This window comes from Moschus berezovskii, chromosome 22 (assembly GCF_049115385.1).
Source record: "Moschus berezovskii isolate FMDL1 chromosome 22, NW_MosBer_1.0, whole genome shotgun sequence".
In the NCBI taxonomy this organism is placed as follows: domain Eukaryota; kingdom Metazoa; phylum Chordata; class Mammalia; order Artiodactyla; family Moschidae; genus Moschus; species Moschus berezovskii.
This window is the reverse complement of record NC_142481.1, coordinates 47,507,119-48,627,352: the sequence shown is the minus strand read 5'-3', so window position 1 is coordinate 48,627,352 and position 1,120,234 is coordinate 47,507,119. Positions and strand designations below refer to the sequence as shown.

The 1,120,234-nt window shown below is 39.9% G+C and overlaps 5 protein-coding genes, 1 long non-coding RNA gene, 1 other non-coding gene and 3 pseudogenes across 13 annotated transcripts; 5 read left to right on the top strand and 5 right to left on the bottom strand.

Annotated features, from left to right (window-relative positions):
- The first annotated feature begins 14,133 nt into the window (after positions 1–14,133).
- LOC129547353 (branched-chain-amino-acid aminotransferase, mitochondrial pseudogene) lies at positions 14,134–15,933 on the top strand (annotated as a pseudogene).
- Positions 15,934–97,708: 81,775 nt separating this feature from the next.
- GPT2 (glutamic--pyruvic transaminase 2) lies at positions 97,709–133,762 on the top strand. The gene is made up of 12 exons (XM_055412849.2): positions 97,709–97,860; positions 98,094–98,357; positions 105,435–105,524; positions 107,880–107,988; positions 112,085–112,218; positions 114,341–114,584; positions 121,172–121,251; positions 122,782–122,918; positions 127,258–127,432; positions 128,899–129,054; positions 130,054–130,166; positions 131,313–133,762. Exons 2-12 carry the CDS (start codon positions 98,115–98,117, stop codon positions 131,401–131,403), a joined length of 1,572 nt encoding a protein of 523 aa, XP_055268824.1. The 5' UTR covers positions 97,709–97,860; positions 98,094–98,114; the 3' UTR covers positions 131,404–133,762.
- A 22,813-nt stretch (positions 133,763–156,575) lies between these two features.
- On the bottom strand, positions 156,576–171,300 carry DNAJA2 (DnaJ heat shock protein family (Hsp40) member A2). Its single transcript, XM_055412848.2, has 9 exons — positions 171,111–171,300; positions 169,620–169,679; positions 169,103–169,326; positions 165,688–165,768; positions 165,310–165,443; positions 163,313–163,509; positions 158,628–158,772; positions 158,368–158,495; positions 156,576–157,837 (listed from the first exon to the last, which is right to left on the bottom strand). Exons 1-9 carry the CDS (start codon positions 171,186–171,188, stop codon positions 157,646–157,648), a joined length of 1,239 nt encoding a protein of 412 aa, XP_055268823.1. The 5' UTR covers positions 171,189–171,300; the 3' UTR covers positions 156,576–157,645.
- Positions 171,301–239,129: 67,829 nt separating this feature from the next.
- On the bottom strand, positions 239,130–269,564 carry LOC148774421 (uncharacterized). Its single transcript, XR_016035927.1, has 4 exons — positions 269,222–269,564; positions 247,363–247,537; positions 241,994–242,138; positions 239,130–240,518 (listed from the first exon to the last, which is right to left on the bottom strand). It is a non-coding gene; the product is annotated as an uncharacterized LOC148774421 (long non-coding RNA).
- Positions 269,565–275,839: 6,275 nt separating this feature from the next.
- On the bottom strand, positions 275,840–344,816 carry NETO2 (neuropilin and tolloid like 2). The gene is made up of 9 exons (XM_055411126.2): positions 344,701–344,816; positions 333,969–334,025; positions 330,929–331,069; positions 330,011–330,259; positions 325,101–325,145; positions 324,884–325,011; positions 304,414–304,642; positions 279,070–279,183; positions 275,840–277,800 (listed from the first exon to the last, which is right to left on the bottom strand). The coding sequence occupies exons 1-9, from the start codon at positions 344,732–344,734 to the stop codon at positions 277,220–277,222; spliced, it is 1,578 nt and encodes a 525-aa protein (XP_055267101.1). The 5' UTR covers positions 344,735–344,816; the 3' UTR covers positions 275,840–277,219.
- On the top strand, positions 287,814–288,701 carry LOC148774420 (PDZ and LIM domain protein 1 pseudogene; annotated as a pseudogene).
- A 14,401-nt stretch (positions 344,817–359,217) lies between the features above and the next one.
- Positions 359,218–667,795, bottom strand: ITFG1 (integrin alpha FG-GAP repeat containing 1). 2 transcript variants are annotated; one of them, XM_055412847.2, is made up of 18 exons: positions 667,386–667,795; positions 665,632–665,704; positions 660,836–660,981; positions 658,818–658,875; positions 657,553–657,627; positions 637,010–637,104; positions 589,890–589,951; positions 578,783–578,864; positions 506,859–506,953; positions 502,599–502,771; positions 446,668–446,818; positions 444,080–444,188; positions 425,255–425,298; positions 418,022–418,100; positions 369,556–369,680; positions 368,913–368,995; positions 363,975–364,092; positions 359,218–360,588 (listed from the first exon to the last, which is right to left on the bottom strand). In XM_055412847.2, exons 1-18 carry the CDS (start codon positions 667,591–667,593, stop codon positions 360,529–360,531), a joined length of 1,836 nt encoding a protein of 611 aa, XP_055268822.1. In that variant the 5' UTR covers positions 667,594–667,795; the 3' UTR covers positions 359,218–360,528. The 2 variants fall into 2 exon arrangements, with proteins under 2 accessions (XP_055268822.1, XP_088686652.1); XM_088830526.1 differs by lacking the exons at positions 359,218–360,588; positions 363,975–364,092; positions 368,913–368,995; positions 369,556–369,680 and adding an exon at positions 413,217–415,558 and having other exon boundaries at positions 667,386–667,790.
- A 15-nt stretch (positions 667,796–667,810) lies between these two features.
- Positions 667,811–901,241, top strand: PHKB (phosphorylase kinase regulatory subunit beta). Of its 6 annotated transcripts, none has more exons than XM_055412844.2 (32): positions 667,813–667,965; positions 670,145–670,257; positions 704,611–704,697; positions 709,535–709,673; positions 715,373–715,472; positions 720,731–720,838; positions 724,060–724,140; positions 745,395–745,510; positions 766,216–766,279; positions 784,854–784,949; positions 786,089–786,286; positions 788,119–788,176; positions 788,967–789,044; positions 790,948–791,106; positions 813,098–813,192; positions 845,174–845,229; positions 845,742–845,835; positions 851,213–851,296; positions 851,766–851,870; positions 853,043–853,125; positions 853,382–853,472; positions 858,149–858,210; positions 858,296–858,458; positions 859,574–859,655; positions 861,731–861,788; positions 862,925–863,015; positions 866,867–867,069; positions 887,448–887,582; positions 893,308–893,437; positions 897,530–897,637; positions 899,597–899,737; positions 900,364–901,241. In XM_055412844.2, the coding sequence occupies exons 2-32, from the start codon at positions 670,203–670,205 to the stop codon at positions 900,499–900,501; spliced, it is 3,258 nt and encodes a 1,085-aa protein (XP_055268819.2). In that variant the 5' UTR covers positions 667,813–667,965; positions 670,145–670,202; the 3' UTR covers positions 900,502–901,241. The 6 variants fall into 6 exon arrangements, with proteins under 6 accessions (XP_055268818.2, XP_055268817.2, XP_055268819.2 ...); XM_055412841.2 differs by lacking the exon at positions 862,925–863,015 and adding an exon at positions 863,942–864,032 and having other exon boundaries at positions 667,884–667,965; positions 670,243–670,257; XM_055412846.2 differs by having other exon boundaries at positions 667,884–667,965; positions 670,243–670,257.
- LOC148774419 (heterogeneous nuclear ribonucleoprotein A1-like) lies at positions 749,681–750,563 on the bottom strand (annotated as a pseudogene).
- Positions 901,242–1,075,198: 173,957 nt separating the features above from the next.
- On the top strand, positions 1,075,199–1,075,270 carry TRNAY-GUA (transfer RNA tyrosine (anticodon GUA)). Its single transcript has one exon. It is a non-coding gene; the product is annotated as a tRNA-Tyr (tRNA).
- The last annotated feature ends 44,964 nt before the right edge of the window (positions 1,075,271–1,120,234 follow it).

Genomic DNA, 1,120,234 nt, shown 5'->3' with positions numbered 1-1,120,234 from the left:
TTAAATGAATTTTAGGTTCATGTGAACTGGGAAATAGTCAATATTAAATTTAATACCTGATATTAATGTTTATTGATCTAATCAATATAGATATGTCTTAAGGTTCATCCACATTAAGTGTAATAATTTCATTATGCCTAGGTTTAAATAAACTAAACTCTTAAATATATCTATTGCAGATCTGTCAACAAGAGAAATAACTTGCTATAAAGAAACTTCTAAGAAAAGAAAATGAAATAACAGCTTTGGGTAATTTATGCTTGCCAATCTACAGAATGGCAATATAAAGTACAGTTCATGGTTGCTTAAGGAAAATAGGATGCATGTTTTCAGTAAGAAAGTTAAAAGCAATGAAATTACATTTTGTCAAGGGAAAAGGAAGTAAGTCTAAACTTACAGGTGGCTGTTCTTTGAATGGGCAAATAAAGTGATGAACACAGAAAGTGAAATAAGAAAAGGCGTGTGGAAAATGGACCCAGAGAAAAGAGTTTTGTGCATGGTACAAGTTTCTAAGACATTAAACTGCCTTTGAAATCTTTTATTGTTACTTTGGCTAAGTGAATAACTGTTGTTTCACAGTGAATATAAGTGGGTACCAAACTGGAATTTGGTTTTTTCTCCCTGTTAAAAGAACAAAGTTTTCTTGGAAGGCAGCTTTTGATAACAGACTATGTACCTTTCTTCACCTTGAAGTGATTTATATTTGTTTTTAAAACTTACTGTTATAACTTTTGCTGTGATAAATAAGTATTTCACAATGATCTGTGAGGACTATGGCACACATAGGCAAAGCTCATTCTGCTTACACAAAAATTAACCCTTCATCTACTCATAAATCAGGGAATTTAAAATGGATAAACAATGCTGTAAATCAAACAGTCAGGGTTATAGGAAATCCAAGATGCCTGCTTGGATTTTGGCTCCCTGACAAACTTCATTTTATTTGATGGGATAAAGCCTTTCCTGGCTGCAGGGTTGATGCTCTCACAATGGAGGAAAAAATGGTTAAAAGTGTGTCTTCCACTTGGGTATACGTTCTACAATCTCCAGTGATCAAGGTACCCACTTCATTGGACAAATCATATAAGTCTTAACAAAAACTTTACAAACTTCTTAAAACTATCACTGTCACTATCATCCTCAATCATCAGGCAAGGACAACAGAACAAAAATTAATTACATGGGATTAAATAAACTGCTAAATAAGATTACAATGTTCATGACCTTTTGTCTGACATATTACTGGCTTCTAATCTTAAGAAGAGCTTCTTCCTCCTCAAGCTACTTATGGTTCAAAACAATTTGGTAATTTATACATGTGGGTAAAATAAACATTTATTTTTCCTCTCTGCCTTGTCCCTCCAGAAACTGGAGACACTTGGGTTCTGAACAGCCTTATCAGGTAAATAAAAAGACTGTCTCCTGATATAAACAGGAATCTCAAAGTATACTGGGGACCTCTAGAAGAAAAAAATCCACTTAGATAAAATCTGGTGACAGGTTTATGACATCTATAGTCAGTGGACCAAACTTATTTAAAAAACAAACTAGTCTTGGCCATGTTTAATAAAAATGGGAATAATTTTAGAAAAAAAAAGTTTCACTAAACATTAAATTCTGTGTGCTGTACTAAGTCATTTCAGCTGTGTCTGACTCTTTGCAACCCTGTGGACTGTAGCCCGCCAGACTCCTCTGTCCATGAGACTCTCCAGACAAGAATACTGGCATGGGTTGCCATGCCCTCCTCCTGGGGATCTTCCCGACCCCAGGGATCGAACCCGCATCTCTTACATCTCCTGCACTGGCAGGTAGGTTCCTTACCACTAGTGACACCTGGAAAGCCCAAATATTAAATTCTAGTTTTGTTAATAAGATCTGTGTTTACCAAAACTCACTTCCCATCTAGTCCTTTGCTGTTATACTGTTATAAGATTTAACTGAGTTAATAAAGGGCACTCTAAGTTTGTTTCTGAAACCTAACTTCATAATCAATCTTCAGGTAAAGATCAGATGCACCATGATCAACAACCAGATTAACACTGGCTACAGTCATTTAACACATTAAGTCTGATAACCTAGGTTATGATAACTGGGTTACACCTAATACAAGTTCTTAAATTCTCACTTGTGAAGTTACTATTACTGCGAGCTATATGGCTTTCTATAGTGCCTATTTTACAAAATTGTTGTCTCTTTTATTACCAAATGTGTGACTGAGTCTCTAATAAAATGATGATACATAGTTCTATATGAGATCAGTTCAGTTCAGTTCAGTTCAGTTCAGTCGCTCAGTCGTGTCCGACTCTCCGCGACCCCATGAATCACAGCACGCCAGGCCTCCCTGTCCATCACCAACTCCCGGATCATAATTATGTAACTCTAAATATGAGAAGAAGCAACAAGATGGAATATTTTCCTGGACTATAAGAGACTACTAGTAAGGAAGCTATGGTCCAGAACTTTTACTACTTTCATGACAAAGTCCAGTAACAGCATTTAAGTGATCTATCAGAAAAATCTTCACTAGATCTGGAAATAAGCATTCCTAGCATCATGGGATAAAATGATCATAAAATGCCCACAAACCAATGGTCAAATTTACTGCCATGAAGGAGCCCTGCCAACTGGGAACTGGCACTTGCTGTCTGCCTCTACAAAGATTAAATCAGGAGCCACTGCAGCTATTGACCTTCAACATCCTCTGAAAGTAGTTCAGGGTAGAAATCAGAAATGAGGCACTCTGTGCTCTGGGAAAAACTGACAGAACAAGTCTTCAGATTGTTAGATATTTTCAAAAAAGATTTTCATAAGCCCCAATTCTTTCATCTTCTTTTACCTAGAGAAACACTAACATCACAAACCAATGTCTGTCTGGTCCTGGTTCTCCAGGCTAGCCCCTCTTCCAGGCCCCTTGGTAGCTTTTCTGCATCTACTGATCTTTGGGCCATGTATATCTAACCTTCTTGTAAAGTTTGTTTCTTCAAAAATACAATAACTAAATCTCCAGATGATGCTACAACAAGGTTGCAGCCAGTTAGCACACAGACTACACTGGAACAAGCCGTGTGATCATTTCATGGACTCTCATCTTCCTCCACAAATGCACCCTGACAGAGAGCAGGCTTTAGAACCCAGGACCCCATGATGCTGCTGTCCAGCAGGAAGAAGCTAGAGCAGTCTCCACCCCTTTCCCCAGTGACCTGGGTCCCCATGATCTGAGATGAGGATAGGCAGGTAGTTAGACATGAGCAGGTATTAAGGGGCCAAAGATTCAGCCCATTAATAAGAAGAGGGGGGAATGTTGAGTCAGGGGCAAGACCTTGTACCAAGGCCACAGAAGTGGAGCCCAGAATCAAGGTCACTCCAAAAAAAAAGCCCCTTTGTAACCATTGCCAAAAGCCTCTATGATCATCACCAACAGGCTTCCTGATTCCAAACTAGGCAAAGATGCCCACTGCAGTAATCACCCTATAGCACCCTAACCAATCCTCTAGGCCCAACCTTCCAGCAGGAATTTTGTCTTGAGGTTATAAAAATTGGCCACTAACGCACAAAAACTGTCGACTCTCCCTGGTCTGTCAGGTCAGCCCACTGCGCTCACAGTGCCTTCATTATCTCTGCTCCTTGTTCTTAATAAACTCACTCCCTTCTGAAATTCTCTGCATCTGGAAATTCTTTTTCAACCTGCACTCAGACTTCCTCAACAGCTTGATTAGCTCTTGCATTTAGGCTTATGATCGAATTTGAGTTGGTTTTTGTCTATGCTGTGACATAGAGGCCCAACTGCATTCTTTCAGATGTAGACATCCAGCAGGGTGTACTAATACTATTTGTTGAAAAAATTTTCTTTCCCATTTAGTTTCCTTGGGACCCCTACTGAAAATCAATTGACAATTTTCCTGGTTATTTTTTGCATATTTGTTTTTCCATATGAACTTTAAAAAATCAGTCTAACTCAGTAAAATAACTTCTTAGAATTTTTATTAAGGTTGCATTGATTTTATAAATTAGAAAGGATTAACATCTTTATGTTTTGCTATTTGTTTAAATTTGCTTTAATGTCTTTCAGGGGTGTTTTAAATTTCCTTATGTAGGTTTTGCACCTTATTAAATTTATTCATAAGTATTTAATCTTCTAGTTAGCTATTGTAAATGGGCTTTTCTCTAACATTATGTTCTGTTTACTACAGGCAAACCTCAGAAATATTTCAGGTTTGGTTCCAGACCATGGCAATAATCAATACTGCAATAAAGCAACTGACACAAATTTTTTGGTTTCTGAGTGCATGTTTATATTATACTACAGTTTATTAAGTGTGTAATAGCCTTACTTATATACCTTAATTTAAAACTATTGCTAAAAATACCTAACCATCATCTGAGCCTTCAGTCATTCTCTTTTTGCTGTGGAGTCTTGCCTTGATGTTGATGGCTGCTAACTGATCAAGGCAGTGGTTGCAGAAAGGCTGGGGTGGCTGTGGCAATTTCTTAAACTAAGACAAAAAAGGAAGTCTGTCACATCAATTAACTCATTCTTTTGTTGCAGGAAGGGGGATCCCTTCCAGGGCCCAAGAGTGGACTCTTGTCTAACACTTGGAAATGAACTGTCTGAGGAGACACACATGTTGAGAAAGCAAGAGACTTTATTGGGAAGGAGAGCCAGAGCAGAGACCAGCAGGGTAAGGGAACCCAGGAGAACTGCTCTGCCATGTGGCTTGCAGTCTCAGGTTTTATGGTGACGGGGTTAGTTTCCAGGTTGTTTCTGGCCAATCATTCTGACACTCAGGGTCCTTCCTGGTGGCATGCGCGTATCGTTCAACCAAAGTGAATTCCAGCGAGAAGAATTCTGGGAGGCCGGTAGAACATATGGACCGGTATCTCCTGCCTCCTTTTGACCTTTCCCAAATTCTTCTTGTTGATGGTAGCTTGTGAGCTCCATATTCCTTACCAAAACCTTCTACTGTACTATAACTCGCGCAAGTGGCTACTATCTTGCCTAGCCGGGGTGGGTGATTTCAGTCAGTGGTTCCCCTAACACTTTCCTAAATTATTTCTCTGTAGCATGCAATGCTGTATGACAGCATTTTGCTTACAGTAGAACTTCTTTCAAAATTGGATTTAATCCTTTCACACCCTCCCTCTGCTTTAATAACTAAGTTTATATAATATTCTAAATTATTTGTTGTCATTTCAATGATCTTCACAGCATTTTTACCAGGAATAAAGTCTATCTCAAGAAATTACTTTCTCTGAAACTCCTTGAGTGTTATAAAGTTTTTATCAAGAGATTGCAGCAATTCAGTCACATCTTCAAACTCCACTTCTAATTTTGCAAAAATTACCAAAATGTGATACAGAGACACAAAGTAAGAAAATGCTATTGGAAAAAAGACACGTAAAGACTTGTCTGATGCAGTGTTGCCACAAACCTTCAATTCGTAAAAAATGCAGTTATCTGTGAAACTCTATAAAGTGAAGCAAAATGTGGTATGCCTGCCTTATGAAAGCCAATTTTTGTTAATTTTAAATCTTGCTCCTTCACTGAATTCTTTGAGTTAGTTTTATTACTGATTCTCTGGGTGTCCAGGTATACTATGATCTACAAATAGTTACTGTTTTACTTCTCTGTTCCTCATTCTTATCCCTCTTACTGATTTCTCTCATTTAACTGTCTTGGCTAACTTGCCTCTAATGTAATACTAGTGGAGATAGTGGGGATGCTTGCCTTGCTCCCAATATTAATGGATATACCTATAGTGCTTCCTTAGGTTCCCTGGTGGCTCAGAAGGTAAAGCGTCTGCCTGCAATGTGGGAAACCTGGGTTCGATCCCTGGGTCAGGAAGATCCCCTGGAGAAGGAACTGGCAACCCACTTCAGTACTCTTGCCTGGAAAATTCCATGGATGGAGGAGCCAGGTAGGCTACAGTCCACGGGGTCACAAAGAGGTGGACATGACTGAGTGACTTCACTTTCACTCTCACTTTCATAATGTTTCCCCATTTAAGTAAGACACTAACACTAAAATACATACTTTATCAAGGGCTTCCCTTGTTGCTCCGCTGGTAAAGAATCCACCTGCAATGCAGGAGACCCCAGTTTGATTCCTGGGTCAGGAAGATCCTCTGGAGAAAGGATAGGCTGCCCACTCCAGTATTCTTGGGCTTCCCTGGTGGCTCAGACAGTAAAGAATCCACCTGCAATATGGGAGACCTGGGTTCAATCCCTGGGTTGGGAAGATCCCCTGGAGAAGGGAACAGTTACCTAGTTACCCAGAATACTCCAGTATTCTGGCCTGGAAAATTTCAGGACAGTCCGTGGGGTTGCAAAGAGTTGGACATGACTGAGTGACTTTCATACACACAACATATACTTTGTAAAATTATCCTTCAAGTCCTATTTTCTGGAGTGTTTCTATCATGAATGCGTACTGAATATTGCCAAAGACTTTATCAGTGTTGATATAATATTAATAGATTTACGTATATTACACTGATAGGGCCAAGTTTGCCACTCAGACTTGTGGATTATTTTGAGCTGAAAACAAAGCACGAATGACTCAGGAAGAACCTTTGAACTTCACTCTTAATTGCCTAAAGGAATTTAAGATAGGAGCCCTGTCCTAGGAAGAAGCTATCACCATAGATAACTATAGAAAAGTATAAGGTGTGGTAGAGGAAAGCCCATTTAATCAAAGTCCTCTTTGTGTCCCATTAGCTTTAGATGGCCCAACAAACATTTGTCAACCAAACATTATCTCTTTTTATCTTCCTGTGAATTACTTTATTTTCCCTTGAAGCTTCAGACCCCTACCGCCTTCTCCTTAGTTCAGAATATATATTTACAGACCTCTCTTTGCTTGCTTTCTGTGAAATTCTCCATACTTATATGGATTACCATGCACAAGTAATAAACTTGATTTTCTCCTGTTAATTTGCCTTATGTCATTTTAATTTCTAAGCAAAAAGAACAAAGAGGAAAAGGAGGGGAAATTTCCTTTCCCCCAAAGTACCAACTTTGTACTCCTGGAATAAATCCAGCCTTAGAACGCTTACCTTTGTTTTTCCCCCTGCCTAAAATTTGACTTCACTGGTTTTCATGTTTAGCCCCTTCATCTATTCAGATATTAGCTAAAATATTACTTCCTCAAGATATGCATTCCCTGACCACTCAAGCAAAAGTCACCTTCCAGTCATCCTCTAAAACAGTACCCTAATTTCCTACCTAGACTTATTACTAACTGCTGCTGCTGCTAAGTCACTTCAGTCGTGTCTGACTCTGTGTGACCCCATAGACAAAAGCCCACCAGGCTCCCCCGTCCCTGGGATTCTCCAGGCAAGAACACTGGAGTGGGTTGCCATTTCCTTCTCCAAAGTGTGAAAGTGAAAAGTGAAAGTGAAGTCGCTATATATCCCATATGTACATTCCTATATACATACATATTTCCATTGTGATAGCACTGAATCTGTCTTGGGAATAGATTTTTTTTGCCAAGAGACAGAGTACCTGGCACATGTTAGCCTCAGTAAGTGTTTGTAATAAATCTACTCCCATTTAGGGTTCACTGTCAGAAATCTGATCTTATCACAGAGAGAAAAGAAAAACAAAAACCCACCTTCTCTGAATGCACTTCTTGAATAAATCTAGGTTTGTCAACTTTAAAGAGAAAGCTATAAACTCAAAATCAGCAATTTTTCAGATAGTCTAAATCAGCAAATTGGACAAAATAGTACTTAAAAAATTACATTAATAATAAAACCAAAGTTCTCTTTTTTCCAGTTAACACTCTCAAATTAAAATTCTTATTAAAATTTGTTACAAAGTTTATCAGTATTGTGAAGCAGTTAACATTTAAATTGGATAAAAAACAAATCATCATAAATTGATTTACTGTTTCAGTAAAAGCTAAAAATGTACTTCAATAGACTTTAATAACTTCATGAGAAAAAAAATTTTTTAACTCACAAAAACTAGTTTTAAATTTATATAATAGACAGATAAAAGATGGAACTTTTAATAGACAGATAAAAGATGGTAGTTTTATCACAACTACCTGTACAAGGTGATAATTTCTCTGAGTGTTTTATTTTTAGAGGTTTCCTATTAATAAATACATTACCACAGGGACAAGATTTATATGCAATAGGAACATGGGGGGGATAAAAAAAATCACTATTTTACTATTTATTATTTTCCAACTGTTTATGTGGTATCTTCAACTAAACAATAGTAACTTAAAGGTAAAAATCACATTTATATTTAAATGCCTCCTCATAAGAGTTAAGAATCATGTCCTTCCCATTCTCCAGGTCCTTTACAATTGCACATATTTAGTAAATGTTTAATATGTGAACGGCCAGGGGAGGAATGTGAAATACAAAAAATTCATTCCCTAAAATGTCAATTTCAGAATAGTTACAACATGGATTAGATGAGAAGAAAGGAATTAGTTAGAAAATTATTACATTAATCCCAGAATGAGAAGTTGTTGGCCTGTTCTGCAATGCTGATAGAATGTATTAAAAAGAAAAGATAACATTTGACAGACTTCAAAAGGGAGTTAGGAGTAAGACTTAGACAAATAAATTACTGATAATAAAACAGAACTGAAAATGAATGTAAGAATTCAAACATGAGAGGAGAAGAGGGTTAGTGCCAATTATAGAAAAAAGGATCATTCAAACAGCCAATGCTGGGAGAAATATCAATAACCTCAGATATGCAGATGACACTACCCTTATGGCAGAAAGTGAAGAAGAACTAAAAAGCCTCTTGATGAAAGTGAAAGAGGAGAGTGAAAAGGTTGGCTTGAAGCTCAACATTCAGAAAACGAAGATCATGGTATCCGGTCCCATCACTTCATGGGAAATAGATGGGGAAACAGTGGAAACAGTGTCTGACTTTATTTTTTTGGGCTCCAAAATCACTGTGGATGCTGATTGCAGCCATGAAATTAAAAGACGCTTACTCCTTGGAAGGAAAGTTATGACCAATCTAGATAGCATATTAAAAATCAGAGACATTACTTTGCCAACCAAGGTCTATCTAGTCAAGACTATGGTTTTTCCCGTGGTCATGTATGGATGTGAGAATTGGACTGTGAAGAAAGCTGATCGCCGAACAATTGATGCTTTTGAACTGTGGTGCTGGAGAAGACTCTTGAGAGTCCCTTGGACTGCAAGGAGATCCAACCAGTCCATTCTAAAGGAGATCAATCCTGGGTGTTCATTGGAAGGACTGATGCTAAAGCTGAAACTGCAATACTTTGCCACCTCATGCGACGAGTTGACTCACTGGAAAAGACTCTGATGCTGGGAAAGGTTGGGGGTGGGAGGAGAAGGGGACAACAGAGAATGAGATGGCTGGATGGCATCACTGACTCTGTGGACATGAGTTTGAGTGAACTCCGGGAGTTGGTGATAGACAGGGAGGCCTGGCATGCTGTGATTCATGGGGTCGCGGAGAGTCGGACACGACTGAGTGACTGAACTGAACTGAACTGAACATGAAATAGAGGGAAACAACAGAATGGGAAAGACTAGAGATCTCTTCAAGAAAATTAGAGATAACAAGGGAACATTTCATGCAAAGATGGGCTCGATAAAGGACAGAAATGGTATGGACCTAACAGAAGCAGAAGATATTAAGAAGAGGTGGCAAGAATACACAAAAGAACTGTACAAAAAAGATTTTCATGACCAAGATAATCACGATGGTGTGCTCACTCACCTAGAGCCAGACATCTTGGAATGTGAAGGCCTTGGGAAGCATCATGACGAACAAAGCTAGTGGAGGTGAGGGAATTCCAGTTGAGCTATTTCAAATCCTGAAAGATGACGCCGTGAAAGTGCTGCACTCAGTATGCCAGCAAATTTGGAAAACTCAGCAGTGGCCACAGGACTGGAAAAGGTCAGTTTTCATTCCAATCCCAAAGATAGGCAATGCCAAAGAATGCTCAAACTACCGCACAATTGCACTCATCTCACACGCTAGTCGGAGAAGGCAATGGCAAGCCACTCCAGTACTTTGCCTAGAAAATCCCAGGGATGGAGGAGCCTGGTAGGCTGCAGTCGGTGGAGTCGCTAAGGGTCGGACACGACTGAGCGACTTCACTTTCACTTTTCACTTTCACACATTGGAGAAGGAAATGGCAACCCACTCCAGTGTTCTTGCCTGGAGAATCCCAGGGAAGGGGGAGCCTGGTGGGCTTCCGTCTATGGGGTCACACAGAGTCGGACACGACTGACATGACTTAGCAGCAGTAGCAGCAACACACGCTAGTAAAGTAATGCTCAAAATTCTCCAAGCCAGGCTTCAGCAATACGTGAACCATGAACTTCCAGATATTCACGCTGGTTTTAGAAAAGGCAGAGGGGAACCAGTGATCAAATTGCCAACATCCGCTGGATCATCGAAAAAGCAAGAGAATTCCAGAAAAACATCTATTTCTGCTTTATTGACTATGCCAAAGCCTTTGACTCTGTGGATCACAATAAACTAGAAAATTCTGAAAGAGATGGGAATACCAGACCACCTGACCTGCCTCTTGAGAAACCTGTATGCAGGTCAGGAAGCAACAGTTAGAACTGGACATGGAACAACAGACTGGTTCCAAATAGCAAAAGGAGTACCTCAAGGCTGTATACTGTCACCCTGCTTATTTAACTTATGTGCAGAGTACATCATGAGAAACGTTGGGCTGGAAGAAGCACAAGCTGGAATCAAGATTGCCAGGAGAAATATCAATAACCTCAGATATGCAGATGACACCACCCTTATGGTAGAAAGTGAAGAGGAACTCAAAAGCCTCTTGATGAAAGTAAAAGAGGAGAGTGAAAAGGTTGGCTTGAAGCTCAACATTCAGAAAACGAAGTTCATGGCATCTGGTCCCATCACTTCATGGGAAATAGATGGGGAAACAGTGAAAACAGTGTCAGACTTTATTTTTTTGGGCTCCAAAATCACTGCAGATGGTGACTGCAGCCATGAAATTAAAAGACGCTTACTGCTTGGAAGGAAAGTTATGACCAACCTAGATAGCATATTAAAAAGCAGAGACATTACTTTGCCAACCAAGGTCTATCTAGTCAAGGCTATGGTTTTTCCAGTGGTCATGTATGGATGTGAGAGTTGGACTGTGAAGAAAGCTGAGCGCTGAAGAATTGATGCTTTTCAACTGTGGTGTTGGAGAATACTCTTGAGAGTCCCTTAGACTGCAAGGAGATCCAACCAGTCCATCCTAAAGGAGATCAATCCTGGGTGTTCATTGGAAGAACTGATGCTAAAGCTGAAATTCCAATACTCTGGCCACCTCATGAGAAGAGTTGACTCACTGGAAAAGACCCTGATGCTGGGAGGGATTGGGGGCAGGAGGAGAAGGGGACAACAGAGGACGAGATGGCTGGATGGCATCATCGACTCGATGGAGGTGAGTTTGAGTGAACTCCGGGAGTTGGTGATGGACAGACAGGCCTGGTGTACTGTGATTCATGCGGTTGCAAAGAGTCGGACTCGACTGAGTAACTGAACTGAACTGAACCTTGTCAACCCAATAAAGATGGAATGGCAGCAGTGTTACTAAGCAATACTGCTTAAAGTAAAACTGACCCTTCGTTGGCATCTGGACTGGAAGTCTCCTGGTGAGAAGCCACAGTTTTGGGCTTCCCTAGCAAGCCACTCCAGTACTCTTGCCTAGAAAACCCCAGGGATGGAGGAGCCTGGTGGGCTGCAGTCCGTGGGGTCGCTAAGGGTCGGAGACGACTGAGCGACTTCACTTTCACTTTTCACTTTCACACATTGGAGAAGGAAATGGCAACCCACTCCAGTGTTCTTGCCTGGAGAATCCCAGGGACGGGGGAGCCTGGTGGGCTTCCGTCTATGGGGTCACACAGAGTCGGACACGACTGAAGTGACTTAGCAGCAGCAGCAGCAGCAAATGCAGTATAATCATTCCATTCTCTGGAAAACCTTGGAAGTTAAGGCCTTGCTCATGGGCTAAGAAACGTGAAATTACCAAGCTATGATAACTTGCAACCACTGGCATGAGCTTTTTTTTCTTCTTTACTCCTGGGCTGTCATTTAGGGAAGCAGAGAAAGCCTCAGGAATGCTCTGAGGATCCTTACTGACCACAATTCGTTCTCACCACAGGCAGTGTTTACTGTCATAGCTGAGAGCTTTTAAGTTTAAATGTCCATCTGAAACCCCAGATCAACAGCAGTCATAAAGCCACTGCATGACCTAATGAATTTAGTTTAGAAAGCCGATATTGAAAGTTCAAGAAACCACATAAGGCAAATTCACCTCTTAAAAAGTTAGAAGAATATGTAATATTATAAGAGGAGAGAAATCAGAAAAATAGGACTTTAATGGGGACTTAGTATTTTAAAGCGTACTACTAAAAACTAGACCAAATTAATGACTATTGATATTATGCAAATTATTTAAAAGCATATAGATCACCAATTACTTAAGAGGAAAGCACCATTACACTGCAGGCCTTATTGTCACATTTAAGCATCCGCCCAGGTGGCGGGGGGACAGTTCGGGGGTCCAGTGTACACATCTGAAATGGGAACAAAGCAACCCTGAGTGGCAGGAGGAGGATTTGGGAGCCAGGAGTCCTGACTTGGGAGTTCGCACATCAGGCACTCTCGTTGGGGCACGAGGGGGCTGAGGGACCGTTCTCGTCCACTTGGGTCGCTGCCCCACACTCCTGCCGCTGTCACCGGAGCCGGCCAGGCGACTCGAGGAGGCTCCGGACAGGTCGCCCCGGCTGCTCAGGATAAACCCACGCCCCCTCTCACGCAGCCCAGCCACAGGGCACGACACTCGCCCGGCTGACCGCCGCCAGGTGGGCACCGGCCGGGTCGCGGCTCCGGGCGCTTCCCCGGCAACCCCTCGGCTCGGCTCGGCCCGGCCGGTTCGGGGCTCCCGCGGTCACAGGCAACGGCCGCCTGCCGCGCGCACCCGCTCCGCTGGCCCGCGTGTTCGGTGCCCGGCCCCCGGCGCCCACCTGTTGGTCGCACTCGGGGCATGATTTGGTGGCCATCTTCACTTTCTTGGCTCGAGTTGCAGACAAGCTTCTCTCTGAAGAGGCTCGGGCTCCGCCCCTCGTACCTCAGCCGCCAGGCCCAGGCTAGCCGGACCCAGGCTCTGGCGGGTGAGAGCGGGCGCGTCCGCAAGCTCGCTCAGGGCCTGCGGACCGAGGGGGCGAGGCGCGGCGTGCGCCGGCTCTGCGGGTCTGCGGAACAGCCCCCATGCACGCGGATCTGCTTCTCACGAGATTACTCGGCCTGGATCTTCTGGCTGACAATGGGTACGCCCAGTCCAGGCCGGCGTGGGGGCGCGCCTTGGCCGCGACTCCGCAGTGAAAGGCGTCGGGCTCGATCAATCAAAGGGTCGTGGTATGGAGCACAGGTAGGATGAGGGTGCTGAGCCCGCCCGGTCTCTGAGAGGAAAAAGAGAGAGTGAAAAGCAAGTGGAGAGTGAGGTGCTTGGCACAGATCCTGGTGTTTGATAAACTTCAGTTTCGCAAGTCTAATCATTAAGGAATTGGAGTAGAGATGTCATTAATGCCCTGGACCCAGGGTTGGGGATTAAAAATTCATTCGTTTAACGAATAAATGCTTAAGGCCCACTATTGGGCAAATTTGAATAATACGCAATTTGTCTGCCCTCAAAAACCGTATAGCTGTTTAGATCTGTTACTACTTAAGAGCCCACAATGAAAGACCAGTTTGTTTTAAATTCATCATGTATTTTTAAGAGAAAAAAATTACTCGTAAAATGAAGTGAAAAAATATATACAAAATACAAGTTCATTTTTTAAATGTGGAATTTGACAGCCATAAAATTACACTTAAAAATTACATTTCAACAATCAGAGCAAACATAACAAAGAAAATAATTTAAGAAAGTAAACTTCATTCTGACAAAATTTGCCAATGAGCATTTATTACAATGGGTATTGCACTGATATCTGTTCTACAATTTTAAGGAAAGCAAAGGCATTAGTGAAAATTCTATTTTACATGTTAATGCCTGTAAGCACACTTTGAAGACAATGATATAAATATTTAAAGTTTTCAATGTGACAAATAAGGTTGTTTCTTGTTCAGTCATTTACCTAAATGAGTTTGGATTGATAAAAGTACCACTTGTAGAGAAAAATTTACGTTGAATCCATCTCTGGGTTCTCCTGGCAGGAAAACTATCTTAAGCCATTAGACTATGTTAATGGTGAATGGAAGAATAGATTTTAAAGCAATTTTAGTAAATTCATGATTCATTCGTACCCTTTATCCAAAATGAACTGATGATGTAGTTTCATAATTCATATTCGGAGGAGGAGGGGCCGCCTCAGAAAGGAGCACCAGGCTTTAAAGGGGATGAAGGAAGAGAGATTTGGACCCCAAATTTTCTCCCTGTTCTTTGGCTTCTGTGTGGTCCCAGACGAAATGCCTCATCCAGCTTCAAGGCTGCTGACAGGCAGCTGGAAATGACACAGGAGCCTAAAAAGAAGTCTGACCTCAACCAGCCCCTGCTGTTCAGGAAGGTGTTCACTGATCACATGCTGATGGTGGGACGGAACAGAGAGAAGGGCTGGGGTCAGCCTCAAATCCAGCCCTTCCAAAACCTCACTCTGCTCTCGGCCCGCTGGGCTCTCCACTACTCCCTGCAGCTCTTCGAAGGCCTGAAGGCACCAGCGTGTGTGCCCCTTCTGACCTTGGCTCAACGTGGAACTCATGCTGTGTTCAGCTCTGCGCCTCTGCCTGCAGTTTCGACAAAGCTGAGTTGTCGGGGTGCATCCGCCGGCTGGTGAAAGAAGTCAAGGACTGGGTTCCTGAGGGCGTGGCTCCAGCCTCTGTGTGCGCGGGTGGTAATCCGGAAGGAGCCCTCACTGGGTGTCTGCGATCTTCCCTGGATAGGCCTTGAGCCCTGTCTCCCTCCTGGCGGAACCCTCCTTCATCCGAGCCTGGGTAGGTGGGGTCCGCGACTGCAAGATAAGGGAAAATTAAGCGCCCACCGTGTTCGTTCAGCGGGAGGCACAAAAGAAGGGCTGCGCACAGGTCCTCAGGCTATACCGGCCTGACCTCCAATTCACTGAGGTGGGCACCATGAACATCTTCGTCTTCTGGACCCACGATGATGGGGCACTGAAACTGGTGATCCCACCATTGGACCGTGTCATCCTGCCTTGACTAGTCTGACAGAGTCTGCTGGACCTGGCCCAGACCTGGGGTGAATTCCAGGTGGTGGAGTGTAAGATCACCATGAATGTGTTCCTGCGGGCGCTGGAGGACTGTCAGGTTCGAGGAGTCTATGATTCAGGAACTGCTTGTCAGGTCTGCCATGTGTATTGAATCCTGTACCAAGGCAAGCATTTCCACATTCCCACTAAGGAAAATGAGGCTGAGCTTATCCTCCGCTTCCACAAGGAGGTGAAGGCGATCCAGCACAGATCAAAAGCCCACAAAAGGATGCTCCTGGTGCAATGCGGCAGGCTATGCCGGACCACTCACTCCAGGGACCACTGACCTGTAGCATCCACCCTGGTTGGACCTTCACCTCCATACCAATGACTCACCTGAAGTGATATGAAATAAAAGACGGAGGAACCAGGGTCTCTGGTGCACCCACATTACACTCCCAAAGTCATAGGGCCTGACCCAGGCATCTTGGCCTCTAGCCCTGCCACTCAGGCCATGGGGACCTGTACTGCCCTCTGCTCCCTATTGTGTGGTCAAGGATTGTGGGGTCAAGATGTTTAGGAAACACCTTGACCCCAGATCGCCATCTCTGTTTTCAGGCCGGATCTCTTCAGGGCTGCCATTGATTTTTTTCCCTTAGCTGTAATTTTGAAGAAAAAAAACATGCCAAGGAACAAGAAATTCATATTCAATCCTAATGAGCAGGTAGATCTGAAAACGTATCCAAAAGAGTAATGGTTAGAATTTTAAATGTCTTTCAATGAAATAAATTGATTCCAGATCCATGATTTTCCTGTATGGGGATCTTCTTTTGAGGGGAAGTGCAATTCAAACTGTTCTGTAACATTTGTGTAATATTTAATTATAATTTTTCACATATATGCAATGTCAAGTTCATAGTCTCTTTCACTGATAATTATTGTTAGAATATGAAATAACAATACATGAAACTGTTCTTCCAACTTTCTGACTTAAATTTTTGTTCTTCAGTCTTACCTGCCGTACTTGCATTCCTTCCTTCCACTGGTACATTAAAATCCAAAAAGCTTCCCTGGTGGCTCAGATAGTAAAGAATCTGAGACCTGGGTTTCATCCCTGGGTTAGGTAGATCCCCTGGAGAAGGGAATGACTACCCACTCCAGTACTCTTGCCTGGAGGATTCCATGGACAGAGGAGCCTGGTGGGCTACAGTCCATGGGGTCACAAAGAGTTCGACACAACTAAGCTGCTAATGCTTGCACTTTACTACTTTCATCCTTCACAAAATACTAGCAAACCAAATTTAACAACATATTGAAAGGTTTATATGTCATGACCCAAATGAGATTTATTCTCAGAATTCAGGGATGTTCAGAATACAAAAAACAGCAACAAAATGGTGAAATAGGAGTTTTCTACCATCCTCCCATCAAAGAACACTAGTTTTGACAACACGCACAAGTGAGGGGATCTTTGTGGAAGTCCAGGAGTCCAGTGAAGAAGTTCTAGCACATCCTTGGAGCAAAAAGCAAATCCAAGGCTGGACACACTAACGAGGACCAAAAAAGCAGTTTTACATTATTTGTGCTATTCCTCCCTCAGTGTAGCATGCCTCAGAGGCAAAAGAGACCTCCTAGGGCTGGAATTTCTTTCACAGCAGCAAGTGAGAGCACGTGAGTGAGTGCCCAGTTTCTCCCCCAGCTGTGCGGGACACTCCCAAAGAGGCCCACTTCTTTCTTTCTGACCCTATCCAGTATATGAGCTAAGTTACACAGCCAAGAGTGAGGAGAGGCTGGGAATACAGTAGGCAGTGCCTGGAATGCATCAAAGAGATGTGAATTCTTCTGTTTTGTAGACTCCGTTAGAGGATCACCCACAAACCTCTAAAGAGGCCTTACCAGCAGATCCCCCCAGCTGGCCCAAAGGCATTCCCAACACTCTCCACACCTCACCACACAGTCTTCTGCCTTGCAGCCAGCATCCTGTGTGTGCCCCTGAGGTGGCAAGTACAAGCATTGGCAGGAAGCTTGAGAGCACATGCAGAAAGCTGGCCCAACTCTGCAAGACTGAGAAAGTAAACAAACTTCAACATTCCCTGATAGCTCAGTTGGTAAAGAATCTACCTGCAATGCAGGAGACCCTGGTTCAATTCCTGGGTTGGGAAGATCCCCTGGAGAAAGGAAAGGCTACACACTCCAGTATTCTGGCCTAGAGAATTCCATGGACTGTATAGTCCACGGGGCCGCAAACAGTCGTGAGCAACGGAGCGACTTTCACTTTCTTAGGAAAAGTAAAACTGATTCTGTCAGTACAAGGTCTAGACTGAATCATGAAGAAATTAAAAATCTGAACAAACCAGTAACAAGCACGAAGATTGAATTAGTAATTTTAAAATCTTCCCAAATAGAAAAGCTTAGGATGAGATGGTTTCATTAGTGAATTCTACCAAACATTTAAAGAATTAATTCCAGTCATTCTCAAATTCTTGCAAAAAATTGAAGGCAAAGGAATACTTCTAAACTTATTTGAGAAGGCCAACATTACCCTGACATCAAAACAAGAAAGGAAAACTAGAAAATAACAGTACAATATCCCTGAAAAACATAGATGTAAAAATCCTCAGCAAAATATTAGGAATATGAATTCAACAGCATAATAAAAGGATTATATGGTGATGATCAAGTGGAATTTAACTTTGAGATTCAACATATACAAATCAATAATGCTGATACACCACTTTAACAGATTCAAGGAGGAAAATCATATGATCATCTCAGATGCAGAAAAGGCATTTGCCAAAATTCATCATCCTTTCATGATAAACTCTCAACAAATTAGGTATAATAATAATAAAGGGCACATATGATAAGCCCATAGCTACGTCAAGGTTGTATATTGTCACCCTGCTTATTTAACTTATATGCAGAGTACATCATGAGGAACGCTGGGCTGGAAGAAGCACAAGCTGGAATCAAGATTGCCGGGAGAAATATCAATAAACTCAGATATGCAGATGACACCACCCTTATGGCAGAAAGTGAAGAGGAACTCAAAAGCCTCTTGATGAAAGTGAAAGAGGAGAGTGAAAAAGTTGGCTTGAAGCTCAACATTCAGAAAACGAAGATCATGGCATCTGGTCCCATCACTTCATGGGAAATAGATGGGGAAACAGTGGAAACAGTGTCAGACTTTATTTTTTTGGGCTCCAAAATCACTGCAGATGCTGATTGCAGCCATGAAATTAAAAGACGCTTACTCCTTAGAAGGAAAGTTATGACCCACCTAGATAGCATATTAAAAAGCAGAGACATTACTTTGCCAACAAAGGTCCGTCTAGTCAAGGCTATGGTTTTTCCCGTGGTCATGTATGGATGTGAGAGTTGGACTGTGAAGAAAGCTGAGCGCCGAAGAATTGATGCTTTTGAACTGTGGTGCTGGAGAAGACTCTTGAGAGTCCCTTGGACTGCAAGCAGATCCAACCAGTCCATTCTAAAGGAGATCAATCCTGGGTGTTCATTTGAAGGACTGATGCTAAAGCTGAAACTCCAAACCTTTGGCCACCTCATGCGACGAGTTGACTCACTGGAAAAGACTGAGATGCTGGGAGGGATTGGGGGCAGGAGGAGAGGGGGACGACAGAGAATGAGATGGCTGGATGGCATCACCGACTCGATGGACATGAGTTTGAGTGAACTCCGGGAGTTGGTGATGGACAGGGAGGCCTGGCGTGCTGTGATTCATGGGGTCGCAAAGAGTCGGACATGACTGAGCAACTGAACTGAATAACTTTGTTGCTGCTATTGTTCAACCACTCAGTTGTGTCCGACTCTTTGTGACCCACTGCAGCACGCCAGGCTTCCCTGTCCTTCACTAGCTGCTGGAGTTTACTCATGTTCATTGAGTCAACGATGCCATCCAAACATTGCACCCTCTGTCGTCCCCTTCTCCTGCCTTTGATCTTTCCAATGAGCCAGCTTTTCGCATCAGATGGCCAAAGTATTGGAGTTTCAGCTACAGCATCAGTCCTTCCAATGAATATTCAGGGTTGATTTACTTTAAGGATTGACTGGTTTGATCTTGTTGTCCAAGGGACTCTCAAGAATCTTCTCTAGCACCACAGTTTGAAAGCATCTATTTTTCTGTGCTCAGCTGTTTTTATGGTCCAACTCTCACAATCATACATGACTACACTACTGGAAAAACTGTAGCTTAACTATATGGACTTTTGTCGTTCCTCTTTCCCCTGGGTCCTGGTGCACACAAGATTTTGTTTGTGCCCTCCAAAAGTCTCTGTTTTCCCCAATCCTGTGGAAATTCTGTAACCAAATCCCACTGACCTTCAAAACGGGATTCCCAGTCCCTTTACCCTAGTTTGGGAAGTCTAGTGTGGGAGCTGTAACCTTCACAACCATGCGAGATCTTCTTTGGTATAATTGTTCTCCAGTTTGTGGGTCACCCACCCAGTGGCTCGATGGTAGAGCTAATGGTGACCTCTCCCAAGAGGACTTAATGCCACCACTCCATGCATCCCAAGACTGCTGCTGCCAGTGCCCATCCCTGCAGCAGGCCACTGCTGACCCACCCTCTGTGGGAAACCCTCAAACACTCACAGGCAGGTCTGGCTCAGTCTCTTGTGGGGTCACTGATCCTTTTCCCTGGGTACTGGTGAGCACAAGTTTTTATCTGTCCTCTCCGAGAGTCTCTGGCAGGTATGGGGTTTGATTTTAATGTAATTGCAGCCCTCCTACCATCTTGTTGTGGCTTCTCCTTTGTCCTTAGACATGGGGTATCTTCTTTTGGTGGGTTCCAACATAATCCTGTCCACAGTTGTTCACCAGCTAGTAGCAATTTTGTTGTTTTCACAGGAGAAGATGAGAGCACATTCTTCTAATCTGCCATCTGCAACAAAACTAGCTAATATCATACTTAACAGTGAAAAGCTAAAAGCTTTTCCCCTAAGATCCGGCCAAGACAAGGGTGCCCACTCTCACCACTTCTATTCGACATGGTACTGAAAGTCCTAACCAGAGCAATTAGATGAGAAAAAGATATATAGCCTACATAAATAGAAATTATTTTTGGAAAATTCTTAAAGAGATGGGAATACCAGACCACCTAACCTGCCTCCTGAGAAACTTCTAGGCAGGTCAAGAAACAACAGCTGGAACTGGACAAAGAACAACAGACTGGTTCAAAATTGAGAAAGAAGTACGTCAAGGCTCTATATTGCCACCCTGCTTATTTAACTTATATGAAGAGTTATATAAGTTAACATATATAACATAAACTTAAATAAGTTATGTAACATCATGTGAAATGCCAGGCTGAATGAAGCACAAACTGAAATCATGATTGCCAGGATAAATGTCAACCTCAGATATGCAGATGACACCACCCTAATGGCAGAAAGCAAAGAGGAACGAAAGAGCCTCTTGATGAAGGTGAAAGAGGAGAGTGAAAAGGCTGGCTGAAAATGCAACATTCAAAAAATGAAGATCATGGCATCTGGTCCCATCACTTCATGGCAAATAGATGGGGAAACAATGGAAACAGTGAAAGACTTTATTTTCTTGGGCTCTAAAATCACTTCAAACAGTGACTCCAGCCATGAAATTAAAAGACACTTGCTTCTTGAAAGAAAAGCTATGACAAACCTAGACAGCTCATTAAAAAGCAGGGGCATTACTTTGCCAACAAAGGTCCATATAGTCAAAGCTGTGGTTTTTCCAGTAGTCATATAAGGATGTGAGAGTTGGACCACAAAGAAAGCTGAGCACCAAGAATTGATTCTTTTGAACTGGGTGTTGGAGAAGACTCTTGACAGTCCCTTGGACTGCAAGGAGATCAGTCAGTCCTAAAGGAAATCAACCTTGAATATTCATTGGGAAGACTGATGCTGAAGTTGAAACTCCAACACGTTGGCCACCTGATGCGAAGAACTGACCCATTGGAAAAGACCCTGATGCTGGGAAAGACTGAAGGCAGGAGGAGAAGGGGGTGACAGAGGATAAGATGGTTGGATGGCATCACTGATTCAATGGACATGAGTTTGAGCTAACTCCAGGAGACAGTGAAGGACAGGGAGCCTGACGTGCTACAGTTCATGGGGTCACAAAGAGTTGGACATGACTGAGCGACTGAACAACAAAAATAAATAGTAAAGGAAGAAGAAAATTTGTCTCGGTTTGCAGATGACATGATCTTATATAGCTAAAACTACAACTACAAAAGCCATTCCGTTCCGTTCCGTCGCTCAGTCGTGTCCGACTCTATGTGACCCTGTGGACTGTAGCCTACCAGGCTTCTCTGTCCATGGGATTCTCCAGGCAAGAATACTGGAGTGGGTTACTGTTTCCTTCTCCAGGGGATCTTCCCGACCCAGGGATTGAATCCGGGTCTCCCGCATTGGTGGCAGACGCTTTAACCTCTGAGCCACCAGGGAAGCCCATTAGAACTAATAAATTAATTCAATAAAGTTGCAGGACAAAAAAATTCAATATGTAAAAAATCAATTGCAGGGGACTTCCATGATCATCCAGTGGCTCTGTGCTCCCAATGCAGGGGCCCCAGGTTCTATCTCTAGCAGGGAAACTAGATCCCACATGCTACCACAAATATCGAAGATCCCAGCTGCTGCAACTAAGACCCTGCATAACCAAATAAATTAATTAAATAAATATTTTAAAAAATCAGTTGTATTTTTAAACACAAACAATGAACTGCAAGAAAGATAAGAAAGCAGCCCCATTGATAATAGCATCAAAAGTAATAAAATATTTAGGAATAATTTTACCCAGAGAGGTGAAATATCTCTACATTAAAAATTATAAGTGAAAGTGTTAGTTGCTTAGTTGTGTCCAACTCTTTGTGACACCATAGACTGTAGCCCACCAGACTCCTCTGTCCATGGAATTCTCCAGGTAAGAATACTAAGATGGGTAGCCATTCCCTTCTCCAGGGGATCTTCCCAACCCAAGGATCGAACCCAGGTCTCCTGTATTGCAAGCAGGTATTTTACCACTTGATATAAAAATTATAGGACTTTCCTGGTGGTACAGTGGATAAGAATCTGCTTGCCAGAAATTCACATGCAATCACAAAAGATGGCGAATGGCCAGATGAACCCTGAAAAAGAACAAAGTTGGTGACACTGGGGAAAGGGGAGAGGCAGATGCAGATGAGAGACAGAGGGCATTGGTGGGTGACTCCATTGACCCCTTTCCCAGGGAGGGAATGCAGGGCCAGGAGACTGTGGTGGTATGTGCATGCCACCAAACTAATCCATGCCTGGGTCCTCCACCATCACTGGTGCAAGTATGGGCCAGAGGGCCTGGTCAGTCATTGGTCCTTGCTCCCTTCCTTTCCACAGTACAGGTCAACAAGCAGTTCTGGCAGGCTTGGGCTGAATGTCCCAGCAGACTGGCTAAATGGTTATAAAACAAGACACATATATATGCTATCTATAAGAGACCCACATCAGATCTAGAGACACATACAGTCTGAAAGCAAGGTAATGGAAAAGAAGTATTCCATGCATATGGAAATCAAAAGAAAGCTAGAGTAGCAGTACTCATTTAAGACAAAATAGACTTTTAAAAATAAAGACTATTACAAGAGACAAAGAAGGACATTACACAATAATCAAGGGATCAATCCAGGAATATATAGCGATTGTAAATACATATGTATTCAACATAGGAGAACCTCAAAATATAAGTCAAATACTATGAGCTTAAAGGGAGCAGTGGAGAGTGACACAATAATAGTGGAGAACTTTAGCACCCTACTTCATGAATGAACAGATCATCCAGACATAAAAGCAATAAGTAAACAAAGACAAGAAATGACAAATTAGATCAGGTGGACTTAATGGATATTTACAGAGCATTCTATCCAAAAGCAGCAGAATACATATTATTCTCAAGTACACATGAAATATTCTCCAGAATTGACCATATCCTGGGATAAAAAGTGAGCCTCGGTGAACTTGAGAAAACTGAAATCAAATCAAGTATCTTTTCCAACCACAACTCTTATGAGATTAGAAATCAACTATAAGGACTTCCCTGATGATGCATTGGATAAGAGTCTGCCTGCCAACCTGTTTGCAGGGGACATGGGTTTGATCCCTGGTTTGGGAAGATTTCACCTGCTGCAGAGCAGCTAAGCCTGTGTATCACAACTATTGAGCCTGAACTCCAGTCTGTGAGTCGCAACTACTGAGTCTTCCTAAGGTCCACTTGACTTTGCATTCTAAAATGTCTGGCTCTAGGCTGGTGATCACACCCTCGTAATTATCTGGGTCATGAAGATCTTTTTTGTATCGTTCTTCTGTGTATTCTTGCCACATCTTCTTAATATCTTCTGCTTCTATTAGGTCCATACAATTTCTGTCCTTTATTGTGCCCATATTTGCATTAAATGTTCCCTTGGTATCTCTAATTTTCTTGAAGAGATCTCTAGACTTTCCCATTCTATTGTTTTCCTCTATACACAGAAGAACTATAGAAACTATACAAAAAAGACCTTCATGACCCAGATAATCATGAGGGTGTGATCACCAACCTAGAGCCAGACATTTTAGAATGCAAAGTCAAGTGGGCCTTAGGAAACATCACTACGAACAAAGCTAGTGGAGGTGATGGAATTTCAATTGAGCTATTTCAAATCCTAAAAGATGATGCTGTGAAAGTGCTGCACTCAATATGTCAGCAAAATTGGAAAACTCAGCAGTGGCCACAGGACTGGAAATGGTCAGTTTTCATTCCAATCCCAGAGAAAGGCAATGCCAAAGAATGCTCAAACTACTGCACGATAGCACTATCTCAAACACTAGTAAAGTAACGCTCACAATTCTCCAAGCCAGGCTTCAACTGTATGTGAACCATGAACTTCCAGATGTTCAAGCTGGATTTAGAAAAGGCAAAGGAACCAGAGATCAAGTTGCCAACATCCACTGGATCATTGAATAAGCAAAGAGAGTCCCAGAAAAACATCTACTTCTGCTTTATTGACTATGCCAAAGCCTTTGACTGTGGACCACAACAAACTCTGGAAAATTCTTAAAGAGATGGAAATACCAGACCACCTGATCTGTTTCCTGAGAAATCTGTTGCAGGTCAGGAAGCAACAGTTAGAACTGAGCATGGAACAACAGACTGTTTCCAAATAGGGAAAGTAGTATGTCAAGGCTCTATATTGTCACCCTGCTTATTTAACTTGTATGCAGAGTACATGATGAGAAACACTGGGCTGGATGAAGCACAAGCTGGAACCAAGATTGCCAGGAGAAATATCAATAACCTCAGATATGCAGATGATACCACGCCTATGGCAGAAAGCAAAGAAGAACTAAAGAGCCTCTTGATGGAAGTGAAAGAGGAGAGTGAAAAAGTTTGCTTAAAATTCAACATTCAGAAAACTAAGATCATGGCATCTGGTCCCATCACTTCATGGCAAATACATGGGGAAACAGTGACAGACTTTATTTTATTGGGCTCCAAGATCACTGCAGATGATGACTGCAGCCATGAAATTAAAAGATGCTTGCTCCTTGGAAGAAGAGCTATGACCAACCTAGACAGCATATTAAAAAGTAGAGACATTACTTTGCCAACAAAGGTCTGTCTAGTCAAAGCTGTGGTTTTTCCAGTAGTCATGTATGGATGTGAGAGTTGGACTGTAAAGAAAGCTGAGCGCTGAAGAATTGATGCTTTTGAACTGTGGTGTTGGAGAAGACTCTTGAGAGTCCCTTGGACTGCAAGGAGATCCAACCAGTCCACCCTAAAGGAAATCAGTCCTAAATATTCATTGGAAAGACTGATGCTGAAGCTGAAACTCCAATACTTTGGTCACCTGATGCAGAGAACTGACTCATTGGAGAAGACCCTGATGTTGGGAAAGATAGAATGCAGGAGAAGGGGATGACAGAAGATGAAATGGTTGGATGGCATCACTGACTCAATGGACATGGGGTCGCAAAGAGTCAGACACGACTGAGCAACTGAACTGAACTGAACACCATGATCAAGTGGGACTTATCCCAGGGATACAAGGACTTTTCAGTATCTACAAGTCAATCAATGTGATACATCACATCAACAAATTGAAGAATAAAAACCATATGATCATCTTAATATAGAAAAGGCTTTTGATAAAATTCAATACCCATTTATAATAAAAACTCTCCAGAAAGTGGGTATAAAGGGAGCCTATCTCAACATAATAAAGGCTGTATATGAAAAACCAGCAAACATTGTTCTCAATGGTGAAAAACTGAAAACATTTCCTCTAAGACCAGGAAAAAGGCAAGGATGTCCACTCTCACCAGTATTATTCAATATAGTTTTGGAAGTCCTAGCCAAAGCAATCAGAGAAGAGAAAGAAAGAAATGAAATCCAAATTGGAGAAAAAGAAGTAAAACTATAACTGCTTGCAGATGGCATGATACTATACACAGAAAATCACTAGAGCCCATCAATGAATTTTGTAAAGTAGCAGGATACAAAATTAATACACAGAAGTCTGTTGCATGTCTATGCACTAACAATGAAAGGTCAGAAAGAGAAATGAAACAGTCCCCTTTACAGCTTCATCAAAAGCAATAAAATACCTAGGGATATACCTACCTAAGGAAGCAAAAGACCTATACTTGGAAAACTTTGAGATACTGATGAAAGAAATCAAAGATGACATGGACAGATGGAGAGATATTCCATGTTCTTGAGCTGGAAGAATCAATATTGTGAAAATGGCTAAACTACCAAAGGTTATCTATAGATTCAGTAAAATTAGAGTTAAATTACCAATGCCATTTTTCACAGAACTAGAACAAGAAAATATTTTTAAATTTGTATGGAGACATGAAAGACCCCAAATAGCCAAAGCAATCTTGAGAAAGAAAACCAGAGCTGGAGAAATCAGGCTCCTTGACTTCAGACTACACTACAAAGTTACAGTCATCAAAGCAGTATGGTACTACTACAAAAACAGATATTTAGATCAAGGTAACAGAACAAAAAAGCCAGAAATAAACCCATGCACCTGTGGCTGATTAATCTCTGACAATGGAGGCAAGACTATGAAATGGAGGAAAGGAAATCTCTTCAATAAATGGATCTGGGGAAACTGGACAGCTACATGTAAAAAAATAATGAAATTAGAACATTCTTTTACACAATACACAAAAACAAACTCAAAATGGATTAAACACCTAAATGTAAGACCGGATTCTATAAAACTCTTAAAGGGAAAAAAGACAAAACATTCTTTGACATAAATGTTGACACTATATTTTTGATCTGTCTCACAGAGTAATGGAAATAAAGACAAAAATAAGTAAGTGGGACCTAATTAAATTCAAAAGCTTTTGCACAGCAAAGGAAACCACAAACAAAATGAAAAGACAACCCACGGGAGAAAACATTTGCAATCAATGTGACCAATAAAGGTTGAGTCTCCAAAATTTACAAACAGCTCATGTAGCTCAATATTTAAAAATAAATTTAAAAAAAAGTCCAAAATGGGCAAAAACCTTAAAGAGACATTTCTCCAAAGAAGGCATATAGATGGACAAGACACACATAAAATGATGCTCAACTTTCAGAGAGCATTGCTAGTTTTTAGAGAAATGCAAATCAAAACTACAATGAGATATCACCTCATACCAAACAGAATGGCCATCATCAAAAAAGCTGCAAATAGTAAATGCTAGAAAGGATGTTGCAAATAGGGAACCCTCCTACACTGTTGATTGGAATGTAAATTGGTACAGCTCCTATGGAGAATAGTATGGAGATTCCTTAAAAGACTAAAAATAGACTCTTGAGCATATATCTAGAGAAAAACATGGCTTAAAAGGATACATTTACCCCAATGCTTATTGCAGCACTGGTTACAATAGCCAAGACATGGAGGCAACCTAAATGTCTATCAGCAGCTGATTGGATAAAGATGTGATGCATATATATGATGGAATATTACTCAGCCATTAAAAAGAATGAAATAATGCCATTTGCAGCAACATGAATGGACCCAGGGAGGGTCACACTGAGTGAAGTAAGTCAGACAGAGAAGGAGAAATATCATATGACACCTCTTATATATGAAATCTAAAAAGAAATGATACAGATGAACTTATTCACAGAACAGAAAGAGACTCACAGACTTAGAAAGCAAGCTTATGGTTGCCAGGGGGAAGGGATAGTTAGGGAGCAGGGGATGGACATGTACACACTGGTATATTCAAAATGGGGAACCAACAAGGACCTATTGTATAGTACATGGAACTCTACACAATGTTATGTGACATTCTGGATGGAGTGAGGTTGGAGGAGAATGGATACATGTCTATGTTATGACTGAGTCCCTTCACTATTCACCTAAAGCTACCACAGTTGTTAATTGGATATACCCCAATAAAAAAAAATTAAAGTTTAAAAAAAAGAATGAAATAATGCCATTTGCAGAAACATGAGTAGACTTGGATTATTATCTTACTAAGGGAAGTAAGTCAGACAAAGAAGTATCATGTGATATCACTTATGTGTGGAATCTTTTTTAAAATGATACAAATGGACTTAATTACAGAACAGAAAGAGACTCACAGACTTAGAGAATGAACTTATAGTTACCAAGGGGAAGGGTGGACAGACTGAAATTTGAGATTGACGTGTGCAATCTGTGATATTTAAAATAAAATGCCTTTCCCATGGAAAAATTCTTAATAAACTGTATTATAAGAATATAGTAATAAAAACAGCATGGTTCAGGAGTTCCCTGGTCACCTAGTGGTTTTCCAAGCTTTCACTACCATGGCCCAGGTTCAGTTCCTGGTTGGGGAACTGAGATCCTGCAAGCCATACAGCATGGCCAAAAATCAAACAAACAAACAAAAACAGTCTGGTATAGCCATAAAAGTAGGCACATAAATCAATGGAACAAAATAGACTGCCCAGGACTTTCCTGGTGGTACAGTGGATAAAAATCTGCCTACCAATGCAGGGGACATGGGTTCAATCCTTGGTCCAAGAAGATTCCACATGTCCATGTCACAGAGCAACTAAGCCCCAACTTAGACGACAACCACAACTACTGAAACCTGAACACTCTAGGGCCAACGAGCCACAACTACCGAGCTGTGTGCTGCAACTGAGACCTCTGCACCTAGAGCCTGATCTCCACAAGGGAAGCCACTGCAGTGAGAAGCCCATGCACCACAATCTGAGAGTAGCCCCTCTCTCTACAACTAGAGAAAGGCTGCACACAGCAATGAAGACCCAGTGCAGCCAAAAGTAAAATAAATAAATTATTTTTTAAAAAATAGAGTGCCCCAAAATAAAGCAACATATATACAGTCATCTGATACTTGACAAGGGCACCAAAGAACATACAATTGAGAAAGGATAATCTCATCAGTAAATGGTGTTGGGAAACTGGATATTCACATGCCAAAGAATGAAATTAGACCCCCAAACTATGCCAAACATCTTGATTTTAAACTATACTACAAAATTATCTTGAGATGGATTAAACACTTAAATGTAAGACCTGAGACTGTAAAACTCCTAGAAGAAAACATAGAGGCAGTTCTCCTTGACATTGGTGCAAAGCAACAAAATAAAAAATAAACAAAAATACATCAAATTTTAAAACATCTGCTGCACAACAAAGGAAACAGTCAACAAAACAAAAAGGCAGCTGCAAAATGGGAAAAAGAATTTGCAAGCTATATATCTGTTCAGTTCAGTTCAGTCGCTCAGTCATGTCCAGCTCTTTGCGACCCCATGGACTGCAGCACACCAGGCCTCCCTGTCCATCGCCAACTTCCGGAGCTTGCTCAAACTCATGTCCATTGAGTCCATGATGCCATCCAAACATCTCATCCTCTCGTCCCCTTCTCCTCCCGCCTTCAATCTTTCCCAGCATCAGGGTCTTTTCCAATGAGTCAGTTCTTCACATCAGATGATCAAAGTATTGAAGCTTCAGCTTCAGCATCAGTCCTTCCAATGAATATTCAGGATTGATTTCCTTTAGGATGGACTGGTTGGATCTCCTTACTGTCCAAGGGACTCTCAAGAGTCTTCTCCAACACCACAGTTCAAAAACATCAATTCTTCGGCACTCAGCTTTCTTTATAGTCCAACTCTCACATACATACATGACTACTAGAAAAACCACAGCTTTGACTAGACAGACTTTTGTTGGTATATCTGTTAAAGGTTTAATATCCAAAATATTTAAAGAATTTACACAACTCAAGAACAATAAAAAATAATAATCCAGTTTAAAAATGAGCAAAGACACAGATGTGGAAAATAAACTTATAGTTACCAGAGTGAAAGGGGGAAGGATAAATTGGTATATTGGGAGTGATATAGACACACTGCTGCTACTGCTGCTAAGTCGCTTCAGTCGTGTCCGACTCTGTGCGACCCCAGAGACGGCAGCCCACCAGGCTCCGCCATCCCTGGGATTCTCCAGGCAAGAACACTGGAGTGGGTTGCCATTTCCTTCTCCAACGTGTGAAAGTGAAAAGTGAAAGTGAAGTCACTCAGTCTTGTCCGGCTAGTAGCAACCCCATGGACTGTAGCCCACCAGGCTCCTCTGTCCATGGGATTTTCTAGACAAGAGTACTGGAGTGGCTTGCCATTGCCGACTGTATGTAAAATAGGTAACTAAGGACCTACTATATAGCACAAGGAACTCGTCTCAGTACTCTATAGTGCCCTATATGGGAACAGAATCTAAAAAAAGAGTGGATGTTTGTATGCTGCTGCTGCTGCTAAGTCACTTCAGTCGTGTCCGACTCTGTGCAACCCCATGGACGGCAGCCCACTAGGCTCCGCCATCCCTGGGATTCTTCAGGCAAGAACACTTGAGTGGGTTGCCATTTCCTTCTCTGACATGTGAAAGTGAAAAGTGAAAGTGAAGTTGCTCAGTCTTGTCCGACTAGTAGCGACCCCATGGACTGTAGCCCACCAGGCTCCTCTGTCCATGGGATTTTCTAGGCAAGAGTACTGGAGTGGCTTGCCATTGCCTTCTCCGGATGTTTGTATATGCATACCTAATTCACTTTGTTGTGCAGCAGAAACTAACACATTTTAAATCAACTACACTCCAGTAAAAAAAAATTAGAGAAAATATACATATTCCTAGGCTTCTGTATAGAAAATTGTGTTCTGAAAATAATGACAGTTTTTAAACATCTTCCCTTTTGAACAAATAAAATTTTAAAAATAAAATTAAATTAGTGAGGATCCAAATAGACATTTTTTCCAAAGAAGATTTACAAATATCCAACAAGTGTAAGAAAATGTGCTCTATATTACTAACTAGTAGGGAAATGCAAATCAAAACCACAGTGAGCTGTAACCTCACAGCTGTTAGGATGGATTTTATCAAAATATAAGCATTAAGAAGTATTGATGAGGATATGGAGCAAAGGGAACCCTTGTCACTGGTTGTGTGAATAAAATAATATGCATAATGTACAATCACTCTGGAAATAGTATGGATGTTCCTGAAATAATGAAAATTATTATATCTACCATGCATGCATGCATGTATAGGTGCTAAGTCACTTCAGGTGTTTCTGACTCTTTGCAACCCCATGTACTGTAGCCCACCAGGCTTCTCTGTCCATGGGATTCTCCAGGCAAGCATACTGGAGTGGGTTGCCATGCCCTCCTTCAGGGGATCTTCCCAACCCAGAGATCAAACCCAAGTCTTCTGTGTCTCCTGCATTGCAGGCAGATTCTTTACCACTGAGCCACCAGGAAAGCCCTGTAACTAACATACCATCCAGCAATTCCATTTCAGAGCATATATAGGAAGGAAATAAACTCACTCTCTCAGAGATTATCTACTCCCATGTTTGTTGAGGGCTTCCCAGGTAGCATAGTGATAACGAATCCACCTGCCAACGCTAAAGACACAGGTTCAAACCCTGGGATTGAAAATCCCCAGAAGAAGGAAATGGCAATCCATTCCAGTAGTCTTGCCTGGGAAATCCCATGGAGAGAGGAGTCTGGAAGGCTACAGTCCATGGGGTTGCAAAAGAGTCAGACACAACTTAGTGACTAAACAACAGCAACAATGTTTGTTGCACTATTATTCACAGTAGCTAACATATGGACACAACCTAAGCATCTGCCAAAGGATGAATAGATAAAGAAGATGAATATATATATATACATAAGTGTACATATATATACATATATATGACACATATGCAATACATACATATTATTGTTATTGTTCAGTTGCTAAGTCATGTCAGATTCTTTGCCACCCATGAACTGCAACATGCCAGGCTTCTCTGTCCATCACTATCTCCCTGAGTTTGCTCAAACTCATGTCCATTGAGTCAGTTCTTCTGTCACCCCCTTCTCTTGCCCTCAGTTTTTCCCAGCATCAGGGTCTTTTCCAATAAGAAATCTCTTCACATCAAATGGCCAAAGTATCGGAGATTCAGCTTCAGCATCAGTCCTTCCAATGAATATTCAGGGTTGATTTCCTTTAGGATTGACAGATTTGATCTCCTTGTTGTACAAAAGACTCTTAAGAGTCTTCTCCAGAACCACAGTTCAAAAGCATCAATTCTTCAGCACTCAGCCTTTTTTATGGTCCAACTCTCACATCCATACATGACTACTGGAAAAACCATAGCTTTGACTAGACAGATCTTTGTCATCAAAGTGATACCTCTGCTTTATAATACACTGTCTTGGTTTGTCATAGCATTTCTTCCAAGGAGCAAGCGTCTTTTAATTTTGTGGCTGCAGTCACCATCCTCATTGATTTTGGGGCCCAAGGAAATGAAATCTGACACTGTTTCCACATTTTCCCATCTATTTGCTATGAAGTGATAGGAATGGATGCCAAAGTCTTAGTATTTTGAAGGTCGAATTTTAAGCCAGCTCTTTCACTCTCCTCTTTCACTTTCATCAAGAGGCTCTTTAGTTAATTACTCCTCACTTTCTGCCATTAAAGTGGTATCATATGCGTATCTGAGATTGTTGATATTTCTCCCAGCAATCTTGATTCCAGTTTGTGATTCATCCAGTCTGGCATTTCACATAATGTACTCTGCATATATATATATATATATATATATATATATACACACACATATATAACCAAGATAGTCACGATAACGTGATCACTGACCTAGAGCCAGACATCTTGGAATGTGAAGTCAAGTGGGCCTTAGAAAGCATCACTACGAACAAAGCTAGTGGAGGTGATGGAATTCCAGTTGAGCTATTTCAAGTCTTGAAAGATGATGCTGTGAAAGTGCTGCACTCAATATGCCAGCAAATTTGGAAAACTCAGCAGTGACCACAGGACTGGAAAAGGTCAGTCTTCATTCCAATCCCAAAGAAAGGCAATGCCAACGAATGCTCAAACTACCGGACAATTGCACTCATCTCACACGCTAGTAAAGTCATGCTCAAAATTCTCCAAGCCAGGCTTCAGCAATATGTGAACCGTGAACTCCCAGATGTTCAAGCAGGTTTTAGAAAAGGCAGAGGCACCAGAGATCAAATTGCCAACATCCGCTGGATCATGGAGAAAGCAAGAGAGTTCCAGAAGAGCATCTATTTCTGCTTCATTGACTATGCCAAAGCCTTTGACTGTGTGGATCACAGTAAACTGTGGAGAATTCTGAAAGAGTTGGGCATACCAGACCACCTGACCTGCCTCTTGAGAAACCTGTATGCAGGTCAGGAAGCAACAGTCAGAACTGTACATGGAACAACAGACTGGTTCCAAATAGGAAAAGGAGTGCGTCAAGGCTGTATATTGTCACCTTGCTTATTTAACTTATATGCAGAGTACATCCTGAGGAACACTGGGCTGGAAGAAGCACAAGCTGGAATCAAGATTGCTGGGAGAAATATCAATAATCTCAGATATGCTGATGACACTACCCTTATGGCAGAAAGTGAAGAGGAACTCAAAAGCCTCTTGATCAAAGTGAAAGAGGAGAGTGAAAAGGTTGGCTTGAAGCTCAACATTCAGAAAACAAAGATCATGGCATCTGGTCCCATCACTTCATGGGAAATAGATGGAAAAACAGTGGAAACAGTGTCAGACTTTATTTTTTGGGGCTCCAAAATCACTGCAGATGCTGATTGCAGCCATGAAATTAAAAGACTCCTTGGAAGGAAAGTTATGACCAACCTTGATAGTATATTAAACAGCAGAGACATTACTTTGCCAACCAAGGTCCGTCTAGTCAAGGCAGTGGTTTTTCCCGTGGTCATGTATGGATGTGAGAGTTGGACTGTGAAGAAAGCTGATCGCCAAAGAATTGATGCTTTTGAACTGTGGTGTTGGAGAAGACTCTTGAGAGTTCCTTGTACCGCAAGGAGATCCAACCAGTCCATTCTAAGGGAGATCGATCCTGGGTGTTCATTGGAAGGACTGATGCTAAAGCTGAGACTGCAATACTTTGGCCATCTCATGCGACGAGTTGACTCACTGGAAAAGACTCTGATGCTGGGAAAGGTTGGGGGCGGGAGGAGAAGGGGACGACCGAGGATGAGATGGCTGGATGGCATCACCGACTCTGTGGACTTGAGTCTGATTGAGCTCTGGGAGTTGGTGATGGACAGGGAGGCCTGGCGTGCTGTGAGTCATGGGGTCGCGGAGAGTCGAACACGACTGAGCGACTGAACTGAACTGAACTCTGCATATAAGTTAAACGAGCAGGGTGACAATATAGAGCCCTGATGTACTCCTTTCCCAATTTGAAACCAGTCCATTGTTCCATGTCCAATTCTGTTGCTTATTGTCCTGCATATAGGCTTCTCAGGAAGCAGGTAAGGTGGTCTGGTATTCATATCTCTTTAAGAATATTCCACAGTTTGTTGTGATCCACACAGTCAAAGGCTTTACCATAGTCAATGAAGCAGAAGTAGATGTTTTTTGAAATTCCCTTGCTTTTACTATGATTCAGAGTATTTTGGCAATTTGATCTCTGTTCCCTCTGCCTTTTCTAAATCCAACTTGTATGTCTGGAAGTTCTTGGTTCACGTACCTAGCTTGGAGGATTTTGAGCATAATCTTGCTGGCATGCAAAATGAGTGTGATTGTACAGTAATTTGAACATTCTTTGGCACTGTCTTTCTTTGGGATTGGAATGAAAAGTCCTGTGGCCACTGCTGAGTTTTCCAAATTTGCTGGCATAATGAGTGCAGCTCTTTAACAGCATCATCTTTTAGGATTTGAAATAGGTCAGCTGGATATCCATCACCTCCACTAGCTTTGTTCGTAGTAATGCTTCCTAAGGCCTACTTGGCTTCACAGACTTCATATATACATGTAGACACACTAGAATATTATTCAATCATGAGGAAGAAGGATATCCTGTCATTTGTTAAAACATGAATGAATCTAAAACACATAATTCTAAGTAAAATAAGTCAGACAGGGAAAGGTAAATATTTATCATCTTACCTAAAGATAAATATTTGTGTGTAACTTAAAAAACAAACAAACAAACAAACAGAAAACCCCAAAAGGTATGATTCATAGAAACAGAGAGTAGAATGGTGGTTATAGGGAAAGTAGAGAGATGCTGTTCAAAGGCTATAAGCCTTCAATTATAAGATGGGTAAGTTCTGTGGATCTAATATATGTACAGCATAGTGACTTTAGTTAATGATACTTTATTGTATACTTGAAATTTGCCAAGAGAGTAAATCATAAGCATTCTTGCCACAAAAAAGACAACTATGTAACATGATGGATATGTTAATTAATCTGTTTGTGATAATCATTTCTTACAGTATACATATAGGAAATAATCGTGTTTACCCTTTAAATATATATAATTTTATTTGTCAATTATACCTCAATAAAGTTGGAAGAAAAGAGTAATGCATCAGATTAATAGAATGAAGGGGAAAAAAATCACATGACTATTTTGGCTGAGGTGGAAATGGCATTTAACAAAAATCAACACCATTTAAAAATTTTTTTTTCTATTATAGTTTATTATAAGATATTGAATGTAGTTCCCTGTGCTATACAGTAGGACTTTGTTAATTATCTATTTTAAACATAGTAACTTCCATTTGCCAATTCCAAATCCTAGTTTATTCTTCTCCCCCCACATACACTTTCCCTTTTGGTAACCAGAGTTTGTTTCCTATGTCTGCGAGTCTGTTTCTGTTTTGTAAACAAGTTCATTTGTGTCATATTTTAGATGCCACATATAAGTGATACCATGTGATATTTGTCTTTCTGTTTCAGACTTACTTCATTTAGTATGGTAATCTCTATGTCTATCCATGTTGCGGCAAATGGCATTACTTCATTATTTTTTGTGGCTGAGTAATAAGCTGAGTGCTGAAAAATTGATGCTTTTGAACTGTGGTGTTGGAGAAGACTCTTGAGAGTCCCTTGGACTGCAAGGAGATCCAACCAGTCCATTCTAAAGGAGTTCAGTCCTGGGTGTTCATTGGAAGGACTGATGCTAAAGCTGAAACTCCAATACTTTGGCCACCTCATGGGAATAGTTGACTCACTGGAAAAAAACTCTGATGCTGGGAGGGATTGGGGGTAGGAGGAGAAGGGGACAACAGAGAATGAGATGGCTGGATGGCATCACCGACTTGGTGGACATGAGTTTGAGTGAACTCCGGGAGTTGGTAATGGACAGGGAGGCCTGGCGTGCTGTGATTCATGGGGTCGCAAAGAGTCGGACACGACTGAGCGACTGAACTGAACTGAATATTCCATTATATTAAGTTCCCTACACACAAATGAGTCCCGTTATAAGAGCATGTTCATATCCAATGTGTCTGTAAATCCAAGAAAGTGAGCCTAGGTACCCAAAGAACACAACTGGCTATGTAATATTGAACTGTAATAGATTGATAGTACTTTTCACACAAATAGTATATAAAAACAAACAAAAAATAGACATTGTTAATCTTACAGTACAATACCTTGAAAACTACAATAGTACAGTACATCAGCTGGCACATAGGGGCTGGCATCAAGTAGACAGACAAGAGTTATTGACTGGAAGAGGGAGAGGATGTGGGAGATAGTAGAGCTGAAGGATCATCAGCAACAGGAGATGGAGAGCAAGCTGAAATTTCACTCATGCTTGACGTTGAGGCACAGGTTCTAGTTCCTTGTTGGATCAAATTCTGTCTAGAAACCAATTTAGTGATGACTGTGCATGAGCTCTTTGTTTCTCATCATAGGTGACACAGTAGCACTGGATTGCATCCTGAATGGCTGCTGTAACCTTCATGCACTGTTCTACATTCGGATCCTGTGTCTCAAAAACTAACAGTGCCTCCTCAGATAAAGAATATCCCCGTGCCGTTTCCTGTGTCGTGAATCTCTGGTTCTTCAGTTACTTCTTCCCCTTGTCTCTCTTCATCCTTTCTCTGGACCTCCAATTCCATCAGGTCTTCATTGGTAAGAGCCTCGTGTTGCACATGGGGTCGCAAAGAGGCGGACACGACTGAAGCAACTAACACTTTCACTTTCTTGCTGCACAGCAAGCAGTTCAGTGTTATAAGGATGAGCAGTGTCTACCATCTTTTCACCTCTCTTCGGTCTCTCAATTGTTTCCAGTTTCTTCCTCATTTTTTAAAATGTATTTTTAATTGGAGGATAATTGCTTTACAATATTGTGTTGGTTTTTGCCATTTCAACATTATCCCTTGGCACTTCTTAACAGTACCAGCTACATCACCTCTGCTTTTACTCTTGCTTCTGGATACCATGGCCTTGAAATAAAGATACAGTACTGCTGTACTCTCGGAGAAGGCAATGGCACCCCACTCCAGTGTTGTTGCCTGGAGAATCCCAGGGACGGGGGAGCCTGGTGGGCTGCTGTCTATGGGGTCGCACAGAATCAGACACGACTGAAGCGACTTAGCAGCAGCAGCAACTTCTGTACTGTATACAGTACTCTACAGTAAAGTACACAAAAGTACAATCACTTGTATTATAGGATGCACGCATGTGACAATGTACACTGGACCTATGCATTAACTTGCATGATTGGACATGCAAACGCTTGTTCACACCTTTGAAAGTTCGCAACCTGAAGGAGACTTAACTGTATAGCACAACGTCTTTACCATTCATCTATCAGTGGACATTTAGGTTGCTTCCATGTATTCACTGTTGTAATAGTACTGCTATGAACATTGAGGTACATGTATCTTTTTGAATTAGCTTTATGAATTATGGTAACTTTATTTTTGGCAACCCACTCCAGTGGGTTTTTCATTTACAGTTTAAGGTTCTTGCCTGGAGAATCCCAGGGACAGGGGAGCCCGGTGGACTTCCATCTATGGGGTCACACAGAGTTGGACACGACTGAAGTGACTTAGCAGCAGCAGCAGCAGCAGCAACTTTATTTTTTAGATTTTTTAAGGAATCTTCATACTGTTCTCCATAGTGGATGCACCAATTTACATTCCCATCAACAGTGTAGGAGGGTTCCATGTTCTCCACACTCTCTCCAGCATTTATTATTTGTAGACTTTTTGATGTATGGGGTAATACTTCATTGTAGTTTTGATTTGCATTTCTCTAATAATAAACAAAGATAAGAATCTTTTTATGTGCGTGTTGGTCATCTGTATGACTTCTTTGGAGAAATGTCTATTTAGGTCTTCTGCCCATTTTTTATTTGGGTTGTTTGGGTTTTTTTGGTTATTGAGTTATGTGAGCTGTTTGCATATTTTGGAAATTAAGCCCTTGTCAGTTGCATTCTTTGCAAATGCTTTCTCCCAGTTGTAGGTTGTCTTTCCATTTTTGTTTATGGTTTCCTTTGCTGCTCAAAAGCTTATAAATCTGATTAGGTCCCACTTATTTATTTTTGCTTTTATTTCTATTGCCTTGGGAGAGTGACTTCAGAAAATACTGCTGTGATTTACGTCAAAGAATGTTTTGTTTCACCTATGGTCTGTTCTAGGAGTTTTATAGTGTTGTGTCTTATATTTAAGTCTTCAAACCATTTTGAGTTTATTTTTGTGTATGGTCAAGACCCTCTCATGGTAAGAACACTCAATAACAGAAAACAGCAAGTATTGGTGTGTTATGGACATGGGATGTATCAGAACCCCTGGGGGAATGTGGTGGAAATGTAAAATGGGACAGCTGCTGTGGAAAGCAGCATTGAGATTCCTAAAAACATTTAGTAAAGAACTACCATTTGATCCAGCAATTCCACATCTGGATACATACAAAATAATCTGAAGAAGGGATTCAAACAGATATTTGTATAGCAATTTTCATAGCACCATGCATCACCAATAGCTGAAAGGTGGAAACAACCCAAATGCCCCTCCACAGATGAACGGATAAACAAAATGTGGTGTGTACACACTATGGAATACTATTCAGACATTAAAAGGAATGTACTTTTGATATCTGCTACAACATGGATAGAACGTGAAAACATTGTGCTTAAGCAGACACAAAAAGGCAAATATTACATAGTTCCACTGGTATGAAATACTTAATGTAGTCAAATTCATAGACACAGAAAGCAGAGCAGTGGTTACCAGGTGCTTCAGGGAGGGAAGGGGGAGAATTTTTTAATAGATTTATCTTTTCAAGTTTTATAGAAATATAATCAACATACAACATTGTAAAAATTCAAAGTGTACAACATACTGATTTGATATATGTATATATTGCAAAATGATTACATGTTTAATTAATCTCATCACCCCACATATTTACAGTTTTTTTCTTTTTTTGGGCCATGCCATGCATCACGAGGGATCTTAGTTCCCTGACCAGGGGTCCAACCCGTACTCCCTGCTTTGGGACCTTGGAGTCATAACCACCGGACTGGGAAGAAAGTCCCTACATTTTTTTCTTGTGATGAGACCTTTTAAGATCTACTCTTTTAGCACCTTTCAAATATACAATTCAGTACTGCTAAGTATAGTCACCATAATATACATTATATCCCCTGAACTCATTTATCTTATAAGTAGAAGTTTTACTTTTGACCACCTCCATCCGTTTCTCTCATCTCCTATCCCTACCACTGGTAACTACCAATCTGTTCTGTTTCAATGGGTTCAGCTTTTTTTAGACGCCCTATGTAAGTGAGATCATACCTCCTCCATCCCTGTTGTATTTGTGCAACGGTGCCACCATTTCACGTCAATCGCCACTGCCATCGCACCCCCCCACACACACACTACAATACACACTATTACCCTACTCACCCCTCTGGGACCTGATACCTTGGGCTAGTTGCTATCACCCTTCCCTATGGATGCCCTCCTCCAGTTCAGTTCAGTCGCTCAGTCATGTCCGACTCTGCACGACCCCATGAATCACAGCACGCCAGGCCTCCCTGTCCATCACCAACTCCCGGAGTTCACTCAAACTCATGTCCACAGAGTCGGCGATGCCATCCAGCCATCTCATTCTCTGTCATCCCCTTCTCCTCCCGCCCCCAACCTTTCCCAGCATCAGAGTCTTTTCCAGTGAGTCAACTCGTCGCATGAGGTGGCCAAAGTATTGGAGTTTCAGCTTCAGCATCAGTCCTTCCAATGAACACCCAGGATTGATCTCCTTTAGAATGGACTGGTTGGATCTCCTTGCAATCCAAGGGACTCTCAAGAGTCTTCTCCATACTCACCTGGAATTCCAACTCTCCATATTTGCCTTCTTTATTCCACTTGAGCCCAACACCCCACCATCCCTCCTTTTATTGCCCCCTCTCCAACAGGTGGATACATTCTTCATTCTTGTTAGGCTTCAGCAGCTTGCTTTGGGCCATTACCTCCTTTCCCTCTCCCTGCCACACAGGCTCAGACACTATAGGAAAATGATCCTCTAATTTGTGAAACCTCAGCTGAGCTGCTTCACGCCCACACAGACTTACCTTTCTTGGAACCACCTGATGGCTTTTGGAATCAACCCTGCAGGAAGGAAGGGAGGGAGAGAGGAAGGAAAGAAAGAGGGAAGGATGGAAAGAAGGGAGGAAGTGTTACCTTCTGTTCGTGGCTGACACTGATTTTTCATTTACAGCACATAGAGAATACAGTTTTTGTTAGTATATTATTTTTAGAGCAGTTTAAGGTTCACAAAAAATTAAACAGAAGGCACACAGATTTCTCATATATACATAGTCTCCACAAATGTACAACCTCCCCAACTATCAAAAGACGGCAACAGAATAGTTAGTCATAACCAATGAACCTACATGGACATATCATTATTTCCCAAAGCCCATAGTTTAGATTAGGGTTCATTCTTGGTGTATATTCTGTGAAAGTGAAAGTGTTAGTCGCTCACTTTGTGCCCGACTCTTTGAGATCGCATGAACTGTACCTCACCAGACTCCTCTGTCCATGGGATTCTCCAGGCAAGAATACTGGAGTGGGTTGCCATTTCCTTCACCAGAGAATCTTCCCAACCTGGGGATTGAACCTGGTTCTCCTGCATTGCAGACAGATTCCTTACCATCTGAGCCACAAGGGAAGCCACACAGGAAGTATATTCTATGAGTTTTTACAAATGTATAATGATATGGATCCACCATTATGAGGCTTCCCTGGGGGCTCAGTGGTAAAGAATCCACCTGCAATGTAGGAGCTGCTGCTGTGCTGCTGTTGCTGAGTCACTTCAGTCATGTCTGACTCTGTGCGACCCCACAGACGGCAGCCCACCAGGTTCCCCGGTCTCTGGGATTATCCAGGCAAGAATACTCGAGTGGGTTGCCATTTCCTCCTCCAACGCATGAAAGTGAAAAGTGACAGTGAAGTCGCTCAGTCGTGTCCGACTCTTAGTGACCCCATGGACTGCAGTCCACCAGGCTCCTCCGTCCATGGGATTTCCCAGGCAAGAGTACTGGAGTGGGGTGCCTTGCCTTCTCCGGCAATGTAGGAGACGTGGGTTCAATCCATGGTCGGGAAGATCCCCTGGAGGAGGGCATGGCAACCAACTTGTTTTCTTGCCTGGAGAATCCCACAGACAGAGGAGCCTGGCAGGATGCTGTCCATAGGGTCACAAGGAGTTGAATGCAACCGAAGTGACTGAGCACACACACACTCACATCCACCGTTATAGTCTCATACAAAATAGTTTCACTGCCCTAAGAATCTTCTGTCCATTCCTCCCTCTCCCTTAATGCCTCATAACCACTATCTCCATTGTTTAGTCTTTCAGAATTTCTTATAGTTTGAATCATACAGTATGTAGTCTTTTTAGCTTGGCTTCTTTCATTTAGTAACATACAGTTAAGCTTCCTCCATGTCTTTTTAGGGCTTGATAGTTTATTTCTTTTTAGCACTGAGTGATATTCTTTTGTGTGGATGTACCACAGTTTATTTATCCATTTCACCTATTAAAGGACTTCTTGGTTACTTCCATATTTGGGCAATTGTGAATTCAGTTCAGTTCATTTCAGTCACTCAGTCGTGTCCAACTCTTTGCGACCCCATGGACTGCAGCACGCCAGGCCTCCCTGTCCATTGCCAACTCCCGGAGTTTACTCAAACTCATGACCATTGAGTCGGTGATGCCATCCAACCATCTCATCCTCTATCCTCCCCTTCTCCTCCTGCATTCAATCTTTACCAGCATCAGCATCTTTTCCAATGAGTCAGTTCTTCACATCAGATGACCGAAGTATTGGAGTTTCAGCTTCAGCATCGGTCCTTCCAATGAATATTCAGGACTGATTTCCTTTAGGATGGACTGGTTGGATATTCTTGCAGTCCAAGGGACTCTCAAGAATCTTCTCCAACACCACAGTCCAAAAGTATCAATTCTTCTGCACTCAGCTTTCTTTATAGTCCAACTCCCATATCTATACATGACTACTGGAAAAACCATAGTTTTGACTAGACGGACCTTTGTTGGCAAAGTAATTTCTCTGCTTTTTAATATGCTGTCTAGGTTGGTCATAACTTTTCTTCCAAGGAGCAAGTATCTTAATTTTGTGGCTGCAATCACCATCTGCAGTGATTTTGGAGTCCAAAAAAAATAAAATCTGACACTGTGTCCATTGCTCACCCTTCTATTTGCCATGAAGTGATGGGACCAGATGCCATGATCTTAGTTTTTTGAATGTTGAGTTTTAAGCCAACTTTTTCACTCTCCTCTTTCATCCTCATCAAGAGGCTCTTTAGTTCCTCTTCACTTTCTGCCATAAGGGTGGTATCATCTGTATATCTGAGGTTTTTTATATTTCTCCCAGGAATCTTGATTCCAGCTTGGGCTTCATTCAGCCTGGCATTTCACGTGATGTACTCTGCATATAAGTTTAATAAGCAGGGTGGCAATATACAGCCTTGTTGTACTCCTTTCCCAATTTTTAACCAGTCTGTTCTTCCATGCCCAGTTCTAGCTGTTGCTTCTTGACTTGCATACACATTTCTCAGGAGGCAGGTCAGGTGGTCTGGTATTCCCATCTCTTTAAGAATTTTCCAATCGTGGAGTACTAAAGTCCCCTATTATTATTTAAGGGAATTCCCCTCAATTATTATTATATTGCCACATATTTCTTCTTTTATTTCTATTGGTATTTGATTTACATATTTAGGTTCTCTAATATTGGGTATATAAAAAATTAAAATTTTGATATCTTATCAATGGATTGATTCCTTTGTCATTATTGAAAAATTCAGTCTTAAATTGAAAAAAAATAGGGAAAACTACCAGGCCATTTAGGTATGACCTAAATCAAGTCCTTTAATATTATACAGTGGAGGTGATGAATAGATTCAAGGGATTAGATCTAGTAGCTAGAGTGCCTAAAGAACTATGGACAGAGGTTAATAATAGTAGGTAGTGACCAGAGCCATCTCCAAGAAAAAGAAATGCAAGAAGGAAAAGTGGTTGTCTGAGGAAGCTTTACAAATAGCTGAGGAAAGAAGAGAAGTTAAAGCAAGGGAGAAAGGGAAAGATATACTCAACTGAATGCAGAGTTTCAGAGAAGAGCAAGGAGAGACAAGAAGGCCTTCTTCAATGAACAATGCAAAGAAGTAGAGGAAAACAATAGAATAGGAAAGACTAGAGACCTCTTCAAGAAAATTGGAGAAAACAAGGGAACATTTCATGCAAGGATGGGTGCAGTAAAAGACCTAACAGAGGCAGGAGAGATTAAGAAGAGATGGCAAAAATACACAGAGGAACTATACAAAAAAGGTCTTAATGACCAGAATACCCATGAAGGTGTGTATGGTCACTCACCTAGAGCCAGACATCCTGAAGTGTGAAGTTAAGTGGGCCTTAGGAAGCATTGCTACAAGCAAAACCAGTGGAGGTGATGGAATTCCATCTGAGCTATTTAAAATCCTGAAAGATGATGCTATTAAAGTTCTTCACTCAACATGTTAGCAAATTTGGAAAACTCAGCAGTGGCCACAGGACTGGAAATGGTCAGTTTTCATTCTAATTTAAAAGAAGGGCAGTGTCAAAGAATGTTCAAACTACTGTACTGCTGCTGCTGCTGCTGCTGCTAAGTCACTTCAGTCGTGTCTGACTCTGTGTGACCCCATAGACGGCCTCCTACCAGGCTCCCCCATCCCTGGGATTCTCCAGGCAAGAACACTGGAGTGGGTTGCCATTTCCTTCTCCAATGCATGAAAGTGAAAAGTGAAAGTAAAGTCGCTCAGTCGTGTCCGACTCTTAGCGACCTCACGGACTGCAGCCTACCAGGCTCCTCCGTCCATGGGATTTTCCAGGCAAGAGTACTGGAGTGGGGTGCCATTGCCTTCTCCAAACTACTGTACAATTGCACTCATTTCATATGCTAGTAAGGTTATGCTCAAAAATCCTTCAAGTTAGGCTTCAGCAGTATGAACTTCAGCATGTACAAGCTGAGTTTAGAAACAGCAGAGTAACCAGGGATCAAATTGCCAACATTATTTGGATTGTAGAGAAAGCAAAGGAATTTCAGAAAAATATCTACTTACGCTTCATTGACTATGTGAAATCGTTTGTGTGGATCACAACAAATTGTCAAAAATTCTTAAAGAGATGGGAATACCAGACCACATTATCTGCCTCCTGAGAAATCTATATTCAGGTCAGGAAGCAGCAGTTAGAACTTTACATGGCCAACTGACTGGTTCACAATTGGGAAAGGAGTACGACAGGCTGTATATTGTCACCCCGCTTATCTAACTTACAAGCAGAGTACATCATGTGAAACGCTGGGCTGGATGAATCACAAGCTGGAATCAAGATTCCTGGGAGAAATATCAACAACTTCAGATATGCAGATAATACCATGCTAATGGCAGAAAATGAAGAACTAAAGAGCCTCTTGATGAGGATGAAAGAGGAGAGTGAAAAAGCTGGCTTAAAACTCAGCATTCAAAAAACTAAGATTATAGCATCTAGTTCCTCCACTTCATGGCAAGTAGAAGGGTGAAAAGTAGAAGCAGTGAAAGATTTTATTTTCTTGCATTCCAAAATCACTGTGGATGGTGACTGAAATTAGAAGATACTTTCTCCTTGGAAGGAAAGGTATGGCAAACATAGAGAGTGTACTAAAAAGTAGAGACATCTCTTTGCCGACAAAGGTCTGTATAGTCAAAGCCATGGTTTTTCCAGTAGTCATGTATGGATATCAGAGTGGGACCATGAAGAATTCTAAGCACCAAAGAATCGATGCTTTCAAAGTGTAGTGCTGGAGAAGACTGCTGAGATTCCCTAGGACAGCAAGGAGAACAAACCAATCAATCCTAAAGGAAATCAACCCTGAATATTCATTGCAAGGACTGATGGTGAAACTGAAATTCCAATACTTTGGCCATCTGATGTGATGAGCTGACTCCTTGGAAAACACCTGGATGTTGGGAAAGACTGGAGGCAAAAGAAGAGAGCAGCAAAGGATGAAATGGTTAGATAGCATCATTGACTCAATGGACATGAATTTGAGCAAACTCTGGGAGCTAGTGAAAGACAGGGAAGCCTGGCATGCTGCAGTTCTTGGGATCACAAGCAATTGGACATGACATAGCAACCAAAAATGACCTTTTGTATCTTTAGATCATTTTTAGCTTAAAGTCTGTTTTGTCTCATCAAAACAGCTACCAAATAGAAGGCTAATGGGAACCTGCAGTATAGCACAGGGAACTCAGCTTGGTGTTCTGTGGTGCCCTATATGTGTGAGTTGGAAGGGGATGAGAGGGAGGTCCAAGAGGAGAGAATATATCTATACATATAGCTGATTCACTTCATTGTATACCAGAAACTAACATAACATTGTAAAGCAACTATACTCCGATTAAAAGATAAAAATAAAAAAGAAACCTCTCCTTTGGGTTAGGCCCATCCTCACACCTCGAGGGTATACTATCCTTTGTTTGCCAAATGAAACTCTGAGCTGTAACTGAGCTGTAACATAGGTAGTAAAGTCACTCAGTCGTGTCCGATTCTTTGTGACCCCATGGACTGTAGCCTACCAGGCTCCTCAGTCCATGGGATTCTCCAGTGGGTTACCACTTCCTTCTCCAGGGGATCTTCCCAACCCAGGGATTGAACCCAGGTCTCCTGCATTGCAGGCAGATGCTTTAACCTCTGAGCCACCAGGGAGCTGTAACATAGTCTGCTGTAAAAAAATAAGAAAATAAACAAAAATAAAAAAGAATAGTTACCCCTGCTTTCTTTTGGTTACTGTTTGCTTGAAATATCTTTTTCTATCTCTTCATTCTCAGTCTATCTACATGTATCTTTAAAAACTAAACTAGATGTCTTGTAGACAATATTTCATTGGATCATCTTTTGATTGGATAATTTAATCCATTTATGTTTCAAGCAATGATTGGTAGGTAAGGACTTCAGTTCAGTTCAGTTGCTCAGTTCTGTTTGACTCTTTGTGACCCCATGGACTGCAGCATGCCAGGCTTCCCTGTCCATCTCCAACTCCTGGAGCTTGCTCAAACTCATGTCCATCAAGTCGGTGATGCCATCCAACCATCTTATCCTCTGTCATCCCCTTCTCCTCCTGCTTTCAATCTTGCCCAGCATCAGGGTCTTTTCCAGTGAGTCCGTTCTTCACATCAGGTGGCCAAAGTATTGTAGTTTCAGCATCAGTCCTTCCAATGAATATTCAGGACTGATTTCCTTTAGGAGGACTGTCTAAGGGACTCTCAAGAATCTTCTCCAACACCACAGTTCAAAAGCATCAATTCTTTGGCACTCAGCTTCCCTTATAGTCCAACTCGCACATCCATACATGACTACTGGAAAAACCATAGCTTTGACTAGACAGACCTTTGTCAGCAAAGTAATGTCTCTGTTTTTTAATATGCTGTCTAGGTTTGTCAAAGATTTTCTTCCAAGGAGCAGGCATCTTTTAATTTCATGGCTGCAGTCACCATCTGCAGTGATTTTGGAGCCCCCAAAAATAAAGTCTGCCACTGTTTTCATTGTTTCCCCATCTATTTGCCAGGTAGTGATGGCACCAGATACCACAATCTTTGTTTTCTGAATGTTAAGTTTTAAGCCAACTTTTTCACTCTCCTCTTTCACTTTCATCAAGAGGCTCTTTAGTTCTTCGCTTTCTGCCATAAGGGTGGTATCATCTGCATATCTGAGGTTATTGATATTTCTCCTGGCAATCTTGATTCCAGGTTGGGCTTCATCCAGCCTGATATTTCACATGATGTAGTCTGCATATAAGTTAAATAAGCAGGGTGACAATATACAACCTTGACACTCCTTTCATAATTTTGAACCATTCTGTTGTCCCATGTCTTGTTCTAAATATTGCTTCTTGACCTGCATACAGATTTCTCAGGAGGCAGATAAGGTGGCCTGGTATTCCCATAATATTGCCATTTTGTTAACTGCTTTTTGTTTTGTGGATCCATTACTCCTTGATTCTTATCTTGCTGTCTTTTATGATTTGATATCTTCATGTAGCAGTATGCCTTGACTCTGTTACCATAATCTTCTTCTAATTATGACAGAGTTTCCTTTGTGGTCACCATGAGGTTTACATAAAATATCTTACATTTATAACATTCTATTTTAGACTGAAGACAGCCTAACTTTGATAGCATTCCCAGGCTTGACATTTTTACTTTACACATGGGCTTCCCTGGTAGCTCAGCTGGTAAAGAATCTGCCTGCAATGCAGGAGACTCTGGTTCAATTCCTGGGTCAGGAAGATCCCCAAGAGAAGGGCTAGGCAACCCACTCCAGTATTCTTGGGTTTCCCTGGTTGTTCAGCTGGTAAAGAATCTGAGACCCCTGGGTTTGATCCCTGGGATGGGAACATCCCCTGGTGAAGGGATCAGTTACCCACTTCAGTATTCTGGCCTGGAGATTTCCATGGACTGTATGGTTCATGGGGTCGCAAAGAGTCGGACATGACTGAGCGACTTTCACTTTCATTTAAAATTTTAGGTTTTTGATTTTACAGTTTACATTTTTATAGTGTGTATTCAAAAGCAAATTATTTTAGTTATGGCTATTTTTAATATGTTTGTTTTTAACTTTTTTTATCAGGCCATGCTGTGCAGCATGTGGGATCTTAGTTCCTTGACCAGGGCTCGAAACTTTGCCTCCTGCATTGGGAGTGTGGAGTCTTAATCACCAGGGAAGTTGCTGTTTTTTAACTTTTAAACTCAAGTTGTAAGTGAATTACACACCACCGTTACAATGTTAGAGAATCTGACTTTGACCTCATATTTACTGTTCACAATGAGTTTTACACAACTACCTTCATATATTTTTATGATGTTAGTTAGTGGCCTTTTATTTCCACTTGAAAATCTTTCTTTAGCATTTCTTGTAAGGAAGGAGTAGTGGTGAGGAACTTCCTCAGCTCTTGCTTATTTTAGAAAGTCTTTTATCACTCCTTCATTTCTCATAGGCAGCTTTTTTCCAGGTATAGTATTCTTGGCTGATGTTGGTTTTGTTTTTTCTTTCAATATTTTGAATATACCATCCCATTCTTTCTTGGCCTAAAATGCTTCTGTAGAGAAATCTTCCAACGGTTCTATGGGATTCCCTTATATGTTTGTGACTTGTCACTTTTCCCTTGTTGCTTTCAAAATTTTCTCTTTTTTTTTTTAGGTAAGAAGTAGATTTATTTAGAGAGAACACACTCCACAGACAAGAGTGCAGGCCATTGCTGAGGGTGGGTACAGCCCAAAATCCTCTGTCTTTGACTTCAAATAATTTAAATCTAGTGAGTCTCTGTGTGGTCCTTTTCCATTCAGTTTTGGGGTATTCTTTGGGCCTCTTTTGGATGTCAATTTCTCTTCCCATATTAAAGAAGTTCTCAGCCATTACTGCTTTAAATATATTTTCCGTCTATTTCGCCTCTCCTAAGATTCCCATAATGTGAATGTGGTTTCTCTTGATAGTGTCCCATAAGTCCCATAGGCTTTCTTCATTTTTTTTTTTTTCATGTTTACCTGATTCTTCAAGGTCCTTGATTCCTTTTAGTTGGTATAAGCCCGTTTGTGTAAACTGTCTCCTTTTTCAGACTTCACAGATTCATTTTGGCAGAGTCAGTTCTTCACCAGTCAGCTTAGCTTGGGGTTCCAGATGGGTCACTTGGTATTGTCCGTGAGAAGATTGGGCATGCAAAGCTTTTATGGGCTCAGAAAGTAATGGGGAAATTACTTCCACAGTATTCTGTTGGTAACACAGGACTGGGCCTTATTCACTATGAAAGGAAACTACACAAGGACATATCATTAGTTGTCATTATTTGTAGTATTTAAATTCTCTAAGTTTTGTAAATTTACTATAATTAACTAAAAATAAATTTAAATAAATAGATGAATTCAACAAAGTCACCATGAACACTGAATTACTGAATACTGAACCATTGCTTCTAGAGGAAATATAAGGTTGGGTTCCTGAAAGCCTCTGGTCACAACATTTTTGTCAACTGATTAGTCCATAACCTATTTTTATGTTTGTTTCCTTTTAAAGACACCTTATTTACTGTATGTTGTTGATCCTTCTGCATTAATCTAACAGCCAATGGCACTCTGACTCATGCCAGAACAAAGCTTTTCTAATACACTTATTTCCTCCATAAGACAATCACAGACTTCTTGAGCTTCAACACTCAAACACCAGACAGCACTTCAACACTCTTCTTGAGAACTACCAGACTAATAAAGGCCATCACTAATCTACTTTTAGTCTCTATGAACTTAGACCTTTTCTGGTTACTTTGTATAAATGAAATCATATAGCCTGTAGTGTTTTCTAACACCACTTCTGGCACCAAGTATGAGGGGAGTTTTTTCCCCCACATTAACCAATTCTCTAGCTCACTAGACACTAACTGGGTGTCCTACAATTATACATTTATTCTTTTTGGCCACTCTGCACAGCTTGCGGGGTCTTAGTTCCCCAACCAGGGATTGAACCCAGGCCCTTGGCAGTTAAAGTGCAGATTCCTAACCACTGGACTACCAGGGAAGTGGATAGGACAATACATTTCTGACACTAACATTTCTGATGCTAACTGGAGTTAACACAGAACCCACATTTTAAGAACTTAGTCCCATAGACTACTCCAGCTTTAGATACCAGTTGCAAGTTCCTGTACTTCTGACCAATCCGCTATAAATCTGGAGTCCCCATGATCCCCTCCAGAGTTTTATTTTCTAGAAAAGCTCACAGGACTCAGAAAATCATACCACTTACTATTACCAATTTGTTAGAAGAGGATACAACTCAGTAACAGTTAAATGTAAGAGATGCATAGGACAAGGTATGGGGCTATGGGCACAGGGCTTCCATTCCCTCCCTGGGCACACCACCCTCCTGGCAGCTCAATGGGAAAGCTTTCCAAACCTTATCATTTAAGGGTTTTTATAGTGGTTCCATTACATAAGCAGATTGATTAATTCATTGGCCATTGGTGATTAAACTCAGTGTTCAACCCTCTTCCTTCCCGAGAGGTCCAGAGATGAACTGAAAGTTCCAGCCCTCTGATTCATATGCTTGGTTGCATTAGCAACCAGCCTCCATTCTGAAGCTATCTAGAGCCTCTGAAGCTATCTAGGCCATTGCTGAGATATTTTATTAGCATAAAGCTTGGTATAGTCAAAAGGGGCTTATGAATAACAAAAAGCTGCTCCTGTTGCCCTTATCACTCAGGAAATTCCAAGGGTTTTTGAAACTCTGTGACAGGAATTGGGGAGAAGACCAAATATAATTCTTATTGTATCACATAGAGTGTGTTGTCTTTTATGACTAGCTTCTTTTACGTAACAGAATGTTTTCAAAGTTTTTCTTTGTTGTAGCAAGTACCAGTGTTTTGTTTCTTTTTACAGCTGTATTACATTCCATTGTATTGGTATTCTACATTTAGTTTATCCTTTCACAGTTGATGGACATCCTTTGTGATGAAAGGGTTGTTTCCACTTTTTAGTTATTATAAACAATGTTGCTATAAACATTCAAAAGCTCTTATGTAGACATGTTTTCTTTTCTCATAAGTATATACCTAGGTTTGGAATTACAAGATAATATGGTAACTTTATCTGGAGGAGGGCATGGCAACCCACTCCAGTAATTTTGCCTGGCGAATCCCCATGGACAGAGGAGCCTGGCAGGCACAGTCCATGGGCTCATAAAGACTCAGACAAGACTGAGGGACTAAGCACACATGATAGCTTTACATTTAACTTTTTTAAGGAACTGCCAAACTGTTTTTCAAAGCAGTTAAGCTATTTTTCTGTTGCCTCTTTAATTCAGTAATCTTTCTTTTGAAAGGTTATTTTGACAAGAAAGGAAGATTTTATAACTATGTATGGCATTAGATGTTAACTAGACTTAATGTGATGATCATTTAATGATCTGATATTTAATAATATTTACAAAGTATCAAATCATTGTGTTGTATACCTGAAACAGCTGTTAATTGTACTTCAATTTAGAAAAGATTATATTTAATTTATTTATTTGTGTTTTGTTTGTATATGCTATTTAAGTTTTGACATTTTCATTGTTCCATTGGTCAGTTCAGTTCAGTTCAGTTCAGTCGCTCAGTCCACCTCCACAAATAATACACCGCAGTCTTAGCTCTTAACTGTTAAGTTTGGCATATATATTGACAAAAATAACCCAGAAATAATAAAGTTTGTTTTGACACATTAGGAGTGAAAATAAATAAATTTTTCTTCTCTAATTTAGCTAACAGTATCAATATTAAACTAGATATATAATTTTAAGGCTTAATTAAAAATTTAAATGACTATAAATTTGGGAGCAGCTTAAGCACATGGTTCTGGCACAGAATCTCTCAGAAGGAGGTGGCAATCAAGCTGTCAACAGGGCTACAGCCATCTGACTTGACTAGAGCTAGAGGATATGCTTCCAAGGTGACTCACATGTGGCTGTTGGCAGGAGGCCCCAGTTCCTCACCTCGTGGTCTTATCCACAAGGATATTTGAGTATCCTCATGACATGTCAGCAGATTCCCTCCAGATCAAGTGATCTGAAAGAGAGAGCTGGGGTAAAGTTGCCATTTCACTCATGACCAAGTCTCAGAAGTCACAAACCATCCTGTCTTCTATATTCTATTTGTTAGAACTGAGTTGGGACTTCCTTGGCGGTCCAGTGGTTAAGACTCTGTGTTTCCACTGCTGGGAGCAGAGTTTCAATCCCTAGTCGAGAAACTAAGATCCCTCATGCCTCAAGGCATGGCCAAAAAAAAGAGTTGTAATTCTTACCTTCATTAAACTACTGTGGTGAATAAAAATTCCATTCCCATTAGTTCAGGATACCAAAAAAAAAAAAGCTCAAAATGAGCAAAGACAGTACAACAATGTAAATAATTATTTTAAAAAGAAGTGAGTTAACAAAGTCAGAAATCGCATCAAAAGCCAGTGGAAAGTGGACTTCTCTGCCATCTGTCCCGATTCTTTCTTACTTTCTGTCTTTAAGTCAGGGATAAACCAGATAACCTTTACTGATCCTTCTCATTTTTCTCAGTATCTGTGAGACCCAAAAAGGCCCACCACTGTATTATCTCTTTATGAAGCCATACTCAAGAAGGGAATTAAGCTCTACCTCTTAAGAGAGATGTATCAGAGAAATGGTGGACATCTTTTAAAACCACCACAATGGCTAATAGCAAGAAGTCTCAGTTCTTGAAAAGCCATGTGGACTTCTCCATTGGGTGCTTGAGTGTCCTTATGACATGGCAGCTGGTCTTTCAGTATGAAAATACGTGGAAGAACAATAAGGAATCCACAATATCTTTTATGGTCTAACTTCAGAAGCTACACTCTATAATTTCTGCAGTTTCCTATTGGTTATACAGGTCAGCTTTATCCAAGGTGGCAAGACACTAAATGAGGGCACGTATCCCAGGAACATGACTAAAAGCCATCCTGGGTGCTGGCAACCACTGGTATCCAGGAAGTAATAACTAATTCTGTCAGGGCAGTCTGGGGTGGGCTTCATAAAGAGATAATACAGAGGTGGGCCTTTTTGGGTCTCACAGATACTGAGAAAAATGAGAAGGATCAGTAAAGGTTATCTGGTTTATCCCTGACTTAAAGACAGAAAGTAAGAAAGAACCGGGACAGATGGCAGAGAAGTCCACTTTCCACTGGCTTTTGATGCGATTTCTGACTTTGTTCAAGATCTTTCATGTATACTGCTAAAATACCTGTAGTTGCTCTAGTCTCACAATATGCAATTAGACCAGTCAGAAGCTTCTTTAATAATAGGTATTAAGTACTTGATGAACCAAAATGGCTATTCAAAGCCACTTTTTGTTCACTCCTGTAATTAGGACATAAGCTTCCTCAGGGAGATTGGGAGAATTTAGATGTAACAGCACCTTCTCTCTCCAACTCCTGTCATTGTTTCAACATTCAGAACACAAAATCTCTACTGGGGAGTCAAAGTTTTTGTAATTTTGGCGGGAGAGGAGAAGAAGAACAGTGGAAAGCTCAGCAGATCGTTAAAATATAAAGTTTCTTATTCCGCTTGGAAAACCAAAAATAACTCCTGAGTTACAAATTATAGGTCTTTGTTCTTTCTTGATTTTTCCCCGTAAAGCTTTGGCATCATCACAACACTGCAAAGGTAGCCATTTTGTGTTTATTCTTTTTATTTTGCTATAAACTTCACATATTTCCACAAAGGAATAGTCTGCAAACAATAATAGTAACAAAAATAAATACAGAGAACTGTCCATATAAAGAAAAAGAGAGTGAGAAGACTCTCTCATCTTGTCCTGAAAGAGAGCTTTTCTTTTCTTCCTTTAAGGCCAGTAACACATTGGATCAGGGAGCATTCACTGCAGGAAATTCACAGGCTCAAAGCAACTTAAGAGGCCAGCCCTGTTTTATAGCTGAGTACTTCTGGAAAGTTCAAGACAGGTACCAGCATTTGCTGAGCACCGAACTCAGCCCACTGGCCCGCCCTGGACACAGAGGGCCCTCCAGAGGTGTCCCTTGCCTTGCTTTGCCTCCTTTTCCTTTTTCTCTGATAGTATTAAATACTATTTGGGGACATCGACTCTGCACCTGTGCTTTATATTAGTTGTCCCTCTTCCTTCTCAAATCCCGAGTCACATTTTATAGTTAAGGAAAGTAAAGCTCAGAGAGCATATTAATCAGGAAGATTTCTTTTGCTGAAAAAGAAAACCCAAACTCGAATTGGCTTACGCAGAAAGACTGTTCACTGGTTCACATAACCAAACAAGCCAAGCATGTGACTGGGCTTCAGCTGTAGCTGCATCTACGTACTCAAGTGAGCCACCAAGACAACATTTCTCTCTGGGCCTGTTGTTTCTTTTGTTTTCTTCTAGTATTTATTTATTTCATCTATGTGGCTACACTGGGTCTTAGTTCCAGGGCATGGGATCTTTTTTGTGATGTTTGGGCTTTGGTTGCAGCATGTAGACTCAGTCTTAATTCCCTAACCAGGGGTCGAACCCATATTCTTAACCAGTGGACCACCAGGGAGGTCCCTCAGCCTTTTGTTTCTCTACTCCGTGCAGGCAAGCTCTTCTTTCCTGGTGTTGGGGAGGTGGCTGAGACAACAGAAACACTGCATTTGATTAAGTGTGGCAGTTGAGGGAGTGCTCCGTTTGGACCTCCCTTGTAAAGGAACTTGCCATCCAGCCACAAGGAGCACCTTTAGCCAAGGGCCTCCAGCGGTACCATCGTCAGGATCTGTGCCCTTCCTGGTCTGCTACCAATCAATTCCCGGGCATGCAAGGGGTATGAGGGCCTGGTCACTTCTGCCCACTGCGTAACTCCTCTAACGGACAATCTTTGTTTTAGAGTTTCCGTGGGATTGGCTGAGAATGTCAGCTCAGATTGTGTTGAGGTCCCCCTGTATCAGACATTACCCTCTCCCCTGAATAAACCTGTTGTACTCCAAGTCCATCTCAGTGTCTTCCTTCTTCAGGAGTTAACTGAACCATTATGTCTCACTGGCTTAATCTCCGATAGAAACAGATGCTCTTGCTTCACACAGATCCCTTTGGATGCCTTTGTAGTGATTTTCAGCGTGTTCTTCTAACACCCAGAACCTTCAGGTAGTGCTCTCAGAGCCCCGGAGTTAGCGCTTCACCCTAACTGAATATTTAAAAGGTCCAGGTCCTGCGTAATGCCCTGCTTCCTCTCATCCCCATCCACCTGACCAGTGACTGGCAAGAGTCCCAATGCCAAGCCTCTTTGCCTCCAGGTAGACCTTCTGAGAAATAACCTACTCTCAAAGTTCCTCTGAGGGGTCAGGCTAACACTGCCTTCCACAGAACTCTGCCTGAGATAACGTCTTGCTGATCTTCTCTACTTCTCTGCCCTGCTTCTGCGCCCCAACCCCTTCCCATCTGTCCAAGGATTCCTTATCACACTGCTTTCATGTGAATCCTCCTCTAAGGGTGTGCTTCCCAACCAAGAACCACAGCTGAGGCCACAGCAACTGTCAAACGGCTCCCTCCTGTGGAACAGTCCTTCTGGGTCCTCTTCTGCTTTTTGCTCCATCTGGCCTATGAGTGCTCGCTGCTTCTGACTGTCACTAACTCTAGAGCGCTTTCCTGGTCTTGACTGTTTCCCTGAGTCCCTTCCCATCCTTTTTGAGTAGCCCTTTCATTAAATTCTCCCCAGCCACCCCTTTGAAGCTTGCTACCTGTTTCCTACAAGACTCCTGAATCATAAATGTGACCATTCCAGGATTTCTTTATGAAAAAGATTATCTATCATCTATGACATTCATAGTAACCTAGAGGTTTGAAATGAGACGCAAATTTTATATTGTGGAATGATTGCCCTTTTATTCCATACAATCAGTTTGATTCTGGACTGTATCAATAATAAGATAAATTAGACATAATATCAAAAGCCTGATTTTAAGGTTCTTCCTGATGATAGAGGTAATGACCTCCTACCTCCATTTGGCTCCCAAAATGCCCTTCAGCTGAAAACAGCAAGTAAACAACTTGCAGAAGGTGACATCTGGCACTAGATGGCAGTCATACCCACCGGTGCTGCTGCTCACAGAAGCCTGCAGGTTCGAGTCACACAGTCCAGCAAAAGCCAGGTTCACCTGCCAGCTCTCCACTCTTAAATCAGGGTTATTCCACATTCCTCCAACATAGAAGCAGCTTGTGGTTTTTCAGAACCTTGGGCCAGGGCCTGGGAAGGTTCCTGTTTGTGTCTCCTGCTATTGGCCCTCCTTCAATACATCTATTGCTAGACAGTTGTCTTGCTGTATCTCACTGTTCACTGAACCCATGGTAGTCAGCGTGGTGATGGAAAAGCTGGAAGAAAACTCAAGGAGCCGTAGGAACTGCAAACACGTTTATTTTCTCCTGACTAGAACAGGAGCTGTGGCAGCAGACATGCCGTATTCTCTCATAGTTGACCCAGCAGATGCAGCCATAACGCAGCCACAAGGGCTTTACAGGTGGAGCTTATATAGGCAAACAGAACAAAAGCAGCCTGTGGCCAAGTGAGTACATTGTGACGTGCATACGCAGTGCTATAAGTGATCGCAACTGTTAAATAACCATTTATTTACAAAACATGTATAGTCCATGTCGATGTCCACTCTTGCCATCTCTGCTTTGACCGCTTCCAATTTGCCTTGATTCATGGACCTAATATTTCAGGTTCCTATGCAATATTGCTCTTTACAGCATGGACCAGTCACATCCACAACTGGGTGTTGTTTTTGCTTTGGCTCCATCCCTTCATTCTTTCTGGAGTTATTTCTCCACTGATCTCCGGTAGCATATTGGGCACCTACCGACCTGGGAGTTTATCTTTCAGTGTCCTATCTTTTTGCCTTTTCATACTGTTCATGGGGTTCTCAAGGTAAGAATACTGAAGTGGTTTGCCATTCCCTTTTCCAGTGGACCACATTCTGTCAGACCTCTCCACCATGACCTGTCCATCTTGGGTGGCCCCACACGGCATGGCTTAGTTTCATTGAGTTAGACAGGGCTGTGGTCCGTGTGATCAGACTGGCCTGTTGTCTGTGATTGTGGTTTCACTCTGTCTGTCCTCTGATGCCCTCTCTCAGTACCAACTGTCTTACTTGGGTTTCTCTTACCTTGGATGTGTGGTATCTCTTCACGGCTGCTCCAGCAAAAAGCAGCTGCTGCTCCTTACCTTGAACATGGGGTATCTGGCAAGATGGCAAGAGTGAATGTCGACATTCTAGGAATCAGCGAACTAAGATGGACTGGAATGGGGGAATTTAACTCAGATGACCATTATATCTACTACTGTGGGCAGGAATCCCTTAGAAGAAATGGAGTAGCATCATAGTCAACAAAAGAGTCCGAAATACAGTACTTGGATGCAATCTCAAAAACAACAGAATGATCTCTGCTCATTTCCAAGGCAAACCATTCAATATCATGGTAATTCAAGCCTATGCCCTGACAAATAATGCTGAAGAAGCTGAAGTTGAACAGTTCTATGAAGACCTACAAGACCTTTTAGAACTAACACCCAAAAAAGATATACTTTTCATTATAGGGGACTGGAATGCAAAAGTAGGAAGTCAAGAAACACCTGGAGGAACAGGCAAATTTGCCCTTGGAGTACAGAATGAAGCAGGGCAAAGGCTAATACAGTTTTGCCAAGAGAACGCACTGGTCATAGCAAACACCCTCTTCCAACAACACAAGAGAAGACTCTACACATGGACATCACCAGATGGTCAACACCAAAATCAGATTGATTATATTCTTTGCAGTCAAAGATGGAGAAGCTCTATACAGTTAGCAAAAATAAGACCAGGAGCTGACTGTGGCTCAGATCATGAACTCCTTATTGCCAAATTCAGACTTAAATTGAAGAAAGTGGGGAAAACCACTAGACCATTCAGATATGACCTAAATCAAATCCCTTATGATTATACAGTGGAAGTGAGAAATAGATTTAAGGGACTAGATCTGATAGTCAGAGTGCCTGATGAACTATGGATGGAGGTTCGTGACATTGTACAGAGAGAGGGATCAAGATCATCCCCAAGAAAAAGAAATGCAAAATAGCAAAATGGCTGTCTGAGGAGGCCTTACAAATAGCTGTGAAAAAAAGGGAAGCGAAAAGAAAAGGAGAAAAGGAAAGATATAAGCCTCTGTATGCAGAGTTCCAAAAAATAGCAAGGAGAGATAAGAAAGCCTTCCTCAGTTATCAATGCAACGAAATAGAGGAAAACAATAGAATGGGAAAGGCTGAGTTTGAGTGAACTCCGGGAGCTGCTGATGGACAGGGAGGCCTGGCATGCTGTGATTCATGGGGTCGCAAAGAGTCAGACACAACTGAGCGACTGAACTGAACTGAACTGAGAGATCTTCAAGAAAATTAGAGATACCAAGCGAACATTTCATGCAAAGATGGGTTCAGTAAAGGACAGAAATGGTATGAACCTAATAGAAGCAGAAGATATTAAGAAGAGGTGGCAAGAATACACAGAACAACTGTACAAAAAAGATCTTCATGACCCAGATAATCACGATGGTGTGATCACTTACCTAGAGCCAGACATCTTGGAATGTGAAGTCAAGTGGGCCTTAGAAAGCATCACTATGGAAAAAAACTAGTGAAGGAAATGGAATTCCAGTTGAGCTATTTCAAACCCTAAAAGATGATGCTGTGAAAGTGCTGCACTCAATATGTCAGCACATTTGGAAAACTCAACAGTGGCCACAGGACTGGAAAAGGTCAGTTTTCATTCCAATCCCAAAGAAAGGCAATACCAAAGAATGCTCAAACTACCTCACAATTGTACTCATCTCACACGCTAGTAAAGTCATGCTCAAAATTCTCCAAGCCAGGCTTCAGCAATACGTGACCCATGAACTTCCAGATGTTCAAGCTGGTTTTAGAAAAGGCAGAGGAACCAGAGATCAAATTGCCAACATCTGCTGGGTCATGGAAAAAGCAAGAGAGTTCCAGAAAAACATCTGTTTCTGCTTTATTGACTATGCCAAAGCCTTTGACTTAAACTTCAAAAGCTTATTCTGGGATCACAATAAACTGGAAAATTCTGAAAAAGATGGGAATACCAGACCACCTGACCTGCCTCTTGAGAAATCTGTATGCAAGTCAGGAAGCAACAGTTAGAACTGGACTTGGAAAAACAGACTGGTTCCAAATAGGAAAAGGAGTACCTCAAGGCTGTATATTGTCATCCTGCTTGCTTCTGCTAAGTTGCTTTAGTCATGTCCGACTCTGTGCAACCCCATGGATTGCAGCCTACCAGGCTCCTCCATCCATGGGATTTTCCAGGCAAGAGTACTGGAGTGGGGTGCCATTGCCTTCTCCGGTCACCCTGCTTATTTAACTTATATGCAGAGTACATCATGAGAAACACTAGGCTGAAAGAAACACAAGCTGGAATCAAGATTGCCGGGAGAAATATCAATAACCTCAGATATGCAGATGACACCACCCTTATGGCAGAAAGTGAAGAAGAACTAAAGAGCCACTTGATGAAAGTGAAAGAGGAGAGTGAAAAAGTTGGCTTAAAGCTCAACATTCAGAAAACTAAGATCATGGCATCCAGTCCCGTCACTTCATGGCAAATAGATGGGGAAACAGTGGAAACAGTGGCTGACTTTATTTTTCTGGGTTCCAAGATTGCTGCAGATGGTGATTGCAGCCATGAAATTAAAAGACGCTTACTCCTTGGAAGGAAACTTATGACCAACCTAGATAGCATATTAAAAAGCAGAGACATTACTTTGCCAACCAAGGTCCATCTAGTCAAGGCTATGGTTTTTCTAGTGGTCATGTATGGATGTGAGAAGGCAATGGCAAGCCACTCCAGTACCCTTGCCTAGAAAATTGCATGGACAGAGGAGCCTGGTAGGCTGCAGTCCATGGGGTCGCTACTAGTCAGACACGACTGAGCGACTTCACTTTCACGTTTCACACATTGGAGAAGGAAACGGCAACCCACTCCAGTGTTCTTGCCTGGAGAATCCCAGGAACGGCGGAGCCTGGTCGGCTGCCATCTATGGGGTTGCACAGAGTCGGACACGACTGAAGCGACTTAGCAGCAGCAGCATGGATGTGAGTTGGACTGTGAAGAAAGCTGATCGCCGAAGAATTGATGCTTTTGAACTATGGTGCTGGAGAAGACTCTTGAGAGTTCCTTGGACTGCAAGGGGATCCAACCAGTCCATTCTAAAGGAGATCAATCCTGGGTGTTCATGGAAGGAACATGCTAAAGCTGAAACTCCAATACTTTGGCCACCTCATGCGAAGAGTTGACTAACTAGAAAAGACCCTGATACTGGGAAAGATTGAGAGCAGGAGGAGAAGGGGACGACAGAGAATGAGATGGCTGGATGGCATTACCAACTCGATGGACATGAGTTTGAGTGAACTCCGGGAGTTGGTGATGGATAGGGAGGCCTGGCGTGCTGTGATTCACGGGGTCACAAAGAGTCAGACATGACTGAGCAACTCAACTGAACTGAACTGAATGTATGCATGTGAGAGTTGGACTATAAAGAAAGCTGAGCACTGAAGAATTGATGCTTTTGAGCTGTGGTGTTGGAGAAGACTCTTGAGAGTCCCTGGACTGCAAGGAGATCCAACCAGTCCATCCTAAAGGAGATCAATCCTGGGTGTTCATGGAAGGACTGATGTTGAAGCTGAAACTCCAGTACTTTGGCCATCTCATGCGAAGAACTGACTCATTTGAAAAGACCCTGATGCTGGGAAAGATTGAAAGCAGGAAGAGAAGGGGACGACAGAGGATGAGATGGCTGGATGGCATCACCGACTCAATGGACATGAGTCTGGGTAAACTCCAGGATTTGGTGATGGACAGGGAGGCCTGGCGTGCTGCAGTTCATGGGGTCGCAAAGAGTCGGATGCGACTGATCGACTTTCACATCTGTAGCACTCAAACACTGATGCAGACCCAAGGGTCTGGGTTCATGGGAAAGAGATTGTAGAACATAGAACCTGAGGAGGAATCCCTCCTGGAGGAAATATTGGAGTGTTAGGGTTATGCTCTTCCTGGCTCAATGATCCCCTCAATTGCTTCAGCAGGCCTCCCCTACTACCTTTGGATATAGCAAACAAGTGACATTAGTTAAAATCATTGTATTAAAAGAGACACTTTAGGGAATTCCCTGACAGTCCAGTAGTTAGGACTCTGCACTTTCACTGCTGAGGGGCTGGGGTTCAATACCTGGTCAGGGAACTAAGATCTCCACAAGCCACGTGGTATAACCAAAAAAAAAGAGAGAGAGAGACACTTTAATTTGCAAGTAACTGAAGCCCTATGAAAATGAGCTTAAGCCAAATAAAGAGAATTGTTTAGTCAATAGACGTAAGAGCCATACTATGTGAATTTAGTCACAGCTGTGTCTACATGAGTTTCGGGCATGTCTGGATTCAGATGCTAAAGAAAAGAATTATCAGTAATCTGTTTGTCTTAATCCATCTTTTCTCTTCTCTCTTGAGCACGAACTACCAAGTGCTCAAAGAAAGAAATGTATTTCTCCATAGTTCTGCCAAGATCCCTAGACTAATCATGTGGGAGAGGGCCTGAGATGACATAGCCAATTTGTTTAGGTCAAGCATCCATTGCTAGAAAGAGGCATAGGTCAGGATGAAAATGAAAGAGGGTTGGATTTTCAAGAAAAAAATTGAAGTACTCTCACCTAAACAAGGTACACAGGACAAGCCAAGTCAGCAGATGCTCTTGATGACGAGGGCAGCTACGAAGTTCCCTTTCCCCTTCACTCCCTCACTTATCTATTGACTCATCCAGGACACCTGCTAACTTTCCCTCTCCATTCCTGAGTATTCAAGGACTCCTACCACACAGTCTTCTAACATCCTGTTCTTTTCCTTCAAAGCACTGATCAGTTCAAGATTATGTAGTGACATGTATGATTATTAATCTAGTATGTATCTTTCCTTTAGATTTTGGTATCTGTAGATCCTTGCACAGTGACTGACACATACTAGGTACTCAGTAAACATGTGATCATTCACTGATTTTATATTTTCTATTCGGGGACAGCAACCAGACATGGCCCCCACCTGGCTTCTATCCTAATGACGGAGATAGACTGTTATAGCCATGCATTCTGGGAAACAAACTCACTCAGAAGGACAATGCTGATAGTGGAGTGCAGTTTATTACACCAGCGGGCCCAAGGGAGAGTCTCCTCTTAGCCAAGGACCCCCACCAGTTTTTGTGAAAACCTTGTATACCCTAAATGTACATGCTCAAACCCATCTCCCTAAATTCCTTGAAACTTGTCTGGACAAGGTAGAAGAGAGATACGATCAAAGTTAACCCATGATTCATGTGTCACAGGACTAGATAAACAGCAGATATTTATCAATAGGCCTGTGGTCATATCCTGATAAACGTAATGGAATTTACCCCTTTGTTCTGTTACAGAGATAATTAGCATATTCTTTAAGGCAACGGAGAGTCCAAGTACAAGCCCTGAGGTTCTTTTATCTGGGGGGTCTGGTTTCCCATTGGTATGCCACTTCTATAGACAGCGGGCACAAAGTTCAGAGTCCATTGGGAGGGTGACCAAGCGTGTAGCCTAATGTTCGCAGCCCGGCCTAAGAAGGAGTCCATGAAGTTTTTTCCTTCAAGACAAGTAAAGCAGTATCCACAGTCCAACTACAATGATTTCTGCAAGAGTGGTGGACTCAGGGGAGCCTGGGAGAGGCATGTCTAAATCAGAGTAGTCCAGGAAATTTCCCTGAAGAGTCATCGTGTTGAGTTAACTTTGGAAAAATAAGAAGGCATATGCAGCAAGATGAAGATGCCCTCAGAAGCACATTGGAAAGACGAGAAAACGTGACATAGTCCGATGTTGTCTCAGCCTCAGAGCACTGACCCTTCAGGACAGGGGGTAATTGTATCAGAATTACCTCTTTTAGCTAAACCAACTCCTTTTAAAAAAGAAAGAAAATAAAAAGCGATGGCATCAAAAGCAGAATTTTTTGGACAGAAGACTAGCTTAAAAGAATATGGAGGAGCCCTCTGATTATAATAGCACCTGGCAGGGCAACTGCCAATAGTAGGCCCTCGATAAATATGTGACGACCTGGATAAAAGTCATTGGAATTGGCATATTTCACTTGAAACAGAAAACAAAACCAGCCTGGGATATGGCCCGTTAAGAATCCAAGCAAACTGCTGAATGAAGTAAATGAAATAAAAGGCAAAAAAAAATACTGTAAAACAAGATTTATATAACCCTATCTGTGGAATAAAAATGTACCCAGTTTCACATGCTGTTCGTTTGCTGCCAGGATCGGAGATTGTTGCTGAGAAAGGGGTGGGAGGAGGCTGTTGGGGGAAATCACATGCCAGGCCAAGAAACAGGGACAGAGAATTCAACGTTTAGGGGTTTGAAAAGAAGGCTTGGAACACAAGCCTCTTTTGTTCCTCAGGCTTCTCTTAGTTGCCATGTTTGAGATCTGGGATTTATGATGGAAGCACTATTCAAAATGACACTTTCCACTTCATTATAAAGAAAGTTCAGTCATAGTCCGCAGTCTCCCCTTAAGTTGTGTTACCCTAAAACCAGTGGGTGTCCAGCCAAAAGACGCAACAAAGCCAAAGACTGCGAGAAAGAAGGATTTATTATTGCTAGCCGCGAGTAAGGAGAGCTCCAGGGCTCTTTCCCAAAGCAGCGTCTCCTTAACAGCAAAATTGGGGAAGTTTTAAGCTAAGCGTATATGCATATTCATGAAGGGGCTTGGGAAACAAGCAGAGTCCATTTCAGTTGAATGAAGTCACAAGTGCTAGAAAAAGTTAACATCATCATCCCTCAGGTTCCAGTTTGTCTGGTGACTGAGCACTTCAGGCTAATCTTTACTATTGAAACAGAATTGGGATTCTTTGCAAGTGATATCTTTGCTGTTGCCAAGATTCTCTTGCCAGATAACAGTTGTTTGTTTCTGCATTCTTTTGTTCCCTTCAGTTCAGTTCAGTCGCTCAGTCGTGTCCGACTCTTTGCGACTCATGAATCACAGCACACCAGGCCTCCCTGTCTATCACCAACTCCCGGAGTTCACTCAAACTCATGTCCATCGAGTTAGTGATGCCATCCAGCCATCTCATTCTCTGTCGTCCCCTTCTCCTCCTGCCCCCAATTCCTCCCCGGTTCAGGGTCTTTTCCAGTGAGTCAACTCGTCGCATGAGGTGGCCAAAGTATTGGAGTTTCAGCTTTAGCATCAGTCCTTCAAATGAACACCCAGGACTATCTCCTTTAGAATGGACTGATTGGATCTCCTTGCAGTACAAGGGACTCGCAAGAGTCTTCTCCAGCACCACAGTTCAAAAGCGTCAATTCTTCAGCGATCAGCTTTCTTCACAGTCCAACGCTCACATCCATACATGACCATGGGAAAAACCAAAGCCTTGACTAGACGGACCTTTGTTGGCAAAGTAATGTCTCTGCTTTTTAATATGCTATCTAGGTGGGTTATAACTTTCCTTCCAAGGAGTAAGCGTCTTTTAATTTCATGGCTGCAATCAGCATCTGCAGTGATTTTGGAGACCCCAAAAATAAAGTCTGACACTGTTTCCACTGTTTCCCCATCTATTTGCCATGAAGTGATGGGACCGGATGCTATGATCTTTGTTTTCTGAATGTTGAGCTTCAAGCCAACTTTTTCACTCTCCTCTTTCACTTTCATCAAGAGGCTTTTTAGTTCCTCTTCACTTTCTGCCATAAGGGTGGTGTCATCTGTATATCTGAGGTTATTGATATTTCTCCCAGCAATCTTGAATCCAGCTCGTGCTTCTTCCAGTCCAGCGTTTTTCATGATGTACTCTGCATATAAGTTAAATAAGCAGGGTGACAATATACAGCCTTGACGTACTCCTTTTCCTATTTGGAACTAGTCTGCTGCTCCATGTCCAGTTCTAACTGTTGCTTCCTGACCTGCATACAGGTTTCTCAAGAGGAAGGTCAGGTGGTCTGGTAATCCCATCTCTTTCAGAATGTTCCACAGTTTATTGTGATCCACACAGTCAAAGGCTTTGGCATAGTCAATAAAGCAGAAACAGATGTTTTTCTGGAACTCTCTTGCTTTTTCCATGACCCAGCGGATGTTGGCAATTTGATCTCTGGTTCCTCTGCCTTTTCTAAAACCAGCTTGAACATCTGGAAGTTCACGGTTCACATATTGCTGAAGCCTGGCTTGGAGAATTTTGAGCATGACTTTACTAGCGTGTGAGATGAGTGCAATTGTGCGGTAGTTTGAGCATTCTTTGGCATTCCCTTTCTTTGGGGTTGGAATGAAAACTGACCTTTTCCAGTCCTGTGGCCACTGCTGGGTTTTCCAAATTTGCTGGCATATTGAGTGCAGCACTTTCACAGCATCATCTTTCAGGATTTGAAATAGCGCAACTGGAATTCCATCACCTCCACTAGCTTTGTTCATAGTGATGCTTTCTAAGACCCACTTGACTTCACATTCCAAGATGTCTGGCTCCAAGTGAGTGATCACACCATCATGATTATCTTGGTCTGAAGATCTTTTTTGTACAGTTGTTCTGTGTATTCTTGCCACCTCTTCTTAATATCTTCTGCTTCTATTAGGTCTATACCATTTCTGTCCTTTATTGAGCACATCTTTGCATGAAATGTTCCCTTCATCTCTAATTTTCTTGAAGAGATCTCTTGTTTTTCCTATTCTGTTGTTTTCCTCTATTTCTTTGCATTGATCGCTGAGGAAGGCTTTCTTATCTCTCCTTGCTATTCTTTGGAACTTTGCATTCAGATGCTTATATCTTTCCTTTTCTCCTTTGCTTTTCGCCTCTCTTCTTTTCACAGCTATTTGTAAGGCCTCCTCAGACAGCCATTTTGCTCTTTTGCATTTCTTTTCCATGGGGATGGTCTTGGTCCCTGTCTCCTGTACAGTGTCACGAACCTCCGTCCATAGTTCATCAGACAATCTGACTATCAGATCTAGTCCCTTAAATCTATTTCTCACTTCCACTGTATAATCATAAGGGATTTGATTTAGGTCATATCTGAATGGTCTAGTGGTTTTCCCCACTTTCTTCAATTTAAGTCTGAATTTGGCAATAAGGAGTTCATGATCTGAGCCACAGTCAGCTCCTAGTATTGTTTTTGCTAACTGTATAGAACTTCTCCATCTTTGGCTGCAAAGAATATAATCAATCTGATTTCGGTGTTGACCATATGGTGATGTCCATGTGTAGAGTCTTCTCTTGTGTTGTTGGAAGAAGGTGTTTGCTATGATCAGTGCGTTCTCTTGGCAAAACTCTATTAGACTTTGCCCTGCTTCATTTTGTGCTCCAAGGCCAAATTTGCCTGTTACTCCAGGTGTTTCTTGACTTCCTACTTCTGCATTCCAGTCCCCTATAATGAAAAGGACATCTTTTTTGGGTGTTAGTTCTGAAAGGTCTTGTAGGTCTTCATAGAACCATTCAACTTCGGCTTCTTCAGCATTACTGGTTGGAGCATAGGCTTGGATTACTGTAATATTGAATGGTTTGCCTTGGAAACGAACAGAAATCTTTCTGTCATTTTTAAGATTGCATCCAAGTACTACATTTCGGACTCTTTTGTTGACCATGATCTCTACTCCATTTCTTCTAAGGGATCTCTTCCCACAGTAGTAGATATAATGGTCATCTGAGTTAAATTCACCCATTCCAGTCCATTTTAGTTCACTGATTCCTAGAATGTCTACATTCACTCTTGTCATCTCCTGTTTGACCACTTCCAATTTGCCTTGATTCGTGGACCTAACATTCCAGGTTCCTATGCAATATTGTTCTTTACAGCATCGGACCTTGCTTCTATCACCAGTCACATCCACAACTGGGTATTCGTTTTGCTTTGGCTCCATCCCTTCATTCTTTCTGGAGTTATTTCTCCACTGATCTCCAGTAGCATACTGGGCACCTACCGACCTGGGGAATTCCTCATTAAGTATCCTATCATTTTGCCTTTTGATACTGTTCATGGGGTTCTCAAGGCAAGTATACTGAAGTGGTTTGCCATTCCCTTCTCCAGTGGACCACATTCTGTCAGACCTCTCCACCATGACCCGTCCGTCTTGGGTGGCCCCACACAGCACGGCTTAGTTTCATTGAGTTAGACAGGGTGTGGTCCATGTGATCAGATCAACTAGTTTTTGATGATTATGATTTCAGTGTATCTGCCTTCTGATGCCCCCTCGTAATACCTACTGTCTTATTTGGGTTTCTCTTACCTTGGTCGTGGAATATCTCTTCACAGCTGCTCCAGCAAAGCGCAACTATACAGAGAACTTTTCTTACTCTCCCCTCGAGATCATTCAATCTCCCTCAGTAATAGCAAAGGCTTCTCTGGATCTTGTCAGAAGCCAGTCACTGTTGTAAGTGTTGCTGTTGTTTTGTTGTAAGTTGGTTGCTCAGTCGTGTCCGACTCTTTGCAGGGATCAAACCCGGGTATCCTGCATTGCAGACAGATTCTTTACCATCTGAGCTACCAGGGAAGCTTCTAAGTGCTGTATGCATAGTTAATTAATTTGAAGTCACAACAGTCTTGTGGGGGATGTGCTATCATCCCCTACTTTTCAGATAAGAAAGCTGAGGCCAGAGGTTTCTTAACTTGCCCAAGGTCATACAGTCCTTAAATGGCAAAGCCAATATTAGAACCAGAGTCATTTGGCTCCATAGCCCACATTCCCAACCACTATGATGCCTCATAAGAAGGGGTGCAAAATAAGCATGGCTGAGCTAGCCTTTGTCATACCCACTCTGTGAACCATGCCTGATTCTCTCCTCCTTCCCTCTTCATTCAAAGGATTCTGAAGATGCTAACCTTGACTAGGCATGAGCCAATCATCCATCTTCCTGCCTCAGTGACTGGCTCAGGGCTGGTCCTGTGATAGAATCAGTCAGTGAGTCTTGACCAGATTTTTCCTGAGGCTTGGAAAGGAGGCCTTTAAGGGGGAGTCAACAAACAGAAAACTGAACAAAGAGAAGGACCCAAAGCACAGGACTCCAGGGGCACTGCCAAAAGTACACAGTGTTGGACTCATGCCACACAATATAATGAGGCCCTCCGGAGTTGGCAAAACATATTGCCAAGATTTGAGCCCTGAATCCAGTGACTCCTGAAGTGCCAAATACCTCTACAGTTTCCAGTTCCATGAGTCAATATATCCCTTTTTAAAAGCCAATGTAATGGACTGAAAGTGAAAGTCACTCAGTCTTGTCCAACTCTTTGCGACACCATGGACTACACAGTCCATGGAATTCTCCAGGCCGGAATACTGGGTAGCCTTTCCCTTCTCCAGGGATCAAACCCAGGTCTCCCTCATTGCAGGCGGATTCTTTACCAGCTAAGCCACAAGGGAAGCCCAGAAATACTGGAGTGGGTAGCCTATCCCTTCTCCAGAGGATCTTCCTGACGCAGAAATCGAACTAGGGTCTCCTGCATTGCAGGCAGACGCTTTACCAACTGAGTTATCAGGGAAGCCCTTCCTGGTGGTTAAGAATCTGCTTTCCAATGTAAAGGACATGGGTTTGATCCCTGGTCTGGGAACATAGCACAAGTCACTGGGCTACTAAGCCCATGTGCCACTACTACTGAGACCTCACCTTAAAGCCTGAGAGCCACAACTCCTGAAGTCTGTGCACCCTAGAGCTGACGCTTTGCATCAAGAGAAACCACCGCAATGAGAAGCCCCTGCACTGTAATGAAGAGTAGCCCCGCCCCACTCGCCACAACTAGAAAGCCTGCTTGCAGCAACAAAGACCCAGGGAAACAAAAAATAATAAATGAATAATAGACACACAAATTTTTTTAATTAAAAAAATAAAAGTCAATGTGGGACTTCCCTGGTTATCCCGGGGTTAAGAATCTACCTGCCAATGCTCGGGACATGGGTTCAATTCCTGGCCTGGGAAGATTCCATATGCCATGGGGCATCTAAGCCCATCGGCCACAACTACTGAGCCTATGCACTACAGCAGAAGTGACCACAATGAAAAACCCGAGCACTGCAACTAGAGTAGCCCCCACTCACACCTAAAGAAAGCCTGCACACAGATCTAGCACAGCCATAAATAAACAAACATTTTTTAAATAAATAAAAATTCAATGTGAGTATGATTTTCTGCAACTTGAATCAGAATGCACCCTAATTAAAACAATCTCAATAAACTTTCTGATGGCTAGGTCAAAACGTTCGTTAGTTACCAATGCTATGATGAAACAGTAGTTTTGCTGATCAGAGATGAATCATGCCTCAAGGTGCCCACCCCCCTAGACAACAGAGAAAATGCTAAATTCCTAACATTCCCAACGGTTCTCAAGTTTTACATTTTTGTACAAATGGAGGACAAGAGCAGCTCAAATAATTCTCCAAAATAGTTGTTAATGGATTCACTTTTTTAACTACATTTAACTCTGGTTAATGTTAAAATGACTTCAGCAAGGCAGAGAGTCATGGATCAGAAGTCTGTTGAAGAAGGGCAAAGTCAACCAGGCATCAAGAAGAAAAAGCCAGGAGACTTGTGTTGGTGAGGAGTGTCCAAACAGGACTTTAGCCTTATGTATGTGTGAATCTCTTATAAAGGAATGCATTTGTAAATTATTTGTTCATAAATAAAAATTAACTTTAAAATAGATAGGGTTAGGAACTTCCCTGACAGTCCAGTAGTTAAGACTCCACACTTCCACTGCAGGGGGCACAGGTTTGTTCTCTGGTTGAGGAAAGAAGATCCTTCATGCTGTGTGCCGTGTGGCCAAAAAAATTTTTTTCATAAAAAAAAATAATAATAATAAATAGGTTTAAAAGACAAGTCATGTAATTGCATGATCTTAGATGAGTGTTTAGGTTTGTGTTTTTTTAATAATGGAACTCGTCAAATGAAACATTACACGGAACACTGTAGTGAGTATCTGTTGGGTTTCTCTTTCTTTGGTATAGAATTTTTAAAATGTAATAGCTTGCCTTCTGGGAAACACCTTCTCCTCTTCACACCTAAATGTGAGTAAAGTACTTGGTACTTGGTCCTGGTCTGGCCATGCAAGCAAATATAATATTTTCTTCCTGAGCTCTCCTGGCTTTTTTCCTCCCTAACAATACTGGAAAGACAAAGCAGCAGTGTTGCAGGCAGGAGGACCCCCTCCAGGGCCCAAAAATGGGCTCTTGTCTAACACCGGAAATGAAGTGTCTGAGGAGACACATCTGCTGACAAAGCAACAGACTTTATTGGGAAGTCATGCCCATGCGGAGAGCAGTAGGGTAAGGGAACCCAGAAGAACTGCTCTGCGTCATGGCTCACAGTCTCGGGTTTTATGGTGATGGGATTAGTTTCCGGGTTTTCTTTAGCGAATCATTCTGACTCAGGGTCCTTCCTGGTGGTGCACGCATTGCTCAGCAAAGATGGACGCCAGCAAGGATTCTGGGAGGTGGTTGGACATGTGGCCTCTCCTTTTTACCTCTCCTGAATTCTTCCGGTAGGTGGTGGCTTATTAGTTCCATCTTCCTTACCAGGACCTCCTGTTGTAAAATAACTCATGCAAATGGTTACTATGGTGCCTGGCCAGGGTGGGCAGTTTCAGTCAGTGTGCTTCCCCTAACAGTAGATAGTTTTTTAAATCTCCCTGAATCTTCTCCCCAACAAAAAGAAAAGAAAAAAGCAGAGCAACTAGATGGTAAACCCCAAAACTCTGAACATCTACAACAAGGCCAGGTGGTAAGGTTGAAGTCCAAAATACAGGAGAGGGAGAACCACCGCTACCGCTGAAACCCTGCAACTCAGATTGGGACCTGAACCTGTGGCTTTTTAACTGAGATCCCACACCTGGCCTCTGGACTTAAAGAAGCTCAGGTGCTTGACGTCTCATTTCAGAAAGTGAAAGACAAACTAATAGGTAAGAAATGGACTTATTTAGAGAGAAACACATTCCACAGAATGTGGGCCATCTCCCAAGGTGAGAGATTGCCAAAATATGGCATGATTAGTTTTGCATGGGCTGGGTAATTTCATAGGCTAACGAGTAGGGTTATTATACCAACAGTTTTGGGGAAAGGGGCAGAGAGATTTCCAGGAATTGGGCCACCAAACACTCTTTGGTCTTTTATGGTTAGCCTTGGAACTGTCATGGCACTGGTGGGTGTGTTGTTTAGCATGAAGCTCAACATTCAGAAAACAAAGAACATGGCATCTGGTCCCATCACTTCATGGGAAATAGATGGAAAAATAGTGGAAACAGTGTCAAACTTTATTTTTGGGGGCTCCAAAATCACTGCAGATGCTGATTGCAGCCATGAAATTAAAAGACGCTTGCTCCTTGGAAGGAAAGTTATGACCAACCTTGATAGTATATTAAAAAGCAGAGACTTTACTTTGCCAACCAAGGTCCGTCTAGTCAAGGCTATGGTTTTTCCAGTGGTCATGTATGGATGTGAGAGTTGGACTGTGAAGAAAGCTGATCACCGAAGAATTGATGCTTTTGAACTGTGGTGTTGAAGAAGACTCTTGAGAGTCCCTTGGACTGCAAGGAGATCCAACCAGTCCATTCTAAAGGAGATCAATCCTGGGTGTTCATTTGAAGGACTGATGCTAAAGCTGAAACTGCAATACTTTGGCCACCTCATGCGACGAGTTGACTCACTGGAAAAGACTCAGATGCTGGGAAAGGTTGGGGGCGGGAGGAGAAGGCGACGACAGAGAATGAGATGGCTGGATGGCATCACCGACTCTGTGGACATGAGTTTGAGTGAACTCCAGGAGTTGGTGATGGACAGGGAGGCCTGGCGTGCTGTGATTCATGGGGTCGCGGAGAGTCGGACACAACTGAGCGACTGAACTGAACTGAATGTATTACAGTGAGCTTACAATGAGGATCAACAGGGTCCCGTGGAAGTCCAATCTTCCACCATCTTGGACCTACTGCTGCTGCTAAGTCACTTCAGTCATGTCCAACTCTGTGTGACCCCATAGACGGCAGCCCACCAGGCTCCACTGTCCCTGGGATTCTCCAGGCAAGAACACTGGAGTGGGTTGCCATTTCCTTCTCCAATGCATGAAAGTGAAAAGTGAAACTGAAGTCGCTCAGTCATGTCTGACCCTTAGTGACCCCATGGACTGCAGCCTACCAGGCTCCTCTGTCCATGGGATTCTCCAGGCAAGAGTACTGGAGTGGGGTGCCATTGCCTTCTCCATCTTGGACCTAGTTGGTTCTAATCAGTTTTTGTCATGTCCTATGTCTATGTCATTCTTTCAAAAGTTATGACCTATCCCTTTCCCTCCTATTTCACCAGCACTATAAGATCTGTGGGATATTTACATTTATGCAGAAGAAAGCACAGGGAAGAAACAGGGCATCTGATGGGCAAGCAAAGGGGTATTCAAAGGAAGGCAGAATGGGCTGATTTGAGCAAAGCAGTTGAAGCAACAGGTCTTTTGCCAGCTCCAATACTGAATGAGTACAAAGGGTCTCTGATTCAAAAGACACAAGATATCAAAGTTAACAAAAGAACTAGAAAATTATAGCAATTAAGCAATAAATCTCAGGAAAAATTAAGAATAAAAGTTATCTCAGGAATGAAACTAAATAAAAAAGAAAAAAAGAGCGAATACATATCATCGATATTGCCTTATGAGAAGTAGAAAGTGAAAAAAGTTTTTCGAAGTCATGTAAATGAGATCCAACATAGTATAACAGGGCTTCCCTGGTGGCTCAGTTGGTAAAGAATCCTCCTGCAATGTGGGAGACCTGGGTTCGATCCCTGAAGTGGGAAGATCCCCTGGAGGACGGCATGGCAACACACTCCAGTATTCTTGTCTGGAGGATCCCCATGGACAGAGGAGTCTGGAGGGCCACAGTCCATGGGGTAGCAAAAAGTCAGATATGACTGTGTGACTAAGCACAATTCTGAAAGAAAATGAAACAAGGGAACAATATGATAAGTACTAAAACCCATAATTCAAGAAAATTGTCTTGAAATAAGATTTGAAACTACATATTGAAGAGGCACACCTTTACCTGAAAATAGTGACCCAGAATGACCAACACCAAGAAATATTCTAGACCTTAAAGGAAAAGAATTAAATTGCCCCCTGCTCTTTTTTTTGCATCAAGGCAAGAGGGCCAAGTGAACTTTGATGGAAAGAAAAGTAGATTTTCATTAAACTTTCAACAACAGTGCTTTATGCCAAAGGAAAACGATAAGTCATATGTATAAGGTAATCAAGGAGAAAAGCATGAGTCAAAGGCTTTGTATCCAACTGAACTGAGTATCCAACTGGGTAAAGGGGCAAAAATACAAACAACATGTTATCAACATGCAAAAACTCAGGGAATCTTGCTTAGATTTCTGGTCTCTTTGAAGAAGCTGTGTTTGTGTTTGAGATGAGTCATACAGATGGAGGCCAGCAAAGTTTTATCTCTTTTCCTGAGTGGTGGCTATAAGAGTATTCACCTTACAATAATCACCAATGAAGGACTGATGCTGAGGCTGAAACTTTGGCCACCTCATGTGAAGAGTTGACTCATTGGAAAAGACCCTGATGCTGGGAGGGATTGGGGGCAGGAGGAGAAGGGGACGACAGAGAATGAGATGGCTGGATGGCATCACCGACTCGATGCACCTGAGTTTGAGTGAACTCGTGGAGTTGGTGATGGACAGGGAGGCCTGGCGTGCTGCAATTCATGGGGTTGCAAGGAGTCGGACATGACTGAGCAACTGAACTAAACTGAACTGATATGTATGTTTGGTATAAGTTGTTAGTTAAGTTGCTCAGTCGTGTCCGACTCTTTGCGACCCCGTGGACTGTAGCCCACCAGGCTCCTCCATCCATGGGATTCTCCAGGCAAGAATACTGGAGTGGGTTGCCACTTCCTTCTCCAGGGGATCTTCCCAACCCAGGGATCAGACCCAGGGATCGAACCCAGGTCTCCTGCATTGCAGGCATACGCTTTAACCTCTGCTCCACCAGGGAAGCCCCAAGCTATATGTTTGGTATAGCTATATTTTTGGTAGGTGTGTTTTAGTTGCTTAGTTTTGTCCGACTCTTTGCAACATCATGGACTATAGCGTGCCAGGCTCCTCGGTTCATGGAATTCTCCAGGCAAGAATACTGGAGTGAATTGACATTCTCTTCTCCAGGGGATCTTCCCAACCCAGGGGTCCAATCTGAGTCTCCTGCATTGCAGACAGATTCTTTACTGTCTGAGCCACCAGGAAAGTCCATGATTTTCACTTTTCAAATGTGTTTTATTTTGTAATAAGTTTAAAAGCAAAGAAAATAAAATAAATACTGTTCGAGAGATTTGAATATGGGCTAAGACTCGATGGACATGAGCTTGAGTGAACTCTGGGAGTTGGTGATGGACAGGGAGGCCTGGCATGCTGTGATTCATGGGGTCGCAAAGAGTCGGACACGACTGAGCAACTGAACTGAACTGAACTGAAGGAAAATTTTAGGTATGCTACAATAGTACTGTAGTTATGTAGTAGAATGTTCTTATTTTTTGGAGATGCATGCTGAAAAATTTACTGTAATGTTCTAGTAAAGCAAAACTGATTATATGCAATTTGTTACTTTAATTTTTAATTGAGGTATAAAATATACTATATATTACATAAAGACCTTAAGTGTTACAGTCACATGAGTTCTGACAAATGCCATTACTCTATCAAAATACAGAATATTTCCCCCAGAAAATTTTCTCCTGGCTCTTCCCAATGAATCCCCTCTACTGCCCCCATTGAGGGAACCACCATTCTGATGATCTCTTTCACCATAGATTAGTTTTACTTGATCTAGAACGTCACATCATGAAATCATGCAATACATACTCTTTAGACACACTTTTTTTTTACATTTTTAATATCCTGAAATTGGAATGTATCTTAGAAGCTCGTAGTGTTTTAACAATTAAATGACAGTGTTTTCTTCTTTTTTTTAAATAAAATAATGAAGTGTCTTATAGTCAATGTCACCTTTAATTTGATGAAGTATATTATATACAGATGAAGCAAATATGGCAAAAATATTAACAGTTGTTGAAGCTTGTTTGTGTTATATATGGGTGTCCTTTGCTGTGAGTCTGAAAATTTTTCTACAAAAGAGTTTACTGAATATGTAAGCAAATGATACCACAATTGTGATATCTTGCTTTGACCTTTTTTCCCCCTTAGTTAAAGTGACCCTTAGCTAATGGAATTGGCTGGAGTTTTCCTTCTCCCCTGGAAGGCCCTGATTATAGCAGGGACCTGGACACTCGAGATAAAGTAACAGGTGATTATCAGGTCTTTGTAAGATTTGCCTTTTTCTCATATGTATTATTTTTCTTCCCTCTATTTTCCCAAACTTTTCAAAAGCCCAGAGTTTCTGTCCTCTGTGTCCTAAGGCAGTGAGAAAGTGAAGCTCTGTACTTGTTACCAGAGGATCTAATCAAGCATTTAACCCAGCAAGCAGAATGCCTGAGCCTGCAGCAAGAGAAGGAAGTTGGGGGCCCAGAATCAGGACCTTGAAGCTGGAAGGCCAAGGTGCTGGTCTTCTAAGTAAAAAACACTTCCAGTTGCTCCTTGTGAGTGGTACTTCTGGCTTGAGATCTGACACTTTACTTACTTACTGGGACAAAGCCTGTGACCATTAGACCCTGTCCTCATCATCTGGGACTTGCATCACTGCTGTATCATCCATCAGAAATGACCCTGAAGGTTGGAACTCTTTTCTTGTCCTGGAATCTGGCTTTCCCAGTTCTGTCACCTTTAGGAAGAAGCCACAGGCTCTTTGTCAATGGAGGAAGAGAAGGTGTCTCCACACTCACTTTAGCCCCTAGCAGAATTACAGCTATGGTCACATATTATTAAAATACCTTTAGAGTTGAAACCATTTGGTGTCATTTCAGGGCTCCAAAGAGCTCCAGTACCATAGTCCTTTGTGTCTCAGTACAGAAAATGATTCAGCAAGGGGAAACCTACAGAAATAGGTTTTCAAAGGGAAGTTCTGACTCTGCCATTAGATAAACTATGTGGTCCAGAGGAAATCTGCAGCTCTTCCACTCCCAGTTGCCTCATCTGTACGACAGGTCAATAGCACCCATTTCTCAGGGTGGTTGAAAATTGAGTAAGAAAACAAAAGGGAAAGCGTTTAGCAGACTGTAAAATTACTTTCAATGTGAGCAGTTAACTTTTTCCTGAGAAGGGAGAGAAAAACACTTGTTGACTGAAAAATAAAAACACAATCTAGAAGTTAAAGATTGTGTTTTATTTGGCAGACAAGACTGAGGACTTAAGCCTGGAAAACAGCCTCTCAGATGGCTCTGAGGGACCTCTCTGAAGACATAAGGGAGGAACCAGGATATATAGGAGTTTCTGCAATAAAAAGCAGGTAGTTGGAACTGTCCATGGGATTCTCCAGGCAAGAATACTGGAATGGGTAGCCATTTCCTTCTCCAGGGGATCTTCCGAACCCAGGGATTGAACCCAGGTACCCTGCACTGCAGGCGAATTTTTTACCGTCTGTGCCACCACGGAAACCCATTAAAAGATTACTGTTAATTAAAGAAAACAAGACATCTCAAGTTAATGAATTTAGCGATTTTCTATGTTAAGAAAGATGCCAGAGTCTGGGCTCATTGAAATCATTCCTTTCACGTGCATCTTAACTATCTAGTGCCAGTGTCCTGTTTTCTCCATTCTGAATTCCCTCAGGACGCACAGTGGGAGGTGGCTGCAATGGTTACTAGTTGGATGGATGAAGTATGCTTTGCTTACTGATCTGGCAATTGATATTTTTCATTCACACACTTCATCTCAGATTTCATTTGGCTCATGGTATGGGGGGCGGTGATAACCCTCATTGGCCCCTATCTTCATGGGGGTGGGGACTGGATAACTGCAGGCCCTTTTGGTTCTGACATTCTGGCCTTCTCTCAGTATGGAGGAAATATAGACACCAGCTTCGTGGTGTTTTTGCCAGGGCCCTGGTTTGTCCCACTTCACCTGTTATCTACCTGGTGGAGACCACAGGGAATTTGCTATGGTCACATAATACTAAAAGATCTTTAGAGTTGAAACCATTTGGTGTCATCTCACGGCTCCAAAGAGCTCCAGTACCATAGTCCTTTATGTCTCAGCACAAAATATAATTCAGCAAGAGGCAAAGTGATAAGAAATGATTTATTAGAATAGGATGCTTGTGAGGCTAACAAGCAGGGGGGCAAGAGGATGCTGTGCCCAGGAACTTACTGTGCTACAGTTCTATGATCAAAGAAAAAGTTGGGGGAAGAAAAATCTTTGTCTCTCTTGAGTAGACATCATGCTTCCACCATCAGCTCCTCCTCCTGGTAGGGCAGAGGAGTTTTCTTGTCCCTACATGGTCAAACTAGGTCCACAAATTATTGCTTTTTATGTGTGCAAAGAGCATGCCCTAGGGATCATTAACTTATTGAGCTCACTGGGCAGGATGTGGGTCTCATGCCACCATTGTTTTGTTGTTTGGAAGCATGTTTCATGCTTCTGTTGCATGGTTTTGTACCTAAGCAAGCCTGCTTGGTTTTGTGGTTAAGAAAATCTGTTGTCTTTAGTAATCATTAACTTACAGGGGTGTCCCATATTTTCTTACTCACAATCCACTAGTGGGATTAACTACTTAATCACCTGTTTTTATCCATTTACTCTTTCTGTCACACTGACATCAGCAAGACGGTGGATTAGTAGGCTCTAGACACTCATTTCCCCCCATGTTAACATTAAATCAACAATCAGAGATTGGGTAAACTAGCTTAATTAGAGCTTTGCAAATCAGTCAAAAAAGCCACATTCAAAGTAGAAGAAGTTTTATGGCGTTTTTACTTGTCCCTGCCCCACCCTTTCCTCATCATGGCAGATAGTGGTTTAGGGAAGTAGCTACCCATTTCCCAGTTTTCTTCTGTGAACTAGAGAAGGAAGAGTGGACCTAATTTTCCACATTTTAACCAGTGTGGGAACTGTCTGCTTGGTCCCTGTGTTGCCTAACTTGGAGCTCAGATGGCGAAATATGGCACAGCTCAGATCTCAGGTTGGGAAAAGCTGTGGGAAGTAGTGGACTTGGCTCATGAAAGCCACAGGGGGACTACAGACCCACATACTCCTGGAGCAGAAGATTACTGATTGAGAAATTCAAGAGACCACGTAGATCCCCTTAGGGCTTCCCTCATGGCTCAGAGGCTAAAGAATCTGCCTGCAGTGCAGGAAACCAGGGTTCAGTTCCTAGGTCAGAAAGATCCCCTGGCAAAGGGAATGGCAACCCACTCTAGTATTCTTGCCTGGAGAATTCCATGGGCAGAAGATCATGGCAGGCTACGCTCCACGGGGTCGCAAAGGGCTGGACACAACTAAGTAACTAACACTCACTCAGTTTAGTTCAGTTCAGTCATTCAGTCGTGTCCGACTCTTTGCGACCCCATGAATCACAGCACGCCAGGCCTCCCTGTCCATCACCAACTCCTGGAGTTCACTCAGACTCATGTCCATCGAGTCAGTGATGCCATCCAACCATCTCATTCTCTGTCGTCCCCGTCTCCTCCCACCCGCAATCCCTACTAGCATCAGAGTCTTTTCCAGTGAGTCAACTCGTCGCATGAGGTGGCCAAAGTATTGCAGTTTCAGCTTTAGCATCAGTCCTTCAAATGAACACCAGGATTGATCTCCTCTAGAATGGACTGGTTGGATCTCCTTGCAGTCCAAGGGACTCTCAAGAGTCTTCTTCAGCACCACAGTTCAAAAGCATCAATTCTTCGGCGATCAGCTTTCTTCACAGTCCAACTCTCACATCCATACATGACCACTGGAAAAACCATAGCCTTGACTAGACGGACCTTGGTTGGCAAAGTAATGTCTCTGCTTTTTAATATGCTATCTAGGTGGGTCATAACTTTCCTTCCAAGGAGTAAGCGTCTTTTAATTTTCTGGCTGCAATCAGCATCTGCAGTGATTTTGGAGCCCCAAAAAATAGTCTGACACTGTTTCCACTATTTCCCCATCTATTTCCCATGAGGTGATGGGACCAGATGCCATGATCTTCGTTTTCTGAATGTTGAGCTTCAAGCCAAACTTTTCACTTTCCTCTTTCACTTTCATCAAGAGGCTTTGAGTTCCTCTTCACTTTCTGCCATAAGGGTGGTGTCATATGCATATCTGAGGTTATTGATATTTCTCCCAGCAATCTTGATTCCAGCCTGTGCTTCTTCCAGCCCAGCGTTCCTCATGATGTACTCTGCATATAAGTTAAACAAGCAGGGTGACAATATACAGCCTTGATGTACTCCTTTTCCTATTTGGAACCAGTCTGTTGTTTCATGTCCAGTTCTAACTGTTGCTTCCTGACCTGCGTACAGGTTTCTCAACACTCACTAGCGCCCCTTAAAAAGCAGAGTGAGACACTTAGAAATTAAAACATTTTAAAGCTACCATATATACGAGAGAATTGGGAATCAGAGTTTTCTGGTAACAAGATGGCTCAACATGAGCCATTAGATAGTTTCAAGAGAGGAGCCAGCCACACACTTGATTAGAGGGTTGGAAATTTCAGCCCCACCTCCCAAACTTCAGAGATATGAGTGAGTCTAGAGATTGAGTTCAATCACCAGTGGTCAGTGATGTAATCAATCGTGCCTACATTGCATTGATTGATGTAATCAACAATCAAAAGTTCAAAACTTTTGAACAAGGAACCTTGGGGAACTTATGAGTTGGTGAACATGAAACCAAGTTCCCCCCCCCCCATTACTGAGTTTATGATTAACCTGTCTATCCAAAACTTTATTATTTTCTTATCCCCTCTGACCTCAATTCTGTGATAACGGAACACTAATCAAACAGTCAGATGACTAAAATTGCTGTTGTCAATAATATCATTAAGCTGTGCTGTGCTCAGTTGTGTCTGACTCTTTGCAACCTCATGGACTGTAGCCTGCCAGGCTCCTCTGACCATGGTTTTTCCAGGCAAGAATACTGGAGTGGGTTGCCATTTCCTCCTCCAAGGGATCCTCTCAACTCAGGGATCGAAACTGACTGTCCGGCATCTCCTGCATTTCAAGCAGATTCCTCACTGCTGAGCCATCGTGGTGGCCCCCAACATCATTAAGAAAACATCGTCAATGTAGTAACATTGCTATTATAGGTATCAATGTTAATGTACAAATTCAGATTGTTTCTCCAGGGCAAGGTGAGCCCTCCTGGCTGTTGGATCTCCCGGCCAGAGAATTGTAAACCAGAGTCATCCTCACCCCCAAAACTATGATTACAAAATGTCACAGACTTGTCAGAAGATGATGATCAATCCCAGCCTCTTCATTCTTTCTCTTAAAAAAAAAAACAAAAAAACTCAGAGACTTACCTGGCAGTCCAGAGGTTAAGACTCTGTGCTTCCAATGCAGGGGCCACTGATTTGATCCCTGGTCAGAAAACTATGATCCCACATGCTGCATGGCATGGACAAAAAATAAAAATAAAATAACAGTAATAAAAAATCGGAAAAGAATATTTGCGTATAAGCTTTTAAAAATTTTTTTAAAAAACCTAAACTTCAAACATCAAGCTGGAATGGTTCTGTGGCTTTTCTCCCCACTCCTTGGCTTTGGTGCCCTACAATAAATGCTATACTTTCCTTCACCACAACCTGGTATCAGTAGATTGGCTTTGCTGTGTGTCAGCAGGTGGACTCTGGTGAGTTAGCAAACACATCCATGTGCTAGCAAGATGGTGTGCCCTCCTCTTCCTCTTGTGCTGCTGCTCCCCTCCCCACACTCCCCCGTGCATCTCTTCCATTTGGCTGCTCCTGAGTTATATCCTTTATAATAAAATGATAATAAGCATAGAACCTTCCTGAGTTCTGTGAGTCATCCTAGAGAATTACTGAATCTGAGTGAAGAGTCGCAGCTGGTATCAAAAGCGGCGGCAGTCTAGTGGGCTGAGCCTTTAACCTTTGAGAGCTGAAGTTCAGGTCTTAGTGCTGCCACTTATTAGCTATGTGATCTTGAAAAGTACCCCAATCTCTCTGAATATCAATTTTCGTATCTGTGTAATAGGGCTCATAGTAGTAAATATGTCATAAGGTTGTTCTGAGGGTTGTTTGATAAGATGCAGTAAAGTGCTTAGCACAATATCTGACACATTAAAAATGCTTAATAACTGTTAGCTATAATTGAAACCATGCCCGAGAACTTGTGGGCTACAGTTTTATAATCAAAATAAAAGTGGGGGCAGAAAAATCTCTTTCTTGAGTAGACATTATGCTTCCACCATCAGCTCCTCCTCCAAGTTGGGCAGAGGAGTTTTCTTGTCCCAGCATGGTCATGCTAGGTATACAAATTATTATTTTTATGTGTGCAAAGAGCATGTCCTAGGGATCATTAACTTACTGAGCTCACTGGGCAGGGTGTGGGTCTCATGCCACCATTATTATATTGTTTTGGAGCATATCTCACACTTCTGTTGTAAGGTTTTGTTTCTAAACAACCTGTTTTGTGGTTAAGCAAACCTACTTTTTTGAGTAATCATTGACTTACAGAGGTATCCTGTATTTTTTATACTTACAATCCCCTAGTGGAGAAATTTAATCATCCACTTTGCCCCTTTATTCTGTCCCTATCATAATAATATTATTGCTAATGAAGAAAGCTTTTTCCCAGGCCACTCTGGTGCTAAACACAAATCACAAATAATTTATGCTTGTTTCTCCAGGCATAAAATAGGAAACAGATTCCCTTTCTTGGTTTTTTTATTGTTTGGTTGGCGTATAATTGCTTTACAGTGTTGTGTTCATTTCTGCTGTACAACAAAATGGATCAGCTCTATGTGTACATGTGTCCCCTCCCTCTTGAGCCTCCTTCCCACTCCCCCCCCCCCCCCGCCATAGGTCCAGATTCCCCAGTGCAGGGTTTCAGAACACTAGTCACCCATCCTCCTTGCACTGGTACTTTTACAATAAATGCTGCATTTTCCTTCACCAAACATACACACGCAGAATTAGAACCCCAAACCCCCCAAAACTAAAGGAGTGAGAACAACAAATGACAACGGCTTATGATATTGCATAAATATTTTTTTATCCTAACTTCTGAGGTCCCAAAACTATTTTGCAAGCTTCTCTACGTGAAAGATTCTGTGGCTTCATGAAGAAAATAGCTGGGAAACTGAATGAGTAAACCAGTTGAAAGTATTGATTTGAGCCATTGCTTACTTAATATTGTGCCTATTCGGGGGCACTGAATAGCTGAAGTCATTGAGTTTCCTGCTAAGAATTCTCTTTATATTAATCCCTAGGTCTATTGCTGAAATTGTTCCCAAATGCCCTCCATGGAAAAAGTAAAATCCAGGGAGCAGGAAGTCAAAGGATGTGGAACAATATAATGTGATGTGGAACAAACAACCTCTGATTGACGGAGGTTATATTTGCTCCTGAATCTTAGACAGTTGCTCTCTTTCACTCCTCTACCCTTCCCTACCCCTGTTCTCTGATCCCTGGTTTTGTTGAGTCAGCTGCTAAGACCACAGCGTGTCTGCCTCCATTTTGAAATGTTATCAGTGCAATACTGAACTGCAAATATGGCTTTTGTGAAATGTCTCTATCTCCACGAATTCCACTTGTCTCAAATGCACCAGTTGCCTGTGTCCAGCTTGGCTTTGTATCATGAGTTTATCTTTAACCCACTTTGCACGTCATTTTGAAAGCTTCCTAGTACATGTGTCCTGGCTATCAGCTCACCTCAACTAATATTTACTTGTTAGAGAGGCAATTAATTGTTCCAAAGACACTCAGAGCAGGTAGGATCTCAATGAAACCCTCCCCCTAAATTTCCACTAAAAACTGAAGCCCGACTTTTCAAAAATGAGGTTCTTATTTAGAAAGGAAAACACGAGGACCAAGGATGGGAGCTGACTGGTATGTGGCAGAAAGAGAGAGGGGGTGGGGAGGAAAAGGGAGAAACCCACACAAATGCCTCCAGAAACAGCTCCGAAGCCACATCTGAAACCATCAGCATTTATACTGTTTCCTTCTTTAAATGTTCTTGCATGGCACAGGAAATCCTTGTTCATTAGTTTTTGTGGTAAAATATATATAACATAAAATTTACCATTCTGAACATTTGCAAGTGTCCAGTTTAAGTACATTTCCATTGTGCAACCGTCACCACCATCCGTCTTGAGAACTTTCTCATCCTCCCAAGAGGAGACTGTGCCCCTCTTAAAAAGTAACTCCCCATTCCACCTTTCCATCTAGTCCTTGGTAATCTATTCTAATTTTTGTCTCTATAAATTTGCTTATTATAGTTACCTCTTTTAAACACAAAGCAATACAATTATTGTCCTTTTGTGTCTATACAATGTGCCTTTGTTCTTTTCACTCAGCATAATGTCTTTAAGTTTCATCTATGTAGTTGCTGCTGCTGCTGCTAAGTCACTTCAGTTGTGTCCGACTCTGTGTGACTCCATAGACAAAAGCCCACCAGGCTCCCCCGTCCCTGGGATTCTCCAGGCAAGAACACTGGAGTGGGTTGCCATTTCCTTCTCCAATGTGTGAAAGTGAAAGTGAAGTCGCTCAGTTGTGTCCGACCCTTAGCGATCCCACGGACTGCAGCCTACCAGGCTCCTCCATCCATGGGATTTTCTAGGCAAGAGTACTGGAGTGGCTTGCCATTGCCTTCTCCATCTATGTAGTAGGGTATGTCAAATTTTTTTTCCTTTTAAGGGTTGAGTAATATTCCATTTTATTTTGTTTATCCACATTTTGTATATCCATTCATCTGAGATTTGGGTTGTTTCCACCTTTTGACTATTGTGAATAATGCTGTTTTGAACACTGGTGCACAAATATCTGTTCAAGTCCCTGCCTGCCTTTAACTCTTTTGTGTATATACCCAGAAGAGGAATTGCTGAATTATATGGTAATTCCATGTTTATATTTTTTAAGAAAGCTTAGTCACCAATAATCCCACCACTCAAAGATAAGCATCTTTAACAATAGAGTGTGTATCCTTTCAGACTTTCTAATCTACCCAGATATCCACAAGGAGAATAAAATTTTTAAATGTCACTTTAATTCTCTCAGTAAATCTCTGAGGCAGATAATGTTGTCACCTCACTGACAGGTAAGGAAACCAAGGTGAACAGAGGCTGCAGCTGTGATTGAGGGAGTCAGTTGCAATGGAAGGGGAAGCTTGACTGTCTTTAAGCTCACAGAAGAGCCAGTAACTTAGAAATCACGTAGAAATGCAAGTAGTTCTGAGATGAAGAGTTTAAGCCTCAAGAAGAGATAGCATTGGTTCAAGGTCATACATCTGATTAGTGACAAGTTTGGAACCAGGATCCAGACCTTCCTGATCTGGACTTTTCCCACCATGATAGTGCCCTGCCTTGCCCTACACCTGTGGTTCTCAAATTTTAGTGCACATCAGAATCCTGATTAAAGGAAAATCTCTGGGTAAAACTATCCCTGGAGTTTCAGAGCCAGCAAGTCTGTTCGAAGGCTCTGGAATTTAAATTTTAAGCAAAAACTCTGGGAACCATTTTAGGATCACTGGCCTAGACTATTGTTCAGTTGCTAAGTTATGTCTGGCTGTTTGCATCCCCTCCATAGACTACAACACGCCAGGCTCCTCTGCCTTTCACTATCTCCTCGAGTTTGTTCTGATTTATGTCCACTGAGTTGGTGATGCTATCTAACCATCTCATCCTCTGCTTCCTCCTTCTCCTTTTGTCTTCAGTCTTTCCCAGAATCAGGGTCTTTTCCAGTGAGTCAGCTCTTCATGTCAGGTGGCCAAAGTATTGGAGCTTCAGCATCAGTCCTGCCGATAAATAGTCAGGGTTTATTTCCTTTAGGATTGACTGGTTTGATCTTCTTACAGTCCAAGGGACTCACAAGAGTCTTCTCCAACACCACAATTCAAAAGCATCAATTTTTTGATGCTCAGCCTTCTTTATGGTCCAACTCTCACAACTATACGACTACTGTGAGAAAGCAAAGCTTTGACTATATGGAACTTTGTTGGCAAAGTGATGTCTCTGCATTTTAATACACTGTCTAGGTTTATCATAGCTTTTGTTCCAAGGGGCAAGTCAAGGTATTTGATTACTGAGAGTGCTAACTTCTACCAGCTTCCCGAGTCCTTGGGAGCAAAGGACTAAGAGCTACCCTTGAGTTAACCTAAGCACTCAGCCCACGCCTGATCTGACATTCTGAGAGGTCATCTACCTCTCCCTACAACACTACAGCGCCTATCTGCTCTTCTGGGAAGAACCTCTCACCTGCCGTTCTATCCTGTGGTTACTTATGAAGGTCTCTCATCCTCACTGAGTGGAATGGCCCTCATTTACTCCAAGAGCTGTCTGTACCACACTCTTAGGAGCTGCCTTTGCCACACTTACCATGAGCTGCCCAACTCCTACTGGACTGCAAGCACTTTGAGAGCCTTGTAGAATCAACCTCCACATTCATTTAACAAAAATTTATTGAAAACCTCTGTGTGCCAGGTATTATACCAGCTTCTCAGTATGCCTGTCCATTTCCCATCACCCACACTCTAGTCCAGGCCCACCCTGGACCTTATTTGTGCCATAGGTCATCCTCCTGCACCCTCCATTGCCCTCCTCCAATTCATCTTCCATTCAGCAGAATTTTAAATATAAACATGATCATGTAATTATCTTATTATTTTAAGCGTCCAGGGGCTTCTAATTGCTCTTAAAATGAAACCAAAATTATTACATTTAGAACCTGGCCTACCTGTCCTACCACAGCTCATCTCTGATCTCTGTATTCCAGTCCTGCCCCTCCCTCACGTCTGAACTGCAATCACCCTAGACTTCTTGGAGCTCTTCAGACATCTCAGCCTCCAGCGATCCCTGGCTTGTGATGCTGTCTACCTCCCACCAATGCTAAGATGGAGTGTGAGGTGCAAGATGAACATTAAGAATCCACTGCTGTAAGACGAAGTAGGAGGAAGCATGATCAGGCAGAGAAAGAAAACCCATAAAGCAGGCCTGCCAAAGCTTCAGCCACTTCCTGAGGAACCCCTGGAGCAAATTATTGCTCCAGCACCTCCCATGGGCTTCTGCAGTTAGGATGTGGCAGTGACCTCAGGCAAGGCAGTTCTGTGCAAATGCTATGCAAGGCTGTCTGCTGACTGCATCCCTTGGTTGAAGGCAAGTTGTGTCTTTACAGGTGAGGGCACATCGCTGTGTCTACCTCACCTGCCAGGACTGCTTATCCCTCATCGTCTGCCAGGCAGCCCCAGTTTGCAGGCCACTTCCTTTGGGCAACCTTTGCTCATACCTTTGGGCTATCACTGCTCATAAATCTCAGCAATTATCACAGTTTATAATCATGGTTGTGTGTACAATTATCTAATCAACATCTGCCTTCCCTAAGAAACTATATGTTCTGTATAGGCAAGGATGGTTTGTGAGACTACAGACCCAGAGTTCAGCCAGTACCTGGCACCTTGTAGGTGCCCAGTAGAAACCTGTTGAGGAAAGGATTAAAGACTGGTATGGCAAGCCACTCCAGTACCCTTGCCTAGAAAATCCCATGGATGGAGGAGCCTGGTAGGCTGCAGTCTGTGGGGTCGCTAAGAGTCGGACACGACTGAGCAACTTCACTTTCACCATGTCTTGCATAGTATGATTCTCTTAACTGTGGGTCGTCAAGAGCTTGCTGTGTATTTGGAGCTCTTAGATCACAGGGAGGGCATTTATGACCATTTCAATCAGGTTTTATTTTTAATATTTAGGAGCCTGTCTCCTGCTTCCCCCTGACCTGGTCTAGAAGGCAAAATAAAGGCAGAATTCACACTATTACCACCACCATCATCACAACTATCACCCAAAAACTTTTTAAAGGCTCAATGCATTGCAATGGGTAGCTCAAATTTCCAAACCCAGAGAGCTACGTAAGCCCGGTTCCTGCGTGTATAGGCTGCAGCACTGTTAGGAATCCCACTTCCTGCTGCACTCTTAACTGTAACACCTGAAGTCACTTATCTCTCGGAACCTCATCTGTAAAATGGGGATAATTCTTGTCCTTTTTCTTTCACTGAGGTCAGGTTAAAATGCAGTGATAGACAAAAAAGTGCTTTGCAAATTATAGTGTTGTTTACAGGAATGCAAGGGAACTTTCTTCTCATGCAATCTTGACAGGTTGGCAAAAGGCATTTTTGGAAAACTATTTTGCTTTCTACAATGATGACGTGGGAGCCCACGTAGATGGGCTGTGCTCTGGAAGTTTGCTTTTCTCAGTTGCACAAACGGATTTGTGCTCACCTAAACTTGCCCTACCTCCCAGCCCACTGTCCTTCTGATCAGAGGTGAAGACAGCAGGGAGGGACTGTGTTTACAGTCTATGCAGGTCAAGGTTAAGGTTAAGTGTGCTTTGGAGATGGAGAGGAATACGTGGCTGTGGTATCTCCCCAACTGAGCAGAGCAGGTAAAAATATGACATTGAAGGCAGTGGTATCCTTAGAGAAGCTAAGTTCCCTGGGGGAGAATCTTCTACCTGGAGACTGAACACCTATCCATTGAGACAGAGGCTGGGAAGGAGCTAGTGTAGACACAGGTGCTGAGGGTGGAACCAGTGATGAAAAGCCCTCCACGGGCCAGTTCAGTTTGCTAACAAAGGAATACTCAGCGCCACCTTTGGTTTCTATTGCTCTCCCCATCCTCCTTTCCCCTCCACTGGTATCAATTTATTTAATCAAAGTATATGACATTCTCTTGACAAAGAGGAATAAGAGTGAGCCACAGCACCATGTTCCAAACTCTTGACTTCTACAGTTAACTCACTGAACTTTCCCCACAGTCCCATGAGGTAGGTGTATTATCTCATTTCACAGATGGGGAAACTAGGCTTACAAAGGCTAAGTAACATGCTCAGTCAGCCAAGTGATAAGAGGCTATATGTACCTATATTTAAACCCATAGTTTCTAGTACCTTCTCCCCGGTACCGCTGTGTTTAAGTGCCCCTGCCCCCAACCCTTCACAAAGCTAATGTGAGTGGGTGTTTGTTGGGGTGAGAGCTCTGGACTGTTTATCTGCCTGAAAACACCGACAACACAACTTCCAAGCCCCTGAGAGACCATGCTGCTGCTGCTGCTAAGTCACTTCAGTCGTGTCCGACTCTGTGCGACCCCATAGACAGCAGCCGACCAGGCTCCGCCATCCCTGGGATTCTCCAGGCAAGAACACTGGAGTGGGTTGCCATTTCCTTCTCCAATGCGTGAAAGTGAAAAGAGAAAGTGAAGTCACTCAGTCGTGTCCGACCCTGAGCGACCCCATGGACTGCAGCCTGCCAGGCTCCTCCGTCCATGGGATTTTCCAGGCAAGAGTACTGGAGTGGCTTGCCATTGCCTTCTCCGCTGAGAGACCATAGAAGTCAGTTAATCCAACTTATTTTGTAGATAGAGACTCTGAGGCCCTGAGAGGGGAAGTGACTTCTCCCACATCCTTTCTGTCGGCTTTGGTGTCAGCACAGGTGTCTTCCATTCCTGCTCTTGACCTGCAATTACTCTGCGTAAGCCAGGATGCCTTTGCCTGCAGTGCTAACTACAAATTGGCACTTACCAAGAGCATTGCCAGTGACTGACAACAAGGCATTTGCCATCTGCTTCTACGGAGATTGGGGCTTCCCTGGTGGCTCAGACAGTAAAGCGTCTGCCTGCAATGCTGGAGACCCGGGTTCGATCCCTGGGTCAGGAAGATCCCCTGGAGAAGGAAATGGCAACCCACTCCAGTACTTTTGCCTGGAAAATTCCATGGATGGAGGAGCCTGGTGGGCTACAGTCCATGGGGTCGCAATGAGTCGGACACGACTGAGCAACTTCACTTCTACGGAGATTGAACCCCATGGCTATGGAGATTGAACCCATAGCTGTTGACCTTCAACAACCCTTGAGGGAGTTCAAGGTGGAGTGAGGCATTCTGTGCTCCAGAGAATCTGGTGGGACAGGTCTTTAGATAGTTGGGTATTTTTAGGAACAGATTTTGTGATCTCAATCCTTGCATCTCCTCCTATCTAGAGAAGCACTAAATCAATTCATGGTGACATCAGACCCCCATGACTAATAAAAAACCCTTTGTAAATTGCATGCTTCATGGTATTGAACTTCTCCTTTACCAAAACCTTATATATTGACTTTTCCCCACTGCTGCTTTGGAGCAGTCTCTCAGAGCCATCTGAGATGCTGCGTCCCAGGCTGCAGTCCTCATTTTGCCCCAAATAAAACTTACAACTCTCAATTTGTACATTTTTTTAAGTTGACACTTACGGTGACCACAAAGGGACCCAGAGTGGACTTCCTTCCTTCGACTGGACTCCAAGAGGAACCAGAGCTTTGGTACCAGCAGCGGTCCTATGCACCCATCCACCTCCTCAGGGAGTGCAGACATATTTGGGTAAGTCTCTCCTGGTTCTTGAATCTCCCATATTGGTTGAGGTTCTGAGTTTTATTTGGTGGTGGAGCAGGTTACCTGCCCCCTCCTAGTAGGAAAGATACTGGGGGGGGGGGGCGGGTGAAACATCTGGGGCATACCCACTCATGGGGCATACTCACTCATGGGGCTCAGTTGAAAGATACTGAGAAATTCTCACCTAATCAAAAGATCCTTGGTGGGGGGTGGGGGTGCTGGCTGAAAGATGCCAGAAGAATTGCCCATCCAGTGGAAAGGTACTGGGTAGAGAGGGTTCGATTGGAAAAAAATCGAGGAATACCCGGGGCTCAGCTGAAAGATGCTGACGTCACGCCATTGTAGGGGACTGAATGGTCTTGGCTGAATGGTTAAGTAAGAGGCTGATCTGACACATTTCCTCAATTTTACTGCCATTATAGAATTTGTCAGGATAAAAGTGAGGAAAATACATGAGAGCTTTGCTCTGAAGAAAAGGGACAAGACTCCTCCTGGCCAGTTAAGGTTTTCTCAGGTGACTGAGAAATTCACGGGAGTGGTGGAGGCCTAGTCCTCATATCATGCAGTGGTCCCATAGGGAAACCCACTAATTAATTAAAATACTTGCTCGTCCAGGGGTCACACATAAGAACTGGCCATTCAGCTACCTGAGCAGCCACGGTGGTCTTAGATTGCCAGAAACAGACTCTGAGACACGTAAGATGAGTTGAAATGACTCTAGGGTGACTCCCAGGGGAGTTAAACTCACAAGCAGCACATGGGCCCACTACACAAGTTCACTAGTGACTTTAATCCCTGACAAAGTCAGCTTAAAATGGGAAACAGACTCTCAACAGAAACAAAGGGGTGTCAGAAAGCCAGCCTCTGACTAACACTCGAGCCAGATTCATGTACAATACATACAGAGCTCACACTTGCAAGTACTTACTTAATTGGGAGAAATTATACTAAAAGAGATCTCAATCTAAACGGGCCAAATTTGGGTTCTTTTGATATTCTAAAATTGATATTTTTTGCATGCACAATTAGACAATGCCAGCTGTGCTTTGACTGGTATCTAGAAGCTTCGAAAACAGGAAATGATAGAATAACTTCTTTGCAGAAAATCAGCAAGGAATTGCTTGAAACTATATCAAAACTGAAAAAATGCTGCTAGCACTGACTTTGCCAGGTCCCAGTTCTAAAGTCATGTTTGGCATTTATGCGATTTGGCTTAATTTTGGGGCATCACTTTACTGTATTTATGAGGCACTCTTGCTACTTTCTTTTGATTTTGGGGCATCTCTTTGCCTTTTGTTTCATTTGGAGTGTGACTCCTGGCTGGTGAAGTTCTGATTCACTTTGCTTTGTTGGTTTGGTTTGGGTGCACAGACATCTGGTACAAACTGTTCGAGCTAATATGTGAATTGCTTACTCTAATTTCCACACACACACACACACTCACATCCCCCCACCCCACCCCGGGAACCCCTTGGGAAAATTTTTTAAATAGTCATCTATTGCTATGATCCAATGACAAGAAAAAAGGCCTAAGAATATTAGATCTTTACTGACATAGGACAGGAAAATGAATTTAAGTTCCCTTACATCCAGGACTTCCTCCTATAATCAACAGCCTGGGGCTGATCAAACTAAGACCTCCTACTTCCCTAGAGGGACAATCCCTGCTGGGACCAATCTGCCCTTGTTATCAGGGCCAAGTTGAGCACTATCTGGTCTGAATTTTGGCTATAAAACTATGGTCACACACACACACAAAACACAATTTTTGATGATGTGGTCACAATATTCTTTAGACTCCAGAGGAAGCGTGAAGAAAAAAATTACCATTTTAAAGATTCTTGCCCTGAGGAAATAACTCTTCCTATACCTTTAGACCAGAGTTCTCTGGATCACTTATCTAGACCATATCTAATTCCTGAAATCAAAAGGAACAAAAAAACAAAAAGGGGAACAAAACCTTTTAAAATCTTACTCCAACCATTTTTTTATTCACAACTAAGTTTGGAAAACAAAGCTATAGGATCTCTTGTGTCTGTTTGGATGCACGTATGTCTCAGTGTGTGTCTTTGTTTTTTTGATAATATTGCGGATTGCGGAGATCAATTTGTAAATAAACTCTAATCTAATTGGCCCTAAAAAAAAAAGTAAGTGCTTACAAATCAAGTAATTCTAAATACAAGAGAAATTAACCTAAATGAATTTCAGGTTCCTGTGAACTGGGAAATATTCAGTGTTAAACACCTGATATTAATGTTTATTTGTTGATCTAAATAACGTAGACATGTCTAAGAGTAATTAACATTAAGCAGAATATTTTCATTATACCTAGGTTTAATATAAGTTAAATATTACTATATCTGTTACAAGTTTGTCATCAAGGAAATTACCTTGCTGAGTCAAGAAACTTCTAAAAAAATGTAAATGAGATATGAGCCTTTAGATAAACTCTATTAAGAATAATTATGCGTTAGGAATGTCTGTCTAAAATAGTCTATCCATGCTTGGGGCTGGTGCACGGGGATGACATGGAGGGAGGATATGGGGAAGAGGGAGGTGGGAGGGGGGTTCAAGAAAGAGAACACACGTACACCCGGGGTGGATTCATGTCAATGTATGGCAAAACCAACCAATATATTAATATAAGGTAATTTGCCTCCAATAATATAAATTTTTAAAAAAAAAGAAAGAAAAAATAAATAAAATAGTCTATCCAGATTGGGGTAACTTGAACTTCTAAGAGTTGTGCTAAACTAAGTGTTTGAAGTCTATTGAATAGCTAAATCATTTCCAAATAAAATAAAATTTTGAAGCGTTTACTGCTAAACACTAATTACCTCGTACAGAGAAACTAAAGAGATTTGGGATTAAAAAGAAATTATGTTTGGTGCCATCCTAAAATGTTCTAAGAAAACAAAGGTTTTAGAAATTATCACTGATATTTATGCTCACCAATCTATAAAATGCTAATATAAAAGTCAGTTCTTGGTTGCTTAGGGGAAGTAGGAAATGTGTTTTCAGTAAAGAAAGTATGAGGAATGGAATTGCATTTTGTGAAGGGAAAAGGAAGTAAGCCTGACTTACAGGTGGCTTTTTAGGATGGAAAAACACAGTAATGGGTACAGAAAGTGATAAGGTTTGTGAAAAGTGAACCATGAGGAAAGAGTTTTGTATATGGTTAGGACTAAGTTTAAAATAAGGTTAATTAAGTTTACCTTTTAAGTAAAGTAAGCTGGTGCAAAAACTTTAGCTTTTCTGTCTGTTAAGAGGACACCTTTTCTTCAGGTATTGAACTGCCTTTGATAATAGATTTAATTTTCTTTATCTCTTAAATGATCTGCTCTGAAATCCCTTGTTACTTTGGCTAAGTGAATAGCTATTTTTTCACAATGACTTATGATCCTATCTGACTGAGTGTTCTAAACCTTTTTGATATTTGTTGACAAAGCTTCCTAAATCATTCTATCTTATTAATATAAGATTTCTAGCTAACTTTGGGATGTTTCAGAGGGCCCCTGAAACATCCCAAGGAGAGATATTACACTAATTAGGTTCATTTTGTATGCAGAATTACATGGGGGGTATTGTCAAGTGAGTAATAAGTCTTGGATTATACTGTATGGTAAATGTTACTAAGATAGATATCCTGGAATGGCGTTCCTAAAATTTTGATATGTTTGGGTAAAATGTTACCAGGCATAATTCTAGTTACTATCTAGATACTGTCATAGCACTAACCAAGTTTCACCTCTTCAAGAAGATTTATAAAAAGGACTTTTGGATAAATACCAGTTTCTGAACTGAGTAAGGATTCTAATAGAAAACCTGATGACTTCGCAAAGGTTAACAAAAGGACTGAATGAACTGGTGAATGTGCTTATAACTTTTATTGTTTCTATAGGAAAAATTACTGATTTGAATCTGTTTTCCAGGTGGAAGAAAAAAAACCTTCCTCTCAAACTAATTTCAACAGTAATTTGGTAAAATTACATTTTATAAACAAATTGAAACATTTATCTTTTCTGTCTATCTGAACCCTCCAGAGATTGGAAGTTCTTAGGTTCCAGTAACTTTATCAGATAAGTTAGGAAGGTTATCTCAATAACAGGTAGAGAAATCTCAAGGAATTTTGGAAACCTTGAGAAGGGAGGAATTTACTTAGACCTGTTAGGCAAAATCTGTGATAAGCCTTTGGCATGACTTTCCTAGCCCTGAAAGGTTTTATTTTAAAAGTTCAGTCTGAGCAAAGCAAGTCTCAGCAAAGCAAAAAAGTCTATGATCAATTACGGTTATGTAAATCATCAGGCCAAGTTTCTTGAGACCAGACCTATATTACAAACAGGTCTTAATTAGGTTATATTTGGTAAAGATGATGGTGATTTTAGAGAGAAAGAGATGTTTTGATGAATGTTAAATCCCAGTTTGTTAATGGAGTTCTGTATCTACTAAAACTTATTTTCAGGATAGTTCTTTGCTGTTCAGTTCAGTTCAGTCGCTCAGTCGACTCTTTGTGACCCCATGAATCACAGCACGCCAGGCCTCCTTGTCCATCACCAACCCCCGGAGTTCACTCAAACTCATGTCCATCAAGTCAGTGATGCCATCCAGCCATCTCATTCTCTGTCATCCCCTTCTCCTCCTGCCCCCAATCCCTCTCAGCATCAGTCTTTTCCAGTGAGTCAACTCTTTGCATGAGGTGGTCAAAGTATTGCAGTTTCAGCTTTAGCATCAGTCCTTCCAATGAACACCTAGGACTGATCTCCTTTAGAATGGACTGGTTGGATCTCCTTGAAGTCCAAGGGACTCTCAAGAGTCTTCTCCTGCACCACAGTTTGAAAGCATCAATTCTTCGGTGCTCAGCTTTCTTTATAGTCCAACTCTCACATCCATACATGACCACTGGAAAAACCATAGCCTTTACTAGACGGACCTTGGTTGGCAAAGTAATGTCTCTGCTGTTAGGATATATTAATGTAAAATTTAATTGAATTATTAAAGGACACTCTAGGGTTGTTTCTGAAGGTTATTGCAGTAATCTCTCTTTGGATGAAGATCAGATACCTCACACATGACCTTCAATCAAGACTGGAAGAAGACATAATTTAAGGAACTGTCTCCAACCTGGATGGAAGGACCTTTCTATCAGGTACTCTTAACTAGCTCACACCCAGTGAAATTGAAGGGAAATTGACTCTTCAGTTAATTCCCACTTCCAAAGGCCCCTAAGCTGGACTGGTCCATAGAGAGGACTGCTGACCTCAAACTCACCTTAAAACAATGCTCAAACAGAGGAAACTACACTACACTAGGACGAGAAGAAGATGACATCAGAAGTAGACAGCTTGCCCAAGATGCTGATCTGACTTTTATGATCATTTATAATGTTTTCTTGATTCCTTGGATCTACACCTATCAATCACATGTTTTCTATCATGGACATGATTCTATGCTAGTTTAAAACTCAATCCAATTGTTGGGTTGTGGCCAATTACCTGTGCCTATTACTTCTAGGTTACCTTGGTGGATTTCTGTTCTTTAGGGCTGTGATTGGATACCCCCTAGGAAATTTGTTTTAGATGAGTGTTCAGTCCTGTTCTATCTAGTCATAATAATTCTAGATGGGATCCTCTCACCTGGCCAATTAAAAATAGCTGCTCTGAGGCTGGCCATAGATTTAAGTTTTCTCTTAGTGTCATTTAAACTCAATCAGAAAAAAAGAAAAATAAAAATAAGATGAAAACAAAATAAATAAACTCAATCGGAGTGATGAGCTAAGTCTCAGTAAAAAAGGATCTACATGGTTAACACCAGGCTATGGTCTTTAAGTTTAAAGGCTCCTCTATGTTGGGAACGGTTAAATCATACTAAAAATGATCAACCTGGTAATTATGAGACAAGTCTGGGTGCTTTATGAACTATGCCTGTTATTACTTTTAGAGAGAGTGATTGGTATGGAACTCAGTGGATTTGTGGTACTAATTTATGTCCTTGACATCTACAGGGATGATACGAAGGTGTAGCCTGGGATTCCCATGAATTTAAGGTCATACATGTTAACAAATTACAGGTAACCCCAACCAATCTACCATTGGTATGATCCCAATGGGTCAAAGATCTGTATTCTACAGGTATGTCCATTTAACAGCTTGTGTGTGTGAGTGTGCCTTCAATGGGGTTGGAGGATGTAATTGACCATGATCCCTGGGTCGGGAAGATCCCCTGGAGAAGGAAACGGTAACCCACTCCAGTATTCTTGCCTGGAGAATCCCATGGACAGAGAAGCCTGGTAGGCTACAGTCCATGGGGTCACATAGAGTCGGACACGACTGAGCGACGGAATGGAATGGAACGGAAGCCTTGACAACTTTCATAAGCTTTAAATGATAGTAACTAGGCTATTAACCTATTGAATTCTGAGATCTCTATGATGAGAAAGGCAGTGCTACACAACTGCAAGACCCTTGACACCTTACAGCATCTCAGAGAGATATCTGTGCTATAATTCAAACTGAATGCTGTATTTTTGTACCTGATAAATCCTTTAATGTAATACATTTGAAGCACATGAAAAATCAGATTTCTGCTCTAAGTGACCCATTCCCTAGTCTTGACAATCTTTAAAAAAAAAAAAACTGGTGTGGGAGGCCCATGACTAAAATATTTACTTTTAATTCCACTAATATTATTAACTATACCATTTGTATTTTGCTTGTTTCACAAGATTATTATTTCTTGTATTACCAAGTATATGACTTGAGCCTTCAACGGAAATGATGACTAGACTTGAAGCAGTTGATTGAATGTATAGTTTGATACATGATCAATGACTGTACTAGTGTAACTCTAGAAGGCAATGGCACCCCACTCCGGTACCCTTGCCTGGGAAATCCCATGTATGGAGGAGCCTGGTGGGCTGCAGTCCATGGGGTCACTAGGAGTCAGACACGACTGAGTGACTTCATTTTCACTTTTCACTTTCATGCATTGGAGAAGGAAATGGCAACCCACTTGAGTGTTCTTGCCTGGAGAATCCCAGGGACGGGGGAGCCTGGTGGGCTGCTGTCTATGGAGTCGCACAGAGTCAGACACAACTGAAACGACTTAGCAGCAGCAGATATGAAAAGATGCGATGAGAGGGAATACTTTCCTGGACCTTAACTAGAAGACAGGTGTCCAGAGATCTTTGACTATTAAGACCTAGTCCAGTAATAGTACTTTGAGGGTCTTATCAACAAAAACCTTCTTCAGAACTGGGGATGAGCCTTCCCAGCAACACATGACAAAATGGTTATGAAATGACCCCCAAAGTATGGTAGGATTTATGACCACAAGGGGGCCATGTTAACTACAAATTGGCACTTACCAAGGGCACTGCCAAAGACTGAACAAGGCATTTGCCATCTGCCTCTACAGAGCTCGAACCCCATGCTGCCATAGCTGTTGACCTTCAACAACCCCTGAGGGAGTTCAGGGTGGAGTGAGGCACTCTGTGCTCCAGGGAATCTGGTGGGACAAGTCTTCAGATAGTTGGATGTTTTTAGGAACAGATTTTAAGATCTCAACCATTGCATCTCCTCATATCTAGAGAAGCACTAAATCCCTTCATGGTGACATCAGACCCTCATGACTAACAAAAAACCTTTTGTAAATTGAGTGCTTCATGGTATTGAACTTCCCCTTCACCAAAACCTTATATATTGACTTTCCCCCACTGCCGCTTTGGAGCAGTCTCTCAGAGCCATCTGAGATGCTGCCTCCCGGGCCGCAGTCCTCATTTTGCCTCAAATAAAACTTAACTCACAACTCTCAAGTTGTACATCGTTTTTTAGTCAACAGCAGGTACCTTTTCAAAAAAAATAAAAAGCTACAAAGAGACGAGCATCCATTCTTCACCAAACGCTTACTGAGTTCTTACTATGTGCTGCTAACACTCAGACGTTGTGTGAAAACGATGTGAATACAATGAACAAGAAAAACGCTGCCCCTGCCTTCTGGAGCTTACATGGTTAATGGGGGAGCCAGTAAAAAGTATCTAAATTTCTGACGCTAGGAAGGAAATTAAAAGAGGTAGTGGAGGTGGGGTAGCGTTTCAAATGGAGCAGTCAGGAAGCCTGACCACCTGGTGTATACCAGCTGTTGGTCCTTTAATTTTCACGACAGTCCTTAAAGGCTGAGAGCTGATCTCCCTTTGGACAAGGAAACTGACGTTGAGACGGGTAAAAGTGGCAGTCAAGTCGCAAACTCCTAACCCGCACCCACCCCTGCTTCCTACCAGCCCCTGTTGAGCGGCCACCGAACCCTGGATGATGAAACTTGGAGAGAGGACTGCACCATCTCTCCCCCTATGTCCTTGCAGATGTTGGGGGAAGGGTTGTGTGAGGGAATGCGCGACGCGCTTCCAGGGACAAGCACCAAATAGCTCTAAATTCGCAGAAAGCCGCGAAGAAAGGCCCCGCCAGACCCCCACCGGGATCCCAGATCCTTCAGCCAGACAAAGAGCCCGCCCAGCCCACGGCAGAGCCAGACCCTCGCTCCCGCCTCCAGCCCGGCCCCCAGATCAGGCCAGCGCGGGGCACTATGGGACTTGTAGTTCACGCAGCTCGCTACACCTGTTCTGAAAAACGACAAGGGAACTACAAGGCCCAGGAGCCAGCGGGCAGGCCAGGGCTGACTCGCGGGCTGTGGGTGTGTGAGTGCTGAGGGCCCGGTGCTGCGTGCGGGAGCTGGGATGCGGCTGCCGGCGCCTGAGCCGAGGAGCTGCTCTAGGCGAGCTTTCTAGCCGGACTCGACGAAGGGGTGACCAGGCGGCGACAGGCACGTTGCATGCATGCATTGGGCTCAGCCTTTGCAAAACCCGGTTGTGCAGCGCTTTGGCTCTGCAGCGGCGAGGTGCAGGGTCCGAGTCGCCGGGGGATGGGCACCCGTCCCCGAAGCCAGGCTGGCACCTCTTGCTGAAGGAGCCCTTGGCTGAGCTTGGGGGCGGGTGCCCGCGTGCCTGCCTTAGGCTGTGCGCGACGTGTTTGTTCTCTTTCCCTATTTGTCCCAAGGTTTCTCTCGGCGGCCGCGCGATGCAGCGGGCGGCGGCGCTGGTCCTGCGGGGCTGCTGCCCCCGGACCCTCGGCCCCTGGGGCCGTAGTCAGAGCAGCGCGGCCGCCGAGGCCTCGGCGGTGCTCAAAGTGCGGCCCGAGCGGAGCCGGCGCGAGCGCATCCTTACGCTCGAGTCCATGAACCCGCAGGTGAAGGCGGTGGAGTACGCGGTGCGGGGACCTATCGTGCTCAAGGCCGGCGAGATCGAGCTCGAGCTCCAGCGGGTGAGCGCGGGCGCCCGGGCCCGTGTGAGGCGGGAGGGCCCCGGGAGGCCACGGGGCACTGGTTGGGGCGAGGGGGCAGGAGTAGCAGCTGTCGCCTCCTGGGGTCCAACCGCTGTACTTCCTCCAGCCGCGTGGCCAGCTCCTTCATTCGGCCAGACTTGACTGAAATGAGAGAATGCCCTCCCCCCAACCCTTCCCTCACTAGTGTCCGGCACCTGGCACAAAATAAGGCCCTCAGATATGGTTCACTTGTTGAACTGAATTCATCAATTATAATTGAGTGGCCCTTAGTGCCAGGCACTGCCTGCTATGTGGCTGTCCTACTTGCGTGGAACCAAGATCCACTGGGGGGTGAGGGTGAGGACAACAGCAGGCAGGAAAGAAAGAAAGGAGAATTTCAGAGATCACGTTAGATACCAGAGGTGCGATGAAGGCTCTGAAGAGACTGGTGTTCTCCCGAAGCTTTTTCTCTCTGAGACCTTCTGGGTCATTCTTCCAGTAATGATTCCCTGACAAATGTGGTCCTGCATGATTCCTTCCCTTAGATCCCCTTTGGAACCTTGACTGACAGCCCTGTTTTGTTCTCTGAAGATACAGTCGCCCACAGTGGGTAGTAGGCCTCTGGGGCCTTGGCAGGGTGGCTCTGGGACTTTCTTCCTCCTGGCGGCCGGCAGACTTGAATCTTGGGTTCACAGCTGTGTGTAAAGTGACCACACACCTTGTAGTGATTCCTGTCCCCCACAACGAGGTGGCTCGAGTGAAAGAAACACCCTCTGTAGTTTACTAGAGTTCTAACCCTGGTGGAATTCAGGAGGCAGAGTGCAGAAGGGTAATGTAAAAAATGTATACATTCCTAAGATTTATAGGAGCAGTAGTCACCCAGCTGCTTGCTCAAGTAGTAGTCCTAAACCAGAAGGGGGAGGGTTCTTTGAACTCACTCTCATAGGCACCGGAACTCAATGTCCTGGGGGTGAGTTGGTCACTTAATGGTCCTTGAATGCTTGGGAAGAAGCCATGATGGGACCATGACTATAACGTGGACACTTTGGGGCGTTTGATGAGCTCACGGCTTGCTGAGACTTCATTGGGACACCCAGTTCTGCTGACTCAAAACAGCAAGTTAAACAAGTCAAGTCCAGTGTCTCCCTCTGATTCCCTGCAAGGCTAAGTTTAAAGCTCGGTCCTTGGAAGGCTGGTTTCTGTGCCTCCCTGCCCAAAAGTGGCCCACAGGCAGAAAAGAGGTTTCTGCTCCTTGTTTATATCTGGCAGACTGGAGCTGGCCCTCCTTGAGACAACACTGTCCCTGTTAAAGCTGAGATTAAATTGTTCCCAGTTTAGCACTTTACAGCTGATTTCTCTAGTTCCAGAGCTGGTAGGGGTTCTAGGGATTATCTCTGCTGCTGCTACTGCTACTGCTGCTAAGTCACTTCAGTCGTGTCCGACTCTGTGTGACCCCATAGATGGAAGTCCACCAGGCTCCCCTGTGATTATCTCTACCTTTTGTTAAATAGCATGGACTCAAAGAAGGATGAGGATGGTTAGAGTAGAAGGGAGACACTGTCTTTGCCTTCACGGAACTGATTGCCATGTTGTTTTCTGGGCCTGAACTTCTCTTCCTCCAGTTCTTTAAGGATTGGTGGTTATTATTATTATTTTATCAGGTAGAGAAAATGTGAGAGCATTCTAGGTGGAAGGAGGGCGGGGAGCGAAAACAAGGTTGGGAAGTTCTGGGCAAATAGGGGAGGGGATTGGTGCTGTTGGGAGAGCTCTGTCTGGCAGGGATATGATAAATGAGTGAGATGGAAATGAGGGGCTGGAGTCTGGTGTGCTGGGCTTGGGACTTTATAGTGTGAAGTTTGCTGTGCAGTGGGTAGCTGAGAAGGTGTTCCAACAGGGTTTGGCTCCATCACTGAGCTAGAGAAATTTCTTGGTTATTTGGGCTGGAAACACGCTGTGATTTCCAGGTCAGATGGCTCCACTGCCATGTCCTACCCCTGAATAGCTTGAGACATGCCTTCTGTCCATCTGCATTCTCCGGTACTTTCGTTCAGATTCATCCCTTCTTGCGTCTCAGTTGCCTGACTCCTGGTGCTGGAGATCATAGCCCCAGCCAAGCCAGCATAGCCTCGCTTAAATCTTTCATTCTTGAAAGACAGCCTCTCCATTTTGCTAGCTTACACATGAGAGAGCCATGTTTTCTCAGGGTTTCTCCGTCTTTTTTTTTGGCTTAGCTTTGCACAGCTTCAGGTTTTTCCTTCTCTTTTGAACTCTAATGATCGGAACTGGACTGATATTATTTTGAAGTGTTTGATTTGGTTAGAGATGGGATCTGTAGGGAGTTGAGTGACTTGGGGGTAAATCTCTTGTCCTCCCTGGGCTTTGGTTTCCCTGGTCTGTAAAAGAAGAGTAGTGGTCTGGCGGGCCCAGGGTTTCCCCAGGCCCTGACTTTTGTGTGTCTTTCTGCATTGGAAGGCCTTATATGCCTTATGGAATCACTTCACCCGGTGCTCTGTTAACAGTACCGGCTGTTTGGCTGGACGTGGCTCTGGTTTTCGACTGTGGGGTGGCATGCCAGACACGTCCCGTCCATCTTGCTTTGTGGTAGGAGTGGGGGAAAATGCTCAGGAGAGCCTGAAGGAGGAGGGGCACTTGGCTAAGAGCGTGTGAAAAGAGCCATTCTCCTCCGCTTGGTCTGTGTGCTTTCAGGGAGGCCCGGTTTCTCCCTGACAGCAGCTCCAAGGGGGAGTACCTATCAGCTTTTCAGATCCTGGTGTTCCCTGGGAGCAGCACTTAAAAATAAACTGCCATTAGTAGGAGTTTTGAAAAGATCTGTCAGTTCCTCCTCAACCTACTTCTTTTTCCCTCGTTTTATTGGAGGAGGAAAGGAGGTTGACATGAGTGGAGACAGGAATGGCTTTTGTTTGTAAAAAGTACACAGAGTCAGGGCAAAACATTCATGAAGGGAAACACTGAATATGTTAAAATTACTGAGTGCTGCACCTGGAAATGCTGGAGCACCTGCGAGCTCAGAGCTAAGAATGGAGACTCTGGGTGTGTGAGGCACAAGCGGTGAAATCTCATAGGCCGTTTTCTTTAGAGCTTAGACGCTATTTTAAAATAAAAGAAATTTGTGACATAGGCTTCCGTTTAGATGAACCCTCCACCCATCCACCTGCATCCTGGGCTTTGCCTTTATGTGCTGTGGGCCTCACATCGTTCAGAACACCTTGGCCTCAATTATTCCTCTGTGAAATAGGGCCAATTTATTTCCACTGAAGAAGAGTTGGAGATGTTTAGTGGTGATGGTTTGAATAGCTAGAACCCTATCAGGATTCTGGCTGTCTGGGGAGAAATACGTGCACAGAGACTTTCCTGTTTTAGGTCAAAAGGTTATGTTGAGTTTATATTAATATAAGAAGTTTTTCTTAAAAAAAATAACTTTATGAGAAAGCAAAGGCTAGTTTTGCTCTTGTTTTTTTTTTTTTTTTTCTTTTTGGCCTGTGCTGCGTGATTTGTAGGATCTTAGTTCCCAATCAGGGACTGAACTCATGCCCTCAGCAGTGAATGCGTGGAGTCCTAACCACTGCACCACCAGGGAATTTCCCACTCAGAGTTGCTTGGGGGAGAGGTGCTGTAGGTCCCTCTTTCCTTGCCTTCCTTCTGAGTCTCTGGGTCTAGGAATGCGCTCTGTGGGGTTGGCTCTCTCCTGCTTGGAGCTTAAGCTTACTGCCTTGAATTATCCTGTTCAGAGCTCATTTACCTTTCATCCCTGCTCTGCCCTGCAAATCTCTGCTTCTACGGTTGACCCTCCCACAGACTCCCACGGTTCAGGAGCCTTTCGTCCAACCTTCCCTGCTTCCGTGGTTAGAAAATTCAGCCCTTGGAGTTCCCACCTCAGGCCTGTGTAGGTTTGGCTCAGTTTCTTCCAGGTTTGCTTCTCACGATGGTTGGGGCCAGACCCTGTGCTGAGTTGCAGTTTCTTCTGCTATGCAGCGCAGCTGTTTTCAAGGACCCTGGAGACTAGTCGGGTTTGTCTCTGAGACTTCCTTCTGGGGCTCTCTGGGGGACTTCATGCCTGCCCCAGTGCTGCTCACTGGTCCTGAGGTCTTTTCACATGGCCTTTCTGGTCGGGGGCCAGCTGTGCCCTGTCTCCCTTCTCTGAGCTGGCTTCTTTATCAGCCAGTGCTCTGAAGGTGGTGGCCTCTCCAGTGTTGCCCACTTCTGTCACAGAGCGTGATTCATAAGTGTTTGTGAAGGAAAGGGAGGTCCTCTAAAGAGTAACCATCCTACCAAGCCTGCCCACTGGCACGTTGCATGAAATGACAGGAGCTACCCCTACCTTGAGGAAGATGCCTGTGCCTGTTGGAATCGTCCATTGTCCTAATGCTGCACCTGTGAACTGGGAAGGACAGTCATAACAATGATAAAGGAGTTATTATTGTCTTTCCTATATCTTTCTTCCCATTAACACCCCCTGAAATATGCCATCTCCAGGGCCTGGGGCCCTGCTTCCTGAGCCTTCCTTGACCTGAATGGTGGGAAGGGAGCCCCCCTGTGATGGATCTCGTCTCTGCCCCCGGGTAAGGCAGCTCTGGGCAGGATGTGTGCAGGTGAGTTAGACACGTGGGTTCTAGGATGCTAGGAATTGGAACTAAGAACCTACGTGCTGACCTGGCTGGCTCCTGGGGGTGGGGCTGAGGTGAGGTCTCCATTGGGTGTGCTTGCCAGACTTGGATGAGTCACTGTGGGCAGAAGTCTGTCCCTGGCTCCTTGGTATTTCCCAACCCACATAGAACTCAAGTGCACAGATACAGGAGTCTCCTTTGTATGGTGGCCCTTGTCTGGGCAGCCTGATCCCCTGTCCATTCAGAGGAGGCAGTTTCCCACCCACTAGTTCATCCATCATAGCAAAGTATCTGGAGCCTATAGGTACTCAGACCCAAGAAAGGAGATGCTCCATACTCCCAGGCTGCTTGTCGGCCTGCCCTGAGCTGATTGAGCAGTGCAGGGTGGAAGGGACACAGGAAAGGAACATCCAGGGATCTGATTATTTTCTCCCTCCATGGGGCTGGCCCAGGGCCCACAGCTGTGTGGTGTATGTCCTGCCCTCAACTGTGACAGATTTACTCCCCTCCGAAGAGTGGACTGTGCCCACACAGTGGAAATCACCTGAGTTCAGCTGGCCAGGCCTAAGGGGCCATGGCGATTGAGTCAGACTAACAGAGGGGCCCATGCCAGGAGCCTAGGCCAGTGTCGGTGGGGGAGTCCTACCCTTTGTGCACAGTGGCCTGGGTTGCTAAGCCTGTGGGATGAGCCCTGAGGCCACACGCCCCGCAGCCTGTCTCCAGGGTGTCTGACTTCACCCCTGGCCCAGTCCTGGGCGGTAGGTAGTGTTATCCCCTTCCTTGCCCCGCCCCCCGACCCCGAGATGTCGTTCCATATTGGCCAGCCCTGAAGAACTTGGTAAAAAGGGCAGAAGGGAATTCTACCCGCTCCGCCCCAAACAGAGCTTTTCAACTCATCAGGCATCAGGTCTGGTTTATGGAAGTCCAGGGCTGCCTCCAGGCTTCCCTGGTGACTCAGATGGTAAAGAATCTGCCTGCAGTGTGGGAGATGTGGGTTCAATCCCTGGATTGGGAAGAACCCCTGGAGGAGGGCATGGCAACCCACTTCAGTATTCTTGCCTCGAGAATCCCCATGGACAGAGGAGCCTGGCAAGCTACAGTCCATAGGGTAGCAAAGGGTTGAACACGACTGAGCACAGCACAGGACTGTTTCTGGGGTGCCCTCCTTAGCCCCTTGTGCCTCCTGACTCCTAAAGCAGCTGGAGAATTTCCATATGGGAGGGCTTAGGGGTGGCAAATGAGAATCAATAAAACTTGTTTGGCAGCTGCTTTCATTCCTTAAGTCCACTGGTCTTTACTTAAAGTGTATATTACTGAGTTAAAAAGGGGAAAGTTTTCTAAAGTTGCTTTTATTCACACATTGTGTGAAATGGAGAAGACAAGTATCAGAATCATAGAACTGTACCCTTAAAATTTGTATTTAGGAAGCCTCTGGGAATAGGGCAGCTGGAGATGGGAAGGTGGCCATTCCGCGCAGGCCACCCCTTGCCCCACCGCCTTCTTCCCCCACGGTGACCCTTGCAATCTTGCTCCTGGTCCAGCTTTGTAACATGATATTTGTACTCTGCCAAGTGCTTTCATACTGTTTGTCTCAGATAATCCTTTCAGCTGCTCTGGGAGGTTCTTGAACCTGCTGTTGATTCTCACTCTTATAGTGGCTAATTCTGGATTTATCAGGGAACTGTGTGGAGTTCCCGTATTTCCAGATCCCCACAGTTCTCCATCTGAACCACATTTTCTCCTTTGCAGCAGCCAGGGTGTCCTGTAGTCACTTCCTAGCGATGTTATTTCTATGGTTTCTGAGTTCCTTCTCTCTCTGCCATCTCTGCTCTGTGCTAAACACATTGCTCAGGCAGTGGCCTCACTTTTGCTCTTCACCCAGACATTTTTATCCCTGATGCTTTTTTTTCTTTTCAGTATGAAGCTCAGTCCACATTCTTCATTTTGCAAAGACAGGGTTGCAAGAGAATGACCCCCGAGAGGTCCCTGCGGATTGGTGTCTTCTGGCAGGAAGGCTGGCAGCAGTGTCCCATCAGTCACTTAGGGGTGGAGGTGGAGCTGGCAGTTGTGGGACGCTCTCCCTGATGCTTTCTGCTGCTGACCCCCTCCCTCCTTCCCACCACATTTGCCCCAGGGTCAGCATGGACCTACAGCTGCCTCAGGGTTCTCTGGCAGCCCAGGGAAGGTCTTCTAGCCTTCTCAGAAAGTGGGAAACCTTTTGAAGCCTTAATTTCCCAATCTATAAAATGGGATTAACACAAGCCCTTCTTCATGGGGGGTGGTTGTGAAGGTCAAATGGGACCAAGCATATCAAGCACTTGGCACTGTGCCCAACACCTGGCAAGTCTCAGAATAGGGCTGCTGACTAATGTCCTGTTGACCATTGCTCGGCTTCTGAAATCTAGGATCTGAGAATTCCTAAGTAACCACCTATTGCATTCTCTCTACTCAGGGTATCAAAAAACCGTTCACTGAGGTCATCCGTGCCAACATCGGGGACGCCCAGGCCATGGGCCAGCAGCCAATCACCTTCCTGCGACAGGTGAGCTGGTCCTCAGGAACCGAGGCCCCTTGGAGAACAGGGAGCCAACCTGACAGCCAAGCGTATTAAATTACCTCTGCCTCCTTGCCTGTCCAGCTCCTCAAGACCCAGCAGGCACTGAATCCCACAGGGAGATGCCACTGAAGCAGCAACCCCCTCCAGCGCCTGACGTCCCCTCTGGCTCTCTCCAGCAGGCTCCTCCCCTTCCTTCCAAGGCTAAAACCCTAAGTCCATTCTGAGGTCGCTGTAGTGCACAGGACTCCCAGGTGAATGGTCCTGGATGCTGAGTTCGGACCTGGGTTGGTGAGGGCATCAGAGAGTAGATGAAGGCTGGGAGGTGGTGCATGGGGGTCTAGATATGGTTTCCCAAGTGAGAATCCCCAGGTTTGAAGTGTTGGCTCTGTTGCTGATCAGCTGGGTGGCTTTGGGCAAGTGGAAGTCACCAGAGCACTGCCACAGAGGACTTCTGGGGGCCTCCATGAGATGATGAACATGAAGGCCTTCAAGAGGCACATTTCCATGTTTCAGTTTGAGTGCCAACTGCAAGGATGCTGCATGGGCCCAACTTGTGAGATTGGTGGACTTGGGGGGAAAAGAAAAGGTGGGAGAGTGCCATAGCATCTGCTAGATAGAGGCTGGAGACCAGCTGTGGGGAAGACGTTTTCCTAGAGAAGCTGCTGCTGCTAAGTGACTTCAGTCATATCCGACTGTGCGGCCCCATAGACGGCAGCCCATTGGGTTCCCCCGTCCCTGGGATTCTCCAGGCAAGAACACTGGAGTGTGTTGCCATTTCCTACTCCAATACATGAAAGTGAAAAGTGAAAGTGAGGTCACTCAGTCATGTCCGACTCTTAGCGACCTCAGAGACTGCAGCCTACCAGGCTCCTCTGTCCATAGGATTTTCCAGGCAAGAGTACTGAAGTGGAGTACCACTGCCTTCTCCATTCCTAGAGAAGAAATGGGGCCAATTCTGGAGCAAAATTCGGTCTTTGTGTGGTTAAGGATCGTAGGCTGAGGCAGGCAGGAAAGCTGAGTGCTGAACACCCCTGGTCTTCCTTTCCTGCCAATACTTCCTGCTGCAGGGGCTGGCACACAGGAGCGGCAAACTTTCCCCTGCTCTCTGGATGGCAGGTGTTGGGGGCCCCCGGGCCTCAGCCTGCAGCCCCTCAGGGAATTCACACAGGGTATAGGGGAGAAGAACTGAGGCTGGTGATGACCTCAGGAACCTCCACTGAATGGACTTCCGTGGCATTGCTGCTGACTCAGGAGTGTGCCAGCCTGTGAGTGTTAGAGGCCTCAAGCTGGGCCCATGATGAGGAAGTGGATCAGACCAGACAGAGTGGCTCTGCCCGGGAGGTGGAGGTGGGAGGAGATTAGAGCATCCTGCTTGTCCTGGAAGCATGTAGCTTAGGAGAGGAGAAGCCCAAAGTGGCCTCGCTCTGCAGAGGTTCCCCACATGTGCTTGGGGCTCTGGGTGTGAACAGGCTCCTGTTGCCTCAGCCTTTTCTGACTGGCTGGCACACTCCCAGATCCAGCCCTGCTGCTTGCCACAGCAGACCCAGCCTCTGCCCCCTGGTGCTGGCTTCCTCCAGCCTCCATAAGTGCCCCAGAGCGGGAGGGCAAGCCAGGTCACCGCCCATTGCAGAAATTTATTTGAGGCAAAGCCAGGCTCCAAGAAGCCTGAGCCTGCCCGAAGCCCCTAGCTGGCATCAGAGCCGTGAGCCCCAGCTCATCTCGTTGCTCCTAGCACCACTCCTAAGCTTCCAGCTTAGACTTGCCTGCTGAGTAGGGTTTTACTGACACTTTTGCAAACATTTCCTTGCGTAATCCTCTTAATTTGTGAGGTTAGGATGATTTTCTCTGTTGCAGAGGTGAAAAAGCTGACTCAGTTTTCACTTCTGGCCAGGAAAGGGGGTGATGGTGAGGAGGGGTGGGGGCGGGGCATGGGGGCGCTCAGGCTGTAAGGGGGGGGTCTCTGCAGTCCTGTCAGCTGGGGTGCACCTGCCTGCTCAGTCCCAGCTCCCTGCTCTGGAACCCCTGGTTCTGTGGCCTTGGCAGTGTGAGCCACTGGCCATTATGGGGAAGGTGGGCAGAGTAGCTGCTTCGTTTTGTTCCCTGGCTCCTCTGGTGGCCTACCCTTGGCCCGAGCCCAGGTCATCAGGGACCCTGTGTCTCACCATCTCCCTTCCGCTACAGAGCATCCACTGTCCTCCTCCCTACCCGCCCCCAGGCCTTCCCCACAGGCGGGGACCCTTGTGGAGAGTCCTGAGGTGACGCTGTCCCTCAGAGGCATCCTTTGTGCCCCTCTGGGGTGGGAGGCTGTGGAGAGCCCAGCCCATGCCTCTGTTCCTTCAGGTGATGGCACTGTGCACCTACCCGAACCTGTTGGACAGCCCCAGCTTCCCAGAAGATGCTAAGAAACGAGCCCGGCGGATCTTACAGGCTTGCGGCGGGAACAGCCTGGGTGAGGCCCCGACTTGCCAGGTCCCAGCGGGCGTGAAAAGAACGTGTGTTCTCAGCATGAGCCTGGCCCGGCCCCTCATGGAGGGTTATGTGTTGAGCGCGTGTGTGAATGTGTGTAGGGTGGCCGACAGGCCAAGTCGAGGAAAAATACTCCCCTTGTCCGTGCTCTGTGAGCCTCCTGTTTGCCGAGCTGATGGGGTCAGTGCTGTCTCTTGGTGGATTGGGGGCCCTTCAGGTGCGAGAGTCTGCATTTGGCAGGATTTGGGGTTTACAGAGGGAGCTGGCTGTGATGCTGAGCCCACCACACCCTCAGAGCAGAAGGTTGAGCTTGAGCCGGGAGGCCAGAAGGAGGTACGTTGCCCAGCTGGTCCAGCTTCTCACTTCGCTGTGGCCAGCTGGGGGTGCCTCTGGCCCCTTTTGGTGGCTTCTTCGCTGTGAAGGTGCCCCCCGCTTGCCCACCACGTGTATGTTGTGTTCCTGACACCCGCCTGTGCTCCTTTGCGCCCGGAGCCCACGCCCGGCCCCAGGGGGCTCTGAGCGGGAGGCCCTGTGGGTGTGCAGGCATCTTCTGTCCCTTCCCTGCTGAGGTGGATTTCCAGCCTCGGCCGCTGGCTGTTTGTTCTCATCTCCTGTTCTCTTTCCTATTTTGTTTTTGCCTCATTCCTTTGCCCCGTGGACTACATAGGGAATCCGGCTCGCCTCGTCCTGAGGAGAAGTAGTTCTCCACAGGGCTTTTTAGGAAGCTTGGATGAATGTTCCAAAACATGGGACAGGGATTCTTGTGGCTCTTTCAGCAGGGTATCAGCTGCCCTTGGCCTCGCTGTCACCTCCCTGCCTTTCCCCTCCCCCTTTCTGCTCTGTCCCTTTATGGACATCGCTAGGCTTAAGCTTCCTGGCTGTGATCACCCCACCAGCCCTCTGTCCAAGCCTGTGTCCTTCATGCTGTCCCTCTCAGGAAGGGACCAGCTGCCCTTTGCTTCCCTGCCAGTCAGCCTGGGTGGCGTGTGGGCCAGCACCTTGTGAGGCGAGGCCTAAACCACACTCTGGCAGAGGGCAGCGCAACAGCTTGGAGGACCGGCCTCCAGGCTCTTTCCCTCCGCACCCTCTGCCCGGCCCAGAGGACAAAGGCACTTCTCAAAGATCCGTGGCCTTTGGCCTGAGGCTCCAGGAAGCGCAACCCAGAGGTGGGGGAGGGGGTTGCTGTCCGCATGATTGTCTGGGGAACTGGGAAGGGATCTTGTTCCAGGGACAAGCCTCATCAACAAGTGTTTTCTGTGTCAGCCAGGCAGGGCTGGGGGAATGATGTTGGGAGGCCATATCCGTGTGAGTCTGGACTGTCTGAGTTCTGTCTGGGAAGCTCAGCAGGATGGGTGAGGGAGGTGCTCTCTGAGCCTCTTTCCTCATCCTTGGACTAGGAGATACTTTGTACCCACCTCCTGGGCTTGCAGGCAAGTTGCTGTTTGTGATCCTCATCACGTGTGGAGAAGCCCCACCCTGGAGGTCACTACCTGTTCCTGCCCATTGTGGGAGGAAGGGCAGTGTTCTGGCAGAGAGTGGAACAATGAGGGTGGCGCTCTGTCAACTAAGGCTTGGGCAGCCTGAGCACTGCCCACAAAAATGAAGGAAATGGAAGATATGCCCAGGGCCACCCTGACCTGAGGAAGGATTATAAAGTGTGTACACAAGGGCTCACCTGGACATGTTTTTATCATGCCCTTTAAAATTATTTTTTATTGGGGCTTCATTTATTTTTTGTTCGAGTAATCCAGTTCTCAGGTTGCATCCTGAATCTTAAGTGGGGTTGAGGTGAAACCTAGACACATCTGGGGGTGGCGGGAGATAGGAGAGAATGCCCTCCTCCAGCCCCTCTTGGAGCCTGGGCTGTGGACCAGGCACTGCTCTAGGCCCTGAGGGACACTGGGGAACAAGGCAGGTGGGGTTTCTGTGCTCATGAAGCTTGCTGTCATTTGGGAGAAACACACATTAAAAAGAATTAAGACAAAAACATAATTCCCACTTTTCATGAGTTCCTGGTGAACGAGCAGAGTTATGGGGTTTAAACGAGGGATTCTAATGGAGAGGGAGGGTTTAAGGAGAAAGTGTTTCAAATTCATGTAGAGGATGAGTAAGAGAATCTGCTAAGGAATCCCAGGCAGAGAAAATGGTGTGTGCAAAGGCCCTGAGGCTTAAGAACTGAGTGTGACCGAGTGAAAGGGTTTGGCTGCGATGACACTGGGTGATGTGGCAGGTGTCGCCCGTCTGTGGACTGTGGGGGGCAGGTTGCCATCGGTTTCAGGGCAGAGTGTCCTACACAGGAGTGTGGGGGGCAGGCTAGCTGGGGGGAGGTGCTGCAGAGATGCACAGAAGAATAGGTGATGGTTCCTGCCTGCAGGTCAACATGGGGAGGCAAGGATTCATCTGTGCAAGGTAACTGGAGAAATCAGAAAGGCTGGGGTGAGGCCACTTCTCAGACTTCTTGGGAGAGTCTAGATCTGAGCTCTGAAGAATCAGGGTACTTCAGAACAAAACAGAAGATAGGAAGGCCTGTGGCCGGCAGGAATGGAGAGCTTGCTAGTGGGGAAAGGCCTGGGAATTCAGGGAAGCAGGTGAACTAGAGGCAGGAAGAAGAGGAGGCTTAACTGGTGTGGAAATGGCCAGGCCCCACGGAGTGGAGCAGAGGGCAGTGAAGTAAGGTGGAGGGAACTAGCGCAGGAAGCTTTCTGGGCATGGGGCCCAAGAAATATCAAGTAAGACATCCAGTGGAAGGATTCTCTAGCAGTGGCATCTGCAAATGCCCTCGAGTACCCACAAAGAACGTGACAGGACTCTCCTCTCCACCCAGATTTGGTGCGTGTTAGTGTTTGCCACCTGAACTTGCAGAGAAGTGGTGCGGCGCCCCCCGCCCTAGTTTACAGTGAGACCACGGGGATGGGCCAGCCCAGCGCTATACAGACTTGAACCCAGCACCTCCTGATGCTGCTGTTGCAGGCCTTACAAGGAAATTGACTGGTTTTCTTTAAATGTGATATAAAACTCAAATGGGATAAAAGAATATAGTGAAAGATCTGCCTCCCACTTCTGACCCCAAGCCTCCTGGTTCATGTCCCCAGAGAATTCACCTCACCAGTTTGAGTCTCCTTCTGGAGAGATTTTGTGCATGTGCAGGTACCTATTTTCAGTTTCTTTTCAAAAACGTAAGTAGTGGCCTGACATACTGAAAACATTGCTATGCCTACGGTAACTGAACGGATATTAATGTACAGCATCCGTGTGTGCAGACCTGTGTAACCAGACCATGACAGTGGACACTCTCAGCGCCACAAAAGGCTCCTGTGTGCCCCTGAGCCCAGAGTGGTCACCACTGTTTTTGAACTTCACTTTTAACTGGTGGTTTGGATTTGGCTCCTAACTGGCGGCCTGAGCATGCTGTTGCCATAGAATGAGGGTAGGTGCGTCATGCCCCGCAGCCCCAAAGAACCCGGGGTTAGTGCCTGTCAGGGCTCTGGATTCCTGGGATGGCAGGCGGTGCCATTTTGGGGTGACCCTTCTCTCAAGTTCTTTGGAACCATGTGTAGGCAACAGTGATAAAAGCATAGCCGTCCCAGCTGTAATGGTCCGTACCGTCATGAAGGCATGTGAATCCCAGTAGGGTGGGTAAAGCAGGTATGAGCACCATTTAACTGGTTAGAAGTCGGGGCCTGGAGTGATGCCTGAGGTATAAGTGGGTTCTCAGTAAATACTGGATGGATGAGTGGGCGGGTGGGTAGATGAACAGAAGGGCAGATGGGGGGTGAGTGGGTGGGCAGGTGAGTAGATGTGTGGATGAATGGATGGATATGGATGGGGAGCGGATGAGCGAATGGTTGGGTGAGTGGGCGGACACTTGGGTAGGTGGAGGGATGACAGGGTGGGTGGATGAAGCCCAGAGAGGTGGTTAAGCAGCTTGTCACAATTCCAGGACCTAGAGCAGTGGGAATAGGGCGCCACTGAGACTCCTTGACCGCCGCCACCCTCCCACCCCGTTAATTATATGGATGTCTCAGACAGTATGGAGCCAGGTCTTCCCTCTAGTTGTTGTCTCGCTTGCTGTCTTACAGGGTCTTACAGTGCTAGCCAGGGCGTCAACTGTATCCGTGAAGATGTAGCTGCCTACATCACCAGGAGAGATGGCGGTGTGCCCGCAGACCCGGATAACATTTACCTGACCACTGGAGCTAGTGACGGCATTTCTGTACGTGTCAGAGAGGCTCACTGTTGCTCGCCGTTCACCCGCATGAAGAACCGTCTTGCACGTTAGGGCCGATGCATGCGCCTGTGGGCTGCTGAAGGGGGACAGGCCTGGGCAGGGAGGTTGGCCGCCCCCTGCTCCTTGCTGTCTGCCCCAGCCTGGCAGCCTGCTGTCCTTGCCGCAGGACAGTCTTTGTGAACCTGGACACTCCTGCAGCCTTGGTTTCCCTCCTCCAGCTGGGAGGAGTCACGGGACACTCGAGGGTGTCCATCTTCCTGGCATTGTCAGCCTTTCTCTTACTCAGCACATGTGCTGTCTCTCCTCTGCCAGGCACTGTGCCAGGTGCTGGGAAGACCGTGGGAAACCAAACACACTTGATCTCTGCTTAGACATCACTACTGGATCTGACTAGCACTAACAGCACATAAATACATATCAGATCGTAAACTTTCATCAGTTTCTCTTCTGGATGAGGACAAAGTGTTAACAAAAGGGAGCGGCAGGAACTCTGACCTGGGGCTGGTGAGGGCAGGAAGGTTTCTCCAAGGAATGGCTGAGCAGATAGAGATCTGGAGACTGCGTAGATGTGAACTCAGGGAGGCAGGAGAGGGACAGATTCAGGGCAGAAGGTCAGCATATGCCCAGGCCTTGAGCTGGAAGGAGGCTGCATGTTTGGAAATGGAGCGTTGCAGGGGCAAGCACACATGGTGAGGGGCAGTTACCAGCAATGTGCTGGGAGGCAGGTTGGGCCTGAGTCCTGAAGTATTGTCCTAAGAGCCGTGGGAGCCACTGAAGCAGACGGAGGGTCATAATTAGATTTAGGTTCTTAAGCTTTAACTGTGGCAGGAGGGAGCATAGTAGATGTGAGAGTGTTTAGGAGACAAGAGACGAGGCGGCTTGGCTGGGCATCAGCTGTGGATGAGGTGAAGAGAGGCTGGTATCAAGGGGTCCACAGAAGGGGCTGACCCTGGGGTCTGAGCAACCTGCAGCCGCTCTTCCCTCGCAGCACCCTCCCCCGCACCCAGTCAGTGCTGAGGGCCATCCGCTCACTTGTCCTCTCTACTCAGGGAGCTTGTCCTTTCGGACCGTTCTTTTAATGTTATGTTTGTCTGTGTCTCTTGACCTCCAAGGCTCTTGTTTTGGATGTTTATTAAATGATTTCATCCTTTGCTGAAGTCTCTCAAGTACATTAAACTCTTCCTTGAGCCCGGGAGGAAACTGAGGCCCAGAGACCTTAGGTGGTCTGCCTACTGTTAAGAGCCTCTCGAGGCATTGGAGATTCTAGTGTTGGACTCAGGCCCCCAGCCATAGCATCTTCCACTGTATTCTGGCATCATGGTGCCTCTATTCCCAGAGAAGCCCAGGTATGGGTAGAGGTTCCAGAGGCGGGTGTCGGGAAGAGTCTTCACAATTTAGTGGAAAGAATCAAGCCATTACACTGGCATCGTTGTAGCAAGGACCTGAGCCTGAGAAAGGAGCTAAGTCTTCATGTAAGACTTAGAAGAGTAAAACTCACCCAGAAGAGTTTGGGCTTATTAATTCAGTGAATTATTGCCACCTCCACTAATGCCCCACAGGACTCCCCAGGCCTGATTTCTCAGGAATCCTATGAATTTAGAGCCCATTCAATTTTGGAAACAGCCGGGTTGAAGCGCCACCTGGTGGCAGAAGCTGGGTATTTTATCCCATTGTCACACTCCTTTGTTCACTGGTCTTTCCAAGTCTTGGGCTCTGATAAGTTAGTGACCAGATAGATTCTGGGCTCCACCCCAGATATAAAGAATGAGTTTCAGGGGTGAGGTCATAATAATTCTGAGACAGGTCTAGTTTTGGGGCTACTTCTTTAAGAGATCTCTTTAAAAAATACAAGCATCAAGTCTTTAGGTACCATGCATTGTGCTAAAAACTTTAAAACATTTTGCTTATTCCTCTTAGCAGACCTCATTTTACAGATGAGGAGAGGTAGACTCAGGGGAGTTCAGAAACCTCCATGGGGCTGCGCTGGAGGCTGGCACTGGGTGACTGGTGAAAGACGGGATTTGGGGTCTTCTGGCTTCTGCCGCTGTTCAGCCCTCGGAGGTGGAAAGTGGCAGGGGCCCTGTAAGACAAGACTTCTCTGTTGCAGACAATCCTGAAGATCCTGGTCTCCGGGGGTGGCAAGTCACGGACAGGCGTGATGATCCCCATCCCGCAGTACCCACTCTACTCAGCGGTCATCTCGGAACTCGATGCCATCCAGGTGAACTATTACCTGGATGAGGACAACTGCTGGGCCCTGAATGTGAACGAGCTCCGGCGGGCCGTGCAGCAGGCCAAAGAGCACTGTAACCCCAAGGTGCTATGCATCATCAACCCCGGGAACCCCACAGGTCTGTGCTTTACTTCCTCGCCAGTTTCTTGGGGAGCAGGGTGGCTGGTGTATTGGATGTCTGGACACTAAAGGGCTAAGAAATAATGAAGTCCTCTTTGCTTCCAGGTTCCCAATCCAACTCCAGATTTGCTAACCTAAAACCATAAAATTGGCCACCAGCCACCTTAGGAGGTGAGCAAATACAGGCCTTTTCCTGGGCAGGGTTGTATTGTCATTAAGACCAGTTCTTTTTCCTGTTCTTCCATGTACAAAGAACCTGCTCTTTGAGGTCACACACAAACCGTCACCATTAATTATAGGCCTAATTTTACCCTTACTCCTATTTGTTTTTCTGAACCAGTTTTTAGATTGCTGGTCTGTGCGTTTTTGTGTTTCTTTGACACAACATTGCTGTGTACTTTGAGGCCTGAAAAGGAAATGCCATATTTAAAACAAAAGCAAACCAAAAAAACCTGTTTCCAGAAGTTGGAAAGCACTCCTAATTTTGCATATTTTTCTTCACAAAAAAAAAATGCACAGTTCTGCCTGTTTTGATCTTTCCAGGCTGCTGGCTTCATGTGCCCCAGATGCTATTTGGATGCTGAGAACAAGGGCTCCTCTCTCTTCCTTTGTTGAGATAAACTGGGTCAGGGCCAAAGCATGGGGGAGTTGATTGTGGAATATGCTCCTTGGGAACATCAAATGATGCTTCAATCAGCTGAAAGCTCCACTTGAATTCCTGGGTGCAGAAAATGGGTGCAGCTGCTTGCTTGGTTTATTTACACCAACTGCTTGGGGGAAGGGATGAGGGACCTAACCGGGGTACTGTAGGAAAATGAGAGAGCTGGGTTCTCGATCCTGGCTGCACATTAGAATCAAAAAAGGAGCTTTAAAAAATGCCAAAGGCTAGGCCGCACCCCAGAATCTCTGGAGATGGGGCTCAGGCATCAATATTCTGTATAACTGAGGTTGAGAAACACTGCCCTAGGATGATGCTTCTAAAACTTCAGCTTATTAAAAACAAAACTGCTGGGCCCTACATCTAGATATTCTGATATAATTAGGTTGGAGTATAATTTGCATTTCTAACAAGCTCCTGGGTGATGCTAATGCTACTGGCCCCAAACCTGGAGTAGTAGGTCCTATATCTTAGGAAATACTCTGTACCTAGTTTATATCACAGACTTGGTAACTTCTTGACCAGAAGCTTACATAAATCTTCTGGCTGTCTGGGGAGAAGTAACTGCACCAGAGACTTTCCTGTTTGGGGTCAAAATGGGGGTCATGTGAGCATGATATTAATATAAGCAGTTTTTCAGTAGTCATGTTCGAATGTGAGAGTTGGACCATAAAGAAGGTTGAGCACTGAAGAATTGGTGTTTTTGAACTGTGCTGCTGGAGAAGACTCTTGAGAGTCCCTTGGACTGTAAGGAGATCAAATAAGTCAGTGCTAAAGGAAATCATAGAACCGATTAACTTCGGCTTCTTCAGCATTACTGGTTGGGGCATAGGCCTGGATTACTGTAATATTGAATGGTTTGCCTTGGAAACGAACAGAAATCATTCTGTCGTTTTTAAGATTGCATCCAAGTACTGCATTTTGGACTCTTTTGTTTACCATGATGGCTACTCCATTTCTTCTAAGGGATTCCTGCCCACAGTAGTAGATATAATGGTCATCCGAGTTAAATTCACCCATTCCAGTCCATTTTAATTCACTGATTCCTAGAATGTCTATGTTCACTCTTGCCATCTCCTGTTTGACCACTTCCAATTTGCCTTGATTCATGGGCCTAACATTCCAGGTTCCTATGCAATATTGCTCTTTACATCACCGGACCTTGCTTCTATCACTGGTCACATCCACAACTGGGTATTGGTTTTGCTTTTGCTCCATCCCTTTATTCCTTCTAGAGTTACTTCTCCACTGATCTCCAATAGCATACTGGGCACCTACCGACCTGAGGAATTCCTCATTCAGTATCCTATCATTTTGCCCTTTGATACTGTTCATGGGGTTCTCAAGGCAAGTATACTGAAGTGGTTTGCCATTCCCTTCTCCAGTGGACCATATTCGGCTGTGGTCCATGTGATCAGATCGGCTAATTTCCTGTGATTATGATTTCAGTTTGTCTGCCCTCTGATGCCCCCTCACAATACCTACCGTCTTATTTGGGTTTCTCTTACCTTGGTCGTGGAAAATCTCTTCACAGACGCTCCAGCAAAGTGCAGCCGCTGTACCTTACCAATAAACTGTGGAACATTCTCAAAGAGATGGGAATCCCAGACCACCTGACCTGCCTCTTGAGAAACCTGTATGCAGGTCAGGAAGCAACAGTTAGAACTGGACATGGAACAACAGACTGGTTCCAAATAGGAAAAGGAGTACGTCAAGGTTGTATATTGTCACCTTGCTTATTTAACTTATATGCAGAGTACATCATGAGGAACGCTGGGCTGGAAAAAGCACAAGCTGGAATCAAGATTGCTGGGAGAAATATCAATAACCTCAGACATGTAGATGACACTACCCTTATGGCACAAAGTGAAGAGGAACTCAAAAACCTCTTGATGAAAGTGAAAGAGGAGAGTGAAAAGGTTGGCTTGAAGCTCAACATTCAGAAAACAAAGATCATGGCATCTGGTCCCATCACTTCATGGGAAATAGATGGAAAAACAGTGGAAACAGTGTCAGACTTTATTTTGGGGGGCTCCAAAATCACTGCAGATGCTGATTGCAGCCATGAAATTAAAAGACACTTGCTCCTTGGAAGGAAAGTTATGACCAACCTTGATAGTATATTAAAAAGCAGAGACATTACTTTGCCAATCAAGGTCCGTCTAGTCAAGGCAATGGTTTTTCCCGTGGTCATGTATGGATGTGAGAGTTGGACTGTGAAGAAAGCTGATCGCTGAAGAATCGATGCTTTTGAACTGTGGTGTTGGAGAAGACTCTTGAGAGTCCCTTATACTGCAAGGAGATCCAACCAGTCCATTCTAAAGGAGATCAATCCTGGGTGTTCATTGGAGGGACTGATACTAAAGCTGAAACTGCAATACTTTGGTCACCTCATGCGACGAGTTGACTCACTGGAAAAGACTCTGATGCTGGGAAAGGTTGGGGGCGGGAGGAGAAGGGGATGATGGAGAATGAGATGGCTGGATGGCATCACCGACTTTGTGGACATGAGTTTGAGTGAACTCCGGGAGTTGGTGATGGACAGGGAGGCCTGGCGTGCTGTGATTCATGGGGTCGCGGAGAGTCGGACACGACTGAGCGACTGAGCTGAACTGAACTGAAAGGAAATCAACCCTAAATATTCATTGGAAGCTGATGCTGAACCTCCAATAATCTGGCCACTTGATGTGAAGAGCCGACTCATTGGAAAAGACCCTGATGCTGGGAAGGATCCAGGGCAGAAGAAGGGGGCAACAGAGAAAGAGAGTATGAGACGGTTGGATGGCATCACTGAATCTATGGACATGAATTTGAGCAAACTCTGGGAGATAGTGAAGAACAGGGAAGCCTGGTGTGTTGCAGTCCATGGGGTTGCACGGAGTCGAACAAGACTACTGACTGAACTACAAGAAGTGGTTTTTCTAAAAAATCAAGTTACGAGCAGGCTCAGGCTAGCTTTGCTCTCTGAGGTCTTTTTTTAGTTTCTGGTTGTGATACGTAGCTGTAGGATCTTAGTTCTCTGACCACGGATTGAACTCGGACCCCAGCAGTGAAAGCATCAAGTCTTAACCATTGGACCACCAGGCAGTTCCCCTCTGGGGTCTTAGTGTGTGAAAAGCAGCTGTTGGAAGATGAAGGATGGAAAATAGAGACCTACCTGTGATGACCATGTATCTCGTCTGGACCACACACTGTGACCACTTTGTCTGAAAGGTGTCGAAATGGAGTGGAATATTTGGCTAACAGGGCTCTTTGGGATTCGAGACAGAAACTCGCCTTGAGGCTTGAAGGGAGTGGACCTGTGAAGTCCAGGGTAAGGCAGCACGCTTGAATCAACATCGTTGTCATGGGAACCCCAGGCCATGACCCAGCTCTGCTCTGGGCTGGAATCCTCCTCAGGAAGCACCTGTCCTGGGAGTGGCCTTCCGCAGGTCCAGTCAGTGCCCAGCAGCTGAGCGTCCTCCACGGGGAGCCTCGGCCCTGGTTTCAGCCGAAGCCCCAGGCCAGAGTCTGTTGGCCCACACTGGGACACCTGCCCGTGCCTGACCTAGTTAAATCACTGAGGCTGATCGGCTGGGTCTGTGTCCCTGGTGGAGTTTAAAGAGAGGGAGTTCCCCTAGGACAGCTGCGTGCTGTTGCTCAGAGGAGGGCAGGACGCTGGGCTGGTGCAAGCAACAGGTATCCCCATTAGTGTGTGGGACATTCCCTTGGCCCGGGCTCTGGCAAGGGGCACTTGGAAGACCCCTCCCCAGCCTTTGGGGCCTCTAGCAGAGCTGCCTCTTCTCTGCGGTGCGTGCATGTCTCCCCCTGCTGGGCACAGTCATGCCCTGCCCTCTGGAGATTGTGCGGCTCCGCCAGCTCCACAAGCCTGTTCTGAGTGACTCCTTCATCCCGGGCACTGGAGAGAAATAAGCTGTGTCCTTGTCCCACTGCTGCTGCTAAGTCGGCTCAGTCGTGTCCGACTCTACGCGACCCCGTAGACGGCAGCCCACCAGGCTCCCCCATCCCTGGGATTCTCCAGGCAAGAACACTGGAGTGGGTTGCCATTTCCTTCATTTTGCATCAATCACATGGGGGATTATTTGTGCACAGCAGCTCTCCTTTCCTTTCCTGAACTGCGGGCTTCCTGAGGTCAGCCCTTGCCCACCCCCCGGCATTATGGAGAAGACTCTTGAGAGTCACTTGAACTGCAAGGAGATCAAACCAGTCAATCCCAAAGGAAATCAGTCCTGAATATTCATTGGAAGGACTGATGCTGAAGCTGAAACTCCAATACTATGGCCACCTGATGCAAAGAACGGACTCCCTGGAAAAGACCCTGATGCTGGGAAAAATTGAAGGTGGGAGGAGAAGGGGATGACAGAGGATGAGATGGTTGGATGGCATCACCGACTTGATGGACATGAGTTTGAGCAAGCTCTGGGAGTTGGTGATGGACAGGGAAGCCTGGTGTGCTGCAGTCCATGGGGTTGTAAAGAGTCGGACACAACTGAGTGACTGAACTAAACTGGCATTATGTACCCTGCTCACACCTTTGATACTCTGGGTGCTCACACCTTTGCTTGTATTCTAACAGGGTACACTTCATGGCATCGCATCCCTGGGAGGGACGACCAGGAGCATGTGGTAGGCAGGACAGGCTGCCAGGGTGGACAGCCCCTATCCGTCTATGGGAACAGCAGCTGGTTACTTGTAGCATCCAGGGGTGCTGCCCTTCCTAATTCCCAGAGCGTGAGCTGGCTTCATAGAAAGCCTGCTTGGCCCTTGTTTGGCAGGAACAGGTTGGTCCCTTAGTAAAGGAACTGGTTTCTTGCTTAGATAGTTTAAGTCTGAAATCCTGGCTGAATCATACCATGCTCTTATAAGATACATCAATATATTTTTCTAAGACTTAGTCTTGTTATTCTTACATGGACAAGGATATGGTTATTTTTATTTTTGACAAAAAGGTAATATACTCTCACTCTGCATACTGCTTTGTGTGAAGATGTATTTACATATGTCAGTAACACGTGTGCATATGTAGATAATATACATACATGTAACACCCGTAGGTGCACGTTTATGTCTTCTGTGAGCATCAGCAGGCCTGCCTAGTACTTTTCTAGAAGCTGTGTGAGCAAGTCCAGCATCCCAGGGCCACATCATCGTGGGCCTCGGGAAATCTGGGAGAGTATTCCTTTCTACCTTGTGTTTGTTCCTTTCCCCGCTGAAACCCGCCCTATTTCCTATGAGCTGATGGGTGAATATTTTGCTGCCGGCACTCATCTCTCTAAGGTGAATGAAGTGATGAGTCCAGCCCTGAAGGGAGACCCTGGCAGGGACACCGTGGGTGCCTGCCAGCGTCCTCAGCAGGCATAGCTCCCACATGGTCACTGGAGAAGCCAGAGCTGGTAGGCAGGCTCATTCATTCATTTAGAACTTCTTGCACTGAGCTTGCCAGGGAGGGCACTGCTGGGTGCCGGCTTTGAGGGTCGGTGCTGGGCCAGACATTGTCCCTGCCTCACGGAGCTTGCGTGGGGAGAAGGTGTGGGAAGTGCGCTTCTGATGGTGTGGCTGCTGTAGGGTAAGGAGGGGCGCAGGGCTGAATGATTTAAGTCCTTCAGTTTTATTTTCCTGCTGTTTATGATCCGTCCATGTCTTCTTGTCCTCCAGCACAGAATAATACCCGTATACCCTCCTCCCCGCTCCACACACATACCTCTGAGAAGAATAACAAGAAAGCTGGGTGTGAAACACCACTCCCTACACATACCTGGCTTAAGTGAGTCAGAGGGAGGGAGCTGACCCTAGGGGCTCCCTGGAGGCTGACAGCAGCTAGGGAGGGTGGTCCTGTAAGATCAAGAGGGAACACAGACATCTGTGTGATTCTGGTTGGAATTCTCACCATGACAATCTACCTTCTGCTTTTGTTTGGGACATTGTAGGTCAGGTGCAGAGCAGAAAATGCATAGAAGATGTGATTCACTTTGCCTGGGAGGAGAAGCTCTTTCTTCTGGCTGATGAGGTAAGAGCAGCCTGGGCTCTCAGAGGTGAGGGTGTGGCTTTCTCTTCTGGGGGAGGGAGCCAGGTCTGTTGTTCTATAGACAAGAGAACTTTCTAGATATCGGAGGAGAGATTTCTAACAACGTTGAGGATGTTCAGTGTTAAACAACCTGTGAGACTGTGATCAAAATCATCCCATATTGGTTTGGAACCTTGGTTATAAGTTTCAAAAATCTAACCCAGACTATTTTAAACTTAACACGGTGGTGGGGTCTCAGGAGTAGGGCTGGTTTCAGGGACTCAAATCATATCTTCCAGCTCCTCTCATTCCATCCTGCTGCCTTGGGTTCAAACACGGGCCTGCTATCTTCCTAGCCTAGAAAGAGAGCTTTTCTTCCTGGTCATTCCAACAAAGCTCAGAATTGAGCTTCACTGGTGCAGTTTAGGTCAAACACCCATCACTGAACTGGTTATCCTGGCCCAGTGGTTGTAGTATGCAGACTGACCAGCCCCTAGGCAAGGGTTGGGGGCTCTCCGCCATGCCCCCAAACCTGCAGATAGAGAGCTGGGGAGGATGTTCCTTGAAGCAAATCAAGGGCCCCTTTCTCAAGAAGGGAGAGTGGGTGCTGGGTGGACTGAATGCCGTGTCCTATGAGGAGGGGAATCTTATCAACCCCAGAATCGCTGCTTCCTGAACCCTAGATCTGGAGACAAACCTGCCCATTCTTTTCCTGCTTTGTAGAAGAAAGAAATTAAATCCTATTTTCACTTCTTCATTTCTGCATGATTTCTGGTTAGTCATAGCTTCTAGCACATGAGCTTCATTTCTTTGCTCCTTAGCACCATCCCCACCCCCACCCCCCGACACACAGAGGTTATCCACCAAATCACTGCTGTGATTAATAGCGGAGAGACTTAAATCTTCATTTCTAAAGGAAAGAAGGGGCAGTAGAGTGACCTGGTGCATGAACCTCTTCCCTCAGGGTCTGGGAAGCGAGGAGGGTGAGCGGGAGAAGGGAGAGGCCATGAAGGAGTTGGGGAGGGGAGGAGGCGCTGTCTGGCTTGTTGGAGGTGGGGCTGGCCTGCCCTCCTGCTGACTCAGAGAGCCTCGGTTTCCCTGATCTCCAAACTGGGCATGGGAAGTTCATCTCCAAGGGCAGATGGAGCGCTTGCCTGCTAGACTGTGTAGATGGGGAGGGACAAGAGGTGTAGGCGCTGCTCAGTCCAGGGAGGAGAGAATGACGGTGATGGTGGCTGGAAAGCTGGGTGAGTGCCGTGAAGTGCTGAGGAGCACGGTTAGCTCTTCAGACGGGAGGTCAGAGGACAGGTCCACGAACTGCTTTCACCACTCATCTTATTGACGGCGTGAGCATCACTCTCTGGGAGGAAAGCCTGCTCCCGCCAGCCGGGTGTTCCCTTGGGCACAGCTTCACAGCAGGCAGCCCTGGCTGCAGGTTGTCCCAGAGCCACTGTGCCCTCGCTTGGCCACAGCCCTGGTGGCTCAGCTTCTGGGGCACTTGGCTGACTGTCTCTGTCCTGTCCCCTCCTGCAGGTATACCAGGACAACGTGTACTCCCCGGACTGCAAATTCCACTCCTTTAAGAAGGTGCTTTATGAGATGGGGCCTGAGTATTCCAGCAACGTGGAGCTCGCTTCCTTCCATTCCACCTCCAAGGGCTACATGGGCGAGTACGTGTGCCCCCGCCCCCACTGCTCCTGGGCTGCCTGGTCCCACTGCTTCTCCACCCTGCCCCGCCTCAACCTCCTGGACAGAGGTGGCTACTCTCATCTACAGCCTCTGCTGATCTGAGAGGCAGGAGGAGACAGGCCATCCCCTGTGCAAGGGCTCGTGTAAAATAAGGCTGTGAGGGAAATGAATACAGGACCGACAGCAGCTTCCAACCCTAGTGTTTCCTGGCAGTCTTGTCACTATTGCTCTGATACTTGACTGAAATTTCAGGGCCAGGCATGGCAGGTTGAGTGGACAAATGCTGTCAGGCCAGCGGTTGAGCTCTGTGTGCAGGAGCTCTGTGTACACCCTGCCTGAGAACCCTGTGACCTGTGTCAGCTTCAACCCTGAATTCATTTATTCAGCCAGTATTTATTAAGCATCTGCTATGAGTCCAGAAGCTCAGCAAAGAGGTTACAACAGTGAGCAAACCACAGCCATTCTGCCCTCACAGAGTCATGCTCTAGTGAGGTCAGAGGCAATAGACAAATGAACATTATGTGTCAAGGACGGAAATAATCAGAGAAGAGGTAGAAATGCAGAGAGGTGGCATCTGGTCACTAAAGAGTTGGACCCAGGGAGGGGAGGTGGGGCGCTTTGCAGATGTCTGAGGAAACAGCTTCTGCAAAGGCCCTGAGGTGGAAGGAGCAGCTGTTCGAGGAGCAGCAAGGAGCCTAGAAAAGGGTGAGAGGGAAAGTGGCAGCAGTTGAGACCAAAAAGTCACAGGAGGCTGGATCACCTGGGCTACTTAGGTTATCTTTTATTCAAAATGAGGTGGGAGCCCTTACAGGGTTTGCACAGAGGTGTGACTTCTCCTGGTTGCCGCATGATGGGGGCAGGGAAAGAAGCGAACACTGAAGTCAGGAGGCTGTTACAGTCCAGGGGAGATTCTGGGGGCCAGGGTAAAGGTGGGAAGATGTTGGATCCTGGGTATGTGTGAAGATGAAGTTGATGGGTGGTGTTTGATGGAAAGGAGGATGTGAGAGAGAAGTCAAGGATGACTCCCAAGTTTTTTGTTCAAACAACAGGAAGCATAGAGTTGCCCTCGATAGATGAGGATGTCTGTGGGTGAAGCGGGTTCAGGGGGGAGTTTGGAAGTTGGTTTTAGATGTGTAAAATTTGCAGATGCCTGTTGGATGTCCAGATGGAGATGGATATATGAGTCTGTAGCCCAGGGCTGATATCCAGCTGGAGATTCAGGTTTGCGAGATGTCAATGTTTGAGTTAGGTCTCATTGGGAGGAGTATAGATAGAGAAGAGGTCCAGGCGTTTACAGCCAAGGACATTCATTCCCCAGCGTTGTGGGAGTTCTGCTGTGTGCCAGGTGTCAGGGTAAGGGAGAGGGTCTGGAGGCCAGTGTAACTATGAAGCTTCAGGAAATATATTGACCAGGTCAAGGGAGCTTCCCAGGTAGCGCTAGTGATAAAGAACCCCCCTGCCAGTACAGGAGACGTAAGAGACACGGGTTCGATCCCTGGGTCAGGAAGATCCCCAGGAGGAGGAAATGGCAACCCACTCCAGTATTCTTGCCTGCAGAATCCCATGGACGGAGGAGCCTGCTGGTCTACAGTCCATAGCGTTGCAAAGAGTCAGACACGACTGAAGTGACTTAGCACACACACGCGGGCAAGGGAGCTGTCCCCTTGGGATGGCTGCCCAGCTATTCTTGGCTGTATTTGTTGTGTGCAGGAGGTGATTTATGCTGTTCACTCTGGCTTACCCTGGTAGCTGTGGTGCCTCCTTGCTAAACTTTCATGTGTTGTATGCTGCTTTTCTTAAACAAATACGTTCTCTATTAACTCATTTTTCAAACTCAAGTGTGTTTATTACATACCCACCCATCTCTCCATCTGTGTTATTGATTACCTTGGATATTGGTAACCTGAGTTGGTATCCTGTTGCCCTTAGATCCTGATTACCTCGGATTAGACTGATTTACCCAATTTGATTTTCTACTCATCAGCAGAGGGTAAAGGAGAAAGATTCTTCTTTCAACTTCTGTTATGAAAAACCCTTCCAAGAGGCCAGAATTTATCTTCCTGCCTTGGAAAGGCCAGGTGATGGATCAGATGGGGATCTGTCTTTGCCAGTTCATTCTACAGCCTGATCCCAAAAGTGTTTTATTGAGTTCTCATCATATCAGGTGGTCTGAGGTTGGGTGGGTGTGGTGCATATACAGAAGAAGGTAGGAGCTGATGCCATTATTTCTGTGGTCATTAGTCTGAATGTTATCAGTCACAGTCCAGAGAAGGAAGCGTGGCTAATGGAGCTGATTTGGTTCTGAAAGTTGTTTTTTGTTGGTTTTTTTTTTTTTTTAATGATTTCAGCTTATTTTCATGAAATTTGACTCTGTATCAGTCAGGATCCTTTTGGCAATAAGTAACAGAAACTCAACATGAAAAAGGGTTTAAAAAGAACACATACAAAGTGAAGTCAGTCAGAAAGAGAAAAACAGATATTGAATACTTACATGTGTGTATGGAATCTAGAAAGACGGTACTGATGAACCTTTCTGCGGAGCACACAGACATTGAGAACAGACTTAGGGACACAGCTCAGGGTCGGGGGGAAGAAAGAAGAGGTGGGATGTGTGGAGAGAGTAACATGGAAACATACTTACCGTATGTAAAGTAGATAACCAATGGGGATTTGCTGTATGACTCGAGGAACTCAAGCCGGGGCCTGGTGACAACCTGGAGGGGTGGAGGGGGGAGAGATGTTCAAGTGGAAGGGGACATGGGTAGACCTATGGCAGATTCACGTTACTGTTTGGTAGAAACCAGCACAGTACTGTCAAGCAATTATCCTTCAATTAAAAATAAACAAATTTTTAAAAATCCATGTCAGTAAAAAGTCAAGGAGTAACGTTGAATCAGGGGGCTTCAAAATGTCAGTGGGTCTCTTTCTCTGCTCCTGGCTTTGTCCTGTTTTCTTTCCCAGCTCTGCTTTCCTACCTCCCTCCCCGTTTTTTCTCTTTCTTTTTCCTTTTTTTTTTTTTTGACCACACCATGCAGCTTATGGGATCTCGTTCCCTGACCAGGAATTGAACGCGGGCCCTTGGCAGTCAAAGCGCAGAGTCCTAACCACTGAACTGCCAGGGAATTCCCTGCTCTGCTTTCCTTTGGATTGGCTTTGTGTTCAGGCATCAGAAAGTTGCAGCGAAATCTGCTCACATGCCCACTTCGTGAACCTGTGGAAGGGGTGCCTGGCCTGAATCACATGCCCCTTTGGAGCAGAGCTAGTATAATACTAGTTAGTGCTCAGGCTAAGCTGCTATAACCGAAAGGCCCCGAAGTACAGTGGCTCACTATAGAAGACTTATAGACCCAAAGTATAATGGCTCATTACAAAAAACTAGGAATAAAACCATCATATGACCCAGCAATCCCACTCCTGGGCATATACCCTGAGGAAACCAAAATTGAAAAAGATACATGTACCCCAATGTTCATTTCAGCACTGTTTACAATAACTAGAACATGGAAGCAACCTAGATGTCCATCAACTGATGAATGGATAAAGAAGCTGTGGTCCATAAGTACAATATTAGTCAGCCATAAAAAGGAATGCACTTGAGTCAGTTCTAATGAGGTGAGCAAACCTAGAGCCTATTATACAGAGCAAAGTAAGTCAGAAAGAGAAATGTGAATATCGCATACTGACACATATATATGGAATCCAGAAGGATGGTACTGATGAATTTATTTTCAGGGTGTCTTTGGAGAAACAGACACAGAGAACAGACCTGTGGACACGGTGGGAGGGGAGGAGGGAGAGGGTGAGATGTATGGAGAGAGTAACGTGGAAACTCACATTACCATATGTAAAATAGAGAGCCGACGGGAATTTGCTATGACTCAAACAGGGGCTCTGTGACAATCCAGAAGGGTGGAAGAAAAACAGTGGCTCAAACAAGGTGGAAGTGTGTCTCTGTGATAACAGTTCAGAGGCAGGGGGAGTCCGGGACTGGCTCTGCCCTACGAGGTCATTCAAAGATAGGCTACTGGGCTGGCTCTGTCTTCTCAACGTGTGGCATCATCTCTAGCACTGAGGCTGCTTGATTTGGCGTCTGCCTTTCTTAGGAAGTGGGAGAGAGGAAGGAGAGAGCATGCTTTTAAGGAAGCGATGTGGAATTTGCACATGTCACTTCTATTCCCTTTCCATTGGCAAGAATTTGGCCATACCTGGCAGCTCAGTGTTGGGCAAGGGTCTGGTTACAGGAGATTCTGGCCAACTGGGTGCATTTAGTCGAGGTCTGTCTGTGACTGGTGGGTCCTCTCTCCTGCTTCAACATCCTAGGTGTGGCTACAGAGGAGGCTACATGGAGGTGATCAACCTGCACCCTGAAATCAAGGGCCAGCTGGTAAAGCTGCTCTCGGTGCGTCTGTGCCCACCAGTGTCTGGGCAGGCTGCCATGGACATCGTTGTGAACCCCCCGGTGCCAGGAGAGGAATCCTTCGAGCAGTTCAGCCGGGTGAGTCAGCTGCGTCCCATGGCGTGTCTGCATCACTGCTGTGGCCAGCATTCACCATGTATAGTCTCCATGGCCTCTAGGGCACGCTGTGGTTCCACATGGCACCTGACCCACCCCAGTAAGGTGAAGGCTCAGGATGTAGCTAGGCTGTATTTGAAGTGGGATGACTGTGCAGTGTGGGTGTGGGCACCTCTTTCTCCTCCTCACCTGTGAGCACCGCGGATGGGCAGGAGCTCAGAGGGAATGGCCTCATGTCCTGAGAACACTGGGGGCAGAGAAGGGGGTGATGATTCTGTTACTAAAGTACAAGGGGGAAATGGATTAGCGTGCCACTGATTCTAGACCACAGACCTGCCTGTGGCTTAACCCGATGTCCTTGCTGCTTGCAGTGATGCAGACAGACCCTTTCAACTGCAGGTGACAAAAACCCAACTCTAACGAGTTTAAACACAAATGGAACTTATTGAAGAAGTCCGCTCCCAGCTGCTCTAGATTCACAATCTTTCTTTTTAAATTGTGGTAAATTACACAAAACATAAAATTTGCCACTTTGATCTTTTTTGACTGAACAGTTTAGTGAATAAAGTACATTCACCTTGTGCCACCATTGCCAGCCTCCATCTCCAGAACATTTTCCCAAACTGAAACTGTACCCATTAAACAATAACTCCTCCTTTGCCCCTTCCCCGGCCCCTGGTAACCTCTAATCTACTTTCTGTCTCTGTGAATATGACCGCTCTAGGTACCTCATATATAGCATTTATCTTGTGGCTGGTTTATTTCACTTGGCACCATGTCTTCAGTGTTTGTCCCTGTCATGGCGTGTGTCAGAATGTGCTTCCTTTTGAAGGCAGGGTGACGTTCCACTGTGTGTACGTGCTGTGTTCTGCTGATTCATTCATCCACAGGGCACACCGCTTCACCTCCCAGTCCAGCAGTCCTTGCACAAGTGTTGGGCTGCCTGCTCCAGCTTTGGACACGTGTCAAGCTCTCAGCCCATCACTGATGTGCTTTGCCTGGATTGTGTGCCCCAACACATCACATGGATTGGGGGAAGGGTAGCTCCCCAGAATCAAATGGTGGGGCTGTCTCCTAGAAGCATGTTCTAGGATGTTCCATCCAGGGCCAAGTTCGTTCAGGCTGATGGGGAGGGACTGGTTTTTCTTGTTTTCAGGAATGACGTCTTGGTACGAGAGTAGAACCCATGACACAAGCTACCTAGGACCTACTTGTGACTCATGTGCCCCTGCCCAGGGCCTATGGCAACCTCATGGGCTGAGTGTCTGTGGAGGACATTCTACAGAAGGACACATGTCTTGCCCGCCTCCCTGGTTTGCTGCTCAAGCACACGCCAGCTCGCCTTTCACCAGTCTGACCAGACCACCCTAGTTTGAAGGGATGGTTTTCAGTGTCTGGAGCCATGGTGTCTGGAGATGCTGACTCCTATGCTTTCTCTGTCTCCTCAGGAGAAAGAGTCCGTCTTGGGTAATTTGGCCAAAAAAGCTAAACTGACAGAAGACATGTTTAACCAAGTCCCAGGAATTCACTGCAACCCCTTGATGGGGGCCATGTACGCCTTTCCTCGAATCTTCATCCCTGCGAAAGCCATGGAGGCAGCTCAGGTCAGAGGTGCCGGGTTGGGCTGGCTCTCTCAGCAGGTTCACTTGGAACTCCTCCTTGCCTTGAGGAGCACAAGTGCTGGCCCTTGAGGCTCTGAACTTGGTGTATCCATTGGTCAGATGGTACTTAACATGTAAAGATGACAGGCTCCCAGAGACCCAGCCCTGCAGCAGCTGTGGTGATGGGGTGGGTGTGAGGTGAGACCCGGGTGTGATGTGATGCATTTAAAACTGAACAGACCCTGGAGAAGCATCAAGAACTGTCTCCTCCAGCTGGCCACCATACCCTACAGTAGGGCTTCTCAAACTTGAATGTGTACATGGATCACCTGAGGCCCTGTTCAGGTTCAGGAACCCAATTCTGGTTCAGGAAGTCTATGGAGAGGCCCAAGGTTCTGCATTCCCATTAAGTTCTCAGGTGGTGCCACTGACCCTGGTTTGAGGATCAAGGACCAGAGCCATATCTCTGAAAGTGTCCTCATACCCCCAACCTACCTTGTTAAACATTCAAGATCTGGCCCCATCCCTCAGCCTGTTGAATCAGAATCCCTGGTGTTGGAGCCCGAGAATCTATTTAAGAGGTGGCCTGGTTGTGCAAACTTAAGTGTGAGAAGCACCATCAGCAGGGCCCCTGAGAGGCTTGTTCCCAAGGCTCCCCTGGGCACAGAGCCCAGGGCCCTGGCGTGGTGTGTAGGAGGCCAAGGCCAATGCTTGGGGAGCTACTCTGTAGGGGTGGGGCACATAGGACTCAGGATGGCACTCCCTCGGGGACAGCAGAAGCCCCACAGCCCACAGCTGTCCCAAAGCTGGGTTCTTTGCTCCCGGCCCCAGCTGCCTGCGTACCCAGTGTCCTGCCTTGTTTCTCACAGAAAGAGAGGGCTGAGGGGCCCTGCCACGGGAAAGAACCCGCCATGTCAAGCATACCGGGCTTTGAGATTGTAATGGTGTGTCTGTGCAGTGTGAAACTGGGAATGACTCCTAAGTTCTGCCCCATTCCCGCAGGCCCATAAGATGGCGCCTGACATGTTCTACTGCATGAAGCTCCTGGAGGAGACAGGCATCTGTGTTGTGCCTGGCAGCGGCTTCGGGCAGAGGGAAGGCACCTACCACTTCAGGTACCACTTTCTCTGCACCAGGGGGTGGGTCCTGGTTTGTCTTGGGAAACTTGGGCTTCTTAACAGCAAGGCAACTTCAGAGACTGAGATGTGTGAGGCCCCTGTGCCCTCATCACACTCCCATTCTGTCCCGCCACAGAGATAGCCGAGACCCTGCACAGGGACTGAGGAAGACTGTGGGTGGACCCGAGGTCATCTCCCTGACCACTGTCTCCCCCTCCACTGCCTCCGTCTATCACATGCTATCTGCAGTGTTCCCAGTGCCATGCTTTCTTTTCTTCCCTTGTCCCTTTTCAACTCCATGGTTTATCAGTCTGCATCCAGAAGCTCAATAGCTTGTCCACTGATCCAAAAACCTGCTGAGATGTTGCCTCTGAGATATGGTGAAACTGCTGTGCTGTCTTTCACAGGCATGGGACTCTACCAGGCCAGCTGAACAGCTCAGCCAGGGCTTCCCACCAAGGCCAGTTCTGTTCTGAAAAGCCTCTCCAATGTTTCCTATAGCAGATGTCAAAAAAAGAAATGTCTTCGGCTTAGCACCTGGGGCCAAGTTTTGAGTCAGTGAAGGTCATGGGCAGTGCCCCCTCAATGGACAAATGTGTGTGGATAGCCTTTCCACCCTAGTTGGGTTCATCGTGGCAATTTGTGGCTCGCTCAAGAAGTGGTTACTTCTTGACAGCTGCCCTTAGGGATGGAAAGCAGGTTGACAGGATTGGAGGGAGGAGTTAGTTACCATGGCAACTTGGGAATGCCTACGGAGGGAAGTTGTGACTGGAAGTTCTCACTATGAGACTGATGGTGGAGATGGAAAAGGCTTGTCTAGCAAGAGTAGGGGCGGCTCCAGAGAAAAGTTCTGTGCACCTGTCAGAGTGTTGGGTGGGCCTCCTGTGATTATGGGTGGATGGTTAAGTAAGCTGAGACGCTGCCTTCATCTTACTGCATTTGTTCACATGTATGAGTTGGCTAAAAAAATACGTGAATGATGAAGGAAAGTGGTTCAACAGGTGCCAGGTGCTGTCCAGGGCCTGTCCCTCCCCAGGAAGCTTGCCTCCACAGCTGCAGGTAGAGGAGTGAGCTGCCAGAGTCACCCCTCTCCCCTTCTCCAGAGCTATTCGTGTCTGACTGTGTTATTCTCCTTCCTGACAGAATGACCATTCTTCCTCCGGTGGAGAAACTAAAGACAGTTCTACAGAAGGTGAAGGACTTTCACATAAAGTTCCTGGAGAAGTACGCGTGAAGACTTCTCGGGCCCCAGAGGGAGACCCGGCCCTCGGCCTGCCTCCGGATACGCCCATCCAGCCCAGCCCAGACTCGCCGCCCCCAGCGACTCCGCCTCAGGCCTTACGAAGGTCACTGGTCGCTTTCATTGTCATTTTGCCCCAGGAGACTTCTTTCTTTGTGCCTTGATGTTGGGAGCACCTCTCTTCTGAGCAAATGTGAATTGGGGATGCCTCAGAAGCCCTGTTTTTTTGATGCAGCCAAAGTAGAGGGGACTTGCTCAGCGTGTGTGGCAGCGTTCTCCGAATCTGTTGTTGTTGCTCATGGAAAGTTCATTTGGGGTTTAAAACAGCCTGGGTGTGTTGGGTGAGCTGCTTCAGGTTTGCAGAAACAAGGCATCAGGAAATGTATAACTTAACCACGATGAGGACTGGAAATTCCAAACTCACCGTTGTGATCTGTGAAATAAAAAAACCCTTAGCGGTGTGAAAATCTTCCTTCAAACAGGAGAGCCTGGAGTCCACTGGAGGCCCAGAGAGGGCCCATCCTTCTGACCTGGAGGCAGGCATCCTGCTCTCAGACAAGAGTGGTGAGGGCAGCAGCACAAGGATGCCAGGCTAGGGAGTGGTGGGTGTGGGGATTATGGCCAAGGCCAGAAGGTCCTGCAGGGGAGTGGTGGGTGTGAGCCAGGCTCCAAGTTGAACAAGGCCTCCATCTGGGAGCACACAGCAGGTAGTGAGGACTCTGCCCACAGGGGGGCTGCAGGTGAAGGGTTCTCTTGAGCTTTCTTAGGCTGGGACACCCATCCTGAGGTCTCCCTGAGCTCCAGGGGCACGGGATTCATCAGCCCAGCCATATCTCAGTCGTGGGGGATTCTGCCTGATAGTGTGTGGATCTACCCCACTGTTAGCCAACAGCCAGCCTCCCCCAAGGGCTTCAGGGAGCTTTTAGGCAATAGTAGAACAAGGAAACTCTGAAAATGTCCTAGTGTAGAACAAGGAAACTCTGAAAATGTCCTAGTGAAGGAGGGTATCCTTAGGGACGTGAAGACAGTTAAACCACATCCCCCTGCTGTAGTGTTTGTTGTTTGGACCAAGTGGAATTTGGCCCATATCCTAGCTCTTAATTGGTCCAAGTGCCTGGTAGCATGGCTGCTCTGGATATGTGATCTGATTCAAAGTTTATAAAAGTGTTCTATAAGCAAAGTGTTTGCCTCCACATCTATTGCTGGCTCCCCTCACAGGCTCTGTCCACTGTCCCGTAGCATCAGTCATCTTTTGGGGTTAGGGGTGGGGGATCATCCCCCAAGCCTGCAGCTTCCCTGCCATGAGCAAACCTGGGTGGGGGTCCTGACCCACACTCCTCAGAAGTAGGCACTACAGGCCACAGCAGGCTTATGCCCTCTTCTCCTTCTCTAGGCCATACCTGATGGGCTTCCCTGAGAAGCGAAGGCCAGCTTAGGAGTCAGGGGATCCAGCAAGTCCTAAAGTGGAATTGAAGGGAGAAATCTGAAGAGGCTAAAGAAGTGAACTTTGAAAGCAGCCTCCCGTAATCCCCACGCCAGGTCCATGCACGGGATGCAATAGGAAACTTCAGACTGCCCCTGTCCACTAGCATCATAGTCCCTATGAAGAAAGTAGCCACAATCTCAAATAACAAAGGGAATGTTTTAGAACTTTTTCTTCCTTAAAACTTCGAGAAAGTTGCACTTGCGCTTGTTGATGGTATATAAGCCAGGATGTATCCCAGAGTTTGAGATTTCTGGTGGAAAGGTTAAATAGTAGAAGCTAGTATATTTTCTATATTTTTGTAACAATTGCTTTTTTCATGGGGGGAGTTGGGGTTAGTATTTGTAGTTTTAACAAGTCCAGTAGTTTTTTTAAATGAATCTCTTCAGATTATAAGTAACCCCTAAAAACTTTGCAACGTTTACATGATTTTTTAAAAAAGATGCCATATACATTTGGTTTGCTTTTAAAAATAAGTAAATACTTAATAAGGTCAGCTAGCTGGTTTAGGAGGTTAACTTGATTCAGGTAGAAACTCTGATCATGATAGATTTGATTTTCTGCAGATTGTGGTGTCTTGTTTGGGCACCACCAGAGTAAGCTGTTTGTCGTTTGAGGTTGCACTTTAAATCTATACCTGTAAAGTTTTCTGCTGTTCATCTCGGTCTGCACGGGAGTTGGGGGGATGCTGGGTTATACTGTGGTGGTCCATCACCTTGCACCTTGTAGCCAGACTGGTTGTCCCCATGTTTGTGAGTTTGCAGGAAGAGTTTTCCAGTCTGGATTCTCATAGGCATCTCCCGACAAAGGTACTTGATGATAGCTCTGGTGGAAATTTCTAAACAATAAAATACATGTCTAAAATGGTGACTGTGTTTAACTTTCTTTGTGTTTTGAATATCAAATGGACGTCACTCATTGTACGCCTTCATTCTTATGTCCTAAGTCACAGCCATCGTTTCCGTTTCCTCTTGGTGTCAACCCTAAGAACTCTGGGCTGCTTTCTATTGCTTATGTATTCTTTTAAAATAGAATGCTATTCAAATGAAAACAGACCTTGATTTTCTCTGGGAGTGAAACGAACTAGCAGCAACTTGGCAGTGGGCAGAGGGGCCCAGGCAGGCAGGGGGAGCTGGAGAAGCAGCCCTGAGGCCAGGGGGTAAGGAGCCAGCTGCCCAGACAAGGGGTTTCATTCATTGCCCCAGACTTTCCCAGACCCATGTCAATTTTAATGTGTGGTTCTGGAATTCAAAACTTTATTTTTCACTTAAAACTGAAACTTCTTTTTTATAGAAAGTCTAGAAATATATATGTGTCTTAAAAAGTAAGATTCTTTCAGGTGGAAGGCTTGGAAATTTACTGAAAGTAGCTTAAGCAGAAGAGAATTTATTATGTCATGTAAAAGGAATTTATTGAAATCATGGAGGGATGCTGACTTTAGTTTTGATGTACACTGTTAAGTGCAAAGCCTGCCTGCCTGTCCAACTATATTGAAAAATCTCATAGAACGGCTCTGCCTTGGTCCACATGCCCTTCCCCGAACAGTAGCTGTGGCCTTTGAGAATAGAGTGTTTTGGCTGGCCCTGTGTATGAGCAGAGGTAGAGAAGGGCCTAGAATTGCCAGCCCCATGAGGGCCTTTGGAGGAGAAGCTGTTCCCCATAAGAATGAGGGATGGAGGTGATGCTTCACCCACAAACCTCATTTGGAAGAGGTGTGTTCAAGGCAGGTTGAAAGTCATTACTAGTTGATAACACAGGGGACTGAGATGCTCCGCACACACACACTGTGCTTGTATACATACCCCGGGAAGTGTACATCTTGTCTGGTGAGCAAACTTTGTGTGGTGTATTATGTAAAGGGTTTATTAAATAGACAAAGATTGGGAGATACAGTTATTCTAGATCAGTAGTTCCCTTGTCACTGGGGACTGGTTTTGTGAAAGATGTTTTCCACGGATGTGTGGTCGGGGAGGGAAAGTTCAAGCTGTAATGCAAGAGATGCTGGGGATGGATGGTTCAGGTTATAGATAATACAAGCTGTGGGGAGTGGCAGATGAAACTTCCATCCCTCACCCACCACTCACCTGCTGTGTGACCCGAGTTCCTAACAGGTTGGGGGGCTGGGGACCCCTGCTCTAAATTGTTTTTGCTATAGTGTTTGCTCTAACCACATCTAGAAAGCTTTTGAATGTTTGATCAGGACCTAGCATAAGCCCACATACTGCTAAGGAATGGGGAATCAGAAGCTAATAAGAGGTGGTCACTGTCCTCAAAAAACCTATGGATGGAATGGCCACCAGATGGTTCATTGCTCAAATCCCATCCACCTAGTGGTGCTGGGCTTAATAGAAGTATATGGGTGAAGCATAGGAGGGAGAGGCTGATTCTGTTCTCTACTGAGTTGGGGTGCCTCTCCCCACCTCTGCTCTTTCCACAATGCCTTCTGAGGTCTTGCTTTTAGCCTTCATCCTGCCACCGAGCCAGGAGACTCCTCAAGAAAAAGGAAAAGATGAAACTTACTGCTAGGTACCCATCCAGTTCTCTTCCTTAAGAGGCACAGGTCAGCTAGAGTTTCCTATTGAGATTTCATTCTCCTACTGAAAAAAAGTAAGAGACACCCACATACCTATGGTCAATTAATCTATGACAAAAGGGCAAGAATGTACAGTGAAGAAAAGACAGTCACTTCAATAAGTGATGCAGGAGAAAACATAAAACAGCAAGATTAGAACATTTCCTCCTTCACACCATATACAAAGTTAAACTCAAAATGAATTAAAAACATAAATGTAAAACCCGAAACCATAAAACTCCTAGAAGAGAACATAGGCAGTACGTTCTTTGACATAAATTATAGCAATATTTTTTTGGATCTGTCTCCCAGAGGAAAATAAATAGGCCTTAATTAAACTTCAAAGATTTTGCACAGCAAAGGAAACCTTTGACAAAATGAAAAGACAACCTACTGAATGGGAGAAAATATTTGCAAATCACTTGACCAACATGGGGTTAATATCCAAAATCTATAAACAGCTCTTACAATTCAATGTAAAAAAAAAATTCAAAAATAGGCAAATACCCTGAATAGACATTTTTTCCAAAGAAGATATACAGATGGCCAACAGGGACATGAAAAGATGCTCTCTCTGTTGCTAAAAGCAAGAAAAAAAAAAAAAATCTCACGCTGATCAGAATGGCTATCATCAAAAAGTCTACAAATAACAAATGCTAGAGAGGGTATGGAGAACTTGCACACTGTTGGTGGGAATGGAAATGGGTGCAGCCACTATGGAAAACAGTGTGGAGGTTCCTCAAAAAGCTAAAAATAGGAATTTCCTTGTGACCTAGTGGTTAGGACTCAGTGCTTTCACTGCTATAGGTTCAATCCTGCAAGATGTGTGGCGTAGCCAAAAGAAAAACTAAACTAAAAATAGAACTTCCATATGATCCAACAATCCCACCCCTAGATATAATATTGGGAAAAAAATGAAAACACTAATTCAAAAACATCCATGTACCCCAATGTTCATTACAGCACTGTTTACAATAGCCAAGACATGGAAACAGCCCAAGTACCCATGATAAGATGATTGGCTTAAGAAGATATGGTATATATACATATAAATGTGTGAATGTGTATAGCAAAATAGAAACACAGAAAACAAACTACTGGTTACTAGTGGGGAGAGGGTGGGGAAAGGACTTGATGGGAGTATGGGATTAAGAGATACAAACTGCTGCATATAAAACAGATAAGCAACAAGGCTATATTGTACCGCAGAGAGAACTATAGCTGTTATTTTGTAATAATTTTTAATGGAGTATAATCTATAAAAACACTGAGCCTCTATGCTATACACCTGAAACTAATATTGTAAACTAACTACAATTTTTAAAAATCGATCACTAAGATTAGAAGATATAGAGTCATCCCTTGGTATCCATGGGGGGATTGGTCGCAGAATCCCCTAGGATACTAAAAATCTGGGTATGCTCAAATCTCTTATATAAAATGGTACAATATTTGCATATAACTTACATGTATTCTCCCATATACTTTAAACCATTTCTACATTACTCATAATACTTAATACAATGTAAATGCTGTGTGAATAGTTATAAATACAATGTAAATAGTTGGTGTGTGGCAAATTCAACTTTTGCTTTTTGGAATTTTCTAGAAAAAATTTATTTTTATCTGAGGTTGGTTCAGTTCATAAATATGAAGGGTTGACTCTCATGATTTCTGTTGTCTCCTCCCAGTTCTGTTTGTCTTTGCTCTGAGTGCATAACCTTAAAGTCCTTTTGACAATATTCAATTTCAAAACTGTAAAAACAACCAGAATCTAATGATGCTTAGGTCAGAGCACAGAAGTATACATTAAATAAGTCTAAAACAAAAAATATTCTGATTATCAAAGTAAAGATATTCATGTGGAAAAACTAGAAAAATCATGGAAGAAATTTTAAAATTCCCTATAATCCTCTAACCAGAATTAATCAAGCCTGACATTCATTTTTTGGGGCTGTGCTGCATGGCTTTTGGGATCCTAGTTCTGGGAACAGGATCAAACCTGGGCCTTCAGCAATGATAGAGTGGAGTCCACTGGACTGCCAGGGAATTCCCCTAACATTCCTTACTGTCCTCTTCCTGAAAGTGTTTTTATATGGCTGTGTGTTTGGATCCTAATTTTTCCCCCTTCAACATTAGAACATGATTAAAGTACCTGATGAGCAGTTTGGATGGCTACTTCATCAGTTCTATGGATAAATAGCCATACTATTGGTTAGCTGCACACTTAAACATTTAGATTACACACAGTTCTTGGTTTTCAAAAATAATGCCACATAATACATCTGTGCATAGAGAGGGTATTCCCCTACCTCATTCTTATGTCATGGCTTACTGTGGAACATGGTCAGGAGTAGGTATTTTCCATGGACCTCCAGGGACTTTGCCCCTGAGGCAGAGTTCAGAGCTCAGCAGATCATGGTATACACCTTGACCTTGGCTCCAGGACTTACCAGCTGTGAGATCCCTGAGCCTCAATGTTGCCATCTGCAAAACAGGGCTAATAGTACCCACTTGTGGAGTGATCAGATGAGTGTGAGCACCGAATAGGAAAACGTAGGTGTTTCACATGTGTGTGTGTGTAACTCAGTGTAGCTCAAGGCAAGTGGTTTATTTATTGACTACTTTCTGTGATAGTCTGATTAATTTTTAGAGTAGTGCTGATATGACACATGTTCAATACATGTTTAAATCAAGGGAAAAAATACACTCTTGGCATGCTAGATGCAGTATGAAAATGTCATGGAGAGAAAGTGAGGACTCTTTCCCAGCACTGCTGAGCATACTCTGCTAGACAAAGTATTCAGGTTAGTTATTTGGTTATTTTTTTGGTCAGTGGTAACCTTTTTATTTTTTCAGTCACACATTTTCTGAAATAAAAATGCATTGGGTCCAGTTACACTGGCTTCTTCATGAGGTAGGTCCAATTGAAAAAAAAAAAAACAACTCTTTTTACAATTCTGATGTGACTGGACATTTTTTTTGGGTGCAGGTTCATCTTGACCTGCTGGCACCAGTTAGGAACTGGTATTTGGGATTGTGCCCTCCCTCAAAAGGAACTTTGCGGGCCTGTTCCCCTTCACAATTAAAGCAAGCTGCTATTTGCCATTTCCAGCTTAAATTTTAAAACAAAATCCCCCTTTATTTGAGTCAGTATCACGATACACTTTGAGGGCCAAAGCCCCAATTCAGGATTTAGGGTGTATAAATTAGGATTCTTTTGTTTGTAAAGATAGAAAGCCAAACTTGAGAAGTCAAGAACTGAGTAAGTCAAACCTACATTCCCCAGGTTTCCTTGCCTGGGGAATTCATGTGTGGCCATGAATTTAATGGGTCATCATCAGTAGTATCATGTAGAAGCTGCTGGGAACTTTCCTTGCCTGTCCTGTGTCCCTTTTCTTCCCGTCTTGACCTCTGACTGCTTGGAATGCATGCATGACAACTGAGCCATGACAACAAACACACAGGCTTGTGCAGAAATGCTGTGTAAGACTTTGCTATTATTTTTGTTGTTATTATTCCACCTTAATTCTAGTGACATAATCTTTTGGGCTTTCATTTGTCTGGAATTTAGCTTGAGCATCTCATCTTTGTTACCTACCAAGGCAGCTGAATAAATGTTGGCAACACTCATTGAAATGCTAACGACTCCTGTCATTCATCCAGCGCTGGCTGGGAGCTGTGTGCCAGGCACAGTGCTTGGTGATGGGGAGCCAGCAGTGAGTAAGACACGGCCTCATGGTTTATAAGGTTGATGATGCTTATCCTGATTAGAGTGGGAAAGGCAATAGTGACACATTGTTGATAAGAGTGTGTGTTTGTACGATTTTGGGGGGAGGGCATCTTGGCACAATCAACATTAAATATACATGTGCCCACTTTAAAACCGCAGTATTCAAGACAGTATGGTATTACTTTAAGGACAGACAAAAATAAAGAACAGAATAGAGTCCAGAAATAGAACTGCATATGTTTATCACTTTGGCAAAAAAGAGACCACACACACACACACACATATATTTATTTGATACGTCTGTATTGATGAAATAATTTTTGACAAGCATACTAAAGCAATCCAGTAGGAAAGCGAGTCTCTTCAACAAATGGTGCTGCAATGCCTGGGTATCCACATGGGTAAACAAATGAACTTCAACTCCTACCTCACACATATGCAAAATTTGGGGTGGATCACAGACCTAAATTTAAGAGCTAAAATGATAAATCTTCTAGAAGAAAACGTAAGAGAAAATCTTTGCGATTTATGATATAAACATTTCTTAGGACAAAAAGACACATATTAAAAGAAAAAATTGATAAATTGAACCACATCAAAATTAAGAACTTCTGCTTTTTAAAAAGACATGATTCGGAAATAAAAGACAAGTCGCGTGCTGGGAAAATATATTTTCAGAACATAAATCTTGTAAAAGACTTGTAACAAGAGTACATAAAAAACTTCAAAAGTCAATAATAGCAACTTCCCTGGTGGTCCAGTGATTAAGAGTCTGCTTTGCAATGAACAAGGAACCAGGAAACACCAGTTCAATTCCACAGGTCATGGAGCGACTAAGCCTGTGTGCCACTGCGGCCATTCTCTAGAGCCCAGGAGATGCACCAAGAGAAGCCACCACAATGGGAAGCCCGCACACTGCAATGAAGAGCAGCCCCTGCTACCCGCAACCAGAGAAAGCCCGCCCACGTCAACAAAAACCCAGCACAGATCCCCGCCAAAAGACAAAATTATTTTAAAAGTCAACAACAATAAGAGAAACAACCCAATTGAAAAACAGGGGAAAGATTTGAACAGATACTTCACAGAAGAAAATATACAAATGGACAATGAACACGTGGGAAAAAGCCCAACATCATCAGGGACGGAAAGGAATGTGGATCAAAAGCACCGAGATGCCACTGGAGTGACGAAGTAGAAGACTGACAGTCCCAAATGCTGAAGGCACGGAGCAACCAAAATCTCACGGGTGACACAATCACTTTGGAGAACTGGTGGCTCCTTACAACGTCAAACACACATCTGCCTTGAGATGCAGCAATTTCACTCCCAGGGCTGCCTCCATTTGTTCCCTCTCAGGGAGCACTGCCTGTTGTCCATTGTCTGAAAACTACTGGTTCATGTGTTTCCCCCACTCCCCAGGTGTTGGTTGTTTAAACTGGTTGTTTAATCTAGTGCCTGTTAGTCCATCATAGCCTGGAGCAAAAGTTTCCTGTTTCATGTCTCCACAGGGCTGTGGGTTACACTGCTGCGTTCTATTTGTCCAGTAAAATCCCATGGACAAAGGAGTGTGGTAGGCTACAGTCCATGGGGTCACAAAGAGTCGGACACGACTGAGCGACTTCACATACACAGAGCTGTTCACTTACAATCTGTATATTTCACTGCAAGTAAATTATAACTCAACAAAAACTTAATTAGCGGGAGATATATGCATCTCTTGATCCAGAAATCTCACCTCCAGGAATTTATCCTTGGACATTTTCCCACTTGTGAAAGATGTGGGAAAGATATATATGAAGTAAAATTTCTATTTTAAGGCAGGACAAGAAAAATTAAACAAAATTCTCTGTTTGTTTGGACCTCCTCTCACTCCCTAATGTGCAGTGTGTATCTTATTATACATTAACTGCTGCTGCTGCTAAGTCGCTTCAGTTGTGTCCGACTCTGTGCGACCGCATAGACGGCCTCCCACCAAGCTCCCCTGTCCCTGGGATTCTCCAGGCAAGAACACCAGTGTGGGTTGGCATTTCCTTCTCCAATGCATGAAAGGGAAAAGTGAAAGTGTGGTCGCTCAGTCATGTCTGACTCTTAGCGACCCCATGGACTGCAGCTTACCAGGCTCCTCTGTCCATGGGATTCTCCAGGCAAGAGTACTGGAGTGGGGTGCCATTGCCTTCTCCCACACATTAACTGCTGCTGCTGCTGCTAAGTCACTTCAGTCGTGTCCGACTCTGTGTGATCCCATAGACGGAAGCCCACCAGGCTCCCCCTTCCCTGGGACTCTCCAGGCAAGAACAACGGAGTGGGTTGCCATTTCCTTCTCCAATGTGTGAAAGTGAAAAGTGAAAGCGAAGTCGCTCAGTCGTGTCCGACCCTTAGCGACCCCACGGACCGCAGCCTACCAGGCTCCTCCATCCATGGGATTTTCCAGGCAAGAGTACTGGAGTGGTTTGCCTAGAGCTCCTCAAAGATGGGATTGCAGATGACCCCTTACTGACCCCCTACAGAGCTGGAAAAGAACATTTTTCTTTTAAGAAGTTACATTACTAGAGTCAAAAGGCAGGGAAGGTGCAGGCTCAGCTGGAGAGATCTTTTCTCTCCCCTGCCTTCTGACACTAGCAATGTAACTTCTTAAAAGAATACTTTTCTTTTCCAGCTCTGTAGGGGATCAGTAAGGGGTCACCACGACTTGCTGCTCACTTTGTATAGGCAGATATGTATCTTTGGTGAACTTTATGTAAAATATCATGTCATTTGCAAAGTTCCCAGGTACATCCCCACAGTTCCTTTGTATCAAAAATGTATATGATTGCACCTTCAACGTCTAGCCGGTACAAAGTTTCTCAGAGCTTTCTGAGAATCTGCTTTCCAGGTTATAATCCTCAATTTGTCTTGAATAAAATTCCCCCTTTTTTCTTCTTAATTTGGTAGTTAATTGACTTTTCTATGCCAGCATTGTTGGCCAGAGCAGAAGAGGGCAGAAACTTACACACTCACTAATGAAGGATTTGTGTATCCCTCCAAAAGAATGTCATGCAACTGTTAATCCAGATCAGTACATCTGTAGCTACTGCCCTGAAAAGTCATCTAAGATCCACTTTTAAACTGAAGTAGCAATTGCAATCGCCATACACAGTGCAGTAGTGGACATCTCAGTATTGTCTGATCAGACTCACCCTGTCCTGGGAATATTCTTCCCCCACATCAGAGGATTCCCTCACCCTAAAGTGAGTCCGCACCTTCTAAGGTGATTCTGCAACCCCTGGACTGCAGGTGGGTAAGTCCATTCCCAGGATTGTCCAATTTGAAACACAGAGTCTAATTCTTGAAAGGCTAAATTATTTTTATAAAATAAAACTCAAGCCCTAAAGGGAAACATGGATCTTGTCTCATAGAGGAAAGTGGTCATCAATGAGACAACAAAACTGACACTCAGAGAGAAGCAGGGATGAGAATTCACAGTCCAAAGGACTTCGTGGGTTTTGCCCTTTTGCTTCAGTTGCTTTCAGTGTCCCCAGCTACATCCCCGCTGTTCCCATGGCTTGGTTATCTAATCTATTGGATCCTAAGAGCCAATAAAGTCTCCCTTTTGGCCAAGTTAGCTGGAGTTAAGCTCCTATTGCTGCAGGCAAAGCATATGTTAGTGTACACATAAGGAAAAACTAGGGGAAAAGCGTTTCATATATATATATACACACACATATATGGTCTACAGATGCTCAAACACTCAGCTTACTTTTTAGTGAAGGGAACTTGGAGGAGGAAATGGTGCCACCACAGCTATCCACAACTGCTGCCTGGTTTATCAGAGCAGTAAGTGAGGCTGGGGCTAGTTTTGTTTAAAGGTGGGAATGTGATTTTTGAGTGAGGAGTAGGGGTCTCCTGGGTAACCTTGAGATAGGGATGTACCTGACTAATATTTGATTATGGAAATCAATCTCTCTCATTTGCTCTGTGTCTGATTTTCAGTCTCCATGTCTCTGTCTCTCTCTTAAAGATGAAGGGTTTTCCCTCATAATGTTGTTCTGCCCTAAAATACTTCAGCTGACAAATTCTTAAGAAGAATTCTTAAAAAATCATCAAGCTGCTAAAAAGTTGCAAACCCTTATTTGTCTTTACAGCTGTGCTGGATTCATCAGATTTCACACTTAGCCGCTGAATGCAATCTATGTTCCTAAAAAAAAGTGTGTAAAGCAAAGGATTTCTAATTTTTTAAATGGTTGCTTTTTAATAAGTGTTGTTATATTGATTTGTAAAATATTAGAAAACACAGGTAAGAAAAAGGAAAAGAAAATCACTCATGGAAATGAGAATATAATGCAGATAATACAGAAATTGAAGGGTTTATTGTTAACCTGTTAGATGTGATAACAGCATTGCAAACACTTAAGAAATGTACCCCCCCACCCCTTTTTTTTTTGGCTGCGCAGGCTTTCTCTTCTGGGCTTCTCTAGTTATGGAGCAGGGGCTCCAGAGCATGTGGGCGCAGTTTTTGCGGTGCATAGGCTCTCTAGTTATGACCTGTGAGCTTAGTTGCCTCGGGGCATGTGGGATCTTAGTTCCCCAACCAGGGATCAAACCCGCATCCCCTGCATTGGAAAACAGATTCTTAACCTCTGGACCACCAGGAAAGTCCCAGAAATGTCAAGATGCATGTTGAAGTATATAGGGATAATATTCAGTGGTGTCTGACATTTGCTTTAAAATACTTTAGAAAAGAGAGGCCAGTTAAAAAAAATAGGTGTGAAATATTACTATCCAACAAAGTAGTATAAGTTTTAAGACTACATGTATTTCTTTATTGGAAAAAATAAGTGCAGCAAGTGTGGCCAAATATTGATGATAATTAATGATTTGGAGCAGTAGATGTAGAGACATTCATTTTATTATTTGACTTTTCTGTATATTTTCATAATAAAAATTTTTTAAATACCTGCAACCTTCAACTACAAAGAAAAATAATTATTTTCAGTTTCATGTACATCCTATCAGAACAGTTATGCAGGCATATATTTTAAAAACATCATAGTGAATGCATTTTCTATTATATAATTAACATAGCCATAAAACATTCTTTGCAATATTGTTTTTTAGCAACTACATGCTATGCATTGAATGGCTGCATCAAAATTTAATGGAGGAATGTTCAGGTTATTTTCAATTCCTTACAATCATAATCTTTCAATGAATATTCTTATATTGACTCTTGCACAGTCATAATTTCCCCAAGATAGAGGCCCAGAAAGGGATTTCCAGATGCAAAAATGTTTAAGCACCAGGGGGAGCTGGTTACCTACCCAATACCCAGAACCCGTGTGTGAGAGTGTGTGTGTGTGTGTGTGTGTGTGTGCGCGCGCGCGCGCGTGCATGTTCAACTCGTCCTTGAACTTAGCAGCTGAGCCCATCTCTTGTTTCATATTTCAGTTTTCTGCGATGAAAGTACAAAACACCTGGGTACACAGTCCCATTGTTTAATGCCTAACACCCAGGAACACTTAAGCCTGTAATCTTTGAAACCCTCTTACCAAGACAGACCACAATGGATTAAATAGAAGTTATAGACGTGTGCCAGTGATAACTGTGTCAATATAGAGGTTCTGTGCAGTGGGAGGGTGGGCTGGGTGCTGGGTAGAGGGATGGGCGTGCACAACAGACTCTAGTCAGGGGAGGACTTGTTTCCTTATGACTCACTGGCAGGTTTTAGCCTACAGATGATTCTTTCTGCTACATTCTTATTTTGTAGGCTGTCTTGTAGTTATTTTGACCCTTTGACTAGCTTTGACAGCCGGCTCAGATTCTTACCAGATTGCAGGGAAGGAGACCAAGACATTTCACAATTGACTTGCCTCGGAGGTTGTCAAGATCCTATGCAGGTGCTGCCCCACAGGTTGTATCCCTGATAGACACACATCTCTTTGTTGGGAAGGGTCCTCTAGGGTTGACCTCCCAACATTTCAGCTGGTCACAGATGACAACGGACAGAAGCACAATAACCAGAATTGGAGGCAACACACTCCCTCCCGGCCTCTCCCTGCCCTCCCCCTGCAAAATGTGGACAATTGATGTTTCTCAGTCACACAAAATGCTACCACCTTCCAGGCTTGAACCCTTCTGTGTGAAAATATGCCACTGCTACAGGCCAGGTAATGTCATTTAGGAAAGAATGGTCCCACCTCAGGCTCCCAGATGAGCATGGGACCCAGGTTGGTGCACCTAACCCCAGTGATTGGTTCAAGGATGGCACATGACTAACACCCGGCCAATGGGTGCCCCACCCAGGACTTATGGTGGGAGGGTGGAGAGAGAGCTACTGCTTTTACAGGCTTGCTGACTTGGTTGTAGAGCATCATATTGAAGAACCTGGGTGTTGGAGTTTGGACTTGAATTGGAATCCTATCTTCATTATTGGCCATGTGACCTTTCTGAAATTTCTTAATATCTCTAAGAATTGGCTTCCTTGGGGCTTCCCTGTGGCTCAGATGGTAAAGAATCTGCCTGTATTGCAGGAGACCTGGGTTCAATCCCTGGGTCGGGAAGATTCCCTGGCAAAGGGAATGGCAACCCATGACAGTATTCTTGCCTGGAGAATCCCAAGGACAGAGGATCCTGGCAGGCTACAGTCCATAGGGTTGCAAAGAATCAGAGCGCTCATTGGTTGGTTGGTTAACTTGTAAACTGGGGCAGTAATAATTTCCACCTTACAGAATTATTGTCGGGTTCGTGTGATATAACACATGCAAAACACTAAGCCCTAAGCCTGGCACATATCAGTCATTCCAAGCTTTTGGTTGGCAATTAGGACACCATCCGTACCCTGGGATGTAGAGAGAGACAGCAAGCTTCCATCCTGCTAAGCCTGTTCGTCCACAGCACTATCTCCCTCTCATCAAATATATACATATATATATATTCCACTGGCAACATGTATATAAAATTAGGCATCATCAGATGATGACCATGCATCTGGGATTTTCTGGGAACTCCGAATTTCAAATATATGATCCTGTTGACAGGAAACAAATTGCAACTTCTGGTCAGAGGAACATACTTCCTGTCCTTCTCTGATGGGGATGAACTAGAGCCATTGCTCTGGCTGTGTGATTTAGGCCATTCCAGGAGGCAGAGTGATTCTAGAACTGGGCCACCCTTGTGTCAGGTAGGACTCAGTTTGTTTGCCAAGTGACAAAAAACTCAACTTTAGCTCTAATTCACAAGAACTGAGGGTGAAGAAGGTACTGATCCCTTGGACTAAAAGTAAGGAAATTTTACCTATAAAGGGGAAGATAGTAAATACTTTAGGATTTACAGACCACCTGGTCTCTGTTGTAACTGCTCAACCCTGCTATTGTAGCACAAAAGCGATACAGAAAATATGGGAAAGAATGAGCATGGCTGTGTTCCAATAAGACTTTATTTACAAAAACAGGTGGTTGATGACTTGACCCATGGGCTATAGTTTGCTGACCCTTGGCTTTAGAGGAAAACCAGTGTATAAATACCCAGAGAGAGAAGATTGAAAGAAGGTAGCCAAAATACCTAAAAATCCTTTTATAAGTCCCTAACACTGCTGATCGGAGAAGGCAAAGTCACCCCACTCCAGTACTCTTGCCGGGAAAATCCCATGGACGGAGGAGCCTGGTAGGCTGCAGTCCATGGGGTCGCGACGAGTCAGACATGACTGAGCGACTTCACTTTCACTTTTCACTTTCATGCATTGGAGAAGAAAATGGCAACCCACTCCAGTGTTCTTGCCTGGAGAATCCCAGGGACGGGGAAGCCTGGTGGGTTGCCATCTATGGGGTCGCACAGAGTCGGACACGACTGAAGTGACTTAGCAGCAGCAGCAGTCTGACTTTTTGTCCTCCTCACAGAGAAATAAGGTGACTAGCCTGGAGTCCAGTCTACATGGACAGAACAAGGAAAAGGTCTTTCTCCTTGTGGATATACTATATCAGGAATTCAAATTCAAGACCTTATAAAAGTGTAAAGATCACACTGGGAAGCTTGTGTGCTGAAGTTTTGCTTCTTTATAAGCATTGATTTCTTTGTGTCAACTCTTAACAGGCAGACCCCTGGACCCAGATTGTTCACGGATCAAGACTCTTGGACCTTCAACACTACAATATAATATATATTATGGACTCTTTCTCCTTTAGATGTTCCTCACTGCTTCTTACAACTGTATTTTTTTGTTCATTGCAATCACAAGGTGTCTTAGATGCAAATGTGTACTAATCAGTGTAACAGAAAGTTAATCAACTTGTTCTGAAATGTCTTGGTCAGACAAAAATGCATACCATTGGCAAAGGCATTCTAAAGATTATACATGGACCAAACATTAAATAATCTAAGGAATCTTGTGTTGAAAAAATGTAGTCAATAGTCCTCTGTGAATAAATACAAAGAAGAACAAGGAAGCTTTGTGAACAAACTTTTTGAGGCCGAAGCCATTCTCAAAATGAGGAGTCAGAGGGTTTCAAAAGGAGTGATGGCCAGTGGAGCACTACTTCTTCATACTTGATCCTCGAACTTTCCCATCTCTGAAGCAATCAGCTAAGACAAGCGCCTAACCAATAGTTGAACTCTCTCTCTTTTTTTTTTTTTGATAGCAAGAAATGAAGTATTCAAAGCAGGTCATTATAGTGGATGTCTCTAGACTGTTGGGATCCACAGGGAATATCCAACACTGCTTGTCTTTCCTAGGATGACCATTCTGGGTGCTTAGCCACGGACTGATGTCTAGGATCAAGTGAGAGAGGACTTAAAACCTAAGGAGCTTTAAATAAGACATTTCTGGATTGATAGGGTGAGAAGGTGAATGGGCTGGGGTGACACCATGTTGTCCTGTCGTGCCACAGCCATCCATATTGAGAGAGCCTGGTCATTAAGAGCACCGAGGACTAGAGATAAGCTTTGAGGACAAGAGATGTGCCTTTGAAGAAACAGCTCAACCCTCTTGGTGAAGTCTGTAGAATCCACCTTTCAGATGCCTGAGCAAGGCCAGAACCTTAGAGACTTGAGTCCAGCTGAAGCCAGTTACCCACATGAAAAGTCCAGTTCCCAATGGCACTGGGATTAGTACCTGAGGCTAAAGACATACTGGACTGTCTTTAGTGGAATGTTTCCTTGAAGGAGTACCTGTCAAGTCTCATCAGGTGGTCTATAAAGGCTTTCTCCTAACTAAATCTTATGTCCTCTCAAATAGACATTTTAAAATATGCATTCCTATTTTATAGCTTTGGTTTTACTGCGAGTTACATTATAGCCTTCAAGATGGAAAATTGTTCCTTAATAAAGTAAAAGTGTGGGTCATCATGGCTAATTTGGCAAGCAAAATAGTATTTCAGCATAAGGTCCTTGGTGGTGAAGAGTTTGAGAAATTGATCGTGTGATGGACAGGGAGGCCTGGCGTGCTGTGATTCATGGGGTCGCAAAGAGTTGGACACGACTGAGCGACTGAACTGAACTGAACACTGCTCAACTGACAGGGATATATTATTTTCTGGAGTTCCTTTTCAGGGATTTAGGTCATTATTTTAGATCTTATGGTTCAGAAGATCAAGAGGCACACCACTCATTTAATAAATATTTATTTAGGTTCTACTATGTGCCAGTGTTCTTTGCATTAGAAGCTTAACTTTATAATCTGTGCATTGTGTACAAATGCACAAAGACGTATTTATGAAGATCTTATGCATATCATTGTAATAAATAATTGGAAACAATCTCATTATCTATCAGTAGAAAAATGCATAATGGTTCAAACAATAGCAATCATTAAAAAGAAGACATAGATTTTTATGTATTAGATGCAAATGTGGCAAAGGAGGAATAAGACCAAAGGAAAGTTGTAAAATAAGTTCTATCCCATTTCTATATAAACACATGAGAAAATGGTAAAAACGGTTGCATCTGGGAGGAGGATTAAAGATGGAAGATTTGGTTCTATGAAAAAAGCAAGAGTGGAAGTCGCTCAGTCATGTCCAACTCTTTGCAACCCCATGGACTATATAGTCCACAGAATTCTCCAGTCCAGAATACTAGAGTAGTGGGTAGCTGTTCCCTTCTCCAGGGGATCTTCCCACCTCAGGGATCAGAACCCAGGTCTTCCGCATTGAAGGTGGATTCTTTACCAGCTGAGCTACCAGGGAATTCCAATTGGTTCTATATGTATTTTTTAAAATCTTGAAGAATAAAGACAAATCTATTTGTATTCATTGTCTCATGGACATGGGATTGGATGGGAGCACTGCATTACTCATTTTTCTAAGTCACATAGTTTTGTAAGGTTTGATTTTTTTAATGGTTATGTACTGCATTCCTAACAGAAAAGACAATAATTTGTGGTTCACAAGAAGGAATTAGCTGTTTACACACAGACTAAAGTACATCATTGATGGAAGGTTAACCTACCCTGGCTAAAGAGCTTTCTTAGGCACTTTCCTTCCTATAGCTGAGAAGTCAGGTCTTCTAGCATCTTTAGCTTGACCCAATTGTCCCACTTTGATAGAGATTTAACTGAATTTTCAGAAATTAAAGACCAGAATTATGCTAACAATATTCTCTAGAAGCCTGCATCAGATTATGTGGGCTTCAGAATTTATTCAAATCCCTTGCAATTGGAGATGAATTAATCACAAGACTTTGGGAGTTTTTTACTGTTATTATTTTGGCCGAGTTGCTCAGCTGATGGGACCTTAGTTCCCTGACCAGGGATCGAACCCAGACCCTGGCAGTGAAAGTACCTAGTGCTAGCCACTGGCTCATCAGGGAATTCCAGGAAGTGTTTATTATTAGAGTACATGCATCTTTTGTAATCAAACTCCAGCTATTTATATTAATATAAACTCTGTTTACTTAACAATAAAAGACTATAAAACTTCCGAGCTAATAAGCCAAAAAAGGAAGATTAGGTTTATGGATAACTTACTATGTGTCATAAATAAAGAAAGGCAGGAAAATGAATGAGTATACCAGCCACTACGGAAAACAGTATGAAGAGTTCTCAAAAAAATAAAAATACAACTACCATATGCATGATCCAGCAATTCATTTTCCCGAAGAAAACAAAAACACTAATTTGAAAAGATATATGTACCCCTATGTTAATTTAACATTTTAAAAATAAGACCTAAGCTATGGAAGCAACCCAGGTGCCTATCTATCAGTGAATAGATAAAGATGTGGTATACATATATTCATATTCTATATAATATATATTAATGAACTTAGTGACTAAACCAAACCAAAACCAAAATATGTATAATATATATGTATTAAAATGTATAAATATTACTCAGCCACATAAAGGGATGAAATCTTGCATTTGCAGCAACATGGATGGACCTAGAGGGTATTGTGCAAAGTGAAATAAGCCAGACAGAAAAAGACATAGTGTATGATTCCACACATGGAATCATTTACTATGTGCAAAGGTTGAAGGCAGGAGGAGAAGGGGACGACAGAGCATGAGATGGTTGGATGGCATCACTGACTCAATGCACGAGTCTGAGCAAGCTCCGGGAGATGGTGGAGGACAAGGAAGCCTGGTGAGCTGCAGTCCATGGGGTCGCAGAGTCGGACACAACTGAGGAACTGAACAAGAACCACTTGTATGTGAGATCTAAGAAACACGTGAACAAACATAACTCAACAGATACAGAATCATAGACACAGAGAACGAACAGGTGGTTGCCAAGGGGAAGGGGTTGGGAGATGGGAGAAATACATGAAGGACATGAAGGTAATGAACTTTCAGTTACAAAATAAATGAATACAGATATGAAATGTACAGTGTGGGGAATACTCCATGTGGGGAATAGACAATAATGTTGTAATACCTTTATATGGTGACACATGACAACTAGACTTATCACAGTGATCATTTCGAAATGTATGGAAACATCTTACTATGTTGAATACCAGGGACTAACACAGTGTTACAAGTCAATTATACTTCAAAACCAAACAAAACCACAGCCAAAGAGATCAGATTTGTGGTTACCAGAGGCAGAGGTGTCGGGAGGGAGGATTGGATGAAGACAGTCAAAAGGTACACACTTCCAGTTATAAGTAGTAGGGTTGAATTGTACTACGGATATAATGTCATTAACACAGCTATACATTACATAAAAGTTTAGAGAGTAAATTCTAAGAGTTCTCATCACAAGAAAAAATTATTTTTTTCCATTTCTTTACTGTTTTTATTTATATGAGATGACGGGTGGTCACTAAACTTATTGTAATAATCATTTCATAATGTGTGAAAGTCAAATCATTATGTTGTCATACCTTAAATTTATACAGTACTGTATGTCAATTATATTTCAATAAAACTAGAAGGAAAAAGAAAGAAAATGAGTGGGTATAATCAGTACTTGGGGAAAAATACTCAAGACCTAACTGATGTAACTGTTGAACAGTACCTTCATGTGGACTTCCCAAATAAATGGTCAATTACCAAATAAGACCTACAATGTCTTACATACACCCGGCCAGAGCCAGATGACTGCTGTATGTAAAAAAGAAGCTATTGTTTCACAATGAACACTGAGGGTCATCCCCAGTGTTACACACTTTGGTTAAAAATTTTATGTAAGTAACAAAAGAAAAAATAAATCGGAGTTAATGAAAAATTTAAAACTTTGTGCTGAATTCAAAGGACACTATCAAGAAAGTGAAGACAACTATGGAATAGGAAAAATATTTGCAAATCAAGTATCTGATAATGAATAAACCGATACATCCATACAATGAAATCTTTTTCAGCAGTAATAAGAAATGTAAGACAAATTGAGAAAGTAGCATTGACGTATATACACTCTCATGTGTAAAACAGATAACTAGCAGGAAGCTGCTATATAACAGGGAGCCCAGCCTGGCACCCTGTGATGACCTAAAGGGTGGATTAGGGGAGAGGAGGAAGGCTCATGAGGGATGGGAGATACATGTGTATATATATATGTAATTATCACTGATGCATACCGATGTCAGGCAGAGATCACCACAATATTGCAAAGCAGTCATCCTCCAATTAAAAAAAATAATGAGTGAGCTATCGGGCCACAAAAAGATATGAACATACACAAAAGATAAGAGCATATTGTTAAGTGAAAGACTGAAAAGCTTACATACTATATGACTAATTTTATAAAATGTTGGCAAAGGCAAAATAGTAGGTGTTTGTCATGGGTTCAGGAGTAGGGAGAGTTGAATAGGTGAAGTCCAGAGGATTTTTAAATTCAGTATAGCATAATAGTAAATACATGACACTATGCATTTTTCAAAACATACTGAACTTTACAGCACAAAGAGTGACCTTTAATGTATGCAGGTTTTAAATTTTTTTGACTTTGTTGGGTCTTTGCTGCATTACGTGGACTCTCCATTGCAGTGCACAGGCTTTCTGTAGTTGCAGCACATGGGCTTTTGCTGTGGCACATGCGCGCTAGAGGCTCAGTAGTTGTGGCATACAAGCTCTCTAGTTGCAGCATGTGGGATCTTAGTTCCCTGACCAGGGATCAAACCCATGTCCCCCACTTTGGAAGGTGGATTCTAAACTACTGTACCACCAGGGGAGAACCCAGAATTTATTTTTGACTATGCAGTGCAGCTTTCAGGATCTTAGTTCCCCAACCAGGAATTGAACTCATGTCTTCAGTGTGAAAGTGAAGTCCTAAAAACCACTGGACAACCAGGGTATCCCTGTATGGAGGTTTTTAAAAATCATTTGGGAGATGGTGGTGGGGTGGCACCTAGGATAGAATGTAGAATGCTTGTAGAAGGCAAGCACGTAATTTAACTGTGTCACAAACATATGAAACAGTCCTCAAGGAAGTGGGTGGGGGCAAAGGTGTTGGCCTAAATAGCTTTGAAAATAGAGTCTGTAAAATTAAAGGCAAAAGAAACTATGCTTAGCACTGTACTCTAGTTGACCTAGTTTTTTTCTCATGTGGGTATGGGTTAACAATGGATATTACCATTCATTTATACTAGAATTGAACAACTAAGCAGAAAGTTGGCAGATGATAGGAGCAAGGTTTCTACCAAAGTAACACCACACTGATTCATTCATGCAAAACTATTAGAAATAACTTGTACACATGTGCCTTGACAGAGTTTATAATATGCAGCTTTTGTGTTTCACAAAATAACACTGTGATACTGTGATAGAATAAGAAAAATGTATTTGGTTTTCATCCCTGGCTCCTGGCAGCGCTCCCTAAACCCCTGGAGTTTTCCAATAGGAGTTAGGGGAATATCTTTTTAAATTTATTACAAGCCCTTTTCAATCACTCCTGAGTTTATGTTAATGATGGGGGTTGCTTACCAGAGGGAACCAACAATATGGTAAGAAGGTTGGACCCTTCCATCTCACTTCTAGACCTCTGGGAAAGGGAGAGGGGCTGAGACAGTTCAGTCATCAATGGACAGTGATTATGTTCTGTTCCACTGGGCTGTTCCTGAGTTGTATCACTTGTAATAAGCCACTAATCTAGTAGGTGTTCCTGAGTTCTATGAGCCATTCTAGCAAATTATTGAACTGAGGAGAGGGTTGTGGGTACCCTTGACTTATAACCACTTGGCCAGTACAAATGACAACCTGGAACTGTGATTAGTGTCTGAAGACCAGGCAGTCTTGTGGGACCTGAGCCCTTAACCTGTGGAGTTTAACTCCAGGTAATGTCAAAGTGTTTTGAGCAGAAGAAACAGGTTTTTCTTTTAAGCATTATACTGATTCATTCCTGCCTAGTACTATTAGAATCAACTTTTACATATGTAATACTAATATTACATTGTTCATTCTATAAAATACTTGACTCCTCAAAATTTCCTAAGTCATCAATCAAAAATAAGAACTGTTACAGCCAAGCATAGCCTATGCAGATACAACTAAATGTAATATGGTGTCCTGGAACAGAAAAACATTAGAAAATAATGTATTGAATAAAGTATGGGAAAAGGATTTGAATAGACATTTCTCTCAAAACACAAATGGTCAGTAAGCACATGAAAAGATGTCTAAAATATAACATCATTAGTCTTTCAGTTCAGTTCAGTTCAGTCGCTCAGTCTTGTCTGACTATGACCCCATGAATCACAGTACGCCAGGCCTCCCTGTCCAACACCAACTCCCGGAGTTCACTCAAACTCACGTCCATCGAGTCGGTGATGCCATTCAGCCATTTCATTCTCTGTCATCCCCTTCTCCTCCTGCCCCCAATTCCTCCCAGCATGAGTCTTTTCCAGTGAGTCAACTCTGCATGAGGTGGCCAAAGTATTGGTTTCAGCTTTAGCATCAGTCCTTCCAATGAACACCCAGGACTGATCTTTAGAATGGACTGGTTGGATCTCCTAGCCGTCCAAAGGACTCTCAGAGTCTTTTCCAAAAAAAAAAAAAAAAAAAAGTCTTCTCCAACACCACAGTTCAAAAGCATCAACTCTTTGGCGATCAGCTTTCTTCACAGTCCAACTCTCACATCCATACATGACTACTGAAAAAACTATAGCCTTGACTAGACGGACCTTGGTTGGCAAAGTAATGTCTCTGCTTTTTAATATGCTATCTAGGTCATAACTTTCCTTCCAAGGAGTAAGTGTCTTTCATACCTACTAGGACAGCTATACTAAAATACAGCAAATGTTGGTCATTACATGGAAAAACTGAAGTCTTCAAATATTGTTGTATTGTAAAATAGTGCATACTTTTTGGAAGTTTGACAGATCGTCAAAAGATTAAACCACATGAACCACTAATTCCACTCCTAGATTTATGCAACTTAAAAACATGCCCCCACAAAAATCTGTATGTTAATGTTCATACAAGCACTATTCCAAATGGAAAAAATTCAAATGTTCACCAAATGATGGATGGGTATAAACATGGTATTTTATACAATGGAGTATTATTTTGCTATAAAAACAAACTATGGATACATGCTATGACGGGGATCAACTGGTAACATACAAAATGAACATGTCACAAATGGCTACATACTATATATTCCATTTTGTAGACAATGTCTGAAATAGGCAAATACTTAGAAACTAGAGATTGCACCACAGTGACAGGGGATGGAATGAGGAGCAAATACTAACAGACTTAAGGTTTCTTTCCTGGGGTAATGAGTGTTCTGGAATCAGTGGTGATGGCTGCAAATCTCTGTGAATACACTGAGAACCACTGAACTGCACACCTTTTATTTGGCCATGTGGCTTGTGGGATCTGAGCTTCCAGTCCACAGATTGAAGTCAGGACCCCAACACTGGAAGTATGGAGTCCTAACCACTGAACAGCCAGGGAATTCCCTGCACTTTTCTTTAAAAAGATTTAATGGCATATGAATTGCATTTCAATAAAGCTGTTATAAAAGGTTCTTTGTACTGATAATACATGCTTAGACAGATGCTCTACAACAGAGCCAGTAGATTCAGTGAAATAACCTTAACAAGGTTTTATTCCCCTTCTACATGGTTCACTTCTCTCATAGCTCAGCTGGTAAAGAATCCACATGTGATGCAGCAAACCCTGGTTCAACTGCTAGGTCAGGAAATTTCCCTGGAGAAGGGGCAGGCTACCCACTTGAGTATTCTTGGGCTTCCCTGGTGGCTCAGCTGGTAAAGAATCTACCTGCAATGCGGGGCACCTGGGTTCGGTCCCTGGGTTGGGAAGATCCCCTGGTGAAGGGAACTACCCATTCCAGTATTCTGGCCTGGAGAATTCGTGGACTATATAGTCCATGGGGTCACAAAAGAGTTGGACATGACTGAGCAACTTTCATAGTTCGCTACTACAATCCAAAAACTGGATAGAACTGAAAGAAAGACTACACTGTACAACTGTTTTACAAACCTTTATTGGAAAGGCTACAAACTTTGTATTGCCACTGCATTTCTTTTGCTTAAAGTGTTGTGGGGGAAGTAACCTTGGATACGAAACTACTACGCTGTTGCATCTTGCCCAGGCTGGTTGTAAAAGTTTTTGTACAATGGAGGTAGAGTGGATAGGGCAATAATTTAAACCTCACAGGCCTTGATTAACGTCAGGACCTTTTTTTTTTTCATTTAGGTTCTAGAAGACCTAGAAATAGACTACAAGTACTACAAATAGGCTCAGCGATGGTATAATACATTTAAATTTTTTAATTTTCAGTTTTCTCCCATTTGTCTTTTACAAACATATCTACCACTGATGTATCTTTTCCCTAAAATAAGTGTGTTCTAAAAATGTCTACTCTGGGAATGAAAAGAAGATAATAGAAGATGAAAAAGTAGTTTTACCTGATTTTTCTCACACCAGCCTGAGTCTTACCTTTCTGCAAAACAACAGTAATCAATGCTTCCCCCAGTCTCAAATATTCAACTTAATGGAGACAAGAGAATCTTTAACTTAACATTTAATGAAAACAGAGCATTTTAACAGGTTCTATGCAGACATGGTTCTAATATTGATTTGCCGTTACCTTATTTTTTTTAAACAGAGTAGGGTGGGGAAATACAGAGGCCAGGTTAACTTGGCCCCAATACTCAGAATCATGAGTTACATAACTTAGATGTCCTTGACTCTACAAAGCATTAATTGAAGCCAATAAAGCCAGTTTCTACCTATATATCAAACTTTGTCTTTTGAAACTATAAAAAGGGCATGAGCCTGAGGCATAAATTTCAGGCCAATGGGTTTTAAACACTGTTTAAGAACCAGAACTAGGACACATTCTCCAGTTTAAGGATAGATTTTACAGTTCAAAATATGTTCTTCTTTCTAAAAATGTGAGACAAAGAGTAATTTACACCAACTGCTTTTTATTATTCAGTTCCAGAAACCTTTCACAAGATGGTAAAAAAAAAAAAAAAAACAGGTGGGGGGGTGGAGAAAGAAAGAAAGAAAGAAAAAGAACCACCCCTCCCCGCCCAAAACTTTACAACCACAGCTCAGCTAATGATATTTTTTTCCATTGTTCCCAGTCAGCTCCAAACCCATTGTGTGCAAAGCCCATTTTCCCATGCATCTAAATGATAGATACAGGCTATGAAATTTTTTATTCTATTTGTAGCAGCTTATGCAGGTGCAGCCAAACACAAAGCTTCAGGACAAACTGTACACAAACTTTACAATGTGGGATTTGAATTTAAAATATGAAACATAAAATCTACACAAAACTGATAAAAATCAAGCACAGATATCAGGACTGAAACTTATAACCCATGTGTGAAAGGGAGTCTTGTTTTCCTTTCAAGTGCTTTATTCTGCTATAGAACAGTCGAAATGAAGATGTAAAGCTTTGTGGTTAGTTTAAATTATACACTCTGTAGATACTATACCAATTTTAAAAGTTACACATAGACCAACAGATGTCCATCAGTTCATCTGGGTTGACCAGATGCTCCAGCTGGATTGCAGAAAACCAATGTGGAAAGAAAATCCACCTGTGCGATTTGTCAGCAGAGTTTACTGATGGGCACATTGCACTCCTGGTCCATGATGGCTACTGCTTTCTTCATCAGAGCTATCATTATAGGCTTCACGCCTCTGACCACCTCCTGAGCCCCGAGTGCTATCAAATTCTTGAAGCTCTACCTCCTCTGTGTCTCCAATAATATTTGGAACTTCTGGTCTAGATGGCAGAAGATCTTCTAATTCCTTCATTAAAATGAACAAAAATAAGATTAGCTTGAAGATTATTATCTACTATCAATTTCCCTTTTGATACAATCCAAGGTGTATGTTTGATAGTTAAAATCTTTGCACTTTAAGCCAGAGATTACAAATGGATGACCCACTGACCAAATCTAGACATCTTTGTGCAACCCATCTATTGATTAGAAAACAATAAACAGATTTAATCGCTAACATTTAAACACTGGAAAACTTCACATTAGACATGTCTTCCTGCGTGAACGACCAGGAGATGCTAAGATGGGGTAAGAGATCTGCTCTCCAGAGTCCCAATCCTCCTGCTACCACCTCACACCGTCTGCTTATGCCTTCACTATTCCCAGCTTGGCCCATAAACTTTTACATCAGTTATGTCCACCTTAAAAAACAATGAGGCCAGGCCATCAATCACTCAAATTAATAAACTATGTGATCTAATCTTAACACCCAAAACAAATGGAAAGTGACAAAGAAATGATTATTAAACTTTAAGTCATCTGTTGCCTAATACTTACAGAAAGTTTATCTGGGTTGATCCAGTTGTTTTCAGGAAACTGCACATCAAACTTTATGTAAAGATCACCTTTTTCAAAGGGATTACGATATTGTGGCATTCCTTCACCTCGAACTACACGAACACATCCTATTATTTGAGTAAATAAAGGGGAAAATATTAAGAATTTTACCCAAGAAAGTGCTCAATAATAAATGTTTTTTGAGAGTCACTCACTGAAGATTACATAGAATCTTAGATCAGACAAAAATCAAGATTTACCTGGTTCAATTACTTTGCCAGGGGGGTATTTCACCACAATCTGACGTCCATCAAGGTGCTTAAATGTGAACTGAAATCCACAAAGAGCTTCAACAAGTCCTATCTTATACGTCATGTGCAAATCATTCCCATCTCTCTGGAACACCTACAAATGAAGCACACAAGAAACAACGAAACTATGGAGGCATGCTCTGTTGTGCTGTGTTACCTGAATCAATTTCAAAACCTTAATTCTACCATTTACTGCAAAAGTCAAACTGCCACCATCCCTAAGTTCCCTAAATTTATCAATATATATAAGGAAATCTAGCTATTCTCAAGTAATAGGCTAGAAACTTCGATCATGAAAGAATTGGAATTGGGAATACAATGGCTCATAAGGCACAGGTGAAGCTTAAAAAACAGAACCAGGTATATATTTTACAATTATGGCCCTTTTCTGAACCATGAGGGAAAAGGTGTAGAAGGCCCAGTGGGATTCTGTAGAACAGGTTCACCTGGAATTTCCTCCAGACATGATTCTAAGAGGGGAAGGGGAAGGCCCAAGCTCAACTAAAAAAGCTCAACCAGTAAAAGGGCTCAAACCCCACACTTCATTTAAGTATGAACAAGTTTTACCTAACCTAAGATACAAAACTTGCTTGCTGCTGCTGCTGCTGCTGCTAAGACGCTTCAGTCGTGTCCGACTCTGTGCGACCCCATAGACGGCAGCCCACCAGGTTCCGCCGTCCCTGGGATTCTCCAGGCAGGAACACTGGAGTGGGTTGCCATTAGATGAATGTAAACCAAATGCTAAAGAAAGGTGGCTTATTAATGCACTATAAGCCTATGGACTATGTAATGCAAAGGTTATTCAACAAGCATTTTAAAAAATGTTTCTGAGCATTCAACATGCAGGAAAAAAATACATCCAATTTCACACATGCCCAACTTACAACTTCTGCTTCTTAGAATTTTCAAATATCTATATTAATTTTTGAAATTTAACTTGAAATAAAATTAACTGCAATGAACAGTCACCTAGATTTTTTTCAATAGCCTCTCTTCCAAAGAATAATGTTGGCTGGTTAATTCAGAGGAGAGGAAATCTGAAAGATAGACTTTTCCTAAACTATCCTCCTAACCTTACCTACGAGTAAGGTTAATCTCAACCCATTATCTTGACAATTGGTCCTGAATCAGGAGCCTCAGCAGCACCAGGAAACTGGTTAGGAATGAACATTCTTGGGCACCATCCGATACCCACTGCATCAGAAACTATGAAGGTGAGACCCAGCAATCTGTCATTTTAATAAGCCTTCCTGGGGAGTCTAACATATACTAAAGTTTAAGAACCACTGAATTTATATTACCTACGTGAGTTTACTGAGGTGTAGGAAAAATTAATTTAAGTAAGGTGGTCATGTATGGATGTGAGAGTTGGACTGTGAAGAAAGCTGATCGCCGAAGAATCGATGCTTTTGAACTGTGGTGTTGGAGAAGACTCTTGAGAGTCCCTTATACTGCAAGGAGATCCAACCAGTCCATTCTAAAGGAGATCAATCCTGGATGTTCATTGGAGGGACTGATGCTGAAGCTGAAACTCCAATACTTTGGCCACCTCATGAGACGAGTTGACTCACTGGAAAAGACTCTGATGCTGGGAAAGGTTGGGGGCGGGAGGAGAAGGGGACGACGGAGAATGAGATGGCTGGATGGCATCACCGACTCTGTGGACATGAGTTTGAGTGTACTCCGGGAGTTGGTGATGGACAGGGAGGCCTGGCGTGCTGTGATTCATGGGGTCGCGGAGAGTCGGACACGACTGAGCGACTGAACTGAACTGAACTGAACTGAAGGTTTCTTTAATGCAGGACTTTTTAATGCTCTTGCAAATTTGTAAAATGGAAGTGTTTCTGAACAACTCATTATATTACTCTTCCAAGAATCATCCTTAACCAAGTATCATTTAGTTAAAGCAGTATTAGAAGGAGCAAGACATACTATGTTCTTGGATAGAGGAACTCAAACTAATTTCAAAAAATGGTATTAGGGTTGATTCTTGTGGGGGAGGGGGCCAGCAGAAGGGTGCTATTAGATGCTAAAATTCAAACAGAAAATAATCAGGCAAGCATGGCCAGGAAATTTTTGAAAAACAAGACTAATGAGATTACCAAGAACCAGACAATAAAACACTTAAAAGCTGAAATAATTTCTGAAAAACAGAGGAGAGACTAGTATCACCCAATGTTACCCACCACTGTGGTTCTTTGCTGTACAAATGCATTATAACAGCAAAATCACCGAAACACACACATACCTATACTGAAAGATGATACACATACATACATATTACTCTCAAAATTGCACTATTTTTTTTATCAGAAGATTTACATTCTGTTTCAAGCTACAGAACCCACCCTGATCTCATGGCCTCACAATCCCTACAAGTGTTGACAGTTTTTAAACAAAAAGCCCCAAGCAAAATACAAGCTTGTTCATGAACTAGTTCAAACTAGTCAATTTTTCTTAAGAAGGTTAAGAATATTCTCAGAGATATAAATTAAACAAGATGCTTAAATCTCATTTGGGGCTCAAATTTACTTTACCAGTCAATAAAACCAAGAAGGGAAAATCTTTGACCTCTTACTAGATGAACTCCCATTCTAGCCTTTATCATTTTCTACTTTAGACAATCAATAGCATCTGCTGTTTTGTTAGAAATTCCATGCAATTCCACTGTAGCCAATAATTTTAGAAGTTGATTTACTTCCAAATGCCTCTTGACAGTCCCGAGAAAGAAGAGCAAGTTATTCTTTATCTCATTTGATTCTACACTATCTTTCTGAGGGATGAGTTTTAAGTATGCAAAGCCAAGACCAGGGAGACCAAAACTAGTAGTACATGGGAGCCAGAACTTAAGTCTCTTGTCTCTAAGAACAGTGATTTCTATTTTGTAAAACCCAATGTACTTACAGAATATTTCAACCCATAAGACAGAATTCTAGAAATTATTCCTTAAAAAAAAACAAAAACAAAGAAATCTAGGAACCCTTGTCACTGGTAGGTTTGGCAATATTCACAAAAGGACAAAATATACTGCAATTTATAGATTTTTACTTTCGCAGATTTGCTGAGGCAATAAATTTGACTAGCATTCCTTGGGAAAGGCTAGTGTAGTAGTAAGCCAGTCTAGTGAGGGAATGAATCTAATCAAATTCCCAGAATCTGCATCTCAATATGGCTTTATTCTCTGTTGGATTCTTAGTGATTTTTTAAATTTGTAGAAATCACCATCATATGGGAGAAAATTTTATTGTGAACTTAAAAAGGTGGCTAACTTGTGATCTAGACTTCCAAAGGAACTCAAAATGGCAATGTGATCAAGTACAAAGCCAGGATTCTGTCAAATGCTTCTATATTCAAGAACTAGGTGGGCACCAAAGCTCCACGCGTGTTCTTCATGAATAAAAAGGTCTATAATATACTCCACTGCACATGTAAAAAATACAGATGAAATGGTATGATCAAAGTAACATACTCCAGGCCACACTGTTAGCTCAGTTCATTTTCCCATGTACATTAACACAGCAGTCCCCAAACTTCTGGGCACCAGTTTTGTGAATTTCTCCTGGACTGTGGGGTGGAGGTGGTGTAACAATGTTCAGGCAGTAATGCAAGCATGGGGAATGAAAGGGAGCAGCATATAAAGCTTCACTCAAGGTCCAGGGGTTGAAGACCCTTGCACTAACAGATACAATACTGAGTCAATCAGAAATTTAAAAATAGGGAGTTCCCTGGCAGTCATGTGGTTAGGACTCAGCACTTCCACTGCTGTGGGCACAGGTTCAACTCCTGGTCAAGGCTCCCACAAGCCACAAGATGCCCCTGCCCTCCCCTATCCCCAAAAAGAGAATGAGAAATTTAAAATGCAATGTTTTTAAAACTGCAGAACTTTTTTTTCAAGAAAAGTTCACATGGATACCCAGTATGTAAAACAAATCAACAGAGCAGTACTGAGGACTGACACTGTCACCAACTCACCAACCATCAAAGGAGTTCACAGTGAAAACTAAGCTGCTTACATTATCTGATCCAATGCCTTATTTTCATAAACAAGGAAACAGGGGTACAGACACAACAGGATTACTTAAGGTTACAGTGCCAGTCAACAGCAGAGCCGGGACCAAGATGAGCTCCTACTGTGCTTCTGACAGCACCTGTCTTGCTGGTCTACTAAACAAGTCAGTTCTTATGAACTCAGCCAAACCACGTAACAACTTCATCTATATTCAATGCTACTTCAGGGAACCCAAACTGATCTAACCTGTATCTTGGGCTTCCCTCATAGCTCAGTAGGTAAAGAATCTGCCTGCAATGCAGTTAATGCTACTTCAGGGAACTCAAACTTATCTAACCTGTATCTTGGGCTTCCCTCATAGCTCAGTAGGTAAAGAATCCGCCCGCAATGCAGGTGATCCGGGTTGGATTCCTGGGTTGGGAAGATCCCCTGGAGAAGAAAATGGCAATCCACTCCAGTATTCTTGCCTGGAGAATCCCATGGACAGAGAGGCCTAGGGGGCTACAGTCCACGTGGTTGCAAGAACTGGACACAGCTTAGCAACAAAACCACCAACAACCTGTATCTTGCATACAAGACCCATTTCTGATCTTCTGAGGCAAAAATAAAACAAAAAGGAAATTACCTCATGCTCTTTTTCTTGTAGCAAAAGAACAATGTCTCCTGGTTCCACTCCTGGGGCCTGGTCTGCTTCCCCAGTAAATGTAATTCTCTGTCCATGTTTCATGCCTTTGTCTACGTGGACTTCAAGAATCTTGACTTCTTTAATCACTTTCTTCCCTTCACATTTTTTACAGCGGTCCTTTTCATTAATTACCTCTCCTGGAAAAAGAGGTCAGTCAATCTTCCAGCAAGGGTACTACATTGCACTCTTAAGCAAGACAGGTCCTAATAACGCCTTTATTCACTAAATAAATTTCCCGTACTTCTTTAAACTGCTACCTGAACTTTTCATGAACATTCTTAGGAACAAAACTCACATCTTACTGCAGATTACCTAAAGGACCCAGCTACTCTATCCCAGAGTATAAAATATCTTAAATAACATTATCTTACCTCCTGACACTACTTCCTAAAGTTAAAACAAAGTTTGAGGATCAAGCAAACAAAATGGGTGGTCAGACACTAGATCTTCTACAAATGCTTCATTTTTTGTCTTAGTTTCATTTAACAACGGAGCAACAACCCAAATAAAAATTTAAATATCCTTTATGACTCCAACAGTTTTTTCTTCCATGTATTCTGAAATATTTGATCAGTGGTATAAAAAAATAAAACTGAAGTCATACAATAGTATATCATAAAAAAAATACCATCAATTTCTAATGGCTGATTATTGGCACACTTTAATGCTTAGGTGGCATATAAATGACTTTAGGAACACTGCTTCTGCAAAGTATGTTCTGCAAAGCACCAGTTTCTCAAAATGGTAATGGCACATGGGAAAAGATTTCAGTTGACTCCAATTTCTTGAATGGGAAATGTCAGCAACTTTAATAAAGTAAAATGCACTAAGACTCTTCAGGAGGGAAATATGATATGTGGCTTCTCAAAATTATCTTGTCACTTTCAGAAGCAATTTGGAAAAGGGTGTTCTGCTGCTGCTGCTGCTAAGTCACTTCAGTCGTGTCCGACTCTCTGTGACCCCATAGACGGAAGCCCACCAGGCTCCCCCGTCCCTGGGATTCTCCAGGCAAGAACACTGGAGTGGGTTGCCATTTCCTTCTCCAATGTGTGAAAGTGAAAGTGAAGTCGCTCAGTCGTGTCCGACCCATAGCGACCCCACGGACTGCAGCCTACCAGGCTCCTCCATCCATGGGATTTTTTAGGCAAGAGTACTGGAGTGGCTTGCCATAGAACTGTCCAATACAGGAGCCACTAGTCACCTGAGGTTATTTAAGTTTAAAATAATTAAAAGCTCAGTTCCTCAGCCACACCCAGGTGGCTAGTGGCTATTACAGTAGACATTACATATACAGGACCTTTCCATTACAGAAAAATTCTTTTGGACGGCACTGCTCTAGAACAGGGCTGGCAAACTAAGGCTCACAGGCCAAACTGGGCATGCCTTTGTTTATGCAAATACTGTTTATCCAGAAAACAGTCATGCCCACTTATTTACATATTATCGGTGGCTATAAAAGTGCTAAAAGGGTAGAAGAGTAGCAGTTTCAAAAACCATTAACCTACAAAAACCTAAAATATTTACTTCTGTAAAATAAGCTTCAATTATAATGATCTATCCTCAAAAGCTAACTAAAGTTTACAGTAAAATCCTCTAGTTATCAGAATGAGAACTAAACAATTTGCTGTCTCCCTTTTACCTTTTAAAATATAAAGGATAAGTAAACAACAAAAAAATACAAAAGGACTAAAAACCTTGCCCATCTTTTTGGAAAAAGACTAACATTCCACTCAACATAATATAAATTTACTGTTTAGCAGTGTTCACTGGGCCTATGCAAAAGGAAATAATATTTCTGCATTTTAAAAAATAACGCTCTACCTTTTACAATACGATGAATATAAACACACATTGAAAAAGAAAAACTGTAAGCCCCCTCCAATTTCTGCATTCGAATCCATTCCAACAGAAAGGCAGAGAAACACTGGCATGCATACCTTCTCCATTACAGTCAGAACACACAGACTGCATCTGCTGTACCATCCCTGGAGCCAGCTGTCTGATCATGATGCGCACACCTCGACCCCGACAAGCACTACACTTCTGAACAGCTCCAGACTTCCCACCTTGGCTAAAAGCAAGCAAAAGTATAAATTAGATTTTCCCCCCTAGGTCATGAAAAATGGGAATTGTGCTTTTTTACCTTCATCTTCAACCCCCAAAGACTGGTATTTTAACCAACTTTCAGAGGTATCAGAAACTGTTCTGGGTTGGGTAGTCAGTTTGAAATCATGAATAATTTTTATTTGATATAGACTCAACATGTGACTCAAACAACAGATAAAATTTATTTCATAACAAGGAAACACACTCACCCACTGCATGCACTACAGAGTACATTCTTGCTAAGTTGTAGTTTGGTTGTCTTGCCATTATACAGGTCTTCTAAAGATACTCTGTGGAGAAAAGAATTAGATTCAAATTTTGCCAAGTTGTCTTAAATACAAGAAAGGATTAGCTGATACAGCTAATTTCACTATAACCTTTTAAGCAAAGAATTCAAGAACATCTTACATTAAGTCAACTGAGTGAGATTTCATTTTGTAGCTCAAATTGTTTATGGCTATAAATACAGGTGGTGCTTAAAGCCAGAATGTAAAGGATCAGGCCAATAATTGACTGTGCTGCATTTTCTGATAAAGCTGATAACTACACAAATTCAAAATATCACACCTTCTTCTAGCCTTAGACAAAACCTTCACCTAATCCAACCCTTTGAATGAAGCAAAATTTTTATCCTCATTTTAGAGGACAAAACTGAGGCCCAGAGAGGTTAAGTAACTTGCCCAAGATTACATAGGCAGTCTAACTCCAGAGTCCATGCTCTACTGTAAGCCTCTGTCTCCTTCAAGGACAATTCAGAAAGGCTACAAAGTTATATTACAATTTCTGAGAGACACTCAGATTGGGTATGTCTTAAAAAAAAAAATTGGCTTTATTACACTGTAACAGAGAATAGATTTCCAAATAGAAAGCCTACAAGCTTTCAATGTCTGAAAAACCCAGAGAATTATAAGCAAAATTTGAGCAACTTCTACAAAAATTTCAAAGGGGTCTATGACCCCCAAATGGTCCAGATAAAAAGCCTATTAAAAATCCCAAAGATAAACCCCAACTTGCTTTTATTCACACAACATATCTGAACTGCACGACCATTCATTTTCAAATAAACCTCCCTCAAAAAAAAAATTATCTATTTATATCAAAGTCTCAAAAATATTCATTTACAACTTGGAAACAACCTGCATTTAACTTGGTTTTACCCTTCCATTAGTGTTTTTAAATCTTCTTTAGTAGTAAAGCGAAAGTGAAGTCGCTCAACTTTAAAACAAAGGAACAAAAATATTTTCTAAAAAATTAAATAAAGGAACAAAAAGTCAAAACTACCTTGCAAAGCACCTACACTACTTTGCAGCATTCAAAGCTAAAACTTTTATACGTCCTAGACAGTGTAAGAATAAAGCACTTAAGGTCAAAACATTACCAACACTTCTAAACTACGCATACTTAGACCTTAGACCAAAGAACTTGGCTCCATCAGCCTTTTATCCTCCTGCTGCTGCTAAGTCACTTCAGTCGTGTTCGACTCTGTGCGACCCCATAGATGGAACCCCACCAGGCTCCCCCATCCCTGGGGCTCTCCAGGCAAGAACACTGGAGTGGGCTGCCATTTCCTTCTCCAATGTGTGAAAGTCAAAAGTGAAAGTGAAGCCGCTCAGTCGTGTCTGACCCTTAGCCACCCCACGGACTGCAGCCTACCAGGCTCCTCCATCCATGGGATTTTCTAGGCAAGAGTACTGGAGTGGCTTGCCATTGCCTTCTCCTTTAAGCAACCATTTACATAATAGGTAGGTCTTCTCTGCCTTACATATTAAATCACAATTAGTATGCAACACCACTACATTAAGAGGTCAGCAAGAAAAATCCTTATTTCAATAAACATGGCAAAGAAAGAAAAATGTGGGTAATGGTCTAGTGAAGCTGGCAGTCTCCACCAGTGAGGCTAAACTGACACATCCTCTAAAGACAATATGGTTTGGTTTAGTCGCTAAGTCGTGTCCAACTCTTTGTGACCCCATGGACTGTAGCCTGTCAGGCTCCTCTGTCCATGAGATTTTCCAGGCAAAAATACTGGAGTGGGTTGCCATTTCCTTCTCTAGATCTTCCCCACCCAGGGATCGAACCTGGGGTTCCTGCATTGCAGGCAGATTCTTTACCAACTGAGCTACCAGGGAAGTCATACATACATACACATGTTCTTTTTCATATTATTTTCCATTATGGTCTATTATTTATTTGAACATCAGGAGGAACTTGTTGTTTATTAATTTTATATATAGTAGTTTGTATCTGTTAATCCCAATCTCATAGTTTATACCCTCCCTCCCCCTTTGGTAACCATTAGTTTGTTTTCTGTATCTTTGAGTCTGAGAATGCTCTTTATAAAACATCGTTAAACATTTCTGGTCTTTTCTTCTTTTGATTCAAAACTTAGCAGAGAATAAGCTAAGGTCAAGGCACTAAAATCAAGAAACTTAGCTCTAATTAAATACCAGAAGGTAGACATAAATACTTGTCAAAGTCATCAATGAGCAATCTAGGAATCAAAGCCATTTTGTTGATAACTTTTAAATAACCCTTATTATGTCAAACTCATATGATATTATGTTTAGCATAATGTAGCATCATGTCTCTCTACAATTTTGTACTTTTTATAGCACAAGCCTCACATGTTCTATTAGGGTGACCTACCTTTTTACACATACTGTATATCATTTCAAGGCACTTGGTATCAGATAGAAGTGTGTCTGTATCAACTGTTACGTAATTATGAAGCAGAGGCATATTTATCAGCCTCAAAACACTGATACCTCCCCAGGAATCTCCACCAATGAGAGACAAAGCTGTATATAAAGATACAGCAACACTATTCATTATAGGAAAAAAACTGGTAACATCCTATAGAAAAGGGAATGACTAAATAAATCATGGAACGCCAAATATTAAAGACACCCAAAATGAAACACTGTAATGAAAATTTCAACAAATCATGCTTTACGGTCCCCTTACCTACTCAAATGTATAAACTAGATAATATAAAACATTTTAAATACACACTTGAACTTCAGTGTCATGCATTTGCTAGTAAAACCATTATTGGTTCATGAAAAATTAACAGATAAAAGATTTCACAGAATTTGCAAAGTAAAATAGCTATTTTCGTCTTGGGTTCACAGTCTAAGTTTAAGGTAAGATACCATTCATATGTTGGCAGGTTAATGTCAGGCTTGAAGCCAGCAAGCTCCATGAAAATCAATTTAGGAGAGTTCACACTGAGGATCAAGTAATAAGTAACTGTAACATGTCAACCAACCAGTTGGATGGTCACTCACTTTGTAAGTTTTTAAATTAAAACTAACTCAGAAGGTTTAAATACCTCAGAGAAAAGAATCTTAATTGAAATTTTAAAAACAAGAAGCCTCAGAAGCATATACCAAAGCCACCTTCCCACTCTGTAAAAACACCAACCATCCTTTAAGATCTGTCATCAAATACCAATATCCAGGTTATTAAATTCAACTTAGCCAATGAGGACAGTATGGCAAATGGAAGATTTTTTTTTCTGATTAAAGACAGAATATTTTTTGATACCTTTTCTCTCCTGTACTGAATACTTCTACCTGGGAAAAAAGTGCTTAGTATTTTTAAAGAAAAAAAAGAGATATTCACTTGAGTGGATGCATCATGTCTTCTCCTCTTCTTCTGCCATTTCGACTTCTGCTCTGATTACCCATGAAGCTAAATAATCCTCCACCAAAAATGTGAGAGAAAATATCATCCATGCCACCACCTCCACCGCTACCTTCCCGAAGACCTTGTTCTCCATATCTGTCATATAGTTCACGCTTCTCAGGATTTGATAGTACTTCATATGCAAAACTTATTTCTTTGAACTGTGAACAAAAAGGAAAAAGGAAAACAGTTGGATTTTCAAATAAAGGACTAGGGAAAAGCTATAGGAATCTAGAATTCACTTATTTCTAAGAAAAGTTACAGGTGGTCCTATTTACCAACTACCACTACCCTGAATGTTAGTATCCCTATTATAAAGTCCAAAATATTAACATAAAAATGTGGTTCTATGGGCATAAATGGACTTTCCTTACAACATTCCCTATTTTTCCAAGAAGGGCAATTTAAATTTAAAACAAAAATCTCAGGGGGAAAAAAATCTCAAATAACTTACTTTGTCACCAGCATTTGGATTCTTATCAGGATGGTATTCTTTGGCTAACTTTCTGTATGCCTTCAGTAAAAGATGAAAAAAAAAAAAAAAGGTTACATATAAAGACCAGTTTAAAGACTTGTGAGTACTAACTTAACATCCAAATCTCTGAAAAGCAATACTTCCATTGGCACTGTTGGACATTTTCCATCTTAATACTGTTTACTAATAACACAGTAGACAGTAGTTACACTAGAAAATAGACTATACTGAAGACAAATGCAAACAATAAAACAAAACCACAGAGAAAAACAAAACACTGAAATATCCCATATTTTTACTAGTCAAACGTCTTTGATGGCCAGTAACCACACCAAGAAGACTCCAATAAACTCTAAAAAATTAAGCTAAGGTAAGAATCCAGGCTCATGATGGCTCCTCTAATTGTAGTATCAGGAAAAAGCCAAGACAAGCTCCTGTGTCATGTTTATTTTCATACGGTGAATTGACTGTGGTCTCAATTGGAGTGACTTCAGTCTTCGCGAAGCTGCATACATTTGGGTGACTGAGCCATAAACCACTTAAGCGTTCATTCACAGATAGATGAATTATGTAATACAGAACAGCATTTCCGGTAAGGTAACAGGAAGTCCTTTTACTCTGAACTGCACCCGTCCCACTGCCTAAGAAGCATTCTCATTTTTCTAAGCTTACAAATCTGGATACTCTAAGCCCCGTGAAGATGCTGTGGGGCTTAAATGTCTCAAATGCTTTGAAATCATGCGATGAAAGAGTCGCAGCACTGCAAAGAGCGATAATGAGACCTTCTATTTATTTTTAGTCAGTGTACACTCAGGTGTTTGGCTGGGACCCATGGCTTCTTCCTGAAGCGGGTAGAGAACATCTGGGTTACCTGCCTACAGAACAATGCACCCAAACACAGACCCACGCCACCTTCGGGTAGACAGGCGAGGGAGGAAGCCGGGAGAAGCTCCGCAGCCGCGGCTCCCAGGAAACATCCCTAAGCTTCCCCAGGCAGCCAGCGGGGGCGGCCTCGACCCCTCCACCAGGCCCCAAATCAATCCCGCTGGGGCTCGGGCGCCGACCTCCGCGGCGTGGTCAACTCCTCTCCTGGGGCTGGGATGTGCTGGGCGCCTTGGTCCAACCTGTTTTTCCAGGGTGGTGACCTCCGCGCGAGAAAGGCCGGGCAGGCAGCTGCCTCCCGGGAGCGCCCGGCCTCCGGCGCCCGCCGGGGGAAGGAGGAATGAAGCGTTTTCGTAGTGTTTGCGCAGAAGTGGGTTTTATTTGCTGCATCTGCGGGCGGGCGGGGACGGCGGCCCAAGGTCAGCCGAGGCCGGAATGCGCGGCCCAACTCGGGCCGGTCTCGCCCCCGGTCCCCAGCCTGGGCCGGCCGCCGGCGGCTCGCGGGCTATCCCGTAGCGAGGCCTGGCCGTCCCAGTCGCGCAGGCCCGCGCCCCTCACACCTTGCCCAGCCGGCCCGCGCCCCAATACCTTCTTCAGCTCGTTCTCGCTGGCGCCAGGCGGGACGCCCAGGATGTCGTACAGTTTCGTGTCGGCCACGTTCGCCATGGCGGCCGGCCGGGCAGCGCTCAGGAAAGAAGGCGGAGAAGGAGGAGGAGCGGCGCCGGGCCCTAAGCGGCGGCAGAGGTGGCGGCAGCGCAGGCGGAGACAGCGAGGGGGAAGCGGAGGTGGGGCTGAACTTTGACCCGACGCACGGCGCTCCGTGACGTCGCTGCGCAGAGCCCGCCGCGAGCGCGGGGGACCGTTGGGGTCGTGGGTGGTGAGGAAGCATGCTGGGTAGTCTTCTAGATTGAGGCTGTGGGTAGCTAGATGAGGTCCGGCGTAGAAACCCTGGGAACTAACTCTTCGTGGGGCTCTCAGGGACATTACCTCTCTCCAGAGGCATTTATTGGGGGTACTGAAAGGATGAAGAGGCCGATGCGGCCCACGCCCGCCCCTTCGGTGCACTTCCAGTCCCGCCGTAGAGAAAGTCTGTTCCGGGCTCGGGGGGTCGTCCTCAGAGTTAAAGATGCCGCCCGAGACCTTTTGGGTCTGGTTCCCTCCGGGCTTAAGATGAAAAACATCTTGTAAGACTTGAATGGTGTTTTCTATTAGGGCATTTTCAAGCATTCACCAAAAGTAGTGTATTAAACTGTTCAACGGTTAGCTGCATTTTGCCGATTTTGTTTAATGTATTCCCCCATACCCCGTACTTACAGTGTCTTAAGGGAAATCATTCATTTATAAATACTCTGTGTGTGTATACATATAATTTTTTAAGGCATGATAACATACCCACATGTAATGAAATGAATTCATCTAATTCCTAATCTGCATTTGAGCCTAGTGGCTCAGTCATGTCGGACTCTGCGACCGTAGGGACTAGAGCCTGCCAGGCTCCTCTGTCCATGGGATTCTCCAGGCAAGAATACTGGAATGGGAGCCATTCCCTTTTCCCTGGGATCTTCCCTACCCAGGGATGGAGCCTGGGTTTCCTGCATTGCAGGCAAAAATTTTAGGGACTGTTGTTTAGACTTTCACCATTGTCCCATGTCCTTTCACAATTGGTTCGTGGCATCTAGATGCACAAGTTCCACCCCTTACATCTGGATCAAGTGCCTAAGTCTCTTACTTGGTATATAATAACTTTAAAATTAGTCAGCATCAGAGATCTAGATGGTATCAGCAGCCTGGTTGGGCGCACAGTCATCTGGTGATTGTTGCCCGTGATTTAGGTTCAGAAAATGTTTGCATGCACCTAGCCACGGACTTACCTTGTGGCTCAGCTGGTAAAGAATCCGCCCGCAATGCGGTAGACTGGGGTTCCATACCTGTGTTGGGAAGATCTCCTGGAGAAGGGAAAGGCTACCCGCTCCAGTATTCTGGCCTGGAGAATTCCATGGACTGTATAGTCCATGGAGTTGCAAAGATTCGGACACAACTGAGCAACTTTCTCTGTTTACCACCTGCTAAGATGTATGGCCTCCTGTTCTGGTGGAGGGGAGTGTTACAGAAGAATAAATCATAATGCCTAGCTTTTAAACTCACTAATGATTTATGGAAATAGAAAAAATAACATCTTCCGATCCTTTGGAACCTGAACTAGTATGGTAATAAAGACTCCAGCATAGGCATCTCACTTAGGATAACCACTTCTCCCTGGCATTCCTCCAGACCTAGTTTGGAGGACTTTGAGTGCCATGCCAAGGAGTTGAAATTTATCCTGAAAACTCTGGGGAGTAATTGAATTCATGATTCTCTTTTCACCCAACTCTTCCGTTTTTCTCAAATCCTGACCAAAATGCTGCTCTTTGAGTGAAGTCTTTCTTGACTCTACAACCAGTTGAACATTGCTTTCTTATTTGAATTCCCACTACCCTTGGCTTGTGGAACTTGAATGGTATTTTGCTGTGAGTCTGAGCTCCGTTAGTAGGTTCCTTAGGGGAAATTCACTCTTCTGTTTTTGAATGCAGATGGTCTAGTTTTGAATGCAGTAAAGGCCTCGATAATTTCAATTCCTCCACTTCCTTTTCACATTTTGAGTGGTTCATAAGAGGCAATATAAAGTTGTGGCGGAGTTAAAACACACAGGCTGGTAGCCTGGCTCTGCCATTTATTAACAACATGACCTTGAGCAAGTTACTTTTCTGAGGCTGTTGCCTCACATGTAAAATGGGGTTTAATAGTTTTTATATCATTGGCTTGTTCTGGTGATTAAAAAAGTTGATATACAGTACTGAAAACAGGAGCTAAAACCAAGTAAGTATTAGCAACTTTTTTTGCCTATTTGCCTATAAACTGTCAGCATATCTCTATTCATTGTCTTTATCTAAATTCTTGGCTTTCCAAGTGGGATTTCCCAACTTCCTTCATTGCCTATGTAGAATAGTCCTCAGTCCTTCTTGGTGATCTCGGCTATCCAGTTCTCCTTGCTTGCTGATTACCAGATTCTCTCCTTCCTCCATCCATTCCTGTTCCACATGAGATTATGAACTATAAACTTTGTCTGAATTGCAACTTTTGTATAGTTCATTATTTTATTTTCATCTTATTTTCTTTCTGTCCATAAAGAGTCAAACGTCTATTTGTTCCAGTTTTACTTAATTTTTTTTTTTTGCAAGGATTTTCTCTTGGTTAGATTTTAGCTTCTGTTTTCTAGTGAAGAATAGCTGGATAAGTCCCACCACCACCACCACTCCCACCCAGGTCAGATTTACTTTACTACCTGACTTAAATCAGTTGTCACAATTCATATTTTTATTTTCATTTATTTACAATAATTCCTCCATTTCTGAGCATTAATTGTAGTCAGCATTGTTATTTACTAATGTTATAGGTCAACAAGTCATTTCAGAACAGTTCTGTGTGCTTCAGCTGACACATGCTCTCCTCCCTGTCATCACATACTGAGTCAAACCTGTGTCAGGGTGAGCACTGTAACATTTTCAGCCACTGACTTTGTATTTTTAAGGTAGCTCATTTATTTTAGCTCCATATTTAGCTAATGCTGTGAAGGGAACAAGATCTTTGTCTCATTTCATGTTTCAGGCATCATAAAATGCTGAGTCACAGTGCATCTAAGGGCTGCTCTCACTAGGCAAGTGATTTAAAGTTTGAAGTTGGAGTGATTTCAGATTTCTGCCAGGTTTATATTGTTGTTCAATGTCTTTTTCTTTTTTAAATTTACTGTGCTTGTGTAATTTTGTGGAGTTGGGAGTGGGGTGGAGGTGAATAAGGACTAGGGAGAGACTGTATGAACCAGAAAGGCCATTCATATTGTTCTCAACTAACTGAATACAGTACCATGAGATCCATGATTTTACATAGCCTTAAATATATGGTTCAGGCAGTTCAGACAGTTTTACTTTCTGCCTTTTATCTAACTAGTTTGTGTGTGTGTGTGTATGCATGTGTGTGTGTCCACTTGAAAAGAATGTTTATTCTGCTATTGTGTGGAATGTTCTATAAATCTAACTAGTTTTGAATGTACAGAACAGATGACGCCAGTTGAAATATTTGTCAGGGTATACAGAAGACATACCCTTGTCATGAGGATATTAGTACAATTAGAATAGATGACTGTTGGTACTCTGAGAAAAAAAATTGTGGAGTTTGGATCGCTGGATAATCTGCATTCCTTGCAGTTCCTAAACTAGATTGTTTAGTAATGGTACAGCGTGGTTATATAGGGTATATATGTTTATATGTGTATATATATTCATATATACACAATACAATGTATATATAATGTATATATTGTACATACACAATACAGTGTTTCTATGAACTGCCTTATAGTCTAATTTTTGTGCGTGTTCTTAGTTGCTTCCATAGGATACATTTCTAGGATACTGTTAATATTTTCATTTTGTCAATATGCATGTGAAGAGCACATGCTTTTGTTCTGGCATATGATCTTAAAATATTCTAAAGTTGTGGGTTTGCTTAATAAAATTTCCATACCTTAAATGTTAGAACAATTGTTAATAAACAATTGACAATATAGATTAGGAAAATCATCCAAAATCTATATTGACATTTAAGTATCAAATATATATAAATATATATGTGTATATATACATACACACACATATATATATTTATATACATACACATATACATATGGTGTATATCATTGTATAGCTCCACAGCTAACCTGTTAAACCGTGTCATGTCAAACCTTTCATGTGAATTAGCACATTTAACTTTTCAGTTTGCTTATATCATTGCAATGGTATAGTAAGGAGAAAAACTGGAAAGTTTAACCATTTGTTTAGGGACAAATAATGGGGAAAATCTGTCTATGTATTTATTCACTCATTCAACAATAGGTATTATAGACCCATTTTGTGTTGGAGATTCTTTAGGGCTAGTGATACAATCATAGACAGAAGGTAAACAAGCAAGTAAATACATGTTATAACAGATGAAAAAGAAGAAAGATGAGGAAGTTTTGGGGTTGGACAGTATTTTTATTTACAATATTTGGGGAAGACTTCATTGATAAGGTGACATTTGAACTTTAAAGGAAGTGATGGAGTTAGCCACAGGAATATTCTAGGCAGTGGGCAAGCAAAGGCCGTAAGGGGGAACATGCCTGCCTTATTGGAGGAAGGAGGCCAGTATGGCTGGGTGACAGCAAGTTAAGGAGATGGTACAAGGAGCTAAAGTCGGAGATGTTATGAAAGACCCAGTTAGGTCCATTGTAAAGACTTTGGCTTTTACTCTGAGTGTGATGGGAAGCCTTTAACGAGATTGACCAGAAAAGAAACATAAACTAAGTGACATTTTAAATGGGTCTGTGGGACCTCCCTGGCGGTCCAGTGGCTAAGACTGAGCTCTCAATGTGGGGGGCCTGGCTTCTGGTCAAGAAACTAGATCTCACATGCTGAAAGAAAGATCAAAGATCCTGCATGCTGCAACTAAGACCCAGTGCAGCCAAACAAATAAATATTAAACATAAATAAATGCATCCAGTAACTGTGTTGAGAATCTGTTGTAATAAAACCCAAGAGAGGGATGACTTGGGCCCAGGTTGAAGAGGTGGAAGTTGCTGAGGAATGGTTAGATTCTGGGTATATTTTGAATTTGGAACCAATAGAGTTAAATCTGGGGTGGAAATGGTAAAAATAAGAGTTCACGTTAAATTAAAGATGCTTTTTAGACATTCAAGGAGCAATGTTGAGTAAGTGGGTTTATAAGAATGGAGTTGGAAGGGCTGCAGTTTAGGCTGCAGTTTAGATGTAAATTGACGACTCCCTCAACACTTTGATGGTATATAACTTAAAACTTGGTAACCTCACCTATGATAGTTTACTCAGTAACTACACATTAGAACCCCTGGAGGAACTTTTTAAAAATTCCAATGTCCTCCCAGAGGTCCTGACTGAACTGATCAGAAAGAGAGTAAGGCATTATATTTTTTAAAATAATCAATGGTGATTCTATTTTTGAATATTTAGATTGTCATAGTAATTTTTTACATAGTAAATGTTTTTTTGCATTACAATTTTTTAACATTGTAAACAATGCTTCTATGAACTGCCTTATAGTCTAATTTTTGTGCATATTCTTAGTTGCTTTCATGGGATACATTTCTAGAATATTGTTAATATTTTCATTTTGTCAGTTTACTCGTGAAGAACACATGCTTTTGTTCTGGCATATAATCTTAAAATATTCTGGGCTTCCCTTGTGGTTCAGCTGGTAAAGAATCTGCCTGCAATGCGGGAGAGCAAGGTTTGATCCCTGGGTTGGGAAGATCCCCTGGAGAAGGGATAGGCTATCCACTCCAGTATTCTGGCCTGGAGAATTCCGTGGGCTATATAGTCCATGGGGTTGCAAAGAGTCAGACACAACTGAGCGACTTTCACTTTCACTTTACTGCTGAGATGGGAAAAGGACATGGAATGATTGGCTAATACTCAGCAGGAGGGCAGAAAAATTGGCAAAGGTCTTGAGAATAGCCTTTAAAATATTCTAAAAGTGTGGGCTTTTTAAAAGTAAAATTTCCATACCTTAAGTGTTAGAATAATTTGTTATTAAACAATTGATAATATAAATTAGGAAAATCACCCAAAATCTATAGTGACATTGAAGTGTCAAATCTTTTTTTTAGACATAGTACTTAATGGTCTTAACATTGTTTAATCAGAAGAAATTGTTGCTAAGAACAGCAATTTCTTCTGATTAAACAATGTAAATGAACAGAATCCAGAAAGTTCATTCAATTCTGACTTAGTCATTAAGGTAGTCACAATCTGGAAGTCAGCTTAATTTTCTTATCAGATACCTTTTTCTCAGTATATTTCATCAGGTTAAAACAAATCACAGTATCAAAGACACACAGTATAAAATGTTGGTAAATAAGGATCAGGGCTTCCCTGTTAAGTATGGAATTAGGAAGCTCAATTGCAGGAATTTAGGCAGTGTGGACTAGGATGGCAAGAGTAAAAATGGAGAGGCGTGAATTAATTTGGTATCAGTTCAGTTCAGTTGCTCAGTCGTGTCCGATTCTTGGCGACCCCATGGACTGCAGCATGCCAGGCCTCCCTGTCCATCACCAACTCCCAGAGTTTACTCAAACTCATGTCCATTGAGTCAGTGATACCATCCAACCATCTCATCCGCTGTCGTCCCCTTCTCCTTCCGCCTTCAGTCTTTCCCAGCATTTTAGAAATAAAGCCTGCAGGTTATATGGGTGAATCTCATTGCTATTTCCAGGTATTTCTCCCTCCCACATTCCTGAAAACATAAAGCCTTTAGTTTTTAGTCACCAGATAACATCATTTACTACATGATATTGCATTGTCAGTTTATTGACCCTTATTATTCCTCTTATTTCTCTTGTAGCTCTTGGTTCACTCTCCAGCTTCACTTCTGTCTTAATTTTTAGCTTGAAACATGTGTAAATGACCCTTCTAACACCCTGGCCTCTCACTTCCTTCAACTCACATCCAATGGTCTTGTCCTCCATTGCCATGGAGCTGCTTACTCTGGTGGTTTATAACTTTGTCATTGCCAAACTCTCATTAATCTCATTCACTGATTACCACTTATCTTTCCACTCCCTCTAATACTCTGAACCCAACAATCTTTCAACCACACCAGGACTGGATTTAGCAAAGTATGAGAATGAAACAAGGACTCTGAAAGTGTACAGTGGAGAGATGATAATGTTTGATGGTGGATGTCAGAATGTAGTACTATCAATGGGTTATGGGGTCCTGGCCCTATAGGGGGCCATCCTATAGTACATCATTGATAGTACTACATTTGCTATATTAAAAGGTATTTGAAAGATGAGAAAATTTGAAATGATTTCATATTTTTATTTGAGGCACTAAAGTGGTGGTAAAATCATTTACAGAGATGAAAAAGGCTAAGGAAGGAGCGGATTTGGTGGTTGAATGAATCAGGACAGTATTAAATATTTTGGCAGAGTTAAATTTGAAATTCCAGTATATAACTAGAAATGTAGACTAAGGACTCAAATCTGATTAATCACTTAGAGCTCAAGGAAGAGGTCAAGGCTGGGATAGAAATTTTGCAACAGTTATCCTAGGTGGCTTTCAAAGTCTGGGGACTGGTTGAAGTCACCTTCTAGGCCCAGGGGAAAGGAGGAAAAACAGCCACAGTTTAAGAGGGCTGCACTTTAAGTAAGAAGGCAAAGTTCATAGGAGTTGAGGCTATGGGAATTTTGATGGGCAGTGAATTCCAGAGAGCAGAGAGGAAGAATTTCAGACTTAATTATTTTAGACCCAATCGACAGGAATTTAAATTTTTTCTAGTTCAAATCTGGAGTGATCTGGCTATAAAAACTCTTGAATGGTTTATTGTTGTTGCTGTTCAGTCACTCAGTCATGTCCGACTCTTTGCGATCCCATGGACTGCAGCACACCAGTCTTTCCTGTCCTTCACCATCTCCCAGAGTTTATTCAAACTCATGTCCGTTGAGTCGGTGATGCCATCCAACCACCTCATCCTCTGTCATCCTCTTATCCTCCTGCCTTCAATCTTTCCCAGCATCAGGGTCTTTTTCAAGGAGTCTGTTCTTCGCATCAGGTGGCCAAAGTATTGGAGTTTCAGCTTCAGCATCAGTCCTTCCAATGAATATTCAGGACTGATTTCGTTTAGGATGGACTAGTTGGATCTCCTTGCAGTCCAAGGGACTCTTGAGAGTCTTCTCCAACACAGTTCAAAAACATCAATTCTTTAACGCTCAATCTTTATAGTCCAGCTCTCACATCCATACATGACTACTGGAATGGAAAATGGTTTTCCAGAACGGTTTATTACAGAACTTTAATTATATCAAAAGATGTTGGCTGTTTTTCCAATTCTAGTGTAATCAAGAGTCCTAACACTTTCCCTCTAAATATCTGGGTCTGAAGAATTTATCAGTTTCTTAAAGGAAAAAGAAAGAAAAAGAACTTGATTTAAGTAGGCTTAAATGATTATAATCATTTAATCATTTCATTAAATGATTTTCAAATCACCTATTCTTCAGTTTCATCTGTCTCAACTTGAATGTTTCTTATACCGATGAATTTATGAATGTAGACATCTTGCTCACAATAAAGGTATTTTAAAATTTATTTTAATTAATATATTTATGTCATTCAAAATTATACAAAGAGAAATCTTGCTTGCATCCCTGTCCTCTTCATCCCTGTTTACCTCATACCAACTGCCTGTATTTCTTGACTTTCCATCGTTTCTTTATACAAGTCAAGCAATTTAAATTTATATTCTTATCTCTACTTCTTTTTAATATAAAAGTAGAATACTGTTAACATATTCTCTGCTCTGCACTGTATTTGAACTAAAATCCTTAAAATCATTCCACATCAGTACATAGAGATTTTTCCTCATTCTTTTTTTTCACAATAGTATAAGATGTTTATCAGTTTTCAAAATCAGTAGCCAGACAAAAAATAAAAGATAATTACAGTTGCAAGCCATAATGGGAACATGATTAACTTAGCAGTATAATTACATATTTGGCAGGGGGTGTCAAGCAGAGTGATGTGGTAAGTGGAAGTGCATACATGTGCTTCATCCACCCAGCCAGTCTATATCTTTTGGTTGGTTCATTTAATCCATTTACATTTAAGGTAGTTATCAGTATGTATGGGCTTCCTCATAGCTCAGTGGGTAAAGAATCTGCCTGCAATGCAGGAGACCTGGGTTCAGTTCCTGGGTCGGGAAGCTCCCCTGGAGAAGGTAATGGCCATCCACTGCAGTATTCTTGCCTGGAAAATCCCATGGACAGAGCAGCCTGGCTGGCTACAGTCCATGGGTTCTCAAGAGTTGGACATGACTTAGGCACTAAACCACCCCCACCGTCAATATGTACGATCCTATTACTGTTTTCTTAATTGTTTTGGGTTTATTTTCTGTAGGGCTTTTCCTTTCCTTGTGTTTCCTTCATAGTGAAGTTCCTTTAGCATTTGTTGTAAAGCTGGTTTGGTGGTGCTGAATTCTCTTAACTTTTGCTTGTCTGGAAAGATTTTGATTTCTCCAACAAATCTGAAGGAGAGTCTTGCTGGGTAGAGTATTGGTTGTAGGTTCATCCCTTTCATCACTTTAAATATATCATGCCAAAAAAATAAATATATCATGCCATTCCCTTCTGGCTTGTAGAGTTTCTATTGAGAAATCAGCTGGTAGCCTAATGGGAGTTCCCTTGTATGTTATTTGTCATTTTCCCCTTGTTGCTTTTAATATTTTATCTCTGTCTTTAATTTTTGTCAGTTTGATTACTATATGTCTCAGTGTGTTCCTCCTTGGGTTTATCCTTCCTGGGACTCTGCTTCCTGGACTTGGTTGACTATTTCCCATATTCAGGAAGTTTTCAGCTATTATTTCTTCAACTATTTTCCCAGAAAGCAAAAATATTTCTCAGGACCTTTCACTTCTCTTCTACATCTGGGACCGCTCTAATACGAATGTTTGTGCATTTGATGTTGTCCCCCAGGTCTCTTCGGAGAAGGCAATGGCAAGCCACTCCAGTACTCTTGCCTAGAAAATCCCATGGATGGAGGAGCCTGGTAGGCTGCAGTCCGTGGGGTCACTAAGGGTCGGACATGACTGAGCAACTTCACTTTCACACATTGGAGAAGGAAATGGCAACCCACTCCAGTGTTCTTCCCTGGAGAATCCCAGGGACGGGGGAGCCTGGTGGCTTCCGTCTGTGGGGTCACACAGAGTCGGAAATGACTGAAGTGACGCAGCAGCAGCAGCAGCAGCAGCAGAGGTCTCTTAGGCTGTCCTCATTTCTTTTCATTCTTTTTTCTATATTCTGTTCTCTGGCAGTGATTTCCACCATTCTGATGGGAGGGACTGGTGGTAGGAAAAACTGGGTCTTCCTCTGGTAGGCAGGGCCTTGCTCAGTAAAGCTTTAATCCAGTTATCAGGTGATAGATGGGGTTGCACTCCCTCCCTGGTAGTTGTTTGGCCTGAGGTGACCCAGTGCTGGGGCCTAGGGCTGTATGGTAGGGTTAATGGTGAACTCCAAGAGGATTTATGCCAAGAGGGACCTGCCGGTGCCCCCATCCCTATAGTAAGCTCCTGCCAACCCAGGCCCTCCAACACCAGCAGGTAGTTTTGGTTCAGTCTCCTGTAGGGTCACTGCTCCTCTTCTCTGGGTCTAGGAGCACACAAAGTTTTGTTTGTGCCCTCTAAGACTGAGCTCTCTGTTTCTCTCAGTCCTCTGGAAGGCCTATAATCAAATCTCACTGGCCCTCCAGACCAGATTCCCTGGAGATTCCCAGTCCCTTTGTCGGATCCCCAGGCTGGGAAGCCTGACAAGGGGTTCAGAACCTTCACAATAGTGCGAGAACTTCTTTGGTATTATTATTCTCCAGTCTGTGGTTCACCCACCTGGAGGGAATGGGATTTGATTTTATTGATATTATGCTCCTCTTATCTTCTCATTGCAGCTTCTTCTTTGACTTTGGATGTGGGGTATCTTTTTTTGGTGGGTTCCAGTGTCCACCTGCTGATGGTTGTTCAATAGCTAGTTGCAATTTTGTTGTTCTCGCAGGAGGAGATGAGCACACGTCCTTCTACTCCATCATCTTGAACCAGACTCTTCATTCTTTTTTGTAGCAACATACATTGTGAGAATGTACCATGATTTATGTAATTAGCTCTTTTTGATGAACAGTTGACCTAAGGTATGTATCTATCCCAGAGATGAAAATGCCTTAGAAGTTATTCTTTATTTCCCAATTTCAGGAAATAGGACCAAATTCTTCAGTGGTATTCTACAAGGGTGAAAAAAGTTTTGAGTTTATTTTTGATAGCTTAATTTTAAAGGAAATTGCTTTAATCAAAAGAAAAATTCCAATTTTCTTAAGAACACAAGGTATTGTTTTCAAATATCCTAGAATTCTAGGTCAACGTAATGGAGACATTTCTTTAGCTGTGGTTTAGCTGTGAACTTGGCTAGCAGATTTATTCTTCTAAAGAAACAAACTACTCAGGTCCAACTGGAAAAATACATAGAAGAAATCCAGAGGATTGTTGGCCTTGAAGATGGAAGCCCTCTTTTTGCTCTAAAAGAAACCACAATAGAATACTCTTTAGGGGGAATCTCCATGAGCAATAAAACTCACTGAAATGATTATTGTTCAAGGCTGTGTCTCCTTGGAAAGAAGATTCCATTCTGCAATTTTCTTTCAGCAAATCTATTTAATTTTTTTCCCAGCCAGATTAGGGGGCTGGCAGACTAATAAGGTTCATGAATGAATAGCTCTCATTATCTAAAAAACCAATGGTGACCTGAAGTGAAGTGCCCCACAACTCCTGCAAGAATCTCTTGTAAGAGTTCTTTTATCTCTTTTCTTAGCAGGATTAATTAAGTTTTAAAAGTTAATTCTTAGTCCTCTAAAAATTGCTCCACAACTTCCAAAAGTCCACAAGCTGTGGCTGTTCTCCTTTGCTGAGGTGGTCCTCAGTAACAGCAACTAACATTCTAACATTTATTGAGTATTCACTCCTACCAGGTACCATAGAATAGGCATGGCCTCTTTCCTCAAAGAAATCGTTATGAAGATAGCTTCAACATTGCTGTGTTTTCCAGCAGTTGGATTCCACAATTGGAGGAACATTGAGATGTGAATGTGGTTTATCACTAATAAAAAGATTTCAATTGCTCTTTGGAGATGGGAGATACATACTATAATTGTATAAATACTGTAGTTGTAAGTTCCAGGATGCTCTATTAGGCTAAAGGAAATGCCATCTGTAGACTGTACAAAGGCCAAAGTCATGGTTCTCATATCCTGTCGTGCAGTAAGTTTTCTGAGGGTGAGAGTAATTTAAAGATCCCTTCCTACTTTTCTGTAAGTTTCATGGGAGCAGAAATTATATCTCTCTTGCTTGTTTTATTTCCTCTGCTTTAAAAAGTGCTTTGTACATAATGATAAAGTATTAAAATGACAATTCGCCATAGTAAGGAAAACTTTACAGGGGGGAAGGGAGGGGAGAGCAATGTAGTATTGTGTATTGGCATAGTACCACTGGATGGAATTTTCAGTGAGAGATAAAGAAGGGGCATAGCAACTCCCAATATAGCATGGACAGGTGAGAATTAAGGAGCAAAGTGGGGATCGGTGGGTAGAAAATTACTAGGAAACATCAGAGGTAACAGGAGATTCTGCTAAATTGACCTAACAGGTTTCTTGGTAAAGGCAGCCTAGGGTGATCAGACATCATCTGAGAGATCATAGTGGTTGAGGAAGCTATTAAGGTACAGAGGGTGATGAGGTATGCAGGATGGGAGATTTTGGCTAAACTGATTTATCAGGATTCTTGTTTAAATTGGACAATGCAGTAGATGAACACAGAAGTCTGAAAGTCTGGTTGAGTTGAAAAAAAGTTCAGAGAATCTGAGTTAAGTTTGGTAAATGAGAGAATATTTTTAAAAAAAAAGGCAGTCAATTATCTGTGGAATGGATAATGAATAACAATGAATTCCTTGTATAAAATATTCATGTATTCACCCATTTGTTCATTTCACAAATACCTAAGTGAAATATTTATACAGATACCGTTCTAGGCACTTGGGAAAAAAAAGTCAGTGAACAACACCCAGATTCAATTTCTGTCCTCATGGAACTCATATTCTAGTTGTAAACAAGATAAGTAAGTAAAATATATATTAAGTTTGATAGAGACCAGTGCTTCAGAGAAGAAGAAACAGAGAAAGAGAATAAAAAATGTTGGGAGAAGGATATAGTATTGAAATTGTAGATATGATGTCCAGAGAAGACCTCCCTAAGATGGTGACATTTAGGTAAAGCCCAGATGTAAATGAAGAAGGAAGGATCTGCCAGATATCTGGGGAAAGAACATTTCAGTTCAAGCAGAAGGAACAGCATGTGTACAAATCCTGCAACAGGAGTGTGCCAAAGTTAGAAAGGTAAAGCAAGACAGGACATACACAGCCTTATGTTCATTGTGTAGACTTTGGCCTTTACATAGCATTAGATGGTAAGACATTGAAAGATTTTGAGCAGGGAAGCAAGGAGCTGGGATGGACATTTTCAAAGGGTACTCTACTGCATTGTGAATGGATTGAAGAGCAATAAGGGCAGAAGTTAAGAGGTTATTACAACAAGCCAGGCAAGATAAGAAAGGTTTCCTCAGTGATCATTGCAAAGAAATAGAGGAAAACAACAGAATAGGAAAAACAAGCAATCTCTTCAAGAAAATTAGAGATACCAAGGGAACTTTTCAAGCAAAGATGGGCACAATAAAGGACAGAAATGGTATGGACCTAACAGAAGCAGAAGATATTAAGAAGAGGTGGCAAGAATACACAGAAGAACTATACGAAAACATCTTCATGACCCAGATAACCATGATGGTGTTATTACCCACCTAGAACCAAACATCCTGGAATGAGAAGTCAAGAGGGCCTTAGGAAGCATCATTACCAACAGAGCTAGTGGAGTTGATGGAATTCCAGTTGAGCTATTTCAAATCCTAAAAGATGATGCTGTGAAAGTGCTATACTAATATGCCAGCAAATCTGGAAAACTCAGCATTGGCCACAGGACTGGAAAAGGTCAGTTTTCATTCCAATCCCAAAGAAAGACAATGCCAAAGAATGTTCCAACTCCACACAATTGTACTCATCACACACACTAGCAAAGTAATGCTCGTATTCTCCAACCCAGGCTTCAACAGTATGTGAACCATGAGCTTCCAGATGTTCAAGCTGGATTTAGAAAAGGCAGAGGAACCACAGATCAAATTGCCAGCATCTGTTGGATCATCGAAAAAGCAACAGAGTTCCAGAAAAGCATCTATTTCTGATTTATTGATTATGCCAAATCCTTTGACTGTGCAGATCACAGCAAACTGTGGAAAATTCTTCAAGAGAAGGGAATACCAGACCACCTTAGCTGCCTCCTGAGAAATCTGTATGCAGGTCAAGAAGCAGCAGTTAGAACCAGACAAGTTCCAAATTGGGAAAGGAGTATGTCAAGGCTGTATATTGTCACCCTGCTTATTTAACTTCTATACTGAATACATCATGTGAAATTCCAGGCTGGATGAAGCCCAAGCTGGAATCAAGATTGATGGGAGAAATATCAGTTACCTCAGATACACAGATGACATCACCCTTATGACAGAAAGTGAAGAGGAAATAAAGAGCCTCTTGATGAAAGTGAAAGAGGAGACTAAAAAAGTTGGCTTAAAACTCAGCAATCAAAAAACAAAGATCATGGCATCCAGTCCCATCACTTCATGGCAAATAGATGGAGAAACAATGGAAACAGTGAGAGACTTTATTTTCTTGGACTCCAAAAGCACCACAGATGGTGACAGCAGCCATGAAATTAAAAGATGCTTGCTTCTTGGAAGAAAAGCTATGACCAACCTAGACAACATATTAAAAAGCAGAGACATTACTTTGCCAACAAATGTCCGTCTAGTCAAAGCTGTGATTTTTCTAGTAGTCATGTATGGATGGAGAAGGCAATGGCAACCCACTCCAGTATTCTTGCCTGGATAATTCCATGGACGGAGGAGCCAGGTGGGCTGCCGTCTATGGGGTTGCATAGAGTTGGACACGACTGATGCAATTTAGCAGCAGCGGCAGCATGTATGGATGTGAGAGTTGGACTATAAAGAAAACTGAGCACCAAAGAATCCATGCTTTTGAACTGTGGTGTTGGAGAAGACTCTTGAGAGTCCCTTGGACTGCAAGGAGATCAAACCAGTCAATCCTCAAGGAAATCAGTCCTGAATATTCATTGGAAGGACTGATGCTTAAGATGAAATTCCAATACTTTGGCCACCTGATGCGAAGAACTGACTCCTTGGAAAAGACCCCGATGCTGGGAAAGACTGAAGACAGAAGGAGAAGGGGATGACGGTGGATGAGGTGGTTGGGTGGCATCACCGACTTGATGGACATGAGTCTGAGCAAGCTCCGGGAGTTGATATTGGATAGGGAAGCCTGGCATGCTATAGTCCACGGGGTTGCAAAGAGTCAGACATAACTGAACGACTGAACTGAACTGAGGCAAGAGATATCCAGGGTGTTATTGGTACCAGATATTTATCAGTGGCTGGATTCTAGATTGATTTTTGAAGACAACAAAGAAAGTAATAGCTTACAGATCTCTTGTAAGGTGTGAAAAAAAGGGAAGGGTGAGAACCACGGGCAAATGCTTACAGTTGGTGCTGAGTTGTGTCTTTGACCACAGTATGTTACACTGAAGCATTATTCAGTGTAGCAAAAATATAATGCTTCATAAAAACAGGTAGTGGAAAATAGCATGCCCCACCAATTTCTTGACTTGTGCATCTGCTTAGCATTTACCACACTAGAGTATATTTAACTTGAATATTAAACTCCATAGAGTTTAGGCTCTTAATGGGTAAGGTTTATGACTTTTGTTTTTATTTCTCTATTTCCTAGCAAAGTACCTGGAATAGTGTAGACACTAAATACACATTTAGTGAGTGAATAGATTTTTCTAAATATGTTATATTCCCATATTTACTAATTTTAAACTCTTTTGGAGGACTTCCCTGGTGATCCAGTGGTTGAGAATCTGCCTGCCAATGCAGAGAACATGGGTTCAATCTCTTGGTCCAGGAATATCCCATATGCTGCAGAGGAATTAAGCCCATGTGACATAAATACTAAGCCCACATGTCTCAACTAGAGAAAGCCCACATGCCACATTGAAGACCCAGCACAACCAAAAAAAAAAAGGGAAAGAAGGTTACTTTAAAGTTAAATTAAAATGGTATATTCATGAATAAAATATTATTTTTCCTTCGCTCCAGACTCTCAGCCTTTTTTCTTAGAAGGCTATTTCTATTCATAACACTCTCTTATGCATAATCTCAGACATTTTCTATGTACATGTAAGCATATATACATTTTATTCACAAATAATTGCATAGAATGCCGTTTTGTTTTTCCACCAAATTATAATAAAAATTGTACCTAGAAACAGATTGGTTTACTAATTTACCTTCTCTGGTCAAAGCAATTCATTTTGGAAAAAAATTCAATAAAACAGTTTCTACTTTTTCTGTAGTCTTTTTCATTCATTAGTTATTCACTCCTTTTTAATTTTCCACACCAGATCACCCCTTCGGAGGCATATTAAGGGATTTAAAATTTGGATCATAAAATAAATTACTCATTCCCAATAAGCAATGCAACACCACACATTATTCAGTTCAGATACATTGACCATGGTTGTGTGTTGCTACAAGTGTTTTATGATTTCAGCTTCACAGTGCTATCATTTTTGGCTAAAACCAGAGCAGTTTACATTTTGCAGTGGGCAAGAAATAGAACTTTTTCTATTGCTCTATAACTCAATCTCTGTCTAAGACTCTGTTTGACCAAGCTTGTGGAAACATGGAGTTCCTCCTTTTCCTGTGGTTATGTCTAAGCTCTAGGGGCTTTTGTCATACCACAAAGTTGGGGTGCCCTCTTTGTTGCCTACTAAGTGTCCAGGAAACCACGCTTCCCCACATCTGCTGGTCCCTTCAGGGTATGTAGCCAAGTTCACCCTGTAGAGAATGGCATCATTGCTGCTGCTTTCATTGTTGTGCTTGGGTTTTGGGCAGGAACTGTGCCTCTCTGAAGCCACATATGCCTAGGCTCCTTTGCAGTCATTTCCTCTCTGGGGCTTTGCAACTTTCTCCACATAAGGGGACGCAAGTGGATTTGTTCTCAGACTCCAAGGTTTCAGCATGTTTCTTTCCGCGTGGTTCATTGGGCAGCATTCAGCCCCGTTCACTCAGTTTTCACTGTGTCTAAACCTTCATCAGTTTCTCTCCATTTCTCTTTTCTCCCCAGCAAGCTACCAGTCTTCAATCAGGGTGTATTTTGTTTTAGTCTGGGATAGATGCAGATGGGCGGTAAAGAGCCAAGAGGTAAAAGGGGCCATTATTCTGCTATGGTAAAATCTCTCAGCATTTCTTCTAGGTTTCTGTTCTGGGACATTACTCAGCTGGCCCTCCCCCATCTACATCTGGCCCCCTCCCTTCCAGCCCCAGCATACCAGCCTCCTCCTATTACATCATATAAAGGAAAATCCATTAGAACTGCTCTACCTGATCAGCATTTAACTTTCCAGAGGATTCTATTTGTTAAAATTTGGTCTTCCTCTTTGTATCTGAATTCATAGGGTTAAAAGGGGCAGAGGATTTGGCAAACCTGAACCAGAGGACAGTAAAATCTGTTCTTTGTCTGCTCCTGGAGGGTAATGCCCTAAGCGAACATCTGAGAAGGCCCAGAAAGTGAGCTAGATCAAGTTTTGGCCCCAGGAGATGAACAATTTTGGGTGTGGGCAGTGCAACCACCTATGTCTCCCCAGCTCATTATTGGTCCTATCTACCTTTGGGACAACTAGGCTTTGTGGTTTCCTTCTTTCAAGCCTTTCCAGATACATCTCTACCAACTCCTGCTTTAGAGAGAAGTCCAATACATAGTATATATGACTCTTGATTCAGGGCTCTAAGATGTGGCAGAATTATTTAGATATGCTTAAGACAAAATTAATTTCATTACACTAAACAAGAAACAGTATATACATTCTATTGGGCTGAAAAACTCAGTTTCTGTCTTTTGTCCGTTTGTGTTTACTATGTAGTATTATCATGTGTGTGCTTAGTCATGTCCGACTCTTTGCAACCTTTTGGACTGTAGTCCACCAGGCTCCCCTGTCCACAGGATTTTTTAGGCAAGAATACTGGGGTGGGTTGCCATTTCCTTCTCCAGGGATTGAACCCATGTCTCCTGTGTCTCTTGCACTGCAGGCGGATTCTTTACTGCAGATCCATTGGGGAAGCCCATAGTATTAACAAAGATTAAACCTTTAGGAAAGAAGTGAAAATGTGTACAGTTTTGTTTGTGACATAGACATTAAAAAGCCAGTGTCCAACATAGTCTGAGACGTTGGGTCGGCAGCATGCATCTCTGCCTTGTTTGTGCTGCTCCACCCCGAGCAGGCTTTGTCAGCAGCACAGTCTCTTAAGTGTACTGTCACTTGGTAAAGGCTGCAGAAAATTCATTCATCTCTTTCCCTCTTTCAACACCATTGATCTTACTTCATCATCTGTGAACTGATGTTTTCCAGTCACAATTATACTTCAAATTTAGAAAAACACTCAGCATGTAATTTAAAGTCTTAGGACTGCATTGAATCCCACAGCAAATGCAAAGGTGGATCCTGGGAACTGACTTTGTTTCTTGCCTTGAGTACCAAGAACCCCAAACTTTGGTTGGCAGCTTCAATAGTTCAGTTCAGTTCAGTTCAGTTCAGTCACTCAGTTCTGTCCGACTCTTTTGCGACCCCATGAATCACAGCACGCCAGGCCTCCCTGTCTAACACCAACTCCCGGAGTTCACTCAAACTCATGTCCATCGAGTCGGTGATGCCATCCAGCCATCTCATTCTCTGTCGTCCCCGTCTCCTCCTGCCCCCAATCCCTCCCAGCATCAGTCTTTTCCAGTGAGTCAACTCGTCGCATGAGGTGGCCAAAGTATTGGAGTTTCAGCTTTAGCATCAGTCCTTCCAATGAATACCCAGGATTGATCTCCTTTAGAATGGACTGGCTAATTTCTTTATTACTTTATTCTAAAAATGTGTAAACTGATTATTTTAACCTGGTTTTATAGGGTTTGCTCAAGGTTCATTTTGCTTCATATGTTTAACTATTTTCTCTTTCTCTTTATGATACTTCAAAGAAAATCATGTAGACAAGACGGTATTTGGTATTCTAGGTCAGGACTTGGTAATTTAATCAGCTGCAGAGAGGCACAAATGGGATAAACTGTTCAGTTCAGTTCAGTTGTTCAGTCGTGTCTGACTCTTTGCGACCCCATGGACTGCAGCACGCCAGGCTTCCCTGTCCATCACCAACTCCCGAAGTTCACTCAAACTCATGTCCATCAAGTCAGTGATGTCATCCAACCATCTCATCCTCTGTTGTCTCCTTCTCCTCTCGCCTTCAATCTTTCCCAGTATCAGGGTCTTTACCAGTGAGTCCGCTCTTCACATCAGGTGGCCAAAGTATTGGAGCTTCAGCTTCAGCATCAGTCCTTCCAATGAATATCAGGACTGACTTTCTTTAGGATTGACTGATCTCCATGCAGTCCAAGGGACTCTCAAGAGTCTTCTCCAACACCACAGTTCAAAAGTATCAATTCTTCGGTGCCCAGCTTTCTTTATAGTACAAGTCTCACATCTATACATGACTACTGGAAAAACCACAGCTTTGGCTAGACTGATCTTTGTTGGCAAGGTAATGTCTCTGCTTTTTAATATGCTGTCTAATTTGGTCATAGCTTTTCTTCCAAGGAGGGTCCTACAATTTGGATAGATGAGGATTGTGACATTCTGAAGGACTTGAAAAGTGAAAGTGAAAGTTAGTCACTCAGTCGTGTCTGACTCTTTGTGACCCCATGGACTGTAGCCCACCAGGCTCCTCTGTCCATGGAATTCTCCAGGCAAGAATTCTGGAATGGGAAGGACTTAAATATCAACAAAATGAAGAAGCCCTTTTTCAGGTCCAGCTAACTGTAACCAGATAGAAATGAGAGTCCTGGGACTTCCTTGGTGGTCCAGTGGTTAAGATGCCATGCTTCCACTGTAGGGGACATGAATTCAATCCCTGGTTGGGCAACTAAGATCGCACATGTCACATGGCCAAAAAAAAAAAAAAAGAAAACGTGAGTCTTATGTTGACAGAACTACAATTTCAAGACAATGTGAAATTCCAAATTTTCATGAGAAATTTATTATTTTTAAAATTACGCGGGACTTACCAAAACAAACCTTCATGTCAGATTTGGCCTATGGGTCACCTGGTTGAAACTTCTATTCTCAACATTCTGGTTTATAATACTTCTGTTATTAAAATTAACCTATGAAACTCCATAAGCAAGATCTTGGCTGATTTTTGCCAAATCAATACAGACATTAGAGAACATATTTTTAATCCAGGAAAGAGACTGAGAAATTAAAACTCCCTCCAAATAGTGGCAATTTTGACACCTTTCTTCAGAGAATAAGAATAGAGCAAAAAATTTTCACTAAAAGAATTTGAAGATGGGGGAAAATATCTTTTAGAAAAGGATGTGTGACAGAGGCATCACCAAGATGGCAGAGTAGAAAGGGCCTGTACTCACCTCCTCCCACAGGCATACCAAAATACAACTATTTATGGAGACCCCCTCTATGAGAACTACCTGAAGACTAGAAGAAAGGATTTTCCAAACTAAATATATGAAGAAGGAAATGTGAGACAGGTAGGAGGGAAAGAGACGAAGCATAGTCAAGACACAAGCCCCCAGGTAGGTGACCCACAAATAAGATAATCACAAATGCAAAGGTTGTCCCCAAGGAGTAAGGGGTCCAAGTCTCATATTGGGCTCCTCTGCCCAGGGATCTTGCACCAGGAAGACAAGCCCCCAGAACTTCTGACATTGTAGGCCAGCAGGAGTGTGTGGGAGAGCAGAAGGGCTGTAGGAAACTGACTGCTCTTAAAGGACACTCACAAAAGCTCACATACTCTGAGTGCTAGCAGAGGCAGTAATTTGAAGGAAGCCTGGGTCAGACCTACTTGCTGATCTTGGAGAGGTGCCTGCAGAGATAGGAGGTTACTGGGATTCACGCTCACAGATGCTGGCAGCAACCATTTTGGGGGGATTTGCTTCATGAGAGCACTGTGCTAACAAGTGCCATTTTGGAGTCTTCCCTCTAGCCTATTATCTCCAGGGGCTTACATACCTTCCAGTGGGTCTTCATGAGCCCAGCACCCAGTCCTTCTACAAATGGGCCAGCAGCAGTCCTGGGACCCAACCTCATTCACAAGTGGAACCTACAAGCAGTTACCCCAAGACCGAGCCCCTCCCACTAGTGAGTTAGTACCATCCCTGGACCGCAGGTGCCACAGCCAGCCACCCTGACACCTGGCCCTGCCCACTAATGGAATGGCACTAGATTCTCTTGGCCCCCTACAGCCAGTTGCTCCAGGACATAGCCCTGCCTGTCAGTGAACTGGCACCAGCCCTGGGACCTCACGGGTTGCTTAGTCATCTAGCTTGAAACCTGGCTCCACACACCAGTAGGCCAGCATCAGGCCCAAGACACTGAGTTATATAGTCAGCTGGGGTGGAACCTGGTTTTTCCCACTCATGGGCCAGAAGCCATCACAAAAGCCAGGGCCTGGCAGCCAACCAGGTCAGTGGCCAGTCCTGTCTACCAGGACACTTACAGCAGGCAGCCCCATCACAACAGAAGAAGGGCCCACACAGCCCACAGGGAGGGCCCTCCTAGAGCATATAGCTCTGCTGACTAGAGGGAAGAGTGCTCTAGGGCCCTATAGGATGTCTGCTACTAAGGCTACTTCTCCAAGGTCAGGAAATGGAACTGAACTACCTAATTCATAGAAGTGAGCATAGAGAATGAGGCCAGATGAGGCAACAGAGGAATATTTTTGAAATGAAGGAACAAGACAAAATCCTGGAAGAACTCAACGAAGTGGAGATAAAAAATCTACCTTATAAAGAGTTCAAGGTAGTGATCATAAAGATGATTAATGAACTAAAAGACACATAGATGAACACAGTGAGAAGTTAAGGATTTAGAAAATATAAAGAAGAACTAAACAGAGAAAAAGAGTACAATAGCTGAAGTAAAAATGCTCTAGAAGGCTTAGGTGATACAGAGGATCAGATGAGCTAACTGAAAGACAGAGTAGTGGAAACTACCCAAGCTGAACAGAAAAAAAAGAATTAAAAAATATGAAGATAGTTTATGAGACCTCTGAGACAATGAAAAATACTAACATTCACATTATAAGGGTCCCAGAAGAAGAAAAAAGAAAGAAAGGGGCAGAGAACTTATTTGAAGAAATTACAGCTGAAACCTTCCTATCCAGGAAAGTAAACATATATCTACATCCAGGAAGTACAGAGAGTCCCAGACAAAATGAACACAGAGGTCAACACCAAGACATATTAAAATTAAAATGGAAAAAATTAAAGATAATGAATCTTTAAAGCAGGAGAGAAAAGCAACTAGTTATTTAAAAGAGAACTCCCAAATACTATCTGTTGACTTTTCTGTAGAAATTTTGTAGAACAGAAGGAAGTGGCATGGTATATTCAAAGTGATGAAAGGAGAAAGCCTAAAACTGGGAATACTCTACCCAGAAAAGCTGCCATTCAGGTTTGAAGGAGAGATAAATGCTTTTACAGACAAGAAAAGGCTGAAAGATTTCAGCACCACTAAGTTGATTTTACAAGAAATACTAAAGGGACTTCTCTAAGCAGTAAAAACCAACAACTAGAAATATGAAAATTAAGAAAAGATAATTGGATGTAATCTCAAAAATGACAGAATGATCTGTTAGTTTTCGAAGCAAACCATTCAGTATCACCGTAACCCAAATCTGTGGCCCAACCAAAAAGGCTGAAGAAGCTGAAGTTGAGCAGTTCTATGAAGACTTACAAGACCTTCTAGAACTAACACCCAAAAAAGGTGTCCTTTTCATTATAGGGGACTGGAATGCAAAAGTAGGAAGTTAAGCAATAACTGGAGTAACAGGCAAATTTGGCCTTGGAGTACAGAATGAAGCAGGGCAAAGGCTAACAGAATTTTGCCAAGAGAACACACTGGTCACAGCAAACACCCTCTTCCAACAACACAAGAGAATACTAACATGGACATCACCAGATGGTCAATACCAAAATCAGATTGATTATATTCTTTACGGCCAAAAGTGGAGAAGCTCTATATGGTCAGCAAAAACAAGACCAAGAGCTGACTGTGGCTCAGATCATGAACTCCTTATTGCAAAATTCAGACTTAAATTGAAGAAAGTAGGGAAAACCACTAGACCATTCAGGTATGACCTAAATAAAATCTCTTACGACTATACAGTGGAAGTGACAAATAGATTCAAGGGATTAGATCTGATAAAGTGCATGATGAACTATGGACGGAGGTTCATGACATTGTACAGGACACAGTGATCAAGACCATCCCCAAGAAAAAGAAATGCAAAAAGGCAAAATGGTTGTCTGAGGAGGCTTTACAAATAGCAGAGAAAAGAGAAGCAAAAGGCAAAGGAGTGAAGGAAAGATATACCCATTTGAATGCAGAGTTCCAAAGAATAGCAAGGAGTGATAAGAAAGCCTTCCTCAGTGATCAATGCAAAGAAATAGAGGAAAGCAATAGAATGGGAAAGACTAGAGATCTCTTCAAGAAAATTAGAGATACCAAGGGTACATTTCATGCAAAGATGGGCACAATAAAGACAGAAATGGTATGGACCTAACAGAAGCAGAAGATATTAAGAAGAGGTGGCAAGAATACACAGAAGAGCTATACGAAAACATCTTCATGACCCAGATAACCATGATGGTGTAATCACCCACCTAAAGCCAGACACCCTGGAGTGTGAAGTCAAGTGGGCCTTAGGAAGCATCACTACCAACAAAACTAGTGGAAGGGATGGAATTCCTGTTGAGCTATTTCAAACCCTAAAAGATGACACTGTGAAAGTGCTGCACTCAATATGCCATCAAATTTGGAAAACTCAGCAGTGGCCACAGGACTGGAAAAAGTCAGTTTTCACTCTAATCCCAAAGAAAGGCAATGCCAAAGAATGTTCCAACTACCACACAATTGCACTCATCACACACACTAGCAAAGTAATGCTCAAAATTCTCCAAGCCAGGCTTCAGCAATATGTGAACTGTGAACTTCCAGATGTTCAATCTGGATTTAGATAAAGCAGAGGAACCACAGATCAAATTGCCAGCATCTGTTGGATCATCTAAAAAACAAGAGAGTTCCAGAAAAACATCTATTTATGCTTTATTGACTATGCCAAAGCCTTTGACTGTGTGGATCACAACAAACTGTGGAAAATTCTTCAAGAGAAGGGAATACCAGACCACCTTAGCTGCCTCCTGAGAAATCTGTATACAGGTCAAGAAGCAACAGTTAGAACCGGACAAGAAACAAAAGACTGGTTCCAAATTCGGAAAGGAGTATGTCAAGGCTGTATATTGTCACCTTGCTTATTTGACTTATATGTAAAGTACATCATGTGAAATTCCAGGCTGGATGAAGCCCAAGCTGGAATCAAGATTGCCAGGAGAAATATCAGTTACCGCAGATATACAGATGACACCACTCTTATGGCAGAAATGGAAGAAGAACTATAGAGCCTCTTGATGAAAGAGAAAGAGGAGAGTGAAAAAGCTGGCTTAAAACTCAACTTTCAAAAAGCTGAGATCATGGCATCCCATTCAATCACTTCTTGGCAAATAGACAGGGAAACAATGGAAACAGTGAGAGACTTTATTTTGGGGGCTTCAAAGTCACTGCAGAAAGTCACTGCAGCTGTGAAATCAGAAGACACTTGCTCCTTGGGAAAAAAGCTATGATAACCCTAGACAGATATTAAAGAGCAGAGACATTACTTTTCCAAGAAAGGTCCATCTAGTCAAAGCTATGTTTTTTTCCAGTAGTCATGTATGGATGTGAGAATTGGACTATAAAGAAAGGTAAGTATCAAAGAATAGATGCTTTTGAACTGTGGTGTTAGAGAAGATTCTTGAGAGTCCCTTGGACTGCAAGGAGTTCAAACCAGTTAATCCTAAAGAAATCAGTCCTGAACGTTCATTGGAAGGACTGATGCTGAAGCAGAAGCGGAAGCTCCAACACATTGGCCACCTGATGCAAAGCATTGACTCACTGGAAAAGACCCTGATGCTGGGAAAGATTGAAGGTGGGAGGAGAAGGGGACGACAGAGGATGAGATGGTTAGATGGCATCACACACTTAGTGGACATGAGTTTGAGTAAACTCCAGGAGTTGGTGACAGACAGACAAGCCTGGCGTGTTGCAATCCATGGGGTTGCAAAGAGTCAGACACTGCTGAACGACTGAAGTGAATTGAACTGAAAAATTACTTAAAGGGCAAAAATGTTGAGAAATAAGGATACTCAGGATTGATCTACCTATACATCCAAAAAGGAGCAGACTCTGCCTAGTCTGTAACTGAGCAGAGATCCAGAAGAAAGCATATATTGGCCATCCTTTTTAGAGGGGAAGATGGGCTTCATAAACTGTTTAAGAAGAGTTTTAGATTTACAGAACAGTTAAAAAGAAACTACAGAGGGTTCCCACAAACCCTTCACCTCGTCTCTCCTATTCTTAATATCTTACATTGCCATGGTAAATCTATCACAGCCCTAAGATCTAACTTAGTACAACTACAAAGTGTAGTTGATTTATAATGTTGCATTAGTTTCAAGTATACAACATGATGACTCATTATTATAGGTTATATTCCATTTAATGTTATTAGAATATATTGGTCATATTCCCTGTGCTGTACATTACATCCTGTGTCTTATTTACTTCATACCTAGTAGTTTGTTCCTTAAGATCCTTTTTCTCTGTGTTGTCTCTCTTCAGAACCCTCTCACCAACTGGTAACCACTAATTTATTCTAAGAGTGTGTTTCTGTTCTATTATATTTATAATTTAATTTTTTGTATGTTAAAAATATAAGTGAAAATATACAGCATTTGTCTCTCTTGACTGAGCATAATCTCTTCCAGGTTCACACATTGTTTGTTTTTTCTGGCCATGTTGCATGGCATGGGGGATGGTGGATCTTAGTTCCCCAACCAGGGTTTGAACCTGCACCCACTGAATTGCCAGGCTGATTCTTAACCATTAGACCACTAGGGAAGTCCCAAGATTTCATTCTTTTTTGTGGCTGAGTTATATTTCATTGTATGTATATATGTATGAACATTGAGGTGCATATATCTTTTCAAATTAGTGGGTTTTTTTTAATATATATACCCAGGATTGGAATTGCTGGATCATCTTGTAGCTCTATTTTTAGTTTTTTGAGGAAGCTGTATACTATTTTCCATAATGTGGCACCAAATTACATTCCCGCCAATAGTGAACCAGGGTTCTCTTTTCTCCACATCCTCACCAATATTTGTTATTTGTAGACTTTTTGATGATAGTCATTCTGAGGGGTGAAGTAATACCTCATTGTTATTTCAATTTGCACTTCTTTAATAATTAGTGATGTTGGGCATTTCTTCATGTGTCTGTTAGCCATCTGTATATCTTCTTTGGAAAAAACGTCTATTCAGATCTGCTGCCCATTTTCTGATTGGGTTGTTTGGGTTTTTGTGAAAAATACCACTGATATTTTATTAGAGGTTGCATTGAATCTGTAGATTGCCATGGGTATAAGGTCATTTTAAAATATTAACTAATCCAATTAATGAATACCGTATACTTTTCCATCTGTTCATGTCATCTTCAATTTATTTCATCAGTGTCTTAATGTTTTCTCAGTACAGGTCTTTTGTCTCCTCAGGTAGATTTATTCCTAGGTATTTTATTCTTTTTGATACCTTGTAAATGGGATTGTTTCCTTAATTTCTCTTTCAAATAGTTTGTCATTAATGTTTAGAAATGCAGCAGATTTCTGTATATTAGTTTAGTATTCTACAACTTTTCTGGCTTTATTGATGAGCCCTAGTAGTTTTTTTTTGTGACATATTTAGGATTTTCTTTGTAGAGTATCATGCATGTGTGCATGTCAAGACAATTCAGTAGGTTCTGACTCTTTTCAACCCTATTGACTGTAGCCCTCCAGGTTCCTCTGTCCATGGGATTCTCCAGGGAAGAATACTGGAGTGCCCTCCTCCAGGGGATCTTCCCAAGCCAGGGATTGAACCCGTCTCCTGAGACTCCTGCATTGCAGGTGGATTCTTTACTACTGAGCCACAGGGGAAGGCCTCATATAGTATCATATCATCTGCAAATAGTGACAGTTTTACTTCTTCCATTACAATTTGGAGATCTCCTATTTCTTTTTCTTTACTGATTGCTATGGCTAGAGCTTCCAATACTTTGTTCCTTCCCCCCAAAAAACTTTGTGGAATAAAAGTGGCAATAGTGGACACCCTTGTTTTATTCTTTATCTTAGAGGAAAAACTTTAAGCTTTCCACCACTGAGTTTGATGTTAACTATAGGCTTGCCTTTTACATAGCTTTTATCATGTGAAGGTATATTTTCTGTATACCTACTTGTTCAGAGATTTTATCATAAGTGAATATTGAATTTTGTCAAAAGCTTTTCCTGTATCTATTGAGATGATTGTATAATTTTAATCCTTCATTTTGATAATGTGGTGTATAACAATGATTTGCAAATGTTAAACCATCCTTGCATTTCACAAACAAATCTCATGTGACTATGGTATCAGTTCAGTTCAGTTGCTCAGTCGTGTCCGACTCTTTGCGACCCCGTGAACCTCAGTACACCAGGCCTCCCTGTCCATCACCAACTCCCGGAGTCTACCCAAACCCATGTCCATTGAGTCGGTGATGCCATCCAACCATCTCATCCTCTGTAGTCCCCTTCTCCTCCTGCCCTCAATCTTTCCCAGCATCAGGGTCTTTTCAAATGAGTCAGCTCATTACATCAGGTGGCCAAAATATTGGAGTTTCAGCTTCAACATTAGTCCTTCCAATGAACACCCAGGACTGATCTGCTTTAGGATGGACTGGTTGGATCTCTTTGCAGTCCAAGGACTCTCAAGAGTCTTCTCCAACATCGCAGTTCAAAAGCATCAATTCTTGGGTGCTCAGCTTTCTTTTTAGTCCAACTCTCACATCCATACATGACCACTGGAAAAACCATAGCCTTGACTAGATGGACCTGTGTGGACAAATTAATGTCTCTGCTTTTTAATATGCTGTCTAGGTTGGTCATAACTTTTCTTCCAAGGAGTAAGCGTCTTTTAATTTCATGGCTGCAATCACCATCTGCAGTGATTTTGGAGCCCCAAAGAATAACGTCAGCCACTGTTTCCCCATCTATTTGCCATGAAGTGATGGGACCGGATGCCATGATCTTAGTTTTCTGAATGTTGAGCTTTAAGCCAACCTTTTCACTCTCCTCTTTCACTTTCATCAAGAGGCTCTTTAGTTCTTCTTCCCTTTCTGCCATAAGGGTGGTGTCATCTACATATCTGAGGTTATTGATATTTCTCCCGGCAATCTTGATTCCAGCTTGTGCTTCCTCCAGCCCAGCATTTCTCATGATATACTCTGCATATAAGTTAAATAAGCAGGGTGACAATATACAGCCTTGACGTACTCCTTTTCCTGTTTGGACTAGTCTGTTGTTCCATGTCCACTTCTAACTGTTGCTTCCTGACCTTCATACAAGTTTCTCAAGAGGCAGGTCGGGTGGTCTGGTATTCCCATCTCTTTCAGAATTTTCTAGTTTATTGTGATCCACACAGTCAAAGGCTTTGGCATAGTCAATAAAGCAGAAATAGATGTTTTTCTGGAATTCTCTTGCTTTTTCCATGATCCAGCGGATGTTGGCAATTTGATCTCTGGTTCCTCTGCCTTTTCTAAAACCAGCTTGAACATCTGGAAGTTCACGGTTCACATATTGCTGAAGCCTTGCTTGGGGGAATTTTGAGCATTACTTTACTAGAATGTGAGATGAGTGCAATTGTGCGGTAGTTTGAGCATTCTTTGGCATTGCCTTTCTTTGGGATTGGGATGAAGAATGACCTTTTCCAGTCCTGTGGCCACTGCTGAGTTTTCCAAATTTTCTGGCATATTGAGTGCAGTGCTTTCACAGCATCATCTTTTAGGATTTGAAATAGCTCAACTGGAATTCCACCACCTCTACTAGCTTTGTTCGTAGTGATGCTTCCTAAGGCCCACTTGACTTCACATTCCACGATGTCTGGCTTTAGGTGAGTGTGAGTGATCACACCATCATGATTATCTGGGTGGTGAAGATCGTTTTTGTATAGTTCTTCTGTGTATTCTTGCTACCTCTTCTTAATATCTTCTGCTTCTGTCATATGATCCTTTTTATGTATTGTTGAATTCAGTTTGATAATATAGATTTTTGGATCTATGTTCATGAAGGATATTGGTCTTTAATTTTTTTGCTTGTGATGTACTGGTTTTGAGATCAGAGTAATGCTGGCCTTGAGAAATGAGTTTGGAATTACTCCCTCCTCTTCTTTTGGAAAAATTTGAGAAGGATTGGTATTAATTATTTCAGTGTTTGGTAGAATTTATCAGGGAAGCTGTCTGGCCTTCTGTAATTGTTTGTTGAACTATCTTACCTTTAACATATTAATTTTAGTTTGGATTTCAGTATATAGTATGATGAACTAATGTGGACTCCTCCCTCTTGCTTTAACTTGTGTCTAACTCTTTGTGACCCCATGGACTATACAGTCTATGGAATTCTCTGGGCCAGCATAGTGGAGTGGGTAGCCTTTCCCTTCTCCAGGGGATCTTCCCAACCCAGGGATCGAACCCAGGTCTCCTGCATTGCAGGAGAATTCTTGCCCAACTGAGCCACAAGGGAAGCCCACTTTAAATAGTAGGGTAAAATATTTTTTGTAAAGTTCAAATTCAAGGGCAAGCACAAAATAAACAGATTTCCCTGGGTGCCAGCAATGAAGAGGAGTTCACACTAGATTGCTGCTCATGGAAGTCAGTGCCATGATGGCCCAGGGACAGTGGACCTTGATACTGACTGAAACAGTTCATTGGCCACAGTCAGACAGGACACATGGCCTTCAACCACAAGTGGTGGTGACCTGGAATTGACATCTGTGTAAACTTGTGTTCTGAAATGGCAGCATCTCTGTGATTAGGGAACCCAAAACATTACACACATACCCTAGCATGGGAGTTTATCTTGTCAAGACTCTGGATGGAAAAAAAAGGATCTTCTTGAGAAATTGAAACCCCAAACCTTCTCCATGCAAGGATGTGGAACCCAAATTTACTCTTCCTGCTTGTTTTAGCAATATAGAGCCAATACATTGAGAGAAATTAACCACAGACAGGTGAAATACTTGGGTGTCCAGCAAAGAAGAACTTAGACTTGCTCTGTGTGGCTATTTTCACATACCATGGTCCATAGAACACGTGTGAGGGCACACACACACACATTTGTAAAGAGTCAGACACGACTGAGCACACAGGGTATAACGTGTGCGTGCACGTGGGTGCACACACACACACACGCACATGCAACTCCCCTGGGAAAGATGCGCTCACATGTGACATTCATAGACCATTAGAGAATATCCGCAGACACAATCACAAAACAATTAGTACGCTTGAGAATTTGAGATAGCTAAGCAACAAGAGAAATGACCCTACAGAAAAAGAATAGTCAGACTTGATGAAACACAAGAATCTCAGATTGAAGAATCAGCCTGAATGTGGAGTCAAACATTTGTGCCTTTGAGGTATTGTTTTGTCAATTCAGGTTTTCATAAATTGAGTGTTCTTAAAATGGAGTCCAATCCACACAAGGAGTACCATTTGGAAATGGTTTTGGAGCCTTGACTAAAGAGATCACCACTTTTCAGATGCCTGGACAAAGACTCAGCTCAGAGTCCTAAGACCTTGGTGGCCCACTGGATGTCTTTTCTCCCTACTCTGCATAGGACACTGGTTGTAGGTAGACTTAAGAAAGATTAGAGTCGCTGAAAATGAGTGCTGGCCAGGGGGACACAGTCAAGCTGACAAGAGAGCTGCCTGCATGGCCCTGCCCTGCCTGTGGGCTGATTCTGCTAATGGACAATCACAAGGAGAACGGGAGGGAAGTGCTGCCCGAGCCAGCCCACTGGGTGAGCAGAGGAAATCATGGAGACTGAGAACTGGAAAGTGGAAGATGTGTGCCAGCAGAAATCTCCTGCCAGTAACATTTTCCTTAAGAGGAGGGGACTTTTGCAAGGAGAGAGAATTCAACTGCACTGGCTCTGCAGCATGAAATGAAGTGACTGTGCAGCAGTCAGCTGGTTAGTCAGTCTCTGAGACGATGTGATCAGCCAGTTGTTCTTCTAGTCATCCTTCAAGGTGTGGCTGCCAAGTCCGCTCTCAGTGAAACCCCTCTGCCTCTCCCCATCCCTAGCTCGGTCATGGCGCTTCCTCAGTGTGCCTTTGGTTTATGTCCATATAGTGTCAGTCTAGTGACCCTAGCACGAAGGTCACAGTGGCAAAAACCTGGGGCTAGTACCCAGCGTGTCGTTGGTCCCCAAGTCCAAGTGAGAGGATGTCCAGACAAGCAAGGCCATACGTGCAGTTGTGCAGTTGTACTTGGTTAGTTGCTAAGTCATGTCTGACTCTTTTGTGACCCCACAGACTGTAGCCCACTATGCTCCTTGAGATTTCCCAAGCAAGAATACTGGAGTATTTCCAGTACCATTTCCTTCTCTAGGGGGGTCCTACTGATCCAGGGATTGAACCTGTATGTCCTGTGTTGGCAGGCAGATTCTTTACACTGAGCCACCAGGGACATCCCCATATATATAGCAACAGCGTTAACTTGCACTGACAAAGTTGGTATACATACAGTCTTGATCAGGCAAACCGAATTAGTTTAGTAAGAAGCAACATGGATCACTGGGGAAAGATCAAACACATTTCCTGACATAGGAGAGACAGGAGTTAATTGACTAAGTTTTGCTCTTCATTAAAAAGTTTTATCATCATTTATACTGTCAGAATCATGTGTCTGCCTTTCCTAGTGAGTTTTTTTTAACTCTGTGGGGCGTTTTAAACATATTTTCTGGTCAACTCTGAAGGAAAGAGACTCATCAGGAAAACCAATAATTCATTTTTAAAGTTTAAGTTTAGCAACATTATTATTTTTAATACAGAAAATTTAAACATTTACTTTAGCTATTAAGTTAGTGATTGCTCCTTGAGGTTTTCTGTAGATGGTAATGAAACAAGAGGGCTATAGTGTTTGAATAGAGAGGAATACAGTCTGCATGAAATAAGTCATTCTTTAGATAAATTCCTTGACTTATTAAAAGTGGTTCTTATTGTAAACGTAATTTTTGAATTGGGAAAGGCATTAGAAGCATAATCTAGCACGCTCCAGTGCTGAAATCAGAGGTGGGACAAGAAGTTCATTTAAAAAATCCATTTATAAGCTCAGCAAGTCCCTATTCATAAGGAGCAACTTCTCTCCTGAATTGGTTCAGACTCGCAGCTCTGACTGCTGACATGGTTCTGTTCTAGAAAGCTCCTACGTGATTCCAGTCTATTAACGCCTTTGAGGGCATAAAACTGTATCTTTAAAGCAGCTCCTGCTCTAACTTCCCTGCCAGACAGGAGCCTATAGAACTCCAGGAACTAATCTTGGAGGATGACAAGGCAGACATCTCTTCCTATCAAGCCACGTGTGCTGGGCTGAGGCATGTGTTATGTGTCTTTCTGTGCCAATGAGATGAAAGATGCTCAGTTTCTGCTTCTTGGCGGCTACAGTATGAGATAGGGCACAGCACCAGAGGGGTCTGCAGTGCGTGTAGTTACAGAACAAGCGCTGTCTTATAACAGAGATTTGGTCAATAAATGAAGGACTTTTTCTGTTTAGATGTCAAAAGACTTGATTTGAAATAAGACAGGCAGGATGTAAAACACAATGGCTAACTAATTGTTTAAGGTGAATGGTGGACTTGGGCCCAGCTCACAAACAGCCTCATGGGGCCATTTTGTTTGAATTTGGGGGAATACAGTGACCCCCATAAATAGTCCTCAAACTTAAATGATCTTCAGAGTCACCCAGGGAACTTTAAAGATACAAATTCCTAATTTACTGAATTAGCAGTGGGTGGAGGGAGCCCAGGAATATTGAGTTTGAGAACTGCTGAACCCTGGAGAAAGAATTTAGGCTTAGGGCCAGATAAATCTGGTTTTGAATCTTGCTAGTGTGACCTTGTGGAGAAGGCAATGGCAACCCACTCTGGTACTCTTGCCTGGAAAATCCCATGGACAGAGGAGCCTCGTAGGCTGCAGTCCATGGGGTCGCTAAGAGTCGGGCACGACTGAGCGACTTCACTTTCTCTTTTCACTCTCATGCATTGGAGAAGGAAATGGCAACCCACTCCAGTATTCTTGCCTGGAGAACCCCAGGGACAGAGGAGCCTGGTTGGCTGCCATCTATGGGGTGGCACAGAGTCGGACACGACTGAAGCGACTTAGCAGCAGCAGCAGCAGCAGCAGTGTGACCTTGAGCAATTTTCCAGACTCTTCTGAACCTTAGAACCCCTAAGAATAGTGACTTTGGGATGATCAGTAAGGTATCTCAAAAAGTTTGCACAGAAACTAGACATTATTAGGCATTTGGTAATTGTCTCAGTCCATTCAGGCTGCTATAACAATACCCTAGCTGGCTTAAACAATAGACATTTATTTCACACCTTTTTGAAGGGTGAGAAGATCAAGATGAAAATAAATTTGGTGTCTGGTGAGGATTTGCTTCCTTGGTTCATAGACAGCTGTCCTGTAACTTCACATGGCCAAACGGACAAGTGAGTTCTCTGGGTCTTTTAATAAGGGTATCAATCTCATTCAGGGCTTCCCTCATAGCTCAGTTGGTAAAGAATCTGCCTGCAATGCAGGAGACCCCGGTTCAATGCCTGGGTTGGGAAGATCTTCTGGAGAAGGGATAGGCTAACCACTACAGTATTCTTGGGCTTCTCTTGTAGCTCAGCTGGTAAAGAATCTGCCTGCAATGCGGGAGACCTGGGTTCAGTCCCTGGGTTGGGAAGATCTCCTGGAGAAGGGAAAGGCTACCCACTCCAGTATTCTTGCCTGGAGAATTCCATGGACTGTATAGTCCATGGGATCACAAAGAGTTGGACACGACTGAGTGACTTTCACTTCAGTTCAGTTCAGTTCAGTTCAGTCGCTCAGTCATGTCCGACTCTCCGCGACCCCATGAATTACAGCACGCCAGGCCTCCCTGTCCATCACCAACTCCCGGAGTACACTCAAACTCATGTCCACAGAGTCGGTGATGCCATCCAGCCATCTCATTCTCCGTTCTCCCCTTCTTCTCCCACCCCCAACCTTTCCCAGCATCAGAGTCTTTTCCAGTGAGTCAACTCTTCACATGAGGTGGCCAAAATATTGCAGTTTCAGCTTTAGCATCAGTCCCTCCAATGAACATCCAGGATTGATCTCCTTTAGAATGGACTGGTTGGATCTCCTTGCAGTCCAAGGGCTTCTCAAGAGTCTTCTCCAACACCACAGTTCAAAAGCATCGATTCTTCGGCGATCAGCTTTCTTCACAGTCCAACTCTCACATCCATACATGACCACGGGAAAAACCACTGCCTTGACTAGACGGACCTTTGTTGGCAAAGTAATGTCTCTGCTTTTTAATATACTATCAAGGTTGGTCATAACTTTCCTTCCAAGGAGCAAGCGTCTTTTAATTTCATGGCTGCAATCAGCATCTGCAGTGATTTTGGAGCCCAAAAAAATAAAGTCTGACACTGTTTCCACTGTTTTTCCATCTATTTCCCATGAAGTGATGGGACCAGATGCCATGATCTTTGTTTTCTGAATGTTGAGCTTCAAGCCAACCTTTTCACTCTCCTCTTTCACTTTCATCAAGAGGCTTTTGAGTTCCTCTTCACTTTCTGCCATAAGGGTAGTGTCATCTGCATATCTGAGGTGATTGATATTTCTCCCAGCAATCTTGATTCCAGCTTGCGCTTCTTCCAGCCCAGCGTTCCTCATGATGTACTCTGCATATAAGTTAAATAAGCAAGGTGACAATATACAGCCTTGACGTACACCTTTTCCTATTTGGAACCAGTCTGTTGTTCCATGTCCAGTTCTAACTGTTGCTTCCTGACCTGCATACAGGTTTCTCAAGAGGCAGGCCAGGTGGTCTGGGATTCCCATCTCTTTCAGAATGTTCCACAGTTTATTGTGATCCACACAGTCAAAGGCTTTGGCATAGTCAATGAAGCAGAAATAGATGTTTTTCTGGAACTCTCTTGCTTTCTCCATGATCCAGCGGATGTTGGCAATTTGATCTCTGGTGCCTCTGCCTTTTCTAAAACCTGCTTGAACATCTGGGAGTTCACGGTTTACATACTGCTGAAGCCTGGCTTGGAGAATTTTGAGCATGACTTTACTAGCGTGTGAGATGAGCGCAATTGTGCGGTAGTTTGAGCATTCTTTGGCATTGCCTTTCTTTGGGATTGGAATGAAGACTGACCTCTTCCAGTCCTGTGGCCAGCGCTGAGTTTTCCAAATCTGCTGGCATATTGAGTGCAGCACTTTCACAGCATCATCTTTCAAGACTTGAAATAGCTCAACTGGAATTCCATCACCTCCACTAGCTTTGTTCGTAGTGATGCTTTCTAAGGCCCACTTGACTTCACATTCCAAGATGTCTGACTCTAGGTCAGTGATCACGTTATCGTGACTATCTTGGTCGTGAAGATCTTTTTTGTACAGTTCTTCTGTGTATTCCTGCCACCTCTTCTTAATATCTTCTGCTTCTGTTAGGTCCATACCATTTCTGTCCTTTATCGAGCCCATCTTTGCATGAAATGTTCCCTTGGAATCTCTAATTTTCTTGAAGAGGTCTCTTGTTTTTCCTATTCTGTTGTTTTCCTCTATTTCTTTGCATTGATCACTGAGGAAGTCTTTCTTATCTCTCCTTGCTATTCTTTGGAACTCTGCATTCAGATGCTTATATCTTTCCTTTTCTCCTTTGCTTTTCGCCTCTCTTCTTTTCACAGCTATTTGTAAGGCCTCCTCAGACAGCCATTTCGCTCTTTTGCATTTCTTTTCCATGGGGATGGTCTTGGTCCCTGTCTCCTGTACAATGTCACGAACCTCCGTCCAGAGTTCATCAGGCACTCTATCAATCAGATCTAGTCCCTTAAATCTATTTCTCACTTCCACTGTATAATCATAAGGGATTTGATTGAGGTCATATCTGAATGGTCTAGTGGTTTTCCCTACTTTCTTCAATTTAAGTCTGAATTTCGCAATAAGGAGTTCATGATCTGAGCCACAGTCAGCTCCTGGTCTTGTTTTCGCTAACTGTATACAGCTTCTCCATCTTTGGTTGCAAAGAATATAATCAATCTGATTTCGGTGTTGACCATCTGGTGATGTCCATGTGTAGAGTCTTCTCTTGTGTTGTTGGAAGAGGGTGTTTGCTATGACCAGTGCATTCTCTTGACAAAACTCTATTAGCCTTTGCCCTGCTTCATTCCGTGCCCCAAGGCCAAATTTGCCTGTTACTCCAGGTGTTTCTTGACTTCCTACTTTTGCATTCCAGTCCCCTATAATGAAAAGGATATCTTTTTTGGTTGTTAGTTCTAAGAGGTCTTGTAGGTCTTCATAAAACCGATTAACTTCGGCTTCTTCAGCATTACTGGTTGGGGCATAGGCCTGGATTACTGTAATATTGAATGGTTTGCCTTGGAAACGAACAGAAATCATTCTGTCATTTTTAAGATTGCATCCAAGTACTGCATTTCGGACTCTTTTGTTGACCATGATGGCTACTCCATTTCTTCTAAGGGTTTCCTGCCCACAGTAGTAGATATAATGGTCATCCGAGTTAAATTTACCCATTCCAGTCCATTTTAATTCACCGATTCCTAGAATGTCGGCGTTCACTCTTGCCATCTCCCGTTTGACCACTTCCAATTTGCCTTGATTCATGGACCTAACATTCCAGGTTCCTATGCAATATTGCTCTTTACAGCACCGGACCTTGCTTCTATCACTGGTCACATCCACAGCTGGGTATTGGTTTTGCTTTTGCTCCATCCCTTTATTCCTTCTAGAGTTATTTCTCCACTGAGCTCCAGTAGCATACTGGGCACCTACCGACCTGGGGAATTCCTCATTCAGTATCCTATCATTTTGCCCTTTGTTACTGCTCATGGGGTTCTCAAGGCAAGTATACTGAAGTGGTTTGCCATTCCCTTCTCACTTCAGTCTCATTCATGAGGTCTTCATCCTCATAATCTAATCACCTTGCAAATACTCTGATGTTGGGAGTTAGGATGTTAACATATGGATTTTGTATGGACACAAACATTCAGTCTACTGCAGGCGCCATGGGCTGCTCTCTCCTTCCTAACTCCAGCACCTCATGCCCTTTGGGATTCCTATGGATGTGATGATACTCAATTTAACCATAATCAGCGGGCCACGTAGAAGGTCAAGAAGCTGGCTGAATCAGACAGGAAGTGTTTGACATCTGGTTAATTCTGATAACCTCAGGTTGAACTTGATTGGGAGTGTGGTTGCCCAATCAGAGGCCAACAGCAGCTAGAAGGAACCAGTTAAGCAGGCTGGCAGAACCTCAGGGCTTCTGATTCACTGAGTGATATAACTCCTCTTGGGTCCCTCAAGCATGCTATAATCATGCCTCATGCATGTAGGCCCTTGATATCTTTAAAGTTAACTTGATTTCACTATGAGCTGCAGACACTGAGGGAACTCAGAATAAACATGACGAGGCTTCCTGGATCATCAATGTTTTTCAAATCCCGGAGGAAGCTGGTGGTTTTTTTTGTTTTGTTTTGTTTTTTGAGTGTTTTCTTTGTGCCAGGCACTTTTATCCTAATAATACTCCTATGAGAAAATCCTGTGCTGTAAGTTCTAGTATCATTCTTGTTTTACATTTGAGGAAAAACTGAGAAACAGAGAGTCTAGGTAACTGTTGGGAGTACAGATTATGAGAGAAGGCATTCCTGGCAGAGGGCGCAACATGTGCAGAGGCCCTGAGGCCGAAAGGAACATAGTACATGTAAGGGGAAAGGCCAGGACAGCTACTGTACAGACTGCAAAAAAGCAAGGGCCGTCAGCCCATCAGGCCTCACAGGGAACCGTGATTTTGTCTGTTCTCATAGTAGCATTGAGAAGTGATTGAGACTTTATTTTTAATTTAACTTTTATTATAGAGTTTTAAAAATTTATACAGAAGTAGAAAGAAAAAGATCACAGATTCCTATATATTAAGGTTGGTGCAAAAGTAACTGTGGTTTTTCATTGTTTGCCATTTGATATTAGAATACAGTCTTAAAGATATGTGGTTATGTTATTCATCATTTTGATGTGCATTTCTTGCTTTATGTTTTTTACTAATGAAATATTACTTGCTGTTTATGTATTTTAGACTATGGAAATGATATTAGACAAAAAGGAAATCTGAACAGTTTTCTTGAGTTCAAAATGGATCACAAAGCAGCAGAGACAACTTGCAACACTCAACAACACATTTGGCTCAGGAACTGCTAGTGAATGTACAGTGCAGCAGTGGCTCAAGAAGTTTCGCAAAGGAGTTGAGAGTCTGGAAGATGAGGCGCATAGTGGCTGGTCATTGGAAGTTGACAATGACCAACTGGCAGCCATTATCAAAGCTGATCCTCTTACAACTACAGGAGAAGTTGCCCAAGAACTCAATGACGACCATTCTATGGTTGTTTGGCATTTGAAGCTAATTGGAAAGGTGAAAAAGCTCAATAAGTGGGAGCCTCATGAGCTGACCGCAAATAAAAAAAAAAATCCTCTTCCAGAGTCGTCTTCTCATATTCTATGCAACAACAATAAACCATTCCCTGTAACAAAAAGTAGATTTTATATGACAACTGTTGATGACCAGCTCAGTGGTTGGGCCAAAAGACTCTCCAAACCACATCTCAAAGCCAAACTTGTACTAAAAAAAAGGTCATGGTTTGGTGGTCTGCTACCTGTCTTGATCCTCTACAGCTTTCTGAATCCCAGAGAAACCATTACATCTGAGAAGTATGCCCAGCAAATCGATGCACTGATAACTGCAACAACGGCAGCTGGTATTGGTCAACAGAAAGTGCCCACTTCTTCTCCAAGACCACACCCGACCACACGTTGCACAACCAACGCTTTGAAAGTTGAGTGAATTGGACTATGAAGTTTTACCTCATCTGCCATAGTCGCCTGACCTCTCACCAACTGACTACCACTTCTTCAAGTGTCTCGACAACTTTTTGCAGGGAATATGCTTCCACAACCAGCAGGAGGCAGAAAATGCTTTCTAAGGCTTCATCGAATCCCAAAACACAGGTTTTTATGCTACAGAAATAAACTTATTTCTCATTGGCAAAAATGTGATGGTTGTAATGGTTCCTATTTTGATTAATTAAGATGTGTTGAGCCTAGTTATAATGATTTAAAATTCAGGGTCTGAAACCATCATTACCTTTATGGTTTGGTACCATAATTACTTCTATGGTACAGTGATGGTACCTAATACCATCACCCAGCTTCAACAATTAACCCTTAAAATGTTTCAAGCAGGAAAGTGATATGATTAATTTGATATTCAAACCCACCCACCAACCAACCCCTGGCTACTGTGGAGAAGGAGTTGGAGGGAACAAAGTGGACATGGAGAGACCAGTTGGGAGGCCACTGCAGCAGTCCAGGAGAGGCAGTGTCATGGTGAGGTAAGGATGAGCCCAGGGCAGTGGACAGATTCTGGAGAAACGAATATGTCAGCGTCAGCTTCCGCCAGAAGCAGACCCTGAGACCAGCATTTCAGGTCAAGTAGTTTATTTGGGGTCAGGAAATACAAACAGGTGAATGGAAGAGAGACAGGGAAGGAAAGAGGGAAGGCAGCCGGTGTCTTCTCAAGCCAGCTACCTGTTTAGCAGGACCAGTTATGCAATTTGCAGGGCTGGTGCAAATGAAAATGTGAGACCTTGTGATCATAAATGATTGAGAAATTCAGAATGAAGACAGCAGAGTGTTTAGCCAAGCACAGGGCCCTTTAAACAATGGAGTCCCATGCACAGAGCAAGTCGGTGAAGCCCATCCTGCCTTTGGACAACTGGAGCTCAATCCTGTAGGAAGCTTGGTGAAATGAGATAAAACACACAGCTCAGAAGAATCAGAGAGCCATCAGTCAATGGCCAAAGGCTGCTCCTGGAGTGTTCTACCTTCCTGGCATTTCCAGCCTGCCCTGCCTAGAAGAATGGATTCCCCTGGTTTCTTCATGTAGATCCTGGAGGTTGGAAGTATGCCAGCGTCACTACGACATGGTCTGTTCTCAGGGACACAGGTTGGACAAGGATAACTCCCAAAGGACACAGGTGACTTTCAGTTTCTGGCTTAGGCAATGGAAAGGGTCAGAGGGCCCTTCCTGGAGACAGGGAGCACCGGAATGGGAGTAGGTGGAGGAAGCACTGGAGTTTAGTTTGAACGTGTTGAGCTTAACTCATCCATGTGGAGATGTCAAGAAGGCAGTAGGAGTTTTGGCTCTTAGGCTCAGAGGAAATGTCTGGCTGTGGGTGGGAATGGAAGTACCAGGGAGAGAGCGCAGCGGGCTCTAGGATGCCAGGCACCCACTGTCCACAGCTGGGGTGAGGACACTGGTCAGCACTGCGGGTGCGCAGTTAACTAAAGCAGAAAGCTGCTGCCTTGGCCCCTGCTACTCAGACCCTGGCTTCCAGACCAGGTTAGTCAGGTGGACACCTGCCTCCAGGTTTGTGCCATCTCCCTCCCCAGGCTCAAGTAAATGGTTTCCCGTCCCAGCCTTGGAAGAAACAGGAAGCAGATGACCTGAAACTATCAGTGTCTGCTGGCCCGGTAAGCACTCCCCCAGCCCAGGCAGAGGCAGAAAGAGAGGGAAATTCTAAAGTCACCCACGCAAACACTAAAGTAGTTTTCCCATCCTTATCTCAAGTTTCTGTTTCATAGGTTTTCTCTGTGCAAATGAAACCTTAAGTTTACTGTGAATATTAAAACAATGAATTTCACCCAGCAAATGGAGACAGCGAAATGGCTGAAGTTGCACAGAATCCAATTACCAAGAGCAGTTCAAGTGTCCAAAACTCGGTCCAGAGGTGTTCATATGACATAGATACTCTTGCATATTTCAATGTCTATTTAAAGAAAGGGTGCCCAGGCTCCATTAGTGTGGAGAGAGGCTCCTGGAAGCCACTTTGTTTCTCATCATTAAAGTCAGTCCGAGTTTTCCAACAAAAAGGAGGATAAATGAATCGAACCTGCCAGACCCAGGCAGCTAGCTCCTCAGCCCAGTAATCGCTCCCTTATTGTTCTTTCTCATTAAAATGATGGTAAAACAAACCATATGGCACTTGCTGTTCTTGCTTTTAGAAAGAGACATTTTTCCATGGGGCCCTGGAGAGAGTGGAGGGGCCCTTGAACCCTTCCAGGGGCAGTCACAATAATGGCAGTGGCTGTGGGCCAATCTTGCACTTTCATGGCCTTACTTCAATTCTTCCTGGGCAGAATATACTTTTCCTGTGTTTATAAAAATGGACACATATGAAACCATCTCTTAGGTGTTGGCCTGGGCAGGTTGCAGTGATCTGAAAAAAAGCCAGAGTATATTTACACAGAAACATCTAGATGAAATACCTTCTACTTGTCATTGTGGAATATTAAACATCTGACCTGTTGATTAATTTTTTACTTTTCAAACCAGCATTTTGGCATGGTACAGTCACAGCTTGAGAGATTCTTCAGAGCCAGTTCCATGGCTGTTCTACTGGAGTGATATTCAAATACTGAACATCAGGTCTGGCGTGAATGCCAGCCCCAAATAGCCAGCATCGATGTGTACCAGCCGGTGGCAGTCCTGGCTGTCCTTTCACTCTATGAGTGGAGGGAAGCGGAGGGGACACTGAAGTAAGGCTTTAGGTGGCATTTATCCCAGGGCCTTGCTGCGAACAGGAGGTGGAGTGATGCTGGTGAAAATGCTGAGTGTGAGGTGACCCCGCATCTCCTGGGAACTCGGCTCCTAGGGCTGGTGCTGGCCTGTCTGCTCACTCCCAGGGCAGGCCTGCTGCCGCTGGCTGTCCTCTTGATACCAGAGCAGGAGAACACAGGTACCAAGGACTTGGAATCTGAAGATGGATAATTTGCGATATCAAAAATGGCACTCTAAATTGGTTCCAAATACAAGGATGTTTCGTGATGGTGCTGGCGCTGATTCTCTCACACAGCTTCACGCTTCAAATGTTTTTCAGCCAAATAAAGAGGCCTAATAGCCATCAAACTCCTGTCCAATGTAATTACTGTAAATCATTATAAATGAGCTCTAATACTGCTAGAAACATAGATGCACAGCCATGGCCACGGGGAAATGAGGCCAAGAGATTGTTTCTCTAAGGGAATGTGAGATCACACTGTGTTCTCAAGACTCACCTGAACCCTTGTTCAGAAAGCAAAGGAAATCTCCCCAAAATGTCTTGTGAAAGGGTGCCATCAAAGGTGGGAAAACAGTGGAATGCAATATCATTCCAGGAGAAAAATCAGTGGCTATGTCCCCCAGGAATCAGTGTTTTAACAGCTGTCAGGGAAGAAAGCGCTGAGGTTTACAGAGCACTGACTGGGTTCCCAGGTATCCTTCTAGGGACTTGACACCAATTAACTACCTTACAAGGTAGGCTTGGAGGTAGCCCTCCCAGGTTACAGCTTTTCCTCTTGACGTCCGTTCGTTTCACACCAATTATTGATGATACCCTCTAGGTGCTTTTGTTTGAAGCGTGTGGTATGTGCTGGTGTGCCTGCAGACACAAGTTTGAAGATGGTGAAGGGAGGGCCACTGGTGGGAGGGGACCGGAAGGAGGGGAAACTTCAGGAAGAGAGAGGAATGCCGGAAGTGGTGGAGGAATGGTAGGGCTTTTGAAGGTAGGATGTGTTTTACATTGTGTAACTTTTTCTCAGTGCTCAACTTCCACACGAGTAAAGTCTATCTGTATTTGGCTGGTAACACTGTTGCTAATGGATGTGTGATTACAGTTGCAGGGAAGCAGGGCAGGGGTTGCAAAGGTCAGCATTTGAGCAGAACCTTGAGAACAGACAAGGCTCTCCTTGTTTTCACCCACACCTCACCACCATGATGTGGATGTAAATTCCATGTAAAAATATGAAGCTTGCATTACTGTTCTCTGTGGCCTCAAGCAGGATTTAGACCCAGACCACTCCTCACACCTGACCTGCCCCAGGCTCCTCTGGGGACCTGCCTGCCCAGCCTCCCTCCAGTTCGCCCCCACCTTGTCCAGATGGGCTCCATATGGCCATTACACTCAGTAGGGTCGCCAGATTTAGCAAATAAATTACAGGACATCACTTAGATTCAAATTCCAAACGAACAACGAAAACATTTTTTTACCTTAAATATGTGTGCACCCTGCAGTATTTGGGACTTACTTAAACCAAAGGGAAAAAAATGTTTTTTTTTTCATTTATGTTTATCTGAAATGAAAATTTAACTGGGATGTCCTGTGTTTTATCTGACAACCTAATACCCGGCCTCTGAGAGACTTCCCTCAACTCCAACAAGCCCTGGCCCAAGTCCTCCCAGTGACGCCTGGTTCCTGGTTTATCTGGAATTCATTGATCCGGGCTTCAGAAGAGGCCCGAGCATCCCCCACCCCCGACCCCTGGCCCAGCCGCTGCAAAGAGAGCCCCGGGCCAGACTCTGGAGGGGTGAAACGACCTGGCAGGGTCTGCCTGGGTGAACCCCCGGTTCCAGTTCCGTGGGAGTCGTGGGAAGCTCCGAGCACGAGTGCCACCTTTGACTTAGAATTGAGGTGGGCGGGGGCGGAAGGCGCCAGGAGGAGGTGGTCTCTGAGGTGCAGACCCCGCGGGAGGGCGGCACCCAGGGCCCGGGAGAGCCGGGGCGCGGAGCGGGGGCGGAGCGACGCCGCGGGAAGCCCAGCCTCCTGAGCTCGGCGGGGTAACGCAAGCGCGGCCGGTCCCCGACGCTGGCCACCAGAGGGCGCGCTGGCTTGTGAAATGATTCTCCGCCACCAGAAGGAAAACGCCCTGCGTTTCATTCGGGTTAGAGGTTCTCTTTCTTTGCTCTGAAACTGAACGAGGAGAGAAAACCGAGGGTACATCCCCTCCTCTGTGGCAGCGAGGGGTTTTCCTGAAAGCCCCATGAGAGCAAGGAGCTCAGAGGTGCACTTGGACGGTGGGCAGGGAGTACGGGACTGGATGGAGGGAGGGAGGGCTGGAGGAAGGAAAGAGAGAAGAAAGGAGTTAGGGAGAAAGGAAGGAAGGAAGGAAAGGCAAGGCGGGAGGGAAGAAGGGTAAAGGAGCGAGGACAAGGCCGCAGTTCCTGCTGGGTCAGGACCCACATGGTGACCTCAGTGGCCCAGCCCAGGGCTTGACACACAAAAGACGCTTGATGAAACACTGGTTGAAAGAGAGAATGAATGGCCCCCCAGGAAGGGAAGCACTGAGAACCAAGCATCCGGGGTACTGATGGTTGGTCTAGAGGGAAGCCTGGGAAGCAGCAGGAGTAGGAGGGCACAGGAGGGAAGGGAACGTTTCAGAAAGAGAGAGGCGTAGTGAAAGTGGTGTAGGAATCATACCGTGACTTTCACACTTAGACTGTGTAACTTCGTTTTCCGACCTCAGTTTCCACATCATGGATGTACTTGGCACTTGCCGCCTGTTAACAGTGTTGCTCATGGATGCATCCTTTCTCTCCTACTGAGGTTCTCCACGGCAGATCCTGCCAGGTCATCTCACCCTGAAGAGTCTGGCACAGGGCTCTCTTCACAGCCAGTAGGCAGGTGGGGGATGCTTGGGGCCATTTCTGAAGCCTAATGTCAGTTCAGTTGCTCAGTTGTGTCCAACTCTTTGCGACCCCATGGACTGGAGCATGCCAGGCTTCCCTGTCCATCACCAACTCCCAGAACTTGCTCAAGCTCATGTTCATCGAGTCAGTGAGGCCATCCAACCATCTCATCCTTGGTCGTCCCCTTCTCCTCCTGCCTTCAATCTTTCCCAGCATCAGGGTCTTTTCCAATGAGTCTGTTCTGCACATCAGGTGGCCATAGTATTGGAGTTTTAGCTTCAGCATCAGTCCTTCCAATGAATATTCAGGGTCAATGAACTCCAGATGAACCAGGAAGGGGAATTTATCTCACTGGGAGACCCTGGGTCGGGCCTGTGGGAGCTGAGGGGAGGTCTCCTAGAGGCTGGGTATTGGGTTGTCAGACAAAACACTGGACGGCCTAGTTAAATTTGAATTTCAGTGGTCAAAAGAGAAAGCATGTGACCATGTGACAGTGCTTTGTAAACCATGAAATGTGTGTGATAATGAGGAGCTAGTGTCATTGTTAATCTCTTCTTCCCCTAAAAAATTCAGGACAGTGAATAAAAGGAGGAAAGGGGGGAGGGAAGGAGGAAAGAGTGAAGGGAGAGGAGAGAAGGCAGGAGACACACTCTGGGTGTGATCAGCATTTCCTCTTCCCGCCTGTCCATTTGCTAAATATTCTCAGGAACCCAGGGCTTTAATTTTCTTATTTCAGGTGAGAAGATTTCTTCATTATGCAACTAGCATTTACTGAGTCCATGTATCTGCCCTCACAAGAGGGACCCTTCTAGTGGGGCACAGCCTGTACCCCACACAATTCCCTCCTAGGTCCACAGACCTCAGTTTATGGAGCACTTCTACAGGAAGTTTCTCCTGTCAGCTAGGCAGCTGAGGGATGGGACTGACTTCTCCATTTCTCCATTTTAGAGACAGGCAGCAAGGTTCAGGGACCCCAAGTGCTGCCCGAGGTGACCACAGAGAGTGGTCAGACTAACAGCCTCTTTTCAGACTAACACGCCAAACGTAGTGATCTGATAAGTGCATCAAGAGGAAAGTGATCTTGTTTGTGGAATAAACGAGAACGCTGTGGAACACTGGAAACAAGCAGGGTGAAGAGGCTCCGTGCCTCCAGCCCACGGAAGGCTGAGCCGCTGCTCCCCTCGCTTGTCTGTTTCTGGGGTAATTGTCGTGGCTCCCACAGTTGTGCGCCCTTTGTGCTCTACCAAGCCTCCCACACAGAGGATAGCTTAATCCCCACAGCATCACGGGCAGGCCCTCAGGTTGAGTGACCGCTCCAGGGCCGCACAGATGGAAGGTAGGTCCTCTGAGCATAGGGCTCTCTGAGTCTTGCTCAGGCTGTGAACAGTTCCCAGGACATGCAGATGTGGAAAGACTGATAGCTCTCACCTGCCAGATCTTGCTGGGGTTCTCTCTCTGAGCAGCCCTCTCTACTGGAAGCAGCTCTGTGTGTACTGACCTGGCAAAATGCCTCCGAACCCTTGATGAGTGAGTGAAAAGGGAAGTTGTGGAACTCTGCAGGCCAGTGCACCGGGAACAAAATGTCACGTGGGCTCATATTTTTGTTTCTGTGAGGGATAACTCTGAGAGGTTATTAACCACTGTCTCCAGTGGTCACCTCCACAGGGAGTGGAGTTGAAGATGGGAAGGGTAGGGAGAATGTCCAGTATTCTGTGATATTGGCTGCTGTCTGAGTTTCTTGTGACAATCCTTATCCTTCAGGAATGTTGGAAATGAAATGTTTGTAACAGGGAAAATGTAGCAACAACCCAAAGGCCCCAGACCAACCCTGTAGGTCTCCCTGGTCTGTCTAGTCAGGCTGCTCTTCCAGTCCAGCCTGGGATAGGTTTGAAGGTGAGACACATCTAAGGGTGGGAATCAGTCCAGAGTTGAGTCAAAGGAAAGAGAATTGTGCGGCCGTGGCAGGGACCCCGGTGGCTGCTGTGTGAGCATGCACTCACACGTACCAGACCTGCCTGCCCCCAACACACACCTCGGATCTGGTCTCTGCTCGGGGCTGAGGGCTTGCATATAGTTCTCTGCCCCAGGCCAGTCCTGGGACCCCCACTGCCAAGCCCTCTCCCTGACTTTGCCCCTGGCCTCACCCTGCTGACAGGGATGGGCTGGGAGAGGGGCTTAGGACTTTCTGGGCCCTGGAAGTTCATCGCCCTGGGCAGCCTGCAGTGGTCCTGGGTTCCTTCTCATTCTTTTTCTCAAGGGGAATAAAACCTTCCTTCAGCTCCTTCCACAAGCCTCCCCTTCTCTGGAGTAGCCAGGAAGTGTGAGCTCTGTCTACTGAGGGTCCCAATTTGGTGGGAAGTGTGTTGATAGGTGCGGACATGTGTGTGTGTAAAACTCTGGGGTTGGTGTTCACGGTGGCTATCTCTGGGTGGGGGATTGTGGGTGAGCCTCACCTCCTTGCTTCCTCACATTTGTGGTTCATGTTTCTTTAATTTGTTTTTTAAAGTTTGTCTTTTAAAGTCTCACAGCCCCTGAGATAAAAGCATCCAGAGAGGAAGCGCAAGAAGGAGTAAGAGAGATACATGAAAGGCAAGAAGGAGGGAAGGAGAAGGAGCAATGAAGAGAGGATACAGTACAGGGAGAAAGAGAGGGCCGGGGGGGCAGAGATGAAGGAGGGGGAGGCAAAGGGCAGAGGGGAGATGGGGAGAGCCCTGCAGCTGAGGCCTTGGTGTGCCCCCCCACCCCCAAGAGTGGCAGCAGCTAGTGTCCTCCAGATGCACTGCAACCCCTCCAGGCCAGCTCCCCGGCATTCCAGCTGTGTTACACCCCAGCACCTCTGCTGGGGACGGAGGCAGCAGATGCTGCAGGTGGCCAGAGCCCAGGCTCCAGGCCGAGGAGCTGGGTGTTAGAGACAATCCTCCAGGGTCTCTTGCACTTTGCACATTTCGTGAGCAGAGGCAATGATTGCATTTTTTCCAAATGATCATTTCTAGGATGTTTGAATAGCAAACAACCTTAGAAGTGAGTGGTAGTGTTTCCTTTTGGAGTGAAGAGGCCACTGCATGTTATAGAATGTTCTGTTCCCCTAAGTTCTGGCTTTATCTTTTGGAGGTTTACGTTGCAAAATACACACAGCTTTCTATTGTACACTGTAGTCTTTCTTCTCAGAAACATGGGAGGGCAGTGTCGCCTAGTGGTTAGGAGGTCAGCCTCTGAGCATAGACACCAGTTCCAGCATTGCTGTTTAGTGTGTGTGACCCGCAGAATGTGATCTGAGCGCAGACACTCAGAAGAGAAGGTGGGAAGAAAAATACCTGGCAACTTTTATTTAAAATGAACACAAGGGTACCGGTGAGTCAACAGTTTTCCTCCTAGGTAGATACCCAACAGAAATGCATCCATATGTGTTCTGAGAAACAGCTACTAGGATGTCCAGAGCAGTGGAAACTACCCAAGTGTTCATCAGCAGTAGACACTGCAGATGAGAGGGTTCTGTGCAGCGATGGGGACGTGCAGCAATATTTGTGAAACTCACAGACATGTGGGGAAGGAGCCGGACACAGTGTCATGTACAAGGTAGGACTCTGTGCACATAAAGGACAGAAGCAGGCAGAGCTGAGGGAGCTGGTAGAGGTCAGAATGGCTGGTGGGCACCCTTTGGGGTCAGATGGAAGGAAACATGGGAGGTGCTTCTGGAAGTTGGTCATGCTCTGTGTCTTGAGCTAAGGGCTGGTGATGCAGGGGTGAAAGTTGATGACATGACTTTCTCTATGTAAATTATTTTCCAGTAAGAAGTTTAAAAAGTGGGAAGGGGTGGTTAGAGATAGATTTGTTTAGTTTCAGGGGACTGAGTTCATTTTGAGCCTGAAAAGGATTCTTTCAGAAAAATTCTTACTATCTTATTCATGACCAACAATGGGAAGAGACAGATGTCAGTAACATGAGCCAAGAGAAACTTAGGTACCTCTGAGGAAGCTTTGTCCACAATGGGTTACTTGTAGAAACAGGTAAATGACCCTTCATCTGTGGGCTGTACTTTGGGGTTTTCAAAGCGTTTTCACATTTATACACTCTTCATGTGCTGAATATGAAACAATAATTTTGACGACTGGCACTGCTAAAGAAGGACACCAACTTTAGGAAAATCCTTGATACAACAATTCAGAGGTGGAAGGTAATATTCTGGTTTAGAAGGCGACAATGAAGCAAAGAGGCATCCTACTGCTCTACATAAGAAATGCAGGGAGACTTTAGGTGGGACTGGGACAGAGGAGAGGAAAGGAGGTGGGGTGCGCAGAGCTGGGCAAGAGGGCAGGAGGCTGATTCTTCACAAGAGTCCGTAACCCTTATACGACTTACTCTGTCCTGGCCGCGTCATAAGTGGTGCACACGCATGCATGCACACACACACACACATCTTGAAGTTTCTAATCCTCCCTCTGCAGGGAAGTGATATGAGGTCACTTGTTCCAGGTCACTTGCCCAGTAAACGGTAATGCTGGGATTTGAGCCTCCGTGGGCCACCTCTCAGTGCCTGAGCTGTCACCCACTAAGCTACGTTGTCTCTCTGTGTCTTTGAAAACAGTCTAATATGCCATATATATGGTTGCTTGTGATTGACAGTGTAAACTTCCTTTTCCCCGGCCCCCATTTTCAGTGAAGTCTCGCATGTAAATGTCTCCTGGGAGCCTGCAGGGAGGTGCTGAGGTGCACGTTGGGATCAGCGCTGAGCAGACACCACACAGTCATGGGAGTGAAATACGAATGAGCAGGAGAGGCCAGCAGGGGCAGGAGGTGGCTCTGAGTGCAGCCATCCCCAGGGAGACACAGAAATCTTGGGGGGAAATATTGGATTTCCTGTTCACAAGGGATTGAAGTCCCAGCCAATTTAATTTAAATTTCAAAGAACAGTGTCTAACTGCAGCTGGCATCTGGGTTACACACACAGCAACTGTGAGAGATGGGGAGAAAGGCTCTGTGAGCCCCGTTTCGCAGAATAAATTAGCCCCAGACAGATTCAGAAACCCGTCCAAGGTCACACACGGGGTTGGCACTGAGGGATTTGAACCACTTCGGCCAAGAACAACTGGGGAGCATCTCAGTTCAGTTCAGTTCAGTCACTCAGTCGTGTCCGACTCTTTGCGACCCCATGGACTGCAGCATGCCAGGCTTCCCCGTCCATCACCAACTCCCGGAGTTTACCCAAACACAAGACCATTGAGTCAGTGATGCTATCCAACCATCTCATCCTTTGTCATCCCCTTCTCCTCCTGCCTTCAATCTTTTTCAGCATCAGGGTCTTTTCCAGTGAGTCAGTTCTTCGCACGAGGTGGCCAAAGTATTGGAGTTTCAGCTTCAGCATCAGTCCTTCCAATGAATATTCAGGACTGATTTCCTTTAGGATGGACTGGTTGGATTTCCTTGGGGAAGAACTGTGCCTTGAAAATACAGTTCCTGTCACCTGGGTCCCCAGGCTGCCCCACTCCTGCCCTTTCCAAGGCTGGGAAAGTTCATTCAGGCCTTTCTCTTCATCTGTGAGCTGCCTGCATCTTTCTGATAAACTACCTTCTTTGGCCTAAGTAAGCCAAGGGTTTTTCCTTAGCTTGCCATGACTTACCAGGTGGATATGAGGCTGGTCCTGTGCCCGCCTCACCTGGCCCTGGGCATGCAGCCCCACCCTTCTCCTGGAGGAGCTCCTTGTCAGGAGGGGAGCCTCAACTGAGCTCCCCAATGACCATCATCCTCACAAGCTGGGATGGGAGCAGTGGAGGCTGAGGGAGAATGAAAAGATCCTTCATTTGCAGTGATGGGACTCAGATCTATAAATAGTCATCAGAAATAAAGCAGAGAAAGAGACAAGTCATTTGTGGGCTCACATTTAATTCAAAGGTGTTCTTTTACTTCCTCTGAAATAAGCTATGTGATTCTTTTCAAACTGAAGAAACTGAAAACCATCTTGATTTACCAAAGAAGCTATTCAGCCCCCTCAAGACCTCTCAGATAGGGAGGCACATCTTAAGAGGCCCTCATCCAAGGGGGTGTGTGGAGGCAAACTGCTGCCTGGGTGTGGACGAGGGAACTGAGCACTGGGCCCCTTCCCTGCTTCTCCCTCCAACAAGGCACCCCAAACTAATCAGCACCAGCAGCCAGAGGGGAGAAATTCATTAGCAGATCTGGTTTTGCATAATTTAGTGGTTGGCATTAGCAAATTAAGTCTGCATGGCTGCCCTCATTGTAATGGCCTTTAGAGGAAATGTGGGGAAAATACCTGCTCATAATCCCAGCAGTTTTCTGGAGCTGATAATGAATAACAGCAACAATAAAGTGCTAAGAATATGTTGCAGTTTTCCCTTTGCATGTTTTCAAGCTTGCTCCTCACAACTGTAGCAAAGGAAAACAAGTCTGGATTATTGTCTGATGACCAAGAAACTGAGATGGGGGTGGGGTGGGGGTCAGCTGGGGAGGGAGCCCTCCTCTCTGCTGCCTGGGGCGTGTTAACGGGCCACTGAGTGACGTCAAGAGTACTGGGGTTCAGGCAGGATCCACAGCTGAGGCCCTGCTCCACCCACAGCCTTCTCACTGGGAACCTTATTCCTCACTTGCTACAGCAAATCCTATTAACAACATCAACAATAATAAAGCCAATATTTGTGGATTACTTCTAGGCACCAAACTATTTACTTCACTATCTCATCATTAAATACAACCACCCATGAAGTGGTCATGGAGGTCATCATCAATTCACTGGTGAGGAAATGAAAGCTCACAGAGGTGTAACAGATAACAACTGAATTGACTTCCTGGCCCTTCTTTAGTTTCCTTCTCTAGCCAATGGCTTTGCCTATGTCATGTTGTCCTGCCCTTTTGGCAACCTGATTGGGCTAGGAATGGCCTACTGACACGAGCTTGGCCAATCAAAGCCCCTTTCTTGTATTTGACAGCCTGGAAGTAAGGCAAGGGAGCAGTCCCCCTCTGGTGATGGCTGGAGCTGTGGCAGCCTTGTATTTCCTGAAGCTGGAGGTTGATGGGCCCCCTCCTCACCCCAGGGGAGCAATTGGAGATTTGTTCACTATGGATTAATACTTCAAGATGAGAATAGCAGGAAAATCGGGAGAGGAGTCTGGGCCCTGCTCTGATAGAAGATAAGAGACCATGTATTTCTCATTCTCAAAGTCAGAAGACCTCCCTACCTACACATGTGCAGAAATATTCCCTGATGGTCAAAGGCAAGTGATGATGACTACCCATAGGCCTCTTCAGAAGAATCCATGTTGGCTAATAGATGGATGTACACACATGGGAAGATCCTGAGATATACCAAATATGGACTCTGAACCAGGCAAATCAAAATAATTGGCCAAAGGAAACCCCAAAGAAAGTGATTTAAACCTCCACGAGGGCGCAGCTCTCTCTCTGAGTCTGCCTGTATGTCTATCCAGAGGTGCTGTACTCTTTTTTGTCCTAATGAATAGTTTCACTCCTTTTTGTCTTTGTGGGAATTCTTTTCCTCAAAGCCAAAGAGCCAGGGCCTGGTACTGACCACTGGTCTAGTACTAGCATTAGGTGCTCTCAACACTGTGCCCTGGACTCAGCCTCTGGCCAGGAATCGAAACCCTGCTTCAAGCCGCTGCCGGCTGAGGCCATCTGAGGTCGCTCCCATGTGGAGGAAGTCAGGAAGACAGAGGTAGCAACAGGGCAGGGTGGGGTGGGCTGTACCCTGTAGTATCTGAGTCCTTTATTCTAGTTGTCCCTGAGGCACATGAGTGGTCAGAAGCCCCAGTAGCCTATAATAAACCCCCTTCTTCTGCAGCTTGTTGGATTCAGGTTCCTCTCTCTTGAAACCACAGTCCTCAGCGTGGTTCCCCCAGGAAGTGGGTATGTGACAGGGACTGGAGTCTCATTCCATCTGCACCAGTGTCCAGGGCCTCCTGGGCCTTTCCCTTCGAGACATGTCTTGGGGGATGGGGTCAGACTTGATGGGCCACTAGTTCTTGGTGTCACCCCCCTCCTCAGCAGCAGGGCCTGTAGGTCCCCCTGCCTGCAAAAGAGGCCCAGGGAAGGACAAGTGAGCTGAGGCTGAGGCCTCAGCTAAAGCCCCAGATCACTGCACTAAGGGGAAATGCTCAGGTGACTGGCGGGGCTGGCCATGTTGAAACTGTTCACCTCAGATTAGGAGTTGGACCTCACCAAAACCTAAGCCAAAGCCTAAGTCTTCCAACTGATATCACATACCTGGTTTCAGGACCTAATGACGCTCAGGTTCTTGATATCTTGTTGTAGAAAGAATTCAGTGAGAGACAAAGTGATAGGTAAGAAGTGGATTTATTTAGAGAGAAACACTCCATAGACAGAGTGTGGGCCATCTTGTAAGGTGAGAGGCCCTTAAATATGCTGTGCTTAGTTTTTACGGGCTGAGTAATTTCATAGGTTAATGAGTGGGAGGATTCTTCCAACTATTTGGAGGAAGAGACAGAGATGTCCAGGAATTGGGGCACTGTCCACTTTTTGGGTTTTGATGGTTGGCCTTGGAAGTGTCATGATGTCTGTGGGTATGTCACTTAGCTTGCTGTTGTGTTACAGTGAGAGAATGCTGAGGCTTAAGGTCTAGCAGAAGTCGACTCGTCTACCATCTTGGATGTATTTAAAGATTGTACCCTGCCCCATTCCCTCCTGTTTCACTTTGGGGCTTTGAGATTTTGAGAGGAAGGAGGCCACAACCACCTTGGGGTGAAGGCGTGGGGGAGGTGAAGATGCCTATGAACCAGCCTCTGGCCATTGCTCTGGGCCCAGCCTGTGTTGTCTGTGAAAGCCCCTGGGGACTCTCACTCCACAGCCTGGAGGGTCCCCAGCCTTTCTCATCTACTCCTGGGCCTCCCTGAATGGTATGAAGCTGGCAAGTGCTTTCCAAGCTTGCCCTGTCTTCTCATCCCCCAAGTCCCTTGTGAAAAGAGGGCCTGGGGCTTCTGCTGGACTGAAGAATTCCCCTTTTGGCCTCCTGGGTCGGCAAGCCAGAACATGGGGGCTGTGCTTAGATTGCTCAAACCTTGGCTCTGCCACCCACTGGTCTTGTGCCCTATAGGAATGTCCTTTGACCTCTCCATGCCTCAGGTTTTAAATTTTGTAACAAAAAAGAGGACAAGGACAAAGTGAGTACCTGCTTTAAGGAATTAGTATTATTACTAAAAGATATTATAAATAAAGTGTTTAGCCCCTAAGTCGTGTCCAACTCTTTTTAGACCCCATAAACTGTAGCCTGCCAGGCTTCTCTGTCCATGGAATTCTCCAGGCAAGAATACTGAATGGAATGGGTTGCCATTTCCTTCTCTGGGGGATCTTCTCAACCCAGGGATCAAACCTGGGTGTCCTGCATGTCAGGCAGATTCTATACCTCTGAGTCACTGATGGTGGTTTAGTTGCTAAGTTGTGTCTGACTCTCTTGCAACCCCATGGACTGTAGTCCACTGGGTTCCTTTGTCCATGGGATTTCCCAGGCAAGAATACTGGGGTGGGTTGCCATTTCCTTCACTAGGGGATATTCCTGATCCAACACATGTCTCCTGCATTGCAGGAAGATTCTTTACTGACTGAGCCACTGGGAAGTTCCCAAATAAACTGTATTTACAAGTAAAACAGTGAATTCAATCAATGTTGATTAATAAAGATGGGGAAACTGAGGTAAAGAAAGGGAAAGCATTTCATTCAAGGTTTCATTGCAGCCAGGACAGACTGGGACCAGAAACCGGGCACATCTGGCTGGTGGTTACCTCCTAGAAAGACACAGAGAGAGTACACTCACCCCTCATGCCCACCCCCATGGCCAGAAGTCTGCAGATGTTATGCCTCTGAGAAATGGAATATTTCCTGCCATATCAGTGAACAAAGGATGTCACAGTCATCAGCAATTTCAGCCACTACCAACAGTGAGCTGGTAGGCCCGAAGGGAACTTAGGAAGGAAGCAAATAGCTGACATCTTAGCAGCCACCAGGCTGTAGCCACTCCCTATGGTGAGCTCTGAGGAAATTCGGGATGTGAAGTCATAGGATACTGGACCCAGATAGCTGAGCTGCATAGCAAAGGAATGATTTCAGTAAGCCCAGACTCTTGCATCTTTCCATACATAGAAAAGTGTTAAATTCCTTAACTTGAGATATCTAGTTTTCTTTCAGTTCAGTTCAGTCGCTCAGTCGTGACCGACTCTTTGTGACCCCATGAATCACAGCACGTCAGGCCTCCCTGTCCATCACCAACTCCCGGAGTTCACTCAAACTCACGTCCATCAAGTCGATGATGGCATCCAGCCATCTCATTCTCTGTTGTCCCCGTCTCCTCCTGCCCCCAATCCCTCCCAGCATCAGGGTCTTTACCAGTGAGTCAACTCTTCGCATGAGGTAGCCAAAGTATTGGACTTTCAGCTTTAGCATCAGTCCTTCCAATGAACACCCAGGATTGATCTCCTTTAGAATGGACTGGTTGGCTCTCCTTGCAGTCCAAGGGACTCTCAAGAGTCTTCTCCAGCACCACAGTTCAAAAGCATCAATTCTTCAGCGATCAGCTTTCTTCACAGCCCAACTCTCACATCCATACATGAGCACGGGAAATTAACTTTAATTAATTAGATATCTGCTGCTGCTACGTCACATCAGTCGTGTCCGACTCTGTGCGACCCCAGAGATGGCAGCCCACCAGGCTCCTGCGTCCCTGGGATTCTCTAGGCAAGAACACTGGATTGGGTTGCCATTTCCTTCTCCCATGCATGAAAGTGAAAGTGAAGTCACTCAGTCGTGTCTAGTTAGCTTTAATTAATTAATCTTTTGTTTCTACTACTTGCCTTTTGTTGCAAAACTTCTATATAACCTGGCTGCACAGCTCGCCTTCTCAGAGCAGTTCTCTCAGGGTTTCTTGAGATGTTGCCTCCTGGGCTTGAAGTCCTAGAAACTTCCACTGAATAAAATATAACTCTCAACTTTTAGGTTGTGCATATATTTTTATAGTTGACACCACCAACCAGAGGTCTTATGTTTGTCAATTGCCATGGGAAGATAAAGGCACTGGATAGGGGGTGATGAGCTTCTGAGGATTAGAGTTTATAAAGTGACGGAATCTATCCTAGCGAGCCAGGCAGAGATTGGTGATTTATTGGCATTTCAGAAAAAGCTGTCAACCACCCCAGTCAGCAACTCCTTTGCAGGCACAGTGCCAGGAGCCCCACCTCCTACTTCTCCCCTGGTGGTGGGGTATGGGCAGCAGCATCAGGCACCCAGCAGATGCTGGTCACCTTGCTGCCCAGAGATGAGCATGGGGGGCTCAGACTTCTGTGCTGAGGGGCTAGTGCCCTCCATCCCCACAAACATCTGGTGAGGTTGCCTGTGCAAGCCGATGTCCTTGAGTGGGGCAGGGCGGGGCCCTTGCAAGCAGAGGTTGTCTCATGCCCTGGGCTGTATGGAGAGAACAAGGAGTTAGCTTCTGGGATGCTAAGCTGCTGATACAGGGGGAGGCTTGAGAAATTTGGAAAAGGAATACCTCTCCTTTTCGTCTTTTAGCTCAGAGAGCTGTTTGCATTTTTTTAACCAGGACATTTGATTACTTTTAAAATAAATATCAATCAATTAAGAAAATGTAACAGTAAACTGAGAAGATGTCTTGAAGGAGAAATAAAAGGATAGGGATGTGAGCAGATACAACAGGGGCAGGGTCCCAGAGCCCTGCCAGGTCCACGGAGGGGAGCTGGAGCAGGGTCCAGTCACACTAGGAGGCCAGGGTGGGGTCATAGGAGAGCGCTGGAGGAGGGGCTGCTAAAGTAGGCCACCATCCTCATGATTCACAAAACACTGTCAGATCCCACGTGTCACTGACCTACACCTGCCAAGTGGGCAGAACAAGTATTGTTGCAGGGAAGAGCCAATTCTGACTCCATCTTGGAACTGTTTCTTGCTTTTGGAATTATAATTATATGTAATGACTTGCCTCAGAGAACTGTTAACAAAAGTGCCTTTGTTCAGCTCCCAGGGAGATAATCTGACCCTGCCCATCAATGAATGGCTGCAGGAAAGGAGTTTGTAAACTTGGGATCAAGGAAAAGGAAGCTGAGAAAGTTCCCTGATCTCTCAGCAAGTCAGGATCCTGAAGAAGAGAATCCTCTTGCAACAACACAAGAGAAGACTCTGCATATAGACATCACCAGATGGTCAATACTAAAGTCAGATTGATTATATTTGCAGCCAAAGATGGAGAAGCTCTATACAGTCAGCCAAAAGAAGACCAGGAGCTGACAGTAGCTCAGATCATTAAATTGAGGAAAGCAGGGAAAACCACTAGACCATTCAGGTATGACCTAAATCAAATACCTTACGACTATACAGTGGAAGTGACAAATAGATTCAAGGGATTAGATCTGATAGAGTGCCTGAAGAACTATGGACAGAGGTTCATGATACTGTACAGGAGGCAGTGATCAAGACCATCCCCAAGAAAAAGAAATGCAAAAAGGCAAAATGGTTGTCTGAGGAGGGCTTACAAATAGCTGAGAAAAGAAGAGAAGAGAAAGGCAAAGGATAAAAGGAAAGATATACCCATTTAAATGCAGAGTTCCAAAGAATAGTAAGGAGAGATAAGAAAGCCTTCCTCAGTGATCAAGGCAAAGAAATAGAGGAAAACAATAGAATGGGAAAGACTAGAGATCTCTTCAAGAAAATTAGAGATACCAAGGATACATTTCATGCAAAGATGGTCTCGATAAAGGACAGAAATGGTATGGACCTGACAGAAGCAGAAGATATTGAGAAGAGGTGGTAACAATACACAGAAGAAATACAAAAAAGATCTTCATGACCCAGATAATCATGATGGTGTGATCACTCACCTACAACCAAACATCCTGGAATGTGAAGTCAAGCGGATCTTAGGAAGCATCACTATGAACAAAGCTAGTGGAGGTGATGGAATTCCAGTTGAGCTATTTTAAATCCTAAAAAAGGATCCTGTGAAAGTGCTGCAACCAATATGCCAGCAAATTTGGAAAACTCAGCAGTGGCCACAGGACTGGAAAAAGTCAGTTTTCATTCTAATCCCAAAGAAAAGTGAAAGTGAAGTCGCTCAGTCGTGTCCGACTCTTTGCAACTCTGTGCACTGTAGCCCACCAGCCTCCTCCGTCCATGGGATTCTCCAGGCAAGAATACTGGAGTGGGTTGCCATTTCCTTCTCCAGGGGATCTTCCTGACCCAGGGATCAAACCCAGGTCTCCCGCATTGCGGGCATACGCTTTAACCTCTGAGCCACCAGGGAAGCCAAAGAAAGGTAATGCCAAAGAATGTTCAAACTACTGCACAGTTGTACTCATCTCACACGCTAGCAAAGTATAGCTCAAAATTCTCTAAGCCAGGCTTCAACAGTATGTGAACTATGAATTTCCAGATGTTCAAGCTGGATTTAGAAAAAGCAGAGGATCCAGAGATCAAATTGTCAACATCCGTTGGATCATCAAAAAAGCGAGAGAGTTCCTGAAAAATAGCTACTTCTGCTTTATTGACTATGCCAAATCCTTTGACTGTGTGGATCACACAAACTGTGGAAAATTCTTCAAGAGATGGGAATACCAGACCACCTTAGCTGCCTCCTGAGAAATCTGTATGCAGGTCAAGAAGCAACAGTAAGAACTGGATGTGGAACAACAGATCGGTTCTAAATTGGGAAAGGAGTATGTCAAGGCTATATATTGTCACCCTGCTTGTTTAACTTATATTCAAAATTCAGTTCAGTCACTCAGTTGTGTCCGACTCTTTGTGACCCCATGAACCGCAGCACGCTAGGCCTCCCTGTCCATCACCAACTCCCAGAGTTTACCCAAACTCATGTCCATTGAGTCCGTGATGCCATCTAACCATCTCATCCTCTGTTGTCCCCTTCTCCTCCTGGCTTCAATCTTTCCCAACATCAGGGTCTTTTCAAACGAGTCAACTCTTCGCATCAGGTGACCAAAATATTGGAATTTCAGCTTCAGCATCAGTCCTTCCATTGAACACCCAGGACTGATTTCCTTTAGGATGGACTGGTTGGACCTCCTTGCAGTCCATGGACTCTCAAAAGTCTTCTCCAACACCCCAGTTCAAAAGCATCAATTCTTCGGAGCTCAGCTTTCTTTATAGTCCAACTCTCACATCCACACATGACTACTGGAAAAACCATAGCCTTGACTAGACGGACTTTGGTGATAAAGTAATGTCTCTGATTTTTAATATGCTGTCTAGGTTGGTCATAACTTTCCTTCCAAGGAGTGTCTTTTAATTTCATGGCTGCAATCATCACCATCGCAGTGATTTTGGAGCCCCCCAAAATAAAGTCAGCCACTGTTTCCCCATCTGTTTGCCATGAAGTGATGGGATCAGATGCCATGATCTTAGTTCTGAATGTTGAGCTTTAAGCCAACTTTTTCACTATCCTCTTTCACCTTCATCTTGAGGCTCTTTAGTTCTTCTTCACTTTATGCTATAAGGGTGGTGTCATCTGCATATCAGAGGTTATTGATATTTCTCCTGGCAATCTTGATTCCAGCTTGTGCTTCATCCAGCCCAGGGTCTCTCATGACGTACTCTGAATATAAGTTAAATAAGCAAGGTGACAGTATACAACCTTGACGTACTCCTTTTCCTATTTGGAACCAGTCTGTTGTTCCATGTCCGGTTCGAACTGTTGCTTCCAGACCTGTATACAGGTTTCTCCAGAGGCAGGTCAGGTGGTCTGGTATTCCCATCTCTTTCACAATTTTCCACAGTTTATTGTGATCTACACAGTCTAAGGCTTTGGCATAGTCAATAAAGCAGAAGTAGCTATTTTTCAGGAACTCTCTCACTTTTTTGATGATCCAATGGATGTTGACAATTTGATCTCTGGTTCCTCTGCCTTTCCTAAAACCAGCTTGAACATCTGGAAGTTCACAGTTCATGTATTGCTGAAGCCTGGCTTGGAGAATTTTGGGCATGACTTTACTAGCGTGTGAGATGAGTCCAATTGTGTGGTAGTTTGAGTATTCCTTACATTGTCTTTCTTTGGGATTGGAATGAAAACTGACCTTTTCCAATCCTGGGGCCACTGGTGAGTTTTCCAAATTTGCTGGTATATTGAGTGCAGCATTTTCACAGCATCATCTTTTAGAATTTGAAATAGCTCAACTGGAATTCCATCACCTCCACTAGCTTTGTTCGTAGTGATACTTCCTAAGGCCCACTTGACTTCACATTCCAGGATGTCTGGCTCTAGGTGAGTGATCAAATCATTGTGCTTATCTGGGTTGTCAAAATCTTTTTTGTATAGTTCTTCTGTGTATTGGTACCACCTCTTCTTAGTATCTTCTGCTTCTATTAGGTCCATACAATTTCTGTCCTTTACTGAGCCCATCTTTGCTTGAAATGTACCCTTGGTATCTCTAATTTTCTTGAAGAGATCTATAGTATTTCCCATTCTATTGTTTTCCTCTATTTCTTTGCATTGATTGCTGAGGAAGGCTTTCTTATCTCTCCTTGCTACTCTTTTGAACTCTGCATTCAAATGGGTATATCTTTCCTTTTCTCTTTTGCTTTTTGCTTCTCCTCTTTACACAGCTATTTGTAAGGCCTCCTCAGACAGCCATTCTGCTTTTTTGCATTTCTTTATACAGAGTGCATCATGTGAAATTCCAGGCTGGATGAAGCACAAGCTTGAATCAAGATTGCCAGGAGAAATATCAATAACCTCAGATACACAGATGACACCACCGTTATGGCAGAAAGCAAACAGAAACTAAAGAGCTTCTTGATGAAAGTGAAAGAGGAGAGTGAAAAAGCCAGCTTAAAACTCAACATTCAAAAAACTAAGATCGTGGCATCCGGTCCCATCACTTCACGGCAGATAGATGGGGAAACAATGGAAACAGTGAAAGGCTTTATTTTCTTGGGCTCCAAAATCACTGCAGAAGGTGACTGCAGCCATGAAATTAAAAGATGTTTACTCCTTGGAAGAAAAGCTATGACCAACCTAGACAGCATATTAAAAAGCAGAGTCATTATTCTGCCAACAAAAGTCCATATAGTCAAAGCTATGGTTTTTCTGGTAGTCATGTGAGAGTTGGACTATGAAAAAAGATGATCACTGAAGAATAGATTCTTTTGAACTGTGGTGTTGGAGAAGACTCTTTAGAGTCTCTTGGACTGCAAGGAGATCCAACCAGTCCATTCTAAAGGAAATCAGCCCTGAATATTCATTGGAAGTATTGATGCTGAAGCTGAAACTCCAATACTTTGGCCACCTGATGCAAAGAACTGACTCATTGGAAAAGACCCTGATACTGGGAAAGATTGAAGGCAGGAGGAGAAGGGAATGACAGAGGATGAGATGGTGGATGGCATCACTGACTCAATGGACATGAGTTTGAGCAAGCTACAGGAGTTGGTGATGGACAGAGAATTCTAGCATTCTGTGGTCCACGGGTTTGCAAAGAGTCAGACATGACTCAGTGACTGAACTGAAATGAACATGAAAGAAGAGATTAACACATTCCTTCCATAGACTGGCCATTCCTAGAAATGGTTTTCAAGATTGATAGCCCTTTTTAACTTACTTCCTCACCACCTCTCCCTCTCTAGTCTGCCCTTTTATTTTATTTCCCAACTTCCCTTCATCTCTGTTCTATGAAAGAATCTGGCATCCAGACCCTGATAATATGGTTATTTTGAGATATTAGTCTGCCATATTCTTGGTCTGCCAGCTTTCCCAATAAAGTCATATTCCTTGCCTTAACACTTTGTCTCTAGGATTTATTGACCTGTTGTGCAGCGAGCAAAGTGACTTTGGAGTTGGTCAGGGTATGAACATTACCCCCAATTTACAGGTGAGAAAGCTAAGACCTGGAGAAGATGCATGACTTTCCTAAACTCTCACATCTGAGTAATGGGAGGGCATTGACCCCTACCAGCCCATATGGCACTGAAGCTGAATCCGGCTTCTATGCCCTGAGACCAAATTAATTCTCAGAGACAGAGTTTGGGTTGAAGCAGAAAAGAATAGCTTTATTGCTTTGCCAGGCAAAGGGAGGTATAGCAGCCAATGCCTTCAGAACTGTGTGTCCTAACCTGGAGGGTGTAATGAGAGGTTTTATATCAATAGTAATGGTTCATTCTAAAGGAGATCAATCCTGGGTGTTCATTGGAAGGACTGATGCTAAAGCTGAAACTGCAATACTTTGGCCACCTCATGCGACGAGTTGACTCACTGGAAAAGACTCTGATGCTGGGAAAGGTTGGGGGGGGGAGGAGAAGGGGACGACCGAGAATGAGATAGCTGAATGGCATCACCGACTCTGTGGACATGAGTTTGAGTGAACTCTGGGAGTTGGTGATGGACAGGGAGGCCTGGCGTGCTGTGATTCATGGGGTCGCGGAGAGTCGGACACGACTGAGCGACTGAATTGAACTGAACTGAATGGTTCAAAGAGGGCATGCTCAGATTGAGGACATTCTTCTGATTGGTTGGTGGTGAGGTTAGTGGGAGTCAGCATCATAACCTTCTGATTCCAACTGGTCTTGTGGGCAGCATTCTGTTAATTTCTCCCACCTGGTGGGGGTTTCAGTATCTTCCAAACAGCTCAAAGATATTCTTATGTGTATCCCTTGATGGGGAGTCAGTACCCTGCCCCAAGGCTGCACTATTATCTCCTTTGACTGTTCCTTGTCTCTACATTCCTTCCTTTCACTGATTAGCAATGGTTTGAACCCATGAAATTACCTTGGAATTCATGGAAGGTCATAGAGGCTGAGTGACACCTATTTCCTGTAATCAAGAAATGGGGGTCATAGGGTCCTGCTTGGTATCAGTACCTTTGGATGAACTCAGTCCTATAGACACACGGCTGGCAGCAGAACTCGATCTGCCAGTTATTTGGGGGTACAAGGCATCCAAATGTACCCAGCAGCCCTGACTAGACTGGAACCATGGTCTCTGAACTCCAAATTCCCAGTTCCTTCCACCTCTAGAACAGTCCAGAAAAAAATGGGGCAGTGGGAAGGGTGGAGAACACCATGGTAATCGTGAGAGTGAACATGGTTTGAGAAGTTTGATCCTCTATCCTCTGGTCCTGGGGTGCCTGGTTCTGCTTTGGGTAAGGTGTTGTCAGTTACAGACTGAGAACTGCCTTGGGAAGAACCTGAAGCCATTTTCGTCAGTTTGGGATTTGAATCCATGTGGCCTGTACTCAAGTTCAGTCAGTTCAGTCGCTCAGTCGTGTAGAACGCTTTGCGACCCCATGAATCACAGCACGCCAGGCCTCCCTGTCCATCACCAATTCCCAGAGTTCACTCAAACTCACGTCCATCGAGTCGGTGATGCCATCCAGCCATCTCATTCTCCGTTGTCCCCTTCTCCTCCCGTCCCCAATCCCTCCCAGCATCAGAGTCTTTTCCAGTGAGTCAACTCGTCGCATGAGGTGGTCAAAGTATTGCAGTTTCAGCTTTAGCATCAGTCCTTCCAATGAACACCCAGGAGTGATCTCCTTTAGAATGGACTGGTTGGATCTCCTTGCAGTCCAAGGGCTTCTCAAGAGTCTTCTCCAACACCACAGTTCAAAAGCATCAGTTCTTTGGTGCTCAGCTTTCTTCACAGTCCAACTCTCACATCCATACATGACCACTGGAAAAACCATAGCCTTGACTAGACGGACCTTTGTTGGCAAAGTAATGTCTCTGCTTTTTAATATGCTATCTAGGCTGGTCATAACTTTCCTTCCAAGGAGTAAGCGTCTTTTAATTTCATGGCTGCATTCACCATCTGCAGTGATTTTCCAGCCCCCCAAAATAAAGTCTGACACTGTTTCCACTGTTTCCCCATCTATTTCCCATGAAGTGATGGGACCAGATGCCATCATCTTAGTTTTCTGAATGTTGAGCTTTAAGCCAACTTTTTCACTCCCCTCTGTCACTTTCATCAAGAGGCTCTTTAGTTTCTCTTCACTTTCTGCCATAAGGGTGGTGTCATCTGCATATCTGAGGTTATTGATATTTCTCCCAGCAATCTTGATTCCAGCTTGTGCTTCATCCAGCCCAGGGTTTCTCATGACGTACTCTGCATATATGCTAAATAAGCAGGGTGACAGTATATATCCTTGACATACTCTTTTTCCTATTTGGAACCAGTCTGTTGTTCCATGTCCAGTTCTAACTGTTGCTTTCTGACCTTCCTTTCTCAAGAGGAAGGTCAGGTGGTCATCTCTTTCAGAATTTTCCACAGTTTGTTGTGATCCACACAGTCAAAGGCTTTGGCATAGTCAATAAAGCAGAAATAGATGTTTTTCTGGAACTCTTTTGCTTTCTCCATGATCCAGCGGATGTTGGCAATTTGATCTCTGGTGCCTCTGCCTTTTCTAAAACCAGCTTGAACATCTGAAAGTTCTTGGTTCTGCATGGCTGGACCCCGGTGGCCATCTTGGCTTCTCCTCCCAGGTGGCCATTTTGGTTTCTCTTCCCCGGTGGCCATCTTGGCTTCTTCTTCTCCTCTTCATTTCCTGCTGGTGGGAAAAAGTCCCGCCAAACCGCTGAAGAGACTCTGACGCAACAGCTCTGGACCGAAATCAACCCTCCTTCCTAACCTCCAGAGTGACCAGCCTGGTCTCGCCACCTTGACTAGCTGACCTATGAGAGACTGCCACTCCAGACTTCGCCTTTTTTGGGAATAATTTCGCTGCTCCTTACTGAGAGGCTATATAAGTCTCTCTCTGCCTTTGTTCGGTGCGGACTTCCTTGACCTCGCTCTGTTGGGTCTTGGAATCCCGCCTAGCCATTAAAGCCTGTTACATTATCTATTTGGCATCTGGGTTCTTTTGTTCAACATCATTGGGCTGTTTCGACCTTACAGATTCACGTATTGCTGAAGACTGGCTTGGAGAATTTTGAGCATGACTTTACTAGCATGTGAGATGAGTGCAATTGTGTGGTAGTTTGAGCATTCTTTGGCATTGCCTTTCTTTGGGATTGGAATGAAAACTGACCTTTTCCAGTCCTGTGGCCACTGCTGAGTTTTCCAAATTTGCTGGCATGTTGAGTGCAGCACTTGCACAGCATCATCTTTCAGGATTTGAAATAGCTCAACTGGAATTCCATCACCTCCACTAGCTTTGTTCGTAGTGATGCTTTCTAAGGCCCACTTGACTTCACATTCCAAGATTTCTGGCTCTAGGTGAGTGATCAGAACCTGAAACCATTTTCCTCAGTTTGGGATTTGAATCCATGTGGCCTGTACTCAAAGCTAGCCAAAACCCACAGTCTTCCAACTGAGATCATAGACCTGGCAACTGAGATCATAGACCTGGTTTTAGGACCTAATCTCAGGTTCTTGATGTCTCACTGGGGAAAGAATTCAGTGAAAGACAAAGTGATAGGTAAGAAGTGGATTTATTTAGAGAGAAACACACTCTGCTGACAGAGTTGGGCCATCTCAGAGGGCAAGTGCAGCCTTGGAAGCACACTCCACATACAGGAGTGTGGGCCACTACAGAAAGCAAATGAGGCCTCAGCAGGTGGTGTGGTTAGTCTTTATGGGCCAGGTAATTTCATAGGGCTAATGAGTGAGAAGCTTATTCCAAATATTTTGTGGAAGGGGTTGTTGACTAAAAAAGATGTACAACTTGAGAGTTGTGAGTTAAGTTTTATTGGGGCAAAATGAGGACTTAAGCCAGGGAGGCTGCATCTCAGATAGCTCTGAGAGACTGCTCCAAAGTAGCAGTGGGGGAAAATCAATATATAAGGTTTTGGTGAAGGGGTAGTTCAATACCATGGAGCACTCAATTTACAAAAGGTTTTTTGTTAGTCATGAGGGTCTGATGTCACCATGAAGGGATTTAGTGCTTCTCTAGATAGGAGATGCAAGGATTGAGATAATAAAATCTGTTCCTAAAAACATCCAACTATCTAAAGACCTGTCAGGAAAGTTATGACCAACCTAGATAGTATATTCGGAGAAGGCAATGGCAAGCCACTCCAGTACTCTTGCCTAGAAAATCCCATGGATGGAGGAGCCTGGTGGGCTGCAGTCCCTGGGGTCGCTAAGGGTCGGACACGACTGAGCGACTTCACTTTCACTTTTCACTTTCACACATTGGAGAAGGAAATGGCAACCCACTCCAGTGTTCTTGCCTGGAGAATCCCAGGGACGGGGGAGCCTGGTGGGCTTCCGTCTATGGGGTCACACAGAGTCGGACACGACTGAAGTGACTTAGCAGCAGCAGCAGCAGCAGCAGATAGTATATTAAAAAGCAGAGACATTACTTTGCCAACAAAGGTCCGTCTAGTCAAGGCTATGGTTTTTCTCGTGGTCATGTATGGATGTGAGAGTTGGACTGTGAAGAAAGCTGATTGCCGAAGAATCGATGCTTTTGAACTGTGGTGTTGGAGAAGACTCTTGAGAGTCCCTTATACTGCAAGGAGATCCAACCAGTCAATTCTAAAGGAGATCAATTCTGGGTGTTCATTGGAGGGACTGATGCTAAAGCTGAAACTGCAATACTTTGGCCACCTCATGCTACGAGTTGACTCACTGGAAAAGACTCTGATGCTGGGAAAGGCTGGGGGCAGGAGGAGAAGGGGACAACGGAGAATGAGATGGCTGGATGGCATCACCGACTCTGTGGACATGAGTTTGAGTGAACTCCGGGAGTTGGTGATGGACAGGGAGGTCTGGCGTGCTGTGATTCATGGGGTCGCGGAGAGTCGGACACGACTGAGCGACTGAACTGAACTGAACTGAACTGATGATAACTGTAAGGTCAAAACGGCCCATGACGTTAAATAAAAGAACCCAGACGCCAGATAATGTAACAGGCTTTAATGGCCAGGCCCCCGGGCAGGATTTCCGGACCTAACAGGGTGAGGTCGGGGAAGTCCGTGCGGAACAAAGGCAGAGAGCAACTTATATAACTTTAGGCAAGATTTGGAGTAGTGGTCTCTCATAGGTCAGTTGGTCGAGGTGACGAGACTGGGTTGGTCGCTCTGGAGGTGAGGAGGGAGGGTTGATTTCGGTAGAGAGCTGTTGCGTCAGAGACTCTTCAGCGGTTTGGTGGGACTTTTTCCTGCCGGCGGGAAATGAAGAGGAGAAGAAGCCAAGATGGCCACCGGGGAAGAGAAGCCAAGATGGCCACTGGGAAGGAGAAGCCAAGATGGCCACCGGGGTCCAACCTTACAATGACTTTTTATTTACAAAAAATTTACTGAAGTATAGTTGATTTACAATATTGTGTTAATTTTTGCTATTCAGCAAAGTCAGTTATACATGCGTTCTTTTCATATTCTTTTCCACTAAGATTTATCACAGGATATTGAATATAGTTCCCTGTGCTATATTGTGCCTTATTGTTTATCCATCCTATATATGTAATAGTTTGCATCTGCTAATCTCAAATTCCACACCCTACTCCCCCTTTTTTTTGAGGGCTTCCCTGATGGCTCGGTTGGTAAAGAATCCGCCTGCAATGAGGGAAACCTGGGTTCAATCCTTGGGTTGGGAAGATCCCCTGGATAAGGGAAAGGCTACCCACTCCGGTAGCAACCACAGACCTGTTCTCTGTATCAGCGGACCTGTTTCTGTTTCATAAATAAGTTTATTTGTGTCATTTCTTAGATTTTATACATGTGATATCATATGTTGTCTTTCTCTTTTTGACTTAGTTACCATTTCCAGTTTTGATCAGCTGAAATGGAGCCACCATTTCCCTTGGACACTGCTCAGGAGAGCCTAGTATGTCTGTTGGCGACTCCCTTTTCCTATGCTTTCAGAGCTGGCCACCCTGCTGTGACAGAGACAGTCTGTCTTTAGACATGTTATTAGTACTCAGGGTTGGTCTTGTGGACTGATGGTCTGTGTCCCTAGGGTGACAACGCATGGTTCTGCTTTACTCTGAGCTCATTTCATAGTTTGTCTCCAAAAGTGACCGTCCTCCTTGCTTTCACCCACAGCGCACCACGCCCCCCTCCATCCCGCCCCGAGCCGGTGCCCCTCCCCCACACTTGGCTCCGGAAACAAAGAGCGGTCCCTGCCTTCCTGCAGTTGGGAGGAAAGGAGCTGACAGATAGGGTCTCTGCGACCCCATAGACGGCAGCCCACCAGGCTCTTCCATCCGTGGGATTTTCCAGGCAAGCGTGTTGGAGTGAGTTGCCATTGCCTTCTCCAGAAAATGGGGTTACTTGTTTGTAATTTAGTAAGATATTTTTGACGAGTTTGGTCTTAAAGAATGGGGTTATTCAATGCTGCAATTTCAAACAAAACAACATGGTTAGGCCCTTTTTAGAGTTTCCAAAGTCTCCACAGAAAGTAGACTTTCCCTCTACCTCACCAGTAGGACCTGCGGCAAATAATTTATCCCATCTGAGCCTCAGTTCCTTTGTCTGTAAAATAGAGAATGGGAAATATCAGAACCTACCCATAGGGTGGCTGTGAAGGTTACATGAGATAATACAGCTACAGGGCTTAGAACAGGACCTGGGGGCTGTAAGGCAAATGCTTGAGAAATGTCAGCTCTTCTTAGTCTGATTACATGGCCTCTTCTCTGAGCTGAGTTTTTAAGGAGCATCTCTCTCTGCCTTGTCTTTCTGTCCTTCTGACTGTCTCTTTTATTCTCTCCTCTCCTTAACCCTGGCCGTGGGAGCACAGCTCTCCCTTCCTTCCGGAAAGGAAGTGTCTGCAAAGGGCTCTGGGAATCACACTGATTGTGGGGCACTGGTTTGGCTTGGTGGTGATGCCCCGGCCCAGAGAAGATCCCACTTTATTCTTTTAATTAACTGACATCTCTGCCTCCTGATGAGTTCTTATCAAGAGAACTGCTCTCAATCATTTATAGCTATTTTCCTTTCTAAGGAGTCTCTAATTCCCAGAATGCTGTCCTAGTTGCATTGTGGTTGCTGAAGAGTGATGATGGCAGGGCTGGAGTGCATATGTGCATGTGTGTGCATGCGTGTGAAGGCATGTGTGTGCGCCCATGTTTGATGGCTGGGGCCCCAGGACCGGGGGTGGGAAACTCAGTGACTCCTTCTGAACTGGGCGAAGGGCAGTGGAGAGTCCTTCCTGCACCATCATGCCCCCCTTGGCAGCGCTGGGTCTGAAGCAGTGCCTGAGAGACCTGGCTGCCCTCCCAAACCAACCCCCTGACCTGAGACAGGCTGAGGAACAAGTCCGGGAGAGAGGTCACCAGGTGTGGCTGGCAGTGAGCCTCACGGGTCCTGGACTTGAGGAGGAAGTCCTGTTTTCAGCAACCCGGGGAGGGGCAGGTGCCTGGAGGAGATGGAGTGAGGATCCGCTGCCCAGAAGGAGCACAGAGTCCCACTGATTTACACACAGCAATTTCCTCTCCGTCTCTGGCCTTTATGTGGTCCTCACAGGGCCAACCCCTGGGGCCTCATCTGCAGCAGTGCCTGGAAAACATGTATTTATGAAGTACCTATATTTTTATACTGAATATGCAGCTTCTGAAACAAATAGTTCGTGTTATGTTTCACCTAAAATCACCTCATGTCCTGCCAATGGTAGCTGCCAGTCTTTGAAAAACCTTGGCTTGAGTTTTGGGAGAAGGAGAAAGGGCAGAGTGCAGGCCACGTGCACAAGCTACCACTCCTCTTGCCAGGCCGGGAACTGGCTGAGGACAGAGGCTGTGTCTAGCTCTGTGTCCAGCATGCAGTAGGGACTCAGGGTGGCATGGTATGGGGAGAGGAAGGAACACAGCTCCTCATTTAGATCAGAGCTCAAAACTGGCTGTGTTTTTACTGTCTGTGCAATTCAGGGGAAGCGAATTTGTCTTGGTTTTCCAGTTTGTACAGTGCCGATAACATCTGTCTTACAGTGTCAGGGAAGCTAACTGGGATGGTATACCCAGTACCTAGCATAGAGCAAACTCTTAATAGATGCCAGTGTCCTTCTTTTTTCTCTCCTGATATTTGATGAACCAATTTATACCACACTGTTAGTGAGGAAATAGGTCTCCATTCTTGAGGGAATCAGCGCTTAACCTCAAGGATGAATCTCCAGGAATGAGATCACAGGTGGTGGCAGACAGCTGAGGGCACTCAGGCTGGAATCCTGAGTAGCAATCCCCTTCTGGGGACCGGAGTCTCCATTCCCAGACTGGAGCCATCACCTGCTGCCTGGAGGACACGTTAAAATGAGCAGCGCCTGCCTCTGGGATTGCAATCTCAGCTCCTCCAGGGACTGGGCAGGGAGTGAAATTGAGCCCAGGACTGAACTGAGACGACAGAGAGTGGTGGTGTTTATGGCACACTGGAGAGGAGGTACATGGCACAAACGTCCCCATGGAAGCAACAACCCTCTGCTGGCTAAACGAACAGATCTGACCAGGCCACGGGGCCTCTGGGCGGCAAACCTGCAAAGGGCTGTTCCACCAGGAAAAATATTCACACTATTTAACCACCGGAATCCCGGTTAGGAGACTCCAGTAGCTCCCCATTTCAAGTCTCCCCACCCCCTAAAACTCTGGGGAGAGAGAGGAATGGACTTCCCCTGGGCCCCAAAGCTTAAAACTGCGGCTTCCTGTCAGTCATTTTACACCTGGTCTGTGTGGAATCCTTGGCGTGTGTGGGTTTCTTCCTCTGAACTTTGAGGGGCCCCTTCTAATCTAAGGTGGCCTGGCCTGACCGCAAGTCAGTCTGCTGGTGGCAGGTTCCAGCTCAGCCTCCTGGAGCTCAGCCTTGGGGGTCTGAAGCCTTTTTTCTGTTCCTGCCTTTTGAGCTCAGGCCTGCCAGTCACTGAAGGGAGGGCAAGCTGGGCAGGGGTGGCAGAAGCAGGCTGATGTGTGACCTTCCCTGAACATTGGCTTAATCTGGGCAAGGAGTATTGTATTTGTGTGTTCCATGAGAGGAGAGGTCAGGGGTGTTACCTGAAGTCACACAGAACGGTGAGGACAGACTCAGGGTGGGAACACGGCTGCCCTCCTCCCTGACTCCTGCTCTGGTGCTCCCTACTGGGAGCTTGGGTGTGACAGGGCACATCAGCTTCTGTGAATACTGAAGGAGGACAGGGAGCTGTAAAAACAGGAGAGGGGACGGTGAGCACTGGCAGCTTGGTGAGAGACCCCTGCTTCAAGATCCAGAGTGCATGTTGATCAGGTATTAATAATATGTATTTCACAAAGTCCACATCACCACCTATGACAAATTATAGCCCAACAGGTTGATTACTTGGAAGTCAGCGGGTAGAGCACCCACAAGGAAGCAGTCATACAGCTCAGAGGACAGGGTCTGCAGGACATGTGGTCTGGTCTCTCCACCAGGTTTACTCACATGAAAAGACTATTGCACTAGATGGAAAGAGACCTAAGGACCGTTACTACCAGATGCAGTTTGTGGTCCAGGATTGGATGCTGGTTGGATGAAGCGGCGGATCAGTTTGTTTGGCTGTTACACGACATGAAATTTATTAAAATGAAAAGGAGACTGCTGGCTGAACAAAGAAGGTTGGGAAACTCTGTAGCAGGCAAATCCAAATCGAAGGACATTCTACAACCCAAATGACTGGGCCATTCAAAGTGTTAATATCCTAACGGACAAAAATAGTGGAGGAAGTGTTACAATGAAGGACACGAGAGATGTGACAACTTAGCGCAACAAGTGACCTTTGACTGGATCCAGACTTTAAAGGGAACACACAGGTCCATCTCTAGGAGATCAGGAGGTGGGTCCCCCAACCACAGAGAGTGGCCAGCAGCCGGCGCCTTGGAGCTGCTCCATCGAGAGAGCTTCCTCCCCCCAGGCCAGGCCCTTCCCAGGGCAGCCCCGTGGAGTGACTGGCTCCATACAGGACACCCTGACGGGTAGTTCTCCTTCTAGAGTTTCCCCTAGGGTAGAATGAGGCTTTGCCAGGACTGTGAAGTTCAACTTCTTCCTCTGTCTGATCCTGCTTCTGCCGGCTCCCTTTCACAGGTGTAAGATGCCTGATAAGCATCTTGTGCCCCAAACTCCATCTCGATATGTATGGTTTCTGAAGAACTCAACCTGTGACTAACTATAAAGGTCAGTATTGGGTGATTAGGGAACTATGGGCTATATATTAGTTAATAGTATTATATTAGTGTTAAATTTTTTGAGTGTGGTAATTGTATGGCAGTGGTGTAGGTGACTATCGCTGTTCTTAGGAGAAATGCTAAGGTATTTAGCGGGGGAAGGGTTGTGCTCTGTGCAACTTACTCCATATGGTTAACATATATTTATATATCTGCATTGCTATATTTATCCATGTAGATATCACTAACTAGATATCTGTATATAGAGGCATACATGTCTACATCTGGATATCAATATGGGACACAGAGACAAAACAAATGTAGCAAAATGGTGCCAACTTATGACTCTAGATGAAATTCTTACAGATGCTTGTTATACTAGTTCTTCAAGTTACCGTAGGTTTAAAAGTTTTTCAAAATAAAAGTTGAGAGAAAAAATCAATGTGAAATACGACTTCATTTTGATAAAAACAATTCATGTACAAATCTGCTTTTGTTGTTCAGGCGCTCAGTCGTGTCCAACTCTTTGCGACCCCATGGACTGCAGCACACCAGGCTTCCCTGTCTTTCACCATCTCCCGGAGCCTGCTCAAACTCATGTCCATTGAATGGGTGATGCCATCTAACGATATTGTCTTGTCCCCTTCTCCTCCCACCTTCAGTCTTTCCCAGTGTCAGGGTCTTTTCTAATCAGTCAGCTCTTCACATCAGGTGGCCAAAGGACTGGAGCTTTAGCTTCAGCATCAGTTCTTCCAGTGAATATTCAGGATTTATTTCCTTTAGGATTGACTGGTTTGATCTTCTTGCAGTCCAAGGAACTCTCAAGAGTCTTCTCCAACACCACAGTTCGAAAGCATCAATCCTACGGTGCTCAGGCTTCTTTATGGTTCAACTCTCACATCCATACATGACTACTGGAAAAACCATAGCTTTGACTAGACAGACCTTTGTTGGCAAAGTAATGTCTCTGCTTTTTAATATGCTGCCTAGGTTTGTTGTAGTTTTTCTGTACATGGAAAAAAACCTGGAAGGCTATACACTAAGGAGCTAGAGTGGTAATCTGAGTGGTTGGAACTGTGTAGTTTTCATTTTTGCGTATCAACATTTTCATTTGCTAAAACTCATATGTTTTGCTTATGTAATGAATGATTATTAAGATAATTCATAAAGGCCTAAGGTAGAGATAAAGGTGAGCCTCCCTCTGGTCCAAGAGGGCCGTGCCTTGGAGAAGGGGGCCTATGCCTCCTTACCCCACCCCCAATGAGTGAGATTAAAATGTCAGTAGTGTCCCTTCCTCCACTGGCTGTTTCAGCCTCAGACTGAAATGACATTGACTTCAGAAAATGGGATCATTTGATGGGAGACAGCCACTGGGCACCAGACGTGGCTGACCTGCTGGTGGATGTGCCGGGCTGGCTGTTGGTTCAGGGCACCCAGAGTCTGTTTATGGCCACCAGCCACGTGATATTTTCACTTTCCAGTGCTGTGCTGGCATGGGGGGAAACGTGTGAGTATTACTTTGAGTTACATCTAAAATTGAATTTTCCACCCCCTTTGAGTGTCATTGTGCAACTATCAGTTCTGATATTTTTGTAACCTTTTTTTTTTTTAAAAAGCTTTTTCCATTTGGTCACACTGCTTTCAGTCTGAACCAGTTTTCTCAGCAAGACACATTTAAAGGGATGATTACATTTAAATATTCCCTGTGGAAGACTTAGCACTTCCTCAGAACTCCCCTCTTTGGGGCCCGAGGCCCACCTGGTGGGGTCAGGTGAGCTGGCACCACCCTTAAGGGGAGGGCCTAGGGCTGGGTCTCTCTGCCAGGGAGTCAGGAGGAGGCAGAGCTAGCATCCTCATAAGGAGAAAAGTCTGAGGGAGGAGAGGTGGAAACAGGAGACAAATGGGCTAATGGAGGTTAAAATCAGGCCCGAGGAAGGGGTGGAGTGGACGTCTAAATTGAGTTCCAGTGCCGGGGTGGCCTCGGCAGCTCGAGTTCCACCCTCTCAGTCTGGGCATCTCACCCCTTTCTTTCACTCAGGGCTGCTTGGAGACTGGCTGGCTCAGGTGAGGAGAAATTTCTGTTTTTGTGGCCCAGCCCTGGGAGCAATCGTTGATCAATCGGCAAACTTATCCCACCCCCTTCTAGTTTGCTAGGTGCTGGGATGAAGCTTTCTTCACGACTCAGCTGAACTTCTCTAATGCCTTCAGGCACCACCCCAGGAAGCGTCTCTTCTGCCGGGCCCACAGTCGTATCTCCAGCAGTCTTGGGACATCCTGAGTGAAAGCTTAGGCCTCTTTAAGGAGGAGGCGAACATGCTCGCTCATGCTTTCCTTTAAGCCTTGTGCAACAATATATTTTGCCCAAGAACTGGCCTTTCTTTAGGTCCCAGAACTAATAATCACACAGCACAATGTCTTATTCATGGAAATGCTTTTCTTGGGCTCTATGTTATTGATTATAATTGTAACAAATCTTGACTGGGAACCTGTTTCTCAAGCCTGAGATCCATGATTACACAGCAACAGTATATCTAGCTGAGGGACGTTGCCCAGAACCGTTCTCCCTGGCTAATCTTGTGCCAAAGTTATCTAAGGATGTATGCCTTGGGAAAGGGTCTGCTGGAACTCTTACAACCTTGAGGTATTCTTTTTATCTATTCTCAGCAGCCGGTTGAGAAGTACACAAGGCCTTGCTTAAACTAATGAGGCAGGGACTCTCCCGTCCCCTTCTGATATCTATGTCAGAAGCTTTTTCTCTCACTTTCACTTTAAGTAAAAATCTACACAAAGCTCTGAGTGACTGAAACTGTCTTTGGTTCTGGAGTTAAATCTTCTTCAGCGACCACGAATCCAGCAGCACCATTCACCATAAGCTATCACTAAGTGACACACCAGAATGTGGCTGTTTCACACTCAAGGGAACATAATGAGAACACATGAGGTGTTGTGGGGTCTTGGGCACTGGGTTAGCCCTCGGTAGAAGGGTGTTTGGGCTTCCCAGGTGGCGCTAGTGGTAAAGAACCTGCCTGCCAATGCAGGAGACTTAAGAGATGTGGGTTCAATCCCTGGTAGGGAAGATCCCCTGGAGGAGGGCATGGTAACCCACTCATATTCTTGCCTGGAGGATCCCATGGACGGGAGCCTGGTGGGCTACAGAGTCAGACAAGACTGAAGCGACTGATCATGTGGCAGTGCTCAGCACAGATCTTGGCACTAAGTGATAATATTAATTTGTCAGAGCAAACAAACAGAGTTGTATCTATTAGGGTTCTTTGGTTATAAGCAAGAGAGACTGACTTGGGCGAACTTAAGCAGACACTTAACTGAGGGAAAAGTGGAAGAAGCAATCTTTGGGTCAGATGGGAATTAGCACAGCTCTGGGACTGTGACATCAGAAACAGTGAAGTGTCCCCACGAGCAAGCATGTGCTTCATCTGTCCTCAGTCCTTCTAACACCCTGCTCAGGAGGGACAGGCCCTGTTGACACTGTGTGCAGTGGGCAAGGGGTAGTTCCCCAGAGGAAAGGGTGCAGTGTCCCTGGATGCTCACACTTTCTGCCTCAGCTTGGTTGAGTGGGAGCCTCTCCTGCACCAGCCAGGCTGTCTCACCTGATCTCTGTCAGCCCTTCCTTCACCCCAGGTGGTTGTCCTTGTCCCATGCCTTGGACTCTATCCCTGGAACTTTTTGACTTCCTGGGCCATCTGATCTGGTTCCATTCTGTTTTGGATTCTGCATCTATGGATCCAGTCTTCTCACCTAACTTAGTTCCAGAAACTGGTTCCCTTGCTTGCCTGGGAAGTGTCAGTTGCTCAGTTGTACCCAACTCTTTGCAACCCCATGGACTGTAGCTCACCAGGCTTTTCAGTCCATGAGATTCTCCAGGCAAGAATAGTGGGGGAGGTTGCCATTTCCTTCACCAAGGACTCTTCCCGACTCAGGGGTCAGACCTGAGTCTCCTGCATTGCAGGCAGATTCTTTACCATCTGAGCCACCAGGGAAGCCTGGTGGAGGTCAGACAAAGATCCCAGGAAATCTGAGCTGTCAGCAGACACAGATATGATCTAGGACTGAGGCCCAGAGCTGGGGAAAGAAAGTTTGTCAGGGTTTGGAAGTGAGTTCAGAGCAGATTCACAGCCATAGCCCACTGTTTTCTGCATAAGGTGCTTTTGTTTTAACTATAGAAGTAATATACATTCATGAAAAGAAATCTAGAAAATATATGAAAGTAAAAAGTAAAAACCACTCACTCCAATAACCCACCCATTTGTTGCTTAACGTTTGGTCTTTTTGACATCTAGTTCACCTGAGAGGCAATGTGGAACGTTGATTGAGAGAATGGGCTCTGGAACGCCTTACACAGCCAGGTAGGAGCTGTGTGACCTTTGAATGTTGATTAACCTCTTTAAGCTTCAGTTATATCACCTCTGAAATAGAGGTGTGAAGAAAGGTTAAAGTTTATAAGAGTAAGTACTTAATAAATCTTAGTAAGTGCTCAATAAATATTAAAGTTTGCCCTTATCTTATGTCTTTTCCATGTCTCTGTCTCAATTCTTTCCCTGTATTTCCTTAGGCAACTTCTCATCTCAATTCGGGGCTTCTGGGTTACCGTCCATTTGTCTTGGGAATAATATTTTTTACCAATCGCATGCCCTAAGTAGTAAATGAAGCATCCAGGACATTATTTAATGCCATTTGTATGGGAAGTATGGGGAAGATAAAAGACACAAAGCACCTAAGAGCAGATAGAGCATCATGTTTTACCACAGCCACTCAGCATGTCTGTTCTCCTCTCCCAGTAAAAGCACCCACACATCCTTTTCCTTTAGGAAAGTCTTCTGCTGCTCCAGGTGAAGGCGTCCATGCACACCATGAGGGAGGCAAGTGACCAAGACCTCGCCCATTAGAATATGCTGACCCACTGGCTTCAGGAAGTGGTACAATAATCAGCCCATGAGATTTCTTCTGGGACATTTTTACCCTAGAAACAAAGGTGCTGAGAGAATGTCAGCATGTACTTGCCATATGCAGGAAGCCTGCTTACAGGAAGAGAGAATGAGATCAACACTGGGAAGCAGATGTGTGTAGATGGAAGTGTCAGGCCCCAGGTTGCTGCCTCTGAAGCCCGGGTTCCTGCAGAACTTCTGTTTTATGCAAGTTTTCCTATATTCTTCCCATCTGTGTGAGTCATATAAATTTCCATTTTTTACTTAACTGATTTATATCAGGCTGTGTTATATCCAAGTCAGAGTCCTGACTAATATAATTGCTTTTCTCGTAAAGGTGTGAATGTGGTTGTGTGATCAATTGTAAAACTTTGTCCATTCTGTCAGTTGAGAAGGAACAGTCTCCCCAATGGGGTAGCACTCCCAACATAATGACCAAGATCAAAGAAACCCCAACTTGGAGGGACTAGGGCTCATTGTTTTCCTATTCAAAGCTCTCTGGAGACACGTCTTATTGATTGCTGATGTGATCTGCAGCATTCACTCCATCAAGCAGAATTTGAGTCTCTCTCAAGTCTTTGGTGTTATTTGAAGAAACAAATCCTTTCATCTCTTCTGGCTTCCTTGGCACTTGTTCTATTCCCTTTCATCTCCAGCTCAGCACTTTGAAAAGGTGTGATGGTGTGAGATCCTAGATTCTGGATGTGTATGAAAGTATACAAGCATATTCTGAGCAATCAGAATTAATAATGTGGCACCCACATTCTACTCCCTTTATCATCACAGAATTTTTTAAAAAACATGCCTGGGTTAGTGAGACCTTCCAAGGAGGCTTGTGCACTCCTTCCTGCCTGAAGGAGGTACAAGAAGAGGGCTGCTCACAGTTACTGAGACACACAACAGGCTCCTAGTTCATTGCCAGCTTCAGGAATCCCTCTGTGATCCAAGTCTTCCTATTGTTTGGGAAGTCTGCCCACCTTCTGATCAGGTTGTCCTTTTCCTCCTTCTGAAAAGTGCACATAGCACTACAGGAAGCCTTCTGGCTTAATTCCTTTAAGTGCTGATAACTCTGGGATTTGTTATTTCTTACATGTGCCCTTTTATTTGAGTTCTCAGTACGGTACTAGTAGAAAAGAACAGTGTATCCTGTGAACATTACAGAAAAAACAAGGAGGAAGGGGCTCAAGGGAAGTTTAATAGATTTTGGGGCATGTTTAGTATTTCATCATCAAGTTGAGCAAACAGAACTGCAAAGAATATACTCTGTGGTGTGAACTTTCTAGGCTGAGAGAGGGGTGACCAATTTAAGGTTTTTAGTTTCACAAAATTTGTAAGAAGAAAGAAAAGATTTTTTCCTACCCTCTATTTCATTTACCTTTGCACTAATCTTTATTATTAATTTCTCTCTGCTACCTTTGGGTTTAGTTTGTTCTTCTTTTTCTAGGTTCTTGAGGTGTAAAGTTAGGTAGTTGATCTGAGATCCTTTTCAATGTAAGCTTTTATGGTTATAAACTTCCCTCTTAGCACTGCTTCTGTTGCATCTCATATGTTTTGGTAGGTTGTACTCTCATTTTAGTCTGTCTCAAGACATTTTATAATTTCTCTTGTGATTCCTTATTTGACCCTTTGGTTGTTTAACAGTGTGTTGTTTAATCTGCACATTTCTGTAGATTTTCCAGCTATTGATTTTTAGTTTCATTGTATTATGGTTAGAAAAGATTGTTTGCGTGATTTAAAGCCTCTTAAATTGGTTAATAATTGTTTTATGGCCTAGTAAGTGGTCTATCCTGGAGAAAGTTCTGTGTATACTTGAGAAGATGTGTATTTGCTACTGTTAATGACAGAGGTTCCCTCCTTGACTAAATTTTATTCAGTCTCCTCTAAGATCTCTAGGCCCCAATTTGGCATCTGTCCTTGTTAGGTCTATATCATCGACTTGTTGCAGGAATCATTCTAAGCTAGTTTAGAGAAAATCTTCCATCCTTGATATCTGATCACTCTCAATCTCTGATCAAATTCCTCACATCTGCACCATTTCCCAGATGACGTCTCATCACCTTACCATGCCCTCACAAAGAATCCTGTTTGTCTGTTTAACTAGGCCTTCTCCTTGATATTTTAGCAATTTTTCATCCACTGAGCCTCAACCTGCTCCATAGTTACAAATCACCACTATTCCATGCTGTATTTGGAGTTGAGTCCAGTTCTACACTCAAGTCTCTTTTCCTCTATTGTAATAGTTCCTAATAAAATGTATGTTTACTACTTTAATAACTGTCAGATTCTGTGTTTCTTTAATACAGGGCAGTGGGTATTTTGAATATTCATACAGATAAACAATAATGTGCAAGTGCCCAGACTTTTGGCTCGATTTATTGGTATTTGCAAATGTAAATGATACTGTGACAAGTTTACTACAGACCAAGTTAGTCATATTTAAACACAAAAGTAACCAGGACTTCCAACTGATGCCTTGCTGGGCCTCTCTAGAGATCCACAGGGTCAGCAGAGGTTGTGGACTCCACCAGAAAGCAATGATAAAGTGAAAAATAGAAAAATCTTAAAAGTAGTCAGAAAAAAAGAGGCTCATTATATATAGAAATACTGAATGACCACAGACTTCCTGTCAGAAACAATACAAGCCAGAAGACAATAATAATCCATCTTTAAAATGCTAAAAGACAAGGAAAATCAGTCAACTTAGAATTATTACATAGCCAGCAAACATGTTTTCCAAAATACTGATTTTTAGACAAATAAATGCTGTGAGACGTAGTATGAATGGCATAGGAAACTCTTCAGGCTGATGAAGAATGGTATTAGACAGACATTTGGATCTTTAAAAAGGAAGAAAGAGTGTAGGAGATAGCAAATATGTGGGTATACAAGCGATTTCCCTTTCTGAAAAAAAATTTTAAAACATGATTGATTAAGCTGAAGTTGTAATAATGTATTGTGTGCCTTATTGAGATAAAATGTAAAATAAAAAGAGTAGACAAGATGAAAGGGGGAAATGCTTCTGGTGTCAGGTTCTGACATTACGTCTGAAGTGAAATAAAATTATTTGAAGATAGACTGTATAAATTAACAATGTATATTGAAAACCTTAGAGCAAACCGTTAAAAAAGAGCAAAGCTAATAATAATAATAGCTAATAAGCTATTGTGTGTGTTTTAAGTCCTTTTGGTTGTGTCTGACTCTTTGCGACCCTATGGCTATAGCCCACCAGGCTCTTCTGTTTGTGGGATTCTCTAGGCAAGAATACTGGAGTGGATTGCCATGTCCTCCTCCAGGGGATCTTCCCTACCCAGGGATCGAACCTGCATCCTTTACATCTCTTGCATTGGCAGGCAGGGTCAAGATAAAAATGGAATAATGGTGGGGAAAAACCTAAAACAAAAGAAGTAAGTTCAGTCACTCAGTCGTTTCTGACTCTTTGTGACTCCATGAACCGCAGCACAGCAGGCCTCCCTGTCCATCACCAACTCCCAGAGTCCACCCAAACCCATGTCCATTGAGTCAGTGATGCCATCCAACCATCTCATCCTCTGTAGTCCCCTTTTCTTCCTGCCTTCAATCTTTCCCACCATCAGGGTCTTTTCAAATGAGTCAGCTCTTCGCATCAGGTGGCCAAAGTATTGGAGTTTTAGCGTCAACATCAGTCCTTCCAATGAACACTCAGGACTGATCTCCTTTAGGATGGACTGGTTGGATCTCCTTGCAGTCCAAGGGACTCTCAAGAGTCTTCTCCAACACCACAGTTCAAAAGCATCAATTCTTTGGCGTTCAGCTTTCTTCACAGTCCAACTCTCACATCCATACATGACTACTGGAAAAACCATAGCCTTGACTAGATGGACCTTTGTTGACAAAGTAAGGTCTCTGCTTTTTAATATGCTATCTAGGTTGGTCATAACTTTCCTTCCAAGGAGTAAGCGTCTTTTAATTTCATGGCTGCAACCACCATCTGCAGTATTTTGGAGCCCCCCAAAATAAAGTCTGACATTGTTTCCACTGTTTCCCCATCTATTTGCCATGAAGTGATGGGACTGGATGCCATGATCTTTGTTTTCTGAATGTTGAGCTTTAAGCCAACTTTTTCACTTTCCTCTTTCACTTTCAAGAGGCTTTTGAGTTCCTCTTCACTTTCTGCCATAAGGGTAGTGTCATCTGCATATCTGAGGTTATTGATATTTCTCCCGGCAATCTTGATTCCAGCTTGTGCTTCATCCAGCCCAGGGTTTCTCATGACGTACTCTGCATATAAGTTAAAATAAGCAGGGTGACAATATACAGCCTTGACGTACTCCTTTTCCTATTTGGAACCAGTCTGTTGTTCCATGTCCAGTTCTAACTGTTGCTTCCTGACCTGTATACTGGTTTCTCAAGAGGCAGGTCAGGTGGTCTGGTATTCCCCTCTTTCAGAATTTTCCACAGTTTATTGTGATCCACACAGTCAAAGGCTTTGGCATAGTCAATAAAGCAGAAATAGATGTTTTTCTGGAACTCTCTTGCTTTTTCCATGATCCAGCGGATGTTGGCAATTTGATCTCTGGTTCCTCCGCCTTTTTTAAAACCAGCTTGAACATCTGGAAGTTCATGGTTCACGTATTGCTGAAGCCTGGCTTAGAGAATTTTAAGCGTTATTTTACTAGCATGTAAGATGAGTGCAATTGTGCAGTAGTTCGAGCATTCTTTGGCATTGCCTTTCTTTGGGATTGAAATGAAAACTGACCTTTTCCAGTCCTGTGGCCACTGCTGAGTTTTCCAAATTTGCTGGCATGTTGAGTGCAGCACTTTCACAGCATCATCTTTTAGGGTTTAAAATAGCTCGACTGGAATTCCATCACCTGCACTAGTTTATTTGTAGTGATGCTTTCTAAGGCCCACTTGACTTCACATTCCAGGATGTCTAGCTCTAGTTGAGTGATCACACCATCGTGATTATCTGGGTTGTGAAAATCTTTTTTGTACAGTTCTTCTGTGTATTTTTGCCACCTCTTCTTAATATCTTCTGCTTCTGTTAGGTCCATACCATTTCTGTCCTTTATTGAGCCCATCTTTGCATGAGATGTTCCCTTGGTATTTCTAATTTTCTTGAAGAGATCTCTAGTCTTTTCCATTCTATTGTTTTCCTCTGTTTCTTTGCACTGATCACTGAGGAAGGCTTTCTTATCTCTTCTTTGAAACTCTGCATTCAAATGGGTATATCTTTCCTTTTCTCCTTTGCTTTCCACTTCTCTTCTTTTCACAGCTATTTGTAAGGCCTCCTCAGACAGCTGTTTGCTTTTTTGCATTTCTTTTTCTTGGGGATGGTCTTGATCCCTGTCTCCTGTACAATGTCATGAACCTCCAATGATAGTTCATCAGGCACTCTATCAGATCTAGTCTCTTAAACCTCTTTCTCACTTCCACTGAAATCAGGAAAAGAGAAAAATAATAAAGAGAATATGGGACAAATGGGTCACCCAGGAAACTAGCAAGATGGTAAATTAAAACTTAACCACAAAGAATTACATTATATGTAAATGGTCTACATTGTCAGGGTTACAATGTACAGGACTACAGTGGTTATGTTGTCAGGCACAAAGTGGATAGCTTTATAATAATTTAACAAGAAAACAATCTTAAATGAGTATACTTACAAGAGAACTTCAAAATACATGAAGCAAAATCAGACAGAAGTGAATGGGGCGATCGGCAAGTCTTAGGTTACAATCTGAGATTTCAAAACACCTCACTGGAAAAGACTCTGATGCTGGGAAAGGTTGGGGGCGGGAGGAGAAGGGGACGACAGAGAATGAGATGGCTGGATGGCATCACCGACTCTGTGGACGTGAGTTTGAGTGAACTCCAGGAGTTGGTGATGGACAGGGAGGCCTGGCGTGCTGTGATTCATGGGGTCGCGGAGAGTCGGACACGACTGAGCGACTGAACTGAACTGAACTGAACTGATCTTAATAATTGACTGAAAAGCGATAGATATAATGTAATGAAGATTATAACAATCTAATGATTTGTTTAGGCCATTACACATATGTGTATATATAATCAGCCTTTTCTTCTGATTGCTTTTAAGATTTAGAATATACCCACAACTACAGAACATATATCCTCTTAAATTTCACATGAAATGTTTACCAAGAGAGACCCATGCTGGGCCATAAAATGAGTTTTAAAAAATTACAATGACAGAAATCATTCAGGATGTGTTTTTTAACCACAGAAGAATTAAATTGAAAATCAGCAGTAGAAACATCACTAATAATAGAAAAGTCTGAAATCAATGATCTAATCTCCCACCTTAAGAAACTAGAAAGATAACAAAATAAACCCAAATTAAATAGAAGAAAACAAGACTACAGAAATAGAAATCAATAAAATTAAAAAATGGACAAATAATAGAATAAACCAAAGGCTGGACCTTGGTAACCATCAATAGAGTTTTAAACCTTTAACTGGAATGATTAAAACAGAAGAGAAAAGATGCAAATTACTGTTGTCAAGAAGGAAGGAAGAGACATTGCAGCAGATTCTATAGATATTAAAGAATAATAATAAATGTTATGCCAATAAAATCAACAACCTAAATGAAGTACCCAAATTCCTTGAATTCTAGAGCTGACTCAAGAAGAAACAGGAAATTAAATTACCTTATCTCAAATAAAAAAATAAATTTCCCATTAAAAATCTTTAAACAAAACATCAGGCAGGCTTAGATGGCTCTACTGGTGAATTCTATTAAACATTTAAGGATGAAGTAATACTAATTCTATGCAAAATTAAAACATGCAGAAGAAAGTAAATTACTTCCCAACTCATATCATGAGGCTTAAAACAAACATTCCTCATACATACAGATGCAAAAAATTCTTAACAAGTATTGGAAATTAAATCTAGCTGTATGTACAAAGTATAATACATTGCAACCAAGTAAACATATCCCAGGAATGCAAGGTTGGTTTAACATTTGAAAAATCAAGCAATGTCATTTATCATATAACAAGAGGAGAAACATGATAATCTCAATAGATGCTGAGAAAGTCCTTAATAAAATTCAACACCTATACATATGAAATCTCATAGCAAACTAGGTATAAAAGGAATTTCCTCAACTTTATAAAAGGCATCTATGAAAAATGTATATCTAAATGAAATTAAACGCTGGAAGACTGAATGCTTTCTTCCTAAGATGAAAACCATTAAAAGGATATCCACTCTCACCATTTCTATTTCAATCTTACTGATAGTCCTAGCCAGTGTAATAAAGCAAGAAAAAGAAATAAAATGACATGATCTAGAATTGCTTTTACTCACAGATGTTATGTTTGTATACGTAAAAAATCGAGAGGAATTTATAAAATACCACTAGGATGAGTTTTGCAAGATTGTTATAAAGTTAGTACACAAAAATCAACTGCATTTCTATTGAGCAGCAGCAATCAATTGGAAATTTAGATAATGGTATCCATGAACACAGAATATGAACTATTCTGTTTAAAATACTTATAGGAAAAAAGAATAAAATCCAGAAAATTTTATAATACATGCATCTGACTTAGGACTTATATTTGGGATATACGTTATGTTTGAGTGTATACATATATATTACATATAATAAAACTAATTAAAATATTGGCAAAATATTTATATAAAAGTTGACTAAAGAAGATATACAAGTATTTGTAAAGATGCAAACATCAATTGTCATTGGGGAAATACAAATTAAAACAATATGATGTCATCCCCATTAGCATGGCTAAAATTAAAAAGGCTGATCATTTTAAGTGTTCATGTGCATGTATAGCAGATGGAACACTCATATATTGTTGGTGAGGTTGTAAAATGGTGCAGCAATTTTGGGAAAACAGTTTGCCAACTTCTTTAAATGCTCAATGTGAACTTACACATGATTTGCAATCCTATCCTTTGATACTGTGCTAAATTTCTTCAGTCATGTCGGACTCTTTGCAACCCTATGGACAGTAACCTGCCAGGCTGCTCTGTCCATGGGATTCTCTAGGCAAGACTACTGGAGTGGGTTGCCATTTCCTCCTTCAGGGGACCTTCCTGACCCAGGGATCGAACCCATCTCTTACATCTCTTTCATTGGCAGGCAGGTTTGTTTTTTGTCTTTTTACCACTAATGCCCTCCTGGAAGCTTCCTTTGACACTGACTGAGACATAAACTTATATACCCGCAGAAAGATTTGTGCATGAATGTATACAGAGGCATTCTTCACAATGGCCAAAAATTGAAATCAATACATTCACCAAAAAAAGAATAAATGAATCGGGGCATAGTCTACTCTGGAATACTACTAAGTAATAAAAAGTATGCTATGATATATACAACAACATATATGAATGGGAATAACATTATTTTGAATTAAAAAAATTCACACACAAAATAGTACTTAACACATAGTTCTATTTATATGAAACTCTAGGAAATACGAACCAACATTATAGTGATAGAAAGTAAATTGGGTTAGGAGACAGGGCTCAAGGGAGCCTTTTGGGATGAGAACAAAGGTTTTATTTATTTATTTTTGGCCACACTGAGTGGCTTGTGGGATCTTAGTTCCCCAACCAGGAATCAAACTTAAGCCCTTGGCAGTGAAAGCCCACGTCTTAACCATTGGTCCATCAGCAAACTCCTAATAAAAAGGTTTTATATAGTGATTGGAATGGTGGGTATATGGGTGCATATATTTATGAAAACTCATCCAACTAGCACGAATTATATGTTTATTGAATGTAAATTATGTTTTAATAAAAAAGAATTTTATAATTTTTTTGAAAAATCCCAATATGCAAAATTAATCTAAATTTATCCTGGGTTGAAAGTACTCTGGGAGTATCTCAGAGAAGCAAAAAGCAAATTTTTTTTGGAGGAAATATACCTCACACCAGCCTAGAGATCAAATTCCTAGAGATACAATGCCTTTTCATAGATGCACTGATAATAAAAAGAGAATTAACAATCACCCAAGCAAACCAACTACTATTAGCATTAGTCAACAGAGGCAACAAGAACCCTCAAGAAATTTAGGTAGTGGAACTGTGGAATACAGAATATAAAATACGTATAAAATTGTTAAAAAGAGAAAAGAGAATAAAAACAAAGGAAAAGAAAAAGATATCATAAAAGGAGCAGGTCTATTTAGAAAATAAATAGAATTTCTAGAAATAAGCAATATAATCATTCAAGTTAAGGACTCATTGGAACCCAAGAAAACCAACTACCATGAGTTAAACGGAAGAAAGATATGGCTAAATAGAATATGTAGCATATGGAAAATATGAAGAACTGGAAATACTAAGAGATTAAGAGACAAAGAATTTTCTATAAATGATAAAAATATATATGTTCAGATTCAAGAAGCCCACATATTATAAAAATAATACAAAAATGAATCCATGTGTAGACGTAATGCATCACAGTGAAATGGCAAAATAGTAGAGACTATTATAAAATCAGTTAAGAGGGAAAGGGTTTCCCTTTTGGTTCAGCTGGTAAAGAATCCACCTGCAATGTGGGAGACCTGGTTTGATCCCTGGGTTGGGAAGATCCCCTGGAGAAGGGAAAGTCCACCACTCCAGTATTCTGGCCTGGAGAACTCCATGGACTGTATAGTCCATGGGGTTGCAAAGAGTTAGACACGACTGAGTGACTTTCCTTTCACTTCACTTAAGAGGGAAAAGACAGGTTATACCAATAGATAAAGGAATTTAGATTTAGAAAGGAAGCCAGATACTCACAAAATAAACACTGAGAGAAAATTACTGTCAATATCAATTTTATACCTGGATAAATTATACAAATTATGGGGAAGAAGTAGATTTTTTTTTTTTTTAGAAAAATAAAAATTGGACAGATTACTAGGCAGAGTGTCAGTAAATAACTTCCAAAAGAAAGCAGAAGGGGAGTGATTCCAGTAGAAAGGTCTGGGATGCAAGAAGATATGAAGAGCAAATGAATCAACAGGCATGGAGATAAGTCTATTCACTATAAAAAATGGTCACTATGGACCATTCTGTCTTTCCGAAAACAACACAGAGATAAAATAACATGCAATATGGAAAAGGAGTGATGCAGATAAGGCAGATTCTTGTTCTTTTCGGAAAGACAGTAGAAATAGAATTTCAGACTTATATACACGAGAAAGTGTGAATGTCAACCACAAAAGTGAGAAATAGAATATGTAACTTCTTTTTTAAGAAAAAATTTTAATTAGAGTCTTCACAAGACAATGAAGAACTGAAGAAGTGACCAGAGCAGGAAGCTTTTATTATTAAATATTTACCTAGCTATTTATTTCACCACTTTCTCTGGGGGCTCAGATGGTAAAGAAATTGCCTGCAATGAAGGAGACCCAGGTTCAATCCCTGGGTTGGGAAGATTCCCATGGAAAGGGGAATGGCTACTTACTCCAGTATTCTCGCCTGGAGAATCGCATAAACAGAGAAGCCTGGTGGGCTACTGTCCATGGGATCACAAAGAGTCAGACATGACTGAGCAACTAAGCTTCCTCTATTTATTTTTATTTGACTGTGCCACATTGTGTAGCATGTGAGATCTTAGTTCCCAACCAGGGATCAAACCTGCAGCCCCTGCATTGGCAGTGTGGAGTCCTAACCACAGGACCACCAGGGAAGTCCCCTGAATATGCAACTTCTAACTAATATATACATAGTAAATGTATAAAACATACACAGTACGCATAAACACCCAGTTCAGGACCTCTGGGGGATGAAGTAAGAAGGAAGAAAATGAAACAGGGAAGGGGTTAAGCAGTGTTCTGGGCATGTAGGTGCTCACTGTTCTTTACACCTTTTCATAAGTCTGAAATATTTCTTTTTCTTAATGGAAACATAGTTGATTTACAATATTATATTACTTTCACATGTACAATAAAGTGATTCAAAGTTTTAAATTTTGTACTCCCATTTAAAGTTATTACAAAATATTGGCTATGTTCCCTGTACTGTACAACATATCCCTGTAGCTTACTTTATACATAGTAGTTTGTACCTCTTTAGCCCTTACCCGTTATGCCCCTTCGCTATCCCTCTCTCCACTGGAAACCACTAGTTTGTTCCCTATGTCTGGAAGCGTGTTTCTGTTTTGTTATATTGAGCAGTTTTATTTTTTAGATTCCACATATAAGTGATAAAACAGAGTGCTTGTCTTTCTCTGACTTATTTCACTAACATCATACCTTCCATACCAATGATGAGTTTGATAGGTTCATCCATATCACTGCAAATGGCAAAATTTCACTTTTTTTATGGCTGAGTAGTTGAAGTACTTCTTCAACATAGAATTCAACAGCTTTTAGTTATTTTTTTAAAAAGCTCTTCAGTCTCTTTATAGCAGTGGTTCTTACCTATGTTGATTTTGACTCCTCTTTCCAGGGGACACTTGGCCATACCTGGAGACACTTTTGGTTGTCACAAATGGGGGTGGTGTTATTGGAACCTAGGTCAGGGACACTGCTAAACATCCTAGAATACACAGAGTGGCTCCCCTAGATCATGTGGCTCAAAACGTTAACAGTATTGAGTTTGAGAGAGGAAGGAACAAGATGGCAGAGGAATAGGATGGCGAGACCACTCTCTCCCCCACAAATTCATCAAAAGAACATTTGAACATGGAGTAAAGTCCACAAAACAACTTCTGAATGCTGGCAGAGGACATCAGGAACCCAGAAAAGTAGCCCATTGTCTTCGAAAGGAGGTAGGAAAAAACATAAAAGATAAAAAGAGAGACAAAAGAAGTAAGGACAGAGCTCCATCCTGGGAAGGGAGGCTTTAAAAAGAGAGAAGTTTCCAAACACCAGGAAACACTCTCACTGGCGAATCTGTGGCGAGCCTTGGAACCTCAGAGGGCCACATAACCCTCTTTTTTTTTTAAGATTTTTTTAAAACCCACAGATTACCCACCAAACAGTAACTCCCAGCGGAGAAGCAGCGCAGACGCCTGCATACGCCATTAGCAAGTGGCTGGGCAGGGAGGAGCCGGCTGAACTGCTTAGAGAGAGGACTGGGCTTGAATGCCGCGAGGGCAATCTGAGAGAACTGGGGATAGCTAAGCAGACTGGGATAGCTTCCCCGCGAAAAGGCGGAAAGCTTTAACCTAAGACTCCGCCAGCCCCGCTCACAGAACAAAGGACTGAGCAGAGCGAGCTGGCTGCAGTTGGCCTATCCCCCATCCCCTGCCGAGACAGGCAAGGAGGGCAGCCAGAGCCAGAGGGGGCAACCGCGGCCCCAGAAAGGCATCCGATATCAAACTGCAGGCAGGCTTCATTGCTAATCAAGACTTCTTGGGTTTGGGCAGGTTGATATCTGCCTGAGAAGGTGCGCCGGTTGTACACCCAGAAAACCGAGTGGCAGGGACCGGGGAGGTGATAAGTCGCAGCGACCGTGCTCACCAAACACCTGGTCACCTGAGCTGCTCGGACTGGGGAAGGCACAAAACGCAGGCCCAACCAAGTCTGCGCCTTTGTGGAGTACCCGAGAACCTGAACTTGAGCCGCTCAGACCTGGGAAGTGCATACAACCCAGCACCGGACTCGGACAGTTCCCGGCAGAGCAACCTAGAGCCTGTGCAGTGTAGACTGGGACAACCCACGTGCTGTGAGCGGGGGCAAACCCAGTGTGGCCGAGACACTGCGAGCACTCCCCACAGACGCCAGAGATATTTGTCTGTAGCGTTCCTCCCATCCCAGAACAGGACTGAACAGTTCAGCTCAGTTCAGTCAGTTCAGTCGCTCAGTCGTGTCCAACTCTCCTCGACCCCGTGAATCACAGCACGCCAGGCCTCCCTGTTCACCAACTCCCGGAGTTCACTCAAACTCATGTCCACAGAGTCGGTGATGCCATTCATCCATCTCATTCTCAGTCGTCCCCTTCTCCTCCCACCCCCAACCTTTCCCAGCATCAGAGTCTTTTCCAGTGAGTCAACTCGTCGCATGAGGTGGCCAAAGTATTGCAGTTTCAGCTTCAGCATCAGTCCTTCCAATGAACACCCAGGATCGATCTCCTTTAGAATGGACTGGTTGGATCTCCTTGCGGTACAAGGGACTCTCAAGAGTCTTCTCCAACACCACAGTTCAAAAGCATCGATTCTTCGGCGATCAGCTTTCTTTACAGTCCAACTCTCACATCCATACATGACCACGGGAAAAACCATAGCCTTGACTAGATGGACCTTTGTTGGCAAAGTAATGTCTCTGCTTTTTAATATATTATCAAGGTTGGTCATAATTTTCCTTCCAAGGAGTAAGCGTCTTTTAATTTCATGGCTGCAATCAGCATCTGCAGTGATTTTGGAGCCCCCCAAAATAAAGTCTGACACTGTTTCCACTGTTTTTCCATCTATTTCCCATGAAGTGATGGGACCAGATGCCATGATATTTGTTTTCTGAATATTGAGCTTCAAGCCAACCTTTTCACTCTCCTCTTTCACTTTCATCAAGAGGCTTTTGAGTTCCTCTTCACTTTCTGCCATGAGGGTAGTGTCATCTGCATATCTGAGATTATTGATATTTCTCCCAGCAATCTTGATTCCGGCTTGTGCTTCTTCCAGCCAAGCGTTCCTCATGATGTACTCTGCATATAAGTTAAATAGGCAAGGTGACAATATACAGCCTTGACCCACTCCTTTTCCTATTTGGAACCAATCTGTTGTTCCATGTACAGTTCTGACTGTTGCCTCCTGACCTGCATACAGGTTTCTCAAGAGGCAGGTCAGGTGGTCTGGTATTCCCATCTCTTTCAGAATTTTCCACAGTTTATTATGATCCACACAGTCAAAGGCTTTGGCATAGTCAATGAAGCAGAAATAGATATTTTTCTGAAACTCTCTCGCTTTCTCCATGATCCAGCGGATGTTGGCAATTTGATCTCTGGTGCCTCTGCCTTTTCTAAAACCTGCTTGAACATCTGGGAGTTCACGGTTCACGTATTGCTGAAGCCTGGCTTGGAGAATTTTGAGCATGACTTTACTAGCGTGTGAGATGAGTGCAATTGTGTGGTAGTTTGAGCATTCTTTGGCATTCCCTTTCTTTGGGATTGGAATGAAGACTGACCTTTTCCAGTCCTGTGGCCACTGCTGAGTTTTCCAAATTTGCTGGTATATTGAGTGTAGCACTTTCACAGCATCATCTTTCAAGATTTGAAATAGCTGAACTGGAATTCCATCACCATCACTAGCTTTGTTCGTAGTGATGCTTTCTAAGGCCCACTTGACTTCACATTCCAAGATGTCTGGCTCTTGGTCAGTGATCACGTTATCGTGACTATCTTGCTCGTGAAGATCTTTTTTGTACAGTTCTTCTGTGTATTCTTGCCACCTCTTCTTAATATCTTCCCCTTCAGTTAGGTCCAAACCCTTTCTGTCCTTTATCGAGCCCATCTTTGCATGAAATGTTCCCTTGGAATCTCTAATTTTCTTGAAGAGATCTCTTGTTTTTCCTATTCTGTTGTTTTCCTCTATTTCTTTGCATTGATCACTGAGGAAGGCTTTCTTATCTCTCCTTGCTATTCTTTGGAACTCTGCATTCAGATGTTTATATCTTTCCTTTTCTCCTTTGCTTTTCGCTTCTCTTCTTTTCACAGCTATTTGTAAGGCCTCCTCAGACAGCCATTTCGCCTTTTTGCATTTCTTTTCCACGGGGACGGTCTTGGTCCCTGTCTCCTTTACAATGTCACGAACCTCCATCCAGAGGTCATCAGGCACTCTGTCTATCAGATCTAGTCCCTTAAATCTATTCCCCACTTCCACTGCATAATCATAAGGGATTTGATTTAGGTCATATCTGAATGGTCTAGTGGTTTTCCCTACTTTCTTCAATTTAAGTCTGAATTTCGCAATAAGGAGTTCATGATCTGAGCCACAGTCAGCTCCTAGTATTGTTTTTGCTAACTGTATACAGCTTCTCCATCTTTGGCTGCAAAGAATATAATCAATCTGATTTCGGTGTTGACCATCTGGTGATGTCCATGTGTAGAGTCTTCTCTTGTGTTGTTGGAAGAGGGTGTTTGCTATGACCAGTGCGTTCTCTTGACAAAACTCTATTAGCCTTTGCCCTGCTTCATTCCATGCTCCAAGGCCAAATTTGCCTGTTCCTCCAGGTGTTTCTTGACTTCCTACTTTTGCATTCCAGTCCCCTATAATAAGAAGGACATCTTTTTTGGGTGTTAGTTCTAAAAGGTCTTGTAGGTCTTCATAGAACCGTTCAGCCGACCCCGGCGGTGGCGCAGCCGCGAGAGACGCTGGCCCCGGCAGCGGCGCAGCCGCGAGAGACGCCGGGCCCGGCGCAACCGACCAGGCAAAGAGGCGCGGCCGAGAGGAGCTACCCCACGCCTGAGGCCAGGACTGGTGGCCGAGGGGAGCTGCCCCACGTCCAACAGGCGGTGGCTGCGCTGGCGCAGGAGGGCCGAGAGGAGCTACTCCACGTTCAAGGTCAGGAGGGGCGGCCTTGAGGAGATACCCCTCGTCCAAGGTAAGGTACAGCGGCTACACTTTGCTGGAGCGGCTGTGAAGAGATTTTCCACTACCAAGGTAAGAGAAACCCAAATAAGACGGTAGTTATTGCGAGGGGGCATCACAGGGCAGACACACTGAAATCATAATCACAGGAAACTAGTTGATCTGATCACATGGAGCACAGCCGAATGTGGTCCCCTGGAGAAGGGAATGGCAAACCACTTCAGTATACTTGCCTTGAGAACCCCATGAACAGTAACAAAGGGCAAAATGATAGGATACTGAATGAGGAATTCCCCAGGTCGGTAGGTGCCCAGTATGCTACTGGAGCTCAGTGGAGAAGTAACTCTAGAAGGAATAAAGGGATGGAGCAAAAGCAAAACCAATACCCAGTTGTGGATGTGACCGATGATAGAAGCAAGGTCCGGTGCTGTAAAGAGCAATATTGCATAGGAACCTGGAATGTTAGGTCCATGAATCAAGGCAAATTGGAAGTGGTCAAACAGGAGATGCCAAGAGTGAACATCGACATTCTAGGAATCAGTGAATTAAAATGGACTGGAATGGGTGAATTTAACTCAGATGACCATTATATCTACTACTGTGGGCAGGAATCCCTTAGAAGAAATGGAGTAGCCATCATGGTCAACAAAAGAGTCCGAAATGCAGTACTTGGATGCAATCTTAAAAATGACAGAATGATTTCTGTTCGTTTCCAAGGCAAACCATTCAATATTACAGTAATCCAGGCCTATGCCCCAACCAGTAACACTGAAGAAGCCGAAGTTGAACGGTTCTATGAAGGACAACAAGTGAGCCTTTAAAAAGTGTCCACCTGCACCCTAGTGTCAGGGTGGAAATTAGACACTGAAGAGACCAGCAAACAGAAGCTAAAACAGAGGGAACCACCTTGGAAATGACAGATAGAGTAGTCTGGAGGCTACTTCAAGAATAAGACCAAAAACCAGAGGCAAGCGGCTTAAGCCCAGATCCTGAGAACACCAGAGAACTCCTAACTCCAGGGAACATTAATTGATAGGAGCTCATTAAACGTCTCCATACCTACACTAAAACCAAGCACCACCCAAGGGTCACCAAGTTCCAGAGCAAGACATACCACGCAAATTCTCCAGCAACACAGGAAAATAGCCCTGAGCTTCAAAAATGGTACATATGTATACTTTAAGGAGGTTGTCACTGGAACTCAAATATGTATACTAAAAAGGAATGTCAAACTAACTAATCTGGCTAATAGGTAGTATAAGGCAGCTGTTTTAGAAATATAATGTAGTAGAGGTGTAGCTGGATTCTGCACCAGGATATTTTGCTCAATTCTTACTGTTTTAAGAGGCTCAGATATTGATGAACTAGGTATTTCCCAGAAAAAAAAAAAAAAAAGCAAACACAGTAGTTTTTATGGTGAAAGTGTTTTTTCTATAGGGAATGATAGGAAAGAAAGGTGTTTGTAAATTATTGCTGTGAGTAATGTAAAGGGGGACCTCACATGTTGAGAGACACAATTAAGGTGCAAATGATAGTGATGTTTGAATATTTCATGAATTACCATATAGCAAAGGGATTTGACTTGTCTGTTATGTGTAGCTCTCAAGGGCTAAGCTCGGAGGAGGCAATGGCAAGCCACTCCAGTACTCTTGCCTGGAAAATCCCATGGATGGAGCAGCCTGGTAGGCTGCAGTCTGTGGGGTCGCTAAGGGTCGGACACGACTGAGCGACTTCACTTCACTTTCACTTTCAATATACAGGCTGCATGAAGTCACTCCAAACCCACTGACATCTCATAACTCATTACTGGACACTTCATTGCACTCCAGAGAGAAGAAATCCAGCTCCACCCACCACAACACCGACACAAGCTTCCCTAACCAGGGAACCTTAACAAGTCACCCGTCCAACACCACACACAGAGAGGAAACTACATAATAAAGAGAACTCCACAAACTGCCAGAAGAGGGAAAGGCCACCCCAAGCAAAGCAATATAAGCAAGATGAAGATGCAGAGAAATACCCAGCAAGTAAAGGAACAAGATAAATGCCCACCAACACAAATAAAAGAGGAAGATATAGGGAATCTACCTGATAAAGAATTTCGAATTTTGGTGGTGAAAATGATTCAAAATCTTGAAAGCAAAATGGAGTTACAGATAAATAACCTGGAGAAAAGGATTGAGAAGATGGAAGAAAGGTTTAATAAGGACTTAGGGGAAATAAAAAAGTCAATATACAATGAATAATGCAATAGATGAGATCAGAAACACTCTGGAGGGAACAAACAGTAGAATAACAGAGGCAGAAGACAGGATAAGTGAGCTAGAAGATAGAATTGTAGAAATAAATGAAACACAGAGGAAAAAAGAAAAATTAAAAGAAATGAGGACAATATTAGAGACCTCTGGGACAATGTTAAATGCTCCAACATTCGAATCATAGGAGTCCCAGAAGAAGAAGACAAAAAGAAAGACCATGAGAGAATACTTGAGGAGATAATAGTTGAAAACTTCCCTAAAATGGGGAAAGAAATAATCACCCAAGTCCAAGAAACCCAGAGAGTCCCCAACAGGATAAACCCAAGGTGAATAACTCCAAGACACATATTAATCAAATTAACAAAGATCAAACACAAAGAACAAATATTAAAAGCAGCAAGGGAAAAGCAGCAAATAGCACACAAGGGGATTCCCATAAGGATAACAGCTGATCTTTCAACAGAAACTCTTCAGGCCAGGAGGGAATGGCAAGACATACTTAAAGTGATGAAAGAAAATAACCTACAGCCCAGATTACTGTACCCAGCAAGGATCTCATTCAAATATGAAGGAGAAATCAAAAGCTTTACAGACAAGCAAAAGCTGAGAGAATTCAGCATCACCAAGCCAGCTCTCCAACAAATGCTAAAGGATGTTCTCTAGACAGGAAACACAGAAAGGGTGTATAAACTTGAACCCAAAGCAATAAAGAAAATGGCTACGGGATTGTACTTATCAATAATTACCTTAAACGTAAATGGGTTGAATGCCCCAACCAAAAGACAAAGGCTGGCTGAATGGATACAAAAACAAGACCCCCATATATGTTGTCTACAAGAGACCCACCTCAAAACGAGGGACACATACAGACTGAAAGTGAAGGGCTGGAAAAAGATATTCCATGCAGATAGAGACCAAAAGAAAGCAGGAGTAGCAATACTCATATCAGATAAAATAGACTTTAAAACAAAGGCTGTGAAAAGAGACAAAGAAGGAAACTACATAATGATCAAAGGATCAATCCAAGAAGAAAATATAACAATTATAAATATTTATGCATCCAACATAGGAGCACCACAATATGTAAGACAATTAAATCCCAGTTTGTTAATGGCGGTCTACCAATGGAGGTAGACTCATTTCTTGGATAGTTCCTTGCTGTTATGTGATATTAATGTAAAATTTAATTGAATTCTTAAAGAACACCCTAAGTTTGTTTCTGAAGCTTATCTCAGTGATCTATCTTTGGATGAAGATCAGATGCCTCGTGACCTGCAACCAGGACTGAAAAAAAAAAAAAAAGGACTTAATTTAAAGGACTGTCTCCAACCTGGATGGAAGGACCTTTTTCAGAAGAAACTACACTACACCAGGATGAGAAGACGACGACATCAGAGGTAGACAGCTTGCCCAAGATGCTGGACCTGATTCGTATGATCATTTGTAATGTTTTCTTGACTTCTTAGCCCTCTGCATATAAATCAAATGCTTTTCTACCATAGGCCTGATCCTATGCTAGTTTTAGAAATTAATCCAATTGTCAGGTTTGTAGACATGTAAAAGCTCATTCTGCTTATACAAAAACTCTGTTAGACTTGTGCCATCCTAATGTCCTTAAGCCATGGCCACAGTCTGCTTCTAAATTGGAAAAGTAAACACAATAGCTGGAAATCAGAGTCAGGGCTATGGGAAATCCAAGATGGCTGCTTGGCTTTTCCCAGCTCCCTGACAAACCTCATTTTTTATTTGATGGGTTAAAGCCTCCCTGGCTACAGGGCCTCCATAATGAAAAATCACAGAATATTAAGTTTTGTAAATTGTTAAATTAAATTTCTAGTTTTGTTAATGTCTAGTGTTTACTAAGACTCACTGCTGAGACAGTTCCTTGTTACGTGATACTGCTAAAAGATTTAATTAAGTTATTAAAAAGGACACTCTAGGTTAGTTTCTAAGGCTTATCTCAGTAACCAATCTTCAGATAAAGGTCGGATGCTCCATAATGTACAACCAGGAGATTAACACCAGACTATAATCATTTAACGAATGAAGTCAGGTGACTTGGGGTATACCAGGCTTTATCTAATGAAAGTTCTTGACTTATAATTCTTATTTTACTAATAACTGCTAGCTATGGCTATATTATTTTTTATGTCACTTGTTTCACTGAGCCTGTGATATAATGCTGAACTGACAGTTCCATATGAGATCAATAATTGTAATAATGTGACTCTGGGTATGGGAAAAAGCAACAGGAGGAAATATTTTCCTGGACCAGGAGGCTAGTAAAACAGTGGTCCACAGACTTTTGCTACTTGCAAGGCCTGGTCCAATTTTAGCACACTGAGTGGCCCATCACTTCCCTAGACCTGGGAATGAGCATTCCCAGCACCGTGGGACACAATGGCCATGAAATGGTATCACATGGTCAGATATGTGGCTATGAAGGGACCCTGCTGACTGGAAGTTGGTACTTGCCAGCTGCCTCTACAAAGATTACATCATGACCATTGCAAGCTGCTGACCTTCAACACCCCCTGAAAGAAGTTCAGGGTGAAAATCAGGAATGAGGCACTCTGTGCTCTGGAAAAAAAAAACAACAAAAAAAACTGGCAGAACAGGCCTTCAGATAGTTAGATCTTTTCAGAAAAAGGTTTTATGAGTTCCAGTTCTTGCATCTTCTCATACCTAGAAAAACACTGACGTCATTAATGGTGAAATCTGCTTTGGCTATTAAAAAATTTTTTTTTTTTACGATTAAAAGTCAAAATAGAGTAGCTATGGTTCAGACATCCTGGGAAATAACTATTTCCCAGATATCCTGAAAAATGATATTATGGGTGTGATTTCAGATTAGACGCTGTGACCTAATGTAGAACTTAATGCTCCTGTAATGCATTTTTGCTTCTGCGCTTTGCTTGCTGCTCGTAAAACCAAAGTTACTCAATTTTAAGATAATGTTGTTTTTAAGTAAAGATTCCTAAAATTGTTTTTTTTTTTTTTTAAAAAGAATCACCTGGAAGGCTTGTTAAAACAGAAAAAAAAAAAAAGAAATTAACTATCATATCAATGCACGGCAAAACCCACTACAATATTGTAATTAGCCTCCAATTTAAATAAATAAATTAAAAAAAAAACAGTATTGAGTTTGAGAAATCCCATTCCTCAGGATAAGAAAGGTCATTTTTTCAAAATTAGATTTTATCACTCTTCTTTCTAGTTAAAAGGAAATGGAACTCCATTTTAAAATTCTTGAGAACCAGAAATGTGATCACAAGGTGATGTCATTCACAATACTTCTGACATCTATATTTTCAGAAGGTAAAATTGCTTGATAACTTCTTCAGGAAAAAACTTCAAAAGTAGGCAGTAAAATTAATGTTTTAAAGTGTCAAAATGAACTTACCTTTGGTTGATTGGTAAAGTTCCATGAACACAGCAACAATGACCATGGTTTGCTTTTGACTGAAGCTTCTTTATGAGATGAAGTTTCCATGAAATAGTTAATTGCTTTCAGTTTCTCCATATCCAAGAAAGAGAAAAAAAGGTAACTTGAGAAAGAAGCTGTTTCTCTACTTGTTTTCTTGCTACTGTTACATTAGTATTCGACAGTGGTATTGTACAAAATTCTGGGGCTGCTACTGAATTGCCATTAAATTCCAACTTTACACAACTGGCATGCTGCCAAATGCAGCTCAGTGTGTAGATTACGGTCCAACAAATCAATACTCTAGAATTGTAGGTTTATGTACGCCTGTAGTTAAAAAGTGTGCAATCACTTTCTTTGCTTATCTGATGAGAGGAAGAGAAACGAGCTGTTTTCCTAGGGTGGAGAGGTGAAAGTGTCAGTCTGAAACAGAAGTATTGTGACGTTATTGGAGGTCCAGTGGTTGGGACTCTGTGCTTCCAATGTAGGAGGTGTGGGTTCAATCCCTGGTCAGGGAACTAGGATCCCACATGTTGTGTGACATGGCTGACACATGATATATGTTGCATGACAAACTATATATATATTTACATATATGTAAATATATAAAATATCTATTTATATATTTGTAAAATATTAAACAGAAGCATTCCCTGGCATATCCTTTGAGACATGGCTTTTGATAAAGGCAGTCGCTCTGTACACCTCTCAGCCTAGCACTGATCTGCACCAATCAGAGAAGTTCCCTCATTTTCATGAACAAACTTTGGGAGTTTCTTCAGAGAACCTGGTTTGGTGTTGTAGTATTTCCTTAAAAAATCTGTGAGCATTTGTGGGTAATGGGAAGATAAAACTAAACACTGTATCCTCATGAAAGGAGGGAGCTATAGCAGAAGAGGAGAATTTTTGGACAGCGTGTGTGTGCTAGCTTACTTCAAACCACAGGCTCCTAGCAGAAAGGCAGGCCCTTTTCCCAACCCTGAGAAAAAGCCATAAAACTTCAAGCAGCATAGTCACTGTTTGCCATCTAGCAATTAAAAATGGCAGATGGGAAGACCAGATTCATTTGGTGCCTCTCTTGCAGAGATTAGGGTAAAACGTCAAGCTTCCAAAGCAACAGGTACTGCCCTATTTCTGGAGGCTAAGGTCTGACGCATTCACATTAGAAAAGGATTTAGGACATAATTCTACCCACTGGGCAAAACCAAATCAGCAATAGCAACTTCCAATTCAAAGGAAATATTTATACACAGATACAATAAAAGATACAATTTTATCTTTGTAGCAGGTAGCTGTGGCTGGCTGTCAGCCAGATGTGAAAACAATTTCAGAAAGAAAAAACTGTGGAGTTGGTCTGGTCTTTCGATCATTTTGGCAAGAGTGCAAAAAAAAAAAAAAAAAAAAGAAAAGAAAAAGACTATTCTCTTCCAGGAAATCAGTTTATTTTTCATCACAACAGAAAATCTCTGTATGGAAATGTTCTGGTTACATTTCTCAATTTGGGTGTAGGGTGGCTCTGGACATGAAAGATTTGTTATTTCTTAGTGCAGTCCCCTCACTTTATTTCAAAGGTGGGGCTCCACTGCTTTTCTTAGTTTTCCCCAAAGATCACATTTGCAAGTGGGCTAATGATACTAACTCTGCAGTCTAGGAAACTGAGTGTTAATATGATTGGAAATATGAAAGATTTTGATTAAATTACGGGACTACTACATAGACTTTGAATAGAATTTTATCCTTTATTCAAGATAGATTCACCTTACTCAAAGGAGACTTGATGAGTGATTTAAAAGGGACAATATTCAAGAGTTAGGGTTTAATGTAATTTTAATTTCAAATGCAGAATCAAATTGCAGTATCTTCTGCCATCCTTGAGATGGAATGGATCTAAGTGTTTTTATTGTTGGTTGGGAGGCTAAAATGGCTGACTTGTACTCATGCAAGAGGAAGACCAGCTCTCCTCATTCCATGATGCCAGGTTTAAGATGTGCCCACTGCACTGACAATTCTTCCACAAACATAAAACATCATGCTAGCTTTCATCAATACTTTTACCCCAGGAGTGAAAACTGGTAAATGTCACTGTCTTTTCCAGCTTCGTATTTTCTGTGGCTGCATAACAAATTACCTCTAAGTTTAGCAGCTTAATACAAGACAAAATATATTTTATCTTGAGTAATTTGGGTGTGGATCAAGGTCCCACACAATCCATAATCAAGGTGTCTGTGGTCATCTCAAGGCTTTAGTGAGGGGAGGATCCCCTTCCTGACCCATCACATGTTGCTGGCAGGATTCAGGTCTTTGCACGTGGTTAGAATGGGGGACTCTGCTGTTGCCAGGAAACCCCGGTTTCCTGTCACAGGGACCTCTCCACAGAGCATCTCAGAACATGGCAACTGGCTTCCACCAGAGCAGGAAAGCATGACAGAAATAGTGGGCAAGCAAGACAGAAGACGAAGTCCGTCAGCTAATCTTGGAAGAGACATGCCACTTTTGCCATCTTCTATTCATTAGAAGCAGGTCACTGGATCCAGCTCACATTCACAGACAGGGGACAGGATTGTGAATACTGGGAGGCACGGATGGGAGCCACCTCAGAGGTCTCCTATCACAAGGCTTTTTCTTTTAATATTAAAAACTGATTGAGGGGAAGAGAGAGGTGGGACGGGGGATCAAGAAAGGGAACACATGTACACTCGGGGCGGATTCGTGTCAATGTATGGCAAAACCAACCAATATATTAATGTAAGGTAATTTGCCTCCAATTAAAAAAAAAAAAGGATAGAAAGTTAAGACAAGAAAAAACAAACAAACTGAGAACACAAGGTTGCTTTCAGACAGTGACTGTGAAAGGCAGGGCCGTATATTTGAGTTAGCTGCAGCAAGTACTTGTGCACATTTTCGGAGCTAAATTGTCTTTGGAAGCATTACACATGACAGACTGACAAAACTATCTTTGGGTTCAAAATTTGTGAGTGCTTCTCCAAAACACTGCTTAATGCAAATCCTAGATGAAGTCATCAATGGAAGCACTGAACAAGATTTGAGAAGCACGGTTCAATACCTAGATTTTTGATGGAAATTCCTTCTAGCAAATAGGAGATACTCCAAATATTTCAATAAGGAATGTATCAGCTCAGTGACCTGCAGGCACCAGACGTTACAGAGTATGACAAAGCTTGGAGGGTGAGACAACTTTTAGATAAAAGCTGTTTCTTGATCCTAAATAACACTAAAATTGCTCTGTAACTATTTGCAGTGATAACTACCCTTCTTTTCTTCTTCTTTGGCTCCTTGATCTATGTCACTGCACAACTCAAGAGTTTTTGCCTTCCTTTGCTTTCTCCTCAGGGTGCACCTTTCATGAGACCTACACCCCCATCCTCACTAAGCTGTGGCCATGATCAGTGCATCCTGCACCTCAACAGACAGCGTGTTCTGACAGCCCACTGTACTATGAAAGACCTCATGGTCACTTCAGTGACTGGAGGCAGCAGCCTGGATCCTGCAGGCAAGCTAAGACTAAATTTGTCCTTTTTAGTTCTTCCCTTGAAGATTCACTTGAAAACGTAATTATTTTATTTTTTATCATAACTATGATTAGTTTGGACGTGACTGGATAGGAAATGCCAACTTTTCCTGGGAAGGAAATTAGGATTCTTTGCCACTTTTAGAGATTTTGGAAATTGAAGCAAGTAAAGAATCAAAGTACAAGTTTTATTTTCAGTTTAAGGATCAAATTCTTTACTGTGAAGTATCAAATCCAGTAATAAGTTAATAATATATTAATCCATATAAGAAGTCTTATACTGTCTGGAAGTTAAAGAAAAATCATTGCCTCAAAAGAATAGACTCAAGACAGCATATACTAAACATGCACCCTAGTCATTAGTTTCTTGGGCTTTTGTAGTCATTAAGTCAATCACAGAAATATAAGGAAAAGTTGGTTTTAAAAAAGCAAATTCAGAATTATGAGTTTGTTATTAGTAGAGGTATATAAAACATGGACAACTGATTTTGCAGAAAGCTAAAAAAAGATATCCAACATCAACCTGTCATATTATTTAGCTCACAACTCAAATCATTCTCCAAACTCAACAAATAGCTCACACACACGTGTTTTAATTTCTAGATTATACACTGTTTTCTTTAGATTCAGAAAAGATCACAAAAGCAAACCAGTGAAAGCTCTTTCTGTCTAATGTCAAGGTTATAAATTGTTAACAAACATTGTTTATTAAGAATTAAGAGTAATTGTCTTCCAGAATTTGCAGGTGCCAAGAAATCATGGAAACAAAACTGCAGAATAACAAAGTATTACAGAAAAAAAAAGTAAAATATAATGCTTTGAAAAAAATGTAGAATTACATTTTAAACCAGAATAACTGACAAGCTTACAAGAAACATCTGGGCTGCTGTTTGGAGCGGCTTTTAAAACATACAGCAAGCAAAAGCAGGGAGACAGCAGAGAGCAAGGGAAGGGTGCTGATCGAACTCTGAGACATGGGGAACTACCTTCTTTTCTCTGGGCTTCAGTATTCTCATCAATAACACTGGAGCAGATAATCTTTCTTGAATCTTAAAAAAACCCATATCTCAAGATTCCTTCTGAATATGAACACCATTTTGTAAGAAAGCATACTTTCCTTGGATTGAGAACTACTCCTATGATCACAACTAGGCTTTTCCTATCCTGTTCATCAGCTGACACACTCCTGAAACAAGGAAGCAACCTCACCAGATAACAGCACCACTATAAAAATGTTCAGGCATTTAGGAGGTTGTTTTAATGCCTAATCATATGAAACGTGACAAAGACACTGACACAAGCTGTTAACAAGTCCAGAAGGAGTGTTTCTGATCTCTTTTGTGATTGGAAACGTGGAAAAATCCTTTGCTTTTTGTCAAATGTTTCCCCTTACAAAAGGTACATGACACTTTATTCCTACATACTTTAGATGCTGGGATTAGTAGGGTTCCTGCAATCTGAGGGCACTTGGGGGTTGACACCCTGGGATCAACAGCCTAACAGATGACAGCTCTGCACAGGTGAACCTACAGCTGCTCCTGAGCTGCACACACTCCTCCAGATTCACCTTTTTTGTTCTGTGTTTAACACTGGGCACCATATTCTCTGTCAAGGGTGTAATAACTTCCACAAGATGGCTAAACTTTTTCTTAAATTACTAAAATTTATGGCTTTCACATTAGTAAAGAATCTGCAAAGTTTTTTCACTGATGTCAAAGATGAAAGATTATATATACAGCAATTAGCATTATTCTGGTAATAATGCCTAAAATTGATTAGTTCCATTCTCTTCTTTTCATATTGTATACTGCCAAATGTTTGAGAAATAAATGCGATCTAATACCACCCACAGCTCAATGACTCACAGATGGCAGTCTCAGGTTGGCAGAGTTACTGACCCTCTGGTTCTTTATTTCTCTCCCTGCAGGTAAACTGATGAGAAACCAGTGTCCCTAGGCCACAGAGATGTGCCGTCACTGGGTTAGTATTTACCACTAAGGCCTCTCTGTGTATTTTTCATTTTCTTTATATTACAAGGAAATGTCATTCAATATTAAGACCCGCCTTTCTTTAGTTTAAGAGAAAACTAGCCTCTTGCAGGTAAGTTTGAATTTTCTACTATGAAAAACAAAAAGATTTCAATTGTTTTAGAAGCAGGAAAATTTAGAAACAGTTTTTTGTCCAAGCTTTACTTGCTTAGTGGCCTGAAACCATGTACTTCTGTGTTGTTTTAATGTTAAATGTCTTCCTTAACGGTTTTGTATTTTGTAGGCCTCTTTTAAGAGAGCAGGACACAAATTTCAAAAATAAAAATACATTTACAAGTGCTAGTTAAGCATATTGTATTATTTACTACTATAGATGTTAAAGATGCATTTGTTTTCTTAATGAATATAATTTTACATAGGAAATATGATAACTTCCCTTTCACTAAGAATGAGATCACAGTTATTATATTAAGGATTTATTAAATGTTGTCTGGCATGTTATCTACTAAAATGCCTATTCAACATAACTACTGAAAGAATTTAGCTATCTAATCTGGCTCTGGTTCATTAGTTTACTGAATACTACATTCATTAAGTCTTTTTACCTTCCCAAGTTGTATTTTTAAAATTGGAAATTATACTGAGTTTTAAAAAACTTAAGACAAGACTATGTGTAAGTTTTCCTACCTTCTGGATAGTATATACTTATTAAAAAATGTGATATAATAAGCATTTTGAAGGAGTTTTTATATATATATATTATATTTAAGGTCACAGTTTTCATTAATCTGAGAAAATGTAAAGATGTGATATTTTTAAAAAGTCAACGAAATCCAGTGAAACTTTAATTTCTCATTTCATGGAAAATTTAACTACAAAAAATATCAAACATGAGAATTTATCTTTTAAATGTCATGCCTGTATTAGTCATAATTCAATAAATGGATTCCTTTCCACATATGTCTTAAGATCCTAAATCTCAGTGCCATAAATAATATGATTGAAGAATCATGTAACAATGTATATTTTAATTATCAGATTTGTGTAGTGATTTAGATCAATAGATACCAGTGAAAAATTTATCATAAACTAAATGCAATAACAAAAGGAAACAAAAGCTTATGTACATATTATCAAGATTTTTACAATAAATTATAGTGTACAGTTCCATCACAGCATATTTGTATACAAAGCCGCTACTGTGAACACTGAAAAGAAACTTGTCGTGGAGGTCTTCAACCTTGATTTAATAAAGTTTGTACAGTATCAAATAATATCAAAAGTCTAAAAAAAACAATGATTTTTTTATATCATGTTTATAAATTATTGTTTATATACCATAAGAAAAATAAGGTCAAAGTGCAGTTTAAAAAAAAGTGGAAATAGTTATTCTTGGTAAGAACTAGAAAAATGTATTGTCCCAAGTAAGAAGCAATCTAAAGGCTTATACAGTTTCTTAGGCATTTTCCTTTAACTCTCATACAACCTTGGTTACCATATGCTATAGGACAAACCAATACAAAAGGAGTGAAATAACCTTTTTATAAAAATAGGAAACACAGATCTAGTAATGAGTAACACTGGAAATAAATATAATGATAGGCCGCCCCCAAAACAAATTAAATGACTTTTTACTCACAGGAAAAAATGGGCTATCACTGAATGTGATAAAACCTGGGAAATTTCAAAAAATTTTAATTAAGTTTTTAGTCGTAACTGGCAATGGTGCATACATCCCAGGACTATGAAACTTTCTAGTATAATATAACCAAAACAAAATATGACTTAAAGGTGCTAAACCATATCACAGAAAATAAAGGTTAAGGATCCAGTAATTAAAAGACAGCAGTATGGAAATTACTCAAGAAACAGATGGATGAAACATAATTCTGTGTCTTAACTGGCACTTACCACAGCAACTAGTTATATTTTGACAAATTCTAGAAACAAATGCCTATACTGAAATACATGTGAAACATTAACCATTTACATAAGAAACTGAAATTGCAATATTATTGGCTTCTAAAACAAATTAAATTCAGAGAAAAGAAAGAGTAAAAGGAATGAGAAGAAAACTCTTATGTTTAAACTTGTTGTGGGACCCAAATTTTGACAGAGCTGTGTCAGTCAAGAACCGTCTTCCTGCTGCTGACACGGCAGGCAGCTGAGCCGGCACGCACCACCACTCCCCTCTCCAGCTGCTGTGTAACTGGTGCTCTGTCTGTAGGACACTGAGCAATAGATGCTTTCTTTTTGTTTTCTACTGCATGGACTAAGTTTCTTGGTTGGGTTAACATATAGACTGCCTGAGATAATAAAAACTTCACCATTACATTAATGGGAAATGAAGGTCTTTTCTAGTTCTGACAGGAGAAAAGGGTTGGCTGTTGAAAACAATATGGATGCTCTGTAGGCTGCATACATACATACTTAATAATTAATGTCACCTTCAGCAGAAGATTAAAAATCAATGGATATGGATGCTTGTGCAGAATCTTCTCGCCCCCTCACATAAATTTCACAGGGAATCTCCTCCATTACTCTGTCTTCTAGGGCCTGTTCAGGGCACTCATGTGCCTGCTTGAAAGTATAGCTACTCTTTTTGAAGGTGCTATTAAATGTTTTCATTGGCTGTGGTTGTGCAAAATCATTTCGGAAAGGAAGTTCCATGGAACTGAGGTTGGTCCTGCTCTGTTTGATGCTGGGTGCCTGCGACCCACAGTGATGGTCGTGGATGCACCGCGAGGCCGTCGAGGAGCGCCGCGTCTTCTGGTAGCTGTCCAGTTCCTCCGACAGGTCGGCCAGGTCGGCAGACATCTCTTTGTCTCTCAGTGAAAACAGTTCATAATGAGGAGGATCAAATACTTCCTGAAACCCAGTTTTATTAAAAGCAGTTTTGCAAGCCATGACCTTTTTTCGAGGCTGTTTCACTTGTACTAAAATAGAAATAATGAGAAGGACCAAGACAATCCCCGATGTAATGCCAATAATTGTTCCGTGAGTTTTAGTGATTTGTTCAAACAGACCTGCTTTTTTCTTTTCTGCAGAAAGAAAAAAATGAGACTTTGAAAATTCATTCATGACTCCTGTCACAAATTGGTAAAATATTTTTAGGTAAAGCAGAACACCTGGGTCAAATACAACACAGAAAATGCAATTTAAAATTTTTAAACAAAATAAAACTAGTGTGACTTCCGGCTAAACTAACCAATCATAAGGCAGCTAGACAGACTACAAAAAAAGTAAAAGGACTTGGTTCTTTACTCAGAAGGTTTGTGGGTATATGGGCTTCCCTGGTGGCTCAGTGGTTCACAATCCGCCTGCCAATGCAGGAGACGCAGGTTTGATCTCTGGGTCAGGAAGACCCCCTGGAGAAGGAAATGGCAACCCACTCCAGTGTTCTTGCCTGGAGAATCCCATGGACAGAGGAGCCTGGTGGGCTACAGTCCATAGGGTTGCAAAGAATCAGACACAACTAAACAACAACAATAACATGTAAGCATATACACTTTGCAAATCAAAGTAATACATGAATATAGAAAATGTCAAAACAAAATACTCTTGTTCTATCAAGTTTAGCTTTCTGCTCTATGGTAGATTTGAGTTAACCCGTAGTATTCCTACTGATGGCCATAAGCAAGGAGAACAAAAATGATTTCACTGACCCACTCAGATATGTTTACAACCATGGTCCACTGTTTTTGAATGGTTACCTGAAAATACTTCCTCTCAAGCACTGACGACAGCAATATCATACATTAACTTTCCATAGTTATTTACTGAACCCTTGGGAGAATAAAAGGGAGTTAAACTGTAGTACTGAACAGTGATTTGATAACCAGCATTACCACAAGGCATATTTCCCTTTCAGGGAGTATACACTGAAATATAGCATAGGAAATCTATGGAATAAAAAATGCAGTCCTTAAAAGGAGTCTGTTTTACACTGTAAGACTGAATCTATCAGTTGAATTTTACTAAATAGTATTTCCATTTAATTTTAAAACTAAGAATACTCTAGGTTACAATCTACATTATTATGACAATAAGGTATCTTTACAATATAAACGACCATGACTAACTTATGGACAACTTTTAGGTAAAAAATATAGTCTATAAAAATTGCTTTTGTTGAGAATAATGTTCAGTTTTACCACATCCCAGAGGTCTGTGATTCATTAAGGAGAACATTTTACATGTCTTCATTCTGCCAAAGCAGTTATGCCAAGTGCAGTTGTAGAAAAAGATTTTTTTCTTAGTGAAAGGCAATGGACACACTTCTAAGTGTTGGCCTTCACCAGCAGACTCACCTTTACAATGATTTTCATCCCAAGGGTATGCACAGTTTTGAATCCCGTTACAGACTAAAGAATTATTGATGCACATGTTGCTATGGCAAAAGAAGGTATTGCCTGTACAGGGAGCTGTAGAAAAAAAAGAGAACTTTGTTACTAAGAAGAGAACGCATACAGATTATAACATCCTGATTTATTTTACATATGCTCTTATAAAGTCAATATCCTATCTCAAAGGCTTTTCTGTGAATATACTCTGTACTACACAAACAATAAGACAAAGGCCCGTATTCTCTGATGCTGACTCATGTAAACTTTTACCAAGGTTGGGCACCAAAAGATTGCTTTTAGTGTAATAACAATATGAATATATGGTCATCCCTCGGTATCTGTGGGGCATTGGTTCTAGGACCCGTGGCCAACACCAAAATGTGCAGATGTTCAAGTCCCATAGGCGGCCCCTCTGAATCAATTATGGAACGTGTACTACTGCAGTATTTACTACTGGAAAAAGTCATGTGTAATTGGACCTGCACAGCTCAAACTCCTGTTACTCAGGGGTCAACCACATTTGACACAGGTCTTATGAAACTAGTACACAAAACATTTTTTTCAAAATGTGAAAGAAAATATCAGTGAAGACAAGGAGACACTGAACCCTTGTGCTTTGCTGGTAGGAATGTAAAATGGTGCAGCTGCTGTGGTAAATAGTATGGCAAATGGTAAACAGTTCTCAAAAATTTATATAGATTACTATAAGCTCCAGCAATTCCACTTCTAGGTATATATTCTTAAGAACTGAAGGCAGAGACTCAAATAGATACTTGCTGTTCACTGCAGCAATATAATGCACAGAAGCTGAAAGGTGAAAGCAACCCAGACAAAATGAAAAAGCACTCTTTGGAATTAAAAAAAAAAAGTTTTTAAACAGTAGACATATAGAATATATGCCACTGAATTTCATATTTGGTATAATTCTTTAAAAATCCTTAATGGTCTCAAAGCTTATCATAAGGACAATAAGTATTAGATACAGAAATAAGCTGTTAGATGGACAGAAAAGCCAATGAAGATGTATCGTGGTATTTTGGTCAAGTACAAAATTAGCAGGGGTACCCACTTTTGTTGTGTCATATATGTCATAAAACTGTATCACACAAATGTGTGTACTTTAAAATATAACAGATGTCATAAAAAATATATAGTATTTTTAAATTCCTCATTTCTAAAAACTGGAGTTTTCTGTTGTTTAATTATCATACTACAATTCTATTACATACTAGCTCATATTACATGCTGAGCTCTTATTTTACCTATTTTATCCAGTTCACAAGTGGGAATACAAGGAAGCTGTTTTCAAGACAAGGTTAGTGAAGTTATAAACAGCATTGTACTCCGGTTTTCTGAGTCAAACTATTATTAGTTCTTCTAGTTTATCAACAGAACACTATGTGACAGTACCTTGATGGCTCTTCACAGCTTCCAAAGTGGCAAAAGGTTTCTTGCTCAGTGTTTCTTACTGATTGAATAGTGAGTGGAAAGTACCCTTTTTTTTTAATCATAGAGTTCTTTATAACTGCTCTCCACATCATTTAAAGCAATTAGAAGGCAGCACAAGCAATGATATTGTCAACTTTCGCTTTGTAGAAACTCGAGTTATATTTAAAATCACGCATGTATTAAGCTCTGTGGATTTTCAGTGGACAAGCATAACTGCTCATAATGAGAATGAAAGTTATTGACATGGGTTGCTAATGATATGCTTCAACTCTAAACTATATAAAATGGCTGAATCACATAAATAAAGGACAAAGATAACAGCAAAAACACTGCGAGTTATGGACTGCTCTCTGCTTACAGCCTGAGGACTTTCTCCTTTACTCACTACTGGGTCATGGTGCAGGAGAGGGGAGGGGGTTGCCATTTTAGCTTCCCTCTACTTCTGATGAGATGTGGCAATGATGCTGAGAGCTGGATCTGTCCTTCAACTAAGCCTGCAGGGGACCTGTAGGGCAATATGTCACTGAAAATCACATTATGGATTTATTCTAACAAAAATATCTTCTGCTGCTTTCACAGTTTTAGTCCTGGAAATTATGTTCCTAAAACCATTCCCTTCCTTAAAGAGTAAGGTATATATTGGTACTCAGTGCTTGGGAAGAAGTCAAACATATCCTGGTTGCTATTCTGTATTATGCATTTTGGCCAAGTTGTACTATTTTAGTCACATCTGCAGTCTACAATCAATGAACAGATAGAAAATGAACCTCTTATGCAGAATTAATGCATTTATATAAATCTCCTGGGAAATATTTTCATGGATGGATTCATAGTAATTACAAAATCATTAACAGTTTAGAGTTAATACAAGGAAATCAAACCAGTCAATTCTAAAAGAAATCAATCCTGAATATTCATTGAAAGGACTGATGCTGAAGCTCCAATACGTTGGCCATCTGATGCGAAGAGCTGATTCATTGGAAAAGACCCTTGATGCTGGGAAAGATAAGAGGGCAGGAGGAAAAGGAGGCAACAGAGGATGAGATGGTTGGATGGTATCACTGACTCAATGGACATAAGTTTGAGCAAACTCCAGGAGATGGTGAGGACAGGGAAGCCTGGCGTGCTGCAGTCCATGGGGCAGCAAAAGCTCAGATACAACTTAGTGATTGAACAGTTTGGAGAAGAACAAAAGAGAGTTAAAATGTGAATTAATGACAAGCATGTGGAAAGTATACGGAAGCTCTCAAATGTGCTCATCAAGTGGACATTTTTAAATTGAAACTTTTGTTTTATAAAAGTTCACAAAATTCTTTATTTTGATCACACACATTTTTCTGGAGGGGTGTTTTCTTTTTGTTCTTGGGTAATAAAGCTACATTTGGGATATGGAGTTAAGCCTATTGTAGCCTTCAATTAGTCTGAACTTTAATGATTAGTATAAAGATATCACTTGAAGGAGGTTTGTCACCTGTTTACTTATTAGATCTGTATTAAAGAGAAATCATTAGTTTTACAGAGAAAATAACTAAAACACATTAGAGAAGAACTTTACATATAAGATTTAGACAACTGCTACCCAAAATAAATATAACGTGAGTCAAGAATGAGAACAAGAAGCCATATTAGTCTTTAAAAAGAAACAGGTGGAATTAATTCTACTGAGTCTTGTTTAGTCTTTAAGTCATATCTGATTCTTCTGTGATCCTATGGACTACAGGCAGCCAGGCTCCTCTGTCCAGGTGATCTCCTAGGCAAGAACACTGGAGTGGGTTGCCATTTCCTTCTCCAGGGAAATCTTCCTGACCCAGGGATGGAACCTGTGGCTCCTGCATTAGCAGCTGCATTATTTACCTCTGAGCCATCAGGGAAGCCACTGATGATAGTTTATTTAACCTAATGTATTTGTGCAGAAAGTTAATACAGCAGGACCAAGGCTGCTACCCTTAGAAGGGTCTGTGTGCAAGGGTGGCCCTTAGCTGACATCTGGAAACTTGGCTTTCCTCCATTCCCTAACTGACAAGGGTAGTTCATGGTGCCTAGAGTTTGTGTTGGAGAAGGCAATGGCAAGCCACTCCAGTACTCTTGCCTGGAAAATCCCATGGATGGAGGAGCCTGGTAGGCTGCGGTCCATGGGGTCGCTAAGGGTCAGACACGACTGAGCGACTTCACTTTCACTTTTCACTTTCACACATTGGAGAAGGAAATGGCAACCCACTCCAGTGTTCTTGCCTGGAGAATCCCAGGGACGGGGGAGCCTGGTGGGCTTCCATCTATGGGGTCATACAGAGTCGGACACGACTGAAGTGACTTAGCAGCAGCAGCAGCAGAGTTTGTGTTAATATCATTTATGCCAAATTTAACAACTGCTTTCCTTCTGTGAGTCTAGAATTTTGGTATATTCAAGGCAGAGAGTGCCTATGTGAACAGTCCCCAGTAAAAACCTTGGATGCTGAATCTCTAAAGTCAGCTTTTCTGGGCAGAAACACTGAACAGGTTACTATATTTTTGTTGGAGAAATGAACACGTTCAGTGTGCCCTTCCTGGGAGGGATGAGCATAATCCCTGTGAAAGGATTTCTCCAAACTCAAAGATAGTCTTTTTCCATTTCACTGTAATAATCTTAGCTGTTAAAATGAATATATGATGGTCCTAACATATGGGTGGTACTGTGGAAACCTGAAACAATATCCAAAATGCTATCATTTTAACATGTAATCAATATAAAACATTGTAAGAACATATTTTACATTCTTTGTTTCATACCAAGTCTTTGAAATCTGGTACATATTTCTGTAACTGTAGCACACTTCGGGGTAGACTGGCTGCACTGCAAGTGCCCTCCGGCTGCACATGGCTGATGGACCCTGTACTGGACAGCATGGGTCCAAACAATGGGAGTAAAGTACTGAGGAGAAACTAAGAAGGCAGAAAGGTTTTCCTGCTAACTACATCTCTGTATCAAGTGCTGACTTGTTACTTGAAACAATGAAACAACCTTTGTTGGGTTGTTTCTTTTCAAGCTTGAAAAGTTTTCAAATTAAAACAATTTTTAGAAAGAAAAAAAAAAAAACAACACCCCAAAAACTGAGGTTATAGCTATAGGTCAAAAAGAAGCAATAGCACAGTCTACTTGTGGCAAACACCACCCAGCTGAACTCTTGACTTCCCCACTGCTTGAAGAATTCACTACACTCAAAATAACATATCCTCCTTTTATTTGTTCAATTTTCATTTTCCAAGTCAGTGAGGCCCCAGATTTCAAGTGCCTCTGAGTCACTCTCTTGTCGCTTTGCACCCTTGTGGAGTGTGTCTCCACAACCCTTCTTTCAACTCATTGTTGCTTCTTTGATTCAGATCTTCCTGGTTTCCCCCCTCAACCATGGAAGTAACCTCCTAAATAGCCTCCATGCCCCAATAAAAGCATCGCTTTTTCTAGAATAATTCTTCAAAACTCCCCAATGCCTATAACATGAAGTTTAACTTCAGCCTTTAGTTTAAAGGTCTTCAGGCTCTAGCTTTAAACTACCGTTCCTGGTTCATTTCTCTCTGTTCTCTCCCACTACTTCCTGTGGCCCAAATTAGCTCTGGTTCTATACATTTTCCATTACAGCAACTCTGTTTGAAAATAACAACCCCACTTAACATTTCTACCTTGTAAAAATCAACCTACCCTCAAGGATAAACTCAAAGGACCTTTCTGAAAGGACTACTTGCTCCATAAACAATATTGCCCACTAGAAGTAACTTGTATATTTAATAAGAGAGCACTTTGCTTTCTGTCTTAAATGGTCTTTGTCGTAGTCAATTCTGTATTTACTTCATTTGCATATATGTCACTACTTAAGTGACTGTACGATCCTTTAGAACAGGGACTGTATCCATTTTTGTATCTTCATAGCAAATGCTTCATATGGTAAAAATTAAATAAATGAATGGAAGGCAGGTAGGAAGGCTGATTGGCTAAATTAACTTCATAATCCAACTGACCATCTGGCAATTCAAAAAGATCTTAGAAGAGCTCAGCTATAATAAAGCCTGTATATGGTCACGTACAACATGATTTTAATACAGAATCCAGGGAGTAATAATATAATACCTTGAAATTATAACTAAAGGGTAAAATTATCAATTCCCACATTTCTCAAGAAAAATACCTGATAATATCTTATTAGTGTAGTGAAATATGTATTAACTTTGAAGTTGCAGAAATCATATATGTTACCATTATACCATATTCATCAGTCAGGATACAAAATATCTTTGTTTCATAAGGACAACAGATAAGATATGCCACTTATTTTTAAAAATATATATAATGTGAACATATACATGTAATTATATCCAGGAAGTCTGGGTGAATTTTTATATGCTGACTTTCTTCATTCAGGAGTTGATTGTGAGGAAAGCAACCTGTTAAACAGGCTAATCAGTCCTGCCGAAATGTAGATTAAAGTTAAGGGCCATTCAAAACCAAGTCAAAAACATAATGGTGTGAAAGCAGTTTTTTGTCAAAGCTAATGCAATATGATCTGCACTTAAAGGCAAATCAGCAAAATAATTATTAGGAACTACTGATAAGTCACTTATACTTTTATAGGAGATCCCAAAACAACAGAACCATTTTGCCTTGTGAGGATTTGTTCATCTGAATTAACAAGAGTTTCCCTGGTGGCTCAGATGGTAAACAGTCTACCTGCAGTCTCGGAGACCCGGCTTGGATACCTGGGTCAGGAAGATCCCTTGAAGAAGGGAATGGCAACCCACTCCAGTATTCTTGACTGGTGAATTCCATGGATAGAGGAGTCTTGTGGGTTACAGCCCATGGGGTCGCAAAGAGTTGGACATGACTGAGCAACTAAAACACACACACACATCAAGTTTTTAAGGGAAGAATTCAAATCTGTTCTCAAAGTTTCTCCACTTATAAGCTGGGTCAGTGTGTCTACACATGAACTACAACATCCTTTAATGTGAAAATGTTCCCACATGCTCATAAAATAGTAAAGACTCCTTTAAAGACTAGCAATCAGAAAAAAGACAAAATCTCCATTGTAATCAGAAGGAAGATGTCTAAAGAATGTATTGTAATCAGAAGGAAGATGTATGAAGAATACACACAGAAGGGAATGCAAATGTGTCACTACAAAAATCAGTTCAGTTCAGTTCAGCTCAGTTGTTCAGTCGTGTCCGACTCTCCGCGACCCCATGATTCACAGCACGCCACAAAAGACTGTAATGATGGAAATGAGGGATAACAAAGCTGACAGGGAGGCCTGGCATGCTCTGATTCATGGGGTCGCAAAGAGTCAGACATGATTGAACTGAACTGAACTGAAGGCATATAGAAATCAATAGCAAAATTGTAGAAGTCTTTCCTTAGTATCTACTTTAAATGTAAATGGATTAAACTTTCCATTCAAAAGGCAGAGATTAGCAGAAAAGAAAAAAAAACAACCAAGATCCAACTATATGATGTTCTATAAGAGATTCACTTTAGAGCCAGAGACATAATTAAGTCAAAAGTAAAAGAACAGAGAAAGCTATTCCATGCAAATAAGACACCAAAGAGAGCTGGGATGGTGATGTAAATATAGGTGTGTATCAGAGACGTTGCTGGTTTGGCTTCAGACTACCACAATGAAGCAATTATTCAAGGACTCACATGAATTTTTTGGTTTTCCAGTGCATATAAAAGTTAATTTATATTTTACTATAGACTATTAAGTGCACAAGTAGTATTACATCTAAAAAACTCAATGTACATACCTTAATTTAAAAACATCTTACTGCTAAAAAATGCTAACCATCATCTAAGCAAGTCTTTTACAATAGTAACATCAACAATCGCTGATGACCATAAACAATAATAGTGAAAATGTCTGAAGTACTGTGAGAATTATCAAAGTGTGACAGAGAGACATGAAGTGAGCAACTGTTAGAAAAATGATGCCAGTAGACTTTTCAACACAGGGTTGCCACAGGGTTTACCCAGTGGCTCAGCAGTAACAAATCTGCCTGCAATACCGGAGATGTGGGAGACACAGGTTTGATTTCTGGTCAGGAAGATCCCTAGAAGGAGTAAATAGCAACCCATTCCAGTATTCTTGCCAGGGAAACACCATGGACAGAGGAGCCTGGTGGGCTATAGTCCAGGTTGCAAAGAGTCAGACATGACTGAGTAACTGAACACATACAGGGTTGCCACAAACCTTCAGTTTGTAAAAAAACGCAGTATCTGTTAAGATATGCCTGTATCAGACAAAAACAGACTTTAGGTCAAAACTGTTACAAATGACAAAGAAGGACACTGTACCTTGATAAAAGGGTCAATTCACCAAGAAGATATAATAACTATAAACGTATATGGACCAAAAATCAGAGCCCTAAAATATAAGAAGTAAACATTGTTAGAATTTAAGGGAGAATTAGACAGTTCTTGGAGAAGGAAATGGCAGCCCACTCCAGTGTTCTTGCCTGGAGAATCCCAGGGATGGGGGAGCCTGGTGGGCTTCCGTCTATGGGGTCACACAGAGTTGGACACGACTGAAGTGACTTAGCAGTAGCAGACATTTCTATGATAACAGTTGGAGACATCAATACTCTACTTTCAATAGCGAATAAAACCATACAGAAGATCAATAAGGAGGGAATTCCCTGGTGGTCTAGTGGTTAGGACTCTGCAATCTTTACTGCCAAGGGCCCAGGTTCAGTCCCTCGTTAGGGAACTAAGATCCCACAAGCTGTGAGGGGCACACCCTCAAAAGACCAATAAGGAAATAAAGGACTTGAACAGTACTAGAAACCAATTGAACCTAACAGACATAAAAGCCCCACCTGACAACAGCAGAATATATTTTTCTCAAGTGCACATGGAATATTCTGTAGGACAGACCATATGTTAGGACACACAAAGTCTTAATTTTAAAAGATTGATATCATACAAAGTATCTTTTCCAATCACAGTGAAATGAAACTGGAAGTCAGTATAGAAGGAAAACTGGAAAATTTACAGATGTGTGGAAATTACACTACACACTCTTAACCAACATTTCAAAGAAGACATCACAAGGGAAATTAGAAAATACCTTGAGACAAATGAAAATACAACATATGAAACTTACAGAAAGCAGTGAAAGCAGTGATAAGAAGGAAATTTAAAGCTATAATGCCTACATTTAAAAAAGGAGACAATAAAGGAGAAAGACTTCAAACCATAGAGAACCAGAAAAAGTAGAGCAAACTAAGTGTTCCTTGTTTCCCAGGTCATTCCTGGAATCACGGCTGCAATAGCTAGTATATGTGTTGAAGATGTAACCACAGCCATCGATGGGGAAAATACCAGCAATATGTCATACCGAGAAGCTCAGAACAAAATCAAGGGCTGCACAGACAACATGACTCTCACAATAGCAACAGAACAGAAATATGGTCTTCTCTGGTGACACAGGAAGGGAAACATCACCCATACAAGATGAATTTAGCCTCTGAACCCCAAGAGATCCTACACATAGGAAGCGCCCCAAACCAGAGTTATGCCCTTTACCACCTCACCTGCCTCCAGCTCTTCCCCAGGGTCATCACAAACCAGTACAACAACCCAGTTAGCTTCTACTCCTCTGAAAATATCTTAAATTTCAACAATGCCTTGTAGTTAAAGAGGCAGCCAGCAGGCAGATGAACGGCAGAACTTTAGACCATTCTCAGCTTCCAAGCAGACTTGTCTTTGGCAAAGAATCTGAAGTTTACAAGATGCTTCTGGAGAAACACGAGTTAAATGAGCCTCTGAGATAGCCCACTTCGTTCCTGGTTTTGCAGGAAATCCTGGAGTCTGAGGATAAAGGGGATCCCAACAAGCCCTCAGGACTCAGGAGTGTTAAGGCTCCAGTCACCAAAGTGGCTACACTGACTAGCAATGCCCAGAAGCTGCTCATGTAAGACAGATGTGGCGCCGGCATTTCAGCATGTTTGTGAAGCTGCGGGACCGTCACTGCCACCTTGAGTGTTCTGTGTGCACCAACTATGGCACCAATCTGAAACAGAAGGGTCATTTCTTTGTGGAGGATCAGATCTACTGCGGAAAGCACGCCCAGGAGCGAGTCACTCCACCAGAGGGCTACGATGTGATCACAGTGTTCCCCAAATGAGCTGGCAGTTCTGTACCCAGTGCTGTTTTCCACACAGCCTCTGCTGCATCTTGTCCTCTGAAAGCTGTGGCCCCTCTCTTCAAAATTCTCACTTATGTTGGTTTTATCACTGATTATTAAATTTCACTTCCCCCTGTGCCAAGTGACTCATGCTGACTGTGGGATGCCTGCTTTTATAATTAAAGGAAGATAGTCTTGTTCAGTGTCCCCTTGCCAGCATCACTGTCTCCTCTTCCCCTCCATTCATCTCTGCTGCAAATGGACATCAGCCAAATTTGAATTAAATTTAATGTCTGACAATGATTTTGATTTTACTCAATAAATTAACAGATTCCAAAAACTCAAAAGTTCCATGTCTTTGTCAGAAGGATTAAAATATAAAGATTAGAGATAAATAAAATAGACGGGGAAAAAAACTGGAAAAAAAAAACAACACCAATCTTGGTCCTTTGAAAAGATCAACAAACTAGCCAGACTTTTAGATACAATGACTAAGGAAAAGATTAAAGACTCAAATTACTAAAATCAGAAAAGCAAGCTGGGACATTAGTATAAAATTTACATATATAAAAAGAATTAGAAAAGAATACTAAGAACAATTTGTATACCAAAAAGGCTAACTTAGATGAGACAGACAAATTCCTAGAAACACACAATCTACCAAAACTGACAAAAAGGAAAAAAGACCTCAAGAGATTTCTAAATAGCAAGGATACTGAATCAGTAATCAAACACGTTTCAACAAAGTAAACCCCTAGACCAGATGGCTTCTTTATCAAACACATAAGAAAAATTAACAACAATCCTCAAACTCTTCCAAAAAGTTGAAGAGGAGGGATCAACTCTTACTCATTTATTGGCCAGTATGATTCTGATATCAAAGCCAGACAAAGAAACAAGAAAACAAAACTACAGACCAATATCCCAACATCCCTTATGAATATCAATGCAAAAATCCTCAACAAAATACTAGCACTGAATTCAGCAACATTTTAATGTGAGGATCAAGTGGGATATAAGGATGGTTTAACATAAAAATCAATTAATGTAATATACTTCAATAACAGAAGGAAGGAGGAAAAACTCACACGATCAACTCATGTGAATCAGAAAAGCATTTGAAAAATTTAACACCATTTCATGACAAAAAAAAAAAACCTCAATAAAGCAGGAATACAAGACCATTTTTTCAATATTATAAAGGCTATATATGAAAACCCCACAGTTAGCATCATACTCAAAGGTAAAGGTAGAAAGTTTTCCCCCTAAAATCAGGAACAAGGCAAGAATGGCTGTTTTCATTTCTGTTTCATATAGTGTACTAGCCAGAGCAATTAGGTAAGAAGAGGAAACAAAAGCACTCAAGTTGGAAGGGAAACTATAAAGTTATCTCTGTTGGCAGATGACACGATCTTACAGATAGTAAACTTGAAAGACATATATTCAGAGCAAATAAACTAATTCAGCAAAATTGTAGGATACAAAATCAACAAAAATTAGTTACATATCTATACACTGCTGCTGCTGCTAAGTCGCTTCAGTCGTGTCCAGCTCTGTGCGACCCCATAGATGGCAGCCAAGAGGCTCCACCATCCCTGGGATTCTCCAGGCAAGAACACTGGAGTGGGTTGCCATTTCCTTCTTCAATGCATGAAAGTGAAAAGTGAAGTTCTCAGTCATGTCCGACTCATTGCGACCCATGGACTGCAGCCTACCAGGCTCTTCTGTCCATGGGATTTTCCAGGCAAATGTACTGGAGTGGGTAGTGGGTTGTCATTGCCTTCTCCAATCTATACACTAGTAAGGAACAAATGATGATGCAATCCACAGGTTCACTGTGATTCCTATCAAAATTCCACAAGTATTTTTTGCAGAATAGAAAAACTTATTGTAAGATTCATGGAATCTCAAGGGACCCTGAACAGTTAAAACAAATTTAAAAAGAACAGAGTTGAAAGATTCTTAAGTTCAAAACTTACTACAAAGCTACAGTAATCAAAGTAATTGGCATTAGGATAGACAAATAGATCAATGGAATAAAGAGCCTCTCAAATAAACTGTCACAGGTATTAACATATGGTCAACTGATTTTTGACCAGGGTTATAAGATGATTAAAAGGGGAAAGGACAGTCTTTTCAAGAAATGGTTCTGGAAAGCTGTATATTCACATGAAAAAGAATGAAGCTGAAGAAATTAATCTGAAATGAATCAAAGACCTAAATGTAAGAGTGAAAACTATAAAATTCTTAAAAGAAAACATGGAGAAAGGGAGTGACGTCAGTTTAATGCTGGTTCAAGTGCTTCCTCTGTCTCTTCCTTCAGTCTACAACCAGTAAAACATCCATAACTCAACTCTGCCCAACAGACCAGGATGTTGGAGAATTACACGTCTATACCTAAAGGTGGGTGGAATGGAACACAAACATGAGGTGGAATCCAGGGAATGGCAGAATCACTGCCTGCACCACTTTGCTGCATGGCTGAGCCAGCAATCCCAGAGAACCTGGCAGCAGCAGGGGAGGTGGTCCATGTAACAGAAGCCTTTTGGCTGCAGTGGCACTCACAGCCACAGGGAACCCAAGGCACGGGGATCTGCTACCCCATTTCTCTTGCCTGCAGTGGTGTTGCCTGGAAACCAGACAATCCTGGTCACAGCAGAGATACCAGCACTCCAGCTCCCCCTCCCCCTACTCCCACAGTAACAAAGCCTGCAACTCGGTAGATCCCAAACGTGGTGAAGTGCCTGTAATCCTTGTGGCCCAAGTGTCAATGCCAGCAGCTTCAAGGCACCAAAGACCATCGAGGTGGTCAACAAAGAAAATGACAAGGAAAGTGCCAACTCTCAAATACAACCAGAGGCAGCCCAGGTAAGAGAAACCAAAATTTGTGCCATAGCGCCACCTACTGAAAAACTAGAGAAAGGCCTCTGATTTCTAACCTGAAGAATTCTTAGTCAAGTAGGGTGGGCTGGGGAAGCTTTACTAAAAAAGAAAGATGTTTGGTACTTCAAATGTGCCAGGAGGGGAACAACTCATCAAGCACAATGAAGAACCATGGTAACATGGTATCACAAAAAGAAAATGAAAGCTCTCCAGAAACCAAACTTTGTCTCAGAACAATGAGATTTGATAGACCATTTAAATGAACCGTCAGACAGAAACTCAACCAGCTACAAGAAAACTCAGAAAGGCAATTCAATGTGTTCAGAAATAAACTTCATGAACAGAAGTAATACTTTATAAAAGTGACTGAAACTCTAGAAAAGAAATTCTGGAGCTGAAGAACTTAATAAATGAGATGAAGAAAGTACTGGAAAGACAGCAGGCCATATGGAAGCTTGAAGATAGAAATCTAGAAATGATACAGGTAGAAAAGGAGGGAATTAAGACCAAAAAATGAGGAAATTCTATAAGAACTATCTAACTCTACTAGGAAGGGCAACATTAGGATGATGGGTATACCAGAAGGAGAACAGAGGGAGAAAAGAACAGAGAGTTTATTTCAAGAAATAATAGCTGAGAACTTCCCCAAACTGGGCAAGGAACTGGATATATAATTTCATGAAACTAAGTGAACATTTAATTACCTCATGCAGAAAGACCTTTTCCAAGACACATTATATTAAAACTGTTGAAACTCAGTGACAGAGAAAGAATTTTAAAGGCAGCCAGCCGTAGAGGGGGTAAAGATGTTAACTTACAAAGTAAGCTATCAGCAGGTTTCTCAGAATAAACTCTCCAGGTCAGGAGGGAGTGGCATATCCTACACACGATACTGAAAGATAAAAACTGCCAGTCAAAAATATTCTTTCCAGCAAAATTATCATTCAAATATGAAGAAGAAATAAAGGCTTTCCCCCAGACAAACTACACCTGAGAGAGTTCATCAACACTGTAACTGCCTTACAAAAAAATGTTGAAATGACCTCTTCTACCTGAAATGAGAAGGAAAAACTATACAAAAATTTGAGTAGGGTGACAGAGAAAACTGAAACTCTAACATCAGAATATTAAACTTATCATAGAAAAAAGGTTAAAGGGAAAAAATTTATAAAAATAATTTAAAGCTACTTCAATTTGGTAAAAAACTCATAACAAGAAATAATTGAGGAATTTGGACATCTAAAACATAAAAGGGGAGAAGAAAACGGTCAGAACTCATATAGGCAAATAAAAACAAGATGCTGACAACAGAAAAAAAGGATATTTTAACTATGAGACATTTTATACAAACTTTACAGTAACAACAAAGATAATAAAAAGACAAAACTGAAAAAATATTCCAGAAAGCTCCAAATTAAGATGGCAGACAGAAACATAAGGAAAAAAACCACAATGGACATATAGAGCAACCGGAAAACAAAAAATGAAATGGCAGTACTATATTTTCATTTATAAATATTCATGCTAAATGTAAATGGACTGAATTCACCAATCAAAAGTCACAGAGTGGCTGGGTGAATTAAAACGCAAGACCCAACTATTTGCTGCCTCCAGGAGACTCACTTCAGCTCTGCAGACAAGTAGGTTTAAAGTGAAGGGATGGAAGATGATGCTCCAAGCAAATGGCAGCCATCAAAAGCAGGAGTAGCCGAACTCACATCAGAAATAAACAGGCTTCAAGCCAAAAAAGATAACAAGAGACAAAGATGGACATTATATAATGATAAAGGGGACAATTCATCAAGAAGAGGTAATAAGAGTTATTCACATATATACACTTAACACAGATGCATTAAACCAGAAGGACTGGATAGATTTGTACAGAACATTCTATCCAAATGGAGAATACACTTTCGTCTCAAGTGCACATGAAGTATTCTGAAGAACACACCATATGCTGGGACACAAAACAAACGTCAGTAAATTTAAGAATGGAAGTATATCAAGTATCTTTTCTGAGCACAAAAGTGTGAAGTTAGATATCAACTACAAGAAGAAAGCTGAAAAAATCTACAAATATGTGAAGGCTAAACTATTGCTACAGAGTAAGAATTAAATCACCAAAAAAAAAAAATCAAAGAAAAAAATTTAAAATACCTGAAGACAAATGAAAATCTGACACAGCAAATCTATGGGGAAGCAGCAAAAGCAACAATGAGAGGGAAAGCTATAGTGGTACAGGTCTACCCTGAGAAACAGGAAAAATCTCACATAAATCTAACCTTACATCTAGAGGAGCCATAAAGAGAAGAATGAATGAAATCCAGAGTCAGCAGAAGGAAATAACTAATAAAAATCAAAGCAGAAATACGTGAAACAGAGACTAAAAAGACAACAGGAAAGACAGATGAAATTAAGAGATGCTCCTTTGAAAAGATAAACAAAACTGACAAAACTTTTGCTAGTCTAAGAAAAAAAGAGAGAAGTCTGATAAATAAAAGAGGAGAAATAACAAGGGTACCACAGAAATATAAAGGATGACAAGAGAATATTATGAACAGCTACATGACTACAAATCGGACAACCCAGAATGGACAAATTCTTAGAATCATCCAACCTTCCAATACTGAACCATGAAGAAATAGAAAATTTTAACAGACTGATCACTAGTAAAGTGGTCGAAACAGTAAAAAATTCCCCCCCAAAACAAAAGTCCAGGACCAGATGGCTTTACATGTGAATTCTACCAATCATTCAAGATTTAATACCTATCTTTCTCAATCTCTTCCAACAAACTGAAGAAGAGAGAATACTTCCTACTCATTCTATTACGCCACCATTACACTGACAGCAAAACCAGGGAAGACACTTCAGAGAAAATTACAGGCCGGTGTCTCTGATGAACACAGATGCGTAAGTTCTCGGTAAAATGTTAGCAAATCATACAACACCACATTAAAAGGATCATACAACATGATCAAGTGGGATTTACCCCAGGGATGCAAGGTGCTTCAACATCCACGAATTAATCCATACACCCCATGAACAAAATGAAGGATAAAAACCATGATTGTCTCAATAGATGAAGAAGCATCTGACACGATTTCATATTCGTTTACGATAAAAACTCTCAATAAGATTGGTATAGGAGGGATGTACCAAAAATATAATAAAGGCCATATATGGCAAACCTATATCTAATGTAATACTCATTGATGAAAACTTTAAGCTACTCCTTTAAGATCAGGAACAAGACAAGAATGCCCAATCTTGCCACTCTTATTCAACACAGTACTGGGAGTCATAACCAGAGAAGTTATGCAAGAAAAAGAAATAAAAGGTACCTGAATTGGAAAACAAAGAGGTAAAACTGTAACTACTTGTGGATGACAAGATTTTATACATGGAATACTCTAAAAAATTCACCAAAAAACTTTTGGAAATAATAAAAAGAATATAGTAGTTGCAGGGTATAAGATCAATATAAAAAATATGGTGCATTTCTATATACTAGCAATGAACTAACAAAAGAGCAGTTAAGAGAATCCCATTTACAATCACAACAGAAAGAATACAACATTTAAGTATAAACTTACCTAGGAGGTGTAAGATCTGTACACTGAAAACTGTAAGATTATTTGTTGAAAGAAACGAAGACACAAATTAATGGAAATATACTTTGTGCTCATGGACTGAAGAATTAACATTACTAAAATGCCCAAATTACCTAAAGCAAACTACAGATTCAATGCAATTCCTATCAGAATTCCAAGGACATTTTCTCAGAAACAGAACAAAAAACTCTAAAATTTATATAGAAACATAAAAGACCCCAAATAGTCAGAGCAATCCTGAGAAAAATGGACACAACTGGAGGTATCACACTCCCTTATTTCAAATTATATTACTAAGCTGCAGTATTCAAAATAGCATATTATTGGCAGAAAACAGACACAGAGATTAATGGAAAAGAACTGAGAGCCCAGAAATAAATCCACACATATATGAACAACTAATTTAAAACAAAGAAGCAAAGAATATGCAATGGAGACAGAATAGTCTTTTCAATAAATGGCACAGGAAAACTGGACAGCCACATGAGAAAGAATGAACCTAGATCACCACCTTACACCAAACACAAAAGCCAACTCCAAATAGATGAGATACTTGAATGTAAGACCTGAAACCATGAAACTCCTTGATGAAAACAAGCAGTCCACTCTTTGCTCTTGGTCTTAGCAAACATTTTTCTGAATATGTCTCCTCAGGCAAAGGAAATAAAAGCAAAAGTAAAACGTGAGACTACATCAAACTAAGAAGCTTTTGTACAGGAAAGGAAGCCATCAACAAATGAAAATGCAACCTACTGAATAGGAGAAAATATTTGCAAATCATATATCCAATATAGGGTTACTATATAAAATAATAGAAATAACACATACAATTCAACAACCAAAAAACAAAGATTTAAAAAATGGGCAGAGGTATTGAATAGACATTGTTCCAAAGAAAGCATACAAATGGCACATGAAAAATGCTTAACATCACTAATTATTCCGTTCCGTCGCTCAGTCGTGTCCAACTCTTTGCGACCCCATGGACTGTAGCCCACCAGGCTTCTCTGTCCATGGGATTCTCCAGGCAAGAATACTGGAGTGGGTTACTGTTTCCTTCTCCAGGGGATTTTCCCGACCCAGGGATCGAACCCGGGTCTCCCGCATTGGCAGACGCTTTAACCTCTGAGCCACCAGGAAATGCAAATCAAAACAATAATGAGATACTACCTCGCACCAGTCAGAATGGCTATTATCAAAAAGATAAGAGATAACAAGTGTTAGAAACGATGTGAAGAAAAGGAACCTTCATACAGTTCTGGTGGAAATGTTAGTTGTTGCAGACATTATGGAAAACAGTATGGAGACTCTTCAAAAAATTATGAACCAGAATTTCCACATGATCCAGCTATTCCACTTCTGGGTATTTATCCAAAGAATAAGAAAATACCAATTTACTAATTTAAAAAGATTTATGCCCCCGTGTTCATCTTAGCATTATTTACAATAGCCAAGATATTGAAAGAACCAAAGCCCTGCTGATGGATGAATGGATAAACATTTTATATATGTATATATAAAATGGACCAGTACTCAACTGTAAGAAAAGATGAAATTTTGTCATTTGCAACAACATGCATAGACCCAAAGGGTATTACACTAAATGACATAAATCAGATGGGAAAAGACAAACACCACAGGATTTCACTCATATGTGGATTATTTAAAAAAACAGAGAACAGACCAAACCAAACATACAGTTACAGAAAAGAGAGCAGTGGTTATGGGGGGTGGGGAGGACAGAGGGGTAAAAGAGGCCGACTGCACAGTGACAGATGGAAAATAAGCTTTTGGTGGTGACTATGCTGCAGTGTATACAAAATAAAAATATAACACAGTATGCACAAGACACGTAATACTAGAAATAAAAACTTGCTATCAAATATTTTTAAATAGAGGAAAAGCTTCATAATGTTGCCTTTGGCAATGATTTCTTGATTATGACACCAAAAACATAGACAAAAAGGAAAAAACAGACAAACTGGATAACATCAAATTTTTGTTTTCTCAAAGTAAACTATCAGAACAGTGAAAAGATAATGCACAGAATGGGAAAAAATGCTTGCTAATCATATACCTGATGAGAGATTAATATCCAGAATATATAAAGAACTTCTACAACTTAACAAAAACACAAGAACCTACCTGGTGGCTCAAATGGTTAAGAAACTGCCTGCAATACAGGAAACTTGGGTTTGATCCCTGGGTTGGGAAAATCTCCTGGAGAAGGGAATAGCTACCCAATGGGGTCACTAAGAGTTGGACACAACTGAGTGACTTCACTTTCACTCTTCCCTTTCATGCACTGGAGAAGGAAATGGCAACCCACTCCAGTGTTCTTGCCTGGAGAATCCCAGGGACAGGGGAGCCTGGTGGGCAGCCGTCTATGGGGTCGCAGAGAGTTAGACATGACTGAAGCGACTTAGCAGCAGCCAGTACTCTTGCCTGGAGAATTCCATGAACAGAGGAGAATGGTGGGCTACAGTCCATGGGGTCACAAAGAGTCAGACATGAACTGAGTGGCTAACACTTTCACTTTCAAGTTAAACAATGAGTAAAGGACTAAATACAAGCACGCCACACTTTCAGATCACTGCAATAAAGCAAGAACTGTAGTAAACGGAGTCATACAAAGTTTTTGGTTTCCCATTGCATATAAAAGGTATGCTTACACTATGCTGTAATGTATTAAGTACATAATAGTATTAAGTCTAAGAAAAAAATGCACATACCTTAATTAAAAAATATTTTACTGCTAAAAAATGCTAACTGCTATCTGAGCTTTTAGGAAGTCATAATCTTTTTGTGATAATAACATCAAAGATCACTGATCACAGATCACCATAATACATACAATAATGAAAAAGTTTGTAATGTTGTGAGAATTACTAAAATGTAACACAGAAACATGAAGTGAGCAAATGCTGAAAAAATGGTGCTGACCAACTTGCTCAAGGAAGAGTAGCCACAAGACTTCAATGTGAAAAAAAAAAAAATGCAGTGTCTGTGAAGTGCAATAAAATGAGGTATTCACCAAAGAAGGTATACAAATGGCCAGCATGAAAAGATACTCAACATCACTCATCATTAGGGAAAATTCAAATTGGAATCACAAATGAAAAAAAATCACACTTCATATAGCCATTAGGATGGCTACTGTTAAGAAAAAGTTTTGGTGAGGATGGGGACTAACCCTATTGCATTGCTGGAGGGAATGTAAAATGGAACAGCTGCTGTGAAAACAGTTGGTAGTCCTCAAAAATTTAAATAGATTTAAAACTTTAATAGTCTGATATTAAATTTTAATATTCTATATAAAATATCCATATTTAGTTAGGGAGTCTGGAATCAACATGTACACAATGTTGTATTTAAGGAGGGTAACCAACAAGGACCTACTGTATGGTACAAGGAACTCTGTTCCAGGTTATGTGGCAGTCTAGATGGGAGGGAAGTTTGGGGGAGAATGGAAACATGTATTATATGTATGGCTGAATTCTTTTGCTGTCCACCTGAAACTATTACAACATTGTTAACTGGCTATACTCCAGTGAAAATTAAAAAATTTAAAAATAAACAATATTTATATGATCCAGCAATTCCACTTCTAGGTATAGTAATTTATACTGCAAAAACTGAAATTGGAGATTCAAAGAGATAACTCTATGCCAGTATCCATAGTGGCTTTATTCATAATAGCCAAATGCAGAAACAACTCAAGTGTTCATCAATAGATGAAACGATAAACAAAAACGTATATGTAAAATGGAAAATTCAGTTCAGTTCAGTTCGGTTCAGTTCAGTCGCTCAGTCGTGTCCGACTCTTTGCGACCCCATGAATCACAGCACGCCAGGCCTCCCTGTCCATCACCAACTCCCGGAGTTCACTCAAACTCATGTCCATCAAGTCGGTGATGCCATCCAGCCATCTCATTCTCTGTCATCCCCATCTCCTCCCGCCCCCAATCCCTCCCAGCATCAGACTCTTTTCCAGTAAGTCAACTTAATTATTCAGCCTTAAAAAGGACTGAAATTCTTAGACACATACTAAGTATAATAAGTCAGACACAAAAAGACAAATATTCCATTTATATGAGGTATCTAGAATAGGGAAATTCATGGAAACAGAAAGTAAGATAGAGGTTACCTGGGGTTGGGGGAATAGGGAATGGAAGTTATTATTTAATGGGTATAGAGTTTTAATTTGGGATGTTACATAAGTTCTGCAAGTGGATAGTGGTGATGGTTGTAAGATGTTGTGAATGTGCTTAATGCCACTTAAAAATGGCTTAGGGTATATTTTACCATAATTTAAAAATATATACAACCATTCTAGAAGGGTATTTGGCAAAACCCAACAGTGGCCACAGGACTGAAAAAAGTCAGTTTTCATTCCAATTCCAAAGAAGGGCAGGGCTAAAGGATGTTCAAACTACCTGACAATTGCACTCACTTCCCATGCTAATACGGTTATGCTCAAAATCCTTCAAGGTAGGCTTCACTAGTACTTGAATCGAGAACCTCCAGATGTATAAGCTGGATTTAGAAAAGGCAGAGGAACCAGAGATCAAATTGCCAACATCCATTGCATCATAGAGAAAGCATGGGAATTCTAGAAAAGCATCTACTTCTATTTCATTGAGTATGCGAAAGCCTTTGCCAGTGTGGATCACAAACTGTGGAAAATTCTTCAAGAGACAGGAATACCAGACCATCTAACCTGTCTCCTGAGAAACCTGTATGAGGATCAGGAAGCAACAGTTAGAACTGGACATGGAACAACAGACTGGTTCCAAATTGGGAAAGGAGAATGACAAGTCTGTATACTGTCATCCTGTTTATTTAACTTATATGCAGAGTACATCATGCAAAATGCCAAGCTGGATGATTAGCAAGCTAGAATCAAGGTTGCTGGGGGAAATACCAACAACTTCAGATCTGTACCACTCAAATGGCAGAAAGCAAAGAGGAATTAAAGAGCCTCTTGATGAAGGTGAAGGAGGAGATTGAAAAATCTGGCTGAAAACTCAACATTAAAAAACTAAGATCATGGCATCCAGTCCCATTACTTCATGGCAAATAGAAGGGAAAAAGTGGAAGCAGTGACACATTTTCTGTTCTTGGGATCCAAAATCACTGCAGATGGTCACTGCAGTCATGAAACTAGAAGACACTTACTTCTTGGCTATTACAGACCTAGACAGCGTATTGAAAAGCAAAGACATCACTTTGCTGAAAAAGCCAACAAGCCATGGTCCTTCCAGTAGTCATGTATAGATGTGAGAGCTGGACCATAAAGTAGGCTGAGTACTGAAGAATAGATGCTGAGTCTCCTGCATTGCAGGTGGATTCTTTATCATCTGAGCCACCAGGGAAGCCCAATGTATATTCTGCTGCTGCTGCTGCTAAGTCACTTCAGTCATGTCCGACTCTGTGTGACCCCATAGACGGAAGCCCACCAGGCTCCCCCGTCCCTGGGATTCTCCAGGCAAGAACACTGGAGTGGGTTGCCATTTCCTTCTCCAATGTGTGAAAGTGAAAAGTGAAAGTGAAGTCGCGAGACATGGGAGACGCCCGGCTCCGGCAGCGCAGGCGCAGACGCGGGAGACGCCCGGCTCCGGCGGCGCAGATGCGGGAGACGCCCGGCTCCGGCGGCACAGGCGCAGACGCGGGAGACGCCCGGCTCCCGCGGCACAGGCGCAGACGCGGGAGACGCCCGGCTCCGGCGGCAAAGGCGCAGACGCGGGAGACGCCCGGCTCCGGCGCAACCGACCACGTGCAGAATCGTGGCTGAGATGAGCTACCCTGTGCCCAGGGTTAGGGCGGTGGCCGAGAGGAGCTGTACCACGTTCAGGATGTGGTGGCTGCTTGGGCACCGGAGGGCCGAGAGGAGCTGATCCACATTCAAAGCAGGAGGGGCGGCCTTGAGGAGATACCCCTCGTCCAAGGTAAGGTACAGCGGCTGCGCCTTGCTGGAGCAGCTGGGAAGAGATACTCCACGACCAAGTGGAATATAAGAATCCAGTGTTCTGGGGAGGAAGAAACAAGATGGCGGAGGGATAAGATGGCAAGACCACTTTCTCCCCCACAAATTCATCAAAAGAACATTTGAACGCGGAGTAAAGTCCACAAAACAACTTTTGAATACTGGCAGAGGACATCAGGCTCCCAGAAAAGCAGCCCACTGTCTTCTAAAGGAGAGAGAAGAAATCCAGCTCCACCCACCAGAACACCGACACATGCTTCCCTAACCAGGGAACCTGGAAAAGTCACCCGTTCAACCCCACACACAGTGAAGAAACTACGTAATAAAGAGAACTCCACAAACTGCAAGAAGAGGGAAAGGCCACCCCAAGCAAAGCAATATAAGCAAGATGAATAGGCAGAGAAATACCCAGCAAGTAAAGGAACAAGATAATTGCCCACCAACACAAACAAAAGAAGAAGATATAGGGAATCTATCTGATAAAGAATTTCAAATTTTGATGGTGAAAATGATTCAAAATCTTGAAAGCAAAATGGAGTTACAGATAAATAACCTGGAGAAAAGGATTGAGAAGATGCAAGAAAGATTTAATAAGGACTTAGAAGAAATAAAAAAGAGTCAATATACAATGAATAATGCAATAGAAGAGATCAGAAACACTCTGGAGGGAACAAACAGTAGAATAACAGAGGCAGAAGACAGGATAAGCGAACTAGAAGACAGAATTGTAGAAATAAATGAAACACAGAGGAAAAAAGAAAAACAAATTAAAAGAAATGAGGACAATATTAGAGACCTCTGGGACAATGTTAAACGCTCCAACATTCGAATCATAGGAGTCCCAGAAGAAGAAGACAAAAAGAAAGACCATGAGAGAATACTTGAGGAGATAATAATTGAAAACTTCCCTAAAATGGGGAAAGAAATAATCACCCAAGTCCAAGAAACCCAGAGAGTCCCCAACAGGATAAACCCAAGGTGAATAACTCCAAGACACATATTAATCAAATTAACAAAGATCAAACACAAAGAACAAATATTAAAAGCAGCAAGGGAAAAGCAGCAAATAACACATAAGGGGATTCCCATAAGGATAACAGCTGATCTTCAACAGAAACTCTTCAGGCCAGAAGGGAGTGGCAAGACATACTTAAAGTGATGAAAGAAAATACCCTACAGCCCAGATTACTATACCCAGCAAGGATCTCATTCAAATATGAAGGAGAAATCAAAAGCTTTACAGACAAGCAAAAGCTGAGGGAATTCAGCATCACCAAACCAGCTCTCCAACAAATGCTAAAGGATCTTCTATAGACAGGATACACAGAAAGAGTGTATAAACTTGAACCCAAAGCAATAAAGAAAATGGCTACGGGATTGTACTTATCAATAATTACCTTAAACGTAAATGGGTTGAAATTTTCAAAAAGGCTAGGAAACAATTCTCATAGCCATCAATAGTTCAGTGTTGAGTTCATGAATAGTTTTTAAAGTTTGGGACAAACTGTAGTATTTGCTATTTGAAGTACTATTTGTAATTGGCATATTACGATGTAACATTGGTCTTCATTTCCATCTTAAAACGCCTAAAAATGCCTAACAGGTTTTTAGATTTGTGAATTTTAGTTGAAATGTATTTTACGATGTTACTAAACCTGCAGAAATATTGAAATATTTCAGAGAACTTATTCACTGTACATTTAATTTATTTATAAAAGTTATGAACTGTAAAAAGTTTTACTTGTTGGGTCAAATGCTTCTTGCTTCAAATGCTTGTTGCATTTGAAGTGCTAGTTACAAGAAAATCAAATACCTTCAATGTATAAATGCTATTAAGTTTTTAAAGGACTCTGGAGTATAAGTAAGTTTGTTTAAAGAAATTTAGTCTGTTCAACTTGAAAAAAATAAATAAATAAAATTGGAAAAAAAAAAAAAAAGAAAGCGAAGTCGCTCAGTCATGTCCGACCCCCAGCGACCCCACAGACTGCAGCCTACCAGGCTCCTCCATCCATGGGATTCTCCAGGCAAGAGTACTGGAGTGGCTTGCCATTGCCTTCTCTGAATGTATATTCTAGAATTGAACAAATAAATATACTGTAGATAATCAGAGTCAGATTTCTCACTGGAAGAGAAGGAAAGGGCGTTTTGGAAACATGGTTGATTCTAATGCTCAAAAGAATAAATAAATGAGGGGGAAAGAATAGCTCTTCCTCATAATATTATAATTAACAAATGTAGAAAGAATGATGCAAACAGAAAACCACCTTAAAGTAAATACTATAGTAATACTTATTACAGGCAGAAACCATTAATGGATACTAATATTAGTGAGCAAAAGGGTATTGACATACTCTCAGAGTTATTAATTTGAAAAGAAAAATTGTCAAGTTTATAGTGTAGAAATGGGGCAGATAGTACCTTAAGAAAGTGATCCAAGTTAGTGTGAGGCAAACCCATATTATGTACTGAGAAAGGTGGAATGTGATTTCTATTGTATTATTGACAGACACGCATAACCTCAGTTCATGAGAGAGAACATCAGAGAAACCTAAACTGATGGACATTCTACTAAGTGGCTAGCCAGTGCTCTTCAAATGCATCCAGGCCATTAAATACTGAGAAAGTGCCACAAACAGAGCAAAGTAAAGGAGACATGACAAAAGCAATTTGCGATTTTGGATCAGAAAAGGACATTAATGAGAAAATTAGTGGTGTTTGAGTAAGGTCTATATACTGGTTAATAATACTGCATCAGTGTTAATATTCAGCCTTACTATGGTATTGTAAGATGCTAACATTAGGGGAATCTGAGTGAAGGGCACAGGAGAACTCTACTATTTTACAACTTTTTATAAGCTTGAAATTACTTTAACAGTTTTAAAAGAGAAAACAGCTTATCTAAATCTTTGGGGAGCACGGCTTGGTGGATTCACAATTATTTACCAAGATGAATTCATACTACTGATAATTATTTTTAATTTTGAAAATCCTGAGAGAAGTCTCCACTTTTTACACTCCCTACCATATATCTTTATAACTGGTAGTGTTGCAATTTATGCATTACTATGCTTTTTTTCACCCATGACAGTTAATTCTTTAAGAATACATACTAAGACCTACTTACTTCTACATTCTGTGACTAGCAGTCTTTGTCAAAAGAAAATGCTCAATAATTTTATTTTGAGTAAATGATTATATAAAAGATTGCACTGCTATAGAAATTACTTACGCTCCACGAAGGAAGTAAAGAGCATTCTGAACCTGCTTAGCCGACTACCTTCATCTGCCCACATGCGTATCACCCCAACTCCTGTCTTAAGCATTACATCATTGGCCACAGTGCTGCAAAATTTGGCCTTCAGATTTTCAATAGAACTGCTTCCGTCGTAGACTGCAACGAAGTTTCTCTTGCATTCATTTGAGTGCTCCATTTGATAATCTAGGAACCTCAAATAAATCTGTAACATTAAAACAAAGAAAAACAGTGCTTTTAAAAAGATATTATTTTTAATTTTCTAGTTCTATTATCCAATCAATATGTAACACGGACTGAACTGAATTATAACTACTGACAGAAAAAAACAATAGATAAAAGGCTGATGCCTAAGAAGGTAAAAGAACTAAGACTAATGTTCTGTTTCTTTGGTTGTCTTAATAATGGAGGCCAAGTGTTAAGGAACCTAAAGCTTGCGTTTTGTCTATAAAGAGAAATTTTTTGCTTCACGAGGCATGACTATCTATCGTACATATTTTCCTTGTTAGAAAAATAATCTTGTGGTACTGACAAACTGGGAAAATAAAAGAGACATTCATAATTCTATCACTCTAACAATTACTATGATTAACTTTTTTCAGTTTTTTTCACATTTTTAAAACCTAAGCTTAATTTTAAGATACACACACTCTGCTTTTGCTGCAACACACCAGAACTTACCTGTCGCTTCATAATTGTAATCATTCCTATGATGTCATTTACTTACCCACTATCCTACTGTTGCACATGTAGGTGGTTTTATGATTTTACTTCATAAATTAACAATTTCTAACTTTTCAGTCACAAAGATTTAAACTGGACTTTCAAAATAAGCACTAGTATTCTATTGCTTAGTATCACCTTTCCTCAAATTTCATAGGCAGTCTGCTACCCAGCACTCAGTTTTATTAAACTGTGCTTGACCCATTCTTATTTGAAGAGTTCCATTAGACTTCAGGCTTAGAAACATCTTGAGCAAAATCTCCAAAAAGAACAGAATGAAACAGGTACTATTCTTTATGGGCTGGGAGGAAATTAAGGCTCACTGGGACTAGGGAACTTGCCCAGGGTTACTTAGGGCAAGGATGTGAACCCAAGTTGGTCTGAATCTTATTAAGATGTATGTTCTTCACATTCCCTGGGATGCCTTTTATGTATGTACATGCATGCATGCACACATACACACACTCTTCGCATACACGATTCAATTTTAGATACAGTTGCTCATATGTGACTCTACAATTAAAATTTTAGTGAATGAATAATAAAGATTTCTTTGATTGCCACTGGAGATGCCTAGTGGGTATCACCTTGCTGATTGCTATCTCTGAAGTAGCTGTATGATGCCACGCCCACCCTGTAATTTAAAGGGCTTCATAAAACAAAAACATCAGACACTTCCCCTGCTAAAATACCTTGACGACATAAAACTAAGAACAAAAACTCAAAAATATATCTCAGAGTTAAATTTTGACCAGTTCAGTTCAGTTCAGTCTCTCAGTCGTGTCCGACTCTCTGTGACCCCATGAATCACAGCACGCCAGGCCTCCCTGTCCATTACCAACTCCCGGAATTCACTCAAAATCAAGTCCATTGAGTCGGTGATGCCATCCAGCCATCTCATTCTCTGTTGTCCCCTTCTCCTCCTGCCCCCAATCTCTCCCAGCATCAGAGTCTTTTCCAGTGAGTCAACTCGTCACATGAGGTGGCCAGTAACTTTGGCTTATTTGAAATGACCGATGTGCCACTTTCATGAGCAAAATTATTAGTAATGTACTTTCATTTAAAAACTTCACAAAACCTCATAAATATATTTTAACACAGAAGTAATATGCTTGCTTAAAATATACAATCTATTTTCATTACTTTCTCCATCATTTATATAACCAGAACATTCTGCCCATGTTTGTCTGGTGGTGAGTATCACTAATATTCGTTATTATTTGTTTTCTCCATTAGACTGTATGGTCTTCCAATGAGAGTGTCAATGTGCTATCCAGTATAATTCTTGCTCAGAAAGAGCAATCAATGAAAAAGTGAACAGGTTTGTAAAACCTAGTTTTGATAGAGCCGAATATCAGGAAGACCATCAAGAAGTCTTAAGTATTTACTCTCCCCTGTTTTTTTTTAATCCAAACAAACACCATACTGGTGTAAGGCCTTAATAAATGCACTTTAAATATGTAACTTTTAAAAATCAAAGTTTTAAGGTAAGTCATATGACAAAAATAACATTCTTTCCTATTGTGAATACAGTTAAATACTGATATTAATAGTTTAATTCAACTAATCTTCAGAAAAGATTACTAACATTATGAGGCTAACAAATTGAAATGGGTGGATCAGGGCACAAACTACTCTCCTCTCACCCAGACTGCAGAAGATCTTTAATTAAACATAAACACTCTTGGCCTCTTACCTACTCCTATACCCTAAGACTCTTACTCCTTGGAAGGAAAGTTATGACTAACCTAGACAGCACATTAAAAAGCAGGGACATCACTTTGCCAACAAAGGTCCGTCTAGTCAAGGCTATGGTTTTTCCCGTGGTCATTTATGGATGTGAGAGTTGGACTGTGAAGAAAGCTGATTGCCGAAGAATTGATGCTTTTGAACTGTGGTGCTGGAGAAGACTCTTGTGAGTCCCTTGGACTGCAAGGAGATCCAACCAGTCCATTTTAGAGGAGATCAATCCTGGGTGTTCATTGAAGGACTGATGCTAAAGCTGAAACTCCAATACTTTGGCCACCTCATGCGACGAGTTGACTCACTGGAAAAGACTCTGATGCTGGGAGGGATTGGGGGCGGGAGGAGACGGGGACAACAGAGAATGAGATGGCTGGATGGCATCACTGACTCGATGGACATGAGTTTGAGTGAACTCCGGGAGTTGGTGATGGACAGGGAGGCCTGGCGTGCTGTGATTCATGGGGTCGCAAAGGGTCAGACACGACTGAGCGACTGAACTGAACTGATACCCTCCAAGGGAAGTGGAGTCACCTGGATCGGGGATGGTATTTGGTTGCTTTTCCTTTCCTCCTTCCCTGGACCACTGAATGAGAGTAACAGTGACCTGGGTAAGTGGGTCTCTTCTGCAGATGCACTTTCCTCGGATGGGATGTTCCAGTCTAGGCTTAGGTAGGAGGTGGACTTGGTGGGTACGGAAGTAGCAGGTCTAGACTGATTCTCTCACTATAAGCTGCTTCCTAGCCTTTATTATATTAAAGGGGCTATTCTGAAGCTCCACTGTCTCAACCGGTTCATAACTCCAATGGGGAAAAGGAGGCTTTTTATTAGAGGCCCCAAAGACCGCAAAAGAAATGCAATGAGATCCTCAGAAAGCTGTTATTTTTATGGAAAGGCCACTGATAAAACAGACTAAAACACTACTTAAACGCAAACACCAGTGACCTTTATATCCAAGTGAATTTTTCTTGAACATCACCTGTAAACTAGTTTACCCCATTTTGAGTATTCAAGGGTTATCACTGTCTTTAACATTTTCTCTTTTAAATTCCTCAAATGAAATCATCTGTTTACTCTTTTAGTTGAACCCAATTAAAAAATCTGATCCAATTTCCATCTCATTTTTTATGTTAACTTAAAAAAATCAATTTACTTTTATATATTAAAAGTAACATTCTTCAATATTTAACATTCTAGGTTACATTCCTAAAAAACTTATGAATATAAAAGCATTTCTTCATGAGGTATTTTATAAAAGAGCCATATCAAAAGTATTAATTTCACCTAAATATTTAAATAATTATTAAATATTAAAAAAAAAAACCCACAAACCCCACCTCACCTCTGCACAGTCACCCCTCAGTAGCAACAGGTAATTGGTTTTAGGAGGATCCTGCTCTGTATACCAAAATCTGCACGTGCTCAAGTCCTACAGTGCAACCTCTGTATTTGTGGTTCTGTGTCTACAGACACAACCAACTGCAGCTTGTATAGTGCTATAATATTTACTGAATAAAACCTATATAAGTGGACTTGTACAGTCCAATTCTGTGTACAGTTGACCCTTGTTTCAAATATGCAGGTCCATTTATGTGGATTTGATTCAATAATCACATACTACAGTATTACACTACGTTTCCTTGATGGCTCAGATAGTAAAGAATGTGCCTGAAATGTGGGAGACCTGTGTTTGATCCCTGGTTTGGGAAGATCACCCGGAGAAGGGAACGGCAACCCACTCAAGTATTCTTGTCTGGAGAATTCCATGGACAGAGGAGCCTGGCGGGCTACAGACCATCGTGTTGCAAAGAGCTGAACATGACTGAGTGACTAACATTTTCACTTTCTTTCACAGTACTACACAGTCTGTAGCTGTTTGAATCTGAGGATGTGGAACCTCAGATAACAAGGGTTTACTATAAAGTTATACTCAGAATTTCAACTGTGAGTGGTCAGTGACCCTAGCCTCTATTTCGTTCAAGGGTCAACTGTACAACTAAAGCCATCTATGTTCCTACTATCTTTCCTACATTCCCTGTTTTGAGTATGATTTTTATAATTACTATGTACATTTTTAGACTTTTAAATTTATGTATCTATAAAAATATATAGTATTTTTGTATATTTTTATTTGTGTATTTTAAAATCTTGTATCAATTGTAGAAATAAGTCACTACTTATCCATTTTCCTTTTGGACATTTAGCTTGCTTCTACTTTTTAAAATATTAAATATTGCTGTAAACAGTCTTGCATTCTGATTATGCTCTCACACAATGAGCATCTGGGTACACATCTAGAAGCGTGGTTGCTGTGTCATAAGACATGACCATTTTCACCTTTAGCAGGGTATGCCCAGTGGCTTTCCAAAGTGGTTGCAGCAATTTATTCTCCCAAAGCAAGTTGAAAGCATCTCCATTCTTCAATCCTTGCTGATACTTGGTCACATCAAGACATTCAATCACATCTCAAGTAATAGAAAATAAAATTCTCTGACAAAATGCACAGGGTCAAGTGACAGACACCATAATCAAGAACAGTTCCATCACCCTCCCCCCGCGAAAATCCTTTCCAGCTCCTCAGCAGTCCAAATTCATCTTCAACCTTAATTCCTGGCAACAAATCTTTTGCTGTCCTGTAGTTCCACCTTTCCCATAAATGTTATAATTTCATATAAATAAAATCACAGTATATTCTGAGTCAGAATTCTTTCAGTTAGCACAACACATGTGAGATTCTTTTAAGATACTACATCCCCAGTAGTTTGTATCTTATTACTTCTGAATAGATTTCACTACACAGATGTACCACAGTTTATTAACAACTGAAGAGTATTTGGACTGTTTCCAGTTCTTGTTTATTATGGATAAAGCTACTGTAAACATTTACATTCAAGCTTTTCTGTGTGTAAACATGTTTTTCTTTCTCCTGGCTACACTGCCAGGAGACTGTTCACTCACATGGTAACTTTATAGGAAATCACCAAGCTGTTTTCCAAAATGGCTATATCATTCTGCATTCCCACCAGGAGTGTTACCACATTCCCAATTGCTCTATATAGCTCCCAGCACCTGGCATTGTCTGTTTTAAAATATTAGTTACTTCAATAGAGGTAGAGAGCTAGTCGATTGTGGTTTTAATTTGCAGTTTAGAAATGTCGAAATATCCTCTGGTGCCTGTTCAAAATCTCCTACTCATTTTTAAATTAGGTACTTTTCTTATACTTGAGTTTTGAGTTCTGGATTAAAGAAATCTTTTGACAAGTGATTTACAAATATTTTCTCCTAGTGGCTTTTCTTTTCATTCAACAGTGAAAACAAAAAGCTTTAATTTTAATGAAGTTTAATTTATAGTTTTTTAAAATAGATTCCTTTGATGTCTTATCTACAAACTCTTTCCCTAACCCAAAGTTTTCACCTATGTTTTCTTCTAAAAGTTTTACAGTATTATACTTGTGTTTATAATCCAGTTTAGGCTAATTTTTAATATAAGGTATAAATACAGGTATAGGTTAAAATTCTTTTTTTTTTAATATGGGTATCTGGTTGTTCTTAGCACCATTTGTTGAAGACAAGACTATCCACTGTGCTGACATCGTATCTCTAAAGAAAAAAATAAATCATATTTGTATGAATCCTTTTGAGTTCTATTCTGTTCCACTGATCTATGTGTCTGTCATTTGTCAGTACCACACTGTCTTGGTTACTGAAGATCTGAAGTCCTGAAATCACGTAGTGAGTATCTGTATTTTTTGAAAATTGTTTTGGCTCTTATAATTCCTCGCATTTTCATTATACTCTAAAAACAGTTTGTCTACATTTATAAAAACATAGCAGGGGTTTTAATTTGAACTGTGCTTGTTTATACAGATTTCAGAAGAACTTATGTTAATACTACTGAGTCCACATCAATAGGTATACACAGTATTGCTGTTGTTTAGTTGCTTAACAACAAGTTGTTTAGTGTTCGACTCTGCAACCCCATGAGCTGCAGCAGACCAGACTTTCTTGTCCTTCTCTATCTCCCAGAGTCTGCTCAAACTCATGTCCATTTAGTCAGTGATGTCATCCAACCATCTTATCCTCTGTCTCCCCATTCTCCTCCTGCCCTCAATCTTTCCCAGCATCAGTCTTTTCCAATGAGTCAGCTCTTCACATCAGGTGGCCAAAGTATTGAAGCTTCAGCATCAGTCCTTCAGGGATGATTTCCTTTAGGATTTCCTTCATCTCCTTGCTGTTCAAGGGACTTTCAAGAGTGCTCTCTAGCACCACAATTCAAAACCATCAATTCTTCAGCATTCAGCCTTCTTTATGGTTCAACTCTCACATCTGTACACGACTACTGGAAAAACTACAGCTTTGACTATGCAGACCTGTGTCACCAAAGTGATGTCTCTGATTTTTAATATGCTGTTTAGGTCTGTCATACTTTTCTTCTCAGGAGCAAGTGTCTTTTAATTTCATGGCTTCAGTCACTATCCACAGTGATTTTGCAGTCCAAGAAAATAAAATGTCACTGTTTCCACTTCTTCCCCATCTATTTACCATGAAGTGATGGGACCGGATGTCATGATCTGAGTTTTTTGAATGTTGAGTTTTAACCCAGCCTTTTCACTCTCCTCTCTCACCCTCATCAAGAGGCTCTTTATTTCCTCTTCACTTTCCACCATTACAGTAGTATCACCTGCATCTCTGAGGTTGTTGACAGTTCTCCTAGCAATCTTAATTTCAGCTTATAACTCATCCAGTCCAGGATTTTGCATGATGTACTCTCCATAGCAGTTAAACAGACAGGGTGACAATATATAGCCTTGAAGTACTCCTTTTCCAATTTGGAACGTCTGCTGTTTCACATTTGGTTCTAAGTGCTGCTTCTTGTCCTGCAATCAGGTTTCTCAGGAGTCAGGTAAGGGGGTCTGGTATTCCCATCTCTTGAATAATTTTCCAGTTTGCTGTGATCCACACAGTCTTTATTGTAGTCAATGAAGCAGACGTTTTGTTAAAATTCCCTTGCTTTTTCTATGATCCAACGGATGTTGGCAATTTGATCTCTGGTTCCTCTGCCTTTTCTAAATCCAGCTTGCACATATGGAAGTTCCCAGTTCATGTACTGCCGAAGCCTAGCTTGAAGGATTTTGAGCATCATCTTGCTAGCATGAAAAATGAGTGTAATTGTATGGTAGTATGAACATTGTTTGGGATCGCCTTTGGGATTGGAATGAAAACACAGTATATATAATTTTGAACTCCAATTGCTCATTCTTTTTATTGAATCAGATAGTACAACTGACCCTTGATCAACATGTGACGTAGAGGCGCTGACACTCCTTGCAGTCAAAAATCCATGTATAACTTCACAGTCATCCCACAATATCCTTGGTTCTACATTTGTGGATTCAACCAACCACTGACCGTGTAGTAGTAGGTATTTATCCTTAAAAAAAAAAAATCTGTGTGCAAATGGATCAGTGCAGTTCAAACTCATCTTATTCAAGCATCAACGACATATTAAAAAATACAACTGACATTTATCTATCAGCCTTTTATCCAACCTTGCTAAACTGACTTGTTTATTTCAGGAGTTTTTTGAGGGTATATTTCATGTTAATTTTTTACAAAGATAATTATGTCATCTGGAAAAATAGCTTTTTTGCCATGTTTCACTGTCTATAACTTCCAGTATGGTGTTCAGTGGCAGTTATCTTGTTGCTAACTTTGAGGGGAAAAAGCATTCAGTATGGTGTCAGCTGTACATTTTGGTAGACATCCTTTATCAGGTTATAGAAGTTCCACTCTTTTTAATTTTCTGGTATTTTCATCATGAATGGGTATTGATTCTTTTTAACAGAGATAATCATGTAGCATTCTTTCTTTACATATTGAATTGTACTGATTTTTCAAATGTGAATCAGCCTTGCATTCCTGGATAAACCACACTTGGTTGTGGTTAATACTTTTTAATATATTGCTGGTTTAGACTGGCCAATACTTTGTTAGGGATTTTTGTATCTATTTTCTGGAGTAAGAATTATAATACCAATTCCAACATGCAGGTTTTCCCTCCGCATACCCCCACTACAACAGCAATTCTCAAATACCAGTTACGTGTCCTACAATTCAATCCAGTGATGACTCCAGCTATCCAGAGACAGCATCAGATTCCAAAGGTTGAGGGCTTACTCCCAGGGGAATGGCCTCCACTTCAGAGGCCATACACAAGATCAGGCTGTCACATGATTCTGACTCACTACAAATCTGAGTTTCCTAAGGTCTTATTCTTGTTGTTCAGTTGTGTCTGACTCTTCGTGACCCCATGGACTGCAGCACACCAGGCTTCCCTGTCCTTCACCATCTCCTGGAGCTTGCTCAAACTCTCATCCATTGAGTCAGTGATGCCGTTCAACCATCGTGTCCTCTGTCGAACCCTTCTCTTCCTGCTTTCAATCTTTCCCAGCATCAAGGTCTTTTCTAATGAATCGGCTCTTTTCATCAGGTGGCCAGAGTATTGGAGCTTCAGCTTCAGCATAAGCCCTTCTAATAAGAATATACAGGATTGATTTTCTCTAGGATTGACTGGTTTGATCTCCCTGCAGTCCAAGGGACTCTCAAGAGTCTTCTCCAACACCACAGCTCAAAAGCACTAATTTCTGGATTTTTTTAATCTAGTTTAATAAGAGTGTTTAATAGTTTAAATTTAAAAGTTTAATTTAATAAAGTGGCTTACAGGACTCAGAACATCAGTTTACTTACTAGATTACCGGCTACCCTGGTAATGAGCCTCCATGTTCAATGAATTTCCAGAAGACACCTCGTTAACATAAACTCACTTGTGGTTGAAAGGGGCTTGTTATTAATAACAACACACCCACTTCAGCTTTAAAGGCTCTGAAACATTTTCAGGAACTGAGGACAAGAGACTAAATATCGTTAACATAAGATGCTCTCATTGCTCTTATCATTCAGGAAATTCCAAGGGTTTTGTGAGCTCTGTGCCAGAAATGGGGATGAACACCAAATATATGTATTTCTTATTATCAACCAAAACATCATGGGGGAATACTGATCAGCAGTTTCCATATGTCTTTGGTAGTTTCAGGGTGATGCTTGTCTTAAGAGTTTAGAAGTGTTCCTCTTCCTGGAAGAGACTGAGAAGAATTAGCATCATTTCTTCTTTAAATATTTTATATAATTTGTCTGCATATCCATTTAGGAGCTTTCTAAGAAGGTTTTAAATGAATTCATTTCACAAATATATAGTCACACAGATTCATTTCAGTTCAGTTGCTCAGTTGAGTCCAACTCTCCACGACCCCACGAATCACAGCACGCCAGGCCTCCCTGTCCATCACCAACTCCCAGAGCTCACTCAAACTCATGTCCACAGAGTCGGTGATGCCATCCAGCCATCTCATTCTCCGTCGTCCCCTTCTCCTCCCACCCCCAACCTTTCCCAGCATCAGAGTCTTTTCCAGTGAGTCAACTCGTCGCATGAGGTGGCCAAAGTATTGCAGTTTCAGCTTCAGCATCAGTCCCTCCAATGAACACCCAGGATCGATCTCCCTTAGAATGGACTGGTTGGATCTCCTTGCGGTACAAGGGACTCTCAAGAGTCTTCTCCAACACCACAGTTCAAAAGCATCGATTCTTCGGCGATCAGCTTTCTTCACAGTCCAACTCTCACATCCATACATGACCACTGGAAAAAACATAGCCTTGACTAGATGGACCTTTGTTGGCAAAGTAATGTCTCTGCTTTTTAATATATTATCAAGGTTGGTCATAACTTTCTTTCCAAGGAGTAAGCGTCTTTTAATTTCACGGCTGCAATCAGCATCTGCACTGATTCTGGAGCCCCAAAAAATAAAGTCTGACACTGTTTCCACTGTTTTTCCATCTATTTCCCATGAAGTGATAGGACCAGATGCCATGATCTTTGTTTTCTGAATGTTGAGCTTCAAGCCAATCTTTTCACTCTCCTCTTTCACTTTCATCAAGCAGCTTTTGAGTTCCTCTTCACTTTCTGCCATAAGGGTAGTGTCGTCTGCATATTTGAGATTACTGATATTTCTCCCAGCAATCTTGATTCCAGCTTGTGCTTCTTCCAGCCCAGCGTTCCTCATGATGTACTCTGCATATAAGTTAAATAAGCAAGGTGACAACATACAGCCTTGACACACTCCTTTTCCTATTTGGAACCAGTCATACAGATTACCTACTTCTTATTAGATGTGTTTGGGCAGCTTGAGGCTTTTAAGGAATTTGTCATTTCATTTGAGACATTTGATTTGGACACAGAAAGGTCCACTGTTTTAATGAAGGGTCTATAATGATATCCTCTCTTTTGTTCTTGCTATTGGTAAAACGGTTTATATCAGATTATTTACCATTTCTGTACACTTTCATTTATGATATTTGAAGATTCATTCTAGTGTCATTTCTCTTTTATCTAAAGAACTTCCTTTAGCATTTCTTTTATAGCACGTCTTCAGGCAATGAATTCTTTGTCTTCGCTGGGGCTCTTTGTCTTCGTTTGCCCTCATTTCTGAAAAGATATTTCTGCTGGATATAAAATTCTGAATTTTACAGTTATTTCAGCATTTAAAGGTTTTGATACAGTCTTTGGCTTTGATAATTTCTGCAGAGAAATCCAGTCATTCAAATTGTTGTTCCCTTATATAAAATGCATCATTTCTGTCAGATCTCAAAGCTGTCAACCTTTGGTTTCAAGCAATTTTATATGAGTAGGCTTTGTATTTTGTTTTTATCCTGTTTAGTGTTTGCTATGCTTCTCAAACCTGTAAATTTATGTCCTTCACCAATTATTTTGCAAATTATTTCTTCAAATTTTTTTCTGTAACATCTTTTCCTCTTCTTCTGGTACTTAAGTTACATGAATTTTACATCTTTTGAAATTGTCCCCACAGGTCCCTAAAGCTTTTGTATAATTTATTTTCAATCTTTTTTTCTAAATTCTTCAGATTAGGTAGTTTCTACTGTATCCTCTTGAAGTTTACTGCCTTTTCTTCATTCTTATATTGACCCACACATTGAATAATTTCTTCAAAAATTTAAGATGTATTTCTTCAGTTTTAAAATTTTCACTTGGTTCTTTTTTATAGTTTCTATTTCTCTGCTAAGTTCTATCTTTTCACTCATTTCAGGAATGTTTACCTTTCTCTCACGGAACATGGTTACATTATTGATTTAAAATCTTTTGATAATTGTCATCTGACTACTGTTAGGGTTGGGATCTTTGTATTCCCCTTTCAGAAATAATCACGTTTCCATGGTTCTTTACATTGTAATTTAAAAATTATATCCTGCTCTCCAAGGCTTCCTTCTCATTCTCTGGATAACCTGGTTCCCTCTTCCCAGTTCCTCTGCTGGCTAGAAAGATAAATTTTCCTCAGTTCTTAGTCTCTTGATTTGCTGTGAGTTCTGAGTGACTAAGAACAAAGAAGAAAAAAATCAAAAACAAAAACAATGGGAATTTCCTCCATATATCACTGTGTCTTCTCCTAAATTCCACCAGTTAGGACATGGGGTTTCTCTTGGGGTTTTAGTTGTTACTATAGCTGCTGTAACTGCTGCTAACCCTGGGCAGAGTTAGTAAGGGGAAAATAACAAATCAATCAGGGAAGCCCCATGCAGTTAGTAGGGGCCCCTCTCTTAGTGTTCTGGCTAGCAAACTTTCTGTGTCTATACCTGCTATCAGTTCTACAAAGAGAAAGAAAAAACCCACAACAAACTACTGACTCTCATCCCCTTTTGGGGTTAGTATTCAAGTTTTGAATACTTCCCTTCTAACCCACCTTCTAATGGTTACTTTTCAGAATCCTCATGCAATTGCTTTCTGTATTCTATCTAGTTTTCAGTTATAATAAGAGCAATAAGCTACAGTAGGATTACAATATCTTGGCTGGTTCTAGAAGTCACTATTTTAAGGGAGTAAAATTGAAAAATTTTACCTTTATGGTTTGTACTTTGTGTCTTCTGTTTTTAATAAACTGTTTCCCAACCAGAGGTTACAGAACGATACCCCTATATTTTCTTCCAGAAGTTTTAGTTTTAACATCTATGCCAAGTGCAAAACAAGTTATCTCACATCAATAGTCAATTGTTATAACATCAATTATTTTCCTTTTGATCTAGCATGCTATAATATTATACACTAAGCTTCCATACATATGAGGTCCTATGCTTTGATACTTTATTCAGTTTTATCAATTTGCATACCCCAGTGATAAATGCATTCCATCCAACCACCACAATATTATCTCAAAGAGTAAATACTCTCACTTTGTTTTTATTTAAAATTGTCATGGTTCTTCTGGACCCTTTCCTCTTTATGTAAATTTCAGAATTAGCTTGTCAAGTTCCCCAGAAGTCCCTATGGGGATTTGGATTATAATTTGACAGATTAATTTGGGAATAAACATTTCCATCTTCTCATACATGAAAATGGTGTATGTCTCTCTGATTTTCCCCATTTCTGTAGGTCTTCTTCTCTGTATTTCAATATAATATGAAAAATTACTTCCCGGTATGATTTTGTGTTTTACTTTCAAATTACTTTTGGAAAGCAATTTATTTTTATAATTGATGAACTTTTTTTCTCTCATTTTGTCACACTCCTGTTCAGTCGCTAAGTCATGTCCAACTCTTTGTGATTCCATGGCCTATGGCACACCAGGCTCCTTTGTCCTTCACTATCTCCGAGTTTGCGCAAATTCACATCCATTGAGTTTGTGACTCATGTCACCCTCTGCCGCCCCTTCTCCTTTAGCCTTCAATCTTCCCCAGCATCAGAAGCTTTTCCAATGAGCTGGCTCTTCATATCAGGTGGCCAAAGTATTGGAGCTTTAGCATCAGTCCATCCAATGAACATTCAAGGTTGACTTTCTTTAGGATTGACTGGTTTCATCTCCCAGCAGTCCACGGGACTCTCAAGTCTTCTCCAGCACCATAATTTGAATACATCAATTCTTTGTCCTCAGCCTTCTTTATGGTTCAACTCTCACATCCATACATGACTAGTGGAAAAATCATAGCTTTGACTATATGGACCTTTGTTGGCAGAGTGGTGTCTGTGCCTTTTTAGGTCTGTCATAGCTTTCCTTCCAAGGAGCAAGCACCTTTTAATTTCATGGATGCAGTCACCATCCACAGTGATTTTGGAGGACAAGAAAATAAAACCTACCACTGCATTCATTTGTTGCACGGACCACAACCAAACAAAGCACTGGCAATAGACATAAGCTTAAAGAAAATGATTTTAAGGTTTCACCATTAATTGTGATATCTGCTATAGGATTTTGGAAGGTATTTTTCATCATGCTGAAGTTATATCCTATGTTGGAATTACTGATTTTCATTTATCAATAGATTTTAAATTTTATTGATTTTTTGCATCTATTGATATATATGGATTTATCTCCTTTAATGTGTCAATAGGGTAAACCATATCATTTGATTTTCTATTTTCTCATAGTAAGCTGTCCACAAATGTCAAAGATAAGCCCATCTTTGGCCAAGTTTTCTAACAAATACTTGTTAGTTTGTCACTATTTAGTCTTTTGGGTCTTTTTCTCTCTCCTTCATTTTACAAATAATTCTCTGTTTTAGAATTCTCTCATGCTATCTATTTAATTTTGATAAAACAGGCTGGGGAAAGTTCTTCAGTTTTCTAAAACAGTTTATATAACATGTTCCTTAAATATTTGGTAAAATCTAATTTGGCCAGTTTTTCTGTTACCATATTTTAAGTTTTGCTTGGTACAAAAGTAACTGCGTTTTTGGATCGTGAATTTTAAATCATTATAACTAGATTCAAACACATTTTTATTAGTCAAAATAGGAACCATTACAATCAACACATTTTTGCCAACAAGATACAAGTTTGTTTATTCCTGTAGCATAAAAATCCATGATGCAGGATTCAACAAACTCTTGGAAAGCATTTTCTGCACCCTGATGGTTATGGAAGTGCTTTCCCTGCAAAAAGTTGTCAAGATGCTTGAAAAAGTGGCAGTCCATTGGCTAGAGGTCAGGTGAATATGCTGGATGAGGCAAAACTTCTGATTCATTCAACTTCTGAAGCACTGGTTGTGCAACATGTAGTCAGAATCAGATATTATGGAGAAAAATGAGGCTCATTTAAAAAAAATTTATGTTTTTACATCATGAAAGTATGATAACACATAGAGTAGACCTGGCAAATACAGAACAAGATTACATATAGTTCCACTATATATTAGAATTGGCCCATTCTGTTGACCAAGGGCAGCTGTAGGTGTTGTAGTTTTCAGTGCATCTCATTGACTTGCTGAGCATACTTCTCAGATGGATTACTTTTGCCAGGATTCAGAAAGCTGTGGTGGATCAGACTGGCAGCAGACCACCAAACAGTGACCATGACCTTTTTTGGGTGCAAGTTTGACTTTGGGAAGTGCTTTGGAGCTTCTTCTTGGTCCAGTCACTGAGCTGGTCATTGCTGGTTATCACATACAATCCAACTGAGAAATGGTTGCTGTTGTTGAGTACAGTAAGAGAAAACAATTCCTTTGATTTGTGGTTAGCTCATGAGATATCAACTTACCAAGCTTTCTCATCTTTCTAATTTGCTTCAAATGCCAAATGATCACAGAATGGTTGATGTTGAGTTCTTGGACAATTTCTTGTGTAGTTCTAAGAGGATCAGGTTCAATGATGGCTCTCAAATGGTCGCTATCAACTTTTGATGGACGGCCACTATGGTCATCTTCAAGGCTCTCATCTCCTTTGCTAAACTTCCTGAACTACCACTGCACTGTACGTTCATTAGTAGTTCCTGGGCCAGATGCACTGTTGATGTTGAGAATTGTCTCTGCTGCTTTTTGACCCATTTTAAACTCGAATAAGAAAATCGCTCAAAAATGCTTTTTGTCTAACATAATGTCTATAGTCTAAAATAAACAGCAAGTAATAAAGTCATTAGCAAAAAAATAAAGTGAGAAATGCATATTAAAATGATTATAATACAACATTTATTTAAGAATGTACTCCAATATCAAATGGCAAAGTTCAACAACGCAAAGCCAAAAGCCACAATTACTTTTGTACCAACCTAATACAAAATCAATTTTGTCAATTTGTTAAGAGTTTATTTAGGTTTTATGTTTCTTTGACTTTGATAAATTATACATATGTAAACATGTATGTATACACATACATTATACATTTCAGTAAATTGTTCACTTAGACCGTTCACAAATGTATTAGCAAAGAACAATCTAAAGTATTCGATTATAGAAAATTTCAAACGCATAAAAGCAGACAAAATAGTATCATAAACTCATTTTACCCATTCCCTAACTTTAGCTTTATCTTCCCTGATAGTTCAGTTGGTAAGAATCCACCTGCAACACAGGAGATCCCGGTTTGATTCCAGGGTCAGGATTCACACTTTCACTTCTGCCTCTCACATATTATTCTGAGACAAATTCTAGAGATATCATTTTATGTGTAATTAGTTTCATATGTAATGTTAAAGATGTTAAAAAATAACTTCATACTGTTATTAACCAAAAGAATAATTTCTTAGTATCAAATTCTAGTGTTCAGACTTCTAGTTGTCTCTTAATGTTCCTTGCCTTTTGTAGTTTGTTTGAATCCAAACTCATTTAACTTGTACTTTTTTAATCTGCACGTTCCCCTGCTGGTTTTCTTTTCCCCTTTGTAATTTACTGAGGAAATGCTATTGTTTTTTGTTGCTGTTCAGCAAGTATTCTTCATAGTTTGTCTTATAATTTTTTTTTTTAAATCTCAGCTGTAGTTGAGTGAATGACCTTTCCCACTTCTAATATTGTCTTTTCTCTACATTAATCTTGCCAGAAGTATACCTGTTGCTATTATTTTTTAAACAAAAGGCCAGCTTTTGGTTTTGTTGTGTCTTCCTTTTTGTAAATTTTGAAGTTCATTTATCTCTTCTATTATTATCCTTTTTTTGGATTCTTCAGTCATTCTTTTAGCTTCATTAGCTGAATTTAACTCATTAAGTTTAAATCTTTTTCTTCTAAAATTAGTATTTATGATCACAAGTTCCCTAAAGTACATTTAGGGATATCCCACAAGTTACGATACATAGTATTTTTACTATTGCTAAATTTTTTTTTTATAAATGTGTTCAAATTTTTATCCTAATTTCTTCTGTGATGTATTACTAGATATGATATATTATCGTTTCTAAACATTTTTTAAAAAAATTGAAGTTTAGTTGACTTACAGTGTTAATTTCTGCTGTACAGCAAAATCATTCAGTTATACACATATATAGGCATATGTGTATATGTATACATATGCATTTTAAAGATACTGTTTTCCATTACGGTTTAACTCAACTATATCTACTGAATATAGCTCCTTGTGCTATATAGTAGGACTTCGTTGTTTATCCATTCAACACGTAATAGTTTGCACGTGCTAACCCCCAAACTCCCACTCCATCTTCTCCCCACTGCCCCTCCCCCTAGGCAATCAGACGTTTGTTCTCCACGCCTGTACGTCTGTTTCTGCTTTGCAGGCAGGTTCATTTGTGTCTTATTTTATATCCCACATGTTAGTATATCCTCTGGTATTTGTCTTCCTTTTTCTGATTTACTTCACTTAGTATGATAATAGCTTGTTCCATTCATGTTGCTGCAAATGGCATTATCTTGTTCTTTTTCACAGCTGAGAAGTACTCCCTTGCATACACGTAACACATCTTTATCCTTTCAGCTGTCCATGGATATTTACATTGTTTCCACGTCTTGGCTACTGTAAACAGTGCTGCTAGGAACACAGGAAAGCACTACAGTTTTATCTGGATATATGCCCAGGAGTGGGACAGCTGGATCATATGCTATTTTTAGTTTTTTGTGTTTTCCATAGTGGCTGCACCAACTTACATTCCCACCAATAGTGTAGGAGGGTTCCCCTTTTTCCACACCCTCATCAGTATACGTTATTTGTAGACTTTTTAATGATGGCCATTCTGACCAGTGTGAGGTGGGTAACTCATTGTAGTTTTTATTTGCATTTCTCTAGTAATTAGCAATGTTGAGCACTTCTTTACATGCCTACAGGCCATCTATATTTTTTCTTTGGAGAAATGTCAATACAGGTTTTCTGCCCATTTTTTGCGTGGGTTGTTTCTTTGTTGAGTTGTATGAGCTGTTTGAATATTTTTGAAATTAAGCCCTTGTCAGTACATTATTTGCAAATATTTTCTCCCATTCTGTAGCTTCTCTTTTCATTTTGTTTATGGTTTCCTTGGCTGTGCAAAAGTTTGTAAGTTTGATTAGGTCCCATTTGCTTATTTTAATTATATTGCCTTGGAAGACTGATCTAAGACAACACTGATACAATTTCTGTCAGAGAATGCTTGCCTATGTTCTCTTCTAGGAGTTTCAAAGCTTGTTTTAAGTCTCAGCCATTTTGAGTTTATTTTTGTGTATGTATGGTAAAAAGATGTGTTCTAACTTCACTGATCTACAAGCAACTATCCAACTTTACTAGTACCATATGGGGTTTTAAAGTTATCTTTTGGTTTCTGGTTGCTAATTTAATTGTACTTTTGTCAGAGAATGCTCTGTATGATACCAAGCATTGGTATGTATGTCAGACTTCCTTTTTCCATCCAGTGTATGGATCAGTTTCCATAAATGTTTCATGCGTGCCTGTAGAGTATGCAAAATCTCTGAATGTTGGGAGTTAGGATACCATGTTCCATTAGGCACACTGTGATGTTTAAACCTAAGCCTTGACATTTTTTTTGTATGCTTGATTAAATCATTGAGAGGTTAAAAAAATTACACATTATAACTGTAGATTTGTCTCAATCTTCCCTTGACAACTGTCAATTCATGTTTTGTATATTTTGAGGTTATATTAATACATAAACTGTAAAACATATCTTCCTTATGAATTAGTGACCATCTTGATTTCAATTTTAATAGTTATACTAGCTCTTTTAGTATCTGTTTCTCTGCTGTTTTTGTATTTTCAAAATTTTCTGTAGTTAACCTAAAACAGATACATTTGGATTTTAACTATAGCACTTGGTTTGATTATTATTTTTGCCCCCAGATACCTTAATTTTGCCCTCATTCTTGAACGACAGTTTAGTTGGACATGGAATGTTCGAATTCTAGATTGCTGGTTAATTTTTTCCCTTAGCACTTTGAAGACATTATTCTATTGCTTTCTGGTTTTCATTTTGCTATTGGTTATTCCTTTGTTATTATTTCTAGGCAATCTCTTTTCTCTCTAGATGTTTTGGAGATATTCGTGTTGTCTGTGATGCCGATTGTAACTCAGAGTCAATTAACACTTTTTTCCCTTGCTTTGAGAATCACTGTATGTCAATACCTTTTGTTATTTCTTGCAATTTTCTTAATAAATTGCCACTGTCTCCCATCCTCAAGCTACTTTCTGGGAAATTTTCTCAAATCTATCTCTCAATGCTATACTTTTTACTTGAGGAAGATCTGTTTGGTTATGTTTAAAGTTTACTTGGTATTTTTCTTTCTCATATTTGATACCTACTTGTTGGATATTTTAAACACTTCAGATCTTGGGGATCAAAGAAACTTCCTGCTGTTATGCCTGCTAATTCAACTTGCGGCAGGTTGTTCACCTATTCGCCGTCTAATTTGGGGGTCTATTGTTTTATCTCTGGCAATCCTGTAGCCTACATGGCTATTTGTATTTATCTGCGCCAGATGCATCAAAAGGTGTAATAAGCCCAGGACCATTTTGTTCATTTTGGGGCTAAGTGATTCCTGGGCTGAGCATGGAACATAAATTTGCACCCCAAACTAATAAAGCTAGGTTTCTAGGTATCAACTGTTAGGGGAGACCTCAGCCTCACCCCCATCCTGAGACTGAACCCAAAAAGATAAGCTTCTTTTGTTACAACTTATGCTCATGGAAGAGTTTTTTTTTTTTTTACCATTTCATGGCAATCATCTCCCTTTGTGGGTTCCAGCTTTATGTGATGAACCTCACAAAGACCACATGAACCCTAGGCCTTTTATTTGTCTCAGTGTGGGTAATAATCACGCTCCTGGCATGTTCACCCGAGTAGTCACAGGTTACTGAAATCAGCAAGGGGCATCAATTGCAGTTTTCAGCTTACTGCTCTGGTTTATAGTTCTTGCACTTCTAGTTCGTAAGAATTATCTTCTTTTGGGGGGCTTATCTATGCTTTAAAAAGGATGTCTATTATATATTATTCAATGTTTCTAGGTGTTTTGTAACAGGTTTTCAGGTTATCTAATCCAGAACATTACCAGCAACTTTAAATTTGATTTTTGTTAATTCTTTAAAGGTTTGTTCTCTTACCCTCACTCTTTTTACATATATATATATATATATACAATAAATACAATTTTAACTGTTACTATTCCCAGAAGTACAAATTAAGAGCAAAAAGCAGCAGTAGTTAGGAACCAGTCTCAATCTGTCAGTTATATAAAAGCACCCTTCCCTGTGGTACTTTCCAATAAAAATTCTACATGATTAGCAGAGGACAGCATGATAAGAACACAGAACTAAGACAATGTATTTGTGTTTTGGTTTTGACATTGTTATAACCAACACTGAGACCTCTGATAATACACTTCAATCTCTTATGGCCTGTTTTACCTCCTCATAAAGATGTTTATGAATCTATGATCACACTGACCAATACCTGTACAGTCCGGTTAGGAATACACAGATTTTAAGAATTTTAAAATAAGAATATTAATGTATGTGTAATATTCCTAAAGTTTATATTGTAATTTACTTAACTACAACAATGCTGATGTTAGGTGTTCAATAATGTGACTGAGATAAAATTTTTAAAAAGTTGCAACATCAGTTTACCTAACCAGTAAGTATCTGCATGAACCAAATAACACATTGTACAAATGACATCTTATGATGTTATTCTCAGAAGTGACTGCGTGCTCAATACTACCTTAGCTTTTGGAGTAGCTTTAATCGTCCATATGCAATCAACTGCTTGGCCGGGTTTTGTTTTTTCCTCTTGTTCTACCTGACTAGAACGCACTATTCCATCAGCTCCTGATAGCTCAAACTGGCAATCTAGAAAGAACAGATGAATGATGTTCAAAGGAAAATAAGACTAATCAAAGATGCCATGAGGAAAAAAAAAAAGAGGTAATATACTAAACCTGGGATGGGATTTAAAATACCTCCTAGGTAAGTAAAGTCTGGATCTGTAACAGAGAAAAGAAGAAAGTGATTGGCACTGAGATATTTTAGAGTTAATTTAAGGCTTAATGTCTTATGTTATATCTAATGCTGCATTTAACAACAAAGCAAGAGAAAGCTTTCATTGGTGTATACTACAAAGCACTGCTCACTTATAGGATTGATGTTTTAAAAAATGATAATGCTTACATTTTTTATCACATTGTGAATTAATAACTTATGCTACCTGAAAACTCACAACTCTTTCTCAACTGCAGTAGCTGGTAGAAAGATACAGACTACAATGAAATATTATCCAGTTTTAAAAAGGAATGAAATTCTGACACATGCTATATAACATGGATGAGTCTTGAAACACTAGGCTAAGTAAAATAAGTCAGACAGTTAAGGACAGTGTAAGATTAAATTTACTGAGATCCCTAGATTAATGAAATTAATAGAGATAGTTTTCATAGGGCTGTAGGGATAGGGTAATGGGAGTCAAATATTTAATGGGGACAGAATTTCAGCTTGGGATGACAAAAGTTTTGGAAATGGACAGTGGCTATGGTTGCACAACACTGTATATGTACTCAATGCCACTGACTTGTACATTTAACAGGGTTAAAACAGTGAATTTTATGTTACGCATAATTTACAACTCCTCACCATAGTAGTAGCTATATGTGGGTGTGCTCAGTTATGTCCAACTCTTTGTGACCCTATAGGCTGTAGCCCGGGCTCCCCTGGTAACTCAGGGAATCAGGGAAGCCTGATATCCACTCCGGTATTCTTGGGCTTCTGTGGTGGCTCAGATGATAAAGAATCAGCCTGCAATGCAGGAGACCTGGGTTCAATCCCTGGTTTGGGAAGATCCCCTGTAGGAGGGCAAGGCAGCCTGCCCAACAAAGTATTCTTGCCTGGAAAATCCCCATGGACAGAGGAGCCTGGTGGGCTACAGTCCATGGGGTCACAGAGTTGGACACAACTGAGTGACTAAGCTACAGGCTATAGCCCACCAGGTTCCCCTGTCTTGCCTGGAATTTTCCAGGGAAGAATATTGGAGGTTGCCATTTCCGTCTCCAGGGGATCTTCCTGACCCAGGGATCAAACCCATGTCTCTTGCGTCTCTTGCATTGGCAGGTGGATTCTTAACCACTGAGCCACCTGGGAAGCCCACTGTAGTAGCTTAATGAGCTGCATTTTCACAATGGCAGTAAAAAGAAAGAAGACTAAATGATATATAGAATATTCTGCCCTGTGAAATAGTTCACAGAAAGTTGACAACCAATAGTTTATATTAAAATAACAGATTTAATTAAATTGGCCAGGTATTTGATTTTTAGTAACTAAATCAATTAACTGAATTGATACTTCAGCACCAAAAATACATTATATAAAAAAGTCTTACATAGAGTCAGGTTTTTGCAAATATGTTTAGACTACCTGAAAGAAAAAAGGTATCTTAATCATTTGAACAATGTTTTTAAAAATATTAAAAAACAAAGTCAGGCAACTTTATATGTAAAGATTCTTGGAAGAAAAACAGCTCTTTTTCTTCTATTATATGTATCATGACAGCAACTTCATATGGTTTATGGTTAAAATATAGACACATTAAAATAAAAATAAAATGTTTAAGATCTCAAGACTAATTACCTTACATTTGCATTTTATAGTACTTCAGAGTTTCTACATACCTTAGGTTTAATATTATGCTAATAACAATAATATCAAGATCATGTAATATTCTATTTTATAGATGAGGAAACTGAATGAGAGATGTGACTATTTTAGATAATATAATGGCAAAATCAGGACTAGGTTCTAATTCTCTAGACAATTTTTCTTTCTCTATAATGTTACTTTTATAACGTGGGTGAGGATGTCACAATCTTACTACTAAAGAAAAAAAAAGGTCAAAATAAATAGGCAACTCATAAATAGCTAAATCATGGCTGTCTAATTTAGTACCTTTTAAATACATGAAATTCTCTGAGCTAATGGTAATATTTGTTGAGGCAGAGCCTCGTAATGGGTTCCTACTTCCTGGAAGTAACTGAAATAACTCTGAAAATTTTAGTGCAATGACAATATCCCTAGAATTCTTGCCTACATGTGAAGTTCTGATTCACTTGCCAGATAGTTGCTATGATTTTTTTACTCTAATACTGGTTAAAATTTAGATTTCTCTTTGACACATCTCTGCAAAATTGGTGAAGTGTTGTTACTTTCTTTTATTTAGGGAGGTTGGGTTTAGTTAAGTTAAAAAAGAATAGTCTCTGTGATGTATTCTAAATTAAGCTAAAATTTTTCCTACTGTTTTCAACATGTACTTTGATAATCATGCTGAAAGTCAATGGTTAAGATTCTGTGCTTCCACTGCAGAGGGCATGGGTTCAATCCCTGGTCAGGAAGATTTCGCATGCCATGCAGCATGGCAAAAAAAGAGAAATTAACAAGAATTAAGCAATCAGTTACATATAAAAAACTGTCAATTAAAATAGGTTTAAATAGGCTAATTAAAGAGTCTAAGATATTTCAGACTAGCAATTTTTTCACTCTGACAAGTTTATATATATATGTCTATCTGAATTTTCAAATTAAGTTTTTTTGGACACCTGTTTGTGATTTTTAAATTTATTTTTATTGTAGTAAAATATAATACACTTTCATCCATTTTTAAATGTACAGTTCAGTGGCATTATGCATAGTCACAATGCTGTGCAAACATCACCACTCTCCATTTAAGGAAAAATTTAAGACAAATTTTAATATGATACAACAGTTGCACTCCATGGTACTCAGCCAAATGAATTAAAAACTTGTCCACACAAATGGCTGCATATGGACGTCTATAGCAGGTTTATCTGTGGTTGCTAAAATCTGAAAGCAGCTAAAATATCCTTCTATACAATAAACAAACAAACTGTGGTACATTCATACAATGAAATATTATTCAGCACTAAAAAAAGAAAAGCTACTGAGCCATGAAAAAATATGGAGGAACCTTAAACAAATATTACTAAGTGAAAGAAGCCAATCTGAAAAGGCTACATACTGTAGGATACCAACTGCATGACATTCTGGAAAGGGCAAGACTAGAGAGACAGTAAAAAGATCACTGGTTGCCAGGGTTGGAGTGGGAGGGATGAATATGTGGAGCACACAGGATTTTTAGGGCAGTTGGAATACTCCATATGACACTGTATTGGTAGATACGTCATTACAGCACTACATCTATCCAAACTCACACAATGGACGACATCAAGAGTGAACCCTGATGTAAACTGCAGACTTTAGGTGATGATGTTGTGTCACTGCACGTTCATGGGTTGTAACAAATGTACCCTGGGTGCTGGATGTTCTTCTTAGGTTTGAGCGGTAGCTGTGTGTACGGGGGTGGTTAGAAGGTATACCGTAACTTTGTACTTTCTACTCAGTTTGCTATAAGCCTAAAATTTCTAAAAAAAAGTATAAATTTTACTTTCTGAAAATGTTATCATTTTGACATTGAGAACTTAAATACCGAAATGACACTTAAAACTAACAGGAAAAAAAAGCTGAATATATTGTTCAGGAAAAAAAAAGACTGGTAACACAGTTGAAAGAACAGCATGATCTCTGTTATATAAAATAAACAAAATAAAAAGATAAAAACATCTGAAGTGATACATACCATATTGTTTATATTGGTTTTTTATTTGCAGGGTGATAAGGTTATGATATTTGGCTGTTCTAATTAAAATTGTTTTTTAAGTTAGTAAATTTCTTGCATGAAAACATAAATAAAAAGATTATATGATTCTTACATTAAGTTACATTTTCATCTTGTTAAATCTGTGAGTTCTCTAAAGACAGGAGTAATAACTAGTGTATCTTTGGGCTTCTGCGTTAGGGACATGCATACTTTTACAGTGGACAGGCTCTGGGGACTACAAAGTGTTTCCGCATAGCTCTGTGGCAGGTAAGATGGGTACAGTGCACTGAATGCAGACCCTCCCCACCACCCAAATGTGTGTCCACATCGCAACTGTCACCACCTGTGATTATTACCTTATAAGGTTAAAAAAAGTGAACATTACATTCTAACGCAAAGGATGTGATTAAGCTAAGAATTCTGAGAAGATCAGGGGGGATGTGAAGATGGAGTCAGAGACTAGCGTGATGAGGCCACAAGTGCAGGAATGCTGGGGCAGCCGCCAGAGGAAGAAGAGGCTAGGAAAGGATTCTCCCCTAGAGTTCCTAGAGGGAAGTGACCCTGCTGGATGCTGGCCTCCAGAACTCAGAGAGTAAATTACCATTGTTTTCAGCTGCCAAGTTTCTGGTAATTACTTATGGCAGCCTCACGAAGATATTCCTGTCTTATCAACAGCAATGCTCAGGCACAAGTCCATGCTTAATAATAAATTTTATAGCAGTAGGTGGCACAGAAAGGATTCAAACCCAGATCTTTTGCCTCTAAGTACAGAGCACTATTCTTTCTACTGTTCAGTATTTTCCAGGGACTGTTTATTCAAATGAGTGTTTAATTCAACTATTCCAAAGGAAAACCTGCCAAAATAATTTTTGGTAGAGGTCATGGAAAGACAATTTACTGAATTACTTTTAAAATGTATTTATTATGATGCCTTTGGCCTTGATATATGCTATAAAACTTAAAAGAAATCTAAGAAATAATGTAACACCATATATGATATGCCTCAAAATTCAAGTGATACAGATCTATTTCTAATTTTTATTAAATATTTATTCATGGGCTGATTTCCCTTTGACCTTGGTAATTTCTTTAAAACTTTTATTTGATAAACTTGACTGGATTTTCTGTATTCTAGTCTTAAGATTCTAAAACCAGAGTGAGATCTTGCTACTGAAACAATAAGTTATTTACCTGGGATAAATGAATATTTTGCTCGAAATCCCAGTCCTTCCAGTTCTTCATCAGAACTGAACTTAATCCACATGAATCTCCCTGTTGATCTAATTAATGGAGGGCTTTTCACACCACAGTAACGATCTATAAGTGGAGAGAAACCAAATGGCCCATCTCGAATTTCCAAGTGATCAAACCGACATTCAAATGATGGTTCTATATAATAATGTTCATCAAAGGTCAACTCGATCCTTTGACGTGGAGCAGCTGGAAAGAAAGAGTAAGTAAAAAATAGTAAGTAAATCAGGGCAATGTGAACAAGAAAAAGTAAAAATGTCCTGACACAGTGAGAAAAGCACAACTGCTCTGTTACTGTTTCATAGATGAGGATCATACTGAGAGTTATTATATATAAAATTCATAATAAATGTTATATTGTATGTTAATAATAATGCTATCTGTAGAATTACAGTAATCTTTCCCTTTGGCATATGCTATATATTAAATTAGTTAAATGTAGCAGAATGCTCAAAATTAAGGGTTGAGAAGCTAATGCTTAATTCATGAGATACAATGTACCATGATGGAACAGAAAAACAGAAGAAATGAAAGAAACATATAATGTAACTATGGACATAAATTTGCATAAAGCCTAATAAGAGATGTCAGTAAGTTTAAATTTCTTATCAGAGAAATTTCTCATATATACTGATGCATCTAGTTAAACATTTTAGGAGATTAAAAATTCTTATAAAACTTCAACCATTATTTTGTTAGTGTTGGCAGTATTAAGAAACATTTATAATGACTAGGATTTAATTAAAATACATGTTTAAATTTTGTTCAAATTGGTTTAAAAACAGCATTTAACCAATTACTTAGTTTTAGAAAAAAAGTTAACATTCATCAAATGAAAGACAGAAATTGGTCAAATACCTTCCAAAATGTAGATACATTCCTTGTTTGGTGGATATGAGTCAGGATAATTTGGTGAAGCAAAATGACCTCCATTGCTGGTTCGAACCCAAATGCCACACTGGGTTGCAGGAACGTGCTTCATTCCAATATTTTGTCCATCTTAAGGAAAATTTAAAACATTAGTTACGGTTTCCCTTACAAACTCCCCAAACAACTGCCAATTGAGTTACACAAACACACACACTTTTTAAGAACTATTGTCAAATTTAGCATAACAGATTGAATACAGCAGAAGCATTTGCTCTAGAGGACAAGTCTGCCATGTAAAATAACAGGGAAATAAAATGCTTAGATTTTACAAGGGCAAAACCATGTGGGAGAATCTGATAAATTAGTAAAACTCTATAAAATTCAATTCTGACACAAAAATAAAGAATTCTGGTTTATCTCAGGTATGGTACCTCTATATTTACTTTAACTCAAAGTGAAATAAGATTCAAAGATTGCAAAGGGATTTTATTTTAGTTAAAGGCTGTAGATTGAACACACACATTTAGCTCTGCTCCTTCTTCAAAGCTCACTTAAACGGCAGTAAATAATTTTTTAAAGGGCATAAACCATAAGTACAAACAGGTAGATTCAATAATAACTACTGGCAGTAGTAGGTATCTCTAGAACTGGGGGTGGAAGTGGTGAAGTTGGGTATTTTTAAAACATGAGGCTTGGTTAAAAGTCTCTGCAATCAGTTTGACTCCTAATACCCTCTCCCACTTCACAAACCCAGGTAGATGCTGCTCTATCACCACATCAGAAAATAATATTATTTCTTTGGAGAACGTAAACAGGGTTGCTGGACCAGGGAACATCAGGCACAGCAGAGGGTGAAAATACCAACATGAAAACAGAGATGAGGAGAATGTTAACATGCTGAACCACACTCCCCTTCTCCCCCATCAACTCCCCAAAGGCCTCTTGATCAGATATAGAGCCTCTAAGCAGGAAATGGAATCTTAACCTTTTCTGTGGAAACTAATGAGTCCAAAGAAAAAGATTCATAGGTGGATTCAATCATTCACCAGGAGAGGCAGCAGTAAAGCAGCCCTGTCTACACTTGCAGATGGCTAACAAGCAGATCTGCGTGCTCCTCTCATAACTATGAGACACTCAAGGAGCACCAGACATGTGAGGGAAGCCTCCAATATGAAAAACAGATTAAAAGCAAAGAAAAAGCGACTCTGAAGTAGCAAAGATTATAGAATACTTAAAAAAAAGCACTAAACAAAACTACCATTTAATCTTCTCAGAGAACAAGACAGTAGCTGGCCTTTGAACAACACAGGTTTGAACCACGTGGATGTAATATAATTGCACAGTGCTCGTCTGTGGTTGGCTGAATGTGAGGATGCAGAACCTCAAATACGGATGACCGTCAGCAGTCACAGGCAGGTTTCTGACTAACCCTAAACTCTAACCCTAGCCTCTGCATTGTTCAAGGGTCAAATGTATATCTATAACACAAGAACACAGCATACTCTGAAAAAGAGATTATTCAGAAAACAAAAGAAAGTTTCTAAAAATAGAATTAGAAAAATGTTTAGAGCAGAAGTGGCTCAGACTGTAAAGAATCTGCCTGCAATGCAGGAAACCCAGGTTTGATCCCTGGGTCGGGAAGATTCTCTGGAGAAGGGAATGGCTACCCATTCCAGTATTCTTGCCTGGAGAATTCCATGGTGGACCACATACAGTCCATGGGGTTGCAAAGGGTCAGACGCAACTGAGTGACTAACATTTTCACTTTCCATGAACTATGGCCTTGGACCAAATCTGGTCTGTTGCCTGTTACTGTAAAATCAGGTTTAGTGGAATATATACATGCCCATTCATACTTTTAACCCTGCAGTGGCAGCACTGAGTAGGTGCTCCTGTGACTACAAAGCCTTAAACAATTACTATCTGGCCCTTTATAGAAAAAAGTTTTCCAATTCTTGGTTTAGAAGTCTCAATGAAGATTACTGAGAAGACAACAGTTAAATGAAAAACGGAAAAATAGAAAAGATTTTTTTTTAAAAAGTAACCACATAATAAGAATTCCTTAAAGACATGAAAGAAAATGGAGAAAAGGGAATTTTAAAAATTAAACAAGAAAAAAGGGAAAGAAAAATTTCCTACACTCTACAACCAAAGATAAAATTTTCATATTGAAAAAGCCCAGTGGTGACTTGAACAGATGTAACCAGAACTGTAAAAATACTGACATGGGTACTGCAGGTGCAAAGTTAAAAAGAACATTTATATATAGTTGGGGTTGAAGAGTAGGTACAAGAAAGAGCTAAATTCTTACCTTCCATGGTGGGAAAATTATTATCTACTACTTAACATTGGAATAACTGAGAATAACCCTATACTTTGTTATTCAGAAATATGCAGAAAAATACCAAAAGAGTCTGCTAAGAGAGTAGTTTGGGAGGCCGGTAGACTACCATGGAGAAGTGGGGTGTGGGAGGCTGGTGGACTGATTTTTCCTGATTAACTTTTTAGAATGCTTTAATTTTTGTCAGGTGTATGTATAACTTTGATGAAAATAAAAATAAGTCAGGTTATTTAGGAAATGTACTGAACTCTGAAATAAAAATCTGGCTCAAAAATCATACTAGCTAATCCTCTTTCATAAACAAAAACTGGAACATGTCCTCAGGGGTTTGAATAAGATATTGATGGAAATGTTTCATTTGTCTATACTGGAAAAAGGGATTTTTATTTTTGCTTGGTGATAAAGCATGAATCTTATTTAATTTTTGGACATAATCCATAGTGTTCTAGGAGTCACTAGTTATGCCAATTTTAAAAATTTATTAGTGTTAAGACTTTATGTTAACAATTTACTCTAGTTAACTGCAGCTGAACCTGGCTAAATTAAAGCTGATAGACTGACAGAAAGCCTTACGTCATTGAAACACCCCAGAGGGATTATGGAAATAGTACTCAAAAGTTGTAATCCTTCCAAAAAGCCATCCTACTGCTCAGAACATGTAGTAAATTAGCATTGTAAATTCTTTACCTTGGGTCTTTTGGGCCACAGCAATTCCTTCCACTACAAGTATTGTTACTAACAACACTAGAGAAATAAGAGAAGATAAGTTAAAAAGTTGAACCTACATTAAATTTTACCAAGTTTATGAGAAAAATCAGATGACAAAAAAAAAGAACTAAAACCCCCTATTTCTTATTAACATTAACATTCAATACTATTAATTGTTATGTTCTGAGTTACTATTTGACAAGACAACCCAGAAAAAACACAATTGATATCACACTCATTTATACAAGCACTAATAAGTACATTTTCAATTTACAATGGATGCAAAAATACATACCTTTTTTTTCTTGTACAACGAACTGTGCTGACACCAATTATCCTGTATTTACTGTACTCTACCTCCTCAGACCTTACACGCATTATGGCTAGCTTTGCAATATATTATGCCAGTAAAAGTTCAGTTAGATTATTTGACTTGTGAGAACATTCATAATAAAAACAGAAGTAAGGGGGCAGCAGTCTCCTAGAAATCAATTCAAGCCATTCTATAGCTGTGCAGTACTATGCTGTGTCCTGCATTACAAAAGCTAGCACCGTTTAGAAAATGGAGCTTCTCCCCTCCCCCCAAGTTTAACATTTCTGATCCCCAATGAATAATATACTGTTTTGTGTACGTTTCTGTTTTGACGATAACACGGTCTTTTTAAGAATGGTGCACTGGTTATCTTTCACTCTCTCAATGGAAACCACATTATCAGTCTCCTGTGTGAACTGGAGGTTTTACTACTCATTCAGTCAGTCAGCAAGCACGTCAGACTACCTACTGGATAGCAGGCACAGAGGATGCACAGATTAAGGCGGGAGAGATATAAGGCAAAACAGTTACAAGAGAACGGACTTCAGGAGTTAGGTGGATCTAGGTTTGGGGTTCAAGTTTTGATTTCCACCAGTTGTGAGACCTTTTCAGCTCTGTTTACTTATTTGTCAAATAGGGATGGTGTACGAGTAACGCCAACCACAGGTTGTTGTGAACATGAAATGAGATGATGATGCCCATTGCACAGAGCCCTTTATATGTGCCAGGCATTCTGCTAAACCATAGAATTAGGACAAACTTTCCTCCTTAAGGAGTCAACCTACTGTCAAAGAATCTACAAGGTGAAGAAGAATTTAGCAGGGGTTACACAGAAACCACAACGGAAGCACAAAAGGGAACCCTTTGTTCATTCTGCTGGGGGTTAAGAGGAACAGAGTGAGGAAAACTTTAGGGAAAAATGGTCTATTCTAGTGAAACCTAACAGCACTTCTACCCAGGAGAGGGAGAAAGAAACCGCTTAGACAATGAAAACTTACCTAGGATGTGTTAGTGAATTCTGAGTAGGATAGTACAGTTGGCATGGGAAAAGGGATACATCAGGTTAGAAACCGGAGAAGGCAATGGCAAGCCACTCCAGTACTCTTGCCTAGAAAATCCCATGGATGGAGGAGCCTGGTAGGCTGCAGTCCGTGGGGTTGCTAAGGGTCAGACACGACTGAGTGACTTTACTTTCACTTTTCACTTTCACACATTGGAGAAAGAAATGGCAACCCACTCCAGTGTTCTTGCCTGGAGAATCCCAGGGAAGGGGGAGCCTGGTGGGCTTCCGTCTATGGGGTCACACAGAGTCGGACACGACTGAAGTGATTTAGCAGCAGCAGCTTAGAAACAGTGGGATGAGGGTGTTCCCTGGTGGCGCAGTGGATAAGAATCTGCGTGCCAGTGCAGGAGATATGGGTTTGATTCCTGGCCAGGGAAGACTCCACACACAAGGCAACTAAGCCTGTGAGCCACAACTACTGAAGCCCGCAGGCCTAGAGCCTGTGCTGCACAACAAGAAACCATGGCAATGAGAAGCCTGTGCTCTGAAACGAAGAGTGGCCGCACTCGCTGCAACTAGAGAAAGTTCAAGCAAAGCAGCAAAGACTCAGCAAAGGCAAAAAAACAACAAAAAACATAGCAGAATGAGATCTGATTGTAAAAAGCCTTGAATGCCATGCTAAAGAGTTTAAACCTTTGACTACAAGGAGAAATAACTGAGTTTTCTTTTTTTAAACTAGAGAGTGACATTATCACATCTGTGTTTCAGATCACTAATCTTAATGACTGTGGAATCTAAATTTTTAACAAGAGAGGTCATTTAGGAAGTAAAGATGCTAAGGTCTTGAAGCAGAGCAGTGGTAGTGTAAATGGGAAGAAGGAGAGATTTATGGCATGATTACGACTCAGGCGTAGTGTTAACTGCATTTTGTAACTTAAAGGATGTTTGGGGGTGGCAGAGATGTTTGGGGGTGGCAGAGATGGAGGCACAGAGACTGCTACTGCAGGGACTAGCAGACGGTCAAGCCCTTCTCCACTCAGCACCATGTACTAGGCATCGACTCCCCAAAGTCACCAATGCACAAAGAGTTCTTGTGATCTTGTGCTGTTTGCATCTTATAATCTGTCATACATCTTCATCTCTGCTGTATCCTGCTGTATCCTCTGTTTCCTCTGTCAACTGTCAACAACTTTAATTACCCCCCCCCCCTTTTCTTTGGTTGCTGGCAGTATTGAAGATCTCACACTATGTAGGAACAATCCTTCCTCCAAACTCTTCACATCTTTGCACTGAATCAGAGTTAGGGGAATGGAGTTTTGAAACACTATTTAAAAATACAAAAACAAAACACAGAAGATTCCTGTTCAAAAAGAAAACTTAGGGAATCCTCTAGCGGTACAGTGGCTAGGATGCTGAGCCTTCTTTTCTGAGGGCCTGGGTTCAATCCCTGGTCTGGGAACTAAGATCCTGCAAGCTGTAAGATAGGGCCAAAAAAAGAAAAACAAACTAGAATAATAATAGATTAATTGACAATTCAGTAAATATCAAAACTGTATCAATGTATCTTGATAGAGGACACTATTTTCCAAGATACATCATCTCATTCAGATGATATACAACTGGTCATAATTTTGTGCTCATGGTACCTTTCCTCCTGATTCACAGGCATAACAATTTATCAGTTCTCACATTTGTAATTCACAGTATGTAAGTAATACAAAGTCAGGCAGAAAGGGAAAGAAAGAAATCAATAAATCGAAACTAGGAGAACAGTAAAACTAAGGCAAAAAGATGAATTGTGCCTGGAAAATTATACTATATAATGACTAAAAAAAGCATGTCTTTTTAAAACATGATTTAGGTAATTTGCACACAATATACAACTGAGGTAGAAAAATCATATTAAAAATAAATTAGACCAAATAACCTTGTTATTCCTTCTACTCTATATAGGGTGTTGCTCATAATCCCCCTCCCCAAATGTTACTACTCACAACTCAATCAACCAAATGAACTATGCTACTGAATAAAAGGGATGAATAAGGCAAGTTTGAACAACTGGGGATAGAAATATATAGTGATAGCTGTGGTGATACAGTTGTAACGATTAATCATTCTAAATTCTGTATCATAATAAACATAGTTTTCTCCCAGTTGTACAATAGGATCTTTGCAAATTGCTTGCTATAATCAGGCTGAGATATTAAAACAAACTCCACTGATGCCAAACACTGGAATTATCTAGTACATGAGGCAGTGCTGCTGTTCTCTGTTCTGTTCTTGGTCCTGATCTATGTGTCACTTGTTCCCTTCTATATCTTACCAAAGGGTCAATACTTTCTCAAATCCAGAAAGATTTCACACTCTGAATTCAAAAACAACGTACCCAGGAAGGCACTAATTTTTTAAAGCAGAAATCCATGCCAAAAAAAAAAAGGAAAAGAAATCCATGCCAAAATAAAGATTCTAAACTCCACAACCCCAAAGTACAGTTACACAGAGAACTGCCTGTGATCCCATGTTTCAAAAAAGTAGTACCCACCATCTATGCTCTCACCTCTGATTCTGGAGTTTAGCGTAGGGTACTATACAGATCTGACTTAAAAATGAAGGCCTAAATGATAAAGACAGGAGCTATCAAGGTATTAAATAAACATCCTCCAAGCGACTCTCTAACCCTGAATCACTGTTATTAGCATTCTACCTGCAGTCTTGTCTGCAGACCTTCCAGTTTAAGGCTGTACTTTTCAATCAAGTAAAAATCAAGGTCGGATCTATTCTTTCCAGTTACTGAATAGTGGCAACTCTGGCCAATGCAATAAATACTGGAAAGGAGGCAAAACTATTATTTATAGACAATGTTATTTTAAAACTCACAAGTCCCAAGAGAACTACCAGGAAAATTATTACACCCATTAAGGGAAGAGCCTAAGACTAAAATAAATTAAACAAGTAAATAAATGTAATACAATAGAGAAGTAATACATTTTGGATAATGAAACAATGTAAAGGTAACAATTCTTCCCAGTAAGTCAGATAATATTTAATGATGTTTTAATAAAAATATTAGCTTTTTTCTAGATACTTAAAATGCTTCTGATGGTCATCTTCAAGACTTTTCCATATTGGCCAAGGAAAATTTTTATTAAAAAGTTCATAAAAATAATACGCTTACTATAAAGATACAAGAATTATAAAATGTAGCAATGGTAGAGGAAGAAACGAATATCTGTCAACAAATATTCCTAGCATGCACTGCATTACAGGTAGTTGAGTCAGTCCCTGGAACCACAATGAAACAAAAAGACATGGTCCTTATTCTCAATGGGCATTTAGGTTAGAAAATGGAAGAAAAGAAAAAAGCTCAGAAACAGACATATATATCCCAGAATTTATTACAATTTATATAATATTTGAAATACTTGGTGAGAGGGCAGTTTTAATAAATGATTCTGGGATAACTTGTTAATTATTTGGAAAAAAGTAGATCCCCTTTTCAAGCTAAATAGAAAAATTAATAGCAGAATGAAAAAAAGATGAATTCATACTTTTGGGTATGGAACAACTTCATTCACAAAAGACCGAAACATAAATAAAAACTACAAATAAATGGGACAAAAGATTATGCCACTAGAGTAAAGTGCCAAGAAAAAAATAATGGAGAAATTCAGCCTTACTAACATAAAAAATATAGATTCTAGTATTGGTCAGGATACAGGAAACTGACTTGTCACTGGACTGTAAACTGTCACAGCTTTGAGGAGGTTAATCTGGTAATATATATCAAGGATTAAAAATGTACACATCCTACTCAGCAGTTCTTCTATGTTTGAGAAATAAATCACTGGGACAGTAGTTCTCAAACTTTAGCGTGGATCATATTCACCTGGAAGGTTTATTAAAACACAGACTTGGGGGGGGGGGTGGCATTACTTCCAGAGATTTTGATCCAGTAAGTCTGGGGTGGGGCTTGGAAACTTGCATTATAACAAATTCCCTAGTGATACTAAAGCTGTTGGCCCTGGAACCACACTTTAAAGACAACTTCAACAGGAAAGTGATAGTATATTGAAAGAAACAAAGAGGCTAAGCTTCTTCTATCTTACTGTTCAGTTGTGTATGACTTCATTCCCAAGGTCATCTGATGGGCCAGTATAGATGCTGGAGTGCCAGGTACTATATCTTTACAGCTACCATGAATGCATTACACTTAGCAAGAATGAAGAAATGACACAGGGCATTCCTCCTTTCTTTAAAAACATTTGCTTAGAATCTACCATGACATCAAAATAAAAATTCTAACTGAGTGACAAAAACACCACCACTCCCCCAAAGTTCAACACGCATGTAACTGTCAGACTTGGTCACATGGCCACACCTAATCCCAAGGAAAACTGGAAAATCTAGTATTTATTTTGGGTGATCATGTGCTTAAAGTTCAGAGATCCACTGAAAGGTAAGATGGATATTGGAAGAAAACTTCTGCCATAGTCCCTTATCTACTCTGTACCCACCAGCCAGTGATCCTTTCAAAACATAGATCAGATCACATCATAGCCTTTCATAAAATCTTCCAACAGAGTCCCATTCCATTTAGAATAAATACATACTTCTTACTATGACTTCAGAAGTCCTATGTCCTGACCATGCTGCTGACCTTCCAACTGCTATCTACAGCTACACAGGCGTTCTTTCCATTACTTCAACACACCAAGCTAATTCTTGCCTTGCTGCTGCTGCTGCTAAGTCACTTCAATCGTGTCCGACTCTGTGCGACCCCATACACAGAAGCCCACCAGGCTCCCCTGTCCCTGGGATTCTCCAGGCAAGAACACTGGAGTGGGTTGCCATTTAGGGACTAGTTATTCCTTTTGCCTAGACTCACTCTGCATGGCTGATTCCTTCCTGTTATTCAAGTCTTGTGAGGACTCTCTGACTGCTAAAGAAGCTCCATATTTTCATCTTGTTTTATACATAAATAAATACATAAATAATATTTCAATTACTACTTATATTACCCACTATTTTATTATCTGTCTCTTCCGACTAGAAAGAGGGACTTGTCTAATTCACTTACGCATCTCTAGTGACTAAAAGCCTGGCTGGCCCACAACAGCACTCAAAATCAGATGAATATATGAAGTGACTAAGCATAATACTGGTTATATCTCCTTTGTAACTACAACATACAGCACAGAAAGCCACACTAACAAATTAACAAGCACAAACCTTGGTTAAGAATAGGCACACAGATGACCCAGCTTCTTTTTCTTTGAGCATAACTCAGGGGACAGAAAATAAAAGATATTTTTCCTTTTCAGATATGCTACTTCTTTTACTTTTAACAAGCTAACTCTTTACCTTTGTTAGTAATTAAACATACCTAAGTTTTCCTATTTTCAGCATCTAAGTGGTAAAGGTAAGATTTGGTAAACTTATCATGAGATCCCATAATGAAACAACCGCCTATCTGGTCTCCCTGTATCTGTTTTCTGAAGCAGAAGGGAGTTCAACTGGAGTCCATATACTTGAGGTAGTAGTAACTTTTTGTTCCAAAGAACAAAAAAGTACCCTAATTTAATCAAACTCAATTTTACTTTTTAGTTAAGAAGGAAGATGGAGCTTGAAGAACTCTGGGATCACTCCAACCTTTTCATGCTAATCACATTGCCAATCACTTCAATGAAAGCATAACTGCAGAAGTGCTTTTTCTTGCCTGCAGAATGTGACAACCTTCTTGTTAGTCAAAACGCTCTGGAGATGGCAGTATACTGTATGCTCTAATCATACTGGAGTCTTCCTCAGACATCCACAGCAGCTACTATCGGATTTTAACATGACCAGGTCACATTTTGATGAGTATTTTTGATGTCTTTTCACCCACTAACACTGTAATTTCCAATATATTATTCTGGGCATACTTAAACCAATATATTTTAATGTCATTTGACTAGGACAAATTGAACCTTCAGATTAGTACACCCTGTAATTTTATGAACAAAAATGCTAATAAGTGTCAGTTAATCTAGGTCACTCTGATGAGCGACTGGGAGGGTGAGGCCCCACAGCAATCAAAGCAACCTTGTTCGCTTTTGTTGAGTTTTAAGACCTACCTCTCCTCCCTCCACCAAGAGTTCCTTTGAGGGAGTTCTATTAAGGAAAGTTTGGAAACCTTTTAGGATTCCCCTTTGCAACTTAAAGACCACACTGAGTGCGATCTTAAAGTGGCCCAGGGACACATTAAAAAAAAAAAATCAATTATTCTGAAGAATTCTAAATTTTAAAATGACAGGGGATTGTGCTGAATGGGTAGTAACCAAGAGCAGAACATGAATTATTCCTTAGAATTTTAGATAATGAACTTTACTTATATAATAGTTAATCTTTTTTCTATCTTATTCCTAAATGGGCTTTGAAAATAGCTCTGATTTGAACTTGTAATGTGCATGTGTGTGTATTACAGCGCTGTATGTTTTTCCTAAAAGGTCAGTTTGGTTTCAAAACAGATAATTGGATTCAAGTAATCAAACTATCAAATTATAATAAAACCATCATTTAGTCAGATTTCTCAACTGTACTAATAAAACATTTTCTCTAACTCCTGGCTGGGGGAAATAAAGTTAGCTTTTAACAAAGCTATCTATCTTTAAAAACTTCCCTCTTTAAAGGATAGCTTTTCATTATGGTACTTATTTTTCTGTACTGCTTAATTTCTTGAAAAAGACTTAAGAATGAAGGACACGAGTTATGATGTCACAGTCTCAAATAAGATTTTTAAAATACAGTGTCAGTTACGCACTGTAACACCGTAAATTTAACCACAGTTTACAGATATTTAAATATGACTGAGTATAGGATTCTCCTGACACAAGTCTGCAGAATGAATATGAACAGTGAAAAATGGGTTTATAAGCCTAATATTTTCATGTGACTATGATACTTAATTTTGATAGAAGACAAGTCAAATTTTATTAGACTTGGAGTGATCATAAACCGTTAAAAGTGAACTACTCCGTTTTAACAATATATGAAAGGTTTAAAAGCCTAGCAGAGTTATCCTTTTGTTCTCGCTGCTGAAAGTAAAACCAAGAATCAATGGCATCTTAAAGAAAATTACCTTCTACTTAAAATTCCACACACTCATCATGGCTGATTTGTTTTAGTAGAAACTGACCATAATATTCCAAACAAGGCTTTTGGTAGGCAATATCTGTAATTATGCAGATGTTAAATAACTGCTTCTGATAAGAACCTCTTCAATGTTGAAACAGTTTACACCTTAAGAGCTACTTTTTCACACACTGGTGAACACAATGAATGGAAGCACCAGAAAAAGCCAGAATTTTTTAAAATGTAATTTTTTAAGATTAAAAACACCAATGTTTGTATAGGTAACACATCCATTTGGTTTTAAAAAAAAAAACATCAAGTGATACAAATGTGTGGGCAGTGAAACGGAAGTCTTCCTTTTACTCTTATTTCTCAGTCTCTTAGATCTTTTTCTCAGAATCAACTTTTGTTAATTTCTTGAATCTTCCCAGAGGGATTCCTCCTATGTACAAGCACATATCCATGAACTTTAGAAGACTTAAAAATAGCTTGCTTTCTCTCTAGTAATCCTAACAACAACAAGAAGTTAGTCTGAGCTTTAAAAATACACCAGCATGTAAAAATAATGTAGGCTGCATAACATGAAAAAAAGAAAAGCCAGGTATTACTGAAATTCATTGTTTTCACTGTAGGTCTGCCATCAACCACAGAATCCTTTCCTGAAAGGTGCAAACGCTAAATGCTTCACGCTGGTGGCCAGAGAGGGCAGTGTGTACCAACGACAAAAGCAAAGGCAGAAAAGCTGCAAAACCCTTCACCATTCCAGGAGTATCAGAGATTCTGTCCTACCCAGCTCAGTTTCATCAAGTTCTGCAGGTAAAGCTGTATAACAGATCTACGTGATTTCTCCCCAGAGGGAGATGGAATGTCGTTATTATACTGAAAATCGTAGGGAATGAGGACAACGAAGCAAATTCAGATAAGGAGTACTATTACAAACCCTACTGTGAGAATGATTTATTTTGAAAAAGTAAAACAAAACCTTAATTTCCAAGGAATGGTGATGTAAATTGCCATTGGAATTACAGACAGGAAAGATAGGAATTACAGACAAGAAAGACTACAGAAATTAATTTCGGAGTTTTAACATTTTAATATAATGAGAAAATCATTAATGATTTATGGAGTGACTGCGAAACAAAGTCCTAGGTTACCTTTGTACAAATTATACATATACAGTGGATAGCTAAATTGCTGATATCTCAATTATAAACTTAGAAATATATCGAGTAATTTTTGCAATTAAAATTTAATGCAAAATCATACTGAATTTTCTAGTAAAACAAAATTCAAAAGTGGTAATGGGTGGGAAGAACCCAACATTTTTCACTGTACAAATATTAAGACACAATGAAAAGAGATATATGGTACCGCTAGTCAATGCCTTAACGCCTTACCCTATATTTTAAAAAAAGAAAACATTTCGTAACATTACAAATACACAGCTATTCAGTTTTCAATCTAAGTCAGTAGCAGAAAAGAGAAGCCCTTTATTGGTAGTGGTGGTTTTCTCCGAGGGCCGAAAAAAAGGATTTATTCAGTTCGATTTTCGGAAACAACTTTGTATCACAATCTTAATTATCCATGTACATAAATTTTAATCTAATATTACATCTCCTGGAAAATGCAAAGCTGCTGTAGTATGTTTTGGAGCTTTGTGCACTTGGCAAGCCGACCGTTTTATTTCCCGGTACAACAAATCAGAAAGAATCAGACAGCGGCGGCACGGTATCTGAGGTCCCGGGAAGCGCCGGGGCGCAGCCCCGAGCAGTGTCTCCGGCCCGGGCCGGGTCGCGGCGCCCGCAGTGGTGCCGCAGCCTCCGCGGCCGCAGCAGGTGGGACCCCGGCCGGCGGGCAGGCCGTTTCGCCGCCCGCCACAGCGGGGCTTTTCGAGAACGGCTCCGCGACGCCTCAGCTGGGCTTTTTATTGTTCGCGGGGACTGACTTTCTGTTACTAATACTGAAAAGAGCGGCCTTCGCTCCACTCACACGAACCCTACAACTTTGTAAAGCGATGGACGGAATTCCGAGGAGAAGGCGCGAGGGCTCAGCTCGCAGGGTCGGCCGGGCCGCCGAGTCCCGATGCGCTTCCCGGGTTCCCCGCCAAGGCACACGCAGAGGGCTGGGAAGAAGCGCTCGGGGAACAAGTGGATCCCGGCGGGAGCGGGGATCCGCGGTCCGCTGGTGCCAGACAAAGGGGCGCGTCGGGCGCCCAGCGCCGGGCAGGGACGCGAAGAGGCCGGCCTCGCCCGCAGGGGGCGCCGTCCGCGGCCGCGGGCGCTTACCTTTGAGGACCGAGCAGAGCTGCTCCAGGGCCATGATCCCAAGCGGCCCGGCGCTTGGCGAGGGGCCGAGGCGGCGATGAGGAGGCGGCGGCTGCGGCGGCGGAAGCGGGGCGCTCACGGCTCGGCGCGGCTGCAGCCCCGCTCGGTCCCCATCGCCGGCCACCAGGTTGCTCCCCGCGGGGCAGGGCTCAGGTCCTGCGGCCCGCCATGCCCGAGCCCCGCGGCGGGCTCTCGCGCTGACCCAGCCCCCCGACGGCGGCCGCCTCCTGCTCCACGGCGCTCCGTCCCATCGACCGCCTGGGAGCCCAGGAGCGCCGACGCGAGCGCCGGCGCCGGCCGCTCCGCCTGCGGCCGCAGCGCGTACCCGGGTGAAGTGCGGGGCGCTGCGAGCCCAGGCTCATTTAAGCTGGGAGCGCGAGCGCCGCGTGCCGGCCGCGCTGCCTGCGCGCATGTGCCCGCCCCCCGCCCGCGCCCGCGTGCCCCTCGCACCCCCGCCGGCCAATCGCCGGGCGAGCCGGCCCGCGGCCTCGCACCCTGGGTGGGCGGCGCGCCCCGCGGGCCGCCGTTGGGCTGGGGGCGGGGCCAGAGGCCTGGGGCGCCGGCGCCTCGCCCGCGATCTGAGAGGCGGGCGCGGAGGGAGAGCCCGGCCCCGCCTCTCGCGGGGCGCGGGGCGCGCGGGTCCGAGTCCTCGAGGCCTTCCGCCTGAGGGAGGGAGGGGGCCCCGCCGCCCGCTGGACTCGGCAGCCCTGGCCCGCCTGCCCACCTCCGTCTGCCCTCGCAGACGGAGAGGGGTCCTGACCCCTCAGACTCCTAGGACCTCAATTCAAGGTCAGAACTCCGCCTCCTCAGGCAGCTCGACCACCTGCCCCGGCGGGCGGCCGCGCCAGCCTGAGATTCTCACCTGCCTTTAGCATCAGGTGAGTTAACGTGACCAACGGGAATGTTTCCTAACAGTGACCGACCCGCTTCCCGAGTTGCCAGGCACAGCACCAAACATTTCACGTATCACCTCTGTGATCCTCGACTCACCTCAGGCGGGATGGGAAAGGGGAGGCGGGGAGGGTTAAATACTTTGTTCAGAGCCACACGGGGAGCGGGGGAGGCAGGGTGGTGAACCCAACAGATCTGCCCACAGAGATACCCTCTCTACCTCCAAGCCATGCTGATGGTGTCACTTGACTCTGCCGATAACGAAATCTCCACATTTGTAAACAGCTGCATAGTAGTGGTATTAATTCCGTTTTATTTTCTCCGTAGTGATTATCCTGCTCTGAAATTACCTTGCCCATCTACTACTTGTTTATTTGTTCATCACCCAAGTCTCATTTACCACACTGTTAAAACAGAAGTTGCTTGTGATAGGTGCTGGGGAAACACCCATGATTAAGGCCCTAGGGTAAAAGAATACTTATACCTGTATCTGACACATAGTAGGAACTCCATAAATATTTGTTAAAGTTAAGGACAAATTGTGGCAACTGAAACTCTTTCCTTCTATCCCTCAGAAAGTATTAACAAGGTCTACAAGTGAAAGTATATTTAACATCAGTTAATATTAAGGTAGCCCTTCACCATATGCCATTAAAGATACATGATGTGTATATTCGGCTTCCTAAGGACAAATTACCAACAGTTAAATTGATATTGCATGCAAGAACCAACTAGTAAATAAAGCATTTTAGGAGCCTTTTCCACTAATAGAATAAAGTGATTCGCTGAGAGACTAGGACAGTATTAAGATGATTAAATCTTAAGTCACAGACAGTGGTGGACAAAAAGAATTAGGAGGAAGGAGCCCTCTCAGCTTCTGGAATAATGGTTGTTTTTTTTTTTTTAATGCATTTATTTTTCTTTGGCTTCACTGGGTCTTCCTTGCATTTCAAGGGCTCAGTAGTTGTGGCTCGCAGCCTTCGTTACCCCTTTTCTTGTGGGATCTTAGTTCCCCTGTTCCTTGACTGGGAATCAAAAACCCGGGGCCCCTGCCAATAAAGGCAGATTAACCACAAGACCACCAGGGAAGTCCTTGGAATAATGGTTCTTAATGCATAATTATTGGCTGAAGGAAGAATCCATGTGTGTATGATGTCATCAGAGAATGCTTCATGAAGGAATGAATGAAAAGAATGAAAAGGCTGTGGATGCCAAGTGGAGAGGAGAGAGGGTAGAAGAGCTTTCACATCAGGCAAGGAGCAGCAGCAAGCATCTTTTTTGGGGCAAATGTGGTGATTGGTAGTGAAGATAAAGTTGAATATGGTGGGTTTTGTCTATGGGGATTTTGCTTAATTGCTAGGTGAAGGAGTTTATACCTGACTCAGGAGCCCAGAGGGGCAATTTTTAATAGTGGAGCAGTGGAGTTCTGGAAAGATAAATCTGGCAGTTAAGTTGAAGATAAAAGGGGACAGATTAAAACAATTGTAGTTAACAGCTGTAGTTAAAACACAGTATATACATAGTACTGTTTCATTTAGTCTAGTACCTCTTACTGGTAATAACATTTTGGTGAAACCTAAGAAGTCTTTTCTGTAGTATGTTGGCTGGGGAGTAGATTCCCAAGGAGTGGTTTGGGAATGTTCATTTTGTGGCTACCTATTAAGACACCTATTTTTTGGATGTAATTGTCTACAGTAGATTTTCCATGGAACATGGTAAAGCACAGATCGTAGCTGAGATTACTGTGTGACCATATGTTGACTAAATCAAAAGGAAAGCAGTTTGCATCTCTCTCAGCTCGGGAGTTCTGTTTTTGAAATATTATTTCCCTGGAAGACCACCCAGTAGCACCCAATCTGTTCCCAAATTACCTCTAGTGCCCAGGTGATTGAGAACTCTGCTTTCATTGCACCTTGCCTGATCTTTCAGGCATAGATCTAGCTTCTGAAACTCCTCAAGATCATTCCTGTAATTTACATTTTGTTTTCTCTGACCAAGTCTTCTGTAGCACTTGAATGGCATTGTGGAGCATTGACTTACTTTAAAAATGCTTCATTTTATCTCCGTGTTTATGTACCAAACATTTTTATTGTCTCTCTCTTTTGCTGGGGTTTGGGAGCTCTAACATTTTATTAAATGATAGCCTAGAAAGGCAGGTTATGTTTAGAGATGGTTATGAACTAAATGTTTCCCTCAAAATACATGTGTTGTGGTTTGAACCCCTAGTGTGCCTGTATTGGAGATGAGGCCTCTAAGGTTAAATGAAGTCATAAGGGTGAGACCCTAACCGGATGGGATTAGTGTCTTATAAGAAGAAACAGCAGAGAGCACAGGCATGGAGGAAGTGCCAGGTGAAGACCTCATGAGAAGGGAGCAGCCTGCAAGCCCTCTTACCGGAAACCAAATTAGTTGGAGCCTTAATCAGGGATTCCAGCCTCCAGAACTGTGAGAAGATAAATGTTGTTTCAGTCACTTAATCTATGACATTTTGTTATGGTAGGCTGAGCAGACTAATACAGAGATATACCATAACTAACAAAGATATAGGAATTGACACATAACCAAAATGATACATAGAAAATCTATTTGTAGTAAAAAAAAAAAAGGGGGGGGTTTGTCTTATACTGTTTCTCTTACAGTGTGCACATATGACTACAATGATGAAATTTAGTGGAAAGCAAAATCATACAGAATCTCATTGGATGAAGAGTTCAGTATATGAAGATTTCAGTGGGGTTTTTAAAGGAAAGAAAAGAGGAAGATTTTTTTAGTTTATTGAATTAGTTGGCTTGGGTTCTCGTAACTACAAGTCATAGACTGGGTGACCTACACAATAGAAATTTATTTTCTCACAGCTCTGACGGCTGCTGCTGCTAAGTCACTTCAGTGGTGTCCGACTCTGTGTGACCCCATAGACGGCAGCCCACCAGGCTCCCCCGTCCCTGGGATTCTCCAGGCAAGAACACTGGAGTGGGTTGCCATTTCCTTCTCCAATGTGTGAAAGTGAAAAGTGAAAGTGAAGTCGCTCAGTCGTGTCTGACCCTTAGCGACCCCATGGACTGCAGCCCACCAGGCTTCTCCATCCATGGGATTTTCTAGGCAAGAGTACTGGAGTGGCTTGCCATTGCCTTCTCCGGTTCTGAAGGCTAGAAGTCCAATATTAGGGTACCAGTAGGGTTGGTTTCTGGTGAGACCAGAAGTCTTCCTGGCTTACAGACTGCAGACTTCTTGCTATGTTTTCACATAGCCACAAACTCATGTCTTTTCCTCTTCTTATAAAAATATCAGTCAGATTGTATTAAGATCCTACTCTTATAACCTCATTTAACCTTAATTACATTCTTAAAGGCCCTATCTCCAAATATAATCACATTTTGGGTTAGAACTTCAACATATGGATTTGGGTTGGGGGAAAGGCAGTTCAGTCCATACACTCATAGACCAAAATTATCCCTGGGCCAATGATATTGTAGAAGGCTTATCTCCAGGCAGTCAAAACCGGGTCATTTGGTAATGATGTCACCAAGTGACACCAAATTTGTTTTCAAATTTCTGCTTAGTATAATTGCAAAGCAAGAAAAATTTTAAGAAATGTTATCTTCTACCAGTGCTTAAGTATTTCAACTTTATTGGGACGATTTCTGGTCATCCATTTACTTGAGAAACTTAGGTTGTAACTATATATTTTAGAATAAGATTGTTAACATATATGTATTTTTTTCTTAAAAGCCAGAATCTCATTTTGAAAGATGTTTACTTTATGTTTAACCCTGTTTACTAAAACTGAAACAAATGCAAGTCTCTTGGTAGAGTAATAGGTATATAGTGGTATCTTTCCATGGTCTTAACATTCATTTCCCCAATGGCAAATGATGTTGGGTATCTTTTTGTAAGCTTAGTTGCTATTCGTATATCTTTTTTGGGGGCAGTGTCCAAGTTCTTTCTCACTTTTAAATTGGGTTATTGTTAAGTTTTGAGAGTTCTTTTACATTTTATACATTCTGGATATGTCTTATTGAATATATAATTTGCAAATATTTCCGTTGCATATGTAGCTTGTCTATTCATTCTCTTGAAAGTGTTTTTGGCAAAGAAAATGATTTTAAATTTAGACTTTTCTTTTATGGATCATACTATTGGTCTTATTTCTAAGAACTCTTTGCTTACTGCAGTTCATGAATGTATTGTATGTTTTTTTCTAAAAGTTTGATAGCTTTATGTTATGCATTTAAGGTTATGATCCATTTTGAGTTAATTATTGTATGAGGTGTGAGGTTTAGGTCAAGGTTCTTTTTTTTCTTTACATACGGATGACCAAATATTCTAACAAAGACCACCTTCCACAGAAGCACTTTTAAACTTTTGTCAAAGATCAAACAGCTATATTTGTGTGGGTTTATTTTTGAACTTCCTCTTTTGTTCCTTTGATCTATGTGTTTGTGCAAGTGCCACATTATCCTGATTATTAAAGCTTTATAATAAGTCTTAAAATCAGGAGTTTGACCTTCAACTTTGCCATCTTTTCGAAAATTATTTGAAACTATTTTAGTTCCTTTACTCTTTCATATAAATTTTATAATCATCTTATCTATGTCACAAGCTGGAATCAAGATTACTGGGAGAAATATCAATAACCTCAGATATGCAGATGACACCACCCTTATGGCTGAAAGTGAAGAGGAACTAAAAAGCCTTTTGATGAAAGTGGAAGAGGAGAGTGAAAAGGTTGGCTTGAAGCTCAACATTCAGAAAACAAAGATCATGGCATCTGGTCCCATTACTTCATGGGAAATAGATGGGGAGACAATGGAAACAGTGTCAGACTTTATTTTTTTGGGCTCCAGAATCACTGCAGATGCTGAATGCAGCCATGAAATTAAAAGACGCTTACTCCTTGGAAGGAAAGTTATGACCAGCCTAGATAGCATATTAAAAAGCAGAGACATTACTTTGCCAACCAAGGTCCATCTAGTCAAGGCTATGTTTTTTCCAGTGGTCATGTATGGATGTGAGTGTTGGACTGTGAAGAAAGCTGATCGCCGAAGAATCGATGCTTTTGAACTGTGGTGCTGGAGAAGACTCTTGAGAGTCCCTTGTACTGCAAGGAGATCCAACCAGTCCATTCTAAAGGAGATCAATCCTGGGTGTTCATTGGAAGGACTGATGCTAAAGCTGAAATTCCAATACTTTGGCCACCTCATGTGACGAGTTGACTCACTGGATAAGACTCTGATGCTGGGAAGGATTGGGGGTGGGAGGAGAAGGGGACGACAGAGAATGAGATGGCTGGATGGCATCACCGACTCGATGGACATGAGTTTGAGTGAACTCCGGGAGTTGGTGATGGACAGGGAGGCCTGGCGTGCTGTGATTCATGGGGTCGCAAAGAGTCAAACACACCTGAGCGACTGAACTGATTCTAGTTCCTTTACTCTTTCATATAAATTTTATAATCATCTTATCTATGTCCAAAAAATACTGTTGGAATTTTGATAGGGATGTTATTAAATCTATAGGTCACTTTGGGGAGTGTTGACATCTTTATTAGTTTGGATTGTCCAGTCTATGAACACAATGTCTTTGCTTTTATGTCTTCCTTTATTTCTTCTATCGCTCTTTCATAGTTTTCAGCATACAGATCCTATGCATGCTTTGTTACATTTATACATGAGAATTTCATTTTGGGGATCTATTTTAAGTGATAATTAGAAGAATTTCAATTTCCAATTGCTCATTGAATTTATATAGGAATTTAATTGATTTTTTGTGTTGACCTCGTATCCTGCTGAACTTGCTGAATTCACTTAGTTCTAGGAGGTTGTGTGTGTGTGTGTATAGATTTTCTAGACTACTGTGTCTGCGAATAGGGACTGTTTTACTTCTTCCTTTCTAGTCTGTATGCCTTTTTTTTTTCTTTTCTTGGCTTATTACTTTATTATTATTTTTTTAAAATTTATTTTATTGGAGGCAAATTACCTTACATTAATATATTGGTTGGTTTTGCCGTACATTGACATGAATCCGCCCCGGGTGTACATGTGCTCTCCCTCCCGACCCCCCTCCCACCTCCCTCCTCCCCATATCCTCCCTCCATGTCATTCCCGTGCACCAGCCCCAAGCATCCTGTATCATGCATTGAACCTGGACTGGTCACTTATGATAATATACATGTTACAATGCCGTTCTCCCCAATCATCCCACCTTCACCCTCTCCCACAGAGTCCCAAAGACTGTACTATATGCCTATGTCTCTTTAATTAGGGTTTCCAGCACAATATGGTAAATCAACTATATTTCAATTAAAAAATTTTAAAAGAAGATCTTAAAACAGATATATAAAAAAAGATTTCCTGTATTATGTTAAAAATTATCAGTGGGAGAGGACATTCTTACCTTGTACCTAATCTTAAAGGGAAAGCATTCAGTCTCCCACCGTTAAGTATGTGTTAGCTGTAGTTTTTTTTCTTTTTTTTTAAACTAATGCCCTTTAATAGGTTAAGGAGGTTCTATTCATAGTTTAGTTTTTTTTTTTTTAAATTGACAGTGGATATTAGATTTTGTCAAATTATCTTTCTGTGTCTATTGAGAGGATAAAATGGTCTTTCTGACTTAATAGTATGGTAAATTATATTGCTTTCTTCCCCTTCAAATAGTGAACTAGTTTTGCATTCTGGGATAAAAAACACTTGGTAATGATATATTATCTTTTTTATATATTTGTGCACAAAATTTGCTACTGTTTTGTTGAGGATTTTTATATCTGTGTTATGAGGGATATTGGCCTGTAGTTTTATTTTCTTATAATGTCTTTGTCTGGTTTTGGCATTAGGGAAATATTGACCTTTTAAAAAGAGTTATGAAATATTCTTTCCTCTTCTTTTTCTTCAAGATACTGGGTAGAATAGATATTATTTCTTAGATGTTTGCAAAATTTGCCAGTGAAACCATCTGCTCCATTGAGTTTTCTTTGGTGGAAAGTTTGTTTTTAATATGAAAATTTAACTTTAAAAAATAGATATAGTGTTTATTGATTTCTGCGTATGTGTGTTTTGGTAGTTTGTATCTTTTAATGGCAGAAAGTGAAGAAAAACTAAAAAGCCTCCTGATGAGGGTAAAAGAGGAGAGTGAAAAAACTGGCTTGAAACTCAACATTCAGAAAAACTAAGATCATGGCATCCAGTCCCATCACCTCATGGCAAATAGAAGGGGAAAAATTGGAAGCAGTGAAGGATTTTCTTTTCTTTGGCTCCAAAATCACTGTGGATGGTAACTGCAGCCATGAAATTAGAAGATGCTTACTCAAGGAAAGCTATGACAAACCTAGACAGTATATTAAAATCAGATACATCACTTTGCAAACAGAGGTCCATATAGTCAAAGCTATGATTTTTCCACTAGTCATGTACGGATGTGAGAATTGGACCATAAAAAAGGCTGAGCATTGAAGAATTGATGCTTTCCAATTGTGGTGTTGGAGAATACTCTTGAGAGTCCCTTGGACTTTAAGAAGATCAAGCCAGTCAATCCTCAAGGAAATCAGTCCTGAATGTTCATTGGAAGGACTGTTGCTGAAGCTGAAGCTTCAGTACTTTGGCCACTTGATCCAAAGAGCCGATTCACTTAAAAAGAGCCTGATACTGGGAAAGATTGAGAAGGCAAAAGGAGAAAGGTGCATCAGAGAAGTGATGGCTAGATAGCATCACCAACACTCTGGACACGAATTTGAGCAAACTCTCAAATTCGTGAGGAAGTAGTAGAGGACAGTGGAGCCTGGCATGCTGCAATCTGTGGGGTCACAATGAGTCGGTCATGACTTGTGACTGAACAACAACAAATCTTTTAAGGAATTGGTCCATTTAATCTAATTTATTGAATTCATGGGCATATATAATTCCTCATATTTTAAAAAAATTATGCCTTTAATGTCAGTGGGATCGGTAGTGGCCTTTCATTCATTATATTGATTATTTATGTCTATTCCTTTTTCCCCCTGGTTTGAGGTAATCAGTATTGTTGATCTTTTCAAAGAACCATCTTCTTATTGATTTCTGCTTTAATAATTTCCTTCTATCTGCTTTAGATTTAATCTTTTTTTTTTCTAGTTAAGGTGGAAGCTTAGGTTACTGATTTTAGATCTTTTTTCTTTGTTAATATATGCATTTAATGCTATACATTTTCCTTTAAGTTCTGCCTTTTCTATCTCCTACAAATTTTGTTATGTTGTATTTTTATTTGGTTAAAACTTTAAAAAATTTCCTTTGAGACTTCTTCATTAATCCCATGGTTATTTTAAAGTGCATTAATTTCTAATATTTGAGTGTTTTCCAGGTATCTCTTTAATTTAGTTCAGTTTTAGTCCGAGGATCTTTGTATAATTTCTGTTCTTTTAAATTTGGGGAGGTTTCTTTTATAGCCCAGATTAGTATCTCTTTTAGTGAATGTTCCGTGTGCATGTATGGCAACCCTGTGTTTTGCTCTTGTTGAAGTGTTTTCTACTTCATTAGGTTAACTTGATTGGTAAGGTCATCTCTAAATTTTCTGATTTTCTGCCTACATTTTCTGTTACTCACTATAGAAGAGAATTGACGTTTCCAACCTAAATTGGGGTGTGTCTCTTTCTCCTTACATGTCTGTTTTGCTTTATATATTTATTTTATACACATTTAGGATTTCTGTGTCAAAAAGAGAGGCGTGATCTTAGTTGAGTCTACTCTCTTTAGCTAATACAGTGCCCCAAGGGGGCTGACAGCCATCTATTGAAGGCACTCTCAGAAATTAGGATAATAAACCCTTTATTTTTGAAGGAGGATCTGGACATCATAGCACCCACCAAAGAAGTAATCAGGTTTTCTGTTTGAATCTGTTTTAGTGATGTTTTCATAGTCTGTTTTGTTAACTTTCAAATTCATTGGTGTAAAATTGTTCTTAACCTCTTCCTATTTTTAATATATACTTTATATCTTATCATTTCTGATGTTAGTTATTTCTGCTTGCTTTGTTTTCCTTGACAGAGGCTCTTGGGACAGCCTATAGCCAATAACTGATGAATGTGGGGGTATAAAGGCTCAGCCTTCTTACTCTAACTTAGGACAGGTTAGGAAATAGAGGAGGTCATCCTATCTCAAGACTCACTGTAGCACTGTATGAGGCATTTCACCGAGAATGCATCACAACTTGATTTCTACCTCTGCCCAGTCTAGCTTCCTTCCTTTCTTCAGTACAAGTGTTGACTGAGAGCACTCCTAATCTATTGTCTGTTTTATTAGTCTTTTAAAATAACTGGCTAGGTGATGCAAATTAGGCTGCAAGTCATCACAAGGGCTGGTTAACTTTAATTGACTATTTTTGACTGTGCTAGGTCTGCATTGCTGCGCTGGCTTTTCTCTAGTTGCGGTGAGTAGAGGCTAATCTCTAGTTGCAGTGCTTAGGCTTCTCATTGGGAAGTACAACCCTAGAGCATGTTGGTATCAAAAATTGTGGCTCCTAGGCTGTAGTGCACAGGCTCAGTAGTTGTGGCCCACAGGCTTAGCTGCTTTGTAGCATGTGGGATCTTCCCATGCTAGACTAGTTCAGACTAGTGACTGAACACGTATCCCCTGCATTGGCAGGCAGATTCTCTATCATTGACCTGCCAGGGAAGCTCTTTAGTTCACTATTATACTAAGGAGTTACCCCTAAGTATCCTAGCTTATTTAAAATACTGTCTTAAACCCTAAAAGATGATCCTGTTAAAGTACTACACTCAATATGTCAGCGTATTTGGAAAAATCAGCAATGGCCATAGGACTGGAAAAGAAGGGCAATGCTGAAGAATATTCAAACTAGTGTACAATTGCTCTCATTTCACATGCTAGCAAGGTTATGCTCAAAATCCTTCAAGCTAGGCTTCAGCAGTTCATGAACCAAGATAACTTCCAGGTGTGCAAACTGGCTTTTAAGAGCCAGAGGCACAGAGATCAAATTGCTAAGCAAGGGAATTCCAGAAAAACATCTACTTCATTGATCTTGTGAAAGTCTTTGGCTGTGTAGATTGCAACAAACTGTGGAAAATTCTTCAAGAGGTGGGAATACCAGACCACCTTACCTGTTTCCTGAAAAATCTATATGAGTCAAGAGTCAACAGTTAGAACTGGACATGGAGCAACTGACTGGTTCAAAATTGGGAAAGGAGTACTGTATATTGTCACCCTGCTTATTTAACTTCTATGCACAGTATATTATGCAAAATACCAGGCTGGGTGAATCACAAGCTGGAATCAAGACTGCTGGGAGATAATCAACAACCTCAGATATGCAGATGATACCACTCTAATGGCAGAAAGTGAAGAGGAACTAAAGAGCCTCTTGATGAGGGTGAGAGAGGAGAGTGGAAAAGCTGGCTTAAAACTCAACATTCAAAAAACTAAGATCATGGCATGTGGTCCCATCACTTCATGGCAAATAGATGGGGAAAAAGTGGAAATAGTGATAGATTTCATCTTCCTAGGCTGCAGAAAAACTGCAGATGGTGATGATAGCCATGAAATTAGAAGATACTTGCTCCTTAGAAGGAAAGCCGGGTCAAACCTAGACTGTGTATTAAAAAGCAGAGACATCACTTTGCTCAAAGTCTGTGGAGTCAAACCTATGGTTTTTCCAGTAGTCATATATGGATGTGAGAGTTGGACCATAAAGAAGACTGAGCGCCAAAGAATTGATGCTTTCAAATTGTGCTGGAGAAGTCTCTTGAGCGTCCCTTGAACTGCATGGAGATCAAACCAGTGAATCCTAAAGGAAGTTAACCCTGAATATTCATTGGAAGGACTGATGCTGAAGCTCCAATATTTTGGCCACCAATGCAAAGAGCCGACTCAGAAAAAACCCTGCTGCTGGGAAAGATTGAAGGCAAAAGGAGAAGGGGGTGGCAGAGGATGAGATGGCTAGATAGCATCACTGACCCAGTGCACATGAATTTGAGCAATCTCCAGGAGATAGTAGGGGACAGGGGAGCCTGGCACGCTGCAGTCCATGAGGTCACAACGAGTCAGACAGGACTTAGCAACTGAACAACAATCATAACTTAAGCCTCAGTAATCAGGGTCTCCTGGACACATTTCAAGTTTTTGAGTATTGAGTAGTCAGTTTTAGCTATTTGTAAAAATTAATATTTCCTGACTTTTATTCTTTCTTAGAGATCTTCTAAAGAACAAAAGGAAAAAAAAATTGAAACATGGATTAAAACTCCTTTTTTTTTTTGCGATTACTATGTGAATTCACTGGACCTTTGTATAAATCTGTCTTAATTTACCTTGGTGATCTTACTTTTAGTAATATGTAAAATTATTTTTAGTTTTTCTAAAATAAGTTAATCTAGTATCCTTAGTGATTTTATTTTTCCTCCATCTTGAACCATTTTGCTATAGGATTTCTCTGCTTGAAAAGTCTGTATCTTTGATGCCAATTCATTTTTACCTTTGCTGGTTTAGTTAACCACTGTCTATTAGAGATGCAGATCACAGATTTATGGATACTTAATATGAGGGTGAATCTCTAGGTATATCTAGTTGTAATAGCTTCCTACCGTATCAAGAGTAGGAAGAGTATAAAAAGTATGTTCATAAGTCATTACCTTTAATCCTGAGGCCTTCTTGGGGAAACTATTTTGAGAATTAAGTTTCTGAAAATAGTTTTTTTTGGCTGGTTGATGGAGAAATACAAAGGGTTAGTCCAGATAAATGCTGTATTAACAACAATGTATTTATTGTATTTGCAAGTATAGGTATGTCCTGGAGATATGGGTTTGGTTCCAGACCACCCCAATAAAGAGAATATCATGGTAAAGCAAGTCTCATGAACTTTTTTGGTTTCTCATTGTTTACACAGTATAGCATTAAGTAATAGCATTATGTCTTTTTAAAGACACTGTACATCCTAGGGACTTCCCTGTCGTTAAGACTCCATGTTTCCAATGCAGGGGATGAGGGTTGGACCCCTGGTCAGGGAACTAAGATCTCACATACTCTGTGGTGTGACAAAAACATAAAAAATAAAAAAAATAACAAAAAGAAAAATACAATGTACATACGTTAAGAATACAAAAAGCCCAGTTATAATAGTAAGTAAAAAAATCACTGATCACAAGTCACTATAACAATAATTTAAAAATTTGCAGTATTGCAAGAATTACCAAAATGTGACAGAAACATCAAATGAGCAAATGCTGTTGGAAAATGGCACCAGGAGACTTACTCAATGCAGGGTTGCCACAAACATTCAATTTTTAAAACAACAAAATATTGTGAAATGCAGTAAACTGAAGCACAGTAAAAAAAAAGTTTTCATGTGATTGTTATCTTCAAATGGTTATTAAGTCTTGATTACTCCTAGTTCCCCAGAGGAGGATTATATAAGTATAGGTCAGTGGAAGAGAGTCAAAATGTTAAGTTATTGTCTCTGCAATGGAAAGTGGGAGAGAAGAAAAGAACAAGCACTTTTCAAGTATTTTCTGTGCACATATTGGTACTTAAAAACTCAAAATAGTTTTTTTCGGGTATCACTCAATATTCTTGTTTCATAGAGGAAGAAACCAGCGCTCAGAGGTAAAGTGACTGACTAAAAGTCACAAAATCGGAGTTAGGCTCTGAATCCTGATTAGTTTGACCTCAAAGTCTTGTGCTGTTTCTACTACACTCTTGAACAGCGCATGTGCTGACCTTCTACACAAATATCCAAGAATAACTTTCTTGTTGGATTTCTGTATCTGAGATTCTGCATGTGCAGATTCAACCAACTGTGTACCACTGTAGTACATAACTGCTGAAAAACCCACTTTTAAGAGGACTTGTGCAGTTCAGACCCGTTTTGCTCAAGGGTCAGCTGTGTTTGATTCTGAACATTGTGACACATTTACTTGCTGTCCCTTAATGAGTGACATTGATGTCGCATTGAAGGTTAGTATCAAGATACAGAAACATAAAGTCACTGATTGTATTTTGGTCATTAATATTTCATTTGCCTGTAACACTATTCCTCATAGACTCTGACTACAATGAGTTTTAAAACTCATGCTGTATCAGATAATAGATACTAAACCTTCCTGTGTTTAGTCAGTCAGTCAGTCAGTTCAGTCGCTCAGTCGTGTCCGACTCTCCGCGACCCCATGAATCACAGCACGCCAGGCCTCCCTGTCCATCACCAACTCACGGAATTCACTCAAACTCATGTCCATCGAGTCGGTGATGCCATCCAGCCATCTCATTCTCTGTCGTCCCCTTCTCCTCCCGTCCCCAACCCTTCCCAGCATCAGAGTCTTTTCCAGTGAGTCAACTCGTTGCATGAGATGGCCAAAGTATTGGAGTTTCAGCTTTAGCATCAGTCCTTCCAATGAACACCCAGGATTGATCTCCTTTAGAATGGACTGGTTGGATCTCCTTTAAGGACAGTGTAAAATAGAGCCTGGCACAGTGTTGTAGGCTGATGAATGTTTAGTGAATTTAACTGGGTATTATAATTGGGAGATGCCTGTCTAGCCCTGTTAGGCACGTGAACCTCCTAACTTCTAAGGCTTATCATGGGCCAAAGTAATTATTTACACATTCCCCAAAATACTTTGTTTCAATACAGAATATTTATTAGGAAGACTTAGGTACATAAAGACATGCTTAGGTACATAAAGTAAACCACTTATACACACGCCATTCTCAGTGAACTGTAAGAAAAAAAAATAACATGAACAAAATTGTTTTCAAACAAGTTTTTATGTTTTATATCCATCATATGTTCGTTTGCATGTTAGGAAGTTATTGGCACTGACATGTAAACTTAGATGTAACTTTTTGATGAAGTTCACAAAAATTTGCATTGAAGTCTGAATGTAAATTACAGACTCTTACAAGCGTTTGAGAATAGAAATGTGATTGAAGATTTGCATTCCCAGATGTTTCAAGAAATCAAATGCTTTTCACTACCATGTGATAAGGATCTGTGTTCAAATGAAAATTATCTGGGCACATTAATTCTTGAAGGGTATTATAATTTTCAGTTAATATAAGAAAGTAATAAACCTTTATATAGGGTGTCAACCATGAGAATTTAGGTTTTCCTAAGACTATGATTTCCACATGCCTGAAAAGAAAATCCTATGAAGTCTATATATTTTGATAATTAGTTGCAGAAGTCTGTAAAAAATGATTTAAGAATAACTGTAATGACAGCTACCATGTACTGAAACCTTACTCTGCTAGGCACCAAGCTATGTACTTTGTATACATTATCCCATTTAATGTATATTATAACTCAACTGTATAATAGTATTAGCTCTGTTTATAAACAAGAAAACTGAGACTTAAGCAGTTAGCCAAGTTCAACAAACAGCTTGTAAATGGTGTAACCAAGAGTTTAAAGCAGGTCTGACTGTGGTTCCAAAGCCAGAGTACCCAGTCACTATATTGTATGACATCAGTGAAAGACCCCTCACCTGCTATCATGAGGGTGAATGGTTACTTTACCTATGATACAGTCACAAAAGTATAATTTGCAGTTAGACTAAGAAGCAAGATTGATTCAAGTGGAACACAAAAAACCTTGCTCATTTAAATAATTTTTATTTACACGTCTTTTTCCATCATTATTCTAATAAGATTATAAATACATAAACACCTGAGTACATGCAACACATTCCTCAAAGGGAAAAAAATGTACAGCACAACTGAAAAAAGAACCCAAACTACTGTATACAAAGTACTTAAAAAAAAGACCTTGTAACACATTCAGGTCATATTTATTTGAACATTTTCCAATAATTACCAAGGGATGTATCATTTATAAGTAATATTCACAATCTCCTATTTTCTTCTATAAGCCAAGTTTAGCATTTCAGTTAAGTGAATAACTGTTCCATTGTGCAACAGTAAAGGCAAGTCACATAGCGTCAAAATGAAATCGATGAGCTTCTTGTCGTTTTTCTCTATCATCTGCTTTCTGAAAAAGAATTTAGACTGGTTTATAAATGATAAGAAAATGTCAAACAAAGACTTTCTGAAATATCAAGTGGTTAATTAAAAAAGCCCTCAGCAATTAGTAGGTCAAAGTGTGATTTTATTATGCAATATTATGAAATATTTTTATAGTTTACAGGAGCTATTCTATAATTAATGATCTCATAAATTGAATTTAAAAAACCAACAAGAAATGTTCCTTAAAAGCTTAGTTCGTTATATATTATTTACTTGAAAGTAGGAGTAAACATTAGATTTTTTAAGAATGGAATCAACTATTACATTTTTCCCGTTCTTAATACTGCTGAATCTAATTATATTAAAGTACTTTAATTATTTTGGGGTTAACCTATTGATTTTGCATTGAGATATTGGTTCCTTGACCAGGGATGGAACCTGTGCCCCCTGCAGTGGAAGATTGGATTCTTAACTACTTGACCACTAGGTTAAGTCCCATGTGCTTGGAATTTAGAGGGATTAGAAAACTCCTCAGTTTCGTATCTTGCTCTTATGGAATTTATTAAAGCCTAGAATAAAAAACATATTAAATAACTCCATTTCAGGATAAAAATTGAAAAATGCTACTAAAACATAAGCAAAGCATACTAAATAACTCTATTTCAGGATAAAAGCTGAAAAATGTTAACCAAAATTCTGAGAGATTACTTTTGGTTGGCATGATGAAAGGGACAACTTTGAAAGACAGCATTTATGGAAATTAAGACGGACATTCACTCTTAATGGGAGTGGGGGAAAAGCAGGAACAATCCTGGGAAGTCTGGCAGGGGCATGGGCTGTATGGAAGCAACTGGTAAGAGAAAGGCTGGAGAAGTGTATGGTGGAGTCACAAGGAAGACTGTGCCATGAAGGCTAGGCTAACGGGGTTACACACTTTAGGCAGAGAGAAGGCACCAAAGGTTTTTGAGCAGAGGAGTGACGTGATTAAGACTAAAAGAGGAGTAATCTGGCAGCAATGTGATAAATGGAGTGGTGGGGAGAGAATGGAATTTCGGAGGACAGGGAGGATATAACAAGGAGTTGAACTAAATTAAAGTACTGATGTAAGGAATTCAGAAGTGGAGTCAGCTTCTGAGATTGTTTGAAGGCACATACAGGAGGGCAACTGGTAAATCCTGTAGTGAGTAAGAAAGAAACTAGTTTTAAGTTGCTTGTAATTGATTTGGGTAGAAGTGTCATGGCGACAGCTGGAAGGAGGGAGCTTGAGAGAGAGATGAAGCTGGGAAAGAATGAGGGCAGGAGGAGAAGGGGACGACAGAGGATGAGATGGTTGGATGGCAGCACACTCAATGGACATGGGTTTGGGTGAACTCCTGGAGTTGGTGATGGACAGGGAGGCCTGCTGTGCTGCGGTTCATAGGGTTGCGAAGAGTTGGACACAACTGAGCGACTGAACTGAACTGAACTGAAGGCTGGGCATATCTGAGGTGATAGCTCATGCCATGATTTTAGATAAAACTAAAGTGGCAGGTGATTGCAGCCATGAAATTAAAAGATGCTTACTCCTTGGAAGGAAAGTTATGACCAGAGACATTACTTTGTCAACAAAGGTCTGTCTAGTTTAGACTATGGTTTTTCCAGTGGTCATGTATGGATGTGAGAGTTGGACTGTGAAGAAAGCTGAGCACTGAAGAATTGATGCTTTTGAACTGTGGTGCTGGAGAAGACTTTCTGAGAGTCCCTTGGACTGCAAGGAGATCCAACCAGTCCATCCTACAGGAGATCAGTCCTGGGTGTTCATTGGAAGTACTGATGTTGAAACCAAAACTCCAGTACTTTGGCCACCTGATGCAAAGAGCTGACTCATCTGAAAAGATCCTGATGCTGGGAGGGATTGGGGGCAGGAGGAGAAGGGGGCGACAGAGAATGAGATGGCTGGATGGCATCACCGACTCAATGGACATGGGTTTGGGTGGACTCCGGGAGTTGGTGATGGACAGGGAGGCCTGGCGTGCTGCGGTTCATGGGGTCGCAAAGAGTCGGACATGACTGAGCGACTGAACTGAACTGAAAGTGGCAGGGGAATGTGTATAAAGAATAAGGCACAGGGCAGACACTGTGGCAGAAAGAACAGCCAGTAGGTGAAAGAGAGGTGGTCCAAGGGGAAGGAGAACCACAGTACCACAGGAAGAGGCAGTTTACAAATAGTATTTCGATCCATCCTTGTATTTGAAACTTCAGTTTTTAGCCACTGTATCATTGTGAGTCTGTTTATACTGTAATCAGACCTATTGAAAAATTAATAAAATTAATTTCTTTTCCTTCCTAGGTCTAGAGCTATATAATATTTCATACTATGTTCTGAAACTTCAGATGGAAGTAAATAGGGTCACCTCTGATCTCACCTCTTCTTTTTTAAACATTTTTAATTAGAGGATAATTGCTTTACAGTGTTGCGTTGGTTTCTGCCATGATCTTACTTCTTAAGTTGCAATTTTAAAATTAACTGAATATGTAACTTTGTTATCATTTTTTATATGGAAGGAGTGATTTTTTGGACAGACAAACCTATGAACATTTATTAGAATAATATATTCTCTTTCATAGTTAAAACTGGTAACATAAAACAGTAATTTTAATTAAAAAATGATCATTATAAGCATCACAATCTAAAGGGAATAGGTGCAAAAAAGGAAGACATTTTTGTGACAAAGCCACCCTTTTTGGAGAACATTTTTGGAAACTCCTAGTTGTGTAATGAATTCATATACAAATAGAAATTAGCTTTTCCCCTTTATATCTAAACTACTAATAAATTAATGTGAAAGCCTTTTGTTTCTCATTAATATTATATAAAACTATATTTTTGGAGTTTTGTTTTTAATTATTATTTATGGTGTTATACTATAGAACAGAAATCAGTCTTGTTTAATGCAAAGAATACCTGCTATTAATAGATAGAAAGGATGTTTATCACTTTGTTACTTCCCACCTAAACTCTGTCTGCTCTAATTTTTTATAAAGAGATAGCTATTATTCCCTGGAAAAAAGTCCATGGCTTTATTATTAATAGTAAATAATGAACACAGGCTCATTTAAGAAATGATTATTATTTTTAAGGCCATTATGAAATTACTAATTAAGCTTTTTGATATAACTTGATTTGAGGGTATTTATTACTTTTGTGTAGTATCAAAATTTTAAAATACATAGTTTTCTTTGATTTGTAGGAATCACTGAGACATTAGTAACTTAAGGAGATGAAAGAAATTATCATCAATAATACGGACAGAACTTGAAAAATCAGAAAATCTTAGTCATGTGAAAAAGTTGAAGATATAGTTTTTTAATTTAAAAAATGTTAAAAAGGCAACATATATAAATTAATCAAAGTTTCATAAGTGAACAAACCTTTTCCTGCCAATGCAAAATGCCAATTATCGCCAAGATGAAAACACAGACACCAATGAGAGCTATAGCAGTAAGCAGAACAATGTTACTTGGTGTAAGATACAGTTTGGCACTCCAGCTGTAGATGAAAAGAGAAGAATTAAAATTACACATTTTAACTTTAAAGTAACAAAATTCTATTGTGACCAAAAAGCAAAAGTTCTTATTAATTAATAATCAGTTCAGTCATTCATTAATTCTTCCACCTATATCCAATTCATTACAAGTAAAACAAAAGCAATTAAAATTATATAGGGTTAAGAATACTGACAAAACAGCAGAGTTCAGATTTTACTCTGAGAAATGAAACAGAAAAGAATTTTGACTGAGATGCTTTGATACTTTTCCTTGCTCCTGTGAGAATATTCTTGAGCAAACTCCAGGAGAGAGTGAAGGACAGGGAAGCCTGGCGTGCTGCATACAGTTCATGGAGTTGCAAAGAGTCGGACACGACTTAGTGACTGAACAACCGCCATCACCACTACGACAAACTTATTAAGGGTACTTTGGGCAATTTTGACTCACTGGAAAAGACTCTGATGCTGGGAATGATTGGGGGCAGGAGGAAAAGGGGACGACAGAGAATGAGATGGCTGGATGGCATCATCAATTCGATGGACATGAGTTTGAGTGAACTCCGGGAGTTGGTGATGGACAGGGAGGCCTGGCATGCTGTGATTCATGGGGTCGCAAAGAGTCGGACACGACTGAGCGACTGAACTGAACTGAACTGGGCAATTTAAGACATTCTTTTTACGTCTTGTTTGACTTGCTGAATTTGAAACCTTGAATTTTAAGGCTAAATTGTCACATAATTTTGATAAGATTTCTATATCTTATTTTTTGACTTCTATTCACACGTTTATTATGACTAAGTAAAATAACCATATGTCCAAGCAGGTGTAGATAGGTACTTGTGCAAAATGTCATGTTGGAAGGTTTACAATATAACAATGGCACTGTGAGACTTCTTACAAAATGATTTTAGTCCCTCAATGGCAATATACAAACATTAGCATAAATAATACAACTAGCTCTTTTCTTCTAAAACAGTCCACATGAAACCCTCAAAACCTTTGAAAATTGTGAAAACCCTAAAACTGAAGTCTGTATCACCAACACTGCAGGTGGTTATATGTAAAGAACTTTTTGTTTTCTCTGAAAATAGATAATGGACATATTTTCATTTTAAATTTTAATAAAGGTAAGAATTATTCTGATAAATTGCAAGCAGTGATTGACTTATTTGGGGATAATAAAATTAACTGATCTGTAAGTTAGCCTCTAGTCAATAAATCTCAAAGTATACCTCAAGCTAAATCAATTTGGTTTTTATTATGTACATAAATTTGAAAAGAACATTTGTTTTTCAGAAAGAGCAAGAGAAACATGAAAAATGTTGAGCTTATGGAAGAAAGGCTATAACAGAATTTCCCAGAAACTCAGAGGAAGAAGCCTTAAATACTGTTAATTAGTTGAGGTTAACTAGTCTCAGTACCTTACTTCATACTTAAGAAAAAGTCCTTTCATGAGATTTTTTGGGTGATTCTAATTTAAAAATAGATTAAACATGAATAAAGGAATTTTTGTAACAAAAAATACTAAACAAAAGGCCAATACTCAGTTTCTTACTCAGAAGCAGTCATTCTTCCCAGTTTCTTATATATCTATCTATATATATAAATGTATATGCATAGATATCTTCTAAAATCACAAATCATTGCTTATTATACATATTCTAACTGCATTTTCTGTTTATTGTCTTTTATTTTACCACTGTTTTTAAGAGATTGTTCTATGTCATGATATTACATGATAGAGAAGTACTATAATTCATAGTTTGTGTAGATTCATTTTGTTATAAATTTCAAAATTTTAATAGACTCATTAAAAAGGTCTGAACTCAGACCATAACTGGTGTTATTGATGTTACCTTATTTCAAACATAATGCTGTAATAGAGTTGTTTTCTTAAGTAGTTTGGTTCCGCTTCTGGGTATTTATCCAAAGAAAATGAAAACATTAATTAGAAAAAATACATGCAACCCTATGCTCACTGCGGCATTATATATAATAGTCAAGATACTGAAAGCAACCTAGGTACCCATCAGTAGATGAAGGGATAAAGAAGAATGTAAGTCCTCACTCTCTTTCCACATACACACATTTATACATATACACACGATGGAATATTTCTTGGCCATAAAATAGAATGAAATCTTGCCATTTGTGACAGCATGGATGGACCTAGAGGGCATTACGCTAACTGAGAGAAGAGAAAGACAAATACTGTATGATTTCATTTATATGGAATTTAAAAAATAAAAGACAAGCGAACAAACAAAACAGAATTACAGAGAATAAATAAGTGTTTGCCAGAGGGGAGAGGGAGGGTAGAGGGAAGGAGAGAAATGAGTGAGGTTGATTGAGAGGTACAAACTCCAGCTGCAATGTAAATGAGTCATGGGTATGAAATGTACAATGTGGGGAATATAGTCAATGATTATGTAATGTCTTTGATGACAGACTGTAATCAGACTTGAGTGTGGTGATCATTTTGAAATGTACAGAAACACTGAATCCCTGTATTGTGTATTCTGCGTGTGGAAGAATTGATGCTTTCAAACTGTGGTGCTGGAGAAGCTTCTTGAGGGTCCCTTGGACAGCAAGGAGATCAAACCAGTCAATCCTAAGGGAAGTGAACCCTGAACATTCATTGGAAGGACTGATGCTGAAGCTCCAATACTTTGGTCACCTGATATGAAGAGCCGATTCACTGGAAAAGATACTGATGCTGGGTAAGATTGAGGGCAGGAGGAGAAGAGGGAGACAGAGGATGAGATGGTTGGATGGCATCACTGACTCAATGGACATGAGTCTGAGCAAACTCCGGGAAATGGTAAAAGACAGGGAAGCCTGGCATGCTGCAGTCCATGGGGTCACAAAGAGTCGGACATGACTTAGTGACTAAACAACAACATACTGTGTAACAGGAACTAACATAGTGTTGTAGGTCAGTTATATTATTTTTTAAAAATCATAGAAAAAGCTCAGATTTGTGGTTACCAGGGATGGGAGGTGTTGAGGCGAGGGAGCTGGATGAAGGCAGTCAAAAGTTACAAGCTTCCAGTTATAAGATAAATAAATACTAAGAATGTAATACACAACACAATAAATAGAATTAACTCTGCCACATGTTCTATATGAAATTTGTTAAGAGTAAATCCTAAGAGTTCTTATCACAAGAAAAATATTTTTTCTGTTTCTGTAACTTTGTACCTATGTGAGATAATGTATGTTTATTAAACTTACTGTGATAATCATTTCATGATGTTACTAAGTCAAATCATAATGCCGTATACCTTAAACTTACATAGTGCTGTATGTCAACTGTATCTCAATAAAACTGGAAGAAAACAGTGTAGCCTGTATTTTGAGAAGAAATATAAGCCACTAGTTACATATTCATAGGTTATTTTTTTCATATTGACATCAGAATGGCCTTAAGAACAAGTTCTATTTTTCCCAATGAAATTTAAGTGTTAATGAATACCTTCATCACCTACTTTTCGAAGTAATGGAATCAACCTAATAATTTAAAGAAAAATGAACAGATAACGATTTAGAATTAAATGCTACATTACAAAAGGAACATGTTTTGCTAGTAAGGCTAAAAATACCTATCATTCACTGAAAACAGTATATGCTGCTGCTGCTGCTAAGTCGCTTCAGTCGTGTCCGATTCTGCGACCCCATAGACGGCAGCCAACAGGCTCCACTGTCCCTGGGATTCTCCAGGCAAGAACACTGGAGTGGGTTGCCATTTCCTTCTCCAATGCATGAAAGTGAAAAGTGAAAGTGAAGTCACTCAGTCATGTCCAACTCATTGCGACCCCATGGACTGCAGCCTACCAGGCTCCTCCGTCCATGGGATTTTCCAGGCAAGAGTACTGGAGTGGGGTGCCATTGCCTTCTCCAACAGTATATGCTAGGTACTGTGTTAAGCACATATCATCCTCATCCTTGTAAGGCAGGTATTTTACCTTCCATTCTCCAGTGCAGAAGGGCTTCCCTTGTGGCTCAGCTGGTAAAGAATCTGCCTGCAATGGACCTGGGTTCGATCCCTGGGTTTGTAAAGATTCCCTGGAGAAGGAAAGGCTACCCACTCCAGTATCCTGGACTGGAGAATTCCATTGACTGTACAGTCCTTCAGAGACAACAGGACTAGCTTCCTGTTTTAGTCAGCTAGCAGTGGATTTGAGTTTCTTGCCTGGGTGTGTTGAACTTCAAAATTTCTGCCTAACCACTGTGGGACATAAACCACTTCTCAAAGCATTTGCTAAAAAGATCATTGCTTGTGAAGTTCAGTGGCCTGAAATTTTAGAATTTATGGCTAGTAAACTGAGTTCAGTTCAGTTGCTCAGTCGTGTCCAACTCTTTGCGACCCCGTGGACTATAGCACACCAGGCCTCCCTGTCCATCACCAACTCCCGGAGTTTACTCAAACTCATGCCCATTGAGTCAGTGATGCCATCCAACCATCTCATCCTCTGTTGTCCCCTTCTCCCTCCTTCAATCTTTCCCAGCATCAGGGTCTTTTCAAATGAGTCAGCTCTTTGCATCAGACCAGCTTATTTAATAACTGAAGACCAGCTTATTTAATCAGAACATGTATAAATTCCCTAGTTAACCTGCTGTTTTTCTAAAAGGTTTAATTTGTTCTTCGTGGAAAATGTCAGGGATCTTATGTGTAGGTATGTTTAGCCATTTAAAGTTTGCTGTAAGCAAACTAAGTGATGACACTCATAGGAACACAGCAGAAACAGAGCTTTAAAAAGACGTATCTATGATTCAGAGTTGACAGTATTTTTACCAAATTCAATTCAAGCAAGGACATTACCTTCGAGGAACATTGGGAGGATATGGAATGACAATTAGCTGAGAATTTGGAATGATTGCAGTCCATTCTTGTTTTCGTACAGACTAGAAAAAGAAAACATCTAACATTCAGTACACTTTAAAAACATGATTATTCTAAATAAGGAAAAAGCTTAAGTATTCTTTGATAAATTGAAATCCTAGGTATGGGTTAAGCTAAATTTATATATATAACGTTCCAAATAGGGCTCCTATTTGCAAAAATTTCTTCATCTTTTCAGGGAAGGATTGTATTTCTGTCTTATGGATACATTAATTCAACTAGTATTTATTGAACACTCCTATGTAGCAGGCACTGTTCAAAGTGTTAAGTACAAATGCTGCTTTGGAACTAAAATTCATGTTGAGGTGGAGTCTGACAGTAATCAAAATAAAAATATTTGGTATGTTAGATGGTGAAAAAGATGAGAAAAAGCAGGGAATAAGAGGGGTAGGAAGTCTTTAGGTATATTTTCAAATTATAATGTTCTGTATGTAAGATAAGCTTTGATTAGTCATTTATACCAGTGAATTTTAAAAATTCTTTAAAGGAAATGAAAATATTTAAATTCAAATATTTGAATAGTAAATATTAAAAAACAGATTACTTGTAAATTTTTACTCACCTTCTCTCCAGATGGACGTGGAATACCAACATAAAGATGATCAAGAAAATTGGCACTTCGACCTAAGCCAAGTACATTATATGGCAGTTGGAGAGCTAAATGTGCCGACTGGCTAAGTTGTCCAGCTAAATTTATTTTTAAAAAAGAAAAAAGAACAATACATCTTTGGAGACAGTGTTCTTATCAAATATTAAAATTATAAAATGTTAAAAATTTAGGTTTCTATAACTTATTTTTAAGGATAAAAATGTGAAATGAAATGCCTGGTTCATAATATTAATAATTCATTTTTTAAAGAAAACAGCTTTATTGAGAAATAATTCACACTTCATAAACATCACCCATTTAAAGTATAAGTTGAGTGATTCTGAGTGTCTTCAATCAAATTTTATAACATTTTCATCACCCAAAAAAGAAACGCCATACCCATTAGCAGTTATTCCTATTTCTAACCCCTGCCCTTGCAGATGCAGGTAACCATTAATCTACTCTTTTTATATCAATAGATTTGCCTATCCTGGAGATTCATATAAATGCAATCATGTAATGTGTGCTCTTGATGAATGATGCTGCTGTAAACATTCACATACAAGCTTTTGTGTCAACTTAAAATGGCTGTATCATTCCACAGTTCCAAGAATAATAGGCTTCCAACTTTTCCATATTCTTATCAACACTTTCTCTTTCTGATCACAGCCATTCTAGTCGTTATGAAGTGGTATATCATTGTGGCTTTCATTTGCATTTGCCTAATAACTAATGTTGTTTTTTCATGTGCTTATTGGCCATTTCTGTAGCTTCCTTTTTAGGTCTCAAAGTTTGTAGTTGTCTCTTCTTTCATTCTTGATTTTAGTAATTTGAGTCTTCTCTTTTTCTTGAACAGTCTAGCTAAAGGTATGTCTGTTTTGTTACTTTTTAAAAAACCCAACTTTTGGTTCGACCAGGTTTTCTCTGACTTTCTATCCCCTACATATTTTCTCTCATTATATCCTGTCTTCTGTTTCCTTTGGGCTTAATCTTCTGTTCTTTTTATAGTTTCTTGAAATAGATGGTTCGGTTATTAATTTCAGACTGTTCTAGGTATTTATAACAAATTTCCCTCTAAGAACTGCTTTAGCTGCATCCCATTTATTTTGGGTTTTTTTTTTTCCATTCACCTATATTCTAGTATCTATCGTGATTTCTTCTTTGACCCACTGGCTTTTTAGGAGTGCGTTGTTTCATTTACAGATATATATTTTAAATGGGTTATTTAATGGGTCTTTGCTGTGCATGGGCTTTCTCTAGTTTCACTGAGAGGGGGCAAGTCTGCAACTAGAGAAACTCAACTCTCTTTTGGTTACTCTTTGCATGGTACAATTTATCCCATTTTTTTAAAACTTTCAACTTATTTATATCTTTAAATCTAAAGTGTTTCTCTTGCAGGTAGCACCTAGGTGAGTCATATTTTAATATCCATTCTGCCAATCTCTGCTTTTTGATAGAAGTATTTATTCCATTTACATTCAATGTAATTACTGATAAGGTAGCAATTTTGCCTGCTATTTGCTATTGGTTTTCTGTATGTCTTTTTAATTTTTCTATTTCTCCATTGCTGCTTTTAATTGTTTTCTATTACTACATTTTAATTCTGTTGTTTCTTTTATTATATATTTTCTGAGCTGTTTTCTTAGTGGTTACCCTGGGGACTGCAACTAGCATATTAACTTAACAATATAATAGCTAGCACATAACAACTTTGCTCCAAAGTTCCCACCCTTTTGTGTTACTGTTATTATACAAATTATGTTTTTATATATTCAGCCCATCAACACAAATCTATAATTACTTTATGCAGTTGTCTTGTAAATCACCTAGGAAATAAGAGGTACTATTTAACAGAAATACATAAACCGTATTTTATACTTCTCTGTAGTCTTACAGGTGCTTTCTACTTCTTTGTGTGGATTCAAGTTACTATCTAGTTGGTCTCTCAGTCAGGCTTAAGGGCTCCCTTTAGTATTTTTGAAGAGTGGTCTGTTAGTGATGAATTCTATTTTTATCTAGGTGTATCTAAAATTCTTCACTTTTGAAGGATAGCTTTGGCACATATATGGAGTTGGTCAAAAATTTCATTTGGGTTTCTCTGCTTCTATGGAAAAACCCAAATGAACTTTTTGGCCAATCCAACAGAATTCTTGATTGACAGTTTTTTTTTTTTTTTTCCTTTCAGCACTTTTAATGTATCATCCCCTTCTGCCCTCTGTGGTTTCTGATGAGAAGTCAGCAGTTAATCTTATTGAAGCTCCCTTACATGTAACTAACTGCATTCTTCTTGCTGCTGTGAAGTCTCTTTTTGTCTCTATTTTTGATAGTTTATGTGTCTCAGTGCTGACTCTCTGAGTTACTTTGAGTTTGTTGAGTTTCTCATATGTGCAGATTAGTGTTTTTCATCATATTTGGATGGTTTTAGCCATTACTTCTGGAGAAGGAAATGGCGACCCACTCCAGTGTTCTTGCCTGGAGAATCCCAGGGACGGGGCAGCCTGGCTGCCGTCTATGGGGTCGCACAGACGTGGACACGACTGAAGTGACTTAGCAGCAGCAGCAGCAGCCATTACTTCTTCAGATATTTATTCTGCCCCTTTCTCTATTCTGGGCTTCCCTGGTGGCTCAGATGGTAAAGAATCTGCCTGCAATGCAGGAGACCTGGGTTTGATCCTTGGAGAGGGAAGATCCCCTGGAGAAGGGCATGGCAACCCATTCCAGTATTCCTGCCTGGGAAATCCCACGAACAGAGGAGCCTGGTGGGCTACAGCTCATGGGGTTTCAAAGAGTTGGACACATCTGAGTGACTATCACTTTCACTTTTCTCTCTTTTTAAGACTCGCTTTATGCATACATTGGTATGTTTGATGGTGGTTTCACAGGTTCTGAGGTTTTTTTTTTTTGTTCTTTTTTTCTTTCTGTAAACTTGCAATTGACCTATATTCAGGATTGCTAAAAAGATGTTTGCTTCTTGGAAGGAAAGCTATGACAAACCTAACTAGCATATTAAAAAGCAGAGACATCACTTTGCATATAGTGATGCATATAGACAAAGGTGCATATAGTCAAAGCTATGATTTTTCTAGTAGTCATGTACAGATATGAGAGTTGGACCATAAATAAGGCTGAGTGCTGAAGAATTGATGCTTTCAAATTGCGGTGCTGGAGAAGACTCTTGAGAGTCCTTGGACTGCAAGGAGATGAAACCAGTGAAAAATATTCACTGGAAGGACTGTTGCTGAAGCTCAAGTTCCAATACTTTGGTCACTTGATGAAAAGAACTGAATAATTGGAAAAGACCTGGATGCTGGGAAAGATTGAGGGCAGGAGGAGAAGGGGGTGACAAAGGATAAGGTGGTTGTATGGCATCACCAACTCAATGGACTTGAGTTTGAGCAAACTCTGGGAGATAGTGAAGGATAGGTAAGCCTGGTGTGTTGCAGTCCATGAGGTCACAAACAGTTGGACACAACTTAGCGACTGAACAACAATTCTTTTTCCAGCTCAAATCTGTTGTTTAGCACTCTACAGAAATTTTTGATTCAGTTATTGTACTTTTCAACTCTAGAGTTTCTATTTGATTTTTTAAAATGATCTTTACTTATTTGTATCTTCTTTCAGTCAGACAGTTGTCATGCTGACTTTAGGTTTTTAATCCTAGTTTCCTTTAGGTCTTTGAACATGTTTATAATAGCCAATGTACAGGCTCTGTTAACTAAGTCTAACATCACTGTGCACATTTTCTGTTGTCTGCATTTTTTTTTTAATGTGTATGTGTTTTTACAAGATAGCCTTCACTTTCATTTCTTGCTTGAGCAGTACCTCAAGGTAGCATAATCAAGCTATGTATTTGAATGAGGCAGTTTCCCTTCTAGGCATGTTCTTAGATGGCCAAGATGTTCCAGCATTTCAAAGTTGCCTATGGTTGCCGAGTGCCTTGGGACTTCCTTTTATGTTTTGGCCAGGCTTTTGTTCACTACACCTGAGATTTTGCCAGCACACTGTTGTTTTTGGTAATGTCTTGGAGGGATTGGGCTTTTTATTCCCCCTGCTAGGTTGAACTCTGAGTGAAATCAGATAGCCCCAACATTCTGAGAATGGAGATTTCCTAAGGAGTTGCTAGTTTAGACAAATACTGACAGTGTTATAAGGATGAGAATTCTAATGGGGATCTAAAGGTCAGTCTTGTCCACTGACTGTGAGGCTACTAGCTATTTATGGCTGCTGCACCATTTAGTAGACAGGGGAGGTGGGATGGAAACAGTCCCCAGTTAAAATGCCCCAGACCCTGCTGTCTTAAGTATCAGGAGTTTCTCCTGGAGAGACAATGCTTGGAATATTCTGTGGCTTTGGTTAATTTCCAGAGTTCTGAAATAGTTAATATTAGTTATTTAGCCATCATTGTTTGTTTGTTTGCTTATTGGTGGGGGGAGGGGACAGCAGGTTCATGAAGTCCTTACACTGGCATTCCAAAAATCAATCTCTCCTATTATAGTTTACTTTTAAAGACTGTTATTTTATTTACCTTCTCAAAGAACCAGCTTTTGGCTTTGTTGATTTTTGCTATGGTCTCTTTTGTTTCTTTTGCATTTATCTCTGCCCGAATTTTTATGATTTCTTTCCTTCTGCTAACCATGGGGTTCTTCATTTCTTCCTTTTCTAGTTTCTTTAGATGTAGAGTTAGGTTATTTAGTTGACTTTTTTCTTGTTTCTTGAGGTGTGCCTGTATTGCTATGAACTTCCCCCTTAGCACTGCTTTTACAGTGTCCCAGAGGTTTTGGGTTGCTGTGTTTTCATTTTCATTCATTTCTATGCATATTTTAATTTCTCTTTTGATTTCTTCTATGATTTGTTCATTATTCAGCAGTGTGTTGTTCAGCCTCCATATGTTGGCATTTTTAATAGTTTTTCTCCCGTAATTGAGATCTAATCTTACTGCATGTGGTCAGAAAAGATGCTTGGAATGATTTCAATTTTTTTGAATTTACCAAGGCTAGATTTATGGCCCAGGATGTGATCTATCCTGGAAAAGGTTCCGTGTGCGCTTGAGAAAAAGGTGAAATTCATTGTTTTGGGGTGAAATGTCCTATAGATATCTATTAGGTCTAACTGGTCTATTGTATCATTTAAAGTTTGTGTTTCCTTGTTAATTTTCTGTTTAGTTGATCTATCCATAGATGTAAGTGGGGTATTAAAGTCTCCCACTATTATTGTGTTATTGTTAATTTCCTCTTTCATAATTGTTAGTAATTGTCTTACATATTGTCGTGCTCCTATGTTGGGTGCATAAATATTTATAATTTTTATATCTTCTTCTTGGATTGATCCTTTGATCATTATGTAGTTTCCTTCTTTGTCTCTTTTCACAGCCTCTGTTTTAAAATCTATTTTATCTGATATGAGTATTGCTACTCCTGCTTTCTTTTGGTCTCTATTTGCATGGAATATCTTTTTCCAGCCCTTCACTTTCAGTCTGTATGTGTCCCTCGATTTGAGATGGGTCTCTTGTAGACAACATATATGGGGGTCTTGTTTTTGTATCCATTCTGCCAGCCTTTGTCTTTTGGTTGGGGCATTCAACCCATTTACGTTTAAGGTAATTATTGATAAGTATGATCCCGTTGCCATTTTCTTTATTGCTTTGGGTTCGAGTTTATATACCCTTTCTGTGTTTCCAGTCTAGAGAAGATACTTTAGTATTTGTTGGAGAGCTGGTTTGGTGATGCTGAATTCTCTCAGCTTTTGCTTGTCTGTAAAGCTTTTGATTTCTCCTTCATATTTGAATGAGATCCTTGCTGGGTACAGTAATCTGGGCTGTAGGTTATTTTCTTTCATCACTTTAAGTATGTCTTGCCATTCCCTCCTGTCCTGTAGAGTTTCTGCTGAAAGATCAGCTATTATCAAGAATATATCTACCTAAGGAAACAAAAGACTTGTACATAGAAAACTATAAAACACTACTGAAAGTAATCAAAGAGGACACTAATAGATGGAGAAATATACCATGTTCGTGGATTGGAAGAATAAATATTGTGAAAATGAGTATACTACCCAAAGTAATTTATACATTCAATGCAATCCCTATCAAGCTACCAACGATATTTTTCACAGAACTAGAACAAATAATCTCACAATTTGTATGGAAATACAAAAAACCTCGAATAGCCAAAGCAATCTTGAAGAAGAAAAATGGAACTGGAGGAATTAACCTGCCAGACTTCAGGCTCTACTACAAAGCCACAGTCATCAAGACAGTGTGGTACTGGCATAAAGACAGAAATATAGATCAATGGAACAAAATAGAAAGCCCAGAGATAAACCCACGCACCTATGGACACCTTATCTTTGACAAAGGAGGCAAGAATATAAAATGGAGAAAAGACAATCTCTTTAACAAGTGGTGCTGGGAAAACTGGTCAGCCACTTGTAAAAGAATGAAACTAGAACACTTCCTAACACCATACACCAAAATAAACTCAAAATGGATTAGAGAGCTAAATGTAAGACCAGATACTATAAAACTCCTGGAGGAGAACGTAGGCAAAACACTCTCCGACATAAATCACAGCAGGATCCTCCAAGACCCACCTCCCAGAATATTGGAAATATAAGCAAAAATAAACAAATGGGACCTAATTAAAATCAAAAGCTTCTGCACAGCAAAGGAAACTCTACGCAAGGTGAAAAGACAGCCTGCAGAATGGGAGAAAATAATAGCAAATGAAGCAACTGATAAAGGATTAATCTCCAAAATATACAAGCAGCTCCTGCAGCTCAATTCCAGAAAACTAAGTGACCCAGTCAAAAAATGGGCCAAAGAACTAAACAGACATTTCTCCAAAGAAGACATAAAGTTGGCTAACAAACACATGAAAAAATGCTCAACATCCCTCATAATCAGAGAAATGCAAATCAAAACCACAATGAGATACCATTTCACACCAGTCAGAATGGCTGCTATCCAAAAGTCTACATGCAATAAATCCTGGAGAGGGTGTGGAGAAAAGGGAACCCTCTTACAGTGTTGGTGGGAATGCAAACTAGTACAGCCACTATGGAGAACAGTGTGGAGATTCCTCAAAAAACTGGAAATAGAACTGCCATGTGATCCAGCAATCGCACTCCTGGGCATACACACCAAGGAAACCAGAATTGAAAGAGACACATGTACTCCAATGTTCATCGCAGCACTGTTTATAATAGCCAGGACATGGAAGCAACCTAGATGTCCATCTGCAGATGAATGGATAAGAAAGCTTTGGTACATATACACAATGGAGTATTACTCAGCCATTAAAAAGAATGCATTTGAACCAGTTCTAGTGAGGTGGATGAAACTGGAGCCTATTATACAGAGTGAAGTAAGCCAGAAAGAAAAACACCAATACAATATAGTAACGCATATATATGGAATTTAGAAAGATGGTAACCTGAACCCTGTATACGAGACTGCAAAAGAGACATAGGCATATAGAACAGTCTTTGGGACTCTGTGGGAGAGGGTGAAGGTGGGATGATTGGGGAGAACGGCATTGTAGCATGTATATTATCATAAGTGACCAGTCCAGGTTCGACACATGATATAGGATGCTTGGGGCTGGTGCACGGGGATGACATGGAGGGAGGATATGGGGAAGAGGGAGGTGGGAGCGGGGTTCAAGAAAGAGAACACATGTACACCCGGGGCGGATTCATGTTAATGTATGGCAAAACCAACCAATATATTAATGTAAGGTAATTTGCCTCCAATAAAATAAATTAAAAAAAAAAGACTGTTATTTACTTGCTAGGTATTTTCAACATAATTAAACAGACTATTTAAATGACAGGGTTACTTAATATCTAAATACTATAATATGTTATGGACTCTGCTAAACATCTACTAATGTTACCCAGAAATATGAAATCATTGGAAAGTATATATACCTAATTTTTAATATAATTCTTATGTTAGTAAGAGAAAGGTATAATGAAAAGGAACAGTGAATTTAGGGATAACTGTTAATAAAGTTTATGTATGTAAAACTGTAAAGCAATATAGTTAATTGCAAGGGGTATGGAATTACTTTGCCTTGTAGACTTAGCTGATTGAATGATAATGCTTAAAAGAGTGCCTCAAATATAGTAAACACTGTTAAAGTAAATGTTAAATATATACATGTTTCATTATACTTAGCGAAGACTGACTTAGTAGATATCAAATTAGACTTATAAACAATTTCTCTATAACTACCTCACTGAAAAGAACCAAATAAAAACATTTATTAATACTCTGTTAAGAAGATCATAGAACATAAGTTCCAAATAAAACTGTATATTTCATAATAAAACTTAAAAACTATTAAAAAGAATAATGAAAATAAATTACCAAAAATCTGAAAATGAAGACAGTTATATTTTATCATACTTTAAAAAAATTTTAGCATACTTTTAATCATGTAATTTTCTGCCTAGGCATGTGCATGAACAAGTAAACACATTAACACACTTTAGTATTACTGCTCTTTACTCAATGTTATTTCATAAATATTCTGTTATTAAAATTCTTTAAAAATAGATATGTGGAGAGAAAGATTATTGGAACACTGAAATCCCATTAAAAGAAAACCAAAGATAACAGCTAAAAGACAGATGTTATGCAAGTCTTTAAAAATTATTTTTATAAAAGTATATCTATACAGATGTTGTAAGAAACGTAACTTCATTGCTTACATAGTATCCTCTTATTCCATAATTTAAAATTAATATTTTACTGTTGGATCTTAAGGATTTCTCCTAATACTCATTATTATAAACAATGCTTTAGTGAACATCTCTGCATCCCAATATTTGTCTACATCCAAATTATTTTCTTACATTCCTATATGTGGAATACCAGAGGAAGGAGCATTTATTGGGTAAATCATCTCAACAAATGGTATTGGGACATGTGGATGAATACATGCAAGGGAAAAACTGATTTCTAAAAATAGATTGTACTACTTTACACAAACACTAGTTTTTAATGAAAGCACCCTTTTCACTCTATTATTGTTTTTTTGAGGTGAAATTCATATAATGCACACTTAACTATTTTAAAGTATAAAATCAGGTGGCCTTTAGTGTATTCACAATATTGTATAACCACAGTTCTCATTAATCTCCATACTCATATAAGTAATAACTCCTTATTTCCTTCTCCCCTGGTATTCTCAAATCTGCTTTTAGTCTCTATGGATTTGTCTCTTGCACATGTGTCATATAAGACATGATTATTTGTGTCTGCCTTTTTTCACTTATAATAATGTTTTCAAGGGTCATATAAACTGTAGCAAGTATCAGTGCTTTGTTCCTGTGTATGGACTCCTTATGTGTGTGTGTGCGCACAAAGTCGGCTTCAGTCGTGTCCAACTCTGCAAACCTATGGACTGTAGCCCACCAGGCTCCTCAGTCCATGGGATTCTCCAGGGAAGAGTATTGGAGTGGCTTGCCATGTTCTCCACCAGGGTATCTTCCCCTCCAGGGGAACTTCCCAACACAGGGATCAAACCTTCACCTCTTATGTATCCTGAATTGGCAGGCAGGTTCTTTTCCACTAGCACCACCTGGGAAGCCTCATATTCCTTGTATATTAATACTTTGCTTATCCATTTACCCATATATAGACATTTGGCTTGACTCCACTTTTTGGCTGAGTAATGCTGCTATGAAAATGGATGTACAGATACCACTTTGAGACCCTAATTTCAATTTCCTTTGGGTATTATACTAGTAATGAAACTGCTGAATCATATGGTAATTCTGTGTTTAATTTTTTAAGAAATTGCCATTTTACATGTTCACTAGCAATGAATGAGAGTTCCTACATTTTCATCCTCATTGACACTTGTTCTTTTTTCATTAAAGCCATCCTAATGATTGTAACCTGTATGCAGGTCAGGAAGCAACAGTTAGAACTGGACATGGAACAACAGACTGGTTCCAAATAGGAAAAGGAGTAAGTCAAGGCTGTATATTGTCACCCTGCTTATTTAACTTATATGCAGAGTACATCATGAGGAACGCTGGGCTGGAAGAAGCACAAGCTGGAATCAAGATTGCCGGGAGAAATATCAATAACCTCAGATATGCAGATGACACCACCCTTATGGCAGAAAGTGAAGAGGAACTCAAAAGCCTCTTGATGAAAGTGAAAGAGGAGAGTGAAAAGGTTGGCTTGAAGCTCAACATTCAGAAAACAAAGATCATGGCATCTCATCCCATCACTTCATGGGAAATAGATGGGGAAACAGTGTCAGACTTTACTTTTTTGGGCTCCAGAATCACTGCGGATGCTGATTGCAGCCATGAAATTAAAAGATGCTTACTCCTTGGAAGGAAAGTTATGACCAACCTAGATAGTATATTAAAAAGCAGAGACATTACTTTGCCAACCAAGGTCCGTCTAGTCAAGGCAATGGTTTTTCCCGTGGTCATGTATGGATGTGAGAGTTGGACTGTGAAGAAAGCTGAGCACCGAAGAATTGATGCTTTTGAACTGTGGTGCTGGAGAAGGCTCTTGAGAGTCCTTTGGACTGCAAGGAGCTCCAACCAGTCCATTCTAAAGGAGATCGATCCTGGGTATTCATTGTAAGGACTGATACTAAAGCTGAAACTGCAATACTTTGGCCACCTCATGCGACGAGTTGACTCACTGGAAAAGACTCTGATGCTGGGAAGGATTGGGGGCGGGAGGAGAAGGGGACGACAGAGAATGAGATGGCTGGATGGCATCACTGACTCGATGGACATGAGTTTGAGTGAACTCCGGGAGTTGGTGATGGACAGGGAGGCCTGGCGTGCTGTGATTCATGGGGTCACAAAGAGTCGGTCACAGCTGAGTGACTGAACTGAACTGAACTGAATGATTGTAAAGTGGTAATTCTGCAGTTTGATATGCACTTCCTTCATGACCAATGATATTGAATGTCTTTGCTTGCCATTTGTATATCTTCTTTGGTTTTAGTTCACTGATTCCTAAGATGCTGATGTTCACTCTTGCCATGTCCTGCTTGACCATATCCAATTTACCTTGACTTGTAGACCTAACATTCCAGGTTCCTATGCAATATTGTTCTTTACAGCATTATACTTTACTTTCACCACCAGATACATCCACAACTGAGTGTCATTTCTGCTTTGGCTCAGCCTCTTCATTCTTCCTGGAGCTATTTCTCCACTCTTCTCTAGTGTTATACTGGACAGCTACCAACTAGGGGAGGGGGTCTCATCTTCCTGTGTCACGCACACCTTTTTGCCTTTTCATATTGTTCATGAGGGTTCTTGAGGTAAGAATACTGGAGTGGTTTGACATTTCCCTTATCCAGCAGACCATGTTTTGTCAGAACCCTCCACCATGCCTCTCCATCTTGAGTGGCCCTGCATGACATGGCTCATAGCTTCATTGAGTACACACGTCTGTGATCCATGTGATCATTTGGTTAGTTTTCTGTGATTGTGGTTTTCATTCTGGAGGCTGTGGGACTAATAGTTCTTGCTTCTTCTGTCTGCCTTCTGAGGGATGAGGATAAGAGGCATGTGCAAGCTTCCCGATGGGAAGTGGGGAAAACTGGGTCTTGCTCTGGTAGACCGACTCATTTGAAAAGACCCTGATGCTGGGAAAGATTGAAGGCAGGAGGAGAAGGGGACGACAGATGATGAGATGGTTGGATGGCATCATTGACTCAATGGACATGAGTTTCAGTAAACTCTGGGAGTTGGTGATGGACAGGAAGCCTGGTATGCTGCAGTCCATGTGGTCGCAAAGAGCTGGACATGACTGAGTGACTGAACTGGTGGACAAGTCCATGCTCAATAAATCTTTAATCCAATTGCCTGCTGATGGGTGGGGCTGTGCTCCCTCCTTGTTAGTTGTTTGGCCAGAGAAGACCCTGGAGCCTACAGGCTCTATTGTAGGGCTAATGGCGACCTCCAAGAAGACTTATGCCAACATGTGCCTCCCAGGGCTGCTGTTGCCAGTGTCCCTGTCCCTGTGGCAGACTACTAGCAGCACATGCCTCTGCAAAAGACCCTCAAACACGCACAAACAGGTCTGTCTCATTCTCCTGTGGGGTCACCGCTCCTTTCTCTTGGGTACTGGTGCACACAAAGTTTGGTTTGTGCTCTCCAAGAGTCTCTCTTTCCCCCAGTCCTATATAAGTTCTGTAATTAAATCCTGCTGGCCTTCAAAGTCAGATTTCCTGGGGATTCCCCAGTCTATCTGCCAGATCCCTAGGTTGGGAAGTCTGATGTGGGGCCTAGAACCATCGCAACAGTGTGAGAACTTCTTTGGTATTATTGTTCTCCAGTTTGTGGGTTGCCCACCTGATGGGTATGGGATTTGACCTTAATGTGAATGTACCCCCTCCTTCCATCTTGTTGCAGCTTCTCCTTTGTTCTTGGATGTGGGGTATTTTTTATGGTGGGTTCCAGCGTCCTCCTGTTGATGGCTGTACAATAGCTACTTGCGATTTTGTTCTTGAAGGGGAAGATAAGCACATGTCCTTCTACTCCACCATTTTTGGGCTTTCTCAAGCATTGAGTAGGCTATATCTTTCCCTTTCTCCCTTGCCTTTCACGTTTCTTCTTTCCTCAGCTATCTGTAAAGCCTCCTCAGACAACCACTTGGCCCTCTTGCATTTCTTTTTCTTTGGGGTGGTTTTGGTCAGTGCCTCCTGTACAGTGTACATACCTCCATCCATAGTTCTTCAGTCACTCTGTCTGCCATATCTAATCCCGTCAATCTATTCATCACCTCCACTGAAAAATCATAAGAAATTTGATTTAGGTCACACCTGAAGGCCTAGTGGTTTTCCCTGCTTTCTTCAATTTAAGCCTGAATTTTGCAATAAGGAACTCATGATCTGAGCCACTGTCAGCTCCAGGTCTTATTTTTGCTGACTCTATAGAGTTTTTCCATCTTTGGCTGCAAAAATGCAAGGACTTTCAACTTAGCTTCTTCAGCGTTACTGGTCGGGGCATAGACTTGGATTACTGTGATGTTGAATGGTTTGCCTTGGAAACAAACAGAGATCATTCTGTCATTTTTGAGATTGCATACAAGTACTGCATTTTGGACTCTCTTGTTGACTATGATGGCTACTCCATTTCTTCTAAAGGATTCCTGCCCACAGGAATCTGCCAGTAGTAGATATAATGGTCATCTGAGCTAAATTCACCCATTCCAGTCCATCTTAGATCGCTGATTCCTAGAATGTCGACGTTCACTCTTGCCATTTCCTGTTTGACCACTTCCAATTTGCTTTGATTCATGAACCTAACATTCCAGATTCCTATGCAATATTGCTCTTTACAGCATTGGACCTTGCTTCTATCACCAGTCATATCCACAAGTAGGTGCTGTTTTTGCTTTGGCTCCATCCCTTCATTCTTTCTGGAGTTATTTCTCCACTGATCTCTAGTAGCATATTGGGCACGTATCGACCTAGGGAGTTCATCTTTCAGTGTCCTGTCTTTTCATACTGTTCATGGGGTTCTCAAGGCAAGAATATTGAAGTGGTTTGACATTCCCTTTTCCAGTGGACCACATTCTGCAGACATCTCCACCATGACCCCCCCGTCTTGGGTGGCCCTACACAGCATGGCTTAGTTTCACTGACTTAGACAAGGCTGTGGTCTGTGTGATCAGACTGGCTAGTTGTCTGTGACTGTGGTTTAAGTCTGTCTGCCCTCTGATGCCCTCTCTTAGCGCCTACCCTCTTACCTGGGTTTTTACCTGCCTTGGCATCATATCCACTTAATGGTGCCTTGGGACCATTGCTATCAAAGTTAATTGTCCACAGATGTTTGGGTTTATTTTTGGATTCTCAATTGTATTCCAGTGGTCTATATGTCTACCTTTATGCCAGCACCACACAGTTGATTAAGTTTTAAACTTGGGGAATATAAGCTCCTCTTCTTTGTTTTTCTTTCTCAATATTGTTTTGACTTTTCAGGGCCCTTTGCCATTCTTTATGAGTTTGAACTTTGCCTTTTCCATTTCTGAAAAATGAGCACTGGAGTTTTGATAAGGATTGCACTGGATATATAGAGCACTTTGGAGAATACGGCTATCTTAACATTATTGTTTTTTAATCCATGAACATGGGATGTCTTTCCATTTATTAGGTCTTATTTAATTTCTTTCAGCAATGTTTTATAGTTTTCAGTGTATAAGTCTTTCACTTCCTTGGTTAAATTTATCCCTAGGTATTTTACTCTTCTGGAGTTGCTGTAAATTGAACAATTTAAAAAGATTTCCATTTTGAATTGCTCACTGGTGTATAGAATCACAGCTAATTTAGGGATGTTGACCTTTTTACCCCACAACTTTGCAGTATACATTTATTAGCTCTGGAGGTTTTTCTTGTGTGTGCATTCTAAGAGGTTTTCTATACAGAATCATAGTATCTGCAAAAAGTGAAAAAAGTTTCACTTTTTGTTGTCTAATTTGGATGCTTTTAATTTCTTTTTCTCACCTGATTTCTCTATCCAGAAATTCCAGTCAAAGTTGAATAGCAGTAGTGAAGGTGGCCATCCTTGTCTTGTTCTTAATCTAAGGGGGAATACTTTCCATTTTTTACCAATAAGGATGATGTCAGCTGTGGGTTTTTCATCAATGACCTTTTTATCATTTATGAAAGATAAGAAAGTTCTCATCTATTCCAAGTTTTCCGTTTTACTTTTTTAAATCAAGAAAAGGTACCGAATTTTGTTAAATGGTTTTCCTATGAAAACACATGAGAGGATCATTTGTTTTTTTCCTCACTTCTATAACTGGGATGGATTAACTGATTTTTCTTATGTGAACAACGTTTGCATTACTGGACAAACTGATCAGTTTATTATAATGTCCTGTTAGACTTGGCTTGTAAGCATTTTGCTGAAGATTTTTACATCAATATTCATGCACAATACTGGTCTGTAGTTTTTGTTTTATTGTGGCATCTTTATTTGGCTTGGTGTGTATGTAATACCAGCCTCATAGATTGTGTTAGGAAATGTTCCCTCCTTTTCTAGTTCTTGGAAGAGTGTGGGTGGGATTCATGCTAATTTTTCTTTTAATGGTTTGAAAAATTCACCAGTAAGCCATCTGATCCTTGATTTTTCTGTTTGGAGGCTTTTGGTTACTGATTCAATTTATTTACTGGTTTTAGGTCTGTTGAGATTTTCTATTTCTTTCTGAGTCAGTATAGGCATCGATTCATTTCAGTTGCTCAGTTGTTCAGTTGTCCGACTCTTTGCGACTCCATGGACTGCAGCACTCCAGGCACTCCTGGAGCTTACTCAAACTCATGTCCATTCACTGTGTCGGTGATACCATCCAACCATCTCATTGTCTGTCCTCTCCTCCTTCTGCCTTCAGTCTTTCCCAGCATCAAGGTCTTTTCAAATGAGTCAGTTCTTCACATCAGGTAGCCAAAATATTGGAATTTCAGCTTCAGCATCAGTCCTTCTAATGACTGTTAAACTTTTTTCCCACTTCATCTAAATTAATTTGTTGATGGATTAATTTGTTCATGGTTTCACTTATAATCCTTTCATTTTTTGCAAGGTTGGTAGTAATGTCCCCTTGTTCATTTGTGTCTTTTTTTCTTCTTAAGGAGTGTCAATTTTGTTGGTTTTCCAAAAAACGAACTTTTGATTTCTGTGATTCTCTCTACTGTTTTTTACTTTATTTCATTTATCTCTGCTTGAATCTTTATTGTTTCCTTCCTTTTACTGGCTCTAGGTTTTGTTTGTTCTTCTTTTTCAAGTTCCTTAAGGTCTAAAGTTAGGTTGCTGACTTGGTGCTCTTCCTTGTTTTTAATGTAGTTCTACAGCCATAAAATTCTCTCTGAGTACTTACTGCTTTTGCAGCATCCCATAAGTTTTGGTATGCTACATTTGTTTTCATTCTTCTCCAAATATTTTCTAATTTCACTAATATATAGTCTCATCTGCCATGATGAATCATTCATCCAAAGTAATGTAAAAGATTATATCAACAATTTTGTGTCCACTTGGCAATGAATCTATATTTGCACAAAACCAATTTGCACAAAATTGGTTTGAGATTTTCTTTCATGTAAGGAAAGTTGCTGCTAATCGTTGGTGACAGTGAATTCCTTGACTAAACTTACCTCAAAAAGAACCTAAGAGTTTGTGTGGCCAACTGAGGTCAGTCCCTAACACTCCCAAATTTATAACTCCAGCTTAGAATTACAATCCTTGAATTGTAAGTTCTTATATCCAACCTATTATGCCATGTTTTAAGCTCAATATCTCTTACTTTCATGTTTTAAAAACACTGTGTGTGCGTGTTCAGTCGTGCCAGACTCTTTGTGACCCTACGAACTGTAGCTCTCCAGGCTCCTCTGTGGGATTCTCCAGGCAGGAATATTGGAGTGGACTGCCATGCCCTCCTCCAAGAGATCTTCCCAACCTTAAGGATAGAACCTGAGTTTCCCGCAGCTCCTGCACTGCAGGCAGATTCTTTACCACTGATCCATACACAATCCCCAAACATCCGCAGTCCAAACATTTATTTCTACCTCCATGGTTTTTACCTTGGTCAAAGGCACCGTCATTTCTAACCAAAATTATTTTAATAGTTTTCTGATCAGTTTCCCTGTGTTAGCTGTTGTTCTTCCTATACTCTACTCTTCCCTCTTAGTTTATATTCCCTCATTTAACTCAGATTTCATCTTCTACTCCTTAAATCCCCTTCTTTCATTCTACTCCAAGACATGGGTCTCTTCACTCACTGTTCCTTGGAGATTCCAGGAATACCTTAGGGCTTCTGCTCTGGCTTTCTCCTCTACCTGGAATATTCTTTAAAATAACCATGTGTGATTCCCTTATAGTCTTCAAATCTTGTTCAAATGACATTTTCTCAAAGAAGCCTGTTCTGACCACCATACATAAATCTGATGACTCCTCTATCCTTCTTACCCTGCCTTATTCCCCTCACAGTAGATAACACCTCTTAACCATTACATAGTATTAAGTAACTTATCATAATTATTTATTTATATGTTTTATTGCCTCTTTTCACCTACTAGAATGTAATCTTTATGAGGGTCAAGAAATTGGTCTGTTTTATTAACCTACATAAAGAGTCTAGAATTGGTCTATCATATATTAGGCACACAGTACATATTTGTTCAATGAATGAAGGAATCAATGAAAGAACTTTTACCCTCCAAATGTGTCAGACCTGAGATTTGGAAAATATTCTGGTTCAAAAATACTGTATCAATTTATATCACACAGATACCAGTATGGAAAGATAGTCTACTTAAAGGTAAAGTATCAGTTATAAATAAGAATTCTGAATAACTTATAATAATACATAAAAAGCATTTACAGTATCAATTATCTTTATTGTGAGGAAATCAAGAGGTCAAATGTTTTGATTAAAACTACACTGTTACTAAATGGTGGAGCTGGGATTTTCACTTTGGCAGCTTAATTCCAAATTCCACACTCTTTATCATTACCTGTGATCCTTTTATTCAGTTGGAAGAAAAGCACTGATATTTGCCTTCAGTTCAGTTCAGTTCAGTCGCTCAGTCGTGTCCGACTCTCCGCGACCCCATGAATCACAGCATGCCAGGCCTCCCTGTCCATCACCAACTCCCGGAGTACACTCAAACTCATGTCCACAGAGTCGGTGATGCCATCCAGCCATCTCATTCTCCGTCGTCCCCTTCTCCTCCCGCCCCCAACCTTTCCCAGCATCAGAGGCTTTTCCAGTGAGTCAACTCGTCGCATGAGGTGGCCAAAGTATTGGAGTTTCAGCTTTAGCATCAGTCCCTCCAATGAACATCCAGGACTGATCTCCTTTAGAATGGACTGGTTGGATCTCCTTGCAGTATAAGGGACTCTCAAGAGTCTTCTCCAACACCACAGTTCAAAAGCATCAATTCTTCGGCGATCAGCTTTCTTCACAGTCCAACTCTCACATCCATACATGACCACGGGAAAAACCATTGCCTTGACTAGACGGACCTTTGTTGGCAAAGTAATGTCTCTGCTTTTTAATATACTATCAAGGTTGGTCATAACTTTCCTTCCAAGGAGCAAGCGTCTTTTAATTTCATGACTGCAATCAGCATCCGCAGTGATTTTGGAGCCCCAAAAAATAAAGTCTGACACTGTTTCCACTGTTTTTCCATCTATTTCCCATGAAGTGATGGGACCAGATGCCATGATCTTTGTTTTCTGAATGTTGAGCTTCAAGCCAACCTTTTCACTCTCCTCTTTCACTTTCATCAAGAGGCTTTTGAGTTCCTCTTCACTTTCTGCCATAAGGGTAGTGTCATCTGCATATCTGAGGTTATTGATATTTCTCCCAGCAATCTTGATTCCAGCTTGTGCTTCTTCGAGCCCAGCGTTCCTCATGATGTACTCTGCATATAAGTTAAATAAGCAAGGTGACAATATACAACCTTGACGTACACCTTTTCCTATTTGGAACCAGTCTGTTGTTCCATGTCCAGTTCTAACTGTTGCTTCCTGACCTGCATACAGGTTTCTCAAGAGGCAGGTCAGGTGGTCTGGGATTCCCATCTCTTTCAGAATGTTCCACAGTTTATTGTGATCCACACAGTCAAAGGCTTTGGCATAGTCAATGAAGCAGAAATAGATGTTTTTCTGAAACTCTCTTGCTTTCTCCATGATCCAGCGGATGTTGGCAATTTCTATAAAAAGGATTTCTAATGACAGAATAGCACCCCCTCCACCACCAATGCCCATTGTTCATTTCTTTTACTGTTTGGATCTCTATATTTGTGGGGTCCTAGGATATGATCTGGAAATCTGTAACATTTTTTATGTAGTCATTCCAGTCAACATGGCATTTTTAAATGTTAATCAAATCAGATATCCTAGCTAGAAAAAGTCTAGCAATGAAATTATTTATAATCTACTATGATAATATAATCATTTTTCTGATATTTTAATTTTAAAAGTTTCAAACAACTTATATGTGAACTTTACAGAAAAGAATCTCTATGTCAGATGTTATGTATATATATATCCTAATTATGTGAAATTAATTACAAAATCTAAGGTGAACTTTGTGGCTTAAAAAAATATTTGAGTTGATCTGAGACCCCACTGCCCCAGATTTCTGGACAGTTTAAAATACCATAGCTATTATAATAGGATGATTTCCAGTAATATACAGATGACCACTTTTTAAATAATAAATTATCAACAACTATAGAATAGCAGTCAAAGAAAACTGATAAAATGTATTAAAACAGTGATGATTGTGAATATTTAAATTAATTGCTGAAGTGTTTCGTAAGTTTTAGGGAGAGACAGCTAATTCCTATATACAGAACACAGTAATAAGAAAGGCTACTTATTGTCAACAGGCTAAACTTACCTGTGCTTCTTAACATCATATTCTAATGTGACACCAGAATTCAGAAGTGGGGAAAAAAGATGACAGCACAGATTTGGAAGGAGAAGCCAAAAAAATTTTGACTGAGAATAATAAAAATATTGGTGTTTAATTTTAAAATTTGGCTACAGACACAACATTTAAAACACTAAATCATAGCTTGTCTTCTTATTTCTGTCTTAAAATTCATTGATTTAAATTAAATGTATGGCAACTCACACAGAAAATATAAATGAAGCAGTTTTCAGATTGATGGTAAAACCTTCTACTGGTTTATTTGACTAAGACAAATTTTTTTTTTTTTTGGACTTTTAGAAAACCTAGTTTAGAGTGTAAATGGATTCTTACTAATCACTTACTTATTAAAGTCTGTGATTAATTAATTAGCTTGTTTGTTCTATAGATATTAAGCACCCGCTATATATCAGGTACTCTGTTGACTGGAGAAGCACCTTAATCAATTTGTGATCAAAGTATAAATCTAAGATACATGTTAATGTAACTGTATAAATACTCTTTGGTTTTTAATAGTCCTTCTTAGTAATCATCTTAAAAATAAGAAATAGTATGTCTTCATAAAAAGGCATAATCCATGTACAGAAAGTAAAGATCTTTAAAAAGTATGTGGTGTTACCAGGCGCTCTTGAATGTAGATCCAGAAGAAAGAGCCTGTATTTTTAATAAGTAAACACTGCATGGAGAATTCATGAAGCTACATGCCTAAATGCTGAATTGCTGGATTTCAGAAGTCAATATTGTAGCAACTTATGGAACATTTCTTAACATAATGGTTGGCTTCTTTTCCTTGTAGTCAATGGGGGGCTTTTAATGAGAGTAAAGGAATCTATTGACTATCCTTTGGAGTATTCTGACTTATTTCTGAACCCAGCTTCTAGATAACTGACAAAGATAAAGTGATGAAACATGTAGAAGAATCTCTTACTAGACTGAAAATAGCTCCATAGAACAGGTACTTAGGTCTTTATCAATCATAGTAGAAAAGCTTTTGTATACACATATATACATAAATAGTATGTATATTTTAGAAAACTTAATGAATTTTTGCCTAGCTCAAAAAATCTATGACATTTAGAATTCCACTTGTTTGACTCAGAAGGAATATAATGCTAGATTTCTAATTTATATTCACTCAAAATTTTGATATAGTTCCATGTATTTTGGCATCTAATATTCCTGCTGAAAGCCTAGAAGTTTATTTTAGTGGTTTTTAAAAAATTTTTTTTGAATGAGCCTTGAAACTTCTAGTCCAATTCTGAGAATATGGAGAAATACTATATTGTAAAAACAAAAAAGTAAATTAACATGTGATACAGTATTATTAAATAAAGTACAGATTTTATTCAAATTTCACAAAATTTTATGCTGCTGCTGCTAAGTCACTTCAGTGGTGTCCGACTCTGTGTGACCCCATAGACGGAAGCCCACCAGGCTCCCCCGTCCCTGGGATTCTCCAGGCAAGAACACTGGAGTGGGTTGCCATTTCCTTCTCCAATGTGTGAAAGTGAAAAGTGAAAGTGAAGTCGCTCAGTCGTGTCCGACCCTTAGCGACCCCACGGACTGCAGCCTACCAGGCTCCTCCATCCATGGGATTTTCTAGGCAAGAGTACTGGAGTGGCTTGCCATTGCCTTCTCCGAAATTTTATGCTAGAGTCCATTATTTGTTTTCACACCTTATTCAAGATTCCAAATGGTATTTAATTGCATTGAGCAGCTGAAGCAACAAATTCTGGTAAATTCTCTTTTCATTTTTATTCTGTTACAAATATTTTCTAATTTTCCTTTTTCTGGCTTTTTTGATAAACCCATCATTTAAAAGTAGACATTTGATTTCCAAATACCTGGGTTTTTAAAAAGTATCTTTGATATTAATTTCACATTTTGATAAAATGCTTTCTTCTCTGCAAACACCTTCTGTGTTTTTTTCGGTCTTCTAACTTTACTGAGGCTTTCAATGGCTAAGTCAAAGATCTCTCTTGGTAAATGTCACATTGTACTTGAAAATATGTAGGTTTATTTTCAAATATCTTTTGATACTGATTTCTAACATAATTCTACAATGATAACTGGACAGACTCTGTATGATTTCAGTACCTTTAGACCATCAAATTTTGGCACCTTGTTTTATGTCCCTGGATAAGTTCCAGTGTCCCTTAGTTTATGGTCTATGGGAACTTGAATAGGATTTGCATCCTACTGTTGTGTGAAAGCTGTAGAAGTCTTAATTATGTTGAATTGGTTCATGGTGCTTTTCAAGCCTACTTTATCTTTCTATTTTTCTGTATATTCATTCTATTAATTTTTGAGAGTTTGATATTGAAACTCCAACTAAAAACCTTCATTTATCTACCTAAAACATATACCAGACCACCTGACCTGCCTCTTGAGAAACCTGTACGCAGGTCAGGAAGCAACAGTTAGAACGTGGACATGGAACAACAGACTGGTTCCAAATAGGAAAAGGAGTATGTCAAGGTTGTATATTGTCTCCCTGCTTATTTAACTTATATGCAGAGTACATCATGAGGAACGCTGGGCTGGAAGAAGCACAAGCTGGAATCAAGATTGCCAGGAGAAATATCAATAACCTCGGATATGCAGATGACACCACCCTTATGGCAGAAAGTGAAGAGGAACTCAAAAGCCTCTTGATGAAAGTGAAAGAGGAGAGTGAAAAGGTTGGCTTGAAGCTCAACATTCAGAAAACGAAGATCATGGCATCTGGTCCCATCACTTCATGAGAAATAGATGGGGAAACAGTGTCAGACTTTACTTTTTTGGGCTCCAGAATCACTGCGGATGCTGATTGCAGCCATGAAATTTAAAGACGCTTACTCCTTGGAAGGAAAGTTATGACCAACCTAGATAGTATATTAAGAAGCAGAGACATTACTTTGCCAACCAAGGTCCGTCTAGTCAAGGCAATGGTTTTTCCCGTGGTCATGTATGGATGTGAGAGTTGGACTGTGAAGAAAGCTGAGTGCCGAAGAATTGATGCTTTTGAACTGTGGTGCTGGAGAAGACTCTTGAGAGTCCCTTGGGCTGCAAGGAGATCCAACCAGTCCATTCTAAAGGAGATCGATCCTGGGTGTTCATTGGAAGGACTGATGCTAAAGCTGAAACTGCAATACTTTGGCCACCTCATGCGACGAGTTGACTCACTGGAAAAGACTCTGATGCTGGGAGGGATTGGGGGCAGGAGGAGAAGGGGACGACAGAGAATGAGATGGCTGGATGGCATCACCGACTCGATGGACATGAATTTTAGTGAACTCTGGGAGTTGGTGATGCACAGGGAGGCCTGGCATGCTGTGATTCACGTGGTTGCAAAGAGTCGGACATGACTGAGCGACTGAACTGAACTGAATATATAGTGAAAATATATGTAACTTTGTTCTGTATTTCCCAAATCTCCTGAAAATGTACTTTCATTATTTAAAAAATAAAAAAGAAAAAAATAAAAAGAACAGGTGCTTAGGTGTTTCCAATCATTTATATGCCCCATTCCACAGAGGAAAGTAAAAAAGCTGGCTTAAAATTCAACATTCAAAAAACTAAGATCATGGCATCCAGTCCCATCACTTCATGGAAAATAGATGGGAAACAATGGAAATAGTGACAGACTTTATTTTCTTGGGCTCCCAAATCACTGCAGATGGTGACTACAGCCATGAAATGAAAAGATGCTTGCTCTTTGGAAGAAAAGCTATGACGAACCTAGACAGCATATTAAAAAGCAGAGACATTACTTTGCCAGAGGTTTTTCAAGTAGTCATGTATGGATGTGAGAGTTGGACCATAAAGAAAGCTGAGCGCTGAAGAATTGATGCTTTTGAACTGTGGTGTTGGAGAAGACTCTTGAAAGTCCCTTTGACTGCAAGGAGAGCAAACCAGTCAATCCTAAAGGAAATCAATCCTGAATATTCATTGGAAGGACTAATGCTGAAGTTGAAGCTCCAATACCTTGGCCACCTGATACGGAGAACTGACTCATTTGAAAAGACCCTGATGCTGGGAAGGATTGAAGGCAGGCAGAGAAGGGAATGACAGAGGATGAGATGGTTGGATGGCATCACCAACTTGATGAACATGAGTTTGAGCAAGCTTCAGGAATTGGTGATGGACAGGGAAGCCTGGCATGCTGCAGTCCATGGGGTCACAAAGAGTCGGACATGACTGAGCAACTGAACTGAACTGAACTGAACTCCAACTGAACTGAATGCTCCATTACCAGGGCTCACATAGTGGCTGACACATATCAGGCATCTGGTAAATGTCTGCTTTACTGACCTGAAGGTTTGGTAGTAAATAACAAAATATAATATGTACAACTGTTTAGTTTTTCTTGAGGTTTAGTAATATGCGATGTAAATGATTGCTGTTGAAGACCTCCATTTTGGCTTTGAATTAAAATAACTTTGATACCAGTTTAAAGGTTGGAAGTTGAACAAATATGTTCCTTAACACAGGAGACCTGTGATGTGATATGATGGAAAGCACATAGGATTTGAATGCCAAAGACGGTAGTGGGCCCTGCTTTGTTTGATCTTTAGAAAGTTCCTTGCCTTCTCTAAGCCTTAATTTATCTTGCCGGGAGCCAGCGAGGGAAATCCTACCCATGGCAAAGGTCAATTGGGGAAGAGGCCTGACGGGCAAAGGCTAATCAGGGCTTGAGGAACCCCCTGGACTTACCTGAGCATCTACCCCAAAGAAAACTGGAGTCTGACTGCTTTACTATCTTACGCCTCTTACCAAGTCCTCTAATACTTAGAGGGGCTTCCCCCCAACCACCTTTCTCTGAAAACATTAATTCAGAGCTGTAGTTTAAAAGTTCTCCTCGGCTTAATAGGAGTGTTCCAATCCAAGCCCCTCTGATAGCTTTCTAACTTGCATGACAAGTTTGTCCGGGTTCTTACAACTATGAGTGTGACTGTTTATAGCCTCCCAGCCATGCAAGGACAGAAAGCCTAATATTCTAAAATACAGGAATCTGTTGAAGAACTTAAAATCATTAGAGTAGTACTAAAAAAGATTTCATTGTTGAATCAATGCTTGCTGCAGTTTCCTCTATCTATTGTATCCTTGGAAATATATTAATCACATATAGAGAATATAAGTAGTAGCCTTTGATTTAACCACATCAGATCTTAAGTTAATAAATTCCTTTCTTGCAGCTCACTACACCGGTGCCTTATAGGAATGTAACTTTGTTATGTGTCTAGCACCTGACTCTAGGAAAGTCACCTTAAAAGAATATAATAAGCCTTTTACTTGCTAACTAACCTATTGTTAGGAGAGAGGGCCATAAACTGTTAGCAGGCCCCCTGGCCAGAAGAGGATGTAAACCACCTAAAACTTTTATCACAAGACACACAAAAATAAGCCCTGATCCTGATAAGGGTCAAGACTGCTGACCCCACGCGATTTTGGCGTGACTCTACACCTCCCTTTCTCTGTTTCTTATGCGCATAACTTAGGGTATAAAAGCAACACTGGAAAATAAAGTTTTGGGCCTTGCTCACTGAAGCTTGGTCTCCCCGTGTCGTTCTTTCTCTTTTTCCATCCTTTTCTCTATTCTCCTTTTTCTGGTTGAGATCCTTGGAGCGCTGGGCCCTCTGAGTTTACTTATCTGCCTGGGCTTCTAAGACCCACTCGAGGGGGTGCCCTGGTGGGGTGCCTCCAGTGATTCGAGAGGGCGCCTGTGGCCTACGTAAACAGAGCAAGACCCGTGCTGGGGTTTTATTGGTTTCCAGCGTAAACCAAGGAATCATCAGCCCCTGTCTCTCTCTCTTTCTCTCTCTGACGCCGACGCCGTTCATCCCGAGGATACCCTGGGTCATATCGAGGCTGGTCCCCGATATTATCTGTTTATTCATTCACCTTAACATTTGTTGAATGTACATTGTAGGCCTTTCACAGAGATGAAAAAGGTAAATCTTGACTTGGGGGTACTTAAAGATGTAACAACAGAAAAATATAACTTGAATGTTTCCTCATCTATAAAATACCACCTACTGAACAGGTTTTATGAGGTAATAAGAATACACAGAAGAACTGTACAAAAAAGATCTTCCCGACCAAGATAGTCACGATAACGTGATCACTGACCTAGAGCCAGACATCTTGGAATGTGAAGTCAGGTGGGCCTTAGAAAGCATCACTACTAATAAAGCTAGTGGAGGTGATGGAATTCCAGTTGAGCTATTACAAGTCTTGAAAGATGATGCTGTGAAAGTGCTGCACTCAATATGCCAGCAGATTTGGAAAACTCAGCAGTGGCCACAAGACTGGAAGAGGTCAGTCTTCATTCCAATCCCAAAGAAAGGCAATGCCAAAGAATGCTCAAACTACCGGACAATTGCCCTCATCTCACACGCTAGCAAAGTCATGCTCAAAATTCTCCAAGCCAGGCTTCAACAATATGTAAACCGTGAACTCCCAGATGTTCAAGCAGGTTTTAGAAAAGGCAGAGGCACCAGAGATCAAATTGCCAACATCCGCTGGATCATGGAGAAAGCAAGAGAGTTTCAGAAAAACATCTATTTCTGCTTCATTGACTATGCCAAAGCCTTTGACTGTGTGGATCACAATAAACTGTGGAACATTCTGAAAGAGATGGGAATCCCAGACCACCTGACCTGCCTCTTGAGAAACCTGTATGCAGGTCAGGAAGCAACAGTTAGAACTGGACATGGAACAACAGACTGGTTCCAAATAGGAAAAGGTATACGTCAAGGTTGTATATTGTCACCTTGCTTATTTAACTTATATGCAGAGTACATCATGAGGAACGCTGGGCTGGAAGAAGCACAAGCTGGAATCAAGATTGCTGGGAGAAATATCAATAACCTCAGATATGCAGATGACACTACCCTTATGGCAGAAAGTGAAGAGGAACTCAAAAGCCTCTTGATGAAAGTGAAAGGGGAGAGTGAAAAGGTTGGCTTGAAGCTCAACATTCAGAAAACAAAGATCATGGCATCTGGTCCCATCACTTCATGGGAAATAGATGGAAAAACAGTGGAAACAGTGTCAGACTTTATTTTTTTGGGTTCCAAAATCACTGCGGATGCTGATTGCAGCCATGAAATTAAAAGACGCTTGCTCCTTGGAAGGAAAGTTATGACCAACCTTGATAGTATATTAAAAAGCAGAGACATTACTTTGCCAACAAAGGTCCGTCTAGTCAAGGCAATGGTTTTTCCAGTGGTCATGTATGGATGTGAGAGTTGGACTGTGAAGAAGGCTGATCGCCGAAGAATCGATGCTTTTGAACTGTGGTGTTGGAGAAGACTCTTGAGAGTCCCTTATACTGCAAGGAGATCCAACCAGTCCATTCTAAAGGAGATCAATCCTGGATGTTCATTGGAGGGACTGATGCTGAAGCTGAAACTCCAATACTTTGGCCACCTCATGCGACGAGTTGACTCACTGGAAAAGACTCTGATGCTGGGAAAGGTTGGGGGCGGGAGGAGAAGGGGACGACGGAGAATGAGATGGCTGGATGGCATCACCGACTCTGTGGACATGAGTTTGAGTGTACTCTGGGAGTTGGTGATGGACAGGGAGGCCTGGACGTGCTGTGATTCATGGGGTCGCGGAGAGTCGGACACGACTGAGCGACTGAACTGAACTGAACTGAACAAGAATATAACTGACTTTTAATGTATATAAAAGTGCTTTAAAAACTGCAAGGCACTATACTAATGTTACTTGTTATTTTGATTATTCATTCCTCATGTTTTCTGTTTTTTTTCTTAGGCTGAATTTCAACTTGATATTAGTTCCTGAAAAACACTGTAACACTAGTTTTTCATAAAAGTTTTTGATTTCTCTTTTGAATAAATGAGGAATCCTAAAATCCTGATTCAAACTTTACCTGTCAACCTGCTTTCCAATTATAAATTTAGAATGTGAGTATTTTCCTTCCTTTTCTTTTGTTAAACTGATATATAGAGTTCACATGTACTTTAAAGTTTACCAATGTAAAGTACACAATTCAGTGGTTTTTACTCTAGTTACAAGGTTGTACAACTGTCACCACTTGTTCCAGAACATTTTTATCACTCCAAAAAGGAACCCTGTACCCATTAGCAGTCACTTCCCATTTCTTTTCCAGCCTAGTTCTTGGTACCCTACACTGCCAGTTCCTTCCTATTTCTACAGATTTGCCTTTTCTAGACATTTAATATAAACAGAATCATGTAATATGAAGCCTTTTGTATCTGGTTTCTTTCACTTCAGTTCTTTCACTTAGAATAATGTTTTACAAGGTTCATCCAGGTTATAGCATGTTTCATGTTTTTAATGGAATAATTTTCCATTGTACTGATATGCCACATTTTGTTTATTCATTTATTAGTTCATGGACATTTGGTTTGTTTATTAGACTTTTTGGCTATTATAAATACGAATATTATGCTATGAGTATCCATGTAGAAATTTTTGTGTGACATATATTTTAGACTCTCCTGGGAATATACGTAAGAGTGGAATTAATGGTTCATTAGCTTCGTAAGTAACTGAGTAGTTTGACTTTGATAACTGCTTTTCTAGAACCTAATGCACATAAGCATCTAATGAAGGAATGATAAAAGCCATTGTCAATGCGTGAAAAAAGAATACAAAGGGAAACAATAAAATATATCCACAGCTCTCATAAAGTTGAACTGCATTGGGTGTTATTGCCTGTGGAGGTCTAATTTAATGGTCTCTGCTCCTTTACAGAGTTGTATAAAGGAGGTAAACCTTCCTGAGATTATGTGCTATTATATTTCAGCTGTCATTCCCTGGATTAAAAAGATAAAACTCTGATTTCCAAAATGGACAATGTGGTATAAATGAACTAAATGGGAATAGCTTGACTTGTGCTTTAGTGCATTTTATTTTTCAAGTTGCAGATCTATACCCCTTTGAGAGGCAAACCAACAGGCCACAGAGTTTTGCTATCATCTGTTTTTTGGTGATGATGAAAACCAGAAGGGAGTAAAACTGTTTAGTTTTGATACAGGGATAAAAGACGCACGACTACTTTATAAATCAAAGGTGAGAGGCAGCCATTTTTTAGCTTCAAATTGCAAGATAGGTTATATTTAATGAAATGTGATTTAAAAGTAAATGTTTTAGAGTAGGCAGATGTCACATGTTAGTCAACTTGGAGAGATGCAATTCTTGGCTAGATGCAATTCTTGACTATCAATAGACACAAAACCCAAAAATACCATATAAATTTTCCTTTACTAAAGTCACTTATTTAACATGTACCTTTTCCCTAGAGGATGTGATTAAAATTGTGAATGTCAGTAAGCATGTTCTCTTAAACTCTTAGTTTTTCGTTTCCTCCTTCTCTATACTTCTTTCCTTTTACTGTCTATTCAAATGTACTAGTATTGACTGTACTTCCCAATCATAGCTTTTTAATAATATTGATAGGTCCATTTCTGTAAATTTTTTCATAGTTGGCTCTTAAGCAAACAGTACATTTTTTTTAGTGATTATTTATTATAGTATAACAAGTCAACTCAAAGTTTAGTGGCTTATAACCCTAACCATTTTGTTTCTTATGATTCTGTGGATTGGCTGGACTTACATGGTTGCAATCAGCTGGTAGGTCAGTTGGAATGCCTGAGTAGGCATCTCTCTTTACAATCTTTCATTCTTAAGGTGACTAGACTGGGCAGACTTCAGGGCAGCACTCTAAAAAGGTAGGTCTCAAACTCTAAGAGTTTATCAAGGCTCTATTTGTGTCATGTTTGCTGATGTCCCCTTGGTTAAGCAGAGTGAATGTGGAACAAGACTATTATGAGTCACTGTGGCCATTAGTGTAGCAATTCATACCTGAATATTCATTAAGACATACTATATTTTGTATTTCCTTTTCACTTTCTTTTTAGTTTGGGAAGCTTCTATTCACATCTTTGAGCTCACTGATTCTATCCTTGACCATGTCCAAGCTGCTGCTGAGCCAATCAAAGGCATTCTTAATTTCTGTTAATGGTGTTTTTGCTTTCTAGCATTTCAATTTTTTATTTTTCATTTGAGCCCTTAGGATATTAATCATATTACCTTAAATTCCTAGCCTTATAATTACAAAATCTGTCATAACTGAGTCTGGTTCTAATGTTTTGTCTATTCAAAGTATAATTTTTTTTTTTTTTTGTTACGTTTTAGCATGTCCTGTAATTTTCTGTTGAAAGCTGGAGCTGATGTTTCGAGCAAAAAGAACTAAGATAAACAGGCCTTTAGTTTTTATGTTTATCTGGCTATGAACTGGACTGCATTTACTGGTTACTGTAACTGTAGGTGTCAGAGGCTAAAATTTCCTCTCAAGTCCTTGTTATTTTTTCTTCTGTTATTTTTAGGTTTCCTTTACCTTGCTCAGCTGTAATCCCCTGTTGTTACACAGGAACCTGACTGATGTGGTGGTAAGATGTAAAGGGAGGGTAAGTGCTCTCCAGTCCTGTGATTAGGTCTCAGTTTTTAGTGAGTCTATGACCCTGGGCTGTGACTTTCGTAAGTGCTTCTCTGCCGCCAATCCATTCTCATAGGTGAGGCAGGGAGACTGCAGAGGGCTTGAGCTGGATATTTCATTTCCATCAAGCCTATCAGGCTCTGGTAAAAAAGTTGCTTACATTTAGGTAAAATAATTTCCCTCGAGGACAGGCCTTTGTTAAGGATAATAGTAGCTCTGGGAGTATCTGAAAATGTTTATTTTTCCCCTTATTCAGGCTTAAATTGAAGACAATAGGGAAAACCACTAGACCATTCAGGTATGCACGTGAAAGTTGTGTCCAACTGTTTGCGACCCTATGGACTGTAGCCCACCAGGCTCCTTGGTCCATGGGATTTTCCAGGCAAGAATACCTGAGTGGGTTGCCATTTCCTTTTCCAGTGGGTCTTCCTGACCCAGGAATGGAACTTGGGTCACTCGCATAGCAGGCAGATTCTTTACCATCTGAGCCACCAGGGAATCCCAGACCATTCAGGATGACATAAATCAAATCCCTTATGATTACACTGTAGAGGTGATGAATAGATTCAAGGGATTAGATCTGGTAGACAGACTGCCTGAAGAACTATGGATGGAGATTTATAACACAGTACAGGAGATGGTGACCAAAACCATCCAAAGAAAAAGCAATGCAAGAAGGCAAACTGGTTGTCTGAGGAGGCCTTACAAATAGCGGAGAAAATAAGAGAAGTGAAAGGCAAAGGAGAAAGGGAAAGATATACCCAACTGAATGCAGAGTTCCAGAGAATAGCAAGGAGAGTTAAGAAAGCCTTCTTAAATGAACAATGCAAAGAAATAAAGGAAAACAAAAGAATAGGAAAGACTAACGATTTCTTCAAGAAAATTGGAGATACCAAGGGAACATTTCATGCAAAGACAATAAAGGACAGAAATGGCAAGGACTTAACAGAAGCAAAAGCTATTAAGCAGAAATGGTAAGAATACACAGCAGAACTATGCAAAAAAGATCTTCATGATCCAGATAACCATGATGGTGTGGTCACTCACCTAGAGCAAGACATCCTAGAGAGTGAAGTCAAGTTGGCCTTAGGAAGCATTACTATGGACAAAGCTAGTGGAGGTGATGGAATTACAGCTGAGCTATTTCATATCCTAAAAGATGATGCTGTTAAAGCGCTGCACTCAATGTGCTAGCAAATTTGGAAAACTCAGCAGTTGCCACAGGACTGGAAAAGGACTGTTTTTATTTCAGTCCCCAAAAAGGCAATGCCAAAGAATGTTCAAACTACCGTTCAGTTGCACTCATCTCACACTCTAGCAAAGTAATGCTCAAAATTCTCCAACCTAGGTTTCAAGAGTATATGAACCAAGAACTTCCAGATGTACAAGCTGGATTTAGAAAAGGCAGAAGAACCAGAGATCAACTTTCCAATATCTGCTAGGTCATAGAAAAAGCAAGAGAATTCCAAAAACACATCTACTTCTGCTTCATTGACTACGTTAAAGCATTTGACTGTGTGGATCACAATAAACTGTGGAAAATTTTTCAAGAGATGGGAATACCAGACCACCTTACCTGCCTCCTGAGAAACCTGCTGATCAAGAAGCAACAGATAGAACCGGACATGGAACAACGGACTGATTCAAAATTGGGGAGGAGTACAACAAAGCTGTATATTGTCACCTTTTTTATTTGACTTATATTCAGAGTACATCATGCAAAATCCTGGACTGGATGAAGCACAAGCTGGAATCACGACTGCTGGGAGAAATATCAACAACCTCAGATATGCAGATAATGCCACCCTAATGGTAGAAAGTGAAGAGGAACGAAAGAGCCTCTTAATGAAGGTGAAAGAGGAGAGGGAAAAAGCTGGCTTAAAACTCAACATTCAGAAAACCAAGATCATGGCCTCTGGTTACATCCCATTATGGCAAACAGATGGGGAATAAATGGAAACAGCAACAGACTTAATTTTTGGATTCCAAAATCACTGCAGATGGTGACTACAGCCATGACATTAAAAGCAGCTTGTTCCTAGGGAAAAAAGCTATGATAAATATAGATAGTGTATTAAAAAGCAGAGATATCACTTTGCTGACAAAGGCCCATAGTGTCAAAACTATGGTTTTTCCAGTAGTCATATACGGATGTGAGAGTTTGACCATAAACATGCTGAGCACCGAGAATTGATGCTTTTCAACTGTGATGCTAAAGTAGATTCTTGAGAGTTCCTTGGGCAGCAAGGAGATCAAACCAATTAATCCTAAAGGAAATCAACCATGAATATTCACGGGAAGGACTGATGCAGAAGCTGAAGCTCTAGTACTTTGACCACCTGATGTGAAGAGCGACTCACTGGAAAAGACTCTGATGCTGGAAAAGGTTGAGGACAGGATGAGAAGGGGGCGACAGAGGATGAGATGGTTGGATGGCATCACCGAGTCAATGGGCATGAAACTGAGCAAACTCCAGGGGACAGTGAAAACAGGGAAGCCTGGCATGCTGCAGACCACGGGGTCGCAGAGAGTCAGACACGACTTAATGACTGTACAACAACAACAACAGTTTTCTCTCTTTCTCCTGACAGAAGCACAAGGGATTTTTTCTTGGATATTGACCCTGAGAACTTTGTGTGGCTCACTGAGGTAAACATCATGAAAGTTTGGGTCCCCAAGGGCAGGATTTTTTAACCTCTCAAATTGAGTCTCCAGAATTACACTTTAAGTGTTCCTGCCTGTAGCTGGTCCTAGCTGTGCCTTCTGCTCTGGTAAGCTGCCATTCTATGCATCTGTCTGTCTTTCCAGTGTTGGGGCAGGGTTTGCCCCATGTCTTCAATTCTCTAATGGATGTAACAAGAGTTACTGATTTTCATTTTGGTCATCTTTTGGCAGGTGGGGGTGGGTGGTAGGGGGGTGGGGTGAGGTGGAAGGGGAGGATGGAAGTATGATTTCTAAGCTCTTTACATGTTGGTCCAGAAACCAGAAGTCTCCAATATTGCACTTGTTAAATGGAGATTTTTCATTCACTTTTTTCTTTCTCTTTCATTTTAAAATATATTTTAGGAAATGGGCAATCAGGTCTATTTTACATTGTTCATTGATTTTTAAAACAATATAAAATCTTGAAATAAGTAGCATTCATATTCTAAATTGATACTTTTTATGCTGCTGCTGCTGCTGCTAAGTTGCTTCAGTCGTGTCCAACTCTGTGCAACCCCATAGACGGCAGCCCACCAGGCTCCGCTGTCCCTGGGATTCTCCAGGCAAGAACACTGGAGTGGGTTGCCATTTCCTTCTCCAATGCAGGAAAGTGAAAAGTGAAAGAAGTCGCTCAGTCGTGTCCGACTCTTCACGACCCCATGGACTGCAGCCTACCAGGCTCTTCCGTCCATGGGATTTTCCAGGCAAGAGTACTGGAGTGGGGTGCCATTGCCTTCTCTGGATACTTTTTATAAACATATACAATTAAGTACAATGTATCATAATGGTTAGTAAACTGCTCACTGAATTAAATTTTAAAATAATAAATATTTTGTGTAAAGACCAATGACTAAACTAAGTTCCAGGCCATTTGCCAAGTTACGCAAAAACACTGAAGCAACTAAATAAAACCAGAGGGAATATCTATATAGGCTACTAGAGTTTTTCCTCAATGCACTTATGAAAATAAAAAGGAAATATTCAAAGATACTATAGCTTGTGTGTGTACAAAACAGATTTTAATAAACAGAATAAGATTTTCTTTACTGATTGACAAATCCTTTTTGAGTCACTCCTAATAAAGAATCCACCTGCAATGCAGGAGACCCCGGTTTGATTCCTAGGTTGGGAAGATCTGTTGGAGAAGGGATAGGCTACCCACTCCAGTATTCTTGTTCTTTCCTGGTGGCTCAGCTAGAATCCACCTGCAGTGTGGGAGACCTGGGTTTGATCCCTGGGTTGGAAAGATCCCCTGGAGAAGGGAAGTTACCCACCCCAGTATTCTGGCCTGGAGAATTCCATGGACTGTATATAGTCCATAGGGTTACAAAGAGTCAGACAAGACTGAGTGACTTTCATTTTCACTAATAATGTTACATATTTCATGTTTTGACTTTTCTAGTGCTCTCCATATTATACACAAATTCTTCAAATGATTTCCTTCACAAAAATGTCACCTGTAAATCAGTCTACAATGGCCTCTTCCTTGAGTTCCTGTTGCACTTATTGTTGTCAATAATTTGATGCTTATTGCTTTGTAATTACTATTTAAGAAGATATTTTAAAATACGTCTAGTTCTTAAAATATAAAGCTCCTGATATTTGAAATATAAAGTTACCATATCTTAATATTTTTGCACATTCATAGCACCTGGCAAAGTATCATCTTAAGTTATACAGGCAAATAAGGAGAAGAATATCAGATTTCTAGGAAGTTTTGTAGGTAATGATATGGAATTGTAGTCCTTTCTCATTATTTCACTATAGACAACTAAGTCTCATAGAAGATGTCTGTGAATACTGAAGTCAGTCATCTTCCAGAAAGTTACTGGTCTTCTACAAATATTTTATCTTTCATTAGTACTTTATCATCTTATTTTTTGATTTTACTCCCTAAATAAACTGTAGACTTTTTGAGGATAATGACTATATATATATACTTTAATGTGAACTGTGAATCTTTTTATTTTTGGCTGTGCTGGCTCTTCACTGCTGTACGCGCTTTTCTTTAGTTGTGGTGAGTGGGAGCTACTCTCTAGTTTTGGGCTTCTCATTGTAGTAGCTTCTCTTGCTGAGGAGCTCAGGGTGCACAGGCTTTAGTGGTTTTGGCAGGCGGGCTCCATAATTGCAGCTCCTGGGCTCTATAGCACAGGCTCAGTAGCTGTGGTGCACGGGTTGAGTTGCTCCATTGCATGTGGGATGTTCCCGGACCAGGGACCAAACCTGTGTTCTCTGCACTGGCAGGCGGACTCTTCACCACTGAGCCACCAGGGAAGCCCCTGACTATATTTCATACTTTTAAAAAGTATCTAGGATTATAGGCTGTACTTGTATGTTCAATAAATATTTTTTGAATAACAATAAAAAATCTTCATAGAGCAAACCACTATCACTGTGCAATTTGCTGTATGCATAGCCTCCATTCTCAGACAACATACATAATTATAATTACAATTTCTAAAAATATGTTTGGCTGCATTGGGCCTTAGTTGTGGCATGCGAGATCTTCGTTGTGTCATGCAGGATCTTCATGGTGCACAGACTCTCCAGTTGTGGCATGTAGTAATAGTGCGAGGGCTTGTTGCTCTGTGGCACGTGGGATCTTAGTTCCCTGACTAGGACTGAACTCATGTCCCCTGCATTTATCCCTGGACTGGTAAATCGGTACCAAGGAAGCACCAATAAAAGTATGCTGTGCTGTGCTTAGCTGCTCAATTGTGTCTGACTCTTCGCGACCTCATGGACTGTAGCCCACCAGGCTCTTCTGTCCATGGAATTCTCCATATAAGAATACTGGAATGGATTGCCATGTACTCCTCCAGGAGATCGTCCCAACCCAGGGATCAAATCCAGGTCTTCCACATTGCAGGCAGATTCTTTATCATTTGAGTTACCAGGGAGGCTGTGATAAACCTTAAATATATGTGGTGAACAAATAAATGTGGTAAATTTAAATATAACGATAAAGTATATTTAAGTTTTATAACCTACTATTGCTTCTTCCAGCCCAGCGTTCCTCATGATGTACTCTGCATATAAGTTAAATAAGCAGGGTAACAATATACAACCTTGACGTACTCCTTTTCCTATTTGGAACCAGTCTATTGTTCCATGTACAGTTCTGACTGTTGCTTCCTGACCTGCATACAGGTTCCTCAAGAGGCAGGTCCCATCACATCATGGGAAACAGATGGGAAAACAGTGTCAGACTTTATTTTTGGGGGCTCCAAAATCACTGTGGATGCTGATTGCAGCCATGAAAGTAAAAGACGCTTACTCCTTGGAAGGAAAGTTATGACCAACCTAGATAGTATATTAAAAAGCAGAGACATTACTTTGCCAACCAAGGTCCGTCTAGTCAAGGCTATGGTTTTTCCAGTGGTCACATATGGATGTGAGAGTTGGACTGTGAAGAAAGCTGATTGCTGAAGAATTGATGCTTTTGAACTGTGGTGCTGGAGAAGACTCTTGAGAGTCCCTTGGACTGCAAGGAGATCCAACCAGTCCATTCTAAAGGAGATCAATCCTGGGTGTTCATTGGAAGGACTGATGCTAAAGCTGAAACTGCAATACTTTGGCCACCTCATGCGACGAGTTGACTCATTGGAAAAGACTCTGGTGCTGGGAAGGATTGGGGGCAGGAGAAGGGGACGGCAGAGAATGAGATGGCTGGATGGCATCACTGACTCGATGGACATGAATTTGAGTGAACTTCGGGAGTTGGTGATGGACAGGGAGGCCTGACATGCTGAGGTTCATGGGGTCGCAAAGTCGGACACGACTGAGCGACTGAACTGAACTGAACTGAATGTACTATTGTTTCTCTGAAAGAGGTTATTATGCAAATCTGTTGCTAAGGATATCCTGATTGTCATTTAAATAAATGGAAAAGACTAATTTAAATAAGTATCAGAGTATTCCCAATTCCCTCTCCAATCTCTTATGATACTGCTGTCATTCATATCACTTACTCATATGCTGTCATCACCCAGTACACTGTTACTATCATTACTTTAAACAATCTAAAAGTTACTTTTTAGATCAGCGAAGAAATAAAAGGGCTTATTTTATCTTCATTTATTTCTTCTTGGAGTATTTATTCCTTTCTTATGTAGACATGAGTTTCTGACCTGTCATAAGTCCTCCCTTAAGAACCTCTTTAACTATCTTTAGGTAGCAGATCTACTGAGGAGGCGTCCCTCAGTTTTTGTTGGTCTGATAAAGTCTATTTTTCCTTCATGTTGAAAAGATAATTTTGCTATATATAGAATTCTAGGTTGATGGCTTTTTCTCTCAACAATTCCAATACTTCATTCCCTTCTTGCTTGCATTGGTTTCTGACTAAAAGTTGGCTGTAATTTGCACCTTTATTCTGCTAGATGTAAGGTATTTTTTCCCTCTGGCTTATTTTTAAGATTTTCTCTTTGTCTTTGGTTTTCTGCAGCTTGATTTTAATATGCATTGGTGTAGATTTGACATTTATCCCATATGATGTTCTTTGAGCTTCCTGGGACTGTGGTGTATGTCATTAATTTTGGAAAATTCTTGGACATTATTTCTTCAAATATTTTTTTATGCTCTGTCCTTTCTTCTCCTTTTATACTCATATATATATATATATATATATATATTTCACTCTGAATTTGTTCTTGGATGTCCTGTTGTATTTTTCCTCCCCTATTCTTTTTTTGGTTTGTTTTTCCATTTCAGGTTGGGGAATTACTATTGACGTGTCTTCAGGTCACTGATTTTTTCCTTGTGCATGTCCACTTTACTGATGAGCCCATCAAAGAAAGGCATTCTTTAATTTTGTTAACACTATTTTGATTTTTAGCATTTCCTTTCAATTCTTTCTTAGAATTTTCATCTCTCTGCCTACATTATCCATCTGTTTTTACATGTTGTCCACTTTTTCTATTGGAGCCCTTATATGTTAATCATAATTACTGTATCCTTCCTATGTGATAATTCTAAAATCTGTGACTTATCTGAGTCTGGTTCTGATGTTTGCTTTATTTCTTCAGCCTGTGTGTAGTGATAGGGTGGTATCAAGCAGGGACGAATTCAGCAACATCCCAGAAAGCAAGGAATGTACCCATTACCCAAGTGCTGTTTCTGAAATCATTATGAAAAATAAAAAATCAAGACATACAAAAATCATAAGCCTATAGCAATAAAAAAGAAACAGAAGCATCATAAAACAAAGTTGTGTTTGTTAAATTGTAGTCATCATTTAACTTTACACAGTTCAGTTCAGTCGCTCAGTCGTGTCCAACTCTTTGCGACCCCATGAATCACAGCATGCCAGGCCTCCCTGTCCATCACCAACTCCCGGAGTTCATTCAAACTCATGTCCATCAAGTCGGTGATGCCATCCAGCCATCTCATTCTCTGTTGCCCCCGTCTCCTCTCGCCCCCAGTCACTCCCAGCATCAGAGTCTTTTCCACAGTTACCATAGTTTAAATAGAAATGAAACAAAGTGTTAGGGATGATTTCCTTTTTTAGAATATGCTAAGCTTTGACAAGATGACATTTAAAAATACTGGAATACTGTTAAGAATGTGTGGGTTTGTAGTTGTCTTGAGTAATCTAGCTTGACTAGTTAACAGCTGAATGACACGGCTAAATTACTTTAGTTCTCAGAGTCTCAGCTGTAGAATGAGGACTGCCTAGAAAGGCTACTGTGAAATCCAATGAGATGACATGTAGTGGGTCTGAATAGTGTCCAGCACAAGGCAGGGGCTTTATAATAAACATCCACAGCTCTAGTAATCTTAATTCAGTTTTTATGAACTAATTCCACTACTTTATGTTAGATTTTTAGAAATTTGCTTATAATCAGTTAAGAACTGTCACTATGATCAATTTTGGTAAAGTTTTCTGCCTTAAATCTTATTTTAAAGAAATGGAAGTCTTAGTACTGATTTCATGTAATCATTCTATCAGCAACTATTTGGATGTCCCAGAATGGGCAATGTACAAAATACACTCCTCAATGCACCTACAGTATATGGGAGATAAGACAAAACTAATGATACAAGGTAGAGGTGTGGTAGGTGTTGTAAGGAGAAGTACAAGATAATATTCTATTGACATTTGGTGGAAAGAGAGTTTATTTCCAGTTTTGAGAGCCAATGGGATGGTGCTAATATTGTCACATTTGAAGTTCTGAGATATAAGAATGGGGAAGAGTTAGAGACTGAAAACATGAACAAAGGCCTTTATTGTGGAAGGTCTTTGAAGCTGGATAAATGGGAAACCAAGCTGGATATGTATCAGATGCATAAAGGGAATAAGAAAAGATAAGGCTGGTAGGTAATTTCGGGTTCAATTATGAAAACCCTTGATTCTTAGGCAGTAGGAAGCCACTTCAGGATATAAAAGCAAGAAACTAGATTTCGAAGAGATCTCAGTATTCTAGAAGTTAATCTCTATGTTACTGAGCACAACTGTTCAGGCAGTTGTTATCTAAATTTACAATGAGCAATGTCAAGAGATTATGGTAAGATGAGAAAATATTGATCCATGATTTAGGTCTTTGTGGGAGTAGTGTGGGGACCTATGAGGCATTATGTTGAGTATGCACATTATCATTATGAGTCTGTAACATGAAAGTCCAGATCAGTAATGGAAAAAACATATGAGAGGATAAAAATTTAGAATTTGTTTTAGGGTAGAGATAGTTTAAAAAGGGAAATACTTATGAGGAAGTTATTAAAAAATATAATTTCTGATTAAATTAGTACTTTCTTTAAATTTACTTATTTGACTTTACTTTATACTGTATTTCTAATGAATATAAGATAGGGAGTGGTGAAAAATTAATTAAGGAGATGCAAAATCTAGTATTTTTTTCAAATACCTTTTTTTCTTTTTTCCAAATGCCATTCAATTTCATCTCAAGAATTTTATTTCATTCCTGCATTTGTTCAGGGTATACTGAGTGGTTCTTATGTAACAGGCATTGTATACATAATATATTTGTGAATTAGAATCTTCACTGTAGCACTTAGCAGCTTTCTACAGTTCCTGCTGTGCATAACTTGAAGTTAGAGGAAAACGTGGCTAATGACAGTAGTCCTTAAGTAAGACAGGAATGAGAAGGAACAGTATTACTGAGTAATGAGTGAGATTCTAATTAAATTCCTTTACCAAATAAACTTACATGTAGACAGAGTTTGCTGCGTAATTTACACCTTGTAGGATGACAAAATATTTGCTAGCAGAAACCACAGAACAGACAAACTACATTCTTTCTGCTAACTTTCTGTTCTCAAAGCTGTTACGTGGTAGTTTTCCCTTCGGTTTTAGTATTATCGTCTAGTATCTATAATACTAGAACTCAGTTCATAAACAGAATTTCATGAACCAAATTTTTTGGTTTCACTGACACTATAATTTCTTATTTTCTTTCTTTTGGTTTCCCAGAATATGACTTTGACTCACTTGAACTGTGCAGATGGGATTTTTAACTGCTCAACAGCTGAATAATTTGTAAACTTCCCTTGCAGTTTCTCAGACTTTCTGCATTTCTTATAATTAATTAATTTATAAATCCAACTTACAACTAAATGAAGAGGATATGTCAGTACTGCTTACGAGCTATTTCACATTTCCCTCTCTCCCTTTCTCTCTTTCATTCCTCTGAAAAAAAATCATTATTAACCATGCTCTCATCTTAATCTCTGTGGACTTGACAATCTCTATCAGATCTTTAGTTGGTATAAGATTAAGGAAAGGGAATGATTCTTCTTGTAAGAAGAATTCATTCTTTAAGATAAAAAGAATGTCATGGATAACCCAGCAGGGCATAACAACTCCATTCTCTTTTGTTATGAATTATCAGTTTTTGACACAAAAATATGCCTGATTAAGTATTACGCAAGCTAAAATTTCTGGGTATGACAATTTAAAATGTGATGAGTGATTAAAATAAAATGACCTAGGACTAAAAAATTCTTTTATGGATAACTACATGTGGATAAATGGAACATGACTATACACTCTGGAGATAATTTCAGAAAATATGTAGGTGAGAAATGAACATAAAGAATAATACATTTTTTTGGACACTGGAAGATGTAATTAATTGACAGTTATTTATTAAAATGGAGAGACCTGAAAGGTTAAAATTTTAGAAAGACAATGTGCTTATTATGTGTTACAACAAATCATATTTTCTCAGTGCTTCTTTTACATCAGTCTGTCATATACTTTAACTGCTCTTATATTTGAGGCTTATGATGAAGGGTGTATAGTAGGTAAAGGTTACTAATGCTTTTCTCAGATATGTTAACAAATAGTAACTTTAGAGGACTAACGGGAAATAATTTTATAACAGCAGGGCTAAATAAGCAATTCAGGAGGTAGAAAAATACTTCTTGGTCTAATAATGTTGTTATTTAGAAATGACCAACAACTCACTAATGCACAGAATCTGGCCTACATGCTCCTATCTACTAAGTTATTATTTAATATTATTTAGGAAATTTGGGTCCTTATTGTAGATTTCTAGATTTTATAAAAGTAGTAAACAGTTATTTAGAAAATTAATGACTCCTCTGTAATATATGGACATGAGTTTGAGTGAACTCCGGGAGTTGGTGATGGACAGGGAGGCCTGGCGTGCTGTGATTCATGGGATCGCAAAGAGTCGGACACGACTGAGCGACTGAACTGAACTGAGAGTAGAACCACAGAGTACTTGGTAATAATGATAAAATCTGTCTATAAGCAAAAAGGATAATTAGGTCAGGCCTTTTCTGAATAACACTAAGGCAAGTTATTGTCTCTGATAGTGGCTTTCAAACATTTTTGACCACAGTCCACAATAAGAACTAAATTTTATGTCATCACTCAGGGAAGAACACAAACAGACACTAAAACTTTCATGAAACAACACTAAATGTGGGATACTTTTCATATTTTTTACCTTTTATTCTATTAAATATAAAGTCCTTATCAGAAGTCATTAAAATCATTTCATGACCCACTAATGAGTATTGACCTTAGCTGCTCTATACGAAAACCAGGGCTATTTATGTGGTCATCTTCTTCCTAGAGTAGAAAGTACTCTACAAGTGGGGCTGGATGGGTTGGAAGGTATGGCTTAACCAATTTCTTTAGATTCCAACATGCTTGAAAAGTGAAAGTGAAAGTTGCTCAGTCGTGTCAGACTCTGTGACCCCATGGACTGTAGCCTGCCAGGTTCCTCTGTCTATGGAATTCTCCAGGCCAGAATACTGGAGAGGGTATTCTTCTCCTGAAGACCACCTTCTTCAGGTGATCTTCCCAACCCAGGGATCGAACCCAGGTCTCTTGCATTGCAGGCAGAGTCTTTACCATCTGAGCCACCAGGGAAGCCCATCAACATGCTTAATTAACATTTAAAGTAGAAATTTCATCCTTTAAAATTTGGCATAGGTTTTCACAATAGTACTTCCTTAATTAACTGCTACTTTCCTGTTTAGAACGTATATTTATGCATGAAATATAGCATATGGTTAAAATATTTATGATTATTAACATATTTCTCAAATTAAATATATTTCTCATAGCAACATATCATCAGTGTACTAAACTAAAATGCAAAAATTATATAAAGAAAATCCCACAACCTAAAGATAATCCTAGTAACATTCCTATATGTCATTTTATTTTTATATTTTTCCTACACATGGGTATATTAAAAACATCTACACTCATACAATTTAGATTATGCACACAGATGTGCCTCCTTCCCAAGTGTTAGACCCTAAACATCTGTTCATTTCATCAAAAATTATTCTAAAATATTTCATAGGCTGGAAACTATAATAAAATGTCATAATTTATTATTTCTCTATTTTTGGACATTGAGATTTTCCCAGTTTGCCACAGCCTTGTATTTTTGGCCATGAAAATGTAGGCATTTATTTGATTTATGCATTCAGTTGCATTTATTTTTCTATAGGTATTTTATCCTTTGTTTTTATGCTTACAGATTCCTTCCCAGTCTAGGGAAGAAGTAAATATTTAACTGAGTGCGAATAAACCCAAAGTTCCATTTTTGTTTTGGGCAATCACATTAGGAAATACTGTTCCATTCACTTAAAAAAACAGCAATGGGTAGTAAATATTGAATGGGTTTTTAACATCTAATTACTGGGGTTCCCTGGTGGCTCAGAGGTTAAAGCGTCCGCCTCCAATGCGGGAGACCCGGGTTCGATCCCTGGGTTGGGAAGATCCCCTGGGGAAGGAAACGGTAACCCACTCCAGTATTCTTGCCTGGAGAATCCCATGGACGGAGAAGCCTGGTAGGCTACAGTCCATGGGGTCACATAGAGTTGGACACGACTGAGCGACAGAACGGAACAGATATATTACTAGGTGTCAATGCCTGGCTTATAGTTCAGTTCAGTCGCTCAGTTGTGTCCGACTCTGCGACCCCATGCATCACAGCACTCCAGGCCTCCCTGTCCATCACCAACTTCCGGAGTTCACTCAAACTCATGTCCATAGAGTCGGTGATGCCATCCAGTCATCTCATTCTCTGTCGTCCCCTTCTCCTCCCACCCCCAACTTTTCCCAGCATCAGAGTCTTTTCCGGTGAGTCAACTCGTCACATGAGGTGGCCAAAGTATTGGAGTTTCAGCTTTAGCATCAGTCCTTCCAACGAACACCCAGGATTGATCTCCTTCAGAATGGACTGGTTGGATCTCCTTGCAGTACAAGGGACTCGCAAGATTCTTCTCCAGCACCACAGTTCAAAAGCATCCATTCTTCGGCGATCAGCCTTCTTCACAGTCCAACTCTCACATCCATACATGACCACTGGAAAAACCATAGCCTTGACTAGACGGACCTTGGTTGGCAAAGTAATGTCTCTGCTTTTTAATATACTAACTAGGTTGGTCATAACTTTCCTTCCAAGGAGTAAGCATCTTTTAATTTCATGGCTGCAATCAGCATCTGCAGTGATTGTAGTAGAAGTTCAATAAAATATATTGTGAACAACAATCCCTATTAAATTTTTTTTCTATATTTAATTTTAAGAGTAGTATTTGGTAGGTTTAAATTTGCATAAAATTTACCTTGTTTTTTTTTTAAAAAAAAAGCACTAAAAGTAGTAAATAATTATGAAAATGTAACAAATAGGAAGTGAATCTCTTGAAATCTTGCTCTCCCAAGATAAATGTTAACAATTTGATGAGTATTTTTCTAGATTTTTTTCTATGAAGTATTCATTTAAGCACACAAAAATATATCAAATATATCTTTACTGTTATTTTCACTGTTGGGAAAAAAGAAGCAAATTATCCAGTTACTGTATCCATATATAAAACAATTTCACAGGAAACTAGAACTAAAAAGAATGAAATTTTGCCATTTGCAACAACAAGGATGGACTTTGAGGGTATTATGCTTATTGAAGTAAGTCACAGAAAGACCAATAACTGTGTTTTTACTTATATGGAGTCTAAAAAATAGGACAAACAAATACAACAAAAGAGAAACAGACTTACAGATACAGAACACAAACTAGTGGTCACCAGAGGGATGTCGAGAAGGAAAGGCAACCCACTCCAGTATTCTTGCGTGGAGAATCCCATGGACAGAGGAGCCTGGTGGGCTATAGTTCATGGGGTCACAAGAGTCGGACACAACTTAGCAACTAAACCGCCATCACCACCAGAGGGAAGAGCAATGAGGTGACGGGCAATAGAGGGGATGGGAATTAAGAGTTAAGAACAACTAGGTATAAAGTAAATAAGATACACGGATATAATGTTCAGCACAGGAAATATAACCAATAATTTATAACAACTTTAAATGAAATATAACCTATAAAAATACTGAATAACTATATTGTACTCCTGAAATTAATATAACCGTATGTCAAGTATACTTCAATTAAAAAAATTAGGACTAGCTATATGGACATGGAAAGATTTAAATAATATATTATTGTATAAAAAAAAAGAAGACAAGACTTTAAAAAACTGATCTACTGTTATGAAAACAGATTTTCCCCATTTTAAAACATCAGTGCATTCCTGTGATAATCACCTGATTGATGGTCTTAAATTCTTTCAAAATACAAATGTAATTAAATGAGTAGTATTTTTTATAGCATTTTTGATTGATAGTTTGCAAGTGGGCTAAATTTTCGGTTTTAGATATGCTGACTTTTTATCGTTGTTGCTGCTCAGTCAGTAAGTCGTGTCTGAGTCCTTGTGATCCCATGGTCTGCAGAATGCCAAGCTCCTCTGCCCTCCACTGTCTCCTGGAGTTTGTTCAAATTCATGCCCACTGAGTTGATGTGGCTATCTAACCACCTCTTCCTTTGCTGCCCCTTTCTCCTTTTTCCTTCAGTCTTTCCCCGCATCATGGTCTTTTCCAACAAGTTGGCTCTTCACATCAGGTGGCCAGAGTATTGGAGTTTCAGGTTCAGCATCAGGCCTTCCAATGAATATTCAGGGTTGATTTCCTGTATGATTAACTGGTTTGATCTCCTTGCAGTTCAAGAGATGCTCAAGAGTCTTCTCCAGCACCACAAATGGGAAGCATTAATTCTTCAGTGCTCAGCCTTCGTTGCTCTTCTGCTTCTGTTAGGTCCTTGCTGTTTCTGTCCTTTATTGAGCCCATCTTTGCATGAACTGTTCCCTTAGTAGCTCCAATTTTCTTGAAGAGATCTCTAGTCTTCCCCATTCTATTGTTTTCCTCTATTTCTTTGCATTAGGCCTGTTTATTTCTCCTTGCTATTCTCTGGAACTCTGCAGTCAGTTGGGTATATCTTTTTTCTCCCTTGCTTTTGGCTTCTCTTCTTTCCTGAGCTATTGGTAAAGCCTCCTCAAACAATCACTTTGCCTTCTTGCATTTATTTCTTTTTCTTTGGGATGGCTTTGGTCAGTGCCTCCTGTATAATGTTACATAGCTCCATACATAGTTCTTCAGGAACTCTGTCTACCAGATCTAATCCCTTGAATCTATTTGTCACCTCCACTATATAAATGAAAGGGATTTAATTTAGGTCATACCCGAATGGCTTAGTGCTCTTCCCGCTTTCTTCAATTTAATGATGAATTTTGCAATAAGGAGCTCATGACCTGAGCCACAATCAGTTCCAGGTCTTGATTTTGCTGATTTTATATAAAGCTTCTCCATCTTCAGCTGCAAATAACATAATCAATCTGATTTCTGTATTGCCTACCTGGTGATAGCCATGTGTAGAGTCATCTTTTGGCTTATAGAATAAGTGTATTTGCTATGATCAGCATGTTCTCTTGACAAAACTCTGTTATTCTTTGTCCTGCTTCATTTTGTGCTCCATGGTCAAACTTGCTTGTTATTCTGGGTATCTCTTGACTTACTACTTTTGCATTCCAATCCCCTATGATGAAAAGGACACCAAAGGACATTTAGTTTTAGTTCTAGAAACTGATGTAGGTCTTCAGAGAACTGGTCAACTTCAGTCTCTTCGGTATTAATGGCTGGGGCATAGACTTGTGATGCTGATTGTGATGCTGAATGGTTTGCCTTGGAAATGAACCGAGATCATTCTGTTATTTTTGAGACTGCACCCAAGGACTATGTTTAGGACTCTTTTGTTGACTCTGAGGCCTACTCCATTTCTTCTAAGGGATTCTGGCCCACAGTAGTAGATACAATGGTCCCCCGAATTAAATTCGTCCATTTTCATCCATTTTAGTTCACTGATTTTAAGATGCTGATGTTCCCTCTTGCCATGCGTGACCACATCCCATTTACCTTGTTTAACGGACCTAATGTTCCAGGTTCCTATGCAGTATTGTTTTTACAGCATTGAACTGTATTTTCACCACCATCATTTTCACATCCACAACTGACATTCTTTCCGCTTTGGCCCAGTTGTTTCATTCTTTCTGGAACTATTAGTAATTGCCCTATGCTCTTCCCTAGTAGCATACTGTAAACCTTCTGACCTGGAGCCTCATCTTCTGATATCCTATCTGTTTGCTTTTTGATATTATTCATGGGGTTCTCATGGCAAGACTACTGGAGTGGATTGCCATTTCCTCCTCCAGTGAAGCATGTTTTGTCAGAACTCTTCACTGTGACCCATCCGTCTTGGGTGGCCCTGCACAGCATGGGTCACAGTTTCATTGAGTTATGCCAGCCCCTTTACCATGACAAGGCTGTGATCCATACAGAAGTAGCTTTGTAAACTAGCTATAAAATTATATTAGCTTTATGAAGTTATATTATCTTCATAACATGAATGAATAACTTCATCTTTTTCTGCATTCTGAAACATTTAATCTAGAACTAAAATTATCAGCATCTTGAAAGTCTAAAAGAAGGACTTCCCTGGTGGTGCAGTGGTTGAGAATCTGCCTTCTGGTGCAGGGGACATGGGTTCAATCCATGATCATGGAATCAGGATCCCACATGCTGTGGGGCAGCTGTGACACAATCACAGAGCCAGTGCTCTCTGGAGCATGTGCACCACAGTGTGCCATAACCAAGGCTCAATGCAGGCAAAAGTAAAATAAATATTTTTTAAAAAAGAAAGTCTAAAAGAGTTAACTGATAAAAAATAAAACCAGTTTGTCTTGGAATCCGTTGTACAGTTTAATATACGTATGTTTTAAAGTGTAAATAAGTAATTTGTTCAAATCATCTATATCCAGATTTATTTTAAGTTTCTTTGACTGACAGTGGTATATCAACATATTTGACTATACAATTGACTCTTGAATAACACAAGTTTGAACTGCTCAGGTCTGCTCGTATGCATATTTTTCTCAATAGTAAATACTACGGTATTACATAATTCACACTTGGCTGAATTGAAGGATATGGAGGAATTAGGCTCAACTATAGATTATAGGCAGATTTTCAACTGCACAGAGGGTTGGTGCACCTAACCTCCCGTGTTGTTCAAGGGTAAACTGTAATTGAGTTTGTCAATTTCTCCTTGAATTTTTCAGTTTTAGTTTTATGGAATGTTTCTGTGCTGATGAAGTAGCATGATGACAGTGTTAAATGTGTACAAATAGCTTAAAAAGAAGTGCACTCTGGCATATTTAATAAAATTTTATAAAATGAAAATTGCCATATAATGAGTTCTTTTTTAATTTAGTTCATTTAAAAATGGAGGAGTTAACAATAACTCTGTTTATATGTACTTCTTCATGGTTAGGACTTTAGCAGTCTCAAAGAAGCATATGTGTATGTTAGGATTCCTTTTCCTTCTTAGAGAATTGAAATGTTTGGACCTTATCTCAGTCAGCTAAGCCATCTGTTAAGATCAGACATCCTTTGCTTTGTATTATTTCCCATTTGTTTCCCTTTATTCAAATGTAAAACGAGATTTTTTCTTTACAGTCACATATCAAAACAATTTACATAATATTATATAACTTTGTATAATATTCCAGTTTCTATTCGACATATGAAAAAAATGAGGATTAATCTAGTAGACTGAATTCCTAATTTTTACTTCTTTTAAGATGAGCTCTGTTAACTAATTCACCACTTCATACTTTGATCCAGATATCTCAAGTAGTCACTCCTAACCTCTATAATTTGGCTTCATACAATAGGGATATATAAAGAATTTAGTGTTAATATATTTGTCATGAGGACTTTTTGTAATCTCCTGATGTAAGTATACAGAAAGACAAAGTATAATATAAAAAGTAAAGACTTTATAAAGAGTGTGAAAACACAATGATAATTTTTGCCATTCAGTTTACTTTGTTAATATTTGGTTGGCCAAAAAGTTTGTTTGGGTTTTTCTGGAAGATGTTACAAAGTTTTTGGCCAACCCAATATATTGATTAAAGGTACTGTTATGCATATCTAGTCTTACCTGAACCATTTTTGAGATATCCATTTGCATCTACAGTTGTATACATGATGTAAGGTCCAGGTTGATTTACTCCAAAGGGCTACAATAAAAAAGAAATATTTAAGCCTTGGAAATAAGTGCATCATTGGAAGTTTCAGGCAAATCTATTACAAAATGTAAATAATTCTGTATAAAATTCTTACATATTAGATAGCAGTTAGAGAACATGTTCATAAATAGATAACCAGTGTTTATCTCTTAAAAAACCTTATATTAGTAGAAAATTCTTAACTTTAAATTATTTGATAATTTTATTTATATAGTTCATTAATTTTATTGGACAGTTCTAAAATCTAATAATATCTCTTCTTTATTACATAAAGATGAAGATTTTAGGAAGAATTTTCTTTACTACTTTTGATCCCACCTTGAGTAGTTTTATTATGACATTTCTGTTGACTATAGCATTGCTTTTCCCTTTGGGAATGAACTGGAAAAGTTTATATTTTCCCAGTAAATATAAATAAAATCCATCCATTGTAATCCTAATAGAATAAAAAATACTGATGAGTAGTTCTAAAACATTTTATGTCCCGCACTAGACTTAGAGAATACATTCTTTTCCAGTTAAGGAAAATGTAAGTTTTATCATATATATAAATGTTAAAATATATTTGGTTATGCCTCTTTTAAATTTCTATGTAAATGGAACTATACTTTATGTAGCCTTCTGTGACTGTTTAAAAAATATATTAATGTGAAACTCATCCATGATTAAGCATGTACTATAGTTCAAAGTTGTATTCTACTGTATGATTATAGCATAAATATTTTTCATTCTTTTGTTGATCAACACTTGTTTCCATTTTTTTTGCCATGATAAACATGGCATTCTTATGTATGTCACCCAATTCATAAATGCAAACATTTATCACTTCTCCTAGCTGTAAATTACTTCACATGCTTAGTAACAAACATCACTAATGTGATATACACTTCTTAACACAAAATATTTCATCTCTTATGGCTTTGTTTCTTTGGAATGGTGAATGCCCTTTAATATTTTAAACCTGTCTCACTGCAGTGAGGCTTGGAGATAATACTTGTGAGACTATATTTATCACAGTGTTGTAACCTCAGATTCATTTTATTACCCATGGTCTAGTTTATGCACTGGAAGACTAGTATCTTAGGCTATAAGTACTGTATTTTGTGAACCTTCCCAATTAAATTCTTGAATATTTTTTTCTAATCCACATTTGGAAATGTCATACTCCTATCTATAATATCTTATTTAACAGATTTTTAAAGTTTTTTCTTTTGTCCTACAGTCAATTGAAAAAAATCATATAAGCAAGTCTCTGTTATGAGTCCGAAAGCTGAACTTAACTTCCCACCATGCACCAGTCACTCTGACATTGAAAAACAAGAATCCAGAAATCTAGACATGATTCCTCCATACAACGGTTCTCAAAGTGTGGTGCAAGGACCCCTGGAGTCCAAAAACCCCATTGGTAAAAAGTGTGGGTAATTAGCAGCAACACTAAGGAACAAAATAGCAAAATGGCAGACATAAATCTACCTTTCTAGTAATTATATTAAATGTAAATAGATTAAACACTGCTATCAAAAGGCAGAGATGAGCAGGATAGAACATCATCATCCAAGTATATGCTGTCTATAAAATACACACTTTAAAAAACAAATGTTTTTACAACAAATAGTTTGAAGTAAAAGCATGGAAAAGATATACCATGAAAACAGTAACCAAATAAGAGCTGGAGTAGCCATATTAATATCAGACAAAACAGACTTTAGCATAAAAATGTTATTGGAGACAGAAAATGGGAGTTTATAATGACTAAAGAGTCAATCCTTCAAGAAGACAAAATTATAAACATAAATGTGCCTAACTGAGCTCTCAAATATATGAGGTATTGATGGTTGAAATAGATAACAATAGGGGATACTCTTAGAATTACTAATAATATACTAGTGTCATTAATGGATAGACCAATGAAGCATAAGATCCACAAGGAAACAGAAGACTTGGACAACACCAGAATAGATTCTGTAGACTAGAACACTACCCAACTTTAGCAGAATACATACTCTTCTCAAACATACAAGGAACATTCTCTAAGGGCAAACATATGCTAGACCAGAAAACAACTTCCAATCAATGTAAAAGTACTGAAATTTTTACAAAGTTTTTTCTCTGACCACAGCAGAATTAAACTGGAAATCAGTAACAGAGCCCACACACAACAAGGAGCTTCTGCGCTCCAATGAAGATGTAGTGCGGCCAAAAAACAGACAAACAAACAAATAAACAGAAACAACCACAGAAAGAAACATGAGAAATTCATAAATGAGTGGAAATTAAACAACAGACTTCTAAACAAGCAGTAAGTTACGTGACAGAGTTGGAAAAATTCACTGATAATCATAGTTTCAAATTCCACATTACAACTAACTTAAGTAACTGCCATTGCTGAATTTCGGGAAATTATTATTTAATAAAACAGGTTAACATGTATTGATTTTAATTTTTTAAAATGATTTAATAGTAATATTTAAAATTGTTACAGTTTTAATTTCAAATAGAAATATTGATAAACAAAACTCACATAAGAACAACTATTTGGAATCTTCCGAATAAGAAGTTTTGAGAACTGCTGCTCTGTACTATGAACATATTTACTCTGCCTTCCAAATGGATATGATATGACTGATACCTGAGCCTATGTGTTTGGGTTCTTACCCCTTGGGAAGCAATGCATGCTCAGCTGCTCAGCTGTGTCTGACTCTTTGCCATTCCATGGACTGCAGCCCACCAGGCTCCTCTGTCCATGAGATTTTCCTGGCATGAATACTGGAGTCTGTTGTCTTTTCCTCCTCCAGGGGATCTTCCTGACCCAGGGATTGAACATGCAACTCCTGCATTGGCAGGAGGATTCTTTACCATAGAGTCAGTGGGAAAGCTCTCTTAACCCTTATATCATAGCATTAATGTTTTAGGAATCACAGCTTATTGGGAGCAGAAGCCCAGAAGCAGAAGACTGAAATTAGAGCCAGTACTGGGAGGAACACTTAAACTGTGATTGAGAAATTGCTGGAGAATCAGTATGAACTAGTTTGAGAGTTCCTATTTAACCTGTAGAGGAGGGCAAGCTGAGAAGCACTTGTGTAAGTCACAGCTTAGGGACACAGGCTCACTAAAGTCTGAGATTTAATCAGAGGATTACAGGATGCTTTTCCTACCATAGTTTTATACTTCGCCACCACATCAATTGGGTTCCTAATAATGAGATTACAGTTAAAAGATCTGAAGACGTCTCACCCATTTAAGGGAAGTCTGTAGGGTGACACAGACAATACAGACAAAAACAAAGATGCTAGAGGAAACTTCTGTCTCTTGACAGTACAGCTACCGCAGACAGTAACACAGTCTTAACTCCTAGCAGATAAACATAAATCCTCATCATGAAGGCTTATCTACCACAGTTCCTTCCACCCAATACCTCATGTCTGGCTCTCAACAAAAATTTTAAAGCATGCTAAAAGGCAGAAAACAATGTGTGAGTAGACAAAGCAAGCATCAGAACCAGACTCAGATATGGCAGGGATGCTGGAATTATCAGACCAGAAATTAAAATAACTGATTAATATGATAACACCTCTAATGGAAAAAAATAGACAATATACAATAAAATATTGTTAATACAGGCAGAGAGATGGAAATGCCAAGAAAGAATCTAAAGGAAATGGTAGAAATAAAAAATACTGCAATAGAAATGAAAAATGCATTTGATGAGCTCATCAGTAGACTGGATACAGATGAGGAAAGGATCAGTAAGCCTGAAGATGTATCAATAGAAACTTCCAAAACTGAATTGCAAAGAGAAAAACTCATGAAAATTTGGAACAGACTATCTAAGAACTGTGGGACAATTATCAAAGGTATAACATATGTATTGTGGGACTATCAAAAGGAAAAGGGAAAAAAGAACAGAAGAAATATGTGAGGAAATAATATAAGAATTTTCCAAAATTAGTGACAGACACCAAACCACAGATTCAGGAAGTTTAGAGAATACCAAACAGGAAAAATACCTAAAAACCTATATCTATACATATCACACTCAAATCAGTAGATAATCAAAGACAAAGAGAAAATCCTGAAAGTACCCTAAGAAAAGGTGTCCAGAAATCCATGTAACACTATGATACAGTTAGAAATACTCATTTGAGGTTCACGACAGTGAATCAGTGGCGGTGACAACATTCAGGGCTGTATATTTTTCCTTAGAAATGCCTAATAGCCGAGAGCTGGGAGTGAACAAGAGAGACAGTTGGATTAGCCCAGGGGTGTAACTTTGCCAGGCAGGTAGAGTAAAAGCATAGTGCTTTATGGGAGTTAAACATAGTGGCAAAAGTGATGGTTGATATATGGTAGCTAAATAAGGAGGGAGGTACAGAAAACAAGTTGATACAGGTCAAGAAACTAACAGATTTAAAATTGAATAGGTATAGTTATAATAAGAGTGAGAGGACTGAAAAAAATAACTTTGGATTAGAGTTGATGGATGCCACTGAGATTTCAAAAGTAAAACATTTCTGGTAGATAAGGTCTATCATTAACAGCGGTAAAGAATCCACCTGCAAGTCAGGAGAAACAGGCAGCCACAGGTTTGATCCTTGGGTTGGGAAGGTCCCCTAGAGGAGGAAATGGCAACCCACTCCAGTATTCTTGCTGGGAAAATCCCATGGACACAGGAGCCAGGTGGGCTACAGTCCACAGGGTCGCAAAGAGTTAGACGTGACTGAGCGACTGAACACAAAGCAAACAAAGTGCAAGGTCTATCACATGGACACGGGAGTGAGTCGTTAAAGTTGAATGAAAATGAAGGAATCTGGATATAAAGAAATTTGGATGAGACTAATTGCTGACGTAAATATTCTTTTCTCTCTATATATATCAGACAGGTTGCCTGTAGCAGGTGGGAATATATAGGCAGCAGAACAGTATTTATTCAGTCCATAATTTAACTCAGGTGGCAAGAATATCATATGGTATGCACCTTTTCCTCTTAGTCTCATACTGGGTCATATCTAACATAACATTTTCTACTATGATCAAGTGGATCTTATATCAAAGCAATATGAAGAAGGCCCACTTTATCATGAAATAAATAATTTCACAAGTGGGCATACATTTGATATATGTAAAACTGGGGTAGTATTGGAGAAGGAAACGGTAACCCACTCCAGTATTCTTGCCTGGAGAATCCCATGGACGGAGAAGCCTGGTAGGCTACAGTCCACGGGGTTGCAAAGAGTCGGACACGACTGAGCAACGGAACGGAACGGGGGTAGTATAGTGTGTATTTGTTTCTTTTAGTTTGCCACAAAATTGTGATCTATGATATCAGTGGGGAAGGAAAATGATAGATGTGAAGGGCAGTTCAATAGGATCTGAACTTCAAATAATGAATGAGTGAATGGGAGGCAGGTATATCACCTGCAGAAAAGCCCAAAGGTGCTGGACTGCTGAGACAACCATTGTAAGAGCAGCTCTGCATGCTGCACTTGACTTACGTGACTTTCTCAATGACTCTCTTCTCCATATGATGTAAATTTAAGATATGGAGAATGCAAGCACTAGTGATCTCAGAAATATAACCTGCCTTAAGTAAACGGCCTTTTCTATTAAATTTTTCTGCTAGAACTTTGCTTGACAAGGGTAATGAAAGAGTCACATGATGGGAATAAAGTCAATCAGAGGAAAGAAGAGGAACAAAGGGTCTGAATGTTTCACAAACTGGGTAGACAATTCTTGAATAACCAAGTTAATCTTTGGCCTCCAGTCAGTCAGACTTGCACTTAATTAAAAAGAAAAAAGACATTATTTTTATTAGAGTTTCAGATTCACAGCAAAATTAAGTGGAAAGTACAAAGAATTTCCATGTAGCCTCTGCATCTCTCCTCCTCAGACCTCCCCTTCAGTATGTCCACATTTTTGATATGAAAGCAGATATGTCTGACCAGGTACTCACGTGGTACTCACAGTGGTTGTGGTGACAGACCTCCCCTTTAGGAGTGAGACAATACTCCCTGAGCTGTTTCAAGTATTGGCTGAGGATAGCTCACAGCTGAGTTCTTAACCTAAAAATTGTTCTCAGCCAAAGGGAGCTGGCTTATACAAATTATAACCCCTTCCTGGGGACTGCCTGCATGCAATGTCTGACTGAAGCAGAATACAAAGGCATGGCCCTTTTGCTTCAATCTGGGCCATCTTTGAAAAACCATCTTTGCTTCACAGCTCACAGACCAACTTCTGACAGTCTTCATTATTCCAGAGGTCTTGCTCTCAAGAAGAGTCTAGATTAAATCTTTGCATGCAAATCTCTGGGTCAGGGATTCCAAATGTTTTAAATATAGGACGTTTCCCAACCATACACAGGACGTTGATGAAACAATGCTTTAAAGTTGTGTTAAAAATATCAGGCTATAATCAGAATACCTAGTTCTGCGTTTTAGTTACACTACTTAATGGCTCTATGACTTTGGATAGTTTATTTCTCGGAGCCTCAAGTTTCCTCATCTTTAAATTCAGGATAATTCCTTTTGTAACAATGGTTACTACTACAAGGACTCAAACAAGAATATACCAACACACACACACACATACACACATGTGAATACGCTCATGCTTTTAAATAAAATGTAGTATTCTTATTACAATTTAAATGAATTGACAGTTTATTATTTTCACATTTTATTTCATGGAAACATTCTACTAGACAGCAAGTCAATATTAAGATTATACCAAAAATTCATTACTTATCTACTATATGCTTGACCCTGTGCTACGAGTGAGGTATTCAAAGATGGCATGGATCTTGACCTCAGGGGATTATAGTCTGAGAAATGCATTAAATATGAACAGATAAAGTGTGACCAAGTATTACACATGTGAAATGGCAGCAGGATATCCAGAAATGATGGGAGCTGTGGTCATTTTTCCAAGTGTATCAGAGAAGATTCATTAAGGAAATAAACCTTGAGGTGAGAAACTTTTTAGGAAAGGAACTTTATTCCTAGTAAACTTTACTTGAGCAATGAAGGACATTTTAATCACTTCTAAAAGTAACATCAATTTGATTTAACTTATAACAACTATTTTGTGTGTATCTATCATGCAGACAACTTTAACAGAAATATTTACAACTAAGAATTAAGGTTACTTACTGTTATCTTACGAGGACAGTCATTAGAACAGAGACCACTAAGAACTGTGGAAAAATTTAAAAAACTTATTATTACTGTTATAACGTAAGCTTATATTTAAAGTAAGCTCTAATTTCCCCCTAAAATCTATTAATATGCCCTACTGATTCATGATCACAAGTAAAAATCAACCCAGTTTCTTTAGATCTGAGTAAATTAAATTTCTGTTGTTCACTTTATGCCAGTTATTTCAAAAGCCTTTATTAAGCAGTCAAGCTGATGCCATTTTTTGAAATATATAGGTGATATAATTAATTATGGATATATAATATACCTGTTGGTCCTATTTCCCAGCTGGTTACCTACATTCCAAGGATGACTTAGAATCTGACAGAGAAGTACAAACCAATTAAAAGTTATACTGGAAAAAACAAATAGAACATTTAATACTTCGTATCTCAAACTAGACTGTTACCATTTATCTATTCAAATTTTCTGGGTCAAAGAATTTAGGCACCCTTGATAAATTTTACGGAAAACATAACTATATATGCCAGCAAATTTGGAAAACTCAGCAGTGGCCACAGGACTGAAAAAGGTCAGTTTTTATTCCAATCCCAAAGAAGGGCAATGCCAAAGAATGCTCAAACTACCACACAATTGTGCTTATTTCACATGCTAGCATGGTAATGCTCAAAATCCTTCAAGACAGGTATGTGAACTGAGAACTTACAGATGTACAAGACGAACTAGATTCAGAAAAGGCAGAGGAACCAGAGATCAAATTGCCAACATCCACTGGATCACAGAAAAAGCAAGGGAATTGCAGAACAACATCTGCTTCACTGACTACACTAAAGCCTTTGACTGTGTGGATGACAACAAACTGTGGAAAATTCTTCAAGAGATGGGAATACCAGACCACCTTACCTGCCTCCCGAGAAACCTGTACTCAGGTCAAGAAGCAACAGTTAGAAACAATGGACTGGTTCAAAATTGGGAAAGGAGTATGTCAAAGCTGTATATATTGTCAACTTGCTTATTTCCATGGGGTCACAAAGAGTTGGACATAGCTGAGTGACTGAACAATCACCACAAAGGATATCTGAATATTCTTTCTATAACTAATATAAGCTTTGAAACATAACTATACTACTAACACATCATGCAAACTAATTTATTTGTAAGAAGGCACACTTTATGTGCTATTAAATATTCTATATGTTATAAATTAAAGGAAAATAACTGATAATACCATTCAGTAATGAATTATATGAATAATAATTGTGATTACTGGCTAGTTTAAATATATCCATAGGAAAATGTTTCTTTATATTTATTTGTATTCCACAAATGTGAAATGATAATCATTCTAACAAAAATCTTATACTTGGGAAGGGTGTATAAAATGCAAAGGCATTAAGAAATGAACATGAAATATTTCATCACAAATGAAAACACCTGTTAATTTACTACAGAACATTTACATTAAATATGACCTGAGGAAACAGTGTAAATTTTATACCTCCAAATCAGTTTTTAATGTTTAAGTTCCTTACCCCAGCACAGTGCTTAGTTCTCACTCTCTTATTCTTAAACACTCCATAACCTTACTTCTCCCTCTCCTTTTTTAAAATTAATTTATTTATTTTAATTGGAGGTTAATTACAATACTGTAGTGGTTTTTGCCATACATTGACATGAATCAGCCATGGGCTCAACTCTAGGCAGACATTAGTACTTATTTTTCACTTGTCCTGAAATGATTTTCCTAAACCTTCATTAAAACATTATCTTGCTAAAGAGTACATTATTTACTCACAAGTCTGTCTTTGTACCAGTATGAAAGTTCTGCATATTTTTATCATGTTTTTAGGGCCTAGCCAAAGGTATTTGCTCAGTTAATGCTTGTTAAAAAAGGTAAAAGATGGATTATTCAGTAAATGGTACTGGTTAGTTGGCTACTTGGAGGAAAATAAAGTTAGGCTTTGATTCATAACATGAAAATTACACTGGGCAAAGACATAACTAATATAAAGAACTCGTATGCTTCAGTAATAAAAAGCCAACACAGTTAAAAAATGGGCAAAGGATCTGAATAGGAATTTCTCCAAAGATGATATAGAGATACAAAAAGCTCATGAAAAGAGGCTTAGCATCATTAGTGATCAGGGAAATGCATAGCAAAATCACAATGAAAGGTACACAATTCACAATATCCACAAGGTAGAAATGACCCAAATAAATGATCTGATAAATGAATCTGAGCACACTCTGGAGATAGTGAATGAACAAACAAAACTTGGTATACACTCAGAAGGAATATTATTCAACTTTAAAAAGGGAAGAAATCCTGTCACATGTTATAACATGGATGAACTTTGAGGACATTATGCTAAGCAAGCCAGTCATAAAAAGACAAATACTGTATGATACCACTTACATGAGGTATCTAAGTTTGTCAAATTCAGAGAAACAAAGTAAAATGGTGGTTACCAGGGTTCAGCGGGAGGGAAAGGGGACAGCTGTTAAATGGGTGCAGAGTTTCAAATTTACAAGATGAAAAAGTTCTGGAATCTGGTTCACAACAATATGAATATACTTAACACTACCGATATGCAGATGACACTACCCTTATGGCAGAAAGTGAAGAGGAACTCAAAAGCCTCTTGATGAAATTGAAAGAGGAGAGTGAAAAGGTTGGCTTGAAGCTCAACATTCAGAAAACAAAGATCATGGCATCTGGTCCCATCACTTCATGGGAAATAGATGGAAAAACAGTGGAAACAGTGTCAGACTTTATTTTGGGGGGCTCCAAAATCACTGCAGATGCTGATTGCAGCCATGAAATTAAAAGACGCTTGCTCCTTGGAAGGAAAGTTATGACCAACCTTGATAGTATATTTAAAAGCAGAGACATTACTTTGCCAACCAAGGTCCATCTAGTCAAGGCAATGGTTTTTCCCGTGGTCATGTACGGATGTGAGAGTTGGACTGTGAAGAAAGCTGATCGCCGAAGAATTGATGCTTTTGAACTGTGGTGTTGGAGAAGACTCTTGAGAGTCCCTTGTACCGCAAGGAGATCCAACCAGTCCATTCTAAAGGAGATCAATCCTGGATTTTCATTGGAGGGACTGATGCTAAAGCTGAAACTGCAATACTTTGGCCACCTCATGCGACGAGTTGACTCACTGGAAAAGACTCTGATGCTGGGAAAGGTTGGGGGCGGGAGGAGAAGGGGACGATGGAGAATGAGATGGCTGGATGGCATCACCAACTCTGTGGACATGAGTTTAAGTGTACTCCGGGAGTTGGTGATGGACAGGGAGGCCTGGTGTGCTGTAATTCAAGGGGTCGCGGAGAGTCGGACACGACTGAGCGACTGAACTGAACTGAACACTACCGAACACTTAAAAATGGTTAAGATAGTAAATTTTATGTTACTTTTTTTTTTTTAACCACACACACTAAAAGGTTAAGATTATAAACAAAAAAACCCATAATGAGATACTGGCTTCCCTGCTGTCTCAGTGGTAAAGAATTCACCTGCCAATTCAGGAGACCTGGGTTTGATTCCCTGGTAGATCCCCTGGAGAAGGAAATGGCAACCCACTCCAGTATTCTTGCTTGGGAAACCTCATGGACAGGGGAGCTTACTGGGCTACAGTCTTATGGGGTCGCAAAGAGTTGGACAGGACTTAGCAACTAAATAACAAATGAGATACCGTTTCATACCCATTTCTGTTGTTGTTCAGTTGCCACGTTGTATCTGACTCTCTGCGACCCTATGGACTGCAGCAAGCCAGGCTTCATACCCGTTAGAATGGTATGATCAAAAAGTCAGAACACTAATTTGGGTGAAGATGTGGAGAAACTGGATACTCATACATTTCTATGGGAATGCAAAATGGTCCAGCTGCTTTGGAAATGGCAATTCCTTAAAAAGGTGAACAAAGAATTCCCATTTAACCCAGCCATTCCATTCTTAGGTATATATCAAGAGGAATTAAAATATATCTCCACACAAAAACTTGTACATGAATGTTCACAACAGTACTATTTACAATAGCCAAAAAGTAGAAATCATCCAAACGTCTATCAATTGATGGATAAACAAAATGTGGAATATTCATATAGATATTTGACAATTCATGTGGACATTTGACAATGAAAAGGAATAAAGTTCTGATGCATGCTACATCACAGATGGATCTTAAAAACATTATGGCAAGTGAAAGAAGTCAGTCACAAAAGACCGCATATTATATGACTTCATTCATATGACATATCCAGGATAGATAAATCTATGAATACAGAAAGTAGTGGTTGCCGAGGGCTGGGGCTAGGGGATTGATGGTGGCAGCTAAAGGGTACAGGGTTTCAGGATCATATGGTGGCTCTATTTTTAGTTTTTGCTATACTGAGTGGAGTAAGTCAGAGAAAGAAACATGATATTGCTTATATGCAGAGTCAAAAAAGAACTGGTACAAATGAACTTATTTACAAAACAGAAACAGACTCACACACTTAGAGAATGAACCAGGAGAGCAGGGTCGGGGGGGGGGGTAGGGATAGAAAGTTTGGAATTGAGATGTACATACTGCTATACTAGTACCTACTGTCTAAGACCAGGAACTCTGTTCAATATTGTATAACAACCTAAATGGGAAAATGATTTGAAAAAGAATAGATACATGTATATGTATAACTAAATCAGTTTGCAGTACACATGAAAGTATCACAACATTGTTAATCAACTATAGTATAAAATTAAAATTTTTTTAAAAAGGGTATAGGCGTCTTCTGTGGTGATGAAAATGTTTGTGGTGATATTGGCGCAATTCTGTAAATATGCTAAAAGCCACTGAATTGTATACTTGAAATGGGCAAATGGTATGGTATGTAAATTACATCTAAGGAGGTCCAACCAGTCCATCCTAAAGGAGTTCAGTCCTGTGCGTTCATTGGAAGGACTGATGCTAAAGCTGAAACTTCAATACTTTGGCCACCTCATGCGAAGAGTTGACTCATGGAAAAGACCCTCATGCTGGGAGGGATTGGGGGCAGGAGGAGAAGGGGATGACAGAGGATGAGATGGCTGGATGGCATAACCGACTCGATGGACATGAGTCTGAGTGAACTCCGGGAGCTGGTGATGGACAGGGAGGCCTGGTGTGCTGCAATTCATGGGGTTGCAAAGAGTTGGACAGGACTGAGCGACTGAACTGAATTGAAAGCTGTTACAAAATAAAAGATACCATAAAATTTAAAAAATGACAAGGGGCTGTGAATTTTTTTAAAAAATGCAAAGAGATACTCGCTAACATACAAAGAGCTTCTAGCTATGGATGAGAAGATGATAATCTTATAAAAACAAAGGATATAGAGAAGCAATATCCAGAAGAGAAAGTACAAATAATAAAAAAACCAGGATGAAAGATACTCAGCCTCACTAGTCAGGAAAAAAAAAAATCAATTTTATACCCTAACAGAAAGGGAAAAATGAAAGACCAATAAAAATGTCTGTAGGAAGAACAAAACCAAAGATAAATGACAAACTATGAAGAATATTTACAAAATATATCACAAAAGATTAATTTAATATACACTATGGTATAAATCAATAAGGAAATGAAAAAGGACAGAACCATTTATAGAAATAAAACTACAAATGAGTCTTGAACAAATGAAAAGATGCAGAACTTTACTCAGTATAAGAAGAATGCAAAATAAGACAACACTTTTCACTTTATAGTTGGCAAAACTCAAAAAGTTTAATAATCTTTTGGGTTGGTGAAGGTGTTAGGAAATGTGAATTCTCCTATATAGAAGTGTCAACATCAAATTTTTATGAAGGGACATCTGTTAAAATAAAAAATACTAACAAATTCAAAACCAGGCAGAATTAATCTAAGGTGTTAGAAATTAAATTACTGGTTACGTTTAGGTGCACTGGGCTAGTAGCAGAAAGGGTGGGCATGAGGAAGCTTCTGGTTGCTGATATCATGTTTTTCTTGATCTGGGTGTATTTACATGTGTATAATTACTTTGTCAAAATGTGTAGACCTCTGTACTTATGTACACTTTTCTACATGTATAGTTCAACAGAGTTTATTTTAAAAGTGTACATATATTATTTCTTAGTAGTTCCATTTTTTAGGAATTTATTCTACAGGTATTAATTATAATAACAGGAGAATGAAAATAAACTGGTATCAATAAGAACTGATTAAATTATGTTGTATTCATAGCGTTGTTGTTGTTCAGTTGCTAAGTCATGTCCGACTCTTTGCAACCCAGTGGACGGCAGCACGCCAGGCTTCTCTGTCCTTCACCGTCTCCCAGAGTTGGCTCAAATTCACGTCCACTGAGTTCATGATGCTACCTGTCTCATCCTTTGCTGCCCTCTTCTCCATTTTCTGAGAACCCATGAACATGAACAGTATCCATACTACATGATACTGGTTGATAGTTAAAATAATGATGTAGCTCTAGATTATATTGTTAAAGCATAATCTCTAAGATACATCATTAAATGGAGAAAGCAAAGTCTAGAACTACCATTTATGTAAAATGAAAGCATATAAACACATGTGCTTGTTTAAGTGCATAAAATATCTTGGACAGACACAAAGAAGAGGTTGCTTTGTGGGGGAAGAATTGGACCACTGGGAAACACTGGTGCAAAAGGGACTTACTTTTCACTATTATAGACTCCTGTATTTTTTTCATCATTTGCATGGTGAAAAACAAATTTATTAAAAAAACAAATTTCTTAGTGAAATAAAAATTTAGAGTGCTCAGATAAATATGTGGTAAACTGGACAGTGTTATGCTGGTGGGATATAAATATCTGTGATTTTTGGGAAAGGTAATTTAGTATTGTCTATTAACACTAAAAACACAGGCTCTCAACTCATCAAATTCATGTATATGAAAAGTTAGAAACTACCTATGTGTCCACGAAGGGTGAAAATGCTAAATAAATTATGGAACATCTGTAGTTTTATGGACTGACATGGAGCTATTAAAGCATGAGAGACCTACAAATGTTGACATGAAAGGGGGTTTATACTCTCTTGCTAAGGTAAAAAAAAAAAAGGCAGATATGTTCAGTAAGATTACATTTACAAATGTATATGTTGGATGAATTTCACAGATACAATATTAAATAAAAGAAGTCAGACACAAAGAGTATATACTATATGATTACATTTATATGACAGCTAGAAAAGGAAAAACTGTGGTGACAGAGATCAGAACAGTGGTTATACTTTTGCAGGGAATATAAGGAAGGGGCCCTTCTTGGGTACTGGAAATATTTTATTTTGACTGGAGTGTGGCTATAAGAGAAGCCATGTAAAGCTGTGTAAAATCTTATCAAGCTATACACCTGAACACCCACTGCTACAACTGTATTTCCACTGTCTTGTCAGCTCACACCTAGATGTCTGTATTCCTAGGTGGTTACTCTCGTCAAAGCCCTCAGGTCAGAACATCAATTTTTTTAATGAACATCTAGTTTTTTCTTCTGAACATTGCTGTAAAATTCATCTTCTGTCTCTGCACACTTGATCACAGACTTTTTTGATGAAGAATTTAAATAGTAAGTGTGACAGGTAATTTTATATGCCAACTTGACTGGGTGATGAGGTGTCCGGGCACTTGATCAAATATTACTCTAGGTGTGTCTGTGAGGGTGTTTTCAGATAAGATTAACATTTAATCAGTAAACTGGGTAAAGCGGATTGTTTTTCATAATGTGTGGGCCTCATTCACCCAGGTGAATAGAACAAAAGACTGACCTCTCCTGAGGAAGAAGCCTCCTGCCTGATGGGTCTTCAAACTAGAACATCACCTTTTCCTGCCTGATGAACTGGACACCATTCTTCCTGGTTCTACAGCTGCCTGCTAGCCTTGTGACTCAAAGTGGGACATTGGCTCTGCAGATTTTGGACGTGCCATCTTCCATAACTTTATGAATTAATTCCTTACGATAAATCTTTCTCTCTTTTTCTCTGTATTCTATTGATGTTGTTTTTCTGGAGAATCTTGATTAATTCAGTAAGTCTCTGTAGTTATTGGGTCACTGACAAAATCTTTTCTTTGCTATAGGTGCCCATTTATCAATGATACTATCAATATTCTCTTATTAATCTTCAACACAGTATATGGAGGTGAGTTAGTTTCTACTTCTTTCTATCAGCTCATTCTTTATTACTACGATCATGGCCTCTCCTTCCTAAAATGTTATATACCACTACTCATTTTGGTTTTTCCAAACCTTAACCATCTTTCAAGGATCTAGGTTCTCAACTGTCATCTTCACAGAAGACTTTGATCTTAATAATCTTATATACATATAGTTCCATTCAACATTTGAGTATAAAGTTCTTTTCACTGTCCTTTAGCTATTTTATGTGAGTACATCTTCCTTTTCCAAGTTGACAGCAGTAGATGCTTGCTATATAAATGGATAGATCCTCACTGAGAAAAACTAAGTAGCAGTCAAAGTGAAGACAATAATGTGCAATTGTGGGAGAAGATACTGGATATAGTGACTGTAAGTGCTAATAAACAGATCTACAGTACTTCCAAAACTCCCTTCATACATTCATTTTTGTAGCAAATTTACTGAGATATAATTCACACACCAGAGCATTCACCCGTTCAAAGGGTCCTATTCAATGGTTTTTAGTAAATTCCTAGAATTGTGCAATCATCAACACAATCAGTTTTCATCACAATAAAGAAACCCTGTACCTTTTAGCCATCATGCCCCATTCCCACCCCTGGCCCAAAGCAACCACTACTCTACCATTCACTTACTATATATATTTGTGAATACTTTTCTATAACAACACATGGTATTCGAGAAAAAAATTTAAAAATATAGAGGAGGAAGGAGAAAATAAAAATCACTTTAACCCAACTATCCAGATACTGTTACCAACTTATTATAATCCACTGTCATGGATTGAATGTTTGTACCACCCCACCCCCAAAGTTCATATGCTGAAGTTTCATATATGCTCTTCCTTAATCCTCACAGCAAGGCTGTGAAGTAAGTCTAATTACCCTCCTCCTCCCGCCCTTTTTTCTTCAGGAGCAGAAACCGAAGCTTGGGCCAGTACATTACTCAAGGTCAGAAAGGGAATGACACTCTTTTGAAAGACCATGTGGTCACTAAACACTAACTCATTTAAAAAACACATTATCCTATATTTATATAAGATGGGAAATCAATGAACCACTGAATTATTTTCTGTACAAGATAAAATGTCTGTGTTTTGTTTAGCATAGTTGACAGTATTTATTCAAAATTACATGAGTCTCTTTCATTTTATATATAGCAAGATAAAAATTGAGTTCCTGTATCTATTCTTAACAAGACTTCCTCTATTAAATTTGAAGTTTCACATTGTAGTGTGTAATAGGATCATAATGAGAAGATTTAAATGTATCATAAATATACATATCAAACATATATATATTATATAGGGGTATCTTGTTTTACTGAGCTTTGCATTATTACACTTCTCAGATATTGTTTTTTTTTTTAATAAATTGATGATCTGTGGCAACCGTGTGTCAAGCAAATCTGTCAGCACCATTGTTCTATCAGCATTTGCTCACTTTGTGTCTCTGTCACATTTTGGTAATTCTCACAATATTTCAAACTTTATCATTTGTTACAATGATCTGTGGTCACCGATCTTTGATGTTATTACTATGACTTGCTGAAAGTTCAAATGATGCTTAGCATATTTTAGCAGTAAAATATTTTTAAATTACAATTATAATTTTTTAAGACATAATGATATTGAACAGTTAATAGACTAAAGTGTAATATAAACATAATTTTCATAGGTACTGGGAAACCAAAAAGCTTGTTAACTCACATTATTGTGATACTCACTTATTGCAGTCATCTGTAACCAAGTACCCGCGTATCTCTGAGGTGTGTCTGTATACATATATGTCTCATAAAAAGAGTTGTCTACATAATACAGATAGAATATGCATTTCCTTGGGTTTTGCAACTAAAGACACATGAAGGAATAATACTAACCCTTGGGTTTAATTAATGTTATTATTTAATTAAGAATGTTTACTGTTTAATATTGTTGATAATATTGATAACTGTTTAATTAGGAATGCAGAACTCCCAAATAAAGGTTAACTTGTTCTTAGCCTGAAATTATTATTTCATTATAAAATAACCTGACCTTTTTTCCAGTGACATCTATATAGGTACTGCAGCAGGAAAGGCATATTTGGACTGTATCATTTCTGGGCTGCACTTACTATGTATGTTTGATGTAAGGCAGAAAAAAAAATGTCTTTGGCTACTTTCAGCTGTTATACTGCTTTTGTTAAGGAATGCTATAGAACACTGAAATTTTACTTAGCTTTGGCTTTATCTCTAAATCCCTCTGTGACAGACACTCCTTTAGTTTTACCATTAGAAAAAAAGGACACAGGTAGTCACATACATACATCTTACTATCTTTCTCCCTTGAACTAATAAAATTTTTAAAAAGTCTGAAAAGCATTAGGTTTCTTCAAATATATAGGCTATAAAAGGAAAAATTTTATTTTCATTTCTCTTCTCATCTTTGTCAGTATATTAATGTGACAGGTTCACAGTACAGTTTAAACATAGCTTTAATGTTCAAACATAATTAGATGTAATTTCTTCAAAAAGAAAGAAAGAACTGAATCAAATGTTGCTGAGAAACATAATATAGCATACATTTTATATATGTGTTAGTAGTTCATCTTCTGTTATTAACAGGATTTTTGTTGTTGTCAGTTTCAGTACATATCAGATTAATCATACTAAAATCTATATAGGTCATTAGTGCTCACCAAGAACAAATCCCAAATACAAATCCCTGATACTAACACTGGCTAAAAACCTGAAGTTCAGCTCTTTTTAGGCTTTCTAATCATGCAGTATAGGATATTCCATTAAGTGGGGCCATCTCTTGCTATGTGAGCCAATGCAAATCAATTTACCTTTCCTTGTTTTAAAATAATTTATAAGGTTTATAAAAGCTTCCAAATCCTATGATTCCAAATGGGATCTATCTTGCTTTGGGTGTTTAACACTTTGACTGGGCACAGAGGGAAGTGGTTTGGTTTTAAGAGGTTCTTTGTATAAGTTTGCTCACATACAAGAAAATTATCTAGAAAAGTGGGAGCCTTGAACGGGTAGAGTCTGAATGAATGAGGCTGGATCATGGATGACATATGCTCTCTAAAGTCAGAAATGAAGAAAAGAACCAGAAGTATAACTTCTTGTTTTGTAAGCTAAATTTTATACTTTCTCCTTACAAAATATGTAAGATTATAATATTTTGAAAAGTTATACTTCATATATATTATCATTAAAAATTATCATGTATAGGTATGAGATAACACATGCAAAATACACAGAGGACCTGGTACATGATAAACAATAAATATTAGCTACTATTGTTGTCTTTTAAAATAATAAAGTCTTAAAAAAAATAAACTACAAGGATATATTGTGTAAAATAGAAAACACAGCCAGTATTTCATAATAACTATAAATAAAGTGTAACTTGTAAAATTGTGAATGACTATATTGTACACTTTAAAATTACATATATTGTTCATCAACTATACTTAAAACCATAAAAGAGAAAGCAAAAATAAAAGAAAAAATGCTCAAAAAAATAAAATTAATTATAGATTCTATCATTATGGATTCCAGGATTTAAAAGCATTAGCTTTCATTGCTGCAGCTACTTTTGAAACTTTAGAAACTAGCAGAATGCTGAGTGTTCAGAGTAGTTGTATCTAATAAGTGGTAAAGATCACAGCTTTTAAAAAATATTAATGCTTTTCCAGACTTTCCAAATGTTTTTACAATGCTAAGTCACTTCAGTCGTGTCCGACTCTGTGTGACCCCATAGACGGAAGCCCACCAGGCTCCCCCGTCCCTGGGATTCTCCAGGCAAGAACACTGGAGTGGGTTGCCATTTCCTTCTCCAATGTGTGAAAATGAAAAGTGAAAGTGAAGTCGCTCAGTCATGTCTGACTCGTAGCGACCCCATGGACTGCAGCCTACCAGGCTCCCCCGTCCATGGGATTTTCCAGGCAAGAGTACTGGAGTGGCTTGCCATTGAATAGGCTGCCTTATTTTTATAATGAAAAAGCAAAATGAATACCAAAAATTTACAAATAAAAAAAGAATAATGCCTTAAAATTCTCTTACATAATCAAAAGGAAATGTTTTTATAAATGTCACTCTGAAATCACTATTTTAAGACTCCAAATGTCAAGCTGAGGAACAAGTAAAAAGTACCAATAGTGAATTAAATCAGTGCAAGAATATAATTTACTCAGTGACATCAAAATAAAAATTCCATCATTTGTGCTTTAGTTAGGAAAAAAACAAAATAAAACAAACAACTCCTAAATGTTCCAAGATAGAAGTTATTATTATAGTAAAAGTTCAATTCCTAGAAGTGGGACAGTTAAATTTTTTGTTTAAAACATATGGCTATAAGTATAATAAAGGCCTTCCCAGGTGGCAACAGTGGTAAAGAATCTGTCTACCAATGCAGGAGAAGTAAGAGATACAGTTTTGATCCTTGGGTCAGGAAGATCCGCTGGAGGAGGAAATGGCAGGTTAGGAAGATTCCCTGGAGGAGAAAATGGCCCTCTACTCCAGTATTTTTGCAGGAGAATCCCACAGGCAAAGGCGCCTGGGGGCTGATCGTTTCAGTTCAGTTGATCAGTCGTGTCTGACTCTTTGCGACCCTGTGGACTACAGCACGCTAGGCTTCCCTGTCCATCACCAAATCCCAGAGTTTACTCAAACTCATGTCCATTGAGTCGGTGATGCCATCCAACCATCTCATCCTCTGTTGCCCTCTTCTCCTCCCACCTTCAATCTTCCTGAGCATCAGGGTCTTTTCAAATGAGTCAATTCTTTGCATCAGGTATGGGGTCGCAAAGAGTTTGACATGGATGAGTGTCTGAGCACACATAAGTACAGTAAAACATTTTTCGTAAGCAACAAAAACGGAACAGCTAAAACACATAAAAGGGCCCACTACGGGAAAGGGAAATTTAACAGCATAGCTTTTGTTGTTGTTGTTGTTTACTTAATGAAAAGACCCTGATACTGGGAAAGAGTGAAGGCAAGAGAAAGGGATGACAGAGGACGAGATGGTTGGAATGCATCACTGACTCAATGGACAGGAGTTTGAGCAAGCTTTGGGAGATCGTGAGAGACAGGGAAGCCTGGCGTGCTGCAGTCCATGGGACTGCAGAGTCAGACAGGACTTAGCAACTGAACAACAACAGTATGGATACAACATAATTTAATCAATTCTTATTGACAGTTTATTTGACTGAGAGACTGAACAAGTTAGTAAGTTGTATTCTTAAAATTTTGCAACCCCATGGACTGAAGCCCGCCAGGCTTCTCTGCCCATGTGATTTCCCAGGCAAGAATACTGGAGTGGGTTGCCATTTCCATCTCCAGGGAATCTTCCTGACCCAGGGATCAAACACATGTCTCTTGTATTGGCAAGCAGATTCTTCACCACTGAGCCAACTTCAAAGCCCCAACAGGACAGATACTGGTATATAATTTCAGCCTCCTATTATTTGTGCGTTGTTTTTGGCTACTGTGAGCTTCTTGATATCAAGAACTTGCTTTTAATTATTTAGTTTTGAAGTATCTCATTTTTTTTTCTTTTCTTAAAATTTATTTATTTTTTAATTGAAGGATAATTGCTTTATAGAAAATTGTTGTTTCCTGTCAAACTTCAACATGGTATTTCTCATTTTAAGTTGTCAATAAATGTTTTCCTACTAACTAGGTGACCCTGGTTGATCCACAGTCTAGTTTAAGGATTTTTAACAATTTCATCAACTTTCATAATTTATTAGTATTTATAACCACATCATAAAGGTCTAAAGAGATTTATTATAGCATTTTATAATACCCCTTTAAATAAACTGTTCTAAAAAGTAATTTCTAATACCCCTAGACTTTAAAAACCAAAGTTGTTTAAAAAAGAGTAATGAAATTTAAGAAGACAGCTTAGTCACAAAGTTAAATGAAAAACTGCAATTAAAATGTTTAATGAGCTATGTGCATTATTGGTTATTAAATTAGCTTAAAACATGACCAATGGGATGTACAATCTGTAAGTTTTCTTTAAAATGACAATGCTCAGGACCTTAACATTTCATGCTAAACCTCACTATACATTATGTCTTTGTATACTTAAAGATTTTTCAAGTATAAAGCTTTCACTTCTGGTTTTGTGATTCAGTTTACATTAGCTACTTTACACAAATGCCAAAACCAAAAGAAAACTGCAGTAATTGTGCATAAATACTGTAACACTAAATAAATGTACAGGTTGGGAGAAGAATGATAGAAAGTCAAAACTAAAGGTCAATACTGTATAATGGTTTTAGTTACATTTGAAATGAAAAATCCTTGCCTGGATTATGGGTGGCTATTCACATTCATTTCTCTGAAAATGTCTTTAGTTTTTGTTTCTTTAAAACACATGAATACAAAGCAAATATAATCAACACATGTGAAATAATCCCATTTCAGCCATTCTTGTCATTTAGACATTATTTTAGACTGTACATAGAAAACTTTTTATCTGTTATTGATTACCTATCTTTCATTTTTAAAATTAAGTTAAAATTTAAATAAAAAAATTCTGTGCTTAATAAAAGATATTTTAAAACATACCAGTGCTCAGAAAATGTATTAACCTATGTACGCCTTTCTGAAAATCTCTTGAAGAAACACTCCAGAATTTGAATGAAGAAAGGTAAACGTGGTATATAAGTATATGGTGACAGTAGAGCTAGTAAAACTTGTTAGTTTAAATGATCATTGCTAACATGGCTAAAAATTGTTAAGGATTTAGAAAACAGAAGGTACAAAAGGTAAAACCATATGAATTGTGAAATATTTTGTTCTAGTTCTATGAAAAATGCCACTGGTAATTTGATAAGGATTGCAATGAATCTGTCGATTGCATTTGGCAGCATAGTCATTTTCACAAAACTGATTCTTCCTACCCAGGAACATGGAATCTCTGTTTATGTTGTCTTTGATTTCTTTCATCAGTGTCTTATAATTTTCTATATACATTCTTTTGTCTTCTTAGGTATGTTTATTCCTAGATATTTTGTTCTTTCTGTTGCAATGGTGAATGGGATTGAGTCCTTCATTTCTCTTTCTGATTTTTCATTGTTAGTATATAGGAATGCAAGTGATTTCTGTGTACTGATCCTGTATCCTGTGACTTTGCTAAATTCACTGATTAGCTCCAGTAATTTTCTGATAGTTATCTTTAGGGTTTTCTATGTATAGTGTCATGTCATCTACAAACAGTGAGAGCTTTACTTTTTCTTTTCCAATCTGGATTCCTTTTCTTTCTTCTTCTTCTCTAGTTGCTGTAGCCAGGACTTCCAAAACTTGTTGAATAACAATGGTGAGAGTGGACACCCTTGTCTTGTTCCTGATCTTAGGGGGAATGCTTTCAGTTTTTCACCATTGAGAATAATGTTTCCTGTGGGCTTATCATATATGGCCTTTACTATGTTGAGGTAGGTTCCTTCTATGCCCATTTTTTGAAGAGTTTTAATCATAAAATGGGTGCTGAATTTTGCTAAACAGATGGCTAACAAACACATGAAAATATGCTCAACATCACTCATTATTAGAGAAATGCAAATCAAAACTACAACGAGATATCACTTCACACCAGTTAGAATGGCCATTATCAAAAAGCCTACAAACAATAAATGTTGGAGAGGGTGTGGAGAAGAGGGAACACTTTTGCACTGTTGGTGGGAATGTAAATTGATGCTGCCACTATGCAAGACAGTATGGAGATTCCTTAAAACACTAGGAATAAAACCTCCCACTCCTAGGCATATACCCTGAGGAAACCAAAGTTGAAAAAGACACATGTACCCCAATATTCATTGCAGCATTATTTACAATAGCTAGAACATAGAAGCAACCTAGATGTCCACTGACAGATGAATGGATAAAGAAGTTGTGGTACATATACACAATGGAATATTACTCAGCCTTAAAAAAGGAACACATTTGAGTCAGTTCCAATGAGGTGGATGAATCCAGAGCCTATTATACAGAGTGAAGTAAGTCAGAAAGAGAAAGATAAATATTGCATACTAACGCCTATATATATGGAATCTAGAAAGATGTTACTGATGAATTTATTTGCAAAGCAGCAGTGGAGAGGCAGACGTAGAGAAAGACTATGGACATGGGGAGAGGGGAGGAGAGGGTGAGACCATATGTTAAATAGATAGCCAATGGGAATTTGCTGTATGTCTCAGGGAACTCAAACAGGGGCTCTGTATCAACCTAGAGGGGTGGGATGGGGAGGGACATGGGAGGGAGGTTCAAGAGGGAGGGCACACATGTACACCTATGAATGACTCATGTTGATATTTGACAGAAAACAACAAAATTCTGTAAATCAATTATCCTTCAAAAAAAAAAAAAAAGAAAGGTAAAACTAAGTCAATCATCCAGAAATAAATTTCTACATTATTTCAACAAAATCTGGAAGCAGGCAGGGGATAAAAGCTTTTGAAAGGTCTCATCTTATTTGGGAAGTGAAAGGTGAAGATACTGTTAAAATTTTAACAATCCAAGGAAATACAGGTTCACATATGTTTGTCAGAAATTTGTGTTAAGTATTAGTGGAATCAGAATGAGAAGCTCTAAAAGCTGACAGGAATAAGAGGAAAAAAATTAGAGCTAGGAGCTAGTTCTGATTCAGGGAAGCTAGGGAACCCCTCCAATTCTGTAGCACAGAAAGTCTCCTGTCTGAAGGGCATTCTATGGATCTGTGCTGTTGTGGGAATCAGTAAGGGCACAGGCATAAGGTTAATTTTATCCTTCTGCCTGTGCAGAAGACCTAAATAGACATTTCTCCAAACAAGACATATAGATGGCCAAGAGGCACATGAGAAGATGTTCAACATCTCTGATTGTTGGATAAATGCAAATCAAAACTATAATGAGATATCACCTCATACCTACCAGAATGGCTATCATCAAAAAACCCACAAACAATAAATGGTGGAGAGGGTATGGAGAGAAGGGAACCTTCCTACACTATTGGTGGGACTATAAATTGGTACAGCTACTACGGAGAACAGTATGGAAGTTCCTTAAAAAACTAAAAAGAGTTACCATATGACCCTGCAATCCCACTCCTGGGCATATATCTGAAGAAAAACATGATCTGAAAAGATATATATACCCCAATGTTCTTTGCAACACTGTTTACAGTAACCAAGACATGGAAGCAACCTAAATGTCCATTGACAGAAGAATGGATAAAAGAAGATGTGGTAGATACATAAAATGGAGTATTACTTGGCTATTAAAAAGAACAAAATAATGCCATTTGCAGCAACTTTGATGGACCTAGTGATTGTCATACTAAGTGAAGTAAGTCAGACAGAGAAGGAGAAATATCATATGACATTCCTTATATGTGGACTCTAAAAATAAAGGATACAAATGAGCTTACTTACAAAACAGAAAGACACTCACAGGCTTAGAGAATGAAGGAAGGAAATGGGGGGAAGGGATAGTCAGGGTGTTTGGGATGGACATGTACACACTGCTATATTCAAAATGGATAACCAACAAGGACCTGTTGTATAGTATAGGGAACTCTGTTCAATGTTATATGGCAGCCTGGATAGGAGGGGAGTTTGGAGAATGGATACTTGTGTATGTATGGCTGAGTTCCATGGCTGTTCACTTGAAACTATCACAACATTGTTAATCAGCTATATCCCATACAAAATAAAAAGTTTAGGAAAAAATAATGTTACACAGAATAAAAATTAAAAAATCCCCCTGGAACTAATAAGTGAGCTGAGCAAGGTTGCAGTATATAAGATCAACACACAAAAATCAACTGTATTTCTACACACTAAAAACAACTATGTAGAAACTAAACTTAAACACAGTGACATTTATAATCATGTCAAAGAAAATAAAATACTTAGGCACACACTTAACATGTTCAGGATCTCTATGATGAACATAAGTGTTAGGTGGAGGAGATAGCAGATGTAGAGCAGAATGCCAACTAAAAAATGCAGAAGCACTGGAAACAGAGAACTACTTATTGACAACTGTCATACAGAAGGCTGATTTAGGCAGTTGTCGTCAATGGATTCTAAAACTGGTAAAAATTTGATATGGAGAAAGTATATTAAGTATCAGAATACCTTTCCACAAAACACTAATCAATTATAAAGGGGGAAAAGTTAATTTAAGGTGGGAAAACTAGCAGTCATCACGATGACCAGATGATCAAGGGTATCATCATGGTGGTGGGACAGGTCAGCGTCATGTGTTTCTAGATATGATGCATTGAAAGGCCACAGCATAGGTTCCACCAAATTCCATTAGTGAAGTTTCTGCAAAGAATGTGTATCTTGAACTGGGTAAAGAAGAAACAGGATTGCACTACAGAATGTAGGCCTATGTTCTTTAAAACTGCTAAGGGCATGAAAAGGAACTGTTCCAGACTAGAGAAGATGTGACAGTAGTATTCCCGAACAGACTTTGCATCAGAAAGGAAAAAGCCATTGTTGGGACAGCTGGCAAAATTTGAACAGGGTGGTCGTGTTGTACTGAAGTTGATTTGTCTGCTTTGGAGAGTTGTTACACAGAAGCATGTTTTACTCTTTGGAAAATGTGCATTGACAGAATACAAATCAGATGTTAATACTTAATATAAAGCATATTAAACAAATACTCACCAATGACTTTAACAAAATAGGCATCTGCTTCAAAGTTATTTTTTAGGGTATGGATGGCAAAATCACTCTTTGTATACCCTTTGCTTAGTACTACAATGTCCAAGATTCCCTGGAAAAAACATAAAAATGGTAAGAACAAACTACTGGACTGACTGAAAAAAATGATGAAAATGCACGACATATTTATCATGTAAATACAGACCTTACTTATTCAACTTGCTATTTAAAATAAAAATACTATTAAAAATAGAAAACCTAGAATATTAAAATATAAATAAAATGAAAAAAAGAACACCTATAATTTAAATCTCTGAAGATAAATGTTACTCTTCTGTATTTCTTTCCAGGCATATCTGCATGAATTAAAAAAAAATGTATTTATTTATTCTTCATGGTGCTGGGTCTCTGTTGCTGTGTGGCTTTTTCTCTCACTGCAGACAGCATGCATACTGCAGCTACTCTCTAGCTGCGTGTGCTGTACAGGCTTTCAGTAGTTGTGGCTCCCAGGCTCTAGAGCACAGGTTCAGTAGTTGTGGCACTTGGGATTAGTTGCTCCACAGCATGTTGGATCTTCCCAGATCAGGGATAGAACCTATGCCTCCTGCATTGGCAAGAGGATTCTTTACCATTGATCTACTATGGAAGCCCCGTGCATTAATTTTTAAAGGCCTTTGACATGGACTACTGAAGTGTTTCCAATCATCAGAGAAAGAAGGTAACTTTTTATTTGTGCTGGTTCTTATTTTTTTTTCTAAAAAAGTGGAAGGGTTTGCTAATTTCACTGGGGGTAAAAAAGGTGCTCAATTAAACTTTCATTCTGCTAACTCTTAATGAGGTCAATCATTTATCCTATCTTTTCACATGTTAGTTAGTGTTAGTTACCCAGTCGTGTCTTGACTCTTTGTGACCCCACGAACTGTAGCCCGCTAAGCTCCTCTGTCCATGGGATTCTCCAGGCAAGAATATTGGAATGAACTGCCATTTCCTTCCCCAGGGGATCTTCCCAACCCGGGGATCGAACCCAGGGCTCCTGCACTGCAAGCAGATTACCGTATGAGCTACAAGATCCATATTTCACATGTTAGTTATTTTACTCACATCTTTTTTTTTTCTTCTGTAAATTGACTTAATCATGTTGTTTTTCCAGTGGGAGTTTCTGGTGACTTGTATCAGTTTGAATAAACCCTTTTTACATTATGAATGTGGGCTTCCCTGGTGGCTCAGACGATAAAGAATCCACCTACAATGCTGGAGACCTGGGTTCGATCCCTGGGTTAGGAAGAGACCCTGGAGGAGGGCATGGCAACCTACTCCAGTCTTCTTGCCTGAAGACTCCCTAAGGACACAAGAGCCTGGCGGATTACAGTCCATGGGGTTGCAAAGAGTTGGACACGACTGAGTGACAAAGCACAGCACAGCCTGTTATAAATGTGAGCTTCCCAGGTGGTAAAGAATCTGTCTGCCATTGAAGGAGATATAAGAGACATGGGTTTGATCCCTGGGTTGGGAAGATCCCCTGGAGGCAGCCATGGCAACCCACTCCAGTATTCTTGTCTAGAGAATCCAATGGACAGAGGAACCTGGCAGGCTACAGTCCAGTCCATAGGGTTACAAAGTGTTGGACATGACTGAAGCAACTTAGTATGCACACACACGTTAAGAATTCATTATTCGACTCTTTCATAGCTAATTTATCTCCTAGATTTAGATGCAATTTTAAATTTCATTTATTTTTTTTAAGGTACAGAAATTAAAAGCTGATTTATAGTTAGAATTAACTATAAATAGAATTATTGATTTTTCCTCTTGTTATATTTTTACCCAATTACTTTTATGCTTGGAAATTGCTTATAAAAAGTGAAACAATACAAGAATTGGTAGCAGAGAGACAGAGGAAAACAAGGACCTGGAAGATACTTGTAACTAAAGATCAGCCTCCTACAAAAAGCCAAACAAAACCAACTGGGTTAGCATTGGATATAATTGTCCTGATGGAGATTTAACTTTTTAAAATAATCAAGTTATTTTACAAGGATATATTGTGACATATTAACTCTGGAATTTAACGCATTTTTGTCAAAATTTACTTTTTCCCCCAAAACTGGCTTTTGACATTAGAAAGAAGAAAACCAGGACCCTGTGTGCCTTTCCCAGGCCACCTGGCAACTGAGGACAGTTACAAGAATCTGGGGCAATAGATGCCACCTCCAGTTACGAGGTTAAGAAAGAGTACACACTGAACTCATTCTTCTGTGATCCTGCTCAGGTTTAAGGGTCTGTCATCTGTTGGCTGTTGTTTTCTCTACTTGGGCACATGCACAACTGTGGTTTCATCTAAACAAGCATAAAATGATAAAGACGCTTTCATATTTCACTGTTTTGATCAGCCAGTGGTATCAATTAATTTGTTCTTTCTGTCATTTAACATTAAAAGGGGTTTTCTTAAAAAAGTAAATAAAAGGGTTTTCTTTAATTAAGTCGTTTGCTTTCATTATCTTATCTATTCTCTGGTTAAACAGGGTGAAGTGAAAGTGAGACAAGGTAGAAGGCAATTAGATTCCAAACACACAGAAGAGCTCTGAACTCACATCTTCGTAAATGTCAAAGAAGGTGGCAACCACTGCATCTCTGATTTGGTTTAGGTCCATCAGCTCCCAGTAGACTTTAAACATACGATGTGCCCCCTCACAGCTTGCATTAGTACAAGGGACATTCTCCAGTAAAAAGGCCTGCTGATTGCTGTGAGACAAAGGAGAGGTATTTAGTTAATAATAAAACGTATCAATGCTGAGTAGCGTCAGCTGTGCTGTATTTCCTAGAATCAAAGAGATGGTAAATGGTATATACTGAAGAAAAATGAAAAAAATCTCAATGTCTTAATAATTGCTGTCCTGAGCCATAAAAAGCTTAAATTGTTGGCTATCCTTTTTCAGCCTTTGGCAAAAACCCTCAGGTTAGTCAGTTGTTGGCCTCTCTCGTTTTTGGTTCCCAAGTCTGTCTCTCTGCTCTTCTCTGCTGCTCCACAGCCAGTGAACCCGTGTTTCATTACTGAGTTCCTGGACACAGTCATAATACCTTTAGATGTGTATAACTCAAGTGAATATTTGCATTTTAACTGGAGATTCCTGACATTCCTAAGTCTTACAAACCCAAAGCAGTAAGTCTACAATGATAGAATTTTAGCTTCCCAGATGTATAGCAGGCTGAGCACCTCTCAGATAAGATAGGAAAAAAAAAAGTATTGTATTTTGCATAGCTATGAAGTCCTCCCTTTTGAAAATCTTACTCTATAGGCAATGTGCTTATGAATTTAGATTCTGGAATCAGACTTCCTGGATTCAAAGTATGTTTCTGTCATTTCGCAGTTATGTGAACTTAAAAAAAGTTATTTCACCTCTTGAAGACTCAGATCCTTCTTTGTAAGCTGAGTAATAAGTACTTACAGAATTGTTATAAAAAAGAAATGAAATACTGACTGCAAAGCACTTAGAACAATTCCTGCCATCCAGTTCAATCTTAGTAAAAGTGTTTATACTATCATCACTCTTATTTATGTAGTGCAACACCATGCCATGTAAAAATATTTTCTTTAAATACAGATGTAACTTTAGTAAATAGTGAGATTTTATAAAATGACTCCTGTATCAGGCATTTTCTAATATTTACATTCCTTCATGTCCCTTTATGTTACACAGAAAATAATAAACTAAAAGGTTTACATTTTGTTACTGTTCAATTTTCTCTAATAATTATTTTAAATAAAACTATCAAGACAAATTTCTTTTTTCATGTGAAAATATTACTTTGGGTATTACTTTGGGTTTTGGCATTTTAGAAAAGAAAGTTCTATTGTAGGAAAGGTAAATTTTTTAGTGTTCAAGAGAGTAATGAAACACAAGCAAAATATTTGTTTGATGTACTTAATATATGATTGGCTTCATATTATTTTCCTAGTTAAAAAATATTAACACAAATAGTTTAAACTTACAGATTATAACATTTACATGGAAAATTTGAGGTGGCTTTGATCAAGACCTAACATATAATAATGTTCTTCCACTAGAAGGAAAAATAATTTCTACTTTGTCTCCTGTCTAATAACTGATTTTAAAATTCTATTTTGTAATGTTAGGTTGGTGCAAAAAGTAATAGTAGTTTTGGACTCTGGATTTTAAATCATTATAATTAGGTTCAAACACATCTTTATTAATAAAAACAGGAGCCATTTCAATCAAAGCATTTTTGCCAACAAGAAATAAGTTTGCTTATTCCTGTAGCATAAAAATCTGTGCTTTGGGAATTGCCAAATTCTTGGAAAGCGTTTTCCGCCTCCTGCTGCTTGGGGAAACATTTTCCCTGCAAAAGGTTGTTGAGATGCTTGAAGAAGTGGTAGTCGGCTGGAGAGAGGTCAAGTGACTACGGCAGATGAGGCAAAACTTCATAGTAGTTCAACTTTTGAAGTGTTGGTTGTGCGACATGTGGTCAGTCACTGTTGTGGAGAATTGAGCCCTTTCTGTTGACCAATGCTGGCTGCAGTGTTTCATTTTCTGGTGCATCTTATCAATTTGCTGAGCATACTTCTCAGGTGTAATGGTTTCGCTGAAATTCAGAAAGCTGTAGTGGATCAGACTGGCAGCAGACCACCAAACAGTGACCATGACTCTTTTTCAGTGCAAGTTTGGTTTTGACAAGTGCTTTGGAGCTTCTTCTCAGTCTAGCTATTGAGCTGGTGGACACTGGGTGGCATATAAAATCTGCTTTTCATCATACTTCACAATCTGATTGAGGAACAGTTTGTTGCTGTTGCCTAGAATAAGAGAAGATGACACTTCAAAACAACAATTTCTTGGTTTGTGGCCAGCTCATGAGGTGCCCACTTATCAAGCTTTTTCACCTTTTCAATTTGCTTCAAATGCCAAACAATCATAGACTGGTCGACACTGAGTCCTTCAGCAACTTCTCGTGTAGTCCTTCAGCTTTGATGATCCTCTCAGTTGGTCACTGTCAACTTCCAATGGCCAGGCACTGTGCTCCTCATCTCCTCTGCAAAACTTCTTGAACCACCACTGCACTGTATGTTCATTATTTCCTGGGCCAAATGCATTGCTGATGTTACAAGTTGTCTCTGCTGCTTTACGACCCATTTTGAACTCGAATAAGAAAATTGCTCCAATTTGCTTTTTGTCTAACATCATTTCCCTAGCCTAAAATACATATAAAATAAATAGCAATATTTCAATAGCAAAATATATAAAGCAAGAAATGCACATTAGAATGATATATAACATAACCATGTTTATTTAAGAATATACTCTACTATCAAACGGCAAAGTTCAACAATGCAAAACTGCAATTACTTTTGCACTAACCTAATAACAGCCAAGATAGCATATTAAAAAGCAGAGACGTTACTTTGCCAACCAAGGTCCGTCTAGTCAAGGCTATGGTGTTTCCTGTGGTCATGTATGGATGTGAGAGTTGGACTGTGAAGAAAGCTGATCGCCGAAGAATTGATGCTTTTGAACTGTGGTGCTGGAAAAGACTCTTGAGAGTCCCTTGGACTGCAAGGAGATCCAACCAGTCCATTCTAGAGGAGATCAGTCCTGGGTGTTCATTGGAAGGACTGATGCTAAAGCTGAAACTCCAATACTTTGGCCACCTCATGCGACAAGTTGACTCACTGGAAAAGACTCTGATGCTGGGAGGGACTGGGAGCAGGAAGAGAAGGGGACGACAGAGAATGAGATGGCTGGATGGCATCACCAACTCGATGGACATGAGTTTGAGTGAATTCCGGGAGTTGGTGATGGATAGGGAGGCCTGGCGTGCTGTGATTCATGGGGTCGCGAAGAATTGGACACGACTGAGCGACTGAACTGAAAGCGTCTGTCTGAAATGCAGGAGACCTGGGTTCGATCCCTGGGTCAGGAAGATCCCTTGAAGGAAATGGCAACTCACTGCAGTATTCTTGCCTGGAGAATCCCATGAACGGAGGAGCCTGGTGGGCTACAGTCCATGGGGTCACAAAGAGTCGGACACGACTGAGCGACTTCACTTTTCACTTTCACCCATCCTACCTTTCTAGATAAACAATTTTACTATATATTTCACAGAAATGAAAACTACTCTATTTTTTTATTAAATAATATTAAAACATGAGAACCAATGATAAAGGTGACTTTTCTTTTCTCTTTTTGGTTACGCCATGCAACTTGTGGGATCTTAGATTTCTGACCAGGGATGGAACCTGGGCCCATGGCAGTGAAAGCATTGAGTATTAACCACTGGAGAGCCAGTGCAGCCTTTCTACAATCTTGTATGACCCATGCATCACACTGGTAACATTCCGAGTGAGCACTTGCCTCTGACTTCCCTTTTCAAAATGGGGATGCAAGGATTTCACTATTGTATTACAACTCTAGCCATAGTTTCAAATACACACTGTAACCTGCAACAAAAACTCTAACTGCAGTTGAAGAATTTAATATGTCATTTTAATTTCTGATATGAATTTGCAAAGATTACAAATGCTACATATCATAGATCTTGGCTAAATGCTCACTAAACAGGTTTGTCTTCTATTCAGCAACATGCCGTCTGGAAAAATTTCAGTTCTTTTAAGCTCTACTGAGCCCTATAGGTAGAGCCCCACATCTATTAAAAATAAAATTTCATTTAAGCCCAGGAAGACACAATACTGATTCATTAGGTTTGGAAACCCTTGGGGGGAAACGGTCTTGCTTCTTTGAGTCAATTGCTCTATGTTTTTTGGCAATTACACAATTACAACCAATATAACTTTTAAAAAATGATTTCAAAAGTTATTATAAAATTCAAGCAATAGAGACATTAAAAAAGTTGAGATCCCTTCTTTCCAGGGATAATCATTGTTGACAGTTTAGTGAGCATCTTTCCAAACCTTCATCTGGGAGGTTCATATGTACTTAAGTACATATATCCTTCAACAACAACAACAAAAACCAACCCCAATTGAGTTCTACTATATGCATGATTCTGAAATATTTTTCTTTCTACTCAATAATATAGCATACACATGGGGAAAAGGGATACAATCTGAATGAGGACTGTTGATGTCTATTTTGAAAATTCCCCCCAGAGAGGTTGTACCAGTTTATATTCCTCAGCAGCAGCTCATCAAGCTACCTGTTTCCCCACATGCGCGTCCTTTTCAAAGCTTACTCCATTATACAGCTAAGTCATCATTAGGTTTTAACACCCTGCTATTGATAATCAGGTTGTCTTCAACTGTTCCCCATTACACACACACACACACGTTATTTCTCATTGAGAATTTGTATAAGGGTTTCCAAATAAAGTCATCTAGTCAAAGGATATACACATTTTAAATACCAACAGGTAAAGCTAAATGGTCTTCTAAAAAATGTACCAATTCATACTTCTAGTAGTATACAAGTATATCTTTCTTATCTTGCCAATATTGGTAACACTGCTTATTTTTGCCAATTGGTTAGCTGAAAAATTATCTCACTTTCCTGATTATGAGAGATTCTGAGTATTACCTTTATGTTTATTATCTATTCATATTTCTTTTAAGAACTGGCACTTTCATTTTTTTAATTATGGGTTTTTAAATCTCTGATTGTTAAGGGCATTAGCCCCTATGTGGGATTCTCATATTTTTACTTGTAAAATGAGGGTAAAAAGAGTACATTACCTAAAATGGCTGTTGTAAGGAATAAATGAGAAAATAAATGATAAATGGTTTATGGTTTAATATAATGCCCAGTACATAGCAAAGAACACTTTCAGTATCTGCTGTTATATGTAATGTTATTACTCTGATATGTTCCAAACATGTCAGCCTTTTATTTTGCTTTTTAATGCATGGTTTCTTTAACTAAATGATTAATAATACATGAAAGTGAAAGTGTTAGACACTCAGTCATGCCCAATTCTTTGTGACACCATGGACTGTAGCCTAACAGGCTCCTCTGTTCATGGAATTCTTTAGGCAAGACTACTGGAGTGGATTGCCATCTTCTCCAGGGGATCTTCCCAACTCAGAGAACAAAACCGGATCTCCTGCATTGCAGGCAAATTCGTTACTGTCTAAGCTACCAGGGAAATCCTATAATAATACATATATACTCACTTATGCCAATATTTTTCTTATGTACTATAATAAATGTTAAAGAAAATCTATCAGGCAGATAGAAAAAAACACCAGAGGAGTATGTGCATTTACAAAAACGAATGAAGAGCAGTGAAAATGTGAAATATGTAGGCAAATAGAAACGATTCTCCTGTTATTTAAGTCTCTTTAAAGATAACTGATAATTAAACAACACAGAGTAGTGTTAAAGACATTGTTGTTTAGTCACTAAGTCATATCTAATTCTTTGCAACCCCATGGATTGTAGCCTGCCAGGCTCCACTACCCATGGAATTTCCCAGGCAAGAATACTGGAGTGAATGATCATTTCCCTGTCCAGGGGATCTTTCCAACCCAGGGAACGAACCCTCATTTCCTGTGTCTCCTGTAGTGGCAGGTGGATTCTTTACCAATGAACCACCTTGAAGGCCTGTTAATGATATTTTGTTGTTCAGTTGCTCAGTTGTGTCCGACTCTTTTCAACCTCATGGTCTGCAGCACACCAGGCTTCCCTGTCCTTCACCATCTCCTGGCGCTTGCTCAGACTCGTGTCCATTGAGTTGGTGATGCCATGCAACCATTTTGTCCTATCATCCCCTTCTCCTCCTGCCTTCAATCTTTCCCAGCATCAGGGTCTCTTTTAATGGTCAGGTCTTCACATTAGGTGCCCAAAGTATTGGAGCTTCAGCTTCAGCATCAGTCCCTCCAATGAATATTCAGGACTGACTTACTTTAGGATTGATTGGTTTGATCTCCTTGAAGTTCAAGGGACTCTCAAGAGTCTTCTCCAACTCCACAGTTCAAAAGCATCAGTTCTTCAGCACTCAGCCTTCCTTATGGTCCAACTCTCACACCCATACATGATTATTGGAAAAACACTCAGAGCTTTGACTATATGAACTTTTGTTGGCAAAGCAATGTCTCTGCTTTTCAATATGCTGTTAATGACATAAACATATGTAAAATAAAAAGTTTCCTCAAAAAACTAAAAACTGAACTACCATATCAGTTCAGTTCAGTTCACTTAGTCGGGTCCGACTCTTTGCAACCCCATGAATCACAGCACGCCAGGCCTCCCTGTCTACCACCAACTCCCGGAGTTCACTCAAACTAACCTCCATTGAGTCGGTGATGCCATCCAGCCATCTCATTCTCGGTCGTCCCCTTCTCTTCCTGCCCCCAGTCCCTCCCAGCATCAGAGTCTTTTCCAGTGAGTCAACTCGTCGCATGAGGTGGCCAAAGTTTTGGAGTTTCAGCTTCAGCATCAGTCCTTCCAATGAACACCCAGGACTGATCTCCTTTAGAATGGACTGGTTTGATCTCCTTGAAGTTCAAGGGACTCTCAAGAGTCTTCTCCAACACCACAGTTCAAAAGCATCAATTCTTCGGCGATCAGCTTTCTTCACAGTCCAACTCTCACATCCATACACGACCACAGGAAAAACCATAGCCTTGACTAGACGGACCTTTGTTGGCAAAGTAATGTCTCTGCTTTTTAATATGTTGTCTAGGTTGGTCGTAACTTTCCTTCCAAGGAGTAAGCATCTTTTAATTTCATGGCTGCAATCAGCATCTGCAGTGATTTTGGAGCCCCCAAAAATAAAGTCTAACACTGTTTCCACTGTGTCTCCATTTATTTCCCATGAAGTGATGGGACCAAATGCCATGATCTTAGTTTTCTGAATGTTGAAGGTAAAGCCAACTTTTTCACTCTCCTCTTTCACTTTCATCAAGAGGCTTTCCCCAAATCTAGATATATATTGAAAATAATTGAAATCAAGATCTCAAAGAGAGCTGAACTCACATGTTTGTTTTAGCAATACTCACAACAGTCAAGATATGAAAACAATCTAAGTGTCCATTAATGGAGGAATGAATAAAGAAAATGTGGTATATACATATATTGGAATATTAAGCCTTAAAGAACAGAAGAAAATTCTGCCATTGTGACAACATGGATGAACCTAGAGGACATTATGCTAAGTGAAATAAATCAGATGCAGAATGTACGATATTGCTTATATGCGGTATGAACTTACAGAAACAGAAAGTGGAATGGTGGCTGCCAGTGGCTGAAGGGTGGGGAAATGGGGAAATGTTGGTCAAAGGGCACCAACTTTAACTGCTGTGCTGTGCTCAGTCGTGTCCAACTCTTTGAGACCCCATGGACTGAAGACTGCCAGGCTCCTCTGTCCATGGGAATTTGCCAGGCAAGAATACTGGAGTGGATTGCCATACCCTCCTCCAGGGGATCTTCCTAACCCGGGATCAAACCCAGATCTCCTGAATTGCAGGTGGATTCTTTACTATCTGAGCCATCAAGAAAGCTGCTATGAGTTAATGTTTTAACCATATTAAGAAGAAGATGGCAATTATGTGAGATAATATATTATTGCAAAATTCAGACTTAAATTGAAGAAAGTACAGAAAATCACTAGATCATTCAGGTTTAACCTAAATCAAATCCCTTACGATTATACAGTGGAAGTGACAAATAGATTCAAGGGATTATATCTGATAGAGCCTGAAGAACTATAGACAGAAGTTTGTGATATTGTACAGGAAGGAGTGATCAAGACCATCCCCAAGAAAAAGAAATGCAAAAAGGCAAAATGGTTGTCTGAGGAGGACTTACAAATAGCTATGAAAAGAAGAAAAGTGGAAGGCAAAGGAGAAAAGGAAAGATACACCCATTTGGATGCAGAATTCTAAAGAACAGCAAGGAGAGTTAAGAAAGCTTTCTGAAGTGATCAATGTAAAGAAATAAAGGAAAACAACAGAATGAGAAAGACTAGAGATCTCTTCAAGAAAATTAGACACCAAGGGAACGTTTCATGCAAAGATGGGCACAATAACAGACAGAAATGGTATGGACCTAACAGAAGCAGAAGATATTAAGAAGAGGTGGCAAGAATACACAGAAGAACTATACCAAAAAGATCTTTATGACCCAGATAACCACAATGGTGTGATCACTCACCTAGGGCCAGACATCCTGGAATGCCAAGTCAAATGAAGCATCACTACGAACAAATCTAGTGGAGGTGAAGGAATTCCTACTGAGGTATTTCAAATCCTAAAAGACGATGCTGAGAAAGTGCTGCACTCGATATGCCAACATATTTGGAAATTTGGAAAACTCAGCAGTGGCCACAGGACTGGAAAAGGTTAGTTTTCATTCCAAGCCCAAAGAAAGGCAATACCAAAGAATGTTCCAACTACCGCACAATTGCACTCATCTCCTGCTAGCAAAGTAATGCTCACAATTCTCTAAGCCAGGCTTCAGTAGTATGTGAACTTCCAAATGTCGAGCTGAATTAAGACAAGGCAGAGGAACCAGAGATCAAATTGCCAACATCCTTTGGATCATCAAAAAGCAAGAGAGTTCCAAAAAAATATGTACTACTGTTTTATTGACTATTCCAAAGCCGTTGTGTGGATCACAAAAAACTGTGGAAAATTTTTAAAGACATGGCAACACCAGACCACCTTACTGCCTCCTGAAAAATCTGTATGCAGGTCAAGAAGAAACAGTTAGAACTGGACACGGAACAACAGACTGGTTTCAAATCGGAAAAGGAGTATGTCAAGGCTGTATATTGTCACTTTGCTTATTTAACTTACATGCAGAGTACATCATGCGAAATGCCAGGCTGGATGAAGCACAGGTAGAATCAAGATTTCTGGGAGAAATATCAATAACCTCAGACATGCAGATGACACCACCCTTATGGCACAAAGAAGAACTAACGAGCTTCTTGATGAAAGTGAAAGAGGAGAGTGAAAAAGTTGGCTTGAAACTCAACATTCAGAAAACTAAGATCACGGCATCTGGTCCCATCATGGACCATCTACTTCATGGCAAATAGGTGGGGAAACAGTGGAAACAGTGAGAAACTTTATTTTTTTGGGCTCCAAAATCACTGCAGATTGTGATTGTAGTCATGAAATTAAAAGACGCTTACTCCTTGGAAGGAAAGTTATGACCAACCTAGATAGCATATTAAAAAGCAGAGACATTACTTTGTCCACAAAGGTCCATCTAGTCAAAGCTATGGTTTTTGCAGTGGTCATGTACGGATGTGAGAGTTTTACTGTGAAGAAAGCTGATCGCCGAAGAACTGATGCTTTTGAACTGTGGTGTTGGAGAAGACTCTTGAGAGTCCCTTGGACTGCAAGGAGATCAAACCAGTCCATCCTCAAGGAAATCAGTCCTGAATATTCATTGGAAGGATTGATGCTGAAGCTGAAACTCCAAAACTTGGCCACCTAATGCAAAGAATCAATGCGACTCATTGGAAAAGACCTTGATCCTGGGAAAGATTGAAGGCAGGAGGAAAAGGGGACAACAGAGGATGAGATGGTTGGATGGCATCACTGACTCGATGGACAAGAGTCTGAACAAGCTCTGGAAGTTAGTGATGGACAGGGGAGCCTGGCATGCTGCAGTCCATGGGGTTGCAAAGAGTCGGACGTGACTGAGGGACTGAACTGAACCCAGTGAAATATTTATACAAAATCAAAGTATATATAAACAGTGAGACCTTTGTGAGTCTGGTTCTTTATTGACTTATTTTTAACTGAGACAATTAATTTACCAAAAAATTCATCATTTTAAAGTGTTCAATTTAGCAGTCTTTGGTACAGTCACAAGCTGTACAATCATCAACCCTACTAAATTCCAATCATCCTCACACAGAATCCCATCCCTATGAGCAACCACTCTCCATACAGCCAATTCCTACAGAAGAAATTCTCAAGTGCTCTAAACATTATTAACGAAATGTTTCTCCACACCCTTTCCAGCATTTATTGTTTGTAGACTTTTTGATGAGGGCCATTCTGACTGGTGTGAGGTGATATCTCATTGTAGTTTTGATTTGCATTTCTCTAATAATGAGCAATTTTTAGCATCTTTTCATGGAGAAAAGGGAATATTCTTGCACTGTTGGTGGGAATGGAAATTGATACAGCCACTATGAAAGATGGTATGGGGATTCCTTAAAAAACTAGGACTAAAACCACCATATGAACCAGCAATCCCACTCCTAGGCATATACCCTGAGGAAACCAAAATTGAAAGAGACACATGTATCCGACTGTTCACTGCAGCACTATTTACAAGAGCTGGAACATGGAAGTGACCTAGATGTCCATCGACAGATGAATGGTTAAACAAGTTGTGGTATATATACACGATGGAATACTACTCAGCCATAAAAAGGAACATAATTGAGTCAGTTCTAATGAGGTGGATGAACCTAAAACCTATTATACAGAGTGAAGTGAGTCAGAAAGAGAAAGATAAACACTGTATTCTAATACACATATACAGAATCTAGAAATATGGTACTGAAGAATTTATTTACAGGGCAACAATGGAGAAACAGAAATAGAGAACAGACTTATGAACATGGGAAGAGGGGAGGAGAGGGTGAGATGTATGGAAAGAGTAACATGGAAACTACCATGTGCAAAACAGATAGCCAACGGGAATTTGCTGTTTGGCTCAGGAAACTCAACCAGGGGCTGTGTATCAACCTAGAGGGGTGGGATGGGGAGGGAGATGGGAGGGAGGTTCCAAAGGGAGGGGTTATATGTATACCTATGGCTGATTCATGTTGAGGTTTGACAGAAAACAACAAAATTCTGTAAAGAAACTATCCTTCAATAATAATAATAAAAAAGAAATGTTTCTTCTAACAAGGTGACTCCTTTAGACAACTTGAGTCATCAGTATTTTAGATAAATATCAGTCAGATTCATTTAGAATTGGGGATACAAATAAAATTCAACCAAGGAAAACAAACTGTCCTGTCACCAGCTATATTTCATATTTACACCATATTCTAAAATCTATGAAATATTCATTGGTTCATGGAAGGTAAGAAATCCTCTGTACTTGAATACCTGTGAGACAGAAGAACCAACTACATTTTCCTTTTTAGGAAAAGCCTGACAATATGCTGTGTTAAGATAATTCTCCTTTCTCCTTTCAGTCGCTCAGTCGTGTCCGACTCTTTGCGACCCCGTGGACTGTAGCCTACCAGGCTTCTCCGTCCATGGGATTCTCCAGGCAAGAATACTGGAGTGGGTTACCATTTCCTTCTCCAGGGGAATCTTCCCGACCCAGGGATTGAACCCGGGTCTCCTGCATTGGAGGCAGAGGCTTTAACCTCTGAGCCACCAGGGAAGCCTTCAAAAACGGGAATTATCCCATCAGTGAAAATAATTAAAATAAGATTAAACCAGGAATGTATACATAATCACCTATTAAACCTTTTAAGTAGAGGACAAATAATATAGATAATTAACTAAAACCCTGAAAGAAAAAGCAGATGTAACACAATTAGTGCTTCTATAAAGCTAAAACCTTTTCTCATGTCAGGTCTTTCTGGGCCTTGAGTGACCTGAAGTGACCCAAATTTAAGATTTAAGCTCATTATTCAAATTTACTTTACCATTACTTGAATGTGAGACAAAATTTTCTTTTGGGGATAATGTTGGATTTAAAACATCAGAGTAACAGCATATCTATGATAATGAAAATTCATAGAAAATATCACTAATAAACTCTGATTCTCATGTTAGGATCAGTTCAGTTCAGTTCAGTTGCTCAGTCGTGTCCGACTCTTTGCAACCCCATGAATCACAGCATGCCAGGCCTCCCTGTCCATCACCAACTCCCGGAGTTCACTCAAACTCATGTCCATCGAGTCGTTGATGCCATCCAGCCATCTCATTCTCTGTCGTTCCCTTCTCCTCCTGCCCCCAATCCCTCTCAGCATCAGGGTCTTTTCCAGTGAGTCAACTCGTCACATGAGGTGGCCAAAGTATTGGAGTTTCAGCTTTAGCATCAGTCCTTCCAACGAACACCCAGGATTGATCTCCTTTAGAATGGACTGGTTGGATCTCCTTGCAGTCCAAGGGACTCTCAAGAGTCTTTTCCAGCACCACAGTTCAAAAGCATCATTTCTTTGGTGATCAGCTTTCTTCACAGTCCAACTCTCACATCCATACCATAGCCTTGACTAGACGGACCTTTGTTGGCAAAGTAATGTCTCTGCTTTTTAATATGGTATCTAGGTTGGTCATAACTTTCCTTCCAAGGAGTAAGCGTCTTTTAATTTCCTGGCTGCAATCGGCATCTGCAGTGATTTTGGAGCCCCCAAAAATAAAGTCTGACACTGTTTCCACTATTTCCCCATCTATATTCCATGCTACTCATGCTAAGAAACAGTAAGATGCTGAAGATGTAGAGAGACTATATCTACTGTGGGAAAGGTCATTAATTCAGCTTATGTACTGTGAGATAAAAACCTGAGTAAGTCTGTTTAAATATTCTAACTATAATGGCTATAATGCAAAAGGAATTTGAATTCAGGCAATCAATGATTCTCTTTCACTCTTTAGAACTGTATCAAACTCTACAGTATATGAAAAATGACATTATGTATCACTCTCATTTGGTATTTTACTTGGTTTCTGAGGTTCACTTATGTGGAAAGGAGGAAGGAGTTTCTAAGACCTATGAACAATAGTATTTTAAAAGCTAGGCTGACATAGATTTTATATATCATATTTGTTTCCCTTGATTAGATTCATGTTCAAAAATTTTTCGCTAAATTTCCCACATGTAATTGAGCATGTATCAATTTATTATTCTACTGTTTAGCTGACATTGGTTGTCCATCTTCTGAAAAGATTCAGAATAGACAATATATTTTCTTGGAACATGAGAATCCTAGTTCTCTCCCTTGCCATTATATTTCTTTAATTTTTGTTATTACAAAGTATACCATTTTTGAAATGCTAAATATGGATATAAACAAAAATGCTAGCAAGTGAATACACAGTAATAGGTATTTATAAAATATGGTACATTTTATATGAAGGAGTTGAGTCTTACAGAAGCACAGGTGCTCAAGTCATAAATCATGTAAATACTGCAATTGATCCATATAAATTTAACATCCTGAGTTCAACTGTATGTATAATGCTTGGTGCATTGTGAGAGAATGCTATATAATCTGTTGTTCAGTAACAACAATAAAAGTATAGAAAACAGGCTAAAGACTTATATTTTCATATGTATTCTTCTATATTTCATTTCACAGTATAAGTGTACAGAGAGAACTGCCCAGATCCATTTACTTCTCTCTATAGCTCTTATGGGATTTCCTGGTAGCTCAGCTGGTAAAGAATCTTCCTGCAATACAGGGGACCCCGGTTCCATAGGCTACCCACTCTAGTATTCCTGGGCTTCCGGTATGGCTAAGCTGGTAAAGAATCTGCCTGCAATGCAGGAGACCTGGTTTCAATCCCTGGATTGGGAAAATCCCCTGGAGAAGGGAAAGGCTACCCACTCCAGTGGGTAGAGAATTCCACGGACTGTGTAGTCCATGTGGTTGCAAAGAGTTGGACATGACTGAGCGACTTTCACATAGCTCTTCTAACTTCCACATGATTTAAGGGATTTTCAGAATAATTTTGCCATTTTCAGGATGCAGATAGTGATCATCTCTAGGAAAAGTGATTATGGATGATTTAAAAAACTTTTATTTCCTAAATATCTATAATTTGTGTTTATTAGAAAAACATACATTCTATTAAATCAGAGAATGCCTTGTTAGCCTTCCAGTAAATCATGCCAGCTTCTGTTACATATTATAAAATAAACTTCTCTTCTGGATAAAACATGCTTGATCATGAACAAGTCAATGATTCCAGATGACACCACTAGTATTCAGCACTATAATGAAAGTTGGCCAATGCAATAAGGCCAGAAAAAGAAAGAAGAGAAAAAACAATTGTATACTAAGAGCCTTGACTATCCTTATTTTTAAACGAAATGAAAATATACATGGGAAGCCCAAGATAATATACAAACTATTAAAATAAGAGAATAAAATAAGATTGGTGAATACAAGATCCATGGAGCAAAATCAGCAGTTTGCTCGCATACCAATAATGATTAGAAAATCAACAGAAGTAAAACTGTCACTAATTGCAGATAAAATAATATTTTATGTAGAAAATCCTAAAGATGCTACTAAAAAACAATTAGAGCTCATGAATGAATCTGATAAAGTATGTTAAAATTAATGCACAGAAATCCATTGCATTTCCATACACTAACAATGAAAGATCAGAAAGAGAAATTACGGAAACAATCCCACTAAGGAAGCAAAAGACTTGTACTCCCCAAACTGTAAGATGGTGATGAAATAAATCAACTATAACATAGATGGAAAGATATATCATGTTTTTGGATTGGAAGAATCAATACTGTCAAAAGACTACACGCAAAGTTAAAAAAGAAAAAACAGACTATACTACTTGAGGTAATCTCCTGACTCAAAGCAATACCAGTCAAATTACCAATGGCATCATTTGCAGATATAGAACAAAAATATCCTTAAGATTTGTATGGAAACACAAGACCCCAAATAGCCAAAACAATCTTAAGAAAAATGGAGCTCGAAGAATCAGGTTTCCTGACTTCAGACAATACTATAAAGCTGCAATGATGAAAACAGTATTATACTGGCATAAAGACAGACTTATAGATCAATGGGACAGGATAGAAAGCCCAGAAATTAACTTATGCACCTATAGTCAATCAATATACAACAAAGGAGGCAAGCACATACAACGGACAAAAGACAGTCTTTTCAGTAAGTAGTGCTGGGTCAACTGGACAGCTACATGTACAAGAATGAAATTAGAACATTTTCTAATACCACACACAGAAATAATCTCAAAATGAATTAAAATACCTAAATGTAAACGTGAGACCAGATACTCTAAAACTCTTAGAGGAAAATATAGGCAGAATCCACCTCCTAGAATAATCAAAATAAAAACAAAAATAAAATGGGAACCAATTAAACTTAACTATTTTTGTACAGCAAAGAAAACCACAGAGGAAATGAAAAGACAACCCACAGAATGGGAGAAAATATTTGCAAATGAAGTGATTGACAAAGGATTAATCTCCAAAATATACAGATAGCTCATGCAGCTCAATTAAAAAAAAATAACGCAATCAAAAAATGGGTAAGAGATCTGAGTAGACATTTCTCCAAAGACATACACATGGTCAAAAAGCACATGAAAAGGTGCTCAACATGGCTAAGCACTCTGTTAGTCACTTATTCGTGTCCAACTTTTTGCAATGCCAGGACTGTAGCCTTGTAGGCTTCTTTGTCCATGCGATTTTCCAGGCAAGAATACTGGAGTGGGTTGCCATTTCCTACTCCAGGGGATCTTCTCAATCCAGGGATCAAACCCACGTCTCTTGCACCTCCTGCATTGGCAGGTGGATTCTTTACCACTAGCACCACCTGGGAAGCCCAGCCACCTGGCTAAGCATTCAGTTCAGTTCAGTCGCTCAGTCGTGTCCGACTCTTTGCAACCCCATGAATCACAGCACACCAGGCCTCCCTGTCCATCACCAGCTCCCGGAGTTCACTCAAACTCATGACCACTGAGTCGGTGATGCCATCCAGCCATCTCATTCTCTGTCGTCCCCTTCTCCTCCCACCCCCAATCCCTCCCAGCATCAGAGTCTTTTCCAGTGAGTCAACTCGTCGCATGAGGTGGCCAAAGTATTGGAGTTTCAGCTTTAGCATCAGTCCTTCCAATGAACACCCAGAACTGATCTCCTTTAGGATGGACTGGTTGGATCTCCTTGCAGTCCAAGGGACTCTCAAGAGTCTTCTCCAATACCACAGTTCAAAAGTGTCAATTCTTCGGCGCTCAGCTTTCTTCACAGTCCAACTCTCACATCCATACATGACCATGGGAAAAACCATAGCCTTGACTAGACGGACTTTTGTTGGCAGAGTAATGTCTCTGCTTTTTAATATACTATCTAGGTTGGTCATAACTTTCAGAATTTTTAAAATATTAAACTAACCTCACTTTGCTGACAAAGGTCCGTCTAGTCAAAGCTATGGTTTTTCCAGTAGTCACGTACAATTGTGACAGTTGGACCATAAAGCAGGCTGAGTGCCAAAGAATTAATGCTTTTGAATTGTGATGATGGAAAACTCTTGAGAGTCCCTTGGACTTCAAGGAGATCAAACCCATCAATCCTAAAGGAAACCAATCCTAAATATGTACTGGAAGACTGATGCTGAAGCTCAAATACTTTGGTCATCTGATGTGAAGAGCCAACTCACTGTAAAAGACCCTGATGCTGGAAAAGATTGAAAGCACAAGGAGAAGGGGGCAGCAGAGGATAAGAAGGCTAGATAACATCACCAACTCAATGGACATGAATCTGAGCAAACTCTGAGAGACAGTGAAGGAGGGGGAAGCCTGGCATGCTGCAGTCCATGGGGTCGAAAAGAGTTAGACGTGACTTAATGATTGAACAACAAAAAATGAATTCATAGAATAAATTATTTGGTCACAATGTTAATATTCTTTTGCTACACTGATGGAATTCTTTGTTGTAACAGGAAATATATATTTGGCCTTTGAACCCAGTTCTTGGCACAGAGCTCCTCAAAATTTTGTACTGCATGACAGGAATGTCATTTGGTATTCAAACAATCCCTTTCAGTCATATCTGAGTTAATGCTAATGAGATGACTGGGGGTGGGGTGGGGGTGGGGAAGGCTCAATAGCTTCAGGATGGTGACTAGTTTCAAGAAAGAACAAGCCTCGGAACTTCAGGGAAGGGTAGAAGGACAGGAGCTCGTCCACCAATGGCCAGTGATTTAATCAGTCATGCCTAAGAAATCAAAACCTCCATAAAAGCCTTAAACAACTGAATTCAGGGGGCTTCCAAGTTGCTGAACACATCTGGATGCTTTCAAGGAGGCATACCATAATTCCACAGGGGCAGAGTGTCCAATGCTTAGGACCCTTTGGGACTCTATGTACCTTTTTATCTGGTCACTCATTTGTATCTTTTATAATAAACTGTAATAGTAAAAAATAAAATTTTAATGAGTTCTATGCTTAGTTTCTCGAAGAAGGCAATGGCAACCCACTCCAGTACTCTTGCCTGGAAAATCCCATGGGTAGAGGAGCCTGGTAGGCTGCAGTCTATGGGGTCATGAAGAGTCAGACACTACTGAGCGACTTCACTTTGACTTTTCACTTTCATGCACTGGAGAAGGAAATAGCAACCCACTCCAGTGTCTTGCCTGGAGAATCCCAGGGATGGGGAAGCCTGATGGGCTGCTGTCTATGGGGTTGCACAGAGTCAGACACGAATGAAGCGACTTAGCAGCAGCAGCATGCCTAGTTTCTAAAAAATTATCAAACATGCAAGGTGAGGATGTTGTGGAAACTCAAATTCATAACCAAGTCAGACAGAATGCCAGGCAGCCTGGACATCTGGGACTCGATACTGACCTGACAAAAACCTTAAATATGTAGTGTGCTATACTAACTACCTGGAACAGTATTGTCAGAAAAGGATTGAACTGTTGGATACCTATTTGGTGTCAGAGCATCAGATTCAACTGGCTAATACTTTGGGAATTTTGTCTTTTTGTTAATGAAGAATACCACTCTGTAGTTTTCTTTCTTTTTTTGTATGTGTACAGTCTCTGTGTTGTTTGGTATCACAAAAATATTAGCCTCCTAAAATGAATTTAGTTGAGAAGTGTTCCTTACCTTCTGTTTTCTGGAAGAGACTGTGTAGAGTTATTCTTAAAAAGGTTTGATAGACTCTGCCAGTGAAATTATCTGGATCTGGAGATTTCTGTTTTCTTAAATTATATTTTTAATTGGAGGATAATAATTTTACAATATTGTGATGGTTCTATCTTACATCAACATGAATCATCCATAGGCATACATATGTCCCCTCCCTCTTAAATCTCCCTCCCACTTCCCTCCCCATCCCACCCTCCAGGTTCTCACAGAGGATCCGCTTTGGGTTCCCTGTGTCAAACAGTAATTTCCCACTGGCTACCTGTTTTACATATGGTAGTGCATATGTTTCAGTACTACTCTCTTAAGTCATTCGCCTTTTCCTTCCCTACTGTCCACTAGCCTGTTCTTTATGCCCGTGGCTCCCTTGCTGCCCTGCAAATAGGTTTATCATATAGATTCCATATATATGTGTTAATATACAATATCTGTGTTTCTCTTTCTGACCTACTTCACTCTGAATAACAGATGCTAGGTTCATTCACCTCATTAAAACTGTTTCAAATGTGTCCTTTTTATAGCTGAGTAATATTCCATTATGTATATATACCACAATTTATTCATCAGTTGATGGACATTTGGGTTGATCTATACCCTAGCAATTGTAAAAGTGCACTGGGGTACGTGTCTTTTTCAGTTACGGTTTTCTGAGGATATATGCCCATTACCAAGATTGCTGGGTCATATGATAGCTTTATTCCTAGTTTTTAAAGGAATTTCCACTTTTCTTCATAGTGGCTTTATCAATTTACACTCCCACCAACAGTGCGGGAGGGGTCCCTTTTTAACACATTGTCTTCAGCATTTATTATTTGTAGACTTTTTGATAATGGCCATTCTGACTGGTGCGAAATGATATCTCATTGGAGTTTTGATTTGCATTTCTCTAATAATGAGTGATAACGAGCAATGTTTCATATTTATTAGCCATATTTATGTCTTCTTTGGAGAAATGTCTGTTTAGTTCTGCCCATTTTTTGATTGGGTTGTTTGTTTTTCAGGTATTGAGCTGCATGAGCTGCTTGTGTATTTTGGAGATAGTTTTTTGTCAATTGTTTCATTTGCTATTATTTTCTCCCATTATGAAGGCTATCTTTTCACCTTGCTTATAGTTTCTTTTACTGTGAAAACTTTTAAGATTAATTAGTTCCCATTAGTTTGTTTTTATTTCCATTAATCTAGAACGTGATTCATGGAGGATCTTGCTGTGATTTATGTCAAAGACTGTTCTATTTTTTTCATCTAAGAGTTTTATAGTTTCTAATCTTACACTTAGGTCTTGAATTGATATTGAGTTTATTTTTGTATATGGTTAGGAAGTGTTTTAATTTCATTCTTTTACATGTAGCCGCCCAATTTTTCCAGCACCACTTATTTAAGAGACTGTCCTTTCTCCATTGTATATTTTTGCCACCTTTGTCAAAAATAAGGTGCCCATAAGGTGGGTGGATTTATCTCCAGGCTTTCTATCTTATTCCATTGGTCTATATTTCTGTTTTTGTGCCAGTATCATACTGTCCTGATGATTGTAGCTTTTGTAGATTTATTTTTCAGCAGGCTTCTAACAAATCTTTTGATATTTTTCATAGTTACAAGATGGTTCAAATGATCTATTTCACATTGGGTGAATTTCGGCAGTTTCTGATTTTTAAGGAATTGATCCATCATGTATACATAATTGATTTATCCATGGAGAGTTCTTAACAGCATTATCCTTTAAAAATCTGTGTGGTCTGTAATGATATCCTTTTTACACTTGTTACTGTTATTATCTATTGGAAATAAAATGGAGGAACAAATAGACTGGAGGCACAGATTGAGAAGATACAAGAAATGTTTAACAAGGATCTAGAAGAAATAAAGAATAGACAACCAGCAATGAACAGCACAGTTACTGAGACAAAATACGCAAGATGGAAGCAATGGCAGAGCGAGGCAGAAGAACGGATGAGTGAGCTGGAGGAAACAATGGTGGAGCCAACTGACCAGAACAGAATAAAGAAAAACGAAAACACGAGGACAGTCGCAGAGACTTCTCAGGTTCTGGGAGAACATTAACCATGTCAACATTTGAGTTACAGGGGTCCCAGAAGAGGAAGAGAAAAAGAAAGGGTATAAGGAAATATCTGAGGAAATTATAGTCCTCAACTTCCCTAACATGGGAAAGGAAATAGGCACCCAAGTTCAGGAAGTCCAGAGAGTCCCATACATGATAAACACAAGGAGAAACATATCAATCAAGCTAATGAAAATTAAAAACAAAAAATCAAGTATTAAAAACAGTAAGGGGAAATCAACCAATAACATACAAAGGGATCACCATAAGGCTAACAGTTGATCTTTCAATGGAAGCTCTGCAGGGCTGAAGGGAATGGCAGGATATACCTAAAGTGATGAAAGGAAAAAAAACCTACAAGTAAGGTTATTCTATCCAGCAAGGATCTCATTCAGATTTGAAGGAGAAAAAAAAGTTTTACAGACAAGCAAAAGTTGCAAGAATTCAGCACCACACAACCAGCTTTACAGCAAATGCTACAGAAACTTCTCAAGACAGCAAACAGAAGAAAGAAAGGCCTACAAAAACAAACCCTAAACAATAAAGTAAATGGTAATAGGATCATACATATCAATAATTACCTTAAATGTAAATGGATTAAATACTTCATCCCAAAAGACACAGATTGGCATGGGTGAACACAGAAACAAGACCGCTATATATTCTGGCTACAAGAGACCAACCTCAGACCTAGGGACACATACAAACTGAAAGTGAGTGAAAAATATTCCATGCAAATGGAAATCAAAAGAAAGCAGGAATAGCAATACTCATATCAGATAAAATAGAATTTTAAATAAAAAAGACTTCACAAGAGGCAAGAAAGGATACTAAGTAATGATGAAGGGATCAATCCAAGAAGAAGACAGAACAATTATATAATCACATAACACTGGAGTACCTCAATACATAAGGCAAATGCTAACAACTGTTAAAGGGGAAATAAACAGTACATGCCAGTCACACCAATGGACAGAACAAGGCAGAAAATTAACAAGGAAATACAAGCTTTAAACAATACATTGGACCAGCACCAGTATGATACTGGCACAGTTGATATCTACAAGGCATTTCATTCAAAAACAGTAGATCTCACTTTTTTTCCTCTATTGCACATGGAACCTTATCTAGTATAGATCACATCTTGGGTCATAAATCAAGCTTTGGGGAATTTAAAAAAATGGAAATAATTTCAAGCATCTATTCCATCACAGTGCTATAAGATTAGACATCAACAACAGGAAAAAAACTATAAAAAGCACAAACAAATGGAGGCTAAATAGTACTCATCTGAATAACCAAGAGATCAATGAAAAAATTAAAGAGGAAATAAAAAAATACCCAGAAGCAAATGACAATGAAAACACCACAATTCAAAATCTATGGAAAGTAGTAAAACCAGTGCTCATAAGGAAGTTTGTAGCAATAGAAGCCTATCTCATGAAACAAATAAACAACCAAGTCCTACACCTAAAGCAACCAGAAAAACAACAACAACAACAAAAAGAAAGTTAGTAGAAGGAAAGAAACCATAAAGATCAAATCAGAAATAACTGAAAAATAAATGGAGACAACAGCAAAGATCAATAAAGGTAAAGCAGAAATACAAAGGTTCATAAGAGACTACCATGAAAAACTATATGCCAATAAAGTAGACAACCTGGAAAATGGACAAGTTCTCAGAAAAGTACAACTTTCTGAAACTGAACCAGGTAGAAATAGAAAACATGAACAGACCAACCAAAAGCACAGAAATTGAAACCCTAATAAAAAAATCTTCCAACAAACCCACATGACTTCACAGGTGAATTCCACCAAAAGTTTAGAAGAGAGCTAACAGCTATCCTCTTTCACTAAGCTGGCTTGAAGCTAAACATTCAGAAAACTAAGATCATGGCATCTGGTCCCATCACTTCATGGGAAATAGATGGGGAAACAGAGAAAACAGTGTCAAACTTTATTTTTTTGGGCTCCCAAATCACTGTGGATGCTGACTGCAGTCATGAAATTAAAAGACGCTTACTTCTTGGAAGGAAAGTTATGACCAACCTAGACAGCATATTAAAAAGCAGAGACATTACTTTGCCAACAAAGGCCAATCTAGTCAAAGCTATGGTTTTTCCAGTAGTCATGTATGGATGTGAGAGTTGGAGTGTGAAGAAAGCTGAGCACCAAATGAATGATGCTTTTGAACTGTGGTGTTGGAGTAGACTCTTGAGAGTCCCTTGGACTGCAAGAAGATCCAACCAGTCCATCCTCAAGGAAATCAGTCCTGAATATTCATTGGAAGGACTGATGCTGAAGCTCAATCTCAAGCTCCAGTACTCTGGCCACCTGATGTGAAAAAATTCCAGACTCACTGGAAAAGAGCCTGATGCTGGGAAATATTGAAGGCAGGAGGAGAAGGGGACAACAGAGGATGAGATGGTTGGATGGCTTCACAGACTCGAGGGACATGAGTTTGAGTAAGCTCCGGGAGTTGGCAATGGATAGGGAGTCCTGGCGTGCTGCAGTCCATGGGGTCACAAAGAGTCGGACATGACTGAGTGACTGAACTGAACTGAGTATCACTGATGAACAAAGATGCAAAAATTCTCTACAAAATTCAAGTAAACACAATTCAACAACACATTAAAAGGACCATACATGATGATCAAGTGGGCTTTATCCCAAGGATTCTTCAATACACGCAAATCAATCAGTGTGAAACACCATAATAACAAAGTGAAATACAAAAAACACATGATCATCTCAACATAAGCAGAGAAAGGATCTGAAGAAACTCAACATCCATCTATGATAAAAACTCTCCAGAAATTAGGGATAGGAAAAAACCTACCTCAACATAATAAAGGCCATATATGATGAACCCACAGTAAACATTATTTTCCATGGTGAAAAACTGAAACCATTTTCTCTAAGATCAGGAACTCACTCTTGGCAAGGGTGCACACTCCTGCTACTATTATTCAACATAATTTTGGAAGTCCTAGCCACAGCAATCAAAGAAGAAAAAGAAAGAAAAGGAATCTAGATTCGAAAAGAAAAATTAAAACTCTCATTGTTTGCAGGTGACATAATAGTATACGTAGAAAACCCCAAAGATGTCACCAGAAAGTTACTAGAGCTAATCAATGAATAAAGTCCCAGGGTAGAAAATTAATACAGAGAAATCCCTTGCATATCTATAAACTACAATGAAAAATCAGAGAGAGATGTTAAGGAAACAATCCCATTCACCACTGCAACAAAAAGAAATACCTAGGAATACACCTACCTGAAGAGATAAAAGACCTGTATGCAGAAAACTACAAGACACTGATGAAAGAAATCAAAGATGATACAAACAGATGGAGAGATATATCATGTTCTTGATTGCAAGAATAAATATTGTGAAAATGACTATAGTACCCAAAGCAATGTAGAGACTGAGTGCAATTCACACCAAACTACCTACGGTTTGTTTTTTTTAATTTTAATATAACTAGAATAAATAATTTCGCAATTTGTATGGAAACACAAAAGACTCTGAATAGGAATAACTAAAGCAATCTTGAGAAAGAAAAATGGAGTTGGAGCAGTCAACCTTCCTGACTTCAGACTGTACAACAAAGCTACAGTCATCAAGACAGTATGGTGCTGTCACAAAAACAGAAATACAGGCCAATGGAGTAAGATAGAAAGCCTGGATAAACTCATGCACCTGTGAGCACCTTATCTTTGGCAAAGGAGAAAAGAACATATAATGAAGAAAAGAGAGCTCTTCAATAAGTGGTGGACAGTCATGTGAATGAAGAATGAAACTAGAATACCTCCTAACACCATACACAAAAATAAACTCAAAATGGATTAAAGATTTAAATGTAAGGCTGGAAGCTATAAAACTCTTAGAGGATGACACAGACTGGATAGTTATTGAGATAAATCATAGCAAGTTCTCTATGACCTGGAAACAAAAACAAAAATATACAAAAATATACCATGAGACCTAATTAAACTTATAAGCTTTTGCAAAGCAAAGCTGTAAATAAGCTGAAAAGACAACCCTCAGAATGGGAGAAAACAATAACAAATGAAGCAACTGACAAAGGATTAATCTCCAAAATATACAAGCAGCTCATGCAGCTCAACAGCAGAAAAACAAACAACCCGATCAAAAAGCTGTAACTTCATTTTCATTTGGTTCAACATGTATTAAAAATTTCCTGAGTCTTTTTATTTGACTCACATACTATTTAGAAGTGTGGTTAATTTCCAAGTGTTTTAAGATATATTCTTGTTACCACGTATTGATTTTTAGTTTTGATTTCACTACGGTCATATGCTGTACAAGTAAATAGGTTTGTTTTGTTTTGGTAAATGTCCCATGTGTTTGCATGAAAAGAATTTGTATTCTGACGGCAGTTGCCAACATGGCAGAGTAGGACAATAAAGAGCTCAACTCCTCCCAGAGGCAGCAAAAATTAGAACTATTTACAGAGCAAATATCAGTGAGAATGACCTGAAGACTAACAAAAATGGTTTTCCAAAACTTCAGATATAAAGAAAGAAAAACTAGACTAGGGGGAAGGCAGAGACGTGGTATAGTCAGGACCTATGCAGTAGGGAGATGACTCACAAATTGAAAGATAAAATTGCAGAGGTTCTCCACAAGGAGGGAGGGGCCCAAGCTTCAAAGTGGGCTCCCCGACTGGAACTGCACTGGGAAGACAAGCTTCTACAACAGCAGTCCCCAAGTTTTTTGGCACCAAGGGACTGATTTTATGGGACAATTTTTCCATAAACTTGGTGGGTGGCAGTTTTGGGATGATTCACACACATTACATTTATTGTGCATTTTATTTCTATTGTTATTATGTAAGTTCCACCTCAGATCATCAGGCATTAGATCCCAGAGGTTGGGGACCCCTGCTTTAGAATACCTGGCACTGAAGGTCAGTAGTACTTCCAGTAGAGAGCTGGAGAGCTCAGAAAAACAGAGATACCACTCTTGGGTGCAAGAGAAATCTCTCATGTTCCAAGACCCAGTACAGAAGCAGTAATTTGAGAGCTTGGGTTATACACACTCGCTGAACCTAGAAAGCCTCCTGGACAAGCAGGCACCAATGGGACTAGTCCTGGGGATACAGATGCTAGTGCCAGTCATTCCTGGAAGCTTGTACTACGATAACACTGTGCTGACAAGCATCATTTGTTTACTCCAACTAATGTATTAGTGCTTGGGGTTTACATACATACCAGCCAGTGAGCACCACTGTCAAGAATGCACAGATCAAGCAGCCAGCCATGCAGAGACATAGCCTCATACCCTAGCAGGCTGGCACAGCTTTAGGTCTCTCCAAGTCCCAATAAGCCAGCCATCCCAGAAACAAGTGTCACCCACCAGCAGGCCAGTAGTAGCCAGACCTACTGCCAGACCTACCGGGACACCCCAGACCCTGAAGACAGCCACCCACGGACTTAACCACAGCCACTAGCAGGTGACTCCAGTCCCAGAACAGCTGCCATGAGACCTGGTCCTGCTTACCATCAGGCTTGTCCTAGATCTGAGAACAGGAGGCCCTTTAGCCAGCCATCCTGGGACCAGTGGGCTGGTGCCAACCATGGGAATGTGAATCCTGAAGCCAGCCACCCAGGGATTGAGACCCACAAATAACCTGATTGGAACTAGCCACAGAACTCTCCAGGCTGTACAGCCTGCAGTTCCAAAATCTGGACCTGCACACCAGTGGAAAGGAGCCTTCCATGGAGGTAGGGCCTGACAGATAACTGGTCTAGGAGACAGCTCTGTCTACAAGCATGCCTATAACAGTCAGCCTGCCACAAGAGAAGGGCCCATGCAGTCCATAAATGGGGCACCCCTAGTGTATATACCTATGACACGTAGAGGGATGTATGCTGCTAGAACTCCTATACAAGGTCACTTCTGGGACAACATAAAGTATATTAAAATTTATATTATAGGGGTTGCAGAAAAAGAAAGGGGCAGATAAACTACTTGAAGAAATAATAGCTGAAAACTTTTCTAGCCTGGGAAGCGAATATCAGGTCTAGGAAGCACAGAAAGTACCATATAAAATTAACCCAAAGAAAGCCATACCAAGGTACACTATAGTTAAAATGCAAAAATTAGAGATCAAGAATATTAAAAGAAGCAAGGGACTGTTTTTAATCAGTTAAAGCATACAAAGGATGTTTTACATACTAGTTACATAAAAAATGTTAGTCGATCAGTTGTGTCTGACTCTTTATGACCCCATGGACTGTAGCCTGCCAGGCTTCTCTGCCCATGGAATTCTCCAGGCAAGAATACTGGAGTGGGTAGCTATTGCCTTCTCCAGGAGATCTTCTGGAACCAGGGATTAAACCCAAGTCTCCTGTATTGCAGGCACATTCTTTACCATCTGAGTTACCAGGGAAGCCCCAGTTGCATATGAGGCTGCAAGGACTATCAGCTGATTTTTCAGCAGAAACTTTGAAGGCCAGAGGGAGTGGCATGATATATTCAAAGGAAATACAAAAAAAAACCTTAAAACCAAGAATATTCTATATGGCAAGGCTATCATTGACCTGAAGGTGAGATCAAGTTTTACAGACAAGCCAAAGCAAGTTCAGCACCACTAAACTGATCTCACATGAAATGTTAAAGGGTTTTTACTAATTGGAAATAACAGACCACAACTAGAAGTATGAAAACTACGAAAGGAAAAGTCTTTGTGGAAAAGGCAAATGTACAGTAAAGGTAGTAGTAAATCAATATACAAATATAGCAGGAAGTTTAAAAGACAAAAGGAGCAAATTCATCAATCTCTATAATAAGTAGTTAAGGGATAAACACACAAGGAGATGTAATATATGATGTGAAAAACAGTCAACATGGGAAGGGGCAGTAAAAATGTAGGACTGTTAAAATGTGTTTGAACTTAAGAGATCAGCAGCATAAAATAATAAAATAATCACTAACATAAAAAGCAGTCATCAAATTGGAAGAGAAGGGAACAAATGAAGACAGAAACAGAGAACTACAACACCTTTCTTCCACCTCCCTCACAACAATGAACAGAATATCGGTAAGTACATCATTATCAATAATTACTTGAAATGTAAATGGACTAAGTGCTGCAATAAAAAGAAACAGAGTGGCTAAATGCATAAAAAAAACAGAACACCTGTATATATGCTGCCTATAAGAGACTTACTTCCAATCTAAAAAAACACACAGACTGAAGTTGAGGGTGTGCAAAAAGGTATTCTACGGAAATGGAAATGAAAAGAAAGTTGTGTACCAGAAATTGTATCAAACAAAAAAGACTTTTTAAACCAACACTGTATCAAGAGATAAAGAAGGAATTATATGATAATCAACCGATCAGTCCAACAAGAATATATAACAGTTTATATGCACCATTGGAAGGACTGATGCTAAAGCTGAAACTCCAATACTTTGGCCACCTCATGCGAAGAGTTGACCCACTGGAAAAGACTCTGATGCTGAGAGGGATTGGGGGCAGGAGGAGAAGGGGACGACAGAGGATGAGATGGCTGGATGGCATCACCGATTCGATGGAGGTGAGTTTGAGTGAACTCCGGGAATTGGTGATGGACAGGGAGGCCTGGCGTGCTGTGATTCACGGGGTCACAAAGAGTCGGACACGACTGAGTGACTGAACTGAACTGAACTGAATATAGGAACAACTAAATACATAAAGCAAATACCAGCAAACACAAAGGAAGAAACTGAGAGTAACAATAATATTGGGGGACATGAATACCCCACTTACATTTGATGACAAATTGAAATTATAATGAAAAAAATCATAGTTCAGGCATACAAAAATGGAATCATTTGGTCATTGAGTATCTGAAACATATCCCTGCATCATTGATAACTTAAATTTTCTTTGCAATGTATCAAAACCAAGACACCACTGGATGTATTTGGAATATCCACAAGTAGCAACTTTATAGTTTCAAGGTTCCCCCTTGTAACTATGCAATGATTTCAGACCTCCACAAATCCTTGCTTAACAAGCACACTTACTTCTTGCCAGCTCATGGTGGCCTTGCTATTTCTGTCTTTATAAGTTTCTTCTTCAAAGTTTTAGTCAGATTCATGAGAAAAAGAAGGCCCACACACACATACAAAAATCAGAAATGAAAGGGAAGAAGTTACAATTGACACCTCAGAAATACAAAGGATAAGAAGAGATTACTATAAACACTATATAGGAATAAAATGGACAAGCTACAAGAAATGAGGCAATTCCTACAATCATGCAATCTATCAAACCTGAACTGAAAGAGATAGAAAATAAGAACAGAATTATTACTAGTAATTATATCAAATCAGTGATTTAAAAAATTCTCAACAAACAAAAGTCCAGGATCAGAAGGCTTCACAGGTGAATTTTACCAAACATTTAAGAAGGGTTAATACCTATCTTTCTCATATTATTCCAAAAAACTGAAGAGGAAGAAACACTTGTATACTCATTCTGTGAGGCCAGCATTATACTACTACGAAAATCAGAAAATAAAATTAGAGGTCAGTGTCACTGATGATCAGATGTAAAAAACCTGAACAAAATATTAACAAACTGAATTTAATAATAACTAAAGGGATCATACACTATGATTAAGTGGCATTTATCCCAGGGATGCAAAGGATGGTTCAACATCCACAAATCAGTCAATGTGATAATGCCACATTAACAAATTGAAGAATAACCATCAAACGAGCATTCAATAGATGCATAAAAAGCTTTTCACAGATTTCAGAACTCATTTATGCTAAAAAATATCAAAATAGTAGGTATTGAAGGAACATACCTCAAAATAATAAAGGCTGTAAATTAGAAGTCCTCAGCTAATATAATACTCAGTTGCACAAAGCTAAAAGCATTTCCTCTAAGATTGGGACCAAGGATGTCAACTCTTGCCCCTTGTTTTCAACAGAGGATTGGAAGTCCGAGCCACAGTAATTCAAAAAGAAAAAGAAACAGAAGGCAGCTAAATTGGACAGGAAGAGGTAAAACTGTCACTGTTTTGCAGATTAATTAATACTACATATAGAAAATCCTAAAAATGGCATAAAACTATTAGAACTAATGAATTTAGTAGAGTTGTAGGACATAAAATTACAAAAATATAGTTTCCATACATTAACAACAATCTATCAGAAAGACAAATTAGAAAATAATCTCATTCCTATTTCTTTTAACAATGTTTTTCACAGCAGGTATGCTGCCTTTGCATTTTCAGACTTTTGTCCACTGAGAATATATTTATTTCACCTTGATCCCTGATGAATATTTTTGCTAGGCATAGAATTATAGGTTTACTATTCTTTTCCTCAGCTCTACAAAAATGGTGTGCCAATTACTCCTAGTCTCCATGGCTCCTGATAAGAAATATATCAGTTCAGTTCAGTTGCTCAGTTGTGTCTCTTTGTGACCCAATGGACTGCAGCACGCCAGGCCTCCCTTTCCATCATTAACTTCCAGAGTTTACTCAAAACTCATGTCCGTTTAGTTAGTGATGTTCAACCATCTCATCCTCTGTTGTCCCTTTCTCTTCCCGCCTTCAATTTGCCCCAGCATCAGGGTCTTTTCCAATGAGTCAGCTCTTTGCATCAGGTGGCTAAAGTATTGGAGTTTCAGCTTCAGCATCAGTCCTTCCAATGAATTGTCACGACTGATTTCCTTGAGGATGGACTGGCTGGATCTCCTTGCTATCCAAGAGACTCTCAAGAGTCTTTTGAACCACAGTTCAAAAGTGTCAATCTTTGGCATTCAGCTTTCTCTATAGTCCAACTCTCACATCCATACATGACCACTGGAAAAGCCATAGCTTTGACTGGACGGACCTTTGTTGGCAAAGTAATGTCTCCTCTTTTAAACATGCTGTCTAGGTCATAACTTTTCTTCCAAGGAGCAAGCGTCTTAATTTCATGGCTGAAGTCACCATCTGCAGTGATTTTGGAGCCCCCAAAATAAAGTCTCTCACTGTTTCCATTGTTTCCCCATCTATCTGCCATGAAGTGATGGGACTAGATGCCATGATCTTAATTTTCTGAATGTTGAGTTTTAAGCCAACTTTTTCACTCCCCTCTTTCACTTTCATCAAGAGGCTCTTTAATTCTTCTTCACTTTCTGCCATAAGGGTGGTGTCATCTGCATATCTGTGGTTATTGACATTTCTCCCAGCAATCTTGATTCCAGCTTGTCCTTTATCCAGCCCAGCATTTCTCATGATGTACTCTGCATATCAGTTAAAAAAGCAGGGTGACAATACTTGACATACTCCTTTCCCGACTTGACATACTCCTTTCCCGATTTGGAACCAGTCTGTTGTTCCATGTGCAGTTCTAACTGTTGCTTCTTGACTTGCATAGATTTCTCAGGAGGCAGGTCAGGTGGTCTGGTATTCCCATCTCTTTTATAGCGAGTTGAATTACTGTTCCTTTAAAGGTAATGATTCCTTTTACTCTGATTATTTACATCATTTTTTTCATCTTTAGTTTTCAAAGTTTAAATATGATATGTGGATTTCTTTGGGTGTTCGCTGTTTTTTTTTTAATTTTTATTTAATAAATGGTACAAAGCACAATGCCATAAACATTAACAGTTAAAATTTCACCAAATGAAAAAAATACTATAGAATACACAGTTGCAAAAAGCTACATTAAGTTATTTTACAACTGCCTCAAGCTGCAAAAAGAAAAAAAAAAACAATGCCATACCTAAGTTATCCCTCTCTCAAAATAATACCATTTATATTATAAACCACGAGCTCCCCATCAAAAGACGGGAACTGCTTTTGTTAATTCATATATAAATATATATGACTGTATCACTGTGCTATACACCTGAAACAAACACAACACTGTAAATAAAACATAGTACAATATAAAATAAAAATAAGTAACAGATCTTTGGGGCTTTACACTGAGTTAGTTCCTGTCAGAGGGACAACAGCACCACAGCCGCACTGGATCCTCATGAAGGAGGCACACGAATGACTGGGTTACAAGAGTCACAGGAATGAGAGCTGCTCACTTCCCAGAAACCACAGCTCACAGAAAACCAACAGAGGCATGAAACACAGACCATTCACTTATGAATGTGTAAAACTCAAGAAAGTCCACATCACTCCTACAACATGTCGAAAGTGCCTCAGAATTCACACAATACCAACTTTCTCATGGTTCTGGTTAAATTACATATACCAGTTTATAACAAATGGCAAAATCTGTAACTCTGTTCAAAGTTTTAAAATATTACTTAAGAACAGTTTCTTGTATTTCTATGCCACCTTTATAGTTCTGGTTTCTCATTTCTTAATTAGTAAATTCAGCGTGCAGGTTCTATCCCAGGATAATTTATACACTTCCGGAAGGAATGGCCTCTTAAATCCACAGAGTGTTGAGGTGGGGAGCCCCCAACCACGTCAGATTCGTTTCACATATGATAATATACATGTTTCAATGGCATTCTCCCAAATCATCCCACCCTCGCCCTCTCCCACAGACTCCAAAAGATTGCTCCACACATCCAAGTCTCTGCTGTTGTCTCGTATACAGGGTTATCACTATCCTCTTGCTATAGTCCATATATATGTGTTAGTATACTGTATTGGTATTTTTGTTTCTGGCTTACTTCACTTTGTATAATAGGCTCCAGTTTCGTCCACCTCATTAGGACTAATTCAAATGTATTCTTTTTAATCGCTGAGTAGTACTCCATTGTGTAAATGTACCACAGCTTTCTTATCCATTCGTCTGCAGATGGACATCTAGGTTGCTTCCATGTCCTGGCTATTATAAACAGTGCTGTGTGGGTGTTTGCTGTTTGTCAGGGACTTCCCAGGTGGCGCCAGTGGTGAAGAACTTGCCTGCCAATGCAGGAAACACAGGAGATGTGGGTTCGATCCCTGGGTAGGGAAAATCCCCTGGAGAGGGGCATGACAACCCACTCCAGTATTCTTGACTGGAGAATCCCATGGACAGAGGAGCTTGGCAGGCTAGTCCACAGGGTTGCACAGAATTGGACACAAATGAAGCAACTCAGCATGCACGCAATGCGTTTGAAGTCTGTTCACTTTCTTTAGTCTGTAGGTTTGTATCTTTCACTAAACTTGGGTTGTTTTCAGCCAATATTTCTTCAAATATTTTTCAGTCTGGAATTCTTCTCTGTTGTTTTCTGGATCTCCAATGACATGAAATCTATATATTTTATTACTGTCACACAGAATTTTAAGGCTCTGTTCATCTTGTCTTCAATCCATACTTTCTGTTACCAGGCTAGATAATGTCTAGTAATAACCGGAGAAGGCAATGGCAAGCCACTCCAGTACTCTTGCCTAGAAAATCCCATGGATGGAGGAGCCTGGTAGGCTGCAGCCCGTGGGGTCGCTATGGGTCGGACACGACTGAGTGATTTCACTTTCACTTTTCACTTTCACACATTGGAGAAGGAAATGGCAACCCACTCCAGTGTTCTTGCCTGGAGAATCCCAGGGACAGGGGAGCCTGGTGGGCTTCCGTCTATGGGGTCACACAGAGTCGGACACAACTGAAGTGACTTAGGAGTAGCAGCAATAATTATTTACGCTGTGATACCCATTCTGCTATTGAAGCATTCAGTGAGTTTTAAATTTCAGTTAATGTAATTTTGAATTCTAAAATTTCCATTTTCATCTACCTTACCACCTCTCTTTCTTTGCTGTTTTTCTATTTAGTTCAACACGGTTTGTAATTGCTTGCTGAAGCATTTTTAAGGCAATTGGTTAAACTTTTTAGATAATTCCCGTATCCATGTCATCTTCTTGTTGGCATCTTTCAATTGTCTTTTTGAGATTTTCCTTGTTCAAGAGTATAATGATGAGCAACTGTGGACCGTACCTTTGACATTTTATGTTACAGGACTCTAGTTTCTATTTAAATCTTTCTTATGGAAGTCCATCAGAATGCACGTCTCAATTCACTTTTGTGGAATTTTATGTCAATGTCAACTTAGACTTTGAAACTACTGCACTGTTTTACTGGTCTGCGTTGTTTGCTACCAGGGGCCGTTTTGAACCTAGACCGTATTGCACATTGTAGTTCAATTATCGAGTTACCCTGTGTTGACCCTTGTCACCGTCACACATGGCTGCTGCTGCAGTTGCTGCTGCTGCGTCACTTCAGTTGTGTCCGACTCTGTGTGACCCCATAGACGGAAGCCCACCAGGGTCCCCCATCCCTGGGATTCTCCAGGCAAGAACACTGGAGTGGGTTGCCATTTCCTTCTCCAATGTGTGAAAGTGAAAAGTGAAAGTGAAGTCGCTCAGTCGTGTCCGACCCTTAGCGACCCCACGGACTACAGCCTACCAGGCTCCTCCATCCATGGGATTTTCTAGGCAAGAGTACTGGAGTGGCTTGCCATTGCCTTCTCCGATATAGTCACTAGCTGTCACACATGGCTACCTACAGGCATACCCATGACTTCAAACACAGGTTTAAAGACTCTCTCCAGCCCTCTCCTCTCCTTAATCCTTTCTCCATTCTGTTGTCAGTAGGTAACAGGGCACTGTCTCTTTGATGACAGTTGTTATAGTTGGGTGGGAACGGTCAATAACACGCCATTCTTAAGTTTCTAATGCACTTGAGAGAGTGGTACACCCCTTTATTTAGGGAGGGCGGGAATGCTCTACAGGGTTTGCCTCAGTCTGTTTACCAAATGAGTAGACGCAGAGGAATGCCTCTGATAATGCACATTCGACATATTCCAGAAAGCGCCATTCCCCAGTTTCCACGGCACCCAGTAAGGAGGGGGGCGGCTCTGTCACGGTGCTCATTTGGAGTAGAGCCCGTGTTTTACACTGAATCATGTCCCCCTCACCCCCGAAATTCGTATGTTGAAGCCCTAAGACAAAATGAACTGAATTTAGAGATAGACCCTTTGGGATGTTAAGGTAAAATGAGGTCTTATGGTCTCTACCCTAACCCTGTGGCAGACTGGTATCCTTATAAAAGGAGAAGAGTCACTAGAAAGAGAGTGCAGTTCATGGGAGAGTGCAGCAGGAGGTACAAAAGGTGGCTGTTTGTAAGTAATGCAGAGAGTTCGCACCAGAAACCAATCCAGACGGCACCTGGATGTCAGGCTTCCAGCCACCTAACCCGTGAGAAATAACATATTTGGCCAAAATAATTTCTATTGTCCAAGTCCTCTATCTTCCCAGTCCTCTGGTTTGAGAGTCTCAGGGCTTTTTGTTCTGCCTTTGCTCAATAGCATTTCTGAACTTCTACTCTGGTGTCAGGCCACGATATATTTATGAAATAATAAAACAAGTGACCAACCCAAACTCCCAACCAGCTACAAATAAAAAAATAGAGAACTCATCATTGGATTGTCCCTCCAGTTCTGAGGTCCTAGCCAGTTTATCTCCTTTTGTCCAACTTTCAGAGTCTTAAAATAACTGTTTTTCATACTTTTTATATTTTTAGGTTTAATTATTAGGAGATATAAGATGTACTTTGATTATCCTATCTTATCTGAAATTGGAAACATTCACTTACTTTTGAATACTTTAAAAACAATCTTGTCCAAATTACTAAGAGCTTTGTGTTGCTAAATCTAACGGTGAATTCTCAAGCTTCATTTTATCCAGACTCTGAAGAACTTTTAATAGTTGATCAGTTACTACCCCGTGACACTTTCATTTGAGCCACACTGTCAAATGGTTTTCCTCACTGGCCAGACCTCCTGCCTCCTCTGCTGGCTAATTTTTGTTCCTTTCTTATAAATGTGGGAGGGCCTGATATTTAGCTATCAGTCTGCTTCTCTATCTAAACAAATTACCTAAAATACCTCATTAAGCCTTAAGGTTTTAAATACTATATATAAGCTGACTGTTCCTCACTTTTTTTTCCACTTCAACTTTATCGCTCCTGAATATTTACATATTTAACTACCTATGCAACAACTCCTCTGGGACGAGTAATGAACACTGCACCTAAACACATTCCAAACAGATTTTACACAATCTTTTTTTCAGTGTCCGAACTGCTTCTCCTCTACTGCTTCAGGAAATGGTACTCCTGCTCACTCAGTCAGGGAACGAACCAAGGAGTTACCCTTAACTCCTCTCATTCTCTTAGACTCTACATCCAATTCACAAGGAAAGCCTGTTGGATCTACCTTTAAGTATATAGCGAAATTTATCACTTTCCCACAATTTCAGGGATACCATCTTAATCTACCATTATCTCTTGCCTAGAATTCTGCAGCAGCTTCCTAACTGGTTTCCCTTTTTCAAATCTCCAGTAAATTCACCTCAAATGCATTCTCTAAACAACAAGAATCTTCTGTCCAAACTCTCTACTGTTTTCCAATGATACCTCAAGTAAAATCCAAAGCCTTTTACCATGGCCCATAAACTGTAAATGATCTGCCCCCAGGCTACTTCTCATATCCTACTATTTTCTGGATCACTCACTCCAGCCAGTCACGTCCCTGAACACTTGAACATGATCCTTCAGGACTTTTCCCCTCTACTTAGAATGTTCTTAGATATTTCCAAGGCTTCCTGACCACTGCATTCAGTGAGCAGCTAAATATCATGGCCACAGAACACTCTCACCAGATTTCCATTATCCCAAATTATCTACCACCTCTTAGCTGTCCTCCACTCCTATCTGGTTACACAATTGCTTGCTTAATTTTGTTTTCATGGCTCTTATTTCTTGCAGCTTATATCTACATGTATTTGTCTGTAGTATTTTTTTCCAGTACAATATCAGCTCTAGTCTTATATTATTTCCAAACTGGGCCATGAACATGTTATACCCCTAATAAAATTTTTTCTATGAGTAAATTGATGACCAAGTTTTATGATGAAGTCAGTAGTTCTTATGTGGCTATCTCCATCTCATCATTTTAGCTTAATCTCAAATGTTATTACTTTGGCAATGCCTTATTTGATAAACATGCTAAAGTAGACATCTTGGCCTCAGTCCTAAACACTGACTATAAAGGTCAATGAGAAGCAAGGGCTTTATCTTTTCTTGTTTCTGTTGTATCTCTAGCATCTGAAAAAAAATGTCCAGCACTAGTTAGTTTCCGATTGAATGAATACATAAGTATAACTTGCTTAAAAGAAAAAAAAAATACTTGACAAACTGATATAAAAGGAAGATCAGAATATAAGAAAATGAAAACAGACAGTTTAGTTGCTTCAAAGAATATTTTAGGTATTTCAAGGTTATTATGGTAAGAAACCACCACATGGTAAGACAGCTTTTTTTCTCTTAGATAACATATTTTATGCCTCCACTTTTGCAGAGGAAGGAAACCCTCTTAACTTTCGATGATTTTTTTCAACTGTGGAAAATATACCTAATTTACCTTTTAACAACTTAAAAGTGTATAGTTCAGTGGTATTATGTATATGTACAATTATCACCACTATCTAGTTCAAGAAAACTTATCATCTTCAGAAACTAAAACTCTGCACTCATTAAACACTATCTCCTCCTTTCCCTCTTCCTCACAACCTGATAATCACTATTCTAGCTTTCATCTTTATGAATCTGACTGACTACTCTAGGTACTTTATATAAGTGGAATCATATAGTACTTTTCCATTCGTGACTGGCTTATTTTCCTTAGAATAATATGTTCAAGGTTCATTCATATTGTAACATGTGTCAACAGTTCCTTCCAAAGGTTGAATAATATTCCAATATATGTATAAATCATATTTTAAAATCCATTCATCTGCTGATGAGCACATGGGCTGCTTCCATCTTGGCTATTGTGCATAAAGCTTCTATGAACATGGTGAACAAAGTTTATGCTTTCAAATTTTTGGTTATACATTCAGAAGGGGAATTGTCAGATCATATGACAACTCTATTTTTAACTGAGTAACCACCATACTGTTTTCTGTAGTAGTTGCACCATTTTACATTTCCACTAGAAACACACAACAGTTTTAATTTCTCTCCATCCCTACCTTAATTTGTTAATTTATTAAAAAATAGTTATTCTAACTGATGAGAAGAGGTATCTTACTATGGTTTTGATTTGCATTTCCGTACCACACTGCTTCATGTGCTTATATCTTCTTTGGAGGAATACGGATCCAATTTTTTGTCTTTTTAAAAAAGTTTTTAATTAGTTTTTTAAATTAGTTTTTAATTGTCTTTTGTGGGGAGGGTGATGGTGGTGGTTTGCAGCTGACTTATAGGAATTCGTTAATATATTGTGGATATTAACCCCTTAACAGATATATGACTTGCAAATTTTGCTCTCATTCTGTTGATAGTATCCTTTAAAGCACAAGAAATTTTCATCTTGATGTAGTTCCATTTGTCTATTTTTCCTTTTGGTATCATATGCAAGAAATCACTGCCAAATACTAAGCTGTGGAGATTTCCCAGATTTTCTTCTAAGTGTTTTATAGTTTTAGTACTTACATTTAAGCCTTTGATAGATTTTGAGTTAATTTTTATATATATTATAAGGTGAAGGGTCAGTTTCTCTTTTTAGTATATAGATATTCAGTTTTGCCAACACCATTTATTGGAAATAGTGTCCTTATCCTATTGAATAGTCCAACACCTCAATCAAAAATCATTTGACCATACATGTGAGGGTTTATTTCTAAGTTTTTTATTCTATTGTCTGTCTTGATACAAGTTTCAAGCTGTTTTGATTACTATACTAGTTTCGAAATCAGGAAGTCTGAGACTGCCAACATTACTTTTCAAGATTGTTTTGGCTATTCCACTAGGTTTTGAAAATATAGCATTTAAAGAACATATGTCATCTTGTGTGTTTAGTTCATTCTATAGTAACATCAGTTCATCTGCAAAATGGAGTAATAGTAGTAACAGCTTACTGGGATAGTTCAGTTCAGTCGCTCAGTCGTGTCCGACTCTTTACGACCCCGTGAATCACAGTACGCCAGGCCTCCCTGTCCATCACCAACTCCTGGAGTTCACTCAAACTCATGTCCATCGAGTCGGTGATGCCATCCAGCCATCTCATTCTCTGTCGTCCCCTTCTCCTCCCGCCCCCAATCCCTCCCAGCATGAGTCTTTTCCAGTGAGTCAATTCTTCGCGTGAGGTGGCCGAAGTATTGGAGTTTCAGCTTTAGCATCAGTCCTTCCAGTGAACACCCAGGATCGAGCTCCTTTAGAATGGACTGGTTGGATCTCCTTGCAGTCCAAGGGACTCTAAAGAGTCTTCTTCAGCACCACAGTTCAAAAGCATCAATTCTTCGGCGAGGATCAAATATGAAATATCATATTTAAAACTGAGCAAAATATCAGCACACATTAGCAATGCTCAGTAAGCATCAGCAATTATCATGAGAAAAATGTTACCAAATCAACCTGTGGCAGAATAATGGCCACCCAAGGATGCTCAGAACCTAATCCCTACAACTTCTGAATATCTTAGCTTACATAGCAAAAGGAACTTTTCTGAAGGGGTCAAATTAAGGATCTTGAAGAATGGAGATTACCCTGTGTTTTATATGATTATCTATGTGGGCCCAATGTAATCACAAGGGTCCTTATGAATGAGAGGAAGAAGGCAAAGATAGTCAGAGGTGATGTGACAGCAGAAGCAGAGGGATAAAAAAGGTGATGTGTGCAGCACCAACAGAATAGCTGATATGGGTCTCCGCAGAACAAGGACAGCTTCTAGAAGCTGAACCCTACTAACAGTTCGGTTTTAGTTTTGTAAGATTTATACAGAAATTCTGACCTCTAGCTCTGCTGCAAAATTTGCATTGTTAAATCTTTACATTTGTGATAGTCTGGTACAACAGCAATAGGAAACTAACACATATTTTGGTGCAGGAAGTGGTGTAGTGCTGTAACAAATGTCTGAGAATATGGAAGTGACTCTGAATAGGTAACCAGTGGAGACTGGAACAATTTTGAGGAACACGATACAAAAAGCCTAAACTGCTTTGAGGAGATTGCTGTTTGTACAAATATGGATGTCAAAGACTGATGGTGAAGGCTAAGAATAAAAAATTAAAAAAAAATTACTATATCTTAACAGATGGATTATTGGTAGAAAAAGATATTACAAGTTCTGTTGATAAGGGCTCAAAAAGATAAGGCACTTATCCTTGGACAGCGGAGGAAAGATGATGCTTGTTATAAACAAACTTGTGTCCAACAATTATATGGAAAGCAGAATTGTAAGTGATGAATGTAGACACTTAACTGAAAAGATTTTGAAGAAAACTTTTGAAGGGAAAACTTGGTTTCACTGTTTGTAAAAAAATGTGACAGGTAGGAAAAACACTGAGGGGAGGATTGTTAATCAAAAAGAAACCAGAACTTGATGATTTGGGAAATCATCAGCCTATGCAGGTTGAAAAGATATAAAAATAAAGAAATTCGGTCAGGAAAACATGCTCAGGAGAAAGTGTCAAGGACATATATGGATAAAATTTTGTTAATGTCTTGGAAGGATCAAAAAAATCAAAGTACTCAATTACAAACAATGCTCTCTGAAGAGAGTAGGTTTGTAACTCATGGATCCTGTCAGCCATCTCAGAAGCCAAAAATGGAGATGGGTTTATCTAAGAAAGATTTGGAGAGAAGGCTCTTGTCTGATGGAGAGAATTCCTTAGACCCATGCAGAAGACTCACCAAGATTTTTAGAATGTTCTACTAACAGAAATACTGCCAGCTTGCACAGAAAGAAACAGAGAGAGAATGAAATGAAAGAAGGCTGTTAAGAGTCTACAAATTCTACAGGCAGGAAAGAGCCTGATCAACTCAGTTGAAAACATGAACTACCCTTTAGGAAAAGAAGGTGAGCCATAGGCCTTTGGTTGGAGCTGAGTGCCATAGAGGATTAGACTCAGGCCTTAAAATCAAAAGCAGTATGTGTGGCTGGATTCTGTAACTGCTTGAGACCATTAACTCCTTTGTTCTTTAGTTTTCTCCCTTTTTGAATGGCAATACCTGTAATTATTACTTGTCTCACCACTGTATTTGGGAAGCAAATAACTTGTTTACTAGTTTCAAAGATCCATAAATGAAGAGTAATCCTGCTGTAATATTAATTACCCCAGTAGCCTTGTTGCTGTTGTTTAGTTGCTAAGTCGTGTCCAACGCCTTGTGACCCCATGAACTGCAGCACACAAGGCTTCCCTGTCCTTCACCATCTCCTGGAGTTTGCTCAAACTCACGTCCTTTGATTGAGTGGGTGATGCCATTCAACCATTCATCCTGTCCCCCGCTTCTCTTCCTACCCTCAATCCTTCTCAGCATCAGGATCTTTTCCAAAGAGTCAGCTCTTAGACTCCTGGAGCTCCTCCCAGGCTCCTCTGCCAGGATCCTCCGTCCATGGGTTTTTCCAGGTAAGAATACTGGAGTGGGTTGCCATTTCCTTCTCCAGAATAGCCTTCAGTTCAGTTCAGTCGCTCAGTCGTGTCCGACTCTTTGAGACTCCATGAATCACAGCACGCCAGGCCTCCCTGTCCATCACCAACTCCTGGAGTTCACTCAAACTCATGTCCATCGAGTCGGTGATGCCATCCAGCCATCTCATTCTCTGTTGTCTCCTTCTCCTCCCGCCCTCAACCCCTCCCAGCATCAGAGTCTTTTCCAGTGAGTCAACTCTTCGCATGAGGTGGCCGAAGTACTGGAGTTTCAGCTTTAGTATCAGTCCTTCCAATGAACACCCAGGATTGATCTCCTTTAGAATGGACTGGTTGGATCTCCTACATGTGTCTAATTTAGATAATTTACATGATGAGAACTGGGACTTTTGAGCTGATAAGCCTAAAAGACATTCTGGACTTGAGTTGATACACTAATGGACTGAGACTTTGGGGGATGATGAGATGGAGTGTATTTTGCATGTAGTATGAGACTTAATCTTTAGGAAGTCAGAGGGTCTCAGATCATGGTATGTGCATGCTCAGTTGCTTTGGTCATGCCAGACTTTTTGCAACCCCATGAACTGTAGCCCACCAGGCTCCTCTGTCCATGGGATTTTCCAGACAAGCATACTGGAATGGGTTGTCCTGCCCTCCTCCAGGGTGTATTTTTGACCCAGGGATCGAACCCTTGTTTCTTATGTCTCTTGTACTGGCAGGCAGTTTCTCTACCACTGGAGCCACCTGAGAAGCCATGTTAATCACTCTATAGAGACCACAATATTTCTTATAAAAGGGAGTAGAATAACGGAAGCAGAGCTCAGAAAAGGGGAAAGATTTTGATGGCTAATTTTATGTATCAACTTGACTGGGCCATGCTCAGATATTTGATTAAACATTATTCTGGGCATGTATTTAAGGGTGTTTGTGAGTAAGACTAACATACAGATTGGTAGGCTTCCTAAAACATATCACCTTCTTTAATGTAGGTGGGTCTGATCAATTAAAGACATGAACAAAAAAGCTGAGTAAGAGTGAAACTCTTCATGCCACTGTTGAGTTAGAACATTGGTTTATTTTTGGCTTTTTAGGACTCAGACTGAAAAACTGATTTTTGGGGGGTTTTGAGCCTGATGGAATTTGGACTAGAACTTAAACTATCAACTTTTCTGGTTTAGATATCAACTGGAACTGCATATTGGCTCTCCTGGGTCTTCAGCCAGCTAACTGCCAATCATAGAACTTAGTATCCATAATCATGTGAGCCAATTCCTTAAAAAAAAAAACCAAAAAACAAAACTCAATCTCTCCTTCTCCCCTCCCCCAATTTCTATCTATTGCCTGTTGATTTTGTTTCTCTGGAGAATTCTGAATAATACAATGATGCTACACAGCTGGCTTTGACAATGGAGATGAAGGAAAGGGCAATGAGTCAGGGAAGCTGGCAGCCTTGAGAAGTTAGAAAAGACAAGGGAAGAAATTCTTAGAGCAGAACCAGCACTTCTAGTACTTTGACTTTAGCCCTATGAAACTGATTTTAGACTTCTGACCTCCAGAATTGTGACAGAATGAATTTGTGTTTTTATGTGATACTATGTCTGTGGTAATACACTAATATACAATCCACTGTTGTTCTTGATACTCTTCTACAATAGTGTTCCAGTCATCACTTGAAGCTTGAGTAAATAAAATGTGGTATATCCACACCTGGAAAGAGGTATTTATATTAGCTACAAAAAAGGTAAAACTTTGAAAACACTATAATAAGTGAAAGAAGTCAGTGAAGGCCAAAATACATGAATCCATTTATCTATAAAAAGATAGATCTTGTTATACCAGAGACCTATTATGTTTTTTGTTTCTTTTAATTCATGTGTAACAACACTGAGAAAAATAGTACCATTTAATCTCTCAGCTTTAAGGACAGAGGCTACAAAATGAGTATCAGAAAAGACTTGGGCTATTTTATGTTATTTCCTAAAATCAACACAAGAAAACTTTTTGCTGATATCTTTTAAGTTTCCTTCGGAAGCTGCCGTGGTATAAAATTAACAGGAATAAAATATCCATCAGTCCTTTCTCTGACAATCTGTGTTCTCTTAGTGGTAAGAAGTCACTTAGCTGTCATAGATCTTTTGGAATTAAAGTTGATATTCATGCTGTTGACATTCTAATTTAAATATGTTCTTAATAAGGCAAGCTTTGAAGGGAAGGGGAAGGAATAATATTTCATTTAATCACACAAGAAACTTGCAGGTAGGTATATTAATTCTTATTTTATAGATGTATAGATATACAGACAGGCTAAATACACTGCTGAAGGAAACAGAGCTCCTGAGCACTGGCATTTAAAATGAAGATTAAAGGTCATGCTCTTTTTTTTATCCCCATGCTAAGCTGCACTTAGAAGTAAACTTTTCTTTTAACCTCATGTGATATACAATGCATGAAAGAAACGTGTTTTGAAATGCACCCTAACTCAAATTCCGTTTGGGATAAATGCTGTCAAAAATTGGAAAAAAAGGATATCAGCATTATGATGGACTGAAATGCCCCCTTATTTCTTCCCTTCAACCAAAAACCAATAAAACATCCACAGTTCAACAAAGGTGCCTCTGCCCAACACACCAGGATTCCAGAGAATTTCACATATCTGTAGATGTAAAGGTGGGTGAACTAGAACACACAGAGGAAGTGAATAAGGGGGAAAAACGAAGTGGAGACCACAGCTCCAGAGAACCCAGCAGCAGCAGGGGAAGTGGCACATATGACTGTCTTCCCAGTTGCTTTGGTGGTCTGGGCAGCAGTGGCAAAAGGCCTAGGATCCCACCCCTTTAGGTGAGGAGGCACCCAAGACTCTAGCCCATCTCCTTGGGCAAGGGTGGTGCCCAGGAATCAGAAAACAAAGGACACAGAACGGATGCCCATGACCTTTGCTCCCTTTAAGCCTTTCCCTCTCTCTGTGGCGATGAAGTTTGTGACTCAGGAGATCACAGACATGGGAAAGGCACAAAAGCACCCACCACATATGGAATATACAAACAAACAAAAGACCGAGATAAGTGGTCAAACCAAATCAAACAAAAATGTAGCTACAAAGAATAGAGTAGTGGCTACAAAAGGGGAAGGAGCAAGGAAGGCGGAAGGTAACATGGCTGAAGGTAACATGAAGGAAACGGCAACCCACTCCAGTGTTCTTGCCTGGAGAATCCCAGGGACAGGGGAGCCTGGTGGGCTTCTGTCTATGGGGGTCACACAGAGTCGGACACGACTGAAGTGACTTAGCAGCAGTAGAAGCAGCAGCAACATGGCTGAAGGGTATCAATTCTATGGTGGGTAACAAATGGAAACTAAATTTTTGGTGGTGAGTATACTGTAGTGTACACAGAAACAGAAATATAATTTTGTACACAAGAACTCTATACAATGTTATAAACCAATGGTACCTAAATACAAATTTTTTTGAAAAGGAAAATTCACTTGTGTTTCTCTTTTAATTAATATACCTGACTGCAAGTATATAACGTAACAGAGAGGTCTGAATTAAAGTTTTATCCTATTTATGAAGAGGCATTTTCAATTCTGTCAGGTTGGGAAATTGATTCCATTCTATTAGTTTCTACCACCATTAGTCTAATTTATACAGCTGGTAAGAATTACAAACATAGAAGTTCAAAATCTTCCATGCTCTTGTAAAGGAACTCTGTTGTTGCTACTGACAGGTGATAAAACTTTGTGGTTGTTATTCTAGGAAGGAAGCTGATTAAAATGTCATAAAGTGGAAGTATATACTCCAGAATGCTTTTTCTTTTTCTAGTATCTCCCCCCAAATTCTAAGAGGTAACTGTTTATGCTGATGATTTAAAAATTAAGAAGCTTATTTTGCTTTATAAAAGTATCAGTTTATTTTAGTCGCTCAGTAGTGTCTGACGCTTTGCAACCTCATGGACTTATGCAGCATGCCAGGCTTCCCTGTCCATCACCAGCTCGGAGCTTGTTCAAACTCATGTCCATCAAGTTGGTGATGCTGTCCTCTATCATCCCTTTCTCCGCCTTCAATCTTTCCCAGCATCATGGTCTTTTCCAATGAGTCACTTCTTCCCATCAGTTGGCCAAAGTACTGGAGCTTGAGATTGAGCTTCAGCATCAGTCCTTGTAATGAATATTAAGGGTTGATTTCCTTTAGGATGGACTGGTTTGATCTCCTTGCAGTCCAAGGGACTCTCAAGAGTCTTCTCCAACACCACAGTTCAAAAGCATCAATTCTGTGGTGCTCAGCTTTCTTTATGGTCCAACTCTCACATCCATACATGATTACTGGAAAAACCATACCTTTGACGAGAAGGACCTTTGTTGGCAAAGTAATGCCTGCTTTTAAATATGCTGTCTAGGTTGGTCATAGCTTTCTTTCCAAGGAGCAAGTGTCTTAATTTCATGTTTGCAGTCACCATCTGAAGTGATTTTGGAGCCCAAGAAAATAAGTCCATCACTGTTCCCATTGTTCCCCCATCTATTTGCCATGAAGTGATGGGGCCGGATGCCATGATCTTTGCTTTTTGAACGTTGGGTTTTTAAGTCAGTTTTTTTGCTGTCCTATTTCACTTTCATCAAGAGGCTCTTCAGTTCCTCTTTGCTTTATGACATTAGTGTGGTGTCATCTGCATATCTGAGGTTATTGATATTTCTCCCTGCGATCTTGATTCCAGCTTGTGCTTCATCCAGCCCAGCATTGTGCATGCTGTGCTCTGCATATAAGTAAAATAAACATGGTGACAATAAACAGCCTTGACGTACTCCTTTCCCAATTTGGAACCAGTGTTGTTCCATGTCTAGTTCTAACTGATGCTTCTTGATCTGCATGCATATTTCTCAGGAGGCAGGTAAGGTGGTCTGGTATTCCCACCTCTTGAAGAATTTTCCACGGTTTGTTGTGATCTGCAAAGTCAAAGGCTTTAGTGTAGTCAATAAAGCAAAAGTAGATGTTTTTCTGGAATTCTCTTGCTTTTTTGATGATCCAACAGATGTTGGCAATTTGATCTCTGGTTCCTCTGCCTCTTCTAAAACAGGCTTGAACATCTTGAAGTTCATGGTTTACGTACTGTTGAAGCCTGGCTTGGAGAATTTTGAGCATTACTTGACTAGCATGTGAAGTGAGTGCAATTGTGTGGCAGCTGGAACATTCTTTGGCATTGCCTTTCTTTGGGATTGGAATGAAAACTTGACCTTTTCCAGTCCTGTGGCTACTGCTGAGTTTTCCAAATCTCTTGTCATATTGAATGCAGCACTTTAACAGCATCATCCTTTAGGATTTGAAATAGTTCAGCTGTAATTCCATCACCATTAGCTTTGTTTCTAGAGAAGCTTCCTAAGGCCCACTTGACTTCACACTCTAGGATGTCTGGCTGTAGGTGAGTGATCACACCATCGTGGTTTTCTGTGTCATAAAGATCATTTTTGTATAGTTCTCTGTATATCGTTGCCACATCTTCTTAATATCTTCTGCTTCTGTTAGGTCCATACTGTTTCTATTCTTACTTGTGCCAATCTTTGCATGAAATGTTCCCTTGGTATCTCTAATTTTCTTGAAGAGATCCTAGTCTTTCTCATTCTATTGCTTTCCTGTATTTCTTTGCATTGCTCACTTAAGAAGGCTTTCTTATCTCTCTTTTCTATTCTTTGGAACTCTGCATTAAGATGGATATATCTTTCCTTTTATCCTTTGCCTTTTGCTTCTCTTCTCAGCTATTTGTAAAGCCTCCTCAGACAGCCATACTGCCTTTTTGCATTTCTTCTTCTTGGGGATGGTTTGGATCACTGCCTTCTGTACAATGAACAGAACCTCATCCATAGTTCTTCAGGTACTCTGCCTATTAGATCTAATCCCTTGAATCTTTTGTCACTTCCACTGTATAATCATAAGGGGTTTGATTTAGGTCATAATGGAATGGTCAAGTGGTATTCCCTATTTTCCTCAATTTAAATCTGAAGTTTGAAATAAGGAGTTCATGATCTGAGCCACAGTCAGCTCCTGGTCTTGTTTTTGCTGACTATAATAGAGCTGCTCCATCTTCGGCTGCAAAGAATATAATCAATCTGATTTCAGTATTGACCATCTTGCGATGTCCATGTGTAGAGTTGTCCCTTGTGTTTTTGGAAGAGGATGTTTGCTATGACCAGTGCATTCTCTTGGCAAAACTGTTAGCCTCTGCCCTGCTTCATTCTGTAGTCCAAGGCCAAACTTGCCTGTTATTCCCAGGTATCTCTTGACTTCCTACTTTTCCATTCTAGTCCACTATGATGAAAAGGATATCTTTTTTTTGACATTAGTTCTAGAAGGTCTTATAGGTCTCATGTCATACTTATAGGTCTCAACCTCACACTTATAATAGTATAATTTTATATAAAATCAAAGTTAGCAATGTACTCATCAATTATATAGGAAATGCTTACAGGAATTTATCTTCGTAGCAATAGTGTAATGAAAGTAATGAAATTTATCAACATAGTTTACCTAGCGTACACTCAAAAAAATTAGAATCCTATACTCTTCAGATTAGCAGGCAGGCTGTAGGAAAATAAAGAAATTTTCAGATCTGCTCGGTCTCAGAAAAATCTACAGACTCTCCTTGATAAAATTACTTGCCAATATACCCAGAAAAATAATAGATGAATCAAGGAAAGAATGGAAGACAGACGTGTTCAGTGGTGATCAAAGAAACTAGTAAACTTTGCAGCCAACTGTAAATAATGGCAACAATAAAATGTGAAAACAAACATGCATATAAATAGATGAATCCTAAATGATATCAACATGGTGATGCATCACTGAATGACAGAAAGGGTAGGGGAAAGAGAACTGCAGGCATGCTAAAAATCTTATCTTAAAGACAGTTTGTCTAAAAGTTCACTAAAAAATGTAACAACTATAATGGAGATAAGATTTATACTATACAAATCATCTTAGGAACTAGAAAAGGAAGAGAAATTTGAATGATCCAAAAGAAGGCAGAAAAATAAGGAAAATGATGAAAACAATGATAAAATGGCGAGGATAAATCAAGGCATATTTGACCACATAATAATATACTAATAATTAAAATAACAGCAGACATTACATAGAACTTATGCTATGCTATGCTATGTGTGATGCAAGTTCTCATTTGATTCTCACAATAACCTCATGAGGTAGGTATTATTGTTTTTCTCATTAACAGATGTTAACACTGAGATAAGTTATTTGCCATGATCACACAGGTAATAACAGAGACAGAATTTGAATCTAGGCTCCACAGTACATGCTTTGTATCCACTAAATTATACTACTTTTTGGAATGGGTTATATATTAAGAGACAGAGATTCATACATTCGGTTTTTAAAAATTCCCATCATATAGTCCTTTCTTCACTTAACCTACAGTTTTGAAGATTCATCCATGCTGCTAACTATCCTTCTTCAGTAATTTATTATTATTATTCTTGTTGCCAAGCATTATTAAATTGTATAAATATACCATGAGTTGTTTATTTATTCACTTGTTATGGACCTTTGATTTGCTTCCAGTTTGGTGCTACTGTGAATAAAGATACTGTGAACATTCTTTCAGAATCTTTTTGTGAACTCAAGTTTTAATTTCTTTCGCAAAAGAACTTAGAAATGAAATTGCTGGATCACAGGAAAGGTAGATATTTAACCTCATAAGAAACTGCAAGTTTTCTAAAATGATTGTGCAATTTTACACTCTTAATAAAAAATGTGTAAGAGTTCCAGTTGTTCTAAATCCTTTCCAACATTTGTGTTATTGCCTTGTTTAACTGCAACCATTCTAGGGGGTATTATCAAGTGTATCATATGGCTTTAACCGCATTTCCTTAATTATCAGTGATATTGGATATCTTTTCATATGTTTACTGGCCATCTGTGTACCTTTTCCACTGAACTGCCTTAGTGTCTATGCAAAAAAAAAAATTAGTTGATCATAATATGTACAGCTTTATTTCTGGATTCAGACATTGATCTCTATATGTATTCTTACATAAATACCAGTGTCTTCATTACTGCAGTTTCACAGGAAGTCTTAAAAGTAAGGTAGAAATGATTCCTCCATCTTGGTGTTTCTTCAAGCATTCTGACTAATCAGGTTTTAATTGAGCTAATGGACTTCCCTGGTGGCTCAGTGGTAAAGAACTTGCCTACCAAGTAGGGGATTCAGGTTTGACCCCTGGGTCGGGAAGATCCCCACGAGAAGGAAATGACAACCCAATCCAGTATTATTGTCTGGGAAATCCCACGGATAGAGGAGCCTATAGTTCATGAGGTTATGAAAGAATCAATCATGACCTGGCAACTAAACAACAAAATCGAGCTAATCTAGTTTTTCACATATAAATATCAGAATGAGAATATAAATTTCTTCAGAAGTGAATGGAGAATTTGATTGAAATTTTGTTCAATTTATAGATCAGACTGGATAAGTAAAATATAAGTATATAGATCAAGCTGAAAGATCAAGTCTGTTCTCTATAGAGAATATTGAGTATTCAGATGTGTAAATATGATATCTCCCTTTTTTGGGGGGGCTTTTAAAATTACTCTCAGTAATGTTCTGGGATTCAAAAACAGGTACAACTGAATTTTTTTGATAGAAATCAAAACACTGGGTACAACGAGGCTGGGTATTAACTAGGGTCAAAGAAACGTTTTACATTTTGACTGGAGTACTGGGTACACAGGTGTAAACATTAGCAAAACTCATCAAGTTGTACATTTAACATTGGTGCATTTTATTGAGTGCAAAATTTTCCAAAATAAAATGCCATATAAAAGCTAAAATGGGTAGAAATGTATGCAGAGTAAATGATAAGAAAAAGAAACAGGATAGAGATTATGTGTTGTGCTATGCCTAGTTGCTCAGTCACATCCGACTCTTTGCAAACCCATGGACCCAGGTCCGCTGAACTGCAACCTGGATTTGATCCCTGGTTGGGAAGATCCCCTGGAGAAGGGAACGGCGACCCACTCCAGTATTCTTCCCTGGAGAATTCCAGGGATAGAAGAGCCTGGCAGGCGATGGGTCGCAAAGAGTCAGACATGACTGAGTGACTTTCACTCACTCACTCTCCTGCATTGCAACTGGATTTTTTTTTTACCATCTGAGCCATGAGGGAAGCCCAAAAATACTGAAATGGGTACCCTATCCCTTGTCCAGGCTATCTTCCGGATCCAGGAATTGAACAGGGTCTCCTGCATAGCAGGCGGATTATTTACCAGCTGAGCTACCAGGAAAGCTACCAGAGATTACAGTATGACAAAAAAAAAAAAAAAAAGAAGAAGAATTCAAAGCAAAAAGAATTAAAAAGAAAGAAGAAAAAAAAGGATATTTCACAATTAACAAAAGAAGTCAGAGGACAAACCCTTATGCATCTAGTAATCAAGGTTGCAAGCCCATAAATTAAAAATTGATAAAGAAGCTGACAATTGTATACTTCCATAGCAGAGGATTAATATACTTTTAAAAATAGATAAAAATATATAAGGGTATATAGAAGATTTAAACAACACAACTAACACAAACGATATTTCAAAGAACCATTCATTCAATTATCTATCAAACTACCAGAAAACTCTCAACAAGTTTTGAAAAGTATTGCACAAGACAGATCAATGTTTGCAATGCAATAACCTTAACGAATAATAAAAAAAATAGACTTAAACAGTAAGAAAGTAACACAAAACAATTCCCCAACATATTTACATGAAGATTTAAAAAACCTTCCAGAATAATGTGTAGGTTAAGAGAAATTTCAAATAAATACAAAAGTAAAGGACAATAAAAACACCAGTTATCAAAATATGTGGTTTGAGGCCAAGTACATACAAAATAGACTTAAAATCATTTATTAAAAAAATAAGAAAATGGGAGAAATTCTATTAAGTATTCATTGAAATAAACTAAAAGAAAAACAAAAATAAATCTAAAGAAAGCAAAAAAGGGAAGGAATTAAATACAGAACCAGAAATAAAATATTTAGGAAAAAACCCATCTTATCATTGAAAATAAGAGTAATTTTGAAAACAACTATAATAACAACAAAAACACAGATATTAATGAAATAATAAAATAGAATAGCCTTAATCAATTCTGACGAATAAAATATAACAGGTTAATAACATTACAAACACGAAGGGCCTATACCTATGGATTCAAAGGAAATGTAAAAATTATAGAAGAATGCAACATCATGACAATAAACTCAGTATGAAGAAGTAATTAATTGAGAGATTGATTAAAATTGATTGCCAATAAATAATATTTAATATATATTCTTTTAAGAATTAACAGAGACTGCCAGTGCTTTATCATCTACATAATTTTCCCTAATAATTAATTAGTGAATCCTGTTTCATTCTAATATGGGATGAAAAATTGTAATATGAGATTCATTAGGGCAAAAGAATAGGCAATCTTATTGTAGAAAAATTTTATCTTTACAAATTTCAACTACTGAAGCTAAAATCGGTTGGTGAGTGAAGGTTAGTTAACATAGTAGTATGAGTTCTTCAGTGATTAAATAGTTTGAGCTCTTCAGTGATGAGGTATCCAGGATACGATTTCAAACATATTTTAAATTTTTTATTCTGCCATATCATTTTGGGCTAATTTAGTATTCTCCTTCATTTGAGGTATAGAAGCTACTGAATCAAACAGTGCAATCAGAAATAGTTTAAAAATGAAAGTAAATTTAAGCCTAATAAGATATTCTATATTGTAAAAACTGATTTTAAAAAATCATATATTAAATGCTTCTGGAGGCTTTATAATAATTTGCTTAGGAGGAAGTAATACATTTTATTAAGTACAGAGTAATGTGAATATGATTCTTGTATTCACTATCTTTTTTAATTTTGAAAACCAAACATTTTACAAAACAACCTTGCTCTACCCCTATGTATAATTCTATAAAACTCCCTAAGCAAATTTATTAAAATATTTTTCAGTCTTCAGTAAGCTGTGAATGCAGATAACTTCCCTACCCAGTGTTATTATTCATTAACTAAGGGTTAGTTAATGATTTAGATCCTAAGACTTAGTAATCTAGGTTGTAATGTTAGGAACAGGCTGTCCTCCCATTTGAAGTAATCATTTGAAGAGATGGAAATTATGTGATTTAGCCTACCAAGATTTATTCTGCGAATGTTTTTTCTTTTATTGTAAATTGGGAAGTCTGTTACATCTTTACATTCATGGAAAAGACTGTGATTAACTTCATTTAAAAAAGATTATGGTGAAGCATTTGAAGTGTAAAACATAAAATTAGTAACATATTGTATTTAATTAAAAGCCATGACATTTCATAATAAAAATGAAAAATAACAGTGGCTAGAAATGGAGAAGTGGATACAGGCATCTGTACCATCAATCTCCTTACCTACTAAAGTAGAACATCTGAAACAGAACCTTTATTTTGGTGACTCAGGGTATCAGTATGAACTTAAGTTATTCTAAAAAGCTGAGGGTCAAGATGAAACTGCAGATTATACTGAATGGGTAATTAGCTAATATCTGTAAAGTGCCCAGTAATTCTTTTTGACAGAGTTCAGATCCCAACTTGTTTCTGGTTATCTTTCAGTCTTTCTTAAGGGTAGCTTGAACGTACCACCAACACACCCAAATTATACCTCTGGTTGCCGAATTAACAAAACACAAATTAACTAACAAAAGAGAACACATGTTTGTACATAATCAATATCCTCTAACCACTACTGTTTAGTTACTAAGTCGTGTCCAACTCTTATGATCCCGTGGAGTGCAGGCTGCCAGGCTCTCCTGTCCATGGGATTTCCCAGGCAAGAATACTAGACTGGGTTGCTGTTTCCTTTACCAGGGGATCTTCCCAAACCGGGTATTGAACCTGTGTCTCCTTCATTGTTAGGCTGATTCTTTACCCCAAGCCACCTGGGAAGCCCTTCTGACAGCAACTCTCAGAAAGCTTATGGGTTTTGTCTTTAGCTTGCTCCTTCTTTCTCTTATCAGAGTGACCTTTACTGTCTGCCCAAATCATCATCTCCAACCTCTGCTAAAAATGTATTATTTTGGTTATCTACTGCTGCTGCTGCTGCTAAGTCGCTTCAGTTGTGTCCAACTCTGTGCGACCCCACAGACGGCAGCCTGTGAGGCTCCCCCTTCCCTGGGATTCTCCAGGCGAGAACACAGGAGTGGGTTGCCAGTTCCTTCTCCAATGCATGAAAGTGAAGACGCTCAGTTGTGTCTGACTCTTAGCGACCCCATGGACTGCAGCCTACCAGGCTCCTCTGTCCATGGGATTTTCCAGGCAAGAGTATTGGAGTGGGTTGCCATTGCCTTCTCTGTGGTTATCTACTACTTCCTTCTAAATTTTTTTCTTATAGGGAAAGGAAAATGATTTAGATTCTGTAAGCTTAGAGTCCTGACTGCAAATGTGTGATCTTGGACAAGTAGTCTGACTTATGTGAGACTATTTCCATATTTGAGCTTCCCTGGTGGCTCATCTGGTAAGGAATCTACCTGCAATGTGGGAGACCTGGGTTCAGTCCCTGGGTTGGGAAGATTCCCTGGAGAAGGGAACAGCTACCCACTCCAGTATTTATAAAATACAGATAATACCATCCTATAGAAATTATTGTGAAGTAATATGCATGAAAAACACTTTATAAACTAAAGCCCTTCTCCTGGCATTAACTGACAAGGAATATATCGCATTTATTGATTTATCTTATACACAAAATTAAAAAATTATAAAAACAGAATTATTATTAGCTTAACAGCACACTATGGAATAATCTCATTCTAACTTTGATCTTCTTCTTTCAAAAAAAAAGAAAATTCAGACAAGAAAGATAAGATGACTACACACATAAGATTACAGTAAACAGAGGGCAACTGAGTAGCAGTAGGGCATCCAAGGGAAAAACTACAGTTTTCAGTCAGTGGTATCACAGATGGAAAATGGCTGATCTCAGACCATGTTGTTTTGAGTCACTCGCTGCCTCTATAAATGTCATTAATAGAGATCTTTTTCATGTAACATGATTTTAAAGGTTAACTTTAAACTATTAAGACCTTTAATAAAAAATAAAAACCAAACATAGGCCCAAACAGCAACTCTCCTCTGAAAACAAAAAAATACAAGTTTACAAGCCACAGTTTTAGAACTTCTTTTCATGAAACACATATTGGGGATTTTTAGTCTTGTCTGTGTAGTTAATCTCTACCTGATTTTCAAAATCTGCAGGAAAAAAAAAAGAAGACAGAATTCTCCAGGTAGCAGCCCTTGAAAATATAAACTGTAACCCTGTACTACTTCTTAGCAATACAGCAGTCCAGAAAAAATTTAAAAGTTATAAAATGCTTTCTCAACAAAATTTTAATAGTAGAAAAGGATTGTAATGCACACTATGTCTTATTTTCCTTCTTTTATGTTTCAAAGAATGTATTATGCTGAATTTTCCTAGACACACGTCTCTCAAGTATAGGACTCTTTCTCATCTAGTGATTTAATGAACATGGAGATGCACTGAAATCTTTCAATTCTCATCTATCCCAAAAGAATAAAAAAGAAACCCTGGGCTTTAAACAGCTGCTTTTATAAAAGCTCCAAGAGTCTACGACTGCCTTTTACTTTATGTTTCCTATAGAGCCATAGTGTTCACTACTGGATTAGTTGCTGATATCATCATTATTATTTATGGGCTTCCCTGGTGGCTCAATGGTAAAAAATCCACCTGCCAATTCAGGAGACACATGAGACGTGGGTTTGATCCCTGGGTCAGGAAAATCCCCTGGAGAAGGAAATGATAACCCACTCCAGTATTCCTGCCTGGGAATACCATGGAGGAGGCTGGTTGGCTACAGTCCATGGGGTCCCAAAGAGTTGGACACAACGCATGCAAATTCAATTCACTGTCATTATTACTGAATGGTAAAGGGAAGTTAAATACTTGATGGCTTGAAGGAGAAGATGTTGATAAAAACTTTTATGACAAAATATAAATTGCTTGCATGTTTTTCTAAGAATTAGTAATCACAGACCTAAATGAATTTGAGACGTAATTTCTTATTTTTTGAATAGGGTAGATGTTCAAATTAAAGCAATTTTTACATTTCTTTGTTTTTATATGTCACTTTTAAGTATACTTAAAAGGAAGAAAAATCACATTCAACTCAGATTTCTTTTGGTTCTATCAGATGTGCTTCACACATAGGTGATAGTGGTATATATAACTCTGCATTACAGGTCATGATGCTCATATCTATGGAAAATTCTGTAAATACAACTCAGAGTGACTATAATTTAAATCAAGGTCCTCAGAAAAGTTTAAGTACAGATTCTTCATAATTTTCTACAAAGTTAGGGATAATCACTAACAATGTACTGTTTTCTAAAAATCACATATCTAGATAACACTATTTTATGCTGAAATTAACAATAGTCTGATTTTTACCCCCAGGACAGTTGTATTACATCATGAGCCTGGTAGTAAATGTGAGCTGAATCATCACAAATTCCAGAGTCAAAAAATGAATTAATGCTCAGAAGAAAAATTATGGACAGTTATGATTTAAAAGGCAAGAAAGAATAAGGAGTAAGAAATACAACTAATTATAATATGAAAAATACAATAAAGCATTAAAATTTTAGAAGAGTCATATTTATGAAATCTGCCAAAAACAGAGTGTGAATTTAACTACATTGATTTGGCTACTGCTACTTCTATTTAAGGTGAAAAAATAACAACAATATTCAAAATTACTGATAATGCAAAAAATGTACTAAACAATTTTGTATTTACAAATATTATCAACAGTCATGTCTAAACTCTTGATACCATTATAAAACAAGTAACATTAAGGCAACATTCACTGATAGTACAAGTCAGCATATGCCAAGTATCTTGTTAATTGCTCCATTTATTTTTAACTCACCTAATTTCCACCACAAATCCATGACACAGGTGCAATTATTACTCTCAGTGAGGAGTTTAGGTAAGCTGCCCAAGTCACATAGGTGCTAAATGGCTGGACTGAGTTAAACTAAACCTAGGCTGAACTCGTAACATCTATAGTCTTTAGAATCAGAACATAACTGAGTCATTTGCTTATAAAAATTCTGATCTTTGTGTTCCTTATTTAAGGGCCTATACATTATTTAGGTGCTTTTCAGGTACAACGTGTTATGGTGAAGATATTTTACAAATATTTCCCTTTTTGACTTAATTTCCATACCTTCCAGATGTATTCTTCAGTATGGCAAGAGCATCTGGATAGCCATCCATGTTGTAATCTCCAATATGAAGCGTAATTGGGATTGGTATTTCAGTTGGTTGCTGTTCATGCACAAATGGCACAAAGCCCCAGAGTGTACCCTTATTGCTAAAATCCTGTAGGACAGGAATCCACTGTGGATTAAGAGAAAAAAAATTATATTTTATAGTCATTTTAGAAAAAAATTCACCATTTGTAAAACAAATGATCCATCAAAAATCCTCAAGATACGTATCATCTTTCTTAAGTTGTATCTCTGCAAAATGGCAGAATAATTTACTTTGATAAACAGGTAATTGACACTCTAAAAAAATAAGTCTACCTTAAAATTTATCAGTAGTCATCTTTCCTTGAACTAGCATATAGAACCTTAAAAAGTTTTTCACAGAATATGGCATTTTAGGATTGAACTGAAGTTATCCAACATGTAGTTGAACTGTCCATTTAAAGATGTGTGTTGGGGACTTCCCTGGTGGTCCAGTGGTTAATAATCCACCCTGCAATGCAGGGACATTGGTTTAATCCCTGGTCTGGAAAGATCCCACATGCCGCGGGGCAACTAAGCCTGTGAGCCACAACTACTGAGCCTGTACGCTCTAGAACCTGTGCTCTGCAACAGGAGAAGCCAACACAATGAGAAGCCCATGCACCACTATAGAAGGAGGCCCAGTTTTCTGCAAATAGAGAAAGCCCATGTGCAGCAATGGAGACCCAATGTAGCTAAGAAAAAAATAAAATTAAACGAATAAACAAACAGAATATGTATTGAGTGAAAACATAAACATAAATGAATATTTTAAAAACTGTAATATCTAATACTGATGTCCTTTTGAAGGACCAGTTTAGGAAGATAATTAGAACATGACAGAGTCTCCCTTGTTCTTCTGCTCTGCCTCTTATACATGATGATGGCTTTAGTCACCATGCTCAGAAACAAGCAGCTCTGAGGCTTTCCAAACAACACTAGCCCTGACAAGCTCTCCCAGCCCCGGAGAATGAGCTTTGTTGCCAAAACAGCTGGAAGCTACGATTTACATAAATTCTTTATTTCCCTACTGATTTTAATGAAGAAAACACAGAATAGGTTCATTTCAAAACAAGCTTTGGTAAAGCCCGCTCTCTCTGAATGTCCAAATATTTACTTTTAATAACCTAATGTAAACTAAAAATCTGAAGACTGGAAATCAGTACATTAAAATTAGAGATGTGTCCACAACTAGCAAGAGCATGGATACTAGCACGTAACCTAAAGATGTCTAAATAGAAGCAGGTGCAGCTGGCTTGAAATGACAGGAGGCCAAACATGCCCACAGGTATTTTTTTCCTTGTAAGCAGGTGGCTCATATACATGGCTCAAGCCAAACTACATAAAAAGTGAATTCTTGAAGTGTTTAGTACATAGAACATCTCAAACATTTTCTGTGTATTCAAAGAAAGTATAGTTTGCCAAGGAAAAAGGAAAAATATGGCTCAACTATAAAGACAAATTTATAGAAAACAAGCAGCTTAAAAAACTGATATGCATCTAATGAAATTTTCAGTCTTTCTTAAAGCAAAAGTACTGTATATCATCAAAATGTTTTAACATTTCACATGACTGAAAAAAACTGCTGCTTTTATTTTGGAAGAGGATGAGAAATTTCACAAAATGTCGAGTTATCTCAAGTTTCTGAAGAGGATGACAGTTTATTAATGAGGATAAAGTACTTCTGTTAAGGTAAATGTATTAAGGTCTAAGAAGTAAAAAGATTTTTCATTAATGTGACATTCTTTACAGTAGTCAACAAAGAACTGTGACATTTATCTTCCCATAGAGAGATGACTGCATAATTTGAAAATACAGTAGTCTGTCACTTGAAGACAGGCTGCAATTACTAGGTATTCTTACAGCTATGAACCAATGATGAGGTGTTTCTTGACCTAATATTTTCAATGATTCAAAACTTTCAAAAAGTTCAAGATAATACAGAGTATGGGTTTAAGAGTTAAATGTTTTTAGAATACTGACTATAGGAAGATTTGAAGATTTGCTTTCTCTAGTGTCTTTGTATGAAAGGTGATACTTCCCACCCATAAGGGCTATAAAATTCAAGATGTCATTCTATCCATAATAGAAAATATAATTAATTCTACTACTGTATTACTGGTTTCCTTTCAGGTGTTATCAATATTGAAAAACTCTCAATGTCATAAGCTATCATTCCCACATTAAAAAAATTTTTTTAGCATTCCCACATTAATTCTCTGCTGGGAATATCAGATTCTGAATTGTTTCCCAACAAGCTACAGGAATAAAGTTGACATAAAAGAACAAAATAGATCTAGACATCACAAATAAAAACAAGATTAGCCTTGAAACTAGATATACTGTTATTCTACATAATTCTTTATTATAGTTATAGTGTGTCTTACCGTATTCCCAGCATATAAAAGGCTAACAGATCATATAATTGCAGGATCAATAATGGGTTTCTTGGGACTTTCCTAGTGGTCCAGTGATTAAGAATCTGCCTTGCAATGCAGGGGACGTGGGTTCAATCCAAGGCTGAGGAAGTAAAATCCCACATGCCACAGAGCAAGTAAGCCCACACTTCACAACTAGAGAGTTTGTGCACTGCAACAAAAGATCCCGCATGCCGCAACTAGACCACACACAGTCAAATAAATAAATATTAAAAAAAGGAATGGGTTTTCTTTATGAGAAATCATTGCAATACACTCCAACTGCAGTACTTTTTCTCTCAGTAAGCCAACAAAAATAGTTTTAAATGCATTTTATTAAGTTAAAATGGAGGAAGAGTGTTGGTTGTCATACAGAAAGTAAGGTGCCACGTCTGAGCCTGAGAATTACACTCAAAGACAGACTAATGGAAGAAAAGCTGATATGAACACAAGGATCCTCCTAAGGAGAATGAAGACCTTACTTCGGTTCAAAATTGGGAAACAGGTATGTTAAGGCTGTATATTGTCACCCTGCTTATTTAACTTATACGCAGAGTACATCATATGAAATGCTGGGCTAGATGACTCACAAGCTGGATTGTTGAGAGAAATATCAACAACCTCACATATGCAGATGATACCACTCTAATGGCAGAAAGGAAAGAGGAACTAAAGAGCTTCTTGATGCAGGTGGAAGAGGAGAGTGAAAAAAATGGTTTAAAACTGAACATTCAAAAAACAAAGATCAAGGCATCCGGTCCCATCACTTCATGGCAAATAGAAGGGGAAAAAGTGGAAACAGTGACAGATTTTATTTTCTTGGGCTCCAAAATCACTATGGATGGTGACTTTAGCCATGAAATTAAAAGACACTTGTTCCTTGGAAGAAAAGCTATGACAAACCTATACAGAGTATTAAAAAGCAGAAACTTCACTTTGCCAACAAGGGCAGTATACTCAAAGCTATGTTTTTTCCAGTAGTCATGTACGATAAGCACTGGACCACAAAGATGGCTGAGCGCCAAAGAAATGATGCTTTCAAACTGTGGTGCTGGAGAAGACTCTTGACAGTCCCTTGGACTGCAAGGAAATCCAACCAGTCAATCCTAAAGGAAATCAGTTCTGAATATTCATTGGAAGGAATGATGCTGAAGCTGCCAATACTTTGGCTACCTGATGCTAAGAGCAAACTCATTGGAAAAGACCCTGATATGGGCGGTCCGTGCTAACCAGGCCTCCCTGCCGGTGCCACCTGCTCCTGCTCCATCACCCCAGGCCCTGGCGGCTCCACCCCCGCCTCCACCCTCTGACTGAGCTTTGCATGTTCCACTAACCCAGGGAGGTGGCAGGTGGAGGCGCCCGCATTCGGCTGCCTCCGAGGGCAGAACACTAACCTGACCACAGCGGGCCTGCCACGCTCACCCCAATAAAAGCAATTCCAATCTCAAATAAAAAAAAAAAAGAAAAGACCCTGATACTGGGAAAGATTGAGGGCAGGAGGAGGAGTGAGAGAGAACTGACGTGGTTAGATGGCACCACTGACTCAATGGACATGAGTGTGAACAAACTTAGGACAGTGAAGGACAGGAAAGCCCATCAAGTTGCAGTCCATGGAATCGCAGAGTCAGTCACGACTTAGTGACTGAACAGCAAGTTAAAATGAGGAAGTAAATTTATTTTTATTTTTTCTCTTTTCTGATTCTTCAGATACTTTTCTAACCTCTGAAATTGTTTTCCGAGATTGTAACCTTACTTACATTAAAAAACAAGTAGATATACCTGCTTTGCTCCAGATCTTGCTAAGTAAATGATACTTTTCTGGCAGTTTTTGTCTTCACAGCCTGGCAATAAGTGATCCATGTTTCCATCTCCATCTGCCAAAAGAAAATTAAAAAGTTCATTAATGGCCACAAAATGGTGCTCTTGTATAGCAGATTAAATTTCCTATCTGTTCAAAGTCTGCATCACTCTAGGTAAACTGAGGAATCTGATTGATGCATGGTTTTGTAGTTTATGTGATTCAATTAAAGAATTACTCTGACCCTTGCTATCTGCTACCTGGACTGTGACTGGTTTTAAACTGCTCACTTTTCTTTGGTTAAATATTTATCCAATGTAGGAAAAACACCTTGTTTCAGGGCTTTAATGTTAAAATCATCACTTAAAAAAATGTAGCTTGTGACTTAGACAATTATCATTGCTACCATGGGAGGAAACTAAGCATGTCAATAGTAACCCATTGTTATTTAACTTATTTTGGATGTCTTTACATATACTTTTAAGTGTCTTTTATACAGCATAAATTTCAAGAGTTATAAAGCTTTCTGCAGTCTAGATTCTAATAAGAACCAGTATATTTTTATCAATGAAAAGGCAAATGAAGGGAATACACATGTCATTTCCTATTGACTGATTTTTAAACAGCTGCACAATGGTCTGCAAAGACCTCCAGAGATGATGTTACTGAGGAACTTGGAGTCATTTCCTCTAGTGCTCCCTATCTACTGCCCCTACCTGATGAAGTCTACAAATTTTGATGTCGTAGAGTTAAATTTCTACAGGGGCATTCACACAATGGAGTAATGATGTAGCTTTTAAATTTAGGGCCTCATTTTGTATTTCTTTGAATTAAATATGGATTTATTTGCAGTGGTTTATTGTATCATTTAATGTGTGCCAAGGTAGTAGTACCTTCACTTGGAAGGTTATATAACGGTTAACAATAAAAGAAGTCCTTCTTTGTGTAGGTTTAAATATCAATATTAAGAGAGATATATAACTAAAACAAGTCTATCAAGTATCCAATAATGTATTCAAAAGGGAAAAAAAAAAAAGAAAATTTAGGTTGTGTGAGACGACAATCTAGGCAATTGAAGCTGACCTCAGCAAGGAAAAGGCATATCATAGTGAAAAATGAGTTTCTTTGATTTAATTTCATGGTTTAATTACTTATGATTCTCACAGGTAATACTTTGTGTGATAACAAACCCTTACTTATAGGAGCTGCTAACTGCTAAGCTACTGCTAAGTCACTTCAGTCGTGTCCGACTCTGTGCGACCCCATAGACGGAAGCCCACCAGGCTCCCCCGTCTCTGGGATTCTCCAGGCAAGAACACTGGAGTGGGTTGCCATTTCCTTCTCCAATGTGTGAAAGTGAAAAGTGAAAGTGAAGTCGCTCAGTCGTGTCCGACCCTTAGTGACCCCACGGACTACAGCCAACCAGGCTCCTCCATCCATGGGATTTTCTAGGCAATAGTACTGGTGTGGCTTGCCATTGCCTTCTCCGATATACTTATAGGAGTATAACACTAAATAAAACAGTTGAATTAATAACGGAAGTACAGACAATATCAGAGATATGGCAGTAGTACATTTGAACTATTGTGAAAGCAGTTGAGAGAGATGCAACTCTAGGCAAGAATACTTGGAAAGAAGAAGGCTTTCCAAGGACATAAACATATATCATAGTTAGAAAAAAGAAACAAACAAACAGGAGCTTGCCAAGTAAGAATTAAATGCAAAATGTGATTTATAAACTGGGTCTAGTAATATCATAGGCTTCATTAAAAGCCAAATCATTTTATTGTGATTATTCTGGGACTAATCAGAAGAAGACAGCTAACAAGTCTCTGTCTTTCGTTTTGACCCCAAAGGCAAAATACTCAGATGAGATTCTGATTTATACTTTTCTTTCCTCCCAGTTTCTCTTTCTTCCAAGTGGTTTCCTATTTCCCCCAAGTATTTTGGCCATGACTTGGCTGAAATTTAATACTGGCAAATAACCTCTGTTAAACATAAAACTAACTCACATCATCACACCATAAACATGCCTTTTTGTAAGAATTATCAGTAGTATTTTATAGATATGGCCATAGAAACCTAGAACCCTACCAAAGAAGGTGCTCCTTATGCTGACTCTTTAAGTGCTATTTTTTGATACTTATCACTTCCTCGGTGATAGAAAAGGTTTCTGAGATCCCAACTTCATGTCCTAAGGAAATTTTCTCCCTCTTAAAGGCAGTTCAGTTCAGTTCAGTTCAGTTGCTCAGTCGTGTCCGACTCTCCGCGACCCCATGAATCACAGCACGCCAGGCCTCCCTGTCCATCACCAACTCCCGGAGTTCACTCAAACTCATGTCCACAGAGTCGGTGATGCCATCCAGCCATCTCATTCTTTGTCGTCCCCTTCTCCTCCCGCCCCCAACCTTTCCCAGCATCAGAGTCTTTTCCAGTGAGTCAACTCGTCGCATGAGGTGGCCAAAGTATTGCAGTTTCAGCTTTAGCATCAGTCCCTCCAATGAACATCCAGGATTGATCTCCTCTAGAATGGACTGGTTGGATCTCCTTGCAGTACAAGGGACTCCCAAGAGTCTTCTCCAACACCACAGTTCAAAAGCATCGATTCTTTGGCGGTCAGCCTTCTTAAAGGCAACAAACCTTTAAATTCCACGTTTCACTTTTCTACATTAAAAAAAAAAAAACTCTTTTATTTGTAAATTATTTAAACTTCAACTTGAATAATAAAAGTAGTACAAGAAGTCCTGAACACGTTTCAACCACATTGACCTGTTAACATTTTATGCCATTTATTTGATCATTTGTGTGCTCTGTGAAATCATTTTCTTTTTCTGAACCATAATTATATACATTATAGCCTCTCACCCCTAAATACTTTAGTGTGCATTTCCTATGAATAGGGATATTCTCTTAAACAACCATAGTACAACTACTAATTCACACAAACAATCTTATCTATTGTACTATATCTATATTCCAGTTTCGTTCATTGACCTAATAATGTCATTTGTAGCATTTTGGACCCTCCAACATAGGATCCAGAGTCTAGGAGTAGAAATGCATTTAGTTATTTTTGCTGTGTTTTGCTGTGTTTTGCTAAGTCATTTCCAATTCTTTGTGACCCCATGGACTGCAGCATGCCAGGCTCCTCTGTCCTACACTATCTCCCAGAGTTTGCTCATATTGATGTCCATGGACTCAGTGATGCTAACCATCTCATGCTCTGCTGCCCTCTTCTTTCACCTTCAATTTTTCCCAGCATCAGGGTCTTTTCCAAGGAGTTGGCTCTTTGCACCAGGTGGCCAAAGGATTGGAGCTTCAGCGTCATCATTAGTTGTTCCAATGACTATTCAGTGCTTCCAGTATATTGGTTGTATCTCCTTGCAGTTATTTTTAGTCTCCTTTAACCTAGAATATTTTCATAGACTGTGTCTTTAACAATCTATATATCTTTTTTGTTTTTAAACCTCAGACGACAGGAATTTCTTACTTTTTTAGTAAGTTATTATGCCTGAGGAAGAAAGTAGTTTTAGGAAAATGTTTCATATGAGTCAGAGGCACAAGGCTAGGAACTAGTAATATGCAAATTCTCTGAAAAATAATGTGACTATGAGGAAAGTCATGCTGATAGAGGGACCACTCTGTGAACTTAGCACACATTTCTTAAAGAAGTCCCAGGAATTATTAACTTCAGACTGTCTTCTCCTCAGGACTTCAGCATGTTACATATCTCAAGTTTCTTTGAGAGAAATTACTTCTCAAAGGCTCAAGTGAAATTGTAACAGAATGAACCACATTTTGATTCACTCATTTTATAAAACGTGACATAAAATTTGGCCTTTTGAATGTCAGGACTGCTAGAGACTAAAGTTCACACTAACCACATGTTAATTTCCATCTGATGTTAACCTTAACCAAATTTCAAACGAAATTCTTCTCTAAAACAGATAATTTTCATGAGATAGATATGATTCAAACTGACTTTCCCAAAATTTTAATTTTAAAATCAAGAAAACACTAAAATAGTTTTCATCAAAATGGACTATAATGAATTTTGGTGTAATAACTTTTTCTGGTTTTAACTAAGCAGAGGACAAAGAAGATATATATGAGCAGGGGTCACATTTATGTTTCCTCTTAAACATTCATAACATTTTCAGTATCTTGAAATTAACTGACCTGTGGTATCATTTAATCAAATTACAACTCATTGTTCTGGCCCCAGATTACCCATTAACAATGTAAACCACACGTTCTTTAATGAAGTAGTCCAAAAGTATGGCTCCCAGTCCCACAGCCTCAACATCACTTAGGAACTTACTAGAAATGTCTATTTTTATGCCCCAGTCCAGAACTAATGAATAAGAACCTCTGCTGCTGCTGTGGCTAAGTCGCTTCAGTTGTGTCCGACTCTGTGCGACCCCACAGACGGCAGGCCACCAGGCTCCACCGTCCCTGGGATTCTCCAGGCAAGAACACTGGAGTGGGTTGCCATTTCCTTCTCCACTGCATGCAAGTGAAAAGTGAAAGTGAAGTCACTCAGTCATGTCCGACTCTTTGCGACCCCATGGGCTGCCACTGCCTTCTCCGTAAGAACTTCTGAGGGTGGGGCAAAGCATATGCCCTCTGGTTTAACCACTGTTCTCAGGTACTTCTGCTAGTATTCCACTACTACCGGGGGTTGTTACACATAGCCTATGTCTGTCTTGATCACATTCTCCATTAACAACAAACTACTTTTGCTAATCATTTAGGACTCAGTCTGTGTCTTGCTTCAAGCTCTTGAGACTGAATCAAAGTTGTCTTTTGCCCATTGGTGTTCCTCTTGAAGTGAAGTGACGCGTACACGTGTCATAAACTCCTTATTGCCAAATTCAGACTTAAATTGAAGAAAGGAGGGAAAACCACTAGACCATTCAGGTATGACCAAAATCAAATTTATACAGGGGAAGTGACAAATAGATTCAAGGGAAAAGATCTGATAAGTGCCTGAAGAACTATGGATGGAAGTTCGTGACATTGTACAGGAGGCAGTGATCAAGACCATCCCCAAGAAAAAGAAATGCAAAAAGGCAAAATGATTGTCTGAGGAGGCCTTAAAAATAGCTACCAAAAGAAGAGAAGTGAAAGGCAAAGGAGAAAAGGAAACATATACACATTTGAATGCACAGTTTCAAAGAATAGTTAGGAGAGATGAGAAAGCCTCTCTCAGTGATTGCTGCAAAGAAATAGAGGAAAACAACAGAATGGGAAAGACTAGAATTCTCTTCAAGAAAATGAGATATACCAAGGGAACGTTTCATGCAAAGATGGGCACAATCAAGGACAAAAATGGTACGAACCTAACAGAAGCAGAAGATATTAAGAAGAGGTGGCAAGAATACACAGAAGAACTATACAAAAAAGATCTTCATGACCCAGATAATCACAATGGTGGGATCACTCACCTAGAGCCAGATATCCTAGAATGTGAGGTCAAGTGGGCCTTAGGAAGCATCACTATGAACAAAGCTAGTGGAGGTGATGGAATTCTAGTTGAGCTATTTCAAAACCTAAAAGATGATGCTGCGAAAGTGCTGCACTCAATATGCCAGCAAATTTGGACAACACAGTAGTAGCCACAGGACTGGAAAAGGTCAGTTTTCATTCCAATCCCAAAGAAAGGCAATGCCAAAGAATGCTCAAACTACCGCACAATTGCACTCATCTCACACGCTAGCAAAGTAATACTAAAAATTCTCCAAGTCAGGCTTCAACAGTACATGAACCGTGAAATTCCAGATGTTCAAGCTGGTTTTAGAAAAGGCAGAGGAACCAGAGATCAAATTGCCCATATCTGCTGGATCATTGAAAAAGCAAGAGAGTTCCAGAAAAAACATCTATTTCTGCTTTACTGACTATGCCAAAGTCTTTGACTGTGTGGATCACAACAAACTGTGGAAAATTCTTCAAGAGATGAGAGTATCAGACTACCTGAGCTGCTTCCTGAGAAATCTGTATGCAGGTCAAGAAGCAACAGTTAGAACTAGACATGGAACAACAGACTGGTTCCAGATCAGGAAAGGAGTACATCAAGGCTGTATACTGTCATCCTGCTTATTTATTTGCAGAGTACATCATGAGAAATGCTGGGCTGGATGAAGGACAAGCTGGAATCAAGATTGCTGGGAGAAATATCAATAACCTCAGATATGCATTTGACACCACCCTTATGGCACAAAGTGAAGAAGAACTAAAGAGCCTCTTGATGAAGGTGAAAGAGGGGAGTGAAAAAGTTGGCTTCAAACTCAATATTCAGAAAACCAAGTTCATGGCATCCGGTCCCATCACTTCATGGCAAATAGACGGGGAAACAATGGCAACAGTGTCAGACTTTATTTTTTTGGGCTCCAAAATCACTGCAGATTTTGACTGCAGCCATGAAATTGAAAGACGCTTGCTCCTTGGAAGAAATGTTATGACCAACCCAGACAGCATATTAAAAAGCAGAGACATTACTTTGCCAACTAAAGTCTGTCTAGTTAAATCTATGGTATTTCCAGTAGTCATGTATGGATGTGAGATCTGGAGTATACAGAAAGCTGAGCCCCAAAGAATTGATGCTTTTGAACTGTGGTGTTGGAGAAGACTACTGAGAATCCCGTGGACAGCAAAGAGATTCAACCAGTCTGTCCTAAAGGAAATCAGTCCTGAATACTCATTGGAAAGACTGACGCTGAAGCTGAAATTCCAATACTTTGGCCACCTGATGTGAAGAACTGACTCATTTGAAAAGACCCTGATGCTAGGAAAGATTGAAGGCAGGAGAAGGGGACGACAGAGGATGAGATGGTTAGATGGCATTACTGACTCAATGAACATGAGGTTGAGTGAACTCTGGGAGTTGGTGATGGACAGGGATGCCTGACGTGCTGCAGTCCATGGGGCTGCAAAGAGTCGGACACGAATGAACAACTGAACTGAGCTGACTGAAGTGAAGTGAAGTGAAAGTTTCTCAGTTGCATCTGACTCTTTGTAACACAACGGACTGCAGCCTGCTGGGCTACTCTGTCCTTTGAAATCTCCATGTAAGAATACTGGAGTAGGTAGCCGTTCCCTTCTCTACAGGATCTTCCCAACCCAGGGATTGAACCCAGGTCTCCCGCATTGCATGTGGATTCTTTACTGTCTGAGCTACCAGGGAAGCTGTGTATCTCTTGGGCAGGTCAAATCATGACTGCAGTGAAACAATTACTACTATCATAAAATAATTGTTTTTGGTGAATGTCTTGGCACTTCGTGAGAGTATATGGAGATTTTAATGTAATGGTAAGAAGGCAGAACTAAGGTCAGTTAGATTTAGATCTTAAATCTGGCTTAACTCCTAAATAAATAGTAATTAGACATATACTTCTGGGGAAAAAAATGAAACAGATTTTAAAATATTAGGATTGATGGGGAACAGGTACATCTGTTTCTGTATGTATTTTAGGACTGTGACACGTAGTCAGGTTTTCAGAAATTCTCCTTCCATATCTTGGCCCCAGCTTCCCTCTACAATGGCAATCACCAAAGCAGTTTATCTTGTGTATTCTTTACCACACAGGCTGTGCATATTAATATACCATTAATATAAATAATTTTGTACAAAAAGTAGTGTACACTACATACTTTCTGGTACCCTGAATTTTTAAAATATTTATTTATTTTGACTGTGCTGGGTCTTTGTTGCCATGAGTGAGTTTTCTCTAGTTGCAGCGAGTTTTGGCCACTCTGCAGCTGCAGTGAGCAGGCTTCTCATTGCTGTGACTTCTGTTAAGGAGCACAGGCTCTAGGGTGCACGGAGTCAACAGTTGTGGCATATGGGCTTAGCTGCACAACAGCACGTGGAATCTTTCTGGCCCAGGAATAGAATCTGTGTCCCCAGCATTGGTAGGTAGATTCTCTACCACTGGATCAGCAGGGAAGTCCTGAATTTTTTATTTAATATATCTTTGAGAACATTACACACTGATACATTTACATCTGCCTCATGTATAATATAGTATTACATTTTATGGATATATCTCAGTATAGCTAATTCTCTTGTTGTGGGTTCAGCTGTTAAGTCATGTCGGACTCCTTGCAACCCCATGGACTGCAGCACGGCAGCCTTCCTGTTCTTCAGGAGTTCACTCAAATTCAAGTCCATTGAGTCAGTGGTGCTACTGATGTGTTTTCAATCTTTTGGTAATCAAAATAATCCAACAATGAAAAACTTTGCACATATAATGTCTCATCTTTGAGAGATTATAGTTAAATCCCTAAAATGGAAATTACTGACTCGTAGATTATATATGATTAAAGTTTTTATTTTAATCTCCATAGAGGAGTAGTTCTCAAACTAGTTAAAGAACCCTTTATATTCTTAAAGACTGGGTAACCACAACAAGCTTTGTTAACAAGGGTTATATGTATGAGTATTTCCATGAGTATACTTGACACTAAGACTAGAAAACAATTAAATATCTAAGTAAAAATACAAACCATAAATATATTAAATGTAAAGATAATTAATATTTTCAGGAAAAAATTAACTTTTCTGAAATAAAAACATTTTGCAATAAGAAATGCTGGCCTGGTATATAGAAAAGCTTGATTTTCATACTACTTTTTATATTCAATCTACTGTTTTGGTTGACAAACATGAAAATATGTAAGGGGGACTTTCAAGACGGTGGAGGAATAGGACATGGAGAACACCTTCTTCCCCACAAATAAATTTAAAAAATCACTTGCATGGAGAACAAGTCCACACAGAAAATCTAAACATCTTCAGACTTCCAGCAAGGCAAACTAATCTCATTGGAGTGAGGTAGAGCAACAGATAGAGACTAAAAGGGAGACAAAGGATTTCGGGATAGAGACCTGCACCCTGGGGAAGGGAGTTGTGAAGCGGGGTGTGGGGGGGTGGTTTCTGCACATTAGGAAACTCCCTCACAGGTGGGATCAGCGGGGAGCTTCGGAACCTCAGAGGGGAGTGCAGCATAGTGAGACAGGTGCTCTGAAGGCAAAACAGAAAATTCACCACAGAGTTTGTGCAAGTGGCACTTTCCTGATGAGAAGTGGCTCACATGCTCCTGTCTGCCTGCAGTGAGTGGCAGATTGGTGCAGAAGCCCTAGGCTTCAGGGGTTGGGCCTCAGGAAGAGGGCCAGGGCTGACTGCCATGAAGACACTCTGAGGGGGCTGGAGCAGCACAGCAAAGGCAGGCCAGGAAAACTCTGGGTCTGTCAGAGAAACAAAGGATCATTCCTGCAGGAAGGCTCAAATGCTGTATTTTGATTCTATGTGCTCACAGAACAAGGGACCATGCCCAAGCAGATGCCAAAGCGGGGCAAGCCAGCTGCGTGTACAGCCCCAGAAGCAGAGGAGGTGCGGGAAGGCAGGGGCCCACTATGGTCTCAGTCCCAGAGACTACAACCACCACCAAGCTGTGAGTGGATGTGGGTCACCACACACATCTTCCTGGGAGCCCGAGCAGCTTGGCTTTGCCAGGGGCCCCACAGTGTGAGACCAACTCCCCTGGGAAAATGCACGAACCACCCCAGGCTGTGGTGACACCCCATGTGGCCCAGTTGCATTGAGCACTCCCTACAGACTCTAGTGGTGTCTGCTGAACCCCTCCCTCACCCCAGGACAACTGAGCAATTGAGCCCAAATAAGCGGCTACTTTTCCCCAGTCGTGTTTAGGCAGTGAACAGATGTGGGAAAGAGACTTAAAATCAAATGTAGGCCTAAACCCAAAGTGGAACACCAGGTGCTATGTGAGCAAAGGAAGCAAGGGAAAAACAAGCCCGGAAGTTACAGCTGTAGCAGTTGAAATTTTAGCATTTAGACTGAGACTGCTTTAGGGGCAACTGTGGACTCTGAGAGCAAGTACAAGCTGGAGGAAGACAAGAGCTGAGTCTGAGCAGACCACCACACTGACTGCAACAGGGCCAGAGACCTTCCTAAACATACTGGAGGACTTTCTCAGCAGGTAGATCTACTAGAGCAGGAAGACGGACAGATTATTTGGACATTCCTCTCACTACCACTTTTTATATATTCCCCCCTCTTTTTGCCCCCCATTTTATTTTTTATAATAGTGTCCTGAAGTGGTTCTTTATTATTCTTTTAAGTTTTATATTTTATAACCTACTTTTTCCTCTTTTAAAAAGGACAAAAACCTTATTTTTAAAATAAATTCCATGGCTTTGATTTGTTTTTGATTTTCGTTTTAGATGTTTTATTTTTGAGCTTGTATTTTCAAGAGTCTAAATTATTTCTTTAAAGTTTTTGACTTTCTTTTTATCTTTGTCTTTTAATCTTTGAGAGTCTATTCAATTTTAGTATAAATTTTCATTTATGGGTTCAATTATTGGCTTAATTTCTCCCTTCTCTCTTCTTTTTATCATTATTTTGTTTGGTTGTTTTTCTCCTTTTCTCCTCTTTCATTCTCTTTACAAATGTGTGAATCTCTCTGGGTGATCTTGGCTGTTGAGTTATTTCACCACGAGTCTAAGAGTTTTGTCTTCTGTGTTATGTGGCCTGTGAAATATTGGTGCTAAAGTAAGGGGTTGGGCCTGAACCCCAGAGGTGGGAGATTTGACTCCAGGACTTTGGACCTCTAGAGAACTCCCACATCCACAGAACATTAATATGTCAGAGTCCTCGCAAAGGTCTCCATCTGAAAACTAACACCAAGTTCCACCCAAAAGCCAGCAAGCTCCAGTGCTGAATGCACCATGCCAATCCATGAGCAAAATTGGAGCACAACCCTTCCCATTAGCAGACAGGGTGCCCAAAGCCATACTAAAGCTACAGACATCCGAAAACACACTACTGGATAAGGCACTGCCCTTCAGAGAGACAAGATTAAGCTCCATCCACCAGAACAGAGGCACAAATCCCCCCAGACTGGAAACCTTCATTAAGATATTGGTCTAACCTCACCAAGGGGAGGGAGATTCCACAATTAAGAGAAATTAAAACCTTCTAGCCTGTAGAATGGAGAAGGCAATGGCAAGCCACTCCAGTACTCTTGCCTAGAAAATCCCATGGATGGAGGAGCCTGGTAGGCTGCAGTCCATGGGGTCGCTATGGGTCAGACATGACTGAGCGACTTCACTTTCACTTTTCACTTTCACACATTGGAGAAGGAAATGGCAACCCACTCCAGTGTTCTTGCCTGGAGAATCCCAGGGACGGGGGAGCCTGGTGGGCCTCCGTCTATGGGGTCACACAGAGTCGGACACGACTGAAGTGACTTAGCAGCAGCAGCAGCCTGTAGAAAGGAGACCCCAAACACAGTAAACTAAACAAAATGGAAAGAGAAAGAAACATCCAGCAGATAAAGCAACATGGTAGAAACCCACAAGACTAAACAAATGAAGATGAAATAGGCAATTTACCTGGAAAAGAATTCAGAGTAATAATAGTAAAGATGATTCAAAATCTTGAAAATAAAATGGACGCATGGATAAACAGACCAGAGGCACGGATCAAGGAAATGCAAGAAATGTTTAACAAGGACTTTGAAGAATTAAAGAATAAACAATCAGCAATGGACAATGCCATAACTGAGATTAAAAATACACTGGAGGGAATCAACAGTAGAGTAACTGAGGCAGGAGAATGGATAAGTGAGCTGAAAGACAGAAAGGTAAAATAACTGATATAGAACACAACGAAGGAAAAAAGAACAGAAAGTAATGAGGACAAACTCAGAGACCTATGGGACAACATTAAACACAACGACATTTGAATCATAGAGGTCTCAAAAGAAGACAAAAGGAAAATATTTGAGGAGATTATAGTTGAAAACTTCCCTAACTGTGGGAAAGAAAATACAAACCTAAGTCAAGGAATCCTAGAGTTCCATACAAGATAAACATGCCAAGACACATACTAATCAAGCTAAGAAAATTTAAATACAAAGGACATATATTAAAAGCAGCGAGAGAAAAGTAGCACAGAATATACAAGGGGATCCCCATAAGACTAACAGTTGATCTTTCAACAGAAACTCTGCTGGCCAGAAGGAAATGGTAGGACATATTTAAAGTGATGAATGGGAAAAACCTAAAATCAAGACTACTCTATACAGCAAGGATCTCATTCAGATTCAAAAGGAAAATCAAGAGTTTTCAGTTCAGTTCAGTTCAGTTCAGTCGCTCAGTCGTGTCCGACTCTCCGCGACCCCATGAATCACAGCACACCAGGCCTCCCTGTCCATCACCAACTCCCGGAGTACACTCAAACTCATGTCCACAGAGTCGGTGATGCCATCCAGCCATCTCATTCTCCGTCGTCCCCTTCTCCTCCCGCCCCCAACCTTTCCCAGCATCAGAGTCTTTTCCAGAGTGTCAACTTGTCGCATGAGGTGGCCAAAGTATTGCAGTTTCAGCTTTAGCGTCAGTCCCTCCAATGAACATCCAGGATTGATCTCCTTTAGAATGGACTGGTTGGATCTCCTTACAGACAAGGAAAAATTAAAGACTATCCAGCACAACCAAATAAGCTCTTCGATAAATCCTAAAGGAACTTCTCTAGACAAGAAACACAAAAAGAAAAGGTCTACAAAAATAAACCCAAAACAATAAGCTAGAACAAGATTATGCATACAAATAATTACCTTAAATGTAAATGGGCTTAATGCTCCAACCAAAAGACACAGATTGGCTGAATGCAAACAAAAACAAGACCTCTATATATTCTGTCTACAAGAAACCTACCTCAGATCTCGAGACATAAACAGCTGAAAGTGAAGGGGTGGAAAAAGACAGTCCACACAAATGGAAATCAAAAGAAAGCAGGAGTAGCAATACTCATATAAGATAAAATGGACTTTAAAAACAAAGACTGTTCGATACAACTGTGTCTCTTTTGCTGTCTCGTATACAGGGTTATATTTCCATCTTTCTAAATTCCATATATATGTGTTAGTATACTGTATTGGTGCGTTTCTTTCTGTCTTACTTCACTCTGTATAATAGGCTCCAGTTTCATCCACCTCATTAGAACTGATTCAAATGCATTCTTTTTAATGGCTGAGTAATACTCCATTGTGTATATGTACCAAAGCTTTCTTATCCATTCGTCTGCAGATGGACATCTAGGTTGCTTCCATGTCCTGGCTATTATAAACAGTGCTGCAATGAACATTGGAGGACATATGTCTCTTTCAATTCTGGTTTCCTCAGTGTGTAAGGCCAGCACTGCAGGAATGATCCTTTGTTTCTCTGACAGACCCAGAGTTTTCCTGGCCTGCCTTTGCTGTGCTGCTCCAGCCCCCTCAGGGTGTATCGAACAGTCTTTGGGACTTTGTGGGAGAGGGTGAGGGTGGGATGATTTGAGAGAATGACATTGAAACATGTATGTTGTCATATGTGAAACGAATCAGCAGTTCAGGGTCAATGCATGTTACAGGATACTCGGGGCTGGTGTGCGGGGATGACCCAGAGGGAGGATAAAGGGAGGAGGGAGGTGAGAGGGGGGTTCAGGAGGGGGAACCCATGTACACCTGGGGCGAATTCATGTCAATGTATGGCAAAACCAACCAATATAATATTGTAAAATAAAAAATAAATAAATAAATAAAAAATAAAATTTTTACAATGAAAAAAAAAAAAAGAAAAACAAAGACTGTTAAGAGAGATAACGAAGGACACTACCTAATGATCAAGGGATCAATCCAAGAAGACGATAATAACAATTATAAATATATAAGCACCTAACACAGAAGTACCACAACACACAAGGCAAATGCTGACATCTAACAAACGGGAAATTGACAGTAACATGATAATAGTGGGAGGCTTTAATACCGCACTGACAGGTTATCCAAACAGAAAATTAAAAGGAAACATAAGCTTTAAATGATACATGGACTGGTTGGACCTAGTTGGTATCTACAGGGCATTTCACTCAGAAACAACAAACTTCACTTTTTTCTCAAGTGACACGGAACATTCTCTAGGATAGATCACATCTTTGGCCACAATTCAAGCCTTGGTAAATTTAAAAAAAAAATGAAATAATTTCAAACATCTTCTCTGGTCATAATGTGGTAATATTACACATTAACCACAGGGGGAAGAAAAAAAAAACGATAAGAAATACAAACACGTGGATGCTAAACAAACACTTCTGAATAAGTAACAGATCACTGAAGAAACCAAAATGGAAATCAAAATATGCCTATAAATAAAATGACAAAAAAATACGACCAGTCAAAACCTATGGGATGCAGTAAAAGGAATGCCAACAGAGAAGTTTATAGCAATACAAGTCTACCTCAAGAAACAAGAAAGACATCAAATAAACAACCTAACCTTACACCTAAAGTCACTAGAAAAAGAACAAAATCCCCCAAAGTTTAGTAGAAAAAAGAAATCATAAAGTCAGAGAAGAAATGAATGAAAAAGAAATGAAGGAGACAATAGCAAAGACCAATAAAACTACAAGGTGGTTCCTGGAGAAAATACACAAAATTGAGAAACTGTTACTGAGATCCATCATGAAAAAAAGGGAGAAGATTCAAATTAATAAAACTAGAAATGAAAAAGTAGAATTTCCAACAGACAACACAGAAATACGAAGGCTCATAAGAGACATCTAAGAGCAACCATATGCCAATGAAATGGACAACCTGGAAGAAATGGACAAATTCTTAGAAAAGCACAGTCTTCCAAAACTAAACCAGGAAGAAACAGAAAATATGAACAGACCAATCAGAAGCACAGAACTAGAAACTGTAATAAAAAACCTTCCAACAAAAAACGCAGGGTGAATTCTACCAAAGTTTCAGTTCAGTTCAGTTCAGTCGCTCAGTCGTGTCCAACTCTCCACGACCCCATGAATCACCGCACGCCCGGCCTCCCTGTCCATCACCAACTCCCGGAGTTCACTCAAACTCATGTCCACAGAGTCGGTGATGCCATCCAGCCATCTCATTCTCTGTCATCCCCTTCTCCTCCCACCCCCAACCTTTCCCAGGATCAGAGTCCTTTCCAGTGAGTCAACTCGTCGCATGAGGTGGCCAAAGTATTGCAGCTTCAGCTTTAGCATCAGTCCCTCCAATGAACATCCAGGATTGATCTCCTCTAGAATGGACTTTGGATCTCCTTGCAGGATAAGGGACTCTACCAAAGTTTAGAGGAGAGCTAATACCTAAACTGCTCTATCTCTTCCAGTAAATTGCAAAGGAAGGAAAACTCCCAAACTCATTCTACAAAGCCACCATTATCCTGGTAACAAAACCAGACAAAGAAACAATAAAAATAAAAGAAAATTACAGGGAAATATGACTGATGAACATAGATATAAAAATCCTCAACAAAATTCTAGCAAACAGACTCATTAAAAGGACCATATAAAATAAGCAAATGGGCTTTATATCAGGGATGCAAGGATTCTTCAATATACACAAATCACAATGTGATCAACTATATTAACAAATAGATAAAAATCATGTGATCATCTCAATAGATGCAGAGAAAGCTTTTGACAAAATTCATCTCCAATTTATGATAAAAACTCTCCAGAAGGCAGGCATAGAAGAAACATACCTCAACATAATAAAGGCATGTAAGACAAACCCACAGTAGACATTATTCTCCCTGGTGAAAAATTGAAAGCATTTCCTCTAAAATCAGGAATAAGACAAGGGTGCCCACTCTCATCACTATTATTCAGCATCATTTTAGAAGTCCCAGCCCCAGCAATCAGAGAAGCAAAAGAAATAAAAGGAATCCAGATTGCAAAAGAAAAAGTAAAACTCTCAGTGTTCACAGATGATATGATTCTTTTCATATAAAATCATAAAGATACCACCAAAAAACTACTAGCACTAATCAATTAATATAGTGAAGTCACAGGATATAAAATTAATACACAGAAATCCCTTGCATTTCTATACACTAATAATGAAAAACCAGACAGAGAAATTAAGGAAATAATTCCATTTGCCACTGCAACAAAAAGAATAAGATACCTGGGAATAAACGTACCTAAAGAGACAAAGGACCTTTATGCAGAAAACTATAAGACACTGATGAAAAAAATTAAAGACACAGAAACGGATGAAGAGATATAGTTTTCTCGGAGTGGAAGAATCAATATTGTAAAAATGACTATACTTCCCAAAACAATCTATAGATTCAATGTAGTTCCTATTAAACTACCAATGGTATTTTTCACAGAACGAGAACAAATAATTTCACAATTTGTATAGAAATACAAAAGACCTCGAATAGCAAAAGTCTTAAGAAAGAAGTATGGAGCTGGATGAATCAATTTTTCTGACTTCAGCCATTACTACAATGCTACAGTCATTGAGACAGTATAGTACTGTCACAAGAAAAAAGAAATATAGACCAATGGAACAAGATAGAAAGCCTGGAGACAAATCCATGCACCTATGGGCATTTTATCCTTGAGAAAGATATACAATGAAGAAAAGACAGTCTCTTGATTAACTGGTGCTGGAAAAACCGGGCAGCTACACATAAGAGAATGAAACTGGAACACTTCCTAACACCATACATAAACTCAAAATGGATTAAAGACCTAAATGTAAGACCAGAAAGTATAAAACTCTTAGAGGAAAACATAGGCAGAATACTCTCTGATATATATCATAGAAAGATCTTCTATGAACCACCTTCTAAAGTAATGGAAATAAAATGAAAATAAATGGCAACTAATTAAACTTAAAAGCTTTTGTATAGCAAAAGAAACTAAAAACAAGGTGAAAGAAAACCCTCAGAATGGCAGAACATAACAGCAAATGAAACAACTGACAAAGAATTAATCTCTGAAATGTACAAGCATCTCACGTAGCTAAATATAAAAAAAAAACAAAGTCTTACATGCCTTATTTCTCCAAAGAAGATGTACAGATGGCTAATAAACACATGAAAAGTTGGTCAACATCACTCATTATTAGAGAAATGAAGATCAAAAATTCAATGAGGAATCATCTCACATAGGTCAGAATAGCCTTCATCAAAAAGTCTACAAACGGGGCAGTTCCAAGATGGCAGAGGAATAGAATGGGGAGACCATTTTCTCCCCTACAAATACATCTCCTCCACAAAGACCATCTGCATGTGGAATAACTCCCAGAGAACAACTTGTGAATACTGGCGGAGGACTCCAGATGCCCAGAGAGGGAAGCCAATCTCCTCGGAATGAGGTAGGGCAAAGGATAAAGACAAAAAGGATGACAAAGGTTTTCAGGAAATAGACCTGTTTTGTGAAGGGAGTTGTGAAAAAGAAGTTTCCACACAATAGGAAACTATCTCACAGGTGGGGGCAGTGTAAGTTTAGGAACCTCAGAAGGAAGCAAAATCGAGAAAATGCACTACAGAAATCACACCAAATGGCAATTACCAGCCAAGAAGTGCCTCACATGCGTGAGTGTGTCCAAATCAAGTAGGGGTTGGGTGTGGAGGCGAGGGCTGCATTGTCCCGGGGAGTGCTATGAGTAGTACACTCTGAGGGCGAATGTCACATCACAGATAGAACAGGGAAAACCGTGGGGTCCTCAGAGAAACAAAAGACCATTCCCGCAGAAAGGCTCTAATGCTGCATGCTGACTCCTGGTATGCTAACTGAACAAAGGATCACACTCTATCAAATACCAAAGTGGGGTAAGTCAGTTGACCTTTACAGACTTGGAGGCAGAGAGGTAAAAGGCAAGGGCCTGCTGCAATCATAGCCCCAGAAACTGCATCTGCCACCAAGTGTGAGCTGAATGCCAGTCACTACTCACATCTTCCTGGGATCCTGGATGGCGTGAATCTGCTGGGAGTATCACAGCCTGAGACCAACTTCCCTGAGGAGACACATGGCTCACCTGGGACCGTGCCCTCATGGTGCACCTGGGAGCCTGAGCAGTTTGGCCCTGGGAGGTGCACACCTACCCTGGGCTATGGCAACTCCCACCTGGTCCAGCCACTCTGAGTGCTCCCCATATGCACCAGCAGAGTTTACAGTGTCCCTCCTCTTCACAGCACAACAGAGCAGGAGAGCACGAATAAGTGGCCACTTTTGCCCCCTCGGGTTAGGGCAGAGATAGACCCTGAAGACAGACTTCCAAGCAGAGGTGGCCAACGTGAGCAAAGAAAAGAAGGTGGAGGGGATCTGGCCTGCAAGTGGCAGGTGCAACAGATTAAAATCCTGCAGTTAAACTGACTCTGTGCACTTTAGGGGCAACAGTAGGCTTTGAGAACAAGTACAAGCCTGAACAAGGGTATATGTGAGACTGAACTGACTCCCCACTGCCCAGAAGAGCTCCAGAGACCCTCCTAAATATACTGGAGGACCTGTTGAGTAGGCAACTCAACTGGAGCAGAAAAATGGGGGAATCACATGAACATTCATCTCACTACCATTGTATATATACTCCCTGCCTCCTTTAAAAATTTTCATTATTATTTTTAAGATTAAAATTTTTTTAAATTCTTATTTTTCACCCTTTCTTCCCTCCCTTTTTTGCTTTTACCCTCCTATTGTCCTAATGTGGTGCTTTATTACTTTAACTTTTACGTTTTATAGCCTACTTTAACCTTTCTAAAAAAAAACTCCTTATTTTTGAAATAAATTTCATATACTTTTTGTGTTTGATCTTGCTTTTTTCATATTGCATGTCTGAGAGCCTAATTTTTATTCTGGGGTTTTAATTTTTTATTTTTGATCTTTTGTTATTAATTTTTTAATCTTTAATAGTGTAATTTTTAGTATCCATTTTCACTTAGGGATTTGATTATTGGCTTGATTGCTTCCTTCCCTTTTGACTCTCTCTTTTCTCCTTGACACTTCATTCTCCTACCTCCCTCTTCTCTTCTCTATACTCTGTGAATCTCTTTGATGTTGCCGGCTGTGGAGAGTTGTTTAACCATTAACCTAGGGGTTTTCTCTTCTGTGCTGTGAGGACTAAGAAGTCTTGATGAGGCTGGGACTGAAACAGAGGCAGGAAGCTAAACTCCAGGACTGTGGACCATCAAAGAACTTCTGACTCTGGGGAACATTAATAGACTAGAGACTGCCCAAAAGCCTCCATACCTACACTGAGACCAAACTCCACCCAAGAGTCAGCAAGCTCCAGTGCAAGATACCCCATGGTGATTTTCTAGCAAAACAGGAAAACAAACTTGAACATTAAAAGACAGGTTGCCCAAAGCCATATCAAACCCACAGACACCCCCAAACTCACTACTTGACATTGCACTGCCCGCCAGAAAGACAAGGTCCAGCCCTATCCACCAGAACACAGACACAAGTTCTCCAAAACAGGAAACCTTCACAAGGCACTGATTCAACACCACCCACAGGGAGCAGACTCCACAATTAAGAGGAAATACGATCCTTCAGCCTGCAGAAAGTAGACCTCAAACACAGAAAACTAAACAGAATGAAAAGGCAGAGAAATATTCAGCAGGTGAAGGAACATGATAAAAACTCACCAAACAAAACCAAAGAGGGGATGGGAAGCCTACCTGTAAAAGAATTCAGAATAATGATAGTAAAGATGATGCAAAATCTTGAAAACAAAATGGAGATCTACATAAAAAGACTAGAGACACGGATTGAGAAGATGAAGGAAATATTTAAGAAGGACCTAGAAAAAATAAAGAATAGTCAATCAGCAATGAATAATGCAACAAATAAGATTAAAAACACTGTACAGGGAACCAAAAATAGAGTAGTTAAAGCAGAAAAACAAATAAGTGAGCTGGAATATAGAATGGTGGAAATAAATAAAGCAGAGCCAAAGAAAGAAAAAAGAAAAAAAAAAAAACAAAACAGAAATGAGGACAGCCTTATAGATCTCTCAGATAATGTTAAGCATGTCAACATTCTAATCATGGGAGTCCCAGAAGAAGAAGACAAAAGGAAAGGGCATGAGAAATAAGAAAGGAAATAGCCACTCAAGTCCAAGAAGCTCAGACAGTCCCATATGAGATAAACCCAAGGAGAAACATGTCAAGACACATTAATCAAAGCAACAAAAATAAAACACAAAGAACAGTAAAAGAAGCGAGGGAAAGGCAACAAATAACATACAAGTGGATCCTCATAAGACTAACAGTTGATCTCTCAACAGAAACTCTACAGGCCAGAAAGCAATGGCAGGATATACTTAAAAGTGATGAATGGGAAAAATCTACATCCAAGATTACTTTATCATGCAAGGATCTCATTCAGATGTGAAGGAGAAACCAAAAGCTTTACAAACAAGCATAAGCTAAGAGAATTCAGCATCACCAAACCAGTTCTTCAACAAATGGTAAAGGATCTTCTCTACACAGAAACAGAAAAGGAAACAGAAAAGGCCTATAAAAACGAACCCAAAACAATAAATGGCAACAGGATCATATTTAGCAATAATTACCTTAAACGTAAATGGGTTAAATGCTCCAACCAAAAGACACTGACTGAAATGGATACAAAAACAAGACCCCCACATATTTTGTCTACAAGAGACCCACCTCAAACCTAGGGACACATACAAACAGAAACTGAGGGTCTAGAAAGACTTGTTTAATGGAAATGGAGACCAAAAGAAACTGGGAGTAGCAATATTCATATCAAGTAAAATACACTTTAAAATAAAGACAAAGAAGGACATTACATAATGATCAAGGGATCAATCCAAGAAGAAAACATAACAATTATTAACATATATGCACCCAACAAAGGAGCACCTCAATAAATAAGGCAAATGCTAACAACTATTAAAGGGAAAATGACAGTAACACAATAACAGTGACAGACTTGAATACCCCACTCACGCCAATGGACAGATCATCCAGACAGAAAATAAACAAGGAAATTTGGACCAGTTGGACCTAATTCATATCTACAGAGCATTTCACCCCAACCCAATGGATTTCACGTTTTTCTCAAGTGCATATGGAACCATTCTCCAGGATAGATCACATCCTGGGTCACAAATTAAGCGTTGGTAAATTTTAAAAAAATAGAAATAATCTCAAGCATCTTTTCTGATCACAATGTTGTAAGATTAGATATCAACCACAGGAAAAAAAGAACTATAAAAAAACACCAACACATGGAGACTAACAAGATTCTGAATAACTAATGGACCACTGAAGAAATAAAAAAGGAAATAAAAATATCCATAGAAACAAATGATAATGAAAACACAAAAACCCCAAACCTGTGGGATTCAGTAAAAACACTGCTCAAGGGAAGTTTAGAGCAATATAAGCCTGCCTCAAGAAACAAGAGAAACACCAAATAAACAAACTAATTGTACACCTAAAGCAATTAGAAGAAGAAGAACAACAACAAAAAACCCAAAGTTAGTATAAGCAAAGAAATCATAAAAATCAGAACAGAAATAAATGAAAAAGCAATGAGGGAGACTGTAGCCAAGATCAATAAAACTAAAAGTTAGCTTTTTGAGAAGATAAAACTGACAAACTGTTAGCCAGACATCAAGGAAAAATGGGAGAACACTCAAATCAATAAAATTAGAAATGAAAAAGGAGAAGTTACAATAGACAACACAGAAATACAAAGAATCATAAGAGACTACTATGAGGAATAGCAGAATTTGTTTGTGGAACACTCACAAATTCATTCTATGAAGCCACCATTAACATGATACCGAAACCAAAGACACTCCAAAAGATAATTATAGGCCAGCATCTCTGATGAATACAGATGCAAAAATCCTCAAAAAAATATTAACAAATAAAATTCAACAATATATACAAATAATCACATACTATGATCAAGAGGTATTTATTCTAGGTATGCAAAGATAGTTTAATATTCACAAATAAATCAGTGTAATACACATTAGAAAAGTGTAAAAATCACACAATCATCTCAATTGATACAGAAAAAGTATTTGACAAAATTCAATATACACACATGATAAAAACTCTCATCAAAGTAGCATAAAGGGAAATAAAAGTCATTTATGACAAGCACAAAGCTAACATCATACTCATAAAATCAGGAACAAGACAAGGATGCTTACTCTTGCCACTTCTGTTTAACACAGTACACGAAGTCTCAGTCACAGCAAACAGGTAAGTAAAAGAAATAAAGGCATCCAAATTGGAAAAGAATAAGTAAAACTGACATTATTCACAGAGGACATGATACCATGCATAGAAAACATTAAAGTCTCCTCCAAAAGACTATTAGAAATAAGAAATGAATTCAGTAAAGCTGCAAAATACAAGATTAATATACAGAACTCAATCAATTTTCAATATACGAACAATCAACTATCAGAAAGAGAAGTTGATATTGATATTTCTCCTGACCGTCTTGATGTTTCCTTAAGGAAACATCACATTTATAATTATGTCACAAAGAATAAAACACCTAGGAAGAAACGTAACCAAGGTGGTCAAAGATGTGTATTTTGAAAACTATAAAACATTGGATGAAGGAATCTGAAAATGATGCAAAGAAATGGAAAGATACTTCATGTGCTTGGATTGGAAGAATATTAAGATATCCATAATGCTCAAAGTAATCTACAGATTTAATGTAATCTCTATCAAAATACCCATAATACTTTTCATAGAACTAGAATAATCCTAATATTTATATGGAACCACAAAAAACAGAGATGGCCAAAGCAATCTTGAGAAAAAAAAGAAGATAGGAGGAGGTGTCATGCTCCCTAACTTCAAATTATACCATAAAGCTACAGTCATCAAAACAGCATGACAGTGCATAATAAAAGACACAGATCAATGGAAAAGAAGAGAGAATCCAGAAATAAACCCCCTATATATGGTCAATTAATCTATAACAAAGGATACAAAAATATACAATGCAGAAAAGAGAGTCTCTTTAATAAGCGGTACTGGGAAAATTGGACAGGTACATGTAAAAGAACAAGATGAGAATACTTCCTCACATCATTTATCAAAACAAATTAAAAATGAATTAAAGGCCTACATGTAAGATTTGGAACCAAAAAACTCCTGGAAGAGAACACAGACAAACAGTCTTTGTTGGTATTTTTTTTTCCTGATGCCAATTTGTATGAATCCTTTTAATGTAAAGAGCATTGTTATTTTGTCTACTTCTTCACTGACTATGCTAAAGCCTTTGACTGTGTGGATCACAATGAATTGTGGAAAATTTTTCAAGAGATTGGAGTACCAGAACACCTTACCTGTCTCCTGAGAAACTGGTATGCAGGTCAAGAAGCAAGTTAGAACTGGACATGGAATAATGGACTGGTTCAAAACCAGGCTGGATGACTCACAAGCTGGAATCAAGACGGTCAGGAGAAATATCAATAGCCTTGGAAATGCAGATGAGAATGAAAAAGTTGGCTTAAAACTCAACATTCAAAAAACTAAGATCATGGCATCCAGTCCAATCACTTCACGGCAAAAAAAAGGGCAATAAGTGCAAACAGTGACAGATTTTATTTTCTTGGGCTCTAAAGTGTGAATGGTGACTGTAGTCATGAAATTAAAAGATACTTTCTCCTTAGAAAAAAAGCTATAACAAACCTAGACAGTGCATTAAAAAGCAGAGACATGACTCTGTCAACAAAGGTCTGGACGGTCAAAGCTATGGTTTTTCCTGTAGCCATGTAGGGATGTGAGTGTTGGACCATGAAGAAAGTCGAGTGCCAAAAAACTGATGTTTTCGAATTGTGTTACTGGAGAAGACTCTTGAGAATCCCTTGGAGAGCAAAGAGATCAAATCAGTCATTCCTGAAGGAAATCAATGCTGAATATTCACTGGAAGGACTGAAGTTGAAGCTCCAATACTCTGGCTATCTGATGCAAAGAGCCAACTTATGGAAAAGATCCTGATGCAGGGAAAGACTGAGGACAGTAGGAGTAGGGGGTGACAGAAGATGAGATGGCAGGATGGCATCATCAACTCAATGGACATGAATTTGAGCAAATTCTGGGAGACAGTGAAGGACAGGAAAGCCTGGAGTGCTGCAGTCCAGGATGTAGTGCCTAAACAACAAAGATCCTACAGTACTTTATTTTTTCTTTTTTACAGATGGTTATATCCAGCTGTCTCATAAACTTAGTGAATGATCCATCATTTTCAGAAAAGAATCTCAATTTCTCTTGTTTTATTTATGTTTATCTGCAAAATGATCAAAAGGAACACAGAAAGGGGTCACTGTGAGAATTAAATGTTGGGGAAATAACTTGGGAAAAATGACAGAGCAGTAACTTTTTATATATACCCTTTCTATCACTGTGGTAGGTTGTATGTACTTAGGACAGTGGTATATTTTGTGTAGCAGATGGGCAAGAGAGTAAAACACGCATAACTACCAGAAGAACAGAGTGCTTTATCTTCAGAGTTTTCACTTCCAAGACTCACTCACTGCTTCCAGTAGGAAACTGAAACATTTGATCGTGAAAAATGAAAGCAGTAATTTAGGATCTGATGAATAATACTCTATATATGGGGGAAAAATGGTAAGTAGATTACTAAATATTTTGATCGATACCCTGGAACTCTGAGTTCAGTAATAAAAATAAATCAGTGATTTCTGCATTACACAGTAGAACACGTCATGACAGCCCAAATGGTATGTAAGTCAAAATGACTTGTTCCATCATCTGGAAAATTTACTCATGGATGGCTACAGTATACTCAAGATATACATATTACAAGTCACACAACTAATTAATGGCAGAAGATTCTAAACAGAATTCAAGGTTTTCCTTAACTTTTAACATGTGGGAACCACTGCTGAACAATTCCTATACAAAATTCTAAAACTGCATTTCCTGCTAAATTAGGCCCAAAATATAGGCAGAAGTAGCAGCGTTTCCTGGAGAAGGAAATGGCAACCCACTCCAGCGATCTTGCCTGGAGAATCCCAGGGATGAGGGAGCCTGGTGGGCTGCCGTCTACGGGGTCGCACAGAGTCGGACATGACTGAAGTGACTTAGCAGCAGCAGCAGCGTTTCCATCACATTTGTCAAAAAACACATGAGACATATGTCAGATAATGTACTCATGCTTACATTTTTTGTTATTATTAACATAAAGCTGGAAATACACAAGCTAAAATAAAGAATATCTCCTTATCACTTCTATTACAATACATATATTTCAATACAATCCCATACATCTATAAACCTTTAAGTTGTGAATTTCCAAAGATGCAACTCTCCATTCCAACAATGTCAGGCATATGTGAAACAACAGCATGTCCTCTGTCTCCTATTACTGATAATCCCTCAGTTCTACCATCTTCCACCTCATTCCTCTCCTCCAGTCAGTAATTCTTATTGTGTGTTCACTGGATGCCAGTTCCTGTATGCCAGCTATTGTACTCTATTACTTTACATAGTACTATATTGTAAAAATGTTTTTTTATTAATTTTTGTGTCTGTTTTTCATGTATTATTTGTGTGAAAAGTATTATAAACCTATTACAGTACAGTATTATATAACCAATTGTGTAAGTTGGGTATCCAGAATAACTTTGTCAACTTAATGAACAAATTAGATTTATGAACACGCTCTTGGAATGGTACTCATTTCCATGTGGGGGACTTATTGTATGTGAAGTATATGACTTGATATTTTTCAGAAGAACACATCATTAATGTAAGAGATACTATGGCACAGAAATGAACTGAGTATGATACAAAATGATTATAATAGCAAGATTACATTTTTTAAAGAAAGAAAATTCAGAATTTTAAAATGAATGCATAGTATAAAAAATAGGTGGCATGCATGCATTTGATTTTTTTTTGAAATGCTCATGAACCAAACCGTGATGATAAGAAACAGGTGCTATAAAACACACACATATACACATAGGAAAAGAAGAACACATCACATTATCATGTGGAAGGTATACACTTACTTTCTTCAAAATACTCATTTTCAAATAACATAAACTACAAATTTATGAGTACATATATAACTTTACATAATTTTTCCTCAGATGTTAATAGCATCCAGGTTGATTTTCCAGTTATGCTCCTATAAATATACATTAAAATACTTAGGTGATTAAAGATGAGCCTACAAAGTGCCAGGGCCTTAACAGAATTTCACTGATAAGAAACATATATTGTGAAGGAATATGAACATGATCAGAACTGAAAAACTATAATTATTTAATAAGATACTGCTGGTTCCTAACAGACAAGGTAATGCTGGAGATTCCAAGGTAGGGTCAAGGATATAGAAAGCTAACTAAATTTGCTTTAACACAGATTTAGGCTTTGAGAGTAGCTGGTCAGGTTATAGGTTATAGACTTTCATGATGACTTCTTTTTCTTCTGCCAATTCTAATAACTGTTCTTTTAGAAATGATAAATTATTTTTCCTGGTCATTTCAGTGCTTAAATATCCATCAAGTTTCAATAATGTCTCCAGGACATTTATCTACTGATGATTTTCTGCTTTGCTGAATATATTGATTCTGTGATTACTATGTGCTTTTATAAAAAAATTTATCACTGGAATATAACTGTTTTACAATGTTGTGTTAGTTTCAGCTGTATAACAAAGTGAATCAGCTTTATGTATACATATATCCCCTCCTGCTTGAGCCTCCTTCCCAATTCCCACCCCACCATTCCACCCCTGTGTGTCATTATAGAGCACTGAGCTGAGCTCCTTGTGTTATAGAGCAGCTTCCCATTAGCTATTTATTTTACATATGGTACTATATATGTGGGCTTCCATGGTGGCTCAGGTGGTAAAGAATCTGCCTGCAATGAAGGAAACCTATGTTCGAACCGTGGGTTGGAAATATCCCTTGAGAAGGGAATGGCAACTCACTCTAGTATTCTTGCCTGGAGAATTTCAAGGACAGAGGAGCCTGGTGGGTTAGTCCACAAGGCTGCAAAGTCAGACACGACTAAGCGACTAACACTTTGACTGCCTGACTGTATATGTGTCAATGCTACTCTCCCAATTCGTCCCACCCTCTCCTTTCTTTCCTGTGTCCACATGGCTATTCTCCATCTGCATCTCTATTCCCACGCTGCAAACAGGATCATCTGTACCATTATTTTCTAGATTCCACATATATGTGTTAATATATGTTATCTGTTTTTCCCCTTTCTAATTCACTCTGTATTGGCAGACTGTAGGTCTATCCACATCACTACAATGGCCCAATTTTGTTCCTAACTTTTATAGCCGAGTAATATTCCACTGTAGTGGGCTTCCTTGGTAGCTCAGTGGTAAAGAATTCGCCTGCCAATGCAGGAGATGCAGGTTCAATCCCTGGGTCAAAAAGATCCTTGTAAAAGGAAATGGCAAACCACTCTAGTATCCTTGACTGGGAAATCCCACGGACAGAGGCACCTGGTGCGGTACTGTCCATGGGGTCATAATAAGTCAGACACGACTTAAGTGACTAAATAACAAAGGTATTTCATTGCATACGTGTACCACATCTTCTTTATCCGTTCATTGGTTGATGGGCATTTACATTGCATCCATCTCTTGGCTATTGTAAATAGTGCTGCAATGAACATTCGGGTATATATCTTTTTGAATTATTGTTTTCTCAGGGCACAGGCCTAGGAGTGGCATTGCTGGGTCATATGGTAGCTCTATTTTGAGTTTTTTAAAGAACCTCCATACTGTTTTCCATAGTGTCTGTATAAATTTACATTCCCATCAACATTTTATATTCTCAATTTACATTCCCAAGAAGGTTCTCTTTTCTCTATATCCTCTCCAGCATTTATTGTTTGTAGACTTTTTCATGATGGCCATTCTGACAGGTGTGAGGTGATACTTCATTATAGTTTTGACATGTGTTTCTCTAACAATTAGTGATATTGAACAGCTTATTATTTTTAATAATTTTTTCCTAGTTAAGGATATAAAGCAAAATAATGACCTATTTATTAAATTTCCTATTCTGAAATCTCCCTTTGTATTATGCAAATAGAGGTAAATGTTAACTGCTTTGGTGAGTGGGGAGATAAGAATGAAGAGGTCCAAATTAGCCCACTCACCAGAGGGTACATGATGGTAGAAATGTTTCTAAAATATTCTACAAGGCAGTGCCTTGTTTATTGTACTTTGGGAGCTGTATTCTTAAGACAGCCTATGAATATTATTTTATCTTAATTATCAACTGGGCTCTAAAATTAATTCTTTTAGCTTTCCTTATCATAAATTTCTTGATCCATTTTTCTTTTTTTCTAAATTAAAGTATAATTAATTTACAATGCTAGTTTCTGGAATGTAGCAAAGATTCAGATCACTTGTTCAGATCTTTCCATTGTAGGCTATTGTAAGATATTAACTATAGTTATCTGTAATATAGTAGCACTTATTTGTTTACTTATTTGAAGTAAAAGTGTATATCTGTCAATCCTAAGGTGCTAATTATCCTAAGGTGTTAATCCTAAATTGCTAATCCTAAAATGAAGAAAAACATCTACTTCTGCTTTATTGACTATGCCAAAACCTTTGTGTGGATCACAACAAATTGTGGAAAATTCTTAAAGAGATGGGAATACAGACCATCTTACCTGCCTCATGAGAAATTTATATGCAGGTCAAGAAGCAATAGTTAGAACTGGACATGGAACAACAGACTGGTTCCAAATTGGGAGAGGAGTACGTCAAGGCTGTATAATGTCACAATGCTTATTTAACTTATATGCAGAGTACATCATGTGAAATGCCAGGCTGGATAAAGCACAAGCTGGAATCAAGACTGCAGGGAGGTATATCAATAACCTCAGATTCGTAGATGATACCACCCTTAAGGCAGAAAGCAAAGAAGAACTGAAGAACCTCTTGATGAAAATGAAAGAGGACAGTGAAAAAGCTGGCTTAAAATTCAACATTCAAAAAACTAAGATCATGGCATCTGGTCCCATCATTTCATGGCAAATAGATGGGGAAACAATGGAAACAGTGACAGATTTTTGTTTTTGGGCTCCAAAATCACTGCAGATGATGACTGCAGCCATGAAATTAAAAGACGCCTGCTCTTCAGAAGAAAATCTATGACCAACCTAGATAGCATATTAAAAAGTAGAGACATTACTGCCAACTAAGGTCTGTCTAGTCAAAGTTATGGTTTTTCCAGTAGTCATGTATGTATGTAAGAGTTGGACCAAAAAGAAAGCTGAGTGCCAAAAAACTGATGCTTTTGAACTGTGGTGTTGGAGAAGACTCTTGAGAGTCCCTTGGACTGCAAGGAGATCCAACCAGTATATCCTAAGGGGAATTAGTCATGAATATTCATTGGAAGGACTGATGGTGAAACTGAAACTCCAAGACTTTGGCCACCTGATATAAAGAACTGACTCATTTGAAAACACCTTGATGCTGGCAAAAATTGAAGGCAGGATGAAAAGGGAATGACAGAGGATGAGATGGTTGGATGGCATCACTAACTCGATGGACATGAGTTTGAGTAAGCTCCAGGAGTTGGTGACGGACGAGGAAGCCTGGTGTGCTGCAGTCTATGTGGTCACAAAGAGTTGGAAAAGACTGAGTGACTGAACTGACTGAAGGTGCTGATTTATCCCATCCCCCAACCCCACTCTCTGATAAACACAGACTTCTTCTCTATTTCTGCGAGTATGACAAACACTGTATGGTTATTTAACTACATATGGATACAGTATAATTTTTCTATAATGTTCATGAATATTAAATGAATATTCCTATTAACAATACTTCAAAAAATTAGAATATATCTTTAAAAATAAAATTGTATTTTATTTAACACCATGTTGGTAAAATAGCAGAAAAAGACAAAATAACCTATTAAGACAAATTTCCCAGTAAGTCAAAACTATAATTTGAAATTCAAAAACAAATACAAAGTCAAAAAAATCCTATTTTTTTGAATTATACAATTATTAACATCCACTCTGGAGAAGGCAATGGCAAGCCACTCCAGTATTCTTGCCTAGAAAATCCCATGGATGGAGGAGCCTGGTAGGCTGCAGTCCGTGGGGTCGCTAAGGGTCAGACATGACTGAGCGACTTCACTTTTACTTTTAACTTTCACACATTGGAGAAGGAAATGGCAACCCACTCCAGTGTTCTTGCCTGGAGAATCCCAGGGACGGGGGAGCCTGGTGGGCTTCCGTCTATGGGGTCACACAGAGTTGGACACGACTGAAGTAACTTAGCAGCAGCAACATCCACTCCAAACATTAGGGAAAGGGGGGGTGCCAGCCTCTTTCCATCATTAAAATCCTGCATCTGAAATAAGGCCTTAACATCAAAAGAACAGAAATGTATTTAAATATGAAAATTGACACTTAAGCAAAAAGTACAGCCAAATGGCTCAAATTCTTGTTTTGGTAAGAATAAGGAAAGATAAAATGATAGTACAAATAAAATTAGTTTCATTAATGAAAAAGTCTTTATACTCAAAAGTTTTATGTAGATACAAATATTCAGCATTTTAAATTTGGGCATATATCACAATCAAAATGCGTATGATGAAATCTGTTCTAAAGAATTCTCAGAATAGGAAGATACCAGTGAAAAAAAGTATTGCCTGCCATATAGGTAAACAAATTATGTTACAGTCATGGAGCCATCACAATACTGTCACCCTGGTGGTGAGTCCTGAGGGAATTCAGGATAGAAACCAGAAGCCCACCATCTAGCAGTCAGAAGCTGCAGCCCTGCTGAAGGGTGTACCCTGAGGAGACACAAGATAAGAAAAGCACAGGATACTGGCCCCAGATACCTGTGGCTCCTAACAAAGGAAAGGTTTTAGTGAGCCCAGCTTTTTGCACTTCCCATATACAGAAAAGTGCTAAATTGTTTAACTTGCGATACCTGGTTTTCTTTAATTAACAGTAATCTTTTGAAGATACTATCTGGAATTTGCTGCAGAAACTCATATATCCTGGCTCCTCCATTCCCTCTTTGGACCACTCTCTCAGAGCTATCTGATATTCTATGTCCCAGGCTCAAGTCTTTAGTTTTGTCTGCCAAATAAAACATAATTCTCAACTACTGGGTTGTGTATTTTTTTCCATCAATATAGACATGTCTGAAGGTAGTAGAAAGGACAGTAGATTACAAATGGGAAAGATTTTGCTTTGTAAGACTGTTCAGTTATCAAGATGCTTGACTAATTCAGTTTCTCCATCCATGAAATGAAAAGGCCAGATTCCACATATGACATACTAAAATGTTAACAAGAGACTACTTCCACTAAGGGCAGAGTATCGTTTTCAAGAGCATGGGCTTAGGTGTTAGAAGGACTTTGGTTCAAATTTCACCTATTACTTGTTAACAGTGTGACTATGGGCAAGTTACCATTTCTCAGTTTCTTTATCTATAAAATGTACACATTAATCCAACATTTTCTTGTAAATATTAAATTTTGATGATAATGATATTAGCTAGAACTGAGTGTTTACTATGTTTAAAATACATTAAAAAAAACCTAAGATCATGGCATCTGGTCCCATCACTTCATGGCAAACAGAAGGGGAAAAAAGTGGGTATAGTGACAGATACTATTTTACTAAGCTCCAAAATCACTGCGGATGGTGACAGTAGCCATGAAATTAAAAGACGCTTGCTCCTTGGAAGGAAAGCTATGACAAACCTAGACAGCATATTCAAAAGCAGAAACATCACTTTGCGGACAAAAGTTTGCATAGTCCAAACTATGGTTTTTCCAGTATTCAGGAAATTAATCCTGAATATTCATTGCAAGGACTGATGTTGAAGCTGAAGCTCCAATACTTTGGCTACCTGATGCGAAGGGCTGACTCACTAGAAAAAGACCCTGATGCTGGGAAAGACTGAGGGCAAAAGGAGAAACGGGCAGCAGAGGAAGAGATGGTTAGGCAGCATCACCGAGTCAATGGACATGAATTTGAGCAAACTCTGGGAGACAGTGAAGGGCAGGGAAGCCTGGTGTGCTGCTGCCCATGGGGTTGCAAAGAGTTGGACACAACTTAGCAGCTGAACAACAATGTAAGTTTTATGCTTGTATTATTTCCTTTAAACTTCATAAAACCCCTACTGGGTCACTATGCTATACTATTCCACCCCCCCACCCCATTTAACAGAAGAAACAGGTACCAAGAGATTAAGTAACTTGACCATAATCATTGAGTTAGTGAGAGGCAGAGCCAGAATACAACCCAGGCAGCCTGACGCCAGAGACTATATTTTTGGCTTTTGCATCAATAAATGGCAATTTTTTAAGGATGGTGAATACTCAAAGGAGTTTAATATTGATGCCATAATGTCAAAGACAGAAGCTTTTACCAAGACACATCATTCCTAAAAGCAGGGAAGGCTAATGGTCAATCTGATTCTTCAGGACTGTACGAATGAATGTGTTACTTCCAAAGAAGATGAAAAATGGTTCCATTTAAAATGGACATTGATAATACCACTAATTAGGGTATCCTACAACTTCTGTCTGTACTCACCTTTCATTGAAATATGTATTTTTCAGAGACTGATTTTAAGATTATTTCATAAGTTGTAATATTTTAAATATTAATAAACATGGGTAAGTTTAAAATCATTAAAAATGACAAATTTCACAAATATGTAGACTAACTTGAAATATCCTTTTGAAAAATAAACACTCTAGACATGAATACTTTGAAATTTCCATGGAAAAAAGTATCTCAGAAAATTTTAGTCATTTAGCTGTACAATTAATGAGCTAATTAGCACTTTTTTCCCTCAGAAGATAAACATCTTTAATCTCCTTCACAACTATAAAGCAGTTTTAATTGCCACTGAGGGTCACAATTTATTTCTATGCTATGTTAAATTGGTTTCAATTCAAGTTATAATGTTACAACCTTAGTTTCTTAAATGTAATCCCCATGGTAACACAAACACACAAAATCTACAAAACATGCAGAAGAAAATAAGAAAGGAAGCAAAATAGTTCACTACAAGTCAACTAAACAAGGAAGAAATGAGGACATTTCTTCATCAATTAAACTCTCTAATCAAAAGGATTTGCAGAATGGATTAAAAAAAAGAGGTCTAACTATACAGCTGTTTACAAGAGACACAATGTAGTTCCAAAGCCACAAATCAGCTGAATGGGAAAGAACTGCAAAAGACATTCCATACAAATAGTAATTAAAGTGAGCTGGGGAGCTATATTAGTATCAGAAAATAAACGTTAAGTAAAACAATAAAAATAAAAAAATTATGTTGCAAGACACAAAAGAGGACATTATATATTGACAAAGTGTCAATTCATTAAGAAGATGCAACAAATGTAATCACATATTACCCCCATAACAGAGTTTCAATGTAGGAGAAACAATTTTTCAAAGAATTTAAGGAGAAACAGAGCTCTACAGTAATACTCAGAGATTTCAACACTCCACTGTCTGTAATGCAGAACATCTAAACAAAAGATAAGAAAGAAGACAGAGTACTTAAACAACAATAAAAAGCCAACTAGACCTAACTGACAAGCATAAAACACTCTGAACGACAATGGCAAGAAGTATGACTTTTTTTTCTAGAGTAGTTTTAGGTTTACAGAAACACTGAGGCGAAGATACATGCGTTTCCCATATAGCTCCTGCCCTCACATGTTCATTGCCTCCCCATCATTAACATCACTCTTTTCAGTGGTACGTTTGTCAAACTTGATGATCCTGCACTGACACAGAATTACCCAAAGCCTGTGATTTACATTAAGTTTCACTGTTGGTGTACATTCTATGAGTTTAGACAAAGGCATCATGACATGTAGCCATCATTATATCACACAGAGTATTTTCACAGCTCTAATAATCCTTGGTGCTCTATCAGTTGAAGCCTCCAACTCCCAATCCTGGCAACCACGGATCTATAACAAGAGAAGACTCTACACATGGACATAACCAGATGGCCCATACCAAAATAAGATTAATTACATTCTTTGCAGCCGAAGATGGAGAAGCTCTATACAGTCAGCAAAAACAAGACCAGGAGCTGACTGTGGTTCAGTTCATGAACTCCTTATTGCAAAATTCAGACTTAAAGTGAAGAAAGTGGGGAAATACACTAGACCATTCCAGTATGACCTAAATCAAATCCCTTATGATTATACAGTAGAAGTGACAAATAGATTCAAGGGATTAGATCTGATAGACCGAGTGCCTGAAAAACTATGGAGGTTCATGACATTGCACAGGAGGCAGTGAGAGGAACATACCCAAGCAAAAGAAATGGAAAAGGCAAAATGGCTGTCTGAGGAGGCCTTACAAATAGCTGAGAAAAGAAGAGAAGTGAAAGGCAAGGAGAAAAGGAATGATATACCCCTTTGAACGCAGAGTTCCAAAGAATAGTAAGGAAAACCTTCCTCAGTGATCAATGCAAAGAAATAGAGGAAAACAACAGAATGGGAAAGACTAGAGATCTCTTCAAGAAAATCAGAGATATCAAGGCAACATTTCACGCAAAGATGGGCACAATAAAGGACAGAAACAGTATAGACCTAACAGAAGCAGAAGATATTGAGATGGCCAGAATACACAGAACTATACAAAAAAGATCTTCATGACCCAGATAACCATGATGTGTGATCACTCACCTAGAGCCAGACATCCTGGAATGTAAAGTCAAGTGGGCTGTAGGAATTCCAGTTGAGCTATTTCACATCCTAAAAGATGATGCTGTGAAAGTGCTGCACTCAATATGCCAGCAAATTTGGAAAACTCAGCAGTGGCCACAGGAATGGTAAATGTCAGTTGTGATTCCAATTTCAAAGAAAGGCCGTGCCAAAGAATGTTCCAACTACTGCACAGTTGCACTCATCTCACACGCTAGCAAAGTAATGCTCAAAATTATCCAAGTCAGGCTTCAACAATATGTGAACCGTGAACTTGCAGATGTTCAAGCTTAATTTAGAAAAGGAAGAGGAATCAGAGATTAAATTGCCAACATCTGTTGGATCACTGAAAAAGCAAGAGAGTTCCAGAAAAACATCTACTTCTGCTTTACTGACTAGGCCAAAGCCTTTGACTGTGTGGATCACAACACACTGTGGAAAATTCTTCAAGAGATGGGAATACCAGACCATCTGACCTGCCTCCTGAGAAATCTGTATGCAGGTCAAGAAGCAACAGTTAGAACTGGACATAGAGCAGACTGGTTCCAAATAGGGAAAGGAGTACGTCAAGGATGTGTATTGTCACCCTGCTTATTTAATTACTGACATACAGAATCTATCAAGCAAAATGCCGGGCTGTATGAAGCACAAGCTGTAATCAAGATTGCCAGGAGAAATATTAAAAACCTCAGATACACAGATGACACCACCCTTATGGCAGAAAGTGAAGAAGAACTAAAGAGCCTCTTGATGAAAGTGAAAGAGGAGAGTGAAAATGTTGGTTTAAAGCTCAACATTCAGAACTAAGATCATGGCATCCGGTCCCATCACTTCATGGCAAATAGATGGGGAAACAATGGAAACAGTGATAGAATTTATCTTTTGGGGCTCCAAAATCACTGCAGATGGTGACTGCAGCTAGGAAATTAAAAGTCGCTTGCTCCTTTGAAGAACAGCTATGATGAACCTAGACAGCATATTAAAAAGCAGAGACATTACTTTGTCGACAAAGGTCTGTCTAGTCAAAGCTATTGTTTTTCCAGTAGTCATGTATGGATGTAAGAGTTGGACTATAAAGAAGGCTGAACACTGAAGAATTGATGCTTTTGGAGTGTGGTGTTGAAGAAGATGCTTGGGAGTCCCTTGGACTACAAGGAGATCTAACCAGTCCATCCTAAAGGAAATCAGTTGTGAATATTCATTGAAGGACTCATGCTGAAGCTGAAACTCCAATACTGTGGTCACCTGATGCAAAGAACTGACTCATTGGAAAAGACCCTGATGCTAGGAAAGTTTGAAAGCAGGAGGAGAAGAGAATGACAGAGGATGACATGGTTGGATGGCATCACTGACTTGATGAACATGAGTTTGAGTAAGTTCTGGGAGTTGGTGATGGATAGGGAGGCCTGGTGTGCAGCAGTCCACGGGGTTGCAAAGAGTCGGATACGACTGAATGACTGAACTAATCTGCTGGTTTTGCCTTTTGTAGGATGCCCTATAACTGGAATTGTACAATATGTAGCCTTTTGTGATGGGCTTTTTCACTTAGCAATATGGATGTAACGTTCCCCCATGACTTTTTATGGCTTGTATATATATATATATATATATGCAAGTATGCAAGTTGGGTCTGACTTTTTGCAGCCCCACGGACTGTAGTTCACCAAGCCTCTGTCCATGGGATTTTCCAAGCAAGAATACTGGAGTGGTTTCCATTTCCTTCTCCAGGGGATCTTCTAGACCCAGGGATCAAGTCCGTGTCTCCTGCATTGCAGGTAGATTCACTACCACTGAGTCACCTGTGAAGCTCTTTTTGTTTTGATATAACTGTAAATTTAATCCCTACATTAAAAAGTAAGTAAGATCTCAAATTGATGATTTTAATATATACCTTGAGGAATTAGGGAAAAAACAACTAAATCTAAAGTAACAGAAAGAAAATAGTAAACAAAATGGAGACTAGACAAGAGAATCAATGAAATTAAAGGTTGCTTTTCTGAAAACAAGAAAACAGCTGACAAACCTGCAGCTAAACTGACAAAGGAAAATGAGTGGATGTAAATCACTAACATCAGGAATGAAAATAGTTATATTATTGCTGCCTTTACAGAAATAGCTTAAACAACTGTCATGTCAACAAATCAGATAACCTAGATGCAACTGAAAAATTCCTGGAAACACACAAATTACCAAACTGACTGAAGAAGAAATAGAAATTCTCAACAGATCTATAACAAGTAAAACTGCTGAATTATCAATCAAAAATTTCTCTACTAAGAAATCCAAACAGATGGCTTCTTTGGATTTAAATAAGTATTTAAAGGAGAATTACCACCAAATTCTCAAAATCTTCCAAAAAACAGAAGAAGAGAAAACACTCCTTGAGGCCAGCATTAACGTGATACTAAAGTCAGATACTACTCTAATGGCAGAAAGAGAAGAGGAACTAAAGAGCCTCTTCATTAGTTGAAGTAGGAGAGTGAAAGAGCCGGCTTAAAACTAAATGTTAAAAGAACTAAGATCATGGCATCTGGCCCCATGTCTTCATGGCAAATAGAGGGGGAAAACGTGGAAGTAGTGACAGATTTCCTCTTCTCGGGCTGTAAAATCACTGAGGATGGTGACTGAAGAAAAAAAATTAGAAGACATTTGCTTCTTTGCAGGAAAGCTAAGACAAATCTAGACAGTGTGTTGAAAAGCAAAGACATTACTCTGTCAACAAAGGTCCATATAGTCAAAGCTATGGTCTTCCCAGTAGTCACATATGGTTGTGAGAATTGAACTATTGAGAAGGCAGAGTGCCACAGAATTGATGCCTTTGAACTGTGGTACTGGAGAAGACCCCTGAGAGTCCCTTTATCAGTGAGATCAAAGCAGTCAATCTTAAGGGAAATGGGCTCTGAATACTTGTTGGAAGGACTGATGCTGAAGCTCCAGTATTTTGGTCACCTGATGCAAACAGCTGACTCATTTGAAGACAGGAGAAGAGGGCGTCAGAGGATGAGCCCTGAACTGATGAAACCAACTATGACTTGAATTGAAAGATGGATCCACTAATTCTTTAATGTATTCCTCTTTAAAGGCTTTTACCTTTCTGTTGAATCCAGCATTAAGCTCAGTGGGACTCTATTTAATTTTGATCCTGAATCCATACACCGAAAAATTTCTCTATCTCCTCGGTCAGTTTTTCAAGGTTCTTTTGATGGTATTGACTATACTACAGACCACGGGCACCACAAACTTCACATCTCTAACTTGTATCATGTGTCAAAATTGACTAAAAATGAACTGATCTAAATAAAGGAGCTAAGGAGTAGCCTCAAGACGGTGGAGCAGAAGGATGTGAGTTTCTTACAAAAACACCAAAATCACAAAATCACTGCTGCAAAACAGATTAAAGAAAAGAGTGAAAAGAAATGAAGACAGGCTAAGAGATTTCTGAAAGTGAAAGTCACTCAGTTGTGTCCGATTCTTTGAGACCACATAGACTATGCAGTCCATGGAATTCTCCAGGCCAGAACACCGGAGTGGGTAGCCATTCCCTTCTCTGGGGGATCTTCCCAACCCAGGGATCGAACCCAGGTCTTCCACATTGCAGGTGGATTCATTACCACCTGAGCTACAAGGGAAGCCCAAGAATACTGGTGTGGGTAGCCGAACCATTCTCCAGCAGATCTTCAAGACCCAGGAATTGAACCGGGCTCTCCTGCATTGCAGGCAGATTCTTTACCAATGGAGTATGAGGGAAGCCCACAAGAGACCTCTGGGAAAACATTAAATGCACCAATATTCACATTATGGGGATTCCAGGAGGAAAACAGAGAAAGAAAAGACCTGAGAAAATATTTGAAGAGAAAATAGCTGAAAACTGTCCTAACATGGGAAAGAAAATAGTTACCATAGTACAGGAAGTAGAGAGAGAGCCTAGCAAGACAAACCCAAGGAGGAATACACTGAGACACTTAGTAATCAAACTGACAAATACTAAAGACAAAAAAAGTTTTTTTACAGCAACAAGGGAAAAACAACAGATAACTTACAGGGGAACTCCCATAAGGATATCAGTTGACTTCTCAGCAGAAACTCTGCAGGCCAGAAGGAAACTGCACAAAATATTTAAAGTAATGAAAGGGAAATACAAGCAAGAATATTCGACACCGAAAGGCCTTCATTCAGATTCGATGGAGAAATCAAAAGCTTTACAGACAAGCAAAAGCTAAGAGAATTCAGCACTACCTGATCAACTTTCCATGAAATACTGAAGGGAATTTTCTAAGTGGAAAAGAAGAGACCATTACAAGAAACAAGAAAACTATGAATGTAAAAGTTTATCAGTAAAGGCAAACATAAAGTAAAGGTAGGAAATCATATGCACACAAATAGGATATTAAAACTAGCAACTGTGAGAAGAGGGAAGCACAGATGAAGGATACTGGAAATGCATTTTACATTAAAAGGCCAGCAAATTAAAACAATTATTTATATATATACTGCTGTATCAAATCTCATGGTAATATAAAAATCTATAAAAGATACCTACACACAAAAAGATACACAAAAAGAATCCAAACACAAAACTAAAGTTAGTCATCTAATCAAAACAGAAGAGAATAAAAGAGGAAGGTGAAAAAAAGACCTACAAAAACAAAGCCAAGACAATTAACAAAAAGGCAAGAGGAATAAATACACTGATAATTACTTTAGATGAAATGGATTAAATGCTCCAACAAAAAGACACAGATTGGCTGAACGGCTATAAAAGCAAGATCCATACATTTTCTGTGTACAAGAAACCCACTTTAGATCTAGGGACACACATAGTCTGAAAGTAAGAGGATGGAAAAAAGTATTCCATTCAAGTAGAAATGAAAGTGGGAATACCAAGACTCATATCAGACTAAATGAACTTTCAAATAAAGACTGTAATAAGAGACAAAAGACACTACATAATGATCCAGAGATAAATCCAGTAAGATATAACAATTGTAAGTATATGTGCACCAAACAAGGTCCGTCTAGTCAAGGCTATGGTTTTTCCAGTGGTCATGTATGGAAGGGAGAGTTGGACTGTGAAGAAAGCTGAGCGCCGAAGAATTGATGCTTTTGAACTGTGGTGTTGGAGAAGACTCTTGAGAGTCCCTTGGACTGCAAGGAGATCCAACCAGTCCATTCTAAAGGAGATCAGTCCTGGGTGTTCATTGGAAGGACTGATGCTAAAGCTGAAACTCCAATACTTTGGCCAACTCATGCGACGAGTTGACTCACTGGAAAAGACTCTGATGCTGGGGCAGGAGGAGAAGGGGATGACAGAGAATGAGATGGCTGGATGGCATCACTGACCCGATGAACATGAGTTTGAGTGAACTCTGGGAGTTGGTGATGGACAGGGAGGCCTGGCGTGCTGTGATTCACGGGGTTGCAAAAAGTCAGACACGACTGAGTGACTGAACTGAACCGAACCGACATTTACACAGAAGCAGAACGCACATTCTTCTCAAGTACACATGGAACATTCTCCAGGATTGATCACATGCTGGGCCACAATGTAAGATTCATTAAATTTAACTCATTACTGTCTGGGGGATTTCTACAGAAACTGATGCCTGTGGCTGATGATTTTTATATTGGCCAGCCCAGAATTAATTTTGTTATTTCACTAACACTTAGATTCAGTATTAACCGAAAACACCTGTAAAGTATTTTCCAGACTGTGAGTTTTATTTTCACTTTCCATATTACAATCAATTACAAAGGTTTTTTGTCCTTTTGTTGGTCTAATATTCATATCGTCTGTATCAGAACTACATTCTGAAGAACCATCTACTTCTGAGACACTAGTATATTCAGTTAGTCACTCAGTTGTGTCCGACTCTTTGAGACCTCATGAATCACAGCACGCCAGGCCTCCCTGTCCATCACCAACTCCCAGAGTCCACCCATACCAATGTCCATCGAGTCGGTGATGCATCCAACCACCTCATCCTCTGTCGTCCCCTTTTCCTCCTGCCCTCAATCTTTCCCAGCATCAGAGTCTTTTCCAATGAGTCAGCTCTTTGCATCAGGTGGCCAAAGTATTGCAGTTTCAGCTTCAACATCAGTCCCTCCAATGAACACCCAGGATTGATCTGCTTTAGGATGGACTGGTTGGATATCCTTGCAGTCCAAGGGACTCTCAAGAGTCTTCTCTAACACCACAGTTCAAAAGCATCAATTTTTCTGCGCGCAGCTTTCTTCACAGTCCAACTCTCACATCCATACATGACCACTGAAAAAACCATAGCCTTGACTAGACGGACCTTTGCTGGCAAAGTAATGTCTCTGCTTTTTAATATGCTGTCTAGGTTGGTCATAACTTTCCTTCAAAGGAGTAAGCGTCTTTTAATTTCATGGCTGCAATCACCATCTGCAGTGATTTTGGAGCCCAGAAAAATAAAATCTAGTATATATGTTGATTGGATAATCAGTGAAAGTATATGCATAAAATTCACTAAAAAATTCTTTTGCACAAAAAATTTCACGATGCATCATTTTTGAAAATCTTATGGTAATAAATTTGCATTTATAATATACTCAAGGTTGAAACAGAAACCTAATGGAGCAAACTATGAATGATAATGAAAATTCTAAGTTGTATAAAGAACCTTAAAAGATTTTAAGCTCTAACAACTTTGCATGGTGATGTTAACTGTATCACTCTCTACATGTGTATTGTTATGTCTCTGGTCAATAATGTTTGAATAACAAAAGATGTATTAATACATCTCCAGTCAATAATCTGTTATGAAAACTGAAATCATATCAAGTATCTTGTTTTATAGTAACAGTATGATATTGGAAATCAACTATCAGTAAAAAAAAGAAAAGTAAAAAACACAAACACATGGAGGTTACACATTATGCTACTAAACAACCAATGGATCATTAAGAAATCAAAGCAGAAATAAAAAAATACCTAGAGAGTAGTGAAAACAAAAACATAATGATCCAAAAATTGTGGGATGCATCAAAAGTAGTTCTAAGAAGGAAGTTTATGTAAATACAATTTTACCTCGGGAAACAAGAAAAATCACAAAACCCCCCTAAAGCAACTAGAGAAAGAAAAACAAAGCCCAAAGTTAGCAGAAGGAAAGAAAGCATAAAGATCAGAGCAGAAATAAATGGCACAGAGACCAAGAAAACAATCAGTAATACTAAAAGCTGGTTCTTTGAGAAGATAAACAAAATCAATACACCTTCAGGTAGACTTATCAAGAAAAACAGGGAGAGGGCTCAAACCAACAAAATAGAAAGAAAAAGGACAAGTTATAATGGACACAAAATATATACAAAGATCACAACAGACTACTACAAGGAACTATATGCCAATGAAATTGACAACTTTGAAGAAATGGACAAATTCTTAGAAAGGTACAATCTCTCAAGACTGAACCAGGAAGAAATAGAAAATATCAACAGATCAACTGCAAGTACTGAAACTGAAACTGTGGTTAAAAAGCTCCAAACATACAAAAGTCCAAGAGCAGATCGCTTCATAGGCAAATTCCATCAAAGATTTAGAGAAGAGTTGACACCTATCCTTCTTAAACACTTCAAAAAATTGCAGAGGAAGGAACAATCCCAAACCCATTCTAAGAGGCCAACATCAGCCTGATAAGCAGAACCAAAGATACCACAGAAAAGGAAAATTACAGGTCAGTATCACTGATGATCACGAAGAATTGATGCTTTTGAACTGTGGTGCTGGAGAAGACTCTTGAGAGTCCCTTGGATTGCAACGAGATCCAACCAATCCATTCTAAAGGAGATCAATCCTGGGTGTTCATTGGAAGGACTGATGCTAAAGCTGAAACTGCAATACTTTGGCCACCTCATGCGACGAGTTGACTCACTGGAAAAGACTCTGATGCTGGGAAAGGTTGGGGGCAGGAGGAGAAGGGGACGACAGAGAATGAGATGGCTGGATGGCATCACCGACTCTGTGGACATGAGTTTGAGTGAACTCCGGGAGTTGGTGATGGACAGGGAGGCCTGGCGTGCTATAATTCATGGGGTTGCGGAGAGTCGGACACGACTGAGCGACTGAACTGAACTGAACTGAAGGAGGCAAAAGACCTACACTCAGAAAACTATAAGGTGCTGATAAAGAAACTGAGGATGACACATAGATGAAAAGATACACCATGTTCTTAGATTGGAAGAATCAACACTGTTATAATGACTATATTACCCAAGGCAGTCTACAGATACACTGTAATTACTATCAAATTATCAATGGCATTTTTCATAGAACAAAAAAATCTTAAAACTTGTATGGAGACACAAAAGACCCCAAATAGAGAAAGCAAACTTGAGAAAGAAAAACGGAGCTGGAAGAATTAGGCTCCCTGAATTTGGAGTATACTATAAAGCTACAGTCATCAAAACAGTACAACACCGGCACAAAAAAGGAAATGTAGATCAGTACAATAGGATAGAAAGTCCAGAAATAAACTCACACACTTATGGTCAATTAATCTACAACAAAGGAGGCAAGAGTATACAATGAAGAAAAGGCAACAAATGGTTCTGGGAAAACTGGACAGCTACATAAAAGAAGGAAATTAGGAAACTCCCTTATACTATGTACAAAAATAAGCTCAAAATGGATTAAAGACCTAAGTGTAAGATGGAATCCTATTAAACTCTTAGAGGAAAACATAAGCAGAATATTCTTTCACAGAAATCACAGCAGTGTCTATTTTTTACCTGTTATATCGGGTAATGGAAATAAAAACAAAAATAAAAAATTGGACTTTGTTAAACTGAAAGCTTTTGCACAGCTAAGGAAACCACAGATAGGATGGTTTCCAGAATTAAAGTAAATATTTGCAAATAATGTGATTGACAGGGGATTAATCTCCAAAATTTCCGAATAGCTCATGTGGCTCAGTATAAAAAAAGACCAAAAAATGGGCAGAAGACCTAAATAAACATCAAAGAAGACATGCAGACAGCCAAGAGGCATGTGAAATATTCTGAAATTCACTATTAAAGAAATGCAAATCAAAAAATACATGAGATATTGCCTCATACCAGTTAGAATGTCTATTATAAAAAAAAAATCTACAAACAATAAATGTTGGAGACAGTATGGAGAAAAGGGAACCCTCCTACACTGTACCTCCTACACTGTACCCGGGAATGTAAGTTGGTACAGCCACTAGGGAGAACAGGACAGAGGTTTCTTAAAAAACCAAACATAGCAAGCACTACCATATGATCCAGCAGACCCACTTCTTGGCATATATCCAGAGAAGAACATGGTTTGAAAACATACATGCAAAACAATATTCATTGCAGCACTGTTTCTAATAACCAAGGCATGGAAACAACCTAAATGTCCACAGAAAGATGCATGGACGAAGATGTGGTACATACATACAAGGGAACATCACTCAGCGATTAACCACAAAAATGCCATTTGCAGCAAAAATGGATGGACCTGGAGATTATCATACTAAGTTAAGTCGGTCAGACAGAAAAAGACGAATATAATATGATATAACTTATATGCAGAATCTAAAAAACATAATACAACTGAATTGATTTATAAAATAGAGGCAGACTCACAGACTGATAGAATGAATTTATGGCTACGGGGGGGAAGTGTTGTGGGGGTGGGATGGGTTGAAAATTGGTATTGACATGGGACACAATGCTATATTTAAAACAGATAATCAATAAGAACCTATTCTATAGCACAGGGAACTCTGCTCAATATTCTGTAATTACTTAAATGGGAAAAGAATTTGAAAAGGAACAGATACTTTAGTGAATAATGTGCTCTGTACCTGAAACTAACACATGATTAATCAACTATAACGTAAAATAAAAATTAAAATAAAGTTAGACTAATAATAGCTACAATGGAGAAGGCAATGGCAAGCCACTCCAGTACTCTTGCCTAGAAAATCCCATGGATGGAGGAGCCTGGTGGACTGCAGTCCGTGGGGTCGCTGGGGGTCGGACACGACTGAGCAACTTCACATTTCACTTTCACACATTGGAGAAGGAAATGGCAACCCACTCCAGTGTTCTTGCCTGGAGAATCCCAGGGACGGGGGAGCCTGGTGGGCTTCCATCTATGGGGTCACACAGAGTCGGACATGATTGAAGTGACTTAGCAGCAGCAGCAATAATAGCTACAAAGTAGAGGAAAAATCTCTGATTGACAGAATTTGTGGTAAAATAAATAGGATATGATGACCTAAAGTTTTTACTACTCTTGCTTCAAACATAACTTATGTGATTTTAAGTTATGAAACTTAGTATCTAATTTTATTAAACTTGTATCTGACAATTTAGCAATCAGCTCTTAGAGGCTGATACAGGCTGGCTGTAAAACACCACTGTACCTACTCCTTTAAGAACTGAATAAAATAATGTATGAGGCCCATGCCATACAGGGCCACCCAAAGTTGACGGGTCAAAGTGAAGAGTTCTGACAAAATGTGGTCCACTGGAGGAGGAAATGGCAAACCACGTGAGTATTCCTGTCACAAGAACCCCATGAACAGTATAAAGGGGCAAAAAGATATGATATTGGAAGATAAGCCTCCCAGGTCAGAAGGATCCAATATGTTATTGAGGAAGGGTGGAGGGCAATTACTAATAGCTCCAGAAAGAATGAAGCTGCTGGGCTGAAGTGGAAATGATGTTCAGTTGTGGATGTGTCTGGTAGTGAAAGTGAAGTCCAATGTAATAAAGAACAATACTGCACAGGAACCTGGAATATAAGGTCCATGAATCAAGGTAAATTAGATGTGGTCAAGCAGGAGATGGCAAGAGTGAACACTGACATCTTAGGAATCAGTGAACTAAAATGAACAAGAATGGGCAAATCTAATTCAGATGACCATCTACTACTGTGGGCAAGAATCCCTTAGAATAAATGGAGTAGCCCTCATAGTCAAGAAAAGAATCTGAAATGCAGTACCTGGGTGCAGTCTCAAAAATGACAGAATGATCTCTGTTGCTTTCCAAGGCAAACCATTCAACATCACAGTAATCCAAGTCCTTCCCTCAACTAGATCAAACAAGTCAATCCTAAAGGAGATTAACCCCGAATATTCACTGGAAGGACTGCTGCTGAAGCTATAATACTTTGGCTACTTATTGTGAAAAGCCAAATCATTTGAAAAGACCCTGATGCTGGGAAACACTGAAGGAAAAAGCAGAAAGACGTGGCAGAGGATAAGACAGTAAGATAGTATCATCAACTCAATGGACATGAATTTGTGCAATCTCTGGGAGATAACGTAGGACAGGAGAGTCTGACTTTCTATAGTCCATGGGGATGCAAAGAGTCAGACACAACTTAGGGACTGAACAACAACGACGTGTGAGGGAGAGCCTGCCTTTCTCAGAAGTCTATATGTACAAATATGTAGGATCAGTATTATTTTGAGATGTTTCAGAGAAAGTAAAATAGCAAAAATTGCAGTTCCCGAGTTATTCGTGCTGGAATTTACAACATAATCCCAAACAGAAAATAAGTTAATGAACAGTGAATTAAAGATTAAAGTCCCCTTGTGATATAGAGAAAAGGATTTCTGATCATAAAAATGGAGGAAGATTTCAACTTTTTTTACACTCAAGGTCTAAAAAGTTGGTCAACTGAGTCCTTCTGGTTTGCAACTTCCCTGTTTAAACCATACTTTTCTCTATAGATAGAGGGATCAACTATAAAACTTCTAAAAGATTCTTTTAAGTTATGAGTCAATTTTTGCCCCTTGTATTATTGGGTAGTCTTACCACTGAATGGTAAGACTCCTTTCTATTTAGTATTAAGAGATGTGTGCATGCTAAGTTGCTTCAGTTGTGTTCAACTCTGCGACCCTATGAACTGTAGCCTGCCAAGCTTCTCAGTCCATGGGATTCTCTATGCAAGAATACTGGAGTGCATTGCCACACAATCCTCCAGGGGATCTTCCTAACTCAGGGATTAAACCTCGGTCTCCCACATTGCAGGCAGCTTCTTTACCATCTGGGCCACCAGGGATTCCCAATACAAGATAGAGTGAAATAATTAACTACTAATACTTCAAAAAGTGACATATTTTTCACAGTGCAGAGAAGGTACCTCATGTTGTTGAACTCTATGTTAGTTTGTGCCTCATATATTGTTTACCAAAGTGGAAAAATGAACATAAACTAGATGATTATTAAAACAAACATGAGCTAAAGTTATAAAAACCCTTCAGTTCAGTTCAGTTCAGTTCAGTCGCTCAGTCATGTCTGACTCTTTGTGACCCCATGAATCACAGCACGCCAGGCCTCCCTGTTCATCACCAACTCCCGGAGTTCACTCAAACCCATGTCCATCGAGTCGGTGATGCCATCCAGCCATCTCATTCTGTTGTCCCCGTCTCCTCCCACCCCCAATCCCTCCTAGCATCAGACTCTTTTCCAGTGAGTCAACTCGTTGCATGAGGTGGCCAAAGTATTGGAGTAGGGGAAAATCTTTGTGACTTGGATTTGGTAACAGATTTTTGAAGTGAAATGAAAGTTTTTCAGTCCGGTCCGACTCTTTGCGACCCCATGGACTATACAGTCCATGGAACTCTCCAGGCCAGAATATTGGAGTGGGTAGCCTTTCCCTTCTCCAGGAGATCTTCCAAACCCAGGGATCAAACCCAGGTCTCCTGTATTGCAAGTGGATTCTTTTCCAGCTGAGCCATAAGGTAGGCCCAAGAATACTGGAGTGGGTGGCCTATCCCTTCTCCAGCAGATCTTCCTGACCCAGGAATCAAAGCCAGGTCTTCTCATTGCGGATTCTTTACCAACTGAGCTATCAGGGACACCAACCTTTCAAAACCTCAGGTTATCTCCATTTTCACTTATGATCCCTAACTCCTTTCAGTGTTTTTCAGATGGCTAACACTGTTTCAAATTCAAACTGAAAATATCCAGGCACTTATCCTATAGAACTATTATCCAATAGAATTTTCTGCAATTATGGAAATACTCTGTCTGCACTGTCCCATACGACAGCCACTACCCCTAGCAAACACCGAGTGCTTGACATGTAACTAGTGTGACTGAGGAACTGAATTTTTAATTTCACTTTATTTTAATTTTAAATAGCCACCGGTGCCTCATGGTTATCATATTAGAGAGTGCATGTCTAGTGAAAGAAGAGAAACCTTGAGTGTCAAGAGTGGCGAAGTTTTTCCTAGAAGTCTCTCAGCAGATTTTCCCAGGTGTCTCTTTGGTCAAAAGCCAGTCACATGCCTACGACCAAATCAAATACTGGCAAGGAAAACCATTTTCACAGGAAGCTTAAAATAATCGGGATTTAGTGTGGGCGTAGTGGCCCTGATCCTGGCAGCGCACAGGTGGGAGAGAGTGGCCAGGTGTGGAGGGGCTCAGAGGAACTGAGCCGGCAGGCAGTGGGCAAGGGGCCCAGCTGGAGCCAGAGCTGTGGCGGCGAAGCTGCTGGGTCCTTCATGATGAAAGATCTGAGGACACTTCTCTCTCCTTTGTGTATTTGATAGTTTGGGTGGTAAAGAGATGATTGACAGTGTCAAAATCTTTCTGCAGGACCTTGTCAGGGGAATCAAAGACTTTATCTGGGGAATTTGCGCCATCTCAAAGTTAAATGCTTGAATTCAGCTGAAGAGACAGGAGCAGCATCAAAGAAAGGCAAGCACTGTCCTGGCTCAGTGGAGAGCCTAGAGCATAGAGAGGAAGCAGGACAGTGAACCACAACTGTTAGTAGAATTTTTCCGTGCTGCGCTTGGAATGGTTTAGTTTTCTGGTTCAGTCTCCTCTTGTTTTATTGAGTGTTTGTTTATTCCTAATCTTCATTCAGTAACTGCCCAGATTATTGGTGATTTTTACATATGAAAATAAAAACAGAAGGAAGAAAAGAAAATACAGGGAAACTGTACTTTATCAAAACTAAAACATTTTATGCACTGAAAGACATTATTATGAAGTGAAAAGTTAATTCCCAGGGAGAAAATATTTGCAAATCATACAAATTTAAACACGCATATTAAAATATTCATACAAAGGGTTTAACATCTAGACTACATAATAAATTCCAACAATTCAACAAAAAGATAATCCAATTAAAAATTGAGCAAAGCACTTGAACAGATATTTCTCCAAAGAAGTTACACATATACTCTAAAAGCACATGAAAAGATGCTCAAGGGACTTCACTAGTGGTCCACTGGCAAAGACTCTGAGCTCCCAACGCAGGGCGCCCGAGTTCGAGTCCTGTTCAGGAGACTAGATCCCATGAGTAGCAACTAAGAGTTTGCATACTGCAAGTAAAGATTCCTCAGCTGGCAATTAAAGGTGCCACATGCTGCAAGTAAAGATATTGCATGAAAAGGAAAAAAAAAAAGATGCTTAACATGATTAGACATAAGAGAAATGAAAATGAAAAAAACAATGACATATGTCTTCACATCATTTAAGAAGGAAGTAATGGTAGAATAATATGCCAATCTCCATTTTAAGCATTATTCATGACAGCTAAAAGGAGAAAGGAACTCAAGTTTATCAACAGATGAGTGGATAATCAAAAAAGAAATTAATTTATTTTGATAACTGCTACAATCTAGATGAACCTTGAAAACATTATGATAAGTGAAATAAATGAGACACAAAAGGACAAATACTGTAGGACTCCACTAGAGTACTCAAATTCATTGACACAGAAAGTAGATTAGAAGTTATTAAGGGCTGGCAGAAGGGAGCAATGACTGCTTCATAAGCATAGTTTCTGTTTGCGGTGATGAAAAAGTGTTGCAAATAGCGAATATAGATAGCTGCACAACAGTGTGAATGTAATTTATGCCACTGAACTGTGTATTTAAAATGGCTAATGTAGCAAATTGTATGTTTATACAGATTTTATTAATACCACAATTAAAAAAGGCATATTGGTAGTTGTCTGGGACTGGGTTGTCTAGGAGAATATATATGGGCATAGGGAACTCTTTGGATTAATGAGAGTATTTTAAAATTGGAATTGTGATCACGGTTACAGAGTTTTATCACAGTCTATTAAAGCTTACACTCTACACTTAAAATGGGAGACTTTCATAGTGTGCAAGTTATACTGTGATAAAACTGCTAAAAATTTAAAAGTATTTAAGCAGACTCCTTTTGAAGGAATTATTCATTAAACATTTATTAAACATTTACTAATGTGCCAACCGATATTCCAGACATTCAAATAAGAATGTGGAAAACCATGTTCTCTGTCTCCAAAGAAATCAAGGTAAGGGTGAAAAGAAAAGCAAAAAAAAAAAAAAAAAAAAAAAAAAATATATATATATATATATATACATATACTCACAACAGAATACGGAAAGTGCTAAAACAGAGTATATGCAACAGGAGCAAAAATGTATTAGAACTTGAACTTGAAATTGCATCTTATATAATCATTTAATCAATTAAAGAGTCTGTTTTTTAACCCATTCCCCAGGTCGGTAGGTGCCCAGTATGCTACTGGACATCAGTGGAGAAATAACTCCAGAAAGAATGAAGGGATGGAGCCAAAGTGAAACAAATACCCAGTTGTGGATGCGACTGGTGATAGAAGCAAGGTCCGATGCTGAAAAGGGCAATACTGCATAGGAACCTGGAATGTTAGGTCCATGAATCAAGGCAAATTGGAAGTGGTCAAACGAGATGACAAGAGTGAACGTCGATACTCTAGGAATCAGTGAACTAAAATGGACTGGAATGGGTGAATTTAACTCAGATGACCATTATATCTACTACTGTGGGCAGGAATCCCTTAGAAGACATGGAGTAGCCATCATGGTCGACAAGAGTCCGAAATGCAGTACTTGGATGCAATCTTAAAAACAACAGAATGATTTCTGTTCATTTCCAAGGCAAACCATTCAATATTACAGTAATCCAAGTCTATGCCCCAACCAGTAATGCTGGAGAAGCCGAAGTTGAACAGTTCTATGAAGACCTACAAGACCTTTTAGAACTAACACCCGAAAAAGATGTCCTTTTCATAATAGGGGACTGGAATGCAAAAGTAGGAAGTCAAGAAATACCTGGAGGAACAGGCAAATTTGGCCTTGGAGCACGAAATGAAGCAGGGCAAAAGCTAATAGAGTTTTGCCAAGAGAACGCACTGGTCATAGCAAACACCCTCTTCCAACAACACAAGAGAAGACTCTACACATGGACATCACCAGATGGTCAACACCGAAATCAGACTGATTATATTCTTTGCAGACAAAGATGGAGAAGCTGTATACAGTTAGCAAAAACAAGACCAGGAGCTGACTGTGGCTCAGATCATGAACTCCTTATTGCCAAATTCAGACTTAAATTGAAGAAAGTAGGGAAAACCACTAGACCATTCAGATATGACCTAAATCAAATCCCTTATGATTATACAGTGGAAGTAAGAAATAGATTTAAGGGACTAGATCTGACAGATAGAGTGCCTGATGAGCTCTGGACGGAGGTTTGAGACATTGTACAGGAGACAGGGATCAAGACCATCCCCATGGAAAAGAAATGCAAAAAAGCAAAATGGCTGTCTGAGGAGGCCTTACAAATAGCTGTGAAAAGAAGAGAAGCGAAAAGCAAAGGAGAAAAGGAAAGATATAAGCATCTCAATGAGTTCCAAAGAACAGCACGGAGAGATAAGAAAGCCTTCCTCAGCGATCAATGCAAGAAATAGAGGAAAACAACAGAATGGGAAAAACAAGAGATCTTTTCAAGAAAATTAGAGATATCAAGGGAACATTTCATGCAAAGATGGGCTCGATAAAGGACAGAAATGGTATGGACCTAATAGAAGCAGAAGATATTAAGAAGAGGTGGCAAGAATACACAGAAGAACTGTACAAAAAAGATCTTCACGACGAAGATAATCACAGTGGTGTGATCACTCACCTGGAACCAGACATCTTGGAATGTGAAGTCAAGTGCAATGCCTAAGGCATTGTCAAAGGCAATGCCAAAGAATGCTCAAATTACTGTACAATGAAATTGTACAATCTCATTTAACTCAATGAAATTATGAGCCATGCCATGTAGGGCCATCTAAGACAACGGGTCCTGGTGGAAAGTTCTGACAAAACATGGCCCACTGTGGAAGGGAATGGCAAACCAGTTTAGTATTCTTGCCTTGAGAACCCCATGAGCAGTATGAAAAAGTAAAAAGATATGACACTGAAAGATGAATTCCCCAGGTTGGCAGGTGCCCAACATGCTACTGGAGAAGAGTGGAGAAATAACTCCAGATAAAATGAAATCTTGTTAGAGATAAGTAACAAGAAGTCAGATCCAAAACGGCCTAGGTACCATAGCAAAGACCAGACTTTATCATAATGATACAGGAACTATTAAAGACTTTTAGTATTTCAGATTCATTTTGTGTAGAAGCGGCATTACAGAGTAAAGAATGGTTTGGAGAGGTACAAGAATGGAGTTAGGTCAGTAATCTCACAGTAGGGTAGGAGAGAGATGAGTTAAAGAAATAATCATGGGGTAAGATAATCACGATGGCATGATCACTCACCTAGAGCAAGACATCTTGGAATGTGAAGTCAAGTGGGCCTTAGAAAGCATCACTATGAACAAAGCTAGTGGAGGTGATGGAATTCCAGTTGAGTTATTTCAAATTCTGAAAGATGATGCTGTGAAAGTGCTGCACTCAATATGCCAGCAAATTTGGAAAACTCAGCAGTGGCCACAGGACTGGAAAAAGTCAGTCTTCATTCCATTCCCAAAGAATGCTCAAACTACTGCACAATTGCACTCATCTCACAGGCTAGTAAAGTCATGCTCAAAATTCTCCAAGCCAGGCTTCAGCAATATGTGAACTGTGAACTCCCAGATGTTCAAGCAGGTTTTAGAAAAGGCAGAGGCACCAGAGATCAAATTGCCAACATCTGCTGGATCATGGAGAAAGCAAGAGAGTTCCAGAAAAACATCTATTTCTGTTTCATTGACTATGCCAAAGCTTTGACTGTGTGGATCACAATAAACTGTGGAACATTCTGAAAGAGATGGGAATCCCAGACCACCTGACCTGCCTCTTGAGAAAACTATATGCAGGTCAGGAAGCAACAGTCAGAACTGTACATGGAACAACAGACTGGTTCCAAATAGGAAAAGGAGTACGTCAAGGTTGTATATTGTCACCCTGCTTATTTAACTTATATGCAGAGTACATCATGAGGAAGGCTGGGCTGGAAGAAGCACAAGCTGGAATCAAGATTGCCGGGAGAAATATCAATAACCTCAGATATGCGGATGACAGCACCCTTATGGCAGAAAGTGAAGAGGAACTCAAAAGCCTCTTGATGAAAGTGAAAGAGGAGAGTGAAAAGGTTGGCTTGAAGCTCAACATTCAGAAAACAAAGATCATGGCATCTGGTCCCATCCCTTCATGGGAAATAGATGGGGAAACAGTGGAAACAGTGTCAGACTTTATTTTTTTTTTGGCTCCAAAATCACTGCAGATGCTGACTGCAGCCATGAAATTAAAAGACGCTTACTCCTTGGAAGGAAAGTTATGACCAACCTTGATAGTATATTAAAAAGCAGAGACATTACTTTGCCAACCAAGGTCCGCCTAGTCAAGGCTATGGTTTTTCCCGTCGTCATGTATGGAAGTGAGAGTTGGACTGTGAAGAAAGCTGATCGTCGAAGAATTGATGCTTTTGAACTGTGGTGCTGGAGAAGACTCTTGAGAGTCCCTTGGACTGCAAGGAGATCCAACCAGTCCATTCTAAAGGAGATCAGTCCTGGGTGTTCGTTGGGAGAACTGACGCTAAAGCTGAAACTCCAATACTATGGCCACCTCATGTGACGAGTTGACTCACTGGAAAAGACTGATCGTGGGAGGGATTGGGGGCGGGAGGAGAATGGGACGACAGAATGAGATGGCTGGATGGCATCACTGTCTCGATGGACATGAGTTTGAGTGAACTCCGGGAGTTGGTGATGGACAGGGAGGCCTGGCGTGCTGTGATTTATGGGGTTTCAAAGAGTCGGACACGACTGAGCAACTGAACTGAACTGAAGACAGTTTTAAGAGATATGAAGGAGGTTAAAACTCCATGAGTTTTGGTGGTTTGAGGAGTATGAGGCAGTGAAGAGGAAGAAGTTTAGATATATGTACTGCGAGTGGCAGAGTGGAAAGAAGAAAGGCTCTAAAGGAAGATTTTGAATTACTCTTTTAAAGAATATACTGAATAAAGAGGATATTAAACTATAAGTAAATGGTCTAAAACATTATTACTGTTGGAGCTCTCATTTATTCAGCATGTAATGCCAAGGTACTAAAGCATCTACAATACCGTTTTATGTTTATCACAACCTAGTGATAACCTCACAGTATACATAAGGAAATAGTTGGTTAAAGATTTTGAATGACTTACCCAGCACCGAAAGTTGAATCTAGATCTATGCGGATCTGAAGCCTATAACAAATCTTCAGTAGCAAAATATTACTAATTGCTATAAACATTGCAATAGATTTAAAATAAAAAATATACTTACTCTATAAGCCGTCAACCACTTTTACTGAGTTGGTGATTGATTTCAAACAGTGAAGTTCTTTTTAAACCATGTATTACATTCCTTTCTCTGCTGCCTTAACTTTTCATCATGAAATATGCTACTTTTAAAACTAGCAGCTTATTTTGAGAAGATTATAAGAAGTAGGAGACTTAACTGACATCTTTAACACATGCCAGATATAAGCAGATCTTTCAAACAAAGACTGCTACTTCAAACAAAGGAGAATAGAAAAATATGTATGAGGCAAAAAATAATCTTGATTTAAAAAATATGAACTAGAATATGACATAAAGAATGTTTATACCTGTATTAGTGAATGTTTAAGAAAGAATTTGTTCACATAAATTTAGAGGGATCCTGGTTTCAAATGATGAGTCACAATTTGGAAGTGAGCCAGAGTTCTAAAAACTGATTGAAAAATACAAATATGTGGCTACAAAACTGCAAACATCTAGGGTAGGGAGAAAAATCAAAATCAAAGAGAAATCAAGGAGCTTATTTCTAGGAAATGATCTCCCACATATTCTTAGAACTCAACAGCAGAATGACTTCATCTGAATAAAAACTATAAGTTTATTATAGTTGATAAAGTAATATTCTGAAGAGCTATCTTAATACAAGAGATATTTTTACATAGTGAATTTTGTATCAAAATCACTAATGCCTGGTTTTGATATTTTCTGAAATCTACAACATTATATAGTTTAGAATTATTGATATATATTGATATATATATGCATATATATACACACACACACACATAAAACCAAAGTTTTGAGATGGATAATCACAAAATATCAGACAGTATAAAAATTCTAAAAGTAATAAGGGAAAAGCTATCTTGCAGGGAGCAGAAGGAAAAGATCCACTATCAACACGATACATGGTTTTAAAAAACCAAAACAGGGCTTACCAAGAGGTCACTGTTGGAGAACATCAACAAAGGATGCTCACACGTTTTAAGAACTAATGCAGGAGTGTCTCACAGTACGTGAGACACAGGCAAAGGTCACACTCCAGCTCTACTACTTCTTAATTTTGTCCCCTTAGGCAAGTTTCTTAACATCTGAACCACTGTTATCACATCTGTATATCAAGGGTAAATAATTTGCTCACCTCAGAGAGTTTTGGGAAGATTAACTGAGATGAAGGTAAAACACACAATGTGTAAAAGAGTTCCTGCCAAATAATAAGAAACTGTTAAGTATTATGAAAAAGAGGTAAACAAATATTTGAAAAGTACTAAACTGCTAAATCCTTAATGTCACTGATTAACAAAACTCTGAAACTTTTCTATTGATTAAATCAACTAAGAATACATTAGTTATTTGGGGTATAATTATAGGCAGGGGCAAGTCAGGAACAGATAATGTCCATTTGTCTGTTAGTACAGCAGAAATAAAAGGGTACTGACTTGCTATCATGGAACAGAACAGAAAAACGTGATTACTCTGTGAGACTCATTAAGGGAATGGATTGCTCTGGACAAGGGATAAGTAGCAAACAAGCTTTTTATCCATCTATCCATCACATATCGATCTATCCAACCCATCACTCAATTCTTTAGACGGTGAAGGTTAAGCACAGAGAACTGTATACTTACCTATATCCAAGATGCACATCTCTGCTTTTGCTTATCTATTTACACAGAACGAAAATGCAGAGATGCAAAGAAAATAAGGTTGAAATGGAAGCCTGGGTTACTTGAAAATGTCGTAGTACATTTATAAAGAGAATCTTCACAATTTACTCTCAGGCTCTGAGAGTATATTACTCTATACTGCTGTGATTGGGCGGAGAAGGCAATGGCAAGCCACTCCAGTACTATTGCCTAGAAAATCCCATGGATGGAGGAGCCTGGTAGGCTGCAGTCCGTGGGGTCGCTAAGGGTCGGACACGACTGAGCGACTTCACTTTCACTTTTCACTTTCCACTTTCACACGTTGGAGAAGGAAATGGCAACCCACTCCAGTGTTCTTGCCTGGAGAATCCCAGGGACGGGGGAGCCTGGTGGGCTTCCGTCTATGGGGTCACACAGAGTCGGACACGACTGAAGTGACTTAGCAGCAGCAGCAGCAGCAGCTCTGATTGGGGGAATTCCCCTCAGGTGTAAGGTATCAGAGAGGAATAAATTTCACTATTTTAGTTTTTCCCAGGCTGTATGTAACTGGAAGGTCTAAGAATCGGAAAGATTCTGCAGTAACCATTTCCCCAATAATGTGGCAATCAACCAACAAAGAGATAAATGCATGATGAAAATCATAGATCAGTTACATGGATTGCTCCAGTTATCAGAGATCCATTCTATTTATTAATTAGGGCAGGCTGAGAGAGACAAGTGTCCCAATTAGCTTAAAAAAAAAAAACCTGCTAAATTACAAAACAGTAATGTGATAATGTAAAATATAACACTATCTTATGGACTCTTTAAGTGCTTTAAATTTAATTTTCACAGAAATCATTATATACTCATAATACCATGCACCTTTGAAAAATTAAAAGAACAGTATGAGAATTTAGTAAGTCAGAAAGACAGCTGTACCAAAAAAAAAAAAACAAAACAAAACCCAAAACCCCCTTACCTACAAAGGCGAGAATCTATCATATAAAACTTAGACAAAAAAAACCTTCATGGACTCAGGGTCCTAGTTTTTCCTCATATTTGTAATCTTAAATAAAAGTGGAGTATAGCTTAGTCTGCTTTGAATACTGAGTATGTATAAAATCAAGACTCAGGAGTAGCAATTTTATAATTTGTATATAAATTACCATTTCCAATCAAAAAGCATTCAAAATATTTATCAAAATCACATCTGGCATCTGTGACTCACAACGATAGATGTCTTATAGTCTTCGCTAGAAATAAAACTCAGGGACTAATCAATTTTGCTATGGCAACCATTGTAATGCAATAGCCACAGTGACATGGAATGAAAAGGAAATACTAATGAACTAGATGCACATTAGAAGAGTATTCTAAGAATGCCTATTTACTTCCCATCTCTTATGGTAACATGTCCATAGAAAGATTTATCAAAAATTTACAATAGTATGGTCTTTCTTTGGTGAAATAGGGGTAGGTCATGCTGGTAGGTTAGAGAGAGAGAACTACTTCAATTGGTTGCTTTTACTCTGATCATGTCAGAACAAATTGATACTATGAAGAGTCAACAGAATATTCAGAAACCATGCAAATACAATGGTCTCTTTAAATGTTAAATAATATAAACAGTACAGGTAATGTATGTTGTCAACGTTCAGGAATTAGAAAAATGGAAATACGAAGACTAAGAATTAAAATTTACAAGGACCTAGGATGTCTCCTACTGAAATCAACATCCGTCTATTTTAGAGATTTAGAACAATTTTTAATTCAATCACTTAACTTTAATCAGAATGAGCAAAAGTAATGTTAATCTGTCCTCATCATGTGAATAACATGAAGAAGTCTGGGTTTAGGATTATGGCTGAAGATATTTAAGACATGTCTTCAATTTGGGATCAATTATTAAAAACCAAATGGTGAAATAAATTAAGATTTTTAAAAATTAAGCTCCACGTTCAAAATTATTTACTGAGTGTTCACAATGTGACTAGAACTGTTGCAAGGCAAGAGATGTAACAGTGAACAAAACACACCAATGGAGTACCTAAGTAAAAACAGATGTGATGTCAGATCCGTGTTATGTCAGATAGTGATAAATGCAATGGAAAAAGTAAAGAGGGAAAGGGGTCAGGAGCGTCAGGGCAGCGGTTACAAATTTAAATAGAGTGGTCAGGGAAGGTCTGGAGAAGGGGACATTTAAGTGGGACTAGAAGGAGCCTGGTGGGCTGCAGTCCGTGGGGTCGCAGGGGGTGGGACGCGACTGAGCGACTTCACTTTCACTTTTCACTTTCACACATTGGAGAAGGAAATGGCAACCCACTCCAGTGTTCTTGCCTGGAGAATCCCAGGGACGGGGGAGCCTGGTGGGCTGCCGTCTATGGGGTCGCACAGAGTCGGCCACGACTGACGTGACTTAGCAGCAGCAGCAGCAGAAGGTGATAAGGGAGTTGAACCATGAGGAATATCCAGAGAAAGAGCATTCCACGCAGAGGAAAAAGCCCTTAGGGGGAAACTGTGCCTGGCCTGTTTGAAGAATACCAAAGAAGCCACTCACCGTGGCTGGATAAGTTACAGTTTTAGTTTTAGGAAGAAAGGTGGGATACTCTGGGAAGGTACCCCTTTATCCATTATCCACCTTCTAAAAGGTATTTAAATAAGGACATAGTGATATCTAACTCTGTGTCTCTTCAGAGCTTGTATCTCCCACATGTATAACATTCTAGTGTCTAACACACATTGCAAACTTATGTCCAAAATACTGCTTGACTAATTACATGTCCTATTAAGTTCCCTTGAAGCTCCCAATTATATCTAGAATAAAACCCAAATTTCTTACCTTGGTTCTCAATTCCCTAAAGACTTGGCCAAGTGCCTTTCTTCTTTTTGTACCTTGAACGTACATTTAGGTGTTACCTCTGTCATTCTTCCAAGATCTCCTGTGACTTCAACCAACTCGAAGGTCAAATATGACCTCCAATCAGCTATGGTAAACAGGTCTTCTCAGTTTCTCTTACACTACTTTTATCTGTTCAAAACTCTTTTAACATTTTATAAAAATACTAACTTCTTACTGGTTTTCCTTCTTCAACAGAGTTTAAACTTCATGAAAGCAAGGTTTTTATATGCTTCATTCATGGCTACATGCCTAGCATCTAGAATAGTCTAAAGAGTAGGCACTCAAAAAAAAGGTATTTTTGAATTGGTTAACATCTTGTACATCTTCCAGTACAAAACATGAAAAAAGCTGAATGGAAGAAAAACTGATACCTACAAAGTTTTAAAGAATAGAATCAACTATTTGACTGAGCTGGTATGTCTGTACCATAAAAGTCAAGGTATTTTATGAATTATATTTCAAATTCCTTGAATCCAGCACTTACATCTAGTTATCCATATTCTATATACTGAAGTATAAGGTACTTCTATCTACTTGATAATTTCTGAATGGTGATGAAGGTGCTAAGTACATTTAAGAGGGAAAATCTGAAACTTCTTTTATTGATAAATGTCAGCTATAATTCAGGGTCCCTTTTAGTGAAAAAATAAATAAGGCTACTTCACAAAAGAGCACCCAATTTTCAACTATAGAAAACAAAAAACAAAAGTTCATTATTAAGTCTTTGGAATGAAAAGTAGTCTTAAATAACTCAAAAAATGAAACCGAGCCCAGAAAGCACAATACCTAGAACTTTACCCTATACAACCTCTTTTGTAATAAAGTCATCCGTTTCTTTGAAGGCATTTGATTTTTAAAATACCTGTGTAAAATAGATTATGAGTGGGGCACTTTAACACCCACTTACACCAATGGACAGATCATCCAGACAGAAAATTAATAAGGAAACACAAGCCTTAATTGACATATTAGATATTCCATCCGAAAGCAGCAGAATACACTTCCTTCTCAAGTGCACACAAAACATTCTCCAGGATAGATTACATCTTGGGTCACTAATGAAGTCACAGTAAATTTAAGAAAATTGAAATCATATCAAGCATCCCTTCTGAGAATAGCATTATTGGATTAGAAATCAATAACTGAAAACAAACTGTAAAAAAGAAGAAACACAAGGAGGCTAAACAGTCTGTGACTAAACAAACAATGGATCATTGAAGAAATCAAATAGGAAATTAAAAATACCTAGAGACACATGACAACGAAAACACAATGATCTAGAACCTATGGGATGCAGCAAAAGCAATTCTAAAAGGGAAGCTTATGTAAATACAATCTTACACCAAGAAAAACATCAAATAAAGAACCTAACCTTACACTGAAAGCAACTAGAGAGAGAAGAAACAAAACCCAGTGTTAGTAGCTGGAAAGCAATAAAAATCAGTTTTCTTTGTACAAGTCTTTTGTTTCCTTAGGTAGATATATTCCTAAGTATTTAATTGTTTTCATTGCAACAGTGAATGGAATAGTTTCCTTAATTTCTCTTTCTATTTTCTCATTATTAGTGTATAGGAATGCAAGGGATTTCTGTGTGTTGATTTTATATCCTGCAACTTTGCTGTAATCATTGATTAGCTCTAGTAGTTTTCTGGTAGAGTCTTTAGGGTTTTCTGTGTAGAGGATCATGTCATCAGCGAACAGTGAAAGCTTTACTTCTTCTTTTCCAATTTGTATTCCTTTTATGTCTTTTTCTGCTCTGATTGCTGTGGCCAAAACTTCCAGAACTATGTTGAAGAGTAGTGGTGAGAGTGGGCACCCTTGTCTTGTTCCTGACTTTAGGGGAAATGCTTTCAGTTTTTCACCATTGAGGATAATGTTTGCTGTGGGTTTGTCATATATAGCTTTTATTATGTTGAGGTATGTCCCTTCAATTCCCACTTTCTGGAGAGTTTTTATCAAAAATGGATGTTGAATTTTGTCAAAGGCTTTCTCTGCATCTATTGAGATAATCATATGATTTTTATTTTTCAGTTTGTTAATGTGGTGTATTACGTTGATTGATTTGCGTATATTGAAGAATCCTTGCATTCCTGGGATAAAGCCCACTTGGTCATGATGTATGATCTTCTTAATGTGTTGTTGGATTCTGATTGCTAGAATTTTGTTAAGGATTTTTGCATCTATGTTCATCAGTGATATTGGCCTATAGTTTTCTTTTTTTGTGGGGTCTTTACCAGGTTTTGGGATTAGGGTGATGGTGGCCTCATAGAATGAGTTTGGAAGTTTCCCTTCCTCAGCTATTTTCTGGAAGAGTTTGAGTAGAATAGGTGTTAGCTCTTCTCTAAATTTTTGGTAGAATTCAGCTGTGAAGCCGTCTGGACCTGGGCTTTTGTTTGCTGGGAGATTTTTGATTACAGTTTCAATTTCCGTGCTTGTGATGGGTTTGTTCAGATTTTCTATTTCTTCCTGGTTCAGTTTTGGAAAGTTGTACTTTTCTAGGAATTTGTCCATTTCTTCCAGGTTATTCATTTTATTGCCATATAATTGCTGATAGTATTCTCTAATAATCCTTTGTATTTCTGTGTTGTCAGTTGTGATCTCTCCATTTTCATTTCTAATTTTATTGATTTGGTTCTTCTCCCTTTGTTTCTTGATGAGTCTGGCTAGTGGTTTGTCAATTTTATTCACCTTCTCAAAGAACCAGCTTTTGGCTTTGTTGATTTTTGCTATGGTCTCTTTTGTTTCTTTTGCATTTATCTCTGCCCTAATTTTTATGATTTCTTTCCTTCTACTGACCCTGGGGTTCTTCATTTCTTCCTTTTCTAGTTGCTTTAGATGTAGAGTTAGGTTATTTAGGTGACTTTTTTCTTGTTTCTTGAGGTATGCCTGTATTGTTATGAACTTCCCCCTTAGCACTGCTTTTACAATGTCCCAGAAGTTTTGGGTTGTTGTGTTTTCATTTTCATTCATTTCTATGCATATTTTGATGTCTCTTTTGATTTCTTCTATGATTAGTTCATTATTCAGCAGCGTGTTGTTCAGTCTCCATATGTTGGCACTTTTAACAGTTATTCTCCTGTAATTGAGATCTAATCTTACTGCATTGTGGTCAGAAAAGATGCTTGGAATGATTTCAATTTTTTTGAATTTACCAAGGCTAGATTTATGTCCCAGGATGTGATCTATCCTGGAAAAGGTTCCGTGTGCGCTTGAGAAAAAGGTGAAATTCATTGTTTTGGGGTGAAATGTCCTATAGATATCTATTAGGTCTAACTCTTCTATTATATCATTTAAAGATTGTGTTTCCTTGTTAATTTTCTGTTTAGTTGATCTATCCATAGATGTAAGTGGGGTGTTAAAATCTCCCACTATTATTGTGTTATTGTTAATTTCCCCTTTCATACTTGTTAGTAAAAGAGGACATGAATAGATGGAGAAATATACCGTGTTCGTGGATTGGAAGAAGAAATATTGTAAAAATGAGTATACTACCCAAAGTAATTTATACATTCAATGCAATCCCTATCAAGCTACCAACAATATTTTTCACAGAACTAGAACAAATAATCTCACAATTTGTATGGAAATACAAAAAACCTCGAATAGCCAAAGCAATCTTGAGGAAGAAGAATGGAACTGGGGGAATTAACCTGCCGGACTTCAGGCTCTATTACAAAGCCACAGTCATCAAGACAGTATGGTACTGGCATAAAGACAGAAATATAGATCAATGGAACAAAATAGAAAGCCCAGAGATAAACCCACGCTCCTATGGACACCTTATCTTCGACAAAGGAGGCAAGAATATAAAATGGAGAAAAGACAGTCTCTTTAACAAGTGGTGCTGGGAAAACTGGTCAGCCACTTGTAAAAGAATGAAACTAGAACACTTCCTAACACCATACACAAAAATAAACTCAAAATGGATTAAAGATCTAAATGTAAGACCAGAAACTATAAAACTCCTAGAGGAGAACGTAGGCAAAACACTCTCCGACATAAATCACAGCAGGATCCTCCAAGACCCACCTCCCAGAATATTGGAAATAAAAGCAAAAATAAACAAATGGGACCTAATTAAAATCAAAAGCTTCTGCACAGCAAAGGAAACTCTAAGCAAGGTGAGAAGACAGCCTTCAGAATGGGAGAACATAATAGCAAATGAAGCAACTGATAAAGGATTAATCTCCAAATTATACAAGCAGCTCCTGCAGCTTAATTCCAGAAAACTAAGTGACCCAATCAAAAAATGGGCCAAAGAACTAAACAGACATTTCTCCAAAGAAGACATAAAGATGGCTAACAAACACATGAAAAAATGCTCAACATCCCTCATCATCAGAGAAATGCAAATCAAAACCACAATGAGATACCATTTCACACCAGTCAGAATGGCTGCTATCCAAAAGTCTACATGCAATAAGTGCTGGAGAGGGTGTGGAGAGAAGGGAACCTTCTTACACTGTTGGTGGGAATGCAGACTGGTGCAGCCACTATGGAGAACAGTGTGGAGATTCCTCAGAAAACTGGAAATAGAACTGCCATATGATCCAGCGATCGCACTCCTGGGCATACACACCGAGGAAACCAGAATTGAAAGAGACACATGTACTCCAATGTTCATTGCAGCACTGTTTATAATAGCCAGGACATGGAAGCAACCTAGATGTCCATCTGCAGATGAATGGATAAGAAAGCTTTGGTACATATACACAATGGAGTATTTCTCAGCCATCAAAAAGAATGCATTTGAGTCAGTTTTAATGAGGTGGATGAAATTGGAGCCAATTATACAGAGTGAAGTAAGCCAGAAAGAAGAACATCAATACCGTATATTAACGTATATATATGGAATTTAGAAAAATGGTAACCTGAACCCTGTATAAGAGACTGCAAAAGAGACAGAGGCATTTAGAACAGTCTTTGGGACTCTGTGGGAGAGGGTGAAGGTGGAATGATTGGAGAGAATGGAATTGTAGCATGTATATTATCATAAGTGACCAGTCCAGGTTCGACGCATAAATTTTCCTCTGTTCATTTCTTTGCATTTGTGCTTTTTTAATAAAATTCTTTTTTAGATATAAAAAAAATAAAAAAAAATAAAAAAAAAAAGCAATAAAAATCAGAGCAGAAATAAAAGGCAGGCACAAAGACCAAGAAAACAACAGAAAAGATCAATGAAACTAAAAGCTGGCTCTTTGAGAAAATAAAATTGATAGACCTTCAGCCAGACTCATCAAGAAAAACAGGGAGAGGACTAAAATCAATAAAATCAGAAAGAAACAGAAGAAGTTAACATGGACAACAAAAACATACAAAGGATCATAAGAGACTACTACAAGCAACTATAAGTCAATAAAATGGACAGCCTGGAAGAAATGGACATATTCTTAGAAGGGTACGATCTCTCAAGATTTAACCAGGAAGTAATAAAAAATATGAACAGAACAATCACAAGCACTGAAATTGAAACTATGATTATAAAACTCCCAACAAGCAAAAGTCCAGGAGCAGAAGGCTTTACAGGTGAATTCTATCAAAGATTTTGAGAAGAATTAACACCTATCCTTCTCCAACTATTTCCAAAAAATTACAGAGGAATGAACACTCCCAAACTCATTCTACGAGGTTAACATTAGCCTGATATGAAAACCAGACAAAGATACTATAAAAAAGGGAAATTTCAGGCCAGTATCACTGATGACAGAGATGCAAAAATTCTCAACAGAATACCAGTGATCTGAATCTAATAATACATTAAAAATATCATACACCATGATCAAGTGAGATCCCAGGGATACAAGGGATCTTTAATATCTGCTAATCAATGTTATACATCATATTAACAAATGAAGAATAACAACTATATGATTACATAAATAGATGCAGAAAAAGCTTTCAACAAAATTAAACACCTATTTACGATAAAAACGCTCCAGAAAGTGGGCATAGACGGAACCTACCTCAACATAATAAAGGCCATACACAATAAATCCAACAAACATTACACTCATTGGTGAAAAACGGAAAGTACTTCCTCTTAGACCAGAAACAAATGTTCACTCTCATTACTATTATTCAACGTAGATTCAGAAGGCATGGCAAATCCATGGTCATCAGAGAAAGAAACTAAAGGATTCCAAATTGGAAAAGAAGAAGTAAAACTGTCAGTATGCAGATGACATGCTACTATACATAGAAAATCCTAAAAATCCTAAGGCTGCTACCAGAAAACTATTAGAGCTCATCAAAGAATTCGGTAAAGTTGCTGAATACAAAATTAATATATTGAAATCTTTTGCATTTCTATACACTAACAACAAAAGAAAGAGAAATTAAAGAAACAATCTCATTTACCATCACATCAAAAATAATGAAATACCTAGGCTTCCCTGGTGGCTCAGACCATAAAGAATCTGCCCACAGTGCAGGAGAACTGGGTTCAATCCCTAGGTTGGGAAGACCCCTGGAGATGGGAATGGCTACCCACTCCATATACTTGCCTGGAGAATTCCATGGACAGAGGAGCCTAGCAGGCCACAGCCCATGAGATCAGAGTTGGACACGAATAAGCAACTAACACTTTATGGTTAATTTGGAATTAAACTCTGAATTTTTATCAAGCAGCATAAAAACTTCATAAAATAATCTGATTATGGGGTTTTGCTCCCTTTCTCCTTTACTTTATGTTGCTTATTATTTACTGTATTAGACAACTGGGATACTCAATGAATAAGATTTGGTTTCAATCATACATGACACAATTTAAGGGGTTCAATACTTTCCAATACGTTAGTTACTTTCACAGATGACAAAGTTTTCTGTTTTCATTTACTTCTTTATTATTTTTAGGATTAATTAGGCCTGATGGATAATTCCCAGGCTTTGTCAGCATGCCAGTATTCTTCCCTCACTTGAAGAATAAAGTGTGATCCCTTTATGATAATCTAGTACACAAGGGTTAGATTTGGATATATAAATCCATGTATATCGTGAAATTTAAAATATTCAATCTATAGGAAATTCTGACATTTTGTTAATGCTTCTGTTCCCCCTTCAGTTTTATATCTTTTCATTGATTTCTGTTACATTTGGCACTAAATCTGGTTGTATGTAATTTTTTGATAGAAAAAATAAGCCTTACTTTTCTTGACTTTTTTGTCTTATGTAATTTAATAAAGAACTACTACCTTATCTGTTGAAATTCTAGACTTTGATATTCTGAGTGTACCTAGAAAAACATTTAACTTTAACATACAGTTTAAAAGAGTGATATAATAGTTTGACACAAAACATGTTTTCTGGAAGATGACTGATTAACTATTAGTAGAGTCACACAGAGTCGGACACGACTGAAGTGACTTAGCAGCAGCAGAGGCATTTATGGATTGCAGACATCCCAAGCGTGAGGCCAGGGCCCAGCTAGTAACCTGCACCAGCAACTGTTTATTGGCTGACTTTTATGACTCAAGAACTGCTAAAGAGCTCTGTAAATGACACCTTTTGGGCACCACCTTTTAAATATCATCAAAACTTTCTGACCACCTTTTAGTGATCCTTTTACTTCCTCCTTATTCTTGTCAAACTCTATTCCTACTCTCTTTCTTGGAGGGCTCATTCAGGTCTTGGAGGATTTTCAAACTTACTTTGGTTGTATTACTGAACTTATATTTCATAAATGTTTCTTTCAGCTTTGCTGTCTTACTAGCATTATTAAAGTAATGACTTTAAAGTACCCTAATAGCTAGTTTACTCTTCTCTTTACCTGTCGCTGTGAAAAATAGTAGAGAATATAATGATTCTTTTAGTCATTCAGAGGCAATATTTTTTTTTACACTCCTTCTAGTGTCAAACCAATCTCTACATTTACCGATTCTTTCTTTGTAAAGTTTCTCACATCTGTCCCTCCAACCACTGATACAGTTAGCTCATGCTTTTAACACCTCATCCCCAACCTGTCTCTTGACTGGTTTTCATCCCAAGAAAAGTCCATTATTTTGAAACTGTTTAAATCTACCTCTCTTGATATAATAATCTCAGGTATCTCAGAGATCCTAATGATCTTCCCCTGAATTCCTATTCTATGTCCTAAAAGAATTTCCTTCTGTATATTTCATCACAGCAGAAAATTTTAACTTTACTTTCTGAAGTTTATTTAAAAAGGTACAGCTGGCTGTATAGATCCATGGCTTCTGCATCCATTCAACCAACTGCAGAAGCCACAGCAATGGAGGTCTAACTGTACTATGTATGTAATTTTCTACAGTATAAGGGACTTGAATATCTCTGGATTTGGGTATCTGGCAGTAGTTGTGGGGAACTGGTGGTGGGGGGGTAGTCTTAGAACCAATTCCCAATGAATACTTAGGGACACTATACTTACAAAGCTGTAGGAGTTAAAGACTGCAAGAAAGTACATAACCTTCTCTGAAGGAGTTGTTCATGCAACTAAGAGGATAGAGTCAATTATATATGAAGTTAGAGGAAGTATGATAACAAAATCTAAACACTTTAAGTACATACCTTGGTTTCTTTCTTGGTATAATTGACTAGTATCCTTCCATAATTTACTTTTTTATTATTAATCGAACCACACAACAGAAAATTTGGAAAACAGGTAATAAGATAATCTATTATCCTACTTTTAACACAACCATTATTATTATTTTGATATATTCCATACTATTCTGATTATTTTTTTTAAAATTATGATTTCTTTGGCTACACAGGGTCTTAACTGCAGAATGCAGAATCTTTTAATTGTGGCATGTGGGATCTAGTTCCCAAACCAGGGAGCAAACCCAGGCCCCTTGCATTAGGAGCCCAGAGTCTTAGCCACTGGACCACCAGGGAAGTCCTTAGTTTGATTTTTTTAAGATAATCATATTGCACAACGTACTTTTCTTCTCTTCTCTCCTAAAAGAATTTTATAATTATTTTTATTGCCTATGTAAAATTTCATAGCTTTATTTAATTTCTGGGAAAGTATTTCTTTGTCTTACAAAGGGAAAAGATAATGTTATCTTAAGTATGAATAACTATTTCCTTGTTTTACTCGAAAAAATTCCTGATTTGATTCCAAATCATCCTCTCTCCCTCCCTATTACTATCCAGCAAAGCCTAAATTTAGAGTAGGTTTTTTGATATCTTAGACAGCATATTAAAAAGCAGAGACATTACTTTGCCAACAAGGTCCGTCTAGTCAAGGCTATAGTTTTTCCAGTGGTCATGTATGGATGTGAGAGTTGGACTGTGAAGAAAGCTGATCGCCGAAGAATTGATGCTTTTGAACTGTGATGTTGGAGAAGACTCTTGAGAGTCCCTTGGACTGCAAGGAGATCCAACCAGTCCATCCTAGAGGAGATCAGTCCTGGGTGTTCACTGGAAAGACTGATGCTAAAGCTGAAACTCCAATACTCTGGCCACCTCATGCTCAGAGTTGACTCATTGGAAAAGACTGATGCTGGGAGGGATTGGGGGCAGAAGGAGAAAGGGATGACAGAGGATAAGATGGCTGGATGGCATCACCAACTTGATGCCTATGAGTTTGGGTGAACTCCGGGAGTTGGTGATGGACAGGTAGGCCTGGCGTGATGAAATTCATGGGGTTGCAAAGAGTCGGACACAACTGAGCGACTTAACTGAAAAAATATTTTATATTGGAAGCTAAAAACTTTACCATAGGTTAAAAAACAATACCCAAAAATCTTCTGTTCCTAGACAGCTTAAGGGAGCTGGGAGCCATTTAAAAAACTCCTTTCGGTATAGGATTCTTCCTGTGAGCTATATCATTTATTTAAGCGTGTGTTTTTTTTTTTTTTTTCCTATGAATGGCAAATTTCTGATACCTTACTGCCTTTTTGGCTGTCAATCATTTTCCTTGCACCTTGGTTCAAAAGGAGTGGGAGGGGTGGAGGATGGAGGGCAGGATGCATATCACAGACATAGTCAAATGCATATGAAAGTGCCTATTTTTATATATTAATATTCATAACCTTATTCAATGCCACCTGTTTGGAGTCATAAGTAGTCTTGTTTTTGATAATACCCAGCTAAAGATATTTCAAGTTTTAAAAAGACAGTGTGGGCTATTTAAAATTTACTGATATATGTAAAAGTTTACTGATATATTACACAAAGTTATGAAAAACTTTATGGGAAAGGGGACAAAGTTATATTTAGTTAACTGTATCCTATATTCTGCACATTGAAACACTACAAACAGGTAAATGTCTATGTTTATCATTAGTACAATTAAAAAAATCTTTAAAGTTACTTACAACTTTGTTATAGGCAAAGCACTGCATCATACAAAACATACAGTCAGAAAATAAATATCTGTGATTTGGAGGATCCTAACCACACGCTGAAAGTTTCATCAAATAACACTATCAAACCTCCTACTGACACTAAACAAGGAGCTGATTTAGTCAGCTGAGCAAAAAGCAGCAAGAACAACAAGACCAAACATGTCCAATAAAAAGACTCAGATTATACAATAATTTTCTGTGTTAAATACTGTGGACCTGACACTGTGCTTTACTCACTTTATGTTATTCACAGTAGCCTTGTGGGGTGGTTATAATCGTTTTCATTTTATAAATAAATAAACTGAAGCCTTTCTAGGTAGGAAGGTGTCACTTGCATTTTGAGGAACAGGCTGAGGTGCTTGTAGAATGAAGGAAAAACAGGATGGGAGTGAGCTGTGGATTCTTAGCAGTGGCTATCTAGACCATTTTCTCAACTAACACTAAAGTCCTTTTGATAATAACCCTGACAAACGATGAAAGAGCCACATATGTTTTGGAGGTTCTAAGAGTTGGACTGTGAAGAAAGCTGATCGCCGAAGAATCGATGCTTTTGAACTGTGGTGTTGGAGAAGACTCTTGAGAGTCCCTTACACTGCAAGGAGATCCAACCAGTCTATTCTAAAGGAGATCAATCCTGGATGTTCATTGGAGGGACTGATGCTAAAGCTGAAACTGCAATACTTTGGCCACCTCATGCGACGAGTTGACTCACTGGAAAAGACTCTGATGCTGGGAAAGGTTGGGGGCAGGAGGAGAAGGGGACGACAGAGAATGAGATGGCTGGATGGCATCACCGACTCTGTGGACGTGGGTTTGAGTGTACTCCGGGAGTTGGTGATGGACAGGGAGGCCTGGCGTGCTGTGATTCATGTGGTCGCGGAGAGTCGGACACGACTGAGCGACTGAACTGAACTGAACTGAAACCTGATATATTGTGTGGACACTTATGGAATGTAGAGATTTATAACAAATATTACTCTTCTTTGGAATTCAGATGTAAATCACAAATGTTTTTTAATATTCAAGTAGTTTCAAGAGGTCAGGTTAATTTTTCAACTTTTTTTCATTGTTTCATAATGTGGATCTACATAAAAATGTTATGATAGTTACTAGTTGATATTCTTCAGTAGATATTCTTGTTTTGCAGATTACTCCTGCAAAGAGTCCCTTAAATTCAAACTGTAATTTAAACACGTCATAAATTGTTCTTTATTGTATTGGGTTGGCCAAAATAGTCCTTCAGCTTTTTCCATAAGATGGTTCTAACAGTCCATAAGGTGGTTCTAATAGTGCTTAGTTATCATAAACTTCATTTGAAACAATTCTGTTAGATTTATTGTGCCAGTTGAAGACAGAAGAAAACAAGCAACATTTCTGGTATATCACACTTTATTATTTCAAGAAAGGTAAAAATGAGCTGAAAAGCCAAAAAAAAAAAAATTGTGCAGTGTATTGAGGTGTTGTGACTGACTGAACATGTCAAACGTGGTTTACACATTTCATGCTAGAGATTTCTCATTGGACAATGAGCCATGGTCTGGTAGACCTGTTGACACTGACATCAATCAAATAGAGACATTAACTGAGAACAATCAATGTAATACCTCACAGGAGATAACTGATATACTCAAAATACCCAAATCAAGACTTCCCCGGAGGTCTAGTGTTAAGATTCCACACTTCAAAGCGTGGGGGGCATGAGTTTGATCCCTGGGTGGGAAACCAGGATCCTGAATGCTGCACAAGGTGGCCAAAATAATAATAGTCCAAATCAAGCAATGGAAATCATCTGCACCAGCTTGGTTGTGGTTACTGCTTTCATGTTTGAGTTGCAGCTAAGTGAAAAAAAAAAAAAAAAAAAAACCAAAACACTGACCACATTTCTGCATGCAATTCTCTACTTAAATATAACAAAAACGTTCTGTTTTTAAAATGAACTGTTGATGGGCAATGAAAAGTGGATAGTGTACAATAACAGGGAACAGAATAGATCATGAGGCAAGTGAAAGGAAACACCGCCAACCACACAAAAGGCCATTCTTCATCCAAAGAAGGTGATGCTATGTATGTGGTGGGATTGGAAGGGAGTCTTCTATTATGAGTTCCTTCTGGAAAACCAAACAATTAATCCCAACAAGTACTGCTCCCCATTAGACCAACTGATAGAAGCACTTGAAGAAAAGCATCCAGACTAGTCAACAGAAACACACATTCCATCAGGATAATGCAAGACTGCATGTTCTTTGAAGACCTAGCAAAAACTGTTACAGCTTGACTGGGAAGTTCTGATTCATCTGCTGTATCCACCAGATATTGTACCCTTGGAATTCCATTTATTTCAGTCTTTACAAAATTCTCTTAAAGGAAAAAATTTCAATTCCCTGGAAGACTGTAAAAGGCACCTAGAAGAATTCTTTGCTCAAAAAGAAAAAGTTTTGGGAAAGTGGAATTATGAAGTTTCTTGAAAAGTGCCAGAAGGTAGTGGAACAAAAAGGTGAATATGCTGTTCAGTAAGTTCCTGGTAAAAATGGAAATGTATTTTTACTTAAAAACTGAAGGAATTTGGCCAACCCAATAGGAAAGACCTGAAAATACATCACTTACAATACTACGATGCGTGTATGTGTGTGCTCAGTTGCTAAGTCGTGTCCAACTCTTTGCTACCCCATGGACTGTAGCCTGCCAGGCTCCTTTGTCTAAGGGATTTTCCAGGCAAGAATACTGGAGTGGGTTGTCATTTCCTACTCCAGGAGATCTTCCTGACTCCGGGATTGAATGTGAATCTCCTGTGTCTCTTGAATTAGAAAGTAGATTCTTTATCACTGTGCCACCTGGGAAGTCCTAATCCTATGATAGGCATCTTTTATATCCGTAATTGATCTGAAGATACTAAAGTTATTTTCAGATATAGAGAATTAATATGACTAGGTCAGAGATACGGGGAGACTTTCAAAGACAAAAACAATCTTACCAAAGTCGGCAAATGCTGACTGTCCCACCACCATCATATTTTGAGGTTTTTCAAGAACAGTACTGAGAGAGAAATTTCCATCCTGTTAGAGGCAGAAAGTTATGGATTAGATAATTTTTCAAGTGTGAAACAAAGCATTTTAAAATTTTACTACTGTATTTTACTATTGTTTTTTAAATTTTTTATTTTGTATTGGAGTATAGCTGATTGACAATGTTGTGATAGCTTCGGGTGGACAGCAAAGGGACACTGCCATTCATATATGTCCATTCTCTCCCAAACCCCCCTCCCATCCAGGCTGCCATATAACACTGAGCAGAGTTCCCTAAGCTATACAGTAGGTCCTCTGAAACAAAGTGAAAGCAGGGAAAACATAAGGAAAGCAGGGAAATAAACAACTTAAGACTTTTGTACTCCAAAAAATTATCCCACTTTTCTATTCCATTTTTATCATAAAAAGAAATAAACTGCTGTGAGTTGAAGATGAGCATCTGGAGATGTGCTTTCCATGCTGTCAGTTCAGGCATGATCTCTCTCTCTCTCTTTACTCTCTGTCACTAAGTCGGGTGACTCTTTGCCACCTTATGGACTGTAGCCCACCAGGCCCCTCTGTCCATGGGATTTCCCAGGCAAACATACTGGAATGGGTTGCCTTTTCATTCTCTGGGGGATATTCCTGATCCAGGGACTGAACCCGCATCTCCTGCTTGGCATGTGATTTCTTTACCACTGAGACTTCTGTGAAACCGTCAGGTATGATGTGTGTGTGCTGTGTGCTAAGTCACTTTAGTCGTGTCCGACTCTTTGAGACCCAGAGCCCGCTAAGCTCCTGTGTCCATAGGATTTTCCAGGCAAGGATACTGGAGTGGGTGGCCACTTCCTTCTCCAGGGTATATTCCTGATCCAGAAACTGAAAGGCATCTCTTATGCTTCGTGAATTGCAAGGTAGGTTCTTTACCACTAGCACCACTTGGGAAGCCCTCTTTCCTAAATCATCATCATAATTTCAGACAGAATGAGTATCTTCTACTTTCAAGTACCATGGAAGGTTTTGCGAATATAACTGAAAGTTGCTCAGTCGTGTCCATCTCTTTGCAACCCCATGGACTATACAGTCCATGAAATTCTCCAGGCCAGAATACTGCAGTAGGTAGCCTTTCCCTTCTCCAGGGGATCTTCTTAACCCAGGGATCAAATTCTAGTCTCCTGCATTGCAGGTGGATTCTTTACCAGCTGAGCCACAAGGGAAGTCCAAAGAAGTATATAAAATAGTTCCTACCTGAAAGAGCTAACAGTCCAGCTGGAAGATAAGATATAAGTCAAGAAAAGAGAATTTTTGAAGGTAACATATAAGTGGTATGAGTAAGTAGGAAAGATACTATGTTTTACAGATTTCAAGAAAGAAGATTCTGTTGGGGGTTAATTAGGTAAAGATATTTAAATGAGATGAGAATTATATTCATCTTTAATGGCTCATTCATTACCAACACTATCAGAAAGGGAGCAAAGGAGTACAACAGCTGACGTGTCCTAACCAGAGGTGGCTAAGCTAAAGAAAAAAGGAGAACTCATCAGAGATCTTTTGCTTCAGTTACTCTTACCAAAACAGAATGTCTGGCTTACAAAAATAATATGGACTCCTTTAAATTACTGTCTTCCCTTTCTATAATTTTATATTAGAACATAAGAAAAATAAACTAAAACGCTGAGTTTCGGTTTTGAGCCCTTAGTTTTAAAGCTCTTCTCTTACTACTGATTTCTCTTTTAACTATTTGATGTATTAACCCTGATTTTTACATGCTTCATATAGAAAACTATATATTTTAAAATACTAAAAAAATTTAAAACATTTTTCTCCTTTGTTCCTCTAAAGATACTGCAGATCTGTAGGTTATTTCTGAAGAAATCTCCAACACTTTCAGAGGCAGGCAATGCTACTCAGAAAGCATTAAGACTAAATGCCTGAGGAACATGAGTAAGTAACGTTTGTCTTGTGACAGGCAGTTTTCCAGCCATTTTAACTCTCCATCATCCACATGCAGAAACATGTTTCTCCTACCATTATTAAAGTATCTGATACATTTTTGAAAGATTTTTCTATGGAAATCTTATTTATGTAAGTGTCTTAGAACTTAGGATACCCCCCCCCCCCAGTCTTGCTGAGTACCTGATGTTATACTAATGATGAATCAAAGTTGACAAATTTGTGAATGAAGTGTCAAATGAATTTGCATTCTAGAAAGATTATAGCATCAGGTACAAAGAAGACACAATTATTCTTGAATGTGTGGAAAAACCACTCTAAAAATACATCAGCCGCATATAACATAAAGCTGACTATCAAAGTATTCTACTGGCTCAAATGACTAAATTACTCCTGTGAAGTTCTGTTAAACATAATAAAATATATTTATAAAGGTTTCCAGATGCAGGCATATTTTGGAAATACAGGCAAATTCTGGTTAAGATCACTGCAATAAACTAAGTATTGTAATAAACCAAGGCACAGGAATATTCTGGTTTCCCAGTGAATGTAAAAGTTATACTACACTGTACTCTATTAAGTGTGCAATAGCATTATGCTTAAAAAATGTACATACTTTGATTAAAAAATACCTGTTTAAAAAAGAAAAACTAACCATCATCCCAAGCCTTTAGCAAGTTGTAATCTTTTTGTAATAGCAACATCAAAGAACAATAATACAAATTAAATACTATGGGAAATGTTTGAAATATTGTGAGAATTACGAAAATGTGACATAGAAGACATGAAGTGACCAAACGCTATCAGAAAAAAACGGTGCTGATATACTTACTTGACACAGGGGCTGCCAGATTTTCAATTTATGGAAAACAAAAAAAGTATTATCTGTGAAGTGTAATAAAGTGAAACAATAAAATAAGGTATGCTTGCATACATGGTAGATTTGGTGGACAGAGTGCCTGAAGAACTATGGATGTAAGTTTACACAAACTCCTGTACGTTTGTATAGGAGGCAGTGACTGAAACCATCCCCCCTAAAAGAAATGCAAGAAGCCAACGTGGTGGCCTGATGAGGTTTTACAAATAGCTGAGGAAAGAAAAGAAGTGAAAGGTAAGAGAAACAGAAAGATATACCCAACTGAATGCAGAGGTCCGGAGAATAGCAAGGAGAGACAGGTAAGCCTTCTTAAGTGAACAACGCAAAGAGATAGAGGAAAACAACAGAATGGGAAAGACTAACAATCTCTTCAAGAAAACTGGAAACATCAAGGGAACATTTCATGCAAGGATGGGCATGATAAAAGTCTGAAATAGCAAGGACCTAATGGAAGCAGAAGAGACTAAGAAAAGGTGATAAGAATAAACAGAAGAATAATACAAAACAGGTCTTAATGACCTGGATAACTATAATGATGTGGTTGCATACCTAGAGCTGGATATTCTGGAGGGTGAAGGCAAGTGGGCCTTAGGAAGCATTACTATGAACAAAACTAGTGGAGGTGATAGAATTCCATCCATTTAAACCCTAATAGATGATGTTGTTAAAGTGCTGCACTCAATATGTCCGCAAACTTGGAAAACTCAGCAGTGACCAAAGGATTGGAAAAAGTCAATTTTCATTCCAATCCAAAGTAGAGTAATGTCAAAGAATGCTGAAACTACCGTACAACTGGACCTATTTCATGTGCTAGCAAAGTTATGCTCAAAATCTTTCAAGCTAAGCTTCAAGAGTAGGTGAACGGAGAGCTTCTAGATGTACAAGCTGGGTTTCGAAGAGGAAAGGAACCAGAGACCAAATTACCAACATTCCTTGAATCATGGAAAAAGCAAGGGAATTCCAGAAAAACATCTATTTCTGTTTCACTGACTACATGAAAACCTTTGACTGTGTGGATCACAACAAACTGTGGAAAATTTTTAAAAGACTAGAGTACCAGACCACCTTACCTGTCTCCTGAGAAACCTGTATGCAGGTCAAGAAGCAATAGTTAGAACCAGATATGGAACAATGGACTGGTTCAGAATTCGGAAAGGAGTAAGACAAGGTTGTATATTGTCCCTTGTTTATTTAACTTCTATGCACAGTACGTCATGGGAAATGTCGGGCTGGATGAATTACAATCTGGAATCAAGATTGCCAGAAGAAATATCAACAACTTCAGATATGCAGATGGCACCACTCTAATGGCAGAAAGTGAAGAGATACTAAAGAGACTCTTGATGAGGGTGGAAGAAGAGTGAAAAAGCTAGCTTAAAACTCAACATTTAAAAAACTAAGATCATGCCATACAGTCCTATCACTTTATGGCAAACAGAAGAGGAAAAAGTGGAAGCAGTGACAGATTTTATTTTCTGTGGCTCCAAAATCACTGTGGATGGTGATTGCAACCATGAAATTAAAAGACGCTTGCTCCATGGAAGGAAAGCTAAGAAAAACATAGATAGTATACTAAAAAGCAGAGACATCATTTTGTTGACAAAGGTCTGAATAGTCAAAGCTACGATTTTACCAGTAGTCATGTATGGATGTGAGAGCTGGATTATAAAGAAGGCTGAGCATCGAAGACTTGATGCTTTTGAATTGCCATGCTGGAGAAGATTCTTGGGAGGCCTTCGGACTGCACAGAGATCAAACCAGTCACTCCTAAATGAAATTAACCCTGAATATTCACTTGAAGGACTGATGCTGAAGCTCCTATACTCTGGCCACCTGACGTGAAGAGCCAAGTCACTGGAAAAGACCCTGATGATGGGAAAGATTAAAGGCCAAAGGAGAAGGGGGCAGCAGAGGATGAGATTGTTGGATAGCATTACTGAATCAATGGACATGAATTTGAGCATATTCTGGGAGCCAGTGGAGGACAGAGGAGCCTGGTGTTCTAAAGTCCATGGGGTCACAAAGAGTCAGACACAACTTAGTGACTGAACAACAACAACAAATGCCTGTATAATCATGATGTATCTCCATCAAGAAAGATTGAGTACTACCCAGGTGACAGACTCCTGTGTCTAACATGCCACATTCACCATGAACCACAGTATAAGAAGACAATATCCTTTTGCAATTGCTAGAAAAAGAGAATCATATATTCTTGTTATAGTGACAGCATGCAGAATAAATTATATATATGAATTAACTGGGGGTTGGGGATACTTGGCTCAATTTACTTTTCCATCATTATCATTGCTTATTCTTTATTCCATTTGGCAGTACAGATCTATAGAACTTAAGTTACCTTTAGATCAGTATCATGAACATATTTAGTATTTGATTAAAATGACTGAATAAACTTAATCATCACTACACTACTACTCTTTCAGATGGTATATTTTAACGTGATACATGACTATACTTATTTTCAAAGATGAAGCTACACTGTACCTATATAATGTAGAAAAGACAAAAGTGAACAAAGTCTTTTAAAATGAGAGAGCAGAAAATCCAGTAGAGAGGACGCTAGACATGCAGCTGGATGACACAGTTCTACACCCCTGCTTTCACTACGTTGTATCACTCTGGAACAGCCACTGACTACTCTGGGTCTTGCTTCTTCAACTGTCAGAAGGGATAATGCACTGTGTACTTGCAGGGTTCTAGAGAGGATCAATGGAATGATTAGGAAGTGTTCTGCAAAATGTAAAGTTATCAGGGACATTTTTCAGGTATTTTTATAATGTCAGTCCTGTGCTTCTGAGCTGAAAATACTTTTTCATGGGCTGTTATTTGAGACTCATCTACTACACTGTGTCCTGTTCTGTTCCGTCCTGTTCTTACTGGCCTTCACTGTAGTCCTTCAATCCAAAACTGGGCCAACTCACTGCCACAATGATGTCCTTTACCTTTTCTTTCACCTAATTGGTTTTTCGAATGTCTGTGCAATGATTTAAAGGCCCAAGTTTTAAAGACAGATTTCTTAGTTTAAATTCTAGCTCCACTGTTTCTAGTTTTGAGGTCTGAGCAAGTTAGTTCTAATATAAGGATCTGTTTACATTTATCTAAAATGAACTTTTAGATAAAAGAGACATTACTTTGCCAACAAAGTTCCGTCTAGTCAAGGCTATGGTTTTTCCAGTGGTCATGTATGGATGTGAGAGTTGGACTATGAAGAAAGCTGATCACCGAAGAATTGATGCTTTTGAACTGTGGTGCTGGAGAAGACTCTTGAGAGTCCCTTGGACTGCAAGGAGATCCAACCAGCCCATCCTAGAGGAGATAAGTCCTGGGTGTTCATTGGAAGGACTGATGCTAAAGCTGAAACTGCAATACTTTGGCCACCTCATGCAAAGAGTTGACTCACTGGAAAAGACTCTGATGCTAGGAGGGATTGGGGGCAGGAGGAGAAGGGGATGACAGAGAATGAGATGGCTGGATGGCATCACTGACCCGATGGACATGAGTTTCAGTGAACTCTGGGAGCTGGTGATGGACAGGGAGGCCTGGCGTGCTGTGATTCATGGGGTCACAGAGAGTCAGACACGACTGAGCGACTGAACTTGAACTTGAAAATGAACTTTTACAAAGTTTTTCTGAAGATTAGTAAAATAATGCATATAAAGTGCTTACTAGTTCAGCATATGCACAAATATGTTCTTAGTCGACATTAACAATTATTGACTAGGAATACTAGTAGTAATACTATTATATCTGCTACCCATCACTGAAGCAGCTAAACACACTGCCATTGACAGGAGAGTTGACATTTTCTGCTTGAATTCCAATCATAGGTGCTATGTGGTAGTAAGTATCCTTTCATGGATGACCACCTAAGCTTTGCCCTGCAGGTTTTAATATTTAGTATTTAAACTGACATATTATAATGTTAAAAATGATCAGGAAGTAACATATGACGACTATCATTGTATCTACATCTTTATTCACATAAAGCAATGGTTCTTGACTTGAGGTGTATTTATTCTCCAGAGGACATTGGGCAATGTATGGAGATATTTTGACTGTTTCAAGTGGGAGGTGGCTTCTAGAGTCTAAGTGAACAGAGGCCAGGGATACTGCTAAACAATTTCAAGGATAGATCTCCACAATAAAGAATCATCTGGTCTATGGCCAGTAGATGCTCAACATCATTAATTATTAGAGAAATACAAATCAAAACTATGATGAGGGACCACCTCACACTAATTACAATGGCCATCATTAAAAAGTCTACAATAAAATTCTGGAGAGGGCATGGAGAAAAGGGAACCCACATACACTATTGGTGGGGATGTAAATTGGTATAGCTACTGGAAAACAGTATGGAGGTTCCTCAGAAAACCGAGCTACATATGATCCAGTGATCCCACTCCTGGGCATATACCCAGACAAAACTATAACTCAAAAGATACAGGCACTCCTATGTTCATAACAATTCTCATAACAATAAAATGATTGTTTTAAGTTTTGTAAACTGGGAGGATCATTTTTAATTGTGATTGGACAATTTGCAGTAACATTAATTGACCAAAAAGCCCTAAAAACATAAAAAACCGTATTAGTCAGTAGAGGAATATGAGCTGCAGCAAATCTTTTTAGTCAGCTGTGGTATGCACAGAGATATTCTGGGAGATCAGAAATTAACTGAAGACGAGGAGGAGTGCTAAGATGTGAGTGTAGGCAACTCTGACTGATGTGATGAGATGTACTAACCCCATGTTACAAGGAGTTAAAAAACAGAGCAGTTGCTTCCATTTGGCGCCCCCCCAGGATCACCAGGGAAGGCTTTAAGTAAGACGTGGTATTTGAAATGACTAATGCAGATGAGCAGGATTTTAGTGGTTGAAAGAAAAGGAAGAGGAGGGCAAGGATATGCCCAGGAAACAGAGGACACAGAGTAGAAAGTAGCTGATTTGGGCCACAATATGAAAAGATATTGGAAGATTAGAAGAATTGTTTTACACAAGATCAGCAAAGGCCTTGACTCCTAAACTAAGTAATTTGATCTTTTAAAAATTTATTGAGAAGCTTAAGTCCTAAAGGTTTTAGGACTGGGAGTGAGATAAATAGAGCTTTCATTGTTGCAATTAATCTGGATATTGCATATCAGGTGGAAAATCTGGATGTGGGGAGATAAGTAGAATTTACTACATCCTGGGAAAGAGATGGATGATTAAAGGAGTGGAATGTTGGGGACAGATAAGGGATAGATATGAGAACACAGAATGCCTACCAATGCAAAGGTAATAGAAAATACAAAGGAAGGTCTAATTGGGAGCAGGAAAAGAAATTATTTTAGATAAGAGATATATCAAGGTAATGATTAGAAATGTAGGACTAGAAATCAAGAAGAGAACAGAGAAGTAACATGAAAGGGAAGAGTTAAGAGAAGAATGGCAAATCAAGACCCAAGAATAAACACCCACCACCCTTTATGGTAGAAATTTTCAGTCTTGGCCCTTTTAGGCCAGATGATTTTTCTTCTTCCTTCCTTTTTTCTTTTTTCATTAAAGTAGAGTTGATTTACAGCCAATCTCTGCTGTACAGCAAAGTGACTATTATACACAGATATATATTCTTTTTATAATATTCTTTACATTTTGGTTTATCCCAGGAGATTATTAGATAGAGTTTCCTGTGCTATATACAGTAGGACCTTGCTGTTTATCCACTCTGAATGTAATAGTTTGCATTTAACAACTCCAAATTCCCAGTCCTCCCCTTTAGCAACCGCAAGTCAGATCTCTATGTCTGTGAGTCTATTTCTGATTTATAGGTAGGTTCTTCTGTGCCACATTTTAGATTCCACATATAACTGGTATCATATATGTCAATCAGATTTACTTCACTTAGTATGAGACTCTCTAGTTGCTGCAAATAGCATTATTTCATTCTTTTTTACGTCTGAGTAATACACGCGCGTGTGCACACACACACACACACACACACCACATCTTCTTTAACCATTCGTCTGTCAATGGACATTTAGGTTTTTCCCATTGTGAGTTATGTATGAACTTTGTTATGGTTCACAGCTATAAGAATTATTATGGTTACTGCTACCAAATGACTGCTATGTTATTGCTACCAATTGGAAGTAATTGCTCTGTTTTTTAACTCCTTATAACATAGTGTTAGTACATCTCATCAGAGTTGCCTACACTCACATCTTAGCACTCCTCGTCTTTGGTTAACTTCTGATCTCCTAGAGCATCTACCATGGGGCTGTGCACATCACAACTGACTAAAAAGATTTGCTGCAGCTCATATTCCTCTACTAGCTAATATGGCTTTATAGGTTTTGAAGGCTTTTCGGTCAATTAATGTGTTACTACAACTTGTCCAATCACTAATTAAAAATGATTCTCTCATTTTACAAAACTTAAACTTTTATCTGAACTAGTTAATTTTGAGTCTACATTCTCCTTAATTTGTACTAATGAGTTTTATATCACTGATAACACAAATACCTTATGGATCCAGCTATATTACCACAAGAAAAATCCTTAGTCTCTATTGGCAAATAGACAGTTTATTAATTTTCTTTAAAGAAAATAACAAAGGCAAAAAAGATCCCCTCCAAAATCTAGTCTCTTCATGAAGATTTTTCTCCTATGAAAGTTGCTTCATTTTATTATCTTTAAATCAGCCTATGCTGAGAGGAAATAAAATACTTAAAAGTAGTCCCTGATTTTATAAATATATATTTATTAATAATGAAGCTTTTCTCTCCCAGATGGATACTAATAATCAATCAAAATGACTGATTTTCTCACTTTCTAAAACCTCAAGATTCACTTGATTTCAAGGTCACCTGAGAATGAATATCCCCTACTAGTGGAAGATTTCATATACAGGAACCATTAAGAATGTAACAACCATATTTCTATCATCAGAGAAACAAATACAACTACATTTTTAAAAGATGTACATTAAACAAAGATAAATCTTTCCAGTGTAGAAGTCTTTCTTCTTTCTCCTTGCCTCATTAAAAAGAGAAAGAAGGATCAGATTGCTGAGTTGGGGTGTAGTTCAGTTCAGTTCAGTTCAGTCACTCAGTTGTGTCCGACTCTTTGCGACCCCATGAATCACAGCACGCCAGGCCTCCCTGTCCATCACCAACTCCCGGAGTTCAGGTGTAGTTAGTAATATTCAAAAGCCCTAATCTTGTCTAAACAAAGTTCTTCCCCTCTTCCTAGTTTCCTCCTACGAAGAAATGTGAGTTATGACTGCTATAAGAGATGGCTAATAATGAATCTTCTTCCATAGGCTTCTGCTTTACATTTTTTAAGATTTGTTTATTGTTCATGAGTCTTTTAACAAAAATCTAATAAAATGCAATGGGTTTAATTTGGATTGAATAAAAGACAATCTAGAGTAAATAGCTGGGAAATCAAGTGATCTCAAACTAAAATTTGGTGTCTACTGTGTGCGAGATAATTTACACACATTGCTTCATTTTAATCTTCACAATCTTTGAAAAAGACATTCTTACTTCTGTTTCCCATATGAGAAAAGTGAGGTTTAATACTTGACCACTATTTAATGAATGTCACTCAGTTGGCCAATTTGGCCTGTCCTCAGATCCTATCCTCTATTATGTACCTATAATTGAATTTTAAAATTTGGGGTAGTCTATTCTGCATTAGTTCATTTTTCATATAATCTACCTCAAGCTAAAAATAAAACCATGACAACAGTTTGGGAATATTCTACTTGCAGTTAAAAAAAAATACTGGGAAAGGTTCGTTAATCTTGGTCAACTTGGCAGTAAATTTCGTGACTGTTGTTCTTATTTTTTTTATAGAAGCCCGAAGGCAAAGAGGAAAAATAAGTCTTTCAAAAGGGGTTTTCTTCAACAAACCACCATGCTGACAAGGTAAATGACAGGCACCTCTCTCACCAGCTGACAGCCTGGCAGGGTCCCTGTTAACATGCGCATTAGGGCAGACTGATTGGTTTAATTGGCAGTCATGCTTAAAAACCTGCAGAGGAATTGATGCTGAATGAATCATTTCCTTCAGCAATATTCAGCAGTTTGAATGCAGCAATGCAACCAAAAGCTCTTAAAACTGTTCTATTTATTGTTGAAATCAATCGACCAAGTGATTACTTTCATTTTATTTTCTAAAACTGTGTGCTTTTCATTGAAAGTCATCATTTAAAAATGCTTAAAAGCAAAGATTTCTTACCAAATTTTCCCATATCTCAAACTGGAAGGTACTAGAAGCAGACAATGTCGTGAGGAATAAATCTAGGAGGAAAATGACAGAATTGTAAGCTTTGTTACTGATGTGTACATTTAAGCAGGAAGAAATACAATACATAAAAAGTTATAATACAGTTGTATTTAAACATATTTTAAATTTTATATATATACACATATTTATGTACATCAAATGAGGCTTACTGACAGTTTATAAGATCTAGATCTAAGCAACATCAAAGATGGGTGATGTGACTCTTTACAAGTTCAACAAGGAATGCTATCAATACGTTTTTTTCTCGGACTAAGCACATGGCATGTAGGATCTTATTTCCCTGACCAGGAATGGAATCTGTGCCCTCTGCAGTGGAATTGTGGAGTCTTAACTGCTGGACACCAGGCAAGTCTGTAAACTTTATTTTAATGTGCTTGATCCATCAAAGAAAGTAAAGCAGATGACCCTGTATTAATATAATTAAAGAAAATGCATTTAAAGGGAGCATTTAGTATTAGTCATTCAAAGGCATTCTCTACTTTTTTTTTCTTTCATAGTTCTAGTTCATTTTATTATAGCAATATTTTTAAAAGTACCATTATAATCTCAGATAGGTCTCTTAAGCTAAAACACTTTTTTTCTATAATGATAATTCATAAGTCCACAGCTAGTCCCACTTTTCCTAATGGATACATCATCCAAAGCAAAGAAAACAAGACAATTAAAGACCACCTGCATATTCTTTCTGATAGATTGAAAGTGATAAAAATTATAGAATGAAACAACAAAAATATGCTTTAGGGACCAGTGCTATCTTACACAATGATGCAATTAAATGCATCTTTTTAAAACATTTTATATTTTTTAATTATCTTTTTGAAGGATAACGGCTTTACAGAACTCTGCTGTTTTCTGTCAAATCTCAACATGAATCAGCCATAGGTATACATATATCCCCTCCCTTTTGAACCACGCTCCTATCTCCCTCACCATCCCACTCCTCTAGGTTGATACAGACCCTGTTTGAGTTTCCTGAGCCATACAGCAAATTCTCATTGGCTATCTGTTTTACATATGGTAATGTAAGTTTCCATGTTACGCTTGCCATACATCTCACCCTCTCTTCACCTCTTCCCAGGTCCATAAGTCTATTCTCTATGTCTGTTTCTCCACTGTTGCCCTGTAAATAAATTCAGTACCATTTTTCTAGATTCCATATGTATATGTTAGAATACGATATTTATCTTTCTCTTTTTGACTTACTACACTCTGTATGATAGGTTCTAGGTTCATCCACCTCATTAGAACTGGCTCAAATGGTGTTCCTTTTTATGGCTGAGTAATATTCCATTTTGTGTATGTGCCACAACTTCTTTATCCATTCATCTGTTGATGGACATCTAGGCTGCTTCCATGTCCTAGGTATCGTAAATAGTGCTGCAATGAACATGGGATACATGAGTCTCTTTCAATTTCGATTTCCTCAGGGTATATGCCTAGAAGTGGGATTGTTGAATTATATGGTGGTTTTATTCCTAGTTATTAAAGGAATCTCCATACCGTCTTCCATAGTTGCTGTATCAATTTACATTCCCACCAAAAGTGCAAGAGCGTACCCTTTTCTCCATAACCTCTCCAGCATTTACTGTATATAGACTTTTTGATGATGGCCATTCTGACTGGTATGAGTTGATATCTCATTGTAGTTTTGATTTGCATTTCTCTAATAATGAGTGATGTTGAGCATCTTTTCAAGCGTTTGTTAGCCATCTGTATGTCTTTGGGGAAATGTCTGTTTAGGTCTTTTCCCCACTTTTTGATTGGGCTATTTGTTTTTCTGGCATTGAATTGTATGAACTGCTTGTATATTTTGGAAATTAATGCTTTGTCAATTGTTTCATTTGCTATTATTTTTTCCCATTCTGAGGGTTGTCTTTTCACCTTGCTGTGCAAAAGCTTTTAAGTTCGATCAGGTCCCACTTGTTTCTTTTTGTTTTTTATTTCCGTTACTCTAGGAGGTGGGTCATAGAGGATCTTACTGAGATTTATGTCATTGAGTGTTCTGCCTATGTTTTCCTCTAAGAATTTTATAGTTTCTGGTCTTACATTTAGGTTTTTAATCCATTTTGATTTTATCTTTGTGTATGGTGTTAGGAAGTGTTCCAGTTTCATTCTTTTACATATCGCTGTCCAGGTTTCCCAGCATCATTTACTGAAAAGACTGAATTTGCCCCACTTTAGAAGTGTTCCTTCCTCTGCAATTTTTTGAAAGAGTTTTAGAAGGCTGGGCGTTAGCTCTTCTCTAAATATTTGAAAGAATTCTGTGAAGTCATGTGGTCCTGGGCTTTTGTTTTTTGGGAGATTTTGGATCACAGATTCAATTTCAGTGCTTATAAGTGGGTTGTTTATAATTTCTATTTCTTCCTGGGTAAGTCTAGGAAGATTGAACTTTTCTAAGAATCTGTCCATTTCTTCCAAGTTATCTATTTTATTGCCATATAGTTGTTCATAATAGTCTCTTATAATTCTTTGTAGTTCTGCATTATCTGTTGTAACCTCTCCTTTTTCATTTCTCATTTGATTTGATTCTTCTCTCTTTTGTTCTTGATGAGTCTGGCTAAAGGTTTGTTGATTTTCTTCTCAAAGAACCAGCTTTTATTTTATTAATCTTTACTATTGTTTCCTTCATTACTTTTGCATTTATTTCTGTTTGGATCTTTTTGATTTCTTTCCTGCTACTAATTTTGGGGCTTTGCTGTTCTTCTTTATCCAACTGTTTTAGGTGTAAAGTTAGGTTGTCTATTTGATGTTTATCTTGTTTCTTGAGGTAGGATTGTATTGCTATAAACTTCCCTCTCAGACTGCTTTTGCTCCATTCCATAGGTTTTGAGTTGTCGTATTTCCATTGTTATTTCTTTCTAGAGATTTTTTGACTTCCCTTTTGATTTCTTCAGTAACCTGTTGGTTATTTAGAAATGAGTTGTTTAATCTTCATGTCTTTGTGTTTCTTACAGTTTTTTTTCTTGTAATTGATATCTAGTCTCATAGCACTGTGGTCAGAGAAGATGACTGAAATGATTTCAATTTTCTTAAATTTACTGAGGTTTTGATTTGTGACCCAAGATGTGGTCTATCCTGGAGAATGTTCCATGTGCACTTGAGAAGAAGGTGTATTCTTCTGCATTTGGATGGAATGTCCTGAAGATATCAATGAGGTCCAGCTCATTTAATGTATCATTTAAGACTTGTGTTTCCTTATTAATTTTCTGTTTTGATGATCTGTCCATTGGTGAGAGTGGGGTGTTGAAGTCTCCTATTATTGCAGTACTGTCAATTTTCCCTTTTATGTCTTATGTATTGAGGTGGTCCAACATTGGGCGTATAGACATTTACAACTGTTTTGTCTCCCTCTTGGATTGATCCCTTGATCATTATGTAGTGTCCTTCCTTATCTCTTGTAATCTTCATTTAAAGGTCTATTTTGTCTGATATGAGGATTGCTACTCCAGCTTTCTTTTGCTTCCCATTTGCAAGGAATATATTTTTCCATCCTTTCACTTTCAGCCTAAATGTGTCTTGAGGTCTGAAATGGGTTTCTTGTAATCAGCATATAAATGGATCTTGTTTTTGTATGCATTCAGCCAGTCTGTGTCTTTGGTTGAAGCATTTAATCCATTTACATTTAAAGTAACTAAATATATATATATATATTCCTATTGCGGTTTTCTTAATTGTTTGGGGTTGCTTTTGTAGATCATTTTTCGCTTCTTGTATTTATTGACTATATAAGTCCCTTTAACATTTGTTGTAAAGTTGGCTTGCTGGTATTGAATTCTCTTAACGTTGCTTATCTGAACAGCTTTTGATTTCTCCATCAATTCTGAATGAGATCCTTGCTGGGTACAGTAATCTTGGTTGTAGATTTTTCCCTTTCAGTACTGTAAATAGATCCTGCCATTCCCTTCTGGCCTGCAGAGTTTCTGCTGAAAGATCAGCTGTTAAGTATATGGGATTTCCCTTGTATGTTATTTGTTGTTTCTCCATTGCCGCTTTTGATATTCTTTCTTTGTGTTTAGTCTTTGTTAGTTTGATTAGTATGTGTCTGGGCATGTTTTTCCTTGGGTTTATCCTGTATGGGATTCTTTGTGCCTCTTGGTCTTGCTCGACTATTTCCTTTTCCATGTTGGGGAAATTTTCAACTATAATCTCTTAAAAATTTTCTCATACACTTTCTTTTTCTCTTTTCCTTCTGGGACCCCTATGATTTGAATGTTGGTACATCTGATATTGTCCCAGAAGTCTCTGAGACTATCCTCAGCTCTTTTCATTCTTTTTACTTTATTTTGCTCTTCAGAAGTTATTTCCACCATTTTATCTTCCAGCTCACTGATTCGTTCTTCTGCTTCAGATAGTCTGCTATTGATTCCTTCTAGAGTATTTTTAATTTCAGTAATTGTGTTGTCTCTGCATGTTTATTCTTTAATTATTCTACATCTTTGTTAAGCGATTCTTGCATTTTCTCCATTTTGCTTTCAAGGTTTTTAATCATCTTTACTATCATTATTGTGAATTCTTTTTTGCCTGTTTGCTCTTCATTTATTTGGACTTTTGTGTTTCTAGTTTGTTCCTTCATGTGTGTAGTATTTCTCTGCTTTTTTATTACATATTTCTTAAACCAACTGTGTTTGAGGTCTCCTTTTCCCAGGCTTCCAGGTTGAATTCTTTCTTCCTTTTGGTTTCTGCCCCCTGAGGTTGGTCCAGTGGTTTGTGTAAGCCTCCTATAGGGTGAGATTTGTGCTGAGCTTTTGTTTGTTTTTCCTCTGATGGGCAAGGCTGAGTGATGTGGTAATCCTGTCTGCTGATATTGGATTTGTATTTTTGTTTGTTGTTCAGATGAGGTGCTACTGCACAAGGTGCTACTGGTGGGTGGGTGATACTGGTCTTGTATTCAGGTGGTTTCCTTTGTGTGAGTTCTCACTATTTGATACTCCCTAGGATTAGTTCTCTCATAGTCTAGGGTCTTGGAGTCAGTGCTACCATTCCAAAGGCTCAGTGCTTGATCTCTGGTTGGGATCAAAGATTCCACAAGTGGTTTGTTATGGCATTAAGTGAGATTAAAACAAATATCCAAAAACAAGAAACCAAATATGAACCACAGACAAATGGCAGTTAGAAAATCAGGCAAATAATAATTAAAATAATGGAATACACACATATACATATACGCCCAAGAGCAAATTCAAAACAGTCCAACAAAACTATAGTAGGTTGACCCAGTGAACAAAGGAAATAAAAAATTTTATTTACCAGTTAAAACCAAAACTAACTAAAGCATAAACTGGAAAACAAAACTAAAGCAAGGTGCCAAGTGGGGAATAAAGCAATGAAAACAAAACTAACAAATATGTTGAGAGGAAAGGGAAGAATAGATAAGCAAAGTTAAATAGAGGTAGATGAAGATTTATATACGTTAAAGATTAACTGCAAGGGAACAAGAACAGTAGGAAAAGCAAACAAAGGAATAAATGTAGAAAAAATAATAATAGGCTTAAAAAATTAAAATATAAAAAAGAGAACACCCCCCCCCCAATAAAGAGGAAAACTCCAAAGACCTGCAAAAGTACAACGTAGAGGCAGAGGTTTATGAGAACAGTAAAAAACGTGACTGAGGAAAAAGAAAAAAGAAACAAAGCTCAAAAGCTTAACTGGATTTCTTAGTGCTAACAAAACTGACAACTACAACAGAGGGGGAAAAGGAAAAAAAGAAAAGAAAAAATCCAAAAGAATCTACAGAACATATGACCAAGTGGGCTTTATCCCAGGAATGCAAGGATTCTTCAATATCCGCAAATCAATCAACGTAATACACCACATTAACAAACTGAAAAATAAAAATCATATGATTATCTCAATAGATGCAGAGAAAGCCTTTGACAAAATTCAACATCCATTTACGATAAAAACCCTCCAGAAAGTGGGAATTGAAGGGACATACCTCAACATAATAAAAGCTATAGATGACAAACCCACAGCAAACATTATCCTCAATGGTGAAAAACTGAAAGCATTTCCCCTAAAGTCAGGAACAAGACAAGGGTGCCCACTCTCACCACTACTATTCAACATAGTTCTGGAAGTTTTGGCTACAGCAATCAGAGCAGAAAAAGACATAAAAGGAATACAAATTGGAAAAGAAGAAGTAAAACTTTCACTGTTCGCTGATGACATGATCCTCTACACAGAAAACCCTAGAGACTCTACCAGAAAACTACTAGAGCTAATCAATGATTACAGTAACATTGCAGGATATAAAATCAACACACAGAAATCTCTTGCATTCCTATACACTAATAATGAGAAAATAGAAAGAGAAATTAAGGAAACTATTCCATTCACTGTTGCAACGAAAAGAATTAAATACTTAGGAATATATCTACCTAAGGAAACAAAAGACTTGTACATAGAAAACTATAAAACACTACTGAAAGCAATCAAAGAGGACACTAACAGATGGAGAAATATACCATGCTCATGGATTGGAAGAATAAATATTGTAAAAATGAGTATACTACCCAAAGTAATTTATACATTCAATGCAATCCCTATCAAGCTACCAACGATCTTTTTCACAGAACTAGAACAAATAATCTCACAATTTGTATGGAAATACAAAAAACCTCGAATAGCCAAAGCAATCTTGAGGAAGAAAAATGGAACTGGGGGAATTAACCTGCCGGACTTCAGGCTCTACTACAAAGCCACAGTCATCAAGACAGTATGGTACTGGCATAAAGACAGAAATATAGATCAATGGAACAAAATAGAAAGCCCAGAGATAAATCCACGCACCTATGGACGCCTCATCTTTGACAAAGGAGGCAAGAATATAAAATGGAGAAAAGACAGTCTCTTTAACAAGTGGTGCTGGGAAAACTGGTCAGCCACTTGTAAAAGAATGAAACTAGAACACTTCCTAACACCATACACAAAAATAAACTCAAAATGGATTAGAGAGCTAAATGTAAGACCAGATACTATAAAACTCCTGGAGGAGAACGTAGGCAAAACACTCTCCGACATAAATCACAGCAGGATCCTCCAAGACCCACCTCCCAGAATATTGGAAATAAAAGCAAAAATAAACAAATGGGACCTAATTAAAATCAAAAGCTTCTGCACAGCAAAGGAAACTCTAAGCAAGGTGAAAAGACAGCCTTCAGAATGGGAGAAAATAATAGCAAATGAAGCAACTGATAAAGGATTAATCTCCAAAATATATAAGCAGCTCCTGCAGCTCAATTCCAGGAAAATAAATGACCCAATCAAAAAATGGGCCAAAGAACTAAACAGACATTTCTCCAAAGAAGACATAAAGATGGCTAACAAACACATGAAAAAATGCTCAACATCCCTCATAATCAGAGAGATGGAAATCAAAACCACAATGAGATACCATTTCACACCTGTCAGAATGGCTGCTATCCAAAAGTCTACATGCAATAAATGCTGGAGAGGATGTGGAGAAAAAGGAACCCTCTTACACTGTTGGTGGGAATGCAAACTAGTACAGCCACTATGGAGAACAGTGTGGAGATTCCTCAAAAAACTGGAAATAGAACTGCCATATGATCCAGCAATAGCACTCCTGGGCATACACACCGAGGAAACCAGAATTGAAAGAGACACATGTACTCCAATGTTCATCGCAGCACTGTTTATAATAGCCAGGACATGGAAGCAACCTAGATGTCCATCTGCAGACGAATGGATAAGAAAGCTTTGGTACATATACACAATGGAGTATTATTCAGCCATTAAAAAGAATACATTTGAATCAGTTCTAATGAGGTGGATGAAACTGGAGCCTATTATACAGAGTGAAGTAAGCCAGAAAGAAAAACACCAATACAGCATACTAACGCATATATATGGAATTTAGAAAGATGCAAATGATAACCCTGTATACGAGACAGCAAAAGAGACACAGATGTATAGATCAGTCTTTGGGACTCTGTGGGAGAGGGTGAGGGTGGGAGGATTTGGGAGAATGGCATTGAAACACGTATGTTGTCATATGTGAAATGAATCACTAGTTCAGGGTCAATGCATGTTATAGGATGCTCGGGGCTGGCATGCGGGGATGACCCAGAGGGAGGATAAAGGGAGGAGGGAGGTGGGAGGGGGGTTCAGGAGGGGGAACTTATGTAAACCCGGGGCGAATTCATGTCAATGTATGGCAAAACCAACCAATATAATATTGTAAAATAATTTGCCTCCAATAAAAAATAAATTAATTACAAAAAAAAAAAAAAAGAATCTACAGAACAAGTCAAAAAAAAAGAATAATAAATGTTTTTGTTCAGTCACTGCTGTCAGAGTTCTTTCCCTTGCTGGGAGTCACAGTCCACCTTAGGATAACCTCCAACACTGTGCTGGTCTCTGGACCTGCTGTGGGTGCAGCTCAGATTCTAATCTGGTCTTATTCCTGTGTGTTCTTGGCCTCCAATGTCCACAGCTATCAGAACTAGTATGCTTTCTTTTCTGGGAGCTCTCAATGGCCTTTTATATATTCCATAGGCAGAGACTCTGCCTAGTTGATCGTGTGGATTTAATGTGCAGCTTAAACCTAGACAGCATATTAAAAAGCAGACATTACTTTGCCAACAAAGGTCCGTCTAGTCAAAGCTATGGTTTTTCCAGTAGTCATGTATGGATGTGAGAGCTGGACTATGAAGAAAGCTGAGCGCCGAAGAATTGATGCTGTTGAACCGTGGTGTTGGAGAAGACTCTTGAGAGTCCCTTGGACAGCAAGGAGATCCAATCAGTCCATTATAAAGGAAAACAGTCCTGAATATTCATTGGAAGAACTGATGCTGAAGCTGAAACTCCAATACCTTGGCCACCTGATGTGAAGAACTGACTCACTGGAAAAGACCCTGATGCTGAGAAAGATTGAAGGCGGGAGGAGAACGGGATGACAGAGGATGAGATGGATGGATGGCATCTCCAACTCAATGGATGTGAGTCTGAGTGAGCTTTGGGAGTTGGTGATGGACAGGGAGGCCTGTTGTGCTGCAGTCAGTGGGGTCACAAAGAGTCGGACACGACTGAGCGACTGAACTAAATTGAACTGTACAGCTGGTGGGAACATTTTGGGTCTTCTTCCTTAGCCACACTGCCCCTGAATTTCAACTGTGGTTTTATTTCCCCTTGGTCGTCCACAGGGGTTTCCTCCTAAGGCTGCACCAGAGGACTTGGGTTCAACCTGTGAGGGCCAGGTGTGGATGTGCTGCAGCTGCTTGGGTTGCAGAGGTCTGGCAGCACCAGGCATTCAGGGGGGTTGGCAGCTAGGGCAGCAGGAAATATAGTGCTCTAGAAGGGTATGGCAACCAGTATTGGCCAATATGCTCCAGTATACTTTCTTGGAGAACACCCCCTCCATGACAGAGAAGCCTGGCAGGCCAGAGTCTGCAGGGTTGCAAAGAGTGGGACACAACGGAAGCTACCCTGTGTGCATAGAGGCAAGACTTTTTTGCCTGTGGCAGCTCTGCTTCAGTGAGAGTTGAACGTGAAGGTGGTGCAGCTGCTTGGCTCATGGGGACCCTGGCAGCACCAAGGGTGCAGGGACAAGGACTGCCTCCGCCACAGGAGTTATGGCCCTATGGTCTTCTTCCAAGCCTCTTGTTGCTGGCGATGAGAAGGCTTCTTCGGCCAGTCTTTCTCTGTAGCTCCGCCTGTAGGCACTTAGAGGGCTCCCTTGCCTAGGGTCCTTCTCTGTAGTCTCACGAGTCAGGCACACAGAGGGGGCCCCCCCTGGCTGGGGTCCTACTCCACAGACTGGTGCTTCAGGCACTTAAAGGGGCACTCTGGGTGGGGCCCTATTCTGTAGTTTGGTGCATCAGTCACTTCGAGGAGAACCCTGGGTGGCGTCCTACTCTGTACTCAAATGCATCAGGCATTTAATGGGCCAGCCTCTCCGTTGTTCAGCTGGTAATGCTGGCATGAAGGGAGAGAGAGGCTATGGTGATAGCTCCACCCCCTACGTGTGACTCAGCAGTACTGCCTTGCTTCCATGACTGCCTGGCTTTCCTCCACTGGCATTTCCCACCACAATCTCCTACCTCACATCCCCTCAATCCGTCTCTCTGCAGTCAACAGCAGCCCTTGCCCTGGGGTTGTTCCACCTAAACCCCTGGGTTTGTTCCTCCCTAAACTCCAGCTCCCAGCTGCTGCACCTTCCAGGGAACCAGCATTTTTGTCCAGGGTATGTATGGCTGCAGCAAGGACTCTGATTCTCATTCCATTTAGGCTACCACAGATCAGCTGTTTCACTTTCAGCCTTAAATGTTTCTCCTCTGACTCAAATTGCCCCGATGTGGGGATCGGACTGCTGCTTCAGTTCCCCCACCCACTGACGGCAGGTCCAGTCCTATTAACACTCCCCTTTCCCCCTAGTTCCTTTGTCCTACCAAGTTTTGCGTGGTTTTATACATTCTTTTCCACGGGTTAGGTACTCCTGTCCACTCTCAGCTGGTGTTCTGCATTCGCTTCTGTGTCAAAGGTGTATTCCTGCTGTATCGGTAGGGAGAAATGTACTCCATGTCCACCTACTCCTCCGCCATCTTGTTCCTCCTCTGTTCTTTACTTTTAAAAACAATTACGTGTACTACTTTTATATCTTACACATTAAGACAGGCTATATTTTTTTAAAAGATAGTCTAATCATAATCACATTTTTGCTTTCTTACTCTAAAAGCAACACTTCACTATAAAAATTTCAGTATTATTTATTAATTTATTTTAAAAATATATTTATTTTTAATTGGAGGATAACTGCTTCACAGTACTGTGTTGGTTTCTGCCATACATTAACATGAATCGGCCATACGTATACACATCAGCCCTCCCTCTTGAACCTCCCTCCCACCTCCTACCCCATCCCACCCCCTCGAGGTTGTCATGGAGCACTGGGTTTGAGCTCCCTGTGTCATACAGAAAATTCCGACTGGCAATCTGTTTCACATATGGTAATGTATATGTTTCAATGCTACTCTCTCAAAGCATCCCACTCTGTTCTTTCTCTACTATGTTCACAAGTCTGTTCTCTCTGTCTGCGTCTCCACTGAATTTCAGCATTATTTTAATTAATAGTATTTCAGAACCCACAATCATTAGCACACATGTTAAGTGAGCAATAAATTGTATTTCAAATTTTAAGTAGTACAATTATTTCCATATATTTCAACTAAAAAGATTTATTAAAAAGTGCAAGAATTTTATAAAGATGGTTTGAAAAACAGTAGGTTGACATTCAAATCAAACAACCTATTAATGCAAAGGCCAGGTAATCTGCAAGTCTAGCAGCATCATTTATTACCTTTGTGTAATGGCAATTTTATTTAATGAATATGAAAGTTTTAAAATGATGAGCTGACTCAAAGGAATATTAAAATGACACTCTTCTACACTTTTAAAAGATGAAAGTGGTATAAAGATCATGACTATCTCAAAGAAAAGGTTTTCTTTTTCATCTGATTAAATCCGTTTAGGAAACTATCATTCATGTTTTCTGTAAAGGCTTCACATGAATTTAATGAAGCTAATTTATATAATAATCATAATGATAAAGATTTTCATAGAACCCTCTGAAGGCTAAGTAACTTGTTAACTTTTATTACTGTATGTGCTGCTTGCATGCCTGAATGCTAAAGTTGCTTCAGTCATGTCCGACTGTGCAACCCTTGGACTGTAGCCAGCCAGGTTCGTCTGGCCATAGGGATTCTCCAGACAAGAATACTGGAATGGGTTGCTATGTCCTTCTTCAGGGGATCGTCCCAATTCAGGGATGGAACCTGCATCTTTTCAGTCTCCTGAATTGGTAGGTGAGTTCTTTACCACCAGCACCACCTGGGAAGCCCAGCTGAACCCAAAACCAACTTGGAGAAAGTGGAACGATTGTCTATGTCAATGTATCAAATATTTCTACATTTATTTTCACCACACTAAGGATGCTTTGCCTATGAATACAAAAATGTAGTTTTTTTTTTTTTTAATCTTTGGTCAATTTGGACTCTTTATTTATTTCTGGTTGCACTGGGTCTTTGTTGCTGCAAGTGGGGCGAGTGGAGGCTACTCTTCTTAGTGTTGCATGAGTTTCTCTTGTTGCAAAGAACAGGATCTAGAGTGTATGGGCTCAATAGTTGCGGCTTTTGGACTCTAGATCAACAGTTCAGTAGTTGTGGCACACAGGCGTGGTTGCTCTGAGGCATGTAGAATATTCCCAGATAAGGGATCAAACCCATGTCCCCTGCATCAGCAGGTGCATTCTTATCCACTATACCATAAGGAAAGTCTGAAATATAGTCTTTTGTAATGGTAACTTCTTTAATCTGTTTAATCATATACTCCCAATGAAGTGTTTATTTCCATACTCCACTAGGAAAACTCCCAAACAACATCTGTAATTTGCGAGATGACATACCTACAATCAATCTTCTCTCCTTTACCCATGGATCCTTCACACTGTCATCAGCATGATTAAAATAGAAAAGTGTAAATCTGATCTCATTCCTTCTCTTCCAGGATATAGGGTAAATCTCATCTGTCAGGTGAAAGCCTACCTACCTACATTTCTAGGCTCATTTCGGGCTACTCCCACGATGTTTACTGATTCTATTTTCACAGCTTCACTAGTTATTTAATAAGACTTTGAAAAATAGTAAAGTAAAATGAGGGACTGGAAGTACCTTATAAATCAGATTTTTTTTTAATTCATTTTATCATTCAATTATATAAAGGAGTTACAGAAAAATAATTCATTTTGCAAAGAAATAAAAATAGAGACAATTGTTTAAAAACAACTCAATATGCAGAATAATGCCTCAGAGTTTGACTGAATGAGAATAACAGCTTGAAAAAAATTTTGGTCAACAAAGCAATAAGTTCTTACCATTCTATATGGTTAAAGAGTATTGTACACAATAAAGTTAAAGGAAATGTACTCAGTAAAACTAATGGATGCTGTGACATGTCACTGAGACTCCTCAAGACTGTATATTGTCATCCTGCTTAATTTAACTTATATGCAGAGTACATCATACGAAATGCTGGGCTGGATAAATCACAAGCTGGTATCAAGATTGCTGGGAGAAATATCAACAACCTCAGGTATGCAGATGATACCTCTCTAATGGCAGAAAGTGAAGAGGAATAAAAGCGCCTATTGATGAAGGGGAAAGGGGATCGTAAAAAAGCTAGCTTGAAACTCAACATTCAAGAAACTAAGATCATGGCAACTAGTCCCATCACTTCATGGCAAACAGAAGAGGAAAAAGTGGAAGCAGTGACATATTTCATTTTCTTAGACTCCAAAATCATTGTGATGGGGACTGCAGCCATGAAATTAAAAGACACTTGCTCCCTGGACGAAAAGCAATGACAAAACTAGACAGTGTATCAAAAAGCAGAGACACCACATTGTATACAAAGGTCCATTTGATCAAAGCTATAGTTTTTCCATTAGTCATGTATGGATATGAGAGTTGGACTATAAAGAAAGCTGAGTGCTGAAGAGTCGATCCTTTCAAATTGTGGTGCTAGTGAAGACTCTTGAGAATCCCTTGGACTACAAGATCAGTCAATCCTAAAGGAAATCAACCCCGAATACTCATTGGAAGGGCTGATGCTAAAACTGAATCTCTATTACTCTGGCCACCTGATGCAAAGAGCCAACTCACTGGAAAGACTGTGATGCTGAGAAAGATTGAAGGCCAAAGGAGAAAGGGGTGGCAAAGGATGATATGGTTAGACAGCATCACCGACACAATGGACATGAATCTGAGCAAACTCTGGGAGACAGTGAAGGACAGGCAAGTCTGGCATGTTGTAGTCCATGGGGTTGCAAACATTCAGACAAGATTTAAAGACTGAACAACAACAAATAAAGACAGAATTAGATGGCTTTTGCAAAGTTCAACTCAGGAAACATAGGAAAGATACACAGCCTGAGCATAAGTAATAAATTAAAAGCTAAGTGTGAAAGCCTCTTGGGAAGCAAAACCAGAGGTTTTTAACCTCCATCCTGAAGGGCAAGGAAAGCTGATGAATAAGAGCAGAAGTTAATGGTCTTAATGGTAAGAGTAGAAGAACTCTGAGTGAGGGCCTAGAAGAGCTCTGAAAGTTAAATTCTCCCATCCAAGAACTAATGAAGATTAGTATTAAGATTAGCTCAATACTTAATAAAGATTAGTATCAAGGTTAGATAACTTTCCAAGATGGGGTGTGTTCACGGTGGTATGGCCGTAGACAAGAAGGTTAAATTCTCAACTCAAGAAGGTCTGCTATGTTAAGGTTATAGCCTTAGATAGTAAAAAATGATACAGGACCCATGGGATAGGAACACCAAGTTGATAATATGAAAATCCTGAATCCCCAGATTCACTTGAATGGATTTTCAGAGCCTTCAGAAGTGGACTGTTAGAGGCTGACATTCTCTCATTTGAAGATGACGGAGAAATTACCCCTAAAGTCTAGCTCTCTTGCTGAAAAAATTTTCTACCCCATTAGGCAACACTGCTCTCACTTCCAGCAGTCTGTCCCATCTTCTCTGCTGCCACTCGGCCAAAAATGGGTTAAGTACAAGATAGCTTGACTAGGAATGTGATGGTCATTTGGGGGAGAAAGGGACTATAGCCTGAATTAAGTGCAGTACCTAGCTAACAAGCACTGGCAGGAACCAGGAAAGGAAGCATGAGACTATATTGTGAGGGCAGGGGTTGAGGAGTGCGTAGAAAAGACGAGGTGCAGAATGAGATTCACTGGATCTCATCTACTGTAGAAGTGGCGACAACTCATTTTACAGGAGTAAAGCTATATATTCTGGACATGGGTTTGCCTTTCTCATCTTGAAAACTAATTTTAAAATGCTAACAGAAATGTTATGATGATAGCTGACATCACTGGCATTCATTTGAAGAAATAAGCCTTATCAAAAGACTGCATTATGAGTTAGAGAAAAATTCAAGATAGAAGTCCCAAAGTCAGTTGAATCCTTGTTCATTAGATTCTTTTAACAAGTAAAATAGTGAAAACAGTCAATGTACACATACTTTCTTCTCCTCAAAATACACAGTCAAGTGTGTGCAAAAACATTAAATGGTTTATGCTTCAATTATCTCCACTCATAGTTTGAAAGGACCAAGCTTTACTGCATTTTAATTGTTGCCAAGTGCAGCACAGTCTTCCTTTCAAATGAAGAACTCTTCGGGTAATGTTGGCATCAGAAGGAAGCCTTGGGAATTTAGAAACATCAATTGTAAGCTTAACTATGTGAACTAAACCATGTTAGGAAAAATCAAAACAAAGATTAATAATTAATAATGGGCACATAACATCCTTTTGATATACTATGGTATGAAGGAAGAGATTAAAAAATGTGATTTCTGGCATTGTATTCTTTCAGTACATTTCAATCTTTTAAGAAAAATATTACAATGGAAATTTTTTAAAAGAAATATTCATAATGTCATTTAGAGTTCCTACATGAAGAAGTTCTCCTTCAATGTTGAGAGTCACTGTATTTCCAAAGAAGTTCGTGGTTCATTTGGGAAAAAATACAGGTAATAAAATACTATTGGAATTTTCTGGAACCATCAGACATTTTCACAAAGAATGTTTGAACCAGGAGAATTTGCCAAGTTTATGTTTACATCTGTTCTGTAGTACTGTCCTGTCTTTCTTAGTTCCAGTTATACTAGAGAAAGGGCAGCATAAGAGTATAGAATAAAATTATCTTTCATCTGCTTCCACTTGTTCATAAAACAGTGTACCAAAGGACATATGACTGCTGAAAAGTGAAAGTCACTCAGTCGTGTTTGACTCTTTGCGACCCCATGGACTATACAGTCTATGGAATTCTCCAGGCCAGAACACTGGAGTGGGTAGCTAGCTGTTCCCTTCTCCAGGGGATCTTCCTGACCCAGGGATCTAACCCAGGTCTCTGCATCACAGGCGGATTATTTACCATCTGAGCCATCAGATTGCTGAAGTCATTAAGATAAACCAGCTAATGCCAACAACTCTCCCCTTTCACAGCAGGAGTTTAATTGCATTCAGAAGCTGAGAGGTCATCAACTCAAATGCTATGAGGCATGAGGATCTAACTTAAGAGGTTCTGCTACAACTGAGATCATCAAATAGTAGAAAGGCATGGGGCATACAAACTGTCTAAAGATCTCTGGCTGGGAGAAACAGTAGGAAGAAGGGAACTGGAAGGTACTAAAAATAGGCCATTACTGACCAAAGAGGATGGCAACTAGTTAGCTCCAGCCAACTGTTGTTGCTACAGAAATATAATTTTTAAATATGGAAAATCACACTTGAAAAATATTGAAATACAATTCAAAATATTTTAAGCAGCATGGGGAACAATTAAAAACATGTCTGCAGAGTTAATTTGAGGTACTAGATTAAAACCTCTGAGAGATTATTGCTTTGGTTACATAACCATATTTCCTAAATTCCCTATATCAAACAATGCTGCCAGGTAATACTCTGAACAATGCACTAACTTAGTAGATGATATGAGGAACCTATTTGAATGGGTCCTCATTCACAAGATAATATCCTAAAGAAGAAGATTAAATTTCCAGAAATCATTTAAAAATTTCACTTTTTAAGTTTACAAACTTTTATCTAGACTTCCTTTCCCTTTCTTTCTCTTTCCTATCCTGAAACATTGGGCCCTAAATGAAGATTCTCTACGTTTAGCAGAGCTCTGACTAGAGACTTTGACACCACACTCTGGCACACACGGACACATTATTACTAATATATGACTGAAGGACCTTAATGTTGGGTAAACAAACCTACTCCCGCCCTGCTTCCCTTATCAGTCAAATCAGTATCAGAAGAACTTTTGTTGTAAGAAAAAAAAAAAAAAAAGGTTAGATTGATGGGAGCCTGTTAAGCATCCTGAAATTGAGTTTAAGGGCGTTATATTTTTCATTGGATAAGGATTAGCAAGAGAGACCATGATATGTTATTATTATTTTTAAACTGGGATATAGTTGCCTTACAATGTTGTGTTAATTTCTGTTGTACAATGAAGTGAATCAGCCATATGTATACATATGTCCCTGTTTCTCTTGGACCTCCGTCCCACTCAGCCCCCACATTCCCACCCCTCTAGGTCACCACAGAGCAATGAGCTGGGCTCCCTAAACTGTACAGCAGTTTCTCACTAGCTTTTTACACATGGTAGTGTACACGTCAATCTCAGTCTCCCAATTCACCTTACTCCCCTAACCCCCACTCCATGTCCACATCTATTCTCTACACCTGTACCTTTATTCCTACAAATAGGTTCATCTGTACCATTTTTTTCTAGATGCCACTTACATGTGTTAATATTTGTTTTTCTATTTCTGACTTACTTCACTATATGACAGACTCTAGGTTCATCCATGTATCTACAAATGACCCAACTTCATTCCTTTTTATGGCTGAGTAATATTCCATTGTATATGTGTACCACACCTTCTTTATCCATTTGTTTGTAAACTGGACATATAGGTTGCTTCCATGTCCTGGTTATTGTAAACAGTGCTACAATGAAGACTGGGGTGTGTGTCTTTTTGATTTACGGTTTTTTCAAGGTAGTAATAAATAATTCACTTGCCAATGCAAGAGACACAGGTTTGATCCCTGGGTCAGGAGATTCCCTGGAGTAGGAAATGGCAACCCACTCTGTATTCTTGCCTGGAAAATTCCATGGACAGAGGAGCGTGGCAGGCTACATTCATGGGGTCATAAAGAATTGGACATGACTGTGCAATTAAGTACACACACACACACACACACACAGTATTTGCTGGGTCAGATTACTATTATAAGGCATTTATTATTACAGGGCATTTATTTTTATAACTTGAATGTTTAGTTTTTAAGAGAAATATAATGAAGATAATTACGGTTGAGTGAGTGATCTTCTGTTATATGAATATCTCAGTTGAAGACAACATATTTCCTCTACTCCTATGAGATCAGAGTCTTAAGGAAGCTGGGGGAGTTTGCAGTTTCAATTTTTCCAGTCTTGCAGTATTTCTATGGGTTAACACACATTAATTTAAAATTCCAATATGAGAACACACTCCACCTTCCAGAAGAATCCTCTAGATTCCAGAAGGTAAAGATTTCATTAGAGATGATAATACTTAATAATGGAAAAAACTGGAGTGCAGGAGCTTGGCATTAATCATCAAGAAATTTTCAGATTTTTCCATTAACTCTCATTAAAAGTTAATTTTCTTGAACGAAAGCTTTATAATACAAATTTTAAAACTGCATTTGGCCTGACAATTTTCCTTAGAGCAATGAAGTCAACCTGCATACATTCGGTTTACACAATAAAGCTATTTACTTCCACTAGTCCCTTTCCCAAATCCTGATCCTTTGTAATCTTAAGAAATGATCATGTCTACTTTCTTATCATGTCTACTCATTCAAAAACAAATGTTAGGTAAAGTTTATATGATTCATATAACACACACACTAAGTGTATATTACAAATTTATAAAGATGTCATACTTGCTAACTGTTTAGAAGCTGCCTTCACAATCACTATTATCCAAAACCAGTTATTCTGGCAAGTGAAACATGGCATCTAGTATTTCTGAGTATCTATTTGGCCACCTCATGCAACGAGTTGACTCACTAGAAAAGACTCAGATGCTGGGAAACGTTGGGGGCGGGAGGAGAAGGGGACGACCGAGAATGAGATGGCTGGATGGCATCACCAACTCTGTGGACATGAGTCTGAGTGAACTCCGGGAGTTGGTGATGGACAGGGAAGTCTGGCGTGCTGTGATTCATGGGGTCGCGGAGAGTCGGACACGACTGAGCGACTGAACTGAACTGAACACTGGTGTTGGAGAAGACTCTTGAGAGTCCCTTGTACTGCAAGGAGATCCAACCAGTCCATTCTAAAGGAGATCAATCCTGGGTGTTCATTGGAAGGACTGATGCTAAAGCTGAAACTCCAATACTTTGGCCACCTCATGCGACGAGTTGACTCACTGGAAAAGACTCTGATACTGGGAAAGGTTGGGGGCGGGAGGAGAAGGGGACGACAGAGAATGAGATGGCTGGATGGCATCACCGACTCAGTGGACAAGAGTTTGAGTGAACTCCGGGAGTTGGTGATGGACAGGGAGGCCTGGCGTGCTGTGATTCATGGGGTCGCGGAGAGTCGGACACGACTGAGCTGAACTGAACTGAACACTGATGCTAAAGGAACTTCCCACCAAATGTATCTTTTCTGGAATTCTGTGTAATTAGTTGTTTCATTTTTAACAGAATTCTTAGTTTTCATCATATGATGGGCTCATACTCAGGGGCCAGGGTTAGAGAAGAAACCCCAATCTTGCTCACAAAAATAGTGGCTAGACATTTAAAATCAAATTCAACCTGAAAGTGATTTATTTCTTAAGTGGTACAATTCAATCATGGTGATGAATAATCTAAAATTTATGAATAGAAGCTGTTAGTCTCTCTGATAACTGCTATGTCAGACTGAACTGCAAAACAATATATATGGTCAGCAGAAATTAGCAGACTATTCCTCTTAAAAGTCCAACAGCAGAACAGTTAAACATAAAAATTAGTTATTTAAAATTATTTAAACTCATAGATACTCAAAAGCAAACCTCTGACAGTGGGCAGTATTCCCCATCTAGGCTAGAAACTCATGATTTCTGTATTGTCTTCTACTCTTAACTTGTTTTTCTAAGCACCAGTCAGGAACTTTCTGCAGACTAGAATAAAAGTGGACTTAATGAGATAATCCATATATATGGTTTCTTTGCATCATTTTTGAGACACACTGGAAGGGAATATTTTTCCTGCATCTAGAACAGTGTAGTGATAAAATGCTTGAAGTGTAATAATTCCAATAAATTGGAAAAAGTAAAGCAAAATATGAATCTCGCCAGGCTTCATTTCCTTGCCTTTGTAATGGTATGATAAGACTAAATGATCTTTAAAATTTCTTTCATGTCTATCTACCTACTCATTCAAAACCTTTTAAGCCTCCCCTATGTGCTTGGCATTCAATTAGGTATTGGATAAACACAAATGAGGCAAGCTCCTTGTCTCTGAGAACTTCTTGTCACTACCAACACATGTTATTTTATAGCATATAAAGCTCTTTTTATATAGAATAAGTTAAAACCAAACAAACAAATCACTAGGAAATTTTAGGTTAAAGCAACTTCTTAAAATAATGAGACATATTCAAGGCCTCTATCTCATTCAAAAATAAATAAAGCAAAAGTAAAGCATATTAATATAATATATAAAGTACAACTGACAGTTACAAAAATTGTTCATACACCCATTCTAGCCATATGAAATTTGAAGTAACTAAGAATTCTGAGAAGTAAATAAATTTCCTCAAGATTACAGAATTAAAGGAGTCCCTAAACATCACATGTAAAATTATAAATATATTTTTCTTAAAAGTAGAAATCAGTAATGATTAAACATGAAAAGTACATACTAAATGCATTAAAATTTCCTTTCAAATAGTTCCATGACTCTCTGTTTGCCTTTGTCTTTTGAAAGTTTTGATTATAATGTCTTGGTATGAGTCTCTTTGAATTTATCTTTTTGGAACTTTATTGAGTTTGTTGGATGTTTATATTCACATCTTTCATTAGATTTGGCAAGTTTTTGCCATTTGGTCTTTTAAATATTCTCTCTGCCTCTTTCTCTCTTCTTCTTCTGAGACTCACTATAATGTCTCATGGGTCTCTTATGCTCTGTTCACTTCTCTTCAGTCTTTTTTTCCTGTTCTTCAGATTCAATAATATTCATTGTTCTATCTTCAAGTTACTTCCTTTTCCTCTGTTGCTTAGATCAGCCTTCAAATTCCTCTAGTGAATTTCATTTCAGTAATTGTACTTTTTAGCTCCAAAATTTCTTTGTGGCTACTTCTTAGTTTTTTTTCTTTTTTTGTACTTTATTAATATTTCATAGACTGTTTGAAATATACCATTTCATTCATACACTGTTTTAATGACTTTCTGCACAAATGGAAATTTGCTGTATGACTTGGGGAACTCAAATTGGGGCTCTATAACCATCTAGAAGGGTGGGAAAGAGTGGGAAGTGGAAGGGAGGTTCTAGAGGGAGGAAGCATATGTACACCCCTGGCTAATTCAGGTTGATGTATGGTAGAAATGAACCCAATACTGTAAAGCAGTAGAAATGAACCCAATATTATAAAGCAAATTACCCTTGAATTAAAAATAATTAAAAAACAAGATACAGTAAACAAAGAGAGAACGCCTAAAACTCGACAACAAAGACAACCTGATTGAAAAATGCACAAAGGACAGCTAGCTCATGGGGTCGCAAGAGTTGGACATAACTTAGCAACTAAAAGATAGCTATGGAAAAAAGCAGAAAATAACAAATATTGGCAGGCATGTGGAGAAAGTGGAACCCTATGCATTGTTAGTGGGAATAAAACATGATAAAGCTGCTGTGATGGTGGCTCCTCAAAAAATTAAAAATAGAATTATCATGTTGTTGTTCAGTCACCAAGTCATGTCTGATTCCTTGCAATCCCATGAACTACATCGTGCCAGGCTTCCCTGTCCTTCACTATCTCCTATAATTTGCTCAAGTTCATGTCCATTGAGTCAGTGATGCTATCTAATCATCTCATCCTCTGCCAGCCCCTTTTCCTTTTAATTTTTCCCAGCATCAGGGTCTGTTCCAATGAATGGTGGTTGCCCAAGGCTTGGAGGAAGAGGAGACAGGGAAGTTACTGTTTAATATGTATAGAGTTTCAGTTTTATAAGATGGTTAAGAGTTAAGGCCATGGTGATGGTAGGACATTATGAATGCATTTAATACAACTGAACTGTACACTTAAAAATGGTTATGTAGTATGTTATGTATAGAAATGAAAAATGAATAAATAAAACTTTAAAAATTTTTGGGTTTTTATTTTTTTTAATTTATTTTAATTGGAGGCTAATTACATTATTATATTGGTTTTGCCATACATTGACATGAATCTGAACCAGGTGTACCTGTGTTCCCCTTAAAAATCTTTGTTAAGAAAAAGCAACTTTATGTTACTATAAATGGAAAGTTAGTCATTAAATGTAAGATAATGACAAATCATCAAAAATCTGGCTGTTTTCTGTTTTGGGAATTAATAAAGCTAGAGGTAACTATAATATCATAAACAGGTCAGTGTCATTTAAAATATATAGCTTTTAAGTTTCTTAAACTGACTCCAAGGTAAATTATATGCTTGCTTATGAAAATGGATTAGGATTCATACTCTGAGATATTAAACATTTTACATACTTTGGTATATAAAATGCTTCATTTTATAATATCCTGACTCAGTGACATAGACTAATTTCACTTTAGTTTATTTCAGAAATGAAATTGTATTTCACTTCAGATAAAGGCTACAGGGGTGGGGAAAGCCCCAAATAATCTTTTAGAATTCTGACAGGATTTCATGTTCCTGGCAGTATGTTTTTTCTTAGAGTGGAATGGCAAAAGTCTCATTACTTGCCAGAAGCACTGTTATGAAAGCTCTTCCAAAAATCAAATTGGAAATGGAAAAGTAAAAGATGATCTCTTAATTTGTAAAAAGTCATCTTATGTGCTTTTAGCTCATTCTACATCTCATTTTAATTCTTTTGTATTTCTCAACATGCTACTAAAAGCACTCTAAAATACCCTCAAAACACCTGACCCCTATGAAAGGTATCTGAGATCCCAGGTGCTATGAGAGTGAAATTAGATCTCCAGTCATTAAAAATTTAAGTTTCTTCTTACTTCATGATTTCAGCCAGCCCTCAAAAATGAAAAAAAAAAAAAAAATAATGGAAACTTAGTTCTCTCGGTTTTAGGGGAAGAGGTAGGAAGTGCAACCGACCATTTCCTTTCAGACCTTTTTGTTTTGCATGCTAGCATACAAGAAGAAGCAACAGTCTTATGAACATAGACAATTTCAACTAAGAGAAAGTAAGCATTCTGAAGATTTTTAAATTATATAAGTGGAATGTTATTTTATATTCTTCTTAAATTGAACCAATGTAACAGTTTCAAGGTTCAGAACATTTGTTAACAGGCTTTAAGTTCATAATAAACAAACTATAATTGATAGTAGCTGACTTAGTTCATATTGAATGTGACTAGATAATAATTCAGACAAACTACTTGTACATCAACTGCATTGGGTACTAAAAATATAAATAGCTAACCAAAATCATTTAAGCTTATCAGGATAATGTGTGTGCTGCCTAAGGATGTCATAAACTGTCACTCAGGTTAAAAGACATAGGAGGTCACATACATTCTAAATCAGGTGAAGTGCCCTGGCAAACAAGCTTGATTTAAAGTCTACATTACATCTTCTTTTCCAATTTGTATTTCTTTTATGTCTTTTTCTGCTCTGATTGCTGTGGCCAAAACTTCCAGAACTATGTAGAAGAGTAGTGGTGAGAGTGGGCACCCTTGTCTTGTTCCTGACTTTAGGGGAAATGCTTTCAGTTTTTCACCATTGAGGATAATGTTTGCTGTGGGTTTGTCATCTATAGCTTTTATTATGTTGAGGTATGCCCCTTCTATTCCCACTTTCTGGAGGGTTTTTATCATAAATGGATGTTGAATTTTGTCGAAGGCCTTCTCTGCATCTATTGAGATAATCATATGATTTTTATTTTTCAGTTTGTTAATGTGGTGTATTACGTTGATTGACTTGCGGATATTGAAGAATCCTTGCATTCCTGGGATAAAGCCCACTTGGTCATGATGTATGATCTTCTTAATGTGTTGTTGGATTCTGATTGCTAGAATTTTGTTAAGGATTTTTGCATCTATGTTCATCAGTGATAATGGCCTGTAGTTTTCTTTTTTTGTGGGGTCTTTACCAGGTTTTGGGATTAGGGTCATGGTGGCCTCATAGAATGAGTTTGGAAGTTTCCCTTCCTCAGCAATTTTCTTGAAGAGTTTGAGTAGAATAGGTGTTAGCTCTTCTCTAAATTTTTGGTAGAATTCAGCTGTGAAGCTGTCTGGACCTGGGCTTTTATTTGCTGGAAGATTTCTGATTACAGTTTCAATTTCCGTGCTTGTGATGGGTTTGTTCAGATTTTCTGTTTCTTCCTGGTTCAGTTTTGGAAAGTTGTACTTTTCTAGGAATTTGTCCATTTCTTCCAGGTTATTCATTTTATTGCCATATAATTGCTGATAGTATTCTCTAATAATCCTTTGTATTTCTGTGTTGTCGGTTGTGATCTCTCCATTTTCACTGTTCACTGATGACATGATCCTCTACACAGAAAACCCTAAAGACTCTACCAGAAAACTACTAGAGCTAATCAATGATTACAGTAAAGTTGCAGGATATAAAATCAACACACAGAAATCCCTTGCATTCCTATACACTAATAATGAGAAAATAGAAAGAGAAATTAAGGAAACTATTCCATTCACTGTTGCAACGAAAAGAATTAAATACTTAGGAATATATCTACCTAAGGAAACAAAGGACTTGTACATAGAAAACTATAAAACACTACTGAAAGCAATCAAAGAGGACACTAATAGATGGAGAAATATACCGTGTTCGTGGATTGGAAGAATAAATATTGTAAAAATGAGTATACTACCCAAAGTAATTTATACATTCAATGCAATCCCTATCAAGCTACCAACAATATTTTTCACAGAACTAGAACAAATAATCTCACAATTTGTATGGAAATACAAAAAACCTCAAATATCCAAAGCAATCTTGAGGAAGAAGAATGGAACTGGGGGAATTAACCTGCCAGACTTTAGGCTCTACTACAAAGCAACAGTCATCAAGACAGTATGGTACTGGCATAAAGACAGAAATATAGATCAATGGAACAAAATAGAAAGCCCAGAGATAAACCCACGCACCTATGGATACCTTATCTTTGACAAAGGAGGCAAGAATGTAAAATGGAGAAAAGACAGTCTCTTTAACAAGTGGTGCTAGGAAAACTGGTCAGCCACTTGTAAAAGAATGAAACTAGAACACTTCCTAACACCATACACAAAAATAAACTCAAAATGGATTAGAGAGCTAAATGTAAGACCAGCTACTATAAAACTCCTAGAGGAGAACGTAGGCAAAACACTCTCCAACATAAATCACAGCAGGATCCTCCAAGACCCACCTCCCAGAATATTGGAAATAAAAGCAAAAATAAACAAATGGGACATAATTAAAATCAAAAGCTTCTGCACAGCAAAGGAAACTATAAGCAAGGTGAAAAGACAGCCTTCAGAATGGGAGAAAATGATAGCAAGTGAAGCAACTGATAAAGGATTAATCTCCAAAATATATAAGCAGCTCCTGCAGCTCAATTCCAGAAAAATAAATGACCCAATCAAAAAATGGGCCAAAGAACTAAACAGACATTTCTCCAAAGACATAAAGATGGCTAACAAACACATGAAAAAATGCTCAACATCCCTCATAATCAGAGAAATGCAAATCAAAACCACAATGAGATACCATTTCACACCAGTCAGAAGGGCTGCTATCCAAAAGTCTACATGCAATAAATGCTGGTGAGGGTGTGGAGAGAAGGGAACCCTCTTACACTGTTGGTGGGAATGCAAACTAGTACAGCCACTATGGAGAACAGTGTGGAGACTCCTCAAAAAACTGGAAATAGAACTGCCATATGATCCAGCAATCGTACTCCTGGGCATACACACTGAGGAAACCAGAATTGAAAGAGACACATGTACTACAATGTTCACTGCAGCACTGTTTGTAATAGCCAGGACATGGAAGCAACCTAGATGTCCATCTGCAGACGAATGGATAAGAAAGCTTTGGTACATATACACAATGGAGTATTCAGTTCAGTTCAGTTCAGTCGCTCAGTCGTGTCCGACTCTCCGCGACCCCATGAATCACAGCACGCCAGGCCTCCCTGTCCATCACCAACTCCCGGAGTTCACTCAAACTCATGTCCACAGAGTCGGCAATGCCATCCAGCCATCTCATTCTCGGTCGTCCCCTTCTCCTCCCGCCCCCAACCTTTCCCAGCATCAGAGTCTTTTCCAGTGAGTCAACTTGTCGCATGAGGTGGCCAAAGTATTGCAGTTTCAGCTTTAGCATCAGCCCTTCCAATGAACACCCAGGATCGATCTCCCTTAGAATGGACTGGTTGGATCTCCTTGCAGTCCAAGGGACTCTCAAGAGTCTTCTCCAACACCACAGTTCAAAAGCATCAATTCTTCAGCGATCAACTTTCTTCACAGTCCAACTCTCACATCCATACATGACTACGGGAAAAACCACAGCCTTGACTAGACGGACCTTTGTTGGCAAAGTAATGTCTTTGCTTTTTAATATATTATCAAGATTGGTCGTAACTTTCCTTCCAAGGAGTAAGCGTCTTTTAATTTCATGGCTGCAATCAGCATCTGCAGTGATTTTGGAGCCCCAAAAAATAAAGTCTGACACTGTTTCCACGGTTTTTCCATCTATTTCCCATGAAGTGATGGGACCAGATGCCATGATCTTCGTTTTCTGAATGTTGAGCTTCAAGCCAACCTTTTCACTCTCCTCTTTCACTTTCATCAAGAGACTTTTGAGTTCCTCTTCACTTTCTGCCATAAGGGTAGTGTCATCTGCATATCTGAGGTTATTGATATTTCTCCCAGCAATCTTGATTCCAGCTTGTGCTTCTTCCAGCCCAGGGTTCCTCATGATGTACTCTGCATATAAGTTAAATAAGCAAGGTGACAGTATACAGCCTTGACGCACTCCTTTTCCTATTTGGAACCAGTCTGTTGTTCCATGTACAGTTCTGACTGTTGCTTCCTGACCTGCATACAGGTTTCTCAAGATGCAGGTCAGGTGGTCTGGTATTCCTATCTCTTTCAGAATGTTTCACAGTTTATTGTGATCCACACAGTCAAAGGCTTTGGCATAGTCAATGAAGCAGAATGAAGTATTACTCAGCCATTAAAAAGAATGCATTTGAATCAGTTCTAATGAGGTGGATGAAACTGGAGCCTATTATACAGAGTGAAGTAAGCCAGAAAGAAAAACACCAATACAGTACACTAACGCATATATATGGAATTTAGAAAGATGGAAATATAACCCTGTATACGAGACAGCAAAAGAGACACAGATGTATTGAACAGTCTTTGGGACTCTGTGGGAGAGGGTGAGGGTGGGATGATTTGAGAGAATGGCATTGAAACATGTATGTTGTCATATGTGAAATGAATCAGCAGTTCAGGGTCGATGCATGTTACAGGAGACTTGGAGCTGGTGTGTGGGGATGACCCAGAGGGAGGATAAAGGGAGGAGGGAGGTGGGAGGGGGGTTCAGGAGGGGGAACTCATGTACACCCGGGGCAGATTCATGTCAATGTATGGCAAAACCAACCAATATAATATTGTAAAATAATTAGCCTCCAATAAAAAATAAATTAATAATAATAAAGAAAAGTCTACATTACAATCTAAACCCATGAAAAAGTAACTAGTTAACAGTTAAATTGTCATTACAATTCTGTCAATTATTAACAAAGACTGAAAGTTGTTTTTACGTGAGTAAGAATTACTATTCGAGGTTTATTAGTATAGGAAAGCACTCTAACAGAAGCAAAATTCTATTTTCACGTAATTCTATTTTCATTATTACACAGTAAGAGCTGAGTATCTAATGGCACTGAGTATTGTTTTAAAATGAAATTCTATTCTAGAGTTCTATTAATGAAAATATTCAATTTCAAAATGTTGTCAGAAGAGCTGAGCTTCAAAAACTTTTTTCCATTTCTGCAGAAAATATTACACAGTACTGTACTGTGTTTATCATTAGTAGTATCCAACCCTGGATATCAAATTAAGAACATACCATATTCAGAAAACAGGTGTGATGAAATATCAAACCATGCAACATGATCTGTTACTAAATGTCATATCAGTCTCCTGGTAAATGCCTAAAGTTTAAGATATCTACTGACTCAAATTATACCTTTTTGGTTTTCCTAATGCTATTTCGTTAGTTCATGTGATAGTATTAGAAAACACTCAACTGTCCCTTAAAGAAAGCTGAGCACCGAAGAATTGATGCTTTTGAATTGTGGTGTTGGAGAAGACTCTAAAGAGTCCCTTGGACTGCAAGGAGATCAAACCAGCCAATCCTAAAGGAAATCAATCCTGAATATTCATGGGAAGGACTGATGCTGAAGTTGAAGCTCCAATCCTTTGACCACCTGATACAAAGAACTGACTCACTGGAAAAGACCCTGATGCTGGGGAAGACTGAAGGCAGGAGGAAAAGGGGACAACAGAGGATGAGATGGTTGGATGGATGGCATCACCGACTCGATGAACTTAAGTTTGAGCAAGCTCTGGGTTTGGTGATTAACAGGGAAGTCTGGTGTGCTGCATTCTATGAAGTTGCAGAGTTGGACATGATTGAGCGATTGAACTAACTGTCCCTTTTTATTTTCTTAGAAAAGTGTAGGCTACATTTGCATCTGGAGCAAGGACACTGCTAAATGCCAAAATGGGCACGGATAAAAGCTGTCAGTGGTTCTTAAAATGTGTGTGCTGCTTTCGGCTCCAAGGGTAGCAGGATGGAGGGAAGAATGAGAGAAGAAAGGGAGACAGAGCGACCACTGACATTTATCAAGATGAGAAAGGAGACTTCAATTTCAAAGCGTGACAATGTGAAAAGAAAGTTCAGCAACTATGAGAGAGCAAAATGAGGGTTTGACTTTAGAATGCTGAAAGTGAGATCAGGGACAATCTCTTAACTCACTGATTATAACGTGTTGTTCTTGGAGAAAGACTGTAGACGATTGAATTTACTTAGGATTAGGGTTTGAGCATCACAGCGTAAGAGAAGTTAAGTGTTATTTGCTAGAGATGTTTGTAATGATGTGGCATGCAAAGAGAGGGAAGCCCAAGCTGGAAAGGGGGTGGGTGGATATAAATTAGAAGGGTCAGTTAGTGGCCAGGAGTCTCAGCAAGGTCCAAGAACTGGTGGATAGGCATCCTTAGAAGGATAGGAAGTGTGGTAGGGGAATGGGATATCTGCTGAGTGATTTGAAGGACAGTTTATTTTCTGATACCTACAAGGCACAGGGAATGAACTGAGGTGGCTGAGGTGAGGAGGTCATTATGTTGGACTAGGTCATCTCTGTTGACAATGAAATCAGCTAAAACGATGGCAGGAGCTAGACAACTGCTTGGGAGGAATTATGTCTCTAAGAAACCAGAAACCTGGTAAGTGTCAGTAATGAAAACTGGAAGATGGTGGGTGTAGCTAAGTGGTAAACACCTCAAAAGAGTAGGAGACTACAGAAACACAGGGCAGAAATAATTCATAGGGGAAATTTGCCTTCCAGGGGACATCTGGCGATATGTGAGACATTTTTGGTTATTACTACTATTTAGACGGTGACAGCTCCCCAAAACAAAGAATCAACCAGCTCAAAATGTCAGTAATGCCATGACTGAAAAACTCTTAGGTAGAGGAAATAGCATAGCAAAGCCACGGTAGTGAGGAAAATGAAAGCCCATTCAGGAAAAAGATGACTTTAGTTGAGCTGAAGCGTGGATGTCAGCAGAGGAAGTCAGAAGACATAGCTGGAAAAGAGGCTAAGATCACACTGTAAGCAGGTTAAGAAACTATCAACTAATTTAGAGGATAAAAGGAAAACACTGAAGATCTCTGAGCAAAGAAATGAAACATCATTGAGGTGGGAGGCTTTACATATGATTGCAGTTATCAATGACTTGTCTTTTCAGTTTACAAGCACTTTTAAGTAAAAGTATCATCACTCTTTAATGCTTCATCGATGTCTCATCTTCTTAACAAGGTAAGTCCCTAGATAAGAGACATCAGATCCCAGAGTTAACAAAGCATACACAGTTGGCTAGCTGAAATTCAGACTTTTGCTAGGTTGCTCTTAACTGCATTGCCACATACCCCCTTCAATTACTAAAAAATAGAGAAAACATGAAAAACTTTAATTTCCTCTCTCTTCATTCCCAGTGTATGTTTAGAAATGCTGCGGAACAAAGAAATGGTAGAAAGCATGAGGCAAGAAAAGAAAAAAAGATCTGAATTAATAATATAAAGTGAAAGTGAAAGTCGCTCAGTTGTGTCTGACTCTTTGCAACTCCATGGATTACACAGTCCATAGAATTCTCCAGGCCAGAATATTGAAGAGAGTACAAATTGTACAGTTCAATTCTGGAAATTCATGAAAGCAAAACATAGGTCACTAAACTTCTTCAATCATTTTAATTCTTCCTCTTCAAGAAGGAAATCATTAATAACTCAAGCTTACAAATTTGTACCATTTTTCTTAGCTGTTACAGAAATTTGTTCAGCTCATTTCAGGTAGCAGTTACTTTCTATAATGATAATTTATAAAAGCCTGAATATAACCAAATCAATATATTTCTAAGAAAATACTAAATTGATTCAGTTTGCCTTTCCTGTTCCTCTCCCTGAAAACAAATTAGATACCGAACAAGGTAACCAAGGCAAAAACGCCCTCAAATAAATCAGATTCTTTCTGACAGGTAAAGAATTTAATCTGCAGGCAGGCATTCTGTTCAGAATGATAACCATAATACCAAAGTGCCACTTATTCCTTCTCCAGTGTATCAAATGGAACCCTAGTGACATTAAAGAGCTAATATGATTTCATTGGTGCTCTTCCTATACTCATGGAAAGTTTATGCACCAAGGTTTCAGTTAACATTCATGAAAGAGAAGCTCAATTCTCCAAACCACATGCATGGATCAGGCTAGATAAAACCTACAATGGGAAAATTTTTTTCACATCAAGAAGGAAAGAGCTTCTCTCCCTGTACTTTCAATCAGCTCAGCTAAGTGTTTCCCTTGCTTCACAGATCAAATTTTCAGAGCCAGGCCTACTCTGACAGATTGCAGAGAGTATAAGAAATGTTACCAAGGTGCAAGCAAACTAATTGGTACTGTCTATTAATAGATAATAGATTCAGTAAAAATGAGACAAAGGGTAAATGGAGCAATACTATTAAGTGGATTTTAACAGAGCATTACATTTTCCTTCTTTAAGAAAAAACACTTTGAGACATACATCAGTCGACATTAGTTTCCATCAGAACAAGCTCAGAAACCTCACATTCTTTCAGTCTGTTACCAGCTATAATAGTCTCTTTCCATTTCATGCAGCATACACTTAAAAAGCACATTTTTAATACACTGTAGTTAGGCTCACAGTTCTATAACAAGTTCAGATTTTGTTTTATCTCATATGACAGTTGTATTTTTATCCAACTGGTATGTCAGTTACTTTTTCTAATATTTTCAGGAGTTGAAGGCCACATATACTAGTATGCCTTGTATCTCTTGATGTTAAGTAATCTGTCAGTGGGTCATGTAGCTATGTATGTATGCGTGCTTTTATTGTCAAAAACAATACAGTGATAAGCAGATAGCTTTTTAGTTTTACCTGTTCATATATTAAAACAGAATGAAATAACAGCTAGCTTTACTGTGTTATGGGCTCCCCATGTGGCACCAGTTGTAAAGAATTTGCCTGACAAGGAAGAAGATGCAAGAGACACGGGTTCGAGAAGATCCACTGTAGTAGGAAATGGCGATCCATTCTAGTATTCTTGCTTGGAAAATTCCATGGGCAGAGCAGCTGGTTAGGCTATAGTCCATGGGACCACAGAGTTGGACAGGACTGAGAGACAGAGTACATTATCAAATTATACTACAGGCCTTGTTCTGGATACACTGCATGTGTTCTCTAATTTTATTCCTTACAAGGTAGGAACTATTAATATTTACATTCTCATTTTTACAGAAGCTTAGGCAAAAGAATTTGTTCAGCTGGGTAGTGGAAGAGCCAGACTGGAGTCCAGATTTACTGGATCCAAACCCTCCATTCTTAACCACAATAGTACACTGTCTTCCTTAGCAACTGGCTCTCTTTCATTTTCATTCCCTCCTTAGTCATTCAAATAGGTATCACTAGACACCAGGATCGTGTCAAAGGCAGGGACTAAAACGGTGAAGAGAGGAGTCACTCTCCTTAAGAGCTGATGCTTTTAAAGAATAAACAGTCAAGTGATCAAACAATTATTATAGAGTAGTAGCCATTACACTGGGGTTCAGAGAAAGCTTCCCAGAAAAAAGAGAGGTCTCAGTTGAGAGCCAAAGGGTATGTAAAACTCAGCTAGATGAAAGGAGGGCAAGGGGAATTCAGAGCATTTTGGGCATGATGCATAAAGAGACGGGGGTTGGTGAGAACTAAGAATGGAGTACTGGGCAGAAACCAGACCAAGAAGATCCTTTTATGCCATAATGAGGAGCATGGAATTCTTCCTGTTGGTAATAAAATGTCACTAACACTTAACATCAATAAGCAGTGGGGTTGGTTTTTTTTGTTCTATCATGTTATGATGATTTAAATAAGTGAATACACATAGACTGCTTAGACTAGGGTCAGGTTCATTCTAAGTACTCAATAAGTGGTAGTGCTTATTTTTAATTCTTGGCTCTTCCAGATAAAAATTATTAATAAAATTACAGCAGATTTGATATTTTGATAGACTTTTGCAGGGAGGGATGAGGAAGGGATGATGTGATGTGTTAGTTGCTCAGTTGTGTCCAACTCTGTGCGACCCCATGGACTACAGCCCACCAGACTCCTCTGTCCATGGAATTCACCAGGCAAGAATACTGGAGTGGGTTGCCATTCCCTTCTCCAGGAGGTCATCCCAATGCAGGGATTGAAACCGGGTCTCTTGCATGGCAGGCAGTTTCTTTACCATCTGAGTCACCAGGACATTCCTGGATTAGGACCAGGTACAAATAATGGGTACTGATAGTTATAAGATAAGCAAGTGCAATATTGCTACAAAAGACAAATATCTCTGAAAAGCCTCTCTCAGAAATATTCAGGTATAAATGTGTGAAAGTATCAGAGAAGTTACAGGAGGCTTACAAAAAGACATTTCTTAATACCATGTCTCTATTGTGCTCTCAACCCTTATCGATAGTATCAGAGACAACCTCAGTTTTTAGTAAACAGGTCTCTTCATCTTTGCTGATAAAGATCAACCATGATTTACAACAGATATGAATCAGTTCAAACTGGATACATTAAGAAGCAATTTATAAAATAACCTTATGTTATCTCAAGGCTTGGAACAGTTTAATCTGTATTTTTAGAAAAATGGACAAAACTCTTGAGAAATGTATCCATTATTTTCTACATCTGCTTAGATAAAATTCCCAGAGCCAAAGTTCTTAAGTTTTGTATACAGTTCTGAGAAATCCTTTGTGGTGTTTAAAAAATAAAAACCCATTTAATCAGATATGGTTGAACTTTTGGAAACAAACACAATTTTTATCAAGAGCTTCCTTTGTAGGCTGTTAAATCTTTAGCTGAATGAGGCCTACCAACTAGGGACAGTATGAGCAGCTAAAAACATGCTATCTGTATTCAGATTTCTGATCTGCTGCCCAAATTGTTACTATTCAACAGACATCCATCAAACCCCTATGTGGTGCCAGGTACTGTTCCAGGTACTGAAGAGACAACAGTGTACAGAACAACATAAGAATCCCTGCCCTCATGGTACTTATGATATAGTATGAGAAGATGTAACAAAGATAAGTGTATAGTATTTCAGGGGGTAAAAGTGCTTTTGAAAAAAATGAAAGCAAAGAGCAAAGGGGAGTGCTTGAAAGTTGTAATTTCAGATACAGCAGGCCTTGCTGGCAAATGAAATGACAGGTGAGTGAAGATGTGACGGCAGTAAAGTCAACCTGGAGAAAAAGGCTGAAAGAGGTGATATGGATATGTAGAGGAATAATATTCCACGTAGAGAAAATAGCCACACATCCCAAGCTTGTTCGCAGAGTTTAAGAAACAGAAAGGAGTTCAGCATGTTCAGTGCAAGGCATCAAGCGGGAAAATAAAATAGAAAGTCAGAGAGGTCATTGTGGGTCAAAGTAAGTGGGGCCTAGTAGGCCATTTTGTGGACTTTGGCTAGTTCTCGATATGTAAAAACAACAATAAAAAACTCTGGAAAACTTGAGGAAGAGTGATATGACCTGATTTTCATTTTTAAAGGATCGTAGCAGCTCACATGTTGAAAACAGGGTGTAGGAGGACAAGGGTGGAAGCAGGAACAGTAACTAGAATAATTCAGGTGAGAAACGACATTTTCTTGGACCAAGATGGTTACAGTGGAGGTGGTGAAAGTGGTCAGGTTGCGGATTTATTCTGAAAGTAGAATGAAGAATATTGCAAGACAGACTTGATGTTGGGTGTGAAAGAAAGAGGTGGCGAGGATGACTCCAGCGTTTTGACAGAGGAACTGGAAGGACAAGGCTGCCACTGAGGGAGACGGGAAGCTTATTGGTTGAGGAGGTAGAAGTCTGGGAAACAGGGTCTGAAATGTCTTATGAGACACAGATGTGGTTATGGCTGGTAGATATTTGGATATGCGATTTTGGAATTTGTAGGGAGGTACCACCTGGAGATATATAAATCTGGGAGTCATCAGAATGCAGATGATTCTTGGAGTGATGAGATTAGTATGGGTGTGCAAGGAAAGAAATATAAGAATCTTGTATAGCTCCATAAATGCACTACAAATGAATGATACTCTCAAGTATTAAAGTGTATCTGGGTCTGAAATTCTGTTGAATTTTAAAACATTTAAGACACAAATTAATGTGCTTAAAAATCAAGTCTAAACTTCTAAATATAGCATGAATGCAATGATATCTTGCTATAAATGACATCCTTGAGATTCATGCTACTGTAGCTCTTAAGTTTGGAGATCTTGTTTATCTTTGAACCCTTAGTTTCTGGTATAACGCCTCACAGAGCAGTGGCTCAGTAAATAATTATTGAAACTGATGAATTAGTGAAAAAGTATTTGCGATATTAAAGAAATTTCCAGGAAACACTGAAATGCAAATCAAAACTACAGTGAGATATCACCTCATACCTGTTAGAATGGATAGCATCAAAAAGACAGATTAACAAATGCTAATGGGGATGCTGGAAAATCCCATGGAGAGAGAAGCCTGGTAGGCTGCAGTTCATGGGGTCACGAAGAGTCGGACACGACTGAGTGACTTCACTTTCACTTTTTACTTTCATGCATTGGAGAAGGAAATGGCAACCCACTCCAGTATTCTTGCCTGGAGAATCCCAAGGACGGCGGAGCCTGATGGGCTGCTGTCTATGGGGTCGCACAGAGTCGGACACAACTAAAGTGACTTAGCAGCAGCAGCAGTGGGGATGTGAAGAAAAAGGAACTGTTAGGCACTCCTGCTAAGATTATAAATTGGTATAGCCACTATGGAAAATAACACAGAGGTTCCTTAAAAATTAAAACCAGGACTACCATATGACTCAGCAATTCTACTTCTGAGAATCCATCTGAAGGAAGTGAACACCTCACCAAAACATCAGCCTCTGAGTTCCTCCATTTGGCTGCATGTCAGATGCTAGAACCCTGATAATTATTTGGCAGGAATAAGAAGGAGGGGTGGGGAATGCTTAGAGGGATTGTTATGATCTATCTCACTTGTCATAACCAAGATCTTATCTTTGCTTGATAAATGTATGTATGTATGAAGGATATTACATTACTCTTTCTCATTACTTTGCACAGTGACCCCAGTCAGCTAGAAGCATCCATTTGCTTAGGGCAGCAGTTCTCAAGCTTTTTGGTGGCAGGATCTCTCCACACTCTTAAAAATTATTGAGGACCCCAAAGACATTTTGTTTATGTGAGCTATAGCTATTGATACAATACTGACATAACTTATTATACATTAAAAACTCTACTGTGCACTTGGGAGAGAATGAGATCACACTCAGGGAACTGCTGGCCTTGGCAAAGATTAGGGTTATCAAATAGGATGGCAAAAAAAAAAGCCAATATTCAGCTTATTTCTAAAACTGGCAATTTTTGAGTCATTAGCCAGAAAGAAAGAATTGAAAGTCCCTTCTTCCTATTGGAATTCAGGGAGGAGCCTGTCTTTTTGAGATGATAGGGGTATGTACAAGGGTTATTCTCACAGAACAGAAAACAAATTATAGAGGGTCTAACCTAGTACTCTCAAACTTTCCTTGATTTTCATGTGTAGCAAAGGGACTTAAGACCATCTGTGGTGAATATATAATCAAGTTGAGGGCCAATGGATCTTTCATGGGCCACTGTGGTTCAAAGTAAATGAATTCAATGGTAAAGGAAGAACAATGGACAATTCAAGTGAGAAGGCTGAATGGAAGAGGTGGAGCTTCAGAAGAATCCATTAAAACAAGGTTAGATTCAAGGCACGATCAAGTTAGCCAGGGAAGACTAGGAAGCTCTGACTGAGCCAGAAGAGATCAGGAGGTCCCCAGCTGCCAAATACCAGCAAGGCATCTAATATATAAGGGCCATCAACATGGTGGTGTAGAAACCTCAGAGAAGACACAAAGAAAGACGTTTCCTTCCAATTCCTTCAGGACATACAAGCTTATCCTTAGGCTGTCCCAGTTGCCACTTCTGCTAGAAGAGAAATGCGGTAATATCCAGAAAAACTGAATATTTAACTAATAAATTAAAACCCTCAAGAGACTAAGATATAAACTTATGACTGAGAAGTTTAAATTCTGTTTCTCCAATACCTGCCCAAGGCACAGAGTTTTGATTCTAGAAAACAAAGGTTATGTTTCCTATGTTGTAATTTGTTAAAATTTTAATGCCACTTTTAAAGAGAGTCTACTTTTAACTATAATAAATATCTTGTTTAAATGACCAATGATTCAGACAGTTCCTTTTATTTATGGTAAACCTGTAAGAAGGATTTGATGACACACATGCTCTGTAAGGCAGGACACAAGTAAATAAGTGCAGAAATTAATTCCTCAATAACAAGGCAGAAAGTAGAAAGAGGTCTGTGCTACTGAATAAAGAACCCTCTGGCTCAGTGCATGTTTAGTCATGTCTGGCTCTTTGTGACACCACGGACAATAGCTCCCCGAGGCTCCGCTGTTCCACGGATCTTATAGGCAAGAATACTGCAGTGGGTTGCCATTTCCTTCTCCAAGGATCTTCCTGACCCAGGGATTGAGCCCGTGTCTCCCACTTTGCCAGGTACTTTTTACCACTATCAATTCAGAGAGACGTGTATCTAAAGATATAACAAAAATAACAACAAGAAAATTTCACTGGATCAAAGATTTAAGTGCAAAAACATAAAAGCACCAAAAATATTTTAATGGCATTTTCTAAGATAAGTGAAATAAGTCAGACAGAGAAAGACAAATACCCATACGACCTCTTGTATGTGGAATGTAAAACCAACCAACCAGAACAAAACAACCCCAGCTCATCTTGGGTGTAATCAAACAAGTGACCAGAAAGGCAGGACAGGCCCAGTCCACAGGACATTTAGAAGATGCAATTGAAGTTTAGAAAGCACCTGATAAGTAATGAGGAACCAGGGAAGGTTTCCTGCAGGAGAGTGGCCAGGGCCCTTAACGCTTGAGGCTGGTTACTCAGCAGAATGTACAGGATGAATCCAAAGAAGCAAGAGAAGAGGACAAAGACCCACTTAGGAGGGCTTGGGTTCACCCTGTCTACTTTGCTTCTATGTGGAAACCATGTAGCACTGTCGTCATCTAGGACGTCTGATTAAAGCGGCAGTTGAGAAAACCGCTAATCACAAAATATCTTCCCATTGACTCTGATAAACGGGCAATTATTTTAATACTACTCAATGCTCATGGGACTTAAGGCTTCTTTTGAAATTCATGTGCTGTGTGGCCAGGGAAAATCTGCAGCAGTAAATCTTTACATTGCTTTCACTGGTTTACCACTCAGGCTATGCAGATACCCAGCAAAAGGTTTTTTTTTTGAATAAATGGTAAGAGAAAAGTTTACTGCGAAGGATGAAGTCAATGTTGTGAAAAATTCAAGGCAACTGGGGGTCAAATTAAGAGCATCAGCTGACTGAAGTAAAGAGAGTGAAAGGAAAGAGAGCCCCTAAGGGTCAAAGAGGCCAAGAATAGTATGGATGAAGGAACCTCAGGAAAGGGTTCACCTTTTTTTACAGCTGTATTTAAGGCCAGCGGCTCTATCCACAGTCGCTTTCATTCCTCATTCTGATTGTAGGATGGGAGAATAAAGCAGAACTAAAAATGTTTTGGTGTTATTTCTTTGAAGAATACATCTTGAAATCACATATCTGTGTTCACATTACCAGTGCAGTCACAGCTTTTTTGAATAAACTAGTGAAGTTCACCAGTAGTTCAGTAAGTAAAAATATGCTTTACAGAAATTATATGCATTTACTTTTGGATATCCAATTGCTGTAATGAAATAAACTGTAATCACGTCATTTTAAAATAAAACAAAAATCTACTGAGATATCTTTTATCTTTTAGGATATATTTTCCAACATCTGACAATAACCATAATTACTCTTTCATAAAAAAAAAAAAATTATTGGGCTTCCATGGTTAAGAATCTGCCTTACAATGAACTATCAGTTCAACTCCTGGTTCAGGAAGATACCATATGCCACAAGGCAACCAAGACCCATGTGGCGCAGCCACTGAGCCAGCACACTGAAGCCCACGAGGCACAACCGCTGAAGCCTGCACGCTCTAGAATGCATTCTCCACAAGAGAAGCCACAGTAAGGAGGAGCCCACTCGCCACAACTAGAGAAAGTCCAAGTGCAGCAAAGAAGGCACGCACAGCTGAAAATAACTAGTAAATAAACTAAGTTTAAAAATTACTTAAAGGCAGAGTCAGTATGTTGAGGGAAGTCTAATATTAAACGGAACAAGATAACAGAACATGAGCCTATAACTACAGAATATCCTCATCTTGAAAAAACAAGCTTTTAAGACAATTTCCAGGACAACATACGAAAATCCTTATTTTTGTATTTTCACATGATTCAGCATACTTATATGCCACAATAAAAGTGACCTCTCTTTTCTTAAAGTCTCCTCTTTCCAATCTGAGCTCTGGTTCAGGAACCCAAACTCTTAGAACCATGAAAAACTTACAGAGCACAAGGCTCAATCTGTGACCTAGTATGTTTTAGAAAGTGAAATTCAAAGTAAATTCAAACACTAAAATTTTCTTAACTTTGCAAACTGTTATCTTAATAATGAAAATGCTCTAATAAAATTTACAGTCATGTAGAATAAGAAGTTTCAATTATAAAATATTATTAGCTATTTGCTTTTCAAGTAAATTTTAGGAGTTTAATGATGAAATACTTTTGAAGGAAGGAAATTTTATTACTTTTAGCAACCACCAGGCATGCTTCACTCATTTGCAATTAGTACACTATATAAAAACAGAATTGTAAAAGCAGATTAGAAGTGTTTGTAAACTGGCCAAAAAAATTGGGAGAATAAGAAATAAAAGAGAAAAAGAAACAAAAGGCATCCAAGTCAGAAAGAAAAAAGCAAAATTATTTCTCTTCATAGATAATATGAATTTATATGCAGAAAACCCTAAAAATTATACAAAAAAAAAAAAAACCCTGTTAGGACTAAAAAATGAATTCAGAAAACAGGATACAAAATTAACATGCAAAAATCAGTTGCATTTCTATACACTTAAAACATAAAATCCAAAAAGGAAATTAAGAAAATATTTCATTTACAATAGGTCAAAATGAATAAAATAATTAAGAATTAACCAACGAGGTGAAAGACTTGTAGAATAAAAACTACAAAACAATGTTAAATCATTAAGAAGACAAATAAATGAGAACACACTGCATTTGCATGAACTGAAAAACAATGTTGTTAAGATAGCAATATTACGCAAAGTGACCTATAGATTCAGAATGATCCTTATCACAATTCCAATGGCACTTCTTATAGACATGAAAAAAAAAAAAAACCCTGTCCTAAAATTCATGTAGAATCTCAAGGGACCACCTCAAAGAATCAAAACAATGTGGAAAAAGAATGAAGTTGGAAGACTCACACTTTCTGATTACTAAATATATTACAAGGCTTTGGTAATCAAAACAGTGTGGTACTAGCATAAAGACAGGGGACCACACAGATCAGTGAAATAACACAGAACCGCAAAATAAACCCTTGAGTATATGGTAAAATGAATTTTGACAAGAGTGGTTAAGACTATTCAATGTTGAAATTACAAATCTTTTAAATAAATGTTACTAGGAAAACTGGGTATTCATGCAAAAAAATGAAGTTGGAACCTTATCTAACAACATATACCTAAAATAACTCAAAATGGATGAAAGCTCTAAATGTAAGAGATAAACGTGTAAAACTCTTAAAGAAAATATAGGGCAAAAGCTTCATAACAGTGAAACTGGCAATAATTTCTTGGGTAAGATCGCCAAAGAATTGATGCTTTTGAACTGTGGTGCTGGAGAAGACTCTTGAGAGTCCCTTGGACTGCAAGGAGATCCAACCAGTCCATCCTAAAGGTCAATCCTGGGTGTTCATTGGAAGGACTGATGCTGAAGCTGAAACTGCAATACTCTGGCCACCTCATGTGACGAGTTGACTCACTGGAAAAGACTCTGATGCTGGGAGCGATTGGGGGTAGGAGGAGACGGGGACGACAGAGAATGAGGTGGCTGGATGGCATCACCGACTCGATGGACATGAGTTGGAGTGAACTCCGGGAGTTGGTGATAGACAGGGAGGCCTGGCGTGCTGTGGTTCATGGGGTCGCTAAGAGTCGGACACGACTGAGCGACTGAACTGAACTGAACTGAAGACAACAAAGGCACAGGCAACAAAGAAATAACAGAAAAACTGGACTTCATGAAATTAGTATTTTTTTTGCATCCAAAGACATTATCAATGGAGTAAAAAGGTATGCCACAGAATGAGAGAAAATATTTGTAAATCTGATGAGGAAGCAAAACTCTAAATAGGGAATAACTGAAACTCAATAATTGCAAAGAAACAACAAAATTACAAAATAGGCATAGGACTTAAATACACATTTCTCAAAAAGAGATCTTCAAAGAGCCAATAAGCACATGAAAAGGTGCTCAACACCACCAGTCATTAGGAAAAATGCAAATCAAAACTACCATGAGGGAATTCCTTGGCAGTCCAGTGATTAGAACTTGGCACTTTCACTGCTGCGGCCAGGTTCAATCTCTCAATTCCTGTTAGGGAAATAATCCTGCAAGCCATGTGGAATGGTGAAACAAACAAAAACCAAAAACAACACGCTACAATGTGATAACACATTAAACCTATTAGAATGCCAGGTATAAAAAAATCCCACAAAACAGAAAACAACAAATATTGGTAAGTATGTGGAAAAACTAGAAACTGTACACTGTTGGTGAGAATGTAAAATGATAAAGCTGCTGTGATGGTCATTCCTCACAAAATTATCATACGATCCAACAATTCAACTTTCGGACGTATACCCGAAAAGAACTGACAGCAGGATCTCTAAATGATGTCTGTACACCAACAATCATAGCAGCATTATTTACAAGAGTTAAATATGGAAGTTGAGCAAACTGTGGTTATACAAAATTCAGCTTTAAAAAGGAAGAAAATTCTGGCATATGCTACAACAAGGATAAATTTCAAGGATATCAAGCTAAGTGAAATAAGCCAGTTACAAAATAATACACACTGTATGATTTTACTTATTTGAAGTATTCATAATAGTCAAAAAACAAAGAAGAACAATGGTTACCACAGGCTGGGGGAAAGAGATAAATCAGGGATTATTAATTAACGGGTGTAAAGTTTAAATCTGACAAGATGAAAAGAGTTGGATGGTAGGTAATACCATGGCTGTATTTAATATTACTGAAACATACACTTAAAAATGGTCACTAAAGTAAATTTTATGTGTATTTTACCAAATTAAAAGAAAGAACTAGAAAAAAAAATGACAGAAGAAAATTCATGCATTTAACCTAACTGTCCAAAATGTACTTTGAGTGAATAAAAAGATAATGAAAGAAGCTCCTTATTTTTTTTAATAGAAAATTCCAGCTAATAATATATGCTGAGGAGTGACACATTTAGGGTGCTATAATTTTATACTTCCTTTTGAAAAAATAAGACTTGACAATGATCATCAATAGCTGCTCAAACCATTAGGAGAGCAATATAATGGACAGTCCAAGCTGAAGAAAACTGAAGTTACTGACGACTCATAATCACACAAAAGAGAGAACCTAATCATGTGTTTCCTAATGAGCTAAAACAAAAATTAACACCTGGGAAGTATTCTCAACTAAAAGGAGACTCATTCGGATCAAGACTCCAAATCTAATCACTGGCTTACAGGAAATAACAGATGACATCATCATATTAACATATTAACACCAAGAGGACAGAGTTGGCAAAATCCAACTTTGAAATTGAATTGTCAAAATTCAACTTTGAAAAATTGTTTCTTCTATGTATGTGTGAACCTGATGCAAAGAAATGACTCACTGAAAAAGACCCTGATGCTGGGAAAGATTGAAGGTGGGAGAATAAGGGGATGACAAACAATAAGATGGCTGGATGGCATCACTGAAGCGATGGACATGAGTTTGAGTAGGCTCTGGGAGTTGGTGATGGGCAGAGAAGCCTGGCGTGCTGCAATCCATGGAGTTGCAAAGAGTCAGACACAACTGAGCGACTGAATTGACTGAGTGATGTACCTTGTTTACCTAATTTGATAAACAACATTTAGGAGAGCATCAGGGCATTTCGAATAGTGAATAAGTATTTGATATTAACAGAATCAAGTCTGGCTGTGGGAGTACGAAATGAAGCAGGGTAAAGGCTAACAGAGTTTCACCAAGAGAATGCACTGGTCATAGCAAACACTCTTCTCCAACAACCCAAGAGACCACTCTACACATGAACATCACAAGATGGACAACACTGAAATCAAACTGATTATACTTTTTGCAGCCAAAAATGGAGAAGCTTTATACAGTCAGCAGAAACAAGACCTGGAGCTGACTGTGGCTCAGATCATTAAGTCTTCATTGCAAAATTCAGGTTTAAACTGAAGAAAGTAGGGAAAACCAATAGGCCTTTCAGGTATAAACAAAATCAAATCCCTTATGATTATACAGTGGAGGTCACGAACAGATTCAAGAGATGAGAACTGGCAGAAAGAGTGCTTAAGCAACTATGGAAGGAAGTTGCAAGGAACAAGTAATGCTTCATTCCAATCCCAAAGAAAAGCAATACTAAAGAATGTTCAAACAACTGTACAATTGTACTCATTTCAGATGCTAGCAAGGTTACGCTCAAAATTCTTCAAGCTAAGATTTAGCATTACATGAACCAAGAACATACAAGCTGTGTTTCAAAAAGACAAAGGAACCAGACGTCAAATTGCCAACATTCACTGGATCATGGAGAAAGCAAGAAATTCCAGAAAACATTTACTTCTGCTTTACTGACTATGCCAAAAGCCTTTGACTGTGTAGATCACAACAAACTGTGGAAATTCTTAAAGAGATGGGAATTCCAGACCTCCTTACCTATCTCCTGAGAAACCTGTGTTCAGGTCAAGAAGAAAGAGTTAGAACCAGACATGGAACAACACTGGGAAAGGATCACGACAAGGTGGTACATTGTCACCTTGCTTATGTGACTTCTTTTTATGAATGGACTAGCCATCAGTCAACAAAAGAGTCTCAAATGCAGTACTTGGATGCAATCTCAAAAAGGACAGAATGATCTCTGTTCATTTCCAAGGCAAACCGTTCAATATCACGGTAATCCAAGTCTATGCCCTGACCAGTAACGCTGAAGAAGCTGAAGTTGAACAGTTCTATGAAGACCTAAAAGAACTTCTAGAACTAACACCCAAAAAAGATGTCCTTTTCATAATATGGGACTGGAATGGAAAAGTAGGAAGTCAAGAAACACCTGGAGTAACAGGCAAATTTGCCCTTGGAGTACAAAATGAAGCAGGGCAAAGGTTAATAGAGTTTTGCCAAGAGAACCTACTGGTCATAGCAAACACCCTCCTCCAACAACACAAGTGAAGACTCTACACACGGTCAACACTGAAATCAGACTGATTATATTCTTTGCAGCCAAAGATGGAAAAGCTCTATACAGTTAGCAAAAACAAGACCGGGAGCTGACTGTGGCTCAGATCATGAACTCTTACTGTCAAATTCAGACTGAAACTGAAGAAAGTGGAGAAAACCACTACACCATTCAGGTATGACCTAAATCAAATCCCTTATGACAATACAGTGGAAGTGAGAAACAGATTTAAGGGACTAGATCTGAAGACAGAGTACCTGATGAACTCTGGACGGAGGTTACTGACATTGTACAGGAGACAGGGACCAAGACCATCCCCAATAAAAAGAAATGCAAAAAAGCAAAATGGCTGTCTGAGGAGGTCTTACAAACAGCTATGAAAAGAAGGGAAGTGAGAAGCAAATGAGAAAAGGAAAGATATAGCCATTTGAATGCAGAGTTCCAAAGAACAGCAAGGAGAGATTAAAAAAAAAAAAACCTTCCTCAGCGATCAATGCAAAGAAATAGAGGAAAACAACAGAATGGGAAAGACTAGAGATCTCATCAAGAAAATCAGAGATACCAAGGGAACATTTCATGCAAAGATGGGCTCAATAAAGGACAGAAATGGTAGGGACCTAACAGAAGCAGAAGATATTTAGAAGAGGTGGCAAGAATGCACAGAAGAGCTGTACAAAAAAGATCTTCACGACCCAGATAATCACAATGGTGTGATCACTCACCTAAAGCCTGACATCCTGGAATGTGAAGTCAAGTAGGCCTTAGGAAACATCACTACGAACAAAGCTAGTGGAGGTGATGAAATTCCAGTTGAGCTATTTCAAATCCTGAAAGATGATACTGTGAAAGTGCTGCACTCAATATGCCAGGAAATTAGGAAAACTCAGCAGTGGCCACAGGACTGGAAAAGGTCAGTTTTCATTCCAATCCCAAAGAAAGGCAATGCCAAAGAATGCTCAAACCACTGCACAATTGCACTCATGTCACACGCTAGTAAAGTAATGCTCAAAATTCTCCAAGCCAGGCTTCAGCAGTACGTGAACTGTGAACTTCCAGATGTTCAAGCTGGTTTTAGGAAAGGCAGAGGAACCAGAGATCAAATTGCCAACATCTGCTGGATCATGGAAAAAGCAAGAGAGTTCCAGAAAAACATCTATTTCTGCTTCACTGACTATGCCAAAGCCTTTGACTGTGTGGATCACAATAAACTGTGGAAAATTCTGAAAGAGAGGGGAATACCAGATCACCTGACCTGCCTCTTGAAAAATCTTTATGTAGGTAAGGAAGCAACAGTTAGAACTGGACATGGAACAACAGACTGGTTCCAAGTAGGAAAAGGAGTACGTCAAGGCTGTATATTGTCACCCTGCTTATTTAACTTACATGCAGAGTATATCATGAGAAACACTGGGCTGGATGAAGCATAAGCTGGAATCAAGATTGCTGGGAGAAATATCAATAACCTCAGATATGCAGATGACACCACCCTTATGGCAGAAAGTGAAGAAATAAAGAGCCTCTTGATGAAAGTGAAAGAAGAGTGTGAAAAAGTTGGCTTAAAGCTCAACATTCAGAAAACTAAGATCATGACATCTGGTCCCACTTCATGGGGAAACAGTGGACACAGTGGCTGAGTTGATTTTTCTGGGCTCCAAAATCATTGCAGATGGTAACTGTAGCCATGAAATTAAAAGATGTTTAATCCTTGGAAGGAAAGTTATGACCAACCTAGACAGCATATTAAAAAGCAGAGACAACTTTGACGACAAACATCTGCAGAGTCAAACCTATTGTTTTACCAGTAGTCCTGTAAGGATGTGAATTGGACCATAAAGAGGATGGAATGCTAAAGAACTGATGCTTTTGAACTGTGGTTCTGGTGAAGACTCTTGAGAGTCCCTTGGACTGTAAAGAGATCAAACCAGTTAATCCTAAAGGAAATCAACCTACACCATTCATTGGAAGGACTGATGCTAAAGCTAAAGCTCCAATACTTTGGTCACCTGATGTGAAGAGCTGATTTACTGGAAAAGACCCTGGTGCTGGAAAAGACTGAGGGCAGGAAGAGGAGGGGGTGACAGAGAATGAGATGGCTGAATGGCATCATTGACTCAATGGACAGGAATCTGAGCAAACTCTGGGAGACAGTGGAGTACAGAAGAACCTGCCCTGCTGCAGTCTAAGGAGTCTCAGGGCATAGTGACTTAGAACTTAGTGACTGAACAACAAAAATTAAGAGAATTTTGTTGATACATTTTTTTTTTAAGTTTGAAAATGATCCTGTGGTTGTTGAAAATTAACAACCTGTCTTAGTGGCTCAGATAGGAAAGAATCTGCCTGCAATGCAGGAAATCCAAGTTTGATCCCTGTGTCAAGAAGATCCCCTATAGAAGAGAATGGCTACCCACTCCAGTATTCTTGCCTGGAGAATTCCATGGACGGAGGAATCTGGCTATAGCCCATGTGGTTGCAAAGAGTTGGACACGACTAGAGATTGAAATATTTATAAATGAAATGATAAAATGTTTGAAATGATAGAATTATTTAGGGGGGAGGGGCTCATGGGCGATTATACAGATGAAACAAGATTAGCCATATACTGATTATTTTTGAAACTAGTTGATGATTAAATATGTGTATATCATACTATTCTGCCTACTTTTCTGTATTTATCATTTTTCATAATAAAAATTAAAAACAATCTTTGCAATTTTAATATATAAGCTTAGTATTTTTGTTATAATTAAATATACAGCATTTATTAGGCAATAATTCAAATTTTGATATGATTAACAAACAGCAAAAAATAACTAAAGGTGTATTTTATTACATTAAGTATGTTTTACATTTTTCTGATATCACTGACTTCTTGTAACCTTTTCACATTTTGGTTTCAATGTTCAATTCAACAGCAAATGTTTACTAGGAACACAGCAAATATCTCACCATTCTTTGGCATCCTAAAAGAAATATTTTACATTTATGTACAACTCACCTGCTGTAAAATCTTCTGTCAGATCAATGAATGCATGAGAATGTGGAATTCGCATTTTATTTTTAGTGGTCAATGCAGGATGCCATGAAAAATTTCTAAAAAAAAAAAAAAGAAAAATTTTTTTTTCTTAGGGTAAACAGCGAATGAGTACTGCTTTAAAACAAAAATTTCTGCAAGTGAGATATTTTAAAAATTCATTTATTCTTAGTTTTTTTACATACTCTAAACTTTACTCCTGTCAAGTGCACAATTAGGGGTTTTTGAATATGTTCACCATGTGGAGTATGTGCAGTCATCACCACAATCTAATTTCAAAACATTTTTTTGCTACTGTGTTTAACTGTTGATCGGCATCTGACTTGTTTCCTCTCTTGGCTAGTAAAAGTAAATGCTGTTATGAATATTCATGTACAAGTTTTTCTGTGGACATATACATTTGTTTTTTATTTTTCTGAGTATACTTAACAGTAGAATGCCTGAGTTACATGGCAATTCCATACTTTCTGAAGAACTGTCAAATCATTTTCCAAAGTGGATTCATCATCCAACATTCTCACTAGCCATGTACGGGTGTCGCAAGATCTCCATTTCACTGTAAACACTTCTTACTGTCCCTTTCTTTTATTACAGGAATCCTGAAAGATTCTATGGTTTTGATTTCTACTTTCCTGATGTCTAGTGATGTTGACCATGTTTTCATGTGCTTAATGGTCATTTGTACATCTTTGGAGAAATGTCTAATCAAACTGTTTGCCTATTTTTGAGCATGTTTTCATCTGCTTACTAGACAGTTATATATCTCTGGAGAAATGTCTAATCAAATTCTTTGCCTATTTTTATATTGAGTAATTTATTGCTTGGAGCTGTAAGAATTCTTTATGTAGACTAGATCCTAACTCTTTATCTGGTGCATGATTTGCCAATATTTTCTCCCAATCTGTACACTGTCTTTTCAGTCTCTTGACAGTGTCCTATTCGGTATAAAAATCTTCTTTTATTTTGATATATCCAATTCATCCAATTTAACTTGTATAGCTTTTTTCTTTTACTACCAGGTATAAGAATCCATTTCCAAATGCTTTTTTCTAAGGGTTTTATAGTTTAGCTCTTACATTTATTAGTATCTTTAATTCTTTAAGTGTAAGAAAAGTAACTTGATATTTTCATGAGGATACTTTCCCAAGACTGTGTAGAACGATAATTATCTTTAAAAATATTAGTTCCAAAGTTTTGAGCCATGCAAAAGAATGAATTTAGATCCCCTACCTCATACCATATTCCAAAAATTAACTCAAATGAGTCAAAACGCTAAAAGAAATAGGAACTCTTACACATTGATGGTGGAAATACAATATGGTTTTTAGTCATGGAACACAGATTGGCAGTTCTTCAAAAAGTCAGACACTGAATTGCCATTTGACTCTGCATTTCGATACTTAGGTATATACCCGTAGAAATCGAAAAAGAGGTATTCAAACCAATACTGATACATGAATGATCTCACTAGCACCAAATATCCACAAATGGATGAATGGATAAACAAAATGTAATATCCATACAATGAAAATAATTTCTAGTCATAAAAACAACCAGAGTACTGATAAATGGCACAATATGCCTGGACTTTTAAAACGTGCTATGTGATAGAAACCAAACTCAAAAGGTCACATCTTGTATGATTTTGTTTATATGAAATACCCATAATAGGAAAATTCTAGAGACAGAAAGCAGATTAGTGGTTACCAAGTGCTGGAGTGAAGGGGAAAGGGAGCATGAGTGATCAATGGATACAGGGTTTTCTTTTGGAGAGATGAAAAGCCACTGAAACCAGGTGATGGTTGCACAACATTCTAAATGTTGTAAATATCACTAAACTGTACACAATAGTAGTTAACTTTAATACTGTGATGAGAATTTTACCTCACTAAAAAAACCGACAGTGCAAAATTTACATATACACTTCATTTAATTTATCCAATTTTAACATCTAATATAACCTTAGAACATTTATCAAAATCAGGAAGGTCACACTTGTAGACTATTGGGAACTATAGAAAGAGCAAGTTTAAACAAAATCATGGCCCTATAACTCCTCATCAGTGAAGAATATTCCAATGTCAAAGGCACTCCCATTGATCAAGGCTTTAAATAAATCAGTTTCCTCCAAAAGGTCTTTACTCTTCTCTGTTTCATTATTTTACGTTTCTCTACTAATAGTACTTGGTTTGCATCAAAGTTATTGAGAAACTCTCTGAGAGTGTATCCTAGGTATACTGATTCATAGTTTGAATCTATAACGCCTAACAAGGACCTGGCTCCCAAATACTGGCTGAACTGAACTGTAGTCTCAAGTAGCATCTCCTATTCTTCTCTACTTCTAGTAAGAATTTGTTATTTTTTTCACAGTACTATGTTCTAGTCCAACACGGATGCACAGTCAAGCTGTTTCTGAAGAGCAATGAAAAGGTATTTAAGTTCACCTTAATTATCAACACATTATCTGATTAAGGAGACAGCAAACAAGGTTCACCTGTGAATTTAGTTTTGACGTGTTTGGTAAATGGAAATAATTGGATAATTTGTTATTTGCAGGTGGAATCAGGGAAAAAGAATAAGCATTCAACAGAACATTTGCTCAAGGCAAAGGATCTGTGTTGTACAAACAGTAACTTCTTCCCAATAAACTTCTACATTCTTTTTTAGTACATACTGGGCCTCACGCATAACCTAAACAAGACAGCAAAAACCTAACCAAGCAGTATTCAAAAAAACTTATTTGTATTACTCTAAAGTATATTAAAAAGCAGAGACATTACTTTGCCAACAAAGGTCCGTCTAGTCAAGGCTATGGTTTTTCCAGTGGTCATGTATGGATGTGAGAGTTGGACTGTGAAGAAAGCTGAGCGCCGAAGAATTGATGCTTTTGAACTGTGGTGCTGGAGAAGACTCTTGAGAGTCCCTTGGACTGCAAGGAGATCCAACCAGTCCATTCTAAAGGAGATCAATCCTGGGTGTTCATTGGAAGGACTGATGCTAAAGCTGAAACTGCAATACTTTGGCCACCTCATGCGCCGAGTTGACTCACTGGAAAAGACTCTGATGCTGGGAGGGATTGGGGGTGGGAGGAGAAGGGGACGACAGAGAATGAGATGGCTGGATGGCATCACCAACTCAATGGACATGAGTTTGGGTGAACTCCGGGAGTTGGTGATGGACAGGGAGGCCTGGCGTGCTGTGATTCATGGGGTCGCAAAGAGTCGGACATGACTGAGTGACTGAAGTGAACTGAACTGAATCTAAACGCCATAACATAGGCTCATGATAACAAAATATTAACATATATTAAAAATTATATTTAGCATTTATTGTATAGTAATTCAATACCAAGCATTCACTTCACGTTTTCTTTCATATAACACAAGGTTAGAAATGACTAAAATAATTTCAATTATGCCCAATAATTATTGGTTCACTTCTTTTCATGATATGCCATTAATCATCAGTTCTTTAAATTCTAAGCATTTTAAGTATTTTTCAGTTCAGTTCAGTTGCTCAGTTGCGTCTGACTCTTTGCGACCCTATGAGTCACAGCACACCAGAACTCCCTGTCCATCACCCACTGCCGGAGTTTACTCAAACTCATGTCCATTGAGTTGGTGATGCCATCCAGTCATCTCATTCTCTGTCGTCCCCTTCTCCTCTTGCCTTCAATCTCTGCCAGCATCAGGGTCTTTTCCAATGAGTCAGTTCTTCGCATCAGGTGGCCAAAGTATTGGAGTTTCAGCTTTAACATCAGTCCTTCCAATGAACACTCAGGACTGATCTCCTTTAAGATGGACTGATTGGATCTCCTTGCAGTCCAAGGGACTCTCAAGAGTCTTCTCCAACACCACTGTTCAAAAGCATCAATTCTTTGGCACTCAGCTTTCTTCATAGTCCAACTTGCACATCCGTACATGACTACTGGGAAAACCACAGCTTTGACTAGATGGACCTTTGTTGGCAAAACAATGTCTCTGATTTTTAATATGCTGTCTAGGTTGGTCATAACTTCTCTTCCAAGGAGCAAGCATCTTTTAATTTCAAAGGTGCAGGCACCATCTGCAGTGATTTTGGAGCCCCCCAAAATAAAGTCTCTCACTGTTTTAACTGTTTCTGCATTTATGTGCCTTGAAGTGATTGGACCAGATGCCATGATCTTAATTTTCTGAATGTAGAGCTTCAAGCCAACTTTTTCACTCTTCTCTTTCACTTTCATCAAGAGGCTCCTTAGCTCTTCTTTGCTTTCGGCCATAAGGGTGGTGTCATCTGCATAAGTCAGGTTATTGATATTTCTCCCGGCAATCTTGATTCCAGCTTGTGCTTCATCCCATCCAGCATTTCTCATGATGTACTCTGCATATAAATTAAATAAGCAAGGTGACAATATACAGCTTTGACATACTCCTTTTCCTATTTGGAACCATTCTGTTGTTCCATGTCCAGTTCTAGCTGTTGCTTCCTTACCTGCATAAGATTTCTCAAGAGGCAGGTAAAGTGGTCTGGTATTCCCAATTCTTTAAGAATTTTCCAGAGTTTCTTGTGTCTTGTGGTCCACACAATCAAAGGCTTTGGCATAGTTAATAAAGCAGAACTCTTTTCTGGAACTCTCTTGCTTTTTCAATGATACAACGGATGTTGGCAATTTGATCTCTGATTCCTCTGCCTTTTCTAAATACAGCTTGAAAACCTGGAAGTTTATGATTCACATACTGTTGAAGCTTGGCTTGGAGAATTTTGACCATGACTTTACTAGCATGTGATGAGTGCAATTATGCGGTAGTTTGAGCATTCTTTGGCACTGCCTTTCTTTGGGATTGGAATCAAAACTGACCTTTTCCAGTCCTGTGGCCACTGCTGAGTTTTTCAAATTTCCTGGCATATTGAGTGCAACACTTTCACAGCATCATCTTTCAGGAGTTGAAACAGTTCAACTGGAATTTCATCACCTCCATTAGCTTTGTTCAAGGCCCACTTGACTTCACATTCCACGATGTCTGGCTCTAGGTGAGTGATCATACCATCGTGGTTATCTGGGTCGTGAAGATCTCTTTTGTATAGTTCTTCTTTGTATTCTTGCCACTTCTTAATATCTTCTGCTTCTGTTAGGTCCCTACCATTTCTGTCCTTTATTGAGTCCATCTTCGCATGAAATGTTCCCTTGGTATGTTTAGTTTTCTTTCTTTTTTTTTATTGGAGGCTAATTACTTTACAATATTATATTAGTTTTGCCATACATTGACATGAATCCGCTCTGGATGTACATATGTGTTCCCCATGTTGAACTCCCCTCCCATCTCCCTCCTCCCCTTATCCTCCCTCCGGGTCACGCCCGTGCACCAGCCCCGAGCATCCTCTATCATGTATCGAACCTGGACTGGTGATTCGTTTCACATATAATATACATGTTTCAATGCCATTCTCCCAAATCATCCCACCCTCACCCTCTCCCATAGAGTCCAAAAGACTGTTCTACACACCTGTGTCTCTTTTGCTGTCTTGTATACAGGGTTATCGTTACCATCTTTTTAAATTCCATATACATGCATTAGTATACTGTATTGGTGTTTTTCTTTCTGGCTTACTTCACTCTGTATAATAGGCTCCAGTTTCATCCACCTCATTAGAACTGATTCAAATGTATTCTTTTCAACTGCTGAGTAATACTCCATTGTGTATATGTACCACAGCTTTTTTATCCATTCGTCTGCAGATGGACATCTAGGTTGCTTCCATGTCCTGGCTATTATAAACAGTGCTGCAATGAACATTGGAGGACATGTGTCTCTTTCAATTCTGGTTTCCTCAGTGTGTATGCCCAGCACTGGGATTGCTGGGTCGTATTGCAGTTCTATTTCCAGTTTTTTAAGGAATCTCCACACTGTTCTCCTTAGTGGTTGTACTAGTTTGAATTCCCACCAACACTGTAAGAGGATTCCCTTTTCTCCACACCCTCTCCAGCATTTACTGCTTGTAGACTTTTGGATAGTAGCCATTCTGACTGGTGTGAAATGGTACCTCATTGTGGTTTTGATTTGCATTTCTCTGATTATGAGTGATGTTGAGCATCTTTTCATGTGTTTGTTAGCCATCTGTATGTCTTCTTTGGAGAAATGTCTCTTTAGTTCTTTGGCCCATTTTTTTGATTTGGTCCTTTATTTTTCTGGAGCTGAGCTGCAGGAGTTGCTTGTATATATGTGTGTATGCCCAGGAGTGCGACTGCTGTATCGTATGGCAGCTATATTTCCAGTTTTTTAAGGAATCTCCACACTGTTCTCCATAGTGGCTGTACTAGTTTGCATACTTTCCCATTCTACTGTTTTCCTCTATTTCTTTGCATTCGTCACTGAGGAAGGCTTTCTTATCTCTCCTTGCTATTCTATGGAACTCTGCATTCAAATGGGTATATCTTTCCTTTTCTCCTCTGCCTTTGGTTTCTCTCTCATTCACAGCTATTTGTAAGGCTTCCTCAGACAACAATTTTGCCTTTTTGCATTTCTTTTCCTTGGGGATGGTCTTGATCCCTGCCTCCTGTACAAAGTCATGAACTTTCATGTATAGTTCTTCAGGCACTCTATCAGATTTAATCCCTTGAATCTATTTGTCACTTCCACTGTATAATCAGAAGGTATTTGATTTAGGTCATACCTGAATGGTCGAGTGGTTTTCCCTACGTTCTTCAATTTAACTGTTGATTTGGCAATAAGGAGTTCATGGTCTGTGCCACAGTCAGGTACTGGTCTTGTCTTTGCTGACTATATAGAACTTCTTCATCTTTGGCTTCAAAGAATATAATCAATCTGATTTCGGTGTTGCCCATCTGGTGATGTCCATGTGTAGAGTGTTCCCTTGTGTTGTTGGAAGAGGGTATTTGCTGTGACCACTGCATTCTCATGGCAAAGCTCTATCAGTCTTTGCCCTGCTTCATGCTGTACTCCAAGGCCAAATTTGCCTGTTACTCCAGGTATTGCTTGACGTCCTACTTTTGCATTCCAGTCCCCTATAATGAAAAGGACATCTTTTTTGGGTATTAGTTCTAGAAGGTCTTATAAGTCATCATAGAACCATTTAACTTTAGCTTCTTTAGTATTACTGGTCGGGGCATAGACTTGGATTATCATGGTATTGAATGGTTTGCCTTGGAAACGAACAGAGATCATTCTGTCATTTTTGAGACTGCATCCAAGTACTGCATTTTGGGCTCTTTTGTTGACTATGATGGCTACTGCATTTCTTCTAAGGGATTCTTGCCCACAGTAGTCGATATAATGGTCACTGAGTTAAATTCACCCATTCCAGTCCATTTTAGTTTGTTGATTCCTAAAATGTCAATGTTCACTCTTGCCATCTCCTGTTTGACCACTTCCAATTTGCCTTGATTCATGGACCTAAGATTCCAGGTTCCTATGCAATATTGCTCTTTATAGCATATGACTCTACTTCCATCACCAGTCACATCCACAACTGGGTGCTGCTTTTGCTTTGTCTCTGCATTCTTTCTAGAGTTATTACTCCACTGATCTCCAGTAGCATACTGGGCACCTATCGACCTGGGGAGTTCATCTTTCAGTGTCATCTCTTTTTTCAGTGTCATCTCTTTTCGCCTTTTTATACTGTTCTGATTACATTAAAAATAATCAGTCTCAGGCTAGAGAGTCTATGACAAATTTAACATAAAGTCATTTCAGAAGAGTTTTCTCAGGTTGCCAACAAGCTTGTAAATATAGGCCAAAAAGGAATTAAGAAAACACAACTTTTACATAGATGAGCTCTATGAGGCTAATCATGTGGCTGTCTTTAATTAAAACGCAAAGTTATTGATTTAATTTATCACAGAATTTTTTATAGGTTTGCTTTGAAATAAGTTATAGCTAGAATTTTGGAAAACTTCAACTACTAATTTTTGACATTTTCTCCTATGGGCTATTTACCAAAACATACATTTCAAATGAAGAATCTAGAGTAATGAGACAGCAAACAGTATAAAGTGGCAGACTATGGGCCAAATGCAGATTAAGGATATATTTTATTTGACCTACACATTATTTTTAAAAGTTTTAACTCGGAAGTAAAACAAATAAAAAATCTTATTTTAAATAAAAATTAACATTTCCAGCTTCTTTTGAAATATTAACTCTGGCAATCAACTGGCCCTTTTCAGACATAGCGAGTGCCTGCAGGCAGGTCAAGGTCCAGCCTTTCCACACTGTTCACTCACTCTGGTTTCCCTCTGGGCCCCATCAGACATTTGAGTTTGCAAACCCTACCAAAACATCAACTGTAATATTGCCATCTTGAACATTTCAAATCAATATTAAAGTTCTTGACAATATTTTAAGTTTTACACTTTTTACATTAATATCTCTTAAAAGGCAGTTAGCAGATCCTTAAGAGTTTATTTTATCTATAAGTGTCTATTTTACAAATAGTGTCTATTTACCATTCTGATGACTTACCAAACCAAAGTGGGGGGAGAGAGAAAGAGATTCTGTTTCTTTTGTGGTACATTTTAAGATGATTGAAAACTGTATGTGTAGTTGTTCAACAGAATTAAATTGTTTAAAAATTTAAATAGCTGAAAATAAAATTCATTTCTCCTCTTGCTTTTAATGCTGCTCTTTGTATACAAAATAGTTTTTCACTACGAAACAGATGCCAGGAAACTTCCCTGGTGGCTCGGTGGAATAGAATCCACCTGCTAAAAGAGGGAAACACAGGTTGAACACCTTGTCTGGGAAGATCCCACATGCTGCTTGAGCCTGTGTTTTAGAGCCCAGAAACCACAACTACTGAGCCCACGTGCCACAATTTTCAAAGCCCATGTGCCCTAGAGCCCAGGCTCCACAAAAAGAGAAGCTGCCACAATAAGAAGCCCATGTATTGCACCTAGAGAGTAGCCCCTGCTGGCAGCAACTAGAAAAAACCTGCACAGCAACAGAAACCTAGCAGAGTAAAAACAAAACAAACAACGACAAAAAAGCAGACACCATATTTTTAAAGCAACTATACCCATATAAACTATAATTTCCTCAACTCCATTTAAAGGGCAAGGTCACAGATGCAAACTGCTCTGATGACAAAGGAGAAAAACAGCAGAGATGAAAAAGTGGGCAGTTATGAGAGCCAAGATGAATCTATCTGTTAAGATGTCCTAACCTCTACAGAAAATTTCAGTTATTTGTCCGCCACCCTCCTCCCTGCCATCGCCCCACAGGAAACATAATTATGTCAAAGTGTTCATTTCTGGGCATCATCACCCTCAATTTCAAAGAACAGCATTTGTCAAAGAATGAATTTAAATGTAATTAATGTCAACTGTAGCTTTTAGTTGCCTATAGTAACAGCTCTTAGAAATGACTGCTAATCCGCCCACTTTTCAATGATCAGCTTATACTGCTGCTGCAGCTAAGTCGCTTCAGTCGAGTCCGACTGTGCAACACGATAGACGGCAGCCCACCAGGCTCCCCTGTCCCTGGGATTCTCCAGGGGAGAACACTGGAGTGGGTTGCCATTTCCTTCTCCAATGCATGAATGTGAAAAGTGAAAGTGAAGTCGTTCAGTCATGTCTGACTCTCAGCAACCCCACGGACTGCAGCCTACCAGGCTCCTCCAGTCCATGGGATTTTTTAGGCAAGAGTACTGGAGTGGGTTGCCATTGCCTTCTCCACAGCTTATACTGAGTTGTTTTTAAGATACTCGGGTAAAAGCAGTTACTAGGAGATGGCTCTACTGGTCAGTATGGGTCTAATATATTTCTCCAAGCTGCCTAGTCCAGCGGTTTTAAAACATTTTTGCTCAGTTCAGTTTAGTTCAGTTCAGTTGCTCAGTCGTGTCCGACTCTCCGCGACCCCATGAATCACAGCACGCCAGGCCTCCCTATCCATTACCAACTCCCGGAGTTCACTCAAACTCATGTCCACAGAGTCGGTGATGCCATCCAGCCATCTCATTCTCGGTCGTCCCCTTCTCCTCCCGCCCCCAACCTTTCCAGGCTCTAAAAGAATTTAGAAAAACCTGATGGTTCAGCAGGTAAAGAGTCTGCTTGCAACGCAAGAGACACAGGAGATGCAGTTTCGATCCCTGAGTCAGGAAAGTCCCCTGGTGCAGGAAATAGCAAGCTGCTCTAGGATTCTTGCCTGGAAAATTTCATGGACAGAGGAGCCTGGCAGTCTACAGTCCAAAGGGTCGCAAAGACTCCTACAGGAACGACTGAGCAACTAAATACAGATATATCCCTTAATACATTTAATCTCATTTCTAAGAAAGCAATGTAAGTATTTTCATTGTGTTAAATATCTTCCCAGGTCAAGAGACACAAGAGACATGGGTTTTATCCCTGGTTTTCGGGAAGATTCCCTGGAGGAGGAAATGGCACTCTACTCCAGTATTCTTGCTGAGAGAATCCCATGTTTAGAGAACCCTGGCAAACTATAGTATAAGGGGTTGCAAAGAATCAGACACGACTGAATATCTGAGCCACAAATAGCTACAAAATATGTAAATACTTAAATCTGTTAGAATTATTGATATTTTTAAAATAAAATGATTATCTAATGGAACAAAACAGCCCAGAAATAAACCTACGTACTTACAGCCAATTAATCAAAGACAAAAGAAAACGTGAAAGTCTCTCAGTCGTGTCTGACTCTGCCACAGAAGTATTGAATAGACATTTTTCCAAAGAGAAAATGCAGATGGACAAAAGGCACATGAAAAGATGCTCAAAATTGTTAATTATCAGAGAAATGTATATCAAAACTATAATGAGACATCACCTCACACCTGTCAGAATAGTTATCATCAAAAAGAACACAAATAAGAAATGTTGGTGAGGATGTGGAGAAAAGGGAACCCTAGCAAACTGTTGATAGAAATGTAAATTGGTACAGCCACTGGGAAAAACAGTATGGAGGTTTCTCAAATGTTAAAAATAGAGTTGGGCCTCCCTGGTGGCTCAGTGGTGAAAAACCTGCCTGCCAATGCAGAAGACATGGGTTTGATACCTGATCTGGGAAGATTCTACATGTCATGGGGCAGCTGGGCCTGTGTGCCCCAACTCCTGAGCCTGTGCTCTAGAGCCCGAGAGCCACAACTACTGAAGCCCGAGTGCCTAGAGCCTGTGCTCCACAACAAGAGAGACCGCTGCAGGGAAGCCCACACAGCACAACTAGAGAGTAGCCCCGTTCACTGCAACTAGAGAAAAGCCTGCACAGCCAAAAATAAATACATAAAATTTATTAACTTGTATATTATCATATATGAAAGAGATCACCAGTCCAGGTTTGATGCATGAGACAGGGTGCTCAGGGCTGGTGCACTGGGATGACCCAGAGGGATGGGATGGGGAAGAAGGTGGGAGGGGGGTTCAGGATGGGGAACACATGTAAACCCATGGCTGATTCATATCAATGTATGGCAAAAACCACTACAATATTGCAATTAGCCTCCAATCAAAATAAATAAATAAAATTTTAAAAAATTATAAAGAAATAAAAATAAAGCTACCATATAATCCAGTAATTCCACCCCAGATATATATATATATTAAAAAAATAAAAACACTAATTCAAAAAGATACATGTTCATAACAGCATTACTTACAAAAGCCAAGATATGCAAGTAATCCAAGTGTCTAACAGATGAACGGATAAAGATGTGATCTATGTTTTATATATATGTATGTGCGCTTGTGTGTGAGAAAGGGTATACACACATAACCACATATACTTACAATGGAATACCTACTTATCCAGAAAAAGCGAAACGTAGCATTATGCTAAGTAAAATGTGTTAGACAAAGATAAACACTGTAAGATATCACTAGTATGTGGAATCTAAAGACTACAAGAAACTAGTGAATTTAATAAAAAACAAAGAGGTTGGCTCACAAATATAACAGAGAACAAACTAGTGGTTACCAGTGGGGAGTGGAAAGGAGGAGGGACAACACAGTGGCAGGGGAGTAAAAGCGAAGACATACAACACAGGGAACAGAGCCAATATTTTATAATAACTATAAATGGCATATAACACTTAAAACTGTGAATCACTATATTGCACATGTGTAACCTATACAATACTGTATAGCAATTAAACTTCAATACAAAAAAAAATTATCCTTAAAAATGTATTCAGTGGAATATGGAATATAGATACCATACTGACTGCTACCCACCATCATCCACATATACCCATAAACCACATAAAAAACTCCTCTTCCTTTTATCCTTGAGCTTGTACTTTAAATTTTCTTACAAAATTTTATGATGATGTAAACTGTTTTTATATCTGGTATTTCAATGATCACACTATCATCTCCAAGAAATGTAGAAATATATCTCCAAGAAATGTACGTCTTCAAATTGGCTTCATGTATTCAGGTGTTAAAAAAAATTCTCTGAGGTTATTTTAACTACTACTGTACAACTGATGAAAATGCACATGCTTTGATAGCTTCTTAAATGACAGGTAAAATTTTACTGGAAATCCATTTTTTGAAGAGATGAACAGAGTTTTAAAATATTAGTTTCAGTTCAGTTCAGTTCAGTTGCTCAGTCGTGTCCGACTCTTTGCGACCCCATGAATCACAGCACGCCAGGCCTCCTTGTCCATCACCAACTCCCGGAGTACACTCAAACTCATGTCCATTGAGTCGGTGATGCCATCCAGCCATCTCCTTCTCTGTCGTCCCTGTCTCCTCCCACCCCCAATCGCTCCCAGCATCAGAGTCTTTTCCAGTGAGTCAACTCGTCGCATGAGGTGGCCAAAGTATTGGAGTTTCAGCTTTAGCATCAGTCCTTCCAATGAACACCCAAGATCGATCTCCCTTAGAATGGACTGGTTGGATCTCCCTGCAGTCCAAGGGACTTTCAAGAGTCTTCTGTCTACTTATCTTTAAATAGCATGAAATTGCTAGAATGAGACAGTATTCAGCATAAAGTCTATATTTTTTCCTTCATCTTTTTTAGATACAGATATTAAAGAAATCTTGTTCATGTGTGTTCATTACAACCTCCCTGGAAATTTAATATTAAATTAAACTTAAGTTTTTTTAGGTATAATAAATACATTGTAATTATGTATTTTTTAAACATCTTTATTTTTTAGAAGTATATACATAAATATTTATAGATTAAAAAATGTCAGGGGAGGGAGTGAGAGAGGGAAATGAAGGAAAAGTTGTGAAGGAAATAAGACTGGCCAAGAGTTGCTGAGTTTAGTTGGTATATTACATGCAAATTCATAGTCCCATATGCTCCACCTTTCCATATGTTAAAATTTTTCCATAATAAAAGTAAAAAAAAATATTACTGCTGCCGATTTACCTTATTCAACTTATGGAAAATGTTTGTCGTAAGATCCAAAAAACAAATCCAGTCCTCACTGTCAAACCAATCTCCAAATGAAGGTTAGTTTGTGTTAAGAGTTTGATCTCTTTTTTTCAATTAAAACAAATGTGTTAACAAGTGTTTCAAGGAATAATATAAAAACTGCTGAGAAAAGTACACATTATATATTACAGGAAAGATTACTAAAAGCAGTCAAGATTAAAACAAGGTAATTTTGATAAAACTGATTTCACAATTTTCATAACAGGTTATAAGAATAAGATAGTAAAGTAACATGCTGTTTATCTTTAATGAACTTAAAGCAATGCAATGTGAAGTACAGCTAAAATAATTTATAATACAGTAAGTATGATAAAAATGTATTAGTCGATTAAATGTATGTGAATATTGAACTCTGGAATCTGGCTTTTGGAGTAATTAAATAAAAGTAGGGATTGTGGGCAGGAGGAGAAGGGGACAACAGAGAATGAGATGGCTGGATGGCATCACCGACTCGATGGACATGAGTTTGAGTGAACTCCGGGAGTTGGTGATGGACAGGGAGGCCTGGCTTGCTGTGATTCGTGGGGTCGCAAGGAGTCGGACACGACTGAGCGACTGAACTGAATCATAAAAATGAGAAATAATACCATTTCTTTCTTATTTCTTTAGACATACCACATTTCCCCCTATGACTTTAATAAGGGAAAAAGGTATGCACTACAAAAAATTATTTCACTCATGGAACCAACATGTAAGTTTATTTTCTATCAATACGAGAAAGAAAAGAATAAACATTTCATAAGACAAAATAAGATATTTGACTTTAAATGGAATTTTCTTGATATGATTTGATAAAATAGATTTTAGCTATGTTATAAAAATGCATACCAAAAATGAAATAAATTATGTAAAAGTTTTATCCATAGGTTTAGTGGTCCTTGAGAATATTCCAGTCACACCTGAAACAATCATTGTCATGATCCAAAACTACATTGGCATGAAAAGTACCTTCTTTCCATTTAATTATGTGTCTTAGGGACAAAGTACTAAGAAATAGCTAAAAGGTTGGCTTGTTGAAATTGGTGTTTCTTATGGATACTCTTTGTTATGCTCTCCCAGGACCCTCTCTCAGTAATTGCTAGATTCTTTGACAGCAGTCAGGGAATGGAGGAGGCCAAGTTATTTAACAAAAGCTGTCATTACTCCCACAACCCTTCTCTAGCACACCTGAGTTCCGAACATCTTAAATGTGGATCAAAGTGCTCTTTTTGCTGCCAAGCTTCATCTGAAGGTATTATGAAAGAGAAAAACCTGGAGATTCTATTAGTTTACTGTATCTGTGTTTGGTGCCCTATGGGTTTTTACTCCACTGGAAATGTTCCATTTGTGAGACTGAGGAAGGGTAAGGAATATGGTGTGCTAAGTCATTTCAGTCATGTCTGACTCTTTGTGACCCTATGGACTGTAGTCAGCCAGACTCCTCTGACCATGGGATTCTCCAGGCAAGAATATTGGAGTGGGTTGCCATGCCCTCCTCCGTGGGATCTTCCCAATCCAGGGATTGAATCCATGTCTCCTGAGGTTCCTGCATTGTAGGTGGATTCTCTGCTGCTGAGTCACTGGGAAGCCTCAAGGAATACGGCATTCTTATATGAAGGAGAAGAAAGTTACAGTGATAATGGGTACATACTCAGGCTCATCAATTTTAGGTAGGAGTACCTATGAAACCTGAGGATCTAGCTGCTTAAATGATCTGTGTTTGCACATTCCTTTGCAAGTCTTCACTTATTGTAAAGTAAATAAACACAGCCCACTATTCTGTGTTTCCAAAGATGGCCACATTATTTCCTATCCCATATACTCCTGTACATTTCAATTAAGACATCTCACATCAACAGGGAGAGTCCATAATCCTCAAATTCCCTAGAATATTAGCTAGTTCTTTGATTAGAATGCAGCAGTGATGCTGTTTTACTGCTAGGACTGGGCTTTAAAGAGATCTCCAGCTTCTGTCTGCTGCTGCTGCTGCGTCACTTCAGTCGTGTCCGACTCTGTGTGACCCCATAGACAGAAGCCCACCAGGGTCCCCCGTCCCTGGGATTCTCCAGGCAAGAACACTGAGTGGGTTGCCATTTCCTTCTCCAATGTGTGAAAGTGAAAAGTGAAAGTGAAGTCGCTCAGTCGGGTCCGACCCTTAGCGACCCCACGGACTACAGCCTACCAGGCTCCTCCATCCATGGGATTTTATAGGCAAGAGTACTGGAATGGCTTGCCATTGCCTTTGTATTGTTCCTTCTTGGAAAACAACCACTATGCTATGAGTAATTCTGAGCTAACCATGTTGGCGCACCACCAAGGCCCCCTGTGACTAGAACAATGGTAATGGCTGTACATAATTGAAGGAAAGAACACAATCTTGGAAGACCAAGATTCAAATGCCAGATCTGCCATTCATTTATATATTGCAATGGTCACTTAACCTTTAAATTACCTGGCTCCTTGAGAGCCTCTTGAGCTACAGAGCTATCTGTTTGAGAAAAACATGAGATAATTCATGCAAACTGCCAACTCCAGAGTTACTAAGTAGTTATTTAAAAATCCAAATAGGCTTGTTTGAGATTTTCTTTCTTCTCATCGTTCCCCATCCAACCCCAAGCCTTAAAGAGCACAATAAGTTGTACAACCTGAAGTATGCCTCCTCAGGAGGGGCATGGTGAGCAGTTGGATACATGAGAGAAGAGTGGGAAGAGAAGCATCTCTGGAGAACGAATTACTCTGGCAAATAGTTGATGGGTTATTCATTCACTCTTGGACCTCTATTAGAATCAAAGGTGTGGGACAGACCAGATAAATCTTGAGGACCTCTAAGAAACAGCATCTTACATTCGTAAAAGAGAATGTGGAGATTTCTTTGAGTCATATCCTTACTTTGTCCAAAAGTTCCTACCTCCATAGGGTAATACTATACCTGAGAGAAATCCTAGGTCAGGGAGACAGAAGAGTTGGAAGTCTGAGGAGAACCACAGGCTCCCATCTCCACTCAGGACTACTATGGAACTTAGGGAACTGCATGTAGCTCAGAGCCGAGGCCTCCAGACTGTTAAAAACCCAAGTATCTGTAGAGCATTTTCAACAGCATATACATTCTTAAATCATGCAAGAGGATGCTAATGAAAGAGGACTTAACCTGCAGTTTCAGGAATTACAAATTATTTTGATTCATTTTACTCTAAATTAAAATGATAATATATACCAAGCTTACTCAAAATTTGCTCTATATATAAGCTGCTCTAACTGTGCTTGTTACATATGCAAAAAGTAATAAGTAAAAGAAAATGCTTTCATTTCAAAGAAGGAAACAAATTTTTTGATATATACTAATAGAAATATGTTGAATTCAAAACACTTTTAAATTCATCAATATTCATGAAGAACTATTATTGTTGAATTTACTCACACAGAAACTCAAAAGAAGCTCTTTTTCTGAAATATTACTACAAAGGAAACACATCTAAAAAATGTAACATTTAACTAAAAACACCGAGTAAATTTTAAGACTAACATCTTAAATTCACTTAGAAAAAATCAAAAGTTCACTTACACACAACACTGCCAACCAGAACATAAAACAAAGCAGTATGATAAATCACCAGGGAATCAGGGGTCATTTAACTGACTCCTCAAAGCTTCTGATAGGACTCCAGGAAATAAAATTATGAATCCTTGAGTAACATGTCACTGGAAATAATGACAGCATGTACAATTCTAAGGCATCAGGCTAAAGCTTTTCACTATTTCTGTGGCTTAATTTTGAGGGAAAAAAAAAAGGTCTAGAAGAGAAAAGAGAGAATTAGTGAATTCATCTCCAATAGCACAGTTTCTTTAGGAAGAGAAAAGTTAGAAAACTGATGCTCTGTTTCTATGCAAGTACCAATAAAAACCTTATTTCTCAAGTCCTAATAGATTTCAACAACAATGTTCAAAATACATACGGTGTATAAGGTGAGAAAGAGAAGGGGCTGGTAGGGGAATTCTAGGAAAATATGAATCATCTCAGAGCTAGCTTTTCTGTTAAGATTATGAGTACTAATGCTGATAATAAAGTTAAAAGCTCTCGTGAGAGCTTTTACTTGTTTTCCTTTTGTGTTATAAATCTCTTAATTTTCATATTTTTTCTAAATAATAGATTTACATGAAAAATATTATTTCATTAAGATAAATATTGGCAGTATTTTCTATAATGCTCCAGCAAGCAAATAAAATCAGCAGTAAAAATGAATGCTGATTTAATAAATCAGTCATTGATTATAATGTGAGAAGTTTATATGGTTACATACAAAAAAGGGATTTCTGAATTGAGATTAAACACCTATATTTAAATAGAAGATAGTGTTTTCTGCTAATGGAGGAAAAATATCCACCCATAACTAAGTTAAAAATATTCATTCAAAATATTCAAGCAGATGCTTGTGAAGTAAAGAGTATGGCAAAAGTTTGTCACATACCTACATTAATATTCCCAGGTGTACACCTTGGGCCTGACCCAGTATTATGTTTGAATTCTGTATATGAATCATAGAAAATCTGAACAGACCAACATTACATTTGGCTTTGATTAAAATTACAGGTACAAGTGTTTTCACGTCAGTACTAAAAACAATATTCTGAACGTTTATGCAACATCAGTTTCAAATACCCTTTTACAGAAAATGCTCATTAACGATAACTTCACATCATTGCAAAAGCTGCTCTAACACTTAATAGCTAGGTGTTATTTCTAAATAATGCGGCACATTATTACATTATTTCAAGTCATTATGAAGTGAGGTGGAGGTGCAAACTGAAGCCTCACCTTTGCACATTTAACACACTTCAATGATTTCTGGCATCTCAGCAGATTTAGCACCATTTCTGTCCTTATCAGATAACTCCAGTGTACCAAGTAAAAGGGATTCTTCTACCTATCTCTGTTGCTGGCTTAGACTGACCACCTGCACCCTTACTCCAGATCACGTTAGTTTTACCTGTGGGGAGTCTCCTTTTTCCATGTTCCATGCCTGTACTGGGCCACTTACAGCCGTGGGCTTTTCAGCATAATCCCATGGGAATACTTAGCACTCTATTCAAAGATCATTGCAAAATTTTCCAGAAAGTTTAGGTTTGAGTCAAATTTGATTAAGATAATCTTGGGGTCAGGCATAAATAAGCACAATATTTAAAAAGGAAAAGGTAGATTTGATTTCTTGATAGATAGGAATGCACTGCCAAACCGAAGTCACACAAATAGTCCAAAATGTTAATACCGATGGCTTTTCAACTTATGCACCTAATCACATGTCTGTAACTTATATAATGGATATGACTAAATACATTTATCTTATTTTAGTAACATATTAATGCTTGCCCCAATAGAAAAATCTTCAGCTTTCTTTTGTCTAAATCATGATAATGCTAGCTACAGTCATCCTAACAATGCTCTTGACAGAAATTCTTTGCTGCCAATTTACGTAACTTCATTTTAAAAGGTCATATCAGGACAAATCTTGGATACAAACTTGTTATGTATAATAGGGTTAGCCACTATTGTTTAATCTGTAACTGAAGTTTAAATGATAAATATCTTGAAACAGCAGAGTACTACTCCAGTATACTGTAGTATATCAGAATATAATGTATAAAAAATAAAAGTGAATATATTTTCAGGCAGAGTAAGTTTTTAAAGAAGCATCAGAGGATCAAAAAACTCTCATCTAGAGTTCAGAACAAATAGATAATTTATGACGTTATCACAGAATATCTAGGTAGTTATTTTTTTCTAGACAGTTGTCATTTTTCAATTATCTACAATAGCTGTTTCATAAGTTTAAACTTCATAAGGTCAAGCCACATTATATTAAAGATATTCCAAGTATTTCTGTCACTAAAATGGAGATTATCATAAAATAACAGAGATTACCATACAATAAACCGGACCAGAAATCACAACCACATTCTCAATCACACGTCTACCCAAGGTAAACAAGCAAGGGAGTGGCCTGTGACTTCCCACACCACATCCACACTCAATGCCTCTCAGACATGGCTGCAGAGGCAAAGCAAGATCTACATCCAGTTGGTCTCTCAAGCAGTGTGCTCTTCCAGACAGTTGTCAAAGTTTGAGGGGAAAAACGGGTTTTTCATTAAAGAGTCACAGTAAGTCTTTAAAAGGTCACTATGAGTAGCATAAAAACACTCATATTCTTTACTGAGAACTTTAAAAGAAAAGGGATAGAAAATGTGACAGTTTCGCCTCAGAATAGCTCAAATTTTGACAATTTACTCATCTTTGTGCCTGTGAATCACATTTTGAAAGCTAATCATAAAAATACATTACTTCTCCAAAACACAGAAGGAAAATTCATTATATTTATAGTACCTGGGAAGACAAACTGATAAAAATGGTTCCCTGCACTTGCTGGAAAGCGAAAAAAAAAAAACTGCATTTTGTACTCTTAAAATATGTACTTCATCAAATATAGAAAACATTAACCAAGCTGAAGGTACCTCATGAAAAGTATCTTTTCTTGTGTTAGGAGGACAGTTCTTTTCAAATCTAGAGGAACTATAATGGAAATCTTCAGATCACAAGATAACAGGCAGTTTTCCCTAAGAGTGGCATTCTTGGGTATGCACAAGCACACATATTGGTCAAGGACAGAGTATCACGGAAATGTTTCCAGAGCCTAGAGAGAAATGCTTACATTTTCAGGCAATTATTAATTGCTCTTTGAACACAGAAGGAACAAGGCTTATCAGTAAACATATGGGAGTTAACATGAGTAAGGTGGAGAAATCAATCAAGATGGCAGCCATCCATAGGATTCACATTAAATCTTTCCATTTCTAAGAACATCTAATGAACCAATATTTAAATGGGGAATTGCAAAGTTTGTATCTCTAATTTCCAGAGGGATAAAATGATTAAACTGGCTCTACACAGAAACCAGTGGCAGATCAAATCCATACTGTTTGAGGAAACTTATATGTTGACCAAATGTCCTTTTAAAAATTAAGGATTTCCAATAAGATGGGGTTCCCCCCCCAATGGTAAAAGCAATCAGTTCATACAGATACACAGTCCCTCTAGCACCAACATGTACAATTAATTACATGATTATAATCATATTTACTCACTTTCCTAATAGTATCTGTGGCTGGCTGGATTCATTTGTGATACCAAATATATCAGGAATTAAGTCACCATTGAAGCTGAAAAGAAAACATTAAAAACATTAAGCAGGTATTCTATTAAATTCTCACTTCCAATTAAAAAAAAAACTTTGGGTAGGTGTGGTAAACATACAACAGTATCTGTTGCAGTCAATTGAATGTCAGAAGTGACAAGTTTAACTTTTGTTATTGGACCCTCTAGCCACCTCGGCAATAAGAATGTGTTTCAGATGGCTCAGCTCCACAGACAATCAGGCCTGTAAGACACTCTGAGTGTGGGCAAAAGAGCATAGACTATCAGTGATCCACAATGGACATGAAGTATGAGCAAGAAATAAATTTCTGTTGTGAGATTTTGGTGTTTTCCGTAGCCTCTGCATAGTCTAGCCTATCTCTGAGTAATAAGGAGACTGCAATTCAGAATCATGACCCTCCTCCTTAGTCAGATGGGCTCAGGGGAAATAACCCATAAAAGTAATCCCTAAGATGGTGTAAAAATTTCTACTAGCCATTGAATATTGTAACAACAAGGAAAAACACCTTATTATAAAAGAAATCAAGCTGACAACCTTTAAAAGATTAATCCACAGATTAAAGTTCAGACTTCTCATAGCCACTGACCTACTGATGAACAACTATGATTTTAATAACGGTACAAAAGGCAGCACTGGAAGCAAGAATGTGGGTGTACATCGTTTAGTCCCCAAGATAGTATCTATATCATTATCAGAATCCTAACAGCTATCTGAATTAACCTTATGTTGGTACATGAGTCTACTTCGAGGAGATAAATGATAATACTAAGCAGGAGCTGTAAGGGAGGACAAAGTTTTTCCTTAATATAGAAATAGTTCTAAGTCACTGGAGGAAATCCTCTACCCTTCATATCAGCCAATCAAGCACTAACAGTTTTATCCAAAAACAGTTATATTAGTTCTCTGAATAATGACATGTCTAGGATCAATAAAGATCCATCATGGACACATTCAAGGCTATTAAGACAAAACCAAAAAGACAAATCTCTTTCTTTTTCCAAAGTAATGAATTTCATTTTTCTCTTTCTTCCATCATGGCAAGTAAATATCATATAATTAAGAGGGCAGGCCCCTATCAGCTTTAAAGGGGGAATGAATATAGAGCCAACACAACTGAGCAAAGTAGTTTCCTATGTGAAAGATTTTATGTTTGTAAGTTTAAAATCATCCAAAGGGAAGCAAGCACATACTTACTCCATAATTAGTGGTTCATCTTGAAAAGTCCTATTGAGTATGGTCATATTGCTAGGATCTGTAAAAGAAAAGAAAATACATAAATGAACAGGCATTTTATATTATTTTTTATATCTGCACTTAGGGAAGAGAATAATCTTTTATTCTTTCCATGATTCATCTCTAACTAATTCCAACTTTCACCATTAATCACTAATGAGACACTATAACTTAAGTGGACATCAAGTTTGTAAACTATTGGGAAAGTTTATGGGCTTCCCTGATGGCTGAGATAGTAAAGAATCTGTCTGCAATACGGGAGACACAGGTTCACTCCTTGGATATGGAAGATCCCCTGGTGAAGGAATGGCAACTGAGTCCAGTATTCTTGCCTGGAGAAATGCCTGGACAGAGGAGCCTGGCAGGCTACAGTCCATGGGGTCCCAGTGTTGGACATGACTAACAGACAAACACTTTTACTTTCATACTACAGCGAAGATATCAGCATTACAATAACTTCCTTCTGAGTATTCATTCTGAAAATTTCTTACATGAGTCTTCTTTATACAGGGTTTACCACTAGTTCACTTCAGTCGCTCAGTCGTATCCGACTCTTTGTGACCCCATGAATTGCAGCATGCCAGGCCTCCCTGTCCATCACCAACTCCCCGAGTTCACCCAAACTCATGTCCATTGAGTCAGTGGTGCCATCCAGCCATGTCATCCTCTGTCGTCCCGTTCTCCTCCTGCCCCCAATCCCTCCCAGCATCAGGGTCTTTTCCAATGAATCAATTCTTCATATGAGGTGGCCAAAGTATTGGAGTTTCACCTTCAGCATCAGTCCTTCCAATGAATATTCAGGACTGATTTCCTTTAGGATGGACTGGTTGGATCTCCCTGCAGTCCAAGGGACTCTCAAGAGTCTTCTCCAGCACCACAGTTCAAAAGCATCAATTCTTTGGTGCTCAGCCTTCTTTATAGTCCAACTCTCACATCCATACATGACCACTGGAAAAACCATAGCCTTGACTAGACGTACCTTTGCTGGCAAAGTAACGTCTCTGTTTTTTAATATGTTGTCTAGGTTGGTCATAACTTCCCTTCCAAGGAGTAAGCGTCTTTTAATTTCATGGCTGAAATCACCACTGACAAGATTTTGCTGTAAAGAACCCAATATGTGCAAAACTATTTGATTCTAAAATGTCCATGCTCTCCTCTCCTCCTCAGTCCTTGAAATCTGGTTCTATGAACAAAACTGCCCATTTAGGTGTAACTAATTGGTTTTTCAGATAAGATTTGAAGATTCATAGGAAGACAGGGTAGACTGTCTTGCCTGGAGAATCACATGGACAGCAAGCCTAGCGAGCTATAGTCCATAGTGTCGCAAAGAGCTGGACATGACTGAAGCGACTTAGCACACACTCATGGTAGAAAGACTCTCAACCTTTAACCTTTTTGTGCTTTCCTGTACTGGGGAAACCAAGAACAGAAACCAAAATCAGCATTTCTCAGACATCCTTGCAGCTAAGATTCTGAATAACGTGAGCCCTGATAGTTAGATACACTATGGGTTTTGCAAGGCAGGAATGAGGTGAAGGCTGTGTTTCTGCCATTTCTGTCTTAAATGTCTGATCACTGAATTGTAAGTACTGAGGGAGCACCTGTGCAACTGGCTGTTTTCTGATGGTAAAAAGGCACTAGCTTCTTCAAAGGCTTTGAGAATTGTTTCCGAAAGTTCAACTTAGTATGTGTTCTTCAGCCAACCCAATAACTCTGTAAAACACCAAAACCTTTTAATAAATGTCTCTTCCTTAAGCTAACAAGAATGGATTTTGTTCCCTGGAGTTAACTGCAGATCACTTCTAGGTTGAAAAAGGAGAATCAGAAAATAGACTTTTAAAAAGATTTTGAGAGACAATTACTGACACACAAGAACTGCATTTTTAAACATTATTTTTGTTACATTTACTTAAGAATACCAGCATGTTTTCCCTTTAATATCCAGTGACAAATATTAAAGACACTTAAAACAAATTCACCTAATGTTTGATTCTGTCCCCAGAAGATAACAGCTCCTAATTCACCATTGGCATGATTTTTGGGAAGATACGTCAGAAGGACATCCATTTGTGAATCTCCATCATAATCCCCTGGGACTACACTGGTTATCAATGTACTGTAATTACTAAACAAACAAACAAACAAACAAACACTTTAATAAACAAACATTCCAGTAGCGCTATAATAGAAAATGACACTTTTATATTTATACTATGCAAAAATATTTTCAATGCAAAATACAAAAATTTACAGAACTGATTAATTTCATCGTCTTCTTTAATAGCTTATCATCCTTCACGTATGCAGGCTTCCTTGGACTATGAAAGAATTCAGGATGAATGTAGAGATCTTAAGAAATGAGAAAAAGCTGAAATATTTATTAAGAGAAAGTGCAGTTCCATGTTTAAGCACTGACTTAGTCCTTTCACCTAGTTCTTTTATCAGAGATACCAGGACCCATGAATGGTGTTTATACAAATGGAGGCTGATTATCAATTGTTAAAGCACCAGTGAGTATCACTGTCATTTTATAAAAGATATTATTTAAAAATTACTTAATTTTGGATTTCAATGCAGATTTGAAACAATCATTTTTTTTCTGAAAGCTTTTCAAGATTCATAATGAAAAATATGTTCCTCTTAACCAAACCTGGCAATAAACTATCAATACATACACACCTAGTTCTACATCTTCAATAATAAAATATTCTAAAATGGTTTATATTAACCCTGAAAATTTTAAAAAAGACATTCTGGAATATGGTCATAATGTTGTCTGAGTGATCCAACCAAAAATTAGGCCTTAAATTCAATTTATATTTAATTCTACTTAAGAACAAATAGCAAGACAGTTTCCAAATAGTCTATGAATAATTATTTTCTAAATGACATCGTGAATATAAAAATTCTGTTAACAGGTTTTACTTACAGAGAAATGAGGAAAATACTGATAATGATAAGATTAAGAAACAAAATATAATAATAGCTTTACTTTAATGCAGCTACTCACTGTGTCTCAGATATTATATCAAGTGCTTAACAGCTATTATTATTAACTGATAATTCCCATTACCTGAAATAGGTATTGTTCTTCTTATTGAATAGACCAAGAAATTGAGGTTTGGAGCAATTAAGTTGCTTTCTGAGTTAAACAGCTACCTAAATGGAATACCTGGAATTCAAATTCGGTTGTGTTGTCCTCTAAAATTGATTCTCACTATGATAAAATACTTTTTGTAATGCCAGTTTCCTCAAAGTATTCTGACAATACTTTAACCTTTCCCTGAGAAACAGCTGGTCTTTAACAATGATGACACAGTGACTGTTCACGCTACCATGTAGCCAGCTGCATGTAAGTGCATCCCCCTGTCGCGCACCTGTGTATGTATGCCTGTGCAGTCATGCACATGCCACACATACTTGGCAGTAATACTTGTTCAAATAAATCCATGATTTGCGCTCAAAAAGTACCTTGAAATAGACAGGAATTCATTACAAAGGACTAGATGGGAATTTATCCTAACCGTTTTATTCCTAAAATTGCCTTGCTTCTTTATGGCTCTAAAAGTAGGAATTTGAACTTTAAAAAATAACAGATTGCGATATGCATTGATCTCTTTTTTCAAAGAACCTACTAAAATGATATGGAATGAATTTTTTTTTTTAAAGCATAACCCTCAAGACAAAGAGACCATGAAAGGACACAGCAGATGGAGAGATGCTAATTGACTTAACAGGGGGCAAGGAAACAAGAGCTGACCCTTGAAGAACACGTGGGGTTAAGGACACTGAGCAGCTGCAGTTGAAAATCCACATATAACTTTACAATTGGTCCTCCACATCCTCAGTTCTGCATTCACAGATTCAACCAACTGTGGACAGCGTAGTATTGCAGTATGTATTTAGTGGAAAAAAATATGTATATAAGTGGACCTATGCGTTTCAGACCCATATCATTCAATGGTCAACTGTATAGCTTACATACACTTTAGCTTGAAGTGCTTAGAGAAAAGGCTCAAGAAGCTTTTTGCTTTGAAGAACCTTTGAAAAGCTTAGAATGTGGAGTCATCAGAAATACCAGATGACAAAAGTAAGGCACAAGGCTGAAAAGAGATTTAACTGAAGGTCTGTGATGGTTCCTTTTCCCTCTTGCTCAGCAAGGCATGAACTAGTTTATTTCTGGGAAGTTTCAGATGTCAGAGATTTAAGTTGCAGGAGGTTGTAATATATTAGTCTAAGGCTAAAAATAGGGAGTTAATGGAAAGTCAACAAAAGGAATAGATGGGCCTTTGATCCCAGCTCTGTCAAATCACTAGGATGCCAGTCAGCCAGGAACATATCCACAGGGCAAGAGACAAGTCCCACCATGCAGAGTTTCCAATGAATTCTTTAGTACTTTATACTTAATAAAGTTTAATAAAGAGCTACTTGCCTTTTAAAGAAAACTGAATATTAAAGACAGCCAAACAAACAGCAATAAAGAATATGAAAAAAACAAACAGATAATAGTGAACAAAACAAAGCTTCAAAACTATACTTAAGGACATAAGAGAAGAAAACATATCCATTAAAAAAAAAAAGAACAGCATGCTAAGACAAAAGAATAATAAAGAGAACAAAGAAACTTCTTGGAGATTAAAAAATACGAGAGATGGCCTTTCCTGGATCCAAGACAGCCCACAGTCTGCCTATGGACTGTGTTCCTCCCTGAATAAACCTTCTTTCAATTCAAATGACAGCTAACATAAAAATATCCAATAAAAGGCCCAAGATAAAATTAAGAATTCCTGGGTGGGGGGCAACCCACAAAATGACAGACACAAGTGAAATAAATAAAGGATGGAGTTAGGCAATCCAATAACCAATTAGTAGGATTTCTTAAAAAGAAAACAAAAATATAATCAGAGAAATAAGAACATTTCAAAAATCCCCCAGGTACAGAAGGCTTGAAGGGGCCCACCTACTTCTCAGAATAAAAGAAAAACAGTCTATACCAATACATACTATGAAATTTCAGAAAAAAGGGATAAAGAAGACACCCTAATAGCTTCTAAAATTAAAAATAAAACAAGCTATATTTGAAGGATTAGGAAAAAGAACAGCAATGGATTTTAAATCAGCAACCCATGAAGCTAGAAGACTGCAGGTCAATCAAAGAGTGAATAGAAAAAGGTTTTGGAAACGGAAGGACATACCCATTTCCAACCTTCTAGAAGGATACACTCCAGTGAAGTAAATGAAGCAGCAAAGAACAAAACGGTACAGGATTTAAGAAACAGGGATCAAACAAAGAATAACAAAGGGGAAAATCTCCAAACAGTGACTCTGCAGAAGGCCTAGGGCATGAGAGTTCAGATTGGGAAAGAGTACAACAATGCAAATTCTTTACTTTCTGAGCCACTAGGGAAGCCCCAAAATATGGAAATGAACACCCAAACAGCTCAAAGTTTTAAAAGTGGTTGTATTTGAGAGAGGAACAGAGGAGTAGGGGAAAAAACACTGAAGGACAGTTATTTTTTGAAAAGTATACTAAATAAATACAAGAATTTCTAAATTTATAAGTATATAAAATGACATTACATTAACCAAAGAAACAAAAATTAATTGGGATTAAAAAAAAGACTCTGTGGAACCCAAGTCTTTAACAGTCCATATATTGCCTTAACTTCTAATCTTCCATGTTTGAATTTAAGTTAAATATTACAGAATCTCAGGACTCATTAGGCTATATGGGAACTTCTTAAATTTTTGGAACAGTTTCTGAAGTAATATCTGATCTTTCTACATACCAATTCATCCTGCACATGACTTACAAGTAAATCAAACAACTTAAAATACAGTTTTCATCACCTCTCCTTCAAACAAGAACCTGTAATGATTTTCCATTTTTCATGGGATTGAGGTCAATTCTGGTATTTATGAAGGTTTAGGCTGACTTGATCTCATCTTCCTAATCCATATCGCTCCAAAGTGTACCCTCTACTTCTGTCAGGCAAATCTTTTCACCTTCTCTTCACAACATGCTGTTTTTTTACTGCCATCTCTTGTTAATGCTGTATCCTGAAAACGGAAAGCCCTCACCTAAATTTTACCTATTTTAAGGTTAAGCTCAAGTTCCATAACTTTCTGGAAGCTGCCACTTTAGCCTGCACTGACTCATCTCTTCTTCCAGACAGCGATTCAATCCTTGTTTCTTGTAATTTCAAAACTGTTGGCTCACTTTGAATGAGTCACGGGGTTTTATGCAAAGCCAGTCATATATGTATATATATATAAGAGAGGACTATTATTTGAACACTTAAAAAATTCAGTTTGATTGGAATTTCCTCAAAAGTAACCAGTTGTCCCCTAGCAGTAACCACCTACCAGTCAATAAAGGAAAAAATTAAAGCAGAAGTCACTGACCCCACAGCAAACTCCTCTGTCAGATCGCAAAGTTGACCTGAAGAGGCTGTGAGCAGGCTGTTCCCACAAGCACACTCAGGATGAGGGACAATCCCGAAGACATTTAACAAAGCATATCAGATCACAAGGGTCTGAAAGGTGCTTATGTAGGAACAGACCTGGATCCACTCAAAATTATTTATTTTTTAACTTTAAATTTTCGTATGTTAACCAATTTTCCTAACAAGTTACTTGCTTCATACCTTTTAACTAGTGGTTTTCTATCACAACATCACATTAGAGTAAAACTGATTTCAAAAACAATGCTACTGGTTACTGCATGTTATTACAACAATGACAATTTTACAGAAACACACACATCTGTACTTACTTCAATGATACATTTACTTTGGGTTTAAAATACGGTGCATTCTGGTCTGCCAGAAAAACGATTAAGTCATTTCCTAAAAGAGGCAAATACGTAACATCAGAAAAATGCTTCCCATTAAGACATCCAACCAGGGGTTACAAGAAGCTTTCTGGGCCCTGTTTTCAACAAGAAAACTTTTACTTTACTCCAATTTGTCTGCCCTATCAAGGATGGTCCTATCAGACTAACAAAATGGTGATTTATACAACAAATTCAATATTCAAAGCAGCAGAGAAACTATAAAGATGAACATGGAAAATATAGTTGGTCCTGCCTTCTCCTAGGAATTTGATCGACTGAAGAATTTGATTGACATAAAGAATATGCCTGTGTTAAGTCATACCCTCCCCAAACCTAACAACTTAAGCTCTTATAAGGCTGTTTAGTTCATTGCACAGATGTGTCACACCAAGAACACAGTAACTTCTTACTGTAGGCATCTGACTAACAAGGGTGTGATTTCGTATTTAAGCAGAAAAAAACTGAATCCTCCAAGACCAGTTCCTCTGGCTTCTAGAGATCCACCCCCACCCCAATGCATTTCTGGAATTCAATGAGCACTCATTGATTGGAACAGACTTTTCAAACTGTTTAGCCAAACACACGTCATCTTTAAAGTTAAAGGGAGAGTCTCTCTCCACTTCAGATGGAGTAGCTATGGGTTAGGCACTCTGCCCCCTTCCTGCAGTAAATGGAGTCATATAAAAACAGGGGAAGTACCCAAGGTCCAAGGTCCACCAGAAGCTCTGGGGTCCCAGAAAGGACTCCAAGAGATCTGGGCTAAGATCCTGTCAAACTTTGTATAAGTGCTTCACTTCCTTCTTTCACAGCCTTGACCTTAAATAGAACCTGTTTTCTGGGTACTCAAGAATACTAAGACCCTCTACTGCCCACTGTCAGCATCAAGATTTACCAAAAAATAGTTTAGTGATGGTTAAAGCAAAGAACTCCCAAGAACCTCAAGCAGGAAAATAAAGCAGAGATTTGGAAGAGGAGGATTGTGGCCAAAGCAAGGAGGTCTTCTGCCCACAAAAGACTAGGCAGCTCAGAAAAGAGAAAAACCTGCAGTTTGAGAATCCTCTTCCAAAGAGACACTGGGTTTATTTATTAGTGGTGCCTGCAAAATGCTTGAGTTAATTGTGGAGTGTTTCGTTCTTGGGAAGGAACAGTAGTTTCAAAGAAAGCTGGGACCCAAAGGGAGTGGAGCGTGAATTGGATTAATTAGGAGGTAGGGAGAAGTTCTTTACCAGAGGAAATTATCAAGTTGCACCTTTTCCAGTTCATCAAAGAGGAAGGGAGACTGGAGGAAGTTAAGGCAGTCAGGAATGAAGGGGCCTTGGGAAGGAACGTATAGAAAGCTAGAAAGACTCCAGGGGATCAGGAAGGACTCTGGAAGGGAGGTGATTCTATGAAGGGGGCGGGGTGCCTGAGTGAAGGCCGCGGTCTTCTCAATAAAACAAAACAAAACAAAAAAAAAACTGGGGTGTTTCTAGTGCGGTCAAACTGTGGAGTGGTCAAGCCAAGACGCGGGTTTGGAAAAGATAATAATAATAAAAAAAAAAGGTGGGGGGTGTTGTCAAGGAAATTGGAGATAAAGGGAGAAAGATAGGGCTGCTACAGAACGGCCGGGAAAAGCAGGAGAACCGGCCCCCAGGCAAGGGGCGTGGGGAACACCGGGAGGGGCACGCGGACAGAGGGGCCAGGCAAGCACTGACTTTCCCGCAGAACGAAGAGGTCCGTCTGCTTGTCAGAGTTGAGGTCTCCGAAGGCCGCCAGGGTGCCCCAGGCCTCGGCCCCAAAGAGCTCGGCCGTGACGTTGTGCAGCGCCCGCGCCGGGACCGGCCCGACTCCCAGCAGCGCGAGCCTCCCAAGCAGCAGGGCCAGCAGCACCCAAGAGTCCGGCAGCCGGCTCGCCGCCGCCATGGCAGCCCCTCCGCCCCAGCCCGCCGGCGCACTGCCGCGCTTCACGGCAGCCGGAAAGCACCGTGCCGCCGGCCGAGAGAGAAAGAGTGCGGCTCCGGCGCCCGCAGGGCCGCGGCCGGTTCTCTTCCTCTCCCCTAGGGCTGCCCCTCTGACACTCGGGAGGCCGCGGAGCGAGCTTGAAGCCGGCCCTCCGCTCACTTCCGGCCGGTGCGCCTCCCGACAGTGTCGCGCGCGGGGGCGGGGCCGGCCGGGCGGAGCTGACAGGCGGCCCCGGGGGTGGGGGCCACGGCGGCGGCCCGAGCGCGATGGCGGGGCTCATGGCCGATGTGAGCTGGAAGGTCTTGGAGCGAAGAGCCCGGACCAAGCGCTCAGGTTTGGCTGGCTAGGACGCCACCCCTTCCCTCGCACCACAGGGGTGCTCCCCCTCTAGCGCTTTGGGCGGGAGGCAGATCGGGGTCCTAGGATGAACCTGTGCCCGCGAGTTCTCCTTGGAAAGCAGACGGTGGTCCCTGACTTCCTCTCGATGTCTTCCCCCATTAGGTGGTGACCCCACCTTTACCCCGTTTTGCTTCCCCAGCTATATTTCGCGTGTGCTTCCCCTCGAAAAGTAGGTGGTGGTGCCGACTTAGTCTGGAGTCTTCTTAGAAATCAGACGGCGACCATATTCGACAGACTGCTGTCCGTACCTGTATTCCTCCCAGAAGAAAGAACGTTTCTTTCTTATGACTAGGGTCTGGTCCTAGAAAACCGGCGGTTGCTTGTTGCCTTATATTGTATCTCCTTTTTACACCACAAGTTCTGAGCTCTAGCCAGTTACCTATGTGGCAGCAATTGAGGGGGACGGGGTCTCAATGAAGGTTGTCACTCTGAGCTTAGTTAAGGCTCAGAAGGAAGTGGGCCCCTTCCCTGGGCAAGTGGCCCCAGGACACCTAGTTCTCAGTTGTGGCTCCCAAACCCGATGCCGCCTAGCTCAGAAGACGCTGCGCAGGCAGTTACAACAGTTCAAGTGTCCTGAACTGACTTGTTCAAATTGCAAAGTCACGACTTTGAAGTTAGCACTTGTGGCTGATAACTCATCTGAGAGCCAGGATTGAAACTTCTTATTCCTAGCTGGCTGGCTGTAATCGCGAGCTAAAAAGTGCCCCTATATACAGGAAAGATGGTGGAATGACCAAGTCTTCACCACTGACAATCTTCCCTTTTGAAGGATTGTTACTATTTGTTGGTTATTGCTGTTACTATATAAATTAGTTGGCTAAAGTCAAAGTTGATAATCTAATGACAGTAAAAAAAAAAAAAACACAGCTCTAGGAAAGCTAACTCTGCATTTGCATTGTTATTCAGGAGTTTGTTGTTTTTTTTTACAGCTAATACCACCCCATTATGTTTTGGCTTTTCCCATTTATGAAGTTCTTAGTTGTCTGTTGTGCAAACAACAGAGTGCTTAGCTTTTTTTTTTCCTTTGAAGAAAGTGTCTAATAAAATCATACAGGAGAAATTCAATGTTTCTTGCTTATTTCATTCTGTTTTAAACCTTAAAAATAGTTCTGCACATATTTACTTAGGGTTATAGCAAAACTACTGCTGAAGTATGAGAGAATTTTTCAAAAACGAATCCTTAGTATCAATGTTAAAATCAATACAGTTACTTACAGTAGTCAAATATGTTTGTTTCACACTGTTCTCAAATTTTTTGTGTCATATTGAATTATTTAGTTGACCACTAGCAATGAGTCTGTCTGGGCTATAAAAACTTTTATTGGGTTGATAATATCCCATCAAAGAGAGTAACTGGAGTTTTTTTACAGGAAACTGAGCCCTACCTTCAACATATATTTTTACGGCGTTTCTCTTTTCCTCTAATACACGTATAGGGTTTATTTTCTTCTCCAGTTTGAATTTCCTCTGAACTGCATGTCTTAACAGTCAACTTTGAAAACCTACCTTCTCTGTCTTTACTGAGAAAATAAAATTCAAATTTTAACTATTGTTGAATGTGGTCACTTAAATCCACTTTCATGTACAAAGTAGTTGAATACATTGTATAAATGTTGGATGTTCCTATGTGTTCACATCATAGCAGTAAAAGATACCATTGGAAAGCCCTCCAAATTAGTTGAGGTTTCAGAGTCTTCTCTGTGTAGACTGTAAAGTTTCTTAAGTGAATCATTGAGTTCTCCCTGATTCTGTTTGTTACTTTTAGAGGAGTATGTAAACTGAGTTTTGTTTGAAACTTGGACTAACCTGACTCAGACATACACACCACTGCAAAGTTCTGAGCCATTGTTACATAGTAGCATAATCACTTCACTGCTCAATAGAGTATGCTGCTCTTATGTAATAAGTGGCCATTATATATTTCCTGCCTCATCCATATAAGCAAATGTAATTTATCAAAGCAAAGAAAATCAAATTTTCTAGTCATAAAAGAGAAAATAAAATTATAATGAACCTCAATTATTGCCTTTGTTGCACACTGCATCATGTTAATAACTGCTTACACTGCTTTCAATTAATCTAACGCTGATTGCTTCTAACCTTCACTAAACAGTTTTGAAAATTGCTATAGTTTAGCCTGCGACGCTTATGATTAGAGTCAACAATTTGAAATGGCCACCTCACCTGATCCAGTCGTCCCTTCTTCACCAGCTTTCTTAAGGTCTGGTAAGTGTGTAGACCCCAAAAGGGTCACTCAGTAATTTTAAATATATTTGTTTCTGAAGGTTGCTGTCACCATATGATATCATTTTGGTTTTTATTTTCTCTTTGGTGGGCCCAAGCCTGAGCACCATTTCTGTTATTGTTGAGGTCAAGTTTGCACTGTGTGTTGAATGTAGTTTGTGGTGTAAGAGGCCTGAGAAGTGCAGAGTGGAGCCCCTGCCTTAACACTCTGTTTGATCAGGGGCCATTCCTCAGTATCTGGGAGCCTTAATTGTCACCTTTGTAGATAAAATGCTTCATCAGTAATTTTTGTATTCTTGCATAACAAAATAAATTTCATAAATTAGAAATTTTTGATCAACGTTCCAATTATTTTCTCTTCATTAACTCCCTGTGAAGTAGGTATTTTTATATGCATTTTCATAGGAAAGAGAAGCCCACAGAATTGAAGCAGTTGTCCCAGGTCCTGAAACTATTACCTTTCAAGGCTTTGAGATTTGTCTTCTATCCCATGGTTTGCCTTCTGTCCCAAGGCTTCCTTAGCTTGGAGGGGGTGTTGGTGCCCTGGCTCTTAGAGACCATTTTCAAGTTGGATTAAAGCTGGGGAATTGTTTCCCAGGTGAATGTTCTGGGTTTTGAAAAAAATTTGGAAGAGGTCCACACATTCAGAAAATACTACATATGGATTCCCATTAGGAACCTAGGCCTTTGAATGTATCCTAAATAGAAGGACTTTATTAAGTGGCCATGTAGGTGCAATGAAGACTGAACCACCTTGGGCCATTTGAAACCTGTTCTGTGCTTGAACACTGGGTAAAGCCTATTGGCTAGAGACAGCTTTGTCTTTAGTGTGCCTTAAGCAGACTATTCAAGCCTCAGGACTTATTAACAGATAGATGTGAGATGAGCCAGTTAGTGAAAAATTGTTTTTGACTTCACTATAACCATTCAGAAGTGGTTCCTCCCCCTCCATCCCTCCCCCCTACCCCCGCCACTTATTTAGATTTGTATTTCAAATCCTATTTTGGCAAGATGAAGGGGAAAATTCTTGAAGAACAGATAGAAAACACCTTAGAGAAGAATCACAAATAGAAGAAAACAAAGCTTATATTTTAAGGAAGGAGAATGATCCATGTCTTCAGTTGTCATCTGCTAAATGACAAAATAGTATATGTAACATTACCAATTGATTTCTGATTTAATCTTTGACCTAGGAGGACATCAGGACTCTATCTTTGAACTGCACTTTCTTTTAAGCACCAGACTCTGTTTTTCATCTTGGCTTTCCTAATAAGAGCTGGTGGATTTTCAGCACTGGCAGAATCATTCAATAGTTACAGGGAAATAGAATGCTAAAGGTATACTTTTATGTATCAGCAGTCCTGAAAATTTCAAAACCTAAGAACTATACAGCTTAAACAGTGTTTAAAGTCATATACAAGAAGTTGTTCTAGTACATATTATTAAATTGAAATAGAATGTGCCAAGAAACAAAATAGAAAAATACCAAACTTAATCATTATAAACCATTTTAGAAGGTGGATTCCATAAAAATTACTTTCAGTAGTGATGCTTGGGGTTTGTCTAACCAAAACTTAGTGATGACTGTAAAAAATACTTAAAACCTTTATCTGTTAAATAGAGTGGTTTGCATAGTTTATTTACTAATTGGGAAATACTGCATTTATGTTGGAAATGATTTGCTTTTTGCTATTGTAGTTCCTTGGGTGTTATCATTGTGGGAGAGTGTTTAACAGTGTGATTTCATTTAACAATCATTTTAAGGCATGTCTTGGGTTTATAGCTGAGCTTTTCCTTAGTACCTTCGGCTCGAAATTATTCAGAGTTACCAAAGTGAAAGCTAGTATCTTCATTTTGGAAAATTAGTTTCAAATATACCTAGATTATTTTATGCATTTCAACCCTCTTTATTCCTGCTGGATTTGTTTCTGCTACGTTTCTTTTTATTTCTACTGTTTATTGAATTTTGTGTGTCCTTCATTTCTGCGTGTGCATGCTTGAGTTGTGATGTGACTGCTAATGTGTCAGTATGTGCTGTGCTTGAAGATGCTTTCTTTATTTTGACTGCTTAAATCCAAAATGAGATCTTGATGTCCAGATTTTTCTTTAAAGAACTTCTGGGCAAAGCATACAGGACAATGAATTTATAGGCAAATTCCACAACCAAAATGAATTAACTAATTACTAGGTAAAGAGTGTAGCATCCAGTAACTTAGATTGCTTCCGTTTCTCATTTGACTACTGCAGTTCTGTATTAGGTTAGCAGAGTTTGTCAGCTAGAGCAATCACTGTAATTGACATTACAGTTTAGGTATTTGTAGTAATTGTTTTGGCATTTTGTGATGAGGTAAGAAATGTCTCAGCATTTTTAGTTTTATTCTTAGATGACAAGATAATTAAAAAATCATACCCTACAATGAATCATTGGTTTATCTCTATCTTGGCTCTGTATGTTTATGAGCATCTAAAGGAGTTTAGATGAGTTTTTTTTAGATTGCGTTTTTTTCATTACTTACTTCTTTTTAGGTTCTTTGATTAATTTGATTTGATTTTGAAGGGAATATCAATACCTGGTCAAATTTTATTGTATATTTTGGGCAGAACTCAACTTTTTATTTTGTGTGTCTGACACTCTCTTCTTTTTGGTCACTTATTTAGCAGATTTATTTTCAGCCTAATATAATAGTCAACTGCTTATTGAGGGTTTTTTGTTGTTGTTGTTGTTTTTGTTTAGTTTTTGTCTTAAAGAGACCATAGGCCTGAGGTTCCTGAACTGTTAGGTGTTGTGGCACCTTCTAAGAGCCTAAGGAAAGCATACACATTTTGTGTTCAGCTATTCCTGAATCTGGTGGCTCAGAGGTTAACGCGTCTGCCTCCAATGCGGGAGACCCGGGTTCGATCCCTGGGTCGGGAAGATCCCCTGGAGAAGGAAACGGTAACCCACTCCAGTATTCTTGCCTTGAGAATCCCATGGACGGAGAAGCCTGGTTAGGCTACAGTCCACGGGGTCACAAAGAGTCGGACACGACTGAGCGACGGAACAGAACAGAATCATATACTCAGGCCTGAGATTTACTCCCAGGAAACTCAAAGCCCTTCTCTGGTGTTGACTCTTCTGTTCTCTCGCCCACACCCCCTTGTTTGTATTCCTGAATCTAATCCTGGCTCTGTTTACTATTTGTTTGATCTTGAGCAAGTTACTTTACATCTTTGAGACTTGGTTTCCTTCTCTGTAAAATAAGGGTCATAAAACTTACCTGAAGGGATTATTGTGAAGCAGGGCACTCAAAGCTGGTGCTCTGAGACAACTCAGAGGGTTGGGGTGGGGAGAGAGGAGGGTGTGGGGGGGTTCAAGATAGGGTAGAAACATGTACACCCGTGGCTGATTCATTTTGATGTATGGCAAAAACCACCACAATATTGTAAAGTAATTCAGTTCAGTTCAGTCGCTCAGTTGTGTCCGACTCTTTGCGACCCCATGAACCACAGCACACCAGGCCTCCCTGTCTATCACCAGCTCCCGGAGTCCACCCAAACCCATGTCCATCGAGTCGGTGATGCCATCCAACCATCTCATCCTCTGTCGTCCCTTCCTCCTCCTGCCCTCAATCTTTCCCAGCATCAGGGTCTTTTCAAATGAGTCAGCTCTTCGTATCAGGTGGCCAAAGTATTGGAGTTTCACCTTCAGCATCAGTCCTTCCAATGAACACCCAGGACTGATCTCCTTTAGGATGGGCTGGTTGTATCTCCTTGCAGTCCAAGGGACTCTCAAGAGTCTTCTCCAACACCACAGTTCAAAAGCATCAATTCTTCAGTGCTCAGCCTTCTTTATAGTCCAACTCTCACATCCATACATGACCACTGGAAAAATCATAGCCTTGACTAGACGGACCTTTGTTAACAAAGTAATGTCTCTGCTTTTTAATATGCTGTCTAGGTTGGTCATAACTTTCCTTCTAAGGAGCAAGCGTCTTTTAATTTCACAGCTGCAATCACCATCTGCAGTGATTTTGGAGCCCAGAAAAATAAAGTCAGCCACTGTTTCCACTGTTTCTCCACCTATTTGACATGAAGTGATGGGACTGGATGCCATGATCTTAGATTTCTGAATGTTGAGCTTTGAGCTAAGTAAAGTAATTAGCTTCCAGTTAAAATAAATTAATTTTAAAAAGCACTTTATATTTAGTAGCTGCCCAATAAATTCTATTTTTTATCTTTCCTAAAAATATGTTTAACAATATTGCTGGTTTGGTATTTAAGAATGATTTTACAAAAGCAAACATGGTTGCTTATCACTTTTCCTTATTTTGACATAACCTCATGGAAGTTGTTTGATTAAGAAGGCTAGTCATGATAAAATACAATTGGATGGAATCAGATTAAAACAATCTACCACTTGTTTTAATCTAAGTCTGTTCATTTTTGTTAGTGATCATTGCAAGTTTAAGTAAATTGTTTCCGAGAGTTTCCATAGAAACTCAGACAGGAGTGCGATCATTATATACAATTAGAAGAGATATTTGGCTTATATTGGATATGCTATGGGTTCCCTTCATGTAGAATGGAATTTTGAGGAGCACTTGTAAATTGTTTCCTGCTGGGAGCTCTGATCTCTTCTTACTATGTCCTGCCCTGAAATCTTATAAGATTTACGAAATAGAAACCATATGATATCACTTAGCTATCTTGGCATGAATCTTATTGACCTTAAAGCTTATTCTCTTTCTCTGTCATTTGTTGTTCAGTTGCTCAGTCATGTCCGACTGCGACTCTGTGGACTGCAGCATGCCAGGCTTCCCTGTCCTTCACAATCTCCTGGAATTTGTTCAAACTCATGTTCATTAAGTCGATGGTGCCATCCAACCATCTCATCCTCTGTTACCCCCTTCTCCTTCTACTTTCAATCTTTCCCAGCATCAGGGTCTTTTCCAGTGAGTTGGCTCTTTGCATTAGGTGGTCAAAGTATTGGAGCTACAGCTTCAGCATCAGTCTTTCCAATGAATATTCAGGATTGATTTCCTTTAGAATTGACTGGTTTGATCTCCTTGCTTTCCAAGGGACTCTCAAGAGTCTTCTTCAGCACCACATTTTGAAAGCATCAATTCTTCAGTGCTCAGCCTTCTTTATGGTCTAACTCTCACATCCATACATAACTCCTGGAAAGACCATAGCTTTGACTATATGGACCTTTATTGGCAAAGTGATGTCTCTGCTTATGAATATGCTCTCTAGGTTTGTCATAGCTTTTCTCCCAAAGGAAGCATCTTTTAATACCATGGCTGCGGTCACTGTCTGCAGTGATTTTGGAGCCCAAGAAAATAAATTCTGTCAGTTTCCATTTTTCCCCCATCTATTTGCCATGAAGTGGTGGGACCAGATACCATGATCTTTGAATGCTGAGTTTTAAGCCAGCTTTTTCACTGTCTTCTTTCACCTTCATCAAGAGCCTCTTTAGTTCCTCTTTGCTTCCTGCCATTAGGGTGGTAGAATGATTATTTCTTGCATCTTGGAAATGTTCACTGCTTTTCTCTCACTCAGTCATGTCAAATTAACTAATGTTTAGTGGACCTCTCTGATGTTGTGGAAAGTCTGTAATACAGTTGGCCCTCTGTTGGTTCTACAATCTGAGAAAGCAGAAGTCCGACACAACCATGCCGTTTTACTTAAGGGACTTGAGCAGCCATGGTTTTTGGTGTGATTGGCAGGGGTGATGTGGTCCTGGATCCAATCACTGGTGGATACCAAAGGACAGTCTTAATTCCAATCTTAGAGATACTGATAAATGATAAAGGTCTTAAAGAGGAGCTTATAACCTGATGGAACTTTTTGCAAAGCTAAAGATGACTTCAGTGCTTTTGCATGCCTATAGTCTCTAACAAGTATTTGTTTCCTATTTAACTTTGCTACCTATAGCCATCACCTCCCATTGTACCACCTCTCTACCTAGTCTGTTCTCCAAGCTTTTATTTTTCTAAAGTAAAGAACTGATCCTGTTATTCCTTTGACTGGATGACAAGCACCACTTGTCAGCTCTGTATTTTCTGCAGGATTAGCATGGGGCTTCAGAGAAGGCATCTCTGAAAGTGACATTTCAGCTGAAGGAGGATATAGGAGTCAAATGAGAAGTTGGGGTAAAGAGTGTCCTAGTATAGGATCTTGGGGGTAGATAGAGCTGGGTATTTGAGAACAGTACCCTCAAAGTTCAAAACATTATGAATAACAATAATAAGAAAGAGAGGATGACTGTGAGGGGGAGGGTGCTGGGAGGCTTGAAAATGCCTGAATTTTACTGTAATCGGAAGGGAAAGCTATGGAAAATTTGAAATAATAGAGTGATAAGACTTGAGCAATATTTTATGAAGATCCTCTGGCTATTATGCAAATAAATTGGAAAGTGGTAAGAAGGCAGGGAGCAGCCTCATGGTGTGTGGTCTGTGTCCCTCTCTCTGCATTTAGCGATTAAAAGTAGAAGTGCTAGGCATATGGGACACTCAGCCCTTCTTTGATAATAAATGACAGTGGAAGCACAGATATTGACTCTGTCATCAGAACAGATTCAGCCTAGATTCAGAAACTGGCCTCCTTGATCATCTACCATTTTTGTATGTATCTTTGACTCAACAGAGTAACTTTGAGAATGTGGCCAAATCTAATACAGGAAAATTTTCTGTGTCTCCGTCTAGCAAATAGATTCACATCTTATTTTTACATTATTTGTGCATATTTTAAAGTGGAGGTTAACCATTCTGTTTCTGAGGACCACACCAAGAGCTGCCATATCTTTCTCGGTTTAGGCTGAAAGAGATATAAACATTTGATTTACCTGTTAGAAGATATTGGGTTTGTAGGAGATGTAAATATTCCTTTGTTTTTACTGGTAAAACTTATGAAATTAAGATATGTCTTTTTTTTTTTTCTTTTGAGTCTTGAAGATAGACCCAAAGAAATTTGAAACTAATCCTAGACTAGAAAACACATAAAAGAAAACTGTAGCTGCACATGTTGTATACTTGGTCTTGAAAATTCAATAAATGCTTTTTGATTGTTCATTGTAATTTTCTGTGATACGTTTCTAATAAATTTGCACTTGTTCTTATTTTTGTCACAATTGGCCTTGACTGCCTTGATTAGCAGTTGTTTTAAAAAGGTGAAAACAGTTTCTTTTTACCAACGATGAGACTTTATCTTAGTCATTTGAAAAGAATTAGTTTATTTTTAATTTCTTGATTCTCTTTCAGTTCATATTTCACAAATTTCTTGAGGATGTTGCCTTTTATTGATGAACAGATATATTAAGGGACTTCCAGAATCAGTGAGAATCTTTTTACATATATAATTGAAATTGGCTATTTTTATTGGTTCTGATATATGTGTTGTCATCTTTCAAACTTTACACAATTAGTTTTGTCTTTCAAAATATACATCAATTAGTTTTTGTTATAAAATTTTTTAAAGCTTATTGTTTTAATTGTTGTACTTCATTATCAATAACCTCATACCATTTCCATGGCATTCCTTTTCAACCATTCAAGTCTTATAGGACTTGAATTTTTTCAAATATTTAAGCCCTGGTCTTAGGATGAACTGTCATGTTATTATTGGTGTGGTAGCTTTAGTCTGTGGTTAGAGCTGTGAATGTAGACTGGCAAGAACAGGCCCAGAGTTTGGGACTGGGCAGTTGAGCTTTGGATAGTCCTTCACATATGTGTTCTTTCTCTTTCTTGTATGTTTTGAAAACATGCTCTTCTCAGGTGCATCACTTGTATTCAAAATTTCGTTTCTATCCTCTTCCAGCAGTTGAGCCACTGAAGAAATTTCTATATATTTAAATTATATTTTTTTCAATGTGGTTACATTAACTTTTGAATTTTGATCATAGATACCTGATGGTTGATTATAGTTATAAATCACTAGTATGATGAAAAGATGCCTTTGGCTTGAAGCTGCTTCAGTCAGTGGACTGTTTTTTCTGTGGCGTGTTTAGTCTGTGTGTAACAGAGCACAGTGAGCTCAGCCCTTAGTACAGTAGCCATTGCTATGCCTCATTACTCTGCACCCTGTCACCAGGCAGTGGGTCCTGCTCAGCCATTGGTTGGTGCCTCAGAGTGTCCTGCCCACCAGCAGCCACTGTCAGTGAGCGACTGTTAGTGGTCCTGCTCAGCTATTGGACAGCACAGCTGTGGGCCCCACGTGCAAGCAGCCAACTGTTCAGGAGTGACAGTTAGTGAGGGGAATTAGACGACAATGGAGTGGTGGTTGTGAGGTGGAGACTGAGGTAAGAGGCGGATCCTGGCCTTCTCAGGGAAGCTCTCCAGCTTACCCAGCCTTGGGCCAGTGGGTGAACTGGGGGGCCCAGAGAACAAGTTTAGGGCTGTGTTCTGTAGGGCTTCAGAGCCATCCACTAGTCTTGGCCCAGGCCTTGAGACAGTGGTAAACCTCTCCCCCATCCTTATCTCTGCTACCTAATAGCAGTGGCAGTCTGGCTGGGTCACAGTCTATGGGACCTGGTCCCCACTATTCAGGTGGCCTGAGGAGCCCAGGGCCAGTTGTATTGGGCACCTGGCTCTCTCAGAGATGACTGCTGGGTCGAGTCTGGGGATCTGGCCCTGAGGGAGCTCCCAGCTGAGCTCTGCCTCCTGTTAGCTAGGACTAGGACCTTGAAAGGTGAAAGTTGTGCCTTGGGACTTGGCCCTTTCTTGTTAGGACAGAAAGTAACATTCTTTGGTAGAGATTTACAGAAACATTGTTACCTGACCTTAACTTCAAGAACAAAGAATATGATACCAAGAAGTTTGCAAAACAACTAACCACGCCCTTCTCACCTTTTGATTTTTAAAGGTCTTTGATGAAAGCTTTCAGTAAGTTTGAGGTTCTTAGAGCATGAGCCACCCATCTCTTTGCTTGACCCAGTAATAAACCTTTCTGTCTTCCAGACTCCAGTGTTTTAGTATTATTTGGCCTCACTGTGCATCAGGCACACGGACTTGTGTTGTTCAGTAACATACAGGGCAGGTTATTCTTTTTGATTATTAAAAATTTTAATAATTTATGTATAAACTTTTTAACAGCTTCTAGTTTATGCTGATTTCAGTTTCATATTTTCTTTTTTCATGTATTCTGAATATGTTACTGTCATGAATTTTTATCTGTGTAAACAAAGGACAGTTGTGCAAATCAGGTTAAAAATTAAGGTCAGTGAACTGAACTGATAAACTTACTGTGATGTTTGATTTTAAACATTTTGATAGAAGCATTTACTGATATATTTATTTCAAGGATGGAAATTTTGGCTCAGGTATCAAGCAGCCTGTGTGCAGGGGTATGTGTGGTATTTGTGTGTATATGATTTGGCTGTAGACATTGCTGTCTTAATGTAGGTGGCCTTACTATATTCTTTCTCCTTAAGCAAAAGCAACATATAAGTTTTGAACAACAAAGCAACCTGTGGCTGATTGATTCCAAACTGGGCAACACTGTTAGGTTTTGACCATTAGGGAGCTTTGGGTTTGTTAAGTGACTTCACCTAGAAATTTGTAGTAGGAAACCTGGAGCTCTAGAGAAAATACACTGTTCATCATTAATCGTTAGGCTTTGCTTATGACGTAGCGTAATATTTATGTACCATTGCGTGACATCAACTTTCATACGTCTAAGGACATTTTAAATATATATCTTATTTAAAAATAACTTTTAAAGATTTTAGTTTTTAAACAAAATGTCATTTGGTATTATGCTATGCATTGGTAGAAAGCATTGATCATTTCTATTGATATATATATATATTTTGCTTTGAAAGGATTTATTCCATTCAGATTGAACCTTCTAAATATGACTCATATAAGCGAGTTGATTTTAGACCTTTACCTTTTTTTGTGTTAAACATCATCTAAATGGTCTCCTGATAACAATGAATTGTCCATGTTAAATATCTGTAATAGAGGTATTTAAAATGCTTGCTTATTTTCTTAATTTACATAGTTCTGACAGTAGTTTTCTTTGCTTTGTGGAATCCTTTTATGAGTTTTTATCTGTTTTTCTATCAGTTCTGAGATTCTTATGTTTGGTATATTGTTTTCATGAAAATGCTCAATAAAGCACAATTAACTAGTTATACTCACCTAATCCCGATTCTCAATAGGCTTGTAGCTTTGATAATAAGCATTTGCTCAATGACTGCAAGGATTAAAAAAAAAATAATCCTAGCAGGATGCAAGGTTAATTAAATAACTAAGGATAAGAAATTTATCACTAGATTCTCCTCCTGTATTACTCTATATGATCTTGATATTTGTGCCTAAGACAAATATAAGCCTTTCCTCAGTCAAATTTTTCTGTCTTTCTAATATTTCTTGAATATTCATTCTTTTCTGCATCCCTGCTGTCACTATCTTAATTCAAGGCTCTAGAATGAATGTTTTAACCAAAAGTGGACTCTTTTGTCTAGGACTTACCACTTTCTGCAATCTTTCATACTGCCAACAGTTATCTTTCTAAAGTTTGGATCATATCATAGGAAGCCATTACATCAACCTCCCCAGTGGTTCTCCATTATCTAAAGGATAAATTTCAAACCTGGATTCTACTGAAGCATATTTCACTGTTGGATACCTTTCCATCTTTCATACCATCCAGACTTATGGATACCTTTCCACCTTCCTCTCCCATATACAACTCTCTGCTACAGGGCTTTATTTTCCATTTGTTTTTGAATAGAACATATTTTCACACTAAACATACTTAACGCCACTGGTCAAGTCCAGAAAGGTACAAAGTTCAAATTCAAAAAAGTAGTATGATAAATGAAGGAAAATAGTGAACCTAGTGTTAATAAGTTTAGGACTTGATTAGGGCATTCTTGATTGGTCTTTAACTTTGGACAGCATATCCAGGGCAAAATTGCATGTCTTTGACTTCATTTTGCCCCTTGCTTAAATGTCTTAAGCACTTTCTATGTACTGATTTTTCCTTCCCTTGAGCGAAAAATGGAAGAAATCACATAGATTATTTATATTTTTATAAAAATATAGGTCGTCAGTTCAGTTCAGTAGCTCAGCCGTGTCTGACTCTTTGCAACACTGGACTGCAGCATGCCAGGCTTCCCTGTCATCACCAACTCGTGCAACTTACTCAAACTCACGTCCATTGAGTTGGTGATGCCATCCAACCATCTCATCCTCTGTGGTCCCCTTCTCTCCCGCCTTCAATCTTTCTCAGCATCAGGGTCTTTTCAAATGACTCAGTTCTTTGGATTTGGAGAAGGCAATGGCAGCCTACTCCAGTAGGTTGGCCTGGAAAATTCCATGTATGGAGGAGCCTGGTAGGCTGCAGTCCATGGGGTCTCTAAGAGTTGGATACAACTGAGTGAATTAACTTTCACTTTTCACTTTCATGCATTGGAGAAGGAAGTGGCAACCTACTCCAGTGTTCTTGTCTGGAGAATCCCAGGGACAGGGGAGCCTGGCGGGCTGCCATCTATGGGGTCTCACAGAGTCAGGCATGACTGAAGTGACTTAGCAGCAGCAGCAGTAGTTCTTCACATCAGGTAGCCAAAGTATTGGAGTTTCTGCTTCAGCATCAGTCCTTCCAATGAATATTCAGGACTGACTTCCTTTAGAATGGACTGGTTGGATCTCCTGGCAGTCCAAGGAACTCTCAAGAGTCTTCTCCAACACCACAGTTCAAAAGCATCAATTCTTCAGTGCTCAGGTTTCTTTATAGTCTCACTTTCATCTTCATAAACGATTACTGGAAAAACCATAGCTGCAACCAGATGGACCTTAGTTGACAAAGTAATGGCTCTGCTTTTTAATATGCTGTCTAGGTTGGTCACAACTTTTCTTCCAGGCAGCGAGCATCTTTTAATTTCATAGTTGCAGTCACCATTCTCAGTGATTTTGGAACCCCAAAAAATAAAGTCTGACACTGTTTCCACTGTTTCTCCATCTATTTGCCATGAAGTGATGGTACTGGATGCCATGATCTAAGTTTTCTGAATGTTGAGCTTTAAGCCAACTTTTTTCACTCTTCTCTTTCACTTTCATCAAGAGGCTCTTCACTTCTTCACTTTCTGCCATAAGGGTGGTGTCATCTGCATATCTGAGGTTATTGACATTTCTCCCAGCAGTCTTGATTCCAGCTTGTGCTTCACCCAGCCCAGTGTTTCTCATGATGTACTCTGCATATAAGTTAAATAAGCAGGGTGACAATATATAGCCTTGACGTACTCCTTTCCCGATTTGGAACCAGTCTGTTGTTCCATATCCAGTTCTAACTGTTGCTTCCTGACCTGCATACAGATTTTTCAAGAGGCAAGTCAGGTGGTCTGGTATTCCCATCTCTTGAGGAATTTTCCACATTTTGTTGTGATCCACATAATCGAAGGCTTTGGTGTAGTCAATATATCAGAAGTAGATGCTTTTCTGGAACTCTTTTGCTTTTTTGATGATCCAGTGGATGATCGAATGGACTGAAATGGGTGAATTTAACTCAGATAACCATTATATCTACGACTGTGAGCAAGAATCCCTTAGAAGAAGTGGAGTAGCCTTCATAGTCAACAAAAGAGTCCGAAATGCAGTACTTATATGCAGTCTCAAAAATGACAGAAAGATCTCTATTCATTTCTAAGGCAAACCATTCAGTATCACAGTAATCTAAGTCTATGCCTCAACCAGTAACGCTGAAGAAGCTGAATTTGAACAGTTTTATGAAGACCTACAAGACCTCCTAGAACTAACACCCCGAAAAGATGTCCTTTTCATTATAGGGGACTGGATGCAAAAGATACCTGGAGTAACAAGCAAATTTGGCCTTGGAGTACAAAATGAAGAAGGTCAAAGGCTAACAGAGCTTTGCCAAGAGAACACACTGGTCCTAGCAAACACCCTCTTCCAACAACACAAGAGACACATGGACATGACCAGATGGTCAATACCAAAATCAGATTGATTATGTTCTTTGCAGCCAAAGTTGGAGAAGTTCTATACAATCGGCAAAAACAAGACCGGGAGCTGACTTGGCTCAAATCATGAACTCCTTATTGCCAAATGCAGATGTAAATTGAAGAAAGCAGGGAAAACCACTAGACCATTCAGGTATGATCTAAACCAAATCCCTTTTCATTATACAGTAGAGGAGACGAAGAGATTCAAGGGATTAGATCTGATAGAGTGCCTGAACTATGGACAGAGATTCCTGACTTTGCACAGGAGGCAGTGAAAAGAACAACCCAAGGAAAAGAAATGCAAAAAGGCAAAATGGTTGTCTGAGGAGGCCTTACAAATAGGTGAGAAAAGAAAACACATGCAGGGCAAAAGAGGAAAAATATACGCGTCTGAATGTGGAGTTCCAAAGAATAGCAGGGAGAGATAGGAAAGCCTTCTTCAGTGATTAATGCAGAGAAATAGAGGAAAATAATAGAATGGGAAAGACTAGATATCTCTTCAAGAAAATTAGAGATAACGGGAACATTTCAGGCAAAGATGGGCTCGATAAAGGACAGAAATGGTATGGCCTAACAGAAGCAGACAGTCCATTCTAAAGGAGATCAATCCTGGGTATTCATTGGAAGGACTGATGCTAAAGCTGAAACTCCAATACTTTGGCCACCTCATGCGACGAGTTGACTCACTGGAAAAGACTCTGATGCTAGGAAAGGTTGGGGGCGGGAGGAGAAGGGGATGACAGAGAATGAGATGGCTGGATGGCATCACCGACTCTGTGGACATGAGTTTGAGAGAACTCCGGGAGTTGGTGATGGACAGGGAGGCCTGGCGTGCTGTGATTCATGGGGTCGCGGAGAGTCGGACACGACTGAGCAACTGAACTGAACTGAACAGAAGCAGAAGATGTTAAGAGGTGGCATGTATCACAGAAGAACTATACAAAAAAGATCTTCATGACCCAGATAACCACGATGTGTGATCACTCACCTAGAACCAGACATCCTGGAATGCGAAATCAAGTGGGCCTTAGGAAGCATCACTACGAACAAAGCTAGTGGAGGTGATGGAATTCCAGTTGAGCTATTTCAAATCCTGAAAGATGATGCTGTGGAAGTGCTGCACTCAATATGATAGCAAATTTGGAAAACTCAGCAGTGGCCACAGGACTGGAAAAGGTCAGTTTTCATTCCAATCCCAAAGAAAGGCAATGCCAAAGAATATTCAAACTACTGCACAATTATGCTCATCTGACACAGTAGCAAAGTAATGCTCAGAATTCTCCAGGCCAGGCTTCAAGAGTACATGAACCGAGAACTTCCAGATGTTCATCTGGATTTAGAAAAGCCAGAGGAATCAGAGATCAAATTGCCAACATCCGTTGAATCATAGAAAAAGTGAGAGAGTTCTAGAAAAGCATCTGCTTGTACTTTATTGACTACACGAAAGCCTTTGATTGTGTGGATCAGAGCAAACTGTGGAAAATTCTGAAAGAGATGGGAATACCACACCACCTGACCTGCCTCTTGAGAAATCTGTATGCAGGTCAGGAAGCAACAGTTAGAACTGGACATGGAACAACAGACTGGTTCCAAATCGGGAAGGGAGTATGTCAAGCTATATATTGTCACTTTGCTTATTTAACTTATATTCAGAGTACATCATGAGAAACACTGGGCTGGGTGAAGCACAAGCTGGAATCAAGATTGCTGGGAGAAATGTCAATAACCTCAGATATGCAGATAACACCACTCTTATGGCAGATAGTGAAGAAGCACTAAAGAGCCTCTTGATGAATGTGAAACGAGAGTGAAGAAATTGGTTTAAAACTCAACATTCAGAAAACTTAGATCATGGCATCCGGTACCATCACTTCATGGCAAATAGATGGGGAAACAGTGGAAACAGTGGCTGACTTGTTTTTTCTGGGCTCCACAATCACTGCAGATGGTGATTGAAACAATGGAAAACAGTGACAGACTTTATTTTTTGGGGTTCCAAAATCACTGAGAATGGTGATTGTAGCTATGAAATTAAAAGGTGCTTGCTCCTTGGAAGAAAAGTTTGACCAACCTAGACAGCATATTAAAAAGCAGAGCCATTACTTTGCCAACTAAGGTCCATCTGGTCGCAGCTATGGTTTTTCCAGTAATCATACATGAAGGTGAGAGTTAGACTATAAAGAAAGCTGAGCACCGAAGAATTGATGCTTTTGAACTGTGGTGTTGGAGAAGACTCTTGAGAGTCCCTTGGACTGCCAGGAGATCCAACCAGTCCATTCTAAAGGAAGTCAGTCCTGAATATTCATTGGAAGGACTGATGCTGAAGCAGAAACTCCAATACTTTGGCCACCTGATGCAAAGAACTGAGTCATTTGAAAAGACCCTGATGCTGGGAAAGATTGAAGGCGGGAGGAGAAGAGGATGACAGAGGATGAGATGGTTGGATCCATCTCGCACTTGATGGATGTGAGTTTGAGTAAGCTCTGGGATGGTGATGGACAAGGAAGCCTGGCATGATGCAGTCCATGGTGTTGCAAAGAGTCGGACACGACTGAGTGACTGAGCTCCACTGAAGCTATTTTAGTTGGTTTGCATCCTTATATTCTAGGGTGTGTGGAGTTGGATTTTCCTAAGACAGTAAAGTTGCTTTTTGAATTTGATACCATTTTCTTCTCTTTTTTCCCCTCCCCTTTCTTGTTTTTTACAAGATGAAATAACTACCTCTTAGAGCCTTGGATCTCCTTAAAATGTAGATTCTGGTATAGCAGGTCTGGTATGTTGCCTGAGAGTCAGTAGTTCTAGCAACCTCCCAGGGAGGCCCTTCTGCTAGTGTGCTAGTGGGTGGACTATGGTTTGGGGAAAATGTCTCTCCATAGCACCATACTTGTTGAGCAGCAGTCCTCATGTCTTCTCTGTGTTATATTTTAGGCTGTGAATCTTGGGCACTAAATTAAGTCTGTCAGGTTCCCAATCTTAAACATCATCTTTGGATAAATTTGTCATCATTGGCGTCCCTGATTCCCGTTCGGCATGACCCTGCAGTTCTTATGTGTGACCGTGACTGTTTCTGCAGCTTCCTTTTGCTAGTGAAAGTCACTCAGTCATTTCGATTCTTTGCAACCCCATGGACACTACAGTCCATGGAATTCTCTAGGCCAGAATACTGGGTGGGTAACCTTTCCCTTCTCCAGGGGATCTTCCCAACCCAGGGATCGAACCCAGGTATCCCCACATTGCTGGAGGATTCTTTACCAGCTGAGCCACAATGGAAGCCCAAGAATACTGGAGTGGGTAGCCTATCCCTTCTCCAGAGGATTTTCCCAACCCAGGAATCAAACCAGGGTCCCTGCATTGCAGGTGGATTCTTTACCAACTGAGCTATGAAGGAAGCCCTCCTTTTGCTAGTATGGGTCTCTTTTACCAGTTTGTTGGTATTCTCCAGATTCTGACTTCTGACCTGATTTTACCTGGACCAAATCCTTTCTACTCAGCTGCCCAGGGCATTTGGGTTGCTAGTTCAGAACTCTTGTTTGAGCCTGTTGCTATACATTAACAAAAGTTAAATTTTATAGCACATGTTATTGGAGGTGGGTGGATCTTATTTATATTTCTGTCTAGTGTCATTACCATACATTATTTCTTTAATTTATTTGTTGGCTGTGCTGAGTCATCATTGTGCTTTGGTTTTCTCTAGTTGCCGCAGCAGGAGTGGAGGTTACTCTTCCTTGCGCAGTTCAGGCTTCTCATTGCAGTGGCTTCTCTTGTTGTATAAGGCAGGCTTAGTAGTTCTGGTGCGTGGGCTTAGCTCCTCCACAGCATGTGGAATCTTCATGGACCAGGGATCAAAGCCTTGTCCCCTGCATTGGCAGGCAGATTCCTAACTACTGGACCACCAGGGGAGTCCTACTTATTTCTTTAATTATATTTGTTGATACTGTCTGTTCAGGGGATCTTACAGTCTTCATTCCAGTGGCCAGCTCTGCTTCAGGATGTAATGACTGCCTCTGTTTTCAGGGGATTGCCTAGCAAACTGAATGACAATAAGAGGCATACTTAGTTAGCCCCAGAGGTTAAATTTATTTTCTTCAGTCCAGTTTATATTCCACTACTATTTCTTTGAGAAACTGAAGTGCTGATTACTTGAAGATTTTTGCGTAGGCCCCTGTCTGATGGTTGTGGGAGTGGTGATGTGTCCAGGATCTGGCCTCTTTGATATCTCATGTAGTTTATCATTTCAAGCAGAATAATACCAGTAGACAGGTAATTTATAATACCTTTAGAAGAGTTATTTTTTCCTCTAGGCATCCTTGTAAGATAAGATTCATAGGATTCATTCTTACAGAATGAACAAAAAGTTGAGGGTAGGTGCTCTAAGTAATAGATATAATTGTTTGAAAAGGAGAGGAAACAGCAAATGGTCTTCAAATTAACTACAAAGACTAGCAAATTCAAAGCTGATTTTTATTGTGGTTTCATGTTGCAGTATAGTTTAGTTCCATTTGTAATAGTGTAAGCTAAATATCTTATACTGAATACCTAAATATCCATTGTCGTGACTCCAGTTTTCATTTCCATTTTTTTACTATAAAATTCTTACAACTAAATTATAATGCAAATTAAAGTTCAGCAAAATTTTAATAGGCTTAGTATTCACCCTGAGTTACATTCTTTCAGTTTTGTATTCCATAAAAAACTAATAGCTCATAAAAAATATGGCACAGTTAAGCTACACTTAGAATAGACATGAAACATTTTAAGCCAAACTAGATAGTTTGAATAGTGTATTTCTTGATGAAAACATTTAGTACTTAAAGGATGCCTATTATAGTATTCCAGGTCTATAATTTTAAATGCATGTATTAGAAAGTTGGTTAATTTGTGTTTTAATATCTTCATTATAACATGAGTTCAGTAGCGTAATATCCATTCTATGCTTCTTTTTTTTAACCAAATCACATTTAATTTGAGAAGTCTTTTTTTTAATTTTCTAAAACATAAATATTATACATACTATTTAAGTATTTATGTATACAGAAGCTTGATAAAGGCTTGAAAAAAACAACCAAAAGAGATAGAGAAATTGGAAAACAAACTAAATGAAATGGGAGCACTTCCCATTTGAAAGAAACTAGATAAAAGTAAGGGGGCTTCCCTGGTGGCTCAGAGGTTAAAGCGTCTGCCTCCAATGCGGGAGACCCGGGTTCGATCCCTTGGTCGGGAAGATCCCCTGGAGAAGGAAATGGTAACCCACTCCAGTATTCTTGCCTGGAGAATCCCATGGATGGAGAAGCCTGGTAGGCTACAGTCCATGGGGTCGCAAAGAGTCGGACACGACTGAGTGACTGAACAGAACAGAACAGATAAAAGTAAAATATCGTTCTATAAATAATCCGTTTGTTTTTAAGCATGGTTGCTCATTAGGGACACATCTGGAGCTTTGGAGAAAAAGAAGCAATACCTAAGCACTTATATTTTTCAGAAAATCCCAAGATAATTCTGATATTCTGGATTTTAAATGTGATTAAATTTTTCTATTTTTCTGTTAAATGGTAGCTTTTGTGATATGAAATGAAGTGAAGTGAAAGTCGCTCAGCCGTGTCCGACTCTTTGCGACCCCATGGACAATACAGGCAGTGGAATTCTCCAGGCCAGAATACCGGAGTGGGTAGCCTTTCTCTTCTTTAGGGGATCTTCCCAACCCAGGGATCAAACCCAAGTCTCCCTTATTGCAGGCGGATTCTTTACCAGCTGAGATACCAGGGAAACCCTTTAGTGATATAGAATCCTGTTATTTTCTGTTGCCCAATCATAATACAGTGGTATTAAGCAAATAATAGTTACATAGTCACAATAAAAGGTGTTTATCAGTTTTCACAATCAATATTGAGACAAAAAATAAACAATAATTGCAGTTGCAAGCCATAATGGAAGCATGATTAACCTAACGAAATAAAAATAATTCCATACAGTTTGGGGGTTACAAAAAATGATGTGGTAAGTGGAACTGAATACATTCACACGTTTTCATCCATCCATCCAGTATATGTCTTTTGGTTGGTGCATTTAATCTATTTATATTTAAGGTAATTATGAAAATGTATGATCCTGTTACCATTTCCTTAATTGTTTTGGGTTTATTTTGTGTAGGTCTTTTCCTTCTCTTAATGTTTCCTGGCTAGAGAAGTTCCTTTAGCATTTGTTATAAAACTGATTTGGTGGTGCTGAAATTCCCTTAACTTTTGCTTGTCTAAGAGCTTTTGATTTCTTTGTCAAATCTGAATGAGTCTTGCCGATTAGAGTATTCTTGGTTGTAGGTTCTTCTTTTCATCACTTTAAATGTATCGTGCCATTCTGTTTTGACTTAAAGAGTTTCTGCTGAGAAATCGGCTGGTGACCTTATAGGAGTTCCCTTGCATATTGTCGTTTTTCCCTTGTTGCTTTTAATATTTTATCCTTGTCTTTAATCTTCATCAGTTTGATTACTGTGTTTCTTGGTATGTTCCTCCTTGGGTTTATCCTGCCTGGGTTTCTCTGCACTTCCTGGATTTGGTTGACTCTTTCCTTTCCCATGTTAGGGACGTTTTCAGCTATTATCTCTTCACACATTTTCTTGGGTCCTTCTCTTCTCCTTCTGAGACCCCTATAATGTGAATATTGGTGTATTTAATGTTGTCCCAGAGGTCTCTTATGCTGTCTTCAGTTTTTATCATTCTTTTTCCTTTACTCTGTTCTGTGGCAGTGATTTCCACCATTCTGTCTTCCAGGTCACTTATCTCTCCTTCTACCTCAGTTTTTCTCCTATTGATTCCTTCTAGTATATTGTTCCAGAGAAGGCAATGGCACCCCACTCCAGTACTCTTGCCTGGAAAATCCCATGGATGGAGGAGCCTGGTGGGCTGCAGTCCATGGGGTCGCTACGAGTCGGACACGACTGAGCGACTTCACTTTCACTTTTCACTTTCACACATTGGAGAAGGAAATGGCAGCCCACTCCAGTGTTCTTGCCTGGAGAATCCCAGGGATGGGGGAGCCTGGTGGGCTTCCGTCTATGGGGTCGCGCAGAGTCGGACACGACTGAAGCAACTTAGCAGCAGCAGCAGTATATTGTTCATCTCTGTTCTTTAGTTCTTCTAGGTCTTTGGGAAACGTTTGTTACATCTTCTCCATTCTTTTTCCTAGATCTTGGATCATCTTCACTATCATTTTTCTGAATTCTTTTTCTGGAAGGTTGCCTGTCTCTACTTCATTTAGTTGTTTTTCAGGGGTTTTATGTTGTCCCTTCATCTGCTCCATAACCCTCTGCTTTTTTATCCTGATTAACTTTCTTTTAGGCACCTATGGGATTGTGGTTCTTCTTTCTTACTCTATCTGCCCACTGGTGGATGAGACTAAGATGCTTGTGTAAGCTTCCTAATGGGAAAAACTGGGTCTTGCTCTGGGCAGGGCCTGGCTCAGTAAAACTTGAATCCAGTTATATGCTGATGGGTGGGACTGTGATTTGGCCTGAGGCAACCCACTTCTGGGGCCTATGGGCTATATGGTAGTGTTAATGGCAACCTTTAAGAGGGCCTTGCCAAGGGGCACCTTCCAGGAGTGCTGCTGCCAGTACCCCTGTCCCCATGGCAAGCCACTGCTGACCAACACCTCCACAGGAGACCCTCCGACATGAGCAGGTAGGTCTGGTTCAGTCTTCTATGGGGTGACTGCTCCTTTCCCCTGGGTCTTGGTGCACACGTACTTTTGTTTTTGCCCTCCAAGAGTAGGGTCTCTGTTTCCCCATCTCCAACTGGGAAGCCTAATGTATGGCTTAGAACCTTCACCACAGTGGGAGAACTTCTTTGATACTTTGTTCTCCAGTTTGTGGGTTGCCCACCTGGCAGATATGGGGTTTGATTTTATCATAATTGTGCCTCTCCTACTATTTTGTTGCTGCTTCTTACTTGTCTTTGGACGTAGAGTGTTTTTTTTTTGGATGGGTTCTAGCATCCTTCTGTGGATGGTTGTTCAACAGCTAGTTGTAATTTTGGTGCTCTTGCAGGAGGAGATGAGTGCACATCCTTCTATTCTGCCATCTTGAGCCAGTCCCACATCTTAATGACAGATTTGATTCTGCTCCCAAGGGTCTTGAATTTGTTTTGTCTCCCTATATAGATGGCATGTTTTGGGGGGTTGTTTGACAGTTGGCCATGGAGGTTGTTAGTGAAATTAAAGTTAATTCTGAATAATCACGCCTCAGAAGTAATTATTGGTTTTGGTTATGAAATTTTATTGAAGATCTGTTAGCATCACTCCTATGTAGTAGAGGGTCATACTTTAGGGGAGCTTTTGCTCTTCCACTCTCAGTAATGCTCTTTCCTCCAGCATTGTTAGAGAAAGTGTTAATCTTGGTTTCCTATGGCTTCTGCACATAGACATTAAACTATGTATAGCAAACAAAGGGTACTTTAATGTCACACAGTTCAAATTTCACTCAGTTAGCTTTTTGCCATTTCTTAATTACTGATTTTTAAGTTGCAAATTTAAAATCACTCACCCAGATGGAAGGGGCATCCATCCTTCCATTGATCAAGAGGATTCTAATATTAACCTGACAAAGCCAACTAATTAAAATTCTTTGATTTCTAGTTTTGTGGTTAATACTATGCTAAGGGCTGGAGGAGATTCAAAAGTTTAAAAGTGGAGAAAGGAAAACAATAAGTAGTTAATATACACTGTGCCAGTGCTATACCTCACATATTCAATTCTCACAACAATCCAATGAGGTTAAGTAATTCCCCCCCCCGCCAACTTTATAGATGAGAAGACCTAGCTCAGAGAGTGCCCAAGTTTAGAAAGCTGTGGACAGAGCTGTGACTGTAGCCAAGGTCTGTCTGTTTTCATAGCCCATGTTCTTTCCACAACCTCCTAGGTATTATGACAGTCTCTTTCCAGGAGCTTCCTTACACTCTGGGGGGAAGAGAAGGAAGGGAAATGGAGAGCTGGGAAACCCCGTTTTTTACTTGATTGAATCTTAGGATCATATATCACTTGATAAAAGTTGGCTTCTAAAAAGTGTTATTGAATTCCATGCAAGAACATTTCATCAGAACGTTTATGTTTTTATTATATGTGAGTCTTCACAGAAGACAGTTTATCGACACAGACTCTCAAGACAGCTTTAAATCAAATCACCAAAGTCTGATGGTATAGTGTAGAACATGGTAAAAATATCTCTGCCCTTTTTTACTTAGCCAGTGATCTAAACTTTATTGCATTTTGATGAGAAGAAAATTAACTAGCATTCATTGTTAACAAACTCTATACTGTCAGAAGTATTTCTAATTTTCTATTTCTGGTTAAGAATATTTTTATTCTTATGGTTAGCTTACTTTGCTAATTTATAGTTTATTGTTATTTTTTTCAATTAACATTCAAGACTTCCTGTGTTCAAACTTACCCTATGAAGTGTTATCAGGGCAATTTATAATTAGTAGTAACAACATTAATATTAAATGCATTGCTCATATCTGCCAAGACAAGAAATGCAGATCAGGATTCACCAAAGTGCAAATAATAAAGGAAAATGGTTCATTTCCATCTTTCCAAATACTGAATAGCTTGAAATTATTATTTCTGTAAGACTTGCTATGAATAATATATGACACATCAAAATGCCTAATGACATATATTTTTATTGCTATAATAACAGAAGACTTAATAAAATTAAATATTTTGGAGATTGGGAATGGTGTATAGTAAAGTTCTTTATCCCCTCCCTATAATTCAATTCATACGTATCTAGGATGCTATCACTTAAGACTTAGAGGCTTGGAATTGAAAATTTTTACTTGTAATATAAGCATGAAATAATGACTATAGGTTTCTCTTGAGAAATCTTATATGTTCAGGTTAAGTATTATACTTTATAAAGTGACTCACTTGTAAGCTATATACAGTTGTTCATTTTTAAATCATATCCTTTTATGTTTTCATTGAGGTCCTTCTTTATGAGCAATAGACTAGTAGAACAGAATAAATTAAAATAGAAGAATAAAACAAATTGAATTACTGTATGGTCACAGCTTAGGTTATTGACCAGTGAGTTTTACTTAACTTCATCTGTTGTAATGAATCACCTTATTCATTGCAACTGATTCCTAGTAACTTGGCAAATTTTAAATATCAAAGGATATTAATTCCATTTGTTCAGTAAATATTTATTGAGTGCTCACTGTGTCCCGGCACTGTTGTCACTGGGGTTATGACAGTGAATGAGACATCTACTGTTGAAAAATTTTGATAACTGTGCCTTTTCTGAATGCATTTTTTTCATAAAAGGAATTCCAGGAACTTTTCAGAAACATTAGAACTGTTGGAATATATGTTTGACCTCACAGAAATCATACACATTCATGTTATATGATGGCGAGGTACTCTGCTAGACTATAAATAAGAAAGGAAAATGAAATAGCTAATTGAGAGATTGGTATTCATAAGGTCAACACCTGAAACATCAACCAGATTTAATATCCTTAAATAGATTTTATAGGCTGTGCTCCTTCCTTAAAGGTCACTGGAGGAACTTAATACCTTTTATTAAAAATAAAGTGGCAACAGTGGAATGGCCTTTTCACATCTTACTTGAATACGTTGAAGAGGCAAATTTTACTTTATTTTTATGAAGTTGTGTTATTTTACATTTGCCACTTAATATTTTACATTTAAAATACATTTCTTACCCAACTTTCCATGCAGAAACATACACTTAAAAAGTTGAGGTTTCAGATGAACTGTGATAATAAGTTGGGGTTATGTAAGTTAAAGTATACACATAAGTATACATGTACATATAATTTTGGAATAATCTGTTGTTTAAAGCAGAAAATGAAAACACCGATTAAGAGCTCTTTACTCTTCTTAGCCAAGCATTTTTATGAAGTTTCATGGTATAGGACAAAGAGCACACAAAAAGTTTCTCTTTGGAGGACCCTGTATTCAAGTTTGGTCTGCCTTTTAATAACTTCTTTGTGCTTCAATTTAAGGCCAACCTCATTCCTTTGTGAGAATAATGAAATGGGACAATGTATATAAAGTATCTTTTACAATGCAGAGTATCAATAGTGTGCATTTAAAATGTCCCTTTCTTATCATAAATTGTACAAGCAATAAATAAATATATTCTTAAGAACTAGAATAAAAATCACTGTCCTCTCCCTAGTACTAATCATTTTTAACATTTTGGTGCATATTCTTAAACATTTAAAAAAATTCTTTAAAATATTTAAAAAATATATGCATATACATTTGTAAACATCACACATGCAAGTTTCTTTTTGCAGCAGGGAATATATTGTACCATCTTGTTCTATGACATTACTTTTCATACCATGTTTTTTTGGTCTTTAGTGATATTACGAACAGATCAAGCTCTTTCAAGTTTCTTCACTGAATGGAGGTCTGATAATATATTCATTCCTCTGCTGGGGACACATTGAAATTTCTGTGCATGCTGGAACTGAACAGTAAAGAAAATAATTTGTTTCTTTGTTTTGCAAGGAGATGTTGGTGATCTAGAAGATGCTCAAAATGCTGAGTCATGTGTAGTGTATTCCAAGTTGGATGGGACAGTTCCAAGAGATAGTGTAGCCTATGAGAATAATGTAAACTAGTCATCAAAAGTTCTCTGAAAACAAATTTTTCAGGAAAATTATTCTGGTCATCTTTTCTCCATGTTTTCCCTCCTTCTTACCAAACTCTCACTGCCATTTACTATGTACTGGATTTGGCCCCTGTTTATTGTTTGGCTTCCAGTGTAGTATAACATACTAATCTAAAAGTGAAAATAAAATGTCATAAGCAAGAACTGTACTTGAGGTATTTCCAGGGTACTGTAAGAATGCCTCTAGAATTCAAGAAGGCCTTCCCCTAATCATGTGGGTCACTTAGTTCAATTCTATAAATATTTGGATTGAAAACTTCCTAGTACTGACATTAGGGATACAAAGGTGAGAATGTTATTGGAATAACCTGCCCTTTGTATAGTAGCACCTTCTAGTTTTTATCAGTGGAGGAGTAAAAGGAAATGGAAGATGAAAAATTACCATCTCAAGTTAATGATTTAATTTAAATTTCAAAGTTGCTTGAAAATATATCGTATCATATATAAATGATGCTCAGTCAGTCATCATTTTCAGTCGTTTTAACTTTGTGTCAGTATGCAGTATTGAGTGCTACATGCATTACTTTTTAAAAAAATCAATATGTTACTTCAAGTAATGGAGAGTTTTAGAGACATTAATGTAACTGCATATGAAGCTGATTATTGCTAAGCTGTTTTTAAATATCGTGTGTCCATGGTTTGTTCGAAATCTTGCATGCAAGTAGGCCAAATGCTACATTATTAGATTATAGAGTTTCTTTATAGCCTTTGAAAATTAAGTTGTATTACTTCAAGAGGAAATGGTCTATTTAAATCCCGTAATTTGAAATGTTCTCTGTGTATAATTTAGGACAAATGGCTCTTTCTATCAAATATTTTGTAACCTAAAAAAAAAATTGGACCAGTTTGATCTTTTTAAAAATAATGGAATGTATTACTTTATTTATTTATTTGGGGGGGTGTGCCACATATAATCTTTTTATTTTTTTTTAATTGGAGGATAGTTCCCTTACAATTAGGGAGGCCTGGCGTGCTGTGTTTCATGGGGTCGCAAAGAGTCGGACACGACTGAGTGACTGAACTGAACTGAACTCCCTTACAATAGTTGTGTTGGTTTCTGCCGTACAACAGCGTATATGTATTCCCTGCCTCTTGAGCCTACCTCTCACCCCACACCCACCCCTCTAGGTCATCACAGTACATGGGGCTGGGCTCTCTGTGTATTACAGCAGCTTCCCATTAGCTGTATCAGACTTCCCTGATGGCTCAGTGGTAAAGAATCCTCCTGCCAATGCAGGAGACACTGGTTCAGTCCCTGGGTCAGGAAGATCCCCTGGAGAAGGACATAGTAGAATCCCTGGGAAATCCCACTGACAGGAGGAGCCTGGCAGGCTGCAGTCCATGGGGTTGCAAAAGAGTCGGACACAACTTAGTAACTAAACAACAGCTACAACTAGCTTAGTATTTTTACACATGGTAGTGTATACTGTCAGTGCTACTTTCTCAATTTGTCCCACCCTCTTCTTCCCCATCTCTGTGTCCACAATTCAGTTCTCTATGTCTGCATCCTTGTTATTTGTTCTGGATGTTGTTCAGTTGCCACCCCATGAACTGTAATGTGCTAGGCTCTTCTGCCAGTATCTCCTGGAGTTTGGTCAAATTCATGTCCACTGAATCACTGATTCTATGTAACCATCTCATTCTCTGCTGCCACTTTCTCCTTTTGTCTTCACTCTTTCCCAGCATCAGGGTCTTTTCAAGTGAGTCAGTTCTTCGCATCAGGTGACCACAGTATTGGAGTTTCAGCTTCAGCATCAGTCCTTCCAATGAATATTCAAGGTTGATTTTCTTTAGGATTGACTGGTTTGATCTCCTTGCAGTCCAAGGGACTCTCAAGAGTCTTCTCCAGCACCACAATTTAAAAGTATCAATTCTTCAGTGCTCAGCCTTCTTTATGGTCCAAATCTCACATCTGTACATGACTACTGGGAAAACTATCATTTTGACTATAAGGACCTTTGTTGCCTGCAAAGATTCATCAGTACCATTTTTCTAGATTACATATAATAATTATGCATTAACATATGGTATTTGTTTTTCTGACATACTTCACTCTGTGAACAGGCTCTAAGTTCATCCACCTCAGCTCAGCTGACTCACATTTGCTTCCATCGTATATATGTACCACAACTTCTTTATCTGTTTATCTGTTGATGGACATCTAGGTTGCTTCCATGCCCTGGCTGTTGTAAGTAGTGCTGCTGTGAACTCCTGCTTACTTTAGAAGTAGTTCAGAAACCAACTTATCAATAGATAAAGTAGTTAAGTGGGAAAATTTATTTTTTTTAACATTATGAAAACCTTAAAAAAAAACTTAGTAGAAAATTTCAGTGACTATATTTGTAACCTCAGGATTAGCAGAAACCTTTTTAAAAGAAAAGAAAACTAGAACCAAATGAGGAAAGAGATAGATTGATTTTACATATCTACATATATGTGTGTGTGTGTATGCATCAGTTCAGTTCAGTTCAGTCGCTCAGTCGTGTCCGACTCTCCGCGACCCCATGAATCACAGCACGCCAGGCCTCCCTGTCCATCACCAACTCCCGGAGCTCACTCAAACTCATGTCCACAGAGTCGGTGATGCCATCCAGCCATCTCATTCTCGGTCGTTCCCTTCTTCTCCCGCCCCCAACCTTTCCCAGCATCAGAGTCTTTTCCAGTGAGTCAACTCGTCGCATGAGGTGGCCAAAGTATTGCAGTTTGAACAAGCTTCTTTTCTGCCTACATGTTTGAGACATAGGGAAATGTATGATTTTGAGGACAGAAGAGGGCAAGCGGAATGAGGTAGGGGAAAAAAGGACATATTTCCATGAGAAATACAGTATGGTATCCTTTATTTGTTAAATATTATGTGTATGTGTGATATATACACATGAAAAATACATACACCTTAAAAAATGCACACCTTAACATTTTTGTTGTAGTTGTTTAGTCACTAGGTTGTACCCAACTGTGTGACCCCTTGGACTATAGCCCATCAGGCTTCTCTGCCCATGGGATTTCCCAGGCAAGAAGACTGGAGTGGGTTGCCATTTCCTTCTCCAGGGGATCTTCCCAACACATTGAACCATGTCTCCTGCTTGGCAGGCGGACCTTTACCACTGAGCCACTTGGGAAGCCTCTGGAGCTTTTTTTTTTTTTTTGTAATTATTTGTAATTGCTAGTATTTTTATCAACTGCAGTGCAGTTCTCTGTTCTCTGAGCCCCACAGGGGAGTTGAATTTTCCTGTCCTTTGTCTTTTAAGGAACTTACCACCTACCTTGTTATTCATATATATGTATATTATATATCTTACATACATATATATCTTACACATATATACATCTTATTCAGAACATTATTTTACCTTTCTTCCTAATCTGTAGGCTTTGTAGCCTGCTAGATGTATGCTCCAGAGTGTTACGTATTCACTGTATATGTTAACTGAATGAATAAATAATGGTATCTGTCTTAGTCTACCATCGTACATGGAAAAATGATAAAGCTGTTTCAGGGATCATCAACGTCTTGATTAATAATATTTTATATATATTAAAGTGCTTTGAAGAATAGAAAGAAATGTAAGATGCTCAAATAATACACTTTTGATGTTGTCTTGGTTTGCTGGTCAGTTTTCCACCTTGAATTTCCTCTTGGTCATCTTTTTTATTCTTCTAAGAATTTGTTTTTGAACTACCAGTTTTATTTTGTGATTTTGAGAACTTCTCAGTAACACTCAGAAACCTTCTAAGTTTATAGTGCAAAATTCAGAAAGCTTATACCTTTGTTAAGTTTATACTCTTTCTGTAATACTGTTCATTTCTCACAGAAATGTCTTTGGCAACTCATTCTTTAATCTTGTTAGTATATAGTCCTTTCTTTCATCATAAAGCTGTAATATGTCTCTTCAAATAGCAATTTATGCTTCATCTTCTTTGATATCTTTTGTCTCTTTGACGTAATGTCTTATGAAATGAAGTGGTAGATTGTATTTTTCTAATACAAAGGGAACTGACAGGTAAAAAATCAGGTTGACATGTTTAAACCTATTTTACATACTTGATAACTGATAAGTGTTGTCTTCCTCTGTGGTGCTGGATTTAGGCACAATTAAAATAAGAAAAATATGGAAAATAAATATATTTAAAAAATTCACTTCATTTTGAACTCTAAACATTTTTTAGAATTTTTTCTGTTATTTTGCATCTTTTTTCATTGGCTTTGGGAATTGGTGCTCCATTGTTGATTGCCTTCTCCTTCGTATTTTTATTGGTATTGATGCTTTCCAGATGTCTAATTATTGTTTAAAATGTTTCCATTGATGACTTTTCCTTTGACTTCAGATTTGTGGTATTGGACACCATAAATTTTGTGGAACATCCTTACTTAATTTTATGTGGTTACTTTAGAAACATTACAGTGGTGATCCCTAAAGTGTTGACATTTATCTAACTTAGGAATTTTTAATTCACTATTGTCTTTCTTTGAAGATATAGAAAGGAACTATAGAAGAATATATAGATTCTCAGTGAATTAGGTGATTTTTATTTTTACACTTTTCTGCCTTGCTTTGAACATCTCTTTTAGTCTTACAGAATGGGTATTTATTTTCTTAGAAAGTTTGGTTTCCCAGACTTAATACTTAATGTATACTTGTTTATACTTTAAGTATATGCAATTTTGTATACTTAATGTTGCTTCTAAGAATCTCCATGGATGATTTTACTGAGAAACATTAGATGATAGAATCATTTTAGTCTTTGGAGGGAGGTAAGAGGCTTCCAGTGGTCATGTATGGATGTGAGAGTTGGACTGTGAAGAAAGCTGATCGCCGAAGAATTGATGCTTTTGAACTGTGGTGCTGGAGAAGACTGTTGAGAGTCCCTTGTACTGCAAGGAGATCCAATCAGTCCATTCTTTTTTTTTTTTAATTTATTTTATTGGAGGCAAATTACCTTACATTAATATATTGGTTGGTTTTGCCATACATTGACATGAATCCTCCCTGGGTGTACATATGTTCTCTTTCTTTTTTTTTTTTTGTGGTCTTTTTTCTTTTCTTTTTTTTTTTTTTACAGTTCATAACTTTTATAAATAAATTAAATGTACAGTGAATAAGTTCTCTGAAATATTTCAATATTTCTGCAGGTTTAGTAACATCGTAAAATACATTTCAACTAAAATTCACAAATCTAAAAACCTGTTAGGCATTTTTAGGCGTTTTAAGTTGGAAATGAAGACCAATGTTACATCGTAATATGCCAATTACAAATAGAACTTCAAATAGCAGATACTACAGTTTGTCCCAAACTTTAAAAACTATTCATGAACTCAACACTGAACTATTGATGGCTATGAGAATTGTTTCCTAGCCTTTTTGAAAATTTCAACCCATTTACGTTTAAGGTAATTATTGATAAGTACGATCCCGTAGCCATTTTCTTTATTGCTTTGGGTTCAAGTTTATACACTCTTTCTGTGTTTCCTGTCTATAGAAGATCCTTTAGCATTTGTTGGAGAGCTGGTTTGGTGATGCTGAATTCCCTCAGCTTTTGCTTGTCTGTAAAGCTTTTGATTTCTCCTTCATATTTGAATGAGATCCTTGCTGGGTATAGTAATCTGGGCTGTAGGGTATTTTCTTTCATCACTTTAAGTATGTCTTGCCACTCCCTTCTGGCCTGAAGAGTTTCTGTTGAAAGATCAGCCGTTATCCTTATGGGAATCCCCTTATGTGTTATTTGCTGCTTTTCCCTTGCTGCTTTTAATATTTGTTCTTTGTGTTTGATCTTTGTTAATTTGATTAATATGTGTCTTGGAGTATTTCGCCTTGGGTTTATCCTGTTGGGGACTCTCTGGGTTTCTTGGACTTGGGTGATTATTTCTTTCCCCATTTTAGGGAAGTTTTCAACTATTATCTCCTCAAGTATTCTCTCATGGTCTTTCTTTTTGTCGTCTTCTTCTGGGACTCCTATGATTCGAATGTTGGAGCGTTTAACATTGTCCCAGAGGTCTCTAATATTGTCCTCATTTCTTTTAATTCGTTTTTCTTTTTTCCTCTCTGTTTCATTTATTTCTACAATTCTATCTTCTAGTTCGCTTATCCTGTCTTCTGCCTCTGTTATTCTACTGTTTGTTCCCTCCAGAGTGTTTCTGATCTCATCTATTGCATTATTCATTGTATATTGACTCTTTTTTATTTCTTCTAAGTCCTTTTTAAATCTTTCTTCCATCTTCTCAATCCTTTTCTCCAGGTTATTTATCTGTAACTCCATTTTGCTTTCAAGATTTTGAATCATTTTCACCATCAAAATTTGAAATTCTTTTTCAGGTAAATTCCCTATGTCTTCTTCTTTTGTTTGTGTTGGTGGGCAATTATCTTGTTCCTTTACTTGCTGGGTATTTCTCTGCCTCTTCATCTTGCTTATATTGCTTTGCTTGGGGTGGCCTTTCCCTCTTCTTGCAGTTTGTGGAGTTCTCTTTATTATGTAGTTTCTTCGCTGTGTGTGGGGTTGGACGGGTGACTTGTCCGGGTTCCCTGGTTAGGGAAGCATGTGTCGGTGTTCTGGTGGGTGGAGCTGGATTTCTTCTCTCTCCTTTAGAAGACAATGGGCTGCTTTTCTGGGAGCCTGATGTCCTCTGCCAGTATTCAGAAGTTGTTTTGTGGACTTTACTCCGGGTTCAAATGTTCTTTTGATGAATTTGTGGGGGAGAAAGTGGTCTCGCCGTCTTATCCCTCTGCCATCTTGTTCCTTCCTCCCCAGAACACTGGATTCTTATATTCCACTTGGTCGTGGAGTATCTCTTCCCAGCTGCTCCAGCAAGGTGCAGCCGCTGTACCTTACCTTGGACGAGGGGTATCTCCTCAAGGCCGCCCCTCCTGCTTTGAATGGGGATCAGCTCCTCTCGGCCCTCCGGTGCCCAAGCAGCCACTGCCTCCTGGATGTGGTACAGCTCCTCTCGGCCACCGCCCTAACCCTGGGCGCGGGGTAGCTCCTCTCAGCCACGATTCTGCACGTGGTCGGTTGCGCCGGAGCCGGGCGTCTCTCGCGTCTGCGCCGCCGGAGCCGGGCGTCTCTCGCGTCTGCCTGTTCTCTTTCTTGAACCCCCCTCCCACCTCCCTCTTCCCCATATCCTCCCTCCATGTCCTCCCCGTGCACCAGTCCCAAGTCCATCTCCCTCCATGTCATCCCCGTGCACCAGTCCATTCTAAAGGAGATCAGTCCTGGGTGTTCATTGGAAGGACTGATGCTAAAGCTGAAACTGTAATACTTTGGCCACCTCATGCGACGAGTTGACTCACTGGAAAAGACTCTGATGCTAGGAGGGATTGGGGGCAGGAGGAGACAGGGACGACAGAGAATGAGATGGCTAGATGGCATCACCAACTCGATGGACATGAGTTTGAGTGAACTCCAGGAGTTGGTGATGGACAGGGAGGCCTGGCGTGCTGTGATTCATGGGGTCGCAAAGAGTCAGACACGACTGAGCGACTGAACTGAACTGAACTGAACTGAAGGGGCTTTTGAGGGAAATATTTTTTTTTTCCACTCTAAAAACCATGGATACAATGTCAAGAAAATAATCTTTTAAAATAAATTCATCTACTATTATAATGCAGATTTCAGTTTTGCATATTCTGTTTCAATCCTTATCCATATGCACATGTATTATTTACCTAATTGTAATGAAAATATATATGCATCTTCTGGTGATTATTTTTCTTATATAAAGCACAACATTAACTGTATAATAGTGCTCTAAATAAAAGCAAATCATTTCACCACAAAATAAATAGAAATAAATCTAAGTAAAAACAAATCATTCCACTGTCATTAGTGTTAGTCACTCAGTTATGTCCAATTCTTTGCAATCCCGTGGACTGTAGCCCGCCAGTCTCCCTATACCAAGTCCATGGAACTCTCCAGACAAGAATACTGGAGTGAGTAGCCATTGCCTTCTCCAGGGGATCTTCCCAACCCAGGGACTGAACCTGGGTCTCCTGCATTGCAAGTGGTTCCTTTACCATCTGAGCCAACAGGGCACACATTCATTCTGGTCTAGCAAATGTGTCCCCTTTAGTCTTTGTATATTCAGATGCAAAATTTAAAATGTGGTGATTTGGACCTGGTTTTATTTTATTAATTATGGATGAATTTCATGGATAATATGTAGACCTCCCCTGCCCCCAGAGCTTATCACCTACCAGGCCAGCATTCCTCCCTAACTGCCAGACTGCCCATTACTGCCAGTATACTTAAATCTACCTAGAGCTAATTGAATGTGGGGAGGCAGAGAGCATGTCTGGACCCTTGCCTCCTTTGCAGTCCTGATGTTTGCCTGTCTGTGTTAGTAGTCCTTCCCATATTTCACTATGGGACCATTCTGGTTGGTGTCATGAAGGCTATTTTAGAAAAATATCTTCACGCAAGTCATTTCATATTCCCTGTTTTCATCCACATCTCTATTTTTAATGAAAGGTAATGGAGCTATTGCTTGAAATGTGTGGTTCTTTACTTTGAAAAAGTCAGTGTTAGTCACTGAGTTGTGTCCAACTCTTTGCAACCCCGTAGTCTGTAGCCTACCAGGCTTCTCTCTCCATGGAATTCTCCAAGCCAGAATACTGGAGACGATATCCCTAGAGATCTTCCTGACCCAGGGATCGAACCCGGGTCCCCACATTGCAGGCATATTCTTTACCATATGAGCCACCAGAGAAGCGCTTACCTGCCCTAAACAAAACTTAAACCTCCCTTAAACATAACTTGGCTTTAAACTAGCATACTGGACATAGCAATTTTGCAAACATAAATGCTTTACTTTTCTTCAAAAATTGATTCTTAATGCCTACCAACATGACCCCCTCCCCTGCCCCAATAAATTATAGGTTTAGTCTTCTAGTATTTTGTTAGACTATATGACATGCATTACCTGCATCCCAAGGTGGATTAATTGTGACCTTGAGATGTTTATAATTTCTGAGTGCTTATAACAAGAATGAGAGACTGCTTATTCTGATGGCTGAAGGGTCAAATGTCTGCCTTTCAGTCATCAGTTGAGAAAGTGCCCTTGTCAAGTGAACAATTTTCTGTATCCATTTTATGACAGGTTATCATGATTAATGGGTGTTCTGTAGCTTTTGAGCAGTGTGCTCTGTTATCACCTTGCTGTAGTTCCCATGGCTGAGAAGTAGAAATGGTTTCTGCTTACAATCTGGATAATAAGGCAAATATTATCTACCTAGGAGAAAGTGGAGGTTTCAGGCTTTCAGTATGAACAATATTTGAATACTCATGAAGTGGATGATTTTGGGGTTCAGGAATAGTATCCTAGGACAGAAAACTGCCTGATAAAGCATGAGCATAAGGAGTAAGGTTTGTGTTTCAGGGCATGTAAGTAGATATATTTCTCAGAAGGAACTGGAATTATTGCACTACTGGACTACCATAGGAATATTAGTTATATTTGAGCTGCCAGTATGCACATGAATTAGCTGGGAGTGAGGGTGGGGATATCCCCTAGCATTTAGAAAAACTACAAGTGTTTTCTTTTTTCTCCTTTCCTCATCCAAATTTTAACAACAGTGAAATATGATAGTTCACTATAAAAATGAAGATTCGATTGTTAAATAATGCCTCTTCATTTGTTTAGAAGTTTCTTCGTTTACCTGGGTGAAAATAACTGGACTTGATGGGTTTTTCATTTTTCTTTCAGGCTCAGTTTATGAACCTCTAAAAAGCATTCATCTTCCGAGACCTGGTGAAACTCTGTGGGATAAATTGGATCACTATTACAGAATTGGTAAGCTAAACCTGAGGAAAGCAAGTCTTTAGGAGCTATGATTAACATCTATTCTGCCTTAGTTAAATTACGTACATTATGTGGATGATGATCTCTCATTTGAGTGTTGGGGTAGTTTCAGTGCTTAGACAGCTGTATATTCCAATTGCATGTTGATATGGAGACTATAAATGGAATCTGGCAAGTCATATCTATCCCTTGAATAATTTTGAAACTGTCACTAGTGTCTTCTGTGTCCTTTCAGCCTTCCTAAACATTAACAGATTTGAGAACTAGAGGATGTTTCTTGAATAATTCTTACACAAAGATTTTGTAGAAGTGTTCCTTGCTCATTTACCTATACAAAGTTACAATGTAGTCCTCAATCTTTTATATCCATTTCTAATTCATTGAGATACAAAAGGCAGTCTCAATACTGTTATTGGTATAAGGTCCCTGTTTGTTTGTTTTGTTTGCTCTTTTGTTTTTGTCAGAATCAACCTGACTAGTTTTGTTTTTTAATGTGAGTAAGCAACTTAGAGATACATATATATAGGGCTCTTTTTTGTTCATCAAAAGGCAAGGTGGGGGTGCTTTTTTTTGTTTGCTTCTTATGCCATTTATGTGGCCTAGTATGTCAAATATAAAATTTGATTTCTCTCACCAAGGAGAAGAATTTTTTTGTTTCTGTCTGCATCATGTGAAACATTATTTCAGAGACTTCCCTGGTGGTCCAATGGTTGAGACTTTGCTTTCCAATGCACGGGGTGTGGCTTTGATTCCTGGTTGTGGAACTATTGTTCCTATTGCACAGGAACCTGGAATGTTAGGTCCATGAATCAAGGTAAATTGGAAGTGGTCAAACAGGATAACAAGAGTGATCATTGACATTTTAGGAATCAGTGCACTAAAATGGATGGGAATGGGCAAATTTAATTCAGATGACCATTATATCTACTAGTGTGGGCAAGAATCCCTTAGAAGAAATGGAGTAGCCATCATAGTCAACGAAAGAGTCCAAAATGCAGTACTTGGATGCAGTCTCATAAATGAAAGAATGACCTCTGTTTGTTTCAAAGCAAACCATTCAGTATCATAGTAATCCAGTCTATGCCTCAGCCACTAATACTGAAGAATCTGAAGTTAATGGTTCTATGAAGACCTTCAAGACTTTCTAGAACTAGCATCAAAAAAGATGTCCGTTTCATCATAGGGGGCTGGAATGCAAAAGTAGGAAGTCAAGAGGTACACGGAATAACAGGCAAGTTTGACCTTGGATTACAAAATGAAACAGGGCAAAGGCTAACAGAGTTTTGCCAAAAGAACACACTGATCATAACAAACACACTCTTCCAACAACACCAGAGACAACTCTACACGTGGACATCAACCAGATGGTCAGTACTGAAATCAGATTGGTACTCTGTGCAGCCAAAGATGGAGAAAAGTCCACACAGTCTACCGAAACAAGACCAGGAGCTAACTGTGGCTCAGATCATGAATTCCTTATTGCAAAATTCAGACTTAAAGAAAGTAGGGAAAACCACTAGGCCATTCAGTTATGCTCGAAATCAGATCCCTTAAGATTATACAGTGGAAGAGACAAATAGATTCAAGGGATTAAATGTGACAGTGCCAGAAGAACTATGGATGGAGGTTTGTAACATTGTACAAGAGATGGTGATCAAAACCATCCCCAAGAGAAAGAAATGCAAAAAGGCAAAATGGTTGTCTGAGGAGGACTTATAAATAGATGAAAAAAGAAGAGAAGTGAAAGGCAAAGGAGAAAAGGAGAAAACCAATCTGAATGCAGAGTTCCAAAGAATAGCAAGGAGAGTTAAGAAAGCCTTCTTAAGTGAACAGTGCAAAGAAATAGAGGCAATAGAATGGGAAAGAGTAGAGATCTCTTCAAGAAAATTAGAGAGATCAAGGAAACATTTCATGCAACGATGGGCACAATAAAGGATAGTAATGGTATGGACCTAACGCTTAGAAGATGTTAAGAAGAGGTGGCAGGAATACACAGAAGAACAATATAGAAAACCCTTAATGACCGGGACAGCCACAATGGTGTGATCACTCACCTAGAGCCAGATATCCTGGAGTGTGAAGTCAAGTGAGCCTTAGGAAGCATCACTAAGAACAAAGCTAGTGGAGATGATGGAATTCCAGCTGAGCTATTTCAAATCCTAAAAGATGATGCTGTGAAATAGCTGCACTCAATATACTGCAAATTTGGAAAACTCAATAGTAGCCACAGGATTGGAAAAGGTCAGTTTTCATCCCAATTCCAAATAAGGGCAATGCCAAAGAAAGTTCAAACTACTGCAAAATTGTGCTAATTTCACATGCTAGCAAGGTAAAGCTCAAAATGATTCAAGCTAGGCTTCAACAGTACATGAACTCCGAATTTGCAAATGTTCAAGCTGGATTTAGGAAAGGCAGAGGAACCAGAGATCAAATCACCAACATCCACTGGATCATAGAAAAAGCAAGGGAATTTCGGGAAAGCATCTACTGCTTCATTGACACACAAGCCTTTAATTGTGTGGATCACAGCAAACTGTGGGAAATTCTTGAGAGGAGAATACCAGACCACCTTACCTGCCTCCTGAGAAACCTATATGTAGGTCAAGAAGCAACAGCTGGAACCAGATATGGAACAACAGACTGGTTCCAAATTGGGAAAGGAGTAAAACAAGGCTATATATTGTCACCCTGCTTATTTAATTTCTATGCAGAGTACATCATGCAAAATGCTGGGCTGGATGAAGTTCAAGCAGGAATCAGATTCTGGGAGAGATATCAATAACCTCAGATTTATAGATGACATCACCCTAGTGGCAGAAAGCAAAGAGGAACTAAGCAGCCTGCTTATGAAGGTGAAAGAGGAGAGTGAAAAAGATGGCTTAAAAGTTGACATTCAAAAAATTAAGATCATGGCATCTGGTTCCATCACTTCATGGCAAATAGATGGGGAAAGTGGAGACATCACTTTGCCCACAAGGTCTATACAGTCAAATCTATGGTTTTTCCAGTAGTCATGTGCAGAAGTGAGAGTTGGACCAGAAAGAAGGTTGAGCACCGAAGAATTGATGCTTTCAAAATGTGATGCTGGAGAAGACTCTTGAGAGCCCCTTGGAGAGCAAGGAGATGGTTAGATAGCATCACTGAGTCAATGGACATTAATTTGACCAAACTTTGGGTGATAGTGAAGGACAGGGAAGCCTGGTGTGCTGCAGGTCATGGCATCACAAAGAGTTGGACATGACTGAACAACTGAACTGAACTGAATTTAATTTGTCACATATAGCTAGTGGAGAGCTGTAAAGCTAAGATCCTGCATTCTTTGTGGCCAAAAACCTAAAACATAAAACAGATGCAATATTGTGCAAATCAATAAAGACTTTGAAAATCGTCCACATTAAAAAAAAAAAATCTTAAAAGAAAAACATTAGTTCAGCTTATTGTGTTCAAGATTCTTACCCACTTATCTCTGTAGCCATAACTAACTAAAGAAATTAAGCTGCCTTTTAAAAGAAGTGTCAGCTGTTTACTTTGCAGTGTGAGAACCAGTTTTTTACTCTGGGAAAAATAATAAATACCTGGATATTCTGAAAGACATGATAATGATTATGTCAGTTTAGTCTGAGAAAAAAAGAAATTTAATTCTTTAATCTGTGATGGAACAGAGTACTTTAAACCTTTGAAAAACTGTTCTAAATGAGTTGACATATGCCAGTCTAGATTAGAGTAACTTAATTTATTTTAGGGAAAAATATTACGCATCCATTTATAGTTAGACAGGAATAAAATAGCTTTTAGGAAATGTCATTTTAGTGTGACTTTTTCTATTTTAGGACTCTTTTATAAAGAGTAATACAGTCTGCTTCCTGTATCTGTAGATGCAGAACCTGCAGATATGGAGGGCCTACTGTACTAGCCATTTTAGATAAGGGACTTGAGTATTTGAGAATTTTGGCATGCTTGGCAGGTCCTGGAAATATCCCTGTGCAGATTGAGCGATGACTAGAAAACATTGATTCCAAACTTATTTAACTTAAGTGGAATATTCATAAAATAATTACTTGTTTACTATTTTCATGTCATATTAGGATGCTATTCAATTTTGAAATGTTAAACATATCTTTGACCTGTACCTTATATAAGAGGAATACTTTGCTCTGAAGGCCAGGCACAAATTAGTCATCTGTGAAACCAGGATTCTGGCTTCTTTAGAATTGAGTTCTCTTCGGATTTAGCAAATGTACGCAACTCTTTGTTATATATTTGCTTTATTTTTCCCTATTGAACTGATTTTTGAGAGTATACTTAGTATTTTGGCTAATCTTTTTTTTTTTTTTCTGTATCTGATATTGCCGTATAACGCTTACTGACAGTAACAGGGATGTGCTAAAGACTTTTTATGTGCCAGTTAGCGGAATTCTTTACTCAGAAATGAAAATACTCCTTCATTCCAGGTGGATCCCTACCTAGGCAGGAGTTGTTTCTACATTTTCAAAAGTTTTATGCTGCAGCTAAGTTTATTTTATTTTACTTTTTTTTTATTGGAGGCAAATTACTTTATATTAATATATTGGTTGGTTTTGCCCTACATTAACACGAATCTGCCCCGGGTGTACATGTATTTCCCCTCCTGAACCCCCCTCCCACCTCCCTCTTGCCCATATCCTCCCTCCAGGTCATCCCCGTACACCAGCCCCAAGCATCCTGTATCATGGGTGCAGCTAAGTTTAGAAAGAACAAAATTGTAGGATAAGGAAACCAAAAAAGTGTAAGACCTCAGCTCAAGGGAAATAGGTTGTTTTTTCATTCTTTTTCTTGTCTTCAATTACAGTCAAGTCAACATTGCTGCTGTATCAAAGTCCAACCACAGGTCTCTTTCCCACTAAAACATGTGGTGATGATCAGAAGGCCAAGATCCATGACAGTCTGTACTGTGCTGCTGGCGCCTGGGCTTTGGCTCTTGCATACAGGTGAGCTGGTGTGTCTTCTTGTAACTCCAAGTCTGGGTCATAGGGTTTTGTAGGCCCAAGACAAACTAGACAGCTATCTTTTGGCTCTGTTTCTGAGTCACTGTGTGATGTGCAGCTGTTCACATCTCCTTTTCAGCCTCTAAACCTTTCAGTTTTCCTGAGGGTTTACATTAGGTAAATTGTAACATTTTATGACTTTGTGACCAACATTTCTCATCTCAGGTTTGTAAATCAGCTTTAATCTTTAATAGAATGAATTGCCCATTCTCATTGAATTGATTTGTTTTGACCATAGAGGAAATTGATAGTGATTGATGATGAAACTAGAGCCTAGAGTAGTTAATAGAGTAGTTCCAAATGACTCACCTAGTTAATGATAGAGCAAGGACCAAAACTCCTCTCCTTCCTTCCCCCAGTTTAGTGTTTTTCTAACTGCACTTCATTGGGATTATACTAAGTCAGAAAATTCTTATAAAATAAAAGAAAAATAAACCTTTATTTCATTATTTATTTATTTATTTCATTATTAATATATATGGATAGCATCTGATGTGGGTCTTGACTTGTAGTCAATAGTGATACATTTAACTGTTAAAAAATTAGATTTCTGAATATTAATTCTCCGAAGGTAGTAAATGCATGTGCCTCTGATTTGAAAATTGTATCCTTAACATGAGTGTGATTCAGTTCAGTTCAGTCGCTCAGTTGTGTCTGACTCTCCGCGACCCCATGAATCACAGCACGCCAGGCCTCCCTGTCCATCACCAACTCCCGGAGTTCACTCAAACTCATGTCCACAGAGTCGGTGATGCCATCCAGCCATCTCATTCTCTGTCATCCCCTTCTCCTCCCGCCCCCAACCTTTCCTCTGTCTTAAATCATTGATGTGTTTCACTGATGTTAGATAGGTGCTTTCTGATGTGACACATCACCCATATCTACTTCTTATCAAAATGTGTAGATGGCTCCACCATAAATTAAGTCAGACAAAGCCAGATTGTGGCTACTTATATGACAGCTTGCCTGGGCTCTTAAAAATGTAATCATAGAAAATTAGAAAATAGGTATAAAGATGGTTAGATTATGAGAATCAAATGCAATGTGTGAACCTTGATTGAATCATGCATTAAAAAAAAACTAAAGTATATTTTGGGGATAATTGGGTTATATTTAATAGACAGTATATATTAGACACTATGTCTATGCTATTAGCTCCTTGGTGTGATAATGATGTTATGGTCATATAGGCAAATGTCCTTGCTTTTAGGGGATACTTCTGAAATATGTATGGTGTTAGTGCAGAGAACAACTTATAGATAAAGAATACAAGCTAATTTTATCAGCTCTTGAATCCATGTGAAGAGTAGAGTTTTATTCATTGTAGCAGTTGTGTGGCTTTTGTATAGATTTGAAGTTTTTCTAAATAAAGTGTTCAGGGAAAATTGCTTAAAAAAATATAAGAGTACAGGCCCTTTCCCAGAAGCCTTCAAAAATCTGATAGAGAATTTAAAGTCAGTTGAAGAATCGATGCTTTTGAACTGTGGTGTTGGAGAAGACTCTTGAGAGTCCCTTATACTGCAAGGAGATCCAACCAGTCCATTCTAAAGGAGATCAGTCCTGGATGTTCATTGGAGGGACTGATGCTAAAGCTGAAACTCCAATACTTTGGCCACCTCATGCGACGAGTTGACTCACTGGAAAAGACTCTGATGCTGGGAAAGGTTGGGGGCGGGAAGAGAAGGGGACGACGGAGAATGAGATGGCTGAATGGCATCACCGACTCTGTGGACATGAGTTTGAGTGAACTCCGGGAGTTGGTGATGGACAGGGAGGCCTGGCGTGCTGTGATTCATGGGGTCGCGGAGAGTCAGACACGACTGAGCGACTGATCTGATCTGATCTGATCTGATCTTTGCTGGGGACACTATCTATTTACTGACTCCCTGGATAATTTATTTTATATAGTTAAAGTAACAACTTTTCATTTTACTAGCAAACAAAATGTCTTCTGTTTGGAGAAACACAGGGTATGTACCACAGAATTAGGATGAAGCCGTTTTTACTTCCACAGTATTAAGCTGTGATGATTTGTTTAGATCATCCCCATATTGTAAAACTAGTAGAATTCTGTTTCCAATTCTACGTATAAATGCTGATGAAATCATATAGATAACATTAGGAAAAATTCGTTAAAAATTAAGCTGTCAATATTTTCAGGGATTTATGTCTATCTCTTATTGGTCATGAATGCATAATATGAAGTCATTAATTTTTTAAAATGGATGTAATTTGACTCACTGGAAAGGAGTCTGATGCTAGGAGGGATTGGGGGTGGGAGGAGATGGGGACGTCAGAGAATGAGATGGCTGGATGGCATCACCAACTTGATGGACATGAGTTTGAGTGAACTCCAGGAGTTGGTGGTGGACAGGGAGGCCTGGCGTGCTGTGATTCATGGGGTTGCAGAGAGTCGGACACAACTGAGTGACTGAACTGAACTGAATTTGATTTTTCTAATTGCATTAGTTTTCAATCAGTCATGTAAACAGTCTCTTGAAACCTCAGTTCTATTTGAACGTGTGTGTATGTACATGTGTTCTGAAGACTTCAAATAATTATTTTATACACATTTATATTTCATTTACATTAGGAGTATGGTTTGATTTAATTTAATAAATAATTGGATAAAAGCAAGAGGCAGTGAAAGAGCTTATTTGTAAAATACACTGACGTAGTTTTTTTTCTTAAATGCAATATTATAGTTTCACTTTGTAATTTTGTTCTATTTTAGAGGAGGAAAGAAATGCTTACTAATATGTTTTACTTTTTAAGGTGTCTTTTACACATATCAAGTTGTAATCCTGAATATACCTTTGTTTAAAATTATAGTTGACTCACTGGAAAAGAGTCTGATGCTAGGAAGGATTGGGGGAGGGAGACGGGGACGACAGAGAATGAGATGGCTGGATGGCATCACTGACTTGATGGATATGAGTTTGAGTGGACTCCAGGAGTTGGTGGTGGACAGGGTGGCCTGGTGTGCTGTGATTCATGGGGTCGCAAAGAGTCGGACATGACTGAGCGACTGAACTGAACTGAACTGAATATCTAATTATATCTATTTATATTATTTTATGTATATTATATCTATATAGCATAATTCTGTATGAATATAATTAAAATTTATATTTAGTTTTATAATTATAACTATTATAATTATTTTATCTTATAAATAATTATATTGCTTTACATGATTTAGGTTAAAATTGTTTCTAAAACTAGTCAGTTGTACAAAATCTTTCAAAAGAAAAATTGAGCCTATACTTTGCATATGTGCTCAGTTGCTCAGTCATGTCCGACTCTCTTATGACCCCATGGACTCTAGCCCACCAGGCTTTTTTGTCCATAGGAGTATCCTGGTAAGAATACTGGAATGAGTTGCCATTTGCTCTTCCAGGGGAACTTTCCGACCCGAGGATTGAAGCTGTGTCTCCTGCGGCTCCTACATTGGCAAGTGGATTCTTTACCACTGAGCCGCCTGGGAAGCCTAAACCTGCACTTTATGCTATACTAAAAAGTACTATGTAGAGTTTTTGCATTTTTTGTTCTTACTTCTAGATAAAAAGCATGCCTTTAATTTAGGGTTTAAATATGGTATTTAGTTTTCTTTGCTTTTTATGTTTGAGAAGAGTAGCTTTTCAATATTATTTCAAATCACTTTAGACTGTTTTGAAAAAGCACTTTAGAATGTTTAAATGTGCATCTGTTAGAAAAACTCAAGGTGAGGTATTGGTAAGATACTTTGCAGTACTGTCTAAGAGAGAGAGAGGAATACTTCATGCAAGATGTTGGCCTGTTCCCTCTCAGTGTCAGATTTATTGCTATTTTAGGAGTTAAATATAACAGGTGGCCCTAGCTTAGTCCATGTAAACAGTCAAGTCACATGACCAAAGAGTATTCTGATTTTCTTTTCCTTGAAACTTGGCTGTGGGGAAATAATGCACCAGTGATAGGATTTAAGTGTTTAGTTTTTTACTAGTTACGTATTTTTAAGTTTTGATTTAAATATAAACTTAAGACTTAATATTGAATAGAACTATTCAATCAACATCTCCACATGGCTTGCGATCAGTTAAAGTTACTTATCTGTTTTTTTTAATTAAACATTTTATTGGGATCATATTAAAACTTAAATGTACATCAGTAAAGCTTGCTGGTTCTTGGTAGAAATAGAGGAATTATTTTGGATGAAAAGCTTCATTTTAAATCTTAGGAAAGGAAATAGGTACATACTAGTTGCCTAAATGTTTTTACTCACATACAACTGTTCTTTCATTTTCTAAGTCAGAAAAGAAATGTTCTTCTTGTTCCCGCTATTATTTGCTAAGGAAAGGAGAAATAAAAACATTAAAATAGAGGAATTCTGTATTGTGGCTAAATTATTGTGGGATATTTTAGTCTTGGTCTAATGCTTGTGGAAATTAGGGGCAGAGAAATTGCAGTCAAGGTAATTTTAGAAAAATTGGATTGTTTCTTTCTGAATTATTTCTTTGTTTTTTATGAAGTGGGAATTATATGCAGAACATTTCATTGAGTTCATTTTACTCCAAATGTGCTGTTTCCTTCATTTATCAGTGCCAAGTCCAGTGTTATCCACTCTATAATTTGCCTGTTAACACTTGGTTCTGACATCATGGGAAAAAAGATCACAGAACAGAATCATACTAGTTATACCTTAATGCCTACATGTGAAAAGAAGAATGAAGTTCTAATGACAAATAGGCATTTTTACTGACATTCACCATACTATATTAAAATGATCATTGTCGTTTCTACTGCTGGTGTATGAGATCTGTAATTGAAAGAAGTAATTATAGTTTACTTTTTATGGGGAACAGGTAGTGTTTTTTGTCAAGTGAGGATGATAGCTAGATATTTTACTTATGATTTAGTAAAACAATGAATAAGCTACTTTTATTTTTTCAAGAGTGGATAACATCTTTCTTGAAGGCCACTGATCAATAATAAAAAAGGAACTTAAAGATCGAAAAACATCTTAACCTAATTTAATATTTAAGTGTCAGCTTTTTTTTTTTTTTTCATTTTAAAAGCAGGAATTATAACCTGTGGTCAATTAATTTTAAACTAAGACCTGAGAATATAAAACTTTATGCCCAAATACATCAGTATCGTCCTGGATGCATTTTTGTTTGGAGGCATTGCTGACTGAAGTGCCCATTCTGGCATTATTAAACACATAGCAGAGCAAAGAAGTCACGGGCCTACCTTAATCTACACTTCTTTGGATCCAAGTGATCATTGCATAACCTAAAGGGATTGGTATTTAACGTTGCCTGTGTTCTGTAAACGGTGAATTTAAAAAATCCATTGGTAGTTTTTCTAATATAAAAATATCCTTTAAAGTTTCAACCAAGTCAGTGTTGAAAATACTATACACTATTTTTAACACAATTGACTTACTTCCTAAAGACAAGGGGAAATTTGCACAATTTCATCATGAGATTTTTTTTTTAAGCATTTCTACATCTGCTGGGAAAATGGAGTTTCACTGTTACAGAATTAGTAGTTGTCACCAGAACATAGGATTAGCCAGATAGTTAAATACTTAATTATCAAAAGCTCTGCTTCCTTTTCAAATGCATTTCCAATTTGTTTCATGAGTTATCTCTCTCACCCAGGCGCATTGATGATGACAAGGGAAGGACCCATGAGCTGGAGCACTCGGCTATAAAATGTATGAGAGGAATTCTCTACTGCTACATGCGTCAGGCCGATAAGGTAAAACACTGTAGTATGGACTGAAATTCTCACATCATTCTGAGGGATTAATTTAACCAATATAGCAATAGCATCTTCTGAAGAAGGATGTACTTTCAAAAGGTAAAGCCACGTCCTGGGGCAGTCTGGATAGATTAAAACAGCTCTGCCTTCCCAGCCCAGGGTTTTGAAATACTGAAGTTGAAGAAATACCTTAAGCAAGATTGATTGGGAACTGTTATTTGGGCTTGAATTTGTATTTTGCATCTGGTGTTTGCTCAGATAAAAACTTTCTCAAGAACCTCATGATATGCATAATTCTAACCAATATTGCATTCAATAAGAAAATCCTTACCAAAATTCCTTTTATATGTGTCATTACTCTAATTGAACTTTAGTTTAGAAATATAATAATTCATTCATTTATATATAAATAGGGCAGAAATTAAAAGCTTAGAAAACAGCAGACTTTACAGGATTATTTTGGAAACTAAACAGTGTACATAATAAAACTTTTTAAACTGTAAAGCTCTATACAAATGTGATATTCCCCCTACTTACCTACATCTCTGTGTTTCCAGGTCCTAATATGTTGTAGTATGTTAATCAGTTTACATCATGGTTCCTCAACGACCACTCCCTGGTTTGATGATTTATTAGTAAAGATGCACTTCAGTAGTTAATGCAGGCAATTTTGATCACTGAATATTTTGTGTATCTCTATCATATGGATATTATATTAAGTTTCTGTGATAGCACATTTTTTAAGACCTGACCTGAAGTTAAAAATGCAAAAAAAAAAAAAATCAATCCTATATATTCTGTCACCAAAATATGGCAACAAGAAAATTAGTTTGCAGAAAGTAAATTTATTCACAAGTTGATAATAAAGATATGTGAAAAACCTGTAATTTGTCTACTGAGATTTGACTTTGCAAGTCATTATTATAAAGGTTTTTCAATGCTTGAAATAAAGTAATATGTCATATTGACATTTAATATTTGAATTAAATTTGTATTGAAGTAATTGTGATTGAAGTTTTTTTCCTAAGTGTGAGAAGTTTACTATTTGTTTCACATTCATCATTTCATGAACACTTAATGTGTATGAATTCAACTTTTCTCTCAAGGAAACATTGTATGAGCCATGAATTTCATGTGCTTGCTAGCCAGGTTAGTTAAGTTATAATTGTTTATCAAAGGAAGAAAATGATGTACTATAAATTTTTTTCTTTGTGATTTGTTTAATCTTGTTAAAGTCCTTTTCTAAATATTATTCAATTTTACTAACAAGTATTCATAGTTTGGTATTCTTTGGAATACAGCTTGAATGTAACTTAGGCTGTCTTTGAATTCCTTAAATTACAAAGGATTATTATTTTTTGCCTTATGTTAGTTGTAAGAAGGTACAGATTACATTAGGATTTGGTATTTCTGCATACTACAAAATGTAGAATGTTACAAATTTTAAAACACTGTTATTGGTATAATCTTTCTTAAACCCCATAACCTTATAGTATGAATAGATGATATTGCTGCTGCTGCTAAGTCACTTCAGTCGTGTCCGACTCTGTGTGACCCCATAGACGGAAGCCCACCAGGCTCCGCCTGTCCCTGGGATTCTCCAGGCAAAAACACTGAGACTCAGTAAGACTAAAACATGCATGCAACTAATTACCTCCCACCATACCTTCACCTTGGTGCTCACTGTTTCCTTCATGATTTCATAGCAGTAGACATTGTTACCATACTTTTAAATGTGTAATTGTATCTTTTGGCCCTCCCTTATAACTAAAGTAAAGCATATTTGTAACAAGTTCATGTGCTGTTTGACCCTAAAGCTCATCTTCTGAAGTAAAATCATGACTTCGTGAAAATTTTTTGCTTCTCATTGTAAAGCATGCCTCCTGATGTATTTTCTAGTAATACTACCTAAGTGTTTTAATTTACTTGAGTGAATAGTTTTCCTTGATTTGAAGCATATAGAGCAATCTAATTTCTATTATTGTCTTTCTGCTTGTATTAATTTCTACTTAATAACATTAATTATTTTTTACCTCTAGGTGTTCATATACCTATTTTTATTAATACTTCTTAAAGAGGAGCATTCAGATTTCAAAATCGATTGAATCTGCAGTTCACAGTTCAGAGAATAGGGATCTACTTTACAGTGGGCTATGAATGTTGCTGTCCCTAATTGTCTGCTTAAAAAATTTATTTCCTGAAAATGCTACCCAAGTACATTCTAAATCATGAGAAATCATTAAATTTTTATAAAATTTGTTCTTCCTGGATTCCCTTACGAGATGATTTTCCTGCCTTAGTGCATATTTTAGGTCTATAAATTAAGAATAGATGACAAAATACTCAATACCTTTTCCTGAATGATAAACTTGCTTATTCACAATGATTAAAATTTTGAGGAAAAGTCTAAATAAAATACAAGAAGGAAACAACATTATTCTAGATTTCTTTTAATCTAGAAATTCTTCAATAAATAATTTTTTATTTTTACTTGCCATACGCCAGATATCATATAATACTAATTAATATCCTCTTGATTTTGGCTGCTCTCAAGAGTAATTTTTGTCTGTATTTTGTATATAATATGCCTCATTAGTTTTCAAAGTTTATTGAATTTGGGTCTTTTTTTCCCTGAAATTTTAAATTGTTTTTTTACAGCTTTAAGACTCAAAGCATAATTATGTAATTAACTGTTTGATCATCTTTGATCATTTAATAGTTGCCTTTCTTCTGGCACAATCATTGAATATAAATTCTCATGCTGGGTACTTGTGTGTCTTGAAGACAAATGACAAACACTGCTTTGTCAAGTGCAGGAATCACTTTATTAAACTAATGAAACCTTATCCACTTAGATTCTTATCTAGTGGGCAAAATATATTTCGTTTTAATTTAACCACATTTTTGTCTTAAGAGCCCCGAAAAATGTTTAATGCTTTGAGATAATAGTCATGGTACTGTAAAAGTAGTGACCACAATGATTTCTATATTTGTGTAACCTGAGACTGTTACCAGCAGTTTCAGACACTGAGATGGGGTAGCCGTCTCACCTCTTCTGAGTTAACACTGGATAGTTTGGTCACTACATAGATGCAGTGTGTACATCCATACCTTTACCCTCATTCTCTCATTTCTGATTATCTGCTGATAGTTCCTGGCTTTAATTTTGTTGATTTCAAACTTGAGGGAGGGCTTGCGGATAGCTCAATGGTAAAAGTAAACACCTGCCAATGCAGGAGCTACAGGAGACGCGGGTTTGATCACTGGGTCAGGAAGGTCCCCTGGAGGAGAAAATGGCAACACAATTCAGTATTCTTACCTGGAAAATCCCACAGACACAGGAACCTGGTGGGCTGCAGTCCATAGGGTCCAACAGAGTTGGCCACACCTGAACATGCATGCATAACATAACATATGTGTTTATGCAGGGCTCTGGGGGCTGTGTGGAAAGGTGTGTTAGCCCTCTAGTACAGTACTGTCAAATTTTCTGTGATGATCTAATGTTCTCTGTTACTGTATTGAACAGTACAGAAACCACTAGTCACATGTGGCTTTTGAGCACTTGATATGGGGCCATTGTGACTGAAAAATTGAATTTCTGAATTTTATATAATTGTCTGTATAGTCAAAGCTATGGTTTTTCCAGTATTCATGTATGATTGTGAGATTTGAACCATAATGAAAGCTGAGTGCTGAAAAACTGATGCTTTTGAACTGTGGTGTAGGAAAATGCTCCTGAGTTCCTTGGACAGCAAGGAGATCAAACCAGTCAATCCTAAAGAAAATCAGTTCTGGATATTCATTGGAAGGACTGATGCTGAAGCTGAAACTCCAATACTTTGGCCACCTGATGTGGAAAAACTGACTATAACTTCTCGAAGCTTGAAAGATAGTGGGAGATACAGAAAACTAATAAAAACAAAACACTGGAGAAATAAATAAAGGATAAGCACCCTGATATGGGAGTCCAGAGGAAGGAATTTTAGTTGGGGTTCAGAAGGGACTTTATTAAAGAAGATATTTTTAAGATAAGACTTTAAGGATGAGAAGAAATTTGAAGATGGAAAAGAGAATATGGTTCTATGTGCTTCCTTAGCCAAGTGAAACAAGGCAAGATCATGAATACTCAGATACTATCATCATTTATATCTTTTCAAAGAGAGAAGAAAGTCATTGTTTTTACCTAGAGGAGATCAATCCTGGGTGTTCATTGGAAGGACTGATGCTAAAACTGAAACTCCAATACTTTGGCCACCTCATGCAACGAGTTGACTCTCTGGAAAAGACTCTGATGCTGGGAGGGATTGGGGGTGGGAGGAGATGGGGATGACAGAGAATGAGATGGCTGGATGGCATCACCAACTCGATGGATATGAGTTTGAGTTAACTCCGGGAGTTGGTGTTGGACAGGGAGGCCTGGCGTGCTGTGATTCATGGGGTCGCAAAGAGTTGGACACGACTGAGCGACTGAACTGAACTGAACTGATGTATCATTCTGTTCATTCTCTGTTCCTCTTCATCTTATACTTCCAGGGCACTAGTAGTAGACATACTTGGCATATAACTTTATAAGCAGATGTTTGCAAAATTGAATTAATATCTGCTTGTCCTTGGAGTTTGTTTCTTTTTGTCATTTAATACTTAATTAGTATTCTAAAATGATTAAATTTTATGTTGAGTTAATAAGTAAAAATATGGCCTATATTATCTTGCAATTGGTGCCTTAGTAATGAGAGTAAGTGTGGTGAAAGAAATGAAAACATGATGACAGGAGCATGGTTACAATTTGTGATCCTCCGAGAAAGAAAAAGCATTTGGCGTTTTGAAAACTTATTGAGTTAGAATGTGGCCTGAAGCGCTCTTTCATTGAGTGTCATGTAAGCATTTCCAAATAGCAGTACAGTGGGATAGTCTCTGAAATCCCGTTCCATAGAGGATACCATTATTTGACTCTAAAATAAGATGCAAAACATTACAAAAGCCAATGCTGATACATTAACAAGCTTCCTATTACACTTCAGTTGTTTGTGAAATATCAGTTAAGTATTTAACAGTCATGTTAACTCTGTTACATTAATAATCATGAGTTTTATCTATTTTGTTTCTTTAGAAAAAGTAACATTCTGCTTTGTTCTATCCTCTGTCTATAAGCTGTAGCTTTACCCATTAAAAAGTCTCTTGAAAAATATATAATCTCTGATTTTGGATGAGAATGTGAATTAGTAGCATCATCTAAATTTTATATTTTATTTCAGGTCCAGCAATTTAAGCAGGATCCACGCCCAACAACATGTCTTCACTCTGTTTTCAATGTACATACAGGAGATGAGATCCTCTCCTATGAGGAATATGGTCATCTTCAGGTAAAAAGAGGAGACTACACATTTTCTTCTGCGTTTTTACTCTATTATCATAGAATGTTTGAGGCTATTTACATTTTTTAAAAATTAGATTTACATTTTTTGAAACTTAAATTGTTCAAAGTGGAAGTAGAGAATCAACCATGAAATGAAGAAATCCCAGTGGAACTGAATTAGTTATTGTGATTGAGCATTAAATATTATTGTGTTCTTGGTCCAAAAGCAAAAATGATAATACTACTATCTAGAAGAAGGGATCCTACAGCTCTTTCAGTGACAAAAGCTTGTGCTCATTATCAAATTTAGAGGAATTTCAATATTTAGGAACTAGGGAATAAAAGACAACTGACAGTAATATAACAGCAAGTCAGAAGTTTTTGTTACGTGACATCCATTTCTAATAAATCAGCCTTCAATGATGCTAAAAACGTACCACTAAAATGATAATTCAAAGAAACAGTTCTCTGTTCTTTAAGTTTTATATTATTTTAAATTATATATATAAATTTTATATGCTGAGAATATTCTGTAAACCTTCATATTTTGTTTTCATTTTTTCTCTCACATCTGTGTACCCCTTTGCCTTGTTTCTAGTATACAGTATTATATATGCTATTTATCTTTAATGGATTTTCTTCCTCTTCATCATTTGGTTCTGTTGTCTTTAGAATAGAATACTTACTATTCATATATTCCTTACTAAAATATGAGTATCTCCTTTTTATAGTTCCTTTCTCTCTAGAGATCTGAAACGTCTTACTTTAGAATGACTCCTCCAAACACAGAAAGTTCAGTGTCCCCATTTTTATGCAGCAGAAACTCTTAATAGTTATTTGTAACCGGTTCTGTGGAGATTTAATGTTACATAAATATGTAGTTGCTCAACTGTCTCATAATTTTTCAAGTAATTAGGTTTTCTGTACCTTTTGCTTTCACAGATATGTTTACTATTTGACATAGGGTTTTTAGAAGATAATGATTCATTTACTTTTGTATCTCAGAATTTAAACTTAGTGCCTAACACATAGTAGGTTTCAAATAAATGCTGGTCGTAGTCCCGTACATTTTGCCAGTTACTGATATTTTCTCATAGAAACCTCCTAAAAATCACAGCAGAGAGCTCTTTGAGATATTGCTGTAGTTGGCTGTCAATGGAAATGAAATTTCTTTGAGATCCTTTCTGACAGGCCAGTGTCAGTGCTCTATGAGAATATTTGGGTGACCCAATGGGATGAAGCTCTTGCTTACTATATTCTGAGAAAAGTCGCTAAAGAGTTAATGTTGATCTATTATAAAATGCTTTAAACTAGAATCCTCCATCTTTTTCTGTGGCCCACTTGGACCTTAACAAGACCCTGAGACCTACTGGACTTTGAGTGCTGGGAAGTTGAGAGACATTCAGGACAGTCCTGATTCCTGAGAGAGTCACCCCCACTGGCAGGCCCTGGTGGCACACAGCAGCTTTGTCCAAGGCATCTAGGGCACAAATAATTTTCTGCCTCAACTTTCTGTCTGTTATTCAGAAAGGATTGGAAGAGAGTCAACAAAGGCACAGGGCACCAAGGCTGTTAGTGGGTAATAATCTTCTGGGTTAGAATTATATGATAAGAAAATTATATCTTACCTCCTCTTTGTTTTTTACCTCAAGTTAACTGTTTCCTGGCTAAATGAAAAATTTTCACTGCTCTCATTTATTTGTTTACTGGATAACTTTATTGAGATATAATTCACATAATATACAATTTGCCTATGTAAAGTATACAGCTCTTTAATATATTCACAAAGTTGTTCAATCAACATTGCAGAACATCTTCATCACCCCAGAAAGAAATCCAGTACCTGCTAGCAGTCACTCCTCATCTCCTTCAAAGACCCCTACTGTAGGCAATTACCAGTCTATTTTCTGTCTGTATGAACAAGCCTGTTTTGTACATTTCATATAAATGGAATCATATACTATGTGGTCTAATGTGACTGATCTCTTTCTTTACTGTAATGTTTTCAAGGTTTGTCCATGTTGTGCTATTTATCTTTCACTGCTTATTTCCTCGAGAAAATGTTTGTAGCCCATTCAGAATTCTATGAGAATCTTTATTTTTGGTTAAAGGAGACATTATTATCTTCTTTTGTTTAGAGCATATAATGTTTATCTTTAATAGACTAATAAACTAAGGGAAAAAGCCTCATTTTTAGAATACTTTTTTTCATAAATATATTTTAAATGTTTGATTACTGTATTCCTACAGTTGCTGATATAAGTTCTGTATTCTCTGAATACAGGATGTGCTGCCTGTTATTTATGGTGGCATAGTCCTAATGTCTTCAGTTCAGTTCAGTTCAGTTCAGTCGCTCAGTCGTGTCCGACTCTCCGCAACCCCATGAATCACAGCACGCCAGGCCTCCCTGTCCATCACCAACTCCCGGAGTTCACTCAAACTCATGTCCACAGAGTCGGTGATGCCATCCAGCCATCTCATTCTCTGTCGTCCCCTTCTCCTCCCACCCCTAACCTTTCCTAGCATCAGAGTCTTTTCCAGTGAGTCAACTCGTTGTATGAGGTGACCAAAGTATTGGAGTTTCAGCTTTAGCATCAGTCCTTCCAATGAATACCCAGGATTGATCTCCTTTAGAATGGACTGGTTGGATCTCCTTGCAGTACTAGGGACTCTCAAGAGTCTTCTCCAACACCACGGTTCAAAAGCATCAATTCTTCGGCGATCAGCTACTGCCCAATAATTTTTTCATTTACCCACACTTGAATTGGATTCACATTGTGTAACTGCCCAAGGGATAAAACTGTATCAAAGTGGAAGTACTTAAATCTACAGTTTCAAAATAAATCTTAGAAAGCAAATGTCATAAAAATACCCCTGCTGCTGCTGCTGCTAAGTCGCTTCAGTCGTGTCCGACTCTGCGACCCCATAGACGGCAGCCCACCAGGCTCCCCCATCCCTGGTATTCTCCAGGCAGGAACACTGGAAAATACCCCTAATTAGCTGTTAATAACCATCACAGTGAATCTGAGGATTTTAGAGTTTTATATATAAAGCTGAGATTTTATTATGAACTAAATCCACAGCTCCTTTATTTTTCATAGGAAAGAAAATAGTTCTATATGCCACTACAAGAGCAAATGACTTGTAATTTTAGCTTTTACATTTAATTTTGTAGCATAGTATTTTTGTGGTTTTCTTTAACCTATTGTAGTGTTTATTGGTTTTCAGATAAATGCAGTGTCCCTCTATCTCCTTTACCTTGTGGAAATGATTTCCTCAGGACTCCAGATTATCTACAACACTGATGAGGTATGATTTTCCTAAATTCTGTAGTACTAAATTTCATCTCTGAGAATACCTTTTTTCTTTTACTTTTTAAAACTTATTTTTAATTGTGTAAATTGGGTTATTCTTAAATTCATATAGTCAGATAAGGGATTTTGAATGCTCAGCTAAAAAGTCTTTATATTATCAATGCAAAGCACTTTAATAAACAAGATATGTAACAGTTGTAAAACTCTACTATGAAGGCTATATTTAAGGTATTCTGAAATAAAACCTTGTAACTTTCAGTAATTTTAGGAACTATAAAAATAAAAGCCTTTCCAGATTTTCTCAGAATTAGTCTTTTCTTTTGTTGCTTTTTGTAACCCATCCTTTTAATAGTAAAAATTCATTTATCATGTTTTGTTATTTTTGTTTGACTTCAGTAGAGTTCTTAATTTTTTTCAAAAGATAAATATCATGTTCTTATTCTTATTAGGAAATTTGAAAATAACTATATCACAAAGTTGAGATATTTTTCATAGGCCCTAATGCTTGAACAAACATACAGACAGACCCATATGCTAACATATTTTGAATTGTGTCACAGTTGAAGTTCAGTTCAGTTGCTCAGTTGTGTACGACTCTTTGCAACCCCATGAATCGCAGCACACCAGCCTCCCTGTCCATCACCAACTCCCGGAGTTTACTCAAACTCATGTCCATCGAGTCAGTCGGTGATGCCATCCAGCCCTCTCATCCTCTGTCGTCCCCTCTTCCTCATGCCCTCAATCTTCCCCAGCATCAGGGTCTTTTCCAATGAGTCAGTTCTTTGCATCTGGTGCCCAAAGTTATTGGAGTTTCAGCTTCAGCATCAGTCCTTCCGATGAATATTCAGGACTGATTTCCTTTAGGATTTACTGGTTTGATCTCCTTGCAGTACAAGGGACTCTCAAGAGTCTTCTCCAACACCATAGTTCAAAAGCATCAATTCTTTGGCGCTCAGCCTTCTTTGTAGTCTCTTTCACGCCCATACATGACTATTGGAAAAATATGAGATTTTATTTTGTGTTTAATTTTTCCTTCGTTTTTGTGGAAAGTCTTCATTATATGAAAAGATTCATAATTCTGTAATAAAATAAGGGACCTTTTAGACTTTGATGACCCCAAAACTATTAAGTCTTAAAGAACACTTTGAAAGTAAAGGTTTACAAAAGGTGAAATTTTGTCTTTACTTTTACATTTTGGATTTGCTCTTATTTTTTATTAAACTATTAAAAAATACTAATTGTATGTTGTGTGTTAGATTATATCTGCTAAATCATTAAAAATGAAGATGGAAAAATACCTGTATGGATTTTAATGTCCCTTTTCTAGTATTATGCTATTATATGACTCTAATTTTAGTGTACTTTAATGATTGATCACAAGTCACAGTATCATGTCAGTTTTGAAAACAGTAACCTCAAACATTTTTCTACAAGCTTAGAATTTAAGTGGAAATAGCATTAACTGGGGATAACACGTGGAGTGGTCATAGAACCAGTTGTATTGATGGAAATTTGTCAAATGATCCTGCGAACTCCCGTTCCCTTAGATAAATATGTTTGAAGTCTTGTTTTTTCAAGAATGGTCAGATGATTATTTCTTTAGCTCTTTGGTGGAAGTGTGTAGGTTGTAAGTCTCCTACATAAAAATACTCTACAAATCTGTAAGTGTCTGTTCAACATGAAACCTGCAGAAGTCTTTTTTGCCAACTGTGTATCATGTGCCGTTTCCTTTTTATTTTGCAAAGATACCTTTTACCATCAAAACCCAGAAGATCTTTTCAAATGTTTTTAGATTGGATGACATGTGGAATTAATTTCTTGCTGTATAAACTACCTATTTATGAGTCACAAATTGCCTCAGAGCTTAGTTGCTTAAAAGAGCAAACATTTATTGTCTCAGAGTTTTGGTGAGTCAGGAATTCAGGAGAAACTAATCAGGGTGTTGCTGACATGGAGTCTGTCATAAGTTGAATTCAAATAATCAGCCAGATTTATAGTTAACTGAAAGCTTTACTGAGCCTGGAGGGCCCTAGGATGGTTCACTCACATGGTTGTGGGCAAGAGGCCTCTCCATAGAGCTGCTTGAGTGCCTTTTCTATATGTCAGGTGGCTTTTTTCAGAGAAAGTGATTCCAAAGAGCAAGATGAAAGTACAGTGCTTTTTTTATGACCTAGTCTTGGAGTCACCCTCCATCATTTTACAGTATCCTGTATTACATTGGTCAGTCTTAAATCAGTGTGAGAGGGGACTGCACAGGGCATAAATAGTAGGCATTGGGTCTGATTGGGAGCCAGCATACTAAGCAATGGTTTCTAGGTGACCTTTGTTAGATACTTTAAGATATGATTTTTTCTCTTATATACTGAGACTTTAATTTTAAAGATAGGTTTTTAACTTATTATTTAGTGAGTTTTGACTTTTGCTTTGGTTGCATGTTTTCTCCTTAAAATACTGCAGACCTTTTTTTTGCTTCTATTTATTGTGTTTGTGTTACAGACTATCTTTTGATGTGAAATGGTTTTCAAGCTGAACTTGAGGGGTTTCTGTCTTTTAATAGTTAGAATAAATCTCTGTAATTATTAAGGTGTTACAAGATATTCTTAGTTCCTGCTTTTCAACGATGTACACACAAAAATGAATAGGTTACTCAAAACTATTTATAGATGTTTTCCTCTAAGAATAAAAAGGTATTATTGTTCTTGTTTCTCAAATTTATAGGAAGCAATAATAATGATAATAGTAGTAGTTAACTCTTAACATAATAACATAACACTTAACATAATAGCATTTATTACTTGCTATCATTGTTCAAAGTACTTTGCACATATAAACAGTTTTAATCTTCACAAAACTATCGACTTGGTATAGTTATTATCTTCATTTTACAAGTGATGAAAATAATGGAGAGTCAAGAAGTAACTTGTCCAGGATCACACAAATAGTCATTGACAGCGCTGGGATTTAAACTGTGTGGTCTGGCACCAGAGTCCATTCATTCTATTGATAGTGTTCTATCTCTGCTTATTCTGTACAGATATGAGTGACCCATGTCATGTGACATCTTCATGTGCAAGTATTGAGGGCAACCAGGCTGACTCAGAGTTTGCCTACTTATTCATGTTTTGCATGTTCACTCAGTCATGCATTCTTGCATGAACCATGCTTATTTGGCAAATATTTATTGAGTTTCTAAAATAGACCAAATAGAATATAGCAGTGAAAAAAGATATTAGTCTATAATGCCATGAAATTTGTATTATAATAAGGAAAACAGAATTAATAACTATTTAGATATAGGCTATAATGTCCAGAATTGATGCATAATTTTTTTAAGCATGTAAGGGGGAAAATAGAAAATAAAACTATAAAATTGTTTTAAATGGAGTTATCAGGACAGGCTTTTCTGGAAAAGAGCTTTTGAACGAATACCTGGATGAGATAAGGAAGCAAGTTATGCAAACTATGGTAAATATTGGTTAATGTGTCATAGAAACATGGCAAAAATGCCATTAGGTTTAAATTGCTTTATATATTTCTTAGGTAAACTGCGTTAGTTATGCTCATCTCATCTTTTACATGTTGTACTTTTTTTGTCTGATATGTTCATTAAGTTTGCAAATGTGATTGTGAATTTATTTTTCTCCATTTAGTTCTGTAATTTTCTGATTTATTAGTATGTATGTATGTGTGTGTACTTGTACATGAATATGTATGTGTGTATCTATATGTATAAATATATACACATGTATATGTATTTGTTTCTATAAAATTACAGGCACATGATTTGAGATTATTGTACTTTTTAGTTGGAAATATCCCATTTTAACTCCTGTTAAATTTCTTTGTGAAAATTTATCTTGAGAGACCAGTTTCTTTTCATTAATGTTTGTATGGCATTTCTAAAACTTTCATTTATTTTAAAACTGTGTTCTTATTTGTATCTGGTATCTTTTGTAAGCATCATATAGTAATTATTTTTTAAATCTAGTCTGGCAATCTTTTTCTTTTAATTGGAGTACTTAGTTCATATACATTTAATGTAAATATTGATATATCTTGGTTTAAGTCTTTCTGTTTGTTATTGGCCTTATCTATTCTTTGTACCCTTTTTTCCTTCTTACACTTTTTTTTATTTATTGAATTTGTTGTTATACCAGTTGTTATATTATTTTTTAGTGGCTACTTTAGAAAGGACAGCAACTTCAGAGTGTACTCAAATTTATACTTTAACTGCTTTCAGTTCAGTTTAGTTACTCAATCATGTCCAACTCTTTGCAGCCCCATGGACTGCAGCATGCCAGGCTTCCCTGTCCATCACCAGCTCCTGGATCTTACTAAAACTCATGTCCATAGAGTCAGTGATGCCATCCAACTCTCTCATCTTGTGTTGTCCCCTTCTCCTCCTGCTTTCAATCTTTCCCAGCATCAGGGTCTTTTCCAAGGAGTCAGTTCTTTGCATCAGGTGGCCAAAGTATTGGAGTTTCAGCTTCACCATCAGTCCTTCCAATGTATATTCAGGACTGATTTCCTTTCAGATGTACTGGTTTGATCTTGCAGTCCAAAGGATTCTCAAGAGTCTTCTCCAACATCAGAGTTCAAAAGCATCAGTTCTTCGGCGATCAGCTTTCTTCACAGTCCAACTCTCACATCCATACATGACCACTGGAAAATCCATAGCCTTGACTAGACGGACCTTTGTTGGCAAAGTAATGTCTCTGCTTTTTAATACGCTGTTTAGGTTTGTCATAGCTTTTCTTCCAAGGAGGCAAGCGTCTTTTAATTTCATGGCTGCAGTCACAATCTGCAGTGATTTTGGAGCCTTAAAAAATAAAGTCTGTCACTGTTTCTATTGTTTCCCCATCTATTTCCCATGAAGTGATGGGACCAGATGCCATGATCTTAGTTTTCTGAATGTTGAGTTTTAAGCCAACTTTTTCACTCTCCACTTTCACTTTCATCAAGAGGCTCTTTAGTTCTTCTTTGCTTTCTGCTTTATAGATCATTTAAGAACCTTACCACATTTTAGCTCTACGTACCTACTTATTACCTACTATTGTGGTTTTGTATGCATTTATTTTAATACTGCATATATTTTTAAACTGAACAAAACCTCAGTATTACTGATGTTTACATCAATATTGAACTGTATGTTCATTCATATACATATACCTGTGTGTTAGACATTCAATTGTGTCCAACTCTTTGTGACCCCATGGTCTGTTTGCCCATGGTCTGTTTGCCCAGGCTCCTCTGTCCATGGGATTCTCCAGGCAAGAATACTGGAGTGGGTTGCCAATTCCTTCTCCAGGGAATATTCCCGACCCAGGGATTGAACCTGGGTCTCCCTCATAGCAGGCAGACCCTTTATGACTACATATACCTACCCATGTACCATTATGATGATCGCTTTTCTTAACTGGGATATTCTGTCTGGGATCATTGTCCATTCCTTATTTATTGTTGTTTTTTTAAAAATATCTTTGTTTCCATTTTAATTTTGAAATATATTTTAGGTTGACAGTTATTTTCTTTCAACACTTTAAATATGTCATTATGTTGTCGTTAGGCTTCCATTGTTTTTGTTAATAAATCAGCTTGAATTCCATTGTTTCTATGAAAATATTGTCTACTCAGGCTGCTTTAAAATTTGTATTTGATTTTTATTAGTTTCTCTAAGATGTGCTAGCTGTGCGGTTCTTTGTATTTATGCTCCTTGGGGCATATGGAAGTTTTCAAATATTCTAGTTTAATATCTTGATAAGATTTGGGAAGTTCTCACCTAGAGATATTTCAATATCTCTGCTGAAATATTGTTTGTGCTCCATTTTTTTTTTCTTTTACCAAGCTACTTGTATATTCAACCCTTATACTGTGTCCCATATCTTTTTATCTCTTTATTTCTGTCCTTTTCCCTGCCTCTTTTACTATTTTTATAAATATGTTCAAACCAAAGAATGTTCAAGTTCAAACTACCGCACAATTGTACTCATCTCACACGCTAGCAGGTAATGCTCAAAATTCTCCCAGTGAGGCTTCAATAGTACATGAATTGAGAACTTCCACATATTCAAATTGGATTTAGAAAAGGCAGAGGAACCAGAGATCAAATTGCCCACATCCATTGGATCATAGAAGAAGCAAGAGAGTTCCAGAGAAACATCTACTTCTGGTTTACTGACTACACCAAAGCCTTTGACTATGTGGATCACAACAAACTGTGGAAAATTCTTAAAGACTGGGAGTATCAGACCACCTTACCTGTCTCCTGAAAAATCTGTATTCTGGTCAAGAAACAACTGTTGGAACCGGACATGGAACAACAGACTGGTTTCAAATTGGGAAAGGAGTATGTCAAGACTGTATTTTGTCACCCTGCTTATTTAACTTATACACAGAGTACATCGTGTGAAATTCTGAGCTGGATGAAGCACAAGCTAGAATCAAGAATGCCAGGAGAAATATCAATAAACTCAGATATGCAGATGACATCACCCTTATGACAGAAAGAAAAAAAGAACTAAAGAACCTCTTAAAAGAGGAAAGTGAAAAAGCCAGCTTAAAACTCAACATTCAGAAAACTAGGATCATGGCATCTGGTCCCATCACTTCATGGCAGATAGATGGGGAAACAGTGGAAACAGTGAGAGACTATTTTCTTGGGCTCTAAAATCACTGCAGATGGTGACTGCAGCCATGAAATTAAAAGACAATTGCTCCTTGGAAGAAAAGCTATGACAAATCTAGACAGTATATTAAAAAGCAGAGACTTTGCTTTGCCAAATAAGGTCTGTCTAAATGGCAACCCACTCCACTGTTCTTGCCTGGAGAATCCCAGGGACGGGGGAGCCTGGTGGGCTTCCGTCTGTGGGATCGCACAGAGTCGGACATGACTGAAGCGACTTAGCAGCAGCAGCTGCAGCAGTCAAAGCTGTGGTTTTTCCAGGAGTCATGTATGGATGTGAGATCTGGACTATAAAGAAAGCTGAGTGCCGAAGAATTGATGCTTTTGAACTGTGGTGTTGGAAAAGACTCCTGCGAGTCCTTTGGACTGCATGGAGATCAAACTAGTCAATCCTAAAGGAGATCAGTCCAGAATATTCATTGGAAGGACTGATGCTGAAGCTGAAACTCCAATAACTTTGGCCACCTAATGCGACGAACTGACTCCTTGGAAAAGACCGTGATGCTGGGAAAGATTGAAGACAGGTGGAGAAGGGGATGACAGAGGCTGAGATGGCTGGATGGACATGAGTTTGAGCAAACTCCGGGAGTTGGTGATGGACAGGGAGGCCTGGAGTCCATGGGATTGCAAAGAGTTGGACACGACTGAGACTGAACTGAACTTTGATTTGGAATTTTTTTGCTTTTTTATCTTCACATTCATCATTTATATGTTCTTATTGACTGTAATCCAAATTCTCTTATTTTAAATCAACCTAAAATATCTGGTGGGTAAATATTGCTTTGTCATGTAACATAATTTTTTTATGCTGCTTCATTCCATTTTCTAGTTTTTGTTGGGGATTTTCACATCAGTGCTCTTAATGGATATTGGTGTACATTTTGTTGTTTTTGTTTCTTTGTATAACATCTTGACTTTGGTATTAGTTTAAAAAAGGCCTCATTCAAATGGTTAGGAAGCATTTCTTCCTCTTTCTTAGAAGATTTTATGAAGGATTTTAAACATTTGGTAGAATTCATTGGTGAAGCTGGCTATTGTTGTTGTTTGGTCACTGAGTAGTGTCTGACTCTTTTGCAACCTCCTGGACCATAGCCTCTGAGGTTCCTCTGCCAGTGTTATTTCCCAGGCAAGAATACTGTAGTCGATTGCCATTTCTTCCTCCAAGGGATCTTCCTGAGCTAGGGATCAAACCCAGGTCTCGTGCACTGCAGGCAGATTCTTTACCATCTGAACCACCTTGAAGCCTGAAGTTGACTGGGTTTGGGTTTCCTTGCTGTGAGGATTTTTGGTTATTGTTTCAGTGTGTTCAGTTCAGTTCAGTTCAGTTCAGTCGCTCAGTCGTGTCCGACTGTCCGCGACCCCATGAATCTGTGTCTATTCAGATTTTTTTTTTTGAATCATTGTTGGTAGTTTGTGTCTTTCTCCAGGACTTTGTCCATTTCATCTAGGTTATGAATCCTTTTTTTCCCTCCAAAGTTGGCTTTAATATCTCCTCTTTCATTCCTTAGTTTAGTAATTTAAATCATAGCTCCTCTTTTACTTGGTCAGTTTGGATAAAGATTTATCAGTTTTATTGATGTTTTCAAAGAATCAACTTTTGGTTTTACTGATTTGCTGTTTTTCTATTCTCTATTTTATCTATTTCCTCTGTGGTCATTATTTCCTTTCTTCTGATTTGAAGGGGTTTATTTGCTCTTATTTTTCTAGTTTCTTTAGGTAGAAGATTAGGTTATTGATTTGAGATCATTCTGCTTTTCAGATACAGGCTATTTGTTGTTATAAATTTCCCTCTTCAGCCTGCTCAGCTGCATCCCATTATTTTTGTTATATTATGGTTTTATGTTCATTCATCTCAGTGTGTTTTCTAATTTCCCTTGTGATATCTTCTTTGACCCCTTGGTTGTTTAGCAGGCTATTGTTTCATTTTCATATATTGGTGAATTTTCCAACTTTTCTTCTGTTATTGATTTGTAATTTCATTCCTTGGCGACTCAAGAATAATTTAGAGTGATTTTAGTATAATTATTGAATATAATTCTTATTATTGCCCTTTTCAACTCATTTTTTAAAATTTTGGTTCCTTACTGTAATTTCTACAGTTATTGATTTGTAATTTCATTCCATGGCGACTCAAGAATAATTTGGAGTGATTTTAGTATAATTATTGAATACAATTCTTATTATTGCCCTTTTCAACTCATTTTTTAAAATTTTGGTTCCTTACTGTAATTTCTACATCTTTACTGATTCTCCCTATTAGCGAGATGTTGTTCTCACCATATCATCTTTAGTTCTTTGTAGATGTATGTAACTCTCCTTTAACCTTCACTTCCTACTTTTGCAAAGCTTTAAGTTCAGATGGAGGTGTGAGATTATGTCTCAGGTCTTTTCTAATTATGAGCATGACTGTGTGCAGTGCTTAGTCGCTCATTCATGTCCAACTCTTTGTAACCCCATGGACTGTAGCCCACCAGGCTTTTCTGTCCATGGGATTCTCCAGGCAAGAATACTGGAGTGGAATGTCATGCCTTCCTCCAGGGGATCTTCCTCACCCAGGAGTTGAACTGGGGTCTCCTGCAATGTAAGTGGATTTTTTACCAGGTAAGCTGCCAGGAAAACACAACTGTACACATGTGCATATCCAGTGGCTTCCCAGGAATATATTGGAGATTTACACAGCCCACTATGGACTTCTCATGGCCCATCTTTTGAAAAGAAAGTTTTTAGATAGTTGAAATATTAAATAGCTGCCACTCATTATGCCTGCTAAGTCACTTCAGTTGTGTCCGACTCTGTGTGCCCCCATAGACGGCAGCCCACCAGGCTCCCCCGTCGCTGGGATTCTCCAGGCAAGAACACGAGTGGGTTGCTATTTCCTTCTCCAATGTTTGAAAGTGAAAAGTGAAAGTGAAGTCGCTCAGTCATGTCAGACTCGTAGTGACCCCATGGACTGCAGCCTACCAGGCTCCTCCGTCCATGGGATTTTCTAGGCAAGAGTACTGGAGTGGCTTGCCATTGCCTTCTCCATCATTATGCCTAGGCAGCTATGTAATATATGCCTAGGGAAAAGGCTGTATTCATTATGCAAGCTCCAGGTCAGATCATTTAAAGAAAACCTCTCTGAGTGAATGTATCCAGGAAGCTGTCAGACTCTTCAAATAGTGACAGTTTACCAAGACAGTGATTTGGGTGAGTTCCAAACCTTTTTTGTTCCTTCTGGTGGCTTTATTCTGCTAATTTTCATAGCTACTATGAGGCTACAATAAAGCAAGGGAGAGGGAATAGAAAATAGAGCAATTCAATACATTCCAATGCTTAGTCTACTTATATAAGATTTCAGTCATTTTTCTTTATTTAATGCTCCTTGCATTGTTACAAGCTCTTGTTTAAGTTTCAGCGTTCTGAAAAAGTTGATTTTTATGATTTTTGTCAGTATTCCTATTGCTTTTATGGATGACTGGTTTTTCTGAGATCTTTGCTATTCTCTGAATTGAATTCACATTTGTAATTATTTTTAATGTAACTTTCTATTCATACCTCACCCCCTCAACAGCTTTTTATCCTGCAGTTTACTCTTTCTATAAACTCAGTTAACCTTAATGTATTTTTATAACTGCAATAAAAAATAATTGTGTATCTTATATTTATATAATATTGTTACATCAATATACCTGTTTTTTAAAAAAGAAGCTTCAACATTCTGCAAACATTTTATCACATTTAAGCATCTGTAAACAGCACATTTAGTGGCCATCTGAGATTCTTTACCATGTATCAGGAATGTGTGACTAAATGCCTACCGTTCACTCATTCTCAAATATTGAATGAACACCTTTTATAAGCCAGGACTTTGCTTAGGCACTGTGTCTTTTATAACAGTAGTATTGGTGTACAGTTTATTTTGCTGAATATTTGTATTCATTTTTAACGGTATATTTGAGAAGTTCTTAGAATTCAGCTGTTACCTTGATATTGCTTGTCACTTCACTGATTTCACAATCAATGAATTTTTGGTTATGTCCAAATTAGTGTCTTTGAATTAAAAAAAAACAAAACTATCAAGTGATTACATAGAAATGCTCTTTTAATTTTTTTGGCTATATGGCTATTATTAAATAAATCTAAGGTTGTCATATTTAATGAAGCTTGTTATATGAATACCTGAAATTTTTCTTTCATCCTGGCCCTTTTAATATCATAGTTCATTATGTAATAGTAGACTATTTCATCCTATGTCTTTTGGGGATTACTGCAGTGGCTTAAATGAAAGGTACTTGTTTTTCTCATATAATGCAATGTTGGAAATGGTTAGCTCCTTGGTCCATCAGTTTCTCTTCTCTTCATCATCTCAGAATGGCTCCTCTAACTACTGGCATCATGGCAGAAAGCAGGGGGGAAGGTTGATAAAGTTGATGTAGTAGCTACTTTTAATCAGGAGTAGCCGTTTTTGTCAGAAACATCAAAAGCCTTCCAGAAGTCCCCAAGAGACATCTTCTTATGCCTGTTGGTCAGAGCTATTGTAAGGCCACCTCTAGCTGAACAGGCAGATTGGGAAAACATTTCTTTCTTTCTCCAGCCTGTATAGTTGTGCTCTCTAATCGAAACAGAATGTGAGCCACATATGTAATTAAATATTTTTAGTAGCTAAAATCAAAGTAACAGATGAAATTTGTTTCAATAATATATTTTAATGCAATATATCTATGATGTTCTTATTTTAATGTGTAATAAATGGGAAAGATTAATGATATATTTTATATATTCTTTATGTTGTAGTAGGTCTTCAAAATTTTTACACTGAAAGTTCATCTCAGTTGGGACTAGTTGATGGCAATCAGCCGCATGTGGTTAACGGCTGCCTTATTTATTGCACATGGTTGTTTGCTTTCTTTGCTTGTCCATTTACAGTGTACTGAATTTTCACAGTGTAAGTGTATAAGAATCAGGAAATTACTTTGCTTGAGATATTCTGTTACCCTTTTCTCTCACTCCAAAACTCAGTTTTTCTTGATTAAAGAAAGTCTATTTTACCTCATTTTGTTTTGTTGTGGTGGTGGTCATGTCTTAAAGAGATTTAGTGCGTCCTAAGCCAACGATAGCTTTGACAGACCTAGACAGTATATTAAAAAGCAAAGATAACACTTTGCTGATAAAAGTCTGTATATTCAAAGGTATAGTTTACCCAGTAGTCATGTACAGATGTGAAAGTTGGACCATAAAAAAGACTGAGCACAGAAGCTTTTGAGTTGTGGTTCTGGAAAAGACTCGTAAGAGTTCCTTGGACAGCAGGGAGATCAAACCAGCCACTCCTAAAGGAAATCAACTAAATCTCCTAAATATTCATTGGCAGGAATGATGCTAAAGATGAAGCTCCAATACTTTGGCCACCTGATGCAAAGAGCTGACTCATTGGGAAAGACCTGATGGTGGGAAGGATTGAGGGCAAAAGGAGAAGAGGGCAGCAGAGGATGTGATAGTTCGATAGCATCACTGGCTCAATGGACATGAACTTGATCAAACTCCAGGAGATGGTAGAGGATAGGGAAGCCTGGTGTGCTGCAGTCTATGGGGTCGCAAAGAGTTGGACACAACTTAGTGACTGAACAACAAGCCAACCATATTACACACCAATATATAGATTGATCAGTCAGTCAGTTCAGTTTAGTCACTTCAGTTCAGTTCAGTTCAGTCGCTCAGTCGTGTCCGACTCTTTGCGACCCCGTGAATCACTAGTCACTGATAAACACAGATATTTAAAAACTGAACAACATGGTGACCTGTTGATGGAACATTGTCCTCTAGAAGACCAGTCCAGTCAAATTCACTGTCTTAACTCAAATTCGTTGCTACCATTCTGTGTCCCACATATCACTCCCATCCCATGCTCTCTTTCTCTCTGAAAACTTTCACATTATTCATACCTCAAATGATAATCCATCTTTCTCTTGGTGATTCTTATGTATATATAATTTAGATTGTATTAAAGTGTTATTTTAGAGGTATCTTGTTATGATTTTTGTTATGATTTATTATTGTTACTTGTTATTTAACATGCAAATTATTACTCACAGATGGGTAAACCTTTTTTGAAGTACTGCACCTAGTTTGGGTTGCTGTGATCTAAGTTGAATTTACAGGCATTGGAGAGGATTCAGAATTTTTTATTTAGTATTTGGAAGAGAGGGCCTTGCATATCTTTTATTAATATAAATGATTTCTGATAATTGCTAAAAATGGACATACCTAGAAAGACGTATTTGGTATAGATGGTCTCTTGAGCTCTTTTCTAAACCAGTCTCTGAATTTTAAAAAATAACGGTTTATTAACCAAATAAAAATGTTTCCCACACATAAAAATTTGTTTCTGGTTCCGTATTTATCTTCTGAAATCTTTAAAATTGAATTTTGTTTGCTGGTTTTGTTTTTTAAGTGTTTTCCATTAAAATAATAAATAAATTTTTATTTTTAAACTTTCTTTTTGGCTGTGCTGGGCCTTCGTTGTTGCGCATGGGTTTTCTTTAGTTGCAACAAGCTACTCTTCATTGTGGTCCATGGCTTCTCATTGCAGTGACTTCTCTTGTAGGGGAACACGGGCTTTAGGTGTGGACGCAGTAGTTGTGACGCATGGATTCCAGAGCACGTGGGCTTCAGTAGTTGTGAAGCACAGGTTTAATTTCCCCAGGATGCATGGCATCCTTCCAGACTAGGGATAGAACCTGTGGCTTCTGCATTGGCAGGTGGATTCTTAACCACTGGACCACTAGAGAAGTCCTGCTTGTGTGATTTTGATAGGATATAGAAGAGATGGGATATTTAAATGGTAGTCATAGGACTAAAATGGATTTTTAATTGTTATTGTGATAACCTCTCATTTCAAGATAATGTTGGGGAATTCAAAAAAATTTTGTGACTATAGTGTATTGGTGTAGATTTATTTACCCAAATAAAAAATAGAGTCACCATCAGACATACTCACAAATGTTAATTGTTACTATAGTGAAGCTGATACAGTTTTTCAATTGACAGTTTTATTAGGCATAGTAAGCGGGACTCTGGAAGATGGTGAAGGACAGGGGAGCATGGTCTGCTCCAGTTCATGGGGTCACAAAGAATTGGACATGACTTAGCAAATCAACAACAACAACAAGCTGGAATGGCCTCTTTACTTATTACTGGAAAATACAAATAATCTAAAATTCATAAAATGGTCATTGCTTAATATGAATTTACTTCTTTATTTGAAATGTTATAAGAATATAATATCAGTAATTTTTATAATAATATAATCTATTAAACAGTATTACAATTACTTTAGAATTACATATAAGGAATGTCTTGCTTTCTTGGAAAGTATCCATTTTAGAAGAGATTTCTATTTGAACAGTAAAATGACTTCTTATGAAGTAGAATTTGTTCATATTGGTGAAACGGAAAAATATATTGTTGTGTTTTGCTGTAAAGCACATTTTGAGTGATCATTTTTAAATTATAGCATAAAATTTAACTTTCATAATTAGTCCAAATTACTGTAATAATCTGAAATAAGGGTAATGCCAAAGAATGGCCATGCCAAAGAATATTCAAATTACCGCACAATTGCAGTAATTTCACATGCTAGCAAGGTAATGCTCAAAATCCTCCAAGCTAGCCTTCAAGAGTACATGAACCAAGAACTTCCAGATGTACAAGCTGGGTTTAGAAAAAGCAGAGGAACAAGAGATCAAATTGTCAACATCTTAAAGACATGGGAATACCAGACCACCTTACCTGTCTCCTGAGAAACCTGTATCCAGGTCAAGAAACAATAGCTAGAACCGCACATGGAACAGTGGACTGGTTCCAAATTGGGAAAGAAGTACATCCAGGCTGTATATTGTCACTCTGCTTATTTAACTTATATGGAGAGTACATCATGCAAAATGCTAGGCTGGAGGAAGCACAAGCTAGAATCAAGATTGCCAGGAGAAATATCAATAACCTCAGAAATGAAGATGATACCATCCTTATGACAGAAAGCAAAGAGCAACTAAAGAACCTCTTGATGAAAGGGAAAGAGGAGAGTGAGGGAGCTGGCTTAAAACTCAACATTCAAAAAACTAAGACCATGCCTTCCAGTCACATCACTTTATGGCAAATAGAAGAGGAAAAAGTGGAAGCAGTGACAGACTTTATTTTCTTGGGCTCCAAAATCACTATGGATGGTGACTGCAGCCTTGAAATTAAAAGATACTTGCTCCTTGGAAGAAAAGATATGACAAATCTAGACAGTGTGTTAAAAAACAGAGACATCATTTTGCTCACAAAGGTCTGTATAGTCAAAGATGTGGTTTTTCCAGGAGTCATGTATGGATGTGAGAGTTGGACCATAAAGAAAGCTGAGTGCTGAAAAATTGATGCTTTTATTTATTTTTTATTTTTTCAAAAACAATTTTAGGTATCTTTACTTAAAAATAACCTTATCTTAAAATGGAGTAACTTTGGTTTTACGAGCAGCAAGCAAAGTACAGAAGCAAAAATGCATTACAGTAGCATTAAGTTCTACATTAGCTCACAGCGTCTAATCTGAAATCACACCCATAATATCATTTTTCAGGATATCTGGGAAATAGTTATTTCCCAGGATGTCTGAACCATGGCTACTCTATTTTGACTTTTAAATGTAAAAAAAAATTTTTTTAATAGCCAAAGCAGATTTCACCATTAATGACATCACTGTTTTTCTAGGTATGAGAAGATGCAAGAATTGGAACTCATAAAACTTTTTTCTGAAAAGATCTATTTGAAGGCCTGTTCTGCCAGTTTTTTGCTTTTTTTTTTTCAGAGCACAGAGTGCCTCATTCCTGATTTTCACCCTGAACTTCTTTCAGGGGGTTTTGAAGGTCAGCAGCTTGCAATGGTCATGATGTAATCTTTGTAGAGGCAGCTGGCAAGTACCAACCTCCAGTCAGCAGGGTCCCTTCATAGCCACATATCTGACCATGTGACACCATTTCATGGCCATTGTGTCCCGCGGTGCTGGGAATGCTCATTCCCAGGTCTAGGGAAGTGATGGGCCACTCTGTGCTAAAATTGGACCAGGCCTTGCAAGTAGCAAAAGTCTCTGGACCACTGTCTTACTAGCCTCCTGGTCCAGGAAAATATTTCCTCTTGTTGCTTTTTCCCATACCCAGAGTCACATTATTACAATTATTGATCTCATATGGAACTGTCAGTTCAGCATTATATCACAGGCTCAGTGAAACAAGTGACATAGAAAATAATATAGCCATAGCTAGCAGTTATTAGTAAAATAAGAATTATAACTGTGGTGTTGGAAAAGACTCTTGAGAGTCCCTTAACTACAAGAAGATCAAAGGATTGATTTCCTAAAGGAAATCAGTCCTGAATATTCATTGGAAGGACTGATGCTGAAGCTGAAGCTCCAGTTCTTTGGCCACCTGATGTGAAGAGCCAATTCACTGGAAAAGACCCTGATGCTGGGAAAGATTGAAAGCAGGAGGAGAAGGGGACGACAGAGGCTGAGATGGTTGGATGGCATCACAGACTCAGTAAACACGAATTTGAGCAAGCTCCGGGAGATAGTGAAGGACAGGGAGGCCTGATGTGCTGCAGTCCATGGGGTCACAGAGAGACACGACTGTGCAACTGAGCAACAGCAACACTGTAAGTGGAAAGCAAGAACTTCTGGAAGTAAATTTTTTTTTCCTTTACTTTTTTTCTTTAAAAAAAATTATTTTTTAATTGAAGGATAATTGCTTTACAGAATTTTGTTGTTTTCTGTCAGAATAAATCAGCCATAGGTATACATATATCCCCTCCCTCTTGAACCTCCCTCCCATCTCCTTCCCCATCCCACCCCTCTAGATTGATACAGAGCCCCTGTTTGAGTTTCCTGAGACATATGGCAGTTTCCCGTTAGCTATCTGTTTTACATATGGTAACGTAAGTTTCCATGAGAAAGTAATTAAAATTTTGAACAGTTCCTTTTCCATATAATTAAGTGCTACTTAAGATATATAAGGATCTTCCCTGGGTCAGGAAGATCACCTGGAGAAGGAAATGGCAACCCACTTCACTATTCTTGGCTGAAAAATCCCATGGATGAAGGAGCTTAGCGGGCTACGGTTCATTTGTTTGCAAGATATTGGACATGAATTAGTGGCTTCACTTTCACTTTAGTATATATAATCTTCCGATATTTCTCATTAAGAGTTAAACAGAAAAGTGCCATTAATATTCCACAGTGTGACAGAATAACCTTTGCAGTAACCTGTTATCTCTTTTGTTCCTTAATCATAGTTCTACAACTTCAGTACATTTTGATTCTGTTACTATTAGCCACAGATTCTCAATTGCCATGGGAATGAAGTCGCTAATGATGAGGTGCTAAATTTTGCATTCAGATATTTGATTTGTGAGTAACATTCTTTGAGGATATTGGTTTCCAGTTCTGAAATACCTTTATTTTTATTCAGTGTCTCCACATTGCCTGCCTGGGTTATCTTAAGGGAAGAATTTAGTATTTTTCTGCTTAGTGTATCATGAGAATTCTACTTTGCTCACTTAAAAATTAGTAAAGGCCTTTGTGGGTATTTTAAATCAAGTTGTATTATTTGGTTTTTAACAGTATTGAAAAATGGCTATTATTTTTCACTTGGTTGCAGTATTCTGGACTGGCATAGATTATGTAATTTATTTCAGTATATTTACTGAAAGTGAAGGTGTTAATCACTCAGTCATGTCCAACTCTTTGTGACCCCAAGGACTGTAGCCCACCAGGCTCCTCTGTCCATGGAATTGTCCAGGCAAGAATGAGGGAATGGGTAGCCTTCTCCCTTCTCCAGGGGATCTTCCCAACCCAGGGTTTGAACCCAGGTCTCCTGCATTGCAGGCAGATTCTTTACCACCTGAGCCAGGCAGCCTGATAGTATATTTACTAGGATGACGTAAATAACTTTTTCTTTGAAATCTCTGGATGAAAGGTCTTTAGAATTGGATGTACCTGCAGTTATAACTTGTAACAGTATAACACAGTTGCAAGAATAACTCATCAGTGGCTTTTCTGTCAGTGTTTACAGATGTATAAATTATATGCCAATTTTGTTTGAGTATTTCATGAAGAACTTCTGTGTATAAGAAACAATGATAGATGGCTAGGGTAAAATGATGAATAAGATATCCAGACTTAGGGAATCAAGGAAGTTCTTTTCTTCCAGGAAATATCCTCATTGAGATTGATATTTAAATGTAGTATGAATTAGCTGGCTGAAGTGCTGGAATAAAAAATATACTAGAGAGAAATAATATTTTTAGAAATGATAAATATGAACAACTAAAACATTAATGAACATATTGGACATTGTTGAGGAAAAAATTTATGTACTGGAAAATAATTCTTGGGAAATCATCCAGAATGTTAAAAGACAGCAAATATGAAAGAAAGTTTGAGAATAATTGAGGATAGAATGAGAAGGTCCAAGGATGAAAAGGATAGAGAGAATTGAGGAAAGACAGTAGTTGAAGAAATTTTGACTGATAATGTGAATTGAGGAAAACATGAATTGGTGTGGATACTAGATAAAAGTAAATTCTCTTCTCTTGCCTGCTCCTTCCCTCATCCTCAGAAAACTCCCAGAGAATTATAGAGTAAATGGTGGAAGAAACCTCAGTCCATAAATGCCATTGTGGAACTAACTGCCCCACTTATCCTGTGGTTTATAAGGTTTAAAATTTTTTGGTGGCCATAAACAACACAGTCATGCTCAGGTAGATGAAATGCATATTCAATTAAAGACCATCTTAATTTGCTGATTTGTTACTTTTTTTTTACCTGCATATACCTTAAGTTTTATGAAGTCCATTAAGAATTTTCTGTTAGCACATCATTACACCAGTTCAGTTCAGTTCAGTAGCTCAGTTGTGTCCAACTCTGTGACCCCATGAACCGCAGCACGCCAGGCCTCCCTGTCCATCACCAACTCCTGGAGTCCACCCAAACCCATGTCCATTGTGTCTGTGATGCCATCCAACCATCTCATCCTCTGTCATCCCTTTCTCCCCTTGCCTTCAATCTTTCCCAGCATCAGGGTCTTTTCCAATGAGTCAGCTCTTCCCATCAGCTGGCCAAAGTATTGGAGTTTCAGCTTCAACATCAGTCCTACCAATGAACACACAGGACTGATCTCCCTTAGGAGATCACTATCTCCCAAATGTAATTGTTCCAGTGACATTTAGATCTGTTTTGAAACTATTTCAGATATTTGATTTATTATTTTATACATAAGCTAAACATATTCAGAAAATACCACAGAAAACATTTGATTCTGTTTCAGATTAGAAATCTTTCTCTACAGTTTTTTTTCCAAAAGTATCCAAAAGACATATGCCTTCAAAGCAAGGTAGCACAAATTAGAAATTAGTGTGAAGACAGAGCAAAGGGCTAACAACATTGGGTACATAAACTAGAGTCAGAATTGAAATTAGTACATAAAGTACCCTGACCTTGGAAATGGTTGTGATCTTTATTTTCATGTTCTAGCCATTGCTTATTGCCTCTAAGTGTCCAGTCTTCTAAAGCACAGTATTATGTGTGTGTGAAGTACAAGAAATATTTATTTCTGAGTTCATAAAAGTTATGCTTGTCCATAATTCCTTATCTGAAGAAAGGTTTAAGACCAAATACGTTTTGAATATCAATTTTTGATTGCTTTGAAAAAGTTATAGGGTACCTTATTTATGTAATAACCCCAGGAGGGTTCATAGCCCAGCAGGTCTGGCTTTGGTTAACGGGTTTCCCCTGAGTGGAGACTGTCTTAAGAAAAACAGAATGTTTCAGTGTATTTCAAAATTGTTCCTTATCCTCTCTCTTTGCTGGAAGCCAGAGGGGAATTTTTAGGCTATTTTCTATGGGAACTTGATTGAACTTTTGTAGGTAAACCTCACAGTATTGTGTTGACCCCCTTCAAACTGGATCCCCTGGGCGTTTTTTAACTTTCACAAGTTTTTAATTGAGCCTCTAGCAATTCATCAATTACAGTTCAGGTTTTAATACCCCAGCACTAATTCTTAAGCAGTTTCTGCTCATGAGTCTCTGCTCTAGGAAACCATGCTTAACTGTTTTTGCTTGTGGGTCTCCTCCGTCTTGGTCCTGACGTCCTCCTAAGGTGGGGAAGGAGCAGGTATATGGACCATATACTTGAGAAATTTGTCATCAGAGGAAGAAGGATTTAGATGGTTTCAAAGCTTTTAACCTGGGGACTTGACAAGTATAAAGTATTTCGTTTACTTGACAAGTATAAAGTATTTCGTATAAGTTTTATAGAATCTAAATAACTCTAAAGACCAGGGGAAAACTGAAGACACCCGGTTTATTGAAAGTACACCAGGTTTTTTATACAAGCAGGATTTCCTCAGGGAAATAGGTAAGGTAACAAGAAATTGGGAAAGCTGGGAAGACCCTCCCTAATATTTGAAGTAAGAAAAAGTTTACTGTAGGCGTGTAATGCTCCATTGTTTGATAGAGAAGTGATGGGATAGATGTGTGTTTTTTGAAACCTAGATGGCTCTGTTCTGTTACTGTGAGGCTCCAGCACCCTCGTTGCTTTCTCCTTCACTGAAAGGTGTGAGCTGTTGTAGGCTCTAAGGGCAGATATCTCTGTGTTGGGATTGAGAGTGAAAAGGTCATGGATTCAGCTGCCTCTGCCATTCATCATTTGTGAGAGAATCTAGGTTAGACTGCTTCCTAATCTACTCTTGATCAATGTATTTGTTGACTCTGGGCTTGGAGACTTAGAGACCCTAGAGAAGAGGGGAGAATCATTTTAAGAGGCTGTGTTTTCTTTCCTCTGCTCTGATTTCTCAATCAGTTCTTTCCTACTGCTTTCTCTCTTCCTATAATTTGTCAAGTTTCTAGTCTGCTAGTGGAACCTTACCTTGGTTTTTAGTGTTATTATCGTGTCATTCTTAAAAGTATGTACATGTTGTTTATTAGGTGTGTAGAGTGGAGGTGGGGGAATATGTATGCCACTTAAGAGGAATAATGAAATAAAGGGTAGGCAGGTGCACATATTCATTTTTCTGTATTGAATCAAACATGATGACTATATGAACAACCCTGTAATTAGGACTAGTAGCCCACATAAGATAGTGTTTTTATTAACATGAATAAACTTTTATTAAGTAAGAACTGACTGTAATCTTTGCTTTCCATAGTTACTATTGAAAGTATAAATTTAATCAGATGTCTGAAATATTTACATAAAACTGTGACTCCCAGCTTATTGGTTGGGCCCATCTTGAACTGTAAGTTTTTGAGTGTGTAAAAATGGGTATTTATAGCTATATAGGAAAGGCAGAAGGAAGATTAGATTCCAGGAGTAATAGACTCAAGACTCTAGGTTGATCTAACATGATATTGACTCATTTTAGAACTGAGAAATACCTTATCTCCAAAGTTTTAGACTTATTTAACATCTGACATTTTAGATTGCAAGTATTATTATCTCAATATCAGTATCTAAAAGTCCTGTTCTTTCACATGTCCTTATGTTTCATTTTTTTTCTTTTAGGTCTCTTTTATTCAGAACCTTGTATTTTGTGTAGAAAGAGTTTACCGGGTGCCTGACTTCGGTGTCTGGGAAAGAGGAAGCAAATATAATAATGGCAGCACAGAGCTGCATTCGAGGTAATTAGCTGATTTCTGAGTGTTTTGTTTTCTATTTTTAATTTGAATGTGTGGAATGTGAATAAAAATCAAAGAACTAGATTGGAACTCTGGTTTCTGTGTAGTTTTCATCTCTCTTTTTTTCTATATATTAATATAATTCAGGTGAAATTCACTTAAAATTAAAGGAAGAGTCTGCTCTCAGTACCCATTAACAGATGCAGGAAAAGAGCATATGAGTGTCTTTGCCAGCTTCACAACGTGTCAGGACGCGCATATCAGTATTCAATCTAAGACTTGACCTTTCTGCTCAACCAAGTCATTTTCTTTTTCCTCTTTGAAATGACACTGTTTGAAAGGTCAAGTACATTAAAACTGCCAAACAGCGGTTGTAAATGCATCGCATCTAAAATTCCTTTTCGTGTTATAGAGCTGATTTTTATCCCAATGAGAGATACTCACACCCTTTATATTTTGTTTAACTGAAAAATGTAGCTCAGTTAGTCCTATCCATTTCACACTGTCAAGTTTAATAATCTAAGGGTTATCAGCTATTGGTCGGTTTAGATCATCGAGACTTAAATGTAGAGAAACAGTTTAGGAAACACTGGTTAAGAGGAATCTGCTGCTTTTTTGAAAAGAAGGACTAAATAACACACAAAAAGATTAAGTTGATGTAAGATATTTAGAAAACTAAAATCTGCTCCAGATTACTTGCCGTATAACGTCTCTGCCTCAGTTTTCCTCATTTATAAAATGAAGATAACGTATTCTACTTTATGAAGTTGCAGTGATTGAGTTGACATTTATAAAGCATTTGAACAATGCATAAGTAAACATTCAAATGAAAGTACGCTCACACATTTAAGAATATTTTAATAACAAAGATTGAAATAAAAAGGATTTTTCGTTTAACTCGTTTAACTCTGGTCAACTAACATACAAACTTTTCTATAAGTTTTATGATGCATATGAGGCATGTTTATATGGAGTAGAATAGTAACAATGTGTAAGGAAGACAATAAAGGAGAGAAATAATTCATTAAATTCAGGCCAATACTAAATATAGCAAGAAAATATTATATTTCAGCTGTAAGTTCTCAACATTTCAAATTATCAGTCATATTCAAGACAGAAAGTTTATAAGATTGGGAAAGGTGATTTTTTAAAATTTGCCTTTTCAGTAGTTATTTATCAGGTCCCTTTCTGCTTTTTAATAACTATTTAATATATGCCAGTGTGGTCCGTCGGAGAAGGCAATGGCAAGCCACTCCAGTACTCATGCCTAGAAAATCCCATGGATGGAGGAGCCTGGTGGGCTGCAGTCCATGGGGTCGCTAAGGGTCGGACATGACTGAGCGACTTCACTTTCACACATTGGAGAAGGAAATGGCAACCCACTCCAGTGTTCTTGCCTGGAGAATCCCAGGGACGGGGGAGCCTGGTGGGCTTCCGTCTATGGGGTCACACAGAGTCGGACACGACTGAAGTGACTTAGCAGCAGCAGCAGCAGTGTGGTCTGTACTGATCTTTTCAGTATAAAATATTTAGAATAGGGTTTTTTCTGTTTATAAAAGCTGTAGTAAACTCAGAAAGACTCTTGGGTAAAAGTTACCGTTAATCTTAGAAAGTGAGGGTGTTGGGAAGTCCCTTGGCAGGCTACTGTCCATGGGGGTCACAAAAGAGTCAGACAGGACTTAGCAACTAAATGACAACAGTGAAAAAGAGACTCCAGCTTGTTCTCCTGTAACTGAGGTGCCAGTCTTTAAATTGAATCATTAAGGATTTTATTTCAAGTCTTGGAAAATCATTAAGTGATGTTCTTTGCTACCTTTTGCATGCAAAATTAACGTTAATTGTAGCAGGCCAATTTTATTCAAATGGATAGGAAATGAAGTTTGCTATTTAGCTTTGGATGGTGCGTTTTATATGTTTAACATTCATCTTCTAATTTTCCATGGTATGATGCTGTAAATAACTTAAAATTTTTTTTCCACAATGCTTCTTAGCTCGGATACTCACAGGCCTATTTCAGATCTGTCACCTCTGCTGACACCGTGTCTACTTTGAAACTGCAGGAGACCTGAGCCCTATGACTCTTAGGGATGTAGTGTTGGCAGTGGTGGTGGGAGGCCAGTATCTTTCTGTGCTTATGCCCGGGAGTCAAATGTAGAGCAGCTACTGGTCAGGGATTAAGTCCCAATTCTTAGTCTATTGCTGTGTGACTTCCCAGAATTATCTGATCCTAGTGCCTAGTTGGGTCTGATCCAAGGACTGCTTAATGCGATATCCTTGTTATATTCTTAAGTTATTCTGATAATTTTGAGAAGCCTGAAATAGTATGTAGTAATTCTTGCTAAAAATGCTCATATTGCCCTTTGCCTTCTAACTTTCTTTCCGAGTCTCTGTGTCTGTGCTGTGCAGTCCTCCTTAGCAGGAATCCGAGCACACTCTGTTGCCTTGACGATCACTAGGGCCTTGTGCTCACTGACTTGGTAAATGTCGCTTTCTTTTGCCTCACACAGTGCGCATCCCTTCTAAACTGCATCTTGGTCAAAAATGCTTACTGCCCCTAGTCCCTAAAACCCATACACCTAGTATTCTAAGGATACAGGCTTCCCCTTCAGCATCCATGCTCAGTGTCCCTCTAGTAATTTTAAACCCTGGCACTACAGTTACAGGGTAAGTTTTATTTAGTCCGGGCAGGAAACATTGCTGCCTTTTTACACAGGAGGAAACTTAAAGTTTAGAAGACTTTGTGATTTTTTTTTCCCCCTCCATTCCTTAAGTGATACAAATCAAAAAGTAATGGAGCCAGAATTGAATTCCAGGTGGTTGACTTCAAAATCCAAAGTTATTTTTACTGTATCATGTTGTAGTTTAATGTCTTAAGAAGTTTTCCTTAAGTTTGAAAGAATAGCAAGGTGTACCACCTTGGTGACATTTTGCTAAGTTTCAAGGATGTCTTTGCTTAGCAATCAGCAAAGCTTGATTTAACCTAATGACTTTGTCATTCCCTTCCTAATCTGCTCTTTTCAGCCCCAGGTTTGCCTGTATCTGTTTTAGTCCAAATTCTTGAATTATTTAGCATTTCTTAGATAAGCTTCAGAACTTTTTTCTAAAAAGTGATCTCATTACATTTAACCATTTAACCCATTCTTGCAGCATCCTCGTCCTTTTCAGGATTTGGTAAAAGAATCCATTGCTCTAAGCTCAGTGTAACTGAATGTTTCCTGAGCACCCATTCCCTGCTCTCTTGATTTTTCTGTTGAACTGACTTTTCCTTGAACAACATACTCCTTTTAGTTTCTCCTAGGGTGTCTAGAACTATTGCAAATAATTCTCCTTTTTTCTTCTGTTTAGTCTCTAAGTCTTATAATAATTTCCTTACATTTAAAATCTTATATTAATATTATTTGATTTAGTTGCATTTTCCTTCATGTATTAGTTACCTATTTATTATAACACAAATTCTTTTTTTGAAGATATTAAATCTTTCATTGATTATACCTGATAATGGATGATACACGAGCTTCATTCCCATCTATAACTTTATTTGGTACCATAATTCAATTTAGATATATCGCATAGGATGTGCCAACAGTCATTAATAACCCAAAAAACTCCATGACTTTGCATGGGTGACTCTTTTAACGGCGAACTCCAGGTCACAACACAGTAACTGTCAGTTCAGCTACAACAAGGTTCTGAAAACAAAAGCTTCTCCACCAGAGCAGGTTGTAAATAAATTTTGAGTGGAACCCGGCATCACCCTGAAAGAATTCTAACTTAACACTGTTGGGATAGTTTACCAAAATGGCTTCAGAGTAGATTAACTTTACACAGCGCATTTAAAAAAAATGTATTTATTCAACATCATGATTAGACTATTATATTTAGCCATCAACAGCATGACTGCAAAAAAAAAAAAACCAAAAAACTACATTAAAACCCTTTATTGGAATACTTTACACTTCCCATAAAACAGAAACTAAAATAACCTGTTACACAAATTTATCACAAATACAGTCCTCAAGGTTTTTGCTCATATACACAAGTATTGCCTAAAACATGTCTTCTTTGTAGCAGCTAGGCCTTGCCACCACTGTGCTTGGCTGAGTTCACAAATCTGTTGTAAACTATCACTTCTCTGGCTCTCCTCTCCTGCTCAGCTCTGTTTCCTGGCAGTAATTAAAACCTTCTCCCACTGTCATAGGTACTGCTGCTCCTGGAAACACCATAGCCACCTTGGTTTCCTGGTTTGGCAAAGTATTGGCCTCCATCACCATTGGAGCCAGAATTTCTGCCTCCAAAGTTTCCTCCTTTAATGGGTCCAAAATTTGAAGATTGATTGTTGTAACTGCCAAAATCATTGTAGCTTCCTCCACCTCCAAAATTGCTTCCATCATTACCAAATCTGTTACAGCCATCCCCACGGCCACCAATATCCACCACCACCATGGCTGCCATCAAAGTTTCCAGACCACTTTGACCTCTCTGGTTGGATGAAGCATTAGCCATCTCTTGCTTAGGCAAGCCTTGATAGGGCTTTTCTTACTTCACAGTTGTGCCATTCACAATGTGGTATTTCTGAATGACGGTGTTGTCTATGGAATCATGGTCATCAAAGGTTGCAAAAGCAAAGCCTGTCTTTCTGCCACTGCCTCGGTCAGTCATGATTTCAGTCACTTCCGTTTTCCCCTACTATTGTAAGTAATTTCTCAGGTGATGCTCTTCAGTGTCTTTAATGCCACCAACAAAAATCTTTTTCACGGGTAAGTGGACACCAGCTCTTTGAGAATCTTCTCTTGAGACGGTCTCTTCGGTTCCACAACTCCTCCATCCACCTTGTGTGGCCTTGCATTCATGGCTGTGTCCACCTCCTCTGCAGAGGCATATGTGACAAACCCGCAGCCTCTGGCGCACTTGGATTCCTTATTACCACACAGTCTGTGAATGTTCCCAATTGGTCAGAATGGCTCCTCAGACTCTCATCATTTGTTTCAAAACTCATTCCTCTGATGAAGAGCTTCTGCAGCTGTTGAGGCTCTTTGGGAGACTTTGGCTTAGACATGGTGGCAGTGGAGGGGAAGACTTCAACGATGCTTACTCAGTGGCATCCACAGGCAGAAAGTATAACACTAATTCTTAATCCCCAGAGTTACATATCCAGGTGGTCTTCTTAGCTGTTCCACGTTAAATTCAGTATTTTAATTTTAAAACTTTCCCTCCCTCATTTAAGTAAGGCTGTTTCTACTCCTTGGGGCTACCTTTAAACACTTTAAGCCAAACTGTTTTGGAGAAGAGAATGAGTTGCGCTTAGTCACTCAGTCATGTCTGACTTTTTGCGACCCTATGGACTGTAGCCCTTCCAGGCTTCTCTGTCTATGGGGATTCTCCAGGCAAGAATACTGGAGTGGGTTGCTATGCCCTCCTCCAGGGGATCTTCCCAAGCCAGGGATCAAACCCAGGTCTCTCTCATTGCAGGCCAATTCTTTACTGTCTGAGCCACCAAGGAAGCCCATGTATACTGGAGTGGGTAGCCTATCCCTTCTCCAGGGCATATTCCTGACCCAGGAATCAAACTGGGGTCTCCTGCATTACAGGTGTAGAAGAGATGAGTCCTCTATAAAATATGAATTGAATCTCAAACCTAACTTTAAATATTTTGGCTATTGGAAAACAAAAAAGGAAAGTTGTAATAACTTAGTAATGTAGATATATAATCAACCCTGAATATTCATCGGAAGGACTGATGCTGAAGCTGAAGCTCCAGTTCTTTGGCCACCTGATGTGAATAGCCGACTTGTTGGAAAAGACCCTGATGCTGGGAAATATGGAGGGAAGGAGGAGAAGGGGACGAAAGAGGATGAGATGGTTGGATGGCATCAGTGACTCAATGGACATGCTTTGAAATACTGAAGAACAGGGAAAGAAGAACTGGGAAATACTGAAGAACAGGGAAAACCTGGCGTACTGTAGTCCATGAGGTTGCAAAGTCAGACGTGACTTAGCAGCTGAACCACGATTTAGCAGCTGAACCACAACAACAATGCCCAAATGGAAAGATTATTATACATACGTGAAAGTGAAAGTTTCTCAGTCATGTCTGACTCCTAGCAACCCCATGGACTATACAGTCCATGGAATTCTCCAGGTCAGAATACTGGAGTAGATAGCCATTCCTTTCTCCAGGGGATCTTCCCAACCCAGGGATCAAACTCAGGTCTCCCACTTTGCAGGCAGATTCTTTTCCAGCTGAACCACAAGGGAAGCCCAGGAATACTGTAGTGGGTAGCCTATCTCTTCTCCAGTGAATCTTTCCCAACCCAGAAATCGAACTGGAGTTTCCTGCATTGCAGTTGGATTCTTTACCAACTGAGCTACCAGGGAAGCCCGTAATAGATATATATCCAGAAGGAAAGATTATTGGGGTTTTGTTGGGGGGAATACAATTTTATGTTCTATTCTCTAGGCTTTTCCAATAAGGAAGGCTATCACTAAAATACCTGATAAGTAACCATCATAGCACCACTTTACTCAGTTTAAGATACTTTTTTAGTGACCATTTTATTTCATATAGTACTTGTTATTTAAAGTATCTACTTTTCTTAAGTCATTTCTGATGTTCTAGTCATTGAGCTATAATACAGGCAGTTATCCATCCATTCTGCTTCATTTTATGTATTTTTCCTGTACTGAACAATTCATGAACATCCATTAAAACCATAGTACTGTAAAGTCTTTTTTTCCAGCAAGTATGGTTGGGCACCTCAGGGAGTTAAAGCATAATGTTAATGAATATGAGATTGTGAATTTAATTTCCATGCTTGCCAGTTAATTTTTTGGATTCCATGGTGGGTTTTTAATCAACTAGTCCAAACCCATTATCTTTTCTAGAGAAACTTTCGTTTATGCAATAAATCACTTTATTAAATACTGTCTCCCAGGTAAACACTTTATTTTAGTTCCTGTAAGTAAATGTAAGGTAACAACTTTAAAGAACCAAATTGGTGAATGCTCTGTTGGTAATAGTCACATAAATAGCTTGCTGTTGCCAACGATTTAAATAACCAGTCAATAATAAAGTAACATATTTGTGAATTTCAATTAAGTCCAATTATTCAACCAGTTGCATTGGTAAAGAAAATTGAAATGGTAAGAACTTGATCTTTACTATAGTCCTGATGCAATGTTACTTTCTTTTATAGTGCTTTATTTAGAGGACAGTTTCCAAATTCATCCCTTAGCTGTCTTTCTGTACCATTTTAAAACTTAGAACCTTGTGCACTGGGGACTAACGGAGAACTCCCTGGGCATTGAGAACACATCCTTAAGCAATAAAATCAATTGGCAGCAAATGTTTTTGCATGCATTGTCAGAGTATATGATTCCTATGGCTCTTCTAACCCTTAGGTTATAAGAATTTAGAATTCTTATGCAGGTACTATTTGGTTTCCATTTGGACTATTCAAGGCTAGGTATGATTGTGCTGGGTGCATGTGCAGTTTAGAAACCTGCCTTAGGTTCTTTTCTTGCCACCTACTGCTCAAGTAAAGCATTGCAAGCTTAGAAGCATAAAACAGCAAAACAACAATCTTTCATTATTGTTAACTCTCATGGTTCAGAGGGTTGACTAGGCTAACTAGGGTGGTTCATACTTAGGGTCTCATGTTTGCCATCAGTTGTGGCTGGGGCTAGAGTCAATTTTGAAGACTTCCTCACTTGGGTATCAGAGCGTTGACTGGGACTTCAGCAGGAAGACTTACATGAAGTTTTTCCATATAGATTCCGCACATTGTGGTAGCTAGGTTCCAAGGTTCAGTGTCCCAAAACCCACAGGCCAGGTGGAAGCTATATCTTTTTATGACCTAGTCTTGGAAATCATGCAGCATAACTTTCACTACATCCTATCTGTTAGAGTCAATAAGATAAGTAAGGGGAATTAGACTCCACCTTTTGATAGAAGGCAAAGATTTGGCAGACATATTTTAAACTAGCACATATTCTTCATTTGGACTTTGTTCCTCCAGGTTGTAGGCCTTGTCATTTCTTTAAAGTGACTTTGGCTATGAAAAGAGACCATGCCCCTTCTCTAAAGTATACTACCGAGTACCACGTGGATTGTTTTGAAATTTGTTCAACCTGTGGAAGTGTGAGGTACTTCTTCACTGAAAGTGAACTGGTGGACTGCAGATTTGAGTCAGTAGTGTGTGCGTGCTAAGTTGCTTCAGTCTTGTCCGACTCTGTGACTCTTTGGGCTGTAGCCCTCCAGGCTTCTCTTTCCATAGGTTTCTTTAGGCAAAAATTGCTGGAGTGGGTTGCCATGCTCTCCTCCCAGGAATATTGCAGACCCAGGGATCAAACCCACATCTCTTACATCTCCTCCATTGGCAGGTGAGTTCTTCATCACTAGGGTCACCTGGGAAGCAATACCAGATTATTGGTGTAGTTGTTCTTGAGAACCAGCTAAAATGGTCTGCATACATTGTAGTAGGGAAGAGAGTTTTCACAAAAGAGAAAGTAAGGATGCATTTGAAAGTCACTTACATTCAATCTCTCAGAACTTAATTTCCTCACTTTTAAAGTAGAGGGGATTAACAAAAGAAATGCAAGACTTGCACATCAAAAACTATAAAATATTGTTGAAAAAAATTAAAGAAGACATGCAAGAATGGAAAGATATCCTTTGTTCAGTGTGTGCTCAGTCACATCTGACTCTTTGCCACCCCATGGACTATAGCACTATACCACCAGGCTCTTCTGTCCATGGAATTTTCCAGGCAAGAAAATGGGTTGCCATTTCCTACTCCAGGGGTGTTCAGTGTAATCCATATCAAAAATCTGTCTTTTTTTTTTTTTTAGAAATTGGCAAACTAACCTAAAATTTGCATGGAAATACAAGGGACTCAGAATAGCCAAAACAACCCTTGATAAAGAACAAAGTTGGAGGATCCACACTTTGCAACTTCAAAATTTAATATAGTAATGAGCTTACTATAGTTACGGTAATCTGCTACAATAATTAAATAGTGTGGTACAAGTATAACAGATACAGATATTAGTGCAGTAGAATTGATGATCTAGAAAGAAACCCATACGTGCATGGTCAGTTGATTTTGACAAAGTTGCAAGGATAATTGATAGAGAAGAATATAATCTTTTTAGCAAATGGTGCTGGGACAACTGGATACAAAAGAATAAATTTGGGTCCCTACTTCGTGCAGTATATAATACAAAAATTAACTGGAAAAGGGTCAATGACCTAATAGAGCTAAAATTATGAAACTCTTAGAAGAAGACATAGTTGTAAATGATTGTGACCTTATCTGGGATGAATGTCCAGTAGTTCAGTTGGTGGGTAGTTGCATGTTTAGATTTTAAAGACACTGCAAGACTATTTTTGAGAGTCCCATATTGCTTTACATTCCTACTAGCAATGTATGATGTCATTTCTCTGAATCTTTGCCAGCATTTGGTGTTATCACTATTTTTTACTTTATTTACTCTGATTTGTTTGTAGTGGTAGCTTATTGTGGTTTTAATTTGCATTTCCTAATGGATAATGATGTTGGATCTTTTCATGTGATTATATATCATCTGCATCTTCAGTGAAATGTCTCTTCATGTCTTTTGCTCATTTTCTAATTGGATGGTTTTTTTAATTGTTGATTTTTGAGAATTCTTTATACATAAATAATTCTTGATACTAGTCCTTTAATTCTGTGTTTTGCAAATATATTCTCCTAACCTGCAGCTTGGTTTTTTTTTGTTGTTGTTGTTGTCAGAGGAAGCTTTCAATTTTAATGAACCCCAGTTTATAAATTTTTTCTTTTATGGATTGTGCTTTTCGTGTAAATTCTGACAACTCTGTGTAACCTTGATTCTGATGATTTTCTCTGATGGTTTGTTTTATAAAAGTTATACAGTGTTGTGTCTTATATTTAAGTTCATGATCTATTTTGAGTTAATTTTGTATAAGGTATGATGTTGAAGGTTTTTTTTTTTTTTTCGATGCATGTTCAGTTGCTCCAGCATCATTCGCATTTGTTGAAAGGACTGTCTTTCCTCCACTGAAATGCCTTTGTGCTCTTGTTAAAAATAAAGTGGACATATTTATATTGGACTGTTTCTGGGTTCTATATGTCTATTCCTCTGCTGATACCACCAATATGATCCTGTGAATTTCCTTCTTTAGGCTATTAATATGGTGGATTATGTTGATTAATTTCTGATTATTGAACTAGCCTTTTGTCCCTAGACTAAACCATACCTGGTCAGTCATGGGGATAATTCATTTCACATATTGCTAAATTCTATTTGCTAATTTTTAAAAAGATTTTAATGTCTGTAGTCATGAGAGATGTTGGCCTATAGATTTCTTTTTGTGCGTTGTCTTTTTGTTTTGTTTTGATATCAGTGTAATGCTAGATTCAACAAAATGAACTCTGAGGTGTTTCTTTCCCACTCTATTTTCTGGAAGAGATTGTGTAGAATTAGTGTCAGTTTTTCTTTAAACGTTTGATAGATTTCTTCAATGAAATCATATAGGTATGGAGAGGGTTTTTTTGACCATTTGAAAATTATGGATTCAACTTAACAGTAATGGGGCTATTCAAATTATTTCATATTGAGTGAGTAGTGATAGTTTGTGCTTTTCCAGGAATTGATTCATTCCTTTTAATCTATGTATGTTGAATTGTTCAGAGTATTTGCTCATTATCCTTTTGATGCCTACAATGTCTGTAATGTTACCTCCTGTTTTATGCCTAATATTGGTCATTTGTGTCATATCTTTGTCAGGCTTCTGTCAATTTTCTTTAGCTCTTTAAAGATCAGTTGTTTGTTTCACTGATTTTTTTCTTTCTGTTTTTTTGTGTGTGTGTGGGTATGGATGTGTCGGTTGTCATTATTTTCTGTTATCTGTGTTATTTCCTTCTGTTTGCTTCAGGTTTATTTTATTCTTTTTCTAGCTTCAATTACATTGGGATTAGATAGTTGATTTGAGGCTTTTCTCTTTGCTAATATATGCATTTAGTTCTGTAAATTTCCCTTAGTTCTACTTTAGTTATACTACACAAATTTTTATGTTGTATTTTCATTTTCATTCTATTCATTGTATTTTTTATTTCACTTGAGATTCTTCTTTCATTCATGTGGATTATGTAGACAGGTATATATTGTTTTCGTTACAAGTGTTGGCAAATGCTCCTGTTGTTGTTCTGTTATTGATTCTAGTTTGATGCCATTGTGATTAAAGAGTTCAGTAGGATTTCAGTTCTTTTATAGTCTTGAGATTTTGTTTATCGCCAAGATAGGATCTCTTGATGTTGGTGAGAGCACTTGAAAAAAAAAAAGTATACTCCTGTTATATAGAATTGTATTCATTGATTTGTCCTGTGAAAACAAAGTACCAAAAACTGGGTAGCTTAAACAACAAGAATTTATATATTCTGGAGTCTAAAGTGTCCAAGATCAAGTTGCCAGACATCTCTGTTCTCTGGTGAAGGCTTTCTTCTGATTTACAGATCGTCACCTTCTTGCCATGTCCTTTCATGCCAGAGATAGAGACAAAGCAAGCTCTTTGGTCTTCTTAGAGATACTAATCCTGGGACTTCCCTGGGGGTCCAGCGATTAAGACTCCATGCTTCCACTACAGAGGGCACGGTTCAATCCTTAGGGAACTAAGATCCCACATGCTTTGTGACTCAGGCATACTAATTCCATCATTCATAGGGGCTCCACATTCATGACCTAATCTAAGCCTAATTACCTTCCAAAGGACCTATCTCCAAATACTATCTCTCTGGGTTGGGACTTCAAAATATGCTTTCATTTGAGATTAATGGTTACATGATACTTCTTTTCTAAATCCTTTTACTTTCAAACTGTCTAAATTATTATATTCAAAAAGAGTTTCTTGTATACAGTTGGGTCATGTTTCTAGATCAACTCTGCCAATCTTTAATTGCCATGTTTAGACTTTTACATTAAATGTAATTATTGATATGTTTTGGTTTACATTTGCCATTTTATTTTTGTATTTATTCTCTTTTTTTAATTTCTGTTTCCTCTTTCCTACATTCCTGTTAGTTCTAAAACATTTTTTTAGAATTCCATTTTGATTATCTATAGTGGTTTTGAATGATCTTTTTTTATGGCTTTTCAGTGGTTGCTCTAGGTATTATTATATACACATATGTACTCAGTGTATTAATGTTATCAGTTTATCAGAGGGATTATAGAAACTTTACCTTCATATGTATCTTGTTACCCTCCCCCATTTATAATCTAATTATATAAAATATTTCCTCCATATACATTTAGAACCACAGTGTTGTAACTTTTGCTGTAACTATCAAATATAATTTATAAAACTCAACAGGAGAAAAGCCTATTGTATTTACCAGTAGTTTAGTTTACCATTTTCTAACTATCTAGCATTTCCTTTCTGTTTTGAGAACTTCTGTCATATTTTTAGGGTAAATCTGCTTTTGACAGACCTCTTACTTTTCCTTCATCTGGGAATGCCTTGCTTAAATAAATAAATATATTGAATATATTTACTGGTATAAGATTCTGGGTTGACAGTTCTTTCTTTTAATGCTTAAAAACTCTTATGTCACATTCTTTTAGCTTTGTGGTTTTTTGGGTTTTTTTTATAACCAGTTCACTGTTATTTAATTGCTTTTCCCCTGGAGACATGTTTTCTTTGGATACTGTCAAGATTTTTCTTTCTCTTTAGTTTTCAGAAGTTATGATGTGTCCTCAATGGGTATTTTTATTTTGTTTGAGTTTCACTTAGCTTTTTTTTCACTTAGCTTTCTTTTTTTTTTTTCTTTTGCTAACTGGGAAATTTTCTGCCATTGTTTCAGATGCTTTTTTCTTTTTAAGCTCTGCCCTTTTTTTTTCTTGTTCAGGAAGTCCAGTGACATGAATGTTAAACCTTTGTTGAAGTCCCACAGGTCTCTGAGATTTTCTTCATTTGTTTTGTTAAGTCTAGTTTCTCTCTTTTGTTCAGACTAGAGAATTTGTATTGTTTTAGTTATGACCAACCTTGATAGTATAGTAAAAAGCAGAGACATTACTTTGCCAACCAAGGTCCGTCTAGTCAAGGCTATGGTTTTTCCCGTGGTCATGTATGGATGTGAGAGTTGGACTCTGAAGAAAGCTGATCGCCGAAGAATTGATGCTTTTGAACTGTGGTGTTGGAGAAGACTCTTGAGAGCACCTTATACTGCAAGGAGATCCAACCAGTCCATTCTAAAGGAGATCAATCCTGGGCGTTCATTAGAAGGACTGATTCTAAGGCTGAAACTGCAGTTCTTTGGCCACCTCATGCGACGAGTTGACTCACTGGAAAAGACTCTGATGCTGGGAAAGGTTGGGGGCGGGAGGAGAAGGGGATGACAGAGAATGAGATGGTTGGATGGCATCACCGACTCAATGGGCATGAGTTTGGGTAAACTCCGGGAGTTGGTGATAGACAGGGAGGCCTGGCGTGCTGTGATTCATGGGGTTGCAAAGAATTGGACACAACTGAGTGAATGAACTGAACTGACCTGAACTGATGAACATTTAAGATATTATAAGACTGTGGGTTTTATTTTTTATTTTAGTGGTATTTTTTTGACACCATTCTGGCAGGGGAAGAGGGTAAACACATCACCCCATTACTGCCAGTTTTTTTTTGTGTTGTTGACACCCAAGATAGAGATTCTACATTACTGCTGGATCTGGGTTGTCATGTCTAGCTCCCCAGTAGGCTTCAAGTAATACCTCCCTGTCTGGGAAGGACAGAAGTATAATTACCTCAGTACTAATTTCCAGGCGACCTCCACTTAGATGACAAGGAAAAGGGTGTGGCCTCTTTATAGTTGGGCATTCATGTGAGTTTTAATTGTCCACTGGACTTCCTCTGGTGCCATCCCCAGAGGAAGGGGAGATTCACCTATTTACTGGTGGGTAGGAATGAAAGTCTAGGCTCTCCATGTGATGTCCACTGACACTGAGGTGTGAGAATGGAGACTTTTTACCGTCCGTTGGGAATGCAAGTCTTGATTTCTTCCTTGGGTTTTTCTGACACCACCACAACTGAGGTGGTTGGATGTTGGATGCAGTCCCTCATTATAGTCTCAGGAGCATAGATATCTAAATTTCCCACTCAGTGTATACAAGAGTGGGTGGGGATAGAGTCACAGGTTTTTTGACTAGTTATGATCTAGAAGTTTTCCATTTTGCTAGGTTGCTCTTTTCGTGGTCCATTGGTTTTTGCTGGGTATTTTTCTGTGTATATGTACCTGTATTTCCTAGTTGTTGGTTTATTCATCTCTAAGTCTGGTATATATATGAGGCCAAAAAAAATGCAAAAGAGAAACTCAGGAGACTCCTTATACTGCTGTTCTTGGAATCCTGAGGTTCCTAGACAGTCTGCCTTCTCACTATCTTTTTATATTTGTTAAAGCTGAAACTCCAATACTTTGGCCACCTCATGCGATGAGTTGACTCACTGGAAATGACTGATGCTAGGAGGGATTGGGGGCTGGAGGAGAAGGGGACGACAGAGAGTGAGATGGCTGGATGGCATCACCGACTCTGTGGACATGAGTTTGAGTGAACTCCGGCAGTTGGTGATGGACAGGGAGGCCTGGCGTGCTGTGATTCATGGGGTCGCGGAGAGTCGGACACGACTGAGCGACTGAGCTGAACTGAACTGATGTTATGTCCAGTAGTAGTAGTTGTTATTCAGTCGTATGTGACTGTTTGCAACCCCATGGACTGTAGCCCGCCAGACTCCTCTGTCCATGGGGTTCTCCAGGCAAGAATACTGGAGTGGGTTGCCAATTCCTTCTCCAGGGGATCTGCCCGACCCAGGGATCCAACCTGAGTCTCCTGCATTGCAGGCAGATTCTTTATTGTCTGAGCTACAGGCAAGTCTTTTATTTTATGTCTAGGGTTTTTAATTGTACTTAGAGGAATAGGGAAAATTATGTCTACTCCTCCTTCCCTTTCATGTATTTTATTTATTTATGTCAGTTCCCTTTCCTTCAACTTGCCTTTTAATTTTATTAATGGCATGTTTATTATGGCATGTAATAAATAGCATGACATTTATTAATGGCATGTTCTGAAGATCAGATTAATTCTTATGAAGTCTAATTTATCAAAATTTTTATGATAAGTTATTCATTGTGTCTTAGAAATTTTTTCCACTTCAAGATTGTGAAGAGTTTTTTCCTAGGTTTTGTTCTAAACGATTTATAGTTTTACCTTTTACATTTAAGTCTATGCTGTATTTCAAATTACTTTTGTGCAGTGTGAAGCAAAGATTGAGATTTTTTTCCCCATATAGATACTTCATTATTCTAGCACCATTAAAAGCTATTCTTTCTGCATTGACTTACCTGGCTGTTTGATCATGTATATATGGGTCTGTTTCTAGACTGTCTTATTGATTTACATGTATGCCCTGATCTGTACTATATTGCACTGGTAATTGTTGCTTTATGCTAAGTCATGAAATCAAGTTGTCCTTCAACATTTTTTTTAAGGAATAACTCACTTTATTTAAATCCAAGAAAAACTATTCTGCCCTACACAGATTCTTCTTATCATTTCAGAAATGTCTTCTTTTACCAGCATTATCGCTGAGCTCTTCTACCTCCGAAGTAGTCCTTCAGATTTGCTCTCCTTTAAAGAAAACCTTTCTACTGTCCTAGGACATTTTCACGTTTATTTTAGAATTAGCTAGTCATTTTTTCCAAAAAATTGCCTGTTGATACTTGATTTTGATTGCATTGAATCAATAGATCGTTTTGAAGATAATTGATACTTTAATGATCTTCAATTTTCCAGTTCATGAATCTGGGACATCTCTTTATTTGTTTAGGTCTTTTTAATTTTTTCAGAAATGTTTTTCAGTCTTCAGGTCTTGCACATAATTTGTTAAATTTATGCTAAAATATTTTGAGTTATTTCATGTTATCATTTCAGTTGAGTTCAGTTGCTCAGTCGTGTCCGACTCTTTGCGACCCCATGAATCATAGCACGCCAGGCCTCCCTGTCCATCACCAACTCCCGGAGTTCACTCAAACTCATGTCCACTGAGTCGGTGATGCCATCCAGCCATCTCATTCTCTGTTGTCCCCTTTTCCTCCTGCCCCCAATCCCTCCTAGCATCAGAGTCTTTTCCAGTGAGTCAGCTCTTCGCATGAGGTGGCCAAAGTCTTGGAGTTTCAGCTTCAGCATCAGTCCTTCCAATGAACACCCAGGACTGATCTCCTTTAGAATGGACTGGTTGGATCTCGTTGCAGTCCAAGGGACTCTCAAGAGTCTTCTCCAGAACCACAGCTCAAAAGCATCAATTCTTCAGCGATCAGCTTTCTTCATAGTCCAACTCTCACATCCATACATGACCACTGGAAAAACCATAGCCTTGACTAGACGGATCTTGGTTGGCAAAGTATTGTCTCTGCTTTTTAATATGCTATCTAGGTTGGTCATAACTTTCCTTCCAAGGAGTAAGCGTCTTTTAATTTCATGGCTGCAATCAGCATCCACAGTGATTTTGGAGCCCCCAAAAATAAAGTCTGACATTGTTTCCACTGTTTCCCCATCTATTTCCCATGAAGTGATGGGACCAGATGCCATGATCGTAGTTTTCTGAATGTTGAGCTTCAAGCCAACTTTTTCACTCTCCTCTTTCACTTTCATCAAGAGGCTTTTCCTCTTCACTTTCTGCCATAAGGGTGATATCATCTGCATATCTGAGGTTATTGATATTTCTCCCAGCAATCTTGATTCCAGCTTGTGCTTCTTCCAGCACAGCGTTTCTCATGATGTACTCTGCATATAAGTTAAATAAACAGGGTGACAATATACAGCCTTGACGTACTCCTTTTCCTACTTGGAACCAGTGTGTTGTTCCATGTCCAGTTCTAACTGTTGCTTCCTGACCTGCATATAGGTTTCTTAAGAGGCAGATCAGGTGGTCTGGTATTCCCATCTCTTTCAGAATTTTCCACAGTTTATTGTGATCCACACAGTCAAAGCCTTTGGCATAGTCAATGAAGCAGAAATAGATGTTTTTCTGGAACTCTTTTGCTTTTTCCATGATCCTGTGGATACTTATTTTTAACATTAGACCTCCAAGTGTCTATGGCTACTGTTAGTAATAAAATTAATTTTGATAGTGAATTTGTCTCCTGGGACCTTGTTGTTGCTTAGTCTCCAAGTCATGTTCGACTCTTCATAACCCCAGGGACTGGAGCATGCCAGACTTCCTGTTCCTCATCATCTCCTAAGTTCATGTCCATTGAATTGGTGATGCCATCCCACCATCTCATCCTCTGTTGCTGTTTTCTCCTTCTGCCTTCAACCTTTCCCAGCATCAGGGTCTTTCCAATGAACTGACCGTTCGCTCGCATCAGATGGCCAAAATATTAGAGTTTCAGTATCACTCCTTCTAATGAGTATTCATTGTAATTTCATTTAAGACTAAGTGGTTTGATCTCCTTGCTGTCCAGGGGACTTTCAAGAGTCTTCTCCAACATCACAGTTCAATTCTTTGGCACTCAGCCTTCCTTATGGTCCAGCTCTCATATCCGTACATGACTACTGGAAAGACCATAGCCTTGACTATGTGGACCTTTTTGCTTCTAATACACTGTCCAGTTTTGTCATAGCTTTCTTGCCAAAAGTAATTATCTTCTAATTTCATGGCTGCAGTCACCATACACAGTGATTTTAGAGCCCAAGAAGAGGAAATCTGTCACCTTTCTCCCTTCTATTTCCCATGAAGATGAGACTGGAGGCCATGAACTTAGTTTTTTTAATACTGAGTTTTAAGCTGGCTTTTTCACTCTTCTCCTTCACGTTCATCAAGTGTTTCTTTAGTTCCTCTTTGCTTTCTGCCATTAGAGTGGTATCATCCGCATAGTACATTTCTGTTGATTCCTAAGGACTGTGGAAAATTCTTCAAGAGAGGGAATACTAGACCACCTGACCTGCCTCCTGAGAAATTTGAGAAATCTGTATGCCTGCCTCCTGAGAAATCTGTATGCACATCAAGAAGCAACAGTTAGAACTGGACATAGAACAACAGACTGGTTCCAAATCAGGAAAGCAGTACGTCAAGGCTGTGTATTGTCACCCTGCTTATCTAACTTATATGCAGAGTACATCATGAGAAACACTGGACTGGATGAAGCACGAGCTGGAATCAAGATTGACGGGAGAAATATCAATAACCTCAGATATGCAGATGACACCACCCTTATGGCAGAAAGCAAAGAGGAACTAAAGAGCCTCTTGATGAAAGTGAAAAAGAAAAGTGAAAAAGTTGGCTTAAAGCTCATCATTCAGAAAACTAAAATCATGGCATCTAGTCCCATCACTTCATGGGAAATAGATGGTGAACCAGTGGAAACAGTGACAGACTTTATTTTGGGGGGATCCAAAATCACTGCAGATTTTGAAATTAAATCACTGCAGCCATGAAGTTAAAAGATGCTTGCTCCTTGGAAGAAAAGTTATGACCAACCTAGACAGCATATTACAAAGCAGAGTCTTTACTTTGCCAACAAATATCCGTCTAGTCAAAGCTATGGTTTTTCCAGTAGCCATGTATGGATATGAGAGTTGGACTATAAAGAAAGCTGGGCACTGGAGAATTGATGCTTTTGAACTGTGGTGTTGGAGAAAGCTCTTGAGAGTCCCTTGGACAGCAAGGAGATCCAACAAGTCCATCCTAAAGGAAATCAGTCCTGAATATTCTTTGGAAGGAATGATGTTGAAGTTGAAACTCCAAGACTTTGGCCATCTGATGCAAAGAACTGACTCACTTGAAAAGACCCTGATGCTGGGAAAGTTTGAAGGTGGGTGGAGAAGGGGACGACAGAGGATGAAATGGCTGGATGGCATCACAGACTCAGTGGACATGAGTTGGTGATGGACAGGGAAGCCTGGTGTGCTACAGTCAATCAGGTCGCCAAAAATCAGACACAACTGACTGACTGAACTGAACTGAAGGACTTTCAATATCTGTGATTTTCACCTGTGGATAAAATCCTGTAGTCTGAGTTACTTAACTTTGTGCTTTTAACTTATGTAATAAAAACAAAAAAATCTGTTCTTAGCTCATCTTTGAGTTTCTGGATTTCACTTTATTTCTATAAACTGCATTGCTTTATCAATTCCAAGGTATTTTAATACTTAAAATAGGCCCCCAAGAGTTAATGTGTCAAAATTTTCTTAGGTGTGTCAATTAGGTAGGACATTGAATTATAATTTTTTTTTCCTCACTGTACCTTCCACCTGATCACTATCTCCATACATTAATTATCCTTTTTAAAAATTGAAGTATAGTTGGTGTACAATATTATGTAAGTGTTAGGTTACAACACAGTGATTCACAATTTTTAAATGTTCTGCTTCATTGAAAGTTATAAAACATTGTCTATATTCCTTCCCATTCATGTATTTTAAAACGTTTCCCAACTAGTTACTATTCTATAGTAAAATTAATGCTTACTTGAGAACATTTCATGTAAACAGCCCATAGAAAATGTAGATCGTGATAACATGAATAGCTTAGGATAGTGGTTCTCAGAATAAAGTGCATTCAAGCACCTGGAGGACTTGTTAACACCCCATTCCCAGAAAGCAGTGAGAATTGGCAAGCTTCCAGGTAATGCTGCTGCTCTGGGAACCACACTTTAATAATCACTGCTTTAGAGAAATGATGACAGATCATTAATTTTAAATGATTAATGGAATATGCAGTTGCTTTGAGAAAAAGACAAAAGATTGCATTAAGTAAACTAGATATTAGATCTAAAATATTTAAAGGTTGATATTTATAAGATGACAGTTTCATATTTTTAATGAAATTTGGGTCTTCCCATTTTTCAGCACTATTATATGAGATATCTGAGAGGCCAAAGAAGTATACATTTTATTACAAAGAGAAGAATATAACAAAATATCAGGTGTGATGATCCTTTGATCTGTGAGCATAAAATAATGCCATTTCATTGGACCTTAATCAAAGAGCATTCGAATGGGTATATTTAAGTATACTCTGTGGCAAGTGTATGATATGCAAAATATTTTCTAGGGCTCAGAATTGACATGACAAAAGCTCTATTCATTGATCTGAATGATGATACCCAGCCTGGTGAAGTGAAAATGAAGTGAAAGTCGCTCAGTTGTGCCCGACTCTTTGCGACCCCTTGGACTGTATAGTCCATGGAATTCTCCAGGCCAGAATACTAGAGTGGGCAGCCTTTCCCTTCTCCAGGGTATCTTCCCAACCCAGGGATCGAACCCAGGTCTCCCGCATTGCAGGCGGATTCTTTACCAGCTGAGCCACCAGGGAAGACCACCATGCAAATATCATCATACTACACTTTCTTCTAAACTTAATCATTTTTTTCCCTTGAGTCAGTGAATGTAAGTGATATTGGAATTAAGACTACTCCCATCAATAGTATAACCATTTGTCTAGATCATGGTGAACTTAGAAATATTTTTCCGTGGAGATCACTAACTATAAGGATGAAAAATTAACATAGTGAAATGTCAGACAGAAGTCTATTAGACGTTATTCTTGGGAAGTTGTTATAAGTGTTAATAAAAATACTTGCTCGTGAATATTCATCGGATAACAGTTATTCTTTTATAAACAAATACGTCAGAGTTATAAAGTATTTCCTTTTCTCTTCTAGCTCTGTTGGCTTAGCAAAAGCAGCTCTAGAAGCAATTAATGGATTCAACCTCTTTGGCAACCAGGTAAAAAAACAGCAGCAGTAACAACGAACTTTATTTTTTTGAATTGCATGTTTAATTAACTTGACCATTTATTAACCAAGTCATTCATCATTATCAGAGAATGTCTGAAATTTATGTAGCAGCCCATGGTTGAACAACCTTTCCTTTGAATATGATTTACTTCTTAAATTTTAGTTTTCTAACAAAAAGATTGCTTAATTTAACAATAAAACTCTTGATAAAGAATTTTCATTTTCCGAGTTCAGTAGCTTTTCTCTCTAGTCTTCTGTTCAACTTTCAACATTTTTATATATTCCTTGCATTATGTACTAAATATTTTACTTGTCAGTTCCCTTGTTGGCTTAATTAATGTATATAGATGTATATTTCATGCAGAGGGGAAATTTGCTTCAGATGTGCAGCCAAGGAATTGGAAATTGGGATCCTAGCTTAACCCTCAACTGACTGTATTCATTTGTCTAAATCTCATTTTATTTGAGATAAAAGGGAAACCCTGAGGATTGCCTTAAATTTTAACTGATTTCTGCACCTAATCAAGTGACCATGGATTGAGTTGTCAATGGAAGGAATAATATGCTGTAATACTGGTTATTTCTCTGGATCAAGAAGTAGACTAATTTTCTTTAGCAATTTTTGTAAAGATACCCATACAGGATAAATGCAAGGAGAAACACACCAAGACACATACTAATCAAACTGACAAAGATTAAACATGAAGAAAGAACATTAAAAGCAGCAAGGGAAAAGCAACAAGTAACATACAAGGGAAATCCCATACTGTTCACAGCTGATCTTTCAACAGAAACTCTGCAGGCCAGAAGGGAATGACAGTATAAGTGAAGTGAAGTCGCTCAGTTGTGTCCGACTCTTTGCGACCCCATGGACTGTAGCCTACAAGGCTCCTCTGTCCATGGAATTTTCCAGGCAAGAGCACTGGAGTGTGTTGCCATTTCCTTCTCAGGGGATCTTCCCCACCCAGGGATCAAACCTGGGCCTCCCCATTGCATACAGACGCTTTACCATTTGAGCCACCAGGGAAGCATATATTTAAAGTACCAAAAGGGAAAAATCTACAACCAAGCTACTCTTCCTGGCAAGGATCTCATTCAAAATCGATAGAGAAATAAAAGGCTTTACAGATAAGCAAAAATTAAGAGAATTTAGCACCACCAAACCAGCTTTACAGCAAATGCTAATGGAATTTCTATAGGCAGAAAACACAAGACAAGGAAAAAACCTACAAAAACAAACCCAGGACAATTAAGAAAATGTCAGTTGCTCAATTGTTTCATTCGTATTCAACTCTTTGTGACCCTATGGACTGTAGCCCTCCAGACCCCTCTTTCCATGGGATTCTCCAGGCAAGAATACTGGAATGGGTTGGCATGCCCTTCTCCAGGGGGTCTTCGCAATCCAATGATTAAACCTACATCTCTTACATCCCTAGCATTGGCAGGCAGGTTCTTTACAACTAGTGCCACCTGGTAAGCCCCATATCAACAATTACTTTAAATGTAAATGGATTAAATGCTCCACCCAAAAGACACAGACTGACTGAATGGATACAAAAACACCCATATATTTGCTATCTACAAGAAATCAACTTCAGACCTAGAGACACATACAGACTGAAAGTGAGAGGATAGAAAAAGATATTCCATACAAACGGAAATCAAAAATAAACCAGAGTAACAATTCTCATGGACTTCTCTGCTGGCTCAAATGGTAAAAAATCTGCCTGCAATGTGGGAGACCTGGGTTCAATGCCTGGATTGGGAAGATCCCCTGGAGGAAGGTATGGCATCCCACTTCAGTATTCTTGCCTGGAAAATTCCCATGGTCAGAGGAGCCTGGCGGGCTACAGTCCATGGGGTTGCAAAGATTCAGACACAACTGAACAACTAAACACAGCACAGCAATTCTCATATCAGACAAAACAGTCCTTAAACTAAAGAATCTTAAAAGAGACAAAGAAAGACACTACATAAAGACCAACGGATCAATCCAAGAACACATAACAATTTTAAATATTTATGCACACAACATAGGAGTGAGCACCTCAGTACATAAGGCAAACACTAACAGATATAAAAGGGGAAATTGACTGTAACACAATAATAGTAGGGGACTTTTAACACCCCACTTAACACCAATGGACAGATCATCAAAACAGAAGATTAATGAAACATAAGCCTTAAATTACACATTAGATCAGATAAACCTAATCGATATCTTCAGGACATTCCATCCAAATGCAGAAGAATACATTTTCTTCTCAGATGCACATGGAACATTCTCTAGGATAGACCACATCTTGGGTCACAAGTCAAGCCTCAGTATATTTAAGAAAATTGAAATTGTGTCAGGCATCTTTTCTGACCACAATGCTATGAAACTAGATATCAGTTACAGGGAAAAAACTGTAACAAGCACATGAAGATTAAACAACACGAATACATGGAGATTAAGCAATATGTTTATAAATAACCAACAGGTTACTGAAGAAAAAGGGAAATAAAAAATTCTTAGAAACAAATGACAATGAAAACACAATGATGGAAAACCTATGGAATGCAGCAAAAACAGTTCTAAGATGAAAATATAGCAATACAAAAAGCAAGAAAAACATCACATAGACAACGTAACTTTACAGCTAAAACAACCAGAAAAAGAAAAACAAAAAGACCCCAAATTTAGTAGAAGGAAAGAAATCATAAAGATCAGAGCAGAAATAAATGACAAAAGAAATGAAGGAAACAATAATAAAGATTAATAAAACTAAAAGCTAGTTCTTTGAGAAGATAATCAAAATTGACAGATCATTAGCGAGATTGGTTAAGAAAAAAGGGAGAAGAATCGAATCAACAAAATTAGAAATGAAAAAGGAGAAGTTACAGCAAACAACACAGAAATACAAAGGATCATAAGAGACTATTATGAGCAAATATATGCCAACAAAATGGACAACCTTGAAGATAAGAACAAATCCTTAGAAATGTTCAACCTTCCAAGACTAAACTAGGAAGAAATAAATATTATGAGCAAAACCATGACAAGCACTAAAATTGAAACTATGATTAAAAAATTTCCCAAAAACTAAAACCCCAGGGCCTACCCCAGGGTCAATTTTATTCAACATTTATAGAAGAGCTAATGCCTATCCTTCTCAACTGCTCCAAAAAATTGGAAGGAACACTGCCAAACTCATTCTATGAGGCCACCATCACCCTGATATCAAAACCAGACAAAGAAAGAAAAAATCACAAAAAAAGAAAATTACAGGCCAGTATCACTGATGAACATAAATGCAAAAATCCTCAACAAAATTCTAGCAGGCAGAATCCAACAAAACATTAAACAGAAAGCAGAGACATTACTTTGCCAACCAAGGTCCGTCTAGTCAAGGCTATGGTTTTTCCAGTGGTCATGTATGGATGTGAGAGTTGGACTGTGAAGAAAGCTGATCGCCGAAGAATTGATGCTTTTGAACTGTGGTGCTGGAGAAGACTCTTGAGAGTCCCTTGGACTGCAAGGAGATCCAATCAGTCCATTCTAAAGGAGATCAGTCCTGGGTGTTCGTTGGAAGGACTGATGCTAAAGCTGAAACTGCAATACTTTGGCCACCTCATGCGACGAGTTGACTTCCTGGAAAAGACTCTGATGCTGGGAAGGATTGGGGGCAGGAGGAGACAGGGATGACAGAGAATGAGATGGCTGGATGGCATCACTGACTCGATGGACATGAGTTTGAGTTAACTCCGGGAGTTGGTGATGGACAGGGAGGCCTGGCGTGCTGTGATTCATGGGGTCGCAAAGAGTTGGACACAACTGAGCAACTGAATTGAACTGAACTGATGCTATAATCAAGTTCTGTTTTTCCCAGTGATGCAAGGATTCTTCATTATATGGAAATCAATCAATGTGATATACTGTATTAACAGATTGAAAGATAAAAACCATATGATGATCTCAATAAATGCAGGAAAAGCTTTTGACAAAATTCAGCACTCATTTATGGCAAAAACTCTTCAAAAATGGGCATATAAGGAACCTACCTGAACATAATAAAGGCCATGTATGATAAACCAACAGCAAACATTATTCTCAATGGTGAAAATCTGAAAGCATTTCCTCCGAGATCAGGAATAAGACAAGGGTGCTCATTCTTGCCAGTTTTATTCAACGTAATTTTAGAAGTCCTAGCCACAGCAGTCAGAGAAGAAAAAGAAATATAAGGAATCCAGATTAGAAAAGCAGTAAAACTCAGTTTGCAGATGACATGATACTACACGTAGAAAACCCTAAAGATATTATCAGAAAATTACTAGAGCTAATTAGTGAATTTAGTAAAATTGCAGGATACAAAAGCAATACACATAAATCACTTATATCCCTATATACTAACAATGAAAAAATCAGAAAGAGAAATTAAGAAAAATCCCATTCACCATTGCAACAAAAAAATCAAATGCCTAGGTATAATCCTACCAAAGAAGCAAGATTTGTATACAGAAAACTGTAAGACCCTGATGAAAGAAATCAAGGATGACATAAAAAGATGGAGAGATATTACATTTTCATGGGTACAAGGAATCAATATTGTGAAAATGACTTTATTACCAGAAACAATTCACAAATTCAGTGCAATCTCTATCAAATTACCAATGGCATTTTTCACAAAACTAGAACATAAAAATTCACAATTTGTATGGAAACACAAGAGACCCCAAATAGCCAAAAAAATCTTGAGAAAGAAGAATGGCATTGAAGGAACCAACCTTCTTTACTTCAGGCTATACTACAAAGCTGCAGTCATCAAGACAGTATGATACTGTCAAGAAAAAACAGCAAAAATAGAGACCAATGGAACAAGATAGAAAGCCCAGAGTTAAACCTATGCACCTAAATACACCTTGTCCTGGACAGAGGAGGCAAGAAAATGCAAGGAAGCAAAGATACTCTCTTCAGTAAATGGTGCCAAGAAAACTGGACAGCTGCATGTAAAAGAATGCAATTAGAACACTCCCTGAAACCATACACAAAGATAAACTCATAATGGATTAAAGACCTAAATGTAAGACCAGAAAATATAAAACTCTTAGAGGAAAACATAGGCAGAACACTCTATGACATAAATCTCAGCAAGATCCTCTATGACCCACCACCTACAGTTATGGAAATAAAAATAAACCATGGGACCTAATTAAACTTAAAAGCTTTGCATAGTAAAGGAAGCATATAAACAAAGTGAAAAGACAATGCTCAGTAAGGGAGAAAATAATTGGTAATTAAACAACTGACAAAGCACTTACAAAATATAAAAGCAGCTCTTACAACTCAATACCAAAAAAACAAACCACCCAATCAAAAACTGGGCAGACAGCCTAAATAGATATTTCTCCAAAGAAGGCAAAGTGAAGATCAATAAACACATAAAAATATGCTCAACATCACTCATTATTAGAGAAATGCAAGTCAAAACTGAAGTGAGATATTACCTCACACCTCAGAATGACCGTCATCAAAAAATCTATCAATGGATGCTGAAGAGGGTGTATAGCAAAGGGAACCTTCTTGCACTGTTCATAGAAATGTAAATTGATAGAGTAACTGTGGAGAACAATATGGAGACTCCTTAAAAAACTAGGGATAAAGCTACCATATGACACAACAATCCTGCTACTGGGCATATACCCGGAGAAAACCATACTGAAAGTGACACATGTACCCCAGTGTTCACTGCAACAATATTTACAATAGCCAGGACATGGAAACAACCTAGATGTCAGTTGACAGATGAATGGATAAAAAAGTCATGGTACATATATGCAATGGAGTATTATTCAACCATAAAAAGGAACACATTTGAGTCTATTCTAATGAGGTGGATGAATCTAGAACCTATTATACAAAGTGAAGTAAATCAGAATCAGAAAAACTAATACCGTATATTAACATATATATATGGAATCTAGAAAGATGGTACTGATGAACCTATTTGCAGGGCAGCAGTGGAGATGCAGACATGGAGAACAGACTTGTACACACGGAGGTGAAGGAGAGGGTGAGATAAATGGAGAGAGTAGCATGGAAATATATAAACTACCATATGTAAAATAGATCAGTAACCTCAGAGGTGCAGATGATACAAGCCTAATGGCAGAAAGCAAAGAGGAACTAAAGAACCTCTTGATGAATGTGAAAGGGGACAGTGAAAAATCTGGCTTAAAACTGAACATTCACAAAACTAAGATCATGGCATCTGGTCCTATCCCTTCATGTCAAGTAGTTGGGGAAACAATGGAACAGTAACAAACTATTTTCTTGGGCTCCAAAATCGCTGCAGATGGTGACTGCAGCCATGAAATTAAAAGATGCTTGCTCCTTGGAAAAAAAGCTATGACCAACCTAGACAATGTATTAAAAAGCAGAGATATCACTTTGCTGACATAGGTCTATATAGTCAAAGCTATGGTTTTTTCCAGTAGTCATGTACAGATGTGAGAGTTAGACCATAAAGAAGGTTGAGCACTGAAGAATTGATGCATTTGAACTGTGATGCTAGAGAAGACTCTTGAGAGTCCCTTGGACAGCACAGAGATCAAACCTGTCAACCCCAAAGGAAATATTCATTGGAAGGACTGATGCTAAAGATGAAGCTCTCATACTTTGGCCACCTGATGTGAAGAGCCAACTTATTGAAAAACTCTCTGATGCTGGGAAAGATTGAAGACAGGAGGAGAAGGTGATGACAGGATGAGATGATTGGATGGGATCACTGATTCAATGGATGTGAGTTTGAGAAAACTTCCGGAGATAGTGAAGGACAGGGAAGCCTGACGTGCTGCAGTCCTTGGAGTCACAAAGAATCAGACACTACTGAGCTACTGAACAACAATGTAAAATAGATAGCCAGCGGGAATTTGTCGTATGACTCAGGGAGCTCAAACTGGTGCTCTGTGACAACCTAGAGGTGTCTTATGTGGTAGGAGGTGGGAGGGAGTTTCAAGAGGGAGAGGACCTATATATACCTGTGGCTGATGTTAGTGTATGGCAGAAACCAACACAATATTGTAAAGCAATTATCTTTCAATCAGAAATAAATTTTTTTAAAAATGGGAGGGCAGAGGAAGTGTCCAACTAATATCATAATGAAGCTTAAGCTATTCAGTGCTAATCAAATCAATGAAGATACATTTTAGGAACTTAGACATGTAAAATGTGACATGGATTTTGTTATGGCAGTTATAATACTATGTACCTCAAGTGTCGCATTTAAGAAAGTTTCAGGTCGGAGTTAGACAGAAGCAGTTACTCGTTCTGGGTGCCCAAGATGTGACTCTAAATCACTCTCTTCCACATTCTTTTTTGTCTTAAGACCTCTGGCTAGAGAAATGGAGGGATAAGAGCTCACTAAAATGTGGGGGTGTATGAGCCTATTGAAAATCATGAGAATTAATACTATGCCTCTTCTGGAGACTTTTGGTCCTCTGGCTTTGATCCCTTGGCTTATAACCACATTTCTCTCTCTCTTAAGAGTCAACATACTCATGGAAATCCTACATGTATCCTTCAATTCTTTTCATTTCCTTTTACCCCCTGTCTTACTCTCAATATTCCTTTAAATATCTGTGAATATAATATGTGTGTATAAATATTTAAAGTCACAAGCTCACAAATTCCTACGAATCTGGCATAAAGGAATGGAATTGTATTCAGGGTCAAGACACAGGATCACTGTGTGCTCCTACTCCTCCAGTGAGCTTGTGACTTTGGCTAGATATTTATCTAAGTCTTTGGTGATGGACAAGGAGGCCTGGCATGCTATGATTCATGGGGTCGCAAAGAATCGGACACGACTGAGCAACTGAACTGAACTGAACTAGCTTCCTCACTGAATATATAGATCTATTGGCACTAACTCAAAAAGTAATCTTGCAAATAAAAAGTAACTTAGCATCACTCAATTCAGTCGCTCAGTCGTGTCCGACTCTTTGTGACCCCAGGGAGTGCAGCACTCCAGACTCGCTTGTCTATCACCAACTCCCAGAGCTTACTCAAACTCATGTCTATCAAGTCAGTGATGCCATCCAACCATCTCATCCTCTGTGGTCCCCTTCTCCTCCTGCCTTCAATCTTCCTCTCAGCATAAGAGTCTTTTCTAATGAGTTGGTTCTTTACATCAGGTGGCCAAAGTATTGGAGTTTCAGCTTCAGCATCAGTCCTTCCAATGAATATTCAGCACTTATTTCCATTAGGATTGACTGGTTTGATATCCTTGCAGCCCAGGGGATGCTCAAGAGTCTTCAACAACACAGTTCGAAAGCATTAATTCTTCCGTGCTCAGCCCTGACCCAACTCTCAAATCCGTACATGATGATTGGGAAAATCATACTTTGACTATGCAGACCTGTGTCGATAAAGTAAATGGCTCTGGTTTTTAATATGCTGTCTAGGTTGGTCATAGCTTTTCTTCCAAGGAGCAAGCATCTTTTAATTTCATGGCTGCAGTCACCACCTGCACTGATTTTAGAGCCCAAGAAAATAAAGTCTGTCACTATTCCATTGTTTCCCCATCTATTTGCCATGAAGTGATGGGACCGGATGCCATGATCTTAGTTTTTTGAATGCTGAGTTTTAAGCCAGCATTTTCACTCCTTTTTCAATTTCATCAAGAGGCTTTTTAGTTCCTCTTTGCTTTCTGCCATAAGAGTGGTGTCATCTTCATATCTGAGGTTATTGATATTTCTTGTGGCAATCTTCATACCAACTTGTGCTTCATCCAGCCCAGCATTACTCATGATGTATGTACTCTGCATAAATAAACAGGGTGACAGTATACAGCCTTGATGTACTCCTTTCCCAGTTTGAAATCAGTCTGTTGTTCCATCTGTGTTTCTGTTCCTTCTTGACCTGCATACAGATTTTTTAGGAGGCAGGTCAGGTGGTCTCATGTTCCCAGCTCTTGTAGAATTTTCCGCAGTCTATTGTGATACACACAGTCAAAGGCTTTGACATATTTAATGAAGCAGAAGTAGATGTTTTTCTTGAATTCTCTTGCTTTTTCTGTGATCCAGCAGATGTTAGCAGTTTGATCCCTAGTTCTTTTGCCTTTTCTAAATCCAGTTTGTATATCTGGAAGTTCTCAGTTCACTTACTAGCTTGGAAAATTTTGAGTTCACTAGCTTGGAAAATTTTGAGTTCACTAGCTTGGAAAATTTTGAGATTTTGAGCATTACTTTGCTAGCGTGTGAGATGAGTGCAGTTGTGCGGTAGTTTGAACTTTCTTTGGGATTGAAATGAAAACTGACCTTTTCCAGTCCTGTGGACTCTGCTGAGTTTTCCAAATTTGCTGGCATGTTGAGTGCAGGACTTTCGTAGCATCATCCTTTAGGCTTTGAAGTAGCTCAGCTGGAGTCTCATCACCTGCACTAGCTTTGTTCATAGTGATGCTTCCTAAAACCCTGTTGACTTTGCACTCCAGGATGTCTGGCTCTAGATGAGTGATCACACCATCATGCTGGGTCATTAAGATCTTTTTTGTATAGTTCTTCTGTGTATTCTTGCCAGCTCTTCTTAAAATCTTTTGCTTTTGTTAGGTTCATACCATTTCTGTCCTTTATTGTCCCCATATTTGCATGAAATGTTTCCTTGGTATCTCTAATTTTCTTGATAATATCTCTGCTCTTTCCCATTCTGTCATTTTCCTCTGTTTCTTTTCTTTGATCACTTCGGAAGGCTTTCGTATCTCTCCTTGCTATTCTTTGGAACTCTGCATTAAAATGGATATATCTTTCCTTTTCTCATTTGCCCTTCACTTTTCTTCTTTTCTCAGCAATTTGTAAGCCCTCCTCAGACAACCATTTTGCCTTTTTGCATTTCTTTTTCTTGGGGATGGTTTTGATCTCTGCCTCCTGTACAATGTTAGGAACCTCCATCCATATTTCTTCAGGCACTCTATTAGATATAATCCCTTGAAACTGTTTGTCACTTCCATTGTGTCATTGTAAGGGAATTCATTTAGGTCATACCTGAATGGCCTAGTGGTTTTCCCCACTTTCTTCAATTTAAGTCTGAATTTTGTAATAAGGAGTTCGTGATCTGAGCAACAGTCAGCAACCAGTCTTATTTTTGCTAACTCTATAGAGCTTCTTGGAGAAGGCAATGGCACCCCACTCCAGTACTCTTGCCTGGAAAATCCCATGGATGGAGGAGCCTGGTAGGCTACAGTCCATGGGGTCGCGAAGAGTCGGAAATGACTGAATGACTTCACTTTCACTTTTCCCTTTCATGCATTGGAGAAGGAAATGGCAACCCACTCCAGTATTCTTGCCTGGAGAATCCCAGGGACAGGGGAGCCTGGTGGGCTGCCGTCCATGAGGTCGCACAGAGTCGGACATGACTGAAGTGACTTAGCAGTAGCAGCAGCATAGAGCTTCTTAACTTATATGCAGAGTGCATCATGAGGAACGCTGGGCTGGAAGAAGCACAAGCTGGAATCAAGATTGCCGGGAGAAATATCAATAACCTCAGATATGCAGATGACACCACCCTTATGGCAGAAAGTGAAGAGGAACTAAAAAGCCTCTTGATGAAAGTGAAAGAGAGTGAAAAGGTTGGCTTGAAGCTCAACATTCAGAAAACAAAGGTCATGGCATCTGGTCCCATCACTTCATGGGAAATAGATGGGGGAACAGTGGAAACAGTGTCAGACTTTATTTTGGGGGGCTCCAAAATCACTGTGGATGCTGATTGCAGCCATGAAATTAAAAGACGCTTACTCCTTTGAAGGAAAGTTATGACCAACCTAGATAGCATATTAAAAAGCAGAGACATTACTTTGCCAACCAAGGTCCGTCTAGTCAAGGCTATGGTTTTTCCCGTGGTCATGTATGGATGTGGGAGTTGGACTGTGAAGAAAGCTGATCACCGAAGAATTGATGCTTTTGAACTGTGGTGCTGGAGAAGACTCTTGAGAGTCCCTTGGACTGCAAGGAGATCCAACCAGTCCATTCTAAAGGAGATCAATCCTGGGTGTTCATTGGAAGGACTGATGCTAAAGCTGAAGCTCCAATACTTTGGCCACCTCATGCGACGAGTTGACTCACTGGAAAAGACTCTGATGCTGGGAAGGATTGGGGGCAGGAGGAGACGGGGACGACAGAGAATGAGATGGCTGGATGGCATCACCAACTCGATGGACGTGAGTTTGAGTGAACTCCGGGAGTTGGTGATGGACAGGGAGGCCTGGCGTGCTGTGATTCATGGGGTCACAAAGAGTCGGACACAACTGAGCGACTGAACCGAATTGAACTGATAGAGCTTCTCCATCTTCGACTACAAAGAATATAGTCAGTCTGATTTTGCTATTGACCATGTAGTGATGTCCTGGTGTAGAGTCTTCTCTTGTGTTGTTGGAAGAGGTTGTTTGGTATGACCAGTGCTTTCTTTTGGCCAAACTCTGTTAGCCTTTGCTCTGCTTAATTTTGTACTCCAAGACCAAACTTTCTTGTTACTCCACTTATCTGTTGACCTCCTACTTTTGCAATGCCCTGTGATGAAAAGAATATATTTTTTGGTGTTAGTTCTAGAAAGTCTTGTAGGTCATCATAGAACCATTCAACTTCAGCTTCTTTGGCATTAGTGGCTGGGACATAGACTTGGGTTACTGTGATACTGAATGGTTTGCCTTGGAAAAAGAGATCATTCTGTCGTTTTTGAGATTGTACTTAAGTACTGCAATTAGGTCCCTTTTGTTAACTATTAGAGCTACTCCTTTTTTTCTAAGGGATTCTTGCCCACAGTAGTTAGATATAATGGTCATCTGAATTCAATTTGCCTATTCCAGTCCATTTCGTTCACATTACATCCCTAGGATTTATTTATTTTATAAATGGAGCTTCTGCCTTTTTAACACACCATTTTCTTCTTATTGATCTTCTGAAGAAGGTATCTGCTTCATGAATTCTTGCCCTTTGTGTGCTTTGGTGTTAGAGGGAAGACAAAAATTAATTTTTGTTTTTGGGAATTGTTGGGTGGAATATGCCTTTAACTTTCATTATTATGTGTTTCTACACTTCCTTCCTTCTTTTTATAGAGACAGTAATGTGGAAACTTACATTGCTCTATGTTAAATAGATAGCCAATGGGAATTTGCTGTATGACTCAGGGAACTCAAACAGCAGCTCTGTATCAGCATAGAGGTATGGGATGGGAAGGGAGATGGGATGAAGGTTCAAGAGGGAGGGGACATATGTATACCTATAGCTGATTCCTGTTGATGTTTGACAGAAAACAAAATTCTGTAAAGCAATTATCCTTCAATTAAAAAATAATTATTAAAAAAATTTTCAGATTTGCCTTCGTTTAAAGAAAAAGGGCTCATCATTTAAATCTTTACTCTGAAACTATTTTCGAAACATATTTTTGTTTGGGAGAAAATAAGAAAATTTGAATAATTTCATTTTTCTAGTAAGTTTATAAAAAAAAAAAAGCCTCTTGCTGAAAGTGGAAGAGGAGAGTGAAAATGTTGGCTTAAAACTCAGCATTCAGAAAACTAAGATCATGGCATCTAGTCCATCACTTCATTGCAAATAGATGGAGAAACAGTGGAAACAGTGACAGACTTTATTTTGGGGGGCTCCAAAATCATTGCACATTATGACTGCAGTCATGAAATTAAGGACACTTGCTCCTTGGATGGTTGAGCCTGGTAGGGTAGCCTGGGGTCGCTAAGAGTCGCTAAGAGTCGGACACGACTGAGCGACTTCACTTTCACTTTTCACTTTCACACATTGGAGAAGGAAATGGCAACCCACTCCAGTGTTCTTGCCTGGAGAATCCCAGGGATGGGGGAGCCTGGTGGGCTTCCGTCTATGGGGTCACACAGAGTCGGACACGACTGAAGTGACTTAGCAGCAGCAGCAGCAGCAGCTCCTTGGAAGAAAAACTATAACCAACCTAGGCAACATATTGAAAAGCAGAGACATCACTTTGCCAACAAAGGTCTGTCTAGTCAAAGCTATGGTTTTTCCAGTTGTCATGTATGGCTGTGAGAGTTGGACTGTAAAGAAAGCTGAGCACCGAAGAATTGATGCTTTTGATCTGTGCTGTTGGAGACTTTTGAGAGTCCCCTGAACTACAAGGAGATCAAATCAGTCAACCCTAAAGGAAATCAGCCCTGAATATGCATTGGAAGGACTGATGTTGAAGCTGAAACACTTTGGCCACCTGATGCAAAGAACTGACTCATTGGAAAAGACCCTGATGCTGGGAAAGATTGAAGGCAGGATGAGAAGAGGACAACATAGGATGAGATGGTTGGTTGGCATCACCGACTTGATGGACATGAGTTTGAGCAAGCTCTGGGAGTTGGTGATGAACAGGGAAGCCTGGCGTGCTGCAGGCCATGGGGTCGCAAAGAGTTGGACACGATGATCAACTGAACTGAACTCAGCATTTAGAAATTTATTTGTATTTGACCATATATGTAGTGATATATCTCCAGTGCTCTTGCCTGGAAAATCCCATGGACCGAGGAGCCTGGTGGGCTGCAGTCCATGTGGTCTCTGAGAGTCAGACACGACTGAGTGACTTCACTTTCACTTTTCACTTTCATGCATTGGAGAAGGAAATGGCTGCCCACTCCAGTGTTCTTGCCTGGAGAATCCCAGGGACGGAGGAGCCTGCTGGGCTGCCATCTATGGGGTTGCACAGAGTCGGACACAACTGAAGCGATTTAGCAGCAGTTCATTTCAGTAGCTCAGTAGTGTCTGAATCTTCCAGTAGTGATATATAAATGGATATAGTGATATATAGATATTTGACAGTACTTAAATAAATCATAATTTATACTTAGCGGATGTCACAGACATCAGCAACATTTTTGTGATTCTTGAGTCTGAGTCTCAGCTCTGTTCTTCTAAAACCCTAAGAATTAAGTCAGGTTCATCTCCCTCTGTAGCCTGAAAATTCCTTTTACAATATGTGAGTAGGATTTCCTCCAGTGAGAGGGGCTGCTGGAATCTATTGTTTGGTCAGTAAGTAAAAGTTGGCTGTTTACAGCCCCACTTCTACCACAGCCATAGTACAGAGGGGCAGTTTCCATCAGTAAAAGTCATTTCAGCAGAATATGTCTCTAGACTGTGCGAGCTTTAGGACAGCTTATAATGCTGAACTAGATAAGTAACTTTCCTGATCATGGTGATGTGGTTTTATCCAGGAGAATAGAAAAAGCAGTGTATGGTACATACACTGATCAGTTTCATCTTGGTTTATCTTTGAGGATGGTACGCGCATTAGATCAGGTTCAGAGAAATGGCTAATGAGGGGAAAAAAGGCCTGGGCAGTACTTTAAATCATTTCACTTTGAATTGAGAATAAAGGGATCATCTTATGGTCATGTTACTTGCCAGGTTTCTTGGCCTCCTTAATCAATTGGAATTGATCATAAACCAGACAAGAAATTCAGGCAAGGCTTTTTTGGGTTCCCTACAGCATCAGGAAGGAGCAAGAACAAGTAACATGTTCCCTTACTCACTTGCTGTGGGGGCTCAAACTGGTTCTTTATATGTGGTTACGTTAGAGGTGTATCCAGGGATCAGGCCTGAGGGGTGACTTAGGTGGTTTACCCACCCCTTTGGCGGTGGTATCTGCAGGGAGCATGCAGTCAGTGCCCAAATCTTGCTCCAAGCTCCTCAGAAGTAGCAGTTGGGTTTCTTGGTTTCTTTGTATCTTTTGTCCAGAATTTACCCCGGTTGCTTATGCACAGTTATTTTTAGTTTCTTATAGTTTTTTTTGTGTTTTGTTGCTTGAGGAGATTTTTGTCCAGGTGCCAGCACTGCAGCATAGGCCCCAGGTCCCAGCCTGTTTTAGTTTAGATGCCACCTTGGTCATAGGTACCATCTCAGAAGTGTTTGTTGTGGTCATGGAGACCTGAACAGATGGTTTAGTACACTGGAACTCAAGTCAGGTTGAATCATTGTGTAATGTGTATCAGTTCAGTTCAGTTCAGTCGCTTAGTCGTGTCCAACTCTCCGCGACCCCATGAATCACAGCACGCCAGGCCTCCCTGTCCATCACCAACTCCCGGAGTTCACTCAAACTCATGTCCACAGTCGGTGATGCCATCCAGCCATCTCATTCTCTGTCGTCCCCTTCTCCTCCCGCCCCCAACCTTTCCTAGCATCAGAGTCTTTTCCAGTGAGTCAACTCGTCGCATGAGGTGGCCAAAGTATTGGAGTTTCAGCTTTAGCATCAGTCCTTCCAATGAACACCCAGGATTGATCTCCCTTAGAAGGGACTGGTTGGATCTCCTTGCAGTCCAAGGGACTCTCAAGAGTCTTCTCCAGCACCACAGTTCAAAAGCATCAATTCTTCAGCAATCAGCTTTCTTTACAGTCCAAATCTCACGTCCATACATGACCACGGGAAAAACCATAGCCTTGACTAGACGGACCTTTGTTGGCATGTATAGTAGAAAACAATTAGAGAAACTCAGTTTTGAAGTAAAGTTTGAACTGTCAGTCTTAAACTATGGTCTTTAAATAGAGTCAGGATGTTACAGCAGAGTTATAATTTCAGGAAGTGAAAAATGAAAATAAAATATCCCAAGTTAATCAGATACTCTGGAGTTTTTATATGTATAAGCATCCTTTCATATTCCTGTCTTTAACTGGAAAAATCAAGAGACTGACAAATTGAGCTGAGGTCAGAATCTCAGAGGTGATGATTAAAAAGACTGCTCATATTATGTAGAGTGTTCAAAGCAATATGGACATACCTAGCTTCCTTTGAAATTTGCAGGCCTAAAATTAATGTGTCTGATAATTTAAAGTAGGTGATAATTGATTCCATGTGTAGGCCTCCTTGGTGAGTTTTTTAAAAATTTGTTTCTGAATAGAAATAGATGCTCGTGGTTTTTTAGGTGAATTTTATTCTTCTGTAAATCCAGGCCATATACCTAAAAGCAGTGGTGCAGTTTTTAAGATGGCAGTCAAACAATATTGTTTACTAGCCATTGACCTTAAGGTAAAAATATGGTAGCATTATGGATTATTTTTCCTTTTGCACACATTTTTTAGAAACTGGCAGAGGAAGAGATCTGAACAAGTATTTTGGTGAATCTAGATAAATGATTTATTCCTGACTAGAAAATAGAACCCTGGAGAAGGAAATGGCAACCCACTCCAGTATTGTTGCCTGGAGATTTCCATGGACAGAGAAGCCTGGCAGGCTACAATCCATGGGGTTGTAAGAGTCAGACATGACTTAGCAACTAAAGAGAGAGAAAATAGAAATTGGCTATTTATATGAATCAAATGATGACGAGAATTGCCAAATTTGCCATTTCACTTCATTACTTATAAATTATCCTACTTAGATTGCATCTTTTAAAAAATTCAATTCAAGGTAGACTGATTTGATGTGTAATTAACTTTAATTATCAGCTTAAGGATAAATAAATCCCATTCTTTTGTATATTCATTTGACGCCCAACGTCTCATACACTTTTATTTCTCTAGACTTTTGTTCTAACTGCCCTACACTCTCCCCCTTACCCCCAAATTCAGATCCTAGTTCTGGTCCTCACCTTTTGCATGAAGTACCCCAAGCTCGCTATGTTGTTTTCTGCTGTAAACTTTAGCGTTTGTTCACTCACCTGGTACTTAGTCATGTATTGCCATGTGCAGTGTTGTTTTGCTTAATGTTCGTCTGATTTAGGACTGTATATCACCTGGGTCAGCTCCTTGGTATCAGAGGTCACGTTCTGTCTTGTGCCCTTAAAGCAGAGGGCACATTATTCTGACAGTGGTAGCTACTGCATGAAGGTTTGATGGACTCAATTTTGACAGCAGGGATGAAAAGTAGGGACTTGCAAATAATAGAAAGACAGTTTTGCATTGATCTGGTTGAGAGACAGCCCCCTTCATTACTTGTTCATTTATTGTCAGAGTTAAGAGAAATTTAAGAAATAACATTAGGATTGAGAAATCCTTTTGTTTTATGAGCTAATACTGTGTACATTTTTCCTGTTAACCCATGTTCATACACAGAGTGAGTATGATATTTGGTTCTAGGGGCTAGTACTACTAGATTTTTATTTCAGTCAGTGTATTTTATCTTCAGGGCAAATGCATCTATGAAATTGGTGAGAAAGATAATGAAGCAACATAAAATTTGTGATAGTGTTCTTCCTTTTCTCATGTTTTTTTCTGAGTATATTCTCTTATAATGGAAGCAGTCGCTATGTTCCAATTTCATTCTCTGTGTTTTCAGAATATCTAGGTTCTTAATAAAAGGACAAAGCCATGTTTACTTAACAGCTGTACTATTAAAGATGGAAAGCGCTAATGGCTAACAAGTAAATTTTTTTTAACTTGGTTAGGAGACCAGTTACCATTTTTGTTACACTTACTTATTTTACTAAAGCTTTTGGTTCTTATGTTCACTTGTTATTTTTATTCAAATTTTTGGTTCTTACTTGAAAGATAATTTTTAGTGTGGGGAATTACCTAGCGTAGAACTTAAGATGAAGGCTTCTGTGTCAGAAGCCTTAATTTTGAATTCTTGTCTCTGTTATACTAAGATTTAGTATCATTTTCAGTAAAATGGGGACACTAATGTCCACATGAGGAGATTAAACGATATAATCTGTGTGAAGCACAAAACACATTGCCTTACACATAGTGAATAACAGCAAGTATTATGTACGTTATTATTTGAGATTCTTCTGTCTTCATATTTTAATCTAGTAGTTTTTATATCAGAAATTCTAGATATCTAAATTCATTTAGTTTGATCATTCTTTATTAGGTCTGTACAATTCAGGTTTTGTGAATCCAAATTAGTTCTTAATTTCTTGTTAAAAGTGTTAGCTAAACTCCATTCTAAAGGAGATCAATCCTGGATGTTCATTGGAGGGACTGATGCTGAGGCTGAAACTCCAATACTTTGGCCACCTCATGAGACGAGTTGACTCGCTGGAAAAGACTCTGATGCTGGGAAAGGTTGGGGGCGGGAGGAGAAGGGGACGACGGAGAATGAGATGGCTGGATGGCGTCACCGACTCTGTGGACATGAGTTTGAGTGTACTCCGGGAGTTGGTGATGGACAGGGAGGCCTGGCGTGCTGTGATTCGTGGGGTCGCGGAGAGTCGGACACGACTGAGCGACTGAACTGAACTGAACTGAAACTATTTTTTATTTTTATTAAAATAAATATCCTTTATTAGTTATCTTGTGATATATACATTTTGGTTTATAAGAAAACTGATAGGATGGGGAAAATATAAAAATAACATTTATTTTTTTATAATTATAAAAGTAGTATATTATTGCAAGAGATCTGAGAAATACTTGAAGGTATTTAAAAAATTAAAATCTTCTGTAATGCTACTCTCAAATGCAACCAATATTAATATTTTTATAAATCTTTCTTTGCTTATCTTTGTATTTTTAATTTTATTATTTTTGTAAATTAAGGTAACATTGATTTATAAATGTGAAATTTAGTTCAGTCAGATTCCAAGTTCTTTTATGTTAATATAGGAAAAATTTTTTCTGTCTCATTCCAGGGCTGTTCTTGGTCAGTTATATTTGTGGATCTTGATGCCCACAATCGCAACCGGCAAACTTTGTGCTCATTGTTACCCAGAGAATCAAGATCTCATGTGAGATATTTTTATAATAAATCAATATGAACTGTTGTTTATGATTATTGTATAGTTTTTTCTTTATCCAAGAAAGTGCTCCAAAGTGTCAGAGGTTAGTAGAAGAGGTAAGAAGAGAGAGTGTTGCCACTCACTCCTCTGGCCTGTGGAGATCGTGTTCAGGAGGTGAGCAGAGTCGTGGAGAAAGCTGCTTTGTCCTTTCAGTTTTTGTAGAGCCGTCGAGAACTATATATATATTTTTTCCTTTTTGAGGAAATAGTAACATTATACCAAAATGAATTTTTTTTGGTCATGGTTATTGTATGTTAGAAATGTAGAAAGATATTTTTCATAAGTTAAATTTCTTTTGAATAGAATCGCTTTCCTTATTTCTTTTCTCTCATTCTACTCACCTTTTTCTTTATCTGATAAACTTTTATATGCCTGTATCGTGCCTGATTGCCAATTTTTGTAGGGATTATTCATAGCTCTATTCTTGAAAACACCCAAAATGGAATAATTTATTTTAAGATAACTATTTTATAGAAGTAATACAAGATTATGATAGACAAATAGAGTTTACAAGCAAGCAAATAATAAGAATATGTCCACTCATTTTCCACTGTTCAATTATAATCTTAGGGTGATACATTTGGGTTTGTATGTATTTTTATATACACATATAATACTTTTATTTTACAAAACTGGAGGAATATTGTTCATAATGCTTGATAACCTGTTTCTTTGAACGGACAAGTTTCTGTGTCAGTAAACATTTCTGTAATATAAATTTTATTGGCTGCTACTTTACTCAGCCAGTTGTTGGACATTTAGATTGTTTTCTGGTTTTCACTATTATGAACAAATTATTATGACAAACTAGTTGTAATGATTAGTTATTAGTGAAAATTTTTACACAGTGATGTAATATACTAAAATTTGAGTCCAGTGTTGAACCTTGAAAATACTCCTTATAACTGAATGAAGTTTTGTCTCCTTTGTAAGGTTCACTAAACCATGCCTGTCTGTCCCTTGAAGCACAGCATCTCACTGTCAGTTAGATAACCTTAGTGGCTTTTCATCTCTGTGATTCTCCTTGGGCTGTGCTGATCATATCACTATAGGCACTTATATTCCCTTCTTTTTCTTCTTGCCCCTAGAACACAGATGCTGCCCTGCTCCCCTGCATCAGTTATCCTGCATTTGCCTTGGATGATGAAGTTCTCTTTAGCCAGACGCTTGATAAAGTAATTAGAAAATTAAAAGGAAAATATGGATTTAAGCGTTTCTTGAGAGATGGATATAGAACATCATTGGAAGATCCCAATAGACGCTACTACAAACCAGCTGAAATTAAGGTATCAAAAATATTCCATATCAGATAGCATAACAGAATGATCAAAAAACACTGTTTCAAGAGATAGACTTCTTGGCTTTGAATTATGGCTCTGCCACTCATTAGCTGTCTGACCTTGGGCAAGTTAATTAACCTTTCTGTATATAATATTGTTCATTGGTAAAAATAATGTTAGTACCTATATTATTGAGGTTTTATAAGAATTAAATCAATTAATGTATATAAAAGTATTTAGAACTGTGCTTGGCACATAGTAAATTCTTGATAAACATTAGTGTGAGGGCCCATTTGCTCATACTGGGCCATGTTGACTCATTGAGTGAGTAATTTTTCTTTTGCGCGTTCAAATTTTGCCTGCCTACTACACCGTTTGTCTAAGATAATAGAAAATATCTATTTGTGATCTAATTTTCAATCTGTTAAGCAAATGCTCTTTTTCTATTTCGTTTATGTACTTCCCTCTAAAATACACTCCTCTAAACATTTAAAGATTTTATATTTCAAATACATATACAGTAGTCACTGCCTGCTACTTCAGTAAAAAACCCTTGGGGAGTCCGTTTCTTAAATACTTGTCAAAATGTCCTCTGATCCCTCGTCCATCATTTTCCATTGAGAACATGGAAAAGTTCTCGAAGAATGAAGATACTTCAAGACGGGAGATTCTATTGCATGAGTGTAGCCTCAAGCTTCAAATATCTCAGAGTAAATCACTTTCCTTTTTATCTTCCACCCCCACCGAAGTGGGGTTCCCCCAATGATAAAGAATCCATCTGCAATGCAGGAGACATGGGAGACACAGGTTTGAACCCTGGGTTGGGAAGATCCCCTGGAGAAGGAAATGGCAACCTACTCCAGCATTCTTTTTTGGGAAATCCCAGGACAGGGGAACCTGTTGGGCTATAGTCCATGGGGTAGCAAAGAGTCAGACACGACTGACGTGACTGAGCATGCATACATACCCTACATCTGCATTTATTCTAGCTGTTTTTAAGCTTCCCAGATTATAAAACCTCCCAGAAAAGTAAGCATCCATTCACATTGCTGAAGACTATGCTTTAATGGGATAGATTGAAAATCAATAAAAAGAAAAAAAAAACTCCAAACCCCTCCCTACCTGCCTCCTGTTGCCTCTCTCTTTGGTGTCACTTCTAAAGAGCATGGTATGTTCTAGTTGTGGACTAGTTGAGCTCGTCCTAGTTGGACTTCAGCTTTCATTACTTCTTCTTTGCTTGTTCCAGGAATACAGAATTGCTGTTAGTTTCTTTAACAAACATTGTCCTTTAATGCATCTCTAGTTTGTACAGTTTTTTCTTTGTGGAGTTCCCGTAGCTCATCTCCCCAGAGAAACTCATCAAGCATTAACTGAAGCATTTCCTTTCCTATAAACCCTTTCCTGACCCCCTGGGCAGTCTCAGATGCTTCAAGCTCTTGATTCTTGATATATACCTATATATCTATATATATATCTATTGTCTATAATATAGACATTTTGTAATGTGCTGCAGTTGTTTTATTTACATGCCTATTTCTCCACTAGGGCAGATTTTCTATCTTTTTATCTCCATAGCCCTCTGTCTAGTGATGCCTGGCATTACTAAGTACTAAGTAAATATTATTGAATGAATGACTACTGTGTGATGGATTAATAAATGAATGAGCTTTTGAATAATAAGAATTCTGAGAAAAATTTTTTAAAAAGAAGAAAGTACTTATAAAATCAGTCCAGTTTTTTTATTACAAGAAACTTTCCTATGATGCAAGTGTTCTAATTAATATCATTGTTCTAAATAATTGTTCATGAAATTTTTAATGTTTTATTTTCTGTTTTAGCTGTTTGATGGCATTGAATGTGAATTTCCCATATTTTTCCTTTACATGATGATTGATGGTGAGTTTTTCTCTTGAAATTTAAACTGTAGGATATAAGTAGTTTAAAGAAGAGCAGAAATAAAGTATAACTCCTTTCAGCTAGCAAGATAGACTGCACTTAGTGATGTTAACTACTTTACATTTTTATATGCTATCGTTCTGCTTTCTGAGTTAATGTTAAATCATTTAGGGCTTCCCTAGTGGCTCAGATGGTAAAGACTGCCTGCAATGCAGGAAACCCAGGTTTGATCCCTGGGTTGGGAAGATCCCCTGGAGAACAAAATGGCAATCTATCTTGGCTGGAAGATCCCATGAACAGAAGAGCCTGGAGGGCTGTAGAGTCCATGGGGTCTCAAAGAGTCAGACACAACTGAGTGACTAACACTTTCACTTTCATTTACCCTTCTGCTTTCTGAGTTAATGTTAAATCATTTAAGGAATTTAAAAAATACTTTGAAGTATTTAAAAAATGATATAAATATATTTTCATTTTTACAAATAATTTTTATGCACAGGAATTATGAATATTGCAATTTATGACATTGTGAATGTCTGTCTATAATATTTACACTGAAGAACAGAGAAATTTCAATTAAAATTCAATTTTTAGTTCTAAATGCTAACATCATCCTCTAAAATCAGTGTCCCAGAAAACTATCATATGTATTTATTTGCTTTACCTTTTTCCGTTTTATTATTTACATACAAAATTACCAAAATAATTACAATTGGGGTAATTTTTCTAAGGCAAAGTTTCTGTGGTGCTTATTGAGCTCAAATGCTATTGGATTTTATATTTTACATTTTAGGTGTTTTTAGAGGCAATCCCATGCAAGTAAAAGAGTATCAGGATCTTCTGACTCCAGTACTTCATCACACAACAGAAGGTATAGTTGGGATGCTTTTTCAAGACATTCTTTCTACCAGTGTTTCCTTAATGTTCCTTTGAAGTGTATAAATGATTGCCTTTTAAACAGAACAGTTTAGATTCCATTGAAAAAATGAATGGGACTGCAAATGGATTAGAAAGAATAATCTCTTCACTTGTTATAATAAACTTGTTTTTTATACAAGGAGCTCATTAGATAAAAGATGGAGATGGAGATGAATTTTAAGAGGTCATGGCTACAGTTACTTACCTAGTAGTTTGCCAGGTGTGCAGGGGTTCTTCATCTGTTACCTACTGTGAAACGCCTTCACTGTATGTAATATGATGATAATAAAAAATGACTAATTTTTATCCATGTCACCAGAAATGGTTTGTTCACGAATGTTGCCCCCTTTAGAGGGCCACTTAGGGAGGCTCTGCTCTAGCCTAACAGTACTACCACTGCCAAGAGTATTTTGGCCTCCTCTTTAGAGATGTTTTCAGGGCTTTTTACACATTATTTTAAAATAAATGCCTTCCATAGTTCTAAAATGTCATCCTTTGAGGATGGATTTACTATTTTAGAAATGGTCTGAAGGTCCAGGCTTATGAATAATATATTGGTTTCAGTTAAGCACCAGCAGGGACCATAAAGGAACGTAAGTGATTTTTCTATATGATTCAAATTCTAATTCTCAAAAAAATTCCAAAGGAGAAGTTCCAGATATCTTTAGTGTTTGGATGGATTGGTAAAATAACAACATCTGGAAGTTAAAAATTATGGTGTGTTGATTAAAAAAAGGGATAGTCTTACAAACATGATGCACAAACTGGCATTCACAGCAGTAGGCCCCATTCCTGTCTTACATGAAGTTTATGATATTCTTTGGGGTTTTCCACAAATATCTTAGAGTCATTATATTTTGTGTTCACCCTTTAACATATTTATAATATTAAATATTAAAGTAGTAAAATGATTATGGAAAACATTGAATTTCAAATAAATATTAATGTTTAAAACAAGTTATTTTTGTCTTTATGCTCCAAATAACCACTAGTCCAATTTGAGACATAATGTAATGAATGTTGTAATGAATATATTTAAAATCCCTGAATCAGGTCTTTTAGTATTCAGTGAAAAATCATTGATGCATTGAGATAATAGTTTATGTATCACACTTAGGCTTCATCCTATTGAAAGAGTGATGTTGAAACTATTCTGTGTGTTTCTTAGACCTTTTTACTGGTTTTAGACAGAGGTATCACTGTTGACTGGTGCATGAATAGAGAACAAATTTACAGAAATCTGTGCAGTATTATTAGAAAAATTAAGTTCACTGTGGGCTGATGATACAAGAAGTCTCTGTAGCACTATTAAAAAGTTGGTTTTCCCCCTGTTGATATCATCCACAGAGATTCTAGTCTTAAATAATTTTTAGTTCCTACCAAGAAATATTTTTAAATGGGTTGGTCATGGGAGGAAGATGGATTTTTTTTCTCTTCAGTGATATTGAATGGTAGATAATGGGCTTAATGTTTAAAATGGGGATTTCTTTGCTCTCAGCAATTGTTCAGGGTTATAATTCTTCACTTAAGATTATATAGTATCTCATTTGTAAAGCTTCCACAGACTAATCCTATTACACATAGCTTCTTCCGTAGCTCTAAATATTTGCATACTTTGTATTTATTGATTCACTTGAAGGTGTTAAATGTTGTTAGAAGAGATTATGTCGTTGGCTAACTTATACACTGTTCAAATTAGTTTTGAAGTAAAGAAACTTTCCCCACATTATTTACTGGGGATTTCTGAAAAGAGTAATTTTCCTATATTCTATTGGACACCCTTGCTGTCTTTGAGGGAAAATTCGGGGAGGACACTAATTTGTCATATTTTAAATACTTATCTTTAAATTCCATAGGTTATCCTGTCATACCAAAGTACTATTATGTGCCAGCTGATTTTGTAGAGTATGAAAAAAGAAACCCTGGTAGTCAGAAGCGATTCCCTAGCAACTGTGGCCGTGATGGAAAACTGTTTCTTTGGGGACAAGCCCTTTATATCATTGCAAAACTCCTGGGTAAGTGAAGAAGACTGGGAATTTTTGTTTTTTCCTTATTATCAAGATTTTAGAAATAAGTATGTCTTTGTTGGCATTTTTTTGGATTTGGGTGGTTTTTCATGCTGTTAAAACGGCAACCCACTCCAGTACTCTTGCCTGGAGAATCCCACGGACGAAGGAGCTTGGTAGGCTACAGTCCATGGGGTCTCAAAGAGTCAGACACGACTGAGTGACTTCACTTTCACTTCACTTCATGCTGTCAAGAGGCCTTGAGGGAGTTTTTTTAATTGGTGGAAAATTTCTTTACAATGTTGTGTTGGTTTCTGCTGTACAACACAAATCAGTCATAATTATATATGCTGGCGTTAGTGGTAAAGAACCTGCCTGCCAGTGCAGGAGACATAACGTGCAGATTGGATCCCTGGGTGGGGAAGATCCCCTGGAGGAGGGTGTGGCAACTCACACCAGTATTCTTGCCTGGAGAATTCCATGGACAGAGGAGCCTGGCAGTCCATGGGGGTCACATAGATTAGTCATGGGGTCACATAGAGTCAGACACAAGTGAAGCAACCTAGCACACACACACACCACTCTCTTGAGCCTCCCTCCCCTCCCCAATCTCACCCCTTTAGTTCATTATAGAGGACCAAGCTGGGCTCCCCATGTTATATAGCAACTTCCCACTGTTTTACTCATGATAGTGTATCTATGTCAATGCTGCTTTCTCAATTTGTCACACTCTCACCTTCCTCTGCTGTGTCCACAAGTCCATTCTCTACTAGGTTCATCAGTACCATTTTTCTAGATTTCATGTATACACATTAATATACTTGTTTTTCTCTTTCTGACTGACTTCACTCTGTATCAGAGGCTCTGGGTTCATCCATCTCACTACAACTGACTCAAATTTGTTCTTTTTAATGGCTGAGTAAGCATCTTTTAATTTCATGGCTGCAATCAGCATCCGCAGTGATTTTAGAGCCCCAAAAAATAAAGTCTGACACTGTTTCCCCATCTATTTCCCACGAAGTGATGGGACCAGATGCCATAATCTTTGTTTTCTGAATGTTGAGCTTCAAGCCAACCTTTTCACTCTCCTCTTTCACTTTCATCAAGAGGCTTTTGAGTTTCTCTTCACTCTCTGCCATAAGGGTGGTGTTATCTGCATGTCTGAGGTTATTGATATTTCTCCCAGCAATCTTGATTCCAACTTGTGCTTCTTCCAGCCCAGCATTCCTCATGATGTACTCTGCATATAAGTTAAATAAGCAGGGTGACAATATACAACCTTGACGTACTCCTTTTCCTATTTGGAACCAGTCTGTTGTTCCATGTCCAGTTCTAACTGTTGCTTCTTAACCTGCATACAGGTTTCTCAAGAGGCAGGTCAGGTGGTCTGGTATTCCCATCTCTTTCAGAGAGATGGCTGGATGGCATCACCGACTCGGTGGCCATGAGTTTGCGTGAACTCCGGGAGTTGGTGATGGACAGGGAGGCCTGGCGTGTTCTGATTCATGGGGTTGCAAGGAGTCGGACACGACTGAGTGACTGAACTGAACTGAACTGAGTGTCTTCTTTGGAGAAATGTCTGCTTATATCTTCTGCCTGTTTTTGATTGGATTTGTTTTTCTGATATTCAGCTGTATGAGCTGCTTATATATATTTGAGATTAATCCTTTGTCACTTGCTTCATTTGCAATTATTTGCTCGAATTCTGAGGGTTGTTTTTTCATCTTGTGTATAGTTTCCTTTGCTGTGCAAAAGCTTTTAAGTTTAATTAAGTCCCACTTGTTTATTTTTATTTTTATTTCCATTAATCTAAGAGGTGGGTCAGAGAGAATGTTCTTGCCTATGTTTTCCTCTAAAAATAAAAGTGAAAGTCACTCAGTCATGTCCAGCTCTTTGCAACCCCATGAACTGTACAGTCCATGGAATTCTCCAGGCCAGAATACTGGAATTGGAACCCTTTCCCTTCTCCAGGGTATCTTCCCAACCCAGGGATTGAACCCAGGTCTCCTGCATTGCCGGCAGATTCTTTACCAGTTGAGCTATCAGGGAAGAGCTATATAGTTTCTGGCCTTGCATTTAAATCTTTAATCTGTTTTGAGTTTATTTGTGTGTATGGTGTTAGGAAGTGTTCTAATTTAATTCTTTTACATGTAGCTGTCCAGTTCTTCCAGCACCACTTATTGAAGAGGCTGTCTTTTCTCCATTGTATATTCTTGACTCATTTGTCAAAAATAAGATAGTCATAGGTGCATCAGTTTATCTCTACGCTTTCTGTCTTGTTTCATTGGTCTGTATTTTATATTTGTGCCAGTTCCATACTGTCTTGATGACTATGAAGTGAAGTGAAGTCGTTCAGTCGTGTCTGACTCTTTGCAACCCCATGGACTGTAGCCTACCAGGCTCCTCTATCCCTGGGATTCTCCAGGCAGGAATACTGGAGTGGGTTGCCATTTCCTTCTCCATGAGATCTTCCCAACGCAGGGATTGAACCTGGGTTTCCCGTATTGCAGGCAGACGCTTTACCATCTGAGCCACCAGGGAAGCTCTTGATGACTATCGCTTTGTAGTAAAGCTTGAAGTCAGAAAGGTTGATTCTTCCGGCTCTCTTTTTCTCCTTCAAGATTGCTTTGGCTATTCAGTCTTTTATGTTTCCATACAAATTGTGAAATTTTTTGTTCAAGTTCCGTGAAAAATACCATTGGTGGTTTGATAGGGATTACATTGAATTTGTAGATTGCTTTGAGCACCGTAGTTATTTTGACAATATTGATTCTTCCAGTTCAAGAATAGAGTATATCTCTCCATCTATTTGTGTTATCCTTGATTTCTTTCATCATTGTCTTATAGTGTCCTATGTGTAGCTTTTTTGTTTCCTCTGGTCGGTTTATTGTTAAGTATTTGATTCTTTTTGTTGCAGTGGTGAATGGGGTTATTTCCTAAATTTCTCTTTCTGACTTTTCATTTTTAGTGTATAGGAATGCAAGGGATTTCTGTGTATTAATTGTATATCCTGAAACTTTACTAAATTCATTGATTAGCTCTAGTAGTTTTTTGGTGACATTTTTTAGGGTTTTCTATGTATAGAAAAACATCTATACATGTATAAAAAATATATTAGAAAATCTATGTATAGGTGTTTGTCATCTCCAAACAGTGAGAGTTTTACTTCTTTTCTAGTCTGGGCTCCTTTTATATCCTTTTCTTTGCTCATTGCCTTGGCTAGGACTTCCAAAACTATATTGAATAATAGTGGTGAAAGTGGGCACCCTTGTCTTGTTCCTGATCTTAGAGATTAACCCTTTCACTTTTTCACCAGGGAGAATAATGTTTGCTGTGGGTTTGTTGTATATAGCCTTTATTAAGTTGAGGTAGGTTCCTTCTATGCCAATTTTCTGGAGAGTTTTTATTGTATATGGGTCTTCAATTTTGTTGAAAGGTTTCTCTGCATCTATTGAGATAATCATATGATTTTTATCTTTTAATTTGTTAATGTGGTATATCACATTGATTGATTTGCATATATTGCTGCTGCTGCTGCTGCTGCTAAGTCACTTCAGTCATGTCCAACTCTGTGTGACCCCATAGACGGAAGCCCATCAGGCTACCCTGTCCCTGGGATTCTCCAGGCAAGAACACTGGAGTGGGTTGCCATTTCCTCCTCCAATGCATGAAAGTGAAAAGTGAAAGGGAAGTCGCTCAGTCGTGCATATATTAAAGAATCCTTATATCCCGGGAGTCAACCCCACTTGATCATGGTGTGTGATTCTTTTAATATGTTGTTGGATTCTGTTTGCTAGAACTTTGTTGAGGATTTTTGTTTGTATGTTCATCAGTGATATTGGCATGTAGTTTTCTTTTCTTGTGAAATCTTTGTCTGGTTTTGGTATCAGGGTGATGGTGGCCTTATAGAATGAGTGTGGGAGTTTTCATCTTGTAGTTTCTTATCATGTAAAAGTATATTAATATGTCTATTGCACTGAATGATGATGGATAGTTTCTGGGAAGAAAATCAAATAGGTGTGTGGATACCACTATGATCATTTAGGTGCTGCATTCAGCTTACTGTATAGGTTCCTAGCAGAAGGCTATGGAAACTTTTAGTCTCTTTTGTAAATGTAATACAATTCTGACTTAGTATAACAACCATGCTTGGTCATAGCTTTATGATAGCTATGGTCATCCACTTTGCAAAAGAAATCAGGTATATCAGAGTTCTCTTCTTTCCAATAAATACATGTTGGCAGTTTACTCAGTAAGGGGGAGGCATAATGGGGCCATTATTCATAATCTTTTGAAGAATTATTTTTCAGCTTATCCTAAAACTTCAGCCTAAGTGTCTTTGGACACACTGAAATGAAGGTTAATTTAATGAACACAAAAAAGCTTTATGCATCTTCCTGTGCCATTCCTTGATAAACTTTTTAACATTATTAGTGTTTCCATTAAAAAGGTTATCATATTAGTCAGAATTCTTTTATGGCAAACAATCTATGCAGGTTGATTGTAAATACTGTACCTGCACTAAAAGAAATGCTTACTGTGTGAAATACGGTTATTGTCTTTGCTGTTCTTAGCATTACTGCCTAAAACCTGAATTTCTTGGTGCTGTAAGAGTAATCATCTTGGTTTCTCTTTTTACATTCCACTAGGGGAAAATATTTCAAAGTCCAGATTCCCAATTTAAGCTTTACACAAATGATATATTGAAGAAGGAAATGGCATCCCGCTCCTGTATTCTTACTTTGGAAATCCCACAGACAGGGGAGCCTGGTGGACTACTGTCTGTGGGATTACAAAGAGTTGGACATGATTTAATGACTGAGCATGCATGCAAACAATGATATATAGGAGCAAACAGAAGCTAACCAAAGAAGAGAAAATTAAGTTATTGCTGTTTTCAGTTTGCTCATTTCCTAACTGTATTTTCTGGGTCTCCATATTTATATAATGCTAATTTAAGAGCCCGTTGAAAAATGTTCTTCTCTAAAGGGACAGTTCTTTGATAAGGAATTGATATTATTTATACAGATTTTGCTTTGAGTTTCTGAAAGAAAAAAAATCTATACATGAAATAGTTTTCTTAGAATCAAGTCAAGTTGCTAAGGTTGTTTCTAGTTAGAATTTTATTTCCATCTTATTATGAATACAAAGAAGCCTTGTTGATACTAAGCTAAATAAAACATATTTTGGAAGAGGAATAGTAAACCTAAGACAAGAATTTTAACATCAGAATCATAAGTTTCTGTATACTATACTTGAAAATTACAAGTGAGCATGATGTAATTTTCTTGTGAGCATGAGACTGAAAACTGGTACCTGGGCTATAATTTGAGATCTACACTGCCTTCATCCTGCTTTTTGCTATATATCCAGCCTGGGATTGATACAGCTAGAAAGACTGCTGTTTGAACAGAGTCTCAGGATAAAAGTAAGAAGGCTAATTAATTGGGAATATAGAATTGGCCATACTCTACACAAGCAGATTGAGCTTTAAAAATAAAGAGGATTGAAAATACCAATCAGTAAAAAAAATTGGATTTTCGTTACTCCAAAATAAATGTATTAAATGTAGATAGATTTTGAATGGAATAGCATTTTCTTCTGTTAAGATCAGAGTGAACAGAAATAGTCCAGGTCATGCCTTCATCTCTGTTTCATGACCATTTTGAAAAGGAAAATCTTTAAAGAAATATTCAATTTCTCTTTTTCCTGCTGTACTTCTAAAAAGGCAGTAGAAAACCTGCAAAAGGTGTGCTGCAAACTACGAAACCACATTCTTATCTCCTGCTTAAAAAAAAGAGATGATGCATATTAATTAGCACTCTGACCTAGCTCTGTGTCATCTAGTTAACAACTCACTGGTTAAAATGAATAAGATCTCTGAAGATTGAATCATTTAGTTGCTCTTGACTATTGTATTCTTGCCCCTCCCTGCGCCCTCGTTAAGAACCATCCAAATTCTATGGATGTTAAGATCCCAGCCACATTTACAAAGTCTTATTTATTCATTAAAGGACCCTCAGTTAGATATCTGCTTAACAATATTTTGTGGGCAGTTAATTGGAATTTTATGGAAATAATAGAACATAAACCTTTAAAAATATTCTATAATATATGGCTTTCACTAATTCAGGTGAAATTTAATATTTTGCTCTATGTATACCTTAATGGTGGAGAAGGAAATGGCAACCCACTCTAGTACTCTTGCCTGGAAAATTCCATGGATGGAGGAGCCTGGTAGGCTACAGTCCATGGGTTCACAAAGAGTCGGACATGACTGAGTGACTTCACTTTCTTTCTTTCTGTAGTTCCTTTTGGAGAGGGAAATGGCAAACCACTCCAGTGTTCTTGTCTGGAGAATCCCATGGACGGAGGGACCTGGTGGGCTATAGTGTATGGGGTTGCAGAGAGTTGGACACAACTAAGCAGCTAACACACACATACCTGAATGAATAATATACAACAAAGCTATGTGACTTTTATTTCACTGTTAGAGCAGAAAGACTCAGTATGCTATTTCCTGGCCCAAGACCTGAACTACCCACTGTGTTCTTAGAAAATAGTTTATTATTACAGTAATTTTTTGATCTTTAGAAAATTTAGACATTTAGAAAATCAATGTTTGCTGTGAAATAGGTAAATAAACCACAAACATGTTATTTTAAACCAAATAAAATGTTATTTCAGATATAACATTTGACTTGTCTTAGAATAAAATGATCATTAGTTATACCTTTAATTTTTGTTTACATTTGAAAGTTTAGGAAATGTTCATGTGAGTCTGTAGAAAGCCATGTACTTATTTGAGTTTTTTGCATAAATAACCTGAAGAATATTTATCACATAAAAGTCATTTGAAAATCATGATCTTTAGATTGAAATTTTTTTGAGGTTAAGCTAGAGTAATGTAAGATAACATACAGTTAATGATAACTTTAAAACTTCCCCAAACCATTATTTAACTTTATTTTCTTATTCAATATTTTTTAAAAGAGAAACTAACATATCAGTTGTTTAGCTTTGAAAAAAAAGCCTGACCTCCAGACTTGAGCTTGTGTTTTTAATAAATAAAAGCCCCCCTCCCCTTATCCACGAGTATACATTCTATGACCCACCCCACTGTGGATGCCTGAAACCATGGATAGTACCAAATCCTATATGTTCTATGTTTTTTTTTATGTATACATAGCTATGATAAAGTCTAATGTATAAATTAAGCATAGTAAGAGGTTAGCAGCAATAGCTAATGATAAAAAGAGAATAAATTTATAATTTAGTAATTTATAATAGTGTACTGCAATAAAAGTTATGGAATGTGGTCTCCCTCAATGAAAAAATCCTTATTGTACTGTACTTACACCTCTTCTTGTGATAATGTGAGATGGCAAAATGCCTACATGATGAAATGAGGTAAGGTGAGTGATGTAGGCCTTGTGACATAGCCTTTGTTTTCTCTTGACCTTTTGAGGAGATGTCAGAAGTAGGATCATCTGCTTCTGGGAAGCCTGGATCATGGAGCCTTGACAGTGTTGATGGCCCAATGTCAGGAGCAGACCATGTCCATAATTAGAGATCCTGGGATGATTGGGGCTACCGGGTAGGAGAAGGACTGCCCTAGATTTTATCATGCTATTCAGGACACAGGCACAGGATTTAAACATTATCTGTGCACATGCATACTAAGTTGTTTCAGTCGAGTCCAGCTACTGTGTGCGACTGTTTGGACCATAGCCCACCAGGCTCCTCTGTCCATGGGATTCTCCGGTGAGAGGGTTGCCATGCCCTCCACCAGGGGATCTTCCCAACCCAGAGATGGAACCCGCATCTCTTGCCTCTCCTGCCTTGGCAGATGGGTTCTTTACCACTAGTGTCACCTGGGAAGGGAAGCCCTATGAATTGTTTATTTCTGGAATTTTGCATTTATTATTTTTGGACTGACTGTGTAGATCACAATAAACTGTGGAAAATTCTGAAAGAGATGGAAATCCCAGACCATCTGACTTGCCTCTTGAGAAACCTGTATGCAGGTCAGGAAGCAACAGTCAGAACTGGACATGGAACAACAGACTGGTTCCAAATAGGAAAAGGAGTACGTCAAGGCTGTATATTGTCACCCTGCTTATTTAACTTATATGCAGAGTACATCATGAGGAACGCTGGGCTGGAAGAAGCCCAAGCTGGAATCAAGATTGCCGGGAGAAACATCAATAACCTCAGATATGCAGATGACACCACCCTTATGGCAGAAAGTGAAGAGGAACTCAAAAGCCTCTTGATGAAAGTGAAAGAGGAGAGTGAAAAGGTTGGCTTGAAGCTCAACATTCAGAAAACAAAGAACATGGCATCTGGTCCCATCACTTCATGGGAAATAGATGGAAAAACAGTGGAGACAGTATCAGATTTTATTTTTTTGGGCTCCAAAATCACTGCGGATACTGATTGTAGCCATAAAATTAAAAGACGCTTACTCCTTGGAAGGAAAGTTATGACCAACCTGGATAGTATATTGAAAAGCAGAGACATTACTTTGCCAACCAAGGTCCGTCTAGTCAAGGCTATGGTTTTTCCCGTGGTCATGTATGGATGTGAGAGTTGGACTATGGAGAAGGCTGATCGCCGAAGAATTAATGCTTTTGAACTGTGGTGCTGGAGAAGACTCTTGAGAGTCCCTTGTACTGCAAGGAGATCCAACCAGTCCATTCTGGAGGGGATCAATCCTGGGTGTTCATTGGAGGGACTGATGCTAAAGCTGAAACTGCAATACTTTGGCCACTCATGCGATGAGCTGATTCACTGGAAAAGACTGATGCTGGGAAAGGTTGGGGGCGGGAGGAGAAGGGGACAACAGAGAATGAGATGGCTGGATGACATCACCGACTCTGTGGACATGAGTTTGAGTGAACTCCGGGAGTTGGTGATGGACAGGGAGGCCTGGCGTGCTGTGATTCATGGGGTCGCGAAGAGTCGGACACGACTGAGCGACTGAACTGAACTGAAACTGCAGAAAGTGAAACTGTAGATTAGGGGACTACTATATATGCAACTGACTTTTTTTACCCATTACATCAGACATTCATAGTGATGACCTCATTTAGGTACTACTGTAAGATCCCAAATCATAAAGATTAGAGCTTTTACATACTTTATAAATTAAGATAAGTGAACAGAAGAACTTTTTAGGATAGATGCTTTGAAAACATTAATAAAAATCAAGAGTTAAAACAGGCATGTTCTTTGATTATAGTTGAATTACTGAGCTTTTTAATTATTGTTTTTCTGCAATGTATGCAAAGTCCTAAAATGTTCAGTTGAGTGAAAAAATTTTTTTAATTTCACAAAGGATTCTTTTCTTTTGAGGATGAGTGTTAATTTAATTTCCTAGAAGTGTTCACGAAAGACTTTTAAAATGATGAAATAGACAAAGCAGTATTTTAAAATATCTAAAATGTTATGTTCATATGAAGTTCCCAAACTTTAATTCTTGGGTTCCTAAAATTCTTTAGTAAGTCATTTTTTGGAATTCACTTTCCAGTAAAAACTATACTTTAAATGATTTGTAACGCCCACCAAACTTTTAACCGTGTGATACTGATTATTTCTCTGATATTACTATGTTTTCCATCCACTTCTTCCTCCCCCTAGTTTCACTTCCTTCTTTCCTTTTCTTTATATTTTTCTTGTACTGTAATGGAAAGATCAAGAGTTTGGGGGCCATGAACTTAGGAACTAAACAGTTTAGGATTTGGAAAGAAGTTCTACCACTTAACTGCTTAAGTGTCTTGAATTTTCTTATCTTCTTGATCATCAGTTTCTTTATTTCGTTTTAAGGATTGATGAGAAAATATACTGAAGCATTTACCGTGGGACAAATACATACTTAAATGATTCTTCTACTTCCTGCCCTTCTTTCTACCCTCCTTCCTCCTTTCAGCCACCATTTGGAAAATAGTACTTGTGAAAATATGTTTCCTAGTTCTTGTTAAACAGGCAACTAAGGATGCATATGGGCTGTCTTTATAGGTACTCTGATAGTCACAGAACATCACAAGAAGAAAATGCATCCCTAGATGCTTCTTAACTATTCATCTACTCAGTGAACCAGCTGCTATTTATAGAGGCCTTCTCCCTGCTAGTCATTGGGATTGATACACAGCAGCTTTACAACAAGAATCAAATGTGACAACCTAGGAAATATTTCTGTCTCTCTGAGGGCAGGTTAGTTATTCTGATATGCTGCTTATTCTAACCCCAATGTCTGTAACTAAGACAAGTCCATTTGTATTTGATTTTATTCATAATATTTCTTGACCAGTTGACCTCAAATATAAAAACCACTGATTGAGCCTGGAAATCTGTTTCAAGTTAGTGATCAAGTGCCCCCTAGTGTGCGTGTGGACATAAGAAGCTGAGGTCTTGATTTTCGTTGGTCTGTTGAAATTCAAATACAGTTGACACCTTGCTCAGTGTAACCCACAGTTTTGTTAGTGATAAAGATAAAGAGATAAAAATATACAGGTTTATTTCTACATTGCAGTTGCTAAGAGCTTTCCCAGCTATCACCCTCCAGGAAACTTCAAGCAGAAAGACATCAATTTCTTAGCAGTTTTGTTATCTTTTTCATGGTATCCATGTGATTGCTAGTGACCTAAAGTAGGATTTTGTACAGTAGGCATCACTAACATCTTGAAAGTACATGTAATAGAGTTTTGCTTTAAAAGTTGCACCTTGAAAGATTTTTCTTCCATGACTTAAAACTAAAATTTTTACTTGAATTGCTACTAGAACTAGAAAAATTGTATACAAGTTTTTGATCCTACCCTTGAATATATTAGTAAAACTGAACATGAAGCCAGTGATGCCTTAAGCCTGAGAAGACTCTATGTATATATTGTCAGACTATTGCCCTGAAATAATACTGCCTTAAAATCTGTCATAGTCTGTGCTCTTCCCTTTACAAATATTATCCTAAGTAATCCTCCTGTCTTTTCTATGAGATGGGTGTTATATGCTGTAACTGAAGCTCAGAAGAATTTAGCAATTCACCCAAGGTTATACAGCCCATGACTGGCAAACTGTTGATTTATACAGAAGTTTCCACGGTGATGTGTCCCATATAACCTTTGTGGCATTAAGTGTGCTCATTAAAAGTAAAAACTTTACTAGCATATTAAGATATTGATTTGTATCCTGTTTTTATTTGCATGCTGATGGTTAAAAACATATTTCTCAGTCATTTCTGTGTCCTCTGAGTTACCTAGTTATTTACTTTGCTCACTTAACCTTGGTTTTATAGTTTTTATCATCAGTCTGTGTGAATATTTTATATATTAGGTATACTTAACCTCTCAGTATTTTCCTAGTTTGCCCTTAAACTTTGCTTGTGCTGTTGTTGTTTTAGTAAATATTTATTTATTTATTTGGCTGCACTGGGTCTTGGTTGCAGCATTTGAGATTAGCTCCCTATGCTGTACTTAGTCTCTCAGTCGTGTCCAACTCTTTGCAACCCCATGGACTGTATCCCGCCAGGCTCCTCTGTCCATGGCCAGAGATCAAATCCAGGCCCCCTGCATTGGAAGCTTGGAGTCTTAACCACTGGACCATCAGGGAAGTTCCCAACTTGTGCTGTTTTTTGATGAAGTAAATTTAAAATCTTTATGTATTAGATCCCTGTTAATTGAGTTAAGAACATTATATAAATATGGGATATTTTGGTATAATGTATAATATTGAGGATCTACATTTTCTTTTTTTTTCATAGCTCATTTCTTAATATATGAATTGTTAATATGTATCACTGTAGCTAAGGATTTTTTTCTTTATACCCTCAACAATTATTGTTTGAGATAAACCAAGGGTATATTTCATAAACCTTTTCTGTGTATAAAAATGCAGATATTAATGAACCTAATCTGTCTTCTAAAGGTTTAAAAACAGCTGTCCCTAGTTATATTAATAGAAATACTTGATTCTGTGAGATTTGGTACTGTATTGTGAAATGTAGAAGGCATTGCTCTTTTATCCTTGTTTCTTTTTTTTAAATGTTCTGTAGTTGGGCAGGTGTGAGTTCTTCCAGGGATCTTACCAGAAAACCAGTGCCATAGTTGGAACAATGAGGAGCTCTGTTTTTGCCTCCTGAATGATAAAAATCAATGCAGTAGGGTGGGGAGGAATGTCTTTTAACTTGATCTTTTAAGGTATTTATCACTTTTACCATATGGAAATTATGATTATGGCAATTAATGTATCCAGATTTGTTAACCCACCAATTTATTATTTTGTTTAATAAGTCTCTTGAGCGCCTACCAGATGCCAGTGCTATGCTAGGTAGTATGGTACAGACATGAATAAGAATCATACAGCCTGTGGGTTATAGATGAACAGGTGGTATAAATTGGTACATGAAGCTAGATATACAGGTATATACAGAGAAATGAGAAGGAAATGCAAACAAATAAGCTTTTTCAAGATTTGGTTGTCTATTTGATTCATATCACTGTTAATAAATTAGCACTTATACTTTCCAAGGATATAAGATTTCTTAATTTATCTGTCATCATTTATAAATAACAAAATAATGAAGATACAATTCCTTTCTATAGAATGACAGTGAAACATTAATTATGTAAAATGCTTGTTGGTAATGAAAATTTTTTCACATCTCAGTGATCAGACAAATAAGAAGGGGAAATAATACGTTACTATTTAGAATATCACTGTAATCAAGCCTGCATCATAGACTAAACTAATATTAATAAATTGAAATTACATGCCGATATTTGCCCTAATCATGCCCATGTTGACTTGGTTTAAATTGCAAAAGTATATTTTTTTCAGAGAGAGAATATCCTATAATACACTCCCTGATTGGGGTAGGAAAAGGATGACATATCAAGGCCTAAATTGTTTATTGTTTCTACTTCTTGGTTATCTTTTCCATCGTATAGAATATCAGTGTTCTTAAAGGGCAAAATTAATATGTGGTCAGGAGACTCTGAAGAGACTGTTATGTTTGAAGTGAAATTCTGTCATTTTCTAGCCGTGTGCCAGTTGCTTAACCATTCAATACCTCTGTTTTCCCATCTGTAAGATAAGGGCATATTGAAGATTAATGTATGTGAAATGCTTAAACAATGCCAGGAATGGAGTAAGCACAAAATGATGCTGTGGTTGCTGTTGCAGAGGCAGCAGTGGCTGTGGTGGCTTCTGTGGCTGTTCTGCTGCTGTTTCTCCTCCTTTTTCTTATTATTCTATTATTTTCATTTTTATCACTATGAAAAATATCTTCCAAGAGTTTCTAAAGACACCTTTGTTTTTTGTCTATTAGATAACATTCTACATGTGCCCTGAAATTGCCCCAGGATAGAAATACAGTGAGAAACAGTCCCAAAGCTGCAGAGTATTTACTATCATTTTTGTGGTTGACTCCCTCCTCTATTTTTCAGAATTATTCACTGCCTAAAAACAGTACCTAAAAAGCTATGGTAGATGGGCTGTAATTTTTTTAAGAAAATATTATGCTTGTTTAGAAACATACATAAATATGTATAAAACTCAGCCTGTTTTTATCTTTTTACTTTTTATTGGGGTATAGCTGATTAACAATGTTGTGGTAGTTTCAGGTGAACAGCAAAGGGACTCAGCCATACATATACACGTATCCTTTCTCTCGTAAGCCCCCCTGCCATCCAGGCTACCACATAACAACCTGTTTTTATATAATCAACATAGAACTGAAGATCAAAATGAAATGAGCACATTTTCATAGCAGTAAAAATAAACACCTCTACTGACTCATTTTAGGAGAAGTTGGATTCTTTTTTTTTGATTTATTATTCAGTTAACTTTCACATGTCTGCACATAACAGAAACTTTAAGATATGCTAATTGCTGGGTCAGAGAGTATGCTTGCTTTAAATTTGCATAAATACTGCCAACTTGCACACCAAAGAGGTTATTCAGAATTAAATTTGAGGATCCTCCCCCCCCACACTGCTCCATCCCAGCATAGTCACCTCCAGGCCCTCAGAGAATCCATGCTACTGAGAGCCTCAGGTGTCAGTGGGTCTCTCTGAGGTACTTTAGAGCAGAAAACAGCAGAGAAAACTGACTGAGTACCTTCTTCCCACCTACTCCTCCCAAACACACTAAATTGTCTTCCTTGTTGTATCTTTGTATTTTATCCAGGGTTACCACAAGGAACTAAAACATGAAAAGGGCTTCCATATTTATACTATAACAGCAGTCAAAGACATTGCCCTTATGCTGGTCAGTGTCCCCTAAAAAAGCTCCATCTCAGAAACATCTTTTAGAATTTAGTGTTAGGAAACATTGTCTTCCCTCAAGGATCTAGTTTTCTTCCTGAGACTACAAATGCATGATTTTTACTGAGTTAAAATTACAAACATTTCGCCTATTTAAAGTTTACATTTCAGTTGTGTTTAGCATATCCACAGGGTTATGCAACCGTGCATGCTAAGTCTCTTCAGTTGTGTTCGATTCTTTGTGACCCCATGGACTGTAGCCCGCTATCCACTGGAGAAGGGAAAGGCTACCCTCTCCAGTATTTTTGGGCTTCTCTTGTGACTCAGCTGGTAAAGAATCCACCTACAATGCGGGAGACTGGGGTTCTATCCCTGGGTTGGGAAGATCCCCTGGAGAAGGGAAAGGCTACCCACTCCAGTATTCTGGCCTGGAGAATTCCATGGACTGTATAGTCTATGGGATGGAAAAGAGTTGGACATGACTGAATGACTTTCACTTTCAGGCTCCTCTGTTCCTGGAATTCCCCAGGCAAAGATACTGGAGTGGGTTGCCATTTCCTCCTCCAAGGGATCTTCCCAACCCACGGATCAAACCCAAGTCTCTTATGTCTCCTGCATTGGCAGGCAGGTTCTTTACCATTAGAGCTACCTGGGGCAGAAGAGGGGGTGCAACCATAACCACAGTCAATTTTAGAATATTTTCATCACCCCTCGAAAAAAACCTATACCCTTTATCAAACACTCCTGACATACCTTTAATCACTTCATCCTTCCACCAACATTAGACAATCATTAGTCTACTTTATAGATTTGCCTATTCTGGACATTTTATATATACCTCTAATTATATAATAACCAAACTGATTACATGGGTCACAGCCTTGTCTAACTGATTGAACTATGAGCCATGCAATGTTGGGCCGCCCCAATTGGACAAGTCATGGTGAAGGGTTCTGACAAAAACGTGATCCAATGGAGAAGGGAATGGCAGACCACTTCAGCATTCTTGCCTTGAGAACCAATGAACAGATGAAAAAGCAAAAAGATATGACACTGAAAGATGAACTCTCCAGGTCAGTAGGTGGCCAATATGCTACTGGAGAAGAGTGAAGAAATAACTCCAGAAGGAATGAAGAGGCTGAGCCAAAGTGGAAACAGTGCACACTTGTGGATGTGTCTGGTTGTGAAAGTAAAGTCTGATGCCATGTGAAGTGAAATGAAAGTCACTCAATCGTGTCCATCTTTTTGCGACCCTATGGAATTTTCCAGGCCAGAATACTGGAGTGGCTAGCCATTCCCTTCTCCAGGGGATCTTCCCAACCTAGGGATAGAACCCAGATCTCCCACGTGGCAGCCAGGTTCTTCACCCACTGAGCCACCAGGGACGTCCAAGAATACTGGAGTGGGTAGCCTATCCATCTTCTCCAGCAGATCTTCCTGACCCAGAAATCAAACTGGGGTCTCCTGCATTGCAGGCAGATTCTTTACCAGCTGAGCTACTAGGGAAGTAAAGTGTGGTGCCATGAAGAACAATATTGCATACGAACCTGGAATGTTAGGTCCGTGAATCAAGGCAAATTGGAAGTGGTCAAACAGGAGATGGCAGGAGTGAACATTGACATTTTAGGAAACAATGAACTAAATTGAACCAGAATGGATGAATGTAATTAAGAGGACAATTATATCTACTACTGTGGGCAATAATCCCTTAAAAGAAATGGAGTAGCCCTCACAGTCAACAAAAGAGTCCAAAATGCAGTACTTGGGTGCAATCTCAAAAATGACAGAATGATCTCTGTTCATTTCCAAGGCAAACCATTCAGTATCACAGTAATCCAAGTCTAATCCCAACCACTAATGCTGAAGAAGCTGAAGTTAAACAATCTATGAAGGACCTATAAGACCTTGTAGAATTAACAACAACAAAAAGATGTCCTTTTCATCATAGGGGACTGGATTGCAAAAGTAGGAGGTCGAGAGATACTTGGATTTACAGGCAAGTTTGGTCTTGGAGTACAAAATGAAGCAGAGCAAAAGCTAACAGTTTTGCCAAGAGACCACACTGGTCATAGCAAACACCCCCTTTTAACAACACAAGAGACGACTCTACACATGGACATCACTACATGGTCAATTGTGAAATCAGAGTGATTATATTCTTCGCAGCCAAAGGTGGAGAAGCTCTATACAGTCAGCAAAAACAAGACTAGGAGCTGACTGTGGCTCAGATCATGAACTCCTTATTGCAAAATTCAGACTTAAATTGAAGAAATTAGGGAAAACCACTGAGCCATTCAGGTATGACCCAAATCAAGTCCCTTACAGTTAAACAGTGGAAGTGACAAGTAGATTCAAGGGATTTGACCTGATGGAGTGCCTGAAGAACTATGGATGGAGGTTCCTAACATTGTACAGAAGGTGTTGGATCAAAACCATCCCCAAGAAAAAGAAATGCAGAAAGGCAAATGGTTGTCTGAGGAGGCCTTACACATAGCTGAGAAAAGAAGAGAAGCAAAAGGCAAAGGAGAAAAGGAAACATACCCATCTGAATGCAGAGTTCCAAAAAATAGCAAGGAGAGATAAGAAAGCCTTGCTGAGTGAACAATGCAAAGCAATAGAGGAAAACAATAGAATGGGAAAGAGTAGAGATCTCTTCAAAAAAATTAGAGATATCAGGGGAATGTTTTATGCAAAGAGGGCACAATAAAGGACAGAAGCAGTGTAGACCTAACAGAAGCAGAAGAGATTAAGAAGAGCTGGTAAGAACACACAGAAGAACTGTACAAAAAAGATCTTAATGACCCAGATAACCACAATGGTGGGGTCACTCACCTAGAGCCAGACATCTTGGAGTGCGAAGTCAAGTGGGCCTTAGAAAGCATCACTACAAACAAAGCTAGTGAAGTTGTTGGAATTCTAGCTGAGCTATTTCAAATCCTAAAAGATGATGCTGTGAAAGTGTTGTACTCAATATGCCAATAAATTTGGAAAACTCAGCAGTGACCACAGGCCTGGAAAATGTCAGTTTTCACTGCAATCCCAAAGAAAGGCAATGCCAAAGAATGCTCAAACTACCGCACAATTGCACTCATCTCACACGCCAGCAAAGTAATGCTCAAAATTCTCCAAGCCAGGCTTCAACAGTAAGTGAACCAAGAGCTTCCAGATGTTCAAGCTGGATTTAGAAAAGGCAGAGAAACCAGAGATCAAATTGCCAACATCCATTGGATCATAGAAAAAGCAAGGGAATTCCAGAAAAACATTTACTACTGCTTCATTGTGTATGCCTTTGTGTGGATCACAGCAGACTGTGGAAAGTTTTACAAGAGATGGGAATACCAGACCACCTTACCTGCATCCTGAGAAACCTGTTTGCAAGTCAAGGAGCAACAGTTAGAACCGGACGTGGAACAACAGACTGGTTCCATATTAGGGAAGGAGTACGTCAAGGCTCCATATTGTCACCATGATTATTTAATTTATATGCAGAGTACATCATGTGAAATGCCGAGCTGGATGAAGCACAAGCTGGAATCAAGAGTACTGGGAGAAATGTCAATAACTTCAGATATGCAAATAACATCACCCTTATGGCAGAAAGCACAAAGGATCTAAAGAATCTCCTGATGAAATTGAAAGAGGAGAGTGAAAAAAATGGCTTAAAATTCAACATTCAAAAAACAAAGATCATGGCATCCAGTCCCATCACTTCATGGCAAATAGATGGGGAAACAGTGGAAACAGTGACTTTATTCTCTTGGTCTCCAAAATCATGTCAGATGGTGACTACAGTCATGAAATTAAAAGACTCTTGCTCCTTGGAAGAAAAGCTATGACCAAGCTAGACGTCATATTAAAAATCAGAGACATTACTTTGCCAACAAAGGTCCATATAGTCAAAGCTATGGTTTTTCCAGTAGTCTTATATGGATGTGAGGGTTGAACCATAACAAAGGCTGAGTGCCAACGAATTGATGCTTTTGAACTGTGGTGTTGGAGAAGACTCTTGAGAGTCCCTTGGATTGCAAGGAGATGAAACCAGTCAATCGTAAAGGAAATCAGTCCTGAATATTCATTGAAAGGACTGATGCTGAAGCTGAAGCTCCGATACTTTTGCCACCTGATGCAAAGAGCTGACTCATTAGAAAAGACCCTCATACTGGGAAAGACTTAAGGCAGGAGGAGAAGAGGACAGTAGAAGATGAGAAGGTTCAACGGCATCACAAACTCAATGGACATGAGTTTGAACCAGCTCTGGGAGATGGTGATGGACAGGGAGTCCTGGTACGCAGCAGTCCATAGGGTCACAAAGAGTTGTACACGACTGAGAGAATGAACAACAGCAAATCATGTAATATGGCCTTTATGGCAAACTTTTTTCGTTTATCCCATTTTCAAGTTTCATCCATGTAGTAACACTTTTTCTCCCCCACACCCCCACATTTTTTTTTGCCTATGCCTTGTGATATAGGATCTTAGTTCAAAGACCAGGGATGAAATCATGCCCCCTGAAGTGGAAGTGCAAAGTCCTAACTACTGGACCACCAGGGAATTCCCACACTTTGTTCTTTTATGGCAGAATAACATTCCATTGTATGGGTAGACCACCTTTGATTTATCCATTCATCAATGATGGTCGTTTGGGTTGTTTCCATTTTTTGCCTATTGTGAATAATGCTGTTATAAACTTTCATGAACAAGTTATTGTTTGACATATGTTTTCATTTCCCTTTCATTTTCTACCCGGATTCCTAGGAGTAGAATTACTGAGTCATGTAGTAACTCTATGTTTAACATTTGGAGCACTTCTAAACTTTTTTGCAAAATAGGTATACCAATTTGGCTTCCAGCCAGCAGTGTATAAGGGTTCTGATTTCTCTGTGTCCTCCCCAACCCTTATTCTTGTCTCTTTTTTTTTGGTGTTAGTTGTCCTAATGGATATGAGGTATTATCTCATTGTGGTGTTGATAAGCATTTCCCAAATGACTAATATTGTCAGAGCATCTTTTCATATGTTTACAATAAATCTTCTTTGGAGAAATGTCTATTCAGATACTGTAGCCATTTTTAAATTAGGTTATTTGTCTTTTTATTGTTAAGTTGTTAGAGTTCTTTGTATGTTCAAGATACAGGTCTCTTACAAGTTATGTGGTTTTCAGATATTTTCTTCCATTCTTTGGGCTTTTGTTTTACTTTCTTGATGGTATTCTTTGAGACACAAAAGCTTACAATTTTGAAAAAGTCCAGTTTATCTCATTTTTTCTTTGTTACGTATGTTTTGATGTAATTTTATCTAATACAAAGTCACAAAGATTTTTTTACTCATATTTTCTTCTAACAATTTTATACTTTTAGCCCTTACTTTTAACTTTTTAATCTAATTTGCCTTTATTATTGTAGTTTGTGTAAAGAGATCCAGTTTCATTCTTTTGCTTTTGTATATTCCCTTTCCTAGTACTTTGTGTGGGCTTCCCTGGTGGCTCAGAGGTTAAAGCTTCTGCCTCCAATGCGGGAGACCCGAGTTCGATCCCTGGGTTGGGAAGATCCCCTGGAGAAGGAAATGGTAACCCACTCCAGTATTCTTGCCTGGAGAATCCCATGGACGGAGAAGCCTGGTAGGCTACAGTCCACGGGGTCGCAGAGAGTCGGACAGGACTGAGCGACAGAACGGAATGGAACGGAGTACTTTGTGTGGGGGAGAAAACTGTTCTTTCCCTACTGAATTGTTTTGGCCCCTTGTCAAAAATCAGTTGACTGTAATGTAAGGGTTTATTTCTGAACTCTGTCTGTTCCACTGATCTCTTATCTTTATGGCAGTACCACGTTGTTTTAATTACTGTAGCTTCTACCTTTCATTCTGGATTCCTTTTATTACTTTTTCTTGCCTTATTTCTGTGACTAGAATTTCCAGTATAAAGTTGAATAGAAGTGGCAAGAGCAGACGTCATTGTCTTGATTCCTGATCTTTGGGGCGAAGCATTCTTTTACCATTGAGCATGACATTAGTGATTGGATTTTTCGTAAATGCCTTTTTATCAGATTAAGGAAGTTCCTGTCTATCCCTAGTTTGCTGAATGCTTTTTACTATGATGATAGGATGTTGAATTTTGTCAAATGTTTTCTGTGTCTGCTGAGATTGTCATGTAGTTTTTTATCCTTTGTTCAGTTGATATGGGGAGTTGCAATAACTGATTTAAGGATGTTTAGCCATTCTTGGGTTTGTAGGATAAGTCCCATTTGGTCATGGTATATAATAATTTTTGTATGTTACTGGGTTTGGTTTGCTAGTGTTTTTATTGAGTAGTTTTGTGTCTATATTCAGAAGAGGTTTTGATTTGTGATTTTCTTTCCTTGTGGTGTCTTCGATTTCTGTTTTAGGGTAATAATGGCCTCTTAGAATGAGTTGGAAAGTGTCCCTCTACTGGTTTTGTAAAATTTTATGGAAGATTGGTTTTAATTCTTAACTGTTTGATAGAGTTCATCAGTGAAGTCACATGATCCTGGACATTTTTTGTGTGAAAAGTTTCAGTCATTAGTTGTTAAACATCTATTCATATTTTCTTTTCCTCCTTGAATCAATTTTGGTATTGTATGTATTTCTAGGCATTTGCTCACGTTATCTAGGTTATCTAAATTGTTGACATACATTTTTTGAGAATATTCTCTTGGAATTCTTAAAATCAGTAGTAATGTTCCTAGTTTCACTCCTGAGTAAGTAATTTAAGTCTTTTTTTTTTTTTTTTGTCAGTTCATCTATCTAAAGGTTTGTCAACTTTTGAGTTTTTTAAGAATCTATTTGGTTTCATTTATACTATACTCCTCTTGCATGCTTTTGATTAGTTAGCTCTTTTTTATCTGTTGTCTTAATATGAAATATAGTTTACTGACTTGAGAGTCTTCTGTTTTATTTTATTTATTTATTTTTTTGTGATCAAGAGGCTTTATTGGGCAATCGCTCTCAGGCAGAACTCCCAGGAGCAAGCAGGGAGGAGCGGGAGTCTGCTACTGTTTTAATATATACATTTACAGCTATGAATTCCCCTTTGAGCATTCAGTTCAGTTCAGTTCAGTTCAGTCGCTCAGTCATGTCCGACTCTCCGCGACCCCATGAATCACAGCACGCCAGGCCTCCCTGTCCATCACCAACTCCCGGAGTTCACTCAGACTCATGTCCATAGAGTCGGTGATGCCATCTAGCCATCTCATTCTCTGTCGTCCCCTTCTCCTCCCACCCCCAACCTTTCCCAGCATCAGAGTCTTTTCCAGTGAGTCAACTCGTTGCATGAGGTGGCCAAAGTACTGGAGCTTCAGCTTTAGCATCAGTCCTTCCAATGAACACCTAAATCCCTTAAAGTTTGGTATGTTGTGTCTTCTTTTTCAATCATCATCAGAAAGTATATTAGAAAGTATTTCCTAATTTCTCTTTTCCAACCCATTGGTTGTTTAGGAATGTATTATTTAATTTTGGTTGGTGAATTTTTGAGACTTCTTTCTGTTATTGATTTCTAATTTCATTCTATTGTGGTTGAAGTATATACTTTGTATGATTTAAATCCTGTTATATTTACTGAAGCTAATTTTATGGTCTGGTATGTGAAAGATATTGCTTGCATATTGAGAAGGATATATATTCTGCTCTTGTTTAATGGAGTGTTCTATAAACACCTGTTAGGTCTAGTTGGTTTACAGTGTTGTATAGATACATTGTTGATCTAGTCATTTCCCTTCTTTTTTTTCAGCTGATGAATTAATTAGTCCTAAAGATATTGATCCTATTCAGCGTTTTGTCCCACCACAGAATCAACGAAATGTGAGCATGAGGTTTTCCAATCAGGTAAAGAGATTTTATTTCATGATTTAGACTTATCCAGACATTTAAAGCTTAATTAAAGAATAAATTTTATTCTAAATGGGTTTTTATTGTTCCTTGTGAGAGCAAGGCATTTCTCTGTTCTGGTTAGTTAAGATTTACTTGTGGTAAAGGTTATTTGTTAATGAGAAAGTATAAGTCGGATGTTTACAACAAGATGTCTCACAGGTAAACATTTTCACCTTCACAGTGGGTGACTTTACAGTGTCAAATGTCTTTAAGAAGATTTATGTGTGGGTAGCATTGGGACAGATGAGATGGCTCTGTTACATGAAAGCCCCCCCTACCCCATGCTTGATATCTATCTAGTGATGTGTCTCTGTGATAGGCCTAAGTGATGGACAGAGCTGATCTTAGTACTTGGTGACATGTCGGGGAAAGGAATAGTTAAATTTTTTTACATTTAGTAGCTATAGATTCAGACTGTGTTGTGTCAACAAAATAAGTGTTTGCAGGATCAGCAAGATTGATGTTGACTTGAGCATACCCTCAAGTATTAAATGATACCAGTAATGAGGACTGTTAAAATGAAAATGTGTGGATTGTTGAAACTGCCTGAGGAGAAAGGGAATGAACTTGAGTATGTGCCTGGGATTCCAAGCAGTTAAAATGTATTTAGTAAGAATAGCATCATCAGTAACAGAAAATATGCTTACAAATAAGCATTATAAAATGCTCCTTTTACTTTAAATATATATGTATAATACACAAACACACACACATAAATGCTTGTTTTAATGAGAGAAAGGGAAAGCCAGCCAGCCTCATTAGTAGGTTCTGTCACACTATTTCTCTGCTTCTTTTGCTGGTCCTCAACAAAACATCTAGTTGCTATGAGTGGTTTATATATGAAAAACTTTGGGGGAGACTTTTAAGTAAATGGTAAGATTTTCTCAGGAACATAAAAATGCCTGTGTTAGTATGTGATAGACATTTTATGCTGGTCTGTTAGTTCCCATATAAGGAAGAGATTTGGGCTTTGTCTTTATTTACCACTTGTCTCACTGCAGTACAAGTGTACATTCTGGATGTATTTGAGACATGCGGTTTTACCTGAAGAAATGGGAAAGTGGGAATGTATTTTACTTCATATTGCCTAGTGCTGTGACTCTGAACCATTTTAAGACTAGTATGTTTCATTTACATAGTGTGTGTGACCCACTTGTAGGGTGATGAAATCTCAAGGCCTTTTTTAGAATATAAAGTGACCTGTTGGTCACAGATTTGAGGTATGGGGGCAGGAACCAGATTACATCAAAGCACACAGCTAACATAATGAATAGTTAAAACATTTACTTCATGCTTGCCACATATGATGAGGGCTTGGGAGAAGGCAATGGCAAGCCACTCCAGTACTCTCTGACACGACTGAGCGACTTCACTTTCACTTTTCACTTTCACACATTGGAGAAGGAAATGGCAACCCACTCCAGTGTTCTTGCCTGGAGAATCCCAGGGACGGCAGAGCCTGGTCGGCTGTCGTCTATGGGGTCACACAGAGTTGGACACGACTGAAGCGACTTAGCAGCAGCAGCAGCAGCAGTGGGTTATGTATAATTTTTTACATACAATGTACTTGCAGCTCTCTCTCCCACTCAAAAAATCAGGGTACACGTGAGTGAGAGTGAATTTTATAAAGCATTTACTATAGGTGTACTTTTTATATGGAAATCATCTGTGCCTCCCATGTGGAGCTACATCCTATCTAAGAGCCTTTCTCTAGGGCCATCTCCTGTACACAAGAGTACATACTGCATGATTACATTTATGGGAAGTACTAGAACAAGCAACACTATCCAGTTCAGTTCAGTTCAGTCGCTCAGCCGTGTCTGACTCTTTGCGACCCCATGAATCACAGCACGCCAGGCCTCCCTGTCCATCACCAATTCCCGAGTTCACTCAAACTCATGTCCATCGAGTCAGTGATGCCATCCAGCCATCTCATTCTCTGTCGTCCCCTTCTCCTCCCACCCCCAATCCTTCCCCGCATCAGAGTCTTTTCCAGTGAGTCAACTCTTCGCATGAGGTGGCCAAAGTATTGGAGTTTCAGCTTTAGCATCAGTCCTTCCAATGAGTATTCAGAGTTGATTTCCTTAGGATTGACTGGCTTCATCTTCTTGTTCTCCAGGGGACTCTCGAGAGTCTTCTCCAGCACCACAGTTCAAATGCATCAATTCTTCAGTGCTCTACCTTCTTAATGGTCCAGCTCGCACATCTGTACATGACTACTGCAAAGACCATAGCCTTGACTATATGGACCTTGGTCAGCAAAGTGGTGTCTTTGCTTTATAATATGCTGTCTAGGTTTGTCATATCTTTCCTGCCGAGAAGCAATCACCTTTTAATTTCATGGCTTCAGTCACCATCTGCAGTGATTTTAGAGCCCAAGAAGAGGAATTCTGTCACTGCTTCCACCTTTTTCTCTTCTATTTGCCATGAAGTAATGGGTCTGGGTGCGATGATCTTAGTTTCCCTTTGAGTTTTAAGCCAGCTTTTTCACTCTCCTCTTTCACCCTCACCAAGAGACTCTTTAGTTCCTCTTCACTTTCTACCATTAAAGTGTTATCATCAGCCTATCTGAGATTGTTGATATTTCTTCCAGAAATCTTAATTCCAGCTTTAGCAGAGTAGAAAGAAACGCCAGTTTAGAGGAGCAGAAAGAAAAGCATTGTGAGCAGTAGCAGATATATTTAATAGTATTGTGAGATTTTGACCAAAAGAAAACAAAACACGAAAACCTTTGCAGACTTGAGAATATAAGTTCCTAGAGATCAGTTCAGTTCAGTTCAGTTCAGTCGCTCAGTCGTGTCCGACTCTCCGCGACCCCATGAACCACAGCACGCCAGGCCTCCCTGTCCATCACCAACTCCCGGAGTACACTCAAACTCATGCCCACAGAGTCGGTGATGCCATCCAGCCATCTCATTCTCCGTCGTCCCCTTCTCCTCCCGCCCCCAACCTTTCCCAGCATCAGAGTCTTTTCCAGTGAGTCAACTCGTCTCATGAGGTGGCCAAAGTATTGGAGTTTCAGCTTTAGCATCAGTCCCTCCAATGAACATCCAGGATTGATCTCCTTTAGAATGGACTGGTTGGATCTCCTTGCAGTATAAGGGACTCTCAAGAGTCTTCTCCAACACCACAGTTCAAAAGCATCGATTCTTCCATGTTTTATTCATTTCCGTAGCTTCAGTATCTGTCATAGTACCCTAACACCTGTTGTATAGGAGGTTCTCAGTGTTTAACTTGAATGTTTGTGTGTGCTTAAAGGTGTATGTGAGAGGAAGGTATGTCATGGGAAATAGTGGACTTATGCAAATATCTAAATCTATTTCTTTAATCCTGACCCCTTTCCTGCTATCTAAACTTTAAGTTTTAACTACCTGGTGATCGTCTCTCCACAGATCTAGTAGTAAAACTCAGCATTTCTGGGTGTATACTTAATTCCAACTCATTGAGTTATATACATTAAATATGTATATCTTTTTGTATGTCAATTATATCTCAGTAAAGTAGTTTAAAAAAAAGAAACCCAACATTTATGATGCCAGATTTATCTTCTTTGTATTCGTAGTCCCCATCTTGGATAAGGACTGTCTTCTTGTGCCAGTAGCTCTTATATTCAGGTGGTTATCATATTGGCTTTGCCTTCACAGAAGCATCTCCATTTGTTTCTTCATAATTATTCCCACTGCCATGTATCACTCAGGCTTCATTACTACTCAGTGGCATGGTTTTAATAATCTCTGTCTGTCTTTCATTTCTCCTCCTGTTTACTCTCTGTGCTTGAGAACACAGGATCTTATAAAATATGAGTTCATTTATCTCATTTCCTGAAAACCTTCCATGACAAACTGTTGCCTACAGGGTAGAGTCGAAATTCCATATCCTCACATAGTCACTTCATTTCCTTGTTTTTCACTTACATCTTGCAGTTTCTGCAAATGTCTCCCAACCACCCCTGTACTACAGTCTCAGCTGACTTGCTGATCTACTATTCACCCACTCCCAGGCCTCCACTCTGCGTACAGCCTTCATCCTGAAACCCTGGCCTCTCACACAGAATCCTTTAAAATCCAAGCCCTATACAGCCTCTTCCTTTGCCTACATGTGAACGTTATGCACATAGATGCATTTTGTAAAAAGTGAAATAATACAGAGGATATCGCAATGCAGTTGTGTTATGTTTGGGAGTATTAACCAGTTTGCAATTTCCCCATTTCCAGAAAAGTCTTTTTAAAAACAAAACCAGATCGATTTTCACCTCTGACTCTAAATATCTGAATAATGTAAATGTAACCCTTAGAGAAAGTCATATGCTTATCTTAACTTCTACCATTTCATTGTTCTTTACCTTCTGAATGTCCCTGCCTTCTTCTGTAATTCTCTTTCTGTTTGCACAGCTTTCTGTAGACATTATTTATGAGTAGGTCTTTTAGCAAATTCCTTAGTTTTCCTTTGTCTGATAATGTCTATTTCCCTTTCATTTCTGAAGGATACTTTCATTATATGCAGGATTCCTAATTGATGGTTGTTTCCTTTAATTCAGTAAGAATTATTGTATACTTCCTCTGGCCTCCATAATTTCAGTTGAGAAGTGAAGTGAAAGTTGCTCAATCATGTCCGACTCTTTGCGACCTCATGGACTAGTCCATGAAATTCTCCAGGCCAGAATACTGGAGTGGGTAGCCTTTCCCTTCTCCAGGGAATCTTCCCAACCCAGGGATCGAACTCAGGTCTCCTGCATTGCAGGTGAATTCTTTACCAGCTGAACCACAAGGGAAGCTGTTGAGAAATCCCTTTCCAATTCAAATTTGTGTTCTTCTACAGATAATATTCCATTTCTCTTGGACTAAGTCTACTTATGCCCATGGGTGGAAGGCCAGGAGATAACTAACTCAGCTGATGCAGTTATCATCAGCTCAGATGTATCAGCTCACTTGCTGGTTTCTAGGTGTGGATCAGGGGTTGGGTAATCTTATCACTGCTGTGAAGCTGCTTCTATAGGCTGCAAAACTCCATGCTGGTGTACTGGTTGTGGAGTGAGGGTTGGGATGGTCCTTGGAGCTTTACTGCTGCTATCATGGATGAATTGGACTGCCCACTAAAACCTGATTTGTGGAGCAGGGGTCATGACAGTTCACTGGGGCGTCTTTGCTGATGCTACAGTTGTACTGACCCATCAAGTGCACTGGTTGTAAAGCAGAGGTTAGGTGGGCCCACCAGGGTTTTGATGCTGCTGGTGAAGGCAGAATGGCCAACTGGTAACCCTCAAGTAGAGGAGCCCGAGTTGGATCTTTCCACTTGGTCACTGTTGTGGTTCTTGTTTCCTAGTCCTTTAGGCAGGGAGAAGAGACTTTTGTGTTTATGTTTTTGGTCTATGCTTGTTGGTTATGTCAGGCTGCAGGCCTGTCTAGTCCTCAGCGCAATGTGTATTGGATCTTAGGAATCTCACCACATTGCCATTCTTCAGGTCCTGAGGTTGGTTTAGCTAGCCAAGTCCACTGCCTTCTTTCCAGCCCTCAGAGTTCTTGACTCATTATCCATTGGATTATGTTCAGGGTAAATAATTAAAAGTTATATGAGTGTTGTTCCTTCTTGCCCTTTTTTTCATGGATAGTTAATCTTCCTAAGTCTTTCTGTGATTAAAAATTAGAGTTAAGATTTGCTCTGTTCCTTACTTTTTTTCTGTAGAATAATTTTTTTAAATATTTGCTATCATTTATTGAACAACAACAATTGAACACTTATCTTTAAATTATTTTATTTAGTTTTGGCTGCACTGAGTCTTTGTTGCTGCGCACAGACTTTCTCTAGTTGCAGCCCGTTGGCACGACTCTTTATTGCAGTTCACTGGCCTCTCGTTGCGGAGGCTTTTGTTGCTGTGGAACACAGGCTCTAGGGGGCGAGGGCTCAGTATTTGTGAACTGCAGGACCTAGAGCACAGGCTCAGTAGCTGTGGCACACAGGCTTAACTCCTCCACAGTGTGTGGGATCTTCCAGAACCAGGGATCAACCACATGTCCCTTGCAATGGCAATGTCCCTTGCATTGGCAGGCTGATTCGTTACCACTGAACCACCAGAGATGTTCTGTACATTTATTTTTAGTAAAAGCTTTATTGAGATAAAATTTACATTCTATATAGTTCACTAATTTAAAGTATACAATTCAATGGATTTTAGTATATTCATCACAATAAATTTTAGAATATTTTCATGACCCCAGTCACTCTCCACAGTCACTCTCCACTTTCTTCAACCTTCCTCTCTCTCCCTGTCCCAGCCCTGCTTCTGCTGCTGCTGCTAAGTCGCTTCAGTTGTGTCCAACTCTGTGTGACCCCATAGTTGGCAGCCCACCAGGCTCCCCCATCCCTGGGATTCTCCAGGCAAGAACACTGGAGTGGGTTGCCATTTCCTTCTCCAGTGCATGAAAGTGAAAAGTGAAAGTGAAGTTGCTCAGTCGTGTCCGACTCTTCGCGACCCCATGGACTGAAGCCTACCAGGCTCCTCCGTCCATGGGATTTTCCAGGCAAGAGTACTGGAGTGGGGTGCCATTGCCTTCTCCCATCCCAACCCTAGGCAACTGCGAATCTACTTTCTGTCTATATGGATTTTCCTATTCTGGGTATACCGTATAAATGATTTCATATAGTGTGTGGTATTTTGTGACTGGCTTTTTTCACTCCACACAATGTTTTCTAAGTTCATAGAAAACATTGTTAGAGCATATATCAGTATTTCAGTCCTTTCTGTGGCCAAATAAAATTTCATTGTGTGTATTTACCACCCTTTATTTATCCATTCATCTGGTGATGGACATTTGGGTTTTTCCCACTTTCTGACTACTGTAACTAATGCTGCCATGAAATTTGGTACACAAAGTTGTTTGTGACTTGTTTTCATTTTTCTTGGTTATAATGGAATTGCTGAGTTATTTGATAATTTTATGCTTAACATTTTGAGAACTGCAGGCTGTTTTTCAAAGTGATTGCACCATTTTGACCTACTGGCAGTGTATGAGGGTTCCAATTTCTCTACATTCTTGTCACTACTTATTGTTATCTTTTTGATTATAGTCTTCTAGTGTGTAAAATGTGGTTTTGATTTGCATTTCCCTAGTTACTCTAGTTAATAAAGCCATTGAGCATCTTTTTATGTGTTTTAGGGGGAATATGTATATGTATCTGTTTGGGCAAGTGTCTCAAGATATTTTGGTCATTTTAAAATTGGGTTCTTTGTCTTTTTATTATTGTTTTGTAATATTTCTTTATGTCTTCTGCATATGAGTTCCTTCTATTATTTGCAAATATTTCCTCCCATTTGGTGAACTACTATTCCAGTTTCTTGATGGTTTCATTTGAAGAACAATTTCCAATTTGATAGTCTGATTTATCAGTTTTTTCTTTTTTGGTTGCTGTGCTTTTGGTGTCATATCTAAGAAATCATTGTCTAATCCAGGATCACAAAGACTTATGCCTGTGTTTTCTTCCAAGAATTCTATAGGTTTAGCTCTTATATTTACACCTATGATTCATTTTGAGTTAATAGTAGGCATTCAACTCCATTGTTTTTATGCGGATATCCAGTTGTTAGAGCACCATTTGTTGTATTTCCTGCCTGATCATTTTCTTTTTTATTACTGTGGTAAAATATGCATTGCATGGTATTTATCAATTTAACCATTCATAAGTGTACATTCAGTGGCATTAAATTTGCAATGTTACATAACCATCACTGCTATCTATACCCAAAACTTTTTCATCATCTCCAACAAAAACTCTGTACCCTTTAAACAATGACTCACTCTACTCCCCTCCCTCCAGCTCCTGGTAACCTCTGTTCTACTTTCTGTCTTTATGAATCTGTCTGTTCAATGTACCTCATGTAAGTAGAACCATGCAATATTTGTCTTTCTGTGTCTAGCGAATTTCTAGACATAATACCCAAGGTAATTTTTGTGTTTTGTTGATGTAGTGTTTTGCTTTCTTCCTGTTGGTTATTTTTCACATACCTGGTGATCCTTCTTTGTTCAGTTGTATGTTAGGTAATAGATGGTCTGATTATTCTCAGTGTATTAAGTGATCTCCCCCCACCCCCCAGTCCCAACAGGAGGTGAGAAAGAGTTTTGTCTCTTGTTGATCTTGGTGGGGAACAAACATGCCCCTCATCACCCTTGCCAAATGAGGCCAAGACTGGAAACATTAACTCACCCCAGCCAGTTTGTTCAGTATATTAAAAGAACAAGCATTTGAGAGCCCACTGCCAAAACAGGGGACACAGGTTTGATCCCTGGTCCAGGAGGATCCCACATGCTGCAGAGCAGCTAAGCCTGTGCATCGCAGTTACTGAGCCTGCCATACTGCAACTACTAAAGTTCACATGTCTAAGCCCATGCTTCCCAACAAGGGAAGCCCACTGCAATGAGAAACCTTCACACTACAATAAAGAGTAGCCTCCTCTCACCACAACTAGAGAAAGCCCATGTGCAGCAATGAAGATCCAATGTAGCCAAAAATAAGTAAGTAAAAGATAATGTAAAATATTTAAAAAGAGAGAAAAGAACTTCGTTTTATTGCTGATGGTGGTTCTTGTGTGGGGCCTCAGGCTAGCCACTGTGGCCTTTAATCAGTTCTGTGTCATGCCCCACTTCTCCCATAAGCCCTCCATTATATCTGCAAACCAAGTGCCGCTCTGGAACCTCTGTGTTTGGTGGATCAGCTCCCATACTCCGGCAGCATTGTGGTGATGCTCTAAGTGGTATAGTTTGGCGATATAGGCTTCCTCTGCTCTGCTTTCTTCATTAATGCACTTCTGTTTGCCATCTTTTACACTAGAAATGTGTTGAAATGTCTTATTTTTTGCCCTCTTTTCTCTTTATTGCTATGGCTTTAGTCTTTTTTGTTTATTTTTAACATCTATATGGTCATTTCTGTGGGATCTGCAGAGGAATAAGAATTCAGTGGTGTAAGTGCTCACACCACTGTCTAGAACTAGAAGCCTCACTTCGCATGCTAGTTTCTCATTGTTTCTCTTAAGTATCTTTTTCTCCAGCCACACTTTGTGCTTCTTCAGATCTTGGCTGATGAACCTAACACTGGGATTTGAGCAGAGTAGATGTTCACTGAACAGTTGTGATAGCCCCAAGTAGATGCAAGCTAAGTAGATGCAAACCAAGTAAATTAAATACCAAAATTTTCCAACTTGGTAAAGAAACGTGTGAAAGAGAATAATTTACACCAAACTGTTAATCTGTTCTTTTTTTCTTGTAGATAGAGTAATAGTGCCTGCTCTACTTTCCTATGTCATGTCTGATTTGGAAAAGATAAATTATGCAAAAGATCATATTATCTAATCATCCTGTAAATTCCTCCCTGAAAATAAATCGACTCTTTTGTGACCATATAGACTGCCAGTCTTCTCTGCCCATGAGATTTCCCAGGCAAGAATCCTGGAGTGGGTTGCCATTTCCTTCTCTGTTTTAACATTTGTCATGTCATTGTAGTTGGTTTACATGCCTGCCTCTCTGGCAGGGGTCCTCAGAGTAGGGAATGTGTCTTATTCTTCTTTGTCTTCTATTAAGACTAGTTTGGTATTTGACAGGACTAGAGAAAGGAAATGAGAGAAATAGAAAACCACTATTGATTTTTGCATCTAATGATTATAGGCATTGTACAAACTGTTTTATATGTATTATGTCAGAGTTTAATGCTTTTCTGAAATAAATATTATTATACTTGTTTTATAGATTGATAGTATAAGTCTCAGAAAGGTTTGGTAATTTTTCCAAGGTCGTACAGTTGTCAGGTGGCAGAACCAATACAAAGTTGTAAACTGAAGAAGGAAAAGTGAAAGGGATGTCAAGCATGGAAGCAGTGATTTTTGTAATGGTATGAAGGAGTTAAAAGAGGAAATATTTTGCTTCCTGAACAACCTACCTTAATACCACATCACAGAAAACTCATTTCACTTGTGCTTTAGGACACTGAGAGGCTTGTGGAAATGATCTGAAAAATAAAGTGGAAAGGTGTTATATCTGTGCAAAATGTATGTTGAGATTCATAATATATATCATTTATCATGTTTAAAAGGTGTAATTGTCACTTTCTTCTTCCCTGTTAGTACTGAGATGAGACCAAGTCCTCAGGTCTAGGAGTTCCTTCTTCCTTATCCAAAGGAAAATAATTTTCAGAGGTTATAAGCTGCTTTATTTGAGAGTTTGCCCTCCCTTCTTTCACCCTAACTTGTTCCTATTAGGGGAGCCCATCATTTTCTGTTGCCTAGGTAATTCTGATGCCATCTATCTGCTGATTAGCTGTGAATGAGACTTAGACTGTTCACACTACAGAGCCTCTAATCGTGTTAACATGAGAAAAGTTGTTTGGAGACTGTGTTTGTTTCAAACCTTTGCTACTCATTCGTATTGGGAAGAAATTGTAAGCAGCTGACTGTGTACATTTCACATATTCATTGTATTCTGCATTATGGTTTTCCACTGGGGATAAGGTAACGCTAAAAGGACATCCTTTTGTAGCAGCTGGGGGCTTTCTGGAGTTCTGTAGCAAATGGGCTTTATTTTGAAGTATGTGTTATACTATTCGACATACAGAAGATTCCTGGTTCAATAGGAAAGCAAACTTAATATCTTTCTAAATGTTTGCAGGATTCAATCTGAAACTAACATGTTTAACAGGCAATAGAATAAGACCAGCCAGGAATTGGTTTTCTTTTCTTCATTTTTATAGCAATTTACAAAAAATTGAACTTGTTTCTTGAAATAGACACTGAGTACAGTAGAAATTTTATATAAGTAAGCCATTCTACTATCAAAGGAAGAGTCAGGAAAAAAACTGATCTGAAAATACTATTTTAATATTCAAGAATATAAATAGTAGAGATTTCATAGAAACATGGTAGTTGTTTCCATTAACCCTGCAGTTAATGGAAAGTTACAAGGTTGTGTTGCTCTTGCACATGGCTCATGATAGGAACTGAAACTCTGAGAGCAGTCAATTTTGGAAAGTCAGGGTACGGGTAATGCAGATAGCTGAGTAAAGGGATGTTCAAGGAAGGGCATGATAAGGATCTAACAAGAAGGTAAAACAGTGTCACTGGATTGAAAGTGTAAAGGATTTTAACTCTGAGACAGTGGTTCAAGAAAGCTGACTGCCTAGTTGGCTAGGGAGAACAGCACAGCATTGGCAGAAATTCAAGTGCTGGTGTTTAGACCTTGCATGATTCACCTTAGTGTAATCTGGAGAAGGTCTCTTAGCATTTATGAAGGGTAGTTCTCTAATCTGTGAAATTATTTGGCTGAATCTTATTCATGAATCTCTGTCTAGCACTTTCGTTGCTGGCTTCCATGATCTAGGTTACTGGTAACTTTTGAGTGATTTTAGTAGATAGTGTGCTCAGAAGCCAGATTGTAGGGAGTTAAAGAGTGATTAAATGGTGGGAGACCATCTGTTCAGGAAGTAAGTGTGCTGCAATTCAAGACAGGTTATAAGCCTACCCTAATTTAGTAGATATGTATATAGCACAGCTAAATATGGATTTATACCTGCTTCCCTTTTTTACATTCTTGTTTCAGATATGTTCACAGTTTTAAAAGGTTTATTAATCTTAGGTGATTTAGGGAAATTTTGCATGAAGCTCAGTTTTATTTGTTCATTCTAATGCTCTGAAATAGTTTAACTAGTTTGAGACATAATTTCTACTTAAAGGATTAAAAAAAAAACTCTACTTCATTAGCTTGGCAAAGAAAGAAAGTGCTTTTGTGGGACCAAAAACCCAAAATTATCTACAAGCATGGGAATGAATTTGAGTGCTGAGCAGAAGTTTGTGTGATTATCATAATGAAACAGCATAAAATAGTCAAGGCATCAGAAATGCTTCTGAAAGCCTAGTCTGCATATGAGTTCTCTTCAGGAATACTGTCTTCAGTCTTTAAGGGAAATAAAAGGCTCCTATTAACTAGTATTTATACCAGAGCCAATAAAAATTAAATGCTTTGTCAAAGGCATCCAGACCTGAGAAAAGTTAAATTTGAAGTTAAAAAAAAAGATTAAGTATAATAACATCATTCTAATTAACCCACTGGACTTGTTAAAATTAAAAGTTCCAATAATAGGCATGAGATATAATGAAAGATTTCATCTACAAGATGAAAAATCTTATAGTAATGGCTGAAATGTAAAAGAAGAAAAATAGTCCAAAGCAAGAAAACAAGGTTTATTATCCAGAATAAGGATGTGCTGGGTCCTGTTTGATCTAGTACTTATGTTTGATCTAATACTTATGATCTAGTATTGTTTTAATGAATCTACTACAAGTATCAATTTGTGCCCTCTCATGATTCAACACCGGAGAAGGCAGTGGCAACCCACTCCAGTACTCTTGCCTGAGAATCCCATGGACGGAGGAGCCTGGTAGCCTACAGTCCATGGGGTCGCTAAGAGTCGGACACGACTGAGTGACTTCACTTTCACTTTTCACTTTCATGCCTTGGAGAAGGAAATGGCAACCCACTCCAGTGTTCTTGCCTGGAGAATCCCAGGGACAGAGGAGCCTGTTGGGCTGCCGTCTATGGGGTTGCACAGAGTTGGACACGACTGACGTGACTTAGCAGCAGCAGCAGCATGATTCAACACACTGAGCCTACTTATATTCCTGGCATTTTACTCTGAGAACAGAATCCTGTTTATTCATAAACATAAATAAATTAATGAATTTACCTGGGACTTTCCTACTTCCCTTTTTTCTTATTTTTGAATCTTCAAAAAGTTTTAAAGGTCTTTTTGATCTTTGAAGAAAAGTGCACTCTTTATGTCTATTCTGCTGCTGCTGCTAAGTCGCTTTAGTCATGTCCGACTCTGTGCGACCGCATAGATGGCAGCCCACCAGGCTCCCCCGTCCCTGGGATTCTCCAGGCAAGAACACTGGAGTGGGTTGCCATTTCCTTCTCCAATGCAACCGTCTCTTATTTAATGGCTCATATTACAAGGAGCTGCCTTGGGAGCCTACTTCTTGAGGAGCACTGTGCTCTTACAAGGTCCTTAGAGAGTTACAGGTATTTTTTTGCCATTGTACTGAATAAAATATGAGTATTTTTGGCCAGCCTCTTGAAGCAGTATTTTACATTTATGGCATATCATCATGATAGAGTAGATCATGTATGTTGAAGCACCCTTGAGAGAATTCAGGTTCACATTTATCATTTTCAGTGATACCCAAGCTTTGAATCTGAGAAGGTAACTAGCATATTTAAAATACCAATTAAAATGGATTGATCTACTTTGTCAGTCTTTGGAGAAAATGCCAATATGAAAGGAATGTTTTTTAGTATAAAAGCTTAAAGCTTCTAAAGTTAGAATGAAAGTCAGTACTTATTTACTAAACCAAATTTAGAATGAAAGTCAGTACGTATTTACTAAACCATGTACGTATTTATACCAGCAAATTTGGAAAACTCAGCAGTGCCCACAGGACTGGAAGAGGTCAGTCTTCATTCCAATCCCAAAGAAAGGCAATGCCAAAGAATGCTCAAACTACCACACAATTGCACTCATCTCACACACTAGTAAAGTCATGCTCAAAATTCTCCAAGCCAGGCTTCAGCAATATGTGAACCGTGAACTCCCAGATGTTCAAGCAGGTTTTAGAAAAGGCAGAGGAACCAGAGATCAAATTGCCCACATCCACTGGATCATGGAGAAAGCAAGAGAGTTCCAGAAAAACATCTATTTCTGCTTCATTGACTATGCCAAAGCCTTTGACTGTGTGGATCACAATAAACTGTGGAACATTCTGAAAGAGATGGAAATCCCAGACCACCTGACCTGCCTCTTGAGAAACCTGTATGCAGGTCAGGAAGCAACAGTCAGAACTGTACATGGAACAACAGACTGGTTCCAAATAGGAAAAGGAGTACGTCAAGGCTGTATGTTGTCACCCTGCTTATTTAACTTATATGCAGAGTACATCATGAGGAACGCTGGGCTGGATGAAGCACAAGCTGGAATCAAGATTGCCGGGAGAAACATCAATAACCTCAGATATGCAGATGACACCACCCTTATGGCAGAGAGTGAAGAGGAATTCAAAAGCCTCTTGATGAAAGTGAAAGAGGAGAGTGAAAAGGTTGGCTTGAAGCTCAACATTCAGAAAACGAAGATCATGGCATCTTGTCCCATCACTTCATGGGAAATAGATGGGGAAACAGTGTCAGACTTTATTTTTGGGGGCTCCAAAATCACTGCAGATGCTGATTGCAGCCATGAAATTAAAAGACGCTTACTCCTTTGAAGGAAAGTTACGACCAACCTAGACAGCATTAAAAAGCAGAGACATTACTTTGCCAACAAAGGTCCGTCTAGTCAAGGCTATGGTTTTTCCCGTGGTCATGTATGGATGTGAGAGTTGGACTGTGAAGAAAGCTGATCGCCAAAGAATTGATGCTTTTGAACTGTGGTGCTGGAGAAGACTCTTGAGAGTGCCTTGGACTGCAAGGAGATCCAACCAGTCCATTCTAAAGGAGATCAGTCCTGGGTGTTCATTGGAAGGACTGATGCTACAGCTGAAACTCCAATACTTTGGCCCCCTCATGCGAAGAGTTGACTCACTGGAAAAGGCTCTGATGCTGGGAGGGATTGGGGGCAGGAGGAGAAGGGGACGACAGAGAATGAGATGGCTGGATGGTATCACCGACTCGATGGAGGTGGGTTTGAGTGAACTCTGGGAGTTGGTGATGAACAGGGAGGCCTGGCATGCTGTAATTCGTGGGATCGCAAAGAGTCGGACATGACTGAGTGACTGAACTGAACTGAACTGAGCTAAAAACATATACACTTGATCTCTCATTTTTCAAATTAATGAAGAATTATTAAAGAATACTACATATGTATGTAATACATTTTATTTTTAAGAAGGTGGTATAGTATAGTGGCTTTGCATTATACAGGCCTAACTCTAAAACTGATTTCTTCTACTTACTAACTCTGTGACCTTGGAAGGTTTAATTAATCTCTCTAAGCCTCACTTTCTTCCTCTATTAAATAGAGATACTACTTTATAACAATGTGGTTGTAATTAAATGGTAATAGTGTATGAGATGGCTGGATGGCATCACCGACTCTGTGGACATGAGTTTGAGTGAACTCCGGGAGTTGGTGATGGACAGGGAGGCCTGGCGTGCTGTGATTCATGGGGTCGCGGAGAGTTGGACACGACTGAGCGACTGAACTGGACTGGACTGGACTGGAACTGGACTTACACTATCATAGATATTTTTCATATTATTTCTATAAAATGTTCTTTCAAATGCGTACATGACATTTCTTTGGCTATATCAAGTTTCCTGTCTCTTTAATGTGGTAATTTCTATTCTAGAAGTATAGTGGGATTCCCTGATAGCTCAGTTGGTAAAGAACCGAGCTTCTGCAATGCAGGAGACAAGAATCCTCCTGCAATGCAGGTGACCCTGGTTCGATCTCTGGGTCGGAAAGATCCTCTGGAGAAGGGACAGTCTACCCACTCGAGTATTCTTGGGCTTCCCTGGTGGCTCAGCTGGTAAACAATCCGCCTGCAATGCAGGAGACCTGGGTTTGATCCCTGGGTTGGGGAACGGCTATCCACTCCAGTATTCTGGCCTGGGGAATTCCATGGATGTATAGTCCATAGGGTCACAAAGAGTCAGACACAACTGAATGACTTTCACTTCAGCCTAATAAGGGCTGTTTAAGATTTAATGTTTTTTTAATTAATTTATTTAATTGGAGGCTAAACTTTACAATATTGTGGTGGGTTTTGCCATACACTGACATGAATTACATTTTTAAGAAACTGCTGATATGACTAAATTGCTTTCCATCTAAAGGTCTCTACCTACTTTTCTGTTCCTAAATTAAATATGTTATATTCTGTAGAATTCATTAGTTAATGAAAATAAGGCAAGAGATTATAAGATAAAACCATTTTTCATACCTACATAAAAATCATAAAAATGAAAATCACTTTCTAGAAACTTTCCTAACACACACTTGATCTGAATGTATTGTTATAGACCTTGGCCTAGATTGGGGAATGTTTTATTTTCTTATTCAAATGTATCTATATAAACTATAAAACCATATGTTTATTGACTGTACTCCACATACATGATATAATATTAAAAGTATATTAAGAGAACATTAAGATTATCAAGAGCATCTTGTTTTATTCCCTCAAAATAGGGCAGGAAACTGAGATTCAAAAAGTGACAGTCCAAGGTCACACAGGTATATATTCAAGGATGGAATTCAGATGTCCTGAAGTGTGGGCTGGTGAGCCATGTATACCATGGTGAAAGTGCACATTTACTGCATGGTATTAAAGAAAATGGGCAGCTCTGGCGCAACCGACCACGTGCAGAATCGTGGCTGAGATGAGCCACCCCACGCCCAGGGTTAGGGCAGTGGCCGAGAGGAGCTGTACCACGTTCAGGAGGCGGTGGCTGCTTGGGCACCGGAGGGCCGAGAGGAGCTGATCTACATTCAAAGCAGGAGGCACGGCCTTGAGGAGACACCCCTCGTCCAAGGTAAGGTACAGCGGCTGCACCTTGCTGGAGCAGCTGGGAAGAGATACTCCACGACCAAGTGGAATATAAGAATCTAGTGTTCTGGGGAGGAAGGAACAAGATGGCGGAGGGATAAGATGGCAAGACCACTTTCTCCCCCACAAATTCATCAAAAGAACATTTGAACGCAGAGTAAAGTCCACAAAACAACTTCTGAATACTGGCAGAGGACATCAGGCTCCCAGAAAAGCAGCCCATTGTCTTCTAAAGGAGAGAGAAGAAATCCAGCTCCACCCACCAGAACACCGACACATGCTTCCCTAACCAGGGAACCCGGACAAGTCACCCATCCAACCCCGCACACAGCGAAGAAACTACGTAATAAAGAGAACTCCACAAACTGCAAGAAGAGGGAAAGGCCACCCCAAGCAAAGCAATATAAGCAAGATGAAGAGGCAGAGAAATACGCAGCAATTAAAGGAACAAGATAATTGCCCACCAACACAAACAAAAGAAGAAGATATAGGGAATTTACCTGATAAAGAATTTCAAATTTTGATGGTGAAAATGATTCAAAATCTTGAAAGCAAAATGGAGTTACAGATAAATAACCTGGAGAAAAGGATTGAGAAGATGGAAGAAAGATTTAATAAGGACTTAGAAGAAATAAAAAAGAGTCAATATACAATGAATAATGCAATAGATGAGATCAGAAACACTCTGGAGGGAACAAACAGTAGAATAACAGAGGCAGAAGACAGGATAAGCGAACTAGAAGATAGAATTGTAGAAATAAATGAAACAGAGAGGAAAAAAGAAAAACGAATTAAAAGAAATGAGGACAATATTAGAGACCTCTGGGACAATGTTAAATGCTCCAACATTCGAATCATAGGAGTCCCAGAAGAAGAAGACAAAAAGAAAGACCATGAGAGAATACTTGAGGAGATAATAGTTGAAAACTTCCCTAAAATGGGGAAAGAAATAATCACCCAAGTCCAAGAAACCCAGAGAGTCCCCAACAGGATAAACCCAAGGCGAAATACTCCAAGACACATATTAATCAAATTAACAAAGATCAAACACAAAGAACAAATATTAAAAGCAGCAAGGGAAAAGCAGCAAATAACACATAAGGGGATTCCCATAAGGATAACAGCTGATCTTTCAACAGAAACTCTTCAGGCCAGAAGGGAGTGGCAAGACATACTTAAAGTGATGAAAGAAAATACCCTACAGCCCAGATTACTATACCCAGCAAGGATCTCATTCAAATATGAAGGAGAAATCAAAAGCTTTACAGACAAGCAAAAGCTGAGGGAATTCAGCATCACCAAACCAGCTCTCCAACAAATGCTAAAGGATCTTCTATAGACACGATACACAGAAAGAGTGTATAAACTTGAACCCAAAGCAATAAAGAAAATGGCTATGGGATCGTACTTATCAATAATTACCTTAAACGTAAATGGGTTGAAATTTTCAAAAAGGCTAGGAAACAATTCTCATAGCCATCAATAGTTCAGTGTTGAGTTCATGAATAGTTTTTAAAGTTTGGGACAAACTGTAGTATTTGCTATTTGAAGTACTATTTGTAATTGGCATATTACGATGTAACATTGGTCTTCATTTCCATCTTAAAACGCCTAAAAATGCCTAACAGGTTTTTAAATTTGTGAATTTTAGTTGAAATGTATTTTACGATGTTACTAAACCTGCAGAAATATTGAAATATTTCAGAGAACTTATTCACTGTACATTTAATTTATTTTATTTATAAAAGTTATGAACTGTAGAAAGTTTTACTTGTTGGGTCAAATGCTTGTTGCTTCAAATGCTTGTTGCATTTGAAGTGCTAGTTACAAGAAAATCAAATACCTTCAATGTATAAATGCTATTAAGTTTTTAAAGGACTCTGGAGTATAAGTAAGTTTGTTTAAAGAAATTTAGTCTGTTCAACTTGAAAAAAATAAATAAAATTGGAAAAAAAAAAAGAAATACAGAATTCAAGAAGGTTAAGTACATTAATGTCTATAGCTATTAAATATCAGCACTGAATTTTTTACTTGAACAATGTCAGACTCCATATTTCATATTTCTTATATAATAAAGCAGTATATGCAATGATCCCAAAATGCATTCTACTTTCCAATAATGTTTAACTGTAGAACTAGATCATACTTTGTATCTGTTAACAATCAGTATCATTTCATTAATTGTACTTAAGAAATTGACAAAATAAAGACAGATTCTTAATAAAAAAAATAAATAAAAAAAAATAAAGAAAATGGGCTTCCCTGATGGCTCAGCGATAAAGAACCTGACTGCCAATGCAGGAGACATGGGTTTGATCCCTGGCTCAGGAAGATTTCCTGGAAAAGGAAATGGCAACCCACTCTGATATTCTTGTCTGGGAAATCCCATGGACAGAGGAGCTGGGCAGGCTACAGTGTACAGGGTCGCAAAGAGTAGAACACAACTTAGCAACTAAACAACAACAACAAAATTAGAGAAAATACTATTCAGTGACACTAAAAATGATAGGCAGACTATTCAGGACCATCACAATAGGTATAGAGACCACTGCTGTATGATTTTACAGTGGGGACAGAGATTGGATTCAATTCCAAATACAGCATGGGCTAAAGGGAATTTATAGCCAAGGAGCAGGGTAGGGGTCAGTGGATGGAAAATTACTCAGAGGAAATATCACAGGTGAGGGGGATTCTGTTTAAACCAATCCAGCAGCCAACAAGATTCTTTGCTTAAGACAGTCCAGGGTGATCAGATATCACTCGGGGGATGGAAACAGATGAGAAATATGAACAGATACAGAAGGTAAACAGATATTGATGGTGAGGGTTCTAGTTAAATTGACTTAGGATTCTTGCTGAAACTGAGTTTTGTAAGATAGCTCACTGATGAGCCTACGAGGAGGTTCAGAAGCTTGACTAAAGTTTGTTTAAATATAGAATCCTTGTCAGTGGGACTTATTAATGTTGTTTTCCTATGTCTTCATTGTCCCTAATTATGACTAAGAGAGATAGTCTTTTACTATTGCATCTTCCACACAATAAGTAGCATAGTGCTTCTATAGCTAGGCCAACAGTTAATCACTTATTAACCAGTAGGAATGTGAAACCATGTTTACTTTCTGTCATCCCTTTGTTTTTGCCTATGTTGGAAAGTTTTTCATTTATTTTTGGTTTTTTAGTACTCAGAGTTTGACCTTATTAATGCTTATTATATATTAAAATACTTCTTATATGAACTTTTATAATGTCTGCTGATTAAACATTATTGTTAGGCTGTTTTGCAGAAGTTAAGATTTGAATTTGTGAAGAGTTGGAAAGAATGTAAAGGAAGGATTAGCTTCATTAAGTAAGGAGCCATTTGAATATATGTTTTAGATTATATTCAATTTTTTAAAAAATTAAATTTTGAGTATTTGACCTGTTAAATTCCTTTTATCTCTTTGTATGTTTTTTTATTAAGACTGCCCCTATACATATGCAAGTCAGTGTTTTAATTTGGACAAGTGCTTTTTAAAAAATATGTAAGAAAGTTCTGCTTTAAAAATTAGCCCTATATTGATGGTTTTGATTTGGCATAAATAAAACTTAAGTGCCTGTTGCATTTTCTCAGATTACATTATCCTGTTGCATCCCATACTTCTTAAGACTATTAAATTAGAGATGTCAGAATATAATGCCTAGGAAATATATCTTTTGAAAGTCACTTTGAGTGGCTTACAAGAAGGCAATATTCATATAAAGCATATAAATTTCATATAATTTGATAAATTTTATGAATTTTCATGAAAAAATCTTCAGATTTAGTTGTTCTTAATTATTTTTGTGAGCATTTTATTATTTCCTCAGTCTTATTTAAAACATCTTTCATTTGGGAGCCTGTGGTTTGGAGAGCGAAAGGAACACTGTGGCAAGGCCAGACAACTGAACACTGATTATGACTCCTCTATCATTAATCAGAAACTGAAGAAACTAATAAAATTAGCCTAAATATATGAGTTAAAGGTGGCAATGAAGAAATCATTATGTGTAGCCAAGCATGAGCCCTTCCTTACAACTGCGTAAAAATTGTTAAAAGTAGGAGAAAGACTTTTAAGTTCTCAGGAGTGTCTGTGATAATAAAGATTAAAACTAGGCTAATGAAGATAGGGCATTAAGAGATACAAACTACTATGTATAAAATAAATAACTATTAGGATATATTGTACTTCACAGGGAATATAGCCAATATTTTATAACTTTAAATGCAGTATCATCTATAAAAATTTTGAATCACTGTGTTGTAAACTTGAAACTAATATAATATTGTAATTCAGCTATACTTCAATAAGAAGAAGCTAGACTGATGTATTCTAATAATGTTGAGATGCCTTTAGTAATGAATAGATCTTTTCTTTTGAATTGCAGGTATTAACTCACCCAACTATAGAGATGTTTAATTATCCCTGACCTTAAAAAAAAAAAAAAAAAAATCCTCAATTGTGCCCCTCTGTCATGTTCACTTCTTTCTTTCTTTCAAAAATCTTAGAAAAATATTTGTATGATCTCCATTTCTTCAGCTTCCGATCACTACCTATATGCAGCCTGACTGCTTATACCACTGATCTACTAAAATCACATGCAGAAGGTTACTCATAACCTCCTAATTGAAAAATCCATTGATCTCTTTTCAGAGTTTAGCCTCATTGTCCTCAGACATTCAACACCATTGAACACTCCCTTCTTTGAACTTTGTGAAAGCTTAGAAGTAATTTTTGATTGCTCAGTACCTATCTATGTCACTACTTCTCCCCCTCCCAGCCCCAGTCCTGTCAATTCTATGTCCTAAATATTCCTGAAATCTTTTCACTTGCTCCTTCTTCATTCCAACCACTCTGATCTATCAACTGCAGCCCTCCATGAATCTCCTTGTGCCCACTCTCCCTTCTGCAAACCATGTCTATATAGTAGCCATTATAATGTAAGTTAATATAGATAAAATGCTTGGGCAGAAGCTGACCTACGGTAGGCACTATATATGTATTTATTACTGTTGTTCTAAAAATGTAAATTACATTGAGTCTTTTTGTTGTTTGAAACTCTTTTAGTGGCTTTTCATTCTACTTAGATGAAAGCCAAATCCCTTGTTGCCTTAGAAGGCCCTTTTGGGCCTTAACTCCACCCTCTGGGTTGCCTGTTGTGCTCCAAATACCCTAGTTTCCTTTTAGTTCCTCAAACACTTCAAGTCTTTTCTTCTCAGGGCCTTTGCTATTCATTCTGCCTGAGTATTTGTTACTAGATCTTGTTCCTTTTTGCTGTTGAATCCAGTCTCAGATTTAATGACATCTTCCAGGTGAATTATTTTCTGACCATCAATCTAAAGTAGGCCTATCTCCAGTTACTATATTGTATCACCCTTCACATTTATCCATTTTATTCTTATAGCTCAGATACCTTTTTCTATAAAGTCCTCCTCCATTCTCTGAGACTAAATTAGCTACTCCCTCCCTTGCCTTCAAAGCACTGGTTAATAGCACTGTATTTACTGTTCTACTCAACTCCATATATGGTTTGCCTTGTCTGTTATATGGTGAGTTCCTAAAGAATAGGAATAACATTGAATCAGTCTTTCTGCTATCCCTGGTGCCTACCATGATGCCTGGATGAGTGAACAGGTAAATAAACCATCTAAGGCAGGAGAATTTCTAGTACACAGACTTGTTGAGTTGTGATCTCATCAATATGGAGGACATTTAGATTTACTCTGCTGAGAGCAACGGTAGCATGTGTCCTCTGCAGTCAGGTCCTCACTGAGAATCCACTCTAGAAATAATCTGGCCTCAACCAGTGAAGATGGCTCTATACAGTTAAAAGCTCATGGGATTCTAGAGCTTGCTGGATTCCTCTGTGTAACTGTTTGATCACTAATCCAACAGCTATAAAACTTATCACAGTTTCTCCTTTCTCTGTTTAATTAGCCAAGTCTTTTTGTCCTTGGGAAGAGCATCTACTGCTGAAAGAGAAAGTAGCACAGGTTTCTGTACTTTTTACCCTTCAAAGCCTCTCTTCTTAGGTGGCTTTCACATTGTGCTGAAGGTCCATGTGGCCTGTCTGTTCATTTCTACTCATACTTGGAGTTGTGCACTTGGCAGTTCTCTAGTATGTGAACACCACGAGTCAGTGTTTCTCCACCTGGGTCCATATAGTCATTTTATCATTATTTCCAGGAAATAGATAAGACCTTTAGCACGGTCATTTCTTTAAAATAAAAATACAGAAGCATCCAGTTACAGCATGTGCTTAGACAGGAGTGAAAACGGTTTTACAAATCAATTTGTTGTGACAAAGTGATGATTACTGTTCTCTTCCAAGATAATTGCAGTCACTGAAAGGACTGCTTTCCAAAAACATTGCCTGATTTATTCATTCAGACATTTGAAACTATATATATGTCTGAGGTCTGGGAATACTTTTTAATATTCATTTGTTTTCCTCTTAAAAGCTAGTATAATCACTAATTCAGTATATAAATACAGGGTCCTTAAGGGCCATTTTATCCCTGGTCAGCTTCACTCTTAAGCCAGGTTTAGCTTTTTAACTATGCTCATTGTTGTTATTTGTCAGGTATTTCCACTTGCCTTTCCTCTGCTTCCCCGTTAATTTTCTCCGTGTAACTACTTTGGCTTGGTTGAAAATGTCAGAACAAGATGCTAGGGTGTGGGAGTCAGGATGTGCCTGTGTTCAAACTGCTGTAGCCTGTTTTTTGGCTCTTGTTGAAAAAGTACTGTGACTATGGTGTCTCCAGTTGAAATTGAGATGTATTAATATAAAGCATCTGCCTGGTTACTTCAGCTAATGAGGTTTTGCTGAAAAATGAGTGTAATGAAACAATGCTGGATGTTGGCAGGACCTACTGATGAAGGCTAATGAGCATAAATAAGTTTCTATAAGGCCCCAGCAGCAGAGGCAGAGAATGTTTCAAATGCATTGCCCTTGAGGCACAACCAGCTTGTGTAGGGTGTGACCTGTTTTTTTGTTGGCTTCTTTTATTCTTTTCTTCTCTCCCTCCTCCTATGCTCTTCTTTCAGTAAAAGATCCATTCCAGCCAGCCACAGTATATTGTTTTATGCAGCATCAGTCAGTCAGTCAGTCAGTTCAGTCGCTCAGTCGTGTCCGACTCTCTGCGACCCCATGAATCACAGCACACCAGGCCTCCCTGTCCATCACCAACTCCTGGAGTTCACTCAAACTCATGTCCACAGAGTCGGTGATGCCATCCAGCCATCTCATTCTCTGTCGTCCCCTTCTCCTCCCGCCCCCAACCTTTCCCAGCATCAGAGTCTTTTCTAGAGCATGTTAAAAATAAAGCTGCTTAGACCAGGGCTTAATACAATGTTGCAAAAATAAGAGTTATGTTTTTTACATACTGTATACATTATTTAATAGAAGAAATTTAATTGCCAAGAATTTAAGAAATAAATTTATCGAAAAAGAGATAAGAAAATATGTGTTTTGTCCATACCACTTGGAGTTTAGTTTTCTTCAAACCTGATTTCAAGACAATGTACAGTGACTCTTGGTGGAACACAAAGGGTTTTGCTCATGCCTCTGCTCCTTGTTCATAGTAATGCTTCCTAAGGCCCACTTGACTTCACACTCCAGGATGTCTGGCTCTAAGTGAGTGATCACAACATCACGGTTATCCAGATCATTAAGATATTTTTTGTACAGTTCTTCTGTGTATTCTTACCACTTCTTAATCTCTTCTGCTTCTGTTAGGTCCATGACATTTCTGTGTTTTATTGTGCCCATCTTTGCATGAAATGTTCCCTTGGTATCTCTAATTTACTTGAAGAGATCTCTAGTCTTTCACATTCTATTGTTTTCCTTTATGTCTTTGCATTGTTCTTGCTGCTGCTGCTGCTGCTAAGTCGCTTCAGTCGTGTCTGACTCTGTGTGACCCCATAAATGGCAGCCGACCAGGCTCTGCCGTCCCTGGGATTCTCCAGGCAAGAACACTGGAGTGGGTTGCCATTTCCTTCTCCAATGTGTGAAAGTGAAAAGTGAAAGTGAAGTCGCTCAGTCGTGTCCAACTAGTAGCAACCCCATGGACTGCAGTGCACCAGGCTCCTCTGTCCATGCGATTTTCTAGGCAAGAGTACTGGAGTGGCTTGCCATTGCCTTCTCTGGCGTTGTTCTTAGGAAGGCTTTCTAATTTCTCCTTGTTATTCTTTGGAACTCTGCATTCAAATGGGTATATCTTTTCTCCTTTGCCTTTCACTTTTCTTCTTTTTTCAGCCATTTGTAAGGCCTCCTCAGACAACCATTTTGTCTTATTGCTTTTCTTTTTCTTGGGGATGGTTTTGATCACTGCCTCCTATACAAGGTAACAAACCTCTGTCCATAGTTCTTCAGGCACTCTGTCTATCAGATCTAATCCCTTCCAGCAGAGCTATTTCAAATCCTAAAATATGATGCTGTTAAAGTGCTGCACTCAATATGCCAGCAAAGTTGAAAAACTCAGCAATGACCACAGGACTAGAAAAGGTCAGTTTTCATTCCAATCCCATAGAAGGGCAATGCCAAAGAATGTTCAAACTATGGTACAGTTGCCCTCACTTCACAGGATAGCAAGGTAATGCTCAAAGTCCTCCAAGCTAAGTTTCAACAGTACATGAACCAAGAACTTCCAGATGTACAGCTGGATTTAGAAAAGTCAGAAGAACAAGAGATCAAATTGCCAGTATCCGCTGGATCATAGGAAAAGCAGGGGAATTCCAAAAACACATCTACTTCTGCTTCATTGACTACGCTAAAGCCTTTGGCTGTGTGGGTCACAACAAACAGGAAAATTCTTAAAGGCATGGGAATACCAGACCACCAGAATTGATGCTTTTGAACTGTGGTGTTGGACGAGACTCTTGAGAGTCCCTTGGACTGCAAGGAGATCCAACCAGTCATTCTAAAGGAGATCAGTCCTGGGTGTTCATTGGAAGGACTGATGCTAAAGCTGAAACTCTGATACTTTGGCCACCTCATGCGACGAGTTGACTCTGGAAAAGACTCTGATGCTGGGAAGGATTGGGGGCGGGAGGAGAAGGGGATGACAGGAATGAGATGGCTGGATGGCATCACTGACTCAATGGACATGAGTTTGAGTGAACTCCGGGAGTTGGTGATAGACAGGGAAGCCTGGAGTGCTGCAATTCATGGGGTCACGAAGAGTCAGACACGACTGAGCGACTGAACTGAACTGAACTGAACTGATACCTGCCTCCTGAGAAACCTGTGTGCATGTCAAGAAACAAGTTAGAACTGAATATGGAACAACAGACTGTTTCCAAATTGGGTAAGGAGTAGTCCAATCTGTATACTGTCACACTGCTTATTCAACTTATATGCAGAGTACATCATGCGAAATGCTGGGCTGGATGCAGCACAAGCTGGAAATGAGATTGTCAGGAGAAATGTTGAATGTTGAGTTTTAAGCCAACTATTTCACTCCCCCTTTTAATTTCTGCAAGAGGTTCTTTAGTTTTTCGCTTTCTACCATAAGGGTGGTGTCATCTGCATATCTGAGGTTATTGATATTTCTCCTGGCAATCTTGATTCTAGCTTGTGCTTCATCCAGGCCAGCATCTCGCATGATGTATTCTGCATATAAGTTAAATAAGTCAGGTGACAATATACAACCTTGACATACTCCTTTCCCAGTTTGGAACCAGTCATTGTTCCATGTCCAGTTCTAACTGTTGCTTCTTGACCTGCGTACAGCTTTCTCAGGAGACAGGTGAAGTGGTCTGGTATTCCCATGTCTGTAAGAATTTTTCACAGTTTGTTGTGATCCACATGGTCAAAGGCTTTAGTAAAGTCAATGAAGCAGTTCAGTTCAATTCAGTCGCTCAGTCGTGTCCGACTCTTTGCGACCCCATGAATCACAGCATGCCAGGCCTCCCTGTCCATCACCAACTCCCGGAGTTCACTCACTCATGTCCACAGAGTCGGTGATGCCATCTAGCCATCTCATTCTCAGTCGTCCCCGTCTCCTCCCGCCCCCAACCTTTCCCAGCATCAGTCTTTTCCAGTGAGTCAACTCGTCGCATGAGGTGGCCAAAGTATTGCAATGAAGCAGTAGTAGATGTTTTTCTGGAATTCTCTTGCTTTTTCTATGATCCAAATAATTGAATCATATTAATTAATTATTAAGATTAAATTTGAAAAAGAAGAGGGGAAGGGAAACCATTAGGGTACATTCACATTTAAGTTTCTCTATATACCCTTTGAAAGTTGTATTTTACAATTTTATTTATAACTCCTAGCTGAAAATCTAGCCTTGTTACTTTGACCTGATTTGCGTAATTTGAAAACTAGAATCTAGACAGATGTACATGCATGTTTTAATTACCATGGTTTAAAATTTTGAGCAAGATAGGTAGTGCCCAGCTCATGGGAAAGCTATGCTATAAAAATTTCTCTTCTACTGTATACTTAAAACTGATAAAGATAGTAAATTTTATGTTATGTGGGCAAGAATACTGGAGTGGGTTGCCATTTCCTTTTCCAGTGAGATCTTCCCTACCCAGGGATCAAATCCACATCTCCTGCTTTGGTAGGCAGATTCTTTACCTCCCAGCCACCAGGAAAGCCCATACATTCCTTAATTGCTTATTAAAAACATGTGTGCATTTAGTTAGGCTTCTTTCCCTGAGTTAGAAATATCCTGTTTAAATTTGCAAATGTTTCTTTTTATGCTGAAGGGAAGATTTTTGTATTGTTAATAAAAATGTAACAATATTTATTTTTAAAAATATTCTTCCAGATTACCAAATAAGTGCCAACTGCCTTCTTTAGGTATAAGGTGCTGGGTACATGCTAAGTGAGAAAAGAGCATGAGGGGTTCCTCAAAGGTGCACTCTGTAGTAATACAGACCACTCATAAGCTTGCAGAAAGCCCTGCAGAGAGAAGACAGGTGACTCCTACAGACATCATCTGCTGTTTGTGATAGACTGTAGTCTTAGCACCCTGATGTTTGTGGGACTTTATGGAGGAGACCAGGTTGAAAGAGTGAGTCAGAAACTGGATAAGCAGAAAGGAACAGTCCAAAGGTAGGACGGTGGACAGAAACTTGAGATGAACATGACGTTTGTTTGTTTAATGGAGTGTTCTAAAGCAAACAGAGGGGACACAAGCAGGGAACTGCAGGGAGCAGTGAAGTTGTGAAGATCATCAGGAAGTTGGGGCTTTATTTGGGAAATACTGGTTTTGGAGTATAAAGTGATATCCTAAACATGACATAAAAATCTGTTACTCACCCACCCTTCCTTCCCTGTTCTTTTTCACTCAACAAATATTTTTTGACCACTTCCGTTGTGAAAATCACTGATGTAAGAAAATTAATCTGACCATAAAGTACAAAAGATAGGCAGAAGCAAATGTGAAGCAGAAAGTCCAGAAAGCCTGTAGCAGTGATCCAGGATTGTGGTCATGTTACTGGATTGATAAAAGGGCTAATGTTTTTTAAACACTTTAGAGTATATGCCAAATATTTTATAATAACTATAAATGGAATATAACCATTAAAAATTATAAATCACTATATTGTATAACTATAATTTAAATAATGTTATGCATTATTTAAATTGTTGTGCACTTCAATAAAAAAATAAAGTATGTGTATTATATTGAGAAAAAAGAGCATATGTCCAATACAGTTAAATGCTTATGTATGTTATGTGTTATCCTCGAAACCCTATAAAGTAGATACTTTTATTATCCCAGTTTACCAGTGAGGAAACTGAGGCTTAGCAAGGTTAATTGATATAGTCACACAGCAAATAATAGTATAAATATCATTCGTTTAGCAGATCAAAGTTTGTAAATATTTCTACTGGCCCTCTTTTGTTTGATCCTCTGCCTTTGTGTTAGGCCTCCTACATACCATTATTCTCATTTTTTTATTTTACATAAACACAGAAGAACATAGAGAAACTTGCCTGGGCAGTCATTAATCAGATAGTAAGCACCTACTGTGTGGCAGGCATTTTTCTTGGCATTGGGACCATAGTGATAGACAGGATAGATCAAGTTGCCTGTCGTCAGGGAGTTGTTTTCTGGTAGGGATGAATAACAGTGAATATATAAGTAAATAAAATCAAGTAATTTCTAGAAATGACAAGTACTGTTAAGCAGACAAATAAGCTAAAGTAATAGAGCAGGGCTGCCGTGGTAGAACATGAAGGCCTTTCTAAGGAGGGATGATAGTTGAGACCTGCCTGCATAACAAGAGGACCTCATGCAACAATCTAAAGGAAAAGCATTCCAAGCAAAAGTGCAACAAGAGCAGAGGCCCTGTGATAGGAACATAGTTGGCATGTTCAAGGGACAGAGAAACCCCAATGTAGCCAAAATGTGGTGAAGAAGAGAAGAGAATGAGAAAGTAGTAGGCTGGAGCTAGATTATGTAAGGACTTGTAGGCTGTTGTAAGCAGTTTGGTTCTTATTCTGTGAACAATAGGAATTCAGTGGAGAGTTTAAACAGTGTCTGTGTGTATGCATGTCGGAGATGGTGGTGGAAGAGGGTGAGATAGTCTAATTTGCACCGATTTTGTCACCAAAATCCTGTAAGCCTTCCCTTATAAAATACCTTAATCATTAAAGTAATTGATAAAATACCTTAATCTTCTCTTTTCATTTTTTTAATAATTATTTTAATTTTTTTTTTGGCTGCATCAGGTCTTAGTTACTCAGGCTCACTAACTGTGGCTTGCTTGGGCTTTGTTGCTCTGTACCATGAAGGATCTTATTAATAGATCCTAACCAGGGATCAAACCCACATCTCCTGCATTGGAAGGCAGATTCTCAACCGCTGGACCACTAGGAAGTCCCATCTCTTTTCATTTCTGTAGCAACATTCAGGATTGAAAAGTAACCATGGCAACAGTAACAATCACTTTCAGTTCAGTTCAGTCAATCAGTCATGTCCGATTCTTTGCAACCCCATGAATCACAGCACGCCAGGCCTCCCTGTTCATCATCAACTCCCGGAGTTCACTCAAACTCACCGCCATTGAGTCGGTGATGCCATCCAGCCATCTCATTCTCTGCCGTCCCCTTCTCCTCCTGCCCCCAATCCCTCCCAGCATCAGAGTCTTTTCCAGTGAGTCAACTCTTCGCATGAGGTGGCCAAAGTACTGGAGCTTCAGCTTTAGCATCAGTCCTTCTAATGAACACCCAGGACTGATCTCCTTTAGAATGGACTGGTTGGGTCTCCTTGCAGTCCACGGGACTCTCAAGAGTCTTCTCCAACACCACAGTTCAGAAGCATAGGACATTGTATATTCTATGTGAGAGGAGTCACTGAGTATGTATGGGTACATGCTGAGTTGCACATTCGTGTCCGACTCTTTGCGACACCATGGACTGTAGCCTGGTTCTCCTGTCCGTAGAATTGTCCAGGCAGGAATACTGGAATGGGTTGCTGTTTCCTACTCTGTGGCAGATAGATTCTTTACCTCTGTGCCACCTTGGAGCCCTTCGAATATGTATGTGTGTATTCTTACATACTTTGTGAACCTAAAAGCAGAAAGTATTATAATATTTTGAAGAATAATACCATTCAGAAATAGAATGTGTTAATTACTACTAGGAAGTTTTCAGAGAGACTTCATTGGTTTAGACAACAATTTTGGTGATTTGAAGAAAATTATGAAAATATAGAGAAAAGTCGTTCCAACTTTGTCACTGAAAGGAAGAGAATTGTGGTGGTGGGACTGGCCATGCAAAATTCTTTATGTGAAAAGAAATGGGGTGAAGGGTCCTACTTGGGCTCGGGTTAAAAACCTAAGCTCATTATGGTAAATGGTTTGTGAATTGGAAGGGTCTTAAATGCTGTTTTCACAATACAAGTGTTCTTCAACCGTCAAATAGTCCCCTAACCAGATGCTTACTCTGATTCAACATGTTGTAGTAGGCATTTTAGATCTGAGTGCTCTGTCATGCAAATAGAAATAACATTGTCCTAAACAGGCCTGTGATTCGAAAAGAAGATACCAAATCACCAATTAGGATCTACAAGCTACCTTTTTTATATTTGGAATAATGTCTGTATTCTAATAGATGTATTAGAGTTTTTATTTAAAAACTCTAACTATCCTCAAGATTATAGATAATGGCCCAATGTAAGTTTACTTCTCCTTTTGATGAATAAATTTCATCCAAGAAAAATAAATTTTAATGTTTTCATTTGTTAGAAATCTTGAGACTCTGAATAACTACTTTTTCTCATCTTTTTGAGTAACATCAACTTTTAAAGTTTTTATCAAATAAAAATAGAATTTATAGCATTTTTAATGTGTATTTATTTTTGTGGGGTTGTTCCATTATATTTTCTCTCATCTGTTCTTTTAAATCACATTGAGGACTGCCTAAAATGGCATTTTCATGATGATTCTGAGAACCATCCTTCTACTGTATGTTATTTACTGCTGATATATGTATTCTGGTGTTTCTTGCATTCTAACATACATAAATTCTAGTGGCATATTGAATACCATAGAGAGGAGCTGACTGACGGTAAATCAAACATTTTACAGCATACTATTGGAAATGTTGGATTCATTACTATAAAGAAATTATGTTCGATCAGTATTTTCAGAGCCTCCTAATACTGTAGTTTATTGGTGCTTCTTAATTATATACAAGTTCAAAATTGGGTTCATTTAAACAGTGCATAATATATGCTACAGTGACTCTTTTCCACACAAAAAAGAATAGTAAATGTCCAACACTATGTTTGATTAGAACTATTAAGCCCAACAGCTTATATTTAACAAACACAGTGTTAATTATATAGTCAACTGGGTAGTTCATTCTCTACTGTAGAAGCTATATATTAGAATAAAGCTATTTTGATACATAAAGTGCCCAAGGAAAATTGGCTAACAAAAAAAGGGAAAAACTTTTTGTGGTGAAAATGTCGAATGAACAATTTTAACTCATGGTCACTTTTTTTAGAGAATATGTAAGTTGGGTTTTTATTTTTAGTTCCTACTCTTCCCTTCATAGTTAAATGATGGAAAATGACTCTCAGTCCCTAAACTACTCTTATGCATCATTCAAAATAGCCCTGAAAGTCTAGCCTCTCTGGCCCTCTGGCAGTGGTGAGATTTATGGCTTTCTATTCCTTGGTATTCCATTACTCTGTCTACACCATCAAATTGATTAGTAGGAAATGGAGAGCAAGGAAGGAGAGGAGACTGCTTAGAGCCAGCTGGTGTCCATCATTTTAATGAACTGCTTAGAGATGGTTAATGTTGTCCTTGGTTCTCGTTATTGTCAGTGATGATCAGATCTTTTAAAATGTTCCCCCCCTCTTATTCTGTATTACAGGGTCCACTGGAAAATGATTTGGTTGTTTATGTAGCACTCATAGCGGAAAGCCAACGGTATGAAATCAAGATGGGTGGTATGTTCTTTTGACAGAGAGGGAAGGGGGTTGATTGCTTTAGGCTTAAAATATTGTGTATGGTGGTAGAAATTAGTTTCCTAGACCCTTTGACAAGGTTTCCAGGATGTCACTAATGTCACTTTAAGTGTCAGAACAACATTCTTTTCATATTTAAAAACAATTTTTAGTTGGTGCAAATATTAAAGTCTGTGACCTGTGCCAGTGTTGCCAAGCATGTAGTTTTGAGAAATTAATGCAAACAGATTATGGGGATCATCCCCCAAGTTAGTACTTATCTCACTGCCAGCCACCAGAGCTCACATCTGATGCTCTGTGAAGAAACCACCCCCACACCAAAGAGGGCCTGTGGATTTCAGTGCAGATGACATTTGCTGATATTTAACAAACGATAATAAACGTTCCCAGCTAGCACAGTCTCTCACCTTTTCTCCTCCCCCTTCATCATTGTTTTTAATAAATGCAATATCTTTTTTTCCTTTTGTTTTCTAGCCTTCAAGTTTTCCTCAACACATATGGTATTCAGACTCAAACTCCTCAACAGGTGGAACCCATTCAGATCTGGGCCCAGCAGGAGCTGGTGAAAGTAAGTGCTGCTTCTTTACTGTCTCCTTTGTGGAGGTACTAGAGCATGATGTTTAGTTTATAGTTAAAAAGCATAGCTAAAACCCAATTCTAAAATAAGGTCATTGATCCAAAAGTCTTTGATTGAAAGACCCACTTTATCAAACACTGTTACTAAAAAGCAGTTGCATTGTGTGTGTGCATTATATTCACAGGTCTTGTTAATTTCCACTCCTTGCTAAAGTGTTGTTACTAACCTGGACTGACCAATTAAGTAACAAATTAGCCTTTTTTTTTTTTATTAAAACTGTTGGATTTTTTTTTTCTTTTTTATTATTTTTTTTTATTGGAGGCTAATTATTTTACAATATTATATTGGTTGGTTTTGCCATACATTGACATGAATCCGCCCTGGGTGTACATGAGTTCCCCTTCCTGAACCCCCCTCCCACCTCCCTCCTCCCCTTATCCTCCCTTTGGGTCATCCCCGCACACCAGCCTCGAGCATCCTGATTTGGGAGAATGGCACTGAAACATGTTACAAATTAGCCTTAACATTAGTAGTGGTGTGTCAAATTAACCTTTATTTTTAACTGATTTTCCCTTTAACTATTAAAGAAATGTTCTCACCTAAATATTGTTGGTAATAACACCCCTTTTTCTCTTACCTTACTCTTTGGAGTCTGAAGTGATTCCTGTCTTCTTTGGTTTGCTAGTTCTCAATATAATTATAAAGTGACAACTGAATTTATCTTTGATACAGTTACATACCTATTGGATTGAATTAAAAGTGGTGACTTTTGAGGCCTTTTGCATGCACTGCTCGACAGATGTACCCAGGAGTGCCTGAGTTTAGAAATATTCCTGCTCATTAGGAACAGGAAATTGTTGATCTCCACTAATTATTTAATAAACCACTGCCTTTATTTGGTAATTGTTAAAATCAATACAGGAAAATTTCCACGGTGTTTGGTGGAAGTGTTTGGTTTATGTAAATGTTTTTGATTAAAGCCTTGACTTTACAAAAAGAATAAAAGCTTAGAGAAGCGAGGTGCACATTGCAGGGAAAATGCAAGGCCCTGGTGTTTTTGCTAATCAGACCAGCTGGACCTTACCCATTGGCCACAAAACCAGAGGTAATCCCAAGCACCAGCTTTTCAAAAGTCCTTAACAAATTTAGAGTTTTTCTGCCCTAATTAAAGAGATACTGCTGAAAATGCAAGGAACCCTAGAGGAGGTAACACTTCAAAATCACACTAAGAAGTAAATGGTGAAAAGTTGGGTTTCGTGGTAGAAGAGGCTAAATGAGTCCAAGAGGAAAGTAAGGATCCCCTACGTAAGGAGAGGAGGCAGCATGGAAGGTCTGAAAATCCAAGGCTGTAACACTGTGCCTCATTCAGGTACAGGCTGTATTTGCTGATACACTTTTAAGATCTCTCACTGAAAGCTCCAGAGAATGGTAACAAAGGTTATTATTCTTTGATAAACATGCTTTCAAAGCAAATTAACCTGAATCTGTTTTTTCAGGCCTAATTTGTATCAACTCTTTCTGTAGAGTCTGTACTCTACCAGACAACATGCAGTCAAGATTTAAAAGACCAACATGGCTCCAGATGACGTGATTGTGGCATTTTATTCCTTCATCAGCAACACCTACTCTGTGCAGAGCACTGTAAGGGGCACGTAGACAAAATGACCCTGCCCGTGTTCTCAGTCAGTGACCTCTGGATCTTGTGAGATGACAGAAAAAAAATTGTTAATGATAATCCACTTTGATCAGTACTATGATAAATGTTAGTACAAGGTGCTGGGGAATCACAGATGTGGTAGCAAGCATTCTGTTACAAAGTGAAGACTTATTGGGTTGGCCAAAAAGTTCCTTTGATTTTTTTAAGTAAAAATAGAAGATCCATTTTTTTATTTTCACCAAGAACTTTATTGAACAACACAGTCACCATTTTGTTCTACTACCCTCTGCCATTTTTCAGGCAACTTCATAATTCTGTCTTCCCAAAACTTTTTATCTTTTTGAGCAAAGAACTTTTCCAGGTACTTTTACAGTCTTCCAGGGAATTGAAATTATTTCCATTAACAGAATTTTTAAAGACAAAAATAAATGGAAATCTGAAGGTACAATGTCACAGATACAGCAAATCATAACTTCCCAGTCAAGCTGTAGCAATTTTTACCTGGTCATCAAAAAAGCATGCAGTCTTCCATTATCCTGTGAAAGATTATGCATTTCTAATTCTGGATGCTTTTTGTCAAGTGCTGCTTTCACTTTGTCTTACTGGGATCAGTATTTGTTGGAATTAGTTATTTGGTTTTCCTGAAGAAGCTCATATAGAGGACTCCCTTCCAATCCCACCACATACACATCATGACCTTCTTTGGATGAAGGCTGGCCTTTGGTGTGGTTGGTGGTGGTTTTATTTTGCTTGCCCCACAGTCTCTTCCCTTCCACATTATTGTACAATTATATCAACTTTTCATTGCCTGTCACAATTTGTTTTAAAAACAAAACATTTTTGTTACATTCAAGTTGAGAATCACATGTGGAAATACAATCAAGAAGATTTTTCTTTTGCTTTACTTACATGGAACCCAAACATCAAAATGATTAACATAACCAAGCTGGTGCAAATGATTTTCAGTGTTTGATTTAGATATTTTGAGTATGTTGGCTCTCTCCTGCGTGGTATAACACTGTTCTCAGTTGATGTCTCAGTTTGATTGCTATGAACTTCAACTGGTCTGCCCAACCATGGCACATCATCCAGTGAAAATCTCTACCATGAAACTTCACAAACCACTTTTGACATGTTCAGTCAATCACAGCACCTTCTCTATACACTGCACAAACATTTTCTTGCATTTCAGTTGTGTTTTTACTTTTCTTGCGATAATAAAGCATAATGGCTGAAAATGTTGCTTTTTTTTTTTTTCCATCCTCAGTATTAAAATGGCTACACAAAAATTGACCAGTTTGCTAAGTTGTTTTTTTTTTAATGCACACTGATATGACAGCTGTCACAATGCAATCTAACAATTGTTTTGAATGAAGTTAAGGACAATTAAGTGCTACTAGGGTCATCTTACAGAAAAATTGAACAGAAGTTTTAGCCAACCCGAGAGAATGAAGTATTTCTGTGTTTCTGGGTGGTTTTGTCCCTATTGTATGTTTCAGTGCATTAAATGGTGTGAATGTATATAACATAGGGACAGTATTATCTGCATCCTGTAATACAGGGAGCATTCTGCATCTGATTACCTAATTGTCATAGACCTTCTGTGGCTCAGGAAGTTAAAGAAACTGTTTTTAATGTGATTAAGTAGTATTTAAAGATTTCCTTTCTACCTCAGTAAATACAAAGGAAGGACATCTCCGTCTAGTGCTGTGCATTGCAGTTTCAATGTGTATAGTGCACAATGTGTACAGTGCTGTGTATAGTGCAGCCTATACAATAAAATGCTTTATAGAGAACATTTCTGTCTAGTTGGCTTTGTCTAAAACCACTGCTATTCCAGAATTCATATGCACAGTACATGTGGCTCCAGAGGACATTCACTTGCTTTCTCATTCATCCATCAAGTATTTTCTGAGCACCATCTGTATGCTTGGCACAGTGCCAACTCAGGGGGTGCTATTCTCTCGGAATAGTCAGAAGGAGAAGAGACAGGCCTAATTGTGACATATATGTGTGGATCATGAAAAAATGAACAGAGAGCTCTGGTGATAGCGTTGATTTTGTATACGTTGAGGTTGATACTGGGAATCAGTTCAAATCACAGTCAGTAGATTGTGTAAAGACAGCTGATTTTACTTTACATTTAAGAAAATTTAGGTTAGATTTCTGCCTCTCTTCAGGTACAAAAATAAATTCCAGACAGATCAAAGATTTAAATATTTTTAATGATTAAATATAAAATTACTAAAAGAAAAAACAGAACATTTTACAACAGTTTTAAGGGAAAGTCCAGTCTTAGAGTAACGTCAGTGCCAGAATGCCATTAAGGAAGTGATTGACACATTTAAATAAATTTAGTTGTAGGTGGCATAAACAACCAGCACATCAAAGGTGCTTGTGAAATTTCCTAGCAGAAAATTTTTTTGATTGAAATACCACATGCTGAAATGATGTTTGAATTAATATGCTGTCATTCTCACATTTCATAACATTGAAGATAAGCAAATTGAGTAAAATATTTGATAAAAGGAAAAATGTATAGAACATACAAATAGCTATTAAATATATAAGAAGATGGTCAACCACAAAATATTTGAATACAGTTGTTTAAAACTAAAATGAAATATCATTGTGACCCAAGAGAGTGACAAAAATGGCCTGTGCACTGTTAAAGTAGATGTAATTGGTCCATTATTTCTGGAGGGTGACCAACCTGGCATTATGTTTGAAAGAGAATATATATTCTCTTTGACTCTATCAAGTCTGGGAAATTATCCTGCAGAAGTAATACAACACTGACCAAAGGTGGTTACTGAATTAGTTTTGAAATAACAAAAAATTGGGAGCTACCTTCATCAGGTGAATCCATATTAATTTAAAATACGGTAAGGAGACCTCTTAATTGGATTAAGCACTCATCCTCTGGCACTGAGTAACATCTAGTTCTTTCCAGGTCTGTTTTTACTTTGTAGAAAAGAACAATACTAATTTAAAAAAACTGGAATACCAGATTATATAGTATATGAACTCATTTATGTAAATATACGCACATGTGTGTGTATGTGTGTGTGTGTATGGGTATATATTTATGTATGTACTGTTAAAATTTTGTAACCATATTTTATACTTCCAGTGTTTCTTAGGGATCAAACAATAAATTATACTCCTTTTAACACATACCAAAGTGAAAGAGTTGTTGCCTAAGGGATTGTGAGAGTAACAGGACCATTCCCTTGTAGGATATGGATTAAATTTTTCATAAAATTCATATAATCAGAAAAAGCAATAAAGACATTTTCTTGTTGGTAGGAAATAATTGAAGGTGGAAATCTAGTAGAAATTATATGGCCCTTATTTTTTAAACTTTAAATAGTGAAAAGTTTTATCACATAGGAAGCATTTGTCTGTGTTCTTGTGTAAATCAGTTAGAGCCATGCCAGTTGTAAATTCATGACATGATAATATAAAAACAGTGCTGAATTTTAGAATATTGCTAAATGGATCTCAAAAGTTTCACTCTCACATCTCCCAGTGCCCCAGAATCTAAGTTGATGTCACTGGCTGTCTTGTTTTCCTGCAAGTCCATTGAATAAAGTTTCCCTGGCCTCTTTGGAAAAATCAGAAATTAGCAGGGCAGTAGTCGAGGTGGGACAAAAAAAATAAAAGCATTAATTTTTGCCTGGCTCTGATTTACATATTTGTGTCTTACAGGCTTATTTCCATCTGGGTATCAATGAAAAATTAGGACTCTGCGGAAGGCCAGATAGACCTATTGGCTGCCTTGGTACATCAAAGGTGCTCATGAAATTTCCTTATAGAGCAGTGTTCAGATTGTAATACCACAGACTAGAATGATGTTTGACCTGCTGTGCATCCGTTTGCACATTTCATCATATACTTGCACTAATTACCTCCATTATTATTTTCTACAAGTAAATAATTAGTTTTGTTTGATATCATGAACTCTTCTAAAAATAAATACGCATCTCAGTGTTATTTCTAAGCATAGTAAGATATCTGATTGTAGTAATATTTACTCAGGTTTTTTCCATTATAATAGAGGTGGACTACTTTATCAGCATACTGATTCAATGAAGAAACTAAAATTTCTTGATATTATGTAGATTTTATAAGATTATTTGCTTATTCAGAATAAACTTCAGTTTTAATTTTTATTAAGACTGTAGTATTGTACCTTTGCCTTTCGTCTGTTTCGTATATATGTGTGTGTGGATATATGACTTTTTTTTACTATCGCTTACAGATTTATCGCATTCTAGGAAAGACTGTGGTTTGTTACCCTATCATCTTTGACCTTAGTGATTTCTACATGTCTCAAGATGTTTTACTGCTGATAGATGACATAAAGGTAGCTTCAGAATGCCTTTTAATTGAAGGGGATGATTTTGTTTCTACTGATTCTATCATATGTTAAATGAAGTGCTCCTGGGCCTATGCTGCTGGATTAACACAGTATCAAATATGAAAGTTAAGCAACATCTGCATAGTTTTGGGGAGTTAAACTACTTGCAGACTTAGAATAATAGATGTATTCTGTTTTATATAAAGTGGTATGACTTTATTTGCTCTACCTTCTACAAATGGAATAAAAGGATATATATATATATATAGTAAAAGGATATATATATAGTAAAAGGATATATATATATATATAGTAAAAGCAGAGGGGGAACTGTTTTGGAAGCCATGTTCATATAACAGTAAATTTATCTCTTTTTGAACAAATTTGAGTTAGCAAAATGATTTTTTTATGAAGAATTTCAAATAAAACCTCACCTAACTCATAATATCCAGTCAGTTAAAATCTTCTTCATTCCCTTTTCCATTTGCAGAGTAGAGAAGCTTAGAGTCATGGCCCAGAGCATGAAGTCTGGAGCCAGATTTACTTGTTAAAATCTTGACTCCACTGTTTACCAGCTGTGTGATCTTGGGCAAATTAGTTAACTTCTCTGTGTTCCTGTTTTCTCATCTGTGTAACTGAATAGGACTGTCCTGAGGATTAGGTGTTAATATATGCAGAACCCTCAGAATAGTGCCTGGTACATAATGAAATGTTATGTATGTGTTTGATATGATAATGATGATAATAGAAATTGAGTCAAATAAAGAACTATTCATGTTTCTGATGGTATGTATAGATTCAGCCCAGTGTCTTCTACCTACTGTAATATAATCTTCTGGATGATAACCTTGGGTTGATTTTCCTTCCCTGAGACCACTCTTGAACTGTATTTGTTAGGCCTCCAGAAAAAAAAAAAGCAAACAAGGCAACCTTAAGACATCTGTGATCTAGTGATCTGATTATTTGTAAGAACAAAGTTTAAAGTCAAAATGATTTCTAGCTTAACCTGAGTGTTATTAGAACGTTTCTGCCCCTAAGTAGTCTATCTTATCCAAAGTTTGATTGTGAAATTATCAAGTTTTGTTGGCTTTTTGCCACTAATGGTTAAGCATCCTGATCAACTCAGATACTTAAGATACTGTGCCGTTACATCCTACCTCATTCTTATGTTTTAATAGAATGCACTCCAGTTTATTAAGCAATACTGGAAAATGCATGGACGTCCACTTTTCCTTGTTCTCATCCGGGAAGACAACATAAGGTAGGTTGATGAAAGAAGTGAGGTGCATGCATCTCACTGCCATTATCACTGTGAACCCTTTGGAAGCAGGGCCTCCTTGCATTTTTATATCCATCTCAGCATGGATGATAATGATTTGCATATATAAAGGGCTGCTGCTGCTGCTAAGTCACTCCAGTCGTGTCCGACTCTGTGTGACCCCATAGACGGTAGTACTAGATTACTAATTTCTCATTCTGTTGTTAATATGCACATTTTATCTGTTTATATTTTTCAGAGGTAGCCGATTCACTCCCATATTAGATATGCTGGCAGCTTTTAAGAAAGGAATGGTTGGAGGAGTCAAAGTTCATGTTGATCGTCTACAGGTAGTCTTCTGAATTTCAGTGTTTCTTTTTCCAGCACAATTAATCCATAGAATCAACTATGTTTCTTAATTATATTCTTTGTAAGGTTTTTGTCTGAATGTTTTATTCTCTGTCTGCCTTCCTATTCCCGTTGTCACCACCCTGTTCATCTGATCCTTCCAATCTGATGCTTGAGCAATTGCACTGGTTTCCCATCAGAATTTTAGACTTGAAAAGGTCATCTCTTACCTCACTTTTGCATCTGAGGAAGCTGGAGGCCAGAGTGGTGAAATGACCTGTATAATCTCAGGTTCTTTGACTCCATGGTCCAGTGCTCTTTTCCCTACCCCACAGTGACATCCAACCTGGAGATAATGCTTATTCCATTCAGATTTTATAGCTTTATTTTCACAGCTCCTAAATAACAGAATCCCTTTGTGGTTCCCTATTAGCTGTAGCAGCCTCTCTGCCTACAGTTATCTCCTGGTAAACATTCTTTCTGCTTCAGCCAATACAGCTTAATTACTGTGTTCTCAGCTTTTTGAGGTTCTGCCCCTTTCTGCTCACACCATTTCCTCTGCCTGGAGTAGCCTCCTTTCTTTCAACATCACTGGGCTTTGAAGTCTTACCGAACATTAAAGGCAAGTTCTGCAGAATCACTCAGACCAGAGAGGATACTTTTCTTTTTTAACATCCTTTTATGACCATTAACATAAACTATCCAAATTGTAGTCCATTATGGGCTTAAATTTCTTATTTCCATTAAAAAGTTGTGATCGTTTCATAGTCTTTTATGTGGTAGGTGTACAGTATTGAGTAAGAAAGAGGAAAATTTATAAAGAGGGACCTATGTAAGTAACCTGGTAAATGGCATGTTTACATTCTCATTCACCATTGCTTGTGTTTTGTATACTCAATTGATTTTTATCTAAGTTTTTATCTTTTCCCCTTATTTTTTGTTTTGTCGTTTTGTATGTAATGCTTTCTGGGGCAATTTCCTTGATATTTAGCATGTAGCTCCTCTGCTGATTTTTGTGTTTTAGCTATCTTGTTTTTAATTTTCTCTTTTATAGTATCTTGTCCTTTTTTTCTGAATATTATATTTTGTCTTATCCTTCTAAGAATATTAACAGGATAGCTTTGGAAATCTTTCCTTTGTACATTATCTGTTTCAGGTTTCTTTTCTCTGTTTTCAGGGGGCTCAGTCTTTCATGTTGGAGTCATTTGTCAGCTATCCCTTTATTTTTAAGAGTGAAAGAATAAAAAGTTTATTGGAAGCTGTGTGTTTGGGAACAAGGATCATTGTCATACTGAATTTACTTATAAGGTGGGCTAGTGGCAAGGACCATTTTTGCTGGGGAAAACCCCAGGTGCCAATATCTGGGGTTTTTTTTTTCCTTCTGGGTTTTTCAGGTTCCCAGAAAATGAACATCTAGCCTTCTGCTTGAAGGATGTACATTTTGCTTCCTTGTCGTGAGAGCAGCGTTGGGTTAAGGAGCCAGGGGTGTTGTACTGTTCTGTATAGTATCAGAAATATCTCTCAGTTGTTGCTTTCTACCAGTGCAGATTCAGAAGACAATGAAATGGTACATTATCAGATTGTATAGGTTACTTACAACAGTACAGATTATTTTCACATAGGCCACACAAGTGGCTTAATCCTAACAGCATAGATACTAGACCATGAGTTTGTGCAACACTGCACTTTCAAAGTTGGAGCAATGAATAACAGCTTTTTATTAGTAAGCAGTGAAGCCTTTGTTCGTATCTACATCTTGGACATAAATGACAACTTCCCAATTTTTAATCAATTCATTTATGAGTCTTTCACTTAAACTATTATTTAATCTTTATATCTTCTGCTCTCTGCTTTGCACTAAATCCTTGAGTACAGTCTAAACCAGAGAATAAGCCTTTTTTCGTCTTTTAAAACCAAAACACTATACCCGTTAAACAACCCCTCACACCCTCAAACCAGCCTTTGTCTTCTCTTTAGTATGGGAAATGGAAATGACACCTGTGTACTTCTCTGGGCCTTTATTTAAGGCTCTTTCAAATGTCTTCAGCCCATGATCTATAGTCTCTCTCATCACTGGGCCTCAGCATCACTTCCTAGCTTCATCACCCAGGACATGTCTTCATGCAGCTAATTCTCAGTCCTGCTTTCCACTCCAAGGGTACTGAGTACTTTCCAAATCTTTAATGCGATTTATTTTTATCCCTGTTCACGCTATTACTCTATTCTAGAACTGTTTTTTTTTTCTTTTTTCCTTCTAAGTCATACTTTATAACTTAGATCAATCTCACCTCTTTAGTGAAGTCTCCAAGTCTGAAATTAATTTCTCCTTCCAGTGTGTTTCTGTGGCATTTTCCTTGAGCTTTGCTATAGCTCTTATTTTAAGTAGAACTAGTTTCTTGTGCCTGCTTCCCTGTGTGAATTGAAAATTCTTATTAGTCCAGGCTTTACTCATCTCTGCATTCCCAGAGTATTCTGCTCACTACTGCTCTCTCGTAAGAAATATGTAAATATTGGTTCCTTGATTCAACAGGTACTTTCTGAGTGCCCTCTCTAGGCAGTGGAGATACAATGGTGAAAAAAAATATACAGAATTCCTGATCTCATAAGACTTATTTTAGTAGGAGAGCAAAACCAAAGATAAGGCCAGATAGGGATTCAGAATAATGGGATGGAGTACAGTCTTTGGTGGTATGTCCAGTTGGAGAGGGTCTTGGGGGATACAATTGAATAGCAGTGAGCAGGATACCTTTTTGAATAATGTATTTCATTTGACACATATATTTGTCAATGTTGTTATTTAATTATCATCAGAACTAAAGTATTAATGCCTAGCAAAATAATTGCAATAGTTTTTTATGAAAATAGCCAAGATTTTGTAATACCTACATATGGAGTATAACCTTTAAAAATTATGAATCACTGCATTGTATACCTATAACATATAATATTTTACAACTGTAATTCAATTAAAGAAATAATTTAGGAGCCTCTGAATGGCAACCCACTCCAGTGTTCTTGCCTGGAGAATCCCAGGGACGGCGGAGCCTGGTCGGCTGCCGTCTATGGGGTCGCACAGAGTTGGACACGACTGAAGCGACTTAACAGCAGCAGCAGCAGCAGCAACCAACTAAATATTTTAAATCAAAAACTCTGTAGACTATTAATGAAATCTACAACTTAAATGTTAATTCAGAGTAGCATTTACTTTATGAGCTGAATTAATGTGTATTATGTGCATTTTGTTCATGCTATATCCTTAATACCTAACATAGTACTTGGCATATATGTGTTCAGGAAGTATTTGTCTAACAAATTAGGTAACTGTAGAGCAAGATGTTTAGGGGTAAGTCTGCATAGGAAATACCACTCTGTAGACTTCAGTTTTGCTTGGCACTGCCCTCTGCCCAGGCACAGACTCTCCTCTCAGACCCTAACTGTGGCTGGACCACATAAAAATGTGCAAATTAGTTGCATGTTTGGCCTTTCTCATTCAGACTCTGCAAGGAGGCTTTAGTATGATTGGTAACATATTCATTCTGCCATTTGTAGTGGATATTTGTTGATCATCTACTTTATGAATTTTCACTAGAAGAGAAGGCAGCACAACTCTAGTGGTTAACCAACAAGAGTGAAAAGTGAAGTTGCTCAGTGGCGTTCGACTCTTTGCAACCCCGTGGACTATAGAGTACCAGGCTCCTCCATCCATGGGATTCTCCAGGCAAGAATACTGGAGTGGGCTGCAATTTCCTCCTCCAGGGGATCTTCCCAACTCAGGGATCGAATCCTGGTCTCCTGTACTGCAGGCAGACGCTTTAACCTCTGAGCCACCAGGGAAACCCCAGCCAACAAGAGTAGCATTACCTAAATCCTGTTGCTTCACATGTGAAAGGAACAGGAGAAAATAGAGAAAGTAATATATGGGCTTCCCTGGTGGCTCAGAGGTTAAAACTTCTGCCTCCAATTCAGGAGATCCGGGTTCGATCCCTGGGTCGAGAAGATACCCTGGAGGAGGGCATGGCAACCCACTCCAGTATTCTTGCCTGGAGAATCCCATGGACAGAAGAGCCTGGTGGGCTGTAGTTCATGGGGTTGCAAAGAGTCGGACGTGACTGAGCAACACACACCCAATGGAATATAAAATGACCAAATATTGGTTGCCAGAATATAGAGAAGCACTGGCCTAGATAATCAATAACTTCATGATCCTGAAAAATGGCGATTTGGCAGTACCTTATCATTGAATAGCCTTGAAATATATTATGGTAGCCAAATCCAAAGAGTAATTTCACATTATATTTTCTGAATACAGTTTTAATATTTCATGGTTTTTTTAAGCATCAAATTTTTGTCTTTTAGCACTTTAATAAGTTATGAGTTTTTAACTGAACTTATAAATAAGAGGATAGAAAGAAAAAACAGTTCATCTGATTCTGCTATTTATTATAATTCATGAACTTGTAGCTTGATGTTTATGTTCTATTTCAGGGGGGTTTGTTGTAGGTGAAAATCTGTCTGATTTTAGAATGTTCATTTTTAAAAATTTACTTAACAATCATGTCTATTTTTTAAGTAAACTTTTTTAAAGTATTGTATACTTACAGAATAGTATGTGCATAAATCATAGTGTTATTGCTTGATAAATTTAAGAGTTGTGAATCTTTTCTCAATCGCATTTCAGACACTAATATCTGGAGCTGTGGTTGAACAACTTGACTTCTTACGAATCAGTGAAATAGAAGAGTAAGTTCTTTTAGGTTATTTATTGTGTTTCTTGAGATTACATTAGGAATGCAGGAAATCTGAAACTTTTTCTTTTAAATTCTAGGCTTCCAGAATTTAAGAGTTTTGAGGAATTAGAAGTTCCCAAACATTCAAAAGTCAAACGACAAAGCAGCACCTCCAATGCTCCGGAACAGGAACAGAAGCCCGATGTTACCATGACTGAATGGAGAAACAAACCCACCCATGAAATTCTTCAAAAACTGAATGTGAGGAAGATGCAGTTCCCACGTGACCCTGAGTGAGGGTGGCAGAGCAGGAGCTGCCAGGGGCAAACCGTATTTCTCTTTGTCTTCCCAGGGAAGGTAGCAACTAGCCTGGAAGTAGATGGCCTGTCTATAACTGAGGCAGTAATGAGCAGTAGTTCTCATGATCTGTATACTAGCGTGAATGTCTTTAAGATGCTTAAAATGGGTTGACTTGTGTATGAAAGTATTAAATAGCCCATTAAAGAGGTTTCGTTGCTCTGGGGATCTCCAGATGTCTTTCAGTGCCCTTTCTCTTCTTTTCCCAGTCTGGGCCTTCTCTCCTGTCTCAGTGTTTAGGACATGCTAGCTTTGAGTCTCTCCAGTCACTGAAGAAAGCAACCCTATGACTACATCCGTATGAATATTACGTTAGCAACCTAGTATTATCCCTTCCCTGAGGTTATTTGCATGTTAGAGGAGGACGGGTGAGGATGTAGAGTACCTATCAAAGGAAATATAATTCTGATGGTAGAGCTATAAACACAGTGACATTTTATTGGACCATCCAAATTTGAGTAGGCTAAATATATAGCCTGCCAGATATCAGTTCTTGTGATTGATCGTTACTACCTATAAATCTATATAAACATGATATGATATAATAGGCACAAAACATAGCACATATAATAAGCAGCCTACACATGTCCCCTTCTTTCATCCTCCTTTCCACAATGGGTCGGTAACAACGTGTTCTCCAATTTCTAAACAAGTCAAAAAAGGAGCAGATAAATGACTTGGCCAAATCTTTCAGAGGGTGACAGCATCAGTGTCACCTGCATTAGCTTATAGAGAACATATTTTCTATTCATTCCTTATCTTATTTCCTGGAAAATTTGGTTATCAAATTCTACTACCCCAGGAAGCCTGCTTGTCTACCCACTGTTTCCAAGATAGCTAAAATAAATAGTTGTATAATGTCATCTTATGCCTTGTAATATATCAATGACATTTTATCTTTTCTCAATTGCATAGCAGAATATTTCCTCTTTGCATCATGAGGTTTCATGATTAGTTACTCCCTGTGGTAATTTTTGTACCCATTCATTCCAGTTACTCATAATGATTTATATTTTCAGGACTGTAGTTGTCTGGCTAGCCAAGTCATCCTACTGGGTATACTGCTCAAAAGAGAAGGCCCCAACTTCATCACAAAGGAAGGTAAGAGTATCTAACTAAGAGAACATTTTAAATAAAAAGACTTCTCTATTTTTGAACATATGTCAAAAATGCATAATGAACATGCACTAAATTGTTAGAAGTTATTTTCTTCTCTAGTAAACCTTTCTTTTTTGATTTTTAAGTTAAAAGTTTTTTAAAAGGAAAATGTTCATTCGTACCCCCTAGAGTGGAATAGACTGTTTGATGTATGAACTCCTGAACTGCTTTCATGTAGTAATACTTGTTTGTTTGTCTGATTATCTCAGTGATGTTGGAGCCTGGATTCTGCCTGTGACTGTTAGCCTCTGATGACTCCATACTTGTTTATTGACAGTTTCTATTTCCACTTTTGTTTTCTGTATGTTTTTAAGAACAATACTGAATCATTATAGCCATAAGAATTGGCTCCTTCATGGTCTACAGCAGCCATTTGGAATGGAATATGGCATTTAATAGAATTGCACTGTCAAGATTGTTTACGAAAATAAGTCCTTTTTAATTGTGTTTGTGTCCACTGTGCATTAAGGCTGAAACCCAGTTATCCCTGAAATCTACATTCATATGTTGAGTCACTGCTCTAAGGAATCTTTGAATTCTACATCATGGTCTACTTCTGGCATTTTATAATACAGAATAATGTAAGATACATTTCAAGTATTTAATATCTAACTACTCAACATTTTTGGCTCATCTGAAAGTCCTCTGTCCAGTGAGGCATATTGATTGGTTAGAATTAGAAAATTGAGTTGATATTCTAAACAGCAATGTAACTAATAAGGTTTATAGTTCTGGTAGTGAACTAAACATAATTGTTTATTCAGATAAACAAACTAAGGTCTACTTAGTTTTTACATTATTGTAGCTAAGAGACAGCTCTCTTGAGTATTCAGTTCAGTTCAGTTCAGTCGCTCAGTCGTGTCCGACTCTCCGCGACCCCATGAATCACAGCACGCCAGGCCTCCCTGTCCATCACCAACTCCCGGAGTTCACTCAAACTCATGTCCATCGTATTACACAGTCTTAATTTTTTAATTTAATAAAGGCAGAAGAAGAACTCTAAGCAAATTTCAAACAGAATCTTTCCTGTTTCTAATTAATCTTGAAACTCAAAGTGTAAAAAGGATCCAGTTATATTGAGGACATTTATCAGAATTTATACTTTAAAACAATGGAATCGTTAAAAAGCAAACATTTCATCAGGAACCTAGAATTCAGAATGGTTATTTTAGTAGTAGGCTTCCCAGGTGACAGTCATGGTAAGAGACGCCAGTTCGATTCTTGGGTCGGGAAGATCCATTAGAGGAGGGCATGGCAGCCCACTCCTGTATTCTTGCCTGGAGAATCCCATGGACAGAGGAGCCTGCTGGGCTACAGTCCATAAAGTTATAAAGAGTCAAACGTGACTGAAGGGTAAACTTAGCATGTATACATGTATTTTAGTAGTGCTTTAAAATAAAACAATTTATATAAAATAGTTTATAATGAAAATGTCAAGAGAATTATTTTTCAAACCATTTTTTAAACTTGGGAATAATATTCATCTGTTATTTAGATATTTAAAAGACTTTACATGTTTTAAATCTGTGAAACTTTATATATTAAAAATCATAAGCATCTGCAGAATCTGAATATAATTTTATCCAACTTGCTATAAAGCTATAAAAATAAGTTCAGGGTAAAAAGATAAAGATTCTGTTCTTTACCCTTGTTTGGTTTCTGATCATATACAGAATCATCACAACATTTTTTTGAACAAATAAATTAAGAGATATTTATTCAGAGTCTACAGTATTTTGTTCAATTTGTCATATTCTGTTTTTTTATTTTCTGTAGTAAATTAAAATAACATTTTTATTTGTTAAATATATTGATTATATATTAAGAAAACAATAAATTTAAAGAAATAAAATATTTATCAAAATCATATACTCAAACTGCGTAGTAATAAGGGCTGGGGATATTCACACTATATATTTGGGTTACATATTTAATTATGTCAGGTTTTTTAAGGAGAATAAATGTTATGCATTTAATTAAAGCTTTTTTCAACAAAGACTCTATTATCCGATGTCTAGGTACTGTTTCTGATCACATTGAGAGAGTCTATAGAAGAGCTGGCAGCAAAAAACTTTGGTTCGTATTAGCGTCCTTATCATTATGTTTTTTTAATTGTGTTATCATATTCAGTATCCTAAAGATAATGGACCAGTGTTAAAGGTGGCTAGTCATTCTAATTTTCCCTTTTAAGTTCCAAGGTTGCAGCACTGTGAGTGCCTACTTTTCAAGGATCTGCCTACATTGCATTTTATCTTGACTCTCCCAAGATATTAAAAGCATGTCTGGGAGTAAAGACACCTGTAGGAGTAGAACCTGGAGAGGATGTACTGGCATGATGTTCTAATGACTTTTTCCTGTCCTGCACCTCCTCGGTCCCAGCAAGGTGCTTTAGGTTCTAATTTGTATTTTGGAAATTTGTTCTGTTAGAGGGTCATGAAGAGACCAGTGTTTCGTTTAAACACAAGCAAAGTATAATGTACTTAGAACATAGTTCTCTCATGGCTTAAGTTTAATGAATCCTAATGGTTGTAGTTACTGCATAAAAAGTAACTGATATGTTCTGCAGAGGTAGTCTCTTCCCAGACACTGAGGAAAACTTAGGTAAGTTGAGCTTAGATTGTTTACATTCACAATGGGGTAGGTATGCCTAAATGCATGCCCTTTGCATTTTTGAAGCAATTCTAACAGTTTTACCAGCAGAATCTAACATTTTGGAAATTAATAGTATATAAATATACATATATATATTTTAATAACCCGTTATTATCTAATTTTGAAAAAAGAAGTCTAAAGAAAGTGTCATGTCATAAGAAACTCCCTTAACTTCAATGAACCTCAGTTTTCTAGTCTCTAAAATTAAAGGATTAGACAAAACATCTCTTAGCAATATTTCAACTTTATAGTAAATATACTATTCCAGTCAAGAAGAAATTATGTAATAACCCTGTGGTTAAGTCTCAGATTTTCACTGTAAATTCTCAGCACAGTCAGGCATGCAAACAAATAGATGTTGCTTTTTAGTCAGTAAATTTCAAATCTGGTCTATAATCTTCGGTTAAGCAAACCTACTTTTACTTTATGTTTAATACTTGTATTTTAGATAAATCATTAGCAAACATTTAGAGTCCTGACTGTTATGTTTAAAAGAACAAACTCCTGGAAGTTTTATTTACTGTATTTTCCCTTTTATGGCTTTCCACTGACAAACCCAGGTTGGCGGTACGCTACGGGGCTGCATTTACCCAGAAATTTTCTTCCTCTATAGCCCCACACATTACTACTTTTCTGGTACATGGGAAACAGGTAACATGCACAAATTGTCGAAACTCCAGCTGCTTGAAATGTGTGGGCTTATTTGCATTCTCAGGGTTAAATATGTCTTTTGGTCTTATAGTGTGTGGGTGAAAGCTTCTCTAAAAGTAGGAAGTGTTTGTTTCACTAACTTTATCAGAGATGACTGAATTTTCTACTAGTTCATCTATGTTGAGATTAAAGCAACATGTTTTTTATAGGTCAACTTCCATGGATATCCTGAAATACAAGGAAACGCCTTTAGACCTACATTTTTATTTTATTTTCTCCATCTGAAAGTTCCACATGGATTTTTACTTTTGATGGGGGGAAAATGTTTTATGTATTGCATGTGCTGTGCTTAAAAATCTGTTCTTACAGTCTAAGACTTTTTCAGAAATGTTAAAATAGTAGTGTGAATTACTTCCTTCAACATTCTGGCAAGGAAAAAAAAAACAACGCTGGTATATTGTATCACTTCCTAAAATTGAGTCCTAAGTGAATTCCCTAATCCAGGGATTTGGTTACTAGGCACCAAAGGAAACTTGATTTAAAGCGGTTATAGGAATAGTGTCATGTACCCGTGACAGTCTTAGTAATAAATTTTTAAATACAAAATCAGAATAATCAATTCCTCTTCCTACACCACTCCCCGGCAAAGGGATAGTTAGGCTTCCTTTTCTTTCTTTTTAAGTTGTTAATGGCAGGAATAATGCTGGTGGCAGAGGTGAGGGTGAAGCTATCCCTCCCTAATTCTGGATAGTCCTACAGTCTGGAAGATTTCACTTGTTAGGTCCAGTATCTTGGGGTCAGTGTTTCATCCATATTATTAAGTGAGGACCTAATTGTACAGATTTTTTAATTTCCCCCATTCAGGGGCCCATTCATTCATCATTTAGATTTGTCAACCTCTGGCGTGCTCTCTTCTTTGCCCCCAGGTCGGTGGTGCGCCATGCAGCAAGTCTTTTAAGTAAACTAGTGGACAGCCTGGCCCCATCCATTACTAATGTTTTAGTGCAGGGCAAACAGGTAAGTAGCTGATTTTCAGACTCTCGGTCACAGTCACAAAGATTTCTGGGTAGGACCCTGGCTTTTAAATCTGGCAAGCCTCAGCATTGCAGGCCTCTCACAACCACATTTACAGTGGCTCAGGCATTTCTACAGAAGGCTCGTTCCCCAAGCAAAATCTAGTCTTAAAGAAGCACAGATACAGAATATCTGTGCTGTGCCTTAGAGATTTAATTTTAAGCTCCTGTGTTAACTCGAGATCAGTGAAGATACTGACAAAGAAAATGGTGTGACACCTACTAAAGCACTTGCAGACAGGCTTAGGATCGGTGGGGCAATGACAGGGAGTAGTGAAGGGCACATTCTCCTTTTTGCTTCACTAGGACTCTTCTCCCATTAGAAATGCATTGGCTCCCCAGATTCTCAGCCCTCTGGGGCCCCTCTCCTTCCAGGTTCTCCCCTCCCACCAGGGCCAACTCTTGCCACCTCTTCCTCACAGAAAGCTATCTCCAGCTAGCAGTCCCTTTCTCCTCTGGGTTCTCAAAATAGGCCTGTTACACTTTTCACAATCTGCCCTGGATCCCAGTTCATTTGAATGTGTGTCTCTCACAGGGTAGACCATGAACCCCTGGAAGTCAGGGCCCATGTCTTGTCCAGCACCGTCCCTTTGTGCCCACCATGGCCTTGTAGAGGCACTTGGTGAATGTGGATTGAATTGAGCCTGTGCATGTGGGTATGTGGAGTGGGATATAGCTGCTCATTTTTTGTTTCTCTGTAAGCTCTAATTACTTGGCTGAGTCATCATTTGATTGGAATGCAAAGCTGTGTGCTTTCTATCTCTTCTTTGGGAATATGTGTGCTTTATCATGTCTTCCTGACAATAAACCTAGGGATATAATAAGCTTTAATAATGCAAAAAACTTTAACCCTCTTTGATGGAATCAACCCATTGTTCATATCTCAGGGCTCTTGGTTCATTAAAATTGAAATTATTTCATCTTGACATCAAAGTTTTGAAATGTTGAAAGAATAGATTATCCTTTTCTGTAATATTTAGTAACTAAAAATTATTGTACTAATAAAATTCCAGAGAAAAAATTTAAATCTCTTCATATATGTTATTTTCTGTTTTTTCCAAATTATTAAAAGAATTTTCATCCTCCTTTATCAGCTAAATAGACCAAGGCACAGGTAGTAACTTATTGGATGCCTTTTCTCATTGCAATCCTCAAATCCAGCCACAGAGGTCTTTATTTTTGCCTTGGACTGAGCCACCTCTTAAAGTAAACAGGCTTTGGGAAGCTATTTTTCCTTGGATTTTAGGCCCCTGTAATATATCTGAAAATATAGTTAATTCTGTGACATATGAATGAATGAGAAGGTTTTAGAGATCTCTGAGGTCACTGGCATCTGGCAGTTGGAAAGGGGTTAGGTAGGTTACGGTTGGTCATGTTCTTTCTGTGCACTATCTGGAGGGTGATTGCTGCCTATGATCCTGAGACTGTTCCCCAGATCAAAATCCTAGCACCTTGGAACCTATCCTGAGGCTGTGACTGGGCTGTTGTCCATCAGACCCGCACATCTCCCAGGGAAATAGTCAGTTACAGAGTTGGGTACCTGAAAGGCTGACAGCCCTGTTTCAGGTATATGGAGTCTATTCACTGACTGCATCTTAACCTTTTTAAAAGAGGAAATGAAAATGGAGCATTCCAAGTTTGCATTTGTTCATTTATGAAATGCCACTCTGAGAACTGAAGTAATACTGCTTCTACACTTCTACTTCTGCACTTTGAGATCACCTCAAGCTCTCTGGAATGAAATAGTGGTTTAGTCATCATTGCTTCCAGAGGCAATGATGTACTTACCTTCTGTTTGTTTGGTTTTTTTTACAAGCTGACATTTTAATAAAAGTAATCGCACTTGGACTAACTGGTTGATACCACTTGTGTTGCAATAAACTAGCAATTCTCAGTTTTTAGTCCATCACAAAATTTGGGCAGAAGACCTCTATTCTGCTTTCTCCTCTCATGTCAGAAATCACAAGGACTCTTTGATATCCTCTTCTTTTTCCTGCCTCTTATAATTGTGCCCTGTACAAGGAAGAGAGAGGAAATGAGGAGGAAGGAGGGGATGCAGACTCTTGGGTGGCAGAGTACTAAGACACGAGGAGAGAGGGGGAGCAGGGTATTTATTCCTCTTGCCCAGCCTCAACAGAACTTTTGGCTTTGAATTTTCTTTGCCATTTCGTCTGTGCTTTCTCATTTCGCCGGCTAGTGGGCAGCCTTATTTATTCCCCTCCACAGGCCAGAGATACATCCAAAAGTATTTCAGCACTCACTGGGTACCTGACTGTGTGCCAGGAAAAGTGGGTCTTCACTACAACTATGTCCTTGTACCTACCTTTGAAAAAGTTACAGTATTGTTAAAGAGCAAAAATTTCCACATGAGAAACTGTAAAAGAAGGGAAGAACATACTCTCAAATACTAAATTGTATAGACTATGCACTAAAGTAAAACTGTGTTCTCTGAGGAGTTTCTGGTCCTAAAGTCATCCAGAATAATTTTATCATAATAGTTATTTATATTCCTTCCCTGCTTTTATCCACTCACCTTCATTCCCCTAGCTGGGACCCTCACCTGCCCTTGTATTTTAGACGAGACTGAACCATCATGAACTCCAATGGGAGTCATGCTTTGAAGGCCATTTTAATAAACAGCAGGAGCAGTTATTCTACCTAATTCCCCAGCTTGCATAGAGTAATTTCAGCCTGCCAGTCATCCTGAGCCTTGAATTTTTTTTTTTTTAATCTATTAGTAGCTAGGAAATTTTTACAATAAAATTCTGCCACCTATAGGTAACTCTGGGTGCTTTTGGGCATGAAGAAGAAGTTATCTCTAATCCTTTGTCTCCGGGAGTGATTAAGAACATCATCTATTACAAGTGTAATACCCATGATGAAAGGGAGGCAGTAATTCAGCAAGAACTGGTCATCCATATTGGCTGGATCATCTCCAATAACCCAGAATTATTCAGTGGCATGCTGAAAATACGAATTGGGTAAGTAAATACTTTGCATTTGCATAAAGAGAATTGTTCAGGTTGGCCTCAGTCTCTCTGAGTGAAGTGCTGCCTCAGATCTGGTGGGTATTTAGGAAAGTGTTTCTTCCCCTAAGTCATAGAGAAAACATCTGGTGATATGAAGAAATAAATACTAGTGGCCTGAAAAAAGCCCGTTGATATTTGACCCCCACACTCTTGAGAGTCCCTTGGACTGCAAGGAGATCCAACCAGTCCATTCTTTTTTTTTTTTTATTGGAGGCTAATTATTTTACAATTATTATATTGGTTGGTTTTGCCATACATTGACATGAATCCGCCCCGGGTGTACATGAGTTCCCCTTCCTGAGCCCCCCTCCTACCTCCCTCCTCCCTTTATCCTCCCTCTGGGTCATCCCCGCACACCAGCCCCGAGCATCCTGTAACATGCATCAACCCTGAACTGGCGATTCGTTTCACATATGACAACATGCATGTTTCAATGCCATTCTCCCAAATCATCCTACCCTCACCCTCTCCCACAGAGTCCCAAAGACTGTTCTATACATCTGTGTCTCTTTTGCTGTCTCGTATACAGGGTTATCATTTGCATCTTTCTAAATTCCATATATATGCGTTAGTATGCTGTATTGGTGTTTTTCTTTCTGGCTTACTTCACTGTGTATAATAGGCTCTAGTTTCATCCACCTCAACCAGTCCATTCTAAAGGAGATCAATCCTGGGTGTTCATTGGAAGGACTGATGCTAAAGCTGAAACTCCAGTACTTTGGCCACCTCATGCGACAAGTTGACTCACTGGAAAAGAGTCTGATGCTGGGAGGGATTGGGGGTGGGAGGAGACGGGGACGACAGAGAATGAGATGGCTGGGTGGCATCACCGACTCGATGGACATGAGTTTGAGTGAACTCCGGGAGTTGGTGATGGACAGGGAGGCCTGGCGTGCTGTAATTCATGGGGTCGCAGAGAGTCGGACATGACTGAATGATTGAACTGAACTGAACTGAGAAGTAGTGAAGTAACTCTGTTCTCTGATAAAATCAAACACAAGGAAGTTTAAACAGTTGTATCATGTTAAAAAACAAAATATAAACAAAACCCGCCACTATGCACAATACTTGTAAAAATTCCTATAAAGTGGATAAGCCTTAAGAGTAAAATGATTTTTTAGTAAAGCTAGATGTCAAAAAGACACACTTAGATAAAAATTTTGTCCTTTTAAGACTATTCTTCTGCATCTGTTTCCCACCAAAATCTGATTTTTTAGTCCTTAAAATCATAAGTGTTCTCTTTGGAGAAATTGAAAGTAAGGCTCTGGTAATCTTGAATGTTCTTAATCAAGCATTGTGTGAGGCAGCACAGTAAGGTATGTGACCAGGCTCTGGCATCTAGAAGAACTGAGTGCAAGTCCTGACCTGTGTTCATCATCTTAGTAGTCTGGGGTCAGTTGGCTGAACCTCCCTCCAACTTTCACTGTTTTACGTGAGATGAAACAAGGTAATACGTTTTAAAGGCCTACCACAACTGCATTTAAGTGCTTTCTTTCATTTTTTAAAACATATTTTTGTACAAATATTACATAAATATGTTCTAATTATAAAAAATCAAGTAATACTTGAGCATATAGAGTAACCTAGTATATGGCCAATTTGGAGATTGTTTCTGAAATATTTGGAAAGGATATGTATCCTGGCCACAGCAATCAGACAAGGAAAAGAAATAAAAGGTGTCCAAATTGGGAGAAAAGAGGTAAAATTGTCACTCTATGCAGACATGTTACTATATATAGAAAACCCTAAGGACTCAATGGGCTTCCCTTGTGGCTCAGATGGTAAAGAATCCACTTGCAATGTGGAAAACCCAGGTTCACTCCCTGGGTCAACAAAATCTCCTGGAGAAGGGAATGTCTACCCACTCCAATATTCTTGCCTGGAGAATTTCATGGACAGAAGAGCCTGTGAGCTACAGTCCTTGGGGTCACAAAGAGTCAGACACGACTGAGTGACTAACACACGTACACAAGGACTCCACAAAAATTACTAGGTCTAATAAATGAATTCAGCCAAGTAGCAGGATACAAGATTAACATTCAGGAATCAGTTGCATTCATTTATACTAACAATGAAATATCAGGAAATGTAAAAAAAAAAAAAAAAAAACCTTTTAAAATGCACCTCCCCAAAACATAAATAAATAAAATACCTAGGAATAAACCTGACCAAGGAGATGAAAGTTTTATACACTGAGAACTATAAAACATTAATAAGGGTGACAATAGAGGACTCAAAGAAATGGAAGGATATCCCATGCTCTTAGATTAGAAGAACTAATATTGTTAAAATGGCAATACTGCACAAAGCAATCTACAGATTTAATGCTATTCTTTATCTAATTATCCATGACATTTTTCACAGAACTAGAACAAATGATACAAAAATTTATATGGAACTATAAAAATGCAGAATTTCTAGAGCGATCCTGAGGGAAAAAATACACGTACCTCCCTCAGACTTCAGACAATACTACAAAGCTACAACAATCAAAACAGTATCATATTAATACAAAAACAGGCAAGCCAATCAGTGGAATAGAGAACCCAGAAATAAACCCATACACCTACAGTCAATTCATCTTCAAAAAGGAGGCAAGAATATAAAATAGGGAAAAGACAAGTCACTTCAGCAATTGGTGCTGGGAAAGTTGGACCCCTGCATGTAAATCAGTGAAGTTAGAACACACCCTCACACCATGCACAAAAGTAAATTCAAAATGACTTAAAGACTTAAACATAAGACATGACACCACAAAATTCCTAGAAGAGAACATAGGGAAAAACATTCTCTGACATAAACTGTACCAGTGTTTTCTAAAGTCAATCTCCAAAGGCAATAGAAATAAAAACAAAAATAAATGGGACCTAATCAAACTTCCTCTGTACAACAAAAGAAGCCATTAAAAAAAAAAAGAAAAGACAGCCTATGTAATGGGATAAAATATTTGCAAATGATGTGACAAACTAGGGCTTAATCTCCAAAATGTACAAACAGTTCATACAATAAAAAATCCTAATCGAAAAATGAGAAGACCATAATGGACATTTCTCCAAAGAAGACATACAGATGACCAGTAGGCACATGAAAAGATACTCAACCTCACAAATTATTAGAGAAATGCAAATCAAAACAACAATAAGGTACCACCTCACATTGGTCAGAATGGCCATCATTAAAAAGTCTTACAAATAAATGGTGGAGAGGGGGTGGGGAAAAGGAACCTTCCTACACTGTTGGTGGGAATGTAAGTTGGTACAGCCACTATGGAAAGCAGTATAGAGGTTCCTGTGAAAACTGAAAATAGAATTATTAATACCATATAGTCTGGCAATCCCACCCCTGGGCATATACCCAGGCAAAGGTATAATTCAAAAAGATACATGCACTCCTATGTTCATAGGCTCATTGAAAAGAACATAGTGAGTCTCTGTCAGGCACAAATACATGTGATTGTGTTTGAGTGTGAGTAAGTGGGAGTACAGTGTGCTAATTTTGTGATTAAATCAATATCTTTACTATTTCTGTCCTACTTGACCTTCAATTGCTAATAAATTATAAGATGTTCTCCTGATTATGAATTTGTCAATTTCCCCTTGCATTTTTATCAGTTTTGCTTTATATATTTTAATGCTTTGTTTTTATTCATGTTACCTTGTAGTTTTAATGATACAATATTGCTTGTGTCATTTATTTTCTAATTGAATTATTTTTAAAAAGTTATTTTTAATTTCAAATATCTACAAAAGCATAGAAAACAGTGTAAGAAAGCCCATACTGAGCTTCAACAATATCATCATATAGCCAATTTTATTTCAGTCATCAGTTCAGTTCAGTTCAGTTCAGTCGCTCAGTCGTGTCCGACTCTCCGCGACCCCATGAATCACAGCACGCCAGGCCTCCCTGTCCATCACCAACTCCCGGAGTACACTCAAACTCATGTCCACAGAGTCGGTGATGCCATCCAGCCATCTCATTCTCCGTCGTCCCCTTCTCCTCCCGCCCCCAACCTTTCCCAGCATCAGAGTCTTTTCCAGTGTCATACCTCACTACTATTCATCTCATCCACAGTCTCCTCTGATTCCATCATATCATTTAATCTGTAAATACTTCAGTATGTATCTCTAAGACATAGAGACTTTTAAAAAGTATAACCTGATCCCATTACATTGTATAAAATATAACAAATGAATTCCTTTTGTTTAATGTTACTACCATATTGCTTTTTAATATTACTGCTTTCTTTTTTTATTGTTATTAACTTGGTATACTGTTTTCCATTCATTTACCTTCAGTGTTCTTTTTTCATTTTGATTAGGTATGTCTTTTATATTTAACATCTATGCTCTATGTACTTTTAATCTCATCTGAGATTATCTTTTAATAGAAATATATATGTCATATTTTTGCCATTTCATTTCTATTTTGACTTATTCTTGCCATTTTATTTTGTTTTCTAGTTACCATGCTTTCTTGTTCTTACTTTTTTTCTTTCTTCTTTTATTGCTAGGTTGATACCCTTTCATTTCTTAGTTTTAATTTTGGATGTGAGTATGAAACACTTTATGTAAAATGATCACCCATTTTTTTCCTTCAAAAAATTTCATCAAAAACTAGTTGCTTTTTGGGAATTATCTGCATTCCTCTTTGATCAATAATTCTCGTTTTTGAAATTTAGACATACTTAAGAGCAGTCTTCATTTCAGCCTTGTTTGAAATAGTCAAACACTGAGAATAACACAGATATCCATCAGTAAGAAATAGTTCAAATAAGATGTTAGCCATATAATAAAATATTTTGCCACCATTACAAGTAACAAGATAAGGTGAATACACTGACATTTATGAATTGTTCTTATTGTTCAATCACTAAGTCGTGTCTGACTCTTTGTGACCCCATGCCTGGACTGCAGCATGCCAGACTCTCCTGTCCTCTATCTTCCAGAGTTTGCTCAAGTTCATGTTCATTGAGTCAGTGATGCCATGTAACCATCTTATCCTCTGCCACCCTCATCTTTTGCCTTCAATATTTCCCAGCAGCAGGGTCTTTTCAAATTAGTTGGCTCTTCACCTCTGGTAGCCAAAGTATTGAAGTTTCAGCATCAGTCCTTCCAGTGAATATTCATGGTTGATTTCTTTTAGGATTGATTTGTCTGATCTCCTTGCAGTCCAAGGAACTCTCAAGAGTCTTCTTAAGCACCCACAATTCAAAAGCATCAATTCTTCGGTTTTCAGCCTTCTTTATGGTCCAACTCTCACATCCGTACATGACTACTGGATAAACCATAGCTCAGACTATGTGGACCCTTGTTGGCAAAGTGATGTCTTTGCTTTTTAACACACTGTCTAGGTTTGTCATAGCTTTCCTTCCAAGAAGCAAGCATCTTCTAATTTCATGGCTGTAGTCGTCATCCACAATGATCTTGGAACCCAAGGAAAAAATCTGTCACTGACTCTACTTTTTCCCCTTCTGTTTGCCATGAAGTGATTGCATTTATAAGTATCCAAGATAAATTAAGTGAAAAAAGTTGCTAATTTTTTCCATTTTTATCAAATTATTATGTGTATATATGTGTGTGTGTGTTTGTGTGTATGTCTGTGTGGAAAAATATACATAAAATCACTGTGAGTTATTCTCTGAGAGATTTCTACTTTGTAAGTTGTGTTGTTCAGTTTTATTTAAATTATTTTGCTGCTGCTAAGTCGCTTCAGTTGTGTCTGACTCTGTGCGACCCCATAGACGGCAGCCCACCAGGCTCCCCCGTCCCTGGGATTCTCCAGGCAAGAACACTGGAGTGGGTTGCCATTTCCTTCTCCAATGCATGAAAGTGAAAAAATTAGCAAACATAAATGTGCTCCCAAATCTCCTAGACCAAATATATAAACTAGATATATCAGTGGCGATCATTTCAAAATGTGTCTCCATTCATTGTTCTTCGGAGGTACCTCAGTAGTCATTTAAAGAATGAGTTCTCCTGGTGCATTTAAATATCATCACAAACCTCTATTAGTTATAACTTGTATGCTGCCCATTATTATGCAAAGTTTATTTTAGTTGAGGTTACTAGTTTTCAAACTATTTGCCTAATTTCAATTAGAGTATATTTCAGATGAGCTTCCTATTCTTTATCTCCTTTTTCTTTTGATTGAGAAGTGAACTCATTCTGCATAGAATTTGACTTGGCTTTTTACCCCTTAAAATAGTTCCTTTCAAATATTATTAATAGGATGTATTCCAAATCAGTTATAAGAACTGTGAATTATATCCTGATTGTTTGGTCTCTGTTAGCTCTAAATTTTTCCACTTCAACTTTTGACTACATGTGGGGATGCAGAAATGGGTCTTCTTGTGAGTTGTCTCTACATGAAATGTGATTCTTCATATCCATACAATCATTAAAAGTACTCTATTGTCACAGTTTAAGGCATTTCTCTGAGGCTGACTTAGGAGTATAGGTTATAGCTCTTCCAAAACACATTCTTTGTAATAAATGTTCTTTTCAGGAGACTCTTTAAGCAGTAGTCATCCTTGCTGTGACTTAAGCAAAGGTTTAGAGTGAAAGTTAACTGTTCCCCAGTTTCTTACAATGCTATATTTTTCAGCCTCTAGTAGTTTTCCCTTTATTGTGTATTCAGCATTTTAGGCTGATTTGTCTTCTCTTAAATCCAACATGATTTTCTTTCTTGAATTCAAAGCTGACCTGAAGCTTCATTGTCTGCATGGAAATGAAGTATGTTTAGTTTATTCTAAAAATAGTTTTCTTCCTATTTTTGTATCTTCTGTTCTATATGTTCAGTGTCTTCTGTGAGAAATACTCTTTTTTCCTTAAACTTTCTCCCAAAATAAAAATGTCAGAACGAAGCATGTGACTTAGTATCTCATGATAGAAAAAAGCTTCATGAAGAAATTTGCCAGACAACTTTATTCACTATCCTGAAACTCATCCTGGAATCAGTTGTGGCATTATATTTCCATTGTGGATATTAAGAGTGTCCCTGCCAAAATTACTGTGTGTGTTTCCCCCATGTGGTGGACTCACAGGGTCAGCTCTAAACACTGAGACATTGTCAGTTTGGGATAAGTCTAATTTTTTTTTTTAATAAGGAGCAATTTATTTACAAATCAATAAGTGAAAGAACTGGGATTTATACCCATACTGCCTGACTTCAAAGTTCTTGTTCTTCGTTCTTAAGTATTGTGTATGTTTTCGCTTGCATATACTATTGTTCTTGTCTTGGAAACAGGCCTTACTGTGTTGTTTTTTTGTGTGTGTGTGTTTTTTTCTAAAACCTCAACCTTATAGTCCCTTCTTCTTTATTTCAACTTATGACCCGTTTTATATTCAAGTATTCATGTAGCAGCTCCTGATGGTTTTTGTCATTAGTCAGTCTAGGATCAGTACTGTTACTGTTCAGTATTGTACAATACAAGGCACGCTAAGGAGGCCAAACAGTTCCAAGTTAACAACCATAAAAAATAAGATATCACCTCCTTTATTCATGAGACTAAAAAAATGGGGATGATTTGAAACTGATTCTAAGTTATCCCCTTACACAGTACAAGAGATATATTAAGATGCTATAAAATATCAACAAAGTTAAGTAACTTGCCCTTGGTTGCAAGACCAAAAACCAGAATTTGAACCTAGGATGAATGACTCCAGAGTTCATGCTTGCCTATCCCTCTTCAGCTCTCATGTCTATAAAATAGGGAGGCTGTCCCTGCTTTGGCTTCGTCATTAGATTATGGGGGTTCTAGGCAAGGAATGTGAAGGTCTTTTGTAAAGGATAAAACTTAGACAGTATTGGTCTGACATTTGGTAATTTGAGATCCTCTATCTTGTGGCATTTGGAGAAAAAGTGTCTTTGGGGATTTCTTTTTGCATGCCACAAATCCCAAGGAGGAGGATCCCATGCCCCACCCACCCCCACCAACAAACACACACATACTTATCTTCCAGTTCCAGGTTTTCAAAGACTTGCTCCCACAAGAAACATCCACCCTAGAAGTATCCCTTTCCACCATAGTTGATTCTCATTCAAGGCCCAGTGGAATGATCCCCAAGCGTTTCATATAGAAACCATGATGCAGAATTCCTTTTGGATTCTCAACTGCCATCTGAGATGGTCTCGCCCCTCCACCACCTGGTGGGACTTCATGAAACACATGGTAGACACTCACAAATCCTCCTGTGACTACCCACAATGCTCCTCCATCATATTAATGGAACGGTTTTAGAACCCTATCTCTACTCACGGGATATCTTAACAACCTCAGAGAATTGCAGTTTTCCTGTCAGTGGAGGTTGTGATAGTGCCTCTCTGGAAAGAAAAAAATATATATTTTTGTATCTTTTTAGTATATTTTTATTGCTCTTTATTCTTATTAAATTTCACTCAGACCTCAGCTCCTTAAGTGAATGGCTTCTGGGCATGTTAATATACTTCTCGCAGCAAGCACATACTCTGTTTATGAGTCTTTAAAAAATTTACCTTGAATTAATTCCTGAAAGGTTTTAACTTGCTTAAAATTGATGAAAATTATTCATTTATAGAGTCCTTGAGTGTCAAATTTTTTATCATTAGTTGGATTTGTTACTCTTTAAAGTCACCCATTTGTAGCATGATTTTTAAAAGAAAGAAGGGAAAGGATTTATACAAAACATTTTTTTTTCACTTCCTTATAAATTAATTAAAGCATTTCAGACTTACTTATAATATGTGACTTTTTACTGTTGTTTCTATCATTTAAATGTTGAGTATGATTAAAACTCTGGGAATTGGTGATGGACAGGGAGTGCTGCAGTCCATGGGGTCACAAAAAGTAGGACACAACTGAGAGACTGAACTGATGATTAAAGAGACTGATAGCTTCAGTCAGCTTTAACACCATATTCTTCCTGAAATGTCAACATTCACTAGGCTGAATGGACATAAAAAATAAGAATATTTGTCAATCAGAAATCTTCCAACAAACAAAGCCCAGGACCAGATGGCTTCACAGCTGAATTCTACCAAAAATTTAGAGAAGAGCTAACACCTATCCTACTCAAACTCTTCCAGAAAACTGCAGAGGACGGTAAACTTCCAAACTCATTCTGTGAGGCCACCATCACCCTAATACCAAAACCAGACAAAGATGCCACAAAAAAAAGATAACTACAGGCCAATGTCACTGATGAACATAGATGCAAAAATCCTTAACAAAATTCTAGCAAACAGAATCCAACAACGTATTAAAAAGATCATACATCATAACCAAGTGGAGTTTATCCCAGGATGCAAGGATTCTTCAATATTTGCAAGTCAATCAGTGTGATACACCACATTAACAAATTGAAAGATAAAAGCCATATGATTATCTCAATAGATGCAAAGAAAGCCTTTGACAAAATTCAGCATCCATTTATGATAAAAACCCTCCAGAAAGCAGGCATAGAAGGAACATACCTCAACATAATAAAAGTGATATATGATAAACCCATAGATAACGTTATCCTCAATGGTGAAAAATTGAAAGCATTTCCACTAAAGTCAGAAACAAGACAAGGATGCCCACTCTCACCACTACTATTCAACAGAGTTTTGAAGTTTTAGCCACAGCAATCAGAGCAGAAAAAGAAATAAAAGGAATCCATATTGGAAAAGAAGAAGTAAAACTCTCACTGTTTACAGATGACATGATCCTCTACATAGAAAACCCTAAAGACTCCACCAGAAAATTACTAGAGCTAATCAATGAATATAGCAAATTTGCAGGATATAAAATTAACACACAGAACTCCCTTGCATTCCTATACACTAGCAATAAGAAAACAGAAATTAAGGAAACAATTCCATTCACCATGGCAACGAAAAGAATAAAATACTTAGGAATAAATCTACCTAAAGAAACAAAAGACCTATATATAGAAAACTATAAAACACTGATTAAAGAAATCAAATATGACACAAATAGATGGAGAAATATACCATGTTCATGGATCAGAAGAATCAATATAGTAAAAATGAGTATACCACTTAAAGCAATCTATAGATTCAGTGCAAGTCCTATCAAACTACCAACAGTATTTTTCAGAGAACTAGAACAAATAATTTCACATTTTGTATAGAAATACAAAAAACCTCAAATAGCGAAAGCAATCTGGAGAAAGAAGAATGGGACTGGAGGAATCAACCTGCCTGACTTCAGGCTCTACTACAAAGCTACAGTCATTGGGACAGTATGGTACTGGCACAAAGACAGAAACATAGATCAATGGAACAAAATAGAAAGCCCAGAGATAAATCCACACACCTATGAACACCTTATCTTTAACAAAGGAGGCAAGAACATGCAATGGAGAAAAGTGGTGCTGGGAAAACTGGTCAGCCACTTGTAAAAGAATGAAACTAAAACACTTTCTAATACTATACACAAAAATAAACTCAAAATGGATTAAAGATCTAAATGTAAGACCAGAAACTATAAAACTGCTAGAGTAAAACATAGGCAAAACACTCTGTGTAAATCATAGCAGGATCCTCTATGACCCACCTCCCAGAGTAATGGAAATAAAAGCAAAAATAAACAAATGGAACAGTCTTTGGGACTCTGTGGGAGAGGGTGAGGGTGGGATGATTTGGGAGAATGGCATTGAAACACATATGTTGTCATATGTGAAACGAATCACTAGTTCAGAGTCGATGCATGTTATAGGATGCTCGGGGCTGGCATGCGGGGATGACCCAGAGGGAGGATAAAGGGAGGAGGGAGGTGGGAGGCGGGTTCAGGAGGGGGAACTTATGTAAACCCGGGGCAAATTCATGTCAATGTATGGCAAAACCAACCAATATAATGTTGTAAAATAATTTGCCTCCAATAAAAAATTAATTACAAAAATAAAAAAATAAAAAAAAACGGGACTTAATTAAACTTAAAAGCTTTTGCACAACAAAGGAAACTATAAGCAAGGTGAAAATACAGCCTTCAGAATGGGAGAAAATATTAGCAAATGAAGCAACTGACAAAGAATTAATCTCAAAAATATACAAGCAACTCCTGCAGCTCAATTCCAGAAAAATAAGCGACCCAATCAAAAAATGGGCCAAAAAACTAAAGAGACATTTCTCCAAAGAAGACAAGCAGATGGCTAACAAACACATGAAAAATGCTCAACATCACTCATTATCAGAGAAATGCAAATCAAAACCAAAATGAGGTACCATCTCGCCAGTCAGAATGGCTGCTATCCAAAAGTCTACCAGCAATAGACGCTGGAGAGGGTGCGGAGAAAAGGGAACCCTCTTACACTGTTGGTGGGAATGCAAACTAGTACAGACACTATGGAGAACAGTGTGGAGATTCCTTAAAAACCTGGAAATAGAACTGCCATACAAACCAGCAATCCCACTGCTGGGCATAGACATCAAGGAAACCAGAATTGAAAGAGACACGTGTACCCCAATGTTCATCGCAGCACTGTTTACAATAGCCAGGACATGGAAGCAACCTAGATGTCCATCAGCAGATGAATGGATAAGAAAGCTGTGGTACTATATATACACAATGGATTGTTACTCAGCTGTTAAAAAGAACGCATTTGAATCAGTTCTAATGAGGTGGATGAAACTGGAGCCTATTATACAGAGTGAAGTAAGTCAGAAAGAAAAACACCAATACAGTATATTAATGCATATTTATGGAATTTAGAAAGATGGTAACGATGATCGTATATGCGAGACAGCAACAGAGACTCAGATATAAAGAACAGACTTTTGGACTCTGTGGGAGAAGGTGAGGGTGGAATGATTTGAGAGAACAGAATTGAAACATGTATATTATCATATGTGAAATATTTCCAGTCCAGGTTCGATGCATGAGACAGGGTGCTCAGGGCTGGTGCAATGGGAAGACCCTGAGGGATGGGATGGGGAGGCAGGTGGTAGGGAGGATCAGGATGGGGAACACATGTACACCCATGGCTGATTCATGTGAATGTATGGCAAAAACCACCACGATATTGTAAAGTAATTAGCCTCTAATTAAAATAAACTAAATATATATATATATTTGTCTTGGTCTTGGTACATGTTACCCATAATTCTCCTGCACTTTGTATGCTTATATCTCTGTTTTAACCCCTCTCTCTCTCAGGTTTTTCTGTTTTTTAATTTTATTTATTTATATCACCCACTGCCTCAATTGCTTTAAACCAATACCACCATGTTTCTTTTCTCTTTTTCCCAAGGTTAATCCTGCCAGTGCAATTTCTTTGACATTACTGCTGTCAGGCACTCCAGTGAACAAAATTAACCTGCTCACAGGATTGGTATTCTAGTCTGATTTGATTTGCTGTCTTGTTATTGATTTGTGCTCCAGCTTTCAGGTTGAAATAGATCAAGTTCCTGACAGGCCCATTACCATAAAGACCTCCAATCAACTGTTTTCTGCTCTAGGTCTGTCATTCAGGAGATAACCCCTGAGGATATATGTTATCAAATCTTTTTCATCACTGCTTTTCATACTGCCAGGTCATCCCTCTGTAAGCAACTATGATCATTGCATGTCTTCTATTGCCCACAGGTGCCTCTGTGGATCACCTATCCAATGCTTAGAGAAGTCCATTGGTGTCATAGGTACCAGGCCTATGGAGATAGGGAAAAGGAGATAATTGCAGCTCTGAGTTCATTAGCATAGTTTGATACTCATTCACAGGACTTTGCTTATGACATTTGATAGACATTCTAGGAATCAGTGAATTAAAATGGACTGGAATGGGTGAATTTAACTCAGATGACCATTATATCTACTACTGTGGGCAGGAATCCCTTAGAAGAAATGGAGTAGCCATCATGGTCAACAAAAGAGTCCAAAATGCAGTACTTGGATGCAATCTTAAAAACGACAGAATGATTTCTGTTCGTTTCCAAGGCAACCCATTCAATATTACAGTAATCCAGGCCTATGCCCCAAACAGTAACACTGAAGAAGCCGAAGTTGAACAGTTCTATGAAGACCTACAAGACCTTTTAGAACTAACACCCGAAAAAGATGTCCTTTTCATTATAGGGGACTGGAATGCAAAAGTAGGAAGTCAAGAAACACCTGGAGTAACAGGCAAATTTGGCCTCGGAGCACAGAATGAAGCAGGGCAAAGGCTAATAGAGTTTTGCCAAGAGAACGCACTGGTCATAGCAAACACCCTCTTCCAACAACACAAGAGAAGACTCTACACATGGACATCACCAGATGGTCAACACCGAAATCAGATTGATTTTATTCTTTGCAGCCAAAGATGGAGAAGCTGTATACAGTTAGCAAAAACAAGACTAGGAGCTGACTGTGGCTCAGATCATGAACTCCTTATTGCCAAATTCAGACTTAAATTGAAGAAAGTAGAGAAAACCACTAGACCATTCAGATATGACCTAAATCAAATCCATTATGATTATACAGTGGAAGTGAGAAATAGATTTAAGGGACTAGATCTGATAGATAGAGTGCCTGATGAACTCTGGACGGAGGTTCGTGACATTGTACAGGAGACAGGGACCAAGACCATCCCCATGGAAAAGAAATGCAAAAAAGTGAAATGGCTGTCTGAGGAGGCCTTACAAATAGCTGTGAAAAGAAGAGACGCGAAAAGCAAAGGAGAAAGGGAAAGATATAAACATCTGAATGCAGAGTTCCAAAGAATAGCAAGGAGAGATAAGAAAGCCTTCTTCAGCGATCAATGCAAAGAAATAGAGGAAAACAACAGAATAGGAAAAACAAGAGATCTCTTCAAGAAGATTAGAGATTCCAAGGGAACATTTCATGCAAAGATGGGCTTGATAAAGGACAGAAATGGTATGGACCTAACAGAAGCAGAAGATATTAAGAAGAGGTGGCAAGAATACACAGAAGAACTGTACAAAAAAGATCTTCATGACCAAGATAGTCACGATAACGTGATCACTGACCTAGAGCCAGACATCTTGGAATGTGAAGTCAAGTGGGCCTTAGAAAGCATCACTACGAACAAAGCTAGTGGAGGTGATGGAATTCCAGTTGAGGTATTTCAGATCTTGAAAGATGATGCTATAAAAGTGCTGCACTCAATATGCCAGCAAATCTGGAAAACTCAGCAGTGCCCACAGGACTGGAAGAGGTCAGTCTTCATTCCAATCCCAAAGAAAGGCAATGCCAAAGAATGCTCAAACTACCGCACAATTGCACTCATCTCACACGCTAGTAAAGTCATGCTCAAAATTCTCCAAGCCAGGCTTCAGCAATATGTGAACCGTGAACTCCCAGATGTTCAAGCAGGTTTTAGAAAAGGCAGAGGAACCAGAGACCAAATTGCCAACATCCGCTGGATCATGGAGAACGCAAGAGAGTTCCAGAAGAGCATCTATTTCTGCTTCATTGACTATGCCAAAGCCTTTGACTGTGTGGATCACAATAAACTGTGGAACATTCTGAAAGAGATGGGAATCCCAGACCACCTGACCTGCCTCTTGAGAAACCTGTATGCAGGTCAGGAAGCAACAGTCAGAACTGTACATGGAACAACAGACTGGTTCCAAATAGGAAAAGGAGTACGTCAAGGCTGTATATTGTCACCTTGCTTATTTAACTTATATGCAGAGTACATCATGAGGAATGCTGGCCTGGAAGAAGCACAAGCTGGAATCAAGATTGCTGGGAGAAATATCAATAACCTCAGATATGCAGATGACACTACCCTTATGGCAGAAAGTGAAGAGGAACTCAAAAGCCTCTTGATGAAAGTGAAAGAGGAGAGTGAAAAGGTTGGCTTGAAGCTCAACATTCAGAAAACAAAGATCATGGCATCTGGTCCCATCACTTCATGGGAAATAGATGGAAAAACAGTGGAAACAGTGTCAGACTTTATTTTTTTGGACTCCAAAATCACTGCGGATGCTGACTGCAGCCATGAAATTGAAAGACGCTTACTCCTTGGAAGGAAAGTTATGACCAACCTAGATAGTATATTAAAAAGCAGAGACATTACTTTGCCAACCAAGGTCCGTCTAGTCAAGGCTATGGTTTTTCCCGTGGTCGTGTATGGATGTAAGAGTTGGACTGTGAAGAAAGCTGATCACCGAAGAATTGATGCTTTTGAACTGTGGTGTTGGAGAAGACTCTTGAGAGTCCCTTGTACCACAAGGAGATCCAACCAGTCCATTCTAAAGGAGATCAATCCTGGGTGTTCATTGGAAGGACTGATGCTAAAGCTGAAACTGCAATACTTTGGCCACCTCATGCAACGAGTTGACTCATTGGAAAAGATTCTTATGCTTGGAAAGGTTGGGGTGGTAGGATAAGGGGACGACAGAGAATGAGATGGCTGGAGGCATCACCAACTCTGTGGACATGAGTTTGAGTGAACTCCGGGAGTTGGTGATGGACAGGGAGGCCTGGCGTGCTGTGGTTCATGGGGTCGCGGAGAGTCGGACATGACTGAGCGACTGAACTGAACTGAACTGAACGAGGTAAGAAAGTCAGATGATACAGTTCCACCTCTATTTTGTTGTGATTAGATCACAGGTAGGCTGGGTCAGTGACTGTTCTCCAGTTACCAGACAGGAAGCTCACTTTGCCTCATCAAATTTTCACCCTCTCTGTGTTAATAGGAATCAAGCGAAATATTCCTTCTTGCAACTTTCTCATTTCCTATCATATAGCTTAGTAAAATGCTTGCACAGTTTTTTATTCACTTGTTTAGCAGTGAACTTGGCAAATACTTCTCAGTATCTTGAAATAAACTAAAAATAATTACTTTAAATGTTGTTTCTTGCTATGGATCAGTGCTATTGTTTATTGCTTTTTTTTTTTTTTTTTTTCAGAAAATGTCAGCTATTTCTGATTTGCCAATGATGTCAGATTTCCATGAACTTTATTTTCTATTTCAATCTTTAATTGGGGCAGGTTGGAAAGAAAAATGCCAGTACATACACAATATGCTAACCAACCTCACATCCCACAGAGTTTTTAGAAGGACAAGCTAACTCCCAGTACTGTATAGGAATACTGGTCTGCCTCTTCACATTTTTCTAGCAGTGTGAAGGAATTCATTGTCAAGTCAGACCATGATACATTTGAAGGTTGATCTGGTCAGTCATGTGTATCTGCCTCTTTCTCATTTGCTTATTGGCAAGTAGAGCGTGTCCCTGGTTCTTTAGACAGACTGAATTTATAAGGATCTTGTCCAAGGATAACCTTCATTCTTTTGACCTTTCACAGTTGCTTTCTTGCTTGCTTTCCCCATTTTGCATTAACTGCTTTTACACTGGAATTGTCAAATCAGGTTTGGTGACTTTGTCAACAGTAATGAGGGTAAGAAGCTGGATTTTCCCATGCAAAGGAATTAATGCCCTTTTGTATTAGTAATTCTAAAAATGGATTAAAATGACTTTGATTTTACTCTCTTGGTTTTTTACTTTCTCGAAGTCTCTGACAGTTCATATCTAAAGCTGTTTTGATATGAACTGTGTTTTAGTCTTTTGAAGACTTCCAAGCTAAACAGATTAATCTGACCAATATTTTTTAGTGAATAATGTATCTTTTTTTAAACAGTCTGACAAATAAGATTCATTTGTGCTCAAATGCATGAAAAACAGTTACCTTTCTTTGGCGGCTACTGAGTACTGTTTTCTGTAATTTGCTCACAGAACTGCTGCGACTTTGTAAATAGAAGTCGGGAAAACTTTTAGATCTCCAACTATCTTTGTTTATGGCATTGAAGGTTTTAAAAAGTAAATGTGATAGGTATTGTTTAGTTTTAATAACTCAAGTTTTGGGAAGACCTTAAAAAGTGTTTTTAAAAAATTTTAATTACTTATTTTAAAAGAGGATAGATACCTCCTAAAGTTAAACTGATGTGGCACTTCTTTCAGCCTGAATCTGAGAGTCAAGTAAAGGGGTTTGCTAACATAATCTGAACATAACAACTGAACATAAAAATTGAACTCTATAATTTCAAAAGCCTTTTAACAATTTTTAACATAACATTCTTATTTTTTCTTCAAAATACTTTCATAAAATGAGCTAAACAAGTAATGGTATTCTCATTTGAAAAATAACTTGCAAATGGAGCTCAGTTGGTTAGTGACAGAATTGGTATTCAGGTCTGTCTTTATTGTTTTTGCTTTTCATCCTGACAAAATTTAACAATGTGTAATAGTAGAACAATTTGGTAAATTCTTATATACTCATTATTTAAATGAGTAAAAACAGTTGTTAGTAATTTGCATTTACTATATTTGCTTCTTTTTTTGCTGTAGATTATAAAGCAAATCCAAAACATTTTGGCTTTTACCCTTCATAATTTTAGTAAGTATATATCTGAAGTAAGAAAGGGGCTTACCTGATGCCTCAGTAGTAGAGAATCTGCCTGCCAGTGCAGGAGACGTGGGTTTGATCCCGGGATCAAGAAGATCCCCTAGAGAAGGAAATGGTTTTTCCCACTCCAGTATTCTTGCCTGGAGAATCCCCCTGGACAGAGAAGCCTGGCAGGCTACAGTCCATGGGGTCACAAAAGAGTCAGATACAACTTAGCAACTAAACAACAACAAAAGTAAGGAAAAGGAAATTTTCTTAATAACCACAATACCATTATCACACCCAACAAAATTATCAATGATTCTGTAATATTGCCTGTAATATTACAATATTTTTATTCGTGTTTTTCTGGTTGTTCCCAGAATGACTTTGTTTTAAAAATAATCAGGGTCTCAAAGAAGTCCCTACAAGGCACTAGTTGTTACATCTCTTAAGTCACATTTAATCTAAAACAATACCCCTCACCCCATTTTTCTTTTCATGATGTTAACTTGATTGGGGAGACTAAAAGGCTGGTCTTTAAATTTTAAATTTGATGTTGCTTCTATTATACTAAGCTGCCTCAAATGTAAATTTTAAATGTTAAATAAAGAAATACAGTAATAAATAGAAAACAACTCTGTCTAACCTTAAAATTAAAAGAAGAATTTTTTTATTTTAAAGAGTTCACAGAACAGTTTACAGTAAGTGAAATGTTGTAAGAATTAATTTCATAAGCAATTTTAAAGTCAAAATAAAATCCAAAGTAGTAACTGTATCCTTGTGACTTTTATGTCTATATTAGCATTTTGACTAAATGTAGTTCATAATAGTGAAGATGAACAAGTAAATAAATTCTGGTGGTTTGGTATTTTAGTCGCTAAGTCATGTCCAACTCTTGCAATCTCATGAACTGTAGCCCACCAGGCTCCTCTGTCCTTGGGATTCTGCAGGTGAGAATACTGTAGTGGGTTTCTATTTCCTTCTCCAGAGGATCTTCCCAACCCAGGGATAGAACCCCTGTGTCCTGCATCGCACGCAGATTCTCTACCGACTGAGCTATGAGGAAGTCCTAATAAAGTCTAGTGTTTGACAGAAATATAAGTTTAGTCCAGTTTTTCTTTTCAGCTGATTAGAGAAGTGCAAATTGTACATCTTAACTTTGTCACAAGTTCTGTTACACATATCAGAAAACTCACAAACATGTATTTTGTTGTTTGTAAATATCTTGTTGTCTTTACTGTTCTTACCAAAGAGCAAGTATTAAATATTTGTCATGTACTATCAGTGGTAATAGTATATTTTTTACATTATTATGTCCCATCCTTGTGTATTTCTTCACGCCTGTATAATCTATCTCAGTATCCAACTGGCAGGCTAGTTAAATGCCTAACTTCCAGAAATGGCAACAACGAAGAATAGTGAAGAGGATAGGAAAAAGAGGTGAGAGTTGCCTTATCAGAAGGATTGGAGCAGTCACAGAGCAGGGACACACTGCTTTGTTTCCTGTGGCCTGGCTAAGTGGGCAGGGCGATATGCTTGGTTGATGTTACTTACTGTTCAACCGGAAACTGTTACCATTTTTCCTGCCATTTTTTTTTTTCCACTGAGAGACATTAAAGTCACTCCATAAGGATGCATCAGTGTTGTTTTACAAGCCAGCCTTGGCAGAAAGAAAGACTTTAATTTTTGGTTATTTCCGTCTCTTTTTCATCTCTGTACCTGTGGTAACCCTTGTAGGTGGTATTTCAAAGGAGTGCATCTAGAGAAAGATGCTGAAATATTTGGGTGCAGCAGCTTCCCTACTTTAAATCTTCGCTGCTGCAACTATATGTTTCTGCCTGTGCACTGGCTGTGCAGCCCCTCTTTTGAGACAAAATCTGGGTAAATAGAGACACGTGCTTTCCAGATGCTGAGCTTTCCTGTCCCTATCTGTTGTTCACTTTTCACTGAAGGATTTAAGGATAAGGTATAGGATTCCGCTGTGTAAAACTAATTTCCCTAGCTTTTCCTAATGGTGTGTAGAGTTCTGATTCCCTAAGGCACAGTGTTATTTCCAGAGTTTTCTTCAGTTTGCATAACTGGTTTATCTGAGTGCTTTCCTCAGAATAACAGAAATGAAATGAGATGACACTATAAAAATACTAAAAGCTTCTCAAAGAGTAAAATTATTTACACATAAAAGGATGAAATATTTGGGCATTTCCAGGCATATAACTATCAGGCACACAAACAGTGATCAATAAATACTTTACTAAATAATCATAATAAAGCTGTTTCTGTAATAAAAATATATTTTTTATGAACAGCATTTAAATATCTATTAAAGAGTAGTTTCTTCCGAAATCTGTTGAATAAAGTGTGTTCTCTAATATACTAGTATAATTAAGTTATAACTAACTGTGTCTCTGTATTTAAAAGTCAGGTTCTTCTCTATCCCTTCTAATTACACGGGAATGACTACAAAATAAATGTAATAGGTAAGAAATACTTTGGAGAAGGAAATGGCAACCCACTTCAGTGTTCTTGCCTGGAGAATCCCAGGGATGGCGGAGCCTGGTGGGCTGCCATCTATGGGGTCGCACAGAGTTGGACATGACTAAAGCGACTTAGCAGCAGCAGCAGAAATACTTGTCCTTCCTGGGAAAGGAGCATTTATATGATAGTATATCACAGCTCATTTCTTAAAATGAATTTTTGTCCTATTTATTTTTTCATATATCTATTATTAAGAAAATAGTAATGTGACAGCTACTACTCATCAGTCTCATTTGGTAAGAACTTAAGTTTATTTTCATGTTTTACTACCTTACCACATATGCAAGAGCAGGCCTCATTTTTAACAGTCTAATCATGTCACGTAATCTTGATGGAAGTAATTCTATCAGAAGTTCAGGAAATTTAAATGGCCTTTTTCATTCCTCTTTGGATGGGTCAATGCTATTAAGGGCATTGCAATGAGAAGCACAAAGTGATTTTATTTTAAGAGTTACTGATTCGTGCTTCCCTTGTTTTGTTTAAGGTGGATCATCCATGCTATGGAGTATGAATTACAAATCCGTGGTGGAAACAAGCCAGCCAGAGACTTATATCAACTGTCACCTAGTGAAGTAAAACAGCTTCTATTGGATATTCTCCAGCCTCAACAGAATGGAAGGTAATGAGGGTCCTTTGTTACTTACAGGACACTCTGAATTTACAATAACATTTTATACGTGTGTGTGTATGTGTGTAGGAAATTAGTAAGATGTTAATAAAAAATAAAATGTAGCAAAGTGTCAATACTAGATGGGCAGCGTACATAAAGATACTAATTAAAATGTCTGTCTTCAGTTGTAATTTTGTATTGATTTGAATTTTATACTTTTTCCAGGTATAGTTTGTAATAATTTTTATTATTCTGTGTAGAATGTAGTACTTCATTCTACCTTGGTTAATTCCCTTTCTGATCTTTGGTAGCACTCACCATCTCCTCCCAACATTTTGGCACACAAGTTTGGGTTTGATAATGTTAGTTAAATTCTTGCTTGTAACTCTGTCTCTTTAAGTAGACTATAATCTTCTTCAGAGTAAACTGTCTTAGACATAACTTGTACCAACCTTAGAATATAAGTAAAACAAATATTTTGGATTGCTTTGAATTGAAGAGTTATTTTTATTACAAAAACAGTTTTAATATAATTACTTAGGCAAACAGTTATTGAGCGTTATTTGTGTGCCTGCTACTTTCCAAAATGACATAGTTATATGCCTAGAAATACCTAGGAAAGAAGTCTTCTGCAGAAGTAGATGTGAACCAATACAATAATGTAAATCATAAAAAAAAAAAAAGAAAAGCATCCTTTTTCTTAAACAGGAAGACTTTAAAGAAGTCTAACAATTCCAATAAAATTCCAACAAGCTGTTTTATGGAGTTAGACCAGTAAATACTAAAATTCCTATGAAAAAACTAACATGCAAGAATAACCAGAAAAACATGAAGACCTGCCCTAAGAGAGACAGTTAAAATATTTAACAGCCTTTATAATTAAAATAATGTGATGCTGGCAAATGAACAGAAAAATAGAACTATTGAACAGAATAGAAAGTCCAGAAATAGACCCCCAATCACATGTGGAAATTTTGTGTGTGATAGAGGTGACATCTTAAATCATTGGGTCAAGGCTGGATTTTTTAAATAACTAGTGATGTGACAACTGGATAACCACTTGGAAAAGATAAAATAAAATCCATACTTTATACTATACTTAAGAATAAATTCCAAACAGATTAGTGATCTAAACATTTAAAAAAATGAAACTATGTTAGTGCTAAAGGCTTCCCAGGTGGCTCAAGTGGTAAAGAATCCATCTGCCAATGCTTGTGCCAATGACAATGCCAATGCCAATCCACCTGCCTGTAGAGATGCAGGCAGGAGACGTGGGTTCAATTCCTAGGTCAGGAAGACCCCCTGGAGGAGAAAATGGTAATCCACTCCAGTATTCTTGCCTGGGAAATCCCACAGACAAAGAAGCCTGGTGCACTATAGTCCATGGGATCACAAAAAATTGGACATGACTTAGCTGGAAGAAGACATGGGTAAATTCCTCTGTAACCTTGGTATGAGAAAGACTTTCTAACTACGACTCAAACCTAGGGGCAATAAAAGATTAATAAAACTATATAAAAATTAAAAGCAGCATTTTTCATAAAAAAAAATAGACAATGCCAAAAAGACAACTGAGAAGCTGGAGCAATACATGTGTTACAAAGAGTTAATACTAACTCTTAAAAATTGAGGGATAAAGCACAAAAATGCCTAAGAGAAAAATGGAAGAAGATATGATTGATCAATTCATTTAAAATTTTAAAAATTGACCTTAAATATTTGGAGAGATGTTCAAACTAACTCATAATTAGAGAAATGTAAGTTAAAACACATTGAGATACCATTTCTTATCTATCAGACTGGCAAAGTTGAAGAGTATGGGGAACATTTGCTGAAGCTGTGGAGAAAACAGATCCTCCCATATACAGCTGATGAGTACAACCCTTCTATATGAGAATTTGATAATATCTTAAAAAAAGTCTACATGTGCACTTACCCTTTGACCCAGCAGTCTTAGTCTTATTTTTAAGGACCCACCCTGGAGATTTGCTTCCAGCAATGTGAGTATATATGCACAAGGTTATTCATTGCATCATCATCTATAACTGCAAATTTTGGAATGCCCATGACCTAAGTCCTCATACATGGGGAATTATTTGAATAAACTGTGGTAGATGTCCACACAATGGAGTATTATGAAGTTGTTAAAAAGAACGAGCGTAGTCTACATGAACTGATAGGGAATAATCTCTAGGCTGTATTGTTATTTGAGAATAGCAAAGTACAAAAGAGTATAGTACTCTACTCTTCATGTAAGAAAGAAGAGGATATCTGCTCATTTTTGCAGAAGAAATACAGGAAGGGTAAATCAGAAACTAGTGAAATTGGTTACCTGCAGAGAGTGGGTGGGAACAGGGTGGAAAGAATGAAAAAATAGATCCAGAGCAGTAGGGTTGAGGGGAGAGCAGTGCTTCAAATTCAAACCATTTGAATAGCTCTGAACCTCCAACTTCAGTGATATTTCTAAAACATAAATAATTATTCCCCAAACATAAATCATTAATGAAAATTAATCCAGGTGTGGAAGGTACCAACAATAGAATATACACAGTAACAATTGACCCTAACCATATTACTAATGAATAATATTACCACACTGAAGGGGGAGGGGAAGACAAGAATTAACCAAAGTACCTTTGGAAAACATGGACTAGACACTGTAAAGCTAAACAAAGAAAGAACTGCACACAAATCCTGGACTCTGTATAGTAATTTTTTTTTTTCTCACAGAGATAGGAATTAGCAGTTCTGGAATTTATACACACATGCATAGTGTTATATATTGGGTTGGCTGAAAAGTTCGTTTTCCGTGACATAGAGAAACATATGAACTTTTTGGTCAACCCAATATAAGGTGCGTATACATACACACACTGAGATTAAATAAAAAATTCAATATATTGCAGCTAATTTGAGCCAGATTTTTTTCACTGTTGAAATATATAGTTACAAATAAGGAAAGGAGAATGGCTAGAATATACCCTGTGGTGTTTGATTGGAATTGGAAGTATCACTGTGAATTCATAGTTTTTACAAAGATGGGTAGATACAGAAATAAATGAGAATGTGTATATGCATATGGGAGCATACATCCTTATCTTTCCTAACTGTCCACTAAGAGAACCTAGAAGCAATGAAACCCCAATAGCAGTGAGCAAACCTGGTACCCAGATACTGATTTCCAAATAATACTTTCTAAGGGAAAGAACCAGGATTCCTTGGAGAAGTAGTTGATTCCAGGGCTGGGGCAGAAAAAACACAAGATAAACCTGAAACATCTTGTGGTACCAGAAAGTAAGAAAATGCTCCAAAAACTATAGAGGTGTGTTAGAAGGATGCCAGAGATAGTGTGAAGGAGGCTCGGTGGTCAAAGCTGGGACAATTTGAGCAACAAAATAAATAATGATACTATTGGATTACATCCAGTAGAATAAAGATCCATAAGTCCATGCTGATATAAATAGACAAATGGGAGAGAAGGGACTCTTTTCACAATAGAATTCCAATTAATGAGTGTAGGTGGAATGATGATAATGTCGGTGGAATAATGATCACCATCAGGCAAGAACAGCAATCACCATTGCAGGCAAGAACCCCTAAATTTAGTGTGTGGAGGTATGTTGAGAAATGGGAATTTGTATAATTTCAGAGTATTTCCACTCAAGATACTTTTTAATGTAAAAGGAAAAATTGTAACTTTACAGTGAAGAAACCCAGCAGACTCCACCTTAACCAAATGCTCAATGTTAACATCATCAGTAGTAAGATCCGTCAGCATTACATACCCCCTGATAGGATGCGCTGAGAAAGGGTATAGCCATTTCTGGGTATTGCAAAACAGTGCATAACCTGAATTTAATCATGAGAAAACATCTGACAAACCTAAATTGAGGTACATTCTACCAAATAACTGACTTTTCTAAAATGTCGTGAAAGATAAAGATTGAGGAACTGTCACAGATTAGAAGACCCTAAGGAGACCTGAACACTAAATGCAGTGTGGGGTCCTGGATGGGACACAGGACCAAAACAAAATTTGCAGTGAAACTGGCAAAATTTGAGTACGGTCCATAAGATTATAGTATTCTACCAGTGTTTGTTTCCTGGTTTCGATAGCTGTACTATTGATTATGTAAGATGACAGAAAGTAGAGGAGGCTGAATAGAGGAACTTTTTTTTAATTTTATTTTATTTGCTTTTCCGTAAACCTAAATTTTTTCTAAGTAAAAAGTCAAAAGATAAAAATAAGAGAATTCTTCTAAAATAATTCCTGCTCTGTGAATATTCACACATTTCTACCTTTTATGTTGTTCTAAGCAAACATCTTCCTTTTATAGTCTTAACCAAGACTTCACAGAACTCTGAAAACATCTTTTTTGTTGTTGTTGCCAAACAAGGGAAGTAAGGGGAAGAGTCACATGCAAAATATTCAGTTTGCATACCCATTATCCAAAATAAAACATCACAAAGGATGTTTTTTCTTTAGCATAGCACTGAACCCAGCCACACAAATCTGGGCCTACCAGAAGAAGATATGCATCCGAAAGAGATGCCTCCTCACTTGTGTAGTGATATAACTTCTTGATCCTCTTTCACCAGAACAAAAATGTCTTTTTCTGATCACTATATCCTGCATAACGAGTTTCACACCTAGAAATATTGTTGATTGTTACTTGTGGTTGATGACACATTTTCCTCTGCTGCCTGTTTTAATACCAAGTATAAAAAAGTTATATTTGTTCCTATCTTCAGCTTTTGTAATAATATACTTCTATGTAATTTGTTTATTCTTTTCATATTGTGCAATTCTATATCTTTAGCAGTTTGTGATTGAAGTAACTATTATATTTTTAAGATTTAAAATTTAAATTCATTAAAAAGATCTAGAATTTTTACTCTTCATTAATTATTATGATGTGTAAGATTTGGTAGCTGATATTTTAGCACTGGTACTTTAGCTGTATTTAAGTAGAAAACTAAATATAAGGTTTAAATTAACATATAAAGTTTAAAATAAGGTAATTTCATTAGATGGGCTTCCCTGGTGGCTCAGTGGTAAAGAATCAACTTGCCAGTGCAGACTTGGGTTTGATCCCTGGGTCATAAAGATCCCCCAGAGAAGGAAATAGCAACCCACTCCAGTATTCTTACCTGAGAAAACCCATGGACAGAGGAGCCTAACTGGCTAGAGTCCCTGGGGTCCCAAAAGAGTCAGACATAACTTAGTGACTAAACAACAACAGTTTCATTAGATACATCATGCTTTTTTGAGCACTCACCCACTTATCAGGTGGTTTTAAGCACCTTTCTTGGAGAGGTATATTGGAGTAATCAGACTATATATACAATGCCCATGTCTTCATGGAACTTACATTTTATTGCACGTGAGGACCGGGTGAACTTATTTTGAAATTAACTGTTCCTGTGTTTTTAAATTGAACTATGTTGCATGTTAGAAACTCATTTGATCACAAAGTGAACTGTAAGAAACTTACTAGAGAATAACATTTTGCCTGTTAAATTTTTTAGTCTTAGGGATTTTCTCCTTTCCTGCAAGTTCTGTTTGCACTATGAAATATTTAATAACCTCTATAACACATGGTAGATATGCATCATTGATGGATTTTGGCTTTTATTGCTCACTCTGTTGGAACAATTAATCCATATAAAAGCACTGCTTTTTGCCAGAACAAGCTTGTTTTTCAACACTGAGGCATTTTCTTTTGGTCTACAGATGTTGGCTGAACAGGCGTCAGATCGATGGCTCTTTGAATAGAACCCCCCCTGGGTTCTATGACAGAGTATGGCAGATCCTGGAACGCACACCCAATGGAATCATTGTAGCCGGGAGGCATTTGCCCCAGGTACAGCCCCACTGTTTTTGTGTCAGTAAAAGGGACTTCTAAAGAGACCTATGACACTACCCTCATGGCAGAAAGTGAAGAGGAACTAAAAAGTCTCTTGATGAAAGTGAAAGAGGAGAGTGAAAAAGTTGGCTTAAAGCTCAACATTCAGAAAACTAAGATCATGGCATCTGGTCCCATCACTTCATGGGAAATAGATGGGGAAACAGTAGACACAGTGTCAGACTTTATTTTGGGGGGCTCCAAAATCACTGCAGATGGTGATTGCAGCCATGAAGGAGAGTTATGACCAACCTAGATAGTATGTTAAAAAGCAGAGATATTATTTTGCCAACAAAAGTCCGTCTAGTCAAGGCTATGGTTTTTCCAGTGGTCATGTATGGATGTGAGAACTGGACTGTGAAGGTTTTTCCAGTGGTCATGTATGGATGTGAGAACTGGACTGTGAAGAAAGCTGAGTGCCGAAGAATTGATGCTTTTGAACTGTGGTGTTGGAGAAGACTCTTGAGAGTCCCTTGGACTGCAAGGAGATCCAGCCAGTCCATCCTAAAGGAGACCAGCCCTGGGTGTTCATTGGAAGTTCTGATGCTGAGTCTGAAGCTCCAATACTTTGGCCACCTCATGCGAAGAGTTGACTCATTGGAAAAGACCCTGATGCTGGGAGGGATTGGGGGCAGGAGGAGAAGGGGACGACAGAGGATGAGATGGTTGGATGCCATCACCGACTTGATGCACATGAGTTTGAGTGAACTCCAGAAGTTGGTGATGGACAGGGAGGCCTGGTGTGCTGCGATTCATGAGGTCACAAAAAGTCGGACACAACTGAGTGACTGCACTGAACTGAATTGAAAGAGACCCAAAGAGAAAAGAAGACAGCAGAGGATGAGATGGTTATATAGCATCACAGACTCAATGGACATGAATATGAGCAAACTCCAGGAGATAGTGACGGACAGGGAAGTCTGGTGTGCTACTCTCCATGGGGTCGCAAAGAGTCAGATAGGACTTAGTGACTGAGCAACTACAAAGGAGCAGGGAGTTCTTTCCTTCTCTGCTTTGCAAATGACCTTTCTACTTATTTCATTTTCTAAGAATATTTAGATACTTGAAAGGAGAAAATAAGAAGCCTGATCCAGTGGATTAGAAATAATAGCAACGATGGCAGAAATACCACCAAGTGCAATAGGCCAGTGGCAGGGAACCTCACAAACAGGAAAACATACGTTCAAAAACCAAATCAGTCTTAAGAAACAAGGTGGTTTAGTAATGTTGTGGCTAGAAATTACTAATTAAGAATTGGATTGAGCGTGAAAAGTACGGTAACTTTTAGGTCATTAGACAATCACTTATTTAACTGAGAGGTAATTGACCTTTGATCTGAATGAATTAGTATTCCCTTCTTCAAATGGTTTTCCAGGTTATATCAACTGGCCAGCCTCTTTAATTCTTTAATTCTGACACCTAAATCACTCTTCTTATGCACAAACGTGAATAATTAGGCCTTCTAGAAATGGAGCACTATATCTGTCTACAGTATTGAAACATCAGCCAAATTCTTTGTGATAAAGGTCTTTATCAAAGTATTCTTTTTCTGTTGAAGTATCGTTGATATACAATGTGAGTTTCAGGTATACAACATAGTGATTCAATATTTCTATAGATTATATTCCATTTAAAGTTATTATAAAATATCGGTTATATTCCCTGTACTGTAGCATATTTATTTATTTTATACATAGTTTGTGCCTCTTAGTCTCCCACACCTATCTTGCCCCTCTACTCTTCTCTCACCCCACTGGTAACTACTAGTTTGATCTCTATATCTGTGAGAATAAAATATTCTTAAAACACACACCTTACTCATTTTGTTTATGTGTACATAGGGTATTTCTGAAAGAACCCACAAGAAATCGATAGCATTCTTTTATTTGCCTTTGGGGAAAGGGACTGTGGTCTGTGGTACAGCTTGGGCTTTTCACTGATAATCCCTTTTAACCGTTCAGATTTTTTAACTTTGTGAATCTATTACTATTTTTTTTAATGAATAAGAACTTTTTAAAAGTATTTTCTATGCTGTTCACAGACTGTCGATTGGTTTTTGTTGGTTGTCAGTATAGGTGCTCCAGTCCTTTCCAAGGTGCTGTCTGTGACCATTGTATGCAGCGCCTCTGTCTCATGTGGGCAGGGAACCCACTTCACCTGTTCGTGTCCTGCTTCTCCTACTAGGCCTTGTGTCTGAGCACAGTGGACTGTTGCAACCTTCTGTTGTTTCCTTCTCAGCCTGCACTAATACCTACCAGACTTCCTTTTAATTATCTGATCACCTGGGCATGTTCTCTCCTTGCTGACAACATGTTAAGTATTTTTAAGTGCCAGGCACTTTTCTAAGTGCTCCTTTAATCCTTACAACTGTCTTTTGTGGGAGGTACTGTATTGCTACTGTTTTGACAGATGAGGAGACTGAAACACAGCTCAGTGGTTTTCTCAAAGTCATACATCTAGGGAGCACCTGACCTAGTGTGACCCCCTTCCCAGCAGCTTGGCTTCTGAGCCTTTTCTCTTAACTTCTCTGCTTTCTCTTAACTTTCTCACTTTCCACTTGTTTCAGAGACTGGAAAATAAGGTAACCTCTTTAGATTTAATTATCATATTGCATACTAGCTATGCTGAGTTTTCAAATGAGATATATTAAAAGGACATTGAAGTGGACCCATGAAAAGATCTTCCTTTCCTTCTGTAACCCCACTAATCTCATTGCTAGACATCTAAACAGTTATAATTGCAGGCATATCTCGAATAGTGCAAGTTTGGTTCCAGATGATCACAGTAAAGCAAATTGCATAATTTTTTCTGGTTGTACAGTGCATATTAAAGTTATGTATACACTATACTATAGTCTGCTAGGCATGCAATAGCATTATATCTAAGAAAACAATGTAAATACCTTAATTTAAAAGTACTTTATTGCTAAAAATTAGTAACTATCATCTAAAAACACAGGGCTGCCAGAAACTTTCAATTTGTAAAATGAACAACAACAACAAAAATCTGCAAAGTGCAGTAAAGTAAAGCACAATAAAACAAGGTGTGCCTGCACCAGCTTCATTTTTTCCTAAATTAGGTACTACCTGTGATAATCATTGACAATATGTTGGATTGTATTGAATACAAAATGCAATAGATGGACCATATTGAATATAGGACTGAAGCATTCACCAAGCAAAATAATATTGCTGTCACTTAATTGAAAGGAGACAATGGGCTCAGTCCCATTTTGAATCGTAAATAGATACACATGTTCTAGGGTATGAGTAAATTCACTGTAGATCATGCTCTGAGGTAAAGGCAAATAAGTATGACTCGTCATCTCTTCATCTCTGGTAATAATTCTGGTGACTCCATCTGCTTTCCATCATTCAAGCCTAACATTTAGAGCCTTTCTTTCCATCCTTTGAAGATTATCCACCATGTCAAGATTTGTTCTTTGCTTGAGTTTATTTTCTGCTTTCATTTGGTTTGTGGAAAGTATATGGAAGATTTTACAACACTCTTGTTTTAAATGAAATATAAAGAGTCGATTAGAGAAAATTTTTTTTTGTTTTGCTTTTTTCTGTGTTTGCTTGCCATTTCTGCACATAATATTGTTTCAGTTATTTGTGTGCATTTTTATGCTGCCAGTTCAGAAGGACCTGCCACAGAAATGATGTTAATTGAGTAGCAAGTGACTTAAATGCCGAAGTCTGACAGCAAGCATAACTTGTTGTGTTAATTCTGAAAGCATTATGTATTCTTATGTGTTGTTCAATTTTTGGCCATTCCTTTTGTGTATTGAAGTAGTTTTCTAATACAGTCTCTTTTCCCTAAATACATTAATATAGGAAAGATAACTACTAAAAACAGGAGGTTTAATTTATCACAAGAGTCAGCTGGTTAGCTTAAGTAGTTTGACATATATAAAATCCAGTCATATAGCTGAAAATGCTCTCTAAGGTTTTGTAGAAGCTGAAAAAGATATAGCGAATGAAATTTTCCTGTTAAGCGGGAACCAAAGTGTAACAATGCAACATTTTAATGTTGAGTTATTTTTTTCAGCAACCAACCCTGTCAGATATGACCATGTATGAGATGAATTTCTCTCTTCTTGTTGAAGACATGTTGGGAAATATTGACCAGCCAAAATACAGACAGATTGTCGTAGAGGTTTGTATCGTAAAAGGTAGATTGCTGAAGAAGTGCTTTCTGTCTGCTCCCTGAAAACCAGTATAAAGAAAACTGCTTAAGAGGCCAGGAATTCACTCCTCACCTAACCCAGATCTCCAGTTGAGTCCTGGAGGAGGTGGCCATCCTTGACTCTTGAGTTGAGGCACACGAACAATTCAAACATCTTAAATCCATCGGGGTAGAAAGACTGACTGGCCAGCTTTCTCAGCTACACACTTGCCCCCACAGTAAGTGCGTCAACAGTACCGTAAAAGAGAGGATGGGACCTTTTTCTGTTTGTCTTATTTTTGTTTTTTCCTGTTTACAGAAATAACTCGTGACTATTGTAGAAAAGTTCAATAGTTGAGAAAATTATAGAAAAGCAAAGCAAAATACATCCCTATATCCACTAACACTAGATCATCACTATTATTTTGAGGGACACCTTTCCAGACATCTCTGGGAACAGAGAAAGCATGTAATTTTGTATATCATCATTGCTGCATATAAAGTTAAATGCTAAAATATACACACCTGTGCATGCACAGGTACACATACTTTTTTGCCATTTTAAAGTATTATATCAAATACACAGAGGTTCCCTTGAATGGATATAATGTATAGCTCATCCTCACTTTGTTTCTCTGGGAATGTCTCCATCAGACTCTATGTTTCCTGAGGATGGGTAATATGTCCTGTTGATACAGAAGCTCTCAGTGAGTGCTGAACTGAATGTGGCACCTCCTAAAATCCAGCGTGTCTGGATTACAGTCAGCTGAGTGAGAGTCAGCCTCATCCATGATAGGCCAGAATTAGGGTAAGAGTATCAGCCAATCAGTTTCATAGCTTGTGAGAGTGAGACAGAGACTGCGGTGAAGGTGGGATTTTTTAGAAGAGCAATTGCCTTCTTTGTCCAGTTAACCTCCTGGTATCTCATGCCTATAGATACCCGTAAAATGTCGTCATTCTCTTTGCAGAAGAAATTTACCTTTAGAACTTGAAGAAAATTTCAAATTCTTTTGGCTAAAGCTCTGCCCCAAGGTCTTCTGGATTGTGACTCCTGGATTTTTTCTTAGTGTTTCCTTTGGTTCTTTCAGGTACTAGTTGGGAAACATTTCAATAAAGTATATCAGAAAGATTCCCAAGTTGGAAATTATATCTTTATCCTGTTCCATGTACAAACTAGGAACCATAATCATCATCAGAAAGTCTTTACCAAGCATTATGTACTCAGATACAATTTTTCATATTACAGTTTGTCATATAAAATGAACATTACTACTTAGAATAAATGTATAGGGTAGCCAAACAATAGGATGATGCCTTAAACTAAGATAGCTTATACAAACCAAATAGTGCTCATGTCATAAAGAATCACACTTAAGTGTATTGTTTAAAACATGACTATCCCCCGAGAAATACTGTGATGTCAGAGAATTATACTCATTTTGGCATGCTAGACTTCAAGTCATTTGATTGTGAGCCTAGATCCAAAATCTCCACTGTACTCATCTGCCTTGCTTTCTGAGGCAGCCTCTGCACCACTGGACCCTATTTTGATCCACCAAACAGTGGCTTCCTTGCCACCAAGCATGAAGGTCTAAAGACTGGAGGCAGTTCAGACACTTTGAATACTATAGGGCACTATGTACTCTTGACAGGATTAGAAAAGTCATTTTTCTAAGTTATCAGTTTTATTTAAGTGACTGAGAAACATTTCCATATAGCTACAGGGATACAGACAATGAAAAAAAAATGAGATTTCCAAACAGAACTCATGCTATTAATTTGCACAGTTAGGAAGATTCCATCCATAGATGATCCTAACACTTATCATTGTACAGAATAGGCTGTGGAATACAAGGACCATCCATTGGTCTGAGCAAAGAATGAAAACATACGCAGACTATGTCACTTTTATGGTTCATATAATTGGCTTTCGATGTCTGTCTCTTCTAGTTACTAATGGTCGTATCCATTGTACTGGAAAGAAACCCTGAGCTAGAATTTCAAGACAAAGTAGATCTTGACAAACTGGTAAAAGAAGCATTTCATGAATTTCAAAAAGATGAGAGTCGACTAAAGGAAGTTGAAAAACAAGTAAGTAGAGAAAATAGCTTTTTGTAGAATTTTTTTTCTCAATTCTTCAAAGTATCCCTAAATCCCTTATCATTTAACTTACAAAACAGATATACAGAGTACAAAACATGAGGAAGTCTGATTTATTTGAGGAATTAATGTTACTTTTTAGTCAATTATTAGTCAATTCAGCTAAGAAGTTCTGACTAGAAAGATATCTAAGAAGAGATAAATTTCCTTTATGTAGTTAGCAGTTAAAGTGCGTTTTACCAGAAAGAAGCCATGGATTCCAGAAGGCTATAAAATTAGATTCTGGAAGGATGGGGATGAGTAACAGGCTACACTGGTGCTGTGTGCTACCTAATATAGCTCTGTCCAGGCTGTCTGTTTAATATTTTATTCTCATCCATAAAAAGGTTCCCCAAATAAATAAAAATTATCAGCAAAAAGGAGAATACTGAAAATGCCTGTCTTTGTTTTATATGCTGAGAAGATGCCTCAGGAAAATAAAAATTCAAGAAGCTTATATTTTCCACAAGGAAATCTTCCTGTGAATTTATTTTTCCCTCTCGGCTGACACTGATTTTTCCTGTCAACTCTTTATAAACAAAAACTCAGATGACTCACTTACTATTTTCTTTTGTTAGGATGACATGACTTCCTTTTACAACACTCCCCCCCTGGGAAAAAGAGGAACATGCAGCTATTTGACAAAGGTTGTGATGAATCTGCTGCTGGAAGGAGAAGTCAAGCCAAGCAATGATGACCCGTGTCTGGTTAGCTAGTGAAGAAAGTGGTAGAGACTTTGTTAAAACGGGTTTTCCAGCAGTGTGTTGTTTGTGTTTAAGCTTAATCAAGGCAGCCATTAATGTGTGGGCCGACCATGCTGGTGAAGTGGTCGCCACACCCTTGGTGGAATTATCGGACTTCTTGCATGCCATAACCAATCTAATGGTAAAAAATACTTGTAATCAAGTGAAAATAAGTTCTCATGATTATGTCAACTACAGTAATAATCTTTACTGAGCAGTAGTAATAGTTTATTAATTGAAAGTTTACCACTGCATGTTTTCTGATTACATAGCTCTTCAAATTGAGCCTTTGCTCATTTTGGGTTAAATTCCCATCTTACTGCCAATTAAATGAATTTTTCAACTAATAATACATACCGGGAATGAAAGCATATTGAAAAAATGGTGAATTCTTTTTAAGTAACATGCTTCTAGAACAAGATATTAATATGCATCATAAAAGCAAAGTCAACCAGCTGGTATTTTTATCCTCAAACTGCATTATTGGTAATATTTTAGAATACAGAGCTATTGTACAATTTTTACCTTGTAAGCATTATTATAGTTTTGTATTTGTGCTAACTGTAGGGGTTGGACTAAAGTAATAAATCTATACCTTATCAAGTATTTTCTTTGTGCCCTTAGTAAAAATAAGTATGGACTGTTAACCTAGTTTGTACTCATAAAAACAAAATTAAAAATCATTAAATTTTATTTCTGAATTAATGAATATATCTGAATACATTCTTTGTTCTCATTATTCACAGTATTGAATTTATTACTCCTGAATATTTTCATTTAATTGATCGGGAGATGAAAGAGAATCTATGGTATCTACCATTACACATGTTTTGTTACCAAATTTACTTAAGCTAATGTTAATAAAAATATAAAGTAGGTTATACATTCAAATTTCATGCTTTATTTCCTTACTGAATGTTTCAGTGAAGCCCATTAATTTGAGCCCTGACCCCAAAGGGAGTAATTTTTCTCACTAGTCTTATGGGAGTTTCACCTGAAAAGTCGAACTTGTCACAAAAAATGCAGCCATTTATAAAGTCTTGAAATGATCTAAGACAGAAAGGACAAGTAGCTTAAGTGACAAGTCAGGTTGATATCAAATAAATGGATGCAGGAGCACATGAAAAAATCTGGAGTCGGGCACATTCCTCATAACTTTGATGTACAGTTGCAGAGTGTGCTGGTTGGCAAAACTGAGAAAAATGAGGTCAAATCTTACCTTATAGAACTTTTTTGTTTTAAGAAATCAGGGAGAAAAATATTTTCAGAATCTGTTATGTACTAAGTGATTCACATGAATTATACACTCAAATTTGTATACTGATCATATGAAACGGAAATTGTTATCCTAGTTTTTCAGTTAAGAATACTAAGGTCCAAGGGCTTCCCTGGTGGTCCAGTGGTTAAAAATACACCTTGCAATGCAGAAGACGGGGGTTTGATCCTTGGCTGGGAAACTAAGATCCCTGTGCACCACAATTACAGAGCCCACATGCCACAACTAGAGAGTCCACATGCTGCCACCACTGAGCCCATGGGCCACAACTAAGCTCCCATGCAGCTAAATAGATGAATATTAAGAAATAAATTACACTGTCCAGATTATGTAATAAATTCCTCCATTTTTAGGGTATGAAAAGAATTGAGATTTGTGTTTACAGTACAGAATCGATGTACTTTTAACTAATATAGAATCTATGTATATTTCATTAATCTATCACAGACTCTGATTTTTCTTCTCTCTAATGGGACTGTAGTGTTAGTATGCCACATTTCCAGATAAAATCCACAAGGGAGAAGCCAGCAACTGTTGATTCAGACTATGGGAAATGACCCAGTTTAGGAGGAGTTCTCCAAGGTTCTGCAAGAATTCTGGCTTTAGGCTATCTTTTGTGATTGCACTGTCTCTGATTCCAAGCCAATCACTGGTTTCTGTCCAGAACCATCATCTTACTGGATTACAAACCACTTCTGCAAGCTGTAAATGCTGTGAGTGCGCATTGCTCAAAGAGAATTCCTCACTAGTCATTCAAATTGTTTGTAATTTGATTCAGAGAAATTGATGAAATAAAGAACATGAATTTGTCTCTGAAGAAAATTCCACTGGTAACATAATAGGAGTGGTATCATTGAAATAAGTGTTTTATCTCCAATGGTCAATAACTTAAAAGAGCTAGAACAACTTATATTTGGCAGTGTGAATGTATTTAAATACTAAAGTCAGACTGTACAGTCACCCCTCAGTGTCCACAGTGAATTAGTTCCAGGACCCTCATGGATCCCCAAATCCACGGATACTAAAGTTCTTTATATAAAATTGCATGACCTGAATACATCCTCCTATATACTTTAAATCACCTTTAGATTATTTCTAATTCCTAATACAATATAAATGCTGTGTAAATAGTTGCCAATATGCTGCAAATTCAAGTTTTGCTTTTTGGAACTCTGGAATTTTTTTTCTGGCTATTTTCAATCCATAGTTGAAACTGTGGAGTGGAACACAGAGAGCTAACTGTATGTACATGCACACACATGCAAGAACTATATCACATTATATTTTTTGTGAACTCTGTATGTTTGCTGTATCTTTTTTGAGTGACCAAAAAAGCTTGTTCTATTATTACAAATTTTATTCTCTTTTTCCTTAACATAAAAAATGGAGCTAATGGTGCTTTATTATTTACCTTGAAGAAGTACTAAAGATTAATTAGATTTTCATCAAGTAATCTGAACTCCTTGAAAAAACATCAATAACAATATTTCATCGGGGAAAATTAACATGCATATAACATGTATATTAAATATATATATAGATTCCATTCCTTTTTATATGTGTATGTATATTCAATTTATATTTATACATATGTATTTAATTTTTTCTTGAAAAACACATGCATATATAGATTTGTCCTTTTTTGTTTGCTTATTTACTATAGTGAAAATACTTCAGGGAACTCCTTTGTGAGTTTTGCCTCTCTGAGAAAATATCCAGTTAAAATGACTGGAATGTGTGTTAAGAAAAAGAAATGACATTTTCTTGAGAAGAAAAAATAATTTCACCGTACAAAAAATGGCTTAGAGTAATATAAATGTGTTTTTTACTGTATTCTTTTCTTTTCTCCTTACCCCCACCCCCTTCCCATATAAGTACACGAAACAGGTAACATGTGAGCATGGGCATTGCTTAAAATATGACTTATATTTCAGTGTAAGTTTTCTTGTAATATTATGGTTAAAGAGGAAAGTGACTTGAGTTGAAATCGATAATTTACTTACATCCTGCTTTTAGGTTTGTGCATCCATAAAAAACCATATACTGCTTCTTTTTTCTTCTTTTATTTATTTATTTTTTTGGTTGTTTTTGTTGCTCAGTAATGTTATGACCAACCTAGAGAGTATATTAAAAAGCAGAGACATTACTTTGCCAACAAAGTTCCGCCTAATCAAGGCTATGGTTTGTCCAGTGGTCATGTATGGATGTGAGAGTTGGACTGTGAAGAGAGCTGATCGCCAAAGAATTGATGCTTTTGAACTGTGGTGCTGGAGAAGACTCTTGAGAGTCCCTTGGACTGCAAGGAGCTCCAACCAGTCCATTCTAAAGGAGATCGATCCTGGATGTTCATGGAAGGACTGATGCTAAAGCTGAAACTCCAATACTTTGGCCCCCTCATGCGAAGAGTTGACTCACTGGAAAAGACTCTGATGCTGGGAGGGATTGGGGGCGGGAGGAGAAGGGGACGACAGAGAATGAGATGGTGGATGGCATCACTGACTCGATGGACATGAGTTTGAGTGAACTCTGGGAGTTGGTGATGGACAGGGAGGCCTGGCGTGCTGTGATTCATGGGGTCACAAAGAGTTGGTCACGACTGAGCGACTGAACTGAACTGAATGTATCATATTTATTTTATTCTTTTTACCTTTTGACCCCTTTTACCCGCCCCCCCCCAGCCCCCACCTTTGGCAGCCATCAATCTGTTCTCTGTAGTTATGAGCTTGCTTTTTCTTTTTTTTCTGATTCCACGTATAAGAGATCATACAGTGTTTGTCTTTCTCTGTCTCTGACTGACTTCACTTAGCATAATGTTCTCGAGGTCCATCCATGTTGAAGCAAATGGCAAGATTTTTTTCTTTTATGGCTGAATAATATGCAGTAGGTCTTCCCCTCATAGCTCAGTCAGTAAAGAATCTGCCTGCAGTGCAGGAGACCTGGGTTTGATTTATGGGTTGGGAAGATTCCTTGGAGAAGGAAATGGCAACCCACTCCAGTATTCTTGTCTGGAGAATCCCATGGACAGAGGAGCCTGGCAGGTTACATTCCATTGGGTCACAAGAGTCAGACACGACTTAGCAACTAAACCACCTCCAATATGCTGTAGAATATTGCTTTATCTGTTCATCCATCAATGAATACCTAGGATATTCCTTCTCTTGGCTATTGTATGTAATGCTGCAATGAACAGGTATCTTTTTGAGTTAGCATTTTCATTTTCCTTGGGTGAATACCCAGGAATGGAATTGCTGAATTGTATGATGGTTCTCTAGTCAAAGCTATGGTTTTTCCAGTAGTGGATGTGAGAGTTGGACTATAAAGAAAGCTGAGCACCAAAGAATTGACGCTTTTGAACTGTGGTGTTGGAGGAGATGCTTGAGAGTCCCTTGGACTTCAAGGAGATCCAACCAGTCCATCCTAAAGGAAATCAGTCCTGAATATTCATTGGAGGGACTGATGCTAAAGCTGAAACTCCAGTACTTTGGCCACCTGATGTGAAGAACTGACTCATTAGAAAAGACTCTGATGCTGGGAAAGATTGAAGGCGGGAGGAGAAGGGGACCACAGAGGATGAGATGGTTGGATGGCATCACTGATTCGATGGACATGAGTTTGAGTTAAGCTCCAGGAGATGGTGATGGACAGGGAGGCCTGGCGTGCTGCAGCCCATGGGGTTGCAAAGAGTCGGAAATGACTGAGCGACTGAACTGAACTGAATGATGGTTCTATTTTTAATTTTTTGAGGAACTTCCATACTGTTTTCCATAGTGACCACTGCACCAATTTATATTACCACCAACAGTGCATTAGGATCCACTTTTCTCACTCTCACCTAATTTGAGAGTGTATACAAATTCAATATACATATATAATATGTATACAAATTTTATAGAAATTTAATATACATACACATATAAATAGGAATAGACTCTATGAGTATATTTAATACATGTATATTATATGCATGCTAATTTTCCCCACTGAAATATTGTTTTTTTCAGTGAGTTCAGATTACTCCATGCAAATCTAATTAATCTTTAGTACTTCTTCAGGGTAAATAATAAAGCACTGTTAACTCCATTTTTTATGTTAAGGAAAAATAATCAAATTTTTATTTTTTTTTCTTATAATAATCATTCTGACAAATGTGAGATTTCTCATGGTGGTTTTGATTTGCATTTTCCTGGTGATTAGTGATGTTAAGCATCTTTTTATGTACCTGTTGGCTATCTATATGTCTTCTTTAGGAAAATGTCTATTCAGAGTTTCTGCTCATTTTTTAGACATTTTTTTGTTTTGCTATTGAGTTGTATGAGTTCTTTATTTTGGATGTTAGTCCCTTATTAGATACATGATTTGCAAATATTTTCTCCCATTCAGTAGGTTATCTTTTCATTTTGTTGATTGTCAAGAACATGTTAAGGAGAGGAACATGGCAAAGAACACTTGATATATGAAGAGAGTTTATGAAAAGATAACCAGCTAGTTTATAAAACAAACATGAAAAAAAGCATCAACTTAAAGTTGAAACCCATGGAAAGAATTGGAGACTAACAATAGCTAGGGCAACTGGAAATAAAAAACTCGTTTAATATTTGCTGAAATATAGGGGGAATGAACTATGTTGTATTTTTGAGAATTAAAAAATTTGATTAGCCGAGCAAAGTTGCTGGAATCTGCCACTGTCTTAACTGAAAGCAAACACCATTTGCAAATCCTCATAGGAGTTTTAACTTCCTGCTTAGATGTTACATATGCAGAATTCTGAAGTTTTCTACTACTGAAGGCATTCAGAATCTGTGACGTGAGTATAGATTTCGTGTTTTGACGAAATTCAAAATCTGTTGTTCTGAAAGATATGTTTGGATTAATAAATCTTTATGTTCCCTCTACAGAAGCCATTGTCTGTTTTCTAATTAGAAGAGCAAAAAATAAGAAGAATTAGAACACAGAACTCATGAATTTTAGAAGTCTCATTTGGCCTTCAGAGCCAAAATGTTTTAACAGCTGTACTAGAGACTGACTGAAAATATTAGCACATTTATCCAGGCATGACAAGATTTAAATCTAATTTAAAGCTTCCTCTATCACAATGGCAGATTTATTGTGTAAGTTTATTGTACAAGCAATGTCTGTTGGAAACTACTCAATATCAAATTCAGCTACATTTCCAGAACATCATTTTGAGAAACATGATGTTTTCCAGATTTCCTTACATTTTATTTAAGTCTGAAAAGATCATATTTCAGTTTTAAAAAATCAGAGTGTGAAATCACCTTGATATCATCTCCAATATATGATAAGCTTGCAGTGCCTAATGGATACCAAACAACATTTATAGAATACCTAAGTAAACTTTTTTTTTTACCAGAACTCTAAAATATAGGGTCAGATAAAAGTACTTCATGAACATGCATATTAAATAGATGGCATATAAAAGTAGGAGAGTCAACACAATGTGAAAACAGTTGTAACAGCACAGAGAGACCACATTTAAATCAAGAAGAGCCCAGAAGCATTGTAGTATGCAGCCAGATTCATATACTACAATATGTCCAGGCTCTTCTTGATTTAAATGTGGTCTCTCTGTGCTGTTACAACTGTTTTTGTTATAGCTAAACGCTCCGGGAAACAAACTCATTCAGAAGGACAGTGTAGATAGTGGAGTTCTGTTCATAACACCAGCGGGTCCGAGGCAGAGTTTCCTCTTTAGCCAGGGTCCCCAGCCGACTTTTGTGAAAACCTTATATATCTTACATGTATGTGCTCAAGCCCACATCCCCAGATTCCTTAAACCTAGCCTGGAAAATGTTAAAGGGAGATACAATCGGGTTACAGCCATGATTCATAATCAGAAGGGTCAGCTGGTTATATGTTGGAGCCTATACCAATCGCTGCCATAAAGATTACAAAGGTGACTGACTACATAGGTATTATCACATTCTTTTTGGCGACAGGGGATCTTGGTATGAAATCTGGTGTTTATCAGTCCGGGAGGCCAGTTCGGCAGTAGGTAGTTATCCCCGTGGCTATTAGGCACAAAGTCCAAAGTTCACTGAAAGTGCAAGCACGCGTATAGTCCAAAGCTCCTTCTTTTTTCAAAATGGAGTCAGCTCGGCCTGTTGCTTTCCTCCTTCATTCTCCCCTCTTGGTGCTCTCAACTTCCAGTGCGAGCATCACTCATTGAGATGTAGTGCATTTTAGGTTTCCTGGTATATATTTGGGTAAATGAAGTCATCCTCTATGATACAAAGTTAACAACACATTGGAGAATACAAGGTCCACATAACAGAATAAACAGAACAACTATAACAATTGTTAATATAGTTTTCCACCAATCACCCTTTACCTATAATAGAACAGAAATCCAAAAAGGAAGATTATCATCAGAAATAACTTTTACTTGATCCTTCATGTCATCTAGAGCGACTGATATATTGCCAGACAAATCAGGAATATATATACAACATTCAGCTTTGATTATAGCACAGGTCCCTCCTTGAGTGGCTGTAAGTATGTCTAAAGCCATTCTATTTTGAATTACCACTTTTCTCATTTGTATTTGTTCAGTATTTAGTGCTTGAATAGCTCTTAGGCTGTCATTTAGGGCTCTTTGGGTGAAATTTGTTAGAGCTTCAACTCTAATCATTATGTCTGTAGTGCCCAATGAGGGAACAAATATAGCAGTCAAATAATTATACCAATGGAAAACGATCGTGACCCTCTGGCCCTTAGGGAGGGTAAATTTAAAGGCTCTTGTATTGTTGACCTGATGTTTCCATTGGCAAAGGCCAGACATAAAGTACACATCCCTATACATCCTGGGGACGACCAAGGCCATAATTTAGTCCCACATAACCAATGGGTGCCATTGGAAGCAATCCGCCTGGTTCTGGGGTTGAATCCCCAGTCTGTCCCGGGCCATTGGATGGATTGACTTGAATCATAAGTAACTTTATAGGTCTTGTAGCACTGTTCTGTCCATAGAAAGCCCATTGGTTTTAAATTCTTTTTATCTATCGTTCGGTTTTTATATACAATAGTGTACACATCTTGTTCCCCGCAAATTTTAGCTATCCTAACAAGTTGTCCCTTTTCTGGAGTAATCCACATGATTTCATCCCATATCTAGTAAAACTGGTCAAAATATCAGTTAATTTGCACTTAATGGCTGTCATGTAATACTGATAAGCATTTTCTAAGAGTATAATTAAAATGTATCCCATGGCCATTCATCAGATCATCGGCCTTTTTAATTATACCAGGTAGTGGCTGCTGTGATTACAGTTTCTATACTCAATTTTTGTTGTTTTGCCTGATGCAAAAAAACACATAAGCTAGGCGTATCACCCCTCTGTAGAGGTGATACCCACCATGGGAGTCCATCCATGACAGACATGGGGATGGCTCCACATACCCAGCAGTTAGATTTTTTATGGAAGTCAACATAGGAATGTGCCTATGAAATGAAAACCTTGTCTTGTGCTGAAACTATAGGTAGTCTCGAGAGAATGCTGGCAAGTCCTTGAAACAGCAATTGATTGTAGAGCTTCATCTCCTCTGCTTTAAGATGATCTTGGTTTCATGGGGATCGGTGGGGTTCCTTTGTGTAATCCACTCTTTTCCTCGGGTCTGCATGTTATGCTCTCTTCACCCTCGTGTGGTGGATCCAGGGAGTGACACCTTCGACTTTATAACTGCCGTAGGGCTGGTTAGAACAACAGTTTATGGACCCTTCCAACGTGGGGCCAAGGAGTCATGTTTCCAGTCCTTGACCCACACCTGATCACCGGGCACAGATTCGTGAATCTGTTCCCCAAGGGGGACCGGCACCCTTTCTTGTACAAACTTAGTTACCTGATTCATTACCTTACCCAGTTGTTCCATCTGCTGTGAAATCCCACCTGCCCTTACCTGTGGCAGATTTGCCTATACCTGTCTTACTAGGGGAGGGGGCCTCCCATAGACCATTTCATAAGGAGAATAACCGTGGGAATGCGGGTTACCCTTAATTTGAGTAAGGCTGCAGGAGAAAGCAATGGCAACCCACTCCAGTACTCTTGCCTAGGAAATCCCGTGGATGGAAGAGCCTGGTAGGCTACAGTCCGTGGGGTCACGAAGAGTCGGACATGACTGAGCGACTTCACTTTCACTTTTCACTTTCATGCATTGGAGAAGGAAATGGCAACCCACTCCAGTGTTCTTGCCTGGAGACTCCCAGGGAGGGCAGAGCCTGGTGGGCTTCCGTCTATGGGGTCACACAGAGTCGGACACGGCTGAAGTGACTTAGCAGCAGCAGCAGCAGGAAGCAAGTCTATCCATGAACAGTCGGTCTCTATGATTCATTAAAGTGTCTCTTTAAGAGTTTGTTGGTTCTTTCACCACTCCGGAACTCTGGGACCTATATGCCATATGTAATTTCCACTTGATATTTAAAGCTTTACATACCTGTTGAATTAAGTCAGTTACCAAAGGCAGGGCCGTTGTCTGATCCTATACTAGTTGGGAACCCAAATCTGGGGATTATTTCTCGAAGCAGACAGCAAGCCATTTCATTTGCTTCTTCAGTTTGGGTGGGGAAGGCCTCTACCCATCCTGAGAAGGTACATATCATGACCAGTAAATAATGACAGTGTCGGCAGGGTTTCATCTCAGTAAAGTCCACTTCTAAATGTTCAAAGGGTAGAGTGCCTTTTAACTGTATTCCTGGAGGTTTCTGTTTCTGTCCAGGGGCAGCATTGATGTGTGAGTAAGCAGAACAGTCTACATAAGGAGGAAAGTCATGGAATTAAGAAATATTTTCGAATTAATTCTTCCATTTTGTCATGTCCCAAGTGGGTTACCTGGTGAACCTGAGACACCAGTGTGGGGGGTTAATGCCTCGGGTACCAGCGACCTGCCATCCGGCAGTTCCCACCAACCTTTCATTTGTGGTGGCTCTTTCTGCTTCAGCCAGCTGATCTTGGGCCAGGATATACTGTGGGAGAGTCAAAGTTAACTCAGACATTTTTGAGAGTACAAAGATTCTGATAGATCCCCCACCAGCAGCCCCAAATTTCTCAGCCACATGTTTTGCGGCTTTATCTGCTAGTCGGTTTCCCTGTGCTTGTGGGGTGTCTTCCTTTTGGTGCCCCCGACAGTGTATCACTGCAACCTTTTCAGGTTCCCATACAGCATCCAACAGAGTCAAGATTTCTTCCTTGTTTTTCCATTGGCTGTCAAAAGACCTCTCTCTTTATATAAAGCCCCATGTACATGAAAAGTAGCAAAAGCATACCTGGAGTCTGTGTAAATGTTTGTCTTCTTATCTTTTGACAGCTGGAGGGCCCGGGTTAGAGCATATACTTCTGCCAGTTGAGCAGACCAGTGTGATGGCCGAGAGCTAGCCTCACGATGGTTTCTTCTGTGACTACTGCATATCCCTACAGTCACTGTCCTTGTTTCATCAGGCCACTGGTGTACAGGACCCAATCTGGATCCAGTCAGGTCTGCTGGCATAAACTTCTAGGATTTCCTTGCAATCATGTGAGGGCTCAGCCACCTTCTTCCACAGGAATGAGAATGGCCGGATTCAAGGCCTGACAAGGCTCAGTAGTAACATGGGGGTTCTCACATAACAGTCCCTGGTATTGAGTGATCCGGGATGTCGACAGCCATTTATGGGGGTCCCCTCACAGGAGACTGTTGACCTCATGGGGGACTTTTACGATCAAATCTTGCCCCAAAGTCAGCTTGGTTGCCTCCCTGACCAGTAAGGCAACCACAGTAACTGCCCGTAAGCATCCCGGCCACCCGGTGGCAACATTGTCCAGCCATTTTGAGAGATAAGCCATGGGTCTGTCCCATATCCCCACAATCTGGGTCAACAGTCCCATAGACACCTTGTCCTTTTCAGTCACATATAGAGTATATGGCTTAGCAAGTTCTGGCAGGCCCAAGGCGGGTGCTGATGTGATTGCCAGGTTTAATTCCTCAAAAGGCTTCTGGTCCAGTTAGGAGTTCATATAACGGCTGGGCCATCTTGGAATAGCCCGGAATCCAAATCCTACAAAACCCAGTGGCTCCCAAGAACTTTCGGGCCTGTCATCTGGTTCTTGGTTGTGGGATTCTCAAAACGACCTCTTTTCTGAACTGGTCTAACAGCCTTGTCCCTTCTCTCAGAACAAATATCTTACCTCCTCTTTGAAGATCTGTGCCTTCTTTTTTGAAACTTGGTAGCCAGACTCCATCAACCGCTCCAGTAAAACCTTGGTCCCTTTCCAGCAGTCTTCGCCGTTCTTGACAGCCAACAGCAAGTTGTCCACATATTGTAGCAACCAGTATCTGAACTTCTCTGGCTGGATTGAGTCCAGGTTGGAAGCCAAGGCTTCCCCAGAGATGGCTGGGGAATTCTTAAATCCTTGTGGGAGGCGAGTCCAAGTGAACTGTTGTTTGGTGTCCCCTGCTGGGTCTTTCCATTCAAAAGCAAAAATGGGTTGAGAAACCGGGGCAAAGCATATGCAGAAGAAGGAATCCTTGAGATTCAAACAAGTACAGATCTTAGCACTGGGTGGAAGGAGGCTAAGTAAAGTGTAGGAGTTAGGAGCGGTGGGAGGTAGAGTCACGGTGGCCTGGTTGACCAGTCTGAGGTCCTGCACAGGTCTATAGTCCTGTCCCCCTTCTTTCTTGACTGGTAGGATTGGTGTGTTCCAGGCTGACTTGCATTCAGTCAGGATGCTTGCCTGTTTCAGTCTGTGTGACAAAATGCCAACTCGAGCCTCTAGTGGCAGTGGGTACTGACGTTTTCTGACTGGGATGGCACCGCGTTTGAGTTCTATTTCCACTGGAGCTTGATGTATGGCAAGCCCAGGGTGGCGGTTGGGAGTTAATTTTCCACCCAAACCTTGGGGAATCATCGGGTTAGTTCCCTCCCTCGGCTGTCTAGTCCATCCAGATTTCCTTCTGGAGGGTCATCTAACCTCGATTCATCTTGAGGGGTTACCGAGAGGGAGGGTAGATAGGTAGTTTAAATAATAAATACCCACACCTGGAGAGTAGGTCTTTCTTGAGGGGGAAAGATCACTTGTGCCCCCAATTTAGACGACAAGTCTCTCCCCAAAAGGGGTACTGGGCATTCAGGAATATACAGGAATTCATGAGTCACTTGATGCCCCCCCATTTGGCATTTCCAGGGTAAACAGAATTGTCTGATAATCTTTTCTCTGGTTTTCTATGCCAGTGGCCTTTATTGAAAGGAGGGCTGCTACTGGCTCAGTCACCACTGACATTTCTGCCCCAGTGTCCACCATAAAGTCAATAATTTGGTCCCCTACTTTTAGTTTCACCATGGGCTCTCAGGGACCTTGTGTCTTTGACCCCTGGCACCCCTATTCAGTCTTTAGTCCAGCCAGCCCTATAACAGCTGATGCCAATTATTTTTTCCCTGTTATTTTGAAGGCATTCATTTTTCCAACGACTGAAGTCCCGGCATCGGGCGCATTGGTTTTGTTGCAGGGTGGCTGTGGGCCTTCTTGTAGAGGGCTCGCTGGGATATTGGCCCCCACTCAGAGGGGATTTGGGCTTTGGGGAAGGCCCAGGAAGAGGCCTTCCCAAAGCCACGGCCAGTACCATGATCCTCTGGTCTGTCCTCTTACTATCTTCTTTCTGTCTTTTCTCAGCTTTCCTCTTAGACTCCATGTCTCTATTTCTGAATACCTTATCAGCGATCTCAATTATCTGTGAGCTAGTCGTGGCCAATACCCCATCCAACTTTTGAAGTTTACGTCTGATATCAGGGTAGGCTTGAGACACAGAGGCTGCATTTATCACCATCTGAGACCCAGAGGTCCCTGGATCTATTGGTCTGTAAAGTCTGTAGGCCTCGAACAGTCTTTCATAGAACTCAAGGGTGATTCTGTTTCCCTTTGAATCACTTTGGAAGGTGTTGCATATTCATAGGTTTTCGGGCCCCCCTCTTGAGGCCTTGTAAAATAGCCGCCCGACATCTCTCCAGGCGGCCCCTCCCTTCCTCTGTGTTACAGTCCCAGTTGGGCCTCTATCGGGGGTGGCTAGTTCTGCCCACCATGGTGGTACTCTCAGGTGCCATTTCTCTTAATCATTTTCTGGCCTCAGTTGGGATCCTGTGTCTTTCCTCAGTGCTGAAAGGGGAGACTAGTAGTTGGATTATGTCATCCCATGTAGGGCACTGGGTTCAAAAAATACTCTCTATTAGCCTAATCATGACTTGTGGTTCCCCCGAGTACGGTGGACAGTGTTTCTGCCAGTTTAATGTATCTGTAGAGGAAAATGACGGGTAATAATAGGCTGCAGGGGGCTGATGGTAGTGCCCCATGCATCCTGAACTGGAGGCTGTTGTAGCTCTCTGAGGGGCATCTGTACTGGGGTTCTTTCCCCCTGTTCCTTGGCGGAGCGCAGCCTCTGTCTAATTGCTGTGTTTCCTTCCCCCTTCCCATCAGTACTCACTGGGAGAGGTGGATACAATTTAGGAGGTCCGGCTGAGCTGGAATCCTGGAGGCATTGACCAGAAGTCTCCGGGATCAGAGCCTGCTGAAACGGTGTCTCTATGATCTCCAGGACAGTCGGCGTAGAAGCAGCGGCTACTGCAGGAACTTCACCTGGCCTTTGATTGGGCATTAAGGTGGCCTCCAGCCCTGGTGGAGCATTGGGTGGCAGGCACATCATCATCCAGTATGGGGATGGGGGCAAGTTGTCCCCGTCCAAATCCTGCAGAATTTCTTTTTTATCGTTAGTCAATTTTTGTGCCATTAATATTGTTCCTTTCTTTTTCTTGATATAGAATCTCATCCAAGGAGGGGACTCTTGAGCTAACCCTAACCATAAGCCAATAAGTCGAAATTGATCTGGATGTCCTGGCTCTCCTGTGACTGTTGTATAGATTGCTTCCACTATTTTTAATTTCATGATGCCTTCTGGTGGCCACCCAACTCGCATAAAGGGCCGTTAGACCTCACAGAGTATGTGGAGGCCATTAGGCATCATCTTCACCCCATAGTCTCCTCCAAACCCCTTCTTAAAATTTTTAATCATGCACTCCAGTACAGTTGCCTTAGATGCATTTTCTCCCATCTTGCTTACCTTCTCGGACCTTCTTCTACCTTTCCTTTTCATTCTGTGTATGACGTTTTCGGTACCCTATGCACTTCTGATATTTCAACTCAATGAAACATTTAAATTGCCATTCTGCCTCCTTCCTAATTGGGGTGAGAAGAGCCTTACCTGCCAGATCCCAGAGGGAGAAGGGGGATTGGCGTGTCTTCACCTGCTGTCGGCACAGCCAAACCAGAACACCACGTGACTACATGGTCCAAGACTGTTTCTCCCTTGACTTTTATAGTCCATTTTGCCTTGGTGGGCTTTATCAGGTGCAGATGAAAACACATATGGGTTAAATATCCCACGTCTCAGGCCATCTCTGGAAAAGCCAATTCGTACTCACTTATGTGTCCCTCTCCTTCTAGCCTTACAATTCTGAGGGAATTAAGAATTCCACAGCGGATGGGACATCTCCTAGGGGAGAGCAGAATATGACGCAAAGACCAAGTTTCTTCCCCCCAAAGCTCTCTCACAATGGTCTGGCAATGATTAGTCCCAAGATCGCGTGACATTCAATTTTCTTCAAAAAGCCTTCTGTGACCGCCTGACAAATTTAACTTAAGACCGTGTGGACACTACCTCCGCCACCTCCCTTGACATTTCCGGTCTGTGCATTCCCTACTCTCTCTCAGGGATTGATCAGGCCCCCTCTTCCACTCTGCAGGGTGGGAAACTTCCTTAGCTAGGAGCTCGATTCCCCTGCTGCCATCCACTGCCCACTTAACTTGGAAGGTCCAGGAGTCGAGAAACAGAATCTTTCCAGAAGGGCGAGGCACCTTCCCTCCTCTAGAAGATCTGAGCCGCGAGGCCTCGGTGTGGCCCCAAACAGGACTTGTCTCCTCAAAGTGAGGAGTTTCCCAGCCAGTGTACCAAATGTTATTGCCAAACCCTCTGGGAAACAAATTCACTCAGAAGGACAGCATGGATAGTAGAGTGTCATTTATTACACCAGCAGGTCTGGGACCCCAGGCCAGGGACCCCAGGGTCCCCAGCCGACTTTTGTGAAAATCATATATACCTTAGGTGTACATGCTCAAACCCACATCCCCAAATTCCTTAAACCTAGCCTGGAAAATGTTAAAGAGAGATACATCGGGTTACAGCCATGATTCATAATCAGACAGGTCAGCCGGTTATACATTGTAGCCTACACCAATGGGTGACATAAAGATTACAAAGGTGATTGACTACATAGGAGATTATTACATTCTTTTTGGCAATGGGAAATCTTGGTGGAATCTGCTGTTTATCAGTCCAGGAGGCCAATTCGGCCATAGGTATGTTGTCCCCATGGCTACTAGGCACATAGTCCAAAGTTCACTGAAAGTGCAAGCAGGCGTATAGTCCAAACTTCACTGGGAATGTAAGATGGAGCTTCCTTCTTTTTCAAGATGGAATCAGCTTGGCCTGTTCCTTTCCTCCTTCAATTTCATATTTGTAGTATGCAGCCAAATTCATAGGACTTCCCTGTAGCTCAAATGGTAAAGAATCTGCCTGGGATACAGGATATCAGGGTTCAATCCCTGGGTTGGGAAGTTCCTCTGGAGAAGAGAATGGCAATCCACTCCAGTATTCTTGCCTGGAAAATTCCATGAACAGAGAAGCCTGGTGGGCTACAGTCCATGGGGTCACAAAGAGTAAGACACGACTGAGTGACTGGCACACACAGCCAGATTCATAAAAGTACTCTATCTTGGAAAGTAAAACTGTGAACCTTAGCACAAGGTTTAGTACCTTTGTGCAAAGAAGATCCTTTCTCTAAGGAGATGTACCTATGCCAGTCTAGGACAAGTGGCTCAGAGAACCTAGCATAAACTGCATTTTGGCACCCTGTTGCCCTCTCAGTGAGGCACCATTGTGCAGTGTGCAAACCACATGACTGCCACAATCTGGCTCCTCAAGGAAGGAAGTAGACACTGGGATTGGGCATTTTAATTTTCTTCATCTGGGAGACTGGCAGATCAGAGAGATAAGCACAGTGAATGTGAACGTTGGTGGTTGTGAGCCATGTGTTATGCCAAGATTCATGACCTCTGGAGGAGAGGATATTGATCTGGGGCAAGAGATAAGACTTGATTACTGAGAATTTTTGTTTAGCAAAGTTTTATTAAAGTATAATAGAGAAAGGGAAAGCTTCTGAGATAGACATCAGAAGGGGACAGAAAGAGTGCCCACTTGCTATGTCTGTTAGTGAACTGCCAATCAGATAAGAGAGACACCTCAAAGCTGAGGGAGTTTCACTAGACCCCTCTTCCACGATATGCATTTTTAAGATAGAATGGCACAGACGTGTCATCCCTAGCCATGAAACAATTGACATGAATACTGGTTTGTTGAGCCATTGTCAGCCCAAGATTTGAGAAAAGAAAAAAAGATTAGTCTTAGAACTGATTTGAAGAAAGGCAGATTCCAACTCAAATACACAGTTTCATTAATATAGCTTAAGAAAAACATTTCCATAAGAAAAATGTATTGATTAACTCAAGGTTTGAGAAAAGTTAAGTTCAAGCAGAACCAGGTGTCATCAACAGAGAAGGGAAAAAAGTCTGCCACTTGCAGTTTATTTCCTCCTGCCACTTGGGGACCTCTGGCCTCCCTACTCTCATTCCCCCCTTTTCTTTCAGGAAAATTATGTTGCCAAGGAAAAGGGGTGGCATTTTCATTCCATAACTGTTTCTGAGCTGGTAAGGGGCATTGTCCCTAAATTGTTGAGGTTAACACGTTCTCCTAACCGTCATATTGAGGGTTTCTGATCCAAGGGCCAAAAGTAGTAGTTGGAGGAGGCTGTGACACTCATAGGAGTCTGAACAACCATTTATAACTTAAAAGCCATCATGCGGCTAGAAACAAATCCAGCTACACAGAGATACAGGGAGCAAACAGCAAAAACAGAGCAATCCGCAAAGGTAAAAGTCACGTTATGTCCATAGTTAAGGAGCAAAGCGTTACAGCAGTCCATTTTAGGATTGTTAGATGTCATCAGATTAAGAAGAGGCATCACATATGATTGTTGTTGGTGAAGGCGGTCTTAGAGAAAATCCTTTCCCTGAAGTGGAGACACCCACTATGGGAAGCCTTTCACTGATGAGCAGGGGTCTGCAGACCCAGCAATTAGACCGATTGTGGAATGTGGCTTAGGAATGAGCCCAGGAGAGGAAGATGTTGTCTTGAGAGTCAAATGGCAGACTCAGGATTTTTGGAGTCAGCAGAAGCAGACCCACATAGATTATCAGGCCCATCTGCAAAGTGAAAAGCAAAAGCATAGAGAATAAAGACATAAAATGACATTGTTAGTTTGGGTCAGGATGCACCTATGAATCCATTCCTGGCACCTTGACAGCTGTGGGAGAAGAAAGAATAACCTGATAAGAAAGAGCCTTTCCAGAGGGGCTTAAGAGACTGCCCCCCTGATCCCAATGTCTTTATCAGGACCTAGTTTCCTGACTCCAACAGCAGTTTGTTTGACTCAGAGGCTGTGTCTGGAGTCACCTCCCAGAGTTCCTGTAATGTCTGCTGAAAAGCTGAAAGTTGAGTTACATAGTTATTTTCAAAGCTTTAGGAAAACTCTAGTGTAAACCTTTAAGAATTTTTCATTGAGTATTTTTAGGAATTATTAATCATCCATCCTCAAACTGTAACCATCTTTTATCAGTAATCTTTGCTCCTCTTTTCTCATATCTTTCTAATTCATTCTCAGTATATTGAGGTTTGTCCTGTTCAACAGGACTGGACCAGGTCAAACGTGCCTGTAATGAAGGGGTTCACAAAGTGCCGCTTTTCTGGCTTGGCAGTCAGCCAGTTGATTACCCTGGGCTACTTTCCTCCCTTCCTTGTTGCGTCCTTTGCAATGCATAACAGCTACTTCTTTAGGACAACAGGCAGTAGTTATAAGTCTTTCAATCTCTTTGAAATGTTTAATAGTTTCTCTTGTTGCTGTTTTAAGCTGTCTTTCTTTCTATATTGCAGCATGAGCATGCAAAGTAGTAAGCATACTTAGAATCAGTATAGATATTTACTCACCGCCCTTTGTTTAATTCTAAAGTCTGGGTCAGAGCCACAAGCTCCACTAATTGAGCACTCATATCCCGAGGGAAGAAACTTTGTTTCTAAAACCTGTTCTGCCATCACCACCGAGTAATCTGCTTTCTGCTTCCCATCCCAAACAAAGAACTGCCATCTGTAAATATTTTCATGTCAGAATTGTTTAATGGGATATCCATTAGGTCTTTCTGAGCTGTATAGTTTAAAGTTAGAAATTGGGAACAATCACTTTCCTTGAAGGAAAGTGGCAGGATTTAAGTTTCCACAACCTTTAAGTTTAGTTATTGGTCCTTCTAACAGCATTGACTGATACCTAAGACACCAACTGTCGGTCATCCAAATATGAACCTTAGAGTTTAAGATTTCCTTCACACCATGAGAAGTCAGTACAGTAAGATTCATCCATTAGCAAACTTAAGAGCTTTAGGTACTCAAATTCTTTATTTAGATAAGTTACAGGTTGCTGGTGAGGCCCTCGGAGTTGTGTTAAAACTCCCAAGGCCATACCTTTAATTTCAGTGACAAACAAACTAAACTCGGACCCTGTGGGCAAATGCAAAGTGGGAACTTGCAGGAGAGCAGTTTGAAGAGCCTAAAAAGCCCTTTGAGTATCTGGAAACCAAACCAGCCTGTCGGTTTGGGCTTGTTGAATTTTAGTTATAAGTTTATATAAAGGCCAGGCAAGTTTCCCATAACAACCAATCCAAATGTGGCAATAGCCTGTGATGTCCAAAAATCCTCTCAATAGTCTTAAAAAATAGTCTATAAGAATTGGGCACCACAGGGTGTAAAGGAACCACAGCCTCATTTATTATTTGTGAATCTTGAACTAGTCTCTATCATTTGATTTTTTCACACCCAAAATAGGACTGTTATATGGACTGTCACAGGAAATTAATAGCCCCTGTTCCTTTAAATCCTCAATGATGGGCTTTAACCCTTCCTTAACCTCAGCTTTTAGAGGATACTGGTTTTTTTTTTTTTAATTTTTTTTATTTTAAATCAAATAATCCAATTTTATTTATTTTTTTTTCAAGTTGAACAGACTAAATTTCTTTAAACAAACTTACTTATACTCCAGAGTCCTTTAAAAACTTAATAGCATTTATACATTGAAGGTATTTGATTTTCTTGTAACTAGCACTTCAAATGCAACAAGCATTTGAAGCAACAAGCATTTGACCCAACAAGTAAAACTTTCTACAGTTCATAACTTTTATAAATAAAATAAATTAAATGTACAGTGAATAAGTTCTCTGAAATATTTCAATATTTCTGCAGGTTTAGTAACATCGTAAAATACATTTCAACTAAAATTCACAAATCTAAAAACCTGTTAGGCATTTTTAGGCGTTTTAAGTTGGAAATGAAGACCAATGTTACATCGTAATATGCCAATTACAAATAGTACTTCAAATAGCAAATACTACAGTTTGTCCCAAACTTTAAAAACTATTCATGAACTCAACACTGAACTATTGATGGCTATGAGAATTGTTTCCTAGCCTTTTTGAAAATTTCAACCCATTTATGTTTAAGGTAATTATTGATAAGTACGATCCCGTAGCCATTTTCTTTATTGCTTTGGGTTCAAGTTTATACACTCTTTCTGTGTTTCCTGTCTATAGAAGATCCTTTAGCATTTGTTGGAGAGCTGGTTTGGTGATGCTGAATTCCCTCAGCTTTCGCTTGTCTGTAAAGCTTTTGATTTCTCCTTCATATTTGAATGAGATCCTTGCTGGGTATAGTAATCTGGGCTGTAGGTTATTCTCTTTCATCACTTTAAGTATGACTTGCCACTCCCTTCTGGCCTGAAGAGTTTCTGTTGAAAGATCAGCTGTTATCCTTATGGGAATCCCCTTATGTGTTATTTGCTGCTTTTCCCTTGCTGCTTTTAATATTTGTTCTTTGTGTTTAATCTTTGTTAATTTGATTAATATGTGTCTTGGAGTATTTCGCCTTGGGTTTATCCTGTTGGGGACTCTCTGGGTTTCTTGGACTTGGGTGATTATTTCTTTCCCCATTTTAGGGAAGTTTTCAACTATTATCTCCTCAAGTATTCTCTCATGGTCTTTCTTTTTGTCTTCTTCTTCTGGGACTCCTATGATTCGAATGTTGGAGCATTTAACATTGTCCCAGAGGTCTCTAATATTGTCCTCATTTCTTTTAATTCGTTTTTCTTTTTTCCTCTCTGTTTCATTTATTTCTACAATTCTATCTTCTAGTTCGCTTATCCTGTCTTCTGCCTCTGTTATTCTACTGTTTGTTCCCTCCAGAGTGTTTCTGATCTCATCTATTGCATTATTCATTGTATATTGACTCTTTTTTATTTCTTCTAAGTCCTTATTAAATCTTTCTTCCATCTTCTCAATCCTTTTCTCCAGGTTATTTATCTGTAACTCCATTTTGCTTTCAAGATTTTGAATCATTTTCACTATCAAAATTTGAAATTCTTTATCAGGTAAATTCCCCATATCTTCTTCTTTTGTTTGTGTTGGTGGGCAATTATCTTGTTCCTTTACTTGCTGGGTATTTCTCTGCCTCTTCATCTTGCTTATATTGCTTTGCTTGGGGTGGCCTTTCCCTCTTCTTGCAGTTTGTGGAGTTCTCTTTATTATGTAGTTTCTTCACTGTGTGTGGGGTTGGACGGGTGACTTGTCCGGGTTCCCTGGTTAGGGAAGCATGTGTCGGTGTTCTGGTGGGTGGAACTGGATTTCTTCTCTCTCCTTTAGAAGACAATGGGCTGCTTTTCTGGGAGCCTGATGTCCTCTGCCAGTATTCAGAAGTTGTTTTGTGGACTTTACTCCGCGTTCAAATGTTCTTTTGATGAATTTGTGGGGGAGAAAGTGGTCTTGCCGTCTTATCCCTCCGCCATCTTGTTCCTTCCTCCCCAGAACACTGGATTCTTGTATTCCACTTGGTCATGGAGTATCTCTTCCCAGCTGCTCCAGCAAGGCGCAGCCGCTGTACCTTACCTTGGACGAGGGGTATCTCCTCAAGGCCGCCCCTCCTGCTTTGAATGTGGATCAGCTCCTCTCAGCCCTCCGGTGCCCAAGCAGCCACCGCCTCCTGAACGTGGTACAGCTCCTCTTGGCCACCGCCCTAACCCTGGGAGCGGGGTAGCTCATCTCAGCCACGATTCTGCACGTGGTCGGTTGCGCCGGAGCCGGGCGTCTCTCGCGTCTGCGCCGCCTGGAGCCTGAGGATACTGTTTTTGATGTGGAAATAGGTGAGGGTCTTTGAGCCTGATAATGATAGGTATAGCATTTTGTGCTCAAGCCACAGTTTTTCCATCAGCCGACACTCTAGGATTTACATTCTGTTTGCTTAATGGGAGAGAAAGAGCAGGCTCAAAATTTATGAAAATAGAGGCCTGGACCTTGTTCAGTGTGTCCCTTCCCAAAAGGGGTGAGGGAGACTCTGGCATGATCAGAAACTCCTGTGAAAACAGCACAGTCTCTGTTGTAGTTTAGTGAAAGTCACACAGTTGTGTCTGACTCTTTGAGACCCTATGGACTATACAGTCCTTGGAATTCTCTAGGCCAGAATACTGGAGTGGGTAGCCTTTCCCTTATCCAGGGGATATTCCCAACCCAGGGATCGAACCCAGGTCTCCCGCATTGCAGGCGGATTCTTTACCAACTGAGCTATCAGGGAGGCCCTTAGGGCAACTGAAATAATAATATTTGGCTCATCCAGACAGTCTCATTATGGCAGTGGATCAGGGAGAAAGTGGGCCAGGGGCTTTAGTAAGCACAGAATAAGGAAATTGACTGATTGTCCCCCACTATTAATACCTGGGGTTCCTCGGGTGTAATTAGGATGGGAGCTTGTGTGGGGACCCCCAGCACCTTCAGTCCTGATTGTCTTAAGACAATACCTGGGGCCTATGCCTCTGAGGGCAGTCTCCTGTCCAGTGTGGTCCTTTGCAGACTGGACATGAAGCTAGGGGCAGCTTAGATGCCTGAGAGCAATCCTGCTTGAGGTGCCCCTCCTTTCCACAGTAACAGTAAGTTCGTCCCTTTTCACCTGGGTCCCTCTGGGCTTTTTCTTTCCAGCTGTTTCAGAGCAGATTTGAGAGCCATCAGTGGGGTTTTAGTCTTTCCTGGTCTTTTTCTGCCTCTTCTCCTCCCTGCCATAATAAACTGTCTGAGCCAGTTCTAACAGGTTATCTAAGGCTGATATGGTCCATACACCTGCATTAGTAGCTTATGGCAGCTATCTGGAGCCGACTGAGTGAGAAATCTATCTTTTAAGATCATTCCTCCCTCCGCACTTTTGGGATCAATCTTGGTGAATCTGTGAAGGGCTTCTCACAGTCTATCTAGAGCTTCCTTCTCTCCTTGTTTGTTTTTCGTTTTTTTGTGTGTGTGTTTGCCAACTTGGCATAGTTCACAGTCTAAGTGCACCCGCTTGAGTCCCGACAAAGTGACTCTGATCTCATCTTCCTTTGCCCATGTTATGGTCTCGGTATGACTCTGTTGTGGGGACTGTCTGATTCCCGGTAATGAAGGCTGCTATCCCGTCCTCCTCCTTTTTTGCTAATTTATTATCGAGACATTCATCTCCATAGGCAACAGCTTTTCCCCAAACTCAAGTTTTTGAGTCAGGAGTTAGTCTCAGGATATAGTATATCTCAAAGTAAGGTTAAACCCTAAAGAGGTGGTTCTGGAACTGCTGCTAGTTCCCATCTGTAAGACAGAACAAAGCAGCATCCAGCTCCCTTTTCTGCTGGAGGCGTCTCTCCCTGCTTTGGATGGCGGTGGAGACAGACTTTCTACCAAAGCTTTCCTTTCCTGGTCAGACTTAGTCTGTCCCTTACTGACGCAGGCACCGTCCTCATCCCCGAGATGTACCGGGGGTAGACCTGATGGCATCCCAGATTGATATCCAGTTCTTCCCCTTTACAACCTTTGTCTGATTTCTGCTCCTCCTCTGATGCCACCCAAAGTGCAACAGAGTAGCTTTCCAGAATGTTTACCAAGCTAGGACTACTAGGGGAAGCATCCATCTTTCATGTGCCTGTACAATTCCTGAGTACGGTCCTGACCACAATAGAAGCAGTGGGTCATAAGGGGCGAACATAAAACCCAAGGAGTCTCTTCTGAGTGGCACCACACCACTCCAGTGCGTGTGTGATTACAAAAGAGGAGGTGAAGTGTTGGACAGTAAGGAAAAAGTGACTTTTGTCCTCAAGCTATTAGGGCCAAACCTTCCAGTTCATTCCCACAGATTCTACAGAAAGAATATTTAAGGAGTTGAGACAAAAGCCACTGGAGAGCCTCCTCTGTTCTGCTAAGAGATAGCGCTATCAAAGGAAGAAGCCCATTGCACTTCCAATCTGACTAGATCCTGAAATTCCTGATCTGTGTCTTCAAAAACCTCATGTTCACCAGCAGTGCTTCTATCCATATAGATCAGAGGCACAACTGTGATAAAGACTCACTTTCAGGTCGCTGACCCCTGAGGCAAGAAGCCAAGAGAGTGACCCCTAGCCTGAGACATGTTCCTGGAGCTAGAGCTCCACCTCACTCCTGAACATGCTCTTGTAACTTTCGGCTCCTAGCAAGGCTCGGAGCTTCTAAACTTGGGGTCTAAGTAAAAGTACATAGTAATAGCATGGATTGCAAGTCCCTTGAAAATCTGTGATCTGACCTATTAGGTTAGTAGTTCTACTTCCTCAAGCAGTTATGAAATGGTCAAAGAGATTGAAAAGTTTGACCAAGAAAAGAGAGTTCAGTCCATATGCTTCATCCATCTCTGGTCATTCCCCAGAGGAGACGTTGGGTGTCTCTTGATATTAGCAGGACGGTATAATCCCCCATCAGGGTTTCTTCCATAAGCTGTATGAGGTCACCACAGAACCGCAGATTAGGACACAACACTTGCTTCACACTTTTGTGCATCTCAAACTTTCGATCACTCACACAGGCACAACACAGAGTTAGTAAAGTAGAAACTGTGTTTACTAGGAGAACAAAAAACTAGAGCTCCGAGTGTCCTTACCTTGTCTTAAAGATCCCGGATGAGGCCCCAAGATGAAAGTTTGCAGTTGTGAGCCATGTGCTATACCAGGATTCATGACCTCCAGAGGAGAGGATTTTGATCTGGGGCCAGAGACAAGACTTGATTACTCAGAGCTTTTTGTGTAGCAAAATTTTATTAAAGTATAATAGAGATCAGGAAAGCTTCTGACACAGACATCAGAAGGGGACAGAAAGAGTGCCCACTTGCTGTGTCTGTTAAGTGAAAGTGAAGTCGCTCAGTCATGTCCGACTCTTTGTAACCCCATGGACTGTAGCTGTGTCTGTTAGTGAGCTGCCAATCAGATAAGAGAGACACCTCAAGGCTGAGGGAGTTTCACTAGGCCCTTTTCCCACAATATGCATTTTTAATATAAAATGGCACAAGGTGTGTCATCCCCAGTCATAAAACAATTGACATGAATACTGGTTTGTTGAGCCATTATCAGCCCAAGATTTGAGAAAAGAAAAATAAAAGATTAGTCTTAGGCAGAACTGATTTGAAGAAAGGCAGATTCCAAAGCAAATACATAGTTTCATTAACATAGCATAAGAAAAACATCCCCATAAGAAAAATGAGTTGGTTAGCTCAATGTTTGAGAAAAATAAGTTCAGGCAGAACTAGGTGTCATCAACAGAAAAGGGAAAACAGTCTGCCACTTGCAGTTTATTTCCTCCTGCAGCTTGGGGACTTCTGGCCTCCCTACTGAGGCTGTTAACACTCTCAAATGCAAATAGAAAAGAGATTGGGGGAGAACAAGTTTGATCCAACATAAACAGAATTGATATCCATAGGTAGAGAGGGCTATGATTGATACAGGAAAAATGAAAATTCAAAGCTATCATGAAGTTTTCCCTAAATAAAGAAGAACTAAAAGATAAAGATGACACACCATGTTTCAGAAAAAAATTGATACAAGATGAGCAATGCTGAAACATCTTGGAGAAGTTTAGACCAAAACAAATCTATCATCTTCTAGGACTCAATTTCTCTATACCAGTTCAATGTTACACAAAAAGCACAACCTAAATTTTTTCCCAGTCAGTTATAAAGGCAAATGAAGATTTCTTAAATATACAATAACTCAGGAGTTGTAACAACTATGAAACTTTCTTGAAAATAATATTTTACTAAATCCAGTCAACCAAGGGGCGTCAATGTGAAGAGTAGAGTAGAAAACTTGATACATAAAAGCAATTAATTAAAATATAAAATTAAAGCAATATGCATTTACAGAAAAGAATGTAAAGATGAAAGAAAAACGTCACAATTTAAAATAATATAACTAATGATGGTAGTGGTGGTGGTTTAATTGCTAAGTCACGTCTGACTCTTTTGATCCCTTGGACTGTAGACGTCCAGGCTCCTCTGTCCTCTGTCTGTGGGATTTCTCAGGCAGGAATATTAGAGTGGGTAGCCCTTTCCTCCTCCAGGGGATCTTCCCCAGCCAGGAACCAAACCCAGGTCTCTTGCATTGCAGATGGATTCTCTATTAACTGAGCCACCAGGGGAACCACCAGGGAAGGCTCTGACTAATGGACTGGGACAAAAATTCTAGATCTTGCTAATAAAACTCAGTGGAACTAAGGAGCAAGCTTGAGTGAGTGAATTTCCTCATCTTTCACAGCAAAATGTCAATATTCACTTCATTTTTTTAAAGTTAATAAATCAAGAAATAAACATTTTAAAAGTTTACCATTTGAAATACAAAAGTAATTTTAAATTACCAGAAGGTGGGGCATGTTCAGAAAATTGACCAGATAGAAAATGAAAAATGACAGTCTCTGGATCCATTTAAAACTAACTGTGTAACTGTCTTCTTTACTACTAGACAACATTGAATTAAAAGTAAAAAAAGCATTAAGTTTGAAGCTAGAATACAAGTGGCCTGATTCAATGTACCAAAAAATCCCATCGTGGTAGAAACTGCTAGCTGTCTATCACAAAATCTATTCTTCACTTCATGGTAACAATTATAGCAGGGCATATGGCTGCTCAGATATACCATACATGCTATCTGTCTCACGGAGTGTGGCCTTGTGACATTCCCGGAATGTTCCCCAGTGGGTTGTGGGCAGAACTAGTGAGTGCCACTTACAGACCTGGCCCATAAACCTCCCTTCTTGCCCTTCTGTGTTCGTCGTGCGGGCTGGGATGACAAGGACTAAGGCGAATATAGTAGCCAAAGAGCTTCAGTCTTGTTCTAACTGTGGGCCTATCTCTGAAACACACATACTCTGCTTACTAGAACACCCATCATTGACTATTGAGTCAGTATTCTGTCAAAAGATAAAAAGTATCCCAGTTATTTGGACAGAAAGAATGTGACACAAAGAACTGTTTAACCAGCATAAGTATCAAGATACATACAAAAAACAAGTGTCTGAAAATGCAAAGAGAAACAAAAATATAGACAAATGAAATCTACAAGCAAATAATGATATCATGGGAATAGTATAATGACTAATATATAAATATTTAATTCTTATTCAAACATCTGAAATCTCACCTTCTGGTTCCCCTGAATATTTTGAAGCTGACCAAATTTGGGGTGCCAAAGAAAGCCTCCAAGCATTTCAAAATTAGAAATAATAATGACTGCATTCATTTATGTAAAATAAAGAGAAAAAATTCTAATTTCATAACCAAAATAGAAAGGATAAAAGCCAGACTCTTGGAAATTTTGAAATTCTTTTAAATTTGAAACCGAAATTGAAATTTCATAATGTCTATGCTATAATCAAATTGCTACATTTAAGAAGGCTAAAACCATATTTAGACAAGAATTCATATTTTTAAACATACTACTAAATAAGAGAGAATGGAAATAAATGAATTAAATACTCATTGCAAGAAAAAATTTAAATTAAATAAAGCACAAGAAAAGAAAATGACAAAGTGAAACAGAAATTAAATCAATAACAAAATAAATCTAAGAGGTGGTTTTTTGAAGAAAGTGTTAGATAACTAGATGATTAGTTAATGGAGTAATAAAGGGTTCTAATGATAGCTTGTATTTACTGAGGATTTAACTTCCTAGGCACTAGGCTTAGTGCTTTAAGTATTTTAGCTCTATATTATGAAATAGGTACGATTAGTGGCCTCATTTTACATATAAGGAAACTGAGGACCAGAGTTTAAGCATCTTATCCAAGGCCCCACAATTAGTAAGTGTCTGAACAATCAGAATCCAGATCACAATATTATCACTCAGAAGATGAAATAATTATTTCACAGAGGCAGATGAAATTTAAGATATAAATTTTTGATACATATTAACATTAGAAAATTCTCAACCTTGTTACTTGACTGGCTCAAAAATGCTTCTTGAAGAAACAAGCTCATCTGTTTCTCAAGATCTGAGAAATCTGAGGTAGGGCTGGGGACTCTCTTGCTGTCCTGCAACCATATGCCCACTTCACAAAAGCATGGGTTCCTCTGTGATGCACCTTATAAACAACATAGTGTGGACCCAAGGGAACTCCCTAAATGAGGGAGCTGGAACCCCTGTTGCTCCAAGAGAAACATTTACTCTGGAACCTGGCTAATCCTCCTCCTTGCTTCAAAAAGATTCAGTTCAGTTCAGTTCAGTCACTCAGTCGTGTCCGACTCTCTGCGACCCCATGAATCACAGCATGCCAGGCCTCCCTGTCCATCACCAACTCCCAGAGTTCACTCAAACTCATGTCCATCAAGTCAGTGATGCCATCCACCATCTCATTCTCTGTCGTCCCCTACTCTTCCTGCCCCCAATCCTTCCCAGCATCAGAGTCTTTTCCAGTGAGTCAACTCGTCGCATGAGGTGGCCAAAGTATTGGAGTTTCAGCTTTAGCATCAGTCCTTCCAATGAACACCCAGGATCGACCTCCTTTAGAATGGACTGGTTGGATCTCCTTGCAGTCCAAGGGACTCTCAAGAGTCTTCTCCAGCACCACAGTTCAAAAGCATCGATTCTTCGGCGATCAGCCTTCTTCACAGTCCAACTCTCACATCCATACATGACCACTGGAAAAACCATTGCCTTGACTAGACGGACCTTTGTTGGCATTGAAGGGTACCAAATAAGCAGGAAAGTTCACAGCGTGAGTGTGCTTTACTCTTCTTTCAAGCCTATGATAAAATGAGAATGAAAAAAGTCAATAACATCGGTCTCTCACCATCAAGTGTCCACCCGGCCACATTCCTGTGTTTGGTAGAGAAATACAAAGCAAGGCGGATAATTAACCCTCCCATCTGTGCTCTCAGTACAGTGAACTACAGGGGCAGGTTTGAAAGTGAAACTGAAAGTTGCTCAGTTGTGTCCAACTCTTTGCGACCCCATGGACTATACAGTCCATGGAGTTCTCCAGGCCAGAATACTGGAATGGGTTATTGTTCCCTTCTCCAAGGGATCTCCCCAACCCAGGGATGGAATCCAGGTCTCCCACATTGCAGGTGGATTCTTTACCAGCTGAGCCACCAGAGGAACACACAGGGGCAGGTTTAAGTGGCAATTTTGGCTCCAATACTGGCTGAGCCAACTCCAGTAGAGATGACTGATTCAGAGATGACTGATCATTTAGAGAACTGTTTTTTTCTGAGACTGAAAGTGGCTGCTATAATCAGAAATCCTTCATGCAACATGTATTTCTAGACCTTCAGATTCAATTTTTTTTTTTTCATGGAGATATTGCAAGTTGTCACAGCTTATGACCTAGAAGTTTGTCAGTGTGAATCAAGTTTTCCTTCTGGTCAACTTCATGCATGATTCAGGACTGACAAGAAGCATGATGAATTCAAGTGAAAAAGAAATGGTTGGAACCCAATTTTTTCTGCCACTTCCTTATCCTGAATAAAGTAGGGAAATGATTCTCCAGCCCTGGAAATCATTAATCAGCCCCCAGATAACAAGGTTCCATTTCATTTTAGGATATTTTTCTGGTTTTGCTTTCTATTGTTTTGTTGTTTCTCACTGATTTATGTCAAAGGACAGAGGACACTCACTTTTTTAGTATTCATAATTCCTTGACTCATAAGTTGACTTTACCCCAGTTTAGATCTTCATGCTTACCAGTTTCATTCTGGTGGTATTAATCAGCGTTCACCTTGCTCATAGCCATTTCCCAGTCTCTTGCCTAAAACTGTGGGAATGGACAAAAACTGGGAATCCGAGAACTTAGGCCTGTGACCTCCCGTTTTCTGGATGATGTGGACCATGCAATGAATCACCAGTGTTATCTGAACTTCAGTTTCTTTACCCTTAAAGTGGCGGAGTCGGGCTACATATTTGTGAGTGTCCCTTCAACTCTGCCTTTGTACCAATCCACCTTCCATCTGTGTTACTGTGTGCATCAGTCCCTTCGCTTTAAACTTCCACTTTCTGTGTTTCTTGCTGTCTTTCAAAGAGTGGCTCTACTCTCCTGCCTTAGCTATCACCTTTATCCTCATAACTCATACATATGTGTAGGTATAAATATACACTGTATCTCTTATTTGTCCACTAGAAATTTATACTCATCTGTCCTACCATCTTTTGTCAAAACCTTTCTTATCCAAATTATGTAGAACTTGTTTTTCCTCCCCACTCTAGACACGTCCCCGTTCTGGATTTAAGTTCTCTTCTCTAGGGCGTCAGCAATTTCCCCAAACCTGTGGTGATATTTAACTGTCCTATCATTGATTGCCAAGTCCCATTGTCTTCTTACTTCTGTCTTCAGAATCTGACATCTTCCTGTTCCCACTGCCACAACCCTGACAACTTTGTTTCTCTGTAACTGTCCACTTGACATCTGGCTTGAACCAGGAGGAAGACCCTCAGCAGGGAGTGGAGCTGCTTGCCTGCCCGTCTCAGTCTGTAGTCACAAAATCATAAATGGAACAAAGAGAGAAAATAGTTTAAGACTCAGATCTCAGCCCAGAAGAAGGATGTCTGCCACACCCGGAGATGACTGAAAATCTGGGGAGCCATGTACCCAGAGCCTGCCTATGGATTTACCTGGGACACGCCCCACAATGTCCATCAGTAGCTTTGGAAACACCTCTGCTAAGCTCATGGTATGATTTATCGCATTTAACCCTAACACTAATTATGTGAGGAAGGCATTATTATTACTCCCATTTCACAGCTGAGGAAACAGAGGTTAAACTGTTGTGCAAACTCAGTGGCAGAGCTGAGGTCAGAACAAAAATCTGCATACTATCAGATCTGGGCTAGTTGCTACTTTCCTCACCTTTTTAAAAACCTGATTTGGGTTTATTTTATTTTTTATCTGCCTACATTGCAACCCACTCCAGTACTCCTGCCTGGAAAATCATATGGACGGAGGAGCCTGGTGGGCTGCCGTCTATGGGGTCGCACAGAGTCGGACACAACTGAAGCACTTAGCAGCAGCAGCAGCATCTATCATCTATTTTTTGAATGACAATAATGGCTAAGAAAAGTCCGAAATAGTATCCCCAGTGGGGAAAGAATCTTTTTTACTGTAAATAAGAAAGAATGGAAATTTTCTTCCACTTCTGCTGCTTTGGCTTGTGCTGCACTGCAGCTTCCTTTCCCCTTGAAATGGAGTCCCCAGTCCAACTAAGCGTCTTCTGCTTAGAACCCAGGACATTCAGCAAAGGCTCAATAAGTGTCTCCACCCACTACCCACTACAGCGCTAAACTTGTAGCAGAAGTTGATAAATGCTTCTTGATTGACAGAAAAGAGAGTGGATAATAAATATTTTAAATGAATGGAGATTTTCCTAAAGGGAGAGGTAATTGTCTGATTATCTGAAAATAAGAAAGGGACTAAGGGCTCTTTTGGTAATTTTATGTATGACTGTGCAGTGAGAGAGTAAACCGTACGTGTTTACCCTATCTAGAAAATGAAAGGTAAAAAACATTGTAAGCTTGATGTTTATGAGAACCATTGATGAATGACTATAGTCATTTGAAAGCAAAAATCTGAGAATTCTAACTTTGCTTTGTAAAAATAGCTTTAGAGTCACATTCTGTAGCTAGAGGTTTTACACAAATTAATAATACAAGTGATTTTTCAACTTCTGTTGAACAGGGAAGTAAATAACAAAAACTAGCAGAGTCAGCAGTTAGTCAAGTGGTTTTCTCAAAGGTAGGCAGGGCAATGCCATTAATTTTCTCTGTTATGGAGGTGGAGGGTGATCCTAACACAATTCCTTCTACTTCTGGCCCAGTGCCCTATATCCTTGACAGGAGTTTAGTTGGCAACTGTTTGGTTAAAATGCATTATGCATTATGCATTTGGTTAAAATGCATTATGCATTTATTCTTTAAGAGACCCAAGGCAAAGGGGCATAGTATTAACTAAGGAAACATGTACGATCTGTAGGTCTCTCCTTGCTCCCTCTTATCCTTCCTATTAGCATTGCCTTTTGCTTACATCTCTCCTATCTTACGGAGAAGGCAGTGGCAAGCCACTCCAGTACTATTGCCTAGAAAATCCCATGGATGGAGGAGCCAGGTAGGCTGCAGTCCATGGGGTCGCTGAGGGTCGGACATGACTGAGCGACTTCACTTTCACTTTTCACTTTCACACATTGGAGAAGGAAATGGCAACCCACTCCAGTGTTCTTGCCTGGAGAATCCCAGGGATGGGGGAGCCTGGTGGGCTGCCGTCTATGGGGTCACACAGAGTCGGACACGACTGAAGTGACTTAGCAGCAGCAGCAGCAGCTCCTATCTTAAACCTTCCTTCTTTGCCCCACCTGACCCTTCATCCACACTATCCTTCTCCTCCCATTCAAGCCAAATATCTCAAAACTTTCTGCACATGTTCCTTTTTTTTTTCACCCCTCTCCCTGTCCATCACTGAAATGACTCACTAAGGTCACTAAAAATTTTCCCATCACCAAGTCCAAAGGACATTTTCTTTAGGCTTCATCTCTCAGCAGTGTTTAAACAAATAGCCTCTCCCACCTCAAAGCACCATTCTCCCTTGGTCGCCGCACTCTCCTGGTTTACCTTCTCCTCCCTGCAAGCTCTTTCTCACCCTCTTTTACCAGCTCATCCTCCTCTACCCACCATTAAAATGTTGGCATTCCCCCATCTACACTATTAGTGAGAATATAAATTAGTGCAGCCACTATGGAAAATAGCATGGGGTTCCTTAAAAATAAGTGTTACCATGATCCAGCAATCTCACTCCTGGGCATATAACCAGACAAAACTATAATTCACAAAGACACATGCACCTCAGTGTTCACTGCAGTACTATTTACAATAGCCAAGACATGGAAGCAGCCTAATGCCCATCAACAGATGAATGGATAAAGATGTGGTATATATACACAATAGAACACTCAGTTCAGTTCAGTCGCTCAGTCGTGTCCGACTCTCCCCGATCCCATGAATCACAGCACGCCAGGCCTCCCTGTCCATCACCAACTCCCGGAGTTCACTCAAACTCACGTCCGTCGAGTCTGTGATGCCATCCAACCATCTCTACTCAGCCATAAAAAGATGAAATAATGCCATTGCAGCAACAGGGATGGACCTAGTGATTGTCATACTGAGTGAAGTAAGTCAGACAGAGAAGGACAAATGTCATATGATGTCACATATGTGGAATCTTTAAAAAATGATACAAATGAACTTATTTACAAAACAGGCTCACAGACATAGAAAACAAACTTAAGTTTACCAAAGGGGAAAGAGGGGGAGTGGTAAATTAGGAGTTTTCAATTAGCAGATACAACGTACTATATATAAAATAGATAAATAAGAAGGTCCTTCCAGGTGGCACTAGTGGTAAAGAACCTACCAGCCAATGTAGGAGATGCAGGTTCAATCCTTGGGTCAGGAAAATCCTCTGGAGGAGGGCATGGCAACCATTCCAGCATTCTTGCCTGGAAAATCCCATGGGCAGAGGAGCCTGGTGGGCTACAGCCCATAAGATTGCAAAGAGTCAGACATGACTGAAGTGACTTAGCATGCATGTACACACTGGGAAGTATATTCAATATCTATAATAAACCATAATGGAAAAGAATATGAATAATTGTATGTATATATATATATATATACACACATCTGAATCACTTTGCTGTATACCAGAAACTAACACAACATTGTAAATCAACTATACTTCAATTTTTAAAAAGTTGTTCCCCTTGGCTTTGTCTAAGACTCCCTTCTCTACTCTGTGGTCTCTCCCTGGGTGGTCTCACCCTGGGAGGGCATCGGTGGTCAACAGTCCATATTTGTATATTCAGCCCAGATCTCACCTCCGATATCAGATTCATATTCAACTATTTGACAGCTCAGTCTATGGACACTTCATTGTCAATCTATCCAGTATCAAATGTGTAATGATCTCTCTCCTAACTCCTAAAATCTTTTTTCTTCTAGTTTTCTCTCCATGACCATATTCACAGATGTACCAGCTTACTTGGGATTCATCACTCCCATAGTCAATCAATTATCGAGGTCTTTCAATTCAGGTCCTAAAAAATCTCACATCCATGGCCAACACCCATTTAATTTAGGCCACCATCATCTTGTGTCTGGACTTCTGTGCTGGTTCCTAACTGCCTTCCTGCTTTCACACTTGCCTCCCTCCAATCCATTCTCCAGCCATCAGTAAGAGATTTATCAATAGTTTTCAAATGAAAATCTGACCATGGTGGTGGTGGTGGCGGGGGTCGGGGTGGGCGTGGCAGTGGGAGAAGGGAGAGCAGGGAGACTTAAAACTCTTTAAAATTAGAAAACCATTTTTTCTAAGATGAAATTCAAAATTCTTACCTCAGTTCCTCAGATTCGCCACAAAGCCTCTGCTTTAGTTTACTTTGCCCGTCCTCATTTCCCTCCTTTTGCCTGGCTATACCCTACTGATCCATCAGTTCACAATTTAAGGGTCACTTTGCTGGGAGCTGTCATGGCATCCTGAGACCAGAGAGCTCCTCCTGTTACCCACTTCATTTTCCCAAAGGAGAAGCAGTGGCCCCAATTGCAGCTCATAACTGACTAAGAGATTAACTCCTTTAAAACCTACACTACCTTTTAAAATAATGAAAATGCTCTAGAATAGACTGTGGTGATGGTTGAATAACTCCATGAATATATAAAAAGCCATTGAATTATACACCCAAAATGAGTGAATTGTATGTTATGTGAATTATATCGAAATAAAGCTGCATTAGAAAAGAAAAAGACAAACTTACACTAGAACAAAAGCTCTAGAGGAGGCAGGAAACTTGTTTATCTTGTTTATCATTGAATCCATAGCACCCAACAGAATGTCCTGAATGTGGCATGTGCTTAAATATTAGTTGAATGGTGGTGAAGAAGGTTAAAACAGGGCTGCCCTTCTGAGCAGGTCTGGCCTTCTAGATGGTCTTTACTTAGATTGAGGGGAAAAAAGGTCAGCCACCCAGCTTAGTTTAATGCTTTTTATGTAAATGCCCTTAAGCCTCTGTCATACTGCAGAGGGAAGCAATGGCACCAAATTGAGAGGCTCTAAGCCCATCAGTCCTTGAGTTTTCTAGTTTCCCTGTGGAAGTGCTTCTCCGGCAGCCCCAGCCCAGCTCTACACCTGCAGAAACAGCCAAATTGCATCAAGGGTCTTAGTCCCCACACTAGGGTCTGTGCACAGCTCTGAACCCTTGAGGAAATTCTGTAACCAATAGAAATCAGTGAGTCAGGGAGGGAGCCACACGAGAGAATTCAGACTGACCACACACCCTTATTTCTAGAGACCATTACCTTTTTAAAATTTTACGATTGTAATTTTAGGATTGGGCTTCTCAGGTGGCTCAGTGGTGAAGAACCCGGTTGCCAATGCAGAAGATGTGCGTTCGATTCCTGGGTTGGGGAGATCCCCTGGAGAAGGAAATGGCAACGAACTCCAGTATTCTTGCCTGGGAAATCCCATGGTGGGCTACAGTCCACGGAGTCCCAAAGAGTCAGACACGACTTAGCAACTAATACAATGACGACGACAATTTTAGAATTACTTTAAAGGGAAGCAAGCACAGTAGATGCATTTAGTTCATCTCTTTCTACTTTCCTTTCTGGATCACCGACTCAAGATGAAACAAAATACGCTCCAGTGAACACACTCACAATTTGCATCCTAACTGGTAAATCACCTTCTTTGTGTTCTTTGGGTGTATGTGGCACCCTAGACAACGTCTAAATAGAAGTGTAAGAAGAACAGGTGGATAAGTGGACTGCAGAAGGAGAGGCCAGTTCCAGTTTCTCTTTTCCATCCCAGGTTTCACCCAAGCAGTGGTGTCTCTCTGACTTTGAAATTATTGTCTGTGCTCAGGCTGCTTGAAACATTATTTAAAAGACTTTCCGACTGATGCCTCTTGTGGCTTGTTTATGTAAGATTTTAGTGGGACTGACTGCAGGATGCATCTCTGGGTGAAAAGTACCAATGAATGTAAATGGTTCTGGGGAGTGAAAATTAGAACCTGCTTTTTGCTATTAAGTGACTTCCTACAAATGACTTCTGTTTTCTGTCAGGTGCCAGCCAGGAGCAGAGGGGAGGCTGGAGCTGCAGTGATGGAACACAGAATTCTCTGGGAAGATTGCCAGGTTGATGCATTTCCACATGTGTTCACATGATTGTGGAGCTTTTTAAAGAATTATTTCTAGATTTTTCATTATTGTGAGTGTCCTGAGAGATTCATTCATTTGTTTAAGCATAGCAACTGAACACTGTTACAGGTGCTAGAGATCTAGTGGTGAACAAGATAAGTGAAGTTTCTGTTCTCCAGGGCCTTATATGTTAATGTGGAGAAACAGACAAATAAACAAACACAGTAATGTCAGAGTTTGATGAGTAAAAAAGACCAAAACAGGATAGTGATTAGATAGTCACAGAGGGACTGCATATATAGGGAATGTCAGAAAGGCTTCCAAGAACAGGTAACATGTGGACCAAAGGACGGGAACCAGCCATGCGAAGATTTGAGGGAAGAGAGTCCAGGAGGAGGGAGCTGCCAGTGCAAAGGACCTAAAGCAGGAAAGGAGCAAGTTAGTTGTGTTCACAGACCAGAAAGAAGTCCAGAGTTGCTGGAATGGAGTGAACAGAGAGGGTCGGGAGGATATGAATGGGGAAGGTGGAGTTGAGGCTAAACCAGGTGGGAGCCCTGCAGGCCTTGGCTGGGGTTTGCCTTTCAGTCTAAGTGCTGTGGGAAGACATTGGAGGGTTTTAGGCAGGGGGCTGACATGAATGCCTTGGAATCAGGAAGAATTTGGGGAACCCATTGCAGGATTGGAAACAAAGAGGGATGAACCTGGGTAAGGCCAAGGTCATTGAGGGTTTGTGCAGCATCTGATCTGAGCGCCAGAGTCCCTAGCTCTCACTGTCAACCACTGCCCTTGGCCCCTCTGGTCAGCCACTTGGCCTTTAATTTGAGGCCAGTTTGAAGACAAGGCAACTAAAATATACATGTCTTTAGCTGCATATTTAGCCAGTGCACTCCATCATTTTCAATTCATTGTGCAACTTATATTGGATTTCTGAACTCAAGTACTATTTCTTTTTAATGAAGAGGCTCTGGCCTTAATTAAGATGGCTTGGTTACATTTGCAGAGTTCACTTTCCACTTTCAAAACTGCTATAACTGAAATGCTGGGCGCCTGAAGCCAACTAGCCAGTTCCAAAAGCTGCCCTTCTCCGTCTCCATCAGGGGAAGCCTAAGGGCTTCCCAGGGACCTCTTGTTGAAGTGCTGGCCAAGGCTCTTCTGTGACATTTATCACAGTTCTTAGAGGCAGAGAATTGCCAATTATCCGTATCTTCTGCTTTTGGAGTCTGATCCAAACATCATTTCCTCAAAGTGAGCTAAATTATAATTTTTTTCTGCTGATTGTACATAAAAGATCAGAGCATTTCTAAATACACTGCTCTTTTCCAGGAGAGGAATGTACAGCCCAACACTTAAAAACAGCATCAGCCAACCATAACAAGGGCAAATCTTTATGTTCTTTACAAATAAGGGTTCTTGTCTGGGTCATAGAGGAGTGTGGGAGGCGAAAATGGCTTCGTGATGAATTCTGGTTCTACTTTATTCTCTGTCTACTTGTGATTTCAATTCCCACTAGTGTTTTCTTTTGAGCTAATACTGAATTATGGCATTCCTTCCTTTAGCAAGGTCTCTTGACAGCTAGAACCAAGGTAGTAATAATTGGGTATGGGAGGAAGAAACATATCTTTAACCAGCTTTTCTGTTTGTGATCAGTGGAGAAAGTAGGGCATGGGATTAGCCCTGAGTGAAGCTCAGGGATTGTCTGGGTAACAGGACTGACAATTTTAAAATCTATTCTTGCACTATAAAAACGTTACTTATCAAAGAGTTTTCATAACAGTCCCTTCAAATTAAGATATGACTCTGCCTATTTTTCAGGAAACTAGCAAGGGAGACCTGAGTAGTTCAACCCCACCGCTGGATTAGAACCTGGGCATGAGGGGAGGAATGGACTCAGATAATGAAATAGCAAAACACACCTCCCTATTCATTCTCCACTCTTTGGCCGATGTGACTGGAAGAAATGCTCTTGGTGATGGGCCTTTCTTGGCTAAGGGAAGCAGGAGACACTTTTCCAGGGCTTGAGAGCCTCCAGCACCTCCCTTCCCAGGAAGATTTCCTCACTAGCTGCCCACTGGGGTACAGAGTCCAGCTCCAGCAGCCCTTTAGCTCAAAGCCATTATTTCTAGGAGATTCTAGACTAATGGAACCATATCATATAACCACATTTATGGGAATTAACCATGCAGGCTGTCCAAAGGTAGGGTCCTAAAGTAATTCCATTCATCTTCTCTTTCCGCTTTTATCACCTCTCATCTTGATGCTCCAACTACCACTTCCCACCAGATTTTCAAACCTGAGTTTAATCCTTTTGGACTAGCTCCACGGTAAGCATCATGTCTAATCCAGTTCCTCTTCTTCCCAGAAACACTTTTTTGACTCCCCATTGTTTACAGAGTAGAACCCAGACTTCTTAAACTGTGTCTTGGGAAAGGTTCCAAATCTATACTCTGCAAATGACCAGCCCCCTGCTTAATGAGGGAGTCCAGCAGCCCCTTTGGTTCAGAAGGAGAGCGAAGGAGCATTCAAGATCACACCCATCCCTGTGCTATGCAATGCATGCAAACAGCAGAGAATGTTTATTTCCTTTTCCCAACCTTTAATTTGTTGAAATGTCAGCTTCATGAGCACACCTGAGTTTCTCTATGTATTTATCCTTTTCTGGTTAAACTGTGGGGTAGCAGATGCCTGGAGAATCCCAGGGACGGGGGAGTCTGGTGGGCTGCCGTCTATGGGGTCACACAGAGTCGGACACGACTGAAGTGACTTAGCAGCAGCAGCAGCAGAGGAAGCGTATACACAGACACATTACACTGACTCCTCTGCCACTGATGAAGGCTCTTCTCTGTAAAATAGGGGGAGCAATACACAGCTGGCTTGCTGTGATGTAACGTACGTGAAAGTGACACTCCATGTGATCTAGTGCCAACATCGTAGCATCATTCCCCCTCCTCGCCCCTTCTTACCTTTGTGTGAGCTAAGCAGGCTGAGAAGGTGCCTTGTATATTGGAAGTTCTAATTTCTTTGCTCTAGGCAACTCCAGCTGCTGTCCTCTGAGAATTTGCCCAGCCACCTCACAGTCATCCAGCTGCATCTGCTGCCCTGAGTCCACACTGTTCTGCAATCCCTGCTGGCTTTGACACTCAGTGTTTCCATTGTTTTGTTTGTTTTTTGGGGTAGACTCCCGACCCTCTCTGTTCACTCCATTCCAGCAACTCTGGACTTCTTTCTGGTCTGTGAACACAACTAACTTGCTCCTTTCCTGCCTCAGGTCCTTTGCACTGGCAGCTTCCTCCTCCTGGACTCTCTTCCTCAAATCTTCTCATGGCTGAGTGTGATCGAGTCCACACTGTTCTGCAAACCCTGCTGGCTTTGACAATCAGTTTTTCCACTGTTTTGTTTGTTTTTGGGGGGTTGTTTTTTGGGTTGGTAGACTCTTAGATATGGGAAGGACTTTGATTCTTGCGAGCTGTCACAACTGTATGAAAATCATCCTGATTTTCATGCCTTCAATAAAGGAGATACCCATTAATTCACACACACTTCAGTATTGAACTTGCTAACAATGAAGAGGCTTATTCCTCTAAAGCTGCATAGTTTCTAGTCCCATATCCACCTCTGAACAGGGTGTGTGACTTTATGGAACTCAGTCAGCTTTCCTGAGCCATTGCAGGCTCACTCGTAAAATGCTGGAGGAAGGGAGTGAGGTGGTCCCCAATCCCCATTTCCCAAGTCTGGGTTTGTTTACTTTCTTGTGTCTCACTGGAGAGGAACAGCACACTGCCAGCATCTTTGCTGTCAAAGCCTTGAATGAATCCACCTCAGAACATTTCAGAGGCAGAACAAGCACCTACCTAGCTGGTAGGTGAAAATAAATCTCTTAAGTTCCAGCAGTAACAGCAGGGCTAGGGCCACAAGTGTCAGCAGGTGCTAACATGGGAAGAACTGGTTGCGGAGAGGGCCGGTAGTAAGCACATGCCCCCTTTGGGCAGTTTTCTCTGTGCTTTCTGTGGTCTTGCTTTCACACTTATGCCCTCTAATGTCTCTCTTCTATGTCAACATAAAGTGTGAAAAAAAACTGCTGGAGGAGTACCACCTGTGCAGATCACCACCACCCTTTGCCTCCCCAGTGCTTCTGGGAAGGAATACAACCAAGGGCCCCTTGCTCCTGCTCCAGCTGTGTCTTCTGTCTCTATGAAGGCTTTCATCTCCATGCTGTGGGTGAATTGCGTTTTGGCAGTGATCTCATGCGGAAGTCTTTTTTCTTATTTCCGGCTGCTCTTTTCTTTTCAAAATTGTCCTTGTTCCTCTGGTCTGGGAAACTGATAGAGATGTCACCATACTAACATGGTTCTGATTTTTTTTTACCAGTGTTGCTATGGGATGTTGTCTTTCCCTGAGGTCCCTCCATGAAAAAACATAAAATGCATCTCTCCCGGTTTTGCTGTCCCTCTTGTCTCTGCTCCATTAACACGGAATGGACTGTCCTCTAAGTGGCCACAGCCTGCCATCCTTCACCGGGTTTCTTAGGGAGTAGGGAAGTGATGCTGCAGCAATGTAATTTTACCTCTGCTCCCCAATCAGATGTGGCAGATGGCTGCCTCTGGGAGTCAGCAGATCAAAATTGGGTCTCTTGGACCACAGCCTGTATTCAGTGTTCCTCTCGTTGAAGGATGTGGTGCAAAGAATGGAGTCTTAATCAAAGTGAAAGCCATAGGTGTCGAGGCTCCCATTTCCTCACAACCCCACACTTTTTGCCTCCAGCTCCAGCATCACCACAAGCACAATTCTTCCTCTGATAAAAAACGAAGCAACCTAGATGTCCATCTGCAGATGAATGGATAAGAAAGCTTTGCTACATATACACAATGGAGTATTTTTCAGCCATCAAAAAGAATGCATTTGAATCAGTTTTAATGAGGTGGATGAAATTGGAGCCAATTATACAGAGTGAAGTAAGCCAGAAAGAAAAACATCAATACAGTATACTAACGCATATATATGGAATTTAGAAAGATGGTAACCTGAACCCTGTATACGAGACTGCAAAAGAGACATAGGCATATAGAACAGTCTTTGGGACTCTGTGGGAGAGGGTGAAGGTGGGATGGTTGGGAAGAACGGCATTGTAGCATGTATATTATCATAAGTGACCAGTCCAGGTTCGACGCATGATACAGGATGCTTGGGGCTGGTGCATGGGGAAGACATGGAGGGAGGATATGGGGAAGAGGGAGGTGGGAGGGGGGTTCAAGAAAGGGAACACATGTACACCCGGGGCGGATTCATGTGAATGTATGGCAAAACCAACCAATATATTAATGTAAGGTAATTTGCCTCCAATAAAATAAATTAAAAAAAAAATTTAATTAAAAAAAAAAACGGATAGACCAGATTTCCTACCTGATCCCTCCTGCCCAGTTGAATTTAGGTGGTAACTTCTGTTTAATTACTGCCTTATCATCATGGCACGTGATCTCCATTTGCTTCTCATTTCCATCTGCTGGAAGTTGTTTTAGGTAAAGCTCTCGAGCTAAACCAGTAAGGGACTGAAAGGAGAATAAATCAAGGAAAATAGTATGATAAATAATAATAACCAGCATTGGCTCAATGCTCTTCATGCATCATATCCTGTGCTGGACACTTGGCATGAATTATGACTTCATCTAGCAGATAAAAGGGAGTATCTCTACCTCAGTAGAACCTAAGTCTCAGAGTAGGGGGCGGTTTAAGAGCTTTACCAAGATCAAAAGGGGTAAAATTAGAATTCAGACTCCAATTGGTCTGCTTCCAGTGTCCATGCTCCCAATCTTGTCTCCCTGTCCTCTGGAAAGAACTGGAAGCTGAGCTTGTTTTATCAAATTGTCCAGCATCATTTCTTACTCTGTGCTGCCTCTCCTGCCTGTCCATAAGCAAAGGACAGACCCATCTGAACTTCAAGGTCCCGCTAGAGAGGTTGAGAATACATTTAACACTGGCACCCAGTGCTTTGTGTTGTGTCAGCCTGAGGCCAGGAATCCAAAAAGTGCTAGTTATGTTTCTCAAGAGGAGTCTTTTCATGGACACTTGGTTTTTATTCGTAAGGAGACATTTGGATGTATGCTTTCCGCAAAAGATCTGTTTTGCAGGTCACTTTATCAAATGTAAAGAACAGTCTTGCTAGTTAATAATGCAGTCAGTGAAGTGAGCTGCTTCCTCTCGATTTATGTGTTAGTAACCAAGGTGAAAGCACCCTGCTTGGTCAGCCTAGAGGGAAAGGAAGAATGAAAGGCCAGAGGAGGCTTTCCCACCAGGCACATTTACCTTCTGCTGCTGAGCTGCGTCCCTGCCCAGGAAAGACTGGGCTAAAAGTAAAGAACCTTGTTTCCCTTCCACCCCTTATTCACCTAGAAACAAATAAAAGCCTTTGTGGTTAAAGCCTATTGAAATCCTGGGGCTTCCTTCAATTTGATTTTCCTCCTGGTTTACTAGGGGTTTGTTTCAAGAGAGTCTTGAGAAATCATGCCGTGTAATTGGGTGATTGGTGTACTCTAATCAAGGCAGCCACATACAACGTGCTGCACATTTCAGGTTGAAATGTAGTGGGGCGAGGTGTTGTCTGCTGGATAAAGCTCCAAGGACAGGTTTGTTTTAATGACCTGCAAGGTGAAATTGCCATCTGGAGGCTGGTCTGTGCTGTTAAGACCATGGGGTCTCATTTGTATGTAAAAACTAGTGAGGTCTCTGAATGATCACTCCTTAATCTAGCTCCATGTGGGTTGTGTCTTAATGAATAATGATGACCAGTTCCCTGGCAGTGCAGGAAATGCTCATTGCATGGAATTAAATGATCTCTTGATAAATTTTAAATCAGCCTGGTTTCCTTCCAGCTCTCACAGCCATCCTCTCTAATCATGCAGCTTGTGCCTAGTTGAATATTTAACTAATTTTACTACTAGATTAGTCAGAGCACAATTTCGGAAGTAAGAAGGAAAATATCCTAAAAATCTGGCATATCCCTTGCTCACATGTAAATTACTTTTACATTACTTGGCACTTTAGAAAGTGTGCTACGATTGTATTGAAAACCAAATATGAAATGATAAAGTTTCCCTTAATTTTTAAAACAAAAACTCAGAAAACTTGGGAGTATAGAGAATTGTAAGACATGTGCACAGTGAGAGTGGAAGCCGGTGCTGTTTCATCCTGGTGATGGTTATGCGTCCAGATGGCATCCCATAGAAAGCTTTCTAAGAATTGCTATTCACAGGAACTTACTGAAAATTACTTTCCTTGCATGTTCCTGATCACATATCTGGGCTGCTCCCAACTCACTGATAACCTTCGGAACCATTTCTTTCTCTGGGAGGTCGTCTGTCCTGGGTGGTGTCCAGTTCAAGGTGATATGAAGAAATGTCAGCAGTGACCTATTACACAGTAGGTCTGTATAGTCTCTCTCCACAGAGAGCTATATAGTCTCTCTCCTGAGACTCTCAGGCGATGGGGATGATTTTGATAAGACAATTATAGAATTGTCATTGTGTGTGTGTGTGTGTGTGTGAACAAAGAGACAGATATCCAGAACATACTTCTGTTGTTGTTGTTTAGTCCCTAAGTTGTGTCCAATTCTTTGTGACTTGTAGACTGTAGCCCACCAGGTTTCTCTGTACATAGGATTTCCCAAGCAAGAATACTGGAGTGGGTTGCAATTTCCTTCTCCAGGGAATCCTCCTGATTTGGAGATCAAACTCATGTTTCCTATACTAGCAGGTGGATTCTTTACCACTGAACCACCAGGGAAGCCCAGAACATGTGTCTCAAGGAGTATTTAATAAGCAAGATCTTCCATGCAAATGGCCAACCGATACATAAAAAGATGCTCAGCGTCACTAATCATCAGGGAAATGCAAAACCACAATAAGATATCACCTCACACCTGTTAGGATGCCTACTATCAAAAAGACATAAGTTTTGGTGGGCATGTGGAGAAGGGAACTCTTGTGCACTCCTGGTTGACAAGGATAGAGAAATCATCTCCCATGTAGTTAACTTTGTCACCTTCCTTAGTCTTTTCTAGTTTAGCTTAGCTGCTTCTAGTTGTTTCTTTGCGATTTTAATGTCTAGTTGAAATTCTCTAGGATGGTTGTGCCACTTGGCTATTTCTGTGTAACAAAGCACTCCAAAACAAATCAAGCTTTTATATGATTCACAACTCTGTGGGCTGGATGGATGAATTTGTTGGTCTTAGCTAGGCTTCGGAGAAGGCAATGGCAAGCCACTCCAGTACTCTTGCCTAGAAAATCCCATGGATGGAGGAGCCTGGTAGGCTGCAGTCCGTGGGGTCGCTAAGGGTAGGACTCGACTGAGCGACTTCACTTTCACTTTTCACACAATGGAGAAGGAAATGGCAACCCACTCCAGTGTTCTTGCCTGGAGAATCCCAGGGACGGGGGAGCCTGGTGGGCTTCCGTCTGTGGGGTCACACAGAGTCGGACACGACTGAAGTGACTTAGCAGTAGCAGCTAGGCTTACTCAGGGCTTCCTTTGTGGCTCAGTGGTATAGAAGCTGCCTGTAATACAGGAGCTGCAGGAGACACAGGTTTGATCCCTGGGTGGGAAAGATTCCCTGCAGGAGGGCATGGAAGTCCACTCCAATATTCTTGCCTGGACAATCCCATGGACAGACAAGCCTGGGGATACAGTCCATAGGGTCACAAAGAGTCAGACATGACTGAAGCGACTTATCATGCACACACACAAGCTTGCTAATGAATCTTTGTCCAGTGGTGGGGCAGGTAGATGACTCTGCTGATTTTAGTTGGTTTTTCTCAAATGTTGAGAGTCAGCTGGCTATGAGCTGGTTTAGGAAGGCCTTGGGTCTTCTCTGAATTCAGCCAATTAAGCTTGCTCACATTGCAGAAGAAGGGGCCTAAAAGAGAGAAGCAATGAACAAAGCCTCTTGATGCTTAGGTTCAGAAATGGACATCACTTCTGTCTATTCTAATGGCCAAAGAAATTTACAAGGCAAGTCCAGAATCAAAGGGTGGCAATAGATTCTCCCTTTTAAGGGGAGAAACCACATCATATTGCAAAGAGCCTGGGCACAGGGAGTGTAAAGAACTGTGGGCTTGTTTTCTTGTTTGTAGTTGATTGCACTGGTAGAACTTTATACACACACACTCAGAACAAACACAAAAGCTTGTTTTAGTTGCTAGATTGTGGGAGCTATGATCAGAGTGCATGATTAGGTCTCAGAATGGAAAAGAACACATATTTCCTGTACTCTAATTTTAGGTGTTCATTTTCTCAGTGTTCAACCTTGATTGTTTTGCTATTGTTGCTCATTTGACTACATTTTCAAAGGACTGGAATTTTCAGATGACTGAGATCATTTAAGGTTCAGGTCTTCGCTTAGCTTTGTGTATTTGGAATCTTTGTAGTGTGTAATTGAGTACTTTTGGCCATAATAGTTTAGTTTTCTAAGATGTTCACACTTGATGTTTCTTGTCAGCACTTAGGAAAGTACTGTCTTCTAATTTAGGCCCATCAGATCAAATTTTTTTTGAAACATTGTTCTTGACCAAAAAAAAAAAAAAAGAATTCTTCTGTATTCTGGCATTATTTGTGGACCTTTGATTTGCCACTCTTGTCAAGTCCTAAGACTCCAGTCAGGGTCACCAACTCACAGGCCAGAGCAGGTAAGTTTTGAGTGTACTGCTGGATGTGTTATCTGGGAGGTGAGAGGAAGCAGGGGTCTGTGGTCCAGCAGCAGTTCTTGACGTTTGCTTCATGTTAAAATCAACTTGGGCGCTTAGGAAAATTTCCAGGCTGCATCCTGAACTAATTAAAACAGAATCTCTGGGAGTAGGACGCAGAGATATCAGTACTTTTTAAAGTTCCTCAGATGATTTCAAATCGCAGCGCAGTTTATGAACAAGTGAATTAAGCCAAGGTTTCTTAGTCTTTCATGTGCAAGCAAACTGCCTAGAAAACTTGTTAAGAAGCAGCTTTTGATTCATCAGGTCTGGGGTGGGCCTGGGATTCTGTATTCTGAGTAAGTTCCTGGGAGATGCCAGTGCTGCTGGTTTTCACACCACATTCTGAGTAGCAAGGTTCTGCAAGCTACAGTAGCTACAGTAGAGATCTCAAGCAGCCCACAGACTTTTTGCAAGGTGCTTTTTGGTTGGTCTATTGCATATTTAAATACAAATAGAGTCAACATTTCAAAACCAAGAGATTTCTCATAAAATCCGTATTTCTTATTTATTATGAAAAACATGAAAGATTCTTTGACACCAGTCTGCACTTCCACATAGATGGGTGCTGATGAGTGACTGCATCTGATAAGGGGGTGCAGGTGGCTCACCAAGGATAAACCACACATCTCACATGGAATGAAACCACACACTGAGATGAGATTTGAATCCAACCAAACTCAGATTGGGACTTGAACACACAGGCTGGGTCTCGAACCAACTGTCTTTTAATTGAGATTGCATACCTGGTCTAAGAACTTAACGAAGCTCAGTTATTTCTGAGACAAGAACAGAAGGAATTCAGTGAGAGGCAAAGTGATAAGTAAGAAGTAGATTTATTTAGAGAGATGTACCTTAGTGTCTGCTTACTCCTTGGAAGGAAAGTTATGACCAACCTAGACAGCATATTAAAAAGCAGAGACATTACTTTGCCAACAAAGGTCCGTCTAGTCAAGGCTATGGTTTTTCCCGTGGTCATGTATGGATGTGAGAGTTGGACTGTGAAGAAAGCTGATCACTGAAGAATTGATGCTTTTGAACTGTGGTGCTGGAGAAGACTCTTGAGAGTCCCTTGGACTGCAAGGAGATCCAACCAGTCCATTCTAGAGGAGATCAATCCTGGGTGTTCATTGGAAGGACTGATGCTACAGCTGAAACTCCAATACTTTGGCCACCTCATGCAAAGAGTTGACTCACTGGAAAAGAGTCTGATGCTGGGAGGGATTGGGGGTGGGAGGAGACGGGGAGAGAATGAGATGGCTGGATGGCATCACTGTCTCGATGGACATGAGTTTGAGTGAACTCTGGGAGTTGGTGATGGACAGGGAGGCCTGGCGTGCTGTGATTCATGGGGTCGCAAAGAGTCCGACAGGACTGAGCAACTGAACTGAACTGAACTGACCTGATAAAAAGATACTGCACATCCAAGGGCAAAGGAGAAACCCCAGTAAGATGGTAGGAAGGGTGCAACCGTATTTAGAATCAAACCCCATATCCGCTCAGAGGACTCAAACAAAACTGTGTGCGCACCAGGACCCAGAGAAGCCACCGAGACTGAGCCAGACCTGTGTTGAGTCTCCTGTGGAGGTCCAAGTCAGCAGTGGCCTCTGCAGGGGCAGGGGCTCTGGGCACAGTTACCTGGTCACACAGCCTGTGGCACAAATCCTCTTGCAGGAGATCGCCATTAACCCCACCATAGAGCTGCCGAGCAGACAACCCACAAATTGCAGAACAAAGATCCCAAAGAAATTCTTGCACAGTTAAGAAAGTTCTAGGACCCACAACAGATTTCCCAACCTGGGGATCTGGCAAAGGGACTGAGAACTCCTGGAGAATTTGACTTTGGAGGCCAGTGGGATTTGATTACAGAACTTACACAGAACTGGGAAAACAGACTCTTGGAGAACACAAACAAAAGCTTGTGCGCACCTGCCCTCAGGAGAAAGGAGCAGTGATTCCACAAGAGCCTGACCCAGACTTGCCTGTGAGTGTCCAGGAGTCTCTAGTGGAGGTGTGGGCCAGTGGTGGCCTGCTGTGTGCACTGTGTGCAGTGGTGTGTGCACGGGACCTTTTGAAGGAGGTCACCATTATCTTCATTACGTCCACCATAGTTTGGTCTCAGGTCAAACAACAGGGAGGGAACAGAGCCCCACCCATTAACAGAAAATTGGATTGAAGATTTACTGAGCATGAACCCCCCCCTCACCCCCGCCATCAGAACAAGACCCAGTTGCCCCATAGTCAGTCTCTCCCATCAGGAAGCTCTGTAAGTCTCTCTCTTATCCTCATCCATCAGATGGTGGACAGAATGAAAACCACAATCACAGAAAACTAATCAAACTGATCACATGGACCACAGCCTTGTCTAAGTCAAAGAAAATATGAGCCATGCCACGTAGGGCCACCTAAGATGGACGGGTCATGGTGGAGAGTTCTGACAAAACGTGGTACACAGGAGAAGGGAATGGCAAACCAGTTCAGTATTCTTGCCTTGAGAACCCCATGAACAGAATGAAAAGGAAAAAAGATAGGACTCTGAAAGATGAACTCCCCAGGTCAGTAGGTGCCCAATATGTTACTGGAGAAGAGTGAGGAAATTACTCAAGAAAGAATGAAGAGACGGAGCCAAGCAAAAACAACGCAAAGTTGTGAATGTGACTGGGGATAAAGGTAAAGTCCAATGCTGTAAAGAACATAATTGCATAGGAACCTGGAATGTTAGGCCCATGAATCAAGGTAAATTGAAAGTGATCAAACAGGAGATGACAGGAGTGAACATCGACATTTTAGGAATCAGTGAACTGGAATGGGCAAATTTAATTCAGATGACCATTGTATCTGCTACTGTGGCCAAGAATCCCTCAGAATAAATGCAGTGGCCCTCATAGTCAACAAAAGAGTCAGAAATGCAGTACTTGGGTGCAGTCAAAAACAACAGAATGATCTCTGTTAGTTTTCAAGGTAAACCATTCAATATCACAGTAATCCAAATCTATGCCCCAACCAGTAATGCTGAAGACACAAAGTTGAATGGTTCTATGATGACCTACAAGACCTTCTAGAACTAACACCAAAGAAAGATGTCCTTTTCATCATAGGGGACTGGAATATAAAAGTAGGAAGTCAAGAGATACCTGGAGTAATAGGCAAATTTGGCCCTGGAGTACAAAATGAAGCAGGGCAAAGGCTAACAGAGTTTTGCCGAGAGGACACAATGGTCATGGCAAACACCCTCCTCCAACAAAACAAAATACTCTACACATGGACATCACCAGATGGTCAATACTGAAATCAAATTGATTATATTCTTTGCAGCCAAAGATGGAGAAGTGCTATACAGTCAGCAAAGACAAGACTGTGAGCTGACTATGGTTCAGATCATGAACTCCTTATTGCAAAATTCAGGCTTAAATTGAAGCAGGTAGGGAAAACCACTAGAGCATTCAGGTTTGACCTAAATCAAATCCTTTATGATTATACAGTAGAAGTGACAAATAGATTCAAGGGATTAGACTGATAGACCAGAGTGTCTGAAGAACTATGGACGGAGGTTCATGACATTGTACAGGAGGTAGTGATCAAAAACATCCCCAAGAAAAAGAATGCAAAAATGCAAAAAGGTTGTCTGAGGAAGCCTTACATACAGCTGAGAAAAGAAGAGAAACGAAAGGCAAAGGAGAAAAGGAAAGATATACCCATTTGAATGCAGAGTTCCAAAGAATAGCAAGGAGAGACAGGAAAGCCTTCCTCAGTGATAAATGTAAAGAAATAGAGGAAAAGAATAGATGGGAAAGACTAGAGATCTCTTCAAGAAAATTAGAGATACCAAGGGAACATTTCATGCAAAGATGGTGCAATAAAGGACAGAAGCAGTATAGACCTAACAAAAGCAGAAGATATTAAGAAGAGGTGGCAAGAATATAAGGAACTATACAGAAAAGATCTTAATGACCCAGATAACCATGATTGTGTGATCACTCACCTAGAGCCAGACATCCTGGAGTGTGAAGTCAAGTAGGCCTTAGGAAGCATCACTATGAACAAAGCGAGTGGAGGTATTGGAATTCCAGCTGAGCTATTTCAAATCCTAAAAGATGATGCTGTGAAAGTGCTGCACTCAATATGCCAACAAATTTGGGAAACTCAGCAGTGGCCATAGGAGTTGAAAAGGTCAGTTTTTATTCCAGTCCCAAAGAAAGGCGATGCCAGAGAATGTTAAAACAGCTGCGCAATTGCACTCATCTCACATGCTAGCAAAGTAATCCTCAAAATTCTCCAAGCCAACTTCAACAGTAAGTGAACTGTGAACTTCTATATGTTCAAGGTGGATTTAGAAAAGACAAAGAAACCAGAAATCAAATTACCAACATATGTTGGATCACAGAAAAAGCAAGAGAATTCCAGAAAAACATCTACTTCTGCTTTATAGAGTATGCCAAAGTCTTTGACTGTGTGGATCACAACAAACTGTGGAAAATTCTTCAAGAGATGGGAATACCAGACCACCTTACCTGCCTCCTGAGAAATCAGTATGTAGGTCAAGAAGCAGCAGTTAGTATTGGACATGGAAGAACAATCTGGTTCCAAATTGGGAAAAGAGTATGTCAAGGCTGTATATTGTCACCCTGTTTATTTAACTCATGTGCAGAGTACATCATGTGAAATGCCAGGCTGGATGAACCACAAGCTGAAATCAAGATTGTTGGGAGAAATATAAATACCTCAGATATGCATATGATACCGCCCTTATGGCAGAAAGTGAAGAGGAACTAAAGAGCCTCCTGTGAGTGAATAAGTTGGCTTAAAACTCAACATTAAAAAAACAAAGATCATGGCATCCGGTCCCATCACTCCACAGCAAATAAACAGAGAAACAATGGAAACAGTGAGAGACTTTAATTTTGGGGGCTCCAAAATCACTGCAGATGGTGACTGCAGCCATGAAATTAAAAGACACTTGCTCCTTGGAAGAAAAACTATGACTAACCTAGATAGCATATTAAAAAGCAGACATTACTTTGCTGACAACGGTATGTCTAGTCAAAGCTATGGCTTTTCCAATAGTCATGTATGGATATGAGAGTTGAACTATAAAGAAAGCTGAGTGCCAAAGAATTGACACTTTTGAACTGTGGTGTTGGAGAAGACTGTTGAGAGTCCCTTGGACTGCAAGGAGATCCAAGCAGTCAATCCTAAAAGAAACCAGTCCTGAATATTCACTGGGAGACTGATGCTAAAGCTGAAACTCCAACACTTTGGCCACCTGATGCAAAGAACTGACTCATTGGAAAAGACCCTGATACTGGGAAAGATTGAAGGCAGGAGGAGAAGGGGACGACAGAGGATGAGATGGTTGGATGGCATCACTGACTCAATGGACATGAGTTTGAGCAAGCTCCGGGGGTTGGTGATGGATAGGAAAGTGTGGCATGCTGCAGTCCATGGGGAAACAAAGAGTCAGACACGACTGAGTGACTGAACTGAGCTGAAAGGCATAGCTGTCACCAAGAAGGAACTTCTCTTTGCTTTCACTGTGGCTTCTCTCTGTCCATCTTCCTCATTCCGGGTCCTTTCTTCTTCTGTTCTCTAGGTCACCTGGAGAAGACAGACCCCACAGTAATGCATTAGTTTTCAAGCTCAGGGTCTTGTTACACAGTCCCAATCCTTATTCCTAAGAAAGGGATTAGGATTGGCCCATCCTGGAACCCAGAGTTTGACCTGCAAGATTTCTGCTACACTAAAGAAACTTACTCAGCTGAGCATGAAGTTGAAGCTACCCATGCAGAGAGGGAGAACTAATGCTCTTTATCTAGAATGATCTCAGTACATCCTGTAGGTTGGGGGATAGATGAGAAGTGCTATGGAATCCTGCACTCATGAGGCATCATTACGTTTTCAAGGAGGAGAATCTATCTAATTGCAGACTCAACATTCTCAGTAGTAAAATAATACCTGAAAGTGAAGTAAGGGCAAAAATGACTAGCTTTATTGATTTCTTCCCTCTCCAAAACACAATGCAAAGTTTGAAAATTACATAAAGACATCAACTCCTGACAGCCCATTATAGAAAATTTTTGTGTTTTTAGTGATACTACATGAGTAGGTGACAATAAATAAATAGACACAGAAATTATTTCTGGAAGCAAAGTCGGGAACACAGTCAAGGGTACACAAGACAGAGATGCTTAGATGAATTTCAAAAGGTGAGGAAACTAGAGGAAATGGGAAAATGGGAAAAGAGAAGAGGGAAATGTTAATGAGTTAGGTTATTGAGGAATCTGAAAAGTGTTCATAAGAGTGAACATTTACTCCCCTTTAATGAGACCTGGGATTATCTGTAAAAACATTTAGCTCTGATTGTTTTAAAAAGAAGAGATAAAATGTTTAATATGTGGCACCCTGGAGTGAGCCTTTTCCCCTTATTTTAAATGATAATCCTTATGAAGCACCTATAATGTGTAAGAGATCAAGTCATATAGCTTCTCATCAGAGAATGCAATTGAGAACAATGGCACAGATGCTGTATATTCAAATGATGTGAGAGCACATTTGAGGATAAGAAGAAATGAAGTGCCTCATGTAAGACTATATGAATACTCCCAACTGGTCCTAGGACTTACCCGCATGACTTTGCCCACGATGTTTCATATACATAGAGTCAAATGCTTATATTTTACTTACTTACCTTATAATTAAAAATACACACTCGAGGGCTCTTCCTTGAGATCTGAAAAAATGTAATTACCGTGAGGCATTGGGCTGATTAGTGGTCCTAGAATGTTGTCTCAAAGGGCCGAGAGAATGCACATCAATATGTAGAGAGGATGTATGGAAGTAAGTCACCCCCTTTGTCCTGGGGCAAAATCTTCAGTTAAGTTTGTCAGGGGGCCTAAAGGTTATCTGTTTATGTTTCTCTGGCTGTATTAAATCTGCAGGTACTGGTGATTCTCTCTGGAAAACTGAAAGTGGTACCTTCTCCAAATGATCTCAGGTTAGGTGTGATTCCTACAGAGAAATTCTTACAGTGGATTCACATGGAGACAGACATGAAAACTTCTCCCTGGCTCCTTTTTCTCCTTTATCCTTCCTTCTCCCTTACTTGGAATCAGGCCCTTGGAACAATACATTTATTTATCAAAATAAATGTGACTGGTACCAGAAAAGAATTTATTTTTATTGAGGCATGGCTTCTTTCTACAGAGAAGGCTATCTGGAAAACTAAATCTTGCTTGGTGAGATCTCTGAAATGAGAGCGAAGAAAGGACTACCTACTTCAACCACCTGGACAGGCTTGACTGGCTCTCTTCCCCTAGTGAGTGCAGGTGGAGACTCCGCTCTATTTGTCTTAAACACTCCCTCTCCAGCTGCCCTTTCAATTGTGCTGATTGCTCTAATATTTGCATCACTTTCTGGCTGCTCCAGGTGGGTAAGTTCCAGCAATGTCTAATTTCAGCCTTCACATGGGTTGACTTCTAAGTCTTTAGTGGAAGAGAAAAGTCTGTGCCTTTCACGGAAAGGAAATAGGTTTTCCTATCCTTCTGCAGAAAGCAAGGGATAGAGAGCCAGTTTGAATTATTATCTCTCTCCATTAATAACTTCTTAAATTGTTCATAAACCTCAAGATTCCTGTGGCTTCTGAAATACTGAATACTTTTAAATGGATCTAAAAATATTTCTTTATATGCAAGAAGTTGGAGTATATCACCCATTTGCTCTAGCTAATAATATACTAAGGAAATGATTGGCCACAAAAAAGAGAAAAGAATAGAGAGAAATTCAGCTGGGGGAAACAAAAAAAATGAGGTGAACAACAGAATATCTGTAAATGGATATGGATAGACTGACATTGTTATATAAAATAGAAAAAAAGCAAAGATTCTTCAAACAGAATCAGTATAGTAGGGGGAATTCTAATAAACACTCAGCCAATTTATGAGCTGGGAGGTGGAAGAGGATAATGCAAAAAGGATACATATGAAGCTGTAAAGCAGTGGTGATTATGAAACAGACTATGAAGAAAGAGTATAGGTGATAAGTAAAAGTACAGGGGATAAATAAAAGTATATCAAGGATCCCACTTTACTGTGGTCATGTAGAAACCACATGTGCTTGGACCCACCAAAGTGGTCCTGTTGAAATTAAAGTGGGATTGAAGGGTGAAAGCACGAAGCAGGATAAATAAGGAGTATTATGTCCTGATAAATCTGTATGTGCACCAAAAATATTAGCAACTAAATACATAAAGTAAGGGAGAATCAATAAAAATTAAAGTGAGCACCTCAATCACCTGTATCAGAGTTGTACAGATTTTTTAAACAATTGGGGAGGAGATCAAGATGGTAGAGTCGGAGGATGTAGAGCTCACCTGTCTCCACAAACATATCAAAAATATATCTACATGTGGAACAATTCTCACAGGAAACCAACTGAAAATTGGCAGAAGATGTCTTATACCAAAGTTTCAAGAAATATTCCTGCATAACTGGGTATGAGGAAAGAAAAAAGGCATCAGAAAGGGACTGACATCCCTGGGAAGAAGCTGTGAAAGAGGAAGAGTCCACATGGGTGGCCCCTTGTTCTGGAACCCTCCTTGCCTTCTGTAAGGTCTGCTTGGAGGGATAAAAGGACTAGAAGGAACTGAACTCTGCTTATGAGAAATGTGTGCCTTCTGGTCTGCTACCAATCAGGACAGAGGGTAACCTGCTCTGACAGCTGCTAACGCCCATCCTTTCCAATGGGGCTGCTAGTACCAACAGCAGCTAGTCATGGAAACTTGGACTTCAGCTGATGGGCCCTGGGAGAGAATTAATTCTAACTGTGTGGGAGAGCCTGGAGGGCCTAGAGTGTAATCTGGGCCTAACCATTGTTAGCATGTGTAGGGCTGGGCATGGTTCCACTGTAGGAGCTCCATTGTCAGTGTATTCACAGTGGCCTGTGGTTCTAGCAGCAGTGGGCTTTGTGAGCTGCACATTGTGGGGGTGGGCTGGCATTGGAGTCCCCCATTATCAGTACCCCCATAGTGGGAGTGGATCTAGGGGTGGGTCTGGCAGCAGAGGAGTTTGTTCGTGCATATACCAGGTGGTGGGCAGCATCACAGAAGCTCGTGTCTCCAGTGGATAGTTCCTGGGTAGGAGTATGCAGTATTTCTTTCCCAGTGGGAGTGCTCCAGTTCCATCCACTCACACTGCAGATTGAAACTTGGTCTGGAGCCAACAGGCCATGGGTAAGACTTACCATAGAGGCAGCATTGGTTCCAGGCTATGCTGGAACAAACACTTCAACTCTTGCAGCCACAATGCCCTGGTCCCCAGGGACAACTTAGCACTAGACAAACACAAGGAAGATATGGGACAAACACAAGGAAGAAAACAATGCAAACTTCAGCTGTTTCTGTGCAGAACTGCAGATACCTGCATGGGCGACAGGTTTGCTGTGACTAAATAGGCCTCACTTGCTTCAGCACTCACCTCCTTGGCAACAGAGCACACAGGGCAACAGAACCTTATCAAACCCAACCCCTGGGGCTTCTACTCCAACAACTAGGGAGCAGACCCTGCCCCTAGCAGGGCTGTGCTAGCCATAGAGAAAAGGGGAGGCCCTGCCTAAGATCCAGTGCAGGCTCTGGTCACCACAACACCAATTATACACACTATCAAGGAGATCATGGCTGGCAGACTACATGGCAGGCATTCATACTAAAAACAGCTCTCACACAAAAATACTGGGTTCATATAGTCTACACAGGGATGCTCATACGAAAAAACAGCCCTTCAAAACCAAGGTAGATAATGGTTTTTCCTAAATTCAAAAAGACATAGAAATTTAAGTAAAATGAAAGAGCAGAGGAACTACTCCCAACTGATAGAAATGCAGAGCACTGTAAGAAAGAGCTAGAGACTGTATAGAGGAACCAATCAAAATTAGACAGCTCAGTTACTGGGATAAAAGCTGGTCTAAAGGCAACGAACAACACACTAAATAATGAAGAAGAATGAGTAAGTGTCATGGAGGACTGTTGCTGCTGTTTAGTTGCTAAGTCCTGTCTGACTCTTTCACAACCCTGTGGACTATAGCTCACCAGGCTCCTCTGTCCATGGAATTTCCCAGGCAAGAATACTGGAGTGAGTTGCCTTTTCCTTCTCCAGGGGATCTTCCCGGTCTAGGGATAGAACTTGCGTCTTCTGCATTGGCAAGCAGATTCTTTACCACTGGGCACCAGGGAAACCCAGCTGTGGAGAATAGAATACTGGAAATAACCCAATCAGAACAGCAGACAGAAAGACAAATGGGAAAATGAAAGCAACATACAAAATCTATGGAATAATATAAAGTATGCCAACCTATGTATAATAGAGATGCCAGAAGGAGAAGAAAGAGAAAAAGGAGTTGAAAATGTATTTGAAGAAAGAATGGCTGAAAACTTCCCAAAGTTACGGAACAAAGCAGATATCCAAGTATAGGAAGCACAGAGGGTCTCAAATAAGATGAACTCAAACCGACTCATACCAAGACATATAATTAGAATGACAAAAGTTAAAAATAAAGAGGATTCTAAAGACAGTAAGAGGGAAAAAAGAGTTAGTTACAGGGAACCCCCATAAGGCTATCAGCTGGCTTCTCTACAAAAACTTTGCAGACAATAAGGAAAGTCATGATGAATTGAAAGTCCTGAAAGGAAAAACCCTGAAACCTAGGATACTGGACTCAGAAAGATTATCATTTAGAATAGAAAAAGAGACAATATAATTTTTCAGACCAGCAAAAACTAAAAGAATAAAGCAATAATAAATCTAATCCAACAGAAATATTGAAAGGAGACCTTAACACCCTACTGACATTAAAGGACAAATCGTCCAGAAAAAAGCAATGAAGCAAGGTCCTAAGTGACATGATAGAAAAGTTGAACTTAGCTGATATCCATGGGATACTACTGATGCATCAAAAAAATAAATAAATAAAATTTTAAAAAATCCAGAATACACATTCTTTTCAAGCACACATGGAACATTCTCTAGAATAGACCACATATTAGGGCACAAAACAAGCCTCCACAGATTTAAGAGGATAGAAATTATTTCAAACATTCAAATATTTCAAGCATTCTGACTACAACAGTATATAACTAGAAATCAACCACAGAAAGAAAAATGTGAGAAAAATGATCAAAGAGAAGCTAAACAATATGATGCTAAAAGACCAGTGAGTCAAAAATGAAATCAAAGAGGAAATCATAAAGCATAAATGACAAGTAAAACATAAATGCTGAGACAGATGACAATGAAAACACAACCTTACAAAATCTAGGGTATGCAGCAAAAGTGGTTCTAAGAGGGAAATTCATAGTGACACATGTCTTCCTTGAGAAACAAGAAAAGTCTTAAATAAACAACTCAACCTACCACCTAAAAGGATTAGAATAAGAAGAACAACCAAAACCCAACGTCAGCAAAAGGAAGGAAATAATAACGATCAGAGAGAAAATAAAGAAAATAGCGATAAAAACAATAGAACAGATCGATAAAACTGGTGTTTTGAAAGGATAAAGAACACTGCCAAACCTTCAGCCAGACTTATTAAGAAAAAAAGAGAGAAGAACCAAATAAAAGAAACAACAGACACTCCTGAAATTTAAAGCAATCATAGAAAAATGCTACGAACAGTTCAGTTCAGTCAGTTCAGTTTAGTCGCTCAGTCGTGTCCGACTCTTTGCGACCCCATGAATCACAGCACGCCAGGCCTCCCTGTCCAACACCAACTCCCGGAGTTCACTCAAACTCATGTCCATCGAGTCGGTGATGCCATCCAGCCATCTCATTCTCTCCCCGTCTCCTCCCACCCCCAATCCTTCCTAACATCAGACTCTTTTCCAGTGAGTCAACTCGTCGCATGAGGTGGCCAAAGTATTGGACTTTCAGTTTTAGCATCAGTCCTTCCAATGAACACCCAGGACTGATCTCCTTTAGAATGGACTGGTTGGATCTCCTTGCAGTCCAAGGGACTCTCAAGAGTCTTCTCCAGCACCACAGTTCAAAAGCATCAATTCTTCAGCGATCAGCTTTCTTCACAGTCCAATTCTCACATCCATACATGACCACTGGAAAAACCATAGCCTTGACTAGATGGACCTTTGTTGGCAAAGTAATGTCTCTGCTTTTTAATATGCTATATAGGTTGGTCATAACTTTACTTCCGAGAAGTAAGTGTCTTTTAATGTCACGGCTGCAATCAGCATCCGCAGTGATTTTGGAGCCCCCAAAAATTAACTCTGACACTGTTTCCACTGAACTGTGACCTCCCAGATGTTCAAACTGGTTTTAGAAAAGGCAGAGGAACCAGCGATCAAATTGCCAACATCTTTTGAATCATCAAAAAAGCAAGAGAGTTCCAGAAAAACATCTATTTCTGCTTTATTGACTATGGCAAAACCTTTGACTGTGTGGATCACAATAAACTTTGGAAAATTCTGAAAGAGATGGGAATACCAGACCACCTGACCTGCCTCTTGAGAGATCTGTATGCAGGTCAGGAAGCAACAGTTAGAACTGGACATGGAACAACAGACTGGTTCCAAGTAGGAAAAGGAGCACGTCAAGGCTGTATATTGTTACCCTGCTTATTTAACTTCTATGCAGAGAACATCATGAGGAACGCTGGGCTGGAAGAAGCACAAGCTGGAATCAAGATTTCTGGGAGAAATATCAATAACCTCAGATATGCAGATGACACCACCCTTATGGCAGAAAGTGAAGAGGAACTAAAGAGCCTCTTGATGAAAGTGAAAGAGGAGAGTGAAAGGTTGGCTTGAAGCTCAACATTCAGAAAACAAAGATCATGGCATCTGGTCCCATCACTTCATGGGAAATACATGGAGAAACAAATATACTTTAAGAACTAATAAATGAATTCAGCAAGATAGCAGGATATAAGATTAATATACAGAAACCCCTTGCACATCTTTACATTAATACCAACAATGAAATATTTGAAAGTAAAGAGATCTCATTTAAAATTGCATTAAAAAATAAAGTCAAAATAAATCTGAAAATTATAGAATACCAGTAAAGGAAATTAAAAATGATTCAAAGAAATGAAAAGATATCCAATGGTGACTGAAATAATAAATATTGTTAAAATAGCCATACTACCGAAAAGAATCTGCAGATTTAATGCAATCCTTATCAGATCACCCATGATATTTTCCACAGAACTAGAACAAATAATCCAAATATTTATCCAGAAACATAACAGGTCCAGAATCACCAAGGCAACTCTGAGGAAAGAGAACAAAACTGGAGACATAAACCTCCCAGACTTCAGACAATACTACAAAGCTACAGTAATCAAAACAGCGTGGTACTGGCACAAAAACAGAAATATAGATTGTTATGTGTGGGTTTACAGTGGCCTACGGCATGGCCGGGGAACTGACTACAGCAGTTCTGGGAGCATATATCCTTTTGAAGGAAATTGACCTTACACCATTAGCCTTGCAATAGTTTGGCCTCAGGCCAAAATACAGGGAGGGAACACAGCCTTCTATCAACAGAAAAATGGATTAAAGATTTACTGAGAATGGCCATCTGAGCAAAACCCAGATTCCCCAACAGCCAGTTCATCCCATCAAAAAGCTTCCACAAGCCTCTTATCTATATCCATCAGAGGGCAGATAGGAAGAAAATCACAATCACAGAAAACTATCCAAACTGATTACATGAATCACAGCCTTGTCTGACTCAATGAAACTATGAGCCATGCCATGGAGGGCCATCCAAGACAGATGGATCATGGTAGAGAGTTCTGACAAAACATGGTCCACTGGAGAAGGGAATGGCAAACCACTTCAGTATCCTAGCCTTGAGAACTCCATGAACAGTATGAAAAGGAAAAAAGGTATGACACTGGAAAAGAGCAAAGAAATAACTCCAGAAGGAAAGAAGAAGCGGAGCCAAAGCAGAAATGATGGCCAGTTGTGGATATGCCTGTTTGTGAAAGTAAAGTTCGCTACTGTAAAGAAAACTATTGCATAGGAACCTGAAATGTTAGGTCCATGAATCAAGGTAAATTGGAAGTGGTCAAATAGGAGATGTAAAGAGTGCACATCAACATTTTAGGAATCAGTGAACTAAAATGGACCAGAATGGGTGAATTTAATTTAGATGCCTATTATATCTACTACTGTGGATAAGAATCCCTTAGAAGAAATGGAGTAGCCCTTATAGTCAACAAAAGAATCCGAAATACAGTACGTGGGTGCAAACTCAAAAATGACAGAATGATCTTGATTCATTTCCAAGCAAACTACTGAATATATCAGTAATCCAAATCTATACCCCAACCACTAATGCTGAAGAAGCTGAACAGTTCTATGAAGGCCTACAAGACTTTCTAGAATTAACACCAAAAAAAAAAAAAGATGTCCTTTTCATCACAGGGGACTGAATGCAAAAGTAGGAAGTCAGGAGACATCTGGAGTAACAGGCAAGTTTGGCCTATACGTACAAAATGAAGCAGTACAAAAAAGTCTAAGAGTTTTGCCAAGAGCACGCACTGGTCATAGCATAAACCCTCTTCTAGCAACACAAGAGATGACTCTACACATGGATACCACCAGATGGTCAATACTAAAAACAGATTGATTCCATTCTTTGCAGCCAAAGATGGAAAAGCTCTATACAGTTAGCAAAAACAAGACTGGGAGCTGACTGTGGCTCAGATCATGAACTCCTTATTGCAAAATTAAGACTTAAATTGAAGAAAGAAGGGAAACCACTAGGCCATGTGTGACTTAAATCAAATCCCTTATGATTATACAGTGGAAGTGACAAATAGATTCAAGGGATTAAATCTGATAGAGTGTCTGAAGAACTATGGACAGAGGTTCGCAACATTCTACAAGAGGTAGTGATCAAAACCATCCCCAAGAAAAAGAAAGGCAAAATGGTTTTTGGAGGAGGCCTTAAGAATAACTGAGAAAAGAAGAGAAGCTAAAGGCAAAGGAGAAAAGGGAAAATATGTCTATCCAAATGCAGAGTTCCTAAGAATAGCAAGGAGAGATAAGAAAGCCTTCTTTTTTTTTTTTTTTTTGAACAGAGGAAAATTTATGCGTCGAACCTGGACTGGTCACTTATGATAATATACATGCTACAATTCCATTCTCTCCAATCATTCCACCTTCACCCTCTCCCACAGAGTCCCAAAGACTGTTCTAAATGCCTATGTCTCTTTTGCAGCAACCTAGATGTCCATCTGCAGATGAATGGATAAGAAAGCTTTGGTACATATACACAATGGAGTATTTCTCAGCCACCAAAAAGAATGCATTTGAATCAGTTTTAATGAGGTGGATGAAATTGGAGCCAATTATACAGAGTGAAGTAAGCCAGAAAGAAGAACATCAATACCATATATTAACGCATATATATGGAATTTAGAAAAATGGTAACCTAAACCCTGTATAAGAGACTGCAAGAAAGCCTTCTTAAGTGAACAATGCAAAGAAATAGAGGAAAACAATAGAATGGGAAAGATGAGAGATCTCTTCAAGAAAATTAGAGATACAAAGGGAACATTTCGTGCAAAGACAGGGCACAATAAAGGACAGAAATGGTATGGACCTAACCGAAGCAGAAGATATTAAGAAGAGGTGGCAAGAATACAAAGAATTATATGAAAAAGATTTTAATGACCCAGATAGCTATGACAGTGTGATCACTCACCTAGAGCCTGACATCTTGGAGTGCGAAGTCAAATGGGCCTCAGGAAGTATCACTATGAACAAAGCTAGTGGAGGTGATGAATTCCAGTGAGCTATTTAAAATCCTGAAAGATGATTCTGTGAAAGTGCTGCACTCAATACACCAGCAAATTTGGAAAACTCAGCAGTGGCCACAGAGGTTGAAAAGGTCAGTTTTCATTCCAATCCAGAGAAAGGCAATGCCAAAGAATGTTCAAACAGCTGCACAGCTGCACTCATCTCACATGCTAGCAAAGTAATCCTCAAAATTCTCCAAGCCAGGCTTCAGCAGTACGTGAACCATGAACTTCCAGAAGTTCAAGGTGGATTTATAAAAGGCAGAGGAACCAGAGATCAAATTGCCAACATTTGTTGAATCATAGAAAAAGCAAGAGAATTCCAGAAAAACATCTACTGCTTTATTGACTACGCCAAGGCCTTTGACTGTGTGAATCACAACAAACTGTGGAAAATTTTTCAAGAGATGGGAATACCAAACCACCTTACCTGCCTCCTGTGAAATCAGTATGTAGGTCAAGAAGCAGCAGTTAGAACTGGACATGGAAGAACAATCTGGTTCCAAATTGGGAAAGGAGTATGTCAAGGCTGATATTGTCACACTGCTTATTTAACTCATGTGCAGAGTACATCATGTGAAATGCCAGGCTGGATGAACGACAAGCTGGAATCAAGATTGTTGGAAGAAATATCAATAACCTCATATACACAGATGATACCATCCTTATGGCAGAAAGTGAAAAGGAAATAAACAGCTTCTTGGTGAAAGTGAAAGAGGAGAGTGAAAAAGTTGGCTTAAAACTCAGCATTCAAAAAACTAAGATCATGGCATCCGGTCCCATCACTTCATGGCAAATAGATGGGGAAATAATGGAAACAATGACAGACTTTATTTTCTTGGGCTCCAAAATCACTGCAGATGGAGACTGCAGCCATGAAATGAAAAGACGCTTGCTCCTTGAAAGAAAAACTATGACCAACCTAGACAGCATATTAAAAAGCAGAGCCATTACTTTGTCAACAAAGGTCCGTCTAGTCAAGGCTATAGTTTTTCCAGTGGTCATGTATGGATGTGAGAGCTGGACTGTGAAGAAAGCTGAGAGCCGAAGAATTGATGCTTTTGGACTGTGGTATTGGAGAAGACTCTTGAGAGTCCCTGGGACTACAAGGAGATTAAACCAGTCAGTCCTAAAGGAAATCAACCCTAAATATTCATTGGTAGGACTGAGGCTGAAACTCCAATACTTTGGCTACCTGATGCGAACAGCCAACGAAAGACCCTGATGCTGGGAAAGACTGAAGGCAGGAGGAGAAGGGGACGACAGAGGATGAGATGTTTGATTGACATCACTGACTTGATGGACATGAGTTTGAGCAAGCTCTTGGAGTTGGTGATGGACAGGGAAGCCTGGCATGCTGCAGTCCATAGGGTCGCAAAGAGTCGGACATGACTGAACGACTGAACTAAACTGATACTTTATCCATATTTCATTAACTTTTACCTAATGTCCTTTCTCTCTTCTAGGATCCCATCCAGGGTCCCATATTATATTGTCATCATATGTCCTAGCTATAACAGTGGTTTGTTATATCTTTGGTGACAGCTTTACTGAGATATAATTCACTTACCTATACTATATTTCACCCATTTGAAATAATATAATTCAATATTTCTAATGGATCCAAAGTGTTCTGCAACCATCATCACAAATAATTTAAAAACTTTAAATCAGATTGGGAAAAAGCAGATACAAGCAAAAAAAATTTTTAATGTCATTGATATTTAACTATGTAGTTAACTTACTGGTCATTTTATTTCTTCATGAAATTCAATTTTTTTGTTCTTTCATTTCAGCCCGAATGATTTCCTTCAGTATTTCTTGTAGAGCACACCTTTTACTGAGGAACCCTCTCAGCTCTTTGCCTTATCTGCTACTGCTACTGCTACTGCTGCTGCTAAGTTGCTTCAGTCGTGTCCGACTCTGTGTGACCCCATAGACGGAAGCCCACCAGGCTCCCCCATCCCTGGGATTCTCCAGGCAAGAACAATGGAGTGGGTTGCCATTTCCTTCTACAATGTGTGAAAGTCAAAATTGAAAGTGAAGTCACTCAGTCGTGTCTGACCCTTAGCGACCCCACGGACTGCAGCCTACCAGGTTCCTCCGTCCATGGGATTTTCTAGGCAAGAGTACTGGAGTGGCTTGCCATTGCCTTCTCTGAGGATGCTTGAAATTCCCCTTTATTTTTTGAAGGATAGTTTTGCTGGATATAGGATTCTTAGCTGCCAGGTTTTTTTGTTGCTGTTTGTTTTGTTTTGTTTTTACTTTTAGCAGTTTCAATAGCCATGCCATTGCCTTTTGGCCTCCAAGATTTCTGGGAAGAAATCAGCTGTTAGTCTTACTGAGGATCCCGTGCTCACGTTCATGAAGAATCAGTTCTCTCTTGCTATTTTAAATATTCTCTCTTTATCTTTAGCTTTTAATTGATTATGATATCTAGATACAGATCTTTTTGAGTTTAACTTAAAGCCTGTTGAGCTTCTTGGTTATGTAGATTCACTTATCAAAGTTTGGAAGTTGTCACTCATTATTTCTTCAAATATTCTTTCTTCCCTTTTCTTTCTCTCTAGCTTCCCATCAGGCTTGTGGGACTCCAGTCAGGTGTGTGTTGTATGCTTGATGGTGTCACAAAGACCCTTACAGGTCTTTGAGACTCTGTTTATTTTTCATTTCTTTTTCTTCCTATTTTTGTGACTGAAAAATTTCAATTGATCTGAATTATTTCAATTAATCTGAATTGAATGTTCAAGTTCCCTAATTCTTGTTCTGCTTGCTTACATCTGCATTATATCTTATGTTGAGTCTGTATAGTAAATTATTCATTTCAGTTAGATACTTTTAACTCTAGATTTTCTATTTGATTTATTTATATAAATTCTCTTTTAATTTTTTATTCTATATTTGATGACACATTATTTGCCTGACTCCTTTTGTTCTTTAGACACAGTTTCCTTTGCCTCTGTGGATATACTTGAATAGTTGATTTAAAGTTTTAGTTTAGTAAGTTCAATGTTTAGACTTCATAAGGGACAATTTTCTCTGGATTTCTGTGTATGGATTTTTTTGCATATCTCATGTCTTTTTATTGTTGAAAACTAGGCATTTCAAATATTACGTAAGGTCACTCTGAAAATCCGATTCTCTACATTACCCAGGTTTTGCTATTGCTGTTTGTTGTAGTTTTTATTGTTTGTTTAGTGACCTTTCTGAAAGTCCCTAAACTCTATATATTTGTCATGTGTGATCAGCTAATAATTGGACAGAAGTTTGCCTTAAATGCCTGGAACCATTTGCCAAGGGGCTCTGTGTGCATGTTTGGGAATATCTTCAACACTCAGGTGATTTACAGCTCTGCTTCCATTTTAAGTTGCTGCTTCAGTTCAGTTCTTGCTGCTTGCACAGCTTCAAAGCCAACCAGAGGTGAGAACTTAGGTCTTTCCTCAAGTTGCAGATTTTTGTTTAACATGTATGCATCCCTATGCATATGCATGACCTTTCAGCCCCTATAGATACCTTATTCCTCAACTTTTTATTCCAAGCTTTTTGGCCAGTCTGTTGTTTGCCCCATCTGTTATTCACTGCCTCAGGCAACTAAGATTTTAAAACAGTTGATAAATGCCTTCCAAGGAGAAGCTCTAAGCACAGGACTAATTTGTGTGAAGTCAAATAAAACTTTTTGAGTGAAGTCTTCTAGGGAACCATCATATCATTCATATAATGGCTCCTTTTTGATGAGGAGGCTTTGAGAGAGAGGTCTAGCCTCATTCTGTTCCCTTTTGAATTAGGGATGCAGGCTATTATTTTTCAAGACCTCCACAGTGCTGAGGAGTGGGGAATGTTAAATTATAATGCCACAAATTAATGAGATTTAATTTTTTGACCATTTTTTCTAGGTTTTTCCTTTGCTTTTATGGAGGGAGGGCTTTGGCAGGTCCTTATTCTTCTATTTCTGTTGACATCTCAACCTTGATAGTTTTGAATACTAGTCGAATATTTTGTGGGGTGTCACCCAAGTGGGATTTTGCTTGATTTTTTTCTCTTGAGTAGATTGGAGCTATGTTTTCTTGTGGAGAAATACCACAGAGGTAAAATGTCAATGCCATTGCATCATATCAAAGGGACATAGTATCAAAGTGACTTTTCATGTAGATGTTAACCTTGATCACTGGATAAAGTGGTGTTTGTCATAAATCTCCACTGTAAGGTTACTTTCTTCCTCCTCTTTCCATACTGAACTTTGTGAAAGGAAGTCACTATGCACACAGCCCGGACTTAAGAGGTGGCACCCTGTTCCATGTCCTTCAAAGTAAGATTTGCACATAAATTATTTGGAATTGTGCATAGGAAAGCTATCTATTCTCTCCCAATTACTTTTTCTGTTCTTTTTTAAATTCCCAATTACTTTTTAAAATATTTACTGATATGATTTTTTAACTTTTATTTTATACTAGAATATTGTTGATTAACAGTGTTGTGTTAGATTCACATGCAAAATGATTCAGTTGGATACATACATGTATCTATTCTTTTTCAAATTCTTTTCCCATTTAGGGTATTAAACATAATATTGAGCAGAGTTCTCTGTGCTATACATGAGGTCCTTGTTGGTTGTCCATTTTGTATACACTGCTATATTTTAAATGGATAACCAAATATTTATTTATTCAATCACTTATTTATATCAGAACAGACTCACAGAAATTTATTTTATATTTTAGGTTACAACCCCATCCTATTTTACTTATCTTGTTGCTCAGTTGTTCTAGTTTTGGTCATTGGGTGCTGTTTCAGTTGGCTTTGGTTTCCCTTGAAAAAGGATTTTTTTTAAAAAAAGAGAAATGATGTAGTAGAATTAAATTACTCTCAAACTTGATTTGATAACTATATATAGAAGTTTTACATCCTTCAGATACAAAACAAAGTTTTTCTATGTTTACATACATGTTTAAAAATCAGACTTGACCATGAAAACAACAGCAACAAAAAATATTTCTGACCTACCCTTTGATTATAATCCAATAAAATTGGAGGTAAATAGTGAAATGATTTAAAAAAAAAAAAAACCCTAATCACTTGGAAATTAACAAGCATATCTTTAGAAAACTGACTTCCTTTGTGAGTCAGTAGTACAGAATCTGCCTGTAATGCAGGAGACACAGGTTCAATCTCTGTCAGGAAGATCCCTGGAGAAGGAAATGGCAACCCTCTTCAGTATTCCTGCTAGGATAATCTCATGGACAGAGGAGCCTGGTGGGCTACAGTCCATGAGGTTGCAAACAGTCAGACATAACTTAGTGAGAAAGACACTTGAATTAAATAAGAAATTTAAAAGAAATCACAATTTTTAAATAAGAAAGAGATAAAACTATTAAAAGAACTTAATATTAATCATGGAAAGTTAGAATGCAAGTCAGTCAGTTACATCTGACTCTGTGTGACACCATAGACTATAGCCCACCAGGCTCCTCTGTCCATAGGATTATTGAGGCAAGAATTCTGGAGTGAGTTGTCATTTCCTTCTCTTCCTCTTCCCAACTCAGGGATTGAACCTGAGTCTTCTGAAATGCTGGCAGATTCTTTACTGTCTGAGCTACCAGGGAAACCCATAAAGTTAGAAAAAGTAACCAAATAAACTAAGTAACTAAGATAAGGAAATTAATAGAAATAAAGGGTGAAATAATAAAACAGAAAAAGAGAAAAAATATCCAGAAATGTGTTTCTTTGAAAAAAAAAAAAAAACCAACAAAGCAGAAATGTTTGCAAGCTTAATTAAGATGAGAGAGAGCAAGAACAGGCAAGACTTTTAATGAGCAAGGGGCTATAATTTAAAAATTACAGAGCAATGCTGCTTGAAAGTCTATGACATCCAGATTTAAGACCTAAAGAAAATATATTATTCCTAGAAAAATAGATATCACTAAATTTCACTCAGGAACTGTAAAACTTGAATAAGCTAATGATTGTGGGGAAAACCAGAAATTTATTTGAGTTCTATCATTAAGAGCTTCATTATCAAGATGAGTTTAACCTTTAGAGAATAGATAATTCCAATGTACTTTGATATTTCAGGCCATGGAAAGTGCAAACCTCCCACGTTACTTTATGAAACCAGCATAATCTTAACACCTAATGGTGATAATTTTCTTAAAAAATACTATCAACCAATTTGCTTATGAATATAGAGGCATTATTGGGTTCTTTTTGCTAAATTTGGGAGCCATTTTATTAAATATTTATTTTTAAATTGAAGTATAACAGATTTACAATGTTCTGTTCATTTCTGCCATACAGCAAAGTGATTTATTTAAACATACATGTGTGTGTATGTATTCATTCTTTTTAAAAATATTATTTTCCATTATGGTTTTTCATATTATATTGAAACAATTTTCTATACTACACAGTAGGTTCTTGTTGTTTATCCATTCTATATATAATAGTTTACATCTGCTAACCCCAAACTCCCACTCCATCCTTCCTTCTAGTCTGTTCTCTATGTCCGTGAATCTGTTTCTATTTCGTAGAGTTCATTTGTATCATCAGTTCAGTTCAGTTCAGTTCAGTCGTTCAGTCGTGTCCAACTCTTTGGGACCTCATGAGTCACAGCACGCCAGGCCTCCCTATCCATCACCAACTCCCGGAGTTCACTCAAACTCATGTCCATCGAGTCGGTGATGCCATCCACCATCTCATTCTCTGTCGTCCCCGTCTCCTCCCGCCCCCAACCTTTCCCAGCATCAGAGTCTTTTCCAGTGAGTTAACTCGTCGCATGAGGTGGCCAAAGTATTGGAGTTTCAGCTTTAGCATCAATCCTTCCAATGAACACCCAGGATTGATCTCCCCTAGAATGGACTGGTTGGATCTCCTTGCAGTCCAAGGGACTCTCAAGAGTCTTCTCCAACACCATGGTTCAAAAGCATCAATTCTTTGGCGATCAGCTTTCTTCACAGTCCAACTCTCACATCCATACATGACCACTTGACTAGATGGACCTTTGTTGGCAAAGTAACGTCTCTGCTTTTTAATATACTATCTAGGTTCGTCATAACTTTCCTTTCAAGGAGTAAGCATCTTTTAATTTCCTGGCTGCAATCACCATCTGCAGTGATTTTGGAGCCCCGGAAAATAGTCTGACACTGTTTCCACTTTTTCCCCATCTGTTTCCCGTGAAGTGATGGGACCAGATTCCATGATCTTCGTTTTCTGAATGTTGAGCTTCAAGCCAACCTTTTCACGCTCCTCTTTCACTTTCATCAAGAGGCTTTTGAGTTCCTCTTCACTTTCTGCCATAAGGGTGGTGTCATCTGCATATCCGAGGTTACTGATATTTCTCCCCGCAATTTTGATTCCAGCTTGTGCTTCTTCCAGCCCAGCGTTCCTCATGATGTACTCTGCATATTTGTATCATAATTTTTCATATTTGTCTTTCTGACTTCCTTTAGTATAATAATCTCTAATTGCCTCCATGTTGCTGCAAATGACTTTATTTTATTCTTTTATATGGTTGAGTAGTATTCCATTATATATATATACCATGTCTTTTTTATCCATTCATCTGTCATTGGACATATAGGTTGCTTCCATGTCTTGGCTGCTGTGAATAGTCCTGCTATGAACAATGGGATTGGCTGCATTTTTTGAATTAGAGTTTTGTCTGGATATTTGCCCAAGGGTGGGACTGCTGGATCATATGGTAATTATATTTTTAGTTTTCTGAGGAACTTCCATACTGTTTTCCATAGCAGCTGTATCAACTTACATTTGAGGGACATTTTAAAATCAAGACAATGATAACTCTGGCTAAATATGATTGATTCTAGGTCAATACTCTAATCTATCAATGTAGTCCATTATAATAATACAGTAAAGGAGATAACCATATTCTAGCAACAGATACAGGAAAGGGACTTGATAACATTCAGTAGCTATTAAAATTGTGAATAAAATAACAACAAAAGGAAACAAAATCATCGTTCAATAATAACAACAACAAAAATGAACTAAAGAGCAAATAAACTGATTTCATATGATCTGACAACAGATAGAGGATATCTACTATGGCTAGTATTTAGTACTGAGTTTCTAAAACTGCAACAGTATGAAGCATGAAATAAAACTGGCATAAACAAGCCAAAAAAGCAACAGTGCTTTTTCTAACGGCATCTATAAATGTAAGAAATCAAAAGGTTGTGTTTTGTGGACTTTTTAAATTTGCTTTTTCAGAAGGTATCAGAATTGGTAAAGTGGTTAGATATAAATATTATAATAATGAATTACATTAGAAATCAGTACATAGAAATGTTGGTTGTAAATGATATTGTTATATGACATTGGTTATAAATGACAATTTAAACAGTATTCAGAGTTTAAAAGAAAGGCATGGGATCTATTTGAAGATAATTATAAAATCTCACTGATAAGAGAAAGATGTCCCCAAGAAACTTGTTTTTCAATAAGGAGAATTATGGTTCACAGAAGTTCTCCCCAAATGAATATACATACATCAGGCAATTCCAATTACGTTTACAAATACTTTTTAAAAGCTGAATGAATAATCTTAGAATATATATTAAAGAATAAATGACTAAGAATAACATAGGAAGCCATAAAGAATAATCAAGATGGAGAATTTGCTTTTCAAGGTTATGCCACAGTCACTGTATTTATATCAGTGCAATAGTTGCATGGGAATAGATCAGGAATACAGAAAAGAAGCTACAAAAAAGCAGCAATATCTGAGGATTTTATATATGACAAAAATGATTACTTCTATGGAAAAAATGGGTTATTTAATAAATGCACTGGAACAATTAGCCATCCAGCTGAATTGACTCTATCTGACACCCCATCCAAAGATAAGTCCTTGCTGGACTCTCCCAGAGTTCCAGTTATGATGAAGTAATGCCACACTGCACAACCTGCCTGCTTCTGCCCCTCACTGGAGAAAACAATGATAAAACCTGGACACAATACAAAAAGCGATTATCTGAAAGTTTGGGAAAGTGAGGAAAAGCAGACAGACACTGACTCAAAGTGGGAGGCGCACACTTGCTTGGAGAAGGGGGACAAGAAGCTCGGCAAGCTCCTCCGTGAGTCCACATGGCAGAGCCCACAGCAGCGGCGGGGGAAACAGCAAACTGAAGCTGAAACCCTGTGAACACTGGAGAGAGTTGAAAGGGGAGTATGAACCCACATTCTGACTCTCAAACTGCCCATATGCAGAAGACTCAAAGCAGCTCAGCACTTTATCTGATACAAAATGTCTGACCTGATGCTAGAGCTGCTGCTCAAAGACAGGAGTTTGAAGTTTAAGAATGTTCTCTGCTAAAATCGCTCATAAGAGAAAAATAACAGAATCCAAAATGCTCAGAACTTAACATTCATAACATCCAGGATATAATCCCAAGTTATCTAATATACGAAGAACTAAGAAAATGGGATATATTCTCAAGAGGAGATAAATCAATCACGTATGACTGCCCCTCCTCCCCGCAAGGTGAATCAACTGCTGCAAATAATAGACAAGGTTGTTTAAATGACTATTACAAAATCCTCAGTGAAGTAAAACAAATATGTCTTCAATTAATGAAAATATTTCAGCTTAGAAAAGAAAAATCTCTGCAGAGGAAATAAAAACAATATGTTTTTAAAAAGGAAGCAAATAGAAATTCTACAAATAAAAAATACAGTTTCTGAACTTAAAAATTCATTGGATGGACATAAAATCCAAACAGATATGAAGGTAGAAAATGTAAGTGAATATGAAGATAGAATGATAGATATTATCCAAAGTGAAGAACAGAAAGAGGATGGAACAAAGGAGAATCAGTTTGATTTTTGTTGTTCTAAAATATCTCTCATGTCCATGCTTATCATGCTCAATTTTCCTCCAGCATGAACATATGGAAAGAAGTCATAATGAATATTTTAATACCTCTGCCTCCTAACTCTATCATCTGTGTCATTTCTGGGTCAGTTTGATTGATCAACTCTCCCCCTCATTTTAGCTTGCATTTTTCTTTTTCTGCTTCTTTGCATGCTTCTTAATTTTTGAATGTATCCTACGCCTTGTGAAATTTTCCTTGTGTACATTATTCTTTAATGTATACTTGTTTGAATATATTTGATCTTCATTTTGGGATGCAGTTAAGTTATTTGGAAACAATTTGGGTCTTATCTTAAGCTTTGTTAGCAGGGAACAGAGTAGTGTTTAAGGTCAAAATTTCTCCACTACTGAGGCAAACTCTCTTCAGTATTCTACCAATTCCTATAATTATAGGATTTTGGAGTTTTCACACCAGATGGTGTGAACCAGGCACTACGCTGGCTCTTTATACTTCTCGAGGACTTTCTCTTCTAATCCTTTATAGATTTCTCACACACGTGTTCAAGAGTATTGGAACTCTCATAGATCTTTGGAGCTCTTTTTCCTTGCAGCCTGCTCTCTCCTCTTCAATGCTCAGCTCTGCTAATTCTAGCTAAAGTGCCCCTGTGGACCCCAGCTCTTCTTTCCAATTTTGGGAGACTGTTGTGCTCCATCCAGGTCACCCTGCCCTATGCTGCTGCCTGAGAATTCTCTCTAGGCCATAGTTAGGGTAATTGCAGGGTTCACTTTATTTGTTCTTCATCTCTCAGAAACCACTGTCTTTATATAGATGATAGTCAATGTCTTGAGAAACTTTAACATACTTTGTCTGATGTATTAGTTGTTTCAGGCAAGAAAGCAAATCTGTTAGGGAGCAAATTAGAGAACAGATTAGGGCCCTTCAGTATCCACAACCCCTCAATCTGTGATGCTCCAGGGTCTGAGAAGATGAAAACCAATTGGTTTTTTGAAGAAAGGTAACAAGCAAATTGAAAAATCTATATAGAAAGGCAATAGACTTAGAATACCTAAACAATTTTGAAAAAGTAAGTCGATTTATAAGACTTAACACTACATGATTTCAAAGCTTACTATAAACTGTAGCAATCTAAATTGGCATAAGCATAGACACGGAGACCAGTGGAATAGCAACAACAAAAAACCCACCTTCTCAAATATTTATATCAGGGCTATCTACAATAGACAAAAACTGGTGAGTGAATAAGCAAATTGTGTCTTATCTATACTATGAAATTCTATACTGCAATGAGAAAGGATTAGTGCCCTCAATATCATGGATTAACCTCAGAAACTTTAAGCTAAGTGAAAGAAGTCAAACACAGAAGTCTGTAGTGGATGATTCATTTATAAAAAATTCTAGAAAAAGACCAAACTATAGTAACAGAAAGCAGATCAGTGGTTGCCTAGAGCTGGGGATAGGGGACATATGGGGGGATAAGAAGACATTTTATGATGATGAAATCATTCTGTATCTTGACTGTGATTACTTTGTCATATACAATTGTCACAGTTCATCAAACTGCACCCTTTGAATGTGTATTTTTATAACATTTTAGATTTTAAAAATCAAAAAATAAAAAAATTAAAATAGACTCCTCACGACTTAAATGCTCAGTATAAAACAAAGCACCCCCTCAAAACAAAAACAACTCCACAGTACTGCAAAAAAAAGTCTTGCAACTTAAGAGTTAAGGAGAACTTCTCAACTAAAAGCAGACACTTACATGTTATAAAAGAAATTATAATAATCTTTGTATGGCTATCAGTTCAGTTCAGTCACTCAGTCTTGTCTGACTCTTTGCAACTCCATGGACTGCTGTGTGCCAGGCTTCCCTGTCCATCACCAACTCCCAGAGCTTGCTCAAACTCCTGTCCATCGAGTCAGTGATGCCATCCAACCATCTCATTCTCTGTCATCCCCTTCTCCTCCTGCCTTCAATCTTTCCTAGCATCAGGGTCTTTTCCAATGAATGAGTTCTTCGCATTAGGTGGCCAAAGTATTGCAGTTTCAGCTTCAGCATCAGTCCTTCCAATGAATATCAGTCCATTATGACTGACTGGCTTGATCTCCTTGAAGTCCAAGGGACTCTCAAGAGTCTTCTCCAACACCACAGTTCAAAAGCATCAATTCTTTTGCGCTCAGCTTTCTTTATTGTCCAACTCTCACATCCATACATGACGACTGGAAAAACCATAGTAGATTTGACTAGACAAACCTTTGTTGGCAAAGTAATGTCTCTGTGTTTTTTTTTTTTTGTAAGCTGCTTTTTAATATGCTGTCTAGGTTGGTCAAGAAGCAATCTGTATGCAGGTCAAGAAGCAACAGTTAGAACTGGACATGAAACAACAGACTGGTTCCAAATTGGCAAAGGAGTACATCAAGGCTGTATATTGTCACCCTGCTTATTTAACTTATATGCAGAGTACATCATGCGAAATGCCAGGCTGGATGAGGCACAAGCTGGAATCAAGATTGCCAGGAGAAATATCAATAACCTCAGATACACAGATGACACCAACCTTATGGCAGAAAGTTAAAAGGAACTAAAAAGACTCTTGATGAAAGTGCAAGAGGAGTGAAAAAGTTGGCCTAATACTCAACATTCAAAAAACGAAGATCATGACATCTGGTCCCATCACTTCATGACAAATAGTTGGGGAGAAAATGGAAACAATGACAGACTTTATTTTGGGGGGCTCCAAAATCACTGCAGATGGTGACTGCAGCCATGAAATTAAAAGACACTTGCTCCTTGGAAGAAAAGCTATGACCAACCTAGACAGCATATTAAAAACTAGAGACATTACTACGCCAACAAAGGTCCATCTAGTCAAACCTATGGTTTTTCTAGTAGTCATGTATGGATGTGAAAGTTGGATCATAATGAAAGCTGAGCACCGAAGAACCGTGATGTTGGAGGAGACTCTTGAGAGTGCCTTGGACTGCAAGGAGATCCAACCAGTCAATCCTAAGGGGAATTAGTCCTGAATATTCATTGGAAGGACTGATGCTGAAGCTAAAACTCCAATACTTTGGCTACCTGATATGAAGAACTGACTAATTGGAAAAGAATCTGATGCTGGGAAAGATTGAAGGCAGGAGGAGAAGGGGATGACAGAGGATGAGATGGTTGGATGGTATCACCGACTTGATAGACAGGAGTTTGAGTAAGCTTTGGGAGTTGGTGATGGACAGGGAAGCCTGGCATGCTATAGTCCATGGGGTCACAAGGAGTCAGACACGACTGAGTGACTGAACTGAACTGAACTGAGGTTGGTGATAACTTTTCTTCCAAGGAGCAAGCATCTTTTAATTTCATGGCTTCAGTCACCATCTGCAGTGATTTTTGAGCCCAAGAAAATAAAGTCTGTCACTGCTACCATTGTTTCCCCATCTATTTGACATGAGGGGATGGGACTGGATGCCTGTATGGCTATAAAAGTGATTAAATCAGTGGGCAAAATAGATTGGGAAAAATAGTGTAATACAAATGACAGAAAAAGGGTAGGCTTTCTGTATTATTCAAAATACTTTTTTAGACAAATAAGAAAAATATAACTTAAATAATCAACTAAGGAAAGATCGTAGAGGAGCAAATTAAATACATGAAGATATGCTAAAATTCACTGGTATCCAGGAAAATGCAAATTTAAAGAGCTATAGGTTTACATTCTTTAGAAAGAGCTACACACTTAATATATGTGGGGATTTTGCTCTCATATTCCTGGTGGAAACATGCAGTGTTATAGCCTTTGGCAAAAGTAATCTAGCAGTATTTTAAAAATAAAAACACATAAATCATTTAACCTTATCAGGCTTCTCCCAAGAATGCCAATAGAAATAAAAGCAGATGTATAAGTAGATATAGGCATTAAAGTGCTATTGCAACCTTGTTTCTTACAGCACCACACCGAATCAAAGTGGATGTCGGTCAAGAGGGGCTAGTTGAGTACATTTTACTGCATTCATACTCCATTCTGTTGAGTGATTGGTGAAATGAGTGAATCAGAGCTATAGTAGGGGACTTTATCCACCGCTTATAATTGAATAAGAAATGCAAGGTGCAAAAGGAGTGGATAATAGTCCACTTTCTTTTTCACAAAACAAAGAGTAAAATCCCACTTTAAATACATTCTTACACGTGTGTTTGTATATGTGTATATTTGCTACAGTATTGTGAGCATAAAGGAAAAATACAGAAGAATTCATACCAGATTTTTAAATTCTTCTTCCAATGTAGCCCTTGTTGTGTGCATTGATACATATGTAAGTATGGGTGGAGCCAAGCAACAAACCCTGCATTTGGACAGCATGTATATAATTAGATGTGTATTGTGTTAGGCTATTCTTCAGAGGTAAACAATTTAATTCAGAGCATCAATATAGAAACCATTTATTTCTTGCTCACACAAACTCTGAGGGTCTTGAACACTCCTTAGAGTTTCAGGCCATTTAGATCATGGACTCTTCCTATGAACCTGTGTTTTCATGACTGATGCAGTAGTGGAAGGAAGTTAATGGAGAATTGTGCAACAGCATTTAAAGGTTTTCTCCTGGACTTGACGCATGTCCTTGTCCTTTTTTTGGTCCAATTCAAGGCACATAGTCATACACAAGTTCACTTAGTTAGGGAAATCTGTTCCTCCACCTGTGCTCCTCTAAAAGGGGAGAAGTAATGGAAATATTGGTGAAAAGGAATAGGTAAAAAATCAGCCTGCAATGCGGGAGACCTGTGTTGGGAAGATCCCCTGGAGAAGGGAATGGCAACACACTCTAGTATTCTTGCCTGGAGAATCCGCATGGACAGAGGAGCCTGACTGCCTACAGTTCAAGGGGTTGCAAAGAGTCGGACACAACTACTTCTATATATGCTGCTGCTAAGTCGCTTCTGTTGTGTCTGACTCTGTGTGACCCCATAGATGGCAGCCCACCAGGCTCCTCCGTCCCTGGGATTCTCCAGGCAAGAACACTGGAGTGGGTTGCCATTTCCTTCTCCAGCTTCTATATATAAGTTTACATAAAGAAACTAAGCTTTAAAATGACTTTGAAATGATTTATACTTTATGAACAAGCAATTTACAAAATATAAGCAACAATCAATGAAATTGAAATTATGTGTATTTTAGCAGATTGGCTAAGATTATGAAGGTTGATAAAGACAAAGATGATGAAAGTGTGAAAAACGGAAATTCTCATATAACTCTTGTTTGAGAATAACAATACATTTCTGAAATACATAAGGCTGACGATATCAAAATGGAATTTTGAGTTACCTTTTGGCTCAGTAATATGATTTACAAACATTCACCCTTGAAAATAATGATAGGTACATATGTAAATATTCACTGCAGCATATAACAGAAGGAAAAACAATCTAAAAGTACATCTATTAGGGATGAGCTGTGTGGATCACAAGAAACTGTGGAACATTCTGAAAGAGATGGGAATACCAGACCATCTGACCTGCCTCTTGAGAAACCTGTATGCAGGTCAGGAAGCAACAGTTAGAACTGGACATGGAGCAACAGACTGGTTCCAAATAGGAAAAGGAGTACGTCAAGGTTGTGTATTATCACTCTGCTTATTTAACTTTTATGCAGAGTACATCATGAGGAATGCTGGGCTGGAAGAAGCACAAGCTGGAACCAAGATTTCCAGGAGAAATATCAATAACCTCAGATATGCAGATGACACCACCCTTATGGCAGAAAGTGAAGAGGAACTCAAAAGCCTCTTGATGAAAGTGAAAGAGGAGAGTGAAAAGGTTGGCTTGAAGCTCAACATTCAGAAAACAAAGATCATGGCATCTGGTCCCATCCCTTCATGGGAAATAGATGGGGAAACAGTGGAAACAGTGTCAGACTTTATTTTTTGGGGCTCCAACATCACTGTGGATGCTGATTGCAGCCAGGAAATTAAAAGACGCTTACTCCTTGGAAGGAAAGTTATGACCAACCTAGATAGTATATTAAAAAGCAAAGACATTACTTTGTCAACAAAGGTCTGTCTAGTCAAGGCAATGGTTTTTCCAGTGGTCATGTATGGATGTGAGAGTTGGAGTGTGAAGAAAGCTGAAAGCTGCAGAATTGATGCTTTTGAACTGTGGTGTTGGAGAAGACTCTTGAGAGTCCCTTGGACTGCAAGGAGATCCAACCAGTCCATTCTAAAGGAGACCAGTCCTGGGTGTTCATTGGAAGGACTGATGCTGAAGCTGAAGCTCCAATACTTTGGCCCCCTCATGCGAAGAGTTGACTCACTGGAAAAGACTCTGTTGCTGGGAGGGGTTGGGGGCAGGAGGAGAAGGGGACAGAGAATGAGATGGCTGCATGGTACCACTAATTCGATGGACAGGAGTTTGAGTGAACTCCAGAAGTTGGTGATGGACAGGGAGGCCTGGCGTGCTGTGATTCATGGGGTCGCAAAGAGTTGGACACGACTGAGTGACTGAACTGAACTGAAATTATGATAAATGCATGTAATATTGATACTGACCAGGGGTCTTGGCTTTCCCCAATCAGTACAAGCTGACTTGAGGACAGACAAGAAATTCAGGCACGGCTTTATTGATGCCTCTGCTGCAGCAGAGGGGAGTGAGAACAAACATGGGTTCCCTTGCTTGCTTGTTCCCTGAGGACAGCATGCAAGATTGTTTTTACATGGGGAGAGGGGAGAGGTATGTTCAGGGGTCAGGTCAGAGCGACAGTTTAGGTGGTTTGCCCACCTCTTAGGTGGTGATGTGTGCAGGGGGCATGTTCAGTACCCTAATTTTGCTCCAGATTCTTCAGAAGTGGCAGTTGGGTTTTTTGGTCGCTTTGTATCTTTTGTCCAGAATTTGCCTTAACTGAACAAGCATGCAGTTATTTTTAATCCTATTTAGTGTCTTTGTATTTTGTTGCTTGAGGAGAAGTGAGTCCAGGTGCAAGCACTGCAGTACCTCAGCAAAGGGTCCCAGGTTCCAGCTTGTCTCAATATGAGAATCACTAAAAGAGATAATGTAGATTTAATTTATGTTAACAAAAATAATTTAAGAATACGCGTTAGTCACCTGTCGCTATAGTTTATCCATTTTAATTTAGGCAGTCTTCTCTGGCTGCTATATAGAAAATGGACTGAAAGGGATCATGCCTGGTTGAAGGAGACCGTTTAAGTGACTGTTGCAGTGTAGCTAGCTGAGACAAGCAAAGGCTGGCTAACATTCTGTATTTATGGTTTTGTACTTAAATTTTTTTCACTTAGTGTTCCATGATTAGTATTTTCCCATTTCATTAAAAAATTTCTGGGTAATCATTTTAAAAAGCAAAATTTCACTGTGCTTCTGATTTTGTAGATCAGGAATCAAAAAAGACTCAGCTGGCTGGTTTGTTCTTGACACCCCTAGGTGTATCAGCTGGGTCAGCTGGGATGGAAGGATCTACATCCAAGATGGCTTGTTCATTTGCAAGTCTTGTGCCTTGGTGAACTTTGGTTTCTTCACTTGTCAACACAGAATCTCATCTTCCAGCCTTCTTGGGCTTCCTTAAGAGCATGATGATATCAGGAAAGTCCTACTACTTGCATGGTGGCCAGATTCCAAGAAGTAGGAAGTGGAAGTTGCCAGACCATTTAAGGGCTATGCACAGAACTAGTATGACATTAAGGCAGTCATATTCTCTTGATTGAAGTCATTCAAAAGCTTGCTCAGATTCCAGGGGTGGAGAAATAACCGTTGTTCATGAAAGAATGGATTGAAGGCGCAAGGACACTTGGAGAAGTGCATGCAGGGTGGGGATACTGTTGTGGTTCTCTTGGGGAAAGGCAGTCTGCTACAGTACTATATGATTCCATTTTCATAGTTGCTATTTCATAAATACTGATATTTCTTTATATTTAAAAATCTATAAAATATGGAGATAAAACTTTGTGTGGAACATATCAATTTTGAGTAGACACTACTTTTTACTTTAGATTTTTTCAGTATTTGCTTTTTAACAGTAAATGAATTACTTTTACAATCAAAATTTAAAATAACTAGTTTTGATATTAAAAAAAGATAGGTTGTTTAAAGCTGTTTGCTCAAGGAATTTGCAGTGCTCAAAGTGTGCATTTAAATGGATGACATTTTTCTATGGAAAATTTCAGGAGGAAACTCTACATTTAAGTTTCCATATTTGCAGATGGAGTAGGAGTGACAACTGCTTGGCAAAATTGAATTTAAATAATGGACTTAAATAATAGAAGCCATTATTCAGGATGAGCTTAATGCAATCCCCACCCAGATGAAAGATTCAGGCAATGAGATGAAGCACATAAAAGCCTTACCGTTGCCTCATACAAAGTATTACATTATAAACTTACATTATAAATAATTATAAATTCTTACATGCAAAAAATTAAAAATGAAGCAGACCAAAAACTTCAAGGAAGAAGGGCTGAGGGGTTAAGTGGTCTTTTCAACAGTCAGAAAAGTGATGTCATCCTTTAGTGGATGGATGTCTGTCTGGTTCCTCCTCTCTATTTTCAGGATCATCACGCCTGTGACTGTGAGTTATCAGAATAACAACAAATGTGTATGTTCAAAGATTTTTCATTGCCTTCACCCATCTTCTCACTCAAACATACCCAGAAGTCATAATGCTGGAATTACACTGACACATCATCCCCATGGAAACAGAGCTTGGTGTCATAAACATGGCATTATGACTTCTCAGCAGGAGGAGGCAGATGGGAATTTGGCACTGAATCTGTAAGATTTATTTAAAAACACAAATGTCTAAGAGAATAGCACCAAGGCAAAAAAAAAAAAAAGGAAGAAAGGGTATAGAGCTGTCCCTATAATATACGTGGCTTATTTTTTGCTTTTTACGTTTTTCAAGGATTTGTTTACCTATGGCAGGACTTGATTTTGCCTATTCTTCTTTGCTGTGTTTGGCAAGGCATGTTCTCAACTTGGGCTTCCTGATAGCTCAGCTGGTAAAGAATCCACCTGCAATGCAGCAAACCCTGGTTGTATTCCTGGGTCAGGAAGATCCCCTGGAGAATGGATAGGCTACCCACTCCAGTATTCTTAGGCTTCCCTGGTGGCTCAGATGGTAAAGAATCTGCCTGCAATATGGGAAACCGGGGTTCAATCCCTCAGTTGGGAAGATCACCTGGAGGAGGGCATGGCAACCCACTCCAGTATTCTTGTCTGGAGAATCCCATGGATGGAGGAGCCTCGTGGGCTAAAGCCCATGGGGTGGGCTACAGTCCATGAGGAGTTGGACACGACTGAGTGACTAAGCACAGCACAGTTCTCAACTTATTCATCAGCTGTTAATCTTAGTAGGGTTTTTAGATGGAGAAGCTGAAACTCCAAAAAGAGGCCTGATTTGCTCAAATCACCTAGCAAGTTACTAACCCCACTGAAGCCAGAGCCCTTCTCCTGACTTCCAATCCACGTGTTTTAGTTTCCCTTTCAATGTCTCAGTTGTACTATCAGAATGTGATTTATGTACCAGTTAGGACATGGCTTTGGCTGGCCTAATGAGAGTCTCCCTTCCAAAAAATAGTGTTTTATGTTAGAAGTTTTTGTTTCTCTCAGAGGAGTCCATGGTGTCAGAAACCCAGGTTGTTTTTATAATATTTTTCTTCTGTCTCTTCTGTGTTGCCTTCATCTTCTAATATTCTAGTGTGGGAGGCCACACACCATATTTGTACTCCAGACAGAGTAAGGGGAGGGCATCTTCACTTTTTTTTTGAGAATGTGATCTGAAAGTTCCACACATCACTGCACATGTTTACATCCCATTGGCTAGAACTATTGCCATTTCTAGTTTCAAGGGAAGCTGGAAAGCATGTGATCCGCTAAAAGCAGTTGAACTACTATTGTGGGAGAATAGAAGAGCAGATACTGGCAACAACCAGGAGTCTCCGCCATAACTCGAGTTCTCTTCAATAGAGTGTTGCTTTCAGTGGACTATTAGCTAATTTTTTTTTTACAGCTAATATGATGGCTAGAGTCAGATTACAGTATTTTTTTCCCCAAGGGTATTTAAGATTGTAATTATTACATTAGTTATTGAGATCACTGAATTGATAGACTGAACTGAACATCAGATTGAGATCAAAGCAAATTAATTGACCATTAGAGTATATATCAGAGTTTCCCAGGTGGCTCAGTGGTAAAGAATCAGCCTGCAAAGCAGGAGACAAGGGTTTGATCCCTGGGTTGGGAAGATCCCCTGGAGAAGGACATGGCAACCCACTCCAGTGTACTTCCCTGGATAATCCCATGGACAGAGAAGCCTGGCAGGCTATTGTCCATGGGGTCACAAAGAGTGGGACGTGACTTAGTGACTCAACAACTACAAAGCATGTATCAAGACTGTAACAGAGAACTTCCAATTTAGTGGTTGTAATAAAAAATAAATTTATTTCTCTTTTCACCTAGCAGTCCAAGATGTGTGATCTGATTGGTGAAACTTTGCTCTATGCATATATTCAAGGATTCAGTTTCATGATAATGCTTCTGTTTTAAACATGTGGCCTCTAAGGTCCCTCTGCTCACTGCCATTCCAGTCATCAGGGAAAAAGAAGAGTTCAAGGTTGAGGATTTTTTTCTTAATATGTGAGGCATGAATCCTTCTGCTCATTCTGTTTTGGAGAACTTAGTCACTTGGCATCATGGAGCCTGCAAAATATGGTTCCTAGCTGGGCCGTACTTTCCATATTCAACTTTATTACTGTGGAAGATGGTCACATGGATATTAGTGAGCAGTTAGTGGTTCCTTCTGCAGGGTAGCACAGTTGGAATGACTGAGTGCCAACAGTTTCTTTCTTTCATCCAAGCATCTTTCCAGTAAAATACGACAGGGAGGGAGAAGAAGAGAAAGAGAGAAGGGGAGAGATTTTGATTAGTTAGGCTTAGGCCATGCACACACCCACTGGGGGCCGTTGGGAGGAAGGAGGAAGGATCATAGAACCTCTTTGTGTGCCTGGATTTACTTTCCTATAGTGGAGTATTGATCAGAGGATTCCGTCAAGATCCCTTGGTTTTAGCATTATTCCATATTATTCCTGTTGTGTAGCAGCCCTCTTATTTCCTCTTGACAATTAAGATCAATCACCCTAACTAACACAACTGTTTTTGAGGGATTTATCCAGTGATGTGAAGAATTCAAACTAATAGTGTAATTTTCAACTTTTATTTCAATGTAAACATCATTGCAACTGCCGGGTTCTAAAACATCTAAATTGGGCTCCCCTGGTTGCTCAGACAGTAAAGAATCCACTTGCAATTCGGGAGACCTGGGATCGATCCCTGGGTTGGGAAGATTCCCCTGGAGAAGGGAATGGCTACCCACTTCAGTATTCTTGCCTGGAGAATTTCATGGACAGAGGAGCCTGGTGAGCTACAGTCCATGGGGTTGCAAAGAGTCGGACAGGACTGACTTTCACTTCTAAATTAACAAAATCCAAATGTAGAGAGATGGGGAAAGATGATATAAGTCTGCACTCTGATCAGTGGACCATAGTATATTCTGGGTCTGCAGGATTTAGTACTCTCTTTGCAGCTAGGACCCAGTAATTTCTGAATGGTCCTGGTATTTTCATTTCCTTAAAGATCAGTTACACTGGCCTCTAGTCTCACTGGCCATGGCAAGGAAGGAGATTTCCAGCAGACATTTGTGTTACTTCAGTATTCATACTCAGCGTTTCCTAGTTTCCCCTTTATTCCAGAGGCTCTGGGTCTATGAATTGATTCAGGTCTAGGAACTGAGTAACAGGCTGTGATTCTTTCCATGGTGACTCAAGTAAGTCTTTTTTTTTTGTAAGAAGTATAGCATGATTAATCTTACAGAGCAAGTAGGGCCTTAGAGTTGTTCGTCTGTTTTGGTCCTAGAGACTCCAATGATCAATTGACTTCCATCTAACATTATTTCACATATTTCTAATCACTACCTGGACTCTGCTGCCTATTACAGAAATGACACTCAATTATACAGTAGTTGTTTAAGTGCTGCTGGTTCTCTTCTGTCGCTCTTGGATAGCATTATCCTAATTGAAAAAAGACAATTTCATCTGAAGGGTGGCTTTTCCCATCTAATCTCCTTCCTGCAAAGATGGTTTCTATATCATTTTCAAAAATCAATACATTCTTATGACAGAAATGCAAACATTTGAAAATAAAAAATGTATGATTTATTGGCAAAGTAATGTCTCTGCTTTTTAATATACTATCTAGGTTGGTCATAACTTTCCCACCAAGGAGTAAGCGTCTTTTAATTTCATGGCTGCAATCAGCATCCAAAGTGATTTTGGAGCCCCCAAAAATAGTCTGACACTGTTTCCACTGTTTTTCCATCTATTTCCCATGAAGCGATGGGACCAGATGCCATGATCTTTGTTTTCTGAATGTTGAGCTTCAAGCCAACCTTTTCACTCACCTCTTTCACTTTCCTCAAGAGGCTTTTTAGTTCCTCAAGAGGCTTTTTAGTTCCTCTTCACTTTCTGCCATAAGGGTGGTGTCATCTGCATATCTGAGGTTATTGATATTTCTCCCAGCAATCTTGATTCCAGCTTGTGCTTCTTCCAGCCCAGCGTTCCTCATGATGTACTTTGCATATAGGTCCGTCTAGTCAAGGCTATGGTTTTTCCCGTGGTCGTGTATGGATGTGAGAGTTGGACTGTGAAGAAAGCTGATCACCAAAGAATTGATGCTTTTGAACTGTGGTGCTGGAGAAGACTCTTGAGAGTTCCTTGGACTGCAAGGAGATCCAACCAGTCCATTCTAAAGGAGATCAATCCTGGGTGTTCATTGGAAGGACTGATGCTAAAGCTGAAACTCCAATACTTTGGCCACCTCATGCAATGAGTTGACTCACTGGAAAAGACTCTGATGCTGGGAAGGATTGGGGGCGGGAGGAGAAGGGGACAACAGAGAATGAGATGTCTGGATGGCATCACCAACTTGATGGACATGAGTTTGAGTGAACTCCGGGAGTTGGTGATGGACCGGGAGGCCTGGCGTGCTGTGATTTATGGGGTCGCGAAGAGTCGGACACGACTGAGCGATTGAACTGAACTGAAGAAAAAACACAATAATTTTGAGAAATGTATAAATATCATTTGACAGAATCCATCATCTAGTTATGGTTTTAAAAACCTCTCAGCAAAACTGTAACAGAGGAAATTTCTCAATATGATAAAGGACAGCTATAAAAACACCCCATGTCATTAATATCATGCTTAATAGTAATAGACTGAATTCTTTCTTCCTCATATAAGGAATTAAGCAGGATATTCTCTCTCATCATTTCTATCAAACACTTTGTTGGAGGTCTTAGCCAGCATAAGAAAGCAAGAAAAAAGAAATAAAAAGAATCCACATTGAAAAAGAAGTAAACCATTGCTATTGGCAAATGGCATGATCATCTATGTAGGTAATCCTAAGGAATCTACCAAAAAACTATTACAGCAAATAAATGAATTTAGCAAAGTTTCAGGGCACAAGATCATTATGGAAAAATCTGTATTTCCACATATTTATAATATCAAAGTTAAATTTCAAAATGATACCATTTATAATATCAAAATATATTTTAAAAAATTTAAGGGCAAAATTGGCTAAGGGTATACAAACCTCTGTAATAAAAAATACAAAACATTGCTGACAGAAATAAATAGAATTATATACCATGCACATGCACTGAAAGACTCAGTATTATTTGGACATCACTTCTTCCCAAATTGCTCTATAGATTCAGTGTAATCACAATGAAAACCCACAGGCATGCTTTATTTGTGGAAATAGATAAATTGATTTAATAGATTAGTATGATGGCTATACAACATTATAATGTAATCAGTGATATTGAGCTATACACTTAAAAATGGTTAAATGGCAAATTTTGTGTTACATATATTTTACTAGAATGAAAGCATTTTTAGGAGTAAAAACAGCTTATCTCAAAATGCAAAGGCCCTAAAATAACTAAAACTATTTTGAAGAAGACAAGAGAGAAGACTTCTTTATCTGACTTCCAGACTTATTATAAAGCTTTAGGATTCAAAATGGTATGGTACTGACCTAAAGACAGATATCAGAGAAGGCAATGGCAAGCCACTCCAGTACTCTTGCCTAGAAAATCCCATGGATGGAGGAGCCTGGTAGGCTGCAGTCCGTGGGGTCACTATGGGTCGGACACTTTTCACTTTCACACATTGGAGAAGGAAATGGCAACCCACTCCAGTGTTCATGCCTGGAGAATCCTAGGGATGGGAGAGCCTGGTGGGCTTCCGTCTATGGGGTCACACAGAGTTGGACACGACTGAAGTGACTTAGCAGCAGCAGCAGCAAAGACAGATATAAACAGTAGTGAAACAGAACAGAGTCTGGATAGACCCACGTATCTATGACCATTTAATTTCTCACAAAAGGTGCTGGAAGAATTGGATATCCACAATATAGCAAATATATAAAAATGGATCATAACCCCAAACAGATTATAGACTAAAATGTAAAACCTACAATGATAAAACTTCTGGAAGAATATCTAAAATGAAATCTTAGTTACCTTGGGAAATGTTCTTAAATATGACACAAAAAACACTCTAAAATCTATATATTGAACTTCATCACAATTAAAACCATTCACTCTTCAAAAGATACCCTTAAGAAAACTAGAAGGTAAACTGGAGAATGAAAGAAAAAAACTGCAACAAAAAAGTATGAAAAAAGGACACAGTCAGAAAATACAAAGAGCTCTCACAATTCATTAATAAGAGAAACCCAAAGTTTAAAAATGGGCCAAATTGGTTCTTCCACTTCTGGGAAGATCAAGTAGATATCCTTACCTATATTTTCCTTTCAAAGTACAACTAATCCCTGAACATTATATATAAAACAAAAAACAAGGAGACTCAGAAACATGAAGTGAAGAAGACAAACTGGTTAGGGAACTTTGGACCTAAAGAAAAACATGACAATGAGTTTTCTGAGTTTTCCTTTGGCCTCATACATCCCAAACTTAGAGGTGAAGAAACTGGCAACCTGTGAATAATAATAAGTGCATACCAAAAAAAGTCCCAACAAATGTTCCAGACAAGAGCAGCCAAGCAAGACAGGAGGAATTCAGGCAGTAACTGCTCTACTCCAGCCAAAGCCATGGAAATAATTTTGACCCTTTCCCCACCCATGCGATCAAAGGCCTTGGACGCCTAGTGGGGAACCTAGCCTTCCACCACCATAAGCTGTAAAGAGGTATTCCAACATTACCCGAAAAGACGTGGTGTCAGGGAAAGCCAAGTAGGGATGCGGGACCTATAACTGCTACCAGATAATGAGTCCTAATCCCTGTGGTATCAGTGGAGACCATGTGGGAAGCATGGTCTTGCATGCCACTCAGTTAAAGGCTCCCCTTCTCTTCTTATCGGGCAGGAATAGTGGAAAGTCAGGACTTTCACTACAGCCTAGTGGTGAAGAAGCCATCCCTACTGCAGTGTTAAAGCAGACTGCATGGAAAACAGAAACTCTCACCCCGACTCAGCAGTAATGAAGAGCCCTCAATGCACAGATACTAGTAGAGACTGAGAGGGAAGCCTAGACTTCTCTTCTTCTCTGGTTATAAGAACGCACTGTCCCTACTCCTCCTGCCAGAGCAGTGTCAGAAAAATCCAACTAAAAAAATCTTTAAAATAATATCATTTATAATTTTTAATTAGACATTACTCATCATACCAAGAAGAATCAGAAAAAGATCAAACTGAATGAAAATACAGTTAACATAAATCAACACCAAAAAGATAGAAATTTTAGAATTACCTGAGAAATACTTTAAAGCAACCAGAAAAAATGCTTCAAAAAGCAATTATGAATTTATTATTGAATCATTGAATAAGAAAAAAAAGAAGGCATCAGCAAAGAAATAGGAAATAAAAAGATAGCTAAATGCAAATTTTAGAACTAAAAAATGCAAAAATCTGTGTAAGGTATCAATGGCAGTATGAGAGAACAGAGAATATGTGAAAACAATAGAAAATGCTGAATCTAACAACTGATTGAAAAAAATAAAGCAAATATAATTGCACAGAGACTCAGGGATCTGTGAGACTATAAAATAAGATTTAACATTTGTGTCATCAGAGTTTCCAAAGCAGGGAGAAACAGAGTATGGTTCAAAAAGGAACTAAAGAAATAATAACTAAAAATTTCCCAATTTGGCAAGAGATATAAGTTCACAGACTAAAGAAATTAAGCAACCCCCTAAAGAATAAACCCAACAAATTCCATGCTAAGACACACCCGAATTAAACTTCTGAAAATTAAAGACAAAAACTCTTAAGTCAGAGAAAAAAAATGACACCTTACTCATAAAGAAAAATTAGAATGACAGAAGATTTCTAAAAGAAATAATGCAGGTCAGAAAGAAGTGGCATGATATTTTTCAAGTGCTGAAAGAAAAGAAAATTCTATCTGGAGTTCCATCTCCAGAGAGAACATTTTTTAGACTAGTAGAGGAGATAAAATTATATAAAATGGTCAATTACAACCACAAAAGGCAGAAAAAGTGGAAGACAAAAAAGAAACAAAAAGTAAGTGTAACAAGTAGAAAAGTTATACATATTTTAGACATTAATCAAACTATTTCAATAATCACTTTAAATGTGAATAGTCTAAATAAACCAATTAAGCAACAGAAACTATCAGAATTTATAAAAAACCAATACTCAACTATATGTAGTCTACAAAAAAGTTATTTTAAGTATAAAAACACAAATAGAAAAAAATAAAGGAATGTACTTTGTATAAAACAGCTAGCATCATATTCAGTAGTGAAAGACTGAACATTTTCCTATAAGATCAGATAAGACAATGATGTTCACCCTTACCATTTGTATTTAGCATAGTACTGGAGTCCTGGTCAGAGCAATTAGTCAAGAAAAAGAAAAAGTCATCCAATTTGGAAACAAAAAAGTAAAATTATCTCTGTTCACAGATGACATGATCTTCTATGTAGAAAATTCTAAAGATGCCACAAAAAAACTGTAAGAACTAATAAATTCAGCAAAGCTGCAGATTCAAAATTAGCACATAAAAATCAGTTGCGTTTCTATACACTAATAATGAACAATCAGAAAAGGAATTTAAGAAATCAGTTCTATTATGATAGTATGAAAATAATGAAATACTCAGAAGTAATCAATAGATAAAATGTGGCATGAACACACAATGGAATATTATTCAGGAATACACAATGGAATATTAAAAAGGAAATTCTTGTCACATGCTACAATCTAGATGAACCCTGAGGACATAATGCTAATTGAAATAAACTAGTCACAAAAAGACAAATGCTTTATGATTCCACTTACACAAGGTATTTAAAAGAGTAAAACTCATAGAAACAGAAAGCAGAATGATAGCTATCAATGAAAATGCATTCTTCATTTGGGACTTGAACCCACAGGCGGGAATCAAACCCACTATCCTTTCACTGAAATCACTAACCTGGTCTCAGGAATTACTAAAACTCAGGTTCTTTATGTCTCATTACAGAAAGAATTTAGTGAGAGACAAACTGACAGGTAAGAAGTAGATTAATTGAGAGAGATAGACATTTCATAGAGAGAGGATGGGCCATCTCAGAAGGCGAGAGTATCCAAAATATGGGATAGTTAATTTTTAAGGGCTGGGAAATTTCACAGGCTAGTGAATTTAAGGATTATAACAACTATTTTGGAGAAGGGGCAGAGATTTCCAGGAATTGGGCCACCATCCAATTTTGGCCTTTTATGGTTGGCCTTGGTACTATCACTTGTGGCTCAGACGGTAAAGAATCTGCCTGCAATGTGGGAGACCTGGGTTTGGTCTCTCTGAAAGAGATGGGAATACCAGACCATCTGATCTGCCTCTTGAGAAACCTGCATGCAGGACAGGAAGCAACAGTCAGAACTGGACATGGAACAACAGCCTGGTTCCAAATAGGAAAAGGAGTACCTCAAGGCTGTATATTGTCACCCTGCTTATTTAACTTATATGCAGAGTATAACATGAGGAACGCTGGGCTGGAAGAAGCATAAGCTGCAATCAAGATTTCTGGGAGAAATATCAATAACCTCAGATATGCAGATGACACCACCCTTATGGCAGAAAGTGAAGAGGAGCTAAAGAGCCTCTTGATGAAATTGAAAGAGGAGAGCAAAAAAGTTGGCTTAAAGCTCAACATTCAGAAAACTAAGATCATGACATCTGGTCCTATCACTTCATGGGAAATAGATGGGGAAACAGTGGAAACAGTGTCAGACTTTATTTTTTTGGGCTCCAAAATCACTGCAGATGCTGATTGCAGTCAGGAAATTAAAAGATGCTTACTCTTTGGAAGAAAAGTTATGACCAACCTAGATAGCCTATTAAAAAGCAGAGACATTACTTTGCCAACAAAGTTCCGCCTAGTCAAGGCTATGGTTTTTCCAGTGGTCATGTATGGATGTGAGAGTTGGAGTGTGAAGAAAGCTGAGAGCAGAAGCATTGATGCTTTTGAACTGTGGTGTTGGAGAAGACTCTTGAGAGTCCCTTGGACTGCAAGGAGATCCAACCAGTCCATTCTAAAGGAGATCAGTCCTGGGTGTTCATTGGAAGGACTGATGCTAAAGCTGAAACTCCAATTCTTTGGCCACCTCATGCAACGAGTTGACTCACTGGAAAAGACTGATGCTGGGAGAGTTTGGGGGCGGGAGGAGAAGGGGACAACAGAGAATGAGATGGCTGGATGGCGTCACTGACTCAATGGACATGAGTCTGAGTGAACTCTGGGAGTTGGTGGTGGACAGGGAGGCCTGGCGTGCTGTGATTCATGGGGTCGCAGAGAGTCAGAAACAACTGAGCGACTGAACTGAACTGAACTGAATTGAATATTGAGTGGTTTGCCTTGGAAACTAACAGAGATCATTCTGTCGTTTTTGAGATTGCATCCAAGTACTACATTTCGGACTCTTGTTGCCCATGATGGCTACTCCATTTCTTCTAAGGGATTCCTGCCCACAGTAGTAGATATAATGGTCATCTGAGTTAAATTCACCCATTCTAGTCCATTTTAGTTCACTGATTCCTAGAACGTCGACGTTCACCTTTGCTATCTCCTGTTTGACCACTTCCAATTTGCCTTGATTCATGGACCTAACATTCCAGGTTCCTATGTAATATTGCTCTTTACAGCATCGGACCTTGCTTCTATCACCAGTCACATCCACAACTGGGTATTGGTTTTGCTTTGGCTCCATCCCTTCATTCTTTCTGGAGTTATTTCTCCACTGATCTCCAGTAGCATACTGGGCACCTACCGACCTGGGGAATTCCTCATTCAGTATCCTATCATTTTGCCTTTTCATACTGTTCATGGGGTTCTCAAGGCAAGTATACTGAAGTGGTTTGCCATTCCCTTCTCCAGTGGACCACATTCTGTCAGACCTCTCCACCATGACCCATCCGTCTTGTGTGGCCCCACACGGCGTGGCTTAGTTTCATTGAGTTAGACAGGACTGTGGTCCATGTGATCAGATTGGCTAGTTTCTGTGCTTATGATTTTAATTGTTTGCCCTCTGATGCCCTCTTGCAACACCTACTGTCTTACTTGGGTTTCTCTTACCTTGGTCGTGTGGTATCTCTTCACGGCTGCTCCAGCAAAGGACAGCTGCTGCCCCTTACCTTGGATGAGGTGTATCTCCTCATAGTCAAACCTTTATTAAAACTCTGACACATTTTGGCTACGGGAGCTTCCAGGTTGGTGATCGCATTGATGTGCCTAGAAGATGGAGTGCCAGGACAGAGCACAGAATCTCTGGGCCACTTCACCTCCTGCCTCCCCCTATATCTTACTCTGTACATCTCTTTCATTTGTATCCATTATAATGAAACTGCACTAGTTTTGGGGTGACGTCAAAAAAGAATAGCTTTATTGCTTTGCCAGTCAAAGGGCAGCATAGTGGGCTCATGCCCCTCAGAAACTTTGTGTCCCAACTTGGGAGGATTTGGTGAGTTTTATAGCAAGGGTTCAAGGGTGGGATTGCTGGTAAGATTAGGGTGTGTGCAGCGCCTACAGTCCTGTAATCTGGTCTCAGGTGGTTTTTCTGGAATGAAAAGTCCTGACATTTCCATTTGTTGGGGATTTTAGTTCTGTAAAAAGTTCAAAGATATTGTTAAGTATGTCCCTTGAGGTAGAACCAGGACACTACTCCAAGGCTGCACAATTGTTTCTTGGCTGCTCCTCCCTTGTCTCTCTATCCCTTCCCTTCCCTGATTAGCAACTATTTGATTCTGCCGTTTGGAACTCAGGGAAGGTCATGGAGCTGAAGTCTGTTCCCTACACAAGAAATGGGGATATGAAAAGGCTTTCATGCCCAGGAACCCCAGGTTCAGCTTTCCTGAGTTCTGTGAGTCATTCTAGTCAAGTATCAAACCTGAGGGGATGGGTGGGTAATGGAAACCCTTGAATTTGTAGTTGGCCAGGTAGATGTGCAGGCGGCCTGGGACCCCATTTATAGATGGTTTCTGAAGTGGAAATAGTCTTATGGAACTGAAGCCTTATCTTGTCAGGTCTGTGTTAACCCTGGATAGTTAGTGTCAGAATTGAATAGAATTGTAGGACATCTAGTTGGTGTCAGAGAATTAGAGAATTAGTTATTATGGAAAAAAGACACAGCAGAGAACCACTCTGTTGTTTGGAGGACAGCATGAAGGGGACCAATAACAGAAGGAACAGGGAAACCAATCAGAAGCCTAGTGCAGTGATCCAGGGGAGACATAGCAGAAGTTGTGATGAGATATTTGTACTATGGATGTATTATGAAAGCAAAGCCAATGTTATTTGCTGATGAATCAAATGTGGGGTGGGAGAGAAAGGGAAGCTGAGCTTGATTCAAAGTTTTGTCATGTGGAACTACAGTGTATTTCTCAATGCCTTGTTGAAGGAAGTGTCCTCTGTGCCATCTTGAAAAATATAATAAAGATTTGGGTGAGCAGGTCATACATGGTAAATATATTCCAACACTCTCATCTTTCTCCATGGATTTATTGTTTTGTATTGTACCAAGAAATTTCTGGCATTTACACTACATTCAGTGCAGATCACAATTTAGTCCAGTTTCACTCAATCAAACAAGCCAACATTTAGAACCACAGTTAGCTGTAGAGTGTACAGAATGCAGAGTTTCTGGTTGAGCACATCCACATTGACGGATGCAGCCTGAACTAAATCTTCTTCTGCTTTTTGTTCCTAGTACCTTCATAAGGCATTCCATACATTTTCTCCAGGATTTTGCTGATGAATTTGCAAATTCTGTAGTTATTTTTAGAATTTTGGTTTTTTCCTGGATTTGACTTTGAGTTTGAGCTGACTCTAGATTGATCTGGAGTTCAGCCTAAATGCAATGGGAGATGTGGGATATGGGATATGAGGAGAATACTGTCCTCTTGCAATGTAACCACCTCAAGTGGGGTCATTCTTTTCCTGAAGCATGACAACCTTCAGACAGAGGAGAAATGACACGTTTCTACCACACACAGGATTTGGGGGTTTACAATACTCAGAGTCAACTAGCTCCTCCCAAATATTGTCAATCCAGTTTTCATGGTGGCATTCAATGTCCTAATTTTCATATAAAGGGCTAGAAATGAGTATGAATTCAATAGCCCACAGGACCAGACTTTGTTTCTTATTTTTGCTTATGTCTACCTTGCAGATACAAAAAAATAAGGTTCTTTTGTAGCAGTTATAAATTTCCTATTATGCCTTGGAATAAAAATTTATAACTCAGAACCTATATATTTTTTTCCTTTAAGTTTTCTAATCTAGTGAGAAATACCTTGCATTCTTCTTGAGCCCATCAGTCATTCTGTCCATTGACGTTTGGTTTTGATTTCAGTAGGCCTTTGATTCCAAGTGACCACATCACTTTTACCTTTGGAGCCAAGGACCACTAGGAACAGTCTTCTAATAGTCATTAGATCTCCAGGGTCTTCAAATCCAACCGCATGAGTTAATCACGTCTATATTGTCATTTCCTTGAAGAATTTAGGTCTTTAAGCAACCACTTTTGTGGTTTACTCTACCAATTGAAATTCTTAGCTATTGTAAGCTGGTTTAAAGAAAAGACACTTATTAAGTGTTGTTCAGTCACACAGTTGTGTCCAACTCTTTGTGACCCCATGGACTGTAGCACACCAGGACTCCCTGTCCCTCACCATCTCCTGTAGTTCGCCCAAGTTCATGTTCATTGCATCGGTGATGCCATCCAGCCATCTCATCCTCTGATGCCCTCTCCTCCTTCTGCCCTCAATCTTTCCCAGCATCAGGGACTTTTTCAATGAGTCATCTGTTCACATCATATAAAATATTTTTCCTTTCTCTCTGCCTATTCCCTCCAGAAATTAGATTCTCTTGGGCTCTAAGCAGTCTTATCAGGTGTGTGGTATAGATTGTCTCCTGACATATGCAGGAATCTTGATATTTTGGGGATTTTTAGAAAAGAGAAATCCACCAAGGCAGAATCTGATGGCAAACTTATGGTATGGCTTTCTTATCCTTGAGAAGCCTTTTAAAAATTTAGTCTGAGATTCCTTCTGAGTCAACAGAGGAGCCTATGTGCTCAATGGACCAGACTTCTTTTGAAAAAAAAATAACCTTGGTTTGGCTGTGTTTGATGGAGATAAGGGTAATTTTAAAGAAAAAGATTATGTCCAATAGATATGAAATTCTAGTTCTGTTAAGTGAAGCCTGTACTTATGAAAGGTACTCCGTTAGTCACAATTTTACCCTGATGTTCACAATGAAAGAAAATTACCTAGTAAAGTTATCAGAGTGAAATTGCTCATGATGTATCACTGCTTGCTTGAGGTCTCCTGTTAAAAGCACATGTACAATGCTTGTGTGACAATTGGGTGAAATAAAAAAAAAGTATGGCCTATACAGCATTTCCTCATTAACATACTTCTGAGGGACACAATCTATACCCAGGACAAACAGCTGAATCACCTCAGCATTGAAGGACAGATATTTGATCGTCAATATTTTCTATTGAAAAACTTATAATCAACAGGGAAAGTGATGAGAAAAAGAATCTGCCTGTATTGAGATATGAGGAAGTCATCGTGTCTTATACATGGTTTAACTTAAACTTTACTAACCAAAGTAGCCTGTTTTGTGGACTTTCAGACATACACTGTATATCTACCTTGGCCATTGAGAAGTGGAATACACTTGAAGGTCAAAAAGGAGTAACTATGGTGCAAATCTCCAAGGTAAAATCAGGTGACCATTGTGGATGTGATTTCAGATGCATTCCTATAGTTTTGAAAACTTGTATTTTGTGAGCTCTGTCAGACTTGGGAGGCTATTAGCTATTCCCAAAGCAGTGTCTGCTGGAATCTGGTAGCTGCAACCTTAGGTTTTCAAAGTCTTCTCTTGTAACTATTGACTTTTTAGACAATGCAAATTGCCTTATATCAGATATTAACAGAAGGAGGAGATATATATGTAGATGTCAATAGATCCTGTTATATGTATGTTAATTCTATAAATACAAAAGTTAAAATCTACTTAGGTAAGATTAGACAACTGGCTAAAAATCTCCCTGAAGTGCCCATTTCAGGTTGGGTTTCAGGCTTATTCTTCTGAATTCCTCAGGGAATGAGATCTATTTTGTCTATTAAAGTTTCAGTTGTACTCCTACTTCTTACTGCTGCACCAAAATGGCAGACCAAGGGATTGTGATCTTATGCATACAAGACTCAGATCCAGAACTTGGAACTCAAGTATTTCTAATTCAGTATCCATTTCCCCACAGTTGAAACAGGATTATACCCTATTTCAGCAGGAAGTAGCCAGAGAGGTCATTGGCCCATTCCCTGAAAGACTTGGGGAAAGATGAAACAGATGTGGGGATTAAAACCGAGTCCCCCTAAAACCAAGTTCCTTTGCTGAGTTTATATAATTAACATCACTATACTCAATGATTTTTCACTTTCTTGGCCACCACCTGTTCTCCTCAAAATTGAGGAGTATCAAAACAAAGTGGGGAGTGAAACCAAGCAGGACCCTGTGGGGCTTCTTGGCATGGAAGACTTTCTATGCTCCCTGTTTCTTGTTTGCAGGATAGAGGCTTCAGCCTCCTCAACCTTCCCTGAGTTCCAAAGGGCAGTTTCAAACAGTTACTAATCAAGGAAAGGAAGGGATGCAGAAACAAGAGAGGAGCACCAAGAAACAATAGTGCAGCCACAGGGCAGAGTCTTGGTTCTGCTTCAAGGGATATACATAACAAATTTTTGAGCTCTTTACAGAATTAAAACCCTATCAATGGAAGATTTTAGCATTCTTCATTCCAGATTAAAGAAACTAGGGCTTTTCAACTGACCACCTGCGGCCAGATTAAAGGAACCACAGAAACTCATCAGACCACCTCAGTCAGTTCAGTCATTCAATCATGTCTGACTTTTTGTGACTCCATGGACTGCAGCATGGCAGGCTTCCCTGTCATCACCAACTCTTGGAGCTTGCTCAAACTCATGTCTATTGAGTTGATGATGTTATACAACCAGCTTGTCCAATGTTGTCCCCTTCTCTTCCTGCTTTCAATCTTTCCCAGCATCAGGGTCTTTTCCAATGAGTCAGTTCTTCGCATCAGGTAGCCAGAGTACTGGAGTTTTGTTTTCAGCATCAGTTCTTCCAATGAATATTCAGGACTGATTTCCTTTAGGATTGACTGGTTGGATCTCCTTGCAGTCCAAGGGACTCTCAAGAGTCTTCAACACCACAGTTCAAAAATATCAATTCTTCATCACTCAGCTTTCTTTATGGGTCAACCCTCACATCTATACATGACTACTGGAAAAACCATAGTCCATCCATCCAGGGAGGGGCCCCCTTCATGAGACCATCTGCTGCTGTTGCTACTGCTGCTGCTAAGTCGCTTCAGTCATGTCTGACTCTGTGCAACCCCATAGACGGCAGCCCACCAGGCTCCCCCGCCCCTGGGATTCTCCAGGCAAGAATACTGGAATGGGTTACCGTTTCCTTCTCCAAAGCATGAAAGTGAAAAGTGAAAGTGAAGTCGCTCAGTCGTGTCCAACTCTTAGCGACCCCATGGACTGCAGCCTACCAGGCTCCTCCATCCGTGGCATTTTCCAGGCAAGAGTACTGGAGTGGGGTGCCATCGCCTTCTCCGGAGACCATCTGAGACTAGATTAAAGGAGTGCAGGTCCTCCATACACCCTGATTCAGATTAGTACCCTGCCCTTGAATAAAACCCAATAGTTTTATTTCTATAAAGCTCCTCATCAAATCCTCCTAGGTTGGAACAAACAGTTTTGGGGGCAGAAGCCTGCAATATCCCTCTTTCCTGACAAAGCAATACAGTTATTCTTTTATACTTCACCCAAAACTCTCTCTCCAAGATTCAATTCTATACAAGTACATAGAAGCCATGAACTTCCAGATGTTCAAGCTGGTTTTAGAAAAGGCAGAGGAACCAGAGATCAAATTGCCAACATCTGTTCAGTTCACTTCAGTCGCTCAGTTGTGCCCACTCTTTGCAACCCCATGAACCGCAGCATGCCAGGCCTCCCTGTGCATCACCAACTTCCGGAGTCTACCCAAACCCATGTCCATTGAGTCGGTGATGCCATCCAACCATCTCATCCTCTGTCGTCCCCTGCTCTTTCTGCCTTCAATCTTTACCAGCATCAGGTTCTTTTCAAATGAGTCAGCTCTTTGCATCAGGTGGCAAAGTATTGGAGTTTCAGCTTCAACATCAGTCCTTCCAAAGAACACCCAGGACTGATCTCCTTTAGGATGGACTGGTTGGATCTCCTTGCAGTCCAAGGGACTCTCAAGAGTCTTTTCCAACACCACAGTTCAAAAGCATCAATTCTTCATTGGATTATCGAAAAAGTAAGAGAGTTCCAGAAAAACATCTACTTCTGCTTTATTGACTATGCCAAAGCCTTTGACTGTGTGGATCACCACCAACTGTGCAAAATTCTTAAAGAGATGGGAATACCAGACCACCTGACCTGCCTCTTGAGAAATCTGTATGCAGGTCAGGAAGCAACAGTTAGAACTGGACATGGAACAACAGAATGGTTCCAAATAGGAAAAGGAGTATGTCGAGGCTGTGTATTGTCACCCTGCTTATTTAACTTATATGCAGAGTACATCATTAGAAACACTGGGCTGGAAGAAGCACAGGCTGGAATCAAGATTGCCGGGAGAAATATCAATAACCTCAGAAATACAGATGACACCACCCTTATGGCAGAAAGTGAAGAGGAACTTAAAAGCCTCTTGATGAAAGTGAAAGAGGAGAGTGAAAAAGCTGGCTTAAAGCTCAACATTTGGAAAATATGGCATCTGGTCCCATCACTTCATGGCAAATAGATGGGGAAACAATGAAAACAGTGACAGACTTTATTTTGGGGGGACTCCAAAATCACTGCAGATGGTGATTGCAGCCATGAAATTAGAAGATGCTTACTCCTTGGAAGGAAAGTTATGACCAACCTAGACAGCATATTAAAAAGCAGAGACATTATTTTGCAAACAAAGATCCATCTAGTCAAGGCTATGGTTTTTCCAGTAGTCATATATAGATTTGAGAGTTGGACTATAAAGAAAGCTGAGTACTGAAGAATTGATGCTTTGAAGTGTGGTGTTGGAGAAGACTCTTGAGAGTCCCTTGGACTGCAAGGAGACCAACCAGTCCATCCTAAAGGAAATCAGTCCTGAACATTCATTGGAAGGACTGATGTTGAAGCTGAAACTCTAATACTTTGGCCACCTGATGAGAAGAACTGACTCATTTGAAAAGACACTGATACTGGGAAAGATTGAAGGCAGAAGGAGTAGGGAATGATGGAGGATGAGATGGTAGGATAGCATCACCAATTCAATGGACATGAGTTTGAGTAAACTCCGGAAAGTGGTGATGAACAGGGAGGCCTGGCGTTCTGCAGTCCTTGGGGTCGCAAAGAGTTGGACATGACTGAGCAACTGAACTGACCTGAACACAGAAGCCTTTTTGGCCTCATGTTCTTCAATGTGAGTGTGCTTTCCAGTTCACTGCCTCCCTCCTCAGCCTTTCCTTCTCCACTTGACCTGCTTCGTGCACTCACTCATCCTTTGCGGTCTTTTTGTTACCCCTAACTCCTTGTTCATTTGTTTTAATATTTTGAGGGCTGTGGATCTCTTTGAGGATCAATGGAAACTCTAAAATGACTCACATATCACACATAGAATACATCTTGTGTATGATTTCAGGATACTTAGAACTGCCCTGGATCCCTCCAGGGATGAGCCCCCTCCCTGAGATGCATGGACCCCTTCACCTAAGTTATACTGAAGATATTTTGGCACACTGGAGTTGGGGCATTCTTTGCAATCTTCTGCTTCTCTGGGGTGGAGAAATCTCTGTCAGATCTATCCACGAATAACTGTGCATTTATTTGTCATGCACAAGGTCAGGTGCCCATCTCCTCAAAACAAAGGGTTATCATAGCACACATAGAGCATGATTAAGGGGAGTTGGCATGACTGTCTGAGGGAGCATCCCTAAGGTCTTTGACAGTTTTTCCCAGGAATCTGAAAAAAGATTGTCTTTGGCCAGATTCTGGATAAACCCTAGACACAGGCATTGCTATTGAGCTATTTCCTAGGCTCATAGGAAAATACGTTTACTGAGAGAAAAGCCTCTTCCTGAGAGACTTCCTGAGAGACTTTGTCCAGCAAATGGCTATTTATCCTCTCAAGTGATTGACAATATCCATTAAAAATCACCTTTGTGACTAGAGAAGTTCTCTTAGGGACTCCCTCCCAGGGGAAGGGTGGGGAGCTGGCTTTTATCAGAGTTCATCTTCCCAGGCAATGGCAAGCCACTCCAGTACTCTTGCCTGGAAAATCTCATGGATGGAGGAGCCTGCTAGGTTGCAGTCCGTGGGGTCGCTAAGGGTCGGACACGACTGAGCGACTTCACTTTCACTTTTCACTTTCACACATTGGAGAAGGAAATGACAACCCACTCCAGTGTTCTTGCCTGGAGAATCCCAGGGACGGGGGAGCCTGGTGGGCTTCTGTCTATGGGGTTACACAGAGTCGGACACGACTGAAGTGACTTAGCAGCAGCAGCATCTTCCCAGGGAGGGTAGAGAATGAAGAACCTGGAGGCAGGGAGAACAGTGAGCTTGGTCACCAAGAGAATTGAATTCTAGTCCCATGAGATCATACTGTCAGCTAGACTGCTTATCGCATGTAAATCTGCTGCAAGCCTATGAGTTAGATCCTATTATTCCTGTTTTACATATATGGACAACGAGGCACAGAAAGGTAAAGTGATTTATCGCAGGTCACAAAGCTTGGAGGCAATGGGTCAGGCCAACCTGACTCTGTCAAATACCATCTTATCTACAATGCTGAGAGTTGCTCGGTGTGTAGGTGGGTGAGAGACTCAGGCTTCCCATATCAGCATGAGTCATCCTTGGTGGTGAAGGGAGGAGGAGGAGGAGCGCAGCGCAAGATACCAGCCAACTCCTGCAGTATCTCCTCCCGAACACAGCACCACAGAGCAGCAACTTCTCCTGTGAGAGGAGCCATAGAAGTTGCCTAAGGGAGCCCAAAGGGAATTCTATTCAGAATAGAAATCGGCCAGCCAACCTAAACTATCTCCCTGAAGGTGTGAAAACTCTTGGCTCTGACTTAATAACTAGTTACGTTAACTTAGTACCTAAACTCTGCAAGGTCCTTTCTCTGGCATCATTTTATTTTCCTCTGAAATAACCTTGGGGCATTGCACATTTATTTCACCCACTTTTCTGTTTATACATTATCTTTCATAATAAAAAGGTAAAAGAATTCATATATACAACTCAAGTTGGGCAGCTGGTAATATTTATTTTTTGCAGATGAGGAAACAGAGGCACATAAGTTACGTGCTTTGACCAAACAGAGCTTCTATATACAGTTGTGCAGGATTTTTGCTGTATAATGAACTCAGCAGAGAAGTGTGTAAAGCTGAAATACAGCATGTGCTAGGTAGCTAAGCTGTCCATGGGTTGCATCTATTGAAGGAAAGATACTTTCTTCTGTTTTGCAAGAAGGTGCCATTTGAGTTAGGGGCAGCCCAGTACCTGGGGTGGGGAAGTGGGCTAATAACATTGCTTGGAAGAGAGGCCAGGTCTCCAGACTCCTGCAGCTCATCTATCATACCCTTGAAACTGAGCAGGACCCTGTAGGGCTCCTGGGCATGGAAGCCCTCTGTCCCTTGTTTCTTGTTTGAAGGGGGTAGACTCCAGCCTCCAGGACCCTCCCTGAGTTCCAAAGAGTGGATTTGAAGAGTTGCTAGCCAAGTGAAGAACAGCCAAGAAACCACCTGAAGCAAGATTAGAGGAACCAGAGAAGCTCACTGAGAAGATTGCCTGAGACTAGATTAAAGGAATGCAGTCCCTGCACACAACCTGATCTTGTTAGCAATCCCCATCCTTGAACTATTGCTGTAAGACTCCTCATCAGTTGAGGACATACAGTTTTTTGGGACAGGAGCCTGCTGAGTCCCCCTTTGCCTGGCAAAGCAATGAAGCTATTTTTTACACTTCACCTAAAATTCTGTCTCTGAGATTTGATTTGGTGCACAGAGACCAAGCTTTCAACATCACTGTTGTCGATGCCTCTTGTTCCTACCCACCCCCAGCTGCCCTCAGTCTCCGCTGCAGCCCTCAACCCTGCCTTCTACATCTAACAGACTTGGAGAGAAAAGGAAAAAAAAAAAAAAAAAGATAATGCAAAGGGAGGTCAAGTGGAAATGAAAACAGAAATGTAATGAGCTGTAAAAAACCTCAGTGGCTTCCTCGGGCTGGGAGAGAAAGGTATGCAAATGGAAGGAGAAGGAACTCTATCCCTGAAGCTCTTTAAAAGAAGAGATCTGATGTTTACTGATGGCTCTGGGTTCCTGGCACCCTACCAGGTGCAGCGAAAGGTTGCTCTCTAATTGGTGATTTGATAATTTCTTTTTATGTCCCTGTTTCCCTGGAGTGGGTTTATTCACACCATCTTGGTGCCTTGGAGTTTCCACCTTCTGCTTCCTGCAGACTAGAGGCTCCCTGGCCCTCACTTCCTTTCCCTCCACACTTTCTGTTCCCCCAGGCAGACAACAATGCCCCTGCTTGGTGGGATTTCCTGTGTCCCTGAGGCTCTGGACACCTGGAAGGAGGGGACAAGGGAGGATAGGGCCCTCCTTTCATGCGGACTCACCCGGCTCAGGCTCATTCCCACTTGCACCAGAGTGTGTCTTGTCCCTGTAGACCACCAAGAATTAGTTCCCCTGCTCAGTGGTACTCGGATTTGTTCCAGGAGTTTCCTCTCTCCCAGCCTTTGCCACATCAGGGACAGGTTTATTCCAGGTCCTGCTTCCCACTGCAGAAACCTAGGAGGACAGAACCTTTCTTTTGCTCCCCATGCCTTGGTTTGCTGGGGACTGGCCAATGGAATAGGACTTCTTGGGAATTAAATAGGGGACACATGAACAGAGGGGGTGGCTGGTGTTCCACTCAGACTGCTTAGGTGTGAAAAGGGTTCCCAGAGGCCATCTCCTGATGTTCTGGCATCATCATGTTTCCCGCCCTTTCCCACACCCACTGCTCCACCGATTTTACCAGTGCCTTGACATCCTCAACAGATCCTCTTTGTTTTTTTTTGCTTGCAGCCAAGAACCCTGTCTTAGCTCAGGCTGCCATAATAGAACACCACAGACTAGATGGCTTAAACAGCAGACATTTATCTCTCACAGCTCTCGAGGTGAAAATTCTAGTCTAAGACTAAGTTGCCTGCAGATTCTGTCCTTGGCGAGGGCCTTCGACCCCGCTTGCAGACAGCTCTCCCCTCACTGTGTGTTCACCTGACCTCCTCTTAGTGTGCTTGTGGAGACAGAGAGAGATTGCTTGTCTCTTCCTCTTCTTCTAAGGGTCTAATCTAATCATAAAGTTAGAGCCCTCATGACTTGATCTAAACCTAGCTACCTCCAAAGACCTGCTTTCTAATACCATTGCAGTTGGGATTTAAGGCTTCCACATATGGATTTTGAGGGGACATAAACATTCAGCCCCCCAAGAAAGCAGAATTGAACCAACCCTCAATTTGCAGGCTTAGTATGTTGCAGCAGCCCAGTGATAAGCAGTGCTTCCTAGTCATTTTATTCTGAGGAAACAGGCACTGTGGACACCGCTTCACCTGCTATCCCAGCTTTCTGATACTCTCCCTAGGGCTTCCCTCGCCACCTTGCATTTGCCTGGAGGCTTCCTGAAGGCAGCATCTCTTTAGCTCCCACTTTCCAGTTTCTTCAGACAGATACCCACACACTTTTATTTTTAGGAGGTAACAACAAAACTAAGCTTAGAATATCTATAAAAGGATTAAAACTCAAGTTCTCTTTGATCTTGTGGAATCAAACCCCTGCCTGGCAGTTTCCTAACTGTGTTGCTTTGGGCAAGTTACTGAGTCGTCCATGCCTCCAGGTTCTCATCTAAGCTATGCAGTAATAATATCTCTGTCTTGGGAGTTTTGTGAAGAGCAAACGAGGTGACAAAGTAAGGTACTTAGTATATTGCTTAACATATATGTATGTGGGTGTTAAGTTGCTCCAGTTATACCTGACTCTTTGCGATCCCATGGACTGTAGCCCACCAGGCTCCTCTGTCCATGGGATTCTCTAGGTGAGAATATTGGAGTGGGTTGCCATTTCTTACTCCAGGGGATCTTCCCAACCCGGGGATTAAACCTGTGTCTCTTACGTCTCCTGCAGTGGCAGGTGAGTTCTTTACCACTAGCACCACCTGGGAAGCCCTGCTTAACACATAATCACTTAACAAATAGGAGCTGTTATGTGAGTGTTGTGTTATTAGAGGAGCTTTTGTGGCTATAGGGTCTGTTTATTGTCCCCTACCCATGATCTTTGATGATTCAGGAAGGTCTCTTTTCAGCCTCTTTGCCCATCCTCTTCTAAGCCATGGGGATGAAACACCTAAGTCTTTGCCCTTCCTTGGGAATAACGTTCCACCCCGGCACTGAGCATCCCCTCTGTGCATCCAGCCTGGCCACACAAGGACAGCTCCTGGGTGAGTCCACACACCTCTGGTGTCCTACACTGGGTGCAGGGCATGATGACCTCTAGAGTTGTAGTCTATCTTAGTCTCTCTACGCTCTGTGAACAAAGTCCCTTTAGCCCCTGAGAGCTTTAGGCTTTTCTGCAGCATCTCAGCTTCTTTTCACTCACCTTTGCTGAAAATTCTACAGCTGCCTGCTCCTGCAACCCACCTCCTCCGGGAAATGTTCTCTGAGTAGTTGACAACACAGTGATGTTTCTCCCCAGAGACTCAACCTACTCACAAGCCCACTGCTCATCTTCACGGGCCCAAGGAAGAAACTGCCTCTAAGGCTAAAACTTCTGGGGCCTGCGGGGACAGGGCCAGTGAGGAGAGAGGGAAGAGTTTCCCAACCTCCTTCCTAGTGCAGTGTTTTACGGTCCTAATGCAAATTCTTAGAATTCAGAATTCCAAGAAAAATCTAACGATCTCCTACCTTCACTGAAGACAGCCTAATATTGTTGTTGATATTATGTGACATCATAAGGTCAGATGACTGGAGCAGAAAGAGGAACCAGAGTTGGGTCTTCTTCCTCCTGGTCAGAAACATAGCTAGAGGAGCCATTCTCTCTCCAAGCAAGTCCATTCTCAAAAGTAGCGTGGCTTTGATTCTCTTACTCTGTTTTTATCTTTCTGTCCGTCTGTCTCTTGCACTGTGAAAGCAAAGGCCAGTCTGTCCCAGATGCAAGTAGAACATTAACAGGCCTATGGAGAGAACTACAGAGAAGGTGTTTGGGGAAGAGGGTTGGGATTTCCTGATTCCTCTCCTACAGTCCCGGTCCTGCTCACTGATTGCTGGAAACTGGCTTTGCCTCTGCTTGAAGCATGGTATGTTCCCTTCCCTGCATCCTGGAGCTTTTTGAGTTGGGTTAACCTCTCATCAGTATCACTGTTTTGATGATATTAACTGTCCTGAAGACTGTGAGGCTCAGATCCATCCATTTGATTTATTCTTGAGAGTCCTCATACTCTCAGGAGTTAAGTAATTGGTTTTAAGGGTACGAATTCACAGACTACAGATGCTATTAGAAGAAGTCAAGAGTTTCTTGTCCCCCTGAATGCAAGGAGAGTACTTATTCAGAACCAGGGACAGTTCCTGCATTTTTCTTGGTGTTATAAACAGTTGAAGACTTTTCAGATGTGTTGGATTTTCATCCTTTTGTGAATTAAAGCAAGATGTGAGCTTGATTTGGGGTCTCTGGTGTATAAGAGGGCCACATTTTAAAATGTTAAAAGGCTCTTTAATAAAAGATAAAAGAATAAGCAAGTGAAGCAGTGAAGAGGTTTTGCTTTTTTTTTTTTTCCAGTTAAGGAACTTGGAATTCTGAACAGTTACATGTGAAATTCAGCTGCAGCATATCTGGATATAAATAATACATTGAAATTTTTATGTAGTTAAGCATTACAGGAGTCGGACAAGCTCTGCAAGGATTTGCATTTAATTCTGTTTTCTAAAAAATGTGCTAACTAAAAATAAAAGAATTTGGGGCATGTAAAGTTACTAAGACAGTAAGGAGAATTTGTAGCAGAGATGATCTGTTTAATTTAATGCCTATAACTCAAACCATTCTTGGGTTTACTTATAGGAAAAGGTCACCTGGAGGTGGGAGAAGGAGGATGCTGCTTTGAATGATGAGGTAGGACATTGTTTGGGCCTCCAGATATGTCCCATCTTACTCTTCCCCTTACTCTTCCAGAACCAGCTCGCCTTTTGCTAAACAATGCTGGAGAAACATGCCTATAGCCAGCGAGGACACCAATGAGGGCCAAGCAGAGGGTAAGAGGACAGGAATAGATGAGGAAGGCTTAGAGACTCCAGTCCCTTTGCCCTCACCTTCGGCTTGATCCATCATTTGGGCCTTCTTCTTTCTTGTGGGCAGGACAACTCTGAGTCTGCTGGTGACTGTATTAGTTTGCTATGACTGCCATAACAAATACCACAGGCTGAGTGGCTCAGACAACAGAAGTTGGTCCTCCCAGTTCTGGAGGCTGGAAATCCATGATCAAGTTGGCAGGACTGGTCTCTCCTGAGGTCTCTCTCCTTGGCTTGCAGTTGCTGCCTTCTCCCTGTGTCCTCATCTGGGTTTTTCTCTGTGCACATGTGTTGCTGGGTCACTTCCTCTTTGTAAGATTCCAGGACTACTGGATCAGGGCTCCACCCTTGTGACCTCATTTCACCTTAATTCCTCTTTAAAGGCTCAACCTCCAAATACAGTTAACTGGGGTTAAAGTTTTATTGCATTTGGGCCGCACAATTCAGTCCATAACATGGCCTTATAGGTGCTGAGTGGGGGTATTCTCAGAGAGTGTCTTGAATCCAGCCCTCTTTCCCTCCCCTTCATGTTGCCTAGTGTATTATACAAACTTTAAGGTCTTGGTTTCCTTCTGTAATAAAAGGTGGAATTGCAAAGTGATATTTATGCTCTGTCTCAGTGCTGGAGTTCCAGCTAATCCTTCAGATTCATACTCAACAGACATGTATGTTTCTGGGATTTAGACCAGCTCCCTTTCTATCTGACTCTGGAACTTTGGGAAACTTTCAACTGGACTAATAACAGATATATATATATCTGTTATTATATATTATATATATAATATTATATATATATATATATATTCTGAACTCTATTCTGGGCACTGGTGACACACCCAGCTCTTTCCATAAGGAGACCCCAGGCAGGTAAAGCAAAGGTTGCTATGAATATAAGTGGTGGCTTAGAGGTGGGAAAGAGGCTTAGGGACCCAGCTCTGCCCTGGAGAGATGGGGTGACACTCACTCTGTGCATCCATCCTCTATGCCAAGTGCCCAGACACCTTGATGCAGTTGACCAGCCACACTCTGCCTCATACATCATCTCCTTTAGTCACGTGATCTCACTGTGGCATAGGTGTGACTTTTTTAAAATTGAAACGAATTTTACATAGCATAAAATTTGCTATTTTAAGCAAATTCAATTCAGCTTTCAGTATGTTCACAATGTTGCTTAACCATCACCACTATCTAATTCCAAACATTTTTATCACCTCAAAAATAAACTGTCACCTTCCCTTCCATTCCCACCACCCCTTGCTCCTGGCAACCACTAATCTAAATTTTCTTTCTCTATGAATATGCCTCTTCTGGACATTTCATGTAAGTGGAATCATATAATATGTGTCTGACTTCTTTCATGTAACATGATGTTTTTAAGGGTCAGCCATATTATTGTGTGTATCTGTACTCTAGTCCTTTTTATGCCCATTGCAGCCATGAAATTAAAAGACGCTTGCTCCTTGGAAGGAAAGTTATGACAAACCTTGATAGTATATTAAAAAGCAGAGACATTACTTTGCCAACAAAGGTCCGTCTAGTCAAGGCAATGGTTTTTCCTGTGGTCATGTATGGATGTGAGAGTTGGACTGTGAAGAGAGCTGATCGCCGAAGAATCGATGCTTTTGAACTGTGGTGTTGGAGAAGACTCTTGAGAGTCCCTTATACTGCAAGGATATCCAACCAGTCCATTCTTAAAGGAGATCAATCCTGGATGTTCATTGGAGGGACTGATGCTAAAGCTGAAACTGCAATACTTTGGCCACCTCATGTGACGAGTTGACTCACTGGAAAAGACTCTGATGCTGGGAAAGGTTGGGGGCGGGAGGAGAAGGGGACGACGGAGAATGAGATGGCTGGATGGCATCACTGACTCTGTGGACATGAGTTTGAGTGTACTCCGGGAGTTGGTGATGGACAGGGAGGCCTGGCGTGCTGTGATTCATGGGGTCGCGGAGAGTCGGACACGACTGAGCGACTGAAATGAACTGAACTGAACTGAATATTCCATTTTATTGCTATACCACATTTGTTTATCAGGTCATCAATTGATGGCCATTTAGGTTGCTTCTATTTTGGGTATTATGAGTAATATTGCTATGAACATTTATGTAAAAGTTTTTGTCTGAAGGTTTGTTTTTACTTCTCTTTTTAGCACAAGGGTAGCAGTGGAATTTCTGGATCATATGATAACTCTACATCTTGAGGGACTACTACTTTTATTCTCACTTAACAGATGACCACGTAGCAGAGCTGGGACTCCAACCCGGGAACTCTCATTCTAGAACCCATGCACTGACTCTCTATCACACTACCTTCGAGGTGATGCTTGAGCTGGATTCTGAAAGACTAATTGCTATCCCGGTTGATGTTGGCAGGAAGGGCATTCTAGGCAGATGTATTAAGTCCTGGAAGCATAAGAGAGTTTCTTTTCATCTGTGGCAAGTGGTAGTTGAGGGTGTCTAGAGTGTGAATTTTTGTGGGAAGAGTTGCCAGGGTAGAGGTGGGAGGAGCCAGACCCCAAAGGCCTTGCATCCCATGCTCAGAAATTGAGTGCAGAAAGATGTTAAGCAGAAGAATAAGTATGAAAACTACTAAAGTATGTTAAGCAGAAGAATAAGTATGAAAACTACTAGAAAATGAAAGCCATTTCTGAAATGAAAAGGCAAACACACCAACAAAAAATATTTGCCAGCCACATGACATTGGGTTAATAGTTTCCTGACATAAAGAACTCCTAAAACTGATTATGAAAACACTAAAAACCAAACTAGATAAATGGGCAAAGGACATGAACAGATGATTCACAAAATAAGAAATGCAAAGCAGTAAACAAACATATGGAAAAATGTGTAACTTCCAGTATAATCAAAGACATGTAAATTCAAACAACAGTAAGGGAACCATTCTTTGCCTATGAGATTAGTAAATGTTTGTCAAAATGAAAATGACTTATTCTGGCGAGAGTGAACTATAAGAGGAATTCCTTCATATATTCAGTGTGTTCAAATCCCCAATGCCAAATGCTCCTTTCCCTGTAACTCTGTAATTCCAGTTCTAGTCATCAGCTCTCTAAGAAGCTACATCTGTATTTTGTTGACAATAAAGAAAAAAATTGAAGCACGAAGGTACAAGGTGCAGGTGACCAAAGTTCAAAATATCATTCCTGTGTGAACACCTGGAAAACTGTCCAGCCCCAACTTCTTGTTAGAGGTCCAGAACTATCCCAGGCCAAACTGTTCATTGCTTTCTCCAAATCTGCTTTGCCACATCCACTTTCATTTTCCCCAGTGGTATCACTGGCTAGACTGTAACCAAAGCTAAAACCATGGGAGTTGCCTTTTCTTCCTTTTTCCCTTACTACCTTCTGAGAGTTTGTGTTCCCTCTCCCCAAACTGATCTGTTAAAATCGTATTTCCCAAGGATGATGGTATTAAGAGGTAGAGACTTTGAGGGGTATTTAAATTGGGAAAATGGAGCCTTTATGAATGGGATTAATGCCCTCACAGAAGAGACTTCACAAAGATCCCTTGCCCCTGCCACCATGTAAGGACACAGTGAGAAGTTTCCGTCTATGAACCAGAAAGTAGGCTCTCACCAAACACCGAATCTTCCACAATCCTGCACTTTCAGCTTCCAGACTGTGAGAAATAAAAGTCTGTTGTTTATAAGTTGCCCAACTTGTGCTATTTTGTTATATCAGCCTCAACAGACTAAGATAATCTTCCTCTCCTTTATTTAAGCTGCTGCTGCTGCTGCTAAGTCACTTCAGTCGTGTCTGACTCTGTGTGACCCCATAGACGGAAGCCCACCAGGCTCCCCCGTCCCTGGGATTCTCCAGGCAAGAACACTGGAGTGGGTTGCCATTTCCTTCTCCAATGTGTGAAAGTGGAAAGTGAAAAGTGAAAGTGAAGTCGCTCAGTCGTGTCTGACCCTTAGCGACCCCACGGACTGCAGCCTACCAGGCTCCTCCATCCATGGGATTTTCTAGGCAATAGTACTGGAGTGGCTTGCCATTGCCTTCTCCGTTATTTAAGCTGCTTGCCTTAAATTTTGTCAGTTACACTTTAGAAGGCTTCTTGAATCCTTTCTCTCAGCTTTCTAATTGCCATTGCCTTAAAATACCCTTTATATTCTCACCCCTGAATTATTTTCGTTGTCTCCCATCACAAGCTGGTCACCTGGGGGTGCCAAGTGAGAGGGAAAGGGTGTGTCCAGCAGAGAGATACAAGTGGTGGCGGGGGGGCTCCAGCAGTGTTTGTGAGTTTTTATTTCTTATTTTTTAGAAGATATAAAGGAAATTTCCCCAAAAGTTTAATGCTTATTGAATCTATGTGATATGAACCAGATGTTCATTACATTCTATATTGTTGGAATATTTAATAATAAAAATCTTTCAAGTCTCCTGTCTGGCCTCCTTTCTGGAAGTCCCCCTTCACCCCATCATTCCTCCATAATTCCACTACATATTTTAATAAATTAATATTATTATTTAATATTATATTTATATATAAGTAGTATTATATAATATTTGTTATTTAGTTCCCCATTTCTTACAGAATAAAATCCAAACTTGTTAGCTTGACATGAGACCATCCACATCCTATGTCCAAGCCGTGCTAAACCTAAATGTTTCTAAACTAACCTAACCTAACTTTAATGACTCTAGACTCTACTCACACCTCTACATAAGGTCTCCCTCACATATCAATCTTTTGCCTCCCCATCCAGCAGGTCTCAATCACTTTTCAAAGCCAAGATCAAACATCAGTCCTAGAGGACAGGTTTTTCTGATTTCCTCAAGCAGAATTGGGCATTCCTTCTTTTCAGTTCAGTTCAGTCACTCAGTCGTGACTGACTCTTTGCGACCCCATGAATCACAGCACGCCAGGCCTCCCGGTCCATCACCAACTCCCGGAGTTCACCCAGACTCATGTCCATCGAGTCGGTGATGCCATCCAGCCATCTCATTCTCTGTTGTCCCCTTCTCCTCCTGCCCCCAATCCTTCCCAGCATCAGAGTCTTTTCCAGTGAGTCAACTCATCGCATGAGGTGGCCAAAGTATTGGAGTTTCAGCTTTAGCATCAGTCCTTCCAATGAACACCCAGGATCGACCTCCTTTAGAATGGACTGGTTGGATCTCCTTGCAGTCCAAGGGACTCTCAAGAATCTTCTCCAGCACCACAGTTCAAAAGCATCAATTCTTCAGTGATCAGCTTTCTTCAAAGTCCAACTCTCACATCCATACATGACCACTGGAAAAACCATAGCCTTGACTAGATGGACCTTGGTTGGCAAAGTAATGTCTCTGCTTTCTAATATACCATCTAGGTTGGTCATAACTTTCCTTCCAAGGAGCAAGCTTCTTTTAATTTCATGGCTGCAATCAGCATCCGCAGTGATTTTGGAGCCCAAAAAATAAAGTCTGACACTGTTTCCACTGTTTCCCCATCTATTTCCCATGAAGTGATGGGACCAGATGCCATGATCTTAGTTTTCTGAATGTTGAGCTTTAAGCCAACTTTTTCACTCTCCTCTTTCACTTTCACCAAGAGGCTTTTTAGTTCCTCTTCACTCTCTGCCATAAGGGTGGTATCATCTGCATATCTGAGGTTATTGGTATTTCTCCCGGCAATCTTGATTCCAGCTTGTGCTTCTTCCAGCCCAGCGTTAGATTCTCAAAAAAAAAAAAAAAAAGTTCAGTGATATTTATCACTGCTCTTACCATCTGTTCCGTTCCGTTCTGTCGCTCAGTCGTGTCCGACTCTTTGCGACCCCGTGGACGTAGCCTACCAGGCTTCTCCGTCCATGGGATTCTCCAGGCAAGAATACTGGAGTGGGTTACCTTTTCCTTCTCCAGGGGATCTTCCCGACCCAGGGATCGAACCCGGGTCTCCTGCATTGGAGGCAGACGCTTTAACCTCTGACCCACCAGGGAAGCCCACTCTTACTATACCCTTTGGAAATTTGTTTTCACTGTTTTTTCTGGGAGACTGTGAGCTCCTCGAGGATGGGGCTGGGGTCCTCTTTGCAGTTCTCAGGCTGAGTGCAGTGTCAAGAATATCAAGGGCCCTGTGAGTGCCGTCTGAATGGAGGAATGAGCTAAGGAGAGAACCAAATACACTGGATCATGAAGCCTTTTCCTCTTCGAGGGACACTTGAGAAAGTGGGGACAGAGAAACTGTTGTCAATCTGGGTAATACAGTCAGTAACCAGAGACTAAGTTAAAATAGAGGATCTAATCCAAGGAAAGAAGGCAGGATGGAAATTTCAAATATTTGAAGGCACTATGTGAGGGTAGACTACCCGGGCATGGCACTGGCTTTCAGGGATGGTATGTTTGCTCTGGCTTGCAGCCCAGTTCTGCAACTGATTGAGAGTATTGGGGCATCATTTCCCCAGTTTCTGGGGGTGAGGCAGTCAATGGTTCTCAGTTGAGTCACTCTCTGGAAATAGCCCTCAGCCAAGGTCATGCCCCCTCCTGAGGACATCCGTCTTTCAATGACTGGTCAGTGTGGGAGTGTAAAGGTCCATCTTGCTTATCTCCAGACTGGACAACCCATTCCAGCAGCAGAGCTCCACATGAGTCACCTGAGGCCTTTTTTGTGTTTTCAACAAAGTTCAGTTCCTCCCCTTACCAGTTTCTACTTCCTTCACTCTCAGACAGGTGTTGATCCCTCAGTCACTCTCTAATACATTTCCAGCCTGAAAATCTCCATCTCAGAATCTGTTTGCCAGAGAATGATCTAGGACAAAGGATACTTCAAGGGCTTCTATTTCCATCCCAATGTTTTCACTAGATTGGAAAATATTTCTTAGAAACAGCTATCAGGATCAGCTCCATAGATCTTTACATTTTGGAATCTTGTTAGTGGCCCCAAGGCCAAATGGTCCCACTTTCTAACCTGAGACCTGAGTTGTTGTTCTTTTGTAGTGATTGATTTGAGTCATATTATATTTTGTCATACAGAGGTGTGAAATTAAAATAGATTTAGCAGTGACCTATGAGGGAGAAGATGCCTTTGAAATTTTGGCCCCCATCTCCATTATCTGACTTTTCAAGCAAAATTTACACTTTTATGGAAAGCTCCAAATTTTGAAGAAAGTTGACTTTGATCAGACATGTTTTTGTTCCTAGTTAGTTGAGCTAGAGTTTGTTTACCTTAGTGAGAATTGGCAAGGCTGTGGTTTAGGAAAGGTGGCTAAATTATGTTTGGGATTTTTAATTTATGGCTTGGGGTGCCAATATATTTGAGACAACAAAGGCAGAGATGTCAGACATCCAGCCACTGTGGTATTTGCTCCTGAATGTGCTTTCCCAACAATCCTCTCCCCTCCTGTAGGGATGTTGATAGCTGTGCTGATGCACTGAAAGGCAAATGGGATCTATGGGAGAGTTCTTGGGAGGTTATTGTTACAATGTCTTCTTCTCTTTAGAATCAACCTCAGTTCCTTTTTCTTTAATTTTCCCTGGAACTTGTTCCTCACTTTTGACCCTCAACTCCAACTGGAAGCCTCTCTCCAGCAGCCTCTATAGCTTCTCCCTCTTCATCCACATTCCTGTTTGTGTTGTGGCAAATTTTCTCCGGGTTCCTTAGCTCATTGTTTCATACAGTTGCTTTTTTTGATATTTCCGAATTTATTTGGCAGACAGGCATTGCAATTATAGATAAGATTGACAATTAGGAGAAATTCCTCCCCCTTTCCTCCCCCCATGGAGCAATTGAATAGCACACTACCCATTAAATCAAATGAGCAAGCATTAGCATCAGTTGTAAACAATTTACACTGCAGAACTCCTGCCATTTTGCCAAATCCCCAAGCACTAGATGTGGATTCCAACTCACCTTGCTAATTAATTAAGAATAAGAAGATCTCCCCAAAAGCAGTACTGTTTAATATTGGTGGAGAGTCACATAGACAATTACAGATGTTTAATATCCATCCTGTTATTAGTTTAAGAAGATTTCTTTGCCAAAAAATATCCATCTTGTTATTTTTAGCCTAAGATTTCTTTGCCAAAGACTGTGTCCAAAATTTCATCACTTTCTGAGAAAAAGTATGCATGAAAGCAGGTGGATATTATTGCTGTCTGACTCATCTCTGAAATCCCAGCACCTAGCATAGTTCTGGGCATATTGTATGATATTGAATTAAATCCTAATGCACTTTTATAGTACAGTAGTTAATTCAGAAATTCATAGAGATGACTGAGATTTTAAAACGTCTTAGTCATTTTGGGATGCCATAACAAAAATACTACAGATTGGATAGCCTATAAACAACAAAATTTGACTTCTTACAGTTACAGAGATTGAAAATCTGATGTCAGGGTACCAGCATAGTTAAATTCTTGTGAGAGCTCTTTTCTAGGTTTCAATCTGCCAACTTTTTGTTAGATCAACACATAGGGAGAACAGAGAGGGGAAGCAAGCTCTCTTGTGACTCTTACAAGGGCACAAATCCTATTCATGCGGGCTCTCCCTTCATGACGTTATCTAATCCTAATTACCCCTCACAGGCCCCACCTTCTAACACCATCACATTGAGGGGTGGAATTTCAGCATATATTTTGGAAGGACACACAAGTTCAGTCCATAATAGCAAATAATGCACGTTTTATGAGCTTTAGTAGCCACTTTTCTAAGAACAGAAATTGCCCAATGTTAGCAAGTAAGAGAACAGAGGGATCAGATTTTAAATTTAGCACTGTTTGATCCCCAAATTAACAATCTCTCCTTCTCGCCTTGCTGGAGGTTCTTTCTTCAATGTCTGCCACCCTTGGCAACTTTTCTTTTTTTTTAATCTCAGGTGCTTGTGTGGTTTTGCTTTTTGAAGTACTTCTCCATGCATTCAGAGCCTCCTAGTCAGACACTATGTGCTTTCACCCTGCCTGGACTGCAATGAATGGACACAGCGGGTGTGATCAATAGATTTCAATTAAAATGCTGTCTCTGACAAGGATATTTGCATTTTACATTGAGGAATCTGGAAAAGTGGACATTAAAGTCACTTAAATGTGTTCACTCAACAGTTTGAGTGTCACTGCCTGTCTTAGAATCCCCCAGTTGGTCTCCCATTATGTGTTGTTCTGTTGTTCAGTAGCTCAGTCATGTCCAACTCTGTAATCTCAAGGACTACAGCATGCCAGGCTTCCTATTATCTCGTAGAGTTTGCTCAAATTCATGTCCATTGAGTCAGTGATGCATCCAACCATCTGATCCTCTGTCTCCCCTTCTCCTCTTGCCCTCAATCTTTCCCAGCATCACAGTCTTTTCCAATGAGTTGGCTCTTCATATCAGGTGGCCATAGTATTGGAACTTCATCTTCAGCATCAGTCCTTTCAATGAATATTCAGGGTTGATTTCCTTTAGAACTGACTGGTTTAATCTTCTTGCTGTCAAAAAGACTCTCAAGAGTCAGTTCTTCAGAGCTCAGCCTTCTTTATGGTCTAACTCTCACATTGATATATGACTGCAGGAAAAACCATAGCTTTGACTATACAGACCTTTGTAGGTCTTTGAATACACTGTCTAGGTTTGTCATAGCTTTTCTTCCAAAGAGCAAGCGTCTTTTAATTTCATGGCTGCAGTCCCAGTCTGCAATGATTTTGGAGCCCAAGAAAATAAAGTCGGTCATTATTTTCATTGTTTCCCTATCTATTTGCCATAATCTTCATTTTTTGAATGTTGAGTTTTAAGCCAGCTTTTTTCACTCTCCTCTTTCACTTTCATTAAGAAAATTTTTAGTTCCTCTTCACTTTCTGTCATTAGGGTGGTCTTATCTGCATATATGAGGTTGTTCTTCTGGCAATCTTGATTCCAGCTTGTGATTCATTTTGCACAATGTACTCTGCATATAAGTTAAATAAAGCAGGGTGGCAATATACAGCCATGACATACTGCTTTCCCAATTTTGAAACACTGCATGTAGAATACAATTCAAGTTTTATACTAGGCCTGTATAACTCTAGTAGTCATGTACAGATGTAAGAGTCAGACCATAAAAAAGGCTGAGTACCAAAGAACTAATACTTCTGAACTGTGCTGGAGAAGACTCTTGGGAGTCCCTTGGACAGCAAAGGGATCAAGCCAGTAAATCCTAAAGCAAATCAACCTTGAATATTCATTGGAAGGACTGATGCTGAAACTGAAGCTCCATGTGTGGGCCACCTTATGTGAATAGCTGACTCATGGGAAAAGACTCTGATGCTGGGAAAGACTGAATGCCAAAGGAAAAGGGGACAATAGAGAATAAGATGGGGAGATAGCATCGCTGACTCAATGGACATGAAGCTGAGCAAACTCTGGGAGACAGTGAAGGATAGGGGAACCTGGTGTGCTGCAGTCCACAGGGTTGCAAAGAGTCAGACATGACTTAGTGATTGAACGACAGCAACATATGGCTGTACGTGTTCTGACTTCTGCACACCTCCCTGCTCTGTCTTACCGTACTCTCTCCCTGATTACTAAACTTCTTGTTTCCCTGAACATACCAAGCTCAGAACCCCTACACTCACTCTTTCCTTTCCTAATGTTTTTCCCTCACCTATTTTCCAAGGCTTCCTTCTTCTCATTTGTCAGGTCTCCGAGAAGTCTCCCCTTATCACCTAATCCAAAATTACCCCTCTCTCATTTCTAGTCCACTCCTTATTTCATGGTTTTTCCATTTCTTTATGGTACTTAATATTTCCTTATTTGTTTCTATGTTGTCTGTCACTTCCACTAGGCTGCCAACTCTCTATTAGAAGAGACTTATCTTCCTTCTTCATGGCTGGAATCCCACGTGACTTGAACACAACCTGGCACACCGGCTGTGCTCACTGTGTGTGTGTATGTGTGCTCAGTTGTGTCCAACTCTTTGTGACCCCACGAACTGTAGCCCACTAGGTTTCTCTGTGCTTGGCTCTGGTACCAGACCTCTTGCTGAACTGGAGCTGTGATTGGAGTCTGAGAGTTGAAATGTTTTGCTATTCCCTGCAAGGTGCCTGTGGCCCCTCAGTGAGTGATATTGTATGATATCAGTGGCTGGATTGTACTCTAGAATACATGTGTGGTCATGTAAGGAATGAATTAAATTTTGTTGAGAAGCTAAAGAAAGTTTGAGAAGCAGGGATGATAATTGTTGCTGTTCCTTGTGAGCATTCTGTCCTCCCTATTGTGTAGAACAAGCCATATATAAAAGGATTACTTGGCCACCATCACTAATTCTCACCAGAGGTAGCAGGAGCAGATACTTATGAGGTGTTGTTTTTCAGTTGACTGAATGAATTGACTTATAACTCTGCAGTCACTTTAATGAAATGATAACTTCTTGCATTAATTGACACACTTCTGCACTTAAAAGTTGGTTAAAACTTTTTTCCTTTCATTTGCTTTGGTGGATAAATGTCAAAATAATTGGGTACCCTCACTGTCCATGGTGCTGAAGCAAGTTTTCTTAACAGCAGCTGACAAAGATGAAGATAAGGTTTCCTCTGTCTTCCATTTTGATGCTACAGAGGGCTTTAGGGGTTTCAGAACTCTTCATGTATACCTCCTGGTTTTGCCCTGAGAGTTTTGTAAACTTTGTATGGTAGGTGATGCCCTCTTCCCACATTTTATAGAATAAATATTTGGGAATACTTGGCTCAAATCTAAAAAGTTCTATTCCTGTTGAAATTTCCTCATTTTGATAGATGCTTCAAAACATATTCTTTGCAAGGTTAAGAAAAGTTAATTGTGAAAATTTTAGAAATATATGTAAACAAAGAAGAAAAAAAAGCTTTATAGTCCCATGCCCACAGAGAACTACTATTAATATTTTGATAAATATTGCTTGATATAGATTAGATTGATGGAAGTAAGATGTAATCTAATACTGTGTATACTGTTTTACTGTGATATTTTTTCACTTAGGAAACCACTAGGTACTTTCTCTAAGTCAATAAGTATATTTTTACAGCTTTTCAAAATAGTATATAATAGTACGTAATTGTGGGTTTTACCACAATTAATGACCATTTTAGCTGGACATTTAGATAATTTCTATCATTTTGTGATTATAAGCAATACTGTAAAAGAATTTTCATAAATAAATGTTTGTGCATATTATTCTATATTTTTTCAAGAAAAAATGTCTGAAATTGGGATTGGAATTGCTGGATATTTTGATCTACAGTGTTAAATAGTCCAAGCTGTACAACTATTAGCAGCTCATTTTCCTCTATGCTCATACACTCTAAATATTATTATTTAAAAACATAGTTTAAAAATATTATGGGTGAAATTGGCATCTTTCTTTTCTAATTTCTTTTGTTTTGAATATTACTAATGAGATTGGATATGTTTTCAAGTAGTTTTGGCCATTTGAATCTTTATTAAATTTCTTCTAATAATCTTTGTCTATATTCTTGCTTGATAGTCTTGAAAACTAAGTCTTCTGACTCTAAATTAAATGCTCATTCTTTGAATTGCATGGCACAGCTTTAATGAAAATAAGTATGTGTCTGAGACCCGTCCTTAGATTGAAATGCAGTTCTTGGCTTTCAGGCCCTTCCCCTTCAGGCTCCCAGTGTTTCCAATTCTAGATGTAATGACTCCACCAGTGTCTTTGTTACTTTGTAACTTCCAACATTATCCTACTCAATTCTTAAAGTGTTTGGAGAAGTAGCTGGGGGCAAACGATGGTATTTGTATAAGAGAGGGAACTAAGACACTTTGAGGCTAAAGCACTTATTCAGGATGATTAACTAGTACCTATGTCAAGGTAAATCTTGAACCAGGATCTCTTAGGAGTTTAGTGAAAGAGCAATCTGAGAAGCTAATCACAATGATGCTTAATGACTCTCATAATGTATTATGTTTTCCAGAGTTATTTGCATTTAAATAGAGGAACCTGAAATAATCACTACTTAATGTGCCCTGTCAAGCCAGGGGAAGAACTATTTTGGAGTCTGGGGCCTGCCTACCCCTTAAATCACACTGTGAAGATAACCACCTACTTAATCTATTCATGGTCCTGGCACTACTGACTTAACATGACAATCTGAGAATATACAGTATAATGCCCCAAACCGGCAGAAAATAGCAGCAGTTTCTCTGTCTCCTCCTCTTTCTTATTCTTCTTCTTTTTCCTCTCTCTCTCTGGCCCCCTTGTTTTTAATTGTCTTCTACAGGCAAAAACATATTTTTCCATTTTCTTCACAAAATTACTCAGAGCTATTTTCCTTTTCTCTGCAGTTAGAAGTTACTAACTGCCTCTCAGGCATGTTCTCTAAGTGCCCAGAAGGAAAATAAACAGCTAGCTAGAAACTATCTGCACAGCAGGGATGGTTCCTCTCTGCTGACCTGATGAATTTAGTTTGTTACAGCTTCTTTGGCTCACTGACCGTTTATGGTAGACTCGCCCTGGTTCCTTAGTAGACAACAGTAGAGTACTTAGTAGACAAAAGTAGAGCAGGCAGTGGTCTCTGAATGCCAGATCTCCAGTGCTCTTACTGTGTGGTGACATTTCATATTGTACAAAATCACAAAGATTTATCAAGACCCTTCTGGGGTATATTCTCCTTTACCCTGGATGCTGGCCTTCTATTGCCATCTCTGCCTTAGTTTTCTCCATGATAGATTTCACCTTAATGATGTAAATGTTTTATGAGAGGGGGTTTGAAGTGTTTTTTTTTTGCAAAACTTTTGGGCAATATTTGGTGTCATTCTTTTAATAATGATTGAGGAGAATTGCTTATTTCAGTGACTTAGGGCTTTGTCCATATTCTCTTTACTTTTCCCTGTATTACCTTTTGAAGAACTTTCTAAAAAATCTTTGTTAATATTAATACTTTAAATTTTGTGGAATTAACATACCAGTGCCAGGAATTATAAGGCTCAAATAACTGGTATAGTATAGTGATATGAATATAGTACACTGGTATGAATTCCTTTTTTTTTTTTTTTTGCAAAGTCTTGAGGACTGACACACAGTTAACTCTTAAGTGGGCTAATGATTACAGGAATGAGGGTGATCACAGATATATCCATATTTTGATTAATACAGCTAAGATTTTTATCCTATAGTGGATTAATCATGATGAAGATAAAGAAAGACGGGGGAAAGTCTCATAACTCCAGGAGAAAATAATCAGGTAGCAGATGATCAGTACTGATTGACACTTCTCACTGGTATCTCTGTGTGTGTGTGTGTGTGTGTGTGTGTGTGTACGCATGTGTGTATATACAGCATTTGGGAGGTCACACTCTTTATGTGAGTTAGGATGAGTCCTAACTAATTCTGGACCTTTTCATGGTCCTCAGGTTTCTTCTCCGTCAAATGGTGACAATCATACCTGTCTTAATAGGGAAGAAGTCAAGTTTAAAATGGAGGTCTTTAAAAAGACAATGCAATACAAATGCAAAAGATTGTGATTTCCCATTGCTTATTGGAGTAAATGAACTCACCTAGGGTCCAGGGGCTTCCATAGTGGCTCAGATGTAAAGAATATGTCTGCAACACAGGAGACATGTGTCTGGAAGATCCCCTGGAGAAAGGAATAGCTACCCACTCCAGTATTCTTGCCTGGAGAATTCCATGAACAGAAGCGCCTGGTGGGCTACAGTCCACAGGGTCACAAAGAGTGGGACATGACTAAGCGATTAACACTTTGGCTTTCAGGGATCCTGAGTGCATGTTGGTAGGCCTGCCAGAGCTGGATAACTAAGACATCCGATTTTGTAGCTGTAAGGCACCGTACTGAAGTGCCTATATCTTCAAAGAAAATGTTTCAGAAGCTAGAGTGACAGATGCTTGAGAATTGATTTTTTAAATGCAGCGTTTTTCAAGTATGAGAAGAATTCAAATAATACATCTCAGAGAAAGACATGCTAGCTGCAAGAGGCAGCTCTCAGAGTGTCTGGGGTGGTTTCACATCCATGCATATGGGTGACAGAGCTGCCCAGATGAGCAGGAAGGGCACTGGCCTCATGGCAGGCAGCTGTTTGTGCTGGAGCTATATTTTTCAGACCTATACTTTCCTCTCATTTTGTCAGAAACAACGTGTTATTTTGGTGACTCTTCATTTTCCGCACTGCAGCTCTCTATGCAATTATTGAATGCAATTAGGTATTCCATGCTGCATAATTACTCAGCTATCTGTGCCTCTGAAAGATATGAAAATAAATGATCATGAAAGTCCATAGTGAAAATCCTCCATCCAAAGAATGAGCCTGGATTTTCTACCTACCTGACAATGTGTCTGAATTAGACAAAATAAAATTTAAACACTCTGGGTTTTTCTTCCATCTGCTGTACACGTGCATGAATTAAATGTAACATTAGCATGGAAGAACAAACTGGCTTGGTTAACTTTTCTCTGTCATATACATCTATGGCTTCCTATTCTGGTTTGTGCAGGTATCCACATAAAACCTCTCCATGGCATGGAAAGAAAGGAGTAATGGATCAAGGTCTAAAAATAATTCATAAATCCAGTTTAAATAACTAGTGCACAGGTAGCTGGAAGGTCCACATCAAGTTCATTCCTTTGCACAAAGGCAAAGAGAATAGCAGGCATATCAAAATAGAGTAAGGACTTTGGTTTTTATATACATCAATGTTGGCTGAGATTCTTTTGATTCCAAGTGACAGAAACCCAATTGCAGACAGCTTAAGCAAAGAAGGGGATTTAGCAACAAGATATTGGGGCATCTCAGAGAATAAAAATGAGCTGCAGGAGTATTTGAAACTCAGAAACTGGACCTGGGGACTTGATTCTAAGACTTTGTCTCCCTCTATCCATCTCTTTGTTTATTCTATCTTGGCTTCATTCTTTTCTATGCCAGAAAACTTTTCTCCATTTAGCAGCATTCAACACTACTGGAAACTCTGGTCACATCTCTGAAGCTTCCATCAGGGGCAAAGGAATCTTCCTTGTAAGTTCTGTTAAGGAAAAAAACAAAACAAAACAAAACAGTCAAAGCACCTGCTCAACCTGTATTGGGCCAGATCCCTGGACAAATCCCTGGCTTGAGAGGTAGGTTAAGTTACTAAGAGGTAAGTTACTAAAAGGGGTAAGTTAAGGTACTAACCTCAGGGGGAGGTTAAGGTCATATACCCACACCTGTGCAGGGAATGAAGGTTTATAACAGACGTAGATGGGAGTTAGGACAGGAGAAGGCAGAAAGCAGGTCAGTTGACAATGGCACCAAAGCACCCACATGCGACTGCACACTTGGAGATTGTCCTCAGGGTCCAAGGGAATAACCTGATATATATATCAACATGGATCATTTTGTATAGAATCTTAGAATTCCGTTTTCTGTTCTTGGAACTTGTATTTTATTTTTTTGTGACCAGAACCCTAGTGAGGATACATAGAAATGCATAAAGATTTTAGGAAGAATTATTTTCAGGACAAATCCAATATCAAAACTCTAGATACTGGGTCAGGGAATGGTGGTGGTAAAGGCAAACAAAGTCTCAGGGAGCCAGTTGTAAGAGTTGGCTTGTTGGGTTCAAGTTAAGCAAGGCAGTCATGAATAAAAAGAATGCTGGCTGCTTTCTCCCACTCACAAGTTTCAGTGATGGGAAGGTTTATGTCTTATTGTTTTCTTGCCTCACTTAAAGATAATTTCTGAAGAAAATTTTATTTCTTTCTCTAGGTAGGTGGATACAAAGGAAGATAGGCAAAAATAATTGCCCAGAGATACTCTGCTTTCTAAAAACAGTCGCAAATCAAGTGTAGAACTTTGGGTGTTTCTATTGGACTATAAATTGCACAATGCCTAAAAATATTCCGTGTCTTAGCTTAGTTTCCCCAGAAAGCAAAGCCCGAGGCAAAGCTCGTGTGCTATCTTTTTATTAGGGAATAAAATTCTAGGGAGCAGGAGTGAGCGACAGGAAAGTGAGGCACAGAGGGAGGGCCAATGTGGGGGTGCCTTGGTTAGCTGGCCGCCACTCGGTAAGTGTAACCGATCCCTCTAGAGCATGGGGTCATCTTCCGCAAGGCCGAATAAAAACATGCTTCTTAGAAGAGTCCATCTGGTTCAACAAGGGAGAAGAGTCTCTGCTAGACTCCATCTCCCGTTGGCCAAACACTTGACCTACAGGGCTTAGACACCCTCATCCTTTCAGACTGTGCAGCATGGACGTTCATACTGCAGTGTCAGATGGGAGAAGCCCCAGGGCAAGAGGACAGCGGTGCTGCCCTGAGGCAGGGCACTCTCAGGGTGTATTCAAGTGAGGCTAACGCTGAGTTAATCTGAGCTGGTCACTGCAGTGCTGGCCAAGGCTGGAACAAGTGGCCCTGAGTCAGTGGCTGAGAGGACTGAAGTGACATACGAGAGGACCCGCTTTCCCCTAGAATCAGAATTTCAGACCTCAGAGACAACTTACACGTTCTTACAGACGGTGAGGGACTTGCTTAAAAAACCTCACAGCCAGTTATTCCAGTTAGTGACAGAGCTTAGAACGCATCTATTCCCACCTCAGACTATTTACCATGGTTCCCCAAACATCAGAGGCTCATATGTGGCAAAATTTCCCAGACACCTTATGAGATGAGAATCATGTCAACACCTCCTAAATATTCATGAGCTGTTTAACGGTTCAATCTTGGTGGGTTGCAATATGTCTATCAGGATCTATTTATTCTCATTACTTCAGTGCTGTGCTGGAGCGACGCATTATAAACAATTTATGATGTGTTGACAGGACAGATGAACGCTAGGATAATAGGCTGAAGAGGAGAAAATCTCACCACAGCAAACGGAATGCAGAGGCGTGACTCTGTAAAGGTTGATGGGAATGATATTGATGGTTTGTGTGCTTAGTCATTTATGTGCCAGGCTGCAGCCCTGATCATTTTGTGTCAACAGCTGTTGCGTGTCTGCCTGCCTCTGCTGGCATCGGGTGTCGTCATGGTAGAACCTGTAGAATTTCTGCTTCCCAAAAGGAGGGTAGCATGGCTGGGGAGGTGCAGTAGTCAGTGGCCTGTGGGCACAGGTATCTTTGAATTCCTTATACCTTAGTAACTTTTAGGGGGAGATATCACCTTACTTAGACAATCTAAAAGTCATCCAGCTTAAGTTTTGGTTGAAGATTAAGTTTCCAAAAGTCAAAACCAATAGCTTAGCCTAAGCAGTGTTATCATTTAGAGCTGCTCTTTTGAAATTTGTGTCTGAGAACAGAACCAGAGCATCTCTCAAATGCTGAATATTTATCCTTTTCTGCCATTCACAGTGAGAGTCTACGCGGACTCACTCACCCAGAGTGAGGACAGAACTCTGCTTTTCTCCCACTCTTGCATACCTCTCCTAGAAAAAGCTCCAAACAAGTAAGCAAAAGTCACGTTGAGCTTTTTTCTTCCCAGGATACACATTAGGGGAAAAAGAAACCTTAAGCACTCACTAAGTATTACTCGTGTTTTACAAAGGAGGGATAAGAGGCAACAAGGGGTTAAGAAATTTGTTCAAGGAGACAGAGATGGAACCTGTTAGAATTGGGAACCTGAGTCCTGCTGGTTAGCTCCGAGCACCTGCGCTGTGAGCACTGTCATCTCCGCGCGGCCCTGAGGAATGTGTTTACTTCCCGATGCCTCCTATTTCTCATCTATGAGATGTGTGTCTAGATAAATTGTCTGTATACCTAAAGGCAGGTTCTGAAGAGAAAATAAATGAATATATCTGAAAGCACATCGAAAAAAGTGAAAAGATAAGGGGAAAACAAAGGAAGGACTTTCCCCTCCGTTGTTCTTTTGTTCATTTCACTCGGTTCTTGAGTGTCATTTGGGTGGTTTCTATTATTCCTCACATCCACCATGTAGGTGAACTATGCTGCTCTGCAAAGTGCATTTATGCGTGTCCCCCAGTCTGATCTTTAGAATTTTGAGAGTTGGGGTGGTGAAAGGCAGGGATGCTGCTCTTTGATTTCTGAGCAAATTGAGTCTACCATGGACTTATCTGCCCAAGACTGGTGTAAGGCACTCCAACACTCCGATAAGCTAGCGGCAGAGCATAGCACTTGGCTATGGGTTCTGTGTTCTTTCTACACACGCCATCGTCTAAACCAAATTTTTGTACTTGGAATTTCAAGAAATTCTGGCAGCGTGTGCTGGGCAGGCTCCTGGGCTTGAGGTGAGGGAGAGAGGGTTCTGGAGATTTCCTTACTGGATTCTATTCTTACTTCACTTCCACACGGCTTACATGCCTTTCTGAAGCACCCTGTGTGCCTTGTCAGCTTTGACCTCTATTGCCCTCTCTTTCCCTCAATACCAAGTCCAGAGTGACACAGTCAAAGAGGGAAGAAGAAATGACAGTAATCCCAGGCTGCTATTTAAACATTTGCTTGATGTAGTGGTTATGCCTCTGGTTGCAATTGTTTTTAGCTGGTGATATTTATGTGGTATAAATTATTGAATGCCTTATAAGAGGCGCAAATTGAGACTTGAAACAATAAAACTCACCTGTTAGCGAATACCTCTCATGAATTGATAATGGCTAAAGCTGAGTGATGGGTATATGAGGGTTCACTAGATCAAGGGTCAGTACACTTTTTAAAGGGCCAGAGAGCAGGTAATTTAGGTTTTCAGGACACATGGTTTCTGTTGCCACCACTCTGCCTTTGCAGTATGAAGGCAGCCATAGACAATATGTACATGAATGAACATTGCTGTGTTCCAATAAAACTTGGCAAAAACAGATGGCGGGCCAAATCTGGCCTGTGGAACACAATTTGCTGACCCACACTTTATTCTGTATAGTTTAATAGGTGTTTTACATTTTCCAGAGTAAAATGTTAAAATATTAGTGCCTAAAGTTATGTGTGATAATTTCTTAAGGAATGAAACCTAGTTAGAGCATTCTTACTCTATTTCTGTGCATAGAGCAAATGGTCATGTAACAGTAATCACATTTTGATAGAATTCAGCCTTTTTCAAATAAATGAAGTAGAATGTTCGGCAATTATCTTGAAAATATTGAAGACTACAAGGTAGCTCTTGCAAAGTTTGGGTAAAATAAAAATCTAATTTTGCCTGAATTATTTAGACTGGCGAAGCTTAGCTGAGGGGTTGGATGTCAGATCTGGCAGGACCTTTCTTTTTCTTTCCAAAGTCAATAACCTACAAGCTCCAGCTGCGCATCTTTTGCCTTGGGCTGGGCAGGTGCAATTTAGGAAGGGACAATTCTGATTTTAGGCAGCGATTGTTTCTGATGCTCACCAAAGCCAATTTTCACTCCACTGCTGTTATCACTTCTATTTCATGGAAATGGACACCAGCTCTGCTAAAACAAGGTAACCAAGGTTTTAAAACACTGATTATTTGGACTATCATTTTCTATGGAAATCCCACTTAGCAATAAAGATTATTGTTTTCATCTCTGAAATGGAATACCAGGCCTTGGGCAACAATCTTATCTCTAAAGTGGGGATAATATTAGTGCTTGCCTCATAGGAACTCTCCAGATAACTAAAGGCAAGTAGTAAATTACAGCATATTATGCAGCTATTAAAAATAATGCTATGGGGAGTGATGAATGGCAGGTAAAATACTCACATTAAAAGTTAAGTAAAAAAGCAAGATAAAAATTATCTACATACTATTATCTCACTAACTTTAAGATATGTATATAGAAAAATTAGAAGTAATATTGTAAATGGGATTCTCATTAGTGAACTTACAAATTATTTTTATCTTTGCAAAATGGGTCTATGTTCAATTTTGAACACTAACTTTTAGAATTATGAATTGTTTTCTGTGACTACACGTTGTGTGTTTGATTTTCATACGACTTGAAAGTTTCAAAAAATGTATTTCTGGGAGCAAAAAGCTAGTGCTTTTTTTTTTAACATATATAATATAAAATGATATTTCGAGTTCAGTCATTTACTAACAGCATTTCTCAAGGGATCTAAAATGTCTCATTGTAAAATGGGCTGAGAATGCTGTTTTTAGGCATGGATTAATTTTTCTGGGCAAGATTGGAGCTTCAGTTTCCTCCACATTCTTGCAGGACAGAGTGAGTGGACTAAACGCGGGTGCTGCAGCCAGTGACTTGTGTGGTTTTGCCTCCGAATGGCTGGGGTAGGGAAGGTTGTCCTCCTCACGGCCTCTCGTACACACACACACACACACATACACACACACACACACACACATTTTCTCTATAGTGAAACCATATTTTAGACAAATTAAAGGACTGTTTAATGAAATTTATCTCTGAAAAACATAAACAAGAAATTAGAAAAAAAGTATTAAAAAAAAGAAGTTAAAACACAAAATTTCCCTATACTTGTAAAACGCTTTGGTGTATTGCTAGTTGACAAATATGTCCCTTGACATGTTATTTTTCCTTCAAAGGAAAAACTGAAACTAACTCCCATAGGGGTGAATGATTTATGAACATATGAATGGGCCTTCGTGCAACCATTAAAGATGTTCACAGAGGGATTTTTTAATGAAAAAATCACTGTGACATAGTTAGTCATAGTGAACAATCAAGAAACAATAAGAAACAATCAAGACTTTAAATTTCAAATGTAGTCTACTCATATCTGTGTAATAACATATAACATAAACATAAAACATACTAACATATAACATGGAAATAAATATTCCAATAAGAATCATATCTTTTAAAATTTAATTCTTAATTATAAGAAACACATGAATATATTTTTATGTAAAAAATTGAAATATTGCACTAAGGCTACATGTCCTTTGATCACTGTGAAATAACCAGTTATAATAGTCTGGTATATTATATAAAGTGTTTTCTATGTCTCTCCTATTTTTCTATATTAGCGTATGTTACTTTTATAGTTCATATGTGCTTTTGCACTCAGAAAACAATTTACAAGAGAAATGCAAAATAAAACAATCATAAGACATTATTTCACATCCAGCAGAATGGAAAATATTTTACAAATCTAATCACACTATTTACTTACAAGGATGTGGGGAAGGAAAGAAGGAGTGTTTATTGACGCAGCTACTTTAGAGAGTATTTCATAATATATAAGATACAACTTTTTGTCTCTATAATGACACTTCTAGGCATATATTCTAAAAAAGACTCACGTACAGACATGAGGAAGCGTGTACAAGGGTATTCACTACAACATTTTTATAGCAGTAAAAATTTAGAAATTAAATATTGATCAGTTGTAGGTTAGTAAGTACAGCAGGTAATAACATGTATTAATAAGATCTGCATGATAATATAAATTAAATGGAATAGTAAGCTAAGTGAATGAAATAGTCTGACATAATCTATATAGGATTTAGAAATATAAAAAACATTTTTCAATTAAGAGGAAGTAAACACATTCCATCCTGTTTCTCCCATTGAATATAACTAAAAGCCCTGGACAGAATAGACGGAGCAGCTCTCTGAAGACTCTGAAAAGTAAATGGTATCAGGCTGATTGGAAAAAAGCTTGAACGTGATGTATGGTTGATATATTAGTGATTTTCCTGCCATTTTATCATATTCTGTGTTAGTTCAAAGGCACTAGAATTCTGGAACTGCTCAGTGAACAGAAAGAAAAAAAGAGCTCCAAGAGAAACCCTTCTTTTCTTAACAGGATTAGGAAGAGGAGCCCCTATTAGTCAGAGAATGGGGAAATTTTCCTTTATTTTTTCCTTCTCCCCTTAGTTTTGAAAGTGAAATATATCAGTTGGTGATAGTAGCAGCAGTGACCAGGCAGACATCTAAAATTCTTTAGGAAGATGAATCCTTCTTTCTAAACATAACTATTGTCTGAAAAGTGGGAGTATTCCCCACTGCTTTTTCTCTCTTTGTTCTCAAACTATTTGGCCCTTGAGGTGGACCCTATTGTGAGAAGTGCATAGCACATTAGAGAGATGGAAAGCCCTGGGTTTCCAGCCAAAGGGCAGGAAAGGGAGCCCTGGCAGAGAGTGTGAGAACAGTGGAGAGGAGGAAGACTGAGGAAGGGACCCCATGAAACTGCTGTGGATGAACACATGGACTCAGTCTCTAAGCTGCACATGTGTGGATCTAATTCCAATAGCAACCGACTACTTTGAGAACTGAACTTTGAGGGTAGTTGACCACCCAACTGGCCCCAGGGTGACACTCACACAGAATATATCTGAATAACACTGCAAAAAGTTTGTAAACAGATGTTGAAACCACAGACCACAAAAAGTAGGTCAAGAGAGATTGGTTTAAGATGGCAGAGTAGGACACGTGCTCATATCCTGCTGCGAGAGCACTGAAGTTGCAACTAGCTGTTGAACAGCCATCAACAGGAAGATGCTGGGGCTGACCATAAAAAGATACCCCACACTCAAAGACAAAGGAGAAGCTGCAACGAGGTGGGAGGAGGGGTACTATCACGCTAAAATCAAGTCCCATATCCACCAAGTGGGTGACACACAAACTGGAGGACAGCGATATCAAAGAAGTACTCCTACTGTTGTGAAGGCTTCTCAGATTGGTAATATAGAAAAAAGAATGGAAAAAAAAAAAAAAAGAAGAAAGCCTAAGAGACCACTGGGACAATGTCAATCACACCAACATTCATATTAGAGGGTTCCAGAAGAAAAAGAGAGGGAGGAAGGACCCAAGAAAATATTTGAAGAGATAATAGTTGAAAACGTCCCTAAGGTGGGAAAGGAAATAGTCAACCAAGTCCAGGAAGCACAGAGAATCCCAGGCAGCAAAAACCCAAGGAGGAACACACTGAGACACACAGTAATTAAACTGACAAAATTAAAGACAAAGATAAAATATTAAAAGTAGCAAGGGAAAAAAAAATAAATAAAAGTAGCAAGGGAAAGATGACAAACAACATACAAGGGAACTCCCATAAGGTTATCAGCAGATTTCTGAACAGAAATTTTACAAGCCAGAAGGGAATGTCATGGTATATTTAAAGTGATTATACAAAAGAACCTACAAGCAAGAATACACTACCCAGCAAGACTCTCATTTAGATTTGATGAAGAAATCAAAAGCTTTCCAGACAAGCAAAAGTTCAGAGAATTCAGCACCACCAAACCAAATTCAGCACCACCAACATTATAACAAATGCTAAAGAAACTTCTCTAGACAGGAAACACAAGAGAAGGAAAAGACCTACAAAAATGAACCCAAAACAATTAAGAAAATGGTAATAGGATCATACATATTGATAATTACTTTAAATATAAATGGATTAAATGCACCAACCAAAAGACATTGACTGGCTGGGTAGATGAAAACATGTGTATATATGCACTTTCATTTACAACATCACTCTACTTAACCCCCCAAATTGTATGTAATTATTTTATATTGTTAGGGTAATCATTTTTCCATTTGGCGTGCAATTATAACTATCTTTTATTTTTTTATTTAGCTATTGACTATGAAAACTGATAAACATTTTTTACTATTGTGAAAAAAGAAGATAGGTCAAAATCTGTGACCTGGTCCTAATTGGGTCCACTGTCTGTCAAGGAATAATAAGCTAACAAATAAGCAAACAAATGAATAAATACTCTCTATGATTTAAACAGGAGTGAGAGTCTCTTGATATTATATTCAAAATGTTCTGGATACAATTTAAAATTATTTAACATACAAAGTAGCAGAAAAATTAAAACAACATACAAGGGGGAAGAACATTAGCAAGCATTTTCTTCAAGTTGATCTAGATGTTGAAATTATTAGAGAAACCATTCTCCAAGAAGTAAGGGTGAATACTCCTTGAAACAAATGAAAAGTTTAATAAAGAAATAGATGCTAAGAAAAGAACCAAAGTGGAAGTTTTCGAATGAAAAGCATGATAACTGAAATAAAATGTTTACTTAGTATCTTCAAAACCAGGTAGAGATGACTAGAGGAAATAGCCAGTATACTTGAAGACAGGTAAATAGAAAACATCCAAACTGAGAAATGGAGGGGGGAAGATTGTGGAATAAAATTACCTTGTAAGACATATCAAAAGGTCTAACACTGTGTCACTGGAGTTTCTGAAAGAGAAAATAGTGTGGGAAAAAAATGTGTCTGAAGAAATAATGATGGACAGCTTCCTAAATTTGGTAAGAGATGTAAAGTTGCAAACTCAAGAACCTCCACAAACGTCAAACCAGATAAACTCAGAGAAATCCACACAGAGACACATATCATAATCAGAGTGCTAAAAAACAAGGTGAAGAAAAATACAGTGAATCAATCAGAAAAATGGACATCACTTGTAAAGGAGCAATAATTTGAATGACTACATATTTCTGTTAAGAAGCCATGGAGGCCAGAAGGCAATGGAATAACAGTTTTAAGGTGCTCAAAAGGCCCAGAGTTTTAGGTCTAGCAAAAATGATATCAATAATTTTTTGGAATAAAGATGAAAAGGGACATTCTCAGTTGGAGGAAAACTAAAATAATTAATTGCCAATATCCCTACACTAAAGTAAGTGCTAAAATAAATTTCACAGGTGAAAGAGAAATGATACCAAAGAAATTAAAAATTCAAGATAGAAGGAAGGGCAACAGAAATGGTAAATATGTGGACAAATATAATAAACTGGCTTTTCCCCTTTAAATTTTTGATATGAGATGTGCATGACTGAAAATAAAAACTGTAACATTGTCTAGCAGGATTTTCAGTGTATGTAGATACGCTGCTTATGAAAATTATAGGATAAAGGAGGGAAGGTAAAGGACCTATATGGTGGCAAAGTTTCTAGATTCCAACTGAAGTGATAAATAGTAATTCCAAGTAGATTGTGAAAAGTTAAATGCAGTAGATTATTGTTATTTATAGTAGTTGTGTTCGATAAACTCTCCATGAATACTGAATTACCAAATACTGAATCATTGCTCTTAGTGTAAATACAGGATTAGGTTTCTGCAAGACTCTGGCCAAAACTTACATCAACTGATCAATAGATAACCTTGTTTGATGTGTGTTTCTTATTTAAAGATATGCTATTTAATCTATATGGTTGATTCAATGACATTGAACTCACAACCGACAGCATTATAATTCACTTCTGAATATACACACACATATATAATTTTTCCCGTAAAGCACACCGCAGCCCTTTTAACTTAGAAATAGTAGATAGCATTTCAGGACTATAATCGGGGACCATTTCAAACACTGAATTCACCAAAAAAGTATAAAATGTGTCATTAAATAGACCATGAAAATGACCTTTGGTTACACCATGAAACTGAAATAAGAGGGGAGAGCATCACCTTATTCTAATGCAGTCAGGAATGTACATATTGGATGAATCAAAATTTTCATCATTCTGTGCATGTCTGAATAACTGTGAAGGTGCCACAAGTATTGTGGTTACAAATGAATTTTAGTGAAGAGGCAAATTCACAAATATGAAATCCATGAATAATAAGCATTAAACCCTGGTAGCTCAGTTGGTAAAGAATCTGCCTGCAATGCAGGAGACCCTGGTCTGATTCTTGGGTTGGAAAGATGCCCTGGAGAAGGGATAGCCTACCTACTGCAGTATTCTTGGGCTTCCCTGGTGACTCAGTCGGTATAGAATTTGCCTGCAATACAGGAGACGTGGGTTCGATCCCTGGGTTGGGCAGATCCCTTGGAGAAGGGAACAGCTACCTACTCCAGTATTCTGACCTGGAAAATTCCATGGACAGAGGAGCTGCAGGTTACAGTCCATGGGGTCGCAAAGAGTCGGATACGGCTGAGTGACTTATACTTCACTTCACTTCAACTGTATATTTACTATGAACTCTAGGGTAGCCCCATTAAAAAAATATACAATTATATAGTAAAAAACCCCACTAAAGATATAACTCAATAAAACTCCTAGAGGAGAACATAGGCAAAACACTCTCCAACATAAATCACAGCAGGATCCTCCATGACCCACCTCCCAGAATATTGGAAATAAAAGCAAAAATAAACAAATGGGACCTAATTAAAATTAAAAGCTTCTGCTCAGCAAAGGAAACCATAAGCAAGGTGAAAAGACAGCCTTCAGAATGGGAGAAAATAATAGCAAATGAAGCAACTGATAAAGGATTAATCTAAAAAATATACAAGCAACTCCTGCAGCTCAATTCCAGAAAAATAAATGACGCGATCAAAAAATGGGCCAAAGAACTAAACAGGCATTTCTCCAAAGAAGACATAAAGGTGGCTAACAAACACGTGAAAAAATGCTCAACATCCCTCATAATCAGAGAAATGCAAATCAAAACCACAATGAGATACCATTTCACACCAGTCAGAATGGCTGCTATCCAAAAGTCTACATGCAATAAATGCTGGAGAGGGTGTGGAGAGAAGGGAACCCTCTTACACTGTTGGTGGGAATGCAAACTAGTACAGCCACTATGGAGAACAGTGTGGAGATTCCTTAAAAAACTGGAAATAGAACTGCCATATGATCCAACAATCGCACTCCTGGGCATACAGACCGAGGAAACCAGAATTGAAAGAGACACGTGTACTCCAGTGTTCATTGCAGCACTGTTTATAATAGCCAGGACATGGAAGCAACCTAGATGTCCATCTGCAGACGAATGGATAAGAAAGCTTTGGTACATATACAAATGGAGTATTACTCAACCATTAAAAAGAATGCATTTGAATCAGTTCTAATGAGCTGGATGAAACTGGAGCCTATTATACAGAGTAAAGTAAGCTAGAAAGAAAAACACCAATACAGTATACTAACGCATATATATGGAATTTAGAAAGATGGAAATGATAACCCTGTATGTGAGACAGCAAAAGAGACACAGATGTATAGAACAGTCTTTGGGACTCTGGGAGAGGGTGAGGGTGGGATGATTTGGGAGAATGGCATTGAAACATGTATATTATCATATGTGAAACGAATCGCCAGTTCAGGGTTGACGCATGTTACAGGATGCTCGGGGCTGGTGTGCGGGGATGACCCAGAGGGAGGATAAGGGGAGGAGGGAGGTGGGAGGGGGGTTCGGGGGGGGGGAACTCATGTACACCCGGGGCGGATTCATGTCAATGTATGGCAAAACCAACCAATATAATATTGTAAAATAATTAGCCTCCAATAAATTAAAAAATAAATAAATAAAAATTTTAAAAAAAAGGATACAACTCAAAATGATAAGATTTTTGGATCACTAAAAAGAAAAAAGTCACAGTTCTAAATTTATATGCAACCAAAAACACAGCCTCAAAATGTATAAGGGAAAAATTACAGAGCTAGAACAAGAAATCTAAAATCATAGTGGGTAATTTTTAACATTTTTCCTTCTGTGAGTGCTTGAAAAAACAGGCAAACTATCATAAGAATATAAGATATTCGATTAATTCTTTTTAAAATGAAAATCAAAGTACGATACTCCATAATTACAGAATACTTATACTTTTAAATCACACAGGAAACATTTGCACTCATTCAATATTTACAATAAATCTCTTGCATTAATGGATCTTCAAGCAAGTCTCAATAAAATTTGAAGGATTTGAATAATTCAGAGTATGTTTTCAGAGTTAAGGTACTAAAGTTGGAAATCAATTACAAAAATGTAACTTATACATGTAAAAATTAAGAAATACACTTCTATTTTACCCATAGGTTTATTAACCATGGGTTAAAGGAGATATCTCAGTTGAAATTAGAAATGTTTCGCTCATTAAAAAGAGTCAGATTGTGGTTATCATAGGCAAGAAGTGGGGGGAAGGGGAATTGGAGGAAGGAGGTTAAAGGTAAAAACTTACAGTTACAAGATAAATAAGTTCAAAGGATGTAATGTACAAGATGATGACTATAGTTACAACTGCTGTAGGACATATAGGAAAATTGTTCAGAGGGTAAATCCTAAGAGTTCTCATCACAAAAAAAGACAAAAATGAAAAACACAAAACAAAAACAGAAAAGGTGAAAGGTCTGAAAGGTCTACAGATATATCTATTTTACTTCACAGTTTTGCCAAGGGCCTGTGGTACTTACTTCATGGTTGAGTTTCTCACTAAAGTATTGATTTAATTATCAGAAAGCGTTGGTGCTCAAAAGCATTAAGAAAAAAATATGCCGTAACATTTGGAGAAAAATGTTTTGAACTGACTGAAAATTAAAATTCTATATTCAAAACGTGCTCATGGTATGTAGTTAAAGCTGTGCCTAGAGGGATTACTTCAACTTTAAATGCTTATAAAAAAGAAGAAAGACTGATAATCAATGAACTAAGTGTCTAATGCATGAAGTGGAAAAAAAGTCAAAGTAAACTCAAAGGAAGTAGAAGAAAAGAAATAAAAGTTAATTAAATGAGATTAAGTTATTAAGATTAATAATATGTGATACCCCTATGGAGGCTGATTTAAAAAAAAAATGAGAGAATGCACACGTAACCAATGCCAGATGTGAAAGAGAGCATTAAATCCCATAGACACAAATGAACAACGTAATGCCAATAACACAACATAAGAATAAATAAATTTCTAGAAAAATGCAACTTACTAAAATGAACACACACAAAAAAATTAGAAAATCTCAATAGTGCAGTTTTCTATATATGTAAAATGTATCACAATAAAAAAGGTTAAAAATTAAACATAAACTAAAGTTAAGAATCCCGGAACTGGAGAGGCACCTACTAAGTCAGTTGCTTTATTATGTGACTTTGAACAGATTAATGCCTAGATTCAAATTTTATGAAACCTCAGATATGCAGCGTTATTTAAGAGGGTAGAGATGACTTTAATTTAAATTCAGAGAAGTAAAAAGCCAACTTAGAGTTCTTTGACATGATGTTTCTGCAAAAACTGGATAATGTAACGTTAGAACTTTACCAAACTCCTAAAAAGTTGATGGGCTTTCCTGGTAGCTCAGCTGGTAAAGAATCTGCCTGCAATGCAGGAGACCCCAGTTCCACCCCTGGGTCAGGAAGAACCCCTGGAGAAGAGAGAATTCCACTGACAGAGCAGAGGAGCCTGGCCAGCTACAGTCCTTGGGGTCACGAAGGACCGGACATGACCAATTGACTTTCACTTTCACTAAAAAGTTGATAACCAAGACAAAGGCAGACTTGCCTGTTGTGTTCTTGGCACAGTTTCTATTGATTCCATTCTTCTTTTATCTCCTTGACAGTCAAGCAATTTTTGTGTTAATATCTGTACATTCTCCTCTCGTTTGTATTAAGAAAACAACTGGCCTGTATCTGCCTCATAACATCTCTGAAAAAGAAATAAGCTCTCAATTCTTCACTTTTCCCCAAAGGAATATTATACTTTTCACTTGTCCTGGGATGACCCACTGGTAAACTGTGGATACATTTTTAGGTCTACCCTGTGTTTTTAAAGGAGCTTAAACACCTGGAATATGTCTTTAAGAAGACAGTGCTTACTTGATACCAGCCACAGCTTGGATGCTTCTGGGCTGCACTTCTGACCAATTGGCTATAAATTTGAGAGCTCCCAAGACCCTCTCAGGTTTGATAATTCACTAGAATGACTCCCAGAACTCAGGAAAACACTATACTTAGAATTATAATTTTACTATAAAGGATACATGTAGAGAGGTCTGGGAGGGCCTTGAATGCAGAACTTCCATGCCCTCTTCCTGTGGAGTCAGGCTATGTCACCGTCCTGGCATAGCAACATGTTTACCAACTAGGAAGCTCTGCTGAGCTCTAGTGGCCAGGGTTTTATTGTGGTTTTATTACTTCGGCATGTTTGATTAAATCCTTGACCTTGTGCTTGAACTCAGTGCCTTCTCTTCTTTCTAGTTGTTGGTCTGGCCAGAGGTCACTGCCCTTTAATCACCTGGTTGGTCCTTCTAGTGACCAGCACCATTCTGAAGCTTATAGCCACCTTATTAGCATAACAAAGATACTCCTGTCACTCAAGAAATTTAAAGGTTTTTTAGAATCTTCCTGCCAAAAACCTGGACAAAGATTAGACAAATTCTTTATTATACTACAGCATCTAATAAGTGCTCTGATTAGGATGAAAGATTTTATCTTTCTCAGAAGATATTAGACACATTCCAAAGCCAGAATGTGTGGTACAGCAAAAGATAGAAGGCAGGTATATTTTAGACTACATTTGACTCCTGAACTTTATTCAACTCAAGGTACACATAGCTAAGCAATTTAGTGAACACTTTCTAAAATAGGAATTTACTAAGTAGAATTTTCTTTCAATCCTCAAGTGTAATTTTCATAGGTGTCAGTGTGTTTACTAGAAATTCTTTTCTATTAGCCAAAAATAACAGTATTGGAATCTTTTGCTTTGCAAAATGCTCTTCCCAAAGCATGTCCCCAGCTGAAATGATTGTTTGGGATGCTTTTCAATGTTATCATTTTTCTGTAATGAAGAGCTAAGAATTAAAAAAGTTCTCAAAGGTTTTTTCAGTTCAGTTCCTGTGTATGATGCCTGAATTATTTCAGAGTGTTTCCAGTGAATATTTATTCAGCTGAACTTTTCCTGTAATGGGTGGTTCACTTCACTAGAAGCAGTCTGTCTCATATTCAGATAGTTCTACCTGTGAGGAAGTTCTACTGCTATACTGAGTTGAAACCCTGTCTCCCTATATTTTTCAACTGGTGGTTCTATCTCTGGTTCTTGGACTAGTTTGGGATTGACAAACGGATGAGGAACATTGTTCCAAAAGTGTGTGAAAACAGACATTCCTGCAGCAAAAGGGGAACCTGGACATCATATGTGTGTCTCAGCTCCAGGAAAGATGATGGTCAAGAACCTGTCCTTGGCATTCTTCGGCTGTTAATCTGGGAATTTTAGCACCAGAAACTTTACTAATAAGGTGATAAAGTTGATAAAACAACAGGTAACATTTTTTTGAGTGCTACTATGTGCCAGGTACTGTGTGCTAGGAGCTTTCCGTGCATGTATGCCTGTGCAGAGCCACTCAGTCATGTCCGACTCTGCGACCCCATGGACTGTAGCCATCAGGCTCCTCTGTCCATGGCATTCTCCAGGCAAGAATACTGGAGTGGGTTGTCATGCCCTCCTCCAGGGGATCTTACCAACCCAGGAATTGAACCAGGGTCTCCTGCATTGCAGTCAGATTCTTTACCAGCTGAGCTACTGAAAAATGTCTCTGTATGGTAGACATTGTTTCTGCTATCACTTTAGAGATGAGTTTACCGAGGCTCAGAGAGGTCAGATAACTTTCTCAAGTTTCTTCAACTAAGGGAGCCAGTTTCAAACCATGAATCTTAACTCTCAAACATATTTTTAGTGGTTGACACTCCACTGCATTCCCTTTTACTTTTAATGACACACATGCACTGATGCTTGTTTTTTTTCCTGAAATTAAGAGTATTTTGTCTTCAGATTTTCCTGTATGCCATTGACTCTTGAAAGTGTCACTATCACTGTGGATAGGGTTAGGGCAGTTTGGCTAGCAGCAGCTTGGGCATAAGTTGGTAGCAGCAGCACAAGGGAATGAAACAAAATAAGAACCAATCTGATGCCTAGTACCAGAATCTCTTTCTCTGACTATGGTTTCAGGATCTATTTTTCTAATCTAGACAACTTTCCTGGGAATACCCCACTCCAGGGCATGTTACCAGCTGGATGTCATGTCACAATAACTTTTATAGATGATTAGTGCCACCAAGCGGAGAAGGCAATGGCAAGCCACTCCAGTACTATTGCCTAGAAAATCCCCTGGATGGAGGAGCCTGGTAGGCTGCAGTCCGTGGGGTCGCTAAGGGTCGGACACAACTGAGCAACTTCACGTTCACACATTGGAGAAGGAAATGGCAGCCCACTCCAGTGTTCTTGCCTGGAGAATCCCAGGGACGGGGGAGCCTGGTGGGCTTCCGTCTATGGGGTCACACAGAGTCGGACACGACTGAAGTGACGCAGCAGCAGCAGCAGCAGCAGTGCCACCAAGAATGCTGGCCTGAAATCATCTTACAGATTAGTAGCTGCCTGCGGTCACAGTAATTCAATATATGAAGGTTCTTCTGAGCTGAGAATGAACAATAGTCTCCACTGTGAAAGAATCAGGGTGGGGACAATGAAAGGGAGGTTTCATGGAGTCTACTCAAAGAATACACTCAGGGTCTTTCCCCATTTTCTTATTCTCAAAGCTTTCAGGAGATAATATGATTGTGTTTTTTGAGGTGCTGCAGTTAGTAAAACATACACAGTTTTTGCCTATGTGCATTTTCTCTCAGAAAATTTTCAAGAAATTTCTTTAAGAATTTTCTTCAAGAAATCCATCTAGTCTAGGCATCATGGTACAAACAGAGATAAATCACCTGTGATTTCTGTCTTGGAAATACAGAGATCAAAGTGAAAGGATGGATACACAAATCACAATTATATGAGGCAGGACATGTTATGAGTGGTCATCATTAGCAAAACGATAAGGTGTCTGCGGAGTGTTCACCTCCTCTTGTTGAGAATCAAAGAAGGCTTCAACAAAAAGGTGGAATTTTAATCTAGAGGTCACAAACTGGAGGCCACCACCTGTATTTAGTCCATAAATGTGTGGGAAGGTGAAAGGTACAGTCTATATACGGCAGCACATCAAACAAGAATGGAAACTGTATAGAAAAATTTTTAGCTCCAGATTCATTGCAATAGAGACCAAACAGGAGAACTGAGGGATTGAATTGGAAAGTCTCATAGTGTTAGACTATGGAGAGCCTTGCCAAGGCTTTGGAAGATTCCTTCATGTTAAGTATGTGCCCTAAAGGGGACCTCATAAGGTAGAATTGTCCTGTAACTCTTCAGCCCTTTTCTCCAAGAGAATACTTAACAGTGATAAAGGTGAAATTATCAACGGAGTTAAGTCATCGCCTGCTTATTTGTTGACAGTATTCTGTGCCAGGAGGGGTTATTGTTATGGAACCCAAGAGGGTTAGCAAATGCAGTGTTTTTGTGGTTAAACCAAGGAAAAGAAAGCACATCTTAAATTCTACATTATTGGTAATAAAATGTATTCTTCACTTCTAATACAACACACGAATAAAGATCCTTGAAGGACCAGCTCTGAACCACAGCTTCCTGGAAAAAAGTCACACCTGCCATCCTTCTTCCTGCTCTCCTCCAACCAGCCAGTCTGTTGCATTGTTCTGGATATTTCGAGTTGGAAAAGATCCACCTTTAGTCTCACTTTATTTTCATTTAATATGCCAATTATGGTCTCGATGATCTGCTCATGGGCAGTTTTCCAGAAGACCTGTCTCACTTTGTGTAGATTAAATCAATTATGCTGATTCAGTTCCACTGGCTGCACATGTGGAGCAATTCTTACCCAAGTTCTCTGCTTCTCAGTCCTGATTTAGTTCTGCAGCTTCTTTCAGAAATTGCCTCTCTTCTTGCATCCCATCTCTGTCTGGACTCAGATCCAGGAGTTTCTCTCTCTGTGTCTGAGGAGTGATGTGAATTTAGCATTGTCAGTTCAGAATCAGTATAAATTATTTGAATGCAAAACTCCATTTGCTATGTCTTGGTGCCATGAAACCTTGGCTGGCTTTTCCATAATGTGATCAAGCCATTGAATCAGAGCCGGGAGACCTGGCTACTAGCCTTGACTTTGCCAGTAACCCTCTGTGGTGGATAGCTGTGGATTGCATCCATAACTTCCATTTTCCTATCCTCTTCACAACAGCATCCACAAATTTTCCGCTATGAGATTCCAGTGGACTGATCCTACCACCAGCTCTAGGGGAAGGCTCTGTTTGCCTTAAGTTAGTCTACATCTCCTTTTCCAGTGCCACAATGATAAGTTCAGAGATATACCACATACCTAGCTAGGTTAGTCAGGCCCAATAAAACCCACTTCTGGAGCTCCAGTTGGATTATTGGAGAAATGGAATCTAGTGAGGAAGTATATATTTCTGGGATGTCTGAGGACCCATTTTGATACCACAATACGAGAGTCAGAAAGAGACCACACACTAATCCCAGTTCTCTTCATTAGAGTCCTAGATCAAGTCTCAGCTAAACCTTGGTATACCTCTGGACTGTTCAATTACAGGAGCCAATAAACTCTCTATTTGCGTAAGGTAGTTCGGGTTGAAATTTCTATTTTCTAAAGGCTTTTTATTGGCATACAGTTGCTTTACAATGTTGTGTTAGTTTCTGCTGTACAGTGAAGTGAATCAGCTGTACGTATGCATATGTCTTTTTTGGATTTCCTTCCCATTTAGGTCACCACAGAGCACCGAGTCGAGTCTCCGGTGCTATACCGTAGGTTCTCATTAGCTACCTATTTTTCCGTAGTGTATATATGTCAGTCCCAATCTTCCAGTTCATCCCACCCTCCCCTCCCCCACCTTGGTGGTCATACATTTATTCTCTACGTCTGTGTCTGCATTTCTGTTTTGCAAGTAGGTCCATCTGTATTTTTCTAGATTCCACATATATGCAATAATATGCAATATTTGTTTTGCTCTTGCTGACTTGCTTCACTCTGTATGACAGAATCTAAGGGAATATTATTCAGCCATAAAAAGGAAGAATTCTATTTCTTGCAGTCAAAGCATCTGAATGTGGTGTTGATAGATTACTTTCCCTGTCTGAGCCTCCCTTTCTTCACGTGCCTCGCAAGGGGCTAGGCAGGCTAAGGTCCATTCCAGTTCTGAAATTCCAACACTCTGATTTTTTTGCTTCCAATTCTTTATAATGCACCTGGCTATTTTTTCCCTGGTGAGAAAGAAAGGAGGCTTAAATAGAGACCCTCACTGTATACTAGTTGGTGGCAGGGGTGGATCAGGAGAGGCTGCTCTGAGGGAAATGTTTGTTTTCAGGTGAGGCCTAAAGAAAGAGGTGTGGTGAGGGTGACAAAGTGGGGTGTGTGTTCTCCAGGCAACAGGAGCAGCCAGGAGCAGGTGGGAGATTTGGGAATGGGCTGGCTTGATGCCTTTGAGTCATAATTATAAAATGAAGCACTGTCCGCTCTTGAGCTCCCTGTGCCCACTCCTCTTGCACATCTGCCCTCATAAGGAAGGTCCTCCTCTCCCTTACAGAAGCATCTTCCATTTTTACTGTGACTGAAATTCTTTGAGGATAGAGGTTGTGTCTTTATCAACTCAGTGCCTCCAGATGCCTAACAAAGTGGACACAATTTGTCTCTGGACACAAGGAGCTGAATTTCAACTCATGAGATAAGTCAAGTCTCAAACATGGAAAAAGTCACGACAAGTTTGATAATGGAAAAGAGACAGGGGTGGCTGGAGTGGGGACTCGGGTAGGAAAGCAGAGGAAACCACACTACAAAATTACATTTGGAGAGAGTCTCAAATGCCAAGATTAGATCTTGGGGCCATAAGCCACGTTTAAAGGTAATAAGGTAATCAAAGGACACATTTGTGCCGTCACAATGCATTCAGTCTCTTTAAATGTCCAGGCCGTTGACAGATCATTTGGCAACAATAGATTTACCTGAGTTGAAAAGATATTAATGCTCTGGAGATAACTTGGGAAATTTCTGGCTTATGCTTTCACTCTTGGCAACCTTCCAAGGGCAATCAATTATCTGTTTAGGCTCATTCCCCACAGGTGTGCATAATCAGGGTGCTAGCTGCTGCTGCTGCTAAGTCGCTTCAGTCGTGTCCGACTCTTTGCGATGCCATGGACTGCAGCCTACCAGGCTCCTCCGTCCAAGGGATTTTCCAGGCAAGAGTACTGGAGTGGGGTGCCATTGCCTTCTCCGCAGGGTGTTAGAGAAAAGAGTAAATGATGGTTGGAATGCTGCGTATTCAGATAGTTACTGAGGGTGGACCCAGGACAAGCCAAGCTTAACACTGCTTTACTTCCCCCACCACACACACACACACTTGTGTTTAGCATCTCTTATTATGCAAATCCTCAGAGAGACCTGGATTCTGAATAGACTGTGAACTACTTTCAACTCAGCATATCTAATCTATCCAAAAAACGAACTATTCTTGTCCTCCCTCAACTTTCTTCCTGATTTACACATTTCTACTTTTCTTTTTCTCATAAGGCACCAATACCTTCTCAGTCTTTGAGATCTGAAAATGGACAATCATCCTAGTCCTCACCTGCTATTGCTGCCCCCTGCCCCATCCACAACAGTCTCCAAGTCTTCCCGATTTCATCCTCAACCTCTTGTTCTCTCCCTGATAACCCCATGTTCATATTTTCACTGGGGCTCATTTGAACAACTGTTACAATCACTCAAGCAGCCTTCATTTTTGAGACAATCTTACAGAAAATTGTAAAAACATTTGAGAATAAGTTGCTAATATCATGCTCCATTACCCCTGAATACTTTAGTAACTACAAAAACCATAATGCAGCCATCAAATTCAGGAAATTAAAACTGATACATTATTACAATCTAATCTACAGATTCCTTTCAAGTTTTCCCAGTTGGTCTAAAGTTCCTTTTAGTCAAAGTTTCCGGCTCAGGATTGCATGTTCTATTTAGTCTTTAATCTATAAGAGTGACCATCTTTCTTTGACTTTGACACTTTTGAAGATTATAGCCACGTGTTTTGTAAAATGTCCTTTATTTTTGGTTTCTTTGATGTTTCCTCATGATCAAACAAGGTACACCTCTTTGGCGGTAATATCACAGAAGTGATACAATATCTCATTTTATTGCGTCTTATTATATAGCACATGAAAGTGAAAGTGAAATTCCGTTCCGTTCCGTCGCTCAGTCGTGTCCGACTCTATGCGACCCCGTGGACTGTAGCCTACCCGGCTTCTCTGTCCATGGGATTCTCCAGGCAAGAGTACTGGAGTGGGTTACCGTTTCCTTCTCCAGGGGATCTTCCCGACCCAGGGATCGAACCCGGGTCTTCCGCATTGGAGGCAGACGCTTTAACCTCTGAGCCACCAGGGAACTTATCCTATACATTACTGGTGACTAACCTTGGTCATTGGTCTATCAGGCTTTATAAAATTATTATTCTTTTCTTTGCAATTGACATTTTAAAAAAATTTTTTGGAGAGTGAATATTTTGAGACTATGTAGAGATTCTATTTCTTCTTAGACTTTCAGTTTAGTATGTCTATTCATGAAGACACACGGATTCATGAAGTCTTATTTTAGCCAGTTGTCATAGTTTGTTACTATCATTCATTTTGATGCTCAAATCATCCAAGTGGGGTCCCTTCAAACTGGTTTCTGTGCTCTTTTGACATGACTCCATCAATATTTGAGCACCTAGGCTTATTTTGTACCTACCCCTCTCTGCAGAAGAATTGATGCTTTTGATCTGTGGTGTTGGAGAAGACTCTTGAGAGTCCCTTGGACTGCAAGGAGATCCAACCAGTCCATTCTAAAGGAGATCAGTCCTGGGTGTTCATTGGAAGGACTGATGCTAAAGCTAAAGCTGAAACTCCAATACTTTGGCCACCTCATGTGAAGAGTTGACTCACTGGAAAAGACTCTGATGCTGGGAGGGATTGGGGGTGGGAGGAGATGGGGACGACAGAGAATGAGATGGCTGGATGGCATCACTGACTTGATGGACATGAGCTTGAGTGAACTCCGGGAGTTAGTGATGGACAGGGAGGCCTAGCGTGCTGTGACGAAGAGTCGGACACGATTGAGCATCTGAACTGAACTGAACTGAACCCCTCTCCAGCCCAGAAATCAATCATTTCTCCAAGGAGCTAGGATCCTTTTATAGAAAAATGATGCTTAGAAACTCCGATTTGGTGTGCTTATTGATGCTAGGGTGTCACTATGCTTAGACCTTCACAGAGATGCACTGGGGAATTTATATTTACACTTTAACATGTATATTTATTTCCATATTTATTTATTCATTCTAACATTTCCCCTTTTCCTATTTCTAACTTCCTTCTCTGACAATAAGAAATCTGCCTCCAAAGACTTCCAGTTTTGGTTCATATGTAAGGAGCTTGAAAGTTGCTACTCTGTCCTAATAAGAAGCAGAGAGCTGAACAGGAAGGATAATCAACTCTTTTTGGATCAGTGGTTGGAATCAGGACAAACTGCTGCCCCACAAATTGAGAGAGAAGCAATTACAGGCAGTGTTAAGTCACAGCTTACCACAGTAGAGACTCACCACTGAGGGAACACGTACCAGGGTAGAAAGCTGACAACTGTAATTGACAGTTGCTAGAAGCCCAGTGTGGACAACTCTGAGAGTTGAACCCCAGGGGAGGATTTACCTTTAGAAACTTGAATAAGCTCCCACAGTAAATACCAGAGAAAAATCCCATTTTGCTTCTGGTGATGGTGGTGGTTTAGTCACTAAGTTGTATCTAACTCTTTGCAGCCCTGTAGAGTTAGCCCGCCAGGCTCCCCTGTCCATGGGATTTTAAAACTGGATTGGGTTGCCATTTGCTTCTCCAGGGGATCTCCCCAACCCAGGGATCAAACCCATGTCTCCTGCTTGGCAGGTAGATTATTTTACCACTGAGCCACCTGGAAAGCCCCTTTTCTCCTAATAGCAGGAGGGGAAAAGGAATCATTTTGCAATACACCAGAGCACTCTGTTCTTAACAAGCCCTGCCCTCAGGAAAAACTAGTTAACTAGACCCTGTAACCTACTGGGGTATTAACAGAACCTAACTGACCTGGGGAAGGGAGATACCCAACTCCAGCCCACTCTAGTCATCCTATCCTACTAAGAAGGGAGAAAAAATCAGAAACTCTTATGAAGTTCATAGTCCAGAGACATAGGTTCACTAAAAGGCTGAGACCTAGTCACTGAACTACCCTCCACCCACACCTCGCCACCACAGTAGCAAAGATCTATTTATAGTAGTTCCTAATGACCAGTATTGGAGAAGGAAATGGCAACCCACTCCAGTGTTATTGCCTGGAGAATCCCAGGGACAGGGGAGCCTGGTGGGCTGCTGTCTATGGGGTTGCACAGAGTCGGATATGACTGAAGCAACTTAGCAGCAGCAGCAGCAACGACCAAGATAATCATGATAGTGTGATCACTGACCTGGAGCCAGACATCTTGGAATGTGAAGTCAAGTGGGCCTTAGAAAGCATCACTATGAACAAAGCTAGTGGAGGGGATGGAATTCCAGTTGAGCTATTTCAAACCTTGAAAGATGATGCTGTAAAAGTGCTGCACTCAATATGCCAGCAAATTTGGAAAACTCAGCAGTGGCCACAGGACTGGAAAAGGTCAGTCTTCATTCTAATCCCAAAGAAAGGCAATGCTAAAGAATGCTCAAACTACCACACAATTGCACTCATCTCACACGCTAGTAAAGTCATGCTCAAAATTCTCCAAGCCAGGCTTCAGCAATATGTGAACCATGAACTCCCAGATGTTCAAGCAGGTTTTAGAAAAGGCAGAGGCACCAGAGATCAAATTGCCAACATCCGCTGGATCATGGAAAAAGCAAGGGAGTTCCAGAAAAACATCTATTTCTGCTTCATTGACTATGCCAAAGCCTTTGACTGTGTGGATCACAATAAACTGTAGAAAATTCTGAAAGAGATGGAAATACCAGACCACCTGAGCTTCCTCTTGAGGAACCTGTATGCAGGTCAGGAAGCAACAGTCAGAACTGGACATGGAACAACAGACTGGTTCCAAATAAAAAAAGGAGTACGTCAAGGTTGTATATTGTCACCCTGCTTATTTAACTTCTATGCAGAGTACATCATGAGGAACGCTGGGCTGGAAGAAGCACAAGCTGGAATCAAGATTGCTGGGAGAAATATCAATAACCTCAGATATGCAGATGACACCACCCTTATGGCAGAAAGTGAAGAGGAACTCAAAAGCCTCTTGATGAAAGTGAAAGAGGAGAGTGAAAAGGTTGGCTTGAAGCTCAACATTCAGAAAACAAAGATCATGGCATCTGGTCCCATCACTTCATGGGAAATAGATGGGGAAACAGTGGAAACAGTATCAGACTTTATTTTTTGGGGCTCCAAAATCACTGCAGATGCTGATTGCTGCCATGAAATTAAAAGATGCTTACTCCTTGGAAGGAAAGTTATGACGAACCTAGATAGTATATTAAAAAGCAGAGACATTACTTTGCCAACAAAGGTCCATCTAGTCAAGGCTATGGTTTTTCCCATGGTCATATATGGATGTGAGAGTTGGACTGTGAAGAAAGCTGATCGTCGAAGAATTGATGCTTTTGAACTGTGGTGTTGGAGAAGACTCTTGAGAGTCCCTTGGACTGCAGGGAGATCCAACCAGTCCATTCTAAAGGAGATCAATCCTGGGTGTTCATTGGAAGGACTGATGCTAAAGCTGAAACTCCAATACTTTGGCCACCTCATGCAACGAGTTGACTCACTGGAAAAGACTCTTATGCTGGGAAGGATTGGGGGCGGGAGGAGAAGGGGACGACAGAGAATGAGATGGCTGGATGGCATCACCAACTCGAAGGACATGAGTTTGAGTGAACTCCGGGAGTTGGTGATGGACAGGGAGGCCTGGCGTGCTGCGGTTCATGGGGTTGCAAAGAGTCGGAGACGACTGAGCGACTGAACTGAACACTCAATAGGTCAAGAAAAAATTACAACGCATACCAAAAGGCAAAAAGTAGAATTTCAAGAGACAGAGCAAGCATCAGAACCAGACATGTTAGGGGTGTTGGAATTATCTGACCAGAAATCCACTAGGCTTAATATAAGACTCTAATGGATAAAGTAGACAGCAGACAAGAAGAGATGGGTAATGTGGCAGAGAGTTGGCAATCCTAAGAAAGATACTTGATCTTTATCAAGCCGCCGTGATCCTTACCATCCTTATTGACCAGTTCCTCTGTATGTGACCAACCTCCGCTTCACCCCATCCAGTCACTGACACCCCACACTGGCTGTGCCCTGTTGTCACCAGGATTTCACGCCCGGTGCTAGGCTGCCACCCCTGTGAAGGTGCATCCTGCCCTAACTCTAGCACTCCATGCCAGGTTGCCCTTCCCTCAAACCACATGGGAACCTTTCTCATCCTTCAACATATTGGGCTGGGATGCCTCCTTTGTTCTTCTCAGGCTCCTGTTGGGCTCTGATAGTCTGTACTGGTCTGTCCTCCCAATATCTTCATCATACCTCTCAGGCTTCGGCATCTTACACATACCACCTGCTGTGGGAATGCTCTCGAGGCATCCACTTATGGCCAGTATCTTGCTGTGTGTAATAAAAAGCTCTGGCCATGCCAGTACTCTGCTTAAAAAAACCGTCAAAAGAAAGATCTTGTATTCAAAAACCTCTGGAAAAAACCTCATGTTCATCTTGACTTATAAGCCTTCCCTAATCTGAGACCATTTTTTATGCTTACAATTACTGATTTCCTATGCAATCCATAGTTTCCTTGAACCTGACTACTTACTTTCCCACAGGCACCTCACACTACTTTTATTCTGAATCTGAACTCCTGTAGCCTGTCTACTCTAATGATACTACCCCAAGTTCTTGCACACTCAACCTCTGTCTTCCTTAGAGTCTCAACTCAAATGCCACCTCGTATATGAAGGATTTCTTGACAGCCACCTACTCCAAACTCAGATACAATTTGTTGAGTGTTTCCATGTACTTCACAGTACTTGTAACACTTTTGTGAAGTAGATAAGCATATGGAAAAGTGGCAGATATTACTAGTCCTCAGGAAAATGAAGATTAAAGTCATAATGAAATATCACTACACACCTATTGGAATGGCTGGAGTGATTAATAATAATACCAAATGCTGGCAAGGATATGAAACAGCTTTTGCATGCATGTATATAACATATATGTGTGTGTATGCATATATATGGGCTTCCCTGGTGGCTCAGCAGTGAAGAATCCACCTGCAATGCATGAATCGCAGGAGATGCAAGTTTGATCCCTGGGTCAGGAAGATAACCTGGAGGCGGGCATGGCAGCCCACTTCAGTATTCTTGCCTGGAGCATCCCATGAACAGAGGAGCTTGGTGGGCTACAGTCCATAGGGTTGCAAAGAGTCGGACATGACTGAAGTGACTTAGCACACACACATGCACATATATATATATATATGTAATATATTCCTCAGGTTTAAATTATGTAAAGCATAATTTACATATAGTGAAATTCACCCTTTTTAGTGTATAATTCTATGAGCTTTGAATAATGCATGCAATCACATAACCACTGCTATATTGCTTTGTAGGCAATTCTTCCCCAAACCCAGCCCTGGCAACCACAGATCTATTTTTGTCATATAAATGGACTCATGCACCCAGAACCATATACCCTTTGGGTTTGTCTCTTGTCACCTAGAATAATACATTTCAGATGCATCCATGTTATGGAAAGCAATTGCCATTCATTTTTATTGCTGAATTATTGTATGGATTAATCATTCCTTAGTCACTACTCATCAGTTGAAGAACTCTTCTGTTGTTTCAACTTTTTGATGATTATGAACAAACTCATTATAAACATTCATGTACTTGTTTTTGTGTAAACATGTTTTTTAATTTTAGTAGGGTAAATGATAATGGGTTACTGGGTCATATGGGAGGTAAAGGTTTAACTTTAAAGAACTGTCCAACTATTTTCCAAATTGATCAAGCTATTTTGGATTCCCATCATCAATGTCTCAAAATTACATTTGCTCTTCATCTTCTCCAGCACTTGATATGTATTTTTTTAAATTCTAGCCATTTTAATAGATGTATAGCAGTATCTCACTGAGGTTTTATTTTAATTCAATTTTAACCCAAAGGTTAATGATACTGAAAATCCTTTCATATGTTTGTCAACAATTTATCTTCTTTGGTGAAGTATATGTTCAAATATTTGGCCATATATTTGGATTCTGTATTTTCTTTTTTATTGAGTATTGAGAATTGTTAATGTGTATTCTGGAAACAAATCTTTCATCAAAGATTTGCCTTGTACATTTTTTTCTTCCAGTCCATAGCATGTCTTTTCTTTTTATTTCTAATATTTTATTGTAATAAAATATACATAACAAATATACTATCTTAAATATATTTTATTTTCAACAGGATCTTTGAAGAGCAGAAGTCTTGAATTTTAATCATCTGATTTATTTTAAAAAATTTTATGAATCACTCTTTTTGTATCATATCAAAAAATCTTTGTCTAACCTAAAGTCACAAAGATTTTCTCCTATGACTTCTAGATTTTTCATAGCTTTGATTTTACAATTTTGCCTATAACCCCATCTTCAAAATTGTGCATATGGTATAAAGGATAGTAAAGATTCATTTGTTGCATATGTGTATCCATTTATTCCAGACCATTTAATGAAAAGACTATGATTTCTCAATTGAATTGCCTTTTTGCCTTTATCAAGAAACAATTGGTGACATCAGCAAGATGGTGGAATAGGAAGCTGCAGGTCCTCATTCACCCACATAGACATCAAATTAATAGCAATATATTGACCGAAGTACAATTGTGAATATTCTAGAAATCAGCTGGAAAGCTGAAAACCCAGGGAACGTATAGCCAAGGAGGGGGGGAACAAAACCACTGGAAATGGTAGGAAAGTTTGTGGCATTATGCACATTCTAGCCCTTTCTCCTGCCCAGTTTTTGCAGCCTGATTGGGAGGAAAACTCCCAAATCCTGGCTCCACCCTTGGGAGAGAAAAAAGAATGGAACTTGTGTTCAATATTCTGCCTTGTTTGGTAGCTGCCTAAGGGGCTGGTTTGTGTCTTATGACATTAAAACTAATGGCAATAGTGGCATAGTTTAGATATTCACTTGGAGACCATGCTGAAAACAGGCAAGCACTACAGCATGTCAGAGCAGCAGGGAGTCTGAATTCTGGAGACAGGCATCAGAGGAATAAGAGAATATAGGCAGAGGAATGCAATAGAAGCAGAAACTGAAAGCTCCTGAAATGGAGCAGGGTGAGCTTCTTAGTGAAATTAAGAATAGTTAAAAGCAGCTGTGTGTGCTGGAATAAAAGCAACACACAAGTCCAGAGAATATGCATGCCAAGAAAGTTTTGAGAGGTCCCAGAACCTCTGGGAAGGCTGATTAGAGAAGGTCTTCCCTTCCATGAAGTTAGTCTATAAAAACTGGGAGAAGTACTCTTCAGTCAAATGTACAAGTCTCAACAAAAGATCACAAAGCATACAAAACAACAGGGACACTCAGACCAAGCAAAAGAATGAAACGTATCTCTAGAAACTGACCCTAAAAATATGTGCATCTCTGAATTACCTGACAAGGTGTCAATTCACCAGGAAGACAGAACAATGATAAAGCTATATGCACTGAACATCAGAGTTCCTAAATACATGAATCAAACTTGGCAAATTGAAGTGAGAAATAGACAGTTCTACAATAAATGAAGAGAACTTCAATACTCTTATTTTCAATAATGGTTAGAACAACCAGGCAGAAGATCAATTAGGGGACAAAGGACTTGAATAACACTATAGATGAATTGGACCTAACAGACACATACAGAACACTACACCAAATCAGCAGAATTAATGTTCTTCCTAACTGTACAAAAAAGATCTTCACGACCAAGATAGTCATGATAACGTGATCACTGACCTAGAGCCAGACATCTTGGAATGTGAAGTCAAGTGGGCCTTAGAAAGCATCACTACTAACAAAGCTAGTGGAGGTGATGGAATTCCAGTTGAGCTATTTCAAGCCTTGAAAGATGATGCTGTGAAAGTGCTGCACTCAATATGCCAGCAGATTTGGAAAACTCAGCAGTGGCCACAGGACTGGAAGAGGTCAGTCTTCATTCCAATCCCAAAGAAAGGCAATGCCAAAGAATGCTCAAACTACCGCACAATTGCACTCATCTCACACGCTAGTAAAGTCATGCTCAAAATTCTCCAAGCCAGGCTTCAGCAGTATGTAAACCGTGAACTCCCAGATGTTCAAGCAGGTTTTAGAAAAGGCAGAGGCACCAGAGATCAAATTGCCAACATCCGCTGGATCATGGAGAAAGCAAGAGAGTTCCAGAAAAACATCTATTTCTGCTTCATTGACTATGCCAAAGCCTTTGACTGTGTGGATCACAATAAACTGTGGAACATTCTGAAAGAGATGGGAATCCCAGACCACCTGACCTGCCTCTTGAGAAACCTGTATGCAGGTCAGGAAGCAACAGTCAGAACTGTACATGGAACAACAGACTGGTTCCAAATAGGAAAAGGTGTACGTCAAGGTTGTATATTGTCACCTTGCTTATTTAACTTATATGCAGAGTACATCATGAGGAACGCTGGGCTGGAAGAAGCACAAGCTGGAATCAAGATTGCCGGGAGAAATATCAATAACCTCAGATATGCAGATGACACTACCCTTATGGCAGAAAGTGAAGAGGAACTCAAAAGCCTCTTGATGAAAGTGAAAGAGGAGAGTGAAAAGGTTGGCTTGAAGCTCAACATTCAGAAAACAAAGATCATGGCATCTGGTCCCATCACTTCATGGGAAATAGATGGAAAAACAGTGGAAACAGTGTCAGACTTGGTTTTTTCTGGGCTCCAAAATCACTGCAGACGCTGATTGCAGCCATGAAATTAAAAGACGCTTGCTCCTTGGAAGGAAAGTTATGACCAACCTAGATAGTATATTAAAAAGCAGAGACATTACTTTGCCAACCAAGGTCCGTCTAGTCAAGGCAATGGTTTTTCCCATGGTCATGTATGGATGTGAGAGTTGGACTGTGAAGAAAGCTGATCGCCGAAGAATCGATGCTTTTGAACTGTGGTATTGGAGAAGACTCTTGAGAGTCCCTTGGACTGCAAGGAGATCCAACCAGTCCATTCTAAAGGAGATCAATCCTGGATGTTCATTGGAGGGACTGATGCTAAAGCTGCAACTGTAATACTTTGGCCACCTCATGCGACGAGTTGACTCACTGGAAAAGACTCTGATGCTGGGAAAGGTTGGGGGCGGGAGTAGAAGGGGACGATGGTGAATGAGATGGCTGGATGGCATCACTGACTCTGTGGACATGAGTTTGAGTGTACTCCGGGAGTTGGTGATGGACAGGGAGGCCTGGCTGCTGTGATTCATAGGGTCGCGGAGAGTCGGACATGACTGAGTGACTGAACTGAACTGAACTAAGTGCACACAGAACATTCTCCTGGATAGGCCACTCGTTAGACTACAAAACAACTCTTAAAACTTTAATTAACATTTTAATGTTATCTTAAATTCTCTGTTGTTGTTATTCAGTTGCTAAGATATGTCCAACTCTCTGCAACTCCATGGACTGCAACATATCAGACTTCCTGTCTTTCACTATCTCCAGGAGTTTGCTCAAATTAATGTCCAAAGATTGATAATGCTATCTAACCATCTCATTCTCTGCCTCCCCCTCCTCATTTTGCCCTTGAACCTTCCCAGCATCAGGGTCTTTTCTAATGAGTTGGCTCTTTGCATCAGGTGGTGAAAGTATTGGAGCTTCAGTTTCAGCATCCATCCTTCCAAGGGATATTCAGGGTTAATTTCCTTTAGGATTGACTGGTTTGATCTCCTTGCAGTCCAAGGCACTCTCAACTATCTTCTCCAGCACCACAGTTCAAAAGCATCAATTCTCAGCCTTCTTTATGGTCCAGCTCTCACATCCATACATGACTACTGGAAAAACCATAGCTTTGACTATACATAGCTTTGATGTCTCTGCTTTTTAATATTCTCTCTAGATTTGTCATAGCTTTTCTTGCAAGGAGCAAACTTTTATTAATTTCATGGCTGAAGTCACTGTCTGCAGTGATTTTTGAGCCCAATAAAAGAAAATCTGTCACTGTTTCCACTTTTTCCCCTTCCGTTTGCCATGAAATGATGGGACTGGATGCCATGATCTTCATTTTCTGAATGCTGAGTTTTAAACCAGCTTTTTCACTCTGCACTTTTACCCTCATCAAGAATCTCTTTAGTTCCTGTTTGCCATCTGCCATTAGAGAGGTGTTCCCTGCATATCCGTGGTTGGTGATATTTCTCCTGGCAACCTTGATTCCAGCTTGTGATTCATCCAGTCTAGCATTTCACATGATGTACTCTACATAGAGTTAAATAAGCAGGGTGACAATGTACAGCCTTGATGTACTCATTTCCCAATTTTGAACTAGTCTGTTGTTCCATGTCTGGTCCTAACTGTTGCTTCTTGACCTGCATACAGGTTTCTCAGGAGGCAGGTTAAGTGGTCTGGTATTCCCATCTATTTAAGAATTTCCCACAGTTTGTTGTGATCCACACAGTCAAAGGTTTTGTGTAGTCAATGAAGCAGAAGTACATGTTCTGGAATTCCCTTGCTTTCTCTATGACCCAGCAAATGTTGGCAATTTGATCTCTGGTTCCTCTGCCTTCTCTAAATCCAGCTTGTACATCTGGAAGTTCTCAGCTCATGTACTTTTGAAGTCTGCCTTGAAGGATTTTGAGCAATACCTTGCCAGCATGTGAAATGAACACAATTGTGTGGTAGTTTTCTTAGGCATTGCCTTTCTTTGGGATTGAAATGGAAACTGATCTTTTCCAGTTCTGTGGCCACTGCTTCATTTTCCAAATTTGCTGGCATATTGAATGTAGCACTTCAACAGCATTATCTTTTAGATTTGAAATAGCTCACCTGGAATTCTACCACCTCCACTAGCTTTGTTCATAGTAATACTTCCTAAGGCCCACTTGATTTCACATTCCAGGATGTCTGGCTCTAGGTGAGTGACCACACCATTGTGCTTATCTGGCTCATTGAGATTTTTTGTATAGTTCTTCTGTGCCTTCTTGTACCTCTTCTTAATCTCTTCTGCTTCTGTTAGGTCTTCACCATTTCTGTCCTTTCTCATGCCTATCCTTGCATGAAGTGTTCCCTTGATATCTCCAATTTTCTTGAAGAGATTTCTAGTTTTTCCCATTCTACTTTTCCCCTCTATTTCTTGGCATTGTTCACTTAAGAAGGCTTTCTTATCGCTCCTTGTGAAATCATGCCAAGTGTCTTTTCCAATCACAGTGGAATTAAATTAGAAATCAATAGTAGAAGGAAAGCTGAAAAATCCACATGTGGAAATTTCAATATGTGGAAATAAAGCACCATACTCTTAAACAACCAATTAGTTGAAGAAGAAATTAGAAGATATCTCAAGATAAATGAGAATGAAAGCACAACACATTAAAACTTGTGGATGGCATGAAAGCAGTGTTAAGAGGAGCATTTATAGCTATAAATGCTTTAAAACATGAAAAGAAGTGAACACTTCCAAACTCATTCTATGAAGTTAGCATTACTCTGATACCAAAGCCAGAGAAAGATACACTAGGATAAGACAAACAACCTTCTCCTGCCAAAACCTCCATAAAACTTCCAAATCATAGAGAAAAATATATTTAATGACTAGAGATGCAAAAATCCTCAACAGAATTCTAGCAAGTCTAAATCAAAAGTACCTTAAAAGGATTATAACCATGACCAACTGGGATTTATATCTTGAATGTAATGATGGGTCAACATACAAAAGTTAATCAATTTAATATACCACATTAATAGTAGGAAGGTAAAAAAAAAACACATGATCATTTCAATTGATACAAAAACAGCAGTGACAAAACTGAAGAACTTTTAATGTAAAAACATTCATGAAATTTTTTTTTAAGGAATAAAAGTTAAAAACTTCAACATAAAAAAAGGCTACATATGAAAAGTCCACAGCTAATATCATACTCTATGATGAAATACTGAAAGCTATTCTTCTAATATCAGGAATAAGTCGGTGCTCTCATCACTTCTTTCACCATAGTAGTAGAAATCCTAGGCAGAACAATTAGTCAAGAAAGACAAATAAAACACATCCAAATTGGAAAGGAAGAAATAAAATTATATGTTTGCAGACAACATGATCTTACATGTAGAAAATTCTCAAGATTCTACCCCAAAATTGTTAGAACTAATAAATGAATTCAGTAAAATTGCAGGATACAAAAGCAAACCATAAAATCAGTTATGTTTCTATACACTAATAAAGAACAATTGCAAAATGAAATTTAAAAAATCAATTCCATTTACAATAATCTGAAAAAAATACTTAAACTTAACCAAGGAGATTAAGACTTATACACTAGAAACTACAGAACAGTGCCTAAAGAAATGAAAGAAAACACAAATAAATGAAAGACATCCTTTGTTTATGGACTAGAAGCCTTTTTATTTTTAAAGGTTTCACTACTCCCCAAAGCAATAACATATTTAATACATTTCCTATCAAAATTTCAATGTTATGTTTTGTAGGAATAGAAAATCCATGCTAAAATTCATATGACATCTCAGGAGAACCTGAATACCCAAAACAATCTTGAAAAATTAGAACAAGATTAGAGATTTCACACTTCCTAAATTTCTAAACATATTACAAAGCCGCAGTTATCAGAATAGAGTGGCAGTCTTGTCTGGCATAAAGATAAGCATATAGAGCAAAGGAATAGAGAACCCAGAAACACACCTTTATGTGAACAGTAAAAGATTTGCAACAAGAGTAGCAAAGCCACTCAGTAAGGAAAGGACAAATGGTGTTAGGAAAACCTGATATCCACATACAATGAAATAAAATTGTGCACTGTTGGTAAGATTGTAAATTGGTGCAGCCAGCATGGAAAACAGTATAGATATGTGGACTTAAAAATATTCACAATGTAAAAGTTGAGAGCTATGTTTTGTTCAGTGGGAATTTTTAGAAGTTCAAGCCTGGGAGATAGCAACTCAAGTAACCGTGAAAGAAATACTCCAAAGAGGAGGGGTTGGGGAGCCAGGTTACGTAGAAGTTTTGCAGTAAAGGGCAAGGTAGTCTGAACATCAAAAGAGTATTGTAAATGAAAGAAAACCAGATGTCTCAAGTTAAGGAATTTAGTACTTTTCTATATGTGGGAAGATGCAATCATTCTTCAGCTTACTGAAATCAGTCCTCAACTTACTGGGACCAGTGTCCTGTGTTTTCACATCCTGCATTTCCTCAGGGCTCACCATAGAGAGTGGATGAAGTCTGATGACTGCTAGATGGCAGGTATTCTTTCCTTCCTGAGTTCCCTCCAGGCTCACCAGCCCACCATCCATGCAGGCTGCAATTATTGGTGACTATGAAATCCATTGTTTACTGACATAACAGGAAATATTCCATTTCTCAGAGGTGTCTCAAAAATTAAAAAAATAAAATAAAATTACCATATGATCCAGAAATTCCACTTTTGGTTAGTTATCCAAAAGAATTGAGAGCAGAATCTTGAAGAGATACTTGTACCCCCAAATTCATAGCAGCACTGTTCTTGATAGTCATAAGGTGGAAGCAACCCAAATGTCCGTTGGCAAGTAAATGGGTAAATAAAATGCATTTCATACATATCTATTAATTTTTTAGGACCGCTGTAGCAAAATACCATAAACTAGGTGGCTTAAATAACAACAAAAAATCTATCTTCTCACAGTTTTGGAGGCTGGAAGTCCAAAATCGATATGCTAGCAGGGTTGCTTTGTACTAAATCTTCTCTCTTTGGTTTGCAGGAGGCCAGCAGCCATGTCCCCACAATGCTTTTTCTCTGCATCTTTGTCCCCCTAGCGTCTCTTCTCTTCTTTAAGGGCTTCAGTCCAATTGGATTAGAGTCCTGTTCTCATGAGCTCACGTAAACTTAATTACCTCTTTAAAGCCCTTTTCTCCAAATTCAGTCACATGGGGATTAGGGATTTAACATATAAGTTTGGAGGAGATCCAATTCAGTTCAAAGCAACATACAATGGAATATTATTCAGGCTTATAAAGGGAGGAAATGTGCTGCAAAATGGATGAACCTTGAGGACATTATCACTTAATGTCCTACACAAAAATGTCTATAGATTGATCTTAAAATGTGCCCCCTGTCCTGCCAGGCAGGGCACTCAGCCCTCCCAACCCCATGCTGCCCTGGGTCTCGACACAGAGCTATTCTCTCTCCAGGAATGCCTTTCCTTCACTGCTCCCACTGGGGGAACTCATCCACACGTCCAGGCAGAGCTCTCACACTCCCTTGCCCTGAGGGAGAACTCATCTCCCCTCTTCTGTGCTCCCTCAGGTCTTTGCACAATGCACTAGGTCACAGCTCTCTTTGATTTAGCCTGTCCCTCTGCCACGTGTAAGCTTCCAAAGATGCAAAGGCCCTTCCTTTCTCATCACCCGTACCAAGCACAGCACCCATAGACAGCAGTTACTCAACAGTATCTGTTGAATGAATGTAGACACAGGTGTGAAAGCAGTGGTAAGAGAATTGAGACTACCATGGCTCAGACTCGGAAAGGCCATCTAGTCTGATACTGGCAAAGTGTGGCTTGTATATCAGTAGTGGCCCTCAGGATAATTTTAGGCGGCACATGGATGAACTCATTTTTTAAAAATGATAAATTTATTTTAATGTATCCAAAAACATATAGCTACATCTCAAACTTGCACTTTTATAAATCTCGTTGCCTCTCATGAAGCTAAGAAAAAAGCAGGGAGTCAATTTAAGAAATATTGAGTAAATAATACTATAGGTAGTAGGTACGTGGGCATAGTAAAACTCTTGGATGAGTAAAGACTGAGAAATGCTGGGTTAGTCTTTGACTTTACCTTTGGCAAAGTTATAGAATGATGTTCCCAATGACTTGGAGAATGGTGTTTTCCATGATTCAATCTATTTTTCCGTCTTCACCACAGAGATGGGGTGGACTAGGGAGGGAGATAAAGGTGTCCTCACTGTGTCTCTGCTGCCTTAGTCTTTGGGCTGAGCGAGAGATGATGAGCCGTTCTCTCAGAGAATATCAGCTAGTTCCTTTCATAGCCAAGCTCATCAGCATTTCTGGTGATTGTGCATTGTGGTATCTGCAAACAAGCGATATATATTCCACGGGCCACCCTTTCAGGGTGTTTGTAAGATTCATGTTAAAAAAGATGGGCTTTGGTATGCTTCCAAGTCACGAAAATGTAAGTCCTCTTTTAAACATGTTATTTATGCCTAAAGCTGACCTTACAGAATGGAGTGGGTGGGGGCAGGTGACCTCCAGGAGGGGTGGAGTGGAGGAGGAAGAGTGAGCTGGAGGCAGATGATAGTGGTGATTTTATATCACAGAAAGATTCTTTGCCTTACAAAAGGATTAATCACAGGGTTCCTTTTAAACTGAAAGTTTCATGCATTTTAAAAGAGGATTTGATTTACAAGAAACTTTTCAGGAACACAGCTGCTGGGCAAAGCAAGCTATTTACACCGACTTGAAATCCATTTTATGAGCCAGGAGTCTGGGGTGTCAGGGGGAGTGATAAAACTCCTTTCGTTTTTAATTGACGAGTGATATTGACTCACACAGTTAGGAGCCTGGGTATTGAGCCTGAGCCAGTGTGTTTCTGTAGTAAATATGTGTGAATGTGCTGAGTGTTTGAGTATTGATTCATTTATGTACCTGTTTGGCTTTTGCTGTGCAGGGCTTTGTACTTTGGAGCTTTAGAGCCAAGCTGGCTTTCACAGAAGCCAGTGTCAGAATGTACCAGATTGTACAGCGTGAATCATCTGGCTCAATGGCCTCTGGGGAGGGGGCCTGGCTTTGTACAGCTCAGCAAGGAGTAGCCACAAAGACATTGGTGGAGGGGAAGAGCCCAGGGGGTGAACAGGCTGCACAGGTAAGATGCAGTCTGTGCCTTGGAAACAAGCCTCATGGTTTCTTCTAAGCCCCTCCCCCTCCATGCTGCCAGATATTAGTTATCTCCCTCAAAATTGTCCCACTCCAATGAGTTTTTATTATCACGCCTGTCTTGCAGAAATTCCATACCAGCCCTGGGGTCCTTAAATGATTCCTTCTTTCCTGCTACCTGCTGCCAGGGCACAGTGACAGACCATGAGGTGAAGAGCTTCCAGAAAGAGAGGGTGTCCTACTGCTGAGCCTCAGATCGCAATCGGGCACAGAAAACCGTAGAAGGCCTTTTTCCACAGGTTCTAAGAGCCACCTTGAATACCATCCGCAGGATTTCATCCTAGAGTAGGCTCAGGATAAGGCTATTGTACTTAAAATGAGTTACTGTTCTCAGAGGGTAAAGATATTAAGAGATTCAGTTATCAATGGCAAATGTTTACTGAGTTTCAGAGAGGTGAAAGTTTCCTAGACTTCGTATTTTGCATAATTAGGGAAAAGAAAACCCCATGGAGACTGACCTCAAGGAGCTTGCAGTCTAATAGAAGAGAAAGCCCAGCGTAGCGCGTGCATTACCCTGCCTGAGGATAATGTCATGTTCAACATACCCGCTTCTTCTTTGGCCACGTGGCTCTACTGCTTTAGCTGACGAAATAAGAAGCACCTCAGAGACACCTATGGTTTGCTGGACTGTCTTCTTTCCTTCAGGCAAGTATATTGGTTCGCTGTCAACTGGGCTCTGAGAACAAAAAAGATGACAATGTAGGTGGTGATGTCTGAGCAAAGCCCCCAACTAATCTGTGTGTGGGGGGGGGGCTTTGTCATCTTAAGCTAGCCCCTGACTCACCCTCTGGCTCAATTCTGAGTAGCTGCAAAGGTTAATCTTAAGTGGTTTTCAGTTGACTGTTAATTTATCTTCCTATTATATCATAGTAAATATTTGATAAATGCTGAGGAAATCAATATATAAGCATCGAATCTGGGAGAACAAAAGGACCTTTGAGATTTGTCCAACACAGTTGTTTTCCCATCCCTCTATATTTGCTAGTTAGCATCTCTCTCCATCTATAGACCCTCTGCCCGTCCATCAGTCCAATTAGGATTGATGCATTTCAAGTGAGCTTCTAGCTGTTGTTCAGTCACTCAGTCATGTCTGACTCTTTGCTATCCCATGGGCTGTAGCACGCCAGGCCTCCCTGTCCTTCACCATCTCCTGGAATTTGCTCAAACTCACATCCATTGAGTTGGCAATGCCATCCATCCATATCATCCTCTGTCATCCCCTTCTTCTGCTTTCAATCTTTCCCAGCATCAGGGTCTTTTCTAATGAGTTGGCTCTTTGCATCAGGTAGTCAAAGTATTGGAGCTTCAGCTTCAGTATTAGTCCTTCCAAGGAATATTCAGGGTTGATTTCCTTCAGGATTGACTGGTTTGATCTCCTTGCCATCCAAGGGACTCTCAAGAGTCTTCTCCAGCACCACAGTTTGAAGGCATCAGTTCTTCAGTGCTCAGCCATTTTGATTGTCAAGCTCTCACATCTATACACAACTACTGGAAAAACCATAGCTTTGACTGGACGAACCTTTGGTGGCAAAGTAACGTTTCTGCTTTTTAATATGCTGTCTAGGTTGGTCATTGCTTTTCTTCCAAGGAGCAAGCATCTTTTAATTTCATGGCTGTGGTCACTGTCCGCAGTGATTTTGGAGCCCAGAAAAATAAAGTCTGTCACATTTTTCATTGTTTCCCTGTCTATTTGCCATGAAGTGATGGGACCAGATGTCATGATCTTCATTTTTTTTTTTTGAATGTTGAGTTTAAACCAGCTTTTTCAGTCTCCACTTTCACCTTCATCAAGAGGCTCTTTAATTCCTCTTAGCCTTCTGCCATAATGGTGGTATAATCTGCATATCTGAGGTTATTGATATTTCTCCCCACAATCTTGATTCCAGCTTACACTTCATTCAGTCTGGCATTTCACATGATGTACTCTGCATAAAAGTTAAATAAGCAGGATAATAATTTACAGCCTTGATGTATCCCTTTCCCAATTTTGAACCAGTCTGTTGTTTCATGTCCTGTTGTAACTGTTGCTTCTTGACCTGCATACAGGTTTTGCAGGAGACAGGTGATGGTCTGGTATTCCCATCTCCTTAAGAATTTTCTGGTTTGTTATGATCTAAACAGTCAAAGGTTTTAGTGTAGTCAATGAAGCAGTAGTAGATGTTTTTCTGGAATTCCTTACTTTACTTCTACTGTAGTGCTTTTAAATGGTTATCATTTATGTTGTTCACTTTGACCCGGGTTGGACAACTGTACTGACTCCACGTAATGGTGAGGCTTAAATGAGGTAAAGAAGAAAGTGAAGTGAAAGTTGCTGTCTGTTGTGTCTGACTCTTTGCGACCCCATGGACTATAGCCCACCAGGCTCCTGTGTCCATGGAATTTTCCAGGCAGAAATACTGGAATGGGTATTCCCTTCTCCAGGGGATCTTCCTGACCCAGGGACTGACCCCAGGTCTCTTGCATTGCAGGCAGATTCTTTACCATCTGAGCCACCAGGGAAGCCCTAAATGAGGTAAGAAGTATTCAAAAAGTTAAAAGCAGCATTCAAATTTATTTATCTAACAAATGTTAATTGAGCATTTTGGCGAAAGCAGTTTTGTGTGCAGTCTCAGGGATCAATCACAGAGACAAGGATCAATGACTGTCTCCTCGGTGGTGGAACTTAGGGGCTTCACTAAGGGAACAAAGTGAAGCTTCATTGTACGATGTTGATTTTTGAAATTTTGATATAGTCTCAGAGTCACCAGTGACCATTTTTGTAATAGGCAAACATACAGACGCTTGAACTGATTAATTCGCTTCTTGGTCCCCTTTCTTCAGACCAAGGTGAACAGCATGGGTATGAAGATGCATACTTTTTAAGTGCACCATCATGCTCGCACATACCCTCACGTTAATGAAAATGCAGCTAGCTTTATGCACAAAGGAGTTTGAAAGAAATCAGTCATTGAAAAGAAGAAATGGAACACAATGAGCTCTTCCAGCTCTGAGTCCTCAAATACCTTTTGTATTCTGAGGACTGGTTTTGGGGAGGTGGGGAGAAAAATCCTCTCTCCCAGCATGAGTCAGGGCTGAAGAGCAAGGCGGTTTCAGGACTAAGGGGCAGAAGAAGCGTCACGCTGGGCTGGTGGTATCCATGGCAACTCGGGTGCCTGGTAGAGTTAATAACCCTGTTTTTCAGATCTCGGCTGCTCTCCTTTGGTGGGGAAAGAAGGGCTGGGCTTCACTCCTTTTAAATTTTTATGAATTTCTCAGTTGGTGCCTCATGTCTGAGGGGCCAATCCCTTCCTGTTACATAATGCAGCAGGGTTGACTCAATGGGGTGTGACAGGCCTGAGTGAGACCTGGAGGCTCTAAGGGCTTTGGACAGCCTTTGGGGTTACCCATGGGGCACAGAACAGTGTTTGTTGCATGAACAAAAAATGAGTTCCTTTGCTATACCCCAAAGTAAGCTTGTCTTGGTGCCATGTCATCTCCTCAACCCACATTTTCCTCCTGGCCTCTGGGTTCATGGCTGCTGAATGCCCTGTAGTCATTCAGACTCAAGTTGGACAACCTATGTTCAAATCCCTGCTTGGCCATTCATAACTTCGTAAGCCTCCCTGTGCCTTGGTTTGCCCATCTTTAAAATCATAAGGATGTTGACTGAGTAGGGTTATCTGTGTCCAGTGTTTAGACCAGTGCCTGGCATATGTTATAATGGCGTCACTATTTGTACTGCTGGGGAAGTTCACTGAGAGCTGAGGTATGCCTGGGGAAAGGTGGGGCATGGGTGTGGGTTGTAATTGTTGGTGACACAGTGAGGTGGGAGAGGCTGACACAGGAAGGTGAGTTGATGATACTGCACCTGGAAATAGTTCAAGCTTGTCAATTCCTCCCCACCTCCACCTCCATCCTGCAAATCTGCCCATTTTTCTAGTCTTCCCAATCTTGGAAAATGACCTATTTCCCCCATCTCATTACCAAAGTCAGCCTGGGGTCATCTGTAGCTCTTCTCTCTGCCTCCCTTTCTCAACCAATCCCCACATTCTATTAGCTCTTGGGTTAATTAATCCCTTCAGTACATACGGATTGAGCCTCTATTGTATATTAGACATTGTTCTAGGCACTCAGCTATATCAGTTAACACAACAGCACAAACATCTCTACCTTCATGGAGCTAGAACAGGGAGACAGGAAATAAACAGAACAAAGTAGGAATTTTTATAGTATTTCCCATGTCTTCCAGTCAGAGACCACCAGTAACGCAAGAGTAGTTGAGCAAGATAAGTTTACTGCTCTTTGTACCAAACAAGATGGCCCATGGTTCCCTGGTACCTGCAACAGTGATAAACTGAGGATGCGCCACTGTAGGTATATTCCTGATGGTCTATGGACAGAGGGCACTGCCAATTTGTTAGAAGGTGGGCACTACAGAAAAAGCAAAGCAAGGTATAAAATCAGGAGAGAGGTATTGAGGTCCTGTGGGGGTTGTCTTCGGTATTATATGCGTGACCCTAGTAAGCTTCACTGGCAAGGTAAGATATGAGCAAAGAGGTGAAGAGGAGATGGAGTTTCAGGTGAGGCAGCAGCCAAACAGAAAGCCCTATTGGGGAAGCTGGGGTGGCTGGAGCCGTGTGGCTGGTGGGTTGCCTAAAATGAGCAGGGAGGTAACTGGCCAAGTCTCCAAGGCTCATGAGGACTTTGATACAGAGGTAAATGGGGAGCCATTGGAAGGAATTGAGTAGAGGCATGGTGTGATCTGACTGATATTCAGTGGAATTGCTTAGCCTGCTGAATTGAGATAAATTGTAGGTGCCAAAGGACTCCTTGAAAGATTATTGTAGGGAATCCCCCATTTCTGTTCACTTCTTGCCCAGCCTGCCTCAAACGACTCACCATTGCCCTTAGAAAGAAATACCACTTCTTTAGCACAAGTTATACAGTACTCTAGGCTCAGGTTCCTCCCTGGTCTCCTGTCTTTCCTCTCTTTCAGGCACATTTTTGCTCTAGTCAAACTGATTTTCTTTGTGTTATAACAACCCCATGCTGAAATGACACAACCTTCATGAACCCCAATGAATCCAAGATTATCCCCACTGTGATGCGCTGTCAGTCTCCTGAACGCCCCTCACTGGTCCTTCCCTTCCCCCACCCGCCCCCACACCCATGTATGCGCTCATGCAGGCACACACGCACACTGCCTGTAACTCCCTACAGGTAGGAACTGTGTCTGCTCGATGGTGTTGTCAATTCGTGCCCAATACTGTGCCTGAGGTATAAGATAATCCCTAATTATCTTAAGCAAATGAATGCATACAAGGCTCAGGGACAGCACTTTTTACACTAGTTCTAAATTCCACAAAAAAACCTGGGAGATTTGTAAATTACTCTCATTATGCTGAAGATGAGATGGAAGCAGAGAGGCCATGCCCACGGTCATGGTCCTTAACTTCTCCAAGCTGCACTTTCCTCCCTTGTAAAGTTGGGATAATCTTACCAGCTCAGCTGGGCACATTGCCACTTGCGTCTGGGTGCTCCCTTTATCCCCCTCACTGGTCCCAGCCCCCTATCTGGCAATATAGAGACCTGGGGGCTGAGTGAGACTCAGCCGGTGGGGTAGGGGGAGGCCTTCTTTCCTTTTGAGAGAAGGCTAGTGGTTGGACACGGGTGTCTGGTCTTAGGGGTTCAGAAGCAGCCTGAGCAGCAGGGAAAGAAGCTGGGAGAAGCAGCAAGAGGCCCTGATTCTATTCAAACATATAGATATATGTGTGTGTGTGTGTGTGTGTGTGTGTGTGTGTGTGTGTAATTGAATCACTTTACTGTATACCTGAATCATTGCAAATCAACTATACTTCAATTTAAAAAAGTAAAAAAAAAGAAACTTGGCATTGATTGTGAAATGTCCTGTCTCTTCAATATTGGCAACAAATCCAATGTAGGCCAAAATATCTTGCGGGACAGGCAAAATATGGTTGGGGTCAAACTAGTTTGTGACACTTGTTTCATTTTTATTTTACCTATGATGGTGAGCAACTTGAGAGTGAGTCAGACAGGTAGAGAAGTTGAAAACTGTGACTTAGTCCTCTTTGGAAAAGTTCTACTGCCCAGGAGTATCTGATGAGATATGTCTCATCCTAGTACTACCAGGTCACCTTCCAGAAGGGGCCCAGGTGGGGCTTTCTAAAGAAGCTAGTGCCTGAAATACTCCCATGACCTTCCAGCCATAGCAGGTATCTTAGCTCAGTGCCTGGTGCACAGTAGGTACCTAATATATGTTTATGGAATGCATATTATATGGCATTCACTTATTCTGGAGCAGCAGGGAGACTGGTGCTCTAATATGGGGTATAGGAGAACTGGGCCAAAATTTTGGCTCGTTTTGGGGATTTGAAGTTTGGCAAATTATTTAACATTTTAAATTACGTTTCATTGTCTGGAAAGAGATAATGTAGTTAAACTTGGCACATAGTAGACAATTAATAACAGCTATTCAAACAAGGGTTGCATGAGAACTTTACATGCCCCTAGTTGCAGTGTTTGGCTCATGGGCAAGTATGACTCAACCAGGGTCAGTCAGAGTCATGGCAGAATCCTCGTTGGGATTTTTGCTGGAAGTGCTGGCAAAGACAGATTCTCCTTCCTGGGGAGACCAAAGTGGCAAGATGTAGGCTTGAAAAGAGTCCAACAGACTGAGTGACTAAGCAAAAACAACAGGGTTTTTAACTGGAGCTGCTGGGACCCATCCTTGAGGCACATGAAGACAGAACACCTGGGAGAAGAGTGGGTATGGAAACAAGCAGAGCACAAACAGAGAAACTCACGTCTGAACATTGAGATGCAGCTGTGCCTGAAGACGGACCACTACTCAGCTTCTCAGTCACAGGTCCCCTACGCTTCCATTTTTTTGCCTCTGCTAAGCTCAGTTGGGCTTCTGTCATCTGCCCTCAAGAGTCATGACCAATATAGTCCTCTCTAAGTGAGAAAGGAGACCAGAGGAAGACAATGAGTTATTTCTAAATGTATGTGCTTGGAGGGAATTGACATAGGAGTGACTTCTGCATCAATCAGAGGTCTACATTTTTACAGCTGATAATATATAGGTGCAACACAGTGGTTTCCAAAAGGGCTTCATTTGTTCATGTGGAAGGCTAGCCTGTGATAGCCCAGCCTTCCTGACCAGAACAGGGGGCAGATGCCCTGGAAATGGGGTGTTTGTGTGAGCCTGGGGCAAAATTGTTTATATAGATTCCTGACTCCAAGACCTTAGGAAGCAGGAGGGTCTCTGTTTTACAATATTCATATCAAAATCAGAAGTGACAAAGGAGTTACAGTGATGCCTCAACAAGGTTTGGCAGCCGGCTGCTGCCCTGGCATCTCAGATGGCCTTGGAAGACTGAATCCAAGGTGGAGAGGCATCCTTGTCTGTCCTTAGCTGCACTGATTTCTGATCAACATGCAGGGTTTCATAAGCTGTGACTCCGAGTCAGCTGTGAGGGCACAGCCGCCATAACCCTGGCCTCCAGTGCCCCGGTGTGGTCTGGCAGCCTCTCACATGCATTTTTGAACTGCATCCTCATGTGTCCCTACCCTCGAGTCTTCTCCACACCACTGTGCTCTGCCGAAGGGAGCTAAAATAAACCCTTGTTTTCCCAGCCCGCTGGAGCAAGGCTGACACAGTGTGCTGCCAAGAAGAATTGGGTTGGGTGGGGGTGGGGACGGTGCAGGGAGAAAGAAAGGACTGCATGTGAAATCCCCACCTCCAGAAGAGGATTTGGCAGAAAGCCTGTGTTTCAGGCTTGTTTTGACAGTTCCAGGCCAGGAGTCGTAGGACCATAGCTGGAGAAAGCTCAGGAAACACAATTTTTGTTATCCTATCAAAATGTTCCAGGGAGCCAGGTTACTGGGGCAGGTTCTGTGTCATTGCTGGCATCAAGGGAGAAAAAGAAATAAGTGGTCTGGCTCAGGTGCTGAAGCTCTCATCACAGGGAGGAAGATGAGCAGTCACTAAGCCCAGTGAGAGCAGCAAAAAATATTTACTGAGTGCTTCCTTGGTGGCTCAGAGGGTAAAGCGTCTGCCTGCAGTGCGGGAGACCAGAGTTCAATCCCTGGGTCAGGAAGATCCCCTGGAGAAGGAAATGGCAACCCACTCCAGTATTCTTGCCTGGAGAACCCCATGGATGGAGGAGCCTGGTAGGCTACAGTCCACGGGGTGGCAAAGAGTCGGACACGACTGAGCGACTTCACTTTCACTTTAGCATGTGTCAGGTTCTGCATTAAACACCTAATGGGCATGAACTCAGTGATTCCTCTGCTCATCCTCTGAGGCAGGCTACACTTGATAACCCATTTCATAGATGCGGAAGTGGAGGCTCAGAGGGGCCAGGTGATGTGCCCAAGGTTCATTGATATAAGTGGTGGAGGTGGGATCTGAACCAGATTGTCTGGCCCAAAGCCTGTACTCTTCCTTACAATGTTGAGATTCTCTGACTGGAAGGAACAAGGGTCCCTTCATCAACTCCCAGGCCTGTGCTGGGTGAGTCACGCTCATTGTCTCATTTAAGCTTCACAACAACCCTGACATTTAGAGTTTATTAGATGTGATTTAGAGGTGAGGAAATTGAGGCCCAGGGACACTCCAGTTCACATCATTCATAAACAGCAAGATCAAGGCACACAGATGAGTTTACTAGCTCCAAAACCAGAGATTTTTCTGCTGGTTTCTATCAACAGAGAAGGTAGAAAGGGCCAGCTGTTCTGTCAGAGCTGAATTCAATACAGAGACAAGCAAAAAGTCTGTATTTTTTCTTTGCTTTTGATTCATTTTTTTCTTTTTGATGAAGTGTAGCTGATTTTCAATATTGTGTTACTTTCATATATACAGCAAAGTGATTTGATTATATAGGTATACTTATATATTTTTGAAGTGAAAGTGACATTTTAGCATTAGTTACTCAGTTGTGTCAGACTCTTTGCAACCGCATGGACTGTAACCAGTACCCCCCTCAGGTTCTTCTGTCCAAGGCATTCTCCAGGCAAGAATACTGGAGTGGGTAGCCATTCCATTCTACAGGGGATCTTCCTGACCCAGGGATTGAATCTGGGTCTCCTGCGCTGAAGGCAGATTCTTTACCCTCTGAACTACCAGAGAAGTCCCTAATTTCTTCTCCATTACAGTTTATTGCAAGACATTGAATATAGTTCCCTGTGTTATACAGTGAATCTTTGCTGTTTGATCCCTTCTTCAATGCAGAAAAATACAACAGGTTCTCCTTTCAGGCACTCTGCTCAGAGCAGGGCACTCTGTTGGTTGAGATGCTTTGCTTGCAAGCAATAGTAACAGATTTGGGCTAGACTAAATTAAAAGGGATTCACTGAAAGGATATTGTTATTCATTGAAAAACTATTTATTGAGCACCTAATATGTGCCAGGAAGTATTCTAGGTGTTGGGATACTTCACGGAAAAAATAAAGATGCTTGAGCTTATAGAATTATTCTCTTGTTGGGGAAGGGCTGGTGGGCAAACACACAATAAATATTAAAGAAAAATAAGTTATAACATACATGAGAAGTGTATGTGGAGTGAATAAAAGTAGAGCAAGGTAAAGGGGTCAAGAGTGATGAGGTGACACTTTTGATAAGGTTGTCAGGGCAGGCTTCATTGAGAGAGGAGACATGAGGTAGTTGAAGGGTCAGCCCTGCCTGCCAGAGCTCCTGAAGGCAGACACATGCTGGGATGATTCAGGACGGCAGGCAGCGCCAGGTGCTGGAGCAGAGAGAGTTAGGAGGAGAGTAAAAAGGGGCCCCAGATCATGTGGGTTCTGGTTGGCCATGGCAGGGACTTTGGGATTGACTCTAAGTTCAGAGATGAGCCTGGAGGGTCTGAACAGAGGAGTGATACTCTGATTTTCATTTTAGAAGTTATACTCTGGCTGCTAGGGGAGGAGACTGTGGAAACAAGGAGGCTGAGTATGAAGCGGTTGCAGCAAATGGTGCAAAAGGTGACAGTGGCCAGAAGGAGGTTGAGAAGTTGGATTCTGGGCATGTTTGAAAGGAGAGCCAGTAAGAGGTCCTCAGATGCCGCTTGAGGAATAGGAGAGATGGACAGGAATCAGAGATGACTCCAGGGCTTTCAGCCTGAGTAACTAGAAGAACGTGTCTAGAGCAGGGTTAGGGGAGGGTCAGTAGTTAGACTGGATTTTGGGGTGTCTGCTAAATATTTAAGAGGAAGAGACAAGTAGCAGCGGGGTTTGTGAGTGGAATCTGAGAGCAAAGTCTGGGCAGGAGATTATATAAATAGCTCACAGAATCCAAGGTAATTCTGAAAGAAAAACGTTTGGAAAATATAGGAACTATGGTAAATTTTCAGTAGCAGGAATATCATGGATTTTCCCTAAAGGAAAATCCAAGTGATCTGAACATGTAAAGTGGAAATGAGAGAGGACAAAAGGAAAAATGAGTGTCCACTGCAGAGATACGTGTGGACATCTCCGGTGTTTCTTTACAAGTCTTCTCGCTCCTTCAAATGAAGGTGAGTGACATTGGTGCTAGTGGGCTTTCCCATCTGCTCAGAAAAATCTCCATGTCTTGATGAAGAGTGATGGGATGTTTAGGCTATCTTATTAAACACTGTTTATCTCCTAAAAGCAGTCAGCTGTGTGTTTAATCAAAGAGCAGATGTGATCTGCAATCTCCAAAAGTTCACTTTTCATTCTACTTTCCCTGAGAAACTTTGCACTAATAACAGGGACATCTAAGTCCTGGGGATGGACTAGATGGGTCCACCCTTCACCCATCCCTGACAACTCTACCTCTGCTCTCAGTATCCCAGTTCTTTGGAAATGGAAGGGAAAGGGGAAACCAATGTCTATAGTTATTTTGTTCCTACTCTGATCAAAAGAAACACATTCAAACCACAGAAGAATCAAACCACTGCTCTTCCCATCTTGGGTTGTTCTGCTGGAGAGCATCCCACGTTGGATGGACAGGCGTCGTGTCCTTTTTTACTCTTGAAGATAAGCAGTCAATGGATCTATGCCTCTGTGTCTTTCATTTCTGCCCACAAATATCCAAGAAAATAAACTCTACCCTGATGTTGTAGGTGGAATTGTGTCACATGTTGAAGTCCTAAACCCCCAGTCCTTCAGAATATGATCGTATTTGAGGATAGGGTCCATAAAGAGGTGATTAAGTTAAAATGAGCTCATTAAGGTGGGTACTATATCAATATGACCTATGTCCTTATAGGAAGGGGAAATTTGGACGCAGATACGAACAGAGAGAAGACTCAGGGAAAAGACAGCCATCTACAAGTCAAGGAGAGAGATCTCAGAGGAAACTATCCTGCCTACAACTTGACCTCAAAACTTCTAGAGCCCAGAACTGCGAGATAGTACATTTCTGTTGTTTAAGCCACTGGGGCTGTTGGTACTTTGTTATGGCAGTCTGAGTAAGCAAATATACCTGAATGAAAGGTTAAAGACTCGTTTAACTGAATTCTAAATTTAACTGTTTTGCCTTTTCTTGAGAGATGATCAAGAAGGCCAAATATTTCCATTGTAACCCTAAAATAAGAGACATCTCATATGCAGTTGTGTTGGAAAGGAGAGTAAGGAAGGGCAAGGAATTACTAGGAAATCTTTGTGACTTACTGTTTCAGTTCAGTTCAGTCGCTCAGTCGTGTCCGACTCTTTGCGACCCCATGAATCACAGCACGCCAGGCCTCCCTGTCCATCACCAACTCCCGGAGTTCACTCAAACTCATGTCCATCGAGTCGGTGATGCCATCCAGCCATCTCATTCTCTGTCGTCCCCTTCTCCTCCCGCCCCCAATCTTTCCCAGCATCAGAGTCTTTTCCAGTGAGTCAACTCTTCGCATGAGGTGGCCAAAGTATTAGAGTTTCAGCTTTAGCATCTGTCCCTCCAATGAACACCCAGGACTGATCTCCTTTAGAATGGACTAATTGTATCTCCTTGCAGTCCAAGGGACTCTCAAGAGTCTTCTCCAATACCACAGTTCAAAAGCATTGACATACTGTTTAGACAGTGTTTTTAAGATAATTTTGTCTTAATAGCCAGCATGAGGGAAATATTTATAGATACTCTCCAAGTGGGCAAACCCATGGGACATTTTCGGCAGTGTTTGGACATCTTTGCAGCTCCTTGGTAATGTTCCATTTTCTTCATCTACTTTTCTTTAAGAAATATTTGCTGAGGGAGAAAAAAAAAACCTTCCTTCTGGAACTAAATGATTTAGTGTTTGGGATGCAGGCCAATTAAATGTGACTCTAAGAATATATTTAACCTTGAAAATGCTTTCATTTCAGACAGAATGCAGCCCTAAGGCAAGAGAGTGACTTGTTGCCCCCAGAAATGCTATGCTGGTCTATACCCTGTTCACTCATTCAACAAAGTTTATTGAGTTTCTTAGCATGTACCAGGCTCTTCGTCAGGTGAGCGATATTCAATGCCAGCTGATGGGGTGTCTACAGGGAAAAGACAGATGACTAAGTGGACAGTAATAACCCATTGTAATGATGCTACAAGGTGGCCCCAGGGTCTGGATGATTAGGGGAGAATTTTGGAGGAAGTGTTGTCTCAGCTGACCTTGAAGCCAGATGAGAATTAGCCAGTTAAGAGGGATTGGGAGAACTTGGCAGACAAGCAGGCTGACCTTCAGGGAACTCCAGGTGGAGCCCTGTGGCTGAGTGTGCAGTGCTCAAAAAGTCCCATTCCATTCTGGATACCTGGTGGGGAGAATCTCTGTGTTTAAGGTCAGGTCTGATGGTCTAGTAAGAAACCTCAAGTATCTCCAGGAGTGGCTGAGACACTTATTTTCCCTCTTCTAATTTATAAAAGTCTTGCTTCCCTCCGGTCATTTTCTGTGTTGAGCCCGACGCTCCACGCTGCTGTCACTGCACTTTCGTACTTTGGTACAAATGGTTTTAAGTCACCAAGCAGTATCAATAACTGAGTCTCTCTCAGAAAGAAATAATTTTCCAAGATGAATTTGAGCTTCATTTTTTTGTCTCCTGTTCATCCTTCACCTTGTAAGATTCTTAAATAAGGATTTTCCTCACCAAGAAGCAGCCTGTGGTTAAGAATTCTCATCGTTTTCCTTCTTCTTTTTTATGCCTGAGGCGGTTTCCTGTGAAAGTGTCTGCACAAAGGAAAGTGGACATTTTCCTGCCTAATTCAGAGGCTGTGGGTTTTATTACTAACATTCAAAAAGCACCATGGAACAGTAGGGGTTCCCAAGAGCCAGTTCACGTAGCTCCAAAAGCATCCAAGGGTAGAGGGGCCATGTGTTAATATTAATAGGCTGAGTTGGCTCTCCAGAGGAATTTTCAAAGGGCTCATTTTCCGGCCTCCTTTCTACTCCCTAGCCCTCATTGATTTTTTTTTTTTTAAAACTTTGGATTGCTTAAATCAAATATGAAAAGAGCAAATTCATCTCTGGGAGAACAGTTTGCTTTTCTCACATTTTCCAAGTCCTTCTGGATTGATGTTGCCACCAGGGCAAGTTTCAGCATTCCTTTTCTCTGCTTCTTCTCTGTGGAAAGAGTCTGTGTGTGAAAGAGTGTGTGGACCCAGAAAGTCAGACTGTGCCTTTTGAGAGAAGTCAGGGCATTTCCCCACAGCATCGATCTGCAGTGTGGAAGGCAAGGGCTACTTCTCACTCTAGGGACTTCCCCGGCGGTGTTAATGGTAAAGAATCTGCCTGCCAATGCAGGAAATGCGGGTTTCCCCCTAGGTCAGGAAGACCCCTTGGAGAAGGGAGTAGCAACCCACTGAAGTATTCTTGCCTGGAAAATCCCATGGGCAGAGGAGCCAGGCCCTGAGGTCGCAAAGCGCTGGACGTGACTGAGTGTCTCAGCTCTCTCACTCTTGATGCTTTGGTTTGACATGGAAGGTCTTTCAGAAACAGGAGCGTATTCGCCATGGAAGCCTTACTATCTGTGAGAATGCTGCTTGAATTCTTTACATTCTGACTCACCTAAATTATTTAAGATCAGAGCATAGCTTATGTAATGTGGTGAAATAAGTCACAGAGGAAGCAAAAATTTGTAGAGGAAAATTCAGGGTATTCAGAAAAGCTGAGGTTCCTGAAGGACTTTCAGATTGCATCAGATTGTCTATACTTCCTGGAAAATAGATGCAGAAATTCAACAAATAGTCATTCAACAAATATTTTTTGAGCACTTATTTTGTGCTCTAGTTTGTAGATGATTTAACTGCCCACCTAGAAAATTCAAGACAACAAGCCGAAAAGCTATTAATTCTTATGTGTTTAGTCATATGGTCAAATACAGAAATCACAAAATTGTTGATTATCCTGTATATCATTAATAATAAATTAGAAAACATAAAGGGGAAAGGATCCCATTCACAATAGCAAGAACAATCCTAGAAAGAAGCATGAGGCCTATGTAAAAGGAACACTAAAATTCATGGATGGACATAAATGTTATGTGTTGTCCAGTTTAACTTGTCTTCCCACAAGAGTCTTAGTGCCTTCAGGGCAGGACTCTGGTCACCCTGCTTGTTACTGTCTCCGCAGCTCTGACCACAGCGCCTGCTTTGAACATAGTTCCTGAGCAAACAATTAGGGAAGGGCCCCCGAGCCCAGCTGCAGGAGTGTTTCAGTAAAGCAGAGTGTGGTTAACACCCGAGAGACATCAAGATGGGTACGTGCTCTTTAGAGTGAGTAACTCGAAGCTCCTGGCTGACTTTGTACAGTATAATAGTTTCAGGGCAGCGCTGGGGTTGGGGAGGCAGATGTCAGACTGCAGTGGGGTGAGCAGAGAGTGAAGTGTAGGTGGTGAGTGAAGAACACTTTTTGACTCTTCGTAGGGAAAGGTTCGGAGAAGGCAATGGCAACCCACTCCAGTACTCTTGCCTAGAAAATCCCATGGATGGAGGAGCCTGGTAGGCTGCAGTTCATGGGGTCGCTAAGGGTAGGACACGACTGAGCGACTTCACTTTCACTTTTCACTTTCACACACTGGAGAAGGAAATGGCAACCTACTCCAGTGTTCTTGCCTGGAGAATCCCAGGGATGGGGGAGCCTGGTGGGCTTCCGTCTATGGGGTCACACAGAGTCGGACACGACTGAAGTGACTTAGCAGCAGCAGCAGGGAAAGGTTATGGAGAAGGAAATGGCAACCCACTCCAGTGTTCTTGCCTGGAGGATCCCATGGATGGAGGAGCCTGGTGGGCTATCGTCCATGGGGTTGCACAGAGTCGGACACGACTGAAGCGACTTAGCAGCAGCAGCAGCAGCAGGGAAAGGTTAACTGATGAATGGAGGAGGATTTTTAATGATAGGAGAGATTCAAACATGTTATTAATAATAGGCCAAAGGAAAAGGCCTGACAGAGAGGGAAGAGCGAGGCAACTGAGAGAGGAAGAAGCATTAGCAGTGGAGCAGCGGTGAGATGCGGAGCCTGGGCAGGGGTGTGTGTACATTTATGAACATCTGTCATGTTCGGGGTGTTTCAGCTTCTACCCAATCCTCCTGGGCTGAGTGAAATCTCCATTGAGTGCGGTCTTGGAGGAGGAGGTGCCTTGCCTCCATGTGGAAGCTGAGGACCGTGCTTTCCCCCTTCCCTCCACCTGGCAGTCAGCACATGGTTTGGCCGGTTAGACCTCTGCAGCCAACTTTGACTCCTGGGAGAGGGACACACACCTGTGCGTTCCATTGGGATTCTCATGGCAGCGATGGCTGCATCCTGCCAGAAACTCTTGGGCGTCCCCTTTTTGGTCTTCAGGTTCTGCCCTAATTAGAAGCTCCTCTTGGTTCTGTGGGCTTCCCTGGTGGCTCAGACGGTAAAGCGTCTGCCTGTAATGCAGGAGACCCGGGTTCGATCCCTGGGTTGGGAAGATTCCCCTGGAGAAGGAAATGTCAACCCACTCCAGTATTCTTGCCTGGAAAGTCCCATGGACAGAGGAGCCTGAGAGGCCACAGTCCATGGGGTTGCAAAGAGTTGGACACGACTGAGCAACTTTACTTACTTCCTTGGTTCTGTGAGTCCTCATTTCCCTTGCAGTAGATTTGTTTTCTCTGTCTGTCTGTCTTCTGCTGCTCTGGTCGGTTATTTCTGCTTAAGTTAGTAAACATTTCTGCCCCCTGTACTCTCACTATTTTCAGCGGAAGACTGAGGAAGGAGGAGAGAAGCTGGGGAGGGCTGATCCCAGGCTCTAACTCCTACTCACCCTGGCCAATCACTGTCATGTGAAGCTGAACAGATTAACCACACCCATCAGAAAGGCTGGTAGCGTTTTCCAACCTTCAGTCCTCTGTCTATCACTTTCCCAATATTTTCCAGGGCCACACACACCCTTATGTATAAGATGCATTATTATTATTATTATGTGCCACCACATAACAGTGTTAGTTGCTCAGCTATGTCTGACTCTTTGAGATTCCATGCACTGCAGCCCACCAGGCTCCTCTGTCCATGAATTCGCCAGACAAGAATTCTGGAGAGGGTAGCCATATCCTTCTGCAGGGGATCTTCCTGACCCAGGGAACAAACCCAGGTCTCCTGCATTGCAGGCAGATTCTTCATTGTCTGACTCACCAGGAAAGCCCCTATCACATAATATTTGCTTGAAATTGATTAGATTTTTGGTTAAATACATTGATTTAAAAATCGTAACTTTGAGACTTCCCTGGTCATCCAGTGGCTAAAATTCACCCCTCTCAGTGCAGCAGGCCCTGGTTCAGTCCCTGGCCAGAGGTTTCACGTGGCGCTAATAAGAATTTCCAGGCTGCAGCTAAAGATCCTGCATGCCAAAACTAAGGCCTGGCACAGCCAAATAAATAAATAGATAAAAGAATAAAACAATAATCGTGACTTCAAGTGAAGAGAACGAAATAGTTTGCTTCAAAAACAGATATAAGGAAAACAAAATAATACCACTAAATTCTAGATGGGTAATGAGGGTTCTCATCCAGAACTCTTCCTTGGTTTAAGAGAAAAAAAATGGAGATTAGCAAATATCATAGTTGTTACAGACTTATTAATACCAAAAGGAGACTTTATTTTGCCTTAACCAGATGCACTGAAGCAGAAGCCAGAAGGGAGAGACTTCCCCATTCTGTGGCTTAATGTGATTTCAGGTCGAGTCAGCCTACCCTTCAATCATCTCACACATCAGTGGGGTGCAATAACTGCTGTGCGAAAGCAGGGTGAAGCAGTCTGGATAGGTGCATGGAGAATGCCAAAGGGAGGCACCAGGACATTTGGGAGGAGTGATCAGGGAAGCTTTGATGGAGGAGGCAGAGCCTGAATTCTGAGAGATGGACAGAACAGTAGAAGTCATTTCTGGCAGGAAAACATAAAAATATCGGGGTGAAATTTGATGGTAGGATTACAGGACAGTGATAGCCTGGCTGGACAGCAGAGTTTGTGTCCACACAAGCTCACAAGAGGTTGATTCCCCTTCTTTCCCCCGTGGTGCCTCCCCTTCATCACCCTTTGTCGGCAGGATCTTTGATGTTGCTGTCTTTTATCGTGAAGTGTCTTTAGCCTGTCCTTGCCCCTGGGATGGGAGGTGTGAATCTTTGTGTGTAGCCGCTGCTTCATGGAGACTTATTCTATGACTCGCTGGTCTCAGTGAACTGTGGGCCCTCCGAGGGCTTCATGCTGGTGCTGGGCTGACTCCACTGCCTTTGGCTGCCCAGCAAGTCCCAAACTGCTGGGCATCAGACTGCATGCTTTTTGCCCTCTCTGTGCCCAACATGTACTGCTACTTAACAATGGCTCAGTAATGAAAGTGATAGGGATAGAATAGGATACAGGTAGCTGTAGAAGTCCCAGTAGGGGACTATGGATAGAGAGTGAAACCCCAGGCCATTAAGTAAAAGAAAAATGTCACCACCCATCTACTGATTTGAGTAAGTGCTATGATAATCCTAGATTAACCAAATAGGGTCAGACACTTTCCTGCCGGATACAAAAGAGAAGCCAGTGATGTAAGCCTCATGTCTACTTAAAGAAGGTGGTCTTTTCCCTTCCTCCTTTCTTTTAGGCTTCCCTGGTGGCTCAGATGGTAAAGAATCTGCCTGCAGTGCAGGAGACTCAGGTTCAACCCCTGGGTCAGGAAGATCCCCTGGAGAAGGGAATGGCAACCCACTCCAGTATTCTTGTTGGAGAATTCCCTGGATAGAGGAGCCTGGAGGGCTACAGTCTGGTGGGGGGCGGGGGGAGGGCAAAGAGTCAGACATGCCTGAGCGACTAACAGCTTTCATCATTTTTCTATGACTATGTGACCCACTTAATCCTCGGGGCAGAGCTCCCTCGCCTGCCCACCTCCAGCTCTTACAAGTGTGCTCTATTCATAAATCTGTCTCTTGTCTCTCACTTTGCCACTTGCTGAATTCCTTCTGTGCTGAGACACAAAAAACCTGAGCCTCAGAGTCCAGATACCAGGTGAGTGATTCTAATGAAAAGACTGTGGGTTAGAATCCCAAGCAGGGTTTTTGGCTGGGTTCGAGTCCTGGCACATGGGTTTAAGTCCCAATCTAAGGTGACTACTATAACTATTCAATGATTTTTTTTCCCCCAAGTACTATGTCAAATCTCTGGGAATACTTTTATCCCACTTCAGGAAAACATCAAGTTAGATCCATTTTTGCTGTAAAGGGGAGAATTTTAGAACCTCAGAGCCAGAAGGGACCTTAGTGGTGCGCCAGCATTTTTTTCCACTACTGATGCCCTTTTGTCTTCTTTTATTTTTTAAGCTAAGCAATACATAAACAGCAGAGTTACTTTGGCTGAACCCTTGCATGGAGTCTCCCTGGTTCCCTGGGGAAACTAAATCTCCCCAGAAACCCACTCTGGAAACCTCCCCCCAAGTCCCTTCTTCCGCTGGCCCCCTGCCTGCCCCTTCCATACAGAAACAGTGGGAGTGCCCCAGCCCCTCCCATCAGCAGGCTGGGGGAGGCAGAAGCCTGTCTCAGGCCAAGCAGTGGGCTGGGCTGCAGACAGCCTACTCTGCTGTGTAACACCAGTGCGCCCCAACCTTGTATAACACCCCAGGCCTTCATCAAACATTGACTGCTGTGTGTAAGAAGCCAGCAAGAAACACCCCAGGAGCCGCCAGCATCCTTTCAGAGGCCCATCAGCTTGAGCCTCTGTTCTCTTTGATGCCAAGCACTGGGGAGACTTTAAAGAGCAGGATACTGCCTTTCTTTGCGTGTACATTCAGGCTTCACTCCATCTTACCCTCCCCGTGGTGGCCCAGACACTCCTTTCCTGAATATCATTTCCTTCCCTTTTTCCAGCAGAAAAAAGCTCAATGCAGAGTTCATTCTGTGAGCCTGACCTTTTGCTTCCCCACTTGGGTGGCTCAAACACCACTTGCAAAAGTGCAAATCTCGTTTGGGCTGAGTACATTTTCTGCTGTCCCTTTCCAAACTCCTGCTTAGCTCTGAATCACCATCCAGCTCTGCCTGGAGGATTCAGAGCATACCAGGCCTTGGAGAATTCATTGGTTGGGCTGATACTCATCACTGGTTGGGCGGATATTCCTCACCTGGGTAAAGACTAGAGGCAAATCTGGTCTCTTCAAGAGGGAAGTAACACTCCAGTTCCAATCCTGACACTTACAATGACAATTTATAACCTCGAGTTGATCTCCATTATAATTTAGACAGAAACAATTGCTCTTGTCAAGCTCACAGGGTTGCAGTGAGGACCGAATAGGAAAGGAGACTTGTATACCTAAAGTGTTGTAACAGCAAGGACATTCTTTTTGTTAGGCATCTGGAACCTCTTCCCAAGGGGGTCCAGCAATTTCCTTAGAGAAAATGATTTGAAAATGGATTGATTTTTTTCTCTCTCTCTAGACCTCCAAATGCCAGCAGTTGTGGTGGTGGTGGTAGGTAGAATAATTTTTATGCAAATTGCATCCTGATTAGATGCAAAAAAAAGAGTAATGGTTGTTGACTGCTTCTTGAGTGTTCATTTTCATCTGAGGGCTTTGTTTGCACATTAGATGCACACAGTGTGATTTATATCGTTGGCCTCACCCTGTCTTATTTGCCTTAATGTAATTGTCTGTTCAGATCCACTGATGGTGAAAATTGCATTTGTCCTTATCAGTGGAGATATTCTAAAAATGAGAGATTCAAAGGAGGCAGAGGCTTTAAGACAGAGAAAGTGTGTTTATTTTCTTGGCTCCTTTGAAATAGTCTGATCCCCTGGAATTGGATAATCTCTTTGTAGAACACCGAAATGGATGGCTCACAGTAAACCCTAATCAGGGAAGTGGCTAAAAAAAGGTGGCCTGATTCAGAGCCTCTCTGTCAGTTCAGCAGTGTTCTGGGGTAACCTTGGAATATCTGAGATGTTCTGAGAAATCCACAATGTGTGTCTTGCCTTGGATGCAAAGTTAACTTCAAACTCTTCCTTTATGAGGATGCTGGCAGTTTGGGGGACACATAGGAAGACATGGGGTTTAGATTTGGGGACGGGAGTGAAACTGGGGAGCTGGGGTTTGAACCAGGTGCGTGGCCTCTGTAGCAGTGGTCTTATGACGTCAAGCACATCAGTCTCATCCAGGGAAGCTTTTGAAATGTGGTGAAATAATGAGAACGCATCACTAGAGGTGGAACCCATGAATGTGTGTTCTGAGATGGTCAGGCTCAGCTGGGGGTAAGACCCACGCCCCAAGCCAGTTAGGCTGGTGTTGCACAAGCTGACCTGGCTCCCAGAAGAACATGTGGGGCATTTGTCATCAATGCAGGCTCCCAGCCACCACTTCAGAACTCTGAAATCTGAACTGTGCCCCAGAGCACCTGGGAGGCTGATATTTAGAAGGCTGTTGTCCTGAGCACTTACCCAAGGACTGTGTGGAAAGGAGCTGGTAGTATAGAAGGTCATTTTGTGATGTGTTATGAAGAGTGCTTGGGCCTAAGTCCTGGTCCAGTCCTGCTCTGAACTCACTCTCTGGCAACTTCCAACAAGTCACTTCTTCTCGCCAAGACCTCGAATTTCCGATGTGAAATGGAAAGTGGCCAGGATAATGCTTTCCAACTTTCACATTTTGAATAGCATTAGTATTCACTAAGCCCACTGTCATTAAAAAACAACCAAACACAAGGCTGTAGTCTTTAGTTAAAATCCCCCAATATTTTTTTTGGAGGGCGTCCCTCATAGCTCAGTCAGTAATCGGCCAGCAATGTGGGAGACCCGGGTTCGATTCCTGGGTCAGGAAGATTCCCTGGAGAAGGAAATGGCAACCCACTCCAGTATTCTTGCCTGGAAAATCCCAAGGACAGAGGAGCCTGGCCGGCTACAGTCCATGGGGTCTCTAGAGTCGGACACAACTTAGTGATTAAACCACCACCACCAATAGGGTGAAATACCCTAATTTACTGTGAAACAATGAATCTTCGTGGATGGGAGTCTGTTTTGTTATAAACTCTGAATACCAATAAAGCAGTTGCCCCACCAAGGTTCAACCTCCGGGCAAATACTGGAGATGTTACCCACCCACTTCTCTCTGTGCCATCTCAAGATGCAATTGTTCTTCTTCACCCAGGAGAGACTGCCCAGGCAAGTGGTGAATGTGCCTTACCTTGAAGGCCCCAGTTTCCCAATGCTTTCCACACCCAGGCCCCATCTGACCTTGACACAAATGTGTTGGGTGAGCTGGACAGAGAGTGTTATTACCCTCCTCTGGCCAAGGAGGTTGCAGGGCTAGTTGATGCCCCGCTGGAGCTGCTTTCTCAGCTTCTCCAGTCTGGATGGGGGTTTTCCCTGAATAGAATGTAGCTGCCATGAGAGAAAAGAGCTTGGCTGTCTTGTTGACCTGGCACCTAGAGAGTGTCAGCACACGGCGGGCACCGCTGTTATCTTTAGTTGGAGGGCGTGAGTCACGTCCTCTCTTCCTGACCATGGCCTCCGTAGAAGTTTGTGGGTGTTTGGAGAGTCGTTTTTGCTACCACTGTCATTTTCTTTTTCCCCTGGCGACTGTTAAACCTTTCGTTTTAGAGTGCTGCTGAAAGGCGTGAGAGCAGTGTCCCAGTGAGAGCCACTAATAGAGAGGCACCGACTGATGGTGGCCACCCACCCACCTCTATACGGTGGTGAAAACAAGAGCGGGCTCTTCATCCTTCCAGGAGCTCTTGAGCTAAGGCAACCAGCTGCAGGAGGTGGTAGGGTCACAAAACTATTGGTGGAGAGACAAATGAAGCTGGCAGACTCCTGCATCAGCAAAGCCCTTCACCTTGAATTCTGCCTCCCAGGTAGGACAATTCAGAGACACGCTCTAGCAGGTAGCTCTCTCAGAAAATGGTTTCTTCCTCCAAATACGATAAAGGCCTCGTGAGATGACAGAAGGAAAATCCCTTGGCAGGAAGGAGCAAGCATTCTTACCTATTTACCAGAAGCTATAAACTGTGACTGACAGATGTTTTTATTTAGCTTGCAGTATTTTTAAATTTTTGAATTTGTTACCAACACATTGGAAAATGGGATTCCAAATAAAATTTAGGTATGTGTTTTCTCTTAAACACTAATTCTGTCTTTTCGCATGGCCAATAATTGGCCAGAGCTCATCACCGACTCGATGGACATGAGTTTGAGTGAACTCCGGGAACTGGTGATGGACAGGGAGGCCTGGCGTGCTGTGATTCATGGGGTCGCAAAGAGTCAGACACGACTGAGCGACTGAACTGAACTGAACTGAAGCAGTCCTGCAGTTTCTTGCTGACACCAGGCTCTTGTGTTTTCATAGTAGAGAGGTTTTCTGCCTGTGGGGCAGGCACTGTTGGTGCCCTGTCCATTTCCCCTGGGCCTGTCTGGTCCCCACAAACCCTAGCCGGATGGCTTCTGACCTCTCTGACCTATGTTTCTTTCCCTAGAGGTATTCCTTGGGGAACTGAGCATTCTCAGCCCATCATGGGGTGAAAATGTTAGGTAGCTGCCCTTGGGAGCAGCACTCAAAAAGTGATGGTGGGAGTTGGTGGATAAATACCTCCACTGAAGCAGAGTCTAAGTGGTCCCTGAGGTTCTCAGTGGGACTGGACCCCAATTACCCCCAGCAGAACCTGTTCACATACACGCCTTCATTGACATCCTTCCCTCCCCTTTCCTCCTGGATTCTTGGGATCGCCTCTCAAACAACTGACAAGAGCTTAAATCATCATCTCAGGATTTACTTCTCAGGGATCCCAACCTAAGATGGTTTGCTTGATTCCATCTCAAAAGGGAAATGAAATGAAGACCCTGTAGCTGAACTTGACTTGCCTGGTATTTCTGAATCCAGGGTCCTCCGAGATCGTGTTCTGGGGATGCTCAAAGAGGCAGGTGACAAACCATGCTTCCAGGGCAGAAGTGACCTTGGGCATCACCGAGTAGCATCAGGCTTGTCTCTGGGGTATTTGTACCCTGAGATGATACCCCACTACAATGCCCTGGACTCAGGAGACCATCACATCTGGACAATGTCCCTTGACTGCACTCCAATTATCTCTGCTGGTGATGCAGAGAAAGGCTGATTCCAAACACACCCATGCCACGTGTAAGTGACAGCTGCTGGTGGATCTGCCACTTCTCCCAGCATTGCCTCTTCTGGTCTAAGAGCCCACCTCTTCATTTTGAGGAGCCCACTTCTCACCTGACCTCACTCTCTGAGAGCTGAAGGTGGAATGTAAACCCAGCTAAAGCCACCCCCAAAGGGCCCTTAACACTCCTTGGAGGGGTGGCTGACAACGCAGATTCTGAAGTGAAGTCTGCCACAGGGCAACCCTTACAGTTGGGAGGCTCGGCAAGTCCTGGACACCTTTCTGAGCTCATTTCTCCATCTCTTTCATGCATTTGTTGTGAGAATGTAAATGATATAATAATCAGAAAAGTGAAAGTGTTAGTTGCACAATTGTGTCAGACTCTTTGCAACCCCATGGACTGTAGCCCATCAGGCTCCTCTGTCCATGGAATTCTCAGGCAAGAATACTATCGTGGGTTGCCATTCCCTTCTCCAGGGGATCTTCCCGACATAGGGATCGAACCTGGATCTCCTGCACTGCAAACAGATTCTTTACTGTCTGAGCCACCAGGGAAGCCTGAGCTATACTTCTGGGCTCATGGAAAGTGCTCAGCTAATAATAACTATTAATATTTAAATTATTAAGATTCTAGATGACTGAGAAGAATGACACGAGCACAGACACAAAACCTCAGCTAGAACCTCTGAGCTGCCCTCTGGGCCATATTAGAGAGCTCAGACTATGTGAGTTATTCCTTTCTATTCCTTACCCCACCCCCACTCATGTGTAGAACCACAATCCACTGAACGTGTTTCCTGAAGCTCAGCTAAGTGAGCACCCTGCCAGGAACTTCCGTGTGGCCAACCAGGAAATGACACATCAAATAATATTTAATCTCACTTCTATTTAAATATTATTGAATTCCATTCCCAGTAACTTCTTTTTGACTCTCTCTTTTTGAGGCATTCAAGTGGAAACAGAAATCGCTTAGATGCAAGTAAAAGAAGCTCATTCAATAAAAAAAGTCTTCAGCTAAATTCAAGAGACTGGGTGATTTTTTTGCCTTTTCACATATGTTATTTAGCATAATGATTATTCTACATGTCCTTTTTTATTTTAGGGACTGCTTTTTCTATCCCCCTTGGGAGAGAGTTTTTAGCTCCATGGAGCATGAATTTTTTCACTTATCTAGTGATTATTGGGTATAAAAATCCCCTTTGGTAAGAACTCCACCTTTAATAGTCTCTTCAATGAGCAGTTTTCTGTAAATATTGCATGAGCTTATTCAGGAAATGTAATGCGCTTGTTTCTGGATCCTCCGTAACTCCACGCTGATGATAGCACCTGCTGAGTCCCAGCCTGTGGACCTACAGAACTGACCCGGATTCCTGTCCTCAGAACCTCTCTTCCTTGGGCTTCCCTTTTTTTTTTTTTTTTTTGCTTGAATGGAATTTCTGCATGACCTTGGAGCCAGACTCTGACCTTAGTTTGAATATGTGACCTTGAATGAGTGATTTTTCTCTGGTTTATTTTCTTGATTTGTTACATGAAGGTAATATCAAGATCTAGTTCATTGGGCAGTGATGAAAATTAAAAGTATCAGCACTCAGAAGAGTGCCCAACACATAGTAAGTGCTTTATATGCCAGTTTATCATCATCATCACTCAGCTCAATGGGTCTTTATTTTCAACATATACTGGCTGCCAGTGTGATAATCTGACATATAATTTCCCTCATCTGGAATCCCTGTATAGCAGCCCAAAGTGTAGCAGGCAGAGACTGCCAAGGTTAAGTTTGTTCACCTTAGTTTGCTTTGCACATAGTAAGTATTCAAGAAATGCTACCTGTAAGTCTTACTAGAGCTCTTTCTTTCAGCTTAGGTCTTTGAAGAGTTTAAATAAGCAAAGAAAACCCCCAAAATTAATTCTTTAAACAAATGTTACTGCCTTCTATGTGCTAGGTACTGTTCTATCATCAAGCAAAGGTAAAGTATTAAATAACATGGACAAATGACAAGGTTCTTACCCCGTCTATTATCATGGGGACTGGCAATGACCAAACAAGCATCTACGTTATGTGGGAATAAGAGCAGGTTTAAATACAGTAGAAGTGAGAAATAGATTTAAGGGACTAGATCTGATAGATAGAGTGCCTGATGAACTATGGACAGAGGTCCATAACACTGTACAGGAGACAGGGAGCAAGCTTATCACCAAGAAAAAGAAACGCAGAAAAGCAAAATGGCTGTCTAGGGAAGCCTTACAAATAGCTGTGAAAAGAAGAGAAATGAAAAGCAAAGGAGAAAAGGAAAGATTCAGTTCAGTTCAGTTGCTCAGTCGTGTCCTACTCTTTGCGACCCCATGAATCACAGCACGCCAGGCCTCCCTGTCCATCACTAACTCCCGGAGTTCACTCAAACTCATGTCCATCTAGATAGCATATTAAAAAGCAGAGACATTACTTTGCCAACAAAGGTCCTTCTAGTCAAGGCTATGGTTTTTCCAGTAGTCATGTATGGATGTGAGAGTTGGACTATAAAGAAAGCTGAGTGCTGAAGAATTGATGCTTTTGAACTGTGGTGTCGGAGAAGACTCTTGAGAGTCCCTTGGACTGCAAGGAGATCCAGCCAGTCCATCCTAAAGGAGATCAGTCCTGAGTGTTCATTGGAAGGACTGATGTTGAACCTGAAACTCCAATACTTTGGCAACCTGATGCAAAGAACTGACTCACTGGAAAAGACCCTGATGCTGGGAAAGATTGAAGGTGGGAGGAGAAGGGGACAACAGAGGATGAGACGGTTGGATGGCATCACTGACTCAATGGACGTGAGTTTGAGTAAACTCTGGGAGTTGGTGGTGGACGGGGAGGCCTGACGTGCTGCAGTCCATGGGGTTGCAAAGAGTTGGACACGACTGAGCAGCTGAACTGAACTGAACTGATAAGGGGTGAGGAGTAGGAGAAGTCAGGATAGGAGAAAGAGTATGAAAATAGCTAGGATGAACTGCTGGGTGAATTTTGAGCAGAGGCAAAGGCAAGTAAAAAAGTGAGGGAATGCTGATCCTTCTAGATGGAGGGAAAATATATGCAAAAGTGGGAGGTAGGCAGGATCTTCTTGCCTATAACATTCCTTCCTTTCTTTCCATTATTTTCTCAATTTTCTCTCCAGCCTTGGAGCTAGAATTTCCCAAAGGCATAGCACTTGGAGAACAGATAGTCTTTAGGGAATTCAGGGATCAACTTTTTTGGGTAGATCTGAAGTCATTAGCAAAACTCCACATGTCATTCACTGCCCAGGACCTGTAGAGGCAGCTGTCACTTCCGAATCGAACATACTGGGTTTTTTTTTTCGTTTGTTTGTTTGTTTGGTGCAGACTGTAGAATCACAGTCTCTAAACTGCTGATATGACACATCAGCTAATTAAATTACTGCATGTTGCTGGTTGCAAGGCTAAAACCAGTGGAGTGATGTGTTACTATCCTCTTGAAGAACAATCCGTGGGCAAAAACATAGTTTAGATTTTTCTAAAAAAGCTGAAAGCAAAGTTATTTAATTAAGGTTGTGTCAAAGCATGGCTCCATTTCCCCCTTTGGCTCTTTTCATTTCAAATATGAAATGCTTCCTCATGGAAAAAAATGTAAAGAAACTGGTTTGTCTCCATTATTGCTAAAGTACAAATTTTATTTAATCAACCTATTCCCAATCCATGTTGTAAACTTGCTATCAAGGCTCTTTTATGTAGGAAAAGCCTAATCAAATGTAATCCATATTAGGTGTAGTTGGACTTGATTTTATGCCAAAATCTCAAGGAGAGACCATAGTCTGGGTAGGGACTTTGGGTGTAACTCTTGATTATTTGTTCATCTCATTCATTCACGCTATATTCAGTTCAGTTCAGTCACTCAGTTGTGTCCAACTCTTTGCAACCCCATGGAGTTCAGCATACCAGGCTTCGCTGTCCATCACCAACTCCCCAAGCTTGCTCAGACTCATGTCCATCAAGTCGATGATGCCATCCAACAATCTCATCCTCTGTTGTCCCCTTCTCCTACTGCCTTCAATCTTTTCCAGCACCAGAGTCTTTTCCAATGAAAAGACCCTTTTTCATCAGGTGGCCAAAATATTGGAGCTTCAGCCTCAGCATCAGTCCTTCCAATGACTATTCAGGATTGATCTCCTTTAGGATGGACTGGTTTGATCTCCTTGCAGTCCAAGGGACTCTGAAGTGTCTTCTCCAGCACCACAGTTCAAAAGCATCAGTTCTTCAGTGCTCAGCTTTCTTTATATTAATTGATCCTAATTTGTGCAAGATACTGTGCTAGGGGGTGAGTGTACAGTTAAAGAAAAGACAAAATTATAATTTCTCTTGCTGAAAATCTGTGAAAGTGGAAAACTATAAGTAAAAGAAAAATGAGTTGGTGTCACCAAATGTCATTTGTTTCTCCCTAGAAATGCCCCCTCTTCCCAGCTTGCCCAAACCTAATCCCTTTAAAAGCTTGCTCAGATCAGGTCTCTTCCTTTAGGCCTTCCTTGATACTCCATCTCTTGCTTGGAGTACATTTTTTGTTTTTTCCCCATGAGTTCTCTCTGAACAATCTGTACCACAAAATTTTAAGTTTAATTATATACTGTCTTATTTTCAAATTACAGTGCAACCTTTTTGAAGGCTTAGACCATATCTTCTACTTCTTTATCTCAAAATATCCAGCACCTTTATGTCTTGCATAGAGAAGGCACTCATTTAATCGGAAATAGGCAAGGCTAATCTTCAGATGATCTGATTTGATGACAGGAGTCTGATTACTCCATCCATCCATCCATCCATCCAACCCTTTTCAACCACTTATCCACCTACCATCCACTCATCTACCCACCTACCATTTATCCCTCTTATCTATTCACCATCATCCATCATCCATACATCTAACTATCCATCCATTCTGTGGAGAAAAGTTTATTAAATGTTGACTCAGCTATGGCAGAATCTATGTGGCTCAGACACTAAAGCGTCTGCCTACAATGCGGGAGACCTGGGTTCAATCCCTGGGTCGGGAAGATTTCCTGGAAAAGGAAATGGCAACCCACTCCAGTATTCTTGCCTGGAAAATCCCATGAACAGAGGAACCTGGTGGGCTACAGTCCATGGGGTTGCAAAGAGTCAGACATGACTGAGCAACTTCACTTTCACTTTTCACTTATGACTTATATTAACTGCTGTATCAAAAATTTCAAGAGAGACAATCAGCACAGAAAGTGGGGATCAGAAATGGGAGCACATGTAGATGATTGGCCTTGATGTCATTTGCTATTTCCTCCTACTCAGATACTCTCTAGTTTTTAGAAGGCCTAGGGAGTCATCTTATAAGCATTCAGGCAACAGAAATAGTGCAGCTGAGAATTAATAGCCTACTTTCTAATGGCGTACTAGTCAATGGACATCTATAATTTAAGTCATTTAACTTGCTTTCACATGTTTTGTTTTAGAAGCAAACAATTTATGTTAATATAATTATTATATTAAAAATGGTACTAATTTAAGCTTTCTAAGACTACAAATGCACAGTTCATAACTGTTCTGTTATCATTAGTCACACACACGAGAACATGACACAAAGTAGGTATTTTGTCTCTTGGAAACAAAAACAGCTTGAAAGAACAAAAGATTGCATATCAGTTCCCTGGAGGAAAATGCCAGGCAAATGGAGTGGATCCTGTAAAACACTGATGACAAGAGGATGGGAGAGAAGGAGATAGAGACAGCGGACACGGGGAAGTGAGAGAAAGGGGAGGAAGGAGGGAAATGACAGGTTTTCTGAATGGCTGAGGAAACAAGAGCGCAAGACAAAGAATGACTGCAGGAAGGAGAGTGAGCCGTGATCTCATGGGGGCGTTGCTGAGCTGCTGGCCTTGGGGAGGAAACCCACCCAGCCAAGCGGGCTCTGGCAAGCCTGCCTTCTCCATGTCCGATTCTATTAACACCTAGGCCATGGGTTGTCCTCAGTACCTTCCCCACAAAGTCATCTAATCTGCGCTCCTCTCCCCAACCCCGTCTGAGACTTTTTCCTCACATCCAAGCTTGCAAACATCTGCTGGCTCACAGAACACAAGGCCAGCAGCATCCAAACACAATTAACTGACTTAATGCCCTCATCTACTGCCAGGCAGGTCTGGATAACAAAAGAGCCATAGAAAAAGCAATGCGGTTATTAAGTGCACAGAAAGGAGGGCCATTGGCACCTACTGGTGGAAGCTATTGGCTTGAACTGTATCAACAATCACTCCAGATCGTCCTTCTAAAATAAAGCAAGAAAAGAGTTCATTTGTGATTTGGAAAGAAAATGTTATTTATATATTCATTTGAGAGGGAAAAGAAGATAGTGGTGATACAAGACCACAAGCCAAAAAAGAGAAAGAAAATATTCTCTTTTATTCTTGAAGGATTTGATTACCAGCCTTTATAACTTGGAGGAAAATGTTTCAGGAGACACTGAAATGATTTGTCTGAGAGGACCATGACATGAGCCTAAGAAGTGCTTTGCAGCTTTTCTAACAGAAAAAAGAAACAGAGAATGGTTTGCTATTTCAAGAAGTAAAAACATAAAAGAAGCCAGAGTGTGTTGAAAAAGAAGAGAATGTTTTGGCTTTTTGACTTGTGTAGTTACTTCAAAATATTTCAAATGATTACTTGGATTCATCTTTTCTATATGAGCTTGAGAAAAACATGCAGAAGTAATATTACTCTCTCTTGCTCCCCAATTTGTATTTATTTTATTAAATATTCCTGTTTTTAGGGAAAACCAGGATTCTTTTTGAAGTTGCAACTGGAGGCTTAATGCCTCTGAAATGGCATCAAGGGGAAAGAAAACAGCTTTGGTGATGGCCATACCAGCAGTGATGTCTGTCTTCTCTCTTCCTGTGGCATTTTATTCTCTTTCCAGAAAAAGTTTGCTCCGGTAAAGCTATCCAACTCTTTCTTCATCTTGTTCTCATGGGAATATTAACTAGTCTCTTCCCAAATTTCCTTTCTCCTCAGCCAAATGGATAGACAATTATGAAAAGTAGTATCAAATAGCAACAGCTCTAGATTGAGGCTGGAATCCCAACTCTGATGTGCTGTGTGACCTTGGATAAGATAGCTAACCTCTCCGTTACAGTTTCCTCATGGCAAAACAGGGATAATAACCTTCATACTGCACAGGGCTCGTTGCATGTTGATAAAAGTCACTTGTCTTCACACACACACATGTGTGCATACACATACACACAAACCCACAACAGTACCTGGTACATAGTTGACACCTGATAAACACTGGTGACTGTTGCCCCCAGAAAGCAGTCTCTCATCCCGAAATGCAACGCCTCTTCCAGATTTTGTACTAAATTCTCTGTAAATTTCCTATTTCTAAAGTTGTTCATGTGTTTTCTTTATAATTCACATCACAATTTTTTTTTTTGTCGCCATTGCTTAAGTGCGAATCAATTTATTCTTGATAATCTTATTTGAGGTAATACTTATCAGTAGTCCCTGACAAAATCAAATTTAAAAAGAAAGACTTCAACACCTACAGCTGCCTTATGTTAAATTTACTTGCATTAGATCATTTTCTCTAACTTGGCATTTGGCACTTTTTGCTTAACTATTTTTCATCCCAAGAGATTGACATCTTTGCATCCTTCTATCAGGGTTTTAAATCTTGTTTTTCACATGGATGCCTACCCCCAAGTCAGCAATAAGATATTGATTCTTCTTCTTGTCATTTAACATTCTCATGGAGACCCTGGCAGACCAATTTACAAATGATTGCAAAAGTGCTTTGGCAAATCGAGAGTGCTTTTGACTGAGGAAGAGAAATACAGACTATGAAAATTTCTCACTTTCCAATTGGGCTCACTTACTGCCGCCCAGGCTCTCTCCTAATGAGCATTTTCAATCACCACTAAAATTCTTGTTTTCCTCCTTCGATCCTGTGACTCACAGTGCTTCCTCACTAGGGGAGAATGTCTCATCTCTGCACTTTGTGGGCTGGGGCTGCTTCTTTCATGCCCAGGAGGCCTCACCTCCAAGCCTGCTCCTCACTTAAAGGTTAGTCTTTCCCCAGGTAAGCACCACTATGAGGTTAATTTGCAGGTCCTCAACCCACAGGCAGATACCACTTTCCTGACCCATCTGCCAGGCCTTGCAATTCATGGTCCTCCCTAGGGCAGAAGCCACGAGTCACAAAACAAAACTGCAGTCAGATTGTATATTTCAGGGTTATTTATTAGTCCTTGGCTTGGAAATCTAGCCAGGAGGTTTTCACTCGAGGTCTGTTTGCCTTACACAGTCTGTCTCCAAAGTACAGTTTGGAGATATAGAGACGTCAGGGTAATTTTCCATCCTCTGGTGACGGTGTTTTTATGGGAAAGGAAGGATGAAGGCTGCTTGCTGTGCTAATGACTGCTTCTCATTTCTTCCAGGAGCCCCAGGATGTAAACATGTAAACGACTATTCAAGGCCAAGTTCCCTGAGAGCCTCACCTGGAGTTCCTCTCCCTGGGGAAGTGATGATAATGACTTTTTCTTTGGCAAATCCCTCTCTACCCTTATCTCCTTGCAGAATTGTAGAACCCTTATGTCTAGTGGCCCTGAGAACTTCTAGGACTTCCCAAACCTGTTTTTGCCTATTTATTGTCCTGTTTCATCTGGAGGCTGCTCTGACACTTAATCTGGTGAATGCTGGGGGCAAAGGAGGTGCATAGACTAGACCCAGGCTCTGCATCCCTCCTCCAGTCCCCCACGCTCTCTCTGGACCCTAGTCACACCAGCCATCTCCAGGTCCTTCAGGATCCTTCGCTTCTGCCCTTCTCATAAGGACAGAGTAAAGGGACAAAGTAGATGATTAAATAGTTAATCCCACTAGGGAATTGCAAGCACAAAAAAATAACTTACAGGTTATGAAGTTAAGTTGATGGTAAGTAAGTTACCATTAACTGTAGGTTAATGGTTACTCAGGAAAGCAGGCTTGCTTAACCACAAAACCAGGCAGGCCTGCTTAGCAACAACACCATACAACAGAAGCAGGAGACATGATCCAACACAATAAAACAGTGGTGGCTTAAGACCCACATCCTGCCCAGTGAGCTGAGTATGTTAGGCCATGCTCTTTGTACACATAAAAAATAATAATTTGTGGACTTGGCTTAACCATGTAGATACAAGAAAACTGCCCTGCCCAACCTGGTGGAGGAACTGAAGATGGAAACGTGACATCTACTCAAGAAAGACAGAGACAGTCTTCTCCACCTCCAGACTTTTCTTGCCTGCCCACTTGTAAGCCTCATAAGTATCCTATTCTAATAAATCACTTCTTATCTATCACATTGCCTCTCACTGAATTCTTTCTGCACTGAGACAAAAATGACCTGAGCCCTTCAGAGGCCCCTACACAAAACCCAATGGTTTCACTCAGAGCCTGGGAAAGCTCCATGCCTACACTGCTCCTTCTGTCTCAACTTCGTCTTCTTAATGCCTGTCCACCCTTTCCTAGAACCCTGTGTGCCTCCACCCCAGACTAGATAAACCCTCTGCTGGAAGTTCTTAGAAATGCTGTTTTGTTTCCTTTAGTGCTTTTCCACGTTTGCAACTTAATGTTTATGTGACAACATGCTTGGCCTTATCCCCAGGGCAAGTCTGCAGGCTCCTGAAAGCAAGGTCAGCCTGACTTAGCTCACTAGCTCTCCAGCACCATGGAGAGTTCCTTACCCCAGAAGTTACTTTATTAGTGTTTATTGCATGAATGACTGAGAGGGACTGTTGTTCAGTTGACTGAACGTCACAGAGACTGAAATGTGGGATACTTCATTTATTAATCTTTTCTGCAAGAGTCAGTTTAGTTCAGTCGCTCAGTCATGTTCGACTCTGCAACCCCATGGACTGCAGCACACCAGGCTTCCCTGTCCATCACCAACTCCCCAAGCTTGCTCAAACTCATGTCCATCAAGTCGGTGATGCCATCCAACCACCTCATCCTCTGTCATCCCCTTCTCCTCCCAACTTCAATCTTTCCCAGCAACAGCATCTTTTCCAAAAAGTCAGTTCTTCACATTAGGTGGCCAAAGTATTGGAATTTCAGCTTCAGCATCAGTTATTCCAATGAATATTCAGGACTGATTTCCTTTAGGATGGACTGTTTGGATCTCCTTGCTGTCCAAGGGGCTCTCAAGAGTCTTCTCCAACACCACAGTTCAAAAGTGTCAATTCTTTGGTGTTCAGTTTTCTTGATGGGCTAGCTCTCACATCCATACATGACTACTGGAAAAACCATAGCTTTGACTAGATGGATCTTTGTAGACAAAGTAATGTCTCTGCTTTTTAATATGCTGTCTAGGTTGGTCATAGCCTTTCTTCCAAGGAGCAAGCATCTTTTATTTTCATGGCTGCAGTCATCATCTGCAGTCATTTTGGAGCCAAAGAAAATAAAACCTCTCACTGTTTCCATTTTTTCCCCATCTATTTGCCATAAAGTGATGGGGCCAGATGTTATGATCTTAGTTTTTTGAATGAGTTTTAAGCCAGTTTTTTTCACTCTCCTCTTTCACCTTCACCAAGAGGTTTTTTAGGTCCTCTTTGATTTCTGCTTTTAGGGTAGTGTCATCTGCATATCTGAGGTTACTGATATTTCTCCTGGAAATCTTGATTCCAGTTTGAGCTTCATCCAGCCCAGGATTTTGCATGATGTACACTGCATAGAACTTAAATAAGCAGGGTGACAATATACATCCTTGACATACTCCTTTCCCGATTTGGAACCAGTCCATTGTTCCATGTCTGGATCTAACTGTTGCTTCTTGACCTGTATACAGGTTTTTCAGGAGGCAGGTAAGGTGGTCTGGTATTCCCATCTCTTTAAGAATTTTCCAGTTTGTTGTGATCCACACAATCAAAGGCTTTAGCATAGTCAATGAAGCAGATGTTTTTCTGGAATTCCCTTACTTGTTTTTTTTTTTTCAATGATCCAATGAATATTGGTACTTTGACCTCTGGTTTCTCTGCCTTTTCTAAATCCAGTTTGTACATCTGGAAGTTCTTGGTTCATGTACTTTTGAAGCCTAATTTGAAGGATTTTGAGCATTACCTTGCTAGCAAGTGAAATGAGTGCAATTGTGCCGTAGTTTGAACATTCTTTGGCATTGCCCTTCTTTGGGATTGGATTGGGATATTTCAGTGCAGGGTTCTGAGTCAGAGGTGGGGTGTATCATGTGTCCTCACCTAAAAATAGCCTTTTCTCTTTCAGTTCACCCCTGGGAAAAGGGTTGGCTCCATGGTGGGTAATGCAGGTATAAGAAGGAGAAAGGGCACAAGATCCAAGTCATAGCTTTCTAGTCTTGACATGATCTCTGGGTGTGAATAGCCAAGAGGAGTAAACTCAAAACTCAGCTAGATTTTAATGGGTGTCATTTCCAATAGACCTTTGGCCTGAGTAGCAAGCAAGTCCATTTCAAAGTTGGTGTGTGTGTGTGTGTGTGTGTGTGTGTGTGTGTGTGCAGAACTATGTAGAAGATGGAATTTTAAACATCAAAGTAGGCAAACACTGAAGCACTGGGGGAAAAAATCATGTTTCTCGGTGGAAGGGTATTGCCTGAAATACAGCACAGATCAAAACATCTTATTTTTTTTATTCCCTTTTTTGATTATAAAGATTGCTTTATTCTTCCCATTTATCTCTTCAATGATCCAAACATCTAAGTGTCCCAGGAATTTAGCAGAAGGGTGAGTCTTAGCATTCATTTAGAAAATATTCACCAGGCAGGAGCCACATGCTGGTTGCTGTGACTGTGTTTGAGAATCATGAAGGACACAGTGGCAGAGGGTGAAGAGCCGCAGGTTGGGAACCATGCTGTTCTGAGTTAGAACTGCAGGTCTAAAATCTGGGCGAGGTATTTAATCTCCTCCACACCCAACTCCTACATCAATAAAGTGAGGTTAATTATACTTCTCCGGAGAAGGCAATGGCATCTCACTCCAGTATTCTTGCCTGGAAAATCCCAGGGACGGCACAGCCTGGTGGGCTGCCAAGAGTCGGACACGACTGAGCGACTTCACTTTCACTTTTCACTTTCATGCACTGGAGAAGGAAATGGCAACCCACTCCAGTGTTCTTGCCTGGAGAATCCCAGGGACGGCACAGCCTGGTGGGCTGCTGTCTATGGGGTTGCACAGAGTCGGACAGGACCGAAGCGACTTGGCAGCAGCAGCAATGCTACTTCTCTCTTAAGATTCTTTTGAGGATTAAACGAGGTACAACCATTTGAAAAGCAAATCAGCTAATGGCATGCTCTCACTCAAGACCCGCCAAAGGGTTGTTATGGAGCTTGGAATAGAGTTCAGAGTCTTCAGCATGGTGACACGATCCCCCTCCCTGTCCCTGTCTCCCGATCCTTATTGCCTCGATTCTGGTGCTCCCCGCATGCTGGCCCTTCTGCCTCTCCAGCAGCTCAAACACTTTCCCACCTCAGGACTTCTGTGCTGGCGGCTTCTTCTGACTGGAACACTCTTCTTTCCGACAGTCGCCAGCCCTGTGTTCATCTCATTCGGGTCTCTGTTCCAGGGCCCTGTCCTCAGAGAGTCCTTTCCTGACCCACAACTAAAAAATTACCACCACTCCTATATCTTTAACCTGCTTTATTTCTCTTCATACCTGTAATTCCTATCTGATAGCATGTGGTTTTATTTGCTTACTGTCTGTCCCCGTTCACAGGACTGGAAGCGCTGTGACATTGGGGACTTTCATTGCTGACGCCACAGTTCCTAGAACAGGGCCCAGTACTCAAGTATTTGCTGAGTGAATAAAGGACGGAAGTTGTCTCAGCCAGTGCTTGGCGTGTAGCAGGAACTCAATAAATATCAATACTCTTTCTCTGCCTTTCTCAGCAAGAAGCTTATACTTTACAGCTGAAGATAAGACAGTAGGAGATGGATTTTTTCTGGATTTAGTTAAGCCACTTGGATCTTTTTATATCCCAATAACTACACAGCACAGAGACTAACAGAAAGTGAATCCTCGTTTTATGTTTTAATCAATTTGTTCCACATAAAGTATGTCTGGGGTGATAAGAGCAAGTGTTAGGGAAAAAAAAAATAAAGCACTGGAACAACTGACGGAATTGCTTATTAGTTCTTGTCCTCTGTAGCCCTGATTACCTTGAAAGGAGTGGCAGGCTGGAGAGAAAGAGCCCCGTTGACTTTGCAGGGGTGGGGGGCATCACAATTAACGAAGTTCCCTTTAATGAATCCTAGTTGAACCTTGAATTGAAAGATAATGCCTCAGTGGAAGCTGTTTCTGTCTGTTGCTTTATGAATGAATTGTGTGGAGGTGTTTCTTTAGGGAAACAAAAAGCATCCCACGTGGAACACACGCTCTGTGTTTCCTGCTCCCTCAGAGACTCATGTGTTTATGGAGGGCAGATTGCACGTGCTGTGTGGTGGGTGGGAATGGGACGATGGGGACAAAACACACTGGCTGGTGCTATGAGAATGTGTAATGGGGCCTGGGTCCAGTGGTGGGGGGTGGATCTGAGAAGACTCGCCAAAGGAAGGGGCATTGGAGCTGAGATTTCAAAATTAATAGGCATTAACTGGGTGGGAGGGTGGTACAGGGCGGTGATGCAGAATGAAAGGCATTTGAGGCAGAGGGAAGGGCATTTGGGAAAACTGAGTTCTTAGCTCCATCACCACCATCTATCCCATTTCCATGCCTCAGTTTCCCCAGATGTAATGCAAGAATTTGAATTAGTTGATTTCTGAAGTTCTATCCAGAAAGGAATTCTGTCTGCTCCTGTCGTGCCCTCCATTCCCCCCTCCGACTCCTGTGCCCTTCTCCTACAAAGTGTGTTTCCTTTTCCCTTTCTCCTTTGACCCATTCCCCTTTTTTTCTTATTTGAAATGTTACCAAGGGCAACAGAGATCATGATTTAAAGTCTCTGAGAACATTTGGGGCAGAAGAAATGGCAAATTGCTGCTCTAGGCTTATTCTCAAAGTTTACTGACAAAATATTAGGTGGGAGCACTAAATCCCGTGGTGGTAAAAGGAAAAATTGAAATTCTGTAGTAGCGACATATGCTGACCACTGACGCTAGCTGGGCTCTTCTACGTCTCTGTCTTGCTCCACAGAATTCTCACAGCAGGTAGATATCATCTATTAGCCCCAGTTTATGGGTGGAAAAACTGAGGCTCTGTGAGGACACTCAGTTGAGAAATGGTAGCAGCAGCAGCAGCAGCAGGCTTGGGTCTCTGGTAGCCCGATCCCAGAGATCACACGCTTTTACCCCATGTTGGCTGACCCGCCTCAAGTGGATCTTGATTCCCTGGCACAGTCACTTCCTCTTTGGGCTTCAACGATCTCTTTACAAAGCCTTCCAGCTCAAACTTTCTGATTTGGTCACAAATCCCTGTTCTTTCTCTGTGTTTAAAGTCACCATGAGACAGAGAAGGAAAAAACAGCAGGAGACTTGCGAGCTCTGTGGGAAATGCTCCGAGCTGTTTCAATGACTGGGAATGTATTTAACTCAAGGGCAAAGTGAAGAGCAGGTTGAGTTTTGGTACGGTGAGGGTAGATTGAGAATAAATTTAGAGCCTATGACAATTTCAAGGACTGTGAAGAGACAATAATAATCAGATTTTTCAGTGGGGAAAAGAAACCTCTCGATTCCATCTGGGCTAGATTTATACCCAGGGAGTAGTTTTGGCAAGGGGAGAGCCTTGGTTTGTTAAATATTAAGTGGAAAAATATTAATAATCTGGCTCATTCTTCATGTTTTCCTCTGGTGGTACGACAACTCCTAATTCACTTTTTCTCTTCATTCGCTCTTAGTCAAGCTGATATTTGATTCTAGGGGAATTTATTTGATAGCAACTGGTAAGCCTTCCAAAGGTTTGGCCAAAGGTAGATTCCTGAGCACTGGTCCTCGTTTCTTTGAGGACACAGGAGCTGGGGATTGGAAGATACTAGAGACCCTTCAACATTGCTTGCCACAAGAGCAGAAACATCAGGCAGCTTTTCTCTTTACCAGTACCACCTTGGTACTGGTCTTCCCCCATGAAAAGGGCTGTGCTCTCAGAAGGCATGCAGGGGGACCAGACTCGAGAGTCTAGCTGCATATATCAAAACTTAATGTTTTCAGGCTAGCTCTTCAGAGGAAGGAGAAATAGGCTCCATTACCTTCAAGTCCTACAGGATCAAAGTGATGGAGTGAAGGAGGTAATGGGAAGTGTCAGAATCTGCCTGGAGAAACAAAGGGATAAGAATGATCTCTAGGAGAACAGACATGAAAGTGAATGAAGTTTAGCTTGAATTATGGTGCAAGAATGTGACTAAAAGTTTCTGAAAGCCTGAGGATTAGGGCATTATAAATAATATATAAAGATATTAGTGCCTGTCTTATTTCCCATCCACATTTAAAATATATCAACCACCTCCCTCGTTTGATGTAGCACAGTTTATAAAATAGAGGACACGCCCAGAGTTCAGGGCCCCTCCAGATGTAATTTTATTGAATTAGCACCCATACTTTGTTGTTATTACATTTCTTATAGAAATGCTTGAAAAGCAGCCCTAAACAAAGAAATACTTGACTGATATTTTAAGACACAAACCACATGCCAAATAAAATAGCAGGATGTTAAGAGTTCTTTCAAAAATGCACACACTTTAAAGGCCTAAATGTACACACTCATTTCAAGTACATTTTATAAAATAATTTACTCCCAGTCTGTTTTGAATAATTGTACAAAAATAGTTCATAAGCATAATAAATCTTTAACACACTCTCTTCTTGCATGCTGTTCCTGAAAAAGTCTCAATTTGAAGATTATACTTAATGGGATTGTCTGTCAATTTCAATCATTATCATCTGGGGCAGATGGCTCTTTGATTGTGCATTTATATGCAGAAAAATCCTGAGCTGCTGCTGCTTCTGAGTTAGCCTCCTGACGACTGACATCATGATGGGTCACTTTCCTTTTAGAGAATCGCTTCCCTTAAATAGGAGACTTCATGTATCATTACAAATTAATACATTCAGATGCATTTTTTCATCTCCTTTAATTTGTTCACCTCACGCATTAGCATTTGAAATAGCACTCACTGGGGTTTGTTACAAGATGCTTAATTAGAGAAGGATCTGTAAAGAGCTCCCACCAAAGCAAGAACTACGAAGGCAGCTGGATGACTCCTGGGAGCCAGATTTGTCCAAAGCAGGGATGAAAGTGTAGGACTTAAGTTCAAGAAGAGAAACCTCATTTCTCTCGCCTTGCTCCTGGGATACTGGGTTCTCTCTTGGAAGCTGGTGTCCCCAGTGGGTCATTGAATTGATCTTTTCTCCAGAATTCTGCCTAGGTATGACATTATTTTCTATTCTTTTCCAGCATGCTTACAGGGTGAATGGAACATGAAGAACACGGGGTCAGAGTTCTCCCTTGCAAGGGTACTAGACCAGAGAGAAGAGTTCAATTGTGAAAATCATGGAATTGCCATTTTAATATATCCTGCACATCTACTACTGCTCAAACAACTGTGTGTTTCAGTATAAACAGGTGTGGGGAAATTAGCAAGATGTTGCCAGTCAGGCTATCTCACCGCATGCTCTCATGCCCTCTTGTCCCGTGTTCTGTAAGCAGTGACTTTGCAGGGGTGTGTAACAGCTGAGAGCCTGTGCATGTGCACAGACACATAGCACGGCATGTGCGTCATGAGGTACTTGTTGGACATGGGCTACGTTTGTTCTGTAAATGCATATAAGCTTCACCTGAAAAGCCCTGGCTTCTGCTGCACTGGGGCTGCATTGGAGAGGCATCATGGTCATGTTGTGGCTATATTATGGCTGTGCTGTGGTTGCATCAGCCAGGAGAGGACGTCTTATGGCTGCCGTGCCAGACAGTAGAGAGTAAATGTGTCTGCTGTTCCGACAGCTCCTCGTGTCTTCTTCCAGCCTCTTAGCTAGAGCCTTGCCTACTCTGGGTTCAGTGAACAGTGCAAGCAGTATGAACAGCAAGACAATTGGTGTCACAAACAGGACCAGCAATGCAACAGGTTTAAGCATATAATATTGCTTGTGAATCTAAGTCACAGTGTGATATCATAGCAAAAACACAGGTTTCTGGATCATAAGACTCAGGTTTGAATTTTAATATCTCTCCTTAGGAGGGAGTTCGATTTAAGGCAAGAAAGTGGCTCTGGGGACTTTGTGGCTCAACTTGATTCCCAGCTTCTTAGCTACTAACCTTGCAAGTTTGCACTTGAATTTAACATCTCTACGTCTGTTTCCTCATCTGTAAGTGGGGGATGAGGATAAAGTTATTGTGAGAATTAAATGAGATGAGACATAAAGCATGAAGAGGCACCTAAAACACTTAGGCAACAATTATATATCAGGCATTACACAGTACCTGGCATTTCATAACTGTTTAAGAAATATTCGGATGTACTTCCCCGATGGTTCAGTGGTTAAGAACCCACCTCCCAGTGCAGGGGACATGGGTTTGGCCCCTGGACTGGGAAGATACCACATGCCTTGGAGCTTCAGACAACTACTGAAGTCCGTGCACTCTAGAGCCTGTGCTCCACAACAAGAGAAGTCACCCCAATGAGAAGCCCGTATACCTCCAGCAAGAGTGACCCCTGCTCACCGCAATTAGAGAAAGCCTGCACTCAGCAGTGAAGACCCAGAAGCCCGTACACCTCCAGCAAGAGTGACCCCTGCTCACCACAATTAGAGAAAGCCTGCACTCAGCAGTGAAGGCCCAGTGTAGCCCAAAATAAACAATTAAAAAAAAAATTGGTGAATGATTTAATGAATATGAAAGATAAGGTAAACACACAAACCCCTTTAGAGTTCAATCGTGAACTGAAGGGAACTGACACCACTCGTGCGGGTTGTATGTTCACCTGGGTTTGCTGTGTGACCCTGGGCAACCCACTTAACCCCTTGGCCTTTGGTTTCCCAGTTATAAAAATGAAATTAATAAAGTACCTGCCTCATAGGACTATTGTCATGAGGTGCTACTCACAAAACACTTAGCATGTTTGTGATTATCATTCAATTGAACAATTATCTGCACACTTCTCAGAATGCTCATTTGCCCAAAGTCCCCTCTGTGCAACTCCTTGATGATCCCTCTCCCGTGGGCACATTTTTCCTTCTGGGCTGTCAGTACCTGGCAGTGAGAGGAGGTGGGCTGTGGGGGAACCTTCCGCCAAGGCCCTGCCTATTCGATACTATGAATTTTAATCATGTGAATCAAGGAGAGCAATATTTGATTCACAAGAACTTCTTTTGCATCCAGCGTTTTGCTCTGCATGGAGCTGTCTGAGCACTCTCCACCCAGGCAGGGATGCCCTGTATGTGAACCACACATTATGCACAGATACATCTTCATTAGTGGCCAGAGTGGTATTAGAAATGAGCAAACTGGATCATTTAATATCATTGCTCTTACCTCCAGAAAAAAGAAAAGAGGTATTTTCCCCCCATTACAGTTAATAAGACTTGAGAGACTAAATTTTCATTAGGAAGGCAAAAGCATGCTTATAAATTCTGTCTCTACAAAGAAGGGCTGAAGACCGAAAGGTATGAAGCCTGGCAGCCATGGTCACCATCTTCCCAGGGTGAAGCCTTGAGGTCCCGGTGGCCTCCCCCGCTGCTCTCTGCTGCTAAGTCTCTGGGATTTGAAACCCTGCAGCTCAAAAAGTTTTTTTTTTTTTTTTTTGAGTTGCCCATCCACATTTCTTTCCTCAGATATTTAGCCGAGAGCTCACTTCCTCCAGAAAGCCCTCTCAGCTTTTCTACTACAGCCTGGTCGTGCGCTGTGCTAACATCTCCCCACCCCCACATGTGAACCACAGTCAAAGTAACTCCTGGACACAGTGTCAGGTAAAGCCCTCAGAGCAGAGCCTGAGGTAAGGACTTGGGGGCAGGTACCTCACAGGGGAGGTGATCCCAGGGAACAGAGGTGAGGGGCAAGGCAGAAGATGAAGAAAATTTGGTATAAGGATATGCTGTTGAGGTCACTACCATATGCTTTGGGGCTGGATTCCACCAGGGCCTCCTGAGACACCTGAGCTCACTGTCTCGGGTGTGAGTGTAGACAGCAGTGGTGGCTGCTACCTCCTGTGGCTATAGATTGTCCCTGGAGCACTAACCTCACACTCAGGGGCCACACTTGAGTTCTGATTCCGTGGAAGACCAAGGCATCCTCCCTAGGTGGGGTAAGGAAATCTGAGTGTTCGAGGTGAGAGCCAGTGAGGGACGAGTCAGGGCTACCATAGGACTGTGTGCCCAGCTGTGGCCGCCATCAGAAATGGCCTAAATCAGATGCTGTTGGGGACACTAACGCTAGTTGAGTGCTTTTATATCATTCATTCACTTTGTCACTAAGAAACATTTATTGAGAGCCTATTATTTGTCAGATACTGGTCTGGCCTCTGAGGATACTACAGTGAATGGTACAAAATGAAAAAAAAATGATGCAATTTCAAGGCTATTCTTTTTAAAAAAACATTTATTTATTTCAGCTGCATCAAGTCTTAGTTGCAGAACACTAGATCTCAGCTGCATCATGTGGGATCTTTCATTGCAGGTTGAGGGTTGAGTTGCCCCACGCCAAGTGGGATTTAGTTCCCTGGCCAGGGACTGAACACATGTCCTTTGCATTGAAGAAATGATTCATAACCACTGGACAACCAGGGAAGTCCCTAGGTAAGGATACTCTATCAAAAAATATAAAGCAAGGTGAGGAGGTAGAGTGTCAGGGATTCTATGTTTTCATTTTAGATGAAATGATCGGGAAAGGCACAATTAAATAATATTTGGGTAAAGTGGGGGTAGGGTGGGGGTAATGACAGTAATTTGAAAGGAAGAACAGCCAATGAGAAAGTTCCGGAGTGGGAGGAAGTTCTCTTTATTTGAACAAGAAGGCCGGTGTGCGTGGGGCTGAGTGAGCAAGGGGGAGGGGGGAAACTGAGGCTAGAGAGAGGCACAGTGAACTGTGGTTGGGTCTCGTTCCCAGGGTGAAGCTGCTGGAGTCAGTGATATGAAATGATCAAGTTTTGAATGAGGATAAAAGTTTTAAAATTAATCATGTACCAATTATTGTACAGGCTTTAATTTTTAGCCCTCCTGAAGGCAATGGCAAGCCACTCCAGTACTCTCGCCTGGAGAATCCCATGGACGGAGGAGCCTGGTAGGCTGCAGTCCTTGGGGTCGCTAAGGGTCGGACACGACTGAGCGACTTCACTTTCACTTTCACACATTGGAGAAGGAAATGGCAACCCACTCCAGTGTTCTTGCCTGGAGAATCCCAGGGACGGGGGAGCCTGGTGGGCTTCCGTCTATGGGGTCACACAGAGTCGGACACGACTGAAGTGACTTAGCAGCAGCAGCAGCAGCAGCAACAATCCCATGGGGTTTTCAAGAAGTGTGTGTGTGTGTGAATGATCAGTCGCTCAGTTGTGTCTGACTCTTTGTGACCACATGGACTTTGTAGCCTCCCAGGCTCCTCTGTCCATGGAATTTTCCAACCAAGAATACTGGAGTGGGCTGCCATTTCCTCCTCCGGGGGCTCTTCCCCACCCAGGGAGCAAATCTGCATATCCTGCGTCTCCTGCATTGGCAGGTGGGTTCTTTATCACTAGTGCCATCTGCGAGGCCCTCAGGATGGAGATCACACAATTATCATGCAAAGACAGAGTCCAAACCTAGAGAGTCTGGCTCCAAAGTCCTAGATCTCATGCTATTTTGCCTTCCATGTCTATGCAGCATTTTCCTAGGACTGGATTCCCACCTGACCACACACTCTTGCAGATCAGAGGTATGCTCTTATTTTCCTTCCACCACCTGGTGCTGCTCACACCTGCTGTTACCTGAGCAATGGGGCTGCAAGTGTGCATGGTTGGGGTCAGAGAGGCCCAGGTGCTGGTGGAGGTGATCATGACATTTTGTCCTGACAGTCGTTGCTCCCAGTCCTCTCCAGAACTGACATTTCTTCAGGCTTGTGACTTTTCTAGCTCACTATGGCCAGACCATGCCTGCTTGGTGGCTGAGGGCAGTTCATCTTGGAAGATTCTGAGGCACTAATGCATGGACACTTGATGGATGAGTGAGAGACCGAGGCAGAGGGAGGAAGCAGAAGGCACTGACCTTTTGCAATTTTTCTATCTATAAAAATAAACTCAAATTCCTTCAGTGATTTGATTTGAGCCAATTTTCTGACCTAGGAGTGGCCTCTTTCATCCAGTGTCTGAAAAGGAAGGTGTTAGTTTTTCTTCTGCATTTGAAAGAAGTTCTTGGCTAAGCAAGGACATTGGGTCAGTTCACCCTTTAAAGGTGGCAACTCCAATTTAGAAGATTTAAGTTTGGGAAAATGTACTCTCTCCTAAAAGCACAGGAGCAGAGTCATAAAAAACTCCCTCGCCAGTCCCTCTGCAGTGGTTTATGTGAGGTCATTCTGGAAGTTTTCAGTGGGTGTAATAAAGGTGGGAGTGACTCTGCTATCCACTGACTGCAGGGTCGACTGGCCTCAGCATCAGTATGCAGCTAGCTTGCTGTGACCCTGCTTTGAGGAAAAACATCACCTGGTCAAAGAGGGATCTTGCTCAAGGCATAGAACAGGCAGCAACTAAAGAGTTCCAGAAAGCTTCTTGATTGTCCGCAATGTCTGGCCGGCCCCAGCTTGGCATCTTCAGAGGTCAGTGATGGGGGACTCAGAGTCAATTAGAGATAAAGACCAGAGGCCTGATCAGCTTCCCTGTGATCCAAGTCCTAGCTTCATGAAGAGAAGGGGCAGATCTTACTTACTGATTTTTAGAAGATGAACAGCAGTTGTCCTTGATGCATGCTTCAGACTTGGGAACAAAAGAAAAGGAAGACCAACTTCACCAGCATTATCACCCTAAGGAATGCAGTGCCCCAAGGAGGAGGTTCTGAGCAAAACTCTAAATGACCTCCAGGAGGATTGAAATAAGGGAACAAAGAGCAGCTTCTCTGTGACTTGGATTCCAGGAGGAGAATCATCATGACACTGGAATTTTCCTCAATAACTCCACCAGAAAGACAGCTCCTCAGCTGAAGGACTATGGAACCGACCCCAGAGAGATGTGCTGTTCTCTTTAATGCTTGGAGAAGCTGCTGTGGTTTTAATTGTTGGTTGACGTATTAAATCTTTGGAAGTGAGTAAGCAAGCATGAGTTGAGGTCAAATTCTGGAGCCCCAAAGGTTCCCTGTATAGCAGCAGAGTCACAGCAGGTACCGTAGTTGTGACAGCTAGTATTTATCCAGCATTGATGTGTCAGGCACTGTGCTGAGTGCTTTTCTTACTTTCTTGCATCTAATCTTCACAATACTTCTATAAAGTGGGTTTGAATCATTAGTCCTGTTTTATAGGCGAGGAAACAGAGGCACAAACTAACTTGACTAGGTTCCCCCTAATAGCTGGGGGTGGAGCTGGAATTTGACTGCAGGAGTTTTGCAACCAAGTTCCCCTAAAACTGAGTTCCTCGCTTGAGTTTACGATTGACTTTTCTACCCCAACCTTTATTCCCTTTCTTGTTCTGCCCCTGATCCCCCCTAGGACTTAGGCAACTAAAGAAAAGAGGGGATTGAAACTGAGTAGGGCACTGTGGAGCCCTCCTGGATACAAAATCTCTCTGCATTACCTATTTCTTATTTGCAGAAAAAGGCTTTAGTCTACGCCTTTCTTGAGTCCCAAAGAGTAGACTTAAGCAGTTAGTAATTAGGGATGTGAGGGAGTGCAAAAACAAAGGAAAAGCAAATCGTTTCAGATGTGTATATATAACAATCTGATGCATGTCTTTGAGTGGCAGAAGTTAAAACTCCCTCGCAGAGGTGGAGTAACTAAATTCTGACCACAAGCACATAGACCCCAGACTGATTGGAACCAGAAGGTTGGTGATTAAGATTCTTGAAGCATCACCCTGTTACCTCACCCCAGCCAATCAGAAGAAAGTCCAGGATCTGCAACATTCTCCTCAAATGTTGCCTTAAAAAACTCTTCCCTGAGAGCCATGGAGAGTTCAGATCTTCTAAGCATGAGCTGCCCATTCTCCTTGGTTGGCACTCTATAAATAAATACTGTACTTTCCTTCACCACAACTTGGTGTCAATAGATTGGCCTTGCTCCTTTCCAGCAGACTCATGTTCAGTCCAATAACAGTTTGACTCCAGGAGTGGTCTTTGAGCTGCCAGCATGGACCCCTCTCTCAGGTAGGCATGCTTGATCTAAAGGAATTTTGGAAAAGTACCAACAAGCCTGGAAAATGCCTGTGTCCCCAGGTCAGAGCAGTTGGTGGCAATACCACACCCACAATCCTTGGTGGGGATTAGAAGTGTGAGCAATCATAAGCTTTAGGTTGGCCAAAAATTGATTCAAATTTCCCCAGAAGATGGTACAGAAAAGCCTGAATGAACTTTTTGGCTAACTCAAGATTTGAACATGGACTTGAGTATAGGAATCATTGGGGTTAGTCTTTGAGTTACTGTAAGCACTGTTTCACAATCTGTTCATCTGTCTTTGCTGTCTCTGCTCCTTGGACTTTCCTTGAGAGACTTTCTGCAGCCATTTCCCATTTGTTTGGGAAAAAATGCACAGGGTGTGGGCAGAGTGGAGGAGTGGGAAAACTAGCATTCTGCCTAATAGTGAACTGGGCAACATCGAGACACACGAACTCTGAAGAAGATGACTCACTTCCTCTTCCCAAAATGCAAGTCAAACATTGATCCCAATCCTCTGAATAACCTGTCTTTCAAGTCTGTCAGAACTGTTTAGGGGGACAGAAGGGCCTGACTATCTTTGAGAAAAAAAAAATTATAATTTGATTAAGACATTTTACATGCCTGGTAGTGGGGGTTCATTGGTAGAAATGATTTCAGATCTGAGGAAAATAGCTACATTGAAAGAGTTTCTGAGCAGTCGAAAAGGACAACAGGAACAAAACTTAATTAGGCGTACAGGCTAATGGAATTGAAAGAGGCAGGATGAATTCATTACATTAATAATAACCTGAACTCAGAGAGGGGAAGCAGATGGAAAGAAAGGAACACATAATGCGTTATGTTGCATTCCTTCTGAATAAAGTGTAGCGTGCTGAAATGTAACGAGATTATCCATCCTCTCCATCTGCTTTTGTCTAAATAAATTCAGGTTTTTCACAAATGTAATGAATTTTCAACTTGCAATTTGCTGTCTCCGGTGTGCGCAGTGCTGGGAAGCCCATTTACTAATTTGTGCCCCAGTCCTGGGACCTCTGTTGAGCACCAGGACCTCACAGAACAGCGGCGAGGAGGTTCAAAGTCACCCTGCTCTCAGCATGGGTGGGATGTTCTGTCACAGCAGCACCTGGGGGCTTTGCATGGCGGAGGTTGGTGGAGAAGGACAGTGGTCTAGATTCGAGGTGGGGGGTAGAGTGGCAGGAGGGGGTCTCTTCTGCAGATTTGGAGATGAAAATTTGCTTCCTCCTCATTTATCACACATTACTTCCACATCTTTATTCCTAAAGTTTTCTCCACTAGGAATTCCACGTCTTGTATACTTCTATTTTTCAAATCTATTACTTTTAAAAAACTCACTTGTTTCAGTGTCTTCTTCAATTGCTTTAGAGCTCACAGATATATTTCTCTTCTCCCTGAACCTGGGTTTCTCTTTCACTTGGTGAATTCTACCTTTTTGCTGGTGCTCAGTCACTCAGTCATGTCTGACTCTTTGCCACCCTGTAGACTGTAGCACTCCAGACTTCCCTGTCCTTCACTGTCTCCCAGAGTTTGTTCCAACTCATGTCCATTGAATCAATGATGCCATCCAACTGTCTCCTCCTCTGTCACCCCTTTTCCTCCTGCCTTCAATCTTCCCCAGCATCAGGGTCTTTTCCAATGAGTCAGCTCTTCACATCAGGTGGCCAAAGTATTGGAGCTTCAGATTCAGCATCAGTCTTTCCAATGAATATTCAGGGTTGATTTCCTTTAGGATTGACTGGTTTGATCTCCTTGCCTTCCAAGGGACTCTCAAGAGTCTTCTCCAACACCACAATTTGAATCATCAATTCTTTGGTGCTCAGCCTTCTTTATGGTGCAACTGTCACATCTGTACATGACTACTGGAAAAGCCATAGATCTGACTACATGGATCTTTGTGGGCAAAGTGATGCCTCTGCTTTTTAATACACTATATAGTTTTGGTGTAGTTTTTCTTCTAAAGAGCAAGCATGTTTTAATTTCACGGCTGCAGTCCCCATCTGCGATGATTTTGGAGCCCAGGAAAACAAAGTCTATCATTGTTTCCCCGTCTATTTGCCATGAAGTGATGGGGCCAGATGCCGTGATCTTAGTTTTCTGAATGTTGAGTTTAAAGCCAGCTTTTTCACTGTCGTCTCCCTGCACTAAGTTATTTAACTCCTTGTATTGTTTTTCCTGAATAAGATCGCAAGTTCCTCCTCTTCCCTGTCCTTAACAAATGTTTGCAGAATGCCTTCCCTTTGCTGGTTACTTCATAGGCATTGGAGATCCAGTGATGAGCAAGGTAGACATGGTCCTCAGCCTTAGGAAGCTTGAGGGCTTCCTAGATGGTGCTAGTGACAAGGAACCCACCTGCCAATGCAGGAACTGCAGGAGACATGGGTTTGATACCTGGGTCAGGATTATCCCCTGGAGTAGGAAATGGCAACCCACTCCAGTGTTCTTGCCTAGAGAAGCCCAAGGACAGAGGAGCCTGGTGGGCTACAGTCCATGGGGTCACAAAGAGTCAGACATGACTGAAGTGAGTTAGCAGCCCAGCAGCAGCAACAGCAACAAAGACATGCTAAATAGTATTCACCCCCAATAAGGAGACAATTATAGTGATGGTTAACTTTCTGTATTAACTTGGCTGATCTAAGGGGTGCCCAGATAACTGGTAAAACATTATTTCTGGGTGTATCTGTGAGGTGTTTCCAGAAGAGACTAGTGTTTGAATCAGTGAGCTGCATACAGCAGATGGCCCTTCCCTATGTGAGTGTGCCTTACCCTATCTGATGAAGACCTGAATAGAACAAAAGGGCAAAGGAAGGGTGAATTCTCCTCTTTCTCTGCTTGAGCTAACGTCTATATTCTCCTGTCCTCAGACTTTTGTGCACTGGTTTCCAGACTTTCAGACTCAGATAGGGACTTAAACCATCTGCTTCCTGATTTCTGGGACTGGGGACTCTGACTGAATTATACCATGAGCTTTCCTGGGTCTCCAGCTTGCAGATGGCACATCATGGGACATCTCAGCCTCCATAACCACATGAGACAATTCTTAAATTAAATCTCCTTTTATGTATCTCTCTTTATATACCTAATTTGTTCTGCTTCTCTGGAGAACCCTTGGCTAATACAATTACGAAATTTAATGTGTCAAATTTAAGTCAACGTTATTGACAATAAAATTCATACATTTTAAGTGTACAGGTTGATGACTTTTGACAAATGTAAGTATCCCAATTAATTAAGATACAGAACAAGTCCATCTCTCCAAAAGTTTCCTCATACCTCTTCCCAAACTTCCTCTGCCCAAATGCTAACTGCCTGCCTACCAACCTTATCTGATTTCTATCCCTATAGGTTATTTTTTACCTTCTTTAGAATTTTGTAAAAATGGAATAATATAGTATATAATCTTTTGCATCTGGCTTTTTTCATTCAGCCTATCTGTAAGATTCTTCTCTATTGTATTTTGTTCAAAATTACCTTTCAACAAGTAATTTGTTCCTTTGTATTGCTGAATATATGTATGAGGATGTATAAATAGTTTATCCATTCTTTTGTTGATGGACACTTGGGTTGTTTATGGCTTTTGGCTCTCATAAATAAAGCTGCTATAAATATTTGTATTCAAGTCTTTCTGTGGCATATATTTTTATTATTCTTAAATAAATACCTGGTAATGGAATTCCTAGGTTATATGGAAAGTATATGTTTAATCATATAAGAAACTGCTAAGTGTTTTTTAAATGGATCATAGGCTTACACATCAAAGCTAAAATCATAAAGTTTCTAGAAGAAAACAGGAGAAAGTTTACATGACCTTGACCAGACAAAGATTTCTTGTTTTTATTTTACACAAAATATTTTTTAAAATCTCACAAATGAGACATCATCAGAAGAAAAATATTTGCTCTCCAAACCCCTACAAACAAAAAAGGAACCCCAATTCTTCTAAAACCCTTAGGAATTAAAAATGACAACTCACACATTGGGAGTAAACATGTAACATACATTTGGCAAACTGGTTACAACTAGAACATCTTACCACTCCATAATGAGATACATTTTTTTTTAAAAAAAAGGTAAAATATGTTATTGAACATTACATAAGAATGACCAAAGAGCACATGAAAATATGCTCAGTATCATTAGCCTTTGGGGAAATGCAAAAGTAAAACTATAGTTATATACCTATTCACACCCACTAGAAGGTGTGAAAAAATGAAAATTCCCAGGGTTAGTGAGGAGCTAGAAGAATAGTCGTGCAAACATTGTCAGCTGTTGGGCAATATTTTATAAAGTTGAACATGTGCTTAGGATAATATGACCCAGTGATTCCACTCTCAGATAACTACTCAAGAGAAATGAAAACCTAATTTTCCCTCAAAGGGTTATGTACAAATTCTCCTAGCAGCTTTATTTATAATAACCCAAGCTGGAAACAATCCAAATGTTCATCATCCACTGAACGGATGAACAAATTGTGATACATCCACGTTATGGAGTAAAACCTCTCAGTAATAAAAAGGAATAAACTTCATAGACATTATGCCTAGCGAAAAAGACAGATGCAAAAGAATAAGTGACATGGTTTCATTTATATGAAACCATAAAAAAGAGAAATCTAATTTATAGCAACAGAAACAGGTCCACGATTTCCTGGGGCTGTGGCTTACAGAGGGGTTAACTGCAAAGAGATAGAAGGCAAATTTCTGAGGCGATGCTGATGGTCTATACTCTGGCTGTGTGGTCACATGTCAGTTATTGACTTCAACATTTAAAGTGGATGTAGTTGGTGATGGACAGGGAGGCCTGGCGTGCTGTGATTCATGGGGTCACGGAGAGTCGGACACGACTGAGCGACTGAACTGAACTGAACTGAATCTTTTGAAAGTGCATTTTATCTCAATAATGTTGATCAAAACAAACAAGCAGGCATGGCCCTGCTAGTATGACTTTCTGTAGTGACTCTGCTCTTTCCCTCTGTCTTCCCAGGAAGAAAACGGACTCAGTAGATTCAGCATGTGTCCTTTTGGAGAGAATTCGTCCTGTGGGAGCGTGTGAGAGCTCTGCTGGGGTGCTGATGATTTAGTTCTACATTATGTTGCAGAAAATGAAACAATAAGTGCATTCCATGTGACACTTGCATTTATTAGCGGAGAAAGAATGGATCTGCTAAGAAGAGCAACACTCGATTGTGTGGATGTCACTTCTGATTGTCAAGTTGCAAAAAACATTCAGCTAAGTCTTCAGCTTGTTAAATCTGAAAGAGCTGTTTACAGGTTTTGTTATTTTCCTTGTGTGAACTATTAAACATTCCATTTAATTTGCAAAGACAGAAGGAGTTTTTTTGATGGCTTGGCTCCTTTGGGATGAATGCTGAGAGCCACACTCAATGTTAGTACACTACCTATAGATCTGGGCCTCTCGATTAAGACAGTTGGAGTCTTAAACTGGGGGCTCCCAGAGTACCAGGAGCTATAGTACTCCTAAGTTACGGTGATATATCCCCTCACAGAGGTTCACGGCAGGACAAGCAGTCATTTCTCCTCTGAAAAGGATCGTGAGAGACCTCAGCGTGCCATCCCGTCTTTGTAGCAGATACTTGACTGTGAGCAAAAGTCTGTTTTCATGACCACCCATGCCTTTATGCCAGGGTCAGCTGTTTGGACACATGGAGGAAAGCGGGAGGACTCTAGCTGCTGTCAGTGAATGAAAGTTGTATAACATGATTTGAGTAGAAAGAGAGGTAGCAGACTAAAGCATGAATGTCCTGAGTCTCCTGCAGTCCAGAAAATTTCACCTGATATTTAATTTTAATAAACATTACTTGTAGCTAAGAAGAGTCAACTCCTTGATTCTGGAAGGAGCCCAACCTGCTTAAAGAGGACTCAGTAGGCTCTGCATCCTAACTGGGGTTCAGATTCCCTGAATGATATTGGACAAGCCACTTGGCTCTTCTGATGAAGTTTCCTTACTTACGAATCAAGTTAAAACCCAATGACCCACCTCCCAAAGTAATGGAAATAAAAACAAAAATAAATAAATGGGACCGAATTAAACTTAAAAACTTTTCCACAACGAAGGAAACTATAGGCAAGGTGAAAAGGCAGCCTTCAGAATGGGAGAAAATAATAGCAAAGAAAACAACTGACAAAGAATTAATCTCCAAAATATACAAGCAGCTTATGCAGCTCAATTCCAGAAAAAGAAATGACCCAATCAAAAAATAGGCCAAAGATCTAAACAGACATTTCTCCAAAGAAGACCTACAAATGACTAGCAAACACATGAAAAGATGCTCAACATCACTCAGTATCAGAGAAATGCAAATCAAAACCACAATGAGGGACCATCTCACGTTGGTCAGAATGGCTGCCTTCAAAAAGTCTACAAACAATAATGCAGGACAGGGTGTGGAGAAAAGGGAAACCTTTACACTGTTGGTAGGAATGCAAACTAGTACAGCCACTATGGAGAATAGTGTGGAGATTCCTTAAAAAACTATAAATAGAACTGCTATACAACCCAGCAATCCCACTGCTGGGCATACACACTGAGGAAACCAGAATTGAAAGAGACACGTGTACTCCAATGTTTGCTGCAGAACTGTTTACGATGGAATCGTCCTAGATGTCCATTGGCGGACAAATGGGTAAGGAAGTTGTGGTACATATACACGATGGAATATTACTTAGCTATAAAAAAGAACGCATTTGAGTCAGTTCTAATGAGGTGGATGAAACTGGAGCCTTTATACAGAGTGAAGTAAGCCAGAAATAGAAGCACTAATACAGCATATTAACGCTTATATATGGACTTTAGAAAGACAGTGGTGATGACACTATATGTGAGACAGCAAAAGAGACACAGATGTAAAGAACAGACTTTTGGATGATGTGGGAGGAGGCAAGGGTGGGATGATATGAGAGAATATCATTGAAACATGTATATTACCACATGTGAAACAGATGACCAGCGCAAATTCGATGCATGAAGCAGGGTACTCAAAACTGATGCTCTGGGACAACCCAGAGGGATGGCGTCGGGAGGGAGTTGGGTGGGAGGGGGGTTCAGGATGGGTGGACACATGTACACCCGTGGCTGATTCATGTCGAGGTATGGCAAAAACCACCACAATATTGTAAAGTAATTAGCCTCCAATTAAAATAAACAAATTAATTAATTTAAAAAAACAATGCTAATAACCAGTAACAGCTATTTCTTCATTTTTAAGTTTACCCTTTTTGAGATTTCTCATCTTTGCTGACTACCTAAGGAGAAATAAAACTTAAGTATCTCCCAAAAACTCACTCACATAAAGAGTATGAATGAGCAGTGTCAGCATCACTGATGATCTGGTAAGAAGGAGAAAGGGATATTGTTGCACTTTCCGTGCCTTAGGAATATTTTAAATGGATGGTGTATGTTTGAATGAAGATGTGTGTGCGTGTGTGTGTGTATTGAAAGATTCTTGCTCTTTCTTCAAGCAGTAGCCAGAATCCTCCCTTCTCTTCCTCCTCCTGGTGTCCATCTCAGAATTTCGTACTTCTCTTTCCTCCAACAAACAGCAATTCTGCCTACCCCTCAGCTTGTATACCCTGACTTATTTAGAGCTCAGCAAGCCAAATAACCTGTAGAAGACTTTCTCCTCCAAGAATATGTAGTGGTGATCCTCCTTTGTAGTTGAACATATTTTGGTATTTCTCTACTTTCATGTTGAATAGCTTATGCAAATTTCTACATTTCGTCAGCTCTAGGACCAATGTTTTCTCCTATTTTAACATCTCTGAAAATTGGAATGCTGCTTACAATAGAAGACATGTTACAATTCAAAATGACAACATTTTTCTTTCTTAGGATTTTAGATGTGATGATAACAAATGGCATTTCTTCCAGCTGAACACAGGGGTATTTCTCTTCAAGAGCAATTATTATTTTTATAAACTTATTGTGTAAAATTTTCTCCATCTCAAAACAAATTCTCAAATTCTATGGGGTTTCAAGTCCTGGTTAAACAATTATGTGCACAGATACACCCATCCCTGCTCCTGGCTCATTCACTCTTACTTGCTGGAAATGATAGAGACAGACAGCTAGGAGTAAGCATAGGAAACGATCTATTTATCTCTATTAAGTGAGATTCTATTTGGTAGGAAAAAGTCATCAGTGGAACTATGACTTACCTAGTAAAGAGGTGATTCTCAAAGTGTGGTCCAAACATGAACCACTTCAAAATCTCCTAGCAGGCTTATTAAAAAGTGTGACTTTTGCGACCACATTTCAGGTCACCCCAGTCACATCTCTGAGGATGATGCCCTACAATCTGTATTGTCAATAAGCTCCCCAGGGATAGTTTATTTAAAACTAAACTACTGCTTTCAGGGAAAGCTTCATGCCTGTTACAGACCAGGAATTTTCAACTCACTATGATTTAAAACTCTCAAAGATATTTTTAAAAAGTGCATTAACACATTTAGCATTACCCACGTGTTCGCAGTGGGTAAACGGTCACCACCCAGCACATGGTGGAATATGTTTGATTCCAGGGCTTTCTGAGACCTATCCTGTCTGCACTGAACACGAACATAATTTATGCAACGTTTTTGGAACACAATTTGACAAAATCTATTAAATTTAACATGCCTGACTCACTGGAAAAGACTCTGATGTTGGGAGGGATTGGGGGCAGGAGGAGAAGGGGACGACAGAGAATGAGATGGCTGGATGGCATCACTGACTCGATGGACATGGGTTTGAGTGAACTCCGAGAGTTGGTGGTTGGCAGGGAGGCCTGGCGTGCTGTGATTCATGGGGTTGCAAAGAGTCGGACATGACTGAGCGACTGAACCGAACTGAACTGATTCCCTTTACCCAGAAATTCCATTATAAGGATTTAGACTACAGAGATACTCAAGCATTCTCTCTCTTTCATACACACACCCACACGAATATTCACTGTAGCATTACTTGTAATAGTAAAAAATAATCAGAAATAATCTATAGGCCCACCACTAGGGAGAAAGGAAAATTATGATATTTCCTTTCTGTGAAATACTATGTACCAGTGAGAAAAGAATGCACTTCTACATATAATAGTATGGAAAGACCTGTAGGACATAAGATTAATGTAAAAAATATTTTATTTATGTACAAAATGTTGAGGAGAATGATGTTTCTGTAAAACTAGGAAGACGCTTGTATATTTATATTGCAAATGTGAAGACAAAGAAAAATACCTTGAAACCGGCATCAGTTCAGTTCAGTCGCTCAGTCGTGTCCGACTCTTTGCGACCCTATGAATCACAGCTCGCCAGGCCTCCCTGTCCATCACCAGCTCCCGGAGTTCACTCAAACTCATGTCCATCGAGTCGGTGATGCCATCCAGCCATTTCATTCTCTTTCGTTCCCGTCTCCTCCCGCCCCTAATCCCTCCCACCGTCAGAGTCTTTTCCAGTGAGTCAACTCGTTGCATGAGGTGGCCAAAGTATTGGACTTTCAGTTTTAGCATCAGTCCTTCCAATGAACACCCAGACTGATCTCCTTTAGAATGGACTGGTTGGATCTCCTTGCAGTCCAAGGGACTCTCAAGAGTCTTCTCCAGCACCACAGTTCAAAAGCATCAATTCTTCGGCGATCAGCTTTCTTCACAGTCCAACTCTCATCATCCATACATGACCACGGGAAAAACCATAGCCCTGACTACTAAATTGCAAATAGTGTTGACCTCTTAGGCAGTGAGTGGAGTTTGAACTGGACAGAAATGGGATGTAGGGGTGAAGTTCACTTTGAATATTTATTCTTATTTCTATTTTGTATTAATTTTTACTATAAGAATTCAGGTGCTAGGTAAAAATTTTAAATTAAAAAAAGGCAAAGTGTGTCATAAACTGCTTGCATACTCCTTTTCAACCCTGAGGTTAGGTTCAAAAGTGGCTGAGGCTATAGGTTCTGCAGAATAGCTAACATAAAGGATCTTTGTTCTTTCTTGTTATGAACTATGTACTCCTCCTAATGGTAGCTTGTTTTTTTCTTAAGCTCAAATCAGAACTGTGAAGTAGAAAAATATAGCTCAGCAAAATCTACAAGTGCAACCTGTGTTAGTGAACACTCCTATTAACAGTGATGTTGGGCTTGTTGGAAACTCATCATATTTTATTTTATGCATAGTTGCTCCCCAGTTTGAACAAAAAGCCCATTATATCTGCTATTTACCGAGGGAATTTTAAAAAGCTCATCAAAATGTATACAAAAGAACAAAAAGGAATTGCATGCGATGAACTGCCACATTCTTCTTGGTGGATTAATGAAAAATGACAATTTCACTGAAAATTGCTGTCCCTTGTGTTCTTTTTTTCTGTTTTGAAAAGCCCAAATTGGCTCATAGCAGAGTGTTTCAATACCTGTGCCATCAGTCTTGAAGAAGTCTTTAAAAGCTGTCTATAATTGCAGGCTTTGTGCTATAAATCATTTAATTCTCAAAAAGAACAGGTTCACTGAGGAAATGTTGTGGTTATGTGGCTTAATGTGTAGGCTGGGCAGTTTTTCAATACGCATCCTGGGCTAGCAGATGAACCAGAAATTTTCCTTATTTTCAGCACTAATGGCTCATCTTGTCCTCCTCCCTGGGTTGTCTCATTGGTTTTATTCCTTTACCATACTGTCCAGTTGGGTCAGCTCACCACAGGGAGTGTAATATATTCATTAGCAAGCTGTGTGACATTGGATAAGTCACTCATCTACTCTGAATCTCATTATCACATTTGTAAAATGAAACAGTTGCCCAAGATAACATGCATGTCTTCATTCTAAAATGGAGAATTCAAAATTCTCCTATAAAAAGGTCAATAGTAAAGGTCTTTCCCCATTTCTCTTGGTCTGCCTAACCTTGAGTTTTGCTTTAACAAATAGAATGTGATGGAATTGATACTGTGCTAGTCTAAAGATGCATGCATCCAGTTCCTTCTTTGAAATTCTGCTATTTTCCATGAGAACAAGGCTAAACTAGCTTCCAGGAGGAGGAGAGATCATGTGGGGCAAAGGTGAACCTACCTGCAAGAGTGAGCTCACCAGGATAGAAGAACCACCCAGTCAAGTTCCTCTTAAATGGCCAATCTACAGAACTATGAGTTAAATAAGTGGTTGCTGTTTTCAGCCAGTAAGTTAGGGGTGGTTTATTACACAGAAAAAGCTAATTAGTACAATGATAGATGTGAGACAAATAGAAATAGTGTGAAGATACTGTGTGAAGGTCATTATCTATGATGTTCAATGCAAAAAAAAGCAATTCCTAATATCATTGCAAATTGAAAAATGTCAGAAGGCAAAGAAGGCTCCCAAAAGACCAAAAGATTGATGAGAAGTATTTTTGATTAGAAGGCGATAAAATGGGCACTCATAGAACTTTGTGGGGATTATCTATTGGTTCAACATCTTGGGAAGATAGTTTGGCAATATCCATCAATTTCAATACATAGACCAATTTTCTCCTCAATAACTAGGTGTTTATCCTATGATAAACTTGTCATATATGTGAAAGCATGTTTATGAAGCAAAAAACTAGAAACAGTGTAAATTTAAGAAGATGTTATTAAATACATTATGCACTATTTATATAGCAAAATAGTATTCACATGTTGAAATAGACATATGCTAATATAAAATGGTTAATCTGCATTATGGACTGAATATTTGAGTCTGCCTAGAATTCATGTGGAGAAGGCAATGGCACCCCACTCCAGTACTCTTGCCTGGAAAATCCCATGGACGGAGGAGCCTGCTGGGCTGCAGTCCATTGGGTCGCGAAGAGTGGGACACGATTGAGCGACTTCACTTTCACTTTTCACTTTCAGCATTGGAGAAGAAAATGGCAACCCACTCCAGTGTTCTTGCCTGGAGAATCCCAGGGACGGCGGAGCCTGGTGGGCTGCCGTCTATGGGGTGGCACAGAGTTGGACACGACTGACGCGACTTAGCAGCAGCAGCAGCAGACTTCATGTGTTGAAGTCTAAAACCCATTGTGATGGTTTGCAGGCGAGGCCTTTGGGAGGTATTAGGTCATGAAGGGAGAGCTCATGCAATGGGATTAGTGTCCTCACAGGAAGAGATTCACAAGGGTTTGCTTCCTCTCACTGAACTCTCTCAAGTGAGCATACAAGGAGAAGATTGCCATCTTCAAACCAGGAAGTGAGTTCTCACCAGAAGCTGAATTTTCTGGCAGTTTGACCCTAACTTCCCAATCTCCAGAACTGTGAGAAATTAATGTTGCTTAAACCACCTTGTGCTCAGTCGCTCAGTTGTGTCTGACTTTTTGTGACCCTATGGACTGTAGCCCACCAGGCTCCTCTGTCCATGGGATTCTCCAGGCAAGAATACTGGAGTGGGTAGTCATTCCCTTTTCCAGAGGATCTTCTTGACCCAGTGATTGAATTTTGGTCTCCTGCACTGCAGGCAGATTCTTTACCATCTGAGCCACCAGGGAAGCCGTTAAGCCACTTACTCTATGTTATAAGTCAGCAGACCAAACTGACTAAGACAATCTTTAAGACACATCACTGGATAAAAAACAAGCTGTATACTGTAATTTGCTAGAAGTGTGGCCGAGAGGAGCTACCCCACATCCAAGGTAAGGTACAGTGGCTTCACTTTGCTGGAGCAGCTGTGAAGAGATATTCCACAACCAAGGTAAGAGAAACCCAAATAAGACGATAGGTATTGCGAGGGGGCATTTGAGGGCAGACACACTGAAATCATAATCCCATAAAACTAGTTGATCTAATCATATGGACCACAGCCCTGTCTAACTCAATGAAACTAAGCCATGCCGTGTGGGGCCACCCAAGACGGACAGGTCATGGTGGAGAGGTCTGACAGAATGTGGTCCACTGGAGAAGGGAATGGCAAACCACCTCAGTATACTTGCCTTGAGAACCCCATGAAGAGTATCAAAAGGCAAAATGATAGGATACTGAATGAGGAATTCCCCAGGTCGGTAGGTGCCCAGTATGCAGAGATCAGTGGAGAAATAACTCCAGAAAGAATGAAGGGATGGAGCCAAAGAGAAACAAATACCCAGTTGTGGATGTGACTGGTGATAGAAGCAAGGTCCGATGCTGTAAAGAGCAATATTGCATAGGAACCTGGAATGTTAGGTCCATGAATCAAGGCAAATTGGAAGTGGTCAAACAGGAGAAAACAAGAGTGAATGTCGACATTCTAGGAATCAGTGAACTAAAATGGACTGGAATGGGTGAATTTAAGTCAGATGACCTATATATCTACGACTGTGGGCAGGAATCCCTTAGAAGAAATGGAGTAGCCATCATGGTCAACAAAAGAGTCCGAAATGCAGTACTTGGATGCAATCTTAAAAACGACAGAATGATCTCTGTTCGTTTCCAAGGCAAACCATTCAGTATTACAGTAATTCAAGTCTATGCCCCAACCAGTAATGCTCAAGAAGCCGAAGTTGAACGGTTCTGTGAAGACCTACATGACCTTTTAGAACTAACACCCAAAAGAGATGTCCTTTTCATTATAGGGGACTGGAATGCAAAAGTAGGAAGTCAAGAAACACCTGGAGTAACTGGCAAATTTGGCCCTGGAGCACGGAATGAAGCAGGGCAAAGGCTAATAGAGTTTGCTGAGAGAACGCACTGGTCATAGCAAACACTCTCTTCCAACAACACAAGAGAAGACTCTACACATGGACATCACCAGATGGTCAACACCAAAATCAGATTGATTATATTCTTTGCAGCCAAAGATGGAGAAGCTGTATACAATTATAAAAACAAGACCAGGAGCTGACTGTGGCTCAGATTAAGAACTCCTTATTGCCAAATTCAGACTGAAATTTAAGAAAGTAGGGAAAACCACTAGACCATTCAGATATGACCTAAGTCAAATCCCTTATGATTACACAGTGGAAGTAAGAAATAGATTTAAGGGTCTAGATCTGATAGAGTGCCTGATGAACTCTGGACGGAGATTCGTGACATTGTACAGGAGACAGGGACCAAGACCATCCCCATGGAAAAGAAATGCAAAAAAGCAAAATGGCTTTCTGAGGAGGCCTTACAA

Bases quoted from the DNA above. Each gene is read 5' to 3' on its own strand.
- GPT2 (XM_055412849.2), top strand. From the start codon at position 98,115: ATGCAGCGGGCGGCGGCGCTGGTCCTGCGGGGCTGCTGCCCCCGGACC. The intron at 112,219-114,340 runs GTACGTGTCAGA...TCTCTGTTGCAG, and splicing joins GAGCTAGTGACGGCATTTCT to ACAATCCTGAAGATCCTGGT. The intron at 130,167-131,312 runs GTACCACTTTCT...CCTTCCTGACAG, and splicing joins GAAGGCACCTACCACTTCAG to AATGACCATTCTTCCTCCGG.
- DNAJA2 (XM_055412848.2), bottom strand. From the start codon at position 171,188: ATGGCGAACGTGGCCGACACGAAACTGTACGACATCCTGGGCGTCCCG. The intron at 165,444-165,687 runs GTGAGTGTGTTT...GCTTGCTTTTAG, and splicing joins CTCTGTAGTGCATGCAGTGG to CCAAGGTGGGAAGTCTGGAG. The intron at 157,838-158,367 runs GTAAGTATTAGG...ATTTTAATGAAG, and splicing joins TCAACCCAGATAAACTTTCT to GAATTAGAAGATCTTCTGCC.
- NETO2 (XM_055411126.2), bottom strand. From the start codon at position 344,734: ATGGCCCTGGAGCAGCTCTGCTCGGTCCTCAAAG. The intron at 334,026-344,700 runs GTAAGCGCCCGC...TTATTTCTCTAG, and splicing joins GCTCTGCTCGGTCCTCAAAG to TGTTGTTAGTAACAATACTT. The intron at 325,012-325,100 runs GTTTAGTATATT...TGTTCTTTCTAG, and splicing joins TATTTTAAATCCCATCCCAG to ATTGCCAGTTTGAGCTATCA.
- ITFG1 (XM_055412847.2), bottom strand. From the start codon at position 667,593: ATGGCGGCGGCGAGCCGGCTGCCGGACTCTTGGGTGCTGCTGGCCCTG. The intron at 578,865-589,889 runs GTAAGAAATCTT...TGCCTCTAACAG, and splicing joins TTGAGATATGGGAAAATTTG to GATGGAAATTTCTCTCTCAG. The intron at 360,589-363,974 runs GTTTGTTCACTT...ATTCTTTTTCAG, and splicing joins TTTTGCATTGGCAGGAAAAG to AAAGCAGATGATAGAGAAAA.
- PHKB (XM_055412841.2), top strand. From the start codon at position 667,899: ATGGCGGGGCTCATGGCCGATGTGAGCTGGAAGGTCTTGGAGCGAAGA. The intron at 715,473-720,730 runs GTAAAACACTGT...ATTTTATTTCAG, and splicing joins ACATGCGTCAGGCCGATAAG to GTCCAGCAATTTAAGCAGGA. The intron at 887,583-893,307 runs GTAATGAGGGTC...TTTGGTCTACAG, and splicing joins CAGCCTCAACAGAATGGAAG to ATGTTGGCTGAACAGGCGTC.